This window comes from Triturus cristatus, chromosome 9 (genome assembly GCF_964204655.1).
Source record: "Triturus cristatus chromosome 9, aTriCri1.1, whole genome shotgun sequence".
In the NCBI taxonomy this organism is placed as follows: domain Eukaryota; kingdom Metazoa; phylum Chordata; class Amphibia; order Caudata; family Salamandridae; genus Triturus; species Triturus cristatus.
This window is the reverse complement of record NC_140592.1, coordinates 718,087,871-719,241,303: the sequence shown is the minus strand read 5'-3', so window position 1 is coordinate 719,241,303 and position 1,153,433 is coordinate 718,087,871. Positions and strand designations below refer to the sequence as shown.

Here is a 1,153,433-nt window from a genome sequence, read left to right as displayed (position 1 = left end):
GCCCATTATAAGTGTGATATTCTTGCTTGCACATATATACATATTACCTACTGGCAGTTGCCAGTAGGTAGTTATAGTTAGGACCTATTATCCATTGGAAATCCGCAACATTCTATTTGGAATAACTTGGGCGCCGGTTGACGAATCTTCGCGAAATTATCAAAACTCGTGGCCCGCTCCGGTCCGCTCTTATCCTGTGCCAGAAGATGAGCTAACAATAGGGGATATTGACCTATTAGTGGCAATGCATGAACTACAAAATGACACCGGTAGTTCAGATGCCAATATTGAGGCCCATCGTATTTTGAACGAAATGGAAATTAGGTGCGATGCATCTGCCATTTCAGGTTTCAAACCTAAATCAACCTTTTTACCAACCATGAGTCATGATAATTTGACACCTTTCAAGAACAGGTGGGCCAGAATCTACTGGAGTTTAGACAACAAAACTGGGCCAAGAAAATGCGAAGCTTTAAACATAACCTTACCCTCTCACAGAGGAAAGCTGTGCAAGAACTAGCTGAGGATGACAGTATTGTGATTCGACCCGCGGACAAAGGGGGAAATATTGTTAGTCTATCTAGAGATATGTATGTAGCAGAAGCAATAAGACAACTTAGTGACACAAACACATACTCTAGATCCAACAGGTCAGACTACAATAATAGTATTGTGCAGATCTGGGAAAAATTAAGTGAGTGGAAGGATAAGGGTTTGATAGAATGGGAAGAGTATTGCTATCTCCAAAAAGATTTTCCTATCCTCCCAGTCATGTACTTGCTTCCCAAAATACATAAAAACAGAGACACTCCCCCGGGGAGACCAATTATCTCCTCCAGGGTTTGTGTATTGGAGAACCTGTCCCGTTATGCTGATCACTTTATGAGGGAGTTCGTGATCACCCTACCCTCATAGGTCAACGATACGAAAGACTTTTTGGCTAAAATTTATGATCTAAAATGGGAAGAAGATTTTGTATTGGTCACCATGGATGTCAGTTCCCTCTATACTATTATCAATCATGAACAGGGTATAGAGGCATACGACAGATTCCTTAAACGCAGACACATAAGATACAGGGAACATACACAGATGATACTTGATATCATCAGATACTGTCTGGAGAATAATTTCTTCATGTTTGACGATATGATTTACAAACAATCCCTAGGTACTGCGATTGGAACCAGCTTTGCACCCAGTTTTGCTAATTTATTTATGGGAGCATGGGAAGAGGACATCAGAAGGGAAGCAAGGTTACAGCATGACTTTACCAAGGTCGTACTCTGGTTACGGTACATTGACTACCTGTTTGTTATCTGGAAAGGTAACAAACAGGAAGTTCAAAATTTTATCACAAAACTAAACCAGAACACTATCAACCTAACCCTCACACACACTGTAAGCAAACAAAAGGTCGAGTATCTCGATACCTGTGTGGAAATTGTAAACAACAAAGTGACAACAACTTTGTTTCGCAAATCAACGGCAGGTAACACATTATTACATGCCCTAAGCAGCCATCCAAACACACTCAAATGGAGCATCCCCTATGGGGAATTGCTCAGAGCAAAAAGAAATTGTAGTACCAAGGAGGGCTTTTTGAAGGAACAAATGACCATGATACAGAGATTCAGGGATAGAGGATATCCCACGTGGGTACTCAAAAAAGCAATGGAAAGGGTGAAGACGATTAACAGAGACACTATTTTAGAAATCTCCCCCAAATCCAATCCCACAATTGACAGTGATAACTCAGAGACTCGGATGATACTCACTTTTAATGGACACTCAGATCAAGTCAGGAAAATGATTTCCCGTAATTGGAACCTTCTTAAAGGAGATCCAATCGTAGGAAACTTGCTACCAGCACATCCGCTAATAAGCTACAGGAAGGGACGTAGTTTTAAGGATCTTCTGGTTCACAGTGATTTACCCAATAGGGATATCAAAAGAAGTATAGACCTGCAAGGTTTCTTTCCATGGGGCCACTGCAAGGCATGTGGAAACAGCCGCATGCAGAAAGAATTTTGGAATAACAGCACCAAAAGCATGATTAGGATTAAGCAGTTTCTTACATGTAGCAGTACGAATGTGATCTATGTACTTGAATGCCCCTGCAAGCTTAGATATGTAGGTAGTACAACACATATGGCAAAGAAAAGGGTCCTTGAACATATGAGGGCAATTACCAATAAGGACCAACAGTACCCCATTGCCCGTCACTTTGAGATCAAACATTTCTCGGATTACACCAAACTGTCTTATTATGTCATAGAGCGGGTAGTATCCAATAAAAGAGGAGGCAACTGTACATTAAGATTAAGACAACGAGAATCAAGACATATCATTGGGATGGGGACACGTTATCCAAATGGCCATAATATTGATGAGGAGATGGCCATACATTTACATGAAGATTAGTTTAGCATTGAGGTCTTCTTCCGTCTCTTAAGATTCCTTTTGATCACAATTTCGACAGGGGTAGGACATGTTAGTGATAAACCGCAACAATTTAGTAATAAGAAGAAGATTAACAACATAAATGGGATGTATGTGTATTCACGCAATTGGTAAGCCACGATAGGGACATGTCTTGGAAGGGTAAACCTGAACATGTTGTAAAAATGATAAAATACAAACAAAATTGGTATTTTTAGAATCTTCAACATTAGGGTGTCAATTGCAAAATGAACAAAACTGATGTGTCTTGTTTTATCTTTACAGGAGGAAAGGAAGGGACTATGTCTCGGGCCCGCGACACAGGATCCCTACCCTTTTCTTCCAATGCTGCTCTCCAGTGAACAGATAAGATCATTTTCAATTTTGAAATTAATTTTTGTATTATTTAAGCACATGTTTGATTTTGGTTAAAAGGATGTACCATTAGACCAGACTTGTACCATATAGATGTATATCTTAGACAGAATGAGCGGACTTAACAAGCATATAAGCGTGTTATAGATTAACATCCGGCAATTTTGCCTTTACTTCTTGCATGTAAGATAAAAGATAAAAAATACAATGGCAAGCCCGAGAAAGAGAAAACAATGTACAAACACAAGCAGGTAACAGCAGCTGATGACATGGATATGATGTTATACTCTAAGGCTGAATAATATGTTTCCCGATATCATTACTGACTGAGATAACACCCACTATGGGAGTATTTTATAATAGGTCAGGTCTTGATATAGACTACGTGCGGGCTAAAAAAGTTGCAGCTCATTGTGGTTCTTAATGGATGCAAAAAGCTATTAACATCCTTAGTGTATAACCACAATCAGTACACCAGTATATCAAGGTAGAGTAATGTGATTATTATGAAATGACATCGCTGTTTGCCGCTCTTCCTTGCAATTGTACCACTCAAAAATGGCACTTATACAATATCGCTGTGTGCTGCTATTCCTTTCAATTGTACCACTCCAATATGGCGCTTACAGGCAAAACGCGCAAGTCCCTTCTCGATGTCTATGTTGTAATCGGTAATGTATGTAAGCTGTGGTCTATGGACATAATGGTGTATAAGCAAGCCCCTTGAGGGTGAAACGCGTCACGTTGAGTTTATGATGACAATAAACCCCCTTTGAAGTATCCTTGGTGTATTGGTGAAGTCCTTTCCATGACCTGAGTGCACGAGTGGAACTCCGTTTTTTGCAAAAATTAACTACCGGCATACTCCACCGGCATCGTGCCACCTCTCAACGGGCTACGTTCTCCGACAGGAGTGCATCTTCATTTGGATATATATATATATATATATATATATATATATATATATATATATATATATATATATATATATATACACACATACATACATACATATATATATTACCTACTGGCGGTCGCCAGTAGGTAGTTATAGTTAGGACCACGTTTCCATAGGAAAACCTCAACATTCTATTTTGAATAACTTTGGCGCCGGTCGACGAATCCTCGCGAATTTCTCAAAATAGGTGGGGCGCTACGCTCCGCTCCTACCCTGAAAGTCTCGGGGGGATCCGTCAAGCGGGGGCTGAGATAAAAGGGGGGTCCCAAAACGCGTTTTTCCCATGCATTTTTCCATAGGACCTTTAGAACGAGCTACAGCCCGAACGGCTGAACAGAATTACTCAAAATTTGGCAGAGAGGTAGTCCCTAGGTCAAGGAAGTGCCTTTTGTAGGTTTGGTGTAAATCTGTTCAGTAGATTCTGAGAAAATAGCCTTTAAATCAATATATATATCTGAGCCCGCTTACGGTACGCTTACCGTACGCTTACGGTAAGCGTACGGTGGCGTGCGCGAGCGCGATTCTGATTGGCTCTTAGATCTTAGTAAACATTCGAATCGGCCGAAACCAGGAAGCGGCGGCCGCCATTTTGTGTATTTCACTCTGAAAAAAAAGAGTGAAAACAAGGAAAGGGGGCAATGAGGAGAGTTACAGACCCCCTAACATTTGTAAGGGGGTCAAAGAAGGACAGAAAAGTACAAAGAAAACATTTATTGATTTTAAAAAAAATCACGGGGTACGCGTACGGTAAGCTTACGGTAAGCGTACGGTAGGAAAAAAAAAAAAAAAAAATGAAAATCAGATTTAAGTGTTTAGATATTAGGGGGCTCTAAAAAGAGCCGTTGTGTTTATGAAATGATTTTTTAGTGGTACCTACAAGTAAGTACCGATGCAGAGTCTAAGGTTCAAGAGGAAGACTCTGTTCCCTTCATCATTGAAGTGCACACCATCTCCTCTATAAATGTCTTGCATGTCATAACGCAAGTTGTTGTGGTAAATGGCACCCCTACCATAGTCACGGAGGAAAGCAGAAACAGATTTGTTGACGTGCTTTCTTGCTTTGTCATCGCACCGCGTGCCCACCGTGCGTGCACGGCACTAACTGCGTAAAGTGGGCGCGCGGTGCGCGAAGCGCACCGCGTGCTCACTGTGCGCGCACGGTGCGCGAAGCGCACCGTGCGCGCACGGAACGAACTGCGTTAAGTGGGCGCGCACGCCACGAATGGCGTAAAGTAACTTAGCATTTAAAAAACCGTACAAATTCACTGAAAAAACCATAGGTTTCACACACGTTATAGTTAGGAATTAGCATTTAAAAAACCTTGCAAATTCACTGAAAAAACCATAGGTTTCACACATGTTATAGTTAGCGGAAATTTTACTGATAAAAAACCAATGAAATTCCCCCGTTATAGTTAGTGCAGGCAACTATAACTCACGCGACCGCAATCTTCTGCTGATGACATATGTGTCTTTATGAAAAAAAAATATTTGTAATATATGTATAGCTAAAAATGTATGGAAGAAGACATGGGCAAATAAGTGTCTAAATACAGTATTAGCATCAGCAGAAGATTGCGGTCGCGTGAGTTATAGTTGCCTGCACTAACTATAACGGGGGAATTTCATTGGTTTTTTATCAGTAAAATTTCCGCTAACTATAACATGTGTGAAACCTATGTTTTTTTCAGTGAATTTGCAAGGTTTTTTAAATGCTAATTCCTAACTATAACGTGTGTGAAACCTATGGTTTTTTCAGTGAATATATATATATATATATATTTATTTATCACAAAAAGAGAGTTGTCCCGTCAAAGAAGCCTCTCACAGGTGGGTTAAACTTTGCGTTTATTTTGATGCAAGCTACAACATGGTTGTCAGGGCAAATCCCCACCATTCAACAGCCGATGCATTTCGTGCTTTTCCAGCACTTTGTCACAGGCTAAGTCTTTTTTGCAGGAACCAACCGGTTCAAACACCTGTTAATATTCTGAAGACCTGCCCCAATGGGCGTGTACAGGTGCACTGCCTGCTGGTCTCGGTAGTTTTTCAACATCAAACTCCAGTGAGTAATTGGCATGCTGCACAATAAACAAACTTAAAATATCCCAGTGGGTTGGTAAATGTCCTGCTCAATCCAGGCTGCACCGTAGGGCTTGTACCACATTCCTCCTGTCCATTACTGCTACCCGCCAGTTAGCGTCAGCATGGTCTGCTGCTGTGCGGCGGGGCTCCTTCACGGCAGGACTGGCCATTTCAATACCACAAAAAGAGAGTTGTCCCCTCAAAGAAGCCTCTCAGAGGTGGGTTAAACTTCGCGTTTATTTTGGTACAAGCTACAGCATGGTTGGTATATCAGTGATGTCATCAGTGATGTCACTGACCATGTCATGAGTGATGTAATATGTGACGTCATCAGCAGTGCATTGCGGGGCCGCGAGTTATAGTTCGCTGAACTAACTATAACAGGGGAATTTCTAGGGTTTTGTACGAGAGAAATGTCCAGCTAACTATTATATCCCTGAAACCTATGGTTTTTTCAGTGAATTTCAAAGGTTTTTTAAATGCCATTTCCTAACTATAACATGCATGAAACCTATGGTTTTTTCTGTGAATATATATATATATATATAGCTGATTTAATAAACTTAAGCTGAATGGTGAAGCTCACCCAAGTGTCGAAGTCTGATTTCTGCGGTGGAATCGGAGGTGGTTTGAATATATATATATATATATATAAATATATATATATATATATATTATCTAGCCTTTTTGTTAGAGAGTGTTGCACGAATTAAACCCTATGCCTTATTCTGAAAACAGTCTTTTTATGAGAGTGAAATTCTCATTTTCTGACAGTGAAATCCCTTTACCGGTGGTGTTTTTATTGCTTTGCCGTGTTTGTGCCTCTGTGTGGGAGGGCAGTACTCTATTATTTGGGTGGACAAAGCAATACACCCTGTAAATGTATCTCAGTATGCCTGAACTCAGAATGTAAAAATGCATCTTGTAATAAATATGATTTTTATATTGTATGGTTGGAAATGGCACTTTTAGAAAGTAGCCATTTTCTTGCTTAACCATCCTGTGTGTCTCTGCTGGGTTGTGGATTTACTGTCTGGCTTTGGAGTAACAGGAGCTGCTAAGATGCATTCACTGTAGACAGCCACTGGGGGAGTTGAGGTGTGTCTGCCTTTCCTGGATGAGTCAGGGCTGGGGTGAATAGACCTGGGCTGCATTTAGAGTAGTGGGAGGAGACTTCCTTGCACCTGAATAGGCCTGTTCTGCCTTTCACAATGCTGTCTCCACCTCCTGCCAGCAAGCTGGACCAGAGAGGATAGAACTGGTTTAGACTAAGCACAGAGACTCGCTGCCACAAGAGAACAAAGGAAAAGGCTTTATAAATATTAGGGCCCAGACCCCATAACTGTAGAACTCCTTTGGACACAGAAACCTGCCAAGAAGAAGAGCTAGAGAATCTGTCAGGAGGAACTACCACTTGGCTGTGTGCTTTGCTGTGTTGGCCTGCTGTAGCTGCTTCTTTCTTGGGCAGGGAAAGGACTGGACTTTCTGCAACTTCTTTGTTTAATTTTCTCCGAGGGCTTGAGGTAGAACTTGCCCCCTGTTCAAGAAGTCTCAGGAACAGCAAATATTTCAAGTTAATCTGCTACCAGCACTGAGACCTGTGTGTTTTGTGCTGCGACAGAAGTAAAAGCAACCCAATGTCAACAATGATGCCTAGGGCACCGCCGCATTTCGCACTGCAATCCTGGTCTCACTGATGACACCATTCGACGCCACTGCTGAGCCGCTGCTTGCACTGTGACCTGTGGGCACCACACTTCACACTGCCTTGCTTCATGCCACAGCCTTGGTATCGCCAATGATGTGGCTCCACGCGGACATCAATGCCACCACTTGCACCATGGTTTGAGGGTGCCGCTCGTAAGTTACACAATGCACTCCATCATCCCACACCGCAGCCTTGGCCTACCAATGCTGGAGCCATCAACTCCAGTTCTTCAGTTGACAGTGGTGCAGTTCGAGTTCCTCAATTTCCCCTTACTACCACGAACAGAGTGATTTCTCAGTCACACACACACATACACATCACACGCTGGTGGGGCCCATAACACCAACTTTCATTATAATCAATCTATCCGTACTTTTATTCAGAAAAGGGGATAAGACATCTGGTTCCGAACTACACTGCTTCCCTTGATGGAAACTCGCTAACATCACCTAACAGAATCCCTCTCCTCCTCCTCCTCCCATCAATGAGAACACAAACTTGGTCGATAAATCATTTAGTTGGAATTAGCTTAATGACTCCTTAATTCTCTGAATCAATCAATAATACATTTCAATGAAAGAACAACGCAACACATGAATTCAATTAATCTTTCTTTGTCTAAATCAAATGCAGGTTAGACCAAATTAGTAAATTTCATCTTTTGTCATATTTACCTATTCTGGCTATTTGTCGTTTCCTAAGTAAGAATCTGGTCCTTAGTCAAATCGTCGAAGTTCTGTTCTATCATACAGAGTCACCGTCCTCTCCGTCAGCATAACATCAGGATACTGGATATGATGAAGTGCGTTCAGAACGACCCTCTCTAGTCTACTGTGGTAAATTTAAATTACCTAGACTTAATTTATGCAGTAAAATTCAATAAGAATAACTCAGTAAAAATAAGAGGCAGAATCCGTGGTATTTGAGGTTATAAAAGGGAATTTATTCCTTACAAAGGAATTATGGTTCGAACCAGGCAATCGAGTTCCGTCACCACGAAGGTTCAGGAAGGGATCAGCAATACATTATTGACAGGTTATCATATTTATAGAAAAATGCATTACAGTAAAGACATATGCAGAAGGCGTTACAGTTCAGAAGAGAGATAAGAATACACATACGTAATGAAAAAGGCGTTACAATAGGCGTGCATAAAGGCGTATACTAGAAACGTCATTATGATGATGACACAAGTGGGTGGATCCATAAAAGAATCCTGCAAAGTCAGCAGAAATACATGGCAGAGACGCGCGCGCAGCCGCATGACGTGTGATTGACGTGTAACTAGAGGGTGAAGGGAACTTGACATTTAGCCCTACATGAGGAGACAAAAGTCTGGGATGTCAGGACAACCTAATCCCAAATCGTATCTAATATCTTGTGTTTAAGGAACTATATTATCTGGAAGGAAAGGTCTTTTCGGACAGAGCCTATTCTATACTGACTGCTAGTGCGTGTACAAGCGTCTAAGTGTCTACATGAGATGCGAGGGGGCATGGGCCTACCATGGTAACGAAAGTCATGAATTACTTGCACGGAGACAGTAAGGCCGGGCCCTTTGCTCTGCAGCTGGAGGGATGTTTACCTAAGCTGACAGGAATGCATTTCTCGAGGAGCGGAGCAGATAACTTGAAGGCTGAATACAGTTTTGGCAGGCAACAGGCCGGGCTAGGCACCGTTAGCCGCGCAGGAAGTAAGACAAAGTTCATGGATACAGATGCAGGTCCAGGCTGGAGTATTCAGAGGCAGAAGCAGGAAAAGCTCGATGGCAGAATTCAGGGCCTAACTTGCCAGAGCTGAAAAACGTGAAAAGTATACCATATAAAGACAGTGGCAAGGCATACTTAGGAACGGAATATCTGACCCATTCATGGCAGATCTGAAAGAGGACATATTAACGTTGGACACAATTGTATTTGCGTCTTCATAGCTTGAAGTGGAGGGAACATACATGTACTTGTAGCATGTACATGGAGCCGTTGGGGTCTAGATAGGGGACACAATTGATCATAAAAATTCATATTTCCTCATTCCCTCCTTGTCCCCTACGGACCCTTCATGAAATATCGATCTTCAGGAATCCATCAATCTGTTCATGTAACATCATTTGCTCTTCTTTCTTCTTCCGTGATTTTGAATGAAAACTTGAACGTGGAATACACGATGTGGCACACAGGCCGCAAATCGCTGGTCCACATTGTAGACACAGGCAACAACTGAATACTATGAGAAGGCCAATACCTAGGAAGGATAGGACTTTCCATCCCCAGGCTGACAACACGCTCCAGAACCAACCGGACCATGTCCAGGTGCCTGGATTCTGATGTATCTGGTTTGCGATCTTGTGAAGACGAGTTATGGCTTTATATACGGATGGCGCGTTTTCTGGAATGAAAACACAGCAACTTGATCCGATGACCCTACAGGCTCCGCCCCTATCGGCTAGGATGACGTCAAGGACAAGACGATTTTGGAGAACAACAATCCGCATCGCAGACTGCTCCTCTATTAAGTTGCCTAGGGCGGAAGTAGTTTCATTCACTATTGCTTCAAGGGTTCTGGTTAATCTACGTATCAGTTTACTATTTGAGACAACACCTATGTAAGGAAAGAGACCTTTATTGAAGTCTGTATATTGTTCCCATGCTGTTTCAGTGTAGTCAACAATCGGGATATCTCTCTGGGGTCTATGGTGTACTAGATTGGTATTTCTATGATAATCAGGAGGGGCTAGGAAAACAGGTGGCAGAAGGAATGCAATGTAACAGGTACCATCCCAATCTAGAGGTAAGCGTATATATGCGGTATGACCACATATGAAGTAGGAATGACGGGAAGCTCTAAATGTAGACTTGCCTTTATCACTGAATTCGATCACAGTAGTACATTTACTATGACCCAGGTGTACTGAACCATTCTTTCTTACACAGAATTCACCTTTGACTGGAAATACTGACATAGCAGGCAAGACTAGTGCAGCTTCGGATTCAACATTCAGAATCATGAGGTTAAGTGTAAAATTACCTAATCCATATACTTCATTTTCTAGATCAGTTCCTGTTCTTTTGGGAAGTCCCTCCTTGTTAGGATAACAGGCTTTAAGCAAAACTAAGTTCAGGTTTCCCCATACCCAGTTGCTCTGGTAAACTACAGTGTTTGAATCTAAAGAGTTAATCAAACTAAACCATGCTCCACAGGAACCATTGTGTGTAAACGGGTACGGAAAGAGAGGCAGAACTCCTTTGTATTTCTGATAGGGAGGAAGTCGGCCACATATCCAACAATTTGTAGCATTGCTGGTCTGATGGGAATGATGTAACATACTAATGAATGTGTTGTTGCGCAGCGCAAATCTATAGGACAACTCATGTGGAGGTAGTTCACTAAAAGAATGTTCGGCAGTAACATTGTAAGCAGAATAAGCACGCTTGAAAATAGGATAGTACATGTGCAACAGTATACTTGCAGCAATAATAAAAAGACTTAGAAAAAACATAATCAACAATGTCACTATACAGTGACTATGAAGTGATTTACAGTATGCATGTTTCTTGAGCTGTTTCTGTCTATTTCTCTCTCTAATTCGGTCTAGAGGATACATATCAGAGACTAAATTCAACCGATTCACCTTGGAGAGGACTTAAACAATCGAATTGTCTGACTTGCTAGACCTTAGTTTCAGTTTATAGTCTTGAGATTCGGTCTTTTCAACCAGGGGGAGTTTTGAATTAGTCTCTGGAAGGGGGCAGGGCTGAGAGTTCAAATCAGATGGTAGTCCATGAAATTTCTTGATATGGCTCGAGTGTAACCAACCCTTGCGACCCTCGACCTTCACTGCTGTCCTCGTGGTTAGAAGTACCAGCTTTGGCGTTTGCCAGCGAGGCTCCAACGGGCTCCTCCTGTCGAAGTTTCTTATGAAGACCAGGTCTCCAGGAACCACTTCATGGGGCTTCACCTCGGTGTTGTCGGGAAAGGCTGCAGCTACCTGTGAACGGCAAGATTGTAGTGCAGACATCAAGGAAGCAAGGTAATCTGTCAGCATATTACAATCAACATCAGTGATTTTACGAGGTATAGGCGTCCCCCACATATTTGGCGGCCTACCGAAGACCACCTCGTACGGGGATAGCCCTGTGCGAGAATGTGCTACCATTCTCATGTAAAAGAGTGCAACTGGCAAGGCTATTATCCAGTCGACGCCTTTCTCTCTACAGATTTTAGAAAGTCGTATTTTCAGTGTCTGATTATGACGTTCCACGAGACCTGCTGCCTCGGGATGTCGGACACAGTGGAATTTCCATTGATAGCCTAACAAGAGTGAAATGTGTTTCATTAGCTCGGATGAGAACGGCTGGCCATTATCTGAGTACACGATACGAGGCAAACCATACCATGGGAAGAATTCACGAACTAATTGTTTGGCAGTAGTCGGGGCAGTGTAATCTGAGACGGGATATGCCTCTGTCCAACGGGAAAGAGCGCATACAACTACGAGGACATATTTGAATCCTCGACATCGTTCCATCTGGATATAATCCATCTGGAGGACTTCAAAAGGATGATCGGGAGGTTGAAATCCACCCTGTTCTACAGGTACGCCTTTACCTGGATTGAACTGACAACAAATCATACAAGTTCGGACTTTCTGTTTGGCTGCAGCTCGTAAGTGTTTGTTGAACCAAATGTGTTGAATACTGTCTAACATAGCTTTCTCTCCTAGATGTGCTGGACTATGTATTGTGTTAATGATAACTTGAACCATTGAGTCGGGGAGAAACCATATAGATTTTCCCTTCGTCATCCATCCCTGATCTGTTTGGATCCCTCCTAATTCAGTCCATTTCTTTATTTCCTCTGGTGTAGCATGTGTCTGTATGTCAATTACATCAAGGGCGGGATCCCTAACTGTCATGCAGTGTGTCGGCGTCGGAACTATTGTCTTTGTCAAGTCAGTTGCATGAGTCCTATTCTGTGCTGTTTGCTTAGCTGTTCGGTCTGCTAGGTCGTTACCCTGGGAAATGATATCGGTGACTTTTGTATGGGCCTTACACTTCATGATAGATATTGAAGTAGGTAGATGTATTGCATCTAACAGAGCTTGAATGAGGGGACCGTGTTGAATGTTGGCACCGTGAGAAGTCAAATAACCTCTCTCTCGCCAAAGGACTCCGAAGTCGTGTACAACTCCGAATGCATAACGTGAATCTGTGTATATGTTAACTTTTCTATTCTTGGCTTGAATACAGGCTTGTGTCAGAGCAATAAGCTCTGCTGCTTGAGCTGTAATGTGTCAATACAATTTGTTTCAATGACTTCGGTGTCTGTCGTGACTGCATAAGCGGCCACTAACTCTCCTGTACTTGTTCTCATACATGAACCATCCACATAAAGTGTCAGGTCTGGGTCTGGTAATGGGACATCTGTCAAGTCTTGTCTGGGTTTCGTCGTAATAGTAATGACTTCGATGCAATCATGTGCCAGTGGGTCTGTTCCACTTAATGGCAAAAGTGTGGCAGGATTTAATGTACTACAATGTCTGATTTCTATGTGTGGCTGAAACAATGTTAGTTCGTAACCTGTCAGTCGTGCTATAGTCAAGTGTTGTGTTTGTGTCCGGTTCAAGAGAACCTCTACTGCGTGTGGTACTTGTACTGTCAATTGATGTCCTAATACTATGGAATCGCTTTGTCTGATCGCTAGAGCTGTTGCTGCAACTGATTTCAGGCACGCAGGAAGAGCTTGAGCTACGGGATCTAATGTGCTAGAAAAGTAAGCACATGGCTTGTGTGATCCTGCTTGTTCCTGAGTGAGTACTGACAAGGCAGTACCTTCACGTTCTGTAACAAAGAGTGTAAAAGGCTTACTGTAACATGGTGTCGCTAAAACAGGTGCTTGGCATAAAGCTTTCTTTAAGTCTTCAAATGCTTGTGTATGTTCTGGAGTCCAAGGGAGGACAGTCGATGTCGCTGCCTCCTGGGTTGTCAACTGAATGAGTGGTTTTGCTAGAAATGCATATTGGGGAATCCACTGCCTACAGTACGAAGTGAGGCCTATGAAGGCCCGTACCTCCTTTTGTGTCTTGGGTGGTGGCATGTTTACAATTAACTGGATGCGGTCAGGTGTGAGATGTCTCCCCCCCTTGGACAGCAAGTGCCCTAGGTACACAACTTGCTGGGCACAGAATTGCAGCTTCGAAGGGGACACCTTGTGCCCCTTGTCGGCCAGAAAATGTAAAACCGTCAGTGATGCTTTTTCACATTCGGGTTCGCTTCGGGCGGTGATCAGCAGATCATCGACATACTGAAGCAGTGCAGTGTTAACTGGCATGTGGATACTGTCAAGTTGTCTTTTCAGTGCTTGGCTGTAGATGCTAGGACTTTCTGTAAATCCTTGAGGTGCGCGTGCGAATTTAAAACTTCGTCCATTTAAACTAAATCCGAACAAATATTGGCTTTCCGGATCGATTGGGACGCTAAAGAAGGCGTTCTTGAGGTCAATTACAGTAAAGAACGTTGCTTCTGAATCAATAGCTGTCAGTAATGAAGAGATATCTGGGACCACGGGATATTGTGGTACAATGCATTTATTCAATTCGCGCAGATCAATAACTAATCGATATACTGGGGGTGCTTTTGGATCAGTTCGTTTAAGAATCGGAATGATCGGAGAATTACATACATTGGAGTCGGTTTCTACAACCACTCCTTGTGCAATGAGCTCTTCAATCATTTGCAGTAAAGCCACTACAGCATCTGGAGGTAACTTGTATTGTCGCATTCGTGGTAGTACCACTCCTGCTTTGAGTGTGACTCGATATGGTGTAATGTGCATACAACCTACATCAGTGGGGCCTTTTGCCCATGAATGTGCAGGTAGATTCTGTAACCGGTGATCCATGTCTCTTGACACGTAGTGACCTTTAAAGTCACGCAAAAATAGTCGTACTCCGTCCGGAGAACAACATATTATAGCTCCTAGAGCTTTCAATGTTTTTATACCTAACAAGGTTTCTGGGCATGATTTTGTAAGCAATAGATCTGTAGTCCGTGTCAATGGACCAACTGTAAATGCAAGCGGTTGCGATACTTCGTTAATAGTAGGCTTTCCTGAGAAACCAAGGGAAATATTTTGTGAGCCTGAGAGGGGTGCCCCTGGGACTTCGTTGTGACTTATAGTTGTTCTGCTTGCCCCTGTATCAAGTAGAAACTTTCTGTCTTTCCCTAATACTTGACTCTGTACATAAGGACCCTCTTGATCTACAGGAACCTCAATAAGGGGTAAGCCAACTTCCCTCTCTAGGCTATTTCATGTGTAGCGCTGATAATCTGGATAGTCCTTTTGTACATACTGGTACATCTGTTGCGTCGTGTTTTGTGTTGCGGCAATAGGCTGTGGCTGTGGTACCACTACGGTCTGTTGTGGAACCGGCATAGGCTGTACACGTTGAGGTGCTTGTTGTTGGATCTGATCCTGTCTAGGCGGACGTGGTCTCTCCTTGGTTTTACCCGTAGAGATATTATGTTTCAGAACTGCACAGTCGTTTATATAATGGCCTGGCTGTTTACAATAGTTGCATGTCCCTTTAACGGGAACCGCTGAATTACTGGACTGTGTCGCACCCTTTTTATGACCGTCAGCTGGAACTGACTGAGCGACGAGCATTTTCATTTTCGTGTCTTTCATACGTCTTTGTTCGTGTTCTTGTTCTTCTCTAATTCTATTCTGGTGATACTGTAACATTTGTAACATTTGTGAAGGAGTGTTAGCTTGCCAAGTGCTCTCAACTTTCAATACTCTATTTTTAACCTGCGGCAGGGAATTCTCGACTAGTTTTGTTACAAAAAGATGTGGATATGACTCGCTACTTGCTTTCAGGCCGCTATTAATACCAAAACATTTTTCAAATCGGGAATAAAAATCACTAGTGTCTTCATCGGGTTTCTGTTTACAAGCTGAGATTGCTCCCCAGTCTTCCTTTTTTGTAGTTAATAAACGTGGCAATACTTGTACTAATAATCCTGGCAATGCTTTTGTTTTGTCCCCAAGCCCTACGCCTGCAGTTCGGGCATTTTCTTTGTTTTCTAATACGGTCCAATCAATCTTTTGGTCTCCCACTTCCCACTCTTTTTCTTTGAGTTTCTCGTAAATACCGGCAGGCAATAATACTTTCAATATTTTCATAATGTCAGGATAGGTATAATCACCCATGAGTAACATGTCCTTTAGTTCACGGTGAAAACCTGCTGGATCTTTGTCTTGGCTGGGCACTAATTTTTTCATTTCCAATAGTTCTATTTTAGTTATGGGCGTGTACACAAACACGCGTCTAAACGTATTGTCATCATTTCTAACTGGGTGTACTTCGCGTAAGGGATTCTGTCTGTCTATGTAATACGTTTTTCTCTCCATGGAAGGAGTTGGATCATGTTCTGGACACAAAAAGGCACTATATCTATGTCGGTATTCTAGAATTACTTTAATTAGATCGGTACCTAGACCTCTCCATTTATTCAGTAGTAGTTCTATCAGTATATCAGGTAGGGGACCAGGATCGGAGTGTTGGCCTTTATATAATATAAGGAGATGTTGTATCATGTATATACTAGCTAAACGCTGCTCATCTGGGGTGAGATTCAGAAACGTGTGTGCTAGCGCATCATCACTGTATTTTTCAGAGCTGTCAGCCCATTGTACTGCTGACCTGGCTAATTCTTGTTCATCCATAGAATCGAGCACATGGTACCCCCTTCGTTCTCGAAGTAATTTATCAGTAGCCTGGAATAAGTGTTCAGGGGTCCTTGGATTTGAGATAGCTGTTTGAAAAATTCTGTTACATTCTGGACGTATCGGACGCATTGGATTATTGAAAGATCTTCCTTTTCCTACATAAGCTATCGTTTGTCTAGCTGGTAATTCTAATTGTCCTGTGTTCATTTCTGACTGTTCCTCCTCCTCTTCCTCTGATTCAGTTTTATCTGCTTCTAATCTTCTTTCATGTATTCGTTCTACTTCTTTTCTGATCTTTCGGCACATGACTTCTATATACTTCTGTTTATCATGTTTCCCGTCTGCTATATTCTGACCCCATCTGGTAAGTACTTGCATTTCCTCCGGATCTACCTCAGGCCTATCTCTGTTTCTGATCAAGCAGTTTATGAAAAAGCGTAACAATAATTTCTGCATATCTACTTTCTGGTATTCCATGGCCTCGCCAATACTTTCAGGACCTTGCCCTGTTTGGACAAAGCGATATATTTTGTCTAGATGTTCAACCATTCCTGGTAATGTCATTAAATAATTTGCAACTCGTCGTAAACGTACTGAAGATAGCAACATTCTGTCGTGTTTACCTGGCACTGGATCATATCTACAATCTGTAAGAGGCTCATTTAATATATTGTCATTAGCTCTTTGGGGTGTACGTTGGTGTGCTAAATCCCTATAAGTCAATCTAGTTGCTGGCGGTGGCGTGGAAAAACCTCCTGTCGCACCTCCTGAGGTGCCAAGTCCAAAAGGATTTGTTGGGTGTAGGGTAGAGAGTGTGGGTGCAAGAAGGGCTGTAGAAACAGATGGAATGTTTAGAACGTGAGGAGGAGTTTGTTGCTGCGGAGGTGGGTGCAGCTGATCTTGGGGTTGAGCGTCGTTAACAGGTGGTGTGCGTGGCTGCGCACCATTAGCATATTCGGGGGCTGTATCATCTAAATAGGAAGAAAGGAAAATGTCCTTTGCGGTCTTGGGATGTACTTTAATCGGGAGTAATGGAGGTGGCAGGTCTTTTGGTACCTCCAGGGTGGCCTTAGGCAAACCCTCGGCCAGAAGAGGATACATACCATTCATAAGAGTGTTTCGTTGTCTGTCTACTTGTTCTGTTTTTACTCGGATACCTTCGTCAATTAATATGTTTTCTCGGGCTCTTTCTGAATCTTCCCTGCTTTTCTCTTCTTTTCTGAGCGCTTTCTCTGTGCGTCTATGCGATTCTTTACGCCATAGTTCAATGGCATCTTTCTGTGACTGTCTGGCTTTCTTTTTCCATAATACTTCTTCTATTCTCATGATGCAATCTGCATCCCATGTTCCAGTAGCGGGCCATCTCTGACTCTCTGCTAAATCCTTGGTGTAGTCCACCCATAGATCAAGATATAATACGGCATCTATGCCATGTTTATGGTACATAAAGTACCCTGGAGTGTCCCTAGGTGGAATGGGAACAGCTTCCTCGAGTATCCCTTTTCTAGTTTTTATCTGTCTTAATTTTGAAAATAACGGCATCTTGATCCTTGCTACTTAATTCTTACTCAGTCTTGAACACAATAATTAAAATAAACACAATAATGAAGATCGAACAATCACTCATACCACGACATTTAAAACATATCACAAACTTTTTAGAAACGAACAATAATAATTAGAATAAAACTAGTTAACGGCATAATACTAAATACACTGTATGTACTGCTAAACAGTACAGATACACTGCTAAAACAGTGCAGACCAGGTCTGTGTACCCAAACCCGTCTTGACCGGCACAAACTAATGTGCACGTCTAGATGCGTCCCCAGCAACGGTACTCACCGGGAAGCACGGAACGGAAGGCCTCGGAAGTCTGGACTGGACTAGACCAAACTGGACTGGACTCGACTCGTGACTTAGATACTTCGGAACTTCGGAATCTGGTGGGCCTCTGTATACCTCGGATCTTGCTCTCTCAGCTAGGCTCTGGTCGGGATTCTCCGCACTCCTCACCGCCTCGTCTGGGTGTTGATCGCAGCCTCAGTCGCCCCCCGTTGGCCTGAGGGAGATACAGGAAATCCTGCGGGTACGCGTAATTGTCCGTCCGGCTGTGGCAGGAGACCGGGTCTGCAACGCACCTCCGGCGCGTGGGGTGTGAGAGGTGTCCCTATTCGGGCGCCAATTATGTGGTAAATTTAAATTACCTAGACTTAATTTATGCGGTAAAATTCAATAAGAATAACTCAGTAAAAATAAGGGGCAGAATCCGTGGTATTTGAGGTTATAAAAGGGAATTTATTCCTTACAAAGGAATTATGGTTCGAACCAGGCAATCGAGTTCCGTCACCACAAAGGTTCAGGAAGGGATCAGCAATACATTATTGACAGGTTATCATATTTATAGAAAAATGCATTACAGTAAAGACATATGCAGAAGGCGTTACAGTTGAGAAGAGAGATAAGAATACACATACGTAATGAAAAAGGCGTTACAATAGGCGTGCATAAAGGCGTATACTAGAAACGTCATTATGATGATGACACAAGTGGGTGGATCCATAAAAGAATCCTGCAAAGTCAGCAGAAATACATGGCAGAGACGCGCGCGCAGCCGCATGACGTGTGATTGACGTGTAACTAGAGGGTGAAGGGAACTTGACATTTAGCCCTACATGAGGAGACAAAAGTCTGGGATGTCAGGACAACCTAATCCCAAATCGTATCTAATATCTTGTGTTTAAGGAACTATATTATCTGGAAGGAAAGGTCTTTTCGGACAGAGCCTATTCTATACTGACTGCTAGTGCGTGTACAAGCGTCTAAGTGTCTACATGACATGCGAGGGGGCATGGGCCTACCATGGTAACGAAAGTCATGAATTACTTGCACGGAGACAGTAAGGCCGGGCCCTTTGCTCTGCAGCTGGAGGGATGTTTACCTAAGCTACTAGACAGGAATGCATTTCTCGAGGAGCGGAGCAGATAACTTGAAGGCTGAATACAGTTTTGGCAGGCAACAGGCCGGGCTAGGCACCGTTAGCCGCGCAGGAAGTAAGACAAAGTTCATGGCTACAGATGCAGGTCCAGGCTGGAGTATTCAGAGGCAGAAGCAGGAAAAGCTCGATGGCAGAATTCAGGGCCTAACTTGCCAGAGCTGAAAAACGTGAAAAGTATACCATATAAAGACGGTGGCAAGGCATACTTAGGAACGGAATATCTGACCCATTCATGGCAGATCTGAAAGAGGACATATTAACGTTGGACACAATTGTATTTGCGTCTTCATAGCTTGAAGTGGAGGGAACATACATGTACTTGTAGCATGTACATGGAGCCGTTGGGGTCTAGATAGGGGACACAATTGATCATAAAAATTCATATTTCCTCACTACTATTATTTATACTAAAAATTACATTCAAAAAGTTACAATCTTCATTTTCAGAGCTTCTTATTCATCAATCAAAGTACATCCTAATTCATCAGGAAACATTCGATGTCGTTCCCACATGCTAAAAGTTCCAAAACGAATGTATGGGAACGTTGGCAATCCATAGTTTAGGTTGCAACAATTTGTATTGAAGGGTTGGCCTTTCGCCCGGTGCAGCCTTGATGGGCACAGCGATGACAGTTCACCGGCAGGTCGCAGCTGCTGAGGTTTGCGCAGGCGCGTTTCTCCTTTCTCTTCATTGATTTTACTCCATAAGATCTGATTCAGTCGGCGGCCATTTCATAGCAGGCCCAAATGGTCAACTTAAGCAAAGAAACACAAAAACGTCATTAATACATTGAAATGATTAAACAGTGTTATTTCCCTTGCTAATACCCATATGTGTGTGCATTTATCTAGCCATATGCCACGTCCAAAGCCATTAATACTCGTTTATTTAAGCATAATTCACGATAACATCACATAAGCAACATTTATCCTATTAATATGCATACAGACTTAGTTTACATATTATTTTTAGCCATGCAAAGCAATCCCACATATATTCTCTCGGTTAATAAGGTTGATTAATTTCTTAAACAACACTCTATTAATTATTATGATTAATCATTAGTCATTTTAATACAAACATATATAAATGGATTGGGTATAGAAAAAGAAAACATTTTACCCGCTCCATCAATCCCCCCTTTGGTGATTTTATCACCATAAACAAAACCCACAAAAAAATAAATTTATTTTTCCCTTTTATGGAAATTCGAAATGTTTTCTTGCTCAATTATAATTCTGTTTCTCCTTCATCTTCTCTTTTTGTTTTGTCATACATACTCTACTTCCATTCTTCCAATTCTATCTCTTCAAAATCCCTTTCTTGTTTCTTTTCCTTCTTTTTGATAATTTCTCGTTTAATTTTCTTTTTATTTCTTTTATGTCTGCAACACATACATCCTGATCTAAGTATTAATAATATGAAAATTACACACGTTAATGGAAATAATATTTTCCCTAATATAGTACTACCTAATTTTCCTAACAAAGTTTTAATAGCAGCCATCTTATTACTAATTTTAGTCCAGATACCGTCAACCTCCAGTGGTACCATTCCATCATGCAGTTCAGTAATATTTTTAATATATACCTTCAGGTCTTTGCTTTCATCAGGAATGTAAGTACAACAATGTGGAACTTTCAGCATTCCACAGACTCCACCCTCTTTTGCCAATAAGATATCAAGGGCAAGTCGATTTTGCATAATCATAGCACGCATAGAAACCATTTCAGTGTTAACCAAAAGAAATCCTCCAGCGGTGCTTGTTGACAAGCGATCCACTATGGTTGACAATTTCCGAATATTATTTGCATTCAAAGATATTCCCACTGCTGGTATCAAGGCTCCAAAAATATCACCTACAATTTCTAACCAAGTTTCTCTTCTACTACGCATTAATAGGTTATGTGGTCCACTATTTTCTACTCTATCCATGTGAAAGATCTTTGGAAAGACCAGGCCAACATAACATGTGCCATACCAATGGTCGGGCAACCTGTAATAAGCCTTGTTCCCACAAATGTAGTACAACCCAGGAAAAACTGGATCTTCTCCGCCTCTAAATCCCCATCCGGATGCAATAAAATATGTATCATGACACTCACTTGTCCCTATATAATAATAATCATATTGGGATCTTTCCCTCATAATACATAATTTGACTTTCTGTGGTGAATCTATAGCTATTGTTGGTCTAGCTTCACCCTTTGTCTCCTTTTTCCCATCTATGTCCCAAACATTTTCCCCTACTTCATGTCCTTTGGCCTTTTTATGCATCTTCAATCTTCTTTCTTCGACCACATCTAGAAATGTTTTCTCTTCTGTCTTCAAACTGCAAGTTAAATTGTTTCTAAAAATATATTCTAAGGTTAGTTCTTTAGTCTCTATAAAAATCTCACCTAGTACATTAGCGGTTTTAGCTGGATTCAATTCATTATTCATGGGCAATTGTCCAAGAATGTTATCTATATTAGACAGATTATATTCTAATTTCCCTACTTGATAAAATATACTGGTTAAAACGCTACATGTTATTCCATAAGTTGCTGGAAGGTGATGATAAGTCACTCCCTCTGAAACAGAGGAAGGTAACTGCATACATACGTAGCAATCCCTTACGTCCATTGTTTTTACATATTCATACAATAATTTTGAAAATACATTGCTAGAAAAATCAACTATAGACCTATCCTTGTGTATATGTTCAGTGCTTGTTTTAAATGGAACTACCTTTTGTGAATTCTTCACTACATTAGTCTTATTCTTGGTATGCCCTTCTAGTGTATCCAAAGTTACTTTGAAAGAGATCAAAAGAGCAAGTACGCTGCAAAGAAGCATTAATAATCCTGTACAACAACAACACATTTTACACCATCTTCTCATAAAGGTACATCTACTCTTGTTATCGTCTATGTTAGCCATCTTGTTATTTTGACCGTGTCTTTTGACTTAGCCTCTTGTACTCCACTCCTCGTACCTTCACCTGAAAGAGCTAGGCACTTATCAGGTTATCTTAGTCCTTCAAGTTCTTATTCAATCCTTTATATTTCTACAAGGACCTTCTTAAAATCACTCAGTTTTGGCATCTCATCGTTTTTCACTTCCTTCTCATCATCCACATACAGAATTTCCTGATCTTCCGCTTCTTCTCCGATATCGGATAGGATAACTCTCAGGATTTCCGCTGTTTCTTCTTCCTCCACCACTTTCAGTAAAGTCTCCTCTGGATTTCCTTGACTATCTACCTCTTCTCCTTGTTCAGGCAGTGCCACATACGTCCATTCAGGTGACTTATACTTCTGGTTTGGTTTTCTCGATCGTTTGTTTTCTTCAGACACTTCTGTTTCGCCCTCCTTTTCTTTGTGCTGACTTGTTACTTCATTCACTTGTTCAGCTTTTGAGGGTTTAACTCGCGTCAATCGGTATCTCAGTCTCTTTATTTTGTTTGGCCAAAGGTCTCCTTTAGCATTTCTTCTTGGTTTACCTTCTTTACTGTTTCTTTCTTCAAACCAAGTTCTTTTCCTCAGAAATCAACCTTCTGGTTCACTGTCTTCAGATTCTGTCTCATTTGGCTTTTCTTTTCCACCAGCTACTTTCTCCACCTCTGATGTTGGCCCTACTTCTGTCCCTCCTCGGGTCTCCGACACGCAATATTTCTGTTTGCTGTTTGTCCCTTCACCTAACTCAGTGTTGGATGTCCCTACACCTCCTCGGGGGTCTTCCGCAGAAATCTGTCCCTGTCTCTCTATTTCTGTCCCTTCTTCTCCTTCAAGAATTTTCTCAGGTGGAACTTCTCCTACTCTTTCATCTGGTGTGAATGTTACTTCTGTCGAGACATTCTTTTCTTTTCTCTTCTTCTTTCTGTGCTCGCCACTGGCGTTTTGCTCGTCTCCAGAATCTGAACTATCTCAAATCTGCAATCTCTTCCTCAGGATTTCTTCTCTTGGAGTTGGAACTAGTCTTGGCTCCTTCTCCCCCCTTTCGGGATTTTCTTTTGTCTTTGAATTCTCATTATCTGAAACAGCACTTGATTCCGAATCATCAAAATATTCTTTTCCAATGCTATCTGCTGGATTTGGAACTCTTAAAGTGTGACTTGCATGTATCCAATTTTTCAGTCCAGCACACTTCACAGCAGTTGTTGTGGTCAGGATAACTTGCCTTGGCCTTCCCCACCTTGGAACCAAGCAATTACTTCTTCTGTGGACTTCTATTCTCACCCAGTCACCTGGGCTCAGGTCATGAGCTGGTTTTCTCTCAAGGGTGGTGGCATCCGCTCCAACCTGGTGAAACACAGAATGGACTGCGTCAGCCAGGCCTTTACAATAATCCAAAATCATGTCATCAGTTATTGTCATCAATTTGTTGACTGGAACAAATACGTGTCTCATGGCTCGTCCCATGATAATTTCGTGGGGACTCAAACCTGTAGTTCTGTCTGGAGTAGATCTGATTGTCATCAAGACTAGAGGCAAGACATCAGACCATTTCATTCCTGTGGCTAAACACATTTTCCCTATTCTGTTTTTGATCGTACCATTCATTTGTTCAACCACACCAGAAGCCTCTGGTCGATAGGCACAATGTAGTTTTTGTTGTACACCCAATGCTTCACAAATCAATTTCATGATCTCATTGTAAAAGTGTCCTCCTCTGTCTGATTCAATGGTCACTGGGAACCCGAATCTTGGGATGAATTCCCTTAACAATAGCTTGGCCACTGTGAATCCATAATTTCTTCTTGTTGGGTATGCCTCCACCCACCTGGAGAACAGACAAACTACCACCAGAACATACCTTAACCTGTTATAAGGGGGCATTTCAATGAAATCTATTTGCATTCTGGTGAAAGGTCCTCCCTCTCGGCCTATTGTGCCTAGGCTCACCACTGTTTTCCATCCAGGATTGTACTGCTAACATATCAGGCATCTTTGACAGAGACTCTGCTATCAACCTGAATTTTGCATTGTACCAGGTCTGCTTAATGGCATCTCTCCCTAGATGTCCTTGGCCATGATACATCCGTGCCATGGTTGACATCATGCTATCAGGCATTACTGGTCTTCCATCCCGATAGACCCACACATGATCCTTCTTCCTTGGTGCACAACCTGCTTTTATCCACTGTTTCATTTCTTCATCTCCTGCTTCATCCTGCAACTGCCTCACTTCTTCCCACGTTCCCACAACGTTAGTAAACATTATGGAGCAAGAAAACATTTCCCTTTCCTTTGCCCTATTGATTGAATACTGGTTTCGGGCACAGTACTGAGCCATGTCATTGGCATATCGGTTCCCAGTAGTGATATAATCACTAGCTTGACTATGAGCAGCACATTTTACAACTGACAGTTCTTTAGGCAACTGTATTGCTTCAATCAATTTTCCCACCACTTCTGCATTCTTTATAGGAGTTCCACTTGAGGTCAGGAAACCTCTCTGCAGCCAAAGTTGGCCAAAATCGTGGACAACTCCAAAGCCATACTGGCTGTCAGTTATCACAGTCACTCTCACATTCTTCCCAATTTTGCATGCCCTTGTCAACGCCACTAGTTCTGCTACTTGAGCGGATTTAACTCCTTTCAAGTGTGATGCTTCTATGACTGCGGCAACTGTGCATATAGCATAGGCTGAACTCAACAATCCTTCATCTGTTCTCAAACAAGATCCATCCACAAACAACACATAATCACTTTCTGGCAATGGTAAATCTTTTATGTCTGGTCTGGGTTTTGTGCAAAAATCAAGTACATCCAAGCAATCATGATCAACATCATCTCTTACCTCCACTCTCTCTGCATCTGGCAATAGTGTAGCTGGATTCACATTCACACATCTTTCCAGACTCACATTGGTTGCACCTAGAATGACTTTCTCATACTTAGTCAGCCGACTATGTGACATGAACTGTGTTCGGCTCCTTGTTAAAAGGATCGCCACATCATGAGGTACAAACACTCTTACTGGATATCCCATCACAATTCCTTCACTCTGCTCTAGGCTTCGGCATGTAGCAGCTACTGCTTTCAGACATCCTGGCAAACCTACCGCTAACATTGACGAAAAATATGCAACTGGTCTTCTCAATCTTCCATGTTTCTGTATTAACACTGAGAGTGCACATCCATTTCTCTCACTGCAGTACAATTCAAATTCTTTCTCATAGTCTGGCATCCCCAGAGCTGGGGCTTCACAAAGGCTGCCAGTTCTTCTTTGTTCAATTCAAGGGGGTCTTTAACCTCACTTTTTGTCAATTTTACCAATGGTTTGGCAATCAGGGAAAAGTTACTTATCCACTGACGACAGTAGCCAACCATCCCTATGAACATTCTCACTTCTCTTTGAGTCATTGGGGCTCTCATTCCTCTAATAATTCTGATTCTGTCTATTGTTACTTTTCTCAGCCCTTTTTCAATATTATGTCCTAAATATTGCACTTCTTTTTTGCAGAATTGCAATTTTGTCGGAGATACTTTTAGTCCTCCATCCGCCAAATTATTCAGCAAAGCTATTGTGTCCATTTCACAAGCTTCGCGTGTTTTTGACGCCACCAATAGGTCATCAATATACTGAACAGAACTGAATTTTCAGGCATGGTTAGACTTTCCAGAGATTTCTTTAGCAACTGATTGAAAATTGAGGGCTCTCTGTGTACCCCTGTGGGATTCGGCACCATGCCAAAATACGCTCTCCAAACCGAAATGCAAAAATCGGCTGGCTGTCATGATGCAACGGAATGGAAAAGAAAGCATGACACAAATCAATTAATGTGTACCATTCTGCATCATGGGGAATCTGATACAAAATCACTGATGGATTTGGAACAATGGGACAACATGACACAACAATTTTGTTAATCTTTCTCAAATGCTGCACAATCCTGAACTTCCCATTGGGCTTTTTCAGTCCCATTATAGGTGAGTTACATGGACTGCTCATTATTTCGCTCAACACTCCTTGTTGAATCATTTTCTCAATTAAAGGTGTCACCCCTTTAATTATTTCAGGTGTCAGTCTATATTGTGGAATGTTTGGATAAATTACTCCTTCTTTTAGTGTAATTTTTACTGGATCTATATTTCTCATAAGGCCTACATCTTCTCCAGTAAAATCCCAGACTCCTGCTTTCACTGACTGCTTCAATTCTTTGGGTAATTCATCAGGGTTAAATACTGCATAAGTTCCTGTAATTCCATTTTCTTGATTAGCTATTGTCATTTTATACAGTACATCCTCATCTGGTGTCTCAAATGCTATTCCATCTGGAGTACAGAATATAGTGCAATTCATGTTGCACAGAAGATCCCTTCCTAACAAATTCACAGGACTGGTATCGCACACCACAAATTGGTGCATGTCTATGAATTTCCCTATTTTAACCTTTACCGGTTCGGTAAGGTAGGTCCTAATCTGGGTGTTTGACACACCAACTACTTGGATTGTTTCATCCGAGAGAGGAAGATTCTTCACATCTGCTGACCTGACAGTAGATCGCGTAGCTCCAGTGTCTACTAGAAAAGTAATGTTTTCATCATTATCTTTCCCATCCACAAATGGTCCTGTCTGATCTATTTCTAGAGTTGTGCCAAGTACGCACTCTTCTTCCTCACTTCGGCACTGTCAATAATTCTCCTCTGACTCACTCTCGTCATTTCGCAGCCAATATTGTGAAACAGCGCTCGCGCGTTGCGGTTTGTTTACCTGTTCTTCATTGTAGAATCCCACTTCTTTTCTATATTTCTGGGTATTTCTGCTTTGCGGTAATGGCGGTTTTGGCACCTGATTCTGTGGATTAACAGCCTTCTGCTGTTGCTGCGGTGGGCCACTCACCTCACACTGCACCTGTGGATTCAATGATGGATTTTCATTATTAGTACTTGGTGGATATTTACACTCGGATTTCCAATGCCTTAACCTTCCGCAATTGTGGCATGGAAACTTCTTTTTAGCTTCTTCTATATTACCTTTTCCCTTTCCTGGGCCAAATCTCGGTTTGATTCCTGGGTTATTGGCTTGTTCGACTAGCTGAGCTTCCTGTCTTTCTGCGACTTTCACTTGAGCCTACATTGCCTTTTCTTTTAGTTTTCGCTGCTTTGCCTCAATCTCATCACCAAAGTATTTAGCATGTCTCAGGATTTCATCAATTTTCTTGCTTTGCCAATCAACAGTGTGCTGCTTAATCATTTCACCAATTTCGGGACGTAAACCATACACAAATCTGTATACAAAATGACTCAGATCCTTCTCTCCAAGATTCTCATCTCCACTAAACTGTTTGAAAGCTAGTATTAGCCTTTCATAGTAAGCATGAACTGATTCTTTCACTTCCTGATGCGTTCGATCTATTTTAACCCGATCTGTTTCTTTGGGAGGCACTTTGTTTTTCAAAAATACCATAACTTGTTCATATTTCTTCATTACCTCGGGGTCTGGTGCTCCTGTTTTGGGATCTCTCGGGTATTCTTTAGCTGGCCAATCTATGACTATTTTGCATTCTGCCCATAAGTCGGCTGGCACTATTATATCAAATAGGCTATTTAGATCAATCCACAGCACCTTTGACAACTTAACAAATCTGTCTACCAGTCTGTACCACTCGACGGGCTTTTCTCGCAATCGAGGGAAGTCATTTGTAAATGACAAAATGTCCTGTCTTGTCCAAGGGACATGCACATATCCCCCTCCTGGAATCTCTCTCATAGGAAACTCTGTTACTACTTTTTCCTTTTCTCTCACAGGAAATGCTGAGAAAGTTCTGTCTGAGGTATCATCCCGTTTTCTATACCACCTGCTTTTCCATTTGTCCACATCTCCCCATTTCCTTAACAATGTGATTATGTCCTTAATCTGCCCTAGTCTTCCTGCAGTGTTCAGATTTTCAATGTCCTTTTCCGTGAAATCCACTCGGTAAGGCTTCTGTAAAGCTTTTACCTTGTCCATGTCAATTCCCATTTCACTTGCTATTTCTTCTAGCCTGTCATGTAAATTCTTTGCTCTCCAAGTGACACTCTTACATAAGAACAACAGCTCCTCATCCTGGTAATTTTTCAGCTTTTCTGTGGGAATTGTCCCTACTATTAATTCTTCTAACACCATGCGCAATTTTGCCACATCAATGGTTTGGGATTCTTTCTCTTTACCTTGCAAACCCTTCAGCCATTCGCTCAATTCGTCTGTAGTTATACCTACTGATTTTTCTACATTCCCTGGTTCTGTCATTCTCTGTGGTTCTAATATCGGTCCCCCGACCATTCTGCTTCTTTCTACAGTATCAGGATTATAAAATGGGTTATTTGACACATGTAATTCACCTTCACTCATGGTGTGTCTCCAAGGATTTTCCCTTGCTCTCATTAGGGTTTGTTCCGCTTGTCTATTGCTCAGGTACGGAACTGTTAGACCATGCTCACTTTCTTTCTTTTTCTCAAAAATGGGCATAACTGGACCTATGGTTACAGGAACTGTAACTGCTTCTAGATTTTTTGTCAATTCTCTTATTTTCTCTGTCAGTTCTAACGTGGTTTTTGCTAATTCCCGCGAATTTTCACTTTCAGTCTTATTTTTTCATCTCTCTTTCCCTAAGGGAATTTCTTCTCTTTACCTCTGGAGTTGCAATTTCTGTTTTGATGATTCGTAGGGTTTCCCTCACTGGAGTACCTGAAGTTACTATCTCTGATTCCTGTCTGTACGGAGGTGGGTTTTTGTAAAACATATCATCTAGGACATCATCCTCTGATTCATTTGCTCCATACCCTCTAGGTTCTACATTATGCCTTTTCTCTATACATTTCCTTCCTTCATTTTCCCCTGCAGTTCTTACAGGAAACAGTCCTTCAGTCATACTTGCGTCTCGCCACCTCCTCATTCGATCACAATAAGTTTCGCGATCATTTGGCCGTCCGAACATATATCTATATCTACTGCCATTTCTCTGTTTTTCTCGCTCATGCATTTCGTCTTCCCACTCAGTCAAAGCCTCGAACTGTGTCGGTCTAGGCCGCGGATCTAGGCTCATCATTCTCTCCTGCAAGTTCCTTAAAATTGCCAAATCAAATGAACCATTTTCTGGGAATGCTAAAACTCCGTCTTCCTTGGTATACTTTGCCCAATTGTCTAACCAAATGCAAGTATGGTATCCATATTTCGCAACCATGAAGGATGCGGGTGTTTTCGTCGGAGGAAGTAACTGTCCTTCCCTAGTCACAATCTCTTTGTCTTTCACAAACCATCCTTTTATTTTACTAAACAAGGATTTTTTCATTTCTCGGGTGAATGATAATACATCTTCCTTTCTCTCGTGAACCCTTTAGTCTTTTCTTCAACTGTATGATCTTTGGTCCAATAGCAACGCGACTCTCACTCACGCACCAATCCTGGCGCGTCTATGTCACTGTCACAATCTCAAATCCCTGCGCGACTCACACTAACGCACCAATCCTGGAGCGTCTACGTCACCCTGTACTTCTCCAATCCTAGCGCGGCTTTTCACTGACGTACCAATTCAGAGCGTTTTACACCTCTGACTAGCTGTCCAATCCCAGCACGGTCTTCCTGACGTCAGCAGTCGCTGCAGCAGCTCCTGCTTCTGACTCCTGTCTCCAGTCTACCCCTCCTTTACAAAACTACTCGGTAGACTTTGTTTCAATTTTACAATACTGTTAGTTACAACATATAAACATCTCCATTGTCTGCTTCGCTAACCACAGAATAGCAATAGACCTTTCCCACGACAATCCTGTTTTCCCCGAGAGCAGCGCTTACCTCTGCCCTACCACAGAATCGTTACTTCCGTTGATAAAGTAGCACATCCCTCTACTTCACCCTTCTACCAAGCATCAATTAACTGTTTCTCCAGATTTAAAACACATAGTTGGAAACGCAATGCTCCTGAGAAATAAAACCAGAGTTTCACAATTAACCCGAATGCTATTTCATTCACGCACTTTCACACAAGAAAATGTAGTTCATTCACACAGAATCCTGTCTTTTCCGAGAACAGCGAACAGTCTGTCCTACTACAGAATTATGACATACGTTAACAAAGCAGCGCTTACCTCTACTTTGTCCTTCTAACAAGCTCAGGGAATACCTGCTACCTTTTCAGTGATAAGCGTTATCGGCATGCCAATTGGTTTCCTGGTAATTAAAGACCAAAATTTCACAGGTACCCTTCACTATCAATCACACTTCTCTCATACAGGAAATATCACTTATGCTAACACTCAGCGATGCTACCGAATCGAACCCAGACAATGCGCCGTGCAACTTCAATTGTCACACGTTTTTCCCGTGTACCTACGGGCAACCACAATCCCGTCTTTCCCGAGAGCAGCGCTTACCTCTGCTCTGCTACGGAACTGTTACCAATTCCCGACTCCCTACATCCCATAAGCCGTACAGACAACATAAAACTCAATACAATTTTAACATATACTGTTAGTACAAATATCAATACCGATCAATAATCGATAAGCTATATACATGCCAAAAATCATTAAACCAAAACAATAAAAACCATCTCTAGCTACCAGAAATACTGGTGTAGTTCGAGTTCCCCAATTTCCCCTTACTACCATGAACAGAGTGATTTCTCAGTCACACACACACATACACATCATACGCTGGTGGGGCCCATAACACCAACTTTCATTCTAATCACTCTATCCGTACTTTTATTCAGAAAAGGGGATAAGACATCTGGTTCCGAACTACACTGCTTCCCTTGATGGGAACTCGCTAACATCACCTAACAGAATCCCTCTCCTCCTCCTCCTCCCATCAATGAGAACACAAACTTGGTCGATAAATCATTTAGTTGGAATTAGCTTAATCACTCCTTAATTCTCTGAATCAATCAATAATACATTTCAATGAAAGAACAACGCAACACATGAATTCAATTAATCTTTCTTTATCTAAATCAAATGCAGGTTAGACCTAATTAGTAAATTTCATCTTTTGTCATATTTACCTATTCTGGCTATTTGTCGTTTCCTAAGTCAGAATCTGGTCCTTAGTCAAATCGTCGAAGTTCTGTTCTATCATGCAGAGTCACCGTCCTCTCCATCAGCATAACATCAGGATACTGGATATGATGAAGTGCGTTCAGAACGACCCTCTCTAGTCTACTATTATTTATACTAAAAATTACATTCAAAAAGTTACAATCTTCATTTTCAGAGCTTCTTATTGGTCAATCAAAGTACATCCTAATTCATCAGGAAACATTCAATGTCGTTCCCACATGCTAAAAGTTCCAAAACGAATGTATGGGAACGTTGGCAATCCATAGTTTAGGTTGCAACAATTTGTATTGAAGGGTTGGCCTTTCGCCCGGTGCAGCCTTGATGGGCACAGCGATGACAGTTCACCGGCAGGTCGCAGCTGCTGAGGTTTGCGCAGGCGCGTTTCTCCTTTCCCTTCATTGATTTTACTTCGCAAGATCTGATTCAGTCGGCGGCCATTATATAGCAGGCCCAAATGGTCAACTTAAGCAAAGAAACACAAAAACGTCATTAATACATTGAAATGGTTAAACAGTGTTACTTCCCTTGCCAATACCCATATGTGTGTGCATTTATCGAGCCATATGCCACGTCCAAAGCCATTAATACTCGTTTATTTAAGCATAATTCACGATAAAATCACATAAGCAACGTTTATCCTATTAATATGCATACAGACTTAGTTTACATATTATTTTTAGCCATGCAAAGCAATCCCACGTATATTCTCTCGGTTAATAAGGTTGATTAATTTCTTAAACAACACTCTAATAATTATTATGATTAATCATTAGTCATTTTAATACAAACATATATAAATGGATTGGGTATATAAAAAGAAAACATTTTACCCGCTCCATCAACAGCACTTCCGCAACTACGCCGCTGCTGCTTGCCATGTAGCCTGCCAGCACTGCGACAAGCACCGCATCACTTTGCACCACAACCCTGTTCTCACCGACGCTGCTGGACGACTGTCACCAAGCCAATGCCTGCACCATGCCCTGAGAGCACACCACGCCGCACAGCTGCACTTCGCACTGCAGTTCCGGCGCCTGCCGACACCGGTGCTCCCGACTTCAAGGGCGAGGATTTACGATCTGCAACACGTGTGACTTCAAGGGCCTAACGACTCCTGTAAAAACCTCCGGAACCGATGCCTGCCGATGCTGGCTCATCGAAGCTCAACAGTAGGTCTCTGACACCCTGCATTTCTAAAGGTACTGTTTTGCAGGTCTCCCCGACACCGTAGCTGGCCCACGACACCTATTCAGCCAGGACTGTTTGGATTTGTTGTTCACGAAGCAGTGATAGGCCCAAATGGAGCTATCAACTTTAAGGACTTTTATTTTAAGTCTATTTTTGATTATTGTTATTCCTGAGAACTATATGGTGGATTTTTATCATTTGGGTCTTTTCTGCACTGTATTGCTGGTGGTTATGTGGAAATGCTTTATACGCTGCATGTGAGGTAATCCTGACCGCTCGCGACAAGCTACCAAGTGGGCAAGCAGGGTTTATTTCAGTAGTGTATCCCGCTTATCCTGACTAGGAAGAATGGTCCCTACTTGGACAGGGTAACACCCTTCCAACTAGAGACCCTCATTTCTAACAATAAGGCAATTTAATCTTCTATCCATGTGTCGACCATGTTCAAAATATGTCTGCAAAATAGTTTCTTGGTGTCATCTATTAGGCTAATGGGTCTGTAATTCAATGGTGGATCCTTAGAACCCTTTTTGATAAATAGGTAAAATCTCTGCAGCTTTCCAGTAGATAGTAATCTCAGCTTCCACTAATATTGCATTAGTGAGTTTGTTAATTTAAATAGCCCAACTCTTAATGTTAAATAAAAAGACCCCCTGGGATCCCATTAGTGCCCGCAGCTTTACCTGGCACAATGCTCTTGATTGCGGTACAGTGTCCATGTCTAAATTATACGTCTCCGTGGAATGTACATGCATGATGTGCACACACATTTTGGCATGGGATGCAATAACTTTGTTAAGCATGGTACACATCCTGAAATTGCAAGCTACATGTGTGTACCAACGCACAATAAATGCACATTTCCAAGAAGCCATTGTAGTGGTCAACAAGAAAGCAAAAAAGGTTTGAAATTGGTTTACCATATATGACCATCTAATAGATCAGATCAGAATATGCTTTATTCGATTTTAGCCATTAAAATCATAAAAGCAAGCAGATAAAATACAAATATATACACATATTACACAATTCATTTGATAAAAACAATGCTAAGCTGCTCGTATTAATACATTTAAAAACGGGGCAAAAAAAATGTTAGCCATTTACACTTTTCCTTGCTTTCAAGATGTTCTTTAGAAAGCCGGCCATTACACCTATACAATACACATTTTCCAGCAACTGCAAATACAAAAAGGCAGGACGACATTGCCTCCATCCCCCCACCTTTAGTAGGGGCATAATCCATCTTGATCTTTCCTTATCATAGTATTTACAGAATAAAATCATGTGGATAGTGGATTGAGGGGAAATGTTGTCGCAAGGGCAGAGGCTGAGATTGCTGGACCAGTCATTTATCTTGGGGTAGCTAATTAGACAATGAAAGATGCCAAACATAAAACGTGTTAAATGAAATCTGTCGTATCCCCCAGTACAGCATAAAACGTACGGTTAGATTTCATAAGTGATCAAGGTCATTTGATGTTGGACTACCATACATTTATTCATCTCAGCGGCCACTCTAAGCGACTCAAGATGGGACATGCAAATTGCTTTAAGTTCCTTCCTAGAAATAGGGTTCAGTGACTCTGGGGAAGTGTAATATTCGGCCGCAGTCGACTTCATAAAAAGAAGGCTCCTTGCCTTGACTGCCGGCTTCCATGAACCTGATTGCTCAAACACAACCAAGATATGTAAAGACATTAGTGGAGGCAACCCTGCTATCTCCCAAGGGGGGACTACTTGATTATTTCCTCCGCCCCCCACAGGTCATAATAAAAGTTTTTTTTGCATTTAATTTGAGACCCAGGTCATCCATAAAGCTGGAGTATGAAGCAAGGCCCTTCTGTAGGCCAAGCTGTGTGCGGGCCATGAGTACTGCGTCATCTGTGGAGAGGAGGGAGACAATTGGGCATTTGTTCACGTATGGCGGGTCTCTGGCCTTTCCTGCCAGTCCTGTTCCAAAGAGTTTGTATGTAAAGTGAACAGGAACGGCGCCAAGACACAGCCTTGTCTCACTCCCCTCTCCACTTTAAATGACGCAGTACACTCCCCTTTGATTTCTTACCACACCTTAGCAGTGGCCCTTGAATATAGTTGTTTTAGAAACTGGACCAAAACCTGATCGACCTTCAAGTCCGCCAGAATATCCCATAGTTTGCTGTGTATAACACAGTCAAAGGCGGCTGTGAGGTCTACAAATGCTACATAAAATTTTCCTGCCTTTGCCTGGGTATATTTTCCTATTAAGATTCTGAAATTTAAAACCTGCTCATTTGTTCCGAGACCCTCTATAAAACCATACTGGACGTTGCTTAAGATATTGTTCTCCTCTGTCCAGGTCTGCAATCTGTTCAGGACTATCCTTCCTGCCGCCTTCATCAGAGCATGCTGGTTTTTCCCTATCCCCTTTTTTAAAAATCAGTACTATTACGGATTCAGACCAAGTTTTAATAAAACCCTTCTTGCAGCAGGCTTGGAGAACATGTGTTATTAGGGGGGACCATAGTGAGGGTGTTCATTTAAATAGGTCAATAGGAACCCCGTCAGGACCGGGAGCCTTGCAACCCTTGCTTTCATTAATCGCCCCATCTGATAACAATTGTTAGGGTTCACCAGCATAATGGTACCTTGTGGTAAACCACAGCCAGCTCATGTGATTGAGAAAGGCTTTCATAAAGAAGCTGAGTTATATCACCTAAAGTTGGAGGGGCACCTGTACAGGAGGGATAGTGTCCCTTGGATTCTGAAACCTTTATTAGCAGAAAAGTAAGAGAAGCAATACCCTGTTGTATGTGGTGGCATCTCTACCAGCCAGCAAAATTGCTGCATCTTCCACTGGTTCAATCGCTACTGCCTCAGGTACACATCCATGGCCACAGCGTTTGGTGCCACCAATCTACTCTTGTGAAGAGTCCAATTTTTGACTTCTGATACAGGTGAAGTCGAACTGGTAATAAGCCAATTTATATTCATATCAGCATAGGCCATATTTTGTTTAGTGCATGGCATATTTCTTTGACCGGGGTAATATTAATTTCAACACCCATCATAATCATAGTAATGTATATTATGCTTCTTTCAACGTGGATCATTTTATGTAATTGCAGATCATATTAATTGAATATGGAGCATCATGTTTTTAGCCATTGTCATATTTATTTTAAAGTGTGTCATATAATTTCAATATATTTCATCATATTCATTCCAGCACATGACAAATAAATTATAATGTATAATTTCCTCTCAATAAATTTCCAGAAATATCTTGGACAAGTACATTTGAAACCTGAGAAACAGTGTCTCTGTGTCTAAGAGTTTAATAATTAACAATGAAAATAAGTACAAATAATAAATAACATACATTACAACCAACAGACATACTCATACTCATACATACATCCATTTCTCATCCTTCCATATATGTAATCAGAAAACAGACTATTTGATCATGATACATGATATTCTTAAGTTATACAGGACAATGATAGCATTGCCCTGTATAACTTAAGAATATCATTGCCGTCCGTAACTTTGTTCTTTTGATCACTAAAATGTACACCATCTGCTATCACTAATACATTAAAACATATGGCTCAATTTTGTATATAACTGATCAAATAGTCTGTTTTCTGATTACATATACAGAAGGATGAGGAATGTATGTATGTATGTATATATGTATGTATGTATGAGTATGAGTATGTCTGTTGTTTGTAAGATATATTATTTATAAATTGTACATATTTTTATTGTAAATTATTGAACACTTAGACACAGCAACACTGTTCCTTATCGATTAAATATACTTTTTAATTGCGGTTATCATAAGACATTTTGTTGTGTTATTATTTTTTCTGTGCCTTTAATCGGGTTTCATAATTACTTTTCCAAGATATTTCTTTGAATTTATTGTTATATTCCCTGCTCTTGGCAAGCCCATTTGCTGAGGGGAACCCCTACGTTTTTCCATTGAATTTTCCTCTCAATGCATTTATTTATTTCATAAGTCACAATTTCTTTACGACATGTAATTAATCCTTTTAGCATATCGTATATGCATTTGAACGTGTCATATTTGTTTCAATGTGGCTTATATTAATTTCATGTCTCGTATTCATTTCTATGTGTGTCAATTTCATTTTAAAGTATGTCACATCAATTTTAAAACTTATCCTATTCATGGCACAGGGGGCCTATTCATTTCAACACCAGTCAAATTAATTTTAATAGGTGTGATGTCTCTTTCATAATATGTCATATATTTTATGTTTTTTGTTAAATGTCTGTTTATTGAATTCAAACAAATAGAAAATTATACATTTCACAGAAAATGAAAGGCAAGGGTGGGAGGGCAACAAAAGCTGGGCTACATAATAAGCAACCAGATCCGGGCCCCTTCAGCTCCATAGACTTCAAAAAACAAATGCAATGAAGGCACGATGACTTCCCAAATCACAAGTGACAGCGTCAAAAAGAAAATGCTTGCCACAACCAAGGGAGGGGCTATGGAAGGGACAAAAAGGCAGAAGCCAAGCTAGGGTTCCATTATCAAATAGAGGGATAACACAACAGCACAGCCAAAGAGTCAAACAGGGGGTCAAGGCAAGCAAGGTCCAAACCGAGGTGAGGCTCCCCCCGGCATGAAGGAAACATTCTGTACTGCGACAATATTAATATACTTTGCTATAGATAAAATAAAGAACATCATACAACAATAAAGAGACAGAAAGAAAAGCATAAGAGAGGTGAGAACAGAAAGAAAGAGAAGAAAGCAGCTAAAAGTGTGTTCCCCAAAGGGGAAGAGAAGGGAAAAGGGGACAAAGGAGGATGTGCCATGGGAGGGGGATGGGCCAGGGCCCAGAGTGGAGGCCTGTGGTCGCAAGGTTTTTGACCGATCAAGCAGATTACACCCGGGAGTCCGGTCTCTGACCCAGAGAAAAGGGCTCCAGAGGGTCTTCGAACAACTGTAGGGCCCGCAGTCCAGAGGGCATCAAGCAAGAGTGTTCGGTTTTAGTAAAATAGCGTGTAAGTGGGTGCCAGATGCGGTCAAATCTTATGTCGGTGTGAGTGAGGCGGGACGTGAGCAGTTCCAGGGACATGACATCCCACAGCCGAAGAAACCAAGCAGCAATAGGAGGAGGGTGAGGTCACTTCCAGCAGGAGGCAATGGACTGTCGCGACGCTCCCAATAGATGAAGAATTAGGTACCAGTCTGCTGAAGTCATGAAATTCAGCGTGCCAGGCCGAATGCCCAGAATCGGTAGGGACGGGGTAGAAGGAGCCGGGAAACCCACCACCTCTTTGATGTGACTGAGGACCTTCTTCCAAAACATGGTAAGACCCAGGCAAGACCACCAAATGTGCAGGAAGTCCCCTCTATCAGTACGGCATCGCCAGCAAAGCGGAGGAGTGTTCGGGAACATCTGATGGAGACAGGTAGGGGTATAATACCATTGCGTCATCAGTTTATATGCAGATTCGTGCTGAGGCGTGCTACAGTACACCTTGGGGATGTCCCTCCACCAGCAAGCCCACTGCTCCGGGGAGATGTCAGCAGCCAAATCAGAGGCTCAACGTGCCTGGTAGCCATGAGGTGGGAGCTGTCGAGAGTGCTGAAGAACAGAGTAGGTTTTGGAGACCCGGTCCCTGGACCCCTCTAATCTACGAACCATGGACACAAAGGGGATGAGCTGTTGAGTCACATCCCGGGAGTATGTCGGGGAACAAAGCCAGTGACGCAATTGACAATATTGCATACGCGCCCTGTCTGAGAGATGAAAAAATCATTTGCACTGATCAAATGTACAGAGGGCAGTGCCCTGAAAAAAATCCTGGAGAACTCGCCAACCCTCTACGGTCCAAGCTGCAAAAGCCTGAGGCTTCAAGGCAGGTGGGAACGCAGGGTTGTGTGTTAGAGGGGTATTGGGGGAAGGGAATGTCGTAAGGCCCCGGGGAATCACCAGTTTATTCCATATCTCCAAGACTGTTCTCGTTGGAGTTGCTATGTAGGCACTGCGAGGGCGTGCCTCTCGCGGAAGCCAGGCTAAGTCCCACAATGGTCTACAGGCCACCGCCTGGTCCATATGGAACCAGTGTTTCTCACTTTCAGGGACTATCCATTCCGAAATAAACCGTAGATGACAAGCCCAATAATATTCCAATAAATTGGGGCAGGCAAGGCCACCCTGAGATCTGGGAAGCATGAGTACTTTATGAGAAAAGCGGGGGGGGATTTCCCCCAGGTGAACTTGGTAAAATCACGTTGCAGGGCCTGGATATCAGCGTGCGGTATGGGAGTAGGGAGTGACTGGAACAGGTAAAGGACTTTAGGAAGGAGGGACATTTTAATGGCATTAAGGCGCCCCAGCCACGCCAAGGGGAGGCCCTCCCATCGACACATCTCCTCGCGAATGGATTTCCGATATCTAGGCCAATTAGATGAGGACCAAGATGTGAGTGTAGGAGTCTTATCCAGGCCCAAGTAGCGAATCGTCTCATCAGTCCACTGCACCGGGAGCAGGTCCCGCAATCCCTGAATCTCCGAGGCAGATAGCATAAGATTAAGAGCGTGGGATTTGGCAAGATTGATCCAATAGCCAGAGGCGGCCTCAAAGGACCCCAAGAGTGCAGCCACCTCAGGGAGAAAGGTCAACGGAAAGGACAAAGACAGAAGCAGATCATCTGCAAAGAGGGAAGCTGTATGCTCAGTGCCCCCCATAGGGATACCCCATATATCCTGGTTGCGGTGTATAGCAATAGCCAGGGGCTTAACGTCAAGTGTGAATAATAAACGAGAGAGCGGGCACCCCTGACGAGTGGCTAGGTGGATAGAGATAGAAGCAGTGGTGGAGCCGTTAAAACGAACGCTTCGTATAGGGGGCCATCAGTTTAGAAATAAATCCAGGTCCCAAGCCAACCTTCTGGAGAACCGCCCAGAGAAAGCCCCAGTCCACACGATCAAACGCTTTATCGGCGTCGAGAGAGACCAGGCAGGCAGGGATAGCTCTAATACGCGACTTTTGCACTAAATGGGCAGTCCGACGAATATTGTCTGCACCTTTATGGTGGCCAATAAACCCTACTTGATCGGGGTCGACAAGGCCTGGAAGGTGGGGCTCCAAACAATTCACCAAGATTTTGGTGAATATCTTGGCATCAGTATTTAACAGGGCAATGGGGTGGAAAGAGGCTCGCAGGGTTGGGTCTTTGCCAGGCTTGGGGACAATCACTATCTCCGCCTCGTTCATCGTAGGAGAGAGGCCTGAATGATCAGTGAAGCTGTTAAAGAGATGGAGCAAGTGATCTTGCAATTGTATGTAGAAGACCCAATAAAAAAGCGACCGGCAGGCCGTCGGGCCCGGGGTTTTGCCCGTCAGGAGCTGTTTCAATGCTTTAGCAATTTCCTCATGGGAGATAGGCTCATCAAGTAACTTTGTAAAATAGGGATCAGTAGGGTCCCAGGGACAGGAGTCGAGGAATGCCTTGACCACCTCCGGCGGACAAGGATCATGTGCATAAAGATCGTTATAAAAGGCCATCAATGTATGGCCCTTGTCCAACTCCAAGATAGCCCAGGAGCCATCGGGCCGGTTGAGCTTTGCAATGTGGAATCAGGCAATCTGGGTCCGCAGACGTCGCGCCAGGCACGCCCCGACCTTATCACCACCCACGTAAAAATTTTGTTTAAGATTAACAAGAAGCCGCTCTGCCTTATTAGTACGCTGTAAGTAGGTTGACCGCGTAGGGCAGCGAGGCACCGCTTGTTGGCGAGGGAGGGACAGGCATGATCCTTGCGTTCCAAGTCTTTAATACCCGAGAGAGGGTAGATTCTACCAGCCATGCCTCCCTGGTCCAGGCGATGGAGATAGAGGTGATAACCCCCCAAACAGTAGCTTTGAAGGCATACCAACGGACATCCTCGGGAGTATCAGAAAGAGAGTTAGCTATAAAAAAGGCCTCAATCGAATTACGAATGTCCGCCACATCTACTGGGTCACGGAGGGCCTGGGGGGGGGCAGACGCCACCGAAGGAGGGGATCACCATGGGCGGTAGGGGATTGGAGCATCAGCAAAACATGTGCGTGATCGAAATAGAAATATCTGAGATTTCCGAAGTGCACAGCTTGTGATCCAAAGAAAGCGATGGGAAAAAATAGTCAATAGGCGAATAGGAGTGGTGAACATGAGAGAAAAAAGAGCAATCTCGAGATTCCGGGTGCAGGTATCTCCAGGCATCATCATATATGGGGCGGATTGCACAATTTATATTTGCATCACGTTCCTCCTTGTTAACCTTTAAATTCATCGTTGCGTGCTCACTGGTGACGTGCTTAGCCCAAACTGCACGTTTAAAACTTCACCACATCTTGTTGGGGCGACTTTTCACCCCAGAACCAATGGCACTGCCAATGCTGCATTTGCAATTTTTTTCTTTCCTTTTGGTGCCATTTTACTCCTGGTTACTTGATTTGTTATCCACTCTTTAGCTCTTGAAACTCTTCGAACCATCATGCAAGGAAAGCAATTTCCTAGGTTTCTAATGTTCAAAATGGGCCATCTGAACCTCTAATTGAGAACACGTAGAAACAGTTTATTTAAACCCAATGCATTTTGGGCCTTTATGGGCCCTTCGTCAGGGGCAACTGAAAGTAACAGTAAAATATACATTAAAAAATCATCCTCCAATTTATGTGCAAAATCTCATTAAAAAATCTTTATCTTATAAAATGCCCTTCATTTCTCCTTAATTAACACATGCAATTCAATGATGTAATTTTAAGAGATAATCCCCTATTTCCTCTGGCAGCACTCAGTCTGTTTACTTTTTTATGTAACCAGATTCCACCCATTCGATATGCCATGCGTGAAACCATTTTCACTGCAACACCCCACCTAACCTCTCTTTCTTACCCCTCCTCTCTCCATGATCCTTTCCCCAAACACTTCCCTTTCTACTCCCCATTTGCGTTCCTCCCCCGTTGAAACACCTTTCATTCATACTCATAAATATCCTACCTGCACCAACCTTACCCTGACTCTCTACTCATTCCTTCCCCACCTCCAACACAGTTCTTTCATTTACTGTTGCTCATAAGTCCTTATCTCACCTCTGCATGCGAACGTGAATACCATTCCCTCCCCATCCTGCTTTCAATTCACTCCCTATGAACGTACCTGCTTTCTAACAACCGTCCTTCTCTCTCCATCTCCAAAACAATGTTGCCTGTCTTAGACCACCACCCAAATTTAAACCTGGCGTTCAGCCCGCGTGACCTATTACTTTCGATTTATTGTATTTTGATTGGTTGCCTTAATTCTGTACAATTATTGTTATTTTCCCTACGTTAAGGAACCAGATCCTCATAGTAGGGGGCCTCTTTCTTTACATTGTTTTACTGTTACTTTCAGTTTCCCCTGACGAAGGGCCCATAAAGGCCCGAAATGCATTGAGTTTAAATAAACTGCTTCTGATGAATACAGCGCTTGTACGTGTTCTCAATTAGAGGTTCAGATGGCACATTTTGAACATTAGAAATCTAGGAAATTTCTTTCCTTGCATTATGGTTTGAAGAGTTTCAAGAGCGAAAGAGTGGATAATGAATCGAGTAAACAGGAGTAAAATGGCGCAGAAAGGAAAGAGAAAAATTGCAAATGCAGCATTGGCAGGGCCATTGGTTCTGGGGTGAAAAGTCGCCCCAACAAGATGTGACCTCCAGGCATCAACCAAACCGAAGTAGGTAATGGCATTCTGCATTGACGCCGCCATCACCCCAGCAACATGGTGCGCCTGCGCAGTACGATCCCGCTCAGGGTCCCAAACCAGATTAAAGTCACCTCCAAGGACAACAAGGGTAGAGAGGGAGCGAAGGAGAGCCCCAAGGTGCAAGCGCAAGAACGCATCCTGTTTCTGATTGTGGCGTATACCTTGACAAAAGTACAGGAACCTCGACCCCAAACCATGACGACCTTAAGAAACCTCCCTCCCTCATCGGCCACACACTTGGGGGTCACCACGCGCCAGTCGGATTTCGAAAAAATTGCCACACCACTAGTTTTGGAAGGGTGTATTTGCGGTGGAACATGAGGCGGGTGTCAGAGGGAAGTAAGTGAGTGTCCTGTAAGAAAACAGCATCAGGATCATGCTGGAGTAGATAGCGCCATACCTGCCAACGCTTGTTATGGGAGTTGAGCCCCTTCACATTGAGAGAGAGGAATGTAACGGTATGCGTCATGGTGCAAGTGGAGAAAGACATCGTGCCCCAGCCACCCTTTCAAAACCCAAAGCATCACAGACCCCAAACCCAGCTAAGCGGATCCCAGTGGAGCCGAGGAAGACAACCCCCAATGCCTGGAAGAAAGCAGCCCCCAGGGTCGCACAAGGGAAGATAAGAAACAAGTTGTCGAGAACAGTGGCAAAGAGAGTGGAGGAAGAACAGGAGCAGAGGGCCAGCTGACCCCACATAGTTGCCAATAACTCCTCCACACACCCCCAGAGAGACACAGTAACACAACCTCTGTCAAAGGCACATCCGAAGAAAACCTGTAGAAGGAGAGAAAAAAGAGAAAAGAATGAAGAAAGAGAAAGAATAAAGAAAAAACAGGCCAACTGGGCCAAGTCAATGTAGAGTCTATTTGGAACAGCCCGGGATCCCGAAGGCAAACCATTCTGGAAAAGGTACTCTCCTGTAGGACTCTGGAGAGGGGGGTGGCAGACACACCGGAGGTGGAAAGTCTCCACCATCAGCATCCCGTGGAATAATGAACAAAGCAAGGATTAATCCAGGCACCAGACCCAGGCTGGAAGGCCCATCAGGACTGGGCCAGAGGTAGAGACACAGTGAGGAACATCATGTAACAGAGGACAGCTAGTTCGTAAGAGACGGGGAGGCGCTCAAAGAGCGAATGTGGTTGGTGACATCCTGCTTGGCTTGCAATGAGTCAGGTTCCCTCGAGAGGCGTCTGGATCTAGAAGGAGGGACTGTGGACCATTCTGGTCGAAGTGTGCCCGCAGGGTCAGTGCGAGAAGTTGGGAGGTCATCACTGTCAGAGTCTACAGGGAGATGGAGGAGACGTTGTGCCTCCTGTAGGGACCATACAACTTGCCGTCTACCCTCCCAGTTGAACATCAGAACAAAAGGATGGCCCCATTGATATTTAACCTCAAGGTCCCTCAATGAATCCGTCACAGGCTTGATGTCCTTCCTTCGGCGATGCGTAGAAGGTGCAAGGTCTTGAAAGATTTGTATGGAGAGCCCATTGAAGGAGATCGATTTTACCCCCTGCACCTTTCAGAGGATAGCTTCTTTGTCTGCAAAGAAATAGACTCTTGTGATGATGTCCAGGACAAAGTTAGGGCGGTTGCGGGGGCCAGGTACACAATGCGGTCGATCAAGCATGGGATGCGAAGTGCCCTCACCCTCCCGAATGGCATGCAGGAGGTCCGCCGTGTACATCAGGATGTCTTTCCCTTCCGTTCCCAATGGGACACCTCTAATGCGTAGATTGTTCCGCCTACTGCGGTTTTCCAAACCCTCCTGCTTCAATTGTAGGGTAATATTTTGGTCCTCAAGTTTGGTTACCTTCTTCCAGAGTCCTTCAAGATCCTCCGTCCTGGCGTCCATTGTGCGTTCAAGACCATCTACCCTTGTCGCCTATCTCAGTGACCTCTCTGCGGATATCCTGCAGCCTGGCCTTAAAGTCCTGCCGAAGGGAGACAATTTCAGTCTTAATTTCTTGCAGGAAGGACAACATGTAGGCCTGGGTGATTGGCACCCCAGAGGCAGACGACCCAGAGGTCGTCGAAGAAGCGGTAGGGTCCTCCTGCATATGTGAGGGCACTTTGGACCAGAGGGAGGTTACTGGATTCTCACGGGTAGCCGCAGAGTCGGCCTCTTTATTACCTCTGTGCTTAGGAGTAGGGTGGGTGGAATGTGCGTAGTTGCGCTACACAATGCTCCGCGAAACGGTAAAAAATCTCCACGAGCACACAGAAATTCCGCGATCACGCGGAATTGCTTGTTCGCAATGCTTTTTTCCTGTTCGCGAACGCTGTTTGCGTGCTCAGTGGGAAATATCTCGTGAACTAGCATTTTGACAACGCGAACAAGCGAAAAATTCCACGAAGCCGCAGAATGCAGAATTTTGGGCAATTCTGTGTTCTACGAGGAACGCGAAATTACCCAAATTCCGCGAGCGGAACGGAATTTACCACCCAGGCCTACTTAGGAGGCATGACTGCAAAGGTCAGAAAAGTCAAGGACCAAGCGAAGGAAGAACAAGGCTACTCCAGCCGGTGGCGGGTCCCAGGACGAGTGGTAGCGAGATATCAAAGGAGCGGAGGCCCACTCAGCGTGGAGGTGTCGTGAGTTGCACCACACAGGATGTAGACGGACACAAAGAGCCTCTAGATGCGTGGGGCCAATGGCAGCAGGAGAGGGCAATATGTGATCGCACCCCCCCAGGCGGGAGAGGAGTGTCCAACCAGCAACAGGAGAGGGCCAACACACCCACCAAGGAACAGGGACTCCTCACAGGCCGTCACCGCTGTCCTGTAATACCAGGGGGGCCCCCAACCAGAGGCCAAGCCGTTCAGGACAAGAAGGGGGGGCACGTGAGATGGAGAGGCAGAGAAAGTCACTGGGCCCCTTCCAAGGGCCCCGCAATCAGCGAGGCAGCGCCCTGCTCGGTCCAATCTCCCCCAGTGTCCGACGCCACCAGGGCCCCCACAGGCCAGTACTCCGGCAGCATGGGGCCCAGGAACCAAGAGAGTCAAGCCAGGCAATGACGGACGGATGGGAATTAGCAGTGGAAATGGGGCCGGGGGAGTGTAGGCCGCAGAAAGGAGCAAGACAGGCAGGCCCGGTGCTGGATAGCCGGGTTTAGCATAGGTGATCTGGCTGCCAGCATGCAGGTGATCCCCCTTCCTGGTACCTCCACTGCCGAAGCATTCAGTTGCTATCCGGTGCACCCTAAGGTATCTGAGGAGGGCCGCCGCCCACGCAGCCAGGCATCCAGGATGTCAGGGGGACAGATGTCCGTCCCTGCAGGCACCGAAGATCAGAGGAGCCCCCAGCAGCAATCCGGGGCCCAAAGCAGTCTGGCGGTAGCCAGGGTGTCTAGGACCGCTCCGCAGCAGCCAGCTCCACTCAACACCAGCAGATAGGGCCACCAGACGCCCATTCAGCCGTAGCCGCAGACGATGCTCAAAATGGCGACGAGAGAGGGTTGGGCCACCCCCGGCCGGGAAGCTCGGTCTGGTCGGAGCTACCGAGCAGCCCCCGCTGAAAAAGACGTCACCTAGCTGTCCCCCACAAGTGACCAGGCTTCTCGGTCTGCTAGGCGGGCCCGGTGTCCTGGAATAAGGCAATTACGGGAGGCAATGTTATGTTATGTTATGTTATGTTATGTTAATTTAGATTTATTGAGCGCTTAATACCAAAGGTCTCTAAGCGCTGTCGAAGAGTAGCGTAGAATCTTAGCAGTGGACTGATCATTAAGCCCAAGCTTCTAAAAACAAGATGGTTTTTAATTGCTTCCTGAAAGGAAGAAGGCGGTTTTCCGCACGGAGTTGACTAGGTAGCTTGTTCCAAAGAGTAGGGATGACGGAGGAGAAGGCCCTCCCTCCTTTGGAAACGTAATTGAAACTAGAACAGGAAAGCAGACTCCCTGTGGAGGACCTGAGTAAGCGCCTTGGCACGTATTTTGTGAGTCGTTGTTTGATGTAGGTGGGGGCTTGGCCATAAATGGCTTTATGGGCGATGCACAGGCCCTTGAATTTAGCCCTTTGTTTCACAGGGAGCCAGTGAAGGCGTTGGAGAAGAGCCGAGGCTCGGGAGTGTCTTGGTAGTTTAAAAATGAGCCTGGCCGCATCGTTCATAACTATCTGAAGTCTTCTGACTAAGAAGTCAGGGAGTCCTATGTACAGGGAGTTCATGTAGTCAAGACGAGCCAAGATGATGGCAGACACAATAGTTCTCATGGTAGAGAATGAGAGAATGGGGGATAGCCTCCTTAATAGTCGGAGAAGTCCCACACAGGTGCCAAAGACCGTGGAGACTTGGTTGGCCATGGTGAGTTTGTCATCTATTTTGATTCACAGGCTTTTAACCACCGGGATCGGGACTGGAGCATCACCCAGCTCCTGGGGCCAGTACAGGGAGTTCCAAGGATTGTGGTCATCTGACATGGCCAAAACTTCAAAAGCCAACAGATTTGAACTGTTTCAAGACCTAATTTCTTTCTTCCGGAAGATAAGATTACGCGCATTTTTTGAGGGACGGGAACAGCAAGAATCCCTCACGCCTAATAAATCAGGTTTGGCGCTTCCTTCTACTTTTGTCCCGACACTAGAACAGGTAGGACCTGAGATTGCCATCTTTGAGTACGTAGTGTTCAATAAAATGATGGCAGCTACAAAATTCATCCCGACACCTAAATACAATCTCTCCCGGGATGAATATCAAGCCCTGTCCACCCTTAAGAATAATAAGGACATTACTATCAAGGGTTGTGACAAGGGTGGAGGCATAGTGCTAATGAATACTGACCAATATGTAGCAAATATGACAACTATGCTATCCAATGAGGAGCATTACATACCTGTACGAATGGATCCCACTAAAAGGGTTTCAAAAATGATTAAAGATCTAACTACCCGTGCTTTGGAAGATGGGGTCATATGCGAAAAAGAATGTATTTTTTTTAATGTGGCAAAACCCAAAATGGCCTCAATATATGGAATTCCGAAAATACATAAAAGCACCACGGACCCCCCCTATAGGCCAATTGTGACTACCATTGGATCAACAACAGAAACACTATCTAAATATGTTGATGCCCTGCTGCGCCCACACGTCCCTAAAATAAGATCATATATAAGGGACACTACGGACATTATTAATAGGGTTGAACAAATCCACTTTGACCAGAACACTCAACTCCTGGTCACAATGGATATTGAGGCCCTTTATAGTAATATCCCTCAGGTGGGGGCTTTGGAAGCCGTGAGGTGGTTCATTGACACCTACAATATAGAGTGCCCAGCCCAATTCATACTGGAATGTTTGGGTATTGTACTCAGAGAAAACACCTTTGAGTTTAATGGGTCATTATTCCAGCAGACCCAAGGAGTAAGTATGGGGGCTTCTTGTGCGCCAACGGTGGCTAATATCTTCATGGCGCACTATGAACACAGGTACATCTATAATGAAGTGGCCCCATTCAGTGAATCAACCACTAGTTGGTCTAGATTCATTGATGATGTCTTTTACATCTGGAACGGCACCGAGGAAGACTTAGCGCAATTTGTATCATGGCTGAACTTGTGTGATACGAATATTCGGTTTGTAGCTAAGAGTGACAAACAGAATATTGAATTTTTGGATGTTAAAATCAAGTCTGAAGGACATATGTTATCTGTGGATTTATTTAGTAAACCCACAGCTCGTAACACATTGTTACATTTCTCTAGCTACCACCCAAGAATGCAGAAAACAACCATTCCGTTCGGACAGTTCCTCCGTCTTCGGAGGAACTGTACCAGTATTTGTGATTATGATCAACAGTCAGAAGTAATGAGAGCGAAATTTGTAGCTAGAAGATACCCCAAAAGATTAGTACGAGACTCATACAAGAGAGCTCGATACTATGATCGCCAAAGTTTACTAAGTAAAAAAACACCTAAACAACAGGACCGACTTGTGATGGTCACGCGGCATAGTACAATGAATGGTATTATATGCCAGATTATCAATGCTAACTGGCATATTTTAAACGCGACAAGAGCAGAATCAGACCATCTACCTAAGCCCATGTTTGCGTATCGCAAGAATAAGAACCTTAAAGATGTAGTGACAAGATCACGGATGCCAAAGAATATATCCACGTTCATTCAGACCACAATTGGAGGCCTACCTGCTTTGAAAGGCAATTACAAGTGTATGTCTTGTCTAGCTTGTGATTCTGCACTAGAAGTTAGACAATACTCCATAAATGGAATCAAAATAGACCTACAATGTTTAACCAATTGTAAATCTACTAACATCATCTATGCCATTTTATGTCCCTGCGATAAAACCTACGTAGGGGAGACATCAAGGTCAATGGCAACCCGTTTGACAGAACATAGGTCAGCGATCAAAAACAAGAAGGTACAAGCGCCATTAGTCCAACATTTCATTGAGCACAACCACACCGCGAAAGATATAAGATGGCTAATTCTCGAGAAAATCAATACTAGTGGGATACAAGGAACTGAGATTCGAAAAAGGAGAGAAGTTTTTTGGATATTCTCTCTGGACGCTTATAAGAAAGGATTGAACAGTGAGATACCATGGAGTCAAGCCATACGATATAACAACTAATGTCATACCTGATAGTGAATAATTCTCCGATACTAAAGAAAATAATCGGTTGGATGAATAATTAAGAACTGTTTGTTCGTACATTCATAGAATTGGAGTCTTTATAATGAATACTTTATTAATAAAATGACTGTATAGGTTCATTAAAAGCTGATTGTTACCCCCATTGACTAGGAATACCGTGATTAGTGTCAGACATTCCTTTGATGCATTTATCATCGGCTTAATGGAAGATCTAGTGCTGCTTTTAATAGAAGGTCAAACCCCCTTGGGAACTGACCAATGATCGAGAAAGTCCGAGTATATATGGAGTGGTTCTACGCCTAGTCCTCTTTCTACCTTGGTGATTTGCTGGCAACGGGGAGAAAAGACTTAGATTGCGAGGTGAGTGCTGCAAGATATATTAGCTCTGCGGTTTTTAACGTAGCGTAATACTTTGGCACACTCGGTAACCGAGCAGATTTATCTAAATTAATTATATGCCCCTAGGTTCGGATGAGTCTGATACATACCTCAAATTACGTCGATGAAGCATCTTTAAACAAGTAGAGATAAAAGGCCGAAATAAAAAACCAATTTGACCGGGTAAGATATAATAGATTTTTAATAAATTGGAATATACGAACACTATGCTTAATCGTATCGTATTAGAACCAACCGCTTTATGTGTTCCCGATTAGAACCCGCGATAATACGCTGAAAGATCCCAGGAGATTTGCTCAAAACGCGCTCCTCCCCAGATAGCAGAGAAGCTCGACAGGACGTATACAGAATCTCCGTGGCCCTAGTAAGTGTTTTTCGACGCCCTGATAGTTACAATTAGCTTTAAACTTGATTACCATGACGAAGAATATAATACGCCATTTTGTCCTATCGGGTGGTATTTTAGTACTCCAATGGTCGATGATTCGGTGACTGCCCAAGTAACTAGTGGATACATATTACGCCAACAAACAACGCCACCATTAGAGAAAAAATATAGAACTGGATACAGCATCCATCTTGCAGAGGGAACCTTGAAAGCAGATACTTTTTGAATGAATCAGGTAACACTAGCAGCTTATTATGACACCAGTGAATGTAGTTAGAAGTCAGTTTTATTTTATTTTATTCATATTAATGAAGTCTCTCACTATACGAAGTCTCTTAGCCCCCAAAATGACGATGGGGTGGCCATACGACTGTAGAAAGACATTGCAAGATTTCTCACACCCTATGAGATTGTTATTCACATTAACCGGGGAACAAGGCATCATAGGTGCAACAATGATGAGAAGTATCAAATACAGAAGTCATTATAATGGATTAAAATCGTATTCTTGACTCTGAAACATACAGATTCTGATTAGAGATGATTACCTTTTTATAATCAACTTATAGTTAGTGCTATGGAAATAAAGTGTATATAAATGTATAGATGTATATATGTATAGGGTCGATGTGGGGCCTTTTTTAATGTAATGTGCACTTGAGTCGGTGGGTATGTACAATTTGTCATAGACTATTCTTTTTCTTTATTATGTTTTAGGAATTTTTGAATACCATGGCCGCCTGAGGAAGGCTGAACGCCGAAACGCGCGTAGTTTGACGGAAATAGACTGAAATAAGCCATGTTTATTATGTAGTATCTTTGTTTGATATACTCTGTATTATGATTGAATACGTAAATGTATAGTGTCTGGCAAACTATAAATCAATTAAGAAAAGTTTAGTTAAACTTTGCTAGGACGCTATAATATTTTCATTATATAAGTATTGTTTTGAATGAATAAGGGAAAAGAAAAGCAAAGGAAAAAAGAGAAAAGAAGTGTGAAAAAAACGATATAACTTTATAAATATCACGACAAAAAACATTAAAGAATGAATATTCAATCAAATCCCCAATTGTGATAGTCATGCTTAACCTTGGATATTGAACAATTTGTACATTACCACACCTGTTTTAACTATTGTTTTTCTATATATTTTTTCACGAATATTTACTTTAAAACCCTGAGATAGGAAACTAGATTAGGGGTACCCTTGTTGTGTTGCAAAACAAAACTTCGGTTTTGTCAGGGTTGATTTTAAGTGAGTTGGCCGACATCCAGTCGACCGTAAAGCGTAGAATCTCTTTTGCCCTGGATTGTGCTTGAGGAGAATTCTCAATATGGAGAATGAGCTGAGTGTCATCTGCATAATTGAAGATCTGGCATTCCATAGCCGATAGAGCCTTGATTAGAGGACTGAGGTAAATATTAAACAGAAGGGGTGAGAGTGCGGATCCTTGCGGGACTCCACAGGTAATCGGGCCTTTCTCCGAGACCCACTCACCCATCTGAATTCTTTGGGTGCGATCTGTCAGAAAAGAGGTGACCCATTGTAAGACAGATCCCTCAATTCCTCTAGAATGTAGTCTTTCCAGGAGAATGTCGTGGTTGACCGTGTCGAACGCTGCCGACAGGTCAAGAAGGACCAGCACACAAGGCTTCTTATTGTCGGCCATCAATCTGATGTCGTCGAGGACAGATAGCATCACCAATTCAGTGCTATGATGAGCACGGAAGCCGGCTTGCCTGTCCCCCAGGAGGTGGTGATCCTCAAGGAACCTGGAGAGATTTTGCAGCACGTGCTGTTCGAGTATTTTAGCGAGGAAGGGAAGTTGGGAGATGGGGCAGTAGTTCTTCATATTAGATATGTCCGCATCTGATTTTTTCAGGAGGGGGATAATTCTGGCTTCCTTGAAACAGCTAGGAACATTTCCTAACCTTAGGGAGGCGTTAAGAAGTGCCAGGATGTTGTGCTCAATTTCTGGAAATGCAAGGTTAAAAATACTAGGCGGGCAGGGATCGGCTGGGGAGCCTGATTTTATCCTTTTGGCCAGGCCTCGGAGTGTATCCATTCCAAGGGGTGAGAAAGAGGAAAGGGATTCAGCCGTAGTAACCTGCAAGGCATCCGCTGCTTTGGGTAAAGGTGTGCAGGGAGAGTTGCCAATCTCCATCAGAATATCCTGAATTTTATTAGAGAAATATGTGAGGAAATTGTTACATAGTTCTTTGCTAGGAGGGGTGGTCTTTGATTGTTTTTGACTGAGTTCCTTCAGGATTCTGAACGTTTCTTTTTGTTTATTGGAAGCAGACAATATCCTGTTTTCATAGAAGACTGCCTTACTAAGCAGCAGCGCTTTTTTATATGAGGCTAGTTCTCCTTTATAATCTGCCAGGGCCTGAGGATTGTAGTTTTTCCGCCAGAGTCGTTCGTAATGGCGTAAAGTACGTTTGGAAGTTCTGAGTTCTTCCGTAAACCACGGGGCACCTTTACCTTTATTGCAGATTTTTATTTTATTTTCCGGGGCCACTATATTAATGGCTGCACAGAGTCGGTCGGAAAAGGCAACGGCCCCACATTCTATGTCATCCGCACATAGTATATCAGCTGACACACACTTAGTGGGAGGTAGATCGCGGAGGGCGCTTAGCAGCAGCGGGCCATCTATTTTAGACCAGATGCGCACGCGTTTCCAGTCCGCAGTGGGTGGCATTATGTGTTTAGTAAGGGGGAGTGTCAGATGAATACAGGAGTGGTCCGACCAGGGACAAGGGGTGACTTCTTTAAGTGTTAAGGAGGGGGAGGTGGACCAAACCAGGTCCAAAATGTGCCCCTGCACATGAGTGGGAGTTGTAATTAGTTGGGAGAGACCCAGGTCGGAAAAGGTCTCTTCTAGAAGGCGAGCCTGAGCCTCCCTGGGTTGTTGATCCCAGTGAAAGTTGAAATCTCCCATTACTAGGAGGTGTTGAAAACGTGAGCGGAGATTGGAGATAGATTCAATTAGGAGGTTAGTAGAGTTGGGGGGGCATTTCGGGGGGCGATAGAGCACGGAGATCGTGATACTTGAGGAGTGATGGCAGACCTTAATGGTCAGCAAGTCAGTTCCACCCAAAGTTTCACCTGATACTTTCTCTATCCTTAGGTGCTTTTTGAAAAGGAACGCTACCCCTCCTCCTCTTTTACCAGCAGGGCGGTTGTGCCAGATGGCATCATAGCCGTCTGGGAGAGCAGCCAGTATAGTAGGTCCAGATTCTTCGTCTAACCAGGTTTCGGACACGGCCAGGATATCTGGGGCCTCATTTTGTAGAAACGTAAAGATTTCAATGGCGTGCTTTTGGAGAGAGCGTGTATTTAGGGCCATAACTTTCAACAGTTGAGGCGTAACAGGGGGGGTCTGGGCCAGAGTAGGGCTGGGGTGAGCAGGCTTATCCTTCAATGGTATAAGGAGACCTTCTCTCATAAGAGCACTAGTAGTCTCCCTATTCATGGGGCAGTGGTCCCGGTTAAGGGATCTTAATTCTAAGCTAGAGTAAGATAGTGTTTGGGCAGAGTTTTTGGCCCCTGGGCCCGCCAGGGCGCGGACGGGCGCAGACAGGCTTGCCTTAGGCGCGCCTTCGGCGCGCCAGCGGCGCGTCCGCTCCAGTGTGCTGAATAAATGCCCCCGTGACCCCTGGCTCCTCCCTGCCAATCAGCCCTGCTGTGCAGCAGCTGACACCCTCACGGTCACTAGACCACGTGAGCGCGTGCGTGGGAGGAGAACAGGACCGGCCAGGTGAGGTAGAGATGGCAAGAGTGCACAATAATCACAATCAAATGTTAAAAGAGTAAAATCTGTAAAAACTATTAAAACTTCAGGAGCAAGGCTTAAAGCATTCAAACATGTACTGCCAGAACTAGCGCGTCTTCTTCGGACAGCGCGTCCGCTACGGTGTGCTAAATAAATGCCCCCGTGACCCCTGGCTCCTCCCCGCCAATCAGCCCTGCTGTGCAGCAGCTGACACCCTCACGGTCACTAGACCACGTGAGCGCGTGCGTGGGAGGAGAACAGGACCGGCCAGGTGAGGTAGAGATTGCAAGAGTGCACAATAATCACAATCAAATGTTAAAAGAGTAAAATCTGTAAAAACTATTAAAACTTCAGGAGCAAGGCTTAAAGCATTCAAACATGTACTGCCAGAACTAGCGCGTCTTCTTCTGACAGCGCGTCCGCTCCGGTGTGCTGAATAAATGCCCCCGTGACCCCTGGCTCCTCCCCGCCAATCAGCCCTGCTGTGCAGCAGCTGACACCCTCACGGTCACTAGACCACGTGAGCGCGTGCGTGGGAGGAGAACAGGACCGGCCAGGTGAGGTAGAGATTGCAAGAGTGCACAATAATCACAATCAAATGTTAAAAGATTAAAATCTGTAAAAACTATTAAAACTTCAGGAGCAAGGCTTAAAGCATTCAAACATGTACTGCCAGAACTAGCGCGTCTTCTTCTGGAGACTCGGTGGAACACGTCTCACACCATGCGTGCCCAAGCCACGCCCCTGTCATATTAATTTTAATGTCTATCATATTAATTTCAAAATACACTATATTTGTACTAACAGATACCATACTATACTCATTTAATTGAAGCTTCCATTCATTTAAGTTTATCACATTAGTTTCAGTATGCCTCTTAGCACACCAGTAACATCTGTAAATGTCATATTCTTTTTAATGCACGCCATATTTAATTCAGCATTTGCTATATTTTAGGGTTGTATCAATTTTAGTATAGTTGACAAACATTTTAATATGTCTTATTACATTTATTATATGTGTTATTCATACCATCCAATAAATAATATATTCCTTCTGCTGTGTATCATATTTGTTGTGCTACATGGCATACTGAATTTGCCATGTCTATATTTATTTTGAACAGCAAAACACACAAGATGATGGACGGAATGTTGCACAATGGCAAAACATTCACCCCCAGTCACAGATCTGGGTTTAATCCATCGTTATTTTGCTCACCATGCCACCCCAGTTCAGACATAGCCATATGCAAATCAGTCTTGACCCTGTGCCTCATGGGAACAGTCCAGCCCGAACTGCCAAGCCATGTCTTCCTTGGACCGGAATCAAGCATCCTAGGACCGGTTTCTGGCTATCTGCCGTCATCAGCCAGGATAGCTTGACTCCAGTGGCGTAGTGAGCACGGGACCCACGTCTGGGCATACCCTTCCCACATAAGATGAACAGCAAAACACACAAGATGATGGACGGAATGTTGCACAATGGCAAAACATTCACCCCCAGTCACAGATCTGGGTTTAATCCATCGTTATTTTGCTCACCACGCCACCCCAGTTCAGACATGGCCATATGCAAATCAGTTTTGACCCTGTGCCTCATGGGAACAGTCCAGCCCGAACTGCCAAGCCATGTCTTCCTTGGACCGGAATCAAGCATCCTAGGACCGGTTTCTGGCTATCTGCCGTCATCAGCCAGGATAGCTTGACTCCAGTGGCGTAGTGAGCACGGGACCCACGTCTGGGCATACCCTTCCCACATAGGGTGAACAGCAAAACACACAAGATGATGGACGGAATGTTGCACAATGGCAAAACATTCACCCCCAGTCACAGATCTGGGTTTAATCCATCATTATTTTGCTCACCATGGGTGTGAGTGTTTGATTGGTTCTGATACTCCGTCCATCACCACCCCCTTTTGTACCGCTTTATTCGCCATAAGTTGGCAGGGTATGCTCAGACGTGAGTCCCTTGCTCACTTTGCCACTGGATTCAAGCAAGCCTGGCTGAAGACGGCTGAAATGCCAGAAACCGGTCCTAGGAAGCTTGTTTCCGGTCCAGGGAAGGCATGGCTTGGCAGTTCGTGCTGGACTGTTCCCATGAGGCACAGGGTCAGACTGATTTGCATATGGCCATGTCTAAACTGGGGAGGCAGAGTGGGCTAAAGATCGGTGATGGATCAAACCCAGATCTGTTGACTGGGTGTGAGTGTTTGATTGGTTCTGATGCTCCGTCCATCACCACCCCCTTTTGTACCGCTTTGTTCGCCATAAGTTGGCAGGGTATGCTCAGACGTGAGTCCCTTGCTCACGTTGCCACTGGATTCAAGCAAGCCTGGCTGAAGACGGCTGAAAGGCCAGAAACCGGTCCTAGGACGATTGTTTCCGGTCCAGGGAAGGCATGGCTTGGCAGTTCGGGCTGGACTGTTCCCATAAGGCACAGGGTCAGACTGATTTGCATATGGCCATGTCTGAACTGGGGTGGCAGAGTGGGCTAAAGAACGGTGATGGATCAAACCCAGATCTGTTGACTGGGTGTGAGTGTTTGATTGGTTCTGATGCTCCGTCCATCACCACCCCCTTTTGTACCGCTTTGTTCGCCATAAGTTGGCAGGGTATGCTCAGACGTGAGTCCCTTGCTCACTTTGCCACTGGATACAAGCAAGCCTGGCTGAAGACGGCTGAAATGCCAGAAACCGGTCCTAGGAAGCTTGTTTCCGGTCCAGGGAAGGCATGGCTTGGCAGTTCGGGCTGGACTGTTCCCATGAGGCACAGGGTCAGACTGATTTGCATATGGCCGTGTCTGAACTGGGGTGGCAGAGTGGGCTAAAGAACGGTGATGGATCAAACCCAGATCTGTTGACTGGGTGTGAGTGTTTGATTGGTTCTGATGCTCCGTCCATCACCACCCCCTTTTGTACCACTTTGTTCGCCATAAGTTGGCAGGGTATGCTCAGACGTGAGTCCCTTGCTCACTTTGCCACTGGATTCAAGCAAGCCTGGCTGAAGACGGCTGAAATGCCAGAAACCGGTCCTAGAAAGCTTGTTTCCGGTCCAGGGAAGGCATGGCTTGGCAGTTCGGGCTGGACTGTTCCCATGAGGCACAGGGTCAGACTGATTTGCATATGGCCATGTCTGAACTGGGGTGGCAGAGTGGGCTAAAGAACGGTGATGGATCAAACCCAGATCTGTTGACTGGGTGTGAGTGTTTGATTGGTTCTGATGCTCCGTCCATCACCACCCCCTTTTGTACCGCTATATTTATTTTGAGGCATGTTACAATAATTCTGGTGTGTTTAATACTCATTTTTATATGTGGTACACATTTCAGGAGGTATGACATTTGTAGAGCTGTAACTTTGCCTTGAATGGCTTCCCATACAGCACTTCACTCAAAGTTGGGGAAAGAGGTGAAAGGTTAACGTTAGGAGTTTGATGTCAATAAAGCAAGTAATAACATACTCAGCATTCTTTTCAGCTATCCCCCTAGAGGTACTCTTACAGAGGCATTGCAAAGTAGAGAAATGCGTGAGTACTCCTCTTTAATCATTGCAACCACATGGCTTTTAGTAGTGGCAATATGTCTTTCCATTTAGAATGTAATCTGTTTCACTGGTTTAATGCTCGGTTCTATTTCGATTTAGCATTCCTCATGCATATTCCACAGTATTTTTTCTATTTCATCACTTTGGCAGTGCAGCTGGCCTGAGTTGTCTATGACAAGTCCTCCATTTGGAGTATGTTCCTAATGTCTTTTGAGGCTCTCTCTCCTCTCAAATGGAGAGAGGATGTAGCCTAGCGGCTGGGGCGGTCGATCTCAAATTCGGGAACCGGGTTCGTGTCTCGGCAATGAATCTCAACAGCCTGTGATTCTCTGGGTAAATCACTAAGTCTCCCCGTGCCTATCAAAAATGAATGTGCCCTTGTGAAACGCCACTGGTGCTCATGTAAAGCACTCTGATACCCAATACTTTCGGGTCAAGTTCGCGCTTTATACAAAATTGAAGGGCTATCTTGTTTTTCATTTCTACCATTATTTGGTAAAGGAAGATGCCAGTTCTTTCGAAATTAGATGCACAATGGCAGCACAATAAGCGGTGCTTAATTTGTGAAAACATAACTCCCAGGACCCCACATTTTTAGGTATGACTTTAGCCAAAACCTTTTGACTCTGCTAACATTAGAGATAATACTTACTTGTATATGGGCTTCCAGACAGCATTCTTCATCCACTGCTCTGCTTTGTGTTATTCAAGTTTCTCTCCCATCCACTGCAGACTTCAGCATGGGGAAAGTGGTCAGCCTCCTTCAGACATTGGCTAATTTAACTGTGATTATTGTTTTTCTGTTCTTTCACAATAAACACATACATAATCAAAGTAATTCCTTTTAGTGCAAGACGCTACTACAGTAATGTGTGCTTTTTGAGACAAAAATGATTTCACTTTTGAGAACTTTTGAAAAGTTTTGGAAGATCAATCAACATGAAAGTTGTACAAAAGCCATGGCAAAATCAAAACAAGCATTGTCAAAACTTAAAGGCTGTTAGCCAAGGCCAGTCCTATTGTCTTTGTCAGTGCTTATTAGGTCTGTTGTTAGCAAAGACCATTTGATTTTACTAAAATTATAAGTAAAATATAGGGGTTTTCACGAGGTCTTTCCATCTATTGATCTGTTGAGTCATTCGCCAGCATATAGAATGGAGGAATCGGTCAGCCTAATTTAGCCATTCACTAACTTCTTTGTGAATGAAAGAAGTATGCTCTTTAACAAGAGCCTATTCACAAACAAAGTAATTCCCTTCAGTGACAGGGACTGCTATGGCAATATGTGCTTTTTGAGACTAAGTAAATATTTTTGCTCTGAGCCAATGCTTCTTACTTTAATATTGGCAAAGTCCCAGCAGCTCACCCAAAATTAACTTTTACAAAAACCATAACAAAACAAAATGGGCATTAACAAATCCAAAAGGCTGGCAGTCAATGCCAGAACTTTTGGCTTTGCCAATGCTTGTTCATTTCAGAGAGCACATCTGGGGCCTCTCACTACCACCACTAGAATTTTCTGTGATGGTCATTTCTTCTACCTGAAAAGTTTGATAGGCAAACTCAGTCATTTTAGAATGTAGCTCGTAATCTGTAGGCACGCTGCTCACAATGCCCTGGCCAAGGACAATTATCCCACAGAACTATGGGGCACATGTGTCAAGCTATTTTGCGTTTGCAAACGGTGCAAATCGCAAAAGCGGCCATTAGCAAATGTGAAATGGATGGAAGCAATGTATGAAAAGAATTCGCAGAATTACCCAAAAACTTGCAACATTTGTGATTCTCTATTGAGTGAAAACCGAATAGCAAATCTGTATTAGCGAATTTGCAATTTAAAATTCGCAAATATATGTATGATTTATTCGAAAGTTGCCAATGAGTCAAATTTGCTATTTAGCACGTGCAAATTAGCACCAATCCCAGTCAGGTGGAAAGCAGGTTCAAACTATTTAAACGGCCCCAGAAGGCCTCAGAATGTTTCACAATGGCCACGCTGCACGTCATGGAGAGGAGGCTGAGGATACAAGCAGCAGCAGTGCCGAGAAGAAGGAGGAGACAGGAGCGCATTTTCGGAGTGCGCATTACATTGTTGGGGTAGACAGAGGAAGAGATCTATGATAAATATAGGTTGGATTCAGACATGATCTATGATCTGACAGCTGAGCTAGACCCAATACTGCAGCATCAAACTCACCGGACACATGCCATAGCCACACATTTGCGGGCCCATGTTCACTGCACCACCTAGCTTCGGGTAGCTTCTAGGGGGTAATAGCTGCAGCAGGAGGGTTCTCCCAAAGTGCCCTATAGCGCGTTTTCAATTCGTTCATGGACGCTACGTTGCAGAGGATACACCACTACATAAGATTTCCTACAACACCACAGGAATAGGAGCAAACTAAATTAGACTTTTATCAGCTAGCCCATTTTCCCCATTTAATTGGGTCCATTGATGGGACGCATGTAGCTATATGTCCCCCCTCAGTAAATGAGTACATTTACAGAAATAGGAAATTATATCATTCACTGAATATCCAAGTCATATGCAGTGCCAAAAATATAATCACAGACATAGTGGCAAGATTCAAAACAAAAGTTATGCTGTTCCTCAATGATAGGGTGTCAGAGTCAGGGAGGCCGTGACCAACTTAACCCTAAGGGGTTTAGAGTTTGGGATCCATGTATTGGATTGTAATGCCCTCACACACCCTTTCAGGTGTCATGCTTCATCATCTGGGCTGCTCCTCATTGGGTCGGCGGTGCAATACCCAACGGGCTCCCTGTAATAGGGGCACTTTGACAGAGATCTTTTTTAAATCGCCGTATGGTGAAGTGGGGGTGAGGGGCCAGAACTGTGTAGATGTATAAGTTTTGAGAAGTGATTTTATAATAGGGTTAGGAGTGCCAGGAAAGCCAAACTTTATTCTAGGGGTCTCCTACCCTAAGTAAAAACAAGCAAAGAGGCGCTCTCCCGAGCTTAATGTCTTGGGTTAGAGCGTCTCTACTGATAAGTGAAGGTCAACATGTTTCTCACTTTGAGTATATTCTACCTGCGATTCTTCAGGACCAGAGAAGTAAGACTATCTACACTTAAAAATTTGGTGAAATGGAATCATACTCACGTCAACCAAGAATCTACCTATTAGTGTACCTGTTTAGACCTGGAACTACCTGTACGGGGAGACAAAATGGGGCATCATTCAGATTGATATGGTACACATAAATACACAGGTATTGTTCCTTTGAAACTCTGACTTCTTATCTGTAATGGTGAACAATATAATCTAATTGCACTGGGGACTGTAAAAGCAGTTAAACCCAGTGACATGTCGTGAGTGCCCACAGTGAGCTAGTGTGAACTATAGCCCTTGTGCCACATAAGTACTGCAGCAGAGGTACATTTATGTGGACTCACCCAATTCTGCAGACTAACCAGGCTTCAACACTACCCGGTAGGTCAGGCTTAAGGCAATGCTCATATGTAAGGCTAGATAAAAAGACAAACAAGAACAAAAATAGACGGCAACAACATTACTTAATGCACAGGGAACCGTGTTCTCATAGTAAAACAAACCCATACTCATTCCCATGGTCTCACATGTAACGCCAATAACAGTTGTATCCCTTGCTCTGTGACAGGCTTGAACTGTGTATACTCGTGGTGTCTTTGTATGACTGCCTTGAATTTACCCTCATCAAGTTGATTCTTGTTATGTGTGCTTGCTATCTGGTTGTTGTTTAATCCTGATTTAAGCATATTGCTTGTCACGAGCGCATCCCACATGCTGCCAGTTGGCTGTCGCCCGCCTCCTCCTGTAGTTACATAGTCTGCTGTCAATGGCATTCGGGGTAGTTTTAGGGGCAAGTCTGTCTGGCGGCTTAGCTATTGAACTCAGTCCCGCTATGCTGTTGTTGGCCCCCAGGGTAGTCACTGGGGCTGGTGTGTGTGGAGGTATTGCGTTATTTTAAAAGTGTATGGTCTCAGAAGTGGGCCATGTGGTGTCTAACTCTGTGGGACAGGCCTGGATTAGAGAACTGCCGGCAATAGTCAGATTAACCCCAGTCATCGTGCAGGTGGAGCGGGAAGCGCGCTGTTTGTTTTAGAGTACAAACTCTGTGGAACAGGCAGGAACTAACAAACTGTCGGCAATACTCAAGTTAACCCCAGTCACCGCGCAGGTTAAGCGCAGAGCGCGCTGTTTGTTTTAGAGTACAGACTCTACGGAACAGGCAGAGATTAACGGACTGACAGCAATAATTAAATTAACCCCAGTCACCGTGCAGGTGAAGCGGAGAGTGCGCTGTTTGTTTTAGAGTACTCACGATTGTGCGTATTCCACGTCAGCCCCAACCTACCCACTCCTACCGGATCCGGGAGGTGAGGCGGTCAGTGGCCTCCCAGATTATATAATGATATTCGTCACATGTCAAGAGGAGGGTCTACGTGAGTCGGTGTGTTAATTTCATGATAGAGAGACGTTGTGTTTGGCAGCCATTTTTGAGTGGTGTGTAGACCTAGTGTTGTGTGATTGTCTTATCCCTGGTGTTGATTGGATGTAATAGGGTAGGCAGCCATGTATATCCAGTATTCTGTTAATTTAATCCTGGTTGGAATTTGTCACCTTGCAGAATTCCTTTGTCTAGGTTCAAAACATGAGTTAGTGCTTAAAATATGTCGTATTATGTCGGCCATTTTGGAGTGATGTATTGCCTCATCGGATCTAGGTCTGTAATTTGGTGAATTGCGTACATTATTTGTATTGATCGCACTTAGTCATTGTGGAGTCTCATGGCACTCATATGGGGAATGTACAAACCAATCTTTTCAGTATGGTGGTGTTTAAAAGTGGGCAGTACTCACCCCCTCAAATCTAGGTACTAATCTACACTTTACTGGAGTCAAGTGGTTTTATGGAGGCAGAGATGAGTGCAGAAAGCTTAATGCTGAAAGAAGCCGCATGTATGGGCTACGTCTATTCAGGGGATTGAGTTCAAGGTCCTGTAATCAAGACCCTATAATCCTGCCCCCCACCCATGTCGCCCTGTGCTTGATGTCATCATCAGACTCTGAGCGAACTCCACGGTATATCTTCATTCAGCCCTTTGTCGTTTGTGGATAGTCTGTGTATCCACCTCTGCTCTTTTGTGAAGAGAGATTTCTTTGTTATTTTGGGAAATGCTTCCAGGACTACCCATCTCAATGATTCTGGTGTGTGGTTTTTTTCAAGGTAATGGGAGCACAATTTCGTGTTGTTTTTATGGCAACGGAAATTGCTACGATGTTCTGATGTTCTGATATGCGTAATTTGGTTGGGCGGCTAGTTATCCCTATATAGTATAAGTTACAGGGGCACGTAATCAAGTATATGCAATTTGATGTGTTGCAATTGGTGTGTGACCTCATCTCCCATATGAATGTATTGTTGAGGGTTATGGTCTTCTGTACAGCTGTAAACGCACACGCTGTGCATGCGCCACAGGGGTAATGGCCTTTCACCGGTGGTAATTGCCATAGTGTTCTCTCTTGGTTCCCTGCATTCCTCTTGGGTCTAGTGTGGATCAGCATGTCTTTGATGTTTCTGGAACGTTTAAATGCAAAGCGTGGAGGCTCAAAACTCATTGAGCCTGTATTCAGTATGTTCCAATGTCTTTTTATTGCTTTCGTTATTTGATTTGAACAACCCTTCCTGATTATTATTTCTTGCTCTCTTCCTGGAGAGTGCTATACTACGTGGTGGGTAGTCTCGTGCGGCCAGATTTTTGGCAATGATGTGTGACTTTGACCTGTATTCTTCCACTGTGCTGCAATTTCTCCTCACCCTCAGAAACTGCCCGAAGAGCAGGTTTTCCTTCAATGCTTTGGGGTGGTGGCTGCTAAATAGCAGAAGGCTGTTCCGATCAGTGCTTTTCCTATGCATGGTAGTCATAAGGCACCCTCCTTCAAGTTTTATTGTCAGGTCCAGGAATGCAATCTGATTCTGAGATACAGTGGTTCTGAATTTCAAGTACGGGTTCATTTCATTGATCCACCTAAAAAAATTGCAGTAGGATTCTGAGTCCCCTGTCCAAAAAAACAGGATATCATCAATAAATCTTTTCTACATCCTCATGTTGGCACGGTATGGGTTAGAGTCATGGAGGATATGTTGTCCCTCAAAAGCAGCCATATAAAGGCAGGCTACACTGGGGGGCAAAGGTACTTCTCATGGAAGTACCTTGTGTTTGGTGATATAGCTGACCCCTGAACTCAAAAACGTTTTCCGTCAGAGCCAATGTAGCACACTCCATGATGAAACTGGGTGGTGTTAATAATTCCCATGTGTCCGAACTTAGTTCCTCCTCTATAACATCTAGGGTAGCTCCCTGGGAGATATTGATATGGAGAGCTTCCACGTCTAGAGTGATGAGGAAGTCAATCTCATTGGTGGGTTGAAACTCGTTTAGTAGGCGAAGTACATCAGCGGTGTCCTGTATGTATAATGGAACAAGTTTCACCAGCGGTTGCAAGAAATGATCACAAAATTGTCACAAAAGTTCCAGCATGGAATCGATTCCTGATACGATCGGGCGACCTGGCACTGGGGTGGTCCCCTTATGAATTTTTGGTAGTATATAGAAGTAGGGGGTCTTGGGTTATTTTTAATGAGGAAGGAGGCCTTCCTACATGCGGCTTCTTTCCGCATTAAGCTTTCTGCACGCTTCTCTGACTCCATAAAACCACATGACTCCAGTAAGGAGTAGAATAAGTACCTAGATTTGAGGGGGTGAGTACAGCCTACTTTTAAACACCACCATACTGAAAAAATTGGTTTGTACATTCCCCATATGAGTGCCATGAGACTCCACAATGACTGAGTGCGATCAATACAAATAACGTACGCAGTTCACCAAATTACAGACCTAGATCCGATGAGGCCATACATCACTCCAAAATGGCTGACATAATACGACATATTTGAAGCACTAACTCATGTTTTGAACCTAGATGAAGAAATTCTGCAAGGTGACAAATTCCAACCAGGATTAAATTAAAAGAATACTGGGTATCCATGGCCGCCTACCCTATTACATCCAAACAACACCAGGGATAAGAAAATCAAACAACACTAGGTCTACACACCACTCCAAAATGGCTGCCAAACACAACGTCTCTCTATCATGAAATTAACACACCGACTCATGCAGACTCTCCCCTTGTCATGTGACGCATATCATTATATAATCAGGGAGGCCACTGACCGCCTCACCTCCCAGACCCGGTAGGAGTGGGTAGGTCGAGGCTGACACAGAATACGCACAAAATTGAGCACTCTAAAACAAACAGCGCGCGTCACCTGCACATTGACTGGGGTTAATTTGATTATCGCCGTCAGTCCGTTAATCCCTGCCTGTCCCATAGAGTCTGTACTCTATAACAAACAGCGCGCTCTGCGCTTAACCTGCATGGTGACTGGGGTTAATTTGAGTATTGCCGAAAGTTTATTAATCCCTGCCTGTCCCACAGAGTTTGTACTCTAGAACAAACAGCGCGCTTCCCGTTCCACCTACACGATGACTGGGGTTAATTTGATTATTGCCGGCAGTTCGCTTATCCCTGCCTATGCAACAGAGTTTGTCCTCTAAAACAAACAGTGCGCTTCCCGCTCCACCTGCATGATGACTGGGGTTAATCTGACTATTGCCGGCAGTTCGCTAATCCCGGCCTGTCCCACAGAGTTAGACACCAAACGGCCTACTTCTGAACCGCACTCGTTTAAAATAACACTAAACCTCCACACAGACCAGCCCCTGTGACTACCCTGGGGGCCAACAACAGCATAGCGGGACTGAGTTCAATATCTAAGCCGCCACACCGACTTGCCCCTGAGACTGCCCTGAATGTCATTGACAGCAGACTATGTAACTACAGGAGGAGGCGGGCGACAGCCAACTGGCAGCATGTGGGGTGCGCTCGTGACAAGCAATATGCTTAAATCAGGATTAAACAACAACCGGATAGCACACACACATAACAAGAATCGACTTGATGAGGGTAAATTCAAGGCAGTCATACAAAGACACCACGAGTATACACAGTTCAAGCCTGTCGCAGAGCAAGGGATACAACTGTTATTGGCGTTACATGTAAGACCATGAGAATGAGTATGGGTTTGATTTACTATGAGAACATGGTTCCCTGCGCATTAAGTGATGTTGTTGCCATCCATTTTTGTTCTTGTTTCTCTTTTTATCTAGCCTTACATATGAGTATTGCCTTATGCGTGACCTACCGGGTACTGTTGAAGCCTGGTTAGTCTGCAGAATTGGGTAAGTCCACAGGAATGTACCTCTGCTGCTGTACTTATGTGCCATAAGGGCTATAGTTCACACTAGCTCACTGTGGGCACACACTACATGTCACTGGTTTTAACTGCTTTTAGAGTCCTCAATGCAATTATATTTATTGTTCACTGCTATAGATAAGAACTCAGAGTCACAAAGGAACAATACCTGTGTATTTGTGTGTACCATATCAATCTGAACGATGCCACATTTTGTCTCCCTGTACAGGTAGTTCCAGGTCTAAACAGGTACACTAATAGGTAGATACTTGGTTGACGCGAGTATGATTCCATGTCACCAAATTTTAAAGTGTAGATAGTCTTACCTCTCTGGTCCTGAAGAATCGCAGGTAGAATATACTCAAAACGAGAAACATGTTGACCTTCACTTATCAGTAGGGATGCTCTAACCCAAGACATTAAGCTTGGGAGAGCGCCTCTTTGCTTGTTTTTACTTAGGGTAGGAGACCCCTAGAATAAAGTTTGGCTTTCCTGGCACTCCTAACCCTATTTTAAAATCACTTCTCAAAACTTCCACATCTACACAGTTCTGGCCCCTCACCCCCACTTCACCATACGGCGATTGGAAAAAGATCTCCGCCAAAGTGCCCCTATTACAGGGAGCCCGTTGGGTATTGCACCGCCGACCCAACAAGGAGCAGCCCAGATGATGAAGCATGACACCTGAAAGGGTGTGTGAGGGCATTACAATCCAATACATGGATCCCAAACTCTAAACCCCTTAGGGTTAAGTTGGTCACTGCCTTCCTGACTCTGACACCCTATCATTGATGAACAGCATAACATTTGTTTTGAATTTTGACTCTGGGGCACTTATGCTGGACCTCCCTCTCTTGTGAGAGAGGAAAAAGCCCCCCTTTCCCCCTCTTGTAAACACAGTGGCAAGATTCCCAGGTAGTACACATGATTCATACATCTTCAGACATAGTGGCATACAAACACGTCTCCTTGGCAGTGAATTTGGCGACGGATACCTACTCGGTAAAAGCATGTAACACTGTCTTACTGACTCTCTGGTCAGGGTGAAACATTGCAGTGAGTAATATATCTGCTTCTACCCTGTAGGTGACAGCGCATATGCTGTGTGTTCATTCATACTGACACCATCCCTGAATCTGACTACACCAAGTGAACAGCAATACAATGCAGCGCACATATCGACATGCAATGTGATAGAGAGGACCTTTGGTTTACTAAAGATTAGGTTCCGCTGCCTACATAAAAGTGGAGGTGATTGCAGTACAGGCCAGATACATGTTGCAAAATCATGGCCACTTGTGCCATGTTGCACAACATTGCAACTTCAAGACGCATACCCTTGAACCTTACGGATAGTAAATCTGATGAAGACGATGAGCCAGGTCAACATCAACAAGCAGCAAGCGGTTCGGGGGCAGCAGAAGGAAGACAGAGATATTCAGAAATAACACATAATTATTTTTAAGGTGGGTAATGATAAGACAATACACTACATGGTGTCCTTGCTATTCTGATTTATTCAAACCAAAACTCAGGTAGTGTAAATGCACAGATAAATAAAGTCTCTGCAGTGTCAAAGTAATAATGCAACTAGATAACATTGCCATGGTAGTTGAACGTCAGCCCTGACAAATTAATGGCACTGGTTTCTTTACCTAATGGCATTCCTTGGCTCAATGCCACACTATTTTTTGCAGCCACACTCTCCTGTAGCCCTACCTGTGTGCTCTTTCATATTCCTTGTTGGAGCTCTGAGGCAGAAGTATTCCTGGAACTGCTCCTTCTGCATTCAGTTACTGGTGCTATCATGCTACCGAGCCTCGAGGCCCCCTCACTATCCCCTCCAACCAGTACATTTCTACCACCAACTGTAGCAGTTTGCAAATGCTCAACAGCATTGGTGACCTGTATCAATCGTCTGGCCTCATCTCCACAACAATGGGTCATTTCTACCTGCATACCCACAGCATATCGAGACATGCGAACTGTTGTGTTGCTCAGGCGGTTGATGGTCCTCGAGTAGCCATCTAAGCGGCCAAGTGATTGATGGTGCCTTTTGCTTTGGAATACATGGTCTTCCTGCATTACATTGCATAGTTACTTGATGGGTTGTGTCGTATGACTGAAGTGGTCTGTTGTTTCCCTCTGTCCTTCCACCACTGCTGTAGTGAGCTGTGTGATGCTGTCCTTCATATCGACGATATTTTTTTTAATGGAAACAAGCTGTGCATGCATTGAATACATATGTTTGCATTGCAGGTGCTGCTGCTTCAAAATTGCGTACTCCAGCCCACCACAGACAGATGACCCATCGCCTTCACCAGCTTGCCATTGTGCCCCTGCCCTGCACCTCCTGATATTTTTGTGCCGCTTGTGGACTTGGGCTCTTGGGGTGGGTGTATGCTCAGCCTGTGCTGTGTGAAGATCAGGTTGGCTCTTCTCTTCCATTTCAAAGTCAGGTAGTGGTACCACTGCAGTCCTACGTCTTGTGGGTGCACGTATTGTGGGTAATGGGGCCACTGTGTTGTCATCTCCTTCCTGTGCCTGAGTATCCAAAGGGTGAAGGGATAAGCTTATGTCTGACTCCTGAGCAGGTGTATCTGTGATGATAAAAAGTACTATTTCCGTTTTTGATTTTGACATGTATATCACATAGTGCATTGTTATGTCTAATAAAGCTATTTAGAAGCACATGGTGTGTATACATTTCACGTCTATGTCAAACTTAAATGCACCTATAGTGGTTTGATTTTCCTCCTTGCCTTTCCTATTACAGTTTCTGACTACTAATATCATACTGCATTTATGTGTAGCAAGTAAAAGTCCTCTAAGGGTGTTGACGCAGTTTGTGTGGATGGGCTTCCTTCAGTCTTCACCTCTGCAAGCCTTGCAGCAGCCTTTTCCTTGACCCTGCTCCGCAGATCATACCACCGCTTACGTAGATCCGCAATGGAGCTCTGTGTGACCCCCACTGCGTTTATTTTGCTTTGAATACCCAGGCATAGTTTTCTTTTTTCACACTCTTGGACATGGAGTGACTGTTTTCCAAACAATTTCTCGTCGCTCTTCACCACTTTCTCTATTAGGACTTCCAACTGATTCTCGCTAAAGTTTAGCTTCCTTTTGCGCAGTGCTGGATACTTCTCAGGTTTTTTTTTACGCCATGCTGGTTTTCCTGCACGGGTTCAGCTATCCAAACAAGCTACTAGTGCTGTGCTCCTGAAACTGCCTTCTCCTCTCACTCAGTGCATAGGTAACAGCATGGCATGACTCACTTCCTGGGTGTGAGGTCATCATGCTGCATCGAAATGTTAGATTCGCTAATAGCAAGTATCAAATAGCGAATTCAGTATTTGGAAAATCACATTTCGGTAATCTCTATTTGCGGAATTAGATTTTTAATGAATAGCCAAATTATTGCATACGTTTTTGCGATTTCCAAATAGAGATTTGTTAAATGTCACTATTTGGTAATCGCAATTTCCAAGTTTGATACATGTGGGCCTATATTGTTGAAACATTGTGTTAAATAGGCCAAGGTGACAATGCCTGTTCATGAGGGAAATGCCGCTGTGTGTGTACTGAAGTATTCGCCAATTACACACGCTCTAGATCATGCTGTTGGAAGACTGTGTAATGGCAGCAATCTGCAGGTTGTACAACGTGTGGCTTAGTTAGACCTTTGACTCTGCATTGAGCTTATATGTTATCCCAATACTTATTCCTAGTTACATGCATGATAGCTCCCGCCCACTCTTTTTACCTCGTCCCTGTTTTCCCTGCAAAAAGGAACAATTACGTGACACCCCAGAGACCTCGGATAGCAGAACTAGTGCTACCTTTCAATAATATTACAGAAACTCAAGAAAAGCAGTGTATTTCTTCCAAAATCAATCTGTAGGTTATTAGCTTTGATACCTTGCAAGACTGACTTGCGCTTTTTGTCTTATGTTGTAGATAAAGTAAGTGCCACTGAGTTGGGTAGCGGGTATGTGCATTACAAAACGCTACATTGAAAAAATGCTTCTGTCTTGTGGTTTCCATGACCGGTTCTATGGCTACATCTTGACAGAGAAAATATATTAATTGAGTTGTTTTGCAACTCACTGCATCTTCATCTAAACCTCTGCCCAGCATAAACATAAAATTCACTACAACTCCAGGGGTAGCAGAAGTGACCTCACACCTCAATTACATCACAGGATGTCACATCATATGACCTTTGTCCCTGAATCATCGTTAATGACACCACCTTAATGCTGATGCCATCATACTAATTTATATCACTGAAGTCTAATTTATAATTCAAAGTTAGAAAGTATTGCTAAATCACAGGAAGATGCACAAAAAAAAAATTCAAAAAAACTATAGAAGTTAGGCCCACTAGTGCTAATTGGCAGGGACTGTATATTGCATATGAACTATATTTGTATTCAGACTTTTTATTGTTTTAATTTATAATGCTTACAAGCAACTATCAAACATGTGGAACAAAGAGATGATGTTGCTATTCAAAAACATATTTCTTTAAATATTCACAGTATTGGACCATGACAATAGTTTTCAAAATATGTATTTTTTAATTTGTTTAATTTTATTTTGTACTATAATGTTGGACTTCTGAATTTATTTACCATAAAGTTTCATCTCCCAGTTGAATTTGCAGAAGTTAAACAGTGTTCCCGCAGAACACTGTCTACCTTCTGTGCTTGTTACTGCTTTTGCCACCTCTGAGGCCAGCGGGTCATAAAAGCTGAACATGGGGCAAGCTAGGGGCCTAAGCTGTGCCCCTACTGACCTCTTAATGATGCCCAGGCTGCCCAAATGACCTGAAGGGCCATTTAATAATCTAAACAACAACCTCTGTGCTCCTTGTATAACTGATCAAGAACGAACCAAGGGGCACATGCATCAAGCCTGCGTTTTGCGATTCGCAAATAGCGAATTTTACTGATTCGCTATTTGGGGATCACAAAAGGTTATGCTCGTAGGAATCGCAAAACGATTTGTGATTCCTACACATTCCTTATTTTTGACTCGCAAATTGCGAATCAAAAATAAGGAATGGCTTCCCATTTATTCATACGGGCCAGGAAGTCAATTGGAATTGCATGCGCAATTTGCGAGTACCAAATAGGTACTCGCAAATTGCGCATGCAATTTCAAGGGTACCAAAAGGACACCCTGATGCACCCCTGAAAGTGCAATTAAAAACATGTTGCAGACACACATGCTCCAAGGGCCTGTTTGTGTGCAACATAGAACTTTAAAAAATGCTCTTTTGTGCATTTCTCAAAGTTTTCGCAAATTACCATCAACTTTAGGTTGATGGCAATTTGCGTTTCTTAAAAGCGAAATCGCTATTATTTTTTTGTCGCATTGCATTTAGAGAATCGCAATTTGCGATTCCCTAAATAGAATCGCAATTTAAGCAATCACAAATTTCGCTATTAATTAAATAGCGATTTTTGCATTTGGGATGATGCATCCCAAATGCAAAAATAGCGGTCGCAAAGGGGTAGATTCTGCGAATCCGACCCTTTGCGACCGCAGAAAACAATGATGCATGTGCCCCCAAGGGACTTATTCACAAGCCCCTTTCGCCACCGGTGCAGCACTTTTAAAATGGGAAAAGTGGGGTTGTAAATAAGCCCAAAGATGCTTTCACTCATAAATGCAAAAAAAGCAAATCAATGTTTTAACTCCTTTCCTCCCCTTTCTCTATTTCATCTCTCTCTACCTCTATATTGTTGTATCTCATTTCCCTCTATCTCATTAATCTGTAAATTCACAACTTTTCTCTGTCCCTCACCTCCCTCTCTTTACCTCATATTTTACAAACTCACTACTCATGAGGGTTTGAAATAGCTGTAAATGAATAATGAATAATAAATGTAATGTTGTTCCGAGCAGGGGGCTACAACATACATTTATCATTCCAGAGGGCCTCAAAAGTTCTTAAGATCACACCAGTCGCACTGGAAGTAGTGATACAGAGGGATTGCAGCACCCCAGAAAACCTGAAGAAGTTAATTTCGAAAATAGGCAATAAAAGGCCTCAAATGTGTATATTTTCAATGAGCATATGCTGTTTGTTCTAGGACAAAACTGCTATTATGTTTTTTTTTTACCTGGAAATTTCTGTTTACGTTACCTTTACTGACTGCATTTTTGTACTGGAACTTAATGGCTCTAATGCTCTGGCCTGAAGAGTGCGAATGAAGTGAGATACAGTAATAGAAATGTGGTTATTGGTTGAAAGAGGTGGAAGCCCCACGCAGGCAACAACCTTAATCCTTGTTAGGGTGAACCACAAAAGTCACTAAATTAACCTGTACTTAACCCTCTGGTATCTTGCACAAAAGCAGTCAGGCTTAACATAGAGGCATTATGTAAAGGTTTTATGTAGCACACAACCAGTAATAAAGTGATAACACAACCCAAGAAAAATCCAAAACCAATTCAGAATATTTTTTGTGAGAATAGCACCTAAAACCACAAAGCCCCACTCACGGTCACCTGTTTGCGCTAGACAAGTGTAAAGTCACAAGTTCAGGCCGACCACAATGAAGCTCAGGGTGAGATACAGGGATGAGGTTAGTACATCTTAAAAGTTACCATCTAAGTCCGATGTAAAGAGTTCCATTCTGATTGGAAGAGGCCATGAGGAGGAGGCTGAACATTGATTTTTTTTTTTTTTTTGCAAAAACAATTTTTATTGCTTTACACAGTTACAATTACCGTAATCAATTATCATCGTGCCGACAGTCATATCCAGCTGCTATGAACCAATGCATAACCTAAGCTAAACCACTACCAACTAGCAATTCGTTGACCGTCAGCACTCCCATATGCATATACACCCTCCCCCCTCCCCCATGTCAGTGTGCCAAAATACCAGGTATAAGGATAATTCTCTCTTTTTAAGTTGCCGTGTTATTGGTTGCGGGCCACTCCCCACCCCCACAGTCAGGCTCAGAGCTGTAGGGAGAAGTGAGGTACTCTTGCCATCGCGCGTGTTCCACCAAGTACCTCTCTATGACTGCGCTTCTGCAGGTTGCTCCAACGTTTCATCATCCTCAACTACATCCGTCCCCCACCGTTGGAGCTCAACCACTAGTGCCTCCCATGCACGTGCCATGTCCAGCGCCTTTTCGTCGTTCCCCCTTAACGCTAACTGTAGCCTGTATGTGCCTTCCACCAGGAGGCTGAACATTGTTGATGGTTGTTGCTGTAGCAAGAAGAGCAGGTTGAGTGTTGTGGGTGTTCGTTGATGCAGCTTTGCGTAGGCAGTTGTCGCAGGCTGTCATTACTATAATGCAAAGTGTAGGTCTCATGTTGTTGGTCTCTGCAACAGTCGTAGTCAGCATGAAGAGCAGATCTCATGGTACTTCACGTGGGTGGTCATCACAGGTGGCAGAGCCTTGGTGCAAATGGGCCTGTGCTCTGCTGCAAGGAGCCCAAACTTCAGGAGAGTCACTTTTACTTCAGAAGTAGTACTCTCTGATGCCAGCCAAGGGTGTAGGTCCTGGGAGGCATCTCTTTGGGATCAGGGACTCACTCCAGAAGATATTTGAGGTCCAGTTGTAGCAGGTCATCTGGGCTATTGCAGGAATACTCTACAGCTTCTTGTGTCCCTGTAGCCCACACAGGAGGTCAGCCAACCTACTCTTGGAGTCACTCTGGTTAGCCTGGGATAAAGGCAAGCAGGTACAGTCTTCCTTCTTAAACAGTCTTCCTTATCAGGCAGCAAGGCGCTCCTCTGGAAGCTTCTGTAACTTCTACAAGTTCAAGAGTGTTCCGATGAGGGACTCAGGAAGTCCAATATTTATACCTGGTCCCAACTTGTGTGTGGGAACACTCCCTGTCCTACCCCCACATTGGTTGTGGAAAGGTACTCCCCTTCCCTTGATAAGACTCCCAACTGTCTGGGGGTGACAAAAGGCAGGGCAGTCCTGGTGTCTGATTCCTTAGTGTGGGAAGGAGGCAAAGTGGGGCTGGGTGCGGCCCCTCTCCGGGCACTCTCCTAGGATGGCTAATCCTGCCCATGCCTAAGCTCCCTTTGTATCACTGTCTGGTAGGAATACACAAACTCCAACTGCAGAGCTATTCACAGTCATGTGACATAGGATGCTGGCAGACATGTTTGAGACAAGAAAATGTCAACGTTCTTGAAGTGCTTGTCTTGACAGGGAGTAATCGATTTTTGTGGTAATAGGGGGCTAGAAACAGACTTATATACTAGAAATATGTGTGCCCTCTACACCATAAATTAAATCTCCTTTGGTATAGCAGAGGCCATGCTATTACTCTGTGTCTCATTCATACATAACGATTGCTAATTATTTCATATAATATATCTTGCTTCCTTCACACACCTATACTATTAAACAATAGTTCATGACCCTATATTTTCTAAGAAAAAGACATGCATGTACCCCAAAATCACAAATATATTAGTTACTCGCGCTTCTTTGTGCAGGTATCTTTGCTTCAAAATCCACCAAAAATCAAATGTACTGTGTAGGACAGTATAAACAATGCACAACAAGAAATCTACATAAACATCATATGAAAAAATACATGATAAATATTAAATCCAACAATACTATGTAATGACTGATTTTTTTACAAATACAAGCGTCCAACATATATATTCACATTTGGTAGTGTCCAATAATAACCACTGAATGATATCAAGTTCAAAGTACCAGGGATCTCTTGTATCCCTCAGCGTACAGGTCCTTAATGGCCATATGGCCCTTGGTGGTTGGAGTTGAAGTCATTTGGTTTTTAGCTGTGTGAATACTCTCCAGGTCCTCCCCATGTCTCCGATTGTATTTGGTAATAGATTTCTCCTGGCCACTTATCTATGTAAAGGTCTTCCTCAGGGCAGGATACGTGCATTGGTGTGACACTGCATGGAACAAAAAACCAGGGTGGGAATTCATGCCAATTCTGACCAAAAACAGTACTAGTGGAAAAAATCTAGGACAATTGTTACAGAACCATTGTCCAAATTAAAGCTCATAGTACACACAACGTAGTCAAGCCGAATGTATTATTTGATATTATTCTGTTTATTGCTATTTTTACATAGTTGTGCTTATTTAGGGGTCCATGGAAGCAGTAAGTATGTAGGGGAAAGTATTTATATAATGTAACTAACTGCGTTTAGCTGTACAACTGCTTCCATGATCCTGTTTTGCAGCATCAGTGGAACATAACAACCCTGCAGTATCAGGGCTGGACTAGGGAACCAAAGTCACACTGGCAGAAATGCTCAAACCAGCCCCGCTCCCTTCCTCTCCCAACTTTCTCTCTTCCCAGCCATCCACTGTCTCTCCTTCTCTTCTACCTCTCTGGTAGCTTGCTATCTCTCCATCCTTCCCTCCCTCTTTTCTCTCTCTGGGCCCAATTCACAAAGGTAAACTGAGACGAAAGTCGAATTTTACGACTTTCGGTATTCACTAAGGGCATTTATCAGTAGTAAAGTTAGATCTTTATCTCAGTTAAACTCAAGTTTTGGTCTCACGTTTAACTGAGACCAGAACTGAGACAAAAGTCTAACTTTAATACTCGTAAATGCCCTTTGTGAGTACCGAAAGTCGTAAAGTTAGACTTTCGTCTCAGTTTACCTTTGTGAATCGGGCCCATTGTCTTTAAGGCCCCTGTGCCGACGGCAATTATTCTCCGCTTGGGAATAAGTGATGGAGGCACCAGCACTGGCCGGGCTTTAAAAACTGGCCTCCAGTAGCTCCAGCCCTCCGGGAAAATGCCCAATGGAGTAAAAGGTCAGTCCGACCCTGCAAACCCTACCACCAGAAAACATATTGCAAATGTAAAAGAAAAATTGGCGTGAATGTCATGCCTCATTCTTACCACTAATAATTGCCCATCCAAATTTATATAGAGAGCAAACCGGTGTGCTTCTCCTGGATTTATTGAGACAGGTTTTATTTGGAGCTATAGGTGCCACAGGTCTGTGCTCTAAATGAGACCCTGTGTGCTTCTTCAACTTTTTAGATCTTAGGCATTCCACATATTTTCAACATTATTTTGTTATGCTATAGTTTTGAGCCATGTCATTTGCATTTCCTCCTGTTTCAGATATTGTGAGGTCTATTGGCTGTATGCAGCCATGCCCTAATGCTTGTGCCCTTTCAATTTCTGAAGGCCACTTGTGTTCAAGATCATGTACTAATGTGAAAATGCACTTTCAATTGAAGTATGAGCGCACTTCAAATGCATCATTTGCACTTTTGCAGTTATGATGTCAGATGGTGCACTTTTCATTAACAAAAATAAATGTCATTGTAGTTTTAAGAGTGACTATGGTGTCAATTGGCAATAGCAAGGATCAAAGCGCTCAATCATCAATGAAATGTGCACTTCATCGTAGCACACAATCGCTTATTGGATTTCATTCATATTAACTACTTGAACAATTATGTTTTTTCACATATGCAGTCAGATGTATTAATCGCTCTATAAGGTGCAAAGCGAACTGAAGTGTGTACCGTTGCAAGAGGTATTGATAGCATAATTATTGACCAGCTCCACCAATATGTGGCAAATAATATGCGCTGGCCAAGTTAAAAAAAAATGCACCAGTAGAAACCTAACAACCCATTACATTTCTTGGTGGAAAATAAGCCACTAAAATAAGCACACTGAGCATTTGATAGTGTCGTTTATGATGGTACAGGAAATGACGTCCTGTCAACAAGGTTCAAATCGGGCAAACCTGGGTAAAAAGCATGAAATGGCACAGACCACCACATTCTGCATGATTAAAACCAGCCTCTGAGAAAGTATGTTGTGTGTTTGGTCTTGCAAGGTACTCCTAGATGGGCCTTGGCAGGGACTCCTAGAAGACAATTCTTTTGTACAGTACTAAGGCATAGTATTCCAATGGAGTAGAGTATTTATGTGACATTATTTCTACTAGGCACACAATACTTTTTGATGAGAGTACTTTCCTGGCACTTTGGGTTTTTCTTTTCATCATGATTGCTTAAGTAATGTTAGTTTATTCAGTTTCTGATTGTGAAATTCATATATACTGTGTATGCTTTTATGATTTTTCTGCAAAAAACCGAACAATGCTTCTATTGATTAATTACTTGTCCTCACACAATATTTACCATTGACATTCCTTTTGTTGTGATTCAGAGATTCAGAAACAGGGGATTCCGGAAATGACACAAGGTGATTCAAATGGGACTATATATTCAGGTGCTGCAGAGGACTAATGTATCCAGGACACATTTGGAAACAATTAAGTATTAGATAATTTGTTACGGTCACGTTCAGTATTTTGGCTTTTTTAAACGTTTTTAGAACTTCTGTGTGTGCAGTGGAAAGGTATCTGGTAGGGAAACATGAGAGTTAGTACCACTTAACCAACAGAATTATACACATATGTGTCCCACAATTGCAGTGGAAAAAGCAAGTCACCTCACTCCTCTTTGTCGCAAATTCCTTGATGTGAAGGATGAGGGATGGATTCTTTTCAGAGAGAGAAGGGAAGTTCCTTTATCAGCACCAGTAATCAATACCCACTTGGAGAAGACACAATCAACTCATTTTTATATGTCTGAAACTGGCGAGGAGATGTTTGACTGGAATGCACTAATTCCTGGTAGTCACAGCACACCACTGAGAGGTCAGATGGAGAAAATCTGTTCACCTAATGGGGTAAAGCTCATGGCAGTGTCAATTTGTGTTATAAGATACTATGGATTCCTGTGTGTTGTTTTTAAAAAGACCATCACACTTTGTGAAGAGCAATAAAGTTCTGGTTATTTCCCAATAGGAAGTGCGATTGCAGTCCTGTCATTTCTTGTGATTTAGTTACACAAAGAAGCAATGTTGATGAAGAATCTACTCTTTATGAACAACAATACATTGCATTTTAACCATATACCTGCAGTGGGTGTTCCAAAATGTTCCACGTGACCTCTACTCCTCTCGCTGATTGGGTTTACTACATTTAATACTCGCTTTAAGAAGCACTTCAGTTTTCATAGCACGTTCAACTTTAGTTAAGTGACGTCAGTGGCCAGCACCCCTCATCTGAACATGTTTCTAGCACCACTGTTCATCTGGGTGTGTATGTATGCCTAGGTGCTTGCGTGTGTGCAAGTGTATGGACCCACCAACAATTACTGCGATATCAATAAACTGCTGAATATCAGGGCTGCAGCCAATAACATTTGTGTTGGGGGCATGGCCCCTGTCATGGCAACTTTAACACAAGGTTTGGGAGGGAGGGCATGATTCTATATTTTTTAATAGGAAATATTCAGTTTAGTGATATTTTAAAGCACGTAATGCAGTCGTCTCTTCATTTTTTGATTATGGAGATATATATTGGAGATTCTAAGGGTCTCTAAAAAACACCCAACGTGTCTAATGCCTTTAACAATTACTGCCCTCTCTGCCTACACACCTACTGCTGGAGGCCGCAGAGACCGATATTGTCTGTGCTACTGATGCTGGATTGTAATAGGATGATGATGCATTTACTGCACTTAGCCATTGATGCACATGTTGCCTTTGGCTGTTGATTCAAGCACTGGTGCCAATGATGCATCTACTGCCTACGGCCATTGATACCTATGCATCTTGGGACCACTGATACATAGAGTGCCATGGACCACTGATGCCTATGATAAACAGTCCATTGCTAAATATACTGTCTGGTACCATTCACACTCATACCTCCTGAGTCAGTTGATGTATTTGCTGTCTGGGACAAATGAGGCACATATTCTCTGAGCAATAATACACATACTACATGGAGCCATTGCTACACATACGGCCTCGGATGAGTGATGTGTCTATGTTTGTCGCTAGTGGTGCATACTTGACCTGTTGCAGATGATACAAAAGCTTTCTGGTACCATTGATGACGAAACATACTTTGATCACCGATGAATATGTCACATAAAACCTTGATACATATACTATCCAGTACAGCTGCTGTTTACACAGTATGGCCCAAGTGATTCACAGACAAATGGAAAATGGATGGATATGGTGCCTGGTGCCAATGGGAAATCTACTGCTTGGGAACAGTGATGCATATCCTACATGAGGCCACTGACATAGATTGCCTGTAACAACTGTTTCATATTCTGCCTGCAGCATCTGCTGCTCATAATGCCCGTGCAGTCATTAATGCATATACTGTATGTAGCAATTGAGGCCTGTACTCTCTGGACCCAGTGATGCATATACTGCTTTGGATAACTGCTGTACACATTGCTTGAGACTGTTGATGCACACCATCAGAAAATTAATGTTAACATTGGGACTACTGCTCCTAACACTGCCTCGGTCCACTGGTGCTTAAACTGTGCATATTCTCTCCAGTTTTTCTTTATAACACAAAGAATGACAATTTAATAGTTTAATGCAGTGGAGGTTGTCATATGCTGATCTGAACCAATCAGGCTGCTCCCCCTTCCCCACAGAGAGCCCACAGTTGTGACAGACATGTTGCTGCTGGGTTGGGTGGAATCACCTAGGGGGATGAAGATCAGAGGCCTGTGGTCTTCTGCAGAGAGCCTGCTCCATATCAACCGGCTGGAGGCCCTAAGGAAGATGGGGATCAGAGGCCTAAGGTCTCCTGCAGAGAGCCTGCTCCATATCAACCTGCTGGAGCTCCAATGGAAGATGGGGATCAGAGGCCTAAGGTCTCCTGCAGAGAGCCTGCTCCACATCAACCTGCTGGAGCTCCTAGGGAAGATGGGGATCAGAGGCCTAAGGTCTCCTGCAGAGAGGCTGCTCCACATCAACCTGCTGGAGCCCCTAGGGACGATGGGGATCAGAGGCCTAAGGTCTCCTGCAGAGAGCCTGCTCCATATCAACCGGCTGGAGGCCCTAAGGAAGATGGGGATCAGAGGCCTAAGGTCTCCTGCAGAGAGCCTGCTCCATATCAACCTGCTGGAGCTCCAATGGAAGATGGGGATCAGAGGCCTAAGGTCTCCTGCAGAGAGCCTGCTCCATATCAACCTGCTGGAGCTCCTATGGAAGATGGGGATCAGAGGCCTAAGGTCTCCTGCAGAGAGCCTGCTCCATAGCAACCTGCTGGAGCTCCAATGGAAGATGGGTATCAGAGGCCTAAGGTCTCCTGCAGAGAGCCTGCTCCATATCAACCTGCTGGAGCTCCTATGGAAGATGGAGATCAGAGGCCTAAGGTCTCCTGCAGAGAGCCTGCTCCACATCAACCTGCTGGAGCTCCTAGGGAAGATGGGGATCAGAGGCCTAAGGTCTCCTGCAGAGAGCCTGCTCCACATCAAACTGCTGGAGCCCCTAGGGAAGATGGAGATCAGAGGCCTAAGGTCTCCTGCAGAGAGCCTGCTCAACATCAACCTGCTGAAGCTCCTAGGGAAGATGGGGATCAGAGGCCTAAGGTCTCCTGCAGAGAGCCTGCTCCATATCAACCTGCTGGAGCTCCTATGGAAGATGGGGATCAGAGGCCTAAGGTCTCCTGCAGAGAGCCTGCTCCATATCTACCTGCTGGAGCTCCTAGGGAAGATGGAGATCAGAGGCCTAAGGTCTCCTGCAGAGAGCCTGCTCCATATTAACCAGCTGGAGCTCCTATGGAAGATGGGGATCAGTGGCCTAAGGTCTCCCGCAGAGAGCCTGCTCCATATCAACCAGCTGGAGCCCCTAAGGAAGATGGAGATCAGAGGCCTAAGGTCTCTCGCAGAGAGCCTGCTCCATATCAACCCGCTGGAGCCCCTAGGGAAGATGGTGACCAGAGGCCTAAGGTCTCCTGCAGAGAGCCTGCTCAACATCAATCCGCTGGAGCCCCTAGGGAAGATGGAGATCAGAGGCCTAAGGTCTCCTGCAGAGAGCCTGCTCCACATCAACCAGCTGGAGCTCCTGGGGAAGATGGGGATCAGAGGCCTAAGGTCTCCTGCAGAGAGCCTGCTCCACATCAACCAGCTGGAGCTCCTAGGGAAGATGGAGATCAGAGGCCTAAGGTCTCCTGCAGAGAACCTGCTTCACATCAACCAGCTGGAGCTCCTAGGGAAGATGGGGATCAGAGGCCTACGGTCTCCTGCAGAGAGCCTGCTCCACATCAACCTGCTGGAGCTCCTAGGGAAGATGGGGATCAGAGACCTAAGGTCTCCTGCAGAGAGCCTGCTCCACATCAACCTGCTGGAGCTCCTAGGGAAGATGGGGATCAGAGGCCTAAGGTCTCCTGCAGAGAGCCTGCTCCACATCAAACTGCTGGAGCCCCTAGGGAAGATGGAGATCAGAGGCCTAAGGTCTCCTGCAGAGAGCCTGCTCAACATCAACCTGCTGAAGCTCCTAGGGAAGATGGGGATCAGAGGCCTAAGGTCTCCTGCAGAGAGCCTGCTCCATATCAACCTGCTGGAGCTCCAATGGAAGATGGGGATCAGAGGCCTAAGGTCTCCTGCAGAGAGCCTGCTCCATATCAACCTGCTGGAGCTCCTATGGAAGATGGGGATCAGAGGCCTAAGGTCTCCTGCAGAGAGCCTGCTCCATATCTACCTGCTGGAGCTCCTAGGGAAGATGGAGATCAGAGGCCTAAGGTCTCCTGCAGAGAGCCTGCTCCATATTAACCAGCTGGAGCTCCTATGGAAGATGGGGATCAGTGGCCTAAGGTCTCCCGCAGAGAGCCTGCTCCATATCAACCAGCTGGAGCCCCTAAGGAAGATGGAGATCAGAGGCCTAAGGTCTCTCGCAGAGAGCCTGCTCCATATCAACCCGCTGGAGCCCCTAGGGAAGATGGTGACCAGAGGCCTAAGGTCTCCTGCAGAGAGCCTGCTCAACATCAATCCGCTGGAGCCCCTAGGGAAGATGGAGATCAGAGGCCTAAGGTCTCCTGCAGAGAGCCTGCTCCACATCAACCAGCTGGAGCTCCTGGGGAAGATGAGGATCAGAGGCCTAAGGTCTCCTGCAGAGAGCCTGCTCCACATCAACCAGCTGGAGCTCCTAGGGAAGATGGAGATCAGAGGCCTAAGGTCTCCTGCAGAGAACCTGCTTCACATCAACCAGCTGGAGCTCCTAGGGAAGATGGGGATCAGAGGCCTACGGTCTCCTGCAGAGAGCCTGCTCCACATCAACCTGCTGGAGCTCCTAGGGAAGATGGGGATCAGAGGCCTAAGGTCTCCTGCAGAGAGCCTGCTCCACATCAACCTGCTGGAGCTCCTAGGGAAGATGGGGATCAGAGGCCTAAGGTCTCCTGCAGAGAGCCTGCTCCACATCAAACTGCTGGAGCCCCTAGGGAAGATGGAGATCAGAGGCCTAAGGTCTCCTGCAGAGAGCCTGCTCAACATCAACCTGCTGAAGCTCCTAGGGAAGATGGGGATCAGAGGCCTAAGGTCTCCTGCAGAGAGCCTGCTCCACATCAACCGGCTGGAGCTCCTAGGGAAGATGGGGATCAGAGGCCTAAGGTCTCCTGCAGAGAGCCTGCTCCACATCAACCTGCTGAAGCTCCTAGGGAAGATGGGGATCAGAGGCCTAAGGTCTCCTGCAGAGAGCCTGCTCCACATCAACCAGCTGGAGCTCCTAGGGAAGATGGGAATCAGAGGCCTAAGGTCTCCTGCAGAGAGCCTGCTCCACATCAACCAGCTGGAGCTCCTAGGGAAGATGGGGATCAGAGGCCTAAGGTCTCCTGCAGAGAGCCTGCTCAACATCAACCTGCTGAAGCTCAGAGGGAAGATGGGGATCAGAGGCCTAAGGTCTCCTGCAGAGAGCCTGCTCCACATCAACCAGCTGGAGCTCCTAGGGAAGATGGGGATCAGAGGCCTAAGTTCTCCTGCAGAGAGCCTGCTCAACATCAACCTGCTGAAGCTCCTAGGGAAGATGGGGATCAGAGGCCTAAGGTCTCCTGCAGAGAGCCTGCTCCACATCAACCAGCTGGAGCTCCTAGGGAAGATGGGGATCAGAGGCCTAAGATCTCCTGCAGAGAGCCTGCTCCACATCAACCAGCTGGAGCTCCTAGGGAAGATGGGGATCAGAGGCCTATGGTCTCCTGCAGAGAGCCTGCTCCACATCAACCTGCTGGAGCTCCTAGGGAAGATGGGGATCAGAGGCCCAAGGTCTCCTGCAGAGAGCCTGCTCCAATCAACCTGCTGGAGCTCCTAGGGAAGATGGGGATCAGAGGCCCAAGGTCTCCTGCATGGAGCCTGATCAACATCAACCTGCTGGAGCTCCTAGGGAAGATGGGGATCAGAGGCCTAAAGTCTCCTGCAGAGAGCCTGCTCCACATCAACCAGCTGGAGCTCCTAGGGAAGATGGGGATCAGAGGCCTAAGGTCTCCTGCAGAGAGCCTGCTCCACATCAACCTGCTGGAGCTCCTAGGGAAGATGGGGATCAGAGGCCTAAGGTCTCCTGCAGAGAGCCTGCTCCACATCAACCAGCTGGAGCTCCTAGGGAAGATGGGGATTAGAGGCCTAAGGTTTCCTGCAGAGAGCCTGCTCCACATCAACCTGCTGGAGCTCCTAGGGAAGATGGGGATCAGAGGCCCAAGGTCTCCTGCAGAGAGCCTGCTCCACATCAACCTGCTGGAGCTCCTAGGGAAGATGGGGATCAGAGGCCCAAGGTCTCCTGCATAGAGCCTGCTCAACATCAACCTGCTGGAGCTCCTAGGGAAGATGGGGATCAGAGGCCTAAAGTCTCCTGCAGAGAGCCTGCTCCACATCAACCAGCTGGAGCTCCTAGGGAAGATGGGGATCAGAGGCCTAAGGTCTCCTGCAGAGAGCCTGCTCCACATCAACCAGCTGGAGCTCCTAGGGAAGATGGGGATCAGAGGCCTAAGGTCTCCTGCAGAGAGCCTGCTCCACATCAACCTGCTGGAGCTCCTAGGGAAGATGGGGATCAGAGGACTAAGGTTTCCTGCAGAGAGCCTGCTCCACATCAACCAGCTGGAGCTCCTAGGGAAGATGGGGATTAGAGGCCTAAGGTCTCCTGCAGAGAGCCTGCTCCACATCAACCAGCTGGAGTTCCTAGGGAAGATGGGGATCAGAGGCCTAAGGTCTCCTGCAGAGAGCCTGCTCCACATCAACCAGCTGGAGCTCCTAGGGAAGATGGGGATCAGAGGCCTAAGGTCTCCTGCAGAGAGCCTGCTCCACATCAACCTGCTGGAGCTCCTAGGGAAGATGGGGATCAGAGGCCTAAGGTCTCCTGCAGAGAGCCTGCTCCACATCAACCAGCTGGAGCTCCTAGGGAAGATGGGGATTAGAGGCCTAAGGTCTCCTGCAGAGACCCTGCTCCACATCAACCAGCTGGAGTTCCTAGGGAAGATGGGGATCAGAGGCCTAAGGTCTCCTGCAGAGCGTCTGCTCCACATCAACCTGCTAGAGCTTTGAGCAATCCGCTTGGCACTCAAAGAGTGGCACTTCTCCATACGAGCAGAGGAGCACCACCCGCCTCCCCCACACACACACACTGCTGCACAGGAAGCTGAAAAATAAAATGGCAATAAAAAAAATGTATTACCATTTTATTTTTCCAGCTTTCTGCTAAACGGAGATGGCAGGGTCTGGCCAGTGCATCATTGCTGCTGATTGGCATCAATGACGAGTGGCCCTTCAGTTTGAAGTGTACATGGGTAACAGAGAAAAAAGTGAATGAAAACAGGGGGTTGAGAGACACTTTGAAATGAGCCATAAATGCCACTCATGTCATGGCTGCGATTAGGTCTCAAAGGGTAATGGGGAGGTCCGAATAACCCATAAATGCCCCTCTCCCCCACTTCTTATAAAGAATGGCACTGTGAATAAATCCACAGATTTAGAGAGACCTCATTGCCAGTAAAATATTGGCAAAAGAGATAAGTGAAAATAACTGCAAACTTTGATTTGTAAAATATGCCCAGACCTGCTTGTTTTATAGTATAATTGTGAGAAAATATGTTTTCGATGGTGGTGCTGGAGGGGTTGATTTTATTATTTTTGTTTACACAAGAAGGGGTGCTGCAGTAAAATATTTATAGACCACTTCGCTCAGCTATTTCTGATGAGTCTTTTGGCATATCACATATGCCACAGTAAGTAAACCAAGTTGGTGTCAGTTGTAATCTTGCGCCAAATAACCGAAGGAATGCAGTTGGTAACTGAAACCCCTGGACATTTGTTGTGCCTTTTACTGTTTCACATGTGACACAATAGAAGATACAGTCAATAAGAATGTATGATGGTATTCTGCATGCGTTTAGCACGTATGCCTTCCAAACACCGTCATTAGAACCAACACATCTTTAGCACACATTCAATCAGCACGCAAGTCGTTATAACGACATACCTTAGGGGGGCAGCTAGATTTTCAAATAGTTTCATTTACTATTCCAACTCCAGTCTGCGCAACAGTAGGGAAGGTGTGGGACTTTAAATCCAGCACCATTCCACCAATGCGCCTCCCCTAAAGCAAGTTGTAACGACTTGCATGCTGAATGAATATGTGCTAAAGACGCGTTCAATCTATTGCCAGCGCTGTGAGGGCACAGGGTGATTACGGCTTCGTCCTAAAGGACGTTTCCCACTAGCGATATGTGCTTAAATGTAGCCATGTATAAAATAATTACAATAACTTTGAATAACACTGAAATCTTATTTTGTTATGACTCCTAATGACTCTTAACTACAGTCTTGTTGAAAGTCTTGGGGCATTTAGAGAAGAGAAATGTTGTTGGGCCTACAGATTGAAATAAATACTAGAGTGCACGCACTGACTGGCAAATTGTGAAGTACGTGGAAATGCAAGGGAAAGGAGATGCTCGATTGAACAGCAAGAAAGGGGAATGCTAGATCACGTAGGGGCATATCATCAAGCGGCAGCGATAATTATCGCTGGCTGCGTTTAGCGTGAACATTTCTATCGCCGTTTATCGCCGGATTCTATCACCCGGTTAGCGTGCTATTAACAACGCGCATCGCCGAGGCGGTAGAAATCCCAGCAATAGCGGCGAAAAACTGGAATATCGCCTGATTTCCAGCGTTAAAGAACAGCGATAGGGAAATCATTGTTGATAGGGAGATGTGGACTTAGCTTTATAATCCACCTCCCATGATACATATAGGTAAATCAGCAAATTAGCAGGTGTTAGAAACCGGCGATATACGCGGTTAGCGCAACTTCTTATGTCGCTAGGCGGGTTAGCGATATCCTTGTTGATAGTGGGAAGCCGTGTTAGAGACTATTTTCGCTGAATTTCAGTCAGGAACGCCTACCTTGCATCTCATTAGCGATGCGAGGCGAGGCGCAAAGAAAAGGGGCGCTAAGGCATGGATTCACGCGCTAGCGTGACCTTGCTCATAATGCGATATAATTATCGCCACTTTTTCGCCCGAAAACGGATGCTAAAGGTCCGATAATTCTATCGCGGCCCCTTGATGATATGCCCCGTAGAGAGTAACAAAAGATGTCAGAGTGCACAAAGTGACAGAAATGTTGTAGAGCAGGGAGAGTCTTTAAACCCGTGAGTAGAATGAGAGTGAAACGTATGTTGACTATTGAGGGAAATGTATGAACATTTTTTTTTTTTTGAGCTCAAAAAGATTTTTATTGGTTGTTTCCAAATAAAATAATACAAATAAAGCAATACACACAATACTACAATTGAAGGGACATAAAAAGTAGATATATGAAAGTAAATAAAATATATAGACAGTAAATAAAATAACTATGCATTAAAGAGTCAGTTGGGTATGGTAGTATATCGTTTTTCATACATAAGTAGCGCTTGCCTTAGATTGACTAAAGTTATCATCAGTATAACGGTGTCGAAAGGTATTTTTAATTAAGCAGTGGGGGATTATCTTTGCTCAGGGAACAGATCACAGTATAAACCATAATGGCTATATAGTGCTGAGGTGTACCAAGTAGAAATAGCTGAGACTGAGTTAAAGAAATGTCGGCCTGTACAGGTTCCACGGATTTCCCACTTTTCCTCTGAAGCTATTCTGAGGAGAAACTTTCTAAAAGCATCGACTTAGTAGAAGCGTGCTTCCGCAATGTTAGTAATCATTCACTGTATTGTGATGTTTTTTGCTAGGCCTTGTTTGCGCGCGTATGTTTTATGAACAGGAATCATGATACAAAAAACCACAACAAAGTGCCCATCCCATGGTACAGGAAATCAGTTAAATGCTTTGGAGGAATGAAATTAGTTATTTTGGTGTGTTTTTTTCAAGTCTTCTAACTAGCAGTGACTTCCATGGTCTACTATAGCCTTACAGCCCGCCGTAGCGGGCTATACCGGCTGTTAAAGGCCCACTGCAGCGTTAAAGGCCCGAGCCGAAGGCGAGGGACTTTAACAAAGCAGAGGGACTTTAAAAGCCGGTATAGCCCTGCTACGAAGGGCTATAAGGCTATTAGAACATTCTGCCACAAGAGGGCAGAATGTTCTAACAAAACAAAGCCTTCAGGGAGCGCGAGGGGATTCAAATCCCCTCAGGCTCAAAGACACATTGGAATGTTGGTGCTCCGGGCTTATACCAGCCATTATAAACCCGGAGCGCTCCATTGCTTTCAATGGAGCTCCCAACATTCCAATGTTCTAATACAATTATATAGTACTGTCATTAACATTTTCTTCTGTAATTCGCTAATCATATGATGCTTAAACCCAAGCTCAGCAGAGAGATGTTTTGAAGTGTCTCTTTTTAAAGCCCTGCTCTAGCCTTTTAGGGTGCCGTGTGCAGATTACACGTGTGAAAGGGTCAAAAAAAGAGAATCAAGAGAATTAGGTAAAAGTCCCTGTAAGTTACACAGTTCTCAGAAATGAGTGCCTCTTAGGAGGTGACAAGTTAATCAATGACAGCATGCTTTCGGAGTGATGTTGCGTTCGGCGAAATGTTTTAATGGGGACATGGTTAGTTAGAGCGCTCAAAGGTTACCCATGTCTGCCATGTTATTTATTTTCTGTTATGTCATCTTGGTCAGAAGTCACAAAGTAGTTTTCCATAATCAGGGTTCCCTGTCATATGATGTGCTTTCTTGTGAGGTGTTCACAGAGGCAGACATCATATGAGGCAATTTCTAATGGTTTTATAATTCTGCTTAAAAGTGGTAGTGAAGCATTGAAAATCTTGCCTATTATTGGACACAGCACTTCTCCTTCCAGGTTCTTACAGCTGTTTACATTTGTGTAAAATGATGACTTGTGTACCATAGTGACGCATGGGAGAGAAAAAAGAGAGTACAGAGGAAATGGGTATATAGAAAGTGAACGAGAGAGCAGGAAAAAGACAGAGAGAAATGTTAAACAGAGGTATAGAGAAATAAATGGGACTTAGAGAGAATTTAAAAAAAGGGAAGGAACAAAGATCGAGAAGAGAGAGAGAGAGATAAAGGCAGAGAAGAAACCAAGACAAAAAAAGAGGAAAAGGGAAAGATGGAGTAAGAGAGGGTGAATTTGTCTTATTCGGTTTGGATAAGTGGCCACCAACTTAAACATACTATATTGTGCTGGGTCAAAACACAACTCCAATAAGAAAACCCGACCTTAACCACCGGCAGCTATGGCTTATAGCAGAAGGCGTTTACAGACAAAATGTGCGTTAAGTCTTAAAGCAGCACCAACACAGTATTAAAGTCGGAAATGCAACCAATACATGTTTCCAAGCCAATTGAGTAAAAAAGCAGGACAATAAAAACAAAATGACCCACAAATATTCAATGTCTTATTAAGTGTAATATTTCTGGTTACCTTGAGAACTTGGCTACTGACAATAATGAAATCCCCTGGAGACAAAAGGCTTTTAGACAAGGGAAGCTATGGTACCTGTCCCGGAAGTCTATGGTGCCGACAGGATCACGCTTCCAGGTTGGCTCTTTGCTACTATGCAGCATTTGATACAGGGGACTGACACCTATTATTGAGCAAGCTACAAATATTAGGGCTCACACAGCTCTTACTATATGTGATTAGCCAATTACCTAACTTTACTCAGATCCAACTGAAACAGCCAGGGCATTTTATGTTCCTGGCTAGCCTTTGGTAATGGATTATTGAAGGGATTTGGTGCCCCTGCTTTTCCTCTTGTTGCTTCATAATGTTCTTTGGCCTTTTAAAATCCCATAGAGTTGTCCCATGTGAGTAGGTACTCTGCCTGTGAATGTTCTCTTATTTGTAGATTATCTTGTAGGTCTTGATAAGACCAAAGTTGGATTAAAATGCGATTGGACTGCCAGAATATGTATCGTACATTAAAAGATAGCATATTCAAAAATAAACATTGGTCTTTGGGGAATTGAAGAACTAGGCTAGAGTCTCAAGCAGCAACAAATAGACCACTGTGAAAGTGTATAAATATTTAGGAGTGACTTTTAGAAGTTCGTTAACTTGGAGTAATCAGGGACGATCTGAATAGTACCGCATTGACGCAGATATGAGCATTATCTATACTACCCGTCTTAGGTATTTATAAGTCAAAAATAGTTCTTACTGTATTGGATGGTTTACCAGCAACTATGCTGCGCTCTCCCCAATCTTGACAGATTGAAGGGTAGATTATTAAAAAGAGCTTTAGTTCTCCCCCCTGTACAGTTATTCCGACAGTCTGGACTAACTGTGGGTGGCTTCGAATTTGTAAACACTAGTGCTAGTGCTAAAGTGCGGCCCTTATTGTTTCCTTCATATTTGTACAAAGAAGCTATTTTTGGTTGAAAGTTTCTGTATTAGTAACGTATGACCCGCCTACATCAACAACTACACAACTTTATTTGGCTTTTGTAAAGTTAGGAGTGCATCACGAGGAGCCACACAATCAAATGCGGTTAAAACAAATAAGAGGTAAAAAAAAGATTACATTTCCAGAGTTGTCCACCCCCACAATGCTTAATCACAGGTTGATCTAAGCTTTACTGCTGCCTTTAAAAAGCGAAGAACATGCCATGCTGTGCTTCCTGATAACATTCATAAAAAGGTAAAAGCAGGAAGCAATTTGCTTTTCTTAAAAATGGGATTAAAAAGGTCCTCCTTGGCACCTCATAATAACTACAAAAAAATAAAAAATGAAGCATGTCCTGGGAAGACATACCATGGCAGACCCACGGCAACATATTCTCACATTTGTTGCTCCCTTGTGGGTAGGCAAAGAGGAGATAAAATAAATCAAAACACAATCTGGTCAATAAATAACGGTCATATGTGCTTAGAAAATATCATGTTTAGGGTTTTCTGTTTTCCGTTTTTATTTGCTGTGACATCTGGTGTTTTCCAATGTTCGAAAAAGATGTAAAAATCAGTTGTTATCAGTGCTTACTATTTTTTGCTCTGTGGATGTTTTTTTCCATGTGCTTACAAAGAATTTGACTTTATTTCCTTTCTTCTCTAGTTCTTTCCTGTTATTAGTTATCCCGTCCTTCTTTTTTGCTCCTATTTCTCTTTTCTGTATCTTTTCCTTATATAATTTCTCCATTAAAGTAACTTTTCAAAATGTCCCTAAACTTCCTGCCTGTCTCATTTTCCAGCACTCAAACTCCTCTTTCTGGCAGTTCAGTCCTACAATATGTTCAGAATGTACATAGCTGGGGATATCTTTGCACACATTTCATTTTGATTGCATCAGATAAAAGGTAAGTGATGAACCTTAATACACATTCCTGCTGCCCTACTCTTCTGACAAATGACTGTGATTGATTATTGAAGATCTTCAACTTGGGACATTAGTTGAATATACTGTGGCATGGTTGGTGAGCTGTTATTGCTACTAGAGTAAGACTGCCCTGTTTTTTGTTTCAAGATACCAAGAAATGTGTTGGTAAATGTGGCAGTACTGCATATTTGTGCTCTACAAGGTCATAGAGGAGATGGCTGCTAAAGATTTAATATGGAGACTGCTAGTTACATGGTCTTTGGTGACAGCAAACTCTGCTGCTGTGCATGATGCCTTGGGTTGTTTGCCTGCGCGTTTCACATTATGAATGATATTTACTTTGATTTGTTGAACCATTACTATGAGATTTTGGTCCAAATGTAGTAAGCCAAATTGTGATCGCAAACGCTGTAATTCGCAGAATTTCAGCATTTGTCATTGCAATTCAGCTGTGTGCAATGTAGGAAGGCAAATACCTACCAATTTGCTATTCCCTAAATGCTATGCTAGTAGGCATCGCAAATTACGATATTGCCTTAAAGAATAGCAAATTACCACCAACTTTAAGTCGGTGGTAATTTGCGACTTCCTTCATAAAAGCACTTTTTTGCTTTTTTCAAAGTGCCAAGTGGCACACACACATGCCCTTAGGACATGTATGTGTGCCACATGTGCACACATGCACATTTCAGGGGATGCAACAGGGTGTGCTTCGGAATCCTTGCACCGTTGAAATTGCGCATGCAATTTATAGGTACTCGCAAATTGCGTGCGCAATTCCCATTCATTCCTATGGGCCTCTAGGCCCATAGGAATGAATGGGAAGGTATTCCTTGATTGCGAATCGCAATTTGCAATTCGCAATAAAGGAATATTAAGGAATCACAATAGATTTGCAATTCCTACATACATTCCATTTTGCGAGTCCTCAATAGCGATTCGCTAAAAATCGCTATTAAGGGCTCCCAAAACTGATTTTACCTACATCTGGCGCTTTGTCTTTATTTGAAAACTTGCAAAAGGACATCTAAGAGCTGATTTTTACAAAGCGTGTTTTTTTTAAACAAAAGACACACAGATTATGAATTTGAAAGCAGTAGATGGGCTGTGTTTCTTCCATGCCTGTTTGAGAGTTGCCCAAGGCACTTTATCTTTCTGTTCTAAGCAACAGTCACTGTTCTAGTGCATTTTCGGTCTTGGGATAAAAGACAAGCACAGATCAATTTGATCCCATTAAATACAACTCTGTAATTTTTACAGGTGAGTCTGTCAAAGCTAGGTCTTCTTTCAACACCATAGGTTCTAAGCCACATTTTGATATGGCCGCCATAGGAATGAACATTGAACTTGATGATCCTGGGTCTGTATCCTGAACTTGTTCGAATTCAGTATGCAGACTCAGATCGGGTCCACACATCTGTTGGTTTTCAAATTAGGCCTGAACGGAACTCATGGTGTTTCACTCTACTTATTCCACACCACTAGCGCGTTCCATGATGAAAAATCAGCGCATATAGCACAATGCAGTGCGCAAGGACATGGCCATTTTGTTTTGCCTGCTCCTGTTTCTCCATTCTGGCTGTCTACTCCACTCTTAATTTAATACAACACAATCCACCTCCATCTGGTCTCCCAGTTCCCAATCCCAACTTTTGTTTACTTGATTGTGTTACTGTCTGACTTTCCCTGTGTGTATTTTACATTTCAGTCTGAATTTTCTTGACTTTGTTGTACTTGGTTTTTACTTTTCCTTTCCTCACCTATGTTCCTGTTTTCTTCCCATTCCAGTCAGACTTTCTCTCATCTGACTCCTCTCCACTTCAATCCTCCCTCCCCATCATGGACAGAAGCAGGCAGTGCCAACCACACTCCCTGTGGGTGATGCAATGGACAGGGGATATATATGTATATTATCTACTGGCGGTCGCCAGTAGATAGTTATAGTTAGGACCTATTTTCCATAGGAAGACCGCAACATTCTATTCCCAATAAGTCTGGCGCTGGTTGATGAATCATCGCAAAATTTTCCAAACTTTTGGCCAGCTCTGCTTCGCTCCTACCCTGAAAGTTTCGTGGGGATTCGTCAAGCGGGGGCCAAGAAAAAAGGGGGGTCCCAAAATGCATTTTCCCCATGCAATTTCCCATAGGATCTGTTGTCGCAGCTACAGCCCGAACCGCTGAACGGAATGACATCAAATTTGGCAAAGAGGTAGTCCTCAGTTCAGACTCGTGCCTTTTGCATAAATGGTGTGAATCTGTTCAGTAGTTCCTGAGAGAAAAGTTAAAAGTACATAAATATCGATGGCCAGGGAGGATCCGCGGACCCTACCCGCACTGTAAGCGCACACTCCCCGAACCAAGCGCGCACCCTCCCGATCATGCGCTGAATGCTAATTGGCTGTCGAGTTTCTGTCTACATTCGAAACCAGGAACTGTTGGTGGCCATTTTATGCCTCGGTAGAAGCGAGGCTGAAGAAGCAAGGGGAATAAGTGTGTAAAACATATAAAGGGAGCAGAGTGGAAATACTCTGATCCTCTAGAGGTGCTTAGGGGGTCCCTGAAGGACCCCCTGGGGCCCCCTTTTAAAAAAAAAACGGCGAAAAAAAAAATCCTATCGCGTTGGGTGCATGGATTCTCTCGCGTTGGGTGCACGGATCCAAGGAAAACAAAATTGAAATTGTTGGGAGATAAAGATCAAGCTTAAGTGTTTTGTTCTTGAGTGGCTCTAAAAAGAGCCGTTGTGTTCATTGAGAGTTTTTGGTACTTATATGTAAGTACCTATACAGAGTCTAAAGTTGTTGAGGAAGACTCTGTTTCCTTCATCAGTAAAGTGTACTCCATCTCTCCTATACATCTCTTGCATATGAAAGTGCAGATTGTTATTGTAAATGGACCCCATTCTATAGTCTCGGAGAAAAGCAGAAACAGATTTATTCACATGTTTCCTAGCTTTCTCAATTTGTGGACAAAAAGTATCGGACCAGTTCCATTTCTGTCTTTGGCATGTGTTAGAATAAACAAAGGCAGTTTTGGGGAAAAGTGAAATCAGTTCTGCAAAGGTGTCCTTCATAAGCATTTCCAGACCTACCCCAGTCAAAGTGCCTAGGTCATTGCCACCACAGTGCACTATTATGAGGTCAGGGTGTTGAATTTGCATGAAGGATTTCACCAATGGCATCAATTGGTGCCACTTTAACCCTCTCTGTCCAATCCATTTAATGTCTACATTTGGCAAACCTAGGTCTTTGTGAATGCCTTTGTTTTCTGCATACCTTTGGCTCCAGAAAATATAGCTGTGTCCCACAATCCACACTCTAAGCCTCTTGAAAGGAGGTCTGGATGCACTCAGATGGTCTCTGTAAATGAAATGGCAGTTTGGAAAGTAAGATGTTTCTAAAATGGTGGCTAAGATGCAGTTTTGAAAAAAGACAAGAAATCATTGGTTGTTTGACAACCTTCTACACTGAAAGGTAGGGTGCATGTCTCTGTTTTTTAAACACATGATTCTTATTGGTTAACAAAAACTGAGTGTAAGGAACATTATAAATGATAAGCTGATATGTTGAAAAGTCAAGCACACTTGCTGTCTTGATTGGCAACATTGTGTGCTGAACTTGTGACCTGTGTGCTCAGTACCGTGTTCCATGACCTGTTGCTATGGTAACGGGCAGAAGGCAGATTGGGGGAGGGGTTCAAATTTATGTCATTTGGAAAGGGTTGACATTTTTAACCAATAGAAATGTGTGTTTGCTTTTGAATTTATAAGGGAAGGAATGTGATTTGATGTTTACATGTATATGTGTGGAAAATGAGAGGGAAACTTTGCCATTCTTTGGTTCTGCTGACAGGTGCACAGTGCAGAGATTCTGTATAAGAAAATCTGGTGTGTGACTGATAGCTGGTGTGTGACTGATATACTTCTTAATCTACAATACAACTTGAAAGGTGAGTTATTTAATTGTGAGGGGATGTATGTAGACCATTTTGATTTTAATCAGACTAATGTATTTCTCTTGCTAAAGTGTAGGGAGTACTTTTTTTCTCTGCAATCTTATTGACAGTGTGTGTGCATGTAGAAACCATTCTGTGATAAGCATTTGTGTTTTTCATGTGTTTGTAGACAGATAACTGTGCTGTTTTTATATTTTGGTAGAATTAGAAACCAGTCATTGTTTATGAATTTGTGAAATGAGTTATGTTTCTACACTAAAATGTATTATTCCTTCTAGATGAAGAAATGTGTTTTGGTATGGTGCAAGGGATAGTGTTGTTTGTCTAGAATCACACTGTGAGTCTGTGTGCATTTGGGAACCACTGTGAGAGAAGCATTTTGTAACATTGTGTATTTTCTGACAGATAACTATTTTAAAACCTGTCATGTTGTCAAGTTTTAGTGGCATTAGAAGCCAGTCTTTGTTTATGCGTTGATTAAATGAGTTAGGCTTTGACACAAAAGTGCAGTCCTGAAATATGTACATTGTGTGCAGTTCCCTTACCACTTTCACAGTAGTGAATTAGTTTTGCTGCATGCCTCCTAGGGATAGTGGTTGTTGTCTAGAATCACATAGTGAGTCTGTGTGCATTTGGGAACCACTGTGAGAGAAGCATTTGGTAAGATCGTGTATTTGCTGACAGATAACTGTTTTAAAACCGGTCTTGTTGTCAAGTTTTAGTAGCATTAGAAGCCAGTTTTTGCTTATGCTTTGATTAAATGAGTTAGGCTTTGACACAATAGTGCAGTCCTGAAATATGTATATTGTGTGCAGTTCCCTTATCACTTCCACAGTAATGAATGATTTTTGGTAAACTCCTAGGTATAGTGGTTGTTGTCTAGAATCACACTGTGAATCTGTGTGCATTTGGGAACCACTGTGAGAGAAGCATTTGGTAACATTGTGTATTTGCTGACAGATAACTGTTTTAAAACCTGTCATATTGTCAAGTTCTAGTAGCATTAGAAGCCAGTCTTTGGTTATGCATTGTTAAAATAAGTCATGCTTTGACACTAATGTGCTGTACTTTAATATGTAGATTGTGTGTAGTCTCCTTACCCCTTGCACAGTAGTGAATGAGTTTTGGTAAGCTGCTAGGGATAGTGTTGCTTGTCTAGAATCACACAGTGAGTCTGTGTGCATTTGGGAACCACTGTGAGAGAAGCATTTGGTAACATCGTGTATTTGCTGACAGATAATTGTTTTAAAACCTATCTTGTTGTCAAGTTTTAGTAGCATTAGAAGGCAGTTTTTGCTTATGCTTTGATTAAACGAGTCAGGCTTTGACACAAAAGTGCAGTCCTGAAATGTGTAGATTGCGTGCACTTCCCTTACCACTTCTACTGTAGTGAATGAGTTTTGGTAAACTCCTAGGGATAGTGGTGCTTGTCTAGAATCACACTGTGAGTCTGTGTGCATTTGGGAACCACTGTGAGAGAAGCATTTGGTAACATCGTGTATTTGCTGAGAGATAACTGTTTTAAAACCTGTCATGTTGTCAAGTTTTAGTAGCATTAGAAGACAGTTATGGCTTATGCTTTGATTAAATGAGTCAGGCATTGACACTAAAGTGCAGTCCTGAAATATGTAGATTGTGTGCAGTTTCCTTACCACTTCCACTGTAGTGAATGAGTTTTGGTAAACTCCTAGGGATAGTGGTGCTTGTCTAGAATCACACTGTGAGTGTGTGTGCATTTGGGAACCACTGTGAGAGAAGGATTGGGTAACATTGTGTATTTTCTGACAGATAACTCTTTTGAAACCGGTCATGTTGTCAAGTTTTAGTAGCATTAGAAGCTAGTCTTTGCTTATGCATTGATAAAATGAGTCAGGGTTTGACACTAAGGTGCAGTACCATGTACTATTCTCTTCATTGTGCCAGAACTGAAAATTTAAAAGTTTTACACAGGCACTGTCCTAGCAGTAGTCTGAAGATTTAGTCAGTTTCTAAGTACTTATGTTGTGAACCGTACATTACCACATAGACTGCTTCAAATGTCTATGCAGTATGCATGCAGTCTTCTAACATACTATACACTTGTCTTTTACACCTTCAATTCCCTAGTCAGTATCCATACACTTCCATGAAACACCCTGTCACTCCCTTTGCACTCCTCTAGTGACCCATTCAGTACCAAGTACTAATTCATTCACTGTGCCAAAAGGCAACCACTTATAAATTCACCCAGGCACTCTCCTTGCTGTACTCTAATCATTCAGTCAGTAACCAAGTACTCATGCAGTGAGCCAGGCCTTATCACATAGACTGCTTCAAATGCCTATTCACTATGGATGCAGTGCTCTAACCACCTACACAGTTGTTTTTCACACCTTCAATTCCCTAGTCAGTATCTATACACTTCCTGGAAACACCCTATCACTCCCTTTGCAGTCCCCTAGTGACCCATTCAGCACCATGTACTAATCCATTCACTGTGCTCAAACCCAAACACTTAGAAATTCACTAAGACACTCTCTTTGCAGTACTCTAATCATTCAGTCAGTGCCTAAGTATTCATGCACTGAGCCAGGCCTTAGCACATGGACTGCTTCAAACCCCTATCCACTATGCATGCAGTCTTCTAACCGCCTAGACACTTGTCTTTCACACCTTCAATTCCCTAGTCAGTATCCATACAGTCCAGCAAACATCCTGTCACTTCCTTTGTACTCCCCTAGTGACCCATTCAGTACCAAGTACTAATCCATTCCCTGCGCCAAAAGCCTACTACTTACAATTTCACCCAGGCACTCTCCTTGCTGTACTCTAATCATTCAGTCAGTACCCAAGTACTCATGCAGTGAGCCAGGTCTTATCACATAGACTGCTTCAAACGCCTATTCACTATGCATGCAGTCCTCTAACCACCTACACAGTTGTTTTTCACACCTTCAATTCCCTAGTCAGTATCCATACAGTTCCAGGAAGCACCCTGTCACTACCTTTGCAGTCCTCTAGTGACCCATTCAGCACCATGTACTAATCCATTCACTGTGCTAAAACCCAAACACTTATAAATTCACCAAGACACTCTCTTTTTGCAGTACTCTAATCATTCAGTCAGTGCCTAAGTATTCATGCACTGAGCCAGGCCTTAGCACATGGACTGCTTCAAACCCCTATCCACTATGCATGCAGTCTTCTAACCACCTAGACACTTGTCTTTCACACCTTCAATTCCCTAGTCAGTATCCATACAGTCCAGCAAACATCCTGTCACTCCATTTGTACTCCTCTAGTGACCCATTCAGTACCAAGTACTAATCCATTCCCTGCGCCAAAAGCCTACCACTTATAAATTCACCCAGGCACTCTCCTTGCTGTACTCTAATCATTTAGTCAGTACCCAAGTACTCATGCAGTGAGCCAGGCCTTAGCACATGGACTGCTTCAAATGCCTATCCAGTATGCATGCAGTCCTCTAATCACCTACACAGTTGTTTTTCACACCTTCAATTCCCTAGTCAGTATCCATACACTTCCAGGAAACACCCTTTCACTCCCTTTGCAGTCCTCTAGTGACCCATTCAGCACCATGTACTAATCCATTCACTGTGCCAAAACCCAAACACTTATAAATTCACCAAGACACTCTCTTTGCAGTACTCTAATCATTTAGTCAGTACCCAAGTACTCATGCAGTGAGCCAGGCCTTAGCACATGGACTGCTTAAAATGCCTATCCAGTATGCATGCAGTCCTCTAATCACCTACACAGTTGTCTTTCACACCTTCAATTCCCCAGTTAGTATTCATACACTTCTAGCAAACACCCTGTTACTCACCCAGTGTGTCTCCTTATAGTACTGTAATCATTCAGTCAGTTAGCATGTAGTCTTTTAGTGAGGTAGTCTTTAGGGCATGAACTGCTTCAAAGTAGTATGCACTATGTATGTAGTGTTTTAACCATCGTCACACTTGTGGTTCAGGGCTATAGTTTCTTAGTCAGTTTTTATATAAAATATGTTTGTACAGTAATGGAATAGTGTAAATTTGAAAGTTATTAATATACATTTATTTGTGATTCTTTTTTACAGATACTGTTTTTCAACGTTAAAATAGAGAAATCATGCCAGAAAAAAAAAGAAAAAGAAAAGAACAGAGACAGGAGGATTATTTGAAGAAACATCGACCACACATATTGAATGTACAAGATAATGTGGCTAAAAGGAAAAAATCTTCTGGTAAGATCACGAAGCAATTTATTAAAAATGTTTGTAAGAGCAAACAGAATGTAGAAAATGCTGGAACTACTGAGAATTTTTCAAGTAAGAAAACAATTCAAAATAAGAGGAAAAGTAAAATAGCAAATGGTCAGTCAAAGGAGATAAAGTATGGTAAAAGAAGGCAAAATCAGTATAAGGAATTACGCCAAAAAATATTTTAAAAGAGAGTAGTGCATAATTTGCTGAAAGATGTGAAGAAATATAAAAAGAGAGCTTTATTTTATAAAAAGAAGAAGCATATTGAAAACATTGTGGAAAAGGCTTTTGAAGTAAAAAGGAAACGTTTATTTTAGTGTTAAACAGAATTCGATCACTAGATAAACCAATACATGTAATGAAGGCCAAAAGTAGGACGAAAAGAGTTATTAATAAAAAAAAAAAATTGTCATTTTTTTTGGGAGAATGGAAACACAGTTCCAGTTCAGAGCCTTTTTTTATTGAAGAGAGTTATTCACTGAGCGAAAAATTATTGTATGCAGTTGACACCAGTGGTAGAGGTTATGAGGTTAGCGACGGTTGTCCAATTGAAAAAGAGAAAATGGTTGAAAGAAATGCAGAAGAAGTGAAAGCTGATGAAGTTTTAGGGAGACGTGCTAAAAACCCTGTGTGCACTTGGGATTGCAGTAGTTTTTACAAACCTATACTAAAAAAAGTGTAAAACAAAAGATTAAGCTGTTGCAAGGACTAGACCCTTGCAGAGTGAGAAAACATACTGGTTTGCAAGGTCATTCTCTGGCTTGTCTTTCTAGGAAAGTTTGTCAAAGAGTTTTTTCACCATTTCAGGATGCTGGCAGTACATCATACTCAAATGCGGAAGTTAGTGAGAAGATTGTAGTATGCGAAAAGTCCAGCACTCAAGTTAAGTGAGTTGAAAAGTGCTCTTTTGCGTGGGTCAGTATCAGATGTGAAGCATGTCTGTGATGATATTGAGTTTTGTTACTTTGGTTCTCAGCAAGAGAGTGAAGAAACTGACACATTTGTAGAACAGAATGTTGAAGACAATGTACAACTCGTAATTACAGAAAAATTTGAGGATGAAATCACAAAGTTTAAGGTAATTTCAGGTGAAAGACCAAATGTTTCTTGTATTTGTTGTCGGCGAAGTCATTATAAAAATCAGACTAGGGGTGTCAATCTGTATTTAAAAAGTGAAATAGAAGATAATGATAAGTGGATGGAATTTGCAACTTATTTGCTGGTAGAGGATTGTTTTGATTTGGGATGTGAGCAGCGTATTTGCAAATATTGTTATAACAAATTAGATGAGAATAAAATGCCTGCTAGAGCTGTTCATAATAATCTAGAGTTGGTTGCTATTCCTCCAGAGCTGATAGATTTAAATACGTATGAGTCTATTCTCATACAATGTGTTCACCCGTTTCAGGCTATTGTTCGTATGGAGCCCAAAACAAGTAAATTACCTCCATCGGAGTTGCAAAGAGGATTGAAGGGAAGAGTTGTGTATTTACCGTTAGATTTAAGGAAAAATATTGAAACTATTGGTGTAGACCATGCAGAAAATGAGCCAGAATAAGAAAATCTGGCAAGAGTTAGTGGATGTTAGAAAAGTGCAAAAGGCGTCATTGTATCTGTTAAAAAATAATGAGTACTATAGAAATGTGTTTGTTGGAGAAGAAGAAATAGATTTAGCAGAAGATACTGAAACATTAAGTGGACAAATTGAAAAAGTGGACATGTCCAGATGTGAAGAGATCTATGAACATTACAGTGTACATCCACTTCATTCCAAAGAGGTGATGGGGAATATGATTGAGTTGTTTCAAATGAAAAAAGCAACTGGAAGTCCCATGAGTGTATGGGAAGAGAGCTTGGAAGCTCGTTGTTTCCCGCAGTTGTTTCCAACAGGAAAAGGTGGACGATATGATGAACGTCCTGTGCAGATTCCTGCATCTGAATATCGGACAACAAGATTATATGCAGAAGATCGAAGACAATGTATTCCTTATATGTTTCATCTTCTGTTTGAAAGTGACTTGTCTGGACTTTCATATGCAGTAAATCACATTTTAAAAACTGGACTGCATCTTCAAAATGTAACTGCAAAGGATTTTATGGATAAAGTGCATCAGAGAGATGATCATTTAGAATCTCAGTTGATTACTCTGATGGCATGTCAGCGTGGGACTAATGAATATTGGTACCGTCGACATGGAGAACTGAAATGTATGCTACGGAACTTGGGAACTCCTACATGGTTCGTTACACTAAGCTGTGCTGAGTATCCTTGGGATGATTTACTTGAATTTCTTCGAGAGGCAAATTCCAATATAAAAAATATTGAATACAAAACACTTGGAGAATTGTGCTCTTTGGATCCTGTCAATGTATGCAGATATTTCAATCATAGATTTGAAGCTATGATGTCTTTCATCTGCAATAAAAAGAATCCTCCTCTTGGAGAAGTTGTGGATTTCTTTTGGAGAAAGGAGTATCAAGCAAGAGGTGCTCCTCACATACATATGTTGTTATGGGTCAAGGACGCTCCCAAATTTGGAACAGATTCAGATGAAACTGTTTTGTCATTGAAGATTTTGCTACAAGTGTTCTTCCAAATAGCAGAGAAGACAAAAACTTAAAACAACAAGTCTTACGATTTCAAAGCCACGCGTGTGGAAAATACTGTCGACTAAAGTACAAGTCAAAGGATAAGTTTTATACCAAATGTCGTTTTGGATTTCCACGTCCTGTATTATCCAAAGCAAGAGTGAACAGCTTTATGTCAGCTATACGACATACCATCACAAGAAAGTCTTCGAGAAACACCTACAACTTAAGAAGAAGCGAAGAATCAAAATACATAAATGACTACAATCCAGTTATTTTATCCATGTGGAACGCTAACATGGATATTCAGTATGTTGCGGACAATTCCATTGCTGTTGCTCGATATGTAACGTCTTACATTACTAAATCAGAAAAGACTGAATTGAAAGAAATGTGGGAAGAGATTTCTCACGAGAAGACTCTAAGTAAGAAATTATACAGTTTCAGTTTGAAGATGTTATCGCATCGTGAAATTGGAGCATATGAATGTTCAGATCGGTTATCATCTGCAAGTCTATATTCCAAAAGTAGAAGAATCATTTGGGTGAGTCTAGGTCTTGCAGGAATGCGAAATCGGGTACTGAGATCTGTTCAAGAAATTTAATATTTAGCAGAAAATTACCCAGAAAGTACAGATATTGTGAAAACGAATATGTTGGACACATACTATCCAAATAGAAGTCATCATCTTGAGAACATGTGTCTCTATGAAGTGCTGCAAAACTACACTTTTAAACGGAATACTACAACGATGGAAAATATGGAGTGATTGGTTCCGAAGGATGTCTGGTGAAACAAAGGAAAGGAAATTTAATTAATCACAGGAAACTGAGTTGCGACACTGCTGACAAAAGGGAATTTTACTATTTAGCCCCTTTGCAAATGTTCAAACCATGGCATTCAGAACTGGAATTACTTGGAGATTTTCCCAGCTATGAAGATTCATTTATTGCTTGTAAAGATAGCATACAATGCAGTGCTTTCGCAAATTATGTCAAAATGTTGAATGATGAAATTGATCAAGAAGCTATAATTGCAGTTGAGATTGCTAGAGACAGTTCTCAAGACAGTCAAAGTTCTGCTGCAATGAGTCAAGATCCACTAGGACAACCAATTGTTGAAAATGAAGCAGCAATTGCAATGAATGAGGTGGAAACAGCAATGTATCAAGCTCAAGCAGATGTAATACAGTTAGGAAACTTGGAAGAGCAACTAAATGTTGAACAGAAACAAATATATCAGCAAGTGAAAGAGCAGATTGACCATGGATTACTTCATGAAAAGAGAGGGTGCTCATGTACATCATTTCAACCTCTCCGAATGTATGTGAGTGGTCAAGCTGGAACAGGAAAAAGTTTCTTAATTAAAGTAATTACAAGTTATCTGCAGAAAACAACTGCATCGCATTTGTCTTGTGTTGTCACTGCTCCAACTGGGTTGGCAGCTCATAACATTAAAGGAATTACTTTACATTGTTTACTAATGCTGCCAGTAGAGCATGAGAACAATTTGTAATACCACAAGCTATCTGGAGAAGCTTGTTGTGAAGTTTCAAGAGTCTTGAAGAAAATGAAACTTCTCATTATTGATGAGGTGAGCATGGTCTCAAACTTGATGCTTGCCTTTGTGCATTTAAGAATGCAGCAAATTCTTAAAACAGAGTATGACGTGTTATTTTGACGAAAACACGTCATAGTTTTTGGAGATCTACTGCAACTGACTCCGGTAAAAGGACAACCGGTATTTAAAACACTTGCCCATGAAGATACCAGAAAGTCTCTTGGCAGTGTTGGTAATGTGAACATTTGGAGTAATTTTAAATACAAAGAACTGACAACAAATATGCGTCAGGCAAATGATGCTGAATATGGAAGTATTCTTGAAGATATAAGAATTGGAATTCTTTCAAAACAAGGGAAAGAAGCTTTGGAGAGTTGATTACTTTGCAATGTCTTTCCAAATGAAAATGCAGTTTCTGCAAAAGTGTACGTGGAAATTGCTAAAAATAAGTCAGTGATTTGCTTAATGCCAACACTGCGTGAGTGTTCAATATTCAACGAAGAATTATTAAAACTGGAAAATGAAGAAATTGTAAAAATGGAAGCCATCGATAAAATACTGCATGAAGGAATCACTATTATTTTGACGGGAAAGTTGAGATCAAAACTGGATTGTTTCGAAAAAAAACATATCTAAAACTGCTGGTTTAGAAAAGACACTATATGCATATGTAAACTGTTGGGTAATTTTAAGGCGTAATTTGGATGTAGGGAAAGGTTTAGTTAATGGTGCAATGGGTAAAGTGGTGGATTTTGTGAATTATCAGAAAAAAGAAGGAATTGAATTTTTAAAAATTAAATTTGATCAGATTGATGAAGTTAAAGAAATTGGTCGTTGTTCAGTTCGTTTTTTGCTTGTTAAAGATTTATATGTCCGTAGGAAACAATTTCCATTTTCTCTGGCATATGCAGTGTCTATTCATAAATCTCAAGGATTAAGTGTAGACAGTGCATTGGTGAACATTGGATCGACTGTATTTAAAGAGGGTATGGCATATGTATTTGTCCTGAGTCAGAACATTATCTGGTTTGTTTTTGATTGATTTTGATGAGACAAAGGTTACTGCAGATGCAAACTGTGTAAAAGAGTATAATAGGTTAAGAAGGGTGAATGCTCCAAATTTAGGTCAATATCCTGTATTTGAAAAGCGTGTGGTTGGTCGAAAAAGAAGGTTAGAGAATATCTGTTCTAAAGGTTTCAAGAAGGGAAAAGAACAAGATAATGTTGTGATTGCAGGTAAAAAGAAATTGGACACTGTTGGAGAGATTGTTGGTTATCAGTTTGAAAATAGTTCTGGTGTCAACTGCTATGCTAATGTAGTGGTCAATGTTGTTTTTTATCTTGAAGGTTTGCAAGAACAAATTATGCAGAATCGGCAAAAAAGATTTTGTTCTCTGTTGCATTCTGTTTATGAAAAATTGACAACAGATAGAAGTAAAATACAATCTGTTTCAGATGTTCGTAGTCTTTTGCATGTGTGTTCTGGTTCTACACAATTTACACAAAATATCCAACAAGATGCTCAGGAATTTTTAATGTATATGCTTACCATTTTTGAAAATGAAGGTGTAGAAATAGAAAATATTTTTGGCCTTTCTTACAAATGGGAACATTATTATGAAAATTGCATGTATACATGTAGCACCAATGTAGACACTGAGAGATTTCTGTATTTAACATTACCAGACTGTAAATCAGTGTCTTTCAATAAATTAGTTAAAGATGCAATTCAAAACATGGAGTGTAGCCAATGTAAATCAGAAATGTTATCTACATTATTCTTAACAAAATATGGAAAATACATAATTTTAATGATGCAACGTTGTACAGCTGACGGAAGAAAATTGGATACTTTAATAAAGCAATTTGTAGCAGCACAACTATCAATATCAGGAAGGACTTTTGTAGCAATTGCAATAATTTTCCATGATGGTCCTTCCACAACATCTGGACATTACACTGCCTATCTAAAATGTGACAAAGGCTGGACACTTTGTAATGATGCCCAGTTGGTTTCCAAACAACGTTTGCCTAGTGAATTACCAAATTCCTACCTAATATTTTTAAAGCCAAAGTTTTAGGAAGAGAATTCACTCTCTGAGTATTTTATTATTATAATTTAATAGGACTACCATTGGACAAGTTACATAAAGAAGGAGTGCAAAAATACCATTTGGCCTCAAGGAAAGGTATATTTTTGAATGATGGACTTTTTGGTGGTCATTCATTCGGTGATTATTTTAATGCGGCAACATTTACAGTCCTTATAAGTTAAAGTTATAAGATTTTGTAAGCTGTAAGCATTTCATATATGTGTGATTTGTAATTTCTGGTATTTTACTGAGAATAGTATGTTGTTTTTTTTTTAACAATCTTTCTGATTTTTTTTTTTTTGCCCACTGTTAAGTGATGAGTACGATTGAAATCACTATTTCTAGTGAAATTCAATATATTCTGAGAACAGCAAAAAAGGCAAACAAATTACTTTGTGGAAATTATGCTGTGTTGTAAAAAATGTATTATTACATTTTTTTCTTTCACAGATCCAAATTTTAAAATAAGCAATTTATATGAATTTAGATTGCAATGAAAATATGAAAAAAAATTATACCATTTTGTATTCCTATTACTGTGAATGTAAGTTTAACTAAGTCTCAATATGCAGAATGACGAGGTATGCAAGAAAACACAAAGTTGAAACACGTTTCTAAAAACACTCTGTTTATACGTATGTAGTTTTGAAATCTGACTATAACCAGATATCATGTGACCTGCAAAAAAAGAGATTTGAGGGGTTCATAATATTTCCCATTGTACCTATTGAAGGACCACAATCATTCCAATCATTTTTCTTTGAGCATCTTTGCAGACAAAACTCTGTGCTTACATTCTATCATTCGCAAGGAATTTTAAAACCGGAAATATGTCACTTTTTGTTACATAGTTATTGCGCAAGACACTCGTTTATATTTTCAAAGAGAGGAAAAGGCACTCTGTGTACTTTTTCTACTCCATGTAAATACAACCTCATCATACACACCACTTTGCGTTGAAAGGGTGTTCTATAAGTGTTGTTGTGCATGATTGCACTGAATACTCATAGAACAAGATATATCTCTAGATTTATCAGAAATCATAAATCTCGATATGTATGTGAATGCTGCACCATTCTAAAATTGGTGTAGGAAAGTACAATAAGGAAAATTATTTTTATTTCTCCACATTTTTATATCTTCAATGCATGCTAAAATGTTCAGCATACATTGAAGGAGAAAAATGCATTTTCTCATTGTTTTTGTGCAGGAAGGTGTGTCTTCCTGCAGAAAAACAAACAGCACATGACACAGATATCCTTGCACTATGGTGCGAGGGTGCCTGTGTCACCACATGGCTGCAGTTTAAGCAGCCGTGCAGAGAGAAGCATAGATTTGCAACATATTTATGTACATATGTTGCACCCCTATGCTTCGGAAATACTACAGCACACTGTATTTTAAGAGCTTCCTCATTGTTCTGCACTTATACATTCACCATCTGCTACTAATGCATTCATTCACTCAATTACGTACTGCACATACATTCATCTAAACTTTCACACACTAACAAAGAAATTTAGCTCTTTTTTTAAACCAGGAAAGTTAGTTCTTACAAGAACTTTTTTTTTTCTTCTTTCTTCTTTTATATATTTTTTTTGGTTTTTCTAACAGTTTTGTGATTTTTTTGGTTTTTCTGGAAAAAACAAAAAACAAAAAACAAAACAGGAGGAACCAAACAATGAACTTCAGGGAACAAAATTTTAAAAAAAACAAAAAAACTAGCAAATGTGACTTTCTTGCCGGTGGCAGATCTGATCGGTCGACTGCTCACCGTAGCACAAAGTCGCATTGCACTTAGTGCAGAGCACTTTTAAATATTGAAATTGAGGACGGATGTCCAAGTTTTGGGCTGATGGACGCACTCTTGAAGTGCTCGGCTGCGATGAGGTGGAAGGTGCAGGAGCAGGAGTGTTTCTCATCCGTCGGCACTCTTGTCGTGCAAGATTGTTCGGATGAAGGGTCCTCAGGTGCTTCATCATACTTGCCGTGCCGCACGAGTATTTCTTGTAAGGATCCCCTCGCGACAGCACTCTTTTGCAAATCTTGCACGTGACCAAGGTGGCATTGGTCTTATTCTGCCCCTCGGGAAAAGTAAAACATTTCCACACCACTGAAGAAAAACGTTCTTTGCGTGGTAACTCCTCTAAAAATCCATCCTCAGATGTATGAGGAGATGCAGGTGATGCCTGCTGCCCTGAAGCCATTTTTAGTTGAAAAAAGTTAGAGCCAATCCGGGCCATGGAGGGGAGATGCACAACCCCTCTCCCCATCTCTTAATGGCCAGGCCCCAGGAGATAGGGTCCCTGGGGCCAAATTTATCCTGGGGCGGGGGCCGCTTGTGAGGTCCCCTAGGGCACCCAGTGTGCAATGGGATCTTGGGGGAGCCTGAAACCCCCTCGGTTCCTGCTGGCTCCCCTCCTCCTGCGGGATCTGGTATTGCTTTCAAACACAGCGAGCTGCTAAAAAACTGCTCCCTGTGTGTGAAAGCAATTTGTCTGTTTCCGTGCTCGCTTGAAAGCAGGCAGGAAAACAGACATATGCCCCAGGGAGGTAGCGGCCCCTGGGGCTGCGGGCAGGCCTAGTGGGCTCCGCTTCCAGCAAGTGAGAGCAATTTCACAGGTCTCGCTTGCTGAAAGCACAGTGCATGCTATTACTTGGTGGGATTGGTTAAAGATCCCGCAAAGCCACAGCAAACAGCTATGTCAAGAGTGGGCACCCTGGCACATTGGAGGAGCTGACCCTGGTGGTCCTCGCGGCTATCCATGGCTCCAGGAGGGGGGCCGTGCTCCCCCCCGCCATTGCAGTACTTGGACCCGGGAAGGTTGTGGTCTCTGGGGCTACCCCCTTAATTTGAATGAATTGTCCCTTGGAGGTGGCAGTGCCTGGGCTTTCATAAGCACTATGAGAGGGGCCCAATGTGCCCCCTCCAAATATTTGAGAGTACACATTTTACAGACCCAATAACAAATTTTGAAGTTGTTTTAAAGAAATTGGTGAAATTCTTGCAAGAATCATTTAATCTTCGAACCTCTCAATTAAGAAATCACAAAAACAAAAATCCAGATAAAAATGTAATATTGCTTAACAAATTAATTCGGGCACACTTCCTATGTTATTCTAACAGTAGACAACAGGAAACTAAAATACTTTTAAATCGCAAAAGGAGGGTGAAAGAAAAACAAAGAAAAGTGCAACAGGATAGAAAATGGATGGATATTCAGATAACAGCTAAATAAAAAAATATACATGAATACTGGACTCTTATTGCAAAAGAAACAGGCACAAAAAAACCTTTACAAGCCTCACCTCTCCCCCAAATGGAATGGGAAGTGTATTTAACAAACTTATACAAAATAAATCGGAGGAAAGAAATCACGTTACGACCATCAGGCAAGATACGGGTCACTACTCTCGTTGATCTCGCCCCTTCACCATCTCTAATTGAACTTCATATAAGAAATGCAAGAACATCTGCAGCAATGGGCCCAGATCAAATTCCAGTAAAGGTGCTCCAAAAGAATCCAACGGAGTGGAGCTTGTTTTTAGCCCGCCTCTTTTCCCATAGCTTCACCACTTGCGAAATTCCCAAATCTTGGAAAGGAAGTATAATTATCCCTATCTATAAGAAGGGCTCCTGACTGACCCCCGGCAACTACTGACAGATCACACTGCTCGATGCGACAGGAAAGATCTTCACGGCCTGTGTATTGGACCATCTTAAAGAGTGGGCCTTTTTAACTGGATCAATTCCATTTAACTAAGCTGGGTTTCGCAACAAACATTCGTAACTGATAACATCACGATGTTACAAACAATAATTGATAAATATGTGGTTTCGAAATCACAGGTCGTCTACTCTGTCTTTGTTGATTTTTCAACAGCATTTGACAGAGTGGACAGGCCAACACTTTGGTGTAAGCTAAAAAATCTGGGAATTCCGGATAACTTATTACATATTATTGTGTCACTCCACTCCGAAACCTGGTGCCAAGTATTATTGGGGAAAGAGAAGGGCCTCACATCCCCAATTAAAACATCGAATGGCCTACGACAAGGGTGTCTTCTAGCTCCTCTATTATTTTCCCTTTACCTCAGTGATCTCCCAGATTGTTTTATGCAGATAACTAATTTTCCTCCGAAAATATCACAACACAAAATTCATACTTTGTTGTATGCAGATGATGTGATTATCTTTGATCTTACTCCATTTGGCCTCCAAAGGAACTTACACGCACTTGCGTTATATGCAGACAAACATTTTTTGGTCCCTAACATAACAAAGACAAAAATAGTTCCTTTTCGAGGAAGACGAAGATATGTTAAATATAACTGGACTTTAGGAGGGCAACCGTTAGAAATAGTGAACGAATACATCTATTTAGGTCGTATTTTTTCTCAAACTTTAAAAAATCACTTTCATCTCCAGCACCTGGCTAACAAAGCTGATGTTCATGCCGGAGCACTCCAAAGATTATATTCTTCCACTGGGCATAGGCACTTCTCAACCCTTTTACAGGTTTATAGTATCAAGATCCATCCAGTTCTTTCATACGCTCTTGAGCATATTCCAATAAATCAATGGCATCCAATGCAACTCAAAGAAAGTAAGATTCTTCAGAAATTAACCAAAATGTCTCAAACTGTTTTCTATAACTAGTACATACGCTAGAGGAATCACTAGTATTATTCGATGGGCATATAACATTTTACATGCTGAACAAGGTTCTTTAAGAGCTCTACTAAAACTGGAAATCTTTGACGAAGGATCCTCAAAATATGTCTTTTATCGAAATGTAATGTTTGCACTGAAGTTGTCTGAATGTACAATCGATCTGTTGAGAACTTGGACCACGGCACATTTGAAACTCTTTTTAAAACATTTGACTCCAAGGATAACCTACGATCTCGACTTCCAGCACTGTACAAAATTGCAATGTTACAAGGTCTATGCTGATTCAATTGTATTTAAACAAAGGCAACAATACCTTACTTTTACTTTAAGACACGGTGCCCGGCGTTGTATGATCTTACTTCGGTTTGGGATTCTCCCTCTTAAGGTGCCGATTCCGATCCTGGAAAAACCGGGTACGAACCGTCGGTCGAAGCGTTTTCTCCGTCCGACTCGTACCCGGGAAAAAAACCCTACAAACTTGCAAGTACGATTCGTACGAAAACACCATTTCCGTACGAGTCGGAAAAAACACCGACCGACAGTAAAATACATACGAATGTGATCCGGGACACCGCGGACGTGACGTCCGGACGGAGTTAGGCATGTTTTTACGTACCAGCAAGTACGATTCGTACCGACAGCAGTCCGGACGGCAATATATTTACGGCACCCAAAAAGTGCCGGAAAAGCGAAGTACGCCGCGATGCGAGCGGAATAGGGGGCCCGGTACGCGCCGTAACCCCCCCCCAGCCCCTGTAAGTACGCACCGCCCCCCCCCAGCCCCCGCATGTACGTGCCGAACAACCCCCTAGACCGCGGATGTACGCGCCGTACCCCCAGCCCCCCCGCGGATGGACACGCCGTACCCCCAGCCCCCCGGCGGATGTACGGTATGGACCCCCACCCGTGTATGTACGGAGCGGACCCCCACCCCCGTATGTACAGAGCGGACCCCCACCCCATATGTACGGAGCGTACCCCCACCCGTGTATGTACGGTGCGGACCCCCACCCCGTGTAGGTACGGTGCGGACCCCCACCCCCGTATGTACGGAGCGTACCCCCACCCGTGTATGTACAGGGCAGACCCCCACCCGTGTATGTACGGTGCGGACCCCCACCCCCGTATGTACGGAGCGGACCCCCACCCCCGTATGTACAGAGTGGACCCCCACCCCCGTATGTACGGAGCATACCCCCACCCGTGTATGTACAGTGCAGACCCCCACCCCATGTAGGTACGGTGCGGACCCCCACCCCCGTATGTACGGAGCGTACCCCCACCCCGTATGTACGGAGCGGACCCCCACCCCCGTATGTACGGAGCGTACCACCACCCGTGTATGTACGGTGCGGGCCCCCACCCGTGTATGTACGGTGCGGACCCCCACCCCCGTATGTACGGAGTGTACCCCTACCCTGTATGTATGGTGCGTACCCACAGCACGTAGCGCTGGGGGTCCACACCGTACATACGGGGGTGGGGGTACGCTCCGTACATACACGGGTGGGGGTACGCTCCGTACATACACGGGTGGGGGTACGCTCCATACATACACGGGTGGGGGTACGCTCCGTACATACACGGGTGGGGGTCCACACCGTACATACATGGGGGGGCTGGGGATATGGCGCGTCCATCTGCGGGGGGGCTGGGGGGGTGTTCGGTGCGTACATGCGGGGGCTGGGGGGGGTGTTCGGCACGTACATACGGGGGCTGGGGGGATGGCGCGTATGCGGGCACATGTCTCCATGGTTGCTATTGAAGTTCGCTCCGTACGGTGTTTTTCCCATACGGTTGTACAATCGGACGCACGGGACGGATCGTACTTGCGCGCTCGGACTTCAGTTTCACGAATCGTACGGAAAATCGTCCGGGGACGTGTCGGACACATTTCCCGACCCGAGGACGTGTCGGGGTATTTTCCCAATGCGATTCGTATGTATTTTTTCCCATACGAATCGTACTTGCCAGTTTGTACGGTACTTGTACGATTCGTACGGAAATAAATCCGGATATGATTCGTACGGGGAAAATTTTACCAGGATCGGAATCGGCACCTAAATCTTTAATCTGTAAATGGACAAATGATAATAATTCTAGTAGCTTATGTGACCTTTGCAAAGGAGTAGTTCAAGATCTGATGCATATTTTGTTTGTTTGTCCCAATTTCACAGTAGTTGTCACCAGAAAGCGATTTTTAAAACTACTTCAAACAAAGTGTAACTCCACGAATATACAGAGTTTGATTTCCATTCTTAAATCGCTCCCTAATGAATTTGTATGTTATAACCTGTTTACATTTTTTTAAACTTTTTTAAACTTGTATTAGGATAAGTGTTTACAAATATTACTAATTATGAATGTAATTTTAATGTCTTATCGAATTATTTGTTGTTCTCAGTAGAGATCTAAATTAAATAAAATAAATTCATTTTGAAATTAATTGTTGTCTAGCTTACATGTGGCCCGCCTTTTGCTGTTTTGTCCCTGTCACATGGAATACTTCACAGAGTGCCATATACTTTAGTGTCCCACACTACTTGTTTTGTAAATTTCTTGCTCATGTTCCCTGCTCTTAGCTCCATGCACCACATCCCGCTTTCAGTAAATTAGTTGTCCGTGTTGGCCTTAGCCCCGTCTCTCCTCCTTATGCTGGCAAATTTGAAAATGTGTCCACTCCCTTCCACACCGTGAAGCACGTCCTTGCCTCAAGGAAGCATAACAACAGAGTAGGCAACATCGAGGCGCGTGCTCCCTATCACTCCCCTTTATTATCCGTGTTGTTAAAGGGAAGTGAGCCATGCCTCAAGCAAGCTGGACGGCGGCAAAATCGCTGCCCGCACTCCCTGCCTCTTTTGCAGATGCTAAGCTTTTGTTACAGCAGCTGCCAGAGTGCAAGGCTAAATATACCGTTTGCTGCTGATTGTAGGTAAAGTCTTGCTGTATGCAGGTGCAGTCATACAGGCTTGAAATACTAGCTCAGAAAATCCTGTGCATGTTACTGGGATTTCCTGGTAGTTATTGTACTACTTTCATTCGCACACGCTGTATGCTTACGAATGGGAATTGTGTTGATTGTCCCCCCAACTGGGACCGGAGGGTCACCATAGTTTTTTTGAGGTTGCACAGAAAAAGCACGTGAAGACTAACTAATGGAATTTTATTTTATCCACCAACAAACTGTATCGAAAAAATGGCACTCACAGAAATGATGTGCTTTTTTTGTTACCACCGGAAGCGTACGTTGTCTTATTGGTAATTCTAGCACGTCCTGCCATATCACAACCGATCCCATGGCCGAACATATTTCTGAGAGCTGACTGTGAGTGGGAGGGTCTGATGGATTTTCCACCAATGCTACTGCACCAGAAAAAGTTTCAGAGTGCTCATTGGCTGTAGACTCCGCACATGTCTTTCACCATGCCTTCCTGCAACAGAGTGTGGTACCTTTCACTTTGGAGCAGACTCGGCCTTTAGTTGAAGGTGCACATGAGGTGAGTCAGTCACAGACGGGTGTTTTGTAATATTTATTATCCCTACTGTAACATACAGTCCCTATTCCATGGCTATCTTCCGGACTCTGCCTGTATCGATAGCTCAGGCACTTGCATCCTATCTCTGCCTACTCGAGGAAAGATGAACCTCAGCTCTCATTGGGCAGCTGTGCAGTGGTCCTACCTACTTAGTCAGAGGTGTACATTAGCCCTTTCTTGCCGTACCAGACTGAAGCAGTGGCGCTCCGAGACCCCTTACTCCACAGATAAGCCCATTTTTAGTTGTTACTAACTCTTGTACTCTTGGTTTAAAGCACGGTTAATGAGTAGCGCTGGGGGGCATGGCTTGCACGCCGACGAAGATGGCAAGCTGATACTGCCCCGGACCAACTTCAAGGGAGCCGATAAAAAGTGACCGATGGAGGGGCTTCACAGAGGGTTTTGATCGAAGATTTGGCCTATGGAACCTTCACTGAGTCCACAGTTATCTTCATTGTACTGCAGTAAGCCCGCATTCTTGCTGAACTTTATTCCAGATATGCGACGCGCTTTGTGAGGAGCCCACGACCGCCATCTTGTGCTCTCCGTAACGTTCACCTCACATAGCAATCACCACTTCGGAGAAATGCAGAGTTTTTTTGAAATGCTTCAGTTTTTACAAAAAGGGTACCTTTATTTCTTAGCCCTAAATATATATTCCTCCTATTTTCCACTTTCATATGCAGCGCACTCAAGGAATGGACCGTGACAGCTTTTCTTCAGTTTACTTCATGTAGCTGTTTCTCTCCATATTGTGTATTGAGAAAGGAATGTGTGCTACATGGAACAACGCCTTCTGCTTTGCATTAAGTATTCATTTCAGCTTTTAGAATTTTGCTCTGGCATGTTAGTGAATTTTTCTGACTGGTTTGTTACTGCCATCTTGTGGTTCTTTCTAGTATTTACCTACTGCAGCAATTTCTCTTCTTATAAATACCGATTTTTTTGGGAAACATATATTTTTGATATCTTGGAAGAGAGTGACTGGCATCTGGTGATTCTTTCTAGCGTTTACCTACTGCTGCAATTTCTCTTCCCAGGAATGCCATTTTTCGAGGAGATGCCTTATTTTTGAATAATTTGGAAGAGGATTTCTCTTTCTATTTACTGCCTATTTCATAACAAATTCATCTCTGCGTTATTTCTGTCACCTGGTGGCCTACAATAACTGTTTTCACAATTGCTGGAAGATATTTTTAAATTTGGTCACTAATTTTTATACATTGTTCTTATTTTTGCTGTGGTCATTATGGAATATCTGCGCTTTCCATTAGGAACGTTCAACATCTTCCTCTACAAATACTTGCCTGCCTTTTTCTTTCATGTCTATGGGGAGAACCAGAGGGGGACGAGGCAACATTTCGCCCAGTTTGTCTACCTCCCGCCCAAAATTTACCACGTTGCCTATCTCCAAACTCTTTTCTGTCCTACAAGACAACATGGAAGACCCCACATAAACAAATATGCCTTATCTCTCTGAAGCTTCATCTGCCATGTCCTCTCCTATACCTGTTTCCGGACCTCCTTCCTCTTAAGTCAATATTAAGATTACACCTAAAGCAAATGCTTCATCGTCACTATCCTCCATCAAAAGAGTTAAAAATGATCCTCCTACACCTACTATTTCTCCACCACCTCCATCAATTGAACTGCTTCTGGATGAAATACATGCTCTTAAGCAGTATATGGAAGAAACAAATACTCGTCTGCAAAGTTTGGAGGATAATTGGTTCTCAATTCAAAATAAACTTACTTCTGTGGAAGGTCAAATCGAGTCGTTGCAGGTCTCTTCACGACAAATCTCCCCTATGAAAGCTGAAATAATACAACTTCAGAAGCAGGTTGAAATCCTCGAAAATCGAAGTAGGCGTAATAATCTACGTATTTCTGGCTTTTCTGAAGGGTTGGAGGGATCCAACCCTATAGCCTTCTTCCAATCTTTCATTCCACAATTGCTTGATATTCAAGTTTCTCCCCTTTTGAATATACAAAGAGCTCACAGATTAGGTTGTCCTCCCTCTGCTTCTTCATCTCAGCTTAAACCAAGAGGTGTCATACTTTATTTCTTGGAATATACTGACTTGTCGAAAGTTTTGCAGGCAGTCAAAATCAAGTGTCGCATCTCCTGGCAAGGTTCACAATTATTTTTCTCACAGGATTATGCCAAAACCACTGCAGATAAAAGGAAAAGCTTTCTTGCTATGCGACCAGCACTACGAGAGTTAAATGCCAGATTCAGTTTGATACATCTTTGCCTTTTCAAAGTAACTTTAAAAAATAAAAAGACCACATATGAAGATCCAGCTTTACTTCAATGTTTTCTTGAAAACTGCAGAGAGGAATCTATGGATTTTGCAGGAAAATCTTTCTCCTGAGAACTTTATTATTATTATAATTTTTTTTTTCAATGTCAAGTTGTAGCCATGTATTTTTCTTATGTCTTCCTTGTCCACGATAATTGAATTAATTTTTGCCTTTTTCCATGTTTTCCATTTCGTTTTCCCTCCTGTTTTTATCCTCCGTTTGTTCTTTATCATCTACATTATTTCATGTTTTTCCTGAGCATGTTTCTTATCATTTTGATGTTATGCTTGTAGTAATGTATTTATTTCGTGTTTTCCATGTTCCTGACAAATAAGCTCATTTTCTCTTTTTTCCATGTCCTTCCTTTTAGGTGTTATCTCCCTCAGGTTGTTTATCCTCCATTGTTTAATATTGTCTAGAATATTTCCTTCCTCGTGGTCTCCCCCGGAGGTGTTAAGTGGGTTCGTCTTCTCGTCCTATTACCTCAACACCCTCCACCCATGTTTGAGTCTCTGGTATGTTTTGATGTTCTTCTCTTACCTTTTTCCTATATTTTCCCCTTTTATCCTTCCTTTTCTTTCTTCCTTGTCCCCCTTTCCTTTTTTCTTTATCTGGTTCTATCTCAACACCACTCTTCCTTCTTCTCTTATATCCTAATTCAATCTTTATCTCACTACCATTTTCTTTTCTTCCTTTATACTCCAATTCAAAAACTGATTATTGCTCTTTTCTCTTTAAGTATTACGATTTGTTTATTGCATTTGCATTTATGCTGTAATATTGTAAATGGTCTATTTTATGGTTGATTAATGACTTTACCTGTTAACTCTTGGAATGTTAAAGGTTTGAGTACACCTATTAAAAGGCAAAGGGTACTCTCCCACTTATCCCTTCTTAAATCAGATATTGTTTTCCTAAAAGAATCCCATTTAATAGTCTCGGAAGTTCTTAACCTTAAGAGACAATGGGTAGGACATGTTTTGTCTTCCCCAGGCACTAGTAAATTAAATGGTACCGTAATTCTTATTCATAAAAAACTTACAGTTTCTTTTCTTTCTCAAGCCTTAGATGATGATGATGGTCGATGGTTGCTTATTCACCTCAAAATTAATGATGTACCTTTTACTTTATTTAGCATATATGTACCTACTAGGCCAGACAACACTTTCTGGCCATACATTTCCTCTCTTTTGATGTCTATTGATACTCCATATATTATTTTCGGTGGAAATTGTAATCAAATTGTTGACCCTTACATTGATCACACATTTAAAGCACCTTTTATTCCTTCACCAATGCACCAGCAATTCACCAATCTCATTGCTCATAGTTCCCTCGCTGACTCTTGGAGACTCTGCCACCCACAACTTCGTGAATTTACTTTTTTCTCCCCTACTCACCTTTCACAATCATTTTTTTTAATTATTCTTTTTATTGAGAGTTCATAAAGACAAAATCAATAATACAGAACACATTTATAATAAAATTAATACGGTACAGGGCACGTTGGTGCAAAAACATTTTCAAATTGCATCAATTCGGAACTTAAGTATGAAGGGCAGGGGGAGGAGCCTAGCGCGCAACCAAGATGGCCGCGTAGGTGCGAGGCTCCCGAGGACCTCCGCGACCTCCTACGTTTATCCTGTCTTCATCCTGCATCGGTTGAGGGGACTGTGTCGGTGAGCCTGAGCCGAGGTGGTACCCGTTTCCCGTTTTCGAATCGGACCTCGGGTGCCGGAGTGAGCACCGATTGAAGTTTGCGGCCTGCTTCGCTCCTGACCCCGGACTCGCGTTTGGGGGCGACCCGGTGGCAAAGTGAACAACAACGGCGGGCTGGGCCTGGCGAGTCGCGTACCCTGCACTTTCACTTTCACTTTCGCGCCCCCTTGCCGTCTTTGCAGGTGGGATCGCGGCGCTCTTTGTGTTGGGGTGGCCTCGCTGGGTGACCCAGCCTGCCTGCCTGCTGTGGCCCGCTCCGCCGTCCTGGGGTGACCCCCCGGAGCCCGTGGCCTTGATTGCTGGCCTTTTACTGCGTGGCTGGTGAGGGTGTGAGACCCGCGACGATGGCCACGAAACAAGATGGCGATCGGTTGAAGGCCAAGTCGACCCGGCGTGGCGCAGCACATCAGGCCAACATCATGGACCGCTACACCCTCCCGAAGGGATCTCCCGGTGGCCCGCACAAGTCCTCTGAGTGCCCCCCGGATGCCCCGGATTTGCCCACAGAGCTGACTCTGCAAGACGTCATGGGCACCATTGCTGAGATGAAGGCCTCGGTGGGCCAGCGGTTTGACACCTTAGCCCATAAAATCGACGCGGTCCTAGTTGATGTCAACCTGGTGAGGGCTGATCTCTCCAAGACCAACGACCGGGTCGATTCTTTGGCCCATACCGCATCGGGCCTCACGACTGAGGTGGCGGCCCTCCAAACGGAGGTGCACCGACTTCGTCAGGCGAGTGCGCTCATGGATCGGCGCCTGGAGGACTCCGAGAGTCGGGCCCGGAGGAATAACATCCGCATCATCGGAGTACCCGAGGGACGGGAGGAGGCGGCGGCGGATCTCTTTGTGGAGGACCTGATCACTACCCATCTCCAGCCTCGGGGACTGAGTAAATTCTTTGCCGTGGAGAGGGCTCATAGAGTTCCCGGGGGAAAGCCGAAGGTCGGAGCCCCTCCGCGGCCTCTCATTGCCCGTATTTTTAACTTTCGGGACAGAGACGCGATTCTGCAAGCCTCCAGACTGCAAGGGCCGCTTAAGCTGGAGAACATGGAGGTGAACTTTTATCCTGACTTTACCCAAGCGGTCCAGAAGCAGAGACTGAGTTTCCTGGGTGTCAAGCGGCGGCTTCGGGACATGAACTTAAAATACGCCATGCTCTTCCCGGCCAGGCTGCGGATAGAGGTGGATGGTCGCGCACACTTTTTTGATCGTCCTGAAGTGGCCGGGGACTGGCTGGACACTCTGTCTGGGGGTCGTGATCGGGATGGCGGGGGGGGCGGCGGGAGGAGAAGGCCCACTGGACCGGGACTGAGGTGTTGATACTGGGCCTCACTCTGGACGGATATGATGCCACTCTCGGCCAAGCTTAAGGTTTTTTGTTCTTCTGTATTCGTTTTTCCCTCCTCTGGAGGTGGTGCGGGGTCTAGAAGGGGTACTCTTTCCTCCTCTAGGGGGTCTAGCTAGTTTCATTATATAGGGGCGACAGGCACACTGCAAGTTGGGGGGGCTGTCTGGGCTCATGCAGGGGTGCAGGGAGGGGGGAGTTTTGTTGGGGCGGTTGGGTTGGGGTGGGGTGTTCGTTTCCACCACAAGGCAAAAGTATCGGTGTGCTATTTCTAAAGTGCTCTCTGGGGGACGAGTGATTGCTTTCGTTTATGATGGGGGGTAGGGGACTGAGTCTTTTGTCCTGGAATGTTAATGGACTGGGGGACAGGATAAAACGAGGTGTGGTTCTGCAGTTCCTGAAACGAATTTCACCCGATATAGTTTTTCTACAGGAGACACACCTCATTGGTAACTCCTTTTGTGCTATGAATCGACGGGGCTACCGCCTTGTGGCCCATTCGGGCTTCACGTCTGGTTCAAGGGGTGTGGGCATCATGGTCAAGAACTCGCTCCCGTTGGCAATAGATGAGGTGCTCCATGATGACAGGGGACGTTACACGGTTCTGGTGGGTAGAATGGAGGGCAGAGTGGTTGTTTTTGTGTCTGTCTATGTCCCGCCAGGGTTGCAGACGACCACCTTTGCGGATTTGGGACGCCTCCTCCTTGGCCTTCCGGAGGGGATTCTAGTGGTTGGGGGGGATTTTAACGCTGTGGTTTCCGGAATGGAGGATCGTCACCCTCCTAGGGATCTCCCCCGTGCCCAAGCGTGGTTGTCTGGCCTCTTGGATACCTTGGGGCTGGTGGATTGTTGGCGTTTAAAACATCCCACGCAGCTACAGTACACCTTTCATTCTGGGGCCCATGGTAGTCTCTCAAGGCTAGATTATGTCCTGGTGCCGGCGGCGCATGCGGGGAGGATAGGGGAGGTGCGCCATTTGGCGCGGGGTATTTCAGACCACTCCCCACTCTTGTTGCACTTTGATATTCTCCCGAGGGGAGAGGGTAGGGTGGTCCCGATTAATCCTTGGTACCTGCGTGACCCCACCATTCGCGCAGAGTTGGTTAAATCCCTTAAGCGATTCTTTGACGATAATGTGGGGTCTGTGTCATCGGCGGTCTCTCTGTGGGAGGTGTTCAAGACGGTACTCCGGGGGGAGGCCCTGTCCCTTATTTCCCATTCCCGGAGGCGCGAGCGGGAGGAGGTGACCCGTATTGAAACTGAGATAACCGAGTTGGAGGATGATCTAGAATGTGGGGTGACGGATGACAAATTACATGTTCTCCGACTCAAGCAAGCGGCCTATAAGGCCCTCGTCACGGAGGCGGCCAGGGGGCTCAGTAGAGAGCAACAGGGGAGACTGCATGATGTGGGTGATAAGGCTGGTAAATTGATTGCGTGGCTGGACAAAAAGGAGAGAGCGAGTCGAGTTGTCCCAACGATTGAGAAACAGGATGGTGTGTGTGTTACTGAGCCGGAAGAAATTGTTGACTGCTTTGCAGAATATTTCCGTGGGGTGTATTCCCCGGTGTCCTCCCGCTCGGAAGAGGATTCCCATGCCCTGCTCAGAGATATCGCGCTGCCTTCCCTTTCGGAGGAGGACAGAGTGTCGTTGGACGCCACTCCAACATCTGAGGAAATTGCCCTCGCCATACGTTCGGTCGCTTCCGGCAAGGCCATGGGTCCTAATGGTCTTCCCATCGAGTTGTACAAGCTGCGACCGGATACGCTGGCGCCGCATCTCCGTGCTATGTTCCTCGCGGCCCACTCGGCGGGTTCCCTCCCGCTAGACCAGCGTCTGGCTACTATTGTGGTTATTCATAAGGAGGGGAGGCCGCGGGACCGGGTCACATCCTATCGGCCTATCTCGCTGTTGAATGCGGAGCCCAAAATTCTCGCCAAGGTGTTGGCTACTCGGCTGGTTGGCGTGGTGTGCGACTTGATTCACCAGGATCAGTCCGGCTTTATCCCTCATCGCAACACTGCGCTTAACCTGCGGCGCTTGCATGGGGTGCTCGCACGTGTCCCGTTTATACGGGAACCGGCCATTTTGGCATCCCTGGACGCCACTATGGCGTTTGACACACTTGAGTGGCCATATATTTGGGCGACACTGGCGAAGTTTGGGTTTGGCCCGGGATTCATCGGTTGGGTGAAATTGTTGTACTCGGGACCGCTAGTGCAGGTGGTTGTGAACGGTAGAGTGTCGGCTCCGTTTGAGCTGGGCAGGGGCACGCGGCTGGGCTGCCCATTATCACCGCTCCTCTTCGCGCTTGCCCTGGAGCTCCTGGCGGAGTGGCTGCGGTGGGAACCTTCTATTCGTGGTCTCCGATGGTCCCCCGAGTATGAGGACCGCGTATCTCTTTACGCTGATGATATTCTTCTGTACCTGGCCTCCCCAAGTAAATCACTGATAGTACTGGTTGATGTATTGCACTCATTTGGCCTCAACTCCGGCCTGGTCATCAACTGGGCTAAATCGTGTGTATATGTCCTTTCTGGGGAGGATCCTATCCTTCCGCGGGGTTGCCCTATTCAGATCGCCCCGCGGGGATTTAGGTACCTGGGTGTCTTCATTACCCTGGACGCGGAGGCCCGATATAGCCAGAACTTGCTTCCCCCCCTCCAGTGCCTGAAGGAGGACGTCGCGCGTTGGAAGCGCTTGCCGCTCTCGCCGCTCAGCCGGGCGGCATTGTTTAAGATGATGTCGCTGCCACGTTTCCTGTATGCTTTGCAGAATACAATGGACGTTGTCCCGGCGCGCTATTTTCGCGAGGTGGAGAGTTTGCCTCGCCGACTGTTTTGGGAGGGTCGGCCGCGTATCGCCTTGGCGAAGCTGACGCTCCCGTGGTACGACGGGGGGGTTGCCCTCCCAGATATCAAGCGATATTACTGGGCCTCCCAGCTGGCTGCGATCAATCATGGCCTTTACGGGCCAGCCCTGAACCCTGCCTTTGAGATGGATAAACTCTTGCTGCCGGGCGGTGACTATAATCGGGCGCTTTATTCTAGCTCGCATGACGCGCGGCTGACGGGCCCCACGGGGGTCATGGTACGGGTGTGGCACACGGCTAACGTGGCGATGGGGTGGAAGGATCGCTTGACCCGGGCGACGCCGTTATACGCATCTGAGCGGCTGGGCTCTCTGTGGACCTCGAAGGGCTTTGAGAAATGGGACATGATAGGCATCAGCAGGGTGGGCGACCTCTGGACGAGGGGGGGATTCAAGACGTTCGATGTGCTGCAGACAGAATTCCAGCTGCAGGACAGGGAGTATTTTCGATATCTGCAGATTCGTCATGCGTTGTGCTCCATTTTTCCGGACGTCGCCTCCATCCCGGAGTACTCCCCGCTAGAAGATAGAGTGCTGGATGGGCATGTACCGGACGGCACTATTTCATAAATTTATAAAAAACTTATCAATGACCGTTCGGGACTGCTGACTAGCCTCCGTGAGGCATGGGTTGCCGATGGACTGGAGCTGGATGACGAGGACTGGGTGTCTGCGGTGGCCTCCCCGAAAGAGGTGGCCATACCGGCCCGCCTTCGCTTCGTCCAGCTCAAGATACTCCATAGGGTCTATGTTACGGGGCCGAGGCTGATGCGTATGGGCTATCCTGTGGACGGGTTGTGTAAGCATGGGTGTGGCTCTTTGGGGACCTTTCTCCATATTTTGTGGGAATGCCCGGATGTGGCGCGATTCTGGAGTGGAGTGCATGAGGTTTTGCGGGTAGTTACGCGTGTGCCGCTGCTGCCCGAGGTGAGGAGATGTCTTCTGAATGTGTGGGAGCCAACCGACTACTCGGTGCCGCAGACGTGGTGGGTGACTCTGGGATATATGGTGGCCAAACGTGACATTGCTCAACTGTGGGGTTCCCAGAGGTCGCCGACTGTCTCGGCGTGGAAGGATAACATGGATTGGTGCATGTTCCGGGAAAAGGTGGTGTATGTTGCGAGAGGTAAGCCTGGGAAATGGGTGAAAGTGTGGGGCCCCTGGAACGCCTACCGTGGGGGAATTTGTACCCCGCCGTTATTGCCCGATCCGTCACCGGCCCCGTCTCCTTAGCCAGTTTGTCTTTCCGGTTCTGGGTAATGAGTTTACTTAGTCCCCGTCCTGACCTTTTCCCCCCCTCGATACTCCTATGGACTAGTGGGGTCCCCCTCCTCGGGGAGCACATGCTGCTGTTTCCGATTGTGGGTTGCCTTGTGGATTTGTTTTTTGCTGTTATTTATATTAAAAAGAAACGGTTATGTGGGGTCCGGATGGTGTGGCTGCCAACGCTTTCCAACTCCTGTGACTTTCCCTCTGCCGCAGCATGCGTGCTATTGTCTGTATCACATGCTCCTTCTGCTTGCTAGCGGCCGGCCTGAAGGTTGTAGGCCCATCTTTGTATATTTTTTGGATTCTGTAATAAACGGTTTCAAAAAAAAAAAAAAAAAAAGTATGAAGGGCAAAGTATAAAAATAAAAAGCATAATAAAATTTCAACTATTCAGAACTTAATTGTAAAGTGCAAAGTGCATAAGAAGAAACAATCTAGCAGACTGTTAGTTAAGATGATATAATTAAGAATAAATGCTGTCAGAAAATATATTAAAAAAGACTAGGTTTCGAACACACTCCAAAACTTCTCATATTTCTTAAGTGCCCCTGATCTCAGTGCATATTTCCTTTCCCTGCCCTGGATTCGCAGTAGTTTTGCCTTCCAAGCCTGAAAGGTTGGTACTTAATCGGTTTTCCAGGACTGCAAAATAAGGGATTTAGCTATTAGGGAGGCTATGAAAAGGGACTCATCATATGGAGTGTGGCTCGTAGAGCAGCCTAATACAGGAATTAAATCGTCAAACATTATAGTGGCTTTAAGCTCCAGGGAGAGGTATTTTTCAATTTCCTTCCAGAATGGCTGAATTTTAAGACATTCCCAGGCAATATGTTTCCAGTTCCCTTTCTCCTCACACCGGAAACATTTATCAGCAACTAGGGGGAAGATACTGTGGAGATAGGAGGAAGTTCTATAGATCAACCATTTATTATAAAATTGCATGCGTCTAAAATTAGCGCCGCGAAAGATTTTTTTATTAAATTTATTTATTTTATCCCATACAAACTGGTTGATTTCAATATTTTCCCTCTTCTTCCACCTCTCAATGATCCTACTGGAGGATTCCAGCCCTTTGTCCTCTTTTAATAATTTGATCCAAATACTCATCTTTTTTTGAATTTTATTATTCAAAGCTGTCGAGATAATTTCTTTGTGGTATAGATTTCCTATATCCAACTCTTTAAGCCTTGGATTTAGCAAACAGAAAGACCAATTCAAGGTGGAATAAGAGAGGTGTATCTGTCTGGAGATTTCATCCCATGACTTCCACCTATTTCCGGTAAGGAAGTCTTCAATCTTTACAAAGCCATTTTCTTTCCAGAGATTTATTGTTTTACTGTCCATACCTCCCTCTTCTCCCAAATTGAAGTTGTTCAAATCCGTTGTATTACTTATTCTAGGAATAGAGTAAAATTTCAAAAACTGAATTTTCTGTTTGAAAATCCACTGGAGGGATTTGTAACGAACTTTCTTTGGATCTTTCGTAGTTCTAATCGGGTTGGTTATTTTTACTTCTGACAGCATCTTCTTCATAAAACAATTGTCTGCCTCGTTAGTGTCGGAGAAAAAAAAACTAAAACTGTGATGTGCAAAGAATGCAAAGTAATATTCTCTAATATTTGGAAGGGACAACCCTCCTTGAACAGAAGGAAGGTATAAAGTGTTACATGCAAGCCTCGGAGATTTTTTGGCCCAGAGAAAAGAGGAAATCAGGGCATCCACTTTTTTAAAAAAAGAGACCTGAATTACACAAGGTACAGCATCGAATACAAAATTAAAAAGAGGTAGAACCGAAATTCGTATTAGTGCTGCTCGCCCCATTAAAGACAGGGGTAATAAATTCCAACGCTCTAAAAGAGACCCAACCTTTTTTAACAGAGGTGAAAAGTTCAATGAAAACAGATCTTCCAGATTGTCTGATATGAATATTCCCAAATACCTCTTTGGGGATGGGTTATATATTTGCCTAAATTCTGGTACTAGAGTGTCTACAGTGCAGTTTACTAGAATAATTTCCGTCTTGTTAACATTAATTTTATAACCCCCTAGTTTTTGGAAAAGCTAGACTATTTTTAAAATTTTCAATTGGCTAAAGGGTTTAGAATTTAAAAAAGGGCAATGTCATCGGCGTATAATTTTATATTAGTCATGCCTGCTACTGGGACTGTTTCGGTCCGTATATTCCTAATCGCAATCGCCAAAGGTTCGATAAATAACGCGAATAGAATTGGCGACAGAGGACATCCCTGTCGCGTGCCTCTAGTGACCAGACATGTCCCGATATTAGAATTATTGATGATAATCTGTGCCCTAGAATTCATATATAGATGTTTTAAAATAATGATAAAAACCTCCGGGAAATTAAAACTGTGCAAAATAACAAAAAGGCAGTCCCATGACACTAGATCGAAGGCCTTCTCCGCATCTAAAAGCCAGACTTGAGCCTTCACTTTATTTGATTTAAAAAAATCCAGTGCCTCCAATACAAACTTTGTATTTGAATGGAGATGCCTGCCTGCAATAGAACCACACTGATCATTAGCTACCAGACATCCCACTATTGCTAAAAGTTTTGTAAAAATGTTATAGTCTGTATTCAGGAGACTTATGGGTCTATATGAATTTATATTCTCCTTGTCCTTTCCTTTTTTTAAAATGCTAACCACCACAGCTAAATGGAAAGAGTCTGGCGGGGGGCCTCCTTGGAGTAGGTCATTCAGTAAAAGTAAAAATTCTTTAATGTAAGGTTCCTCCAAATTTTTTTAAAAAATTCAATAGGAAGACCATCATCACCATTAGCCTTACCGTTGGGGAGAGAACTAATCACCTCAACTAATTCTAACACTGAGAATTTCTCTGTGAGGTATTTCTTGCCCCATCATCTAATTTCGGTATTGGCAATTGCTCTAAGAACTCCCCAATAGAATCAGGTGAGGCCCCTTCGGTCGCTTGATAGACTCCTTCATAGTGTTTTAAAAACAACGCGCCAATAGAGGCTGGGGTCTTAGCATGCAATTTAGTAATGGGGTTGATTAATTGATCTATTCTATTGCGAGCCTGCTTTTCTTTGGCTTGCCAGGCCAAGAGCTTCCCGGTGTATTCTCTCTCCTCATAGATCCTCTGGGCATGGAGATTACTATTAGTTTCACCTAGGTCATAGTAAAAGTCCCTCATCCTGCTCTTAGCCTCGTAGAATTTTTGCCTGGAGTGCATTGATCTAACCCTATAGTGTTCTTGGGTTGCCTCCGTGAGATCAGTTTGAAGTTTTATTTTCTCCTCCTTTCTTGCCTTCTGCTTTGGAATTTCTTTAGATGTTATTAACCCACGAAGAGTAGCCTTAAATGCATCCCAAATGGTATTTAATGGGGCAGTGCCTCTATTCTGTGCAAAAAACTGCTCGATAAATTCTTCAATGTCGGCACACCATTGAGGATCAAGGAGGTTAAGATTATTAAAAAACCACCTTCTAGCAGGGCATATATCTTGTAATCCCAGCTTTACCTCCATGGAGACTGCCGCATGATCGGAGAAAGCATTAGACAGATGTATATAATTATATAGCTCTAGAACATGAGAGGTTAAAAAAAAGTCTAATCTAGATGCAGAGTTATACTTTGCTGAGTGGCATGAATATTCTCGTTTAAGAAGATTAGAGAATCGCCAATGATCCATGATATCAATCATGAATAGATTATCTATTTATCTCAAAAGCACTAACTCATCTATCTTACATGCAGACATTGGATCCATTTTGATCTGTGATCACGCTCCTGTAATATTAGACCTGGAACTACTCTCTATCACAACTTCTAAGAAGAGATGGCGTTTTAATACTTCATTATTAGCTGATCAATCTTTCACTTCCTTCTTTGAAGATTTCATTACTAAATTTTTTAACATAATTTATTTTCTGTTTCATCCTTTTCTATTGTTTGGGACTCTTTTAAAGCTTCTGCCAGGGACTTTAATATTACTTATGTTGCTGCATTGATTAGCACTGAAGAAGCTGGCGGTGCCCTTTGTCCCGTAAGTTTAGCGCAGTGGTAATTCAACTTAAAAAAAGATTCTCTCACCTCGTTTCATACCAGCCACTTCTAACATGTTATTAACATAATCTTGCCTTGCATTTCCTCTCAGTTCACAGAAATATGTTTTCTAGTAAAGCTACTCATTGGTGTAATAATAACATGGTTAATGGTCAAAACATACCTCCCGATATTATCATGGCCAGAAGAGAGGGCTGGGTAGGTCACTGGATCAGGAAAAATATGGAGGGGGACTGTGTCATAGTTAACATTAAACATCCTGTACAATCCAAAGCGCTTGCTGGCTGCAATCTTAGGTGTAGCTCTAAAACATCAATCAGGATTGTCCCCCTTCAGTACTTCTATCCTTATGACCAGCCTTCCTTGAATCATTTATGGCAGCTCCCTCCCAGACCAGCTTACCCTGCCTAGGGTAGAAATATAGGTCCTGTTTTCCCCTGGCCAACAGATTTGAACCTTTGTTATGTGCACAGGGACTTGATGAAAATAATTGACTAACATCAGCCCATGCAAACCCGCAGGGCTCTAGGCCAATGGCTCCGGTCTTTAACATCCCAGTTTTATTTGTGTCACCTCCTAAGCCAGAGCCTGCCCACTCACTTAAGCCAGCTCTAACATCTGATACCCCTGCCCCCCGTATGGAGATACTCTTGTTGAACATGGCAGGCTTAAGGTAAAAAAGATAAGCCTGGGCAAAGCACTACGCTACGCTCGCGTAGTTTGCGAAGTTCGCACTACTTCGCACTACGCGAACTGCACGTAGCACAGTGCGAACACGCGTAGCGTAGTGTTGCGTAGTGCTGCGGTCATTTTTTGCTTGCTCGCGGTCCTCAACATCAAGTTGGCGACCGCGAGCAAGCAAAATGACATCCCGGCGAGACTTTTTCCTTGTTCGCGATCAGCAACTTCAAGTTGGCGATCGCGAGCATGGAAAATAAACCACCCGGCGAGATTCCCAACGCGAGGAGGTCAGGTTTCTCATTGCGAGTGGTCGCGTATGCTCGCGACCGCTCGCCATGAGAAACTACCATGATGAGAATCTACTCGAGCAGCAGAAAACTACAGCTCGCACTGTGCAAGATGCCATTTTCAATGATTGCACAGTGCCGGTTGCTTGTCCGCACTGTGCAATCATTGAAAACGACATCTGGCACAGTGCGAACAAGGTACTACGCAGTTCGCGAAGTGCTACGCGTAGCTCGCGTAGTGCGAACTTCACTTTGCGTAGCTTCGCGAAGTGCTACTTCGCGAACTACGCCCAGGCCTAAAAAAAGAGATGATGCAATATAGCAAAGTCTCCTCTTATTGTGTCATATAATTGCTCTATAGCAAACCTGGGACACCACCAATAGTGTTTACTGGATGGTTTTATCTCATTCTTTAAGTGTGCAATGTCTTCAACAGTGGGAAGAGCAAGGGGCGTCTTATTTTAGTGGTCTCACTTGAATCAACCTGTAACAGTAAATTGGTAGAGTGTCAATCAATCCATCTGTTAGCAGAGGAGCTGACATTTAAGACTCATCCCACCCTGTTAGATGTTAATTTTTATAATTCCTTTACTAGAAGCCTGAAGACAGAACATTTAGTAGCCCTGGAGGGGCTGCTTGAGCATGGGGAGGGGAAACACTCCTATTATGAGATAATAGTCCTGGGTGATTTTAACACTCATCAATGTCACCTTAATTGTACCACCACAATGAATCAGGGGACTTCACCTTTGGTCACACATTTTGAGCAGTCACCATCAGGCACTCACATAGAGGGGCTCCTCTCAGCTAACAATCTGCACTGTTTAGAGCAAACAGAGGTGAACACATTGGTTCCCACTTATACAGGAAGGGGTTGCACCAATAATATTCATTACCTCTAGCCTTCTAGCCCAGGCAGCGGAGAAACTGAGCATTTCTTGGAACAGTCACAGTGACAACAATGCATATGCTTGAGCTGGGTTACTTGTCTGCTCTACAAGGAACAGAGCGCAGGAGTATCCCAAATGAGGACATTGATACCAAAGACAAAGCACATAGGCTGAAGTGGGAGAGGGTGATACCGTAAAGATTCCTGGATAATTTGTATGCTGCATGTGCCTCAGAGATTTCAGTTTGTATGGACACTAACACGCAGGAAAGAGTTGTTCTAGATGCCTTTGACAAACTAACTAAGCAGATAGCCTCCAGTCTAACTACCAAGAGCAGGACTAAAGGCCCAAGGACAAGAGGGGGTTTGATGGTACTTGCACCACGGCCCATAGGAAGTTATTGCTGGCACTCAAACAAGCCACGATGGATGAGGCCGTGGTATGTAGATCATCAAAGGAAGAAGTTTATCAGGGAACAGGCCTGGGAGGCTCTCAGACAAGTTAGTTTTCTGTTAGATAGCTCAAGGTTTTGGGTCGTAGTCAATAGTCCCTTTTTTCTGATATAGCCAGCTATATAACAGACTGTACCATATCTGCTGAGCGCTGGGTTCAGCATTTTGAAGACATGTATAGTGGTGACAATTTAGAACAACCTGAGGCCAACGGGGACCCTGGCTTAGGTAGCATTTCACTTAATTTCAGCACAGATGAGGTTCACAAAGCTATTAGATCAACATCTGGTGAGAACGCACCTGGTACAGATGGGAGTCCCCTCAGATCTGTATATGGCCGACCCTGTGGTTTGGGTGAAGATTTTGGCAAAGGTTTTCAATGGGGCCTGTATGTGTGGTTTCTCTCCCGCCTGGGCCAAGGCTATTATTATCCCTATTTTTAAAAAGGGATCAAGGGCTGACCCTACTTGTTATTGACCTATCTTGCTTCTGAACTCGGCTGCTAAAATCATGGGGAAAGTGATACTCGATCGTTTAACATTGTGGCTAGACCATTTTAACTTTATCTCTGATCTACAGTACGGCTTTAGGCAAGGCAAAGGGACGCTCGATTAATGTCTCAACCTGCACTTGGTGGTTGGGTATATACAATTGCCAAGAAGGGATTTTTACGTATTGCTTTTGTTGACCTGACATCAGCGTTTGACTTTGTAAATAGATTCAAGCTGTGGCTGACTGTCTGGGATCTGGGTCTGGACACTGGTGGCCTTCTTACTGCCGGCCATGAGAACACCACAGCGATAGTGAGATTTAATGAGGATGGCAGTGTGACAGACTCCTGGGCCGTCAAGAGACGGGTCCGGCTGGTGTGCATTTTGCCCCCCCCTGCTGTTCACGCTGTATATCAATAAGTTAGGGCACATCCTATCATCCAGCTGTAAACTCATCCCCATAGTTGGATCCAAGATGATCCCCGCACTCTTGTACACACAGGATGCGGTCCTATTTGCCAGATCTGTTGTGGGTCTTCAAAAACTCTTGAATTGTTTTATAGATTTTATGGATTCGCTTGATCTAGCCACTAATTTCCTAAAATCCCATACCATGTCGATAGGCTCTCGGGAGGCTGCCAGGAATAGGTTTATCTGTAAGGGGGTAGAACTAACAAAAGTGTCAACCTTTCCATATTTGGGGGTGCTGTTCAATGATCAAGGGACTTGGTCTGCGCAAAGGACACACACAAAAAAATGTCCTGGCTAAAGAAGCAGGAGCTACCTTGTAGTTTGCAAAAAGGCTGGGGTGTAAGCCCATCTCCGCCTTGCTTAAGGTATACAGAGAAAAATGCACTCCTATGGCCACGGTTGGGTCTGAAGTTTGGGGTTATAAAGTCGTGAGGGACATCCAGGGGGCATAAAATAAATTAATGCGCAAACATCTTGCCGTCCCCCCCACTCTTCCGGCGTACATTATACACGAGGAACTAGGAGTGGGGTATATCTCTGACCTGACTGATGTTGCCCTGCTGTTGCACTGGCTGAGACTCTGGGCTTTTCCCACCCCAACTTTAAATCAACTTGTCATCATGGACTGCATTGCAAGAGGGCCTTATGTATCCCCCTGGCTAAAGTATATTATGGAGCAAATGAAATGGTTAGGCTGCCCCGATTTGTATGTTAATCCTAGGCCCCTAGGCCCAGTAGCCATTAGAGACATTAAACAACAGTTTCTGGCCAAAAGGCAGGGGCTTAGGGTAGGTAATGAGCTAGCTAAGCCCACTGTGAGAAGGTTTGTTACACTGAGTCTGAGCCCACAGGTACAGCCGTGCTTGCTGCTTGTCACTAAAGCATACCATTGCTTTGTGTTAACCAGATTCCGATTGAATCTGGTACCCTGGTTATTAGCCTTTCCCAAAGGCTATATGAAACCTGGTGCACTAAAGCCCTGCACTTGTGACAATTGTTCTGAGCAGGATACTCAACAATTAATCTTTTTCTTTGATTTTTATGACCCCCTACGCCAAAACTTTATACTTCTGCTTCTCAGAAATTGTCAATTTGCTTCAATAAGGCCTGCATTACTTTATCTTCAAATGCTTTCTTTTCCCATAGTTTGTTCTGTGGTCGCAATCTTTAAACAGGGGCCACAAGATATAGGAAGAGGCTGTCTTTGCAGTAGCGAGACTGTATCTGTTAACTGTGTTCTGGGAACTATATGTGCCAACCTGTGCCTGTTATGCCAACTCCCTAGTCTATCTACCGAGTTAACGCTTTATTAGTCTTGCACTTTACCCATTATATTTTATGTTTATTATAAAGTTTAATGCTGGCTTTTAATAATGAGTTTTTAATTTTACTTGTTTGTACTGTTGGTTTTAGCCTATTGACCTGTGTGATATGGATTTTTAATTGTACATGTGAGATCTTTTAATCACTGTATCTTTTACCAAATGTTTGCTTTTATGGCTTTTACTGGCCGAATAAAGTATCCCTTGACTTAATGTTTTCTAGTGAAACATGCGGCTGCTGGTCTGTTTTACCTTCTCCAAGGATGCTGTTTTGACATTGCTAGTTCTCGTTTTAGTACAGCCAGCCTGCTAAGAAAACACGTTGACCAGAACAGTGTTTGCTTCTTGTGGCTCCTTCCCTGTCCCCCAGCCGCATACCCCATATTCCTGCAAAACAAAAGTTCCAGGGTTGCTAAGTGTCTAAAATCAACAGGCACTCTAAGTGTGTGTGTTCCTGTGCGTCCATGTATGTGTGTGATGGTATTGTAAATATGCAAATAGCTTTGGCAGATTTCTACCTGCTTTACCTTCCTGTTTGGAACAAAAATTCCTTTTTTGTGTGAAAAATAAATCCAGTTTTAGCAGACTAAAAGTGTTTGGAAGTTTAGTCTAGCTGTTTATGTATTGCAGGCTTTACAGCGACTCGCTGGCATAGGGCGCTGCTTGCAGTTAGGTTACTCTCCTGTGTCTTTCATCAACATCACCCCGCCCTTGCAGCTTGTTATTTACCAGTATGATTGTTTGTAACTGTGCCACTACACCCATTTTGTGAAGAAACCCTCTCTCACATAAAGAACAGAATGCCACGCTGCAGGAGATGAATCAACTGAATACCCGCCCAAAAGGACATTCAGATGTGAATTGATATAAATTCCAGAGTGAAACATAATACGAAAATAAAAAGAAGAGCGCCAGCAGAAATGTGGGCTTTCCTACTCAACCTACTCAACCTTGATGTGGTCACATATTTAACCAGGCTCTTCCTCTACGGCTTACAGCTTTCATTTCACTGCATTTCTATAGGGCTTTTTCAATTGTTTGCCTCAGGATGATTTACTTCTCATCCCTCCCACTTTGTGTCGCTCTACGCCAGTTTCCAAATATCGCATCCAAGCAATCTCCAGCTCCAACTGCTAATGCAGGAGGTGCAGTGCCCCCCGGCAGCTCTCCAGTGCGCGCTCCAGGTCTGGGATCAAGTGCAAATCCATTCGTAGAGCAGGGCAGCCAGGGAGCTGTTCCTGCCAACAGCTGCTTTTACCTACCTCTCGTGGCCCTGCTGCCTCCTACCTATCTGCTCTCCGTGCTATCTCAGAGGTCAACAGTGGACACTGCCAACACTCTGAGAGCTGCCATTAATATATGAACAGTGAACACTACCAGCGCAGCACTGACATCCCCTCGGAGCAGCATGCTACTGTGAGCGCACAGCTGTGTCTACCGCACCAATGGCACACCGGGAGCTGCTCTTACTGCATAAATAATGGACACTAACAGCACTACACATTCACAGACAGCTACCATTCCACAGAGATATCACACTAGAACTGCTTTTACTGCAGTGCCAGCACACCGAAATTGGCCTTTATGCAGTGTCTATGTATTTTAATTCTACCATACTGCTGTGGAATCGCCCTACTGCTGCTACTAGCATAGCACTAGGCGCTGCATACTGCACTGGCATCGCACTGGAAGCTTTCCATGCAGTGGTACCTGTCCTGATTTCAGTGACATCAAAGTGAGAGCTGCCCTAGCTGCACTGTACTCTCACTGAGCTCCTTGCACTAAATGACCTTGCAGGGGATGCTGTTTTATGCACACTTCGCCGCCGTGAGGGGAACGGCCATCGTCAGCATTGCCTGCCGACCTACCCTGCCTTGCCTGACATCTTCCCACCGTGAGGGGAACGGCAACCAGGAGACTACATCTCCCAGCAACCCTGCTGCGGCTCCCGTCGTGATGCTACTGCCCGTGCCTGGAGGCGCGATAGGAGCGCTGCTGGCCTCCCGCAACACATGGCGCTGTTCTATGCACACTTCGCCACCATGAGGGGAACGGCCATCGTCAGCATTGCCTACCTACCTACCTTGCTTTGCCTGACATCTTCCCGACGTGAGGGGTTGGCAACCAGGAGACTACATCTCCCAGCAGCCCTGCTGCGGTGCCGGCCGCGATGCTACCACCCGCGCCTGGAGGCGCAATAAGAGCACTGCTGGCGTCCTGCAGCGCGGGACACGCGCGGATGTGCCCGGGCCAAGGGCGGGCCTGTTCACACCCGGAGGAGGCTGGGCTGGGCCCCCTCTCTAACAACAGGCCCCCCGCAACCCTTCTCTGATCCCCAAGTACTGTAATGTTTCTTGATTTCCTTTTCTGCCTCCAGGTTTTGCGTGCACTGTGATTGGTACTTATTTTTGTGGCGGAGAGACTTATATTGGCAACCTAACCATGTGCAACCCTGCAGTGATTAAGAGCAAGGGAGCCAAGGGGACTTTGGATACCTTCATAATGAGGGCAGAATCACTGCCCTGTTACGAAATTGAGGCGGCTGTCTCTAGACCCCTCATGTTTGCCAAGGCAATCCTCACTAGGAACACACAACCTGGGTGGTATTCCTCAAAATCAAACTTGCTCATCTCCCCTTATTTTGGGGCGGCACTGGTTGCCCTGGATACGGGCCCAGTATAGCCTCTAGGACCCGGACTTCCCACAACCCCCACAGATGGCACAAGGGCTAAGATGAAGGCATCTGTGAATCGCAAGAAGGGTGCGGGCCCACTAAAGCAAAACCAACAAAAGGGACTTCAGCGTAACCCTTAGTGCAATCCTGAGGTGACAACCTGTTCCATAGGTACACAGACTACGGACTCTCCTTCGCTAAGGCAGCCTTACCCTCGGGAGGATAAATCTGCCACCATCGCTGCCGGTGTGACCGCCTTGGACATCGTCCTTGAATGGATTAACCAATCCATATACAAAAACTTCACTCTATTGCTCAGTCGACTAGAGCATCTGGATGGCATATTGACTAACTTGTTCAGACATTTAGAGTTGTCTTCCACCCCCGTGAACCCCCAGGTGTTGAGGGAGGGCCAGGGGTCCGGCAATGTTTTTGATCATCAAAAGTCAACCCTGGTTCCCCTAGAGAAATTGTTGGCCATAACATCGATCATTGAGGACCTGTTGAGTAAAGTACAGGGTGTAGACTCTAACAACACACTAATATTGGCGGATGTACCACAACTCAACTCAAAGTCAACTGAATCTTGGGAGTCCTTATGAAATAAAGCTCTCTGTTGGCTCGGATTCAAATCCGGCCTAACCGATGTCCTATTTAGGGAGTTTAAAATGGCAAGGAGAGTGGGATGGGTGGGGAGAAGACATAAAAGGTTCCCTGGCGACTGCATTGTTCTTACATTTACAATGCCAAATCTAACACAAGAGATTTTGCGCTGACAGGGTTCCAATCACGTGATCAATCATGGTATAAATGTACTGCCCTTGGGTTATTTCTACCCTCCTATAAACAATATTTCTAATGTAACACAGCAGACCCCGGCTTACCCCATGAACCATTCCCACTCAGCCTACCCTTGTTTAACAGATTTGAGATGCTTTCTTCCCTGGAGGACATTGATTGACTTAGAAATAGTAATAGTAATGTGGCTCAATCCCAAACCCCGGAAAATAACTCACCGGGTCCAACCTCGCCATGTATCGTCCCCTTGGCTAACATCGAGCAAGCCGACACTGAGGCAGGAGATATTCCCAATAACTATAATATTCAGAATGGAACAACTCAATTTATGATAAATAATTTCCACAGTGATGTATCAAATAGCCTTGTTCGTCATCTTGATGGCCCCTATGCTGTTCTCTCCCCTATCGATTGTGCATCTCAGCCTGTGCCTAGAACTAATGTAATGGAAATTCTGTTTTGGAATGTGGCAGGCCTTGAAGCCAAATTGACTAACCCTGCCTGGCTGGAATTTATCCAAAAATTCGATATTATATGTACTCAAGAAACCTGGACGGATAATATACAACATATTAATGGTTATAAAACATTCTTCACCCCGGCAGTTTCTTCGAGCCAGGGGAGGAACAAGGGTGGTCTTTGTACCTACATTTCCTATAGGTTAAATGCACGCAAGATAGACTTTGTGGAGTTCAAGACCTATTATCAGGTGCTTAAAATTATATAGACAATATTCATTATTTAGTCCTGATAAATTTCTATAATAATATACCCGCCGTGGATATTGAACAAACTCTAAAGCATCTGCTGAGAGACTTGGATAATATTCAAAGGAGCACTGGCAAAGACTACTGCATAATTTGGGGAGGGGACTTTAATTGTGGACCCTGCCCACATACCATAGGAGATGTTTGTGGTATTGAACTAGATGATGATAATGACTCATCCCAATTTTTACAATATGCTCTTGGTGACCAATATATTCTGGATCTGGGCTTTCCTAATAATGTATGTCTATCCCCAATTCCTTTTAGTAGCACTTTTAATGGTCGTGGCCTGTCCTCAGTCATAGACCACATACTAGTATCAAATAGATACTCTGACAGAATACACTATTTTAAAGTACATCTCATTGCTTTTAGCGACCATTACCCTATTAGCGTTCTCTTAGATCTTCCTACTAAGGTGCTAACTAGTAAAACATTGGCTACCCAGCCGGCGGAAGATATTGTTATTAATAGACAAAATGGCTATACAGTCAAGTGGGCAGGCCTCAACACATCACAACTATGTAAGCACCTCTTAACTAGCTATAAAGACGACTTCATGGTCTGCCTCGACGAAACTGCTAACAAGTCTGAAGTTCTTAGCTCCTTCATAAACATATCTCAGTCTATACAAAATAGATTACGGGTAAAAAGCAAAAAACGGGCAGATAAGAAGAGTGGCTGGTTTGACTCCAAATGTTCAAAAGCTCACACAGCCCTGATAACTGCCTTACATAATCCCATAAAATACTGAGGAGCAATAAAAAGGGCTAGATTAGCGTACAAGATGTCCCTTAAGGAGCGCAAGTCGGCCATAAAGCTAGAATTATGGCAAAATCTAAAACAAGCATCAGATCTGAAAGACATGCCCCCCTTTCTTGCCTCGGGTAATACACCCAGCATTGAAATAACAATAGGGGAAGATAAATGGGTGACTCACTTTTCTAGTCTTTATAATAATCTGGTGGATCCCCAAAATGAAGAGGTGTTAAGCGTAAACTCCTCAAATTATCTTCCGATTGAGATTGATTTTGATGCCCAGGAGGTGATTTTAGCCATAAATACGAGTACGGGTGGTAAAGCCCCGGGCCCAGACAGCATACCAGTGGATCTGTTTAAAGCAAGTCCAGCACTTTGGGTACCCCTGCTAGCTATGGTCCTAAAGGCCTGCTGCACCTTGGGATTAATAGCCACCTGGACGGAGTCCATATTCGTCCCTATTTATAAGAAAGGCAATCGCGACAACCCGTCCTGTTATGGACCGATATCACTACTGGACTCCTCTGCAAAGGTGGCCGGGCATGTTGTCTTAAATCGCCTCCAGCTCTGGGTGGAGGAATAGGGCATAATTTCAGAGTTACAGTGTGGTTTCCGTCAAGGTCTGGGCACTGTTGAACAGAGCCTGAACCTGAATCTCCTGCTGGGAAAATATCTAAAGGCCAAAGGGGGGATTCTATTTTTGTGTTTTGTTGATTTGAGTTCAACCTTTGATTGTTTCAACCACCAGAAGCTATGGAATTTTTTAGAGACCATGGGGGTTGATTCACCTATCCTACATTTTTTAAAACCGTCCTACCAAGATGCCAGGGCCCAGGTGCGCTATGGAAGAGGCAGCAAACTCAGCCACAGCTTCCTTGTAAAAAAGGGGGTGCGGCAGGGGTGTGTGCTAGCGCCCCTCCTGTTCACCCTTTATATTAACAACCTGAGAGGAAAACTGAGTAGTGACTGTCAGGATCTACCATATATTGATGGACGGCCAATTGGAGCATTGCTATATGCGGACGAGGCTGTCTTACTGGCTCGTACCCCCCTTGGCCTACAAAAAGTTATCTCTAGCTTTTCTGACTACATGTCAAATCTTGACCTTCACGTAAACATTAACAAAACATTTACAATGAAATGCTGTAAGCCTAGTATCAAGTGTCAAAATTTCTTCAATAATAATAGGAAACTCGAACTCACTAATCACTTTTCATACTTGGGCATTGTATATGAAAGAAGGGATCTATGGGCTAAAGCTATAGAATCTAGAAAATTATTATTTTGTAAAGCAACTGGTGCATTGATTCACTTTGCTAGAAAGCTAGGAAAGCGCCCAATCGCTGATTTACTAACAATCTACAAAGCTAAATGTATACCGATTGCTATGTATGGAGCGGGCATCTGGGTTTGTGCTAACGTTGAGTGCCTGCAGTTCATAGAAAATAGGTTTTTAAGATATCTCCTAGCGGTCCCAAACAGCACTGCCACATTCATATGCCATGCTGAACTGGGTCTGTCCTATCTGTCCGATCAGATTAAAATGCAGACTATCCTGCTATGGCATAAGGTTTCGACTGGCACTTCTACTAGCTTGACCAGGGACTTGATCAACAATTGCCTGTCTCTTGATGGGCAGACCGTATTCCTTGGTTGACCTACGTTAAAAATGTCCTACAGGATCTAGGACACCCCGAGTACTTTGCCAATCCCGAATAATGAATAATGTCACTAGGAACAATTTAAAATCATTATGTCTAGATCATTTGAAGTCTATTGATCTAGTGACTAATATTGTGAAACCATCAGTAAGAGCACACCAACTACTTCTGACTCAATCAGGAACGCAACCATACTTATTAGATATCTTAGGAGCCTATGACAGGCGGTTACTAACCCGCTTACGCCTTGGAATTTTTCACATCGGGGTCATTTTTCCAAATATTAACGACTGATCTCGCTCCCTATGTTTATGTCTGTGCGACAATATCTCTGCTCAGTCGATAATTCGGGTTATGTTTTTTCTGAAAATTCTATTCCACGCTTAGGATAAAATGGATTTTACCTATTTTAAAGTTGTATGGCCTGAGACAATGTCAACCTGCCTTTTTAAAGTTGCAATAGCTGAATGATGGAACCGTGATCATATAGCCAAATACATGAAAGGGGTGGTTAGATACCGGACGACAATGGATGGTCCTCCTCTTTCTTAAATTGTCTGAGCTCTTTTTAATCTTTTTTACTCAAGTGATCTTGATGTAACGTATGTTCTTTTAATATGTATTGTGCTTTTATGGTTTAATATTTTTTACATTGAATAAAGCGTTGTCTGATCTGATCTGACCTTGCAGTGGGCTCTACCCTTACTACAATAAGAACCATCACTTCTCCCCAATCATATGCTGTCTTTTCTCTCACTTTAATCGCCTCACTCTCTTTCTGTTGTATTTCTCCTACTGTCTTCCACATCCCTCCTCTATCCTATTACACACCTGTCCCCCAGACAATACCCCCCTACTCTAACAATGTCTGCCTTTCTCTTCCTCTGTGCACCTCAAGTACTGCAGGGCATGCATGTTAATTTACACAAACCTCTTTGTAGGCGTAACATATTATAGATGTAATTAAAGTTTATCAATAACGTAATGTATTAATCTTCAGACCACACCTAAGAGCTTAAATACGAAGATCACTGCCAAATCTATTGCCATACTTATAATCACTGCCACACACTCCAATGCAGTAGTGTGTAATAATATAATGCATGGGTAAACACTTATAAGGTCCCAAAGACAAAACATATTGCATTGCAAATGCTTGTTCTTATTTCACACTTAACGGATAACCATGAAACTTTCCATGCACAACAAGAATCACTGGCACACTTTTTTTTGCAAAGGTTTGTGAAGAATCTTCAAATGACTCCAAAGATATAGGCAAGTCAAAAACGCTTTTCCTATGAAAATATGGTCTTACCTATAACTAACCCTAAGCGTAGTGGGCGTAGTGGGGCTATGTGGAGCATCAAATCTACGCCCACTCCGCGTAGCACCACTACGCGCCGCCTGCCTCCCGCCCGCCCGCCCTCATTTTAAAATAACTTAAAGTGGTTAAAAGTAAGAAAATGTCTTACCTGAGGTGCGGTGTCCCGGGGCTCCCTCTTCCTGCTTCAGCGGCAACTTCTTCCTCACAAATGAGCATGCGCGGGTGCCCGCGCATGCGTATTTGTGAGGAAGAAGTTGCCGGCGGGCAGGAGGCGGGTGGCGGGCAACTCTGCTCCGCCGTGGCGTATGCGTAGCGCTGCCTGCTACGCCTACTTCGTGGATCACGAAGCAGGCAGCACTACGCCCACCCTTACCTATAACTACCTACTGGCTACCGCCAGTATGTTATATATATATATGACATATGTTTCCCATGTTAATTCCCATAGGCATTTTAGGCACAACTACACCCCAATCCGCTGAACTGAATGACACCACACAGACAGGTAGGTATTAGTTCAGAAAGCGTCCTGTTTGTTATTTTGTGTAAAATCATTGAGGAGTTTCGGCGTTATTAAAAAAATCATAATTTGTATATTTAGGGACGAGGATCCTGCAAGGATCCGATGGCTCCCCATTCTGATAGCTAATTGGCAACCAACACTTCAACCAGGAAGTGATGGCCGCCATCCTGGTAATCAGCCACATACCCCATACAATTTTAAAATAAAGAAAAGGTTCAGAGTAGGAATACCCTGACTCCCTAGCACTGGTCCTGGGCTCCCAATGCGACTCATTTTCTTAAACTTTTTGCAGTGAAATTTCACCGGAGTTGTGAATCCATTTAAAAAAAGAAGCGGGGTCTCCACTGCTTGTTTGAATATTTGCCCTGGGTTGTGGAGGACCTGGGGGCTTATTTTAATTTTAAATAAGGGGAGAGGCTGCACGGCTCCCCATCTCCATGGCTAATCTTGGCCTCTGTGACTGCCACTTCCCTAGGGCTGGCCGAGTGTTGCAAAAATTGGAGGAGGGCAGTGCGGTCCTCCTCATGTGGCTTTAATAGCCCCAGGGACCACCACCTCCCAGGGACTTTATGAAACAAAAATAGAGGGCTGTGCAGAGCCCCCTCCATTGCCCTAAGTACCCCTGCCTCACCGGGGCCATGTATATAATAGAGGGAGTGGCCCCCCTTTCGGACTATATATGGCTCCGGACAACTACCTCCCCAGGTCCGGCTCGTGCTATTTAAAGGAGCACCTCTCCTAAAGCCATTAATGGTCCTGAGGACTGTCACCCCCTAGGGCCAGTTCATGCTATCTCCTGAGGTGCCCACCATCAGAAGACAGCAGTTTGCTTTTGCTTGAGGGGAGGTGTGACAGTTCCCGCCAAGCGAGAGCATACACTAACTTCACTCCCAGTCAGCATGAGGTGTCAAACTGCTCCCGCTTGCTGGGAGCTGAGGTTTCATATGTTTTCCTGCCCTCTCTTATGTGGGTGTGAAAACAGATGAAAGACTGCTCCTGCACACAGGGAGCTACATTTCTAGCAACTCCCCATGTGTGTGAGAAATTCTGGCTCCCACAGGATGCAGGGAGCCGGCTGGATCGGTGGGGGCCTTAAGGCTCCCCCGTGGTCCCTACTGAGGGACCTGGGTGGGACCAGGGCACCCAGGGGGACGTGGCTGTGTCCCCCCTCATTAAGTTCTGACCGGGACCAGGGGGATGGGGTTTAAAGTGCAAAGGATGCAATTTCTTGGGCTTGGGGAAGGAAAACGTGTTTCCTCTGATATTCTACTTTGAAAAACAATCTGAAATCCTTAATGGGGGTGAATGCATCATTGAACTATTGGCGTGCAATCTGATGTGGGGTGACTGTGACAAGTGATTTCTTTCTCATCATCTCCTGGTGAGAGCAGAGTCCTTGATTCTCCCTTTTAATTACCCTGAGTACGCAAACTGCCCAAAATCATCAACAAGCTCAACCCATTTGACTACACCCTGTTTTCTTTAGTAGTATCCAATGGTCTTCCAGCCACTACCCACATTGATGGACAGCTTAAGAAAATGTCCTCGAGCACATTTCCTGCTGATTTTGGTGACTTGTAATTGATGCAGAGGAATACGTGGACATCTCTATCAAACAAAGAAGTACTTACTTCATTTAGTTAAGGGGAAGCACCCCTGTTTGGTGGAGATTCACCTCTTTATAGTCTCATCATCTTCTCTTGATGAGGATTCACGTTATCATAGTTTTGTGGTTGAAGACACTTGAGGAACAATCACATTGCCGAAATTACTGCCTGCTTCTGATATTTTTGTCGCACTACTGGTGCATGAAATTCTTTTTTAATTCTCATCGGATATGTGTTATCACAGCAAACCTGACTGCCATGAGCTTCAGAACAATCCGCCGGGAACCCAGCTTTTGAATACGGGCTGTACCATGTGGTCTTAGCAGCACTTGTGGTGAAACATAAACTTTGCCTCCGGGCAGCAACTCATGGGTAGGGTGGTGCCTTGCTGTAACCTGGCTTTTGACTGCACTACAGCTGCATAGAGCCTAATTATCATCTCACACCAGAAGTGGGACAGGTTGGAATTTAAGAGTTGAGCATTGTTATTTACAGTAAAAGCCGGACATTTCTTTAAATCATCAAGCCCTGACTCAGTTTCTCTGGTCATACCAAGTAGTTAGCAATGCTTGATGACCAAAAATACATTGGAACAGCTTGATAATTATTCATTATTCAATCATCACTGCAGCCCTATGTAAATCAGTATCATCTTGCCACATTCTGTTGTTTCTGGCAAGGCACCATATTAATCGTGTAGTAGTCAATCACAATTGGCCCAAAGTCAGCGGTGCGAGGTTTGTTTTTTCCTCCCATTGCAGAGGTGCCTGCAAGACAAGTTGCACTGCCTGCAGCACATGATACAACCCTCAGAGTGCTGTGAGGGAGGTCGAACTGTCAGGATCATGTTGTTTTCCTCTCCATTTTGAGTCCTGCCAGTTCCACTCGAGCAATTTCGGTCACACCAGAGGGGTTGGATCATGATATAAATTTGTTGCAAACAAGTCAACAACTCCTTACTAGGGGTGGGCGGAATTTGCGAAATCCACTTCTGCAAATTATCGCGAAGATGTTTAAAATTATCGCAAACAAGCGGAAATATCGCGAAAATGCGGAGTTTTTTTTCCCGCATGTTCGCGAGATTTTCTGCATGGTTGCGGGTCGCCAACTTACCCATGTGGTTGCTCGCGGGCGCGGCCATCTTGTTTTGAGTTGTCTCGCGGTGCATGATTGCGAGAAGAAAGACGTGATCGCGCGACGCATGACGTCACTGCGGGCGCGAACTGTCGCGAGACAGCGCAAATGGCTAAAAACAATCCAACATCTCATGGAGAACACGACCGGAACAAGAAAACTTGTCGGCGAACGCAGGGATTCAGGTAAGGCGATCGCGTGCGCGCGAGCATATATTATTTTACAGCGCGAGCAAGAAACAAATTATCGCCAAGCTGCGGAAAGCGGAAATTTTGACATTTTCGCGCTCTCCGCGGAACGCGAAAATGTCAAATTATCACAATTTCCGCGAACGGAACGAAATTTTCACCCAAGCCTACTCCTTACCACTCACTAACACTCTGGTCATTTATCTAGAAGGCCGGAGTGTGCACAATTTGGCCATTCCCAGCAGCATTTGCCAGCACCGTATAGAAGGACTGTCAGCAGGGAAGCCTGACTTCGATCTCCACTTGGGTAGAAGCCTAAGAGAGACACAGCGAGCCTACCTGCTCCCAACACAATGATGCCAGCAGCAGCAAATAGTCAGCCATGAGTAGAAATGGCCTTACCCTGTAGCATTAGTCATTATGGCAGACAGTGCTGGAATATTAGATTTCAAAGTTCAAGAACAGACTTCTTCTATGGTAAGTGCCAGATTCAGCCTGTCTGAAATGAGCACTTCATGGTGCACCAGTCTATTGCCCTGAGGCCCCCAGCACACCCAATCTGAAGATAGGTCAGGCAGCTAGGCTGTGTAATCAAGTTTCTGGTTATTAGTGATCACTCCAGCAGAGCTGCACTCTAATTGTGACTACAATGGCGTGTGCAGTGTCAGAATGTTTGGGTGAAGCGTCAGGACAAAGACGTGGCTAAAACGATTGAGAGAATATTTTTATTCTGTCAACTTGATGGTCTTTCCACTTTATGTAAGTATAAATAAAAGCACACAACTCATATGATGCAATAGTATTGCAGTGAGATAGTCTTAGAAAGGTGCAGTCGGTTAGTGACTTTTCATTTCAGGTGTTTTGTTGCAGTTTCAAGATCTTTTTAGAGCTTACCATTGATCAAAAGGGTGTCGTTTCTGATATTTATCTCTATTGCTGCTTGTTTTTACTCTTGAGAAAGTGTCACTCTAGGTGTCACACATTTGGTCATTGAATGTCACTCATAACTACATGGAAACCACAAAATGTCACACATTATCAATCTGAAAAATTGCCAGCTATGCAGTGCATGGAGTCCAGGAGAGCTGAGCAGGTGGTGCTGAGTATATTTAAAGGCACGCAGCGGTGCCACCAGTTCTGCAGCTGAGAGCTCCTCCCACCGGTGTCCATTCATTGTGACTGGGAAAGAATTCAGTCTCTCATCACTACAGCAGCTGAGTGTCTGCAACCGGCTGAGCCAGATGGTATGTGACACTGTGAACAGTCCAGGCCAGGGTACAGTCAGGTCCCACTATGCAGCAGTTTTAACATCTTACAGTTTATAAGTTTCACTCATCTTCTTTCCTTGATTTTGCTTGCGAGAAAGTGCCACTCATAGGCGTTAAATGTCCCTCATAATTACACTGAAATTATGAAAGTGTCACTCATAAGCAATCTGAAACCTTGGCAGCTATGTACATGCACACCTTGTAGTCCTTTATGCACCTGTAGTGTAGAATATGCACAAGACAGTTACTTACCTGGGTAGCACTTACTAATTAACCAAATGAAAGTACTCCGTTTGGGTAGACTTTTTGGGAAAAACTGGGGACTCTTCTTGGAGAATGAGGTTTGACTCTGGCCCGGATGCTCATTTCACAGGTATTAAACCTCAACTGGAAGCAATTACAAATTCAAACATAGCAGTTGCCCCAGTTGAAGCTCCAGTTAAGTAAAAACAAATTATTCTAATTTCTTGGCCTTGGTGAAAGCAAAGGAAGTGTGTTTCCTCATGTATTCCATGTTGAAAACAATATGAAATCCTTAATGGAGGTGAATTCATCATTAATCTATTTGATCACAATATTATGTGCAGTGACTGTGGTGAGAAATATCTTTCATGTGTCTCCCGGTGAGAGTAAAATCCATGGTTTTCCCTTTTAAATATTCTAAGTATGCAAATGCCATAAATCGATAGCACTGCTCATACCCACTCACAGACATACACAGGCACTCACATAACCACTCACCGACCCACACAAGCACTCATACACCCATTCAAATACTCACACAGACACTAACCCACCCATTCAAAGATCCACACAGGCACTCACACACAGACACTCACATACGCTCACACAGGTACTCACAGTTCCACACAGCCACTCACACACCCACTCTCAAAGGTGACAGGTATCAGTTAGGATTAAAAAGTTAAAAACCATAGAAATTCACAGAAAAAAACGAAGGTTACAGGAACATTATAGTTAGAAAATAGAATATAACAATATGTAGAAATCCACTGAAAAAAACAAAGGTTATAGGGGGTTATAGTTACGCTCAAATTTTACTTATACAAAACCAATGAAATTCAGCATTTATAGTTACCTTGAGCAAACTATAACTTTTGCCCCTGCAAGGCACTGCTTATGACCTCTAATATTACATCAGTCATGACATCGTCAGTAAAATCACTATACTGCCCCTCTAACCTTTGTTTTTTTCAGTGAAAATAATAATAATATATATATATATATATATATATATATATATATATATATATATATATATATATATATATATATATATATCCACACCTCCGGTTCCCAGGGAAAATGCAGCGCTCTTCGTGGGTGCTTGTCCCTGCGGCTGTCCCTGCGGCTGAACCATGCCGCTTCAAATCCTCAAGTAATCCCTCCAGCTGGGAGGACAAATGGGACGCACTCTCTGCAACCTTTTTGCGCTTTTTTATTTTCTCAATACCTTTACTGCATGGGATACAGGCATGAACAGATCTACGCGTTTCGGTATCCCAGATACCTTGCTCACGATCAACTGTTTGCTTGGCACCGCCCCCTTTAAGTTTACTGGGTGTTACATCATTTCCTGGCAGTGTCCCAAGTTCCCTTTGCATTCTGGAGAATGTAGTCTTAAACAAAAGTATTTTTACTTTTCATACCATTCATTTCTTTTTTGGCATCGGGATCTTAACAAAAAAAGATTAATGGAAATTATATGAAAGTAATATAAAGCAAGACGGGAAAGAGTTCCATTTCTCTATTTCACATGTCAGAATAGCAAGTTCATTTTCTGTTGGTGTTCCTTCATTTTCATCCCTCCAATGGGACCTCTCATTTTTATCCTATGTCTGGCGCCATTCTTTGGGATAGAGAATTCCTTCGTATTTCCCTTATTTGCATTTTCTTCATTGTTACCCCTCTGGTGGGGATTAATCTTATTAATGTATGATGCGATAAATTACAAGTTCTAATTAGTTTCCCATCTTTTTCAATACCTTATTCTTGGTTTTGTATGTTGTTCTTTGTTGTTTTCATCCGTTCATTTTAGTTTATTGCCATTTTTTAATTTCATCATTTTGTTTGTCTTTTTATGCTCATCTCTTGTTTTTTAGGGGGAAGCTGTAATTGATTATAAATGTATGTAGAGTTCTTCTGACTGATTGAGGCCGTCCTTCCAGCTGGAGGGATTACTTGAGGATATATATATATATATATATATATATATATATATATATATATATATATATATATATATATATATATATATATATATATATATATATATATATATATATATATATATATGTATATATATATATATATATATATTCACTGAAAAAACCATAGGTTTCAGGGGTGTTATAGTTAGCTGGACTTTTCACTTGTACAAAACCATTGAAATTCCCCCGTTATAGTTAGTTCAGCTAACTATAACTCACGCGCCCGCAATGCACTGCTGATGATGTCACATATTACATCACTCATGACATGGTCAGTGACATCACTCATGACATCACTGATGACATCTCAAATGACATCACTGATGACATCACTGATTACATCATCCAGTGAATGTCTGTTTTTCTGAAAACTAAATATGTTTTATATATGTATATCTCAAGGTCGATGGAAGAATAAATGGGTATATAAGTGTCTAAATGGATGATTTGTTTTTGAAAAATTGATTGTGTAACTGACTGATTAAGTGTATCATAGTGAATACATGGCTTAGTGAGTAATGTTTAAATATGTAAATATCTGTATCAGTCTCTCACTTTGTGTATAAGTGGCTGCATGGGTTGGTGAGTAGCTACATGGGTGTCTATATAGGTTATTAGTTGTTTTTTTGAGTATCAGTCTGAGTGTCTGCATGGTTCGGTGGGGGGTATTACGTAGTGCATAGGTGCATGAATGAGTGACTCACTGTATGTATGTGTTGAAGACAGCATGTGTGCAGGACTGTATGGGTGGATGAGTGTGTGTATGGGTGTGTTAGTGAGTGAATGACTGTCTCAATAGTGTCTTTATGAGTAACTACATATGTTTTAAACTAGTATATGTGACTATTGGTGTATATAAGCGAGTATATGTGAGAGTGAGAGATTGAAAGAGTTCCTGTATGAATAAGTATCTGTTTCTATAAGTGATTGTTTAAAAGACTAAGTATGTGTAAGTTTCCGTAGAAGTAAGTGTGGTGATGTGTGTATAACTGTATATGCAAGTAAATGTATGTTTGATTCTTTATTAGCATGAGTGACTATGTGTGTGAGTAACTGTATGGATGAGTGGCATTGTGTAACAGGATGTATAGGTGTATGAGTACATATGATGAGTGAGTACATGTATGAGTGACTGTATAGGACTGTTGGTGAATGAGTGGATGTGTATGTGGATCTTAGAATTACTGAGGTTCTTGTAACTGGTATTGGTATGTCCATTGTTTTGAAAATTGTAGTCTCTATTTTTGAATGTGTGTATCAAAGGTTATATTAGGGTGAGAGGAGGTCTGCCACTCTGTCACAAGGATGATGTCATGAGTGATGTCATCAGTGAAGTCATTTGAGATGTCATCAGTGATGTCATGAGTGATGTCACTGACCATGTCATGATTGATGTAATATGTGACGTCATCAGCAGTGCATTGCGGGCGCGCGAGTTATAGTTAGCTGAACTAACTATAACGGGGGAATTTCAATGGTTTTGTACAAGTGAAAAGTCCAGCTAACTATAACACCCCGGAAACCTATGGTTTTTTCAGTGAATTTCTGAGGTTTTTTAAATGCTAATTCCTAACTATAACGTGCCTGAAACCTATGGTTTTTTCTGTGAATTTCAAAGGTTTTTTAAATGCTAATTTCTAACTATGCCTACAGAGATAGGACATGTGAAGAAAGAAGAAAAAATGCACAGAAAGAAAAAAAAGAAGTGCAGAAAGAAACAACAGAAGTCCTCAAAGACGAAGAAAAGTGCAGGAAGAAGGATAACGTGCAGAAAGAACAAAAAGAAGAGCAGAAAGAATCCTTGTTGCAAAATCATCCTGTACCCTCAACTATTTCAGACGGATACTGGTGGTAACTGAGTCTGACTAACCAGTCCTAGAGCCAGTGCTATGTTAAAAGACACTTAGAATACAGTGAAAACACCTACATACACTAGGGAACATTATGCGTTGGGGTCCCCCTGTGATTAGCATGACCTCCTCTGTAAGCCCCTAGTATATAATAGGGCAGTGGGATTAAAACTACCTCTTAAAACAGGCCACAGGGCGTTTTTGCACACATTAACTCAGGCCCCGTCCCCTCCTTTCACCACTGTGTAAACACGCCCTGTGTCCATTTTTAGTTGGGAGATTAAGTTCATTTGAATCCTGAGGGTCCCTAGGGTCCAACTAGCCCACTAGGTACCTCCAGTAAGTGCCACAGAGCTGCGTTGCAGAGAGGTGTAAAAAGTGGCACAGCCTGGACCACCTCTCTGCAATGCAGCTCAGTGGCGCTTACTGGAAGCACTTGGTGGGCTAGTTAGCCCCCAGGGGCCCTCAGTATTGAAGGGAAATTATATCCCCAATTTAAAACGTGCCATAGTGCGTGTTTGCACACGTCACCTCAGGCCCCGTCCCCTCCCTTCACCACTGTGTAAACGCGCCCTGTGGCTGTTCTAAGTTGAGAGATTAAGTCCCCTTGAATCCTAAGGGTCCCTAGGGTCAAACTAGACCACTAGGTACCTCCAGTAAGCGCCACAGAGCTGCGTTGCAGAGAGGTGTAAAAAGGGGCTTGGCCCCAGAACACCTGTCTGCAGCGCAGCTCCCTGGCTCATACTGGAGATGCTTGTTGGGCTAGTTGGCCCTCAGGGACCCTCAGTATTGAAGAGGAATTAATTCCCCAAATTAAAACTCCCCAGGGGGCGCGTTTGCAGAGTGCTGCAAGGAGGGGGCGTGGCCTCCGGCACGATGCCAGTCTTTTATTTATTTTAATTTTTTAAGAAAGGGGCTGTGTGGTTCCCCTTCTTATTCTAATTTATTGGCCCTGATGACCCCATCCCCCAGGGCCTGTCTCCTAATTACATGTTTTTACCCCAATCCCCAGGGCCGGCCACTGATTTTTATTATTTTTAATAAATATATATTTATAGACACACCTAGGACATGCTGGACAAACCGTACGTACCTATCACCATGACGATTTGAGTGATATTCATTAAAAGGCGACTATGCATACAATGAATCCACGTGGAATGTATTTACACCACTAGTGAAGCTCTGACATGTCTGATGCCCTACCGTGCCTAATCCCGGTAGACACCCTTGTCGTTTATTTATACAAACATGGGTAGCTATTGACGGGCACATTTAATACACATGCACACCAAGCCATTCAAAGGGGATTTGACAAAAATTCGACCAAAACTGTGTAAGAAACCCCCCTCACGGTTAATAAAACACACATCCACTGCTGGATGTGTAATGCTTTTTATTTTACTCTCTGGAAAGGGGACGAACATCACTTGAGAGTCACAGCGCGCTCCTGGCAGAGCCCAATGCTGTGTTACACCCACCATTGCCTGCCGAGTGCCACACACCTCTGTGTTGTATTCCACCAGCTAGTGCATATGCTATGACACTCTCTAGCCCATGTGCACTGTAACACCACCCCGTAAATATGTCATGCCACACTTGTCTTCGCACGGGTTATATTGCCCCATCTAACGTGCCTTCCTCGATGCCTATGTTATAACGCACAGTGCTATGCCATACATATTACAATCTGGGATCCATATCTTTGTCACAGTGCATATGCAACGTTACACTCCCCAGCACATATTTTATATTACAACTTTAGAGACTAGTTAGGTTACACAACACTGCCCTGTGCATATTACACTCCAAGGCGCACATCGCATAGCACTCGCTAGTGCCTGTGCTATCTCGCGCTCTCCAATGAATCTGTCATTGCGCACAATGTATTGCATATTATATTTCACGCCCGGTTCATCTTATATCACACTTTTTGGTGCATAGTTTATACCATACACTATATCTAGTTTTCAATTTCAATCGTGCTCTCAGGACTATGTTCTATATAACACTGTGTTCACCTACACTTTTCACGGGCATTACATTTTACGATAGGGGGTGGAGGGTCAGGGGGTGTTTCTGTCAACTGAGCCCGGAGTCACAGGCACAAACGTCCTCTTCTTCCTGAATAAAAGTGAGATTATGCTGCATACTTGTTCATATTTTAAGTAGTTCGCACAGACACATGTTTTAAAAACAATAAAGTTCCTAATACTCGCCTTCTCTGAACAGTTAGCTTGCTGCCCCATCCCCCTCCTCCCTATCCTCTGTTGTGTGAATCCATGGACTAGCCTCCTCCCTCCTGCCATGCATGGTCTGATGTGCTGCCACTGCCCTCAATTTAGTATGATGTACCAGTTCCCTCCTCCTGCCCTCCATTGCCCAATTCTATGCCCCATCATTGACCTCCTGCTTAAACTCTGTGCTTAGCTTGCTGCCCCTATTCTCCTTCCCCCTGCCCTCCGATGTCTTTGTGCATGCCCCTGCTCCATCCTTTTTGCCCACCATGTTCCATGGACCTGCCACTCCTATCTACTCTGACTGTTCTGTGGAGCTGCCACTCCCCTCCCACCTGCCTAGCATTGTCAGATGACTGTAACCTGTCCCTGCCACCTCCACCCTGCCTGTCCACATGCCATGCCCCTATCCTCTTCCTCCTGTACTACATGGTCCATTGTACTGCCACACCCTTCTGCCCTCCCTGGTCTGTTGTGCTGCAACTGCTCCTCCTGCCTGCCCCGTGCGGTCTGTTGTGAGGCCCCTTCCCCTGGACTTTCTTGTCTGTGCACAGGTCCTGACCCTCCCTTCTATCCTCCATCATCCTTTGTGCATGCCCCTGCACCCTCCTTCTTGCCCATCATAGCCATTGTGCTGCCACTAACCCTCCCACTTGCCATGCATGGTCTTCTGTGCTGCCATGGCCCCTCCCACCTTCCCTGTGTGGTCAGTTAGCTGCCCCTGACCCCCTCCCACCTTCCCTCCATGGTCTGTGTGTATGCCATCACAGTCTCACTGTTGCTCTTCATGGTGTGTCTTGCATCTAGTGCCCATCCTGCCTGACCTCCATGGCTATCTTGCTGCTCCTGCCCTGCCCCCTTGCCCCCAGCCCTCTGTTTACATGTGCAGACCCCTACTCTCTCCCTCCTGGCTTGTCTGTTCCATTGTAATGCCCCTGATCCGTCCCTCCTGCCCTTTATGGTCTGTTATGCTGCAGCTTTCTCTCCTGTCTGTCCATTATGGTCAGCTAGCTACCATTGCCTCTTGCCCCTCTGTTCTCTGTTGTCCATGTGCATGGTCCTGTCCCCTCCCTCTTGCTTTCTATGGATTGTTGTGCTGCACTCCCGTCCCGCATGCCCTGTGTGGTGTATTGTGCTGCTGCAAACCCTGATGCCTGCCCTGCAGGGTCAGTTTGGTGCACCTCTCCATATCCCTCCTGTCCTCTGTTATCCAAGTCCATGTCACTACCCCATTTCCTTCCATGATCCAATGTACCATACTTGCGAACATTTTGAACTTGGTAAGAGGGAGATTTTGAAAAAAAACTAGGGTATTGATTTTCCCCTTTGAGTTACATTGAAAAAGAGGAGATTGTAGACAGGAGACAGATCAAATAAAGCCCATTTGAGCATAAAAACATTGGACGTTTCCTGGCTGAATCGGGTCTGTTGGCATGTATGGTTGTACTACCATTGCCTCTTCCTTCTGCCCACAATGGTCTATTACATTACCACAGCCTCTCTTGCAAGTCCTGTATTGTTGGTTTGTTGCCCCTCCCCCCCTTTCCACTGCCCTCCATAGTCTGTTGTGCTGCCACGGCCCTTCCTGCCTGCTCAGTGTGGTTAAATTGTTGCCTTTGCACCCTCCTACCTGCCTTCAATTTTCAGAGTCCGTGCCCCTGGCCTCTGCCTCTCAACAGTATCCCAATGAACAACTAGATTGCTAACATTCTATATTTATTACAAAAGTGTGGAACACCTGACGTCATCTTGATGTAATCAAAACTGTAATACCTAGAGCATTTCCTTTAGAAATTACATATATGAGAGGGTCTTATTGGCATCAAAATTATGGTTAGTGCTCTAAAAGACTAAAATAAGGACATATTTTCTGAGTTTTCAAATAGCGACAAAGCACTTTTAAATTATTTGTTATCTTTATGTTTTTTTATCCAGTTGACCACTTGATTAAATGTTGCACTTAGGGGAGAGGATGTGGTGTTACTTCCAGAACTGCAGACTTTACAACTGGGGAACCAGGTTGGAGTTTCTGCTTCAGCTCGACATTCTGTGATTCTGGTCAAATCACTTAGTGTCCCCATGTCTACAACCACAATGAATTTGTTCTTGTGTGATGTAACCAATGCTCATGTAAAGCACTCCAATACCTGACAAGTCTGCACTATATAACACTGCAAAAACACAAAATAATAAGTGTTTTGCACACTTCTGTCATTGGGCTATATTTGGGCTACATCTGGGTGATTTTGGGCTACATTTGGGCTCTTTTGTCTCCGGTGGCCAATCTTGGGAGATTTATTTGTTATGAAGTTTCCTAATTTACTCATGTACTGCAGTCTCCTCAGTAGAAAATGCTTTCAGTTTTTTACTTTGATTCCATCATGAAGGTATTCAGATATGTCACACATTTGCCATAAATTCTGAAAGTTAGCACTCTAGTTGCTCATTAGATCACTGTAGTAAAACTACTGTTCACCATGGAAGTCTGCTCCTGGTATAAAAAGTGCATGTTTCAGTCTGCATGTCAGAATTTTTTAATGAAATAGAAGAGGATTTGAGAAGTCACTCAAAATGTGCCCTCATTTTCTTTCTTCAGCATTAATCATAATTTCTATGGCAAAATGAGCCCCCTCATTGTGTTCCTTTTTAAATTAAATATTTTAAGTGTTACCAGTTTATTCCAATCAAGATGGCTTCAGGTGTGCCATACTTTTGTCATAATGAAGACAATAAGCGCTCTAGTTGTTTTTAAGAACACTCTGGGACATTCTGTCATTGGGCTATACTTGGGCTACATCTGGGTGATATTTGGGCTACATTTGGGCTCTTTTGTCTCTGGTGGCCATCTTGGGAGACTTATTTGTTATGAAGTTTCCTAATTTCCTCATTTACTGCAGTCTCCTCAGTAGGAAATACTTTCAGCTTTTTACTTTGATTCCATCAAGAAGGCATTCAGATGTGTCACACATTTGCCATAGATTCAGAATGTTAGCACTCTTTTTGCTCATTAGATCACTGTAGTAAAGCTACTGCTCACCAGGGAAAACTGCTCCTGGTATTAAAAGTGCATGTTTCAGTCTGCATGTCAGAATTTTTTAATGAAATAGACGAGGATTTGAGAAGTCACTCAAAATGTGCCCTCATTTTCTTTCTTCAGCATTAATCATAATTTCTATGGCAAAATGAACCCCCTCATTGTGTTCCTTTTTAAATTAAATGTTTTAAGTGTTACCAGTTTATTCCAATCAAGATGGCTTCAGGTGTGCCATACTTTTGTCATAATGAAGACAGTAAGCGCTCTAGTTGTTTTTAAGAACACTCTGGGACATTCTGTCATTGGGCTATACTTGGGCTACATCTGGGTGATATTTGGGCTACATTTGGGCTCTTTTGTCTCTGGTGGCCATCTTGGGAGACTTATTTGTTATGAAGTTTCCTAATTTCCTCATTTACTGCAGTCTCCTCAGTAGGAAATACTTCCAGCTTTTTACTTTGATTCCATCAAGAAGGCATTCAGATGTGTCACACATTTGCCATAAATTCAGAATGTTAGCACTCTTTTTGCTCATTAGATCACTGTAGTAAAGCTACTGCTCACCAGGGAAAACTGCTGCTGGTATTGAAAGTGCATGTTTCAGTCTGCATGTCAGAATTTTTTAATGAAATAAAAGAGGATTTCAGAAGTCAAAATGTGCCCTAGTTTTTCTTTCTGCAGCACTATTCATACTTGTTATGGAAAAATGAACCCCCTCATTTTGTTCCTTTTTAAATTAAATGTTTTAAGAGTTACCACTTTAATCCAAGCAAGATGGCTTCAGGTGTGCCATACGTTTATCATAAGTAGGACTGTTAGCGCTCTAGTTGTTCTTTGGAACACTCTGGGAAGCTGCAGTAGAACACAAAGGAATCAACTGACAGTCTCTGCCCTTGTTGGATGTACATGTTTTACTGAGAATGTCAGACTTCATTCTCACATGACTGAGAAAGATAATGTGAATTTACAGAAAATAAGCTCTCAGTTTAGCTTATAGATCACCTTCCAAACCTCTGTGAGAAAAGCATGAGAAAATATTTTTCTCTCAATCATGATATCCCAGCAGGAGGCTTTTTCACATTGTGAAATCACCTTAGAACATACCACAATTCCTAAAATGAGTATGGTACCATCAACAAATGATTTATAATGTAATTAAAGTCTTAAAACCTTCTATTAACTGCAATGCTTTTTAATGAGGTGCTATCATGTATATTGGTCCCAAGATGGCTGCCAACACTTCTTGGATGAAGTGCTGACAGCCAATCAGATCTCAGGATGAGATGTGTGGTTAGGCTCCGCCCACATATATATATGATTTTACTTTTGATTTTCTCAGGAACTACTGACCAGATTGATACCAGACCTGCAAAAGGCACTTCCCTGAGCTGAGGACTACCTCTCTGCCAAATTTCAAGTAATTCTGTTCAGCCGTTCGGGCTGTACCTTGGACTAAAGGTCCTTATGGAAAATTGCATGGGGAAAACGCGTTTTGGGACCCCCTATTTTTCTCAGCCCCCGCTTGACGAATCCCCCCGAGACTTTCAGAGTAGGAGCAGAGCGGAGCGCCCCACCTATTTTGAAAATTTCGCGAGGATTCATCAACCGGCGCCAAAGTTATTCCAAATAGAATGTTGCGGATTTCCTATGGAAACACGGTCCTAACTATAACTATCTACTGGCGACCGCCAGTAGATAATATATATATATATATATATATATACATATACATATATACATATATATTACCTACTGGCGGTCGCCAGTAGGTAGTTAGTTAGGACCTATTATCCATAGGAAATCCGCAACATTCTATTTGGAATAACTTTGGCCCCGGTTGACGAATCTTCACAAAATTTTCAAAACTTGTCTCGGGTGATTCGTCAAGTGGGGGCTGAGAAAAAAGGGGGGTCCCAAAACGTGTTTTTCCCATGCAACTTTTTATAGGAACATTTAATCGCAGCTACAGCCCGAACTGCTAAACGGAATCACAGCAAATTTGGCAAAGAGGTAGCCCTTGGTACACACTCGTGCCTTTTGGTTAAATGGTTTAAATCCGTTCAGTAGTTGCGGAGAAAATCGAAAGTAAAATCACATATATATCTGGGCGGAGCCTAACCACACATCTCATCGTGAGATCTGATTGTCTGTCAGCACTTCATCCAAGAAGTGTTGGCAGCCATCTTGGGACCAATAGACATGATAGGACCTCATTAAAAAGCATTGCAGTTAATAGAAGGTTTTAAGACTTTAGTTACATTATAAATCATTTGTTGATGGTACCATACTCATATTAGGAATTGTGGTGTGTTCTAAGGTGATTTTACCATGTGAAAAAGCCTTCTGCTGGGATATCATGAATCATGTTTTCTCATGCTTTTCCCACAGAGGTTTGGAAGGTGATCCATAAGCTAAACTGAGAGCATATTTTCTGTAAATTCACATTATCTTTCCCAGTCATGTGAGAATGAAGTCTGACATTCTCAGTAAAACATGTACATGCAACAAGGGCAGAGAGTGTCAGTTGATTCCTTTGTGTTCTACTGCAGCTTCCCAGAGTGTTCTAAAGAACAACAAGAGTGCTAACAGTCCTACTTATGACAAACGTATTGCACACCTGACCTGAAGCCATCTTGATTGGAATAAAGTGGTAACTCTTAAAACATTTAATTTAAAAAGGAACAAAATGAGGGGGTTCATTTTGCCATAGAAAGTATGATTAGTGCTGCAGAAAGAAAAATTAGGGCACATTTTGAGTGACTTCTCAAATCCTCTGACATGCAGACTGAAACATGCACTTTCAATACCAGCAGCAGACTTCCCTGGTGAGCAGTAGCTTTACTACAGTGATCTAATGAGCAACTAGAGTGCTAACATTCAGAATTTATGGCAAATGTGTGACACATCTGAATGCCTTCTTGATGGAATCAAAGTAAAAAACTGAAAGTATTTCCTACTGAGTAGACTGTAGTAAATGAGGAAATTAGGAAACTTCATAACAAATAAGTCTCCCAAGATGGCCACCAGAGACAAAAGGGCCCAAATGTAGCAAAAATATCACCCAGATGTAGCCCAAGTGTAGGCCAATGACAGAATGTCCCAGAGTGTTCTAAAGAACAACTAAAGCGCTAACAGTCTTACTTATGACAAAAGTATGGCACACCTGAAGCCATCTTGATTGGAATAAAATGGTAACACTTAAAACATTCAATTTGCAAAGGAACAAAATGAGGGGGCTTATTTTGCCATAGAAATTATGATTAGTGCTGCAGAAAGAAAAATGAGGGCGCATTTTGACTTCTCAAATCCTCTTCTATTTCATTAAACATTCTGACATGCAGACTGAAACATGTACTTTGAATGCCAGCAGCAGACTTCCCTGGTGAGCAGTAGCTTTACTACAGTGATCTAATGAGCAACTAGAGTGCTAACATTCAGAATTTATGGCAAATGTGTGACACATCTGAATGCCTTCTTGATGGAACCAAAGTAAAAAACTGAAAGTATTTCCTACTGAGGAGACTGCAGTAAATGAGGTAATTAGGAAACTTCATAACAAATAAGTCTCCCAAGATGGCCACCAGAGACAAAAGAGCCCAAATGTAGCACAAAAATCACCCAGATGTAGCCCAAGTATAGCCCAATGACAGAATGTCCCAGAATGTTCTTAAGAACAACTCGAGCGCTTACTGTCTTACTTATGACATAAGTATGGCACACCTGAAGCCACCTTGATAGGAAAAAACTGGTAACACTTAAAACATTTAATTTAAAAAGGAACACATTGAGGGGGTACATTTTGCCATAGAAATTATCATTAGTGCTGAAGAAAGAAAAGTGAGGTCACATTTTGAGTGACTTCTCAAATCCTCTTCTATTTCATTAAAACAAATTTCTGACATGGAGACTGAAACATGCACTTTTCATACCAGCAACAGACTTCAGTGGTGAGCAGTAGCTTTACTACAGTGATCTAATGAGCAACTAAAGTGCTAACATTCAGAATTTATGGCAAATGTGTGACATATCTGAGTACCTTCTTGATGGAATCAAAGTAAAAAACTGAAAGCATTTCCTACTGAGGAGACTGCAGTAAATGAGGAAATTAGGATACTTCATAACAAATAAATCTCCCAAGATGGCCACCAGAGACAAAAGAGCCCAAATGCAGCACAAATATCACCCAGATGTAGCCCACATGTAGCCCAATGACAGAAGTGTGCAAAACACTTATTTTTTGTGTTTTTGCAGTTTTATATAGTGCAGACTTGTCAGGTATTGGAGTGCTTTACATGAGCATTGGTTACATCACACAAGAACAAATTCATTTTGGTTATAGACATGGGGATATTAAGTGATTTGACCAGAATCATAGACTGTCGAGCTGAAGCAGAAACTCCAACCTGGTTCCCCAGTTGCAAAGTCTGCAGCTCTGGAAGTAACACCACATCCTCTCCCCTAAGTGCAACATTTAATCAAGTGGTCAACTGGATAAAAAAACATAATGATAACAAATAATTTAAAAGTGCTGTGTCGCTATTTGAAAACTCAGAAAACATGTCCTCATTTTAGTTTTTTAGAGCACTTACCATAATTTTGATGCAGTAAATGCTCTAGGTATCACAGTTTTGATTACATTAAGATGACGTCAGGCGTTCCACACTTTTGTCATAAATATAGAATGTTAGCAATCTAGTTGTTCATTAGGATACTGTTGAGAGGCAGAGGCCAGGGGCACGGACTCTGAAAATTGAAGGCAGGCAGGAGGGTGCAGAGGCAACTATTTGACCATACTGTGCAGGCAGGAAGGGCAGTGGCAGCACAACATACTATGGAGGGCAGTGGAAAGGAGGGAAGGGGCAACAAACCAACAATACAGGACTGGCAAGAGAGGCTGTGGCAATATAATAGACCATTGTGGGCAGAAGAAAAAGGCAATGGTAGTACAACCATACATTAGACCAAACAAGACTTAGCACTGAGGAAATATAATTTTTACTTAGGAACTACACAGCTCATGGGAATAGTTATTTCCCTTCAGCTACTGGTATTGCATCCAGATTAATGTAGTCCTAGCCCCCTCTAATTTCAAAATCAACCAATATAGCAGCCCTCCGCTATCTGACTCCTCCACAGAAAAAGGTGAAGAAACCTCAAGAAAAAGTAAATGAAGGTGAAAATGAGAGGGCACCTCACGTCCGCAACACCAGGGAGGCTACCAGCCGGTTCTCGCCAGTATGCCCACGTTTTGTCATCATCGGTTACCCATTCACAAAAGTCAGAAAACTAGAGTCTAGTGAAAAAAGAGAGGAAACAGATCAAGAAAGAAAAATGTGTTACTGTCCCCATCAAAGAAAGAAGCCCGTGTATTGCGAAGAACCAGATGTCCCAAGCAATATTTAAAATTGAGTTAGACACTCACTTGCAATAACCCTCTTTATTCAGACTGGTGAGTCTACTCAAAATAAAGCACTCGATGTTGCTAACCTTTGTAAAGAAGGCCAACATGTTTCATTGCCACTAATCTTTGTTCTGGCAAATTCATCAGGGCATAGGGTTTCAATCAAGCACCTCACTGGACATTTGCTTTTATGTTGCGGAAGGGCTGTTAAAAACAGAGAAGAAAACAAAACAGAATAGCCAATTTCTGTTCTATTATCAATTAAAACGCACCGACCAAATGTGTTCATAGTCACAAATTTTACACATCAATTACTTATTGCAAATGGGGGTATTTACCATGTAGAGGCGGAGGGCATTCGTACCTGCCTCCACTATACCCCACGGGGTTGTATTGAATACTCGTTTCCCCGGTTTTTATAGCTGCACTATTGCTAACTCGTTATTCACCTGTGGAAAGAAGGCGTCAATCAGGCTTCGTATCTCACATTGTTGCATTGTGTATATAATATTACAATTTACGAACGCCCCAAGTTATTCCACGCTGACACTCTCATTGAATCCAACATTCATTTAAAAATGCCGAAGGCGTTTCTACTTTCCATACTGTGCCCCAAGTAGCTATGTCTACAGTCATTTCGGCGTGTCCAATTACTACCACTGCACATGTTAATGACCGTCATTACACAGGGCATTTGTAAAAGCACTCAGCCACTGATATACCTCTCTCACCGCAACCGCTATCTGGAAGGGCCGTCTCTCAGCCCCGCTTCACTTTTCCTGATGTAACGCGGCTACTGATATTCTCAACCTAGTGCCCCGCCCCTCTGCTTCCGCCTCACGTGTTGGAGTCCAAACTCGCACCACTTTGGATCTCCAACCCGCCGCCGGCGGCCATCTTAGAGTGTATACAAGTTCATATGTGCCATCATTAATTCGGGGTCTCAGAGCACTCAAAGGGAGCAGGACGAGGATAATTCCCAGCACTCACGCCCAGTGATTACCGCTAAACAATACTTCGCCCAGATTCTCATCACATGTTCATTACGTTGTATTACAAAATTCAACTGCTCATATTGTCTTAAGTATTTTATATGGTGCTGCAGGGTTCTGAGTTTCACACGGGTAGTGCGCTATCTCTTCACCTACCCACAGTGTGCCCCCTAAACACTCCAATCAAGCAACTCTAGGTCTATTACCCGCCATCGGCGGCCATCTTAAAGTGTATAATCGTTCAAATGAGCCATTGTCAATTCGGGGTCTCCAAGCACTCCAGGTGAACGGAAAGAGGATAATTCCCAGCATTCTCACCCAGTATATCCGCTACGCATTACTTCGCCCAAGTTCTCATCATGTTATCATCACACAGTATCTCAATTTCAGACTGCTCATATCGTCTTAAATATTTTGTGTGGTGCTACAGGGTATTAACTTAACACGAGTAACACGCTGTTTTTTTCACCTACCCATGGTGTTTCCCCTGAACACATTCGATCAAGACACTCTAGGGTGGGAATATTATGAATTACTGCACCCGCCATTACATCTATTCTGACGGAATCTCACTTGGTTTCACAGCTGCCCCCTGGGCAATTCTGCAGTAGAACCCAATAGGTTCTTAACATTACTATCAAGGGTTCTAGTGTCTACTCACTTTGTCGTTTAACCCCACTTGATCCAATTTTTCAGAAAAAATCCAGCGAGCTTCTCTGGTTGCTAGGACTTGCTCAATACAATCATTGCTGGCCACTACCTTCTCCAAGACCACCCACTTTAAGGCCTGTACATCATGTTTAAATTCATGAAAGTGTTGTACCAGGCGTGTGGTAAGTTTCCCAGCTTTAATAGTGCTTAAGTGTTCTTGGATCCAAATTTTTATTTTCCTCGTCGTCAGACCCACATACTGTAATCCACACTGACATGTGAGTCTGTAGATGACGTTTGTGGTGTTACAGTTTGAAAATGTATTCAGATGCCAAATTTTGCCGTTGTTTAGGCTTACACACTTGGTCTTATCCGTCAGGTTACAGACCGAACAACTGCCGCAAGGGTAGTGTCCGGCCGGCACCGATGAAATCCTTTGTATCACCTGAGATCGTGAGTGTACAAATTTATCTTTTAAATTGGTAGCACGCTTGAACGCAAATCTGGGTTGGGGCATTTTAAAATCAGCAGTGGACAACAATGGCCAATGTCTCCTAATCAATTGTCTTATCTTGGATGCCAAGGGATCATATGTCATCACCACAGTCAGACAATCACCTGATTCCCTTTTATTCCATTCTAAAAGTGCCTCCCGTGGTGTATTCCGGGCCCTTTTGCATGCACTATTGACGATCTTCTTGGGATAAGCTCTTTGAATCAATTTACCCGAGAGCTCCTCTGCCTGTTGGGAAAAAGTCTCTAAGGTGGAGCAGTTGCGGCGATACCTGAAAAATTGGCCTACCGGTAAATTATCCCGTAGAGCCCTAGGGTGATATGACTGATAGTGTAGCAATGAATTTCTATCAGACCCTTTTTGGTGGACCATCGTATTCAGTTTGTTGCCCTGCACCTTGATATAAAGATCTAGATATACCGCGTGGTCATTGCTCAGTGTCCAGGTGAATTTAAGACAGGGGTCAAGGTTGTTAAGCCAATTCAAAAATTGTAGAAGGGTGTTCTCGGTCCCCTCCCAGATGCACAGCACATCGTCGATATATCTCTTCCAGAGACAAATATGTCTCTGGAAGGGGTTGGATGACTGGTACAAGAAATATTCCTCAAACTGGCCTACATAAATGCAGGCCAGGCTCGGTGCAAAAGTTGCGCCCATAGATGTACCAGACACCTGCAAAAACAGCTCATCCTTGTAGCAAAAATAGTTGCAAGTGAGGGCAAGCTCGATACATTGGAGCACGAACGACTGGGGTGTGTCATAGAACCAGTCCTGTTCCCCCAGGGCCCTTGCTGCTGCCACCAGCGTGGCTTCCTGGGGGATATTTGTGTACAAAGACTCGATGTCAATAGTGAGCAAGAACTGTTGCGAAGCATCGAATTCCAAAGTACTCAGGATATTCAGAATATCTGTTGTATCCTGCACATATGATTGTTGTTTAAGGACTGATTCTCGTAAGAAAAAGTCCGCAAATTGAGAAAGTGGCTCAAGGATGAAAGAGATACCCGAGACTATCGGGCGACCCGGGGGGGGGGGGGCGTTGAGCTTTATGCACTTTAGGGAGTATATAGAAAGCCGGTATTCTAGGCTTATTGTTCACAAGGAACTTTGCCTCTTTGCTCGTTATCCAATTCCTACTCCTAGCCTCCGCGACCATTTTGGTTATTAGGTCCTGTAGCTCATGAGTAGGATCTCTAGGGAGGGGATGGTAGTTCTTCCGCGTACCCAGCAGTCTCCGTACTTCAAGGTCGTAATCTGAAGTGTTCATAACTACAATGGCCCCACCCTTGTCGGCACTCTCTATGGTTATTGCTGCGTTATTCTGAAGAGTCCTCAATGCCTCCCAGTCATCATGGCTCATATTACTAAAAGCCCGTCCTTGCTGTTCTAGTTGTTCCAGGTTGGAGATTTCCTCCAATACCTTCTGTTCAAATACTATAACCTCTGGGCCAACCACCGAGCTTGGGGGGCAGAAATGAGATGGACGTCGTAAATTTGTAGAGAAAATAGATTGAGGTTCTAATTCTCTATTAGCAAAAAACTTTTTCAGTTTAATTTTTCTCATTGTTTTTCAAAGAACTCTGTTCTGTATTTAAAAACATCATGGCGTGGGGTAGGGACATATCCAAGCCCTTTATTTAGGACTCGTAATTCATTAGATGTTAATGCACAGTCAGATAAATTCATCACTATGTTATTCACAATGGAGTCCTTCCCCGACTGCGGGTTATCCGTGGGGAGAATACGGGCCATTGCTGTCCTAGATTGTGACCCTGTCTTGCACGGCCTCTGCCTCTCTGTCTGCCCCCTCTGTTGCCCCTGTTGGTATGTCCTAAAAAAGAACGTACCAAAGCCCCCAAATCCTTGTTGGATTTAAACTGTGGATCAAAACTTACTCCCCCTTGAATAGATGATGGTGCACTCTCTTCCTCTTCACTAGAGGTATTCTCAAAAGTCCAATTCTGGGGGGTCCTTCTCTGATGTTGTTTACCACCCCTCCCACAGTGCATAGCCTGTGGTGCTACTTCATTTCCCTGCTGGTAGTGCTTATCATCTACATAGGGGAAAGCCCATTCATGAGTGTATCTCTCGAGATTCCTCTTTAAATCCTTAATTTTTTGGTTTACCATGTAGTGTTTATAATCAGCCAGATCTTCTTGAATGCGTAATAATTGTTCTTTTGTGTCTGCAATCGTCGTGTCTTTCTTCAGGGTTTCTTCTAATTCTAAAATCTCTACCAGTAATTCATCACTCAATCTCTTTGCGGTGTTGATAATCAATATCAGCCAGTCCCTTGTGCACTTGTTGGCAATATAGCTCCAATCTAATCTAAACTTCTTATCCTCCAGAAAAATCTGTGGTTCAATTCTTACTAATAAACTCGCAGGGGCTGCTCCAGCACGAAGATACTCTGTCATAAGGGCCCCATGAAGGGCCACCCTCACCTGACGCTTCTTAGTATTGCTCAATTTCTCCCACTCCTCCCTTGCTGAGCTTATATTTGCAAAAGAGGAATCAGGAAACAACGATGGACCTGACAAAATTGCAGCAATCTGATCGTCAGAAAACGCCAAACAATAGAACAGAAATTGGCTATTCTGTTTTGTTTTCTTCTCTGTTTTTAACAGCCCTTCCGCAACATAAAAGCATATTCCCAGTGAGGTGCTTGATTGAAACCCTATGCCCTGATGAATTTGCCAGAACAAAGATAAGTGGCAATGAAACATGTTGGTCTTCTTTACAAAGGTTAGCAACATCGAGTGCTTTTATTTTGAGTAGACTCACCAGTCTGAATAAAGAGGGTTATTGCAAGTGAGTGTCTAACTCAATTTTAAATATTGCTTGGGACATCTGGTTCTTCGCAATACACGGGCTTCTTTCTTTGATGGGGACAGTAACAAATTTTTCTTTCTTGATCTGTTTCCTCTCTTTTTTCACTGGACTCTAGTTTTCTGACTTTTGTGAGTGGGTAACCGATGATGACAAAACGCGGGCATACTGGCGAAAACCGGCTGGTAGCCTCCCTGGTGTTGCGTACGTGAGGAGCCCTCTCACTTACACCTTCATTTACTTTTTCTTGAGGTTTCTTCACCTCTTTCTGTGGAGGAGTCAGATAGCGGAGGGCTGCTATATTGGTTGCTTTTGAAATTAGAGGGGGCTAGGACTACATTAATCTGGATGCAATACCAGTAGCTGAAGGGAAATAACTATTCCCATGAGCTGTGTAGTTCCTAAGTATAAATTATATTTCCTCTCAGTGCTAAGCCTTGTTTGGTCTAATGATTATTGAGAGGAGGGCGGCTTGGCACATACCCTCTGTAGCTCCAATTTGTGATGGAGTACAACCATACATGCCAACAGACCCGATTCAGCCAGGAAACGTCCACTGTTTTTAAGCTCATATGGGCTTTATTTGATATGTCTCCAGTCTACAATCTCCCCTTTTTCAATGTAACTCAAACCCCAGTGTTTTTTCAAAATCTCCCTTTTACCAAGTTCAAAATGTTCGCAAGTATGGTACATTGGATCATGGAAGGCAGGAGGAATTGGGGTAGGGACATGGACTTGGCGTTGCAGAGAGGTGGTGCAGGCCGTGCCCCTTTTTACACCTCTTTGCAATGGCGCTTACTGGAGGTACCTAGTGGGCTAGTTGGATCCTAGGGACCCTCAGGATTCAAATGAACTTAATCTCCCAACTAAAAATGGCCACAGGGTGTGTTTACATAGTGGTGAAGGGAGAAGACGGGGCCTGAGTTAACATGTGCAAACTAGCCCTGTGGCGTGTTTTAAGTTGGAGAAATAATTCCCCTTCAATCCTGAGGGACCCTGGTGGCCAACTAGCCCACCAGGTGCTTCCAGTAAGCACAACTGCGCTGCGTTGCAGAGAGGTGGTCTAGGACGTGCCCCTTTTTACATCTCTCTGCAACGCAGCTCTGTGGTACTTACTGGAGGTACCTAGTGGTCTAGTTGGACCCTAGGGACCCTCAGGATTCAAGGGGACTTAATCTCCCAACTTAAAACGGCCACAGGGCGTGTTTACACAGTGGGGAAGGGAGGGGACGGGCCTGAGGTGATGTGTGCAAACACTCCCTGTGGCGCGTTTCAAGAGGTAGTTTTAATCCCCTGCCCTATTATGTACTAGGGGCTTACAGAGGAGGTCATGCTAATCACAGGGGGACCCCAACGCATGGTGTTCCCTAGTGTATGTAGGTGTTTTCACTGTATTCTGAGTGTCTTTTAAGATATCACTGGCTCTAGGACTGGTTAGTCATACTCAGTTACCACCAGTATCCGTCTGAAAAAGTTGAGGGTACAGGATGATTTTGCAACAAGGCTTCTTTCTGCTCTTCTGTTTGTTCTTTCTGCACGTTATCCTTCTTCCCGCACTTTTCTTCGTCTTTGAGGACTTCTGTTTCTTCTTTCTGCATTTCTTTTTTTTCTTTCTGTGCGTTTTTTCTTCTTTCTTCACATGTCCTATCTCTGTAGGCATAGTTAGAAATTAGCATTTAAAAAACCTTTGAAATTAACTGAAAAAAACATAGGTTTCAGGCACGTTATAGTTAGGAATTAGCATTTAAAAAACCTTAGAAATTCACTGAAAAAACCATAGGTTTCAGGGGCGTTATAGTTAGCTGGACTTTTCAATCGTACAAAAGTTCAGCTAACTATACCTTGTGCGCCCGCAATGCACTGCTGATGACGTCACATATTACATCACTCATGACATGGTCAGCGACATCACTCATGACATCTCTACTGTCTAGAGTCTCATGGAAGGAGGGAGTGTTGGCCGCCATTTTGTGATTCCGTTGAAGCGAGTAATGGGAAAAAAGGGCGAAAAAAGTGGGAAATAGGAGGGTAGGAGCACTGTAACCTCTGTAGGGTGTTTAGGATGTGCTATAGAGGGGGTGCAAAGTGAACTAATCATACCTACCGGTGTGAAAGTGCTAGGCTACGAAAATTATGTTAGGTAATGCCTAGAGTGTGATGCTGCTAAGGTGAGGTGGTGTGGGACTCGGGGATTAGAGCGTGAGTCTAAATTGTGTGTCTTATGCTGGGAAGTCATGTGTCGTGGCCGCTGCAGTACAGTTGTGGAAGTAGTGTCAGCATGTGTTCATAACTATTAGGATGAACTACTGACCTGTACTGGTCTGAAAGTTCTGGGGTACGGAAAATATGTGAGGTAGTATGTAGAGTCTCATGCTGCTAAGCTGAGCTGCTGCTGGACTCGGGGATGAAAGCGTGAGCCCAAACTGCGTGTCATATGCTGTGAAGTCATGGGCTCTGGCCACTGTGCCACATCTGTGCAAGTAGTGTCAACATGTAGTTATAGCTATTTGGAGGAACTTTTGTTTCGAACATTGTAACTTGAGTACAGTGCTTAGGGGGTATTGTATAGGGAGTGCGAAGGTAAATTCGTGTGTATGAAATGAATTTGGTATTCGGAAAGTGGAGAGCACTGACTCCTACGGGTCTGATGGCACTGGGGGCATAAGGCGAGGTGCTTCTGGAGTTGGGAATAAAGCTGATGAACTACTGACCCCTATTGTGAACTTTTAATGTGCACGTGCCGTTGAATGTTCGATAAAATGTTGCAAAAGTATATAGTTAGGTTAAAAAAAAAATTCTGAACTTTTAACCTGCAGGTGTCGTAGAAGGCTCCAGAAAGTGTGGTGCTAAAATAGGTCATACTTATGACCTGTGCCATTTCTGGTTTCATTCTTGATGAAGTCGGAGCTTTACATGTGAGAAACAGAGAATTGTATGCGTGTGTCATTTGAAATCTGGATAATAACTACAAAGGTGAGTTAGAAATGAACAAGGTGTGTTATGTGTTTTATAGTATTGATTAAGTATTTGAGGTGATTTTTTTAATTTTGAAAGTATTTTTTATTTCAAAGTAATATAGTGTTAGTAAAGTGTGGTGTTTGATATTGGTTATGAAATATGCCTAAAAAGTGTAGTTTGTCATAGGACTGTATTGTTTTGAAAATGAGGTACAGCGTTAATTTGAGTTTGTGATGTATTTGGGGAGATAACGAAAATGTTGAACGTTTGCAACTGATACTTTTTGTGGAAATAGTGGGGTGGGAGGGGGTGGTGGTAGGAGACGTATGTGTTATTAAGTTAAAAGCGATAAAACGAAATGCAGAAATGTTATGTGGGCAGGTTGTGGTCTTATTTTTGACACTGAGAGGTAGGTTTGAATGTAAGTCAGGGTCGGTTATTGTACAGTGGGGCCGTGTACAGTGTTTTGAGATTACATGGAGAGGAGATGGAGATAGGAAAAGTGATTCGTTCCTTTTATAGGCAAGCATAGTTTGAATCATGTGATACTAAGCTGAGATATAATAAGAATATGGGGTCATATTATCAAGGACGGCGCTAAAATTATCGCCGCTTTAGCGGCAGGAAACTGCTGCTAAGGCGGCGATAATAGGCTTGATAATATGCCCTTGTGAATTCCCATAGAAGCCCATGTTCACTTGATAATATGGCCCATGGTTTCTGGTTTGCATTTGGGTATGGTTAACAGTTTTTGTTGTTTCTGACTAGTGAATAATAAAAAGGTAGATATACTAAAATATATGGTAGTAAACATATTAATTATTGTCTGTTCTTATGGAATAGAATTAGTTGGGGAGTGCTTCTTTAGAAGAGATGTTTTATAAATGTGTGAGATAAAAAAAAGTAAATGTGCGGTATATTTTCTGTATGACTTTGTTGACATTAGAGAACTACATCTGATTATAAATGATACTATTTGTCAGGCTGTGTCGCTGTGGGGGATATATTTAGGTGTTGAAGTGGTTCGTGTTTTACTAATGGTGAGCTTCACTATCCCTTTTGAGACACTCGTAAATTTATTCATTCCATTTAATATCTTTAATATAGATACAGTAAAGGGACAATATATAAAAAGTTTGGGAATTAGAACTTTGTTTACTCTCCCCATGCCCTGCTATACACTCTACAGAGTGTTTAAAGGACTTTCGTAACATATAGATGTCTAGCTAGTAAAGGTGGTGTAGTTCGACTTGGTCAATTTATAAACTGTGCTATGGGATGGTTTATGTTTTACCCACCAATTTGCATGTTTGAATACTTTTTGCTGATAAATGTTCCGACAGACACCTGTTAAAATTAACGTCGTATATGGGTATAGTGGCACTACTGGGAATGGTGGGGGTTTCTGTTTGATTTCGAACGGTTAAGGAAGTGCGGGTGTGGGTGTGGAGGAGGTGGTTATGTTGCTGATTGAAACACAGAATATAGTAACATGCAGATGTCGAGCTACTAAAGGTGATCTAGTACCACTGGGAGCACTTATAAAGCGCAGTATAGCATTGGGATATGTTTTAGTGGCTAATTTGCATGTTTTAATATGTTTTGCTGATGGGCGTTTCGGGAGACACCTTTTGACATTAAGTCTATCTATGGCTATAGTGGCCGTAACAGGAGTGCAGGGGCTCGTTGTTTGATTTCGTAAGGTTAAGCATGGGTATGGGTAGGGGTGGGAGATGTGTGTATGTTGCTGATTATAAGGCAGACATTTGTAACGTGGGCATGTGTAGTTAGTAAAGGTAATGTAGTTTGAGTGGGCCTATTTATTAACCGTGCTATGGTATTGTTTATGTTTTTCCCGCGAATTTGCATGTTTGAATACTTTTTGTTGATAAGTGTTTGTTCTGGCACACACCTGTTAAAATTAAGCCTGTGTATGGGTATAGTGGCTCTACTAGGAATGGTGGGGGTTTCTGTTTGATTTCATACGGTTAAAGAAGGGCAGGGGTGGGTATGGGGGAGGTTGGTATGTTTCTGATTAAAACACAGAATTTAGTAACGTGCAGATGTCGAGCTACTGAAGGTGATGAAGTACCACTGGGAGCACTTATAAAGTGACCTATGGCATGGTATATGTTTTACCCGCAAATTTGTATGTTTTAATACGCTTTGCTCATGAGCGTTCCGGTAGACGGTTGTTGAAATTAAGTTCTTGTATTGGTATAGTGTGTTTACTAGGTTTGGTGTGGCTCTTTCTTTAATTTTGTAAAGTTAAGGAAGGATGGGGAAGAGGGTGGTGCAGTGTGCCCATTTATGAATCGCTTTGTAGTATGGTATATGTTTTTCTGGCAAATTCCGATGTTTTAATACGTTTTGGTGATGAGTGTTCCAGAAGACAGGTACAGAAATTACACAACATTTCCGTGGATAAGACATCTTCGTGCTGATAGACACTCTGGTACTGTGGTAGAAGGCTGATAGCGTTGATGGAAAATTATGAAACTTGGTGCCATTGTAGATTTTAATGGAAGGTTACACTGTTTGTTTGTTACTATGGTGTAGTTAGGGTTCTAAGTGGGAGAAACAAAGTGGGGGTGCTCTAAAAGGGGGGCAAAGCTCTCACTGGGGTGTGGGCTGTGCAAGTTGGGGCGTGGTCTAAATCAAGATAAGTATGATTGTGTGCTTTAGAAAATTCTCTCCAATTATCGTAGGTTCGGAAAAAAACATTGTTTAAAGGATTTCCCTTTCTTCTACAACGTGGGTAACCTAGACTGATGTCTCCAGTTCTCAGTAGTGAGCAAAATAAGCATGCGTACATCGATGTGCATGCTGCCACTGCAGTGTAATAAAAAAAAAATGGACTATCTTTGAGAGGGCGGAAAATAGAGCCTGATAGAGAGTCGTTTGGAGGCTACCTGAAAATAGGTGCCGGTCCCCAGATCCGGCCCAATTAAAGCGCAGAATCCATGCATCCTAAGCACTGCGCCATTCAACCATCTTTTAATTGATGGATATATTCCTACTTATATATACATAAATCTGTTAGTCCGCTTATCTTAAGCATCGATGAGCGCACTCGCCTATATTAAGCACTGTGCCATTCATGCAGCGATACGCCTATATATGCATAGATATATCTGTCTGAGAATCAACCCTAAGCATTTATCAGCCCACCCGTCTATCATAAATACTGGTCTTTGCATTCATTCATCCTTCCATCCATCCATCCATTGATACATTGATCTATGTATCTATCTATTGATGCATCTCGCCATGCATCCACTCGCCCTTTATTCAACTATACGTTCTTATTTCCGTGCATCGTCCACACCCGATCTTAAATACGACGTATTATACTCATCCAGCTACCCTCTTAAGGCATTGAAAAGGCTTGCGAAAAGCATTGACAGGCAGATTTTTTAATAAAGAATAACAAAGCTTTGAGTTACTCTTTGTGGAGCATACTTCAACACCCTTTTCTGGTGGTGTTTTAAACAAAGGTACATCTAGCGAAAGAAATGTAAAGGAGCTTTTAAGTATAATACGTTAATTTAGAAACAACATTTTGTCGAGTTGTTTATAGGTACACTGTTTTAAAGTGGTCGCGACTGACAGATACTGAATAACTGTACTTCTTTGAGAAAGTATATATTTCAATGTGAAGTACTGGCTTGTCTTTCAAGAAAAGTTTGTAAAAGTGTTTTTCATCATTTGAGGCTATTAGCAGTACACCATTCAGAAATGCGGAACTTTGTAAAGAACTGCACTATGTAAAAAGTCCTGCATTAAGTTTAAGTGAACTGAATGGAAGTCTTTTATATGGTTCTTTATCAGATGTTCAAAAAACGCGTGATGATATTGAAATTTGATATTTTGGTTCAGAAGAGTAGTTCATAGAAAGTGAAAGTTTGACAATTAAAGATGTTGGAGGAGATGAGAAAGTGATTAGCACTGATCAGTTTGAAGAAGAAGAAATTGGAAAGTTTAATGTAGTGTGCTCTGAAATACCAAACTATGTTTGTGTTTGTTGTCGGCGTACTCATTATAACAGTCAAACTAGGAATGTTGATTTGTATTTGAAAAGTGAAAAGGAGAACAATGGTAAGTTGGAAGAATTTGCAACTTACTTGTTTGTTGAAGGTCGATTTGAGTTAGGTAGTGTTTAACGTATATGTAATATTGTTACAACAAATTAGAAGAGAACAAAATGCCTGCTAGAGCAGTGCATAATAAGTTGGAGTTATTAGCTATTCCGCAGGAGCTGGCCAAATTGAATACATATGAGTCGGTTCAAATTCAATCTGTTCATCCTTTTCAAAATATAATTCGAATGGAGCCTAAAACAGGTAAACTGCCACCAACAGACTTGCAAAGAGGGCTGAAAGGAAGAGTCGTGTACTTACCTTTGGATTTTAAGAAAAACATTGAAACTATTGCTGGAGAGAAAGAGGAAGATGAGGCAGTAGTTATTTTGGTAAATGGTGTACCGACAAGGAGTCAGAAAATATGGCAAGAATTTGTGGATGTTAATAAAGTTGAAAAGGCTACCTTATATCTTATAGAGAATAATATTTATTACAAAAATGTGAATGTGGATGAACAGGTAATACGTTTAGAAGATGATTTTGAAATTTCAAGTGGTCAAATAGAGAAAGTGGACAAGTCAAGGACTGAAGAGATTTATGAACATTAAACAATATGTCCTTTGCATTCAAAAGAAGTGATAGGAAGTAGCATTGAGTTAGTTCAAATGAAAAAAGGACAGGGAACTCCAATGAGTGTATGGGAAAAAAGCTTGGAAGCTCCTTGTTTTCCACAGTTGTTTCCTACTGGAGAAGGTGGACGATATGATGACCGACCTGTATGGATTCCAGCTTCAGAATATCGGTCAAGATTATATTCTGAAGATCCTAGATTTCGACAGTGCATTCCATACATATTTCACCTTTTGTTTGAAAGTGATCTGTCTTCTCTCTCGTTTGCATTGAATCATATACTTAAAACTGGAGTTCATGAATCACTTCTTTCTGCGAAATAATTTGTGGAGAAAGTTCAAGAAACAGATGAAATTTTAGAAGCACAGTTAATCAATTTGATGGCATGTCAACGTGGAACAAAAGTGTATTGGTATCGTCTTCATGGAGCACTCAAGTGTATGTTAAAGAACTTAGGTACACCAACATGGTTTGTCACACTTAGCTGTGCAGAGTATGCATGGGAAGAAGTGTCAAAGTATGTCAATGACTACAATCCAGTCATTTTAAAAAAGTGGAATGCGAACATGGACATCCAGTATGTTGCGGATAACTCAATTGCTGTTGCACGTTATGTTACATCGTACATAAAAAAATCTAAAAACACAGAGATGAAACAAATGTGGGAAGAAATTGCACAAGAGAATAGACTTAGCAAAAAATTGTACAGGTTTAGTTTGAAAATGCTTTCCCACCGAGAAATTGGATCATGTGAATGTTCAGACCGCTTGTGTTCTTCAAGTTTATATTCAAAGTCACGAGGAATCATTTGGGTAAGTTTAGGTCTTGCCTGCAAATGAAATAGAGTGTTGAAATCATTGGAAGAAATTGAGCAATTAGCAGCAAATGAGCCAGATAGTACAGACATTCTTAAAACTAATTTGTTGGACACATACTATCTGAAAAGGAGTCAACATCTTGAACAGCTATGTATGTATGAAGTACTTCAACGTTACAGCTTCGAAAGAAATGTTAAAGAGAATTTAAAAGAAGGAAAGTTTGCAGCAGTTGGATTTCATGGTTGTTTAGTAAAACATGCAAAGGGTAATTTTATAAACCACAAGAAACTTAGTTGTGAAACTCCAAATAAGCGAGAATTTCACTATTTAGTATTGCTGCAGCTGTTTAAAACATGGTGTAGTGAAAGTGAATTACTTGGAGAGTTTGACTGCTTCGAAGATTCTTTTAATGCTTGTAAAGATAGCATTCGATGTCCAATTTTCCCTAAATGTTGAATGATGAAGTTGAACAGAAAAAGACTATTACAGCTGAAATAATTCATGAAAGTTCTCAAGATAGTCAAAGTAGTGGTCCATGTAGTCAAGATCCTCTTGGACAACAAATGCTGGAAAATGAAAGCAGCGATTGCTATGCATGAAGTCGAAATTGCAATGCAACAAGCACACGAGGAGAATATAATATTGGAAAAGTTAGAAGAACAAGTAAATGTTGAACAGAAAGAAATATATGTGCAAGTGAGAGAACGGATAGAACATGGTTTGTTGCATAAAAAAAAGAATGTCTGTGTTCATCTTTTAAACCTCTTCTGATGTACATCAGAGGTCAAGCTGGGACAGGTAAAAGTTTTGTAATTACATTTTTACCAGTTATCTTCAAAAACTACTGGTTCACATTTATTTTGTGTGGTAACAGCCCCAACTGCATTAGCTGCACACAATGTTAAAGGAGTTACTTTGCATAGATTATTGATGTTACCAGTGGAGCATGATAATAAATTAGAATATCAGAAGTAGTCTGGAGAAGCTTCTTATGAATTGTCAAGAATGCTGAAGAAAATGAAACTTTTAATTATTGATGAGGGGAGCATGGTCTCAAACTTAATGCTTGCTTTTGTACACTTAAGAATGCAACATGTATTAAAAACAGATTACGACGTTCTCTTTGGAGGAAAATATTTAATTGAATTTGGAGATCTAATACAACTAACCCCTGTAAAAGGAGATACAGTGTTTAAAACTCCTCTACATGAAGACACAAAGAAATCTCTGGGAAGTATTGGAAATGTGAATCTTTGGTTAAATTTTGAATATAAAGAACACACTCAGAATATGCGACAAGCAGGAGATGAAGATTATGCAAATATTCTGAAAGATGTAAGAATTGGTGTTCTAAGCAAACATGGTAAAGAAGCTTTTCAAAATCGTCTACTGAAGAACTTGTTTACAAATGAAAACACAAGACACGCAATTGATGGACAGAATGCAGAACAAATCAAAACATTCACCCCCAGTCAAGAGATCTGGGTTAAATACATCATTCTTTTGCTCGCCATGCCATCCCAGTTTAGACCTGGCCATATGCAAATCAGTCTTAACCCTGTGCCTCATGGGAACAGTCCAGCCCGAACTGCCAAGCCAGGTCCTCCCTGGACCGGAAACAAGCATCCTAGGACTGGTTTTGGAGTTTCACCCCTCTTCAGCCACAATAGCTTGATTCCAGTGGCACAGTGAGCCCAGGACCCACGTCTGGGCATTCCTGGCGCACTTAGGGCGAGAAAGCAAAAGACACACAATTGATGGACGGAATGCAGAACAAATAAAAACATTCCCCCCCAGTCAGGAGATCTGGCTTAAATCGATCATTCTTTTGCTCACCATGCCACCACAGTTTAGACCTGGCCATATGCAAATCAGTCTTGACCCTGTGCCTCATGGGAACAGTCCAGCCTCAACTGCCAAGCCAGGTCCTCCCTGGACTGGAAACAAGCATCCTAGGAACAGTTTCAGAGTTTCACCCCTCTTCAGCCAGGATAGCTTGATTCCAGTGGCACACCCAGCCCAGGACCAACATCTGGGCATACCTGGCGCACTTAGGGCGAGAAAGCAAAAGACACATGTTGGAAAACCACTCCCACACTAGAAAAGGTGGTGGTGGTCTTCCGGACACACTGTGGTAGCTTGGCTCGAGTGGTCAGGAAACAGGCGCAGTGCTAAGCATACAATATACCCATACAATAACCATGCGTGCATCCGTTCCAAAAACGACTCTACACCGTAAAAATTATGAAAATATTCTTTCTTTATCTTTTTCTCTTAGTTGCTGATTGGAAAAATAAATAGGTCAATCACAATATACAAGTTTCAATTAGTGCAGGTCAAATAAATATTGGCTGTTTGATGAAATAAATAGGGGTGATCATAAATAACAGGGCATAAATACAAGTGCAATATATACAGACAATTAAATACTTTGAGGCAATAAATACTGTACCAATAAATATTGTACACCATCAAGTCCTGTGGACCTATAAATATAGTGCAGCAATAAATAGGTAAAAATTCAATAAATACAGTACCCCCAATAAATAATTAAAAGTATACAGCAACACTCATGTAATCAGATGACACTTCAATTCTTAAGGGCTGATATAGCCCAGGCACAGCTTGTAGGGTTGTGGAAGGCTTGAGGGGGGCTACTCCCTGGCTGGGACAAGGCTGAGGCCTAACCTGAGGTAGATCCAAGGGGGGTATACCAGTGCCCTGGCTTTCTCTCTCCACACAACCTCTCTAGGTTAGTCCCAGTTCACCCCAGGCACAGTCAGGTGGGTTTCAGCACCTCCCTAGCCCCTTAGAGCAGTCTCTCAGGTCTCCACAGGGCCTTAGGCGCCCTCTACTCCACTTACTGCCCTTTTTCTGATGTTCCGGCGCCGCTGGAGTCGTGTCGACGCCGTGAGGCGGTTCCGGTTCGGTCTCGGCGGCCTCGGCACAATGTCAGTTCTTTGACGACGCCGGCAGGCGGTTCCGGTCCGATGTCGGTGGCCTCGGTTCGATCTCGACCTCCGATTCGACGGCGTCGGGCAGTCTCTTCACGATGTCGACTTCGGGCGGCTCCGGTCCGATGGCGCTCTCGGCTCCGATGACGTCGGCCGGCCTGGCCTCGATGTCGACTTCCGGCGACTCCGGGGTGCGATCCTCACCCCCGACCTCCGGTGCTCCTCCTCACAGGCTCCGGGCGACTCCGGAGTGCGATCCTCACTCCCGACCTCCGGTGCTCCTCTACCTCGGTCTCCGACGACTCCGGAGGGCGGACTTCACTCCTCCGATGACGCCGCTCGCTCGACCTCGGTTCACTTCCTCCTCGACCTCTGGTATTCCTCACGACCTCCGTCGGCGCCCTCTCACGACCTCAGGCGGCTCCGGGTACGACGTCTGCTACTTCAGTCAGCGCCGCTTCTCCACCTCGGGCTCCAGGTCTTCAGGCTACTCGACGCCGGACTCCAGGGAAACCAGTTTCCAGGTCAGGATCTTGCTGCTTTCTGCTTCTAAGGCCTGTTCCTGCTGTCCAGGTCCTTAGGTTGAGTTTTTCTGTCTTCTTCCCACACAGGGCTATAGGCTGGGATCCATCAGTAGGGACAAGTATCAAGGGTGGGTTTATGGACCCCACTCCAGGCACAAGTTTCCACCCCTGCTGCTTCACTCCTTCCTCCTTCACTCTTGTGCTGCTCTCTCTTCACCAGTCAGGTGCCAACTGCCAGCTCCAACTGCCAACACTCTGTCTTAACCTCCCAACATTCTAAACCGCCTCCAACTGTCACAGAGTTCTGGAATCTTCTGGAATGTTCTGGAAGGTGCTGGTAGGTTCCAGTGGATGCTGGTGATGTCACAGGTGGCCACCATTTTGTGCTTCAGGCCCTCAGACAGAAGTTTCAGGGGTAGCTAAAATGGCTCCCTGAATCTGTAGCAACACGAAAAAGTCTGGTGGTTCCCAAAAAGGAAAAATTCAAACAGGGTTTGAGGCAAAAGTGGGACAAAATAAATAATGATGAGGAGGGACCACCCAAAGGGCTGACAGGTCTAACACGCGTCCCCCCCAGCTGAAAGTGGGGAGAGCTACCCAACCCCTTGGGAGTTCTCATCACTAAGGCGGAAATACCTTGAGAGACCGTCTGCATTGGCGTGGTCCACTCCAGGCCGATGTTCCACCTGAAAGTCCATCCCCTGTAGGGAAATAGACCACCTCAACAACTTGGGATTCTCCCCCTTCATCTGCATCAGCCAGCGAAGGGGTCTGTGGTCGGTCTGAACCAGGAAGTGCGAGCCAAACAGGTATGGCCGCAACTTCTTCAGAGCCCATACCACTGCAAAGGCTTCACGCTCTATTGCACTCCACTTCTGTTCCCTGGGAAGTAGTCTCCTGGATAGGAAGACCACGGGTTGATCCAGGCCCTCTTCGTTGAGTTGCGATAACACTGCCCCAATGCCATGTTCTGATGCATCTGTCTGGACAATGAACTTCCTGGAAAAGTCTGGGGCCCTTAAGACCGGGGCCTCGCACATGGCTTTCTTCAATCTCTCAAAGGCTTGCTGACAAGCCTCCGTCCAGACTACCCGTCGAGGTTGTTTCTTGGACGTGAGCTCCGTGAGGGGGGCTACGATGGTACCGTACCCCTTCACGAAGCGGCGGTAATATCCCGTGAGGCCCAAAAATGCTCGGACCTCAGTCTGTGTCTTGGGGGGTTCCCAGGCCTTGATGGCCTCGATCTTCGCCTGGAGGGGTTGCACCGCTCCCCTACCCACCAAGTGTCCAAGGTACACTACCGACCCCTGCCCGATCTGGCACTTGCTGGCCTTGATCGTCAATCCAGCTTGTCTCAGGGCCTGGAGAACAGCTTGCAGGTGACGCAAGTGATCCTCCCAGCTGTTACTGAAGACGGCTATGTCATCCAGATAAGCAGCAGAGAAACTCTCCATTCCGGTGAGGATCTGGTTTACCAGGCGCTGAAACGTGGCAGGTGCGTTCTTGAGCCCAAAGGGCATCACACAGAACTGGTAGTGGCCATTGGGCGTGGAGAAGGCTGACCTTTCCCTTGCTCCATCAGTCAAAGAGATCTGCCAGTACCCCGAAGTAAGGTCAAAGGTACTTAGATATTGGGCAGCTCCCAGCCGGTCAATCAATTCATCCGCCCTAGGGATCAGATGAGCATCAGTTTTTGTCACTGAATTCAGTCCCCGGTAGTCCACACAGAACCTCAGTTCTGGTTGGGCACCCGGTGGTGCAGCTTTTGGTACTAACACCACCGGACTGGACCAGGGGCTGCTAGAAGGTTCAATCACTCCTAGCTCCAGCATCTTAGTGACCTCACTATGAATGCTGGCCTTCACCTTGTCTGACATCCGGTAGATCTTGGACTTCACAGGTGGGCTGTCTCCTGTGTCCACGTCATGGACGCACAGGTGAGTCCTACCCGGGACAAGGGAGAACAACGCAGAGTACTGCCCCAGGGCCTGGCGACAGTCCTCCTGCTGTTCAGGAGTTAGAGATGGGGAGAGAATCACTCCCTCCACCGACCCATCCTTTTCCTGAGACGCAAACAGATCAGGGAGAGGCTCGCTTTCCACGTCCTCTCCTCCGTCAGTCACCATCATCAAGATGACTTCGGGCCTCTCGTGGTGGGGTTTGAGGCGGTTGGCATGCAGCACCCGCAGGGGCTGACGAGGGGTCTTCAGGTCCACCAAGTAGGTAGCCTTACCCTTCTTCTCCAACACCTCAAAGGGTCCTGACCAGCGATCCTGGAGGGCACTAAGCTCTCCTGGTTCGATCACCCACACCTTCTGGCCAGGCTCCAACTCCACCGGGTGAGCGTTGTGGTCATACCACGCCTTCATTACTGCTTGGCTGGCTTCCAAGTTGTCAGAAGCTTGCTTCCACAACTTAGCCATTTGGCTCCGGAAGGCCAGCATGTAGCTCACCACATCCTGGGGAAGCTTTCTGGGAGTTCTTTCCCATCCGTCTCTCACCAGGTTGAGAGGCCCACGTACAGGGTGCCCATACAGAAGCTCGAAGGGGCTGAAGCCCACTCCCTTCTGTGGCACTTCCCTGTAGGAAAAAAGTAAACAGGGTAGGAGGACGTCCCATTTCCTCCGCAGGCTTTCAGGCAGACTTCTGATCATGCCTTTTAAGGTTTTGTTAAACCTTTCCACTAGACCATTGGTCTGGGGGTGGTAAGGAGTTGTGAACCGGTAGGTCACTCCACACTCCTTCCACATTGCCTGCATATATGCTGACATGAAGTTGGTCCCCCTGTCGGACACAACTTCCTTGGGAAAACCCACTCGGGTAAAGATTCCCATCAGGGCCCTAGCCACAACAGGTGCTGTTATGGTCCTCAGAGGTATTGCCTCTGGGTACCGTGTGGCATGATCCACCAGAACCAGGATAAACCTGTGACCAGCTGTAGTTGGTGGATCCAATGGACCCACAATGTCGATGCCCACCCTTTCAAAGGGGGTGCTAACGACAGGAAGTGGTTCCAGGGGAGCTTTCAGCTTCACCCCTGTTTTCCCACTGGCTTGGCAAGACACACATGTCCGGCAGTAGGTATCGGACGACACTTTCATCTGAGGCCAATAAAAGTGTGGGACAAGACAGGCGAAGGTCTTGTCTTGCCCCAGGTGTCCTGCCAATGGTATCTCGTGAGCCAACTCTAAAAGGAAGGCTCGATAACGTTGAGGAACTACCAAGGCTCGTGACGATCCATGTAGGGGTGCCTTGGGTTCACTGTAGAGGAGGCCATCCTCCCAGTAAACACTGTAGTTCCCTTCAACGTTCCCTGCTGCCTGGGCTTCGGCCTGTCGCCTCAGCCCCTCAAGGGTAGGGCACTCCCTCTGGCCCTGGCAGAATTCCTCCCTGGACGGGCCTCCCTCCACGTGCCACTCGGCCGGGATGGGTAAGTCCTCCAGGTTGGTAACGTCCCCCTCCGCAGACTCCTGGCCCACCACCTCCGGTGGCCTATCCGTCCTACGGGGTGGAGACGCCGAGGCAGGCTCCTCCTGTCCTCGGTTCTTCCCTTGACTGGCAGCTGGCTGGGCCTTTGTTCCAGGCTCCAGCCGGAATGAACTCCCTCTTCGGGTAGTCTCGGACCTTGTGCTAACACAGGCCCAGTCAGGTGTACCCAGCATCTCGGTGTGAGTCCGGTATTCCACCTCCTTCCAAGCGTTGTGCTCCATGTCATTGCCCAGCAGACAATCGACTGGCACGGCAGGGCTTACGGCAACTCGAAGTGAACCTGCAACCCCCCCCCATTCAAAGGGAACCTCGGCCACGGGATAGTGGCCTGTTCTGCCGTCAGCCATCGCGGCTGGGTGGAGTACATCGGGAATTACCTGCTCTGGAGACACCAGCTGGCTACGCACCATAGTCATACTGGCTCCTGTGTCTCTCAGAGCCTCCCCTCTTTGGCCGTTGATGGTGATCCACTGCCCATACTTTGCGGTATTTGCGGGCACCTGGATCTTAGGAACCATCTCCCGTTCTCCCAGGGACACTAAAGTGACACCCGCCCACTCCCTTCCCTTAGTTAAGGGCATCTCCTCCCCGAGCACTACACTAGCTACTCCGGGGGTCTTTCCTCCAGTGGGAGGGGGTGATCGTTTCTGACACTTCGGATCTCCTTTATAGTGTCCAACGCCACCGCACTCGTAGCAATGGACAACCCTTGGCTGCTGACTCTGGCCAGGATTAGGGTTTCTGGGTGGGTTAGCCTTAGAGGTGAATCCTGTTCCCTTCCCTTGGAAGTTATTTTGGGGGCCTTTGGAGAACTCCTTTTTCTTTTCCCCTCCCTCTTTCTTCTGGGGGGCGCCCTGTCCGGCCTTTTGAGTATCCCCTCCAGTCCCCCTTGTGGACACCCGGGTACTAGCCCAAATGTCCGCCTCCTCAGCAAGCTTCCGGGGACTGGTCAGCTTGCTATCCACCAGGTGTTGCCGCAGTTCAGGGAAACATTTCTCGAGTAGGTGTTCCTTCAGTACTAGGTCAAACAGCTCCTCGTAGTTCCTTACTTCACTGCCCTGAATCCAACCTTCCAGTGCCTTCTTTGCATAGTCCAGGAAGTCCACCCAATTCTGTGTGCCCAGTTTGTGACTACCCCTGAACTTCTGTCTGTACTTTTCAGGTGTTAGTCCAAACTTTCTGATGAGCGCCAGTTTCATGGTGGGGTAGTGGGTCTGCTCATCCTCTTCGAGGCCCAATAAAGCATCCCTACCAGCTGGAGGCATGTACCTATACAGTCCTCCTCCCCAATACTTCACTGGAACCCCATGGGCCCTCAACGAGACCTCATAGGCTGCTAGCCACTTGGCGATGTCGTCACCCGCCCCATAGCTAGCTACTATGTCCTTTGGCAGGTAAGGTTTGGATTCCCTGGTGATTTCTTGGTCTTTGCTGCCACCATTAGGAACAGTTGGTGCTCCAATTCTTAGGATCTGAAGCTCTATCTCTTTCAGTCTTATCTCATGAGCCATCCTCTCTTTCTCCGTCTCATGAGCCAACCTCTGTTCCTCCTTCTCCTTCTCCAGCTTTGCTAAATCCCATGTGAGCTGTCTTTTCTCTCTCCGATCTGCTAACTCCACGCTGGATAAGCCCCTGCTAGAGACAGTGCTGCCCTTCCTAGAAAGTGTCCTGGGCCCTGCTGACAGGTTCCCCACCTCAGGTTGGTACATCTCAGCCCCCTCGGGGTCAGGCTCTCCATCCCTGTCTTCCTCCTCAGCCTTGCTTTCTCGGCGTGCCTCCCCCCAAGCCCTTAAGCTGGTTTGGAGCGCACCCTTCTTTGCTCCTGGGGGACAGTACACCCCCTCCCGCTGGCAAAACTCCCTGAGTTGGGCCACAGTGTACGTGTCTAAGTCTTCCAGTACAAATTCCATCTTGCCCACTCAGGTTAGAGGACAGGTTTTGTGCAGTAACAATGTAGGGTGGTACCTTTAATAATACCTCCTCCCACCACCAGAGTAAATTTGGAAAAAACAAAAACCCACAATTAGGAAGGCCGCTGTGAGAAAACTCCCGGTGTAGGCCTATGGACTACCCACAGTTATTGTTGAGTATATGTAGGCACAGCTCTATCCCACCACTGAACACCAATTTATGTTGGAAAACCACTCCCACACTAGAAAAGGTGGTGGTGGTCTTCCGGACACACTGTGGTAGCTTGGCTCGAGTGGTCAGGAAACAGGCGCAGTGCTAAGCATACAATATACCCATACAATAACCATGCGTGCATCCGTTCCAAAAACGACTCTACACCGTAAAAATTATGAAAATATTCTTTCTTTATCTTTTTCTCTTAGTTGCTGATTGGAAAAATAAATAGGTCAATCACAATATACAAGTTTCAATTAGTGCAGGTCAAATAAATATTGGCTGTTTGATGAAATAAATAGGGGTGATCATAAATAACAGGGCATAAATACAAGTGCAATATATACAGACAATTAAATACTTTGAGGCAATAAATACTGTACCAATAAATATTGTACACCATCAAGTCCTGTGGACCTATAAATATAGTGCAGCAATAAATAGGTAAAAATTCAATAAATACAGTACCCCCAATAAATAATTAAAAGTATACAGCAACACTCATGTAATCAGATGACACTTCAATTCTTAAGGGCTGATATAGCCCAGGCACAGCTTGTAGGGTTGTGGAAGGCTTGAGGGGGGCTACTCCCTGGCTGGGACAAGGCTGAGGCCTAACCTGAGGTAGATCCAAGGGGGGTATACCAGTGCCCTGGCTTTCTCTCTCCACACAACCTCTCTAGGTTAGTCCCAGTTCACCCCAGGCACAGTCAGGTGGGTTTCAGCACCTCCCTAGCCCCTTAGAGCAGTCTCTCAGGTCTCCACAGGGCCTTAGGCGCCCTCTACTCCACTTACTGCCCTTTTTCTGATGTTCCGGCGCCGCTGGAGTCGTGTCGACGCCGTGAGGCGGTTCCGGTTCGGTCTCGGCGGCCTCGGCACAATGTCAGTTCTTTGACGACGCCGGCAGGCGGTTCCGGTCCGATGTCGGTGGCCTCGGTTCGATCTCGACCTCCGATTCGACGGCGTCGGGCAGTCTCTTCACGATGTCGACTTCGGGCGGCTCCGGTCCGATGGCGCTCTCGGCTCCGATGACGTCGGCCGGCCTGGCCTCGATGTCGACTTCCGGCGACTCCGGGGTGCGATCCTCACCCCCGACCTCCGGTGCTCCTCCTCACAGGCTCCGGGCGACTCCGGAGTGCGATCCTCACTCCCGACCTCCGGTGCTCCTCTACCTCGGTCTCCGACGACTCCGGAGGGCGGACTTCACTCCTCCGATGACGCCGCTCGCTCGACCTCGGTTCACTTCCTCCTCGACCTCTGGTATTCCTCACGACCTCCGTCGGCGCCCTCTCACGACCTCAGGCGGCTCCGGGTACGACGTCTGCTACTTCAGTCAGCGCCGCTTCTCCACCTCGGGCTCCAGGTCTTCAGGCTACTCGACGCCGGACTCCAGGGAAACCAGTTTCCAGGTCAGGATCTTGCTGCTTTCTGCTTCTAAGGCCTGTTCCTGCTGTCCAGGTCCTTAGGTTGAGTTTTTCTGTCTTCTTCCCACACAGGGCTATAGGCTGGGATCCATCAGTAGGGACAAGTATCAAGGGTGGGTTTATGGACCCCACTCCAGGCACAAGTTTCCACCCCTGCTGCTTCACTCCTTCCTCCTTCACTCTTGTGCTGCTCTCTCTTCACCAGTCAGGTGCCAACTGCCAGCTCCAACTGCCAACACTCTGTCTTAACCTCCCAACATTCTAAACCGCCTCCAACTGTCACAGAGTTCTGGAATCTTCTGGAATGTTCTGGAAGGTGCTGGTAGGTTCCAGTGGATGCTGGTGATGTCACAGGTGGCCACCATTTTGTGCTTCAGGCCCTCAGACGGAAGTTTCAGGGGTAGCTAAAATGGCTCCCTGAATCTGTAGCAACACGAAAAAGTCTGGTGGTTCCCAAAAAGGAAAAATTCAAACAGGGTTTGAGGCAAAAGTGGGACAAAATAAATAATGATGAGGAGGGACCACCCAAAGGGCTGACAGGTCTAACAACACACAATTGATGGACGGAGTGCAAAACAAATCAAAACATTCACCCTTAGTCAAGAGATCTGGGTTAAATCCATCATTCTTTTGTTCACCATGCCACCCCAGTTTAGACCTGGCCATATGAAAATCAGTCTTGACCCTGTGCCTCATGGGAACAGTCCAGGCTGAACTGCCAAGCCAGGTCCTCCCTGGCCCAGAAACAAGCATCCTAGGACCGGTTTTGGAGTTTCACCCCTCTTCCGCCAGGATAACTTGCGTCCAGTGGCACAGTGAGCCCAGGACCCACGTCTGGGCATACCTGGTGAACTTAGGGCGAGAAAGCAAAAGACACACGATTGATGGACGGAATGCAGAACAAATCAAAACATTCACCCCCAGTCAAGAGATCTGGGTTAAATCCATCATTCTTTTGCTCACCATGCCACCCCAGTTTAGACCTGGCCATATGCAAATCAGTCTTGATCCTGTGCCCAGTCCAGGGAGGATCTGGCTTGGCAGTTCGGGCTGGACTGTTCCCATGAGGCACAGGGTCAAGACTGATTTGCATATGGCTGGGTTCAAACTGGAATGGCATGGTGAGCAAAAAAACGATGGATTTAGGCCCAGATCTCTGTACCTGGGTGAATGTATGACATTGTTCTGCATTCTGTCCATCAACTGTTGTTTTTGCATTTGTCACCCCGAGTGGGACGGGTATGCTCAGACGTGAGTCCTGTGCTCTCCATGTCACTGGAATCAAGTTATCCTGGCTGAAGAGCGGTGAAACCCCCAAACCGGTCCTAGGATGCTTGGTTCCAGACCAGGAAGGACCTGGCTTGGCAGTTCGGGCTGGACTGTTCCCATGAGGCACAGGGCCAAGACTGATTTGCAAATGGCTGGGTTCAAACTGGAATGGCATGGTGAGCAAAAAAATGATGGATTTAGGCCCAGATCTCTGTACTGGGGTGAATGTATGACATTGTCCTGCATTCTGTCCATTAACTGTTGTTTTTGCATTTGTCACCCCGAGTGGCATGGGATTGCTCAGACGTGAGTCAAGTGCTCTCCATGCCACTGGAATCAAGTTATCCTGGCTGTAGAGGGGTGAAACCCCAAAACCGGTCCTAGGATGCTTGGTTCCAGTCCAGGGAGGACCAGGCTTGGCAGTTCAGGCTGGACTGTTCCCATGAGGCACAGGGTCAAGACTGATTTGCATATGGCTGGGTTCAAACTGGAATGGCATGGTGAGCAATAAAACAATGGATTTAGGCCCAGATCTCTGTACTGGGGTGAACGTATGACATTGTCCTGCATTCTGTCCATTAACTGTTGTTTTTGCATTTGTCACCCCGAGTGGGATGGGATTGCTCAGACGTGAGTCAAGTGCTCTCCATGCCACTGGAATCAAGTTATCCTGGCTGAAGAGGGGTGAAACCCCGAAACCGGTCCTAGGATGCTTTGTTCCAGTCCAGGGAGGACCAGGCTTGGCAGTTCAAGCTGGACTGTTCCCATGAGGCACAGGGTCAAGACTGATTTGCATATGGCTGGGTTCAAACTGGAATGGCATGGTGAGCAAAAAAACAATGGATTTAGGCCCAGATTTCTGTACTGGGGTGAATGTATGAAATTGTTCTGCATTCTGTCCATCAACTGTTGTTTTTGCATTTGTCACCCCGAGAGGGATGGGTATGCTCAGACGTGAGTCCCGTGCTCTCCATGCCGCTGGAATCAAGCTCTCCTGGCTGAAGAGGGGTGAAACCCCAAAACCGGTCCTAGGATGCTTGGTTCCAGTCCAGGGAGGACCTGGCTTGGCAGTTCGGGCTGGACTGTTCCCATGAGGCACAGGGTCAAGACTGATTTGCATATGGCTGGGTTCAAACTGGAATGCATGGTGATCAAAAAAACGATGGATTTAGGCCCAGATCTCTGTACTGGGGTGAATGTATCACATTGTTCTGTATTCTGTTCATCAACTGCTGTTTTTGCATTTGTCACCCTGAGTGGGCCGGGTATGCTCAGATGTGAGTCCTGTGCTCTCCGTGCCACTGAAATCAAGCTATCCTGGCTGAAGTGGGGTGAAACCCCGAAACTGGTCCTGGAATGCTTGGTTCCAGTCCAGGGAGGACCTGGCTTGGCAGTTCGGGCTGGACTGTTCCCATGAGGCACAGGGTCAAGACTGATTTGCATATGGCTGGGTTCAAACTGGAATGGCATGGTGAGCAAAAAAACGATGGATTAAGGCCCAGATCTCTGTACTGGGGTGAATGTATGACATTGTTCTGCATTCTGTCCATCAACTGTTGTTTTTGCATTTGTCACCCCGAGAGGGATCGGTATGCTCAGACGTGAGTCCCGTGCTCTCCATGCCGCTGGAATCAACCTATCCTGGCTGAAGAGGGGTGACACCCCGAAACCGGTCCTAGGATGCTTGGTTCCAGTCCATGGAGGACCTGGCTTGACAGTTCGGGCTGGACTGTTCCCATGAGGCACTGGGCCAAAACTGATTTGCATATGGCTGCGTTCAAACTGGAATGGCATGGTGAGCAAAAAACCGATGGATTTAGGCCCAGATCTCTGTACTGGGGTGAATGTGTGACATTGTCCTGCATTCTATCCATCAACTGTTGTTTTCGTATTTGTCCCTCCCGAGTGGGACGGGTATGCTCAGACGTGGGTCCTGTGTTCTCCATGCCACTGGAATCAAGCTATCATGGCTGAAGAGGGGTGAAACCCCGAAACCGGTCCTAGGATGCTTGGTTCCAGTCCAGGGAGGACCAGGCTTGGCAGTTCGGGCTGGACTGTTCCCATGAGGCACAGGGTCAAGACTGATTTGCATATGGCTGGGTTCAAACTGGAATGGCATGGTGAGCAAAAAAACTATGGATTTAGACCCAGATCTCTGTACTGGGGTGAATGTATGACATTGTTCTGCATTCTGTCCATCAACTGTTGTTTTTACAAATGAAAACACACCAGCAGAAGTAATGTACAAGAGAATTAAAGAATTGATAAAATAGAGCATCAAGGAATAACAATTGTTCTTTCAGAAAAACTACTGACTAAATTGGATTCTTTGGAAAAGTCTGTATCAAAAACTGCTGGCTTAGAAAAAAATGTAGATGTATGTTTAAACTGTCGGGTATTTTTGAAGCGTAATCTGAATGTAGAAGAAGGATAAGTGAATGGAGCAATGGGGAAAGTTATTGATTTTGTGAAATATCAAAATAGATATGGAATTGAATTTTTGTTAAATTTGATCAGATTGCAGAGTATGCATCCTTAACAACGAAGTAAGAATAACGAATGACCTGAACCACGAATCCCGAACAACGACCAAACACTTTACCACGACTTCTTTAACAACGAATTCCTTTACAATGACTTACATAAACCACGAAAATGCTACAGGGAATGTACGCACATCAGGGCTTTTGAGTAGGCCTGGGCGGCATATTCCGTTCCGCTTGCGGAATTTGCGGAATTTGGGTAATTTCGCGTTCCGCGGAGAACGCGAAATTGCCCAAAATTCTGCTTTCCGCGACTTCGCGAAATTTGTTGCTTGTTTGCGTTCTCAAGATGCATGTTCGCGAGATATTTCTCCCCGAGCACGCAAACAGCGATTGTGAACAGGAAAAAGCATCGCAAACAAGCAATTCCACGTGTTCGCGGAATTTCTGCGTATTCGCAGAGATTTTTTACCGTTTCGCGGAGATTTGCGTAACGCGATTACGCAAATTCCGCCCACCCCTACTTTTGAGTGGGGGGGTTTGTCTGTATCCATACGTGTCACCGTTCATTGTAGACTTCACAATCAACAGCGCGCCTCTCGTCTTCACCATCAATTTATGAAATTATATGTACACATGTGAAACGCCAATGCGAAGAGCCCTGCCTCGTGCAGGGATTCACACCTACTTGAAGCAATGCTGCTTATCGGTTACTGTAATTGCTATTTGGCATCCTTTTTGTTTGCCTTTCAGGAAAATGAGCCAAAAATCCCTGCTGCTCTCCCGGGACAGCGGACGCAACCATTGATTCTGTTCAGTTTTTTTATTTTTTCACAAATACGGCAAAATAAGAACAACATCATATTTGCTTCTTTTAGAGTATAAAAAAGAGGTGCAGCCCCATCTACAGACACCAGAGTGATAGACATCACTTATCATATTTTTATAAAGTAGAGAGAGAAGAACTGGCCTTGCGAAGTACAGTCACAAGATTTTTAAGGCACGGATGCTGGAACAAGATGCTTGTTTGAAGATACAGCTGTTCTGTTGACTGTTCAGTGCGCTTTGATGAAAGTAGCTCCGCGGGTGCAAACGGGTATGTGTGGGTAATCGTGTCTATTTATAGGATAGGTGTAATTCGTTTTTAAGGGGTGGGGAAATGGGAAAACTAGATATAAAGCATCTTTTTTTAACACGCATTCCTTTACCACGAAAAAACGTGGTAAAGGAACTTGTGGTAAAAAAAAGTTGTAGTTTAGAAGAGGTCATGGTTGCGACCTCGTTGTTAGAGAAGTCATGATTATGGAACTCGTGGTTCCAACATACAACAGATTGCAGAGGTAAGACAGATTGCACGTTCCACCACACGTATTTTGCTTGTAAAAGACTTGTATGTTCGTAGAAAACAGTTTCCCTTCTGTTCAGCATATGCAGTAACTATTCACAAATCACAAGATTTAAGTGTAGATAATGCTTTGGTAAATGTTGGAAAAACTGTGTTTAATGAGGGAATGGTATATGTTGCATTATCTCGAGTTAGAACATTGTCTGGTTTGTATTGAATTGATTTTGATGAGAACAAGGTTAGTGCTGATGTTAATTGTGTAACAGAATATAATCGTTTGAGAAGGCTTTATGCTCCCCATTTAGGTGAATATCCTATTTATGAGAAACGTGTTGTGTGTTCAAAATGCAAATATGTTGAAGAGTTAACTATGGCTGAAAAGCATAAAGAAAATCAACAGAAAAGAAAAGATGTAAAGAAGCAGAAAATACAAACAAGTGATGATGTTGTTGGATACCAATTAGAAAATGCTTCTTGTGTCAACTGCTATGGTAATGTCATTCTAAATGTTATATTTTATCTTGAAGATGTTTATGGTGAAATTATGGAAAGTCAGGAAAAACCTTTGGGGCAGATTTACAAGAAAGTGACGCATCTGTACAGATGCATCACTTTTCCTGCGCCACCCTTAGAAACCCTTGCGCCACCATAGATGCGCCGTATTTACAATACGGCGCACTATGGTGCAAGGATTGACAGATGCTTCAGAAATTCTGATGCATCCGTTGGCGGAAAAGTCACGCAATGCGTGTTGAGGCCTATTCCCACTACACTACGTCACTCCTTACGCCTGCTTGAAGCAGGCGTAAGGTTTTAACACAGTGACGTCATAAAAGTGGTGCAGTGATATCTTGTAGATTTCACTGAGTCACTTTTATGAGGCCTTCCTGTGTGGGAACTCCCACCCTGCATACATTATACCTGACGCAGGTATAATGTGACGCAGGGCTTTACAACGTGACGCATCTCCCTAGATGCGGCACATTGTAAATAGGGCGCATTGTTTGTGCCGCTGTTGCATCAAAAAAGTGACGCAACTGCAGCGCAAAAGTCACGCAAGGGGCTTGTAAATCTGCCCCTTTATGTTCTGCACGCTACACTTTATTTCAAGAATTGAGAACTGATAGAAGTAACATTCATTCTGCTGCTGGTATTCGCCAACTGTTGGATACATGTACTGGATCTTTAACGTTCAGTGCTAATATGCAGCAAGATGCACACAAATTTCTGATGGTTATGCTTTGAGTACTAGAAGATGAAGGAATTCAGATTGAGAGTTTATTTGGACTCAGTTACAAATGGGAACATAAATGTGAAGAGTGTTCGTTAACTTCAAGCACTATAGTTGACAGAGAACGATTTTTATATTTAACAATACCTGACTGCAAATCTGTACCATTTTCGAAAATTAGTCAAAGAAGCTGATCATGAGATGATGTGTTCTCGTTGTAAATAAAGAATGCTATCTGCATTATGCCTACAAATATATGGAAAATATTTGATTATAATGCTGCAACGCTGTCGACCAAATGGAAGAAAAGTGGAAACCAAAATTAAAATTGTTGTTGATAATCAAGTATCTATTTCTGGAAGAACTTTTGCAACAGTTGCTATTGTTTTCCATGCTGGAAGTACTACTACAAGTGGACATTATACAGTTTATTTAAAGTGTAATAATGATTGGAGTCACTGTAATGATACACACTTGGAAATGAAACCGAGATTGCCTTATGAATTACCCAACTCATACTTAATTTTTCTGAAACAAAGATTTTAGATACACTATTCGGCTTTAAAGGGAAGGTGTATAGATCTTTAAGGAATTCATACTGGATGCTTTCAAAGCATAATTTTTGATACATTATGTGGTGTATTGTAAACATTGTGTAGAGAAACTACATAAGATCTTTAAGGAATTCATACTGGATGCTTTCAAAGAATTTTTTTTTATATATTATCTGGCGTGTTGGGAAAATGTGCAGAGAAACTACGTAAGATCTTGAAGTAATTCATACTGGATGCTTTAAAAGTGAAATGTTTGATACATTATCTGGCGTATTGGGTAAATTTGCAGACAATCTACGAAGTAAAGGTAAGCTTTGAACATTTGAACTACTATTGGATGTGTTATTTGTGTTGATTTTGTATTATATTTGAGAGAATTAGGGTTTTATTTTTTTAACAATCTAGTTGATTGTTTTTTTCCCCTGCTGTTTATGATGAAACTACACTGACATCACTGTGAATAGTGAAGTTAAGTAGTAGCTGATGACAGCAAAAAAAGGGAGAAAAATTGTTATCTGAATGTTAAATTGTTTTGTATTATTTAAAACCCATTGTAATTTGTGAAATGTATTACGTTACATAGTACTTTTGCAGTTTATTTTATGTAGTTGAAAGTTAGAAAAAATAGTATTAATGACAAATACACAATAGTAGTTCGATATTAAAAAAACTTTGAAATTCATTGAAAAAAACATAGATTTCAGAGACGTTATTCTTAGAAATTAGCATTTCAAAAAACCTATGAAATTCACTGAAAAACCATAGGTTTCAGGCACGTTATAGTTAGAAATTAGCATTTAAAAAACCATTGAAATTTACTGAAAAAACCATAGGTTTCAGGGACATTATAGTTAGTAGTTAGCATTTAAAAAAACCTTAGAAATTCACAGAAAAAACCATAGGTTTCAGGGACGTTATAGTTAGTTGGACATTTGACTTATATAAAACCAGAGGAATTCGCCTGTTATAGTTAGTTGAGCTAACTATAACTCGCGCCCCCGTAATGCACTGCTGGTGACGTCACATATTGCTGCTGACATCTCAAATGCCATCATCCACGTGAAAATCAGATGCACCTGATCAGACCCTAATATAACACTTGATACACCCAGTCTAAAATACATACTATAATTTTCAAAACCGTGAACACAGCAATACCAGTTAGTGCATATCCACTCTCTAATTTCTAGGTCTACACACATCCATTCATTCACCTATACAGTCACTTATACATACAGTCAGCCATCAATACAGCATTATTATATCCAGTCACATATCTATACAGACACGCACACACTGCCTCTCATTCTTAGAGTTATTCACACATCTAGTCAGTAATGGAAATAATCATTAACACTTTCATTTACTCACCTGTACAGTTATACACACACCACATCACTTATTTAAACATATACTAACACATACTTACACTCTAATACAAGAACTAATACAAGGACATAATGATCCATACAGGTACTCTCACAATCACTCATTCTCACATATAGTCATTTATATAGTCCAACACTCATATATACTGCCTTTCACATATGGAGTTACTCACATGTACCACTGGGGCATCCATTCACTCACCGAGACACTCATACACACACTCACTCAGCCATACAGACCTTCACAGATACAGACTTGAACACATATACCTAATGAATTAGCTACTCACACATATATGCAGAGAGTCACACCCCCACACCCACCCATGCAGACACTCAGGTACTCATACAGGTACTCAGACAAGAAATAAATAGCTCATATAGATCTTCATTTAGTTGCTAACCAAACCATGGGACTGCTTACACCAACTAACAACCTAAACTGTGTGAATGTCTATATCAGTCGCTAACAAATGCATTACGCAAAACACAATTATTTTGTCACTTATACAGTTAGTCCCACACCTAATTAATCATCCATCCTGAGTCTTATACACTCATTCATACCTCAATACACCTTGGCATATATATATTTATAAAACATATTTAAACTTTACATAAACACACATTCACTGGATGATGTCATCAGTGATGTCATGAGTGATGTAATTTGTGACGTCATCAGCAGTGTATTGCGGGGGTTCGAGTTATAGTTAGCTCAACTAACTATAACAGGCGAATTTCTCTGGTTTTATAATAGTCAAATGTCCAACTAACTATAACATCCCTGAAACCTATGGTTTTTTCAGTGAATTTCTAAGGTTTTTTTAAATGCTAATTCCTAACTATAACATCCCTGAAACCTATGGTTTTTTCAGTGAATATATATATATATATATATATGAATGTAAATTCGTCTCTAATGCTACTGCCTTGATTAGACAAAAGAACGGACCCAAAACTTCGGTGCCAATCACTGAGTCTTTATTTCATATCACTCTGTACTAGTCCGCCATGACGCGTTTCAGCCCCCACTCGGGCCTTGATCACATGACACGTTGTGGTGGGGAATAGCAGTATTTAAAGGGGAAACAGCACCGGAAATGACCATATCATGAACATCAAAGAGTTACTGCATATCAATGGTTTCAATCTTATTGTGTAAAATACATACATAAATGTGCGTAAGTGTGGATGATTCACATTTCCTACTCTTATTTACAAATAAATAATTATATGAAAATACTATGTACATATATACAGCATAGAAAAATATTTAGATAAAATTTCATATCAAAAATAAATTGCTGGCATAAATACTATATACATAAAAAAGTTTTTCTCTAATGCATCCACTGCTACTATTTGAATATCCTAGTAGCATGAAAGAAATCTATACTTTCAACAAAGTTTGATTAAATACTTGCTTGCGCACTACGACAGTTTGTAATCTCTTGACATGATTGCGCCCCAGTGGGCCTATTGGTCTTAGATTTAATTTCATTTCTGGTGTTCTCCTCTTAGTTTGTCCCCTAAAATCCTGCCGGCAATTCAAACGAATGTTAACTATGTGGAAACTTGTATTTCATTATATCACTAAAGAACAGGTGATTTCTACCCTATCCAATCATTTGCCCCCCACTTTACACTTCTATAGAGACTGCCAGTTAATACCTTTACATTTTGAGATTGGGAATTTTTTGTTACCTTAATTTTTCCATTTTTTTGCATACTGTGTTAGTACGCCTTCTTAAAAAGATATACTTCTAATTCTTTTGTATATTTACATCATGCTAATTTCATTGATTTCTCCTTTTCCCCTATTGAGATTGTACCTCTATTTAGTTTTCTCCATCTCCACCTGGGAATGGAAAAACAAAAGGGAAAAGCGAGAAAATAACAAAAAAACTCCTGTTAAAAACATGTTATCGCAAGCTTCCTGCGGGTACACCCTATGAACCCATACTGTGTCCCATCATAGAGTACAAGATAAGAGAGATTCAAAGTGGAAAATCAGTGGTATAAAGTCTATAGATGGTGTCGATACATACATTATATTTATGGAGACTAAAGGCATGTAAAAAAGTCCTCACTAGAGTTAAGACCGTTCGGATTCTTCGTATCTAACTCTAAAATGTATCTAGTTTCGAGTAGCCTTAACTTGGCCTCCCGGTTGCCACCTCGTTTCAATGGTAAAACTGTATCAATAACATAGTATTGGAGGAGGCTTGGGTTACTGTTGTGCTTCCCTTCAAAATGCCTCGCCACGGGATAGGCCTGATCTTTATTGGAAATCGCCCTGATGTGCTGTAAAATCCTTTTGTGGACTGGTAGCTTTGTGCTGCCGACATATTTAAGTCCACAGGGGCATTCCAGAATATAGATTGCAAATTCTGTTTTGCATGAAAGTCTTTTGCCAATCTCCATGGGTACAGTTTTAAAAGGACTTAGAAAATGCGTTTTGCTGCATCCAAATTTACATGCTTTGCAATTTGCACATTTCTTAAAACCTTTCACCTGTGACAACCACGTATTTGTTGGGGCCGCTTCTGGACTGCTACTCACCAAGCCATCCTTTAAGGAAAATGCTTTCCTGAAGGTTATGGCCGGTTTGGGGTTGATGGTGCTACCAATAACTGGATCTCCCTGTATTAAATTCCAGTTACGACTGAAGATTCTCCTTAATTCCTGATGTTGTCTATTGTAAGTAAGGATAATTCTCGATTGAAACGTGGGTGATTCATCCCCTACTGTCTCATTCCTCGATTTTGGTAGCAGTGCATTTAATCTAGGTATGGCTCGTGTTTTCTGAATGGCCTCCTTAATTAGTCTGAGGGGATAGCCTCTGGCTAGAAATCTCTGTTTACTAGCCTCCTGTGCACTTTCACAATCAGAGTCAGAGCTGCATATGCGCCTAATACGAAGCATCCCCCCATAGGGGATGCTCCGAATAAGGTGTGAAGGATGGTGGCTTGAGGCATGCAGAATGGTGTTACCTGCTGTCAGCTTCCTGAATAGTTTAGTGGAAAGTATATTATTGTTATTGTTAATTTCCACATCTAAAAAGCAGACTGTTTTATCACTGATTGATGATGTGAATTCAAGATTAAGACAATTGACATTTAATGTCTCCACAAAATCCTTTGCGCTTTGCTCAGTTCCCCTCCAGACAAAAAATAAATCATCAATATACCTTAGATACAATACAACATGCTCTTTTATGATGGCCATGTGTTCACCATAGAGGACCTGCTCCTCCCATAAGCCCATATGCAAACATGCATAGCTAGGAGAGAAGCAGGCCCCCATTGCGACACCCCTGATCTGTTGATATATTTGGTTATCAAACAAGAAGAAATTTTGCTCCAAACATACAGAAATCATCATCTTGAGCATTTTGTTGTGCGCTGCAAATGTCATAGGCCTTAAATTCAAATAATACTCTATTGCCTTAAGACCATCGCAATGCCTTATCGAGGTATATAAGGACTTCACGTCCATAGTCATTAATAGCATATCTTCACCCCACGATACAGTCTCAATTTTGCGTAGAAAATCTGAGGTGTCCTGTACATAAGATGGCAGACTGCGGTCCCACTCCTGTAGAAAAAAATCTATGTATTTAGAGGTATTTTCCATAAGGCTGTTAATTGCGGAAATTATCGGTCTCCCTGGTGGAGTCGTTGTACTTTTGTGCACCTTTGGGATTAAATAAAAAGTTGGAATAACAGGAAATTCCTTCTTCATAAACCGATATTCTGCCTCAGTAATTAAACCCCCACTCTTCCATGCCAACAGTTTCAGATAATGCTCTTGCCAGGATGATTTCACCACGTTGATATTACTTTTACGGTAACATGCTATATCGTCCAATTGGGATTTTGCCTCATCCATATATAATTGGCGCGGCCATAGGACTATGTTGCCCCCCTTGTCTGCCTGTCTCACAACAATATTCTTGTCAGCTCCTAATTTCTTAATGAGATTCCAGTAGACAAGGTTCTGTTTGTTCCTGTTACGAAATGTCCTATTAGTTGTGGTGTATAGCTTTTTTAAGTCTTGGGTTACCAACTCGTGGTATACATCCAGATTATCGTGTAAAAAAATTGGCTGGAAGTTTGATTTAGGTTTAAATGGAGTTTCACAGGTTCCTCTGCCATCAGTAAGTGCTGGTTCACCAGTTGTGTTGCCCTCTGCTTGTTCTACAATGAGGGACCACGCGTCCTGAAACAAGGATGCATCCCCCGCTGTGAGTAGTGGAGGGTTGGTTGATTCTGGGATGTTTGGGATAGTGGCTTTTTTGGGTTGCAGAAGGTGAAATTTATGTAGTTTTAACTTCCTAATGAAGCGGTAAGTGTCCAATCTGGTGTCTACGAAGTTAAAATCACAGGGTGGGCAAAATGTCAAGCCCAATCCCAGAATCTTCTCTTCAGTTGGAGACAGTTGCATATCAGTCAAGTTGATTACCGCATTCGAATAGGTGCTGCCACTCAGTTCTTGTTTTGAAAGCGGTTCCATCTTCCCCTCGGCGCTTTCCTGCCTGCGTTTTTGTTTTTGGTTTCTTTTGACGCATTTCCTTCTCTGACTTCGCTTGTAATTGCGTCTTTGTTCTTTGCTGCTTGAGGTCCACGGGGACGTAGAGTTTCCCGTCTGTCCTGACAGAGGCAGTCTACCTCCTCCGCCAGTGAAAATTTTGTAAACCCCAATGGCTGACTTCTGTTTTCTCCCTCAATATCGCTCTCTGCAGCCGAACTTAATTCAGAGGTCGATGTAGATGGAACCGTTATTTCACCTCCATTTCTTCTGGTTAGTTTTTTGCCCCTTGCTTTGACTACATCGTATTTTCGGGCATACGTAAAGATTTGACCATTTTGGTAGTCCACACGATCCCTTTCAAATTTGTACGTTTTCCTACGTTTAATCACCTCTTCATCCTTGTTTAGGCGAGCCAGCATGTCATCCCTCATTTTCTTCGTGTGTTCACCTTTTTCCATCTTGTCTATCTCTCCTTCTAGAATGTCAATTTGCGCTTGTAACTTGGCTCTATCACTCTCCGCATATTTGATGAGTATCATCATTAATTTGCTCGAGGACGCCAAGTTAGTTTCCGCCCATTCAGCTAACATCGCTGGGTCCGGATTCTCGTAGCTGGGCGCTAGGGTAATTCTCAGACCCCTAGGAACTCTTCCTACGTCCAAGTAGCGGGAAAGAGATCTGTGTTCCCACCACTTGGACTGCTCTGCCCGCATTAGTTTTTCCAGTTTTCTGTACTGTTCTCTGATGGGAGCACCCTCCGGTTGGCTCACAGAGCTTTCACCCCGTACCGGCACACCAGCCGGTGTGTCTAGGAACATGGAGCTTGCAGCCTCCTCTCGGTGTCTCAACGTGTCAGCGGACATTTTTGGTTGTCGAGTTTAATTACAGTGTTCCAGTGATTGCGGTCGTGGATTCTTGGTATAATACCGCAATCCCGTGCCGTGCACTCCCCCCACTGGGAATTCTGTCGTCTCCTACCTTCGCTCAACACCAGGTACACTCCTCCGGTCAGCCGACCTTGGACGTCCCGGCTTCCGTAGCAGAGGTAGGTAATGGATGCAGTTCCCAGGGGCTATGGCGGCTTCCTCCTCCTCGGAGTATCCAAAAAAAAGATTCCGGAAACCGGAATCAGCTGCTTCTTGCCGCTCTGCCCTGGATAACGGGGAGGGGTTCCGTTTGTACCGTTGAAGCTGTTCGGTAAATTAGATGAATGTAAATTCGTCTCTAATGCTACTGCCTTGATTAGACGAAAGAACGGACCCAAAACTTCGGTGCCAATCACTGAGTCTTTATTTCATATCACTCTGTACCAGTCTGCCATGACGCGTTTCAGCCCCCACTCGGGCCTTGATCACATGACACGTTGTGGTGGGGAATAGCAGTATTTAAAGGGGAAACAGCACCGGAAATGACCATATCATGAACATCAAAGAGTTACTGCATATATATATATATTCACTGAAAAAAACATAGGTTTCAGGCACGTTATAGTTAGGAATTAGCATTTAAAAAACCTTAGAAATTCACTGAAAAACCATAGGTTTCAGGGGCGTTATAGTTAGCTGGACTTTTCACTCGTACAAAACCATTGAAATTCCCCCGTTATAGTTAGTTCAGCTAACTATAACTCACGCGCCCGAAATGCACTGCTGATGATGTCACATATTACATCACTCATGACATGGTCAGTGACATCACTCATGACATCACTGATGACATCTCAAATGACATCACTGATGACATCATCCAGTGAATGTGTGTTTTTCTGAAAATTACATATGTTTTATATATGTATGTCTCAAGGTCGATGGAAGAATAAATGGGTATATAAGTGTCTAAATGGATGATTTGTTTTTGAAAAATTGATTGTATAACTGACTGATTAAGTGTATCTTAGTGAATACATGGCTTAGTGAGTAATGTTTAAATATGTAAATATCTGTATCAGTCTCTCACTTTGTGTATAAGTGGCTGCATGGGTTGGTGAGTAGCTACATGAGTGTCTATATAGGTTATTAGTTGGTTTTTTGAGTATCAGTATGAGTGTCTGAGTATCTGTATGGTTCGGTGGGGGATATTACGTAGTGCATAGGTGCATGAATGAGTGACTCACTGTTTGTATGTGTTGAAGACAGCATGTGTGCAGGACTGTATGGGTGGATGAGTGTGTGTATGGGTGTGTTAGTAAGTGAATGACTGTCTCAGTAGTGTCTTTATGAGTAACTACATATGTTTTAAACTAGTATATGTGACTATTGGTGTATATAAGTGAGTATATGTGAGAGTGAGAGATTGAAAGAGTTCCTGTATGAATAAGTATGTGTTTCTATAAGTGATTGTTTAAAAGACTAAGTATGTTTAAGTTTCTGTAGAAGTAAGTGTGGTGGTGTGTGTATAACTGTATATGCAAGTAAATGGATGTTTGATTCTTTATTAGCATGAGTGACTATGTGTGTGAGTAACTCTATGGATGAGTGGCGTTGTGTAACAGAATGTATAGGTGTATGAGTACATATGATGACGGATACTGGTGGTAACTGAGTCCGACTAACCAGTCCTAGAGCCAGTGCTATGTTAAAAGACACTCAGAATACAGTAAAAACACCTACATATTCTAGTGAACACTATGCGTTGGGGTCCCCCTGTGATCAGCATGACCTCCTCTGTAAGCTCCTAGTATATAATAGGGCAGGGGATTAAAACTACCTCTTAAAACGCGCCACAGGGTGTGTTTGCACACGTCACCTCAGGCCCCGTTCCCTCACTTCCCTACTGTGTAAACACGCCCTGTGGCCGTTTTAAGTTGGGAGATTAAGTCCCCTTGAATCCTGATGGTCCCTAGGGTCCAACTAGACCACTAGGTACCTCCAGTAGGCGCCACAGAGCTGTGTTGCATAGAGGTGTAAAAAGGGGCATGGCCTCAGACCACCTGTCTGCAACGCAGCTCCCTGGCGCATACTGGAGATACCTGTTGGGCTAGTTGGCCCTCAGGGACCCTCAGTATTGAAGGGGAATTAATTCCCCAACTTACAACTGGCCAGGGGGCGTGTTTGCAGAGAGCTGCAAGGAGGGGGCATGGCCTCCGGCGCGATGCCGGTCTTTTATTTATTTTATTTTTTTAAGAAGGAGGGCTGTGTGGCCCCCCTTCTTGTTCTAATTTATTGGCCCGGGGGACCCCATCCCCCAGGGCCTGCACCCTAATTTTTTTTGTTGAAAAAAATAAATGTGGCCCTCTCAAGGCCTTAATCGGCCCCGGGGACCCCAACCCCCGGGTCAAGGCCTTTTTAAAAAAAAAAATCTTTAGGAGGGGGCTGCGTTGCCCCCCTCCTCAGGCCACTTATGGCCCCGGGGACCCCATCCCCCGGGGCCGGCCTTTGTTTTTTATGATTTATAAAAAATATATATTTATAGAAAAACCTAGGACATGCTGGACAAACCGTATGTACCTATCACCATGACGATTTGCGTGATATTCATTAAAAGGCGACTATGCATAGAATGAATCCACATCGAATGTATTTACACCGCTAGTGAAGCTCTGACGTGTCTGACGCCCTACCGTGGCTAATCCCAGCGCCCCCGCCGGTGGGTACTCTCCAAGTAGACACCCTTGTCGTTTATTTATACAAACATGGGTAGCGTGCTCCTGGCTGAGCCCAATGCTGTGTTACACCCACCAGTGCCCGCCGAGTGCCTCACACATCTGTGTTGTATTCCACCAGCTAGTGAGTATGCTATGACACTCTCTAGCCCATGTGCACTGTAACACCACCCCGTGAATATGTCATGCCACACTTGCCTTCCCACGGGTTATATTGCCCCATCTAACGTGCCTTCCTCGATGCCTATGTTATAACGCACAAATGTATACAAGAGAAAAAGGTATCAAGGAAACAATACGAAAAGCATAAATGAAGAGAGCACGTTTAATTACCCCTTCAAGTATATTTAATATTCATTGTGAATACATCAAAAATCAATTTCAAATACACACAGAAAAAGGCGCTTATTCAAAGAGAAACATAACGACATCTATCACAAAAAATCATGTACATATCAATGAACAAAGGACATAGTACAAATGACAAGAACCCAAAGCAAATTATTCACACCAGTGTCCCCCTCTTAATTGCAAGCGAACCACTGAGAGGTAGTCAAAAAAGGGAACACTAAAAAAGGCTAAGTGGCCCAGTTTTGAGTGTCCCCACGAAAATCTAAGAATCACTAAAATTCTAGTGACTCCTCCATCCAATGTCTGTCGACGTGACCACATTTCAGCCCTTATTCCTTATGGCCTCTTCAGGACAGGGGTTATACAGAACTACAATAAAAAAAGGACATATTACTCTCATCAAGGGTTCAGAGTGGGGAACAACAGATATGGATGGTGACTGCCCAGCACGTGCCACACAGAAGTCCCCAACAGAACCACACCAAAGTGAGCCAATTAATAACAAGCATTTGCAATGCAATAGGTCTCGCATTAGTAAAAGTTTGAGCTTTTGGCGTTGCAAATAATAATGCAACACCAATAGCTCTAATTTTTAGTAATGCGAGGCCTATTGCCAACAGACAGCTACACAAAAATAACGATGAACACAAAAATCACTCTCAATAGAAAGCAACAAGCTCCAGACTCCAATGCCAAACAATTGCTTAACCTCAGGGTGACGTGGTGCCAGGTCGAACATTCGCAAAATGTTTCAGTTACTCTCTCCATCTCGACGGCAGGATACAGTATTGTTGCATAATAACAAAATAATTAATCATAAATAATTTGTAAAACGTGAAAACTTGTGCCGTGGTTGCGTTGAAAGGTGGGCCAGGCGTTCCTCCAGTGATTGTGGCCTTCAAATGCACAGGATGTCTTTTTAATTCAACTGCTGATTAATATATTTAAATTCAATTAAAGAAACGAAACAAAAAGCTGAATGCTGGCAGTACTGACCCAGCCTGAATCGCACGGGGACGCGTGTAGGTTTCCAAGAAATTTTTGTTCCATTTACTGCTGCGCTGTGAAAGGCGTTAACGAAGGGGTTGTGTGGTGCCCGAGGCGGATTCTTAGATCTTAATCATAAAAGCCTTACGCACGCACACCCAGATTGACTTAGATAGAGTGGCACAGACATCCATGCCCATGCACTTTTAAAGAAATACACAAACCCGCACACTCAGCTAGAAGGGAATTCACACACAAAGGCGGCCAAAAAGATTACATTATGGACTTGGCCCATTTAGAGGTGCTGGCAATGGTAAAATCGACCGAAAATTATGTTTTTACTAAATGTAAATGCAGGTACGTAGCTTCAGATGGGCTGTTTGGGCGGGACACCCCCTTATGATTTCTCAGTCCGGTCATGCTGCGAATTGCCATGCCAGGGTGCAAGGCGGGCGATCAATGGGCATGTACCGCCGCCATGGCACCTCATTTACGAAGAGTCAAGAGAACAGTTAATGCTATTTACAACCAGCTCTGATAATATGAAAAGACAAGCGTGACCAAGGCGGACCGCACTGAAAGCGGACCACGCTGAAAATAAAGATACACAATACCATCACAAAACACATGCCAGCAGGGGGAGGAGAGGCTGTCAGGCCGGGGGCACCCACCTTCCTGCGCAGCCGCAGCTGGCCGGTAAGGATCGCCAGCAGGGTGGGGTCAGGCTCCTTCACACTCACGCACACATGCCAGCACGGGGTGTCAGGCCGATCACGTGCACATGCCAGCAGGGGGTGTCAGGCTTGTCCACACTCACTCACACATGCCAGCAGGGGGGGTGTCAGGCTCGTTCCAACTCACTCACACATGCCAGCAGGGGGGTGCCAGGCTCGTTCACACTCACTCACTCACACATGCCAGCAGGGGTGTGCCAGGCTCGTTCACACTCACTCACACATGCCAACAGGGGTGTGCCAGGCTCGTTCACACTCACACATGCCAGCAGGGGGTGTCCGGCTGATCACTCTCACATGCCAGGAGGGGGTGGGGAGGGTGTCTGCCGGGGGCACCCACCTTCCTGCGCAGCCTCAGCTGGCCGGTAAGGATCGCCAGCAGGAGCATCTCGAGCAGCAGTGTGTTCTCCATCCTCGTGGCCGTGCGAGGGCTGCTCTCTGCCGAGGGTCACCGAGCAGTGCGTGGCTGCGCTGGGAAGAGGCACTAGGTAGTCAAAGGGGGGAGGAAGGTGACTCAAAGGGCAGGGAGTATGACAAAAGGGGGTCGAAGAGGAGGCAGGGAGAGGAGGGGAGAGAGCTGCGAGGGAGGAAGAGAGGGGGCCTCAACGGGCGGGAGAACCTGAGCGTGGGCTGAAACGCCGGAGGGAGGGAAAGCGAAAGCACGCCATGCGCGCGTTGAGGGATACGCATGCACTGGCTGAGGGCGGCTGGTGCGTGTGTGTTTGTTGGCGCAGGGGGCGTAGAACTCGGCGAAGCATGCGCTGCAGGAGTTCAGCAGGTGAGAGCAGGCCGAGTCGGAGTACAAGATGACCAGCGGGTCTTCCCGGGAGTACATGCCGGCCCAGCGACTGCGAAATATTCGTTGTTGCTTTGAATTGCGCTTGCATTAGTGGTTTGCCTACCAGGCACTAGGACCGGGGGCTCATGCCGATATGTTTAGCTGCCCGGGGACTGCCCCAGGGTAGCCAGCGATGGTGGTGGCTGGCCCGCTTTGGATTACACTCGGGCAAGACTGCCCGCGAGTTCTCTCCTCGCTTCCCCCTTCAGCCAGACCGGGTTTCCTGACAGCCGGGATCACAGATCCTTTATCCTGTCCCTAGGGGGGGTGATAGCGCGACGGCCTAGGGGTGCAAGGCACACTACACGCGTTGTGTAGAGCAACACAACATAATGGCTAGAGCGTGGGACTTTGAAGCTGGGGAATCCAGTTCGAGTCTCGGCACCGACCCTCAAACATCCGGTGATTCTGGGCAAATCGCCTAGCTCCCAGCACTAAAAAGGAATGGGCCCGCTTGTTTACGCTTGAATGAAGAAGGCAGTATAGGGCGCCCTGAGCACCAACCCTCCCGTTCGCTATTAGCGGATGTAGCGCGGCATGTAGTATGACGGAGCGCGCATAAGGCTCGAACCTGTTAATATGTACACATTGAAATGGCGCAAGGGGCGCGAGCACTGGAGTTCGAGGGCTAGGTAATTACCGCAGCATGTGGGTACCAAGGTACAGGTGGCGCAGGTCCATCGTACCTCTCTGGTGTGGTTCTTGTATTTTTACCGCTGCGCCATAGCCATAGTTCAGGAATTGAGAGGGGCCCGAGTCTTTATGAGCGCGTTCACAAAGAAACTACTGCCTCGAGCCTAATTAACACGGCACCAAGCACCAGCTGTACACGTTACATGCAAGCGCCAAAAGCCCTGCGGATGCCCAAACGCTGCGTTTTTAACGAGTGAATGTTCACGAAAGTGAAACTGCATGCTGACTTGCGAGGGAAGGGGGACAGGAGATGTGCACGCCGCGTGGCTGTAAGCGCGTACACCAACTCAAATCCGCCAAGAGCCTGCGCGTGCCCATCTCCTGTCCCACTTCCGAGGCAAGTCAGCAACAATAGATCTCGCTGGCGACAGCGCTTCGCGCTGCGTTCGCCAGGCGAGACCTAAAAAGCCCTATTACTATGAAACACCACAAAGTGACAATCAATGAGGATTATTAAAAATTCAATAAAATAAGGACAACTCAACTCCCTATAGACCTATTACCAACAAGTGCCCACAATTTCCTAAACAATAATACCAGACTACCAAATCAACCACAACTAAACCACCAAATTCCTTATTCCATCTCACCAAATAAAAAACAAAAAACAAAAAGATCCCTCCAGAACCACTTACATACTCCCTCAATAGTTGGGCGCTAATTCTCTCACGCTGCAGGGTGGACAGCAGACTTAATACACTGCCTACAGTAAATAAATACAAACGATAACAAACCATCAATGAAAATTGAATAATAATATTGAAAAACCATCGTAATCAAGACCCAAGTCCTACAGTGAATCAAACCACCACCAAAGTGCGGGCGACGGTCTTACCTCTTCAATATTATGAATGCCCGACAGCTGAAACTCTCAACTTCAAAAATGATCCAAACACTGGGTTCCACAATTTACTCCTATGGTGCAAACACAATTGAAATACTAATGATGCCCGTTATGCAAACGGATCCGTCGCTGTATTAATCCCAACACAAAGTCACAAGACTAAGGGAGAGTGCATAAGGCGATCCACTTACTCAATGAACGTCGGGTCGGTCCAAAAGCCAAAACCTCACTCCACACCAGCTCCTCAGTCGCTCGGGTTAGTATATACCACAGAGCGGCGAGCGTCAAACCCGGAAATAAAGATCCCAATGTTCGCCAGTCCCGCCCTCCAACAGCAATAACATAGAAATGGGACCGGGGCACGGTAACTACTCTAGCAAATTGTCTAATTTATCAACCATCAAAAATAAAAAATAAAAATAAATATATATTAGGCGCCACACCATCCCAAAAAGGCAGGAGTCCCCAATGTCCCAATTAAATAAAGGGAAATTTATAGGTACAACAAGGCGACACGAGTCGCACCTGGCAATATGGATCCCAGCATACACCAGTCAACCCCTCCGGCAACAGTAACATGGAGAGGGGACTGGAGATAGGCACATTCCGAAATGAATCATCTAAATCCCCAGGCTATCATAATAAGGATTAAGTATATATTACGCAACAAACCATCCCAAAAAAGGAACAAGGGTCACCAATAACACAATAAAATAAAATAAAATACGACCAACTTAAACTACACCACTCACTAAAGATAAAATAAATCTGATTTACTGGGCAGTCACCAAACCACACTGAGGGGCCCCAGATCGAAGGACGAGAGCAACATCCTACTCCTAAGCATGCAGTTATATACAATATCTACATATATACAACAATGAGAATAAATGAAGAAGAGAACCCTATACAGGTGACATAAAAAGCATACAATGCACACATTGAACACAAGAGGAATGCTATACATCAAAATTCTGAAACTCCCCTTCAATGTAAAAATCAGGGGGCTACTCCTTTCCATCTACATATGTATATAGGATGCTACAGGTTAATTCTCAATCAGAGCCCAAACCTCATCTCGATCATTTAAGCCCATACTTGATGTCTGATACCTTTCTATCAAACACGCTTCTAGATTATTTAGTTTACTCTGCAAAGTTGTTTTGGTAGGTGCCTTAACCACCGCCAGAATAGACCATTCCAAATCATTTTCTCCATGTCCCTTTTCAATAAAGTGCTGGAGCCCCTATGGTCTTACATCGAATCCGAGATTTATGCTGTATGATCCGCATTTTGGCAGCTTGTGTCGTTTGTCCGATATAAGTTTTTTCACACGGGCAAGTCACACAATACACTACATTTTTAGTGTTACAATTTGAGAAACACAATTGTTTATGTTGTTTTTTATGAATCACCACCACTTTTGAATCTTTGGTATAGGTACAGGCAGCACAGGTATTGCACTTATAGTGCCCTATAACTCTTGGTAACCCCAACAGACCTCTCACGTCTGTTGGAGTGGGTTTCTGGCGAAGAGCTTTAACCAGATGGTTCCTCAAATTTCTACCTCATCGAAAGGCAAATAAGGGCTTAGGAATGTTCAAGTGGTCCAATAACCTCAGGTTCCTTAAAATGATCTGTTTTACTTTATTTGCTTTAGGATTGAACGTAAGTACACAGACCAATTGTTCAGATTCTAGTTTGCTTTTTGGTGTAAGTAGATTTTCCCGGGGGGTATACCAAGCTCTTTTAAGTGCCCCTCTTACCAATCATTTAGGATACCCTCGTGTAACTAATTTCTCTTGTAGAATCTTAGCATTTTTAAAATAATCATTCTTATCAGTACAGTTACGGCGTACCCTCAGGAACTGCCCATAGGGCAAATTGTCCCTGAGGTTACGTGGGTGCCCTGACGTGTAATCAAGCAAAGTGTTCCTGTCGGTAGGCTTGGTATACAAATCTACCTCCAGCCTACCATTTTTGTCAATAATCCATACATCAAAAAAATTGATACGTGTGTTACTAGCAGTTTTAGTGAATTTGAGATCAGTTGTCCGAGCGTTCAACCGCATATGGAATTGCTCCAGTTCTTCTTGCGTGCCTTTCCATATCATAAAAACATCATCAATGAAGTGAATCCACTCAAGAATATGATCCCTGAATGGAGTCGCCTCATGGAAGATATACCTCATTTCAAATGGTCCATCACTAAAATCGCTATTTCAGGAGCGAAACAGCATCCCATCCCTACACCTTTAACCTGCAAAAATAATTCAGTTTTAAAAGCAAAAAAATTATTTTTCAAGCAAATATTTGCCAGATCAAGCAGGAACTCAGTGGGAACCAAGTGAGGTCTCGGTCTAGTATCCAACACCAATCTCATAACCATCAACGCCTCATCCTGAGGTATGTTGGTATATAGACTCTCGAGGTCGAAGGAGACCAACAGCTGTTGGTCTCCATCGAACACCGAGAGTTCAATTTTGGAAATGAGATCCTTCGTATCTCTCACATACGCTTTTGTTTGTGCTACAAATTGCTTCAGGAATACGTCAATATATTTAGCCAATGGCTCCAAAATCGAGCCACAAGAGGCAATGATTGGTCTCCCAGGGGGTTGGTGTACATCTTTATGTACTTTTGGCAGTACGTATATGTTGGGTGTCTTCTGTTCTGTGAAATTCAAGTACTCATACTCTTTTTTACACAAATACCCTGCTTCCATAGCATCAGTGGTAAGATGTAATATCTGAGCTTTCAATCTAGCCATGGGGTTATCCAACAAGGGACGGTAATGCTCCCTATTGCTTAATTGAGGCATGATCTCCTCGTAATATTTTTCAGTGTCCCATAAGACTATTCCCCCACCCTCATCAGCTGGTTTAATAACCGTAAGGGGATTATTGGCAAGATCTTGTAACGCCAATTGTTTTTGTTTGGAGAAATTAGATCTAAAAGTAATTTGTTTAGAGTTCAACAGATCTATTTCACGTAATATTTGGTCTTCAAAAACCAAAACTTCATCAGGCATAAGAGACTTTCTCTTAAGACCACTAAAGTTTCTTTCATTACTTTCATTATACTCTGAAAAAAAGATCTTCAATCGGATTTTCCTAAGAAAATGTAAAACTTCAATTTTAGTGTCTACAGGGTCTTGCATCACCGTCGGAACAAAGGATAACCCCTTTCGGAGTACTGTAATTTCCACATCGGTCAAGGGATGTTTAGACAAAATATACACTGGCATTAACTCCATGCCAGTGTTATTGCAGCCCTCATCCTGTTTTAACGTCTGTACACTTTGTGCCGTGTCCTGAAGAACCCCTGTTCCTGATTCTGTTGTACAGGTGTTCGCCATCCTCTTCGGAACCCTCGCCCCTGATCCCACCTCTGTCTAAAAAAGGGGGTGGGGGAGGGTAGGACCTGGGATATTGATAGTATGGCTGATATGTGGGGTAGGGTTGGAAGTAGGCCTGGGCGAAGCACTACGCTACGCTCGCGTAGTTTGCGAAGTTCGCGCTACTTCGCACTACGCGAACTGCACGTAGCACAGTGCGAACACGCGTAACGTAGTGTTGCGTAGTGCTGCGGTCATTTTTTGCTTGCTCGCGGTCCTCAACGTCAAGTTGGCGACCGCGAGCAAGCAAAATGACATCCCGGCAAGACTTTTTCCTTGTTCGCGATCAGCAACATCAAGTTGGCGATCGCGAGCATGGAAAATAAACCTCCCGGCGAGATTCCCAACGCGAGGAGGTCAGGTTTCTCATTGCGAGGGGTCGCGTATGCTTGCGACCGCTCGCGATGAGAAACTACCAGTTCGCGTTGAGAAAGCTGCCGCTCGAGTAAAAATCTACTCGAGCAGCAGAAAACTACAGCTCGCACTGTGCAAGATGCCATTTTCAATGATTGCACAGTGCCGGTTGCTTGTCCGCACTGTGCAATCATTGAAAACAACATCTTGCACAGTGCGAACATGTTACTACGCAGTTCGCGAAGTGCTACGCGTAGCTCGCGTAGTGCAAACTTCACTTTGCATAGCTTCGCGAAGTGCTACTTCGCGAACTACGCCCACCCTTAGTTGGAAGGAAGCACCTTCTCCTAGATCGGAGTCGGACGACGAGTCCGAAAAGGTTACAAATTTAGTCGTGATCTCCCTCTATATTGTAAATTAAGATTACTTGGATTATTATTTTTGAAAAAATCCTCTTTTAGATAGGGATATACCCACTCTAATTTATAGTTCTTGATGTCTTTCACTACTTTAGAGGTCTTCAAATTAACTGTATGAGTTTTAAAGTCAGTCAATGTTTTCTCAATAGTTTCTAACAATGATTTAGCATATGCTATGGTAGTATACTCTCCAATTTCCTCTTCCAATCTCTTGATTTCCTTAAGTTCCTCTTCACTTATCCTTAAGGCAGTCTGGATTGACAACACAATCCAGTCACAGGAACACTTTGTCCCTACCCCACTGAAATCTACCAAATATGCCTTATCATTTATAAAGATCACAGGGATATTTTTAACCTGCAAGCCTGTAGGTATAGTATTTGATTTCAGATATTCCAATAGTACTTGGGCATGCAATTGAGTCCTAGTGTTCTTTTTCCTAAATTGTACCAATAGTTCTCCCTTATCTGAGTTAAGGTTCCTAACCCCAGAAGTATCTACACCCAAAAGTGATGGAATCTGTTTCAGTTTATTGATATCTTCCTCTGAGTAACTCACCATATAAGGTTCTTCTGACATTCTCTACAGTTTTAAATGATGTACATACACAGTTCATACATCTACATACAATTACAAAATATACAAAATACATACAACAAAAAACTCAAAATAACTAATACAATATATATCCCCCAATGGCAAAGCGCCGTCCCTGTGAAAGCAACAGCAATTTATTACACACACTTAATGTGATATGGATTACTCTAACCACCTCACACTTAACAAAGTGTAAAAAGACTAGTCATAACCAACAGGGGTATACCCAATTAACCCACTAATAACTGGGTATAAGGAAATAAATGTATACAAGAGAAAAAGGTATCAAGGAAACAATACGAAAAGCATAAATGAAGAGAGCACGTTTAATTACCCCTTCAAGGATATCTAATATACATTGTGAATACATCAAAAATCAATTTCAAATACACACAGAAAAAGGCGCTTATTCAAAGAGAAACACAACAACATATATCACAAAAAATCATGTACATATCAATGAACAAAGGACATAATACAAATGACAATAACCCCAAGCAAATTATTCACACCAGTGTCCCCCTCTTAATTGCAGGCGAACCACTGAGAGGTAGTCAAAAAAGGGAACACTAAAAAAGGCTAAGTGGCCCAGTTTTGAGTGTTCCCACAAAAATCTAAGAATCACTCAAATTCTAGTGACTCCTCCATCCAATATCTGTCGACGTGACCACGTTTCAGCCCTTATTCCTTATGGCCTCTTCAGGACAGGGGTTATACAGAACTACAATAAAAAAAGGACATATTACTCTCATCCAGGGTTCAGAGTGGGGAACAACAGATATGGATGGTGACTGCCCAGCACGGATCCGTTTGCATAACGGGCATCATTAGTATTTCAATTGTGTTTGCACCATAGGAGTAAATTTTGGAACCCGGTGTTTGGATCATTTTTGAAGCTGAGAGTTTCAGCTGTCGGGCATTCATAATGTTGAAGAGGTAAGACCGTCGCCCGCACTTTGGTGGTGGTTTGATTCACTGTAGGACTTGGGTCTTGATTACGATGGTTTTTCAATATTATTATTATTCAATTTTCATTCATGGTTTGTTATCGTTTGTATTTATTTACTGTAGGCAGTGTATTAAGTCTGCTGTCCACCCTGCAGCGTGAGAGAATTAGCGCCCAACTATTGAGGGAGTATGTAAGTGGTTCTGGAGGGATCTTTTTGTTTTTTGTTTTTTATTTAGTGAGATGGAATAAGGAATTTGGTGGTTTAGTTGTGGTTGATTTGGTAGTCTGGTATTATTGTTTAGGAAATTGTGGGCACTTGTTGGTAATAGGTCTATAGTGAGTTGAGTTGTCCTTATTTTATTGAATTTTTAATAATCCTCATAGATTGTCACTTTGTGGTGTTTCATGGTAATAGGGCTTTTTATTAATTGGCTCACTTTGGTGTGGTTCTGTTGGGGACTTCTGTGTGGCACGTGCTGGGCAGTCACCATCCATATCTGTTGTTCCCCACTCTGAACCCTTGATGAGAGTAATATGTCCTTTTTTTATTGTAGTTCTGTATAACCCCTGTCCTGAAGAGGCCATAAGGAAAAAGGTAGGGGTGGGCGGAATTTGCGTAGCCGCGTTACGCAAATCTCCGCGAAATGGTTTAAAATCTCCGCGAACACGCAGAAATTCCGCGAACACACGGAATTGCTTGTTCGCGATGCTTTTTTCCTGTTCGCGACCACTGTTTGCGTGCTCGGAGGAAATATCTCGCGAACAAGCATTTTGAGATCGCGAACAAGCCAAAATTACGTGAAACCGCGGAAAGCAGAATTTAGGGCAATTCCGCTTTCTCCGCGGAACGCGAAATTACCTAAATTCCACGAATTCCGCGAGCGGAACGGAATTTACCGCCCAGGCCTAGAATAAGGGCTGAAATGTGGTCACGTCGACAGACATTGGATGGAGGAGTCACTAGAATTTTAGTGATTCTTAGATTTTCGTGGAGACACTCAAAACTGGGCCACTTAGCCTTTTTTAGTGTTCCCTTTTTTGACTACCTCTCAGTGGTTCGCCTGCAATTTAGAGGGGTACAATGATGTGAATAATTTGCTTTGGGTTATTGTCATTTGTATTATGTCCTTTGTTCATTTATATATACATGATTTTTTGTGATATATGTCGTTGTGTTTCTCTTTGAATAAGCGCCTTTTTCTGTGTGTATTTGAAATAGATTTTTGATGTATTCACAATGAATATTAGATATCCTTGAAGGGGTAATTAAACATGCTCTCTTCATTTATGCTTTTCGTATTGTTTCCCTGATACATTTTTCTCTTGTATACATTTATGTTATAACGCACAGCGCTATGCCATACATATTACAATCTGGGATCCATATCTTTGTCACAGTGCATATGCAACGTTACACTCCCCAGCACATATTTCATATTACAACTTTAGAGACTAGTTAGGTTACACAACACTGCCCTGTGCATATTACACTCCAAGGCGCATATCGTAGCACGCGCTAGTGCCTGTGCTATCTCGCGCTCTCCAATGAATCTGTCATTGCGCACAATGTATTGCATATTATATTTCACGCCCCGGTTCATCTTATATCACACTTTTTGGTGCATAGTTTATACCATATACTATATCTAGTTTTCATTTTCAATCGTGCTCTCAGGACTATGTTCTATGTAACACTGCGTCCACCTACCCTTTTCACGGGCATTACATTTTGCGATGGGGGGTGGAGGGTTAGGGGGTGTTTCTGCCAAGTGAGCCCGGAGTCACAGTCACAAACGTCCTCTTCTTCCTGAATAACAGTGAGATTATGTTGCATACTTGTTCATATTTTAAGTAGTTCGCACAGACACACATTTTAAAAACAATAAAGTTCCTAATACCCACCTTCTCTGAACAGTTAGCTTGCTGCCTCATCCACCTTCTCCCTATCCTCTGTTGTCTGAATCCATGGACTAGCCTCCTCCCTCCTGCCATGCATGGTCTGATGTGCTGCCACTGCCCTCCATTTAGCATGATGTACCAGTCCACTCCTCCTGCCCTCCATTGCCCAATTCTATGGCCCATAATTGACCTCCTGCTTAGCGTCTGTGCTTAGCTTGCTGCCCCTATTCTCCTTCCCCCTGCCCTCCGATGTCTTTGTGCATGCCCCTGCTCCATCCTTTTTGCCCACCATGTTCCATGGACCTGCCACTCCTATCTACTCTGAGTGTTCTGTTGAGCTGCCACTCCCCTCCCACCAGCCTAGCACTGTCAGATGACTGTAACCTGTCCCTGCCACCTCCACCCTGCCTGTCCACATGCCATGCCCCTATCCCCTTCCTCCTGTCCTCCATGGTCCATTTTACTGCCACACCCTTCTGCCCTCCCTGGTCTGTTGTGCCGCAACTGCTCCTCCTGCCTGCCCTGCGCGGTCTGTTGTGAGGCTCCTTCCCCTGAACTCTCTTGTCTGTGCCCAGGTCCTGAGCCTCCCTTCTATTCTCCATGGTCCTTTGTGCATGCCCCTGCACCCTCCTTCTTGCCCATCATAGCCATTGTGCTGCCACTAACCCTCCCGCTTGCCATGCATCGTCTTCTGTGCTGCCATGGCCCCTCCCACCTTCCCTGTGTGGTCAGCTAGCAGCCCCTGACCCCCTCCCACCTTCCCTCCATGGTCTGTGTGTATGCCATCATAGTCTCATTGTTGCTCTCCATGGTGTGTCTTGTTTCTAGTGCCCATCCTGCCTGACCTCCATGGTCATATTGCTGCCCCTGCCCTGCCCCCTTGCCCCCAGCCCTCTGTTTCCATGTGCAGACCCCCATTCCCTCCCTCCTGGCTTGTCTGTTCCATTGTAATGCTCCTGATCCGTCCCTCCTGCCCTTTATGGTCTGTTATGCTGCAGCTTTCTCCCCTGTCTGTCCATTATGGTCAGCTTGCTACCATTGCCTCTTTCCCCTCTGTTCTCTGTTGTCCATATGCATGGACCTGTCCCCTCCCTATTGATTTCTATGGATTGTTGTGCTGCACTCCCTTCCCCCATGCGCTGTGTGGTGTATTGTGCTGCTGCAAACCCTGATGCCTGCCCTGTAGGGTCAGTTTGGTGCACCTCTCCATGTCCCTCCTGTCCTCTGTTATCCGAGTCCATGTCCTTACCCCAATTCCTCCTGCCTACCATGATCCAATGCACCATACTTGCGAACATTTTGAACTTGGTAAGAGGGAGATTTTGAAAAAAAACTGGGTTATTGAATTTCCCCCTTGAGTTACATTGAAAAAGAGGAGATTGTAGACAGGAGACAGATCAAATAAAGCCCATTTGAGCTTAAAAACATTGGACGTTTCCTGGCTGAAATGGGTCTGTTGGCATGTATGGTTGTACTACCACTGCCTCTTCCTTCTGCCCACAATGGTCTATTATATTGCCACAGCCTCTCTTGCCAGTCCTGTATTGTTGGTTTGTTGCCCCTGCCCCCCTTTCCACTGCACTCCATAGTCTGTTGTACTGCCACTGCCCTTCCTGCCTGCCCAGTGTGGTCAAATTGTTGCATCTGCACTCTCCTACCTGCCTTCAATTTTCAGAGTCCGAGCCCCTGGCCTCTTCCTCTCAACAGTATCCCAATGAACAACTAGATTGCTAACATTCTATATTTATTGCAAAAGTGTGGAACACCTGACGTCATCTTGATGTAATCAAAACTGTAATACCTAGAGTATTTCCTTTAGAAATTACATATATGAGAGGGTCTTATTTGCATCAAAATTATGGTTAGTGCTCTAAAAAACTAAAATGAGGACATATTTTCTGAGTTTTCATATAGCGACAAAGAACTTTTAAATTATTTGTAATCTTTATGGTTTTTTATCCAGTTGGCCATGTCTGAACTGGGGTGGCAGAGTGGGCTAAAGAACGGTGATGGATTAAACCCAGATCACTTGACTGGGGGTGAGTGCTTGCAATGTTCAACACTCCGTCCATCATTTCCTTTGGTTTTTGCTTTGTTCGCCATAAGTTGGCAGGGTATGCTCAGACGTGAGTCCCTTGCTCACTTTGCCACTGGATTCAAGCAAGCCTGGCTGAAGACGGCTGAAATGCCAGAAACCGGTCCTAGGAAGCTTGTTTCCAGTCCAGGGAAGACATGGATTGGCAGTTCGGGCTGGACTGTTCCCATGAGGCACAGTGTCAGACTGATTTGCATATGGCCATGTCTGAACTGGGGTGGAAGAGTGGGCTAAAGAACGGTGATGGATTAAACCCAGATCAGTTGACTGGGGGTGAGTGCTTGCAATGTTCAACACTCCGTCCATCATTTCCTTTGGTTTTTGCTTTGTTCGGCATAAGTTGGCAGGGTATGCTCAGACCTGAGTCCCTTGCTCACTTTGCCACTGGATTCAAGCAAGCCTGGCTGAAGACGGCTGAAATGCCAGAAACCGGTCCTAGGAAGCTTGTTTCCAGTCCAGGGAAGACATGGCTTGGCAGTTCGGGCTGGACTGTTCCCATGAGGCACAGTGTCAGATTGATTTGCATATGGCCATGTCTGAACTGGGGTGGCTTTGGGCTAAAGAACGGTGATGGATTAAACCCAGATCCGTTGACTGGGGGTGAGTGCTTGCAATGTTCAACACTCCGTCCATCATTTCCTTTGGTTTTTGCTTTTTATCCAGTTGACCACTTGATTAAATTTTGCACCTAGGGGAGAGGATGTGGTGTTACTTCCAGAGCTGCAGACTTTGCAACTGGGGAACCAGGTTGGAGTTTCTGCTTCAGCTCAACATTCTGTGATTCTGGTCAAATCACTAAGGGCCTCATGTAGGTAAATAAATTTTACCGGTTCTTAAATACCGAGCCGTACCGAATCGGTAAATTAGAATCGGTAAGTTACATGTAGGTAAAAATTCGGTAACAGTTACCGATTCGGTAACAGTCGGTAAATACGAATCGGAATTCACCGATTCGGTAAATACCGAGGTGATAATTACCGAATCGGAAAATACCGAGGTGGTATCTACCGATTCGGAAAATACCGAGGTGGTATCTACCGAATCGGAAAATACCGAATCGGTACGTACGGATTCGGTAAATAACATCACATGACTTGACGAAACAGCTAATCCTGTGCAACGACAGCCCACCCAACCAGGAACTGCCCACACCCAGGCAGGTGTACACAATTAGCCGAAGTGGCCACACCCAGGCAGGTGTACATAATTAGCCGACCCTGGAGAGGCTCGGAGTGCAGAGGAGAGGCAGGGAGCAGTTGCATGTGCGAGCGGGAAACGAACAGCATGTCCAGCCAGAGCACACAGAAAGACGGAGGGGAAAGGAGGAGGAAGCTCAAATTCAGCCCCAAGGAACTCCAGGTGCTGGTGGAGGAGGTGGTGAAGCAGCACCAGAAGCTGTTTGGGAGGCAATCCCTGCAAGTGCCTGAGGCCGAAAAGCGCAACATATGGCTGGCCATCCAGGCGCAGGTCAATGCTGTGGGAGTGACCCACAGGGAAATTGAGGTCCTCAAAAAGCGCTGGTATGACCTGAGGATTGTGACCAAGAGGAAGATGGGCGACATCCAGAAGGAGGCCAGCCAGACCGGAGATGGAACCAACAGGGCACCTGCCCTCACCGAACTGGAGGAGCTGGTGGCGGCCACACTCGAGCAAGAGAGCGTCGTGGGTCTTGGGGACGCCGACAGCTCTGCCAGAGCCGCAACACACCAAGGTAAGACGAAAGCACAGCAATGTAGCCGCCCCTACCCCTATCCCACATCCCCCATTGTGACACAAGAATCACACTGCAGTCCACACGTGTCAGTGCAGACAGGCAATGCATTCCGGGAGATGTAGTCAGGGCAACACTAACCATGACGTAAATGTCACAGGGCAACAAGGCATGTCACGCACTCGAGGCACAAGGAGACAGAGGACAGATTGGAAAGTGAAATGATTTATTGTGACGCTTGCAATGCAGCCCTTCGGGGACACTGAGCCAATGTTGTTTTTCTGTCCACAGATGTGACATCATGCAGTACAGGGCATGCTGCAGGGGAGACGGCACACCGGCCACAAAAATCACCTCTAGCCAGCACGAGTGCAGACCAGGGAGCAGGCCCACTTGCAGCCGCACCACCTACGCAGCCAGCCTCGCCGCACACAGAGCCAGCATCACCTCACCGAGAGCCAGCATCACCACCACCAGAGCCAGCATCGCCACTCATGTTCGATTCACCGGCCACATCTCCGCTTGCAGGTGTGAGAATGAGGAGGCGTCCAGCAGCCAGGCTACGAGCCTTAGACACCTCGTCAGACGACAGCATGGGCCCAGAAGACCGCACCGGGCCCCAGGAAGGGAGCCATCCCACTGTGCCCCAAACATCACAGGCAGCACAGACGGGAGCAAGAGGGCGCCGCAGGTCGCGTGTCCAGAGTCCACCAGCACCCACTGACGGCCATGGTGTCTTCTTGGGGCTCGAGGGCCAAATGTTGAAGCAACAGCGCCTGCAATCAAAGGCAGTAATGTCAGTCCAGAGGCACATGCGGGTGATGAGGACAAGCTTAGTCAACATGGACACAAACATTGGCGGCATGGCTGCGGGCATTCGGGACATGTCCCAGTCAATCCAGCAGTTGTGCAGCAAATTAGATGCTGACATCGAAGCACGGCGCCGGGAACGCCAGAGAAGGGACACTACCAGCAGGGCACTCAACCGTCTGGCAACTGCGACTTCCCTACTTTGCCGGCGCTCTGTGACGATGCAGGAGGGCCTAACACAGTGCTGCAGCGACCTGTCACGGGGGATGGTGCAGGTGACAAGTGCACTAGGGGTGCTATTGACAAGTCAGGCGTCGACAACTGCTGCAGGGGATGCTGCGGAGAGCATCGACACCAGCAGCAGCATCACACCCCCCGTCCCCGAAGCACGCAGGAGCAGCAGGCGGCTTGGGGTTGGCTCTAGTGAGGATGCACAGGCCGTGCAATCCACCACTGCAGCGCGTATGCGCAAACATTGATGTGGCCCTGCTTATCCACTTGCCATTGGGTGACGTAACCCTGGACATACTCATTGTATAGATGGCATATTGCCAGATTGGCCTGTTCATGTGTTCATGGCGTGGTGCCACATTAAACTACGTCATGACTTCTCACGACTCGCTGTGTCCCCTCACTTACTCAGAAATAGTTGCATGTGATCTCTGCCCGTCTCTCTCTCCCATCGATTGCAGTTGGCACTCTAGCTGCGCTGCCCTCTGGCTGGCCTGACTCATCCTCGTTGTCCTCAAAATATGTTAGTTCCACATCTGTACCTTTTTCCGTGGCAAGGTTGTGCAGCATTGCACAAGTGGCAATTATCTTGCAGCAGGTGATGGGTTTGTACTGGCGTGCGCCTCCGCTCTTGTGGAGGCAGCGGAACCTGCTCTTCAGCAGTCCAAACGTGCGCTCCACCACATTGCGTGTAGATTTGTGGGCCACGTTGTATCGTCTCTCACTCTGGGTTGCTGGGTGTAGGTAGGGAGTGAGGATGAATGAACGGCATGCATATGCACTGTCGCCTGGATGAGTAAAAGGGAACCATCAGTTACATGCCTCTATACACTCTGATTTGCAGGTTTCAAGGGGCGTCACTGTTACTTACCCAGCAGGTATCCCTCTCCGAATTCTCCGGCTCTCAGTCGTGTGTAGATCCCACTATTCTGGAAGATGTAAGAGTCGTGGGTGCTCCCAGGAAACTTTGCAACAATATCTGTGATGATGTTCCCTGCATCACAGATCACCTGCACATTGATGGAGTGGGTGGACTTCCTGTTCCTGTAGATGTGCTCTGTGTCAGCTGGAGGACAGATTGGGATGTGTGTACCATCAATACAGCCGATGACATGGGGGAACTGTGCCATGTGATAAAAGTCTGTTTTTGTTTTCTGCAGTGCAGCCTGTGTGTTTGGGAAGCTGATGTAGTGGTGCATTCTCTGCATCATGGCATCCAGGAACTTCCTGAAGAAACGTGACAGGCAACTCTGGGATACCCCACCCACCGCAGCTATCACCACCTGATAACTGCCGGATGCCAACAGATGTAGGCTGCAGAGCACCTGCACATGTGGGGGTATGGCGTGCGCCCTTCTTATTGGCTGGTCCAGGAGTGGGTGAAGGTCCCTGATTAAGTCCATGATGGTTTCGGGGTGTAGCCTGTACCTCTCATGTATCTCTGCATCAGTCAGCTGGAATAGTGTGATGCGCTGTCTGTAGATTTGTTCCTCCCGTCGCCACACCCTCAGTCCTGCTGCCTGTAGACGTAGGCGCCTTGCAATGACGTACATGGCGGCCATGTTGTCCACGCTGTTGCATTTTGGGATTGCTTATATGCATTGTTGATGGTTACCACCTGCTTTCCATCCGTGTTAATTACCGACTCTTATTTACCGATTTTCCTGGATTTCTTAATTACCGACTGCTCCTACATGTCATTTTCAATTTTTACCACTTCATATTTACCACTTCATATTTACCGATTCGTTAATAATGTATTCGGTAAATATGAATCGGTATTTTAGAATTAGGTAAATATGAATCGGTATTTACCGCCTCATATTTACCGAAAAGTGGTTTTTGGACTCCTACATCTCACTTGTCTGAATACCGGTCGGTAACGGCATATTTACCGAAAATCGGCCGTTACCGACCGGTATTTGGCTACCTACATGAGGCCCTAAATCTCCGCATGTCTACAACCAAAATGAATTTGATCTTGTGTGATGTAACCAATGCTCGTGTAAAGCACTCCAATACCTGACAAGTCTGCACTATATAAAACTGCAAATACACAAAAAAATAAGTGTTTTGCACACTTCTGTCATTGGGCTACATGTGGGCTACATCTGGGTGATATTTGTGCTGCATTTGGGCTCTTTTGTCTCTGGTGGCCATCTTGGGAGATTTATTTGTTATGAAGTTTCCTAATTTCCTCATTTACTTCAGTCTCCTCAGTAGGAAATGCTTTCAGTTTTTTACTTTGATTCCATCAAGAAGGTATTCAGATATGTCACACATTTACCATAAATTCTGAATGTTAGCACTCTAGTTGCTCATTAGATCACTGTAGTAAAGCTACTGCTCACCACGGAAGTCTGCTGCTGGTATTCAAAGTGCATGTTTCAGTCTGCATATCAGAATTTTTTAATGAAATAGAAGAGGATTTGAGAAGTCACTCAAAATGTGCCCTAATTTTTCTTTCTTCAGCACTAATCATAATTTCTGTGGCAAAATGAACCCCCTCGTTGTGTTCCTTTTTTAATTAAATGTTTTAAGTGTTACCAGTTTATTCCAATCAAGATGGCTTCAGGTGTGTCATACTTTCGTCATAAGTAAGACAGTAAGCGCTCTAGTTGTTCTTAAGAACACTCTGGGACATTCTGTCATTGGGCTATACTTGGGCTACATCTGGGTGATATTTGGGCTACATTTGGGCTCTTTTGTCTCTGGTGGCCATCTTGGGAGATTTATTTGTTATGAAGTTTCCTAATTTCCTCATTTACTGCAGTCTCCTCAGTGGGAATAATTTCAGTTTTTGATTTTGGTTCCATCAAGAAGGCATTCAGATGTGTCACACATTTGCCATACATTCTGAATGTTAGCACTCTAGTTGCTCATTAGATCACTGTACTAAAACTACTGCTCACCAGGGAAGTCTGCTGCTGGTATTCAAAGTGCATGTTTCAGTCTGCATGTCAGAATTTTTTTATGAACTAGAAGAGAATTTGAGAAGTCAAAAATGTGCCCTAATTTTTCTTTCTGCAGAAGTAATCATAATTTCTATGGCAAAATGAACCCCCTCATGTTGTTTCTTTGTAAATTAAATGTTTTTAGTGTTACCACTTTATTCCAATCAAGATGGCTTCAGGTGTGCCATACTTTTGTCATAAGTAAGACTGTTAGCGCTCTAGTTGTTCGTTAGAACACTCTGGGACATTCTGTCATTGGGCTATACTTGGGCTACATCTGGGTGATATTTGGGCTACCTTTGGGCTCTTTTGTCTCTGGTGGCCATCTTGGGAGATTTATTTGTTATGAAGTTTCCTAATTTCCTCATTTACTGCAGTCTCCTCAGTAGGAAATACTTTCAGTTTTTTACTTTGCTTCCATCAAGAAGGCATTCCGATGTGTCACACATTTGCCATAAATTCTGAATGTTAGCACTTTAGTTGCTCATTAGATCACTGTAGTAAAGCTCACCAGGGAAGTCTGCTGCTGGTATTCAAAGTGCATTTTTCAGTCTGCATGTCAGAATTTTTTTATGAAATAGAAGAGGATTTGAGAAGTCAAAATGTGCCCTCATTTTTCTTTCTGCAGCACTAATCATACTTTCTATGGCAAAATGAACCCCCTCATTTTGTTCCTTTTTAAATTAAATATTTTAAGAGTTACCACTTTATTCCAACCAAGATGGCTTCAGGTGGGCCATACGTTTGTCATAAGTAGGACTGTTAGCGCTCTAGTTGTTCTTTAGAACACTCTGGGAAGCTGCAGTAGAACACAAAGGAATCAACTGACAGTCTCTGCCCTAGTTGGATGTACATGTTTTACTGAGAATGTCAGTCTTCATTCTCACATGACTGAGAAAGATAATGTGAATTTACAGAAAATATGCTCTCAGTTTAGCTTATAGATCACCTTCCAAACCTCTGTGGGAAAAGCATGAGAAAATAGTTTTCTCTCAAACATGATTCATGATATCACAGCAGAAGGCTTTTTCACTTGGTAAAATCACCTTAGAACACACCACAATTTCTAAAATGAGTATGGTACCATCAACAAATGATTTATAATGTAACTAAAGTCTTAAAACCTTCTATTAACTGCAATGCTTTTTAATGAGGTTCTATCATGTATATTGGTCCCAAGATGGCTGCCAACACTTCTTGGATGAAGTGCTGACAGCCAATCAGATCTCACGATAAGATGTGTGGTTAGGCTCCGCCCAGATATATATGTGATTTTACTTTTGATTTTCTCAGGAACTACTGAACGGATTTACACCATTTAAGCAGAAGGCATGAGTCTGAACTGAGGACTACCTCTTTGCCAAATGTGGTGTAATTCCGTTCAGCACTTCGGGCTGTAGCTTTGTCAACAGGTCCCATGGGAAAATGCATGGGGAAAACGCGTTTTGGGACCCCCCTTTTTTCTCGGCCCCCGCTTGACGAATCACGATGAAATTTTCAGGATAGGAGCGGACCGGAGCTGGCCAAAAGTTTGGAAAATTTAGCGAAGATTCATCAATCGACGCCAACGTTATTCCTAAGAGAATCTTGCGGATTTCCTATGGAAAATAGGTCCTAACTATAACTACCTACTGGCGACTGCCAGTAGGTAATATATATATGTATGTATATATATGTATGTATATATATATATATATATATATATATATATATATATATATATATATATATATATATATATATATATATCCCAAATTCACTCGCGATTTCTCTGCCTCTCAATGGCGGCGGGCTCCGGTGAGGTAGCGAACCTCTTTACATAGATCCAATCCTTGTGATTTATTATTTCACAGAAACCGAAGCCCAAATCCATAAGCGTGGTTCAAAAAAGGTTTATTTGTTACAAGGCAAAACGCCTGACGCGTTTCGGAGCAGCCGCTCCTTTGTCACGGGTCATGTATATATATGTTAGTTATAGTTAGGACCTATTTTCCATAGGAAATCCGCCACATTCTATTCCCAATAAGTCTGGCACCGGTTGACGAATCTTCGCGAAATTTTTCAAACTTTTGGCTAGCTCCGTTCCGCACCTATCCTGAAAATTTCATGGTGATTCGTCAAGTGGGGGCTGAGAAAAAAGGGGGTCCCAAAATACATTTATAAGTAAGTACCTATACAGAGTCTAAAGTTGTTGAGGAAGACTCTGTTTCCTTCATCAGTAAAGTGTACTCCATCTCTCCTATACATCTCATGCATATGAAAGCGCAGATTGTTATTGTAAATGGACCCCATTCTATAGTCTCGGAGAAAAGCAGAAACAGATGTATTCACATGTTTCCTAGCTTTCTCAATCTGTGGACAAAAATGATTGGACCAGTTCCACTTCTGCCTTTGGCATATGTTAGAATACACAAAGGCAGTTTTGGGAAAAAGTGAAAACAATTCTGCAAAGGTGTCCTTCATAAGCATTTTCAGACCTACCCCAGTCAAAGTGCCTAGGTCATTGCCACCACAGTGCACTATTATGAGGTCAGGGTGTTGGATATGCATAAAGGTTTTTACCAATGGCATCAATTGGTGCCACTTTAACCCTCTCTGTCCAATCCATTTAATGTCTACATTTGGCAAACCTAGGTCTTTGTGAATGCCTTTGTTTTCTGCATACCTTTGGCTCCAGAAAATATAGCTGTGTCCCACAATCCACACTCTAAGCATCTTGAAGGGAGGTCTGGATGCACTCAGATGGTCTCTGTAAATGAAATGGCAGTTTGAAAAGTAAGATTTTTCTAAAATGGTGGCTAAGATGCAGTTTTGAAAAAAGACAAGAAATCATTGGGTGTTTGACAACCTTCTACACTGAAAGGTAGGGTGCATGTTTCTGTTTTTTAAGCGCATGATTCTTATAGGTTAACAAAAAGTGTGTGATAGGAACATTATATATGATAAGCTGATATGTTGAAAAGTCAAGCACACTTGCTGTTTTGATTAGCAACATTGTGTGCTGAACTTGTGACCTGTGTGCTCAGTTCAGTGTTCCATGACCTGTTGCTATGGTAGCGGGCAGAAGGCAGAATGGGGGGAGGGTTGAAATTTATGTCATTTGGAAGGGGTTGAAATGTTTAACCAATAGAAATGTGTGTTTGCTTTTGAATTTATGTGGGAAGGAATGTGATTTGATGTTTACATGTATATGTATGGAAAAGGAGTGGGAAACTTTGCCATTGTTTGGTTTTGATGAGAGGTGCACAGTGCAGAGATTCTGTATAAGAAAATCTGGTGTGTGACTGATATCTGGTGTGTGACTGATATACATCTTAATCTACAACACAACTTGAAAGGTGAGTTATTTAATTGTGAGGGGATGTATGTAGACTATTTTGATTTTAATCAGACTAATGTATTTCTCCTGCTAAAGTGTTGGGAGTTCTTTTTTTTCTACAATCTTATTGACAGTGTGTGTGCATGTAGAAACCATTCTGTGATAAGCATTTGTGTTTTTCATGTGTTTTTCATGTGTTTGCAGACAGATAACTGTGCTGTTTTTATATTTTGGTACAATTAGAAATCAGTCATTGTTTATGAATTTGCAAAATGAGTCATGTTTGAACACTAAAATGTAGTATTCGTAGATTAAGAAATGTGTTTTGGTAAACTCCTAGGGATAGTGTTGTTTGTCTAGAATCACACTGTGAGTGTGTGTGCATTTGGGAACCACTGTGAGAGAAGCATTTGGTAACATCATGTATTTGCTGACAGATAACTGTTTTAAAACCTGTCATGTTGTCAAGTTTTAGTAGCATTAGAAGCCAGTCATTGCTTATGCATTGCTAAAATGAGTCAGGCTTTGACACTAAAGTGCAGTACTTAAACATGTAGATTGTGAGCACCCCCCTTACCCCTTCCACAGTAGTGAATGAGTATTGGTAAACTCCTAGTTATAGTGTTGCTTGTCTAGAATCACACTGTGAGTCTGTGTGCATTTGCGAAGCACGTGAGAGAAGCATTTGGGAACATCATGTATTTGCGAACAGATAACTGTTTTAAAACCTGCCATGTTGTCAAGTTTTAGTAGCATTAGAAGCTAGTCTTTGCTTATGCTTTGAGAAAATGAGTTAGGCTTTGGCACCAAAGTGCAGTACTTAAATATGTAGATTGTGTGTAGTCCCCTTACCCATTGCACAATAGTGAATGAGTTTTGGTAAACTCTTAGGAATAGTATTGCTTGTCTAGAATCACTGTGAGTCTGTGTGCATTTTGGGAACCACTGTGAGAGAAGCATTTGGTAACATCATGTATTTGCTGACAGATAACTGTTTTAAAACCTGTCATGTTGTCAAGTTTTAGTAGCATTAGAAGCCAGTCATTGCTTATGCATTGCTAAAACGAGTCAGGCTTTGACACTAAAGTGCAGTACTTAAATATGTAGTTTGTGTGCAGTCCCCTTACCCATTCCACAATAGTGAAGGAGTATTGGTAAACACCTAGGGATAGTGTTGCTTGCCTAAAATCACACTGTGATTTGGGTAAGGATTGTGAGACAAGGATTTGGTAACATCATGTATTTGCTGACAGATAACTGTTTTAAAACCTGTATTGTTGTCAAGTTTTAGTAGCATTAGAAGCCAGTCTTTGCTTATGCTTTGATTAAATGAGTCAGGCACTGACACTAAAGTGGAGTCCTGAAATATGTAGATTGTGTGTAGTCCCCTTACCTCTTCCATAGTAGTGAATGAGTTTTGGTAAACTCCTAGGGATAGTGTTGGTTGTATAGAATCACACTGTGAGTCTGTGTGCATTTGAAAACCACTGTGAGAGAAGCATTTGGGAACATCATGTATTTGCGAACAGATAACTGTTTTAAAACCTGCCATGTTGTCAAGTTTTAGTAGCATTAGAAGCTAGTCTTTGCTTATGCTTTGATTAAATGAGTCAGGCATTGACACTAAGTGGAGTCCTGAAATATGTAGATTGTGTGCAGTCCCCTTACCCTTTCCATAGTAGTGAATGAGTTTTTGTAAACTCCTAGGAATAGTGTTGCTTGTCTAAAATCACACTGTGAGTCTGTGTGCATTTGGGTAAGAATTGTGAGAGAAGGATTTGGTAACATCGTGTGTTTGCTGACAGATAACTGTTTTAAAACCTGTCATGTTTGTATTTGTATTTGTAGGGGGATTTATATAGCGTGTGTATACCAACAGGTCTCTTAGCGCTGACAGAAGGAGATTTTGCATTCGGCCCAGTAAAGACAGTCCTGGTAACGGAGAGACTAGAATGTGTCTCTGAACAGCAGAGTTTTCAGTAGCTTCCGAAAGGGGAGCAAGCCTGGTTCTTTTCGTAAAGCATCTGGCAGTTGGTTCCAAAGACGTGGTAGAATAACAGAGATAGCTCGCCCACCCTTGGTAGCCAAATTGCTCCGAGGGCCGACTAGCTGGAAGGCATCTATAGACCGAAGTAAACGTCCTGGAACGTACTTGACCAGGCGTTCCCTAATGTAGCTAGAGGCGTGACCATAAAGGGTTTTATGAGCAATACAAAGGCCCTTGAATATTGCACGTTGTCTAACAGGCAGCCAGTGTAGCTTAAGCAGCAGGGGAGAGGCATGGGTCCTCCTAGGAAGGCCGAAAATCAGCCTAGCAGCATCATTCTGTACAACTTGGAGTCGGTTAGTGAGTTTCAAAGGAAGTCTTAGGTACAGCGCATTCCCATAGTCAAGGCGTGATAAAATAGTAGCCGAGACTATGGATTGCATAGAAGAAGCTGATAGGAGGGTAACCAACTTCCTCAGTTGGCCACCACTGAGGAGACTTGAGGACTCAGAGAGAGTTCTGCATCAATCTTGATTCCCAAGCTTTTCACAACTGGTGATGGACAAGGAGGAGCCCCAAGTTCTTTGGGCCAGAACAGGCCACTCCAAGAGTTATTAATTGTTGGAATGACGAGAACCTCAGTTTTGTCGGGGTTAATTTTTAAAGAATTAAATGTCATCCAGTTAGTGGTGAATCTTAAAATACTTTGAACCATCTCATGGGCATGGGCCGAGTTGTCAAGTTTTAGTAGCATTAGAAGCCAGTCTTTGCTTATGCATTGATAAAATGAGTCAGGCTTTGACACTAAAGTGCAGTACTTAAATATATAGATTTTTGTGCAGTCCCCTTACCCCTTCCTGAGTAGTGAGTGAGTTTTGGTAAACTCCTAGGGATAGTGTTGCTCATCTAGAATCACACTGTGAGTCTGTGTGCATTTGGGAACCACTGTGAGATAAGCATTTGGGTACTTCATATGTTTGAATATGCATACCTGCTTAAAAACTTTCCTGTTCTCAAGTTTTGTTAGAATTAGAAGGCAGTCATTGCTTATCTAATCACCTAGGAAGTGTCCTTGCAATATTGTAAACATTCAATTAATATTCAAGTAGTAACTGAGTGAGACAGGCCTTAGCACATGCATTGATTCAAATGCTTATCTACTATGCATGCAGTCCTCTAACCATCTACACAGTTCTCTTTCACACCTTTAATTCCACAGTCAGTATTCATACACTTCAAGCAAACACTCTGTCACTCCTCATGTACTCCTCTAGTGACCCATTCAGTAGCATATACTAAACCATTCACTTTGCCAAAACGCAAACACTTATAAATTCACTCAGGCACTCTCTTTGTAGTACTCTTATCATTCAGTCAGTATCCAAGTACTCATGCAGCGAGCCAGGCCTTACAACATGGACTGCTTGAAACCCCTATGCAGTATGCATACAGGCCTCTAGTCACCTACACACTTGTCTTTCACTTCTTTAATTATCTAGTCAGAATCTATATACTTCAATAAACATCCTGTCACTCATCTTGCACTCATCCAGTGACTGATCCAGTACCATGTACTAATCTTTTTACTGTGCCAAAACTGAAAAACTTAAAAGTTTTACCCAGGCACTCTCCTAGCAGTAGTCTAATGATTCAGTCAGTATACAGATACTCATGTAGTGAATCATGCATTACCACATAGAGGGCTACAAATGTCTATGCAGTATGCATGCAGATTCTAACACACTATACACTTGTCTTTAATAGCTTCAATTCCCCAGTGAGTATCCATGTACTTTCAGCAAACATCCTGTCACTCCCCTTGCAGTGTTCCAGTGACTTATTCAGCACCATGTAGTAAAGCATTCACTGTGCCAAAACTGAAACACTTGTAAATTCATCTAGGAACGCTTCTAGCAATAGTCTAATCATTCAGTCAGTACCTAAGTACTAATGGAGTGAGTCAGGCCTTAGCACATGGATTTATTCAAACGTGTTTCCAGTATGCATGGAGGCCTGTAACTACCAACACAATTGTGTTTCAGACCTTCAATTTGTCTGTCAGTATCTATAAACTCCAATAAACACTCTGTCACTTTAATTGCACACCTCCACTGACTCATTTGGCAGTAAGTATTAACCTATTCACTGCAGTAGAATCCAAAATCTTAACAAGATTCAACGAGTCACTCTTTTGTAGTACTCTAATTATTCAGTCAGTAGTCAGGTAGTTTTGCAGCGATCCATGGACTGTTTCAAACGTCTATCCATTATGGATGTAGGTCTCTAGCCACCTATATACTTGTCTTTCACACCTTTAATATCCCAGATAGTATCCATACAGTTCCTGCAAATACTCACTCACTCTCCTTATACTACTCCAGTGACCCATTCAGCACCATGTACTAATCCATTCACTGCACTGAAAGGCAACCACTTATAAATTCACCCAGGTAGTCTCCTTGCAGTGCTTTAATCATTCAGTCAGTATCCAAGTAGTCATGCAGTGAGCCAGCCCTTAGCACATGAATTGCTTCAAACGTCTATCCAGTATGCATGTAGTCTTCTAACCATCTACACACTTGTCTTTCACATCTTTAATTCCCCACTCAGTATATATATAGTGCAGCAAACACCCTGTCACTCCCCTTGTACTCCTCCAGTGACCCATTCAGCGCCATGTACTAATCTATTCAATGCGCTAAAACCCAAACACTTATAAATTCACCCAGGCACTCTCTTTGCAGTACTCTAATCATTCAGTCAGTACCCAAGTACTCATGCAGTGAGCCAGGCTTTAGTACATGAATTGCTTCAAATGCCTATCCACCATGCATGCAGTCTTCTAACCACCTACACAGTTGTGTTTTACACCTTCAATTTCCTAGTCAGTTTTCATACATTTCTAGCAAATAATCTCTCTCTCCTCTTGGAGTCTTCTAGTGACCCATTCAGCACCATGGAGTAATCCATTCACTGTGTCAAAACCCAAACACTTATAAACTCACCCAGGCATTCTTCTTGCAGTACTCTAATCATTTAATCAGTATCCAAATAGTATTGAAGTGAGACAGGCCTTAACGTATGAATGGATTGAAACATGTGTCCAGTATGCATGTAGGTCTCTAATCACCTTCACACTTGTTTTTCACACCATCAATAATCATGTCAGTATTCATACACTTCTAGGAAACACCCTGTCACACACCCAGCTTCTTTCCTAATAGTATTGTAATCATTTAGTGAGTTAGCATGTACTCTTTTAGTGAGGTAGGCTTTAGGGCATAAACTGTTTCAAAGTAGTATGCACTATGCTTGTAGTGTTTTCACCATCGTGCTTCATGGCTATAATTTCTTAGTAAATTTTTATATAACATGTGTTTTTACAGTAATAGAATAGTATGAATTTGAAAGTTATTAATACACTTTTATTTGTGATTCTTTTTTACAGATACTGTTTTTCGACGTTAAAATAGAGAAATCATGCCTGAAAAAGAAAAGAACAGAGACAGGACAATTACTTGAAGAAAAGTCAACCACAAGTATTGAATGTACAAGATAATGTGGCTAAAAAGAAAAAATCTTCTGGTAAGATCACAAAGCAATTTATTAAAAATGTTTGTAGGAGGAAACAGAATGTACAGAATGCTGAATCCACTATGAATGTTTCAGCTAGAAATAACATTCAAAATAAGAGGAAAAGCAAAAAAACAAATATTCAGTCAAAGGAGACAAAGTGTGCTAAAAGAAGGCAAAATCAGTATAAGGAATTACGAAAAAAAATTTTTACAAGAGAGTAGTACATCATTTGCTGAAAGATGTGAAGAAATATATAAAGAGAGCTCTGTTTTATAAAAAGAAGAAGCATATTGAAAACATTGTTGAAAAGGCTTTAGAAGTAAAAAGGAAACTATTCATTTTAGTATTAAACAGAATTCGATCACTAGATAAACCAATTAATTTAATGAAGGCCAAAAGTATGAGGAAAAGAGTAATTAATAGAAAAAAAATGTGTGATATTTTTTTGGGAGAATGGAAACACAGTTCCAGTTCAGAGCCTCTCTTTAATGAAGAGAGTTATTTACAGAGCAAAGAATTGCTGTTTGCAGTTGACACCAGTGGTAGAGGTTACGAAGTTAGAGATGGGTGTCCAATTGAGAAAGAGAAAATGGTTGAAAGAAATGCAGAAGAAGTGATAGATGATGAAGTTCTAGGGAGACCTCCTAAACACCCTGTGTATTCATGGGATTGCAGTAGTATTTGCAGTGTACAACAGGAATCTATTGATAAATTATGTAGAGCATATACTAAAAAAAGTGTTAAACAAAAGATTAAGGTGTTGCAAGGACTAGACCCTTGCAGAGTGAGAAAAAAATCCTGGTTTGCAAGGTCATTCTCTGGCTTGTCTTTCTAGGAAAGTTTGTGAAAGTGTTTTTCACCATTTCAGGATGCTGGCAGTACATCATACTCAAATGCGGAAGTTAGTGAGAAGATTGTATTATGCGAAAAGTCCAGCACAAAAGTTAAATGAGTTGAACAGTGCCCTTTTACGTGGCTCAGTATCAGATGTGAAGAAGGTTTGTGAGGATATTGAGTTTTGTTACTTTGGACCTCAGCAAGAGAGTGGAGAAACTGTGACATTAGTAGAAGAAAATGTTGAAGACAATGTAGAACCTGTGATTGCAAAAATTTTTGAGGATGAAATCACAAAGTTTAAGGTAATTTCAGGTGAAAGACCAAATGTTTCTTGTATTTGTTGTCGGCGAACTCACTATAAAAATAAGACTAGGGGTGTCAATCTGTATTTAAAAAGTGAAATAGAAGATGATGATAAGTGGATGGAATTTGCAACTTATTTGCTGGTAGAGGATTGTTTTGATTTAGGATCTGAGCAGCGTATTTGCAAATATTGTTATAACAAATTAGATGACAATAAAATGCCTGCTAGAGCAGTTCATAATAATCTAGAGTTGGTTGCTATTCCTCCAGAGCTGATAGAATTAAATACGTATGAGTCTATTCTCATTCAATGTGTTCACCCGTTTCAGGCTATTGTTCGTATGGAGCCTAAAACAGGTAAATTACCTCCATCAGAGTTGCAAAGAGGAGTGTATTTACCATTAGACGTAAGGAAAAATATTGAAACTATTGGTGTAGACCATGCAGAAAATGAGCCACTAGTCATTCTAATTAATGGTGTTCCTACTAAGAATAAGAAAATCTGGCAAGAATTAGTGGATGTTAGAAAAGTACAAAAGGCATCATTGTATTTGTTAAAAAATAATGAGTACTATAGAAATGTGTTTGTAGGAGAAGAAGAAATTGATTTAGCACGAGATACTGAAACATTAAGTGGACAAATTGAAAAAGTGGACATGTCCAGATGTGAAGAAATCTATGAACATTACAGTGTACATCCACTTCATTCTAAAGAGGTGATGGGGAATACGATTGAGTTGTTCCAAATGAAAAAAGCAACAGGAAGTCCCGTGAGTGTATGGGAAGAGAGTTTGGAAGCTCGTTGTTTCCCGCAGTTGTTTCCAACAGGAAAAGGTGGACGATATGATGAACGTCCTGTGCAGATTCCTGCATCTGAATATCGGACAACAATATTATATGCAGAAGATCCAAGATTTCGACAATGTATCCCATATATGTTTCATCTTCTGTTTGAAAGTGATTTGTCTGGACTTTCATATGCAGTAAATCACATTTTAAAAACAGGAATGCATCTGCAAAATGTAACTGCTAAGGATTTTATGGATGAAGTGCATCAGAGAGATGATCATTTAGAATCTCAGTTGATTAATCTGATGGCATGTCAGCGAGGGACTAATGAATATTGGTACCGTCGTCATGGAGAACTGAAATGTATGCTACGTAACTTGGGAATTCCTACATGGTTTGTTACACTAAGCTGTGCTGAGTATGCTTGGGATGATTTACTTGAATTTCTTCAAGAGGCAAATTGCAATATAAAAAATATTGAATACAAGACACCTGGAGAATTGTGCTCATTGGATCCTCTTAATGTATGCAGATATTTCAATCATAGATTTGAAGCTATGATGTCTTTCATCTGCAATTAAAAGAATCCTCCTCTTGGAGAAGTTGCGGATTTCTTTTGGAGAAAGGAGTATCAAGCAAGAGGTGCTCCTTATATACATATGTTGTTATGGATCAAGGACGCCCCCAAATTTGAAACAGATTCAGATGAAACTGTTTTGTCTTTCATTGAAGATTATGCTACATGTGCTCTTCCAAATAGCAGAGAAGACAAACACTTAAAACAACAAGTCTTGCGAATTCAAAACGCCACAGGTGTGGAAAATACTGTCGACGAAAGTACAAGTCAAAGGATAAGTTCTATACCAAATGTCGTTTTGTATTTCCACGTCCTGTATTATCCAAAGGAAGAGTGAACAGTTTTATGTCAGCTGTGCGACATACTATCACAAGAAAGTCTCCGAAAAATACCTACAACTTAAAAAGAAGTGAAGAATCAAAATACATAAATGACTACAATCCAGTTATTTTATCCATGTGGAATGCTAACATGGATAGTCAGTATGTTTCGGACAATTCCATTGCTGCCGCTCGGTATTGAACGTCCTACATTACTAAATCAGAAAAGACGGAATTGAAAGAAATGTGGGAAGAGATTCCTCACGAGAAGACTCTAAGTAAGAAATTATACAGTTTCAGTTTGAAGATGTTATCGCATCGTGAAATTGGAGCATATGAATGTTCAGATCGGTTATCATCTGCAAGTCTGTATTCAAAAAGTAGAAGAATCATTTGGGTGAGTCTAGGTCTTGCAGGAATGCGAAATCAGGTACTGAAATCTGTTCAAGAAATTGAATATTTAGCAGAAAAAGAACCTGAAAGTACAGATATTTTGAAAACGAATATGTTGGACACATTTTACCCGAATAGAAGTCATCATCTTGAGAGCATGTGTCTCTATGAAGTGCTGCAAAACTACACTTTTAAACAGAATACTACAGAGAACATCAATGCTGGAAAGTATGCAGTTATTGGTTCTGAAGGATGTCTGGTGAAACAGAGGAAAGGAAATGTAATTAATCACAGGAAACTGAGTTGCGACACTGCTGATAAAAGGGATTTTTACTATGTAGCCCTTTTGCAAATGTTCAAACCATGGCGTTCAGAACTGGAATTACTTGGAGATTTTCAGAGCTATGAAGATTCATTTAATGCTTGTAAAGATAGCATACAATGCAGTGCTTTTGCAAATTATGTGAAAATGTTGAATGATGAAATTGATCAAGAAGCTATAATTGCAGTTGAGATTGCTAGAGACAGTTCTCAAGACAGTCAAAGTTCTGCTGCACTGAGTCAAGATCCACTAGGACAACCAATTGTTGAAAATGAAGCAGCAACTGCCATGAATGAGGTGGAAACAGCAATGTATCAAGCTCAAGAAGATGTAGTACAGTTAGGAAACTTGGAAGAACAACTAAATGTTGAACAGAAGCAAATATATCAACAAGTGAAAGAGCAGATTGACCACGGATTACGTCATGAAAAGAAAGGGTGCTCATGTACATCATTTCAACCTATCTGAATGTATGTGAGTGGTCAAGCTGGAACAGGAAAAAGTTTCTTAATTAAAGTAATTACAAGTTATCTGCAAAAAACAACTGAGTCGCATTTGTCCTGTGCTGTCACTGCTCCGACTGGGTTGGCAGCACATAACATTAAAGGAATTACTTTACATTGTTTACTAATGCTACCAGTAGAGCATGAGAACAAATTGGAATACCACAAGCTATCTGGAGAAGGTTGTTGTGAAGTTTCAAGAGTCTTGAAGAAAATGAAACTTCTCATTATTGATGAGGTGAGCATGGTCTCTAACTTGATGCTTGCCTTTGTGCATTTAAGAATGCAACAAATTCTTAACAGACTATGACTTGTTATTTGGAGGAAAACAAGTAATAGTTTTTGGAGATCTATTGCAACTTACTCCGGTAAAAGGACAACCGGTATTTAAAACACTTGTACATGAAGATACCAGAAAGTCTCTTGGTAGTGTTGGTAATGTGAACATTTGGACTAATTTTGAATACAAAGAACTGACAACAAATATGCGACAGGCAAATGATGCTGAATATGGAACTATTCTTCAAGATAAAAGAATTGCAATTCTTACAAAACATGGCAAACAAGCTTTGGAAAGTCGATTACTTTGCAATGTCTTTCCAAATGAAAATGTACTTCCTGCAAAAGTGTACATGAAAATTGCTAAAAATAAATCAGTGATCTGTTTAATGCCAACACTGCGAGTGTGTTCCATATTCAACGAAGAACTATTGAAATTGGAAAATGAAGAAATTATAAAAATGGAAGCCATCGATAAAATAAAGCATGAAGGAATTACTAATATTTTGATGGGAAAGTTAAAAACAAAACTGGATTCTTTAGAAAAATAAATATATAAAACAGCTGGTTTAGAAAAGACACTGTATGTGTGTGTAAACAGTCGGGTAATTTTAAGGCGAAATTTGGATGTAGAAAAAGGGTTAGTTAATGGCGCAATGGGAAAAGTGGTAGATTTGGTAATTATCAGAAAAAAGAAGGAATTGAATATTTAAAAATTAAATTTGATCAAATTGAAGAAGTTAAAGAAATTGGTCGTTGTTCAGTTCGTTTTTTGCTTGTTAAAGATTTATATGTCCGTATGAAACAATTTCCATTTTCTCTGGCATATGCAGTGACTATTCATAAATCTCAAGGATTAAGTGTAGACAGTGCATTGGTGAACATTGGATCTACTGTATTTAAAGAGGGTATGGCATATGTTGCTTTGTCGCGAGTCAGAACATTATCGGGTTTGTTTTTGATTGATTTTGATGAGACAAAGGTTACTGCATATGCAAACTGTGTAAAAGAGTATAGTAGGTTAAGAAGGGTGTATGCTCCAAATTTAGGTCAATACCCTGTATTTGAAAAGCATGTGGTTTGGTCGAAAAAGAAGGTTTGACAGTATCTGTTCTGAAGGTGTTGACAAGGGAATAGCACAAGATAATGTTGTGATTGCAAGTAAAAAGAAATTGGACACTGTTGAAGAGGTTGTTGGATATCAGTTTGAAAATAGTTCAGGTGTCAACTGCTATGCTAATGTAGTGGTCAATGTTGTTTTTTATTTTGAAGGTTTGCAAGAACAAATTATGCAGAATCGGCAACAAAGATTTTGTGCTCTGTTTCATTCTGTTTTTGAAAAATTGACAACAGACACAAGTAAAATACAATCTGTTTCAGGTGTTCGTAATCTTTTGGATGTGTGTTCTGGTTCTACACAATTTTCACAAAATATCCAAAAAGATGCGCAATAATTTTTAATGTATATGCTTACCATTTTTGAAAATGAAGGTGTAGAAATAGAAAATATTTTTGGCCTTTATTACAAATGGGAACATTATTGTGAAAATTGCATGTATACATGTAGCTCCAATGTAGACACTGAGAGATTTCTGTATTTAACATTACCAGACTGTAAATCAGTGTCTTTTAATAAATTAGTTAAAGGTGCAAATCAAAAAATGGAGTGTAGCCAATGTAAATCAGAAATGTTATCCACATTATTTAAAAAAAAAAATTGGCTAATACATCATTTTAATGATGCAACGTTGTACAGCTGACGGAAGAAAATTGGATACTTTAATAAAGCAATTTGTAGCAGCACAACTATCAATATCAGGAAGGACTTTTGTATCAATTGCTATAATTTTCCATGATGGTCCTTCCACCACATCTGAACATTACACTGCCTATCTAAAACGTGACAAAGGCTGGACACTTTGTAATGATGCCCAGTTGGTTTTCAAACAACGTTTGCCTAGTGAATTACCAAATTCCTACCTAATATTTTTAAAGCCAAAGTTTTAGGAAGATAATTCACTCTCTGAGAAGTTTAATATTATAATTTGATAGGACTACCATTGGACATTTTACATAAAAAAAGAAGTGCAAAAATACCATTTGGCCTCAAGGAAAGGTATATGTTTCAATTATGGACTTTTTGGTGGTCATTGATTCGGTGAATATTTTAAAGCGGCAACATTTACAGCTTAAGTTAAACTTATATAATTTTGTTAGCCGTAAGCATTTCATATATGTGTGATTTGTATTTTCTGGTATTTTACTAAGAATAGCATGTTGTTGTTTTTTTAACAATCCTTCTGATTTTTTTTTTTTGCCGGCTGTTATGTGATGAGTACGATTGAAATCACTATTTCTAGTGAAATTCAATATATTCTGAGAACAGCAAAAAAGGCAAACAAATTACTTTGTGGAAATTATGCTGTGTTGTAAAAAATGTATTATTACATGTTATAACTATTTTTTTCTTTTCTTTCACAGATCCTAATTTTAAAATAAGCAATTTACATCAATTTAGATTGCAAACAAAATCTGAAAAAAATGTATACCATTTTTTATTTCTATTACTGTGAAGGTAAGTTTAACTAAGTATCAATATGCAGACTGGAGAGATCTGCAAGAAGCTACAAAGTTTAAACACGTTTTTAAAAACACTCTGTTTATACCTATGTAGTTTTGAAATCTGACCGTAGTCGGATATCATGTGACCTTCAAAAAAAGAGATTTGAGGGGTTCATAATATTTTCCATTGTACCTATTGAAGGACCGCAATCATTTCAATCATTCTGCTTTGAACATCTTTGCAGACAAAACTCTGTGCTTACCTTCTATCATTCGCAAGCAATTTTAAAAACAGAAATATGTCACTTTTTGTAACATAGTTATTGCGCAAGGCACTCTTTCATATTTACAAAGAGAGGAAAAGGCACTCTGTGCACTTTTTCTACTCCATGTAAATACAACCTCATCATACACACCACTTTGCTTTGAAAGGGTGTTCTATAAGTGGTGTTGTGTATGATTGCACTGAATACTCAGAGAACAAGACACATCTCTAGATTTATCAGAAATCATAAATCTCGATATGTGTGTGAATGCTGTACCATTCTAAAATTGGTGTAGGAAAGCACAACAAGGAGAATTGCTTTCATTTCTCCACATTTTTATATCTTCAATGCATGCTACAATGCTCAGCATACATTGAAGGAGAAAAATGCCTTTACTGACTGTTTTTGTGCAGGAAGGTGTTATGTTATGTTAAGTGCATTTTATAGAGCGCGCTAACACCAAAGGCTTCATGGCGATTTAAGACAGAGTGAGTGAGAGGGAAGCGTGAGTGACGATGTTTTTAACCAAGGGGTGGGGAGAGGTGAGTTTTGAGTGATTTTCTGAAATTCAGGAGGGAAGGGCTGGATTTGATGGAAAGAGGGAGAGAATTCACCGCTCACTCACCGCTATCTGGTTTTTGTGAACTGCTGCTACTCGTGCCTGGAGAGGGATCTCTACCTCTGCTTACCAACTGTGTCCTGAGTTGCTGTGCTTGAGCTGACGCTGTCTCTGTTTGTTGCTCCGTGGCGCGCCTCCCCTTGACTCGCTGGTGTGAGCGTGAGCTGCAATCCGCACGCTCTGCTTGTCGCTCCCAGCTGGAGTCAGAAGGGTTGAGGCTGGGCGAAGAACTACAGCGCGCCTAACCTAGGGGACTGCAAGGACCAGAATTCCAAGCTGGGATCAGCTGGTTCCTCTTCCCCCAGGCGACACGCCCACGGACACGCCCACTGACGAGGCAGGACAAATATTCGTGACACCCGCTTCGCGGGCGCCACTCACCGCTATCTGGTTTTTGTGAACTGCTGCTACTCGTGCCTGGAGAGGGATCTCTACCTCTGCTTACCAACTGTGTCCTGAGTTGCTGTGCTTGAGCTGACGCTGTCTCTGTTTGTTGCTCCGTGGCGCGCCTCCCCTTGACTCGCTGGTGTGAGCGTGAGCTGCAATCCGCACGCTCTGCTTGTCGCTCCCAGCTGGAGTCAGAAGGGTTGAGGCTGGGCGAAGAACTACAGCGCGCCTAACCTAGGGGACTGCGAGGACCAGAATTCCAAGCTGGGATCAGCTGGTTCCTCTTCCCCCAGGCGACACGCCCACGGACACGCCCACTGACGAGGCAGGACAAATATTCGTGACACCCGCTTCGCGGGCGCCACTCACCGCTATCTGGTTTTTGTGAACTGCTGCTACTCGTGCCTGGAGAGGGATCTCTACCTCTGCTTACCAACTGTGTCCTGAGTTGCTGTGCTTGAGCTGACGCTGTCTCTGTTTGTTGCTCCGTGGCGCGCCTCCCCTTGACTCGCTGGTGTGAGCGTGAGCTGCAATCCACACGCTCTGCTTGTCGCTCCCAGCTGGAGTCAGAAGGGTTGAGGCTGGGCGAAGAACTACAGCGCGCCTAACCTAGGGGACTGCGAGGACCAGAATTCCAAGCTGGGATCAGCTGGTTCCTCTTCCCCCAGGCGACACGCCCACGGACACGCCCACTGACGAAACCTAGAAATACCAATTACCCTTCCACGTCGCGGGACGCGCGCGGGACCAAGCGCGGAACGAAGCCCGGACAAAGGGCGGGCCGTCTGTGGCCGTCCGGGGACGACCGAGGACGGGACGGGCCATCCCACTAACGTTCAGCACACGAGGACACTACACAACCAAATTCTGAAACCGACGTGCAAAAAACCCCCCATTTCCTACTGATCAACTGAGATTGTGAGATAAAGATAAAGTTATTACAAATACACAAAACCTGCTGCGACCACCATAAACTATAAAGTAGATTTCCGGTCCCAAGTATGAGGGCTCTAAAAAAACTACGCTCACGGACAATCTACATGAGGCGTATGGGGACAGATGCAGCTGTAAGAAAATCTGTTGACAAATCATTAAAACCTGGTCAAATATCAAGTACTCCAGCTATAAGACAATACTTCTCTACCCTCTCAAAGAAAAAGTATCTTTCTCCATATTCTACTGATGATCAAAATAAGCTGGATCCTTTAATAAATAAGGTTGATCATGATTCGTTACATTTCTCAGATCAGAAACCCAATAAACAAGGTCAAATAACAACTGAAAGTAATTTGGCAAATTTCTCTCTCTTGGAAGAATGTCAAAAATCATTCCCAGATACGTCTCAAATAACATCTATAACACCTATAAAAAACCAGGACAGCGACTTATTCTTCGATGTATCTGTAAATCATAACACGAATACCAAAGAAGAAAAAACAGAAATATTGCTAAGTCAAAAACATCCACTAACCAGCTCACCAGAAAAATCGCCTAACCTTTATTCTAATCTGGCCAGCCTATCAGACCCTAATTTTATAAATCCAAATCTTGTAAATGCTGCCTCTCCCCTGTCAAAAGCACTTTTCTCATTGCAAGAAATATTGGAATCAGTACTAACTCATCTTGGTCAAATTTTAGCTAATTCGGATGATACTTTAGACGTACAAATAGGAATACTTAAATTCCTGGTTGAAGAAAAAAAGAAAAAAGATCTAACTAAAGTCCCACCAAAACAACCCGGAGAAGTCGAATCACAACAAATAGATGATTTTCATAAAAACGGAAGTGCTACCCCAAAACAACAGGAAGCAAGCACGCAAACGAACGACGCACTAATAATTAGGACTAAAACTAAGGGACTAAGAAATAAGGAAAAACCTCTTATTACATACTCACTTAAAAAACTGTTCAAAGAAGAATTGGAAACCATCACCGAAAACAAAACTAAACATTATCCTATCTTTTTGAATAAAGTATCCGATAATAATCGTGATCAGATTATCGGGGAAAATAAAGCAGAAACATCGGGAGTTACTGCCGAACAGGATTTCAGCCAAGGAGGACAGTCTGAAAAAAGGAACACTAGGGAAAAAGTAAGGGGGAAGAAGAAGAGAAAACCCTTGAGGAGAATACAGAGGAAAAAAGGGAATAAGCTTAAATTCCAAAAATTAACTCCCGTAACCTTGGTGACCTCTCCAGAAACTCAAAAAATACCATCAGAAAAACCCTTAAACCCAAAAGTAGACGCATTTTGTCCTCCGATAGAAAACAGATCAACAACGCAAAATATCAAGGATATAAAAGAACTACATGATAATAATTCTGAATCATGGGAAGTCATTCCATCTAAACACATAACAATCGAAGAGCTATTTCCCTCAGATAAGGAGCCGTTCAATCGTGGTAGAATAATCAATCTTTTACAAGAAATACCATCTCTGAACTCTCTGACAAGTAAAGAAATCGACCTAGTACTCTTCCCAATAAAAGAAAATAACAAACTAGTACAGGTATCCTTTTATTCCCCAGTTTTGCCTGGAATAATAATCAGAGAGAAGGAAATTCTTCACAAAAATGGCTATGATGTAATCTCGGTGGAAGATCCTAGAATCAACAACCTAAACAAAGGTACATTAGGACAAACCAATAGAAGAAATGAAAACAATAGCTTTAATTGGGGAGATTCAGCATCAAATATTATGAGGAAAGATTCACTCAAAATACAAGTAATTCAAGGAGAGAGGTCAGTATGGTCCCGGAATTCAAGCTCTAGTAACACTGAGAACTCAATAAAATCATGGGCATGGTTATCAGAAACCTTAAACAGCAAAAAAACGGTGAATTTACAACAACACCAAGTTTAGCAAAGGTCTAACGTTATTGTCCTGGAACTTGGCAGGGAAAACTGATTTAAAAATGAAACATGCAATCAAAAACTCCCCTGATATCATTGCCCTCCAGGAAACATGGTTAATTAATACCTTTACCCAAAAAGGATACTATGTATACGAAACGTTGGCAAAAAGATCTAGAAGGGGACACGCCAAGGGTGGTCTGGCAATATTATTAAAAGAAGATCACTCTTGGTCACAGGAAATAATCGATACAAACATAGACAATCTACAATGTTTAAAAGTATCCCTCAGAACTCAAGCGTCAGCTAAACTTGAAAAAATATTACTTTTCAATATCTACGCACCTCCCAGTAATAATAATGATTTGCTGTTTGACCGCCTAATGGAGATCATCACCCATATCATTGAAGATCATTCTCACTTGCCATATCTCATAATGGGGGATTTGAACGCTAAAATTTCAAACTGTGAGATAAAGAAATGGGCTCGTCTCTTCAAAGAGGAATCTTTGGAAACATCACTCCCTGAATTCCCAAAAGGATCTAAATCAGATAAGAGAGGACGCGCACTATTATCTTTTCTCTCCAGCATTAATGGGACTATATTAAACGGTAACATCAACGGTGACATATCAGCAACATACACACGGCAAGGAAATGGATCTCCCTCTACCCTGGATTATTTTATATGCGGGATCGAAGAAAAAGAACAAATGATTCAACTCTCAATAATATTCAATGAAGAAAGTGATCATGCTCTTCTAAACCTTTCTACCCATTGGATTGCACAGTCCTCTTCTTATAACCGGCCAATATTTCTTACAACAAAAACGGAAGTAAACATAACAAGGCGTCGCGTTTATTGGGGGACAGAAAATCTGGACTATCTGAGGCTATTAATTTCCGAAACCAATATATTGACTAACATATATTCAGATGACCCTATAAAGAATTTCGAATAATTAACGAATAACCTTAAACAAGCTCTACAAAGTAAGTTAGAACACAACAGATCAGTAAAAAGTAAATGGAGAAATAAGAATAAAAACTGGAACCAACCAGTCGTAAAACAACTCAATAGGCTGATACGCGCCCAGTATCTGAACTTCTCGTCAGCAAACAAAAAGGAAATCAATAGACTAAAGAATCAAATCCGACGAGAAAAAACTAAACAGAAAAAACTGAAACAGGACTTCAACTGGACCGAAATCCAACAAGCAGCTAAACAAAACAACCAGCGCAAATATTGGTCACTGATTGCAAAAATGACGGGATCCAAAAAAAAGCTGGAGGCAACTCCTGTTTCAGAAGAGAACTGGGATATTTACCTTCGTGAGCTATATAAACAGAATAAGTCTATTAAAAACGAAGAGGCGGGAGAACAAATTGTGGAAACTAATGATACTAAGATCAATAAAACATCGGCAGTGTCAGTCTCTACGAATATCAGGAAGGCAAGGAGCACGGGTGCATCTGGCCCCGATCAGATACCTATTAAGGTCTACCAAACTGAACACAAAGAGTGGGGACTGGTGCTCTCGCCGCTATTTAACTATATATTCGACAGTGGTCAAATGCCAAACTCCTGGAAAGGAAGTATTATAATCCCGATTTACAAAAAAGGAAAAAGAAACATACCGGGAAACTATAGGCAAATTGCCCTCATGGACGCTGCCGGGAAGATTTTTGCAGCAGAAATCCTGGATAGGCTGAAAAATTGGGCCTTCTCATCGGGTCTAATCCCTAAATTTCAGTCCGGATTTCGCCCAAACCACTCAGTCACTGACAATGTAGCAATCTTCCAAACCATTTTAGATAAGTACGCAACAGGGAAAAAACAAACTATTTACGCAGCGTTCATTGATTACTCGACAGCTTTCGATCGAGTGGACAGACCGACCCTGTGGTCAAAGTTAAGAAGAATGGGTATTCCGGAGCAGTTATTACATTTGATAGTGAACCTACACAGCGACACCTGGTGCCGTGTCCAAATGGGGAGTGACAAGGGCCTATCGAAGATAATACGAACATCGAATGGCCTGAAACAAGGGTGCCTCTTGGCTCCAATTTTATTCTCACTGTATTTAAGTGACTTACCTTCCCAATTGCAGCAAGGGATATGCACTCCTCCTAAGATAGCCACTGAATATATTCATTCCCTGCTGTACGCAGACGATATAGTCATGTTTGACCTAACACCGTTCGGATTACAAAATCTTTTAGATATTTTATACAAGTATTCTATAAAAAATTTTTTAACTCCAAATACAAACAAAACCAAAGTGGTTGCTTTTTCAAACCAGAAGAAAAGGGTAAGGTACGAATGGAAGTTGGGTGGTGAGAAGTTAGAACAAGTAAAGGAGTATACATATTTGGGCAGAATTTTCTCACAAAACATGAGTAACATCAACCAAATCAATCACCTGAAAAGGAAAAGTGACCTACATGCTGGGGCTTTGTCCCGCTTATACTCGGCCACTGGACAAAGGCATTTCTCTGCACTAATTCAAGTCTATCGAGCCAAAATCACACCGGTCCTGTCTTACGCCTCGGAATATATTCCTTTTAAACAATGGACCTATATGGACTCAGTAGAAGGTAAAATTTTGAAAAAACTACTGAAGATTTCTACATCTACCCCAGTACAAGCATTGAGACTGGAATGTACCATCACGAGTGCATATGCTGCAGCCATAGCTAGTATTATAAGGTGGGCCTATAACCTTCTTCATTCAAAAGAAGGCACTCTAAGAAGTTTATTAAAAACAGAGACATTCGAGACCAGCTCTACCCATATTACCTTCTTAACAAATATGCGAGAGGCCCTACAACTTGCAAAAGTTAGTGTGGAAATTTTGTCTACGTGGTCACCAGCCCAACTCAAACTTTTTCTAAAAAATGTCACTCCCAAACTGAGCTACGAGATTGACCACTTACATTGTAATAGCCTATCATCATATAAGATCTATGCAGCCTCCCAGGAATACAAACAATGCCAGCCTTATTTAGAGTATACACTTCAACATGGTGCAAGGCGTGCAATTATGATGTTGCGCCTGGGAACACTTCCTGTACAAACCTTTACTTCCTCCTGGAGGCCTGACAGTTCTGCCTTTTGTACCCTCTGTCAAGGGGGCAACCAGAATTTGGAACACTTACTTTTTATATGTCCAAATGCAGAAATTGTAAACGCAAGGTTAACATGTCTTAAGCCCATCTATCGGTCCTGCAGGATCGTTAACTTAAAAGACTTTTTATTATTATGCAAAAGCCCTCCTAATGAATTCGTCTGTTACAGAATTTTTAAGTTTTTGAAAATCTCATTGAAAATGTATTAAATGGAAAGTATAATGTATATTTTATTTTGTGGTCCTCGAAAGAGTACCGTAACAAAAATAAAAACTTTTGACTTTGACTTTGGGAGAGAATTCCAAAATCCGGGAGCTAGGTGGGAGAAGCGACGACCACCGAATTTCTTGGTTTTGGCTTTGGGGGTGACTAGCAGATGAAGGTGGGCTGATCTAAGGTTGCGCGTTGGTCGATGGGGAGTGATTAGGGATTTGAGAAATGCGGGGCCGGCGCAGTGGAGGGCCTTGAATGTGAGGCAGGCCACCTTGAAAGCTGCCCTTTGGCTTATTGGTAGCCAGTGTAGGCTGTGAAGTAGAGGTTTTGCCGATTGCCATCTAGGAGTTTTATGAATGAGGCGGGCCGCTTGGTTCTGGACAACCTGAAGGCGGTGCAGCAAAGATTGTGGGAGACCGTGGTAGAGGGAGTTGGAAAAGTCCAGACGAGAAAGTACTAGCGAGATGACGACCTGGGTGAGTGCGGGAGGTGTGTCTTCCTGCACAAAAACAAACAGCACATGACACAGATATCCTTGCACTATGGTGCAAGGTTGCCTGTGTCACCACATGGCTGCAGTTTAAGCAGTCGTGCAGAGAGAAGCATAGATTTGCAACATATTTATGTACATATGTTGCATCCCTGTGCTTCGGAAGTACTACAGCACACTGAGGTTAAAGAGGTTACTGTGTAATGCTGCAGCACTTCCTCATAGTTCTGCATGTATACATTCACCATACGCTACTAATGCATTCATTCAGTCAATTACGTACTACACATACATTCATCTGAAATTTCACACACAAACAAACAATTATAGCTCTTTTTTTAAACCAGGAAAGTTAATTCTTACAAGAACTTTTTTTTTTTGGGGGGGTTTATGAACAATTATTTTATTTTTTTGGTTTTTCTGCAAAAAAAAAAAAGGAAAACATAGAACAGGAGAAAAAAAACAATGAACTTCAGGGGATAAAAAAATTTAAAAAACTAGCAACGATGACTTTCTTGCTGACGGCAGATCAGATCTATAGACTGCTCGCATAATGTTGCGTTGCATTTAGTGCAGAGCACTTTCAAAAATTGAAATTGTGGACGGATGTCCAAATTTTGTGCTGATGGATGCACTCTTGAAGTGCTCAGCTGCGAGTCAGTAGGAGCAGGAGCAACTCTCATCCTCCGGCATTCCTCCCGAGCAAGATTTACCGGATGAAGGGTCCTCAGGTGCTCCATCATACTAGCCATCCCGCACGAGTATTTCTTGTTAGGATCCCCTCAAGACAGCACTCTTTTGCAAATCTTGCACGTTACCAAGGTGGCATTGGTTTTAGTTTGCGCCTCTGGATACGTAAAAAATTTCCACACCACAGATGAAAAACGTGATGTGGGTGGTGGCTCTTCCACAAAATCATCCTCAGATGTATGAGGAGATACAGGAGATGCCTGCTGCCCTGAAGCCATTCTCTGTTCTGTAAAAAAGTTTGAGCTAAGTAAAAACTTAGTCAAAAAAGCTTCTTCTCTGCAAGGAGATGCTCTTCCAAAGAAGATTAAAGAAGAATGATTGAAATGGGTGGGGTCTTTCAATAGTTATAACAGGAAGTGTAAGGAACCAATCAAATCTCTTTTTTTGCCGGTCACATGGGAACCGCGCACCCTGCGCTTACGCAGCACACACCCAGCGCACATCCGAGAAATTGAATTTAAAAGGAATATAGGTTAGATGTATAAATAAATTACTTTTAAGACTAGTTTAGAGTTTCTCTTCAATTAATATTCACATGAAATATATATATATATATGTTTTTTTAAATGTTCAATATTTCGCGGGATCTGCGCACCCACCTCGTCATACACGCATGTGACGCATCACGGAAGCACGTAAGCGTCGCGTAACGTAATCATACGTGTCGTGTATAGGCTTGGAGTCGCGTACCGGTCGCTTTGCAATCGCATATCAAACACGTACCCAACGCATACTGTGCGCGGATGCTTTCGCGTAGGATCCCAAAGAAATGGAAAAAAAATAAAGAATAAAGTTTTGAAAATACAGTTTAAAAAATATTTTTAAAAATATTTAAAAACATTTAAAAAACCCAATAAAAAATGGTGATAAAAAAGTATATAAAAAAAAAAAATGAATGCAATTGACACACTGAAATTGAAAAACATAGAAAACTAATGAAAATCATTAAACGTGATATCTTTAGAGATAAGTTATAGATAGGAATTAGCATTAACAAAACCTTTGAAATTCACTGAAAAAACCATAGGTTTCAGGGGCGTTATAGTTAGGAATTAGCATTTAAAAAGCCTTAGAAATTCATTGAAAAAAACATAGGTTTCAGGGGCGTTATAGTTAGCTGGACATTTCCCTCATGCAAAACCCTAGAAATTCCCCCGTTATAGTTAGTTCAGCTAACTATAACTCGCGCCCCCGCAATGCACTGCTGATGACATCACATATTACATCACTCATGACATTGTCAGTAACATCACTGATGACATCACTCATGACATCTCAAATGACATCACTGATGACATCACTGATGACGTCATCATGTGATAAATTAGTGCATCTTCTCACACCCTAATATAACCTTTGATACACCGACTCAAAATTTCAGACGGCCATTTTGAAAACCATAGATACTCCAATACTGATAACTACATACCCACTCATTGACTCTTAGGTCTTCATACATCTCCACTCACTCACCTGTACAGTCACTCATACTTACAGTCACTCTGTACAGGACTATCATATGCATTTATACACCTATATAGACACTCACACACCACCAATCATCCATTGAGGTACTGACACACCTAGTCAGTCATGCAAATAATTAATCACAGTCCAAGTTACTCACCTATACAGTTAAACACACTCAAGTTCACTTACTCATAAAAATACTAAGAAATCCTGACGCTCTTATAAAATTACTGATACAAGCACACACTCATTCATACAACCACTCCCGCAATCACACACTCTCACATATAGATAGTTATATACTCTTATACACATATACACTGCGTTTCACATATGTAGTTACTGACACAAGTACAACTGAGATATACATTCAATCACTAACACACCCATACATACACTCACCCAACCATACAGTCCATCACAGTTGCACTCACACATCTATGCACAGAGTCACACACACCCTACCCACACAAACACTCAGGCACCCATACAGATACTCAGACAACCAATCAATAACCCATATAGACACTCATATAGCTATTCACAAAACCATGCAGCCACTTATACACCAACACACAGACACATACAGACATTCACACAGTTTAGTCACTAGTCTGCAGTAAGATACATTTAATGACTCACTTATAGAGTCAGTTACTCACCTAGAAAATCATCCATTCACACACTTGTACACCCACTCATTCTTCAACAGGCTTTTCCCTATATATATTAAACATATTAAAACTTTACAGAAACACAGACTCACTGGATGACGTCATCAGTGATGTCATCAGTGATGTCACTGACCATGTCATGAGTGATGTAATATGTGACGTCATCAGCAGTGCATTGTGGGGGCGCGAGTTATAGTAAGCTGAACTAACTATAACAGGGGAATTTCTAGGGTTTTGTATGAGGGAAATGTCCTGCTAACTATAACGCTCCTGAAACCAATGGTTTTTTCAGTGAATATATATTAATATATATATATTCACTGAAAAAACCATAGGTTTCAGGGATGTTATAGTTAGTTGGACATTTGACTCATATAAAACCAGAGAACTATAACTCGCGCGCCCACAATGCACTGCTGATGACGTCACATATTACATCACTCATGACATGGTCAGTGACATCACTGACACTCACGACATCTCACATGACATCACTGATGACATCACTGATGACATCATCCAGTGAATGTGTGTTTCTCTAAACTTTAAATATTTTTCATATATATCTATGCCAAGGTGTATTGAAGAGTGAGTAGATTTACAAGTGCCTGAAGGGATTATTTAGTAGGCACATGACTGACTGTATAAGTGAGTGATTGAACGTGTCTTACTGAATGCATGGGTTAGTGACTAAACTGTGTGAAAGTCTGTATTAGTCTCTAAGTTGGTGTGTAAGCGGCTGCATGCGTTGGTAAGTATCTACATAGGTGTCTATATGGGTTTTTAATTTCTTGTCTGAGTATCTGTATGAGTGCCTGAGTGTCTGTATGGGTCAGTGGAGGGGGGTGTCACTCTGTGCACAGATGTCTGAGTGGGTAATTCACTGGTTGTATGGATTCAAAAGTGCATCTGGAAAGGGCTGTATGGGTAACTTAGTGTGTGTATGGGTGTGTGGTGAGTGAATGAATGTCTCAGTGGTATATGTGTGAGTAACTACATATATTTTAAGGCAGTATATGTGAGTGTTGGAGTATATAAATGACTATATGTCAGAGTAAGTTATTTGAAGAGTGGGTGTATAAATGAGTGTCTGCGTGTATCACTGATTGTATAAGACAATAAGTATGTCTTAGTATCTGCATAATAAGTGATGTGGTGTGTGTATAAATAACTCAGTTGGTGTATATAACTGTATACATGAGTAAATGAGTATGTAATTCAATCCTTGCATGACTAACTAGGTGTGTGACTAACTCTATGGATGAGTGGTAGAGTGTTACTATGTATAGGTGTATCAGTACATATTATAGTACTGTATTGATGAGTAACTGTATGTGTAAGACACTAGATGTGTGTATAGACCTAGGAAATAGTCAGTGCTATGTAGTATCTGGCATTCTTGTGTGTATGGTTTCCAAAATAGTAGTCTGTATTTTAGAGTGTGTGTATCATAGTTTATATTAGGCCATCAGTATGTGCATCAGATTATCACGTGGATGATGTCATCAGTGAGTTATTTGAAATGAAAAAAGCACAGGGAACTCCAATAAGTGCATGGGAGAAAACCTTGGAAGGTCATTATTTTCCACAGCTGTTTCCTACAGGAGAAGGTGGACGGTATAATGATCCACCCGTACTGCTTGCAGCTTCAGAATATCGATCAACAAGATTCATCTTCTAAACTTATTACCTGTTCACCCAAATTTACAGTTTTGTAATAAATATTGTTCTCTATAAGATATAAGGTAGCCTTTTCAACTTTATTAACACCCACAAAATCTTTCCATATTTTCCAACTTTTTGTTACTACACCATTTACTAGAATGACTACTGCCTAATTTTCCTCTTTCACTCCAGAAATAGTTTCAATATTTTTCTTAAAATCCAAAGGTAAGTACACCACTCTTCCTTCAAACCTCTTTGCAAGTCTGTAAGTGACAGTTTTCATGTTTTAGGCTCCATCCAAATTATAGTTTGAAAAGAATTAACACATTGAATTAGAACAGACTCATATGTATTCAATTCTGCCAGTTCCTCTGGAATAGCTACTAATTCTAAGTTATTATGTACTGCTCTAAAAGGCATTTTGTTCCCTTCTAATTTGATATAACAATATTTACATATACATTGATCACTACCTAACTCAAATTGACCTTCCACCAACAAGTAAATTGTTAATTCTACCCAATTACCATTGTTCTCCTTTTCACTTTTCAAATACAAATCAACATTCCTACTTTGGGGCCGATTCCGTACGGGTCGGAAAGCACTCCGACCGAACCGGATCCGGAGTGTTTTCCAACTGAGCCAGAGTCCTGCAGTCCGACCGAGCGAGTATGATGCGGTCGTATGCTGCCGGACTCGGTTCGGTTGGACTCCCATAGAAGTAAATGGGAGCCGGTTGTATGACGCGTACATGGGCTCCCATTGACTGAATGGGTACGTCGCGGACAAGTGCACCACCTACAGTGGGTACGCGTCGGTGCCATCCGCACCATACATGCCTGTGTTGGGGAGACCCATGGGTCTCCCCCTGTGTGCGAGTCGTACAGCTGCGGGTGACAGGGGGTCTGACGCGGACCCCCAAAGGCAACCACCCGAACAATTTGCGAGCCAGACACTCTGGCTCGCACAGGCCGTCCAACACGTGCATCGTACTGGCTCGGTCGTGAATCGCATCCATTGCACGCGACGTTTAGCTTACGACTGAGACGTACGGAGCGGTTTGGACCCGGAAACGACTCGGTCGGTGAATTTCATTTGGCTTGCATTGTACTTGCTCACTCCTACAGCTGTAAGAGTCGGCCAGAAAACACACATACGGCTCATAGTTTTTTTTCGGCCGGGTCGCATTCAGTGCCCTTCCGACTCAGATCAGAATCAGCCCCTTTGACTTTTATAATCAGTACGTCGACAACAAACACAAACATAGTCTAGTATTTCACACCAGACTACATTAAACTTTCCAATTTATTCTTCAAACTGATCAGTGCTAATCACTTTCCCATCTCCTCCAACATCTGTAATTGTCAAACTTTCACGTTCTATGACCTGCTCCTCTGAACCAAAATATCGCATTTCAATATCATCACACTTTTTGGGAATAACTAATAAAGAAGCATATAAAAGACTAGTACTCAGTTCACTTAAAAATAATGCAGAACTTTTTACATAGTACACTTTCCTCACAAACTTCCGCAATTCTGAATAACATACTGCCAAACTCCTCAACTGATAAAAAACACTTTTACAAACTTTACTTCAAAGACAACCCAGAGTGCCCATACTTCTCAGTATATTTTCTTACGTGACATAGATCTAGTCCTTGTAACAACTTAAAGTTCTGTTTAATACTTTCTCTTCAAAATCACAATGAATAACTTCTGTTTTAAATTGAAAGCACTATCCACTATACTTTCAATACGCTGTTTCTCTTTCAATTCAAAAACATTCCTTTTATATTTGAAGCATTCTTCAATTGAATTCTGAATCACTCTAGATTGAAAAAGTCTCTGACAATTTTCATGAAACTCCTTTTGTCTCCGAGTAACAGATACTATTTCTTTATCATCTTTCCTTTTCCTGGTATTTGAAATTGAACTCTGCTTCACCTCACTTGAAAAATTCCTATTTTTCCTCTTGTGTGATCCTTTTTTCATCTTGTACTTATAGTAGAACAAAGTTTTTCTGTACTACTCCCATTTTTTCCAAATACAAACTTTTGCCTTTTGCACAAATATATATTTTCCTACTCTTTTCTTTTTTTTTTTACTTCTTCTTGGCATTTCCAAATTTTAATCCAAACGAAATAATTTTCTGAAAAAAAAAAATAGATTGAATTATTTTTCACATTTGTTCACCAAGTTAAAATTATAACATACAATAACAAAACTTCCACTAACGACTTCGATACCCAGTGCTGCAACGTGATTGAACTTGACAGAGCAGCACTAACATGACAAGTAGTGCCATAGAACATACAGCAAGTATTTATTTAATTATTTACAAACACCTTTAAAATTTATATGTAACTGCACTGCCTCGTACTTTTCACCTTTTTGCCGCACCCCACAACCTCACACCACTCTCTCTGCAACCCACCACAGACAACTTTATGGATAGTATTTAAAAAATAAATTAATCTATGTACTTAAGATGATATTATCAACCAAAAAGCACACACAAAAATTACCTTTATTAGCCTACAATTTTATCTACAACTTTCCAAACATAACACCGCCCCCTTGGTTTTAAGTGCGGGGGAGAGGGGGAGGGGTGTCTGTGGGTGTTTGAGCAACAGCACTTTATTTTAGGTGGCCTCGAAACAAGTCTTTATGGGGGTCTACTTTCGGGCCTCGCAAATCTCATTCCTTTTTTTTTTCTTTATTGCACTGCAGTGAGACTGTGAAAGCATGCACATTACTCACTACTTAGAAGTGCAGACATCATGCCAGGTGACTCGCATTGTAGGAGAAGGGAAATCCTTTAAAAAGACACGTTTTCACTCAGAATTTCCCTTCTCTTTTTGCAACGCAGGAGCAACATCATCGTTTGGTAATTAGCAAATACACCACCAGGCGCGCATCGCCCATTGCCCCGGACTCTCTCAAACAGCTTCCCGAGCGCACACACACAGCCGCACCCGAGTACTTCACAGGTTTTCAAAAGATCATTTTTTGGTAAACAAGACACTGTTCTTTTTCACCCCTTTTTACTGCCCTAACATCCCCACTCTGCCAACTGCTGGAAAAATTAGGCTCCCACGAAATTTCTCTCTGGTTGCGCCTCTTGAAACAACCACAAGCAAGCAACTCCAGCACGAACCTGCTCTGACCTTACACATTCTCTTGTTTTAGGTCTATGAAAACACATGCTTTGCCTGCCTCACTTAGTTCTCACACCTCCTCTTTAATATTAACATAAAAGCTTTCCACTTACTTTTATATTCCTATACTGTACTTCACATGGAAATATAGAAATCAAGGTTCTCACCACCCCAAATTACCTCTCTGGTATAATTTCTCAAATGTAAGAAATACAGGTATTCAGGTGTCACGGCCACTTTTAAACAGTGTACCTATATACAACTCGACAAAACGTTATGTTTCTAAATTAAGGTCTTACACTTAAAAGCTCCTTTACATTTCTTTCGCTATATGTACCTTTCTTTAAAACACCACCAGAGAAGGATGGTGAAGTATGCTCCACAAAGAGCAACTCAAAGCTTTGTTATTCTTTATAAAATAATCTGCCTGTCAATGCTTTTCCCAAACCATTTCGACCCCTTAACAGGCTGGATGGATGAGTATAATACGTCCTATTTAGGATCGGGGCGGACGATGCCCAAAAAGAAGAACGTATAGTTGACTAAAAGGCGAGTGGATGCATGGCCAGATGCATCAATGCATATATACATAGACCAGCACTTACGATAGACTGGTGGACTGATAGATGCTTAGGATTGGTTATGGGACAGATGTAACTATGGATATATAGACGTATGGCCGCATGAATGACACAGTGCTTACAATAGGTGAGTGCGCTCATAGATGCTTAAGATAAGTGCAGGAACAGATGTATGTATGTATATAAGTAGGAATGTATGCATCAATTAAAAGATGGTTGGATGGCGCAGTGCTTAGGATAGATGAATGCTGGGCTTTAATTGGGCCGGGTCTGAGGACCAGCACTTATTTTCAAGGAGCCTCCCAAAGGGTCTCTATCAGTCTCTATTTTCAGCCCTCTCAAACATAGTCAATTTTATTTTCGGCCCTCGCAAACATAGTCAATTTTTTATTTATTTTTAATTGCACTGCAGTGAGAGCATGCACATCGATGTACGCATTCTTATTTTGCTCACTACCGAGAACTGGAGACATCATGCTATGTTACCCAGGTTATAGAAGGAAGGGAAATCCTTTAAAGAATGTTTTTTCTCCACACGTAGGATAATTGGAGAGGATTATCTAAAGCACACAATGATACTTATCTTGATTTAGACCACGGTCCAACTTGCATAGCCCACCCCCCTTTAAGAGCTTTGCCCCACCTTTTAGAGCACCCCCACTTTCTGAAATGCTCATAAGCAAAGCGTATTAAAACATGCAAATTTGTGAGTAAAACATATACCATGCCATAGGGCACTTTATAAGTGCTCCCAGTGGTACTACATCACCTTTATTAGCTCGACATCTGCACTTTACTATATTCTGTGTTTTAATCAGAAACATACCCACCTCCCCCACACCCACAACCACCCACACCCTTCCTTTACCGTACAAAATAAAAAAGAAACCCCCACCATTCCTAGTAGTGCCACTATACCCATACACAGGCTTAATGTTAACAGGTGTGTGCCGGAACACTTATCAACAAAAAGTATTCAAACATGCAAACTCGCGGGAAAAACATAAACAATTCCATAGCACGGTTAATAAATGGGCCCAGTGAAACTACATTACCTTTACTAACAACACATACCCACGTTACAAATGTCCGTATTATAATCAGCAACATACGCATATACCCCACCCCCACCCATACCATGCTTAACCTTAAGAAATCAAACAATGAGCTCCTGCACTCCCGTTACCGCCACTATAGACATAGATAGACTTAATGTCAACAGGTGTCTGCCAGAACGCTCATCAGCAAAAGCTATTAAAACTCACAGTTTTGCAACTCAAACATACACCATGCCATAAGACGGTTTATAAATAGTCACTGTACCACTACACCACCTCAACACCTGCCCTTGCTTAACTTTACGCAATAAAAGAAAGAGCCCTAGCAAACGTAGAAGCGCAACTATAGCCATACACAGCATTAACTTCAACAGAAGTCTTCTGGAAAGCTCATCAGCAAACCGTATTAAAACATGCAAATTTGGGGGTAAAACATATACCATGCCATAGGGCGCTTTATAAGTGCTCCCATTGGTACTACATCACCTTTAGTAGCTCCACATCTCCACGTTACTATATTATGTATTTCAAACAGCAACATAAATACCTCCCCCGCACCTACCCCCGCCCTTGGTTAACAGTACGAAATCAAACAGAAAGCCCCCATTCCTAGTAGCGCCACCATACCCATACACAGGCTTAATTTTAACATGTGTCTACCGGAACACTTATCAGCAAAAACTATTCAAACATGCAAATTCGCGGGTAAAACATAAACCATCCCACAGCACTGTTTATAAATGGGCCCACTGAAACTACATTACCTTTAATAAGTACACATGCCCACGTTACAAATATCTGTCTTATAATCAGCAACATACGCACCTCCTCCACCCCCACCCATCCCTTCCTTAACCTTATGAAATCAAACAACGAGCCCCAGCACTCCTGTTACCGCCACTATAGCCATACATAGACTCTGGTGCCGATCACGATCCTGCAAAAACCGGGTACGAACCGTCGGACGGAGCACAATCTCCGCCCGACGCGTACCCGGTCGTCAATTTTCACAAACAAGGAATTACGATTCGCACGGGTACACCATTACCGTACGAATCGTAAAAAAGCCCGACCGAACAAAAAAACACCTACCAATGCGATCCGGGAAAGCGCCGACCTGACGTCGGGACGCTCGCAGCCAGCCATTCACGACCCAGGAATCACGATTCGCACCGACGTCACCCCGCACGGTGAATATTTTGCGGCAGCCAAAAACTGCCGGGAAATCAGGACGACGCGAACAAGGACCACCAGTATGCGACGGACAGATGACGACGCGAACAAGGAGGACCAGTACGTGACGGACACACAGGACGACGCCACCAAGGAGGACCCGTACGCGACAGGACGACGCGATCAAGGAGGACCCGTACGCGACAGGACGACGCGAGCAAGGAGTACCAGTACGCGACGGACAGACATGGACCCGAACCTACGAGTCATCCCTGCCCTCATAGCAGTACACCTCCTCTACAGGTTACGACGCAGACGCCGCAGAAGGTCAGAATAACTAAGGGAGGGGGGAAAGTGGGGTGGGGTGGGGGTGGCACGACCAGGGCAGGCCACAAAACAACCACATAAGTCACACACCACACATGGCCTGGACATACCTGACTCCCATGCCCTGGTCACCACGAGGGGGTGGGGGCGTGTCCTGATAAGCCAGCGACCGCCACAACGGAAGTCCGTCACCACGCGAACCGGCAACACAACCAGACAGGTACGTCCCGTACCCACGCCTGAAGAGCGTGGGTACGAGTCAGACCACGCCCACACACGTCACCCCAACAATGGCGGGACGGATCGCACCCACGTGGCAAAGGCCTGGGTACGGGCCGCACAAACATCACATAGCGTGGGGACGGATATGTACGGACCCTACCCCCACCCCGTATGCAAGGAGCGTACCCCCCAGCCCAACAGTGCAAGTACGACCCGTACCCCCACCCGCATATGCATGGAGCGTACCCCCCATGCCAACAGTGCAAGTACGACGCGAACCCTCACCCGCGTATGCAAGGAGCGTACCCCCCAGCCCAACAGTGTAAGTACGACCCGTACCCCCACCCGCGTATGCAAGGAGCGTACCCCCCATGCCAACAGTGTTAGTACGACCCGTACCCCCACCCGCGGACGTACGGAGCGTACCCCCACCCCAACAGTGTAAGTTAGACCCGTACCCTCACCCGCGTATGCATGGAGCGTACCCCCCATGCCAACAGTGTAAGTACGACTCGAACCCCCACCCGCGGACTCACGGACCGTACCCCCACCCCAACAATGTAAGTTCGACCCGTACCCTCACCCGCGTATGCATGGAGCGTACCCCCCATGCCAACAGTGTAAGTACGACTCGAACCCCCACCCGCGGACTCACGGACCGTACCCCCACCCCAACAGTGTAAGTACGACCCGTACCCCCACCCGCGAATGCAAGGAGCGTACCCCCCAGCCCAACAGCGTAAGTTCAACTCGTACCCTCACCCGCGAATGCAAGGAGCGTACCCCCCAGTCCAACAGTGTAAGTACGACCCGTACCCCCACCCGCGAATGCAAGGAGCGTACCCCCCAGCCCAACAGCGTAAGTTCAACCCGTACCCTCACCCGCGAATGCAAGGAGCGTACCCCCCAGCCCAACAGTGTAAGTACGACCCGTACCCCCACCCGCGAATGCAAGGAGCGTACCCCCCAGCCCAACAGCGTAAGTACGACCCGTACCCCCACCCGCGAATGCAAGGAGCGTACCCCCCAGCCCAACAGCGTAAGTACGACCCGTACCCCCACCCGCGAATGCAAGGAGCGTACCCCCCAGCCCAACAGCGTAAGTACGACCCGTACCCCCACCCGCGAATGCAAGGAGCGTACCCCCCAGCCCAACAGTGTAAGTACGACCCGTACCCCCACCCGCGAATGCAAGGAGCGTACCCCCCAGCCCAACAGTGTAAGTACGACCCGTACCCCCACCCGTGAATGCAAGGAGCGTACCCCCCAGCCCAACAGTGTAAGTACGACCCGTACCCCCACCCGCGAATGCAAGGAGCGTACCCCCCAGCCCAACAGTGTAAGTACGACCCGTACCCCCACCCGCGAATGCAAGGAGCGTACCCCCCAGCCCAACAGTGTAAGTACGACCCGTACCCCCACCCGCGAATGCAAGGAGCGTACCCCCCAGCCCAACAGTGTAAGTACGACCCGTACCCCCACCCGCGTATGCAAGGAGCGTACCCCCCATGCCAACAGTGTAAGTACGACCCGTACCCCCACCCGCGGACGTACGGAGCGTACCCCCACCCCAACAGTGTAAGTTCGACCCGTACCCTCACCCGCGTATGCATGGAGCGTACCCCCACCACACCAGTGTAAGTAGACTCGTACCCTCACCTCGAATGCATTGAGCGTACCCCCACCGTGTATGTGCCAAGCGTACATATCCTGAAATCGGAGGTGTGTGTGCAGAGTCCACCCAGCAGTGCCCTGAGACAGGAGGGGTGGTTGCCTATCACTCCCAGCAGTGCCCTGAGACAGGAGGGGTGTGTGCAGAGTCCTCCCAGCAGTGCCCTGAGACAGGAGGGGTGGGTGCCTATCACTCCCAGCAGTGCCCTGAGACAGGAGGGGTGTGTGCAGAGTCCTCCCAGCAGTGCCCTGAGACAGGAGGGGTGGGTGCCTATCACTCCCAGCAGTGCCCTGAGACAGGAGGGGTGGGTGTGGAGTCCTCCCACCAGTGCCCTGAGACAGGAGGGGTGTAACACATGTGTGTGAGGCCAGAATTATCCACATGCATACTGGCTACAAGGGAACATGTCCCCATGAACTCATGTCAACAGACTCCACACACAAGTACAGTGATCATCAAGGATGCCACGATTGTTGCAGGTGGAGACATGGCCCTGCATGCATGGCCAAAGTAGAAGGGCTCCGTCACACACACAGCTCATGTAGACACAGCTCTGCGCTAAACATTGGGAACACCCTGCAGGGAAGAAAGCTGGGTACACAGAGGAAGGAATACACCCTGGGACAAGTGCACCATGCAGTAACTGCTTACATGAACAAAGAAAGTTAGCCAACACCTTGTGATGGCAAACAGATCCCAGGGTCCCACCAATGAGCAGTACACTACTACATATCCCACACACCCAAACCCTTACACACCACCCAAAACCATGTAGCAGCCCCACCAACACCAATACCAGCATAGCAGTAGTGTGATAATGAAAACAAAATTAAGCTTTATTCAGCATGAGCACAATGTCCGTGGATCGCAGGCAGTTCAATCTTCACAAAGCCCATAGGGCAGTCAATGATTCTCAGCTGGATGGGGGACACAGTGGGATGCGTGTCCCCTACCTTGCCTGCACAGTCAAATGGCATCGTCTTCCACACTGGTGAGGGCATCAGGGGGGGGGGAAGCAACAGGCACCGCAGGGACATCAGGGCAAAGGGGCGGCGTTGTGGGTGCAGGGATGGAGGACTCCACCACAGGGGGTGGGTCAGTGCCAAAGGCGGAGGCCAGGATGGCACTACACACCTTTGCAAGGTCCTCCAGGGAGTCCCCTGCACCCGAAGGGACCTCAGGCCCCAAGGAGGGGGGGGGGTCAGAGGGATGGGTCGCAGCGCCACCGGGGGAGGGTGGAGACAGGGGGGGAGACTCAACCACCCTGACCGGGGACCTCCTTGACCGCTTGCGTGGTGGTGTAACTGTGGGGCTCAGGGACAGAGCGGCCATGAAGGAGTCCTTGGGGGAGATGTGGCCAGGAGAGCTGAGGGAAGGGGATTTGGAGGGAGTGGACTGGGTGGAATGCGGACTCCCACTATGGCTGCGTGTCACACGTTTGCCCCCCGACCCAGTGGGTGTGCCTACCTCACCCTGTGTGTGCGTGTCAGGAGGAGTGCGGTGGACCTTCCCTGCTGGTGTGGTGCCCGTGTCCGTTGATGTGGGTGCATGCCGACGTCTGGGTGTACGTGGGACAGGCATGGGAGTGGGAAGTGTGGATGGGGCAGGGGTAGGTGGGGGGAGGTCGCGCTGCAGGAGACCCACTGCTGCAGTCAGTGTGGAGTCGATGGACCTCAGCAAGTTGCGTTGGTCAGCCTGCGATGAATGAATGCCCTCCAAGAAAGCCTCGATGTTGGTGAGGGTTTTGCCGTGGGCATGGAGGACATTAAGGATCGCAGCCTGACCAACCTGCAGTTGCCGCTGGATGTCCACAGACTCTGCATTGGCGGCAGCAGTGGAGACAGGGGCAGGGGGTGCGGTGCCTGGCAGGAAGGAGACATGCTGTGACCGGGCACGCTGGGAAGGGACACGAGCAAGTGGGAGGCGGCTGGTGGGAACTGAGGGGGCGGTGCGAGGTGTTGTTCCGCTGTCAGCTGCTGGTGCAGCCACCGCCCACTCGGAGACATCCTCCTCGGATCTGTCAGCTTCGTATTCTGACGTGCCAGTCGACAGGTCCTCGGCCGCACTATCCTCCACCTCTGTCCCACTCGATGTGCCAGCCCCGATGTCACGGCTGGCACTGGTGCTCGGTCCCTCCGCCTTGTCTGTGTCCATGTCTCCCTCTGTGTCCCCCGACGATGCTGTGGGCAGGGTGGAGAGACAGAAATTAATCAGACAGCTGTACACATCAGTCACATGAGTACAATCGACATAGGTAACACTGCATAGCCTGAAAAGGAAGATCCCTAACATCTACTAAACAAGGTACCGATGTAGGGCATGAAACACACAGTTGGTTGAGCCACCATGCCACTGAAATACCATGGAGAGCATGAGACAATAGCTAAACACAGGAAACGGAGTCTGACATAGCACCCAGGCCCTGGGGACAATCCTGCACTGCATCTGCACCACACAGCGTTGGCGAAAATACCGATGACCAGGGACCATATCCATGAACTTGAGACACATGCTGCATAGGTAATGCTGAAAACATGCCCAACATGACTCGGTCACTGCACATTGCGTGTGTGTCCAGACACATCACACACTGCCCAGACCCAGCAAGTAGAAATCAGGATTTGACACATAGGCATTGCCCGCACCAACAAGACCCTACACGAGGCAAATTGTTGAGACACAGGTGGCACCAACATCTCATAGTCTGGCTGATACACACAGGGGCAGGCAAAAAGCAAGAGTGTACGCCAAACAGCCAAGGTGCGCCTGTACAAATAATGAGGTACCAGTGCCCATCCTCAGATGAGTATAACAAGACACACAGGCACTGGCAACTGTGAGTATGTAGAAGGACAATCAGGTCAGGCTGCACAGTGGACACCTGTACAAAATAGCACGTCTATATACATGGTGACAGGGGACAATGGCACAGAGCACAACCTACGCTGTAGACACTGAGATTGTCCACGTTTATGATGACACATACACCACTGTGGAAAAGGTGCCCCAGGGGACAGTAGTGGGCACGCAACTACATGCTACTGAATGGTAATGACTGCAACACACGTCACCATCCCTGCACTATGTGTATCGCACACTCATGCACATCATGTCACAGGCCACTACATAGGACATGCGCGCTGTAAGGCATGACACATGAGAGACCAACTCCCATGTCTGGAGTCAGCATCAGTGCCAACTGACATGGAACCCACATGCAGTGAACTTGACAGTGCACAGGCAAGGTCCCACAACCTGTTACACACCACCCCCACACATGATGCTACAGTCATTGTTCTCGTGGACAAAGCGCCAGCCTACATCACCTTGTGAAGGAGTGACTACACACAGACCAGGGAACACATTGCAAGGAGGGGAAGGGTGGCAGGGGCACAGCGCTATACTGGGGCAAACAGGATCTGCACAGCACCTTTAAACCCTGCCAGTTAATTCATGCTACTGTGCCCTTACAAATGCCGGTGACACACAACGAACACACATGTACCTACCCCCTTCCGGCTGCTGCATCGCCTGTAAGCGCCTCTCCAGGTCTGGAAAGACCACCGGCAGCACACGCCTGTGGAGGTGGCTCAGACGGCGGTGGCCGCGGTTCTTGTGGCTCTCAGGTGAGTCCCCCAGCAGGAGCCGTGCAATCCTCCGCGTCCAGCACCGGATATCCTGCCAGCGTTTTCTCACCTGGGGAAGGCTACGCCTCCGACCATCCACACCCCTCACGGCACTGACGGCGGTCAGCCAGATCTGCTCCTTGGCAGTGGCGCCTACCTGTGAGGAGGAACAAGTGACACCACATCAATACACCAGCCACATGTCACAGAGAGACATATGGGTACAAATTAGCTGGTTACAACAAGGCATGTCATGCAGCCAACGCATTGCACCTTTGTCATAGGGACATCATCCCCTGGTGAGGGAAAAAGCAGTACGTGCCACAGTGGGTACACAGGTGGAATGACGGCAATGTCACAATCAATGATCAAGGCTCACACTGTGCATCACACCCACCCCTCCTGTCTCAGGGCACTGCTGTGAGTGATAGGCCCCCACCCCTCCTGTCTCAGGGCACTGCTGTGAGTGATAGGCCCCCACCCCTCCTGTCTCAGGGCACTGCTGTGAGTGATAGGCCCCCACCCCTCCTGTCTCAGGGCACTGCTGTGAGTGATAGGCCCCCACCCCTCCTGTCTCAGGGCACTGCTGGGAGTGATAGGCCCCCACCCCTCCTGTCTCAGGGCACTGCTGTGAGTGATAGGCCCCCACCCCTCCTGTCTCAGGGCACTGCTGTGAGTGATAGGCCCCCACCCCTCCTGTCTCAGGGCACTGCTGTGAGTGATAGGCCCCCACCCCTCCTGTCTCAGGGCACTGCTGGGAGTGATAGGCCCCCACCCCTCCTGTCTCAGGGCACTGCTGTGAGTGATAGGCCCCCACCCCTCCTGTCTCAGGGCACTGCTGTGAGTGATAGGCCCCCACCCCTCCTGTCTCAGGGCACTGCTGGGAGTGATAGGCCCCCACCCCTCCTGTCTCAGGGCACTGCTGGGAGTGATAGGCCCCCACCCCTCCTGTCTCAGGGCACTGCTGTGAGTGATAGGCCCCCACCCCTCCTGTCTCAGGGCACTGCTGTGAGTGATAGGCCCCCACCCCTCCTGTCTCAGGGCACTGCTGGGAGTGATAGGCCCCCACCCCTCCTGTCTCAGGGCACTGCTGTGAGTGATAGGCCCCCACCCCTCCTGTCTCAGGGCACTGCTGGGAGTGATAGGCCCCCACCCCTCCTGTCTCAGGGCACTGCTGTGAGTGATAGGCCCCCACCCCTCCTATCTCAGGGCACTGCTGGGAGACATCAGGCACCCCCCCCCTGGGACCCCCCCGACAGTACATGGCATGTGTGTTACACCTGGACGCAATGGCAGAAGTCACAGTCACAACATAGGGACAGTCTGTGGCAGTGGCCTATGCACTCACCTGATACCCTGGTCGCCCATACAGCATGGAGTACTGTGGGAGGATCACATCCAGCAGAGCCATGTTCTCCTCCAGGGTGAATGGCTGTGTCCTCTCCACAGCCCTTGACATGGTTCCAGGGAATCAGTAGCAGCAGCTGGGTCGACGAATGCAAAGATGTGCAGGCAAGTGCTCCCTCATGGGACCTGGCTGCCTTATATGTGCCCTTCTGCCCAGTCTCATGCACAGGAGTACAGAGTGATTGGTCACTCACATTTGCATCCTATGTTTCCACCAATCCCTTCAAACCTAGCAGTCTGTGGGTTCTCTATCGGTTTCATTCTCCTGCATGATGTCAGCCCCACAAACACATTGCAACAAAGTAGAAGAATTCCAACTGACTTCTGCTGTGCACCTTCCAGAACAATTTCGAATTTTGAACTTGGTCTCCATGACAACCAGCATGCATGTAGGCCTTAATACTTGTCCCCTATGTAATTTGGAGCATCACACACAGGTACGGTGCGTTTCGGGGCCCTAGGGCACCCCAAATGCATGGCAACGGCCCGTACATGCATGCCTACGCTCTCCATCACTATGGGTCTGCACGCGTATGCGTACCCGTAGTGTTACGGACCGTACACACGCATGTACGCTCTCTATCACTATGGGTCTGCACGTGTATGCGTACCCGTAGTGTTACGGACCGTACACACGCATGTACGCTCTATATCACTATGGGTCTGCACGCGTATGCGTACTCCTAGTGATAGTGAGCGTACATGTGAGTGTACGGTCCGTACCACTACGTGTACGCATACGCGTGCAGACCCATAGTGATAGTGAGCGTACATGCGTGTGTACGGTCCGTACCACTACGGGTACGCATACGCGTGCAGACCCATAGTGATAGTGAGCGTAGATGCGAGTGTACGGTCCGTACCACTACGGGTACGCATACGCGTGCAGACCCATAGTGATAGTGAGCGTAGATGCGAGTGTACGGTCCGTACCACTACGGGTACGCATACGCGTGCAGACCCATAGTGATAGTGAGCGTAGATGCGAGTGTACGGTCCGTACCACTACGGGTACGCATACGCGTGCAGACCCATAGTGATAGTGAGCGTAGATGCGAGTGTACGGTCCGTACCACTACGGGTACGCATACGCGTGCAGACCCATAGTGATAGTGAGCGTAGATGCGAGTGTACGGTCCGTACCACTACGGGTACGCATACGCGTGCAGACCCATAGTGATAGTGAGCGTAGATGCGAGTGTACGGTCCGTACCACTACGGGTACGCATACGCGTGCAGACCCATAGTGATAGTGAGCGTAGATGCGAGTGTACGGTCCGTACCACTACGGGTACGCATACGCGTGCAGACCTATAGTGATAGTGAGCGTAGATGCGAGTGTACGGTCCGTACCACTACGGGTACGCATACGCGTGCAGACCCATAGTGATAGTGAGCGTAGATGCGAGTGTACGGTCCGTACCACTACGGGTACGCATACGCGTGCAGACCCATAGTGATAGGGCCGTACACACGCATCTACGCTCACTATCACTATGGGTCTGCACGCGTATGCGTACCCGTAGTGCTACGGACCGTACAAATGCCTGTACGCTCGCCATCACGATGGGTACACATACGGCAGCACTCCCACAGTGATTTGGGAACATGCACAGGCCCTCTCAGCAGCAGTACGGCGGTTTTTACACATCACTGTGGTGATAGGCGACACACATGTAGGAATAGGGCGGACATACTTGTCCATGGATGGACATACTTGTCCAGGAATGGACATCAAGGCATCGTCTGTGCATTACTACATGTGTGGGGCACAGGTGTCACAGGCTGTGATGTGGAACATGCCTCCTGAGTGGAGAAGGCACCAGATGTATGATGAGATGTGTACATGTGTACTGTGTGAGGGTGCAATGTGTGCCAGGCATGCCCTTGACTCCTTTGACATGTGTGCATGTGGGACTGCGCACTTGGGGTGAGCGTCACTGGCATGGCACGGACACCAACACACGGAAGTGTCCCATGATGCCCGGTACAGGGGTCATGACACATGACTTGTCACTACCCACAGTGCACAATGTGACTATGTCATATATGTGTCCGGGATTTACATCAGGTTGATGTTGTAGCACCCTCAAAAGCTGCAGCCGTTGCAGCAACCAACATGTGGCTGTGTGTAGATTGTCATTGCACACTGTTCCCAACACCATGCCACATGTGTTATCGGATGTGAGGTGCACATGTATGCATGGGACACGGAGTAGCGTGACAAGGCCATGTCAGCAAACTCACAAGGAATGTGTGGTGAGTCATGACATGTGCACCTTCATGGCAAGGTGTGTGGGCTGGACTAGTGTAATGTCATGTGACCTGTGGCTCCAGTGTCCCGCTACCAGTCTCTGCAATCGGCATCACACTTCTGCTGATGTGTGGGTGTATGTCACTCCTGTCTTGCGTCGGGCAGTGCACTTGCACTGGGACACAGCTATTTCCATGGCGTGGCATGGGGAGGTTCTCAATCACCGTGTGTAGCTGGGTCTTGGAAGGAGTGTCACCTTGCATCCATACGTGTCCTGGGCATGTAGCACATGCCTGACTCCCTATGTGGCATGTGTGTATTGCCAGATTTACATGTGCTCAGTAGACATGAGTTGTTCTCGTAGTGCACTCACTCTTCCTTGTCACTTCCAAATTACTGCAGAGCGCCTCCTGTTGCCCGAAGAATTCCAGACTTGGCTACCATGCAGGAGAATGACAGGATCCGGCTCTACCGCTTCACCCAACCATTGATTCTGGAGCTGACGGCGAGACTGGCACCACACCTGCAACCGCAGCACAGGTATCCTACGGCACTGACACCCCAGCTGAAGGTAATGGCTGCCCTACATTTTCTGGCCACGGGTACCTTCCAAAATACCATAGCTCATGTTGGTGGCATGTCCCAGAGCATGTTCAGCGGTGTGCTGCATGATTTCTTGGAGGCCATGTTGATTCACCTGGATGACTTCATCAAGTTCCCAACCCCTGAACAGATGACTGAGGTCAAGCGTGGATTCTATGCCCTGGGAGGGATGCCCCATGTCATTGGGTCCATAGATGGGACACATGTAGGTTTGGTACCACCACACGCACGGGAGGTGGCGTACCGCAATCGGAAGCACTACCACTCCATCAATGCCCTTGTGGTGTGTCTGTCCAATATGGTGATTTCACATGTCTGTGCTCGTTTCCCAGGATCAGCACACGATGCCTACATCATGAGGCGTAGCGGGATGCCTGATATGATGATGCAGCTGCGCAACGAACGGGCATGTGTTGTTGGTGGGTACAGTCTGTCTGTCCTGTATTCTGTATAGCCGACCAGCACGACCGCTACACCAGTTCTAACGATGTCCATGTGCTTCCCATGTAGGGGACGCTGGCTATCCCAACATGCCTTGGCTGCTGACACCTCTCCGCAACCCCATCACGCCGGCCCAGCTCCGCTATAACACCGCCCATGGCCGGACAAGGCGAGTGATAGAGAGGACGTTTGGCATGCTGAAGAGCCGATTCCGGTGCCTCCACAAGACCGGCGGTGCACTCCCTTATGCCCCGGCGAAGGTCTGCAAGATCTTCATGGTCTGCTGCATGCTGCACAACATGGCAGTTGAAAGAGCTGTGCCACTCATCCTGAATCAACATGACGAGGACCATCCACCCGTGGAGGACGAAGGGCTTGGCAATGGGGCTAGTGATGTGGAGGATGTGGAGCCGCAAGAGGACATCCGGACTCGGCTCATACGCGACTTCTTTGCTTAGTGGTGAGTACCAGGGTCTGAGTGTGCACGCATTGGTCCCCGTGTGGCATGCGTTGTGATGTGTGTCTCCACCTGCATGTATGGCACGTGGGTCAGAGGTGTGTGTGGGTGTGTCACTGGAGTGATGGTGGCAGTGATGGTAGTATTTCCCCAGTCATAATTGTGACCTAGCATGTTGTCATCCATACATATGTCGAGTAACTGCACATGCAAGTGGCTGTGCTTTTTGTGGCTGACTTCTTGTGTGTCTCTCTTCCCCAGGTACCTGCGCATGCCGTTTGCTGGTTGCATTGTTGTGGCACTGCTATTCCTCATGGACATGACATCGTGGGCTGACTCAGCGTTACAGGCACGGACACGTTTGGAAGTCTCCATGGGGTAAGGGATGCATCTGGGGTGTATTGGGTGTGGCAGTTGTTCACGATGTGTGCACACTGCCCCGGTCGGGGTTTGGTTCCTCTGCAGACATGTTGCATCCCCATGGGACACGACATGCAGCTGGGTACACCTGAATAGATGGGCTGCCTGGTTGTCAGTCATCAGTGATGGGATAGTGGATTGTGATGATGGCATCAATGTGTGTGACACTGCCCTCGGACACATACGGTTAACATTGTCTTGACATGGCGTGGGACTTCCACATCAGCGGATGTATGGTGTATGGCAGGCTCTCCGTGAGCAGCTGTGGGTGTTTAGCTGTTAGCCGACGCTTGTGTGCCAGTGGCTATCACGCATTTGTGCTGCAGAAGGGGGGTGCCAGTGTTGGAGCCACATGTTACTCCACATGATGTGTTCATGTGTACTTCAAGTTGCCTCTGCAATCCCAAAAACATGACTAATAAAGGTGTCCCTATGCCTCCAAGGTGCCTCTTCTCAGTCAATGCTGGTGTGTTGGCACGGTGCATCCTGCATGTCTGGCATGGTATTCCCTGATTGTGGCTATGTGTCAATGTGTCGAGTGGCAAGATGCAAGCTGTGTGTGTGTGCTGAGACTGTGTATTGGGCATGATGTCCATGACTGTGTGGGTATTGTGACATGTGCCATCCCCATGCATCCAACGTTGTCCATGACCCCATTCTCTGCATCCACCGGACTCAAGCTTGCAGGACATGGTTCTGCCACCTGTCTACACATACCTGGGTGCCCCCCAGGACACGGGCCAGGATCCCTGACCTCTGCGCATGACTGTTGCTGTACTCAATGTGTCTGTCAGCACGGTTGTTCGGCCACCCCCTCAGCTGGTTCTGACCATCACGGGTGTGTATGGTGCTCCATGTCTGTCTTGCCTAATAAACTGTGACCCATGTGTCCTGTGCCAGACTCAGGCCCCAGGGTGTGGATGGTTGAAGTGAACAGATGACTCAGGCATGTTTAGACTGTACAAGACACATGTTAGGTAATAATGCTACCAGCAGGCATCTACTCTTAATAGTGTGATTTATTATTGGGGGGGGGGGGGACAAAGTGAGGGGCTTTCCGGGATTAGGGAATCCAAAGTTCAGTAGGGGAGTTGGTGTCCTTGCCATTGGAAATCCTCAGAGTCCATGCCACAGTCTTTGTCAACATTGGTCAGCCAGTGACCAGCAGGGCCATGTGGCAGAGAATGTCTCTTGATGCTGTGATGCTGTTGCTCCAGTGGGCCAGGTGCCAGGCCAGGTGTCCTGGGAGATGGTGATGTAGCAGCCACCCTCACGGTCCTTTCCGTGGACGACCCGGCTTCCTGCGGGGAACCTCAGCAGCAGGCCGTGACGACGTCTGGGATGCTCCGTCGGATGTTTCCTCCTCCTCCTCATGATCCCTCCCTGTGGGTGGTGATGTTCTCCGCCTTCTGGCACAGGGAGGGTCGGCCATGGTGTCGGCCATCCGACGGAGTTCAGCGTGAATCCCCTGGGACGCCGTCACTTGCTCAGCCTGTCTGTCCTCCATCCTCCGTTGGTGTACCTGTAGACAGGCTATTAGCTCCGCATGTTGCTGGGCCTGCTGGACCTTGATCCCCTCGAGGACGGACACAACCTGGGCCATGCCCGTGGTGTCCTGCCGGTATGAGTCCAGGATGTTACGGACATGGGAAAATACCGGATCCCCAGCCAACTGGTCAGGCTCGCGCCTCCGCCGTCCTCCACTCCCACCACCCCTGCCCACTTGCGTCTGGCCTGCACTTGTGGGAACATCGGGTCTCCGGGACCCCTGAGGGGTGGCATTGGCGTTGTCGCCTGCCTCCTCCTGGGTGCCCGGGACACCGTGTCCCTCCTGGCGAGCCTGGCTGCATTGTGGTGTTGGGGCAGGGATCCTGGGTGTCTCCTGGGATGTGGCAGGAGTGGGGGTGGTGGTTGGCATGGTTGTACCTGACGCAGGTGCTGCAGGTGGTTGGACACCAGAGGGGCCAGGTCGGTCGGGGTCGTCCGCAGAGTGGTGAGAGTGGTCGCTGCCGGTGGGATCGGTCTCCTGCAGATCCGGGTCCTGTGAGTGTTCCCCCCCAGTGTTGGGGGGTGCAGCACGACGTTGACCTGTGTGTGAGAGAGAAAATGTTAATTTTGATCCATGCAACATCCATGTTTCATCCGTTACAAAGTTGGCACATTTCCTCTTGGAATTAGGATCTGTCTTGCATTCCACTCACAGTGCACTTGTGCATGGGTGTGTCCCTTGGGCACCAATTTGGCCCCTTTAACTATGTGTGGCACAGTCTTACTTGCTGCGTCAAGTGTGACTGCAGTCAGCAGTGGAGTGTGCATGTGTGGCGAGCCATGCATTTGCGCCTTCCTTGTAGCACTGTACATGTGCACATGGAGTGGATCCACACACTTATATGATGCAGGTGGCTGTCCTTGTGCTCGTGTACAGGTTGTGACATGGCCCTGCGTTTTGCCATGATGAAGAGGGGGGGTTCTGGCACTGGCCACCCTTGTCTACATGCACGCAGTCCACCTGCTGACGAGCAGACATTCCCACACACCAAAGGACTGATTTGCTCTCCCTGTGTCTCCCTCCTTCTCTGTCCCCCTCTCCCTCCCTCTCTGTCCCCCTCTCCCTCCCTCTGTGTGTCAGCCTCCTCCCTCTGTCCATCTTCTTGTGTCTCCCTCCCTCTCTGTCCCCCTCTCCCTCCCTCTCTGTCCCCCTCTCCCTCCCTCTGTGTGTCAGCCTCCTCCCTCTGTCCGTCTCCCTCCCTCTCAGTCCCCCTCTCCCTCACTCTGTGTCCCCCTCTCCCTCCCTCCGTGTGTCACCCTCTGTCACCTTGGCCCAGCTTCCTGGGCACACACTGTTAGCAGATCTTTGAGTGGCCCTTGGCCTGTTGATGTGAGTTTGTTTCTGATCTCCAGGCACCCATTTTGTCTGCTGTGTGTCTGTGCGCTGCTGCTGTGGTGGTGTGTGCTGCCACTCTTTCACAATGTTGGCTGTTCATTAGCTGCTGTCATGTGCAAAACAGTGCCTTCACCCCCATGTGTTGATGCAAGGCGTCCGCCATTTGCTGGCAAGTCATTCCTGTGTTGGGACACAGTGTTTGTCTGGCTGTGACCTAGGCCATATGGGCAGAGGGCATTGTTGTCTGCTTTGGAGTCGTACTATGTGATTCTTGGTGCCCAGCCTCCCGCCATCCGGGTTACCGTGTCATGTGTTGTTGTCTTCTGTGGCCTGTGACTTGACATTGTCCAGCTGGGTGCATGGGGCATGGTGGCAGCAGTGGCATGTGCCTGCTCATGGAGTGTGGTTGAGTCATGCGATGGCTTGTGGTGGTTGCGTGCCTGTTATTAATTTTGGTTGTGGTTGCAGTTCCCCCCATGTGAGGTGCGTTGTTTGTGTACTCACCCGGGTCTCGGAGTCCTTCTACTCCTTCAACTGCCTCCACCGGCAGTATGGCCATCACCCTCTCCTCCCAGGGATGGTACTGTACGGCTCTGCGGGAGGGCCCTCCTCCGGTGGCGTTGGCCTGGTCGTGTTCCTCCTGCCTCTTGGCTCTGACCCTCCTCCGCAGATCGTACCACCTGTTCTGGCAATCCTGCTTGGTCCTCCTGGTGTCCGCAACAGCATTCACAGCATCAACGATGGTCTGCCACATGGCTGTTTTGGCTGCCTGGCTGGTGCTTCTGACCAATGTTCCAAAGATCTGTGGCTCGACTCTGAGGATTTGATCAACAAGGACCTCCAACTCTCGGTGACTGAACTTTGGATTCTTGGTAGTGGGCATGGTGAGGGGTGTGGGTGGGGATGGTGTGGGTGTGGGGGGTGTGTGGATGTTGGGGGGGGGTGTGGATGGTTGTGTGTGTGTGTGAATGTGATGAGAGGGTGTTTGTGAGGGTGGTCGTGTGAAGGTGTGCAAGTGTAAGATGTGGTGTAGCTTGTAGTCTGGTTCTGTGGTGTCTGGCAGCAGTGAGTCTGTTGCAAAGGCTCATGGTTTGTGTGTGTGGGCCCTTTTCATTGGTCCATGGGTGGGTGTGGCAGTGTTTGAATTTTGGGTGGGTGTGTTATAAGGAGTGGTGGTGTATTGGGCCTCTGTTTGTTTTTGACAGTTGCAGGTCAGTGATTGTGTTATTTTAGTGGTTGTTGGCCATGTTTAGTGGCTGTGTGCCTTTCGAATGGTGTATTCTTGTGTTGTTTTGTTTTGTCCTTGTGTACGTGCGTTTTGAGCGTGTGTACGGTGTGTACATGGGCCATTTGGTTGTACGATTATGTCCTTGTGTGTGGCTTTGTACGACTCGTACATGCGGTTGTGATGTTGGGGCATGGGGTGCGCTCCGTACTTAGGAGGTTGTGTTGGGGGTGCGCCAGGAACGTACTGGGGTGTAGGTACACGGGGGGTATGACACGTACTGGGGTGGGGGTGGGGCTCGAACGTACTGGGGTGTAGGTACATGGGGGGTACGACACGTACTGGGGTGGGGGTACGACTGGAACGTACTGGGGTGTAGGTACACGGGGGGTATGACACGTACTGGGGTGGGGGTGGGGCTCGAACGTACTGGGGTGTAGGTACACGGGGGGTACGACACGTACTGGGGTGGGGGTACGACTGGAACGTACTGGGGTGTACATAGACGGTGGTACGACACGTACAGGGGTGGGGGGGTGTACATTGACGGTGGTACGACACGTACTGGGGTGGGGGTACGACTGGAACGTACTGGGGTGTGGGTAGACGGGGCTATGACACGTACTGGGGTGGGGGTGGGGCTCGAACGTACTGGGGTGTAGGTTCACGGTGGTACGACACGTACTGGGGTGGGGGTACGACTGGAACGTACTGGGATGTACATGGACGGTGGTACGACACGTACTGGGGTGGGGGGGTGTACATTGACGGTGGTACGACACGTACTGGGGTGGGGGTACGACTCGAACGTACTGGGGTGTAGGTTCACGGTGGTACGACACGTCCAGGGGTGGGGGTACGACTGGAACGTACTGGGGTGTGGGTAGACGGGGCTATGACACGTACTGGGGTGGGGGTGTGGCTCGAACGTACTGGGGTGTAGGTACACGGGGGGTATGACACGTACTGGGGTGGGGGTAGGACTCAAACGTACTGGGGTGTAGGTTCACGGTGGTACGACACGTCCAGGGGTGGGGGTACGACTGGAACGTACTGGGGTGTAGGTACACGGGGGTATGACACGTACTGGGGTGGGGGTGGGGCTCGAACGTACTGGGGTGTAGGTTCACGGTGGTACGACACGTACTGGGGTGGGGGTACGACTGGAACGTACTGGGGTGTACATGGACGGTGGTACGACACGTACTGGGGTGGGGGGGTGTACATTGACGGTGGTACGACACGTACTGGGGTGGGGGTAGGACTCGAACGTACTGGGGTGTAGGTTCACGGTGGTACGACACGTCCAGGGGTGGGGGTACGACTGGAACGTACTGGGGTGTAGGTACACGGGGGGTATGACACGTACTGGGGTGGGGGTGGGGCTCGAACGTACTGGGGTGTAGGTTCACGGTGGTACGACACGTACTGGGGTGGGGGTACGACTGGAACGTACTGGGGTGTACATGGACGGTGGTACGACACGTACTGGGGTGGGGGGGGTGTACATTGACGGTGGTACGACACGTACTGGGGTGGGGGTACGACTCGAACGTACTGGGGTGTAGGTTCACGGTGGTACGACACGTCCAGGGGTGGGGGTACGACTGGAACGTACTGGGGTGTGGGTAGACGGGGCTATGACACGTACTGGGGTGGGGGTGTGGCTCGAATGTACTGGGGTGTAGGTTCACGGTGGTACGACACGTACTGGGGTGGGGGTATGACTGGAACGTACTGGGGTGTACATAGACGGTGGTACGACACGTACAGGGGTGGGGGGGTGTACATTGACGGTGGTACGACACGTACTGGGGTGGGGGTACGACTGGAACGTACTGGGGTGTGGGTAGACGGGGCTATGACACGTACTGGGGTGGGGGTGGGGCTCGAACGTACTGGGGTGTAGGTTCACGGTGGTATGACACGTACTGGGGTGGGGGTACGACTGGAACGTACTGGGGTGTACATGGACGGTGGTACGACACGTACTGGGGTGGGGGGGTGTACATTGACGGTGGTACGACACGTACTGGGGTGGGGGTACGACTGGAACGTACTGGGGTGTACATTGACGGTGGTACGACACGTACTGGGGTGGGGGTACGACTCGAACGTACTGGGGTGTAGGTTCACGGTGGTACGACACGTCCAGGGGTGGGGGTACGACTGGAACGTACTGGGGTGTGGGTAGACGGGGCTATGACACGTACTGGGGTGGGGGTGTGGCTCGAACGTACTGGGGTGTAGGTACACGGGGGTACGACACGTACTGGGGTGGGGGTACGACTGGAACGTACTGGGGTGTAGGTAGACGGGGCTATGACACGTACTGGGGTGGGGGTTCGACTGGAACGTACTGGGGTGCACCTAGACGGGTGGGGGTATACATATACGGGGGGTACGTGTCGGACGTACGGGGGCTGGGGGGAGTGTTGGGCGCGTATGCGGGCACATGTCTCCATGGTTGCTGTAGGAGTTCGGTGCGGACGGTGTTTTTTCCATACGGTTGTAACCTCGGACGCACGGAATGGATCGTGATTCCTCGGTCGGACTTGGATTTTCACGTTTGTAAGGTAAATCGTCCGAGGACGTGTCGGACACATTTTCCGACCCGAGGACGTGTGGGGAATGATTCCCAGTGCGGTTCGTATGGACTTTTTACCATGCGAATCGTGATTGCCAGTTCGTACGGCACTTGTACGATTCGTACGGTAAAAAGACCCGATACGAGTCGCACGGGGGAATTTTTTACCGGATCGTGATCGGCACCTTAATGTCAACAGGTGTCTGCCAGAGCGCTCATCAGCAAAAGCTATTAAAATCTGCAATTTTGCAACTCACACATACACCATACCTTAAAACGGTTTATATAAAGTCACAGTACCACTACACCACCTCAACACCCGCCCTTGCTTAAATTTACGCAATAAAAGAAAGAGCCCCACAAACGTAGAAGCACCACTATAGCCATACAGAGGCTTAATTTCAACAGATGTCTCTCGAAATGTTGTAAATATAAATGTTGTAGACTTGTAAAGCGCACAGCTACCCCAGCAACGGGGTGTCCCGGCGCTGTAGACCGATGGGGAACCTGTCCTGGCTATCCCTGTGAGATGGTCCCTTTCTGGGTATCTCCAAGGTGAAACCAGGCATCCCCGGCATCTGTGGGGGTCCGTTGTAGAGATGAGGCAAGCTTAATGCCCAGAGTTGCCGAGTGTGTTCCTGGTTAGAGTAGGTACCGAGGCGAGAATTATCGAGTCCGTTTTGACCTTGGTCCACGACCCTGCCGCGTCAGGAATTGAACCCTGGTCCCTGGCCGATTCTCTGCTTACGGGTCTGCCGCCTCTAACTAGTGAGCCACACCTCTCCACAGCTCCACAGCTCATCAACAAAACGTATTAAAACATGCAAATTTGCGGGTAAAACATATACCATGCCATATGGCACTTTATAAGTGCTCCCAGTGGCACTACGTCAGCTTTAGTACCTCCACATCTCCACGTTACTATATTCTGTGTTTCAAACAGCAACATAACTACCTCCCCCACACCCAACCACGCCCTTGCTTAACCGTATGAAATCAAACAAAAAAAACCACCATTCCCAGTAGCGCCACTATACCCATATACGACGTTAATTTTAACAGGTGTCTGCTGGAACACTTATCAGCAAAAAGTATTCAAACATGCAAATTGGTGGGTAAAACATAAACCATTCCATAGCACGGTTTATGCGCTGTATTACATCATTTTCAAATCCCCTGGATGCGTCGTATAGATGGGATGGTACACCATGGCTTAGGTCAGATGTAGTGTCCAAGAAATGTTCTGTGGGAGGGCTGTCATAATGAAAATGAACTAATGTGTAAGCAAAGTGATGTAAGGCTGGATTGCGGCATGTATAGTGACGCTAATCACTTTTGAGTGAGTCAAGCATCAAAAAAAGAATGAAGAAATTACACTTTGGATAACAAAAAAAGAATTAATCACAGAAAGCAGACATGGAGCAGAGAGAAGCAGCCATGGTAATAACACCAACAACCCTAGCACCCGCCCAGATGTCCAGACAAACAACCAGGGGAAGAGGAATTGGAACCTCAATGAGGAGGAGAATGACATCTTTATCACAGAAGTGATAAAGCACAAACATCAGCTTTTTATCATCTCAAAATTGCCATTAGGAAAGAAACATGCCATTTGGCAGTCCATAGTGACCAAGATTAACAGTGTTGGACAAACTAAGAGAACAGTGACCAACAGCAAAAAGCACTGGCATGATTATAAGCGCAGGACAAAGGAGAAAGTGGCCAACATCCTGAAGGTAGCCATGCAGACTGAAGGTAGACCCACAGACTAGGAGGAGCTTGATCTCTTAGATGAGTGGAGGGCAGTTGTCATCCCAGGGGAATTCACAGAAAGGACAGTCCTGGCTACGAGGACCACCAACACCAACATGGTAAGTGGCAACAGGGGGCAATATGGGTAAAAAGGTCATGCTGTGCAGTGCACTAAGCTATATCCCTATATTTCACTGCACTGTGTGCAAGGGAAAGGGTAGGAATCTTCTCATGTATATTAAAATATCACATAAATGTAGGTTACACTGCCAAGCAACATGTTGCCCAGCTCAGTCCAGCTCCATCACGTTTATCTAATCCATATGTTGTGTGCAGTACCAGGCCAGGTTTACCTTTGTATTCTGGGACTTGTAGTGGAAGGCATAACAATACAGCGTAAAAAACATGTACTGTAACAATACATCATGCATGGATACTTTGACTCTGTCCAAATTCACTGTGACAATGTAGGCCACCTTGCACCATGCGGCTAGTGTGTTTTACTTGGGCCCATGTACCCACATCTGGACTGTAAAGCAATATAATTGAATGGGTTAGTCAGAGGATAAACTGCTCATCTGAAAGGGGGCTCAGGTGTTCGGCATATGAGGTGTCAATGCATAGGAACATGCTAAGAGCCATGTGTATAGTCAGTTGCATGAAAGTACATTGCACGCAGCAGTCACGACATGTGGGTGAGCCCCCACAGGTGTTGGCTGCATGATAGGGACCACCTAAACTCCTGTCATGTACCAGCACATACTGAGGATGGGGGCAAATGCAAGTGATGCACACCAAAGGGCCATGTATGTGGAAAGAAAACAGGGGGCCTCAAGTTTTGAGAAATTGGCACAGGGCAGCCCCACAAGTATTCTACCTGCTCTGCTTGACTCCAATATGAAAGGGCAGGAATGTACCATGTAAATGAAATACGGTGCATACCTGTCTTTTCCCCCTGCGCTGATGCAAAATCTGCTGCCTACAGCCAACTTAGGCACCCTTGAACCATGGTGCAAAGGTGCCTCTGTTGCAGGCAGGATAGGTTTTATGCAGGAAGTGGTCCTTTCCTGCAACCAAAACAGCTCCAAGAGAAGTGTTTACCTCTTTCTATGCATGCTGAAGAATGCAACACACTTGTAAAGTGGGAGAAATGAGGAGAAATAAAAATATTTCTACTTGTTACGCCTGCTCTGGGGAGGTGTAAGGTATTGTCTCTGACCCAGGTTTACACAATTGAGTAAATCTAGGGTAGCATAAAAATCCATGGGTGCTGCATGGGAGAAACCACCGCAGCACCCATGGACTGCCTACTTGACGCACAGTAAGGCAAAGTTTCGACTTGCGCTGCTTTATATCACTCCATATCTACCAGGCCATGAAAAGCCATGCATAGTGGCTGTGTGTGGCCTTAAAGATTTGATTGAGAGTCTTGGGTCACTGGAGAACAAAAAAGTGACATTCTGGCAGCGCAGGCCTCTCATAAATAAGCCCCATGGTGTGTGAGCCTGGTGGGCCCCTGATAGTGCAGTACATTGTAGGTGTGACAGAGCATATAGAACTAGCACTGTGTCTGAATGGGGAGACATTGCATAGCAGGGAGGTAAGAAATGAAGTGTGTACTGCAAGGTAGCATGACCAATAAACATGCACTGTTGTGTCTGATAGTGTTACACTTGTATTGCAGCTGCGAAGGGATGACAGAGAAGAGGCCATTGTTGCATTACATCCCACATGTGATGTTGACGTGGGTGAAGGTGAAGCATGTGGCAGAAGGGAGCCTTAAAAAAGAAATGCCTTACTATGCCACATATGTCAAAGTAGGAGGATGTGAAACAGAGATTTGTGAAGTGACAGGATGAACCAGATTCTCACCTCAAATGGCAGGATTCAGGGATGGTTGGAGGTTGAGTTGTATGGGCCCTGTATTATAGCAAACCTGGGTAGGTAAATGTCACAAATTCTGGCAGTACTAGCATGTGAGGTACCACTTCACGCATAGCCCTCAAATACAGGCAGCCATGTTTGTCAATTGTATATGCAAAAGCTAATTGCTGGTGTTGGAGTCACTTTAGAGTCAATTTATGAACTGGGTTCTATCATTGTGTGACAGTAAGTTGAGTTCCTGGGCCTAAATGGGGTTTGCCTGAGGACACATGTACACGTACAAGTGAGCGGGCTTGAGGAAATAATTTGTGTTACTCTGCAGATAGCCAATTCTGGCAATGATGAAAAAGGGGGTGGGTCAGTGCTTGCAATCAACCTTGTTTGACAGTGCCCATCCCCTTTGAGTCGATACACAGTGCCCACTGTACACACATATTGAGCCAAATGTGTGTGCAATTAAATCCCATGAGTATACACAAATAGTAAACCCATGGTGAGTATATATCCTAACTCTTTCCTGCAGTGCAGCAAGGCTGTTAGCGGTGTAAAGGTGTGTAGATATGTGTGAAAATGGAACCCGTGGACACATGAAAACACATTGTGCATGCAAAACAGCACAACAAGACAGAGTGTTGTGGTGTACTGTGTGAAAGGCAGACTGCTGGATGAAATAAAATACATGAGCAAACCCACATCACCTTGCCAGGAGCCACAGGGAATTCAGGTAACTTGGGAACTTGGGCCAGTATGCACAGTAGTGGCATAAATGCATGAAACCACAATCAGTTAGCCATCATGTAGTAGTTAGGTAATCACCAAGGCAGATGTGGCCCTTACCTCTACTTGCATGCACAGGCAGGGAAGCCTGGCCAGCTGTGCAACTGTGTTGCAATGTGTGTCATGAAAGGACAAGTCATCCTTTTCACACAGCGGTAGTCTGAACAGTGCTGAGATTCTACCATCTGAAAGCTACCAACAGGGCAACTAGGCCTCAATAACTGTGAGTACTATATGTCCTACGCATCAATGTAGAGCTGAAAGTGAATGAGAATAAAGTCAAAACGTCAGCCAGATATCTCATGTCTATGTATCACAATGATCAACATTAACATATTTCTATTCCATTGCAGAGGGAGAAACAACACCTCCAGACCAGCTGCCTGTCCTGGATGAGGAATCTGCGGAAAATGACAGCCTGCCAACCCTGGCCCAAGACACCCTCCGGCAAATTCTAGCCTCCTTTGATTCACCAACTCTAGTGGCAGGAAGTGCCCACAGCATAGCAGTGACTCCAGAGGATCTGCCAACCACCCACCATAACAAATCAGCCAACCCAAGCCCATTACTGGACTCCAAGGACCCACAAATTGAATTCCAATGGCATGCAGTAGGAGTCCAACAGGATCTGGTAGATGAGGTGCGGGTGGGGATGGAGACCATGGTGGGCACCCTAGAGGGAGTCCTTAGGTACCTCAGTCCCAATAAGGACACCTCAGAGGCAATAAGAGTCACCTACCCTCCGCTCCATGAATTGGATTAGTGCCTGGCTGATATTGCTGGTGTCATGAGGCAGAGGCAACAACTGCCCTACCGAAGTGGCCCAAATGAGGTAGTCAGCCAGCTGGGGGCGATCCAGAACATAGATATGGTCAATGTAAACCATATGGGCATCTAAACTAGCAAGTAGTTACCCAAGGTCCAATTCATGATGTGCAACAAATAGCAATCAGTCAATGGTAAGGCTGAATGGAGTTCCTGCACAGGTGAGGGCTACCTCCATGGACACTAGCCATCAAACAACACTGATGTCACAGTAAAATGGTGCAATGGAGAGTGTGTAATAGGCTGGCATTAGTGTGTGACTCAACACATCCTTGATTAGTTTGAATGCTTTGATATAATCATCCATACCCTTCATGTAGCATCATATACACACACATTGAAATAGTAGGTGAATACCTATTTTGGGTTGTGTGTCCATTCACACCAAGAATGCTACTTTCAGTGCAAAATCATGTTTCAATATCCCTTAAGTGACTCGATTGCAAAATCTCCGCCATTGGTGTTTCACCTAGTTACACATGTATACAAACACAGCCTTGAAAACCTACCCCATGTGCTTAACACAACCAAAGCGGATATGACAACTGCAGCTGTGAAAGTGAAAAGCATTGTTTTTTACTAACTTTATGAACCCCTACAAAGAAAAAACAAATTACTCTACAGTAACTTTTCCTATCTAAACTGTGCCTAAACTAACCTATGCTAACGAGCCAACACTACCGTAACTTACTGCTATCCTCACCTTAACTTATGCTACTCTGAATATATACCACAACAGACATATTAAACATCAACCTCCACCCCCTTGATACACATTTGCACACAATACCAACATTAACTCCACCTATACACAAACTACCTAAACATATAAGCCTAAACAAGTATATTTCTTTTGTATTTTTGAATTTGTATTCATTTTTTACATATGCTAAACATCAACCCCCATCCACTTAATAACCTACCCACCCATATCCCCACCTAACAACAAATCACAAATTAAATGTTAAAGTCACTAAGACTATACTAACTACCCATCCTAAACTATGCTAAAATACTATTTGCTAAAAACAAGATATAAAAACTGGGGAGGGGCAAAAAGTCCAAGGCAGGCCTACAGATGTTCTGCTATGTGATCAACCGACTGCTACAAAGTGTGAACCATTCACATAAGTGTTGCAACCTGCAGTTCTAGGCCAGACAGACATAGTTTTATGTCCTCCAAATTGGCTTTAAGGGACGGTTTCCTAAAATGGGATGGCTGGCCTGGGGTATTGCTTACAGGCTGTGGTGCTACTGCCAGCCGAGATGTGGACAGTGCCAGAACCTCAACAGGATCACCACTGGTTCAATGACAAAATATTGACTACAAAATGTCTACTTACAAAAATTTTGAGTCCAAAATATAAATTTTATTAATATGTACTCCCTAGACTTATAATTAAAATTAAAAAAATATTGGAATAAAATATTGTTTTCAGTAATATAGGGCGTTATTACGATAATGGATGCACTTGCATCTGCCCCTCACAGTAGAGATCTGGAGCCGCCTAACCTTAGGTCAGCTGTTCTGATCACAGTATTACGATGCAACCACCCATAGGATGGTCACAAACATCTATTTGTCGAGGCCTGCAGCACAAGCTTTAAAAACATCCCTGCACCGTGTGGCAGGCACTGTGCAGTGCATGGATGTTTAGGGGGGCATATTTACCCCCTAGGCCTCATAGCGGAGGGCCAGGGGGAAGGTGGCCATGTTAGGGGCCCACAAAGAGACTTTCCGATAGTATTTTCATGTAGGAAAGCTCGACATGAAAAGGCATTTGGAAAGTGCCATCATAATCCCGATGACAGAGACGAGCTTCGCTCCAACGTCATTCAAGGGACTATGGTGGGTTCTGACGCATCAAGCGGCTCCTTGAGCCCATCGGAAGCAAGGTGAATGGCCACTCCGCACAAAGCCTAAGCCCGCCTTTTCATAAGGCGGCCGGCGAACTGCAATGTCAGATATCGGTGAGTCCGACACCGACGTGCCATTAGTGTCGGACCCACAGACATCGTAATCAGCCAAATAGTTGTTGAAAATATCGATTTTGAAATATATATAAATGTAAATAATAAATATTCATTCAATTAATTATTAATACCAACACAATATAAATAAAATATATTTAATAATGGTTTTGAAAAATAGAACAATTAATAATAATATTTTTCTAACAAAAATTTACATATATCAAATTTACAAATATTAATAATTTTATATTTTTCATTCCTTTTATTTTTTAATACTTTTCCAAATGGGCTAATTTACAAAATAAATATAAATATATACATATATCCTGGAACATAAAATATTTTTTAAAAAAAACCATTATAATTATTAATAAAAAAAACTCAAGCAACATAAACATTTGGATTTACTAATAATAAATAAAATATTAAAAATCTTAATACTTTAAAAAAATAATAAAATATAAAAACTTAAATTTAAACAATATGAAGTAAACTCATTTTTTTTAAAATGAATAGATATACTATTCCCACTACAACTTATAAATATTAGACAAAGTATGGAACCCAGTAGGTGTAAAATGTACAAGTAACACTACAGTCAATGCAACGGTAGAGAATGTGTTGGATGTTGCTCAGTACTACAGTAGGGAAAGTGTTGGATTGTGTAGGGGTAAAATTTACTGCTCCCACTCCAATGAGTACAACAGTAGGGAAAGTGTTGGTTTGCAGAGGGGTAAAATGTACTATTCCCACTCCAGTCAGTGCAACAGTAGGGAAAGTGTTGGATTGCAGAGGGGTAATATTTACTATTCCCACATCAGTCAATACAACAGTAAGGAAAGTAATGGATTTTTGAGAAGTGAAATTTAATATTCCCACTGTAGTTAGTGCAACAGTAGGAAAACTGTTGGAGGGGTAAAATGTACTATTCACATTCTATTCCATATAACAGTAGGGAAAGTGTTGGATTGTGGAGGGGGTCAAATTTACTACGCCCATTCCACTCAGTGCACCAGTAGGGAAGGTGTTGGATTGCAGAGGGGTGAAATTTACTATTTCCAATCGAGTCAATGTAACAGTAGGGAAAGTGCTGGATTACGATAGGGGTAAAAATTCTATTCCCACTCCAGTCAGTTTAAAAGTGGGGAAAGTTTTGGATTTCGGGGGGGAAGGTACAAATCGCTACTGCCACTGTACTATTTCACTTCAAGTAAAACTAATAATTGTAAAACTATAGAAAATAACAAAAAATACAAATATTTAAATATAAACAGTCTATATTTTTAAATGATAAAATCACATATTTATTGCAGTATTTATTGCATATTAAGAATGATTATAAATATTATTTTTATCAAAATACCAAAATCTATTATCAAAATATTAACAACCAATACAATATTATGTACAATTAAAAGCATAACACAATTACAACATACAATAATACATTACAACTTTTTAAAAAGTTACTGTTTTAAATGTTGTTATTACTTACATAATTGTCTACCCTATGTCTCTACAAGCTACACACTGCACTTCTAAAATGTATATTTAAATTTATAATTTACACATTTTACATAATTAAATATCTATTACAATATTAATACTAATTAACTATTATTGAAACAATTACATTTAATTACCTTTCCACCGTTTATCCATACAAAACAAGTGACCCACACCTAATATATAAATTTTAAGAAAGCATGAATTTAAGAATTTACACTGATGGCTAGATTGCCGACTTTGGAGGTGGGAAACCAAGGTTCGAGCCTCAGGGTGGCATCCACATCCAGTGATTCTGGGCAAATCACTTAATCTCCCCGTGCCTACCAAAAAAAAAAAAAAAGAATGTGTCCTTGTGTAACGAAACCGGTCCTCATGTAAAGCTCTCAAATACCTGTGGGTCGAGTTCGCGCTATATGAATCTGCAACAAAAAAAACCTAAGAATAAAGTAATTTTAATTAATTAACTTCCCACCCTTTACTACAACTCACACATAAAACCTAAACAATATTTTAATTACATGGTTACATAATCAATAATCTTTTAAACCATTATTAAAAATTCAAAAAATATATTATAATATCCTTTACATCCTATACCCATAAAAAAAACACAAAACACCCCAAAAAAATATATTACACAATTTACAGAAATATCAATTAAATATTTACTTATATTAATACATAATATTTTATTAATTATAATTAATTTACCTCACAACTTATACTTAAAAAAATTATTTATGCAATTTCCATAAATAATTAGCAATTAAATAATTAGAAATAATTCAAATGTATTATCAATAAATTAAAAATAATTAAGGGGGCAATTGCGATGAGTCTGCCTGCCATCATAGGGGGAACGGGACCGCCTGCCTGTAAGGCTGCGGTCCCGCACCCCTAATTACGATGCGGCTGCCACCGTGGTGGTCGCATCCAGCAATTTAACATTGCGGCGGGTGCTGCTGGCTGCAGCACCTGCCGCACTGCTAAATGGCCATGTCATGCATTTTCCTGCACAACGTGGCATGTGCATGGAAATGTAGGGGGGTACCATGGGTAACCCCCAGTGCACAACTGGCTCACCAACAGAGAGGGGGCCCACAGCGGTCCCCGAATCCAGCCTCCACCAGCCTATCCATGGCGGTTCCACCACCATGGACAGGATGGCTGACGCCACCATTGTAATCTGGCAGGCAGTGCCTGCTAGGCATCGCCACCATTTTACACATGCTGACCGCTCCATCAGGCGATTGTAATGATTGCCTGTGGTGGAAGAGTGGTGGTATGTCTTTGCGACCACCGCGGTCGCACAGCAATTCCCCTGCCGTCCTAATGTGGTGGGGGAATTGGCAATCAGATGGAGAAGGGACCGCCACCACACGTCTGGCGGTGGCGGACCCTCCGCCATCGTAATCGGCCCCTAAGTTCCTTCTCTATGCATCTACAAAACATAGAACCCACACCTCAAACTTTAAAAAAACCCATTCATTGGACTAGTTACATAAATTATTATCATTTAAATAATTAATAATAACTAAACATAATTATAAATTAATTATAATTAATTTACTTCCCACCCTCTACACCTACAAAACCCACAACTCACTCCTAAAACTTAAAAACAAAAAACATTAATTATACAATTAACATAAATAATTGTCAATGAAAGAATTTATATTAAGTTACAAATATGTATTAATAAATTATAATGAATTTACTTTCCACCCTATACCCCTCTTAACTTAAAAAATATATACATTTTATAATTAACACAAATACTTATCAATTAAATCATTAATATTAATTTAAAAAAATTCTTTGTTGTTTTTAATTAATTTACTTCCCACCCTTTTCCCCTATAAACCCTACAACCAGGTACGGTACTAAAAATAAAAATTAAACAATGACATTAAATTTAAAAACTGCTTTTAATTTACAAACCATATTAAAAAACTAACAGTATTTAAAAAACATTTTAAAACATATACATTTAACATATATAACACTACACAAAAATCATCAAAAATTGATAATAACAATATTTTTAAAATGGATATTGCTTACCTAAAAAACTATATTGTCCATGATATTCTAGCTCATGATATTTCTGTGTTGCGATATTTCCAACTCAATAATTGTGTCAGTCGATATTATTGACTCACTATTGTTTCTGAACACCCCAACATCCATGTCCCCACTTTCTTCCCTTGGAAGTTCTTCCTACCCATGTGCCTGTAAACCTGGGAAGGTGGCAGCATTTACCCAATCTAATGCAATATGCCTTTTCTTGGTCAGGTGTCATGCTGTCTGTTGGAGAGGAAGGACATATGTGTCAGACAAGGCTGAACTTGTATATGTTGTCATCAATAACATGTTTAATTTACAACTAAAATCACATGTGACATGTCCAGCCAAAACCATACATTTATGGATCGATTCATGACCAATTTTCATAAGAAACAATACTTCACCCAAAGAAACAATTCAAAAGTACTCGGGTCTTTGCCTTGTATGAATGTCAGTGTCTGCCCAAACAAACGTATACCCCTAAGACTGATTAGAAACAATGATGTTGTGTACACAAAAAATGGTACACATGGTCCATCTAGATACTCCCAGGGGTTTTTAATGCATGCAAGAAGGTATATTATGGCCTAACAACCTATGTGAATTAAGTAATGTGGAACAAGGATAGGTTTTGCCTCACCACTGCGTAACTGTTATGGCGAATGCACAAGGCCAACCATATTGAAGCATAGGATGACTCTGTGGCTGGCATTTGAAACATAGATGGAGGGTGGCTAGCTACCTCCAAATTAACAGACTTGTTGAACATTTCTCCAATTTTGACACATGGAACTACCTGGGGCCCTAATTACATAGATCGCGTATTAAAATACAGGCAATGCCATATGGTCCTGTATATATCCTTGTGTCTGTCTATACATTTCAGTATGGAATGTTACCTTGACGCAAACAAACTCGTACCTTTTCCATGTGATATGTGTGCATGTGATCCAGCGGTGTACCAACAACAGATACTCTACTACCATATACTCACCTGGGCCCATAAACTCACTTTTGAGTAAACCGCTTATTGTCAAAGTTTTATATATCTATTAAGCCTGGGCGCTGAACTACGCTCCGCTCGCAGAGTTTGCGAAGTTTCGGTAACTTTGCGGTTGGCGTAGAGCACGAACTACGCAATAGACAGCGTAGAGTAGTTGTTTTTCTTCCTCGCGTGCTCAATATGCGTTCTCCCGTGCGCAGTAACGACTTACTGTGATTCTGCGTTCGCCGACTCGATTTTCTATCCGTCCGCGTGCGCCACGAGGTTTGGAATCCGGCCGCATGATCCCGCGAGAATGTGCGAATACGAACACGTCATTCGGGCGCGCTATCTTCCTTCCGGTGGCAGTGTTGGTAAGATCGCGTTCTCGAACACGCAGAAACTACATTCTGGCAAAGAATCTCTCTCGAGCACGATAAAACCTTCTTGAAAATGATCATTTTGTTCAGAAAAACTCCTCAGATTGTGAATTGTCTGTAGTCTTTTGTGCAAGGAGTCCTTTTTTTTGTACTCTTTTTTTCAAGAGGAAGGAAGTGCCCCTGTGTCTCCAACTTCCTGTTCCTGTCCAGCAGGCTCCTCCCAGTGCTTTGTCCATGTGCTGTTCACTTTCATTTGGATTTGGAGCTGGAAGGATCACTTTTTGTGTCTGTCTGCTGCATCATATCATTGGATTGGATTTATTTGAGGGCTTTTGGGTTTGAGATTTCATTTTAGTAAGTTGGATAATTGGTGTACATGTTTGTTTGATTGGGGCTTGTTTGTACCTACAGTTTTCTGGGATTTTCATCGTTTTAAAAAATTATTGTTGTGGGTGGCCTGTACTTTCAGTAGGGGCCTGGTTGTTTTTCTTTGAAATTTCAGCCAGTAGGCCCAGAGGTACCCATGGGTCCATGTTTCTGTAGTGTCTGTTGAATTTAAACATCATGTAGGGCATGGATGGCATAGGATTGAATTGCTAAATGTGGTTGTGGTGTATTTCACTGTTTGGGTGTGTGTGTTAAATACCTTTGTTGGATGTGTGTGTGTGCTTGATGTGTAACTTTCCAATCCTTTTGAAACCCTGTTGATTTTCGTTTTTGCATTTTTGTTTTAAAGCAGTGTTGTTTAGCAGGCCTCCTTTGTCTGGTCATATATAGGGCCGCTTTAGTTCATTGTTTTCCATGGTCTGTTGTGACTGTGAGTGACCATGTGGCTTGGGGCCATTTTGTGGTGGTAGTTTAGTAGTGTGCTTCTTTTTCCATATAGGCCTGCATGTCTTTTTTTTGTTCCCCTTGGCTTATGCTTGTTGTTGTTGTGGCCTGGCCATGTGGGTGGCGGCCATTTTGTGAAGACAGGCAGTGTGCTTTTGGCATAGGCTTGCATTATCTGTCTTCCATTTCTTTTTGTTGTGGGTGGCTAGCGGCCATTTTGTGGAGCCATCCAGGCAGTGTGCTTGCTTTTGCCATAGGCTTCAGTTCCAAGCTTGTGGCCTAGTCTGCCAATAGGCCCAGAGGTAGTCATCATCAAATCATGGGTGCATAAAAACTGTTTCTGTGTTTTCTGTTGAATTTTAACATCATGGATGGCATTGGATTGAATTGCAAAATTTGGTTTTTGTAGTGGAATTTCAGTTTTGGGTGTGTGTTAATTAAATAGGGCTTTTCAGCCAGTAGGTAACCCTAGGAGTTTAGCTCGCGTAGTTTTGGCAACTCTGCAAAGCGCGACAAAGGGGACTTACAGTTTTTGTCTTCTTCGCGCGCTCAATGCGTGTTCGCACACGCGATTACGACTTTTTGTACAGTTCGCAATGCCGAACACGCAGAATTTGCAATCTGGCGAACAATATCTCACGAGCAGCATAAAACCTTCTTGAAAATGATGATTTTGTTCATTTTGCTAAAAAAACTCCTCAGATTGTCATTTGGCTGTAGTTTTTGGAGCATGGAGTCATTTTTATTTTTTTTATAATTTTTTAAAAGAGGAAGGAAGTTCCCCAGAGACTCCAACTTCCTGTTCCTGTCCTTTGTATTCACTTTCTTGTTATTGTGGTGGGTGGCCTGACCATGTGGGTGGCGGCCATTTTGTGAAGCCAGGCATTGTGCTTTTGTTATAGGCCTGCATTGTCTGTCTTGTTTTCCTTTTCTTGTTTTTGTGAGTGGCCTGTCCATGTGGTGGCGGCCATTTTGTGGGACCAGCCACTGTGCTTTTGCCATAGGCCTCCAATCTTGTGGCCTAGTCTGCAAGTAGGCCCAGGGGTACTACTCATCAATAATCATGGGTGCCTGAAAGTTAAACAACTGTTTTTGTGTTGTCTATTGAATTTTAACATCATGTATGGCATGGATGGCTTTGGATTTAATTGCAAAATGTGGTTTTTGGGGTGCTCTGGATGTGTGTTAAATAAATAGGGCTTTTCAGCCAGTAGGTAACCCTAGGTGTATCAGTCCCATTGCCTTCCTAAGATGTGACCAGGCCCCTGTCTTGGGACTCTAAGTGAAGTGTACGTGGGAAGCCTGGCTCACCCCTCTTCTGTGTGTGTCCCACTCAGTTTACAGGAATGCAGCAATACATAAATCTATCTCAGGGGATTCCTTTATCTCTTTTCCATATTTCACCAGGCAGGCCTAGGTCTCCCAAATGGAACCAAGGGTCCTCCATGCATTGCACTATTTACAGGCACAAATCCACCAACTGCATGTAAACAGCACACCATACACACAATCCACAGCACTGTATCCTCCCTGGACTGTACCACTCATAGGTACAAGTACAACCAGCACAAACATTTAACATGCAAGTACTGCACAGCACCGCATCCCTCGTGTATTCTACAGTACTGCATTATCCATGTATTGTACCCTTCCCAGCCACACATACACCCAGCATAGATACACCCCTCTTGCGGTGCACAGCACTACAGACCAAACTGATGTCTGCCAAGGGTGAGTTAAGCATACAGCAGCCAAACTTTAACTGAATGAGCCCATAGGCCGTAGTCCAATGACACAGGTTACAAAGCACCTGTTTAGTCCCACTGATCAATACATTGTATGATGCCACCACCGCTCTTGTGCTGCTTATTCTGGTGAATGTGGTAGTCTTCAATCACTTTGAGGGTAATGCTTTGGGCACCCCTACCGGTCCAACAATCCCACAATCCTTGAGACAGGCATATATCATGGCACACACATACAGGCAGGGTGGCAGGGTATATCTTGCTGCACCAACCTCTCAAAACCAGCCACTCACTATGGTTTCAAATACAACATAAGAACACAAAAGATGAGAGAGGCATTATTGTAGAAATAACATTCATAGGGTTTTAATCCCACAGAGGAAAAAGGAAGGTGATGACAGAAATAATCATTCTTTCACTATATGGTGTTGTAGATCATTTTATTCATTATTTCATACACAACAGCCAATGCGTTTCACGCTTGCGGGCTTCTTCGGGGCAAGTAAATGGTCCACAAAGTCGAAAAAAAGGATTCCAAAGGGTATTAGCCCAAATGGGTCGGCGATTTCTTAAATATAATTTCTGATCACGGGATCTGAGAAAGGATATTTTTGATAAAGATCTCTCTGGTCGGCAGCATCCATTTTGTGCTGTCCGGGTCGAGAAGGCCGGCACCAGTAACACCAGTGACCCAACGAAGCTAGCTTCAGAAGGGTGGAATCATACCTCCTTCACCAGTTACTGGGGTGGAGGCATGATTCCAAGGTGTTTGATACCAAACTCAATGCGTTTCTATACTGCCGTTTTTGAGATAGCATTTACCACGAGGTTATAATGCACCTCTACCTCTATTTCCGGCTGGGTCACAGACAACCCAGGAGAATGATCTCCGAAGGCTGCAGAGAGGCTCTGCTCATGCAGGGGCACCCTCTCACATAAAACCATGCACCCTGCCTTCAGGATTGTTAAGGCCTGCTATAGGAGTGACTTATACATTTTAAGTGTAGTGACAATTAGATATAGTGAACCTATATCTAAAGTATGTGGTGCAAGCACCAGCTTACTCAGGCTGCAATAGCAGACCTTGAGTTCCATTTTGCATGGCCTCTCATAGGTGGCATAATACATGCTTCAGCACAAGGGAGGCATCTGGGGTACCTATGCCCTAGGTACATGGTGTACCATACACCACTGACTTATAAGAGTACCCCAGTATCCAATCTGGAATGTACCAAAGTACATGTATGTCAATTTAAGGGAGAAAGCAGATAGACTGGGGTCCTGATTAGCATGATCCCAGTCAGACTAGTCAAAAACAGTGAGACATCAAGCAAAAAGTGGAGGCATCCATAAGAAGCAGATACTACTTTCCTACACCATACGCTCAAACGCTCGCAAATGCGAGACCTATTGCACTGCAAATGCTTGTTATTTTTTAAATGCATCCCATTTTCCTTTAAGGAAAACAGGCTGCATCACAAAAAAAACGTTTACTTAAAAAGCAATAACAGAGGTGTTGGTCTGCTGATCCTAGTAGGTCACCATCCCTGTGAGTGCAGGCCATTCTCAATGGGTCGCAAAGCGACACCTACCTCATGATTATTTAATGAGGTAGGTCTAATTGTGACCGAGTGGGAGTCACAGAATATGTCTATGACACATTTATACATGGGTGTTTGTGATTTCCTAATTGCGAATCGCAAACATTCGCATTTAAGAAATCACAAACCGACTTCTTTGTACATCTGGCCCTTAAATGCTTTAAGCATGCTCACCACTGCTTTTTTGCCTTCTGGCTGACCATATTAACCAGTTAACAGCGGCGTAAGTTCCGCCACGGTGCAGGTGATTTATTGCGCGGGCGGAACTGCGTTGGCCAACAGACGTGCGCAGCACTACCGAGGTAGTGCTCGCGACATCCGTTGCCCGACGCGCGCACGCGAGGGGTTAAGGTGGTGCTGCTGTTGTGTGGACATTCATTGCTGCCAACAGTTTCCATGACAAATGTTTCACTTTAAGTCAGTCCTGACCTTTTAGCAGACATCACATTCTATTCTGGGACTTGAAAATTTACTGTCAACATTCTAACTGTAGGCTCAAAAACCCCAGCAGTAAAGTGTAGTTCGGGAGAAAACAACCAGGATTAGCTGCAGGTATCACATATAAAAATTGGGAACTTTCAATCTATTCATTTTGTTGCTATGTGGAATGTCTTGTGTCATGTTTTCAACACTATCCCATGTGCTTAGAAACAGAACTCTTTTATAGGTACCTGTCACATCTTGCATTGAATCTTTAACGCCTGGGGTGTTTGGCAGTTGACCTGATATCAATACTGACTTGTTAGAAAAGGTGGCTGATCTTAATAATTCCAGATTTGTCAAGCGCGACTTATCACCCCTAAGGGTATCCGGGTGCTGGGGGCCATTGGAGAGATTAGGTGAGCTATTGCCCAGGGTCACATGTTGTGGAGCTGAGCTGCCACCGAGGTTCGAACCATTAGCCCGTGCTCGGGATTCAGCAACTCTGGCCACTCCACCACACCTCTCCCTCTAGGATGTTACCCATTCTGCGTCTCTGTGTAAATGTGTTAGGCCGTGTTGACCAAGATTCTTATGCTCACTGCCAAAAGATCACATGTGATTTAAATATTCCCATATTTATGAGGTCACCAGTAGGCTCCTTATGTGAGTCCTCGTGGTTTTGTGTGGCATTCCACCGTAATGCCAATCACCTAAAGCCTCACGGAGCTCCTTCTCTCGGCGGAGAGAAGGAGCTCCGTGAGGCTTTAGGTGATTGGCATTACGGTGGAATGCCACACAAAACCACGAGGACTCACATAAGGAGCCTACTGGTGACCTCATTGACTGAGCTGGTACGCGAGGCCAAGGCTCCACGAGGTCTCCGAATGTGATTTTAAGAAGTGTCCCTATCGTGTGCCAAGCGACTGTTGTTGCCCTGACGAAATCGCCAGAAAGACTCCAGGCGATGAAACATGTTGGCATATAAGAAGGGTATGCATATCTAGCAACCTTTTTAAGTATTGAAGTAGGTGCACTCCTAAGGTGGAATAAAGTTTGAACCTATAGTGGGTGTACCTGCTTCACTTTTTAATCATCACTATTAAGTCGCACCACTTGTTTTTGTTTTGGCTTTATCTTTTGGACACCTCTTTATTATTTTGGAGCGTGATGGCTACCGATGATGAGAAGAGTGGGCTAAGCTGACGAGTACCAGCCAGCAGGCTCAATTGGGGTTGCGCACGTGAGGTGCCATCACGTCTCTTTCACATTTTTTGCACATTCATGTGTTCATTCACGGTTTTCTCACTAGACAATTGAATTGAAAAACCTCAGGTGTACTACACATGAGTTTAGACACCTTTACGATCATTTGGGAGACTGCTTTGAGTAAAACCGTTTATCGTTTTTGTTTTTTAATAAAGTGAAGGTAGCTAACTAGTTGGCAACTACCCCAAAAGATTTTCCGACGAGGGGGAGTACTAAAGACCTATAAGGTTAGAACCAATCTGTATGGCATTAAAACCTTCTGACACCCAGGTCTTTGTAGCGACAGACTGTTTGAGTGGAGGGCGACCTGGGTTTCTTTCCCTCTAGAGCTCCTTATTGTGTACACACTTCACTTCTTATTAGCGCCATGGCATTAGAGTTCTAAACCTGGGACCCAGCAATATAAAACAGCTTTCTTACCTCATTCAAGGAAATGGAGACAGTTTCTGTACTGTTGTGTCCAGACCCGTAGCCAAGAGTATTTACTTTGGAAGGCATTTTCCCAATGATGAAAATATGAAGTATAGATTCACCCTATAATTCTGGTGGAAAAGACTGCAATATTAGTTTGATTTGAAAACACACAGTTTATTTTCTGTTGTCTTTTTATTAACATTTTACTTTTCTCTGATGTTTTTTTGTGTGAAATTTGTAGGAAACTATGCATTTTAAAGAGTGCTGAGTCCAAATTGGATGCAATTCTAAGACATTAGAGGAGGTAGCATTGAAGCAAGGATGCCATAGGCTTAATGATTACAAATAAAATGCCCTCCACCTTCGACTCTTTGGCCATCGAAATGCAGCAATAAGTGGGTTGCAAAATGCCCTGAGACACCTCAATCCCTTTGCCAATACCATTAATGTTGCATTAATGGTAGCTCTACCCTCAGGGGGTGACAGATGTCAACCCATGTGATCCAATAGAAGCAGTTCCAAGGAAGTTCTATGACACAACCACACATCCAACTGCATTATGGTGAGGCTAAAATACTTCTCTGGGCTGTTTTTAAGAAATGATTGAAGTGATTGGCAATGTATCAATCAAGTGGCTGAAGAGGCAGACCCAGACAATCCAAATGGCTGAAGTCAGCTGATCTGAAACTCACTGTGTACAGTCAACAATAGGTTGGATTCACCACACTTAACAAAGAACAAGCTTTAAATAACTTTACATTGTGGCTCCACAAGACCCAATAGCCCCACTTCTACTTTCATCATCTCCTGCTAATAGATAAATTATAACGTTTATTTGCTGTGGATCTTGCATTCACAATGGTCTGCAGTTTAACAACACCTTAAAAATGTATATTGGCGTCAGTCAACTTAAGGAACAATTTTATTGACCTCAGATGATTAAAGAAAGTGAAAGTCATAGGATCATAATTAGGGCTCCAGATTTTATGGTATTTATTTTTTTAACATTTCCGCCTGTATTGATCCATATTTATTTTTGGGCCATTTTATCTGTATTTATCCATATTTATTTTGTGTTTTGCATATAAATGAAGTTGTAAAACTGTACATTTCCATATTTATTTAACTGATAGTCGCACACTCATACTTTGATGTCTGTTGTGTTTTAGCTATTTATGCTGCCAAATATTACATAACAATACATCCACTGGTAAATACTAGCATGATACCACAAATGTACATTGACGCATGCCGTTATTTAAAGAAATGTAATCCTATTTTTTAATTTCCCATTATGCCCATCTGCTCAGCTGTTAGGCTATAATTCATGACAGACAGCACGGAGAGTCACTTAAAAGCAGCAACATTTTCTGTTTTAATCCACTTTTAAAAATAAATGCAGACAGAAATCATATTGTTTTCTGTCTGTATTTTTCTGTAAAAATCCGTAAAAACAGAAAACAGGAAGCCTTAATCATAATGTAGAATGACACCTTAACACATAATTTAGCAGTATGCACACCACCCTCAAAGTTATCGTATTGGCTTACCAGTCATTGTTTATGCTGATACACATTTCATGTTAGTCATACTAAAATGTACGGCATATTCTTATTAGTTCCACGAACTGTGTTTCTTATGCTTGAAAATCAAACCTAAATTTACCCTCTTTGTAGTGTGTTGAGTCTGCCTCTACCTGCAGTAGCTAATGTTCACAAACATTGATTCATACCCTTCCTCCCACTTTCAAGGAACCTGTCTGAATAATTTGCACTTCAGACCCTCTCTGCTTGAAGTAGTCACAGTCACTTGGACACAATATGTCTGCAGGCAAGAGGAACTGGGATGATGGAATGAACTGACAACTCTGTTTTGAACGTTCATTCTGTCACAGATGAGCACCTGCACCTTTGTGGGTTAATATAAAGCTGAACAGAGGACTGCAGTTATCATCTCAAATAAGACATGTGCATGCACACCAAGCACCATAGCAGAGAGAGACATACACAAAGATATGCCTAAACAAAGGCACACAGTCATACAAGTCACTTGAACATAGCTTCATTTCCTAAGGGCCACAGATTACTTCTACCATGGACCAGGATCGTTAACCCATTCTTTCTCTCCTCTTCTAGCTCAATGTAATCTGGTAGAACATACCTTATGGCTTGAATTTTCTCCCATGCTATAGTAATATTTGCTCAACAACCATAATCTAATTATACACCCAGTCACTGCTCATTAACTGCTAGCTAACTGCCTTTGGCTTCCACACTTGAACAAACTGACTTGGTAAATCACTTGCTCTCCCTGTATCTTATTTTTTGTTTGCCAAAATTGCAGCTATCCATAGGTTGCTCTTAGAGTCACATTGAGGTATTTCAGTAGGATTTTAGACTGTAGGTTATACATACATGATAATCTCTAAAACCTCACACAATGGCAGTGTCCTTATTCCCATAACACGCTCATTCACATTTGTTATTATAACAAAGTCTTAAGAGTGAGTGTTAGACCTGCCATTCTTGGCGTCCCTAGTAAAGTACACTACATATGCCCAAGGCCTATAAATGAAATGCTACTACTGGGCCTGCAGCATTGAGTGTGCCACCCACTTAGGTAGCCCCTTAAACATGTCTGAGGTCTGCCTTTGCAGAGCCAGTGTGTGCAGTGTAAATTGCCATGTCAACCTGGCAAAAGAAACCTTTTATATAATCACACTCTGGATCCAAGAGAGAGGCCCTATCCAGGAGAACGTACTGAATGATAATAACTCACAAAAAGTAATTTTCACAAAAGAAGTGGATTGGAGGTGCTGTGCAAGAGGAGTTTCCCATGTCTGGGTTGAGATTTCATCTAGGGTAGGCTTTATCATGGGGTTCCCGCCTCATACAAGGGCCGAAAGGCCACTGATGTGGGCTACAACTCTTGGTGTTCAAGAGGAGCTGAGGTGTTTTCAGGGGAGGGACCAGAGGTCCTGGTGGGGAGGGGCAGAGTGCAAAAAAGGGGGGAATTGAAACTTTCCTGCAGAAGGCCAAATATGTTTCATTCTGCAGACCATTGGGACAGGGAGGACTAGGGGTTATCAGCAAATATACCCTTAAAACCCTTTAAAAAAGGTCAACATGTTTCTGCCCTTGGTGACTCCAGTCATGGTTCTTTTGCATTCTTCAGGACAAAGAGGGTGTGTGTAAAGTCCTGAACCTGTGGCAGGCACCACAGGGTGCCTGCCACACAGTGCAGGGTTTTTACAGGGGGTACCCTAGGCACCCCCTCGACAATGGAGTCAAGGGGCCCTGCTAGGGTCCCCAAAGTCGCTTTCTGACAGCTTTTCTGTGTCCGAAATGCCGGTAAGGAAAGGCTGTGGGAAACTGACATCAAAATCCCAACGGTGGAAACATGTCCATAGGGGATTACGGTGTGGTTCCACCCGTCACGAAGACTCAGAGAGCTAGTCGGGACCAAGTCGGAATGACCGGCCGGTTTACGTTCCAACCACCGACATCGTAATTGGGGAGTCAGGTGGCAAACCGACCGTGTCGGTGGGAAAGCTTCCGACTAGCGGTCGGAGGCTTTCTGACCGACATTGTAATCGGCCCCTAAGTCTCATCACCAAAAAAGCAACACACAGCAATATTCAGAACCAGAAACTAATACCTGTTCACATGTAACATACTGCCATAATATGATCTAACCAATAACAGCGTAGTACTGCACACTGGCATACATATAATAAAAACCAGTAACCTTAAACTAGACTCTACCACATGCTACTCTAACCACCTTCAACGATGGGTGAAGGAACATTTTGGGTGCACCCTTTGGCACCTTCAGTAGACTTACAAACTGCTGAATCCACTAGGAGGGAAACTAACAGGGCAATCCTGAAAAAAGAGGAACATCAGCAGGATCACAAATTTGTCTTTGTATGTGAGAGTTTCATTCATGAAATGTTCATAAAAGGTAAAATGATCTATCTGTGTAACTGTGTTGTGAGTTGTGCTTCTATCAGAAGCACCACAGAGTCAAGAAGGAAAGGGTTTGGGTTAGGCTCTGGCTCCTATTGTTGGCAACTATAATATGGTTTCTGTAAGCCACTGGGAAGATTCGGGACAGCCCCAGAGTTGCACCATCATACTGAACCCTTGTGGTAGTTCTAGAAACATCCCTGGCTCCAGAAGTATTGCTGGGCTTCACACAGAATGGTATTTTTTATTGTATGATCTGGCAAGAGAATATGGTAGAAGCGGATAGGCGATATTCTTTGCAACTTTGAAATTAGATGGATGACTCTGATCCTTGTATGCAAAAGGCATGCCAAATTAGTTCAAAAAATACATTCATGCTTGCCTCAAGAAGGTCTTCTGCATGAAAGCACAAATCCTTCCAATTTGCCGAGTTCTCTTATTTTTCTTACTTTTTGTGATAAATATCGAGCGATTGCAAGAAAAAACATTGTAACTTTAGGAATGCTGCAAAACCTTAGCACTGGGCATTAATGAAATGAAAACTGCATGCGTTCTTTAAGTAAACAAGCAGAAGGCAAGCTTTGGTGATGGCTGCTGTTGTGTAATAGCAACAAAATTGTCCGGTTCTATTTTTTGGAAATATATAGACTGTTGTTGCGCTTGTCCTGACTGCAACTGTAGTGTGTGCGTTGACCCAGAAGCTATATGTGTTTTATATTATTGATTTGGGGCCTGTTTTCGATTGTAACGAAAAAAGTCCACCAATTGTTTCAGGAAGTTGTAAATCCTTCCAATGAGGAATAACAGATAGCTGACACTCCTCTGGCCATATTAGCTCTGCCATTGTATGCTATGGTGGAGGTCATCTCGACGCAAGAATAAATTCTCCAAAATCTGAGCCATTTCTATTTTCCTCAAAGCCCTTCAGTTGTTAATATCTGTTTCCAAAGGTGTCGACTGCCTTTCAATGGTCTGTACTGGGAGGAATTAGAAGGACGTTCATTAATAAAGGAATTGGTAACTGGTGTGTGTGGTCATCATGTCAATCTGTAGGAGGGAATCGTGGCTGCACCTCCTATGCTGTTGCCCCAATCTCATCGACGAACGCCGGCGTCTACTGCGCCCGATTTGCACCATTAACGGAATAAAATCTTGCAGCGAAGTGTCAGACATGTGCTTTTCACATTCCTGCACGGCGACTTTAGCCAGACTGGGGAAATGTATTCATTACATCAGGACCACACTAAAAATGGCAAATGAACGTAATAATACAGTGGGGAAGAGCTCAAAAAATCCAGCGGAAGACAGTTAAGGTGGTCCCGATTGTGAACTGTCACCTCCGTGCTCTCCCAGCACCCCTCAAGGATAGTGCCTCAAAGGACAACTGACCAGTGGCCAAGGGGAATGAGTTACAGCATTATAATGCTACCCATCTTCACAGAACATCGTGGGATTTCTGTTTGCAACTCCCTAGGTACAATTCCTTGTGGAAGGTGGATCATGGAGGAACAGGGGAGGGGCGGCAAATTCCCTCATCAAAAACTTTTAAATTTTACTCACAAACTGAAGTTTTATCATTGTTTTAGTAGTAATATGCCGATTGCTTTTACTGTAATGATTTTAATTAATTGCACAGTTAATAATAAACTACAAAAAAAAGTCAATCTGAATTTTTGAGTTTTCATCAGCTATGATAACCCGATTTCAGGCTGCTTCACTAAGGAATCTGATCAAGCCAATCGAATGAGGCAGCAGAGAGCTGAATTTAAGGTTTATGTCCTAGTAATTTGAATTCTCATTTAACTATATTAAGTTTTAGAGACAGATCCGAGGCTTGTTAAGGTACAATTCTTTCTCTAAGCTATGACAGATTCAGTAACAGAGATGTTTAAATGGCTTACTCCACAGATAGTTTGCAAAGAGGTATGCACTGCTTCCTTCTTAATATTAAAAGAGCGGAAATTGGATTGCAACTCCCGGGAACTTGTTGCGAATGGTTGGATGGAGGCCTGCATGGGACAATGGACCTCTTTCTCAGTGTTCAAATTGGCAATGTACTAGCGTAACGCCCCTTGGCTCAAAAATGCCGGTAGGAGAAGCACACAGTGATTTTGACCTTAGGAACAAAAAGCAACAGTCTGAGTGACAGCTTACATTTTGGGAATGGATACCTCCTGACCTTAATAGGCGCTAACTCTTCCATGCAAAAACAGTCTTCACAGCACCTGTGCATTACTTTGCTTTTTGCCAGGGGTGATCCTTTGTCTCCCCTTTTCTCTCAGGATCCACAGGGGATAGTGATAGCTGCTTTTGTAATTCCTAATTGTAATCACAAATCCCTTTTCCGCAAAACACTCTTGTGCATTGTGAACTCTGATTTCGCATTCTCTAAAACCATTCACCTGACTTTGCAAATGCAAAATCTTTAGGAATTGAGCCCTGGTAACTAGTGTGGCATTTTTGAAAAACACACATCTGGATGTCTTCAGCTGCACAAGGTGTCGCCAGGGGACATATTCCACAATCATTACTGAACAACTGACACTGAAAGGGCCACCAGCCAATGGCACAGTAATTGTGCTGGGTTCCTCATGCACTAAGCGAAACTGTCCTGAGACCACAGTTTCGCTGCAAAATGTAGCCTCTTGACACAACTGTGCCTTGGTGCCACTACACCAGTTTCACAGATGATAGCTTTTCACCAGCATTTAGCCTCGAATTGGCAAGGTGGGAAATTAGCCATCGGCCGATGGGCCTCTGGCTAAGGTGTGTTGGTGGGCCGCATTTGTTTTGTATACCAAGCACTCCGCCCCTAGTGCACAACATAAAAGGCTGTTGTTATAGCCTCAACAAACATATACTGAGCCTGACCCCATGCACATGAAGTCAGGCCAGTGGGCTATGTCAGAGGCAGAATGGCAATGGGCTTGCATCTCTAACAGCACGAGGTGTACCTGCCCTCTAGCTCCCTCCAGGTGAGACACAGGCTACAAGGAACTGCAGATGGGAAGCCATTAGCACTTGCTTTGCAGGGGACTGCAGAAAGGGAGAGGACTGAGGTGAGGTGGAGGGGGGGTTTCGTGAGGGCCAGTGAGGGAGCTCCTAAATTATTTTTGTACCCCTCCACTCCATACAACAGACAGAGATAAATCTCTCTCTGCTCTTCTCCTTTTTCTGCCGGATATCAATGAATGCAGTCAACAGGCACAGGTGTGGCCTTTGAAACTGGGAAACCAGGTTCAAGACGCAGCTCAGCTCAACATCCTGTGATTCTGTACAAATCACTTAATCTTCATGAACCTAAAAAACTTAAAATGATCCTCTGTAATTGTATCTGCTGCTCATGTCAATCAATCAATCAATCAGCATTTGTATAGTGCAGCACTTTCACGCCTAGGAGAATCTGGGTGCTGAGGTGGCATTGCCTCAGTCAAAAAGCCAGGTCTTGAGTTTCTTTCGTAAGTCCTCCAGGGAGGGTGATGTTTAAAGGTGATGGGGTAGGTCTTTCCAGTTCTACGAAGGTCTACACGACAAAGGACTAGCATACCTGAACCACCAGCTCGCATTCCATGTACTCACAAGACAACTCCGATCCTCCCAACTCATCTTTGCCACTGTCCCCGGGATCCACAAGCCAGAACAGGAGGAAGGTCATTCTCCTACCTCGCCACCAAGACCTGGAACACCCTGCCCCTCCACCTCAGGCAATCTGCGTCACTGCCCCAATTCAGGATTGATCTCAAGACCTGGCCCTTCAAATGCTCTTCCACCCAGTGCGACCAGCAGCCCCCCTCCCCCGCCACCTTGAGACCCTCATGGGTGAGTAGCCACGCTATATAAGACCCTGATTGTTTAAGTCTTTGATTGAGTTAATGGAGGCGATGTAGGAGAAGGAGTGGCTGCAACAGATACGGGAGGTGTGGATGCAGGCAAGTGAAGAGGAGCACAGATGTCTTGTGGGTAGACGGAAGTCCGGTAATGGTTGATGTAGGACGGTCCTTGATCATGTAAAACTTTGTAGGTGTATGTGAAGATCTTGAACTGGCATCTCTTCTCCATGGGGAGCCAGTGGAGGTTTATAAGGTGGTGGTGTTGTGGGTCCATTTGGAGAGGTCCAGGATGAGTCAGGCTCCATCGTTCTGTATGGTCTGGAGTCTTCTAAGGGCCTGGGTGGAGATGCTGGCATAGAGAGTGGTGCAGTAGTCGAGGCAGCTGGTGATGAGAACCTGAGTGATAGTCTTTCTGGTGTTGACAGGGATCCATCTGGAGATTCTGCAGAGCAGGCAAAGGGAGTGGAAGTAGGAGGAAGTAACAGAGTTGATATGTTGTTTCATGGTCAGTTAACTGTGGAGTATGATGTCTAGGTTGCGTGCATGGTCTGTTGGTGTGGGTGTAGATCTGAGTTCTGTTGCTCACCAGCTGTAGTCCCAGACAGAAGTGTTCTTCCCAAAGATTAGCACTTCTGTCTTGTCAGAAAGGAGTTTGAGGCAGTTTCTCTCATCTAGTTGGCTACGTTGGTCATGGCGTTACAGAAGCCAATTTTGGCACTGGAGGGGTCCTTGGTGAGTGAGATGATAAGCTGAGTGTCGTCTGCATAGGTGATTATGTTGATACCGTAGGATCTGATGACGCCTGAGAGGGGGATCATGTAGGTGTTGAACAGGGTGGGGCTGAGGCATGATCCTAGGAGTATGCCACATTTGATGTCCTTGGGTTCGGAGGTGAAGGTAGTCAGTAGGATGCGCTGTGTAGGTCCTGTAAGGAAAGAGGCGATCCACTTGAGGGCGCTTTGCTGTATGTCCATATTGTAGAGTCTGTTGATGAGGATGTGGTGGGAGATGGAATCAAAAGCAGCAGAGAGGTCGAGGAGGATCAGTGCCACAGTTTATCCACGGTCGAGGAGAGTTATAATGTCATCTGTGGTGGCAATAAGCACAGTCTCAGTGCTGTGGTTGGCACGGAATCTTGATTGTGAGGTGTTAAATAGAAGGTTTCGCTTCAGATACTCAGTGAGCTGCTGGTTGATGGCTTTCTTGAGTACCTTGTCCTGCTAGGGGAGCAGGGTAATCGGTCAATAATTTTTTCGACCACTAGGGTCAGCTGAGGGTTTCTTTAGGAGGGATTTGACCACTGTGTGTTTTCATCTGTCCGGGAAGGCTGCTGTGGAGGTAGAGGTGTTGATGATGCTGGTGAGTTCTGTGCTGATAGGGTTGATTCTGAGGTTGAAGAGATGGAGGGGGCAGGGGGCAGTGGACACCCCAGAATGGATGGAAGACATGATGGACATGGTGGCCTGAGTGATTTGAGGTGACCAGTGTGTGCTGGTTGATTGAGGTTGTTGAGGATGAGAGCAGTGGGTTGGGGGTCAAAGTTGTTGTAGATGGTGGCAATCTTCCTGTGGAAGTAGTCCCTTAGGGTGTGGTTGAGATCTTCGGAGGGGTGGATGGTGTTCTCTTTTGCTGTCGGATTGGGAATTTCCTTGACTATTTTAGAGAGTTCCTTCGTGTGGTTGGCCACAGTATTGATGTAGGCTGTGATGGATGCTTTTTTGGCTTCCTTAATGCACAGGTGGTAGTTGCTTAGGGATGTTTGGTAGAGGCTCTGTCAGAGGGGTTACTTCTTGTGTGCCATCATTTCTCAAGTCAGTAGCAGTTGCACTTGGTGGTTCTGAGCTCTGGGATGTACCAGCGGTCCGGTTGATGATGCTGGTGAGTTCTATGCTGATAGGGTTGGTTCCGAGGTTGAAGAGATGGAGCGGACAGGGTTCGGTGGATGCCGCAGAGTGGATGGAAGTTCTGACCGGCCTAGTGAAGGTCTGCTGAAGCTTTGGGTTGGATTGTGCTGAGGGCCTGTGTCCACTGTGTGTCTGTTACCTTACTCCAGCTGCAGTGGGAGGAGCTGTGATGCTTGGTGGTGGTGTGCTGAGTGTCGATGATGGTAAAATGATGCCGTGGTTGGTCCAGGTGAGTTCTGTGATGTGGCTGAATTTGATTCTGTTGCTGGAGGATGTAAAGCACTCCACTGCCTCTGGGCCGGGATTGAGCTATATAACATTGCATGTAAAGAAAGAGACACTATTTTTTTTATTTTGCATTTACACCCTAGCACCATTCCCTTTCTCAGAAAGTACACACCATGCTAGCAGCAACAAAAAGACAAAAACAGATGCAATTTTCACCAGTCTCTAAGCATTGGATGGCCTCTCTTAAGTACTGAAGGAAATAAAATGAATATCAAAACAGCCAAAGGTGAGAATAAAGGGCAGTCTGGGCCTATGCCTTGTTTCACAGCGAACATTAATCAAAACATCCACAGCAAATGAATGAATAAAAAAGCAATTAAAAGTGAGTTCTTGGTATTTTTGATAAATATGTACTTCCAAAGTATATTATTCCACTGGAATGTTAATGACCCATTTAAAGACCCTATAAGCTTTCAAATACTTTCATTACTGCAAATGTTAGCCATCATTTAGCTCCATGATCCTGAACTAGCAGTGTGTTGCGATCTGTGAAAGTGGGCCACTATTTTTTGGCTGCCCAGCCAAATTGTGGCCCCAATCCAACCCTCCCAGCAGTCAGTAGCGCAAGCAACGTGCGGAGAACCAAGGGCTCCTTTATATCTCCTGGATTCGTCTACGTCATACCTGCATCAGACAAGAAAGCATGGCTCCTATCCGAGTTAGTTCTTACATCCTCCCACCCCGAGTCCCCTCCGGGCAGGTGGCAGGTCGTTTAACCAGGAAACGGCCTTTCAGCCCCCATGCACGTGCCTTCAAACAAAGGGGTTGGGAGGATACACAGGAAGAAAGAGTTTGGCCATTTACGGAAGCAAACAGTAAGATATTGGGCACCTAGACCAGGCCGAGAGAGGGAGAGAATAATGGAAGCCATTCATTGAAGAGAAATCCACCGCACCAACACGTGCCATGACGACGGCAGAAATAGAGCGAGAGCTGCGACTGAGACTGCGGCTATCCATCATCCATTTCAGGATTCAAGGAAGTTACCTTCTGTGGCGCACGTCGAAAGGCGCTGCCATCCCGCTGTTCAACGGCAGCTGTGAAGGCCCATAGAACATTTTGACAGTCGATCAGGAGAGACATTTTGCACATCCATTGGTTAATCTGGGTGTACATAGAATCCTGAGAACGTGGGGAAACCTTTTTAGTTTTTGAGATCGGAGCAGTACTTTTTTAAGAAGTCACCATGACATTTGCAACTATCTTAGATCTAGTGGGGGGTTTTGGGCGTTTTCAGTTAATTGTGATCCCCCTCCTGTCCTCTGCATACCTTTTCCTACCCAGTCACTATCTTCTCCAGATCTTCTCCGCTGGCATTCCTTCCCATCACTGCCACATTAAAGCCCAGGAGAACGCCTCATGGGGTACCAATGAGAGCCTGATGGACAGAGATACCTTGAAGGTGTTTATCCCGCTGGACCGGGATCAGAAACCAGAGAAGTGCCTGCAGTTCACAGAACCTCAGTGGTGGCTCCTGACTCAGAATGCCACAGTTGAAAACATGACTACGATGGACAAGCAGCCCTGCACCGATGGCTGGACCTACGACACAAGCGTGTTCTCGTCGACTATCGTCACTGAGGTATGGGGGCTTTTCACCTACAAAACACATGAACACCTTGAATGACAGTGCAGCTTCCCTCAAACATACAACACATATTGTGTGGGCATCCGTAGCACAAAGGTAGGTGCATCACAGATTGCAGAGTTAATGCAAACTTCCATGTCTCCATCATATGCACACCAATGCATACAACACTACACACATATGCAGAAAAGTTACTGAATGTGCAACAACAGTGCAAGGTTTCCCCACACAAAGAACAGATACCTCATACGTTTCAGACGGCAATCTTTTGCACACAAATTCACACACATATATGCACAAACACAAACCCACAATTCACATACGGACAGCAGTGCAAGCACCCCTTAAACACACTAATTATAGGCACACAACAGTTAGGGTAATCGGCAGTGCAATCTTTTCTCCTTAAATTTAAAGGCACGTTGCAGGTAGCAGCAGTGCAAGCTTCATTCACCAATACAGCAGGCACAGTATGACCTGCAGCAACACAAGCATTCTCTCACCACAAACAGGGTTAGCACATACGTGACAGTGCAAGCATCCCTCACACCCAGAAAAAGTACATCCTGGCAGAGCAAAACACATTCTTTCCTCTCCTTCTTATAAAAACCTTTGTAATTCGATAAACTTTGTCATTAACAGGGGACTATACCGATTGACTTTGATTATGCATAAACAACCCTTTTTTAAACCTTCTTATCTGTATATATATGTATGAATATTTTGATGTACGCTTTTATGATTTTAAACCTCAAAATCGAATAAAGCTTTCTTGATTGATTGATTGAAAAACCCTCTCACCCGCACCCACCCACATTCTTTGGTTGGTGCTCTTTCTTCTGGTAATTAAAATGAAACGCTGGGCCTATGTTTTATCAACATCTTCACCACCCAGAGCAGCATGGAAACCTTTTGTAGAAAGCAAGAGATCGGCTGCCTCGTGATGAGGTTTGTGCCACATAAATACCATATACATACATATACCCAAGAACTATTGGTACTATTTTCACCAGCTGAGGAAAATCGAACCTTTACTGGAAGTTGATGCAAGAGTGGGAATAGTATGGGCCTTCTTTAGGTCACCAACATTCTATTGTAGCAGTCTGTTTATTGGCCCCCCCATCACTTCTAATGGGAACGTTTTATAAAATTAAAATGGCTGCACCAGAGCAGTTATAAGTATCAGTCAATTCGTCATGTCAGTCCCATGCTGTGCGCATTTCATTGGCTCTGCATGAGGTCAGCATATCCCTGTGTAAATAAGCATTTATTTGGATTATATGTATGTATCTAGATGTGTATACCTTTGTATAAATGTGTGTGATAATTATGTTTATAAATATAAAGATATTCGTTAGGTGCATATTACTTATGGTTATATAATTGTATGTTTAACGTATCTAGGTCACTGCTTAAATAAGTAAATCATTATCATAACAATCTACAGTTGCTTCACTATTGAATTATGAAAAAGAAACAATACAAATTAAAAACAAATTATAAAAACAAATAAATTAGCTTAAAGTACAGCAACACTTCGAAGTCTGAGTTTATAATGCATATATACCTTCCATATACTTATGTATCTTTATATTTATTACTTTACTCCTAAGTCAGCATCTCCAATGCACTACCCTATATCTCACCCTATACCTCTCGCAATATATTCTCTACTGCTACTCTCTGACTCATCCCAAACCTCATTCAACCACTCTCTTCAATGCACTGCCCAATTTCTTACCCTATACCTCTCTTAATATATCCCCTATCCCCCCTCCTTGACTCATCCTAAACTTCAGCCTAATACTATGATCCTCACAATAACCCTTTCTAGACTCTTCCTTCCTCTACCCCTCCTAGCATTATCTCAAACCTCCTTTACTGTTCAAGTCTCCCAAACAAGCCTTTCTAAACCTTTCCTTCATGTCTACCTCCTAGACTCATCCAATACCTCATCTTTCTCACAAATCCACTTCTAGAGACTCTCTCCCCTCCATCTCTCCTTTACTCATCCCAAATCTCCTCCTACTCTTATGATCTCCAAACAAACTTTCCAGACCCTTCCCTCTTCTATCCCTCCACTATCCTTTTCAATCCAACTAACAGGCTCACATGTCCACTGCTCAAATTATTTTCATATTTCCCGTCACTAATTCACCGGTAACCCTTTTTGGGTTCAGGAGTAAAGTGCTAATTGCCAAAAAGCACTTCAACACCTCATCATGGGCAGTAAGTGCCATATAAATGTAATTACAATTACAATTACATGTAGATGACCTCAACCTTTGCTCAACTTTGTTAGATGTTATAAGCCAAATCAAGGCCTGAGGTCTACCCATGCTGCACTGCTGCCTTTTAATAGGAAAATCCATCAAGGCAAATGTTTTCTTCAGTTTATCCTCAATCATGAAACAGCCTCCTTCCATCTTTGAAATAGCCATAAACATCAGAGGGGGTCATTAAGAGTTAACCCGAGCATAGGGGTATCACCATGGTTCGACTGCTCTGGCTAATACCCAGTGGTGCACACCCAGTTAAACCAGAGAGCATGGGTCAGGGGCTGCCGGTACAGGCCCATTGGGCCCTAAGTTAATCTTGTGCAGCACCATGGTGGGTCCAGACAGTGCTCCCCTAAGTGAGATGACAGTTTGCATTGGCAGCAAAGCCCTTTCTGAAACCTGAACCCCAGCCCACTCTGGTCACTTGCTAACATTTATCACCCGCTAAGAGCAATTAAACTTGAAATGCATTTTATAGGTGTGTGGGCAGTCTATTTAAACAGAGGGCTTCCCCACTCCTTCTTTACTGTCTGCATTTTCCTGAAACACAATCATCAGAAAAGAAAGTCAGTCTGATTACATCAGAAGTGACTCATAGATCAGGCAACATGTTTTTGTGTCTCACTTGCTATTAACTCCAAGGCATGATAGTTCTTTATCTGGGACCCAGACACAAAACATCTTCCTTCCCTCAAACAAGTAAATATGGACAGGTTCTGCACTATTGTGTCTAGGCCTGTATCCAGGAGTATTTGTTTTGGGTGACATTTCCCCAAAGATGATAATATAAAGGGAAGGTTCTAGAGTGGGGATGTCATGGCCTTATCATTTTTTTAAAAAGACTGCAATAAGAGTGAGATATTAAAAGCACACAATGTATGTTCCTTTGCCTTTTTTATTACAATATTACTCTTCTCAGATGATTTTATTTTGAGAAATGTGTAACAACTATGCATTCTAAACTATGTGGATTTAAAATGGGCACGATTTTAAGGAATTAAAGAAGGCAGCAGTTTAGCAGGGTTGCCATAGGTGCTAATGGTTGCATATAAAATGCCCTCACCCACTGACTGACCGACCATTAAAAGGCAACAATAAATAGAGTGCAAAGACCCCTGAGACAAGTCAGCTCCTCTTGCCAATACACTTGCTGCATTGATGGTCGCTGTATCCCTGATGTGATGATAGATGTCAACTCATGTGATACAATAGGAGCACTTCAAAAGAAGTGCAATGATACACCCACACATCCAATGGCATGATGGTGGGGCTAAAATACATCTCTGATCTGATTTAAGAAGTGATTGGAGTGATCGACAATGAATAATTCAAGTGGCTGAAGGGGCAGACCCAGACGACCACAATGGTTAAAGTGGGCTGATGTGAAGCTCACTGTCTCTGTACAGAAAGCAATAGGTTGGCTTCACCATACCTAACATTAAAAAGCTTTAAATAACTTTACACTGTGCTCCACAATATCCAATATCCTCGCTTGTGCCTTCACAATTTCCTGTTATCATCAAATAACCAATAATGTTTATTTTCGGAGGCTCTTGTATACATAATGTTTTGTAGTTTAATAGCCCTGAAAACTGTGCATTGTTGTTAGTCAACTTTAACCCCTTCTGTGCCACGCCCTTTCCCCCTCCTGTGCCGGGCGTTACATTAGTGGGTGGGGTTCATGACGAGATAGTCTCGTCATGGGCACAGCGCGACCGTGCTCCATGACGAGACTATCTCGTCATGGGCACTGAAGAGGTTAATCGTAATTTGCAAGCATTTCACCCATCACCTTTGGTGTTTCTCATGTACCGCCATAAGTGGCATGAGTAAGCCAAGGCGTGGGTTCAATGCTCACTGTGTGGCAGGAATCAAGCTGTACCCGGCTGATGAGCCCATAACTAGGGAGAACCTGGCCTGGCAGTTAGGACTGGACTGTTCCCATGAGGAGCTGGGTCAAGACTGATTTGCATATGACTGAGTGCTATCTGAGGTGGCATGGTGAGAAATTGAGTTTATCAGTCAAGGAGTTAATAAATAAAGTGAAACAACTCTCTCAACCTGGAGGATAGCAGAGATCGCCTCACTAAAGTTAAATGCTACATCGCAGTTTGAAGCATGGGGTATTACATTTTCAGTTCCTATAAAACAAGTTACCCCTCGCCACTGCTACACCCACAAAAGATAAAGCCTGACGGCCCCGGCGTTATCGGAGTTTACTCAGTTTTACAAAGTGCAAAAGGTAAACAAGGCATGAATGGGCCAAAGCAAAAGACACAAGGGAGAAATCACCAAGAAACCAGCGGGACCAAGGGGTACCCAAGACACATATGACATATAAGAAAAAAAACAGCATTACAGTACCTGTCATTAAGTCTTCTGTCATGGAATATAGCATGCGCAAAACAAGAACTGCGGGATAACTCACCTCCAGATCACTGGAAGAATTACGAAATAATAGTCCTTCAAGAAACATGGTTGACCTCCCCAGTTCAGGTTGCAGGGTACATTCTCCACTTTGTGAAAGCCATAAGACCTCAGCAATATGGCAGACCAAAGGGCATACTAGCCGCCTATATCTCCACAGCATTAAACATTGTTTCCACCCAAATGTCTGCCATCACAACTAACATGCAAATAATAAAAATGGACCTGGGATACAAGAAAGTGAAACGCACGATCATTCTTTTTAACATGTATGCTCATTCGAAGCGAGAGATCAAAAAAATGCTATTCAACAATCAGATTGCTGCAATAGCCGAAATAAGGTTTGAGCATCCAGCATGGGACATAATAGTAACCGGTGATTTTAACTTGAATTTAATATACACACCAGATGAAGATGGCAACATAATAGCAGCAAATGTAATATGGGCAGTTCAACCCCAAGATCGTCCCACACTTAAACGGCACAATGCGAATGATCTGAAACTAGTGGTAGACTTAGAACATCTAGGGTTGCGAGTATTGAATGGAAGATCTCAACAAGACAAACCCCCAACCTGTACTTATCACGGCCCTAAGGCCCATTCCGTCATAGATTATACAATCCTTACTCTGCCACTACTTGCTCAAACAAAGGAATTTTCAATCAATACACCACTGAAAGTAACCACTCATGTCAACATCTTGAGCTGACAACCTCTTTCTCAAGACAGATGATAGTGTCATCAGAACTAGGACCAGTAACAACACAATCGAAAACATCTAAGATGGACAAGCAACTTACTCCCAAAACCACCTTTAGGGCAAAGGAACTGATCGCAACACAGGACGCACAGGAAGGCTCATTGGTGGAAACCTGGACCATATTCCTAACAACTCTATTGAAGGAATCCCCGCAAATAAACCATCCTAGACCCATCGGAGGCGACCAGTACAAACATCTGAGCAAAACAGCAATAAACCTAAGAACAGAACTAAGAAGAAAAATCAGATAAACAAGGGGCACTACAGTGCCTGAAGCCACATGGGATCAAGTAAAAAAGCCAAAGAGGCAATATAAAAACAAATCTGGGGAAACAAAAACAAAAAATAGATAACTTATGGTCAAAGCTTCTATTCAATGCTAAAAAATCAAACACAAGAGTCTTCTGGGAACTGTTAATCCACGTCACGAGACCGAAAAAGGTAACAAACAATGCTTGTGTAACTGAGTCAGCTGGAAAACGCATTTAACTTCCACCTTTTATATAACTCCTGACAAAAGGGTTGAATCAGTGGAAAAACAACTCCCTCGCCAAAGCCCATAATTCACTGATTCAACCAATGTCAACAAATCTGATCATAACTATTACATAAGTTGAAGTAGCAAGTCAAATACACCAGTTCAATCCCCCACAAACAACAGTCAGGAAACCTAAAGCACTTGGAATCACTCAAAACTGCACAATGGCAGTAGACCCACAACTATCCCATTATACACCAGAAAAAATAGCTAAGTTTATTCAAGCGGGCAGACGAGACAGAGCACCAGGCCCAAATTGGATACCGCAAGTGCTCTACAAACAGGACCCTAACTTTTGGGACGTCCTGTTGTCTCACCTTTACCACAACGCGGGTAATACAAATAGCCTGCTGGAGAGTTGGAGAGGGTCAATAATTAACCCAGTATACAAAGGAGGGGACCAAGACGATCCAGACAGCTACCAAATGATCGCCTTACTTGACTCAGAAGCAAAATACTACGCATCGCTGATGCTTTCGGATTTGCTAGACTGGTCAGAGACCAATAACAAAATCCCTTTCAACCAGTCGGGATTCCGCAAAGGCGTTGCTACCACCACTAATCTTCTTGCCCTAGGGTTAATGGCAGATAAGAGCCTACAGCAACAAAAGAACTTATACCTATGTTTCATAGACTTTGAAGTGGCATTTGATCAAGTAAACAGAGGCCTACTATGGCATAAATTGAGGAAGTGGGGTTTCCCGGAAACAATACTTAGAGCCATATTACAATTATATACAAATACTTGGATGCAAGTCAAAATGTCTAACGGCAAGAGGCTCACTAGGAAGATCTATACAAACGCCGGATTAAAACAAGGGTGTGTCCTGGCCCCACACCTGTTCCTTCTTTTCATGGTCGACCTCCCCCCAAAGTTAGATGAGGTGAAATCACATCCACCACGCCTAGGCATTTTGCCTGTCACCCATCTATCTTATGCTGATGACATAGAGCTATTAAGTCACACATGAACAGGTCTCCAAAGGGCGATCAATAAACTGGTGCAATTGACCAAGAGAAACTTGATGGAAATCAATACTAGAAAAACAAAAGTCATGATTATAAGTTGCCGTCCTCTAAAGCATCTGCTATTTAAAAGCAGCAATACAGAATTGGATGTGGTCGGCAGATACAAGTATTTGGGAGTGCTTATGGATAACCGATTCACTTTTTGAAAACATAATGAGACCCAAACAAAAAAAGGAAACAAGCTAATAATTCCCTTCTGCTCAATGGCAAGAAACCTAAAAATCCATCATTTATCCCGCTGTTAGCAGTCATCGAAGCAAAACTCCTGCACACAGTGGCATTTGCAAGGGGCATCCAGTATGGGAAAGACGTGGCAACCTTGGATGCTTTACAAACAAGGGCCTACAAGATAGTATTCTCTTTACCTCGCAACTGCTCACCTGCGCATGTGAGGTTGGAACTTGGGTTGCAGCAGCAGCACGTACAAAGAAGATACATAACGATAAAAACATGGTACAAAATATGGTCCAACCGGCAAAATTCAATTAATAATGCGCTGTGAAGGGCCCTAGACAATGATCCCCAGTTGGTTTACACTAAGTAACTTCGATCATCTTTAAAACTCACAAATACTACAGGTCTTCTGTGGTAAATTTAAATTACCTGTACTTAATTTATGCGGTAAAGTTCAATAAGGATAACTCAGAATAAATAAGAGGCAGAATCCGTGATATTAGAGGTTTTAAAAGGGGTTTTATTCCTTACAAAGGAATTGGTTCGAACCAGGCAATCGGATTCCGTCACCACGAAGGTTCGGGAAGGGATCGAGCATACTTTATTGACAGGTTATCATATATATAGTCAATGCATTACAGTAAAGGCAGATGCAGAAGGCGTAACAGCTGAGAGGAGAGATAAGAATACACATACGTAATGAAAAAGGCGTTACAATAGGCGTGCATAAGGGCGTGTACTAGAAACGTCATTATGAGGATGTCACAGGTGGGTGGATCCATAAGAGAATCCTGCAATGTCAGCAGAAATACATGGCAGAGATGCGCGTGCAGCAGCATGACGTATGATTGACGTGTAACTGGAGGGTGAAGGGGACTTGACATTTAGCCCTACATGAGGAGACAGAAGTCTGGGATGTCAGAACAACCTAATCCCAAATCGTATCTAATATCTTGTGTTTAAGGAACTGTATTATCTGGAAGGAAAGGTCTCTCGGGCAGAGCCTATTCTATACTGACTGCTAGTGCGTGTATAAGCGTCTTCGTGTCTACATGAGATGCGAGGGGGCATGGGCCTACCATGGTAACAGGAGCTATGAATTACTTGCACGGGGACAGTGAGGCCGGGCCCTTTGCTCTGCAGCTGGAAGGATGTTTACCTAAACTACTAGACAGGAATGTATTTTTCGAGGAGCGGAGCAGATAACTTGAAGGCAAAATACAGTCTTGGCAGGCAACAGGCTAAGCCAGGCACCGTTAGCCGCGCAGGGAGTAAGACAAAGGTCATGGATACAGATGCAGGTCCAGGCTGGAGCATTCAGCGGCAGAAGGCAGGAAAAGGCTCGATGGCAGAATTCAGGGCCTATCTCGCCATAGCTGAAAAACGTGAAAGGTGCACCATATAAAGACGATGGCAAGGCATACTTAGGAACGGAATATTCGACCCATTCATGGTGGATCTGAAAGAGGACATGTTAACGTTGGACGCAAATGTATTTACGTCTTCATAGCTGGAAGTGGAGGGAACATACATGTACTTGTAGCACGTACATGGAGCCATTGGGGTCTAAGATAGGGGACACAATTGATCATAAAAATTCATATTTCCTCATTCCCTCCTTGTCCCCTACGGACCCTTCATGATATATCGATCCTCATGAATCCATCAATCTGTTCACGTAACATCATTTGCTCTTCTTTCTTCTTACGGGATTTTGAATGAGAACTTGAGTGTAGAATACATGATGTGGCACACAGGCCGCAAATCGCTGGCCCACATTGTAGACACAGGCAGCAACTGAATACTATGAGAAGGGCAATACCTAGGAAGGATAGGACTTTCCATCCCCAGGCTGACAACACACTCCAGAACCAACCGGACCAAGTCCAGGGGCCTGGAGTCTGGTGTATCTGACTTGCAATCTTATGAAGACGAGTTATGGCTTTATATACTGATGGCGCGTTTTCTGGAATGAAAACACAGCAGCTTGATCCGATGACTCTACAGGCTCCGCCCCTATCGGCCAGGATGACGTCAAGGACAAGACGATTTTGGAGAACAACAATCCGCATCGTAGACTGCTCCTCCGTTAAGTTGCCTAGGGCAGAAGTAGTTTCATTCACTACTGCTTCAAGGGTTCTGGTTAATTTGCGTATCAGTTTACTATTAGAGACAACACCTATGTAGGGAAAGAGACCTTTATTGAAGTCTGTGTATTGCTCCCATGCCGTTTCAGTGTAGTCGACAATCGGGAGATCTCTCTGAGGTCTATTGTGTACTAGATGGGTATTTCTATGATAATCAGGAGGGGCTAGGAAAACAGGTGGCAGAAGGAATGCGATGTAACAGGTACCATCCCAATCTAGAGGTAAACGTATATATGCGGTATGACCACAAATGAAGTAGGAATGACGGGAAGCTCTAAATGTAGACTTGCCTTGATCACTGAATTCGATCACAGTAGTACATTTACTATGACCCAGGTGTACTGAACCATTCTTTCTTGCACATAATTCACCTTTGACTGGTAATACTGACATAACAGGCAAGACTGATGCAGCTTCGGATTCAACATTCAGAATCATGAGGTTAAGTGTAAAGTTACCTAATCCATATACTTCATTTTCTAGATCAGTTCCTGTCCTTTTGGGAAGTCCCTCTTTGTTAGGGTAGCAGGCTTTAAGCAAAACTAAGTTCAGGTTTCCCCATACCCGGTTGCCCTGGTAAACTACGGTATTTGAATCTAAAGAATTAATCAAACTAAACCATGCACCACAGGAACCATTGTGTGTGAACGGATACGGAAAGAGGGGCAGAACTCCCTTGTATTTCTGGTAGGGAGGGAGTCGGCCACATATCCAACAATTTGTAGCGTTGTTGGTCTGATGGGAGTGATGTAACATACTAATGAATGTGTTGTTGCGCAGCGCAAGTCTGTAGGGCAACTCATGTGGAGGTAATTCGCTAAAAGAGTGTTCGGCAGTGACATTGAAAGCAGAGTGTGCACGCTTGAAAATAGGGTAGTATATGTGCAACAGTATACTTGCAGCAATAATCAGAAGATTTAGAAAAAACATAATCAATAATGTCACTATACAGTGACTACGAAGTGATTTACAATATGCACGTTTCTTGAGCTGTTGCTGTCTATCTCTCTCTCTATTTCGGTCTAGGGGATACATGTCAGAAACTAATTTAACCGATTCACCTAGGAGAGGACTTAAACAATTAAACTGTCTGACTTGCTAGACCTTAGTTTCAGTTTATATTCCTGGGAAGCAGTTTTCTCGACCAGGGGGAGTTTTGAGTCAGTCTGTGGAGGAAGGCAGGGCTGAGAATTCAAATCAGAAGGCAGTCCGTGAAATTTCTTGATGTGGCTCGAGTGCAGCCAACCCTTGCGACCCTCAATCTTCACTGCTGTCCTCGTGGTCAGAAGTACTAATTTCAGCGTTTGCCAGCGAGGCTCCAGCGGGCTCCTCCTGTCGAAATTTCTTATAAACACATAATCGCCAGGAACCACTTCATGGGGCTTCACCTCGGTGTTGTCGGGAAAGGCTGCAGCTACCTGTGAACGGCAAGATTGTAGTGCAGACATCAAGGAAGCAAGGTAATCTGTCAGCATATTACAATCAACATCAGTGATTTTACGAGGTATAGGCGTCCCCCACATATTTGGTGGCCTACCGAAGACCACCTCGTACGGGGATAGCCCTGTTCGAGAATGTGCTATCATTCTCATGTAAAAGAGCGCAACTGGTAAAGCTACTATCCAGTCGACGCCTTTCTCTCTGCAGATTTTAGAAAGTCGAATTTTCAGAGTCTGATTATGACGCTCCACGAGACCTGCTGCCTCGGGATGCCGGACACAGCGGAATTTCCACTGATAGCCTAACAGGAGTGTAATGTGTTTCACTAGCTCGGATGAGAACGGCTGACCGTTATCTGAGTACACGATACGGGGCAAACCATACCGTGGGAAGAATTCACGAACCAGCTGCTTAGCAGTGGTCGGAGCAGTGTAATCTGGGACTGGATATGCTTCTGTCCATCGGGAAAGTGCGCATACAACTACGAGGACATATTTGAATCCTCGACAACGTTCCATCTGGATATAATCCATCTGGAGGACTTCAAAAGGGTGATCGGGAGGTTGAAATCCACCTTGCTCTACAGGAATGCCTTTACCTGGGTTGAACTGACAACAAATCATGCAAGTACGCACTTTCTGTTTGGCTGCTGCTCGTAAGTGTTTATTGAACCAAATGTTTTGAATACTGTCTAGCATAGCTTTCTCTCCTAAATGCGCTGGACTATGTATTGTGTTAATGATAACTTGAACCATGGAGTCGGGGAGAAACCATGTAGATTTTCTCTTCGTCATCCATCCCTGATCTGTTTGGATCCCTCCTAGTTCAGTCCATTTCTTGATTTCCTCTGGTGTAGCATGTGTCTGTATGTCAATTACATCAAGGGCGGGATCCCTAACTGTCATGCAGTGTGTTGATGTCGGAACTATTGTCTTTGTCAAGTCAGTAGCATGAGTCCGATTCTGCGCTGTTTGCTTAGCTGTTCGGTCTGCCAGGTCGTTACCCTGGGAAATGATATCGGTGACTTTTGTATGGGCCTTGCACTTCATGATAGATATCGCAGTAGGCAGATGTATTGCATCTAACAGAGCTTGAATGAGGGGACCGTGTTGAATGTTGGCACCATGAGAAGTTAAATAACCTCTCTCTCGCCAGAGGACTCCGAAGTCGTGTACAACTCCGAATGCATAACGTGAATCTGTGTATATGTTAACTCTCTTATTTTTGGCTTGAATACAGGCTTGTGTCAGAGCGATGAGCTCTGCTGCTTGAGCTGACTAGGTGTCAATACAATACGTTTCAATAACTTCGGTGTCTGTCGTGACTGCGTAAGCGGCCACTAACTCTCCTGTACTTGTTCTCATGCATGAACCATCCACATAAAGTGTCAGGTCTGGATCTGGTAATGGAATGTCTGTCAAGTCTTGTCTGGGTTTCGTCGTAATAGTAATGACTTCAATACAATCATGTGCCAATGGGTCTGTTCCACTTAATGGCAAAAGTGTGGCAGGATTTAATGTACTACAGCGTCTGATTTCTATGTGTGGCTGAAACAATGTCAATTCATAACCTGTCAGTCGTGCTATAGTCAAGTGCTGGGTCTGTGTTCGGTTTAAAAGAACTTCCACGGAATGTGGAACTTGCACTGTCAATTGATGTCCTAATACTATGGAATCGCTTTGTCTGATCGCTAAAGCTGTCGCTGCGACTGATTTCAAGCACGTAGGCAGAGCCTGGGCTACTGGATCTAATGTGCTAGAAAAGTAAGCACACGGTTTGTGTGAACCTGCTTGTTCCTGAGTGAGTACTGACAAGGCAGTACCTTCGCGTTCTGTGACAAAAAGTGTAAAAGGCTTACTGTAACATGGTGTCGCTAAAACAGGTGCTTGACATAGGGCTTTCTTTAAGTCTTCAAAAGCTTGTGTATGTTCCTGAGTCCAAGGGAGGACAGTCGATGTCGCTGCCTCCTGGGTTGTCAACTGAATGAGTGGCTTTACTAGAAATGCATATTGGGGAATCCATTGTCTACAGTACGAAGTGAGGCCTATGAAGGCCCGCACCTCCTTTTGTGTCTTGGGTGGTGACATGTTTACAATTAACTGGATGCGGTCAGGTGTGAGCTGTCTCCCCCCTTTGGACAGCAAGTGCCCAAGGTACACCACTTGCTGAACACAGAATTGCAGCTTCGAAGGGGACACCTTGTGCCCCTTGTCGGCCAGAAAATGTAAAACCGTCAGTGATGCTTTTTCACATTCGGGCTCGCTTCGGGCGGTGATCAGCAGATCATCGACATACTGAAGCAGGGCAGTGTTAACAGGCATGTGGATACTGTCAAGTTGTCTTTTCAGTGCTTGGCTATAGATGCTGGGGCTTTCTGTGAATCCTTGAGGTGCGCGTGCAAATTTGAAGCTTCGTCCATTTAAACAGAATCCGAACAAATATTGGCTTTCCGGATGGATTGGGACGCTAAAGAAGGCGTTCTTGAGGTCAATTACAGTAAAGAACGTTGCTTCTGAATCAATAGCTGTCAATAATGAAGAGATATCTGGAACCACGGGATACTGTGGTACAATGCATTTATTCAATTCGCGCAGGTCAATAATTAATCGATAAACTGGGGGTGCTTTTGGATCAGTACGTTTAAGAATTGGAATGATAGGAGAATTACATACATTGGAGTCGGTTTCCACAACCACTCCTTGTGCAATGAGCTCGTCAATGATTTGCAGCAAAGCCACTACAGCATCTGGAGGTAACTTGTATTGTCGAATTCGCGGCAATACCACTCCTGCTTTGAGTGTGACTCGATATGGTGTAATGTGCATACAACCTAGATCAGTGGGGCCTTGTGCCCATAAATGTGCAGGGACATTCTGTAACCGGCGATCCATGTCTCTCAATACGTAGTGACCTTTAAAGTCACGCAAAAATAGTCGTACCCCTTCCGGGGAACAACATATTACAGCTCCTAGAGCTTTCAGTGTCTTTATACCTAACAAGTTTTCTGGGCATGATTTTGTAAGCAATAAATCTGTAGTCCGTGTCAATGGACCAACTGCAAGAGGAAGAGGTTGCGATACTTCGTTAACAATAGGCTTTCCTGAAAATCCAAGGGAAACATTCTGTGAGCCTGAGAGGGGTGCCCCTGGAACCTCGTCATGACTTATAGTTGTTCTGCTTGCCCCTGTATCAATTAAAAACTTTCTGTCTTTCCCTAATACCTGACTATGTACATAAGGACCCTCTTGATCTACAGGAACCTCAATAAGAGGCAAGCCAACCTCCCTCTCTAGGCTGTTTCATGTGTATAGCTGATAATCGGGATAGTCATTTTGTGCATACTGGTACGTTTGTTGTGTCGTGTTTTGTGTTGTGGCAATAGGCTGTGGCTGTGGTACTGCTACGGTCTGTTGTGAAGCTTGCATAGGCTGTACATTCTGAGGTACTTGTGGTTGGATCTGATCCTGTCTAGGTGGACGCGGTCTCTCCTTGGTTTTACCCGAAGAGATATTGTGTTTCAGAACTGCACAATCGTTTATATAATGACCTGGCTGTTTACAATAGTTGCATGTCCCTTTAACAGGAGCCGCTGAATTACTGGACTGTGTCGCACCCTTTTTATGACCGTCAGCTGGAACTGACTGAGCAACGAGCATTTTCATTTTCGTGTCTTTCATACGTCTTTGTTCGTGTTCTTGTTCTTCTCTAATTCTATTCTGGTGGTACTGTAACATTTGTAACATTTGTGACGGGGTATTAGCTTGCCAAGTGCTCTCGACTTTCAATACTCTGTTCTTAACCTGGGGCAGGGAATTCTCGACTAATTTTGTTACAAAAAGATGTGGATATGAATCGCTACTTGCTTTCAGGCCGCTATTAATACCAAAACATTTTTCAAATCGGGAATAAAAATCACTAGTGTCTTCATCGGGTTTCTGTTTGCAGGCTGAGATTGCACCCCAGTCTTCCTTTTTCGTAGTTAATAAACGTGGCAATACTTGTACTAACAATCCTGGTAACGCTTTAGTTTTGTCCCCAAGCCCTAGGCCTGGAGTTCGGGTATTTTCTTCGTTTTCTAATGCGGTCCAATCAATCTTTTGCTCTCCCACCTCCCATTCTTTTTCTTTGAGTTTCTCGTAAATACCGGCAGGCAATAATACTTTTAATATTTTCATAATGTCAGGATAGGTATAATCACCCATGAGTAACATGTCTTTTACTTCACGGTGAAAGCCTGCTGGATCTTTGTCATGGCTGGGCACTAATTTTTTCATTTCCAATAGTTCTATTTTAGTTATGGGCGTGTACACAAACACGCGTCTAAAAGTATTATCATCATTTTTAACTGGGTGCACTTCGCGTAAGGGATTCTGTCTGTCTATGTAATACATTTTTCTTTCCATGGAGGGAGCTGGATCAAGCTGTGGACACAGGAAGGCACTGTATCTGTGCCGATGTTCTAGAATTACTTTAATTAGATCGGTACCTAGACCTCTCCATTTCTTCATGAGTAGTTCTATCAGTATATCAGGTAGGGGACCAGGATCGGAGTGTTGGCCTTTATACAATATAAGGAGGTGTTGTATCATGTACATACCAGCTAAACGCTGTTCGTCTGGTGAAAGATTCAAAAACGTGTGTGCTAGCGCGTCATCACTATATTTATCAGAACTGTCAGCCCATTGTACTGCTGACCTAGCTAATTCTTGTTCATCCATAGAATCGAGTACATGGTACCCCATTCGTTCTTGAAGTATTTTATCAGTAGCCTGAAATAAGTGTTCAGGGGTCTTTGGATTTGACACGGCTGCTTGAAAAATTCTCTTACTTTCTGGACGTATTGGACGCATTGAATTATTAAAAGATCTTCCCTTACCTACATAAGCTATCATTTCTCTAGCTGGTAATTGTAATTGTCCCGTTGTCGTTTCTGGTTGTTCCTCCTCCTCCGAGGATTCAGTCTTATCTGCATCTATTTCTCTTTCAGGCTGTTCTCTTTCATGTATTTGTTCTACTGTTTTTCGGATCCTTCGGTACATATTTTCTATACTATTCTGTTTATCATGTTTTCCGTCTGCTATATTCTGACCCCATTTGTTAAGTGCTTTCATTTCTTCCGGGTCTACACCAGACCTATCTCTGTTTCTTATCAAGCAGTTTATGAAGAAGCGTAACAACAGTTTTTGCGTGTCCACTTTCTGGTATGTCATGGCCTCGCCAATACTTTCAGGACCTTGCCCTGTTTGGACTAAGTGATATATTTTGTCTAGATGATCAATCATTCCTGGTAGTATCATTAAATAGTTCGCAACTCGTCGTAGACGTACTGATGATAGCATCATTCTGTCGTCTTTACCGGGTACTGGATCATATCTACAGTCTGTAAGAGGCTCTTTAAGTATGTCGGAATTCGCTGTTTGAGGTGTACGTTGGTGTGCTAAATCCCTATAAGTCAATCGATGTGTTGGTGGTGGCGTATGAAAACCTCCTGTCGCACCTCCTGAGGTGCCAGGTCCAAAAGGATTTGTTGGGTGTAAGGTAGGGAGAATAGGTGCAGGAAGGAGTGGAGGAACAGGCGGAAGGTTTGGAACGGGAAGAGGAGTATGTTGCTGCAGAGGTGGGGGCAGATTATCTCGGGGTCGAGCGCCGTTAGCAGGTGGTGTGCGTGGCGGCGGAACATTAACATATTCGGGGGCTGCATCGTCTAAATAGGAAGAAAGGAAAATGTCCTTTGCGGTCTTGTGGTGCAATTTAGTCGGAAACAATGGAGATGGCAGATCTTTTGGTACTTCCAGGGTGGCTTTAGGTAAACCCTCGGCCAGAAGAGGATACATACCATTCATAAGAGTGTTTCGTTGTCTGTCTACTTGTTCTGCTTTTACTCGGATACCTTCCTCAACTAATACGTTTTCTCGGGCTTTGTCTGAATCCTCCCTACTTTTCTCTTCCTTTCTGAGCGCTTTCTCTGTGCGTCTATGCGATTCTTTATGCCATAATTCAATGGCATCTTTCTGTGACTGTCTGGCTTTCTTTTTCCATAATGCTTCTTCTACTCTCATGATGCAATCTGCATCCCATGTCCCAGCAGCGGGCCATCTCTGATTCTCTGCTAAATCCTTGGTGTAGTCCACCCACAAATCGAGATATAATATGGCATCTAGGCCATGTTTATGGTACATAAAGTACCCTGGAGTGTCCCTAGGTGGAATGGGAACGGCTTCCTCGAGTATCCCTTTTCTAGTTTTTATCTGTCTTAATTTTGAGAAGAACGGCATCTTAAACCTTGCTACTTGATTCTTACTCGGACTTGAACACAATTAATACAATAAACACAGTAATGAAGATCGAACAATCACTCATACCACGACATTTAAAACATATTAAAACATTTTAAAACGAACAACGATAATTAGAATAAAACTAGCTAACTGCATAATACTGGATGTACTGCTAAACAGTACAGATACACCGCTAAAACAGTGCAGACCGGGTCTGTGTACCCAAACCCGTCTTGACCGGCACAAATTAATGCGCACGTCTAGATGCGTCCCCAGCAACGGTACTCACCGGGAAGCACGGAACGGAACGGAAGGCCTCGGAAACTCTGAACTGGACTGGACCGGACTGGACTCGACTCGACTCGTGACGTAGGTACTTCGGAACTTCGGAACCTGGTGGGCCTCTGTATACCTCGGATCTTGCTCTCTCAGCTAGGCTCTGGTCGGGATCCTCCGCACTCCTCACCGCCTCGTCTGGGTGTTGATCGCAGCCTCAGTCACCTCCGTTGGCCTGAGGGAGGTACAGGAAATCCTGCGGGTACGCGTAGTTGTCCGTCCAGCTGTGGCAGGGGACCGGGTCTGCAACGCACCTCCGGCGCGTGGGGTGGGGGAGGAGTCCCTGTTCGGGCGCCAATTATGTGGTAAATTTAAATTACCTGTACTTAATTTATGCGGTAAAGTTCAATAAGGATAACTCAGAATAAATAAGAGGCAGAATCCGTGATATTAGAGGTTTTAAAAGGGGTTTTATTCCTTACAATGGAATTTGTTCGAACCAGGCAATCGGATTCCGTCACCACGAAGGTTCGGGAAGGGATCGAGCATACTTTATTGACAGGTTATCATATATATAGTCAATGCATTACAGTAAAGGCAGATGCAGAAGGCGTAACAGCTGAGAGGAGAGATAAGAATACACATACGTAATGAAAAAGGCGTTACAATAGGCGTGCATAAGGGCGTGTACTAGAAACGTCATTATGAGGATGTCACAGGTGGGTGGATCCATAAGAGAATCCTGCAATGTCAGCAGAAATACATGGCAGAGATGCGCGTGCAGCAGCATGACGTATGATTGACGTGTAACTGGAGGGTGAAGGGGACTTGACATTTAGCCCTACATGAGGAGACAGAAGTCTGGGATGTCAGAACAACCTAATCCCAAATCGTATCTAATATCTTGTGTTTAAGGAACTGTATTATCTGGAAGGAAAGGTCTCTCGGGCAGAGGCTATTCTATACTGACTGCTAGTGCGTGTATAAGCGTCTTCGTGTCTACATGAGATGCGAGGGGGCATGGGCCTACCATGGTAACAGGAGCTATGAATTACTTGCACGGGGACAGTGAGGCCGGGCCCTTTGCTCTGCAGCTGGAAGGATGTTTACCTAAACTACTAGACAGGAATGTATTTTTCGAGGAGCGGAGCAGATAACTTGAAGGCAAAATACAGTCTTGGCAGGCAACAGGCTGAGCCAGGCACCGTTAGCCGCGCAGGGAGTAAGACAAAGGTCATGGATACAGATGCAGGTCCAGGCTGGAGCATTCAGAGGCAGAAGGCAGGAAAAGGCTCGATGGCAGAATTCAGGGCCTATCTCGCCATAGCTGAAAAACGTGAAAGGTGCACCATATAAAGACGGTGGCAAGGCATACTTAGGAACGGAATATTCGACCCATTCATGGTGGATCTGAAAGAGGACATGTTAACGTTGGACGCAAATGTATTTACGTCTTCATAGCTGGAAGTGGAGGGAACATACATGTACTTGTAGCACGTACATGGAGCCGTTGGGGTCTAAGATAGGGGACACAATTGATCATAAAAATTCATATTTCCTCACTTCGGCAATTGAATCTTCCATTTTCTTCTTTTCAACAAACACTAAAGAAATCGGCTATAAAGCATTCGCTAATGGAAGATAAAACAAGATTAAGCAAGCGAGCCCATGCATGGATGGTCCTACAATCGTACACTAAACTGCAACAGGCAATGTATTTAGGTCAGATGTACTTCCCATATTGAAAAACATTGTTTTTAGCACTACATCTTGGCTCAATTCCATCAAATGCTGATCAACCAAGCTGGCAATACAAAGGCCCAAAATTATGCAGCCTTTGTGGAACATTGAAGCAGGACTTCATTCACTTAATTTGCATTTGTCCAATCTTAAAACCATATCGTCTTTTGTTACTGAAAAAACATTTTAATTTAAGAGACATTCGCGCCTGTAAATCGGCAATACTAAAATATCTCGATCCAAATGACCCACAGCTCAACTGTAACCTAGTAAAAGTTTTTAACTTTGTATGACAAATCAGTAAAGCTTGGCCTGAGGGGAGACACACAATAGCACCTTGGAGTTCATGTCTCATACAATGGACCTTTTCCGGCCATGACTTGACTTTATTGTATCATATCAACAACCAATAAGTACAGTGAACTGAGGTGGTAAGCCCAATAGTCCCTTACGAGCCTACATCTCACAAAACAGACTGCTCATTTTATAGTCATATCTTATCATACCTTGTCACTTTCCATAAGTTTAAATGAGTTGTGTAACTATTGCACTGTCAACAACTGATGGTTTAAAATGTGTACATGTTTCTTTTAAAACAAGTATAATTATTTTTACGAGCATATTGTTATGGTTTTAACTGACTAAAACAATAAAGAATATTTGATTTGATTTGATTTGGTGAGCAAAAGAATGATGGGTTGGGATCCTACCTCGGGTGATTGCCAGTGTTTAGATAAATTGTAAGCATTCTTCCTATCACCTTTTGTGTGCTTCATACGCCACCCTAAGTGGCATGGGTATGCCCAGACGTCGGACCCATACTTACTGTGTCACTGGAACCAAGCTGTACCAAAAGAATAATGGTCTGGGAGCAATTTCTAGTGGTTAGACAAACTGAGTGTATTCAACTCCTCACCTTTTGTGTGTTTCAACTATTTTATTGACCTCCAAAAGATGAAAGGAAGTGAGATTCAAGGTATAATCAAAAATGTAGAATGACTGGTGAACACAGATTTCACCTGTAGGCCTACCACACTCAGAGCAATCTTAATAGTGTACTATTAATTGTTTATTGTGGCAGATATTTTATGCTAGTCATAGTAATATATATGATATATTCCGAGTAGTTGAACAACCATGTTTCTCTTGCTTGGAAATTTAACTCTGGTTGACCCGATTTTTAGGGTGTCCATTGTGTCTCCAACTGCAGTAGCTGGTGCTCACAAACATTGATTTAAAGTCTTTCTCTCACTTTCAAGGAGCCTGTCTAAACAGTTTGCCCTGCAGACCCTTTCTGTTCGAAGTAGTCACAGTCGCTTGACAAGAATGTTGCTGCCGGGAAGAGAAAATGAGACAGTGCAATGTACTGACAACTCTGTTTTGAACCCTCATTCTGTCACAGATGAGCACCAGCACCTTCGTAGATTAATATAAAGTAAAGCTGAGGAGAGAAAAGCAGTTATGTCAAATAACACATGTGCATGCACACCAAGCAACATTGCAGTGAGAGACATACACAAAGATATTCCTAAACAAAGGCACACAGTCATACAAGCCACTTGAAAAAAGCTTCATTTCCTAAGGGCCACAGATTACTTCTATCATGGTTCTATTTATCAAAAGAGGGGGACTCTAGGAGCTGTTCAAAAGGTCCGATGACCAGTGCTCCCGAAGTTAAAGTTATACCAAAAGGGAGTCACCGTTCCTAAGTAGAGAGAGAAAGAAGGCAAGTAAGAGGTACTCTTGTCGTGTGCTACTCTAATTGTGGGGGGCAGTGTGCCCTCATCTTGATGCCCTCATACACCCGAAGGATGTCATGCTTCATCATTGGGCTTTTGCTCCTCATCGGGCCGAGCTGCAATGCCCTACGGGTCCCCCGAAGGGTCTCTTTTTCGGAGATCTTTTGATGAAGCCGTATGGGTGCGTGGGTGTAAGTGACAGTGAAGTCCTAGAAGGTGTATTAAAAAATGGCTGGAGGGAGAGTTATTGATTTTTATTAAGGTGATCTCTCTGTCTAAAACAAAGTGTATAGTGCTGCTTTAAGGGGTATTTGGTGCCTTGGTAGCAGGGTAACTATATGTCCCTTGTGGGTGTACGTTCTGGTCAACATGTTTCGCGCTTTAGTGATCTCAGGGGGAGATCCAGGGTGTTTCGTCAAGAGCGAGTAAGAAAGTTGTATCTACAGTGGCCCAAATATTTCGGTGCCCCCGTATAAACGAAGGGAGTAGAACTTCTGAAACGACAAGAGTCAAGAAACAAAGATACAGTTTGCCATTAGGGTATCTATACCAATGGAGGTTTTGCTCAGGTCTGGGTTCTCCATTGGAGTGCCAGGTGCTCGTAGTTTGTAATGTGATTATTACTGCTAATGGTCGTGTTATACATACATGAGCTAAAGGTACTGTGGTCATTCTAAAAATTGTTAAAAGGGAAGTTATAGCGAAGTGACAGACAGACAGACATATAAGATCAATGATTAGTGTTGAGAGAATGGTGTCAGGGTTGCTCATTGTATCAGTATTTTATTTTTAAACATGCCCAGGTCTTATCAAGTAGAAGTGAATCGTAGAAATAAATACAAAATTGAATAGTGAAAAGATTCTGTTACCCAGTAAGCTCGTGAACCTTTTAAATCTAGGTAATTAATACCATCAGACCCTACCATTGATGGCAAACCTCGAGACGCTGTGTTTTAATGCACAAATACATAGATAAAAAATCTCACCCCTTAGTAGGTAGGGTAAGATCCCATGAGATCAATGAGGGTCACTTGAGAGCTTTAATTAAAAAGAAAACAGACAACCACATGTGACATTTTGGAGGGCTTCCTAAGACTCTAAGGTATAACTCACCACTGGTTTTTCAAATGAAGGGAGGGGATGCAGCCATGTGCAGGATCTGTCCTGGACCGATCTTACATCTAAGTTACTCATGGTTCTCTCGGTGCATCTGGGCTGTGTCACCTGTGTGCCTCTCGCTGTCTATGCCGGTGGAGAAGTGAAAGCCCTATCTCCTTTTATTGGAGTAGCCTGCTTCCGGGTGGGGCGTTAATTTTTTAATCCCTGGATTGATTGGCAAGTTTTTGTTGTTACTATGGGTGAAATCTTAGAGTGGTATACTCTATATCAAGATCGTATGAGGAATATTCTTGGGGTGTTGGATATTTGTGTTCTGATAGTTTTTATGTGTCGCTGGCATGGTGATATTTCTCAAAGGGAGATAGATACCAACATCTATCAAAAGAACCCACTCCCAGATGGCGACCAAGACATTTCCCATACGCGCCGCACTAAAACAAAATAAAATATACATGAAACTTTATGCACAATACCTGCATCGCCTCCCTTTGAGAACTCAAATATCCAACACCCCGAGAATATTCCTCATACGAGCCACCTGGTTGGGACCCCAATGATGAAGCATGACACCAACCAGGTTGGTGTGTGAGGGGTCTTTTAACAAAACCTAATGGTTCCCAGGCACTGATCATTATAACAGTGAGTCCGGACTCTTTTCTCAGTGGGTTGGTCCACATTGTTTTGCATACATATGAACTGGAGATAGAGACGTTCCCCATAACTTCCTCGCTCTCTCCTTGATTTATATTGACTTAGCAGCACGCAACTGTGAGAGCTTACTGGTAATTTTAACTCATAAATTGCAATACACAGCAGTCACCATGGCAGAAAACCCGGGACTTGGGTTCACAGATGATGACATGAGTCTCATTCTTTCTGACCCACCCCTCTTAGCAGACCCAAATATAGCAACATCCATCACACAAACTGCTGACTGGAAAGTTTGAACGAAAAAAAGCGGAATAGAATATGTACCATCCTCCATGGAGTGATCCTCACAGAATACCTGAGGAACAACAAGGCTCCCAGGGGGCTCATTGTCACCAATGCCCCACGCATTTTCCTAGAGGATGCCACCTTTCGCAAAGACTGGGCCCAGATAGCTTGGCGGTGTACACGTGACTGCATAATTCTTATTATGCAGACGGCCAAGAGACTATCCGACGCAATTCTAATCGAGATCCAAGCCACAGAGGCCCATTTCAAGACCACCTTAACCTCTTTTAAGAAGAAACTAAAGGAGACCAACAGAGAAATCAATTAATATAAGGAGGGGCTTACTCAAGCCAAAATTCTAAAGTTTCAAAAGGACTTGAAGAAATTTTCATACCTGAATACCTACCCTTATGCTGACACTGACTACAAACCTACAAAGCGGTCAGATAAATCAGGGGGCTCCTCCGATGAGGACTCATTGGCCAGTAGCAGCTCCAGCACAGGCAGCTACCAGAATAGACTACAGGGAAGAGACAAGAACAACAGCTGGCAACAACCATGGCCACAATTACCTCCAGGTGGGAACATGCATTTTCAAGTCCTCTACCCCCAGATAAATCCACAATTCATGTACGGATGGAGCCCTCCTTTTGGACCTCCACCACCCTACATGAACCAAAACCAAAGGTTCCCTTTTTTAGGGGGTGGCCGGCGAGGAAGAGGCAAAAGACGACGACAAGCATAAGTCCCCTGGGAAGACGATCAACACCCCGGAGCCCAGATAAGGAGCAAGATGAAGGAGCAACTACCTGGCCCCAGCTCGAGATAAGTCTTGTGACCAATCTCTCCTCACATGCGCTCACACCATCAGAAGTAACAGTCCTGAACAAAGGACTAGGGTAGGCACCAACAGCCAAGCTGGACAAATTCCGACTACATTGTGAGCCTGCGGAATGTTTCCGCAAGCTCAAACTCAAAGCTTTTTTTGAGAACCTTCCGGATACACCACAACCGGATACACAGGATGACACCCATTTCAACACCAAGTCCACATTCATCCTACCGCCCAGTGCCATACCACCCAAAATCACAGTGTATGAGCAAGTGGTCTTCAATGAGATAGAATCCTTGAAGGAAGACCATATATTCCAAAATATCAGCAATATGGAGCACGAAGCCTTAAAATCTCTCAAAGCAAACGAAACAATAACCATTAAACCAGCTGACAAAGGCATCGTCATCTTGAACAAGGAGGACTATCGCACAGAATTCAAACGCCTTCTAAATGATACCATAAACTATCAACTATTACCCCAGGATTCTAGTGAATCTGTTAAAATTAAAATTCACAACCTGGTCGAGGAAGCTGAGAACACTGGCCAAGTCACCAAACAAGAAGACCAGTCCCTAACTACCACCCCAGGCAAAATCCCTTACTTCTACACAGTCCAAAAAATACATAAAAACAAGATACTTCCTATCGTGTCAATAATAGGGTCACTGTTGGATCCCCTCTCACGTTACTGTGACTTCTTTTTACAACCTCTAGTACAGTCCACTAGTACCTATTTGATACCAAATGCCTTCTGGGACTCATCAACAACCTGGCCTATAACCCTGAGACTTCATTCCTAGTGAACCTAGACATTGAGAGTCTCTATACGAGCCTGCCACGAGACGACACCCTCAGTGTATTAGAACTGGCATTGAACAACACCACTTGGAACTACCACACACCAAAGTAATTCATACTGGAATGTGCAACATTGGCACTAAAAGACAACTACTTTGAATTTGAAGGAAATATCTAGCTACAAAAGTATGGAACTTCCATGGGAAGCGTGTTTGCCCCATGTGTGGCGGGGCTCTATGTTTACAACTTTGAGATGACCTACCTATTTAACCTTGACATGCCACAAGTTCCCCAGATTAACTTTTATAAGCAATATATAGATGATATCCTTCTCATCTGGGAAGGAGACGACCAGTCCCTTAAAACCTTCTGCCAATGGTTAAAACGGATGTGACCCGAATCTTAAGTTCACACACAACTTTCACAGGCACCACATGATTTTCCCAGACCTGTAGATACAGGCAACAGAAGGAAGGCTGAATAGCAAAACACACTTCAAGCCGACATCCCGTAACTCTTTATTATATTACACTAGTTTTCATTAAAAAACACTATGAGAAAACCTCCCTTTCGGACAATTTCTCCGACTGCGAATAAATTGCAGTGAAGTCCAAGACTTCAAGGACCAGGCCAAAGCCCTGAGCGCCTAATTGCAACACCGAGGCTATCCCAAAAGACTAACTGATAAGGCTAGCAATCGCGCACGCAACCAGAACCGGGAAGGGCTGTTAGATGCAACACAACACACAGACACGCCCATTCCATTCACCTGCGTGGTCACCTTCATTTCTGTCTCGAACAAAGTTTCCCTCATCATCAAGATAAACTGGAAGATACTGCACACTGGCAAACTGAAGTGGGAAAAACCTTTACTTTCATACAGGAGGGCCAGATCCATTAAAGACACTTTGGTATCCACACGCCCTGCCCAACCTTCAAAACCAACTTCCACAGTTCACAATGCCTGGGGTCTCCCCAGCATTGTAAGTCACTTCCTATGTGGGAATTGCAGTGTCTGTCACATCACGGAAACCACAAAAGGCCTACAATTAGAACCAGGCAAGACGTGGCACATCAGACAGCACACAAACTGTAACACAACAAATGCCATTTACCGCATTGTTTGCTCATGCGGTCTCACATACATCGGTATGACTAGCCGCAAAGTGAAAATCCGCATATGTGAGCACCGCAGCACCATCCGATGCAAGAAAAACACCACGTAGTTAACCAACCACTTCCTGGAGGCAGGCCACACCACCAACGATATGCGGTGGGTCGTGATAGAAACACTGGACCCGAAGATTCCCAACATACAGAGCTTCCTCCTGGAAAAGGAACAACGTTGGATCTATCAACTGTCCAGCCATCTGACGGGCCTTACCGATAACATCCCGTGGAACTCCCTGAGTAAATCATTCTGAGAGGTCCAATACCTGGAGTTACCCTTCAAACTGGATTTAGCCCAGTGGTTTCCTTACTCAGTTTAGTTTTATCTTGCCCACCTACTCTCAGAGCTCTTCTGGAATATCTGGCAACTGTGATCTCACAATTGTGAGATACAGGTTAAGTAGGCCCTTCTCTGTTTTACCATTAAGTGGGTTTTGCTCCATAAGTACGGCTATGCCTATGGCCCTTCTGCACAGATGATACCGTACTTCAGCACACACCGACAAGTACTTTCTCGTTATCTAATCATGTGGCCAACCACTCAGCCTTCTTATTACATTTTCTAAATGTCAATTTCATAATGTCACTTTTTTTCACTTGTTTTTTGGGACATTATACACCCAATCCAATGTGGGCACTGAGCCATCTCCTATATGTCATCCCTACTTGCGAGTCCCAGCTAATATTCCCCTTCCCATTTTCTTGTGACGGCGCCCACACATGCGCCTTTGCTTTTTATGACAAGGGGTCTAGTTTTTGCTCATGATGATGTTTTTCTCATACGCAAGATGGTGCTCATGCATGCACCGCTTAGCCCTCAGCCTCGGAGCTAGTTCTCCGCTCCGTAGGCGCCATGAATACGTATGCGGACGCCTCGTCAAAGACCATTTATACAGGATGCTAGCAGCAAACTCCAGCAGCCAGGATCGCAGAAGACCAAACTAGGTTTCAGCGGGTTTCATGTCTTGATGAAGTAAGGCTTTCCATTCCCCCTCCATGCCAGCATTCTAACTTTGCGATATGCTGGATTTTGACTGGTTACTAAAGGCGCATCTCCACTCTCTTCCCATTCCTTGAGTGTGACTATAGACGGTACCCCTCCCGGACCCAGAATACCTGCCTAACACTATAATTCAGTGTAACTATCTTTCATCATGCTGTTTGCAATCCATTCTAACATATCTAATATATCTGACATAGTGGACGTACATGTTTTAGCCAAACGCCAGCACTGACGGCCACTATTCTGCCGATCAACAGGCACTTCAGTACCTCTGCACCCAGGGGTACTCAAAACACTTCACCAGCATGCCGCATGTCAGTCTATTATGTAAAGGCAAAACAGATACACCGTTAAGGTTTATTAGCATGCCGCGCTATAGTCACAGCCTATATACCTGTTGAGAGATATATGTGCACCTCGTGTATTAAAAGTATATTTCTCCCACTCCACTCAGACTATGGATTGACTCACTGCTGTGCCTACTTACCTGAGATCAGCAAATAGGCACATAAGAAATACGCTAAAGATTGCATTTTATTTTGCATTTTGTCTTTATGTGTCTTGTCTTGTCTTTTTATTTCCACAGGTTTTTTACAGTGGGTCTGTAAGTACACAGATAACACTGAGCACTACAACACACCTTAGCACGTGTGTTGGATATTCACCTTTCACGTGGCATGATTTTTGCCACTCACGCACTTTTCACCCGGTCCTGACGAAAGCCCATCCATTTTCTATGTAGGGCTGAAACATGTAGACCTTATCTTAGACAACTAAGAGTATATTCACTTTAGTAGTTGCGCCATTTGTTTTTAGCCGTATCCTAGGCCACCACTAATAAACACATTAGGCAAGGATTCCCAGAGATACTTTTAAATCCTCACTACACCACTTCATACAAAATACACCACACCAGCTCTGCTGTAATCAGGCATCGTAGCACAACCACTGTTCATTATAACAGTGAGTCCTAAACACATCACTGTGATCCAGCACTCCACATGGTCAATTCTGATTATAAATATAAAATATGTCTGTCCATTCAGCAGGTGTTGTTTCAAAATTTTCTTTATTGAGTTCTTCTCTTTTTTAATAGGACACATACAGCGTAGCCGACGCGTTTCGTCCCTAAGGACTTCTTCAGGGCTACAAACAAGTAAATACAAAATATTTACAAACATATTCACAATAATATCTACATTTATATACAATTAAAAAGTAAACTCTATTAACATGTATACACATATTTACTATACAACAAAAAACTAAACAAAACAACAATTAGTGTTCTACAGCTTCTTGTACACATATATTTTTTTTAATAACTGCAAAGAGCAATGGCTATTCTTAATTCTACACCTGCTGAAACAGTAGTCATCTTATTTTTTTAGGATTATGATATTGTTTTATCCTAACAATCACTTTCTAGAAGTATATCCATTGTTTCATTTTCACAAATCCGTTTTCCTACAGATCAAATGAAGGCATATGTTGAAAGTCTTTACTATTTTCATGTTTAAAAGATGGGGCAAAAGTTTTCTATTCATTACAGCAAATATTTGCTATTTTCAAACATCACAAAATTTGATATTAACATATTGTGACATTGCATTGTCACTTTAAGGGTCGAGAACCTTTTGTAATCATAATTCCAAGTGGAATGTTGGTTGGGGGAGCGAGAGCTTTTCTTGGAGAGGCAGTTGGAGCTGCGTGTAAGGTGGCTGAGGTGAATAAACCCTACCTGACTTAATCTACGTGGATGAAGCTTTAATTTGGTGAAGTTACGACTTTACATTGGCGACGATCGTGGGAGTATTAAAGAAAATCACCTCAACATCCAGCGCATCTTTTGACATGTGATAATCGGCAGATTTCCTAAGCGGCTGGTCTTGAAGATCGTAGAGGAGTTAACTCTTCGTGTGTCGGCTGTTCGTGATATCCTGGATAACAAACCCTGCAAGGTGAAGGGATTTGAGGAAGGGGTGGAGATCAGTCGGTTTCTGCATTCCAGTGACGGCGCATGAACTGTCCTTTCAAGTGTGCGGGTCAGTGACGTGGAGGAGAAGTCATCTGCGCATGTCCCAGGAGCGCATGCACCGTGCGCACTACGCGAGAGCATTGTCTGTTTTTCACGCATGTGCGAAGGGTTGGAGAAGACTCTTCTAGTTTTGTTTGCGTGTGCGCGCTTTAACGAAAGCGGTTATTACAGGAGGGAGATTGTGAGTCAGGTTTTTTTTTTTTCAATTCTAAATACTCATTCGGAGGTATGATGCACGCATTTACAGTCTTCTGTGTAATCGAAGGGTGAGCTCAATGTACTGTACTGTGCTGAGAGGAGACATCACAGGGAGGAGGAAGTTAACAGTCTTCTGGAATTTCAGTTTCACATGCTTGTGGTGACATTTAATGGAGTCTTAAATTACTAATGCTATGTCAAGGGACCACAGGGAGATTTAAATACTGATGTTTTTTTATTTTGCAGTGAGACAAAGTACCACTAAGAGGTGATAGGTTTTATAAGAAGTGGAAAAAAGATTATTTATCAGAGTTGTGGTTTATTTATTTTTGAAAGCTCATCAGCATAACTTATGACAGACTTTGTTTAAAGGTGTTCACTCTATATAGTTTTTGTTATTTTAGTTCAGAATGCAGAATGTTACGCAACCACCATTTTTTATCAAGTCCTGGAGAGCCAAGTATAAAATGGCAAAAGTGGAAGAAAATTTTTGTGAATTACGCCAGAGTCTGTGGAACTAATCTAAGTGCAGAACGTAAGCACTCTTTACTACTGCATTGTCTAGTAGGTGAAGGACAGGAAGTTTTGGAACATTTACCTGATCTAACTGTCGCAGAACAGAGAAATCTGAACGAATATGAAATTTGTATAGAACAATTAGACCGTCATTATCTTCCACGGTTAAGTACCATCATGAAGAGATATCATTTTGGTTTGCGTGAACAGAAGAAAGATGAGTCGGTAGAAGATTTTCTCTCTGCTTTAAGGAAACTATCATCTTCGTGCAAGTTTGGAGGTGCTACTGAAGAGAGGATAAGAGACCAGTTTGTATTGAAATGTGCTCATGATAACATTAGGAAGGAACTTTGGTTAAGAAATGAGCCACCGTTAGAGGAAGTAATTACAATTGCTAAACAAGTAGAACATATGATGAAATGTGTTGATGAGCTGAGTGTTGAGAAAAACAAACCTATCGCTACTAACACCAGTGTTGATGAGGTGATTTGTCAAGTAAAAAAAAAATGATTTAGAGGTAAAAGAGAAAGATAGACCTACACAGGGCAATGAGAATGTGCAAGGTAGTTTCGGGAAGCCGACATGTTATAGGTGTGGGAGACTAGGGCATCTAGCTAATGCACCCTTTTGTCCTGCTCTTAAGGTGATGTGTAGTACTTGTGGTAGAAAAGGACATTTTGCAAAGTGTTGCAGAAGTAAAATGAAGAAGGGGGATCAAGTAAAAGCTCAGCCTCAAGTCAAAGTAGTTACTTTTCAAGTTGATGTTCTGGAGGCAATTCATCCTTCCCATTCAGTTAACATTGAAGGTGTAGAATTAGAATTCAAGTTTGACTCTTGTTCTCATTTAACAATGATAAATGAGGATGTTTTCAAGAAACATTTTAACATCTCTACAAAACTTTTCAAGAGTGATATTTCTCCGCAAGGGTATGGTGGAGCAACCATTAAAATGTTAGGTTATTTCTTAGCAACTAGGGGTGGGCGGAATTTGCAAAATTAACTTTCGCAAATTATCGCGAAAATGCTAAAAATCTCCGCAAACACGCCGGAAATATCGCGAAGATGCAGAAGTTTTTTTCCCGCCTGTTCGCGGTATTTTTTGCATGATCGCGGGTCGCCAACTTACCCATGCGGTTGCTCAAGGGCGCGGCCATCTTGTTTTCACTTGTCCCGCCCTTTCGCGATGCTTACTTCCTGTTCCGGGTCGCGCAATGCATGTTCGCGCCCGTTCGCGGTCGAAATTTCCTGTTCGAGACCGCTTTTACTTGATCGCGTTTCTTTTTGCTTGCTCGGGGAGAAAATATCGCGCGAACTTGCGCACGTGGTCGCAATGGGCGCAGCCATCTTGTTTTTCACTCTATTGCATGGTTCTGGGGCCTGATTTTCAATCCTCCCAAAATCCTTTCAATCCTTTGTTTATAGCCACTTTTTTTGGATCTTTATTACTTATTATTTCTCTAACTATTTTCCTGCTTCTATATTTTTTGTTTTTGTCTATTTTTTTTGTTTTTTAGCTACTTTTGCCTCTTTCTATTCCCTGCTATTTATTTCCTTTACTCCTTTATTTATTTTACCTTTTCTTTCCCGCCCCGTCCCCAGAACCATGTCCAAGGGTAGGGCTGTTCGCCGGCGCAGCCAGAGCCGCGACCGCCTTCCTTGCGGAAGGCGGCGCCTACAAGGGGTGCAGGCACGGGCCTTATTTGGGGAGGAGGAGTTGGCTGCACTAATTTTCTTTGTGCAGCGCCACCTCCCCTCAACCCTGGCAGCAGGTGGCAGGCCTGGGTCCGGGTACGGCCTCCGGGAGCGTCGGCAGCGGTGGGGGAAGGTGCGCCGTGCAGTGTCGCGCATCTCTGGGGTCTGGCGCACCCAGGCACAGCTGACGCACCGGTGGTCCGACATCCTGGACCGTGAGCAGGACCTGCTGGACCTGCTAGGAGTGGAGGTCCCGGGGCTTGGTGAGTACATATTTAATTACTACAACTTTGTGTCTGTTCTTCTGCTCTGTGTTATATATTGCGAATATTTTTTTCCCTTCCAACCAGCTGGAATGTTGCTGCTTACAAATCAATACATTCCAGGTTAATAACGTTTAAAAGTCTTCTGTGATTATGGTGCTCTTCTGCGCTACTACTAATCTTACTTGTTTGCAGCTTGCGTTTGCGCTTGCTTAGCGTGATTCTTTACGAGTTTATTTTAGAGAAATTAAGTTACGTAATGCTACAGTGACTCTAGTCCACTCCTTACTTTGTCCCGTGACTGTCACTAATAGATAGGGGCGGATTGATGTTTAGGTACACTACTTTGTATGAGCTTCTAATTTGTTAGTGGTATGCGTGATGCCCCCTCACTCAGTTACGTGACGTGCTGCTAGTACAGCAGTCTTTAGAACCTTTTCTAGTTTGTTCAATGAGTGGTGGTAGGCTTAGAAGGTAATTAGCAGTAGCAGATCAGCAAGCATCAATCAAACCAAAATTTGGTGTATACAAAAAATGTAGTCATGTTCATGTGTCCTCCATGATTTGACCATACGCATTGTTGAGGAATACAGTGGAAATGCATACTTACAATTGGCATGCCTGGAATAGGTGGGCTAGGTTGGGTGGTACGTTGTACTTAGGCTTAGTTGTAACTTAGTTTTCTGGAATCAGAATGGAAGACTGGATTACTGTTGATAAATAGTAACTTAAGTAGTCGAACTGCGAATCCCCCGATATTACATGTTGACCAGATGAGATCGGTCAATGTAGTTATTGCAATTGTTGTTTACATAAGTGTTTTTTGACCGTTGTTGAAAAATATTGTATTTGTTTGACACCATCCATCAATGTTTGTCTCTTTCTTATATCTTTCCTGTTCATCAGCACCCAGGGGCAGACCGACAGGGACTGGGCAGTCGGCGGGACAGGAACAACACCACCAGGAGGACACCGCTGAGGGCTCCTCTGCTGGCCCCAGTAAGTCTTCTTGTTTTTTATAATATTTCTTATTCCATAACTTTTACTGCCCCATATTTTTCCTGAACTATTGTTGGTTTCCAAATGCTATTTTTTTACCACCAATTATCCTTCGATCTGTACAGTTTCAAAAATATTATCCCTGCCTCCGCTATGATGACTCTGAGTACTACTACATACTATCAGTCTGTCTGTACTGTAGTAGCTAGTCTTGCCCAGTTGGCCAGTGCCACTCTTTGTGAAAGGTTGTAATATAAAACTCATATTCACCAGTAGCTCGAGCCATTGAGTCCAATCCGTTGGGTCGTCGTCTTGTACTACTTTTACTCTTATTGATCTTGAGGCTTTGAAAATTCACAGCAACAACAGCCCTACCAAATTTATAACTATTTTGATATGATACCCTATAGGACATACTACTGTTGTAGGGATCTTGCACATACATTTGCACCAGAAAATAGGATGTTGGTGATGGTAGGTTGGACCTTCCTTGCACACCTCAATCAGAAATTCCGCACCCACCACAATTCCACTGCTTGACTATAGTACTGTCTTGTCATAACTATTAGGTCTCGGAACCCTCCCCCCAAGATACCCAACAAGTAGACAACCCAGAACATAACACACCCAACCTCTCAGTCGTGGAAGCAATTCACATGCACACCCTTACTTTAATTTGCTCACTCGTGTAAGTTAGTCCACACCAAAATACCACCAAGTCTATGTAAGTTCAAAATGTTTATTTCAATTTGAGAAGGTCTCTCTGTACACTGTTTTCTTAGCAGCACCAACCGGAAGATCAATAACATTAAAACAATATACATTGTTGTTACACTTATACAGTTGGGAATTAAATCATGATAACTGAACAGTGGTGGAAGGCAGCACCACCATCCCATAGCAATTTAGTTTAGATAAATTTATAAAAGAAGATGTGAGTGAAGGGACCCCTCACCTTAGAAGAACCTAGTACTGGTAGTTGTTGCATCATTCAGAAGCTCTGGTTCGTAGAAGGGAATCTTGCGTCTGTAATGCGAAAAAAGAAATGGTGTGCGTTAGTATATTGCAACTTGCAAGCATTTCTCAGCCGTGCCAAAAAGTGTAGCATCTATGGATAAGCAATATGGACTAACAGTAACAGTAGTACACCAGTACTTCCTAAAAAAGTGGCTTGTTAATGTTTGTGGACCGCTTGTATGCAGCGCGTAGACTAGACAGTAGCAGTGTGAGGCAGGTCATGTGGGCTTAAAGGTGTCTTAAGAAGCTGCAAGGTGAAGGTAACGTCACATGTGCAAAAATAAAAGCCACAAAGGTAAAATGGTAGCATGGCTAGGGCTAATTAAGCAAAGGCTACAATGATCATATATAACTATTAGTGTCTACTCTACTACTACCTGATTTGTACTAGTGATGTATGTTAGTATTAACTCATTTTTCAACCTTGTTACTGATCAATAGGGGGAGGTGTATATGACGCCTAATAAATGTGTAATGTTTTCTAGGCGCACTACCGACCACCATTGCCGGAGCCAGCGAAGGCGACGCGGAGGGCGAGGATGCGGCAGTTGCTGCAGATAGCAACGGAGCAGTAGGGGGAGTGGCAGCACCAGTGGCGGGCGGTGGTAAGTTAGATTCATAATCCTTAACTATTGTCGAACTTGACAGTACACTCACTGCAAGGGTGTACTGTATGTATATATGTATACTGTACAGTTGTGACTTATGGCCCCATTAGGATGGTGGGCGACGCGTATTGCCCCCGCCGGGCCGGCTGGAATTCACTGCCAACACCGCAGGGGCAAACCTCCCGCCATCCCTGTAGAAAATATTCAGACATGTTGACCAGGCGGAAAAGGGTTCAATATGGCGGTGGTGTCTCTCTCACCACACCGCCAGCCATATAATCTGCATTTTGGAATGCCTTTGCGTGGCGGCATTGCCGTCCGCCACAGAAAGGCATGCAGACATTGCAGAGTATGCTTGGGGGCCCCCATGGAGGGTACCTACCTATGCTATGGTACCCCCCCGCCTTTCAAAGCAAAACGTGACAGGCTCCGTGCGGGGCCCGTCATGTTGTGCTTGGAAAAGCAGCACAACATTTTAGCATTGCTTTCAGCAAAGCCAACCAGAATGTAAAAAAAAAAAAACAGGGTGCGCCCGCCACTGTGCCGGGCGCATCATCCTAATTAATTGTCCCCACGGGACCCCCACCCTTTTTAGCAGTCGGATGGCGGGCGGACAAAGTCCGCCCGCTATCCGATGTCGTAAGTAAGTATGAGTTGTTGGGGACGTTTGAAGAGTGAACTAGAAGACTAGAATTCCCTTTAATTGGTATAGGACTAGGAGCCGGAGTATTGAGTAACCAATGGCCTCATCTATCTGATTTCAACTCCGCTTTGAAAGTTTTATGGAGAAGAGCACCTGGTGCACTGTTACACTTTTTAGTTGAAGACAGGTGGAAGGAAGAAGGACGGGCGACATTTAAAATGTTATGTACTACTGTGCTTTATTTTATAGTGCTACTCTACCATGCCACTATGTGTATAAATAATTACCTTGTCCTACTGTTTTATTAAGACTATATTTTACAATTGTCTTGTTTTTTTCTTTTTGATACTCAGCTACTCTGAAACTCAACCGGAAGGAGTTGGCCGCCAAGGCACGGCACCGGAAGCTGGAGGCAATCCAGCGGGAATACTGGCGGCTGGTGGTCCTAGCCGAGGAGGAGGAGGAGACTGCGGCATCAATTGTTCAAGCCTCCTCCAGTGCCCTGGGCCCCAGCCACCGCCCTCCAGCGGTACGGCGCCACCGTCTGGCGGCTGCCCGCCGCCACCGTGCCATCTCCGGTGCCCCCCCCCACTGTGGCTGCAACTGCCGCGGCCTTAGACGCCGCGTCGCCCGTTTAGAGGACGAGATGCGCCAGATGCGTGTCCTCCTCCAGTCCCGCCCCACCAGTTAGTCCCTGTCACTGCCCCTTTTTTAATTCTTGTTCGTTTGGGCGTTAGACTTTTTTCTACTATGGACAGTGGTTGGGGTTAGGGAGGGGGGTGGGTCAGCTTTTGTGGTTTAGTTTATTTTTGTTAGGGTACATTAAATATATTTGTCTATGTTACATGCAATGTTGTTAATGTTTTGTAGATGGGGTCACTGTTTTACATCACACTGTTTCCTTGCTGGTGCATGGCCGCCCATAGCCTGTGTTTGATTTCAATAATTTGCTGACTGTATAAGACACAAACAGATAGATGCGACACATCTCACTCATTGACTGGTCCTTCTAGTACTTTCAGTCTGTCCTCTAGTCTATGCATTCTTTGGAGTGGTGTGTGAAAAAATCATTGACAACATGTCCATTATTAATTCTACCTCCCCCAAACTTCTCTCTTACCGGTGCTTGATGTTTATGTCCAACTGTGGCACAGCACTGGCTGCATGGTGAAGATGGTTTCCTTTTTCATACATGCCATGATTGGGGTGGTGGTGGTGGTGGTGGTAGTATAGTAGTAGTAGTAGACACTGGCAGGGCGGCAGCATTTCCAAAAAAAGAAAAGGAGACAGTCAATCGCCTTTGAGAGACTGTTAGAGGAGTAGTTGAATGAAGTACAGTACAGAACTTACCGAGCAACAATAATATGCTCACATATTTGACAAAAAACTGAATGGTGGTTAGGAGGATAGCCTACTAGACAGAGTTACAAACTATAGTTGTGTTGAGTCACTTGACTATGCCTACAGTCTAACAGTTAGTGCTGTATATGAGGAATGACAACAAACAAATCCAATCAATGCCGGCAATGCATGCTGAGGTATATGTTCCTTTGTTAAATAAAATTAAATAACCTCTGAAATATCCTACTCATGGGTGGCCAAGCAGGAGAAGATCATCGCTCTGCCTTCAAATTGAAGTAGTGTTGCTTTCACCACATCCGTCCCAGCAAGTGTGTGATTAAGTATTGGTGTACATTTAATTTAGTTACACCTCGACAATAAGTCACACAGCCCGGGGGAAGAGGGTTAGGGTTTGTTGAATGGATGGGAAGGGGGTTTTTGGGAAAGGTTTGACATAGAAAAACAGTATGCATACATAGACAAACAAACGACAATCATTGAAGACTACCATATCCATATGTTAAGGGAGAAAAAGGCAATGCATGCATGATGATGAGAGACCCGGATTACATACACTTCTAGTTCTTGTTCTGTTGTTCCGGCCTTAATACTTTAACAGATAGCAAATAGAAATTTTAAATATTGGTAGGGAAGAATCGTAAACACAGAGCAAACATAATGATGATTGATAATAACAACTCCAAGAACACACTGTTGTAAAGATTGTATACAAGATATTAATCAAATTATTTAAAAGAAGTTAAAAGTGGATACTGTTACTGTCTTATCCTGGTCAAAAATGTGGACTGGATTTTTGCATCTCTGCAGTCCTCTTGCTCCTCTCGTCTCGTCCATCAATCTTGGGTGTGTCGCCTCGCCACTCGCCACTGCCCGGCTGGAAAAAAAAAGTGATTGATTGGTAAGGTAATTAATATGCATTGTAATGTTTTACAAAGTTTTGGGCAATACCGGCCTGTAATTTTAGATGGAAAATCAAAGGGTATATTGAGAAAGAAAGTGAAAACAAATGCACAAGTGATGGTGTAGTGCAACAAGAACACTTTCCCAGGTGGCATGTATGCATATGCATCATCTCTACTCTAGTTTTTTTCCAGCATTGACCTTCAACAGTAACAGGAGAGAGCAGGGCCACAGTGCTTAGCATTAGCACATCCTACGTTAACACTTTAGACTAGTCCTTTTTTTTTCTCTCAAAGAGTTGGACAAATGCAAAGCACATTATCCATTCCAAACATAGCATTTTACAGTTTAAGTTAGTAAAATCAATGCACTGCAGTCATCCCACCGCTACACTCTATTCAACTTCTACACAGACATCTGGGTCCTCTGTGGTTGTTGTTGACGTGTTTACCTTTAGGCTTTTTTGTTTTATGCCACTTCTGAAACATCCTCCTGACTTCATCATCATCTCTGATACTTTTACTGACTGACTGAAGATCGGCCTGCAGTATAAGTATAATTTTTATGACACAAAAAGAGTAGAAATATAAATATTACTGAATTGAGTCATTCTTTTTTGTGTACAGAAAGATAGATCACTACTAGTACACTTTGACATCACTTTGTGCACAACAAACAACGCAAACACAAAGACCAATAGCTCAGAGTCAGGTGTCCAATGCATGCCACTAATTGTCATCATTCATTACCTGTTCCTTCTCATCTTAAGTTAACGGGCCATCTCTTTCGCCATCATCATGATTGACAGTGCTGTTGTGTCACAGTCATTTGCATTGCGCAGATTGAGTGAGTCCCCTTCCTGTATTGGACTAAAAGCAATGTATCACCAAGATGCAGGAGAAGTCCACATTTCTTATTTGCAAGAAGGGGAAAATTAGTGTGTTCTGTAGAAAGTTGATTAGTGGCAGTGCACAATTACATAAATTCATGCACAACAAACACAACAAAATCTACATCATTCAGTCTGCGATTCTGCGGCCAATGCATGGCAGCCATCAATCATTACCTGTTCCATCTCATCTTGTTAACGGGCCGTCTATTTCGCCATCATCATCATAGACGGTGCTGTTGTGTCACAGTCATTTGCATTGCGCAGATTGAGTGAGTCCCCTTCCTGTATTGAATTAAAAGCAATGTATCACCAAGATGCAGGAGAAGTCCCCATTTCTTATTTGCAAGAAGGGGAAAATTAGTGTGTTCTGTAGAAAGTTGATTAGTGGCAGTGCACAATTACATAAATTCATGCGCAACAAACACAACAAAATCTACATCATTCAGTCTGCGACTCTGCGGCCAATGCATGGTATCAATCATTACCTGTTCCATCTTATTTTCAGTTAATGGCCAGTCTCTCTCGGCTCTGAAAGGAGGATAGCTATAGTGGTCATCTGATTCATGATCCACTTGTTTTGGAAGGACGAGGAAAGTTTGAATTTGTTGTTACCATCATCCAATCATCATTCATGAGGGAAATTGAATTGAGCAGGAGATTCAGTATGATCGAGCGGAGGAGCTGGATTCGGAGGACTGTACTGTCAAATGGCAGACACCTGAAACTTGTATATTAAATTAGAAGAGTAGAAGACGGTGATAATGGATTTGTGGCGATTCACAAGTGTATAACCGGAACGACAGACACATAAACAAAGGGGGAAAAAAGGGAGGAAGACAGTAAAGGCGAGCCTAATTGTCAGGGAAGTATAGCTCATCCTCAAACTCTGGGGGTTCTTTCAGTAGTAGGTAATCATCTGACACAATACTTCCGTCACCTGAGCTGCTGTCCTCATCTTCCTCTGTTGATTCATGCATGGTGTAATTCGGTGGTATGAAGTGCTGATTCATTTTGATCACTGTTAACCTCTCCACATTTTTTGGAGATAGACTGGTCCTTCTCAATGTTACAATGGAACCAGCAGCACTGAAAACACATTCGGAAGAGACACTTGCGACAGGGCAAGCCAGATAGCTTATGGCCAGCCTGCTGAGCTGTGGCCATTCAGACCTTTTCCTATACCAATACTGCAATGGGTTTTGATCAACGTACACCTCTGTTGGGTCATCCAGATAGGCCTGGACCATCCGCTCAATATTCAGGGTTGCTGATGGTAAGCTTTTGTGCTGTTTTTTCTGTGCATCAGCACTGTGCTTGCAATAGCCCATCTTTACATACCAATCCTGTAATGATGATGATTGTACTCGTAACATACTAGAACAACTATGAGTCTCAAAAAATAGAAGACCTAAACACAAGGATAAAGGTAATGCTAGAGTTTAGTAAAGCTGTGGATTCATTTATGCATATATGTGTGTATGCACTGGAAATGAAATTCCCATCATCAACCTCAAGAGGTTAGCTTCATCATCTGGGAATGGAGGACGGCAAGAGTACCATATTCTACTTAGCAATTAGTAGATATTGGTCTCTTATGTGTCCCAGACCAGTGGATGATATATTAGTTGTTATCCGATGATGGATAGATGTGTGGATTGCAGTGCTCGTGAAACGTGATGTTGTGGGGGTGCTCGATAAAAATTGTCTAGCAAGGCACTAAACACATTTTATTAAATCGCTGCCTTGTTAGCAATGACTAAAAACAGTGCTATAACAGTTTCAACAAATAACTGTGATGACAAATTAGGTCTACATGTTTCTGCTACCGGGTGGAATTCACCCAAGCATTCTTCAGGACCAAATAAGCTACTGCAGAAATTGAACGGTGCTCGAGTGAGCAGTAAAGTGAATGATACAACCTGGACCCAAACGAAGGGCCAAGGAACTCTGTGGGAGGTAATTTTCCTCCGTTGACCTACAGAGATACAAACACAAAAAGAGGGGAAGAAAACACAGCATAGCACAAACCTTTTAGAAAGTGAAATTCATGAGGTCAACCTATTAGCATCCAGTAATTAATCAAGTATGCAAATACTCTTAAATATATCAAGACTATATTAAGTCTATGTTAATTGGATGAAGTGAGTAAAGGTTATGGCACTTACCCAAAATGTTGTGGGTGTGCGCCTCACCTCGCCTGGCTACTGCTCAGGTTAGGGGAGGCCCCGCTCTGTAAGGGAATCAGAGGGTTCACAATGTATTATTGCTCAAAATATGAGCTCTTTTGTAAAAACCGCAGACGCTCACTCCGCGAAATGCCAGAACCGACTAACCCCACAAGATGACATTCGAGGGCTACATAGTGTCAAAAGAGTAGTACCTGCAGGTTATGCTAAGTGGTCGCCATGGTAACAGTTTGAGGAGAAAGGCTCCACTACCCAAGGTAACTTACTCGATATTATCAAACGCGATATACTTCCTTCTTACAAAATAAACCAAAAGGAGGGAATTCCTGCTCACCTCTCCGTCGGTACCTCGGAGTGGAGCTGAGCTCGTAGAGGAGGCAACCAGCGGGGTGGAAACACTCGGCTAAAGTAAAGAAAGCCGGTGTTGGTTGTCATGGCAACCCTGTGATTGAGACGCAGGGGAGTTGCGTCACCGCATCGCGCCAAGCGAGTATGGGAAATGTAGTTTATATGAGAAGGCGTCATAGATAGATCGTTAGAGAAACAAATCTCGTACAAAATTGCCCGGTTAGAACGATGGCATAATAAGGCAATATTCTGTCTTGTCCATGAAGGTAACAAGAGTGTCAGAAAGAATGTGTATGTATACACATAAAGAAGGCAGCCGCTCGGGTGGATGTAACCAAACACAAGCCTGAATGAATGGTGGTGTACAAGCGCATGCTAACTGGATCATATCGACCTGAGCCACACTATTCCGTAAGACACGAGTGTGTATCTACCTAGATTGTTGCCCAAGGAATATCATCATTGAGCCCATCCTGGTCACTATGTAGTCTAAACACCCATCTCTGTTCCTTTTGGAATAGGTAGTTCGTGACATCTGTGATGTGTGGTGGAATGAAAGGTTGTTCCAGGATGAGCCATTGCATGTCTTCTGGTTTGTGGTTTGATGTCAAGAAATGTGCGGTCATTTTTGTTGACTGTTTCTTACGCCTGATTGTGCTCTTGTGCTCACTTATTCTTATTTTAATTTTGCGGGTGGTCATCCCTACATATTTAAGTGAGCACGGGCAGGTGATAAGGTAAATTACTTTTTCTGAGTTGCAGTTGGTATGTTTATGAAGCAACCATGGTCTTGAGGTGCCAATGTCTACTGATTTAGTATGTGTTGTCTGTGGGCACACTGAGCAGCTGCCGCAGGGATAATGCCCTTGTACAGGTGGCAGGTCCCAGAGTGTTGAATTAGCAGGGTTCTTCATAGTTTTTGGTCGTGTATGTACCAGACTGTCTTTTAAGTTCGTACCCCTCTTAAAAGAAAAAAGTGGGGGAGGAATTTCTTCATTGTTGAGATTCAAGATGCGCCAGTGTTTACGTACTACTTTCTGCACCTGATTGGAAAGTGTGCTGTAAGTATTGACAAAGGTTAATCTTGTTAGTGGCGGTTTTGGTATTGGGGGAGCAATGAGAGCGTCTCTGTTGTTATTAGCCGCTCTTTTCTTAGCTTGTCTTATCAAGAAAGGAGGATACTCTTTGGCTTTCAGTTGATGGGACAAGGCCGCTGCATGCTTTTCAAAAGTCTCCTTAGTGGAACAATTTCTGCGTATCCGCAGAAATTGTCCAACAGGCAAGTTCTGTCTGAGAGACTTAGGATGGTGGCTTTGAAAGTTCAGTAATGAGTTTTTTGCTTGGGGTTTTCTGTATAATTCACTCCCCAGAGTGCCTTCTAAGGGATAGATGACAATATCTAAAAAAGGCAACCTTGTCTTGTCATGTGTCACTGTGAATTTCAAAAATCTGTTTTGTGCATTGAGCCATGTGTGAAAATCAAGCAGAGTAGTCACATTACCGCGCCATATGACCAGAATGTCATCAATATATCTCTTCCAGACGACAATCCTGTCGTGGAAAGGATTGGTGTTGTTCAGTACTATGTCCTGTTCAAAAAGATGTACGTAAAGGTTCGCCAGGCTCGGCGCAAAAATGCTGCCCATTGATGTTCCTGAGGTCTGGAGGTAGATGGTATCCTCAAACTTAAAGAAGTTCTCTTTCATTGCTAGTCTGGCGCACTCCATGATGAAATTGATAGGCGTGCTTGTATCTAGATCTGTGGTATCAAGTAAACCCCTGATGGACTCCAGGGTTTCGTCCTGGGGAATACAGGTGTAGAGGGATTCAACATCGAAACTCACCAGAAGGTCTGTTTCGGTGTCGAAAGTGGTCTCAGGTAACAATCTCAGGACGTCTTTGGTGTCTTGTAAAAATGTTGGCATCTTTTTGACCAACGGACGTAAGAAGAAATCCACAAAGGTAGACAAAGGTTCAAGGAGTGATCCTATCCCCGAAATGATGGGGCGTCCTGGTGGTGGTCTAGTGGCTTTGTGAATTTTAGGGAGGACATAGAAATAGGGCATCACCGGAAACTTCGTGATCAGGAAATCAGACTCTTGTGGTGTGATCCAGCCTGATTCTTTTGCTTCATAGACCAGATCATTTATTTCTTTGGACAATCTGGCTGTCGGGTCTTCTGACAGAACCTGGTAAGATTTGCCATCATTTAGCTGTCTAAGACATTCATTTCGATATGCTGTCGAATCCATTATGACAATAGCGCCCCCCTTGTCAGCGGGCTTGATGGTGATAGTGTTGTCATTGGAAAGAATCGTTAAGGCTTTTCTTTGTAAGAGGGAAAAGATTGAATATCTTTTCTCGCTGGTGGAGCACAGCGTAGTGACATCGTTGGTAACAGCTTGTTCAAACACCTTTACATGGTCTGGCACCAAATGCACTGGTGGGTTGAAGTTAGAAGCTGGTTTGAGACCTGTGTTAGATTCTGGAGGTGAGTCATCTAGACTCATCATGTTAGTTCCCTTGTCTTTACCTTTAAAAAAGAAATGAAGGCGAACTTTTCGAAAAAAAATTCCTAGTTCGCACCTTAATTGGAAGGGATCACCCACACATGTGGGAACAAACCCCAGACCTTTGTTTAGAACCTCATGTTCAATTGACGTCAAGTTGCGCTGGCTCAAATTTACCACTAGAAGATCGTTGTCATCTGTAATCTTCGCGGTTGTTTGTTCTTTGTGTTCTATGGGTTCTGCGGTGGTTGGTCTGTTTGCCAGTGTACTTGTTGTGCTTGTCCTCCTCTTCTCCTGCCTCTGTTGCGCCCACGGCCTTGCCCTAAAAAAGGAGGCTGCCCAAAGAAGGTAGATGCAGGGGGCGGCTGGCCCAGAAAAGGGGGCATGGGTGGATTGAAAGGCGACGATTGGTAACCCCAGGGTGCTGGGGGCCACCAAGGGCTAGGTTGACCATAGTAATTTTGTGTACCGCGTCTTTTATTGGCGCGAGAACGTTGATAGTTTGGTCTTTGCGACGGAGCCGATGTATTAGAACCCTCTGAGTCTGATGAGGGGGTGTCTGTCCCAGACGAAGAATAGTTGGAGCCGTATCTCTTACCCTTTCTGTTGTATTCGGGTGGGGTATAAGTTGCACTGGTGTACGGGTAGACTTTTTCAAACGAGAAACGGGCCAGATCCTTTTCAAATTTCTCAATTTTCGTCTGCAAGATGGTATCTTTGTGTTCCTTATTGTTTTTGTTAGTATCCTCGAGATTTCTTTTGAATAAAGCACTCGTGATTGTGGCTTTGATTTGACCCTCCAAAGTTTGTATTTCTACAAGGATCAGATCAGCTGCCTTCTTGGCTGTGCTGATGATTAAAATAAGCCAATCGCGAGTGCATCGCCAAGCAATAAGCGACCAGTCTTTCAGAAAACTTTTATCAGTCAAAAAAAGGCGTGGTGTGTTGGTTACTATCAAACCCATGGGTGCGCTGTTACTTCTTAAATACTCCGTCATTATTGCACCATGTATAAAGGTGCGCGAATGTGATTTCTTCAGGGCAAGGAGATTCTGCCATTCGTCTACGGTATTATTGGAGACTGATGGCAAGGTGTCTAATATGCTAGGATTAGTATCGAGAATTGATTGTAGCATACTGTCATCGAATGACAAACCAGTGAGTTCGGCCATTCTGAAACAAAGAGCACGGCGTGAGCGGCGGTATGAGTGTACTTATAAACAGCCAGGTGGCGTAAGTACCGGAAAAAGACCCGCAGCCAACAGCTGCTCTATAAACTGTCTTAAAATATCTCAAGTAGAGTGGGGGTCAAAGGGACAAAAAAAATTTTATAGACTCTAATAGTTGTGGTATCCCCAAATCAACATCATAACATACTAGAACAACTATGAGTCTCAAAAAATAGAAGACCTAAACACAAGGATAAAGGTAATGCTAGAGTTCAGTAAAGCTGTGGATTCATTTATGCATATATGTGTGTATGCACTGGAAATGAAATTCCCATCATCAACCTCAAGAGGTTAGCTTCATCATCTGGGAATGGAGGACGGCAAGAGTACCATATTCTACTTAGCAATTAGTAGATATTGGTCTCTTATGTGTCCCAGACCAGTGGATGATATATTAGTTGTTATCCGATGATGGATAGATGTGTGGATTGCAGTGCTCGTGAAACGTGATGTTGTGGGGGTGCTCGATAAAAATTGTCTAGCAAGGCACTAAACACATTTTATTAAATCGCTGCCTTGTTAGCAATGACTAAAAACAGTGCTATAACAGTTTCAACAAATAACTGTGATGACAAATTAGGTCTACATGTTTCTGCTACCGGGTGGAATTCACCCAAGCATTCTTCAGGACCAAATAAGCTACTGCAGAAATTGAACGGTGCTCGAGTGAGCAGTAAAGTGAATGATACAACCTGGACCCAAACGAAGGGCCAAGGAACTCTGTGGGAGGTAATTTTCCTCCGTTGACCTACAGAGATACAAACACAAAAAGAGGGGAAGAAAACACAGCATAGCACAAACCTTTTAGAAAGTGAAATTCATGAGGTCAACCTATTAGCATCCAGTAATTAATCAAGTATGCAAATACTCTTAAATATATCAAGACTATATTAAGTCTATGTTAATTGGATGAAGTGAGTAAAGGTTATGGCACTTACCCAAAATGTTGTGGGTGTGCGCCTCACCTCGCCTGGCTACTGCTCAGGTTAGGGGAGGCCCCGCTCTGTAAGGGAATCAGAGGGTTCACAATGTATTATTGCTCAAAATATGAGCTCTTTTGTAAAAACCGCAGACGCTCACTCCGCGAAATGCCAGAACCGACTAACCCCACAAGATGACATTCGAGGGCTACATAGTGTCAAAAGAGTAGTACCTGCAGGTTATGCTAAGTGGTCGCCATGGTAACAGTTTGAGGAGAAAGGCTCCACTACCCAAGGTAACTTACTCGATATTATCAAACGCGATATACTTCCTTCTTACAAAATAAACCAAAAGGAGGGAATTCCTGCTCACCTCTCCGTCGGTACCTCGGAGTGGAGCTGAGCTCGTAGAGGAGGCAACCAGCGGGGTGGAAACACTCGGCTAAAGTAAAGAAAGCCGGTGTTGGTTGTCATGGCAACCCTGTGATTGAGACGCAGGGGAGTTGCGTCACCGCATCGCGCCAAGCGAGTATGGGAAATGTAGTTTATATGAGAAGGCGTCATAGATAGATCGTTAGAGAAACAAATCTCGTACAAAATTGCCCGGTTAGAACGATGGCATAATAAGGCAATATTCTGTCTTGTCCATGAAGGTAACAAGAGTGTCAGAAAGAATGTGTATGTATACACATAAAGAAGGCAGCCGCTCGGGTGGATGTAACCAAACACAAGCCTGAATGAATGGTGGTGTACAAGCGCATGCTAACTGGATCATATCGACCTGAGCCACACTATTCCGTAAGACACGAGTGTGTATCTACCTAGATTGTTGCCCAAGGAATATCATCATTGAGCCCATCCTGGTCACTATGTAGTCTAAACACCCATCTCTGTTCCTTTTGGAATAGGTAGTTCGTGACATCTGTGATGTGTGGTGGAATGAAAGGTTGTTCCAGGATGAGCCATTGCATGTCTTCTGGTTTGTGGTTTGATGTCAAGAAATGTGCGGTCATTTTTGTTGACTGTTTCTTACGCCTGATTGTGCTCTTGTGCTCACTTATTCTTATTTTAATTTTGCGGGTGGTCATCCCTACATATTTAAGTGAGCACGGGCAGGTGATAAGGTAAATTACTTTTTCTGAGTTGCAGTTGGTATGTTTATGAAGCAACCATGGTCTTGAGGTGCCAATGTCTACTGATTTAGTATGTGTTGTCTGTGGGCACACTGAGCAGCTGCCGCAGGGATAATGCCCTTGTACAGGTGGCAGGTCCCAGAGTGTTGAATTAGCAGGGTTCTTCATAGTTTTTGGTCGTGTATGTACCAGACTGTCTTTTAAGTTCGTACCCCTCTTAAAAGAAAAAAGTGGGGGAGGAATTTCTTCATTGTTGAGATTCAAGATGCGCCAGTGTTTACGTACTACTTTCTGCACCTGATTGGAAAGTGTGCTGTAAGTATTGACAAAGGTTAATCTTGTTAGTGGCGGTTTTGGTATGGGGGGAGCAATGAGAGCGTCTCTGTTGTTATTAGCCGCTCTTTTCTTAGCTTGTCTTATCAAGAAAGGAGGATACTCTTTGGCTTTCAGTTGATGGAACAAGGCCGCTGCATGCTTTTCAAAAGTCTCCTTAGTGGAACAATTTCTGCGTATCCGCAGAAATTGTCCAACAGGCAAGTTCTGTCTGAGAGACTTAGGATGGTGGCTTTGAAAGTTCAGTAATGAGTTTTTTGCTTGGGGTTTTCTGTATAATTCACTCCCCAGAGTGCCTTCTAAGGGATAGATGACAATATCTAAAAAAGGCAACCTTGTCTTGTCATGTGTCACTGTGAATTTCAAAAATCTGTTTTGTGCATTGAGCCATGTGTGAAAATCAAGCAGAGTAGTCACATTACCGCGCCATATGACCAGAATGTCATCAATATATCTCTTCCAGACGACAATCCTGTCGTGGAAAGGATTGGTGTTGTTCAGTACTATGTCCTGTTCAAAAAGATGTACGTAAAGGTTCGCCAGGCTCGGCGCAAAAATGCTGCCCATTGATGTTCCTGAGGTCTGGAGGTAGATGGTATCCTCAAACTTAAAGAAGTTCTCTTTCATTGCTAGTCTGGCGCACTCCATGATGAAATTGATAGGCGTGCTTGTATCTAGATCTGTGGTATCAAGTAAACCCCTGATGGACTCCAGGGTTTCGTCCTGGGGAATACAGGTGTAGAGGGATTCAACATCGAAACTCACCAGAAGGTCTGTTTCGGTGTCGAAAGTGGTCTCAGGTAACAATCTCAGGACGTCTTTGGTGTCTTGTAAAAATGTTGGCATCTTTTTGACCAACGGACGTAAGAAGAAATCCACAAAGGTAGACAAAGGTTCAAGGAGTGATCCTATCCCCGAAATGATGGGGCGTCCTGGTGGTGGTCTAGTGGCTTTGTGAATTTTAGGGAGGACATAGAAATAGGGCATCACCGGAAACTTCGTGATCAGGAAATCAGACTCTTGTGGTGTGATCCAGCCTGATTCTTTTGCTTCATAGACCAGATCATTTATTTCTTTGGACAATCTGGCTGTCGGGTCTTCTGACAGAACCTGGTAAGATTTGCCATCATTTAGCTGTCTAAGACATTCATTTCGATATGCTGTCGAATCCATTATGACAATAGCGCCCCCCTTGTCAGCGGGCTTGATGGTGATAGTGTTGTCATTGGAAAGAATCGTTAAGGCTTTTCTTTGTAAGAGGGAAAAGTTTGAATATCTTTTCTCGCTGGTGGAGCACAGCGTAGTGACATCGTTGGTAACAGCTTGTTCAAACACCTTTACATGGTCTGGCACCAAATGCACTGGTGGGTTGAAGTTAGAAGCTGGTTTGAGACCTGTGTTAGATTCTGGAGGTGAGTCATCTAGACTCATCATGTTAGTTCCCTTGTCTTTACCTTTAAAAAAGAAATGAAGGCGAACTTTTCGAAAAAAAATTCCTAGTTCGCACCTTAATTGGAAGGGATCACCCACACATGTGGGAACAAACCCCAGACCTTTGTTTAGAACCTCATGTTCAATTGACGTCAAGTTGCGCTGGCTCAAATTTACCACTAGAAGATCGTTGTCATCTGTAATCTTCGCGGTTGTTTGTTCTTTGTGTTCTATGGGTTCTGCGGTGGTTGGTCTGTTTGCCAGTGTACTTGTTGTGCTTGTCCTCCTCTTCTCCTGCCTCTGTTGCGCCCACGGCCTTGCCCTAAAAAAGGAGGCTGCCCAAAGAAGGTAGATGCAGGGGGCGGCTGGCCCAGAAAAGGGGGCATGGGTGGATTGAAAGGCGACGATTGGTAACCCCAGGGTGCTGGGGGCCAAAAAGGGCTCGGTTGACCATAGTAATTTTGTGTACCGCGTCTTTTATTGGCGCGAGAACGTTGATAGTTTGGTCTTTGCGACGGAGCCGATGTATTACAACCCTCTGAGTCTGATGAGGGGGTGTCTGTCCCAGACGAAGAATAGTTGGAGCCGTATCTCTTACCCTTTCTGTTGTATTCGGGTGGGGTATAAGTTGCACTGGTGTACGTACTCGGCCTAATGATCCAGTTTTTGTTTCTGTAGTCGATAGTGATGGTGAGTGATGTGATTGTGAGCCAACCGCACTGCCCTCAGCCGACGAAGTTGCACTTGATTCTGCATGGCCTGCTTCAGTATCAGTACTTGTTGTGGGTTGATGTGGTGGGCTTTTAATTAGCAGCCCTTCGTTTTCAAACTTAATGGCTGCTTCAGCTATACAACTTTTGTAGCGGGCAACATCATTGTCGGAAAAAGCAAGGAATAGTCCTAATTTTACACGTGGATCCAGAATTGTGGCACAAATGTAATGTTCTTGTGACAAAATTTTATTTTGTATCCTTACATTTTCTGATAAGCGCTTGGATAAGCTCTCCACCAAGTCATGGGCTTGCCTTCTGTCCTCTACACCTTTGTAGGATTCAGACACATTATTCAGCTCATGCTCTAGCATTTGCAACAATGGGATAGCTTGGCCCATTGTACAGTCCTCCTTGCTGACTTCACGTGTGAAGACCTCAAAAGGAGACAGCATCTCAGTCAGGCATTTAATTAGGGTCCATTGCTCCCTCTGAAGGGTCATGCCTTTAACACTAGCATCACTGCTTCTGTACCAGACATATTCATGGAGTGACCTGTGCTGTTCGTACAGACGATCAAGCATGTAATACGTTGAGTTCCAACGTGTTGCCACCTCCTGGATGAGTGCCTTGACTGTCATCCTAAATTCACGTTGGATGATCCTCAGCTGCTTCCGAGCTTTAAAAGAATGGCTGAAATTAGTGCAAATTCTTCGGCAGATGGCCAGTAAATTGCTGACTATGGGTTCTTTTTTCAGAAAGTCTTGCACTATAATGTTTATGCAGTGTGCCAAACACGGAACCCTGAAATAGGAACCAAGTTCCATGGCCTTAAGTACATTACTGCCATTGTCTGTGGCAACAAAACCAATACCAAGCCCTCTGGGCCGCAGCCTTTCCAAAACCTTGGTGCGAAACTCTTCTAAAATGTTTTCAGCCGTATGAGATTTCTCCATGGCGAACATGGCTACAGTTGCATGTTTCCGAGTACCTTCAAAAATCGCAGCTGTGTCAACAACACCTCGTGCAGATAGTTTATCTCTAACCCCCACAAAAGAGATCCAGTGTGCAGTGATGCACATGTAATCTGTGGCTTGGCAACTGCTCCACATGTCTGTTGTCAGGTGGATATTGTGCACAGCACTCTGCTGCAAACCGTGACCAACCAATTCCAGCACATCATGATGTAGTGCCGGAACAGCAATTCTTGCGAAATAGGACCGGCTGGGAACTTTCCATTTCGGGCAGATGGTAGACACAAATTCAAGGAAACCCACCCCTTCCACAAATGAAAAAGGAAGAAGGTCCAGCGCTAACATTTTAGCCAGCTTCGCATTGTACAATCGTGCCGTTGGGTGGTTGCGTTGGAACTGCCCCTCCAACCTAAACATGCTCTCAATGGTAGGCTGTCTTACTTTCCTTAGTGGTGCTGTTTTCATTAACCCACTAAGGCTCAACGACATAGATTGTCTCATTGAGGTACTCGCCGGTCGGCTTGGTGTCTCACCCACACTCTGAGTATGGCTCTTACTGCGGTGCCACTCTGATGTTACTGAGGAGGATGTGGGCGTTACCACTGCACTACTGGGAACAGGGCTAGAAATGCCTCCCTCTTCACCTTCCACCGCAATAATATCGCTCCCTGATTCACCTTGACCAACTTCAATGGGTTGAGTTTTTCTACTTTCTTTTAACTTAAGTAGGTGAGCCTCCCACACGATATTGTGGTGTATTCTGAGATGACTTGCTTGTCCTCCGGTACCATAGTTTGTACCAAGCTTACCACGCCGAACACCTTGCCGACAAATTGAGCATATAGCAACGTTCTCCTCCTTGGTGCTAACAGAAAAGAAGTCCCAAACTGGGGAGGAGAACTTTCTGGCACTGCTGGATGTGCCACTTTCAACACCAGATGAACTTGAGGGGGTGCTTGAAAATATGTGACCCTTTCCACCTACACTGTGACTTTTACTACCACTACATACTGAGATGGTTGAGCTGGATGTAGGTCCCTGCCGGGCCTTGGAAAATATGGCAGCTGGAGGTAGTGGTGGTGTAACCTGTGTTGGTGAGATCCGTGCTACATCCCGCTCAGTAGCAGCCTTTCTGGATAGGGTGAGAATGTCGGTCTCCAATCCCTTTGGGGCGGGAGTAATGTGCGTGATGACTGGCTCGTCTTCATCAACATCATCACCCCCCTCTTCTACATCTACCTCCATAACTCTAAGTTTTTCTGGGACCTTCCTTTTCAGAAGCATTGTCTTGTGGCGTATATCACTCTCAGACCGAGCTGGTGGTACCCAAGTGTCATCACGATCATAAGAAGCGGGGCTTGAAGAAGACGATGATGGACTAAGCCTCCTTTTCCTTGCTGGTCGTTTGGAAGACAATAGATCTTCTGAAACAGTGGTTTGACTTTGCTCCACTATGTCTGCAGGAACCTCGATTTCCTGAAATGCCCCTACGTCAGGAGCAACAACTACTATAGTGGGCTGTTGCGGCGGCTGCTGCTGTTCTTGCTGCGGCGGCTGCTGCTGTTCTTGTTGCGGCGGCTGCTGCTGCTGTTCTTGTTGCGGCGGCTGCTGCTGCTGTTCTTGTTGTGGCGGCTGCTGCTGCTGTTCTTGTTGCTTAGTTAATAATAAACAACAAAATAAAAATTTAATGGAAGTGGGGTGGACCATTGCATTATTTGAGCATCTCAGCATCCATGGAGCTGCTGCTGGCAAAGGGGGTGGATGGATGGAAGCAGTAAGCCAAAGAGCCAATAGGAAAACCATGCAGGCCTATGGCAAAAGCAGGACACTAATAACTCACAGTCCAAACACCAAAAAAGGCCACCACCCACATGGACACACACAAATCACAAACAAGCCGGGGGACTGGGAACCACCAGGAGCTGACAAAAGGCCTATTAAAGCCAGGTAAAGGATGCCTGCTAAAGCACACTGCTCTGCCTTTTTAATGCAACAAAATGTAAATACGAACATTCACAGGCCCCAAAAAAAAGCTCTGCAGGGTGCATGCATTGCACACCAACACACCAGACACATACAACAAAAGCATGTCTTTAAGACAACCAACATCAGAAAGGCCACCCCAAAAAACACACTTCCCCAACTCAATGCAATGCCATCCATGCCCTAAATGATGTCTAAATTCAGCAGATCACACAGAAAACACTTGATTAATAAAGCTGTGGCTACCTGCTCTGATCCTAGTGGATGAAAAAGCAGGCCTGTTGGCAGACAAGGCCAGGCAAGCTTGCAGGCCTAGGCCTCAAAATGGCCACCAGCCACATGGCCAGGCCCAACAACATCACAAAGGCAACCCCCAAAAAACACACTTCCCCAACTCAATCCAATGCCATCCATGCCCTAAATGATGTCCAAATTCAGCAGATCACACAGAAAACACTTGATTAATAAAGCTGTGGCTACCTGCTCTGATCCTAGTGGATGTAAAAGCAGGCCTGTTGGCAGACAAGGCCAGGCAAGCTTGCAGGCCTAGGCCTCAAAATGGCCACCAGCCACATGGCCAGGCCCAACAACATCACAAAGGCAACCCCCAAAAAACACACTTCCCCAACTCAATGCAATGCCATCCATGCCCTAAATGATGTCTAAATTCAGCAGATCACACAGAAAACACTTGATTAATAAAGCTGTGGCTACCTGCCCTGATCCTAGTGGATGAAAAAGCAGGCCTGTTGGCAGACAAGGCCAGGCAAGCTTGCAGCCCTAGGCCTCAAAATGGCCACCAGCCACATGGCCAGGCCCAACAACATCACAAAGGCAACCCCCAAAAAACACACTTCCCCAACTCAATCCAATGCCATCCATGCCCTAAATGATGTCTAAATTCAGCAAATCACACAGAAAACACTTGATTAATAAAGCTGTGGCTACCTGCTCTGATCCTAGTGGATGAAAAAGCAGGCCTGTTGGCAGACAAGGCCAGGCAAGCTTGCAGGCCTAGGCCTCAAAATGGCCACCAGCCACATGGCCAGGCCCAACAACATCACAAAGGCCACCCCCAAAAAACACACTTCCCCAACTCAATGCAATGCCATCCATTCCCTAAATGATGTCTAAATTCAGCAGATCACACAGAAAGCACTTGATTAATAAAGCTGTGGCTACCTGCCCTGATCCTAGTGGATGAAAAAGCAGGCCTGTTGGCAGACAAGGCCAGGCAAGCTTGCAGGCCTAGGCCTCAAAATGGCCACCAGCCACATGGCCAGGCCCAACAACATCACAAAGGCCACCCCCAAAAAACACACTTCCCCAACTCAATCCAATGCCATCCATGCCCTAAATGTGCTTGAAAATGAAATACATTAAAAAAAAAACAAAAGGAACAGTTGCTTCATCATGCCCACACACACACCCACGAGGCCATGCCCATGGCTAGCTCGGGCCTACTACTACTACCCACAAAATAAAAAAAATAAAAAAAGGAATGATGATAATTAATTATTAAAAATAAATTGTAGTTACAACAACTGCAATGCCCACAATCAAACAAACACAACAACCACTTACTTGTAAAATATCCTATTCCAAAAATCCTGAAATCCAATTGCAATGATGCAGCAGACAAAAAAATGATCTTTCCAGCTCCAAATCCAAAGGCAGAATGAGCAGGAGATGGACAAAGCACTGGGAGGAGCCTGCTGGACAGGAACATGAAGTTGGAGATTCAGTGTCACTTCCTCCCTCTCTCCACCTTTTAAAAAAATGACTCCTTGCACAAAAAAGGAAAGCCAAATGTCAATGTAAGGAGTTCTTTTCATCCAAAACCAGCATTTGCAGATGGTTTCATGCTGCTAGAGCCGATATTCCTCTCCAAATTGTAAATTTGACGTTGTTGAGTTCTCGAGCTTCACATTACTTCCGCCGGCGTGTCGAAAACGACATGATCGCGTTCTCTTCTTTATCCCTGTCACGTTGGATATGACGTGTTCGGGGTCTCTTTCTCCTGTTCGCGTTCGATTACACGTGCCCGCGTCCTCATCCTCTAGCTCGCGATGTAGAATGACATGTTCGAGATCTCAATCTTCTCATACTCGCGCGGTGCATGATCGCGAGAAGAAAGACGTGATCGCGCGACAAATGACGTGATCGCGTGACAAATGACGTTAATGCGGCCGCGAACTGTCGCGAGACAGCGCAAAATGGCTACCAAAATCCAACATCTCGTGGAGAACGCGACCGGGTCAAGAAAACTTGTCGGCGAACGCGGGGTTTCAGGTAAGGCGATCGCGCGAACGCGAGAATGTATTTTATTACAGCGCGAACAAGAAACACATTATCGCTAAGCTGCGGAATGCGGAAATTTTGACATTTTCGCGCTTTCCGCGGAACGCGAAAATGCCAAAATATCGCAATTTCCGCGAACGGAACGGAATTTTGGCCCAGGCCTATTAGCAACCATGGAGTTGTGTGGACGAATGATTGCGGGCAAGGTGTATGTGGCCAAACGTGGGGATGCGCTTTTAGGCTGGCCTCATCAACGTCTTTTTGGTGTTACTCTAAATCCTAACAAGGTCCCTCAGGTTCAAATACAACAAGTTGGTGATGCTGGTTCAATGTTTGCAGAACAATTTCCTGAGGTGTTTGATGAGAATTTAGGTTGTCTTAAGGGATACAGACATTGCATCCGTTTGAAAAAAGGGGCGGTTCCAGTTGTGGCCAGGTGTAGAAGAATACCTATCAATGAACAATTAGGTGTAAAGAAAGAGATTGAAAGGTTGGTAGAGTCAGGTATCATTGAGCCAGTGGAAGCAACAGAATGGTTGGCTCCCATTGTAGTGGCCAAGAAGGCTAGTGGGGAGCTTAGGCTTTGCATTGATTTGCGCTCTCTAAATATGGAGGTGATAGTAGAATATTTTCCTTTGCCAAATATTGATGAGATGATTGGGACCTTAGAGGGTGCAAGGTTTTTTACCACACTTGATTTAGCTTCGGCTTATCACCAGGTTAAACTGGATGAGTCCTCACAAGATCTAACGGCTTTTGTGACACCAATGGGCACCTATAAATTTCGTAGGATGCCTTTTGGTTTGGTTTCTGCGGCTGCAGTTTTTCAGCGGATCATGACTAGGATATTAAAAGGCATTGGAGGGGTCAGATGTTATCAAGATGATTTGTTGATTTATGGAAGATCAAAGTCAGAACATTACTCGAGGGTGTGTGCTGTGCTAAAACGTTTGAAGGAATCAGGCTTGACGTTAAAGAGAGAGAAATGCAAGTTTGGTGTTGAGGAGGTGAACTATCTGGGACATTGCATTACCGGTCATGGTGTTTTCCCAAAGAAGGATTTAGTGGATACTATTGTGAACATGAATGAACCTACCAACAAGGAGGAATTTTTATCTTTTCTTGGTATGGTAGAATTCTATAGTAAGTTTATTCCTGGGTATGCTGACAAAACTCAGAATTTGAGGAGACTTACGGCAAAGAGTGTCATTTTTCAGTGGTCTGTAGAGTGTGGGAATGAGTTTTGTTCTTTAAAAAAAGAGTTGATGAAAGCTCCTTTGCTACAGGCATTTGTTCCGGGACAAGATACTTACATTTTTACTGATGCTAGTATAAAGGGTCTAGGAGCTGTGATGGTTCAAAAGTATGAGGGTGCAGAGAAATTAATTGCATGTGCTTCAAGGTGTTTGAGAGGTCCAGAGGTAAATTATTCGGTAATTGAGAAAGAATCATTGGCAATTTTTTGGGCTCTGAGGAAATTCAAGAATTTGATCTGGGGTACCAAGGTGAAAGTTTTGTCGGATCATAAACCACTCAAAGATGTGTTTTCTAAAAAAGGTTTGGATTCGATCTCCTCAAGGATTAAGAGGTGGATTATTTCCTTCCAGGAAATTGATTTTGAAGTTGACTATATTCCTGGGGTGGTCAACAAGTCTGCGGACTGTCTTTCTAGGTTAGTTGATCCTAATGGGTGTGTGTTGGATGGTGATTTCATCGAAGAAGGAGATAGTGTCAGTGTTTGTGAAGTGACATCAGGTGCCATTAGTGAATCAGAGTGGAAAGAAGAAGTAGAGAAAGATGGAGAGATAAGGAAAGTGATGGATACATTGAGATGCAATGGTCGGTTGGAAAAACCATGGGCTTTGGTTGGAGATGAACTCTCAGTTAGTGAGGGTCTTCTCACAAGTGGTACTATGCTTGTTCCTCCTGCAGGCATAAGAGGTAAACTTCTTGGCTTAGCTCACGTTGGGCATCTTGGTATTGTTAAGACAAAAGAGTTTATAAAGTTGCAATTTTGGTGGCCAGGCATGGATCTAGAGATTGAAAGGTTGGTTAGGGATTGTGTGGAGTGTTGTGCGAGTGATAAGGTATTGAAGACTAGGCAGATTCCTATGGTATGTAGAAAATTACCAAAATACCCATGGGATGAGATAGCTATTGACATAGTGGGTCCGCTGCAAGACATGAGTGACACTCCTTATCTAATAGTTGTGTTGGATCTGTATTCTAGATGGGTTGAAGTGGGTGCAGTTAGAGAAATTTCTACGGGATGTGTCATCAAGTTCTTGGAGGGGATCTTCAAAAGAGAGAGTTTTCCCAATAGCATTCTTTCTGATAATGGGCCACAATTCTGTTCTAAAGAGTTTCTAAGTTTCTTGTGTGAATGTGGGATTGTTCAAAAAAGGAGTGCGATCTATCATCCAGAAACAAATGGGGCTGTAGAACGAGTTAACAAAACTTTAAAAGAAAGCATACAACTTGCAAGGGCAAACAATCTGAATTGGAAAGAGGTTTTGCAAGAAAGAATAACAGCCTATCGTATGTCTCCGCATTTGACTACTGGGAGATCGCCTTTTGAACTTTTCAAAGGCAGGGCACCAAATTCTAAATTATGTCCATGATGGCTGAAACCAAACAAAGGTTTGGTTAATAATCAAATTGGGTCTTGGAGAGATAGAGAACTAGATAAACAAGTTGAGAGGAAGGTTTATTTTGATAGGAAAAAATCTGCACGGTTCAATGAGGTAAATGTGGGTGATTTAGTAAAGATTAAAGCTCCAGTTGGATGTCAGCCTGGTTCTAAGTTCTCTAGATGCAAGTTGATAGTCAAATTATTTAAGAATGCTGTCAAAACTGATGATGGCCGGATATGGAACAAAAATCGAGTTGTGGTAGTTAATCGCAATTTGTCTTCCTCTGAAGAGCAGGGAGTTTCTAACAATTCTTCTTGCTCTCTGACGAATTTGCCTTGTTCCATCCCCAATAGATCTCCTGAGGCACTTACAAGTGTCAGGGAAAGGAGTCAGAGAGTACGGAGACTTCCAGAATACATGAAAGATTATGTGTGATTTGTTTCTTTTGATATTACTTGTATGATTTTACATGTTATAGTTGTTTCATATTTAAACTATGAAGTCATAGTTATTTTATTTAGGTTTTTATATTTATATTTATTTGTTATTATTGTAAAGAGGGGAAGATGTGTGACATTGCATTGTCGCTTTAAGGGTTGAGAACCTTTTGTAATTATAATTCCAAGTGGAATGTTGGTCGGGGGAGCGAGAGCTTTTCTTGGAGAGGCAGTTGGAGCTGCGTGTAAGGTGGCTGAGGTGAATAAACCCTACCTGACTTAATCTACGTGGATGAAGCTTTAATTTGGGGAAGTCACAACTTTACACATATCTTATTGTCTCTTTATCTGATATTAATGCCTGATTTGCATTTTATCAGACACTTCAGAACCTCAATTTTGACCTTTTATAAATGGATTTTTTATAAACCATTGATATAATATATGATCTTACCAAATTTAAAATATAAGGGGGCTTCGTCTTGTTCCCCTCCAACTTTACGATTTGTAACTAAGCCTTCTTTTACTTGGCCAGACTAATAAGATTGCCTTAGCATAAAGAGAAAGGAAAGAAAAACATGTACAAGTAAAATGTACTGATTACTAAGTTATATTATATTAATCTATTGTCCAAAGAGTAAAAAACAAAGCATACCTTTTTGTTTCTGCTTGATCAATCGTAGTTTATTAATGTGGTTTCACCCTATGTCGGTTTTTAATAATATCTGCAGTTTATAAAAAAGGAAGAAACCGAAAATAATATTGGATCTTTTTATAATATCTTCTTATTTTATGTTGATGAAGCTGTTATGTCTTTAAGAGACAAGCGATTTAATTCTTACTATTATTATAAATGACTTGATAATAATGAATACTACACGAGTAAAGATACCGTTCAAATGCTAAAAATATATAAAGAGCCGTTGTCTCATCATATATATACATAGTTATTTCTTGTCTAGTTTCTCAAAAAAAGACATAATATAATCGCGACAGTATCAACACAGAGTCCTTCTAGATGGACCCATTCGAAAGGAGAAGGTAACCGTAAGATATGCAACACCTATCTGTACAACTCAAACACCCCAGTTAACTGGTGTTTATCCATATATTGGAGGACATTCCCCCATCAATGGGAGATCGTTATATCGCCAAATATAAAGCATGTACACCACTTCATACAAAATACACCACACCAGCTCTACTGTAATCAGGCATCGTAGCACAACCGGGGGGCATTCGGCCACCCGGTTGGGACCCCAATGATGAAGGATGACACCAACCAGGTTGGTGTGTGAGGGGTCTTTTAACAAAATCTAATGGTTCCCTGGCACTGTTCATTATAACAGTGAGTCCTGACTCTTTTCTCAGTGCGTTCGTCCACATTGTTTCGCATATATTATCCAGGAGCACCACCACCATGGTATCCGGGCTACCATGGACCACCACCGCCTCATCCATTCTATCATCAACAACAGCAATGCCCTCCTTTTTGGAACAGAGGCAGGGGCAGAGGAAGAGGCAGGCGAAAAAACGACCAAAGACAGGTGCAGTGGATGGTGGACTAGGAGCAATGCAGGACACAGAGTCAAACGAATAAAAACTAGTGGTGAACCTATCTACAAGGACCCTGACGGCAACAGAAGAATCCGTCCTACAGAGAGGGTTGGGTTTTGTCCCAACACCGAAAGAAGACTCGTTCAGACTCACTGGTGAACTGCACGCGTTCTTTCGAAAGCTAAGTATGAAATCATTTTTTCAAACACAGGATACCAGCAGGAGGGCCACGGATACTACAGACACAGGCCTACGTAATCTCTCCAGATTCATGCCCACCACAGCAATGACTGCCAGTGAGATACTGACCTATGAAAAAGCAGTTGTACAAGACATTAAGAAACTACAACCCAAGACATTAACAAGCTACAAGCCAAGAGTACATATGACAATTTACCTACAAAAGAAAGGAAAGCCCTCCAAGAACTCAATGATGATCTGGCAATCACCATAAAACCTGCAGACAAAGGCGGAGCTATCGTCATCCTTAACACCGACAACTATAACAATGAATGCCTTAGACAACTAGCTGACACAAAATACTACCACAAAATAGACACAGACCCCACAGATTCTCTCACAAGAAGAATCAGCATCTCAGTGACGGAAGCACTATCGAATGGTTGGATCACCAAGAACGAAGCGGAGTACCTAGTGAACACAAAACCAACTACGCCATATTTCTACGTCTTACCAAAGATCCACAAAAACATCATGCCCCCACCTGGCAGACAAATATTGTCTGGGATCAACTCCATCCTCAAGCCACTGAGTGAATATTGCCATCATTATCTACGCCCACTAGTTCAAGCAGTGCCGTCATACCTCAGAGACACCAAGGAGACCATCAACCTCATTCAAAACATCAGAGGACCTGTGGAAATCACTTTACTGGTAACACTCAATGTGGAGGCATTATATACCAACATTCCACAAGAAGCCACACTAAGAGTGATTGAAGAAACCCTGAGAAACAATGATCCTCCCACACAACAACCCATTAACTTCATCCTGGAATGCGCAGAACTTGCCATGAAGAACAACTTCTTCAAGTTCCATGACCAACACTATCAACAAATCCATGGAACTTGTATGGGCAGTACATTTGCGCCACGCCTAGCATGCCTATACATGGCCAATTTTGAGGCCCAACATATTCTACCTGAAACTAACCCCTTCAAATCGGAAATAAAAGAGTGGAAACTGTACATAGACGATGTACTTATGTTGTGGACGGGGACAGAGGATCGATGTACAGAATTCCACTCCTGGATCAACCAACAGGATCCCTTCCTCAAATTCACACTATTAACCTCAAGTGAAGAAATACCATTCCTGGACTTACTAATTCTCTTCAAAAGTGGAAAACTGTCGACCGCGACATACAAGAAGCCTACAGATCACAATAGCTTACTGCCTTACGACAGCCATCACACCAACGCCTTGAGACAAAATTTCTCCTTCAGCCAATTCCTCAGGCTAAAGAGAAATTGCAGTACTACCCAGGACTACAAAATACAGGCAGGAGAACTTAGCAAAAATATGGAGAAAAAAAACTGCCCACAAAAAATCATAAAGTCTGCCAAGAAACGCGCACGGAACAACCATCGAGGAGCACTTTTAGAAACACAAGAAAAGCTCAAAGATGAAAGAATTACATGTGTTACAACTTACACGCCTCAATCTAATCAGGTTAAAAAGGTCCTATTAAACATTGGAAAATCCTGAACACAAATGAAATCCAACTGCAACGCCCAAGATTCGCATTCAGGCGTACACAGAACATAAAAGATATTGCTGTCCACACGAGACCACAGAAAAAACCGGGGGACAGTCAGAGGACATTATGGGACCTGCCGACAGTCAAAGGACACTATCCATGCGGAACTTGTAATGTCTGCCCACTCACAGCACATACCAAAACACTCCAATTGAAGAACCAAGAGTGGACACAAAAGAGACACACCAATTGTAATACACAAAGATTGTGTGTACATGGTGAAATGTCCTTGTAACCTACTATACATAGGGATGACCTCTAGAGCTGTAAGAACAAGGGTGAATGAGCACAGGAGCAACATCCGGTGCGGTAAGAACACCACCAAAATGAGCAGGCACTAAATTGAAAAGGGACATACACCAGACCAAGTCAATTGGACCTTTATTGAATCCAATCCCCTTTAGACAACAAAGACCCTTTTCCAAAAGGAACAGAGATGGGTCCATTGCCTCCAAACGAACGCCCAGGGTCTTAACGATGAAATACCTTGGTTTGAGGTACTATAGAAACCCAACTCTTGACATCAACCTCACCAGTGAGTCATTCATAAACACTATAGTGTTGACTATGTTAGCAGACCTCTCAAATCTTAAGAACACTATGATGCACCACCCACCGCAAAATGATGCCCCAACTGTAAAAACTGACAAAGAGGATACTGATGTGCCACAAATAACACCAATAAATGTGGTAACCTTTTATTGTTATCCATTAGTCCATCAGGAACACTTTACTTACCAACATCTATCGAAAAGTACCCACTCCAAGATGGCGACCAAGACATTTCCCAAACATGCCGCACTAAAACAAAATAAAATATAGATAAAACTTTATGCACAATACCCGGATCACCTGCCTTTGAGAAATATCACCATGCCAGCGACACATAAAAACTATCAACACACAAATATCCAAAACCTTGAGAATAGTCCTCATACAAGCTTGATATAGAGTATACCACTCTAAGATGGCACCCATAGTAACAACAAAGACTTGCCTATAAATCCAGTGATTAAACAATTGACGCCCCACCCGAAGCAGGCTACTCCTATAAAAGGAGACAGGGCTTTCACTTCTCCACCAGCGGAGACAGAAAGAGGCACACAGGTGACACAGCCCAGATGCACCGAGAGAACCGTGAGTAGCTAAGATATAAGCTCGGTCCAGGACAGATCCTGCACATGGCTGCATCCCCTCCCTTCATTTGAAAAACCAGCTGTGGGTTATACCTTAGAGACTTAGGAAGCCCTCCAAAATGTCACATGTGGTTTTCTGTTTTCTTTTGCATTACAGCTCTCAAGTGACCCTCACTGATCTCATGGGATCTTACCCTACCTACTAAGGGGTGATATTTATTATCTATGTATTTGTGCATATAAACACAGCATCTCAAGGTTTTCCATCAATGGTAGGGCCCGATGGTATTTATTACCTAGATTTAAAAGATTCACAAGCTTACTGGATAACAGAACCTTTTCACATTTGAATTTTGACTTTATTTATACGATTCACGTCTACTTAATAAGACCAGGGCATATTTACAAATAAAAAATACTGATACTGAGAATAACCCTGACAGCACTCTCTCAACACTAATCATTGATCTTATATGTCTGTCTGTCTGTCACTTAGCCATAACTTCCCTTTTTAACAATTTTTAGAATGACCACAGCACCTTTAGCTCACGTATATATAACACGACCGTTAGCAGTAATGATCACGTTACAAACTACGAGCATCTGGCCCTCCAATGGAGAACCCAGACCTGAGCAAAACTTCCATTGGTCTAGATACCCTAATGGCAAACTGTATCTTTGTTTCTTGACTCATGTCATTTCAGAAGTTCTACTCCCTTCCTTTATCTGGGGGCACCAAAATATTCGGCCCACTGTAGATACAACTTTCTTACTGGGTCCTGACAAAGCGCCCTGGATCTCCCACTGAGACCACTAAAGCGTGAAACATGTTGACCAGAACATATGCCACTAGGGACATATAGTTACCCAGCTACCAAGGGACATAATACCCCTTAAAGCAGCACCATACACTTTGTTTTAATAATGACAGTGGGATCACCTTAATAAAAATGAATCACACTCCCTCCTGCTATTTTTTAATACACCTTCTAGGACTTCACTGCCACTTACACCCACGCTCCCATACGGCTTCATCAAAAGATCTCCGAAAAAGAGGCCCTTCGGGGGACCCGTAGGGCATTGTAGCTCGGCCCGACGAGGAGCAAAAGCCCAATGATGAAGTATGACATCCTTCAGGGTGTGTGAGGGCATCAAGATGAGGACACACTGCCCCTCACAATTAGAGTAGCACACGACTAGAGTACCTCTTACTTACTTTCTTTTTCTCTCTACTTAGCAACGGTGACTCCCTTTTGGTATAAGTTTACTTCTATCATGGGCCAGGATCATTAACCCATTCTTTCTCTCATCTTCTATCTCAATGTAATCTGGTAGAACATACCTTATGGCTTGAGCTTGTTGCCATGCAATAATCAGGTTTTCTCACCAACCAGAAGCTTATTCTACAACCCAGTCTCTGCTCATTAACTGCTAGCTAACTGCCTCTGGCTTCCACACTTTAACAAACTGCCTGATGTTTGGTAAATCACTTGCGCTTCCTGTGCCTCTGTTCTTTTGTTTGCGAAAATTGCAGCTTTCCGTGGCTCGCTCTTACAGGCACGTTGAGTTATCTCACTAGGAGTTCAGTTTGTAGGTTATACATACACGATAACCTCTATCACTTCTCACATATATATATATATATATATATATTATCTACTGGCGGTCGCCAGTAGATAGTTATAGTTAGGACCCTGTTTCCATAGGAAATCCGCAACATTCTATTTGGAATAACTTTGGCGCCGGTCGACGAATCCTCGGGAAATTTTTAAAACTAATGGGGCGCTACGCTCCGCTCCTACCCTGAAAGTCTCGGGGTGATTCGTCAAGCCGGGGCTGAGAAAAAAGGGGGGTCCCAAAACGCGTTTTCCCCATGCGTTTTTCCATAGGACCTTTAGACACAGCTACAGCCCGAACGGCTGAACAGAATTACTTGTAATTTGGCAGAGAGGTAGTCCGCAGGTCAAGGAAGTGCCTTTCGTAGGTCTGGTGTAAATCTGTTCAGTAGTTTCTGAGAAAATAGCATTTAAATCAATATATATATCTGTAAGCGCGCTCCGTGCGCTTACGGTAAGCTTACCGTACGCGTACGGTGACGTGCGCGAGCGCGATTCTGATTGGTTGTTAGATCAAAGTAAACATTCGAATCGGTCGTAACCAGGAAGTATCGGCCGCCATTTTCTGTCTCTCGCACTGAAAACCAAAGGTTGATAACATGAAAAGGGGGCAACGAAGAGAGTTGCAGACCCCCTAGCGTTCGTCAGGGGGTTCACAAAGGACCAAAAAGTATGAAAAATAAATTTAATAATTTAAAAAAAAAATCGCGGACTGCGCGTACGGTAAGCTTACCGTACGCGTACGGTAAGCTTACCGTACGCGTACGGTAAGCTTACCGTACGCGTACGGTAAAAAAAAATTAAAAAAAAAAAAAATTAACAATCACATTTAATATATAAATCTAAGGACCCCCAAGGGAGAAAAAAACAATTGATATTTTGTAAAAAATGGCATGGCGTACACGGTACGAAATGCGCAAGGTGGGCGCTCGGTGCGCGAAGCGCACCAAGTGCCCACAGCGCGCGCACGGTGCGCGAAGCGCACCGTGCGTGCAAAAATTAACAATAAATAGATAACTTAGCATTTAAAAAACCGTACACATTCACTGAAAAAACCATAGGTTTCACACACGTTATAGTTAGGAATTAGCATTTAAAAAACCTTGCAAATTCACTTAAAAAACCATAGGTTTCACACAAGTTATAGTTAGCTGTACATTTCACTCGTAAAAAACCAATGAAATTCCACGTTATAGTTAGATCAGGTAACTATAACTTGCGCGACCGCAATCCACTGCTGATGACGTCACATATTACATCACTCATGACATGGTCAGTGACATCACTCATCACATCAATGATGACATCTCAAATGACACATTGTGGATTGCGGTCGCGCAAGTTATAGTTACCTGATCTAACTATAACGTGGAATTTCATTGGTTTTTTACGAGTGAAATGTACAGCTAACTATAACTTGTGTGAAACCTATGGTTTTTTAAGTGAATATATCTATATATATATATATATATATATATTTTTTTTTTTTTTTTTTTTTTTTCCTTGGTGTCCACCACTGTCGCTCCACTCGGCACGGGTGCTTTTCCTCCGCGTTGGTGAAACGCGATACAAATCCAACAGGGTGACCCTCAACTCCAACTGCGGTCACAAATCGAGGCGCACTCTGGCATTATTCTTAAATGAATTTATTAAGCACACGGACAGACGCGTTTCGGCATAACGCCTTCCTCAATGTCAAAAGTCCGATTTCAAATCACTTCTATATATACAGCAAACACATTTTTTTTCCTCTTTCTAAGACAGTCGAGATCAAAAGGGGACTGGCAGTGCTTTGTCATTTCTGGTTTTGGCGGCCATGATGTAGTGACCAAATCAATACGAAAACAATGTAAACATTATACAAAGCCAATGCCAAATTAAATCCAACATGTAATACATTGAGTTCAGAGGTCAAAGTCAGCAATTAATTCATTGTACCTCATTCCATCACAATATATATACAATCCTGCTCCTAATATCACAATTCATTGTGTTTCAAATAGACTGCGAATTTAATGTACACAACATAACCATACTTTAATCCTGAATGGACATCGCATGTCAAAAAACAATTAAGCCCTGGATGTGCTCGTCATAATTGTGCCCTGGATGGGCAAATTCCATCATTTGCATAAGTTCATTTCCATCCTTCTCTTAACTGTTCATTAGTTTATGTGGACCCATAATTCTTCCTCATTATTAAGTCCTACTGGGGCTTTAGTTTGCATCTCCACAATATATCGTGATTCCAACTTTCTCAAATTTCTAGTTCTGTTCCCCCCTCTTTCAGTTTTAGGAATGCGGTCTAGACAAAAGAATCTGAGTAGATTGGCATTTGATTCATGTCTCTCTTCAAAATGCCTTGCAACAGGATATGCTGCATCTCTATTTTTGATAGCACGCATGTGCTCCAAGATTCTCTTTTTTGTGGGATGAATCGTACTTCCAACATATCTCTTATTGCACGGGCACTGTAAACAGTACACCGTGTAGTCAGAGTTGCAGTTCATGAGTTTGTTAATTTTACGTCTAGACTTCCTTCCTGGTATGCTATAGTCTTTCACTTTACAGCTATTTTTGCATGCCTTGCAGTTCATGCACGGAAAAAATCCACTAATCAAATCCTTCCTTTTGGGTGTTTTTGAGAAATGACTCCTCACTAGCTTTTCTTTCAAACCCGGTCCTTTCCTGTATGTAATCAGTGGGGTCTGTGGGATGACGGATCCAATTATGTGATCTGATTTCAGTACCTTCCAATTTTGTCTAAAAATTTGGAATATTTCTGTGGATCCTGTTGTGTATTCAGTTATCATCCTCACATTTCCCTGGGGTTCTGAAATAGATGTTTTGCTCCCCCCTGCTTTCTCTAATAGGAGGTCCTTTCTTTTTAAGCTCATATGTGAGGGACACTAAGGATTTTCTGAGGATTATCACCAATATAGAATGGGAACCGGATATGCTATTGATAACGCTCGATATAACGAGTTTATACACGAGCATAGAACATCAGAAGGGACTGGAGGCAGTGGAGTTTTTTCTGAAAAAGAGACATTTGAAATTTTATGAGCATAACATCATGTTAAAGGAACTCATTGCATATTGTCTATATAACAATTTTTTTCTATTTTCAGGAGAAATTTACCATCAAAAACAGGGTACTGCGATGGGCACGTGCTTCGCCCCCAGCTACGCGAATCTTTTCGTTGGCTGGTGGGAGAAGCACGTGGCCTGGGCAGGCAGTAATGAAATCTGGTTAGACAGAGTGATTTTATGGTCTCGTTATATCGACGACCTCTTTATTATTTGGAGAGGGTCGATGGACGAGGCCTTGTCCTATATAACTGATCTAAATAAGAATGATTTAAATCTGAGATTCACTGAATGCATTAGTCCAACCAATGTACCCTATCTTGATCTTATGGTTTTTGTAAAAGAGAATAGATTGGAAACCACTCTCTACAGGAAGCCCACTGCAGGGAACAGTGTATTGCACGCTAATAGTTTTCATCCCCGGAGTGTTATCAATGCAGTACCATATGGAGAACTGGTGAGACTTAGACGCAATTGCTCATTAGATGAAGATTTTATGAGAGAGAGCAATAGTGTCCGTAACAGATTCCGCAAAAGGGGATACGGAAAAGAAACCCTTAGCAATGCAGAAAGGAAAATCAGAGAGGTAGAAAGAAAGGACCTCCTATTAGAGAAAGCAGGGGGGAGCAAAACATCTATTTCAGAACCCCAGGGAAATGTGAGGATGATAACTGAATACACAACAGGATCCACAGAAATATTCCAAATTTTTAGACAAAATTGGAAGGTACTGAAATCAGATCACATAATTGGATCCGTCATCCCACAGACCCCACTGATTACATACAGGAAAGGACCGGGTTTGAAAGAAAAGCTAGTGAGGAGTCATTTCTCAAAAACACCCAAAAGGAAGGATTTGATTAGTGGATTTTTTCCGTGCATGAACTGCAAGGCATGCAAAAATAGCTGTAAAGTGAAAGACTATAGCATACCAGGAAGGAAGTCTAGACGTAAAATTAACAAACTCATGAACTGCAACTCTGACTACACGGTGTACTGTTTACAGTGCCCGTGCAATAAGAGATATGTTGGAAGTACGATTCATCCCACAAAAAAGAGAATCTTGGAGCACATGCGTGCTATCAAAAATAGAGATGCAGCATATCCTGTTGCAAGGCATTTTGAAGAGAGACATGAATCAAATGCCAATCTACTCAGATTCTTTTGTCTAGACCGCATTCCTAAAACTGAAAGAGGGGGGAACAGAACTAGAAATTTGAGAAAGTTGGAATCACGATATATTGTGGAGATGCAAACTAAAGCCCCAGTAGGACTTAATAATGAGGAAGAATTATGGGTCCACATAAACTAATGAACAGTTAAGAGAAGGATGGAAATGAACTTATGCAAATGATGGAATTTGCCCATCCAGGGCACAATTATGACGAGCACATCCAGGGCTTAATTGTTTTTTGACATGCGATGTCCATTCAGGATTAAAGTATGGTTATGTTGTGTACATTAAATTCGCAGTCTATTTGAAACACAATGAATTGTGATATTAGGAGCAGGATTGTATATATATTGTGATGGAATGAGGTACAATGAATTAATTGCTGACTTTGACCTCTGAACTCAATGTATTACATGTTGGATTTAATTTGGCATTGGCTTTGTATAATGTTTACATTGTTTTCGTATTGATTTGGTCACTACATCATGGCCGCCAAAACCAGAAATGACAAAGCACTGCCAGTCCCCTTTTGATCTCGACTGTCTTAGAAAGAGGAAAAAAAATGTGTTTGCTGTATATATAGAAGTGATTTGAAATCGGACTTTTGACATTGAGGAAGGCGTTATGCCGAAACGCGTCTGTCCGTGTGCTTAATAAATTCATTTAAGAATAATGCCAGAGTGCGCCTCGATTTGTGACCGCAGTTGGAGTTGAGGGTCACCCTGTTGGATATATATATATATATATATACATATACATACATGATAACCTCTATCATTCTCATATTTTATTTAACACCCTTATTGACCCTTGGTATGATAACAAAGCTTCAATGGTGAGTGTCTGACAAGTTTCTTGGAAAATATTGCCCTGGTTTTAAGGCTTATTCTGAACACAACATGGACGTTTTGAAAGACTGAATAAAATCTTTAGTCAGGGAGTTCTGCAGTCTGATGTGAACTATGTTTAGGTGCTAGAGGATTCTTGACATTGCCTTTTCCTAAACTTCCGACACGTGGGTTATAAATGGATTGGTACATTGACACTCCATTGTTTGCAATTTTACGAAGATTAGATTCTATCAGTCAAAGTTGCGCACATATTTCCGCTGGAGGGACAGCTCTAAATGACTTTCACAAACAAAACACCTACATGCCATTGTCAGATTTGTAGTCTACTTGAGTAGTGCTATCTTTGCAATTAAAGGAAGAATGGGAAAAAATTGACAGTTTCTACACAGTGGTGCTTCATCATGAATAGGAGAAAGTAAACGAAGTAGTATATTTGAAGAAATAAATACAGAGAAGAAAGTAGCTGGAATATTCACATATTCTTACACTGCCAAAGGGTAGAGCATATTTTAAACTGTTTGCATGATGTAACTTTATCTTGGTGCAATGAAGGAGCACTGTTACCTTTATACAAATTGCCTCTTCACCATCTTTTAACAATAACTGGCCAAATGTTTAACAAAGGAGATAAAGTGTCTGTTCCCACAGAAGTCTCTATCTTCCTTTGTGGCCTAGTGCATTGGCAGCAGTGGTGTAAAACTGCTTAATGGGTGTCTGTGAAGGATATGTTGAGTAGAGTCAGAGATTTCAGCATGGTAAAATCCCTTCAATAGCATGGAATAACAAGCACAGATGACCACAGTAATGAGTGAAAATAATTATCTCACAGGACTAGTGATGTAATTGAGCTATTACTGCCTGGCCACATTATGTAATAATCACCACTGCTAGACACAATCACCAACATTAAGGGCCTGATTACGAGTTTGGCGGTCTCACTTCTGCTGTCGCGTCAGACTCACCACCGCCATAATGGCTGTCCGATCACCCTATTACAATGCATGCAGTTTCATAGGCAAAAGACCGCCGCGGTCCTAGAGCCACCAACAAGAATTCTCGACCACGGTGAGGCAAGATAGGCCAATGCGTCTGTCAGAGGGGGGACCGCCAGTGTTACGCTTGGCCCAATTACAATGTGCCTTCCCGATGGCGTGACTGTGGCAGTCCAACCACCACATCTGAGCTGGTAGAAAGGGAGGGATATAATGCTGAAACTCACATGTACTCAGCTTCACACGTCATGTGCTGCCATGGAGCCAATCCTACACATACTGCCACTGCTGCCAATGATGTCAAAAACCAACCCCATTGTGGACCTAACCAACGGTAAGCTAAACTCTTACCTGTTTCCATAGACTCCTCAGCAAATAGATCCCTCACCATGCACCTGGCAAGGGGTTTGGGGGTCCCTGAGTCAAACATATTTTGTGGGCACCTGTTCGGAATTGTTCAGAATTATGATCCAATTAAAGCACAATTATGCCCTCTTTGGCCAGGTCACTGACACTGCACAGGCACACTCTACCAAAGTCGACATGTGTTTACATCTCATACTCAGGGATAGTGATGTGTGTATTAAATTGTGTCACACCACAGCACCTCCTCATCAAGATCACACATATTGATATCTGTGACACCCTCACATTGCTTACATGCTAGGCCCTGTTGTGATATCAAAGATACATCTGCATGGATGTGTCATGAAACTGAAACACACCTTCTCTGCTACATCTCTTTCATAGACTCTTACACATCACCCACATTAAAAGGTAATGGCAGGTAAATGGGATTCCAACTAATCAGTTTGAGAAGCATTTGAAGGGCACAATGTGAAGACTCTATGCAGGTATGCCTCTACAAGAGGGACCCATGAAAGGCTGGGGCCCTGGGCCCCAGTCCACTTTGCACATGCCACAAAACTTCAATGTGTACAAGACCTGTGGATTGAAGTATACCAGGGACAACCAATAGAATAACCAAGTGCCATGCATATGTGGGAAATGTGTAAGTTCAAGTCAGAAAAGCAAATACAGTAGTAACAGCTTTTGTCACACATTTAGATAAAGTAGGTGTAAGGTGCACACATGAAAATGGACACATGTCTATAAACATTTCTATAAAGGTATAGCAATTTAACACCCTCCATGTGTGAATAAACAAATATCTAACTTGCAAACATCAAACACATATTCATCATACATCATAGGGAGAAGTGCCAGATAAATTATGTTGGTATTGGACAAGCCAAGCTGAAAAGTCACCATAAGAAAAACCACCCAATGCAATGTCAGTCTCAATTGTATTTCCTCCCACACATCCATCCATTGAACATTTCCCCTTGTCCTGTGTGATTCCTGCACTGGTTCCAATGTCAGATCATGCTAACCACTTCAAATGGATCCACAATCAGTGTGAAACAAACACAACTGTAGTCATACATCCCAAAGTATCAAATAACATCAAATAGTTAGACAGGTAATGGCAGGACTAATGTGTTACAAACAAAGCAAATGTTTGATTTGGAAAAAAGCAATTACACTTAGTAAACCAAAGGACAGTGGCCAGTCCATTTTCTCCTAGTGTTATACAGCACACTGCTGTGCCACTAAACTTGCCCTTCATGACACTGCCAGGGAACATCCTCACAAAGGGACATCCATTGGGCATAGCAGGCACCTCGAAGATGTTACTTTCGAGGGGGACATTTGGGAGGGGTATCCTTGGGTTTGGGATGTGGGGGTATGGAAGAGGAAGGGGTGGACTGACGTTTAGATGGGGGTAGGGAGTAGGATGGCATGGACCAATGTTTTGAATGGGGACACTTGGAAGGGGTAGATGGGTCTTGACTAGGGGTAGATTTGGAGGTGGAAGGGGTGGGTATGGGTGTGGCAGGGGTAGGAACCCTTGTGACAAGAGTGGTAGGTGGGTTGGGAGGGCTAGGTGAAAGGTTGGATTCTCAGTGGGGAACTTGGGAAGGGCTTTGGGAGCGAGTGGGTCTTAGAGATAGAGGGAGTTTCAGTGTCTGATGTGCTTGGGACTGTTGTGAGTGCAGGTGCATGTGTGTCAGGTGTCTGGTGCGTGATTGTTTCTGTTTCAGTTTCTTAAGTGTGTATAGTGTGAGTGATTAGTCTGTGGATGTTGCTGCAGTAGAAGTGAAGGGTGTGTTTTGCGACTGCTGATGTGGTGGTAACTGTGGGTGTAGAAGTCTGTGTTGTCTGTATGGATGTGATGGTGGTTGTGGTGGTGCATGTGGGTGTGAAGGTGTCTGTGCTGGGAGGGATTGGGAGGTGGTGGTATGGTGTGTGCATCCATGTGTGGTATCTCCTGTGCTGTGTGGAGATGTGATCTGGGTGTAGTGTGAATATGTGGCTGTGGTGTTGTCAGTGGTGTCTTTGCATTTGGATGCATGTAATTTCTTTTGGGTACTGTGTGCTTGTGTGCGGTTGTGTGCTGCTTGGGACTGTATGGGTGGGTACATGAAAATGTGTGTGTGTGCTTTCAGGCAGGTTTGGTATTAGGGTATTTGGATGGGTACAGGCCAGGGGGAGGAACACAAGGTTGGGGTGGACGGGAGGCTGCGGCGAGAGCCTGAAAAGATCTCTGTAAGACAGACATGGGACTGTAAATGCCTTCCAGATAGGCCCCATTTGGTATCAATGGGTGCCTTATCCCTGAATGGCATGAAATAGTGCAGTCTGACCCACAGAGGAGTTTCTCAGGAGGTTGATAGCCTCCTCACTCAGCGCAGCTGGGGGACAGGGGCTGAGGTGCCTGGAGCGAAGGAGATGGCTCCCCTCTTAGGGAAGCGTACCCGGTCAACTAGGTGGGCAACAACAGGCATGGTGGTAAGGAACCTCGCTGTAATGGACTAGAACGAAGGTGGAACTAATCATGTGGGGTCCGCCACCATTTGGGAGTGTCCACCAGAGGATCACTGTGTATCTGAAGAGCTCAAGCATGTGTCCACCGTAGCACTCCCCACATCCTCCTGGTCCCTGAGTCCCTCTGTGTCGGAACTGTAACGTCCGGACCCATTGTGACAAACTGTGTCCCCAATGACATTGGCCCCTTCTCCTTCACTTGCCCTGGATGAATCTGAAATGACGTGTAAAATTAGTTTATTGTTCCTACATTTCCATACCTGACCTTCACAGATCAACATTAACATTCATTAAGTGCACATATCACACCAGCTTCATGGTTCAGCATATAGGCTTCCACATTAGCATTAGCACATGCATGCATTCTCCAGAACCTGGAAATAGTTGGTCCCAGTTATGTCATAACCATAGACAGCTCCAAATGCATTGATGGACTTGTCTACACTCCATTCTTATGTCCATACTAGGATAGTTGATAACCTTGTATACTTTGACACTTGTAGTATACCATAGTAAAATGATGCTACCAAGTAGGATGGCTACAAAATATGCATTTCCACAATGTTCGCAAAAGGCCCTGATTTCACCAAATGTTCATTTACCTCACAACACATCATGATGTCATGAAGTTTAAGACCAATGTTCAATCAATATTTGCTGTAGAGGAAATCATGTCACGTGCAAATGTTTGTTGCACACTGATGGCACTTTTGACTTGAAACTTCATCAAATATCCACTTCGCAAAAAGTCTAATGAAAGCTGTACGGAAGTAGTTTAGCTACGTAGCAGATGTAGCATAGAAAAGTAGCCTGGAGACATTGAGGGCCAAAGTTTTGGGAGATAGATACTCCAAATGCACACATCATAAGACTTTTTATAGCTATATGAACATCCCCAGCTCTGCCTGGTATGGGTAATAAAACCATTCATAGATTGTATTCCTACAGGCGAATACACCTTTGAAGGTTGTTGTCTGTCAGTGAATATCTGACATGAAAAGGTGGGATCACTGTAGTCCTAATGGTATGGCACATCACAGCACTATTTGGTATGGCAAACACAAATTGCCTTGTGAAGATGAGTGTAGACACACATATGATCTCTACATTTCTAGATCTCACTCCTTGATGCATGTCACCAGTCAGTGAATGAATCTTGAAACACTATTGCAGATGAACTAACAACAGAGAAATGTACACTGGGCAACATGTGGGAACTAATGCTGATGGCACCGGTGATGTTTGCACACTCATATCACTGTTGAATTCCAACTTACCAATGGGAAGTGTGGTCCAGTCAATCCATAAAGACTGCACTGTATGCCATGTCACATGTGATATGGTCCCCATCTCATGAGAGACAGTAGTGAGGGAACACCACTGCTTACACAAGGAAGACAAGTGGCCTGTGTGGTACCATTGTCACCCACAACAACAAACAACATGAGCTGATTAATCACTTTACACAGCCATGTGTCTGCTCAAGATAGTACATTGGTAGTGGACTAACTCTGCTGTGTTCCTGGTCAGAAAGACAATAGGCGAAGCACATCTGCAGGCACCTACACAACCAATAACTTTTCTTGTGCGTCGCACATGGCCCACCCCCAATAATGATGGGGAAATGCCTGTGCGTGACTCTAGGCAGGACTCACCCCTTTGTCACTGATGTTGGGTCCTCAATTGCCTATCAAGCTCTGGGGAGGCCACAACCAGTATGCGACCAATACGGGGGACAGGATCCGGTGCATGACCTGTCCACATTGGGAGGACAGCCCCAGCTGGGCTGCTATGTTCTTCCGGGTTCTGAACCTCAGGTCCTCCCCCCTATAATGGCAAAGGACACTGTGCATGCAGGCGATGGACCCACAGGGTCCACTGCTTCTGGGGTAAGGCTTTCCATTTGGACTGCTTCTGATGGGCATTGGCTTGTATGGATACAATAGATGAATACACAGATTATAATATTTTTAGGCACACATTTTGCATACACCTAGTACAAGCATCAATTAATAGTTACACAGTACATGTGTCATTGTCACATGCTAAACACTACAAAGACATGAATACACACTTTTGTAGTCACCTGCTGGCTACCACCAACCTTGGTCATGACCAACACTGACTGAGCCAGGCCACTAACATCATGCAACCCAGGGTCATCCTACGTGTACTGTGATGTGACCTACTATGATACACACCACACCAATATCACCTTCTGAAGGGCAAACTACTTGTGCATGACTTAACAGACACCTTTTTCAGACAGGCCCATCGACTTGATGTATATGGTCCATACAGCCTAGTAGCATAGTAAGGACTACACCCTAAGACTTAGGTCACAATGAAAGTACTGACATATGTGTCAGTGAGAGTTTCCTCTCTGGGGATATGCGGACAGTTGGACTACTTATTGGGATACCAGTTTGTGTGGTATTGTTGTGTGTTGCTTTAGATACCCGTATATAGGTCTATTGAATTATGTCCTTATATAGGCACAATTCGACTTGTCCTAATTTCGGCATCATATTCCAGTCCTTATTTAGGCATTGTCCATGCAGATCCAAATACAGGCATGGTCAACTACATCCGTCCATCCGAAGTCACAACGAGTTCTTAGAAACCAGACCCTTAAGCCGTTTGGATTTTCCCTGCTGGGATTATTGATTCCTCCAAGAACTCATCTATTATGCATGAACTACTATTCCTTAGTGGTTCATTCATGACGTCTTCCTCTGCCCGACTTTACGTCAATGCTAGCATTCCTAGACACCTTCCAGGTATAAATATACCTTCACTTGCCGTAGCAATTCACGACACGGCACAGCTCGGCTATACGGCTCGCCACGGAAAGTCCTGAAGGAGTTCAAGTCCCCGCCTGACACACTGAACAGACGCTGTCTTCCCTGCACGCAGAGATTCCAGCTTCCAGTGTTCCAACTCCCCTTGCGTGGTGTTAGAGTTCGCGATCTGGAAAGAGATTCCCACCTCTCTCATTCTAAGATATGAAGCTGACTAGAAACTAAGGAAATTCTTGGCATCTCAAATAAAATACTAACTTAAGCTCAGACCAGCTATAGCTTAAATCAGCACCTACTTCCTACCTTGCACTACATTCAAGTTAGGTGCACTGGGGTAGAATTACTTAGAAGCACCAGATGAGTATCCACTTTTAGCCTGTGTATTTATGTGTATGTATATAGATATAGGTCATAGCTAAAAGACAATGCTGTGCATATTATATCTTGCTTATTGTCTAATGATAGTGACAGCTCATATCTCTTACACAAGAACTAAGACTGTTCAATAAATCCTTTTTTATTTAAAACGCCCGTCTTCCTATTTTCTGTGTAACTCTGAAGAAACTAAGCATGCACGATTGACTGAGTGAAACTGTTATCTATTGTTTCCACGATTCTGAGACACGTTCCGATTCTGAAAAGTGAAACCAAGTTGTCATGTTTATGCGGTTGTCAGAAACTAATCCCTTCTTGTTCATTTGAGAAGTTTCTAGTGACCTCTGAGTTAGCTGGCACACAAGTAATTAGGTTTAATATACTCGATAGGAGCATACTGACCTCAGTCCTATGCACAGAACTATAGTGTATATTATTCCAATGCGCAGAGCCTATAAGGGAAATAGAAACTACACTACATGGCACCGAATGGTTTGGTAAGGCACTAATTTAACGCTATATACTGAAGTAACTCAGTCGTGCTTTTCTCAGAGACCCCTACTCATAATACTCCATAAGACGTCTGGAGTGGGTAGGGATAGTATCCGCCATAGCTGAGTTGGACAAAAAATCCTATGTATTAGCTGTTTGGTTTATTCAGCGTTGAAGGATACAGTGTTCCAAAATATTGTGCACCTTATCTTTGTTTCCTTGAAACTTGTTCTGCATTTTTCAAAAAAGAATGTCCCAGAACGAGGATAATACAGAGGCTGCGGCTGACCATGCTGTAGCAACCTTTGATACTACAGGTATAAATGAAACCGATGAGGGTGTTATAAACATCCATCCAAATTTAAGAAGGGCCATCACTCTAAAACTTAAAAAACATGGCCTAACACCAAGAGGTGGTAGAGCAGTTGTTGTAATAGAGGCACATGAATGTTTTCAGACTGAGGTATTCTATTCATGGATTACATTCCCAGAATCAAATCCAGTAACACATGTGTTTCACTTCTTCAAAGAAGATGAACCACCTGAGGAATACATTCCATTCGAGGATATTGAAATTCCACTAACATACCAGGAGCATCAGCTCTGGTTTAAAGGCGCCCTAAAACATTATAATCATATAACCAGGCTCGGTCCACTAGGTTGACCAGGAGCAACATGGCCGATTTTAGCCAGCTACACACCTCATCCTGACATCGAAGAGATGTCAGACATGGATTTGGTCATTCAACTCAAAGAGTTAATAAAAATGTACAGACAGTTAGTACAATATGTGATGCGGACTTTAACAGTCCAACCACCAATAACCATTTCAAATCAGACCCCTCGTCAGGGGAATGCACTAAAAATTACTCCACAGACTTTACACGCAGTCATGGGTAAAATGCCCACAAAACGTGAACAAATTCCATTCTGGATAGCTCAAAAAATTACTCAAATCGAAGCAGTATTTCCTAATACTAGCCCTCATGAAAAACACAGAATTTTAACAATCTGTTTGCCTATTGGGGATCACACCACATCCGGAAGACTGCACCACTTGGGGCACAGTCTTAGCTGCCATCTATACTAAACACACGGTGTTCCGTCTATTGCAGTAATACCTGATGTCCTGAAACAAATTCAAAATGAATACAGGGCAGAGCCTGCTCTGAACTTAGGTATGAAATTACTGAAAAACTTCGACCAGGTCTCAACAATAATATTATCTAATATTAAAGGAGAGGCAGCATCAGTGGCGATCCGCCAGAAATTAAGAGAATTTGATGTAACAGAACAACAAAAAGAACTACCCAGAATAATAGAAAAATCCTATGAGGAATTGGGCAGGAACTGTTTAGGAGGGAAACCACTTAAACCACAACTGTCTGACGATCCTGAAAAGGACTTAATTAAACACAATCCTACATCCTCTAAAAAGAAGTGGGAAAACAAAAAACAACATTCAAAGGAGAAACATCCTCAATCCCGAGGTTGGTCTCCTCAAAAGGAGCCCTCTGAAAGGAGGTATAACCTCAGGAATAGGGACAATTTGAGAAAACCTGACAGGTATCAAGATACTGATACACGTTCCTCTTGTACCTTTCAGACATCTTCACAGACATCCAAAAGAAGAAGACGGTCAGAACAAAAAGAAGAACGCGTGAAGTGCAGAGACGATCAACACGTTCAGAAAAATAAACAAAAACCCCAGTTCTCCAAGAAAAAGGTAGCAGGTCTGAAGATCAGACATGCTGAAAATCCTGAGGACACAACTCAAGAATGGAGAATGGGCTCAGACAATGCTGGACAGTGCAGCAGAAGTAATAATAGCTCACCAGAACCTGAAGGAACTTCTGGAGATAGTGGACTTGAATGAATACATAACAGTTGAAACTGTAGACACCAGGGTTAGTTTTCCACAAAAGTTATACGAAATACCACTCCGGATAGAGGGAGACATACCAAGAAAAGTGAAAGCACTCTTTTGGGAGAAGCTTTTAAGAGGTTATGACATACTTCTAGTAGAAAAAGACTGGCCACCACAATTTGTCAGGGAGTGCCCACATGGCGAAGACATCATTAAGCCAGCCTTCTCTAACCATGTTCCAGTACATCTAAAATATACTTATGCCAGGAAATGGGCAGTAGCCCAAGCTCCTGCATTATGTAAAAATCATGTCGGATAGGATGAGGACTCACCTCACCATAAAATCCAATTAAAAGCTCAACCAACTGCACAAAGGGAGTACCCTATTAAGCAAGAAGCTAAAAAACAGGTCAGGGAGATCTTAGATCAACTTGAATATCAAGGGGTGATTGAAAATAGGGGTGGGTGGAATTTGCGAAATTAACTTTTGCAAATTATCGCAAACAAGCGGAAATATCGCGAAGATGCGGAAGTTTTTTTCCGGCATGTTCGCGAGATTTTCTGCATGGTTGCGGGTCGCCAACTTACCCAAGTGGTTGCTTGCGGGCGCGGCCATCTTGTTTTGAGTTGCCTCGCGGTGCATGATCGCGAGAACAAAGACGTGATCGCGCGGCGCATGACGTCACTGCGGGCGCGAACTGTCGCGAGACAGCGCAAATGGCTAAAAACAATACAACATCTCATGGAGAACGCGACCGGATCAAGAAAACTTGTCGGCGAACGCAGGGATTCAGGTAAGGCGATCGCGCGCGCGCGAGAATGTATTATTTTACAGCGCGAGCAAGAAACAAATTATCGCCAAGCTGCGGAAACCGGAATTTTAAACATTTTCGCGCTCTCCGCGGAACGCGAAAATGTCAAATTATCGCAATTTCCGCGAACGGAACGAAATTTTCGCCCAGGCCTAATTGAAACCTCATCAATGAACAATCCTTTGTTTCCTGTTGCAAAACCAGGCAACACATATCATCTAGTTTTGGATTACAGACACCTGAACACTTGTTCTAAAACATTTGCTGTGCAAAATGCACACAGTACAGCATTAATGGATAACATTGTGCATAAAAAAATATAAAACCACATTGGATATTTCAAATGGTTTCTTTTGTCACAACATAGCACCTGAAAGTAGGTACTTGATAGCTTTCTCAATAATGGGGACTCAGCGTCACTTTTGTCGACTCCCACAAGGGTTCAAGAACAGCCCGGGTTTATTCTCAGCAAGAGTAACAGAGTTACTACAAATTTATGATGATGAAGCATTGTCATATGTCGATCACATATACTTAACAGACGATGACCTGGATAGGCACTTGAACAGGGTAAATACCATAATACTGGGATTTGCCTCTAAGGGCTACAAATTCAATTTAAAAAAATCAAGAATTGCCCATCTCAATGTCCTTTTTCTAGGATATGAATTTTCAAGTGAAGGCAAAAGCCTGGCAGCAAACTTTTTAGAGAAATGTGCGCTGCTCCAACCTAAAAAAAAACGCTGAAAAACTTACAGTTGATTCTAGGTTTCCTGAATTTTGGAAGAACTTATATTCTAAATTACGAAGAAAGGGTTAAACCTCTCTACGAATTGATCAAACAAGATTTTTTTAAAAAGATTGGACACAGGAACTCACAAATATCCTGCGTTCAATACAAGGTGACAAGTTAGCAACAAACCACTTACAAACACGTGTGAATAAACGTAACTTAGTGATCCGAATAACACCGGGTCAATGCGGATTCACCTACTTAACGTTTAATGAAGGTGAAAAAGTATCGATTGCATACAAATCCCATTTGTACACAAAAGCGGAAATGCGCTTCACTTCAACAGAAAAAATTCTGACAGCATTTCAAACCACTGTAGCAAAAGAAAGAGCTCTAGCTCAGGGGAAACGCATTATTGTCGTGACTCCGGTACCAGCCTTAGAGGCGGTAACAAAAGCGAGCATTCCGAAATCAAAAGCTTTACATCCAAGATGGATACAGTGGGTTAAGTCTCTTTCTGCAACAGATGTTGAATATGTTTTTGATCCTTACTGGAAAACTCAAGCATTCCTGCAATATGAACATGACTGTCCTCTGCTTATTGAGATTCTCCCTCTTGACCAGTACGAATTTATAATTTATACTGACGGATCAGCACAACCCGCTACCGGGAGTAAGCAAGCTTCCAGTGCAGCATGCGCAATCATTAAAGGTTGTTTGCTCGATGGTAAATTCCGACCAATGGTCACTAAAACACAGTCTCTAGGAGACTGTACAGCTCAGCGAGCTGAACTACAAGCATTCAAATTGGCACTTGAAAATACAGATCGCGAATTCCCCATACTGATAGTGTGCGATTCCTTTTACTGTGTACAATCATATAATGAATATTTACAGAATTGGCTTCAAAATGGTTTCAAAGATGCAAAAGGTGGCACAATTAAGCATAAGACGCTTTGGGAACAAGTAGTTCAATTGAGAGACGGACTACAAAACACTCACGTGATACACACGCTCAACATGATGGCGTTCACGTTGCAGTAAATTAATTGGCTGATGAAGCCGCGGAGGGGGCTGTGCAAACGGCTTCCGTAGCTGCGATCACTCGTTCAAAAACGAAAATAGACAGTGAGATATTACTGGCTGTCAATGCTTCAATGCTTCAAGCAAAGGCAGCGGTGCAGCGTTACCTAAAACGTTTCCACTCAAATACTCATACATAATTAATACAAACAATGTTCCGTTTGCTCGAATCCCTGGAGTGGAGGATAGGGTAATTCCAAACATGGAACATAGATTAGGACTAATCCTATCAGCACATGAAGGGACAGCCTCTGCCCATGCAGGTGTTTCCATCACAGTATCATTATTAAAACAGAGAAATTGGTGGGCCGGCATTAGGAAACAGACCAAAAACTATGTTTTGGAATGTGAAATATATCAGAAGATGAAAGTCTCTACAGAGAAACGTCCTGTGCAGACACCCCTGTTCATTTCAGATAAACCATTAGCTTGTGTTCACCAGGATCACTGCGGTCCCTTGCAAAGGGATGTTAACTATAAATATATCATGGTCGCAGTAGATTTGTGCTCAAGGTTCCTATGGATGTGGCCTCAGCATAAGGGTGGCCGGCAAATTCCGTTCTGCTCGCGGAACTTGCAAAATTTCGGCATTTTCGTGTTCCGCACGGAACGCGAAAATGTCTAAACTTCCGCAATCCGTGGCGGAATGGAATTCGGGCCCCATGAGGTATTTTTAAACCTCACCACGAGTGTCCACTTCTCCCTCCCTCTCTCTCTTTCTTTCTGTCCGTCTCTACCGGCTCGATCTCGATCCTACTGACTTGCTGGCAAGCTTCCTCCATTTGTTCCCAACTGAAATGGATCCAAAATCAAATGAACTGCATGGGATTCCAAGATGGCGAATACTCCGTACGTGACTGATGAGAACGGTTTGCGATAGCATGTGCATGGTTTCTAACTCTGAAACTGAATCTTTTCTAAAACTGTGGCTTTGCTGATTTCATTTCCTAAGTGACGCGAGACCAGCTCTAATCACATCCTCAATTGTGTGACCTGGAATTTTGTTGTAGTTACTTGTTTTAGTCATTTTTGATGGATTGTCACATTTCAGGGATGTACATTGCCGCAACGCAGCATCCTGATGGGACCTGGAGGAAGCCGCGGAAGGTGAAGGATGGCTACGTCCCACAGGAGGAGGTGCCGGTGTGAAGTTCTTCAAAAGCAAACCAGACCTTCCGCCAGGTCTTAGCTCCAATGAAGCTCCTGCTGACAAGACAGTCCAGAAAGCAGAGAGCGAGTCTGGGCTGTCCAAGACAGCAAAAAGGAAGCTGAAGCGGAAGGAGAAACGAAAAGCAGCAGCATGACAAGGGGGAACCAGATGATGTCGAAGAGCTCTGCCAGGCAATAGGAAGAGCTTATGTCAAGGCAGATGTCGGTGTACGGCAGTCTAGTGCTGATTGCGATGCTAAATCGCAAGAGAATGGTGCAGAAGGGAACGCTAAACCTGCTGCAGCCCAGCACGTACCTACTACTGATCCTGCTGCCATTGAGCGGGCAAAGAAGATTAAGAACCTTCGGAAAAAGCTACGGCAAGTGGAGGACTTGCAGCATTTGTTCCCCAGTGAAATGGATGGAAAATCGAATTAAACTCTGTTGCTGGAAAAGCAGTCTGTTTCTTTCATTTTTCTCTTTCAAAGTGCAGCGTCTAAATAAATAAATAAAGCACGGCACGTTGGTCGCAAAGCGGCAAATGAATAAAATAAATAAATAAATAAAGCAAGACACGGTTACCAGGTTGATTTTATTCTCACACAAACACAGTAGCTCCACTTTACAGGCGATACTTTCGACGGGCGCAGCAAAATCTCCACGAGCACGCAAAATTTCGCGTGCTTGCGGAGATTTCGTGCAGTTTCGCAGAATTTTGCGAAATGCAACTTTGCAATTTCCGCCTACCCCTACCTCAGTGCTCGGCTGACGCTCAAACTGTTATAAAAGATTTGCGAGTCTTTATCGGCACATACGTAATTAGTATGCTACACTCTGACCAGGAACCTGCATTTAGATCTCGAGCTTACAAAGAAGCCAGTTTTGGCGTTGCATTGCGGTACTCTTCTCCATTCCATCCTGAGGGAAATTCGGTTGTGGAAAGAAAAAACGGGGACATAAAGCGGTCTATAACAGCTAGAGTATTAGGTACGGGTGACGGGTGACGGGTGGGTCAAACATCTTTATGGGGTCCAACGCTCTTTAAACAATTTGCCAAAAAGTTCTCTAGGGGGAATCACGCCATATGAGGTCCTATTTGGGACAAGAATGTGGGTCCCAGATCTAGAATTTGCAGGCACAGTGGTGGAAAATAAACCTTTTGATATCAAAGATCATTTGGTTATTTTACAGGACTTAAATGAATTAAGAACGAAACAAAGCAACATCATCCTAAAGCCAGCCACCACTGGGGAAAAACCAGCTGTCCCAGCAAGGCCTGTCTGGATCCCAAAGCTTAGGGATCTAGTCAGAGAAAAGATTGCGGATAAGAAGGGATTTGGGTCTTCTTACAGACAACCAGTACCTGTCCTAGCAATCCACGGATCAAGAACAATACTTCTGCCACCCCTTGCTGGTAAAAAGGAGAAAAGATTTGTGTCCATCGACCACATCAAACCACATCATGTGGCCAATACTGAATAGTAGGCCAAGTGGACTCCAACCAAGTAGCAGACACACTCCTCTAGCTACTATCCAAGATGTTCAAACTGAAAGACTCATCACCTTTGAGACTCCAACAGTAACAAATGAAGGACTAAGCAACAATGCTATGGAACTCCTTCCTCTTGATACCCAAATAACAGCTCGTCCTGTTACACCTGTCTACAACAATGTAACATGTGAACAGCTGGTGCCAGCGACTTCAACGAATCCTGAAGCAATTCCAACCATTGACAGAACTGCCTCTGGCTATTTCATTAACTTTGATACGTTTTCTAAGGATCCCAGCGAACCAGAAATAACGCCAGCAAAAAAGACTTGGAAAGAACAAGCACAAGACTCTTTTCATCACTTAAAAAAGACTTATCTGGTTACACCATGGATTGAACTAAGGATTATTTCTGGAATTTTCTTCTTTCTACTTTGGCTTGCTTTGGTAATAACTCTGAGTATGTTGACAGAGGGAAGATATATTCACTTGGACACAGAAAGCAGAACTGTGAACTTACTTTTGAAACCACACAAATCTTCCCATCGTGAAGCAAGAGACTTGTCAGCAGTAAACATCACAGCCGTTCCTATACAAGATGGTATAATTTGGGACAAAATGAATTATGATATATTCGGTCCGTCTGAACTTGTGAAGATTCCACACTTATTCAAAATATCATTAAGTGACTTTATTACCTCTAGTACCTATTCTGATGATTGGGACTTTGAGACTGTTAAAAACATGATGTCTGATCTAGAAAGATCTGCTGCATTTTCTAACCATGAATATTTAGAAGGTTCAACAGACTATGAACAGCTTTTTTGTTACAACCACTATGGTAATCATTTCTTGCATAAGACTACAACTCCTAGAAATTTATTTTTGTATAACCAATGGCAACATTGTCCTACACCAACGAGGGGTAGCTCAAAAACATTTGAAAAGAAGTTTCCATATTTTTCAGGATACAATACATCCATCCCAGAAACGTTTTACTATAAAAGTGTCAACAAAACAGGAAAGAAAAATATGTTAACAACTACAAAACAGATTTATTCTGCATCCTTTATTGACCAACTGTCTAGATAGGGTTTCGATTTTTGGAAACAATCTGTTGACACAAAATCTGTCTGTGGTACAAAAGATTGGAAAGTGCAGGGGATAGAAGCTTTATTTAGAGCCTGCATCATCCACAGCAGATAATGTTTTTGAATGACACTGTCCAACAAACGTCTTGCCTTGGATTAGCAAAGATCAAAGACATGAACACTCCGTCCATACCTACACCTGCCAGTGGTAGCACTACACAGGGGGAAGTCGACGTACATAAAACTCTATATTCCGATTCCGAATAGGAAAAATGGTTGCTCTGGCCCATAGACACAACAACTGTCAAGAAAGATTCCTGAACAGAACACAGGGTTTCACAATCAGTAGGCCAGACCCACGTTATGTCGAAAGACAGCATCCAGGGGTAGTAACAACATACAGTGTAGGAAAATTATGCCTCGACTGGCTGCAGACATCTACACTAGAAGATGTGAAACAACACTTATCTTTACTTAAAGACAACGCAGACCTTAGGGATTTCTTGCTAGGACCAAGAAAACAGCATCAAAAATGTTTCATATATGCAGGTATCTATGCTGCTTATAATAAAATATGGAAGGTTACCCAAGCAGACGCTGCAGAAAGAATACAAGAAATTGATCGTATTAATTTAGAGAAAACTCTTGCTGTAGTCGACAATGGGTTTTAATGACACTGTCATCCAGGATATATTCATTGGGCAACATTGTATCCTCAGCAATAGACATTGTGGAACAAGACGTGGTCCAGTTGCAACAAGGCCAGTCTCAATTACGTTCTATTCTGTCATTAGGCTGGATGCTACAAAAACTTGCGTGCAGGCTATGTGCCTTGGCGTTTCATTAACACGTCTTCTCTGTTCTCAGAATACAATCTCACTGATAAACAGATCAAACTGGCACAAATGGGAGCTAAATATACAATACTGAGCAGTGAAAAACTGGAAAAAAATCCCATTTACGGTAGCAGAAAAACCAGCTACTGAATGGATAATTCATGGCAAAATAACTCTGCCTGTTACAACCTTCCATTTTCAGTATTGCCTCAAATACATACCAGCGGGCAAATATGAAAGGTTGGGTAAAGAATACATCAGGACATCCTGGGATTTTCCTTACACACACAGATGTTGGAGTGGGGGGCGTGAAGTGTTTATTAGCGGTACACACTGTGAAAATGCACTGAGCGGTTCACTCATATGTCGGGATAGTAGTTTACACAGGGCCTGTAGCGGTTCCATTTCAAACTTATCCTGTCACCTGCAGGGTTCACCAGCCGCTGTGATTAATCCAACGTTTGGACAACTTACAAATGGGAGTTACCTCATGTTGAATGATCAGAGCTGTTGTGGCATGTTGCCAGGTATCCCATATCTAGTAACGGTTACTTCCAGGGTCACTTGCTGTATGAAAGTCTTGTTCCCCCAAATAGACACAGTCAAGGAGTCGCCTTTATGACCTTCACTGAACATTCTTCTATACGAATTAATACTCTAAGCAGATTGAAAGCCATTCTTTTGCAGAAAACTGTGCCATTGACCTCTGCCAAAGAAACCTATGATCTACAAATTGCAAGGACTTCGGCTGAGATACAGGCTCTTTTACGTACCAACTGCCCTACACATTTCACGGAAATGTTGGGACGCATCTTAAACATGTCTGATACGAGCGAGATTGTGCATGTATTTAAGACCATATGTTCATGACTGTTAACACCTTTTCAAGCAGTCCTCGGAATCATTCCCAACTTTATCCACTTGGTGTTTGGTGGTCTGCCGCTTCTTTTAGCACTCATTGCGGGAATCCTATTTTTGTTTCTCCTGCTACGCTATGGCAAGCCTATCCACCAGCGTCACTCCCAACAATTTGGAGAAAGTGCTCCTAGAGAGGAGGTGTCGTGAGTGCATAGTACAACCACTGGGTTTACCTCATCTGTGAGTACTGAACGCCACATGGTTTCTGTCATTCAGACCAATCTGGCAGGATTGCATCTTACCTGTTCTGCGTTGCCTGCTTTGCGGTGAAGATTGCATGCTAGACATATGTCTGACACTTCCATCAGTCATGCCTACGGATATCGATACTCTGCTGGACCCGATAACGGCCCATGCTCTGTGTTGTCCCCAGCGGCTACCAATCCTGATGACGGCATTCATTGAGATCTCACAGACGCGACATGCTACTGCTGCGGTACAAGACGGATCAACAGGCACACAGGTAACATCGAAGACTGCTACTGACGATGTACCACATCTATGTGCAGTTAATCTTCTAAATGAAGTATTTGACCTGTCACCAATATCGGTGGATGACTTCTTGTCTACAGGATTGGAGGATTAAATGTTCTCTCCGACACCTTCTACTAACTTTTGATTTGGCTCACATTGTACCAGACAATCACTGAATTTGGAATTAATTTTTCTAAAAACTAAAGACAAAGCTTGGAACTTTTCATTTTTTCACTTTATGGTTTATTTGTTTTTGGCTCATGGACTCTGCTTAGAGTAGAACTCTTCATAGAGAATAGATTTCCTTGAACACTTCCAGAGACACGTTGTCATCTTATATTTTTTTAACACTGATGTAATCTTGACATGAAGTGGTTTGTTTTTCCTTTCTGTACCATTGAACCATTTCATTGTATGTATATTTGTATATACTTGTGCTCATTCATTTAGCGATCGATGTAATATGTTTTGCATTGAATGAGGCTTGCACATTACAGCACTATTGCATTTGAATGCATAGCCACTGTTTTTGGAGACCGTTTTTATGCTTTTAGATATGTTTTTAGTAAATCATGTGATACTCTATTTTGCATATTTATCATATTTAGCATTTAGTAATGTGGTTCTATTGAAAGTGGAGTGGGTGTTGTGTGTCGCTTTAGATACCCGTATATAGGTCTATTGAATCATGTCCTTATATAGGCACAATTCGACTTGTCCTTATTTAGGCATAATATTCCAGTCCTTATTTAGGCATTGGCCATGCAGATCCAAATACAGGCATGGTCACCTACATCCGTCCATCCCACGTCACAACGAGTTCTTAGAAACCAGACCCTTAAGTCGTTGGGATTTTCCCTGGTGGGATTATTGATTTCTCCAAGAACTCATCTATTATTCATAAACTACTATTCCTTAGGGGTTCATTCATGACGTCTTCCTCTGCCCGACTTTACATCAATGCTAGCATTCCTAGACACCTTCCAGGTATAAATATACCTTCACTTGCCCTAGCAATTCATGGCACGGCAGAGCTCGGCTATACGGCTCGCCACGGCAAGTCCTGATGGAGTTCGAGTTCCCGCCTGATGCACTAAACAGACGCTGTCTTCCCTGCACGCAGAGATTCCAGCTTCCAGTGTTCCACCTTCCCTTGCTGGGTGTTAGAGTTCACTATCTGGAAAGAGATTCCCACCTCTCTCATTCTAAGGTATGGAGCTGATTGGAACCTAAGGAAATTCTTGGCATCTCATATAAAATACTAACTTAAGCTCAGACCAATTTTAGCTTAAATCAGCACCTACTTCCTACCTCGCACTACATTCAAAGTTAGGTACACTGGGGTAGAATTATTTAGAAGCACCAGATGAGTATCCACTTTTAGCCTGTGTATTTATGTGTATGTATATAGATATAGGTGATAGCTAAAAGACAATGCTGTGCATATTATATCTTGCATACTGTCTAATGATCGTGAACTAAGAGCGTTCAATAAATACTTTTTATTGAAAACGCCCGTCTTCCTATTTTCTGTGAAACTCTGAAGAAACTAAACATGCACGATTGACTGAGTGAAACTGTTATCTATTGTTTCCACGATTCTGAGACACGTTCCGATTCTGAAAGGAAACAAAGTTGTCATGTTTATGCGGTTGTCAGAAACTAATCCCTTCTAGTTAATTCGAGACGTTTCTAGTGACCTCTGAGTTAGCTGGTACACAAGTAATTAGGTTTAATATACTCGATAGGAGCATACTGACCTCAGTCCTATGCACAGAATTATAGTGTATATTATTCCAATGCGCAGAGCCTATAAGGGAAATAGGAACTATGCTACAGTATGTACTGCCATCAAAAGAACACATCTTTTGCCATATGTGGCACTGTTACAAAACAACATTCAACATACCATTGTATATCTTGTTTGGTTTATTATAAAAAAGCTGGTGATTCACATATCGAAATCTCTTCTGAAGTAAGCAACTATCTTCACTGTTAATGTGTTACATGTGCAATAGGCCTGTACAATGCAAACATTACTTGTGGAAAAGTGACAACAGACCTGTGGGAGTAAGGGGCTGTCATAAGTAGGGAGGTTGAAATTTTATTAAATTTGATTTAGACCTCACCTGAGGTCAACAAATACATGATTATTAGATAGTTAAACAGTTATACTATTCAGATGTTAAAACAATGTAAACAAAAATTTTAAAAAATGTATACAGGTTATAACAAGCAGATTAATCAAGCGGTGATTTACAAAACTCAACTAAACTTTTTGAAGAGCAAAGATTACGCCTAAAACATATAGGCTTTATATGCTGGTGCCAAGCGTCTACAAGAATCAAATTTGGACAGATTAATAACACATGTAAGAAATCTTGCAGTCCTCCATTACATAAGTCACAAATTTCTGTGGAACTCTCCGATTTTTCCCATTTAAAAGTCTGGGTCTTCGAGGGAAGAATCCCCAGCCTCATTAAAAATATAATGCCCCTTACGGGTCGGTTATCAAGGGACGAGCACTGTCCCTGATGGTGGGACATAAAAATGAACGTAGGAGACGGGTTAGCGAGCTGGAGACGGAGATATTGCAACTCAAGCAAAAGATGTCACGCACCCCAGCGCAGGGGACCCAACACTTACTAGACGTTAAGAGACGGGACTATAAACAATTGCTCTGTGAGGAGGCCAGCAGACGGTCCCTCGCCACCAGACACAGAATTTATGAAATGGGGGAGCGTACGGGTAAACTATTGGCTTGGCTAGAGCGTACGGAGTTGGCGGCGCAATGGGTGGGGGCGATCAAAGGACCCGATGGGGTGCTGATCACTGACCCTCAAAACATTGCCGAACGCTTTGCAGAGCACTATGGGCAAATATACACACCACCACAGAACTCGCAGGCATGTTGGGCGGCAGACCTCCTGGCCACCATAGAAATGCGATGCCTCTCCCAGCAAGACCGAGAGACTCTGGAGTCGGACATTCCGCTCGAAGAAATTCAGACGGCCATCCGGGATACCCGCTCCGGCAAAGCCATGGGCCCCAATGGAATCCCAATAGAATTCGTGAAATCTATGACTCTGAAGCTGGCGCCCCACCTGCTCGACTTGTACAAGGAATGCTATGAGACCGGTACTCTTCCGGCCAAAATCCGTGAAGCCACAATAGTGGTAATCCGCAAACCTGGTAAGCCAGCGGATGAATGTGCATCATACAGGCTCATCTCTTTGATCACAGTGGAGGCCAAAATCCTGGCTAAGCTGCTGGCCAACCGACTGCTTCCGTATGTCACGGCCCTGATCCACCCGGACCAGTCGGGTTTCATGCCTGGCCAAAATACCGTGCGTAATCTGCGTCGTGTCCACGGGGCCCTGGGTCGGGCGGGGACACTCCAAGAGGAGGCTCTATTGCTTGCCCTCGATGCCAAGATGGCGTTCGATACGGTGGCGTGGGAACACCTCTTCGACATCCTTACCCGTGTGGGGTTGGGGCCTCGGCTGATAGGATGGATCCGACTGCTCTATACCCTGCCCACGGCTCATGTATCAGTCAATAACCACCGTTCAACATCCTTCTCCCTCGGCCGTGGCACGAGGCAGGGCTGCCCCCTATTGCCGCTCCTTTTTGCCTTGGTGCTTGAGCCACTCGCGGTCTGGATCCGGAACGACCCAGAAATCAGGGGCCTTAAATGGACAGCGGATCATGAAGATCGCATCTCTTTATATGCGGACGATATCCTGTTATACCTGGCCTCCCCGGCACGTTCGATCCGTCGAGCACTACATATTTTCCATATCTTTGGGGCCCACTCTGGATACCAGATCAACTGGTCCAAATCTCAGATGTATCCCCTCTGGGGTGACCCGCCACTTAGCCCTCGGGGATATAATATACCGGTAGCGCTACTGGGTTTTCAATATCTGGGTATTTTCATAACAGCGGACTCAGCATTATTCTATGAGCGAAATTTGGGGGGCCCATTACAACGGTTCAAATCCGACATGATCCACTGGAAAACACTGCCCCTTACCCTCCTGGGAAGGGCAGCCCTTTTTAAAATGCTAGCTCTCCCCCATTATCTTTATGCCCTTCAGAACACACCCATACCGGTCCCTGAGTCCTATTTCTTAAAGATCGACGCTGCGTGGGTTGTTGTGGGAGGCCGGGCCACCGCGCATCGCAATGCAAAAACTGACGATGGGCTGGTATGACGGTGGGATTGGACTGCCGGATTTACGCCTTTATTACCAAGCGACGCAATTGATTGTGATTAACCAGTGGGTGTTCGGGTCACATGACGACCCAAGCTTCTGGATGGACTGCTGGCTCATGGGGAAGGGAGGGTACAACCGAGCGCTGTACTCCAACCTCAAGAAACTAGGCTTGACTGGCCCCACAGCCAGAACGGTGGAAATTTGGCATCGACTCCAGAGGCGTATGGGATGGTACGGACGGCTGACTAAGGCCACCCCCCTCTGGGAACCTGACTGTCTGGGCAGGCTGAGCTCCTGCGTCGGATTCGATAAATGGGATCTTATTGGCATCTCTAAGGTGGGGGATGTGTGGGGTAAAGGTAAGAAGGCGACCTTCGCAGAGCTTCAACTTAAGTACCAACTTGCACCCTCTGAGCACTTTTGCTATCTACAAATAAGCCATGCTATTGACCGCGCCCTACTCGCGGGTACTCCCCTTCCAGCTTACTCGCCTTTGGAAGATAGATTGTTGCTAGATCCTATGGACCGTAGGGCTATCTTCTTAACATATAAAAAGCGAATTAATAATCGCACTGACACAATGCAGAAGATACGGGCCAGGTGGGAAACAGAGGTGGGCGACTTGTCTGACGAAGAATCGAGGTATGCGCTGGCCTCCCCTCGGGAGGTGGCGATACCAATGCGGCTCTGGCTGGTTCAGCTCAAAGTTCTACATCGAGTGTACTTTGATGCAACCCTGCTGTGTAAATTAGGTAGGCGTACCGATGAGCTCTGCCTGCGAAATTGTCATAAAGTAGGCACATTTACACATATCTTGTGGGCCTGCCCCCCCGTAAACCACTTATGGATAGAAGTCACTCGGCAGATGGCGAGGGCCATCGGGAAGGTGGTCACCCCCTCCCCACAGCTGTGCCTCCTAAATGTGTGGGATGCGACGGACCTTACCCCGGCAGAACAGGAGTGGGCGTCGTTGGGTTGGGCCATAGCTAAAAGAAACATTGCCCAGAAGTAGGGGGTAGCTACTGTGCCATCGTTGCGCGCCTGGGCCAAGGATATGGATTTATCGATGGTGGCGTAGAAAACAGTCTATAAGGGTCGAGGCTGCCCCAAAAAATGGGATCACAAATGGGGACGATGGAATAAGTATCGGGGGGACATTTGCATTTCTCCCACAATAGAACTCCGACGAGAGAGACAGGCCATACTAGACAATCTGGAAGGGGCTGCATTGACCTGAATGCTTGGAGAAACCTTGCCGAGGTACCGTGTGAAGTGACCCCCCTGGCCCTAAACTGTTCCGGGGATCACCTTGCTAATGTGTCTCTGCTTGCTGAGTCTCTGCCCTAAATGCCCTTGATGTACTGCTTATTGTCTCAAATGCCCAACGTGTATTACGTCTATGAAGGTGTTATATATGTGTCACGATTGCTGTATTGCTGCATATCTCGTTGTTAATAAAAAGTTATTTAAAAAATATATATATATAATGCCCCTGACCCTATGTTCTAAAGAAAAACATATGTATCGCTGCAGAGATTTGTATTGTAGGTAGGCCTGGGCAGTAAATTCCATTCCGCTTGCGGAATTTGGGTAATTTCGCATTCCGCGGAGAACACGGAATTGCCAAAAGTTCCGCGATCTGTGGCTTTGCGGAATTTTTTGCTTGTTCGCGCTTTCAAAATGCGTGTTCACAAGATATTTCTCCCCATGCACGCAAACAGCCTTCGCGAACAGGATAAAAGCATTGTGAACGGGCAGAACAAGCAATTCCGTGTGTTCGCTGAATTTCTGCCTGCTCGCGGAGATTTTTTACCATTTCACGGAGCTTTGCATAGCGAGACTATGCAAATTCCGCCCACCCCAAATTGTAGGCTGCCTAAAAGGTGTGCATAGTGTTTTAGCTGTGAACAATATTCTACATTCAACTCGAAGCTAATTCTTAGGGTCAGGCTCTTTAAATAAAGCTTCAAGTGTGAAGGAGACATTGATTTAAAAAGTGCAATCGTGCAACCAGACTGAGTTAGTGCAATACTTAAATTCTTATTAAAAGTATGATGAGATGACTCGTTTCTAAAAGTCTCCAGTTTTAAAATGTGCCTTATAGACCCTGGGCCGCATGTAGGAGATTATAGGCCCAACAAAGTATGTTTGTGATATCTTTTGCGTACGCACTAACTATAAATAACTCCAGGCGGATTGCATGGAGAGGGACTGGCTGATTCACTCTCAGCGGTTTACGTAATAGAATCCCTTCTTTTACGTTTACTCGGTACCATGCCTTGATCGGAATATATTCTAAGGCATATATTAGAATTGGTGGTATTTTTGGGTGCAAAATGTGTATTTCCTGAGAAAGAGTAAAATCTCAATAAACCGCTGTCGTAAGCCTCCACCTTTAGGCTAATGTGCCCAAGATGGGAAGAATTTTGTAAGGTCTGTGTAAAAATTCTCCTCAAGTAGGCATATTCCTTAACAATCTCTTTATGCTTGCCATCTAATGTCCAGTTGTAGTGAAGGCAATGCTTTCTCCCTCTAAAGGGAACATTTTTAGCTTTAGAGATGTTTGTTATAAGAATATTTTCTTTAGCATACTGATTTAGGGCATTTCGGTTTCTTTGTAAGCCTAGCGGAGTAAGGTCATTGAGGGTCAATGGAAAGAAGTTTCAGGTCATGGCGTTACCTCAGTCAACATTCCAAATGTAGTCCATGTAAAAGTAACCAGATCTGGCATTTTTTCAGGCTGAGCGCAATGATCCCACATAAACATCACATTTCCAACACTTCAATACATAAAAGTAGATCTTGTGGCCATTCAATAAGTGACCTCAAGTTGTGTGGCACTCTGAAGGGGTCTGTGAGGTATAGGTAGCTCCCAGGCAACAGTTTGGGGAGCACTGACGTGGGCTGAGTGATATGTAGAACTGTGCATCATCCTCAACTGCTTCTTACAGTATACATACACAGCTCATGCTGTAGAGCCTCTACATTGTTTGGCACATTTACCATGATCTGATGAGCAAATATATCATAGGTACCATGAAAAGTATTCATGAATAGATATGTGCATGAAACACAAGTAGGATCTAGGGCTTAACACACAACACACATCACAATGGTGCTGTTAAGCACACAAAGTACACTAGATACACAATACATGACATGATGTTCCTATGTAGGGACCACAAAATGTGATAACAGTAATCTGAATTTACTTTGGGGCTCAGAGGCACTTTGTCGCCTGTGGGAATGGAAAGGATGGAGTTAAACAGATTAAAAAATCTATGTGAGATATTTACCTGCTCTTCTGGTGAACCATAGAGCTGGCCATACAGGGGAAGGACCTCTTCAACAAGTTTCGCCAGCTCCTCTGGAGCGAAGGCAGGGGGCTTCACACCTGCTTGGCCTGGCATAATTGCTCCCAGAGGAGGCTAACAGCAGCTAAAATGGAGAATGTGTTGATAGCAGCAGTGTCAGGAGGCAAATGAGTTATTTTTCAAACCATGACGTACATGTACACCACGTACCCGGTCATCAGCATAGACAGACAGTCATTGGCTTGCAACCGTCACAATCACCAATGTTAGCCTTTGTCTGTGTCCACTGTAGATGAAACTGGTCGACTTCTGCAGGCGGTGGCAGGTCCAGAATGTCCTATATGCAAGGTTAGGCATCTGCAGCCATTTTAGCTGTTGGAAATATAGTATTGGTGACTGTTAAGAGCATCACCACCACTATAAATGTGTTATAACATGTGCACATGATGTATTACTCCATTACTCTATGATTTGCTTTACACAAACATCCATGTACTGCATTACTGTGCATAAATGCTATATTACAGCAGTGCACTGTACACTGATGGTAATGGTATTTTTTACAATTCAAACTTTACAATACTAGGGTGTTTATGATACATTGTTGGTTGTTTAATGTGTACATTTGTATTACAGACACATGTGAAGACCACAATGAGGATAATAGGTGGATGATGGGCAGTAGATAATTATTATGTGAATTATGTGTAATGCTTTCTGAACCAGTTATGTTTTGTCACATGACTTCTGGCTTACTCTACTTATATGTTACTCTGGACAATGTGACCTTCAGACCATAGAAGCAAGGCATGTTATCAAGATGTTTTTTTTAAATAGGCAAACAATACAGGATGTATGTCATCAGTTGGAGCCTGAGCTCCTTCGTCAAAACACTAATACCGCATGTATTCTACCTACTGTTAGATGAATGGCAGTGTTGCATTTTCTGGCCACAGGTTTCCTTTCCAGTACACTGAGCTATATCTGGTGGTATGTCACAACCAATGTTCTGTGGTGTACTAAAAAACGTGCTTTCAGCAATGATGATACACATTGACACCTACAACCAGTTGCCCAGACTTGAGGATTTAGCCAATGTGAAGGGGGATTTCTATGGATGTGGTCACATCCCACATGTGGTGAGAGCCATTGATGGCATCATGGCATCCATATTGCCTTAGTACCACTGCAAGCCAGGGAACAAGTTTACTGGAACCGGAAGCACTTCCATTCTATCAATGTGCAAGTTACTGGATTTGTCTATCTCAAACGTCTGTGCCCGGTTCCCAGAAACAGCCCATGATTCCTTCATACTACAGAACAGCACCATACCCCATCTGATGGCACTACTGCTATCGGAGAAGACTTGGCTTTTTGGTAAGTATGATCTATCCTAACTTTGTTTAGGTGATGTCAGGTAGGATGATCAGAAAGTGTGTAACTTATTGTTGCACCTATGTCTGTCTTCCATCTAGGAGACTAAGTGTATCCTAACCGTCCATGGTTGTTGGCATCGAAGAGGAATCCAAATATGCAGTGGAACTCTGCTTCAATGAGGACCATCAAAGAACACTGGGGCCAGTGCAGGGAGGTTTTGGGCTCCTGAAGGCAAAATTCAAATGTCTGGACAAGACTAGAGGAGGTCTCCACTACTCACCTGGGTAAGTGTGTATAATCGCTGTGGCCTGCTGCATGCTCCACAACATTACCCTGAGACAGAACATTTCTTATATCGCAGAGGTTGAAGACCATGAAGTGCTACCGGGTGAGGAACCTGATATGCCAAATGATGATAATAGTGGTGCAGAGGAAGGAGCTCACTTGTTATTATTATTATTATTATTATTTATTATTATTATTATTATTATTTTTATGGGGCACAAATCATCCCCAAGGGGATCTCTCGGTGCCTTGGGAGGCAGGCGTCTGAGAACAAAGCGAATCAGTTGAATAGCCAGGTTTTTAGGTGCTTCTTAAAAATGGTTAGGTTGGGGCATGAGCGCAAATCTAGGGGCAACGTATTCCAGTAATTAGGAGCCAGATAGGAAAAGGCATGGCCTCCCATCTTAGCTTTTTTAATTCTTGGCATTTGAAGAAGCTTTTGGCTGCCGGATCTTAGCAGTCGTGCCGGAGTGTACCATACCAACTTCTTTGTAAGGTATATGGGTCCTTGTCCGAAGAGTGCTTTAAAAACTAGGCACAAAAGTTTGAAAAGTGCCCTCTTTTTTATCGGCGGCCAATGCAGCTCTCTCAGTAGCGGTGTAGATGGTGTAAGTGGAAGCTTATTTAAGGCTAGACGGGCAGCCGTGTTTTGCACGACTTGTAGCCTTATGTCAAATCTCATCAACAACTTCTTCTCATGAGTGTACGCATGCTGTGAGATGCCATGACTTTAACTATTAAAGCAACTCTTGTTGTGATGAAGTGAGGTGTATGTTTAGGGAAAATATCAGGAAGCTAAAGCTCTGGCAAAATCTGGTGAAAGGTGTTTGTGGAAAACTGTTTTGACACATGCTCACTTTGTTGGTGTTGCTTTTTCATGGACTGTGTTCTCTGGGAGTTGACCATGTGGATTGAGTCATATTTATGATTTCATAGCTAATCTCTTTGCTTTGGTCTGTTTTAGGTACCTTCACCGTGGCATCTTAATTTTGACTTTTTCAGAGTTGTGGCATTAGCAGGTATATGATGCTGTTCTGACGTACGAAGTGGACATGGTTTGTTCCTGGGAATGACTGTCACAGACTTTGGGTGTACAAATCATGTACCAAGACAGCTTGCACAGTGGTAGAATGTAAGTTAAGAGGGATCCATTGGATTTGTTCATTGTCATGACTTGGTCATAATGCAAAATGTGTGGCATCATGTGTTCCAACAAAATGGTGTTGCGTGTCCAAATTATGCTAGTCTCCCTTCACACTGGCTAAATCCTGATTGTATATAAACTATATGTAGCTGTTGATGTGCCTCCTAATTGTAGGCCAAAGTGTTTGTGAACACATCACTGACATTTGTTTCTGACATTCCACGAGATGGTGCAACACTGGAATGGAATGAGCCTGTGATCAGAAACTGTTGTTCTACCATGTGTCTGTTTATAGTCGTAAATGATGTGGGATTCCTTTTGCGAGGTAGGTGATATGGCTCCAGCTGATGACATACACCACTGTTATTTTGCCCATTTAATAGGAAATTATCTGATGTATCCCCTCCTTATATGTTGTTAAAGTGCCCACCTGAAATTGTGATCAGTGGCACAGAATGTTTGAGTCATACATGATTTGCTATGTTTCTGACATCATGCCAGCCTATGATTGGAACAATGGAATAACGATGTTATAAGACAAGACACTTGTATGTATGTGTTGGTGTGACATGGCTGTGATCCTTAGCTAAACATTCTGTGCATGCAACATATCCATTCTTACACATGTAGCTTGTTGTGACATTGTACTGTTCACATGGCAGTACTTATATACATTGCTAGACATGAGATACAATACAGCAGGCAATGAGATTGTGACTAGTGTATTTCATTATATTCAACAAGGAGAAAATACACATTGTGCAAGACCAAAGAGGAAAAACCAAAAGTGAAGAAGTTGGTCATGGTGAATGAAACCATAGTTGTAGATGCCAAATTGTTTGATGTCCAAAGTCCAAAAGACTACTCCCATCAGAAAGGGAAAAGTGTCCAGAAATAGTCCACAACGTGAATGTGTTGCACACACTGGGAAATTAAGGTTGATGTTTCTTACTGGTGGTGGTGGGTGTCTTGCCATCCCCACCTCTTGGATTTTTTGTGTGAATTTCCAGCTTGTTAGTGTGGGGAGATCCGCTGCTGCAGAGACAGGGGTGTCTGCAGACGTGTCATCCTCTGACAGGGCCTCCCTTCCTGTGGCTGCTGTATATGTAGATGGGCCGGATGTGGTTGGACCACAGGAAGAGGTAGATGGTGGTGCAAAAGCCCTGCAGAGGGTTGTGTGGATGTCCTGCAGCACCCCATTGAGATGGCCCATATTTGTGTTGTGGGTGGCCAGCTCCTGGTGTATGTCCCTCTGCAGCTGCTTCATCTCCCGGATTTCCATTAGTACGTGGCCTATCACGTCTTGGGAGTCCTGAGGCTTCCAAGGCTTGGTTGATGGTGGCTGGGGTATGAGTGGCCCCAGTGGCCTCAATCAGCCGGCCCACCGTTACTTTCCCACGAAACCTACCTCCACGGGTCTGTGCCCTTGGCCGATGGTGCACCTTCCCACTGGTTTCTGGTTCCTCAGTGACTCTGTTGATGATTTTCACCTCAGGATCCAGGACAGGGGGTCACAAGATGTTATTGACTGTGCTAGGCACACAGGGGAAAGGGACAAGGGTTGGCTGATGTGTTGCAGCTGGGGTGGGAGATGGTATTGTGGGCACAGTGCGACTCACTGTTGCTGTATGCCCAGGCTGACCAGATGCACCAGGACGGTCATCCACCTCCACATGTCCAGGATAGTTGTCATCACTCAGGGCTTGATTCAGGGATGAAGTGGGAGTCTGTTTGGTGCTCAGGCTCTGGGCAGATGCTGTGCCAGATCGACTTGTTGAGACATAGAGTACATTGTTATTGGTTGAAGTGTGGTATCTACATCCAAATATGTTGTGTCAGAGTAAGTAGAGACCTAGGAAAAACAATATTAGGTAGAGATTATCATTGTGATATATTTCCATGGTAAATAACTTATTAAGAAGACATTTGGAGACATTCAATACATGTACTAGAATTGAGAAGCTCATTAGATCTGATCTGTTGCATTTTGAATTAAAGAATTAACATGACATCTCCCAAACATTTAAGGCAACACAGTGGAGAAGTAACATGTGCATTTGACCTTTCTAAGGCCTAGTTGTGTACAATATAGGCGAACACACAACTTGGTTGTATATTTAGCATTAGTCATCATGTGCGCAGTGAAGAGTCAATGGGTCAGCTGTCGCTTATGATCAGCTGAGTTACCTTAATGTTTTACAAATATTTTAGATACACACTTGGGACCTTATTTCTGACGGGCTCACCCCGCAGTTGCGTCACTTATTTGTGACGCGACGGCGTAATCAATGCACCACACTGTGACCTATTTACAAAGTGACGGATCTAGGCAGATGTGTCACTTTGTAAAGCGCTGCACTACATTATAGCTGAGTCAGGTATAATGTATGCAGGGTGGGCGTTTTCCCATAAAAAAGGCCTGTAGAAGTGGCGCAGTGAAATCTATGAAATTTCACTGCACCACTTCTATGACTTCACTGCGTCAAATCTTTACGCTTGCTTCAAGCAGGCGTAAGGACTGACACAGGGCCTCTCACATGGGACTCGCCCATGTGTAAAGACACATTGTTGGAGTTGCGTCTGTTTTCCAACACACTCCAGCAATGCGTCATTACTGCATCAACAGATGCATCAGGATTCCTGCCATATCTGTTCAATCCTTCGATATGGAGCGCCGTAGTGTAAATATGCCGCATCAATGGTGTCGCAAGGAGGGTGCAATGAAAAGTGTCACATCACTGTTTTTGACTAGTGATGAGCCACTTTTTATAAATGAGGCCCTTGGTATGGTGTCACTCATGCCATTAATGGTTTCAGTTGAGGAGACTAGGACAACATCAAGCTAAGTAGGCAGAAATGGCTCTAAGTAGATCATTGTATGTAGATTGCTCAATCCATGAGAAATGAACATCAGTTGTAACATGTGAGACAAGTGAAAAGGGGCGAAATCACAATTTTATATTGTTCAGAGTAAAGGAAAAAGGGCCTCATGGTAATTGTAGTCATTTTAACCTGTACTTGGCAACACTTGACAAATGGTTACATCCATGAGAAATGAACATCAGTTCTAACATGTGAGACAAGTAAAAATGGGCAAACTCACTATTGCATCTTGTTTATAGAGTTACAGAAACAGGGCCTCATGGAAGTTGTAGTCATTTCAATTTCTACTTGCCAACACTTGCCAAATGGTGAGTATTTCATACCAGTTGTAAAAATGCAGTTGGCTGGACATACAGTTGCATATTGACACATACAATGGGTCCTGGGATGATAATTTCATAGTAATACACTTACAGACTCCGTTGCGACATGTGGCATTTAATGGAGATTCATACATGTAATCCTATATTCAACAATTCACATTGAAAGTGACAATCAAATATCGCTGATACTTTGATTATTGCATGTTAGGAAAGTTGATAGAGAACACAATAGCAAAAGCTGAGATGAGAGCATACAGGACATTGAAGTGTTGTGACAATTAGTGAGTTGTAACTTACCAGACTCTACTCCCCCAAGTACTTCTGTCAAGCCCGCAGAATGCAGGATAGCAAAGACCTTCTCCTCCCAGGGAAAACATTGTAATGGGGGACTGGAAGGACCATCCCCAGTCTTCTGGGCCCCCAGGTGATGCTTGGAGACAAAATAACGGACCTTCACTCTCAGGTTATGCCACCTCTTTCTAATTTCCCCCTTCGTGTGCAGGGTGGTACCTACAGTATTCACTTTGTTGGCTGTCCTGGACCACAATTCAATTTTCCTACTGAGAGTTGTATGATGGACTTGGTCTCCAAACAATTGTGGCTCCACTCATGATTTCATCCACCATGACTGACCTGGCATCCCTCTGAAATAAGCCTGACTGCTCATGCCAAGCTGCCAAGGAGGTGAGTAAGGACAATTTTAGCTGTGTAATCCCCCTACCCTGATTAGACTGGGGGCCCCTACTTGGACAGGGTGCAAACCACTGCCAACTAGAGACCTCCATTGCAAAGATTAGTTGTCAGCAGTGAGGATAGGACTTGTGTTTGTACTTCGCATACAGTGATTGGTGTACACTGCTACCAGATCCCAGACCATTACACAACCACATACTGTTTTTTGATTTTTCTCTTCTCAACAACTTTTGAGTTTTTGAATCCACCATTATGTCTCATTCTGGGGAGCCATCAGTTTTACCTACAGATTTTGTGTTTGAGGAGGAGAAACTGGAGTCCTATACAGTGACTATACATAAAAATATTTGCATGGATTTCAAGTGTTCTATTACAAGCCTCGGTAGAAAGGAGGAGCTGCAAAAGGCACTGAGGGCCTGGTTGGCAGCAAGAAAGGCTGGAGGGCATACTGAGATTAATGATGTGAAGGTGGAGGCACAGGACCTGCCTGGGGATTTAGTGGATCAGGATCTTCCGGGTGGGGAACGTCCTCCAGGGCTGGAAGCAGTGTGTCCTGTGAGAGCCTGTCCCCAGAGGAGGTGGAAGACAGACTGGAAGCCAGAAAATATCAGCTGGAAAAGCTGAAACTGGAGCATGAAAGGTAACTCCTATTTGAACTAACTAAACTTAAGTGGGAAGCAGAAAAGGATGTCGTGGCCATAGAGAAAGATAAGTTGGCCATGGAAGAGAGAATGATGATGATAGCTCAGGAGCTGAGCTTAAAGGAGTTGGAATTGAAGGCCAATCCTGCCCGGATGGTAGCAGCATTTTATCAGTGCAGTGCAGGGGGGGGTGACATTCAGAGATGATTTCAGGGCCATGAGGCAGTACTTCACATGAATGGGGTCCCTGAGAGAAGCTGGGGGGCAGGGATATGGAATCTCTTCATAGTTTAGGGGAGGGAAACATTGCTGGCCTTAGGGGATGTACATGCACTCACTTATCCAGAGAAAAAGGCAGCTCTCCTTACCTGGTATGGTCTTACCCCTGAGAAAAACAGGGATCAATATAGACAGAGTAAGATACTTGATTCCCAGACATGGCTTCAGTGTGTGGATTCTTCTTGCAGAGCACTGAATGGTTGGAAGAGAGCAGTGAGGTAATAGATTACAAGGGGTTGTTCAACTTTATTGTATGGGATCACTTGTATTGACTGTGTTTTCCAGAGCTGTGCCAGCACTAGATGGATAGCAAGCTTACTGACCCCAGGAAGATTGCTTAGGAGACAGACCGCTGAGTGAGGACCAGGGTCCACAGGAAGGTGTATGAGGGAGACTCCCCCAAAGGTGGGCAGGGTCCCCTACAGCAGAAGGGAGGGACAATGGTTAACAGAAGAGGTTCTCTAAAGGGGACCCAATCTAGTTCCCAGAGTAAGGATTCCCGCCCATCAGGAGATAGGAAACCATGGTTCTCTTCAGGTAAACCTGCAGAGAGGGAATCCCAGAAATGTTTTGCTTGTGATCAGGAGGGTCACATGAGAGGGGATCCCAGGTGTCCCAAGCAAGCACAGCCTCCCACTGGTGGGGAGACCCCAGGCTTGGTCAGTGTGGCGCTTGGGAAGGAATTGATCCCAGGTGGGTGTGGGGAACTGGCAGATATGACCCATGTCTCACTAGGGGACAGTGAGATGGTCCAGAGAACCTTCATGCCTGATAACACTAAGAAATACATGCAGTGGGTGACGATTGATGGGCAGAGGGTGGAGGCTCTGAGAGACCCAGGAGCCAGTGTGACTACAGTCAGATGTCACCTGGTGTCTTAAGAGCACGTGGTCCCTAACTCACTTCACCAAGTAGTTGCAGTAGACAACAGAAAGCACTTTTGTAAAGTAGCTCAGGTTCTTTTTGAGTAGGCGGGTTCTCAGATCTTTTAAGAGTAGCTATTAGCCCATCCATGCCTGTGGATTGTTTGCTAGGTAATAACCTGGAACACATCACCTGGAGGGAGGTGGAATACAGGTCCCACTTGAAGATTATGGGATTTCCTGAGTGGGCGTGCCTGACCACACAGTCCATGGCAGACCAGGGTGCTGAAAAGGACCTGGAGTCTGAAACAGTGGCCCAGGTGTCTGCCAAGAAGAGGAGGGGTAAGGGTCATGAGAAACCTACTCCTGAAATTCCCACTGTCTGGGAGGAGGCTGAACCTGAGGGAGACACCCAAGAACCTACAGGGGAAGCAGTGACTGAACTGGGATACTTGCCTGAGCTAACCCATTGGCATCAAGAAGGGGGTCCCACCAGTAAAACGTTCTGCATGGAGCAGAAGACATCCCCTATTATAGTGGGTCTTAGGCAGCAGGCTGAGTACCAGAAACCAGCCAAAGAGTCTAAATCACATTTGATCTACTGGGAGAATGAACTCCTTTATAGCCTAAGGTTGATGAGCCTGGGACAGCCCATGTGCTAGTGGTACACTAGCGCTTCAGAACCTTCCTACTGGATTTGGTTCATGATATGCCTTTGCCAGCACATTTGAGGCAGGGCAAAACCTTTTGTCAGACTTGTCACCTACAGGGAGGTCCATCAGAAGGGGGTTGACTTTACCACCTGTGATCTGTTGTACGGGCACCCTGTGAGAGGACCTCCCAGTTCGGTCAAGGAGGGCTGGGAGGAAGTTCCTAGAAAGCCACCCCAGGATGTCTTCGGTTACACACTGGCCTTCCGAAACCAGGGTATCCTGCTTCAGGAAACTTGCTCAGGTGAACCTGGAAGCAAGCCAGGATGACATGAAACATTAGTATGACCAGAATACCACTTTGGCTGAGTTTCAGCCTGGTCAAAAGGTGTGGGTGATGAAACCAGTAGAGCCCCGTGCTCTACAAGTCAATTGGTCTGGCCCATACGAGGTGAAGGGAGCGCAAGACTATTGTTACCTACCTGGTGGACTTGCAGACTACTAGAAACCCCTTGAGGGTCCTGCACATGAACCGTCTCAAAGCCCACTTTGAGAGGTCTGAGTTGACCATGCTCTTGGATACTGTTGATGGGGTGGAAGAGGAGAGTAAACCTCTCACCGACATCCTGTCTGCCTTTGAGCCGGGTGGGTCACAAGAAGGTGTGATCCTCTCTCCTACACTGACACTGGAGCAGCCGAGTGACTGTCTTCAGCTACTGGGGCAGTTTGCCACTCTATTTTCACTCACCCTGGAGTCACCCATTGGTGAACTCATGACATTGATACTGGGGACAGTGAAGCATAATATGTTAGCTTTATTGAGCCCTCCAGCACTTGGCCCAGTCCATTGGTCTTGGTTTCCAAGGTTGCTGCCGCCATTGCCACACCAGAACTGCAGTTCTGCGGGGACTACTGTGGACTCACTGCTGTCACTAAGACTGACACGCACCCCACCCCCGAGCTGCTGAGCTCATTGATTGGTTGGGAGCTGCCAAGTTTCTCAGCACGTTTGCTCTAACACCTGGGTACTGACAGATTGCCTTGACCGAGGGGGCACAGGAGAGGTCAGCATTCTCAACACCAAAAGGGCACTACCAGTTCAGAGTTATGCATTTTGGGTTGAAGAACGCACCTGCCACATTTCAGAGGTTGGTTAACAAGGTATTGGCTGGACTTGAGAACTTCAGTGGCACCTACGTTGACAACATTGCTGCTTTCAGTGCCAGCTGGGAGGACCACCTGTTCCACCGCTGGTAAGTGTTGAACAAGACAGGTCTCACTATAAAGGCCAGTAAGTGCCAGATAGGATAGGGGTCTGTGGTGTAGTTGGTGCACCATGAACGAAGCCACCAGGTGGCACCCCTAAAACCATTGCGTGGACACCCCCCAAGTCCCAGACAGAGGTGAGAGAGCCTTCTCATTTCGCACCGGGTACTACAGCAGATTTGTCACGGGGTATGACACCATTGTTGCCACCTTGACTGAGCTGACTTCAAGGAAGCAGCCACGTCTGGTAATCTGGACTAAGGCATACCAGACCGCTTTTGATACTCTGAAGGACGTCATGTGCTCAAGGCTCCTGACTTCTCCAAGGAGTTTTTGGTGCTGATTGATAACATAGAGCATGGTGTGGGAGCGTGCTTTCACAGCTGAATGAAAAGGGCCTAGATCAACCTGTAGCTGTCATTAGTAGGAAGTTACTTTCCCGGTAACAGAGGTTGAGTGCAATTGAAAGGGAAGCTTTTACGGCCGTCTGGGCGCTGAATAAGCTAAGACCCTCCTTGTTTTGGACTCACTTCCAGGTTCAGACAGACCATAGACCCCTCAGATAGTTGATGCAAATGAGGGGTGAGAAAGAACCCAAAATTGTTAAGGTGGTTCATCTCCCTACAGGGAATGGACTTTAAAGGAACACCACCTTGGCACAAAATATGCCAATGCTGATGGTCTGTCCAGTTTCTTCCGCCTTACTGAAGAGAACTTCCATGAGATTGGGTAACTCTCCCCTCTTTCAGCTGGCGGGGACACCTGTTAGGCTTGGCATCTTTGGTGAGTTTTTCTCTGTCTTTTTTGCTTCTGACCTCCTGTTTTTGACTGTGTGCTGCATTTAGTTTTGGCTGGTTTTAGGTCTCTAGGTACCTTACCATTGTTGTCCAGTGCGAAAGTGTAAGTGCTCCCTGTGTAAATGGCATCTGTATTTGTTATCCATGATTGGAATATTTGATTTACTGGTAAGTCCCTAGTAAAGTTCACTGTTTGTGCCCAGGGCTTGTAGATCAAAAACTGCTAGTGGGCCTGCAGTACAGATTGTTAAACCCACATGAATAGCCCTGCAACCATGTCTCAGACCTGCCACTGCAGTGTCTGTATGGAAAGTTTCAAACTGTAATGTCGACCTGGCGAGTGTTCACACTTGCCAAGCCGATACCTTGCCTTTTACCACATGTAAAGCACCCCTAAGGTAGGCCAGAGGTAGCCCCATAAGCAGGGTGCAGTGTATTTATAAGGTAGGACATGTACTCAAGTGTTTTACATGTCCTGATAGTGAAATACTGCTAATTTAAATTTTAGGTCTCGCTCTGAAGACATCATGTTTCTTCTCTGAGTGGCTTGTAGCACGCCCCTCGGTTCCCATTTCTTCCTGTGAGTGGTTTTTTAAATTCCTTGCCTTTCCATGGCTAAATGCTCACATTTATCCCTCCTTCCTGTGGGTGGTTCTTGCCACTGGCAACTGGCCCTGTTACTTTTATTATTGCTCATTTGTTTATTTCTCTTTGTTTCCTTGCACTTCTTTTTCTGTTCACTGTGGATCGTTGTTTTGAACATCTGTTTGTGCACATTCGTGCGCTTCCCTTCATAACAGCGAAGTAACTCAATTCAACCTTAAATATGGTGGCCTGGGGGCACTAGAGGGCGCACGGCAAGATGGCCGCACTCTAGTGAGGCTATGCCCGGCTGAGCACTTATCCGACCATTATCCGCCTGTAAAACCTGACATCCGGAGGCACTGAATAGTGTATCCTGTGCACAAAGCACTCCTGCTTCTACTGGAGTGTTTTTGGACCGCCTACGATAGCTGCAGCCGCTGTAATTCAGGCATAATCGTCCCCAGCCGCTCATCTACAAAGTGGCGGCACCCATGAGGCCCTGAAATCGGTGGCCTCGGCCTGACGACTGCGCCCTTTTGAGGTCAGCGGGGGCTCACCTGCTTCCTGAGGCTCCATTGGGACGGACAGCGGATCGACAGAGCTTGCCGCTCCAGGTGGGGATGCTGTTCTGGGCCCCTGGAGGCGAGAGGGGATCGGCGGCGTACGGCGACGAGAGGGCCTCTATCTGACTGGGCTCTCCCGTGAGAGCGGCGGCGGCGGTGGATGGAGAATCATGTGTTCCTGCCGCAGGTGGCGGTGAGGGGACGCGGCCCGGTTCAGGCCTGTTTCTGCGGAGACGGGTGCGGGCCTGGTGTGGGCCGCGGCCTGTGAGCTGTCGCTGGGTGCTGGGGTGCGTGGGAGGCTGTGGGCAGCGTTACCTGGGCCCAGCTGCTTGCTGCCGTCAATCTGAACGCCTCTGTGGATGACATCCTGCCTGGTGTCCTGGAGGTGCTCCACCTGTTTGGCCTACATCATGCTGTGGTCAAGTGCATTTGGGACTGCCCTATCTATCGCCTGAGGCCCTGATGTCACATGAGTGCCACACTGTGGTGCATCTACCTGCTTCCACCTCCTACTATAAAGTGGTGTAGGCATGCTATGGGTGCGAGTTTTGAGCTGGATGCTTTCCTCATTGGCTGGGCCACTCTCTCCTCTCTGTGTGTTGCCCAGTGGGTTGTATGATGTTGCAACGCATTCTGTTGCAATGCATGCATTTACCACGCATGCGTTACAACGCGAATGCATTTCCCACGCATAACCTTTACCACGAATATTCCTTTACCACGCATAGTTTTAGAACGATTTTCGTTGTAAATTTATGCATGGTAAGGGCATACTCTTGGTAAAAGTTATTCCCCCACCCCTAAACCCTTCTTACAAATACCCCTCCCCTACCCTTAACCCTTAAATCGGACCCCTGTTTTTTTTTATCTAAAATTCCCCTTACCTCTCCACGTTGTCTCTTCTCAATGTTCTTCCATGTTGACGTAGCACGTCGTTAAGAGGAAACGGAAGTGTCGTTCCGTTTCCTCTAATGACGCCGATTGCCTCCACATAGAAACTCCAACAGGTGTTTTTTTTTTGGTGGGTAGTAACCCCCCCCCATGCCCCCTGTTTTTTCTCGCTTTTTTTGGGGGGGGGAGACCCCCCAACCCCCCTTCTTTATTTTTAGCCTTTAACACACATGCCTTTACTACGTATCTCTTAGTAAAGGTATGCGTGGTAAAGGCTATTCGTTGTAACCTCGCATGCGTTGTAATGCATGCGTGGTTAAGTTATGTGTGGAAACGGCCTCGTTGTAGTGGCCGTTTCCCACCCAGCGAGTTGCTTAGTGGTCTCCTTGAGGCCCCGCTGGACCGCTTTTTCCTCTATGGCCTACACCCGGGTCTATCTATGCACACCCCCGGCTTCGCACTATACCTAGAGGAGCCGCGTTGCTGATGATCATCCTGGTATTACCGGGACCTGCTCTTTGGGCACCGCAGTGAGTTTCTAATTGAGCCGGGGTTGAGTTGGCCTGGCCTGGGCCCTGCTATTGATTTACCTCTGGGTTGACCCTTTTGTGCGCTGTCTGGCTACACATCCCTGAACTGGGTTGATCCCTCATTCTCTACCTCGCTATTGGTGACAGTACTGCCTGTGGGCCTACGCCAAGTGTCATTCTGGTCCAGAAAGGGCTACTGATCATATCGCTGATTGTGGTGCGGCCCTCACTTTCTAGCCTCTCCTGTAGTGGGGTGCAGGCATGATCGCCTCTTCTCAGGGAGTGCCTCGGGCTCACAGGGCTGGTTACAGCACGGGTCTACGCTATACTGATCTCGAGGCCTGAGAGGTTCCGTCTTGGGGTGCCCTCCTCACCTTAACTCCCTGTCGATAGTTTGACTCAAATTGCGGGCAATATGGGAAGGACTGATGAGTCCCAACCTCACCTCACATTCGAGGCGCGTAAGTCCTCCAAGACTCCACAAAAGGCGGCCTTTGACTCTGAGGCGGTTGCCCAGGACGAGGGACCCTCCACCATAGAGACAACACTGTTGGCCATGCAGCATAGCCTCCAATCCATAGAGGCTACGATGGCGGCTGTGCATCAACGCCTCGACCACATGTCATCACAGCTTGAAAATCAAAACACCTGCATGGGGAAAGTCGAGCAACGAGTGTCTGCAACAGAGGATGGTCTGAGCGATGTCGTAGGGAAAACACTTAATATGGAAAAGGTTCTCTCCCTCATTCAGGCCAAGAATGAGGACTTGGAAGCCCGCTCCCGACATAACAACATTCGAATTACGGGTCTGCCAGAATCAACGAATGTGGGCAAAATGGAGACCTTTGTTGGGAACTTGATAAAGGACATTTTTGGTACAGAACTGCTCACCGCCATGTTCATTATTGAGCGGGCCCATCACTCCCTCGCAGCTAGGCCTGTCCCTGGCGCCCCACCACGTCCCATTATTGCGCGGGTGTTGAATGACAGGGACCGTGATGCCATCTTGCGCATGGCTAGAGATAAGGGCACTATTGAACATCAGGGCAACACACTCTCTTTCTTCCCTGATTTTACTGTTACTGTACAGGCTGCGCGAAGGGAGTTCAGGTCTGTCAAAAAGTTTTTACAATCCGAGGTAGTCCCTTACGCCATGTTATACCCTGCCCGCTTGAAGATAGGCCCGGATGCAGACTCAAGGATTTTCACCAATCCCAAGGCAGCACTGGAGCATGCAAAACATCTAAAGAGAAGGTGACGCGAATCCCAGACACCTTCCGAAACTTAGGAACAGTAGGGCTGTGGGGAGCACATCGGTACTACGTCCCACCACTAAGCCCATCTGGGCAGCTTTTTTCTTGACCTGCGCAATGTTATGGTTCATATGCATTCCATGATTTTCTCCCATGTACAGGTGGACATTGTTGAGTCTTTTTATATATGCACGTCTTCCTTGCCATGTGATTCACCTGCTGTATTCTTTGACCAGGCACAGATGCTTGTTCAGCTCAGCCACCTCCTACCTGATAGGAGGCTAGTAGCACTCTGACGTCCCCCAATGGGAGTACCCCACCTACGCTTTGCTTTTTCCCTAGTTGGGGATGGGTTGGAGAGAGTTGGGATGGCTTTGGCGAGTTGGGGACGCTGAAGTGGGAGGGGGGTTGGGGGTGGAGGGTGAGGGGGGGACGTCCGGCACTTTCGGTTTACGGTAGTGTTGTATTCACCTTATTATTTGTACGAGTGGACACATGTCTTTGATATATCCAATTGCCAGATTTTTTACAATTCTATTAACTCAATGAGTGGTGAGGTTTCTAACCTGGAATGTCCGAGGCCTAAACACCCCCAAAAAGATTCGATCTCTGCTTGCTTACTTGGACAGGATGGACTTTCAGAGGGACTATTTACAGGAAACCCATCTTACGAAATTGTCCGATAAAAATGTGGGTGGTCGGTGGGCGGGTGTGCGAGTCGCGTCCTCATTTCCTAGCTATGCATGAGGGGTGATGATTCTGGTCAAGCAGGGGTTCCATTTTCTGTCACTCGAACTGAAACTGATGACTCAGGCCGGATAGCGCTGGTGCATGGACAGCTGAGAGGAGCAAGTGTCCTGTTAGTGAATGTGTAAGGACCGAATATTGATGATCCGGCCTTCTTTTCAAACGTACGGCGCCGCATCACAAGCTTTCCAGAGGTGGAGATAATCTGGGGTGGCGACTTTAATGTCTGTCTGGATGTCGCTGTTGATTGTATGGGTAGTGAGACATCATGGCCTAAGCAAGCTTCTGAGATGTTGCTGGGACTGATGGATGCTGGCCGTTTGAATGATGTGTGGTAACTGCAACACCCTGGGGCTCGCAAGAGTACTTTTATTTCCTCTGTACATGTGACCTGGTCCTGCCTGGATTTCTGGCTGGTCACTGAGACTGAGTGTACTTGGGTGGTTGAGGTACGCCATATGGCTCGGACGCTCTTGGACCATTCCCCTGTGCTCTTGGAGCTGCAGGTTCCTGCACGCAAGAGGCCTCTGTTCACTTGGCGGCTGCAGCCATCCTCATTGACTAACTCCGTCTTCAAACACACAATTGGGGGGGCTATTCATAATTTTTTCAAGGGAAATGAGAACTCGGTTGACAGCGTCGGCGTCCTCTGGGAAGCATTTAAAGTAACTATTAAAGGGGTGTGCATGGGGGCGCAGGCAGGCGTCTTGAGGGATTTGAGGCATAGGATTCACAAACTAGCTGCAGACAATTCCACTTTAGAACGTGCCTACGAGTCGGACCCTTCTCCAGCGACACTGTCTGCGATCCGGGAGTTGGTCACTGAGCATAACAACACTGTCGATCAAGAGATAGTCCATAGGTCTAGACGCAGTAAGGCTAGATATTATGGCGAGGGGGGTAGGCCTAGCCGCTCACTTGCTCAGAGGTTGGCTGCTCCACGTAGTCAGGAGTACATTACAGAGATGCTTGACGAGGCGGGGGAGGCACAATACACTACAGCTGACATTAGTGGGACCATGCTAGACTTCTATGCCAGACTTCACGAAAATAAGACCATGGTGCAGCAGGATGACATGCACTCATATTTAGACGACATTGCTCTTGGCTGGCTGTCCTTGAATCATAGGGAATATCTTACACAACCTTTTGATGAGGAGGACGTAAAACTTGCTATTATGTCCCTTCCCACATGTAAGGCTGCGGGACTGGATGGGCTTTCTTGTGAGTTTTATAAGACCTTTGCGGATGTATTATTCCCAGACTTCTTGAGATCTATGCGGAGGTGTATGATACCGGCCGTCTCCCACCCTCCTTAAGGGAAGTCCTCTTGGTTATGTTATTGAAGCCTGATAAGGCATCTAATCGTTGCGAGTCCTACAGGCCCCTTTCAATTATTAATATAGACGCTAAGATATTGGCTAAGATGATTTCTGTCCGGCTAAAACCCCTGGTTCCCCTGCTGTTGCTCCTTGACCAGTCAGGGTTTGTGCCCGCCCGGTCTACCACGCATAATCTGCGCACACTTTTCGTCACCCTGCACTATTTTGACTCAGACTTTCAAACAGTAGCGGTGTTGCTTGACGCAGCAACGGCATTTGATTCCCTTCAATTGTATTATATGTTTACTGTACTCACAAAAATGGGCCTCCCTCTGTTTTTCCTCCAGTGGATCAGAGTCCTATATACCGAGCCAGTTGCCAGGGTTCGTGTTAATGGTTGGGTGTCGTCGGCCTTTTCCATTCGTAGGGGCACACAGCAGGGTTGCCCACTGTCGCAATGCTTTTTGCATTGGCTTTAGAGCCTCTCGCGTGCAAGCTGTGCCAGCTATATACATCGGCTGAATTGCGTTTCCTGCAGCGTCCGCTCGTTGTTTCGCTTTTTGCAGATGACATACTATTATATGTCCGCGAGCCTGCCACCTACCTTCCGGAGTTGCTACGAGAGTATGTTAAATTTGAAGGTTTCTCAGGCCTAGGGATTGATTGGGCTAAGTCGATGGTATTTCCCCTTACGACTGGCACTTGTGAGGTCGAACTGGACTTCCTGCTGTCCTGGACCCAGGACCTGCTGAAATATTTGGGTGTCTGGTTACATGGGGACCCTGAGCAGATAGTTTACATGAACTATGGTTGCACCATCTCACAAATTACAGATAAGGCTGAGCGCTGGGCCCGGCTGCCCCTGTTGCTTGTGGATCGCATTGCGGTGACAAAATTAACTATTTTACCCAAATTATTGTATCTGTTTGTAAACATTCCTATTCAGTTGAATATTTCCATTTTGAAAGCGTTACAGTCCCCCCTATTGTCGTTTGTCCGGGGGTGCAAAAAGCCTTGTTGTACTTGTAGCTGGGATAGGCTTTTACAGCCATTTGACCATGGCAGCTTCGAGGCACCGGACATGCGTCTCTACTATTTGTGTGCCCAGGCGCAATTTGCGCATTATTGTTTTTTTCAGCAACGGTTCCTAAGCCATACGGCGATAGAGGTGGATGCAATTCTCCCACTGCCTCTTGTGGCTGCAGCACTTTCAGGTGGCGGTGGCGTCCCCAGGGCAGAAATTAACCCAGTATTGTGTACCGCCTGGGCCTGGCAAGCCCCTGCTAGAAGGGCACAGCTGGATTGCCTTTATGCCCCAAAGCTGCCAACAGCAGCGCATCCTGATATTTTGGCGGCACAGGAGCGTTCTGCTCTACGCGCACTGCAGGCCGCCAGAGTGGTGCTAATGGGTGACCTGTACAAACAGGGCCAGTTCCGCTCGCTACCGGACGTGCAGGCAGGTCGGACTCACGGCCAGATGCTGTGCTTTACATATGTGAGGGTGCGACAGGCGGTCAGAGCAATTTACCCCAATTATCCAGCTGAACTGCAAACATTGAGAGCACTGCAGGCGGTGCTGGCTGGTGAGGAGCGCAAGGGCCTGATTACTAAATTATATGCTGCATCCCAACGTGAAATGGAGCCAGGAGAGAACCCTTATCTTAAATGGAATGCAGCGTTGGGATACACCTTGCCACTTGATAATTGGCTGTTCTGCTGTACGCTGACTGGGCGCCTCACGGCCAACTGTAATTTGCGTATCATTCATTTAAAATTTTTACACCAGTTATACTACACTCCAATGCAACTGCGGAAATTTGGACTGCGTGCTACAGCTGCTGCGTGGGGTGTGGACAAGCAGATGACGATTTTTTGTACCTCTCATGGCACCTCTCATGGCAGTGCACAGGGATAGCTGCCTTCTGCCATGTGAGTGTGATGACGGATGTGGTGTCGGAGCACGTGTGGTGTGTGCCGGAGGTATGCCTGCTGGGTGACGTGAAGTCTTTGGAGCCGTGTAACCGGCGACTGGTTGCGGTTGCCGTGGTGACATTATTGGCCAAGCGGGCTGTGACACAATGCTGGGGTTCTAAGAGTCTCCCTACGGTTCGAAAATGGGTCCGAGACTTAACCTATTGCAGGGAACAATTGAAGTCCTATGCGAAGGACCTGCCTGAGTCATCTCGACCCAAAGATTTCTGGGCCCCACTGATGATGTATCTATTGAGTCATCCTGATCTGTGATGTGTCCTATTTGTTGTTCTCCTTTTGCTTTTTCTTTTAATTTATGCCTCATTGAGAATCATTGGGAATCACTACAATTGGATTTCAATATTTGTATTATCGAATATATGTGTATATAGTGCCCAAGATCCCTTGCCTGTATGGTGTTACATCTTATTAAGTGCTGGGGGAGTTAGGGGGGGTAGTTGGCTCTTAGGAGCTGTTTGTTTATGTTCGCACTACATATTACTGATGCCCTTCGTAATTAAAAATGCTTGTGTTGATACATGCTATGTTGATGCTGATGGCTCCCCAGTGGAGCGTGTGTATTGTAACTGCAAGCTATTCAACACAAAAAGAAAACCAATATGGTGGCCCAGCATGAGATCAAGAGAAATTCCACTTTGAGGTGAAGGTAAGTGTTTTGGTCAATAACCATTACTCAAAACCTGAAAGATCTAATTTAATAGATTTGATAGGAGAACTTAAGCCGCCATAGATTTGTGCCAGATGTCTGTCCCCTCCTCTACACACAGCTGCTGCCCAGCGGGCTAAGTTACTTGCTGTTTATTACCTTTCTCATAAATCTGCTTTCTGGTAGATTAACAGAACATGAGAACTGAGACTGACTAACCTTTCCAGCCAGCTCGGTGTTCTGCATACACTCCATGATGGGCATATCAATGTAACCAGATCTCAACAGTCTGAATTTGTATTTGTTTTCATAGGCTGTTGTTCAATGCTCTTACAGTTGCACAACCCAGAATGTTATAGTGCTGCTGACTTTCAACAAGGAACTTCTCTTTTTGTAAAAGTGTTAAAAAGCCTAGTTTTTGTTGCTACTCTGTCTCTTTGCTCCGCTCCCCCGTAGCTATTTTAAGCTGTAAAATTGTACTTACTATAAATTTATGATGGTGCTGTTGTGGTTCAGCTGATTTATATGTATGTTTATTTAATTGTTTTGTCTTCCAAAGTGTTGCGCTTTATCCTGCGTTTAAGACACTATAAGAAGATGGATTTTCAGAAAATAAATGTCTTAGACCAGCACAACTTCAGGACTAAAAATGTTTAAAGTGGTTGACCCCTGAATAGTGTTGTTAGGAAAGTTCGACTGATTCATACAACACAGCTGTATTCACTGTAGCGGCTATGTGGGACCCTGAATGGGCCAGTCTTATTCTTTAAAAAGCGCAATTAAACGAAGACCGTCGTGGTTCGCTCTGTTCGTATTTTAAACTTTCCGTATGGTAAAGTCTCTTGATTTATTGCCAGGAGAATTTACGGCTGTAACAATTTTACAATCTGAAATATCCTTTGAGAGTGGAAAACCTCGGGACACTCTGAAGCTTCGGAACACTCGAGAGCGCATCAGCTTTGAGTGTTCCTAAGCTTCTGAGTGCCCACGCCGGTCTTCATTTAATTGCGCTTTTTAAAGAATAAGACTGGCCCATTCAGGGTCCCACATAACCACTAGAGTGAATACAACTGTGTTGTATGAATCAGTCGATCTTTCCTAACAACAGTATTCAGGGGTCAACCACTTTAAACATTTTTAGTCCTGAAGATGGTCTCATCGACAAAAGCCTAGAGACCGAAACGTCGACCTGTACACTTTTTTCCTAAAATTCATCGATTGTGATTGTGAAAAAGTGTATACAATTTTAACAGTGAAGTCCAAAATTATTGAATGCTGTCTTCTTGTTTAATTGTTACTGTTTCATATTTATACCCTTTATGAAATCTGAAGATAAAATTAATTTGTTTTAGAAACACCCTAGTTGTTTGCTAATTTTTTGCTGTTTCCTGCTTTGTGATATATATTCCGTTGGAATATATTTTAATATGATTAGCTCAGAAGTAAAAATTGTGTTATAAAACTGGTTGACATGAGAAATTAACTAGCAAGTAAACAACGAATCTTGAACCTAACTGTGACTGAGAATAACATAACTAAGTACCTTAATAAATCCCTTGAAGGCACATTTACCTGTTCATCGATTTTGCTCGAGCCCTCAAGAATGGGGTTCGCCAGGCACCGTGGTGCCAGTGTTTCATTCCTCACAGCTGCACCGCAAGAGCGCGGTAAGCTGCACCGACGGGGGCATATTATTTTTAATGCCAGAAAGGGGTGCGATACACCCCAGGCCCCAGCGCATTGCGCCCTGTGATTTTACTACATTGGCAACTACTCCTCGACTTTCTGGACATAGGGCATTGGAGCCCCAGTGAAAGGCTAGTTGGCCTGGGGTGATTTCAGTGTGTAGGCTAAGGTACTATGTGCACTTTTGCAGTCTTACTGTGGTGCACAATGTATGCCCAATGTGATTCCTACTGTGTTTATGCTATGATGTTTTAGGATGATGCCTAATGCTAAGGTGATATAATGCTGAGTTTAGTATTTTGCCAGTAGTTACTGGTTGTGTATTACATTTGTTACTAGTGCTTTCTAAAAGGTTCTCACAGTGACCCGATTGGCCCTGTCCTGTGTATATAATCCCCTGTAAATATTGCCTAGTGCCAGTTGGCACAGTGTATATGCGTGATTATGATTCTAATGCGTTTTAGATAATACAAAGGCTATTTTATATATAACCTTGTGTGGAGTTTCTTTTGTATTGTGCCTAGTGTGTTGCTGCTGTGTGAGTGTGTTGCGCAAATGCTTTACACATTGCCTCTGGGATAAGCCTGACTGCTCATGCCAAGCTACCAAGGGGGTGAGCAGGGGTTATCTTCAGTGTGTAACTCTCTTGGCCTGACTAGAGTGGAGGTTTCTGCCTGGCTTAGGAGCAAGCCCTAGCCAACCAGAAATCCCATTACTAACATAATTCTTTTTTTAATAGGGTCGTTCATTTGTACATAATGTTTACTTAGTTATATATAAGGTAACAAAAATGCTTATAACACTTTATTATAACTTCTCCACATGCATAAACAGCAGCCACACTGTTTTACAACATAGCTTAAACACATTGGCAATGCCAATAGCTCTGGCAAAACACTTATAAGGTCCGAAAGGTGAGCCCTATTGGCTATGCCAATGCTTGTTCATTATTGTTTGGGCTGTCTTTCCCATATGTTTTCCTTGGAGCTGCCTTGTAACCTATTACAAGTGTAACTTCCAATTGGGAAGAGATAGAGATTTGGAGTTTGGGGTCCTTAAAATACATCTTTAGATAAGTTGGTTTTTAAGTTGCATGTTTGAAAATGCTACCTTTAGAAAGTGGGCATTGTCTTGCTTTACCATTCTGTGCCTCTGCCTGCCTGTGCAATCCACATCTGAGAGAGGGTGACAGTTGTGATGTTGTGCGTTCACTCTAGACAGTCACACAAAGGGAGCTGAAGTGTACCCTGCATATCCTGATGGCCCATCATCCGGCTGATGGATCTTCCTGAGTTAGAGTGGTGGGAAGAGTTGTCACTGACACCTGGATAGTGCTGTGCCTGTACTCACACACAGCTGTCTCCACCGCCCTGTAGTGTTTCTGAAGGCAGGGCAGGGAAACACAGGGCCTTGTACACTACAGAGACTTACCTCTGAAGTTGCCTATTTCAAAGACAAAAACTTGTATAAGTACTGGAGCTGTGACACCATAACTTCAGAACACTTCTGGACTAGTAGGACATTCTGCCAGGAAGAAGAGCTGGGTGCTGTAGGAGGAACTGACTCTCTGTTGGTTGCTTTGTTGTGCCGGCCTGCTGCTTGCTGCTTCTGTCCTGGAAGTGAAAGGACTGGACTTTGCTTTCTATATCCTGTTTTCCAAGGGTCTCCAAGGGCTTGTGCATGCTTGCCACCCGTTAAGAAATCTCAGTGACATCAAAGACCTCATCTGCAGCGCCTGAACTCCTCAGCTGGGAGTTCTAACCTGCCAAGTGGTGCCAATCCCAGTTCTGGGCAATTGGAGGTGGTTTTGCTGCTAAGGATCAAGAAAATCCATGTATTGACTGTCAGCACCCGTTTTTTTCCGACGCTGCACCTCCATGAATTTGAAAAAGCGATGCATCTCCACGGCTGAAGAATTGATGCAGCACCTGCCGTGCAACTGAAAGATCACCGTAACTCGAGTCCAGAGCTCCATGTTACTGATTCTGGTGCAGGCCCTGCTGTGCTTCGGAAAGAAGTCAACGCATCACCTGCTTCGCGGCTGGGAAATCACTGCAGCGCTTGTTCCGTAGCTACCATATCAACCCAGCGTGTCTCGATTTTCGGCGCATCATCCCTGTGTGCCAAGTTTTTCATCGACATGGCCCAGGGGCAAGGAATCGAGGCCGTGTGTCCAGAGATCGATGCATCATCTTCCCTCACAGTAAGGAACTGATGCATCACCTCTCCTGACAGTAAGGAAATGACGCATCACCTCCCCTGCACTGCAGTAAGAAACCAAAGCATCATTTCCCCAGGCAGTAAGGAACCAACGCGTCACGTTCCCTGGGAGTAAGGAACAGATGCATGGCTTTGCTTTTCTGGCACCTCACCTCCCTTCCTCCTGTTTTCGTCTTTGATTTTGAAACGTCCCAGGTACTTTGTGCTAAAAGTGCTGCATCAATAGTTTCTTATGGAGTGAACTATTTTGCACCTTTTAAAAGTGATATTTTGATTTGTGTATGTTGAATTTTTGCGATTTTGTCTTGTTTTATTCCGGTAAATAGTGGTTATTTTTCTAAACTGCTGTGGTGTCCATTTGTAGTGTTTTCACTGTGTTACTATACTACATATTGCCTCTGAGATAAGCCTGACTGCTCGTGCCAAGCTACCAAGTGGGTGAGCAGTGGTTATCTTAGATGTGTAATCCTCTTACCCTGACTAGAGTGAGGGTCCTTACTTGGATATGGTGCAAACCACTGCCAACTACAGACCTTCATTTCTAATAACTGACAACTCACCCTCTGAAAAACGTTGATTTTTTGGGGCGTAACATAACTAGAAACAAAAAGCAACAAGGGATATTAGTAAGAAATGCAACAAAAGTGTGTGAAGAGTGTTAAATGGGCTAAGGAAAAAAAGGCTGCCATATCTGAACGAAAATGTGCTGCTCTGTCTTGCTGTGCTGCAGTGGAGAGGCAAAGCATCATGGTATGGGATAGAGTGTGTTTTATAGTGTGATTTGTCCGTGTGTCCACTTGGCCTATGGATATCAGCTGTGTTGTTTTAGTGCTTCCATCAAATTGGCACTGTTTTGGTTCTTTGCTGAGAGCGTACAGTGACGGCCTACCGCTGTCAGGGAATCGCCAGTAGGGGACTGCCAGTACAACTATGTTTTCATAATCACTCGGACGGAAACCACGGCCCTGATGGCGTTGGAGTATGCATCGCCAACATTGCAGTCTGATGCGACCCAGGTGGAAACCACTCCGTCGACAGCGGTAGGCGGTCAGACTGCATGCATCGTAATACAGCGGGCAGAAGACTGCCGGCTCAGCAGTCTTCATGGGACCACTGACAAGGTTGTAAGACTGCCAAATTTGTAATCGGGCCTTAATTACACTCTTTACCATCAGGTACAACCAACAAATACTTATATTAGGCATGATTACCTGAATAAGAACCATCACACAATGCAGTTACCCACATAATTTCCTCCAGGCACAGTCACTTCTATCAGCAGAGTCAACCCCCATGTGCCTGCTAGGCTTCAGGCAGTGTTACACTAAGGAGGCACACTCACTCAATCAGACACCACCTAACCATAAGAACCATCAGAACTGACACTTATTGGAAGTTCTTCTGTTGGATCACAAGAGACCTCTGTCTCCCTATCAAGGGTTGAGCTACCATTAATGCAACAAGTATTGGCACAAGGGCTGAGGTGTCCAAGGGGTCTTTTGCACCACAAGTATTGTTGCCTTTTAATGGGCATTTTATTATCAACCATTTGGACCTGTGGAACTCTTTGCTTTACTGCTGCCACCTCTAATGTTGTCTTAAAATTGTACCATTTTTGCCTCAGCAGGTTTTAAATTGCAAAGTTTGTTACACAATTTCCTAAAAAATCATCAGAGAAGAATGAAATTATAGTAAAAAGGACAAAAGAAAATGTGTTACCTGCTTTGAAATCTCACTAATATTGCAGTCATTTTCCCACAAATTATAAAGTGAAGGAGTACCCTCTCTGGAACTTTCCCATCATATTTTCATAGTTGGGACTTTGCTCCCCAAAACAATCCTGTCTGCAACCCTGGTCATGTCACTAGTAGGCAATGCAGTATGAGATAATACATTTAGGGTGCAGTGTAATATGGTGGTTGGTGTTCCAAGAAATCCACATTATGTTCTTTAATGAATAGGAATGTGTCTCTGATCCAGGGGTATAGGATGGTGGGTTACATCCTGAGAATGCAGTGCTTTAGTTTCTGTGTGATTTACTTACTGTGGGGTGCATTACAGTTTGATGATTTAAAGTCCCTATCGTTCACTGCAGTGACCTAGATAAGGGTCTCTTGGATGCAAGTGAATGGCAATGGGTCAGTGTCCATTAGATGAAAGTAGTATGGTGTTTCCATGCACCGAAAATGCACTGCTTTATCAGTTTTGTTAGGGTGCAGTACAGTATGAGGGTTCAAGTCCTTAGAGTGCACTGTGGTGCATGGTGGGTGATCATGGGTAGGATTAAGTGAAGCATACTTAGTTGGCGTCCCTAGGTTCCAGCCCACCATGGTGGTTAGGGTCCCACAGTGTTCATTGTAGATGTCTTACTTATGCTTGCTTTAAACTGAGCCAGAGTACAGCCCCTTCAGCACTTGACTGTGATTGAGATGGCGAGCAGTCGTTTTGAACTACTAAAGAGACACTTTATAAGTATTTTGCAAAGTAAGGAAGACTCATGGATTTGAGCTTGTTGTAGACAATGGGACATATTTACAAGAGAATGATGCAGCACTGCGCTGCAAGCCATCTTGCAGTTGCGAGCTGCGTCATTAGGAAAGTGCAGGGATGCATTGTATTTACAACAATACAACACCTCCCTGTGCTTTCTTCTGCACTGGCACACAATAGGCTGCCTAGAGCCAATGCAGGCCCCCTGCACCATGGTGCAAGGGTGCCTGCGTTGCAGGGAGAACTGTTTTTGTGCAGGAAGGGGCACCTTCCTGCACAAAAACAATAATTTATGGTGTTTTCCTCCTTCTATGTGTGCTGCAGAATGCATCACACATAGAAAGAGGAAAAACAAGGAGAAATAAAGGTATTCCTCCTCTTTGGGCCACATTTTCACGACTTTCCTGGGGAAGCGTTAGAATCGGATGCATTTCCAGGTTTACGAAACCTTGTAAATCTAGGAATGTGTCAGAAGCCATGGGTGATGCGTGAAAGGGGGCCATATTTACAAGGCCATGAACAGCCACGCAGGGTTTTTTTTCAAGGCCTTGTAAATATGGGCCAGCACACTGTGCAACCAGAGCGTCAAATAAAATGATACTCCGGTGGCGCAAGGGGCTTGTAAATATGCCCCAATGTTTTTTCAGGTAAATCAACAGTAAAACCCTGCCCAGCAGACCATGAAACAGGCCCACAAACAGACCGAAAAATGGCCCACCCGGTGTCTTGTCAAACCAGCCCATTAGGCACTGCCTGCTTGACCTAGAGACTAGTCCGACCCTGTTTCAGGAATATTAATAAAAGGGTACAACAGGCTTAGTAATCAACAGACACCCAGCAGCACAATAACATGATTGCACGGCCCAGTGCCTCTCTTTTTAAAATAAAATTATTAATGAAATGATAAAATGCAACACAGCACGTTAAAATTAAAAGTATCAAATGCTTGATATGCGGGTCCAAGACATACCAGTAGTAATACTGCCTACTCTTAAGCTGCCTCCTTCCAACCATGCCATTATTCTATGGTTTTCAAGTCAAGGAAATAATGCAGGTGCAGCACAGGGGCGGCTCCTCCTTTGGATCAGAGGAGCGTCGCCTCACTTAAGTGCCCCCAAGCCTCAGAGATGAAAAATAAAATGGTACTCCATTACCATTTTATTTTTCATCGTCCCATCTTAAACCGAGCATCAGGATGGGGTAGGGCCTGTTGAGTGACAGTAGGGAGGAGTGGTGGGGAGAGGGCTACCTTTGCACTGTTTAAACTGTGCATATCTCTTTGACCATCCGTTCTACGATGGCCAGCCAGACATGCACTCTTTAAACCTCTTAACCCAGCTGTGTTAAGACAGCTAGGATGAGAGCAAGTGCAGGCCTCCAGTGCGCTGGGGAGTGCCGAGAGAAGCCGCTCCCACCAACCAGGACTCTGCTCACATGCTGGTTAACAGCACGTGCACAGGCCAGTATTGGTAAAGGGAGTTTGCTGGGGCCTGCACTGCAGTCCCAGCAAAAGAGGTCAGAGTGAGGAGGACGTTGTCCTTTAAAATCCAGTACGTGTTTTTTCTTTATATAGCCTTTTGTTTGCCCCCCCAGTAGATGCTAGCTGCCACTGGTGCAGCATTTCCTCCCTTTGATCTTTAATTGCCTTCAACCTTTCATCTGTTCTATGGGGGCTACGAAACCGGGCTCCCGCTATCAGTCTGTGCTGAAAGTGTGCTGGATGTGTTAGAGTCATACCGATGCCTTGCTCAGGTTTGATATTTGCAGCCCTCTTAGCAGTGTCTTGCAGGCAGCAGTTGTCTTCTATTGGCAGAACCCTTGTGGGGACAAGTGGACCCCCCAGGTACGGCGGGCCTCCTCCTTCCAGATTTGGTGGTAGCCGTTAGAGCAGGTGTCTCCAACCAGTCGTCTTCCAAACGAATACAGATTGAAAACAAGAGGGTCTTAGGGAAATTTTAAAGACCACAACGGATTTATTCCCCAATAGTAACACTAAAAACAGTACGAAATCCCTGGGTCTGAACAACTAGCTAGAATGATGTATGATCAAATGCTACAAAATAAATTGTATCAAATCTATTGAACAAGAATCACAGACTAAACACCTGAAATAACCAATGGGCATTTCCCTTTTTAGGACAAAATCCCTCACTCACCACAAAGGTGACATGCTTCATCATGGGGATTCTCCTCTTCAAGGAAAAACCTAGTTCCTTGGAGGGTTACAACCCTCTCATCTAGAGAGAGGAGGTCAGGGATGTTTTTTATAACAAGTAGGATATCCTAAATTCTCATGTGAAGATCAAGAGAGTATGAGTGAAGGCGCAGCGCAAATGAATATAGAAGTGAAAAAGTGCAAATAAAACTGGCTAGGGGTTGTATAATTCAGAATTTATTCAAATACACCCACTTCCAGGATTAAAACCAGAGCACCAGCGGTATGGATTTAGAACTGCTACGGTGACAGTGAAAAAAGTGGTCAACATGTTTCAGCCATACTGCCCACAAGTGGGTCAGTCTTTCATCAGGACCTCAAATAGGTGCTGCTGCGAACGATATATGAATAAGTGCAACAAAAAGGATACTGAATACATTTCTTCAGTATGTAGACTCTCTCCTCAATATATGATTTGCGAAGAGGAAGAGTATACCTAAAATAAAAAAAATTAACAATAAATAAAAAGGATAATGTTGCGCAAAATGGTGTACACTGTGATTCTGTAATAGAAAAAAATGTTTTAAATGTCTTACCCGCAATTGCTGGGTATTCAATCCCACCTCAGCCTGGCAGCCGCTCAGGAAGGGGGCACCGCTCTAAAAAGAACGGTGTAAAGTATTATTATCATCACATATCCTTCCTCTGTATATGGATAAATATAACTCCTATAGACAGTCAGTGAGGCATGTATAAACACAAAACTACAAAACCAAGGAGAAAAAGGTAACTCATAAATGTTAAAAGAGTATCTCATTAATATTAATAATATGGCCATACATCATAATCAGCCTATGGTAATAACCAGAGGCCTTCCATCGTAATGGGCCTAGGTTTCAGGGCAATTTGAATGAACCTTACTGTTTAAAAACATTCAGTCAATAAAATATATGTAACGAGTTCTGATGTATAGAACAAAAGGGTAAAAAATACCAAAGAGACCATCAACATGGATGATCCTTACAAACATGTAACCTCCACAGGACAGGGAACGTGAACTTCACATATACATACTTGTTGCATCACCACAAAATACCACCTCCATGAGTAGAGTAGTGCTCCTGGTGTAGTATTAATGCTACAACAATTATTGACCAAGTCAAATCAACCGAGATACAACACAGGGTGTCCCCAACTCACCTCTCCATCGGTACTCCATGTCTCGTAGAGCCGGCGACCGGAGGTGAGTTGGGACAGGAACAGCAACCCGTTTATATAGTGCGCCAAAATCATTCGATCGCCCTCAGCTGTGGTGGTCGCGTCGAGCGCGGACTCTGCACAGATATTAAAAACAATCCACTGATCTAACGCGCATGCGCCCATATCTTTTTCAAAACCACTGCAAAATCACGGTATAACATCGATTGCAGCTTCCAGTTCTAAAACGCCACATTTTGTGTTGTGAAAAATTAGTACGGAATATCAAAGTAACCGGCGGTGGCACATATTAAAACGGCCCTTATTTTGTTACCAGCAAGATAGCTGCCATTGCGCAGGCGCCTGACCTTGTCACTAGACAGATGCGCCTGCGCTGTTGTATGCAAAAGCGACCGCTCCACTCGCCATGCGTTATACAATCCAGCCATCAGTATATCACAACATATGTACAAAAATCAAAAACACATGTATAGCAAATCAAAGGAGGATATGTCATAGATGACATGAACTTGCACATCCATTCCCAACCTGATTATGTTAGTAAGAACCATCCGACTACAGAAAGCCATAGGTGAACAAGATGCCTCGTCCGTAATATTCTAATGACCACTGCATTCATACCTAAATGAATACATCTGTAAATGAGCCTCATGTATGAGTGGCATGGTCAACAACTGACCAGTGATTAAAACAAATCATCCAAGTCTGACCACTCAATAGAAGCTAGATGATAAAAAACCACCACTATGGGTATATGTAAGTCAACTGTTATAGTGAAACCCATGGGATCTCATCATTTAAACCCACACTATCACTTTTCAATTTGTGGACCCAGCATTGTTCTCGTCTTAATAAAAAGGAGGTCACATCTGTAATGTGGGATGGAATATACGTTTTTTCTAGTACAGTCCATTTGAGATCCAGTGGATTATGTAGAGATGTCAAAAAGTGATTGGTCAATTTCGTGGACGATTTCCTACACCTAATGGTACTCTTATGCTCAAGGATTCTTGTCTTCACTTTCCGCGTGGTCATACCCACGTAGCGGAGGGCACATGGGCAAGTAATCAAGTATAGCAAATTATTGCTATTACAATTTGTATGACTCTTTAATAGCCACGGTCTTGGTGAACCAATGTCAATCTCAGTGGTATGAATGGTGTGAGAGCAAGCTACGCACGAGCCGCAAGGAAAATTACCCTGGACTGGGGATAAACCCCATAGGGTATCCTGTAATATTTGTATTGCGGGGACATGTGTGGATCAATCGATCTTTAATACTAGTACTGAGTTTAAAGGCAAAAAGTGGACGGGGAAATACTGTCTCACCAATATTCAGAATTTTCCAATTCGACAGAATGCTCTTTTTAATCTTGTTAGAAAAACTACAAAATGTATGAACACATGACAATCACATAAGAGCCGCGCACTTATTATTGGCACTTATTATTGGCAGCCCGTTTCAATGACCTTTTGACGAGGTCATTGGGGTAATGTCGAACTCGCAGTTGGACTGCCAAATTTTTCGCATGTTCTTGATATTTACTGATGGAGGAACAATTTCTCTTAATACGTAAAAATTGGCCGAATGGTAGATTATCCCGTAGAGCCTGGGGATAAAAATTCCCATTTAACAAAAGTGAATTTCTAGCCATAGGTTTTTTATATAGCTCAGTATTCAACCCGCCCTTACTCGGAGTAATCAGAATATCCAAAAATGGTAATTAAGTTTTACTGTACTCACACGTAAAGTTCAAAAAATCGTTCTGATTGTTCAACCAAAGTTGAAAATCAAGAATCGATGTAGATGTCCCTCTCCAAACCACAAGAACATCATCGATATATCTTCTCCATTACCGGATGTCATCTTTGTATGGATTATTGATGTTAAGAATATGTTGTTGTTCAAAACAGTGAACATACAGGTTGGCCAAACTGGGGGCAAAAACGCTCCCCATCGAAGTTCCTGACACCTGGAAAAAAAATCGATCCTCAAATGTGAATTTTTTTCTTTCATTGCAGGTCTCGCACAATTGACAATAAAAGAAACCGGTGTCATTGAATCCAAGTTCCTATTCAGTGAAAGAGTTTCAATGGTGGAGAGGGTCTCGTCCTGTGGAATACAAGTATATAAGGATTCCACATCGAATGAAAGCAAAAAACCCTTCTCTGGTTCAAACGAAATCTCCTCAACCAACCTTAAAACATCTTTTGTGTCCTTCAAATAAGTTGGCATATCTAGTACCAAAGGTGTCAGGAAATGATCCACAAAGGTGGAAAGGGGTTCCAAAAGAGAGCCCAAACCTGATACTATTGGACGTCCCGGAGGAGGTCTTTGAACCTTATGCACTTTAGGAAGTGTATAAAAATACGGGACTATTGGCTGGACTTTAATCAAAAAACTGGCCTCACTAGCAGTAATCCAGCAATTGGAGAGTGCTTCTTCCACCATGATCTTGATTTCATTCTCCAGTCTCTTGGTGGAATCTTCTCTTAATACCTGATAATAACGTTGGTCTTCCAGTTGTCTCAAACACTCAATGCGATATGAGGAAGTGTCCATTAAGACAATGGCTCCCCCTTTGTCAGCAGGTTTCATGGTTACTGTATCATCAGATGCCAGAGAGCAAATAGCCTGACGCTCCCTCTTTGTTAGGTTCTGGAACTGCCTAGTGTTCTTAGTACAAATACTGTCAATTTGCGAGATTACCGCTTTTTCAAAAGTCAGAACCTGGAGGGATACTTGACTGGTCTCCAACCAGTCGATCATGAGCTACCAGTAGCTCCCAGACACCTTCTGAGTAGCTCACAGCCTTGAGTTCAGTTTTACATAATAGCAGGGACACATTTTTCCCCTAAAGCTAAGGGAAGCTATATTTATTTTTCCTTATTATCTTCAGGCTGCAGATAGCAGAGCCTGATAATGAGCAGTGCTGGAATCAGATTTATGACCCAGGGCACAGTGGTGAAGAACTGAAGCACTGAGGTATTTAACTCTTAAACAAAATCCCTTGTCAACTCAATATTAAGCGTGTGAGAAAAAAATGATGTTTCTGAATGTTTTAAATGGTAGCAAATTAAAATGAAAAGTAATTTTAATGATTAAGTTAACTCTTCTCTTTAATTTTCTCTTTTTCAAAGAGTGGAAATTACAAACAGCAGGCCTTTTGCTCCCAGTGGCTAGTGGACCCTGAGGCATATATGTGAGAGAAATTTAAGGTGCAGAAAAATGTTTCATACTTCGAACATTTTTGCCGAACATTTTCATGCACTTGAAATTTCTCCCATTTAAAAAAAATGGTAGTATGTTGGAGCTATTCATGTAACGGTGCCACATATGGCCACACATGGCAAAATGTATGTCCTATGCCACAAGGACATATGCACATATCCCATTCATACGTACACATGTCCATACATCCTCAAAGACCACACTCTCACTGACACCCATGCCATGCCTGTCATAGTGCCCCAGTCAAATTATTTCTTCAAACCATAGTATCTGGCTCTATGGACATTAGCCTTAAAGTCAATGAAGCTGGGCGTGGGATGTCTGGTAACAATGCACAAGTTTTTTAGCCTTCAATAGCTCACAATGATTTTCGCTCTCAGTAGAGAAAAGGTTGGAGACCCCTGCGTTAGAGTCTCCAATCAGCAAGGCAGTGTTGCAGTCCTCCTTCAAGGCAAATATCCCAGGGCTGCAACGTGAAAACTTTTTAAATACTATTTATATTGAATTTTCTGTAAAAAACAAGTGCATATATATGCAAACAGTGCAGCTCAATGTTAGAGCTAGCCCCTCTGTAAACAAGGAAACCATGACATACTAGAAAAATCCCTGCGGCCCATACATTTTTCCTGCCATCACCCAACACCTGTAATGCTAAGCCCTCCATCCCCTAATGCATCATATTCCATAATGGAGACCATATTTTCTATTCCTTTTCACAATAATAAAGCCTAATGCAACCAATCCATTACCTGCCTAGTTCCTTTCCCATCCCGACAATATTCCCAAAAGTGCCAGCTGGAGAGTAGCTGTGAGTTGCACTCCAAACTCCTAGGCCAGTGTTGCATATATTCTTTTTTCACATATGTCTTTATTAGTTTTCACAAAAATATGTCATCTAAAGCAGCTTTCACATATGAAGAAGTGCCATATCCATACAATATAAGTTGGTAAAGAGCAAGGTTTGGTGGTACAACAGTAGCATCTAGCAATTGAAATGGTTACAAGTTATGTACTTGAAAAGTCCGCAGATATTTAAAGATATATGGCTGTAATTTAACAAACAATAAAAAGATTAAACATGCGATCTGTGACAACTTAGGTGGGTCAGTGGCTCCCTTGACGTTAAGGGGCTGTCTAGTGTAACTCAACGCTTCAAGCGGATTGTGGCTGGGCAGGATCATTGTACATATGCTGTGGGCTGGTTAGGCCCTCTGAGCTAGGGGGTGGGTTTAGGACATGTAACTGCTTGTATATCTGCCGTCCTGTTGTTCAGGGTGGCCGCTCATCAGACTTGGCCTCCACTGAGGACAGGTAGCACTCCCATTAAATGGGTGGTGCAGACCCCCTTATGTTTGGGCCTTGTTTGTGTAATGCATCTAGCTCGTCGAGGATCCCAGTTTTTAAGTCTCTTAACCAGACTACTAGTGGAGGGGTAAGAAGTAATTTCCAGGACATGCATTGATTGGCTAGCACAAGGGATCAACTCAGGAAACTTGTTCAGATTCTTGTGCTTTTGCTACATTTTTCAGTTCTGGTTAACAGTGTGTGGCATCCTTGGGTATTTATCTGCATGTTACGTCTAATTTGAGTCTCAGTATCTCGTCCCAGTAGACACTGGTGGTTGGGCAACCTCCGGTCCATGTGGAAAAAATCAGCTGCTACTGCGGAGCACTGTGGACAGGTATCTGTAGCCCCAGGAAACATTTGGTATATCCGCTCAGGGGTCAGATAGGTGTAGTGAAGATAGTTAAACTGCAGGTATTCGAGTTGATGGAGAGATGGGTTTGACCATGCTTAGGCATTGTTCCCATTGCGTGCCTGAGAGATCCTGCCCATGTGTAATCTTCCAGCATGTCTTTAATGATGTGGGCAGTTGCCCCCTGTCAGAGCGTTAACTAGAGCCAAACTTCATTGGAGGGCATTTACAGGAGTGGGGTCGGAGCCATCTCCATAGCCAATATGAGAAAAACAAGCAACAAACTGTGCAATTTAATCATATTGGACAAACTTGAAATTATAACTAGCATGTTTTCGTAGATTTGGCACTGTTCCTAGGCTACTCCCAGTGATCTTTGAAAAACAGATTGAGTGCACTAGCAACCAACTAAAAAACACCTTCTATAAATTTGACTCCAAAGTGCATAAGATATTTTTTCACAAAGTTGTTTCAAGACAACACCCTTTTTGCCAATTCCCTGATTCCTTTTGTGCAGGACAATTTGCTTGTGAAATATGTATGAATGCAAGTCCAGAAATATGTTCTTGCCCCATTAATGACTGAAGGTCTAATTTAGTTAACCCAATTGGATGTTGCAAAATATTCATGGGTACGGCTGCCCTTACATACAGGTGTCAAAATATTAGGCTTAGGACAAGGTATAATTTGAACCGGTGATTGCAAGTGGAGCCCTGCACTAATTTTTCCTCATCAGACTTTGTTCCAGAACAAGAGAAAGTAAAACACAAAAAGAGGAAAGGAGAATGAGAAAGAAGGAAAATTATGACAAAGGGGGAAAGCAAAAATGAAAAAGAACCTTCAAGAGTGAAATAAAGGGGCAGGGAGTGCCTGATGGTGGATGAAAGTGGCACACAGTAGAATCATGTTTAGGCAGTCTTGGTATTCGGCTCTCCCAACATTTGAAATTGCCAGGCACAGTCTCCTGAGCAAAACTTTGGGCCCAGCCTTTAATATTTTATGAATTAAGGACTGCTTTGTTGGTTACCATACGTTAAGGGGGTTAAGTAAATGGTTTAATTCCCCAAATAGCAATCCTTGTTTCACAGTTAATTGTGTGCCAAAAAGTTTGTAATATTACTGCATGTACATGCACTGCCATACACCTGTGCTTCACTAAAAAAAATGCATTGGTTATTGTTAGCATGCCACATAGAGCAGTTCCCATATATGTAAGCATATTGAGCCGCATCCAGGCAGGAATGCACCAGACTGTTATCGACAAGATGGCAAACATAGTTGACTTGTTGGGAGTATAATGAGCAGAGGTGCCAGTCTCAATGGCAGAGATCTAGCTAACTATGGATACAAAGTATTTTTTTAGAAGATTTGCCCAATTCCAACTCCCTGTAGAAATTGGACAGGATCAAATGCAAGGGAGATGTTAAGTAATAGGTGTGCCAGTACTCCATTTGAACCCATTGCTGTGTTTAAATCATCCTGTGTAGAAGTCACTGCTGCTTTTGTGCCACAGCCATTCCAGAATCTGTTTTGGTACTTTTTTTGGTGAATGTAGCTATTCATCTTGACACCAATCTTTCAATCTTTTTGCCAAGATACAGTTTGTTATTGTCTGGAAAATAGAACGAGCCGTTGTTTGAAGATCTCTTTGTTTTAGGAAGCTCTTTTGAGATGGGACCATTATCCAAGGAGTTGTTGATAGTTCTGGCTAGATTAGTTTCAAAGCTATTAATGAATATATTCTTGAAAATATAAGCAGGACCTGCGTCTATTAGTGACCATGCTGGCCTACAAGTTTTTGCAGCCTTAATGGAATCCTGTGTGTTCAGGATTTTAAAGGTAAGTAGCTGGTGGTTGTTTTCATAATGTATTTTCTTGTTAACTGTGCAGCACTACTGGATTTGTGATTTAGCTATGGAGAGGGAAGCAGGGGGTCTAAATCATTTTGGGGGGTTGAAGAAACGGAGATGTGTCAGGCATACAGCAAGGTAAAGTCCAGAGGCCTTTGACTGTGCTGCCAAGGCATCAGGATGTCCTAAGGTACTACCACTTCAGATACTGTGGATAGAGGACCCTTTTACATGTTAGGTCTTCCAGTGGGTCTGTCATTGTGATCTAGAGGCCCATTGTTAGCTCTCCCTGTTCAGGTCTTCTGTTTCATGTTAAGGACTCTTGACCACATTTTACTCTTCCGGCCTCAGGTTATCTCTACAGGACATATAGCAGGTTCCTCTGAAGCAAGGCCTACATCAGGTATCTTGGCTCCCAGTCAGCTTTCCCTGCTATCTACTTCTAATTCTAATACATATTCTGACAGGACAACTGTACACTGTGCACTACCTAGTTCCACTTAGTCACTACATACATTTACTAAGATTTCAAGGGGAGACAAAGATACAATGGGTGCAGATAGAAACTGAATACACTTATTGGCAATAAATGCATGAAAAGAAAGACATGAAAACTGAGAGGGTTACAAAACAAACTTCACTGCTTCTGGATAGCAGCAACAAAAACACCAGGCCCCTATACAAGCGAAAAGGGCACAGGTGAAGGGATAAAAAGTACCTGTGGATCCAGTGCTACTTCTCCCACCCACACTGCATCACTTTTATGAGGTTTTCCTGTGTGAGAATGCCCACCATGTATACATTATACCTGACACAGGTATAATGTGAGGCAGCGCTTTACAATGGGACCCATCTCCCTAGATGCGTCACGTTGTAAATGGGCAATATTTTTATGGTGCTGCTGCGTCACAAAAAGTGACGCAGCAGCGGCGCAAAAATTACCATGGGGCTTGTAAATCTGCCCCTGTGTGTTTGGCCATGAAGATCCCTCGGCCTTGGCTAAGACATACACCAGGGGGGGAGTAAAGCCCTTTCAACCCTATATAGTGTACACCTGCCCCCTGAACTGGTGTATGGCATTGTAAAAAAAAAGTGGTCTGTCCATGTGTAAGTAGTGATAGCGCGGATTGGGCCCCAACATTAAATAATATGGTTCACTATTCCAGTTACCATCACTTACAGGGTCAGGATCCGTATCCATGCTTGTTTCTGCGCACCTCAGGTAACGGATCTTTGCCATAGTTTATTTATTCAAAGAGCTATTTCCACATCACAAACAATACAGTTCCAAGTTCAGTCAATGATGAGAGTTTGAATACATTTTAAAAGCTTTATTCTCATTAAGAGATTTGTAAATGTCTTTTTATTCTTTTATTCAAATTAGTCAATAAATCTTCAGTAGATTTACAGAAATGTTATAAAAGGTTTGGTTGTAACAAATAATCAAATAATGCATCAAGCACGTTCTATAAGAGAATAGAACTCTGTTCTAAAAAACAGGACCAGAATTTCAATGTTTGTAGAACTCATGAAGAGTACAAGTTCCAAGGAAAAATAGTGAGATCAAAGGTGCATAAATCTCAAAGCCAAATTAAAGCAGAGAACTGCCCATAAAGAGTAGTTCATGAAACTCAGCCGAGTCTCGGTAAATGAGCAAACTATCTTACAGTTTCAGTAGAATCTGCAAAAATAAGCAGCAAAATAGAGCAAGGATGAATAAAAGCAGCAGTAGCCACAACCGTCTGACTAGAGAAAGCATCTTGAAGCGCACTCTAAAACTAACTAGGAACACACACTAATATAAAACACATGAAAACATGTTCCAGACATTGTAGCAGGCTTCTTCCTCTCTGGACCAATCAAGTGTCAGCCCTAGTCTTAGAGCAGGTTCAGTTCTTCCATTCCCACAATAATACATGTGGCTTGCAAAGTTTTATCACAAGCTAGCTACAGACATTCTTACATAGTTAAGGTCTGGAAGCATAAACCTCTGTTCCCATAGGCATCAAAAGCAGGTTTGCCTTCTAAATACTAGGGCCCTAATTAGACTGCAAAAAGAAAACCAAAGCTCACCTTTACCTTTTAGGAAATGCATTCTCACATTATGGCAGCAAAAGTAATTTGCAAATGTGAGGAATAGACAGAGTGGAGATGGAGGGGCTCCAGGAACTGGTAAAAAAAAAAGCCTCCTTAACAAGTAAATGGTCTTTTAAAGACCTGTAAAATTCTCAGATGAGGCTGAGATGAGGTGCCAGCCACTGTCCAGCCAGCCCAAAGCAGCTCAAAAACTGACGGGCAGATTTACAAGAAAGTGACCCATCTGTAGAGATGCGTCACTTTCCCTGTACCACCCTGAGAAACCCTCGACCACCAAGGATGCGCAGTGCTTACAATACGGCGCACCATGGCGCAAGGATTGACAGATGCATCAGACATTCTGATGCATCTGTTGGCGCAAAAGTCACGCATTGCTGTAGTTGTGTCACAAGCACGACGCAACTCCAGCAATGCATGTTGAGGCTTATCCTCATTGTGCTGCGTCACTCCTTACGCCTGCTTCAAGCAGGTGTAAGGTTTTGACTCAGTGGCGTCCTAGAAGTGGCACAGTGAAATCTACCAGATTTCACTGCATCACTTTTATGAGGCTTTCCTGTGTGGGAATGCCCACCCTTCCTATATTATACCTGACACAGGTATAATGTGACGCAGGGCTTTACAACGTGATGCATCTCCCTAGATGCGTGACTTTGTAAATGGGCCACATTTTTACGCTGCTGCTGCGTCACAAAAAGTGATGCAACAGCGGCACAAAAGTGACTGTAGGGCTAGTAAATCTGCCCCTGTGTGTTTGTCCATGAAGATCCCTCAGCCTTGGCTAAGACAGACACCAGGGGGAGAGTAAAGCCCTATAAGTGTTGTACACCTGCCCCCTGACCTGGTGTAGGGCATTGTAAAAAAAAGTGGCCCGTCCATGCGTAAGTATTGATAGCGCGGACTGGGCCCCAACAATAAATATTATGTTTCACTATTTCAGTTTTCATCACTCACAGGGTCAGGATCCGTATCCATGCTTGTTTCTGCACGCCTCAGGTGACGGATCTTTGCCATGGTTTTTTTATTCAAAGAGCTATTTCCACATCACAAGCAAGTTTCATATACAGTTCCAAGTTCAGTCAATGATGAGAGTTAGAATAGATTTTAAAAGCTTTATTCTCAATAACAGATTATAAATATCTTTTTATTCTTTTTATTCAAATTAGTCAATAAACCTTCAGTAGGTTCTCAGAATTTTCCAAAAGGTTTGGTTGTAACAAATAATCAAATAATTCACCAAGCAGGTTCTATAAGAGAATAAAACTCTATTCAAAAAACAGGACCAGAATTTTAAAGTTTGTAGAACTCATGAAGAGTACAAGTTCCAAGTAAAAATAGTGAGATCAAAGGAGCATAAAGCTCAAAGCCAAATTAAAGCAGAGAACTGCTCATAAAGAGTAGTTCATGAAACTCAGCTGAGTCTCAGTAAATGAGCAAACAATCATACAGTTTCAGTAGAATCTGCAAAAATAAGCAGCAAAATAGAGCAAGGATGAATAAAAGCAGCAGTAGCCACAACCGTCTGACTAGAGAAAGCATCGTGAAGCGCACACTAAAACTAACTAGGAGCACACACTAATATAAAACACATCAATATATGTTCCAGACATTGTAGCAGGCTTCTTCCTCTCTGAACCAATCAAGTGTCAGCACTCGTCTGTGAGCAGGTTCAGTTCTTCCTTTTCCACAATAATACATGGGGCTTGCAAAGTTTTATCACAAGTTAGCTACAGACATTCTTACATAGTTAAGTTCTGGAAGCATAAACCTCAGTTCCCATAGGCATCAAAAGCAGGTTTGCCTTCTAAATACTAGGGATCAAATTGCTATGTCATGACACAGTTTCGGTGTGGGAACCGACCAGCCATAGGTCGGTGGTTCTGAACACTGGATCATGGTGCGACCGTACATGGTGCGGTCGCAAACTCCCATATCTCTATGGGAGCTTGTGCTGTGGGTGGTTTCCGCCTGTAGCTCAAGCTCCCATAGAGAAATGGGAGTTTGTGTATATCCCTGCACCATGTGGCAGGCACAGTACGGTGCCTGACACACAGTGCAGGGATTTAAAGGTGGCACCATAGGTGCCTCCAGGCCTCTAACCGGAGGCTGCTGAGGGATGTGGGCCCTGCTAGGGGTCCCATCTAAGTTGCTTTCCGACAGGCTTTCCATGTCGTGAATCCCAACATGGAAAGCCTGTGGGAATCCAGCATCATAATCCCTACGGCGGAAATGCCGTACGTATGGGATTATGTGGCAATTTCCGGTTGGCCAACGGGCTCCTTGGTCCCGTAGGAAGCCAGCCGGAATGGCCGGCTGATTTAAACTCTGACCACCTACATTCTAATTAGGTAGCCGGACTTTAAACCATGATGTCAGTCGGAAAGCCTCCGAACTGCGGTTGGAGGCTTTCCAACTGACATAAAAATGAGCCCCTAAATGTTTCACTGCATACACAATGAAGTATGCTAAAGAAGAGAAACATCAACTTGCAAAATAGTGTTTAGTAGTCCATTTTATTATTGCAAACAAGACATGTTTTAAATGTGCAACTATTCTATTTAAGCATTATATGTAAATATGCTGCTTAGTAGAATAATACATTGATTAAAACCAGAACACTTTGCAGTTATGATGAACTTCAGTAGGATCTGTAGAAGGGGGGAGGTCTCAGGGACATCGTATGTTCTGTTCCAGGTCAGGTAAAGTTGGCGGGCGAGGGCAGAGTAAAGAAGGAAAGTCCCCTGTGGTAAACCATTGATCTCTACAAGATCTCCAAAGGGGCAAAGTATCTTATCTCTAATAGGTCCCACCATGTATGATGACCCACCTCTGGACATCATTTGTTAAGTATAGGACAGTGTAGCTCGGTAATACCAAAGTGGGAGTTCAGGTGTATATGGGGTCAGTCCAGGATACTGGTCAGCCTGCAGAAGCTTTTGTTCAGTGTGACTAGAATTGTGGAGGAGACATATAGCTGCCTTGGGAGCATTAGCATCTAGCAAATTGCAATATGTCCCATAGGCAAGAGTGGAAGGCTGGCCCAGAATGGGAGGGAAGTTCTCACCGTGGTCAATGCCCTTTCTTCTCGTTTTGATCCATTCAGACGCCCAGGTATTTAATAGTGTTGAATCACCAAGGGAATAGGGTGCTAATAGCAACGTTCTTTGGACACTATCTAGCTCTGATAGGGAGTACAGACAGGATTTGTTCCAGTTAATTTTGAGGTTCCAAACCCTATTAAACTGCTCAAGTAGGTCAATTAAGTGTTGTATGTTTTGCAGCTCTTCTCTAGGATACATTAAGGCATCATCTGCATTCAGGTAGACTATATGCCACCTCTCATCCACTGGTATTCCCCCAGTCCAGTCTCATAGTGTGTAGCACGCAGGCCAGGGGTTCCATGACAAGGAAGACTATGATTAGAGACAAAGGGCAACCCTGCCTTGTGTACTGTTATATGTGGATAGGTTCAGATATAGTTCTGCCTGTTTTCACCCTGCCGTCAGGCAAGTGTATAGATATCCAGGGGGTCTCCGAACAGAGCAATCAGTTGAGAAGTCTTCCCACCTTGTACCCCTCCACGAGTTGGCAGCCAATATATTCTCTATCGTCCAAAGCATCTAGTTGTATCAGGGTGGATCTATATGTGAATTTTGCCTGTGCTAGTGGAGCTGCGGTGGTGGGGTCTGTAAGCCCTTCCAATTCCAGGGCTCACATGCCTGTCTCAAACTTCTGCATTTCCAGCTGTGCAGAAGCCTATTCCCATACACCAATTTATTGGTAAGGCCTCTAAGAACCATCTTAAAGGATTCCTACTCAATACGTGCATCAGTGGCAGTTCTCTTATTATCCTATAAATAGTGTTCCAGTTGTTCACGAGTTTGATATGGAATGCGCATTGTACAGGGACTCCACAGGGAGACTCCACAAATGTATGAGAAGGGGCCCTCCAACCCAGTGCTTGGTGAGTTTGAACATATTGCTATTTGACAGTGGGCATCCTAAGTATTCTGCCCCCGTCACTTGTGATATCACTTCTGTGCTCTATTCAAGTAGGGCAGTTCTGCTGGTTAAGTCATGTAGTCCTGAATTGTATTGAGTGTTCCCACGTCTCAGGGTGGAGAAACCTCCACATGTTGGATACCTGTGTGCGGGTTACCCATTGTTGTTGGTGCTTCATTAGTATTATTGATTGGGCACCCAGCAGTGATGGGGGTGACCCAACCAAGGGTGTGTATGGTACACAGTTGTAGTTACCTTTCAAATGCAATGTGTGAGTGTGTTATTAAGCAGAGCAGGTGTGAGTGTGTAGAAGAAGACTGATTTATTCGTATTTGGTGCATAAAGTGTCATTAGCGACAGTAGAGTCCCATCCAGCAGTGCCTTGACCACCACATATATGCCCTTGGGATCCACCCCTTAGTGCTGTGCTGAGAAGGGTACCCCTAGGGCAACCCATATAGGGTCTCCACTGGCTTATATTGAATATGTGATGTCCACTATCATGTTCGGGTCCATGGATCGGAACTGATAGGTGGCTTGCGGGAGAGCACACTTTAGAAATCATAGCAGTGGCTCTAGACCCCACCTGGACCCATGACGTGAAGTCAGTCTATACTTCACAATTTATCGGCTTTTTGGAACTCCAGAAGGCCCCGACGGTAAAACCGTGAGTTTATCCACTACATCTCCCACAGGTTAGGGTGCGCCTTAGCGTGCGCATACCGCCGTGGAGGATCGGTCCTGATGAATGCTTCGCCAAATTGCACACCTGAAGCAGAAACATGTTGACCACCATTGACACTTAGTATAAATTGGATGTGCCTGGTCAATTTAGCCAGCTAACACACATCCGCATCACTTGCTTTTAATGATACCTGGTTTTCCACCTTTAAAATTCTTCTGGGAATAAACCAAGGCATCTTTTAACTTGTACTACTTCACTGTTGCACTTACACCACACCATGAATACCTGATCCGCTGTAATTCAGGTGTTGTGCACACCAGAGAGGCATTCGGCCTCTCTGGTGGGAACTCAATGATGAAGCATGTCACCAACTAGGTTGGTGAGTGAGGGTTCTTTTAAACAAGAGTGATTCCTCGTGCTGACACCTCTCTGACTTCTCACTCTTTCGTTGTTGATATTAAATAGGGAGAATAAGAGTGACTACCCCTCACTCTCTTGTTGTTATTACATACACTATCATGTCCCTCCATCTCTTTTGGAGCTTCTGCAATTTACTTAAGGAGCGATGTGTCTCCTGGAGGCATGTGTACATTGCAATGCCTCATATATTGGTATATTCTGTCACACTTAACATGTCATAAAGTTAATGTTACCTGTGCGAGATATAACTTTTGTCACCTTTATTTTCTTGCACAGAACCCAAAAATAGCTGTCATCAATATAAAACCTGAAAAGGAAAGAACATTTGCAAAAAATAAACAACACACCAACATCACTCCCGAGGCCAACGCGCCAATGGGCACTTGGCTACAAGGACTGCAGTGCTATCAGCTGTGATCTCCCGGTGGGTTTGGGGAGGTCCAATGGCCCAACGGTGGCAAGAAGCCGAATTTGGAAAAACACTCCCCTCACAGTAAGGTAAAGATCCCTACAACAGGTGTCAGACAGATGCTGAGTGTGAGCCAACATATATGTAGGCATTGTAGGCATAAGGATCAAGTGGAAGTTTTCCACAACTGCCCACAGGTGACAGCAGGTTCCCCACAGTCTGCCAGTTTATATCACTTCATCCGCCATCATAATTGTGAGGTCCAGGAACTCCAGGAGCAAGGTGTTCGCCTTTCCAAGTTTGGCTTCCAAAGGTCCCACTTCTCCACCACTGCACCGGGGATCAGTACACTGTGTTGTTCTACAATGACCGAAACCAAAAAAGAGGACACTGTTCCAAAGGCAGGGCGCCGTAGGTCACCCACTAGCCTTACAACAAGAAAAGAGAGAAAAGGGTAAGAGATCTAGGTATGAAAAGGACCCCATCAAACAGAGGAGACACCAATCTTGCCTCTTGTTGCCCTCACACACCCTGGAAGGATGTCATGCTTCATCATCGGGCATTTGCTCCTCGCAGGGCCCGGCACTGCAATGCCCTGCGGGTCCCCCGAAGGGTCACTTTGTCGGAGATCTTTATCAAGAGAAATGCCGGATGGTGTCTGTGGGTGTGAGGGGTGTGGGTCCAGTGCTAAGGGTAACAGAGTGTGTGCAAGTTAAAATTACAATCAGGGGTTACTAAACCAAACAAAATAGAAATGGATTCAGATAGTCAGAAACCAGAATTAGTACCCCATGGGTAAAAAATGCCCTGACAGGCTCTATATGCCTGTGATAGATCATGGATCGACATGTTTCGCGCCCCTATCGCCACAGAGGTCATTGGCGCTTCTTCAGGATCGGAGATAAAATATAAGGAGTGCACGTGATAGCAGTGAATTGAATACAAAAATGTGTGTACCCTCATAATGGATCAGGGTGGGCCAGCTTCCTGTAGTTCATACAGGGTGGCAAAAGGTTGTAACTGCTCCTGATGGATACCTAGAAAAGAAACACAGGATAGAGTACAAACAGTATGTGCATCAGTACAACTTGATGCATCAACGCGTGCCACAATCGTGTGCACGACCTGCCACAATGAAAAAGACACACATACCACACTAATGGGACAAAGCAAACGTTCCCCCCACACCACCAGTATGATACCAGAATTCAACACCTCAAAGGTGATCAGAGGGGTCTATATCCACCCATAGTAAAACCTATACAGATGCACAGAGATCAATATAACGGGGTAGTCTATGGAGCCCTCGAAGTCTCCATCCATACATGCGAGTTATACAATCACGGGACTTACAAACGTACACACTCGTATCACGTGGTGTGCTTACCCAGCTCTGCCGGGGAGAGGGTTGCTAAGGCAAGAGACGCCGGGATCCCGCACCATCTCTGACTATGTGGGAGCAACGAGGGAAGAGAGAAAAAAGTCCATAAACACCCTGGACTATACAAGTCGAGCAACAGTTGCTCGTCGTGTTCGTTCTGTTTAACGGGCGCTCCGACATTACTTACAGAGAAGACTGGTGCGGGCTGCAGTTTACCTGCCCTGTCCGTGCGTCTGCCCGAGAATCATGGTGGAGCCCGGGGCATAGTAAAATAGCCTAGTTGAGGATCTATGGGTGGCACCCATTTCCGGGGACGTCCAACCTCCTAATTGGATGCTGCGCTTGCGCAATAATGGTCTAAAAGCGCATGTGCAGTCCCACGGAGCGGGGAACTACTCCCTCGCGCATGCGTCAGCATGCCCTGATTGGGAAAAAAAGGTGTAGGATATCAGCAGTAATAGACATAATAGAACGTTCCAAAGACTTGCCCAGAGTGTTTGTGGTGAGGTTATGTGTGTGAAAAATGGAAAAAGAAAAGGAAAAAAGGAAATAGACAGAAGTCCCTCGGCTGAGCCGCCGTGCCAAAACTATAACAACAAAAGAGGGGGGGACCGAAGAGCATATTACGGTCCAGTGTCCATGCTCCTCAAATAAAGTACTGAAACCAAAAAAGAGGACACTGTTCCAAAGGCAGGGCGCCGTAGGTCACCCACTAGCCTTACAACAAGAAAAGAGAGAAAAGGGTAAGAGATCTAGGTATGAAAAGGACCCCATCAAACAGAGGAGACACCAATCTTGCCTCTTGTTGCCCTCACACACCCTGGAAGGATGTCATGCTTCATCATCGGGCATTTGCTCCTCGCAGGGCCCGGCACTGCAATGCCCTGCGGGTCCCCCGAAGGGTCACTTTGTCGGAGATCTTTATCAAGAGAAATGCCGGATGGTGTCTGTGGGTGTGAGGGGTGTGGGTCCAGTGCTAAGGGTAACAGAGTGTGTGCAAGTTAAAATTACAATCAGGGGTTACTAAACCAAACAAAATAGAAATGGATTCAGATAGTCAGAAACCAGAATTAGTACCCCATGGGTAAAAAATGCCCTGACAGGCTCTATATGCCTGTGATAGATCATGGATCGACATGTTTCGCGCCCCTATCGCCACAGAGGTCATTGGCGCTTCTTCAGGATCGGAGATAAAATATAAGGAGTGCACGTGATAGCAGTGAATTGAATACAAAAATGTGTGTACCCTCATAATGGATCAGGGTGGGCCAGCTTCCTGTAGTTCATACAGGGTGGCAAAAGGTTGTAACTGCTCCTGATGGATACCTAGAAAAGAAACACAGGATAGAGTACAAACAGTATGTGCATCAGTACAACTTGATGCATCAACGCGTGCCACAATCGTGTGCACGACCTGCCACAATGAAAAAGACACACATACCACACTAATGGGACAAAGCAAACGTTCCCCCCACACCACCAGTATGATACCGGAATTCAACACCTCAAAGGTGATCAGAGGGGTCTATATCCACCCATAGTAAAACCTATACAGATGCACAGAGATCAATATAACGGGGTAGTCTATGGAGCCCTCGAAGTCTCCATCCATACATGCGAGTTATACAATCACGGGACTTACAAACGTACACACTCGTATCACGTGGTGTGCTTACCCAGCTCTGCCGGGGAGAGGGTTGCTAAGGCAAGAGACGCCGGGATCCCGCACCATCTCTGACTATGTGGGAGCAACGAGGGAAGAGAGAAAAAAGTCCATAAACACCCTGGACTATACAAGTCGAGCAACAGTTGCTCGTCGTGTTCGTTCTGTTTAACGGGCGCTCCGACATTACTTACAGAGAAGACTGGTGCGGGCTGCAGTTTACCTGCCCTGTCCGTGCGTCTGCCCGAGAATCATGGTGGAGCCCGGGGCATAGTAAAATAGCCTAGTTGAGGATCTATGGGTGGCACCCATTTCCGGGGACGTCCAACCTCCTAATTGGATGCTGCGCTTGCGCAATAATGGTCTAAAAGCGCATGTGCAGTCCCACGGAGCGGGGAACTACTCCCTCGCGCATGCGTCAGCATGCCCTGATTGGGAAAAAAAGGTGTAGGATATCAGCAGTAATAGACATAATAGAACGTTCCAAAGACTTGCCCAGAGTGTTTGTGGTGAGGTTATGTGTGTGAAAAATGGAAAAAGAAAAGGAAAAAAGGAAATAGACAGAAGTCCCTCGGCTGAGCCGCCGTGCCAAAACTATAACAACAAAAGAGGGGGGGACCGAAGAGCATATTACGGTCCAGTGTCCATGCTCCTCAAATAAAGTACTGAAACCAAAAAAGAGGACACTGTTCCAAAGGCAGGGCGCCGTAGGTCACCCACTAGCCTTACAACAAGAAAAGAGAGAAAAGGGTAAGAGATCTAGGTATGAAAAGGACCCCATCAAACAGAGGAGACACCAATCTTGCCTCTTGTTGCCCTCACACACCCTGGAAGGATGTCATGCTTCATCATCGGGCATTTGCTCCTCGCAGGGCCCGGCACTGCAATGCCCTGCGGGTCCCCCGAAGGGTCACTTTGTCGGAGATCTTTATCAAGAGAAATGCCGGATGGTGTCTGTGGGTGTGAGGGGTGTGGGTCCAGTGCTAAGGGTAACAGAGTGTGTGCAAGTTAAAATTACAATCAGGGGTTACTAAACCAAACAAAATAGAAATGGATTCAGATAGTCAGAAACCAGAATTAGTACCCCATGGGTAAAAAATGCCCTGACAGGCTCTATATGCCTGTGATAGATCATGGATCGACATGTTTCGCGCCCCTATCGCCACAGAGGTCATTGGCGCTTCTTCAGGATCGGAGATAAAATATAAGGAGTGCACGTGATAGCAGTGAATTGAATACAAAAATGTGTGTACCCTCATAATGGATCAGGGTGGGCCAGCTTCCTGTAGTTCATACAGGGTGGCAAAAGGTTGTAACTGCTCCTGATGGATACCTAGAAAAGAAACACAGGATAGAGTACAAACAGTATGTGCATCAGTACAACTTGATGCATCAACGCGTGCCACAATCGTGTGCACGACCTGCCACAATGAAAAAGACACACATACCACACTAATGGGACAAAGCAAACGTTCCCCCCACACCACCAGTATGATACCGGAATTCAACACCTCAAAGGTGATCAGAGGGGTCTATATCCACCCATAGTAAAACCTATACAGATGCACAGAGATCAATATAACGGGGTAGTCTATGGAGCCCTCGAAGTCTCCATCCATACATGCGAGTTATACAATCACGGGACTTACAAACGTACACACTCGTATCACGTGGTGTGCTTACCCAGCTCTGCCGGGGAGAGGGTTGCTAAGGCAAGAGACGCCGGGATCCCGCACCATCTCTGACTATGTGGGAGCAACGAGGGAAGAGAGAAAAAAGTCCATAAACACCCTGGACTATACAAGTCGAGCAACAGTTGCTCGTCGTGTTCGTTCTGTTTAACGGGCGCTCCGACATTACTTACAGAGAAGACTGGTGCGGGCTGCAGTTTACCTGCCCTGTCCGTGCGTCTGCCCGAGAATCATGGTGGAGCCCGGGGCATAGTAAAATAGCCTAGTTGAGGATCTATGGGTGGCACCCATTTCCGGGGACGTCCAACCTCCTAATTGGATGCTGCGCTTGCGCAATAATGGTCTAAAAGCGCATGTGCAGTCCCACGGAGCGGGGAACTACTCCCTCGCGCATGCGTCAGCATGCCCTGATTGGGAAAAAAAGGTGTAGGATATCAGCAGTAATAGACATAATAGAACGTTCCAAAGACTTGCCCAGAGTGTTTGTGGTGAGGTTATGTGTGTGAAAAATGGAAAAAGAAAAGGAAAAAAGGAAATAGACAGAAGTCCCTCGGCTGAGCCGCCGTGCCAAAACTATAACAACAAAAGAGGGGGGGACCGAAGAGCATATTACGGTCCAGTGTCCATGCTCCTCAAATAAAGTACTGAAACCAAAAAAGAGGACACTGTTCCAAAGGCAGGGCGCCGTAGGTCACCCACTAGCCTTACAACAAGAAAAGAGAGAAAAGGGTAAGAGATCTAGGTATGAAAAGGACCCCATCAAACAGAGGAGACACCAATCTTGCCTCTTGTTGCCCTCACACACCCTGGAAGGATGTCATGCTTCATCATCGGGCATTTGCTCCTCGCAGGGCCCGGCACTGCAATGCCCTGCGGGTCCCCCGAAGGGTCACTTTGTCGGAGATCTTTATCAAGAGAAATGCCGGATGGTGTCTGTGGGTGTGAGGGGTGTGGGTCCAGTGCTAAGGGTAACAGAGTGTGTGCAAGTTAAAATTACAATCAGGGGTTACTAAACCAAACAAAATAGAAATGGATTCAGATAGTCAGAAACCAGAATTAGTACCCCATGGGTAAAAAATGCCCTGACAGGCTCTATATGCCTGTGATAGATCATGGATCGACATGTTTCGCGCCCCTATCGCCACAGAGGTCATTGGCGCTTCTTCAGGATCGGAGATAAAATATAAGGAGTGCACGTGATAGCAGTGAATTGAATACAAAAATGTGTGTACCCTCATAATGGATCAGGGTGGGCCAGCTTCCTGTAGTTCATACAGGGTGGCAAAAGGTTGTAACTGCTCCTGATGGATACCTAGAAAAGAAACACAGGATAGAGTACAAACAGTATGTGCATCAGTACAACTTGATGCATCAACGCGTGCCACAATCGTGTGCACGACCTGCCACAATGAAAAAGACACACATACCACACTAATGGGACAAAGCAAACGTTCCCCCCACACCACCAGTATGATACCGGAATTCAACACCTCAAAGGTGATCAGAGGGGTCTATATCCACCCATAGTAAAACCTATACAGATGCACAGAGATCAATATAACGGGGTAGTCTATGGAGCCCTCGAAGTCTCCATCCATACATGCGAGTTATACAATCACGGGACTTACAAACGTACACACTCGTATCACGTGGTGTGCTTACCCAGCTCTGCCGGGGAGAGGGTTGCTAAGGCAAGAGACGCCGGGATCCCGCACCATCTCTGACTATGTGGGAGCAACGAGGGAAGAGAGAAAAAAGTCCATAAACACCCTGGACTATACAAGTCGAGCAACAGTTGCTCGTCGTGTTCGTTCTGTTTAACGGGCGCTCCGACATTACTTACAGAGAAGACTGGTGCGGGCTGCAGTTTACCTGCCCTGTCCGTGCGTCTGCCCGAGAATCATGGTGGAGCCCGGGGCATAGTAAAATAGCCTAGTTGAGGATCTATGGGTGGCACCCATTTCCGGGGACGTCCAACCTCCTAATTGGATGCTGCGCTTGCGCAATAATGGTCTAAAAGCGCATGTGCAGTCCCACGGAGCGGGGAACTACTCCCTCGCGCATGCGTCAGCATGCCCTGATTGGGAAAAAAAGGTGTAGGATATCAGCAGTAATAGACATAATAGAACGTTCCAAAGACTTGCCCAGAGTGTTTGTGGTGAGGTTATGTGTGTGAAAAATGGAAAAAGAAAAGGAAAAAAGGAAATAGACAGAAGTCCCTCGGCTGAGCCGCCGTGCCAAAACTATAACAACAAAAGAGGGGGGGACCGAAGAGCATATTACGGTCCAGTGTCCATGCTCCTCAAATAAAGTACTGAAACCAAAAAAGAGGACACTGTTCCAAAGGCAGGGCGCCGTAGGTCACCCACTAGCCTTACAACAAGAAAAGAGAGAAAAGGGTAAGAGATCTAGGTATGAAAAGGACCCCATCAAACAGAGGAGACACCAATCTTGCCTCTTGTTGCCCTCACACACCCTGGAAGGATGTCATGCTTCATCATCGGGCATTTGCTCCTCGCAGGGCCCGGCACTGCAATGCCCTGCGGGTCCCCCGAAGGGTCACTTTGTCGGAGATCTTTATCAAGAGAAATGCCGGATGGTGTCTGTGGGTGTGAGGGGTGTGGGTCCAGTGCTAAGGGTAACAGAGTGTGTGCAAGTTAAAATTACAATCAGGGGTTACTAAACCAAACAAAATAGAAATGGATTCAGATAGTCAGAAACCAGAATTAGTACCCCATGGGTAAAAAATGCCCTGACAGGCTCTATATGCCTGTGATAGATCATGGATCGACATGTTTCGCGCCCCTATCGCCACAGAGGTCATTGGCGCTTCTTCAGGATCGGAGATAAAATATAAGGAGTGCACGTGATAGCAGTGAATTGAATACAAAAATGTGTGTACCCTCATAATGGATCAGGGTGGGCCAGCTTCCTGTAGTTCATACAGGGTGGCAAAAGGTTGTAACTGCTCCTGATGGATACCTAGAAAAGAAACACAGGATAGAGTACAAACAGTATGTGCATCAGTACAACTTGATGCATCAACGCGTGCCACAATCGTGTGCACGACCTGCCACAATGAAAAAGACACACATACCACACTAATGGGACAAAGCAAACGTTCCCCCCACACCACCAGTATGATACCGGAATTCAACACCTCAAAGGTGATCAGAGGGGTCTATATCCACCCATAGTAAAACCTATACAGATGCACAGAGATCAATATAACGGGGTAGTCTATGGAGCCCTCGAAGTCTCCATCCATACATGCGAGTTATACAATCACGGGACTTACAAACGTACACACTCGTATCACGTGGTGTGCTTACCCAGCTCTGCCGGGGAGAGGGTTGCTAAGGCAAGAGACGCCGGGATCCCGCACCATCTCTGACTATGTGGGAGCAACGAGGGAAGAGAGAAAAAAGTCCATAAACACCCTGGACTATACAAGTCGAGCAACAGTTGCTCGTCGTGTTCGTTCTGTTTAACGGGCGCTCCGACATTACTTACAGAGAAGACTGGTGCGGGCTGCAGTTTACCTGCCCTGTCCGTGCGTCTGCCCGAGAATCATGGTGGAGCCCGGGGCATAGTAAAATAGCCTAGTTGAGGATCTATGGGTGGCACCCATTTCCGGGGACGTCCAACCTCCTAATTGGATGCTGCGCTTGCGCAATAATGGTCTAAAAGCGCATGTGCAGTCCCACGGAGCGGGGAACTACTCCCTCGCGCATGCGTCAGCATGCCCTGATTGGGAAAAAAAGGTGTAGGATATCAGCAGTAATAGACATAATAGAACGTTCCAAAGACTTGCCCAGAGTGTTTGTGGTGAGGTTATGTGTGTGAAAAATGGAAAAAGAAAAGGAAAAAAGGAAATAGACAGAAGTCCCTCGGCTGAGCCGCCGTGCCAAAACTATAACAACAAAAGAGGGGGGGACCGAAGAGCATATTACGGTCCAGTGTCCATGCTCCTCAAATAAAGTACTGAAACCAAAAAAGAGGACACTGTTCCAAAGGCAGGGCGCCGTAGGTCACCCACTAGCCTTACAACAAGAAAAGAGAGAAAAGGGTAAGAGATCTAGGTATGAAAAGGACCCCATCAAACAGAGGAGACACCAATCTTGCCTCTTGTTGCCCTCACACACCCTGGAAGGATGTCATGCTTCATCATCGGGCATTTGCTCCTCGCAGGGCCCGGCACTGCAATGCCCTGCGGGTCCCCCGAAGGGTCACTTTGTCGGAGATCTTTATCAAGAGAAATGCCGGATGGTGTCTGTGGGTGTGAGGGGTGTGGGTCCAGTGCTAAGGGTAACAGAGTGTGTGCAAGTTAAAATTACAATCAGGGGTTACTAAACCAAACAAAATAGAAATGGATTCAGATAGTCAGAAACCAGAATTAGTACCCCATGGGTAAAAAATGCCCTGACAGGCTCTATATGCCTGTGATAGATCATGGATCGACATGTTTCGCGCCCCTATCGCCACAGAGGTCATTGGCGCTTCTTCAGGATCGGAGATAAAATATAAGGAGTGCACGTGATAGCAGTGAATTGAATACAAAAATGTGTGTACCCTCATAATGGATCAGGGTGGGCCAGCTTCCTGTAGTTCATACAGGGTGGCAAAAGGTTGTAACTGCTCCTGATGGATACCTAGAAAAGAAACACAGGATAGAGTACAAACAGTATGTGCATCAGTACAACTTGATGCATCAACGCGTGCCACAATCGTGTGCACGACCTGCCACAATGAAAAAGACACACATACCACACTAATGGGACAAAGCAAACGTTCCCCCCACACCACCAGTATGATACCGGAATTCAACACCTCAAAGGTGATCAGAGGGGTCTATATCCACCCATAGTAAAACCTATACAGATGCACAGAGATCAATATAACGGGGTAGTCTATGGAGCCCTCGAAGTCTCCATAGATCCTCAACTAGGCTATTTTACTATGCCCCGGGCTCCACCATGATTCTCGGGCAGACGCACGGACAGGGCAGGTAAACTGCAGCCCGCACCAGTCTTCTCTGTAAGTAATGTCGGAGCGCCCGTTAAACAGAACGAACACGACGAGCAACTGTTGCTCGACTTGTATAGTCCAGGGTGTTTATGGACTTTTTTCTCTCTTCCCTCGTTGCTCCCACATAGTCAGAGATGGTGCGGGATCCCGGCGTCTCTTGCCTTAGCAACCCTCTCCCCGGCAGAGCTGGGTAAGCACACCACGTGATACGAGTGTGTACGTTTGTAAGTCCCGTGATTGTATAACTCGCATGTATGGATGGAGACTTCGAGGGCTCCATAGACTACCCCGTTATATTGATCTCTGTGCATCTGTATAGGTTTTACTATGGGTGGATATAGACCCCTCTGATCACCTTTGAGGTGTTGAATTCCGGTATCATACTGGTGGTGTGGGGGGAACGTTTGCTTTGTCCCATTAGTGTGGTATGTGTGTCTTTTTCATTGTGGCAGGTCGTGCACACGATTGTGGCACGCGTTGATGCATCAAGTTGTACTGATGCACATACTGTTTGTACTCTATCCTGTGTTTCTTTTCTAGGTATCCATCAGGAGCAGTTACAACCTTTTGCCACCCTGTATGAACTACAGGAAGCTGGCCCACCCTGATCCATTATGAGGGTACACACATTTTTGTATTCAATTCACTGCTATCACGTGCACTCCTTATATTTTATCTCCGATCCTGAAGAAGCGCCAATGACCTCTGTGGCGATAGGGGCGCGAAACATGTCGATCCATGATCTATCACAGGCATATAGAGCCTGTCAGGGCATTTTTTACCCATGGGGTACTAATTCTGGTTTCTGACTATCTGAATCCATTTCTATTTTGTTTGGTTTAGTAACCCCTGATTGTAATTTTAACTTGCACACACTCTGTTACCCTTAGCACTGGACCCACACCCCTCACACCCACAGACACCATCCGGCATTTCTCTTGATAAAGATCTCCGACAAAGTGACCCTTCGGGGGACCCGCAGGGCATTGCAGTGCCGGGCCCTGCGAGGAGCAAATGCCCGATGATGAAGCATGACATCCTTCCAGGGTGTGTGAGGGCAACAAGAGGCAAGATTGGTGTCTCCTCTGTTTGATGGGGTCCTTTTCATACCTAGATCTCTTACCCTTTTCTCTCTTTTCTTGTTGTAAGGCTAGTGGGTGACCTACGGCGCCCTGCCTTTGGAACAGTGTCCTCTTTTTTGGTTTCAGTACTTTATTTGAGGAGCATGGACACTGGACCGTAATATGCTCTTCGGTCCCCCCCTCTTTTGTTGTTATAGTTCTACAATGACCACCACCTGAGCTCTATTCTTGGCCACCTGTTCCTTCGGTGTGCAGGATCTCACTTTCTTTTTGGGCCTTCCTCTAACAACAGACCAGCCGTCAGTGTCTTCCCTTTGCTCAGATGGACAAATTGTGACCCTACTTTTCAGCCAGGCCCAGGCTTCTTCTTGGGATGTACAGAAGTGGGTATCTCCCTCAAGCATAATCTTGAGTTTGGCTGCAAATTGCAGGGCATATCTTATCTCAAGCCACCTCAAATGTCTTTTAACTTCTAGAAAGGATACCGTTTGTTTATGTACTTCAGGGAAAATATTGATGGTACAGTTCTCATCGACTGGGGTCCTTTTGTGCATGCCACCTAGAGGATATGGTTCCTATCTCGGTAATTGAATAGGTGAGTCGCCACTAGTCTGGGAGGGTGCTGGTGTGGGTGCTCTGTTCAGGACCCGATGGGCCAAGTCCAGGGAAAAGATAGTTGAATGCCTGCTCTGTTGTGCCTGGACTGCACCATTGGCAGGGCTTATCAGGCATGTTATTTACTGTAGATTTACGTACCTCCCTGTTGAGTGTTGTGAGCCTTAAGGTTGCTCAGTCCATATCTTTAATGTTCGGGTGCCAGATCCCTGGTGTCACCGATTTACTGCCCCTTGGTCACAGACAAATTAGCTGAAATGCTCTCCCCGCCTCCAGGTGCCGGGGAGGAGATGACGACGATATACATGAGTCTTTCCAGTCCGTTGAGGGTTCCATGTTACTCCCCCTACCGCCACTCACCTGTTTCTGGTGGTAATGTCTCTCTCTCAATATCCCCAGCATGCAGTCTGCATGGGTTCCCTCTTCCGGGGCTGCTTGCTACATGAGGCTGTGGCCCGCAGCACTCCCTGTGCTGCCCCCTCAGGCTGCCTTTGGGTATGCGTTTTACTCTGCTGTTCTCTGCCATGCTTCAGTGCATCTGTGGTTCAGAGCAATGAGGGAGCCACTCCTTTGGGCTTTAGACAGGGTACAGGAGACACAACAGGATGCCGTGAGGTGGACCGAGTAGACGGAACTCACTCACTACACCAAGACCGTCCCAGCTGACATATTGACCACACTCTGTTCACTCTCTTTCGGGGTCACCCGCTGTGCAAAAATGCAGCCCCACAGCTCATTCTAGGCCGCAATGCCTCTTCAGGCCACCTCGTGGTTGTCAATTGAGTCTGTGTGCCCCCACCAACCTTTAGGGCATCTGTGGTTTAAAGCTAAGAGGGCACCACTTCTGTGGGCTTTAGATGGGTACAGCAGATGCTAGAGGATACTGCACTGTGAGTCGAGAACACAGAGTTCACATCACAGCAATCATTTTGACTGCTATCTTGGCCATGCCCCTCATTACATGTATTCTTGGCCAGTATCTGGATAACAAAGGACACTCCCAGACCATATGAATAAAGGTACTCCTCTCCTCCCCATCTTATATAGACATGCAACATAAAATAAACCCTGTGAAAGTAAATGAGATGAAGTGTTGCTGCATCACTAGCTCACTGGCATCAATTTTTACCTCAAACCAATGCTCCTCCTCTAGGGGGCCCAGGTCTCCCTCCCACCTATTTCTGAGAATCTACAGTGGGTCTGGTCTTTTCAAGAGTAGTACTCAATCTGTGCAGGAGATACCCTCTTCCCTTACCATTCCAAAATCAATTTTGATTCTGAGAAGGTTAAAATCCGAGACCTTCAGAAGGTAACCAGTTGATGTCTACAGTGGATGACTAATCTAGAGGTAGCTGATTTTTTTTGGTGGAGATTAAGCTCCTTCTGCAATTGTTTAAAGGCATTAATATCACCTACCTTGGAAATCCCAATAACGTCTCATCCAGAAAATCCACTCAACTGAGGAACCTCGGGCAGCTATGTTGTGTTCCAGAGATGCGTTTCTTTCGTGAGCATTCCATGCCATTTGCTATCCTTAAGTACCCAATGCCAACATTCAATTGGGATCGTGGGAGGTTCCTGGTTACCATTCAGCAATATAGTTGTGACAAAAGCATTGGTATACCCACAAACGTCAGCTCCACTCAGATGTCTGAGTCTGCCCTATTCGTTTAGAGTCATTCATTTATGGGCAAGAACAGGGAGGACAGATAGTATTGTCTAATGTCTGCCAATCCTAGCCTCCCATCAAACTGAGATTGTATACATTTGTTAAAGGTACCCTTGATGTTATCCCAGCCCATATATATTTTGTGATGGTAGCTTGCACAGAGGTGAATAAATCCGGAGTTAACATGTGTAATTTTCATAGGAAATACAGCAGTTGTGGCAAAGCCACCATTTTCAATAGGCCCCCAGGAACATCATCGTAAGAAGTAGTTTACCTCAAGCCTAAAGTTGTAAGTGCAGCTGGTGCAACATAGGGGCTATATCCAGCTCCCAGCTTCTTTGGACAAAATATCTGATAAAAAACATTGAGATACATAAATTTCCTGCCAAGAATATCAGGACTTCAAATATATCGTGGACAGGAATAGCAAAAGAAAAAATATTGGTCTTAGTGTTGTTTTTCATATTGTGAAGAATATCGATGTAGGAAATATCGTTGCATATATTATCGTTTTTTGTGTTAATTAGTCCGTGAAGTGTATTTATTGTTATTATATGGGTTTATGTTTTTGCTATTTTTTTTATTTTAGTTAAGTTTTAAAATTTGAAAAAGTAAAAACAATATTTTTAAATATATTAATGTTTTAAAATCATTATTGAAATTGTTTTGAATAGTGGGATGTTGGGTTATTATGGGATTAGGGTGGGAAGCGTTAAAAAAATATATGTATTTAAATGTAAAATTTTAATTTAATAATTGTAAATATATGCTAATACTTTTTTAAGTTAAAAATATATTTTACTTTAATATCATTCTTTAAACATAAACATGTTATATTACGTAATATGTATTGAGTTTAATGGGATGTATCAAAATATTTTTAAATTTAACATTTTGGAATACATAATTCTTTTGAAATTGTGTATTCATTGTTATATTTGCTTTTTTGGATGGATAAAAAAAGAAAGGAATGATTACATTTTAACAATAGAGAACAAAAATATTTAAACATATTCTGATAATTTAAAAAAAGTCTATTTATAAATTCTAAAATTTAAAAATAAAATACATTTTTTGATAAAATTAGCATTGATCATTTTGAAATTCATGCAATTAGATTTTGAAAAACGTATGAATGTTGGAAATATTTTAAAAAGTAGAGATTTTACATAAAATGTATTACATACAGATTTAAATTTTAAATTGTACATTTGTTTTACAAAGGTTAATAATTTAAAATAGTGTGTTTGAATTTTTTTTATTTACAGAAATGTTAAAAAGTTTAGTCATAATTTTGCACTTTTAAATGTTATTTTATAATATTTTAGGTACATAAATATTCATGTGAATTGGATTTTTAATATTGGAAGATTTGAATGTCCAACAATTTCCACAAGTTGGTTTAGTTTGAAGTGGGAATAGTAAATGTCACCCCTTTAGTGTCTAAGACTTTTCCTGCTTTGGCTTAGATTGGAGTAGGAATAGTAAATGTCACCCATTTAGGGGTTGATTAAAATATGGGATTCGGAAACTCAGAATTGGATTTGGAACCTATGTTTCCGACTGAATCGTACACATTTCCAACCAACCGATTACGATGCACGGAAACCGTTCGGGCTGTCCAAATCTGGTTCAAAATGCATTTGGACAGCCAGAGTCTTTTGGAGCTGATTCATACAGCTCTATGGACAAGGTTTTTGAGCTGGCGATTACGATGGCTGATTTGGACAGCCGTTCCAATTCGGTCTGCCCAACACGGAACGGGTGTCAGAATCAGAATCCGACTTTTGGGGCCCATAGCAGGCCCACCTTTACCCTGAAGTCTCTAGTTGGGGCCGTGGTGGTACCCAAGGGCCCCTGCAGTTAAAGCATGCATTGTGTGGCAAGCACCACAGAATGCAAGCTTTTCCCCAACCACCCCTTTTTGCAATGGGAGCCTGTGTTCTCCCAATTCGATCGGAAACGATTCTGAGACCAATCCGATTGGTAGAGTTTCCGAACGACATTGTAATCGTCCCCTTAGTGTCCAACACTTTCCCCAAATTGGTTTAGATTGGAATGGGAATAGTAAGGGGCAGATTACGATGCAGCCTGGTCAGAGCCTTCCCCGGCCGCATCTCTGTTTAATTTCCGACTTCCACAATACAATGCCGGCGGTCAGAAATTAAACCAGCTGGTCATTACAACTGGTTTCCAACAGGCTCAAGGAGCCCTTTGGTCAGTCAGAGGCCAGCCTGTAACTCGGTCTCCGGCAAGTCTTCCATGTCGGGCATGTCAACATGGAAAGCCTGTCAGAGAATGAGTATGGGGGACCCTTGGAGGGAACCCTTGCCTCTGCAGCCTCTGGTTGGGGGCCGATGGTCATCCCTGCACCATGTAGCAGGCACCTCAGGGTGAACACAGACTCCCATTCTTTTATGGAAACTTGCGTTACGGTTGGTTTACAGCATAACACAAGCTCCCATAGAGGCATGGGAGTATGCAACCGAACAGTGTTTGGGCGCATAGTGAGTAGACGGTCAGGACTGCCGACCTGAGGTCGGTCGGTCTCATTTCTGCATTGGTATCCGCCCAACGTCGTAATCACCCCCTTTATGTCACTCCTTTAGTATATAGGATTTTATTTATTTCATTTAGTATAATAAAAAGATGTCACATATATTTAACATTGCTTATTTTTTATAGTTTTTAATTTATTGTACAGTTTTACATTTTAATAAATGTATTTTTAAAGTAAAAATAAAAGTAATTGCAGTGTAGTGAAAAATATTTTTTCTGTAAAAAAATAGTGCATTATATTTTATATATTTGCAAATGTTAATTTTCCCTGCTTACAATTTTTATATATTCATTAACTTCAATTACATTTTGCACATAATTTTTACATTTTTTATTAATATTTAATAAATAATTGTATACATTTTATACTATTTTTTAATTTATACTTCACAGGTTTTTCAGCATTTTTTACAACATTGTTTGACAAGTTTAACATTTTAAAACGTATTATATTTTTATACATTCATTAACTTTTTTAAATACATTTTTCACATTATTTTAACATATTTTATCAGTATATATTAAATGATTGTATGCATTTTATTCTAATATTTAATATATAGTGCACAATTTGTATAATATTTTTACAACAATGTTTAGCAAGTTTAACATTTTAAAAATGTTTTCAACTTTTTTTTAACATTTATTGAACATTGTTACTATATCTTCCATTAATGTCTTTGAGGAGACAGTCTCTCTTATAGTTTCATTTGTTAGGCATTTTCTTTTGCCTCTAACTTGTATTTTGTGGTCTATTTGTGCTATTTTGGGTAATTTTTCTAGGAGCCAAGTTGTGGTTAGGTGCTGCTGTGTGTCGGAACAGGTAAAGTTAAAGGAAATCAGTTTTGGATTATTATAAACCAATGGTTTTTACTTTGATTTCCTTTTATTGGGGTTCCTGGCGTGGTTCTTTTTTTAAAATATTATTTTGTGTTTTTTTATGGAATCTACAGATTTGGGATTGCTTCGATGGTTTTCAATGGATTTCGAATGGATTGTTTATATGTTTGCATTTTTGGGGTGATTTTTGCTTTCAGATTTTTATCTATTTTGTAGCTTCCTTTTTTTTATTTTGTGGGGATGGAGTAAGAGCTGCAGCTACAAAAAAGTATGTTTTATTTTTTACTTTTTTGTATGGTAGGAACTATGATTTTACATTGTTTATGCTATGTGTATGTTATTAATATATGCAATTGTTTTGAATATGTGTTGTATTCATTTGATGTTATATACTGAATTTGATGATTGTTTAATGGTGGAAAATTGTTATGTATTTAAAAAAAATATTTATTATATTTATTTTATTATTTCTAAAGACACAACATTCGCTGTCACTCCAGCCATGAAACACACAAGCCCATATGATTGTCGGTATTGAATGTTAATGGCCGCAGCAAATGCCCAACGTGTGTTCCCCTTGCTCACAGGCCAAACTGTTTTTTCCGACAGCAAAAATGTCATCAACTTAAAAGTATAAACAGGTGACAAAGAAAAAGGACAATAAAATACCAGCCAAACAAGTTGTGTTACCAAGGGAAGAAACGTGTGCCATTTTGGAGTAATTACTCCTACAAAAAAGGCTTGAGAGAACATCGTTGCATTACACTCTAAATGGCTTAAAGCCTACATTCTTTCAATGCTCAACTGAAAAAAATCCTTCCAGACGGAATAAAAAAAACTAATTTAAATAAAATGTAAATGTGAGAAGTCATGCGCTGTGAAAACAGAGTCATAAACTTTTATAGACATTGCTGTGCATGCGTGTTATGATCATCATGTAAACTAAATAAGAAAAAGTAGCATAAACGAACCTAACACAGTTCATGAACAGATATTAGGTGGGAGGTTGGCTTGTACTCAGACCTATAATAACATTGGCCATGGTTTTCTAACCAAAATCAATTATGTATGATGGTCTACTTTGGAGTCCAAAGAATTGGCAGCCTCTGGGAGCCGTCAGGGCTGTTAGACAATAAGTTTTGAATCAGCAGCTGCTGGTTGTATAAATGTAATCATTTGAATGCCACCTAAATCACATCACCTTGTACTGTTCGTTACATTAATAAATGATTAACTTATTAATTACGCTCTCGTGGGCTACAAATTGAGGTGACATCGTAAGTAAAGTCTCCCAGAGTCATTTTTTGTTCAGGGCTCAACCTTGCTCTTTTGGTTTAGGTTTCAAATGTGAAGTTTAAACAATAAAGCCCAAGTCGGCATTTGATTACTAAAAAATATACAACCCACGTGGGATTAAGCGTCAGCACCTTATTCAAATCTGTTATTTGCATTTAACACACATGCAACAGAACATGCCTGTGGCTTCTATGTTGTATAATGTTGCTCTCTCCCGTTCTTTTAAAACACCTGTTGGAAAAACATTACACCGATTAAAACCGATTAAAACTGAAGTGCTGCCACTTCCTCATATCTACAAAGATCTTCATTTAACTCTACAATAAGCAAACAAAATGCAGTGTCTGTTGAGGTCTGATCCTACATTCAACTGATAACAGGGCCAATTACCAATTGCATACTATCACCTGTACATGAATAACAAAAGTCCAGATCAACTTAAATGAACAGCCAATTCTTTACCCTGTTGGTGCTATTGTGTTGTATTCAATGATGTATATTGACTTTAGACGGCATAGGTCTAGGACTCTATTGTCTCCTCTGATATTGGGAGCCACAGAATCCATAACCACCATCTGGAATTGGTTAACATCATTGGCATGGAGTTAATAGAAATGTCGGGCCACTGGGTATTGTCTAGCATTGTGTGTGATGCCCTAATGTGTTCCAATACCCGCTTCTTTTCTTTATGTGCTGTGCTCCCAATAAAGGGGCCTATTACAATGTTGGTTGGAGTTTCCTCCGACTGACAGCATGGCGGAAAAAGAACCGACCAACCTCTGGTAGGTGTTGCCGACCCCCTAATTATGATGTGACTGCACATGGTACAATTTCAGTCCCACATTTCCCTATGGGAGCATGTGTTACGGCCATAAACCAGCCGTAGTACATGCTCCCATAGGGAAATGTGAGGTTGTGTTAATCCCTGCACACTGTTGCAGGCACCTCAAGGTGCATGCCACATGGTGCAGGGATTAACAGGGGGATTAACAGGGAGGGACCATGGTGCCTCCATGGCACACAGCCGTGGGGCCCCCAAACACGATTTCCAACAGGGTTTCCATGTTGGAAAGACCGGCATGGAAACCCTGTTGAAAACCGTGCATCATAATCTGGATGGCGTAAACCGCCATCCATATGGATTACAAGCCAGTTTCGATTAGCAGACGGGCCCCTTGAGCCCATTGGAAGCCAGTCGGAATGACCGGTCTGTTTCAATTCTGACCGGCTGTGTCGTAATCAGCCGGGCGGAAGTGAAACTGATGATGTTGGTCTTAAATCCTCCAACCTAAGGTCGCAGGCTTTATGCCCGACATCATAATCAGCCCCATTGTACTTATTGCTTTTGCACTTTAGATAGTATATGGAATATCCTGTGTTACATGAAAGATGTTTTTGATAGTAAAAGGTTTGGCTGTGATTATCAAGGTGTTGTGCTAGAGTATCATCCATCAAAAAGATGTGCCAGTCCTTTTACAATATTTGTTTTACTTGTTTTTTGCTAAAAGTGGTGATAAACCTAATGAAGTTACTCTCTTCACCACTTTGATTTATGTTGCTCAAGATAATTTCCCTCTTGATCCCTTCTACTCTTTTCACCTCATTGTGGATAGTTTTGGGAGTGTAACCCTTTCTACAAACCTCTTAACCAGAATAACTTTCTCGGTGTTAACAGCCTCCACTGTGATGCAATTTCTATTTGCATGTAAAAATTCCCCATAGATGATGCTCTGTATGATATTGTGAGGATGGTGGCTTTGTGCATGCAGTAAACTATTGCCTGCATTTTTCTTTCTGTACAATTTTGTGGTCGGTCTATCCACGGTCACCTCCATTTGTAGACCTAATAATGTTAGTGACTGCTTGTCAATTTGGTGAGTAAAGCTGAGGTTTAGTGTGTTGGCATTAGGAATAATCACAAATTCCGCTGCCTCTTCACTGGTACCGTTCCATGTGACAAAAATGTCATTGATATATCAGACCCAGAGCACTGCATGGTCGTTAATGCACTACCTGTTACTCACACCAGTAAAGGAACAAACACACATGACTGGGGTGAAACAAGTCCCCATTGCAGTGCCCAGTGATCTGACAGTACAACTTACCATCATAAAGGAAAAAATTCTGACTTCAGCAATAGTGAAACATATCCATTAATATCTCATTGGATGAATAAATAAGACAGAGACAAGCTCTTAAAAAGTGACAGCAAGCTTTTAGCCCCAACTTGTGAGGGATACATGTGTACAAACTGTTGCTGTCTAAGTTCATTAGAAAGAAATTCTCCTCAATCACTTGTAATCAATTTTACAAAGGAAATCCGCTGCGTCTTTAACATAAAACAGGAGGGTTTCCAAAAATGGTTACAGAAAATAAGCCACATAGTGGGAAGTATTTTCTAACAAGAAACAGTGGGTCTTCCTGGAGGGTTCCATGAATCCTTATGAAATTTTGGTAAAAAACATAGAATGCAGGTTTTTGGATGTATGCATTTCAAATACTAATACTCCTACTCAATAAGACCTGTTGCTTGCCATTCTGAGACCTTGTCATAGTATGTCATTTTTGCATAATGTAGATTGTCCTTATCTGTAGGTTCACACCACAAGCTATCTCTCACTTGTCGTTAGCACTCAGCCATTTATTGATCTATTGAATGGATGACCACATTCCCCCTTTGTCAGATTGTTGGCTAACCAAACAGGGAATCTTCTGTAATTCTTTGAATGCTGCATCATGATCTTTGGGTAATTTGTGCATACAATTATCCCTACTGTACTTGAGCTTTCTCAGTTCCTTGAGGACAGCCTTTTGTCCACTTTGATAGTTCCCATAGTCACGATAGAATTTATGCTGCTTTTTGGCTTTAATTTGTTCTTCTAACTTGTACAATTTGAAATCAATTCTAGCCAATTCCTGTGAAAATTCCTGGGGTGACATGATTTTGAGTAACTCTGTCCTCGGTCCTTAAATAGTCACTAGTGATTTTTCAGGGTGCTTCTAGGCATATTTTATTAATATGTGAAACATTACTGGTGAGCATCCATGGGAATTGGGTTCCCATTATTCCAGCATCGCTGGGTTCGGATCCTGATAAGTTGGAATTGTAAAAATTCTCATCCCCCTCGGGACTTGTTCAAAGTCCACATACTTTTGGAGTGAAATGGCTTCCCACCATTTAGTTTGCTCCTTTATATCGGCTTTCTGTAATTTATCTAACAGTTGTTTCTTTGATAGATTTCCCCTACAAATCCCTATATCTTCATTGATGATTAGGGAGGCAGTAAATTTTGTCTGCCACTTCTCAGTGCTTTGTTTCTCTTGCTGTTGGCATATTAATCCACCTATTTGTTCTTATACAGGATTGCATGAAACTCTCACTTGTTAAGTCACAAGCATGTACAATGCTTACATCAAGCATTTGTAGAATCATCCACTATGCCTCACACAGGTATCGTACAGGTGTATGGCCCCAAGCACAGTTCTTTGCACTTACCCACGTCGTAGATGCAGGTTCGTGTTCTCCGACTTGGAGACCGCATCTACTTTCAGTAAGATTGTTGCTTCTCGTCGACTTGACGGTGGTACCGGGACCAGTATTTTATTATATAAGTATTTATTAACCTGTTGAATGTATATATTTGTTTCAATGATGTAATAAAATATTTATGTTCATATGTAAAAAAAAGAATTTGATTTGGAAGTTTATGAGTAGTTGTAGTTTTTAAGGTTTTTGGGACGTTTATATTTAATTTATAATATTATTTTGGCTAAGCAATTTAGTCCTTTGTTATTTATGAAGGGTGTGACTTAAAAATGCAGCATGTCATACATTCTTTTAGTTTGTTTCCTTAGTTTAGGGCCAATTTGTGTAACAGATTACTCTGTTCTTAGTTCTTGGTAGCTTTGCTCTTTGGATAATACTTCGATAATTGTATGTAATGTAGGTGGAGGTCTGTTTAGTGTGGATTGGAAGGCTTTGTGCCATACCTCCACTGTGTTGTTTGTTTTTGCTTCCGGTGCATAGGTGCTGTCATAGGCATTCCACGTTCCACCTTAGTATCTGGTACTTGGCTTGGCGTCTGTGCCCCGAACAATGCAGTCTGCCAATTTAAAAAATCTTCGAAATAGTCCATTAGAGGACTAAGTTTGCCTTCACTTTGTTGATAGAAAGGGCTCCAACTCTTTAACAGGGACATAGAATAGTGCTATAATTAGTTTTATTTAAAAAGCAAATTCACTGTTAGTGGGGTATTCTACACTTAGGGCTTCATTACGACATCGACGGTCAGTCTGCCGGACCGCTGATGCCACAGTCGGTAGAACTCTGTGAAGGCGGTGGTGCTCAGACTGCCGAATTCTGAGTGGACCCCCGGGCCGGAGGTCCGTAGTAGGTGGTCCCACTGTTTCAGCATGTCTCAGCCATTGAGAAGGGTGGAGCAGATGCTGTCATGCTGCAGAGCCTTCTGCATGTCAATGCACTGTGCACCATGCACCATGTCATGCATGGTACACAGTGCACGCACAGCAGTGCATGCAGAGGGAAGCACACATGTGCCCCCATGATCTACCTCCCCTGGGCAAAATCACCCAGGAGCCCTGTTTGGGCCCCCTTCATTTACTTACCACAATCCTTTTCATGAAGGGGTTCCAACCATGAAAAGGCTGTTCTATAGGGAACTTGTAATCCCAACGGCAGTGTCTGTCTCGACATTGCCGCTTTCGTCTCTGCTGCACTGTCGGGATCCAAGATCCTGGCAGTGTTGGCAGTGTAGTAGCGGTCAGGTGGTGGTGTCACCGCCTAGGTTGAGGCGGTTGGACCCCAACCACAGGTATGGTGGTCCTTTTACCACTGTACTAGTAATACGGCCCTTCTGGAGGTGTTGCCATATACTTTGATTAAAGTAATTGTAAAAGCCTTATTTGGCTGTGTGGGGGCATATTTTTTTAATTGTTTGCATCTTAGCTTGTTCAAAGTCTATGGTAATTTTTTGGGGTAGTGGTTATTTGTATGTTATGTAATATTATTTTAGCATTTCATAGTAAGTGCTGCTTCGTTTGTTTGGTAGTAAACAAATATGGAAGGGACATTGGTGTGTTCATATTCACCATGTATGGTATATATTTGAGTGAATAGTTTGGGACACATTTTGAAGGTCCCATTCATCATCCAGGCTTGGCATTGGGTACGTTTCATTAAGTTGTTTGCTGTGGCAAAAAGTAGGATTTATTTTTCATTGTTCATAATATGTAAAATGAAAGGCTCCTCATTATGGGTCTTATTATCACTTTTGCTGTGTGGTAGAGGGCCGCCACGCCAGTGCCCCACTGCCACATTGCCAAAGGCATAATGTGACCCAATGCCAGATTCCGACTAGAATCCAGGTCGGGGGATTCTACGGCTGCTGGCCCACAGAGGTGCAGTGCTAAGGCTCTTATGTGAGCCTTAGCAAGGTACCGCAATGGGAATGCCATTGCATGTTCGTGCAGGGTATGCACTGTTAAGTCCATGCCCTGCAGGAACTGGGGGTGCATGCATACAGGGGGCACACTATCAATCAATCAATCAATCAATACATTTATAGAGCGCGCTACTCACCCATGCGGGTCTCAGGGCGCTGGAGGGAGGGGGGGAGGGGTGCTGCAACTGCTCGAATAGCCAGGTCTTGAGGTGTTTCCTGAAGGTGAGGTGGTCCTGGGTCAGTCATAGGTGGGCGGGGAGGGAGTTCCACGTCTTGGCAGCCAGGTAGGAGAATGATCTTCCCCCGGACGGTGGCGAGGGCAAAGCTGGTGGTGCGGAGCTGGCGGTTTGGCGTGTAGAACGTGAGGCGGTTGTTGAGGTATTCGGGGCCCATGTTGTGGAGAGCTTTGTGTGCGTGGGTGAGGAGCCTGAACGTGATTCTCTTGTTGACGGGGAGGCAGTGCAGGTCTCTCAGGTGGGCAGAGATGTGGCTGTGGTGGGGGATGTCGAGGATGAGTCGCGCGGATGCGTTCTGTATGCGCTGGAGTCTTTTCTGCAGTTTGCCGAGGTTCCAGCGTAGAGGGCGTTCCCGTTGTCCAGTCGGCTGGTGACGAGGGCCTAGGTGACCGCCTTTCTGGTTCCGGTGGGGATCCACCGGAAGATTTTCCGGAGCATGCGCAGGGTTTTGAAGCATGTGGATGAGATGGCGTTGACTTGCTTGGTCATCGTGAGGGAGGAGTTGAGGATGAATCCCAGGTTGCGTGCATGGTCCGTGTGTGTCGATGCGGTGCCCAGCGCTGTGGGCCACCAGGAGTCGTCCCAGGCGGATGGGGATGGTCCTAGGATGAGGACTTCCGTCTTGTCTGAGTTCAGTTTCAAACGGCTGAGCTTCATCCATTCCGCGACGTCCTGCATACCTTCCTGGAAGCTGATTCTGGCGGTGGTGGGGTCTTTGGTGAGGGAGAGTATCAGGTGGGTGTCATCGGTGTAGGAGATGATGTTGAGGATGTGTTTGTGTGCGATGGTGGCGAGGGGGCTCATGTAGATGTTGAAGAGGGTAGGGCTGAGCGAGGAGCCTTGGGGTACGCCGCAGATGATCTCGGTAGCTGCGGAGCGGAAGGGGGGGAGGCGGACTCGCTGGGTTCTGTCGGAGAGGAATGAGGTGATCCAGTCCAGGGCCTTTCCTTGGATCCCAGTGTTGTGGATGCGGGTTTTTAATGTGCGATTGCAGACGGTATCGAAGTCGGCCGAGGGGTCTAGGAGGATGAGAGTGGCAGTTTCCCCGATGTCAAGCAGGGTCCTGATGTCGTCGGTGGCTGCGATGAGGGCTGTCTCGGTGCTGTGGTTGGCTCGGAATCCGGACTGGGATGGGTCGAGGGAGCCGTTTGTCTCGAGGAATGCAGTCAGCTGTTTATTGACGGTCTTCTCGATGACTTTTGCAGGGAAGGGGAGAAGGGAGATGGGGCGGAAGTTCTTGAGGTCTTTAGGGTCCGCTGTGGGTTTCTTCAGTAGGGCGTTGATTTCCGCGTGCTTCCAGCTCTCTGGAAAGGTGGCAGATGTGAAGGAGTTGTTAATGACGTACCGGAGTTGGGGTGTGATGATGGTATTGGCTTTGTTGAAGATGTGGTGAGGGCATGGGTCGGAGGGTGAGCCGGAGTGGATGGTGTTCATCACGTGGGTGGTGTCTTCAGTGCTGATGGGAGTCCAAGCGCTGAGGGTGGTGGTGGGGGGTGTTGGTTCAGAGGCTGGAGGCGGGGACTGGGCGCCGAAGCTGTCGTGTATATCGGCGATCTTGCGGTGTAAGAACGTGGCGAGGGAGTTGCAGAGGTCTTGCAACGGTGTGATGTCGTTGCTGCTGGCACTGGGGTTGGAGATCTCTTTTACGATGCTGAAGAGTTCCTTGCTGTTGTGTGTGTTGTTGTCCAGCCGCTCTGTGAACGATGTCCTTTTGGTGGTGCGGATCAGCTGGTGGTGTTTGCGCGTGGCGTTCTTGAGGGCTGTCAGATTTTCTGTAGTCTGTTCGTGGCGCCAGGCTTTCTCGAGGGTACGGCAGGCTTTCTTCGAATCTTTAAGGTCGTTGGTGAACCATGTGGCTCTCCTGTTGCTGGGCATGTCTGGAGTGATCTTCAGTGGTGCAAGGGCGTCGGCGCAGTTGGTGATCCACTGTGTGAGGTTGTGGGCTGTGGCGTTGGTGTTGGTAGTGTCAGTTGGTGGGTTCTGGCTCAGTGCTGTGGTTAGCTGGTCGGTGGTTACTTTGCTCCAGCATCTGCGGGGGATCTGTTGCGGGCGGTGGTGGGATGTCATCTTCTTGAAGGTGAAATGGATGCAGCTGTGGTCAGTCCAGTGTAGTCTGGAGGAGTGGCTGAAGGTGACGTGGCTGCTGGCTGAGAAGATGGGGTCGAGCGTGTGGCCGGCGTAGTGGGTGGGGGTGTTCACCAGTTGCTTGAGTCCAAGGTTGGCGAGGTTGGCGAGCAGGGTGGTGGTGTTGCTGTTGTTGATGTTCTCCAGGTGGAAGTTCAGGTCCCCTAGGAGGATGTAGTCTGGCGAGGTGAGGGCATGCGGGCTGATGAAGTCGGCGATGGCTTCACTGAATTGTGCGCGTGGGCCCGGGGGTCTGTAGATGAGGGTTCCTCTGAGGGTGGTCTTGGGGTCGGTGTGGATCTGGAAATGTAGGTGTTCGGCAGCGGTGAGGGTGTCTTCGGAATTGGTTGTGACGCTGCTGGTGTCCCTGTAGATGATGGCGATTCCTCCTCCGGTTTGGTTGACGCGGTCCTTTCGGGTGATCTTGTAACCGTCCGGGATGGCTATGGCGATGTTGGGGGCTGAGAAGGCATTCATCCAAGTTTCCGTGAGGAAGGCAACGTCCGGCGTTGTTGTGTCGAGGAGGTCCCAGAGTTCGACGGCGTGTTGAGCATGATGCACTGAGGTGGCTGTTGTTGTTGCCTGGTCCGGGGGGAGGGGTGCAGGTTCAGAGGCAGGTGAATTTGCAGGCTTGGCAGGTGAAGGGTCCATGGGTGTGCTTTGGGGTGGCTCGGTAGCAGGCGAGAGGTCAGCCGGTGTTGAGTGCGTGGAGGGTGACGGTGTTGTATCTCAGTTGGGTATCTCGGCTTCGGTGGGGGCCAGGGGTACTGGCACTAGGTGCGGTCCAGGTGCAGATAGGCGCAGACGGGCTTGCCTTTGGTGGGCCTTCGGTGCGCCAGCGGCGTGCCCGCTGCGCGGCCTCCATATGAGGGGCAGAGGGAGGGAGGAGCAGGTGGGAGGTGGGAGCGGGGCGGCCAATGGGAGACAAGGGGGCGGGCTGCAGAGACGCAGCGGCGGGAAGGTAGAAAATCTGCAAAGCGTGAAGCGGGGAAGTGGTACAGAAGGCAAAAAGGGGGGGCGTAGGGGGGAGGGGCGGACAAGGGTAACAAGGGCACAGAGTCAAGGGTACAAAATAACTAAAGGGGGCAACAGTGACGGCGGAACAGCGAGCAAGCACACTAATAGGAAACACAGACCAGAATTAGCGAGCAGACTGGAGGGCTGAGCGGTGGCTGAGGGTGGCGACCTGCCTGGTGACAGGGTCAAGGGTCGCTTCTTTTACCACCGCGTGGCCTCCATATGAGGGGCAGAGGGAGGGAGGAGCAGCTGGGAGGTGGGAGCGGGTGGCCAATGGGAGACAAGGAGGCGGGCCGTAGGGACGCAGCGGCGGGAAGGTGGGAAAGCTGGAAAGCAGGAAGCGGGGAAGTGGTACAGAAGGCAAAAAGGGGGGGCGTAGGGGGGAGGGGGCAGACAAGGGTACCAAGGGCACAGAGTCAAGGGTACAAAATAACTAAAGGGGGCAACAGTGACGGCGGAACAGCGAGCAAGCACAATAATAGGAAACACAGACCAGAATTAGCGAGCAGACTGGAGGGCTGAGCGGTGGCTGAGGGGGGCGACCTGCCTGGTGACAGGGTCAAGGGACGCTCCCTTTACCACTGCGCGGCCTCCATATGAGGGGCAGAGGCAGGGAGGAGCAGCTGGGAGGTGGGAGCAAGGCAGCCAATGGGTGACAAGGGGGCGGTGCCACAGGGACGCAGAGGTCGGAAGGTGGGATAGCTGGAATGCGGGAAGCGCGGCAGTGGCACAGAAGGCAAAAAGGGGGGGCGTAGGGGGGGAGGGGGTGGACAAGGGGAACAAGGGCACAGAGTCAAGGGTACAAAATAACTAAAGGGAGCAACAGTGATGGCGGAACAACGAGCAAGCACAATAATAGGAAACACAGACCAGAATTAGCGAGCAGACTGGAGGGCTGAGCGGTGGCTGAGGGGGGCGACCTGCCTGGTGACAGGGTCAAGGGTCGCTCCCTTTACCACCGCGCGGCCTCCATCCACTATGTGCCCCCTGTATTCATCCCCTTGTGCAGAGGCAACAGGGGGACCTGAAAGGCCCCCTTTATTTCCTCACCAACACACTAATTATGATACGCTCACCGCCATGAAAACTGTGGTGCTGAGGAAATTCCTGATATGCTTGATGGTGCCTCAACTGCACCACCAGCATATTAGGAGCCTCAGACCACTGCAAGGCAGCAAGGGATCAAGGATCCCTGGCTGCAGCAGCGGTCCTATGGCGGTCCAATAGCCCAACTTGGAATAGGGCCGGTAGACCACCAGTGCAGCAGTAGCCACACTTCCACTATGGGTTTGGCAGTCCAACGGACCGCCAAACTCAAAATAAGGCCCTATTGATTCATTTTAAATGGTCAGGTATATATATAGCTTGGTATGTTCTAGGGGCAGGTGGGGTATCGCTGGTGGCTTTTTTATTTTATGCAAGTAAATGGTTTAAAATGGGGATAGGTGGTAGTTGACCTGTTACCTGTATGGGGACTTGTAGTATGTATTTCAGGATTTTGCTTGTAGGTTCCTGGTAGCTAGCTAGTGTTTGGTTCTCTTATATCTTGTAAGATTTCTCTAATTTCTATTTGTGTCACATTTGAGTAGTGGTTGTGCTCTTTTACATCTATTACAAAATTGTATTTTATTATTTGCCCTCCCAAAGCATGCATTCGATTATATTTAGTACAATTCCGGTTTATAGTTTCTATCAATGAAATTTCTTGGGTGTACCATATGGTTTCATAATTGTTCGCTTTCTGACAAGTTATACATTTAACCTCTTCTGTCATTGCATCTGTAAATAGTTTAACAGTATAAATATATTATGAATTTGCTTTTGGTTCTTTGTTATTGATATTATTGCTCAGATAGGAACTTACCTTAAATAAATGAAAAGACAAGAGGCGTTTGGCAAAACAGGAACAAGGTTTAATTAAACGCTGCGGCAAGGAGAACCTGGACAGAATGCATCTGCTCCAACATCTCTCGATATACAAAGTTTTGGCTGTCAATTTATACAGTTCATGAGGTACAATAAAATATTCTCTACATTCCTAAAGAGTATCGTAGTCACAAATCAATTACATGTGTGCATCTGATAAGGACGCAAGTGGTTCTTGACCTCCTGGAGAGCTAATGTGTCCAGGTGCCCGGTGTGAGGAGCACGTGATTACTACGTGTGGTGAGCATGTTGTGTCCTGTTTAGTTGAGTATACTTATCTATATGTGGGATCCAGCTTTTGGTATTTCTAGGGAATGCGAGCCTTTGGCCAAACGGGTTTTATTGGGGTCATTTATTTCAGAGTTCTTTGTGGTGCAAATCTCTATCTGTGGAATCCATCAGAGTTTTCCCTAGGTGCATGTTAGTCTTTGGTTTATGGGGGACCCCCACCTGCAACCTGTTGTTCGATAGGCGTGGGCATGGGTCACAGACCTGCCTGACCATGTACCTCTGACTCAGGGTTGATGGAGAGGTCGCACTTGGTGAATCTGACAGCAATGATGTGAGCTCATCAGAACTCCTAAAAAAAAATAATGGCAACCACTGGTATTATCATTATCAACATTACATTTACAGTGGTCATCTTGTACATAGACATAGTTCGTACTGGTTTTAGCGAGGTTATGATTGCTTTGGTCTGAAAGTACAATGAAATTGTTCTTATTAGCACCAATAATATTATCGTACGATTATGGATTATTATTACATACATTGGCATCACTGTTACTGATGTCGGCGCTGCTGTGCGAGCACAAGTTACGGTATACATTGACATTGCACTGACGGGCATTGTGCAAGCACAAGCTATGGTGGCATATGTTCACATTGCATTTACTGATATTTTCATTGTCGTGCCTGCACATATCATAACATTCATTGACATCATATTCACCCATTCTTACATTCCCCCCTCTAGTTGATTTATTAACTGCTCCTTCCCTCTCGTATGTCATGATGGTGATGTTATCTGAAAAAATAACTGTATATGTGTGTGTGTGTGTGTAGAGTCAGTTGCCTTTTCCCTAGCTAAGTGCATACTACCTAATTTGAGGACTGCTTTTTCACAGCAAGAAACCCCTATTTGTAGCAAGCCACATCACAGAAGTACAGCAATAAGGATCAGTGCAAATGGTGTAAATAGATTGGATACCCATAACAGGAGCCATGAAAAAATACTATACAACCAGTCCTGCTCCGGGGCACCTCCCTCCTTCTTCATATTGGTATGTAGACAATGCAGTTCTTGGATAACATGGGCTACTGACCCATTGGCCAGGGTATCCCTTGGGATAAAAGTACAACAGGAAGCACCAATCTTGGTACACACCCCACCTTCCATAGCGGTCATCAAGTTCAACACGTACCGATGTTGCATCACCATAAAGCAAATGGCTCTCAATTCCTCCTTGATAGCTTTTAGGCCGAGCTCAGTACTGTTTATTAGTTTCATCATCTCCCATCTGGTTATTTGTAACCAGTGGACATTGGCTTTTGTTTGCATGGTGAAAAAGGGTTTTGATCCTCTGTAGTTTACTTGGGCTTCTGTGAACGGTCTGAATTCTTCTGGAATGTCCTTGTACTGAGCCCAGCCAAAATACTCAGCAATTCGTCTCCTTCGAGCCTGATGCAACAGAGTTGTGTTCTTCTGTAACGGATGTTGAGACAACTCAGACAGATCTTCTCCAGGGATAACCAGGGCTGGGGTGTGTATGGTCACAACTGTGCAAAGGCTATGCCTTCCTGGGATGAACTGAGTGTAGGCAAGGTCCCCACATTGCCAATACAGATCCATCAACGTGGAGGTGCACCATTGCAGGTCCGGTATATGCATTATCGTGCCACAATTATCGTTACTGCTGTATGGTTCCTGTGCCTTTGAAACATAAATAATACAACATGAGTTTCCATAAGAATTAGGGGTTGCCCCTTCCCCTCCAACCATATCTGCCTATCGATTAACCCTGGGCAGGTAACTTTGCTCCACCAGCGGAGTTTGGGGAGATTTGCCTACTCTGCACACGTGGCAAACGCGGAATAGGAAAAAAACTCTGCCTCTGTGGCAGGGCGGAGTTAGCTGCTCCCTCCCGCCTCCCAAAGTCTTTAAAAATGTAAAAGAAAGCACGTACCTGGTGTCTGCCGCCTCCCCTGCTTGGACGCTCTCTGTCCTGCTCCTCGGTCCTCGCGTCCTCTTCTGTAATTAAAAAAACACTACATTGTAAGTCTGATGTGCGAAGCGTAGCGTATTTTCACTGAGTTTTTTTTAAACTCCCTGCAAATACACTTAGAGGAACTATGCCCGCTATGCCCAGGGTTACTATTGATCTCAATATTCCAGATTTGCTGGCACGGAGGGTCTATGCTGCTGTTTGACCCTCTCCCATGGAATTCTTTTCCCCGCATGATTGAGATGAGTTGTCCTGCACTGGAATTCCATGGCCGGGGGCTATTTGTCGTTAACGAATGTGGCCCCAATGATGTTAAGGGCTGCCCCGGGACCGCAGATGGAGGCGGGAGCGGATGTGTTTGTGCACTGGTGTGGTGTCTTGCTGCCTCAAGGACCCTTTTTTCTGCAAAGTTCCGGGACCAAACAGTGTCCACCCCTATGGTGCCCTTCCTGCACTGTCTGTCTACCTCAGATTGGATGTCATTCGGTGTAGAGATAAAATGCAGTGGGGTTGGTTTCATGCCGGGTGCTGTTTACTAGAGTCCTACAGGGTTCTAGGTTGGATTTGCGTCCTGATTCTGCATAAGTACAGATAGAAGAGGCATTTTTTTTTTTTGCCGGCAACTCGATAGGTAAAGTCTGTATGCGCCTACGGTGTGAGGTATCAATAAACAAACGTGACATGACCTTTTCATAGTTGGTATACCTATACTGCTCACGAGCTGATACCAGGTGCGTGTAGAAGTGTGCTGTGTAGTGCGTGAGGAATACTAGCATTTGGTTCAGTGTAGATGTAAGTGAGGTGAGAGAGAGAGAGAAACTGCATAACACAAATTGAATGCATTACTTATATGCTTTGGAACTGCAGAACTCAAATCGTATGTATTATGTGGATGGTATTTTGCCATGAACTTCTATTTGGTTATTATCATTCACCATAGATGTTGTGGATGGTCTGCATTTGGTTATATCGCAATGTATGATTATGATAACTTTCAGTCCATTTTGAGAGTGCTGTACAGTAGAACAGATAGGTACATAAGTAATTGTATATGTGAAATTAATAGATAACTATGGACAGTGAGTAGCCATAAGATATATAGAAACACTTTCCAGTTACGCTATGACATTATTAAATATGACGAGGAATGAGTTTTTGTTAAACACCTTGCTGCTGACCCTGGTATTATGTAGAATGGTTCAGTTTGTATGGATATGCATTGTGTTACTAGATTGGTCAAGGGATTTGTGGTGTATATAGAATACGTAAGTTTTGAGTCATTATTGAAAACGATCTCTTATCCTTGGATATCGTAACTGATAGAGTCTTGCCACTGAATCTGGCTTTATGTTGACTGATATTTGAAGAGCACCATATTTACACTTCTGCACTTGAGAAGATGGCGTTGGCTGATATAACTCATCTGGAATTATAATGATCTTAATATATTGAAACTTGTGGTTTTCTGCCTGGATACTATGATGAATAGTTATCGGAATCCATAAAAATGGATATCGATGGTGATAGGTGCGTGTCATTGATTCTTGACATGTATTTACCGATATCCTTAGAGCGATAGTATTCTCCCTACACATTACAAGATGGTGTCGGTTTCATATGACCCTGTCTATGTCTAGTGCCTGTCATTCACGTGGGCTGTATGAATTAGCTCGTGGTAAGCGGCGCTGCACAGACTCGCAAACTTGGAGAAGAATTGAGAGGGACTAAAGCATTTCCTAGCTTCCTGGTAAGGAAATATTTTGATTTCGAATTAGGGACTTTAGAATGGGTGTGACTGGCCAATACTTAAGGAAGGATGATCTTTTAGTATGTGACCCTGTGCTTTTCTTCCACCCTTGTTTACATTAGAAACAGGACTGACACACTTCCCCTTACTGGAGGCAGTGCCGGGCCAGGGCTTATTGGTGGAGGGGCCATAGGGAGTTGTACTTCTTTCATGCTCTACAGCCTTTTCAGTAAGGTCAATTGGAATTTTATGTCACTCTACCGCAAGGTCACATTGGGTTTATTCCGGGTGTATGACAGAGACATTCTTTCGCTTTCAATTTAGGATACGACCCTGAAGTTTTTTGTATACCACTCTTACACAGGCATATTTGATATGTATAGATGACCAGCGGATACCTTATTGAAGTTTTCCTTACAATACATGGACAATACATTATCACCAAAAGAGAAGTAGTTGTAAGATTGTTTTTTTGACAAGATGTACCCATCATATTTAGATGGAGATACTTTCAGATTTTGGATATTTACTCTATTTCCTCATTTATCTTCAGGTATCACAAATAGAAGATTGAGGAATTTTTTTGATAATATAATAATCTTTATTCGGTTTAAAAGGAAACCATAAAGATATTTTTTTGATTCCCACTTGTGTGCATGTCCATTGGTAATAGGTTAGATGTGTGTAGAACTCTTCACGTGCACTTTGGACTTCTTATTACACTTGCTGATTCACAAAAAAATCACAAACAATGTAGGATTTTATAACTCTGGTTAGCTTCTCATACCTTTTAGGTGACACTTCAACTCCTTACTTTACTTTTTTGTATTTTGGTAAAAATTATAAATGACATCTTGATTTGAGTATTTATGGGAAGTGCAAGGGTTTCCACCATGAGCATGAAGAATATGGAATACCCAATCTGTAATTGGGCTCCAAAAGTCACTGTGTAGTGTATTTTCTGCATTGTATACACCTTATATTCGTATGGTGCCATAATAGTTTGTTTCTCTTATCTTAGCCTTGAAAAAGTCGCAAACAGTGTGCCCACCAGGCAATGAAACACGTGTTGGCTAAGTATTCATCAGAACAAAAAAAAAAAAAAAGAAAAGAGATACTACAGAAGATTGACTGTTTACTTGGGTTTTACATACATTTGGACTATAATTCTAGCGTGTGCTGGGGACCGTGTATTTGTTCACATTCTCAAGAGGGTCATTTTGCACGTCTCTCTCTTGGCACTTGTGTCTGGTCTGAATTAAAGTTTTGGTGAGTTCTATGGTGTTGAGGTAGAACGGGTATACTTCAGGCCAGGGAAATGCGTGTGTCTTAGTATGGGCATGCCACTCACGGCAGTGTTTCTCTAGTCTCCAAGACTGGTTGGGGAACTTAGCTCACATGTGGTCTAGCGGAGTCTTCATGATGGAGTGGGAAACTTGTTTGTTTCAAGGGATTGCAAAATTTTGGCTAGCTTGAGATATGCTTAAAATGAGTTACCAATTCCGCTCTTATTTGGGGGAACAGTGTACATGGGGAAAGAACCAAAAACCTTAATCTACTGGTTATGGGCTCAAAAAACACCCTTATGCATCAACAAAAAATTGGTTAACATAAAAATAGAGAAAATAGTGCAATGAAGTAATTACAACCTGTAACAAAAGTACAATTGTTAGTTCAGGGCAATGCAGATTGTTTTGCTGCAATTTTTCACCCATTCTAACATTATTTAAAAGAATGCGGTTACTTGTTATTTATTTACATACATGCATGTTTTGTTGAGATGTTTTGCAAAGTTTTGAATTTTTTTTAACCTCTTTTTAACATTGGGTAAGTGCTTAAATTTTTGTTGAAAGAGAAAAAAAAGTTATACTAATTAAATATGGTATTTTGTTGCAAGTTTTTGGAAGTTTAGAGAGTTAGGTTTATTTTTGGCCTTTGTTTGGGAGAATTTTTTAATTAACATATATGCATACTTACTTTTATTATATATTCTAGGTGTTTTATTATAGTTGATATTTTCTGCCAGTTTGTTGGTGTGGAATTTGGTTTTATTTTCCTTTAGGTAGTCTATGTAAAAAGATAAAAGTGACAGTGTGTGTTCCAATGTATTTGTGAAATTATATTTTTTTGTTTAATAACAGTTACATTTTAGCTTACATATATGTATTACTTACTTGAATTTGTAGTTGTTGAGATGATTTATTTCTGTTTTAATCGTTTCTTGTGAGAATCTGGCAGATTTTCCTCTTCTTGCAGCATTTATCGTTTTGTAGTATTTATTGGGGGTGGGCGATGAACTCCGCTCTTCCGGCAGGGTGAGAAGAGTTTTGCACACTCTGCGCCCTGCTTGGAAGGTGGAGATCCAGAAAAACGATACCAACCACAGCGTGGCAGTTTTTTTTTCATGCGTTGCTTGCCAATATTAAGTTGGAGAGCGCAAGCAAGAAAATTGAGTGCTAGAATGGCTCCCGGTGAGATTTCTCAATACGGCGGTCGTGGCAGGTCTCTACCGTTTGTGTTGAGGAAGCTGTCACGGAAACAGAAAATCTACTTGAGCAGCAGAAAGAAGCAGTATCCTCTGGCCCTCTGCATGGTGCCATTCACACTGATATTACAGTGAAGAACAAGTGACAGCAATAAAAATCAGCCAAGCAGTGCAACGTGCCGAATGCTGCCGCTCGCGGAATTTCAAGGAATATCACAGACTTTTTATGCAAATCCAAGGAATTCTGTGGACTGAAACTCCACGTGTTCCACCCACCCCTAGTATTAAGTTGCTTTAATTAGTCTGCCTTATATTGCTGGCTTAATAGTTTGTTTGATTTTATTGGTTAAAGATGTTTATAGTGTAATTTTACTGGATGGTTTAGTATAGGTTACATTTTTTCAGCAGTTGAGTCCTTGTTTGGCTAATGCTAATTTATGCTTTATTTTAGTAGTATAATCTATAGTTTATTTTATTTATATATGAATTATATTGTATATATACATATATACATTTTTTGTAATGAATGTGTTTATATGTTTATAGACAATAATAATAGTTTTGGTATTTTTAAATACATGTGTTTTAGGTTTATGATTGTTTTGGTATGTTTGTTTAATCTTTGGTTAATGTAATATATTTGTTTATCACTATAGCTATTTATTATAAGTTTTGGGTCTATTTGAAGTAATTATTTACGTTGAAATTGTTTTTTTGGCTGTATTTGTAAGGCTTTACTAGTTATGTTGGTGATAGTATTGTGAACGATATTGTGTTTGTCAATATTTGTTATGTTTTAAATGTTTATTTATAGGCAACGATATTCGTGTTTACTGTATTATACCCCGGTCCCAGGTGGTGTCCCTACCAAAATTTTATAACGCTTATGCTCCACAACTAGCTCCCCACTTGCAGACACTCTATGATGAGACCCTACTGGCTGCCTGCTTGCCAGATTCACTTTGTGAGTCATTACTTATTTCACTGCCCAAGCCTGACTGTGATCCTACTGCTTTGGGGCCGTATCATTTGCTGGAATTTCGTAACACAGATTATAAAATACTGGCCAAAATCCTTGCCGACCATCTAACCCCCTTGGTTCCAGCCCTGGTGCACCCTGATCAGAAAGGGTTTGTCCCTTATGAAATTCTTCTCTGAATCTACGGAGATTATTTCTGATCCTGGAGCATGCATACCACGCCTGGCTGTGATCCGGCTGCTTAGTGCTGGATTTAGAGAAGGCATTTGACTCCTTGAAATGGGCCTTTCTCTTTGCAGTCCTCTCCCACTATGGTTTAGGGAACAGATTAATTTGACTGGTCAGACTACTTTCTATCTGCCCACTGGCCAAAGTCAAAACGGGAACTCTAATCTCCGAACTCATTCTGATTCACAGGGGAACCCGACAGCGATGTCTTCTGTCCCCCCTGCCTTTTTTCCTCACCATTGAACCCCTGGCAGCCACCCTCCGTACATATGGCTGGGACTGGGGGTCCAACTCAGAGATGGTTTAGACATGGTCTCATTATATGCTTGTGATCTGCTCCTGTTCCTTTGAGACGTACACACAATTTCTCCTGGCACAGCACCTATATTTTACACATTTGCAACACTTTCAGCCCTTAAGTTTAATTGAGCAAAGGTATGCTTTTTTAGGTCTCGCCTGATCCAGCGCTTGCGCTGATCTGGCCGAGACATTTTGTATACAGGCTTTTCAAAGTGCTGCCGTGGCCTAAAGCTACAGTGCACGTGAACGTGCACGCGCGCAGCGCCATGTGTCTTTCCTCCGTAGCGATCGTAATCACGATCACTTTCACGGCCGCGTCACTTGCCCTTTGCTCCCCGTATACCTCTTTCTTTTGTTTCTCCCGAGGATCGCCTGAAAACACAGTAAATATGGTGCATGTAAAATTCCTTTAGACACTCCCAACTTTTTAAAGCAATATTTTTTATATAATCACATGATTTATTCTTATTGTTGGAAGTCGTCTTAGTCTTTCTTTGACAATGTTTCTCGCACAAAAACGAACTTATCCGAGGGCAGGGTGATGGTTTCCCACTCCGAGCCCTTCTCACGTCTGCTCTATAAAGTACACTCCAGTCCCTTGAAAACGGGGCTGAGAATGGGAACTCTTAAGCTCGGACAATACACTGTTCATTTATAATAACATGTCTCCAGCCTTCGCTTATGGGCTTCCCAAGAGAAATATTTGCTTTACCGCCGCCTTTCTGCTGCAACACAATGCCTCCTATTGTGCAGACTCCTCTGTGTTAGCCTTGCAAGAGGGCCTAACAGGTACCCCCCCGAAAAGGTGCCAAATCCCCAACTGTACGTGCACTTGTGACTGGAACAGTAGCTTATGCAGGGGCCACTCTGAGGTCAAACTTCGCACTGGCGCAGACATAACTTTTTTTTCCTTCTGCTAAAATATATATTTTTTTTTTAGAGAAACATTTCTGTCAGAGTCTAAACGATTGCTACTAAAAGACACATTTTTAAATTATTTTGCTTTCATTTTATTTCTTTCTGTGGGTTTTGTTAATCTCGCAAACATAATTTTTTTTTTTTTACAGGCAGTACTCGCGCAAGCCATTTCCTTTCATCGACGCTCCGTGCCCTGCACCCGTCTTTAGCTTCTGGGCATGATAAACAACCTGTTCTGGAACAACTCGTTTTGATGCCCCATAAATCTCAATCTATGTGAAGTTCTTTTAGTAGCGCCTCGAGCGCTTTTTTTTCAGGTTTGGGGCAGGCCCCCCATTTAGCACGTACTTGGCCTGCCATTGTCATTCTCCATAGAATAGCAATGATCAGCCCGAGCAGGCACAGCATGTGGTGCGTCTCTCCCCATCCTGGGCCAAGGGCACCCCAGGGAGGCCTCTGTTCCTGCTTCTGAGTGGAGAATTCACACCCTCCTGGCAAAGGGAAGCGCTGAGAGCTATAGAAGGAGTTCTTCTTTGATCAGGCGAGCAACTCCACAGAAATACGGGGGGAAAGCAAACCTGCTCATGTGTTTTCAGTGCCTTCTGGCACGGCTATTGCAGTCTAGCTTTTGAATTACTCTAGTGCAACAGGAGGCCCCCAAAAAGCATTTCGGATTAATCAAACTGATAATAACGTTGATCGTTTACTCCTTAATGAGGATAAAACGTATTCAAATCAAACCAATGAAACCGTTTTTTTGTCCTGCAGTTTAATAGTTGAGAAATCACCCTGACTTAACTGCTTTCTGCTGTGGTGTTGCGAGGGTCAGACTGGCTGGTAGGGCAATCTGGTGGTGCCAGAAGGGCTGGTCCACCAGGCCAGTGTTTGGCTGTATTTAAGGCTGTGTGTGGGGCAGTTTTGTGGTCTGGTGAGCTGGTTTTTACTGTTGGTTTCCCTGATGTTACCACAAACATTACTTGTAGCAAGCACATGTGTATGCAGTCTGTGACACCCAAGGCCACTGGAATTATGCGATTGTTCAGCCACATGTTTTTCAAATAATTATGCATTTGCCTCATCCATCTGTAGCACAATCTGGAGATTTTAATGGGTAAAATGCCTGTGGCTCATATGGTTTGAATATTAAAAACACAATGGCACATGTTGCCACGCAGTGGAAGACCCTTAGCAAAAATTGACTTAATTTTCAGTTGCATATTGCTGTATTTGGATATTAAACTGGTACTAATGAGGTACAACCAATGCTTAGACAGTGTTAACCAGTGTAAAAATGTCAAAATAATACTATTACAAAATGTGCTTTATTACACTGCATAATTTGCTTTTTCTTGCCACATAATTTTCTACTCTCTGCTCCTTAATTTGGCCTTTACCTAGAGAATAATTCCAGTGGCCCTGGCCACACCTTGCAAAACACCTATGCAGTGTGTCTTTACAATTTAAGCCCTGTCCCGATTTGCAAACGTGAGCCACTTTTTTAGCTACCTGATTCGCTACTTGGCCGCTTTTATTTTAGTGCCTGGGCCTGTTTTCTGTCCCAGTCTGACCCTGCCTCCACTACTAATGACTACCTTGCGGGTCACACAATGATGCTGCTGTTACGAAAGTTCCCTCCCCGAGACAGTAATGGAATTTTGTGCATTATAAAACTGTGATCCTGAGTACAAAGTGGAGGTGGGGTCAGAGATGTGACTGCAAATGTTTGCCCCCTATTTTGGCAGAACCAGAGAAAACCAGGCGCTTTCTACCCTACACCTTCCCTGGGCCTACCACTGCACTTTAGTAGCCCCAGCAAGGCTCATACATTTAAGCGGGGTCTTTGGCATGCAGGGTTGGATTCGGATCCAGAATAGGGCCGGGCACCCTTAATATTTTTATTTTTTTAAAGTGGACCACGTTTGTGTATTCTGCAATATCGCAAAACACAGCTTCAATGCTATAAAAAGAAATAGGGAGGGAGGTCCTCTCAAACAGGCATGGTTTCTTAAATTCACCGAGTTTTTTTTTTTATGGATATGTTGCCACGACTCTTTGTGCACGGATTAGTTCAGTGATGAACCACTTCTGCTGAGGCCCACTGTTCAATCTGCATACGTTAATGGGCGAGCTCAGTGAGAGCGCAGGAATTACCCCTCTCCCCCCCCACCCCTTTCCCCCCCAATAGAAACCCATCTGCCTGGGAAAGGCCGCCCAGCCCCCCACTGGGCCATTGGCGGCATCTGAGACAGCCCAAATCGGCCACCACTCTGGCCAAAAGGCAATTTAGGGCTGCATCTCCGATACACGCCCATTGCCCGAGTGCCCGCTTTAACAATCGCTCCTGTTTTGCAAGTGAGCTGTGGGCCAATTTTTTTTTTTTTTTACAACCGGTGGTGCTTTTTGACCAAAATGGCAATAAAGAAATGTAAACAAAGTATGTGCTTTACAAGGCATGGGAGACGGCATCGTGCAGGCAATGTTTGTTGTAAGATTTGGGGAATCCACAGTAGAACCCGGCCCACACGCCCACAAACAGTCAGACAAGCATTTGCAATGCAATGGGTTTCGCATTTATACGAGTTTGAGCTATTGGCATTGTAAATGACAATGCTTTTTATTTAAGTTTGGTTTTTTAAAAACATAAATAAAAGGCACTGTCATTTACAATGCCAATAGCTCAAACTCGTATAAATGCGAGACCTATTGCATTGCAAATGCTTGTTTCCTTTAACGCTGCTTCACCTTATCCTACCTACTATCTTAATGGCGCACATTTGATGTGGCAGCCCAAGACATTTCACTATTTCGGCATTAATGTATATTGCATACCTACTGACTTGTTTGATGGCAATCTTACCTGGACAGTGTCCTTGTTGCAGGCACAAATTGTGTTTTTGAACTCTCTCCCTCTTTCCATTGCGGGGCGGATAGCACTTGTCAAAATGATGATGCTGACCCGTTTGTTATAATATTTAGCAAATTTCCCCCTTTATATTCCAAAATCCTTTGTTCAAATGCTTGAGAAACTCACTAGGCAACTTATCTTGCATAACACACGCTGCAGGGTGGCACTTCATAAACTGTATTTGCCTACCACTGAGGGTGGGCTAGCTGTCCCGAATTTCGAGCATATATTACTTAGCCTCGACGCTGCAATGGGCGGCCCGCCAGCTGACGGGCCTACCAACTGCCGTCACTGCCACAATTTCCCCTGCCTGGAGTTTGCCTTGCATATTGCACCTCTTACACCCCTACACTAAAACACCATCTCCGGGCCCTGGTCTGCTGCGCATGGCCCACCGTTGCTATAAGCAGAGGCACTTTCTCATAAAGCTACACCACCATATGCCTCAGCGAGACCACTCTTGGGCATCCACAGGTGAGGATGGGGCACCTCTTCAATGGAGCTTGCTGCTTGGCAGGAAGTAGGCTTGCACACTGTGGGAGAACATTACGGTGACGGCTTCCTCTTACCCTTTGAGACCCTGATTTTAGATGACAGACTACCTCCTGGTAATTGTTTTACTATACAGCTCTATCCTTGGGGCACTATATGCACACTGGGGAGGCATGCATCAGGAACACCCAATACATCTCACACTTCAATATCTTCATGCTGTGGGGACGGTACATGATTAGACAGGCTGACTTGCTGAATTTCTGCGCACACACGCTGCACTTCCACTTGCCCCTTTGCATCAGCATTGGGAGAAAGACCTGGGTCACCCTTGTACTGATAAGGAATGGGTTGCCATTCTACTGTAGCCAGCACTAGTCCCGTGTAATACCCGTATCAGCCTTATTCAAAATTATATACTTCATAAAGCTATCTCAACATAGTCTCGATAAACCGCTATTTTCATTGCAGTGATGCTGTTTGTCCCCACTGAGCCCTGCCTGATACTGATCTTATACACATGTTCTGGACCAGCCCATCCCTTCACTGTTATTAGTTGGGTCTGACGCTCACTCGACCAACTGTACGGGGCAGCCCACACTGCAAACTTGGGAGGTTTACTTGCCAAACCACATAGAGAAGAAACACAAAGCCACCACACTTTTATTTGATTTAGGGATCCTCCTAGCCAAGCATTTAATCACCCGCAAATGGAAGTCACCTGTGCCTCTGGCAATCTCTGCCTGAGAACACTCCATGCAGGCCTGGGCTAGGGCTGAAGGAATTGCCCTTCACAGGGAAGAGGCGAGGGGTTTACACAAATACCCTCTTGCAGCAAGTTGGGAGGCCATCCTGGCTGACTTCCAGACTGCACTTTTACCTGTTGCTGAATGACCCAGGAAAGACTCGACTCCTGAGGGTGCAGGGCCCTTTCTGGTCGCCAGTCCCCCACCAGACGGACTTGTTGCTTTACCCGTTCCACCCCTTTATTTGTTCTCTTGTAGGTTGTTACGCTTATTCTTTTTCACTTGACATGTAATGGTGCGGACTTGTTATATAACTTGACAGTTATTGCTTGTTCATTACATGTTCATTGAATCGTCAGTTCATTTTCCTGCTAATTTCTCTTGACACTCTCGAGAACAAATATGTGTCATGAATGTTTTGGGTATTACTGTGTTCTATAAAAATGCAACAAAATAATTCTAACAAAAAAATAATTGTGTTTTTGATAGTTTTGTTATCGATATATGTAAATATCATTTTTTTGTTAACAATATTTGTGTGTTCGGTATTTTAGATTAGGGAGTCAATATTTTTGTAATGGATATTACATTTTCGATATATATATATGTATGTTGATACTTGTAGGATTAATATTGTCAGAGATCTCTTCTTGCCGGATCCAGTGTGATATACAGTCCCAGGTATTAAGAACCACAGACACTCCTCAAAGGGCTATATGCCTAAACACCCATATTATCAAATAAACCAGTGACTGGGAGTACAACTGATTTATTCCAGTTGACATTGACACTGGAATCCTCCCCATAAATCCTGAATATATGCATTAGGTGGGGAATGGAGCAGTCTGGGCATTGTACATACATCAGAGCATCGTCTGCATTTATCACTATGCCATCTTCGTGGTTTTGCACTTGAGCATCAGATTGAACCATTCTGCTAGAGGTTCCAATTGAAGTGAAAACAGGAGGGGACAAAGGGGACAGCCCTGCCTTGTGCTGCTACATATTGGAAAGAAGGGAGACAGCACACTATTCACCCTCGGAGTGGCCCATGCATGTTCATACAGGAGTTTTACATATAAACAGAACTGAGGACCAATATTCATGCCTTAAGAGCTACATGTAAGAAGGAACATTTGAACGAGTAGATGTCTTCTCGAAATCTATTTAGAGAATTGCCTGTGGTTATGTAGAATGCTGTGCCAAGGCCTGTGCCACCTGGAGATGACATACACAGTGTCTTGTTCCCCTACTGGGCGTGAAACCATTTTGGTCTCAGTGTACTAGGGTTCAGATTACCCCGACATGGCAGATGGCCAGCACCTTGGCAAGAATTTTAGTTTCAGTATTTATCAATGAGATTTGCTCATAAGAGGCGCAGTCTGTCGGGTGTTTACCTTGTTTATGTGTTACCAAAACATGAGACCCCTGAAAGTCATAGGGGAGGGTCCCCATTCATAGGGGTTCCTCCTGTAATAATCTCAATTGCAGGACACGGTGGGAGGATATTGTTTGAAAAAGTTCACCGGGAAGCTATTGGGACCTGGGGGTATATGTATGAACATCCCGTTTAGCGAATCTCAAATTGCGATATTTTGCGATTTGCAGTTTGAGATTCGCAAATCGGGATGTATTTAAAAAATCGCTAATGTTTAGCGATTACCTAAAATTCGCAAAAAAATCTCAGAAACATGGTTTGCGATTCCTTAATAGCGAAATTCGCAAATTAAGAAATCGCAAAAGCGGGAATCTGCTATACAGGTGCAGCCTGATGACATCACAACCAGGAAGTGGGAGTGATTTGCTGCACCTGATTGCCTGAGCTACAGTCAGAGGCTGTTTGGAGAGTGTGAGGAGTCATCACAGGAGAGAAAAAACCCCAATGGAGTCCCAGAAGCAACATGAAGGCAAGGAGGGTGGAAAGAGGAAGAGAAAACACAAATTCTCTGACAAGGAGCAGGAGGTCCTCATAGAGGAGATGGTATGCAGCCATGAGCTCCTCTTTGGGAAAAAGGCACTGACAGTCCCAGAATCAAGGAAAAGAAAGATTTGGCTGGACATTCAAGAGAAAGTTAATGCTGTGGGTGTTACTCATCGCTCTGTCGAAGAATTGCGCAAGCGATGGTATGACATGTGGCAAAGGTCTAAGGAGAGGGTGGCAGCCAGACTCAAGGAGGCCAACAAGACCGGGGGAGGATCATCCACATCAGCAGAGCCAACACCCCATGAGGAGCTTGTGGAGTCCACCCTCCTGCCTGAAAGTGTCAGTGGAGTGGCTGACATTGACAGCTCCGACCCTGCATCCAGCAGCCAAGGTAAGATGCATGCAAAATATAACTGCCCTGATCCCCATCCCATGCACACTTTCACGAATGCGCAAAATATACACAAGACATGTCACACCGGTCCAATTCTTACAGCACACCCAGCAATGCATCATGGGAGTTGTAGTAGGATGTATGACAGTGTGTCCATGACACATAGGAAATCAAATGGAACATGTGGGTCGGTGATAAGGGAATAAGACAGTGTCAGAAGTTAGCCAAGGCAAACTGTAGAAACTTTATTGAGTGCAAAATGCAGACAATTACACAAACTCATGTATTCCCCTTTACATCCACAGCACAATCCAGGGCACTTGATGACAGTGCAGAGGGAGATGACCTTGCAAATCCTGAGGACCAGCATGATGATGGGGACTCAAGTGAGGAGACAGAGCACACAACAATCATGCGCAAGAAGCGCACACATGTGCCCCTACTGCCTCCACTGGAGAATGACTTAGAGCTCACAGGGGAGGAGAGTGATCAAAGAGAGGCAAGGCAGGGTGTGTCACACATGCGGAGTCAGGAAACCCCACGAATGTGTTTGGCAGCAATGGAAAGATGCAGGTCAAGGCCCAGGAGCAGCACTGCCACCAATGAGGAGCACACAGTATTTGAAGGTCTTGAAAACAGTATGCTGCAAGTACAGCGCCTGCAATATAAATCATTGAGCTCCATTAATAGGCAGCTCTGCACACTCAACATGAATCAGCGCTACATGGGGGAGGGCATCATGGCCATGGCAGGTGCCAAATGTGACCTCTGTGACACCCTGAAGCAAAACCAAGACGCCAGTGACAGGGCTGCCCAACATGCCATCGCACGGCTGCATAACTACACAAAGGCGGTAAACCGCCTCTGCACCACCACCAGCAATTTGACACGTCGCAGCATTACCATGCAGTTGGAAATGTCACACTGCTGTCAGGACATTGCAAGAGGGCTAGAACAGGTCACCAGTGCAGTTGAGCAAATGCAGAAGGCCAACTCAGGTGGCAAAGCACTCATGGTCTCTGGGGAGAGCGAGGAGACCTCAATTAGGAGTAGCATCACACCTACATTGCCTGATGCAAGAAGGCGCAGTGCCAGACAGGCAGCAGTACCTAGGAACCCCACGGAGGGCACTCAGCCTGGATCCCAAACAGCACCAATCCGTCACCGGAGGAGGTGAACTGTACAGTGACACATTTGCGTCAATGGGTGATGCAACCCAGCAATGCATATTGAACATTTTCTTGTGAACTACCTGCACTGTGTGCATAACATGTGCTGGGTACAGCAACAGTGAATGCTTTTGAAGTGTGAATAAACACAGCACAGATTACAATAATTTTTTTAGCTCATGTCATCATTACTCACCTAGAAGTAGTTTTGCGTGATCTCAGTCCGTCTCTGACGTCCGGCAGCTGCCCTGACTCCTGATGCTTGTCTGCCAGGGGGAGCAGGGCAATCGTCATCCGATGTGTCTGTATCGGTCACATCAATTTTGGTGCCTTTCCTCATAGCCATGTTATGGAGCATTGCACAGCTTGCCACGATTTTACAGCAGGTCTCAGGGCTGTATTGAAGTGCACCTCCACTTTTATGCAGGCACCGGAACCGGCTCTTTAGGATTCCAAACGTACGCTCTATGACGCAGCGTGTAGATCTGTGTGCCCTGTTGTATCTCCTCTCACTTGCATTGGCCTGATCCAGGTACGGGGTCAGGATGAAGTCCCGCACTGCATAGGCACTGTCACCTGCAGGGATAGACACAATAGGTAAGTCAATGTCCCCCACCCCTCAGGAGATGTAGTGGATGTATGGATGTGTGCCATGTATTTACCTAGCAGGTATCCCTCACCAAACTCTCCAGCACTCAGACGTCTGTGTATCCCACTATGTCTAAAGATGATAGAGTCATGTGTACTGCCAGGGTATTTGGGTACAATGTCATTGATGATATACTTAGCATTGCACACAATCTGTATATTCAGGGAATGGTAGCATTTACGGTTTCTGTTGACATATTCAGTTGCTGATGGGGGTGTTGTAGTATGGGTTAACCACTCCCTATGTACAACGCTAAGTTAGCATAACCTCGACGGCTGTTAGAAAGCCAGCTTGCCGCTTCTGCTGCTTTTGCACGCGACACTGTTGTTACATGTTATTCATTCGAGAACTGCTGACTCGACTTTGCTTCACATGAGAACCGTCAGTTGTTTAACATCCTTAACAGCGAGTAGTGACCTTGATCTCTACACTGTGTAAAGAACGTGTCTGGGTCACTAGACGGTGCAGGTTGTTGTGTTCAGGTTGATCGTACCACTTCTTAGCCATAACATACATACAGCTGCCAATACCTGAAAGACGAGTCCTTTAATATTGCAGAGCAGCATGTTTTCTGTTACATTCGAAACGAAGAGCTGTTGCAGGAGAGAGCCTAGCTGATCCTGTGATGTGATTCCACTAAGCTGATCTATAAGGTATGGGGTCCCCCATGCAAGCCTAAGAGACCTTCTATTAGTCTAATAATAACTTATTAGTTGTTAGAGAAAGGAGGGTGGTCGCTTTCCACTGTCATTATTATTATGATTGCTCCTTTCATTTTCTATGGTATTGTAACAATGCTGATGGTGCTGATCCTAACCATTTGTCTGCTTGTGTTAACCAAAGTACTGCATCTTAGGACGCGAGGTTTATAAAATAAACTCTTTAAACTTTACCGTGTCTTTGTTATTCTGTTGTGGACTGATATATAGCTACAAACGGGTATTTCGGATTCCCACCACTCCTGAGAGTATCTAAGTCGCTTGTTCTGGGTTGTCTATACATTGGGACCGCCAAGCTAGTCGGATAGGGGTTCTTGGTTCTGAGGGGAGTTTCTGGTACACCACAATTCTCTGAGGTCCTGGTTTCCTGCGCATAGTTCTGTGCATAAGCAGAATCCCTGCAACATGGCGCACCTAACGTTTGGTCTTTTGATCTGAGACGCCTTAGTAGTGCTTTTATTAGTCCACAACGCCCTCACTCTGGTTTCCGAACAACGGGAGTGACGGCTTAACCTACCTAGGTTTCGACTAAATGTTCTTTCAAGCTTGATAATTAAAAAGGTTTTCTTTTTCTGAACCCCAGTGCTACTGTAGAGCTTTTTGTTGCTCTTCTGAGTGTCCCGATGGCGGTCAATGTTGCCGCGCATAGTCGGGTTCCCCTGACCGCACATTTACGGGTCTATGGGGTCCCTGATGATGGCCCGGCTGTTACATCTGCGTAACCGGATGCTTGAATACTATGGCACGTTGCCCCTGGCGACTTTAAGTGTCGCGTATGGATTGTCCTTCCGGTTTCCCTTCTTTACTTGTGTGCACCCGTCTTTCACTGCCTGGATTGTCCATTCCAGTGGGCTCTGGATTTATGCCTGACAACCTCGGTGTCACCTGTACCGGATTTTGGTCAACTAATGGGCCCCTTAACGGCTCATGAGTTTGAATGTTCTGGTGTTGGGTTTATGGCCTTGGGTGCGGCACATGGAGTCCTTGGAAATTGGGCCATTGAAGAGGCTGCGATTGACTTTCTGGAACGAAGTTATATCGAGGAACCTTCCTGTTGTCCCCATGTGGTGCTGGAAGCTCCAATTGTGAGTGAACACGTGTGTTCCTTTCCCTTGCTGAATTGGATGGCAGATACTTTTGCGGAACGCTCCAATGATTTCCTCTTGGAGGCTGTTGCAACTTATTGTGCCTATACCTTTATAGATTGACTCTTTGTCTTGGTCGCCTCTTGGTGTATCCATCGATGTCATTTTTTCCCCATTTTTTCATGGTTTTTTTTCACCTGACGACATTTATTTATTTATTTATTTGAATTTTTTTCTTTTCGAACTTACACTTACCTTATATGGACTTATAGTTCATGCTCTTGGTTCCGTTCTTTCTAACTTGAACTCTGCGTTCTTGATAAGTGCGCCCCTAGTGGTTAGTAGTCCGATCAAGGGGGGGTGTAGTATGGGTTAACCACTCCCTATGTACAACGCTAAGTTAGCATAACCTCGACGGCTGTTAGAAAGCCAGCTTGCCGCTTCTGCTGCTTTTGCACGCGACACTGTTGTTACATGTTATTCATTCGAGAACTGCTGACTCGACTTTGCTTCACATGAGAACCGTCTGTTGTTTAACATCCTTAACTGCGAGTAGTGACCTTGGTCTGTACACTGTGTAAAGAACGTGTCTGGGTCACTAGATGGTGCAGGTTGTTGTGTTCAGGTTGATCGTACCACTTCTTAGCCATAACATACATACAGCTGCCAATACCTGAAAGACGAGTCCTTTAATATTGCAGAGCAGCATGTTTTCTGTTACATTCGAAACGAAGAGCTGTTGCAGGAGAGAGCCTAGCTGATCCTGTGATGTGATTCCACTAAGCTGATCTATAAGGTATGGGGTCCCCCATGCAAGCCTAAGACACCTTCTATTAGTCTAATAATAACTTATTAGTTGTTAGAGAAAGGAGGGTGGTCGCTTTCCACTGTCATTATTATTATGATTGCTCCTTTCATTTTCTATGGTATTGTAACAATGCTGATGGTGCTGATCCTAACCATTTGTCTGCTTGTGTTAGCCAAAGTACTGCATCTTAGGACGCGAGGTTTATAAAATAAACTCTTTAAACTTTACTGTGTCTTTGTTATTCTGTTGTGGACTGATATATAGCTACCAACGGGTATTTCGGATTCCCACCACTCCTGAGAGTATCTAAGTCGCTTGTTCTGGGTTGTCTATACATTGGGACCGCAGAGCTAAATCTCAGATAACGAATGTGACACTAAGCTAGTCGGATAGGGGTTCTTGGTTCTGAGGGGAGTTTCTGGTACACCACAATTCTCTGAGGTCCTGGTTTCCTGCGCATAGTTCTGTGCATAAGCAGAATCCCTGCAACAGTGTGATGGCCACATGGGTCCCATCGATGCAGCCAATGACGTGGGGGAAACGGGCAATCTGGTAGAAGTCAAGTTTTGTTTGCTGTAATGCCTGTTGGGTGCTGGGGAAGTATATGTGATGTGATAGCCTCTGTAGCATTGCATCTAGAAAGGCATGGAAAAAGCACGACAGGGCACTCTGTGACACCCCGCCAACCTCCGCTATGACCCCTTGAAAACTCCCTGAGGCCAGGAGGTGCAGGGAGCTCAGGACCTGCACACTGGTGGAAATTGTTTGTGTCCTGCGTGTTAGGTGTTCCAAATAGGGTTTCAGCTCCTCAATCAGGTCCAATATGGTTTGTGGGTGCAGCCTGTTCTTGTCATGGATGTCCTCTTCAGTCTGCTGGAACAGAGTGATGTGCAGCCTGAAGATACGTTCGTGTCTCATTCTCCTCTGTGCAAGAGACCGAATACGCAGCCTCCTGGCTATCACAAACAGTGCTGCCATTGTGGAAGGATCTGTTGCATTGTGGGCTGGTTTAAGTACCTTGCACCTGGTTACCACCTGCATGCACTTGGTGTTAATTGCGATTTCTTAATTTGCGAATTTATCAATTTCGCAATTTGCGAATTTTTCATACATGTACTTGCGATTTCTTAGATTGCGATACCCTGTTTGCGACTTTCGCAAACTGAGAAAATCGCTATTTAGGAATTCGCAAGGATATTCGCAGAATTTTGGTTTCGCAGATTTAGAAATCGCAATTTTTGCGATTTCTTAGTTTGCACTGGGAATGTGTCTCATACATCTCAAATAGCGATTTTTTATTCGCAAACGCAAAATTAGTTTCATACATATGCCCCCTGGAGTCTTACCTGTGTGCAATCAACTGATCTTTCCCATGATTTCTTCTTCCAATATCAGAAGGTCCAGCTTCTCTCTATCTTCAGTTAGCAGCCTAGGAAGGGAAAGCTCTTTGATCATGGGCTTATGTGCTCCCTTTTATGATATTGTTTTGTATAGTTGGCGAAGGCGGGCACTACCCCATGGTGATCAGTTACCATGCCTCGTTCTAGAACTTTGAGCTAATATAGCAATTTTCCGACCTTATCTCTGAGTTCATATATTCTATATTAGGTGGCCAGTACTGCCACTATAGATTGCAGCCATAATTTGCTTTTCAGTGCCTCCTGGCCACTTCCAATCTACGACGTACCAGAGGCCCAGAGGTTCGGGAAGCTTCCTCCTCCAGTTCCTCTTCGGCACCCTCAAGAGCCTTGATTTCCCATTTCATATTCTGTGGTGTAGGAGAACATGTCCCACCTGACGACTGCCTCAAGGGATTCCCACAGTGTAATCTCAAAAAGAACTGAGCTTTTGAATTTAACTTCCAACAGGAGCTAAGTAGGTAAACGCGAGTTTACCCAGTTACCCCTCCTACAGAATCTAATGGTCAGTTTGACCAGGAAAGGATCTGACAAGCATCTCAGGAGGATTCTAGAATTGGTGACTACATCTATGACCTACTTGAATAGTCAATTTGGGGCAAAAATATAGTCTAGTCTAGACTGAGTGTGATGTCTTTATTGAATAGAAGGTGTACACTTGTTCTTGTGGGTGCATAAGTCTTCAAATATCGCATAGGCCCATGGATTACATCCAACTCCTAAGGAGCATTCTCCTAGCAAAGGTGGAGGGACTGGTGGAGTTCAGGCTGCAATCCACAACAGAGTTGAGATCTCCACCTAATATCATTATGCTTGGTGGAATTGTTTATAGGAGCACTGGTAAGTTCTGAAGTGTACTATCGATCAGTGCGGGTGGGATGTACACACTGCAATGGACCAAGGTATAGGTGACAATACTGTGATTAGCACCCAGTGCCAAAGGGATCACGGAAAACCTCTGTCTATTATAAGGGAGAGCTGCGATGAAGAATGATTGCTACCCCCCACAGAATCCATAGTATATCGAGAGTGGAAGACCCTGGAATGGCCATATCTGCCCAGAAACTGACATTTTGTATCCAGAAGATGCATTTCCTGTGGCAGCTGTAGTAGCAATACAGCTGGTGCCCATTTCTTTTTTTTTTTTTTTTGTCCTCATTTGCCAAATCCCTCATTCTCTGAATATACCGACCACCTAGTGTGCCCCCCATTAGAGAACAAGATTAATTTCTCTACCGAGCCTAGGCACGATATCATATTGGCGGATGATGATAAACCAGAAAAAGAGAGTAAGCACACACCCCAACTGGGTTTGTTGCCACCTGTAGGATCTAAATGGGAAAAAAACGGAGATCGGAGACCCTAGATTCTTGAAGTTTATTTAGGCATAATCATGGGACCCGGGAAAAAAAAAAAAAAAAACCCCGGCACCCTATCTGCAATGAATCAAGAAGTCCCAAAATGCTCGATTACGTTTGTTACCCGGCCTGGCTAAGTCCACCTTTGATGTCTCAATTAAGGACGTCAGCCAGCCAGCATGCGGAGGCACAGATGGATCCACCCAGACTTTACAAATCTGTCTTCTGGCCAAGAGTATTGCATAGAATAAAAATGACCTGGCCTGGCCCGTAATATTAGAGTCTAAACCAAAAACAATTAATGGCAAGGTTAAAATCAGATTGGCATCTAGGATGGAATTCAACGATGTTATAACTTCTTCCCAAAACCGGCCGATGGAAGGGCAGTCTTTGAACATATGAACATCCGATGCATTGGGAAGATTGCATTTATTGCACTTTTTATTTTGCTGGTACTTTTAGAGTCTTAGCGGGGAAAGGTAGGCCTGATGTACTGTAAATAGATGGTTCCGTCTAAGCCATGCTGGTTTCACAATTTTGTAAAGTATGGAGAAGGATTTAATCCAGTCATCTTTGCAATGAGAGCCCAGTTCTTCTCCCCAGAGGTCACCAGGGAGGGTAAACTCGCCATCGATATCTTCAAGCAGACTCCAGTACCACAGGGTAACCTCTTTACCCCCCCTTTGCCGCTCTACCAGCAGTTGTTCCAAGTTACTAGTAACCCCCAAAGGAACCCCTTTTTTACCAAGAGCCCTGACCCAGCTTACAAGTTGCATATACTTAAATCTTGCCACTTCTGATCCGACCTTAACCCGCAAATCATCCCAAGACACGATGTCACCTTCAAACAGAAGATCCCCCCACCTTACAATTCCTGCATCCCTCAAAGGTGTGGCCAGACTGTCTTTCAACCAGGCCGGTAGGCCTGGGGAGTCCCAAATTGGTGCATAGTTGGAATAATAAGAGAGCCCCAGGTTCTTCCTAATCAATGCCCAAGCTTTAGCCAAGGATTGTAAGATTATTAATTTCACCTTTTAAAGAATTTTTGGTCTCCGTATTTAAACATAAATCCATCTAATGGTAGACCCGCACCGACTAACATTGCGTTATACATTGACCCCATTGATATATTGGATGGAGACTTCAGAAGCATCCTTGAATGAGACAACGTAAAAGCCCATGCATAATATTCCAAGTCAGGCAGTGCCAATCCCCCCTTCTCTCATCCCCTCCTCAGCTTTTTCCATGCAAGCCTAGTAGCTTTGTAGTTCCAAATAAAGGAATTAATCTCTCTCTGGCATCTATTCAAGGTTTTAGAGTCAAAAACCAAAGGGATAGTATGGAAGAGAAATATATATTTGGGCAGGATAGACATTTTAATGAGATTGACCCTCCCCATGATAGTAAGTTGGAGATGGGCCCATGATTTTAAGAGCCTCCGACATTCCTTAAATACCCGGTCTGCATTGCTTTGTGCGATATTTTCAATATCTTGTGTTACCCAAATCCCAAGGTATCTCATGGAGGAAGTCGTCTTCAGCTGTTCACTGACGATATTCCATGCCATAATTTCTGTTTTACCAGGATTAATTTCATAGCCAGAGATGCGACCAAATTCCTCAGCCCTTTTAATGACAGTAGGGAATGCTAAATCCGTGTCAGATGTTAAAATAAGGATGTCGTCTGCATACAGACTGCGCAAAAGGTTCTATATATAAATCGAAGAGTAAGGGAGAAAGAGGGCAGCCCTGCCTAGTTCCTCTCATGATTATAAAGGGTTCTGTCAATGCCCCATTAATTAATAGTCTAGCTGATGGTGCTCCATACAGCCAAGAGATAGTACGACAGAAATATTCACCAAAATTACATTTCTTCAGAACCGCATCCAGATAGCTCCAATTGACCCTGTCGAACGCTTTAGTAGCATCCAACGTGAGGGTTGCCAAGGGAATAGAGAAAGCTGTGGCAATATCAATAACACCAACCAACTCCCTTGTCAACTCAGCCAGCTGTCGCCCCTTAATAAAACCCTTCTGATCCTGGTGTACAGTTGAACCAATTACACTCCCCAATCTTGCTGACAAAATAGTTGCGAAGATTTTATAATCGCTATTAAGGAGCGAAATTGGCCGATAGGAACCGCACTCAGTCGGGTTTTTGCCTGACTTAAGTATCAGCACAATGATTGCATCGTTCCAGGACTGAGGAGGAGCCTTACCCTTGATCAAAATCTCATTAAAGAGGGCCGTCAGTGTTGAGACCAAAGTTGGTGTCAGCACCCGGAAAATCTCACCGGGTAGGCCGTCGGGACCGGCTGCCTTCTCCTTTTTAAGTGAATTAATGGCTTTTATGACTTCGGCCTCTGAGATTTCCTTCTCCAAGTATTTACGTTGAATCTCGGTAAGAGTTGGCAAAAGTATTTTTCCCAGCCAAAGATCTCTTATATCTTGGTCCTCAACGATATCCTCTTTATAAATATCCCTAAAAAATTTCAGGAAAGCGTTGCCAATATCTAAATTAGAGGATCTAAGGCCAATCTCCCCTTCGACTTTTATCTCTCTAATATAGTTTTTAGCCTGATCTGCTTTCACTTTCCAGGCCAACAACTTTCCTGCAGCTTCGCCAAGCTCAAACTGGGCGAGTTTACTCGCCTCCCACCTCCTTGTAACCCTTTCTTGTAGGATAAATTCCATCAGATTTTTTAGATCCAAGAGCCTCTCTTGCTCAACAGCTGAGCCCATAGAGAGACCAAGATTTTGTTCCACTACCTTCATCTCAAATTCTAAAGCTGTTAACCTCTACCTATAAAGCTTCTGCCTATAAGAGGCTCTATTGGTGATGATGCCTCTAAGAAAGGCTTTCAATGTCTCCCACACCGTAGTTATTCCAGCAGAATCTAGATTTATCTCTAGGAAGGTCTTGCTTTCTGCTGCCAGATGCATAATTTCATCGTCATCTAATAGTATCGTACGGTCGAAAGACCACATAGCATGCCTAGGCTGCTGGTCACCTCTTAAAGAGAAAGAGATGGCCGAATGGTCAGACAAGTGAGGTGGGAGATAGTCTTTTCAAATCAACGAGTTATTAAGTGAGAAGCTAAATAATGCATAATCTATCCTGGATTTAGGCTTATACTTAGAGTTCCGAAAGGAGACCCCCAGTTTGTTCCCCGATCTCTCTCTCCATATATCCGCTAACCCCAGCTGCGTCATAATTGACACCAATGTTTGTCTGGAGTTAGATAGAACTTGGGCTCTAGAACTGATTGATTTATCCAGTTTGGTGTTGATGACAATGTTGAAGTCTCCCATCCATATTATAGGGTCTTGAGATGTAACCAGATGATTTCTTATGCAATCCAGATAATAGGGGTCATCTTGATTAGGCCCATAATAACCCACTAATGTATATACCCGCCCATAGACCAGGATTCGAGTTAAAAGCCACATACCACTTTGATCTTCTTTATAGTCCAAAATTTGGACCTTCACCGATTTCTTAAAGATGATAATGATCCCGCGTATATTAGCATTATGGTCCGTGGATATGAATTTGTCAATCCATCTCTACTTCCCTAGAATTTCAGAGGCTTTGGTCTTAAGAAGATGTGATTCCTGAATGACAATAATCTGCGCGGGGGAATCTCTCAAATACTGAAGAATACGATCTCTTCTGTTCCTCACGCGCAGACCATTGACATTCCAGGATAAATACTGTACAACAGGCATAATCCCGACAGTCTACCCGTCACCCTGCCACACTAACCATCCCTTCCGTCCAACTTGCTGTACACAATTGAGAATTACTTGGAATATCAGCCAAACTTGGGGACATCCTAGTCTTAAAGAGAACTGACAAATGAGAATTTTTAATTGAATTCCACCACCACCCAAAACTTCCCCCCACCCCCCCTGAAAAACCCTCCCTTACTTCCTCTGACCTGTTGGACTGTCAGATTTGCATCCTTGAGCAGTAACCCCATCCTCCACATCACGTTACACATACTACCCTTCTGATTCCCCAAAAAATAAATAATCGCAGGGAAAGAGAACAAAGTGAAGAAAAGTTATCCTGACCAGACTAGAAGAATATATTTCTCTTTGGATTACGATATTTGAGATTTCCTTCCCTTTCCTATTTTTTTTTCCCCTTTTTTATTGTTTAATCTCTTCCCTCCATATTAAATTTTTTTTTCCACCCTATATCTGTGTTGAAAATAAGATTACTTTGATTTTATTTTTTATTTATTTATTTATTTATTTTTTATATCTACCCCTCCCATAGAGAAGACCTATGGGCCGTAACCCAAAAATTAGACGCTTAGCTCCCCCCCATGTGAATTCTTTAGAATATCATTCAGCCATACATCCGCCTCCTGGGGAGATCTAAAATTAAGCATTTTATTATTATGCATCACCCGCAGAAAGGCGGGAAACCTCATCTGTACCGTAGCACCCAATGATCTGAATTTTTCCATTCTTTGGCCTAGCTCCCACTGTCGATCCAGTGTGGTTTTAGACAGGTCCGATCTCACCTCAAAGGAGAACTCAGGACCCTTAACAGATTTTTCTTGTAACGCCAAATTTAATAGCTTTTCCTTTAGGGCGTAAGTCTGGAAATTGATCAAGATTTTTCTTGGTTTAGCTCTTCCGGGTTTTAAACGAAACGGGTCCCGATGGATCCGCTGTATATCCTTCTCTAAAGCCTCCACATCCTCATCGAAGACTAGAGAGGCTTTAAGCAAATTAATCACGAAGGTCTTAATGTCCCCTCCTTCCTTTCCCTCCGGAATCTTGAGAAGTCGGAGATTATTCCGACGTGAAAATTTTTCGAGAGACTCAACTTTTTCTTTCAGAATGTCTCCCTCTCTCTGTAAGGACTGGATTTTATACTCGGCTTTCTCCATGCCCAATTTCAGGACCTCGACAGAGGTCTCCAGATTCTCGATCCGTCCCCCAAGATCATCAACTTTTTTTTCAAGGGATTCACATGTGGCTCTTATCTCTGCCTGATTGATCTTGGAAGTTGAAAAATCAGTTCTGATCTCCTCCCTCATATCTGCTAGTGTTAGTATGAGTTCCTCCAACGTGCTCTGACCCTTTAAGCGTCCACTACCAGTATCGATGCCAGTCTCCATAGCCTCCGATGGTACATTCTCTCTGCTGGCCCCCACCATTGTGGCACTGTCTACTTGGGGGATGAGTGCTTGTTCATCACAAACTAAGGGCCTTATATCAGACATATCAGACATAGGGTCGGGAGAGGAGTCAGCCAAAACTGACAGGGGGGCTTTGTTAGCACGAATCTCCATAACTTGAGGCAAGACCTTAAAAAAAGAGCACAAGGAGGGAGTAATTCGTACTGTATTGCTCTGTTGTTTTTTTCCACCCTTCTGTTAGGAAATTTTCCCTTTAACGCGCTTCTGTACTTCTTTAACCTCTCCCTCCTGACTCTGGCCTGCCCTTCTATTCCTTAGGTCTCCTTCGCCGATCGGATAGCACCTCCTGACTTATTCCACTTCAAACTCTTCACTGACCCTCTCAGCAGCCCTTGCAGAGACTATCACTTTCTCTTTCTTACTAAGGACCTGCTTATAAGACGCACTTCTGTTCCCCTTGAATACTTTCTTCCCTCTGCCAATGTATTTCCCTTTAACAGGTCTACCATTGATACTGCGAGCCTCCTCTGTACGATCCTGTGACAGAGTCTTACCTTCTGGCTCCCTGCCAGAGCCCCGACTTACTTCTGTGCTGGCCGGAACGGATACCTCTGGTTCGTCATCCTGATTTTGATCGCCCACAGCCTCACCCGTGGAGACCTCTCGACATCCAGCAGCATCCGAGCCTCCTGCGGGGCCGCCGAAACTCCCTCTCAGTAATCCGCGAGCCGCCACCGCGCGGCCGCGCCTGAGCTCCACGGCTGCCCGGCTCCACCTCGGTAAACAGGAGGGAGGAGGTGGCTTCTCCCCAAAACACATCCACGGGGTATACTGGAAGGAAAGCGAGAAAAAAGGAAAGCTCCCACTGATCCGGAGCACCCCACGGACCCCTGAAGTAAAAAAAAAAAGAATCAAAACCCGCGGCCGCCATGTTTTTCCTTCCCTCAACCTTCAGTCTGCAATCCACAACAGAGTTGCGATCCCCACCTAATATCATTATGCTTGGTGGAATTGTTTATAGGAGCACTGGTAAGTTCTGAAGTGTACTATCGATCAGTGCGGGTGGGATGTACACACTGCAATGGACCAAGGTATAGGTAACATTACTGTGATTAGCACCCAGTGCCAAAGGGATCACGGAAAACCTCTGTCTATTATAAGGGAGAGCTGCGATGAAGAATGATTGCTACCCCCCACAGAATCCATAGTATATCGAGAGTGGAAGACCCTGGAATGGCCATATCTGCCCAGAAACTGACATTTTGTATCCAGAAGATGCATTTCCTGTGGTAGCTGTAGTAGCAATACAGCTGGTGCCCATTTCTTAACCCACAAAATATCTGTCCCCTCTTAATTTAATTATTTAACCCCCATCCAGAAGATCACCTTATATAGGACACATACTACCTCCCTTGCCATGGGTGCATAAAAGCGAAAGAGACAGGCAGATATGAGCCAAATCCTTTGAGGCTGCATATCAACGATGAAATATAAACCTGAAACTTCCCAAAAACCCTCCACCCCATACTTCGAGAAATGAAGCATCTGTTGCTCATTAAACAAAACTAGTACGTTAAATGTAGATAGGCTTCTGCATGTTTCATGTCGCCGTGCAAACAGTACTAAGGACCAATCTGCAGCAGGTGGAAATATAATGGTGACTGTAGGGTCAATGCACCCCTTCTTTGGTATTCGGTTGAACTGGAGTGGCCAAAAGACTTCTAGACCAAGGACTAGGAGCGGAGGCACGAGCAGTACAATAAATGTAATCAAGAGCGCCCTCTCTACAATCCTGATTGAGCTAACCTCATCACATGCCTCCCATGTAGAGGCCCCCTCCGTTGCACCTGACAGTCAATGTTTCTGCCTCTGGTGGTGGTGCTTTCTCAGACTCAGACCGGCGTACTGTGAGTAGTCCCCCTGGACTCCATCTGTGCACAGTAAGTCTTCAAACATTTCTGCTGTGGAAGCGACCTCTGCTCATCAACCCACTCCCAGGCCACCTACAGAGTGTCAAAGAACAATTATGCTGCCCGCCCATAGCCAATTTAACTTGGCCATGAAGCATAGCATATGCAGTTGAACTTTGCAGTGTAATCCGGTAATGAGACAATAGTAGCCGACACTCAAAACAGCTCCTTCTTTAACCAGAGCTGATCGTTGAATAGTGTTTTTATCAACATATTTGACAAGCCTCATGATGATAGGATGCGGGGTGTTCTCGGCAGCGGCTTGGGTGCCAGGGAGCTGTGGGCCCTCTCCAGCACAAACCACAATGACTGTTCACCTTCGGTAATCCAACTATGTGCTTGCGTCTGGTACCTACAAGACCCTTCGGGACCCTAACGATGCAAATGTTATTTCTTCTGGAGTGACCCTCCTCCTCCTCAGCTCTCCATTCCAGGCCTACCACTGTGTGTTGCAACTGTCTCACTCATTTGTGAAGGATGGCAACAACATTCTCTGCGGTGGAGAGTTGAGCCTCAACCTCCATAGTCTGTTCCAAGAGCTTCTGCAGGTCTTGATGAATAAGCAACACATCAACCCCTACATCCTCAAGCTTGTCCTTCAGAGCCAGTCTGGATTCATTAATTTCTTGTGGGATTAGGGTGGGTGTGGCAACCACTCCAGAGTCCCTAGCAGTGTCCATGTGGTCAGGGAGATCTTAATGTTGAGAAAGAAGATTAGGACTAGGTCACTTTTTCTCCAGCTGTTAAAATATATAATATGAAGGCTAAGGGGTCTGCCCTTTATGGTGCGGAGCCCTAGGGCCAAGATACATTTAAAAGCCTTTCAGTAGCAGAAAATAAATGTATACAGTCCTTGCTGAATCTCCCGCAAAGTACCCCTTGTCTACCTCAGCTTTTAGATGTGGGTGTTTTCCCAATTGCTATAGTAAATAAACTTGGACCTTTACTCTACTGGCATAGACTGTGGTCTAATGCTGAGTTCAGTTCAGGCTTTAGGGCAGTGCGACTGGCGCAGCCGCATTGGCCACCGACCTAGAGGGGGCACTGACCTCGGGTGTGGGTGCTCTGTTTAGCAATAACCTACGAATTAAAAAGCAGTGGATGCAGAGTTCCTTGTGCGGCCAGATTTCATGCAGCAATAATAATGTCAGGATAACTTGTGATTAATGTTCCTGCTAGAGAGAGAGGGATTGGAGTTTTGTCTAGGGGCAGTTTTGACTTGCCATAAAGTAGTGCAGAGGGTTAATATGCCTGCTGCAAAGAATAGATCTATATTTAAAGTGGATAGCGGAGTGGATTAGTAAAGTCAGACTTTACCAGCGCTTTAAAACAAATTAAATGTATGCGAAAGAGGGGCTATAAAGAGATGAGGGGCCCTTTTGCCGGGAGGTAGTGAACGAATCTGAGGAGGAGGTAATGGTGGAGGGGCACTAAAAAAGATTGTCGCACTGGGCGCCATCAGCTCTAAAGCCGGCACTGGATGAGTTGGCCCCATATAGGCTTCCCCTGTGGAATTAATGCATTCCAATGACTGTTTCAAAATTCCTTGGCTACGGTCTGTTAAGGAAATTATATTTAGGCTTGACTTAGCATCCTTTTGGATCTCTCCTGCTGATGCTACCCTTATTTCTAGATCTGTGGTTAAAGATGGACTAAAGGCCTTTTTGTAGAAGGAGGAAATGAGAAAATGTAAACCGGGTAGTCGTACAGATAGTTTTTTGATTTTAAAGTGGTTCCATTCTTTGAGTATTTTTGGGATAAGATCACTAGCCCTTTAGCCAAGCAGCTGTTTATGAGATTTAGATATAGAACACTACCTACCAATAGCTTCTGTATTCGTTGGGGAACTAACTACTGAACTAGCTTTTTATGCTCTTCATGTACCTCTAGACCAAAACTTTACATCACCTCTTTTTCTTTTCCAAAGCTTATTCAATTCCTCATAAGAAGTGGATCAAACCGATATGTCTTTCTTTGGGTATCAGGCAAATTGAGCATGCATTGAGAATAAAAAGATCGATGTGAAAGAAATTATTTTTACTAGTGTTTCTAAGTTTTTATTATTTGCATAGATAATTCATAGGGAAATTATCAGTACCCAAAGTTGATTAATGATTCAATGTGATTGGTTTTATGTGGTAGGTAACCTTGGAATTGAATGTGTGTTTTGCACTTATTGTATTTCTGCACTCTATAATACACTATTTGCAATATAGTGTTGATTGTTGATGCTCATTAATTGACCAGTATCTTGCACACACACTTTATGATTATTTATGTGCAATATTATTGTTGATTACGTGATGTTTTACAAATTGTTATCTCTGTCTTCTATTAAATGTGGAACATATCGAATACTTTTATATGTTCATCAAACTGTGGTTGTCTTTCGCTGCAATGGTGATTTATGGCTCTTTAAATTGGGTGTGAAAGATGTAGTGCTATGTGTTGTTTTACTGTATCCAGATTTCATCTTGATTGTTATGGTCTTCAGTTGATTGTTTTAGTGTGACTTATGTGTGTGTTTTAAGGATTTTGAATCCGAAGTAAACAATAATGATGATGATGGTCAGAGGCATCCCCAACCTCCTGAGCACTGGAGGGCTTAGTATATCAGTTGATATTTCCCTGGGCTGTAGGGTCTTGAGAATTGTTCTTGCCCTTTATTGGGCATTAAATGTGACAAAAAGCCATATTCTATTCCCCGTGTAGCCTGTGGGGTCCCATGCTCAGGTGCGACTCCAACACAGTTTAATTGTTGTGTGGAGGGAACCAGTCAGATACATGTGGTCCTTCCCCAGCAGCACACCTAACAAAATAGGGAGGAGAGGAGGAATGCTTCCGGAACTCCTGTGGCTTCCATTATGGTATTTACAGTTACTCCCTATCAAAGCAGCCTTTCACAGTTCTGAGGGGAGAAGAAGTCGCCCCAGGGGAAGGCCACCAGCAGAAGGCTCAAGTCACCTCCAGGCCCTCAATTCAACAGCCATATGAGGTTGACACACAGATCACCTGCCAAGATGCACCCAATGATCCTCAAGCAACCGGGAACCCAGGAGTGCCATCAGTTATGTCCTGGAGGGGGAGGGGTAAGATGGAGCTCCAACTCCCCACAGACCTCCATTCAGGCAGTTAAAGTCTTTTCATGGGCCACTACTCCTCTATGGAGCGACTCTCTCCATCAGAGGACAGTCAGCTGAGCGGGAGTCTCAGACGTGGGAGAGCTCATCTCACTTTCAAGCCTCCACCATCAGCAGGGCCAGGGACTCTCAGGCAGAGGCACCCTGCTTTCCCTGGCTGTACTGAATTGTGACGCTGGGTTCCTCTTCCTGGGCCAACTACCTGTAGTGATCCATTCCATGCCACACAACTCGAAAGACACATGGTACACAGTTGGCAAGTGCGTGGGTAATCTAAGCCACTACGGTTCACTCAAGCATTCATAAAGTATGTAACCTGCTCATCATACACTGCACATATACATACATGCGCTCTGGATCTCAGCACTAGGACGCAGATTCATCGTGAACAGTAGAGGTTTACACATGTGTGCGAGTAGATCCACACTACTGTGACACAGATTATAAAAGTCTGGTCATTATGTGATCTCCCCAAAACACAGTATGCTGCCACCAGAGCACTATACACATAAACATGTGGGAGAGACAGTAGTCCTCTGCTGCTTTCAAGGGAATGCTTGAGTCTCCCTTCCAGGTCCAAGATAAGTCCAACCAAGGGTCTTGTCAAAGACAGGCACAATATTTCATACACGTGCAAGATCAGTGTGGAGCTGGGGCAAAAAACATCCAAAACTGGGAGATCAGACACTCACAGTTAGGCACGCAGGGCAGGAAAAACTGATTTATACCATGAAGGGAACATTTCCATACCAACAATGTACATAGAGTTGATTGTGTTCAATTTGCGTTATGCTGGCAGTGGGAGCTATAGGTCTCTCAAGGATGATGCTACGTTCAGGCTATTATCAGCAGATGCCCTATGTTGCCACCATAAATGGCTACAACAAGAATTGAATTTAAACAAGTACCCTCAAAAATTGTCTAAGTGCCAAAGGATGTTGAGGGCTGTAAGATCAATATATAATGTTATTTTGAGTGCTGACTATCCTTGGAAAGAAGTTGAGACCTTTTAATTCAAACAGCAAAAGTACACTGACAGAGTCCCAATATTCATTTCTCGTGTGATAGAGTGCTTTCAGCACTCTATTTTGTATGGGTGCATTGTATTCATGATTGTCATGCACCTATATACATTTATATCGTTTGCAGTGTTTTATGATCATGAACATGTATCCAGTAGACTCAGTTAAACATTCATTGTAGTGCAATGTCTTAATATGATCATGTATGTATCAGCATGCCTGCATATACAGAGAGCAGGACGGTTTATAACCATATAATGTAACAGTTTCTTGTTTAAGTTGCCCGACTTCCTAGGCCCAAGACAGTACTTGTTTTTGCACCTCCTCGGCTTCTTGAGAAATAAATAATGAAATGCATGTTGTTTTCAAGACATAGCAGTGTTCTCATCCTACTGCAGGTATCGGAATGCCAACTCGTTATTTTCAGATTGGAGACGATACAAGGAATGCTTTGAAGACAGTTAGAAGCGAGAAGAGAGGATGTCTTTCGTGTCTGGCTGGTCTGGGAACCAAGGCCACTTGTTGAACAAAGGAATACTAATTAAAAGAGCGTAAACCTCCCCACATAGAAAAAGTTGCAATGGAAATTTTCACCAGGATGAAGCAAGAAATCGACTTCTATATTTTATGATGTGCAGGGATAGAGACCCCAGACTTCTGCTAGCTTTCGGAGAGAAAGGAGCATCTTAGAACTCACTCCTAGCCTTAAGCACCTTAACCCATTTGACATGAGTACTTCTCAGTAAGTCAACACGTGCTGACACCTTTGGGAATAAATGGAAGGGTATTAGGTAGCATCTCCTATTAGTATAGTGTAGGGACAGATTTGTTTTATTCCTAATGAGAAGAGATTTGGACTCTGCTTCTATTCTGAGTTGTATCCTGATCCTTGAATTCACCATTGTATTCTTGTTATGCCGAATTACTTATATTCGTAGAATCGGGTCTGTATTGATTTTTCTATATCTATACATTTTAATCTTATGATGTGTATACATCTTATTATTCTTGGCCTCATATTAAATTGACAAACTTAAAGACCGAGTCTGTGGTATTTTCAGGTATGATATTGCCATCCAGTTATGAAGTGCTTTTCCCCTCCACTACTTTTAGTAGGTAAATAAAAGAGATCCTGAGCGCTAATTGTTAGGGGAAGACAAGGGTGCAATTTAGCGTAATCAAATGGTAGCAGAGGATGATTTACCTCTAAATGGTGAGGGGAAAAGAGAAATATAAGGCAGTGTAGGAAGAATCGAGGTCCGGATGCAGCAGATGAAACATCGGCGAAGAGTGGCAGAAACTGGCGGACGTTGACAGTGCGGCGTAAATAAAAGGGCGGCGTCAGTATGAAAGGTCTTGTGAGGGGTGTTAGATTGCGGTGTTTTATTTGTATGATGTTTCGCGGAGTTGGGATGCATGTTGAGTGATTGTGGTTAGTGGTACTGGTTCAGGTAATTTGGTGAACGGGCTCAAGAGAAGTCCAAGATCCCTGGATAGTATTGTAATGTAATTGTCTGAGAAATTGTGGGAGTCGTGAAGCGCTATTGACTGTTCACTTGTGTCAGGAAACTTTGTGTGAGTGCGGGAGTAAAACTGGTTGTGAGACAACCCAGGTACCGGGGGTGGGTCGCAGTGAGTAAGTGAACAACGCAGGTCGGAGGTCATAGCAGATGTGTCTTTTTGTGTGAGTGTTCTATCGATCTCTTAGCGAACAGACAATTACTTGTTGCTGTAACTGTAAGTTATTGTGACTGTGATAGGACCGGTCACTTGGTTAATAACTTTGGGTTATACAGTTACTTGTAGAAGCGAATGTGTAAGCAAGTGTACGAAGCGAAATTGTAAAGGCGGGTGAGCTGCTGCAAGTAGTGAGCAGTGACGTCAGTGCGCTCCGCACTTGGATTGGCTGGGATTGGTTGCTCTGCGTTCGTAGTCGAATATTGGATTGTGAGTTGCAAATCGATTGCTTTTCATGATGCGTTGCTTTCGGGTGTTGAGAGATTTGTACAGAGGTGACAGAGGGGTGATGACTCAGGTCGGAGAGGAACCTCTGCCGGATGATACACATTATATGGCAACGAATGTGGGCTTGCATACGATTGTTTGGCTTCAGAATTGGCATAAAATTACAGAGAAGGAAGGGGAATTGCCTTTCCCTCTTTATGGGTCATTTTGTATGGAGGTTTTGTACCAGCTGAGGGGGGTGATGGCTGCTCTTAAACCTCCACCTCAACCCACACAATTTGAGACAATAGACGCTTGGATGAGAGCCGCATTAGCAAATAGACATTACAGCGACGAATGAGGAGAGCAATGAAGGCATATCAAGATGCCAGATGCGATGCACAGCTGAAACGATGGAGAGTAGACACTATAGAAGGAGAGCGCTTGTATCCCTTTCGATTGTTAGCAGGCGAGTCAGAGGGAAAGAGTAAGAAGGATGAGGATAGTGATACAGACAATAATTTTCCTAGACAGGCTCTTAGCAGAACAACCTCCACCTTGGGACTCTAAGTCAGAGACAGAGAGGTCACAACCACTAGAGGAGACAGTAGGAACAGGGCAGGTGGGATTGGAAGAACAGCCAACAGGAGTCAGGAGAGAAATAGCCATGGTACGGATTCCAAGAGGATCAGGGGGGATGAGATTCCCCAATTATGAACCAGCCCAACCTGCAGGGAATATTCAGTTACCAGATGCTTTGTCAGTGCCAGTTACCATTGGACCAGTAGTCCCCATATATACTCCTGAAGAGAGACAAAATGACAGTCAACAGTACACAGGTGATAGGGAAGAGACAATATCTGGGGGAAGCCGTACACAAACGGGAGCAGGTCTAGGACAGGTACCCGTGGCTTATAGTACTCCACTGCCTGCCACTGCAGATCCAACGGACAGTGGGTCAGAAAGGAGACCAACAGGAATCTTAGCGAATTCTAGGTCAGACCTCCAAATGTGGGTTCAACCAGTGAGAGAGTCAATGTTGCCAAGAGAAGAAATGACTAGAGAAGAACCATCTTGAGTACTGTTTGGGCCACAGGGAGGTTGTGTGTGCAGGTAATCATTGGAGGAGTAGGAGCTGGGATAGAGAAGGTCGTTCAGCAGCAAAGAGGGAAGAAGGAGCAATACCGAGGAGAACACAGAGTTGTGACAGAGAAGATGTAGAAAGGGAAAGAAATCAGAAGGTGTTACAGAGTGCAATAAAAGCGCCAATGTTGGATGTGGTTCGGTTGAAGGTGGAAATAGATGAAGTGGTTGAAGGGAATTTGCCTTTGGAAAGAATTGAGACATATGATCCAAATGAATTGTTATTTGTAGCCAAAGACATTACAAGAAAGGCAAAGCAGGCTTATTATGCCCTATGGCAGTTAGCACGAAGGTATGATGTTGATTTGACAAAGACCAAGATGATGCAGGGTTCTTGCAGATAAATTATACAGACAAGGAGTTGGAGGAAAAGCGAACTGTTGGGTTGAAAGCCCTCTTAGAGGACTTGTACTAGGCATGCGAGCTTGGAAAGCATTAGATAGATGGGAAGAGAGATGGGCCAAAAAGAAATGTGCTAAGACCGGAATAGGTACCTCCTCACCTCCAGGGGGAGGGATGGAAGCCACTGGTAATTTTCCTTTGAGAGAAGTGCAGAATGGAGGGTATGCACATGTGCCATGGAGCAGAGGTGATTTGGCTGCTTTTACAAATGATTTTTCCTCGTCTGAGGGAGAAACTTGCAGAATGGTACAAGCAGATAGACCGATTTGTCAAGATCTCGAAGGTGTTGTGGATCGATTTGAACACTTTGTTTGATATAGTGGTCCCGGCAGATTTGTGGGCGCCATGCAAAATTGCTATTGAGTGGCCAACAGCAGAGCCACCTAGAGATTCTGTAACGCATGGTCCTTCACCTGATGTGATGAGGAAATATGAGCAAGTAATTACTTGGTTGCAGTCTAAAGTAGCTCCGCAGATTGTTGATTTGCTCAAAATTGATCGTACGACTCAAGAGCCTAAGGAATCAGTGCATGATTACTACGAACGATTGTTATTGGCGTTCAAACAGCATAGTGGATTGGATACTATTGATCAGAAGGATATGGGACAGTTTGTCTCCAAATTTGTGTTAGGTTTGAAATCTGATATCAGTTTGATGATACAACACCACCTGATATATTGGCAGAATAAGTCAGTGGATGAAATACTGTGGTATGCCAAATATTGTAGTGATCAAGTGGAATCAGCACAAAAGATATTGCAAGACAAGGTGATGTTGGCTCAGTTGAGAAGTGCAGACCACATGCAGGGGGTTGGAGGAGGAATGGGTCGAGGCAGAGGAAGTGGCTGATGTATGGGTCAACAAATGGCAACCAAACCAGGTCAGGGATGTGTGGAAATATGGATTTTTCTGGTCAGTTATGTCCCCTATCTTGGACCCCAACGGTTTCATGTATAAATCACAAGTACATGTATGTTCCCTCCAGTTCCAGTTATGAAGACGCAAACACATGTGCGTCCTCCGTCAACATGTCCTCTTTCAGATCCGCCATGAATGGGCCGGATATTCCATTCCTAAGTACGAAAGGCCACCGGCTTTATATGGTTCACTTATGACATTTTACAGTCCAGGCAAGTAGGCCCTGATTCTGCCATCAAGCTTTTCCTGCCTTCTGCCTCTGAAAGCTCCAGTCCGAGCTCGCATCTGTATCCATGAACTTTGTCCTATTTCCTGCGCAGCTAACGGTGCCTGACATCAGCCTGTTGCCTGCCAAAAACTGCCTTTCACCTTCGAAATTATCTGCTCCGCTCCCTACCCAATGCATTCCTGTCTAGTAGTTTAAGTAAACATTCTTCCAGCTACCGAGCAAAAGGCCCGGCTTCTCTGTCTCTATGCAAGTAATTCATAGCCCTGTTACTATGGAAGATTCCTGCCCTCGCATATTGTGTAGACACTTAGACGCTTGTACACGCACTCACAGTCAGTATAGTCAGTATAGAATAAGATTCTACTCTGAGAGACCTCTCTTTTGGATAACATAGTTCTTTAAACATAGGATGTTAGATATGATTTGGGATTAGGTTGACTTGACCCTCCAGACTTCTGTCGCCACATGTAGAGCTAAATGTCAAGTCCCCTTCACCCCCTAGTTGCACGTCAATCACACGTCATGCTGCTGCGCGCGCATTTCTGCCAAGTATTTCTGCTGACATTGCGAAATTCTTTCATGGAACCACCCTATTATGACATCATACCTGATGACGTTCTCTAGTTACGCCCTGTTACACCCACTTTTGCTACGCATGTATGTTTTATCTTTACTATCAATTGTCACGCCTCCTGCATTTGTTTCACTGTAATGCCTATTGTATAAAAATGATTACTTATCAATAAAGTAAGGTCTTCACTTCCTGAACCTTCGTGGTGATGGAATATGGAGCTCATTGATTTAAATCAATTCTGGAATAAAGCCCGTTCCGAACCTCTAATACCACGGATTCTGCCTCTTATTTTACTGAGCTATTGTTATAGATTTTCCGCATCAAATTAAGTCCCGGTAATTAAATTATTTACCACATAAATGGCGCCCGAATAGGGACACTTTCTCATCTCACGCGCCGGCGGTGCGTTGCAGGCCCGGTCTCCTGTCACAGCTGGACGGACAACAACGCGTACCCACAGGATTTCCTGTATCTCCCTCCTGCCGAGCGGGGGTAACTGAGGCTGCGATCAACACCCAGACGAGGCGGTGAGAAGTGCGAAGTATCCCGACCAGAGCCTAGCTGAGAGAGCAAGATCCGAGGTATACAGAGGCCCACCAGTTTCCGAAGTTTCCGAAGTTCCGAAGTTCCGAGTCGAGTCCAGTCCGGTTCAAGTTCAGTTCAGTTCCGAGGCCTTCCGTTCCGAGCTACCCGGTGAGTACCATTATCGGGGAGGCGTTCTGACGTGCACATAGGTTGTGCCGGTCAAGACGGGTTTGGGTACACAAATCCGGTCTGCACTGTTTCAGCAGTGTATCTGTACTGTTTAGCAGTATATCAAGTATGTCTAGTATATAATTCAGAATTACCTAGATAGTATCGAGTATTATGCTTAGTGACGAGTTTCCCTAAATGACCATCATTGTCTATTTCATTTAAATGTTAAATGTTAAAATGTTTTAAATACGTTCTGTATACTGTGGTGTGAATGACTGTTCATTATTGTGTTTTATGGTATTAAACGTGTTCAAAATTAGGGTATCAGATCAGTTCTCAATATGCCGTTCTTTTCGAAATTAAGACAGATCACAACTAGAAAAGGGGTACTCGAAGAAGCTGTTCCCATTCCTCCTAGGGACACTCCAGGGTACTTCATGTATCATAAACATGGCCTAGACGCCATATTATTTCTTGATCTATGGGTAGACTACACCAAGGAATTACCAGAAAGTCAGAGGTGGCCCGCAGCTGGGACCTGGGATGCAGATTGCATTATGAAAGTAGAAGAAGAATTGTGGAAGAAGAAAGCTAGACAGTCACAGAAAGATGCCATTGAATTATGGCGTAAAGAATCATATAGACGTATAGAAAAAGCGCTCAGACAGGAAGAGAAAAATAAGGAGAATTCAAATAAAGTTCGAGAAAGTGTATTAATTGAAGAAGGTGCTCGAGTAAAGTCAGAACAAACAGACAGACAAAGAAATGCCCTTGTGAATGGTATGTATCCTCTTCTGGCCGAAGGATTACCTAAGGCTACTCCGGAAATACCAAAAGACTTGCCACCCCCATTGTTTCCGATAAAAGTACATCTCAAAGGGCATCCCAGAACCGCAGAAGATGTTTTTCTTTCCTCTTATTTAGACGGCGCAGCTCCCGAGTATGCTAATGCTGCGCCACATAGACCGTCTGCCGAGGGGGTTCAACGCCAAGACCCCCCTTCGTCTGTACCTCTGCAACAGCAAACTCCGACACAAGTTCCGGCAAGCACATCTGTTTCTACATCCTCATCCACACCTATGGTTGCTATATCCCGTTCAACGAATCCTTTCACACCCAGCACCCCAGGTGGTGCTACCGGAGGTGCATCAAGCATTTTTTCTACGCCACCCAGAACAAATAAACTTTCCTTTCAAGAATTAGCCCACCAACGTACACCCAAACTAGTAACTCCCAACACGCTCAAGGAACTTCTAATAGATTGTAGATATGACCCAGTGCCCGGAAAAGGGGACGAAATGATGCTGGCCTCATTACGTATCCGACGAGCTGCAATATACTTAGGAAAGCTACCAGGAATGACTGCACATTTAGAAAATATATATCATTTTGTTCAGTCAGGGCGAGACTCTGAGAGTATTAACAGAGCCATGGAGTACCAAAAAGTGGAAATCCAGGGGGAACTGTTACGTTTCCTCATAAACTGTGTGATCAGAAATCAAGATCAACCAGGGGTAAAACCGGAAGAAATGCAAATTCTTACCACATGGGGTAAGAATATATCAGAGGGGAGACACGATAAACGATCATGTATAGTAGCTATGAGCCGAAAGATCCGCAAAGAAATAGAACGAATACACGAGGAAAGATTAGCAGTAGACGAACCTGAACAAACCGAGGACGAGGAAGAATTAGAACTGCCCACAGGACAGTTAGAAACCATGGCCTATGTAGGTAGAGGAAGATCTTGCAATAATACTAGATGCTTTACTGATCCGATATGTCCGATACGTCCAGATCATAACAGAAAATTCCAAACTCCTATAATAAATATAAGGTCCCCCGAACATTCATTCCAAGCCGCAGACAAATTACTCCGAGAACGAAGGGGTTATCATATACTCGATTCTATGGACGAACAAGAATTAGCCAGGTCAGCCGTTCACTGGGTTGATAGTCCTGGAAAATATGGTGATGATACACTAGCACATACGTTTTTGAACCTCGCCCCAGATGAACAGCGTTTAGCTGGTATCTATATGATTCAACAACTCCTTATATTATATAAAAGCCAACACTCCGATCCTGGCCCCTTACCTGATATATTGACTGAATTACTCACGAATAAATGGAGAGGTTCCGGTACTAAGTTAATTAGAGAAATACTAGAATTTAGAAGGCAGTACAGCCTTTTTGTATGTCCTGAACATGTCTCACTGCCCATCAAGGAAAGGACGACGTATTACATGGATAGACAGAATCCCTTACGCGAAGTACACCCGATAAAAGGTGATGACAATGAGTTTAAACGTGTGTTTGTATACATACCCATATCCAAAATAGAACTATTAGAAATGAAGAAAGTGGTACCCAGTCACGACAAAGACCCAGCGGGTTTCCACCGTGAAATTAAAGATATGTTACTCATGGGAGAATATACCTACCCCGACATTATGACAATATTGAAGGTATTATTGCCTGCGGGCATTTACGAAAAACTCAAGGAAAAGGATTGGGAGGTGGGAGACCAGAAGATAGATTGGACAGCATTAGAAAACGAAGAAAAAGCTCGAGGTCCAGGTTCAGGACTCGGGGACAAGATCAAAGCACTACCAGGTTTACTAGTACAGGTATTGCCACGTTTATTAACTACGAAAAAGGAAGACTGGGGTGCAATCTCAGCCTGTAAACAAAAATCAGATGAAGACACTAGTGATTTCTATTGCCGATTTGAGAAATGTTTTGGTATAAATAGTGGAATAAAAGCAAGTAGCGAGTCGTATCCACACCTGTTTGTGACAAAGTTAGTTGAAAATGCCTTGCCCCAAGTTAAGAATAGAGTATTGAAGTTCGAGAGTACCTGGCAAGGTAACACTCCGTCACAAATGTTACAAATGCTACAGTACCATCACAATAGAATCAGAGAAGAACAAGAACATGAACATAGACGCATGAAAGACACGAAAATGAAAATGCTAGTTTCCCAGACAGTTCCAGCTGATAGTCATAAGAAGGGTATAACACAGTCTAGTGTTTCAACAGGTCCTGTAAAAGGGACATGTAACTATTGTAAACAGCCAGGTCATTATGTACACGATTGTCAAGTTTTAAAACATAATATTGCAATAGGTAACTCAAAAGAAAGACCACGACCACTTAGACAGGATCAGAATCAACAAGGAGCCCCGCAGCATGTACAGTCCATGCCAGCTCCACAACAGTCTATGCCAGTTCCACCACCGCAGCCTATTGCTGCCACACAAACAACGACCCGACAGATGTATCAGACCGCACAGTATGACTATCCTGATTATCAACGATACTCATGAAACAGCCTAGAGAGGGAAGTTGGCTTACCCCTTATTGAGGTCCCTGTAGATCAAGAAGGACCTTATGTACACAGTGAATTGTTAGGTCAAGATAGAAAATTCTTACTTGATACAGGGGCAAGCCGAACAACAATAAAACGTAGTGAAGTTCCAGGGGCACCCCTCTCAGGCACACAGAATATTTCCCTTGGCTTTTCAGGAAAACCTATCATTAACGAAGTAACACAGCCCCTTCCACTTACGATCGGTCCCTTGACACGAACTACAGATTTATTACTTACTAAATCATGTCCAGAAAACTTGTTAGGCATAAAAACTTTGAAAGCTCTAGGAGCTATTATATGTTGTTCTCCAGAAGGAGTAAGATTGTTTTTACGTGATTTCAAAGGGCACTACGTGTCCCGAGACATGGATCACCGACTGCAGACTTTACCGACACATTTATGGGCACAAGGCCCTACAGATGTTGGTTGCATGAACATTACACCATATCGAGTCACACTAAAGGCAGGAGTGGTACTTCCACGAATGCGACAATACAAGTTACCCCCAGATGCTGTAGTGGCTTTACTACAAATCATTGACGAGCTTATTACCCAAGGAGTGGTTGTGGAAACTGACTCCAATGTATGTAATTCACCGATAATTCCGATTCTTAAACGAACCGATCCAACAGCCCCGCCAGTATATCGATTGGTTATTGATCTGCGCGAATTAAATAAATGCATAGTACCACAATACCCCGTAGTCCCAGACATTTCTTCATTACTGACAGCCATTGATTCCGAAGCAACATTCTTTACTGTAATTGATCTCAAGAATGCCTTCTTCAGCGTCCCAATAGATCCGGAGAGCCAGTACTTGTTCGGATTTAGTTTAAATGGACGTAGCTTTAAATTCACACGCGCACCTCAAGGATTTACCGAAAGCCCCAGCATCTATAGCCAAGCACTGAAACGAGAACTCGACAGTATCCACATGCCAGTCAACACAGCCCTGCTTCAATATGTCGATGATCTGCTGATCACCGCTAGAAGCGAACCTGAATGTGAAAAAGCCTCACTGATGGTTTTACAATTTTTGGCCGAAAAGGGGCACAAGGTGTCCCCTTCTAAGCTGCAATTCTGTGTCCAGCGAGTTGTTTACCTTGGTCACTCGCTGTCCAAGGAGGGAAGGCAGCTTACACCAGATCGCATCCAGCTAATTGCTAACATGCCAGTACCCAAGACACAAAAGGAGGTGCGGGCTTTCATAGGCCTCACTTCATATTGTAGGCAGTGGATCCCTCAGTATGCATTTTTAGCAAAACCACTCATTCAATTGATAACACAGGAGGCAGCCGCATCGACTGTTCTCCCTTGGACTCAGGAACATACACAAGCTTTTGAAAGCCTAAAGACAGCCTTATGCCAAGCACCTGTTTTAGCAACACCATGTTACAATAAACAGTTTACACTCTTTATTACAGAACGCGAAGGTACGGCCTTGTCAGTACTCACACAGGAACAAGCAGGATCACATAAACCATGTGCTTATTTTTCTAGTACATTAGATCCCGTAGCTCAGGCTTTGCCTGCGTGCCTGAAATCAGTGGCAGCAACAGCTTTAGCAATCAGACAAAGCGATGCCATAGTATTAGGACATCCATTGACAGTACAAGTACCACATGCAGTAGAGGTTCTCTTGAACCGCACACAAACACAACACTTGACTATAGCACGACTTACCGGTTACGAATTAACATTGTTTCAGCCACATATAGAAATCAGACGTTGTAGTACATTGAATCCTGCCACACTGTTACCAATAAACGGAACAGACCCACTTGCACATGATTGTATTGAAGTTATCACTATCACGACGAAACCCAGACAAGATTTGACAGACGTCCCATTGTCAGACCCAGACCTGACGTTGTATGTAGATGGTTCATGTATGAGAACAGGTACAGGAGAGCTAGTGGCCGCTTACGCAGTCACAACAGACACTGAAATCATTGAAACAAATTGCATAAAAACCTTGTCAGCTCAAGCCGCAGAGCTCATCGCTCTGACACAAGCCTGTATTCAAGCCACAAATAAAAAAGTCAATATATACACTGATTCACGTTATGCATTCGGAGTTGTACATGACTTCGGCGTGCTGTGGCGAGAGAGACGTTATTTAACTTCTCACGGTGCCCACATTCAGCACGGACCCCTCATTCATGCCTTATTAGATGCAATACATCTACCCACTGCAATATCAATTATGAAATGTAAAGCTCATACGAAAGTTACTGATATCATTTCTCAAGGCAATGATCTAGCTGACAGAACAGCTAAACAGACTGCTCAAACTCAAACATCAGACATGACAAAGACAATAGTCCCGACACCAACATATTGCATGACGGTTAAGGATCCCGCTCTTGACGTAATTGACATACAGACACATGCTACACCAGACGAAATAAAGAAATGGACTGAATTAGGAGGGATCCAAACGGATCAAGGATGGATGACGAAGGAAAAATCTGTGTGGTTCCTTCCTGATTCAATGGTCCAAGTTATAATTAACACTGTACATAGTCCAGCGCATCTAGGAGAAAAAGCTATGCTAGACAGCATCCAACACATTTGGTTCAACAAACATTTACGAGCAGCAGCTAAACAAAAAGTTCGTACCTGTATGATCTGTTGTCAGTTTAACCCAGGTAAAAGCATTCCCGTAGAACAGGGTGGATTTCAGCCTCCTGATCACCCTTTTGAAGTCCTCCAGATGGATTATATCCAGATGGAACGATGTCGAGGATTCAAATATGTTCTCGTAGTTGTCTGTGCTCTTTCCCGTTGGACAGAGGCATACCCGGTTTCAGATTACACTGCCCCGACTACTGCCAAACAGTTAGTTCGAGAATTCTTCCCACGGTACGGTTTACCACGTGCTGTCTACTCAGATAACGGCCAGCCGTTCTCATCCGAATTAATGAAACACGTTTCACTTTTGTTAGGCTATCAGTGGAAATTTCACTGTGTCCGACACCCCGAGGCAGCAGGTCTCGTGGAACGACATAACCAGATCCTGAAAATTAGATTGTCCAAAATATGCAGAGAGAAAGGTGTCGACTGGGTAGTAGCCTTACCCGTTGCACTCTTTTACATGAGAATGGTAGCACACTCTCGAACAGGGCTATCCCCTTATGAGGTGATCTTCGGTAGACCACCAAATATGTGGGGGACGCCTATACCACGCAAAATAACTGATATTGACTGTAATATGCTGACAGATTACTTGGCTTCCTTGATGTCTGCACTACAATCTTGTCATTCACAGGTAGCTGCAGCCTTTCCCGACAACACCGAGGTGAAACCCCATGACGTAATTCCAGGAGATTTAGTTTTAGTGAGGAACTTTGATCGGAAGTCTCAGCTGGATCCTAGGTGGAAGTCGCCTCAACTCGTATTGTTGATGACGAGGACAGCCGTGAAGATCGAAGGTCGCAAAGGCTGGATACATTCAAGTCATATCAAGAAATTTCATGGACTACCATCAGACGTAAACGACACACCTTGCGTGTCTTCACCGATTGACTCTAAACTTCCTTTGGTTGAACTGACTAGCCATGAACAATACAAACTAAAACTTAGGTCTAACAAATCAGGCAATTTGATTGTTTAAGTCCTCTCCAAGGTGAATCGGTCGAATTTGTCTCTGACATGTATCCCTTAGACCTGTATAGAGAAAAAAACAGAAGGATAAAGCTGAAACGACATGCGTACTGTAAATCACTGCGTAGTCATTGCACCGTGACGTTATTAATTTTGTTTTTCTTAAGTCTTTTAATAATAACTGCAAGTATATTGTTACACACATATTATCCTATTTCTAGACATGTTTATAATGTTACTGCTGAACATTCTTTTAGTGAATTACCTCCGCATGAATTGTCTTATAGATTTGCGCTGCGCAATAACACGTTTATTAGTATGTTACATCATTCCCATCAGGTTAGCAATGCTACAAATTGTTGGATATGTGGTCGACTCCCTCCCTATCAGAACTATAAAGGAATTTTACCTCTCTTTCCATACCCGTTCACACACAACGGCTCCTGTGGAGCATGGTTTAGTTTAATTAATTCCCTAGATTCGAATTCTGCAGTTTACCAGAATAACTGGGTATGGGGAAATTTGAACTTAGTTTTACTCAAAGTCTGTCACCCTAACAAGGAGGGACTTCCCAAAAGAACAGGAACTGATCTAGAAAATGAAGTATATGGATTAGGTAATTTTACACTTAATCTCATGATCCTGAATGTCGAATCCGAAGCTACTCCAATTTTGCCCACCATGTCAGTATTTCCAGTTAAAGGTGAATTATGTGTAAGAAAGAATGGTTCCATACATATGGGCCATAGTAGATGCACCACTGTAATAGAATTTAGCGATCAAGGCAAGTCTACATTTAGAGCTTCCCGCCATTCCTACTTCATATGTGGTCAGACGGCATACATACGTTTGCCTCTAGATTGGGATGGTACCTGCTACATTGGATTCCTTTTGCCACCTGTTTTCCTAGCTCCTCCTGATTATCACAGAAACACTCATTTAGTACACAATAGAGAAAGGAGAGATCTCCCAATAGTCGATTACACTGAGACAGCATGGGAAAAATACACAGATTTCAATAAAGGTCTCTTTCCCTATATAGGTACAGTTACCAATAGTAAGCTGATACGTAGATTAACCAGAACCCTTGAAGCAGTAGTGAACGAAACTATTTCCGCCTTAGGCAATTTAACAGAAGAGCAGTCTGCTATGCGGATTGTTGTGCTTCAAAATCGTCTTGTCCTTGACGTCATCCTGGCCGATAGGGGCGGAGCTTGTAGGGTCATCGGATCAAGTTGTTGCATTTTCATACCAGAAAATTCGCCATCTGTATATAAAGCCATAACTCGCCTTCATAAGATTGTAAGCCAGATACACCAGAATCCAGGCACCTGGACTTGGTCCGGTTGGTTTTGGAGTGTATTATCTACCTTTGGATGGAAGGTCCTATCCTTCCTAGGTATTGGCTTTCTCATACTATTCAGTTGCTGTCTATGCCTACAATGTGGACCAGCGATTTGTGGTCTGTGTGCCACATCGTGTATTCCACCACCAAGATTTCATTCATCACGGAAGAAAAAAGAAGAACAAATGATGCTATATGAACAGATCGATGGATTGATGAAGATTGATATCTCTTGACGGGCAAGTAGGGGACAAGGAGGGAATGTGGAAATATGGATTTTTCTGGTCAGTTATGTCCCCTATCTTGGACCCCAACGGTTTCATGTATAAATCACAAGTACATGTATGTTCCCTCCAGTTCCAGTTATGAAGACGCAAACACATGTGCGTCCTCCGTCAACATGTCCTCTTTCAGATCCGCCATGAATGGGCCGGATATTCCATTCCTAAGTACGAAAGGCCACCGGCTTTATATGGTTCACTTATGACATTTTACAGTCCAGGCAAGTAGGCCCTGATTCTGCCATCAAGCTTTTCCTGCCTTCTGCCTCTGAAAGCTCCAGTCCGAGCTCGCATCTGTATCCATGAACTTTGTCCTATTTCCTGCGCAGCTAACGGTGCCTGACATCAGCCTGTTGCCTGCCAAAAACTGCCTTTCACCTTCGAAATTATCTGCTCCGCTCCCTACCCAATGCATTCCTGTCTAGTAGTTTAAGTAAACATTCTTCCAGCTACCGAGCAAAAGGCCCGGCTTCTCTGTCTCTATGCAAATAATTCATAGCCCTGTTACTATGGAAGATTCCTGCCCTCGCATATTGTGTAGACACTTAGACGCTTGTACACGCACTCACAGTCAGTATAGTCAGTATAGAATAAGATTCTACTCTGAGAGACCTCTCTTTTGGATAACATAGTTCTTTAAACATAGGATGTTAGATATGATTTGGGATTAGGTTGACTTGACCCTCCAGACTTCTGTCGCCACATGTAGAGCTAAATGTCAAGTCCCCTTCACCCCCTAGTTGCACGTCAATCACACATCATGCTGCTGCGCGCGCATTTCTGCCAAGTATTTCTGCTGACATTGCGAAATTCTTTCATGGAACCACCCTATTATGACATCATACCTGATGACGTTCTCTAGTTACGCCCTGTTACACCCACTTTTGCTACGCATGTATGTTTTATCTTTACTATCAATTGTCACGCCTCCTGCATTTGTTTCACTGTAATGCCTATTGTATAAAAATGATTACTTATCAATAAAGTAAGGTCTTCACTTCCTGAACCTTCGTGGTGATGGAATATGGAGCTCATTGATTTAAATCAATTCTGGAATAAAGCCCGTTCCGAACCTCTAATACCACGGATTCTGCCTCTTATTTTACTGAGCTATTGTTATAGATTTTCCGCATCAAATTAAGTCCCGGTAATTAAATTATTTACCACAGATGAGGAAGAGGCACAGAGATGAGTACAAGTGAGTGGGTGGCACAACAGAAGAAGGTGACAGCCTGTCATTATTGTCACAAGACGGGCCAATGGAAGCGCGAGTGTCGATTGAATCCTGCTAATCAGATTCAATATGAGGGAGAGGGACACATGTGCGAGACTCTACAGACAGTGACTAGACCTAGGTCCATGTATGGAGGTTGCGAGCCACAAGTACAGGTGCCACAGCCTCCCAGAATACCCACATATAATCAGACCAACCAGCAGATGCCGTATTTTTAAATACGAGACAGATACGATCAATCTCAGGGCCCTCTAGAGTATCAGAGAGGGGTGCAGGAAGAATGACCTCTTGATACCATATTGGAGGTAGATCAGAGTGGGCCATTCATGGATGTGGATGTGAATGGATATCCTGTCACCTTTTTATTAGATACTGGAGCTGCGCATTCCACAGTAAGGACAGATGTGGTCCCCAATTTATCTCTTTCTGGACAGTCGATTCAAGTAGTGTGTGTCAGTAGTCAGAGAATGCCCAACCCGTTAAGAAATGCATTACCTGTTAGAATAGGGCCGTTCAAGGATAAGCATCAGTTTGTGGTGTGCAATACAAGTCCGGTCTGTCTTTTGGGCCGTGATATTTTATGCAAATTAAATTGTAATATCTCATGCACTCCGAGAGGTGTGGAGCTGCAGACCTATGATGACGATGCTGATTTCAAAATGGCTAGTATGAGCATGTGTGCAGAACTGTTGGTGGTTTTTACAAAAGCAGAATTGCCACATGATTTGAGAGACTCAGTTGACATGCAAGTGTGGGATTTCACGGGTGAAGAGATAGGGTTAATCCGAGGTGTGGAACCTGTGAAGATACAGGTGAGACCGAATGCTGAGTTTCCACAAACCTCACAATATAAACTGTCTGCAGAGACAGTGGCTGGAATAACTCCTGTTATTGAGTCAATGATTGCGCAAGGCATTCTAAAGGAGATTCGAGGAAGTCCCTGTAATTCACCGATTGTGGGACTGCAGAAGCCTAGTGGCAAGTATAGGATAGTACAAGATTTGCGCAGGATTAATGAAATTGTGATTTCCTGTTGTCCTGTGTACTGAATCCAGCTGTCATTCTCTTTGAAATACCATGTGAAGCGGAATGGTTTACCGTCATAGATTTGTGTCAAGCATTCTTTTCCATACCTTTACACGTAGACAGCCAGTATTTATTCGCATTTCGGATGGGCGACCGTGTCTTAACATGGTGTAGAATCCCTCAAGGGTATACAGAAAGCCCCTCCATCTTTAGCCAGTGCCTGAAAAAGAATCTTGAAGGGCTGGTGATGCCTCAGAAATCAGTCCTGGTTCAGTACATTGACGACCTTTTGGTCGCCTCTGAAAATGAGGATGCGTGCAGGATAGACACAGTGGCTTCGTTAGACCATTTAGCAGAGAATGGACATAAGGTGTCTCCAAATAAACTACAGCGCTGTTTGCCTGAAGTGCAGTATCTGGGACATCGCATTGAGAAAGGAAAGCGAAGAGTGTCAATAGATCGCATAGAGGTGATCTTGCAAATGGGAACTCCGAAAACACAAAAAGAAGTCCGCATGTTTTTGGGTATGGTTGGCTATTGTTGACAGTGGATCCCAAACATTTCCTTACAAGCAAAGCCTCTGTTAAGATTAACACAAAAAGGCATCAGTGATCCTGTACCATGGGATGAAGAATGCTTGAGAGCCTTCCATGAGCTGCGAGAAAGCATATGTCGTGCCCCAGCTCTTGGAATGCCCGACTATAATAAAGCATTGCCCGGATGTCTTAAATCCGTTGCTGCAACCGGTGCCAGCATTGAAAGATGCTAAAGTATTATGAAGGGTCATCCATTAATGGTTTATGTACCACATTCTGTAGAATTATTGATGACCAGAACAAAAACACAGTATCTTACGAACAATAGGTTGACTAAGTTTGCGCAAGTCATTTTGGCATCTGAAAATGTTCCGTTGAGAGGTTGTACCACTCTGAACCCCGCTATATTGTTGCCTGTTTCCCAAGAAGATGGAGATGAAAATTGTGAAGAGTGTGACTGTCTAGATGTCACTGAACTATCAACCAAACCCAGACCTGACATTGTTGATGAACCTTTACCTGAATCTGATTTGATCCTTTTTGTTGACGGTTCATGTCTAAGAGACAATGATGGGTACCTAAGAGCAGCATTTGCTGTATGCACCATCACCGGAGTAGTAGAAGCTGCCTGTATGAATAGAGTATTCTCTGCTCAGGTAGCGGAAATCATTGCATTGAAACGTGCCTGTACTATTTCACATGGAGTCCGAGTGACGATCTATACGGACAGCCAATACGGGTTTGGTGTAGGTCATGATTTTGGTCAGCTGTGGTCTCAAAGGGGATTTTTAACATCTTCAGGGTCTCCGATCCGAAATGTGCACCAACTATTGGACGCTTTGCCAAAAGCCCAAAGCCATAGCAGATGTGAAGTGCGCTGCTCACGGAAAGGGAGAAGATTTTGTCACAAAGGTTAATAATTATGCTAATGAAGTAGCTCGTTTTTGTGCTATACATGCATGTGTTTTTAATGGGCAATATACAGGAGAAGGCACAGAAGAGACCGAGCTCAGCATGATGTTAGCTGTAGCTGATACATGGGATAAGGTGAAGCGGTTACAGGATGAGGTCTCAAAGGAAGAAGCTGCTTCATGGCTCAGAGCAGGCTGTGAAAAAAAGGATGATGGCATTTGGGTGTCAACCGATAACAGAGCAGTACTCCCTAACTGTTTGTTGAGCCCAATGGCAAAGCAGATTCACAATGCAGTTAATCTGGGACGAGACGCCATGGTGCGAGTGTTCAGGCAGACATGGTTTAATCCACGCTTTCGTGTAATTGCTGAAGAAGTGTGTCATACGTGCTACGTGTCAGCAAATTAATGCAGGAAAAGAACTGTGGTTACAATGAGTCACATTAGAAGATCAGGAGGTCCTTTTAACAGGGTACAATTGGATTTTATTAAAATGCCAATGGTGCAATAGGCTGAGATATGTTTTGGTGGTGGTGTGTATCTTTTCACGTTGGGTTGAGGCATATCCAACTCGACGATGTGATAGTCTCACTGTGGCAAAGCTGCTATTGCGAGAACTTATCCCGAGGTACGGACTTCCGACTTCAGTGGAAACAGATAGAGGAACTCACTTCCATAGTGAACTCATGAAACTGTTGTGTGCTGCTTTGAACATAGACCAGAGATTACATTGCAGCTACAGGCCTGAAGCATCTGGTCTGGTGGACCAGGTGAATGGCACGATCAAAATGAGAGTGGCTAAGGTTTGAACATCGACTGCATTGAAGTGGCCAGATGCTTTGCCTCTTGTGCTAATGAGCTTACGTAGCACTCCTGATAGGAGAACAGGGTTATCCCCTCATGAAATACTGACAGAGAGAGCTATGAGATTGCCTATGGTGCCAGCTACAGCATTATTTAATATCACTGATAATATGGTGTTGTTGAAGGGATTCTGCTCATACACAGAACTATGCGCAGGAAACCAGGACCTCAGTGAATTGTGGTGTACCAAAAACTCACCTCAGTATCCAAAACCCCTATCCGACGAGCATCAGTGTCTCATTCACTCTCTGTATCATCTCGAAGTGACCAATGATTAGACAACCCAGAACAGGCGGCTTAGAGTACTCTCAGGAATGGTGGGAATTAGAAATACCTGTTCGTTATTATTCTCATATCAGTCCACAACAAGAGTAATCAGAGACACAGTAAAGTTTAAAATGTTTATTTTATAAACTACGTGTCCTAAGATGCAGTACTTTGGCTAACATAAGCAGACAAATGATTAAGAATAAAACCATCAGCATTGTTACAATACCATAGAAAATGAAGGGAGAAATCATGTTACAAATGATAGTGGAAAACAACCACCCTCCCTTCACTAGTAAGCTAGTATTATTAGACTAATAGAAGGTCTCTAGGTTTGAATGAGGAACCCCATACCGTAAATATCAGCTTAGGTGAATCACATCACAGGATCAGCTTTGCTCTGTGTCTGGAAAAAGTATTCTCCAAAGTGAGTATCTCATGCATGCAAACTGCAATATTAAAGGCGCTCGAGTTTCAGACATTTGGAGCTGTGTGCGTGTTATGACTAGAGCGTGGGCCGATCAACCTGAATTCATAAGCATACATTGTTTTTTGGCCCTGACTGTTTCTGCACACAGTGTTCAGACCAAGGTCGCGATGCACGTCTAGGGATGTGAACAACAGACCGTTCTCATGTGAAGAAAAAGCAAGCAAGCAGTTTTCATCTAATAACATCTATCTACAATGTTGTGTGCAAAAGCAGCAAAAGTGGAAAGATGGCGTTTTAACTTCTAAGACGCTTATGCTAACATAGCAATGTGTGTACCTGGACCTCCGTCTCCACTACACCCTTCCTTGATCGGACCATGAACAAATAGGGATACAATATTAGGAACGCAGAGTTCAAGTTCGACAGTGACAGAACCAAGTGCATGTATTGTAAATCCATATAAATGGCAGTGAAAGATCGTAAAACCAGGGTAAGAAATGTAATAATAAAAAAAAGGGGGGGGGGAAGAAAAAACGTTTGAAGTAATATCACGCAAAGGCAAAGCACAGCCTAAATGGCGAGTCAAAAAAAAAAAACTCAAAAAATGTGTAGTTTAAATATCGGAAGTGGGACGACTTCCAAGTTAATCCATCAACGTGTAAGCACAATAAGTAGCGACAGCCTCCAAGAGGAGGTCATTATAATGTTCGGTAAAAGTGTCCACCATCCAGTCTAACAAAGTAAATGAATATACATGTTCCTCGGTAACTGGAGCCTCTAGCACAATCAGAGGGCAACTTGCGTGTTCTTCAAGGTAACTTCTCGCCAAGAAGTCATACGCTGCCGTATACATGTTCCAATTCCCTAGGACTCCATGTGCCACTCCACAGGCCATAATCCTGATACCAGAACAGTCCAACTCATGAGCCACTAAGAGACTCATCAGTCGATCATAATCCGGGGCAGGAGACACCGAGTTCGACAGACACAAATCCAGAGCCCATTCGAAGGGACAATCTAGGCAATGAAAAACAGGTTGCATGCAAGTAAAGTAAGAAAAGCGGAAGGACAATCCATAGGCTATGCTTAAAGTGGCCAGTGGCAACGTTCCATAATATTCAAGCATCCGGTTATGAAGATGGAGCAGGCTGTCGTGTGACACATATTGTGCAGCCATTGCACAGCAAGCAGACCAACAGGAGCACACCAGCCGTGAGGGCGAGAATCAACAGGAGCCCGCCAAAGATGCTGGAAAAAATAGAATGAAAAAATGCCGGTATCACACCAAAGATTGTTTGGAAAGAGGTCACGATGCTGGAGCCCACAACTTTGAAAAAATGCGCCAAGTCTGTTGTTGATGAGGCATTGAATATAGTGTGAATCAGAGCACCGAAATGAAGGGGAAGATCAGTATTTAAAAGCGCATGCACCTCGGTGCGGGTGTTTGCTACGTGAAGGACAAATGTTTCACAGGAGGAAGTCAGAGCGACTTCTTTTTGAGACAATAGAGCCCTTATTCTGCTCATCTTGTTGAACTCTGCTTTCAAGGTTGGGATGGAAGGCCAGATGGACACATCCAGCCTCCCATGCGGGGTTGGGAAAAGGACATTTTTACAGCAGACTACTCGTTGTGAGACAGTCACAATGTAGGGAATTCCCACTAGCATCCCGCAGCAAGCCTCATTATTTAAAAGCAAATAACTACCATTAGCTAACAATGTAAAAGTGTGAGTAATAGCTGGCACTGGAATCCCTTTCAGAACGCAAGCTAAATTCGGTGCCTTAACGTTGCATGCACCATGCAATTGGATGTGCCTATAGACTACTGAGTGATCAGGTGTGGAAGTACATTCCTCACCTTTCAAATAAACCTCTTTACCTTCTCTCATACATCTGTATGTAAATGGGAGTGACCAAACTTCGTGCAGAAAAGCAGTACCCAATGGTTCATATCTGCCTAGGGCATAATGTTTCATACAGGAACTGAACTTACACAAAGGAAATGGCAAGGTGATTAACCCGTGGATAAGCCACACAGCGGAGTTCAATTCGGCCACAGAGAAAGGCAAAGGTTCCAACTTTTCAATATGCAGTAATGAGTATGTTGCATCTTTCATGGACATGAACTGTTGTTTTGCAGTCAGATTAAGCGGCAGGAATAAAGAAGATGTATTCATGTAGTTCCAGGGAACTTTCCAAGCCTTCAACGTTTGCAAAGTCCATGCAAGCTGCATTAAAGAACGTAACTGATTTTGGCCATGATATAAAACAGACATATCATCCTGTACAATATCCACAACAGATGAAACAATGTTATCTAATGTGTAAATTCTGGAAGAAAGGGTGTTATTGTTATTGTTATTGCTGGGGACGCGCTAAGAAGTTTACCCTGCCTACCGTGAGGGGAACGGTTGTTGTCCAGTGTTGCTGCTATCTTCCTTGGCTCGCCTTGCACCAGAGCCCCCAGGGCCACGAGGGGAACTGCACCGGCCTGTTGGAGTGAACAAACCACATCCCCCAGAAGGCCTTGCGCTCTCAGCGCGCACATCGTCAGCTGAGGGGAATCCCTCATAAGGTCAGGACGCCTAACGCAGCGTGGGACGCGCTAAGAAGTTTACCCTGCCTACTGTGAGGGGAACGGTTGTTGTCCAGTGTTGCTGCTATCTTCCTTGGCTCGCCTTGCACCAGAGCCCCCAGGGCCACGAGGGGAACTGCACCGGCCTGTTGGAGTGAACAAACCACATCCCCCAGAAGGCCTTGCGCTCTCAGCACGCACATCGTCAGCTGAGGGGAATCCCTCATAAGGTCAGGACGCCTACCGCAGCGCGGGACGCGCTAAGAAGTTTACCCTGCCTACCGTGAGGGGAACGGTCGTTGTCCAGTGTTGCTGCTATCTTCCTTGGCTCGCCTTGCACCAGAGCCCCCAGGGCCACGAGGGGAACTGCACCGGCCTGTTGGAGTGAACAAACCACATCCCCCAGAAGGCCTTGCGCTCTCAGCGCGCACATCGTCAGCTGAGGGGAATCCCTCATAAGGTCAGGACGCCTACCGCAGCGCGGGACGCGCGCGGGCAGCGCCCGGGCAAAGCCCGGGCCAAGGGCGGGCCCGTCCTTGCCCGTCAAAGCCCGGATAAGGCTTGGCTGGGCTTACCCCCTAACTTCTGTGGTGGGGCTTAGATCACACCATTTTACCAACCGACGCTGCTGTGAGGGGATCGGTGCACAGGAGGCTTCAGACCAGGAACAGTGAGTTGGTTGAGTGGGGAACGGTCGCAGGCGAACTACTCTACCCATCTCTCAGTCCTTGTTTTGTTGTTGTGTATTACCATAGGCTATTGTGACACCATAGGGGAAGGTGGGTTGCTCACTGAGAAGATCGGTCTTCCTTTGCCCCGTAACATGTCCAAAAGAAGGGCAGGCGATAAGGCAGCGGGGGGGACTCTAGATGATTATTTAATACGAGCTGAGTCAGCACTGAATCTTGAGATCTTAGCGGTGGAACGCAGACTCTCTTTGGATCCTGCTTCTTCTTCCCTCCCATGTGCCCAGTTACAGATGGATTCGCCTGCTTCTGGTCATCTTAGTATAGTTGATGGCACCACTATCCCCCCATTGCCTATTCTCCCTGCTCAGGAGTCATTGGATATCGCCCAGGCCTGTGTTGTTATCCAGAGTCCTACTAGGGTCACCACAAGAGGGAGGCTGGCTCACAAAGGCAAAAAAAAAGAAGTTACTAGTAAAAACAAGAGAGGTCAAGGAACCAGTAAGCCTCTTGTTGTGTCGTCTCATCCTGAGCCTAGTGGGTCCATTGTTGAAGGACGTAGTTCCGATTATAACACTACTCTCCCAATCCAGGACCAGTTCCAGCCTCTTCTGGATTTACTACTCGTTGGTCTTAAAGACCGCCTAGCTGGTCTCCTAGCCCCCGTACTCCACAAATTGGATCTGGTAGCCGGTAGGTTGGATATATTGGAAGCTAGACTTGCTGGTGATAAGCCCCCAGCTGTAGGGCCTCCCATATGAACAAATGGGGTGTCATTAGTGGGGGTGACTAATGAGGCCGGTAGTGTTAGACTATCAAGGTCAGAGGGGGTTTTGCAACCTCTACCATCTATAGGGGAAGAGAAGGGCTATGATACAGGCCTAGAAGTGGCTACTGCCAGGGGAAACATCAATCATTGTGACGTGCAAAGATGCCCCCCCCAGAGTAACAGGGCTGGTAATGAGGGGTTGGTGGCTGGGGTTTCTACAATGCCCTCCAATTTTCATCTCCCTCCCCAAGCCACCCCTTATTCTATAGTCTTGGCTAATGTTCCACCACTCTCGGAAGGAACCTACGAACATTGGTCAAACCTCAAGAATAAATCTCTGCATTATTTAAGTTCTAAAATTAGAAATAGTAATGCCCTGTTTGATGATTTTAACATGGTTAGGCGCATTAACTGGATTGGACAGTCTTATAAGTCCCTTCCTGGGGATTGTATGGTGTTGAGTTTTAAGTCACCTGCTTTGGTTAAATATATACTGGATGTTGCTCACAATCTACCCCCAGCTCCTAATACAATTAAAATTCTACCTTTGGGCTTTTTTTATAGGCCAGGTTCTACACAGCCTATACGGGACAATCGTGCTTTTTCAATTTTTCCTGTAAGGTCTAATCTGCCCATTGTGACTTCCAATCGCTTTGATATCCTCTCATCATTGGAGGATAATGATTGACGTATGGTTGGTATCACATGCTCTCTACCGTTAGCTCCTGGGTCTTTGGGTCCTATCTGCCACCAGAGCCCGGATAATACTACTAAGTTACCACCTCTTAATGTTATTTCCTGCATGTCTAACCCATCTGGTTCTATTCAGACACCCTCTGCTGAAATGAATGATCCCCTGGTTGTTCCAGGACAAGCAGTGGAAATTGGGGTTATAAACTCTCTATTAAAAATGGGCTCTTGGAACATCGCAGGGTTGGGGTCTAGGCTTGATATTTCTGATTGGGCTACTTTTATAGATGAGTTCGAGATATGGGCATTTCAAGAGACCTGGGCACAGGTTTTTTGAACTTCTTTAAGCCTGCTGTTAAGGGTCATAGGGGCAGACCCATGGGTGGTTTAACCACTTGGGTCCGTCAATGTGAAGGCGTCACGGTGACAGAGGTCCCAATCAATAGTCCAGATATTTTGAATATTAGGCTCGAATCCCGTAATGGCCTTAATCTCCTTATAATAAACATCTATGTAAGGGGTCTCCCGGGTGGCAAATGTTCTCCCACTTTTCTCCTTCTGGAGAATTTTTTAGGGTCTGAACTAAATTCTATCAATAAGATTGTGGCTGGAGACTTTAATGTCTGTTTTGAGCCCTTGGGGGTTGATTGCGGGGATTACACCGAGGATGAAGACCCCTGCTGGAGCTGGAACCTATAAGTAAATGGACTCAAGCTGCCCTGTTTATGAAAGGCTTGTGTCTAAATCAGGGCATGAGAGCAGTTAATGGGAGAACAAAATTGGATAGGTTTGGGAGGATGACCTTTGATAATGGCAGAACAGGGAGCCGAATTGACTATATTTTAGTCAATCTGGAATTGTGGTCGCTCATAGACGATATGGTGGTAGTAAGTAGAGTTGAGAGCGATCACAATCCTCTTGCGTTGTGTATTAACGATAACAGCTTTGCAGTCCCCCAAACTACTCTTGATGGCTGTACCCCTATGGATGTTATCCTTACAAATGATCTAAGAAGGGTGAGATGGCCGAAAATTGCCACTTGTGAAACCTCACGGGTTGCCATTAGAAAATTAATTAACAATACTTTGGCCACACTTAATCAGATGAAATCTCAATGCTTGATTAAGGATAATATTCGGGATATTCACAATATGCTCTTTGCCGAACTCAAACCATTTTTTGTTAAGATCCATCCCCCCTTCGGTAAAGGCAAAGAGTTGAGATCCAGCACATGGTTCAATAAGGACTGTAGACTGGCCCAAAGTGCTCTGATTCAGGCCATTAAAACTGGCTCTCCACTCACGATACGAAAATGTAGATCTGTATATAAAACTGCCCAACTTAAGGCCAAGCAAAACTGGGATGAGGATCGCTGGAGGGATTTATATCAGGCTTGCCATGACCGTAACATGGTCCAATTTTGGCATCTTCTTAAATGGGGTAACTGCCACTCGGATATCCGCCCCACTAATCAAGTTGAGCCGCAACAGTGGGTTGCGTATTTCGAGGAACAGTTTAAGGTTGGTGATAGGATGGGTAATTATATCACCTGTCCATCTGGTGTTGAAAACCCTTTAGAATTTTCCCCCTGTGAAGTTAAGTTAGTGTTAAGATCCATTAAGAGTGGTAAGGCCCCGGGTCCAGATTGTATCCCTGCTGACTTATTTATTCAGGAGCAAGATGTATGGATCCCGTACTTGACTTTGTTGGCAAATGCCCTCGCGGGTGGTGCTGCTGTCCCTGACTCGTGGCTTGGGGCAGAGATATTGCCGATCTATAAGAAAGGCGATCGCTCTGCCCCGGGGAACTATAGACCTATTAGTCTCATTGACGCAGTACAAAAAATTATAGCCCGTCTTGTACTGGGTCGTATTCAAATCTGGATGACTGATTTTGACGTGCTGTCCCCCCTACAGGCGGGGTTTCGCTCACATATTGGGACCCTGGACCAAGCATTTAGGGTAGTACTCCTTTATTGGAAGGAAGTTGTTCTGGGGGGTGGCAAGCTTTATGCGGCCTTCGTGGACCTAAGGTCCGCGTTTGACCTTGTGCCGAGGGACAAGCTATGGGAAGCACTCTTGGAGATGGGCATGCCAAAAGAATTGGTTTCCTTCCTGGTTATTATCCACGAAAGCACGTATGCCCGTGTTCGCTGGGGCAAACCAGGGGAGGTGACGGACAAATTGAAAGTGTCTAAAGGTGTTCGCCAAGGGTGTGTGCTCGCTCCCACATTGTTTTCTTTATTCATTAATAGGGTTAGGAACTATTTTTCCAACACTCCTACTGATGCTCCCTCCCTGGCTGGAGTGAAGATTCCCCTACTCATGTTCGCAGATGACACCCTTTTGATCTTGAAGACGAGACAGGGTTTGCAATTAGCCCTGTCTCGCTTTGAGATCTTTTGTCGCGAACATGAGTTGGAAATAAATGTTGGGAAAACCAAGTTTATGGTTTCTCGCGGACCTCGGCGTATTAAGGCGCAGGTGTGTCTGGGTGGTGTCAGTTTGGACCAAACGGCTGTATTTTCCTATTTAGGGGTTACCTTCAGCGAGACATGCAGCTGGTCTTACCAGCTGGATCTTCTAGCTCTTAAACATGCCCAATTAGGTGGAGCCTTGCTGAAAGAGCATAAACACTCCTTAACAAAACCAATAGCTCCCCTAATGAAGATTTATGGCTCCAAGATTCTGCCTGCCATTTTATATGGTGCTGAGATTTGGGGTTTTAGTAACCTGACCAAGTTGATGACTGCCCAGAATAAATTTATCCGGTAAGCTATTGGGCTTCCACAATCCACTCCGCGCATTCCCTTATTATACGATCTGGGAATCCAGCCTATAGAGGATTTGGTAGGGTATAGACCCTTGGCGTTTTGGCGTCGCCTGTGGACTACACCCGAACTATCGATCTATGCTAAAGCCCTCTTGGAGGTTAAAGGGCTGGAGGGTTCGCATAGGATACCCTGGTTGTCTGGTATTAAAACCCTGTTGACCGATCTTGGGATGGGTGACCTATGGGCTCACCCAGACACTGTGGTCTTTCCATCAAAAAATGTCCTAAAGGATGCCTTTTGGGGCTTTATCAAGAACAGGAGATGTGCTTCCCTTTTAGGGACTTCGATGACTGCTTCATTCCTAGTTTTTAAGGATGAGTCTGTCTACGAAAGTTACTGGGATACCATTTTGAAGTATTTTGATCGTAAGCTGTATCACCAGTTTAGAGTGGGCGCCCTACCACTGCGGGGTCTCACCAAAAGCTGGTGTCCTCTTGGTAGCAATAAGTGCCCCTTCTGTGTAGATATGATCGAATCCATGGACCATTTCTTTTTCTGTTGCCCAACTTACCTTCTACCTCGACGTGTTTGGCTTCGACCTGTTTGCAGACTAATGAGCATTCGCTCTGCACAGGTTGATAGTAGAATCTTGAAAACTGAAAAGAAGACGATGAGGACGATGAAGGTAAGCGAAGGAGAGCTTCTTTATTACAGTCCAGACACTCGGATTCCCCGGCAGCAACTGCCAACCCTGACCGCTCCACATTCCCTGCACGGAACCTTCATTCCAGGTTCCGTGCAAAGAACCCGAACGCGGTAATGTAAGAACCCCACGCACCCCCCTTCCTTCACAAAAAAAAACACAAACCCTTCATTCCGTAAAAACAAAAACTACCCACATATAGACACATTAATCCCCAAATACAGAAGGTCAAAATCTAATATAATCCCGTAACTTAACAGGAGATGACCTAGACCTAGCAGGAAGAAACTTGGTTCTCGAAGAGCCCTGTTGAGAAGCAAGATTATTCTGAGAAGCAAGATTATTCTCCGAAGTGCGACCACCATGCATATCGACGCTGGAAGGTAGAATTGTACCCTGAGTACCAACACCAAATTTGGCTCTCACAAACTCCACCTTGGACCTAGGTACCACAGAAACAGCAGACTTATTCCAGACCTTGCCATTATCCAGGACAACAACATGATCTCTCACCTTACTGACCCTCATAGGAGCAGAAAAACGAGAAGAACACTTACGAACGAAAACAGGTTTTTTAATCCTCACCCAATCCCCTTCACACACGGAAGACTGCTTAGGACAATTAGAGCCATACTTGGCTTGAGTGGCAGCTCTAACATCCGCCACCGCACCCAACCTTAGTGGATCCACAACCTTCCTTAACATCCAATCCTTGTTGAGCTTCGAACCCGCAACCCTACCCCTTAACAAGGAAAATGGAGACATACCCGTACTACAGTGTGGAGTTGTCCTCATTGCCCACAACACGTCCGAAATCACAACCTTCCAATCAAGACCATTGACAGAGGCCAACTGTAGCTGTTCCTTGACAACACGATTAAAACGCTCAACCAACCCATTACTGCGTGGGTGGTAAAGGGAGGTAAGTGTGTGTTTGATGCCGTGCTTGCTCAAAAAACTTTGCATCTCAGTAGACACCAACTGCGTACCATTATCTGTCACCAATTCTTCTGGAAATCCCTCCCGAAGAAAAACCTCCATCAGAAATTTAATAACCACACTAGAGTTGATACCATCCACAAATTTGACCTCCGGCCACTTGGACATATAGTCAATCAAAACTAGCACGTATTTGGGAGAAACCCCTAAACCGCTGAATGGACCAGCCACATCAAAAGCCAATTTAAACCATGGTGTCTCCTTGACAACAACGGGACTGACGGAGGACGGACAAGTTACCTGAGATTTGTCGCTCAGCACGCACGCACCACAATCCCTGACACAATGTTCGATGGACCTATCAACACCCGGCCACCAAAAATCTTCCCTCACCCTCCGCTTCATTGCTCGAATGCCCAAATGACCTTCATGGGCTAAGTCTAAAACTTTCTTCCGTAGTGACAAGGGAACAACCAGTAACCCACCCCTGCGCAAAATCCCATCAACCAGAGACAACTCATCACTGATTCTTGAATAGGGAATCAATTCCTCGGGAATAACAGCACTGTTGGGCCAACCCTGGATTACCAAATCGATTACCCTAGAAAGCTCCGCATCTTCAGAAATGGCCAGTTTCCAATCCCCTTCGGATAGAGCAGCTCCCGTATCAGCAATAGTGCTGACTGCACACACCATTTCTACAAAGTCATTAGCAGGTTCACTAACACTGGCAGAAAGAGGCAGCCTAGACAAACAGTCAGCCACACAGTTCTTCACACCAGCAACGTACTCCAGGCAATAATTGAATTCATTCAGTCTGTACTGCCATTTGGCAATACGAGGCGTAGCTCTGCCACCACCTTTGGTGGTAAACAGATCTACCAAAGGCTTATGATCAGTTCTGAGAACAAAATTGTTACCCCACAGAAAATTACGAAAATACTGTACACCCCACCATAGTGCCAACGCCTCCTTTTCGATGGTAGAATAAGTTCCTTCAGCACCACGAAGTGTTCTGGATGCAAAAGCAATGATTTCTTCCTTATTGTCCGATCTCCTCTGCATTAAAACAGCACCTAGACCAACATTGCTGGCGTCGGTGGTGACAATGCATTTGTCGTTGATGTCAAAAAGTTTGAGTGGCTGTGCCTGTACAATAGCCTCCTTGAGAGACCTAAAATCAGACGCACATTGCTCAGACCAAGTGTACTTCATGTTTTTCTTAAGAAGACTACGCAAACATACAGTTCTGTCTGAAAAGTTGGGTACAAATTTAGCGTAATATTCAACAAGCCCTAGAAAGGAACGTAACTGGTCTTTGTTTATGGGTTCAGGTGCATCCTTAATGGCATCCAGTAACTTCATTTTTGGTTCTACCCCCTTAGCGGAGATATGGTGACCAAGGTAATCTACACCCTCCTGCAGAAATCTGCATTTGTCCCTCCTTAACGTCAGACCACTAGATTTGACTATGTCCAACACGTGCTTAACACGGACATCGTGCTCCTGTATGGTCTTCCCGTGAATAAGAATGTCGTCCTGGAAAAACACCACCCCCACAGCGTTCCTGAATAAGTTTCCCATGAGACGTTGGAACACTGCAGAGGCCGATGCCAACCCAAACGGCATGCGTAGATAACGGAAAGCTCCATCAGGAGTCACGAATGACGTAAGATGTCTGGAGTCCTTGCACAGTTCGACTTGATGGTACGCAGAGGATATGTCAAGAGAAGTAAAATACTTGGCACCCTCCAAGGTCGACAACATCTCATTGATGTTGGGTAGAGGTTGTCGATCGACCCAGATGCACGCATTCAGATCGCGCAAGTCCACACACATCCTGAGGGACTTATCGGCCTTGCGCGCTAAAACAATGGGTGACAACCACTCAGACCCTTCAATAGCCTCGATCCCACCCTCGTCGCCAATGAAAAGAAGACGATGAGGACGATGAAGGTAAGCGAAGGAGAGCTTCTTTATTACAGTCCAGACACTCGGATTCCCCGGCAGCAACTGCCAACCCTGACCGCTCCACATTCCCTGCAAGGAACCTTCATTCCAGGTTCCGTGCAAAGAACCCGAACGCGGTAATGTAAGAACCCCACACAAACAGATACAACAAAACCTGTAGCAATAGGTGTTGCCAAATTTATTAGCTGGGCATGGATCCTTAGGGCACGGAAACTTAAGTCATGATTTGTGTTTATAAGGCTTTAGCTGTTATTAACAAGCACCATATTATGAACTACCAGGTTAATTGGTGTGTCCCTCACTGTATTTTATTATGTCAGTGACTACTTGTGACCTATTAGTATATAATGTAATATTTTAAGCTTTTAGAAGTTTTATCTTGTATTGTAATATGAATTATTTTTATATGAACTGTTTTTAATATGTGTACAATGTCTTTTATGATGTGAATCGAATAAAGACTTATTGACTGACTGACTGACTGCTATTATCAATAACAGCTAGCACTTTTTCCAAATTTGCTTGATCAATAGCTCTCAATCTGGAGGCCGCTTCAATTTGCGATCATTTCCAAACTTCGTTATAAATAGCATATACCCATCTTTTGGACCTGCCACTCACAGGACCCTTAACAAAATCATTCAAATCTATTTTGTCATGCAATTTTGATAAATGAAGTTTAACAGATGCCAAGGTGGAATGTTGCAGCCATTTCTGACATAACGTCCCTACAGAATAGGTAGTAACCGAATGGGAAGATTCAAAGCGTAGGTCTACTCTAACCTGTGTATATCCAGGGTCTAGACCCAGAAAACGATGTTGACAGGAATCTGAGCTCTTCTGCCATATCAACCATTCTTCATAATCTAAATTGGAAATGTTGAAGGATGTGTTAGTAATATATGACTGCAACGCCTCAAGGGACAGATCTGTGTGATTAGCCCATTCTGGGTAAGCACCCAGATCAGGAATAGAGGGGGAATTGATCTTTTTAGAAGTAGCCAATCCAAAGCAGGTAGTTTGAAAAATGGTAGAATTCAAAAATAACATGTGGTTCTGGATAAGGCAAGCACGATGCAGAGCCTCTGTTCCTTGTACCTGCCATGGCTTAGAACCCCAAAGCGATTTAAGATCAATGGTATCTTTCCACAGCTCATAGCCCCTTATAGTCAACTCATCCATAAAGGATTTGGAATATAACAATTTAGTCGAAGTCAGTCTAACTTTAGAAGCTGGCTCCGCAGCTAATTTAAAATAAAATGCTTCAGGGTCAGATACACTGAAATCCGTAAAATATGTAAATTTGTTCACTAAAGTTTTAGAGCTGCCTTTAATTGGCGCCAGACAATGTTCCCATTGCATATAATTAATAAAATATCTAAATGTATTGGCTTTATGTAGGAAGTGATTACCATAATGTTGGTAGCAAAACAGCTCCCCATAATTAGCTGTGTCTAAATACAAATCTTCAGCATCAAAGGCAGCATAATATTTCAAATCAGAAAACAGTGCCTCTATGGCTTGGACGTCCCAATCATCAGAGCGGATGTTTTGTTTCACAACATCTCCCATAGAAACATGAAGTACATTTGGGACATTAATCACCTCTGTGGGACCATGAATTTGAAATTTAACAGCATCCCACACAATCCCATCTAACACAGGCCAGGCAGTTATATTCACAAAAGTCTGGTCCCTTTTCATGATGTGCGATGAGGAGTGGGGGGCCAAAGTTCCATCAATTAGTCTAATTGCAGATCTTTTGGTGAGATAGTGTCCATTTACAAGACGAAAAAATACCACCACAAATCCAATGGACATAAACAAAAAGATACTTATGAGCAACAGCCAAATGTAAGTCCAGGGGGGATTAAAAAAAGTCTCTTAAACCAAGTAGCAAAAATAGAAACTTTCGATGGGGGATTGGAAGTCATAGAGTTAGTATCAAAGGAAAATCATGACTGGTCAACTGCAGTTGATTGTAAACCAGGCAACGATACATCTGTGGGATAAGCATATTCAGTATCTTCAGATTGACCACCAGCTGGTGGAAGCAACAAAGGATTAGTAACTGTATGCATCTCGATGGCAATGTCAGGCCTGTTGGTATTTGCCGGAGCCAAAACAGAATTTCTCAGCATCGCTGGACAAGAGACCGCTGGAGTCATACTAAGAAGAATCGGCCACTCGCTGTAGTTTGACATTGTCAATGGAGATCTACCTGTTATCCTTGCGACCAGGAAGTGGAGGTAAAATGACTGTTCTTGTACCCTGCAGGCCAAGCACTGGTACTGGTGCACGATAAGAGGGGCCGAACTCCTTCTTGTTCTCCACCTTCTCACGGACCAGGTCACCAACTCGAGGTAGCCAGCCGACTACCGGAATCTGAAGCGCAGCATCAGTTATGGAGGGCAAGTGTTCCTTTGCAAGACTGTCTCTGGTCTCTTGTAGATTCTGTAATACAGCACAGTGGTCATCTACGTCAAAGGGTGCGGCTGACGCCGCCATGTCTAGACCATCAAGGTCCGGGACAAACATTTTTATGCCAAAGAGCATTTCGTATGGGGTCCGCCCACCCAGAGACCTTCTAGGGAGATTATTAAGTGCACGTTGTACGTTATACAGATGGGCTAACCAGTTCCTGCCAGTGCCTAAAACCCTAGCTGTCAGGGATTGCTTTAAGTCACGGTTCATCCGTTTCACCACTCTATTGCCCTCAGACGAAAATTTGACTTGGACCCCCAAAGATCTCATGGCTTCTTTGTACGCCTTAGAGGCGAATGCAGGACCTTGATCAGAATGAAGGGTTCCACATGCAAAGATTCCCACAAAGACACGCAAATCCCTGATGACAGTTCGAGCATCAGCACTCCTTTGTGGCCATACCCAAAGAAAACGTGTGCACGAATCTACTGCAACCAAGATGTACTTATACATAGTATCAGAGGAGAAAGGACCGCAGTGATCTAAATAAACACACCCAAGTGGTTTATTAGATATGTACAACTGCGTTTGTGGTGGGCGCGTAGCAGTCGAAGGTTTAATCTGCTGGCAAATGACACAATTGAGAACATAATCACGAGTTTGTTTATACAAACTGTGCCACCAGTAACGTTGTTGTAAGAGTGTAACAGTCGCTGAAACACCGGCATGGGCAGAGGCCATACCTTCGTGAGCCGCTGTTATCAAGGAAAGTCTGCAGTCCACGTTGGGAATTAGCCTGTCACCAACGTCGTTAATTCTCACATAGTGAACTTTATCAGGACTTAAATGATAAGAGTACCGAGAAGGGAAACCTCTAGGGTAATTACTGCCCTTCTCTGTTGCAGCAATAGCTGCCAAGATGTCATCATCAATCTTACTTTTGGATCTTGTAACTGCTGCTACTCAATATGTTGCCACTGCAGTTTTCGCTGCTTCGTCAGCTAAGCTGTTCCCGACAGCGTGGACAACAACTCGCTGGTGCCCAAGAGTGGGATTCACATTCACGAGAGGCAGATTCTGTTTATGGTCCGCCACTTGAAGCCAAATCATTTTATGCTTAATTGTGCTACCCTTGGAATCACGATATTCATTTTGAGACCAAAAGAATAAATTGTCATTAAAAGACTGAACACAGTAAAATGAGTCACTCACTTTAAGAGTTGGGACCCGTGGATCAGCAAACTCCAGTGCAAGCACAAGAGCACGTAGCTCTGCCAACTGCGCGGTACAATCCCCCAATGACTGCATATGCACGACATCAGACTTGAATTCACCATTCACGAAAGCACCAGCCACAATTGTGCAGGCTGCTGAATAAGCATGCTTTGATTCCGTTGCCGGTTGCGCAGAACCATCTGTGTATATGACACAATGGTAATCCTCAAGTGGTCGCAAAGACAGAGAAGCTGGATGAATGAATTCATACTGCAAGTACTCCTGAGTCTGCAATGAGGCATCAAAGATGTAGGTGACATCCGGTGATGTCAAGGAAGTGGCCCATTGTATCCAACGTGGATGCAAAGCTTTAAAATTAGGTACACTGGCTTTTGTCACCGCCTCAAGGGCAGGATACGGTGTTACAACCAACATGCGTTTCCCTTGTGACAGCGCTCTTTCCTTCAGAATCGCCATCTGCACTGCAGTCAAAACTTTCTCGACAGTGGAAAAATGCATTTCAGCCGAAGTGTACAAGTGTGATTTGTATGCAATGGGGACCGTGTCGCCCTAATTGAACGTTAGGTACGTGAAACCCACTGCACCAGGCACAATTCTTATCACCAAGTTAGTGTGGTTATCACGTATAAGTAAGTACTTTGAAGCAAGAAGATCAGCCTGCAAAGAATGCAAGATAGCTGAATGCTCCGGCAGCCAGCTCGATTTGGAAAAAGTTGGTTGTACCAAGGCATATAGCGGCTTGATACGCTGGGCATAATCGGGAATATAGGTACGCCCGAAATTTAGAAAACCCAGCAAAGATTGTAATTTTTTCAGTGTTGTTGGAGCACGCAGACATGCGCACTTCTCCAGGAAGTGAGGTGCTAGGCCTCGACCTTCATTGTTGAGCTCATAGCCCAAAAACAACACTGTATACTTTGCAATGTGTGACTTTGCAAAGTTGAATTTGTAACCGAAGTCTGCAAACATAACAATGATGCGGTCAACGCAACACAGATGCGGCCATAATTCGTCATCTGTGAGATAGATATCATCAACATACGAGTACGCATCAGGGTCATGCTCTCTAACAGAGAGACTACACGTGCGGCAAAGATGCCAGGTCTGTTTTTATAGCCCATGGGCTAATCTCTTAAACTGTTTTTGTTTGCTGCCAGAAGTAAAGGCTGTCCATTGACTACTAAGAGAGGACAGATTATGGCTGTTTAAATCATAAGATATGTCAAGTGTGGTCTTAAACCGTTTTCTCACAAGACTATCAACAAGGGCAGTACTGTGGGTATTCTGTACCGCACAAGTCCGACAATGAGAGTTCAAATGCCGATAATCCAAAACTAGGCGCTACGACCCATCGGTTTAGTTACAGTGAATAGAGGATTATTCATTGGGGGGACACAGGTTTCAATAACACCTTGATATTCCAATTGTTCAAGGATTTCTGCGACGTGAGATCTAGCTTCGCGGCGCATGGGATATTGGGGTTGCGGCTGGGGCATAGACCGTAAAGGAATCTCATGGCTCGGCGACAATTTATCCCACCCAACCTGAGTACGGTACAAAGCCGGAGCAAGCACCTGGGCCCAATCTTCTTCAAATTTTTGAGCGTGATCCTTTGGCACTGTGTGCGCGAAGGACAGGAGGATTACCTCCTCCCCTCTAGGAGCGGCCAAAATAGCTGGGGGCCAGTCAGCCTCCGCTAATAGAATGTCATATGTAGAGGTCAGATTATCCCAAAAACCCCTTGTATTGTACATTGTATGTCACCTTCAATTAAAAGGACTATGTTATATAGTCTGTCAGGGGGAGCCACTCTAGTATCCGCAGTTTCTACAGTAATGAACGTGTCAATTGCTGTCGCCTCCAGATATGGACGCAGTGCTTGCCGCACTACTGTAACCTCCGCTGCGCTGTAGAGCAGCGTTAGTGCCCATGTCAGGTTCCGAAGCTGCGTTCTCACTATCAGTGGCATACCTCGCTGTTAGTGCAGCAACTTTCTTCTTCTGAAACGGGGGACATTGTCGTGCAAACTCGTCCTGCTTGCCTTTATCGTCAGGCTGACGGGGTTGCTCACGTCCTTGTTGGGCACCCCGACCTTTGCCACGTTCTCTGCCATGGGACTGTGAGGCCGATGTTTCCTGTGAAGAACGAGGAGAACGTTGTTCAGTAACCTGAAATCTATCAGGTGACCTAATTCTAGTGTGATCGCGCAAATCATATGTGCGTTCACTAGTCGCCTGTACCGGTGATGCAGGACGAAACCCCTGTTTCTGTTGCTGCTTTCCTTGTTTCTTAGTTCTCCAATTTTGTTTAGGAAAAGCTGGACGATCGTCTTTGAAAGACTAACCCGCCTTAGTTTGCTGTTGCACATCTGCGATTTGAATAGTAGGCTTAATCCCTAAACTACTGCGGCCTATTGTTCTATATGCCTCCGCAATAATTGTAGGCAACTCCTGGGGTTTATCGACGTCGTCTACGAGGGCTACACCAAGAATGAGAGCGGCAACCACGTCGAACACACGACAAGTCTCATGCCCAACTCGACCGCTGCCTCCGGACCGTGTTGATCTTGAACACGTTTGATTACGGAAGGAAGTACGGCCATTGATGGGGTGCCGAAGCACTTCAAGTAGACCGCTGCAAAAACCTTACCCCAGTTCTCACAATCGGCCACTTCTGGGACTAAGTCTTTCTGCAAACTAATGGTGAGTACCTGTGTTTCTCCACAGGATTAGAGTGCGGAAATACCGCCTCCAGCTGGTCACATTTTTCAGCGAGCCAATAAGGTAAATCATCCTTATTCTGGGGGCGCTTGCCCATTACCGAATTAACCATGACGGGACTAATCACAATCCCGGCCGGACCAGCTGGTTGTTCCGCAACAACAGGAGCCCCAACCTGCACATTGCGTGAAACGTATTGCACTAAAGCCCGATGTACTGTAATCAGGGCTGTATGGAGTACACATAACTCATCCACCGTAGCATGTAAATAACAAGGTTGAGGTGTAAATCCGGCCAGTACCGGCCAAGTGGCCCCTGGAAGGGACAACGGGCCCAAACGAACCGGTGTAACCGAGTGGGGAAGGGCGCCATTAAACCAAATACGATGCTGCCAAGCAGAAATAGGAATCTCCAGTGTCCTATATGGCGTATAATTCGCTGGGACCTGCTGGGAGTATAGGAGTGAAACGTACTATCGTCCGCATTCACCGTCGGCATAGTTATCCAAGAGTAAAACAACTCATAGGGATATGACGCATCGGCACTCACCACAAAGATAACAGCCATCCCATCGTCCGGCACCCCGATTGCGTCAAATGACGCCGGAGAGGTGCTCGACTATGCGCCGCAATAGGCACCGCAGCCATAAGGACACAGCATAGAAAAACAATCTATTATAACAGTACCACAAGGGTTCAAAACAGAAAAACCTTTTTAATTGACAAGCTTGATTGAACCTATTGAAATAACGTTTAGGTAGGTCAAAACCGTCACTCCCGTTATCCGGAAACAAAAAGTGAGGGCGTTGTGGACTAATATAAGCACTACTAAGGCATCTCAAATCATAAGACCAAACGTTAGGTGTGTCATGTCACAGGGATTCTGCTCATGCACAGAACTATGCGCAGGAAACCAGGACCTCAGTGAATTGCGGCATACCAAAAACTCCCCTCAGTGCCCAGAACCCCTATCCGACTAGCATCAGTGTCTCATTCGCTCTCCGTATCATCTCGAAGCGACCAATGATTACACAACCCAGAACATGTGACTTAGAGTACTCTCAGGAATGGTGGGAATTAGAAATACCTGTTCGTTATTATTCTCATATCAGTCCACAACAAGAGTAATCAGAGACACAGTAAAGTTTATAATGTTTATTTTATAAACTACGTGTCCTAAGATGCAGTACTTTGGCTAACATAAGCAGACAAATGATTAAGAATAAAACCATCAGCATTGTTACAATACCATAGAAAATGAAGGGAGAAATCATGTTACAAATGATAGTGGAAAACAACCACCCTCCCTTCACTAGTAAGCTACTATTATTAGACTAATAGAAGGTCTCTAGGTTTGAATGGGGAACCCCATACCGTAAATATCAGCTTAGGTGAATCACATCACACAATCAGCTTTGCTCTGTGTCTGGAAAAAGTCTTCTCCAAAGTGAGTATCTCATGCATGCAAACTGCAATATTAAAGGCGCTCGAGTTTCAGACATTTGCAGCTGTGTGCGTGTTATGACTAGAGCGTCGGCCGATCAACCTGAATTCATAAGCATACATTGTTTGTTGGCCCTGACTGTTTCTGCACACAGTGGTCAGACCAAGGTCGCGATGCACGTCTAGGTATGTGAACAACAGACCGTTCTCATGTGAAGAAAAAGCAAGCAAGCAGTTTTCATCTAATAACATCTATCTACAGTGTCGTGTGCAAAAGTGGCAAGATGGCGTTTTACCTTCTAAGATGCTTATGCTAACATATCAATGTGTGTACCTGGACCTCCGTCTCCACTACATTGTTGGACTATTGTAGGGGACTGGCTGATGTGGTTAATTCTGTGTCCCATCAGGTCGAGGCTGCGACTGCATCTACCTCGAGAGACCTGCTGCATGATCTAATCCCCGGAGACTGGGTTGTTGTACGCAAGCACGTGTTTAAGAGCTGTCTGGATGCCTGCTGGATAGGACCATATCAAGTTATATTGGTCACAAGTACAGCAGTTAAGTGTGGAGGGCTGCCAAATTGGATTCACGCTTCGCATACCCGCAAAGTTCCGGAGCCTGTGGAGGAATCACCCATTCCCCAAGTTACCAGAAGAACGACTGACTTTACAGAGAGAACCAGAGCACGGAGAAAGAGAACTGCCTGCGGAGGAGCAGAAATCAGAGCATAAGATTGACGACATTGTGGAAGAACCCTCTGAACCAGACCTGAGTGAACGGCATGGAGTAGAAGGGACAGACAAAGAGGAAGAACAGAGAGCAGATACCAGAACAGAAAAGCGGCCAACAAGAAAAGAAAGGCTAAATATAAGACTTGCATCTGAGAAAAATCTTTCTCCGAATCCCGAAACATCTGAATCTGAACAAAGTGAATAAGAAGAGAATCCAGATGCTCTAAGATGCTCAGGAAGAAAAAGAACACCGTCTCAGAAGTACGCATCTCCTGAGTGGACATATCTGGCTGCAGATGCAGAGCCCGAGGAATTCCGTGAGACTTGGAACTGGAACAGTGAGCTAAGGAGGGGACACCTCTTGATTGATATTCAGTTGTTAGTCCCGGGAGTTGAAGTCTTCGGAACACTGACACTGCAAGTTCCGAATCCACCCAGATTGAGTGGGCTGCGATTTTTGATCCTTAATCAAGTTGTTTTCCCTTATTTTGGTCGACAGCTCACTGCCTTGGAATTGTGAGAAATTTGTGCTGAAATCCTGCAAATGGTTCTCCAAATACTCTGCTCCAACCTCATTAGATATGAAGCTTGAACTGTGATCAAAGAACTCATTAGGCCTTAGAAAGAAGATAACCTAGCCCCAAGTGAAAGAAGATTTAAAATTATGGTCCTTTCATTAGAGAGAAGAATTCAGGATTAGGGCTGACTACTTCTCTACAATAGGCTTAGTATTGATTGACTAAATCTGGAAAAATTTGAGTGAGAAATCAAATAAGGACATTGTGATTTGAGATTAAGAGTACAGATAAAAAACAGAGACTTTCAACATTTCTTTGGTGTATCAGATACACAGTGGAAACATGGCTTCCGAAACATCTGGACGAAAACAAAAATATATTATTGGAACTCTTATAGCAATAGAACTGCTTGTCATAATTGTGGTGATTGTCACATCTTTGAGTGTGTCTTCTACTGATGAAAAGAAAGGGGAACGACCTACCCTTACCCCACCCGGTTCCAATATAGATATAGAAGAAGGTCCATCTATGAAAGATAAGGTAATGATCAAGGAAACTAGCCGTAGATTGCATGTGGATTTGTCAAAGGGTGATTTTACACTGAATGCATATGCAAGTTTGTTGTCTGAGTATGTAGAAACAATGGAAGCAAAAGATTGTTATGTGTGCATGCAATTACCAGCTTCAGTAGAAGAAGGCATACAATACCATCACTTGCCGTTGACTTATGGCATTACATGCAGTGTACTATTAAGTATGTTTTATAGTATAGCCCACTTTGAATATTATTTTTCAAATTATGATGTAGTACTCTCTGAAGTCCCAGTCCTCAAATACATGAACAAATATGATTATTACAAGAATGTAGAGTGCATGTCTAAGTCCTTCGTGCCTACCCTCACCTTAGATACGTCCTATACACATAGACATAATTGGACCTGTATGTTAACTGACATTGAAAAGAAATTTGTGGATCAGATAGAAGATCGACATAGGCAAACTTTGTATCGACCAGATCCGAAGCATAAGGTACTGCCATGGACCAAAGAAGAATTAGATCACAAAGCGGAAGGAAGTTCAGGACCCAAAGCTTTAGACTTTCAGCAGAAAAGAAAGTTGTGCATTAGACATCCGTCCACATATTATGACAAGTTATTTGTGGGTGAAAGTGATTGCAAGCGCATTTTTCTGATTGAAGAGTCCTTAAGAAAAGCACTATTGGATAAATTGACCATAGTGCCTAATGTTTATTTTGTATGTGAAAAGAATGCTTTTGTAAAACTGCCCAAGAATTTGTATGGGACATGTTACTTAGCCATAGTATTTCCCAAAGATATTCCATGTGGAGGATTTATGGCCTTTAGAAGGAAAAGGAGCTCACAGAGGAAAACGTGGTGTAAGTGCTGGAGAAATCATTGGTGATGTGTTTGGAGCTATGATAACTAGTCTAGGTGTGGTTTTGAATGATTTAAAAATTCGAAAGCTGGCAACGATAATGGATAAACTCTCCGTGAATACAGCACAAATCCTCTTATTAGTGGATGGTGAGATGGTCTCGATAAGGGCTATGATTCTTCAAAATGGTCTTGCTTTAGACGTCCTACTACCAAAAGCTGGAGGAATCTGTAAACTTTTGAGAGTCCAACAGTGCTGCACTTATATTCCTGACAATAGTCGGGATATAAGGAAATATATTGCAAATATTTCAGATATCCATCAAGAATTGCATAATTTGGCTGCTGAAGGACTCTGGGATCACATTGGCAAGGGATTCAGACAGATAGGCAGTTGGTTTGGCAGTTTGGGACAGGGAATGATGGGTTATATCTTGAAACCCATCATCATAACTGTAATTTGTATAATTGTATTATTGGGAGTTATCAAAAGAGCGCTTTCAACACTCTATTTTGTATGTGTGCATTATATTCATGGTTGTCATGCACCTATATACATTTATATCGTTTGCAGTGTTTTATGATCATGAACATGTATCCAGTAGACTCATTTAAACATTCATTGTAGTGCAATGTCTTAATATAATCATGTATTTATCGTCATGCCTGCATATACAGAGAGCAGGACGGTTGATAACCATATAATGTAACCATTTCATGTTTAAGTTGCCCGACTTCCTAGCCCAAGACTGAACTTGTTTTTGCACCCCCTTGGCTTCTCGAGAAATAAATAATGAAATGCATGTTGTTTTCAAGAAATAGCAGTGTTCTCATCCTACTGCAGGTATCGGAATGCCAACTCATTATTTTCAGATTGGAGAAGATACAAGGAATGCTTTGAAGACAGAAGCGAGAAGGGAAGATGTCTTTCGTGTCTGGCTGGTCTGGGAACCAAGGCCACTTGTTGAACAAAGGAATACTAATTAAAAGAGCGTGAACCTCCCCACATAGAAAAAGTTGCAATGTAAAGTTTTACCAGGATGAAGCAAGGAATCGACTTCTATATTGTATGATGTGCAGGGATAGAGACCTCAGACTTCTGCTAGCTTTCGGAGAGAAAGGAGCATCTTAGAACTCGCTCCTAGCCTTAAGTACCTTAACCCATGTGACGTGAGTACTTCTCAGGAAGTCAACACGGGCTGACACCTTTGGGAATAGATGGAAGGGTATTAGATAGCATCTCCTATTAGTATAGTGTAGGGACAGATTTGTTTTATTCCTAATGAGAAGAGATTTGACCTCTGCCTCTGTATCCTGATCCTTGAATTCAACATTGTATTCTTGTTATGCCGAATTACTTATATTCGTAGAATCAGCTCTGTATTGATTTTTCTATATCTATACATGCTAATCTTACAATGTGTATACATCGTATTATTCTTGGCCTTATAGTAAATTGACAAACTTAAAGACGGAGTCTGTGGTCTTTTCAGGTATGATATTGCCATCCTGATATGAAGTGCTTTTCCCTTACAGTACTTTGAGTAGGTAAATAAAAGATCCTGAGCACTAATTGTTAGGAGGAAGACAAGGGTGCAATTTAGCGTAATCACGCGTATTACAGGCCCTACTGAAATACAAGATTTTAAAAGGGAAAAGATATCTATGATATGCAGGTGTTAATGGGTGTTAGGTGTGCCATTAAGCCATATTACATGCACAGCAGGGGATCAATACGTTAGTCTTCTAGGCTAAAGGCAGCTTGTTCTGAATGTATACCAAGTCCAAGGACAGATCTCTCTTATATTAGCTCAGTTATTCAAGCAGACTCAGCCCATAGTTAAATAAAAAAGAAACTAGTTAACTAGAGCAAAAGCAAGTGTACTTGCAAATCATCCAATAAAATGTTCTTCATAGTACTGCATGGGTAAAAAGAGGTAACATGCACAGACATATCCTCTAGTTAGCTCAGGCATAGTAGTACGGCATCACAAACCCAATAAGGTCACACAGCAATTTAAAAATAAAAGACAACAAGTTATATCATCCTGTAGATTGTTGATTAGCAAAGTTGACATAAAGTAAATCAGAACTTCCTACCCTACTGCTCTTCATGAGATGTTCAACCAAACATGTACAAACCACAAACATTTCAATTCAGGTGAGCTGTAAACAGAATAAATAGTGTAATAACAGTAGCACAGAATTTACATTTTTACAGAACTCGCACTGCTCACGCATGTGGGAGGCAGTTGCGGCTGATATCAGGTGAAAGCGGTGAGGCAGCGCGGGTGACAAAAAAACAAAACAAGAAGTTACCTGGCTGACACTCAATGTTCTTCTGCTTTCTGCGTACTGCTGTGCACAGGATGAGGCTCCCAAACTCCCCTATGGCCAATCAGAGTGCTTCTCTCATGCTAGTGAGAGAAGCGCTCAGATGGGCCTGAGTGGGGTGGTTTTCGGCTCCATTGGGGACTGGAATCCTGCACCTGCTCTTCTCTCCACCCTTCACTGCAGCTCAGGTTGGAGAGAGGTCAGTGCGCATGTTGGTTTGGCTGTCCGGAGACAGCTAGCCAACCTGACATGCACACTGACAGCAGTGCCCACCTCTCCCCCTCTGTGCTTGCTGTAGTGCTGAGTGAGTATGGCTCCACCGCCTAGATACGGCTCCAAGAAAAAAAGAAAAAATTATCATTTGATTTATTTTTCAATTTCTGCAGCTGCAGGTGGGGGGCATGGGGGGTGAAGCTCCTCGGCCATAACGAAGGAGCCGCTGCTGGTAAGATGATGTCCCCGGAGTGCCTTTATGGTGTGAGGTGTGTGTTCTAGTTCTAGAAACACACTCACAGAGGTCTCTAAAAATCTGAAATGCTTAGCTCTGGACTGACTCACACCACCAGAGGAAGAACAGAGCAAGGGGCACGTTCAGTCTAAAGCCCACATAGCATTACTAAAAACATCATGGCAAGTTAAGAGGGTGGAAACCATGTCAAGGTCAAGGTGACAGACTGAAAAAATGTAATATGCTGGTCTCTGCTTTAAAGATATGTTAACAGTAAAAGACTGCATGCCTAGGTTTGGCAAGGCGAAATAGAGAGAGCCACTCTAGGTAAACCTCCCAGATATCTAGAATGACAAAACAGGCAACCTTCACTGCATTTAAAAAATCTTCTGGAGAAAGGACCTCAATCCTACTTGCATGCAAAATTCTGAAAAAACATCAGCAGCAATGCCCCAATGTAGTACCACCAAGGTGTTTTCTTTCCGGGTGGCTTTCACCACATGACACCTGGTGCAAATCAAGTGGGCAAATAGTGCACATTCACTCTTAGCTAAACAAAATGGAGGATAACGTGCAGTTGTATTTCAAATTAAAAGGGTTTCTATATTGGAAAACAAAAATACTAAGGGCCTTATTATGAGTTTGGTGCTCTTGGAGTGGGCCACCATGCCAGCGCCCTGCTCCAAGACCACCAAACCCTTACTGTGACCGCCCGCCGGATTCCGACTGGAATCCAGGTCGGGTGGTCCTGGGGCAGCTGGCCCATGATGTACTGTGTTATGGCTCATATATGAGCCTTCGCAAGTAACAGCAATGGGAACGCCATTTCATGTTTCTGCATGGCATGGACTGTTCAGTCCATGCCCTGCAGGAACTGAGGGTGCATGCATACATGGGGGCACACCATGTGGCCTCCTGCATGTATCCTCTGGTGCAGAGGCAACAGTGGGCCCTGTAGGGACCTCTTAGTTTCCTCACTACCACACTTTCAATGGCAGTTGCACTGCCATGAAAACTGTGGCGGTGAGGGAACGAGTAATATGCTTAGTCATGCCGCATAGACACAGCTAGCAATTTACCAGCCTCACACCGCTGTGGTTCTGTGGTGGTCCGACTGCCAAAGTTGAAATATGGCAGGTGGACCTCCAGTCTGGCGGTCCATGGACCGCCACCACAACTGCATAATAAGGCCCTAAATCCAGAATATCGACTACCATTATATCATCAAGCTTAGTATATATAAGTACGTATATATTGTAAAGGTACATAGATGTAAAGTTAAGAAAGGCAACTCAATGCTTACCTTAACAATTTAGTTATGGTTGTTTTTCTTGATGTTATAAGTGTGTAGATTGATGTAAAAAACTAACCCTGGGCAAAGCACTACGCTACGCTCGCGTAGTTTGTGAAGTTTGCGCTACTTCACACTACGCGAATTGCACGTAGCACAGTGCAAACACGCGTAGCGTAGTGCAGCGGTCATTTTTTGCTTGCTCTCGGTCCTCAATGTCAAGTTGGCGACCGCGAGCAAGCAAAATGACATCCCGGCGAGACTTTTTCCTCATTCGTGATCAGCAACATCAAGTTGCCGATCGCGAGCGTGGAAAATAAACCTCTCGGCGAGATTCTCAATGCGGGGAGGTCAGGTTTCTCATTACGAGTGGCCGAGTATGCTCGCGACAGCTCGCGATGAGAAACTACCAGTCTGCGTTGAGAAAGCTGCCGCTCGAGTAAAAATCTACTCGAGCGGCTGAAAACTACAGCTCGCACTGTGCAAGATGCTGTTTTCAATGATTGCACAGTGCCGGATGCTTGTCCGCACTGTGCAATCATTGAAAACGGCATCTTGCACAGTGCGAACAGGTTACTACGCAGTTCGCGAAGTGCTACGCGTAGCTCGCGTAGTGCAAAGGGCACTTTGCGTAGCTACGCGTAGCGCTACTTCGCGAACTACGCCCAGGGTTATAATAAACGTGATAATTGTTCTAGAACACCTTGTGCTATTAGTGTGTTATCTCTAATTTTGAGGTGAACAAAAGGAATCAGGAGCAAATTGCACAGAAAGTAAATACTGAACTTCCTTCCCTGGACAATCAGTGTTTTCTAGGGGGACTATTTGTACACAAAAACCTGCAAAATCTAGATTTTCCTAGATTTACAAAGGACAGTTTTAATTTTATTGAAGACATGGAGACGAGTACTATGACTTCTTAACTTGCTTTATTTTTCAACTGCAGCAGTCATGACAATTATGAAAAAACTGCCAGTCCCAGAAGACTTAGGGACAACAGCCTATAGGGGCAAAATTGAATTTCAACATGTCCACAATAAGGATACAACACTGCCTGTAACACTTATCTTGACTGTGAAAAATCCTATTTTCTTGCTGCTCACAGACAAGATAAGTATATCTCCATATCTATTATGCTATATATATATATATATATATATATATATATATAATATATATATATATATATATATATATTTAAGACATTGTTGGTTACAATATTATTGTCAGTATAATAATTGTGCATATTTAACTGACCCTATTCATCCCCCTTCCAGAAAATATCTCCAGTTCCAATGGCAGGGGGCAGGATCTAGGTTTTCTAGTCAATTCAGAGTCAGTAATCCTTCACTTACCCACATCCAAGGTCAAAGCAATCAAAGCTGAAATTGCTCACACTTTGCTCACACCTTCCATATCTCTCAGGATGCTCACCAGGATTGTATGTCTCCTATCTTCAGTGGTGTAACAAAAGCCCCTGCAGTGCGGGGGCCCTAGCTTCAGAGGGCCTCCTCAGCACAGTGCCATGGTCTGAGAACTCCTGAGTGAGTACGCAGGGGGGGCACTCCATTTTTCAAGTTTTGTTACGCCAGTGCCTATCTTCGTCAATTCAGGCCATTTTTACGGAACCCTTCATTATCAGGCTCTACAAAGTCTCAAAGTCAGGACTATTTTTATTCCGATCTGGTGCAATTGGATACTGAGTTGCCAATGAAGCTTCAATGGTGGATAGACCAATTTGATACCTGGAACAGAAATACAATATTTGCCTCAGCCCCAGATCTCTATTGGAATCTGATGCAAGCCTGACAGGTTGGGGCAACTGGTATGGTCAGACCTCGACTGGAGGTACATGGTCATTGACGGAGTTAAAACTGCACCTAAATTGTTTAGAGCTGCTGGCAGGCTCCTTTGCGATCCAGAATATCACAAAAAACAAAGCAAAGTGTTCTGTCCTTCTTCAAATGGACAATCTTACAACAGTGCATAATATATATCATCTAGGAGGCACATGGTCCAAACCTTTGGCACAGCTAGCAAAATGTTTTGGGAGTTTTGTCTCCATCACAGTATATCTGATCAAGCAGATTATCTTCCTGGTACTCTCAACACCATCGCAGACTGGCTTTCACGTGTCACAGTGAAGTTAGCCTATAACGGAAGTGGGTTGACCCATTGACCCATGCTGTATGCTGTGGTGGGAGGAAGAAAATGTTTGTGATATAATAATAGACCAGTGGATAAGAGGGCTGACTAAAAGCCACTATAAGTAAGTATATTATATAATTTTACTAAAATCAAGATATCTAATATCATACCTATAAAAAGACATATTTATTGTCTGTGGTTGTTGATAGGCCACAGTGGGTCAACCATGTGATGGCATTGGGAATCATAGACTGTTTCAATTACCCATGGCATTTAATTAAATCAACATCTATGTTGAGGATGGAAATAACACCCCGAAACTAGCAGAGGGGTGTTATTAGTTTGTCCAAAGGGGCCAGTTGTGTTTAGCCTCTGTATTATGGACAGTCTTCCCTCTGCTCCTTTGTCCTGTTATATGTCTTTGCCTGGTGAATAGTGGCAGAAGTAAAGGGAAAGAATATAACATTAGAACCTAAAGGCACAATATGTTTATTGATGTTTACTCTTGCTATGAGAGTTTTTGGTATGTTCTGGGGTGGCAGGGGGATTGGCCTGGTGCCGGCACAGACCTCCTGCTTTTACAATGGGGTTTTCTAAAGATAAACAGTTCTTTGGGGCAAGGATGTATTTTATCACAGGTGCATGAGCAGGGTTGATGCTTTGACATTCCCTGTCAGCTCTCTCTGTGAGAGAGCTATCTATTTGGTGGGTGTGTAGCAGTCTAGAGGTCTAGACTTTCTGTCCTTAACCTGGGGTTGTCCATCAATGGACAGTTTATTGGAGTGTGACTGTGTCATTCACAGCTGCTTTGGTTTTAACAAGGGGGGCACTGTTCCTGTATGCGGGGTGCAAAAAGTCACCCACGCAATGGGGTGCAAATAGTCACCCGTGCATTGAAGATCAGAAAGGTGAACATATAGAAAGAGACAGGAATTCCTAGGAAAGAAGGACCCATTTGGTGAAGTGGAACAAACACTTATTGTCATCTGTTGCCCTCACACACCCCAAGAGGTGTCATGCTTCATCATTGGGCAGTTGCTCCTCGTAGGGCCGGCGCTGCAATTCCCTAAGGGTCCCCCGCAGGGTCTCTTTATCGGAGATCTTTTTAAGGACTGCCGGATGGTGCATGTGGGTATGTGGGGTTAGGGTCCAAAAGAGAGTGAAAAAAGTGCGTGCAAGGTAGTGAAAAAAGTTAATAAAGGGTAAACATGCAGCCAATGTGTGAATTGTAAACCCTTGGCAGATAATCTGCTAGTTAAAATCTTGCCCCAGAGGCACACTATGTCCGGGTATCAAAGAGGTCATAGGTCAACATGTTTCGCGCCTTGTGTCGCCTTAAGGGTCGTTGGCGCTTCTTCAGGACCAGAGCAAAAATATAAAGTGCACGTGATAAAAATTATTGAACCCTCTAACTCAACAGGGCGAGGCAGTAACCTGTATACCTATAGTGTGGCTACAGCTGCATGATGAACGAACGCTCCTGATGAAAACCTAGGAGAGAGAGCACAGAGTAAACAACAGATCAGGGCATCAGTGACAACTTGATGCTTCATAACGTGTCACCTCTGTGTTCGCAGCAATATTTAGAGACAAAAAACAAAAAACAGGCACAGGAGGCATAAAAATGCGCTCAATGGGGCAATGGCCCGGTGCGGTGTTGCTGTTACACCATGCAATTCAGTCATGTGGATTGTGGTACCACTCGTAGCCCCACTTATATCCTACATGGAAGACTATGCCCAAAAGTGACAGCAGTTGATAGTATATGAATGTTGCTACGCCTGTTAACGGTACCGAGAGGTTGTTAGTTTAAAAGATGCTTACCTCATAACGTTATGAGGATACCTCCACCGGCGAGAGCAAGGAATGCCCGCACATTACTGGGCTGTAGAAAGAATAAACACAGAGATGCAGGAACAAAAACCAGACACAGGCTGTGCTGAGCAAATTGCTTGCCATGTCCAACTCTCTGCCACGGTGATCTACTTACAATTTTGCCGGGGTGTTATCTCCTCTACACCTACCCCTTCCAAGTCTCTGCCGGGAGTGGAAAAGTGGCAGCAAACGTTGTGATAATAATTTAATGAGATCAGGTGTGGGAGTTAACCATTTCCGGGTTGTCCCTGTTAATTAACTGGAGCGTGCATGCGCAATAGCAAGGGTAAAGAGCGCATGTGCGTTGTTAGGGAGAAGTACTCTCCAGTGCATGCGCAAAGGTTAGAGTGGGTAAATTTTAATTTTTCATTTTTCATAGGGTTCACAAAAATACCCACAAGTTACATTACCGGAAACCCACTACCTAGCTTACTCGTGCCAAAGTATTTGTCGCATGGGCGCCGCTCTCACTTAGTAGATCCGGGACCCTACCCCGTGCTGAAAGGAGCGAGAAGAAAGTCTGTGTTTGATAGTGCCTGTACCTTTGTGTGTGAATCATCCAAATCTTAGAAATTAAGACCGTAGGAGGACGGGGGGAAAAAATGAAGGGGTGTCCAGGGGTTGTGACCCTTACATACCCTCAGGACTCCTGTTTCCTCAATATCATATTCGAAAAGGGGGGGAGGGGTTTGGCTTTTTAAGGGTTGAATTCACATTCCGAAAATAATAAGACCCCAAATAAGAATAGCAATGCCTCATGTGCCCGTGAACAAGAAAAATAGACATAATAGTGGCCCTCGGCTGAACCGCCGTACATAGTTTAACACAACAAAAAAGAGGGGGGGCCATGGAGCTATTGAAGGTCCAGTGTCCATGCTCCAAAAGACTATATTAGTTTTAACAAGGGGGGCACTGTTCCTGTATGCGGGGTGCAAAAAGTCACCCACGCAATGGGGTGCAAATAGTCACCCGTGCATTGAAGATCAGAAAGGTGAACATATAGAAAGAGACAGGAATTCCTAGGAAAGAAGGACCCATTTGGTGAAGTGGAACAAACACTTATTGTCCTCTGTTGCCCTCACACACCCCAAGAGGTGTCATGCTTCATCATTGGGCAGTTGTTCCTCGTAGGGCCGGCGCTGCAATTCCCTACGGGTCCCCCGAAGGGTCTCTTTATCGGAGATCTTTTTAAGGACTGCCGGATGGTGCATGTGGGTATGTGGGGTTAGGGTCCAAAAGAGAGTGAAAAAAGTGCGTGCAAGGTAGTGAAAAAAGTTAATAAAGGGTAAACATGCAGCCAATGTGTGAATTGTAAACCCTTGGCAGATAATCTGCTAGTTAAAATCTTGCCCCAGAGGCACACTATGTCCGGGTATCAAAGAGGTCATAGGTCAACATGTTTCGCGCCTTGTGTCGCCTTAAGGGTCGTTGGCGCTTCTTCAGGACCAGAGCAAAAATATAAAGTGCACGTGATAAAAATTATTGAACCCTCTAACTCAACAGGGCGAGGCAGTAACCTGTATACCTATAGTGTGGCTACAGCTGCATGATGAACGAACGCTCCTGATGAAAACCTAGGAGAGAGAGCACAGAGTAAACAACAGATCAGGGCATCAGTGACAACTTGATGCTTCATAACGTGTCACCTCTGTGTTCGCAGCAATATTTAGAGACAAAAAACAAAAAACAGGCACAGGAGGCATAAAAATGCGATCAATGGGGCAATGGCCCGGTGCGGTGTTGCTGTTACACCATGCAATTCAGTCATGTGGATTGTGGTACCACTCGTAGCCCCACTTATATCCTACATGGAAGACTATGCCCAAAAGTGACAGCAGTTGATAGTATATGAATGTTGCTACGCCTGTTAACGATACCGAGAGGTTGTTAGTTTAAAAGATGCTTACCTCATAACGTTATGAGGATACCTCCACCGGCGAGAGCAAGGAATGCCCGCACATTACTGGGCTGTAGAAACAATAAACACAGAGATGCAGGAACAAAAACCAGACACAGGCTGTGCTGAGCAAATTGCTTGCCATGTCCAACTCTCTGCCACGGTGATCTACTTACAATTTTGCCGGGGTGTTATCTCCTCTACACCTACCCCTTCCAAGTCTCTGCCGGGAGTGGAAAAGTGGCAGCAAACGTTGTGATAATAATTTAATGAGATCAGGTGTGGGAGTTAACCATTTCCGGGTTGTCCCTGTTAATTAACTGGAGCGTGCATGCGCAATAGCAAGGGTAAAGAGCGCATGTGCGTTGTTAGGGAGAAGTACTCTCCAGTGCATGCGCAAAGGTTAGAGTGGGTAAATTTAAATTTTTCATTTTTCATAGGGTTCACAAAAATACCAACAAGTTACATTACCGGAAACCCACTACCTAGCTTACTCGTGCTAAAGTATTTGTCGCATGGGTGCCGCTCTCACTTAGTAGATCCGGGACCCTACCCCGTGCTGAAAGGAGCGAGAAGAAAGTCTGTGTTTGACAGTGCCTGTACCTTTGTGTGTGAATCATCCAAATCTTAGAAATTAAGACCGTAGGAGGACGGGGGGAAAAAAGGAAGGGGTGTCCAGGGGTTGTGACCCTTACATACCCTCAGGACTCCTGTTTCCTCAATATCATATTCGAAAAGGGGGGGAGGGGTTTGGCTTTTTAAGGGTTGAATTCACATTCCGAAAATAATAAGACCCCAAATAAGAATAGCAATGCCTCATGTGCCCGTGAACAAGAAAAATAGACATAATAGTGGTCCTCGGCTGAACCGCCGTACATAGTTTAACACAACAAAAAAGAGGGGGGGCCATGGAGCTATTGAAGGTCCAGTGTCCATGCTCCAAAAGACTATATTAGTTTTAACAAGGGGGGCACTGTTCCTGTATGCGGGGTGCAAAAAGTCACCCACGCAATGGGGTGCAAATAGTCACCCGTGCATTGAAGATCAGAAAGGTGAACATATAGAAAGAGACAGGAATTCCTAGGAAAGAAGGACCCATTTGGTGAAGTGGAACAAACACTTATTGTCCTCTGTTGCCCTCACACACCCCAAGAGGTGTCATGCTTCATCATTGGGCAGTTGCTCCTCGTAGGGCCGGCGCTGCAATTCCCTACGGGTCCCCCGAAGGGTCTCTTTATCGGAGATCTTTTTAAGGACTGCCGGATGGTGCATGTGGGTATGTGGGGTTAGGGTCCAAAAGAGAGTGAAAAAAGTGCGTGCAAGGTAGTGAAAAAAGTTAATAAAGGGTAAACATGCAGCCAATGTGTGAATTGTAACCCCTTGGCAGATAATCTGCTAGTTAAAATCTTGCCCCACAGGCACACTATGTCCGGGTATCAAAGAGGTCATAGGTCAACATGTTTCGCGCCTTGTGTCGCCTTAAGGGTCGTTGGCGCTTCTTCAGGACCAGAGCAAAAACATAAAGTGCACGTGATAAAAATTATTGAACCCTCTAACTCAACAGGGCGAGGCAGTAACCTGTATACCTATAGTGTGGCTACAGCTGCATGATGAACGAACGCTCCTGATGAAAACCTAGGAGAGAGAGCACAGAGTAAACAACAGATCAGATGAGCTGGAATGGTGCCTTGAAGTTCCCTGGTTGGATCCATTTGTAAATAAGTGATTCTGGTACATTTTATAATGAGGTGCCGTTAAAATAATTATGCATGCATCTACACAGACCTTTGTTGGCTATCAGAGCGTGCCCTGAGAGGGTGTAAATATAAATCTAATGATGCATAACAATGTTCTGTCATAAAGAATTCTTCAAAAAAATAAACTGGGTAACATGCGCTATATCATTACTATCTGTTATTTCGTGGGAAACCTTCTTGACTTACAACTGCCTCAATTCACTTTAACAATGCTGTATCATATGAGTGGTGCATTATTTTATATGATGAGAACGATTCTGCAACAATGCTCATTATTTTTAATTGCCCGAGTTCATGAACACACAAACCTCTTAGTAAATGGCTATACACTGATGCAACTAATATTTTACTAGGAGGGCTATAATGAAAGTTACTCTGCATCTATTAGATGTGATTCACACCCTCATTATGTCCTCTGTTCCTTACAGTGGGATCTGGTATGTGATTGGCGGACTATGCGGCAGGTGGCCCAGTCTATCTACATGGCAGGGGTGCTGGTTGGAGGAAATGTATTTGGGAGTCTCTCTGACAGGTGAGTTTCTGGAAATAAATGTGCCACTGACAGCCATAGCAACTGGAGGGAGACTAGCTTCTAGCAAAATTGGGAGATCTTTCCACTTGTTGTACCTCTGGAGGGCTCATAGGGCTGAGAGGAAGTATTCATCATATTGCAGCTGTACGCACAAATGCTATTAAGCCTTGAAAATTGAAACACAGTGAGTTTGAGCATTTGATGTGTGACAGCCACCCTCTTCATACTGAGCCAATTCCACTGTGTAGCTGTTTAGAAGTAGAAAACAATGCTTGTGGAGGCAACTGCATCTCAATCCTCTCTTATTGAGTTGCAATTTGCTCTGTGTATTTTTCTGAAAGTTGACATGTTTCCTGTCAAGATCCTGTTATCAACCAACTTTTATGGTTACAAATAATCCACATATTGCATCCCAACATTATCTTCCATATGGTAGAGGTTCGCCGCAAACCTCGAGATGTTTATTGCTTTACATAATTTTATTCGGTTCTCAAAGTGATTTGAACGAGGAGTGCCTCAAATTTATACTAATTATTTCAAGACCAGGGGGCGCTAGAGGGCGCACGGCAAGATGGCCGCTCTGTAGAGCAGCTCCACGGGCCGAGCCATCCATCCGATACATATCCTTGCCTTCCTGCCCATGGTGAACACCAAAAACATAAACAAGAAGCGGAGCACTGCGGGCTGATTTAGATTAGCTGATCCGCTTGCTGTGGGCTCATTTGGCTGAAAACAAGACTGGTGAACTATCGGGCCCGCACTGACAACATGGTGGCCCAGGACGCGCTCTGAGTACGGGACTGCAGTGGCCCACGAGCGGTGGTGACTGCGGCCCCGGGGCATCAGGAGCAGATCGCGCTGCTCTGCCATCGACCGGTGTGATGTTTGGATCGAGATGGGAGTGGCAAGTGACTCGGTGTGAGTTATTCTGGTAACTGAGGAGCGAAGTCACTCCGGGTCCTGGCCTGCGCGGAGCACCGGCTGTGTGCTGCCGGAGGCGAAGTGGACCAACCTGCCGTCCAGAGCTGCTGATTTGTCGTGGTTGGGACTGCTGCAGGCTTCTGCTGGGATTAGACCGGTCGACCAGGTGAGTGCCCCGGTGTAACTCTGTTATGTGTGAGGCCTACCTTGATACCGCTGCTGATCCTGCTGGTCCTGCTTCTGCTGCACCCAAGAGGCCTATAATGCTCCCCACTGTGAATCCCGGCAAGAGGCTGCTGCATTGAGGGATTACCGTGTGCGGAACACGCACTGGAGCGACGGCACTCGCTGCCTGGAACGGCTGACTGCGACTGCAGCCTACCTTGTGGCTGCATTCAACTGGGCCTACTCCTGTTGTGCAAGGATGGCCCTTACTCATCTTTGCCTCGAGGCCTGGTGGAGTGTTATCTAAGTGAGGACTTTGATGTTTACTAGCTGCGCTCGAGTGTGGTAGCGCCCCTGCTCAGACTTACAAGCCGGTGGCTCCTCTGTGGGAACTCTCTATTGTCTACCCTGGGCAAAATCGACTGAGGCCGCCCACACCGCAATCCTTGTTCTTTTCGCCCTTTGTAATTATGTGGAGGTGCGCGGTCCTTTGTGAATCGTAATCACCTGAGCCTCTTTCCCTGGCCTGCTACAGTGCTGCTGTGCTGCAGCGAGAGACATACACAACCCCATAATGTTCGGCAGAGCCTTCTACTGCTAGTATCCTTGCTGGGTGCGGACCCTCCTGCGACCTGTGTGGCATGCCGAGATATCTGGCATTGCGCAGCTGGCTGACTATTGCTTGTAAGGGCGCCTCTCACTCTTGTGCACCTCAACCCAGGGCTACCAACATGGGGAAAACTGAGCGCAGTCAGCCGCGCTTAACTTTCAAACCCCGCAGATGGAGGAAGACTTCTCAGCATGCAGTCTCTGATTCGGAAGCCGACATGCCCAGTGAGCACTTAACTAACATTGATAAAACCCTACTTGCAGTACAAGCCAGCTTACAGTCCAACAATGGGAAAATCGATAATTTAAACTTGCAAATGGATCATATGTCCACTAAGCTGGACAAGCATGCGATGCGCCTGGGGGAGGAAGAAACACGCATTTCCGATGCTGAAGACGGCCTGCACCAAGTGACCACTAAAACGTAATCTATGGAGAATGTATTGGCTGTAACACAAGCCCACAACGAGGATTTGGAGGACATATCCAGATGAAAGAACGTACGCATTACTGGCCTGCCTGAGTCTACGAACATGGGCCATCTTGAGACCTATGTGGAGAAGCTCCTCCAGGCGATTTTTGGTGCAGACTAATTGTCCCAGGTCTTAATAGTGGAACGGGCCCATCATTCTCTGTCTGCTCACCCCCCCCAGGCTCCCCTCCACGTCCCATCATAGCTCACTTATTGAACTATAGGGATAGGGATGCTGTCCTCCGCGTGGCTCGTGAAAAAGGCACCATCACCCATGAAGGGAATACTATTTCCTTCTAACCTGATTTCACCGCGGCCATACAGGAGGCAAGGAGAGAATATCAGCCGGTCAAAAAGTTGCTCATCTCGGAACGGATACCCTACGTGATGTTTTACCCAGCACGGCTGCGCATTGAGGTAGATGGAAAGCCCAGAATATTCACCACCCCCAAGTCGGCGATGGACGACAGCGGGGGCACCGCCGGGTCGGCAGCTGAACATTGAAATGGCTAGGTAGCGTGAGTTGTGGACACAGGTGCATTAATATCTTGTTCTGGTCCCACAGTGATCTGTATCTGATTGTATGTCCTGGAGGGCTGTGCCACATGCGGTACAGACTAAATGCAAGAATTTGTGCTATACAGATAATATTTCCCCTACTGGTTGGACTCGCAGTGCGTATTACTGTTAGGGGAATTTAGTATTGTTTTCTGATGTTGCAATACAGTGGGTAGGAAATGTTATCACCTCGCTCGGCCACCTCCTAGTACATCGGGAGGGTACTATGCTTCAGCGCTCCCCCCATGGGTGTTCAACTTAGTTGTGTCTTCCCTCGGCGCTGCACTTGGGAACTGTTTTGGGATGTTCGGGATGGCTTTGGCACATTGGGGATGCTAAAGTGGGTGGGGGGTGATGGTGGGAGGGTGGGGTTTGAGGGGCTAGTTCATGTGGCTGATTGCATTCTAAATGTTGTGAGGTATGCCAATGTAGCATCATGCATTACAGTTGAATCATGCTCGATATGTAACAAACTAAAGCTCTACATCTGGATTATACGCCAATTACTTTTCTAACATGGAATGTACGGGGACTTAACTCACCTAAAAGATCTGACAGGTCTTAGCATGTTTAGATGGCCATGAGATAGAACTTACCCTCATACAAGAAACACACTTGACCCAACGGTCTGAGGTACACATAGGAGCACAGTGGGCTGGTTATCGTTTAGCCTCCTCATACTCCTTCTATTCCCGGGGTGTAATTACACTTGTCAAGAAAAGTCTTCCCTTCACCATGATTAAAACTTGCTTGGATGACGCAGGTCGATATGCTATTGTTTATGGGAACCTGGCGGGCAGTTTGGTTACTATTGTAAACACTTACGGCCCGAATGTATATGATCCTGCCCTATTTGAACGCATCATTTTCACGCTGCGGACTTGGCCTGAAGCTGTGATTTTATGAGGAGGCGACCTCAATACATATTTAGATCCTAGTAGAGACAAATCTAGTGGCAGAGGGGGTCTGTCCCCTGGGGCAGCCCGTGTCATAAACGAGGGGATGGCTGAACTGGGATTGATAGATATATGGCGTCTTCGACACACAGAGAGTCTGGCGGGCACACACATTTCTAATGTGCATGGTAGCTGGTCTCGGCTTGATTACTGGCTGCTGCATGAAAGTGCAGGGGGATGGGTGTCCTAAGTGGAGGGTTTACCCCGCACACTGTCTGATCATAATCCTGTCCAAATTAACCTCCACATTCCACACACTGTCTGTCGAGCATTCACGTGGCGCTTTCGTTCTGAAGCGCTGTTGAACCCCCTATATGTTACAACGATCCGCGAGGCCATTGTACAATACTTTGACCATAACAAGGGTTAGGTTGATAGTGCTACGACCCTCTGGGAGGTGTTTAAGGCCACTATTCGAGGCACCTGCATTGGCACATCAGCTGGCATCCTGCAGGATTTGCGTGGAAAGCTCGCTAAAGTTGAAGCCTCTTTACAACGCCTCAAGCATGACTACGAACGTTCACCCTGCACTCAGACACTGGCGACAGTTAAAAAATCCATATTAGAATACAATGAGCTAGCCGAGGGGAGGCCTGGTAGATCTCTTGGCATCATGTAGCCCGAGCTTACGGAGAGGGGGGCGACATGGACGTTATTTAGCCCACAAGATTAAAGCTCATATAGACGGCATACTATCACTAAGATCACTGATGGGACTGGTCAGGATTATTATACTAATCAAGACATTCTAGCACAGTTTAGAAATTCCTACGCTGAACTGCATACCATGCAAGGTACGTTAGACACTAACGAGCTGGACACATATCTAATGGATGTAGACTTGGCGTGGCTTTCGGTTTGGCAGAGGGAGTTCCTTGCTCAACCAATTACAGAAGAAGACATCCGCACGGCGATTAAAGCTCTCCATAAAAAGAAAGCCCCAGGCCCTGATGGTTTTCGCAGTAAATTTTATAAGGACTATGCAGAAGAATTAACCCTCCATTTACTACAAATGTACTCCGAAGCATATGATGCGGGCATACTGCCACTTACTCTTCGGGAGGCGCTGAATATTACTTTACTCAAAAAAGACAAACCGCCCTCTCGTTGTGACTCGTATTGGCCGCTGTCACGCATATCAACACTGATGCCAAAATCCTGGCCACCAGACTACAGGCCACTGTATTGTCAGGTGTTTGTCCATTTAGGGCTTAGTAGTTTTAGGGGTAGGGGGAAGGGATAGATTTTGTGTTTTGGGGGTTAAGGGTGGCTTGTGTGGGTAGGGAGATGTCAGGCAGGGGCAGGTCCAAGAACCATCAGAGGAGGAGTTTGCTGGCCTCCTGTGGCTGTTGGTGCGATACCTGCCAAAAATGATCTGCAGTGGAGGTAGGGTGAGCCAAGGCTACCCTACACGCGAGAGGCGGGAGCATTGGGAAAGGGTGCGCTTCGAAATGAGTCGGCTCTTCAATGTTCAGCGGAGCATCCACCGACTGAAGCACCGATGGGCCAATGTTGTCAGCCAGGAGGCAGAGCTCCTCGATCACCTAATGATTGAAGTTGGTGGGCCTACCGGTAAGTCCCTGTATTCCATGAGCTTGTACCTATGTGGCTTTCACATACATCTTTAAATGTTTTTTCATCAGAAATTTCCATATATGTATATGGGTTAGTATGGCATGAGAAGGGATAACTCAGTTAAATAAACAGAACATGCCGCAGGGATCTGCTAACGGGCATTACTATAACCAAAACATACCATGAAGTGCAGGGGGAGGCCCATAGGTGCTGTGAGACCCATCCTGTACTGTGCAAGGAGTATTTTTCTCCAGCCTGACAGGCCATTACTGACTCCAAACCGTGTGGGCCACCCCCATGTGTGTTGCAGGGGAGCACACTCACATGTCATCAGTCCACATGTTGCACAGGGTGTTTGGTTTCTCCCCAAAATGGTCACACATACATGTACATAATGAAAAATTGTAATAGTCCTTTATAAGCCTGTACAGGCCTTGAAGGAGCAGTGTTCATTTACAGTGCACTGGTCCCATGTTAGGAGCTAAGTGAAGAAGACAAACAAGCATTGGTACTGATTGATTTTGTGCAGCATTGTAAAGAACACGTGTTGACTTGAGAAGGCTCCAGCATTATCATACTATGCAGAGTATGGGCTGTCAAATTAGACTGTTCACATTCAAAGCCAGGCACCCTTGCACCATGTAGCAAGCTAGGCTGGTCTTGTAACTTGTCTGCACTTTGAGCACCAGATACGTGATGTACTTGGTGTTATCTTAATGGACCGCAACATGGCTGATATATGTCCATCATTATGGCAATCGAACTTTGCCTTATGCTACAAGTACAACTTATAGACAATACCAGGTAACTGTGAAGTCAATGTACTGTGCTTCCTATGTGCAAAGTGTACATGTTCAGCATTCACAGAACAATGTAACTTGACCTAACGCATACACCTGTGGCAAGGTATCCAGCTTCAGAGATCCAAATGCTGTCAGTGTGTGTCATCTGATTGTGTTTCTGTGTTCTGTAAGGATTGTGTGTGTTCTCGTAAATTGGTTGCAGTGAGATGTGTAAGGGGTATCATCAGTCAGTGGAACCAAGCTTTAGCTAACATGTAGATTCACAACAGAAGTACGACAAAGTTGCATGTGCAGTTGACAAGGCCAAATTGCCATGTGAAATTATTCGCAAGGTATGCAGGCACACATGATGGATGGCTCTGAATCTGCGGTGCTAATGTTGTGCCAGCTCTGGTGAATGCCCGCTGATGGTCAATAGTTCACAATGTCTCCCACCCATTATATGGACAGAAAGTGACAACACCTAACCCAAAATATGTGGCAGAAATGTTGCATGGGATAGGTTGTGATTTTCCTGACGCAGTGTGCTTGGCAAAGTCCAAATATGAGCAGGGCACATGTGCGGTTACAGGGTAACACATATCCCAGTTAATAATACCAATTTGTTGCACAGTGAGCTGCTTTTCCAATTTATTTGTCCTTTCATTGTGTGTTCACATCATATGATGCCCATGCGTGTAGAATATGTTCCTCCACCCAACCCAAATTAGAACACTCAAAATAATTTAAGGCGTGTCAGACATTCTTGCCATTCAAATAGCACATTTTTGCTGTGATCCTTACATGTACCTGTAGTTCAGAGTCTAGACAAAGTTTGAACTCCAAAGGACTTGGGTGACCATGTGAGTAGGCTCAGCATACGAAAACATAATTCCTAGTAGAGATGCTGCATATGTATTTGTGAGGTGCCATAGTTAAACTGTATTATTCATGATAACAAAACCAGTGGACAAGTTACATATCCCCATTTGTTGCAGTTAGTGTGTAAGTCCATTGTCCATACTAATGGCTTACTTACTTAGCCCACATTTATTATGATATGTGGCAACTGTCATCTCACATCATGGGTACCTGCACATCCATCGAAACTCGATGTGCATATAGAATTGGAGGTATGAACTTCCGTCTGCCTGTCTGATGCACATTGATAGTGCATGTGTGCACCTGGCAATGCATGGCCAATTTTGTGTGGCAGGTCCACACAGGCTGTGATGATTCCTACCTCAGTGAAGTCTGAAAAGGTATGAGTCGATGTGTGATATGACACCCGTCCACAGATGCCAATGCAGGTACATGCCTGATTCATGTCCTCATATACTTAATGCCCTATAATAGACACATGTCCATACCTTTGTAGTGTTTTGTATGGACAAGTGTGTTAAGTAACACAGGCATGTGTGTATTGTGAGCACGCAGGCCATTTCACAAACCACCCACTGCTGCTGTTACTCACACTGTATTTCCCATGAAATGTCATCATTGAACCTTTTCAGCCAATTAACTGCAATATATAGTACAATATACTAAAATATATGAGATCAACAGCATGCATGTGCACACTCATATTGCTCAAGTATGAGGTGATGTGCATCTAGGTAACAATCCATGCAAACATATATGGATAGACTCTTGGCTACGTAAAGGACCACGTGCTATTAGGTGAATTTTATTACATGATCTCTGTTTAAGTGTACCAAGTATGGCCATGTGTCATTATTGGAGAAGTGTTCAACAGGTCTGTTGATTTGGAGGTAGCTAGCCACACTCCGTCTATATTTCAACTACATGGCTCAGAGTCAATCTATGCTGCAATGTGTGTGGGGCTTGTGTAATTATCATAACAGTGAAGACTTGCTGGGGCACAATAGGTGTACTTGCTTCACATTTTCATTTCACATATGTGATTTCCAATAGATTTTACACTCTTGTATATTGCATAGCAATCCCCAGGGCGTACCTAGATGGACCATGTGTACCAGTCCATGTGTGCACAACATCATCGTTCAGAATCTGTCTTCATATGCACATGAGTATAAGTTTATGAGCCCAGGCACTGCAATTTCCTGTACCTACAAGTCCAAGACCTGAGTACTTTAACATTGTAATTTTTAGGGAAGTACATGCCTCTTATGACGGTTGGCATGATTCGTTCCATAGATGAACCTTTTTGGCTGAACATGCCGCTTGTGCTACTAATAGTTATATATGCATATAATTGAAGACTACTTGGTCAAATTCTGCTTGGTCTGATACATATGTCCTTCCTCTCCAACAGACAACATGACTCCTGAACAGGAGAAATCATATTGGATATCACAATATCAGGCACGTAGGCAAGGCCTGCAGGCACATGGGGAACAAGTACGAGAAATCAAAGGTAGCAGGGACATGGAATTCACATCCTTAGGGACAGAAATCCCTGGACAGGGCAAGCACCAGGCCGGAAGTGGAGGTTTCTTATGGTGATGATCCGGGGCCAGTTCTGGGATGCCTTATAGCCCCACCAGCAGTGGCACCACAGGCAGTCACCACAAAATCAGCTCCTCAAACAGAGTTTGAAAGGCAGTGCCTGAAGGACAATGCAGACACAAAGTTTGTCTGGCAGACATAGAACTGCAGGAGACATTAATGAAAATGGTGCATACCTTGCAACAATCTGTGGACAAGATTGAGCAGCAACAACCTCCCTCCAACTTTCTGACCCTCCCCAGTTCATATTATTTGTTTTTAGTGTATACAGTTTTAGCATAGGTTAGGATAGGATTTAGCACATTGATAGGTTGGGTTAGTTTGAGTGTTTTATAGATTTTAATATTTCTCTGTTGTTAGGTGGGACTATGGGTGGGTAGGTGTTTAAGTGGCTAGTGGTTAATGTTTAGTATGTGTATTAAAAAAAGTTTGAAAATGTACATTTGTTTAGGTTTTAATCCTTAGGTAGTTTGTGCATACATGTATTCATTGTTTGTCTTGTGTGCAAATGTGCATTAAGGTGGGTTAATGTTTAACCTATCTGTTATGGTACATGTGTAGAGGAGGATAAGTTAAGGTGAGGTTAGTTTTAAGTTAGGTTAGTGTAGGTAAATTAGCATAGTTTTGTTTAGGCATAGTTTAGATAGTAATAGTAAGTGTAGGTTATTTATTTTTAGATTTTGAGAAGTTTATGGTGTGTTAAATAGATATTCTTTTGCACTTCCACAACTACTTACTTAATAACTGTGTTGCAGTTATCATATCTGCTTAGACTAAGTTGAGCACATGCTGTAGGAAGCTCTGCCAGTGTTTGTATACATGTGTTACAAGGTGGAGCACCTAAGGAGTAGATCATGTCAAGTTTACAATGGAGTCACCTAAGGGATCTTTAAATGTGATCATCAGCAGGATCCTCATCCAGGACAGGCAGCTGGTTAGGAGTTGTTGGTACATCCCCTGCAATTAAATAGATATATGTTGATGGTGATCTATGTTAGATGGTGACATGAGTAATCTGCTTGTCAATCAGACTTCCAACTAATTCCAACGAATTCACCTTTCAGGTCAACATTGATGCCTAGGATATCTATTCCTCATTTGTTTTTAGGCCAAGTTGCACTGTAGTTGGCTTTCAGATAAGTTTCTTTGCCTTGTTCACACAACCACTATGTGACAAGGCTGACTTGTTGTGTCATGACACATAGTACAACACAGTTACACAGCTTGCTGGCCCTGCCAATTTTGCATATGTGAAATGAGGTAAGCTCCACATCTGCCTTGGTGATTTGCTTTGTTTTTCATGATGCCAATACTGATTGTGTTTTGAAGTATTGATAACACTACTATGCACATTGCACCTATTCCCCAGGGTGCCTGTATTCCCCGTGTCCAGTACTCAGGCCACAGCCTCTGTGAAGGTGATGTGGGTCTGGTTATGAATTATTTATGATCCTACAGTCTGCCTTCCATATAGTACCATACTGCACTCTGCCTTGTTGTGCTGTTTTGCATGCACATTGTGCTTTCATGTGGCCAATAGTCCAGTTTCTCACTTATATCCCACACCACTCTACACAGCTTCCAACCTTGCTACACTGCAGGAATATGTGAGGGCATGTACTTACCATGGGTTTCCTATTTGGGTATACTCATGTGATTTAATTGAACACACAGTTGGCTCCATATTTGTGGACAGTGGGCATTGTGTACCAACTCCGAGGGCATTGGCCCAGTCAAACTAGGTTGATTGCTAGCAGTGATGCTCATCCCATTTCATCATTGCAAGAGTTGGCTATCAGCAGTGTCTCACACATCATTTGACTCAGGCCCCCTCACTTATATATGTACATGCCTCCTCTGGCAATCTTCATTTTGCACCAGTGACTCAACTTACTGCCACACACTGATGGAACCCAGATAGTTCATTGACTCTCATGTGCTTACAACACCAGCAATATGCATAACCATATCCAATAGACTGGCATGGCTGGCTGTTTTTGAGGGTTATGGGTCAAGCTACAGCCCACATGGCAGTAGTGCTGAAATTGGTGACATGTACCTACCCAGGTTTGCCACACAACTAGGCCCATGCACCTCAGCCTCCAACCATCCCTGACTTCTGCCCTTTGTGGTTTCAAACTAGTTAAGCCTGTACCTTGAAAGATCCCTGTTTCGAATCCCCCAACTTTGACATATGTGGCATGGTGAGACAATTTGCCGTAAGACTCCCCCTGCCACGTGCTACATCTTCACCCAGGGCCACATCACATCTAGGAAGTAGTCCCCCAATGGTCTCTTCTCTATCTTCCCTTCCCAGCTGCGACACAAGTGTGACACTGTCAGACACAGCAGTGCATGGTCACCTCCTTGCTATGCAGTTTTTCCCTATTCAGACATAGTGGCAGTTCAACGTGCTCAGCCAGCACCTATAATGCACTGCACTACCAGGGGCCCACCAGAGCCACACACAATCTTTTGTTTCAACACACGTGGTCCTCTGATGTGCATCACTTGCATTCACCCCACATCCAGTCTGAAGTAGTTCATGACAGGACTTCGGCTGCTTATTACCATGGCAACTTACACCTGTGTGCTCTCACCCCGCACATCAGGATAGTTGCGTGCTATGTACTTTCATGCAGTTTACTAAACATGTGGCTCTTGGCTTGTTCCTATGTGTTATTCCTTCAGGTGCCCCACACCTGATTTCCCTTTCAGGTGGGCGGTTTCTCCTCTTACAAGCCCATTCCATTCCATTTCTTTACAGTTCAGATTTGTGTGCATGGGCCCAAGTTAGACACAGTACCCTCATGGTGCAAGGTTGCTTGTATTGTAACAGTCATGTTGGGCAGGGTTAATTTGTCCATGCATTATGTGTTCTTCCTGCCTATGTTTTCTGCTCTGCATTCTAGGACTTGTAGTTCTGGTGACTCTTGTTGTACATTCCACTACAAGTGCCAGTATACAAAGGTGAACCTGGACTGGTGCTGCACTTCTTACATGGAAGGGAGAAACTTGACAGAGCTGGACTGAGCTGTGCTACATGTAACGGGGGCGTGTGAGTTACACTTATGTGATGTTTAACAGTACATTACCCAGATTTCTGACCTGTGCCCTGCACACAACATGATCTTTTTGCCCACATTGCCCCTTGTTGCAATGTACCCTTTTGGTCTTGTTGTTTTTTGTGGGCTGCGCAGTCCTGTCCCATAACTCCTGCCACCAACTCCTCTTGGATGACAGATGCCACCAGCTCCTCAAAGGCATCCAGCTCCTCCAGCGTTTTTTACAGTTGGTCACTGTCCTCTTGACTTGTTCCACGCAGTTGATCTTGGTCACTGTGGACTGCCAAATGGCTTCTTTCTTGCTTAATGCCAATTTTGAGGTGACAAAGAGCTGATGTCGGTACTCTGTCACCTCCATGATCAAGATGTCCTTCTCCTCCTGACTGAAATTGCACTTTCTCTTCCTATGGGAGTCTGTCTGGACATCCTGGCTGGTGCTGAGGTTGTTGGGGTTGTTATCCTAGCTGCTGCTCTCTTTTCCCCGCTTCATGGCTGCCTTCTTTGAATTGTGCCATTTTTTCTCCAAATCATAATTTGTATATGTTTTTGGACTCTTCATGCACTGAAAAGTGACTCTATGATGAATAGCATCGCTTTGCGTGCCGCTAACCAGCCTTACATCAGTTTTGCTCCCAATGCATCAGTTTCCACTGCGACATTACGCCTACAGAAGTGGCACATTACTTTGGTGCAGCCTGTACCTTATACCATGGTGCGTCATACCATAAATACAGCACATCCATGGTGATGTAGCAAATCGGAACTCATTTTGACTGCAGTGATGTGTCAGTTATTGTAAATGAGGCCCTCAAAGCAATGCCAAAATGACAGGATACACTACAATAGGGGCAAAATTATGAGTGACTCAGTAGATTGCGACACCCGCGCAAAACACTGTTTGTGTTGTGATTATAAGTATGTAGGAAAAATACAGGCAGATTTTTTACCTAATAAATTTCAATAGTTCAAATTTGGCAACATATACCAGGTGAAAATGTCCTAGTGAACAATGGGACAAGAGAATGTCCATGCAGAAAGCATAAAAAATAACTTATGTCCCATTTTCAGGGAAAAACTCACAATTGCCATTATTTATTGCATCTGAAAAATAATGAACCAGAGGGTATTGGAATTTTCAAATGCACTAAATAACGATACAATTTGGAAAAACTCATAATTGAGGCGTAAGTATAAAACTTGCATCTTCAGATGCAAGCTTACTGAAATAAGCAGCATCTCCCTGTCCCTAATAGTCATTTCTCTTTGGCCCCGTTTTTGTGTGCTCACCTGTCAAAGCCTCTGTCAACCTCAATCACCTCTCATCAGACACCCTGTGTCCTTATTAATCACAAAAAATACTCCAACTGAGCATCTAGTGGTCAATGGTGCTAGTGAACTAGCTATGCCCGAGGTAGGGGACAAAAGAAGGAGGGGGTGGGGGGAAGAAAACTCTCTAGTGAAAGGTTGTACCTAACTCAACCATGAATGTGGGGAAAAACTTTTTTTTGTTTTAATTACCCTTGCACACCCTAGTGGTGTCATGCTTCATCATCGGGTCACCCCGACCCCTAAAAGTCGGGGTGGGCTCAACTACAGTGTTGGGAGCTCTTTAGATTTCCCTTTATTCTTGGGTCTGTCTGGGTAATTAAAAATATCTAAAAAACGGGTCTTGTTGGAGTATTATGGTCCTAAGACCCTGGTGCTGACATGTGTCAGTCCTTTGAGGCCGTAGAGGTCCTGGACTTTCTTTAGGGCAATTGGTGACCCCCATGTGATGGAACTTAAAGGATGGGAGGTCCCTATCCTCTCAGTGATATGAGGGCAGAGTAGCTGCTCCTCGGGTTTGTTATATGTAAGTATATATATTCACTGAAAAAAACATAGGTTTCAGGCCTGATATAGTTAGGAATTAGCATTTAAAAAACCTTTGAAATTCACTGAAAAAACCATAGGTTTCAGGCCTGATATAGTTAGGAATTAGCATTTTTAAAAACGTAGAAATTCACTGAAAAAGCAATAGGTTTTAGGGGTGTTATAATTAGCTGGACATTTCACTCGAACAAAACCATTGAAATTCCTCCGATATAGTTAGTTGTACTAACTACCTCTCGCGCGCCCGCAATCCACTGCTGATGATGTCACATATTACATCATTCATGACATGGTCAGTGACATCACTGATGACATCTCAAATGACATCACTGATGACATCACAGATGACATCATCCAGTGAATGTGGTTTGGTTTGTTATTTAAATATGTATTATTTTTATATATATATAGCAATTTACATTGAAGAATGAGTAGATATATAAATATCTGGATGGAGGATTTAGTAGCAGTGTGATTGACTGTTTACTTGACTAATATATAGTGCCTCACTAAATATATTGGATAGTGACTAAACTGTGTGAATATCTGTATCACTTTGTCAGTTGTTGTGTAAACTGCTGCACCAGTTGGTTACTAGCTACGTGAACGCCTATATTAGTTAACTGAGTGTTTGTATGGGAGAGTGAATGTGTGTGTGGTTCAGTGGGGAGTGTGTGACAGCCCAAAGATGTGTGAATAGTTGATTCAGTAGGTATATGAAGTTAAAAATACATGTTGTAACAGTTGTTTGGGTGAGTGAATATCTTTATGGGTGCAGTGATGAGCCAATATATGTCTCAATGGTACATGTCCAACAAACTAGAAAAATAAAAGACAGTGTATGTGTCAGTTGTTGTGTATAAGTAATTATAAATAAGACTCAGTGATTGTATGAGTGACTTTATGGATAACTGTATACTTGTAATAGTGTTTTTATAACACACTAAGTATGAGTTAAATATTTATATGAATAGATGAAGTGGTGTTTTTATAAGTGTACAGCTAAGTAAAAGTAAGTATGATCCATTGTTTGCATAAGTGAGTAGGATGACTTCATAAGTGATTAGGATGTGTGCTGGTGTGTAATGTCGATATAGGTGTATAAGTATATTTGATAGTGTTCTATTGATCAGCATGTATGAGTGAATCTATAGGTAAGTGATTAGATGTGTGTTTAGATCTAGGAATCACTGAATTGGTGTTTAAAAACTTGTATTGGTGTGTCAATGGTTTTAAATGTGGCACTCTGTATTTTACAGTGAGTGATGAAAGGTTATACTAGTATATGATGAGGTGTATCTGATTTTCACGTGGATGATGTCATCAGTGATGTCATCAGTGATGGCATTTGAGATGTCATCAGTGATGTCACTGACCATGTCATGAATGATGTAATATGTGACATCATCATGGTCTAAAAGATGCAGCACTACTTCTCTCCTGATAACAGGTGAGTAAATCGAAATTCGTAGTTCGGCTGATTTTAGAGGAATATTTGTCATTTCAAAAATGGACCATTAGAAACTTTTCTGCTGAAAACCACACAATGGATTCCTATGGAAGGAAATACAAGTCACTGGTAAGTACGCTTAGAATTACTTTTCAGGGTCAGTGCTGGGCTAAAAGATGCAGCCCTGGGTTCTCTCCTGATAACAGGTGAGTAAATTGGAATTCATAGTTCGGCTGATTTTAGAGGAATATGTGTACGTTTCAAAAATGGACACAGAAACTTTTCTGCTGAAAACCACACAATAGATTCCTATGGAAGGAAATACAAGTTACTGGTAAGTACGCTTAGAATTACTTTTCAGGGTCAGTGCTGGGCTAAAAGATGCAGCCCCGGGTTCTCTCCTGATAACAGGTGAGTAAATCGGAATTCGTACTTCGGCAGATTTTAGAGGAATATTTGTATGTTTCAAAAATGGACACTTAGAAATTTTTCTGGTGAAAACCACACAATGGATTACTATGGAAAGAAATACAAGTTACTGGTAAGTATGCTTAGAATTACTTTTCAGGGTCAGTGCTGGGCTAAAAGATGCAGCCCTGGGTTCTCTCCTGATAACAGGTGAGTAAATCGGAATTCTTAGTTCGGCTGATTTTAGAGGAATATTTGTACGTTTCAGAAATGGACAGAAACATTTCTGCAGAAAACCACACAATGGATTCCTATAGAAGGAAATACAAGTTACTGGTAAATACGCTTAGAATGACTTTTCAAGGTCAGTCCTGGGCTAAAAGATGCAGCCCCGGGTTCTCTCCTGATAACAGGTGAGTAAATCGGAATTCGTAGTTCGGCTGATTTTAGAGGAATATTTGTACCTTTCAAAAATGGACACAGAAACTTTTCTGCTGAAAACCACACAATGGATTCCTATGGAAGGAAATACAAGTTACTGGTAAGTACGCTTAGAATTACTTTTCAGGGTCAGTGCTGGGCTAAAAGATGCAGCCCCGGGTTCTCTCCTGATAACAGGTGAGTAAATCAGAATTCGTAGTTCGGCTGATTTTAGAGGAACATTTGTATGTTTCAAAAATGGACACATAGAAACTTTTCTGGTGAAAACCACACAATGGATTCCTATGGAAAGAAATACAAGTTACTGGTAAGTACGCTTAGAATTACTTTTCAGGGTCAGTGCTGGGCTAAAAGATGCAGCACTGGGTTCTCTCCTGATAACAGGTGAGTAAATCGGAATTCGTAGATCGGCTGATTTTAGAGGAATATTTGCATGTTTCAAAAATGGACACTTAGAAACTTTTCTGCTGAAAACCACACAATGGATTCCTATGGAAGGAAATACAAGTTACTGGTAAGTACGCTTAAAATTACTTTTCAGGGTCAGTGCTGTGCTAAAAGATATAGCCCTGGGTTCTTTCCTAATAACAGGTGAGTAAATTGGAATTCATAGTTCGGCTGATTTTAGCGGAATATTTGTACATTTCAAAAATGGACACAGAAACTTTTCTGCTGAAAACCACACAATGGATTCCTATGGAAGGAAATACAAGTTACTGGTAAGTACGCTTAGAATTACTTTTCAGGGCCAGTGCTGGGCTAAAAGATGCAGCCCCGGGTTCTCTCCTGATAACAGGTGAGTAAATCGGAATTTGTAGTTCGGCTGATTTTAGAGGAATATTTGTACGTTTCAAAAATGGACAGAAACATTTCTGCTGAAAACCACACAATGGATTCCTATGGAAGGAAGTAAAAGTTACTGGTAAGTACGCTTAGAATTACTTTTCAGGGTCAGTGCTGGGCTAAAAGATGCAGTCCTGGGTTCTCTCCTGATTACAGGTAAGAAAATCGGAATTCATAGTTAGGCGGATTTTAGAGGAATATTTGTACGTTTCAAAAATGGACACTTAGAAACTTTTCTGGTGAAAACCACACAATGGATTCCTATGGAAGGAAATACAAGTTACTGGTAATTATGCTTAGAATTACTTTTCAGGGTCAGTGCTGGGCTAAAAGATGCAGCACTGGGTTCTCTCCTGATAACAGGTGAGTAAATCGGAATTTGGCTGATTTTAGAGGAATATTTGTACAATGGTGAAGGAAGGGGGCGGGGCCTGAGGTGACGTGTGTAAATACGCCCTTTGGTGCGTTTTAAGTTGGGGAATTAATTCCTCTTCAATCCTGCGGTCCCCTGGAGGCCAACTAGCCCACCAGGTACCTCCATTATGCGCCAGGGAGCGGCGTTGCAGAGAGGTGTTCAGAGGCCACGCCCCTTTTTACAACACTCTGCAACGCAGCTCCATGGCGCTTACTGGAGGTACTTGGTGGGCTAGTTAGCCCCTAGGTGACCTCTGGATTGAAGAGTAATTAATTCCCAACTTAAAATGCGCCACAGGGCGTGTTTGCACACATTTTACCTCAGGCCCCGCCCCCTACCTTCACCACTGTGCAAACGCGCCCTGTGGCGTGTTTTAAGTTGGGGGATTAAGTCCCCTTGAATCCTGAGGTCCCCTGGCAGCCAACTTGCCCACCAGGTACCTCCAGTATGCGCCAGGAAACTGCATTGCAGAGAGGTGTTCAGAGGCCAAGCCCCTTTTTAAAACACTCTGCAACGCAGCTCCGTGGTGCTTGCTGGAGGTACGTGGTGGGCTTGTTGGCCCCTAGGAGAGTGAGTAGTAGAGAGAGAGTGAGTAGTAGAGAGAGAGTATTGGAGAGTAGTAGAGATTGAGTAGTAGAGAGAGAGTAGTAGAGAGTAGTAGAGAGTGAGTAGTAGAGTAGTAGAGTGTGATTGCTAGACAGTAGTAGAGAGTGAGCAGTAGAGAGCGAGTAGTAGAGAGAGTAGTAGAGAGTAGTAGAGTAGTAGAGAGTGAGTAGTAGAGAGTGAGTAGTAGAGAGTAGTAGAGAGTGATTAGTAGAGAGTAGTAGAGAGTGAGTAGTAGAGAGAGAGTAATAGAGAGTGAGTAGTAGAGAGTAGTAGAGTCGGTAGTAGAGAGGGAGTAGTAGAGAGAGAGTAGTATAGAGTAGTAAAGTGAGTAGTAGAGTAGTAGAGTGAGTAGTAGAGAGTGAGGAGTAGAGAGTAGTAGCAGAGAGTAGTATAGAGTAGATTAGAGACTGAGTGGTAGAGAGTGAATAGTAGAGAGTAATAGCGAGTGAGTAGTAGAGAGTGAGTAGTTTAATTTAAAAGGAACAAAATGATGGGGTTCAATTTGCCATAGCAATTATGATTAGTGCTGCAGAAAGAAATTTATGGCACATTTTGACTTCTCAAATCCTCTTCTATTTCATTAAAAAATTCTGACATGCAGACTGAAACATGCACTTTGAATACCAGCAGCAGACTTCCATGGTGAGCAGTAGCTTTACTACAGTGATCTAATGAGCAACTAGAGTGCTACCATTCAGAATTTATGGCAAATGTGTGACACATCTGAATGCCTTCTTGATGGAACCAAAGTAAACAAGCATTGAAAATGCAATAAGTCTCGCCCTCGTTTAAGTTAAAGCAAGTCTGTTTGTAATTAGGTGGCTTTTTAGCTGTGCTTGTATTAGTGTTTTTCAAACTTTCATGTACATAACATGCATATGTATGCATACATGTATATGTGTATGTATGCATGCATTTATATTTGTATTTATTTAGATATGCAGATTATATATATGTTTATATATGCATGTATTACCTACTGGCGGTCGCCAGTAGGTAGTTATAGTTAGGACCTATTTTCCATAGGAAATCCGCAACATTCTATTCCCAATAAGTCTGGCGCCGGTTGACGAATCTTCGCAAAATTGTCCAAACTTTTGGCCATCTCCGGTCTGCTCCTATCCTGAAAGTTTTGTGGTGATTCGTCAAGCGGGGGCTGAGAAAAAAGGGGGGTCCCAAAACACTTTTTCCCCATGCAATTTCCCATAGGACCTGTTGACGCAGCTACAGCCCGAACTGCTGCACGGAATTACATCAAATTTGGCAGAAGGGTAGACCTTGGTTCAGAGTCGTGCCTTTTGCTTAAATGGTGTAAATCCATTCAGTAGTTCCTGAGAAAATCAAAAGTAAAATCACATATTTATCTGGGCGGAGCCTAACCACACATCTCATCGTGAGATCTGATTGGCTGTCAGCGCTACATCCAAGAAGTGTTGGCAGCCATCTTGGGACCAATATACATGATAGCACCTCATTAAAAAGCATTGCAGTTAATAGAAGGTTTTAACCCCTTCAGTGCCCGCCCCTTTCCCCGCCCTGTGCCGGCCGTTGAATTAGCGGGCGGGGTTTGTGACGAGCTGGACTCGTCATGGGCACAGCGCCACCGCAGCCCATGACGAGTCCAGCTCGTCACGGGCATTGAAGAGGTTAACACTTTAGTTACGTTATAAATCATTTGTTGATGGTACCATACTCATTTTAGGAATTGTGGTATGTTCTAAGGTGATTTTACCATGTGAAAAAGCCTTCTGCTGGGATATCATGAATCATATTTGAGAGAAAACTATTTTCACATGCTTTTTCCCACAGAGGTTTGGAAGGTGATCTATAAGCTAAACTGAGAGCATATTTTCTGTAAATTCACATTATCTTTCTTAGTCATGTGAGAATGAAGTCTGACATTCTCAGTAAAACATGTACATCCAACAAGGGCAGAGACTGTCAATTGATTCCTTTGTGCTCTACTGCAGCTTCCCAGAGTGTTCCAAAGAACAACTAGAGCGCTAACACTCCTACTTATGATAAATGTATGGCACACCTGAAGCCATCTTGATTGGAATAAAGTGGTAACTCTTAAAACATTTAATTTAAAAAGGAACAAAATGAGGGGGTTCATTTTGCCATAGAATGTATGATTAGTGCTGCAGAAAGAAAAATTAGGGCACATTTTGAGATACTTCTCAAATCCTCTTCTATTTCATTAAAGAAATCTGACATGCAGACTGAAACATGCACTTTCAATACCAGCAGCAGACTTCCCTGGTGAGCAGTAGCTTTACTACAGTGATCTAATGAGCAACTAGAGTGCTCACATTCTGAATTTATGGCAAATGTGTGACACATCTGAATGCCTTCTTGATGGAATCAAAGTAAACAAGCATTGAAAATGCAACAGGTCTCGCCCTCGTTTAAGTTAAAGCAATTCTGTTTGTAATTAGGTGGCTTGTATTAGAGTTTTTCAAACTTTCATGTACATACCATGCATATGTATGCATATATGTATATGTTTGCATGCATTTATATTTATATAGATATGCAGATTATATTTATATGTTTATATATGTATATATATACACATACATATATATAAATGCATATGCATATATATGCATATATATGGGCATATGTGTGCATGTACAGAGAGGTAGAGAGGTAGATGTGTATAGGTAGAGGTGTAGAGGTAGAGAGGTAGAGGTAGAGAGGTAGAGAGAGAGGTAGAGAGAGGTAGAGAGGTAGAGAGTAGAGAGCGAGTAATAGAGAGTAGAGAGTGAGTAGTAGAGAGTAGTAGAGAAAGTATCAGACAGTGAGTAGTAGAGAGTAGTAGAGTGAGTAGTAGAGAGTGAGTAGTAGAGAGTGAGTAGTAGAGAGTAGTAGAGAGTGAGTAGTAGAGTGAATAGTAGAGAGTAGAGAGTGAGTAGTAGAGAGTGAGTAGTAGAGAGTAGTAGAGAGTGAGTAGTAGAGAGTGAGTAGTAGAGAGTAGTAGAGAGTATTGTCATCAGTGATGTCACTGACCATGACATGAATGATGCAATATGTGACATCATCAGCAGTGCATTGCGGGCGCGTGAGTTATAGTTAGCAGAACTAACTATAACGGAGGAATTTCTATGGTTTTGTATGAGTGAAATGGGCAGCTAACTATAACGCCCCTGAAACCTATGTTTTTTTCAGTGAATTTCAAAGGTTTTTTAAATGCTAATTTCTAACTATGCCTACAGAGATAGGACATGTGAAGAAAGAAGAAAAAACGCACATAAAGAAAAAAAAGAAATTCAGAAAGAAGCAACAGAAGTCCTCAAAGACAAAAAAAAAGTGCAGGAAGAAGGATAACATGCAGAAAGAACAAACAGAAGAGCAGAAAGAAGCCTTGTTGCAAAATCATCCTGTACCCGCAACTTTTTCAGACGGATACTGGTGGTAACTGAGTCTGACTAACCAGTCCTAGAGAAAGACACTCAGAATACAGTGAAAACACCTACATACACTAGGGAACACTATGCGTTGGGGTCCCCCTGTGATTAGCATGACCTCCTCTGTAAGCCCCTAGTATATAATAGGGCAGGGGATTAAAACTACCTCTTAAAACGCGCCACAGGGCATGTTTGCACACGTCACCTCAGGCCCCGTCCCCTCCCTTCCCCACTGTGTAAACACGCCCTGTGGCCGTTTTAAGTTGGGAGATTAAGTCCCCTTGAATCCTGAGGGTCCCTAGGGTCCAACTAGACCACTAGGTACCTCCAGTAAGCGCCACAGAGCTGCGTTGCAGAGAGATGTAAAAAGGGGCACAGCCTAGACCACCTCTCTGCAAAGCAGCGCAGTGGCGCTTACTGGAAGCACCTGGTGGGCTAGTTGGCCCCCAGGGTCCCTCAGGATTGAAGGGGAATTATTTCCCCAACTTAAAATGCGCCACAGGGCTTGTTTGCACACATTAACTCAGGCCCCGTCCCCTCCCTTCACCACTGTGTAAACACGCCCTGTGGCCATTTTTTAAGTTGGGAGATTAAGTCCCCTTGAATCCTGATGGTCCCTAGGGGCAAAATAGCCCACTATGGAAGGCCAGTAAGCGCAATTGCATAGAGGTGTAAAAAGGGGCACGGCCTGCACCACCTCTCTGCAACGCAGAGCAGTGGCGCTTACTGGAAGCACCTGGTGGGCTAGTTGGCCCCCATGGTCCCTCAGGATTGAAAGGGAATTATTTCCCCAACTTAAAACGCGCCACAGGGCGTGTTTGCACACGTCACCTCAGGCCCCGTCCCCTCCCTTCCCCACTGTGTAAACACGCCCTGTAGCCGTTTTTTAAGTTGGGAGATTAAGTCCCCTTGAATCCTGAGGGTCCCTAGGGGCAAAATAGCCCACTAGGTACGTCCAGTAAGCGCCATTGCAGAGAGGTGTAAAAAGTGGCACGGCCTGCACCACCTCTCTGCAACGCAGCTCAGTGGCGCTTACTGGAAGCACCTGGTGAGCTAGTTAGCCCCCAGGGGCCCTCAGGATTGAAGGGGAATTATTTCCCCAACTTAAAACGTGCCATAGGGCGTGTTTGCACACATCACCTCAGGCCCGTCCCCTCCCTTCCCCACTGTTTAAACACGCCCTGTGGCCGTTTTTTAAGTTGGGAGATTAAGTCCCCTTGAATCCTGAGGGTCCCTAGGGGCAAAATAGCCCACTAGGTACGTCCAGTAAGCGCCATTGCAGAGAGGTGTAAAAAGGGGCATGGCCTGCACCACCTCTCTGCAACGCAGAGCAGTGGCGCTTACTGGAAGCACTTGGTGGGCTAGTTGGCCCCCAGGGTCCCTCAGGATTGAAAGGGAATAATTTCCCCAACTTAAAACACGCCACAGGGCGTGTTTGCACATGTCACCTCAGGCCCCGTCCCCTCCCTTCACCACTGTGTAAACGCGCCCTGTGGCTGTTCTAAGTTGAGAGATTAAGTCCCCTTGAATCCTAAGGGTCCCTAGGGTCAAACTAGCCCACTAGGTACCTCCAGTAAGCGCCACAGAGCTGCGTTGCATAGAGGTGTAAAAAGGGCATGGCCTCAGAACACCTGTCTGCAACGCAGCTCCCTGGCGCATACTGGAGATACCTGTTGGGCTAGTTGGCCCTCAGGGACCCTCAGTATTGAAGGGGAATTAATTCCCCAACTTACAACTGGCCAGGGGGCGCTTTGTAGAGTGCTGCAAGGAGGGGGCGTGGCCTCCGGCGCAATGCCGGTCTTTTATTTATTTTATTTTTTTAAGAAGAAGGGCTGTGTGGCCTCCCTTCTTTTTCTAATTTATTGGCCCTGGGGACCCCATTCCCCAGGGCTGCACCCTAATTTTTTTGTTGAAAAAAATTAATATGGCCCTCCCAAGGCCTTAATCGACCCCGGGGACCCCAACCCCCGGGTCATGGGCTTTTTTCTTTTTATTCTTTGGAGGGGGCTGCGTTGCCCCCCTCCTCAGGCCACTTATAGCCCCTGGGACCCCATCCCCGGGGCCGGCCTCTGTTTTTTATTATTTTTTAAAAATATATATTTATAGAAACACCTAGGACATGCTGGACAAACCGTATGTACCTATCACCATGACGATTTGAGTGATATTCATTAAAAGGCGACTATGCATACAATGAATCCACGTGGAATGTAATTACACCGCTAGTGAAGCTCTGACGTGTCTGACGCCCTTCTGTGCCTAATCCAGGCGCCCCCGCCAGTGGGTACTCTCCAAGTAGACACCGTTGTCGTTTATTTATACAAACATGGGTAGCTATTGATGGGCACATTTAATACACACGCACACCAAGCCATTCAAAGGGGATTCGACAAAAATTCGACCAAACTATGCAAGAAACCCCCCTCACGGTTAATAAAACACACATCCACCGCCGAATGTGTAATACTTTTTATTTTACTCTCTGGAAAGGAGACGAACCTCACTTGAGAGTCACAGCGTGCTCCTGGCTGAGCCCAATGCTGTGTTACACCCACCAGTGCCCGCCGAGTGCCACACACCTCTGTGTTGTGCTCCACCAGCTAGCGCGTATGCTATGACACTCTCTAGCCCATGTGCACTGTAAAACCACCCCGTGAATATGTCATGCCACTCTTGCCTTCGCACGGGTTATATTGCCCCATCTAATGTGCCTTCCTCAATGCCTGTGTTATAACGCACAGCGCTATGCCATACATATTACAATCTGGGATCCATATCTTTGTCACAGTGCATATGCAATGTTACACTCCCCAGCACATATTTTATATTACAACTTTAGAGACTAGTTAGGTTACACAACACTGCCATGTGCATATTACACTCCAAGGCGCATAACGCATAGCACGCGCTAGTGCCTGTGCTATCTCGCGCTCTCCAATTAATCTGTCTTTGCGCACAATGTATTGCATATTATATTTCACGCCCCGGTTCATCTTATATCACACTTTTTGGTGCATAGTTTATACCATATACTATATCTAGTTTTCATTTTACAATCGTGCTCTCAGGACTATGTTCTATATAACACTGCGTCCACCTACCCTTTTCACGGGCATTACATTTTGCGATGGGGGGGTGGAGGGTCAGGGGGTGTTTCTGCCAAGTGAGCCCAGAGTCACAGTCACAAACGTCCTCTTCTTCCTGAATAAAAGTGAGCTTATGCTGCATACTTCATATTTTAAGTAGTTCGCACAGACACACATTTTAAAAACAATAAAGTTCCTAATAGCCACCTTCTCTGAACAGTTAGCTTGCTGCCCCATCCACCTCCTCCCTATCCTCTGTTGTCTGAATCCATGGACTAGCCTCCTCCCTCCTGCCATGCATGGTCTGATGTGCTGCCACTGCCCTCCATTTAGCATGATGTACCAGTCCACTCCTCCTGCCCTCCATTGCCCAATTCTATGGCCCATCATTGACCTCCTGCTTAGCCTCTGTGCTTAGCTTGCTGCCCCTATTCTCCTTCCCCCTGCCCTCCAATGTCTTTGGGCATGCCCCTGCTCCATCCTTTTTGCTCACCATGTTCCATGGACCTGCCACTCCTATCTACTCTGAGTGTTCTGTTGAGCTGCCCCTCCCCTCCCACCTGCCTAGCATTGTCAGATGACTGCAACCTCTCCCTGCCACCTCCACCCTGCCTGTCCACATTCCGTGCCCCTATTCCCCTCCTCCTGTCCTCCATGGTCCATTTTACTGCCACACCCTTCTGCCCTCCCTGGTCTATTGTGCTGCAACTGCTCCTCCTGCCTGCCCCGTGCGGTCTGTTGTGAGGCCCCTTCCCCTGAACTCTCTTGTCTGTGCCCAGGTCCTGACCCTCCCTTCTATCCTCCATGGTCCTTTGTGCATGCCCCTACACCCTCCTGCTTGCCCATCATAGCCATTGTGCTGCCACTAAACCTCCCGCTTGCCATGCATGGTCTTCTGTGCTGCCATGGCCCCTCCCACCTTCCCTGTGTGGTCAGCTAGCTGCCCCTGACCCCCCTCCCACCTTCCCTCCATGGTCTGTGTGTATGCCATCATAGTCTCATTGTTGCTCTCCATGGTGTGTCTTGTTTCTAGTGCCCATCCTGCCTGACCTCCATGGTCATCTTGCTGCTCCTGCCCTGCCCCCTTGCCCCCAGCCCTCTGTTTCCATGTGCAGACCCCTATTCCCTCCCTCCTGGCTTGTCTGTTCCATTGTAATGCCCCTGATCTGTCCCTCCTGCCCTTTATGGTCTGTTATGCTGCAGCTTTCTCTCCTGTCTGTCCATTATGGTCAGCTAGCTACCATTCCCTTTTTCCCCTCTGTTCTCTGTTGTCCATGTGCATGGTCCTATCCCCTCCCTATTGCTTTCTATGGATTGTTGTGCTGCACTCCCGACCCGCATGCCCTGTGTGGTGTATTGTGCTGCTGCAAACCCTGATGCCTGCCCTGTAGGGTTAGTTTGGTGCACCTCTCCATGTCCCTCCTGTCCTCTGTTATCCGAGTCCATGTCCCTACCCCAATTCCTCCTGCCTACCATGATCCAATGTACCATACTTGCGAACATTTTGAACTTGGTAAGAGGGAGATTTTGAAAAAAAACTGGGGTATTGATTTTCCCCTTTGAGTTACATTTAAAAAGAGGAGATTGTAGACAGGAGACAGATCAAATAAAGCCCATTTGAGCTTAAAAACATTGGACATTTCCTGGCTGAAACGGTTCTGTTGGCATGTATGGTTGTACTACCACTGCCTCTTCCTTCTGCCCACAATGGTCTATTATATTGCCACAGCCTCTCTTGCCAGTCCGGTATTGTTGGTTTGTTGCCCCTGCCCCCCTTTCCACTGCCCTCCATAGTTTGTTGTGCTGCCACTGCCCTTCCTGCCTGCCCAGTGTGGTCAAATTGTTGCCTCTGCACTCTCCTACCTGCCTTCAATTTTCAGAGTCCGTGCCCCTGGCCTCTGCCTCTCAACAGTATCCCAATGAACAACTAGATTGCTAACATTCTATATTTATTACAAAAGTGTGGAACGCCTGACGTCATCTTGATGTAATCAAAACTAATACCTAGAGCATTTCCTTTAGAAATTACATATATGAGAGGGTCTTATTTGCATCAAAATTATGGTTAGTGCTCTAAAAAACTAAAATGAGGACATATTTTCTGAGTTTTCAAATAGCGACAAAGAACTTTTAAATTATTTGTAATCTTTATTTTTTTTATCCAGTTGACCACTTGATTAAATGTTGCACCTAGGGGAGAGGATGTGGTGTTACTTCCAGAGCTGCAGACTTTGCAACTGGGGAAGCAGGTTGGAGTTTCTGCTTCAGCTCAACATTCTGTGATCCTGGTCAAATCACTTAGTCTCCCCATGTCTACAACCAAAATGAATTTGATCTTGTGTGATGTAACCAATGCTCATGTAAAGCACTCCAATACCTGAAAAGTCTGCACTATATAAAACTGCAAATACACAAAAAATAAGTGTTTTGCACACTTCTGTCATTGGGCTACATGTTGGCAACATCTGGGTGATATTTGTGCTGCATTTGGGCTCTTTTGTCTCTGGTTGCCATCTTTGGAGATGTATTTGTTATGAAGTTTCCTAATTTCCTCATTTACAGCAGTCTCCTCAGTAGGAAATGCTTTCAGTTTTTTATAACCCCGGGCGTAGCACTCCGCTTCACCCACGGAGTGTGAGTAGCGCTGCCTGCTTCGCAGTTTTCGAAGTAGGCGTAGCAGGCAGCGCTACGCACACGCCAGGGCGAAGTAGAGCTGCCTGCCGCCAAACACCCACCTCCCGCCCGCCCGCCCTCCTTTAAAAATAATATCAAGTATAATAAAAACATTAAATAGAATCACTTACCTGCAGTGCGGCGTCTCCGGGGCTCCCTCTTCCTCGTTCCCAACTTCTTTACACAAATGCGCATGCGCGGACGCCCGCGCATGCGCATTTCTCGCCAGAAATGCGCATGCGCGGGCGCTCGCACATGCGCATTTGTGTAAAGAAGTTGGGAACGAGGAAGAGGGAGCCCCGGAGACGTCACGCTGCAGGTAAGTGATTCTATTTAATGTTTTTATTATACTTGATATTATTTTAAAAGGAGGGCTGGTGGGAGGCGGGCGGCGCATAGTGGGGCTACGCGGAGCCCCACTATGCCCACTACGCCCAGGCCTGGTTTTTTACTTTGATTCCATCAAGAAGGTATTGAGATATGTCACACATTTGCATAAATTCTAAATGTTAGCACTCTAGATGCTCATTAGATCACTGTAGTAAAGCTACTGCTCACCACGGAAGTCTGCTGCTGGTATTAAAAGTGCATGTTTCAGTCTGCATATCAGAATTTTTTAATGAAATAGATGAGGATTTGAGAAGTCACTCAAAATGTGCCCTAATTTTTCTTTCTTCAGCACTAATCATAATTTCTATGGCAAAATGAACCCCCTCATTGTGTTCCTTTTTAAATTAAATGTTTCAAGTGTTACCAGTTTATTCCAATCAAGATGGTTTCAGGTGTGCCATACTTTTGTCATAAGTAAGACAGTAAGCGCTCTAGTTGTTCTTAAGAACACTCTGGGACATTCTGTCATTGGGCTAGCCTTGGGCTACATCTGGGTGATATTTGGGCTACATTTGGGCTCTTTTGTCTCTGGTGGCCATCTTGGGAGATTTATTTGTTATGAAGTTTCCTAATTTCCTCATTTACTGCGGTTTCCTCAGTAGGAAATACTTTCAGTTTTTTATTTTGGTTCCATCAAGAAGGCATTCAGATGTGTCACACATTTACCATAAATTCAGAACGTTAGCACTCTAGTTGCTCATTAGATCACTGTAGTAAAGCTACTGCTCACTAGGGAAGTCTGCTGCTGGTATTCAAAGTGCATGTTTCAGTCTGCATGTCAGAATTTTTTTATGAAATGGAAGAGGATTTGAGAAGTCAAAATGTGCCCTAATTTTTCTTTCTGCAGCACTAATCATAATTTCTATGGCCAAATAAACCCCCTCATTGTGTTTCTTTGTAAATTAAATGTTTTAAGTGTTACCACTTTATTCTAATCAAAATGGCTTCAGATGTGCCATACTTTTGTCATAAGTAAGACTGTTAGCGCTCTAGTTGTTTGTTAGAACACTCTGGGACATTCTGTCATTGGGCTATACTTGGGCTACATCTGGGTGATATTTGGGCTACATTTGGGCTCTTTTGTCTCTGTTGGCCATTTTGGGAGACTTATTTGTTATGAAGTTTCCTAATTTCCTCGTTTACTACAGTCTCCTCAGTAGGAATACGTTCAGTTTTTTACTTTGATTCCATCAAGAAGGCATTCAGATGTGTCACACATTTGCCATAAATTCAGAATGTTAGCACTCTAGTTGCTTATTAGATCACTGTAGTAAAGCTACTGCTCACCAGGGAAGTCTGCTGCTGGTATTGAAAGTGCATGTTTCAGTCTGCATGTCAGAATTTTTTTAATGAAATAGAAGAGGATTTGAGAAGTCACTCAAAATGTGCCCTAATTTTTCTTTCTGCAGCACTAATCATACTTTCTATGGCAAAATGAACCCCCTCATTGTGTTCCTTTTTAAATTAAATATTTTAAGAGTTACCACTTTATTCCATTCAAGATGGCTTCAGACGTGCAATACGTTTGTCATAAGTAGGACTGTTAGCGCTCTAGTTGTTCTTTAGAACACTCTGGGAAGCTACATTAGAACACAAAGGAATCAACTGACAGTCTCTGCCCTTGTTGGATGTACATGTTTTACGGAGAATGTCAGACTTCATTCTCACATGACTGAGAAAGATAATGTGAATTTACAGAAAATATGCTCCCAGTTTAGCTTTCCAAACCTCTGTGGGAAAAGCATGAGAGAATGGTTTTCTCTCAAACATGATTCATGATATCACAGAAAAAGGCTTTTTCACATGGTAAAATCACCTTAGAACACACCACAATTCCTAAAATGAGTATGGTACCATCAACAAATGATTTATAATGTAACTAAAGTCTTAAAACCTTCTATTAACTGCAATGCTTTTTAATGAGGTGCTATCATGTATATGGGTCCCAAGATGGCTGCCAACACTTCTTGGATGAAGTGCTGACAGCCAATCAGATCAGATAGTAGAGAGAGTAGCAGAGAGTGAGTAGTAGAGAGTAGTAGAGTGAGTAGTAGAGAGTGAGTAGTAGAGAGTGAGTAGTAGAGAGTAGTAGAGAGTGAGTATTAGAGAGTGAGTAGTAGAGTAAGTAGTAGAGAGTGGTAGAGAGTAGTAGAGAGTGAGTAGTAGAGAGTAGTAGCGAGTGAGTAGCAGAGAGAGAGTAGTAGAGAGTGAGTAGCAGAGAGAGAGTATTAGAGAGTAGTAGAGAGTGAGTAGTAGAGTGAGTAGTAGAGAGTAGTAGAGAGTAGCAGAGAGTGAGTAGTAGAGAGTAGTAGAGAGTGAGTAGTAGAGAGTGAGTAGTAGAGTGAGTAGTAAAGTGAGTATTAGAGAGTGAGTAGTAGAGAGTAGCAGAGAGTAGTAGAGAGTGAGTAGTAGAGAGTGAGTAGTAGAGAGTGTAATAGAGAGTAGTAGAGTAGTAGAGAGTGAGCAGTAGAGAGAGTAGTAGAGAGTAGTAGAGTAGTAGAGAGTGAGTAGTAGACAGTAGTAGAGAGCGAGTAGTAGAGAGTGAGTAGTGGAGAGTGAGTTATAGAGAGTAGTAGAGAGCGAGTTGTAGAGAGTAGTAAAGAGTGAGTAGTAGAGAGTAGTAGAGTAGAAGAGAGTGAGTAGTAGAGAGAGTAGTAGAGTGAGTAGTAGAGATGTAGAGAGTGAGTGGTAGAGAGTAGTAGAGAGTAGTAGAGTGAGTAGTAAAGAGTGAGTAGTAGAGAGTGAATAGTAGATAGTGAGTAGTAGAGAGTAGTAGAGAGTAGTAGAGAGTGAGTAGTAGAGAGTGAGCAGTAGAGAATAGTAGAGAGCAAGTAGTAGAGAGTGAGTGGTAGAGAGTAGTAGAGAGTGAGTAGTAGAGAGTAAGTAGTAGAGAGTAGTAGAGTAGTAGAGGGTGAATAGTAGAGAGTAGTAGCGAGTGAGTAGTAGAGAGTGAGTAGTAGAGAGAGAGTAGTAGAGAGTAGTAGGGAGTGAGTAATAGAATAGTAGAGAGTAGTCAGTCAGTGTCAGTCAGTCAGTGTCAGTGTCTGTCAGGCAGTGTCAGTCAGTCAGTCAGTGTCAGTCAATCAGTGTCAGTGAGTGTCAGTCAATCAGTGTCAGTCAGTGTCAGTCAGTCAGTGTCAGTCAATCAGTGTCAGTCAGTCAGTCAGTGTGAGTCAATCAGTGTCAGTCAGTGGCAGTCAGTCAGTCAGTGTCAGTCAGTCAGTGTCAGTCAATCAGTGTCAGTCATTGTCAGTCAGTCAGTTTCAGTCGATCAGTGTCAGTGTCAGTCAGTGTCAGCTAGAGCAGCTCTGCTGACCTGGTTCTCTCCCTCTAAAGCAGCTCTGCTGACCTGGTTTCTCTGGCTCTACAGCAGGTCTGCTGACCTGGTTCTCTGGCTCTAGAGCAGCTCTGCTGACCTAGTTCTTAGGCTACAGAGCAGCTCTGATTATCTGGTTCTCTGGCTCTACAACAGCTCTGCTGACCTGGTTCTCTGGCTCTAAAGCAGCTCTGCTGACCCGGTTCTATGGCTCTAAAGCAGTTCTGCTGACATGGCTCTCTGGCTCTAGAGCAGCTCTGCTGACCTGTTTCTCTCCCTCTAGAGCAGCTCTGCTGACCAGGTTCTCTCCCTCTAAAGCAACTCTACTGACCTGGTTTCTCTGGCTCTACAGCAGCTATGCTGACCTGGTTCTCTGGCTCTAGAGCAGCTCTGCTGACCTGTTTCTGAGGCTCTAGAGCAGCTCTGCTGACCTGGTAATCTGGCTCTAGAGCAGCTCTGCTGACTTGGTTCTCTGGCTCTAGAGCAGCTCTGCTGATTTGGTTCTCTGGCTCTAAAGCAGCTCTGCTGACCTGGTTCTCTGGCTCTAAAGCAGCTCTGCTGGCCAGGTTCTCTCCCTCTAAAGCAGCTCTGCTGACTTGGTTCTCTGGCTTTACAAGAGCTCTGCAGACCTAGTTCTCTGGCTCTAGAGCAGCTCTGCTGACCTGGTTCTCTGGCTCTAGAGCAGCTCTGCTGACTTGTTCCCTTGGCTCTAAAGCAGCTCTGCTGACTCTGCTGACCTGGTTCTCTCGCTCTAAAGCAGCTCTGCTGACCTGGTTTTTCTGGCTCTATAGCAGCTCTGCTGACCTGGTTCTCTGGCTCTAAATCAGCTCTGCTGACTTGGTTCTATGGCTCTAAAGCAGCTCTGCTGACCTGGTTCTCTGGCTCTAGAGCAGCTCTGCTGACCTGGTTCTCTGGCTCCAAAGCAGGTCTGCTGACCTGGTTCTCTCCCTCTAAATCAGCTCTACTGACCTGTTTCTCTGCCTCTATAGCAGCTCTGCTGACCTGGTTCTATGGCTCTAAAGCAGCTCTGCTGACCTGGTTCTCTGGCTCTAGAGCAGCTCGGCTGACCTGGTTTTCTGGTTCTAAAGAAGGTCTTCTGACCTGGTTCTCTCCCTCTAAAGCAGCTCTGCTGACCTGTTTCTCTGGCTCTAGAGCATCTCTGCTGACCTGGTTCTCTGGCTCTAAAACAGCTCTGCTGACCTGGTTCTCTCCCTCTAAAGCAGCTCTGCTGACCTGGTTCTCTGGCTATAAAGCAGCTCTGCTGACCTGGTTCTCTGGCTCTAGAGCAGCTCTGCTGGCCTGGTTCTCTGGCTCTAAAGAAGCTCTGCTGACCTGGTTCTCTCACTCTAAAGATCTCTGCTGATCTGGTTATCTGGCTCTAAAGCAGTTCTGCTGGCCTGGTTCTCTGCCTCTAGAGCATCTCTGCTGACCTGGTTCTCTGGCTCTAAAGCAGTTCTGCTAACCTGGTTCTCTCCCTCTAAAGCAGCTCTGCTGACCTGGTTTCTCTGGCTCTAGAGCATTTCTGCTGACCTGGTTCTCGGCCTCTAGAGGAGCTCTGCTGACCTGGGTCTCTGGTTCTATGCAGCTCTGCTGACCTGCTTCTTAGGCTCTAGAGCAGCTCTGTGACCTGGTTCTCTGCCTATAGAGCAGCTCTGCTGACCTGGTTCTCTGGCTCTACAACGTCTCTGCTGACCTGGTTTCTCTGGCTCTACAGCAGCTCTACTGACCTGGTTCTCTGCACTCACGATGCACGCACCCGACTTCGCAAAAATATATTTAAAATAAGTTTATTATAAGTACAAATATATTATTTTTATGAATATCTTAGATAATCTCTTGCCCTAATATTTATATTAAAAACACATACATTTCATTTTGGAACATCATTTTTTTTTGTGGGATTCGCGTGCCCCAGCCCGTATATGACGTCACACGGGACCCGCAACCGTGCAAGCATCTCGTACCGTAATGCGTACGTGTCGCGAATGCACGGGAGCAGGAGTCGCGGACTGCTCGTATACCAATCACGTACATCACGTAATATTAAATGTATATGATGTAACTGAAAAACACGCAGCCGTCGCACACCTTACGTGGATCCTTCACGACTTTTCTAAAATGGCAGCTAGAATGCGCGCACCCACTTTTTAAGAAAATATTATAAATATATTAAAATAAGAAATGAAAACAAGAAAATTAATCAATATTTCAGTTTGAATTTTTTTTTTTTTTTTTTACAATTTTCAGAAAAATATATAATGTTATTTAATGAATAAAATATTTATAAATAGTTAAAAAACTGTAGAACATCAGTACAAAAAAATAGGTATAACTACTATCACACTTAAAAATTAGCATTTAAAAAACATTTGAAATTCACTGAAAACAACCGTAGGTTTCAGTGACGTTATAGTTAGAAATTAGCATTTAAAAAAGCTTTGAAATTCAGTGAAAAAAGCATAGGTTTCAGAGACGTTATAGTTAGAAATTAGCATTTAAAAAACCTTAGCAATTCACAGAAAAAACCATAGGTTTCAGGGGTGTTATTATTAGCTGGTCATTTCACTCGCACAAAACCATAGAAATTCCTGCGTTCTGCTAACTATAACTCGCGCGCCCGCAATGCACTTCTGATGATGTCACATATTGCATCATTCATGGCATGGTCAGTGACATAACTGATGACATCTCAAATGACATCGCTGATGACACCATCCACGTGACAATCTGATACACCTCATCATACGCTAGTATAACCTTTCATCACTCACTGTAAAATACAGAGTACCATATTTGAAACCATTGACACAGCAATACCAGTTACTACATACCCACTCACTGATTCCTAAGTCTACGCACACATCTACCCATTCAACAACAGAATCATTTATACATGCAGTCACTAATTAATAGAACACTATTAAATGTACTTATACACATATATAGACATTGACACATCAGCAGTCATCTTAGTTGGTTATGCAGTCATCCTACTCACTCATGAAAAAATTTAATCACACTTACATTTACTCACTTACACAATTATCCAACAACACCTCATTTATTCAACCACATAGTAACTCATAGGTAATATGTTAAAAAATCACCATTACAATTATACACTCATTCATATAGTTACTCTCACAATCACTGACTCTTACACATACTTATTTATATACACCAACTCTCACATACAATGCCTTTTTTTTAACTTTGTTGAAGATGTACAACTAACACATATATTCGCTCACCAACACACAAATAAATACACTCAGTCACCCAAACAACTGTTTCCACATGCACTCTTAAACCTATACACCTAGTCAATCAACCATTCACACATCTATGCATAAAGTTACACACACCCCATCCAACCACACACAAACTCAGTGTCCCATACAAATACTCACCCAATTAATCAATAACTAATATACCCACTCATGCAGTTAGTGACCAACTGATGCAGCATGTTTTACAACAACAGAGACAGTGCTGCACACATTCACATAGTTTAGTTACTAATCCATGTAATAAGTGAGACACTTTTAATTACTCACTTAAACAGACAGTCAGACAGCTATTAAATCCTCCATCCAGACAGTTATAAAATCACTCAATCTTCAATACAGATTGGTATATATATAATACATATTTAAATTTCAAACTAAACCACATTCACTGGATGATGTCATCAGTGATGTTATCAGTGATGTCATTTGAGATGTCATCAGTGATGTTACTGACCATGTCATGAATTATGCAATATGTGACATCATCAGCAGTGCATTGCGGGCGCACTAGTTATACTTAGCAGAACTAGCTATAACGGAGGAATTTCTATGGTTTTGTGTGAGTGAAATGGCCAGATAACTATAACACTCTTGAAACCTATGGTTTTTTCTCTGAATTTCTAAGGTTTTTTAAATGCTAATTTCTAACTATAACATCTCTGAAACCTATGTTTTTGTCAGTGAATTTCAAAGCTTTTTTAAATGCTAATTTCTAACTATAACGTCTCTGAAACCTATGTTTTGTTCAGTGAATATATATATATATATTATATATATTACCTACTGGCGGTTGAAAGTAGGTAGTTATAGTTAGGATCAATTATCCATAGGAAATCCGCAACATTCTATTTGAAATGACTTTGGCGCCGGTTGCCGAATCTTCGCAAAACTTTCTAAACTCGTGGCTCGCTCCGGTCCGCTTCTATCCTGAAAGTCTCGGGGTGATTTGTCAAGCAGGGGCTGAGAAAAAAGGAGGGTCCCAAAACGTGTTTTCCTCATGCAATTTTCCAAAGGGACCGTTAGTCGCGGCTGGAGCCCAATCCGCTGAACGGACCTTGGTTGGCGCTCGTGCCTTTTGGTTAAATGGTGTAAATCCATTCAGTAGTTGCTGAGAAAATCAAAATCAAAATCACATATATATCTATGGCCTCGGAGGATCCGCGCACCCTATGCGCACCCACCGTGCACCCTTCTGATCACGAGCTGCATGCTAATTGGCTGTTACCTGACTGTAAACACTCCAAACCAGGAAGTGTTGGCAGCCATTTTTGTGCCTCGGTAGAAGCGAGGCTTAAGAAATCAGTGGATGATGTGTGCAAAACGTATAAAGGGTGCAGGGTAGAAATATCCTGACTCTCTAGATTTGCTTAGGGGGTCCCACAAGGAACCCCAGGGCCCCATTTTTCTTTTTTTTTTAAACTGCAAAATGCGCGCTGGGTGCGCGGATCCTGCTGTAAAAAAAAAAATGAAGCGCGAGCTCCCGTGCTTTTTTAATAATTAGACCCCCGGGGGCAAATCCCGGGGACAAAAACAGTAAAATTTGATGGGGGCCCAGAGGTGCCCCCAGCCCCGGGGACTGCCACCCCCGGTGTCTACAAAATAAATGGGTGGGGGGCTCAAAGGCCCCCCAAGCCCCGGGGAGCACCACCCCCAGGGCTTTCAATATTGTGGGAGGGGGGCCATGTGGCCCCCCTCCTGGAGCCGTCGATGGCCCTGGGGACCGCCACCCTCCAGGGACAGCTCCTGCAGTGTCACGGGGTGCCCAACCCCCGGGACACTGCTGTTTGCTATGGCAGGGCATGAGCTGAGGCTCCCGCCCTGTCAAAGCAAACTTGGTTTGGATTTTGAAATAGAGAGCAGGATACCTGCTGTCTCTTTCAAAATGCAAACCATATTGCTTTTACACATGGGGAGCTGCGTTAGGTGCACGACTCCTATCGCGTTGGGTGCACTATTATGCTTGCAGCCCCAGGTGTGTATGCGTTGGGTGCACGATTCTTCTTGCGTTGGGTGCACGATTCTGCTTGCAGCCCCTGGTGTGTACACGTTAGGTGCACGATTCCTCTCGCATAGGATGCGCGATTCCTAACGTGTCGGGTGCGCGACTCCAAGCAAAAATAAAATGAAATATTTTTTAGATAAACATCAAGCTTATGTGTTTCGATCTTGAGTGGCTCTAAAAAGAGCCGTTGTATTCATTGAGAGATTTTGGTACTTATAAGTAAGTACCTATACAAGAGTCTAAATTTGTTGAGGAAGACTCTGTTTCCCTCATCAGTAAAATGTACACCATCTCTCCTATAGATGCCTTGCATAATAAAACACAGATTGTTGTTGTAAATGGACCCCATTCTATAATCTCTGAGATAAGCAGAAACAGATTTATTGACATGTGTCCTAGCTTTCTCAATCTGTGGACAAAATTGATTGGACCAGTTCCATTTCTGCCTTTGGCATATGTTAGAATAGACAAAGGCAGTTTGGGGGAAAAGTGACATCAATTCTGCAAAGATGTCCTTGATAAGCATTTCCAGACCAACCCCAGTCAAACTGCCTAGGTCATTGCCATCACAGTGCACAATTATGAGGTCAGGGTGTTGGAGATGTAAAAAGGATCAATTGGTGCCACTTTAACCCTTTCTGTCCAATCCATTTGATGTCTATATTTGGCAAAGCTAGGTCTTTGTCAATGCCTTTGTTTTTTGCATACCTTTGGCTCCAGAAAATATAGCTGTGTCCTACAATCCACATTCTAAGCATCTTGAAAGGAGGCCTGGATGCACTCAGATGGTCTCTGTTAATAAAATGGCAGTTTGAAAACTAAGATTTTTCTAAAATGGTGGATAAGATACAGTTTTGAAAAAAGAAAAGAAATGATTGGCTGTTTGAGAACATTCTAGTCTGAAAACTAGGGTGCATGTTTCTCTTTTTTAAAAGCATGTTTTTTATTGGTTAACAAAAACTGTTTGAAAAGAACATCATATAGGATAAGCTGGTATAGTGAAAAGTCAAGCACACTTGCTGTTTTGATTAGCAATACTGTGTGCTGAACTTGTGACCTGTGTGCTCAGTTGAGTGTTCCATGAACTGTTACTATGGTAACAGGCAGTAGCCACATTGGGTGTAGGGTTCAAACTTATGTCAATTGGAAAGGGTTGAAATGTGCAACTAATAGAAATGTGTGTTTGCTTTAGAATTAATGTGGGAAGCAATGTGATTTGATATTTACATGTATATGTGTGCAGAATGAGAGGGAAACTTTGCCATTCTTTGGTTTTCCTGAAAGCAGTACAATACAGAGATTCTGTATAAGAAAATCTGGTGTGTGACTGACATACTTCTTAATCTACAAAACTATTTGAAAGGTGAGTTATTAATTCGTGAGGGGATGTTGTGGTGCATTTTGTTTTTAATAAGAGTAATGTGTTTCTCCTGCTAAAAGTCCAGGGAGTCGTTTTTCTTGTCTAGAATCATTTTTCTTGTCTAGAGTCACATGGTGAGTCTGTGTGCATTTGGGAACCATTGTGACAGAAAAATGTGGGTAGTTCATGTGTTTGCAGACACATAACTGCTTAAAAACATATCCTGTTTTCATGTTTTTGTAGAATTATAAACCTGTCATTGCTTATGTATTTGCAAAATGAGTGAGGCTTCTACACTAATGTGCAGTTGTAAAATATGTGCAAAGTGTGCAGTCACCTTACCTCTTGTAGACTAGTAAATGTGTTTTGGAAAAATGCAAGGGATAGTGTTGCTTGTCTAGAATCACTCTGTGAGTCTGTGTGCATTTGGGCAACCATTGTGAGAGAAGCATTTGGTTACATCGGGTATTTGCTGAGAGATAACTGTTTTAAAATCTGTCATGTTGTCAAGTTTTAGTAGCATTAGAAACCAGTTATTGTTTATGTATTTTCAAAATGAGTCAAACTTCAACACTCAAATGCAGTGCTAAAATATGTGGACTGTATGCACTCATCTTACCCCTTGTAGACTAGTAAATGTGTTTTGGTAAAAAGCAAGGGATAGTGTTGTTTGTCTAGAATCACACTGTGAGTCTGTCTGCATTTGGGCAACCATTGTGAGAGAAGCATTTGGTTACATCGGGTATTTGCTGAGAGATAACTGTTTTAAAATCTGTCACGTGGTCAAGTTTTAGTAGCATTAAAAACCAGACATTGCTTATGCATTCAGAAAATTAGTCAGTCTTTCTCAGTAGTGTGCCGTATTGAAATATGTAGAATGTGTGCAATCACTTTACCCCTTCCAGACTAATGAATGTGTTTTGGTAAAGTACAAGGAATAGTGTCGTTTGTCTAGAATCACACTGTGAGTCTGTGTGTATTTGGAAACCATTGTGAGAAAAGGATTTGGGTATTTCATGTTTTTGCAGACAGATAAGTGCTTAAAAATCTATCCTGTTCTCACTTTTTGGTAGAATTAGAAACCAGTTAATGTTTATGTATTTTCAAAATGAGTCAGGCTTCAACACTAAAATGCAGTGCTAAAATATGTGGAATGTATGCACGTATCTTACACCTTGTAGACTAGTAAATGTGTTTTGGTAAAAAGCAAGGGATAGTGTTGTTTGTCTGGAATCACACTATGAGTATGTGTGCATTTGTGAATCATTGTGAGAGAAGCATTTGGATATTTCATTTGTTTGCAGCCACATAACTGCTTAAAAACCTATGCTGTTCTTATGTTTTGGTAGAAATAGAAACCATTTTTTGTTTATGTGTTTGCAAAATGAGTCAGGCTTATACATTAATTTGCATTAGTAAAATATGTGGATTGTGTCCAGTCACATTACCTCTTCAAGAATAGTAAATGTGGGTTTGTAAAATCCAAGGGATACTGTTTGTTTTCTAGAATCACACTGTGAGTCTGTGTGCATTTAGGAAATGTTCTGAGAGAAGGATTTGGGTATTTCATGTGTTTCCAGACACATAACTGCTTAAAAACCTATACTGTTCTCACACTTTGGTAAAATTAGAAACCAGTTATTGCTTATATTTTTGTAAAATGAGTCAGGGTTCTACAATATTGTGCAGTAGTAAAATATGTGGATTGTGTGTACTCCGTTTACCCATTCCAGACAAGAAAGTGTGTTTTGGTAATATGCAAGAGATAGTGTTTGTTGTCTAGAATCACACTGAGAGTCTGAATGCATTTAGGGACCATTCTGAGAGAAGGTTTTGGGTACTTCATGTCTTTGCATACACATACCTGGTTAAAAACTCTAATCATTCAGTCAGCACCCAAGTACTCATGCAGTGAGCCAGGCCTTAGCACATGGATTGATTAAAACGCCTATCCACTATGCATGCAGTTCTCTAACCACCTACACACTTGTCTTTCACACCTTCAATTTCCCAGTCAGTATCTATATACTCCAGCAAACACCCACTTGCACTCCTTCACTGACCCATTCAGCACCATGTACTAATCCATTCACTGTGCCAAAAAAACAAACACTTAAAAGATGCACACAGGCACTCTCCTTGCAGTACTCTAATGATTTAGTCAGTATCCAGGTACTCATGCAGTGAGTTAGGCAATAGCACATGGACTGCTTCAAACGCCTATCCACTATGCATGCAGGCCTCTAACCACATACACACTTGTCTTTCACACTTTCAATTTCCCAGTCAGTATCCATACACTTCCAGCAAACACCCGGTCACTCCCCTTAGACTCTTCCAGTGACCCATTCAACACCATGTAGTAATCCATTTACTGCGCCAAAACCCAAACACTTATAAATTCATCGAGGCGCTCTCTTTGCCCTACTCTAATCATTCACTCAGTATCCAAGTAGTCATGCAGTGAGCCAGGCCTTTGCACAAAGGCTGCTTCAAATGCCTATCTACTATGCATGCAGGCCTCTAACCACCTACACACTTGTCTTTTACACCTTCAATACCCCAGTCTGTATTTATACAGTTTCCGCAAACACCGTGTCACTCCCCTTACACTCCTCGAGTGACCCATTCAGCACCATGTAGTAATCCATTCACTGTGCCAAAACCCAAACACTTATAAAGTCACCCAGGTACTCTTCTTGTAATACTCTAATCATTCAGTCAGTACCCAAGTACTCATGCAGTGACCCAGGCCTTCGCACATGGATTGATTCAAACGCCTATCCACTATGCATGCAGGCCTCTAACCACCTACACAATTGTCTTTCACACTTTCAATTGCTCAGTCAGTATCTATATACTCCAATAAACACACTGTCACTCCCCTTGCACACCTCCAGTGACTCATCCAGCACTATTCACTGCGCCAAAACCCAAACCCTTAAAAGATTCATCCAGGCACTCTCCTTGCAGTACTCTAATGATTCAGTCAGTACCCAGGTACTCATGCAGTGAGTTAGGCCTTAGCACATGGACTGCTTCAAACGCGTATCCACTATGCATGCAGGCTTCTAATCACCTACACAGTTGTCTTTCACACCTTCAATTCCCCAGTCAGTATCTGTACACTCCAATAAACACCCTGTCACTCCCCTTACACTCTTCCAGTGACCCATTCAGCAAGATGAAGTAATCCATTCACCGCGCCAAAACCCAAACACTTATAAATTCACCAAGGCACTCTCTTTGCAATACTCTAATCATTCAGTCAGTACCATAGTACTCATGCAGTGAGCCAGGACTTAGCACATGGATTGATTCAAACGCCTATCCACTATGCATGCAGGCCTCTATCCACCTACACACTTGTCTTTCACACCTTCAATTCCCCAGTCAGTATCTATGCACTCCAATAAACACCCTGTCGCTCCCCTTACACTCTTCCAGTGACCCATTCAGCACCATGAAGTAATCCATTCACTGTGCCAAAACCTAAACACTTATAAATTCACCAAGGCACTCTCCTTGCAGTACTCTAATGATTCAGTCAGTACCCAGGCAATCATGCAGTGACCCAGGCCTTAGCACATGGATTGATTCAAACACCTATCCACTATGCATACAGGCCTCTAACCACCTACACAATTGTCTTTCACACTTTCAGTTGCCCAGTCAGTATCTATGTACTCCAATAAACACCCTGTCACTCCCCTTCCACACCTCCAGTGACTCATCCAGCACCATGTAATAATCTATTCACTGTGCCAAAACCCAAACCCTTAAAAGATTCATCCAGGCACTCTCCTTGAAGTACTCTAATGATTGATTCAGTACCCAGGTACTCATACAGTGAGTTAGGCCTTAGCACATGGACTGCTTCAAATGCCTATCCACTATGCATGCAGGCTCTAACCACCTACACAGTTGTCTTTCACACCTTCAATTCCCCAGTCAGTATCTATACACTCCAATAAACACCCTGTCACTCCCCTTACACTTCTCCAGTGACCCATTCAGCACAAGTACTAATCCATTCACTGCGCCAAAACCCAACCACTTATACATTTACCGAGGCACTCTCCTTGCACTACTCTAATCATTCAGTCAGTACCCTAGTACTCATGCAGTGAGCCAGGATTTAGCACATGGATTGATTCAAACGCAAATCCACTATGCATGCAGGCCTCTAACCACCTACACAATTGTCTTTCACACCTTCAATTGCCCAGTCAGTATCCATACACTTCCAGCAGAAAACCTGTCACTCCCCTTGTACTCTTCTAGTGACCGTTTGAGCACCATGTACTAATCTATTCACTGTGCCAAAACCCAAACCCTTAAAAGATTCATCCAGGCATTTTCCTTGCAGTGCTCTAATGATTCAGTCAGTACCCAGGTACTCGTGCAGTGACCCAGGCCTTAGCACATAGACTACTTGTCTTTCACACCTTCAATTCTCCAGTCAGTATCTATACACTCCAATAAACACCCTGTCACTCCCCTTACACTCCTCTAATGACTCATTCAGCACCATGTACTAATCCATTCACTGTGTCAAAACCCAACAAATTACAAATTCACTCAAGCACTTTCCTTGCACTACTCTAATCATTTAGCCAGTACCCAAGTTCTCATGCAATGAGCCAGGCCTTTGCACATGGACTGCTTCAAATGCCTATCCACTATGCATGCAGTCCTCTAACCACCTACACACTTGTCTTTCACAGTTTGAATTTCCCAGTCAGTATCTATATACTCCAATATACACCCTGTCACTCCCCTTGCACACCTCCAGTGACCCATTCAGCACCATGTACTAATCCATTCACTGTGCCAAAACCCAAACACTTATACATTCTCCCAGGCATTCTCCTTGGAGGACTGTAATCATTCAGTCAGTGAGTAAGTACTCATATAATATCCCAGGGCATAACACAAACACTGGTAGAAACCTTTGTCCATTACACATGCTGAGCTGTAATCACCTATTTAGTTATGTATACACCTTGAATTACAATTTCAATTAGTGAAGAGAAAACAAAGTGGTTAAATGGTTTTTATATGGAATGTGTTTGTATAATAATTGAAATTTATAATTTATTCATTTATTAAATTACATTTATTTATGTTTACTTTTTACAGATATTGTTTATCATCATTAAAATAAAGTTATAATGCCTGAAAAATCAAGAAAGAGAAAAGGACAGAAAAAGGAAACATTTTCGAAGAAAATTCAACAAGTACTAGATGACCAACATCATGTGGCTAAAAAGAAGAAGCCTTCTGGTATGACAACCAAGGAATTCATTAAAAAACTTTCAAAGCTTACACACAGTGTGCAGAATGTGCAAACTATTGACAATGATTCGACTAGACAAATGAAAATCAATAACAGGAAAAGAAAAAAAGATAATTTACATGCAAAAGATTCAAAGTATGGTAAAAGACGGCAAAATCAGTACAAAGAAGTACGTAATTTTTTTTTACAAAAGAGTGGTTCTTAATTTGCTGAAAGATGTGAAAAAATATAGAAAACGAACACAATTTTATAAAAAGAAGAAGCATATTGAATCCATTGTTGAAAAGGCTTTTGCAGTAAAAAGGAAACTATTTATTTTAGTTTTAAACAGAATTCGATCACTAGATAAACCAATCCATTTAATGAAGGTCAAAAGTAAGAGTAAAAGAGTAATTAACAGAACTAAGTTTTTGTGATTTTTTTGGGGTGAATGTAAAGACAGTTCAAGTGCTGAGCCTTTCTTTAATGAAGAGAGTTATTTACAGACCAATGATTTGTTGCATGCAGTTGATACCAGTGGTCGAGCTTATGAGGTTAGAAATGGTTGTCCAATTGAGAAAGAGAAAATGGTTCCCAGAAATGCAGAAGAAGTGATAGCTGATGAAGTTCTAGGCAGACGTCCTAATGCCCCAGTGTACACTTGGGATTGCAGTAGTTTTTGTAGTGTACGACAAGAATCTATTGATATTTTACACAATTTCTTATGAGCACATAGTAAAAAATCTGTTAAACAAAAGATTAAGATATTGCAAGGACTAGACCCTTGCAGAGTGAGAAAAAGTACTGGTTTGCAAGGTCATTCTCTGGCTTGTCTTTCTAGGAAAGTATGTCAAAGTGTTTTTCACCATTTCAGGATGTTAGCAGTACACCATACTCAAATTCGAAAATTAGTCAGAAGATTGTATTATGCAAAAAGTCCAGCACTAATGTTAAATGAGTTGAACAGTGCTCTTTTGCGTGAATCAGTATCAGATGTGAAGAAGGTTTGTGATGAAATTGAGTTTTGTTTCTTTGGTCCTGAACAAGAGAGTGCAGTAACTGATACATTAATAGAAGAAAATGTTGAAGAGAATGTTGAACATAGTAGTACAAAATTTTTTGAAGATCAAATTACAAACTTTAAGGTGATATCAGGTTAAAGGCCAAATTATTCTTGTATTTGTTGCTGGTGAACTCACTATAAAAATCACACTAGGACTGTTGATCTGTATTTAAAAAGTGAACCAGAAAATAATGATAAGTGGACGGAATTTGCTACTTATTTGTTGGAAGAGAATTGTTTTGATTTGGGTTCTGACCAGCGTATTTGCAAATATTGTTATAACAAATTAGATGAGAATAAAATGCCCGCTAGAGCTGTTCATAATAATCTAGAGTTGGTTGCTCTTCCTCCAGAACTGATAGATTTAAATACGTATGAGTCTATTCTCATTCAATGTGTGCACCCATTTCTGGCTATCATTCGTATGGAGCCTAAAACAGGTATATTGCCTCCTTCAGATTTACAGAGAGGATTAAAAGGACGAGTTGTATATTTACCTCTAGATTTAAAGAAAAATATTGAAACTATTGGTGTAGAGAATGTAGAAAATGAACCACTAGTTATTCTACTTAATGGTGTTCCTACTAAGAATAAGAACATCTGGCAAGAGTTGGTGGATGTTAGAAAAGTGCAAAAGGCAACATTGTATCTGATCAAAAATAATGAGTACTATAGAAATGTGTATGTAGGAGAAGAAGAAATAGATTTAGCAGAAGATACTGAAACGTCAAGTGGACAAATTGAAAAAGTGGACATGTCCAGATGTGAAGAAATCTATGAACATTACAGTGTACATCTACTTCATTCCAAAGAAGTGATGGCGAATACTATTGAGTTATTCCAAATGAAAAAAGCAAAGCGAAGTCCCATGAGTGTATGGGAAGAAAGTTTGGAAGGTCGTTGTTTTTCGCAGTTGTTCCCAACAGGAAAAGGTGGATGATATGATGAACGACCTGTGCAGATTCCTGCATCTGAATATCGCACAACAAAATTGTATGCAGAAGATCCAAGATTTCGACAATGTATCCCATATATATTTCATCTTTTGTTTGAGAGTGACATGTCTGGACTTTCATATGCAGTGAATCACATATTGAAAACAGGAGTACATTTTCAAAAATTTTCTGCGAAGGAATTTATTGATAAAGTACATCAGAGAGATGATCATTTAGAATCTCAGCTGATTAATCTCATGGCATGTCAGCGTGGCACTAATGAGTATTGGTACCGTCATCATGGAGAACTTAAATGTCTGCTAAGAAACTTAGGAACTCCTACGTGGTTCCTTACCCTAAGCTGTGCTGAATACGCTTGGGATGATTTACTTGAATTTCTTTGAGAGGCAAATTCGAATATAAAAAATATTGAGTACAAGACACCTGGAGAATTGTGCTCTTTGGATCCTGTTATTGTATGCAGGTATTCCAATCATAGATTTGAAGCTATGATGTCTTTTATCTGTAATAAAAAGAATCCTCCTCTTGGAGAAGTTGTGGATTTCTTTTGGAGAAAGGAGTATCAAGCTCGAGGTGCTCCTCACATACATATGCTCATATGGATCAAAGATGCCCCCAAATTCGGAACTGATTCTGATGATACTGTTTTGTCGTTCATTGAAGAATATGCCACATGTGCCATACCCAAAAGCACAGAAGAAAACAATTTAAGACAACAAGTCTTACGATTCCAAAGTCATCGATGTGAAAAATACTGTCGACGAAAGTACAAGTCTAAGGAAAAGTTTTATACCAAATGTCGTTTTGGATTTCCACATCCTGTATTATCAAAAGGAAGAGTAAACAGTTTTATGTCAGCAGTGAGACATACTATCACTTGAATGTCTCCAAAAAATTCCTACAATTTGAGAAGATGTGAAGAATCAAAATACATAAATGATTACAATCCGGTTATTCTCTCTATGTGGAATGCTAACATGGATATTCAGTACGTAGCAGATAATTCCATTGCTGTCACTCGGTATGTAACATCCTACATTACAACATCAGAAAAGACGGAATTAAAAGAAATGTGGGAAGAGATTTCTCACAAGAAGAGTCTAAGTAAGAAATTATACAGTTTCAGTTTGAAAATGTTATCCCATCGAGAGATTGGAGCGTATGAATGCTCAGATCGGTTATCATCTGCAAGTTTATACTCCAAATCTAGAAGAATCATTTGGGTGAGTCTAGGTCTTGCTGCTACACAAAATCGAGTTCTTAAATCTGTACAGCATTTTTACTATGGTGTGATTGATTTGTGTTTTTAAGACTCACTCACCCCTCGGCGTTGCCATTGAAGCCACTAACTTCCCGCTCAGCTGATACACGCTGCCGCTGGTGTGTGGTGATTACCTCGGCCGACATCCCTGGCCCTGCGGACACGCCCACTCGCGCTGGCCATGCCCCCCTTCTGGTATTTAAACCCGCGCTAATCGCTAGCCCCGCGTTTACAGAACTTCTCCTGAGGCGAAAAGCCGGGAGCTTTACAGCATTTTTACTATGGTGTGATTGATTTGTGTTTTTAAGACTCACTCACCCCTCGGCGTTGCCATTGAAGCCACTAACTTTCCGCTCAGCTGATACACGCTGCCGCTGGTGTGTGGTGATTACCTCGGCCGACATCCCTGGCCCTGTGGACACGCCCACTTGCGCTGGCCACGTTCCCTCTCCACTTCCCCTTTCCTAGATATAACATGTTTAATCACCGGAAGCGCAGCGGACGAACGCAGCAGGCGCGACGATTGCGCGCCGAAGGCGGGCTTAAGGCAATCTCGTCTGCGCTCGTCCGCGTCGAGGCCGGGTCTAGGGCTACCCCTCCTGCCTCCGAAGCGCCATTCATCTCTCATAAATCAAGCACATTCAAATACACTGCCGACCAACTCCGAACACTGAACACTTCAGCAGACGTGCCTCATTTTGTACCACATCTATTATACACCAATCCTATTATAGGTCCTCACAAATGTCCCCTTTGCACCACTGCTACCCTCCCTATTACTTCTTCCCCCCAGGTTTTGGCAGCACTTATCAATGTGCGTTCAGTCTCTAAGCACAAAATCGAAATCTTAGATCTTATTGAGTCAAACAACTTAGACCTTCTATTCATCACTGAAACCTGGGGTGATGACTCTTTAGGTCCAGACTTCAAAGCAGCTATTCCGTAAAATTACTGCGTATGCAGGCTCGACAGAACCAACAGAAAGGGTCGGGGAATAGCCATTATTTACAAGAACCATCTTAAAGTTAAAGTTACAGACGCTAAACATACTGATTGTGAGGCTTTTTCCTTTACCATTAGCCTTTCTGGTAAACAATCACTCATAGGCATTTTACTCTATCGCCCCCCAGGGTCCAGATTTAAATTTCTCAACAATTTAAACAACTTAATTGAGGTCTCAGCAGGAGCCCCACACTTTACCATACTGGGAGACTTCAATTTTCATCTTGAATCCATCTGTGACCCTGACACCGCAGCGCTAATTAACGACCTAGCAGCGGCCGGCCTACAGCAAATTGTCAATCAGCCCACTCATAAAGCTGGACACACCCTTGATGGGCTATTTACCAGCAACCCACACATTTCTGTTTCCAAGGTGATCCCTCTTACTTGGACCGATCACGCGGCAGTCAGTTTCTTCATAAAATTGACTTCCCTTTCATTCTCTTCCAGTTCCTCTTCTTCTATTACTTTCAGAGATTGGAAAAATGTCAACCCCCCCCCAACTTGCTGCTTTATTGTCTGACAGTATCATTACTACTGAAAAGGATCCTTCACTAGCCTCCATTAATTATCTTAATAGTCTAAATATGGCCTGTCACAACGTAGCTCCCCTAAAAACCTCTAACCGTAGTAGAAAATGCCCCTCGGCTCCCTGGTTCACAGAATCCCTTCAACTGCAGAGACAACACTGCAGAAATTTGGAAAGATACTGGCGCCGCCATTACAACCCTACTGATAAATCAGTGTACAAAAGCGCCCTCTCCAAATATAAAGATCTGATTACCGCTGAAAAGACTTTCTATTATACTTCCCAAATCAACCAGGCTAAACACTCATCAAAAGAACTGTTTCAGGTGGTCACCCACCTTTCCAACCCTTCTGCCCCTCACTTCAATGGAACTCAATCACTTTGTGATTCCCTTGCCAATTTTTTTAAAGACAAAGTCACTGCCATCTTCTCAGCCTTCACTCACATCCCTTCTGTAATCACGACGAATCCATCTTTACATAGCAACACACCTAGCTTCTCGGGCTTTGAAGCTGTTACGGAGGAACAAGTCTATCGATTTGTGTTGGGTACTAAATTAGGATCACCTCTAGACCCTTGCCCTCCTGCCATCCTCAATCTAATCCCTGAAGCTGTTTCTCCCGCCTTGACAACTATTTGTAATGCTATGTTTACGACGGGCACTTACCCGTCAGTCTGGAAGGAGGCTATCATTAAACCTCTTCTTAAAAAACCTACCCTCGATCCTCTCCTTCCTGCCAGTTACCGACCCATTGCATGTCTTCCATTCCCAGCAAAAAAATTTGAAAAAATAATGAATATACAACTATCAAAATTTATAGACAATAACAACTTACTGGACGATACCCAATTCGGGTTTAGACAGGGTCACGGTACAGAGACTGCATTACTAAAAGCTGCAGATGAAATAAGGATGACACTGGATAAGGGAGGAGCAGCTGTACTAAGACTATTGGATCTTTCTGCAGCCTTCGACACGGTCAATCATGCAATTTTGATTGACCGTGTCTCAGCCATAGGAATTCAAAATAAAGCGAAACAACTTCTTGCAGCTTTCCTTGCCGACCGTTCACAAAAGGTAAAAATGGGCCACTTCATCTCCCACACCTTCACCCTTCCATGTGGGGTCCCACAGGGCTCATCGCTAAGTCCGACACTATTTAACATTTATGTTTCGGACTTAGCGAGGGTAATAAAATCCTACGGAATTGCCCTTACTACATACACGGACGACACACAACTGGTGCTATCGGTACATAGTGACGGCTCATCGGTTGCTGCAAACTTTCAAGAGGGAATGCGGGCTATCAGTTCCTGGATGTCATCAAATTCTCTCAAACTGAAATCCGATAAAACAGAAGTGATGACATTCGGGAAACTGGAGCCTGCTTGGTCCCCTCAATGGTGGCCACCTGAGATGGGAGCTCCTCCTCAACCAGTAACTAAGGTTCGCAACCTGGGAGTTCTTTTTGATGATAAATTGACCTTTGCTCACCACGTCAACTCTGTGGTCTCCTCATCTTTCTTTATTTTGAAAAAGATCAAAAAATTACTGCCATACCTCCCTCCTTCAGCCGGCAAAACTCTAATCAGTACTCTGGTTTTCTCCAAAACGGATTACTGTAATGCCCTTCTTATGAATGCCCAGGAAAAGGTCCTGAATAGACTACAGCTAGTCCAAAATGCTTCAGCTAGAATTTTACTGGGAATTCCTAAGTTTACATCTATTTCACCATATATCCGGCATCTACACTGGCTCCCAGTCAGGAGCCGGACAAAGTTCAAGGCACTATGTATTGCTTACAAAGCAGTCAACAACGTTGGACCACAGTTCCTCAGAAGAGCTCTTTGCCCGCTTGAACACTCCATAACACTTTGTTCCTCCTTCGCTCACTTGCTTAAAGTTCCGCGAACCAGGAAGGTTAACTTGGGTGACAGGTGCTTTACAGTCTCCACAGCTAAACTTTGGAACACATTGCCCTTTCATGTCAAAACTGCTCCTACCCTTATGAGTTTTAGGAAGAAACTAAAAACTTGGCTCTTTTCACCATAATTTACTTGCTGTAGCACAGTTTCCGTCTCTTGAGCGCCGAGACACCCTTGGGTATTTGCGCGCTTTAAAAATCGCATAAACATAAACATAAACATACAAGAAATTGTATATTTAGCATTAAATGAACCAGAAAGTACAGATATTCTGAAAACAAATATGTTGGGCACATATTATCCAAATAGAAGTCATCATCTTGAGAACATATGTCTCTATGAAGTGCTGCAAAACTACACTTTTAAACAAAATACTACAGAAAACATCAGTGATGGAAAATATGCAGTTATTGGTTCCGAAGGATGTTTGGTGAAACAAAGGAAAGGAAATTTAATTAATCAAAGGAAACTGAGTTGTGACACTCCTGATAAAAGGGAATTTTAATATTTAGCACTTTTGCAACTGTTCAAACCGTGGCGTTCAGAATTGGAATTACTTAGAGATTTTCACAGCTATGAAGATTCCTTCAATGCTTGTAAAGATATCATAGAATGTTCTGTTTTTGCAAATTATGTGAAAATGTTGAATGATGAAATTGATCAAGAAGCTACTATTGCAGCTGTGATTGCTCAGAACAGTTCTCAAGACAGTCAAAGCTCTGCTCCACTGAGTCAAGATCCACTAGGACAACCAATTGTTGAAAATGAAGCAGCAATCACCATGAATGAGGTGGAAACAACAATGCATCAAGTTGAAGAAGATATTATGGACATAGCAATTTTGGAAGAACAACTAAATGTTGAACAGAATGAAATATATCAGCAAGTGAGACAACAGATTGACCATGGACTTCTTCATGAAAAGAAAGAATGCACATGCACCTCATTTCAACCTATACGAATGTATGTGAGTGGAGAAGCTGGAACAGGAAAAAGTTTCTAAATTAAAGTAATCACCAGTTATCTACAGAAAACAATGGACTCACATTTGTCTTGTGTTGTAACTGCTCCAACTGGGTTGGCAGCACACAACATTATAGGAATTACATTGCATCGTTTACTCATGCTACCTGTGGAGCATTAAAACAAATTGGAATATCACAAGCTATCTGGAGACACTTGTTTAGAAGTTTCAAGAGTACTAAAGAAAATGAAACATCTGATTATTGATGAGGTAAGCATGGTATCAAACTTAATGCTTGCTTTTGTACATTTAAGAATGCAGCAAATTCTTAAAACAGAGTATGATGTGTTATTTGGAGGAAAACATGTCATAGTTTTTGGAGATCTACTGCAACTTACTCCCATAAAAGGACAACCAGTATTTAAAACACTTGCACATGAAGACACCAAAAAGTCCTTGGGAAGTGTTGGAAATGTTAACATTCGGTCATATTTTGAGTACAAAGAACTCACGAAAAATATGCGACAGGCAAATGATGCTGAATATGGAAGTATTCTTCACGATATAAGAATTGGAGTACTGACAGAACATGGCAAACAAGCTTTGCAAAGTAGACTACTTACAAACTTGTTTCCAAATGAAAATATACTTCTAGAAAAAATATATAAAAAAGTTGCAGAAAATAATTCTATAATCTGCTTAATGCCAACAGTGCGCGGGTGCTCTATTTTCAAAGAACTTTTGAAGCTAGAAAATGAAGAAATAAGAAAAATGGAAGCCATTGATAAAATAGAGCATGAAGGAATCACTGTTATTTTGACGGACAAATTGAATACAAAGTTGGATTCTTTAGAAAAATCTATTTCTAAAACTGCAGGTTTAGAAAATAATTTTTATGTATGTGTAAACTGTTGGGTTATTTTGCGGCGTAATTTGGATGTTGAAAAAAGGTTTAGTGAATGGAGCAATGGGAAAAGTTGTGGATTTTGTTAATTATAAGAATAAAGATGGAATTGAATGTTTAAAAATAAATTCGATCAGATTGAAGAAGTGAAACAAATTGTTCGTTATTCTGCTCGTTTTTTGCTTGTTAAAGATTTGTATGTACGTAGAAAACAGTTTCCTCTTTCTTTGGCATATGCAGTGACTATTCATATATATCAAGGATTAAGTGTAGACAGTGCTTTGGTGAACATTGGAAGTACCGTGTTTAAAGAAGGTATGGCATATGTTGCTTTGTCGCGAGTCAGATGTTTTATCTGGTTTGTTTTTGATTGATTTTGATGAGTCAAAGATTTAAGCAGATGCAAACTGTGTAAAAGAGTATAATAGGTTAAGAAGAGTGTATGCTCCCCATTTAGGGCAATATCCTGTGTTTGAAAAGTGTGTGGTAGGTCGAAAAAGAAGATATGAGAATATCTGTAGTGAAGTTATAGAGAAAGGAAAAAATCATAATAATGTTGAGGTTGCAAGCAAAAAGAAAAAGGATACTGTAGAAGAGATTGTTGATTATCAGTTTGAAAATACTTCTGGTATCAACTGCTATGCTAATGTAGTGGTCAATGTTGTTTTATTTTCTTGAAAGATTGCAACAGCAAATTGAGGAGAATCGGGAAAAAAAATCTTGTTCCTTGTTGCATTCTGTTTATGAAAAATTGAGAACAGATAAAACTAAAATGCAAAGCGTTTCTGATATTCGTAAACTTTTGGATATATGTTCTAGTTCTGCACAATTTACACAAAATATCCAACAAGATGCTCAGGAATTTCTAATATATATGCTTACCGTTTTGGAAAATGAAGAACATCAATGTGAAAATTGTATGTTCACATGTAGCACTCAGATAGACACTTAAAGATTTATATATTTGACATTACCAGACTGTAAATCAGTGTCTTTCAATAAACTAGTTAAAGCAGCAAATCAGAACATGGACTGTAGCCAATGCAACTCAGAAATGTTATCAACATTATTTATACAAAGATATGGACAACATATAATTTTAATGATGCAACGTTGTACAGCTGATGGAAGAAAATTGGAAACGTTGATAAAAAAATTTGTAGCAAGTCAACTATCAATTTCAGGAAGAACTTTTGTAGCAGTAGTAATAATTTTCCATGATGGTCCTTCTACAACATCTGGACATTACACTGCCTATTTAAAATGCCAGAAAGGATGGACATATTGTAATGTTTCTCACCTCGTTTTTAAACAATGTTTGCCAAGTGAATTACCAAATTCCTACCTAATGTTTTTGAAGCCAAAGTTTTAGGAACGTAATTCGGGCTGTGAGGAATTTTGTGATATGTATTAATGCGATTACTATTGGACAATTTAAATATAAAGGATTTCAAAAAAACTATTTGGCCTAGAGGAAAAGTATTTATTTCAATTAAGGAGTATTTCTTGCACATTCGGTCACCATATGTTTTAAAAGGACATTATTTACTGTATGAAAATTAAAAATAATTGTTCATCGTATTATTATTTGATTTTTTTCATATTCAAAAAAGAAATTTCTCTTAGAAGAAAGCATTCTACATATTGGTAATTTGTATTATATGGTTTGTTATTGAAGATGTAGTTTCTATTGAATATTCAGAAATGTTTGTGTATATGATAAATATATTAGATGTAGTTGTGTTTTTTTTAAAACAAACTAATTGATTGTTTTTTTTTTTTGCCCGCTGTTATGTGATGAGAACGATTGAAATCACTGTTTCTAGTGAAATTCAATATATTCTGAGAACAGCAAAAAAGGCAAAGAAAGTATTTTATAAAATGTTAAAATTAAGTTGAGTTGTAAAAAATATAATATTATATTTTATAACTGTATTTTTTCTTCTCTTTCACAGATACTAATTCTAAAATTTCAGATTTTCAGGAATTTAAATTATAAGAAATTACTGAAAAAAATGTGTACCATTTTTCATTTCTATTACTGTGAAGGTAAGTTTAACTAAGTATTAATATGCACAATGGGCTGTGTTTGCACACTGGTGAAGAAGGGGGGATGGACGGAGTAGATATGTGTGGAAAGATGCTCTGTGGGTGTTTTACGTTACAGGATAAAGTTAACATAAATACTGTGTGTCCCTGGGGCCAACTAACCCACCAGATATGTGCAGAAAATGCCAAAGACTTGCATTGCAGAGAGGTATACAATGGGACATGGTTTCAGAGCACCTCTGTGCAATGCAGCTGTCTGGTGTTCAATACAGAGACATGGTGGGTTAGTAGGGCCCAGGGACTTTCATGATTAAAAGAAACTAATTTCCTCAACTTAAAACACGTCACAGAGTGTGTTTGCACAAGTCTCATCGGGCCCCATCCCTTCCCTTTACCACTCTATAAACACGTCCTATCACTTTGCCAAAACCTAAGTACTTATAAATGTATCTTCTTCTCTCTTTGCAGTATTGAAATTACTCTATTTGTAAGTCATATAGGTAAGAATTGGCCTAGTCATTAACCCTAGTACAAGTTAATTTTGTATATACTATGCAAGCAGATTTGCATGAAGCTACAAAGTTTGAATACACTCTTCAAAACACCCTGTTTATACCTATGTAGTTTTGGAATCTCCCTGTCATAGGATATCATGTGACCTGCAAAAAAACGGATTTGATTGGTTTATAATATTTCCCATTGTACCTATTGAAGGACCGCAATCATTTCAATCATTCTTCTTTGAGCATCTTTGGAGACAAAACTCTATGCTTACCTCCTATCATTCGCAAGGAATTTTCCAAACAGAAATATGTCACTCTTTGTAACATAGTTATAGCGCAAGACAGTCTTTCATGGTTACAAGGAGAAGAAAAGGCACTCTTTCTACCTTTTCTTCACCATGTAAATACGACCTCATCATACACACCAGTTTGCATTGAAAGGGCGTTCTATACGTATTGCTGTGTGTCTTTGCACAGAACACTCATAGAACAAGACACATCTCCAGATTTATCATAAATCATAAATCTGGACATGTGTGTGAATGCTGCACCATCCTCCAATTGGTGTAGCAAGGCACAACAAGGAGAATTGTTTTAATTTCTCCTCATTTTTTCTCTTTCAATATATTCTTCAATGCACAGCATACATTGAAGGAGAAAAATGCCTTCTGTCATTGTTTTTGTGCAGGAAGGTGTGCCTTCCTGCAGAAAAACAAACTCAAATCGACACAGGTATCCTTGCACCATGGTGCAAGGGTGCCTGTGTTGCCACATGGCTGCAGTTTAAGCAGCAGTGCAGAGGGAAGCATAGACTTCCAACATATTTATGGACATATGTTGCATCCCTGTGCTTCGGAAGTACCACAGCACACTGCAGCTAAAGAGGTTATAGTGTCATGCTGCAGCACTTCCTTATAGTTCTACACTTATACATTCACCGTACACTACTAATACATTCTTTCAGTCAATTATACACTACACATACATCCAACCAAACTTTCACACACGATCATACAAATATGGCTCTTTTTTTAAACAGAGAAGTTAGTTCTGAAAAGAACTTTCTTTTTCTTCTTTTTTTGTTTTTTATTTTTTTTGTACTTTTTGGAACAATTTTGTTATTTTTTTGTTTTTTTGGAAAAGAAAAAAGACAACAGGAGGAACAAAACAGTCAACTTCTTCAAAAAAAAATAAACACAAGTTTAGCACTTGTGGTTTTGCTGCGCTCAGCAGATAAGTTCAATTGACTGCTCTCCATAACAGAGCAGTTTGTTGCATTTAATGCAACTAATTTTCAGTTTTTCAAAATCTAGTCGTATGTCCGGGTGAGTGGTCGATGGTGATGCCACAGAAGTGCTTGCCACTGCTGGCGGAGGCTGCTCCCGGCGTCTTCTGCATTCCTCCTTGGCCAGGTTCACTGGATGCAGAGTCTTCAGGTGTTTTTTCATACTCGCAGTCCCACAAGAGTATTTTTTCGTTGGATCACCTCTGGAAAGCACTTTTTGACATATTTTACAAGTCATTTTAGTGGCATTTGTTTTATTTTGTCCTTCTGGGAAGGAAAAAAAACTCCACACCACAGAGGTGTATCTTTCTGGGCGTGCATGTTCCACAACAAATCCCTCATCGTACGAATGGTCTGAATCTGATGGTGGCTGCTGTCCAGAAGCCATTGTCATCAGATACTGAAAAATTGCAGCTGTGGAAATCTCCCTCAAAAAGTTCTTCTAGTTCTAAGGTGTAAGATGTTCCTCCAAAGAAGCTCAAAGAAGAATGATGGAAATGGGTGGGGTCCTTCAATAGTTACAATGGGAAATATAATAAACCAATCAAATCCTTTTTTTTCAGGTCACATGGGGTCCGCGCACCGTGCGCACAAGCAGCACGCACCCAACGCGACTTCGTGAAATAGCATTAAAAAGTTTTAAAACCAAAATTATATTATTTTTATGATTAGCTTAGATAATGTCTTGCCCTAATAGGTGTATTAAATACATATATATATATAATTTAAAACATTAAGAAATTTCACGAATACGGCACCCACCACGTCGGACACGTATATGACGTCACGCGAAAGCGTGGGAGTGTCACGTTAAGTAATACGTATTTCTCGCGCATGCGGATGGAGTCGCATACCGGTCGCATAGTAATCACGCATGAAAATACGTACCCATCGCATATTCCACGCGCATTCCACACAACAGTCCTAAAATGGCAGCTAGGTTCCGCGCAGTGATTGAGGAAGGTACGCATTGGGTGCGCAGTTCCAAAAAAAATGTGGAAAAGAAAATAAATTTCTTTTGCAAAAGATTCTTAAACAAAACAAAAAATTGAGTTTCAAAATTTGAAAAAAAAATCTAATTAGATTAAAAATATTTAATATAATTTTTTTTTAAAATATGTAAAAATAAATAATTAAAAAAATGTAGAAAATGAATATCAAAAAAATAAATAGAGCTATTATTACATTTAAGATATTGTCATTTCAGAAATCTTCAAAAATCAACCAGAAAAAAAAGGTTTCAAACATGTTAAATTTAGGAATTAGCATTTAAAAAACCTTTGAAATTGACTGAAAAAACCATAGGTTTCAGACATGTTAAATTTAGGAATTAGCATTTAAAAAACCTTTGAAATTCACTGAAAAAACATAAGTTTCAGGGGTGTTATAGTTAGGAATTAGCATTTAAAAACCCTTTGAAATTCACTGGAAAAAAACATAGGTTTCAGACATGTTATAGTTAGGAATTAGCATTTAAAAAACCTTTGAAATTCACTGAAAAAAACATAGGTTTCAGGGGCGTTATAGTTAGTTGGACATTTTACTCGTACAAAACCATAGAAATTCACCCGTTATAGTTAGTTCAGCTAACTATAACTCACGCACCCGCAATGCACTGCTGATGACGTCACATATTACATCACTCATGACATGGTGAGTGACATCACTGATGGCATCACTGATGACATCTCAAATGACATCACTGATGACATCACTGATGACATCATCCATGTGATAATTTGATGCATCTTCTCACATCCTAATATAACCTATGATACACCCACTCTAAATTACAGACTGCCATTCTCAAAACCATAGACACTCCAACACTAATAACTACATACCAACTCACTGATTCGTAGGTTTACACACACATCCACTCACTCACTCGTACAGTCACTCATACTTATGGTCACTCAGTGCAGGATTATGAAATGCACTCATACATCTATATAGAAACTCACACACTGCCACTCATTCATAGAGGTACTCACACACCTATTCAGTCATGCAAATAATTAATCACACTGCCATTTACTCACCTATACAGTTATGCACACACCAGCTCACTTACTCATACAAATACTAGCACATACTTACGCTCTTATACAATCACTGATACAAGCACAGACTCTCACTTATAGCCGTTTATATCCTCCAACGCACATATATACTGCCTCTCACATATGTGGTTGCTCACACATATACAACTGAGATATACCTTCATTCACTAACACACCCATACACACACTGATCCACCCATACAGTCCATCACAGATTCACTCTTGAAACCATGCACCCAGTGAATCACCCACTCACACATCTATGTCACACACACCTCACCCACACAAACACTCAGGCACCCATACAGATACTCAGACAACCAATTAATAACCCATATAGACACTCATGTAGCTATTCGCAAACCCATGCAGCTGCTTACACACCAACAGACAGACGCATACAGACATTCACACAGTTTACTCACTAACCCATGCATTCAGTAAGATAAGTTTAATCACTCACTTATAGAGTCAGTCATGCACCTACTAAATCAACTATTCAGACACTTATACACCCACTCATTCTTCAATATGCATTTCCCTATATATATTAAACATATTTAAACTGTACAGAAAGACACAGTCACTGGATGATGTTATCAGTGATGTCATCAGTGATGTGATTTGAGATGTCATGAGTGATGTCATCAGTGATGTCACTGACCATGTCATGAGTGATGTAATATGTGACATCATCAGCAATGCATTACGGGCGCGCGAGTTATAGTTAGCTGAACTAACTATAACGTGCAAATTTCTATGGTTTTGTACGAGTGAAATGTCCAATTAACTATAACGCCCCTGAAACCTATGGTTTTTTCAGTGAAACTATATCTATATCTATATATATATATATATATATATATCTATATATATATATATATATATATATATATATATATATATATATATATATATATTTCCAAATACCACTCAGAGGTGCTTTCCGGCATCGGAAAAGAGAGTCGGACACCTTTTTCTTTCGTTGAGACTGCAGCCGCAGTAACGTTTTATTTACTTCATCAGTTTGGTGCAAAAATCGGGAAGATATATATATATATATATATATATATATATATATATATATATATATATATGAGAAGAAAGGGTTTCCCCACCGGATAGGACGCACTTGCAGGGGAACAGTAACGAGCAGGGAGGCCTCTGTGATGAAGCACGTCTCAGCAATCCTGACGCGTTTCGGGCCGACGCCCTTTGTCAAAGGTAAACTGCTAGGGAATGATAGCAAGGGACCTTCAATGTTTTTCCTCTTTTTATTTTAATCTTGCAGATTCAACTCAGGTGAGCGTTCATGCACAGCATTGTGGGATTGGAAGTCCTTACACATCAAGCCCATGTGGGCTGCAGTCATTTCCATAACCAGATATGCTCCAATTATATCACTCGCCAACAGTAGTCCTCCCCAGTGCAGACACCCTCACCTCTGCTCTGCCAAACACAGCCTGCCATCAGCTGTCACAGACCCGCTTTGAAGCGGTAGTGCATCCCCCGACCGGGCACGGCCGCCATAAATGAGAAGAAAGGGTTTGCCCACCGGATAGGACGCACTTGCAGGGGAACAGTAACGAGCAGGGAGGACTCTGTGATGAAGCACGTCTCAGCAATCCTGACGCGTTTCGGGCCGACGCCCTTTGTCAAAGGTAAACTGTTGGGAAATGATAGCAAGGGACCTTCAATGTTTTTCCTCTTTTTATTTTAATCTTGCAGATTCAACTCAGGTGAGCGTTCATGCACAGCATTGTGGGATTGGAAGTCCTTACACATCAAGCCCATGTGGCTGCAGTCATTTCCATAACCAGTTATTCTCCAATTATATCACTTGCCAACAGTAGTCCTCCCCAGTGCAGACACCCTCACCTCTGCTCTGCCAAACACAGCCTGCCATCAGCTGTCACAGACCCGCTTTGAAGCGGTAGTGCATCCCGTGACCGGGCACAGCCGCCATAAATGAGAAGAAAGGGTTTGCCCACTGTGGAATAAAGTTTGTTGAAAGTGTGCGCTTCGCCTGGGGGCAACTCCTTTTCCTTCCATATAAGACGGCTGGCCCGGCCGTGAAGTGCACCACCGCGCTACTTTAGCGGGTCGCAGTCTACCTATTTGGGCAGCAATTGCGGATCGACAGACCCCCTGAAAGAGTGCTTTGAGGTGAGATTCATTGGCAAAAAGAAAATCGTTTTTGAACATGTGAAAGACTGGCAGCCCACATGGGTATTATGTTTTAAACTACCACTCCCAGGATGCTTTGCACTTGCTTTGAACTCACCTGAGGATAATGAGAGTCACATGATGTTATATAATGGTGGACTTTTGTGAACAGACTTTTGATGCATGCAGCCTTTGAGAAAGGAAGTCTCCTTCCAAAACGCGTCAGGCATTTGTTTGCAGTGTGTGCATCTAACCTGAAGCTGCTCTCTGTGGAATAAAGTTTGTTGAAAGTGTGCGCTTCGCCTGGGGGCAACTCCTTTTCCTTCCATAGATATATATATATATATATATGATCGCGGAGGCGATCGAAACGCGTCTGAGGCGGACAATTGTCTGACTAAATGAAATAAATGTCAGGACTTAAAACGTAAAACCGCTTGGTGTATTCTTTTGGACGGCAGCATCGAGCATGGATTGAGGTCCGTACCTGCTTTCTAACTCCCCTGGGTGTATTTGGGAGATCAGGACTTTGTTTGGATATATATAGCACGTCGAGCCCCGATCCTCAAGAGTCCGGCGATTTGTGGAACAATTTGGTTTTGCCTCAAAGCGCTTGGGGAAGCGCCGGACCGCCACACTCCGCAGCGATGTGTCAAGCCAGGATCCGCTGGGCCATGACTACTTGGCTACACCCATGCTCACTGTAGCGGTGGGTGTCAGGGACCGCTGTGGTGAACTGCGGCTGGATAAAGGAGTAGGATTGCTGTCCCTACACTACAAGATCCATGATTCAGAGGTACAGCTGCAGGCACCGCCCACTTGGGAAGCACTGACACAGGTGTTGCTGCAGCTTGGAAACCTGAGACATTGTGCTTTGAGTACCCGCCCCTGGACTCGTGAATGAGTGCCTCGACCAATCGTAGAGGGACACTCTTTATTTAAAAAGGTGAACAGTGAATGACTTTATTTTAGAAGGCATCTGAGGAAGGCGATCACGCTGAAATGCATTATGCCGATCATTGCACCGCCATTAAAGGAGCAATTTCTACTTACCTGCGTGGGCTCAAGTCCTTTTCAGAAGGGGAAGGACCTTGGTTCTGATGTTTGGTGCTCGCCACGAGCACGTCGAGCCCCGATCCTCAAGAGTCCGGCGATTTGTGGAACAATTTGGTTTTGCCTCAAAGCGCTTGGGGAAGCGCCGGACCACCACACTCCGCAGCGATGTGTCAAGCCAGGATCCGCTGGGCCATGACTACTTGGCTACACCCATGCTCACTGTAGCGGTGGGTGTCAGGGACCGCTGTGGTGAACTGCGGCTGGATAAAGGAGTAGGATTGCCGTCCCTACACTACAAGATCCATGATTCAGAGGTACAGCTGCAGGCACCGCCCACTTGGGAAGCACTGACACAGGTGTTGCTGCAGCTTGGAAACCTGAGACATTGTGCTTTGAGTACCCGCCCCTGGACTCGTGAATGAGTGCCTCGACCAATCGTAGAGGGACACTCTTTATTTAAAAAGGTGAACAGTGAATGACTTTATTTTAGAAGGCATCTGAGGAAGGCGATCACGCTGAAATGCATTATGCCGATCATTGCACTGCCATTAAAGGAGCAATTTCTACTTACCTGCGTGGGCTCAAGTCCTTTTCAGAAGGGGAAGGACCTTGGTTCTGATGTTTGGTGCTCGCCACGAGCACGTCGAGCCCCGATCCTCAAGAGTCCGGCGATTTGTGGAACAATTTGGTTTTGCCTCAAAGCGCTTGGGGAAGCGCCGGACCGCCACACTCCGCAGCGATGTGTCAAGCCAGGATCCGCTGGGCCATGACTACTTGGCTACACCCATGCTCACTGTAGCGGTGGGTGTCAGGGACCGCTGTGGTGAACTGCGGCTGGATAAAGGAGTAGGATTGCCGTCCCTACACTACAAGATCCATGATTCAGAGGTACAGCTGCAGGCACCGCCCACTTGGGAAGCACTGACACAGGTGTTGCTGCAGCTTGGAAACCTGAGACATTGTGCTTTGAGTACCCGCCCCTGGACTCGTGAATGAGTGCCTCGACCAATCGTAGAGGGACACTCTTTATTTAAAAAGGTGAACAGTGAATGACTTTATTTTAGAAGGCATCTGAGGAAGGCGATCACGCTGAAATGCATTATGCCGATCATTGCACTGCCATTAAAGGAGCAATTTCTACTTACCTGCGTGGGCTCAAGTCCTTTTCAGAAGGGGAAGGACCTTGGTTCTGATATATATATATATATATATATATATATACATATATATATATATATATATATATATATATATATATATATATTACCTACTGGCGATCGCCAGTAGGTAGTTATAGTTAGGACCCTGTTTCCATAGGAAAAGCGCAACATTCTATTTTGAATAACTTTGGCGCCGGTCGACGAATCCTCGCAAAATTTTCAAAACTAATGGGGCGCTACGCTCCGCTCCTACCCTGAAAGTCTCGGGGGGATTCGTCAAGCGGGGGCTGAGAAAAAAGGGGGGTCCAAAAACGCGTTTTCCCCATGCATTTTTCCATAGGACCTTTAGACACAGCTACAGCCCGAATGGCTGAACAGAGTTACTTGAAATTTGGCAGAGAGGAAGTCCGCAGGTCAAGGAAGTGCCTTTTGTAGGTGTGGTGTAAATTTGTTCAGTAGTTCCAGAGAAAATAGCATTTAAATCAATATATATATCTGTGGCAGATTACGGTGCGCTTACCGTGCGCTTACCGTAAGCTTACCGTAAGCGTACGGTGACGTGCGTGAGCGCAATTCTGATTGGTTGTCACATGACTGTAAACATTCGAATCGGACGAAATCAGGAAGTGTCGGCCGCCATTTCGTGTGTTTCACACAGAAAAAAAAAGGGAGATAACTTGAAAAGGGGGCAAGGAAGAGAGTTACAGACCCCCTAACATTTGAAAGGGGGTCAAAGAAGGACAGAAAAGTACAAAAAAACATTTATTAATTTTAAAAAAAAATCGCGGGGTACGCGTACGGTAAGCTTACGGTGAGCTTACCGTACGCATACGGTAGAAAAAAAAAATAAGAAAAGAAAAAAATTCAGATTTAAGTGTTTAGATATTAGGGGGCTCTAAAAAGAGCCGTTGTGTTTATGAAGTGATTTGATTTTTTAGTGGTACCTACAAGTAAGTACCGATGCAGAGTCTAAGGTTCAAGAGGAAGACTCTGTTCCCTTCATCAGTGAAGTGTACACCATCTCCTCTATAAATGTCTTGCATGTCGTAACGCAAGTTGTTGTGGTAAATGGAACCCATACCATAGTCTCGGAGGAAAGCAGAAACAGATTTGTTGACGTGCTTTCTTGCTTTGTCAATCTGCGGACAAAAATGATTGGACCAGTTCCATTTTTGCCTTTGGCATATGTTAGAATACGCAAAGGCAGTTTTAGGGAAAAGTGAAAACAGTTGTGCAAAGGTCTCCTTCATAAGCATTTCCAGACCTACCGCAGTCAAAGTGCCTAGGTCATTGCCACCACAGTGCACTATTATGAGGTCAGGGTGTTGTATTTGCATGAAGGATTTCACCAAAGGCATCAATTGGTGCCACTTTAACCCTCTCTGACCAATCCATTTAATGTCTACATTTGGCAAAGCAAGGTCTCTCACCATACCTGTTTTCTCTGCATACTTTTCACTCCAGAAGACATAGCTGTGCCCTACAATCCACACTGTGAACATCTTCCAAGGAGATCTGGATGCACTCAGGAGGTGTATTTCAGTAGAATGGGAAAAAGAAATGAAAGACAGTTTGGAAATGGAGGCATACATATTTTTATAAAATAAAAAGAACTCATTGGCTGTTTCATACCATTCTACACTAAAAACTAGGCTGTATGTGTCAATTTATAGAAGCATGTTTTGTATTGGTACAGAAAAATGTGTTACCAAAGAACAGTACTATGGATTTGCTGTTAGGTTTGAAAAGTCAAGCACTCTTGCTCTTTGGAAATGAAACATTGTGTGGTGAACTTCTGACCTAACTCTACACAGCAGTGTTCCATGAGCTGTTGCTATGGTAGCAGGCAGAAGTCAAGTTGGGGGAAGGGTACTAGGCTGAAGTAAAGTTGGGGGAAGGGTACTTTTGGAAAAGGGTTGGTTTTTAACCAATAGAAATGTGTGATTACATTTGAAAAAAAGGGGGAAGCACTGAGATTTGAAATTTACATGTATATGTGTGGAAAAAGAGAGGGAAACATTGCCATTATCTGGTTCTGCTGAGAGGAGAGAGGTGTACAGAACAGAGATCCTGGCTCTGATAATCTGCTGTTTGAGTGCCACATTTCTTTCACAACTAACTAATTTTAAAGGTGAGTTATGAGTTTGAGAGGGGATGTATATGGTAAATTAAGAAATGAATACTAGATTTGGAATTCCTTTTGTTGAAGTTGTGTTTATCATTTTGTGTTTTGGGAGAAATTTAAATGTAAGGAACATGTAAAATATTATGGACTATGTTTACACCATAAATTAAGGTGTACTGGTATAAATGAGGAATACTTTTAGGGTTTGAGGTTGCAGTCAGTAATGCAAATACATTCAGCATCACTAAGGCTGGTTGCCCTTGCTGGAGTGTAGTCAGTCACCCAGGTTACACATGTTGCTGGTCTCAAAAAGCTGTTTGGACATGTGCTGTTGTCAGAATCTGAAAAGTGCATTCAAAATGTGTCAGACTGTAAAAGTACTTATCACTTGCCAAAAAAAGAGTAGTAAGTGTGCTTTCAAATTGGTAAAGAAATTTCGTTTTCTGCCTAATTTCAAACCATGACTCTGTGTGCAAAGAGGAATTATAGACAGAGATTTATTGCGTATTACTCTGGTAATTTTACATTTGCATTAGTTGGAAAGGGGGAGCTATTTTTTCTGCAGAAGCAGACTCTTAGCACACACCCAGCTGCTTATCCTGTAGAATCATGCATAGTATTCACAACCGAGTGGGGTTTGAGGTTGCAGTCAGTAATGCAAATACATTCAGCATCACTAAGGCTGGTTGCCCTTGGTGGAGTGTAGTCAGTCACCCAGGTTACACATGTTGCTGGTCTCAAAAAGCTGTTTGGACATGTGCTGTTGTCAGAATCTGAAAAGTGCATTCAAAATGTGTCAGACTGTAAAAGTACTTATCACTTGCCAAAAAAAGAGTAGTAAGTGTGCTTTCAAATTGGCAAAGAAATTTCGTTTTCTGCCTAATTTCAAACCATGACTCTGTGTGCAAAGAGGAATCAAAGGCAGAGATTTATTGCGTATTACTCTGGTAATTTTACATTTGCATTAGTTGGAAAGGGGGAGCTATTTTTTCTGCAGAAGCAGACTCTTAGCACAAACCCAGCTGCTTATCCTGTAGAATCATGCATAGTATTCACAACCGAGTGGGGTTTGAGGTTGCAGTCAGTAATGCAAATACATTCAGCATCACTAAGGCTGGTTGCCCTTGCTGGAGTGTAGTCAGTCACCCAGGTTACACATGTTGCTGGTCTCAAAAAGCTGTTTGGACATGTGCTGTTGTCAGAATCTGAAAAGTGGATTCAAAATGTGTCAGACTGTAAAAGTACTTATCACTTGCCAAAAAAAAGAGTAGTAAGTGTGCTTTCAAATTGGCAAAGAAATTTCGTTTTCTGACTAATTTCAAACCATGACTCTGTGTGCAAAGAGGAATTATAGGCAGATATTTATTGCGTATTACTCTGGTAATTTTACATTTGCATTAGATGGAAAGGGGGAGCTATTTTTTTCTGCAGAAGCAGACTCTTAGCACACACCCAGCTGCTTTTCCTCTGGAATCATGCATAGTATTCACAACCGAGTGGGGTTTGAGGTTGCAGTCAGTAATGCAAATACATCCAGCATCACTGATGCTGGTTGCCCTTGCTGGAGTGTAGTCAGTCACCCAGGTTACACATGTTGCTGGTCTCAAAAAGCTGTTTGGACATGTGCTGTTGTCAGAATCTGAAAAGTGGATTCAAAATGTGTCAGACTGTAAAAGTACTTATCACTTGCCAAAAAAACAGTAGTAAGTGTGCTTTCAAATTGGCAAAGAAATTTCGTTTTCTGACTAATATCAAACCATGACTCTGTGTGCAAAGAGGAATTATAGGCAGAGATTTATTGCGTATTACTCTGATAATTTTACATTTGCATTAGATGGAAAGGGGGAGCTATTTTTTTCTGCAGAAGCAGACTCTTAGCACACACCCAGCTGCTTTTCCTCTGGAATCATGCATAGTATTCACAACCGAGTGGGGTTTGAGGTTGCAGTCAGTAATGCAAATACATTCAGCATCACTAAGGCTGGTTGCCCTTGCTGGAGTGTAGTCAGTCACCCAGGTTACACATGTTGCTGGTCTCAAAAAGCTGTTTGGACATGTGTTGTTGTCAGAATCTGAAAAGTGGATTCAAAATGTGTCAGACTGTAAAAGTACTTATCACTTGCCAAAAAAAAGAGTAGTAAGTGTGCTTTCAAATTGGCAAAGAAATTTCGTTTTCTGACTAATTTCAAACCATGACTCTGTGTGCAAAGAGGAATTATAGGCAAAGATTTATTGCGTATTACTCTGGTAATTTTACATTTGCATTAGATGGAAAGGGGGAGCTATTTTTTTCTGCAGAAGCAGACTCTTAGCACACACCCAGCTGCTTTTCCTCTGGAATCATGCATAGTATTCACAACCGAGTGGGGTTTGAGGTTGCAGTCAGTAATGCAAATACATTCAGCATCACTAAGGCTGGTTGCCCTTGCTGGAGTGTAGTCAGTCACCCAGGTTACACATGTTGCTGGTCTCAAAAAGCTGTTTGGACATGTGCTGTTGTCAGAATCTGAAAAGTGCATTCAAAATGTGTCAGACTGTAAAAGTACTTATCACTTGCCAAACAAAGAGTAGTAAGTGTGCTTTCAAATTGGCAAAGAAATTTCGTTTTCTGCCTAATTTCAAACCATGACTCTGTGTGCAAAGAGGAATTATAGACAGAGATTTATTGCGTATTACTCTGGTAATTTTACATTTGCATTAGTTGGAAAGGGGGAGCTATTTTTTTCTGCAGAAGCAGACTCTTAGCACACACCCAGCTGCTTTTCCTCTGGAATCATGCATAGTATTCACAACCGAGTGGGGTTTGAGGTTGCAGTCAGTAATGCAAATACATTCAGCATCACTAAGGCTGGTTGCCCTTGCTGGAGTGTAGTCAGTCACCCAGGTTACACATGTTGCTGGTCTCAAAAAGCTGTTTGGACATGTGCTGTTGTCAGAATCTGAAAAGTGGATTCAAAATGTGTCAGACTGTAAAAGTTCTTATCACTTGCCAAAAAAAAGAGTAGTAAGTGTGCTTTCAAATTGGCAAAGAAATTTCATTTTCTGCCTAATTTCAAACCATGACTCTGTGTGCACACAGGAATTGTTTTTAGCTATTTAATTTGTGATGGTGTCATTGTGATTTTCACTTGTAGGAAAGGGGTACATAGTATTTTAAGATCATAAAAAATGTAGTAATATATTTAAATAAAATAAAGGAATTTTTTTTTAGTTTTTTTCAGGTATTGCTGAAGAGCAGTGAACAAAATTTAAGATGCCTACAAAATCCAGACTAAGGAAAAACCACAAAAAAAACTATATTTGAAGACAACTGGAGGACCTAAGTTAGTTGGAGATGCTCATGTTGGGAAAAAGAGAAAGTCTTCTGGTAAGCAGACAAAAGATTTTTTAAGCAATATCTTCAAAAAAAGGAAAAATGTACAAAATGTCTGTACTGGAAAGAATGTTTTAAATAGAAAACAACAGGAAAAAATTGAGCATTTAGTTAATGCAAATGTACCTTCAGAAACAATAAAGATTAACTTAAAAAGAAAAACAGCGTTTAAAGAGATTCGTAGAAAAATGTTTCAGAGAAGAGTTATGTCCAATTTGATAAAGGATGTGAAGAAATATAAGAAAAAAGCTAAATTTTATAAGAGAAAAAAAGAAATTGAAGCCATTGCAGCAAAGGCTTTAGAATTAAAAAGGAAACTATTCATTTTAATTTTGAACAGGATGCGTACATTAGATAAAATGGTCAATGTACTGAAATCACAAAGCAAAGGAAAAGACTAGTGAAAAGAACAAACTTTTGTAAAGTGTTTTTAGGAGAATGGATGCATAGTTCAAGTAGTGAACCTTTTTTTAATGAAGAGAGTTATTTTCAAAGTAATAGTTTGCTGCATGCAGTTGACACCAGAGGTCGTGCTTATGAAGTGAAAAATGGTTGTATAATGGAGAAGGAGAAAATGGTTCCAAGAGATGAGGTACAAGTGATGGCGGATGAGGCTATGGGGAGACGTCCTAAAGCCCCAGTGTACACTTGGAATTGTAGTAGTATTTGCACTGTGCGTCAGGAATCTATTGATAAATTTCGTGAGTTTCTAAGAGAATATATCAAAAAGCTGTTTGGACATGTGCTGTTGTCAGAATCTGAAAAGTGCATTCAAAATGTGTCAGACTGTAAAAGTACTTATCACTTGCCAAAAAAAGAGTAGTAAGTGTGCTTTCAAATTGGCAAAGAAATTTCGTTTTCTGCCTGATTTCAAACCATGACTCTGTGTGCAAAGAGGAATTATAGACAGAGATTTATTGCGTATTACTCTGGTAATTTTACATTTGCATTAGTTGGAAAGGGGGAGCTATTTTTTTCTGCAGAAGCAGACTCTTAGCACACACCCAGCTGCTTTTCCTCTGGAATCATGCATAGTATTCACAACCGAGTGGGGTTTGAGGTTGCAGTCAGTAATGCAAATACATTCAGCATCACTAAGGCTGGTTGCCCTTGCTGGAGTGTAGTCAGTCACCCAGGTTACACATGTTGCTGGTCTCAAAAAGCTGTTTGGACATGTGCTGTTGTCAGAATCTGAAAAGTGGATTCAAAATGTGTCAGACTGTAAAAGTTCTTATCACTTGCCAAAAAAAAGAGTAGTAAGTGTGCTTTCAAATTGGCAAAGAAATTTCATTTTCTGCCTAATTTCAAACCATGACTCTGTGTGCACACAGGAATTGTTTTTAGCTATTTAATTTGTGATGGTGTCATTGTGATTTTCACTTGTAAGAAAGGGGTACATGGTATTTTAAGATCATAAAAAATGTAGTAATATATTTAAATAAAATAAAGGATTTTTTTTTTAGTTTTTTTCAGGTATTGCTGAAGAGCAGTGAACAAAATTTAAGATGCCTACAAAATCCAGACTAAGGAAAAACCACAAAAAAAACTATATTTGAAGACAACTGGAGGACCTAAGTTAGTTGGAGATGCTCATGTTGGGAAAAAGAGAAAGTCTTCTGGTAAGCAGACAAAAGATTTTTTAAGCAATATCTTCAAAAAAAGGAAAAATGTACAAAATGTCTGTACTGGAAAGAATGTTTTAAATAGAAAACAACAGGAAAAAATTGAGCATTTAGTTAATGCAAATGTACCTTCAGAAACAATAAAGATTAACTTAAAAAGAAAAACAGCGTTTAAAGAGATTCGTAGAAAAATGTTTCAGAGAAGAGTTATGTCCAATTTGATAAAGGATGTGAAGAAATATAAGAAAAAAGCTAAATTTTATAAGAGAAAAAAAGAAATTGAAGCCATTGCAGCAAAGGCTTTAGAATTAAAAAGGAAACTATTCATTTTAATTTTGAACAGGATGCGTACATTAGATAAAATGGTCAATGTACTGAAATCACAAAGCAAAAGGAAAAGACTAGTGAAAAGAACAAACTTTTGTAAAGTGTTTTTAGGAGAATGGATGCATAGTTCAAGTAGTGAACCTTTTTTTAATGAAGAGAGTTATTTTCAAAGTAATAGTTTGCTGCATGCAGTTGACACCAGAGGTCGTGCTTATGAAGTGAAAAATGGTTGTATAATGGAGAAGGAGAAAATGGTTCCAAGAGATGAGGTACAAGTGATGGCGGATGAGGCTATGGGGAGACGTCCTAAAGCCCCAGTGTACACTTGGAATTGTAGTAGTATTTGCACTGTGCGTCAGGAATCTATTGATAAATTTCGTGAGTTTCTAAGAGAATATAGTAAAAAAAAGTGTTAAACAGAAGATTAAGGTGCTTCAAAGTCTAGATCCATGTAGAGTGAGAGAGAATACTGTTTTGCAGGGACATTCTCTGGCTTGTCTATCTAGAAAAGTGTGTAAAAGTGTTTTTCATCATTTTAGGATGCTGGCTGTTCATCATACTGAAATGAGAAAGTTTGTGAGACGGTTGTATTTTGCAAAAAGTCCAGCAATAAAGTTAGATGAATTGAATAGGGCTCTGTTCCGTGGATCGGTATCAGATGTAGAGAAGGTTACTGATGAAATTCAGTTTTGTTACTTTGGTCCAGAACAAGAAAGTGCAGAAAAGGACACAGTAAATGAGGAAGAAGTGGAAGAGAATGTAGAACCCTCTGTAAGTAAGGCATTTAATGATCACATAACAAAATTTGCAATAATCTCTAATGAAAGACCAAATATTACTTGTATTTGTTGCCGCAGAACTCATTATAGAAAACAAACCAGGAATGTTGATCTCTACAGAAAAAGTGAAAATGAAGATAATTATAAGTGGAAGGATTTTGCCACTTATATATTTCTTGAAAATTGTTTTGAATTGGGTGAAGATCAGCGTATTTGTAAATACTGTTACAACAAGTTAGAGGAAAATAGAATGCCGACCAGAGCTGTACATATTAATTTAGAATTGGATGCTATTCCTGCCGAACTTTCTGAATTAAATACATATGAGTCTATACTTATTCAATGTGTTCATCCGTTCCAGACCATAGTACGTATGGAGCCCAAAACTGGTAAATTACCTCCTTCAGATTTACTGAGAGGTTTAAAAGGTAGAGTGGTGTATTTGCCCTTGGATTTGAAAAAAAATATGGAAACTATTGATGCAGATACTTTGGAAACTGAACCATTAGTTATTCTGGTTAATGGTGTACCTACAAAGAATAAGAAGATTTGGCAGGAGCTGGTAGATGTACGGAAAGTACAAAGAGCAAATTTGTATTTGAAAAGGAATAACAAATGGTATGAATCAATTTATATAGAAGAAGAAGAAGAAGATTTACAAGAAGACACAGAAACACCAACTGGACAAATTGAAAAAGTGGACAAGTCAAAGGAAGAAGAAATTTATAAACATTTTAGCATACATCCTCTTCATTCAAAAGAAGTTATGGGAGACAATATTGATCTGTTTCAGATGAAGAAAGCAAAAGGAACTCCTGTGAGTGTATGGGAGGAGAGCTTGGAAGCTCGATGTTTTCCCCAGCTGTTTCCTACAGGAAAAGGTGGACGATACGATGAACGCCCAGAACAGATTCCAGCTTCTGAGTATCGAACTACAAGACTATATGCAGAAGATCCCAGATTTCGACAAAGTATTCCTTATTTGTTCCATCTTTTATCTGAAAGCAACTTGTCTGCATTATCATATGCAGTAAATCACATTTTAAAAAGTGGAGTACATTTACAAAATGTGTCTGCTAAGGATTTTATGGAGAAAGTGCAGCACCGAGATGATCATTTGAAAACACAACTGATCAATCTGATGGCTTGTCAGCGTGGGACAAATGAATATTGGTACCGACGCCATGGTGAATTAAAATGCATGTTACGGAATTTAGGAACACCAACATGGTTCCTTACCCTAAGCTGTGCTGAGTACGCTTGGGATGATTTACTGGATTTTCTACGAGAGGCAAATTCAAACATTAAAAACATCGAATACAAGACAGCAGGAGAACTGTGCTCATTGGATCCGGTTAATGTTTGCAGATATTTCAATCATAGATTTGAGGCTATGATGTCCTTCATCTGCAATAAAAAAAATCCACCTCTTGGAGAAGTAGTGGATTTCTTTTGGAGAAAAGAGTACCAGGCAAGAGGTGCTCCTCATATTCATATGCTGTTGTGGATCAAGGATGCCCCAAAGTTTGGAACAGATACTGATGAAGCAGTGTTATCTTTCATTGAAGAATATGCAACATGTGCTATACCAAAAATCACAGAAGAGAAAAAGTTAAAGGAGCAAGTTTTACGTTTCCAAAGTCATCGGTGTGGAAAATACTGTCGACGGAAATACAAGAGCAAAGATAAATATTACACTAAATGTCGATTTGGATTTCCTAGACCTGTTCTTTCAAATGAAAGAGTAAACAGTTTTATGTCATCTGTGAGACATAATATTACAAGAAAATCACCTAAGAATACCTACAACCTTAAAAGAAAAGAAGAATCAAAAAATATAAATGACTACAACCCAGTCATTTTATCCATGTGGAATGCTAACATGGATATACAGTATGTAGCTGACAATTCCATTGCTGTTGCTCGATATGTAACATCTTACATTACTAAATCAGAAAAAACTGAATTGAAAGAAATGTGGGAAGAGATTTCTCACGAGAAGACTGTCAGTAAGAAGCTGTACAGTTTCAGTTTAAAGATGTTATCGCATCGAGAAATTGGATCCTACGAATGTTCAGATAGGTTATCTTCTGCAAGTCTCTACTCGAAATCAAGAAGAATAATTTGGGCAAGTTTAGGCCTTGCAGCAATGAGAAATCGGGTACTGAAATCTGTTGGAGAAATTGAATATTTGGCCGAGAATGACCCAGAAAGTACAGATATTTTTAAATCAAACATGTTGGACACATATTATCCCAAGAGAAGTCTTCATCTAGAGAACATGTGTCTTTATGAAGTGCTGCAGAACTACATTTCTTCACGGAAAGCCACAGAAGACATCAACAATGGAAAATATAAAGTCATTGGTGAGGAAGGATGTTTGGTGAAGCAAACAAAAGGAAGTTTGATAAATCACAGGAAGCTGAGTTGCGACACTACTGACAAAAAGGAATTTTACTACTTGGCTCTTTTACAGCTGTTTAAACCATGGCGTACAGAGGATGAACTACTGGGAGAATTTCAAAGCTATGAAGATTCCTTTAATGCTTGCAAAGACAGCATAGAATGCAGTACTTTCACAAATTATGTGCAAATGTTAAATGAAGAAATTGAACAGGAAACTACAATTGCAGCTGAAATAGCTAGAGACAGTTCTCAAGACAGCCAAAGTTCAGGAACACTCAGTCAAGATCCCCTAGGACAACCAATCGTTGAAAATGAAGCTGCAATAGCCATGAATGAAGTGGAAACGGCTATGAATCAAGCTCAAGAAGAATTTATAGACTTACCAAATTTGGAAAGACAACTGAATGAAGAGCAGCAACAAATTTATGAAGAGATCAGAAACAAAATAGATCATGGATTACTACATGAAAAAAAAGAGTGCTCATGCACATCATTTCATCCAATCAGGATGTATGTAAGCGGACAAGCTGGAACTGGAAAAAGTTTCTTAATAAAAGTCATCAGAAGCTACCTACAGCAAAAAACGGATTCAACTTTGTCTTGTGTGGTTACTGCTCCAACTGGGTTAGCAGCATATAACATAAAAGGAATCACCTTACATCGTTTGCTAATGTTACCAGTGGAGCATGAGAACAAAATACAATACCACAAGCTAACTGGAGAAGCATGCTTGGAAGTTTCAAGAGTATTGAAGAAGATGCAAGTTCTCATTATTGATGAGGTGAGCATGGTATCAAACTTAATGCTTGCCTTTGTGCATTTAAGAATGCAGCAAATTCTAAGGACAGACTATGACGTGTTATTTGGTGGAAAACATGTCATAGTTTTTGGGGATCTTCTACAGCTTACTCCAGTTAAAGGACAACCAGTGTTTAATACTGTGACACATGAAGACACAAAGAAGTCATTGGGAAGCATTGGTAATGCAAATATTTGGTCCTTCTTTGAGTACAAGGAACTTACTACTAATGTGAGGCAAGCAAACGATGAAGAATATGGAAGTATTCTGAAAGATATCAGAATTGGACTACTCACTGAAGCTGGCACGAAAGCATTACAGAGTCGGTTGCTACATAATTTATTTCCAAAGGAAGAAATAGTTGCAGAGAAGATATACAAGAACATTGCAGAAAAGAAAAGTGTCATCTGCTTAATGCCAACTCTACGTGAATGCTCAATATTCAATGAGGAGCTTTTGAAATTGGAAAAGGAAGAGATTAGGAAATTGGAAGCAGTGGACAAAATTCAGGATGGAAGAATTACTATCACATTAACAGGCAAACTGAAAAATAAATTGGATTCACTAGAGAAGAACATTTCCAAAACTGCTGGATTAGAAAAAAATCTATATGTTTGCATGAACTGTAGAGTATTTTTAAGGAGAAATTTGGATGTTGAAAAAGGCTTAGTAAATGGAGCTATGGGTAAAGTTGTGGGTTTTATTAATTATCAGAAAAAAGATGGAATTGAATGTTTAAAAATAAAATTTGATCAGATAGAAGAAGTTATAGACATTTGTCGTTGTACAGTTCGTTTCATGCTTGTGAAAGACTTATATGTACAAAGGAAACAGTTTCCGTTTTCTCTAGCGTATGCTGTAACTATTCACAAGTCTCAAGGATTGACTGTAGATTGTGCATTTGTAAACATTGGTTCAACTGTGTTTAAAGAAGGTATGGCTTATGTAGCTTTGTCACGAGTGAAAACACTATCTGGTTTATTCATGATAGACTTTGATGATTCAAAAGTTAGTGCTGATACAAACTGTGTAAAGGAGTATAATAGATTAAGAAGAACCTATGCTCCTCATTTAGGTCAGTATCCTGTGTTGGAGAAACGTGTAGTTTCTCGAAAAAGGAGAATTGAGAATATCTGTATTGAGGATATAGAGAGGAGGAAAAAAAAGAGGAGTGATGTAATTGTAAGCAAAAAGAAAAATGAAAATGTTGAAGAGGTTGTAGGTTGTCATTTCGAAAATAGCTCTGGTGTCAACTGCTACGCTAATGTAGTGCTGAATGTTGCATTTTATCTGGAAAATTTGCAAGAGCAGATAATAGTAAATCAGAGAAAAAGATTCTGTTCTGAGTTGAGTCTCCTTTTTCAAAAACTGAGTAATGATAAAACTCAAATAGAAAGTGCTACTGAAATTAGAAAACTTTTAGATGTATGTTCAGGACGAACACAGTTTTCTCAAAATGTACAGCAAGACGCACAGGAATACTTGATGTATTTTCTTCAGGTACTGGAAGAAGAAGGGGTACCAATTGAAAATATGTTTGGTGTCTCTTATAAATGGGAACATAGTTGTGAAAGCTGTTTCAATACATGTGGGTCTAATGTTGATTCAGAAAGGTTTATTTATTTAACATTGCCAGACAGTAAAACAGTCACTTTTGCTAAATTAGTTAAAGATGCTAATCATAGCATGGAATGCGGTGAGTGTAAATCTGACATGTTTTCAACATTAATTTTAAAGGAATACGGACAGTATGTAATTTTAATGATGCAACGATGTAAAGCTGATGGTTCAAAATTGGATACTTTAATAAAGAAGTTTATAGGACAGCAATTATCAATTTCAGGAAAAACTTTTGTAACAGTTGCAATAATTTTCCATGAAGGACCTACTGTAACTTCTGGACATTACACAGTTTATCTTAAATGTGAAAAAGGCTGGACACTGTGTAATGATTCCCAATTGATTTTCAAGCAACGTTTGCCTTTTGATTTAGCAAATTCCTATCTAATCTTCCTGAAACCTAAATTTTAGAGAGACTTGGCAAGATCTGTGCAAAACAATTTTACCATTTTATTGGATTACCATAGGAATTTACAAATAGAAAGATTTTTCAAATTACCATTTGGCCTAAAGGAAAGGTAACCAATTGTATTGTGGACTTATTTAATTCCTAATTAATCTTTCGGAAACCAAAAATTATAGAGAGAATCGGTAACATCTGTACAATTTAAATTTTGGAATTTTATTGGATTACCATTGGAAATTTTTAAAAAAAAGATTTTTAAAAATACCATTTGGCCTAAAGGAAAGGTAATCAATTGTATTGTGGACTTATTTAATTCCTAATTAATCTTTCGGAAACCAACATTTTAGAGAGAATCGGTAACATCTGTCCAATTTAAATTTTGGAATTTTATTGGATGACCATTGGAAATTTAATCAAAAAAGAATTTTAAAATTACCATTTGGCCTAAAGGAAAGGTAACCAGATGTATTGTGGAGTTATTTGAGATATATTATTTTTGTGATTATGCTTCTGTAACAAAATTGTCAGACGGTATTTTAAAGAAAAAGTTTTTGTAATTAGATGATATTTTTTTTAATATTTTGCATTTCTATAATGTTATGTTTAAGTGAGAAGAGATTCTGGGCTTTTTTAAAACAATCTTCGAGATTGTTTTTTTTTTTTTGCCCGCTGTTAAGTGATGAATGCAATTGCTTTCACGGTTTATAGTGAAATGCAATATATTCTGAAAACAGCAAAAAAAAGGCAAAAAAGTGTTTTTGGAAAATATGTAAATACGTGTACTGTGTTATATAATGATTTATTAAATATTAATACTTTTTTCTTTTTTTTCAGATTGTGAAAGAATTTTTTTTTTAAAAACAACCATTTTTACAAGTAATTTCAATTTAAATTTTAATTAAAAATTAAATTGTTGGGTGGGTCAGGTAAGTCAGAAATTAGATGGTCCCTTTCTTCCACTTCTCCTCAAACAGATTTACAGTATTTATTTATTAATCCCTCATGTATCTTGAAATGTGGTAATTGTTTTTTAGTGTTTTTAAAAAAAAAAAAAAAAAAAATACGCTTACCGTGCGCGTACGGTAAAAAAAAAAAAAAAAGTTTTAAAGAAAAAAATAAAAAGAAGTTGAGAGGTAAGGTTGGCTCTTAAAAGAGCCGTTGTGTTCATGTAGGGACAGAGGAAAGGAAGAATGGGAACATTAGCTGGTAGGACAAATGTGCTGGTCTATTTTGTTGTTAATGAGGGGAAGACTGGTCTCCCTATGAACAATTAGACCATGGCAAAATGAACACCGCATTGTAACCCTCGCAAACCGATGGTTCGTTTCCACAGGATCAGAAAAAGGTGATTCTGCCCCCACAGATGAAGGGCTCTGCTGAGCTTCCGAAGAAGGACTCGGCTGAGCTGCTGTGGATGTGCTTGCTCGACTTACTGAAGGGTTACCTCTAGTATGTCGTGCATGTGTCCTAGGGTGTACATCCTCAAGGTGTCGTAACATAGTGTGATTCCCGAAGGAATACTTCTTGTTAGGATTACCTCTTGAAAGTACACGCTGGCACAGCTTACAAGTCACCAAAGCAGTATTGACTTTTTTCTCACCCTCTGGAAAACTAAAATACTCCCATATAAAAGAGCTCTTCTGTTTCCTCTTTCTCTGCCTGATGGTGGTGCTGCTAGCCTCACTCTCAGCAGAAGAGTGCTGGTCTGCCATCGTATCCCAAAGACAACTCAGCTCCTTCTCCTAAGGGATCACAAGCAGAAATGAGGGGAATGGGTGTGGTGTAGGAGAGTTCTAGAACTGAAACTACTTTGAACCAATCAAAAGTTTTGTTTCATGATCACATGACCCACCGTGCGCGTACGTTACGCTTACGTTACGCTTACGGAGCGCTTACGGTGCGCTTACGGTAAAAGTACGCATGCGCGTAAAAAAGACACGCGCTCGCGCGCATGCGCATAACAGGCACTCCCCAACACTTCCGCGTAACGTGCGCGTGTAGCGTACACGCTTACGCGCCCCATACGCAGTACGCACGGCTACATAAATTGCGTAACCATACGCAAAAAGAGTAGAAATATTACGAACATTACGCAAACCGTACGCTTACCGTAAGCTTACCGTACGCGCACTTAAAAAAAAAAAAAAAAAAAAAATAAGAAAAAAAAAAATCTCTATGTTATACTAATATATCTTACCTGTTTGGAAAAAAAAAATGAGAAAAATTAATATATTGCAGAATTTTTAAAAATTAAGCATAGTGTTTTAAGAGAATATAAAGTAAAAAAAACAACAACAAAAAAACACTTGCAAATAAAAAATAAAAAAAACACGTTTAATATAAGTATTTGTAAAAAAAAAAAAAAAAAAAATCAATGAAAAAACCATGGGAATCACACATGTTATAGGTAAGAATTAGCATTTAAAAAACCATACAAATTCACTGAAAAAACCATAGGTTTCACACACGTTATAGTTAGGAATTAGCATTTAAAAAACCTTGCAAATTCACTGAAAAAACCATAGGTTTCACACACGTTATAGTTAGGATTTAGCATTTAAAAAACCTTGCAAATTCAGTGAAAAAACCATAGGTTTCACACACGTTATAGTTAGGGGACATTTTACTCATAAAAAACCATTGAAATTCCCCCGTTATAGTTAGTTAAGCTAACTATAACTCGCGCACCCGCAATCCACTGCTGATGACGTAACATATTACATCACTCATGACATGGTCAGTGACATCACTCATGACATCACTGATGACATCTCAAATGACATCACTGATTACATCATCCTTGTGACAGAGTGGTAGACCTCCTCTCACCCTAATATAACCTATGATACAAACATTCAAAAATAGAGACTGAAATTTTCAAAAAAATGGACATACCAATACCAGTTACAACAACCTCTTCAGTAATTCTAAGATCCATATACACATCCACTCCTTCACCAACAGTCCTATACAGTCACTCATACATGTACTCACTCATCATATGTACTCATACACCTATACATCCTGTTACACAATGCCACTCATCCATAGAGTTACTCACACACATAGTCACTCATGCTAATAAAGAGTCAAACATCCATTTACTTGCATATTCAGTTATACACACACCTCATCACTTTGTATTGTATTGTATTGTATTGTCATTTATATAGCGCGGTTGCTGCCCAAGGGCATCCAAGCGCTGAAGCATAAGACAGAACTGAGTATGACGGATGGGTTTAAGGTTCGGTGGACCTCGCAAACAGGTAGGTTTTCAATTGTTTGCGGAAGGAGAGTAGGTTTGAATTAGTCCGGAGCTGTAGGGGGAGTGAGTTCCACATCTTAGAGGTGTTTAAGGAGAACATCCTACCTCCGGACCTAGCTCTCCTGACTCTGGGTACCACCGCCAGGAAGGCCTCCGTAGATCTAAGGTTTCTGTTGGGGTGGTATTGCGTGACTAATTTGTCGGTGATAGCTGGGCCCGACTTCCAGAAAGCCCGGTGGGCAATACATAGTGCCTTGAATGCCACTCTTTGTCTCACTGGAAGCCAGTGTAGGCTGTTCATTGCGGGTTTTGCTGACTGAGTCCGTGGGATCTGTAACAGGGTGCGGGCCGCACAGTTCTGCACCACCTGTAACTTTCGCAGGGTCATCTCTGGAGCTCCAACATACAGGGCATTGTTCGAATCTAGCCGGGACAGAATCAGGCCCTGTATTGCCACTTGTTTGACTTCCATTGGTAAGAGGGGGAGAACTTTCCTTAGTGTTCTTAGTAGGCCGAAACATGTGGCGGATAGTTTGGTGGCCTAAGTAGAGAAGGAGAGGTTTTTGTCAAGCCAAACTCCTAGGCTTTTTACGCTGTCCTTGGGAGTTGGGGGGGTACCCAAGCAGGGAGGCCAGTGGGGGGTAAGAGACACTGGGGATGCTGAGCCCAGGAGCATGAGCTCAGTTTTGTCTCCGTTAAGCTTTAAGGAGGAGCGTGTCATCCACTCCTTAACATCCTCAAGGCATTTCATCAGACCTGCTGACATATGTTTGGTACCCTCTTGAGCCAATGAGACCACTAGCTGGGTATCGTCGGCATACGATACAATTTTTATACCGTATGGTTCGACGATCCCAGCCAGTGGCCTCATATATACATTAAACAGCGCAGGGCTCAGTGAGGAGCCCTGCGGTACTCCACAGTTCAGAGATTTACTGGCTGATACTGTATCCCCGTCAAAGATCTGGAAAGATCTGTTGTTAAGGAAAGATTCAAACCATCTCAGAGCATCGCCTGTGACGCCGATGTTGCATAGGCGGTTCAGCAAGGTGGCGTAGCTGACCGTGTCGAAGGCCGCGCTTAGATCAAGGAGGATCACTGCCACTGATCCTCCCTGATCTAATATCTTTCGCGACTCTTCGGTGATTGCAAGCAGGGCAGTTTCAGTGCCGTGCTTGGGCCTAAAACCTGTTTGGGTTGGGTCCAGGAGCAGATTGTTTTCCAGGAATTGTACTAGTTGGGTATTTATGTACTTCTCCAGCACCTTACTTACCCAGGGAAGTAAAGAGATTGGGCGGTAGCTGGAGTAATCTTCTGGGTTGAGAGTGGTTTTTTTTAGCAATGCCCGAACCATGGCTCTCTTCCATCCAGTGGGTACAGTACAGGAGACGATGGAAGAGTTGAGTAGGTCTAGTACCACGGGAAGTATAGATTGGCTTGCCTGAAGTAGTGTCTCCGGAGGGGCCGGGTCGCGGGGGGAGCCAGATTTAACTAGCCGTGCCAGTTTATAAAGGGTGTCCAGGTCTAGTAGAGGGAAGCGTTCCAGAGTAGACTGGTCTGAGGGGGGGGAAGTGCTCAGTGGAGTATGATTGGATATTCCTGAGTTATTGGCTACTATCGGGAAAGAGGAGTATATTTGAGAGACTTTGTTATGAAAAAAATCTGCTAACTCGTTACACTGTTCCGGCGTTTTTGTCAAGGGGGGGGCAGTATTCGCATTAATGCAATTTTTTACTATGTGGAAAATCTCCTTGGGTTTTGAGTTAGCTGCTATAATTTTATCAGCAAAGTAGGAGGCCTGTGCCGTCCTGATCCCATTTCTATAGGTTTTGATTGCCTCTTTGTATTGGGATTTTTTCTACAGAAACTTACACATACTTACTCTTTTAAATAATCACTATTAAAAACACATAATTATTCATACAGGAACTGTTTCAATCTCTCACTCTCACACATACTCACTTATATACACCAATAGTCAAATATACTTCTTTAAAACATATTTAGTAACTCATAAAGACACTATTGAGACAGTCATTCACTCACTAACACACCCATACACACACTCATCCAACCATACAGTCATGCACACATGCTGTCTTCAACACATACAACCAGAGAGCCAATCATACATGCACCTATGCACTACGTAATACCCCCCACCGAACCATGCAGACACTCAGACTGATACTCAAAAAACAACCTAAAATCCAATATAAACACCCATGTAGCTACTCACCAACCCAAGCAGACACTTATACACAAAGTCAGAGACTGATATAGATAATTACATATTTAAACATTACTCACTAAGCCATGTATTCACTAAGATACACTTAATCAGTCAGTTACACAATCAAATTTTCAAAAACAAATCATCCTTTTAGACACTTATATACCCATTTATTTTTCCATCGACCTAGAGATATACATATATAAAACATATGTAATTTTCAGAAAAACACACATTCACTGGATGATGTCATTTGAGATGTCATCAGTGATGTCATGAGTGATGTCACTGACCATGTCATGAGTGATGTAATATGTTACGTCATCAGCAGTGGATTGCGGGTGCGCGAGTTATAGTTAGCTTAACTAACTATAACGGGGGAATTTCAATGGTTTTTTATGAGTAAAATGTCCCCTAACTATAACGTGTGTGAAACCTATGGTTTTTTCACTGAATATATATATATATATATATATATATATATATATATACCTACTGGCGGCCGCCACTAGGTAGTTATAGTTAAAACCTAATTTCCATTGGAAAAGCGTTTTTTGATTTGCCAATATCTTTGACGAATCTTCGTAGATTTCTAAAAAAAAAAGGTCTGGCCGTCTCAATTTGTATGTTGAAAGTTTCGGGATGATTCGTCAAGTGGGGGCAGAGAAAAAAGAGGGGTCCGAAAACGCGTTTTCTCCATGTTATTTTCCGTAGGCTACAGCCCTACCTGGTGAACGGAATGACACCAAATTTGGCAAAAACGTAGGTCTTGGTTTAGACTGCGTCCTTTTTGTTATATAGTGTACATCCGTTCAGTAGTTCCTGAGAAATTTTAAAAAGAAAAATATTGATATCTGAGCACCGAGGAGGAGTCGTGAACCCTCCCGAGCACGAGCTCAATTCTGATTGGCTGCCAACACTCCAAACCAGGAAGTGTTGGCAGCCATCTAACCGAGTCACCAGAAAAAACAAAGATAAAAAACATGAAAAGGGGACCGGGTACAAACACTCTCACCCCCAAGGCCTGCTCAGGGGGTCCCAAAAGGACCCCCAGGGCCAAAAAAAGCATTTTTTTTAAAAATAACTCGGCCAAATTCGCGCAGGGGTCGCAAATACTGACAAGAAATCTTTTTTTAAATGAATCGCGGGAGCTTCATTTTTTAAAGCCCCGGGTGGGCCAGGGACCGGGGGCACTCACCAAATTAATTTGCAGAGGCCCTCAGGGGCCCCCGCAGCCCCAGGGACCACCACCTCCCCGGGGCTTATGAAATTGAATGAGAGGGCCACACGGCCCTCCCGCAGCCCCAGGGACCACCACCTCCCTGGGGCTTTTTTAATAAATGCTTGTAGGGTCCCAACCCCCCCAATGCTGCCCCGGGGACCTCCACCTCCCTGGGGCATTCATGAAAATGGGCAGGGGGGCCTCAGGGACCCCTGAGCCCCGGGGACCGCAACCTCCCGAGGGCTATAAATAATAAATATTGTCCCCGGGGCACTTAATATTCTCATTCGGGGGTCCATTACGGACCCCTGGGCCCCAGAGACCCCCACATCCCCAGGGCTTTAAATATGTTGGGAGGGGGGTCGTGCGGCCCCCCTCCTGGAGCCCTCAATGACCCTAGGAACTGCCACCCCCCAGGGCCGGCTCCTGCAATGTCCTGGGTGCCCACCCCCTGGACATTGCTGTTTGCTATGGCAGGGCGGGAGCACGGCTTCTGCCCTGCCATAGCAAACACTGCTTTGCTTCATTGAAGAGAGAGCAGGGAAACCTGCTCTCACTTCAATCAAGCAAAGCAGGATTGTTTTTGAGCAAGGGGAGCTGCATGTCAGCAGCTCTCCTTGCTCAAAAGCAATGCCAGTTCCTTCAGGAGGCGGGGAGCCAGTGGGACCATGGGGGCATTGGGTCTCCCCCCACGATCCCCAATGGAAAGGGCTGACCCTGGGGGATGGTGTCCCCAGCGCCAGGAGTTAATTTAAAAAAAATAAAATAAGGAAAGTCCAGCCCCGGGGATGGGGTCCCCGGGGCCATAATTGGCCTTAGGAGGGGGCCACGCGGCCCCCTCCACATAAACATAAAATAATAAATATAATTCTGGCCATTCCCCGGGGGATGGGGTCCCCGGGGCCTAAATTGGCCTTCGGGAGGAGGCCACGCAGGCCCCTTCCCGATTTGTTTTTTACAAAAATTGGAAAAAAGGGGTCAGGCCCTGGGGGTGGGGATCCCAGGGCCCCAAATTTTATAAATGAAGGGGGGGCCACACAGCCCCCTTCTAAAAAATACAGAAAAAAGCCGGCATCTCGCCGGAGGCCCCGCCCCCTCCCTGCAGCACTCAGCAAACGCGACCCCCTGGCACGTTCTAAGTTGGGGTATTAAGTCCCCTTCATTCCTGAGGGTCCCTGGGGGCCAAGATGCCCACCAGGTACCTACAGTATATGCCACAGAGCTGCGTTGCAGAGAGGTGGTCCAAGGCCATGCCCCTTTTTACACCACTCTGCAAACGCACCTCTTGGCGCACTGGTGGTGGGTCGATGAGGTCCTCTTATGTCCTGAGGACCTCAGGACAAAAGTGGACTTCATCCCTCGAGCAGCAGTGTGCCAGGAGCTGTGTTTGCAGAGTGGTGTAGAAAGGGGGCATGGCTTCCGACCATCTCTCTGCAACACAGCTCTTTGGCACAAATACTGGAGGTACCTGGTGGGCTAATTGGCCCCCAGGGACCCTTAGGAATGAAAGGGACTTAATACCCCAAATTAGAATTTGCCAGGGGGCGCGTTTGCAGAGTGGTGGGGAAAGGGGGCATGGCCTTTGTCCACCTCTCAGCAATCCCGCTGTGTGGGGCTTACTGGAGGTAAGTTGTAGGCTAGTTGAAGGGGACTTCAATCCCTATCCAAGAGCGTGCCAGGGAGCGCGTTTGCTGAGTGGTGGGCAAAGGGGGCGTGGCCTGCTATGAGAACTTAGAAATACGGCTGTGTGGGACTTACTGGAGGTAATAGGAGGGTTAGTTGGCCCCCAAGGTTGTCGTTGGGGCCAACTACCCCTCTTGTTATCTGCAGTAAGTCCCACACAGTGGGATTGCTAAGACGTCTAAGGAGGACATGCCCCCCTTTCTCCAACACTCTGCAAATGCACCTCATGGCAGACTACGAGATGGGGGATGAAGTTTAATTTACTCCGGAGGGACTTTGGGGTACCTCGTCTAAGTCCTATGCCATGAAATTCCTGAGTGCAGGTAGGACGACAAGCACCCTTTCTCCACCACTGTGCAAATGTGACTACTACTTAAAGAAGCGTCTTTCTGCACCTCTGAATTAGAGGTAGTTTTAATCCCCCTGCCCTATTATGTACTAGGGCCTTACAGAGGAGGTCATGGCAATCACAGGGGTAACCCAACGCGTAGTGTTCCCTAGTGTATGTAGGTGGTATTTTCACTGTATTCTAAGTGTCTTTTAGCATAGCACTGGCTCTAGGCCTGGTTGGTCAGAGTCAGTTACCAGGACTTCTGTTGCCTCTTTCTGCATTTCTGTTGCTGCGTCCTGCGCCTTTCTTCCTCTTTCTGCACATGTCCTACTTCGGTAGGCATAGTTAGAAATTAGCATTTAAAAAAACATTGAAATTTACTGAAAAAAACATAGGTTTCAGGGACATTATAGTTAGAAATTAGCATTTAAAAAAACATAGAAATTCACTGAAAAAAACACAGGTTTCAGGCACGTTATAGTTAGTTGGACATTTCACTCGTTTAAAATCAGAGAAATTCGGCCTTTATAGTTAGTAGAGTTAACTATAACTCGTGCCCCCGCAATGCACTGCTGATGACATCACATATTCCATCACTCATGACATGGTCAGTGACATCACTGATGACATCACTGATGACATCTCAAATGACATCACTGATGACATAATCCATATGATAATCTGATGCACCTCCTCACACCCTAATAAAACCTTTTATACACCCACTCTAAAATACAGACGACCAATATCGAAACCATAGGCAGACCAATAGCAGTTAATACATACCTGCACAGTGATACTTAGGTCTACACACTCACATCAACTCATTCATCCATACAGTAAATCATACATGCAGTCACTCATTAATACAGCACTATCATATGAACTCATACACCTATACATACACTCACACACTGCCACTCATCCATAGACTTACTCACACACATCCTCAGTCATGCAAAGAATCAATCACACGCATTTACTCACCTATACAGTTATACACAGACCACCTCACTTATTTATACAAATACTAACACACACTTACTACAACAACTGATACAAGCGCGCACTCATGTTATGTTATGTTATGTTATGTTATGTTATTTTAATTTTATTCAGCGCACAGCTACTCAGAAGTGTCCCGGCACTATAGACCGCTGGGGAACCCGTCCTGGCTATCCCTGTGAGATGGTCCCTTTCTGGGTATCTCCAAGGTGAAACCAGGCATCCCTGGCGTCTGTGGGGGGCCGTTGTAGAGATGAGGCAAGCTTAATGCCCAGAGCTGCCGAGTGTGTTCCTGGTTAGAGTAGGTACCGAGGCGAGAATTATCGAGTCCGTTTTGACCCTGGTCCATGACCCTGCCGCGTCGGGAATGGAACCCTGGTCCCTGGCCGATTCTCTGCTTACGGATCTGCCGCCTCTAACCAGTGAGCCACACCTCTCCACTCATCCATACAACCACTCTCACAATCACTCACTCTCACGTATAGTCATTTATATACACCAACACTTACATATACTGCCTTTCACATATGTAGTTACTCACACATATACCAATGAGACATCCATTCACTCACCAACACACCCATACACATACTCACTCACCCATACAGACCTTCACAGATGCACTCTTGAACCCATACAGCCAGAGAATCACCCACTCACACATCTATGCACAGAGTCACCCACCCCCCACCCCACTCACAGACATTCGGGCACCCATACAGATACTCAGACAACCAATCAACAACCCATATAGACAGTCACCAACCCATGCAGCCGCGTATACACCAACTGACAGTCTTATACAGACATTTACACAGTTTACTCACTAACCCATGCATTCAGTAAGATACGCTTAATCAGTCAGTTATACAATCAGTCACGCACCTACTAAATCATCCATTTAGACACTTATACACCTACTCATTCTTCAATACACCTTGGTATGTATATATATATATATATATATATATATTTTATAGTTAGGACCTATTATCCATAAGAAATCCGCAACATTCTATATGGAATAACTTTGGCGCCGGTTGATGAATCATCACAAAATTTAAAAAACTGTTGGGACACTCCGGTCCGCTCCTATCCTGAAAGTCTCGGGTGATTCGTCAAGCGGGGGCCGAGTAAAAAGGGGGTCCCAAAACTTGTTATCCCCATGCAATATTTCATAGGAACCTTTAATCGCAGCTACTGCCCGAACTGCTGAACGGAATTACACCAAATTTGGCAAAAAGGTAGCCCTTGGTTCAGAGTCGTGCCTTTTGGTTAAATGGTGTAAATCCGTTCAGTAGTTCCTGAGAGAATCAAAAGTAAAATCACATATATATCTGGGCGGAGCCTAACCACACATCTCATCGTGAGATCTGATTGGCTGTCAGCACTTCATCCAAGAAGTGTTGGCAGCCATCCAGGGACCAATATATGATAGCACCTCATTAAAAAGCATTGCAGTTAATAGAAGGTTTTAAGACTTTAGTTACATTATAAATCATTTGTTGATGGTACCATACTCATTTTAGGAAATGCGGTGTGTTCTAAGGTGATTTTACCATGTGAAAAAGCCTTCTGCTAAGATATCATGAATCATGTTTGAGAGAAAACTATTTTCTCATGCTTTTCCCCACAGAGGTTTGGAAGGTGATCTATAAGCTAAACTGAGAGCATAATTTCTGTAAATTCACATTATCTTTCTCAGTCATGTGGGAATGAAGTCTGACATTCTCAGTAAAACATGTACATCCAACAAGGGCAGAGACTGTCAGTTGATTCCTTTGTGTTCTACTGCAGCTTCCCAGAGTGTTCTAAAGAACAACTAGAGCGCTAACAGACCTACTTTTGACAAACGTATTGCACACCTGAAGCCATCTTGATTGGAATAAAGTGGTAACGCTTAAAACATGGGGGGTTCATTTTGCCATATAAAGTATGATTAGTGCTGCAGAAAGAAAAATTAGGGCACATTTTGAGTGACTTCTCAAATCCTCTTCTATTTCATAAAAAATTCTGACATGCAGACTGAAACATGCACTTTCAATACCAGCAGCAGACTTCCCTGGTGAGCAGTAGCTTTACTACAGTGATCTAATGAGCAACTAGAGTGCTAACATTCTGAATTTATCGCAAATGTGTGACACATCTGAATGCCTTCTTGATGGAATCAAAGTAGAAAACTGAAAGTATTTCCTACTGAGGAGACTGTATTAAATGAGGATATTAGGAAACTTCATAACAAATTAGTCTCCCAAGATGGCTCCAGAGACAAAAGAGCCCAAATGTAGCACAAATGTCACCCAGATGTAGCCCAAGTATAGCCCAATGACAGAATGTCCCAGAGTGTTCTTAAAAACAACTAGAGCGCTTACTGTCTTACTTATGACAAAAGTATGGCACACCTGAAGCCATCTTGATTGGAATAAACTGGTAAAACTTAAAACATTTAATTTTAAAAGGAACACAATGAGGGGGTTCATTTTGCCATAGAAATTATGATTAGTGCTGAAGAAAGAAAAATTAGGGCACCTTTTGAGTGACTTCACAAATCCTCTTCTATTTCATAAAAAAATTCTGACATGCAGACTGAAACATGCACTTTGAATACCAACAGCAGACTTCCCTGGTGAGCAGTAGCTTTACTACAGTGATCTAACGAGCAACTAGAGTGCTAACATTCAGAATTTATGGCAAATGTGTGACACATCTGAATGTCTTCTTGATGGAACCAAGTAAAAAACAGAAAGTATTTCCTACTGAGGAGACTGCAGTAAATGAGGAAATTAAGAAACTTCATAACAAATAAATCTCCCAAGATGGCCACCAGAGACAAAAGAGCCCAAATGTAGCCCAAATATCACCCAGATGTAGCCCAAGTATAGCCCAATGACAGAATGTCCCAGAGTGTTCTAGCGAACAACTAGAGCGCTAACAGTCTTACTTATGACAAAAGTATGGCACACCTGAAGGCATCTTGATTGGAATAAAGTGGTAACACTTAAAACATTTAATTTACAAAGGAACAAAATGAGGGGGTTCATTTTGCCATAGAAATTATGATTAGTTCTGCAGAAAGAAAAATTAGGGCACATTTTGACTTTTCAAATCCTCCTCTATTTCATAAACAAATTCTGACATGCAGACTGAAACATGCACTTTGAATACCAGCAGCAGACTTCCCTAGTGAGCAGTAGTTTTACTACAGTGATCTAATGAGCAACTAGAGTGCTAACATTCAGAAATTATGGCAAATGTGTGACACATCTGAATGCCTTCTTGATGGGACCAAAATAAAAAACTGAAAGTATTCCCACTGAGGAGACTGCAGTAAATGAGGAAATTAGGAAACTTCATAACAAATAAATCTCCCAAGAAGGCCACCAGAGACAAAAGAGCCCAAATGTAGCCCAAATATCACCCAGATGTAGCCCAAGTATAGCCTAATGACAGAATGTCCCAGAGTGTTCTTAAGAACAACTAGAGCGCTTACTGTCTTACTTATGCCAAAAGTATGGCACACCTGAAGCCATCTTGATTGGAATAAACTGGTAACACTTAAAACATTTAATTTAAAAAGGAACACAATGACGGGGTTCATTTTGCCATAGAAATTATGATTAGTGCTGAAGAAAGAAAAATTAGGGCACATTTTGAGTGACTTCTCAAATCCTCTTCTATTTCATTGAAAAATTCTGATATGCAGACTGAAACATGCACATTTAATACCAGCAGCAGACTTCCGTGGTGAGCAGTAGTTTTACTACAGTGATCTAATGAGCAACTAGAGTGCTAACATTCAGAATTTATGGCAAATGTGTGACATATCTGAATACCTTCTTGATGGAATCAAAGTAAAAAACTGAAAGCATTTCCTACTGAGGAGACTGCAGTAAATGAGGAAATTGGGAAACTTCATAACAAATAAATCTCCTAAGATGGCCACCAGAAACAAAAGAGCCTAAATGCAGCACAAATATCACCCAGATGTAGCTCACATGTAGCCCAATGACAGAAGTGTGCAAAACACTTATTTTTTGTGTATTTGCAGTTTTATATAGTGCAGACTTGTCAGGTATTGGAATGCTTTACATGAACATTGGTTACATCACACAAGATCAAATTCATTTTGGTTGTAGACATGGGGATATTAAGTGATTTGACCACAATCACAGAATGTTGAGCTGAAGCAGAAACTCCAACCTGGTTCCCCAGTTGCAAAGTCTGCAGCTCTGGAAGTAACACCACATCCTCTCGCCAAGGTGCAACATTTAATCAAGTGGTCAACTGGATAAAAAAACATAAAGATTACAAATAATTTAAAAGTTCTTTGTCGCTATTTGAAAACTCAGAAAATATGTCCTCATTTTAGTTTTTTAGAGCACTAACTATAATTTTGATGCAAATAAGACCCTCTCATATATGTTATTTCTAAAGGAAATACTCTAGGTATTACAGTTTTGATTACATCAAGATGACATCAGGCGTTCCACACTTTTGTAATAAATATAGAATGTTAGCAATCTAGTTGTTCATTGGGATACTGTTGAGAGGCAGAGGCCAGGGGCACGGACTCTGAAAATTGAAGGCAGGTAGGAGAGTGCAGAGGCAACAATTTGACCACACTGGGCAGGCAGGAAGGGCAGTGGCAGCACAACAGACTATGGAGGGCAGTGGAAAGGGGGGCAGGGGCAACAAACCAACAATACAGGACTGGCAAGAGAGGCTGTGGCAATATAATAGACCATTGTGGGCAGAAGGAAGAGGCAGTGGTAGTACAACCATACATGCTAACAGACCTGTTTCAGCCAGGAAATGTCCAATGTTTTTAAGCTCAAATGGGCTTTATTTGATCTGTCTCCTGTCTACAATCTCCTCTTTTTCAATGTAACTCAAAGGGAAAAATCAATACCCCAGTTTTTTTTCAAAATCTCCCTCTTACCAAGTTCAAAATGTTTGCAAGTATGGTACATTGGATCATGGTAGGCAGGAGAAATTGGGGTAGGGACATGGACTTGGATAACAGAGGACAGGAGGGACATGGAGAGGTGCACCAAACTGACCCTACAGGGCAGGCATCAGGGTTTGCAGCAGCACAATACACCACACAGCGCATGCAGGACGGGAGTGCAGCACAACAATCCCTAGAAAGCAACAGGGAGGGGACAGGACCATGCACATGGACAACAGAGAACAGATGGGAATGGTAGCTAGCTGACCATAATGGACAGACAGGAGAGAAATCTGCAGCATAACAGACCATAAAGGGCAGGAGAGACAGATCAGGGGCATTACAATGGAACAGACAAGCCAGGAGGGAGGGAATAGGGTGTCTGCACATGGAAAACAGAGGGCTGGGGGCAAGGTGGCAGGGCAGGAGCAGCAAGATGACCATGGAGGTCAGGGAGGATGGGCACTAGAAACAAGACACACCATGGAGAGAAACAATGAGACTATGGTGGCATACACACAGACCATGGAGGGAAGGTGGGAGGGGGTCAGGGGCAGGTAGCTGACCACACAGGGAAGGTGGGAGGGGCCATGGCAGCACAGAAGACCATGCATGGCAAGCGGGAGGTTTAGTGGCAGCACAATGGCTATGATGGGCAAGAAGGAGGGTGTAGGGGCATGCACCAAGGACCATGGAGGATAGAAGGGAGGGTCAGGACCTGGGCACAGACAAGAGAGTTCAGGGGAAGGGGCCTAACAACAGACCGCGTGGGGCAGGCAGGAGGAGCAGTTGCAGCACAACAGATCAGAGAGGGCAGAAGGGTGTGGCAGGAAAACGGACCATGGAGGACAGGAGGAAGGGGATAGGGGCATGGCATGTGGACAGGTAGGGTGCAGGTGGCAGGGACAGGTTACAGTCATCTGACAATGCTAGGCAGGTGGGAGGGGAGTGGCAGCTCAACAGAACACTCAGAGTAGATAAGAGTGACAGGTCCATGGAACATAGTGGGCAAAAAGGATGGAGCAGGGGCATGCACAAAGACATCGGAGGGCAGGGGGAAGGAGAATAGGGGCAGCAAGCTAAGCACAGAGGCTAAGCAGGAGGTCAATGATGGGCCATAGAATTGGGCAATGGAGGGCAGGAGGAGTGGACTGGTACATCATTCTAAATGGAGGTCAGTGGCAGCACATCAGACCATGCATGGCAGGAGGGAGGAGGCTAGTCCATGGATTCAGAAAACAGAGGATAGGGAGGAGGTGGATGGGGCAGCAAGCTAACTGTTCAGAGAAGGTGGGTATTAGGAACTTTATTGTTTTTAAAATGTGTGTCTGTGCGAACTACTTAAAATATGAACAAGTATGCAGCATAATCTCACTTTTATTCAGGAAGAAGAGGACGTTTTTGACTGTGACTCCGGGCTCACTTAGCAGAAACACCCCCTGACCCTCCACCCCCATCGCAAAATGTAATGCCCGTGAAAAGGGTAGTTGGACGCAGTGTTATATAGAACATAGTCCTGAGAGCACGATTGAAAATGAAAACTAGATGTAGTATATGGTATAAACTATGCACCAAAAAGTGTGATATAAGATGAACCGGGGTGTGAAATATAAAATGCAATACATTGTGCGCAATGACAGATTAATTGGAGAGCGCGAGATAGCACAGGCACTAGCGCGTGCTATGCGTTATGCGCCTTGGAGTGTAATATGCACATGGCAGTGTTGTGTAACCTAACTAGTCTCTAAAGTTGTAATATAAAATATGTGCTGGGGAGTGTAACATTGCATATGCACTGTGACAAAGATATGGATCCCAGATTGTAATATGTATGGCATAGCGCTGTGCGTTATAACATACACATCGAGGAAGGCACGTTAGATGGGGCAATATAACCCGTGCGAAGGCAAGTGTGGCATGACATATTGACGGGGTGGTGTTACAGTGCACATGGGCTAGAGAGTGTCATAGCATACGCACTAGCTGGTGGAATACAACACCGAGGTGTGAGGCAATCAGCGGGCACTGGTGGGTGTAACACAGCATTGGGCTCAGCCAGGAGCACGCTGTGACTCTCAAGTGATGTTCATCTCCTTTCCAGAGAGTAAAATAAAAAGTATTACACATCCGGCGGTGGATGTGTTTTTTATGAACCGTGAGGGGGGTTTCTTGCATAGTTTGATCGAAATTTTGTCGAATCCCCCTTTGAATGGCTTGGTGTGCATGTATATTAAATGTGCCCGTCAATAGCTACCCATGTTTGTATAAATAAACGACAAGGGTGTCCACTTGGAGAGTACCCACCGGCAGGGGCGCCGGGATTAGGCACGGTAGGGCGTCAGACACGTCAGAGCTTCACTAGCGGTGTAAATACATTCCATGTGGATTCATTCTATGCATAGTCGCCTTTTAATGAATATCACACAAATCGTCATGGTGATAGGTACATACGGTTTGTCCAGCATGTCCTAGGTGTTTCTATAAATATATATATTTTTAAAATAATAAAAAACAAAGGCCGGCCCCGGGGATGGGGTCCCCGGAGCCATAAGTGGCCTGAGGAGGGGGGCAACGCAGCCCCCTCCTAAAGAATTTAAATTAAAAAGAGGCCTTGACCCGGGGGTTGGGGTCCCCGGGGCTGATTAAGGCCTTGGGAGGGCCAAATTAATTTTTTTCAACAAAAAAAATTAGGGTGCAGGCCCTGGGGGATGGGGTCCCCAGGGCCAGTAAATTAGAAAAAGAAGGGGGGCCACACAGCCCTCCTTCTTAAAAAAATAAAATAAATAAAAGACCGGCATTGCGCTGGAGGCCACGCACCCTCCTTGCAGCACTCTGCAAACGCGCCCCTGGCCAGTTGTAAGTTGGGGAATTAATTCCCCTTCAATACTGAGGGTCCCTGAGGGCCAACTAGCCCAACAGGTATCTCCAGTGTGCGCCAGGGAGCTGCGTTGCAGACATGTGTTCTGAGGCCACACCCCTTTTTACACCTCTATGCAACGCAGCTCTGTGGCGCTTACTGGAGGTACCTAGTGGGCTAGTTTGACCCTAGGGACCCTTAGGATTCAAGGGGACTTAATCTCTCAACTTAGAACGGCCACAGGGCGCGTTTACACAGTGGTGAAGGGAGGGGATGGGGCCTGAGGTGACGTGTGCAAACACGCCCTGTGGCGAGTTTTAAGTTGGGGAAATAATTCCCTTTCAATCCTGAGGGACCCTGGGGGCCAACTAGTCCACCAGGTGCTTCCAGTAAGTGCCACTGCTCTGCGTTGCAGAGAGGTGGTGCAGGCCGTGCCCCTTTTTACACCTCTCTGCAATGGCGCTTACTGGACGTACCTAGTGGACTATTTTGCCCCTAGGGATCCTCAGGATTCAAGGGGACTTAATCTCCCAACTTAAAAAACGGCCAAATGACATGTTTACACAGTGGGGAAGGAAGGGGACGGGGCCTGAGGTGACGTGTGCAAACACGCCATATGGCGCGTTTTAAGTTGGGGAAATAATTCCCCTTCAATCCTGAGGGCCCCTGGGGGCTAACTAGCCCACCAGGTGCTTCCAGTAAGCGCCACTGAGCTGCGTTGCAGAGAGGTGGTCCAGGCCGTGCCACTTTTTACATCTCTCTGCAACGCAGCTCTTTGGCGCATACTGGAGGTACCTAGTGGGCTAGTTGGACCCTAGGGACCCTCAGGATTAAAATGAACGTAATCTTCCAACTAAAAACGGCCACAGGGCGTGTTTACACAGTGGTGAAGGGAGGGGACGGGGCCTGAGGTAACGTGTGCAAACAAGCCCTGTGGCGCGTTTTAAGTTGGGGAAATAATTCCCCTTCAATCCTGAGGGACCCTGGGGGCCAACTAGCCCACCAGGTGCTTCCAGTAAGCACCACTCCTCTGCGTTGCAGAGAGGTGGTCTAGGCCGTGCCCCTTTTCACATCTCTCTGCAACGCAGCTCTGTGGCGCTTACTGGAGGTACCTAGTGGTCTAGTTGGACCCTAGGGACCCTCAGGATTCAAGGGGACTTAATCTCCCAACTTTAAACGGCCACAGGGTGCGTTTACACAGTGGGGAAGTGAGGAGACGGGGCCTGAGGTGACATGTGCAAACACGCCCTGTGGCACGTTTTAAGAGGTAGTTTTAATCCCCTGCCCTATTATATACTAGGGGCTTACAGAGGAGGTCATGCTGATCACAGGGGGACCCCAACGCATAGTGTTCCCTAGTGTATGTAGGTGTTTTCACTGTTTTCTGAGTGTCTTTTAACATAGCACTGGCTCTAGGACTGGTTAGTCAGACTCAGTTACCACCAGTATCCGTCTGAAAAAGTTGAGGGTACAGGATGATTTTGCAACAAGGCTTCTTTCTGCTCTTCTGTTTGTTCTCTCTGCACGTTATCCTTCTTCCTGCACTTATCTTCGTCTTTGAGGACTTCTGTTGCTTCTTTCTGCATTTCTTTTTTTACTTTCTGTGCGTTTTTTCTTCTTTCTTCACATGTCCTATCTCTGTAGGCACAGTTAGAAATTAGCATTTAAAAAACCTTTGAAATTCACTGAAAAAACCATAGGTTTCAGGCACGTTATAGATAGGAATTAGCATTTAAAAAACCTTAGAAATTTACTGAAAAAACCATAGGTTTCAGGGGCGTTATAGTTAGCTGGACTTTTCACTCGTACAAAACCATTGAAATGCCCCCGTTATAGTTAGTTCAGCTAACTATAACTCGCGCGCCCACACTGCTCTGCTGATGACGTCACATATTACATTACTCATGACATGGTCAGTGACATCACTGATGAAATCACTCATGACATCTCAAATGATATCACTGATGACATCACTGATGACGTCATCCATTTGATAGAGTGGCAGACCTCCTCTTCCCCTAATATAACCTTTGATACACACATTCAAAAACTAGAAACTACAATGTTCAAAACAATGTTATGTTATGTTATGTTATTTATATTTTTATAGCGCACAGCTGCCCCAGCAAAGGGGCGTCCTGGCGCTATGACAGACACTACAACATAACACACAATAAAAGAAAAAGAAATTAAACAGACACGGGAAACAGGAAAGTTTTGATCGCCTGCCTGAAGGCGAGTAGATCTTCAAGAGCTCGGATGTGTACCGGGAGCGAGTTCCATAAACCTGCCGCGAGCACCCTAAAGGAGCGGCCACCCATTCTACTCAATTTAAAGCGTGGACAGACAGCCAGGTGAAGCCCCTCCGATCTCAAGGATCTCAAAGGAGTATAGGGCGTGAGTAGGTTGGCAAGTGCCGGCGGCGAAGCAGATTTCAAAATTTTAAAGGTCAGGCACAGCGCTTTGAACTGTATTCGCTGTCTGACCGGGAGCCAATGTAAGGCCGTGATGGTACCAGACACTGAGCAATGTCTAGGGAGGCCCACAATGGCCCGTGCCGCGGCATTTTGTACCATTTGGAGCCTAGAGGCCTCTGCTTGATTCACCCCTAACAGCAGTGAACTGCCGTAGTCCAGCCGAGATAGTATAGAGGCCTGGACCACAAGCTGTCTGGTAGGGGGATCAAAATACTTTAAAACCGGCCTTATTCCCCGCAGAATACCATAGCACGTAGCAGCCACCTTCTTAGTGTGGTCCCTGAAGGTGAGCGCAGAGTCCAACCAGATGCCTAGATTTCTCACTCCAGAAGCTGGAATGGGAGTGACACCCAACTCTGATGGCCACCACTGGTTACCCCATAGCTCAGCGTGCTTCCCTAGTACCAACACCTCTGTTTTGGTGGCATTTAACTGAAGGCAGTTGGTACGAAGCCAGCTTGCTACTGCCATCAGACCCTCTCGGAATCTGGGGGCCTCCACCTCAGGGTCTCCACTGAGTGTCACCGCTAGCTGTGTGTCGTCCGCATATGAGGCCATCGTAAGACCCCACTGTTTGACGACACCAGCTAACGGTTTCACATAGAGGTTGAACATTGTAGGGCTCAACGAGGATCCCTGTGGTACCCCCAGCTCCAGGGGATAAGTGGCGGATTGGCCAGGTGGTATAGCCACTTTAAAGGATCGATCCGATAAAAAAGACCGAAACCATTGGAGGGCGAGATCAGTCACTCCCGCCTCCTGTAAGCGTTGGATCAGTATATGGTGGGACACAGTATCGAAGGCAGCGCTTAGATCTAATAGTAAAAGCGCTGCCGTACGGCCTGAGTCCAGTACCTGGCGAAGATGTTCCGTGATGTAGAGTAATGCCGTCTCGGTACTGTGTCCCGACCGGAAGCCGTTCTGACTGGGATCCAATATCTGGTTACGAGCCAGATGCTCAGACAGAACAGAGTTAACGTGGGCTTCTGTTACTTTGGCAATCCAGGGCAACAGGGATATGGGTCGATAATTTTCTGGCAACCGGGGGTCAGAGTTGGCTTTTTTTAGTATAGGAGTGACCACTGCCTGTTTCCATGCCGTGGGTACCGTTCCATTGGACAATGACATATTGATAAGATTCAATAAGGGGTCACGGCACAGTGGGGAAAGTGTGGTGATAAAGGCTGGCTTTAACGGGTCCGAGGGAGAACCTGACTTGACCCTGAGGCTGAGCCTGTCAAAGGTCTCAATAGTCAGTTCAGGTAGCATAGCAAGGGTCTCATATCCCATCGTATCGGGGACAGTAACCTCTCGGTTCTGGTGGAGTGTGTCAAAACCTTGGTAGATTTTTTCCACAATGGACATACCAATACCAGTTACAACAACCTATTCAGTAATTCTAAGATCCACATACACATCCACTCATTCACCAACAGTCCTATACAGTCACTCATACATGTACTCACTCATCATATGTACTCACACACCTATACATCCTGTTACACAACGCCACTCATCCATAGAGTTACTCACACACATAGTCACTCATGCTAATAAAGAATCAAACATCCATTTACTTTCATATACAGTTATACACACAACACCACACTTACTTCTACAGAAACTTACACATACTTAGTCTTTTAAACAATCACTTATAGAAACACATACTTATTCATACAGGAACTCTTTCAATCTCTCACTCTCACATATACTCACTTATATACACCAATAGTCACATATACTAGTTTAAAACGTATGTAGTTACTCATAAAGACACTATTGAGACAGTCTATCACTCACTAACACACCCATGCACACACTCATCCACCCATACAGTTCTGCACACATGCTGTCTTCAACACATACAAACAGTGAGTCACTCATTCATGCACCTATGCACTACGTAATACCCCTCACCAAACCATACAGACACTCAGACACTCATACTGATACTCAAAAAACCAACTAATAACCTATATAGACACTCATGTAGCTACTCCCCAACCCATGCAGCCACTTATACATAAAGTCAGAGACTGATACAGATATTTACACATTTAAACATTACTCACTAAGCCATGTATTCACTAAGATACACTTAATCAGTCAGTTATACAATCAATTTTTCAAAAACAAATCATCCATTTAGACATTTATATACCCATTTATTCTTCCATCGACCTTGAGATATACATATATAAAACATATGTAATTTTCAGAAAAACACACATTCACTGGATGATGTCATCAGTGATGTCATTTGAGATGTCATCTGTGATGTCATGAGTGATGTCACCGACCATGTCATGAGTCATGTAATATGTGACGTCATCAGCAGTGCATTAGGGGCGCACGAGTTATAGTTAGCTGAACCAACTATAACCTTAAACTTCAATGGTTTTGTACGAGTGACGAGTGAAAAGTCCAGCTTACTATAACGCCCCTGAAGCCTGTTTTTTACAGTGAATTTATATATATATATATATATATATATATATATATATATTCACTGAAAAAACCATAGGTTTCAGAGACGTTATAGTTAGAAATTAGCATTTAAAAAACCTTAGAAATTCACAGAAAAAAACAGGTTTCAGGGGTGTTGTAGTTAGCTGCCCATTTCACTCGTACAAAACCATGTCATGAATGATGCAATATGTGACATCATCAGCAGTGCATTGCGGGCGCGCGAGTTATAGTTAGCAGAACTAACTATAACGGAGGAATTTCTATGGTTTTGTACGAGTGAAATGGCCAGCTAACTATAACACCCCTGAAACCTATGTTTTTTCTGTGAATTTCTAAGGATTTTTAAATGCTAATTTCTCACTATAACGTCTCAGAAACCTATGATTTTTTCAGTGAATATATATATGTAGGTGTATATATGTGTATGTATATGTGTATGTATATATATATGTTTATATATACATATGTATATATTACCTACTGGCGGTTGCCAGTAGGTAGTTATAGTAGGGCCTATTATCCATAGTAAATCCGCAGCATTCTATTTGGAATAATTTTGGCGCAGGTTGACAAATCTTCGCAAAATTTTCAAAACTCGTAGCCCGCTCCGGTCCGCTCCTATCCTGAAAGTCTCGGGGTGATTCGTCAAGCAGGGGCTGACACAAAAGGGGGTCCCAAAACATGTTTTCCCTATGCAATTTTCCACAGGGACCTTTAGTCGCAGCTACAGCCCGATCTGTTGAATGGAATTACACCAAATTTGGCAGAAAGGTAGACCTTGGTTCAGAGTCATGCCTTTTGCTTAAATGGTGTAAATCCGTTCAGTAGTTCCTGAGAAAATCAAAATCGAAGTCACATATATATCTGGGCGGAGCCTAACACACATCTCATCGTGAGATCTGATTGGCTGTCAGAACTTCATCCAAGAAGTGTTGGCAGCCATCTTGGGACCAATACACATGATAGCACCTCATTAAAAAGCATTGCAGTTAATAGAAGGTTTTAAGACTTTAGTTACATTATAAATCATTTGTTTATGGTGCCATACTCATTTTAGGAATTGTGGTGTGTTCTAAGGTGATTTTACCATGTGAAAAGCCTTCTGCTGGGATATCATGAATCATGTTTGAGAGACAAATATGTTCTCATGCTTTTCCCACAGAGGTTTGGAAGGTGATCTATAAGCTGAGAGCATATTTTCTGTAAATTCACATTATCTTTCTCAGTCATGTGAGAATGAAGTCTGACATTCTCAGTAAAACATGTACATCCAATAAGGGCAGAGACAGTCAGTTGATTCCTTTGTGTACTACTGCAGCTTCCCAGAGTGTTCTAAAGAACAACTAGAGCGCTAACAGTCCTACTTATGACAAACGTATGGCACACCTGAAGCCATCTTGTTTGGAATAAAGTGGTAACTCTTAAAACATTTAATTTAAAAAGGAACAAAATGAGGGGGTTAATTTTGCCATAGAAAGAATAATTAGTGCTGCAGAGAGAAAAATTAGGGCACATTTTGAGTGACTTCTCTAATCCTCTTCTATTTCATTAAAAAATTCTGACATGCAGACTGAAACATGCGCTTTCAATACCAGTAGCAGACTTCCCTCGTAAGCAGTAGCTTTACTACAATGATCTAATGAGCAACTAGAGTGCTAACATTCTGAATTTATGGCAAATGTGTGACACATCTGAATGCCTTCTTGATGCAATCAAAGTAAAAAACTGAAAGTATTCCTACTGAGGAGACTGTAGTAAATGAGGAAATTAGGAATCTTCATAACAAATAAGTCTCCCAAGATGGCCACCAGAGACAAAAGAGCCCAAATGTAGCACAAATATCAACCAGATGTAGCCCAAGTATAGCCCAATTACAGAATGTCCCAGAGTGTTCTAAAGAACAACTAGAGCGCTAACAGTCTTACTTATTACAAAAGTATGGCACACCTGAAGCCATCTTGATTGGAATAAAGTGGTAACACTTAAAACATTTAATTTGCAAAGGGACAAAATGAGGGGGTTATTTTGCCATAGAAATTATGATTAGCGCTGCAGAAAGAAAAATTAGGGCACATTTTGACTTCTCAAATCTCTTCTATTTCATTAAAAAATTCTGACATGCAGACTGAAACATGCACTTTTAATACCAGCAGCAGACTTCCCTGGTGAGCAGTAGCTTTACTACAGTGATCTAATAAGCAACTAGAGTGCTAACATTCAGAATTTATGGCAAATGTGTGACACATCTGAATGTCTTCTTGATGGAACCAAAATAAACAAGCATTGAAAATGCAATCGGTCTCACCCTCGTTTAAGTTAAAGCAATTCTGTTTGTATTCAGGTGGCTTTTTAGCTTTGCTTTTATTAGTGTTTTTCAAACTTTCATGTACATAACATGCATATGTATGCATATATGTATATGTATGTATGCATGCATTTATATTTGTATTTATATAGATATGCAGATTATATATGTTTATATATGTATGTATATAAATAATCAGGATAATACATATCCGGTGGCTCGTCATTTTAAAGCCAAGCATGAGCCAAGGAGTTGAGAACTCAGGTATTTTGTCATAGATTCAATTCCAGCAAGTAGAAGTGGTGGCAATAGAGAACACAGGTTACGCCAGTTAGAAACAAGATCTATCTTGGATCGCAATACAAAATATCCATCAGGTCTAAATAAGACAGAAGATCTTTTTACATGTCTATAGATTTCCTAGAAATTGTCGATTTAAATTCTGTGGATTTATAACACCTTGAATTTAATATTTTATGAGATCTTATTGATTGTGAGTTTTAGGTGTATTTATGGATTATTTATTGACATTTTAGTGGTTCTTTTATACTTATCTATTTATTACATATAAGAATATTTAAGCAGATTTTTATCTATTTTGGATTGCATTTATGTTGCTTATAAGATATTTATTACATGTGTATTTATTTATGTCGACAGGGACTAGAGAATGTCGTTGTGGTCTATGTTTACATCTCACATTCTATTTCATCAAAATATGTTCATAAAATATAAATATACTAAATACTGTAAATAATCCACAAAGATAAGGACAATAAGAAAGGACAAGAAAACATCATAGATTCTGGTATTTAAACTGTTATTATGTTGTGTTGCATACAATTGGAATAGGTATCGAGTGAAAACCGCCAAAGCTATCATTACTACCATTTATGTAAAAATAAAAAAAAATAAAGTTACTGGGGCTCCAGTAACTGATCTATAAACAGGCATTAGATGCCGATGATATGGTTCGTTTATATAACCTTTTGGGAATTTTGGCACCATATATGAATATAAAATAAGAAATTGGTCCAATGTTTATTATTTGTATTTTATAACAGCTTATTTTGCACATACTTTGAACTTGCACTTTGAAAATTGTATTTTAATATATTAGGGTTTGGCGCAACTATATTTATGCAAACATGATTTTTGTCCTTTCAACCGATTTAATTTTTTGACATAATTGTCTTTTTAAATCGATCTTAAGGATTTGATGAACATATAGCTTTATTTGCATTTCCATCTAAACAGGACTCGTGATGTTTTAGCCTTGAGTCTGTTTTCTATGTTATTCAAGCTTGAATTACATGTGCCAATCGTTATGCTTGTTAAATTGCACAATATATGCCAATAGGAGATACCTGACTGTGTCATGTGATCAAGACCCACGGACGGGCTGAAAAGCGCCATGGCGGCATTTTTGCACGATTAATAAATGAATTTGCACTTAACTGTGGTCTGTATCCGTTTTCTGCAAGGAGATACAAATGGAGTTCTTGGGATATGTATGTATATATATATATATATATATATATATATATATATATATACCTATATATACACATACATATATATAAATGCATATGCATATATATATATATGTGCATATGTGTGCGTGTAGAGAGGTAGAGGTGTAGAGGTAGAGAGTAGTAGAGAGAGAGGTAGAGAGTAGAGGATGAGTAATAGAGAGTAGAGAGTGAGTAGTAGAGAGAGTAGCAGATAGTAAGTAGTAGAGTGAGTAGAGCGTGAGTAGTAGAGAGTAGTAGAGCGTGAGTAGAAGAGAGTAGTAGAGAGTGGGTCATAGAAAGGAGTAGAGAGTCAGTAGTAGAGAGTAGTCAAGAGTGAGTAGTAGAGAGTAGTAGAGAGTAGCAGAGAGAGAGTAGTAGTAGTAGTAGAGTGAGCAGTAGAGAGTAGTAGAGAGAGAGTAGAGAGTGAGTAGTAGAGTAGTAGACAGAGAGTAGTAGAGAGAGTAGTAGAGAGTGAGTAGTAGAGAGTAGCAGAGAGTAGTAGAGAGTGAGTAGTAGAGAGAGAGTAGTAGGGAGTAGTAGAGAGTGAGTAGTAGAGAGTGAGTAGTAGAGGGTAGTGGAGTAGTGGAGAGTGAGTAGTAGAGAGTAGTAGAGAGTGAGTAGTAGAGTAGTAGAGAGAGAGTAGTAGAGAGTGAGTAGTAGAGAGAGAGTAGTAGGGAGTAGTAGAGTAGTAGAGAGTGAGTAGTAGTGAGTAGTAGAGAGAGAGTAGTAGGGAGTAGTAGAGTAGTAGAGAGTGAGTAGTAGTGAGTAGTAGAGAGAGTAGTAGGGAGTAGTAGAGAGTGAGTAGTAGAGAGTAGTAGAGAGTGAGTAGTAGAGAGTGAGTAGAAGAGAGTAGTAGAGAGTGAGTAGTAGAGTTAGTAGTAGGGAGTTGTAGAGACTGAGTAGTAGAGAGCAAGTAGTAAAGAGCAAGTAGTAGAGAGTGTGTGGTAGAGAGTGAGTAGTAGAGAGTAGTAGAGAGTGAGTAGTAGAGAGATTAGTAGAGAGTGAGTAATAGAGAGAATAGAAGAGAGTAGGAGGGTAGTAGAGAGCGAGTAGTAGAGACTGAGTAGTGGAGAGTGAGTAGTAGAGAGTAGTAGAGAGTGAGTAGTAGAGAGAGTAGTAGAGAGGACTAGAGTAGTAGAGAGTGAGTAGTTGAGAGTAGTAGAGAGCGAGTAGTAGAGAGTGAATAGTAGAGAGTGAGTAGTAGATAGAGAGAAGTAGAGAGCGAGTAGTAGAGAGAGAGTAGTAGAGAGAGAGAAGTAGAGAGTGAGTAGTAGAGAGACAGTAGTAGAGAGTAGTAGAGAGTGAGTAGTAGAGAATGAGTGGTAGAGAGTAGTAGAGTGAGAAGTAGAGAGTGAGTAGTAGAGAGTAGTAGAGAGTGAGTAGTAGAGAGTAGTAGCGAGTGAGCAGTAGAGAGTCAGTAGTTTAATTTAAAAGGAACACAATGAGGGGGTTCATTTTGCCATAGAAATTATGATTAGTGCTAAAAAAAGATAAATTAGGGCACATTTTGATTGACTTCTCAAATCCTCTTCTATTTCATTAAAAGATTCTGACATGCAGACTAAGACATGCACTTTCAATACCAGCAGCAGACTTCCCTGGTGAGCAGTAGCTTTACTACAGTGATATAATAAGCAACTAAAGTGCTAACATTCTGAATTTATGGCAAATATGTGACACATCTGAATGCCTTCTTGATGCAATCAAAGTAAAAAACTGAAAGTATTCCTACTGAGGAGACTGTAGTAAATGAGGAAATTAGGAATCTTCATAACAAATAAGTCTCCCAAGATGGCCACCAGAGACAAAAGAGCCCAAATGTAGCACAAATATCACCCAGATGTAGCCCAAGTATAGCCCAATGACAAAATGTCACAGAGTGTTCTAAAGAACAATGTCAAGAATTCCTGTCATACGAGGGGAGGAAAACGGTAACCAGCGAAAACGGACTACATCTCCCAGGATGCTTAGCGGTTGAGAGGTTATGTAAACAGGAGAGCTGTTACATAACTCAAGGGAAACACGCCCTTATGTAAACAGGAGAGCTATTACATAACTCAAGGGAAACACGCCCTTATGTAAACAGGAGAGCTGTTACATAACTCAAGGGAAACACGCCCTTATGTAAACAGGAGAGCTGTTACATAACTCAAGGAAAACACGCCCTATAAAGGGAGGAACCGGGAGGTACAAGGCTGTCGGATATTGTGTTTACACCGACGTACCTGCTTCGTGAAGAGCAGTGTTCCGGAGTGGTGCTCCAGTAAGGCAAGAACGGAGGTAGGTCGAGTCGTTACTCCCTGGGCCGTGTCTTGCCCCATCGTCACCTGTGAAGGACCCGGAAGCTCTACCGGTCAACCATTGAGCTTCGCTTTTTGACTCGGCTGAGTCCAAGCGCAGTGGCGCTTTTGCTGGTTGGAGTCGTAACTCCCAGCCCGACCAGAGACACAGGGACTGCCAGCTGTAACGCACACCAGGAGGTGTTTGCCGCGTTACAGACTCGGAAGTCCACAGGATCGATCGAGCGGCTGCTCTCGGTTCAGTCTTCTTGCTTGTGATTGGGGTATCGGTGACGCATCACCAGGAGGTGACTCCGCGTCCCGGTGCAGTCTGAGGAAGAGGTTGAGCGGCTGCTCCCTTCAGGTAGAGACCCCGGCTGGGTGTTTCCCTGACTCCTCGATTCTCCCCAACACTCTTCGTGCCCCTCACAGCCTACCGATTGGCATTGTCGGCCATTTCATTTCTGCCCTCTGTTGGCATACGCCGGGATCGGCGTATATGCAGAGGACGGTTAGGACCATCCGTGCTGTGGGCTGGTAACGTACTTAGCCTGGAGGATTCCAGTGACTATAACTTTTGTTTGTTCTTTGTATTTTATTTGCCTTCATTAAAAGAACTAACCCTTCACAAGTGGTTGCGTCCTCATTGTCGTGTCTGTTAAACGATCCTGAGACGTTCAGGGCGTTACAAAATATCCGACCTTAATAACACTAACTGTCTCCCGGTCGATAACAGACATGGCAACACTTGATGATGTGCTGGCTGCTTTAGCGGCCATGCAAGTTGAAGTGGCTGCCTCTAGGCAAGAAACAGCCGATGTAAAAGCCAGACTGGATGCTATCCAATTGGACCCGCTCACGCCCAGCACCTCCCTCACGAACCAGACCCCTGCGGTAGTAGTGGAAATGCCGGTAGCCATCCCCTTGGCAACACCAGAGAGGTACAGTGGGGATCCTAACACAGTGCAGGTATTCCTCACACAAGTGGCGCTACATTTATCGTGCAAACCAAAGGCGTTCCCCACGAGTCAGGCTCGTGTGGCTTTCCTTATATCCTATTTGGCTGGAAACGCGGCACAATGGGCCGTACCTCTGGTGAGCAGGGACGACCCCCTCTTATGTGATTGGGGTGCTTTTCGCGAGGAATTCCTGAAGGTATTCGACAGAAGGGCTGACTCGTACACGGCGGACCGTGAAATGCTTGAGTTGAGACAGGGATCCAACGACCTGGTGCAGTATCTCAACGCGTTCCGAAGGCTGGTTGCGGAAACCAAGTGGCCTGTTGCTAAACAGACGGCGCTCTTCCATCAAGGGCTGTGCGATGAGCTCAAGGACGCCGTGGCTCATATTGACCCTCAACCCAAGACATGTGAGGGCCTTATCAACCTGGTATTACGGCTGGAACATAGGCTAAGTGAAAGAAAGGGGGATCATGGGAGAAAAGGAAAATCCCTTCCATCCTATGTGACGGTGGGAAGTCCTGGAACTTCCACCGCATCCAAGGGAGAACCCATGGACATCAGCGCAATACGAGCGAGCCTCACAGCCACGGAGAAAGAGTCACGCCGTAAACAAGGATTGTGCCTATATTGTGGCAAAAAAGGCCACTACGTACGTGAATGCCCTGCCAAACCGAAGACGTCACGTTATCGGGCCAACCGGTCGGTAACAGCCGTGGTGGACATACCGGCGGAAAACTAGAGGACTCCAAGACCAGAGAAGGGGCATCTCGGAGTCACTCATCCATCCCTTCACTTTCCAACTCGGTCACTAAGGGACAACGACACCTGTTTATCACGGTGCACGTGGGAGTGCATGACCAGTGGATACCCGTTGTGGCCATGGTGGATTCAGGGGCCACTGGCATGTTTATGGACCACAACGAGGCATGCAGGCTAGGGCTAGTGCTTCTTCCCAAAGCAGTACCCGAAGACGTCTATGCGGTAGACGGAAGGCGATTGGTGACGGGGCCCATCGGACAGCACACGGGGGTCCTTCCGATGAGATATGGGAGGAACCATTTGGAACAAATCGATTTTAACATCATCCGAGCGCCCCAATATGGCGTCATATTGGGATTGCCGTGGCTACAGAAACACAACCCCTTTGTGGATTGGCCAACACATCGCATCGAAATGACGTCACCGTATTGCATCCTGCATTGTGGAATAAGAACGGAATCCCTTGACGCAGATGAGAGCGGGAGTCAGACGGTGGCTACAGCGGCAGAAAAAGATGTGGCTCTCCCCCAGGCTTATCACAGTTTTGAGGATGTATTTGATGAGGTGAAGGCGGAAGTGCTACCACCACATAGACAGTTTGACTGCCAGATCGACCTGGTGCCAGGGGCCAGCGTTCCCAGCGGCAGGCTGTATGCCCTGACGGAGCCTGAAAACGTGCATCTCCGGGGGTACCTGGATAAACTCCTCAAGCTAGGATTCATCCGCCCGTCCAAGTCTCCGGCCGCCTCGCCACTCTTCTTCATCCCGAAGGCTAATGGGGAGCTGAGAGCCTGTGTGGACTTTAGGGCATTGAATGCGATAACCATAAAAAATCGGTACCCCTTGCCTCTCATCAGTGTACTTCTGGAACAGGTCAAGAAAGCTCGTATCTACACCAAGTTGGATTTGAAAGGGGCATACCATCTGGTGCGCATGAGGGACGGAGACGAGTGGAAGACCGCCTTTAAGACCAGGTTCGGCCTTTTTGAGTACCTCGTCATGCCGTTCGGTCTGTGCAACGCCCCGGCAGCCTTTCAGTACTTTTTGAATGAGGTATTCAGAGAGGAGTTGGATATCTACGTGATCGTATATATCGACGACATCCTCATCTATTCGTCCAGTGTGGAGGAGCACGTACACCACGTCAAAGCTGTGCTCCAAAAGCTGAGGGAAAACATGCTGTTTTGTAAACTCAGCAAGTGTGACTTCCACGTCACATCCGTGGAATTCCTCGGAGTGATGCTGAGTCCAGAGGGACAGGAGATGGCAGAACGAAAGATCAAGGCGGTGAAAGAATGGCCGGTGCCCCAAAGCGTGAAGGACGTCCAAAGTTTCATTGGCTTCGCCAACTTTTACAGGCGGTTTATAGATGGATTTTCAGGAGTGGTGGCCCCAATCACACAGCTACTGAGGAAGTCCAAGGAGTTTGTCTGGTCCCCTGAAGCGAACAAAGCCTTTGAGGCCCTGAAAAGCGCCTTTGGTAAGGCGCCGGTGTTGGCTCACCCCGATCCGGATCTCCCCTACGTGGTGGAAGCGGACGCGTCGGATGTGGCGCTGGGGGCTATCTTGTCCCAACGCAACCACGACACAGGGGTGCTTCATCCCGTTGCGTACATGTCCCGCAAACTCAACGACGCCGAACGCAACTACCATATTGCGGAGAAGGAGCTTCTCGCAATCAAGGACGCCTTCACCGAATGGAGGCATTGGTTGATGGGGGCAAGACATGTGGTATCGGTGTACACGGACCATCGGAACCTACAGTTCATGACGGCCACTAGACACCTTTCTCCCAGGCAGCTGCGGTGGATGATCTTCTTTGCGGGGTTCAACTTCCGCATCACATATCGGCCGGGGACGGAAAACCGGAAGGCGGACGCCCTGTCCCGTCAATCTGCAGTTATGGAACCATTGCCTGCAACCGAGCGTTCCATCATTTCCCCGAGGATGGTATTGGGGGTTATCCAACCGGATACTTTCCTGAGGGGAATAAAGAGAGGGATCAGGTCATTCGCATGGCGGAGGTGGCTCCTCAGTCACAGAGAATGGCAGCTGAAGGACGGGATACCCCTGAAGGGCAGGTGCCTATTGATACCCACGCCTAGGCTAAGGAAACAAGCATTCATCTGGTGCCATGACTCTCCATGCGCAGGTCATTTGGGCTTTGAAAAAACGGTGGCTAGCATGGGACGGCATTTCTGGTGGCCAACCATGAGAGTGGATGTCAGGAGGTGGGGACAGGAGTGTCCTACGTGTGCTACCATGAAGGCCGACCATGGCCGAACCCAAGGGCTCTTACATCCACTTCCGACCCCGGATAGACCATGGGATAGCATATCACTGGACTTCGTGGTGGGCCTACCGGTAGACCAGGGGATGACGGCAATACTGGTGGTGGTGGATTGCTTGACGAAAATGGGGCACTTCATCCCCTGCAAGAGAGTCCCTACGGCCGGGGAATTGGCGTCACTACTCCTAAAGAATGTGGTACGACTGCATGGATTACCTGGGGTGATCGTGTCGGACCGGGGGTCGCAGTTTACTGCGCAATTCTGGAAGACTTGGTGCACTGCGCTGCATGTTAAGACCGCCCTGTCCACCAGCTACCACCCTCAAACGGACGGCCAAACCGAGCGCCTGAACCAAACGCTCAAACAGTATCTGCGATGTTTTGTGGACCAGGGCAGGGAAGAATGGGTCGACTTGCTATGGGTTGCAGAGATAGCCTATAACAACGCCACTCACAGCTCCACACAGTCATCTCCGTTCTATAGCAACTATGGCCAACATCCCTGGTTCTTGCCATTTCTACATCCGTTCAGAGAGGACAGGATTGCCGCCACAGCGGACAGGGTGGCACACATAAAAGACACGTTGATGCGCTCAAGGGCTGTCCTAATAGAGGCCAAGAGAAGATACAAGGCTGCGGCAGATAGGAAGAGAAGGCCCGGGCCACTGTACCGCACTGGAGACTACGTCTGGATATCCACAAGAAACATGAGGTTTCGAAAGAACAGTGTGTTCCATCCCAAGTACATGGGCCCCTATCGAATTACCAAGTGTATGGGTCCCGTGAACGTGAAGGTGTGCTTGCCCCAGTCATTGCGGATACACCCTGTCTTTCATGTATCATTGCTCAAACCAGCACCCTCCAAGCCGTCTGGGACACCTAGGCCGGTATGCGTGGAGTCGGAGGTGGAGTATGAAGTGTCGGGCATATGGGCGTCCAAATGGCGCAGGGGGAAGCTGTGGTACCTGGTTGCGTGGAAAGGCTATGGCCCGGAGGAGCATTCATGGGAACCGGCTGAAGGGGTTCATGCTCCGCGCTTGGTCTCCTTGTTCCATCGGCGTTTTCCTGCCAGCGCTGGACCCGTGGGGAGCCGCTGAGAGGGAGGATGTACTGTCAAGAATTCCTGTCATACGAGGGGAGGAAAACGGTAACCAGCGAAAACGGACTACATCTCCCAGGATGCTTAGCGGTTGAGAGGTTATGTAAACAGGAGAGCTGTTACATAACTCAAGGGAAACACGCCCTTATGTAAACAGGAGAGCTATTACATAACTCAAGGGAAACACGCCCTTATGTAAACAGGAGAGCTGTTACATAACTCAAGGGAAACACGCCCTTATGTAAACAGGAGAGCTGTTACATAACTCAAGGAAAACACGCCCTATAAAGGGAGGAACCGGGAGGTACAAGGCTGTCGGATATTGTGTTTACACCGACGTACCTGCTTCGTGAAGAGCAGTGTTCCGGAGTGGTGCTCCAGTAAGGCAAGAACGGAGGTAGGTCGAGTCGTTACTCCCTGGGCCGTGTCTTGCCCCATCGTCACCTGTGAAGGACCCGGAAGCTCTACCGGTCAACCATTGAGCTTCGCTTTTTGACTCGGCTGAGTCCAAGCGCAGTGGCGCTTTTGCTGGTTGGAGTCGTAACTCCCAGCCCGACCAGAGACACAGGGACTGCCAGCTGTAACGCACACCAGGAGGTGTTTGCCGCGTTACAGACTCGGAAGTCCACAGGATCGATCGAGCGGCTGCTCTCGGTTCAGTCTTCTTGCTTGTGATTGGGGTATCGGTGACGCATCACCAGGAGGTGACTCCGCGTCCCGGTGCAGTCTGAGGAAGAGGTTGAGCGGCTGCTCCCTTCAGGTAGAGACCCCGGCTGGGTGTTTCCCTGACTCCTCGATTCTCCCCAACACTCTTCGTGCCCCTCACAGCCTACCGATTGGCATTGTCGGCCATTTCATTTCTGCCCTCTGTTGGCATACGCCGGGATCGGCGTATATGCAGAGGACGGTTAGGACCATCCGTGCTGTGGGCTGGTAACGTACTTAGCCTGGAGGATTCCAGTGACTATAACTTTTGTTTGTTCTTTGTATTTTATTTGCCTTCATTAAAAGAACTAACCCTTCACAAGTGGTTGCGTCCTCATTGTCGTGTCTGTTAAACGATCCTGAGACGTTCAGGGCGTTACAAACAACTAGAGCGCTAACAGTCTTACTTATGACAAAAGTATGGCACAGATGAAGCCATCTTGATTGGAATTAAGTGGTATCATTTAAAACATTTAATTTGCAAAGGAACAAAATGAGGGGGTTCATTTTGCCATAGAAATTATGATTAATGCTGCATAAAGAAAAATTAGGGCACATTTTGACTTCTCAAATCCTCTTCTATTTCATTAAAAAAATCTGACATGCAGACTGAAACATGCACTTCGAATACCAGCAGCAGACTTCCCTGGTGAGCAGTAGCTTTACTACAGTGATCTAATGAGCAACTAGAGTGCTACCATTCAGAATTTATGGCAAATGTGTGATACATCTGAATGCCTTCTTGATGGAAACAAAGTAAACAAGCTTTGAAAATGCAACAGGTCGCGCCCTCGTTTAAGTTAAAGCAATTCTGTTTGTGATTAGGTGGCTTTTTAGCTTTGCTTGTATTAGTGTTTTTCAAACTTTCATGTACATAACATGCACATGCATGCATATATGTATATGTATGCATGCATTTATATTTGTATTTATATAGATATGCATATTATATATATGTTTATATATGTATGTATATATATATACACATACATATATATAAATGCATATATATGTGTGCATATGTGTGCGTGTAGAGAGAGGTAGAGGTGTAGAGGTAGAGAGGAAGAGGTAGAGAGGTAGAGTGAGGTAGAGAGGTAGAGAGAAGAGAGTGAGTAGTAGAGAGTGAGTAATAGAGATTAGAGAGTGAGTAGTAGAGAGTAGTAGAGAGAGTAGCAGAGAGAGTAGTATAGAGTAAGTAGTAGAATGAGTAGAAGAGAGTGAGTAGTAGAGAGTAGTAGTGAGCGAGTAGTAGATAGTGAGTAGTAGAGAGTGAGTAGTAGTGAGTAGTAGAGAGAGAGTAGTAGAGAGAGAGTAGTAGAGAGGAGTGGAGAGTGAGTAGTAGAGCGTAGCAGAGAGTGAGTAATAGAGTGAGTAGTAGAGAGTGAGTAGTAGAGTAGTAGAGAGTGAGTAGTAGAGAGAGAGTAGTAGAGAGTAGTAGAGAGTGAGTAGTAGAGAGTAGTCAGTCAGTGTCAGTCAGTGTCAGTCAGTGTCAGTCAGTCAGTGTCAGCCAGTGTCAGTCAGTCAGTGTCAGTCAGTGTCAGTCAGTCAGTCAGTGTCAGTCAAGCAGTGTCAGTCAGTGTCAGTCAATCAGTGTTAGTCAGTGTCAATCTGTCAGTCTCAGTCATTCAGTGTCAGCTAGTGCAGCTCTGCTGACCTGGTTCTCTGGCTCTAAAGCAGCTCTGCTGACCTGGTTCTCTCCCTCTAAAGCAGCTCTGCTGACCTGGTTTCTCTGGCTCTACAGCAGGTCTGCTGACCTGGTTCTCTGGCTCTAGAGCAGCTCTGCTGACTTTGGGCCATATGTAGAAAGGCACATTGCGATCGCAAATGCTGAAATTCGCAGAATTTCAGCGTTTGCGATCGCAATTTGGGCAGTATGCTATGTAGGGAACAACAACCCACATGCAAAATAAGGAATCGCAAAATTTGCGATTCCTTATTTTGCAAATGCATTTAAGGAATCCCAAATAGCGATTCCTGAAATGCAATGTAGAAAGCACCCAAGTTGTGCTATTTTGGCTTAAGGAATCGCAAATTACCACCATCTTCAGGTTGATGGTAATTTGCGATTTCTTTCAATAATGCAGTTTTTTGCATTATTCAAAGTGCCATGTGGCACACATACATGCCCTTAGGGCATGTATGTGCGCCACATGTGCACCCATGCTCATTACAGGGGTGCAAAAGGGTGTCATGTTGACACCCTTGCACCCTTGAAATTGCATTCTCAATTTGCGATTCTCTAATTGAGAATCGCAAATTGAGAATGTCTTCCTATTCATTCCTATGGGCCTTTTAGCCCATAGGAATGAATGGCAAGGTATTCCTTATTTGCGATTCTCAATTAGAGAATCGCAAATAAGGAATAGGTGGGATTCGCAAAAAAAATTGCTAATCCTACCTACATAGCGTTTTGCTATTCTCTAATTGCGATTCCCTAAAAATTACAATTAGAGAATCGCAAAACACAGCCTACCTACATATGGCCCCTGGTTCTTAGGCTCTAGTGCAGCTGTGCTGACCTGGTTCTCTCCCTCTAGAGAAGCTCTGCTGAACTGGTTCTCTCCCTCTTAAGCAGCTCTACTGACCTGGTTTCTCTGGCTCTACAGCAGCTTTGCTGACCTGGTTCTTTGGCTCTAGAGCAGCACTACTGACCTGGTTCCTAGGCTCTAGAGCAGCTCTGCTGGCCTGGTTCTCTGGCTCTAAAGCAGCTCTGCTGTCCTGGTTCTATGGCTCTAAAGCAGCTCTGCTGACTTGGTTCTCTGGCTCTAGAGCAGCTCTGCTGACCTGGTTCTCTGGCTCTAAAGCAGCTCTGCTGACCTGGTTCTCTGGCTCTAAAGCAGCTCTGCTGGCCTGGTTCTATGGCTCTAAAGCAGCTCTGCTGACCTTGTTCACTCCCTCAAAAGCAGCTCTGCTGACCTGGTTTCTCTGGCTCTACAGCAGCTCTGCTGACCTGGTTCTCTGGCTCTAAAGCAGCTCTGCTGACCTGGTTCTATGGCTCTAAAGCAGTTCTGCTGACCTGGTTCTCTGGCTCTAGAGCAGCTCTGCTGACCTGGTCCCTTGGCTCTAAAGCAGCTCTGCTGACCTGGTTTGTCTGGCTCTACAGCAGCTCTGCTGACCTGGTTCTCAGCTTCTAGAGCAGCTCTGCTGACCTGGTTCTCTTGCTCTAAAGCAGCTCTGCTGACCTGGTTCTCTCCCTCTAAATCAGCTCTGCTGACCTGGTTCTCTGCCTTTAGAGAAGCTATGCCGACCTGGGTCTCCGGCTCTAAAGCAGCTCTGCTGACCTGGTTCTCTGGCTCTAGAGCAGCTCGGCTGACCTGGTTCTCTGGCTCTAAAGCAGCTCTGCTGACCTGGTTCTCTCCCTCTAAATCAGCTCTGCTGACCTGGTTCTCTGCCTCTAGAGCAGCTATGCTGACCTGGTTCTATGGCTCTAAAGCAGCTCTGCTGACCTGGTTCTCTGGCTCTAGAGCTGCTCTGCTGACCTGGTTCTCTGCCTCTAGAGCAGCTCTGCTGACCTGGTTCTCTGGCTCTAAAGCAGCTCTGCTGACCTGATTCTATGGCTCTAAAGCAGCTCTGCTGACCTGGTTCTCTGGCTGTAGAGCAGCTCTGCTGACCTGGTTCTCTGGCTGTAGAGCAGTCCTGCTGACCTGGTTCTCTGACTGTAGAGCAGCTCTGCTGACCTGGTTCTCTCCCTCTAAAGAGCTCTGCTGACCTGGGTCTCTGGCTCTAAAGCAGTTCTGCTGACCTGTTTCTCTGCCTCTAGAGCAGCTCTGCTGACCTGGTTCTATGGCTCTAAAGCAGTTCTGCTGACCTGGTTCCCTCCCTCTAAAGCAGCTCTGCTGACCTGGTTTCTCTGGCTCTACAGCAGCGCTGGTGACCACGTTCTCGGCCTCTAGAGCAGCTCTGTTGACCTGGGTCTCAGGCTCTAGAGCAGCTCTGCTGACCTGGGTCTCTAGTTCTAGAGCAGCTCTGCTGACCTGCTTCTTAGGCTCTAGAGCAGCTCTGCTGACCTGGTTCTCTGGCTCTACAACGGCTCTGCTGACCTGGTTTCTCTGACTCTACAGCACCTCTGCTGACCTGGTTCTCTGCACTCACGATGCACGCACCCGACTTCGCGAAAATATATTTAAAAATAATATAAGTTTATTATAAGTACAAATATATTATTTTGATGAATATCTTACATAATCTCTTGCCCTAATATGTATATTAAAGACACATACATATCATTTTGGAACATAAATTCTTTTTGCAGGAGTCGCGCACCCAGCGTGCCCCGGCATGTATATGACGTCACGCGGGAACCACCACCGCGCAAGCATCTCATACTGTAATGCGCATGGGTCGCGAATGCGCGGGAGCAGGAGTCGCGGACTGGTCGCATACCAATCGCGCACATCACGTAATATTAAATGTATGTGATGTAACTGCAAAACACGCAGCCGTCGTGCACTGTACGTGGATCCTTCACGACTTTTCTAAAATAGTGGCTAGATTCCGTGCTTCCACCGTGATGTGTACACTTTGACTGCGTGACTCCAATAAAAATTTGAAATTATTTTTTTAAAGAAAATAATATAAATATATTAAAATAAAAAATGAAAACAAAAAAATTAATCAATACTTCAGTTTGAATTTTTTTGTTGTTGCAATTTTCAGAAAAATATATAATGTTATTTAATGAATAAAATATGTATAAATAAACTGTTAAAAAACTGTAGAAAATCAGTACAAAAAATAGGTATAACTACTATCACACTTAATAATTAGCATTTAAAAAACCTTTGAAATTCACTGAAAAGAAACATAGGTTTCAGAGAAGTTATAGTTAGAAATTAGCATTCAAATGAGCTTTGAAATTCACTGAAAAAACCATTGGTTTCAGAGACGTTATAGTTAGAAATTAGCATTTAAAAAACCTTAGAAATTCACAGAAAAAAACATAGGTTTCAGTGGTGTTATAGTTAGCTGGCCATTTCACTCGTACAAAACCATAGAAATTCCTCCATTATAGTTAGTTCTGCTAACTATATCTCGCGCGCCCGCAATGCACTGCTGATGATGTCACATATTGCATCATTCATGACATGGTCACTGACATCACTGATGACATCTCAAATGACATCACTGATGACGCGGTTTAAATTGGGGAATTAATTCCTCCTCAATCCTGAGGGTCCCTGGGGGCCAACTAGCCCACCAGGTACCTCCAGAATGCGCCACAGCGCTGCCTTGCAGAGAGGTGTTCAGAGGCCACATCCCTTTTTACAACACTCTGCAACACAGCTCCGTGGCGCTTACTGGAGGTACCTGGTGGGCTAGTTGGCCCCCAGGGACCCTCCGGATTGAAGAGGAATTAATTTCTGAACTTAAAACGCAACACAGGGCATGTTTGCACACATATCACCTCAGGCCCTGCCCCCTTCCTTCACCACTGTGCAAACGTGCCCCGTGGCGCGTTTTAAGTTTACATTTTGGGGAAGGGGACGCGTGGCCCCCCTCCCGGGCCTCTTGTAGCCCCGGGGACCCCATCCCCAGGGCTTGCCCTCTCTGTTGGGGACCGTGGGGGCCCCAATCCCCCCACAGTCCCAGCCGGCTCCCCGCCTCCTGCGGGAGCCGGCATTGCTTTTCCACATGGGGAGCAGCTTTCCTGCTCTCTCTTCCAAATAGCAAAGCAGTTTGCTATGACAGGGCGGGAGCCGCGAGCTCCCGTCCTGACATAGCAAACTACAGTGTCCCTGCAGGAGCCAGACCTGGGGGATGGCGGTCCCCAGGGCCACAAGAAGGCTCCAGGAGGGGGGCCGCGCGCCCCCCTCCCATATTTTACAAACCCCGGGGGTGGTGGTCCCCGGGGCTGGGGGGTCTGTCACAGACCCCCCATTTTGAATCTTTAGTGCCCCGGGGAGGTGACGGTCCCCGGGGCCTGTGGGGGGGCTTGAGCCCCCCCACACAGGGTACGTATTATTTTTTTTTTAAAAGCCCCGGGGGTGGTGGTTCTACTGAGGCATAAGATGGCTGCCAACACTCTCTGGTTTGGAGTGTTTTACAGCCAATTAGCATACAGCTCGTGCTCAGCAGGGTGCACAGATCCACCGTGCCCATAGATCTATCTATGATTTTACCTTTGTTTTTCTCAGGAACTACTGAACCGATTCACACCATTTAAGCAAAAGGCATGAGTGTGAACCAAGGGCTACCTTTCTGCCAAATTTGGTGTAATTCCGTTCAGCAGTTCGGGCTGTATCTGCGACTAACGGTCCCTATGGAAAATTCAATGGGGAAAACACGTTTTGGGACCCCCTTTTTCCTCTGCCCCTGCTTGACGAATCACCCCGAGACATTCAGGATAGGAGCGGACCGGAGCGGGCCACGAGTTTTTAAAATTTCAGTTCCGTGGCGCTTACTGGAGGTACCTGGTGGGCTAGTTGGCCCCCAGGGACCCTCCGGATTGAAGAGGAATTAATTTCTGAACTTAAAACGCACCACAGGGCGTGTTTGCACACTTATCACCTCAGGCCCCGCCCTCTCTTTTCACCACTGTGCAAACGTGCCCTGTGGCGCGTTTTAGGACTACATTTTGGGGAGGGGGCGTGTGGCCCCCCTCCTGAGCCACTTGTAGCCCCGGGGACCCCATCCCCCAGGGCTTGCCCTCTCTGTTGGGGACCGTGGGGGGCCCCAATCCCCCCACGGTCCCAGCCGGCTCCCCGCCTCCTGCGGGAGCCGGCATTGCTTTTCCACATGGGGAGCAGCTTTTCTGCTCTCTCTTCCAAATAGCAAAGCAGTTTGCTATGACAGGGCGGGAGCCACGAGTCTCCCGCCCTACCATTGCAAACTACAGTGTCCCGGGGATAGGGCCACCCCGAGACATTCAGGTTAGGAGCGGACCGGAGCGGGCCACGAGTTTTGAAAATTTCATGAAGATTCGTCAACCGGTGCCAAAGATATTCCAAATAGAATGTTGCAGATTTCCTATGGATAATTAACTATAACTACTTACTGGCGACAGCCAGTAGGTAATATATGTATATATATATATATATGTGTATATATATATATATGTGTGTGTATATATATATATATATATATATATATATGTATATATATATGTGTATATGTGTATGTATATATGTATGTATATATGTATGTATATATGTGTATATATGTATGTATATATGTGTATATATGTATGTATATATGTGTATATATGTATATATGTGTTTATATATGTATATGTATATATATAATTCACTGAAAAAACCATAGGTTTCAGGGGTGTTATAGTTAGCTGGACTTTTCACTTGTACAAAACCATTGAAATTCCCCCGTTATAGTTAGTTCAGCTAACTATAACTCGCGCGCCCGCAATGCACTGCTGATGACGTCACATATTACATCACTCATGACATGGTCAGTGACATCACTCATGACATCACTGATGACATCTCAAATGACATCACTGATGACATCACTGATGACATCATCCAGTGAATGTGTGTTTTTCTGAAAATTAAATATGTTTTATATATGTATATCTCAAGGTCGATGGAAGAATAAATGGGTATATAAGTGTCTAAATGGATGATTTGTTTTTGAAAAATTGATTGTGTAACTGACTGATTAAGTGTATCATAGTGAATACATGGCTTAGTGAGTAATGTTTAAATATGTAAATATCTGTATCAGTCTCTCACTTTGTGTATAAGTGGCTGCATGGGTTGGTGAGTAGCTACATGGGTGTCTATATAGGTTATTAGTTGGTTTTTTGAGTATCAGTCTGAGTGTCTGCATGGTTCGGTGGGGGGTATTATGTAGTGCATAGGTGCATGAATGAGTGACTCACTGTTTGTATGTGTTGAAGACAGCATGTGTGCAGGACTGTATGGGTGGATGAGTGTGTGTATGGGTGTGTTAGTGAGTGAATGACTGTCTCAATAGTGTCTTTATGAGTAACTACATATGTTTTAAACTAGTATATGTGACTATTGGTGTATATAAGTGAGTATATGTGAGAGTGAGAGATTGAAAGAGTTCCTGTATGAATAAGTATGTGTTTCTATAAGTGATTATTTAAAAGACTAAGTATGTGTAAGTTTCCCTAGAAGTAAGTGTGGTGGTGTGTGTATAACTGTATATGCAAGTAAATGTATGTTTGATTCTTTATTAGCATGAGTGACTATGTGTGTGAGTAACTCTATGGATGAGTGGCATTGTGTAACAGGATGTATAGGTGTATGAGTACATATGATGAGTGAGTACATGTATGAGTGACTGTATAGGACTGTTGGTGAATGAGTGGATGTGTATGTGGATCTTAGAATTACTGAAGAGGTTGTTGTGACTGGTATTGGTATGTCCATTTTTTGAAACTTTTAGTCTCTATTTTTGAATGTGTGTATCAAAGGTTATATTAGGGTGAGAGGAGGTCTGCCACTCTATCACAAGGATGATGTCATCAGTGATTCATTTGAGATGTCATCAGTGATGTCATGAGTGATGTCACTGACCATGTCATGAGTGATGTAATATGTGACGTCATCAGCAGTGCATTGCGGGCGCGCGAGTTATAGTTAGCTGAACTAACTATAACGGGGGAATTTCGATGGTTTTGTACAAGTGAAAAGTCCAGCTAACTATAACACCCCTGAAACCTATGGTTTTTTCAGTTAATTTCTGAGGTTTTTTAAATGCTAATTCCTAACTATAACGTGCCTGAAACCTATGGTTTTTTCTGTGAATTTCAAAGGTTTTTTAAATGCTAATTTCTAACTATGACTACAGAGATAGGACATGTGAAGAAAGAAGAAAAAATGCACAGAAAGAAAAAAACAGAAGTGCAGAAAGAAGCAACAGAAGTCCTCAAAGACGAAGAAAAGTGCAGGAAGAAGGATAACGTGCAGAAAGAACAAAAAGAGGAGCAGAAAGAATCCTTGTTGCAAAATCATCCTGTACCCTCAACTTTTTCAGACGGATACTGGTGGTAACTGAGTCTGACTAACCAGTCCTAGAGCCAGTGCTATGTTAAAAGACACTTAGAATACAGTGAAAACACCTACATACACTAGGGAACATTATGTGTTGGGGTCCCCCTGTGATTAGCATGACCTCCTCTGTAAACCCCTAGTATATAATAGGGTAGGGGTATTAAAACTACCTCTTAAAACAGGCCACAGGGCGTTTTTGCACACGTTAACTCAGGCCCCGTCCCCTCCCTTCACCACTGTGTAAACACGCCCTGTGTCCGTTTTTAGTTGGGAGATTAAGTTCATTTGAATCCTTAGGGTCCCTAGGGTCCAACTAGCCCACTAGGTACCTCCAGTAAGTGCCACAGAGCTGCATTGCAGAGAGGTGTAAAAAGTGGCACGGCCTGGACCACCTCTCTGCAATGCAGCTCAGTGGCGCTTACTGGAAGCACTTGGTGGGCTAGTTAGCCCCCAGGGGCCCTCAGTATTGAAGGGAAATGTTATCCCCAATTTAAAACGTGCACACGTCACCTCAGGCCCCGTCCCCTCCCTTCACCACTGTGTAAACGCGCCCTGTGGCTGTTCTAAGTTGAGAGATTAAGTCCCCTTGAATCCTAAGGGTCCCTAGGGTCAAACTAGACCACTAGGTACCTCCAGTAAGCGCCACAGAGCTGCGTTGCAGAGAGGTGTAAAAAGGGGCTTGGCCTCAGAACACCTGTCTGCAGCGCAGTTCCCTGGCGTTTACTGGAGATGCCTGTTGGGCTAGTTGGCCCTCAGGGACCCTCAGTATTGAAGAGGAATTAATTCCCCAACTTACAACTCGCCAGGGGGCACGTTTGCAGAGTGCTGCAAGGAGGGGGCGTGGCCTCCGGCACAATGCCAGTCTTTTATTTATTTTAATTTTTTAAGAAGGGGGGCTGTGTGGTTCCCCTTCTTATTCTATTTTATTGGCCCTGATGACCCCATCCCCCAGGGCCTGTCTCCTAATTATATTTTTTTGACCCCAATCCCCAGGGCCGGCCACTGTTTTTTATTATTTTTAAAAAATATATATTTATAGACACACCTAGGACATGCTGGACAAACCGTACGTACCTATCACCATGACGATTTGCGTGATATTCATTAAAAGGCGACTATGCATACAATGAATCCACGTGGAATGTATTTACACCACTAGTGAAGCTCTGACATGTCTGATGCCCTACGGTGCCTAATCCCGGTAGACACCCTTGTCGTTTATTTATACAAACATGGGTAGCTATTGACGGGCACATTTAATACACATGCACACCAAGCCATTCAAAGGGGATTCAACAAAAATTCGACCAAAACTATGCAAGAAACCCCCCTCACGGTTAATAAAACACACATCCACTTCCGGATGTGTAATACTTTTTATTTTACTCTCTGGAAAGGGGACGAACATCACTTGAGAGTCACAGCGCGCTCCTGGCAGAGCCCAATGCTGTGTTACACCCACCATTGCCTGCCGAGTGCCACACACCTCTGTGTTGTATTCCACCAGCTAGTGCATATGCTATGACACTCTCTAGCCCATGTGCACTGTAACACCACCCCGTGAATATGTCATGCCACACTTGTCTTCGCACGGGTTATATTGCCCCATCTAACATGCCTTCCTCGATGCCTATGTTATAACGCACAGTGCTATGCCATACATATTACAATCTGGGATCCATATCTTTGTCACAGTGCATATGCAATGTTACACTCCTCAGCACATATTTTATATTACAACTTTAGAGACTAGTTAGGTTACCCAACACTGCCCTGTGCATATTACACTCCAAGGTGCATATTGCATAGCACGCGCTAGTGCCTGTGCTATCTCGCGCTCTCCAATGAATCTGTCATTGCGCACAATGTATTGCATATTATATTTCACGCCCGGTTCATCTTATATCACACTTTTTGGTGCATAGTTTATACCATACACTATATCTAGTTTTCATTTTCAATCGTGCTCTCAGGACCATGTTCTATATAACACTGTGTTCACCTACCCTTTTCACGGGCATTACATTTTGCGATAGGGGGTGGAGGGTCAGGGGGTGTTTCTGCCAAGTGAGCCCGGAGTCACAGTCACAAACAACCTCTTCTTCCTAAATAAAAGTGAGATTATGTTATGTTATGTTATGTTATAGGTTTGTTGAGCGCGACAGCTGCCCCAGCAATGGGGCATCCCGGCGCTAAGAACCATAGCACAACCTACTGGGGGGGTGGGGTAGGGAGAGTAGAGACTACATGAGAGGGAAGAGGTGAGTTTTTATTGCTTTGCAAAAAGCGGACAGATTGTCAAGGCGGCGGATGTGGAGGGGCAGGGAAATCCATAATTTTGCTCCCAAAAGTCTGAAGGAATGACCCCCGATACGGCAGAGCTTCGTGCGGGGGACCACTACTAAGTGCTGCATACTTGTTCATATTTTAAGTAGTTCGCACAGACACACGTTTTAAAAACAATAAAGTTTCTAATACCCGCCTTCTCTGAACAGTTAGCTTGCTGCCCCATCCCCCTCCTCCCTATCCTCTGTTGTGTGAATCCATGGACTAGCCTCCTCCCTCCTGCCATGCATGGTCTGATGTGCTGCCACTGCCCTCAATTTAGTATGATGTACCAGTCCACTCCTCCTGCCCTCCATTGCCCAATTCTATGCCCCATCATTGACCTCCTGCTTAAACTCTGTGCTTAGCTTGCTGCCCCTATTCTCCTTCCCCCTGCCCTCCGATGTCTTTGTGCATGCCCCTGCTCCATCCTTTTTGCCCACCATGTTCCATGGACCTGCCACTCCTATCTACTCTGAGTGTTCTGTTGAGCTGCCACTCCCCTCCCACCTGCCTAGCATTGTCAGATGACTGTAACCTGTCCCTGCCACCTCCACCCTGCCTGTCCACATGCCATGCCCCTATCCTCTTCCTCCTGTCCTACATGGTCCATTGTACTGCCACACCCTTCTGCCCTCCCTGGTCTGTTGTGCTGCAACTGCTCCTCCTGCCTGCCCCGTGCGGTCTGTTGTGAGGCCCCTACCCCTGAACTTTCTTGTCTGTGCACAGGTCCTGACCCTCCCTTCTATCCTCCATCGTCCTTTGTGCATGCCCCTGCACCCTCCTTCTTGCCGATCATAGCCATTGTGCTGCCACTACCCTCCCACTTGCCATGCATGGTCTTCTGTGCTGCCATGGCCCCTCCCACCTTCCCTGTGTGGTCAGTTAGCTGCCCCTGACCCCCTCCCACCTTCCCTCCATGGTCTGTGTGTATGCCATCACAGTCTCACTGTTGCTCTTCACGGTGTGTCTTGCTTCTAGTGCCCATCCTGCCTGACCTCCATGGCTATCTTCCTGCTCCTGCCCTGCCCCCTTGCCCCCAGCCCTCTGTTTACATGTGCAGACCCCTACTCCCTCCCTCCTGGCTTGTCTGTTCCATTGTAATGCCCCTGATCCGTCCCTTCCTGCCCTTTATGGTCTGTTATGCTGCAGCTTTCTCTCCTGTCTGTCCATTATGGTCAGCTAGCTACCATTGCTTCTTGCCCCTCTGTTCTCTGTTGTCCATGTGAATGGTCCTGTCCCCTCCCTCTTGCTTTCTATGGATTGTTGTACTGCACTCCCGTCCCGCATGCCCTGTGTGGTGTATTGTGCTGCTGCAAACCCTGATGCCTGCCCTGCATGGTCAGTTTGGTGCACCTCTCCATGTCCCTCCTGTCCTCTGTTATCCAAGTCCATGTCCCTACCCCATTTCCTTCCATGATCCAATGTACCATACTTGCGAACATTTTGAACTTGGTAAGAGGGAGATTTTGAAAAAAAACTGGGGTTTTGATTTTCCCCTTTGAGTTACATTGAAAAAGAGGAGATTGTAGACAGGAGACAGATCAAATAAAGCCCATTTGAGCTTAAAAACATTGGACGTTTCCTGGCTGAATCGGGTCTGTTGGCATGTATGGTTGTACTACCATTGCCTCTTCCTTCTGCCCACAATGGTCTATTACATTGCCACAGCCTCTCTTGCAAGTCCTGTATTGTTGGTTTGTTGCCCCTGCCCCCCTTTCCACTGCCCTCCATAGTCTGTTGTGCTGCCACAGCCCTTCCTGCCTGCTCAGTGTGGTTAAACTGTTGCCTTTGCACCCTCCTACCTGCCTTCAATTTTCAGAGTCCGTGCCCCTGGCCTCTGCCTCTCAACAGTATCCTAATGAACAACTAGATTGCTAACATTCTATATTTATTACAAAAGTGTGGAACACCTGACGTCATCTTGATGTAATCAAAACTGTAATACCTAGAGCATTTCCTTTAGAAATTACATATATGAGAGGGTCTTATTGGCATCAAAATTATGGTTAGTGCTCCAAAAGACTAAAATAAGGACATATTTTCTGAGTTTTCAAATAGCGACAAAGCACTTTTAAATTATTTGTTATCTTTATGTTTTTTTATCCAGTTGACCACTTGATTAAATGTTGCACTTAGGGGAGAGGATGTGGTGTTACTTCCAGAACTGCAGACTTTGCAACTGGGGAACCAGGTTGGAGTTTCTGCTTTAGCTCGACATTCTGTGATTCTGGTCAAATCACTTAGTCTCCCCATGTCTACAACCAAAATGAATTTGTTCTTGTGTGATGTAACCAATGCTCATGTAAAGCACTCCAATACCTGACAAGTCTGCACTATATTACTGAGAAAATATATATAGGAAACAATTGTTAAAATAAATGTGGCGATGTACCAATAGACCAAAATCCAGAGTCAAGCATAACTATCACACTTGAAAGTTCAATTAACAATTCATTCTTTAATATTTTTGTGAAGTTATATACTTTTTTTTGGCTTTTCTTTTTCCTTATTTATCCAACACAATATTCATGTACGTGACATTATGACATCCTAACATGATATAGCAGATTTATACAGGATTAATTCATGATTTACAATTTATCAGACATTAATTTTTTCTGCTTTCAATTGTGTTGCAAAATATCAAACAAAATTAATACATAATAAACATGGCTATTTTCATATATTCCAGTCTACGCGCGTTTCGGCGATCAGCCTTCCTCAGGCAGCCATGATATTCAAGAATTCCTAAAGCATAATAAAGAAAAAGAATAATCTATGACCAATTGAACATCTACCGCATATTCAAGTGCATTTTATATTAAAAAATGGCCCTATGTCGACCCTATACATATATACATTTATACATTTATATACATTTCGATCTCATCTTCCTATTTACACATTGATGTTTTAGATATAATCATCTCAGACCAAAAAACCAAGTGTGTCTCAATCAAACATTTTTACAGTTGTAATCCATTCCCATGGCTTATGCTAACGACAAAAGTATTGCACCCATAGCAACTAGTGACCCAGTAAACCTAGTGTGCCTCAATTAAGCATTACTATAGTTTTAGTCTATTCTCTTGGTTTGTGCTAGTGTCAGAAGTGTTGCGTCCATGGCCACTAGTGACCCATTAGAGATGATGAATAATATCATATCAGTCGCTTCATATGCCTAAAAACAACTAGAGACTTCAACATAACTTGTAAACCCAACCAACTGTTAGCTTCGTACTAGGCTGTCAGTGTTACCTGATGAGTATTGAATGTATCTGCTATCAAGGTTCCCTCTACGTAGCAGATGTTCATCGCTATATTTTTGGTGGCGTTTTGAATAACCGCGTACTATATATCCATACGTTTTTGTCGGGGTTGTTCTACTAAGAAATGACCGAAAAAACAGATTGGTATAGTATTTAACACCAGAATGAAACCGAAGGTTACCTATCTGGATAACTCAAAAGCACTTACTTAGAGCAACAAAGTTGTTGTACGCGTCTTATCGTGTTGTTCTGAGTTCAGCTGAGAAAATACAGTTGGAGTGGCTCCCTTCAGAACTTGCAGCGTGTTTACGCGGGTTCTATTCAGGGAAATATAACAAGCGATGTGTTTTAGTGCATTATCGTCTAACCTTGTTGCTATAGTTTAAACCTGTGCACACGCGTTAATCTTCTCTTACCCGGTCAAGTCGGTTGTTTTTATTTTACGCCGCTAGTGTCGTCTTAGAGGTTCAGTCTTCCAGCAACGTATTTGAAGTTTAGCGATCGTGCTCAGCCATACCTAGGAGCATATAATTGATGTTAATCAATGTGCTCCACTTCTGAAAGTTTTAGTTTGTTGCGTTACGCTCAAAAAACGCACAACTAACTCCCCGTAGTAGTCGCGTAGCACTCACCTCGCCTTCAGAGTCCTTTCTCCCCGTTGCCAGCCAATCATTAGGGTAGAAAGGGGACTGGTGATTGTAACGCTGCATATATACTCAGACATGCTCAACCATTGGTCAGTTCATTGTGACAATTGCAATCTGATCGGTTGGCAATCAAACCTCCATTTAGCCAACTAAAGGGCTTGGGAATGGTCTATACAGATAGCAACGGATTTTTAATGCGTTCATGGCGTTATTGTAGTCCATAAAACGCTCAATTTAAACTCTCTAGTTATATGAGTGAATAAACCCATCGTTCGCCGCTATTTATTTGAACCAAAATCGACATCAAAGGTTACAAGATGTTCACTGGCTAAAACAACACTAGTTGTTATATCGTATGGCTTGACTCCATGGTATCTCACTGTTCAATCCTCTCTTATAGGCGTCCAGTGAGAATATCCAAAACACTTCTCTCCTTTTTCGGATCTCAGTGCCTTGTGTTCCGCTCATGTTGATTTTTTCAAGGATCAGCCATCGTATGTCTTTTGTAGTGTGTCTGTGCTCGATAAAGTGTTGAACCAATGGCGCTTGTACCTTCTTATTTTTAATCGCTGACCTGTGTTCCGTCAAGCGAGTTGCCATCGACCTTGATGTCTCCCCTACATATGGTTTTTCGCAAGGGCACAGAATGGCATAAATAATGTTGGTGGATTTGCAATTGGTTAGACATTGTAAGTTTATTTTAACTCCATTTATGGAGTATTGTCTAACTTCCAGAGCTGACTCACAAGCTAAACACGACCTGCATTTGAAATTTCCTTTAACAGGCGGTAGGCCATCGATTGTGGTCTGGATAGTTGTAGATATCTGTTTTGGCATTCGTGATCTTGTTACTAGATCTTTAAGATTTTTATTTTTGCGATATGCAAACATTGGCCTCGGTAACTGTTCTGATTCTGCTCTTGTCGCATTTAAAATATGCCAGTTAGCATTGATAATCTGGCATATGCTGCCATTCATTGTGCTATGCCGTGTCACCATTACAAGTCGGTTCTGCTCTTTGGGGTTTTTTTTTCTCAATAAGCTTTGGCGATCATAGTATCGAGCTCTTTTGTAAGAGTCTCGTACTAGTCTTTTGGGATATCCTCTAGATATGAATTTTGCTTTCATTATTTCTGACTGCTGGTCATAGTCACTAATGCTAGTACAATTCCTCCGAAGACGGAGGAACTGTCCAAACGGAATAGTTGTTTTCTGCATACTTGGGTGGTAGCTTGAGAAATGTAACAATGTGTTACGAGCTGTGGGTTTGCTGAATAAATCCACTGATAACATTTGTCCTTCAAATTTAATGTTGACATCTAAAAATTCAATATTCGACTTATCACTTTTTGCTACAAACTTGATATTTGTATCACACAAGTTAAGCCATAATACAAATTGTGTTAAGTCTTCCTCAGTACCATTCCAGATATAAAAGACATCATCAATGAACCTAGACCAGCTTGTGGTAGATTCACTAAATGGGGCCACTTCATTGTAGATGTATCTCTCTTCATAGTGTGCCATGAAGATATTGGCCACCGTTGGCGCACACGAAGCCCCCATACTTACTCCTTGGGTTTGCTGAAATAGCGACCCGTTAAACTCGAAAGTGTTCTCTTTGAGCACTATTTCCAGACATTGTAGTATGAATTGGGCTGGGCATTCTATATTGTAGGTGTCAATAAACCACCTTACGGCTTCCAATGCTCCCACCTGGGGGATGTTGCTATAAAGGGCCTCAATGTCCATTGTGACAAGAAGCTGAGTGCTCTGGTTAAAATGGATTTGTTCAACTTTGTTGATGATGTCGGTGGTATCCCTTACATATGATCTTATTTTAGGGACATGTGGACGCAGTAGAGCGTCAACATATTTTGATAGCGCTTCTGTTGTAGATCCGATAGTGGTAACAATAGGCCTATAGGGGGGGTCTGTTGTGTTTTTATGTATTTTTGGAATTCCATATATTGAGGCCATTTTTGGTTTGGCCACATTCAAAAAAATACATTCTTTCTCGCAGATGACCCCTTCTTCCAAGGCTCGGGTAGTCAGATCCTTGATCATTTTTGTTACCCTTTTGGTGGGATCTATTCGTATGGGTGTGTAGTGTTCCTCATTCGATAACATAGTTGTCATTTTTGCTACATATTGGTCCGTGTTCATAAGCACTATACCACCACCTTTGTCGCAACCCTTGATTGTAATATCTTTATTATTCTTGAGGGTGGACAAAGCTTGATATTCCTCCCTAGAAAGATTATACTTAGGTGTTGGAATAAATTTTGTGGCCGCCATCATTTTGTTGAATACCACATGCTCGAAAATAGCGATCTCGGGTCCTACTTGTTCTAATGTCGGGACAAAAGTGGAAGGAAGTGCCAAGCCTGATCTATTTGGGACAAGGGATTCTTGCTGCACCCGTCCTTCAAAAAAAGCACGTAGTCTTATCTTGCGAAAGAATGAGACTAAATCTTGGAACAGTTCAAATTTATTGGCTTTTGTGTGTGGGACGAAAGAAAGACCTTTTGTTAATAGCGATTCTGTCTGGAGATCAATCTCATAACTACTGAGGTTAAAGATTGGTATTTGGTTTACTCGCGCCAATAATGGGCATGTCTCGTTACTAGGACCTGAGGATCGTCCTGGTACACATTCTGGCCCTGTGTATAATTGTACGCTTGCTGGTAGTTGCCCCGTTGACGTCGTTGGTACCTGGGCCGCCATCTGGATCTCTGTCCCCCCCGCCTGGCTAAAAAACTGGGACGTTCACCCCTACTTTTGACTGTGACTCGTCGGCCCGAATTACCAGTTTGGTATTGGTCATAATTTTCCCCTTCGGAATCCGTCGTGTCAGAAAAGGTGACAACTTTTTTAGAAAATCTGTCAGTTGAAGATTGAAATTGGTCTTCATCTATTGGTTGTTGTTGATAGAAGTTATCTGCCAGGTATGGGTACATTCTCTCCTGACTAGTGTATCGTATATCTTTTTTAAGCTTTTCAGTCTTACGTTTCATCAAATAGTCATGGTACGATAACATCTCTGTTTCTACTTCCTCTAATTTCTTTTTAGCCTCCTCTATTGCTTGGTTGCTCTTAATTTTATTCTCCAATTCTTGGATTTCATCCATTAGTGCTTGAATCATTTCCTTGGATGTTTCAACTATGAGGATCATGAGATCACGAGAACACCTGTTGGCTATATGGGACCAACGTTCAAGGAATTTCCTGATTTTAACAAAGAGGCCTGGAATGTTTTTTACTCTCAAGCCTTGGGGAATAATTCCTGCTTTAAGGTACTCGAGCATGAAATGACCATGCATTTCAATCCTTTTCGCCTTTTTCTTTAGGGAAGTTAATTTATTAAATTCTTCAGAGCCTAAGGAGCTAGTTGTGTGTACTGTTTGGCCCCCTAGGACAAAATCCCCCAATAATGAAGCACTACATAACACTGCAAAAACACAAAATAATAAGTGTTTTGCACACTTCTGTCATTGGGCTATATTTGGGCTACATCTGGGTGATTTTGGGCTACATTTGGGCTCTTTTGTCTCCGGTGGCCATCTTGGGAGATTTATTTGTTATGAAGTTTCCTAATTTCCTCATGTACTGCAGTCTCCTCAGTAGGAAATGCTTTCAGTTTTTTACTTTGATTCGATCATGAAGGTATTCAGATATGTCACACATTTGCCATAAATTCTGAAAGTTAGCACTCTAGTTGCTCATTAGATCACTGTAGTAAAACTACTGTTCACCATGGAAGTCTGCTCCTGGTATTAAAAGTGCACGTTTCAGTCTGCATGTCAGAATTGTTTAATGAAATAGAAGAGGATTTGAGAAGTCACTCAAAATGTGCCCTCATTTTCTTTCTTCAGCATTAATCATAATTTCTATGGCAAAATGAACCCCCTCATTGTGTTCCTTTTTAAATTAAATGTTTTAAGTGTTACCAGTTTATTCCAATCAAGATGGCTTCAGGTGTGCCATACTTTTGTCAAAATGAAGACAGTAAGCGCTCTAGTTGTTTTTAAGAACACTCTGGGACATTCTGTCATCGGGCTATACTTGGGCTACATCTGGGTGATATTTGGGCTACATTTGGGCTCTTTTGTCTCTGGTGGCCATCTTGGGAGACTTATATGTTATGAAGTTTCCTAATTTCCTCATTTACTGCAGTCTCCTCAGTAGGAAATACTTTCAGTTTTTTACTTTGATTCCATCAAGAAGGCATTCAGATGTGTCACACATTTGCCATAAATTCAGAATGTTAGCACTCTTTTTGCTCATTAAATCATTGTAGTAAAGCTACTGCTCACCAGGGAAAACTGCTGCTGGTATTGAAAGTGCATGTTTCAGTCTGCATGTCAGAATTCTTTAATGAAATAGAAGAGGATTTGAGAAGTCACTCAAAATGTGCCCTAATTTTTCTTTCTGCAGCACTAATCATACTTTTTATGGAAAAATGAACTCCCTCATGTTGTTCCTTTTTAAATTAAATGTTTTAAGAGTTACCACTTTAATCCAAGCAAGATGGCTTCAGGTGTGCCATACGTTTATCATAAGTAGGACTGTTAGAACTCTAGTTGTTCTTTGGAACACTCTGGTAAGCTGCAGTAGAACACAAAGGAATCAACTGACAGTCTCTGCCCTTGTTGGATGTACATGTTTTACTGAGAATGTCAGACTTCATTCGCACATGACTGAGAAAGATAATGTGAATTTACAGAAAATAAGCTCTCAGTTTAGCTTATAGATCACCTTCCAAACCTCTGTGGGAAAAGCATGAGAAAATATTTTTCTCTCAATCATGATATCCCAGCAGAAGGCTTTTTCACATGATGAAATCACCTTAGAACATACCACAATTCCTAAAATGAGTATGGTACCATCAACAAAGGATTTATAATGTAACTAAAGTCTTAAAACCTTCTATTAACTGCAATGCTTTTTAATGAGGTGCTATCATGTATATTGGTCCCAAGATGGCTGCCAACACTTCTTGGATGAAGTGCTGACATCCAATCAGATCTCAGGATGAGATGTGTGGTTAGGCTCTGCCCACATATATATATGATTTTACTTTTGATTTTCTCAGGAACTACTGAACAGATTGACACCAGACCTGCAAAAGGCACTTCCCTGACCTGAGGACTACCTCTCTGCCAAATTTCAAGTAATTCTGTTCAGCCGTTCGGGCTGTACCTTGGACTAAAGGTCCCTATGGAAAATTGCATGGGGAAAACGTGTTTTGGGACCCCCTTTTTTCTCAGCCCCCGCTTGACGAATCCCCCCGAGACTTTCAGGGTAGGAGCGGAGCGGAGCGCCCCACCTATTTTGAAAATTTCGCGAGGATTTGTCAACTGGCGCCAAAGTTATTCCAAATAGAATGTTGCGGATTTCCTATGGAAACACGGTCCTAACTATAACTATCTACTGGCGACCGCCAGTAGATAATATATATATATATATATATATATATATATATATAAATAAATAAATAAATAAATAAATAAAACATATTTAAACTTTAAAGAAACACACATTCACTGGATGATGTCATCAGTGATGTCATTTGAGATGTCATCAGTGATGTCACTGACGATGTCATGAGGGATGTAATATGTGACGTCATCAGCAGTGCATTGCAGGGGCGCGAGTTATAGTTAGCTCTACTAACTATAATGGCCGAATTTCTCTGGTTTTGTTCGAGTGAAATGTCCAACTAATTATAACATCCCTGAAACCTGCGTTTTTTTCATTGACTATATATATATATCAAAACAAAACCCTTTCAGTCTTGCTTAATTTATGCAAAAAAAGAAGCAGTGCATTTATATTATATATATATATATATATTACCTACCAGCCGCGGTCGGTAGTAGGAGTAGCTGCAGGGCGGTGACGTGGGGAGGGGGAGGGGCAGGGTGGCGGGTAGTAAACTATGGATTATGGAGTTTTACAGGTAAGTTAACATATACATTAATAAAACAAATTTCGTTGCATGCACTGCATCGCATTTGGGGATGCAGTGCATGCAACAAAATTCATTTTATTAATTTATATGTTAACTTACCTGTAAACCTCCGTAATCCATAGTTTATTACCCCTCACCCTCCCCCCAACGTCACCACCCTGCAGCTACTCCTACTACCGACCGCGGCTGTCACCTACTGGCGGTTGCCTAGGTAGTTCTAGTTAGGACCTAGTTACTTTAGGAAAATGGCAACTTTCTATTCGCAATAACTTTGGCGCCGATTGATGAATCTTCATGAAATTTTCAAAACAAATTCTTTGTTGAGATCAGCTCCTATGTTGAAAGTTTGGGGGTGATTCGTCAAGGAGGGTCCAAGAAAAAAGGGGGTCCCAAAATGTGTTTTTCAATGTTAATTTCCATAGGAAACTTTAGACAAGGCTACAGGTCGAACGGGAGAACGGAATTAGCCCAACTTTGGCAGGGAGAAGGGTCTTGGTCTAGAAAGCACACTTTCATTTATTTGGTGTAAATCCGTTCAGTAGTTTTTGAGAAATATCGAAATTTACAGATATCGATGTTTGGGAATTCTACCATCTGATTGGCTGAGGCGTTACGAGCACGAGCTTGCTGCTGATTGGCTGCGAGCGCTACAAGCGTTTGCAACTAGGAAGTGTTGGCCGCCATTTTGTGATTCCGTTGAAGTGAGTAGGGGGGAAAAAGGGCGAAAAATGTGGGAACGAGGAGGGTAGGAGCACTGTAACCTTTGTGGGGTGTTTAGGGTGTGCTATAGAGGCGGTGTGAAGTGAAATAATCATACCTCCCGGTTCTAGGCTACAAAAATTAAGTGAGGTATTGGCTAGTGTGTGATGTTTCTAAGGTGAGCTTGTGCGCGACTCAAGGATTAAAGCGTCAGCCCACACTGTGTGCCTTATACTGTGAAGTCATGTGCCCTGGTCGCTGCAGTACAGTTGTGGAAGTAGTGTCAGCATGTGTGTATACCTACTAGGATTAACTACTGACCCGTAGTGGTGTGAAAGTCCTGGGTACGGAAAATATGTGAGGTGTTGTCTAGAGTCTCATGGAAGGAGGAAGTGTTGGCCACCATTTTGTTATTCCGTTGAAGCGAGTAAGGTGAAAAAAGGGCAAAAAAAGTGGGAAATAGGAGGGTAGGAGCCCTGTAACCTCTGTGGGGTGTTTAGGGTGTGCTATAGAGGGGGTGCATAGTAAACTAATCATACCTACCGGTGTGAAAATGCTAGGCTACGAAAATGAAGTGAGGTATTGCCTAGAGTGTGATGCTGCTAAGGTGAGGTGGTGCAGGACTCTGGGATTAGAGCGTGAGTGTAAATTGTGTGTCTTATGCTGTGAAGTCATGTGCCGTGGCCGCTGCAGTACAGCTGTGGAATTAGTGTCAGCATGTGTTTATAACTACTAGGACAAACTACTGACCCATACTGGTCTGAAGGTTCTGGGGTACGGAAAATATGTGAGGTAGTGTGTAGAGTCTCATGCTGCTAAGCTGAGCTGCTGCCGGACTCGGGATGAAAGCGTGAGCCCAAACTGTCTGTCATATGCTGGGAAGTCATGTGCTCTGGCCGCTGTGCCACATCTGTGCAAGTAGTATCAGCCTGTAGTTATAGCTACTTGGAGGAACCTTTGTTTCAAACATTGTAACTTGTGTATGGTGCTTAGGGGTTGTTATATAGAGAGTGCGAAGGTAAATTTGTCTGTATGAAATGAATTTGGTATTTGTAAAGTGAAAAGTACTGACTCTTACGGGTCTGATGGCGCTGGGGGCGTAGGGTGAGGTGCTGCTGGAATTGGGAATAAAGCTGATGAACTACTGACCCCTATTGTGAACTTTTATGGTGCATGTGCCGTTGAATGTTTGATAAAATGTTGCAAAAGTATATCGTTAGATAAAAAAAATGATGAACTTTTAACCTGCAGGTGTCTTAGAAGGTTCCAGAAAGTGTGGTGATAAAATAGGTTGAACTTGTGACCTGTATGTGGCGCAGAATAATAAGTAGCTTTTCGGAAGGAAAATTCAAAATTAACCAATGGAGGTAAGTTTTGAAATGTCATTGAAGAAATGAAGTATTCTGATTTGTTCTTTACATGTATTTATGTGTGGGGCGACAGAGAAATTGTGCCATTCCTGGTTTCATTCTTGATGAAGTCGGAGCTTCACATGTGGTATGTGAGAAAGAGAGAATTGTATGCGTGTGTCATTTTAAATCTGGATAACAACTACAAAGGTGAGTTAGAAATGAACAAGGTGTGTCATGTGTTTTATAGTATTGATTAATTATTTGAGGTGATGTTTTTAATGTTGAAAGTATTTTTTATTTCAAAGTAATATAGTGTTAGTAAAGTGTGGTGTTTGATATTGGTTATGAAATATGCATAACATTTGAGCTGTTGTTATATAAGTATTTTATATATGTTTAGGATATTTTCACAGAGAAGAAGTGTAGTTTGTCATCTTTATCCTCTTCAGTGCCCATGACGAGATAGTCTCGTCAGGGAGCACGGTTGCGCTGTGCCCATGACGAGACTATCTCGTCATGAACCCCGCCCGCTAATGTAACGCCCGGCACAGGGCGGGGAAAGGGCGTGGCACTGAAGGGGTTATAGGACTGTATTGTTTTGAAAATGAGGTACAGCGTTAATTTGAGTTTGTAATGTATTTGGGGAGATAAAGAAAATGTTGCACGTTTGCAACTGATACTTTTTGTGGAAATAGTGGGGTAGGGGGTGGTGGTAGGAGACGTATGTGTTATTAAGTTAAAAGCGATAAAACGAAATGCAGAAATGTTATGTGGACAGGTTGTGGTCTTATTTTTGACACTGAGAGGTAGGTTTGAATGTAAGTCGGGGTAGGTTGATGTACAGTGGGGCCGTGTACAGTGTTTGGAGATTACATGGAGAGGAGATGGAGATAGGAAAAGTGATATGTTCCTTTTATATGTACGCATAGTGTGAATCATGTGATACTAAGTTGAGATAAATATGAATATGGTTACTACTTTGCATTTGGATATAGTGAATAGTTTTTGTAGTTTCTGACTAGTAAATAATAAAAAGGTAGATATACTAAAATATATGGTAGTAAACTTATTAATTATTGTCTGTTCTTATGGAATAAAAGTAGTTGGGGAGTGCTTCTTTAGAAGAGATGTTTTATAAATATGTGAGAGATAAAAAAATGTAAATGAGCGGTATATTTTCTGTATGACTTTGATGACATTAGAGAACTACATGTGATTATAAGTGATACTATTTGTCAGGCTGTGTCACTGTGGCGGATATATGTAGGTGTTTAAGTGGTTCGTGTTTTACTGATGGTGAGCTTCACTATCCCTTTTGAGACACTCATCAACTTATTCATTCCATTTAATATCTTTAACCCCTTCGCTGCCAGGCCTTTTCCCCCTCCTGTGCCACGCCCTTTTTTGGCTATTTGGAGTAGTGCGCGCTGAGGCCCCTGTAACTTTTTGACCACATAATGTATTCACGCCAAATTTGCGTCCTTTTCTTCCAACATCATGGGGATTCTAAAGGTACTCAGGGTTTGTGGATTCCCCTAGAGGGGTCAGAGAAATGAGCCAAAATACAGCAACATTTAGTTTTTGGGGGGGAAAAATGGGAAAAACGGGCTGCGAATGAAAGCATCTGTGTTTTTCCCTGCAAATGTTATCAAAAAAGGGTTTGTGGGGATGAAATCACCATTTTCCCAGCTTTTAGGGGATACCAGACTTTTGTCAGAAACCCAACATTTTTTACAGAGTTTTGGCATTTTTCAGGGAGATAACCTATTTTTGCTATTTTTTGTGCTTTCGACCTCCTTCCAGTTAATGGTAGAAATAGGTACAAAAGCAATAATGGATCCTGGAAAACTATACATTTTAGAGAAGTAGACAAAATTCTGAATTCAGCAAGGGGTCATTTGTGTAGATCCATGAAGGTTTCTTTATAGAAACTTACAGTGAAATATAGGATAAATTGAAAATGTGTTGAAAAAAATGCCATTTGTGTAAACGTTTTCACCTGTAACTTCTTCTAATTATGACAGCTCTTTGAAAGCAATATACCGTTACATCCGCTGGACATTACTGGTTGTGGGGATATATAGGACTTGTAGGTTCACCAAGAACCCGACGAACCCAGAGCCAAAAACTGAGCAGCAACTTGCAATGGTTTTATATTATGTACCGGGTGTATAGTAATTATTCTGTAAAAATGTGTACATGGAAAAATCGGTATGAAAGACCACATATGTATTTCTGAAATGGGAACAAAATATAGAGTTTAGAAACAGTAGATATTTGCACATTTCCGAAATTGGGAATACTCATACTAGCATGAGAATTATCAGTCATTTTTTAGAATGACTTCTTTTTTACACAATGTCTTTCATTTGGAAGGCAGAAATGCATCGAAAGTCAATTGGTAATAACAGTTCCTTTACAAATCTGAATTACCCTGAGTTTCCCGACAAAAATGGTACCTCACTTGTATGGGTAGGCATAGTGCCCACGACAGGAAATGGCTCAAAACCCAACGTGAACACACCACATTTTCACAATGCAAAATTACCCTTTTTTAGCAAAGTGCCTAGCTGTAGTTTTTTAACCCTAGCTCTGCCGGCACCTAGGGAAACCTAGCAAACCTATACATTTTTGAAAACTAGACACCCAGGGGAATCCAGGATGGGGTGACTTGACTGCCTCTCATTAGGTTCTATTACCCAGAATCCCTTGCAAACCTAAACTTTTGTAAAAAAAAAAAAACACATTTTCCTCACATTTCTGTGGTGTAAAGTTCTGGAATTTGTGGGGATCCACAAATTTCCACCCACCCCACGTTCCCCAAAGTCTTCAGAGAAATATGGTACCTCACTTGTGTGGGTCGGCCTTGTGCCCGCAACAGGAAACGGTGCAAAACACAACGTGGACACACCTCAATTTCGAAGTGAAAAATTACCCTTTTTTGGCAAAGTGCCTAGCTGTAATTTTTTAACCATAGCTCTGCCAGCACCTAGGAAAACCTAGCAAACCTATACATTTTTAAAACTAGACACGCAGGGGAATCCAGGATGGGGTGACTTGACTGCCTCCCACCAGGTTCTGTTACCCAGAATCCCTTGCAAACCTAAAAAATTGCCACAAAAAACAAATTTTCCCCACATTTCTGTGGTGGAATGTTCTGGAATCTGCGTGGATCCACAAATATCCACCCACCCAGTGTTCCCCAAAGTCTTCCGAGAAAAGTGGTACCTCACTTGTGTGGGTCAGCCTAGTGCCCGCAACAGGAAACGGTGCAAAACACAACGTGGACACACCTCAATTTCGCAGTGAAAAATTACCCTTTTTTGGAAAAGTGCCTAGCTGTAATTTTTTAACCATAGCTCTGCCAGCACCTAGGGAAACCTAGCAAACCTATACATTTTTGAAAACTAGACACCCAGGGGAATCCAGGATTGGATGACTTGACTGCCTCTCACCAGATTCTGTTACCCAGAATCCCTAGCAAACCTAAAAAACTGCCCAAAAAAAAACATTTTCCCCACATTTCTCTGGTGGAAAGTTCTGGAATCTGTGTGGATCCACAAATGTCCACCCCCCCCGTGTTCCCCAAAGTCTTCCAAGAAAAATGGTACCTCACTTGTGTGGGTCGGCCTCGTGACCGCGACAGGAAACCGCGCAAAATGCAACGTGGACACAACTCAATTTCGCTGTGAAAAATGACCTTTTTTTGGCAAACTGCCTAGCAGTAGTTTTTTAACCATAGCTCTGCCGGCACCTAGGGAAACCTAGCAAACCAATACATTTTTGAAAACTAGACACCCAGGGGAATCCAGAATGGGGTGACTTGACTGCCTCGCACCAGGTTCTGTTACCCAGAATCCCTTGCAAACCTAACAAATTGCCAAAAAAAACACATTTTCCCCACATTTCTGTGGTGGAAAGTTCTGGAATCTGCGTGGATCCACAAATTTCCACCTACCCCGTGTTCCCCAAAGTCTTCCGAGAAAAATGGTACCTCGCTTGTGTGGGTCGGTCTAGTTCCCGTGACAGGAAATGGCGCAAAACGCATCGTGGACACACCTCAATTTCGCAGTGAAAAATGAACCTTTTTTGGCAAAGTGCCTTGCTGTAGTTTTTTAACCCTAGCTCTGCGGGCACCTAGGGAAACCTGCGTGAAAAAAGGGGGGGGGGACCAGGAGCTAATTAATGGTCCAGTGCCTATGCTCCGAAACGTCAATAAGGTAATCACTATGAGGACACTGTTCCGGGGTGAGTATGGTCAAGAAACGACCAATGTCCAGCCCAAAGTTAAGGGAGAGAAAAGAGATAAGGTCTAGAGTAAGGTACTAAGGATGGGGGGAGACAACAAAGTGTCTCTTGTTGCCCTCACAGACCCCGAGGGATGTCATGCTTCATCATCGGGCGTGTGCTCCTCATCGGGCCGGCGGTGCAATGCCCTACGGGTCCCCCGAAGGGTCTCTTTGGCGGAGATCTTTTAGAAAGCTGCCGATGGGTGCAATACACAGAGAGGGAAAAAAAAAAAGGGAAATCAAGTTGAATTCAAATGTGGAAGTTCCGTTTCGTACGGCATTTTGCAGGCAGAAGTAGTCTCCACACAATGCCGGAAGACAGTCATACTTTCACACACCAGTGGCACAAGTTCACTTGATATTGGTAGGAAGAGCAGCAAAAGGAAATCAAGTTGAATTCAAATGTGGAAGTTCCGTTTCATACGGCATTTTGCAGGCAGAAGTAGTCTCCACACAATGCCGGAAGACAGTCATACTTTCACACACCAGTGGCACAAGTTCACTTGATATTGGTAGGGAGAGCAGCTGTGAGTGGTATCCCATGCTAGCCATATGTGACAAGTATCGGAGCCAGGGGGGGCCGTAGAGCCCAGTGATAGTGGGGCTGGGTAACCACTGATTCCCACATGCACTCTCAGCTGTCATTAGGCCTAACAATAAGTTCACCAATCATGTAACGACAGACGATAGCCACAGAAATAATATCGCTGCCTCAGTAGTGGCTTCAAAACAACCCCGCAAACTCATTGCGGGACATCCAGGAGAGCATTCTTACCTAAAAAGGGAGTTGGGATTACTCCTTGAGCTAAGCGGCGTATGCGGCCCACACCATCTAGGGCTGGTAGCAGGCAGTTGCGGGTACCAGAAATGGGCCACACGAGAGGGGGGAGGAAAGGAATATTGGTGGTAGAGCATTAGAAACACTGAACACAAATATTAGCGGCGCACTGTTGAGACTTACTTTCAGAGGAAGAGTGTCGTTGCCTCGAGAAATACTCACGGGTTGCTCAGGTGACGGCACTGGAAACCTGCCCGGTCCAGACGCCAGCTCGGAGGTAGGCAAGCGAACAGAACACGTGGTTTTTAAAGTATGTGACCTGGGGACGCGGGAGGTGCCTGTTTCCGGTTTGGCAAAAATGCTATGTCAGTGAAACCGGAGCTGATCTTGCGGGTCTCAGTGTTCTCCCGCGCCTGCATGCCTAGGTGATAGCTCGCGCATGCGTGGCGTGAATAGTGCTCAACCTGCGCATGCGGGGAATGCAGGTATTCCCGTGATGGACATCAGGATGAGAAAGTTACAAAGTAACTTATTGTGATGTATATATGCACCAACAGTGGTCGTATATCCCCCAGTTCACAGAGAGAGAGGCCTCCTAAATGGGGTAAAAGCGTGGAAATGGAGGCACGCCCTAAACATAGGAGTGATGTATGTTTAGACGCACAGGGGGCTTGGTGTTGGTGAAGTCACAGTTTCAAATGATTGAGGGTTGGCTTGTAGCTAAAGAACAGAAAGGCTAGTAGCGTAGGACGTGGGAAAGCATAGTCAGTTAGAAAACGTCCTGAGCAGAATCACAGATGGTCTATAAAAAAGTTACTATCTTTAGGTTCATGTTTCTACCTAACAGAGGGTGGAGTGGTGGTTAAGCCGGAGGGGCAGATGGCCATATCCATGAAAAAGTGTGTCTAGATGTGGCCTTCTACAATTCAGACCATGGAATGTCGTAATTAAGCCCCTGGGTATCCGTGTGTAGGCGGTGGACCCAGCGTTGTTCCCGCCTAAAGAGGGAGTCACTGGTCCAGTTGGTATTGGATTCCAGAATGGTCCAATGGATTGCTTCGCAGGGGTGACCCTTCTCCAAGAAGTGGTTTGTCAGTTTAGTGGCTGAGCGTGCTCGCCTGACAGTACTTTTATGTTCACTGATCCTTATCTTGATGGGTCTGATGGTCATTCCAACATAGTACAGATCGCATGGGCACGAGATCAAATATATGCAATTAGTTGTATTACAATTAGTGTGTCTGCGTTGTTCCCATTTCAGATTGCCCAGTTGTAAGGATTTGGTGTGTCGTGTGGAGGCGCAGGCACTCCATGTGCCGCATGGATAATGGCCTTTGACTGCCGGGAGGTCCCAAAGGGTGTTCTCTTTCCTTATCTGCGTAGGACGTGGTCGTGTATTGATCAACTGGTCTCTTAGGTTTTCAGTTCTTTTGAATGCGAAGCGGGGCGTCGGGATATTCAGGGCATCGCTGTTCAGGATTTTCCAATTGCGATTGATGATTCTTTTAATTTTGTTGGAGAGGGGTGAATGTGGTAACACATGTGATCAGGTTATTGATTTTAGGCTCCCTCGTTTCCAGGAGGCCCTCTCGTGTGTTATTTATGGCCCGTTTCTTGGCTTGCTTGATCACCTGTACCGGGTAATGCCTCTCTGTGAGGTTCTCTGTCAAGTTGTTAGCTTGCAGTTCAAAGTCCTGTGTTTTGCTGCAATTGCGTCTAATTCTAAGGAACTGGCCGTATGGTAAATTTTCCTTTAGGGCTTTAGGGTGGTGGCTCTTGAAACTAAGGAGGCTGTTACAATCCGTATTTTTCTTATATGTGCTGGTAGGTAATACCCCGTTTTCAAGTTTGATGGATAGATCCAAGAAAGGGATTGTCTCCTTACTAGATGTCATAGTAAAGCGTAGATGGGGATCTTGATTATTGATCCATTCGAAGAATTCCAGTGTCAAGGGTGCCGGGCCCCTCCAAAGAATCAAGATGTCATCAATGTAGCATTTCCATGTGACAAGGTGTTGGTGGAAAGGGTTGGTGTCTGTGAAGATATGGTTGGTTTCAAAATGGGACATGTACAACCCTGCCAGGCTCGGCGCGAAGGTGCTGCCCATACTGGTACCTTGTACCTGATGATATATGGTGGTTTTGTACATAAAGAAGTTATTGGTTAAAGCTAAAGCAATGAGTGCTGTAATGAAGCAGGCCGGAGTTTGGGTCGGGAGTTCTGATTCAAGTAAAAGGTTGCTTACGACCTTGATGGTAGCCTCCTGCGGTATGTTTGTGTAGAGCGCTTCTACATCCAGTGTTAATAATAGGTCGATGTCCTCGACATAAAAAGAAGTCACTGAACTGGCTCAGAGGTTCCAGGAGGGAGCCGATCCCAGACACGATGGGGCGGCCTGGGCACGGGGTAACCCCCTTGTGGATTTTAGGGAGGAGGTAGAAGTAGGGCATCTTAGGTGTGAGATTCACCAGAAAGGCCGCTTCTTTCGGTGTAATCCATCCTTCTGTTGTTGCTTCATTAACCATGACACGGATCTGTTCCAGTAGCCTCGTGGTGGGATCCGTCTCAAGTATCTCGTAGTACTCCGTGTTGTTGAGTTGGCGTGAGCACTCCAGTTCGTAGTCCTGTGTATTAAGGATTACTGTAGCACCCCCTTTGTCCGCCGGTTTTATGACAATAGTGTCGTCATTTTTTAGAGTGGTAACCGCATTACGTAGTCTTTTGGGGAAGTTGTTGTAAGGACTCGGAGATTCCAATAGGTTAACCTCCTTGAGAACTGCTTTTTCAAAAGTGAGGACCTTGTGCGGGACCATTCCAGTCGTCGGGGTACATTTCGACGGGGGTCTCAGACCCGTATCGTCCTGTGTCGATGTTTCGGTGTCTTTGAAGAAAGCCCTCAGCCTCACTTTACGGAAGAGTTGGTGGAGTTCCTCATTAATCCTGAAATTGTCCTCTTTAGGGGTAGGGACAAAACCCAGTCCTAGTTCAAGGGCTGCGGTCTCGTCCGAATTGAGGGGTCTGGAGGACAGATTGACAATCAGTTTTTTTGTTGTGCCATGCTCCTTGTTGTTCTCTGCTGGTTTTCCGGATCTTGCCAGTGGACCTGTTTGTTCCCTCTTCTTCTTCCTCTGCCTCTGCCTCTGCCCCTGCCTCTGTTCTGAAAAGGAGGTGGAAGGGTATGGAAGAAAGGTTGTTGAAACCCTGGTTGTGGTGGGTTAAATGGCGGGTACCACATGGGTCCATGTTGTGGAAACGGTTGGGGTGGGAACCCATAGAATGGTGGTAACCCGGGGGGTGGTAGTAAACCCTGTTGATTGGAGCGGCGGCCCCAGCTCTGATTACTCGAGTTACTGCCCGAGGAGCGGCCCGAATGGTTAGATGTGGAGGAGTCATCGTCTGAGATCGTATCATTCTCCCTGGGTTGGAAGTCCTCTTTGGTGTATGGATAGATTTTCTCCCTGTCGAATCTTTTCAGATCCTTCTGCAGTTTGGTTATCTTCTGGGTGAGGAGGTAGTCTCGATGGTCGGAGATTTCAGAATTAATTTCTGCCAGGCGAGTTTTGTACGCCGAGAGACTAATGCTTGTTTTAAGGCCATTCTCTGCTATGTTAATCTTTATAATCAGAGCCTCAGATAGACGTTTCGCGGTACTGATAATTAGGACAATCCAGTCCCGGGTGCATTTCCATGCTATCTGGCTCCACTCCCGTCTAAAGATGAGATCTTCCAAAAAGATCCTCGTGCTGTACGTACCAACAATCTGTTAGGTGCTGAGTTGGCTCTAAGGTATTCGGTCATGATGGAACCGTGAAGGGTGGTTTTGACCTGTAGTTTTTTGAGGGAAGCCAGGGAATTCCAATCTCCCTGTGCGCTGGTGCCTGCTGTGTTGCCATCACTATCCAGGAGTGACGGAGTTCTCAAGATCTCGGACACTATGTCTTCACCAAAGCTGAGGCCTAAGTTGTCCCCCATGGTGGAAAGTGACATGTCTCAGGGATGGTGGGTGGTAGTTAGGGTTGTGCGAGCACCTAGGCACGCAGGCGCGAGAGAACACTGAGACCCGGCAAACCTTCACGCAGGATCATCTCCGGTTTCACTGACATAGCATTTTTGCCAAACCGGAAACAGGCACCTCCCGCGTCTCCTGGTCACATACTTTAAAAAACACGGGTTCTGTTCACTTGCCTACCTCCGAGCTGGCATCTGGACCGGGAACAACAAGGAGCATGGCACAACAAAAAAACTGATTGTCAATCTGTCCTCCAGACCCCTCAATTCTGACGAGGCCGCAGCCCTTGAACTAGGACTGGGTTTTGTCCCTACCCCTAAAGAGGACAATTTCAGGATTAATGAGGAACTCCACCAACTCTTCCGTAAAGTGAGGCTGAGGGCTTTCTTCAAAGACACCGAAACATCGACACAGGATGATACGGGTCTGAGACCCCCGTCGAAATTTACCCCGACGACTGGAATGGTCCCGCACGAGGTCCTCACTTTCGAAAAAGCAGTTCTCAAGGAGGTTAACCTATTGGAATCTCCGAGTCCTTACAACAACTTCCCCAAAAGACTACGTAATGCGGTTACCACTCTCAAAAATGACGACACTATTGTCATAAAACCGGCGGACAAAGGGGGTGCTACAGTAATTCTTAATACACAGGACTACAAACTGGAGTGCTCACGCCAACTCAACAACACGGAGTACTACGAGATACTTGAGACGGATCCCACCACGAGGCTACTGGAACAGATCCGTGTCATGGTTAATGAAGCAACAACAGAAGGATGGATTACACCGAAAGAAGCGGCCTTTCTGGTGAATCTCACACCTAAGATGCCCTACTTCTACCTCCTCCCTAAAATCCACAAGGGGGTTACCCCGTGCCCAGGCCGCCCCATCGTGTCTGGGATCGGCTCCCTCCTGGAACCTCTGAGCCAGTTCAGTGACTTCTTTTTACGTCCTCTGGTTCAAGCTACACCAGCGTACCTCAAAGATACCCGCAATGTCCTCAATCTCATCCGGACCATCAATGAAGAGAATACTGAGGACATCGACCTATTATTAACACTGGATGTAGAAGCGCTCTACACAAACATACCGCAGGAGGCTACCATCGAGGTCGTAAGCAACCTTTTACTTGAATCAGAACTCCCGACCCAAACTCCGGCCTGCTTCATTACAGCACTCATTGCTTTAGCTTTAACCAATAACTTCTTTATGTACAAAACCACCATATATCATCAGGTACAAGGTACCAGTATGGGCAGCACCTTCGCGCCAAGCCTGGCAGGGTTGTACATGTCCCATTTTGAAACCAACCATATCTTCACAGACACCAAACCTTTCCACCAAAACCTTGTCACATGGAAACGCTACATTGATGACATCTTGATTCTTTGGAGGGGCCCGGCACCCTTGACACTGGAATTCTTCGAATGGATCAATAATCAAGATCCCCATCTACACTTCACTATGACATCTAGTAAGGAGACAATCCCTTTCTTGGATCTATCCATCAAACTTGAAAACGGGGTATTACATACCAGCACATATAAGAAAAATACGGATTGTAACAGCCTCCTTAGTTTCAAGAGCCACCACCCTAAAGCCCTAAGGGAAAATTTACCATACGGCCAGTTCCTTAGAATTAGACGCAACTGCAGCAAAACACAGGACTTTGAACTGCAAGCTAACAACTTGACAGAGAACCTGACAGAGAGGCATTACCCGGTACAGGTGATCAAGCAAGCCAAGAAACGGGCAAGAAATAACACACGAGAGGGCCTCCTGGAAACGAGGGAGCCTAAAATCAATAACCTGATCACATGTGTTACCATATTCACCCCTCTCTCCAACAAAATTAAAAGAATCATCAATCGCAATTGGAAAATCCTGAACAGCGATGCCCTGAATATCCCGACACCCCACTTCGCATTCAAAAGAACTGAAAACCTAAGAGACCAGTTGATCAATACACGACCACGTCCTAAGCAGATAAGGAAAGAGAACACCCTTTGGGACCTCCCAGCAGTTTGAGGCCATTATCCATGCGGCACATGTAGTGCCTGTGCCTCCAAACGACACACCAAATCCTTACAACTGGGCAATCTGAAATGGGAACAACGCAGACACACTAATTGTAATACAACTAATTGCATATATTTGATCTCGTGCCCATGCGATCTGTACTATGTTGGAATGACCACCAGACCCATCAAGATAAGGATCAGTGAACATAAAAGTACTGTCAGGCGAGCACGCTCAGCCACTAAACTGACAAACCACTTCTTGGAGAAGGGTCACCCCTGCGAAGCAATCCATTGGACCATTCTGGAATCCAATACCAACTGGACCAGTGACTCCCTCTTTAGGCGGGAACAACGCTGGGTCCACCGCCTACACACGGATACCCAGGGGCTTAATGACGACATTCCATGGTCTGAATTGTAGAAGGCCACATCTAGGCACACGTTTTCATGGATATGGCCATCTGCCCCTCCGGCTTAACCACCACTCCACCCTCTGTTAGGTAGAAACATGAACCTAAAGATAGTAACTTTTTTATAGACCATCTGTGATTCCGCTCAGGACGTTTTCTAACTGACTATGCTTTCCCACGTCCTACGCTACTAGCCTTTCTGTTCTTTAGCTATAAGCCAACCCTCAATCATTTGAAACTGTGACTTCACCAACACCAAGGCCCCTGTGCGTCTAAACATACATCACTCCTATGTTTAGGGCGTGCCTCCATTTCCACGCTCTTACACCATTTAGGAGGCCTCTCTCTCTGTGAACTGGGGGATATACGACCACTGTTGGTGCATATATACATCACAATAAGTTACTTTGTAACTTTCTTATCCCGATGTCCATCACAGGAATACCTGGATTCCCCGCATGCGCAGGTTGAGCACTATTCACGCCACGCATGCGCGAGCGAGCACCTAGTCACGCAGGCGTGAGAGAACACTGAGACCCGGCAAACCTTCACGCAGGATCAGCTCCGGTTTCACTGACATAGCATTTTTGCCAAACCGGAAACAGGCACCTCCCGCGTCCCCTGGTCACATACTTTAAAAACCACGGGTTCTGTTCACTTGCCTACCTCAGAGCTGTCGTCTGGACCGGGCAGGTTTCCAGTGCCGTCACCTGAGCAACCCGTGAGTATTTCTCGAGGCAACGACACTCTTCCTCTGAAAGTAAGTCTCAACAGTGCGCCGCTAATATTTGTGTTCAGTGTTTCTAATGCTCTACCACCAATATTCCTTTCCTCCCCCCTCTCGTGTGGCCCATTTCTGGTACCCGCAACTGCCTGCTACCAGCCCTAGATGGTGTGGGCCGCCTACGCCGGTTAGCTCAAGGAGTAATCCCAACTCCCTTTTTAGGTAAGAATGCTCTCCTGGATGTCCCGCAATAAGTTTGCGGGGTTGTTTTGAAGCCACTACTGAGGCAGCGATATTATTTCTGTGGCTATCGTCCGTCGTTACATGATTGGTGAACTTATTGTTAGGCCTAGTGACAGCTGAGAGTGCATGTGGGAATCAGTGGTTACCCAGCCCCACTATCACTGGGCTCTACGGCCCCCCCTGGCTCCGATACTTGTCACATATGGCTAGCATGGGATACCACTCACAGCTGCTCTCTCTATCAATATCAAGTGAACTTGTGCCACTGGTGTGTGAAAGTATGACTGTCTTCCAGCATTGTGTGGAGACTACTTCTGCCTGCAAAATGCCGTACGAAACGGATCTTCCACATTTGAATTCAACTTGATTTCCCTTTTTTTTCCCTCTCTGTGTATTTTTATCATTTTTCTTTTGGTCTAGGTCTTTTGCAAAGGGGGCATAACAGACTCCTTAACCACACACGACTTGTATAGGAGACACTACCCCCTCCTTTGCCCAGTGAGAGGGTGATTAATACCCCTCTCACTACACTTAGTCTGTGCATCTTCTTCACATCACTCACCTCTACTGGTCCTGATGAAACGCCAGGGATCGCTTTGACCACTTAAGGCGCGAAACATGTCGACCACTTTTGTAAGCTACCTTAGACACATTACGTCTTGATAGGTAACGATTAACCTACGGGTTTTTTACTGTACCAAGGGTACCTCTTTATTAAAACACTCCCTAGTCCTAGGTAACCCTTAGGTACTTTTAATTTACTTTGCACACACTACTTCCACCACTTATCCCGGTACTTCCCCTCCACATACCCGCATGCACCCATCGGCAGCTCTCTAAAAGATCTCCGCCAAAGAGACCCTTCGGGGGACCCGTAGGGCATTGCACCGCCGGCCCGACGAGGAGCACACGCCCGATGATGAAGCATGACATCCCTCGGGGTGTGTGAGGGCAACAAGAGACACTTTGTTTTCTCCCCCCGTCCTTAGTACCTTACCCTAGACCTTATCTCTTTTCTCTCCCTTAACTTTGGGCTGGACATTGGTCGTTTCTTGACCATACTCACCCCGGAACAGTGTCCTCATAGTGATTACCTAGGGAAACCTACCAAACCCACACATTTCTGGAAACTAGACAACCGGGGGATTCCAGGGAGGTATGGCTTGCGTGGATCGCCCAACGTTTCCTTACCCAGAATGCCCTGCAAACCTCAAATTTAGCTGAAAAAATCACCTTTTTCACACATTTTTGTGTGGGAAAGTTGTGGCATCACTGGGCTGACACAAATTTCCTACCACCCAGCGTTCCCCCGGGTCTCCCGATAAAAACGGTGCCTCACTCGTGTGGGAGACCCAAGTACCCGCGACAGGCAATGGCCCACAACGTAGTGAGGCGACATGAAAATTGCCTATCTCAAAACGACCTGGTTTTGCATGGGGTTCACTTGGTGTTTTGGCCCGGTGCTCGGCGGCCACCTAGGGAAACCTACCAACGCCACACATTTCTGAAAACTAGACACCTGGGGGATTCCAGGGAGGTATGGCTTGTGTGGATCCCCCAATGTTTCCTTACCCAGAATGCCCTGCAAACCTCAAATTTAGCTGAAAAAATCACCTTTTTCACACATTTTTGTGTGGGAAAGTTGTGGCATCACCGGGCTGACACAAATTTCCTACCACCTAGCGTTCCTCCGGGTCTCCCGATAAAAACAGTTCCTCACTCATGTGGGAGGCCCAAGTACCCACGACAGGCAAGGGCCCACAACGTAGTGAGGCGATATGAAAATTGCATATCTCAAAACGACCTGGATTTGCAAGTCGGGTCACTTGATTTTTTGGCCTGGTGCTCGGCGGCCACCTAGGGAAACCTACCAAACCCACACATTTTTGAAAACTAGACACCCGGGGAATTCCAGGGAGGTATGGCTTGCGTGGATCTCCCAACGTTTCCTTACCCAGAATGCCCTGCAAACCTCAAATTTAGCCGAAAAAATCACCTTTTTCACTCATTTTTGTGTGGGAAAGTTGTGGCATCACCGGGCTGACACAAATTTCCTACCACCCAGCATTCCCCAGGGTCTCCCAATAAAAGTGGGGCCTCACTCGTGTGGGAGTCCCAAGTACCCGTGACAGGCAAGGGCCCACAACGTAGTGAGGCAACATGAAAATTGCCTACCTCAAAATTACCTGGTTTTGCAAGTCGGGTCACTTGATTTTTTGGCCTGGTGCTCGGCGGCCACCTAGGGAAACCTACCAAACCCACACATTTTTGAAAACTAGACACCCGGGGAATTCCAGGGAGGTATGGCTTGCGTGGATCCCCCAACGTTTCCTTACCCAGAATGCCCTGCAAACCTCACATTTAGCTGAAAAAATCACCTTTTTCACACATTTTTGTGTGGGAAAGTTGTGGCATCACCGGGCTGACACAAATTTCCTACCACCCAGCGTTCCCCCGAGTCTCCCGATAAAAATGGTGCCTCACTCGTGTGGGACGCCCAAGTACCCACGACAGGCAAGGGCCCACAACGTAGTGAGGCGACCTGAAAATTGCTTATCTCAAGACGACCTGGTTTTGCAAGGGGGGGGTCACTTTGTTTTTTGGCCCGGTGCTCAGCGGCCACCTAGGGAAACCTACTGAACCCACACATTTCTGAAAACTAGACACCCCGGAGATTCCAGGGAGGTATGGCTTGCGTGGATCCCCTAACGTTTCCTTAACCAGAATGCCCTGCAAACATCACATTTAGCTGAAAAAATCACCTTTTTCACACATTTTTGTGTGGGAAAGTTGTGACATCACCGGGCTGACACTAATTTCCTACCACCCAGCGTTCCCCCGGGTCTCCCGATAAAAACGGTGCCTTACTCGTGTGGGAGGCCTAAGTACCCGCGATAGGCAAGGGCCCACAGCGTAGTGAGGCGACATGAAAATTGCCTACCTCAAAATGACCTGGTTTTGCAAGGGGGGGTCACTTGTTTTTTTGGCCCGGTGCTCAGCGGCCACCTAAGGAAACCTACCAAACCCACACATTTCTGAAAACTAGACACCCGGGGGATTCCGGGGAGGTATGGCTTGCGTGGATCCACCAACGTTTCCTTACCCAGAATGCCCTGCAAACATCACATTTAGCTGAAAGAATCACCTTTTTCACACATTTTTGTGTGGGAAAGTTGTGGCATCACCAGGCAGACACAAATTTCTGACCTCCCAGCATTCCCCCGGGTCTCCCGATAAAAACGGTGCCTCACTCGTGTGGGAGGCCCAAGTACCCGCGACAGGCAAGTGCCCACAACGTAGTGAGGCGACATGAAAATTGCCTATCTCAAAACGACCTGGTTTTGCAAGGGGGGTCACTTGGGTTTTTGGCCCGGTGCTCGACGGCAACCTAGGGAAACCTACCAAACCCACACATTTATAAAAACTAGACACCCGGGGGATCCCAGGGAGGTATGGCTTGCGTGGATCCCCCAACGTTTCCTTACCCAGAATGCCCTGCAAACCTCACACTTAGCTGAAAAAATCACCTTTTTCACACATTTCTGTGAGGGAAAGTTGTGGCATCCCCGGGCTGACACAAATTTCCTACCACCCAGCATTCTCCCGGGTCTCCCAATAAAAACTGTGCCTCACTCGTGTGGGAGGTCCAAGTACCCGCGACAGACAAGGGCCCACAACGTAGTGAGGCGACATGATAATTGCCTATCTCAAAACGACCTGCTTTTGCAAGGGGGGTCACTTGGTCTTTTGGCCCGGTGCTCGGTGGCCACCTAGGGAAACCTACCAAACCCACACATTTCTGAAAACTAGACACCCGGGGGATTCCAGGGAGGTATGGCTTGCATGGATCCCCTAACGTTTCCTTACCCAGAATGCTCTTCAAACCTCATATTTAGCTGAAAAAAATCACCTTTTTCACACCTTTTTGTGTGGAAAAGTTATGGCATCACCGGGCTGACACAAATTTCCTACCAAACAGCGTTCCCTCGGGTCTCTCGATAAAAACGGTGCCTCACTCGTGTAGGAGGCCCAAGTACCCGCGACAGGCAAGGGCCCACAACGTAGTGAGGCGACATGAAAATTGCCTATTTCAAAACCACCTGGTTTTGCAAGGGGGGTCACTTGGTTTTTTGGCCCGGTGCTCGGTGGCCACCTAGGGAAACCTATGAAACCCACACATTTCTGAAAATAAGACACCCGGTGGATTCCAGGGAGGGATGGCTTGCGTGTATCCCCCAACGTTTCCTTACCCAGAATGCCCTGCAAACCTCAAAATTAGCTGAAAAAATCACTTTTCACACATTTTTGTGTGGGAAAGTTGTGGCATCACCGGGCTGACACAAATTTCCTACCACCCAGCGTTCCCCCGGGTCTCCCGATAAAAACAGTTCCTCACTCGTGTGGGAGGCCCAAGTACCCACGACAGGCAAGGGCCCACAACGTAGTGAGGCGACCTGAAAATTGCCTATCTCAAGACGACCTGGTTTTGCAAGGGGGGGGTCACTTGGTTTTTTGGCCCGGTGCTCAGCGGCCACCTAGGGAAACCTACTGAACCCACACATTTCTGAAAACTAGACACCCCGGAGATTCCAGGGAGGTATGGCTTGCATGGATCCCCTAACGTTTCCTTACCCAGAATGCCCTGCAAACATCACATTTAGCTAAAAAAATCACCTTTTTCACACATTTTTGTGTGGGAAAGTTGTGATATCACCGGGCTGACACTAATTTCCTACCACCCAGCGTTCCCCCGGGTCTCCTGATAAAAACGGTGCCTTACTCGTGTGGGAGGCCTAAGTACCCGCGACAGGCAAGAGCCCACAGCGTAGTGAGGCGACATGAAAATTGCCTACCTAAAAATGACCTGGTTTTGCAGAGGGGGGTCACTTTGTTTTTTGGCCCGGTGCTCAGCGGCCACCTGGGGAAACCTACCAACCCCACACATTTCTGAAAACTAGACACCCGGGGGATTCCAGGGAGGTATGGCTTGCGTGGATCCCCCAAAGTTTCCTTACCCAGAATGCCCTGCAAACCTCATATTAAGCATGAAAAATCACCTTTTTCACACATTTTTGTGTGGGAAAGTTGTGGCATCACCAGGCTGACACAAATTTCTGACCTCCCAGCATTCCCCCGGGTCTCCCGATAAAAACGGTGCCTCACTCGTGTGGGAGGCCCAAGTACCCGCGACAGGCAAGGGCCCACAACGTAGTGAGGCGACATGAAAATTGCCTATCTCAAAACGACCTGGTTTTGCAAGGGGGGTCACTTGGTTTTTTGGCCCGGTGCTCGACGGCCACCTAGGGAAACCTACCAAACCCACACATTTATAAAAACTAGACACCCGGGGGATTCCAGGGAGGTATGGCTTGCGCGGATCCCCAACGTTTCCTTACCCAGAATGCCCTGCAAACCTCACATTTAGCTGAAAAAAATCACCTTTTTCACACATTTCTGTGAGGGAAAGTTGTGGCATCCTCGGGCTGACACAAATTTCCTACCACCCAGCGTTCTCCCGGGTCTCCCAATAAAAACTGTACCTCACTCGTGTGCGAGGCCCAAGTACCCGCGACAGGCAAGGGCCCACAACGTAGTGAGGCAACATGAAAATTGCCTATCTCAAAACGACCTGGTTTTGCAAGGGGGGTCACTTGTTTTTTTGGCCCGGTGCTCGACGGCCACCTAGGGAAACCTACCAAACCCACACATTTATAAAAACTAGACACCTGGGGGATTCCAGGGAGGTATGGCTTGCGTGGATCCCCCAACGTTTCCTTACCCAGAATGCCCTGCAAACCTCACATTTAGCTGAGAAAATCACCTTTTTCACAACTTTTTGTATGGGAAAGTTATGGCATCACTGGGCTGACACAAATTTCCTACAAAACAGCGTTCCCCCGGGTCTCCCGATAAAAACGGTGCCTCACTCGTGTTGGAGGCCCAAGTACCCGCGACAGGCAAGGGCCCACAACGTAGTGAGGCGACATGAAAATTGCCTATCTAAAAAAACGACCTGGTTTTGCAAGGGTGGTCACTTAGTTTTTTGGCCCCGGGCATGGCGGCCATCTAGGGAAACCTACCAAAGCCACACATTTCTGAAAACTAGACACCCCGGGGATTCCAGGGAGGTATGGCTTGCATGTATCCCCCAACATTTCCTTACCCAGAATGCCCTGCAAACCTCAAATTTAGCCGAAAAAATCACCTTTTTCACTCATTTTTGTGTGGGAAAGTTGTGGCATCACCGGGCTGACACAAATTTCCTACCACCCAGCATTCCCCTGGGTCTCCCAATAAAAATGGGGCCTCACTCGTGTAGGAGTCCCAAGTACCCGTGACAGGCAAGGGCCCACAACGTAGTAAGGCAACATGAAAATTGCCTACCTCAAAATTACCTGGTTTTGCAAGAGGGTCACTTGGTTTTTTTGCCCGGTGGTCAGCAGCCACCTTGGGAAACGTACCAAACCCACACATTTCTGAAAACTAGACACCCGGGGAATTCCAGGGAGGTATGGCTTGCGTGGATCCCCCAACGTTTCCTTACCCAGAATGCCCTGCAAACCTCACATTTAGCTGAAAAAAATCACCTTTTTCACACATTTTTGAGTGGGAAAGTTGTGGCATCACCAGGCCGACACAAATTTCCTACCACCCAGCGTTCCCCCGAGTCTCCCGATAAAAACGGTGCCTCACTCGTGTGGGAGGCCCAAGTATCCACGACAGGCAAGGGCCCACAACGTAGTGAGGCGACCTGAAAATTGCCTATCTCAAGACGACCTGGTTTTGCAAGGGGGGGTCACTTTGATTTTCGGCCCGGTGCTCAGCGGCCACTTAGGGAAACCTACTGAACCCACACATTTCTGAAAACTAGACACCCCGGAGATTCCAGGGAGGTATGGCTTGCGTGGATCCCCTAACGTTTCCTTACCCAGAATGCCCTGCAAACATCACATTTAGCTGAAAAAATCACCTTTTTCACACATTTTTGTGTGGGAAAGTTGTGACATCACCGGGCTGACACTAATTTCCTACCACCCAGCGTTCCCCCGGGTCTCCCGATAAAAATGGTGCCTCACTCGTGTGGGAGGCCTAAGTACCCGCGACAGGCAAGGGCCCACAGCGTAGTGAGGCGACATGAAAATTGCCTACCTCAAAATGACCTGGTTTTGCAAGGGGGGGTCACTTGGTTTTTTGGCCCGGTGCTCAGCGGACACCTAGGGAAACCTACCAAACCCACACATTTCTGAAAACTAGACACCCGGGGGATTCCAGGGAGGTATGGCTTGCGTGGATCCCCCAACGTTTCCTTACCCAGAATGCCCTGCAAACCTCAAATTTAGCCGAAAAAAATCACCCTTTTCACTCATTTTTGTGTGGGAAAGTTGTGGCATCACCGGGCTGACACAAATTTCCTACCACCCAGCATTCCCCCGGGTCTCCCGATAAAAACGGTGCCTCACTCGTGTGGGAGGCCTAAGTACCCGCGACAGGCAAGGGCCCAGAGCGTAGTGAGGCGACATGAAAATTGCCTACCTCAAAATGACCTGGTTTTGCAAGGGGGGTCACTTGGTTTTATGGCCCGGTGCTCGGTGGCCACCTAGGGAAACCTATGAAACCCACACATTTCTGAAAATAAGACACCCGGTGGATTCCAGGGAGGGATGGCTTGCGTGGATCCCCCAACGTTTCCTTACCCAGAATGCTCATCAAACCTCATATTTAGCTGAAAAAAGCACCTTTTTCACACCTTTTTGTGTGGAAAAGTTATGGCATCACCAGGCTGACACAAATTTCCTACCAAACAGCGTTCCCCGGGTCTCTCGATAAAAACGGTGCCTCACTCGTGTTGGAGGCCCAAGTACCCGCGACAGGCAAGGGCCCACAACATAGTGAGGCGACATGAAAATTGCCTATTTCAAAACCACCTGGTTTTGCAAGGGGGGTCACTTGGTTTTTTGGCCCGGTGCTCGGTGGCCACCTAGGGAAACCTACCAAACCCACACATTTCTGAAAACTAGACACCCGGGGAATTCCAGGGAGGTATGGCTTGCGTGGATCCCTAACGTTTCCTTACCCAGAATGCCCTGCAAACATCACATTTAGCTGAAAAAATCACCTTTTTCACACATTTTTGTGTGGGAAAGTTGTGACATCACCGGGCTAACACTAATTTCCTACCACCCAGCGTTCCCCCGGGTCTCCCGATAAAAACGGTGCCTCACTCGTGTGGGAGGCCTAAGTACCCACGACAGGCAAGGGCCCACAGCGTAGTGAGGCGACATGAAAATTGCCTACCTCAAAATGACCTGGTTTTGCAAGTCGGGTCACTTGGTTTTTTGGCCTGGTGCTCGGCGGCCACCTAGGGAAACCTACCAAACCCACACATTTCTGAAAACTAGACACCCGGGGAATTCCAGGGAGGTATGGCTTGCGTGGATCTCCCAACGTTTCCTTACCCAGAATGCCCTGCAAACCTCAAATTTAGCCAAAAAAATCACCTTTTTCACTCATTTTTGTGTGGGAAAGTTGTGGCATCACCGGGCTGACACAACTTTCCTACCACCCAGCATTCCCCTGGGTCTCCCAATAAAAATGGGGCCTCACTCGTGTGGGAGTCCCAAGTACCCGTGACAGGCAAGGGCCCACAACGTAGTGAGGCAACATGAAAATTGCCTACCTCAAAATTACCTGGTTTTGCAAGAGGGTCACTTGGTTTTTTGGCCCGGTGGTCAGCAGCCACCTTGGGAAACGTACCAAACCCACACATTTCTGAAAACTAGACACCCTGGGAATTCCAGGGAGGTATGGCTTGCATGGATCCCCCAACGTTTCCTTACCCAGAATGCCCTGCAAACCTCACATTTAGCTGAAAAAATCACCTTTTTCACACATTTTTGTGTGGGAAAGTTGTGGCATCACCGGGCTGACACAAATTTCCTACCACCCAGCGTTCCCCCGAGTCTCCCGATAAAAACGGTGCCTCACTCGTGTGGGAGGCCCAAGTACCCACGACAGGCAAGGGCCCACAACGCAGTGAGGCGACCTGAAAATTGCCTATCTCAAGACGACCTGGTTTTGCAAGGGGGGGTCACTTTGTTTTTTGGCCCGGTGCTCAGCGGCCACCTAGGGAAACCTACTGAACCCACACCTTTCTGAAAACTAGACACCCCAGAGATTCCAGGGAGGTATGGCTTGTGTGGATCCCCTAACGTTTCCTTACCCAGAATGCCCTGCAAACATCACATTTAGCTGAAAAAATCACCTTTTTCACACATTTTTGTGTGGGAAAGTTGTGACATCACCGGGCTGACACTAATTTCCTACCACCCAGCGTTCCCCCGGGTCTCCCAATAAAAACGGTGCCTCACTCGTGTGGGAGGCCTAAGTACCCGTGACAGGCAAGGGCCCACAGCGTAGTGAGGCGACATGAAAATTGCCTACCTCAAAATGACCTGGTTTTGCAAGGGGGGTCACTTGGTTTTTTGGCCCGGTGCTCAGCGGCCACCTAGGGAAACCTACCAAACCCACACATTTCTGAAAACTAGACACCCGGGGGATTCCGGGGAGGTATGGCTTGCGTGGATCCACCAACGTTTCCTTACCCAGAATGCCCTGCAAACCTCAAATTTAGCTGAAACAATAAGCTTTTTCAGACATTTTTGTGTGGGAAAGATGTGGCATCACTGGGCTGACACAAATTTCCTACCACCCAGTGTTCCCCCGGGTGTCCCAATAAAAACGGTGCCTCACTCGTGTGAGAGGTCCAAGTACCCACGACAGGCAAGGGCCCACAACGTAGTGAGGCGACCTGAAAATTGCCTATCTCAAGACGACCTGGTTTTGCAATGGGGGGTCACTTTGTTTTTTGGCCCGGTGCTCAGCGGCCACCTAGGGAAACCTACTGAACCCACACATTTCTGAAAACTAGACACCCCGGAGATTCCAGGGAGGTATGGCTTGCGTGGATCCCTAACGTTTCCTAACCCAGAATGCCCTGCAAACATCACATTTAGCTGAAAAAATCACCTTTTTCACACATTTTTGTGTGGGAAAGTTGTGACATCACCGGGCTGACACTAATTTCCTACCACCCAGCGTTCCCCCGGGTCTCCCGATAAAAACGGTGCCTCACTCGTGTGGGAGGCCTAAGTACCCGCGACAGGCAAGGGCCCACAGCGTAGTGAGGCGACATGAAAATTGCCTACCTCAATATGACCTGGTTTTGCAAGGGGGGGTCACTTGGTTTTTTGGCCCGGTGCTCAGCGGCCACCTAGGGAAACCTACCAAACCCACACATTTCTGAAAACTAGACACGCGGGGGATTCCGGGGAGGTATGGCTTGCGTGGATCCACCAACGTTTCCTTACCCAGAGTGCCCTGCAAACCTCAAATTTAGCTGAAAGAATAAGCTTTTTCAGACATTTTTGTGTGGGAAAGATGTGGCATCACTGGGCTGACACAAATTTCCTACCACCCAGTGTTCCCCCGGGTGTCCCAATAAAAACGGTGCCTCACTCGTGTGGGAGGTCCAAGTACCCGCGACAGGCAAGGGCCCACAACGTAGTGAGGCAACATGAAAATTGCCTATCTCAAAACGACCTGGTTTTGCAAGGGGGGTCACTTGGTTTCTTGGCCCGGTGCTCAGCGGCCACCTGGGGAAACCTACCAAACCCACACATTTCTGAAAACTAGACACCCGGGGGATTCCAGGGAGGTATGGCTTGCGTCGATCCCCCAAAGTTTCCTTACCCAGAATGCCCTGCAAACCTCATATTTAGCATAAAAAGTCACCTTTTTCACACATTTTTGTGTGGGAAAGTTGTGGCATCACCAGGCTGAAACAAATTTCTGACCTTCCAGCATTCCCCCGGGTCTCCCGATAAAAACGGTGCCTCACTCGTGTGGGAGGCCCAAGTACCCGCGACAGGCAAGGGCCCACAACCTAGTAAGGCGAGATGAAAATTGCCTATCTCAAAACGACCTGGTTTTGCAAGGGGGGTCACTTGGTTTTTTGGCCCGGTGCTCGACGGCCACCTAGGGAAACCTACCAAACCCACACATTTATAAAAACTAGACACCCGGGGGATTCCAGGGAGGTATGGCTTGCGTGGATCCCCCAACGTTCCTTACCCAGAATGCCCTGCAAACCTCACATTTAGCTAAAAAAATCACCTTTTTCCCCCACATTTTTGTGAGGGAAAGTTGTGGCATCCCCGGGCTGACACAAATTTCCTACCACCCAGCGTTCTCCCGGGTCTCCCAATAAAAACTGTGCCTCACTCGTGTGGGAGGCCCAAGTACCCGCGACAGGCAAGGGCCCACAACGTAGTGAGGCGACATGAAAATTGCCTATTTCAAAACCACCTGGTTTTACAAGGGGGGTCAATTGGTTTTTTGGCCCGGTGCTCGGTGGCCACCTAGGGAGACCTATGAAACCCACACATTTCTGATAATAAGACACCCGGTGGATTCCAGGGAGGGATGGCTTGCGTGTATCCCCCAACGTTTCCTTACCCAGAATGCCCTGCAAACCTCAAAATTACCTGAAAAAATCACTTTTCACACATTTTTGTGTGGGAAAGTTGTGGCATCACCGGGCTGACACAAATTTCCTACCACCGAGCGTTCCCCCTGGTCTCCCGATAAAAACGGTGCCTCACTCGTGTGGGACATCCTAGTACCCGCGACAGGCAAGGGCCCACAACGTTTTGAGGCGACATGAAAATTGCCTATCTCAAAACGACCTGGTTTTGCAAGGGGGGTCACTTGGTCATTTGGCCCGGTGCTCGGCGGCCACCTAGGGAAACCTACCAAACCCACACATTTCTGAAAACTAGACACCCGGGGGATTCCAGGGAGGTATGGCTTGCGTGGATCCCCCAAAGTTTCCTTACCCAGAATGCCCTGCAAACCTCATATTTAGCTGAAAAAATCACCCTTTTCACACATTTTTGTGAGGGAAAGTTGTGGCATCCCCGGGCTGACACAAATTTCCTACCACCCAGCGTTCTCCCGGGTCTCCCAATAAAAACTGTACCTCACTCGTGTGCGAGGCCCAAGTACCCGCGACAGGCAAGGGCCCACAACGTAGTGAGGCAACATGAAAATTGCGTATCTCAAAACGACCTGGTTTTGCAAGGGGGTCACTTGGTTTTTTGGCCCGGTGCTCGACGGCCACCTAGGGAAACCTACCAAACCCACACATTTATAACTACTAGACACCCGGGGGATTCCAGGGAGGTATGGCTTGCATGGATCCCCCAACGTAGCCTTACCCAGAATGCCCTGCAAACCTCACATTTAGCTGAGAAAATCACCTTTTTCACACCTTTTTGTATGGGAAAGTTATGGCATCACCGGGCTGACACAAATTTCCTACAAAACAGTGTTCCCCCGGGTCTCCCGATAAAAATGGTGCCTCACTCGTGTTGGAGGCCCAAGTACCCGCGACAGGCAAGGGCCCACAACGTAGTGAGGCGACATGAAAATTGCCTATCTAAAAAAACGACCAGGTTTTGCATGGGTGGTCACTTGGTTTTTTGGCCCCGGGCATGGCGGCCATCTAGGGAAACCTACCAAACCCACACATTTCTGAAAACTAGACACCCGGGGAATTCCAGGGAGGTATGGCTTGCGTGGATCTCCCAACGTTTCCTTACCCAGAATGCCCTGCAAACCTCAAATTTAGCCGAAAAAATCACCTTTTTCACTCATTTTTGTGTGGGAAAGTTGTGGCATCACCGGGCTGACACAAATTTCCTACCACCCAGCATTCCCCAGGGTCTCCCAATAAAAGTGGGGCCTCACTCGTGTGGGAGTCCCAAGTACCCGTGACAGGCAAGGGCCCACAACGTAGTGAGGCAACATGAAAATTGCCTACCTCAAAATTACCTGGTTTTGCAAGAGGGTCACTTGGTTTTTTGGCCCGGTGGTCAGCAGCCACCTTGGGAAACGTACCAAACCCACATATTTCTGAAAACTAGACACCCAGGGAATTCCAGGGAGGTATGGCTTGCGTGGATCCCCCAACGTTTCCTTACCCAGAATGCCCTGCAAACCTCACATTTAGCTGAAAAAATCACCTTTTTCACACATTTTTGTGTGGGAAAGTTGTGGCATCACCGGGCTGACACAAATTTCCTACCACCCAGCGTTCCCCCGAGTCTCCCGATAAAAATGGTGCCTCACTCGTGTGGGACGCCCAAGTACCCACGACAGGCAAGGGCCCACAACGTAGTGAGGCGACCTGAAAATTGCTTATCTCAAGACGACCTGGTTTTGCAAGGGGGGGGTCACTTTGTTTTTTGGCCCGGTGCTCAGCGGCCACCTAGGGAAACCTACTGAACCCACACATTTCTGAAAACTAGACACCCCGGAGATTCCAGGGAGGTATGGCTTGCGTGGATCCCCTAACGTTTCCTTAACCAGAATGCCCTGCAAACATCACATTTAGCTGAAAAAATCACCTTTTTCACACATTTTTGTGTGGGAAAGTTGTGACATCACCGGGCTGACACTAATTTCCTACCACCCAGCGTTCCCCCGGGTCTCCCGATAAAAACGGTGCCTTACTCGTGTGGGAGGCCTAAGTACCCGCGATAGGCAAGGGCCCACAGCGTAGTGAGGCGACATGAAAATTGCCTACCTCAAAATGACCTGGTTTTGCAAGGGGGGGTCACTTGTTTTTTTGGCCCGGTGCTCAGCGGCCACCTAAGGAAACCTACCAAACCCACACATTTCTGAAAACTAGACACCCGGGGGATTCCGGGGAGGTATGGCTTGCGTGGATCCGCCAACGTTTCCTTACCCAGAATGCCCTGCAAACCTCAAATTTAGCTGAAAGAATCACCTTTTTCACACATTTTTGTGTGGGAAAGTTGTGGCATCACCAGGCAGACACAAATTTCTGACCTCCCAGCATTCCCCCGGGTCTCCCGATAAAAACGGTGCCTCACTCGTGTGGGAGGCCCAAGTACCCGCGACAGGCAAGTGCCCACAACGTAGTGAGGCGACATGAAAATTGCCTATCTCAAAACGACCTGGTTTTGCAAGGGGGGTCACTTGGGTTTTTGGCCCGGTGCTCGACGGCAACCTAGGGAAACCTACCAAACCCACACATTTATAAAAACTAGACACCCGGGGGATCCCAGGGAGGTATGGCTTGCGTGGATCCCCCAACGTTTCCTTACCCAGAATGCCCTGCAAACCTCACACTTAGCTGAAAAAATCACCTTTTTCACACATTTCTGTGAGGGAAAGTTGTGGCATCCCCGGGCTGACACAAATTTCCTACCACCCAGCATTCTCCCGGGTCTCCCAATAAAAACTGTGCCTCACTCGTGTGGGAGGTCCAAGTACCCGCGACAGACAAGGGCCCACAACGTAGTGAGGCGACATGATAATTGCCTATCTCAAAACGACCTGCTTTTGCAAGGGGGGTCACTTGGTCTTTTGGCCCGGTGCTCGGTGGCCACCTAGGGAAACCTACCAAACCCACACATTTCTGAAAACTAGACACCCGGGGGATTCCAGGGAGGTATGGCTTGCATGGATCCCCTAACGTTTCCTTACCCAGAATGCTCTTCAAACCTCATATTTAGCTGAAAAAAATCACCTTTTTCACACCTTTTTGTGTGGAAAAGTTATGGCATCACCGGGCTGACACAAATTTCCTACCAAACAGCGTTCCCTCGGGTCTCTCGATAAAAACGGTGCCTCACTCGTGTAGGAGGCCCAAGTACCCGCGACAGGCAAGGGCCCACAACGTAGTGAGGCGACATGAAAATTGCCTATTTCAAAACCACCTGGTTTTGCAAGGGGGGTCACTTGGTTTTTTGGCCCGGTGCTCGGTGGCCACCTAGGGAAACCTATGAAACCCACACATTTCTGAAAATAAGACACCCGGTGGATTCCAGGGAGGGATGGCTTGCGTGTATCCCCCAACGTTTCCTTACCCAGAATGCCCTGCAAACCTCAAAATTAGCTGAAAAAATCACTTTTCACACATTTTTGTGTGGGAAAGTTGTGGCATCACCGGGCTGACACAAATTTCCTACCACCCAGCGTTCCCCCGGGTCTCCCGATAAAAACAGTTCCTCACTCGTGTGGGAGGCCCAAGTACCCACGACAGGCAAGGGCCCACAACGTAGTGAGGCGACCTGAAAATTGCCTATCTCAAGACGACCTGGTTTTGCAAGGGGGGGTCACTTGGTTTTTTGGCCCGGTGCTCAGCGGCCACCTAGGGAAACCTACTGAACCCACACATTTCTGAAAACTAGACACCCCGGAGATTCCAGGGAGGTATGGCTTGCATGGATCCCCTAACGTTTCCTTACCCAGAATGCCCTGCAAACATCACATTTAGCTAAAAAAATCACCTTTTTCACACATTTTTGTGTGGGAAAGTTGTGATATCACCGGGCTGACACTAATTTCCTACCACCCAGCGTTCCCCCGGGTCTCCTGATAAAAACGGTGCCTTACTCGTGTGGGAGGCCTAAGCACCCGCGACAGGCAAGAGCCCACAGCGTAGTGAGGCGACATGAAAATTGCCTACCTAAAAATGACCTGGTTTTGCAGAGGGGGGTCACTTTGTTTTTTGGCCCGGTGCTCAGCGGCCACCTGGGGAAACCTACCAACCCCACACATTTCTGAAAACTAGACACCCGGGGGATTCCAGGGAGGTATGGCTTGCGTGGATCCCCCAAAGTTTCCTTACCCAGAATGCCCTGCAAACCTCATATTAAGCATGAAAAATCACCTTTTTCACACATTTTTGTGTGGGAAAGTTGTGGCATCACCAGGCTGACACAAATTTCTGACCTCCCAGCATTCCCCCGGGTCTCCCGATAAAAACGGTGCCTCACTCGTGTGGGAGGCCCAAGTACCCGCGACAGGCAAGGGCCCACAACGTAGTGAGGCGACATGAAAATTGCCTATCTCAAAACGACCTGGTTTTGCAAGGGGGGTCACTTGGTTTTTTGGCCCGGTGCTCGACGGCCACCTAGGGAAACCTACCAAACCCACACATTTATAAAAACTAGACACCCGGGGGATTCCAGGGAGGTATGGCTTGCGCGGATCCCCAACGTTTCCTTACCCAGAATGCCCTGCAAACCTCACATTTAGCTGAAAAAAATCACCTTTTTCACACATTTCTGTGAGGGAAAGTTGTGGCATCACCGGGCTGACACAAATTTCCTACCACCGAGCGTTCCCCCTGGTCTCCCGATAAAAACGGTGCCTCACTCGTGTGGGACGCCCAAGTACCCGCGACAGGCAAGGGCCCACAACGTTTTGAGGCTACATGAAAATTGCCTATTTCAAAACGACCTAGTTTTGCAAGGGGGGTCACTTGGTCATTTGGCCCGGTGCTCGGCGGCCACCTAGGGAAACCTACCAAACCCACACATTTCTGAAAACTAGACACCCGGGGGATTCCAGGGAGGTATGGCTTGCGTGGATCCCCCAAAGTTTCCTTACCCAGAATGCCCTGCAAACCTCATATTTAGATGAAAAATCACCTTTTTCACATATTTTTGTGAGGGAAAGTTGTGGCATCCTCGGGCTGACACAAATTTCCTACCACCCAGCGTTCTCCCGGGTCTCCCAATAAAAACTGTACCTCACTCGTGTGCGAGGCCCAAGTACCCGCGACAGGCAAGGGCCCACAACGTAGTGAGGCAACATGAAAATTGCCTATCTCAAAACGACCTGGTTTTGCAAGGGGGGTCACTTGTTTTTTTGGCCCGGTGCTCGACGGCCACCTAGGGAAACCTACCAAACCCACACATTTATAAAAACTAGACACCTGGGGGATTCCAGGGAGGTATGGCTTGCGTGGATCCCCCAACGTTTCCTTACCCAGAATGCCCTGCAAACCTCACATTTAGCTGAGAAAATCACCTTTTTCACAACTTTTTGTATGGGAAAGTTATGGCATCACTGGGCTGACACAAATTTCCTACAAAACAGCGTTCCCCCGGGTCTCCCGATAAAAACGGTGCCTCACTCGTGTTGGAGGCCCAAGTACCCGCGACAGGCAAGGGCCCACAACGTAGTGAGGCGACATGAAAATTGCCTATCTAAAAAAACGACCTGGTTTTGCAAGGGTGGTCACTTAGTTTTTTGGCCCCGGGCATGGCGGCCATCTAGGGAAACCTACCAAAGCCACACATTTCTGAAAACTAGACACCCCGGGGATTCCAGGGAGGTATGGCTTGCATGTATCCCCCAACATTTCCTTACCCAGAATGCCCTGCAAACCTCAAATTTAGCCGAAAAAATCACCTTTTTCACTCATTTTTGTGTGGGAAAGTTGTGGCATCACCGGGCTGACACAAATTTCCTACCACCCAGCATTCCCCTGGGTCTCCCAATAAAAATGGGGCCTCACTCGTGTAGGAGTCCCAAGTACCCGTGACAGGCAAGGGCCCACAACGTAGTAAGGCAACATGAAAATTGCCTACCTCAAAATTACCTGGTTTTGCAAGAGGGTCACTTGGTTTTTTTGCCCGGTGGTCAGCAGCCACCTTGGGAAACGTACCAAACCCACACATTTCTGAAAACTAGACACCCGGGGAATTCCAGGGAGGTATGGCTTGCGTGGATCCCCCAACGTTTCCTTACCCAGAATGCCCTGCAAACCTCACATTTAGCTGAAAAAAATCACCTTTTTCACACATTTTTGAGTGGGAAAGTTGTGGCATCACCAGGCCGACACAAATTTCCTACCACCCAGCATTCCCCCGAGTCTCCCGATAAAAACGGTGCCTCACTCGTGTGGGAGGCCCAAGTATCCACGACAGGCAAGGGCCCACAACGTAGTGAGGCGACCTGAAAATTGCCTATCTCAAGACGACCTGGTTTTGCAAGGGGGGGTCACTTTGATTTTCGGCCCGGTGCTCAGCGGCCACTTAGGGAAACCTACTGAACCCACACATTTCTGAAAACTAGACACCCCGGAGATTCCAGGGAGGTATGGCTTGCGTGGATCCCCTAACGTTTCCTTACCCAGAATGCCCTGCAAACATCACATTTAGCTGAAAAAATCACCTTTTTCACACATTTTTGTGTGGGAAAGTTGTGACATCACCGGGCTGACACTAATTTCCTACCACCCAGCGTTCCCCCGGGTCTCCCGATAAAAATGGTGCCTCACTCGTGTGGGAGGCCTAAGTACCCGCGACAGGCAAGGGCCCACAGCGTAGTGAGGCGACATGAAAATTGCCTACCTCAAAATGACCTGGTTTTGCAAGGGGGGGTCACTTGGTTTTTTGGCCCGGTGCTCAGCGGCCACCTAGGGAAACCTACCAAACCCACACATTTCTGAAAACTAGACACCCGGGGGATTCCAGGGAGGTATGGCTTGCGTGGATCCCCCAACGTTTCCTTACCCAGAATGCCCTGCAAACCTCAAATTTAGCCGAAAAAAATCACCCTTTTCACTCATTTTTGTGTGGGAAAGTTGTGGCATCACCGGGCTGACACAAATTTCCTACCACCCAGCATTCCCCCGGGTCTCCCGATAAAAACGGTGCCTCACTCGTGTGGGAGGCCTAAGTACCCGCGACAGGCAAGGGCCCAGAGCGTAGTGAGGCGACATGAAAATTGCCTACCTCAAAATGACCTGGTTTTGCAAGGGGGGTCACTTGGTTTTATGGCCCGGTGCTCGGTGGCCACCTAGGGAAACCTATGAAACCCACACATTTCTGAAAATAAGACACCCGGTGGATTCCAGGGAGGGATGGCTTGCGTGGATCCCCCAACGTTTCCTTACCCAGAATGCTCATCAAACCTCATATTTAGCTGAAAAAAGCACCTTTTTCACACCTTTTTGTGTGGAAAAGTTATGGCATCACCAGGCTGACACAAATTTCCTACCAAACAGCGTTCCCCGGGTCTCTCGATAAAAACGGTGCCTCACTCGTGTTGGAGGCCCAAGTACCCGCGACAGGCAAGGGCCCACAACATAGTGAGGCGACATGAAAATTGCCTATTTCAAAACCACCTGGTTTTGCAAGGGGGGTCACTTGGTTTTTTGGCCCGGTGCTCGGTGGCCACCTAGGGAAACCTACCAAACCCACACATTTCTGAAAACTAGACACCCGGGGAATTCCAGGGAGGTATGGCTTGCGTGGATCCCTAACGTTTCCTTACCCAGAATGCCCTGCAAACATCACATTTAGCTGAAAAAATCACCTTTTTCACACATTTTTGTGTGGGAAAGTTGTGACATCACCGGGCTAACACTAATTTCCTACCACCCAGCGTTCCCCCGGGTCTCCCGATAAAAACGGTGCCTCACTCGTGTGGGAGGCCTAAGTACCCGCGACAGGCAAGGGCCCACAGCGTAGTGAGGCGACATGAAAATTGCCTACCTCAAAATGACCTGGTTTTGCAAGTCGGGTCACTTGGTTTTTTGGCCTGGTGCTCGGCGGCCACCTAGGGAAACCTACCAAACCCACACATTTCTGAAAACTAGACACCCGGGGAATTCCAGGGAGGTATGGCTTGCGTGGATCTCCCAACGTTTCCTTACCCAGAATGCCCTGCAAACCTCAAATTTAGCCAAAAAAATCACCTTTTTCACTCATTTTTGTGTGGGAAAGTTGTGGCATCACCGGGCTGACACAACTTTCCTACCACCCAGCATTCCCCTGGGTCTCCCAATAAAAATGGGGCCTCACTCGTGTGGGAGTCCCAAGTACCCGTGACAGGCAAGGGCCCACAACGTAGTGAGGCAACATGAAAATTGCCTACCTCAAAATTACCTGGTTTTGCAAGAGGGTCACTTGGTTTTTTGGCCCGGTGGTCAGCAGCCACCTTGGGAAACGTACCAAACCCACACATTTCTGAAAACTAGACACCCTGGGAATTCCAGGGAGGTATGGCTTGCATGGATCCCCCAACGTTTCCTTACCCAGAATGCCCTGCAAACCTCACATTTAGCTGAAAAAATCACCTTTTTCACACATTTTTGTGTGGGAAAGTTGTGGCATCACCGGGCTGACACAAATTTCCTACCACCCAGCGTTCCCCCGAGTCTCCCGATAAAAACGGTGCCTCACTCGTGTGGGAGGCCCAAGTACCCACGACAGGCAAGGGCCCACAACGCAGTGAGGCGACCTGAAAATTGCCTATCTCAAGACGACCTGGTTTTGCAAGGGGGGGTCACTTTGTTTTTTGGCCCGGTGCTCAGCGGCCACCTAGGGAAACCTACTGAACCCACACCTTTCTGAAAACTAGACACCCCAGAGATTCCAGGGAGGTATGGCTTGTGTGGATCCCCTAACGTTTCCTTACCCAGAATGCCCTGCAAACATCACATTTAGCTGAAAAAATCACCTTTTTCACACATTTTTGTGTGGGAAAGTTGTGACATCACCGGGCTGACACTAATTTCCTACCACCCAGCGTTCCCCCGGGTCTCCCAATAAAAACGGTGCCTCACTCGTGTGGGAGGCCTAAGTACCCGTGACAGGCAAGGGCCCACAGCGTAGTGAGGCGACATGAAAATTGCCTACCTCAAAATGACCTGGTTTTGCAAGGGGGGTCACTTGGTTTTTTGGCCCGGTGCTCAGCGGCCACCTAGGGAAACCTACCAAACCCACACATTTCTGAAAACTAGACACCCGGGGGATTCCGGGGAGGTATGGCTTGCGTGGATCCACCAACGTTTCCTTACCCAGAATGCCCTGCAAACCTCAAATTTAGCTGAAACAATAAGCTTTTTCAGACATTTTTGTGTGGGAAAGATGTGGCATCACTGGGCTGACACAAATTTCCTACCACCCAGTGTTCCCCCGGGTGTCCCAATAAAAACGGTGCCTCACTCGTGTGAGAGGTCCAAGTACCCACGACAGGCAAGGGCCCACAACGTAGTGAGGCGACCTGAAAATTGCCTATCTCAAGACGACCTGGTTTTGCAATGGGGGGTCACTTTGTTTTTTGGCCCGGTACTCAGCGGCCACCTAGGGAAACCTACTGAACCCACACATTTCTGAAAACTAGACACCCCGGAGATTCCAGGGAGGTATGGCTTGCGTGGATCCCTAACGTTTCCTAACCCAGAATGCCCTGCAAACATCACATTTAGCTGAAAAAATCACCTTTTTCACACATTTTTGTGTGGGAAAGTTGTGACATCACCGGGCTGACACTAATTTCCTACCACCCAGCGTTCCCCCGGGTCTCCCGATAAAAACGGTGCCTCACTCGTGTGGGAGGCCTAAGTACCCGCGACAGGCAAGGGCCCACAGCGTAGTGAGGCGACATGAAAATTGCCTACCTCAATATGACCTGGTTTTGCAAGGGGGGGTCACTTGGTTTTTTGGCCCGGTGCTCAGCGGCCACCTAGGGAAACCTACCAAACCCACACATTTCTGAAAACTAGACACGCGGGGGATTCCGGGGAGGTATGGCTTGCGTGGATCCACCAACGTTTCCTTACCCAGAATGCCCTGCAAACCTCAAATTTAGCTGAAAGAATAAGCTTTTTCAGACATTTTTGTGTGGGAAAGATGTGGCATCACTGGGCTGACACAAATTTCCTACCACCCAGTGTTCCCCCGGGTGTCCCAATAAAAACGGTGCCTCACTCGTGTGGGAGGTCCAAGTACCCGCGACAGGCAAGGGCCCACAACGTAGTGAGGCAACATGAAAATTGCCTATCTCAAAACGACCTGGTTTTGCAAGGGGGGTCACTTGGTTTCTTGGCCCGGTGCTCAGCGGCCACCTGGGGAAACCTACCAAACCCACACATTTCTGAAAACTAGACACCCGGGGGATTCCAGGGAGGTATGGCTTGCGTCGATCCCCCAAAGTTTCCTTACCCAGAATGCCCTGCAAACCTCATATTTAGCATAAAAAGTCACCTTTTTCACACATTTTTGTGTGGGAAAGTTGTGGCATCACCAGGCTGAAACAAATTTCTGACCTTCCAGCATTCCCCCGGGTCTCCCGATAAAAACGGTGCCTCACTCGTGTGGGAGGCCCAAGTACCCGCGACAGGCAAGGGCCCACAACCTAGTAAGGCGAGATGAAAATTGCCTATCTCAAAACGACCTGGTTTTGCAAGGGGGGTCACTTGGTTTTTTGGCCCGGTGCTCGACGGCCACCTAGGGAAACCTACCAAACCCACACATTTATAAAAACTAGACACCCGGGGGATTCCAGGGAGGTATGGCTTGCGTGGATCCCCCAACGTTCCTTACCCAGAATGCCCTGCAAACCTCACATTTAGCTAAAAAAATCACCTTTTTCCCCCACATTTTTGTGAGGGAAAGTTGTGGCATCCCCGGGCTGACACAAATTTCCTACCACCCAGCGTTCTCCCGGGTCTCCCAATAAAAACTGTACCTCACTCGTGTGCGAGGCCCAAGTACCCGCGACAGGCAAGGGCCCACAACGTAGTGAGGCAACATGAAAATTGCGTATCTCAAAACGACCTGGTTTTGCAAGGGGGTCACTTGGTTTTTTGGCCCGGTGCTCGACGGCCACCTAGGGAAACCTACCAAACCCACACATTTATAAAAACTAGACACCCGGGGGATTCCAGGGAGGTATGGCTTGCATGGATCCCCCAACGTAGCCTTACCCAGAATGCCCTGCAAACCTCACATTTAGCTGAGAAAATCACCTTTTTCACACCTTTTTGTATGGGAAAGTTATGGCATCACCGGGCTGACACAAATTTCCTACAAAACAGTGTTCCCCCGGGTCTCCCGATAAAAATGGTGCCTCACTCGTGTTGGAGGCCCAAGTACCCGCGACAGGCAAGGGCCCACAACGTAGTGAGGCGACATGAAAATTGCCTATTTCAAAACCACCTGGTTTTACAAGGGGGGTCAATTGGTTTTTTGGCCCGGTGCTCGGTGGCCACCTAGGGAGACCTATGAAACCCACACATTTCTGATAATAAGACACCCGGTGGATTCCAGGGAGGGATGGCTTGCGTGTATCCCCCAACGTTTCCTTACCCAGAATGCCCTGCAAACCTCAAAATTACCTGAAAAAATCACTTTTCACACATTTTTGTGTGGGAAAGTTGTGGCATCACCGGGCTGACACAAATTTCCTACCACCGAGCGTTCCCCCTGGTCTCCCGATAAAAACGGTGCCTCACTCGTGTGGGACATCCTAGTACCCGCGACAGGCAAGGGCCCACAACGTTTTGAGGCGACATGAAAATTGCCTATCTCAAAACGACCTGGTTTTGCAAGGGGGGTCACTTGGTCATTTGGCCCGGTGCTCGGCGGCCACCTAGGGAAACCTACCAAACCCACACATTTCTGAAAACTAGACACCCGGGGGATTCCAGGGAGGTATGGCTTGCGTGGATCCCCCAAAGTTTCCTTACCCAGAATGCCCTGCAAACCTCATATTTAGCTGAAAAAATCACCCTTTTCACACATTTTTGTGAGGGAAAGTTGTGGCATCCCCGGGCTGACACAAATTTCCTACCACCCAGCGTTCTCCCGGGTCTCCCAATAAAAACTGTACCTCACTCGTGTGCGAGGCCCAAGTACCCGCGACAGGCAAGGGCCCACAACGTAGTGAGGCAACATGAAAATTGCGTATCTCAAAACGACCTGGTTTTGCAAGGGGGTCACTTGGTTTTTTGGCCCGGTGCTCGACGGCCACCTAGGGAAACCTACCAAACCCACACATTTATAAAAACTAGACACCCGGGGGATTCCAGGGAGGTATGGCTTGCATGGATCCCCCAACGTAGCCTTACCCAGAATGCCCTGCAAACCTCACATTTAGCTGAGAAAATCACCTTTTTCACACCTTTTTGTATGGGAAAGTTATGGCATCACCGGGCTGACACAAATTTCCTACAAAACAGTGTTCCCCCGGGTCTCCCGATAAAAATGGTGCCTCACTCGTGTTGGAGGCCCAAGTACCCGCGACAGGCAAGGGCCCACAACGTAGTGAGGCGACATGAAAATTGCCTATCTAAAAAAACGACCAGGTTTTGCATGGGTGGTCACTTGGTTTTTTGGCCCCGGGCATGGCGGCCATCTAGGGAAACCTACCAAACCCACACATTTCTGAAAACTAGACACCCGGGGGATTCCAGGGAGGTATGGCTTGTGTGTATCCCCCAACGTTTCCTTACCCAGAATGCCCTGCAAACCTCAAAATTAGCTGAAAAAATCACCTTTTTCACACATTTTTGTGGGGGAAAGTTGTGGCATCAGCAGGCTGAAACAAATTTCCTACCACCCAGCGTTCCCCCAGGTCTCCCTATAAAAACAGTGCCTCACTCGTGTGGGAGGCCCAAGTACCCGCGACAGGCAAGGGCCCACAACGTAGTGAGGCAACATGAAAATTCCCTATCTCAAAACGACCTGGTTTTGCAAGGGTGGTCACTTGGTTTTTTGGCCCGGTGCTCGGCGGCCACCTAGGGAAACCTACCAAACCCACACATTTCTGAAAATAAGACACCCGGGGGATTCCAGGGAGGGATGGCTTGCGTGTATCCCCCAACGTTTCCTTACCCAGAATGGCCTGCAAACCCTCAAAATTAGCTGAAAAAATCACCTTTTTCACACATTTTTGTATGGGAAAGTTGTGACATCACCGGGCTGACACAAATTTCCTACCACCCAGCGTTCCCCCTGGTCTCCCGATAAAAACGGTGCCTCACTCGTGTGGGAGGCCCAAGTACCCGCGACAGGCAAGGGCCCACAACGTAGTGAGGCGACATGAAAATTGCCTGTCTAAAAAAACGACCTGGTTTTGCAAGGGGGTCACTTGGATTTTTGGCCCAGTGCTCGGGGGCCACCTAGGGAAATCTACCAAACCCACACTGCCACTGCCCCATAAGCCCCTGGGGGGGCAGAAAGACTGTAATAATTGGGGGGGTGGGGGCATGGGCCGGCCCGTTTTGGGCAGCCCCAACCCCTATTTTTTTTTTTTTAATTCCCTGGTGTCTAGTGGGTTTTTTGCCCCCCTGGGTGGGTAGATTGGGGGCTACTGCCCCCATCTGCCCCCCAGGGGGGGGGCAAAAAGACTCAATGGTGCCAAAATTAACAGGGTGAGCAAAGGCCCTTGCCCAAGGGGCCGCTCTCCCCTCCCTGGTGTCTAGTGGGTGGATCCCTGCTTTGGGATCGCCTTCCTGTGGCGATCCCCAAGCAGGGATCCACTGTGGAAAGGGGAGATTCTCCCCTTTCCAACAATTCCTCTCCCGTCTTTCTACGTGCACAGGGGGCTGAGATAGCCCCCTGAGCACGTAGAAAGTGAAACTAAAATGAGCCTCTTGGCTCATTTCAGTTTCAATTTTACTGTAATGACGTCGGCGCGACGTGCTCGCCGATCGTCATTACAGGGAAAGCAGGGGGGGCCTCGGGAGCTGGGGAAGCTCCTCTTCAGCTCCCGAGGCTATTTTGCTTTAAAGGAAATCCCTCTGGTGCCCGCACCAGAGGGATTTCGCAGGGGATGCTTCATGACGAGCTGGACTCGTCATGGGCACACGAGAACTGTGTGCCATGACGAGTCCAGCTCGTCATGGGCATTCGAAGGGTTAATATAGATATAGTAAAGGGACTGTATATCAAAAGTTTGGGAATTAGAACGTTGTTTACTCTCCCCATGCCCTGCTATACACTCTACAGAGTGTTTAAACGACTTTCGTAACATATAAATGTCTAGCTAGTAAAGGTGGTGTAGTTCGACTGGGCCCATTTATAAACTGTGCTATGGGATGGTTTATATTTTACCCACCAATTTGCATGTTTGAATACTTTTTGCTGATAAGTGTTCCGGCAGACACCTGTTAAAATGAACGTTGTATATGGGTATAGTGGCGCAACTGGGAATGGTGGGGGTTTCTGTTTGATTTTGTACGGTTAAGCAAGGGCAGGGGTGGGTGTGGGGGAGGTGGTTATGTTGCTGATTGAAACACAGAATATAGTAACGTGCAGAGGTCGAGCTACTAAAGGTGATCTAGTACCACTGGGAGCACTTATAAAGAGCCCTATGGCATGGGATATGTTTTAGTCGCAAATTTGCATGCTTTAATACGTTTTGCTGATGAGCGTTTCGGGAGACACCTGTTGACAATAAGTCTATGTATGGCTATAGTGGCGGTAACAGGAGTGCTGGGGCTCGTTGTTTGATTTCGTAAGGTTAAGCAAGGGATGGGTGGGGGTGGGGGAGGTGCGTATGTTGCTGATTATAAGATGAATATTTGTAACGTGGGCATGTGTAGTTACTAAAGGTAATGTAGTTTCACTGGGCCCATTTATAAACAGTGCTATGGGATGGTTTATGTTTTGCCCGCCAATTTGCATGTTTGAATAGTTTTTGCTGATAAGTGTTCCGGTAGATACATGTTAAAATTAAGCCTGTGTATGGGTATAGTGGCGCTGCTAGGAATGGGGGGTTTCTGTTTGATTTCATACTGTTAACCAAGGGCGCGGGTGTGTGTGGCGGAGGTAGTTATGTTGCTGTTTGAAATACAGAATATAGTAACGTGGAGATGTGGAGTTACTTAAGGTGATGCAGTACCACTGGGAGCACTTATAAAGCGCCCTATGGCATAGTATATGTTTTACCCGCACATTTGCATGTTTTGATACGGTTTGCTGATGAGCTTTTCAGGAGACATCTGTTGAAGTTAAGGCTGTGTATGGCTATAGTGGCGCTTCTACGTTTGCGTGGGCTCTTTCTTTTATTGCGTAAAGTTGAGCAAGGGCGGGTGTTGTGGTGGTGTAGCGGTACTGTGACTATTTATAAACCGTCTCATGGTATGGTGTATGTTTGAGTTGCAAAACTGTAAGTTTTAATAGCTTTTGCTGATGAGCGTTACGGCAGATACCTGTTGACATTAAGTCTTTCTATGGCTATCGTGGTGGTAACGGGAGTGCAGGGGCTTGTTTTTTGATTTCGTAAGGTTAAGCATGAGTATGGGTGGAGGTGGGGGATGTGCGTATGTTGCTGATTATAAGACGAACATTTGTAATGTGGGCATGTGTAGTTAGTAAAGGTAATGTAGTTTGAGTGGGCCTATTTATTAACCGTGCTATGGTATTGTTTATGTTTTTCCCACGAATTTGCATGTTTGAATACTTTTTGTTGATAAGTGTTCCGGTACACACCTGTTAAAATTAAGCCTGTGTATGGGTATAGTGACGCTACTAGGAATGGTGGGGGTTTCTGTTTGATTTCGTATGGTTAAGGAAGGGCGGGGGTGGGACTGGGGGTGGTGGGCATGTTTCTGATTAAAACACAGAATTTAGTAACGAGCTACTGAATGTGATGTAGTACCACTGGAAGCACTTATAAAGTGCCCTATGGCATGGTATATGTTTTACCTGCAAATTTGTATGTTTTAATACGCTTTTCTCATGAGCGTTCCAGTAGACGGTTGTTGAAATTAAGTTCTTGTATTAGGATAGTGTGTTTACTAGGTTTGTTGTGGCTCTCTTTCATTTTGTGAAGTTAATGAAGGATGGGGAAGAGGGTGGTGCAGTGGCAGTGTGCCCATTTATGAATCGGTTTATGGTATGGTATATGTTTTTCTGGCAAATTCCCATGTTTTAATACGTTTTGGTGATCAGTGTTCCAACAGACAGGTACAGAAATTACACAACATTTCTGTGGATAAGACATCTTCTTGCTGATAGACACACTTGTACTGTGGTAGAAGGCTGATAGCGTTGATGGAAAATTATGAAACTTGGTGCCATTGTAGATTTTAATGAAAGGTTACACTGTTTGTTTGTTACTATGGTGTAGTTAGGGTTCTAATTGGGAGAAAAAAGTGGGGGTGCTCTAAAAGGGGGGGCAAAGCTCTTAAAGGGGTGTGGGCTATGCAAGTTGGGGTGTGATCTAAATCAAGATAAGTATCATTGTGTGCTTTAGAAAATCCTCTCCAATTATCATAGGTTCAGAAAAAAACATTATTTAAAGGATTTCCCTTCTACAACGTGGGTAACCTATCGTGATGTCTCCAGTTCTCAGTAGTGAGCAAAATAAGCATGCGTTCATCGATGTGCATACTGTCACTGCAGTGTAATAAAAAAACAAAAATTAACTATCTTTGAGAGGGCCGAAAATAGAGCCTGGTAGAGAGTCATTTAGAGGCTGCCCGAAAATAAGTGCCAGTCCCCAGACCCGGACCAATTAAAGCGCAGTATCCATGCATCCTTAGCACTGCGCCATTCAACCATCTTTTAATTGATGCATATATTCTTACTTATATATATACATAAATCTGTTTGTCCGCTTATCTTAAGCATCTATGAGCGCACTCGCCTATAGTAAGCACTGTGCCATTCATGCAGTGATACGCCTATATATGCATATATATATCTGTCCCAGAATCAATCCTAAGCATTTATCAGCCCACCCGTCTATCGTAAGTTCTGGTCTTTGCATTCATTCATCCTTCTATCCATCCATACATTGATACATTGATCTATGTATCTATTCATTGATGCATCTTGCCATGCATCCACTCGCCCTTTTTTCAACTATACGTTCTTATTTCCGTGCATCGTCCGCCCGATCTTAAATACGATGTATTATACTCAACCAGCTGCCCTTTTAAGGCGTTGAAAAGGCTTGCGAAAAGCATTGACACGCAGATTTTTTAATAAAGAATGACAAAGCTTTGAGTTACTCTTTGTGGAGCATACTTCAACACCCTTCTCTGGTGGTGTTTTAAACAAAGGTACATCTAGCGAAAGAAATGTAAAGGAGCTTTTAAGTGTAATACGTTAATTTAGAAACATAACGTTTTGTCGAGTTGTTTGTAGGTACACTGTTTTAAAGTGGCCGTGACTGACAGATACTGAATACCTGTACTTCTTATATTTGAGAACGTATACCAGACAGCTAATTTGGGGTGGTGAGAACCTTGAGTTCTATATTTCCATGTGAAGTACAATATAGGAATATAAAAGTAATTGGAAAGCTTTTATGTTCATATTAAAGAAGGGGTGTGAGAACTTAGTGAGGCAGGCAAAGTGTGTGTTTTCGTAGCACTAAAACACGACCGTGTGTAAGGTGAGAACAGGTTTGTGCTGGAGTTGCCTTGTTGTGGTCGTTTGCAGAGGCGCAACCAGAGGGAAATTTTGGGGGAGCCTAATTCTTTCAGCAATAGGCAGAGTGGGCATGTAGGGGTTGTAAAAAGGGGTGAAAAAGAACAGAGTCGCATTTACAAAAAAATGATGTTTTAAAGACCGGTGAAGTACTCGGGTGCGGCTCTGTGTGTGCGCCCGGGAAGCTGTGTCAGAGAGTCCGGGGCAATGGGCGTTGCACGCCTGGTTGTCTGTCTGCTAATTACCCCACGATGATGTTGCCGGTGAGTTGCAAAAAGAGAAGGGAATACTGAGAGAAAATGGCTCTCTTTAAAGGATTTCCCTTCTCCTACAATGCGAGTCACTTAGCATGATGTCTGCACTTCTAAGTAGTGAGCAATGTGCATGCTCTCACAGTGTCACTGCAGTGCAATAAAGAAAAAAAAACGGATTACGTTTATGAGGTCGGGAAATAGAGCCCCATAAAGACCCGTTTTGAGGCTCCCAAAAATAAAGTGTTGTTGGTCACATCCCCACAGACACCCCCTCCAGTTAAAGCCCTGGGTGCAGTGTTATGTTTGCGAAGTTGTTGATAAAATTGTTAGGTAATAATGGAAATTTTTATGTGTACTGTTTGGTTGATAATATCATTCTAAGTACATAGATTAAAATTTTGAAAAAGACTATTTATAAAGTTGTGTGCAGTGGGTTGCAGATAAAGTGGTGTAGGGTGGTGGGCTGTTGCGGAGAGGTAAAAAGTATGAGGTAGTGCAGTTATATATAAATTGTAAAGGAGTATGTAAATAATTAAATAAATACTTGCTGTATGTTCTATGGCACTACTTGTCATCCTAGTGCTCATCTGTCGTGCTCCATCACGTTGCAGCACTGGGTCTGGAAGATGTCAGTGGAAGTTTTGCAATTGTATGTTATTATTTTAACATAGTGCAGAAATGTGAAAAATAATTGAATCTATTTTTTGTTTTTCAGAAAATTATTTCATTTGGATTGACATTTGGAAATGCCTAGAAGAAGTGAAAAAAAAAGAAAAGAGAAGAAAAATATATATTTGACGAAAAGATCTTGAAGTAGAAAAAAATATGAGTAGTAGAGAAACTGTTTGTTTGAGTAAAAGCAAAAGACAATTTTTGAAAAAAATATTACGAACATTTAATGAGAAAAACATCACACAAAGCAAAAATAAGAATTGTTCAAGTAAGGTGAAGCAGAGTTCAATGTCAAATACAAGCAAAAGGAAAGATGATAAAGAAATAGTATCTGGTACTCGGAGACAAAAACAATTTCTTGAAATTCGTCAGAGACTTTTTCGATCTTGAGTGATTCAGAATTTATTGAAAACATGCTGCAAATATAAAAGAAGAATGTTCTAATTCAAAGAGAAGCAGCGCGTTGAAAGTATAGTGGATACTGCTTTCAATTTGAAACAGAAATTGCTCATTTTGATTTTAAAGAAAATGAAAGTATTGGATAAAATAGTCAAAGTGCTGAAAGACAAAAGTAGAAATAAAAGACTTGTGAACAGAACCAACTTTTGTAAAATCGTTAGTGTACATTGGAGACATACTTCTAGTACTGAGCCTTTTTTTAATGAGGAAAGTTACTTCCGGAAAAATATTTTATCATTTGCAGTTGATTCTGGAGGTCGTTGTTACGAAGCTCAGGATGGTGTTCCTCTTCCAAAGGAGGAAATGGTTGGTAAAAGTGCAGAAGAGTTAATAGCTGAAGAAGTGCAAGGGAAACGTCCACGAGCTCCTTTTTATAAGTGGAGTTGTAGTAGCATTTGTAGTATTCAACAGGAATCCATTGATATAATGCAAAATTTGCTCCGAGAATATACTCAGAAAAGTATAAGTAAAGATTAAGTTGTTACAAGGACTAGATCCTTGTAAAGTAAGAAAAGATAGTGAGAAGTATGAGCATTCTCTGGCTTGTCTTTCAAGAAAAGTTTATAAAAGTGTTTTTCATCATTTGAGGATGATAGCAGTACACCATTCAGAAATGCGAAACTTCGTAATGAAACTGTGCTATGTAAAAAGTCCTGCATTAAGTTTAAGTGAACTAAATGGAAGTCTGTTATATGGTTCTTTATCAGATGTTCAAAAAAAGTGTGTTGATTTTGAAATGCGATATTTTGGTTCAGAAGAGCAGTTCATTGAAAGTGACAGCTTGACAATTACAGATGTTTGAGGAGATGAGAAAGTGATTAGCACTGATCAGTTTGAAGAAGAAATTGGAAAGTTTAATGTAGTGTGCTCTGAAATACCAAACTATGTTTGTGTTTGTTGTCCACATACTCATTATAAAAGTCAAAGTAGGAATGTTGATTTGTATTTGAAAAGTGAAAAGGAGAACAATGGTAAGTGGGAAGAATTTGTAACGTACTTGTTTGTTGAAGATCGATTTGAGTTAGGTAGTGATCAACGTATATGTAAATATTGTTACAACAAATTAGAAGAGAACAAAATGCTTGCTAGAGCAGTGCATAATAAGTTGGAGTTAGTAGCAATTCCGCAGGAGCTGGCCAAATTGAATACATATGAGTCGGTTCTAATTCAATCTGTTCATCCTTTTCAAACTATAATTCGGATGGAGCCTAAAGCAGGTAAACTGCTACCAACAGACTTGCAAAGAGGGCTGAAAGGAAGAGTGGTGTACTTACCTTTGGATTTTAAGAAAAACATTGAAACTATTGCTGGAGAGAAAGAGGAAGATGAGGCATTAGTTATTTTAGTAAATGGTGTACCCACAAAGAGTCGGAAAATATGGCAATGTTGTGGATGTTAATAAAGTTGAAAAGGCTACCTTATATCTTATAGAGAACAATATTTAACAAAAAATGTAAATGTGGATGAACAGGTAATACGTTTAGAAGATGATTTTGAAATTTCAAGTGGTCAAATAGAGAAAGTGGACAAGTCAAGGACTGAAGAGATTTATGAACATTAAACAATATGTCCTTTGCATTCAAAAGAAGTGATAGGAAGTAGCATTGAGTTATTTCAAATGGAAAAAAGCACAGGGAACTCCAATGATTGTATGGGAGAAAAGCTTGGAAGCTTGTTGTTTTCCACAGTTGTTTCCTACTGGAGAAGGTGGATGATATGATGACCGACCTGTACGGATTCCAGCTTCAGAATATCGGTCAACAAGATTATATTCAGAAGATCCTAGATTTCGACAGTGCATTCCATACATATTTCACCTTTTGTTTGAAAGTGATCTGTCTTTTCTCTCGTATGCAGTGAATCATATACTTAAAACTGGAGTTCATGAATCTCTTCTTTCTGTGAAAGAATTTGTGGAGAAAGTTCAAGAAACAGATGAAAATTTAGAAGCACAGTTAATCAATTTGATGGCATGTCAACGTGGAACAAATGAGTATTGGTATCGTCGTCATGGAGAACTCAAGTGTATGTTACGGAACTTAGGTACACCAACATGGCTTGTCACACTTAGCTGTGCAGAGTATGCATGGGAAGATTTGCTTGAGTTTTTAAGAGAAGTGAATTCTAATATAAAAAATGTTGAAATAAAGACTCCTGGTGAACTGTGTTCATTGGATCCTGTAAATGTGCGCAGATATTTTAATCATAAGTTTCAAGGTATGATGTCTTTTATCTGTAATAAAAAGAATCCACCTCTTGGAGAAGTTACCGATTTATTTTGGAGAAAGGAGTATCAAGCAAGAGGTGCACCTCATATATATATGCTAGTATGGATCAAGGATGCACCTAAATTTGTAAATGATTCGGATGAAACAGTATTGATTTGATCGAACAGTATGTGACATGTGAGATTCCAAGAGAAGGAGGGGATAGAAGCTTGGGACAGCAAGTTTTACGTTTCTAAAGTCACCGTTGTGGAAAGTATTGCAGAAGAAAATATAAGTGTAAAAGAAAATTTTACACCAAATGTCGGTTTGGTTTTCCCTGTCCAGTCATTTGTAAGGGATGAGTAAATTCTTTTTTTCTTCTGTGAGGCACACAATAACTCAGAAAGCCCCAAAGAATACCTACAACTTAAAAAGAACAAAGTGTCAAAGTATATCAATTGACTACAATATAGTCATTTTAAAAATGTGGAATGTGAACATGGACATCCAGTTTGTTGCAGATAACTCAATTGCTGTTGCACGTTATGTTACATCGTACATAATAAAATCTGAAAAAACAGAGATGAAACAAATGTGGGAAGAAAATGCACAAGAGAATAGTCTTAGCAAAAAATTGTACACCTTTAGTTTGAAAATGCTTTCCCACCGAGAAAGTGGATCGTATGAATGTTCGGACCGCTTGTTGTTCTTCAAGTTTATATTCAAAGTCACAAGGAATCATTTGGGTAAGTTTAGGTCTTGCCTGCCAATGAAATAGAGTGTTGAAATCATTGGAAGAAATTGAACAATTAGCAGCAAATGAGCCAGATAGTACAGACATTCTTAAAACTAATATGTTGGACACATACTATCCGAAAAGGAGTCAACATCTGGAAAAGCTATGTCTGTATGAAGTACTTCAACATTACAGCTTCAAAAGAAATGTTAAAGAGAATTTAAAAGAAGGAAAGTTAGCAGTAGTAGGATGTCATGGTTGTTTAGTAAAACATGCAAAGGGTAATCTTATAAACCACAAGAACTTAGTTTGAAACTCCAGATAAGCAAGAATTTTACTTTTTAGCACTTCTGCAGCTGTTTAAAACATGGCGTAGTGAAAGTGAATTACTTGGAGAGTCTGACTGCTACGAAGATTCTTTTAATGCTTGTAAAGATAGCATTCGATGTCCAATTTTCCCTACATATTTAAAAATGTTGAATGGTGAAGTTGAACAGGAAAAGACTATTATAGCTGAAATAGCTCATGAAAGTTGTTAAGATAGTCAAAGTAGTGGTCCATGTAGTCAAGATCCTCTTGGACAACCAATGCTGGAAAATGAAGCAGCGATTGCTATGCATGAAGTCAAAATTGCAATGCAACAAGCACCCGAGGAAAATATAACACTGGAAAAGTTAGAAGAACAAGTAAATGTTGAACAGAAAGAAATATATGTGCAAGTGAGAGAATGGATAGAACATGGTTTGTTGCATGAAAAAAAAGAATGTCTGTTTTCATCTTTTAAACCTCTTCTGATGCACATCAGTGGTCAAGCTGGGACAGGTAAAAGTTTTGTAATTAAAGTTTTGACCAGTTATCTTAAAAAAACTACTGGTTCACATTTATGTTGTGTGGTAACAGCTCCAACTGGATTAGCTGCACACAATGTTAAAGGAGTTACTTTGCATAGATTATTGATGTTACCAGTGGAGCATGATTATAAATTAGAATATTAGAAGTTGTCTTGAGAAGCTTCTTATGAAGTGTCAAGAGTGCTGAACAAAATGCAACTTTTAATTATTCATGAGGTGAGCATGGTCTCAAACTTAATGCTTGCTTTTGTACACTTAAAAATGCATCAGGTATTAAAAACAGATTATGAAGTTCTCTTTGAGGGAAAACATTTAATTGTATTTAGAGATCTGCCACAACTAACCCCTGTAAAAGGAGAACCAGTGTTTAAAACTCTTCTACATGAAGACACTTAAGAAATCTTTGGGAAGTATTGGAAATGTGAATCTGTGGTTACATTTTGAATATAAAGAACTCACTCAAAATATGCGACAAGCAAGAGATCAAGATTATGGAAAAGATGTAAGAATTGGTGTTCTAAGCAAACATGGTAAACAAGCTTTTCAAAGTCGTCTACTAAAGAACTTGTTAACAATGAAAACACACCAGCAGAAGTACTGTACAAGAAAATGAAAGAAAAAAAGTCTATAGTTTGCTTAATTCCTACAGTGGAAGAGTGTTATACATTTAGGTGCCGATTCCGATCCGGTAAAAAAAATTCCCGTACGAATCGTATCTGTATTTTTTTCCGTACGAATCGTACAAGTCCCGAACAAACGGGCAAGTACGATTCGTACGTGGAAAATACATATGAATGACATCGGCAAAAGTCCACGACACGTCCCCGGACAGTTTTACGTAGGATTCGTAAAACTGCAGTCCGAGCGCACAAGTACGATCCGTACCGTCCGTCCGAATATACAAACGCAGGTAATACGCTCCGTCTGAATTTACAACCGCATGTAAAACGTCCTGTTTGGAGCAAACTGTGTACCACCCCTACCCCGGGCACACCTGGACGAGGAGTACGAGTCGTACGGCCCCCCACCAGCCTCCCACCCCTCCCGTGTACATCCGCACCGTACCCCAGCATCCCCCCCATGTCCGTGCTGTACCCCAGCATCCCCCCATGTCTGCGCCGTACCCCAGCACCCCCCTATGTCCGCGCCGTACCCCAGCATCCCCCCATGTCTGCGCCGTACCCCAGCATCCCCCCCATGTCCGCGTCGTACCCCAGTACCCCCCCATGTCCGCACCGTACCCCCAGCCCCCATATGTATGGTGCGTACCACCACCCCCCGTATGTACGGTGCGTATCACCACCCCCCGTATGTACGGTGCATACCACCACCCCCCGTATGTACGGTGCGTACCCCGCGTATGTACAGTGCGTATCCCCAGCGCCCCCCCGTATGTACGGTGCGTATCCCCCATATGTACGGTGCGTACCCCCAGCGCTACACGCTGGGGGTACGCACTGTACATATGGGGGGTACGCACCATACATATGGGGGGTTGGTGGTACGCACTGTATATACGGGGGGTGGTGGTACGCACCGTACATACAGGGGTACGCACCGTACATATGGGGGGTGGTGGTACGCACCGTACATACCGGGGGTGGTGGTACGCACCGTACATACGGGGGTACGCACTGTACATACGGGAGTGGTGGTATGCACCGTATATATGGGGTGGTGGTACGCACCGTACATACGGGGGTATGCACCGTACATACGGGGGGTGGTGGTACGCACTGTACATACGGGGGGTGGGGGTACGGTGCGGACATGGGGGGCTGGGGTACGGTGCGGACGTGTAGGGATGGGGCTACGGTGTGTACCGGGCCCCCTTTTCGCCGTGCATTGTGGCGTACTTAGCTTTTCCAGCACTTTTTGGGTCCCATAAAAATATTGCTGTGCGAAGTGCTGTGGGTACGAATCGTACATGCTGGTCCGTAGAACGCTGCCTGACTCCGTCCGGACGTTGCGTATGCACCGTCTAGATTCAGATTTGTATGTATTTTTTTGCCGGTCGGTGTTTTTTACGACTCGTACGGAAATGGTATTTCTGTGCAAATCGTACTTGCGAGTTTGTAAGCTGTTTTTCCCGGGTACGAGTCAGATGGAAAAAACGCTCCGTACGACCATTCGTACCCGGGTTTTACCAGATCGGAATCGGCACCTTAATAGAGAGTTTATGAAATTGGAAAATCAAGAAATAGTTCACATTGACGCTCTTGATAAAATAGAGCATCAAGGAATAACAATTGTCCTTTCAGAAAAACTGCAGACTAAATTGGATTCTTTGGAAAAGTCTGTATCAAAAACTGCTGGCTTAGAAAAAAAATTAGATGTATGTTTAAACTGTCGGGTAATTTTGAAGCGTAATCTGAATGTAGAAGAAGGTTTAGTGAATGGAGCAATGGGGAAAGTTGTTGATTTTGTGAAATATCAAAATAGAAATGGAATTGAATTTTTGAAAGTTAAATTTGATCAGATTGCAGAGGTAAGACAGATTGCATTGTTTTGCCGATCGTTTTTTGCTTGTAAAAGGCTTGTATGTTTGTAGAAAACAGTTTCCCTTCTGTTTAGCATATGCAATAACTATTCACAAATCACAAGGTTTAAGTGTAGATAATGCTTTGGTAAATGTTGGAAAAATAGTTTTAAAGAGGGAATGGTATATGTTGCATTATCTCGAGTTAGAACGTTGTCTGGTTTGTATTTATTGAATTTGATGAGAACAAGGTTAGTGCTGATGTTAATTGTGTAAGAGAATATAATCATTTGAGAAGGCTTTATGCTCCCCATTTAGGTGAATATCCTATTTCTGAGAAAGGTGTTGTGTGTTCAAAACGCAAATATGTTGAAGAGTTAACTATGGTTGAAAAGCAGAAAGAAAATCAACAGAAAAGAAAAGATGAAAAAAAGCAGAAAATAGAAACACGTGATGATGTCATTGGATACAATTAGAAAATGCTTCTGGTGTCAACTGTTATGGTAATGTCATTCTAAATGTTATATTTTATCTTGAAGATGTTTGTGGTGAAATTATGGAAAGTCAAGAAAAAACTTCGGGGCAGATTTATAAGGCCCGTTGCACCATCGGAACGTCACTTTTTGTGACGTTCCGTGGCGCAGAAGCCTGCGTGATATTTATCAGGCAGCACTGAGCCACTTTTTTTGGCTTAATGCTGCCTCATCAATATCAGTCCCTTTAACGCAGTGTTCTGCGTTAAAGGGGCGTGCAATGGGTGTTGCTGGGGGCGTTCCCAGCAACATCCATGGCCTTTTGACACTGCCCCAGATTTACGAGAAATCGTAAATCTGAGGCAGCGCCAAAAGCTTCCGCCTCCCCAGGGGAGGCGTAAGGGAGGCACAACGGGGAGAAATATCTTTATTTCTCCTCGTTTTTCCTTTTTCTATGTGTGCTGCAGAAAAGCACCCATACAAAGAGGAAAAACCTCTTGTGATTATTTTTGTACAGAAAGGTTTCCCTTCCTGTACAAAAATATTCATCTCCGCAACGCAGGCACCCTTGCACCATGGTGCAGAGGTGCCTGCGTTGGCGCAGGCAGCCCATTGTGCGCCGGCGCAGGGGAAAAGGACAGGAATGCGCCGCATTTTATAGATACGGCGCATCCCTGCCCTTTTCTTTTGTCGTAGGGAAGCGCAGCAGGAAGGCCTGCTGCGCTTCCCTACGGCAAAACCTCATAAATCTGCCCCACAATGTTCTGCACTCTACACTTTATTTCAAGAATTGAGAACTGATAGAAGTAAGATTCATTCTGCTTCTGGTTTTCACCAACTGTTGGATACATGTACTGGATCTTTAACGTTCAGTGCTAATATACAGCAAGATGCACAAGAATTTCTTATGGTTATGCTTGGAGTACTAGAAGATGAAGGAATTCAGATTGTGAGTTTATTTGGACTCAGTTACAAATGGGAACATAAATGTGAAGAGTGTTTATTATCTTCAAGGACTATAGTTGACAGAGAACGATTTTTATATTTAACAATACCTGACTGCAAATCTGTACCATTTTCCAAATTAGTAAAAGAAGCTGATCATGAGATGATGTGTTCTCGCTGTAAATCAAGAATGCTATCTGCATTTGCCTATAAAGATATGGAAAATATTTGATTATAATGCTGCAATGCTGTCGACCAAATGGAAGAAAAGTGGAAACCAAAATTAAAAATGTTGTTGCTAATCAAGTATCTATTTCTGGAAGAACTTTTGTAACAGTTGCTATTGTTTTCCATGCTGGAAGTACTACAACAAGTGAACATTATACAGTTTATGTAAAATGTAATAATGGTTGGAGTCACTGCAACGATACACATTTGAAAATGAAACCGAGATTGCCTTATGAATTACCCAACTCATACTTAAATTTTCTGAAACAAAGATTTTAGATACAATATTCGGCTTTAATGGGAAGGTGTATAGATCTTTAAGGAAGTCATACTGGATGCTTTCAAAGCAAAATTTTTGATACATTATCTGGTGTATTGGGTAAATTTGCAGACAATCTACGAAGTAAAGGTAAGCTTTGAACATTTGAAGTACTATTGGATGTGTTATTTGTGTTGATTTTGTATTATATTTGAGAGAATTCATTTTTTTAACAATGTAGTTGATTGCTTTTTTTCCCCCTGCTGTTTATGATGCAACTACACTGGCATCACTGTGAATAGTGAAGTTAAGTTGTAGCTGATGACAGCAAAAAAAGGGAGAAAAATTGTTATCTGAATGTTAAATTGTTTTGTATTATTTAAAAACTCATTGTAATTTGTGAAATGTATTACGCTACATAATACTTTTGCAGCTTATTTTATGTAGTTGAAAAGTTAGAAAAAGTAGTACTAATGACAAATACACAATAGTAGTTCGATGTTTAAAAAACCTTTGAAATTCATTGATAAAACCATAGGTTTCAGAGACGTCATACTTCGAAATTAGCATTTAAAAAACCTTTGAAATTCACTGAAAAAACCATAGGTTTTACTGACATCATAGTTAGGAATTAGCATTTAAAAAACCTTAGAAATTCACTGAAACAACCATAGGTTTCAGGGAAGTTATGGTTAGTTGGACATTTGACTAATATAAAAACAGAGAAATTCGCCTGTTATAGTTAGTTGAGCTAACTATAACTCGCGCGCCTACAATGCACTGCTGATGATGTCACATATTACATCACTCATGACATGGTCAGTGACATCACTGATAACATCACTGATGACATCTCAAATGACATCACTGATGACATCACTCATGACATCATCCACGTGACAATCTGATGCACATACAGATGCTCTAAAATAAACTTTGATACACCCATTGTAAAATGCTGACTACTATTTTTGAAACCATACACAGAAGAATGCCATATACCACATAGCACTCACTATTTCCTAGGTCTACACACACATCCAGTCACTTATACATGTAGTTGCTCATCAACAGAGGACTATAATATGCACTCATACATCTATACATGCAGTCACAAGCTGCCACTCATCCATAGAGTTACTCACACGCCTAGTCACTAATGAAAAGAATGAATCACATACCCATTTAATCATGTATACAGTTATGCACACCAACTTCGTTATTTTTAGACATGCCGCATCACTTATTTATACAGATACTAACACATATTTATTGTCTTATACAATCACTGATAGAAGCAGAAACTTATTTATACACCCACTCTTGAAATATACTCATTTATATACTCCAACACTCACATATAGTGGCTTAAAACATATGTAGTTAGTCACAGATATACCACTGAAACATTTATTCACTCACCAACATACCCATAGACACAATAACTCATCCAAACAGCCCTTTCCAGATGCACTTTTTAATCCATACAACCACTGAATCACCCACTCAGACCTCTATGCACAGGCTCAAACACCCACCCACCTACACAGACACTCAGGGACCCATACAGATACTCAGACAACAAATCAATAACCTATATAGACACTCATGTAGGTATTCAGCAACCCATGCAGTTGCTTACACACCAATGGAGAGACTAATACAGACTTTTACACAGTTTAGTCACTAACCCATGCATTCAGTAAGACACGTTCAATCACTCACTTATACAGTCAGTCACACACATATGAAATAATTCCTTTAGGCACTTATAAATGCATTCATTCTTCAATACACCTTGCCATATCTATATAAAACATATTTACATTTTATAAAAACACACATCCACTGGATGATGTCATCAGTGATGTCATTTGAGATGTCATCAGTGATGTCATCAGTGATGTATTATGTGACATCATCAGCAGTGCATTGCGGGCGCGCAAGTTTTAGTTCAATCAACTGCATATAACAGGCGAATTTCTCTGGTTTATTATGAGTCAAATGTCCAACTAACTATAACGTCCCTGAAACCTACGGTTTTTTTAGTGAATTTCTAACGTTTTTTAAATGCTAATTCCTAACTATAACGTCTGTAAAACCTAGGGTTTTTTCAGTGAATATATATATATACATATATATATACTTATATATATAAAAAGTCTAACTATATATCATAAATCAAAAATAAAACCTAAATTAGTGTTTACCATAGGAAGGCTCAACTGATAAAGAAATTCAAACTAAAACTAAACCAACCACTAAAACAAAACTATAAACAACTTTAATCAATAAAAAAAACAGTTAGATCAATAAAAAAAGAGTTAGATCCACAATATAAAAAGCACACTAATTGAAACAACTAAGGACCTGATTCAGATTTCGGCAGACAGGTAACTCCGTGACAACGGTGATGGATAGCCCATCTGCCGAAATATAAATCAAACAATATCCGATGGCATATATATTTCGGCGGACGGGATAACCGTCACCGTTGTGAATGGAGTAACCTAGCCTCCGAGATATAAATCAGGCCCTAAATACTAGGGGTGGGCGGAATTTGCGTAATCGCGTTACGCAAATCTCCGCGAAACGGTAAAAAATCTCCGCGAACACGCAGAAATTCCGCGAACACGCGGAATTGCTTGCTCGCGATACTTTTTTCCTGTTCGCGATCGCTTTTTGCGTGCTCGGGGTGAAATATCTCGCGAACACGCATATTGAGAACGCGAACAAGCAAAAAATTTCGCGAAGTCGCGGAACGCAGATTTTTTGGGCAATTTCACGTTCTCCGCGGAACGCGAAATTACCCAAATTCCGCAAATTCCGAGAACGGAACGGAATTTACTGCCCAGGCCTACTAAATACTTTAAAAAACTGAAAACGCTGCAAGAAGGAGAAATTCTCTCACCAACCCCTTAAAGAAGAAACATATAAAGCTAAACAACAACCTAAGTAAAACATATATTTAAACTAAAATGTAATTGTCATTAAACTTCAAAAATAAACTTTGATACACCCATTGTGAAATGCTGACTACTATTGTTGAAACCATACACAGAAGAATGCCATATACCACATAGCACTCACTATTTCCTAGGTCTACACACACATCCAGTCACTTATACATGTAGTTGCTCATCAACAGAGGACTATAATATGCACTCATACATCTATACATGCAGTCACAAGCTGCCACTCATCCATAGAGTTACTCACATGCCTAGTCAGTAATGCAAAGAATGAATCACATACCCATTTAATCATGTATACAGTTATACACACCAACTTCTTTATTTTTAGGCATACCGCATCACTTATTTATACAGATACTAACACATATTTATTGTCTTATACAATCACTGATAGAAGCAGAAACTTATTTATACACCCACTCTTGAAATATACTCATTTATATACTCCAACACTCACATATAGTGGCTTAAATGTAGTTAGTCACAGATATACCACTGAAACATTTATTCACTCGCCAACATACCCATAGACACAATAACTCATCCAAACAGCCCTTTTCAGATGCACTTTTTAATCCATACAACCACTGAATCACCCATTCAGACATCTATGCACAGGCTCAAACACCCACCCACCTACACAGACACTCAGGGACCCATACAGATACTCAAACAACAAATCAATAACCTATATAGACACTCATGTAGGTATTCAGCAACCCATGCAGTTGCTTACACACCAATGGAGAGACTAATACAGACTTTTACACAGTTTAGTCACTAACCCATGCATTCAGTAAGATACGTTCAATCACTCACTTATACAGTCAGTCACACACATATGAAATAATTCCTTTAGGCACTTATAAATGCATTCATTCTTCAATACACCTTGTCTTATATATATAAAACATATTTACATTTTATAGAAACACACATCCACTGGATGATGTCATCAGTGATGTAATTTGAGATGTCATCAGTGATGTCATCAGTGATGTCACTGACCATGTCATGAGTGATGTATTATGTGACATCATCAGCAGTGCATTGCGGGCGCGCAAGTTTTAGTTCAATCAACTGCATATAACAGGCGAATTTCTCTGGTTTATTATGAGTCAAATGTCCAACTAACTATATTTCCGCCATCCTTTTCATGCTGGGGTTCCCACCATAAAAAGACTTTGGGAACTTGTAATCCCGAATTCGGTGCCTGGCGTTCAATCACTCACTTATACAGTCAGTCACACACATATGAAATAATTCCTTTAGGCACTTATAAATGCATTCATTCTTCAATACACCTTGGCATATATATATAAAACATATTTACATTTTATAGAAACACACATCCACTGGATGATGTCATCAGTGATGTCATTTGAGATGTCATCAGTGATGTCATCAGTGATGTATTATGTGACATCATCAGCAGTGCATTGCGGGCGCGCAAGTTGTAGTTCAATCAACTGCATATAACAGGCGAATTTCTCTGGTTTATTATGAGTCAAATGTCCAACTAACTATAACGTCCTTGAAACCTATGTTTTTTTTAGTGAATTTCTAACGTTTTTTAAATGCTAATTCCTAACTATAACGTCTGTAAAACCTAGGGTTTTTTCAGTGAATATATATATATACATATATATATACTTATATATATAAAAAGTCTAACTATATATCATAAATCAAAAATAAAACCTAAATTAGTGTTTACCATAGGAAGGCTCAACTGATAAAGAAATTCAAACTAAAACTAAACCAACCACTAAAACAAAACTATAAACAACTTTAATCAATAAAAAAAACAGTTAGATCAATAAAAAAAGAGTTAGATCCACAATATAAAAAGCACACTAATTGAAACAACTAAGGACCTGATTCAGATTTCGGCAGACAGGTAACTCCGTGACAACGGTGATGGATAGCCCATCTGCCGAAATATAAATCCCACAATATCCGATGGCATATATATTTCGGCGGACGGGATAACCGTCACCGTTGTGAATGGAGTAACCTAGCCTCCGAGATATAAATCAGGCCCTAAATACTTTAAAAAACTGAAAACGCTGCAAGAAGGAGAAATTCTCTCACCAAACCCTTAAAGAAGAAACATATAAAGCTAAACAACAACCTAAGTAAAACATATATTTAAACTAAAATGTAATTGTTATTAAACTTCAAAAATAAACTTTGATACACGCATTGTGAAATGCTGACTACTATTGTTGAAACCATACACAGAAGAATGCCATATACCACATAGCACTCACTATTTCCTAGGTCTACACACACATCCAGTCACTTATACATGTAGTTGCTCATCAACAGAGGACTATAATATGCACTCCTACATCTATACATGCAGTCACAAGCTGCCACTCATCCATAGAGTTACTCACACGCCTAGTCAGTAATGCAAAGAATGAATCACATACCCATTTAATCATGTATACAGTTATACACACCAACTTCTTTATTTTTAGACATACCGCATCACTTATTTATACAGATACTAACACATATTTATTGTCTTCTACAATCACTGATAGAAGCAGAATCTTATTTATACACCCACTCTTTAAATATACTCATTTATATACTCCAACACTCACATATAGTGGCTTAAATGTAGTTAGTCACAGATATACCACTGAAACATTTATTCACTCGCCAACATACCTATAGACACAATAACTCATCCAAACAGCCCTTTCCAGATGCACTTTTTAATCCATACAACCACTGAATCACCCACTCAGACATCTATGCACAGGCTCAAACACCCACCCACCTACACAGACACTCAGGGACCCATACAGATACTCAGACAACAAATCAATAACCCATATAGACACTCATGTAGGTATTCAGCAACCCATGCAGTTGCTTACACACCAACGGAGAGACTAATACAGACTTTTACACAGTTTAGTCACTAACCCATGCATTCAGTAAGATACGTTCAATCACTCACTTATACAGTCAGTCACACACATATGAAATAATTCCTTTAGGCACTTATAAATGCATTCATTCTTCAATACACCTTGCCATATATATATAAAACATATTTACATTTTACAGAAACACACATCCACTGGATGATGTCATCAGTGATGTCATTTGAGATGTCATCAGTGATGTCATCAGTGATGTCACTGACCATGTCATGAGTGATGTATTATGTGACATCATCAGCAGTGCATTGCGGGCGCGCAAGTTTTAGTTCAATCATCTGCATATAACAGGCGAATTTCTCTGGTTTATTGTGAGTCAAATGTCCAACTAACTATATTTCCGCCATCCTTTTCATGCTGGGGTTCCCACCATAAAAAGACTTTGGGAACTTGTAATCCCGACTTCGGTGCCTGGCTTAGCATATTTACCATTCCCAGCTGCCTGCGTCTCCGCTGCACCATCAGGATCCATGATCCTAGCAGAGTCAGCGATGTAGTAGCGGGCAGGTGGTGGCCCTACCTGATGGTTGGAGCATCTAGGGAGCAGTGATCGGGCCGCAGCCGCATGTACGGCAGTCCTGGGACCGCCGTACTCGTAATGAGACCCTAAGTGTAGAATATAGAATATTCTACAAACAGTCAATTTGCCTTTGAAATTAAAAAAAATGGCAGCACTAACCTATGTTCCTGTCACAACCAACCATTACAATTTACTAATCGAAAGCTCTTTCTACCAACAAAAAGGAAGACAAACTTAGGGCCTGATTGCGAGGTATGGCGGTCTATAGGACCGCCGTACTCATGGTTCGACCACAGCCACACTGCAGGCCCATCTCCAAAATTATAAGTGTGTTGGTCAGACTGCCACAAGACCACGGGCTCCTCCTGGATCAAGGATCCTGCTGGGCAGGTGGTCTGCAATTGGCAAGAATACGTTGGTGGTGCCGCTGCTGGCACTGTCAAGCATATTCTGAGTTGCCTTTTCACTGCCCTTTTCATGGTGGTGAGCCTGCCATAAAAAGGGTGGTAAAGAGACAACAAGGCATCCCTTAAAAGGGCCCCCTGTCGGATTGGGGCTGTGCGAGGGGCATATGTTATGCCCCGTGTAATTGCACCTTAGTTCCTGCATACCACACTCTGCAGGAGCATGCTTCAGGTGCTGTCAGAGCAGCAGGTTGCATGTTAGGCTCCCCTATGCTACTATGACAATCAAAACCAGTTTGGGGAAAGACAGTGGACACTAATAGGTTGACATTTTCTATTCCCGCTCCAATCTAAACTGATTTGGGATAGTCATTGGGCACTAAAGGGATCATTGGACACTAAAGGGGTGACATATACTATTCCACATTTCCTATTCCCATTCTAATCTAAACCAATTTGGGGAAGGTGTAGGGCACTAAAGGGGAGACTTTTACTATGCCCACTCCAATCTAAACCAATTTGAGGAATGTGTTGGACACTAAAGGGGTGGCATTTACTATTCCCACTTCAATCTAAACCAATTTGGAGAAGGCGTTGAACACTAAATGGGAAAAATTTACTATTTTCTCTCCAATTTAAACCAGTTTGAGGAAACTGTTGGACACTAAAGGAGTGACATTTACTATTCCCACTAAAATCCAACCCAATTTGAGGAAGGTGTTGGACACTAAAGGGGTGACATTTACAATACCCACCCTAATCTACACCAATTTGAGGAAGGCGCCTGACACAAAAGTGGTATAATCACATAGAGGACCTGATAGGGATGGATCCAACCAGATTCATACTAATCCCTATGTAACATAAACATCACAACACAGAACCCTGACAACCTTAGAAACCGGTGTCCTGAACAAAAGACAAGGTTTTATACCAACTCATTTAGGAGATGACTTCACTACACACTTGGAATTATTACAATTTTTTTCACAATATAAGACTGTCCTTCCTTTTCGACAAGGATGCCATCTGCCACCAGAAAAAGTGGTGATTACAGGCCTGAGAAATAAGTCCACTTTCAACCCCCTTCTGCATTTGGTTCCTCCAGAAGTTGGCACTTTCTAGAAGGCAGTCATCAAGGATTTTGAGTCCCAGAAATCCCTTGCTAAACTACCCTTCTTCAATAACTCCAAAGAAGAAATACGATGCCCAAAAGCACTGGTGTCAGATGAAGGGATTATTATAAAACCGGCAGATAAGGGAGGAGCCACGGTTGTCATGGACCTCCACGACTATCATGAAGAATGCCTGTAGCAACTTAACAACAAACGGTTACAAAATAACCCTACCCTGAGACTACAGAAAACCATATAGAGCCTGGTAGAGAGAGGAAAAAAATCAGGGTGGATTACCAACAGTGAATCTGAATTTTTGCAATCAACCAACCCAAGAATTCTTTTTGACTTTTACATACTTCCTAAAGTCCATAAAGTAACAATACCTCCACTAGGCAGGCCTATTGTGTCCGGCATTGGATATTTGTTAGAACCACATTCGCAATTTGTGGATTGGTTCCCACGCCCTATAGTATCAGAGATGCCTTCTTATCTCTGGGACACAAAACATCCTCAATGTGTTGTGTGACATCCCCTTTGATCCTGGACGACATTTCCTGGTCTCCAATGATGTGGAATCAGTATATACAAACATTCCACAGGATGACATGTTGCAGACCATTAGAGAACTACTTGACCATAAGACACGTGAGGATATGCCACCTACTGCTTTTGTGATTGAATGTGCGACAATTGCCATGAAGAATACCTTCTTCCAATTCCAGGATAATCTATATTGGCAGATCACAGGTACTTCTATGGGCAGTACTTTTGCCCCAAGCATGGTGAATCTATACATGTACAGCTTTGAATCAACACATACCTACCCTGTAGAAAACTCGCATTCTGAAAATCTCAGAGTCTGGAGATGATATATTGATGATATTCTGGTTATATGGAAAGGTGACCAAGAGTCTTTACAAACCTTTTCCGGGTGGTTTAATACACAGAATTTCAACCTCAAATTCACCTGTGAATTTAGCAAGGTATCCTTACCCTTCCTTTAACTCCTATTATATCTAAAAAATGGCAGTATGTGCTCTGAACTATACAAGAAACCCATGGCATGAAACTCCATACTCTGACCATGCAGCTAAACTGAGTGAGCACCTATATCAGCGATCATATCCAAATACTATCAAGAAAGCGGTGAGAAGAGCTAGAAACAACAATAGAGAAGACCTCCTGGAGACATATCTAAGACGACAAACAGACAGGCTTGTCTGCATGAGTACATATAGTCACCTCACCAACACTATTAAGAGGGTCATAATAGGAACTGACAGATCCTAAATACAGTAGAGAAGAAAATACAAAAGCACTTATTTGCCCTGAAACATAGCAAGAACATTGGAGACCTGATTGTCAACACAAGACCTTCACTCAATTCACGCAGGACAGACCAAAACACCCTGAAGTCCCTTCCATCAGTTAAGGGGCACTTCCCATCTGGTTCGTGTTTGGTTTGCCCATATATCCTATCGACATCTGAGACTGATTTAGGACTCATTACACCATAGCAACTTTCAAAACACACTAACTGTAACACTGAAGGTGTGATATACCACCACCACTAGAGAAATGAACTCTATGCACAAGACATTTTTAGATGCTCTCAGTGGTGAGAGATGGAACAGAATATGCAAAAGCAAAAAAGAAATCATTTTGGTATCACAGTCTAGGTGTTTGAAGGGTGAATACTGTTTACCCACCTAGTGCCCACAGAAAAGGGGGAAGATGAAGAAGAGATAATGAGTTTGAAGAAGCTCAGTGTTGGAAAGTGGGTTATTAGTAGTGGTAAATATGTATCTACCACTGGCAATAAGGCCACTAACATGGCCTAGGGCTCAGAATAGGTCTCAGTAAATTATTCCCATGCCCAACCCTGAATAGTTTGGCTGTGGGCAGGCAGGCTTAATTTAGGAGACAGGCATGCTAAGCATTTAAAAACACCAACTCAGTAAATAATTCAGACACAACACACAATAAAAATCCTACACCACTTTATAAACATAGAAAATTATTTTGCCATTAAAATGATACCAACATGACGACAATCCAATGTAGAGAACCGGAGATATGAATTTTTAAAGAAACACTTTTTAGCACTTAGAAACCCGTAGCACCACTCTAGGTCATCCGGCTGCACTTGAACGGGCCAAAGCCAAACTTTCAATCTGACCATGATGGACCCCTGCGTGGATACCTGAGCTGGAGGCCCCGGGCAAAATTTTACCTTTTACGAAGAAGCTGTTACAGCACACCCTTATTAGTTATAATGAATCCAAAAATAAGCGTATTGGATATTTATATCTCATAACATATAATGATCAATCCCTAAAGTCATACGACAAGTGTAATATATTCCAATCTTGTAGAGGTTTTCAAAGATAATCCACGAACATCTTCCATTGAAAAGTTATTTTTATTGTAGTAAAGAAATTCCCAGCAATTATTGAAGCCAACACGTGTTTTGTCTGTACAAATCTGTATTCAGACTTTCTCAAGGCGCAATGGCAGTATTGTAGGCAAAAGGTCAGCGGCACAGCAGGTGCTCCGTACGGGTGATGGTCTAATCTGAACTCAAAACGATCCTGAGTTCAGACCGCAATTCAAACAACATGTATAATAGCGAGTGCAAAGCTACACAACCGTACCGTACAGAACCGTACCCCGTTGGTCTTGGCCAACTCCAGAGCAATCCCAAAATACTGCCGCTCAAATAATGTGAACCGATTACAAGTGAGCTGAAGTCACATCCTGGCTCAAATACATATACGATAACCGTTACTAGAGCACCGGCTCCTACAGTAGTAGAGGAGCATCGAAAAACCTTACCTTTATTAAGTCGGTCACCACACGAAACACTGAGGTCGAAAGCACACCGGTCATTTGTGTGGCTATCCGTAGAGCAAACAATTACCACATATTTCTACATCTGACTACTATTCACTCTTGTACTGGTTATTTGCCACACTGCTTCTTTTGATGTGCGGTTTTTCCCTGATGGGAACGCTACTACCTATGTTTTTGATTGAAAATGTTACCTTTGTACTTAGAAACTTTTCCTGGAGCTTTTTTTGACGGGGTCCCTCGATGCTTTTCACCTGTCCGGATTAAGTGAGGGTTCGCCGATTTGTCTTTCAGGGAGCTCCCAGTCAAGCTCTGGAAGTCGGGCCTCCAGAGCTCTTCAGCGGCGTGAACCTGGAATCCGAGTCTGCTTGAAGATCACAAGCTTAACTCTCACGGTTGAGTCAGTCACCTTAGGAAGCTTTTTTCCAAAGTTGCATCAAACTTATCCAAACTCTGGAACTTCTTCCTGAAGTTCCTCTTAAGGGTCAAAAGTGTCCAAAAGACAATACAAGGTTCTGGAAGCTCCAAGATGGTTTTTGAAAGTTGGCCACAATTCCCACAATGCACTTGTACAAACCCCTTACAAATCCACTGAACACATTCCAGGCAGGGGAATCTTGGTGGTAATGTTCCAGGTGAGCTATGTTAACATGTAGCTTGCAGGGAGTACAAGCTTTAATCTTTTTGAAGCAAGGAACATCCACAGGGCTGTAGTTCCATATAAAGCAGCAGTGTTAGTTAGTCAGAATGCAGGGCCTGACGGTGCAAATCAAGTCTCCAGCTTAGCAAACCTTCCTCATCTCTTTGTTTGAAGATGGAGATCTGAGACGCTCTGCTCCTCTCACATATTTATTCAGTGTTCTCCGGGTTCAAGCAGAAAAGCACTCCTGTCCAAGGAGGTGCAAGGCAACACACAAGAGCATGGCCACTTCATTCAAAGTGCGGCAAATTCTTCTCCTAGAAAGCACTATTCCTCCAAAATTCAGTAAGGCTGAAATGTCAGCAGAGGACCAAGAAATGGCTAAAGCAACCTCTAGTATGGCTCATTTGCAAAGCTCTCGTCCCCCTAACAAGGCACATTTCTTCCTTAAGCCTGCCATCTGGCTGGGTCAGAGGTGATGGATGTAGATGGACCTGCCATTCCCTGCCTGTGCTATTCCTCCTTTGAAGCTTCATGCTTTATGACCCCTCCTCCATGCTCTGGCTTTCCTGTGTAGCAGAGCCCTCTCCACCAGATAGCCACTCCCTGGGTGAGCCTTGCAATTTCAAGGACCATGACAAAATGTTCAGGGACCAAATTGTGAGTGAAATCAACTATGTCAAACAAGGAAGAAAACATAATAAGCTCGGAATCACAAATGCAAGTTTGAGCTATGAATTGCATCAGAAACAAATCCATTGCTACAGGTGTGGGTCATCTTCAAACGGTGTCCAGCACAAGGAAGAAAATGCAGGAAATGTGGAAAAAGGATACTTTTTACACATTTGTAATAAACAAACGTCACATAGAATATATTCAGCTGAAAAAGCGAGAGACCTTGTCTTGGAGGAATACATGGAAGACCTTGTCTTAATGGTGGTCTTGTTAGAGAAAGGTGTTGTAAAAGATCAACAGAAATGTACCTTAGATATAATGACAGTCCTGTGAACATTTTTGTTGATAATAAATCAAAAATTGAAGTCATATGGTTGGACATTTACAAACTGATATCAAACAAGCCAGAGTTAGGAAGAAGCAAAATCACACCTGGTCTATGATGGGCATAGTAGAAGTGTTTGACTCAGAATTACAATTTGAAGGCCATAATGCATGTGGTCAACAAGGGAGTAAAATCTGGAAATGTCATGGACAAAGAAAATGGCAAGTGTTTCAGTTTAGTTCCAGATTTTTATTTATGATTCATAATGTGTCAATTTAGACAAAACAAACATTGAAAACCTTATCATAAATATTTACAATTACATTATTTCTATACATTTAAAATGTCGTAATCAAAGTTTATTTGATGAATCAAAATCATAGGTTCATCATCAAAACATAAAAACGCATCAATCATTAGTAACAACTGTTCAAAATACATAGATTGAAATGCCACCTTTCGGTTCCATTAGAAACCCCAGTAAAAAATGTTTTTTGAGTGCACATACTTTTTTAGATAGGTTTAACAATTTTTGCCTAATTGACCATGCTGCATGTAAAAATTTAGATACAACCACCACAATCACAGACGAGGGATCACTTTCAATTCAATTCAATAAATCTTTATTCGGATATAAAAATATCCATAAAAGCACAGACCAAAATACCAGCAAAAATATGTGCATTTACAACATTTATAAACATTGCACAGTATAAAAGCAGTTGGCAAGTGGGGGCTTGTAGTCTGTATCAAAGGACATCAAAATACAATACATATATTGTGAAAGAGGACATGATATGCAGAACAACGATGTCATAAATAACATTGAAACACAGGGAGTTTTATGGCCCTTGACAGGTAGCAGCAAAATATAATAAGGTGCAATTGAATGTTCAACAAATATCAGCATAATATAATAAAGTGCCATCAGATGTAATCAGTTAGCAGCATAATATAATAAAGTGCATTTGAATATAAACTAAAAAAAGAGGAATATAATGTACAAAGCAGCAGTTTCTTGCAGAACACCATCCCATAATAAGTGATTGATTGATTGAAAAAGCTTTATTCGATTACTATAAATAAGAATCATAAAAGCATCATAAAAACACATAACAGATATTAATATACACAATTTATACAGATAAAAAGAGATCACATTTATACGGTAAAAAGAATTGCTACTTTTTGGAGACCTTTCTCATCATATTATGATAGATTTCCTACAATTTACCACATTTTTCAGAAAGTTTGCCAAACACCAAATAACAAATTTATTATTTAAAAATTGTAATGCTAAAAACGCTGGTCGGCATTTTTTAAAATCTAGTTTCAATAAAATTGGTAACAACCATTTTTTTCTTATCAAGATATAAAATTTACAAAAAAATACAGTATGAATTGTAGACTGTGCTGAGGTGTTATCACAGGGGCATAGTTGCATCTCTCGCGTCCATTCTTTTACTTTTGGGAAGCTTATCATACGATGAAAAATATCTCATCTAAATCTAGCTAGCAGTAATCTTTCGTATTGACTTGGTACAAGGATAAGGTAGGGTTGCATACTATATGTAATCATTGTCAGTTGGTGATGCACCACCGTAGGCTTTTCTAGTTCTCTCGATAGCCGTCGTGCTTCTAGAAGTGCCATACATTTTCTTTTCAGCTCTTTCCTAGGTATCACTCTCATGGTACACAGTTCATTATAAAAATTAGGATGACCTAAATCATTTAGGAAATCTCGAACATATTTTAACCATTTCAAATTCATTGCATTGGTCATTCCCATTACGTCCTTAAAAACATCTTGATTTACGTGGGTTTCCTCATTTGTCCACAGCCTGTGCCACAGCATCACTGGCTCTGTTTTAATTATATCTGTTACTAATGGGACACCCAATTCTGCGTGGCAGACATACAATGATGTACTTCTGGGGAGTACCAATTTATATCTCAGGAATGTATTTTCCATTAACTGAAGCGGTTGAACATTACAGTGCCCCCATAATCCAAAGCCAGACATAGCTGTAGATATACATTTAGCTCTGTAAATTTGTAGCAATATTTGCGGGGGCCTTGTACATAATTTCTTTGAGAAGTTATATAAAGCAACAGTTGTTTTAATAAAAGCAAGTCTTCTTATTTGTACCGCTTGGACCCATGTAGAATTATGATCAAATAAAATACCTAGGTAGCTAAAAGTATTAACAAAATTAATTTTGTGGTTATCTATAAAGATGTCGCTGCACTTTTTACTCCCTCTACCACATCTCATAATAAAGGTTTTTGACATATTTTCCATTAATCCCAGCTCACGCATGAAAACCATAGAGCTGTCTAATAATCTTTACAACCCTACCTGAGTTCGACACGTTAATACTACGTCATCCGCATACATTAAAGATGGAATGGGGAGGCCATTAATTACTGGGATGTCTTGACCTGATTGGAGCAAAGCTTTTTCTAGTCCATTTGTGTAAAGATTAAAGAGATAGGGGGCCAGGACACAGCCTTGCCTGACCCCCTTCCTTATTAGAAAAAATCTTGTACACGCTCCATCATTACCATAGCGTACTCTCGCCTTATCATTCTGGTACATTTCTTTCGGAAAGTCTATGATGTTACCATTTACCCCTATGTCATCGAGGATTCCCCACAGCCTCTCATGTACCACACTGTCGAAGGCTGCGGTTAGATCTACGAAGGCTAAAAATAGCTTTCCTTTTTTTAAGTGAGCATACTTCCCAATTAGAATACTCAAATTAAGACTCTGTTCAACGGTTCCCAAACCTTTACGGAAACCGTATTGCAGGTCTGACAGAATCTGGTTGTTCTCCCCCCACTCCTGTAGTCTTCCTAATATGACGCGCACAACAATTTTCGCAGAGGAATACAATAAAGATATTGGGCGATAACATGCCGGGTCATGTCTATTACCCTTTTTAAATATTGGCACCAAGATTGATTCGGTCCAGGTCTCGATGTAATTTGGTGGGCAGCTAGCCCTTAATATTTGTGTCAATATAGGTCCCCATAACTCTACGTTTGCCCTGTACAAATCGAGAGGAATCCCATCGGGGCCAGGTGCCTTGCCCCCCTTACTTGCAAATATTACCTTATTAACCTCTTCCAATGTAATTTGAAGATTATTTATTTGTGCTCGCTGTAAGGGATTGGACTTGGCATCTTCTTTATCTGTAAATTCTATTTGATTTCCAGAATCATGATTATTAAAAATGTTGGCAAAGTGTTCTACCCATTGATCTTCCGTTATGGCTATTTCTATTTTTGGAATGTCAACTGGCTCCAAAAAGGGTGCCTGGACAGCCCTCCAGAAGGCCGCCCCATCCTTAGACTTGGCCGCTTCCTGTAGAGTTCGCCAGTGCCCCTCCCTGAGTTCCCTTTTGCATTCTTTTATTGCGTTTGTATAATCCTTCCTTGCCTCCCTCAATTTAATTGGGTTCCTGGGGATTGTATGGGTCTCTTTTTTCAGTATAAAATATGCTTTAGTGCACTTTGAATCAAACGATCTTTTGTCTTTTTTCACAGAACTGTTACTGGTTCTCCATAGCACTTCATTTATAACTCTGGCAACTTCTTTAAAGGATCCAGGACTGTCTTATTTGTTGCATTTTCCTTTAGTATGGCTTCTATCGATGGTTTGCTTTTTACCACTACTTTTTGTGTTGTTTCTAATGGGTCTACCAGCTGCCATTTTAAAACATATTCGTTTTTCCTATTCATTTCCAATTGTTCAGGGGGTAAATATTATCAAAAACTTGGTTATTTTTACTGGTCAACAAGTTCACCGATAAACTCAAAGGGAAGTGATCACTCAATGTGACATCATGAGAAATTAATTGATTTGTTTTTGACGCCAAATTTGAAGAGATTAAAATATAATCTATCACAGTAGAGCAACCTCTCCCATGAAATGTACTCTTAAACGGCGCCCAGTAGTTACTTAGTTCATTTGCAAAACCTAAATCAAGCTCGTATATCAATTCATTTAGAGCGTTCCCATATTGTGTATGAGTGAAATGAGTTTTGCATTCACCGACTTCGTTCACAATCCCGCAGACATCGGTACCATTTTTTGAGCATAATGCAATATTAAAATTGCCCCCCCCAGATGATGTACATATCCCCTCTTGTTTCTTTTGCAACTTTTACTAGGGCGTTTAGTAGTTTCATAATAATTCCGACAATTTCATCTGGCGGTGCATTATTATAAAAATGTATCAACATCATACTTTGCTTACTCCCCATACATATCTCCATCAGTTGATAATTCACATCTTCAAGTTTCACTGTGATTTTCCCTATACTTAGCTTGTTAGACACGTAAATAGCCAATCTCCCCTTTGCCCTCCCATGTTTTCCTCCAACTGCGGGCATATGATAGGAGCGATAACCACACAGAAGAACGGGCTCCTTTAACCACGTTTCTTGCAAACATATAATTTGAAACCCGTCTACAAAATGATGCCACTCTGTGATTTCTAACTTAGTTTGCAGGCCTGCCACATTCCAGAAAGTCACTTTTAGCAACTTATTATCATCAGTACATGTTCCATCTAGATTAACTGCTTATCCGTTGAGTTAGTAACCTTAGGTTCTAATGCAAGATATTCGTTTGCCGGTTGTTCCTGAAAGGTCGTATTTAGGCTTTGGGGTTGTGGTACACTAGTTTCTTCAAGTCAGTCTTGGTCTTTTAAACTATATAAACTTTCAAATCTATTTGCTATAGGAATGTTATAACGAGACTTTTTCAGGTATGCCCAGTTCTTAAGTTCCCGTTCTATAGACGGTTTATAAAAATACCCTAGTAGAACCACATTAATGCCTCGGGGGTCTATTAAAAAGCTCCCAAGACGTTCCAATATTGTTTGTACTAAATGGGTTGAGGCAAATGTTAGAACTATACAATCCCCTACTAAGGTTTTAGGGGTTTTCCCCACCCATGCTATTCTTCTTGCCATTTTGAACTCCGTAAACAGTGTTCTATCCAGACCTGTCCTTATATTTAGCCAATGTAAGGATTTATTTCTCAGGGTCTCCCAAGATTCTCTCTCTTGACTGATTAGCTGCGGGACATTTGTTAAAATTATAGAATATGGGGTTGCCTCTGGAGGAAGTTCAAAGCAATTTATGTTTTGCCTGTTATTGGTCTGTATAGGGTATGGTGATGATTGGTTAACTTGGGGGTTATGTGTGGTAACTTTTCTCAATTTGGTACTTGACAGATTATTCCCGTCATTTAATTGTCTCAAATGTACTGCGGTGGGAAACTTTGGCCAGTTGGAATTCTTTGGGCCTTATTACCTTGGGGGTCATACTGTCTTTCAAATCCTAAATCACCTCTTTCTCTCATATCTGCATTATTCTTATTTAGGGAGGTGCTTGTTACTATTGGATTCGTTGTTACTATTTCTTGCAATCTTGGTCTCCTTATAATCTCATTTTTATTATTCTCCTGATCATTACATGCTGTATTTTTCTCCTGAATCTTTTCTAAGATTATTTTAATGCTTTTTAATCTTTCATCCATCTTACACAGTGCTTCTTTAATTACCATTTCTAAATCCTTTATCAGGGATGGAACTACGTTTGCCTCGCTGTTGTTATGACATGGCTCCTTCTGTGTGGGTTTTTTCCCTGTCTGTCTTTGTTTGGGTTGAGCTGCTAGCTTTTTCCTTTTTGGAGTTTTTCCTGTTGCCTTGTGGACGTTGTATTAAAATCTCGAAGACCCCCATTTTAAGACCCATCCCCACCCTCGGAGTTTTTCATACGTTTTGAGGGAGGTTGATACCCTTCCTCATCATCATCACTAACCCACACTTGGTCAATTGTTGATTGGATGCAGCCATTTCTGGGCGATGTTTTCTTTAAGGATTTCTCTATTTGTCCCATTCCATCCTGAGTATTTAGAATTTGTATCTCTCCCTTGCTTTCTGCATTAAGTGTCTCTTCCACTGTGCTTAATAGCTTTTCAATCGCCCCCACGGCGCCCGTCAGGTAGTTCAATAATGAGGTACAGTTTTTCAGGCACTTTATTAAAGTCGGGGGTTTCCCTTGCGTTTTAGCAGATTCAGTTTTTCGTTTCCCCATGTCAGTAGAACAAATGGGTAAGAAACTATAGTACTTACAACAGGTCAGCAAACTTTGGATACACCCAGTTACCAAAGTTGCGTCTTCAAAATCCACCACTTAGATCTTCAAAGGACTACCGGGAGAGAGTGACTTCCAACTAGTTTCTCAAGTACTCACCATACCGGACCGCTCACATCCATGGGATTATAGGGCAAAACCAAGGGGGGTGGCCCAGCCCTGCCTCCTCCTGTCTCAGACGGGCACAGGCGGGCCCGCCCTTGGCCCGGGCTTCGCCCGGCACGCGCCCATGCTCGTCCTGCGTAGCGGGTGCCGCGAGATGTTGATAAAGGGCCTGGTGGTGTCAGGGACTTCTGGTTCCTGTAGTCGTTGCCCCGTGACAGCAAACGAACAAACAGGCTCCCTCTGCAATGCGGCTCCCTCGAAGCGGGTGCTGCGAGATGTTGATAAAGGGCAAGGTGGTGTCAGGGACTTCTGGTTCCTGTAGTCGTCGCCCCGTGACAGCAAACAAACAAACAGGCTCCCTCTGCAATGCGGCTCCCACGAAGCGGTTGCCGCGAGGTGTTAATAAAGGGACAGGTGGTGTCAGGGACTGCTGGTTCCTGTAGTACTCGCCCTGTAACAGCAAACAAACAAACAGGATCCCTCAGCGATGTGGCTCCCGCGAAGCGGGTGCCCTGAGGTGTTGATAAAGGGCCAGGTGGTGTCAGGGACTTCTGGTTCCTGTAGTCCTCACCCTGTCACAGCAAACAAACAAACAGGCTCCCTCAGCGATGCGGCTCCCGTGAAGCGGGTGCCTCAAGGTTTTGATAAAGGGCCAGGTGGTGTCAGGGACTTCTGGTTCCTGTAGTCCTCGCCCCGTGACAGCAAACAAACAAACAGGCTCCCTCAGCGATGCGGCTCCCGTGAAGCGTGTGCTGCGAGGTGTTGATAAAGGGCCAGGTGGTGTCAGGGACTTCTGGTTGCTGTAGTCCTCGCCCCGTGACACCAAACAAACAAACAGGCTCCCTCAGCGATGCGGCTCCCTCGAAGCGGGTGCCGCGAGGTGTTGATAAAGGGCCAGGTGGTGTCAGGGACATCTGGTTCCTGTAGTCCTCGTCCCGTGACAGCAAACAAACAAACAGGCTCCCTCAGGGATGCGGCTCTCAACAAGTCCTCCTTGAACTCATGTTGACGAGGATATGAATTTGCAGATGATCCCCGACGCAGCAATGCTGCGCGCGGCGCAGGTTTGTACTAATCTCAGGCATGTATGAATTCAGCACTAACAAGAACCCGGCGCCCTATGTCCCTCTCAGGCAGAGCAAACTTCTCTCCCAGTGACCTATATTCTTTAAAAGATAGCTGGATGACAAATGTGATTGGGGGCTGTAGGCGTCCACCAAAGACATGTACCTTGCAACTGACGTTTTCGAGAGCTCTATGGCATCTCTTGTGTTGCTGTATTGATCATATAGAGCCGCCTGGAGGGTCTTTTTATTTATTCCCTCTAAATTAGGCCTGGGCGAATACTTCCGTTCCGCTCGCGGAAGTTGCGAAGTTTTGGCATTTCCGCGTTCCGGGGAGAATGTGGAGATGTCGAAACTTCCTCAATCCGCTGTGAAAGCGGAAGTATTTTCTTGTTCGCGCTTAAAAAATTTGTTCTCGCGCGCGCTGTAGCGACTTACCGGAGTTTGCCTATCTGTTCGCATGCGCCACGAGATGTTGGACTGTTGGTAGCCGGTCGTGCTATCCCGCAAGAGTTTGCGATCGTGAACACGTCATTCGACCCGGAACAGGAAATAAGCATCGCGAGCAAAATGGCCGGGCCTATTAGCGACCGCATGGGCAAGTTAGAGATATATTTCCCCGCGAGCACGCAAAAATACATCGCAAACGGGCGGGAAAAGCAATCTCTGCATCTTAGTGAAAGTTCTGCGTGCTCGCGGAGATTTAGAGCAATTTCGCGATCATTTGCGTAGGACACCTACGCAAATTCCGCCCACCCCTACTCTGAATCACTTGAATTTAAAAAAATGTGTTTGAGATTCAAACTGATCAAACTTTTTCTAACAGCGGCCAGCCAAGTTATGTCCCCACCCTTACCACATTTAAGGCAATCTTCTATTATGTCTCTCTTCAATGTAGCTGCCGGGTTTTGCCAAAATCTTTGCCAAAATATGGCAGGACAATCAATCAATCAATCAATCAATCAATGACACTTATAAAGCGCGCTACATACCCGTAGGGTCTCAAGGCGCTGGGGGGAGGGGGGTGCCGCTACTGCTCGAACAGCCAGGTCTTCAGCTTCTTCCTGAAGGAGAGGTGGTCTTGGGTCAGGCGCAGGTCGGTCGGGAGGGAGTTCCAGGTCTTGGCGGCCAGGTAGGAGAAGGACCTTCCTCCTGCAGTCGCTCTTCGGATGCGGGGGACGGCGGCGAGGGCGTGGTTGGCTGATCGGAGGTGGCGTTTGGGAGCGTAGAAGTTGACTCGGCTGTTGAGGTAGCTCGGGCCTTGGTCGTGTAGGGCTTTGTGTACGTGGGTGAGGAGGCGGAAGGTGATTCTTTTGTTGACGGGGAGCCAGTGAAGGTCTCTCAGATGTCCGGAGATGTGGCTGGTTCGTGGGATGTCGAGGATGAGTCTGGCTGAGGCGTTCTGGATACGCTGGAGTCTCTTCTGGAGCTTGGCGGTGGTACCGGCGTAGAGGGCGTTGCCGTAGTCCAGTCGGCTGGTGACGAGGGCCTGGGTGACGGTTTTCCTGGTCTCGGTGGGGATCCACCAGAAGATCTTCCGTAGCATGCGTAGGATGTTGAAGCACGCCGAGGAGACGTTGTTGACTTGCCTGGTCATGGAGAGGGAGGAGTCCAGGATGAAGCCCAGGTTGCGTGCATGGTCTGTCGGTTTGGGTGCGGTGCCCAGGGCGGGAGGCCACCAGGAGTCGTCCCAGGCGGAGGGTGAGGGGCCCAGGATGAGGACCTCCGTCTTGTCCGAGTTCAGTTTCAGGCGGCTGGTTGTCATCCACTCGGCTACCTCTTTCATCCCTTCGTGCAGGTTGGCTCTGGCGGCGGTGGGGTCGTTGGTCAGGGAGAGGATCAGCTGGGTGTCGTCGGCGTAGGAGATTATGCTGAGGTTGTGTTTGCGTACGATGGCCGCGAGGGGGCTCATGTAGACGTTGAAGAGGGTGGGGCTCAGAGATGATCCTTGAGGGACGCCGCAGATGACTTCGGAGGCCTCTGACTTGTACGGTGGTAGGCGGACTCTCTGTGTTCTTCCGTCGAGGAAGGAGATGATCCATTCCAGCGCCTTGTCCTGGATTCCGATGTTGCTGAGGCGCCGTACTAGGGTGCGGTGGCAGACCGTGTCGAATGCCGCGGAGAGGTCTAGGAGGATGAGGGCCGCTGTTTCTCCATTGTCCATCAGGGCTCGGATGTCATCGGTGGCGGCGATGAGGGCGGTCTCGGTGCTGTGATTGGCTCGGAAGCCGGACTGTGAGGGGTCGAGGGATCCGTTCGTCTCGAGGAAGGCGGCCATCTGCTTGTTGACGGTCTTCTCGATGACTTTGGCTGGAAACGGGAGGAGCGAGATGGGGCGGTAGTTCTTGAGGTCGGTGGGGTCCGCTGTTGGTTTCTTGAGTAGAGCGCTGAGTTCGGCGTGTTTCCAGCTCTCAGGGAAGATGGTGGTGTCGAAGGATGTGTTGATGATGTCTCGCAGGTGGGGTGCGATGACAGCGTCGGCCTTGTTGAAGACGTGGTGAGGGCAGGGGTCGGTCGGTGATCCGGAGTGGATGGAGTTCATCGTGCGGATGGTGTCTTCGGTGCTGATCGGGGTCCAGGCGTGGAGGGTGGTGGTGGGGGGTGGTTGTTCGGTCATGGTGTGCGTTGGTTGGTTGTAGAAGCTGTTGTGTATGTCCGCGATCTTGTTGTGGAAGTATGAAGCGAGGGAGTTGCAGAGGTCTTGCGATGGGGTGATGTCGTTGAAGCCCTAATATAGTCTTCAATATAAAGCAATTTTAATTCTTTGTGGCAAACAAAATGTGAGGAGGAAATTGGGGCCCCTAAGAGTTTCCAGCAGAATCTATTTCCTCTCCCTGGATACTACTACATTTTGTAAAGCCCCAAACGTCTGCACCATATGCTGCGGTGGGAATGCACTTTGTTTTATATACATTTTAGTTAAGGATAGCACTACCGCCGCGCTTTTGGGTTGCGGAAGGCTCAGAATTGAATTAGTGGCCTTAAGAAATTTACTTCTACTATGGGCCACATGGGCTGCCCAAGAACCGTTGTCGGAAAATACTAGGCCCAAATACGGAAAAGAGCAAGTGCGTAACAGGCGTTCTGATCCTGAGGTAATTGAATTGATAAGGTGATTTTTTAGGGCCACAGGTCATTATGAATGATTTTTTAAATTAGTGCAAAGATCTAAATCAGCCATAAAATCTACAAAACCCCTAATTGAAGTGCGTAGTGCGTTCGGTGTGCGGCCCATTAGGACCGCATCATCCGCGTACAGTAGGGCGTGGGAGTGTATTACCATTGATCCTCGGGACGTCATTAGTAAGTTCAGACAGTGCGTTGTGTAAATCATTGATGTATAAAATAAATAGGAGAGGGGCCAGTACACACCCCTGCCTGACCCCTCTACCAATATTGATGTTCCCTCAGACCTCCCTGTCCTTACCAATTCTCACCCGTGCCTTCAAATCCCTGTGCAAATAAGCTAAGAAGTGAACTAAAACCTCATCCAAACCATATTTTAAAAGGACCGACCATAGTCGTGACCTGTTAACAAAGTCAAAGGCTGAGGTAAGGTCCATAAAAGCTAAGTAAATGGACGACTTCCAAGCTGTAGTGTATTTGCCAACAATCAAATTAAGATTTTGGCACTGTTCCACAGTTCCCAATTTACTTCTAAAACCTAGCTGACACTCATTTAAAATGTGTTCCCCCTCAGCCCAAGACCTAATTTTGTTAAACAGGATCCTCCCAATAATCTTCAATGTATTGTCAAACAGGGTGATTGGTCTGTAACAACTAGGGCTGGATATGTCTCCTTTTTTAAAAATTGGAACAATAATGCTGGCAGACCATGTGCTGGGAATAAAAGTGTTTGTTAAATTATTAAAAACATTGAGTTAAAGAGGTGCCCAGAATTTTGGTTTGTGTTTGATAAGGTCAATGGAAAGCCCATCAGGGCCGGGGGCCTAAGCTTTGATGAGTGGCGTCCTCGACTTCCAACATGGATATCGACATCTGCAAGGCAGCATGAATGTTTATGGGGTCCTCAATATGGGATGGGGCTCTGTAAATCCCAGAAAAGTGGGCTTCCCAGGCATCACTGGTTATATTACAGCTTAAGGGAGTGAGTCTGAGACCCATAGACCTCATATCTTTAACAGCTGCCCAAAAGCCGTTTCCATTGTTAAGTCTGGCAGCACAAGCAAGGTTATCCCAGTGTTCTTTTAGGATCTCATCTTTTCATTACCTGGCCACTTGTTTGTAGTGTAACCTCAAAGATTTAACAAGAATTGAATCCCTTGGTGTCCCTGCAAGTGCTGCGCAGAGCTCTCTATTTGTTCGCGAGCTAGCATTGTTAATCCATCTTGGGCTTTGATTTGTATCCAATGCTGGCCTAGAGATCAATCGTTTAACGCTAGCACATAGATGACTGAAAGAGTTAATTGCCTCTGGATTGGGATCAGTAGATGACAGACAAATATCAACGCGTGATCGTGTGCTGTTATCATTTTAGAAAACAAATTGTTGGTATTGATGCCTTTCCAAATCACTCTCAGGTTATCAGTCGAGGGCGCTTACTTACTAGCCCCAGGCTCTTTGACAAAGTCCGGTCTAGGGGCAAAGCTAATTGCAGTTGAAATTGGGTTGTGGTCGCTCTGCACAGTAGATAAAATCTCAGCATTTAACAAAAAATCTTCTAATTAGGCAGATATAAAACCATAATCAATGGTTGGAGCGCAGCCTCGACCCCTATATGTAGGTATTAAGCAGTTATCATTATAATATACAGCCGCAATTTCCCTTACATTTAATAGATTATGGTTAGACAAGTGGTCAAGCAGTTCTGTCCCCCTTTTACATGGGTGCTCATAAGCCGGCGGAACAGTGACTAATTCATTTTCCCTAGGAATCCTGGCATTGAAATCGCCACCTAGGCAGATTCCAGCTAAATTATGGGGCACATTTTGGCTTTGTAAATTGGAAATAAAATTAAACAGATTAATAAAATTCATATTTGTCAAACTTAAAAAGAAATTATTATAAAAGTTGATAAAACAGATTGGGGCCCCCGAAGTGTAGATCAGTGCTTGAACGTTATAGTTGTTTGTAGTTAGAGTCTTAGCACTACCACCTGAGGAAATATTGACCCAAATGGAGAGTCCACCAGATGGGCGGCCTGCTTTGGGAACAGGTACGGTGATATTAAAACATCTAAACCCTTCAAGATGTAAATCCCTTGTGGCCCAGGTTTCTTGAAACATGAGGATATCATATTTTTGGACTATATTTACCCACTCTTCGGAGCTTAATTTAGAAGCCAGGCCAGCAACATTCCAGCTTAGCACGTGTAGGTTTGGGTCATGTGGTTCTGGAATGTCGTGTCCTAAGCAATTGGGCATGGCTATAGCAGGCTCAAATAATGTGGGGATGGGCAGCAGTCAATCCAGACTGTCTAAACCAGACAGGGCGGAAAACCTGTTATGCATTGTATGCGGGGGGAAAAGCAGAGATATTTGTTGAAAACTCCTAAGGGCAGTGATCAAATAAGAGTTGGGGTAGTGTTGTTAAACTCCTGTGTCATTAAAATCGACCTTACCAGCGACGGTGAAGGTCCAACCCACCCTACCCTGCGTACCATTATAATGTCACTAATGTCTGCCACCCTAAGCCCTTTGTGTTTGATGAGCCAATCTGCGCTTTTATTTCGCAATTGATTCCAAGTCTCAGTCTGATTTTTTCTTAGGGGGGAACACCTGCTAAGACTAAGACATAGGGACATGCTGCTGGTGGTAAGCTCAGAATTTCTCTACTAGCCTCAGCAGACATCCCACTAGCATGGGGTTCCATAGTGGTGGTTGCGCTCTGAATGTTACACCCGAGGTAGCTTTCTATGTGGGATTTGTGGTGGCAACATGATTAGCTGGGTTAGTAAGAGCATTTAGACTATTAGTGTGCCCTGTAGTTAGAGATTTTTTCTGGGCAGGAATGAGTTTGGATGAAAAACATTCCTTAGCTTTACTACACGTATAACAGGCACTAATGGAGGGAAGGGGCATGGGTGACGGAGTTTGCCATTGTTGATTCAAGTTCACTGCACTGGGGGACTGGAAATTGGAGGCCTCCCTTGATTGACAGTTAATTTAGGGATATTAGTGTGTGTATTTTGTTTATTTGTCAATGACTCCAAATGGTCTAAGCATTTCCAAAGTGCAGTTTAATTCTTGTTCACAAGGACTCTAATACGCTCATAAACAGTGTCCACTATGATATCGATTGAAGTATCACCAAGTATATGACAAGTTGAAGAAGCTGCCGTGGACTCAGTCTGAGTGTAGGTGGAATGATTTATTGTTTCCAATGAGGTCAGATCAACAGTGACATCAGCAGTCTCCGTATTCACGGAGGTCACAGGGAGCACAGGGGCACAGGGGGCACCGGGGGCGCCGTACCTTGGATCAATGAGCTCAGGAGTGTGCATTGTTGTTTTAAACAGGGGGGTTGTTTCCTCTTGAAGCTGGTGGGTTTGGCCAGTTTCCTTTTTCTTTTAGCCCCTGTAATTATCGGGTTCGGAGAGACATCCATATTAGGTACAATACCCTTGTTGATGGCCATTGCTGGAAAATCCTCAAAGGCCCCGTTGCCCTCATTACCCTGGTTACTTTCCATGTTACAGCCACTTCCCAGAATTGGTAAGTGCTTAGTAGTGCTGCTCAATAAATTCGGCTTGGGGGGCTAATGCAAACGTCTTGTCCCTCCCCTACCAAAGGGGTAGTCCATGGAGCTTCCAGTCCCAAGGACAATCGCCTCTCGGTTAACTCGATCTCAGTTACGACAATGTTAACAGCTCTTTCTAACATGCTGTCTATTGAGGTGGAGGGGTGGGAGCTTGTTATAAAAGTACGTTTCCCCATGTCGTGATTTATCAGCACTCACCGCGGCACATCTTAGTAGATGGAACCTGTCAGGAGGGTGGCCCAGCCCAGCCTCCTCCGGTCTCTGAGGGGCACAGACAGACCTGCCCTTGGCCTGGGCTTCGCCCGTGCGCGGCCCGCACAGCGGGAGCCCTGGACCCAATTTAAGCGCCTCCTGGCACGTTTGCAGTGCGTGTACGGCAATGCCCTCCTGGGGCCGCCGGGAAATTTAGTCCGTGATTCCACCTTCCCACGGTGCTCAGCAGGACTTCCGATGTCAGGGGATGCAGGACTGTGACAGCGCTGGTGAGTTTTGGCTTCCCGCACTGTGGGAGCCCTGGTCCTGATGTAAAAGCCTCCTGGCGCGTTTGCAGTGCATGTGCAGCAATGCGCCGCCAGGAAATGTAGTCCGCGATTCCACCTTCCCACGGTGCCCAGCAGGACTTCTGATGTCAGGGGAGGCAGAACTGTGACAGCGCCGGTGAGTTTTGGCTTCCTAAGTGTGTGTACTCTGTTATACACAAGAGCCAGCTTAGAGGTGCAATCCACCTGGTTCTAGGTTTGGCATATTTCGTGCTAAAAAACAAATGCTACTCCCACACCATGCATGTATAACAGCAATTGAGCCCCGGATTTAGGAGCCCACTGGGAGCTATAGACAGCAGCTGGAAGGGTGCTCCAACTGCTGTCTACGGGCACTCGCTGGTTGAAAACAATTAAAAAAATCCACTGCCTTAGGCACAGATTTATGCAATAGGAAGAATCTAATGAAGCCACATGTACCACTGGATTCATTCCTAGAATATGTTATCTGTTTTGTTTTGTTTTGGTGACATTCATTTTCAGACCATATTAAAGGCAGAACAATTTGAATTTATCCATAAGATTTTGTAGTCTCCTGATTTTGGCAAAAAGAAGGGTATCTTAGTGATGAAAAGTGCCGGGACTTTCTGTCCTGCAAGAGTAGGGGAATTATTAACATGGTTAGAGAGGAGAAGTAGAGTGGGGGCTGGAACACAGCCTTGGCGCACACCCTTGTCAACAGAAATTACCTGGGTTAATTTTCCATTTGTACCACATTGAACCCTAGCAAAGTTTCCCTCATGAAGGTGCATAATGATGTTTAGAAAATTACAGGGCAACCCGTATCCTGCCTAAAGGTCTCCCATCGTGTCTTCCTGAGCATTAGGTCAAATGCAGTAAACACTACAAAAGGTTCTCCCCCTCCAAAGTCTACAGCTTTCCACTTAAACCAAAAGGAAGCAGAAGGCCTGGTCGATTGAGCTTGTCTTAGCTCTGAATCCTGCCTGTAGATTGAATAGGATATTATAGTTGTTAATCCAGTCCTAAAGTCTGTGAGAAGGTGGCCTGGTATATGCTGCCTACTAATTAAAGTGGGCACCCTGTACCAGTCCACATGACCCTTATGATGTATGAGTTCAAAGATAACCTTTTGAAAGCTATCCTAGTGGTAGCTCTGGAGAGCAGCCTTCAGGCTTAATCTTGAAGGAGTTTAAAGCAGCTTGTTTTACCAGAACATCACCTTCTGAATGACTAAATGACAGGAGAACCACACAGTAGTTATATAAAAATATGTATTTACTATAACACTGTCTACTAATCCCTACACAAGATTAGAACATAAAGCACACACTACTGAATCAATAGAACATTCGTAAGTAGCAAAATATACAGAGGGTTCCAGGGGGAGACCGAACCATATACTAAAGAAATTGTATAACAATCACGACTTGACTAGACACAGTGCCTAGAGCACATAGAATCGCTGGGACCCCAAGGAAACACCCAGAGGAGTGACACAGGGAGCCCACGGAGGACGGGTGCAGTGAGGAACCACGACCACGTGCCCCGTACAACTCTATGGGAAAGTCGTGGTTGTAAAGTCACAGTTTAAAGACACTTCTGCAAGGATTTAGAGCAAACCCTTTGGAATTTAAGAGGTTCTAGAGCCAACCCACCAGTGAGTACTGAGGTACCCGTGTTACCTAACCCAGAGGAGCAGGGTGCATAATGGTCAAGTGGTGTCGGAAACCTTTGTACTTTTCAATAGAGAGCTGTAAAGACGTGGTGCTGCTGGGAAGGCGAAGAGTATCCAGTGGAATCCAAGCCTATATTCTAGGTGAGAAGAACCTGAAAGCAGAGGGGACAGAGTTTGGTTCACTTCAGGTGACCAGGGGCTCGGTAGTTGAATGTCCACCGATGTCGGATGCTTCAGGTGTGAAGAAGGGTTGCTTGACTCTACAGCCACAGGGACCAGGAGATGTCGAGGATGACCAGGGTCCGGAGGTGAGCTGTCCCACAAAGGAAGTCGAGTGCTGAGGGGTCGGCGTCCGGATGGAGGACCAACAAGCCTTGGCAAATGCAACCCATGCGATCAGAGTAAACAAGTTACGGTGTGGACCAGCAAGGTCCAGGGGACTCCCCAAGCAAGGGAGAGTCAGGGCACATCTGGAGCAACTAGGTAAGCCCAAGAATAAACAAGGTGACCCTCGCCAGGACCCACAGGCCAACGGACCAGGGATCGCGAGGAGAACTCAAGCAAGTTTACAAAGCACCAGCCCACAGAGCACGCAGTGAGTGGAGGCCGGATATCTTTGGTCCAATTACTGCTTGGGGTCAGGACTACATGGAGTCCAAAGCACAAGTTTGTGAATTGCCAGCAAGTATATGCACTTGCAAATGTATGCGTTGCACAGTGGTTCAGGTTGCATGGCCCACACGAGGCATACTGTTCTCAGAATCACTGAGAGGTCAGATCTACCTCAGGAACCTTCGGGAACCCACCATCCGTGATGCTATAATCTTCAGAGTCCTCAGGAGCTCAGGAGAAGCAAACTGGTCAGATGCGTTTAGGTGCCTGCTTTTGCACGGGAGTAACTCCTTTACTCGAAGGGAGATTCTTCAGTTGCCCAGCGTCATGCAGAGAGCTGAAGTACTTGGTTTGTTCTTAGCAGAATCTTGTCCAGGTAAAATCTAAAGTTCTGTAACATTGGAACCCACTTTATACCCACGGGAAGGGTTGGAAAGATTCTAGGGACCCTCCTAGGGGAGGGGCAGGACAGAGAGGTGGCTACACACATGTCCTTTGTCCAGTTTTGCACCAGAGCAGGAGCAAATGGCTCCCAGAACTTGTTTGAGCTGGACTATGCACAGGGACACCAAATGTGCCACCAGTGCAGACTTTCTGGCACTCTCAGAGTGCACCCACCCAGCTCCAATACACTAAACCCTGTCTGGGAGGTGGTCACATCTCCCTGTAACAGGATGCCTATTGTCATGCCTTCCTTTGCTTGAGCTTGGCTCAGCAGCATGAGTGCAGAATCGTGTCTGTGGGTGGCTGCGTCCATTTTGTGCTGCCCAGGCCGAGAAAGCTGGTACCGGGTAGACCGGTGACCCATACATGTCCCTTTGGAAGGGTGGAATCGTACCTCTCACATCAGTTACTGGTGTGGAGGTACGATTCCAAGGTGTTTGACACCAAATACAACATGTTTCTAAGCAGCCGTTTTAAAGTTAGCATTTACCGTGAGGTTATAATGCACCTCAACATATATGTCTGGCTGCATCACAGACAACCCCGGAGAATGATCTTCGAAGGCTGCAGAGGGGCTCTGCTCATGCACGGACACCCTCTCACATAAAACCCAACACCCTGCCTTCAAGATTGATAAGGCCGCCATAGAGGTGACTGATAGGTTTTTAAGTTTAGTGATTTAGATCGATATAGTAAACCTATGTCTTAAGTAAGTGGCGCAGGCACCAGCTTACACAGTCTGCTGTGGCAGGCCTGTCGTACCTTTTTGAATGGCCTCTCATGGGTGGCATAATACATGCTGCAGCCCATGCAAGGCCTTTAGGGTACCTATGCCTTGGGTACATGGTGTACCATATACTAGGGACTGATAAGGGTACCCCAGTAGCCAATCTGGAGTGCACCTAAAGTACATACATAGTAATTTAAGGGATAAAGCAGATAGACTGGGGTCCTGGATGGCAGGATCCCAGTGAGACTAGTCCAAAAACAGTGTGATCTCAGCAAAAAGTGGGGGTAACCATAAGAAGCAGATACAACTTTCCTACAAAGTCTCTCCAAGCCTTGTTTACAAAATACTTTTTGGAGATTGCTCAAGAGGCTGATTGTGCGAAAATTTGAGGGGATGCTTGAACTATTCCTTCATTTAAACTGGCACAATCTTTTCCCCTTACCAAGTACTAGGCATTGCTGCCCTTGCTACAAATCATTTGTTCCCGTGTTAATATAAGATTCCCATGTCTTGGGGTCGGATTAGAAAAGATCTGCTGGGATCTTGTCTAACCCAGGAGCTTTCCTTTGCTTCAATGAAGCTGCCACATGGGCGGTCTCGGCTAGGATAGAGACAACAGGTGTAGAATGCGATTTAAATATAATATCTCTTTCCAGGCTAATATTTGTCAAATCAGTTTCATGTGGTCAGGAGTAAAGGTTCCTGAAATAGCCAAAATAAATTCCTCACCTGACTTCCCTAAATTCGTTTTACTTGTACTTATTATTCACCAACATTTCTTGGAGTGGCAGCTACAAATAAATCATTCCACTTATTAAGCTCCCATGTGGCTTTAGCTTGCCTTACAACCCACCGGGAGTTAGCTCTACCAATCCTTATCTCCTGGCTACCTCCTTCTTTGATTACTCTAATGCCCTACTGATGAGTTTCCTAATTTTGTGTTAACAAGCAAGTACTATATTTCAAACTAAATATAAAGGGCTCCACCAGCATTCTAGTCAACAATCACTTCTATACATGCTATAATACAGTTCCTTCTATGAGAGACACATAGGAACTTGAAATAGCAGCATATACAATGAAAATACATTTGTTTCTCATTAATTGTGCTATAAAACATGGAAACATTTCTCAATAAAACTGCTTTCAGTCACTGCTGATTTCACCTTGCTTTATAAAGTGCGAAATGTTCTCCTAAGGTGTGAGAAAAATGCTTTAACCTCTTCTGTGCCCATGACGAGATACTCTCGTCATGGAGCACGGTCGCGCTGTGCCCATGACGAGACTATCTCGTCATGAACCCCACCCACTTATTAAACGCCCGGCACAGGAGGGGGAAAGGGCGTGGCACAGAAGGGGTTAAAGAGCTTAACATTGATACAGGACAACTCTTGAGACTGCTAAAACGTCTTGCATTTTTTAAACAGTTTTAAACTATACTACATTGTGGACAAAAGCTAAAAAATGCTAGAATAAAATTAAGGTGCATTCTAACCCCTTGAGACTGTGTCTTATTCTACGTGGCCCTTGCTCAAATGCCCGTTATCTTATTTGACATTATTGTATTAGCCTTGGTTCTACTCTAAGGTATAGCTTGTCCAAACAACTTACAGTTTTATTACATAATCTCACACTTTCACGTTTCTTTATAAATGAAAGTAGTTTGTCTACTTGCTAGTGTGCAATTGTCTGAAGACAGGGAGTAATAATCTCTTTTTCATGAAAAATGTGTGCAAAAAACAACCAGGTGCAGTATTGTGATTGTGATAGTTTTTCAAAAAGGATGCGTCTCCTTCAGTCACATTCACAGTCTTGTTCTGATTCATCTACCAAATAATAAATGTGGGTACCCACCCCAATCTGAACTTTATCTTCCATCTCTTGATGTTTCCGTCTTTAATTTTTTTAAAGTATGTTTGCAAGCATCTGTTAAACTCCATGTCCATCATATGGACAAATTGTTTCCTATTTCCACAGTCCTCGATGTTTAGGTCTCGGCCTGTTGAGAGCAGCACAGGCCTTTTGGAATCTATACGATTCTGGCGCGCACGTGGAGAGACAAACCAGACAGAAGATGTGCATGCGGGTGATCCAGCGGTAATTACCTGGTAATTTCCCTATTCACAACCTCATTACCTATGGTTTACCACTGTAAAGGGTGAAAACGATGGACCTTTTGATGACCGTGTTTCACCAAACAGGAGGCTTTACATAAATATGAAAATTAAATGCAAACAATATTAGAGGCAATAATGAGAGTGGTGAGTTATTTTAAAGGGTTTTATTTTAAGTCAAAAGTTAAGGTTATCTGACTCTTTATTCATTAGTCAAATATCAATCAGGTTACAGAATTGAAAAATAGGAAAAATAGCATTAATACAGAACATATTACAGTCTGCATATAAGCATCACATATAGGAAGGGAAATGTGGTGCAAATTCTCAGTCAAACTCTGAAAGAGTTTCTAAGAAAAAGAGTAAGTCTTACAAGGTTAATCAATAATTAATAATGGCAAAAATACCATAAAGAGAAATAAATGCAGTTTAGCACCTAAAATCTAAATCTGTTCTGATCCTTTCAGCTCTTTCTCTCTGCCTTTGCTTCGCTGTGCTATTCTGTGTCTCTGTCTCAAGCTCCACCATAGCCCCCACAGAATGCAGCCCCTCCCTGTCTCTGTGTCCAGCACAGAAACTGGGCCTGGCCCTCAGAATAATGGAAAAAAAGAGGAGGCAAAAGCACTCCTCCCACTTGTAAGCCATATTTCAAGTAAAAGTTCACGTGCTCAGTCCTCATAGCTGGTCCAATCAGAAATTCAAGACACATCATCTCCCCACGGGCTGACTGGATACGTCATTAATCAGGCTTGTTCCTGTTCAAATTTCAGTCTTGTGATTTATGAAAAAAAGTGTGTTCTTCTCTCCACGTTTAAACAGGCTACAAAAATATGCAACATAGTGAAGGTCGAAGGAAACTGGAGGCAGGATTTTTTAACAGAACCCTTTCATTGAAAGTTGCTAGCAAAGAGGAGCACATTCCAATCTAATGTTTCAAGGGCAAACTGCAGTTAGCTGAGTCCACTAAAGCAAACTAAAATCACGTGGTTTTCTACGCTGTGAAACACAATTCAACACATTTCTATTCTATAGTGAGATTACATATGGATTAATCACATATAAACATGGCTGTTCCACTAATTGAGCATATTTTCACATGAAAGCACCTCCAAACTGAAGCATTCTGATCATGCCTATGTTTTCATCTTGCTTGCGCCCCAATCTGCGTGCCATTTTAGAACTCATGTCTGCAACCTTTTGTCATATAATAATGCATACATATTATAGGTGAAATCTAAGCTCCATCACGGGTATTTTACCCCTTTACTGGTGGACGTGATACTCTGTGGACTTTTTTTCTCGCCTCCAGTAAAACCAGTCCCCGCATGCACATCTTCTGTCCGTACATTAGCAGCTAGGAGTGAGCAGTGGCGTGCGCCAGCTGCATTCCGCGTGTCAGGTTACACACAAGCACACTCACCTTTCTCTTCTGCCTCGTGGAATCTCGGGTGGGGGAGTCACCATGTCTGTGATCTGTGAGCCCAAGCTTTCCGGTACGCCAATACCCAATGTCAGCTGACTTCGAGGCCTCCATTATCTCCGGATGCAATTCCGGCTATTGCACTCTCGGGTCCAGCCACGAGACTTCCGAGACTCCGTTTTGCAACCTCCGGCTATGCCAATGCTTGTTCCCCTTAAAAATCACCAGGACTTTTCCTGCCTTTACAGATCCCGCTCAGTACTTTTACTGAGGAGGTTTAGTGCCTAGTACTTGTCCTGCAACGTGTGTTTTTATTGCTTTTTTTTAAAAGATCTTTTACACGTTACTGGCTTTTAAATTATTTTAGTAACTCATTCATAGAGAGACTGTTTGTTTAATATAAGCATTTGCAACATCGTGGGTACAGGAAAGAGTTGCACATTTTTCTAGTTATCTGAGCGAGATAAGAAGGCAAAAGATGTTTTTCTAGTTATCCGAGTGAGATAAGAAGGCAAAAGATTTTTTTTCTAGTTATCCGAGCGAGATAAGAAGGCAAAAGATTCGTGCCCAGCCCTTGACAGAAACACTTTCCTTTACTGACGTTGCATTATGTTTCCAGCTACTATGATAACCCAGTTCTTTGTACAAAAGGCCAGCTTATACTTCCTCTTTCTGTCCAAATCCATAAAAGTTGTACACAAGGAATAAATTTGCGTCCAATGAAGAGTGAGGTATTTTCTATTCCCATGTGATTCCCTTTATTTACTTAGTTCCAAAGTGTCCTACTTCCTCAAGCTCTCTACAAAAATCAAATATTCCATAGTAAAAATGAATGGGTCTGCAGGGACACATGACAACTACGCTGCAGTGCAGAGCCCCGCGTGAGTTGCCTGCTCGATGCCAGGCAAGGTCCTGCGTTACATAACATTAGCATGGCATGAGTGCTCTTCAGGACTGATCATCGGCTGTACCGCGGATTAAGAGCTTCTCAATGGCTTACTTATTTACGCAATTACCCACCTTATGCGAGTGGGTATCTAGGTGAGAATGCGGCCATCCACTTCCCCAGGTCATCTTTTACAGGTGTGTGCCACAGGGAAAGTGAGTTCTTGGCGTATGGCAGGGGGGAACTGGATGTGTTGTAAATAAAGCTGGCTGCATGGCGTAGCGTTCACTGGCTGTCCAACACGGGGCTTCAGCTTGCAAAGGCTGCTGTGTTTAGTGCTCACTGCTTTCCAGTGGTAGATGTCTGAAGGGTACATAATAGACAGCTCTACCACACACTGTCAACTCTCGTGGAGCAGTTCTTTCTGTCCTGCAGACAGAGAGGGATTGACCACATCACGCCTCACTGTCTTTGTATTTACAGTGATCCCGCACCTTCATGTGCGTGCCTTTCAGCCAAAAAACATTTAGCCCGCTTATGCGCAAGATGCGGCTGCCTATTTATGCTCTACTTTCAATAACATGCTCTACTTTCAATAACGTGCTCAAGTGTCGCTATTTTGGCAGTCTGCAATGAGAGAAATACTTCCGAGATTATGGCTTTTTCCTTATTCCTTTGGTTAGAGGCTTGCTGCCTAGGCAAAATGTTTCTTGCTGTTAGCACCGTCATAGCGCTGTAATATTTTCATTATATGGAAGTGAAGATTGCTACTGCTGATGGGTGCATCAAACGCTTATCTGTTTGTTTCTCTGACATGTTGTCATGGCATTCCTAAGGACTGGTTTCAGGGCGTTATTGAATCGTGAACTTTTATCCCTTGGTAGCTTTTTATTAAAGAGTGCCACTCATTTATTAATTCTGTGTCCTGCATAGACAGGAGGGCGGGGAAGTTATTATGACAGTGACATGCAACTGAATTTATTTGTTCGTAGAGCATTTCTTTTAAAGCTCTGGCTATATCCGATGTGCGCCCAAAACTTGCTCACTGCAGCCGAGATGACGCAGGTGTGAGTGCTTTGGTCAATAGAGCGTATCAGTACAGAAGGGAGGGGTCCCAGTACAATGTTAGTCACAAAAATATAGATGCCTCATAAAATAAATCTAAAGAGACTGTAAGGTACACTGTTATTTAATCACAATGCGCCATATAACAATGTATTACACACAAAAATGCAAAACATCATCATCAAAAACAATAGTGCCCCACAGGGTGAGGGAAGGAGAGTGTCAAGAGAGAAAAGTGGTTCTGGGTTAGGTGAGGGATTGAATGAAGGTCATGTGACCTTAATCAAAACAATTCTCAATCCTGGCTTCAGCACAGAGCCAGAGTAGTGTACAATAAATGTTCATAAATTGTGCCACACCATGCTTATTAAATTCCTGTATAAATCAATCCGCTCGGGGTAGAAGCTGGCAGGTGGATCGGTTGTCGACGTTTCAAACCCACAAAGAGATAGGGAATAGTTGGACATTACGGGAGGGTCTTCCTCAGGACAGGGTAATGCTGGGGGCAGATTACCTAGAGTTCAAGAAATGGGGATCAAAATCAGGAATGGTCTGCAAGGATCCAGGAATGTTGCGGGATTCTCAAGCTGGTATAAGAGTTTTTAGATTGAAATGTCGAATGCCTGAAGTAATACCTGAGCCGAATCTTCCTAAAGAAACTGTGTAGCTCCGTTCTGATGGCAAATGTATTGGGAGATGCAGTGGGAACATAGGAGAGTCCCTTGCTTAGGACCTTAATCTCCTCCTCCTTCAAGGTGTAGGATGAAATGTTGACCACTGGGTTAGGTGACGCTCTTACCACCTGTATACCTTCCATTGGGTAGATCTCCCCGTGCTCCTCTGGTTGGAAACAGACCTGTTTCTGGGCTCTGCCCCAGCCTCCATCCCAGTTCATGTTGTTGAGTTGCCGACCCCTCGGTGGGCCCCTGGACCAGTTGTTGCAGCGTCCCCTGGGTGGTCTCCATTGGCCTTGTCCTAAAAAAGGAATCTGGAGTGGAAAAATGTCTTCTTGATAGCCGTAGGCCGAGCTCGGGCCTGGTTGTTCGACGTCACTCTCTGAGCTGTAGGAGGAGTTGGAAAAAGTTGTGTAATTGCGTTTTCCTCAAAACCACCTTGACCGCGGTTCGTGAACCGTCCCTGGTTGTCCTGTCGGAAATAGTCTTCCTGTAAGTATGGCTACGTCTTCTTCTTATCATAGAAACTGACGTCACATGCCAGTTTCTCTAGTTTCTTGGTCTGGGTTGAAATTTCAAAAATCTTCAGAGTGGCATCAAGGTGTGTCAATGCTTCTTTTGCGTTGATCAAGGTTGTGTCACCTGCGATCTCTGCTTTGAGGGATGCAATCTCTCTTGTTAAAATTAGGACTTGTTCAGCAGCTGTTTCAACTCCCAGCACTATCCAGTGCCGGGAGTAGTTGTTGGCGACAAAGCTGAATCCCTCTTTAAATTTAGGGATATCCACAAAAATTGCTGGTTCAATTGTGATTTGGAGTCCCACAGGGATGATATTAGCTGGAAGATATTTTGCGAACAGATGGTGGTGCAGTTTAGTTCGGATCAACTTTTTCTCCAAGCGTTTCAGACGGGCTACCTTGTCATTAAGTGTAAAGTCTATTGTTGGGGTATTAGGAGAAAGAAAATTATGGGTTGGGTCTTGTAAAAGTTGGTTTATGTATTCCTCTGTGTAGGATAAGAGTTCATTTTCCACCATGATGCGAGGTTTGCCTTAGTCAAACAGAAAATACCTCGCAGGCATGCGCCTGCTCAGAATACGTTACAGAAAAGGGTAAACCCAATATTTGTCGCTGGGACTTGGGTGTATATCAGTACAAAAGGGAGGGGTCCCAGTACAAAGTTAGTCACAAAAATATAGATGACTCATAAAATAACTCTAAAGAGACTGTAAGGTACACAGTTATTTATTCACAATGCACCAAATAACAATGTATTATGCACAAAAATGCAAAACGTCATCATCAAAAACAATAGTGCCCCATACGGTGAGGGAAGGAGAGTGTCAAGAGAGATAAGTGGTGCAGGGTTAGCTGAGTGATAGAGTGAAGGTCATGTGACCTTAATCAAAACAATTCTCAATCCTGGCTTCAGCACAGAGCCAGAGTAGTGTACAATAAATTGTGCCACAACATGCTTCTAAAATTCCTGTATAAATCAATCCGCTCGGGGTAGAAGCTGGCAGGTGGACTGGTTGTCGACATTTTGACCCCACAAAGAGATAGGGAATAGTTGGATCTTACGGGAGGGTCTTCCTCAGGACAGGGGGATGCTTGGGGCAGATTACCTAGAGTTCAAGAAAAGGGGATCAAAATCAGGAATGGTCTGCAAGGATCCAGGAATGTTGCGGGATTCTCAAGCCGGTATAAGAGTTTTTAGATGGAAATGTCGAATGCCTGAAGTAATACCTGAGCCGAATCTTCCTAAAGAAACTGTGTAGCTCCGTTCTGATGGCAAATGTTTTGGGAGATGCAGTGGGAACATAGGAGAGGCCCTTTCTTAGGACCTTAATCTCCTCCTTGTTCAAGGTGTAGGATGAAATGTTGACCACTGGGTTAGGTGGGGCTCTTACCACCTGTATACCTTCCGTCGGGTAGATCTCCCCGTGCTCCTCTGGTTGGAAACAGACCTGTTTCTGGGCTCTGCCCCAGCCTCCGTCCCAGTTCATGTTGTTGAGTTGCTGACCCCTTGGCGGGCCCCTGGACCAGTTTTTGCCTCGTCCCTGGGTGGTCTCCATTGGCCTTGTCCTAAAAAAGGAATCTGGGGTGGATAACTGTCTTCTTGATAGCCGTAGGCCGAGCTCTGGCCTGGTTGTTCGCCATCACTCTCTGAGCTGTAGGAGGAGTCGGAAAAAGTTGTGTAATTGCGTCTTCCTCAGAAACCACCTTGACCGCGGTTCGTGAACCGTCCCTGGAGTTCCTGTCGGAAATAGTCTTCCTGTAAGTATGGCTACGTCTTCTTCTTATCATAGAAACGGACGTCACGTGCCAGTTTCTGTAGTTTCTTGGTCTAGGTTGAAATTTCAAAATCCTTCAGAGTGGCATCAAGGCGTGTCAATGCTTCTTTTGCGTTGATCAAGGTTGTGTCACCTGCGATCTCTGCTTTGAGGGATGCAATCTCTCTTGTTAAAATTAGGGCTTGTTCAGCAGCTGATTCAACTCCCAGCACCATCCAGTGCCGGGAGTAGTTGTTGGCGACAAAGCTGAATCCCTCTTTAAATTTAGGGATATCCACAAACATTGCTGGTTCAATTTTGATTTGGAGTATCACAGGGATGATATTAGCTGGAAGATATTTTGCGAGCAGATGGTGGTGCAGTTTAGTTCGGATCAACTTTTTCTCCAAGCGTTCCAGACGGGCTACCTTTCATTAAGTGTAAAGTCTATTGTTGGGGTATTAGGAGAAAGAAAATTATGGGTTGGGTCTTGTAAAAGTTGGTTTATGTATTCTTCTGTGTAGGATAGGAGTTCATTTTCCACCATGATGCGAGGTTTGCCTTAGTCAAACAGAAAATACCTCGCAGGCATGCGCCTGCTCAGAATACGTTACAGAAAAGGGTAAACCCAATATTTGTCGCTGGGACTTGGGTGTAGATCAGTACAAAAGGTAGGGGTCCCAGTACAAAGTTAGTCACAAAAATATAGATGACTCATAAAATAACTCTAAATAGACTGTAAGGTACACTGTTATTTAATCACAATGCACCAAATAACAATGTATTACACACAAAAATGCAAAACGTAATCATCAAAAACAATAGTGCCCCACAGGGTGAGGGAAGGAGAGTGTCAAGAGAGAAAAGTGGTGCAGGGTTAGGTGAGTGATAGAGTGAAGGTCATGTGACCTTAATCAAACCAATTCTCAATCCTGGCTTCAGCACAGAGCCAGAGTAGTGTACAATAAATGTTCATAAATTGCGCCGCGACATGTTTCTAAAATTCCTGTATAAATCAATCCGCTCGGGGTAGAAGCTGGCAGGTGTACCGGTTGTCGACGTTTCGACCCCACAAAGAGATAGGGAATAGTTGGATCTTACGGGAGGGTCTTCCTCAGGACAGGGGGATGCTTGGGGCAGATTACCTAGAGTTCAAGAAAAGGGGATCAAAATCAGGAATGGTCTGCAAGGATCCAGGAATTTAACATGAGAGAGCAAGAGGTGGAAAAAATTATTATTGTGAGTTGCGTGTCACACACGGGTAGGAAGAATTCATATCAGTACGAATAACACCAGTGACTGCATCTGTGAAATATAATGAAATAAAATAAAATAAAAGCACCGTTCTTAAAGAACTAGGACTTAGGGCGCGCAGTGGGCCGAGGTTAAACATGGCGATGAATTAAATTAAAGGCACCGTTCCTGAATAACTCGGACTAGGGGCGCGCAATGAGCCTGAGGTTGAATATAGCGATGAATCCACTTACGAGAGAAGGGCTGAAAAGTCACCGACCTCGTAGTTGCATTATCATAAAGCCGCCAAAGAACGGTCAGCTAGCCTGATTTCTGAGGAATACAAAACAAAAAGGCAAAATTTAATGAACACCTAAAACCATGTTCGAGGGGTTACGCGTGTAAAACGGCAACCGCGTGGTTGACAAGTGTCAAAAAAATATACCTGAGGACTGGAGTAAATCTATTGTCCCGGGGAACCGTGTGATTTGAAAGGCAGAAAGCCGTGCGATCCGACAGCACAGCTTAAATGCCGTTCAGCAAGAGACGTGGCGCGCGTGCACGTTGTCTCACGCTCAATGCAGGAACTGAGAGCAAAGAAAGACTGGGTGCAAATTACAGAGGTGCATTGGGTAAGACAGTGTTGTTAAAACATCAGTACATGACAAATCCATACACGTATCTATACTTGTAAAATGCCAAAAGGAACATCAAGTGAAAGAAGATGTGCCAAAGCCTGGAGAGTAAAAATGTATCGGATAGTAGTGACAAATTAAACACATATTGATATGTGAGTTCAAAGCGTGTACCTTTCTCTCAGGAAGGTAAAAACGCATAGAAATTATTATGTTAAAATAGACAATCATGGCGTTTGTGCATGGGCCAAGGAGCATGATATCTGCTAAACATTCCAGTCCAGATTAACAGAATGTCACCCAGTCTTTCTTCACTCTCAGTCCTCGCATTGAGCGCGAGACAACGTGCACGTGCACCACGTCTCATGCTGAACGGCATTTTAAGCTGTGCTGTCGGATCGCACTGTCTTCTGCCTTTCAAATCACACGGCTCCCCGGGACGATAGATTTACTCCAGTCCACAGGTATATTTTTTTGACACTTTTCAACCACGCGGTTGCTGTTTTGCACGCCTAACCCCTCGAACATGGTTTTAAGCGTTTGTTTAATTTTGGGTTTTTGTTTTGTATTTCTCAGAAATCAGGCTAGCTGACCGTTCTTTGGCGGCTTTATGATAATGCAACTACGAGGTAAGTGACTTTTCAGCGCTTCTCTTGTAAGTGGATTCATTGCTATATTCAACCTCAGCTCATTGCACGCCCCTAGTCCTAGTTATTCAGGAACGGCACCTTTACCTTAATTCATCGCCATGTTTAACCTCGACCCACTGCGCGCCATAAGTCCTAGGTACACATGCATCAAGCTAAGAAATAGTGAGTCCTTATTTGCGAATTTTAAGGAATCGCAAATAAGGAATCGCTATCTCCTATGCATGACGCAGATACCGAAAAAATACCGATTCGGTAAAAATCGCTAAATGCGTTAGCGAAAAAACCCCAAAAATCGCTAATCGCTGAAAACTCACAAATTGCAATCTCGCAAATAGCGAGATCGCTATTAGCGAGATCGCAATTAGCGAAATCGCTAATTGCGAGTTCGCATTTTTACCGAGTCGCATTGGGAACAGCCTGATGACATCACAACCAGGAAGTAACTCTTCCCATGGTGCAGTCTGTGTCCAGAGGAAGCTGAGTGCCTGTGGAGAGCTGTGGAGAGGAAGACTTGGCATCCAGACCACTGGCCAACACATCAGCAGAGGAGGGGGCAGGTGCCAGAAAAAGAAAGATAAAGTTTAGTGAGAGGGAACTGGAGTACCTCATTGAAGAGGTTGTGAAGAGCCATGACAAGCTCTTTCGGAAGCTCTCCCTTAAAGTCCCAGAGGCTGAGAAAAGACGCCTCTGGAACAAGATCAAGTCAAAAGTCAATGCTGTGGGTGTGACACACCGCAGCATTGATGATTTAAAGAAACGCTGGTACGATCTGCGGAGCCGTGCCAAGGAGCGAATTGCCCAGAGGCTGAGGGAGGCAAAGAGCACCGGAGGAGGATCCTCGACAGTCCCGGACAACACAGCCCTGAAGGACCTGGTGGAGGGCACAATCCTGCCGGAAGCTGCTGTGGGGGTGACACAGATGGATACATTCGGCACAGCCTGCAGTACACAAGGTAGGAGGCACTATAATATACCCATCAATGTAATTTAAAATAGCGCCCATACAGTAATAAGAAGGCAGGCAGCTGTAACCAACCCCAGTCCACAGTCCATATTCAGTTACTAATGCATCCCGGGAGTTGTAGTCCCCTGAACCAATTAGTGAGTCACATTGCACTTTGTGTGACCATTGTGCCCAATATTCATTACAGACAGCGATTACAGAGAGTGAGAACCTAAGAGCAGACATAATCACCATGTAGCAAAACATTATCCAATGAAATTTTAAACCTGCACTGTTTCACACCACAGGTGCTGAGGAAGGAGACAGTGATGGGAGCGAACGCAGGGAGAGCACCCAGTCCACCGCAGAGCCTGCCGTTGCCAGACCAGTCACACCTCCCTGCACATCCCAGGCACCCACACGACGCAGGGCTACAGTCCCTCCCATTCAGCCAATGGAGTGCCTTCCTGAACCTGAAAGGGCAACTGCAGAAGGCCAGCCCCGTGTCAGGTCCACCACCACCCCGCAGACAACGATGCGAAGACGCAGGGCAAGGGGCCACACAACTGCACAGGAGGCATCGACTCCAAATGTCTGGGGAGCCGTTAAGCTGCAGATGACAAGGGTGCAGCGCCTGCAGGCATGCCACATGGGAGCCATAAGCCTGCAAATGGGCAAATTAAACAGAAACCTCTCCACCATGGCAGATCGCATGAGGGAACTCACAAGCAGTTGTGGAGGGCAACAGGGACACCAACGCCACATTGCACGAGCTCGTGCGTGTGATGCAGGAGGGACAGAACACCGAGCAAAGGAGGCATCGGCAATTCATGAGGCGCCTGGCTGGATTTACACGCTCCAACCACAAGTTGTGCAACGCCACTGCACTGCTGTCACGTCGGTCTGTAGCAATGCAGATTGACATGGGGCATTGTTGTGGGGACGTGGCCAGGGCCCTTGGCCAAGTTACCACAGCTGTTGAGCAGCTCCAGGCTGGTGCAGGTGGCCTCAGAAATGCCACTGGAGATGAGGGGAGTGAGGGGGCATCCAGCGTGAGCAGCATGTCTGCACCAGTCAGCACCGGCAGAAGGTGTAGTGCACGCCGTTCTACACCTACAATTGCACCAATGGGTGGAGATGGCGCTGCAGGAGATAGACGCCTCGGTGTGTGTGGGAGGAAGCGCTGAGCACTCACATCCCTCCAGACAATTAGCCATGGTGGCGTAACCATGGTCAGGACATACAGAGGGACTGCTAATGGAGTCCCAAACCTTATTCCTAATAGTGCCTCGGTACATGACGTGAATGTATCCTTAGGCTACGTGTATGTTTAGACACACAAGAGTCCATGTGCAAGTGCAAATAAAACTTTGCATGTGAAGAATTATCGTTTCTGTCTCATGATTACGTACCTTTGAAGTGATGTTGGGTGATGTGGGCACGTATCAACTGCCCCTCCACAGAGCTTGCAGGATGCGGGTGTGGTGGGTGTACAGAGGGCTGATTGTCCGCAGTGCCGTGGCCATCTATGGGTATGCGTATCGTGGGAGCTACGATGAGCTACATTGCACATGCTGCCACTATCCGACAGCAGGTCACCGGCTGGTCCTGCATCGCACCACCAGGTCTGTGCAGGATGTGGAGGCGACTCTTGACCTATCCAAATGTCCGTTCAATCACATTACCTGTCCTGGTGTGTGCTGCGTTGTACCGCTGCTCCTGTTGGGCGCCTGGGTTCAACTATGGAGTCATGATATAGTTCCTCACGGCGCATGCACTGTCACCTACAGGGTAGTGTGGAATGCGTATGTGTCAGGTTTGCATTGCCATTACAGAATGATTTAGTATGCATAAGTATTTTGTCTGACCTAGCAGGTGTCCCTCGCCATATCCCCCCCTGAGCAGGTGTGTGTGTATGCCAATGTATTGGAAGATGTATGGATCATGGATGCTTCCAGGATATTGCGCTGCGATGTCCGACATGATGTCATTCACATTGCACATTGGTTGGACGTTGATGGAGTGATAACAATTCCGGTTACGGAAGCTCTACTCATTGACTGACGGTGGACATATGGCTCGTGTGTGAAATCTAGGCATTCATATCACATTAGGGAACAGTGCAATTCAATATGAATGGAGTCTGGGTGGGTTCAATTCCATTTGGGTTTTGGGGAGGCTGATGTGGTCGTGGGTCTGAGTCATCATGGCAGCCAGGAAGGTTCTCTAGACACGTGAGTGGGAGCCTAGTGATACCCCTCCCGCTAATGCCACTACCCCCTGGACACCTCCTGATGCAAGTAGGTGCAGGCAACATTACACCTGGACATGGGGACGGATGGCATGGGTCCTACGTGTTTTGCGCTGCATTGGTGTTTCCAATTCAGCTATGTGGTTGAGTTGTATGGCAGCGTTGATCATGTACTACTCATATATGTCCTCATCAGTGTGTCACATCTGAGTGATGCGCAGGTAGAATGCCCTCTCCTGGATTCTCCTTCTGCCCTGGCCTGCTGCATGGATCCTCATCCTCCTCACAAACAAGTAGTGTGCCGCCTTTGTGTGCGTCCTCTATGAACTCATTGGTTAGTTGCAATAGCCCTCACCAGCTCCATCATTTGTATTGCAGTTAAATGGCAGAAAAATATTTTTACCACCTGCTTCTGATTCTCCTTAATCTGCACTTGCTAAAATGCGATTTTTGAGGAAATCGCTATTAGCGACTTTTGATGCATCCACTAGCGATTATTTTCTGCGATTCCTTATTTGCTCCCGCTATTCAGGTTAGCGCAAATTACGATTCGCTATATCTGGATTTCCGGTATTTGCGAGTCGGTATTTTTGCGAATATTGGTTATTTGGTTGATGCATGGGGAATCGCTTGAATGCGCTCACAAATAGCTAATCGCTAATTTTGCGAGCACATTTTGGCTTGATGCATGTGCCTGCTAGTTCTTTAAGAACGGCGCTTTTATTTTATTTTATTTAATTATATTTCACAGATGCATTCACTGATGTTATTCGTACCGATATGAATTCTTCCTACCCGTGTGTGACACGCAACTCACGTTAATAATTTTTTCCACCACTTTCTCACTCGTGTTAAATTCCTGGATCCTTGCAGACCATTCCTGATTTTGATCCCCTTTTCTTGAACTCTAGGTAATCTGCCCCCAGCATTCCCCTGTCCTGAGGAAGACCCTCCAGTAAGGTCCAACTATTCCCTATCTCTTTGTGGGGTCGAAACGTCGACAACAGGTCCACCTGCCAGCTTCTACCCCGAGCGGATTGATTTATACAGAAATTTTAGAAGCATGGCGTGCCACAATTTATGAACATTTATTGTACACTACTCTGGCTCTGTGCTGAAGCCAGGATTGAGAATTGTTTTGATTAAGGTCACATGACCTTCACTCTATCACTCACCTAACCCTGCACCACTTTTCTCTATTGACACTCCATCCCTCACCCAGTGGGGCACTATTGTTTTTGATGATGACGTTTTGCATTTTTGTGTGCAATACATTGTTATATGGCGCATTGTGATTACATAACAGTGTTCCTTACAGTCTCTTTAGATTTATTTTATGAGTCATCTATATTTTTGTGACTAACATTGTACTGGGACCCCTCCCTTTTGTACCGATATACACCCAGGTCCCAGCGACACATATTGGGTTTACCCTTTTCTGTAACGTATTCTGAGCAGGCGCATGCCTGCAAGGTATGTTCTGTTTGACTAAGGCAAACCTTGCATCATGGTGGAAAATGAACTCTTATCCTACACAGAGGAATACATAAACCAACTTTTAGAAGACCCAACCCATAATTTTATTTCTCCTAATACCCCAACAATAGACTTTACACTTAATGACAAGGTAGCCCGTCTGGAACGCTTGGAGAAGAAGTTGATCCGAACTAAACTGCACGGCCATCTGCCCACAAAATATTTTCAAGCTAATTTCATCCCTGTGGGACTCCAAATCAAAATTGAACCAGCACTTTTTGTGGATATCCCTAAATTTAAAGAGGGATTCAGCTTTGTCGCCAACAACTACTCCCGGCACTGGATGGTGCCGGGAGTTGAAACAGCTGCTGAACAAGTCCTAATTTTAACAAGCGAGATTGCATCCCTCAAAGCAGAGGTCGCAGGTGACACAACCTTGATCAACGCAAATGAAGCATTGACACGCCTTGATGCCACTCTGAAGGATTTTGACATTAAAACCCAGACCAAGAAACTAGAGAAACTGGCGCGCGACGTTCGTTTCTATGATAAGAAGAAGAGGTATCCATACTTACAGGAAGACTATTTCTGACCAGCCAACCAGGGACGGTTCACGAACCGTGGTCGAGGTGGTTTCTGAGGAAGACGCAATTACACAACTTTTTCCGACTCCTCCTACAGCTCAGAGAGTGACGTCGAACAACCAGGCCCGAGCTCGGCCTACGGCTATCAAGAAGACAGTTATCCACCCCAGATTCCTTTTTTAGGACAAGGCCAATGGAGACCACCCAGGGGACGCGGCAACTAATGGTCCAGGGGCCCGCCGAGGGGTCAGCAACTCAATAACATGAACTGGGATGGAGGCAGGGGCAGAGCCCAGAAACAGGTCTGTTTCCAACCAGAGGAGCACGGGGAGATTTACCCGACTGAAGGTATACAGGTGGTAAGATCCCCACCTAACCCAGTGGTCAACATTTCATCCTATACCTTGAAGGAAAAGGAGATTAAGGTCCTAAGCAAGGGCCTCTCCTATGTTCCCACTGCATCTCCCAACAAATTTGCCATCAGAACGGAGCTACACAGTTTCTTTAGGAAGATTTGGCTCCGGAATTACTTCAGGCATTCAACATTTCAATCTAAAAACTCTTATACCGGCTTGAGAATCCCATCAACATTTCTCCCACCAATCCCCGCCATGACGAATAAGATTCTGGCCTATGAGAATGTGGTGTTGTGAGAGGTCAGCAAGATTTTGGAAGAACACAAGCATACCAAATTCAATATCAGCAGAGTTGAGAAGACGGCATTATTGGCCCTCAGCAAGAATAAACAAATTATTATGAAACCCGCTGACAAGGGGGGGTGCAATCGTGGTGCAGGATGTGAACAAATACAAAGAAGAGATTTTCAAGCACCTCAATGACCGTGTCAGCTCTAAGAAATTACCATCTGACCCTTCCAAGGACCTGGTACTTGAGATACTCGCACTTACACAAGATGGCCGGGATCAGGGCTTCATCTCTGACCAGGAATTTCAATACCTCAACCAAAAGAATCCAAGTCTACCTACGATGTATACTCTGCCTAAAATACACAAGGACATGACCAATCCACCTGGACGTCCCATTGTGTCTGGGTGTGGCTCAATGTTGAAGCCCTTGTGTAAATATATTGATTTATTTTTAAAGCCTATAGCAGAGAATACACAGACCTACCTACGTGATACTATGCAGACCATAAACATTGTGGACGGACGCCCCTTTGACCAAACCAAACAACTACTGGTCACGTGCGATATCGTATCGCTGTACACCAGCATCCCCCAGCAAACCGCACTTGAGGTTGCGGCAGAAGCACTGAACGAAAGGGTTGCACCTGTAGCTGTTCCCACTAACTTTATCATTTCACTTCTAAGGATTGCAATGATGAAAAATGTCTTCATTTTCCAAAATGACTTCTACTTACAAACCAAAGGTGTGGCGATGGGGGCTACCTTTGCCCCAGATCTAGCAATCATCTTCATGGCCACTTTTGAAAGAGAATTTATCTTCAATAACTTGAATCCTTTCCATAACAATGTGGGGCTTTGGATGCGCTACATAGATGACATTCTGTTAATCTGGACTGGCGACAGCTCTCAGCTGGCATCCTTCCGCCTTTGGCTGAGGTCTTCTAACATTCAATTCACTTTACACTCTGATGCCAACAAGATTGATTTCCTCGACCTGACCATCTATGTTGATGGAGATGAACTGCGAACCACACTTTACCGGAAACCGGCCGAGCACAATTCACTTCTCCAATCTAACAGCCACCACCCTAGAGGCCTGAGGGACAATCTGCCGTACGGGCAGTTCCTACGTATCCGCAGGAACTGTTCCTTGAAACAACACTACATGGATGAATCTGATGATCTTGCGGACCGCTAGATGGAACGGGGTTACCCCAAAAGACTTGTTAAGAAGGCCAGGAAACGTGCTTGATCCAGTCCTCGTGAAACTCTTTCCTATCTACAGGACCTGTTCCTTGAAACAACACTACATGGATGAATCTGATGATCTTGCGGACGCTTGATGGAATGGGGTTACCCCAAAAGACTCGTTAAGAAGGCCAGGAAAAGTGCTTGGTTCAGTCCTCGTGAAACTCTTTTACACCCTTGAGATCAAGGTAATACGCATGACCAGAGGTTGATCTGTGTCACAACCTTTTCCACCAAGAGCAAAGCAATAAAGAAAGTCATCAACAAACATTGGGGGCTCATATCCGATTATCTTCTACAGGACGGCTTGCCTATGCACTCGTACAAAAAGGCCAAAAGCATCAAAAACCATGTGGTCGGTTCCTTCCTTGAACCTCCTGCCCCCAGGACTGTCTTGTCTCTGTGGAACCTACCACCCATCATCGGCCATTACAGATGTGGGCAATGTAAGGCCTGTTCTACTACTATCCAGACAAAAGAATTCAACGATAACCAACACAATATTGTCCTTAAAACCTACACCAACTGCAACACGAGCAACGTCATCTACGGGATTGTCTGCCCGTGTGGCCTGATCTACATCGGTCAGACCCAACAAAAGATCAAAGTGAGGGTATTGCAACACTGCAGCCGCATTCGCTGCGAGGTAGCGGGTGCACCTTTGGTAGGCCATTTCAAATGAGCGATCCATGCACCTGATAGTTTCAAATGGATCGTCCTTGAGAAAGCCACATTGAGACCAAGGGGTGGTAATATTGGACTTATACTGGACACCCGTGAATCCAAATGTATGTCCTTCTTCGATTCAATAGCCAATGGATTGAACGAGGTAGATAGTAGTTATGCTCAGTTTGCAACACTATGCCCCTAGATCTAGACACCATACACCTGGCTAACACTGTGGGTGGGCTTTTTGCTTCCTACGCTCTGGTTCCAATGTTTTGACCCTCTTGGGTGAGAGGCCCACATTGGTCCCACTAACTTATTCTGCATTACATTCAATTTGGATACCTTACCCTCCTGCGTGAGAGTTGCGTGTCCCTATCCAATCTGGCAGATATCCATCTTTTTAAACTAAAGTTTCCAAGAGGTACCAATGGCGCCTTTACCCTCATGTTTGGGTGGTACACGCCACAGGGCTTAAGCGTATTTTGGCTCACACAGCCTACTGTGGCATCCTACCTACTTTAATGCTTCGCAGATATCATGCTACTTGGCCCATGCACAAATGCCATGATTGTCTATTTTAACATAATAATTTCTATGCGTTTTTACCTTCCTGCGAGAAAGGTACACACTTTGAACTCACATAACAATATGTGTTTAATTTGTCACTACTATCCGATTAATTTTTACTCTCCAGGCTTTGGCACATCTTCTTTCACTTGATATTCCTTTTGGCATTTCACAAGTATAGATACGTGTATGGATTTGTCATGTACTGATATTTTAACAACACTCTCTTAACCAATGCACCTCTGTAATTTGCACCCAGTCTTTCTTCGCTCTCAGTCCCCGCATTGAGCGTGAGACAACGTGCACGTGCGTCACGTCTCATGCTGAACGGCATTTAAGCTGTGCGGTCGGATCACACGGCCTTCTGCCTGTCAAATCACACGGCTCCCCGGGATGATAGATTTACTCCAGTCGACAGGTATATTTTTTTGACACTTGTCAAACACGCGGTTGCCGTTTTGCACGCCTAACCCCTTGAACATGGTTTTAGGCGTTCGTTTAATTTTGGGTTTTTGTTTTGTATTCCTCAGAAATCAGGCTAGCTGACTGTTTTATGGCAGCTTTATGGTAATTCAACGATGAGGTAGGTGACTTTTCAGCCCTTCTCTCATAAGTGGATTCATCGCTATATTCAACCTCGGCTCACTGCGCGCCCCTAGTCCGAGTTATTCAGGAACAGCGCCTTTATTTTAATTCATCGCCATGTTGTACCTCCGCCCACTGGGCGCCCTAAGTCCTAGTTCTTAAAGAACGGCGCTTTTATTTTATTTTATTTCATTACATTTCACAGATGCATTCACTGATGTTATTCGTACCGATATGGATTCTCCCTACCTGTGTGTGACACGCAACTCACGTTAATTATTTTTTCCACCACTTGCTCTCTCGTGTTAAATTCCTGGTCCTTTCAGACCATTCCTCATTTTGATCCCCTTTTCTTGAACTCTAGGTAAACTGCTCCAAGCATTCCTCTGTCCTGAGGAAGACCCTCCCGTAAGGTCCAACTATTCCCTATCTCATTGTGGGGTCGAAACGTCGACAACCGGTCCACCTGCCAGCTTCTACCCCGTGCGGGTTGATTTATACAGGAATTTTAAAAGCATGTCGTGGCACAATTTATGAACATATATTGTACACTACTCTGGCTCTGTGCTGAAGCCAAGATTGAGAATTGTTTTGATTAAGGTCACATGACCTTCAATCTATCACTCACCTAACCCTGCACCACTTTTCTCTCTTGACACTCTCCTTCCCTCACCCTGTGGTGCACTATTGTTTTTGATGACGTTTTGCATTTTTGTGTGTAATACATTGTTATATGGCGCACTGTGATTAAATAACAGTGTACCTTACAGTCTTTTTAGATTTATTTTATGAGTCATCTATATTTTTGTGACTAACATTGTACTGGGACCCCTCCCTTTTGTACTGATATACACCCAGGTCCCAGCAACACATATTGGGTTTACCCTTTTCTGTAACAATGGTCAATAGAGCAGCAGATCACCAGTTGGAATCCTAATACTGCCAGTTTCACATATTTTCCTGTTAATACACGTTTTCATTTACCCACCTGGGTCAGCAGGCACAAGGTGTGATGTTTGATCTGTCTCCCATGCCATGCATTCTTAATATAGTGATTCCCTAAGTGCATTGTTGCACCTTGTCTTGACATAATAGAACGCGCACTGGATTTAACCTTGTTGCTAGTTTCAGGATTCCATGAGAAGCCGCCATATAGGTTAATGTTTTAAAAAATGAATACTTTTGTTGGCTGCATCTTTTTGATTCGTCAAATGGCTTTTATTTAATGTCCTTGTGTCAGCACGCATTTTTTTAGGTTTTGTCTGCACAGCGATTTCGCTGTGCTTGGTTGGTTTTTCCTGCGTCCTTTACCTCCTCTCCCCATAGCTGCACCCATTTCAAGCAAACTTGTCTGAGGGAATGTTTTTTTTTTTCTTTGTCCTTCACCCATTAGCTAATTTCCACGGTTTATCCCCTTCAGTGCCCCGCCCTTTCCCCCTCCTGTGCCGGGCCTTTCATTAGCGGGCGGGGTCCATGACGAGATAGTCTCGTCATGGGCACAGCGCAACCGTGCTCCATGACGAGACTATCTCGTCATGGGCATTGAAGAGGTTAAAGTACCACCAGTAACAACACAATATATCGACTTTCTCAATAAAATCTTAATAAACAAGTCATAACATAAACAAGTCATAACACTTTGACGGAGTTTCAGTAGCGCACCTGCTCACCAAGCTACCAGTTACAACAATCAGCTTATTATTAAACATACAGAAGAAACCTATTGCATTTTTTAAGGCTTGCTTGATCCTTATGTTAATAAACATTTGTAAACCACTGGCGCATGCGCAGAGCGGGAGCAAGCAAGGGAAGGAGTGGACACAGGAGGGAGCCGGAGACAAAAGAAAGGAACCTGGGAGTAATGTCACGTTGGCACTAAAGTTGCCCTAAATTTATAGTGCACCTTAGTACTCAAAGGATGCAGTGAGGTAAGGAGAAACAAGGGGAAGGAGAGAAGGAATTGGAGAGATGGAACAGGAGAACCCGATGTAATATGTCAGCAGTTTGCATAGACAGTGCGTATGCCACATGTAGATAGGGTCAGAGCGCTGCATGTGAAGGGAAGAGGTACACAGAAGTGACGAGGGGAGGATGTCACTTTATGTAATGTATTTGCTTGTATAGTGCTTATTCCGATTAAGACATCTTTAAAGCGCTGCAATGCAATTGAAGAGGGAATGACAGGGCATGGAGGAGAGGGAATAGTCTAATCTAGAGAATTGGAGTAGGGAACATGATGCTACGCCACACTGCTTTCTTGGCTGGCGCTTAACCCTAAGCTGCTCCAGAGCATCTAGAGGGACCAGAGCTGAAAGGAGAGGACCCTAGAGAAAGGAAGGCAAGGACGGAGCATTATGCCTTGCTATACTGCTTCCTGGTATGTGCAGCGCTTCTGCCAACCCTATGCGGCTTCGCGGCTCAGACCGGAACGGGGAAGAAAGGCAGGGACATTAAATGAAAAAGTGGGCATGAGTTACAGAAAGATCTCGGAAACAGGAACTATAACCCGCAGAGTTGTTTTAAAAGACTACAGCATTGGGTGAAAGGCGGAGTACACCATGTCCGTGAACTGGAAATTCCACACAGATGTTGGCAGTGTACTCTGCTTCAAAGCACTACAGTTCAGAAGAAGTAACATAGCAGCAGCTCTGCATGGACGAGGAGAGGGTAAAGATCGTGCACTGCCGCAGGTGTGGGGGTGCACACTCTGCCAGGGACATCTGACCCCTCAGTGTCCTGCGCTCCTCTGCCTGCAGTCATTGATTCTCCTGGCGGTCTATCAAACAGCGTTTAGCTGCGAAGAGTAAAGCCACAGAATAAAAATCCAATCACAGAGGATTAATCCTGTACTGGCTAATAACGGATTCAGCTGCCAATAGTGTAAAGTGTATCTTCCAGTGATTAAAGCTCCATCTTTTGGTACTTTAAGAGCTATATCGGATGCTGCTCATCAGTCAAATGTAGTCTTCCTGAACGTAGGGTGTTTACATACACAGCACAACCTCTGGGGGCAGACCACTGTCCTCCCAAGGATGGATGTAGGAGTGACGGCTCTGGTTTAGCGAGGAGGATGAGAAACATCACTGAGGTGTAAAAGGCCCGGGCCAAGATCACCCTGTACATCACGGGGTTTCACTGGCTAATGCTATTTTCTAATTTAGAGCCTGTGCTACATCTTTGCAGGACTCTCCCTCCCTAATCTAAACCTGAAAGAAAGCGTCCCCCATCACTGCCGTGTCAACTTTTGTTGTTTCTTCACTGCGAACAGCCGCACTCTACCTTATCCTCTCCTTATGTGCAGCCCTGGCTGTTTAAACAAGCATTGAAAATGCAATAGGTCTCGCCTTTGATTAAGTTAAAGCCATTTGCTTTGCTAATGGTATTGTACAGCAAAGCAAATGGCTTTAACTTAATAAAAGGCGAGACCTATTGTATTTTCAATGCTTGTTTTTAGTAGCATCTTCCTTTGCCTATATTTTGATTATTTCTTTTCCTATTTAATACTATTATCGCCCCATGTTTCGCTGTACCAGCTGGATCAACCTTCGCCATAATTTTGCTTGGATTATCATGCCTTGATACTGTGATTCCTGACTGCCGTTGTGGCATTATTCTTTGGTAATATTTGAATTTCATGTTTGTCAAACCCAGGTCCAGCTTTAGCGCACAGTTTATTGTGCCCCTGTGGAGACTGAGTCAATTCTTTTTTCAAACATTCATCTCCACTGTCTGAATGTGCCTTATTTCTTTCTCTTCTAAGATTTCACTGCCATAAAATAGCAAGTTCGCAATTTTCTAGCTATATGCTTCCTGTGGTACCATAAATGTCTTATTACCCAGTTCATCAGTCCATTAGCCATAGGGCTTCTGCACTGCTTTATTTATTTCTTTGCTCCAGAGTCTCAATATGTCTCTTAAACTTAAGATTGCTTTACAAAATACGTGTATTCTTTCACATTCTCCAGTTGTGGCCTATTTAGCTACCATTTAACGTTGATTCTCTTAGTTTTTTTTTTTTTTTAAATGGCTTTCTTCTTAGCAACATTTACCGTCAAATCATTCATAGCACATTATTTTACAAATATATATCTTTGCCTCTACAGACCTTCCGGTGTGAGATTCAATTAGAATGTGTCATCAGGGTAAAATATATCAGGAACGGATTCCTCTCCAAGCTTTGATGGGAAGGAACCAGTAGACATAAAATGTGTCTATGTACATGAAAATAGTAGTAGAGCCAGGATGCTTGCTTTCGGAAGTCAATTCAGTGCTCTAACTTCCGTGACAATGCATCACTGTCGCCTAACTCAATTTGCGTTTTTTAAAAATGCCAGTTTTATTAAGCGAACTACTACCTATACAGGTGTCTTAGCCCTAGAATAAGTTAGGAAGTGAGTGCTTTGAAGTAGCGTTTTTGGCATAGATCAGAGTTTCCAATGCTTTTCTAAAATGCAACAGATTTTGCACCTTATGCGGGGATAGAGGAAGGGCTCTCCAACGTTCGGAGCAGCAACTGAAAAAGCCTTCCTCCCATCAAACAAACATATTGAGATCAAGGTGTTTGGAGAAGAGAGGCATGAGATGATCAAAGTAAGTGATCTGGAAACTTTAGCAGAAAAAGAACAAACGACAGACCAAGGTCCAGCTCAACCAATCAACATGTACCATTAATAACTAAAATTGGTGCAACACACTTCCCTCACCCGTCGTCTAGAGGTACAAATCAGGTCACAATTTTCAGAGACAGATGGAAGGTGCACTCGTAGAAAGTAGACACGCAAACAGTAAGTCCAAAAAAAGTGCTTATTTTTATTCAGTCAATATTAAAAACCGGCACACACCCAACGCGTTTCGTTCCCAGTTGTGCCAAAAGGGAACTTCGTCAGGGCTGCAATAATCATAAACAAAACCAAACATTAAAAGAGATATATACAATACCCACATTTACAAGGACATACAATATATAACAACAATATTAAACGAAAAAATGACCCAAAATACAAAAACAATAAGACATTCCTTTACACATTTACATATATAAATATATATATATATATATATATATAAACACACAAACATAACATGAGAGCAACAATTAACATTCTATTGACATAGGATGAAAACATAACACCCTAATAAATTTCTACAAAACACAGAATAAGATATCCGTACGTACATACTCAAAGAGACAAAGGGGAGAAAAATCATACAATTATAAGGATAAATAACATAACTCTCAATATTCACAGACATACACATTGTCATTTGATGCAGACCAAGAACAAATACTTGAACACAAAAGCCAGAGCATAATATATACGACATATCTGATACGATGTTAAGATATGTTCATGTCCATTAGATGCTCAACCTGGCACTAGGTACAGCAAAGTTATGTAATGTGCCATATCAAAGTGCTAATCTCATCAATACGAAAGACCATGCCCACCCTATGATAAAAACAGGTATGTAGGTGTTTCTCACCTATTAGATGATTGGCCAATGGGCGTTGAAAGACAGTGAGGCAGGACAAACATCGAGATCCCAAGGAGGTCCCAAGGTCCCAAGGAGCACAGTGCGCAAGGTCAGCTAGCGATGAAAATCTAAGAATGAGAAAGAAGAGTTTCCCTATAAAATGATGGAGAAAATAGTCTAAGGCAGTTAGTTAGAGAAAGGTAACCCCCTTAAAAGTTCTATTTTAGGTCAGGGATCAGGGGGAAAAATACTATAAACAAAGCTGATAAGTATAACTCTGGACCTATATTTCTTTTACTTAGCAATTATTTTCTTGTGGGTTCACATGAAGAAGAGACAACCAATTGTATATTTACATTCCAACTAATGAGTTTATTTTTTTAAATTGTTTTTAAGATATTTTACTTGTTTATATACATTTTTACTTATTTATATACATTTTTCTCAAATATACATCAGATTGTTTTCTTATTCCTAGACACAACCTATACAGTGATATTTTGAATTGCTCTGTGCTTATTCAATTTTATCAACACAATACTTAAAGATATAAGCTAATACTCATTGTGAAAAACCTCTCTCCTATGATTTGAGAGAAATCCCCACAGCAATCACTCCTCTGTTCATACCGCAAGCATTTCACTATCATACGACACATTCACACTGCACCCCAGATATGCACCAACGATGTTGCTGGACTGGCCAGGACTGGGCCAAATGCTCGACCCTTTGATTATGATGCAAAATACTGGGGTGTAACACTCTGTCTGGTCGACGCACGTTTCGGTGGATCTAATTTCTTTTCTTGCCACCTTCTTCAGGACCTTTTGTTTGCGAGTTTATCGCGGGCAAAGATGAGGACCAAAAATGCCCATGTGCCCAAAACATAGACGTCAAATGCCCTACCATGTTTAGAGAACAGACCACCCTCAATGAATTCGTCGCAAGGCCAGACATTTAATTCCAACAAATAAATACTTATGTCTCACCTCTTTAAGAAATAAAGTCAATCAACAAGAGGAATATAACGTAGTGCATCGAGCAATGTCCTATAGGAGCAATCTAGTTGAGGGCCTATAGGAAAGTAGGATGTCCCTATAAATAGGAAAAAATTAAAATTAATGATACATAGTCTGAGGTTGAAAAAAGCCAATTTCTATAATCACGGACGCTATACATAATTACATGTTATGGTGCTAGACACCATCATAATAAATAATGCTGCCAGTTTATTTAAAAACAACCTATCAATTTATAATGTGTCTCACCTCATGTATAGTCAACCCCCCAGCAATAATGAGAGGTGACTGGAACAATAGCGTCTTGATGGATACAAAGTTCTCAGAAACGGAATTTGATAAATATCTAAAAGAGGAAGACATCCCAATGTGTTTATAAACAATACAAATTAATATTCAATAAGTACTGGTCAAGAAGAATTTCATATGAATGCTCACAGTAGGGGTTGGAATACTTAAAAGCTGAAAGTATGAGAGAGAAATTACAATAAGGGGCCAAAAGTATCCCAAAATAACTGGGAGTCAAGTAACTAGACAAATCACATGTTATTCGGCCTCACATCCAATTATACTCAACCAACACACAAAAAAATGAAGAGAGAGGGTGTCAATTCTTTGAAGTTATCCTTTCCCCCACTTCTCAGTTACCCTCTCTCTTCGTGTTTTTGTATTTTGGGTAATTTTTTTGTTTAATATTGTTGTTATATATTGTATGTCCTTGTAAATGTGGGTATTGTATATATCACTTTTAATGTTTGGTTTTGTCTGTGATTATTGCAGCCCTGACAAAGTTCCCTTTTGGCACAACTGGGAACGAAATGCGTTGGCTGTGTGCCGGTTTTTAATATTGACTGAATAAAAAGAAGCACTTTTTTTGGACTTACTGTTTGAGTGTCTACTTTGTACGAGTGCACCTTCCATCTCTCTGTGAAAATAGCATGAAGACATGACTTGGCTGAGTGACTTAAAGGTAATCCTCTTTCCCACTGGAAGCCAATGCAGGGCATCCAGTACCACTGAGGAAGGCGTGTGCCACGGGTGAGCCTAAGTAAGTTTGGCTGCCGCATATGGATGAACTGCAAATTCTTCAATACTCCTGTTGAGGGACCCAATACTTGAGAAATAGTCCATATGGCTCAAAATGGTTACCTGGACTACTATTTTGTTGACAGCCGTATGAAGGAAAGGAAAGATTTTCCTGATATCCTTAAACAGCAGGCACCAAGGAGAAGATTAATAAATGGCTTGTCAAACCAAGGAAAGGTCAGCATCAAGAAACAACCCAAGGTTTTTCACAATTATAGAAGGTTCCAGAGGTTAAAGCCAATGTAGGAGCCAGAAGGTCGAGGGGCGAGATAGAGAAGGAGAACTGTAACAAATCCAAAGTAGATTTGTTTTATCAGAGTTAAACCTTAATGCATTCACACCCAGCCAGGAAGAAACCACATTCATACAATGATGAAAAGAATCATACAAGGCCGAATCTGAAAAGTCTATGGGCAGAGCATACTTTTCGGCCATTAGATTTAATGTGAAGCCACCATCAATGGTAGAACAGCATTTCTTGAATCCTCTTTATGACTTTCGTAGTACTTTCACATTTTTTACCCATTCTCCTCAAAAATGTAGCAGATGTTTTGTCTAAAATTTTACTTGGAATGTCTAGCAGGTCTATCATTCAATAATTGTATGGTGGTTCTCATGAGACCTTTTTGGGTGACAGTACATGCACTGCTTGTGCCTGCGCTATCACTTGTGAGACTATTGTGTACAAGTGGCCTGCAGCCCCCCCCCCGTTGGACCTGTCAGCCCTAGGGTGGTCTCCTCTCCTATTTTTGATCGTGCCTCATTTTTTCCACCCTCATTTTTATGTTGGACTAGGTCTCCGGGCGCCTTTTCATTGCCAACCAGTGTTAAGGTGCAGGTGCTCCCTTCTCCCAAGATGGCTGCCACAGACCCCTGCTACTGCAGAGTGGTCTTTCATAGTAGCACCCTAGCTGCCAGGAGCTGGCTGAAACCCCACAACAATGTTGCGACACCAGCCCGCCTTTTTGTCCCATAGGTAGAATTTGGGAAGCTCCTGGAATGTGCTGGAACCTTCTAGAAGGGAGGTGTGGTTTTCTTTTGCCGCCTTGGCTAGAGGTCACCTGACCTAGGGCTACTTAAGTGAGGGAGGGAACTTTTTGTAGTCAGTTGGCCAGTGGGGTAAAGCAGAGCCGGAGAATCCACGCAGGAGTGTAGGCGGTAGGGCCTAGCCAGGGACCTATGCCTCTGAGAGTGACAGGATTTAGGTGCTGCCTCTTAAGTGAGTGAGGGACCCTGTGAAACCCACTGATCTTGCCCAGCAGTAGGAGGACCCAGAGAAACCTCTGCCCAGCCTGACTAGGAAGGACCTAGTCGTCAACTCAACCCCTACCCCCCCTGTAACAGAACCCCCTTAAGGGCGCCAGATACATCTGCGCCAACAAGCCTTCATATCCCATCTGAAATTATATGCCAAGCGCTGAGACTGCGTGTCCAGACTGAACTCTGAAATTATATGCCAAGCGCTGAGACTGCATGTCCAGACTGAACTCTGAAACCATATGCTAAGCCGATTGAAGAACCTCCGGGGATCGACCAGGTATTAGCGCTGTGACCCCTGCGCTCCCTGACCTGGCCTGGGACCCCCGGCAGCGTGCTCCGCTGAGCGCGGAGCTCCCCTCCTTAATTTGAGCCCCCCCTGTGACGTGGAAGCCAGCGCGCTCACCGCGGCGGCCCGGAGGCCGGAAGAAGTGCCCTTCAGTGTCACGCGGCCCGTGGAGAAGCCCGGGGCCCCGTCGCTGCCGTCGCAGCTGAGAGAGAAGGTGCGCGAGGCCGTGGACGAGTTTCCCCATCGCCGCTGGAGCGGACGCCTTCCGACGTCGAGAGCAAGGTAAGCCCGGAGGCTGGGTTTGACCCCGGTGCGCCCCCTACTGGTTGGGAGCCACACCGCACCCTGAGCCCGGGTTCCCTCTCCGTGGGAGTCCCCCTGGTCACCACGACAGAGAGACCCCGCCGAGGGATCCTTTCCTTGTGCCCCCTTAAACTGTACTGAAGCGTGGTGCCCTACGAACTGCACCGGAGCCCGAGAGACTCGCTCCACAAGTCCCGTGGCGCTCCCTGCTAAATGTTCCGTTTTGAAGTACTGAATGCTAAGGATTACGAGTAGCGCTCTGCTCTTCATGTTCCGCTCTGAAGAATTGAATGTCATTGATTACGATTAGCGCTCTGTCCTTCATGTTCCATTTTACAGTATTGAATGTCATTGATTACGAGTAGCGCTCTGTCCTTCATGCTCCGGTTTACAGTATTGAATGTCATTGATTACGAGTAGCGCTCTGTGCCCCCGTTCCGAGGTAGTCCCCGCTTAGCGCGCCTAGCGCTGTCATCACCCCTAAAGCCCGAGAGGTCTGCCCTGGGTCCCTGCATGCCCCCAGGAGTGGCATTACGATCCCCAAACTCTACCGAGGGGAGCTAGAAGCCTGAGGGTGGGCTAGGACCTTCCGCGAACCTGCTAGTGCACAACGCGCTGGGGGAAAGTGAAACGTGCATGTACATCTCCTTGAATGGCAATTATACCTCATGCAGTGCTGATATATTTCCTGAATTGTATTGATAGGATGAACTGCCTTTATAGCGCATGACTGACATGTACATCTCCATGAATGGTATTATAAGCTTATGAAATGCACGGATACCTCATGAATTGCACCTAACGTGATCTACTTGGATAAACTTGAATATTTGCATAATTTCTACAGTGTGGCGTCACTTATTGTGTGTGTTCCTCGGTCCATGTGAGGTGCGTGTTGTATGGTTGCTTTACACACAAACCTTTGGGTGCCCAGCCGCTCGTGTCACGTTACCGCCATAGGGACTGGTGACCCCGGTTTCCTACATTGTTGGCGAGCGGTGGGATCTTGGGACCTGTGACCATACAGCACCCTTCCGTGAGGCGAAGGGCGCCACAATTAAACGCCTATTTGTTCCAAGGCTCTGAAACCATTGATTGCTGCATTGTTATTTCCACTGTCCAGGCTGAGAGTGTAGGATTCCTGGATAGCTGGTACTGTCACCTATACCCTAGGAAATTTTCTCCTTAGTATCTAGGTCCCCACCTGCCAGAATGGAATTCCGGTTAGCTGACCTCGAGGGGTACACTGTAAAGCAGCTGAGGGAATTTGGGCAGGGGATGGGGGTGCCTGGGGTGCGGAAGGCCAAAGGACCGGAACTCCGCACCGCCATTAGGGCATGGGTAGAGGCCCACCCAGAAGGGAGAGGGGATGAGGGACAGGAGGCGCCAGATGCACCTCAGGAGGAGAGCGTCCAGGAAGTGATCGACATATTAAATGAAGATGTGTCTGAAAATGTGCCCCCAGGGAGACGTTCTGGGGCCAGTAGTAGGACAGGGTCGAGGAGGAGCGCGTCTCCCGAGGAGTACAAGGACAGGAGGGAGGAGAGGCAGTTAAGGTGGGAGCTGGCCAAGTTAGAACAAGAGAAAGAAAGGGAATTGGCCAAATTGGAACAAGAAAGGGAAAACAAGAGATGGGCAATGGAGGAAAAGAAGCTGGCGCACGAGCTTCAGCTAAAAGAGCTGGAGTTACGCGCCCTCCAATTGAACGTGTCCAATAAGGACAATGGTGGCAGCATACCTAAGGAACCTCACGAGTCAAAATTCTACCTACCTAAGGAAGTAATTGCCAATTACACAGTGGGGGACGACATCATGAAATGGTTGGAGGCATACGAGGTAGCCTTGACGGCCCATGGGGTACCCGAGAGTAATTGGGGAGGTGGTTTATACCGGTATATACCTCCCAATGTCAGGGACACCCTGCTATATTTGGCCAAGGCGGATCAGGTCAGGTATGCCCCCATGAAAGAGGCCTTGTTAAAAAAGTTTGGTCTTAACCCCGAGAGGTACAGGCAGAAGTTTCGTGGCAGCCATAAGCTGTCCACACAGACATGGGTAGATTTTTTTGATTATGCGAGAAAGGCACTAGATGGTTGGGTGCGTGGCAGCGAGGTGCAGGACTACCAAGGGTTGTACGATCTTTTTTTAAGGGAGCACCTCTTGGATAAGAGCTTTCCGGAGCTGCGCCAACATCTGGTGAACCGCAGGTTGACGGATCCCCGTGAGCTTGCGGAGGAGGCAGATATTTGGGTGAGCACCCGGGTGTCTCACAAGGGCCCCGGGGGAGATGGCTCGAAAGGCGGACAGGGTTTCCCCCAGAAGAAAGAAGGGGGAAATAAAAAGGTGGAGTTCTCGAAAGGTCCCCAAAATAAGTTTGGGAAGGGAGTAGGAACCCCACCCCCGTCCAATTCCACAAGACCCACTTACCCTGACAGGAGTCAGCAGCCAAGGATCGTGCGGTGCTACGAATGTGGGGAGATTGGACACTACAGGGGAGATCCCAAGTGTCGCAAGCGACCCCCAGCCCCAACGGGCGGGAAAAGTCCCGGGGTGAGTAGTATAGCGCTTGGGGTGGAGCTGCCCTTAGATAGGGAAGGAGAGTGGACAGGCCTGATGCTGGTTTTACTCGGGGATAGAGAGGTGGTCCCCGTAGTGCCCCTGCCCCGGAACACTGCTAAATATCAGCAGAGGGTGAGAATTAATGGGGAGGAGGTGGAGGCTCTGAGGGACACAGGGGCCAGCATGACCACTGTCGTGCGGCGGCTGGTGTCCCCAGACCAAGTAGTCCCCGAGGAGTTCCATCCGGCCGTATTGGCTGACGGCAGTTTGAGTCACTATCCAGTGGCTCGGGTTCCATTTGAGTGGGGAGGAGTCAAAGGCCTACTGAGAGTTGCTGTGAGCCCTGCCTTGCCTGTGGGGTGCTTGCTAGGGAACGACCTGGAGCACACCAAGTGGAAAGATGTCGAGTTTCACGCGCACACAAAGATGCTGGGATTACCAGGGTGGACTTGCGCCGTCACGCGGTCCACGGCTGCCCGGCATGGAACTCACCCTGGGTTGGAGCCTGGAATCATGGCCCAACCCAAAGCCAAACATGGAAAGAAGAAGGTGGTAGAGGACATGCCCCGTGAGATGGATGGGGAGGCCGCAGAGGTGCCCCCGGAGTCCGCGGAGGTAAATGTCGTTCCTGTGGAGGACTTGCCGACCCTTGCTGACTGGCACGTGGAAGGAGGGCCTACCCGGGAGGAATTTTGTCAGGCACAAAGGACGTGCCCCATGCTTGAAGGCATGCGGCGACAGGCCGACGCCCAAGTGGCCAGTCAGGAGCTGGGAGGATATCATGTGTATTGGGAGGATGGTCTCCTATACAGTGAGCCCAGGGTGCCGGTACATGGATCTTCGAGGGCCATAGTGGTCCCCCAATGTTACCGGGCCTTCCTGCTGGAGTTAGCGCACGAGATACCCTTAGCCGGACATCTGGGTCAGGACAAAACTTTTGCACGGTTGGTCCCCCATTTTTATTGGCCCAGGATGAGGATTGCCTCAGACACCTTTTGTAAGACCTGCAAGTCTTGTCAGGCCAGTGGCAAGACTGGGACTAAGTTGAAGGTCCCGTTGGAACCGCTCCCCGTGGTCGGGATTGATATTGTTGGGCCATTGGACCCTCCGACCGCAGCGGGACACCGGTTCATCTTGGTTTTGGTGGACCACGCCACAAGGTACCCAGAGGCTATTCCTCTGAGGACCATCACTGCACCGGTGGTGGCGCGGGCACTGTTGGGGATTTTTACCCGTGTGGGATTCCCCAAGGTCGTGGTGTCAGACAGGGGCACGAATTTCATGTCGGCCTACATGCAGGCCATGTGGAAGGAGTGTGGGGTGACCTACCGGTTCTCCACTCCTTACCACCCCCAGACTAACGGACTTGTAGAGCGCTTCAATAAGACATTGAAGGGGATGATCCGAAGCCTTCCAGAGGGCTTGAGGCGTAAATGGGACGTCCTCCTCCCCTGCTTGTTATTCTCCTACCGGGAGGTACCGCAGAAGGGAGTCGGGTTCAGCCCGTTTGAGTTGCTCTATGGCCATCCCGTTAGGGGTCCCCTCAGTTTGGTGAAAGAGGGGTGGGAGAAGACTTCGCAGAAGCTTCCCCGTGACATTGTCAGCTACATGCTGGCGTTCCGCAGCCAGATGGCCAAGCTGTGGAAGGCAGCCACAGAGAACCTGGAGGCTAGCCAGACCGTGATGAAGGAGTGGTATGACCGCAACGCTCGGACGGTCGAGTTGGACGTTGGACAGAAGGTGTGGGTTATGGAACCTGGGGAGCTTTGTGCCCTCCAGGACCGGTGGACTGGCCCGTACGACATTGTGGAGCGACGAGGCCAGACCACGTACGTTGTAGACTTAAAAACCCCCCGTCAGCCCCTCAGGGTGCTCCACGTCAACCGCCTGAAGCCGCACCAGATCAGAGCTTGCTCTCCTTATGGTGACGGATGGGAGCGAAGAGGAAGAGAGTGAAGCTCTTCCTGACCTTCTAGCGATACAAGAGAAGGATGGTTCGGTGGAAGGTGTAGTCCTCTCCCCATCCTTGACCCCAGAGCAACAGAGGGACTGTCGCCATGTCCTGGGACAGTTCGCCTCGTTGTTCTCCCTCACGCCTGGAATCACTCATTTGTGTACCCATGATGTGGACACAGGGGACAGCCCCCCGGTGAAGAACAAGTCTTACCGGCTCTCTGACCGAGTGAAGGATAGCATCCAGCGTGAGGTGGCAAAAATGCTGGAGCTGGGGGTGATAGAACCTTCCAGCAGCCCATAGGCTAGTCCAGTGGTGTTGGTGCCGAAAGCGGCCCCACCGGGTACGACGCCAGAGCTTCGGTTCTGTGTGGACTACCGGGGGTTGAACTCTGTCACAAAGACAGATGCTCACCCCATTCCCCGTGCAGACGAGCTGGTGGACCGGCTGGGAGCAGCCCGGTATTTCAGCACCATTGACCTGACATCCGGATATTGGCAGATTGCCATGGCCGATGGAGCAAGGGAGAAGACAGCATTCTCCACCCCCGAGGGCCACTACCAGTTCCGAGTGATGCCCTTTGGGCTCAAAAATGCTCCGGCCACATTCCAGCGGTTAGTAAATCAGGTACTATCTGGCCTGGAGTCCTTCTCAGCGGCCTACCTGGATGACATAGCTGTCTTCAGTAGCACCTGGGAGGACCATCTGCAACACCTCCAGGAGGTATTGCAGGCGCTACAACGCGCTGGCTTAACCATTAAAGCCAGCAAGTGCCAGATTGGACAGGGATCTGTCGTGTACCTGGGACACCTGGTGGGCGGAGGTAAGGTGCAACCCCTCCAGGCCAAAATAGAAACCATCTTGGCTTGGGAGCCCCCCAAGACCCAAACAGAGGTCCGAGCGTTCCTCGGCCTCACTGGGTATTACCGCCGGTTCGTCAAGGGATATGGTACCATCGTAGCCCCCTTGACGGAATTGACCTCAAAGAAGCAACCTCGCAAGGTCATATGGACAGCTGCATGCCAAGAAGCCTTTGACACGCTGAAACATGCGATGTGTACCGCTCCAGTACTAGCAACACCCGATTTCAGCAAGGAATTTATTGTACAGACAGATGCCTCGGAGCACGGCATAGGTGCGGTGCTCTCGCAACTCAACCCCGAGGGCCAAGATCAACCAGTGGCCTTCATATCCAGAAGACTCCTCCCTCTGGAACGGCGATGGAGCACCATTGAGAGAGAAGCCTTCGCGGTGGTCTGGCTCTGAAGAAGTTGAGGCCATATCTCTTTGGAACTCACTTCCTTATTCAGACCGACCACCGCCCCCTTCGCTGGCTCATGCAGATGAGAGGCGAAAACCCCAAGTTGTTGAGGTGGTCCATTTCCCTACAGGGGATGGATTTTCGGGTGTAACATCGGCCCGGATTTGACCACGCCAATGCTGACGGTCTCTCCAGGTTTTTCCGCCTTAGCGATGAGAACTCCCTAGAGGTTGGGTAGCTCTCCCCTCTTTCGGCTGGGGGGGACGCGTGTTGGACCTGTCAGCCCTAGGGTGGTCTCCCCTCCTATTTTTGATCGTGCCTCATTTTTTCCACCCTCATTTTTATGTTGGACTAGGTCTCCGGGCGCCTTTTCATTGCCAACCAGTGTTAAGGTGCAGGTGCTCCCTTCTCCCAAGATGGCTGCCACAGACCCCTGCTACTGCAGAGTGGTCTTTCATAGTAGCACCCTAGCTGCCAGGAGCTGGCTGGAACCCCACAACAATGTTGCGACACCAGCCCGCCTTTTTGTCCCATAGGTAGAATGGGGAAGCTCCTGGAATGTGCTGGAACCTTCTAGAAGGGAGGTGTGGTTTTCTTTTGCCACCTTGGCTAGAGGTCACCTGACCTAGGGCTACTTAAGTGAGGGAGGGAACTTTTTGTAGTCAGTTGGCCAGTGGGGTAAAGCAGAGCCGGAGAATCCACGCAGGAGTGTAGGCGGTAGGTCCTAGCCAGGGACTTATGCCTCTGAGAGTGACAGGATTTAGGTGCTGCCTCTTAAGTGAGTGAGGGACCCTGTGAAACCCACTGATCTTGCCCAGCAGTAGGAGGACCCAGAGAAACCTCTGCCCAGCCTGACTAGGAAGGACCTAGTCGTCAACTCAACCCCTACCCCCCTGTAACAGAACCCCCTTAAGGGCGCCAGATACATCTGTGCCAACAAGCCTTCATATCCCATCTGAAATCATATGCCAAGCGCTGAGACTGCGTGTCCAGACTGAACTCTGAAATTATATGCCAAGCGCTGAGACTGCGTGTCCAGACTGAACTCTGAAACCATATGCTAAGCCGATTGAAGAGCCTCCGGGGATCGACCAGGTATTAGCGCTGTGACCCCTGCGCTCCCTGACCTGGCCTGGGACCCCCGGCAGCGTGCTCCGCTGAGCACGGAGCTCCCCTCCTTAATTTGAGCCCCCCCCCTGTGACGTGGAAGCCAGCGCGCTCACCGCGGAGGCCCGGAGGCCGGAAGAAGTGCCCTTCAGTGTCACGCGGCCCGTGGAGAAGCCCGGGGCCCCGTCGCTGCCGTCGCAGCGGAGAGAGAAGGTGCGCGAGGCCGTGGACGAGTTCCCCCATCGCCGCTGGAGCGGACGCCTTCCGACGTCGAGAGCAAGGTAAGCCCGGAGGCTGGGATTGACCCCGGTGCGCCCCCAACTGGTTGGGAGCCACACCGCACCCTGAGCCCGGGTTCCCTCTCCGTGGGAGTCCCCCTGGTCACCACGACAGAGAGACCCCGCTGTGGGATCCTTTCCTTGTGCCCCCTTAAACTGTACTGAAGCGTGGTGCCCTACGAACTGCACCGGAGCCCGAGAGACTCGCTCCACAAGTCCCGTGGCGCTCCCTGCTAAATGTTCCGTTTTGACGTACTGAATGCTAAGGATTACGAGTAGCGCTCTGCTCTTCATGTTCCGCTCTGAAGAATTGAATGTCATTGATTACGATTAGCGCTCTGTCCTTCATGTTCCATTTTACAGTATTGAATGTCATTGATTACGAGTAGCGCTCTGTCCTTCATGTTCCGGTTTACAGTATTGAATGTCATTGATTACGAGTAGCGCTCTGTGCTAGGTGCCCCCGTTCCGAGGTAGTCCCCGCTTAGCGCGCCTAGCGCTGTCATCACCCCTAAAGCCCGAGAGGTCTGCCCTGGGTCCCTGCATGCCCCCAGGAGTGGCATTACGGTCCCCAAACTCTACCGAGGGGAGCTAGAAGCCTGAGGGTGGGCTAGGACCTTCCGCGAACCTGCTAGTGCACAACGCGCTGGGGGAAAGTGAAACGTGCATGTACATCTCCTTGAATGGCAATTATACCTCATGCAGTGCTGATATATTTCCTGAATTGTATTGATAGGATGAACTGCCTTTATAGCGCATGACTGACATGTACATCTCCATGAATGATATTATAAGCTTCTGAAATGCACGGATACCTCATGAATTGCACCTAACGTGATCTACTTGGATAAACTTGAATATTTGCATAATTTCTACAGTGTGGCGTCACTTATTGTGTGTGTTCCTCGGTCCATGTGAGGTGCGTGTTGTATGGTTGCTTTACACACAGACCTTTGGGTGCCCAGCCGCTCGTGTCACGTTACCGCCATAGGGACTGGTGACCCCGGTTTCCTACACCCCCCCATTGCTTACCATTCATGGGCTTCTTGATCACTCTTCTGTGCTGCCTTCTAAGTGGCCAGCCTCACTTTCTGTCCTTTCTATGGAGCATATACCAAGCGAAGATTGATTCAACATAATTAGTGTCCGACCACTGATCCCGGTATTATTTGAGGTATTATTTCTAGTTCTGTCTGTCAAGCTAGCACAGCCTTTCCAAAAGTTATTGTGCTTGCAGTTTCCGGTCTGCTATGACTACAGATGAGATTTATTTTCTTTTTTTGTGTTTGTTCATTGTTTAAAAAATGCCATGTACGCTACAGCAGTTTCCAGGATTATGGCTGTATGTGCTAGAATGTGCTTGTAATGGAACTCTGCCTTCCCACCCAGTTGAATGCACGTAACCTCTGGGACCATGCATTGCAATGGGGAACATTCAGTTCACAGGCTCCTCATTGAAAGAGTTTTCCAAGGTAGGACTTTCTGCAGCGCAATCATATGCAACTAGAAAGTTAAACAATCATTGGCAAAGCCAATAGGTCTTGCCTATGCAAGATCTGTTGGCTTTGTCAATGTTTTTTAGCCATTTTGTACAGCAGCGCAGTCGCTGTGCAACATGGCTACAAGTTATTATAAAAAGTGCTATGACACAGCAGCGATCCGCATCACACAATTTTACATTTTACATTTCAGCCATGTTGCACAGCAGCTGTTGTACAAGATGGCTGAAAGTTAAAAAAAAATAGCGCTAAGACTTGGCCAGCATTTACCGCTTCATAGCACTTTTATTTACTGTGTAAAATGGCAAAAAAAATTGAAAAAGCCAATCGATCTCGCATAGGTGAGACCTATTGGCTTTGCATATGCTTGGAATTGACTTGCAACCTGATGCTACCTCTCAGTGTATCAACTATTTTATTTTCGTTATTAATTGCTTCATGTAGTGAAACAGAACTTGTGCCCACAGATTGGGATTTATCTTCAGTATGCTTGCAAGTAGGCGATTTGGAACTTGGGCACTTGACCTTTTTAATTTCTTTAGAAGTTCCTCTGCTTCTTTTATCAATGGTTTTGTTGCATCCAGTAGTTTATCATCTAGTTTATGACTTTTTTCTTTGATTTCCATTTCCCCGCCCTTATAACTTTCGTTTTCTTGTTCTACTCGTCTTACCTACAAGTTTCCAAAAAGACCTTTGGTCTATTTTCCCGTAGCGCCACAATTATATTAGTAATTGTTTTTCTTTTTTGGACCAAATAGCATTCTTGATATCCTTCCGATATTGTTTTCTAGACTATTTTTATTGAGTATCTCCATAAGATTTGCTCTTATTTGAAGGCCTCCCTTATGTTTTTATTCCGTTTGGCTCTCACTTTATATTTCCCAGAGATGACATATCTTATAAAAATGTTCTTTATTAATGTTGTTGTTCACACAAAATGTTATGTTTAGTAATAAATTATCATAAACTTTTAACATTTCTTGTAATTTATGAGCTCTATATATATATTTCTAAGGGAATTTGCAATTGTAAAAATCACTCTATAAAGGCTAAACTCCGAAACGCGTTGTCTTGCCCTTGGTGCACAATAAAGTAATTGTGCATTCTTACGGTGTGCCGCTCTTTGCTTTACTATCTTCGGCTGGAGTGTTGTCAAGGTCTTTGAAAATACGTTGCGGCTGCTGTGGCGGCAGAGCTGGCACCGACATCGTGGGATTGGTGAACCACAAAACACCGCAGTTTGGGACAATTCTAAATCAAGTGTGGTACCCACCGTTCCAGGCTAACATTGGAAGCGAGGACCTTTGATTTACGGTGAGTGGGCACAGTCGGGTACGGGTTGGGATAGTGGTCGGGTTCGAGGTTGGAGGACTGAGACACGGTACTGCACTCATCTCCGTTTCCCGACGAAGTGTCCCGTTTTTCCCCTGCTCGCAAATTGAATTAGCCGATTGGAACAGATGAAACTATCGCGGTTGTGATTCAAACCGCAGAAGTCAGGAGAAACAGTGTACTTTGTAATGTCGGATTGGGAGAATGAGAGAAAGGCTGCTGCAATATCATTATTTGATGAAGATCTGATGTAAGTCCATCTGTGCAAATAGGAATTACAGGTGCTGCAGGAATCGAACCCACCATAAAACAAAAACCATTTCAACTTGAGAAACTTTCTAAACGTGAAATAAATAAGTGGTGGGAAATTACATCCTTAACTAATTATGTGGAAGTAGGCCGTGTGCCTAGAGGCTATAGGATATCTATCGTTCCTACATATGAAAATCTGAACCCTGACCTACTATCAATCAATCATAAGTCTTTATTTCGATTGTATCAATCATAAAAGACAAAAAGTTACAAAAACTTTTTTTTAAAACAGGTCATATTAAAAGTCCATGATTTGAAAGAATATAAAAGTCAACAACCAACATTTAGAAGTAAAGGGCCCTCAGTATATAAAACACATGATGATTAAAAAATATAAAAATATACAATAGTACATACATATATACACATACATAGACATATATATTTATATATACATATATACATAAAAGCAATGGTGGCCATAAGACCACCAAAAATCGTATGTCAAAATACTTTACACACTAAGTAACACACTGTCAGACACAGAAGTGTGTGTCAAAGCAAACATAATACTACTATGCTGGTCCCATGCCCTAACTCTTTGTATAATTATTAATATAAAACCTGACTAGAGTTATGGCCCCTCATACTTTTAGCACGGATAACCCACATCCAGCTCAGAAATTTGGCAACTGCAATTACGATTGAATCCTGAGTATTAGTTTTCAAAATCCTTAATGCCTCCATGCTTGATCTAGTGCCCATATTGAGGCAAACAGGTTTGAGCCATTTTATCCTAGGATGCTTGTAAGCAGGGCATACAAACATTATATGGGCTATTGTTTCAGTCTGTGCTGGGCATGTAGAGCATTTATCATCCGACCTTGAGTCCCAGCATTTTTTAAATTCTTTTAATGGGAGGGAAATGTGGAAATATGGATTTTTCTGGTCAGTTATGTCCCCTATCTTGGACCCCAACGGTTTCATGTATAAATCACAAGTACATGTATGTTCCCTCCAGTTCCAGTTATGAAGACGCAAACACATGTGCGTCCACCGCCAACTTGTCCTCTTTCAGATCCGCCATGAATGGGCCGGATATTCCATTCCTAAGTATGAAAGGCCACCGGCTTTATATGGTTCACTTATGCAATTTTACAGTCCAGGCAAGTAGGCCCTGATTCTGCCATCAAGCTTTTCCTGCCTTCTGCCGCTGAAAGCTCCAGTCCGAGCTCGCATCTGTATCCATGAACTTTGTCCTCATTCTCTGCGCAGCTAACGGTGCCTGACATCAGTCTGTTGCCTGCCAAAAACTGTATTTCACCTTCGAAATTATCTGCTCCGCTCCCTACCCAATGCATTCCTGTCTAGTAGCTTAAGTAAACATTCTTCCAGCTACCGAGCAAAGGGCCCGGCTTCTCTGTCTCTATGCAAGTAATTCATAGCCCTGTTACTATGGAAGATTCCTGCCCTCGCATATTGTGTAGACACTTAGACGCTTGTACACGCACTCACAGTCAGTATAGTCAGTATAGAATAAGATTCTATTCTGAGAGACCTCTCTTTTTGGATAACATAGTTCTTTAAACATAGGATGTTAGATATGATTTGGGATTAGGTTGACTTGACCCTCCAGACTTCTGTCGCCACATGTAGAGCTAAATGTCAAGTCCCCTTCACCCCCTAGTTGCACGTCAATCACACGTCATGCTGCTGCGCGCGCATTTCTGCCAAGTATTTCTGCTGACATTGCGAAATTCTTTCATGGAACCACCCTATTATGACATCATACCTGATGACGTTCTCTAATTACGCCCAGTTACACCCACTTTTGCTACGCATGTATGTTTTATCTTTACTATCAATTGTTACGCCTCCTGCATTTGCCTCACTGTAATGCCTATTGTATAAAAATGATTACTTATCAATAAAGTACGGTCTTCACTTCCTGAACCTTCGTGGTGATGGAATATGGAGCTCATCAATTTAAATTGTTTTGGAATAAAGCCCGTTCCGAACCTCTAATACCACGGATTCTGCCTCTTATTTTACTGAGCTATTGTTATAGATTTTCCGCATCAAATTAAGTCCCGGTAATTAAATTATTTACCACATAAATGGCGCCCGAACAGGGACACTTTCTCATCTCACGCGCCGGCGGTGCGTTGCAGGCCCGGTCTCCTGTCACAGCTGGACGGACAACAACGCGTACCCACAGGATTTCCTGTATCTCCCTCCTGCCGAGCGGGGGTAACTGAGGCTGCGATCAACACCCAGACGAGGCGGTGAGAAGTGCGAAGTATCCAGACCAGAGCCTAGCTGAGAGAGCAAGATCCGAGGTATACAGAGGCCCACCAGTTTCCGAAGTTTCCGAAGTTCCGAGTCGAGTCCAGTCCGGTTCAAGTTCAGTTCAGTTCCGAGGCCTTCCGTTCCGAGCTACCCGGTGAGTACCATTATCGGGGAGGCGTTCTGACGTGCACATAGGTTGTGCCGGTCAAGACGGGTTTGGGTACACAAATCCGGTCAAGTATGTCTAGTAGATAATTCAGATTTACCTAGTTAGTATCGAGTATTATGCTTAGTGACTAGTTTCCCTAAATGACCATCATTGTTTATTCATTAAATGTTAAATGTTAAAATGTTTTAAATATGTTCTGTATATTGTGGTGTGAATGACTGTTCATTATTGTGTTTTATGGTATTAAACGTGTTCAAAATTAGGTATCAGATCAGTTCTCAATATGCCGCTCTTTTCGAAATTAAGACAGATTGCAACTAGAAAAGGGGTACTCGAAGAAGCTGTTCCCATTCCTCCTAGGGACACTCCAGGGTACTTCATGTATCATAAACATGGCCTAGACGCCATATTATTTCTTGATCTATGGGTAGACTACACCAAGGGATTACCAGAAAGTCAGAGGTGGCCCGTAGCGGGGACCTGGGATGCAGATTGCATCGTGAAAGTAGAAGAAGAATTATTGAAAAAGAAAGCTAGACAGTCACAGAAAGATGCCATTGAATTATGGCGTAAAGAATCATATAGACGCACAGAGAAAGCGCTCAGACAGGAAGAGAAAAGTAAGGAGAATTCAAATAAAGTTCGAGGAAGTGTATTAATTGAAGAAGGTACTCGAGTAAAGTCAGAACAAACAGACAGACAAAGAAATGCCCTTGTGAATGGTATGTATCCTCTTCTGGCCGAAGGATTACCTAAGGCTACTCCGGAAATACCAAAAGACTTGCCACCCCCATTGTTTCCGATAAAAGTACATCTCAAAGGGCATCCCAGAACCGCAGAAGATGTTTTTCTTTCCTCTTATTTAGACGACGCAGCTCCCGAGTATGCTAATGCTGCGCCACATAGACCGTCTGCCGAGGGGGTTCAACGCCAAGACCCTCCTTCGTCTGTACCTCTGCAACAGCAAACCCCGACACAAGTTCCGGCAAGCACATCTGTTTCTACATCTGCATCCACACCTATGGTTGCTATATCCCGTTCAACGAATCCTTTCACATCCAGCACCCCAGGTGGTGCTACCGGAGGTGCATCAAGCATTTTTTCTACGCCACCCAGAACAAATAAACTTTCCTTTCAAGAATTAGCCCACCAACGTACACCCAAACTAGTAACTCCCAACACGCTCAAGGAACTTCTAATAGATTGTAGATATGACCCAGTGCCCGGAAAAGGGGACGAAATGATGCTGGCATCATTACGTATCCGACGAGCTGCAATATACTTAGGAAAGCTACCAGGAATGACTGCACATTTAGAAAATATATATCATTTTGTTCAGTCAGGGCGAGAGCCTGAGAGTATTAACAGAGCCATGGAGTACCAAAAAGTGGAAATACAGGGGGAACTGTTACGTTTCCTCATAAACTGTGTGATCAGAAATCAAGATCAACCAGGGGTAAGTCCGGAAGAAATGCAAATTCTTACCACATGGGGTAAGAATATATCAGAGGGGAGACACGATAAACGATCATGTATAGTAGCTATGAGCCGAAAGATCCGCAAAGAAATAGAACGAATACACGAAGAAAGATTAGCAGTAGACGAACCTGAACAAACCGAGGACGAGGAAGAATTAGAACTGCCCACAGGACAGTTAGAAACTATGGCCTATGTAGGTAGAGGAAGATCTTGCAATAATACTAGATGCTTTACTGATCCGATATGTCCGATACGTCCAGATAATAACAGAACATTCCAAACTCCTATAATAAATACAAGGTCCCCCGAACATTCATTCCAAGCCGCTGACAAATTACTCCGAGAACGAAGGGGTTATCATATACTCGATTCTATGGACGAACAAGAATTAGCCAGGTCAGCCGTTCACTGGGTTGATAGTCCTGGAAAATATGGTGATGATACACTAGCACATACGTTTTTGAACCTCGCCCCAGATGAACAGCGTTTAGCTGGTATCTATATGATTCAACAACTCCTTATATTATATAAAAGCCAACACTCCGATCCTGGCCCCTTACCTGATATATTGACTGAATTACTAACGAATAAATGGAGAGGTTCCGGTACTAAGTTAATTAGAGAAATACTAGAATCTAGAAGACAGTACATTCTTTTTGTATGTCCTGAACATGTCTCACTGCCCATCAAGGAAAGAACGACGTATTACATGGATAGACAGAATCCCTTACGCGAAGTGCACCCGATAAAAGGTGATGACAATGAGTTTAAACGTGTGTTTGTATACATACCCATATCCAAAATAGAACTATTAGAAATGAAGAAAGTGGTACCCAGTCATGACAAAGACCCAGCGGGTTTCCACCATGAAATTAAAGATATGTTACTCATGGGAGAATATACCTACCCCGACATTATGACAATATTGAAGGTATTAATGCCTGCGGGCATTTACGAAAAACTCAAGGAAAAGGATTGGGAGGTGGGAGATCAGAAGATAGATTGGACAGCATTAGAAAACGAAGAAAAAGCTCGAGGTCCAGGTTCAGGGCTCGGGGACAAGACCAAAGCACTACCAGGTTTACTAGTACAGGTACTGCCACGATTATTAACTACGAAAAAGGAAGACTGGGGTGCAATCTCAGCCTGTAAACAAAAATCAGATGAAGACACTAGTGATTTCTATTGCCGATTTGAGAAATGTTTTGGTATAAATAGTGGAATAAAAGCAAGTAGCGAGTCGTATCCACATCTGTTTGTGACAAAATTGGTTGAAAATGCCTTGCCCCAAGTTAAGAATAGAGTATTGAAGTTCGAGAGTACCTGGCAAGGTAACACTCCGTCACAAATGTTACAAATGCTACAGTACCATCACAATAGAATCAGAGAAGAACAAGAACATGAACATAGACGCATGAAAGACACAAAAATGAAAATGCTAGTTTCCCAGACAGTTCCAGCTGATGGTCATAAGAAGGGTATAACACAGTCCAGTGTTTCAGCAGGTCCTGTTAAAGGGACATGCAACTATTGCAAACAGCCAGGTCATTATGTACACGATTGTCCCGTTTTAAAACATAATATCGCCATAGGTAACACAAAAGAAAGACCAAGACCACTTAGACAGGATCAGAATCAACAAGGAGCCCCGCAGCATGTACAGTCCATGCCAGCTCCGCAACAGTCTATGCCAGCTCCACCACCGCAGCCTATTGCTGCCACACAAACAACGACCCGACAGATGTATCAGACCGCACAGTATGACTATCCTGATTATCAACGATACTCATGAAACAGCCTAGAGAGGGAAGTTGGCTTACCCCTTATTGAGGTCCCTGTAGATCAAGAGGGACCTTATGTACACAGTGAACTGTTAGGTCAAGATAGAAAATTCTTACTTGATACAGGGGCAAGTCGAACAACAATAAAATGTAGTGAAGTTCCAGGGGCACCCCTCTCAGGCTCACAGAATATTTCCCTTGGCTTTTCAGGAAAACCTATCATTAACGAAGTAACACAGCCTCTTCCACTTACGATCGGTCCCTTGACACGAACTACAGATTTATTACTTACTAAATCATGTCCAGAAAACTTGTTAGGCATAAAAACTTTGAAAGCTCTAGGAGCTATAATATGTTGTTCTCCGGAAGGAGTAATATTGTTTTTACGTGATTTCAAAGGGCACTACGTGTCCCGAGACATGGATCACCGATTACAGACTTTACCGACACATTTATGGGCACAAGGCCCTACAGATGTTGGTTGCATGAACATTACACCATATCGAGTCACACTAAAGGCAGGAGTGGTACTTCCACGAATGCGACAATACAAGTTACCCCCAGATGCTGTAGTGGCTTTACTACAAATCATTGACGAGCTTATTACCCAAGGAGTGGTTGTGGAAACTGACTCCAATGTATGTAATTCACCGATAATTCCGATTCTTAAACGAACCGATCCAACAGCCCCGCCTGTATATCGATTGGTTATTGATCTGCGCGAATTAAATAAATGCATAGTACCACAATACCCCGTAGTCCCAGACATTTCTTCATTACTGACAGCCATTGATTCCGTAGCAACATTCTTTACTGTAATTGATCTCAAAAATGCCTTCTTCAGCGTCCCAATAGATCCGGAAAGCCAATACTTGTTCGGATTTAGTTTAAATGGACGTAGCTTTAAATTCACACGCGCACCTCAAGGATTTACAGAAAGCCCCAGCATTTATAGTCAAGCACTGAAACGAGAACTCGACAGTATCCACATGCCAGTCAACACTGCCCTGCTTCAATATGTCGATGATCTGCTGATCACCGCTAGAAGCGAACCTGAATGTGAAAAAGCCTCACTGACGGTTTTACAATTTTTGGCCGAAAAGGGGCACAAGGTGTCTCCTTCTAAGCTGCAATTCTGTGTCCAGCGAGTTGTTTACCTTGGTCACTCGCTGTCCAAGGAGGGAAGGCAGCTTACACCAGATCGCATCCAGCTAATTGCTAATATGCCAGTACCCAAGACACAAAAGGAGGTGCGGGCTTTTATAGGCCTCACTTCATATTGTAGGCAGTGGATCCCTCAGTATGCATTTCTAGCAAAACCACTCATTCAATTGACAACACAGGAGACAGCCACATCGACTGTTCTCCCTTGGACTCAGGAACATACACAGGCTTTTGAAAGCCTAAAGAAAGCCTTATGCCAAGCACCTGTTTTAGCAACACCATGTTACAATAAACAGTTTACACTCTTCGTTACAGAACGCGAAGGTACTGCCTTGTCAGTACTCACACAGGAACAAGCAGGATCACACAAACCATGTGCTTATTTTTCTAGTACATTAGATCCCGTAGCTCAGGCTTTGCCTGCGTGCCTGAAATCAGTGGCAGCAACAGCTTTAGCAATCAGACAAAGCGATGCCATAGTATTAGGACATCCATTGACAGTACAAGTACCACATGCAGTAGAGGTTCTCTTGAACCGCACACAAACACAACACTTGACTATAGCACGACTTACTGGTTACGAATTAACATTGTTTCAGCCACATATAGAAATCAGACGTTGTAGTACATTGAATCCTGCCACACTGTTACCTATAGATGGAACAGACCCACTAGCACATGATTGTATTGAAGTTATCACTATCACGACGAAACCCAGACAAGATTTGACAGACGTCCCATTGTCAGACCCAGACCTGACGTTGTATGTAGATGGTTCATGTATGAGAACAGGTACAGGAGAGCTAGTGGCCGCTTACGCAGTCACAACAGACACTGAAATCGTTGAAACAAATTGCATAAATACCTTGTCAGCTCAAGCAGCAGAGCTCATCGCTCTGACACAAGCCTGTATTCAAGCCACAAATAAAAAAGTCAATATATACACTGATTCACGTTATGCATTCGGAGTTGTACATGACTTCGGCGTGCTGTGGCGAGAGAGAGGTTATTTAACTTCTCACGGTGCCCACATTCAGCACGGACCCCTCATTCATGCCTTATTAGATGCAATACATCTACCCACTGCAATATCAATTATGAAATGTAAAGCTCATACGAAAGTTACTGATATCATTTCTCAAGGCAATGATCTAGCTGACAAAACAGCTAAACAGACTGCTCAAACTCGAACATCCGACATGACAAAGACAATAGTCCCGACACCAACATATTGCATGACGGTTAAGGATCCCGCTCTTGACGTAATCGACATACAGACACATGCTACACCAGACGAAATAAAGAAATGGACTGAATTAGGAGGGATCCAAACGGATCAAGGATGGATAACGAAGGAAAAATCTGTATGGTTCCTTCCTGATTCAATGGTCCAAGTCGTTATTAACACTGTACATAGTCCAGCGCATCTAGGAGAAAAAGCTATGCTAGACAGCATCCAACACATTTGGTTCAACAAACATTTACGAGCAGCAGCTAAACAAAAAGTTCGTACCTGTATGATCTGTTGTCAGTTTAACCCAGGAAAAAGCATTCCCGTAGAACAGGGTGGATTTCAGCCTCCTGATCACCCTTTTGAAGTCCTCCAGATGGATTATATCCAGATGGAACGATGTCGAGGATTCAAATATGTTCTCGTAGTTGTCTGTGCTCTTTCCCGTTGGACAGAGGCATACCCGGTTTCAGATTACACTGCCCCGACTACTGCCAAACAGTTAGTTTGAGAATTCTTCCCACGGTACGGTTTACCACGTGCTGTCTACTCAGATAACGGCCAGCCGTTCTCATCCGAATTAATGAAACACGTTTCACTTTTGTTAGGCTATCAGTGGAAATTTCACTGTGTCCGACACCCCGAGGCAGCAGGTCTCGTGGAAAGACATAATCAGACCCTGAAAATTAGATTGTCCAAAATTTGTAGAGAGAAAGGTGTCGACTGGGTAGTAGCCTTACCCGTTGCACTCTTTTACATGAGAATGGTAGCACACTCTCGAACAGGGCTATCCCCTTATGAGGTGATCTTCGGTAGACCACCAAATATGTGGGGGACGCCTATACCACGCAAAATAACTGATATTGACTGTAATATGCTGACAGATTACTTGGCTTCCTTGATGTCTGCACTACAATCTTGTCGTTCACAGGTAGCTGCAGCCTTTCCCGACAACACCGAGGTGAAACCCCATGACGTAATTCCAGGGGATTTAGTTCTAGTGAGGAACTTTGATCGGAAGTCCCAGCTGGATCCTAGGTGGAGGTCGCCTCAACTCGTATTGTTAACGACGAGGACAGCCGTGAAGATCGAAGGTCGCAAAGGCTGGATACATTCAAGTCATATCAAGAAATTTCATGGACTACCGTCAGACGTAAACGACACACCTTGCGTGTCTTCCCCGATTGACTCAAAACTTCCTTTGGTTGAACTGAATAGCCATGAACAATACAAACTAAAACTTAGGTCTAACAAGTCAGGCAATTTGATTGTTTAAGTCCTCTCCAAGGTGAATCGGTCGAATTTGTCTCTGACATGTATCCCTTAGACCTGTATAGAGAAAAAAACAGAAGGATAAAGCTGAAACGACATGCGTACTGTAAATCACTGCGTAGTCATTGCACAGTGACGTTATTAATTTTGTTTTTCTTAAGTCTTTTAATAATTACTGCAAGTATATTGTTACACACATATTATCCTATTTCTAGACATGTTTATAATGTTACTGCTGAACATTCTTTTAGTGAATTACCTCCGCATGAATTGTCTTATAGATTTGCGCTGCGCAATAACACGTTTATTAGTATGTTACATCATTCCCATCAGGTTAGCAATGCTACAAATTGTTGGATATGTGGTCGACTCCCTCCCTATCAGAACTATAAAGGAATACTACCTCTCTTTCCATACCCGTTCACACACAATGGATCCTGTGGAGCATGGTTTAGTTTAATTAATTCCCTAGATTCAAATTCTGCAGTTTATCAAGACAACTGGGTATGGGGAAATCTGAACTTAGGTTTACTTAAAGTCTGCTACCCTAACAAGGAGGGACTTCCCAAAAGAACAGGAACTGATCTAGAAAATGAAGTATATGGATTAGGTAATTTTACGCTTAATCTCATGATCCTGAATGTCGAATCCGAAGCTACTCCAATTTTGCCCGCCATGTCAGTATTTCCAGTTAAAGGTGAAATATGTGTAAGAAAGAATGGTTCCATACATATGGGCCATAGTAGATGCACCACTGTAATAGAATTTAGTGATCAAGGCAAGTCTACATTTAGAGCTTCCCGCCATTCCTACTTCATATGTGGTCAGACGGCGTATATACGTTTGCCACTAGATTGGGATGGTACCTGCTACATCGGATTCCTTTTGCCACCTGTTTTCCTAGCTCCTCCTGATTATCATAGAAATACTCATTTAGTACACAATAGAGAAAGGAGAGATCTCCCAATAGTCGATTACACTGAGACAGCATGGGAAAAATACACAGATTTCAATAAAGGTCTCTTTCCCTATATAGGTACAGTTACCAATAGTAAGCTGATACGTAGATTAACCAGAACCCTTGAAGCAGTAGTGAACGAAACTATTTCCGCCTTAGGCAATTTAACAGAAGAGCAGTCTGCTATGCGGATTGTTGTGCTTCAAAATCGTCTTGTCCTTGACGTCATCCTGGCCGATAGGGGCGGAGCTTGTAGGGTCATCGGATCAAGTTGTTGCATTTTCATACCAGAAAATTCGCCATCTGTATATAAAGCCATAACTCGCCTTCATAAGATTGTAAGCCAGATACACCAGAATCCAGGCACCTGGACTTGGTCCGGTTGGTTTTGGAGTGTATTATCTACCTTTGGATGGAAGGTCCTATCCTTCCTAGGTATTGGCTTTCTCATACTATTCAGTTGCTGTCTATGCCTACAATGTGGACCAGCGATTTGTGGTCTGTGTGCCACATCGTGTATTCCACCACCAAGATTTCATTCATCACGGAAGAAAAAAGAAGAACAAATGATGCTATATGAACAGATCGATGGATTGATGAAGATTGATATCTCTTGACGGGCAAGTAGGGGACAAGGAGGGAATGTGGAAATATGGATTTTTCTGGTCAGTTATGTCCCCTATCTTGGACCCCAACGGTTTCATGTATAAATCACAAGTACATGTATGTTCCCTCCAGTTCCAGTTATGAAGACGCAAACACATGTGCGTCCACCGCCAACTTGTCCTCTTTCAGATCCGCCATGAATGGGCCGGATATTCCATTCCTAAGTATGAAAGGCCACCGGCTTTATATGGTTCACTTATGCCATTTTACAGTCCAGGCAAGTAGGCCCTGATTCTGCCATCAAGCTTTTCCTGCCTTCTGCCGCTGAAAGCTCCAGTCCGAGCTCGCATCTGTATCCATGAACTTTGTCCTCATTCTCTGCGCAGCTAACGGTGCCTGACATCAGTCTGTTGCCTGCCAAAAACTGTATTTCACCTTCGAAATTATCTGCTCCGCTCCCTACCCAATGCATTCCTGTCTAGTAGCTTAAGTAAACATTCTTCCAGCTACCGAGCAAAGGGCCCGGCTTCTCTGTCTCTATGCAAGTAATTCATAGCCCTGTTACTATGGAAGATTCCTGCCCTCGCATATTGTGTAGACACTTAGACGCTTGTACACGCACTCACAGTCAGTATAGTCAGTATAGAATAAGATTCTATTCTGAGAGACCTCTCTTTTTGGATAACATAGTTCTTTAAACATAGGATGTTAGATATGATTTGGGATTAGGTTGACTTGACCCTCCAGACTTCTGTCGCCACATGTAGAGCTAAATGTCAAGTCCCCTTCACCCCCTAGTTGCACGTCAATCACACGTCATGCTGCTGCGCGCGCATTTCTGCCAAGTATTTCTGCTGACATTGCGAAATTCTTTCATGGAACCACCCTATTATGACATCATACCTGATGACGTTCTCTAATTACGCCCAGTTACACCCACTTTTGCTACGCATGTGTGTTTTATCTTTACTATCAATTGTTACGCCTCCTGCATTTGCCTCACTGTAATGCCTATTGTATAAAAATGATTACTTATCAATAAAGTACGGTCTTCACTTCCTGAACCTTCGTGGTGATGGAATATGGAGCTCATCAATTTAAATTGTTTTGGAATAAAGCCCGTTCCGAACCTCTAATACCACGGATTCTGCCTCTTATTTTACTGAGCTATTGTTATTGATTTTCAGCATCAAATTAAGTCCCGGTAATTAAATTATTTACCACAGAACCCACCCTAAATTGATGATACCGCTTCCTATCATGGGGTTTAGTGATCACCTCCCAATAAGTTTCAAGCTCGGTCTCATGTTTAACTTCCAAAAAATGCCTAGACATAGTAGACCTTATTGAGGATGAAAAGCGCTTGATCTTTACCATATTCCAGTATGCTGCTTTATACACCTTTTTAGGTGGTAATGGGTTATGTGCAGGATCCTTCCACAGGCTTCTCATCCCCATATCAATCAGGATGGTTTTTAACTTATATAGCCATGTAATTCTACGTGAACAGTCTGCCCCCCTTACTTCGTGCAGTGCATTAGCATACAAGGACAACTCAGGGGCAGTCCAGAGCCTTCGCCAAGAAGCAACCGGCCGAAATCACGCTATGTCCTCAATTGCTTGGCAACCCAAATCCAGATATAAGGGCAATAATGGCGTTGATTGAGGAAGGCCTATTAAAGATCTCATAAATTTGTTTTGTGCAACCGTAAGGGATGACAAATCCTCAAAGCCCCATAGTTCAGCACCATACAACACCGAGGAGCTGATTCTTGAATTATAAATCTTTAGGGCAGGGGCAATGGGCTTTGTCTGTGATAATCTCTGTTCTTTGATAAGGGCACCTGCTAATTGGGTGTGTTTAAGGGCCAACATATCTACCTGAGGCTTCCAATTTAGTCTCCGGCCTAGAGCAATCACCAGAAATGTGAAAACGTCTGTCTGCTCAAGGGGGACATTATTCATAAAAACTTCCCCTTTAATTACTTTATGTTTGTGAAGGACCATAAACTTGTTTTTTTCCACATTAACCTCTAGCTCATTGTCGTGGCAAAATACCTCAAAGCGGGATAGGGCGGATTGTAGACCTGTTTGGGTTTTTGACAATATCAAGGTATCGTCCGCAAACATGAGCAGGGGTATCTTCATACCAGCCAGTGTAGGGGCATCCGTGTGGTAAGTAGAAAAATACTGAAATGCCCTGTTGATAAATAAAGAAAACAGGGTGGGGGCCAGCACGTACCCTTGTCTTACCCCCTTTAAAACCGGGAACCTGTCCGTGACATTCCCCTGACCTACTAAAAGAATGGGCGGAATACATGGCAAAAACGTGTAAAGGAATGTTGGAGATTCTTATCAAATACGCCCAAATTGATCTGGAGGCAACAAGAAAAGAACTATCTGCAGTAAGAATTGACTTGGGCAAAGTAAAGACCGATAAAACTGTAATCAAATTTCTGAAATCGTTACCAGCAAAACTCAAAGATTACGAGGAAACAATAAAAATAAAAAAACAATGAAAGTTTCTACGTGACAAACGAGATTTTGCGGAGGGGCGTATTCTCACATATGCCAAATGCTTTGACTGGGTACAAAGAAACTAAGATCAACATTAAATCAACAAAAGGAACAAGAAGTTTCATCTGGATCCAGCTCCGATCTGAGTTCCGATTCAGAGACACGCAATTCAGCAAGCTCTTTAGGGGTGCGTTCCCTGACCTTCCTGCACGACTTTCAGATTCTCAAACAGAAGAAAGATCAAGTTCAATCAGACAAACAAACAGGAAGAGGCAAGAGGACAAAAGTTTAAGGTACAAAAATCGGAAAAGGAAGAGGAACAAGAAAAGATTCCGACTAGGGAAACGAAGAGGAGGAAGAACACGGCACATGAGACGAGAATTGGGAGATAATAACAAAGTAAATTCAATCATCGATCTATCCTCCCGTCCAGTATCGGAGGTTGAAAAATCAGTAATCATTTTGGGCCTGTCCTTCTGTCCCAGCAACCCTCTTAATTACACTGACACTAGAATCGATCTGTTCTTCTTTATCGTGAACTGAAATTGATTAAATTATACAAGATGAGAATTGGATCCCAAAACGCAAACAAACGAAGGGACATTACATCTGTTGCCGATTTACAGGTGGGAGATATCAGGGCAATGTGTGATCTCTAAGATCTAGCAATGGAAAATGATCAACAACAACAGGAAAATGATGAGCTGATTTTGGAACATCTTCATTTGGAATCAAGTAGAACATGCCATAGCGGCCTAAAACCTAAATCTAAGTACAATCCCAACGTTCCACACGATAATGTTGAAGTATACAGTTCGGCAGTAATAGAGGACCTAATGAAATTACGGTATAAGAAATTTACCAAACAATATGATAATTTATCTAGGAAACAACGGGAAGCCTTACAAACCTTAAAGAAAGATTCCACAATTGTCATCAAGCCCTCCGACAAGGGGGGCAACATTGTGATTATGGATCAAGGACAATACCGAGATGAGGCCTTACGACAACTTGGTAGAAATTCGAGTTTAGTATGCCTGAACTCAGAATAATAAAATACATCTTTTAGTAAAGTTTATTTTAATATTCTGTGTTTGCAAATACCACTTTTAGAAAGTTGGTACTTGCTTGCCTGACCATTTCAGCCCGCCTCTGCTAGGATGTGTATTTGCCTGTCTGGTTGTGTGAGTGACAGGGCTGGGGAAACCCAGAGGGGCAGGGCTAGGTAGCCTGGTGGTGAATAGGAAGATTGGCAGTCAGATGGGTGGGAGGAGTACACCTGGGCTCTGAATAGGGTTGTGCTCTGCTACCACAATGCTGGCTCGACCTCCTGCAGAGCGGCTGATGTCTCTGCCCTGCACCCTGAATAGAAAGGCAGAGTCATGTCAACAGAGTGCTCAAGAACTGGTTTGGACTGGGCAAAGGCCCCTCATCCCCAGAGGAACAAAGGAATTAGGGGTATAAGTATTGGGACCCTGCTCCCAAGAAATTAGATCCTGCTGAAACAAGAAGAACCTCTGCCAGAGGAGAAGGTACTGGGAAAGCTGTAGGAGGAGTACTGTCCCTGACCTGGGGGATTGGCCTGCAGTGGTTGCCTTGCTGCTGAAGGAGAGGAGAAAGACTACTAAAGACTTTGCTTCAACTTGTGCTTTAAAAAGATCTCCAAGGGCTTGATCTGAGCTTGCCCCCTGAACGAAGTCCCAGGACCAGTGGACTTCACCCCCAGCTCCCCAGAGTCTTTTGGAAGTGCCTGCTGCTGTTGTTGGGCCTTCTGAGGGACTGCGAGTCGCAAGGAGCTGGAAGCGCGACGCAAGGAAGAGAAGCGTGCCGCCGTCGGAGCCGCTGTCGTCGCATCTCGCAGAGAGTGTCGCCGCTGCAGCATTGCATCGAGCGGAAGTGTCTCGCATCATTCCGGAAGTGTCTCTCAACGCCGAAGAAGCGTGTCGCCATCGCAGCCATCGTAGCTGTCGCATTGCACCGCATCGAGAGAAGAGTCTCGCATCGAGGAGGAAGCGTGTCGCCATCGCAGCCATCGTAGTTGTCACATTGCACCGCAACCAGAAAAGCGCCTCGCATCCACGGAGAAGCGTGCCGCCGTCGGAGCAGCTGTCGTCGCATCTCGCAGAAGGGGTGTCGCCGCTGCAGCATCGCATCGGCCAGAAGCGTCTCGCAACGTCGGAGAAGAGTGCCGCTGCCAAAGCCGCTGTCGTCGCATCTCGTCAAGGGTGACGCCGCTGTAGCTGATGCATCGAGTCGAGTCTTCTCACAACATCGGAGAAGCGTAACGCATCTGGAAGATCCCGTCTTTATTTCTTTTGCACCAAGAACTTCAACGCATCTGCATCGCTGCATCGTTGCCCTGCGTGTCTCATCTAAGGTACATTGACTTAAAGTGTTGCATTTAAGAACTTAAGAGAAACTAAGCAATCTTCTACCAACTAAGCAACCGTATTGTGTATTTTTAACCGTTTAATGGTCTTGTGATAATCCTATATAAAGAATCCTTATTTTTAATATAAATACCTGTGTGGTGTCCATTTGTAGTGTTGTCACTTGGTTACTGTATGTGTTCACAAATGCTTAACCTATAACGCTCTGAAATAAGCCTTGTCTGCTCGCGCCAAGCTACCTAGAGGGTGAGCAGGGGTTATTTTAGAAGTGTAACCCCTTACCCTGACTAGAGGAAATGTTCCCTGCTTGTCACAAGTACCTACCTGTGCCAACCAGAGAACCCGGATTCTAACATTGGTGGCAGCGATGGGATTCTGGACTTGCATTTCTGACTCATGTACAGTGATTGGTAAACACTACTTAGTGAGCGCAGACCTTAAACGCAACCAATACTTGTTGGTAGATTTCTTTTTGGGACTGTCTATTTTTGAGCACTGCCAAGCTTTTCCATGGTGGAGAAAGCATCATCCATAGTCTCTGTCAATACAGAATTTGAATGGGAAGAAGAGAAATTAGAAAGCTACACGGTCAAACAGCTAAAGTCCTTCTGCCAGAAATTCAAGGTTTCTACGACTGGATGTAAAGGCAAGCCAGAGTTCTACAAGGCACTGAGGGCGTGGGTAGAAGCCAGAAAAGCCACTGAGAATGATAATGCAGATGAGCAACTGGATGGGCCAGTGGGCTCAAGAGGAAGGAGAAGCCCTTCCCCTGCCGGTAGCAGTGTGTCTAGTAAGAGTCTATCTCCAGAGGAGCTGGCAGATAGAAGAGAGAGTAGGATGCACGAAATGGAAATGGCAAAACTCAAATTGAATGGGCAGCTGGAGCTAGAGAGCAAAAAGCTGGCTCTGGAAGAGAGAAGAATACAAATGGAGCATGAAACAAAGTTGAGGGAATTAGATCTGAAAGCTAAGAGTTTAGAGTCTACTCCCTCTGGTGGCAGCACACCGTCAGTGCAGACAGAGTCAAGGGTGTACATACCCAAGGATGTGGTTAAGGAATTCTTCAAGAATGATGACATAGGGCAGTGGTTTAAGGCCTATGAGGTAGCCATGTCTTCCCACTGGGTCCCTGAGAAAGATTGGGGAGCGGGGTTGTGGGGACAGTTCCTTAGTGAGGGGCGGGATACACTGCTGGATTTGCCTTCAGATGATTATAATTCCTATCCCCATATGAAGGCTGCTTTGATGTCTAGGTATGGGTTGACCCCTGAGTTGTATAGGCAAAGGTTCATGGGTTGTACCAAGATTCCAAACAGTACGTATGTTGAGTATGTGACTTTTTTTTGCAGAGCACTGGATGGTTGGGTGAAGGGTAGCAAAGTTAATGATTTTCAAGGGCTTCTTGATTTAATGGCATGGGAGCACTTGTCCAGTAATTGTTTTCCTGAGCTACGCCAGCAACTGATTGATAGTAGGCTGACTAACCCTAGGAAGCTTGCTGAGGAGGCGGACCGCTGGGTCAGTACCAGGGTCCACAAGGGTCAAGTGGGAGATTCCGCCAAAGGTGGGCAGGGTCCCCAGCAGAAGAGTGGGGGGGACAAGGGTAAACAGAGGGAGTTCCAGAAGAGGCTCCAAAGTAATCCCCAAGGGAACCAAGGGAAAGGTTCTCAGCCTTCCCCACCACAGAAACCGACCGGGGCCCCGACAGGTACACCTGTTCAGAAGGGGCCCATCAGATATTACAAGTGTGGTAACATGGGGCATTTTGCCTCTGATGTGAAATGTCCATTGTTTGGTAAACCAGCACCCACTGGTGCTCCATCCCGGCAGGTGACTAGTGTAGCCCTGGGGGAGGAAATGGGTGTCCAAGGTGGGTGGGGTCCCACAGAGATGTCCCTTGTCTCATTAGGAGACCGTGAAGTGGTCCCCCAAACCCAGCTGCCTGAGAACACTAAAAAATACAGGCAGTGGGTGACCATAAATGGCCATAGGGTTGAAGCTCTCAGAGACACAGGAGCCAGTGTGACGGCTGTCAAGCGCCACCTGGTGTCTCAGGAGCAGGTTGTCCCAGGAGCATTCTATCCGGTTGTTGCCGCCGACAACACCGAGAGTCACTGCCCAGTGGCTCAGGTTCCCTTTCAGTGGGGGGGTCTCTGGTACTCTTCAGGTAGCTGTGAGGCCCGCCATGCCTGTAGACTGTCTGTTAGGGAACGACTTGGAGAGCTCACCTTGGGCTAAGGTGGAGCGGAGTGCTCACCTGGAGATGTTGGGTATGCCGGATTGGGCGTGTGTCACCACACGGTCCATGGCAGCCAGTAAAGGTACTCAAGAGGTCCTGGAGCCTGAGAGGGAGGCCCAGGGACCGGCCTTAAAGAGAAGGAGCAGGGGGCGCGGGAAACCGGCCCCTGAAGTTCCCACGGTCCAGGAGGGAGCAGACCTTGAGGGGGATGCCCTGGAACCTACAGGGGAACAGATAGCTGAACTGGGGGACCTGCCTGAGCTGACCCATTGGCAGCAAGAAGGAGGACCCTCCAGGGAAGAGTTCTGCAGGGAGCAGAAAGAATGCCCTTCTCTTGTGGGTATGCGGCAGCAGGCTGCAGACCAGGCTAACGGTGATCAGTCCGGAAAACATTTCATTTACTGGGAGAACGACCTCCTGTATTCTGAGCCTAAGGTTGCTGAGCCTGGGTCAGCCCGTGTGCTGGTGGTACCCCAGCGCTGCAGAGCCTTCCTACTGGGGCTGGCTCATGATGTACCCTTAGCAGGACATTTGGGGCAGGGCAAGACCTTTGAAAGGCTTGTCGCCCACTTCTTTTGGCCCCAAATGTGCAGTAGTTCAGATACTCACTCCAGAACATGCCAAACTTGCCAGGCAAGTGGGAAGAGTGGAAGGAAGCAGAAGGCTCCACTCCAACCATTCCCTGTGGTCGGTACCCCATTCCAGCGAGTGGGGATTGACATTGTAGGGCCACTGGACCCCAGGACAGCGATGGGCAATAGGTTCATCCTGGTCCTGGTGGACCATGCCACCCGGTACCCGGAAGCCATCCCTAAGAGGACAGTGACGGCCCCCGTGGTGGGACGTGCGCTGATGGGAATTTTCTCCCGAGTGGGATTCCCTCTAGAGGTGGTGTCTGACCAAGGTACCAATTTCATATCTAAATATATGAAATCCCTTTGGCAAGAGTGTGGTGTAACCTACAAGTTCACCACACCCTACCACCCCCAAGGAAACGGGTTGGTTGAGAGATTCAACCGAACCCTCAAAGGCATGATAATGGGCCTGGAAGGACCCATGAAGCGTAAGTGGGACGTCCTCTTACCATGCCTTCTCTTTGCTTACAGAGAGGTGCCACAGAAGTCTCTGGGGTTCAGTCCCTTTGAGCTTCTGTACGGACACCCAGTGAGAGGACCTCTAAGTCTGGTCAAGGAAGGCTGGGAGCAATCTCCCAGGAAACCTCCCCAGAATGTATATAGCTACATGCTGGCCTTCAGGAACCAGACTAGGCATTTCAGGGAACTTGCTTAGGCAAACCTGGAAGCCAGCCAGGAGGAGATGAAGCGGTGGTACGACCAGAATGCCACTCTGGTAGAGCTTCAGCCTGGACAGAAGGTATGGGTCTTGGCCCCCGTGGAGCCCTGTGCGCTCCAGGATAAGTGGACCGGTCCCTTTGAGGTGGTGGAGCGCAAGAGTCCGCTTACCTACTTGGTGGACCTGAAGTCTCCTAGGAACCCCTTAAGGGTCCTGCATGTCAACAGCCTCAAGCCCCACTTGGAGAGGTCCCAAGTGGGCATGCTCTTAGCGACAGATGCTGGGATGGAGGAGGAGACCGAGCCTCTTCCTGACCTCCTGTCAGTCAAGGAGCAAGATGGGTCAGTGGATGGTGTCATCCTCTCTTCCGCCCTGACCCCTGAGCAACAGAATGATTGTCGCCAGCTGCTGGGACAATTTTCTGACCTGTTTTCCCTGGTGTCACTGATTGGTGCGTCCATGATGTGGACACTGGGGACAGTACACCTGTGAGGCACAAGGCCTACAGGGTGACTGGCAGGGTAAGGGCCTGCATCAAGGAGGAGGTCTCCAAGATGTTTGCCCTTGGGGTAATTGAGTCCTCAAGCAGTCCTTGGGCCAGCCCAGTGGTCTTGGTCCCAAAGGCTGCAGCGTTGGGAGCCACACCCGAACTCCGGTTCTGTGTGGACTACAGAGGACTCAATTTGGTCACCAGGACTGACACACACCCCATCCCCAGAGCTGATGAGCTCATAGATCGGCTAGGGGCTGCCAACTACCTCAGCACGTTTGATTTAACGTCTGGGTATTGGCAGATCGCCTTGACCGATGGGGACAAAGAGAGGTCAGCATTTTCGACCCCTGATGGGCATTACCAGTTCTGGGTTATGCCCTTTGAGATGAAAAATGCCCCTGCCACCTTCCAGAGGTTGGTCAACCAGGTGTTGGTTGGGCTGGAGTCGTTCAGTGCCGCCTACCTGGATGACATCGCAGTGTTCAGCTCCACGTGGGAGGAACACCTGCGCCACCTCTGGGAAGTGTTTATGGCGCTGCGGAGGGCAGGCCTCACGATCAAGGCGAGTAAGTGCCAGTTCGGGCAGGGTTCAGTGGTATACTTGGGGCACCAAGTTGGGAGTGGCCAGGTGGCACCCCTTCAACCCAAGATAGAAACCATCCTGAATTGGGAGTCGCCCAAAACCCAGACGGAGGTGAGAGCCTTCCTAGGTCTCACCGGGTACTACAGGAGGTTTGTCAAGGGGTATAGCAACATTGTTGCCCCCTTGACAGCGCTGACTTCAAGCAAGCAACCCAGGAAGGTGATCTGGACTGACACCTGTCAGAAATCTTTTGAGGCCCTGAAAGCTGCTATGTGCACGGCGCCCGTGCTTTTGGCTCCCAACTTCTCCAAAGAGTTTATTGTTCAGACAGACGCTTCAGAGCATGGTGTGGGGGCTGTTCTTTCACAAATTAATGAAGAGGGCCTAGATCAACCTGTAGCCTTTATTAGCAGGAGGTTACTTCCACGGGAACAGAGATGGAGTGCTATTGAGCGTGAGGCATTTGCTGTGGTCTGGGCGCTGAAGAAGCTAAGACCCTACCTGTTTGGGTCTCACTTCCGGGTTCAGACAGACCACAGGCTCCTCAGATGGTTGATGCATATGAGGGGTGAGAATCCAAAGCTGTTGAGGTGGTCCATTTCCCTACAGGGTATGGATTTCACGGTGGAACATCGCCCTGGTACAGATCACGCCAATGCTGACGGTCTGTCCAGATTTTTCCGCCTTAGTGATGAGGAACTCCCTGGGGTAGGGTAGTTCTCCCCACTCTTCAGCTGGAGGGGACACGTGTTAGACCTGGCACCTTGGCGTGAGTCTCCCTTCCACTTTTTGTCACTGTGCCTCATGTGTTTTGCTGGTGTTAGCTGCTCAGAGCACTGTGCCACTGCCAACCAGTGCCACAGTGCAAGTGCTCCCTATTTAAAATGTATATGTTGGTTGGATTCCATGATTGGCTTATTTGGTTTACTGTCAGACCCCAGTAAAGTGCACCAGGAGTGCCCAGGGCTTGTAAATACAAATGCTGCTGGTGGGCTTGCAGCACTGGTTGTGCCACCCACAGAAGCGGCCTGGTAAAATGTATCTAAGGTCTGCCATTGCAGAACCTGCGTGCAGTCTGGTACTGTCATGCTGGCTGGGCAAGTGCACACACTTGTCAGTCCCTAAACCTTCCCTTAACTTCATATTAGTCACCCCTATGGTAGGCCCAAGGGCAGGGTGCATTGTAGCATAAGGTAGGACAAGCCCTGATGTGTGTGGCATGTCCTAATAGTGAATTACAGCCATTTTCGTTTTTCACTATTGTAAGGCTACCTGTTCTCCATAGGCCAGAATGGGCTGTTAGAATTGTTACATCCTATTATCCTAACAGACCCAGGGAACATGGTAGAAATTCGAGTTTAGAATGCCTGAACTCAGAATAATAAAATACATCTTTTAGTAAAGTTTATTTTAATATTCTGTGTTTGCAAATACCACTTTTAGAAAGTTGGTACTTGCTTGCCTGACCATTTCAGCCCGCCTCTGCTAGGATGTGTATCTGCCTGTCTGGTTGTGTGAGTGACAGGGCTGGGGAAAGCCAAAGGGGCAGGGCTAGGTAGCCTGGTGGTGAATAGGAAGATTGGCAGTCAGATGGGTGGGAGGAGTACACCTGGGCTATGAATAGGGTTGTGCTCTGCTACCACAATGCTGGCTCCACCTCCTGCGGAGCGGCTGATGTCTCTGCCCTGCACCCTGAATAGAAAGGCAGAGTCATGACAACAGAGTGCTCAAGAACTGGTTTGGACTGGGCAAAGGCCCCTCAACTCCAGAGGAACAAAGGAATTAGGAGTATAAGTATTGGGACCCTGCTCCCAAGAAATTAGATCCTGCTGAAACAAGAAGAACCTCTGCCAGAGGAGAAGGAACTGGGAAAGCTGTAGGAGGAGTACTGTCCCTGACCTGGGGGGATTGGCCTGCAGTGGTTGCCTTGCTGCTGAAGGAGAGGAGAAAGACTACTAAAGACTTTGCTTCAACTTGTGCTTTAAAAAGATCTCCAAGGGCTTGAACTGAGCTTGCCCCTGAATGAAGTCCCAGGACCAGTGGACTTCACCCCCAGCTCCCCAGAGTCTTTTGGAAGTGCCTGCTGCTGTTGTTGGGCCTTCTGAGGGACTGCGTGTCGCAAGGAGCTGGAAGCGCGACGCAAGGAAGAGAAGCGTGCCACCGTCGGAGCCACTGTCGTCGCATCTCTCAGAGTGTGTCGCCGCTGCAGCATTGCATCAAGCGGAAGCGTCTCGCATCATTCCGGAAGTGGACTTTTTTCTGAAGGAGGAGTCACTGAAATAAAGCAATGATTGGATATTATATGTCAGTACGCTGAGAATGGTCCACACTAACTGACAGAGTTGCTGCGTACTCTTTGGACTATCTCCCAGTGGTCCGTCCAGAACTATTAGGAGGACACTAGTAGAAACGATTTGTGATTATTTAGGGGTTAGTTTGTATGTACAAGTTGGTTTCCTTTCTTTTGTATGTTAGGATTTTGTGTAGGTACAATTTATGTGTATATTTGTATTGTTGTTCCCTTCCTGATTATATGCCCTACTCTATGTAGAATGTAAAAATGTGCTGATAAAATCCTTCTAGATTAATAAACTAGAGACAGAGTAACTAAGTGTGCTCTATCTAAAAATAATTTGTATATTTATTCCTTTATACCACCTTTTGTTTATATATGATCGCAACGCCGAAGAAGCGTGTCGTCATCGCAGCCATGGTAGTTGTCGCATTGCACCGCAACCAGAAAAGTGCCTCGCATCCACGGAGAAGCGTGCCGCCGTCGGAGCCGCTGTCGTCGCATCTCGCAGAAGGGGTGTCGCCGCTGCAGCATCGCATCGAGTGGAAGCATCTCGCAACGTCGGAAAAGAGTGCCGCTGCCAAAGCCGCTGTCGTCGCATCTCGTCAAGGGTGACGCCGCTGTAGCTGACGCATCGAGTCGAGTCTTCTCGCAACATCGGAGAAGCGTAACGCATCTGGAAGATCCCATCTTTATTTCTTTTGCACCAAGAACTTCAATGCATCTGCATCGCTGCAACACTTTTGTTGCCCTGCGTGTCGCATCTAAGGTGCATTGACTTAAAGTGTTGCATTTAAGAAGTTAAGAGAAACTAAGCAATCTTCTACCAACTAAGCAACCGTATTGTGTATTTTTAACCGTTTAATGGTCTTGTGATAATCCTATATAAAGAATCCTCATTTTTCATATAAATACCTGTGTGGTGTCCATTTGTAGTGTTGTCACTTGGTTACTGTATGTGTTCACAAATGCTTAACCTATAACGCTCTGAGATAAGCCTTGTCTGCTCATGCCAAGCTACCTAGAGGGTGAGCAGGGGTTATTTTAGGAGTGTAACCCCTTACTCTGACTAGAGGAAAGGTTCCCTGCTTGTCACAAGTACCTACCTGTGCCAACCAGAGAACCCGGATTCTAACAGTACCACAGTGTCCAATCACTAGTGCATCTAATATGCACACCAAGTTGTTTAGAGAGATCAGTGAGACTGGGGCCCTGATTAGCAGGGACCCAGCTAGACTATAGTCAGAAACCAGTGTATACATCAGAAAAAAAGTGGGGGCAACATAAGTGCAGATCCTACTCTCATACACAACCCCCCCCCCCCAAACGCAGGGACATTAAACTAACCTTGACCAGTTGAGTCTTCATGTTCTAAGTGGAAATACCTCGAGAGTCCATCTGCATTGGCATGTTGGGTCCCAGGTCTATGTTCCACTGTATAGTCCATCCCCTGTAGGGAAATGGACCACCTGAGCAGTTTAGGATTTTCACCTTTCATCTGTTTGAGCCATAGGAGGGGCTTATGGTCAGTCTGAACTATGAAGTGAGTGCCAAACAAGTATGGCCTCAGCTTCTTCAGGGCCCACACCACAGCAAAGGCCTCCCTCTCAATAGCTGACCAACGTTTCTCTCTAGGGGTCAGCCTTCTGCTTATGAAAGCTACTGGCTGGTCTTGACCTTCATCATTAAGTTGAGACAGTACAGCTCCCACACCCAGCTCTGAAGCATCTGTTTGAACAATGAACTTCTTTTTGTAATCTGGACTCTGTAAGATGGGGGCAGTGCACATTGCCTGCTTGAGGTCATCAAATGCCTTTTGACAGCTAGCTGTCCACTGAACCTTTTTTGGCATTTTCTTGGAGGTCAGATCATTTAAGGGGGTCACTATAGATCCATATCCCTTAACAAACCTCCTGTAATACCCAGTCAGGCCCCAGAAGGCTCTCACCTGTGTCTGGGTGGTTGGAGCTACCCATTCCATTATGGTCTGGATCTTGCTCTGCAATGGTTGAACCTGGCCTCCACCCACAAGGTGGCCCAGGTACACAACCTGACTCTGCCCTATCTAGCACTTAGTGGCCTTGCTAGTGAGGCCTGCTTTCTGCAGGGCCTCCAGTACATTCCTGAGGTGGACCACGTGATCCTGCCAGGTGGAACTAAAGACAGCAATATCATCAAGATAAGCTGAGCAATAGGTTTCCATACCAGTCAGAACTTTATTCACCAACCTCTGAAATGTGGCAGGTGCATTCTTCAAACCAAAGGGCATTACCACAAAGTGATAGTGCCCACCAGGAGTCGAAAATGCTGTTTTAACCTTGGCATCATCAGCTAACTTGATTTGCTAATAGCCAGCTGTAAGGTCAAATGTACTGAGATACTTGACTGAGGCCAAAGTGTCTATTAGTTCATCTGCCCTTAGTATTGGGTAGACATCAGTCCTGGTGACTGCATTGAGGCCCCTGTAGTCAACACAAAACCTCATCTCTTTCTTACCACCCTGGGTGTGAGGTTTTGGGACAAGGACTACTGGGCTAGCCCAAGGGCTATCTGAGGGCTCAATAACACCTAGCTCCAACGTTTTCTGGACTTCAGTCCTGATACAATACCTGACATGGTCAGGTTGCCTGTAGATTTTACTCTTTACAGGCAGACTGTCTCCAGTGTCCACCTCATGGGTGCACCAGGAAGTCTGACTTGGGGTCAGGCTAAACATATGTCTAAACTGATGTAGCACTTGTCTACATTCAGTTTGTTGATGTTCAGTGAGGCTGCTTGCCAAAGCAACACCATCAACTGACCCATCATCAGGGTTCTGTGAGAGCAGGTCAGGGAGAGGGTCACTCACCTCCTCCTGGTCCTCATCAGTTGCCATGAGCAAGCTCATGTCAGCCCTGTCCACATATGCCTTAAGTCTGTTGACATGGAGCACCCTAAGGGGGCTCCTGGGAGTACCAAGATCTACCAAGTAGGTGACCTCTCCCTTCTTTTCATCAATTGTATGGGGGCCACTCCATTTGTCATGGAGAGCTGCTGGGGCCACAGGCTCCAACACCCACACTTTCTGGCCTGGCTGGTAAACAGTCAGGACAGCCTTTTGGTCATGCCAAGCTTTTTGTAGTTCTTGGCTTGCCTCAAGGTTCTTAGTGGCCTTCTTCATATACTCTGCCATCCTGGAGCGGAGACCAAGTACATAGTCCACTACATCCTGTTTGGGAGGTTTGAGGGGTAACTCCCATCCCTCCTTCACCAAACATAATGGTCCTCTAACAGGGTGCCCAAACAGAAGTTCAAAAGGGCTGTAGCCAACCCCCTTCTGTGGAGCCTCCCTGTATGCAAACAGAAGGCAGGGAAGTAAAAGGTCCCATTTTCGCCTAAGCTCTTCTGGGAGTCCTTTAATCATTCCCTTTAGCGTTTTGTTGAATCTCTCAACTAACCCATTGCATTGTGGGTGATAGGGAGTAGTGAATTAGTAGTTGACACCACACTCCTTCCACATTGCAGTTAGATATCCTGACATAAAGTTAGAACCTCTGTCAGAGATGACCTCCTTAGGGAAACCCACTCTGGAGAAAACTCCAATGAGGGCTGTTGCTACCACAGGAGCTGCGGTAGTCCTTAGGGGTATAGCTTCTGGATACCTGGTGGCATGATCCACTACCACCAGTATAAATATGTGCCCAGATGCAGCTGGTGGGTCAAGGGGACCAACAATGTCAATCCCTACCCTTTCAAAGGGAACCCCCACCACAGGTAGTGGTATCAGGGGGGCCTTTGTGGTGCCACCTGTCTTGCCACTGGCTTGACAAGTGACACAGGAGCGACAAAACTCCTTGGTGTCTTCAGACATGTGTGGCCAATGAAAATGTGGTACAAGCCTGTCCCAGGTCTTGTTTTGGCCCAAGTGTCCTGCCAATGGGATGTCATGTGCTAGGGTCAAGAGGAATCCCCTAAACTTCTGAGGAATTACCAACCTCCTGGTGGCTCCAGGGGTAGGATCTCTAGCCTCAGAATATAGGAGCCCCTCATCCCAATAAACCTTATGGGACCCACTAGCACTCCCAGCAGCCTCAGCAGCAGCCAGCTGTCTGAGGGGTTCAAGAGTGGGGCAGCACTGTTGCTCTTTGCTCAGATCTTCCCTGGAAGGTCCCCCTGCCCCCAAGAACTCAACCTGACCAGGCTCAAGTTCCTCTGGGGCAGTTCCTTCTTCAGGCTCTGCTTCTCCTCCCTCAGGAGGGGAATCTGAGATCTGAGACAGAGGGGAAGGCCCAGCCTTAACCCTGCTGCTCCTCCTCTTGGGTAGCATCTGGTCCATAGTTTCAGGATCCAGAGCTGGTTCAGCATTTTGGCTTGTGACCTGGTCACAGCAAATACCTCTGCAGGTATGCCCAACATCTCAGCATGAGTCCATAATTCTACTTCAGACCAGGCTGAAGTCTCCAGATCATTGCCCAACAAACATTCGACAGGGAGGTCTGCACTGACTACTACCTTTTTGAGGCCAGTTACCCCTCCCCAGGAGAAATTCACAACTGCCAGGCTATGGTTGGTCCTGGTGTTGCTTGCATTGGTTACCTGGTACATTTCACCCAGAATGATCTGTGTAGGGTCCACTAGGTCCTCTGCCACCATGGTGACACTAGCACCTGTGTCCCTAAATGCCAAAGCCTGTTTGCCATTTATGATAGGCTGCTGTTTGTACTTGCCCAGGTTACTGGGGCTCACTAGGAAGGACATATCCAGGTCTCCCTCACAAACTAGCAATGCCTGTGTTGGTACTCTGACTAGGCCAGAGTCCACATCAGAACCCAGGGTCAACCCTACTACACCCTTATTCTGAGTATTACCTCCACCAATGACTGCACTAGGGGGAACAGTGGCCTTAGGGGCTGGAGTGGTGGTGGTTTGGTCTTTGGACTTTGTACAGTCAGACGTCCAGTGTCATTTCTGTTTACAGAATTTGCACCAGGGCTTCTTTTTGTCTTTTCCCTTTGCAAATTGTGACTCCCCACCAGTTGCAGATTTTTGGGGCCCTTGTGAAGACTTCTGGTTTTTAGATTTATCCCCACCTTTATCTGAGCCTTTAGGATCTTGCTTCTTAGTATCACCACCTTGGTTCTGGTTTTTCTGCCTCACCCTGGTTCTGACCCATTTGTCTGCCTTCTTTCCCAATTCTTGGGGAGAGGTCAGATCAGAGTCCACCAGGTACTGATGCAACAACTGGTTCTGGCAATTATTAAGGATCTGTTCTCTCATTATAAGATTATACAATCCCTTAAAGTCAGTTACTCTACTACCAACCAGCCAACCTTCTAGAGCCTTGGTTGCACAATCAACAAAGTCAGTCCAATCCTGAGTCTGTGCTTTCTGGGTGTCTCTGAACTTCAAACTGTACTGTTCAGTGGTTAAGCCAAACCCATCTATCAAAGCACTCTTCAGGGCTTCATAATCATTAGCATCGTCTTCTCTAACAGTGAGGAGCTTGTCTCTACCTTTATCTGAAAAGGAGAGCCACAAGATTGCTGCCCACTGTGTCTGGGGGACCTGTTGAACTTTACAGGCCCTCTCCATAGCAGTTATCCATTTGTGGATATCATCCCCACTCTGGTAGGGAGGAACAACCTTGGACAGGTTCCTATGGTCTGGAATGTAATCTCTGCCTCTAGGGACACTGTTGCTGCCACCAGGGGTATCTAACCCCTCCTTCTTAGAAGCTCTTTGGAGCTCGAAGGCTTCCCTATCTAAGGCCAATTGCTTGGTTCTGAGGGCAAGCCTAGCTTCCTCATACTGGAGCGTCTTGAACCTTCTGTCAGAGGAGGACTCCCTGGGATAGGTGGAGTTCCTCTGCTGAACAGATTCCCTTCCAGAGTGGTATGAATGGTCAGATTCCCTTGAAGGGGACCTAGTCCTTTCTCCCACTTTGACAGTTCTCTTAAGGAGAATTCCTCTGTTCTGTTCAGGCCTTTCTGGGCCTGGCCCTTCAATCACAGACTCCAGGTCATCTTGATTTTCATCATCAGACCCAGAGCCTATGGCTGACCCACTCCCTGATGCAGACCCACTAGCTCCTAGAGCTTGTCTCAGGTCATCTGCTACTAACAGATCTATCAGGTGTTGTGATGAGGGACTCCTGCCCACCCTCAGTTGTATTTCAAAGCATAAGGCCTTCACGTCAGTGTAGGCTATGTCTTTGTACTGAGATGGGGTGGACCCACTGGCTCCACCTTGGTGAGACATACTAGTGTTGTGCAGTGTTGTACTACCTACACTAGTTGAGGCCTACTGGACCTAGCTTGAGCTGTAGCAAGGGTGTGCTTATCCCTTCACAAACAGCTCTAAGTTCAGTAGAACTTATTGATACTAGCTTGACTTTATATGTACCTTGATTACCTTTAGTGGTTTTCAGTTAGTAATTCAAATAGAGATTTTCTGGTAAAACAATGGCAAGCTGGAATCCCACACGCTGCCCACCAATGTGAGAAGTTGGCCTGGCATATGCTGGTCACTAGTTATAGTGGCCACCTTGCACCAGTCCAATTCGACTCTTATGGTAGATAGGTTTAAGACAACCTTTTAAAGAAAGCTATCCTAGTGGTAGCTGTGGAGAGCAGCCTTCAGGCTAAGTCTCTGAGTAATGTAAAGCAGCTTGTTTGACCTTATAATCTCTTGAATTACCAAATGAAAAGGACACCACACAGGTATATATATCAAATATATATGTATTTATTCTTAGATACACTCTACTAATCTCTTTCTGAGATTAGAACCCAGATACACATTCAAATGTCAACACTTCTCAATAAATTAAGTACAAATATGGCCGTAGCCCTAGGGGCGGACCAGACCATATACTAAAAAAATGGGTTAACAAACTCGACTTGCAAAATGAAAAGGCCTAGGGCCTTGGGATTCGCTGGGGCTTCACTTCTGCAGTGTTAGCAGGTAAGTAATCAGCCCACGGGAGGCGCGTGCAGTGTCTAAACACAGCCGCGGGTTTCCTATTGGTTTCAATGGCGTAAGTCACGGTTTGTATTTTAAAGTTTTAGGGCACTTCGGAGAAGTCAACAAGCAAGCCACTTACAGGGTAAGTATTTAGAGGGCCAACACACACTTGGGCACCGGAGTGCACGAGTTACCTCACCCAGGGAAGCCGGGTGCATAGGTGTCTTTTGGTGTCGGGTCGCGATGCTGTTTTCAATGGAGATCACTGAAGACTTGCTGCTTGTGACGACTGGAGAGGTGCCCGCTGGAATCCGAAGATGGATTGAAGTTGAAGAGGACCTGAAAATTGAGGGGACAGTGTTCAAAGTCACTTGCCAGTGACCGGTGGCCAGCAGGATGGATGACCACTGATGTTGCGTCGTTTCAGGTCGTCGATGGTGATTTGTCTCTTTGCTCACGTGGTCCAGGAGAGATCGACGATGACCAGCAGTTGGATTCAGAGGGTCCCACAAAGTCTGCAGCTGATGACGGTGTCGACCACCGGATTCGAGCCAACAAACCTTGGCAACTGCAAGTCTTGTGTGGAATGAAGATTGACGATGATGCAGACCAGCAAGGTCTGATGGACTTACCCAGCAAGGGTAAGTGAGGGCAGGCCCGGAGCAACCAGGAGAGCCCTTGAAGTTGATGAGAAAGTCTTCGGGTGAGTCACTAGCCAACGGGCAAGCAACCTGCTTGAAAAGTTCCACAGGAGCCCACGGTCACTCGGGACGGGGTAGGCCACTGATTTTCGGTACCAGACCTGCTAGGGACTTGGACTACAGTTGGTCCAAAGCACAAGTTCATAGAACGTTGTTTAGGGTTTGCACTCGAAACCAGTGCACGGTTCCCTGGTATTGCTGTTCCTCGTCACTCGTGGGGTCCAGATGCCACAGCTTCGCTGGTGACTCAAAATGGCCGTCGAGAGGTCAGGAAATCCACTTCAGGGGATGCAGGGACTTCGGACTCCGGCGGGAGCGGTGAAGTTTGCAACCGTTGATCAAAGTTACTGGTGCCTGCCAAGCAGGGGAGTCACTCCTTGACTCCAAGGGAGATTCTTCAGTCTTCCAGAGATAGTGGAACGTCGAAGGGCCAGAATTCTTCTTTGTAGAGCGTTGTCCAGGGTTAATCTGAATTGCATTGGCAATGCTTGGTATCTTATAGTGAAGATAGGGGAGGGACTAGCTCTATGACCACTCCTCTAGGAGGGTCAGGGTAGTGGGTGGTTACACCCACTTCCCTTTGTCCAGTTTCGCGCCAGAGCAGGGGCAGGTAGCCCCTGAACCGGTTTGAGCTGGCATATGCACAGAGGAGCCTACTGCTCTCCCAGTGCAGGACTTCAAAGCACTCTAAGAGTGCACCCACCCAGCTCCAATACACTAAATCCTGTCTGGGAGGTGGTGACACCTCCCTGTGACAGGATACCCTTTTTTGGGCTTCCTCCACTGCGAGTTTCGGTCAGCAGCAGGAGGGCAGCCCAGTGTCTGTGCTGGTGGCATCCATTTTGTGATGCCAGAGCTCTAGAAGATTTCTACCATTCAGTACAGTGGGTACATGTCGTCCCCTCTAGAAGGGTGGGATCATACTCCCACACCAGTTACTGGTGTGGGGGTATGATTCCAAGTTGTTTGACACCAAACACGACATGTTTTGATGCAGTCATTCCAAAGTTAGCATTTACCGCGAGGTTATAATGCACTTAAGAGTATATGGTTTAACCGCATCCACAAACAGCAGCAGAGAATAGACTCTGCCAGCTGCAGAGGGGTCCTGCTCATGCAGAAGCACCCCCTCACATAGTAAACCAAGCACCCTGCCCTCAGGATTGTTAGGGCCTGCAAGAGGGGTGACTGATAGGTTTATATGTGTGTGTATGGTGAGATATAGGAACCTATACCTCAGTGAGGAGTGCTAACACTACCTCACACAGGCTGCAGTAGCAGGCCTGTGGTGTCAGATTGTGAATGCTTCCCAGGAGTGGCATAATACATGCTGCAGCCCCTGGTAGGCCTGTGAAGTACCAATGCCCTAGGTACCTAAGGTACCATATACTAGGGGCTCATAAGGTACCACAGTGTCCAATCACTAGTGCATCTAATATGCACACCAAATTGTTTAGAGAGATCAGTGAGACTGGGGCCCTGATTAGCAGGTACCCAGCCAGACTATAGTCAGAAACCAGTGTATACATCAGAAAAAAAGTGGGGGCAACATAAGTGCAGATCCTACTCTCCTACAAGTAGGGACCCACAAATTTAGGTTGGAACTTTCGATTCCCTCTCAGTCGCATATAGCGAGTCGAAAGCCAGACCTGATCTCCCGGTTCAAAGACTGGACTATCTCTACGACTCTTATCAGTTTGTTTCTTGTACATTTCTTTAGCTTTGGTAAGATTTTCTGTGGCTAGCTGATATGCCTTTTGAAGATTCAGTAGAACTTCCCCAGCTGCTGGAACCTCAACATCTACCTTACCGAAAATCATATTTAGATGTCTACCTGAATTCAAATAGGTGAATAACCAGTGGCAGAATGAACAGAATTATTATAAGCAAACTCTGCAGTACTGAGTAAGGAAGGCCACTCCCCCTCTTTGTCCATTAAATACAAGCGTAGATACTGCTCCAGGTCCTGATTCACTCTCTCGGTTTGCCCATCAGTCTCTGGATGATAACTGGTGGACAATCGAGAATCAACACCTAAACCCATCAAGAACGATCTCCAAAAGCGAGACACAAATTGCCTCGGTCTGAAATCACTACTTTAGGAATTCCATGCAATTTCACTATATGCTGAATGAACAATGTAGCCAATTGGGTAGCATTTGGAAGGTTCTTTAAAGGAATAAAATGACTCATCTTAGTGAATTGATCTACCACCACCCAAATCACAGAATTCCCCTGACTGGAAGGCATTTCCACAATGAAATCCATGGACACGGTGTGCCATGGATAAGGGGCTACCGGTAATGCCATGAGGAGACCGTGTGGTGACTGTCGCACAATTTTGCCCTTAAAACATTGTTCACAAGTGGATACATACTGCCTCACCTGAGTGTCCATGCCCGGCCAACTAAAATTTCGCTTCAAAAAGTCTAGAGTCTTCTTTACTCCTTTGTGTCCAGCCAAATGGTAGTCATGAAACAAATAAATGACCTCTTTTCTCAATTCCTCATTTGGCACAAAAGGTTTTCCTTGAAAGAATGGTATCCCATCCTTTATCTCTCGATCTGGGCCTTCTATACACCAATCCTTGAATTCTTCTTTCTGGAACTCTTTTCTGATCTTATCTTCCACTTCATTAATTACTGCAGTTCCCACGATCTTTTCTTCAGGAATGATATGCCCCTGAATAGGTAATTCTTGACTGACACCAGTGTTCAGACGAGAAAGTGCATCGGCCTTCCCATTTGCTGAACCCGGTCTGTAGGTCAGGACAAAATCATAATCTGCAAAAAAGAGAGACCACCTAAGTTGTCTTGGTGTAAGAGTTCGAGCAGATTTCAGGTACTGCAAATTTCGATGATCAGAAAAGACTGTGATGACATGTTTCGCCCCAATCAGATAATGCCTCCACTCTTGAAAGGAATCTTGCACGGCTAAAAGCTCCTTATCGGCAATGGAATAATTGACCTCGGCAGCCGATAATTTTCGAGAATGATAAGCCACCGGATGAAGTTGACCTGTGTTTTTGTGCCGTTGGGAAAGGATTCCTCCAATTGCTAGATTTGAAGCATCAGCTTCAACATAAAAAGGTTCATTTAGATCGGGGTGCTGCAGAACTGGAGCAGTGACGAACGTTTCTTTTAGTTGTTGAAAAGCCTCTTCAGTTTCTTTATTCCAGTTACATTTTTCATTCTTTTTGAGCAAACGCGTGATGGGACTCACTTTTTCAGAAAAATTTGGAATGAAACGTCAGTAAAAATTGGCAAAGCCCAAAAAACTTTGAATTTCCTTGACGGATTTTGGGGCAGGCCAATCCTTGATTGCTCTTACTTTGGCGTCATCCATAGACACCCCTTCTGGGGAGAGAATGAAACCCAGAAACTCGACTCGAGTAGAATGAAACACACACTTTTCAAGCTTGACAAATAGTTGATGTTCGAGTAAACGCTCCAGAATCATTCTGACATGTTGAACATGCTCTTCCCCATTCTTGAAAAAAATAAGAATGTCGTCAATGTACACGACAGCAAAGCGATCCAAAAATTCACAAAGAATATCGATTACAAAATGCTGAAAGGCTGCCGGGGCATTACATAAGCCAAAGGGCATGACTTGGTATTCGAACAGTCCAAACCTAGTTTGAAACGCCGTCTTCCACTCATCACCTTCGGCCATCCGAACCAGATGATAAGCCCCTCTCAAATCCAATTTGGTGTAAATACGAGCATCTTTTACTTGATCCAAAAGTTCGGAAATGAGTGGTAACGGATATCGATTCTTCTTTGTGACTTGGTTCAACGCTCGATAGTCAATGCACGTTCTCAGACTCCCATCCTTCTTAGGAATAAAAATAAGAGGAGAGGAGACTGGAGACTGAGAAGGACGTATAAACCCATTAGCCAAATGTAGATCCAAATATTCCTTCAAATGCTTATTCTCCGATTCAGAGAGTGCATAAATGCGACTGCAAGGTAATAATGCTCCAGGTTCCAATTCAATTTTACAGTCGTATTCACGATGAGGAGGAAGTTTCTGAGCTTCTTTTTCATTGAATACTGACTCCAGATCCTTGTACTCTTCTGGTATACTTGGAACTTCTATGGTACAAATCATTCGGGACTGTTCTGCCAGACAAGAAGATGGAGATGACTGTTTCTCCTTCTGATCACGATGAAAACAATGCTCCAGACAATAGCTGGAATTCATTTCTACTGATCGCTTAGCCCAATCGATACTTGGGTTATGTTCCGTGAGCCAGGGCAATCCCAAGATTAATTGAAACTGCGGGGCATCGATTAAATTGAAACTTATATAGCTGCGATGCTTCTCAGGGCCCAACAGAGTAATTATTTCTGTGTCAAAGGTAATGGGACCAGAAGAAAGATTGGTACCATCCACAGCTCGTACGCGTTCCGGTCTTCCCTTCTTGATGAAATGAATTCCCATGTCTTTGGCAAATCGGATATCACAAAAATTTCCAGTCGCCCCTGAATCGATCATGACCGCGACTTCTTCCAATCTATCTTTTCCAAAAGATATCGGACTGGAAACATTTAGATGAGGGGCCGAAGATTGTAAGGTATTCGCCAATAATTGAATATTTGGAGTTGTCTCCTTAGCAGCTCCCACCAGAGCAACTCCTTCTACTGGTGGAGCTTGTCTTTTACCCACTGACTCGTCTTAGGCTTCTTTGGGCATTCCGTAACGAAATGACCGGAACCACCCCAGTACATACACAATTTGCCCAAACGTCGTTTTTCTCTTTCTTCTTTGCTAAGAGGTCCCCGAACCGTACCGATTTGCATAGTTTCTTCATTGATGACTCCTTCACTGTTTTTCACTACTTCAGTTCGGATCCAGTCAAATCTCCGACGTTCACTTCTTCTTTCCGATTGACGCTGGTCAATTTGAAGAACTAGATCAATTAACTCTGATACATCGGTAGGTCTCTTTGGAATCTGTGCCAGGCCATCTTTCAGTTCGTCCTTCAAGCCCCTGTAAAAAATTGCTGCTCTCTTAGCCTCAGGCCAATTCGTTTCAACTATCAATTTATTAAATCGCGCTAAATAAGCCAACAACTCTCTGTTCCCCTGTTTCAGATTGAGTAACTCATTATCGGTGGTTTGAGAGATGGTTCTTCGATCGAATATTCGCAGAAACTCAGCCTTGAACACCTCAAAATTATATAACATCGGATCATTGGTAGTAACTAATGGCATGGACCAAGCTGCTGCATCTCCACTCAGATAAGACAGCATGAAAGCCACTTTAGATTGATCTTCCTTAAAAATAGGGGGTGTGCACAAAAAATTTAACGAACACTGTGTAATAAAGACCTGAGCCTTATGCGGATCTCCCTGAAATCTCTCTGGGGGGGCTAAAGGAATAGTGGGAGACATGGCATGAACTACTTGAGTAGTCAATTCAGTCGAGGATGGTGAGGGAGTGATGGTTAGGGTCTTCTGTTCCCCAAAATTGGGACTAGGACTAACTGTGAGTTCATCTAACCTACTTCGCAAATAACTAGCCTCCTGGTTTGACTTCCTAACCTCCTCCCTAGTCTCACTTAATTGCTTTTGTAACCCTTCTAAGATAGCAGCCAAGGCTTTTACATCAAAACCCTCAGCCATACTGCCCAGACGGAAGTAATTGAAGGCACTTCAATCTGTCAAGAAGCAGTACCTGGAATTCCTGATTACGCAGGAGCAGTACAGCTGAGGTTGAATCATGAAGATTTCTTCCCAGCTCCCCTACACCTCTAACCCAAGACTAAGCTGGACTCAGAGATGAGGGGGAAAGGGGAATTGGGATAACAAACAAGAGAGACTGCCACACTGGTGTCCTCACTACTGATCTTCTGAGAGGAGTGGATTTCACCTGTAACAAAGAGCAGAGGTTATTACGATTCTAACTTCCCCTTGTCACAATATGCTCCCCCCACCTCCCTTCCTGACAGTGAGTTACCTGTATGTGTGTGGGTTTTTGCCTCTCTCTACACTGGTACTATGTGTAGTCTAAAGTCCTTTTTATTAGTTGAAGCACATAGGAGGAAAACCAGTGTTAGTGAAAAATTGTCAAGTATATTTCCTTTCTTTCTTCAGTAAATTAACCAAAAAGAGAACTGAAGAATTTCCGCAGCAGAAGGTGGTAAGTACAAATATATATATATATATTTATATCTACATGGGAAAAAATATAAGTCTCTTATAAGCAATAAGTCTTGTCAATCTGCGCAGTTGAGATGGTAGGTCCAGTAGTGTGCTGCACCGAATAAATGAGGATAACTGGACAAGCTGAATTAACTGTCTGGGTTGAATAGTAGCCTTAGGTGTTGTAGGAAAGGACACAGTAAACAACTACTTCCGGCACAACACCAGAGAATAGACTTGTCTTGGCTACTGCAAAGAGGTTCCCATAAATTGCCGGAGTCAGAAGAATCAAGTCAGCTACTGCGATACTACCGGCTTGAATTAAATATCACTGGGGAAATACATAGAGCTCCAAAACTCGGCAAGCCAATTAATGCAAAAAGAATATAGAGCTTACCCAGAGCCGAAGTACAAGCTCGCCAAAGAATAGGAGAGGAATGGCTGGTTGGGAAGCTGGAATAAAGGTACCTGACCCACGAGCCCAAGCGGAATACTTCGTCGCAAAAACAACGACCCAGAATGCGGGCGAAAGTAATTCCGTAAGGAAAGCAGGTGAGTGAGAATTTTCTTTTAACCGCAGGAGGATTCTTGAAGAGCTGACTAAAGGCGCTGCCGTTCAGTCAACATGACGGTTGAAGTGCGCAGCATTCCAATTGCTCGCGCACGAAATAGCGGAACTGTCTGGAGAGGCAAAAAGACTAGAACGCTGACTCAAATTGGAGCGTTCTTCCTGATGGAAATCTTCCGCAAGGAAATGGTTATGTAAACTCTTAGCAACCCTTTGAGACCAACCCATAGGGGAATGAAGAATAGTGTAACCTCCCTTAATCTTGAAGGTGGGAGCAAGAGATCGGATTTTAGCACTTGTCTGACCAGCCCTGACACACGGCAGTTTGGGACAATATATATATATATATATGTATCAATTCCTCCTTTCGTAACACCAGCCGGTGTTACTGCAAGACACGGACACAGGTATGCTGGTACAAATAGATTGCTCGGTTTATTTTCTCCCAAACTCCATTCGGTATATATGTATATATATATATATATATATATATATTATCTACTGGCGGTCGCCAGTAGATAGTTATAGTTAGGACCGTGTTTCCATAGGAAATCTCAAAATTCTATTTTGAATAACTTTGGCGCCGGTTGATGAATCTTCGCGAAATTTTCAAAACTATTGGGGCGCTCCGCTCAGCTCCTACCCTGAAAGTCTCGGGGGGATTCGTCAAGCGGGGGCCGAGAAAAAAGGGGGGTCCCAAAACGCATTTTCCCCATGCATTTTCCCATAGGACCTTTAGTCGAAGGTACAGCCCGAACGGCTGAACAGAATTACTTGAAATTTGGCAGAGAGGTAGTCCTCAGGTCAGGGATGTGCCTTTTGCATATATGGAGTCAATCTGTTCAGTAGTTCCTGAGAAAATTGCAGTTAAAAGCACATACATATCTATAGCCGCGCACCGTGCGCGCACGTTAGGGTGCGCGCACGTTAGGGCGATTGGTTGTTACATGTCAGTCAACGTTTGAATCGGTCGAAATCAGGAAGTGTTGGCCGCCATTTTGTTTGTTTTCAGTGCGAGAGTGGAAAAGGAAGTTGGCGAACGTGAAAAGGGGGCAGGGTAGAGAGTTCCTGACCCCCTAGCCTTTGTCAGGGGGTCCCTGAAGGACCCTGAAGGCAGAAAAAAACATTTAATTTTTTTTTTTTTAAACTCGCGGGGGTGCGCGCACCGTGCGCGCATGGTGAAAAACCATAAAAGAAAAAAAAAAATTTAATGCGTAGTTTATTGAAAAATAAATATATAAAAAAAATAATAATACATACATAACTTAGCATTTAAGAAACCGTACAAATTCACTGAAAAAAACCATAGGTTTCACACACGTTATAGTTAGGAATTAGCATTTAAAAAACCTTGCAAATTCACTTAAAAAACCATAGGTTTCACATATGTTATAGTTAGGTGGATATTTCACTCGTAAAAAACCAATTAATTTCACCCGTTATAGTTAGTTCAGATAACTCTAACTCGCGCGACCGCCACTCTATCACAAGGATGATGTCATCAGTGATGTCAAGAGTGATGCCACTGACCATGTCATGAGTGATGTAATATGTGACGTCATGAGCAGAGGATTGCGGGCGCGCGAGTTATAGTTATCTGAAGTAACTATAACGGGGGAATTTCATTGGTTTTTTTACGAGTGAAATATCCACCTAACTATAACATGTGTGAAACCTATGGTTTTTTAAGTGAATATATATATATATATTTTTTTTTTATTTATTTATTTTTATTCACTGAAAAAACATAGGTTTCATGGACGTTATAGTTAGAAATTAGCATTTAAAAATCTTTAGAAATTCACTGAATAAACCATAGGTTTTAAGGACATTATAGTTAGTTGGAGATTTCACTCGTATAAAACCATGGAAATTCGGCCGTTATAGTTAGTAGACCTAACTATAATTCGTGCCCCGGAATGCACTGCTGATGACGTCACATATTACATCACTCATGACATGCTCAGTGACATTTTATTCGTGAACATTTTAATGCTAATTCCAATGATGAATGTATTTCAATTTGGTTATTTTAATGGTTTTATTAATGATTTTTGACATATGATAACTCTGTTTATTACTGTGGTGACTCACTGATAAATTCAAAAGGCCTACCTCACATTTTAATGTAATCGCCTCTTGACAAAGCCAGTACGCCTGCCTTATTTAAAATGACGCTACCTATATAGTGATGGTAAATCTGATATAGGTTGGAGGCATTGTGATTATGGGGTTCAAGACCCAGTATGCATGAATAGTGATATAAGGATGTCACCAACGTTGTTTTCATCTACCTGCTCTGTATACTTGTAACTTAATGCATAGTATTTAGTAGTGTGAGTGGAATGAATGTGCCTTTCCTTTTTAACAGAAAAGTCATCATATAGACTATAATTTATTCAGTAATTTTTTCTACATGCCCTCAAATTGTGATTGCTGGCCCATACCTCCTCCCCTGAATAGGCCTTGGACTGCTCTGCTCCTCTACATTGAGAGAGTCAAGGGCTACAATGGGGACTTGGTTACTAGCAAAGAGACAATTATGGACCTATTATTTTCCCAGGACTCACATCCCGCACAACAAATAACCCAATTTCTTACTATCAAGAACTGTGAAGTTTGGAAACCAAACTTGCAGGCTTTATTTCTGCTGCAATCCAGTTCCAGTCATGGACTTATGAAGAGTCTGTCTCTCTGAATGGGTTTTGGTGATTGCTATTCTTTCGCTGACATTTTGTTGAAAATTACCGCTAGTGTTAATGGTGAAGTCACTTGACATATTCATTTAAATTCCATCAATGATGTTCTGGGAGGTCCCTATGGGTCCTGTGTAGCCTGTATAGTGTTGTGTCTGTGATTTGTTATAGTAGGGTTTATATACATCAAAGACTATGCACTTTAACTTGTCTGTTGACTTCAACACTTGATCAACCACTATTCTAGAGTAGACGTGCACCATTGCATTGGTCTAATCTATAAGTGCCCCTGTTTATGGGGAAGTGAGACTAGAGTGATATGAGTTGTGGCTATTTTTGATCATCTTGGGGCAGCCTTAATAATCAACAGAAATTTAGACTAATTTAAGAATGGTTTTGGATCCCAAAATAGAAGTATATTCACAAGTCGAAGGGCTAGGGTTTTGTTTGCTGGAGTAATATCGCTGCGGAACTTCTCACAGTTTTTAATATATTTTTTGTTTAAACTGATGTGCTTCCAGTTTTTCTCCCAAGCTATTATGGGTTGGTGACCCTTAAGGTCCCTAGTCACTATTTCAATTTCTTCTGTCCTATCTATGCCTGTTTCTATTACCTCTGTGTGAGACAAAAAATGATCTTCTTTTGTTACCTCCTCCTTTGAAATATTTTCAGAAGGAACTCTTCTATTTGAATGCTTCTCCACCTCTGTGCGACTTTCTGAGATTAAAGCATTCATTGAGGTATTGTAGTTTTTTATGTGCTCTAGCCCATCTATGGAGAAAACTTAGATGTTGTCTAGTTGCAGTCATCTGTCCCTTTTTCTTCTCATTCTCTGCATCTTCCTTCTCTTTAGTTTATGAGCACCTTACAGTTGTATTTTTTACTGTGAAATAGCAAAGACACGTTCTTAGTTTCCTGAATACCATCTTTTTCATTCTCAAACTCTTTTATATTGTATCTGTTGTCAACTAGATGGTCGTGCTTATAAATCCTCTCATTCTTGGTTTTTTAATAGTTATTGGTCTGTTTGCAATATGTATCAAAAGAGCTCTCTGGACTGATGATTCTATCCAGTCTATCTGTACCCTCTGTTTGAACTTTTTTGTCACATCTATTACTGCCTGACTGATTAAATAGAGCTTGTGTTTGACATCCCTTACCTACTTTGTTGTGATTTCCTTCAGCCATTTTTGTTGCCTTTAGGTTCTCCTAATATTTTAGGTGCTGCAGTATAGGTAAAGCAATGTCAATGTTTTAAGCTGAATCATTCATTACCTTTTCCAGTAGGTTCAGGATAAATTCCAGGATGTGTTGAAGTCCTAACATCATGGAACATCTTGATGCTAGCTCAATTCCTATTTGATTTGTTAGGTTTTTGCCTGTAACAGAGCCCTCCCTGGATGACTTCTTATATTCCTTCCAAAAAATAATACCAGTTTCATTAGAGAAATTGATTTGCATTTAGTATGGGGCTAAAAGTGTTTTTACTTCACAAAATTCAAATTTCCTTGATATCATTGAACATAGGGGCATGTCCATCTGTTCCTTTAGGTCTGCTCACAAGGAAATATGTCCAGAATGGGTATATTTCTCACTATGTTGAAGTCAACCCTTTATTTAGAACTTGCAGCAATTTCCTTAAAGTCTTCCCTTTAGTGATGTATACAATGTAGATGATTATACATTTTTGCTCCAAAGGTATTTACTATATTTATATTGTTTACATTATTAGCTTCATTTGCTGTGTCCCTGTTGTGATTCCAATCTTCCTGGTGGATTGGATACATTTCTGGTAGCAACAATTGTGAATTGGTGTGAGAATGTATTTCCACCTGAACCATTAATTGTGATTGTTTCACCATGGCGGTTTCTGACTCTGTCATACTTAATATGGTGCTGTTTTTGAATCCTTTGTTTTCTTCAGTCTCTTTAACATAAGGATTCATTGGCTGTGGGATTATAGACTCCAATGTTTTTTTTCCTGACATACTAGTGCTTAGTCTTCCCAACTTTGGAGCTTTATTTTATCTTCATCTAAAGAGACAACTTGATCTGATTCCAAAATGTGTTGCTTCATGACTCTTGTATCTACTTTTATTTCAGTTATTGGTTTTATGTAGTGCGTTATAGAATTTTTCCTACTACTGATATTTTTAGCAGGGGTTGATTTTTAGGACACTTTGGGCCCTGTTTCGATGTCGGTTGGACAGCCCCTGACTGCTGTTTGGAGCCTTTCTGAGTAACATGGAAGGTTTACATTCCAACCACCGAATTTCAATGTCGGAGGTCGAAGTGTAAACCAGCTCAGAAAACCAACTCGGTTCCGTCGGTCTCAAGGAGCCCACTGGCCAGTCAAATCCCCTCATAATCCCTTAAGGACGGCATTTCTGCTGTCAGGATTATAATGTCCCTTTCCAACAACCTTTCCATGTCAGCCTTTCCGACATGGAAAGTCTGTTGGAAAGTGACTTTGGGGGCCCCTAGCAGGGCCCCTTCCTCCCTGGCCCGTGGCCCTGAGGTGCCTGCCATACGGTGCAAGTATTTACACTAACTCCCATTTGTCTATGGGAGGTTGTGCTGCAGGCTGTTTCCACTCACCACACAAGCTCCCTTGGAGAAATGGGAGTTTGCAACCGCACCATGTGCAGTCACATCCTAATTCGGTGTGCAGAACCGCCGACCTCTGGTCAGGTGGTTCACACACTGAGACAGTGTCGTCGGAGGGAACTCCGACCAACATCGTAATGACGCCCTAGTAACTTCAGTAGGTCTATGTACTCAAGACTTTTTACCACCCAGGGTTCAGATATATGTCCATTGCTACTTTGAGGAAGCAATGTGTCTGGTAGTTTAAATATCCCGCACAGGGTGGTAATCGGGCTACTTCGGTTTTTTTCCTTATACATATCAGATTCATTTTTTTTATTTTTACGGACAGATGGCTAATGATTCTTTATCTCCCTTTTATTGTCACTTTCTTTTACCAATCCTTTCCCTTAATGTCCTTAGCATATCTTTCATTGAATATCCATTGATCATGTAACTATCTTCCATGAATTTGGTCGAGCTCAAATTACCCACTGTAGCCACTTGCTCTGTCTTAATGCTCTCTAGCCTAGGTTTTTGTTTACTCGTTATTCATCCTGTTCCTTGCACACTACTTGTATATTGCACACTTTGTACACTAAGTTGAGTGTTGTGGATTTTTTTTCAGCCTATGAAAGTCACAGTTCGACTGCACTATTTCACTGTCACACTGTTATCACAGTGTTATCTGAAAAGCAGATTAATAGACCCTCAGCTGCCTGCATGAAGATGACCACTCAAGAAGCCGTTAACCTCCTTTCAGCTATGAAGCAGAACAATAGTTGTGACACTTTTAATGTTATAGACACTCTCAGCATTTCATCTTATTCATCAGCTACCACAACAGGCACGAGCCACGAGGGTCGCGGGTGAACAGCAGCATGGCGGTGGGCAGTAACAGGCAGAAAGCCGAGACCACTGTTTTTCTGCCCCTCGTAAAGAAATGGAGATTGGAGGTTTGAGGATTCTAGTAAATCAGTCTGTCCTCAGCTGGCCTCAGTGACCCTCAGTGACAGTGGTCTTAGGAGTCTGGCATGATTAGCCTCTTTTGGCGGTGTGGGCATTTCCCTAGAGTATACAGTGCATAGCATCAATATGTCAACACATCAACTGAACTGATAATAAATCTTCCCTTCCTCCAGGCTTGAGGCTACAAGCAGCCAAACCAGATCCAATTAGATATCTCGGGATCTTCGTAACCACTCAATATCATCAATTATTCCATCTAAATTATATTAAAATGAAAAATAAAATCAAGCTATTAGATCAGTGGTTGCTAATGCCCCTTTCGATTATAGGCAGGGTTTCACTAATCAAAATGTCTTTTGTTCCGCTATTAGTGTTTTTATTCAGCAATCTTCCTATTAGAATTAATATATCTTTTTTTAAAGAAATAGAGATGATGTTTAGGAGTTTTATCTGGGGAAATAAGGTATCTAGGGTTAAACGAGCAGTGGTTCAACTCCCAATCGCCCAGGGGGGGCTTGCCCTACCGGATATAAAAACACATTATGAGGCAGCCTTCCTAGATATAGTGGCAGGACTGATAAGACCAAAATCCAATAGAGATACTTTTTTTTGGATAAAATGATGTTGGAAGCCGGCTCTCAACTTTGTGTATTTTTAAAAACCTCTAAATGTCCAAAGAAAGTGAGATATAAGACAATAGGAGCTTATTCATTCAGACTTCAGTCCTTTTTTAAAAAAGAGGGCTCCTCGGGGCTGCAATATTTAAGTATAGGGGAATGCTCATGCTTAGGTCTTCGAATTAGATACAATCATTTAATAAATTGGGCAAACTATGGATTTAAGGAGTTAAGACACTTTATTACCCAAAATAGATTAGTTTCATGGCAGGAAGTTACAGCAAGAGCTAAAAGTCCCAATCTACCTATTTTCTTTGAATATTTGCAGATTGTTCATTTTTTGAGTAGTATGGAAGGCTTTATTAACCCAGTAAGCAATCGAGTGGCAGCCCTGTATGGGGCAGGAATGAAGGGTATGGGAAAATGGTATAAACTAATGCACAATCAAGGTCATATACAATTAATCGATAAACATTTAGCCAAAATAGCTAATGAAACACAATGTGTTTTGTCAACCAGAGAGTGGGAAAAAATCTGCCATCTTGGAAATAAAACCCTGCGTGCAGCTAATTTTAAAAAGATGGCCTTTTTATCTCGATGGCTAGCCTATCTGACTCCAGAAGCTTTGGGGAAACGGTATGTGGAAGTCGAAAATCGCTGCTTTAGGTGTCATATTAATGGTCAGGGAGGTTGGCATCATATATTTTATACATGTTCCCAAATCCAACCCTTCTGGGAGGCAGTCTTTTTAGATATAAATTTGGCAATTGGAAAGAGACTACAGCCTGAAAGAGAATCAGCCTTGTTTGGTATATCCAAGGAAAATATGTTAATGACCAAGGCTGAAGAAGTATTTTTATATATCTCTTGTACTGTAGCTCGATCATTAATACTGCAGAACTGGAAGTCTAGAGATGTACCCTCCCCATTGAAATGGTATAATAAAATGAAAAGGATTTACAAATTCGAAAAAGCATATGCTAGCAGAGTAGGAGCTCCCAAAAAATTTGAAGTGAATTGGAGATATTTTGAAAATTTAGAAAAGGATAAAGGGGATTAAAACGAAAATGTTTTATATGATTATTTAAATGGACTCAGTCAGCATATTTATAAGCTTTTGCACTTTACTTGTGGAAATAGTGTTCATTAGATATGAAGAGTTAATAAGCATCTTGCACTTTCAATGGCTATTGCACTTTGGTTGAAATTTTTGTACACTTTTGTCAAAAAGGAAAATTGAATATGGCAGTATAGAGGTTATTGAATACTACTGAGAGTCCCCTTTCTTCGTTGTTTTTTCTGTATTGTTAATTGTACTTCAAACATCTAATTGTATTTTAACATCTGATTGTAAAAAGAAATATATATTTTATTGTATGCCATGCTCAAGAAAAACATTTAAAAAAAACCAAAAAACTGAACTGATAATAAATCCATGCCGATGAGCTTAAGTTTTCACATCTAGCTTTGATTGCATAAAGAGTTCCAACACAAGCTTATGTATTGATTTACAGAAACTCAATCGTCAAGTAAAAGCAGATCGTTACCCATTATCCTTATTATAAGAAATTGTTGCTATGGCATGTATCTTCACAACAATATATATTTTAGGCAGCTTGCCACCAAGTCAAGTTCTGCAAGGAATTAAAAGAGCTCACTGTTTCATCATGCCAGAAGGGTCATTCCAGGTCTGCTTGATACCTTCGGACTTTGTTCAGCAGCAGCAGTTCTCCTATGAATAATGAATGAGATGCTTCCAGGAACGATATGACTGTGCTCTATCCAGTATGATATTCTAATGTATAGTGAAATGGAGGAAGACCATATAGAAACATTATGCAAGTTGTCACACACAGTGGAACACAGTGGGCTAATATTGAAAAAGGCAAAATCTGGGTTCATGAAGCCCAAGGTGCAGTACCTTAAGCATTTAATAAGTGAGAACAGAGTTCAGCAATGCCAGGGCTAATTTCTGCATAGTCAATTCACCAGCACCAGAAAATATGCAAGAAGTGATGTTTCCGGATGTAATGTAAATTTCACACTAAGTTTATAAAAGGTTAGTAAGAAAAGCTGGAACCTATACACCTACCGATGAAAAATGAGGCAAACTTTGAATGGAATGGAAAAGCAGACCATTGTTCCTCAGTCTATCTTTTCTTGTATCCCTTATGGCCAGTCCCGCCATAGCGGTATCTCACAATGAATAATGAACCTCTGAGGGATTATCTGCCCACCTGTTTTGCAACATATCCCGAAAACATATTTACCAAAAAGAGCTTTTACTGACCACTTTCATAACCAAATGGAATGCATCATGGGCACACTGTAATTAATTTAGTTAACTCATTAATACAAGCAGATCACTTTCTGAAATAGATATGACTAAAACGGATGCACAATAAATTAAATGATTGCTGAAGTAGATGCCTTGGGGTAGGAGGTGGAGGAGAGAACATTTCTTCAGTGATTGGTCTCTACTATGCTGAAGAACAGTTCACCCTCTACCTGGCATAGGTAGAATACAAAGTTAGCCAACCCAAAGATGTGGTTGATTAGCATTTATATCTATCATATGTATGAGCGTCTAACAGAATGGTATCATGAATTACAGTTGAATAATCTCTTTGATATTTTACTGTCACTTAGGTGTGGGAGGAAAGTCAGTTTGATCTGGGGTTACCTGCAGTTAGCTGTCACCGGTTCCTGTGCCGCCTACTCACCAAACTTCATTGCCTACTGCATCTTCCGCTTCCTCACTGGCATGGCCATTGCAGGGATTAATATGGATACAATGGCTCTGCGTAAGTTTATATGTTTTGTCTTCGTGAATTAGTAACAAACCACTAAAGTTAAAGAACAGCTGACATACCATCACAAGGCACCAATAGATAAAAAGAAACACAGTTTGTAGGTCTAAATGAGAGCTCTTATGCTAGATAGGTTTTGTTTTTTAAACTTTGATGAATCCATGTTTTATGCCGGTGAGGAAAGAGACCAAATTATGCTTCACTGGGCTAACTTTGCTACATAGATGAAGGGTAGTTCATTAGATTACATGTCACAATATATTTAGCAAAAAAAGGCCTATGGTAGAAATATCCTGTCCTAAATATTGTTTATAAAAATGTATTTGTTGTGTCAGCTGATTTATTGGCTAAGAAATTTTGGTACCATATGTCCAAGGCTATTTCTTCTTTTTTTTCCAGAGATTTATATAGCGCGAACTTGCCCCGAAACGGGTATCAGATCGCTTTACACAGCACCAGTTACGTTACATTAGGACACACATTCATTTCTGTTAGGTACGGGGAGATTAAGTGATTTGCCCAGAATCACAGGACATTCAGCGTCATTGCTGAGACTCGAACTCACCTTCTTAGATTCGAGGTCGACCGCCCTAGCCGTTAGACCAACCCCTCTCCCCTAAGAAGAGGTTCTTATATAGAATTATCATTGAAATAATACAATGATGTGTTCCTGACACCAACATATATTGGCCCCATGGGGGAATAAAGGGAAATGGAAGCCGTCCCGGTAAGCAATAAGGCACCAATGGCCATCTTGGATTGGACAAGCATCTAAAAGATGAAGTGCAATTCACTGGTAGATGGTGCAATGAGTGGAAAGTCTAGTCATCTAGTGAAACAACAATACTGGAAATAGGCTCCTTAATCGTTTTGCCACGAGCACCCTCTGCTACCCACAATAAACAACTGCAACACTTGAGATTGCTGATTTAATAAACTGTGCAATGTGAACAAACATGAATTCAACCCCCAAGCTATTAAAACAGAGCAAAATAATTAAAATAAATGAACATATGAGAACCCACATCAGTTAATCATTATTTTGCTAATTGAAATTTTCATTATTTGGAAGACATGGACTAGTGACTTGAGTTGCTGCCCTTCGAGCCTTGGGTCCAATGTTCAAATCCCATTCTTGATGATTGGCTCAACATCTTGTGATTCTGGGCAAATTACTTAATCTCCCCATGCTTAAAATGTGTTAAATGTATTTGTGTAATCCCCGCTTGATGCCAATGAGGTTGGAAATTGTCTCCCTCCCCATGTAATGTACAGTGCTTCTTAGCTAGGTTTTCACCATTTCTATTTAAATACTAATACATGCATACATTTGAAATTAAGATGCTGCTGTACACTGTTTCAAAAAGGTCACCACACTGAGTCCTAAAGGGCCCAGACTTATCCCTGATAGTCACAACTAAAACATACTGAGCATATTCAGTGTGGGTAAAGGTATTGTGCATGTCAGGAGGGAAATCATTTAGGCAACTCCCCTTTTCATGAAGAGCCTGACAAGACAATAGCTACTTTAGACTCACTCTTGCCCAACCAAAAACAATTAAACTCTTGGTTACAATTGTCAAAAAGTGTCAGCAGAGAGGAGAGTAGATAAATTAGAACATTAGGAAATGCCACACCTGATTGGGGCACTGAAGTTTGGAATCTTTAGTGGAAAATAACTGATTTAGAAGACCATAGTAGAAGGGACAAAGTATGGGTCTTTGGTGTCCCTGAAAAAAAGACGGGACGATATGCACAACTTTTTCAAATCAAGGCAGCCACCCTGCTTTAATGTGCAATTTGACTAATCATTGGAATTTTAGAGGTCACATAGGGTCCCAATTATACACATGACCGACCAGGAAACCCAAAGACATATAATAGCATGGCTGCTGAGGTATAGTGTAGTGCCCCTTGATCGTAAACAGCCCCTTAGTCTGTAAACTCTTTGATGGATATTTTAATGTCCTTTAATTTGTGCGCGCTTAGGAAAACCTTCTGAGGTTGTTGGTCTTTTGAGGTATCTGTGCAACAAGGATCATCAACGATGCAGAGTGTAAATGCACCACCACCTTTTATGCAAACACTAGGTGACTCCCCAATAAATTGGAAGATCTGGTTTAGAGCATTCACAAAGTATTTGGGTGTCCTTGGGGGTAATAGGTACTGTCTAGAGAGGAAACGATTTTTACTTGAACTTAGTTTAGGTTTTAAAGGTCAGGCGACCTTTGACTATTTACCGCCAAGACATGAGGCTTCTGATGAAGAAAATTAACTCGATGAGTATCAGGAAGCAGTAGAAAAGTTGGAAAAACAATTTGATGTTCAACCAAGATTGATTGTCAACAGGCACACATTTTACTTGTGAGCAGGACCGGGAAGAGGTGATTGAATCCTATGCTGCAGTTTTGCACATTTCGGCTGCTGTCTGTGAATCTGAAGAGTTCATCATCACCCAGTTGATCAGAGATGAAATTGTGGTGAAATATTGGGACACAAAAGTCCAAGAAAAGTTACTTACCATAAAGAATCCATCACTCACAGAGACTATTGACATAATTAAAAGCATTGAGATCTCACACCAGGTTTCAAAAGAGCTAGTAAAAAAAGAGAATGTTGGTGTTCATGCAATGGCAGAAAATATTTCAAAAGTTCAGTACACATTTAGCCCCTGAGGAAGACGCATAATACGACTAAAGGGGACAAAAATCTATTTTTTTAAACAAAAAATATTTGCTTTAGATATGGGTTCCTGTCCCATGCACAGATGGGTCGGCCTTGTCAAGCAAAACATTTTACTTGTAAAAGCTGTGAAAAAGTGGGGCATTTTACAAAAGTATGCCAGAGCAGAAAGTATAGAGTGAATGTTCTTAGTGAAAATGAAAATGATGAAGAAGTACTAGAAGTTATGGGGAGGACAAAACATCTGGTTTTGGTCATTAGTGAGGGAGATGAGTCTGAGTTTGTTGATCCCTAATTTGAAAACTGTGTGGATGAGAAAATTCTGAATTCGGGTGTCAAAATGGCCATCATCATTGAAGAATTATTCAATAGCAAATGGTGAAAGAAAGAGTTGATGCCACATGAGAGGTGTCCTGTGTCATACAAGAAAGAAAAACTGATTTGGTGGGATATTTTTTAAAGCTCATTGCAAATTAATGGTGAAATCATTTTTGGCAATGTTTATGTGGCCAGTAAATTGTTAAATATATTGGGATGGTACCACCAAGGTTTATTTGGTGTGACATTGAGATCTAGGAGGAAAATTCAAGTCTCATTGGTGAGTAAGGGCAAGCAAATAAATTCCCATGTGGATTCAACAAGTAGTAACGTGTGGACTGGAAAGTTTAAAAGAGTTTTTAATGGCAATCTAGGTAAAATGACAGGGTTTAAACATATGATTTGCGTGCAAGAAAGGCATGTGCCTTTTTAAGCACAAGTTGTGGTATTTGCCCTTCAGCATTAGACAGGATTTAACAGGAATGTTAAAAAACATATGTATTGAAAGGGTTGTTGAACCGGTGGAGTCATCAGTTGCAGTCAAAGAGGGTCTAGAGCCTTAATACAGGAAGCCAGGGTCTCATACAAAGCTACTATATCAAGGGAAAAAAGGGAGTATGAAATTGATAAAAGAAAGCTCTTCCGTCAGTGGTCGAATGAAAAGTTAATTGTTCTTTCTGGCAAATTTTGGTGGGCGGAGTCTTGGAATCCACTGCTCCAATGTCTAGTACTATCACAGCTGCTGCATGGACTAATCACCTTTCTGGTCTGTATGCAGGTGACACGGGGTGGGGGACCTCCACGAATGTGAATTGGGAGAAACGCAAGTTGCAAGATTGAAGGGGGATGTCAAGAGAATAGTGCTCCATATGGGACGGATCTAGGGGTGGAGGATGTCAGCAATTTCTGTTCAATTATTGCTAATGAAGGTGCTTATGTGATAGACTGGATTATCCTGGGAAAGTGTCAGGGCTGGACAAGGTACTGGGGGGCCATTAAAAGCAGACAAGGATATATGGAGCCCCTGTTTTGCCTTACATTTTTACAGCATCATGGATGGGTTACAAATGCCCCATACGTAGGCAGGGGCTGAGATTATCCTGGTTTTTCAGAAGGGTCCCTTCCTTCCAACTACCTGTCAATTAGCCTTATCGACAGCAGCCAGAAGCTTTTCAGTCGGATCATGCTAGACAGGCTGCATGACTGGATCGAGGGCGTGAGCTTGCTAACACCTTTTCAAGCTGGGATGAGGGCCAGGACTAGTACCACTGACCAAGTTTTTCACTTGCAACTATTATACTGGAAATATGTAACAATAAGGGGTGGGTGTGTATATGTAGCGTTTGTCGATCTGTGGTCAGCCTTCAAACTTGTCCTAAGGGAGGTCCTTGGGATCAGGAAGTCCGTAAATAACTTGTAGATGTTATCAGTACGCTCCACTTGAATACTCATGCATGGGTCTGATGTGTTCCCCTTGCTGAACTAACATCACCCATTCCAGTAACTCAGGGAGTAAGGCAATGGATGTGTCATAGCCCCGACTCTGTTTATATTACATATTATATTACTTGGTGGCCAGTTAGAGTTGTAAAAACATGACATGCCAATCCTAGCAAACAGGAAGGTACCAGTGCTCCTGTTTGCAGACAACACCTTAGTGGTCTCCAAATCACCTGTGGGTATTCAAAACCTGTTAGACCAGTTTGGAGTTTTCTTCAGACGGAGAGGGCTGGAGATCAGTCTTGCTAATACTAAGTACATGGTATTGAATCCTTGTCCCATGACTCATTCACATCCGTCTCTTAATGGCGTTCCATTGGAGAGTGTATGCACATTTGAATACTTAGGGTACACGCTCACAGAACAGCATGGTTGGTCATCCTAGATACAGAAGTGTAGACGTGGGCTAGAACACTATACAAGGAGTAAATTGAGGGCCCAACATGGCTCTACCTCTTGTCTGATATCCCACTTCCTGCTACATATGTGGAAATGCAGACAAAACAAGCATTTGCAATGCAATTCTTCTCCCAATGTGTTTTTGTTTGGAGCTTTGTCGATGTATGTGGTGTGGAGTGGTATTATATGGGTTGGATTGAAATTCTTAGTTGCGCAATTGTGTGGGGTGGTATTGTGTGGTGTGTAGTGTATTTGTGTAGTGGAATTATGTGGCATGGTGAATAGATGGGGATGAGAGCTGTAGCGAATAGATGGAAAAGAAGATGGAGAGGGATAGGTAGTTTGTGTAGAAAGTGGTGAACGTACTCCAGACAGAGGAGCAGAAAGAGTGTGTAAGAAAGAGAGAAAGAAGTGGACAGCAGGCCATAGACGTATAAAGAGGAAGCATCTGTGTATGCAGAAGATACCCGAAAAAGAGGAGGAGAGCATGAGTTTAAGGGACTGAAACCTTGAAAAGGCATGGGACAGATATTGTGCTCGAAGACCTCAAGTGAACCATATGAGAGAGGCATGAGGAGTATGCGAGAGAGGAGGGTAAGAAATGGTACGAGAGAGAAGGACAAGTGGGAGGGGCAGCCAGGTGGGAGGCAAGATGTGGACTAGTGTACAGCACGAGGAGGTACAGGAATGTAGCATGTGTAAGCAGGTATTATAGAGAGGAGATGGGGAGTATGATAGAGGGCTGAGAAGGGCAGTTGGATTGCGAGATGAGAGGGGTAGTGGGAGTGTGAGGGAGAGATAAGAGGGGCATTGGGTGTGTTGTGGAGAGATGACAGGATTGGTGGAAGTGCGAGGGAGAGATGCGTTGTTTTGGAATTGTTTGTTGTGGAGTTGTGTGGCGTGGAATTGTGTGGTGTGGAGTTGTACAGTGGAAATATGTGGCATGGTGTGCTGTAGAATTATGTGGATAGTAATTAAATTGTATTATGTGTAACATAATTGTGTAGTGCAGTGGTGCTGAGGTGGTGCTACACTGGTGCTGACTGATACTGAGGTGGTGTGCCTATGTGAATATGGTGCTGAGTGATACTGAGGTGGTTTTGAGTGATGCTTTGGTGATGCACAGGTGGTGCTGTATTGGTGCTCAGGTGAAGGTGAGTGATGCTGAGTTGGTGCTGCACTGGTGCTGAGGTGATGCTGCACTAATTCTGAAGTGGTGCTGCAGTAGTGCTGAGTTGCCGCTGAGGTTGTGTTGCACTGGTGCTGTGCTGGTCCTGAGGAAGGGCTGTGCTGATTCTGTGGTGGGGCTGCGTTGGTGCCGAGTCGGTGCTGATCTGGTGGTGCACTGATAGGAGGTGGTGTTGTGCTGATGCTGACGTGGTGTTGTGGTAGTGTTGCATGATGCTGAGGAGATGCTGTGCTAGTGCTGAGGTGGTGCTGAGTGATACTTCGGTGACACTGAGTGATGCTGTTCTGGTGCGCTGATGTTGAGGTGGTGCTGCACTGGTAGTGAGGTGGTGCTGCACTGATCTTGAGGTGGTGCTGCATTGGTCTTGAGGTGGTGGGGCTTTGGTACTGAGGTGGTGCTGTGCTGGGGCTGAGTGATGCTGAGGTGGTAACTGTGCTGGTACTGTGGTGTTGTTTGGATGGTGCCCAGGTGCTGCTGAGTGATGCTTTGATGATGCTATGGTGGTGCTGCTGATGTGATGCTGAGTAACACTGACTGGTGCTGAAGTGGCGCTCTGCTGATTGTGAGGTGGTGCCCGGTGGTGCTGAGTTGGTGCTGAGGAGGTGCTGCATTGATGCACTGGTGCTGAGGTGGTGCTGTGGTGGCACTGAGTTGCTGCTGGGTGATGCTCGGGTGGTGCTGCAGTGGTGCTACTGAAGTGGTACTGAGTGATGCTGTCTGGTGCTGAAGTGGTGCTGAACTATTGCTGAGGTGATGATGCGGTGGCACTGAGGGGTGTTACAATAATGCCCTGGTGCTGAGGTGGGGCTGTGCTGATGCTGCAGTGGTGCTAAAGTGGTGCTGCGCTGACTGATGCTGACATGGTGCTATGCTGGTGCCGAGTAATGGTGAGGTGGTGCTGAGTGATGTTGAAGTGGTGCTCAGGTGTAGCTGCACAGATGCTGAGTGATACTGAGGTAGTGCTCATAAAGTACATGCTTAATATTCTGCAATGCAAGTGATCATTTTACATCCTCTGCACATGTCCACAAAAAGTGACCATGAAAGTCACAATTATTGCAACACAGGTACTTGGTCAGAATGGCTAAGAGCAGAGTTTACATCCAGAGAAACAAACAATTTGGTTGGTACGAATCTCAAATGAGGAATGCATTGAGCAAAGAAACAGAACCGTTATCTTTATAAAGATGTTAGAGGCGGTTACTTTACCACTTAAACAGAAAAAGCCCCTTGAATAACCACTCCAGTTTATGCAACCACTGAAAACATCTTTCACCCTGTCATCACCACCTTACCACTGGAAGACAAACAGGGCCTTTGATGCACACATTCCAGTGATCAAAAGTGCCATAAACAATGTTACGATCCAAAAAGCATCAAACTGACATGTGTATATCGTTTGCAGCTCAGGTTTACAAGCACTGTGTGTTCAACATGCATTAATATACAGTAAATGTAAATGAAAATCATTTACATAGTGGCTGTTCAGAAATTCTGGGGTGAATCCAGCCCTTTCAGACCTGTGTTGGACACCCATCATCCATACGGTGTAACATAATAAAAAACTTTGAATACAGCCACAAACAAAAAGTGTGAATTTACACCACTGGAACGTACACTTAAACATGTTTTGTAGACTTTATTCAAAAGAAACATTTAGACAGGATACGGTTCAGCAATACATTGTTGTTTTGACAGAAGAAAAATAAAATGGCTATATATCAGTTTGCAAGGGTGCTCTGAACAGGAAATGCCAACTTTGTTGCTGTAGGCAAACACAGACTGCACTTCCGAGGCCTGCTCTGCATTCCAAGCCTTCCTACTTGATCAGGGAGGAAGAGAGGGGTTAGAAAGGAAGAGAGATGAGGTGACATAAGAGATCAGGTATAGAAAAGGCGAGGGGATGCAGATGGGAAAAGGAATGTGGAGGAGGAGATGGCTAGTACAGGAAGGTAGAGAAGGCAAAAGGACAAAGGAAGGGATGCATGCATGTACTCAACCCTAGAACACTAGGCCACCATCATGGACACTGTATAGCAAGCACCAGCTTGCACAGGGTCTCGAGAAAAGGTCTTCCAATGAAAAGCAAACTTATTAGGGTAGTGTCATGAAACCCGAGGATGATGAAAATGGAAGGCAACGTGCAAGTAAATATAACTTGCTTAAATAATGAGCAGCTGTTGTCTGAACACCCCAAACTCCACCTACGAGATCGCGTACAATTAAGAGTCCCAGTGTTACTCACTGCAACATGTGTCGTCATTGTCCTCCTGGATGTACACTTTACTTTGACCTCTTGTAAACCCTCGTTAAGAAACTGGCAGCTTGCAAGTCCTGGAGTGGCATGTGAAAACCAAACCCTCTCTCTCGCATCAAACAAGAAATGGTGCTGTGGGGCACATTAAACCAGTTCTACCCCTCCCAGTGGGATTGTTCTCCCCCTCTGCCTCGTATTGATGACATTGTTACAATTTTTTCAGGAGCATGTGTGTTCAGTAAGATTGACTTGGCATCTGCATATCACCAAGTTGAACCAGATCAGTCATGCAGACATCTTACAGCTCTCCCATTTCGTGCCACACATCAGCATCTTTTGCTCTAGTAATGTCAGAGTCCTTTTTGTTGGAGAGTGTTCCTCTAATTTCCTGAAGATTTTGTAACAAATCGAATTGTGAAACAGGGTCAGATGAATCTGTTTTCAACTCCACCACCCCTTTAGGGAGACCAAGACCTGGTACATACATTGAGATGCCAAACAAACTTTGAATCCTGTAGTCCTGCCACCTAATACTCCAATAGGCTAATTATTTTGTGCTCTTTGAACCCGAAACAAATTGTGCAGCCATGTCAATCCTGTATTAAATCCCCAAGCCTTCAAAGTTTACTTAGGTGTACCATTGACTCACTCTACCACACCGTCTGTTTCAATACTGAAAGGGTGCGAGTAGGGTATTCATACCCACGGAGTAAAAATAGCATCCACAAAAGACTTATTGGAGAATGCAGAAAAATTGTCTGAATTAAATGTATGAACTGCACCCATTGCTACTTGGTGCTGCAAGTCCTTTATAATTGTTTGAGCAGTGGCAGTTTTTGTTGCCAAACTCAAAGGAACCCACAGCAGGAATCAACAGCAACCAATATGTACTTATATCGACTGACTTTTGGGAGTGCCTCAATATTGTTGAAGAACACAATCCTGAACAGTTAGTCCAATATTATGAAAGGAGTATGTGCTAATCTTACTGATGCTGACTTCTTTATTAGTTGACAAACAGTGCACTGCTGTACATATTGTTCAGCATTTTTTGGTACATAGGGCTGTTAGACCTATGTCAAGAGTTGAGCTTCCTTCCTCAGGATCTGGACGCGAAGATACAATGAACCCACCTCTCGATACCTTCAACTCTGACTTTTATAAAACAGAGTATTGAAGTGATCAATCGGGGGGAAGGGAAATTAGGAAGGGAACAGCTGTGAAGGAAATCTGTAAGGGAAATGGTTAGTAATAACCACAAAATACAATTAACCAAGTATTAAACAAAATCTCATGAGCATCTAAGTGCTTCGTTTCAGGTATGCTTTCGCCAATAACATAATAAGCACATTCACGAAAGTGTAATAGCATGAGCTCCTAATGCCACATCATATGCGATACGTTGACAGCATGTATAAAGGGATTAAATGACTCCTTCTATAATAATTCTTAACCACATACTAGGTTAATGGGTCTCTGTGTCACTGCGTAAAAAGAATTCTCAAAATGTGCCTTCAAAACAATAATAAACAAGGTTGCCAGTACCAGTACAACAAAGGAACAAATATGATTGATACTGTCTTAATCAGGGAGAAACGACATTGCTAAGTCACTGTGCCGCTCAGCATTACATATGCAAATGCTTTCTAGTGAATTACAAAAACGAAGTTGCGATGTCTCTGATGCAACTCCATTGTACCGTGTTGATGATCCTCACCTACAGAGTACGACCTACTCTTATATTCCTTCTTGCGCTGCCTATGCTGAGGAAAGCTGCGAGAGCCAGGGAGAGCCTGCAGAGAGTAGCAGAGGCCAAGCACGCATGGAGAGCTCTCAAGGAATCAACAGCAAACCTCCAAGAGGTGAAAATCTCACAACGGAAAAACCGCAAGGGAGATTTTCATGCCTTAAACAAGATCCTGCAAGGCGCCAGCAGTAAATCGGAACTGGAGAAGAGATCAGGAGCTCCGTACTCGGGAAGCTTCTACGAATAGTGAGCACGGAGGAAAGGGCGTGGCCAATGACGTAGACGTTGCCACGCACCTCGTGAACGTCCCAAGCATGATGGGATATGTGTTCCTAGGTTAACTTCACCTGCCACAACTCTCCTGGAATACAATAAATAAGCATAAGGACCCCCAGCACAAAGATTACAAAGAAAGATAACATTTGGGAAGCATTGTGTTAAAAAAAAAAATATGGGCAGATAAATCACCTACCATGGAAGCAGCATACCTACCAACGAGTGATGGAAGCTGCCTCATATGCTTTGTCACAGCGCACCTTTGCACACAGTGGTATGGGAACACGTGTTACAGGGATCTGTGAAGTGAGTGGGGTGGGCCCTAGACCGTGTACTGCCCTAGACCTGACAATCTGGCATCTTTTGGCATGGTTTCCCCTGTCTTTTTGGCTCTTCCCTCCTGTTTTTGACTGCTTGCTGCATTTCATTTTTGCTGGTGTTAGGCCTCTAGGCACTTTGCTACTGCTGACCAGTGCTAAAGTGCACGTGCTCCCCATCTAAAATGTAATGGTATTTGGTTTCTTCATGATTGGCATATTTGATTTACTTGTAAGTCCCCAGTACAGTGCACCATGTGTGCCAAGGGCCTGTAAATTAAATGTAGCTAGTGGATCTGCACCACTGATTGTGCCCCCCACATAAGTAGCCCTGCAAACATGTCTCAGACCTGCAACTGCAGTGTCTATGTGTGCAGTTTCAAACTGCCATTTCGAGCTGACATGTGCACTCACTTGCCAGGCCCAAACCTTTCCTTTTACTACAGGAAAGACACCCCTAAGGAAGGCCCTAGGTAGCCCCATGGGCAGGGTGCAGTGTAGTTAAAGTGTAGGATATGTACTATTGTGTTTTACATGTTCTGGTAGTGAAATACTGCTAATTGTATTTATCACCACAGAAAGGCCAATCTCTCCCATATATTAGCATTGGAGCTAACTTGTGACATTTTAAAAGCCTATATGCCAATTTGGAGCTGATAGAAAATTGGAGTTTGGTGTCTTATGGATTTAAAAACACATCTTTAGAGAAGTTGATTTTTAAATTGCAGGTCTGAAAAGGCCACTTTAAAAAAGTTGGTGTTTTCTTACTTTAACCATTCTGTGCCACTGCCTGCCTCTGAATACACATCTGGGTCAGGAGATGACAGTTGGGCTGTTTTTGCATTCCCTCTAGACAGCCACAGAAAGGGAGCTGAGGTGTGCCCTGCTTATCCTGATGGCCCATCACCAGGCTGATGGAACTTCCTGAGCTGAAGTGGTGGGAGGTGCTGACACTGACACCTGAATAGGGCTATGGCTGTCCTCACACAAAGCAGTCTACAATCCCTTGTAGTATATCTGGAGCCAGGGCAGGAAAAGGCAGGGTCTTGTACATTACAAAGACTTTCGTTTGAAGTTTGCCTACTTCAAAGACTAAAATGTGTAAAAGTACTGGACCTCTGACACCATATACTCAGAGCTGGATTGCTGTCAGGAGAGAATGCCACATTACTGTTTTCTTTGCTATGCTGGCCGGCTGATGCTGCTTCTGTCAAGGGAGTGAAAGGACTGGACTTTGTTTCCTGCACCCAGCTTACAAAGTTCTCCAAGGGTTTGCTTTGAGCTCACCTCCTGTTTAGAAGTTTAATTGCTGTTAGACCTGGCACCTTGGCGTGGGTATCCCTTCCATTTTTTGCTGTTACCTCATGTGTTTTTGCTGGTGTTAGATGCTTTGGGCACTGTGCCATTGCTATTCAGTGCCACAGTGCAAGTGCTCCCTATGGTAAATTGATGTATGGGTTAGTGACTCCATGATTGGTTGGTTTGGTTTACTTGTCAGACCCTAGTACACTGCACTGAGTGTTCCTAGGGCTTATAAACCAAATGCTGCTGGTGGGCTTGCAGCACTGGTTGTGCCACCCACAGAAGCAGCCTGTAAAGTGTGTCTAAGGCTTGCCATTGCAGAGCCTGTGTGCAGTCTGGTACCAGCATGCTGACTGGGCAAGTGCACCCACTTGCCAGTCCCTAAACCTTCCCTTTTCTGCATATTAGTCACCCCTATGGTAGGCCCAAGGGCAGGGTGCATTGTAAGTATAAGGAAGGACATGCCCTGGTGTGTGTGGCATGTCCTAATAGTGAATTACAGCCATTTTCGTTTTTCACTATTGCATGGCTACCTGTTCCCAATAGGCCAGAAGGGGCAGTTTGAGTATTACATCTTACAATCTTAACTGACTCAGGGAACATGGCAGAAATTCAAGTTTAGTATGTCTGAACTCAGAATGATTAAATACATCTTTTAGTGAAGTTGGTTTTAACATTCTGTGTTTGAAAATACCACTTTTAGAAAGTAGGTATTTTAATGTCTAACTATCCAAGCATGTCTCTGCTATGGTGTGTATTCCTTGTCTGGAGTTTGAGTGACAGGGGCTGGGGGATTCCAGGAGACAGGGTGAGTCAGCACAGGGCTGAATAGAGAGATCTGCATGTAGATGGGTGGGAGGAGTTGCACCTGGGACCTGAATAGGGCTGTGCCTTCCCTCCACAATGCTGGCTCTACCTCCTGTGGTGCGTCTGATGTCCCTGGCCTACACAGTGAAAGGAAAGAAGGAGTCTTGTCAACAAAGTGCTCCAGGACTGACCAGAACTGGTTTGGACTCGGCATAGGCCTCTCTGCATTCAGAGAACAAAGATAAACTGTGTATAAAAAGGGGGACCCAGACCCCGGAACTTTAGATCACTTTGGGAAACAAGAAGAACCTTTGCTGAGGAGAGGAACCAGAGAAACTGAGTAAGAGACTACCCCTAGCTGAGTGCTGTTTGGGGGATTGTCCTGCGGTGGTTGCCTGACTGCCAAAGAAAGGAGAAAGGAACTTTGTGTGTACTTTAATCAACTTGTGAAGGATCTCCAAGGGCTTGAGATAGAGCTTGCCTCCTGCTGAAGTCTCAAGGACAACAGACGTCACCCACCAGCTCCCCAACACTTCTTTGGAAGTGCCTGCAGTTGTGTTGGGTTTTCTGAGGAACTGCGTGTCGCAAGGAGCTGGAAGCGTGACTCACAAAGAAGAAGTGTGTCGCCGCCGCAGCCGCTGTCATCGCATCACTGAAGGAGGGTGTCGCCGCTGCAGGTGTTGCCTCACATCGCCGAAGCGTCTCCCATCACCGGAAAAGAGTGTTGCCGTTGCATCAGATGCCGTCGCATCACCGGGGATGCATGTTGCAGCGCCTGTCGCGGCTCAGACGAATCGATGAGTCGTTGCACAGCCGGCGGACATGCACGCATCGTGTCGTATCAAGAAGAAGACGCCATTTTTGTTTCACTGCACCGAACCTTCACCCCATCATGGCGTTGCGGGTTACACCGCCATGGAAGCGCAGTAAGAAACCGACGCATCACCTCCCCACGCCGATAAGAACCAACGTGTCCCCTAAGCATCAGTAGGGAACCGACGCATCACAGTTCTTGCCTGTAAGGAACCGACGCATCACCTTCCCTGCAACACTTTCGTTGTATAGCGTTACACATCCTAAGGTATATTGAACTCAAAGTGAGAGAATTAAGCTATTTCTACCATTCTTAAAGTACAGTATTGTGGATTTTTGTTGTTTATGGTCTGTGTTAAGTCTATATAAAAATACTTATTTTTATACTGCAACTTGTGTGGTGTCCATCTGTAGTGTTGTCACTGGGTTACTGTATTTGTTCACAAATGCTTTACACACTGCCTCTGAGATAAGCCTGCCTGCCTGCTCATGCCAAGCTACCAAGGGGATGAGCAGAGGTTATTTTAGGAGTGTACCTCCTTACCCTGACTAGACGCAAGGGTCCATATTTGGTCACAGGTACCTACCTCTGCCAACAAGAGACCCCCAGTTCTAACAATTGCCATCAAAGTCTTCACCTGCAATCACATGGACTCCTCTGCTGCAAGTCCTACTCTGCTTAGTGGTGCCAAATCAAGTTCCTGGGCCCCTGGAGTGAGGTCTGGTGATACAAAGAAGAAAATCGATGCATCGCAGCTCCCTTCAGCATAGTGTGGTTCCTGCTAGATGCAACAACCACGGCTAATAACGCAGGCCCCAGCTTTTTGTTGCAGCGCCTCTGAAGAACAGCTGCTGCGTGAGTCTTGAGCACCGCATCACCGAAGTCTGTGAAGCATCGCCTGAAATCCGACGCAGCACCTGCTTCATCGCTGTGGAATCAATGCAGTGCAACTTGACTTTCAACGCTTTCTCCCTGGGTGCTTTTTTCTCCATCGACACTTTCTAAGTACCGAGGCTGCAGGGCAGAAAACAGTGCATCACCTCCCATGCAACAGTGAGAAACAGACACATCACCTTCCCTGCATAGCAGTAAGCAACCAATGCCTCACCTCCCCTGTAGCAGTAAGGAATCGACTCATCGCCTACGTTTTTTGGTGCCTGACCTCCCCTGCGCCTCGCATCACCTTTGATTTCTTTTAAAAAACTATATTTTTATTGGCATTTTATCATCATGTATAACATCATGCAGTAAATAATAAATTACATGTATTACAAAAATTACAAGATAAATGTGACTTTCCATATACTACCTATTCGGCCATTTTTTATATATCACAAATGGTTGTTGCATCGTATTTCCTAAGCAAACGGCTTGTAACATGTGCAGATATGTCATTCTCTAATAATCAATTGTACACCCTTGACAATCTCCTAGAGATTCTGATCCATTATAGCACACCTATTTCTGGCACCAGGAATGGATCTGCACATGTCATTTTTCTCCTATTTTTCCCAGGGGCCCACTGTTTGGGAGATGGTGCTATGTAGTCTCCATCATTTCCCTGCAGCAAGTATGCCAGATACACCACTAATTAGCACAATGATTTTTTTTTTTTTGGTTTATACAAAGAATTAAATAAAGAACATAAACAACATCAAACATTGCATGTAAGTGCTTATAAATCTAACAGTGTTTTCAGCAGGGGTGGTTGTTTCCTGGCCCACTCCTTCGAAGTAGGATATTCTAAGTCTTAAAACCTATAGGCTTGACCTCTATATCCCTATGCTACTATATCTATTGTTATGATTATTACTGAACAATAGGGAAATCCTCGGGGGAGGGTAACACAGATTCAGCACTTAGAGCATCCCTGTCGTGCCTTTTGCCATGCCTCTCCTTCCCATCTATTTCAACGTGCACCCCACCTATTCCGTGGAGGACTCACTCTCCTCGCCTTCACTATTAGGGTGGCTCAGGTGGTCCCAATTAAACAATATGTCCCTCCACGCTTCAGCAATTGGGCGCTGGTGCAGTCTCCTCAGTTCCTCCCTACTCAGTGCTCTGCCCTCCGCAGCAGCCCACCTAGACACCTCTTGTATCGATGTACTACTCTGTGGTCTCATGGCTGATTTCCATATTATCGCTATTTGCCTCCTAGCCAGTGCCAGTGACAGGTCGATAAATAAACTCCCTACTTTACGCTTGGGTGGTCTAGGGTATAGACCGAGAAGGCATGTCTCCACTGAATGCACAAGCACACGATTTAGTGTGTTGTTGATCTTAGCTAACACTATTACCCAGAATCCCTGCAGCAGTGCACAGCTTCAGGTCATATGGAGAAACTCTAGATCCAATTGGCCACAGCTTGGGCAGCTTCTTCGCTCTCCTCCAAAGGCAGCCTGAAGGCGATGGGGGGGATCATATATGACTTTTGTACATAGTTGAATTGGAGATACTTGAGACGTGCACTACGGGAAATCTTTTTGAAGACTACAGTACTCTACACCACTCTGAGTCAGTAATCGTCCTGTTCAGGGATCTTTCCCACTTACCCCTCAATTTCTGCATCAGGAACAGAGATGCCTCAAGGAGGGATGCATAAAACTATTTTATTTGTTTCCCTTCCATGCCCAATGTTGCTAGTGAGTGGAGAACCGAGTTCGTCTCAGGTTCATCTACTCCTGTTCCCCATAGTCTCCCAAATGCTCTCACCAGTGCCTCATATAAAAGGAACTGGCCTGGGGGAAGTCCAAAGCCATCCACTAGTTCAGCAAAAGGAATCAGGGATTTGTCTAGATAGCAATCTCTTGTTGTTTCTATCCCAGCCTTTGTCCAGGGTTCCAGCTGTTCCGTGCCCAGGATCCTCCATAGGTCACCGTAAGGCAAGCCCACCAGTGGCTATATCGGGGAGTATCTCGGGGTAGCAGGCAATCTGTTATGTTATGTTAAAAAATATTTAAACAGCGCACATTCACCAAACGGTTTCTTGGCGCTAAGCAGAGTCAAACAGTTGAGAGAGAAATATATTAATTATGAGCTTGACTGAACAGCCAGGTTTTAAGAGCGGATCTAAACTGAGCATAAGAAGAGGATGAGCGAAGATCAAAAGGAAGGGAGTTCCAGAATTGAGGCGCCAGGAATGAAAAACAAAGACCACCGTGTTTCTTGCGCTTAAAAGAACAAGGCGTCAGAAGATTCATGTTTGAAGAGCGTAGTACACGAGAAGGAGTATAGCGTGACAGTCTAGACCTAATAAAAAACGGGCCAAGATCCCAAAAGGCTTTGAAAATGGTACATCCTAATTTGAAAAGGCAGCGTTGAAAGACAGGGAGCCAATGAAGATCCTTCAAAATGGGTTTCACATGGTGAAATTTAGGCTGGCCGTGTACAAGACGAGCGGCTTGGTTCTGTACCAATTGAAGTTGATGTAATTGATAGGCGGGAATGCCAGCGTGGAGAGAGTTGGCAAAGTTAATACGCAACATCACTAGGGCAAGGACGGCCTGAATCCGGGCCTCAAAAGTCAGAAATCTGGAAATTTTGCGAATCCTTCGAAGATGGAAGAAGCAGGCAGATACCACCGATTTAATCTGTGCTTTCATCGAAAGATCGCAGCTGATTACAATTCCCAGACTCTTGACTGATTTTGCTGGAGATGGAGAACGACCCAGGGCGTCAGGCCAAAAATTGGAATTCCAGGGGTTTCCCGGGCCCCACGTGAGGATCAGCTCAGTTTTGTCTGGGTTTAACTTAAGCTGACTGGCACTCATCCAATTGCTAATAAATAGCATCACCGATTGAAAGTTTTCAATAGAAGAGGGAGAAGAATCAATATGAAAAACTAATTGAAGATCGTCAGCATAGTTGAAGACGGTCACCTCTCTTTTTTGGAGGGCCGAGATCAATGGGTGAATGTACAGATTGAAAAGAAGGGGGGACAGGGCAGAGCCCTGGGGGACACCGCATATCAATCTCTTTTTCTGAGCCAAAAACCTAGCCAAACGAACTGCTTGAAAGCGGTCACAGAGAAAAGACATTTTTCCAACATTTTAGTGCCGTGGACTGCAACGTGGAGATATATGGGATCCAGGTAGCCTGATTTTGTAGTTTTACCAGTAGCTGGCGCGGGCGCTGTCCTGCTCCATTAGGTAGGTCCCCTCCTGGTTCACCCCCTCCAGCCATTGGACAATCAACTGCAGTTATGCAGCTAGTTGATAAAATTCAAAATCTGGTACACCCAGTCCCCCCCACCCCCATGGGGCACTGCAGGGTCTGCAGTGATACTCTGCATCTTCTGTCCACTTTGCTTAGTAGTTTAAAATCAATATAGAGCATGGACAGGGGCCTGAAGTCCCTTACTCCGGCATCCTTATCTTTGATCTAAGGGAGCGGGATCATCAGCGCAGACTGCGTAGGGGATGACAGGCATCCTAGTCTGAGAGCCTTGTTGTACATGGTCACCAAGCAGGGCTCCAAACTATCCCTATATTTTACATAGAACTCGGCAGGTAGGCCATCGGGACCCAATGTTTTCCCATTTGCCATCAGTGTCATAGCCCCCTTAATCTCGTGCAAGGTCACGGGCCACCCAGTTCTTCTGCAATCTCGTCATCAACCACACGAAGGTCTAGCGGGACCAGAAAGGCATCAAGTTCCACCAGGGAAGCACCTTGTGGGGCAGTGTACAGCTTCTCATCGTATTTCTGAAATATTGCATTAATCTTATCAGGATCATTTTCCGTTGTGCCCACATCCCACTTATTTCGGGTTATTGGGGAGCCTCGGGATTCAGGTCTAACGAGTCACGCCAATAAGCGTCCGGCCTTCCTTTCATCGTTTTGCACTCTGTCCATATATGCCCTATAGTCATAAGATCTAAGCCGTTCTAAGGCTTCATCATATTTTTTCCGGGTGGTTTGTAACAGAATATGTGCCTGTGTCCCCGGCCCCTGTATGTTATCCAGTGTATGCATCTCTCCTTCCAGTTCCAGGAGTTCTCTGTGCAGCTCCCTCTGTACGCCAACTGACTGTCCCATGCAGTGCCCTCTCACCACAACCTTGAATGCCTCCCACTCTATCAGTGCCATAGTGGCCGTGCCTCAGTTCTCGACAAGTATGTGTCTATTGTGGTGCACAATGTTTCGGCAAATGGTGAATCTTCTGGTGTCACTGGATTAAGCCTCCATGTAGGTATTGGGGGCTCAACCCTCGAGGCTGATATGACATCAACAGGGGGCTCTGGTCTTGGAAATTCCGACCAAGTTATTTTGTATGTCTAAAAGAGGTGCCAATTGCTGGGGAACACCAGAATGCTTTCAATCTTGTGTGGAGGTGGTACATGGGAGAGTAGAATTAATATTCCCTATCTTTAACGTGCTGAAGCTGCCATATGATCTGTAATTTCCAGTATGCCATCCACTCCTGTAGTCCAGCCTCTGTCTTGTGTGCCCAGGAACCCGGGAGGGGGGTGAGAACGGTCCGATTGTACATCCGCAATACAGTTAAAATCTCCCCTCAGTACTACTTGCCCCAACTTTATGTCAGCTAGGTGAGCAGAGAGAGAGGACAAATAGGGCATCTGATCCTGGTTGGGGGAATAGCAGCAGCCCAGGGTAATCTCCTGACCTAGCAGGCACCCCGTTAGTAGTACATATCTTCCTTCCGTGTCAAATAACGTACGTATTGCCTCCAAAGGGACCCCCTGTCGGAATCCATATCAGCACCCACCAGGCATATGCTGAAAACATGGTGGCAAAATACTGCCCTCTCCATCTCCTTCTAAGATTCCCCACCTCCACCGTGTGAGATGCATTTCCTGTAACAACTCTATTTGCATTCCCGGCGTTTCAGGTAGCTGTGTATGTTGTGGCATTTGGATATGTATCCCATCCCTGATATTCCATGTAAGTATTTTTAGGTCCTGGTTTGGAAATGCCATCTCAAATAGGTCCAGACTTCCTTTCCACTGGGATCCCCCGCTAACCTTCTGGAGAATTGAAGCAAAGCATTCTCGCATGCATGAGGAAGATAACAAAACAAACACAACAAGTCCCAACTGACAACTCCACGGCCCCAGAGCATCCTAGCAACGGCCATCTGCCCAAATTCAAAATATACTGTGATGCAAAACATTGAAGGTCCAAACCAATCTTGGTGCGAGCCTTCAGGGGGTCGAGTACTCACAAAAGTGTGTGCTGTTTTGAGTTCAGCAAATCTATAAACCATGTTGCAACGCATGTCAATGTCACCCGCACCGGCCCAGGTTTGCGCCCAGCCTGGGTGGATTGTCTCCCATTATATAATGTCATCTGCCATGTTCAGCGTCACTACTGGAAGTTCCAAACTGTACCTGCCAGATGTATCTGATTCCAAGACTTCAGTCCCTTTCATGGATCCAGATACAGCCTCAGATGGGGAGCCACTCTTCTGGGCAATTTTTGGGCCGCCACCCTCTCACGTTCTGTCTGCGAGGAATTTGGTTTCTTTGCTTGGATTTGCTCAGACCTGTGTCTCTGTGAGCACTTCCTGGGCTCCCGGCTCCTCACTGCCCGCCTGGGTTTTGGTACCGACCCAGTTGCCTCCCTTCTGTAAGCTTCAATCCAGTCTCAAGCAATTTTGGGATCTTTGCAGAAGTGAGTCTTGCCGTCTACCACAATGCGGAACTTGGCCAGGAACATAAAATAATACTGGATGCCCTCCTCTCTAAGTGCCTTCTTAACTTCTAGGTATGAAGCACACTTCTGTTAAACCTCCAGGGTATAGTCAGGGAACATCGAGACCTTGGAGTTATTTATGACAAAGGGGCCGTCTGAGTGGGCCTTCTGTAAGAGGATGTCTCTATCCCTGTAGTGTAGCAATCTGGCCACCACTGGACGCGGATGGGGACCCGGCACCAGCGGGCAGGCTGGCACTCGGTGCGCTCTTTCCAGATTGAAGAACTGTGTCAGTGCACCTGGGGCCACCACTTCCTTGAACCAAGGTTCTATATACGCCACCATATTTCAGTTCTCAATTACCTCCGGTAGGCCAAGGATTCGTACATTGTTTTGGTGGCTGCACCCTTCTCCGTCCTCCGCTCGACGCTCCAGGGTCCGGAGCCTGTTAGTTAGTCCCTCCACCTGCTCTAAGGGCTTTGTGTGCAGGTGATAGATCCTCAATGCCTAGTTCCACCACTTTCATCCTCTCATTGAGTTTTTGGTGTTCCATGCGTAGGAGCCCAAGGCCCACTCACACCATGCTAATGTCTCGGTGGAGTGTGGCTTTCGTATCGGAAATTACCTCAAAGATGTTTGACAATTGGTGCTGGATAGTTTCCGAGGTGGGTTGGGGCTCAGGGCTGCCCCATGCCTGCTCTCGCTGATCGTCCTCCTGTTCCTGGGTTGCCCCGGCGTGTTTCCTCCAGGGTTTACCCATCTCCACAGTCACAGACGCACACTGTTTGCCCACGGCTTCCAGCCAATTATTAATACAACACAGCAAAAGGTGCTCACTCAGTTAAATCATTTACTTAGTCATGAGCTCAAATATAGAATTTTTTTTGAAGTGGCTCACAATATTAATTATAAAATTCAGTATCAAAAGAAAAAGGGGGGACAACATCCAACATATAAATCACCATACATTTATTTTCTTTTTAGGCAATTTAAATTTAAATTTTTGTAATATACAACACAAGGTTGCTCCAGAGGGAACGTGCATGAAGCAAGAGTGCTAAAGGGTGAGTGAGTGAGGTAGAGAGTAATAGAACATAGTAATAAAAGGATTTTTGGATTCACAAAGGGATCGGTCGTGATTCACCGTCCAAAACAGAACCTGGCCACATTCATAAATTACAAAGGTACATTTATGTAATTAGAGAAAACCAATTAATGGTCTCGCACGAAAGGAGGTTGTGTGTCCCAGGCGGTTCAGGGGGTGGGCGTCGACGTTTCGGCCCGTCTTGATGGCCTTAAGGGATTTTGTAAACCTTGGCCGTGCGGGTCTTCATCAGGACCAGAGGGGCAACCTGAATGACTTCTAGATTAAATCGTGTGTCCTGTTATGGTGCGAAGTTTAATGACTGAAAATTATATGAGACATAACTTTAATCACCCGATGGAAACATATATAATGACTGACTTCCCTCTTCCGTTGCCAACCATATCTGAATAGGTTTCCAGTATGTCACGATTATAGTTCTAGGTGAGGAGTTGGTACAATTACCATATCTGACTATCCCCCCGCCTAGACACCACCAATATCTAATAGGTTTTCTATGTAAGGACATGGTATTACTACCGTGTTCTTTTCACGGATGATTAAGGGGTGACCCATCCTATGACGCGGCATTATGCATTTTGGTTGATTATTGTTAATTGTATGAAAAGGTTTGTTCGTAAACATATGTAATTTGTCCTTTTCTTAATGTTTTCAATTGTTTTCCGTATGTTTTCAATTTGGTTTGAACATTGTATGAAAAGGGTTGTCCTTAAATGTATGTAATTGTCCTGTGTTTTTAATGTTGATAAATTATGTCCTGTACATTTATTGAATTCGGGTACATGGAATACCCTTTATGATGATCTTGATTGCATGAGAATTGGTTATCTGAATTACAGGACATCGTAACTGTGTACACACCTCCTTGGGCATAACGTTATACACAATCCTTCGGCAAAAATTATTTTGGATTATTAATTTAACGCACACTGCCACCGGAGGTTTGCACCGTGCTGCAGTTTTTTAACGTTATACACAGTCCTTCGGTAATTTGGGATTATTAATTTAACATACATTGCCACCGGAGGCTTGCACCGTTCTGCAGTCTTTTAACTCTTTCGTCTTTTCCGCGGACCGTCATTAGTACGCTGACGGTTGCTCCGGTAATGAACGTCCTCGCGGCTGAGCGCATACACTGCTGCTAACTCGGCGAGACGACTCTACGACTGATTAGTTCGGTCCAAAGGTAATTTCTTACACATTTTGGGACTCGAACTTAGAATGTTTTCGAGTTTCAAACTAAATTCTCATTTTGAATACCCCTTTCTAATTATTGACAGCTGCGATTGAATCTTTCACCAACAAGACGCCACTATGTATTTTGACGACCCCAGGTAAACATGTGTTCCCCCTGTTTTAGCGTTATTATTAATTTTGAATGTGGCATGGCAGGCGCCATCTAATCAAGTTATGTCTCATATAATTTTCAGACATTAAACTTCGCACCATAACAGGACGTTTGGTATACGCTTTCCAATAATATTGGACACTGAATTATATCAGGTAAACCGCCTATCAGGCTGTTTCTTTCTTTTATTGAATTCCAGGACAACATCCTTATCACTCCACCCCTGTTCTTAATTTTCAGACACACGATTTAATCTAGAAGTCCCTCAGGTTGCCCCTCTGGTCCTGATGAAGACCCGCACGGCCAAGGTTTACAAAATCCCTTAAGTCCATCAAGACGGGTCGAAACGTCGACGCCCACCCCCTCAACCGGCTGGGACACACAACCTCCTTTCGTGCCAGACCATTAATTGGTTTTCTCTAATTACATAAATGTACCTTTGTAATTTATGAATGTGGCCAGGTTCTGTTTTGGACGGTGAATCACGACCGATCCCTTTGTGAATCCAAAAATCCTTTTATTACTATGTTCTATTACTCTCTACCTCATTCACTCACCCTTTAGCACTCTTGCTTCATGCACGTTCCCTCTGGAGCAACCTTGTGTTGTATATTACAAAAATTAAAATTTAAATTGCCTAAAAAGAAAATAAATGTATGGTGACTTATATGTTGGATGTTTTCCCCCCTTTTTCTTTTGATACTGAATTTTATAATTAATATTGTGAGCCACTTCAAAAACTTTTCTATATTTGAGCTTGTGACTAAGTAAATGATTTAGCTGAGTGAGCACCTTTTGCTGTGTTGTATTCATAATTGGTTTAGGACCACTGTTTTTTGTACCAAGATTATACCCAGGTCCTTGACTACTGGGTTACCCTATTTTTGTAATGACGGCTTCCAGCCAGCACCGTTCACAGCCACACCCACCAAATCCAGAAGACTTGCACTTAAGTCCATTAGGCTCACGTTGACAAGTCTAGGGAACCCCCACTCTAGAGGTGAAGGGGGATGGGAGGCTCTTCAATCCCACAGGAGCCACACGTCTTTGTTCCCATTCCAATCGTGACAGGATCTTATGACTTTTGAAAGGGTCTCTGATCCCCTAAGTATATCATTACACCGAGGGGGACCCCCACCCGTTCTATGAGCTGTGCCGCTCCAATGGACTATTGAGTTTATTGTTCCTGGCAGGCTCTGCTGCCTCTCCTCAGGGATCCAAGGAGCGGTAGTTTGGCCAGTATGCCACACTTCAGGCGGGGGGCCCCCCAAGATCCATGCGGTCACACTTACTGCCTCAAGTCCGATGCGCAGTCACTCTGCCTCCTGGGCCGTTCCGGTGCACCGCGCTGTAGTATGATCGCAGCTTCAGGTCGCAGGCGGGGCCCACAGTCAGTCCGCCCAGAGCCCTCCGCCCCTTAGGCTCCACTTTTTCGTTCCGTCCTCCTCAGGGCCTCAGGCACACCTTTGATTTTTGATACATCTAAGGTACTTTGGGACAGATGTAAGTGGCTAAATACCAGTCTGTAACATCGGAATTCGGTAAATTTCAGCGTTACTGACCGATATTTAGCCATTTCTAATGTAGGTAAGGAATCGGTAAATAAGGAATCGGTAAATACCGATTCCTTATTGCTCTTGCATTTAAGGAATCGGTAATATCGATTCCTTAAATGCAATGTAGGAAGCACATTAAAGAGTGCTTTTGAGCCCTAAGAAATCGGTAATTATCACCAACTTCAAGTTGGTGGTAATTACCGATTTCCTTTGAAAAATCACTTTTTTGTTTTTTGTTCAGTGCCATGTGGCACACATTCATGCCCTTAGGGCATGTATGTGCACCACATGTGCACACATGCACATTTCAGGGGTGCAACAGGGTGTCCTTTTGACACTCTGGCACCCTTGAAAGTGCTCCCGCTATTAGCGATTCGGTAATACCGAATCGCTAATAGTAAATGTCTTCACATTCATTCCTATGGGCTTCCAAGCCCATAGAAATGAATGGGAAGGTATTCCTTATTACCGAATCTCAATTACCGATTCGGTAATAAGGAATATTAAGGATTCGGTATTTTATACCGAATCTTTACCTACATAGGAAATACCGATTTCTTAATAGCGAATCTGTAAAATTCACTATTAAGAAATCGGTATTTCAGATTTACCTACATCTGTCCCTATGTCCTGATCAAGTGGGAGCATTGATTTTTAAGAACTGAACTTTATGTAATCTTTGAATATTCATATCTTGACCTATGTTTGTTGAATTTTTGTCATTGTGGTCTTGTTTTATTCAGATAAATATTGGCTGTTTTTCCAAACTGATGTGGAGTCCTTTTGTGGTGTTTTCACTGTGGTACTGTGTGCTTGTGTGTGCATGTCCAAATACTTTACATATTGCTTCTGGGATGAGCTTGACTGCTCTGTGCCAAGCAACCAAGGGGGTAAGCAGGGGTTATTTTAGGTGTGTCACTTATTTAACCTGACTAGAGTGAGGGTCCCTACTTGGAAAGGATGGATTCCAATGCCAACTAGATACCCCATTTCTACCAAGGACTACCAGTATTATTGCTGTAGGATTGTTACAGTTATGAGCTGCCCTAATTAAATCTAATCAAGCTCTCTCACTGGGTATGTGCCCTTCCCAACCCCACAGTTAAAACTAAAGAGATATTTTTTTGGGTGAGGCTGTAAGAATATTGGTACTTTGGCAAGTGCCAGCATTCTTCGTATGTTCCCAAAGTCTCCCCCATGAAAGCACACAGGGTTCTGCGCTGGCTCCCATAGAAGTGCCGCCAGACACATGACAATAGGTAAAAAAATAAAACAAGCCACATTAGCTAGCCGAGACCCTACTATGCATCCCTATAAAGGTCTTAACGAAGAGCCCACGCTCTCTAGACAATCAAGTCTCATTAGGAGTCCAATCACCTAATACACACACTCTTTGTCTAATACTGAGGTATTTATGGAGTGCTCCCTCCTTTTAGACACCCAAGCCCTATTAGGTGTCTAAGATTTTACTATGCACACCTTTCTCTTGCACAGAAGCCTTCACAAATAGCCTACTCCCTGCAGATGTATTCACGGAAAGCCCACTATCTCCAGACACCCAAGCCCTTTTAGGCGTCTAAACCCCTGCAATGCACATACTTCAATTTGTAGAGAAGTCTTCATGGGAAGGTCAATTCCTTCAGACACACGTCCTCTGTACACCCAGTCCTACTAGGAATTCAAGCACCTACAATGTGCACATCTTGTCTTGTACAGACGTCTTAACGCAAAACCCTCTTCCTCCAGACACCCATGTCCATTTAGGTGTTCATGGCTCTACTATGCTCACCCTTCACCTTGAACAGAAGGGTTCCAGGGAGCCCAGTCCCTCCAGACACCCAAGTCCATTATGAGTCCAAGTACTTAATATGCAAACCTTTCATCATGTACAAAACTCTTAGAGCCCACTCCCTCCAGAAACAAAAGCCACATTAAGTCGCCAAGCTTCTACTACGCCCACCCTTCACCATGTACAGAAAGCAGTCTTAACAGAGAGTCCACTTTCTCCAGACACCCAAGTCCTATTAGTTCACCAAGTCCCTGCTACACATTCCCTTTTCCTTGATCAGATGTTTTCAGGACAGCCTTCAACTTCTTTACAGATCTTTACAAAGAAGCCACTTTTTCCAGACACAAAATCATATTAGCAGGGCCCCTGAATTATGTGTTTGTGCATCTGCTGCGTTTCTCCACATAACTATACATTTGCCTCATAATCCATTATCTTCTGCATAATGAGCAGATTTTAGCACAAAAAAAAATGTTGTTTCTAGCTTAAATGCTTCAAAAGCTACTAAAAATGTAGCAGTACGTGTTGTGGAGCCATAGAATATCCTTTGCAAAGGTTAACTGGTCACCTTTCGGTTGCTTATTGCTATATTTGGGTGTTGAGCTAGTAATCATGAGGTGTAATCCATGCCCAGACAGTGTTAATGCATGTAAACATGACAAAATATCAAGCAATACTATCACAAAAAGGTGCCCAATTATGCCATACAAAACCTTACTATGATCAACCTTTCCCTGTGCACACCTCTTGAGAGAGAGATCAGTTCCTCCAGATATGAAAACCCGGTTAGGTGAAGAAGCAACTACTATAGTCAGCCTTTTGACCTGTGCACAATTCTTCATGGAGAGCCCACTCTCCCCAGACACGCAAGTCCCTGTGACATGGCCAAGGACCTACTACACATTACCTTCACCCAGCATAGATTTGTTGTACATCTACAAACAAATAGATGTGCTGTCTCAATGCACTGATGCATTTTGTGCAGACTTCCACTAAATCAGGTACCCTTTCACTGTATTACAACAGCCTCAATGAGGTGCAGAACATTGGCACAAATCCATGTCTACAATTCATTTTACATATGGATTTCCATCAAAATCTATGACTGAGTGCATTGCAATCCCTTACAAAACCAATGGACACTCCACTCCCTTGATGCAAACTAATGCAAGGTGGTGCATTACATCAAATTGAATACGTTTTGGTTATATACCAACAAAAAGTGATTTCTGTTGATTTATAAGTAAAATTGTAAATTTTGCATTGGCTCTATGTTAAAAAGTAATACAAACCTGATGTGCAATCTCTACAGATTTCAGATACATTTATTGTTATAAGTGTTTGGTTTACACATACACTTATATAAATAGACTGTCTGGCTGCTGTCCTTGTTTAAGTGCTGGGAGGGAGAGAGACCACACCTCCCAGGACCCTCTGCATGGCCCAGAGGCTACGTCATCAGGAGGTGCCGGAACACCACAGATAGCAGAGAAGTGTCCCGCAGCACAGGACCCTCATCTTACCGACTCCTTGACTGCTGTCCTTGTTTCGGTGCTTGGAGGGAGAGAAATCACACCTCCCAGCACCCTCTGCCTGGTTTGGAGGCCATGTCAACAGGAGGTGCTGGCGCACCACAAATAGCGTAGAGGTGTCCCACACCGCAGAATCCTCATCTTACTGACTCCTTGGCTGCTGTCCTTGTTTCCGTGCTGGTAGGGAGAGAGAACACACCTCCCAGCAACCTCTGCTTGGCCTGGAGGCCACGTCATCAGGAGTTGCTGTTGCACCACAAATAGCAGGGAGGTGTCCCACAGCATGGAACACATGCGGTGCGCGCCAAGGCGTGACACGGGCGAAGACCAGGCCTTCATCTCCTGAAGGGGGCTGTAATAGGCCCCCCCTCATTCATTGAGAACCCAGCAGGGTATGCCCGGTGGGTAAGTCCCAATGCAACAGCTAATTATTTTATATCTAATTTTTCAAGATTGCTGGATGTATTAGCTGCATAATTAGGCTTGGCTTTTAAATACCAGGCTCAAGGCGGCCAAAATACTAAAATCGTGAAGCACAAAGTACCAGGTTTTAAAGATAGTGCTATTAAATTTACAAACAGCACCACTCTGGATTCTTTTCTGGCCCGAGCAGTAGGGGTCATTACAACTGACATTGACTTGGCTGAACGCAGATTATCGCTGGAGGTTGGAGGGGGGTCTGGCATTATGATAGGGGCGGCTTCAATGCATGATCTACAGATTGCCCCTCAGGCCCACCCAGGTGCTAGGAACAACCAAAGCCTCTCCAATGTCCCTTTAGTGGAATGTGCCCAGGACAGTGCCGAATTGGAAATTCCACAGATTAGTATATGCTCACCCTTGCTCAAAAGGAAGCGTCAAGCTAAATGCACTGTAACAGCCAAGGGTCCTAAAGGTTCCTCTTATATATCAATGAATCAGGTTAGCTCTGATAACCCGGAGACAGTGAGTACTGTTAATATGGATTGGATTACTGTGCTTGGCAAAATGAAAGGGGGAACAGCCAGTACAACGCGGTTATTACCACGCTGTGCAGTTACATCGCATGCGTTACAACGCATGCGATGTTACAACGCTATGCCATTAGAACGCAAGTCTGTACATCGACTTGCGCTAGATGGCGTGCTAACATTACAAATAGTGTAGTTTACTATCCCAACACCTTCCCTACTGTTAAGTGGACTGGAGTTGGAATAGTAAATTACACTTTTTTAATGTCAGCACGCCATCTAGCGCAAGTCGATGTAAAGACTTGCGTTCTAATGGCATAGCGTTGTAACATCGCATGCGTTGTAACGCATGCGATGTAACTGCACGCGTGGTAAAAACCCGCGTTGTAATATCATACATCCAATGAAAGAGATCATCTCGCAAAGTATTGCCCCCCTGCTTGAAAGATTGTGTGCATTGGAGTCTGTTGTCACAGAGCTGATGAAAAGGATTGAACCCATCAAGAAATCTATTAACTCCCTTCATCCCATGGGCAGGGGCGGCTCCTCCATGTGGGCGGAGGAGCGTCGTCCCACTGCTTTCTCGCAGTGCGAGAAGCAGTGACATAAAATGGTATAAATACAATTTTATGTTACTGCTTCTCGCACTGCGAGGAAGCAGAAGGGCTTGGTTGGGGGTGGGCGGATCTGCAACAGGGCAAGGGAGGAGTGGCTAGCCCAATGTTGTGGGCCCTGACTGGTTGTTTGGCCCACTGGGGCTGACCAAACCAGTCATGCGCACTCTGCCATTTTCTCCATGTAGGCTGCATAGTAAATGGCCTCCCGATAGGTGCCTGGCTGGGCGCCGTCCCCACCAATCACAATGCTGCCATTGCAGCACTGTGATTGGCTTGTGGAAGGGGAGAGAGGCTGCCTGCTTCCTGTTTCACATACCCGGCCAGAAGCTGAGACGGCGCGGGACCCGGGAAGGTAAGTTTAAAAAAAATTACATTAAATCCTCCCCCCCTCGGCAAGTCATGCGGACCGGGACTGCCCGTGGGACCAATCTTTCCGGGTCTGCACGCTCCAATTGGGAGAGAAACTTTGTCTCAACATTCAGTCCTAGAAAGCCCAGATATTCATGCTTCACTTAATGGATGTTTATTTGAATAACAACCATCTAAGCCTCAAAGACAAAGGATTCAATGCTGAGATGGTTTGAAATTACCTAACTAGAAAGTTATGATTTAAATAAATGTCATCATTGTGAATTAAGCTACAAGTCAATCTGGTGATTAAAGTAATAAATCCCACAGTTGGGACCTTTGGAAGTGCACTTAGGGGACGTTCACCAGAGTAGGGAACGCAATTTTTGTGCACTAGTAAACTACCCATTTACTCTACACTCTTTAGTATGTTAGGACCTTCGCTAAGAGTCCTCAGCTGGAATATGGCTGGCATAAGAGAAAAGCTGGTGGACCCAGAATGGCTTAATTTTGTCATTGATTTCGGATTATTATGCTCCAGGAAACCTGGGCCCTAGAGCTGGTTGGCTGGGATGGCTATGAAAGCTTTAATGTGGCAGCAATTCCCTCCCCTGGTCATAGGTCGCGAAGTGGGCTAACCACCCTGGTTCCTCTTTCCAAGCAATTTAGGGTTTTTCCAGTTTCCCTGAGACACAACGTGAAACAGATGTTATGGGTGATTGTTTTTAAAGATTTTCATTTTTTTCTGGTGAATTTCTATGATTCTATTAGCGACCCTGGGTATCAGATTGAGGCTCTTTGTGAAGTAGTATCACTCCTAGAGGCTAGAACATATGCCTATTTTAAGTCTTTTAACATTTCAATAGGTGGGGACTTTAACACTAAGTTAGGAAATAACCTAAATGATTGTAACCCCTTTCAGGTCGATGATTCTCTGATTAGCGATTTAGGGTCTGGCCAAAGGGTTCGCAAGCTATTGGAGGCAACTGGTCAGGCTGGTTTGAGAAAAGCTATGTCCAGGGGACCCAGTTCGTCCAGAGAATTGCCCACTTTTGTGGGATGGGGAAAGTGATCAATATTGATTATGTTTTTATTTCAAGCTCGCTCAACAGCTATGCTAGCCCAGGGATGGTACATGAAACCTGCTTCAGTGACCATAATCCAAAGGAAATTAGGTTAGGAGTATATGCTAGTTTGGGTGCTAGGCCTGACCGGTTTAACTGTGAAAGATGGGGGACTCAGGATGAAGTGGTGCAACCTTCCAATTCCCACATTGATGAAGTCTGTAGTTAGTTTAAACTTAGGAATTATTATGGAGCACCTATTAGCCCTTGAACCATCACCTGCAATCGTTTTTGAAGTGTTTGAACAACTAAATAACTGTACTAATACCATTATGAGGGATATGTTGAGTAAACACAGGGTGATAAAATTGGGCTGGTTTGATAAAGCATGCAGGCAGGCTGGCAACCACCTGCATGAGGCCCTCAACATTAAACCTCGTAATCGGGATATTATTAAGGGAGCAAGAAGGGCCTATAAATTAGCTGTTGGGAAGCGGAAAGCTGAGCTTAAAGAGGCCTCTTGGGAATGGTTGGTGTCTACTAGCACCACTAGGGACTCTAGCGGTTTTTGGGCAGTGGTCAATGGAAGGCAGCCAATTGTGGCTGTTCAGGATGCCAGTGATCTCTCCAGCTCACTGGGTGGCTCACTACCATAAGGTCTATGCCCTGGATACAGTTGTGCCCGTAGCTAAGGATAAAGACGGTGGCCTGTACCGACTTGAGGTTAGGTTTGATCTTGAGGAGGTTTAAGCAGCTATCATCGGCAGCCCCTCCAATAAAGCCCCTGGGCCAGATGGGATACCTATGGATTCATATAAGACAGAACTACATCTCTGGGCCTCAGTTCTGACTAATGTTCTTAATGCTGCGGGTCAGATAGGCTTACCCCCGTCTTGGAAATCTGCTGTAGTTCCAGTCTTTAAAAAGGGGAATGGCCAGGATCCCACCTGCTATAGACTGTTTTCCCTGGTAAACTCAGTTGTGAAGGGGGTAGGTCGTATTGTTTTAAAGCGTGTAGAAGTATGGGTTCAAGCCAATGACATTATTTGCCCTGCCCACTATGAATTTATGGAAGGGATGGGCACATTTGACCACTGCATGAACCTTAACCTTCTGATAGGTAAATACGTAGTGGCCAAACAGGGGTCCATTTTTCATGCATTCATGGACCTCAGAAGCGTCGTTGACCGGGTAAACAGGTCAAAGCTCTGGGACATCCTGGGTGTATTAGGACTACCTTCCCACCTGGTCAACTTCCTTAAAGCCCTACACATAAACGTAAATGGCTGTGTCAGATATGGCATGGAGGGGGTGTCCACCCAATCATTTAGCCTCCCACAGGCGTAAGGCAGGGCTGTGTGATGGTGCCAATTTTGTTTTTGTTATACATAAATAGCTTGAACACCTGTCTGATTGAAGATGGGGTAGACTTGTCCAAGATAAAGTCAGCCAGTATGCCCACTCTGCTCTATGCTGATGATGCAGTATTGATGGCCAGAATGGCAAATGGGCTAAAGCTATTGGTCGATCAGTTTGTCAATTTTAGGGATGACTTGGATCTGGACACAAACATCTCAAAGACTCACTATATGGTTTGTGGGAGGAAGGCTGCAAAACTAGACCTATTGACATTAAGGGGCGAATAATTACTAGGGTTTCTACTTTTCCTTATTTTGGAGTGTCATTTGCCCATCAGAAAAATTGGCTTACCTGTATTTCTAATCGATGCTCTAAATTTAGTCTAGCCTGTAGTGCTCTGTTTATATTTCACTTGTTGATATGCAATAAGCCTATTCTGCCCCTACTGCAAATCTATAGAATGAGATGTCTACCAGTACAGACATATGGTGGACCATTTGGGGGCACCATAACTGCAAGGTGATTCAGCAGGAAGAGGACCGATTTTGTAGAAAGTTATTGGGCCTGGGTATAAATAGTGCATCCTTTACTATTCATGAAGAATTGGGTCTGGACTATGTGGAGGATCAAGTCAACCTGGCCCCATTGCTACTCTGGATCTCAGTATGGGCCGATAAGAGACTGAATTTTAATAAGAGTGTGATTGAGGATTGTCTGGGGTGTATGTATGGCCACAAGATACCATGGTTAATTATATTAAAACCGTTGTTCACTCCCTGGATTGTATGGACCTTTTTAACAGGCCACAGCTTCTTAAAAAAAGAGATTGAAGCCTTTTGAGGGAAGGATTTTTAAACAGACTAAAGGGTGAGAGGGAAGCTAGGGCGCTGGAGAAACACTCCAATAGATCCTGCCTGCTTCTGAAAACTGTTACAGGCACCAAACCGTACCTTGTAGCTGTTAGACATCCTTGGGACAGATCATTGCTCACAAAATTTCGCTTGGGTTCTATCCATACAATGATCTGTGTTTCCCCAGGTCAGTATGATCCCCATGCACTTTTAACTTGTCCTTGCGACGGTTGCTCGCACCAAACCCTAATACACCTGGTCTTCTTCTGTCAATGTTATGATTTTTTGCACAACAAGTAATTCTTACCACTTTTAAAATCTTGGGGTTGTATTCAATTTTGACCTGCCTTTTTACATTTACAGCTATTACATGACCATGTGGTGATGTTGGCGGTCACTGCCTACTTAAAAAGAGCCCTATACTGGAATAAAATATGTGCGCCTAATTTATAATGATTTGAATGATAGGCGGGCTTGTTTTTCTTAAATGGTACAGAATGTTTACAGAATGAGTGACTTGATCGCAATACAGTGGACTGTCTGTTTTATTGTTTTTAAGGTATTTATGTGGCTCTAATGTTTTGATCTTTCATGATTGTGATGCATAGTCGAATAAAGATTGATATTGATTTGATTAAAAGACTGAAACTTGATTGTATCTTCAGTTCATGGGAATTCATTTTTATCACACAATAAATCGCTTGGCATCTCCTGTAAAAAAATAAAATAATAGACATACCTTTTATTAATTAAATAGGCTGCTACAGGAGACTATTATGATATACTGACAGAAATATACATGCATGGCAAACATCATGACATTTTTCTACTTTTAAACTAAAATAGGCGGTTTGCGCTGTGGAGAGCTCTTGACAGAAACTCCGCATTCTTCAAGAACCCAAGTTTCTTTAGGAAGCCAAGTATATTGTCAAAAATCATACTTATTAGAAGTGCCAAAGGTATAGGTAGTTTGCTGCAGATAAAGCTTTCAGTGTGATAATTGTGAAACAAACTCTCATTCTCATTTGATGATGTCATCAGCGATGCCACTGATGATATTATAAGGCATGTCATGAGTGAGGTATTGTGTAAGGTCAATAGCAGTGCATGGCAGGGGCACATATTATAGTTAGCTCACTGAACTTTTATTGGTGAATGTCAGTGGTTCCTGAGTTTGAAACGTCATGTTGTCAATGTCATTGTGAGCTACCTATAATGTCCCTTTAATCTTTGACTTTTTCCATTCTATTTTCTGTGTGTGTATACACACACGGGAAACAGAAACTTATATAAATGCATTATGGATACATATTTAAATTATGAATGGTAAATATAATATACATTCAATTGCTTTTTGGGCATTTCCATATTTTGATTTAAAAATTATTGACATTTTGTAAGTATAAAAAGCAAATGGAATGGAATCCTGGATTGGACTTTGGACCAGACCTTGTCTGAGCAAAGCATCATCATCTCTCACATTCGCAATATATACTTGGCGCATTGTTGGTGACAGGAGGTGAGATGATGGTCTAAAGTTATGCAGGGCACTGTTCTCCATAACCTCTTCCCATTCACTGCTTTAGTTGTTGAATGGATGCCTACTCGGAAGAGAAGCATCACCGGGACCATCCCAGGCCATTTTTACACGGTTGGGCTGATTATCCTGGCAGGACTGGCATACATCATCCCAAACTGGCGCCACCTCCAACTCACTGTATCTGTGCCATTCTTCGTCTTCTCGCTCTACCTCTGGTATGTGCCATTTAATTAGCTGCTAAATTAAGAATTAAATCCAATAAGTGATTGTCATGTTTAGCCTGTAAGTCACAAACGTTGTTTTCACAAATCCCAACCCTACTTGCTTCTTTTATTGTAAGAGATTTTGGCAGTTCAGCTAAACTAACTGAATTTCCACAAGGATCATACTTGCCCAAAATGTCTTTCAAAAAAGTACATTTCGACTGTTTGAACTGTTTTTGCAGGTGGATTCCAGAATCAGCACGATGGCTCATATCAGCTGGGAAGCCTGAACAGGCTGTAAATGTTTTAAAGCGAGTGGCAAAATTAAACGGGAAGGCAAACGAAGGCAAAACCCTTTCTGTTGAGGTAGGACAACCTGCATTTCTGTTTTCTTGCTACTTTTTAAATAGGTTGCAAGCTATTGCAGCAGGGAAACCTGGGGTCTAAAAGATGCAGAAGCAAGCGGGTGCTGCACTCATGGCATCTAGATTTCGGCCCAGAAATAAAGCCCTGGTAAGTCCTGTAGTTTGAGTACAATGGAGCTGATTCTCTGTAGTCTCTTTCTCCCGTGGAAAGGATGGAATTCTAGTGTGTTAGGAGGCAGGAAACGAGGGGACATTTTTTGCTTTGCGTGACACAAGTCATTGCAAGGCAGCACAAGTCCTTAAGTGTGATTTACTGAGCCACACAAAGCCACAGGCCAAGTAAAATTGATCTGACTGTTGTGGCCTGGTCCTGGAGCCCGCATGACCTTACCCCATAAGGAGTCCAAGTAACTTGACCTGAAAGTGACCGATTGTCACTTGCGGATTTTGCTTTGACATCAATGTTATTTTGTCTATATATTTTACTGCGCTGATATAATATTGATTAAAAAATCTATAATTTGTTTATATGTATGATATCCCGTTCATTTTGGTGTATAAATGAAGATAAATATACACTCTATTTTGATAAATAGGTTTTGGATTTCTGTCAGGTTGTGTCAATTACTTATATTTCATGTTAGTACTCTGAAATGCTCAATACTTGATCCTCTGGTAAAGCCTGACTACGCTTTGCAACTCTACCAGGCCCGAGCTAAGGATTTATTAGTATGAATCTAAGGACCATCTTTGGGGTATTGTGATAATATTACAAGGTAGGTGTTATATGGGTAGAGCATGGGCGTTTCCATGCATCCAGCCATGCCTTTTTACACAAACCCAGATTTACAAAAATGTATGAACCTGGTTTGGAGCCAAACTGGTGCACCTACCATACAGAAGAGTAACAAAGAGAAATATCTTTAGTTCTCATTAATTTCTTTTTCCTCGTGTGCTAGACATAGAAAGATTATTATGCCTCAAAGGATTGTTTTTTGTGTAGGAATGTGTCCCTTCCTGAACAAAAACAATCTTGTCCATAACACAGGCACCCTTGCACTATTGTACAAGGGTGCCTGCGTTGGCGCTAGACAGCACACAGTGTGCCAGGGCAAGGAGAGAGCAGAAATGCTCCACATCTTTGTACATATGGAGCTTTTCTACCCTCTCCATTTCATGCAATGAAGCACCACATTTTGGTAAATCTGCCCCTAGGTTCATAACATGGTCAATGAACCCTCCATCAGGTCTACCTCTTCTGCAATACAATCTGTAATCTAGATCAGTAAATTGAGTGCGATCTAGGAGAGAGGGTGTAAATTCTGGAGTTACATTGAATCAAGCTAAAATCAGGCTTAATGTTTTTGGCCACATCAAGAAACCTGGGATACCTGTTTAGCTTGGTATTCTCCGAAGAACACATTTTTTAGCTACACCAATTTATTTAATGTTGACTGACTTTTACGAGCCAACTTGTGTGTGTTTAGTGCTCTTAATACTGTCAGGCTCCAATTTCGTTGTAAGCAAATTTGATTAATTCGCAATAAGACAGAGAAAACAGCCCACAGGGCGTTGTGTAAAGACATGGTGTCCATCTCAAAATTCAACACAGTTGAACACAATAAGTGCAGAATAATCCTTCAGTATCTATTGTTAGTCCACCTGTTGGGGAAATATGGGAATGCACATCCGAGCCCATTGCCCGCCCTCATCTCTGTATCCTGCCGCGTGTGTCAGTGCACTCTATCAGCCCTAAATCCCACTTAATACTGTCTTGTGCTTTAGAAAACGTCCTGGCAGTAGGCCAAATTCGATATTTCTTTAGAAAGTGAACTAGGTTGTAGATGTTTCATAGTGCAAGGAGAGATTTTTGTATTTCCTTGTGGGTCACCTTCAGGATCAAAAGAGCTCTTGGACCAGTCAGGTACAAAAATGGAAACATTGTTGCAAAGATCTAAGATTTTCAGCTACCCACTTCTGACCCCCAAACTCTCAGACTCTGAATTCAGATTCTGTTTTTTTTATTGCAATATCTAGACCAGGCCTCTGCAAGTAGTAGCTCATGAGATACTGGTAGCTCTCAAGCTTCCTGCACATAGCTATCATGTGTGCAATCCAGCCTAGTAAATGAGAAGTGTTTGTTCGGCTGGAATAATATATGTGTATCAAAATTCAAAAGTGTGAATTGCAAATGTGTGTATTTTCAGAACTCTTAAGCTGATGCTTGGGGAAAAATGGTTGTATTTCCAAAATATATTTAAAGCCGATATTTGAGTGATAAATCATGTGGGGTTGGGGAGACCTATTACTAACATTATTACTTTGGTCCCGGAGACATTGCAGCAATACTGGTATGTATTACCCACATAAATTTATTTCGCATTTGCAAAGCCTTTTTTTACATTACTGCTGGCAACCCTGCCTCATGCACTGAAGTGATTACTACTGGTAAACATGCATAGGATGGCCACTAATGTACTGTTGTTTGATGTGATCTTACAACAGTAATATTAGTAGCTTGAGATGGTTGGCAGTGAACCTAAATCGTTCTTTTTACAGATAGTGTTGGAGACCCTAACCTAACCTAAAAAGCTGACATAGCTTCAGGAGGATATTTGAGGTGTGACACCCTGTCAAATATATCCATTCTTGGCTTGGTAGTTGGGTCTGGGGGCCCTTAGTCAGGTTTGATATCTCTGCATCGGTTGATTTCTTGGTGAGCAAAGAATAAACAATGAAACATTGACCTTTGATGTAAAAAGGAGGGAGAAACAAAGATATCCATCTGGCTAAATTTCAAAATGTGAAACCAGATAACCTGGAATCAATACCGGCTTCCCTGCTTGTCCAAATTGTATGATCATAGGCAAACATTTTATTTCAAAGACCCACCTTTTTCTTTTTTCTCACATATTAAAGCACTTTTAAATATTTGAGTTCAGAATGTGTGCTTTACATTCTTCCCTTATGTTTGATTTAATAAACTCTAATGTTGCTCCATCTATAATTAGAATCTAGGCCATGTTTAGAGTTTGCATGGCTATTGATTTGCCTCTTAGTTCACTAATGGCGTTGTTGGTAGGTGGCATTAATTAGGTTATGCCTGAAAACTATCACTTTAAAACATGCCTATCTATGCAGTGACATAATCCGATGTCCTTCCAATACAAAACAGTGTGTTTAGACTAACTTAAAAAATTTCCAGTTCAGTTGTGTGCTGTACAGCCAAGTGCGCTCTAGCACCAAGACGCATTTGGGCATTTGCTTGCGCTTCAGAAATATTTAAATCAAATCAAATCAACTCACTTATAAAGAGGGAAAAATTAGAAGAAATAAAAGCATTTCCTCTTTTAACATCTGCTTTAAAGTGGCAACATTTTTGAGTGCAATACCCTGTCTACTATTGTCAGTGGTTAGGGTTTTGTGTCACAACCATGTACCACCTTTGATGCAGAGTAGTGCACAGTGCTTTTCGCTGCTCTGTGTTACTTCACAACAACTTTCCAGCACAAAACAAGGTTTGCGCTGGAAAGTTAATCCAAGAAAAATATTTTGTGTAGGTTTGTGCCACTTTTGGGTTGCAAACCCAGTGCAAAATATTTGTAAATCCGGCCCTTGGTTTGTTGCATCATTTACATGCCAAACATTTGCATGGCTTGGCTTATTCGAGGACTCTTAGAGCCAAGCTGGACCCTTGGCATGGCTCTGGTCTGGCTCACCCTATAAATTTACTGACACACTCACCTCTATTTGCTACTTAGGCTTAGGTAATGGGAGCCATTAGTCACTTGATAAAATAATTTTTAAAAGGTGAGAGCTGGAAACATGGAGCCCTGTCTACATATTCCGATTTGACAACTCTACCGTCAAGGCTCCTCGTAGCAGAGATGAAGAAGAGACCATGCAGTGAAGTACATTTAAAATAAGTGATCCCAAGGCATGGACTCCTGGTCTTTGTGTTGTACATGGCTTTAGTAATGCATTCCCAGAGAGAACTTACAGGCTCAGGTGGGACGGTTAGGGGTGTATCTGTATGGAAGGTATTTTGGGCACATCACAACCAAGATTAATTCTTGACTTGGTAGTTGAGTCTGGGGGCCCTGAATTGAGTCTGCTATGTTTGGGTCGTTTTTCTCTTTGTTTCCAATCCACTAAGAGCTTTTAACTTGCTCAATTTTTGGTGCAAAAAAGTTAATTTACATGGTGAGTGAATAAAGAAAGGGGGTAGATTAGAGTACTATTTAAAAGATTATCTGACCTCTGAAAACAGATATAGTGCCTAACTCCCTTTGTGCTATTTAAACTTTTTTAATTAGTTTATTATTTCTTTTATTCTTCCCATGAAAAATGGATTGTAAAGTTTTACCAACAAGCCACAGGTTGACCGTCTTTAATGTATCAACTCTCTGTGCTCCAATGGATTTTTCCGATATGCGAAAGACGGTTATCATGCCAGTTGTTAGTAAAACTTCATAAACCATCTTAGAACATCCTTTAATGTCTAATATCTCGAGATTTAACTGCTCAAGAATAAGGGCCTCGTCAAGATTGGAGCCATATACTCTACACAGCATAAATTTAGAGCCACCCAAAATACATTCCAAAATGGCCCACCGTCCGTGATTATCTACTAAGGTGCATCCAGTAGTTTGTATGGTCAATTTGGCTAACACCGCCACCCTGCGAGTCATAGTCGCTTGCTGTGAGACTGCTAAAACCACATGCCCCAGTTCGGATAACATTTGACACTTTCCCCATGGTATATGTGTCTCCTGTAAGCATACTAAGTCTGGTTGACTACCACGGAGATCTGCAGCAACTCTTTGTCTTTTATTATAATTATTTAGCCCGCAAACATTCAAAGAACATAATCTAAGCCCTAGCTTAGCCATTGAATAGATATGGGTGCCATCCCTTGCTCAATTCTCCTATGATAAGACCTCCAATCTCTGGGTTTCACAAACTTAACAATACTGTGGATTAGTTTTCTTATTTTACCCCCACTCCCCTACCCCACCCCTACCCTAACACCACACCCACCTATCTCCCCCACCACCCCACCCTCCACCCCTTCCCCAACCCTTCAAAAAGGCAATAGGACCCATGGTCCGAGTGATGACGAGTTCCAGCTACCCAGGTGACCCCCACCGCACTAATATACCACCCTAAGCACTAAAAAAGTCCTTCAAAATAGGAAAAAACACTTGATATAGCACAAAAATATTGCTAATGCCATGAATACAATTTTATACATGCATACATACTCAAAAAAGTGTAATAAGACAGAGAAAGAAGGGGGAGGTGTGTCAGCTAAAGCTGCCTGCACCACACACAAATGCATATTCTAGCTAAGAACAGCACAAAGACATACTTGTTATTTCCCGCTGCTATATCCAAGCCTAAGGCCACTATTTTTAACCTTTAACGGTACAAAGATTGTAGAAACTCTTTGGCTTGGACCTCAGATGTAAAGAATCTGGCACGGTCTTTGTGTAACACTTTCAATTTCACCGTGTTAAGTAAGAAAGCTTGATGCCCCTTTGGTCTGAAATGATGACATGAGCTGACGAAGCTGCCAGCACTTTTCTACGGTGTAATGCAGTGCTTAATTTGTAAAATATGAAGTGTAGGTGCTCAAATGTTTGTCAGAGGCCACACCTACTTTTATCCAGCTCCACCCACTTCCTCCACTGGCTCCACCCACTTACTCTACTAGCTCCACCCACACCCCAAACTAGTCACTGCTAAAAGTCAGATGTAATACCCAATCTGAATTTCAGCAAGGGAGCCTTCCTCATAGTAAGGATTTGATAGGAGGTTCTTCTGCCCTGTGAAAATTTTGAAAAAGATTACATCAAAAGTGCATTTAAACGACAATTTTGGAATAAATTAGCTAAAATCACTAATGCATTGAAAAGGGACAATTCCAGTGCTCTGTGCCGATTTGGGGAGAGGACAATACTTGGGTATGCTATTTTTAACAGAGTCTATGAGTTCAAAGATACAACTTTTACATAGCCTATGTGACAAAATAAACCAAAATGTTCTTAGAACACTCTAAACAAATAAACGGAATAAAATCGTGCAATAAACTTGAATGAGTCACTTTGTCACTTACACTTGTGACTTTTTGTCCTCTAGTTGAAAATTGTTTTTATAAATCATTTTGTTACAATCATACTTCAAATGGTGCTCTTATCACTCATCAGTCTAAACTCTCTCTTTAGGCAGTATCACTATAGACTCCTGTGCAACAGTTAGGGCAGTTAATAACTCTCATAAATGAGGTCTTCCAAGTATACAAACTGTTTCTAGGTGTTTGATATTACACAATAGCTTAGAATAAGGTTTAATTGCAATTGTGTTATATAACAGATGCAAAGAGAATAAGCAGTCTTTTTTCCACAACAGAATTTAAGAAAACAACTGTTACCAAAAATAACAACTCTATTTCAGTTGAATTAAATTTACAGATTTTAATAAGTATTTTGTAATCTTTGTTTTTATTCGCACCTTAGAGAGCACCTTTAACATGGGAAGGTGGCCAAAACAGATAGCTTGCCAATTACCAGACTGGGTTTGGAACACCAAAAAGCTGTACTTGTAAGCACTTTATTTTTCATACGTACAGTCACCAACACACCCCGGGCACCTAAGTATTTTCACTACTATTGCTTCTCTTGCAAGCTTTCATATCCTATAAGCAGTGGCGGCTCACAGTGGGAGTGCTGCGGGGCGGGGGAGGGGCAGCGTGAGGGATAGTGAAGTTGGACATGCGATGGCCAGGAGTAAAGTAAGTATATAACTTGACTCCTGGCCGTCGTATGTCTGACTTCACTACCACCCCACCATGCCCCACCCCGCCCCGCCCGCAGCACTCCCACTGCAATCCGCCACTGTCTATAAGTACTTAGTTGCTGCATCAGTTTGCGAAAACAAAAAAGTATTTCCCTTATAGATCACTCTCAGTGCTGACCCATTTCCTTTCTTGCACTAGGGCCCATGACACACTCCCTACATCACTATTGTTTAAGCATGCTAGTTTGTGTGTGTTGCCTGGCTATGCTATGCACAGGTCTCATGTAACATTTTGCTATTTTATTATCCTTTGTTAAATACAACTTTATGAATTTCTTAAGCACATGATTCTAGTTTGCATGATTTAGGCCACACCCCTAATTGTGTATTTTGTGCTCCAGTCAAACTCTGGGTACAGGAGCACAGAGAGGATGTGGTCTAAGGGCTAGAGCGGTCGAGTCTCCGCGAGGATGCTCAACATCCTGTGACTCTGGGCAGATCACTTAATCTCCCCGGCCCAAAAAAAAAAAAATGTGTCCATATGTAATGCAACTGGTGCTCATGTAAGGCACTCTGATACCTTCGGGTCAAGCTCACACTATATAAAACTCCAAACAAAAAAACAAGAATCCTCAATGCTTTACTGTGCACACTTTCCACCAGCCGGAAGCAAATGGAAAACAACCACACCAGGGCCTGGGATCAGGGAACCACGTGCAGGAATGGGCCTAGTGAGACCGAGGCCTACATTTTTACCCTGATCCCGGGCCTGGTAACTTGTGAATAATGGAGTGGAGATACCTGCCGGATTCATTAACGTTGGCCTTTGTATCTCCCCCTCCAGTTACTGTGGTGTACAGAGCACACTCTGCCTCTCCGTTTCTAAGCAGGCTTTGTGAATCACAAAATGTTATTGGTACAAAGGAAAATAAGCTTTACTCGACCTACAATCAGTTACTTGGCGCTACACCAACCAGTTCAGCACAAACGCAAATCTGTCGCAAATCTTGCCCTTTGGAGTTTTTGGAAAGAAGCACATTAGTTCTAAGTGCTTTGTTGTAATTGTTATTTTGTGATCATTTTTGGGGGTCAAGGGTAGACTGCACTTCGCAAAAACAGTACAGGACCTGAATTCAGCAAATGTGTGAAAAAATTATAGTGAAATTCATTTTTTTCTGTAGTTTTAACATTTATTTTCTCGTTCTAACCACATTTTTGTCCTGAACTGACACTTGGTTTTGCTTTGGTTTAGTTATGACATGTTCCGCTCTAGAAATGTCATTTCTTTCACACCTCACTTTTGTTCTCCTTTTCTGTCACATGCTCTATCATGCACACACTTTTAGATGTGGCACTTGTTAGGTGAAAAAACACTGACACAGACAGACATCCAAGGCTCTAAAAAGGGGGTTTAAATCTAAAATTGCTCAACGGGCTAAACGGAATCGTAAACACATCTGTAAATACATCAAAGAGATGTCCCTCAGCGCCTTTGACAAGACGCCATTAAAGCTGGCTGATGCTAATATTCCCACGTCTATACAAACTAGTAATGACCCGAAAAACAAGCAACAATTCGGTGCTATGGCCGGGGCACTCAGGTGTGAACTTCTACATGTAGCTTCTTCTGCACAAGACAATAATTTACAAAACTCGTTTGATATGCGCAGTGTCAAACGAAGCCTCAGTAATAGTGCCAGCAAATATTGTTTGTGCACCGGCCGGGCGAGCGCAGGAAAATCCTAATTTAAAGTTAAACATAGACAGACGCTGGTGTGTACAGTGCCACACCAAGAGGCTCATTGGCGGCCGTGGCCCAAGCTATGCCACAGGCTGGGAGTGGACAGTAACGAGTCTGCGTTTATTACTTCTATAATTTACTAATATACATACTGCTAGTAAGTTTTTAGTACTTACGGATCAACGGTTACGTGGTGGGCTGGGCCGAGGTACACTGCCTTATCCCTAGTATAAACTGGGCCTGGTGCTGCCTGCTCTCAGAGTCGTTGGGCTGCCTGCCTTAATGCATGGTGATGAGGACTCGTGAGGTGCGTGGTTGTGCCAGTGCGTGGCAATCATCTGCCGCACAGCTCCTACCCCGGAAGAACCAAATCCAGCCCAATTAATGTCCCACTCTGACTCCCGCCCACCGGCTAAGGGCCATGGCGCCAATGCCATCTGAATGGCTCAATCAGTCACGGGAGACATCGAGAACACTCTGCACAGAGTCAGTGAAGAGGAGAGGTATTTAAACAATTAAGTCTAGTCAGCCAAGTCAACAATATCATGCGAATGTGACGTGCAAGCAGCAGATATGGAGACCCAGCCCTGCTAAGTAAGTGCTGGTGTTAAGCACCGGAAAGCACCGGCACAAATTAAGCACTGGTGTAATGACAGAAATCAGGCCGAACAAAAAACTCCAACCCCTTCCCAGCCCTCTTTCTGTCAGGACGGGCCTACTCATACACAGTTTCCCATGCAAGAAAATTATTGAGAGATATTAATATCGCTCTGGGTCTAGCTACTGTTTGTAAAGGTAATAACAATTCCTAGGCAACAAGAAACCTGGCGAAAAACAGGTTTTATACATACAAACAGAATCTCAGTGTACGACCAAAAGACATTTAAGAACAATCCATTTTATTCATATATGTCATTTGGTTAAAATAGGTGTACCAACACCAAAAACAGATAACATGACAATAACATAACAATCAATATAACCATACATATATGTCTATTTTAATTCACATACATTCTAAAAAAATATATGAAGAACACATAGAATTACATTGTGTGATAAAAAAACACAAAAGGTGGCTAAATCTAGGTAGATGAAGATGTAAATCTCTACGTGCGTTTCAGCATGACAAACACCTTCTTCAGGAGGAGCCACTTGAATTTCTGCATAAAAAAACAAAAATTCATGTAACATAACACAACATGACATATAAGACATTGTAGTACACTGAGTCTGTGATGATTAAAAATGTATTGTGCATTGTTTAAAAATATTAAGGTGTTCCACATTTACAATTAGACCAAGAATAGGTCACAAAACCAATTATTTCTAGTCAAAAAGGATGAAAGAATAACAAAGATAAGAAAAAGAAATCAAGATAAGTCACCGAGTAAATAGATAGATAACTGACCCAAATAAGTGCAACCAAAAGTGTCTGGTAGTGAAGGAGCAGAAGATCTAAAACGTGCTCTAAAGAATCCCTAGTTGACAAAGGGCGCTTACCTTTGAATCAAGTATAGAACACCAGGGGTTATACCCGCGATCAAAGAAACGATGAAAGGAACTGAAAAAAAGTGTTGAAATGAAAAGGAACTATTAACTTTCTATTCATAATGTCATCTCTACGCAAAATGATAAATTATCTGAGTGGGCGGCTTAAAATTACCTGTCCTGGATCTTACGTAGCCCAATCGAGGATATGCGAAAGGGTCAAAATAAGGGGGTATTACTCTGTCCCTGGTACAAATCTAGGAAAAATTATATATATATTTTAAGACTTTATGTAACGAATGACCAACATAACTGATATAAGACCTAAAACTATAAAGTCAAAAATGTGTACCTGAACATAGGTCAATTCTGATCAATTATGTATGCGCTCCAGGCGGATAGACGCTTGAGCCCAAGGCGTCTAATGATAAGAATTCACTGTGGAAATAATTTAACTGAAATAGATGTAATGGAAATGGGAAGCGGACAGCTATCTTATTTGAGGCTGAAAAAAATAAATACAAATAAATATATCCCGACTCCTAAAAAGAAGATGTAATGGAGATTGACGTGCAACTAAACCCTAAGTTACCTGTTGTTTTTAAAATGTCTGATATGAGTTACAAGTTCGTAAATGTCGATGAGCTTTACAGATGGTAAAACACCTCTTTAATAGTAGGAAACCCCGAAGCTACATCAAGCCCAGTTCTAAAATATAAATAGATGAAGAACTATTACTATTATAGTTTACAACTGCTTTTGTGAAGTAAACTGGAGTGGTTGCTCTAAATAGGAAAAACAGTGCAAGGCGACACGCTAGTTCATAACGGAAATGAAAAATGGGATAAGTGATAGAGGCAAGGACTAAAAGCACTCACATTAGCAGTCCGAGTCGATATGGCCCGATAGTCCACATAGACAGTACCCAAACTCATGTGCGGGATTTAAATGATTAAGCAAAACAAGTATTATAAAGAATTATTAAACTACAACACAGGATAGAGTGCAGCCAGAATGGAGCAAGACCTACAGGGTTGACTGGTAATAGGCAATTGAGCATAATGGCATACTAAGCGCGCTATGTTTTCGAGGTAAAATAGAATCTAGATATGTAGAATAATATGACGTATAACTTACGTGTTGCTAGATAGATGGAAACCTGCACTGTCTCCTATGATTTATTAATGGGTATGTGCATCTAAATTGTCTTTAAATAGGCTAGCTCGAACACGCCAAAACGGACAAGGTGACTGTTTCCGCATCACGTGATACATGTGTGCAGGAGTGCGTAGAGGCAGTCTCTATGGTATACGCCGGTAGAGATAGCAGAACACTAGACTGCTAATTTCTATGATTAGATAAACAAACCCGAAATGGAAAGCGATAAAGGAAAAGAAGAAAGGGCATGAAAATATGAGAAAAAAAAATAATCTAAATCGTAATTACTTTTTTTAAAATAACAAAAACCATCAACAAAATGAAAATAAGGCAAATATGATACATGGCTTAGAATCTTGCTTGTGGGGTATAACACCCAATGGTCAGAAGTCCTAAGTCTCATAGTGTTTAAGGGAAAGTGACTGCTCACAGTGAAGGGTAATTAATCATCATTTTGTATTGTATTTGATAGCATTCTCCCATGGGATATCATTATTTGGACCCTTTTTGTTAGATGCCAAAGTGAAAATCCAGAACACTTCCCATGTTTTACGGACTTCCTCATTTTTGACAGTGCCTAATGTATCAAGATTTTCAATTATAAACCAACAAATTTCGTTAGATTTATGTTTGAATTCCAGGTAATGCTTTACCACAGGGGCATTAGTTTTAGAAGTGTGAATTGCTGAGCGATGTTCAGTGAGTCGAGTACAGAAAGATCTGGAGGTCTCGCCCACATATCCAAGCCCGCAGGGGCAGACAAGCAGATAAATTAAATTTTTGGTCTTGCATCTAGTAGTGCTGTGCATTCAGTATACTGGTGGCAGTCCACCAGACACCCATATTTTAGCACAGGTTGGCTACCTTTTTCTGGTTTGCACGCAATCATTTGTAAATTGTTGATGATGTAGATCATTTTTGACATACAAACAGGAGTTCGCTGACTTTTCTTCATATTTACTTCGAGATGACAGACACCTATAATGAACTAGTCACTTTTTATGAATCTGTATCTAATTGGTCACGCTACATTGATGATATTTTTTTCATTTGGACTGATACGGAAGATAAATTGTCTGAATTTCTTGAATGGCTCAATATGTGTGATAACAATCTTCACTTTACGTCACATATTATTATAAACCAAGTGGAATTCCTTGACATCCTTATACGACATAATGAAGGATTTTTGGAAGTGGACTTATTTATCAAACCCATGGCACGTAATACGCTATTACATTTTGATAGCTACCATCCTCGTGCGCAAAAAGAAAGTATACCTTTTAGTCAATTCCTCTGTCTTCGGAGGAACTGATCTAATATCACAGACTTTGATATCCAGGCAGGTATGCTGAAAATCAAGTTTTTTGCTCGTGGGTACCCGCATAGATTAATGCGGGAGTCCTTTAAATGAGCACGTTTCTATGATCGTGACTGTCTTTAACAACCTAAATCTCCAACGACTAACAACCAACTAGTATGCATCACCAGACATTCGACGATGAACAATAAAGTTAGACAGATCGTCTATTCCAATTGGCACATCCTTAACAGCAATTTAGAGGAGAATGAAAAGATGTCCAAACCTCTGTTCGCTCACTGAAGAAATACAAATATTAAGGACTTTATTACTCGGTCCAGATTCACTGAACGCATACCATTCTCTCAGAAGACTATTGATGGCAAGCTACCGATTAAAGGTTCATACAAATGTATGAATTACAAAGCATGCGAGACTGCCATTGAGGGCGTGAGTTACACATACCAAGATTATATCATACGCCCCCACAAGTTTTCCAACTGCAAGACCAAAAATGTAATTTATCTGCTTGTCTGCCCCTGCGGGCTTGGATATGTGGGCGAGACCTCCAGATCTTTCTGTACTCGACTCACTGAACATCGCTCAGCAATTTACACTTCTAAAACTAATGCCCCTTTGGTAAAGCATTACCTGGAATTCAGACATAAATCTAACGAAGTTCGTTGGTTTATAATTGAAAATGTTGATACATTAGGCACTGTCACAAGTGAGGAAGTCCGTAAAAAACGGAAAGTGTTCTGGATTTTCACTTTGGCATCTAACAAAAAGGGTCTAAATAATGATATCCCATGGGAGATTGCTATCAAATACAATACAAAATGATGATTAATTACCCTTCACTGTGAGCAGTCACTTCCCCTTAAACACTATGAGACTTAGGACTTCTGACCATTGGGTGTTATACCCCACAAGCAAGATTCTAAGCCATGTATCATATTTGCCTTATTTTCATTTTGTTGATGGCTTTTGTTATTTTTAAAAAAATAATTATGATTTAGATTTGCTTTTTCTCATATTTTCATGCCCTTTCTTCTTTTCCTTTATCGCTTTCCATTTCGGGTTTGTTTATCTAATCATAGGAGTTAGCAGTCTAGTGTTCTGCTATCTCTACCGGCGTATACCATATAGACTGCCTCTACGCACTCCTGCACACACTTATCACGTGATGCCGAAACAGTCAGCTTGTCTGTTTTGGCGTGTTCGAGCTAGCCTATTTAAAGACAATTGAGATGCACATACCCATTGATATATCATCGGAGACAGTACAGATTTCCTTCTATCTAGCGACACGCAAGTTATACGTCATATTATTCTACATATCTAGATTCTATTTTAGCTCGAAAACATAGCGCGCTTAGTATGCCATTTTGCTCAATTGCCTACCACCGGTCAACCCTGTAGGTCTTGCTCCATTCTGGCTGCACTCTATCCTATGTTGTAGTTTAATAATTCTTTATAATACTTGTTTTGCTTAATCATTTAAATCTCGCACATGAGTTTGGGTACTGTCTATGTTGACTATCGGGCCATATCGACTCGCCGCTAATGTGAGTGCTTTTAGTCCTTGCCTCTATCACTTATCCCATTTTTCATTTCCGTTATGAACTAGCGTGTCGCCTTACACTGTTTTTCCTATTTAGAGCAACCACTCCAGTTTACTTCACAAAAGCAGTTGTAAACTATAATAGTAATAGTTCTTCATCTATTTATATTTTAGAACTGGGCTTGATGTAGCTTTGTGGTTTCCTACTATTTAAGAGGTGTTTTACCATCTGTAAAGCTCATAGACATTTATGGACTTGTAACTCATATCAGACATTTTAAAAACAACAGGTAACTTAGTGTTTTTGTTGCACGTCAATCTCCATTACTTCTTCTTTTTAGGAGTCGGGATATATTTAATTGTATTTATGTTTTTCAGCCTCAAATAAGATAGCTGTCTGCTTCCCATTTCCATTACATTTATTTCAGTTCAATTATTTCCCCAGTGAATTCTTATCTTTAGACGCCTTGGGCTCAAGCCTCTATCCGCCTGGAGCGCATACATAATTGATCAGAATTGACCTATGTTCAGGTACACATTTTATACTTTATAGTTTTAGGTCTTATATCAGTTATGTTGGTCATTCGTTACATAAAGTCTTAAAATATATATATCATTTTTCCTAGATTTGTACAAGGGACAGTGTAATACCCCCTTATTTTGACCCTTTCGCATATCCTCGATTGGGCTACGTAAGATCCAGGACAGGTAATTTTAAGCCGCCCACTCAGATAATAATCATTTTACGTAGAGATGACATTATGAATATAAAGTTAATAGTTCCTTTTCATTTCAACCCCTTTTTCAGTTCCTTTCATCGTTTCTTTGATCGCGGGTATAACCCCTGGTGTTCTATACTTGATTCATAGGTAAGCGCCCTTTGTCAACTAGGGATTCTTTAGAGCACGTTTTAGATCTTCTGCTCCTTCACTACCAGACACTTTTGGGTGCACTTATCTGGGTCAGTTATCTGTTTACTCGGTGACATATCTTGATTTCTTTTTCTTGTCTTTGTTATTGTTTCATCCTTTTTGACTAGATATAATTGGTTTTGTGGCCTATTCTAGGTCTAATTGTAAATGTGGAGCACCTTAATATTTTTGTACAATGCACAATACATTTTTAATCATCACATACTCAGTGTACTGCAATGTCTTATAAGTCATGTTGTGTTTTGTTACACAAATTTTTGTTTTTTTATCCAGAAATTCAAGTGGCTCTCCTGAAGAAGGCGTTTGTCACGCCAAAACACACGTAGAGATTTACATCTTCATCTACCTAGATTTAGCCAACTTTTGTGTTTTTTTTTATCACACAATGTACTTCTATGTGTTCTTCATATATTTTTTAGAATGTGAATAAAATAGACATATATGTATGGTTATATTGATTGTTATGTTATTGTCATGTTATCTGTTTTTGGAGTTGGTACACCTATTTTAACCAAATTATATATATGAATATAATGTATTGTTCCTAAATGTCTTTCGGTAGTACATTGATTTTCTGTTTGTATGCATTAAACCTGATTTTCGCCAGGTTTCTTGTTGCCTAGGAATTGTTATTACCTTTAGAATTGTTTCCCTGCCCTAGGAACTACAAGTAGATACAGGGGGTCCTTGTTTTGTATCCAGTCTAGCTACTGCTTGACCAGATCCAGGACGAATGGAAAAAGGGAAGCGGTGCGCCCCCTGTACCTCTCTCTGCCAGCCCCACTGTGTGAGATCAGGGAAGGCCTCGGTGAAAAGGTCAATAATAAACTTGCGAGGATCTTGATCCTCCTGCCCTCAGGAATCTGCAGGATTCTGAGATTGTTCCTGCGAGAGCGATTTTCTAAATCAGAGAGTGTCATCTCCTAGCGAGTGCAAGGTCTCGGTCATAGCCTTCTGTGCTGCCAGTTCATCTTCTAAGCAAGAGATCCGAGCTTCGGCTTCATTGAAGCTGGTTGTAAATTCCGTACAGGTCTTGGCTATACCAAGCCCTGAATTCTGCTGTTTTCGGCATGAGCTTTGCGCCCTCTGACTCTCCACCCGTGCCTCCTCCCTATGAGTCATTATAGTTTGATAGATGCTAGTGAGATCTGTTCAGATGGACCTGCTATATTTTCTTTGACCGCCTCAGTGCCAGCACCAATCTCCGTTGTAAAGGAGTAGTCCCATTGTAAAGCTTTGCCACTATTGCTGCTATCCACCAATTTAGCTCCTTCCCTAACATCTAGGTTCTTTCTCACTGTTCAAAGACCATCATCGGATATATCCCCTCCTGTATCCTCCAGGTACACGCTACTGCGGTCACTGACACCGGCTCCGTGCGCTCCGATCTTGGCCTGAGCCTCCAAAATTAACTCTAGGTCGCTGGAGGAATCAGAATGGTATGACAAGGAAAAAACAATATTCGCCATAGTCTATTTCCTTCATGGGGGATTTTGTACTTTGCAGACCCTTCTTCAGGTCAGAACCTAATTTTTCAATATTTTCAGCATTTAGCGTTTGGGCTGTTTCCAACACATTTGCATTTGGTGCTCCTTCAGGGGTAGAGATACTACATACAGTTGTATGCTGTCCCCCCCCGCGCCATCTTTCATTCTTGTTGGTACAATGGATACGGATGATGATCCAAAGTCGACATAGCCTGTATTTATTTGGGCAGTAACAGAATCTTTTTTTTCCCCAGCGCCATGTCCCGTTTCCAAGTCAGAGACCTTCATACTCCTTGTCCTTTGCAAAGGAGGCTCAGATTGGGAAGAATGAACAGTTTTCTTCCTTTCCTATCTCCCAGAAACCAAAAGAGGAATAGTGCGCTTACCGCCGGTATCTTTAACTGTTTTCTCACCAGATGAAGCTGTATCCACTTTAACAGTTTTGCAGCCCAAGCTAGCGCTTGCTGAGTTCCTGCTATTCAGTGATCCAGTTACAGCTCCAGCCCCAGTCGGGTCAACCAGAGGGCGAACCCTCCCTCTCCCAGCCTTGGGAGGCATCACCAAGGCGAAGTGGCCCTCTCCTCGTTGGGCACCGTAGAGCGTAGCTGCCGCAAAGAAACCCCTGTGCTGATACCAAAGTGTGCTCCAGTAACCTCTCTGGAGCCATCGCAGCCCCGCTGACACAGCGATACAGCAGTACCAAACATGCCGCAAGGACCGCAAGCAAGCAAGCCTCTCTCAGTTTTCCAATCTCCTTTGATTACGCCTTACACTTTTTCAGCGTTCTTGCCTTTCACTTTTCCTCCTCCTTCACCATGGTAACGTTGGAGCTCCAGCGGGTGCAAATGCTGGAAATGCAGATGTGGGAAGCCCAGGAGCAGCCAGCACACCTCCGTAAGTTTCAAAGTTTTCCTTTATTATTGAGCCTTAAGCTTTCTGGGTTTTCTCCTTCACCATGACATTATTAAAGCTCGAACGAGTACGGATACGAGGTGCCCGGGAGCAGCCAGCTCATATTTCAGAGCTTGCGGAAGCCATATTGCCCTCTTGCGGACGCCATCTTGCCCTTCCCACTTATGCTATGGGGGGACTTTAATATTAATTTGGTAGGTAGGGAACTACAATCAGGCATTCAAAGTTATAATGGTAGGAAACCTAGGGTTTTTAAAGCATTATATCATTTATTGTTGGATCATGGCTTGATAGATGTTTGGGGCATGCTTCATATGCCTGATTCAGGGCATACGTTTTACTCTCATCTGCATGGTAAATTAGTACGGCTTGATTCTTTTTTTTATTTCGCCTCTATTATTTACAGGAGTTTGGATACAAGTGTTCCCTAGAATTACCTCTGATCACGCTCCAGTGGTGGTGGATATTCCCCCACTTGGTATTAATATAGCTCCAAGGGGGTTTACTTTTGAGAGGAAGCTTCTCCTAGATAATACTTTTATTGATCATATGAGAAACTGGATCAGGGATTTGTTTCAAAATAATAGTTACTCCACGATGTGTGGGGTTGTTTGGGATACTTTCAAAGCTTGCTTTAGAGGGGAAGTCTTGAGTTATGGACTACATAAACCAAAACAGGCTAAATGCATAGTACAGGAATTATTTAATAAACTTAAAGCTGCTTAAGAGAGTTTGGCACGTGAGATCTTGCATGGAAATAACACCATTGAGTTGAAAACTAATGTGGCCAGGTGTAAGGTTACCATTAAGTTGGCATGGAGCAAAGAAATTGCCCTAGAATTTGCTTTATAAAAAAGAATGCTATGAGTATGGTGAGGCTGCAGGGTGCTGCCTAGCTCAAAGGTTGCGGTCCAAGGAGGCCGCACAAAGATTAGATGGCATGAAAAATGCATTGGGCAGCTTGGTTCATGATCCCCAGGAAATTCTAGAGATTTTTTGCAATTTTTATAAAGAGCTTTACACAGAGTAGGACATGGGGCGGGATGCTAGGGACCTGGGGCTTCAAAATTTGCCACTAAAGCAGTTAGCTCAGGAGGAAGCTGAGATATTGGATAGCCATATTAATGTTGATGAATTGGAGCAAGCTATCAATAGCATGACGTTTGGCAAGGCGGCGGGACCAGATAAACTTCCTACTGAGGTTTATAAGATCTTTTTTCAAGACCTCAAAATGGATCTGTTGGCCGTCTTTCAGGCAGCTCAAAGTGGTGGTGCACTGCAATCATGGGATGAGGCTAACATCATTGTATTTAAGAAGAGGGACAAACCATCTGACCTTCCGGAGTCTTATCGTCCGATTTCACTTACGAATTGCGATGGGAAAATCTACGCCAAAATTCTCGCTAACCGATTAGCTAAGGTCATCTCCCCTTTGGTTTCCCTAAAACAGCATGAGTTTATTCCCGGTAGGGGGACTGTGAATCATATTTCTGACCTTACTTGATATTGCTCAGGCTGAATCCAGAGATCTAGGAATAATTTAGCTAGATGCCGAAAAGGCATTCGACCGCGTTGCTTGGGATTTCCTCTGGGGGATCCTACAGCTGATGGGGTTCGGCCAGGGGAATATTCAGGCTCTGCAGGTCTTATATTGATCTCCCGTGGCTAGGATTTGTGCTATGGGATGGGCATCTGAACCTGTTCAGATTTCTAGAGGCACACGGCAGGGGTGCCCTTGCTTCCCACTGCTGTTCCTGTTGTATATTAATCCTTTTTTGGATATGTTGGAGAGGAGTGCCAAGATAAGACCATTTATTATGTGGCAGGATCAGTTCTGTGTCTTCGCATATGCGGATGACATAGTCATCGTAACATCTGATCCTGTAATGGCATTACCTGAAATTGAACATTTGGCACACAAATTTGGTTATATGTCAGGCTATAAGCTGAATACTTCTCAAACCCAGATTCTCTGTACAAATTAAATCTTGGCTAATGACTCTAGAGCTGTCAATGAGGTCATATATTGAGTATCAAGATATGGGTTTGCCTGAAAGAATTGGTTGAGGTCAACTGGGAGGCTATTATTGGAAATATTAAGCAAGCACTCGAGAGATGAGAATGTTTACATCTATCTCTGGTAGGCAGAGCTAATGTCCTCAAAATGAATATTCTGTCGAAAGTGCTGTATGTTTTTGAGGTCGGTGCCATTGGAGGTATCTCACCTGCAACTACAACAGTTACAATCACTCTGTGCTAGATTCCTGTGGGCCCCGAGGAAACCACGTAGAGCTGCACGTTTTATGACTCTTCCCCGGGACAGAGGTGGGTGGTCAGTTCCCGATATTGCATTATATTATTACGTGTGTATTCTATCGATTATACGTATATTACTGACTGGAAAAGAAGTGGATAATAATTGCGGAGGCCCCATCAATTTATCAGATGGTCTTGGGGACTGAAGTTAAAAACTGCTTGTTTAAAAGAATAGATGGAAGAATAGATGGAAGTTATTATTAAAAAACTCGCTTTAAAATCTTAGGCGCGGTTCATAAGGTTTGTAAAATTATAAGAAAATGCCTGCAGATCGACGGGTTATAATTTTATACACTCACGTCTGCAGCAGGGATTCTTCCATCGATATTTCAAGATTATGTGGCGGGGAATTGGAGACTTTTGGGTATCACACAATTGGGGCACTTTTACGAGGCTGGGAGGCTATGCTCTTCTTTTTCAATTTTGGCAGATAAGTATCATTTACCTAAGAGTCAATTTTTTAGGTTCTTGCAAATACAGGATTTCTTAGGCAAACATGCAACCACACTAACACGACATGAGATATTAGAAGCTATCACACTTCAGTATAATATAGGGGCTCTTTATAAAGTGCTGCAAGACTCTAAAGTAGATGATCTAGAGAAACACAATCTTAAATAGATGAATTTTCTGGGAGAACAGTCTGTTTCCCTTGAGAATTCTATTGATATAGCAGAAAAGATTCTTTTGGCTGCAAATTTAAAAGCACAGCATTATAAAACACTATTTAATCTGTATCACACACCTGCAAAGATGAAGAAATGGGGGTGTGTGAACGACTGGAAATGCTTTCGATGTGGCACAGATAATGCTGATATTTCCCATCTCTCTTACTCATGTACTAAATTGGCTCTGCTTATAGGACATATTGAAAGGTTTTTATCAGATATTACTGGAGTTGTTATAAAAATCTGAGCCTCTATAATGTTACTTGGGACTGGGAAGATCTACGGCAAGGGATACCGATGTATAAGTCTAGGTATCTTATCTTTATGTCTATGGCTTTTGCAAGGCTGTGTTAAGCCTCCACATGGCTACATCCTGAGGCACCTTCCTTTGAAATGTGGGGTGCCAGATTTTACAGCACGTTTAACCTTGAGTTTAGTCTGTATTCCGTTAAAAGGCTAAGAAAGCAAAAGCTTGGTATGTATGGGGGCGATGATTGATCGTTTGACTAATTTAAATTAATTTGTATTCTGGGGAATGGAATGAATTGTTATTGTTTTCTGATTTAGGATTTGTATGTATTACGTTATTTGATACTGTGGATGTTAATAAATGAATTAATTTAAAAAAATGTCTAATTTTTTTGGGCCTTAAGGAAGCAACCTATAGAATTGCAAAGGTCATGAAACATGTTTTGGCCAGATGTGTTTGGGAAGAATAAAAAAAATATTAAACTAATTAAAAAGGCATCAAAAGTCTAATTGGATGTTTAATTAATTTTTATTTTGAAATACCTAAATGGTCCTTGAAACAACCTGTTTTTTACAGCTGGAGTGCCTAGTTTACCAGCAAAGTTGTGAATCTGCACCCATAGAAGTACTCATTGAATGGGTGCAAATGTCCTACTTTTTCAAATTCACAAACATTGGTAGCACTAGGCTTCATCACTTTCAGGTTTCCAGGCATACTACTGGCAACCAAACACCCAAAATGTAGTGGGATGATTGATTTCAAATAATCTAACCAGTAGCAATTGCTTGGGTAGCATTCCAACCCATTATTTTTTACCCATTGTACCACTCTAGACACTTAAAGCAAATCAATACTGGCCCTGATCCTCACTGAAAGAGTCTATTCCAAATCTTGGTCATCTCACCCCTCTACCCTTCTGCTTCTTTAAATTGAGAAATTTGAGATTCACACCCCAAACATCTCACTAACTAAGCTACGCCCATGAATTTGGTGTGTTGAACTTGAAATACTGCCCTGGGTAACAGGGCTTAACATGAGTCAGGAGCTCCATCCACAAGACATAGAGTAAGTGATTCACAAACAGGATTGTGGAACTAAATGACACCTGCTCTCATTCTGAGTTGTGGAACCTTCTCCCCAGAAAAGGGACAATTTTTTAGGACTGGGACTGTGTCTTCGCATTAGTGTATTGGGCCAAGCTGTGTGAGGCTTTGATGAATAGCAATATAGAAATAGACAAAAAAATGTTAAGCTCTATGATGAGGAAAGGGAAGGGGCCAGAGGATGGGAGAGTCATTGCTGTGGTTGATCTGCCAGTGTCACTAAAGCTGCCGTGAGAAATTCTGAGACTAGAAAGAATATGGCCTTGGAAAATGACTGTGTAATATATGAGGCGTTCTTGGTTTAGAATAGAAAAAGCTGGTTGAGGATTTCTTCCCAGGATAGGGTATCTGTCACCTATCTTTATACCTACTTCTATATATGACTATGTGGCCCTGACAGTCTTGTGGGGGCTTTGTATGTTTGAGAGAGTATAAGAACATTAACGAGTGTCTAACATGAATCACTGCCTTGATGACAATTTCTGAGCAGGTGAAGGGAAGTCTAATTCTCAGAGATACTTGGATCAAATAAAAATTGAGCAATAGGGCACAAACGTCAAAACAATAATGCAGACTAGCCAGCATAGCTTTGTGGCAGTGCCTTCTGATGAGAACAATGCTAGGCCAAGCAAAATCACAATGCACTTAACAATGTCCAGAAAATGGCATGGGCAGCCTGGATATAGAAAGGCAAAATATTTTTTTAGAACATAATTAATGCAGGCCAAATAGATCTTCTCTGCAAGCAACACAAAAGGTAGGCATGTTCTTAAAACACTGAACTCATTTAAATTCTGGTTAAGAATTTTATATTTCTTCACATTTTACCATATCGCTAAACTCTCCGAAGGTTTTGTAAAGAGCATAGAGGCACTGTGAAAAACATTTAAAATAATACATTCTTGCATACCTACGATTTGAATTCATTGCTTAGCATATCCATCACCATCATCAGACACACACCATTCATTGTTCAGTGCATTATCGGTTTAAAGATCAATACACGTTATTACTTTGAGTAAAAAACGTGCATGTGCGAAATAATAGTTAAACAATATTAAACATTACCAAACAATGTGTAAACATTCCACATGCAACGACCAGCATAATCCTGTGTAACAGGAAATAACTCAAATCAAATCAAATAAACTTTATTCGGTTTCACATAGATAAAACCATAAAAGTTTGCCAAACATCAAAATTACATTAAAAAACATGATTCCCTGAAATAACAGGCCGAGTAAAACATAATTAAAATACATATCACCACCTTCCATAATAATCTCTGACAGTAAAGTGCAAAATTCAGGATCAAGCAGTGTCCCCCTTTGATCAACACAACCCTGCATAGTTATCCTGACCCTCATAAACATTTATCTCCTCAGTGGGGACTAAAATCATCAAACTAAGTAGCTATTTATCAAGACAAGCCCTGGTCCTCACCGTGGATTTCAGGTAACCAACAATAAAGAAAATACAATCATACTTCAGCAGTTGGAGGTACAGGAGAGCTGGACGAGCCTGATTAAAATTCATCTTCTTTAAAATGGGGACAAAAAAATACTTCCGGGGCACCTCGTAAAATTTACAGAAAACCATAAAATGTAGCAGATCCTGTGGAGACTCTCCGTTGCAGCCACAGGGTGCTAACAGCTGACCTCTACTGCACCCTCTTGGAACGGCAAGCATGAGGTGAAAAGATCCAGACAAAACCTGGACAATAAAAACCGCTCATAGGTAGATAAAAGCCCCAGAAGGTAAGGCTCGGCAGATAGAGATGTCTTTCACATTGAAAAATTGCGTACACTAGGTTTCTGCAGTTCCAGCTCATCCTTTTCCAGTTTCCTTAAACTAGTGAAGGATTCCCTAATTAGCCCCACGTCGTTTTTTACAATTGATTCGGGATTGGTAAATAAATCAGCGCGCCCTAACTCTTTAAAGCTGCTCTTGATATATCTAAGCTAAGATATTAGGAGCGCATTGTCAAGGGTCATGCACTCTTTTGGAATCAAATGGCTAAGAGTTAATTCTTTGTTCAGCCAACAGTTTAGCCAGAACACAAGGGGGCGCAGTTCCTCGTGGACCACCAAATTAGACAAACCACATGGAACACCCAACAGGCGCTTCAAAAAATTATTCTCCACCACCTGAAGTGCATCTGTGGTGGCATGCCCCCAATTTTCGCTACCGCAACAGGCTATGGCTAAATGTTTTGCTTGGTAAACTTTCAGCATAGCAGCAATAGGTCTCTTACCTAACTTAGAGGCAAAATAAAAAATTGCCGCATTCACCCAAACCAATTCCCCCTTTTCCTGTGTTTAAGTGGCCCCCATTTTATTTGATCATCCAGTAGGACCCCCAGGTATGAAAAAACGTCTGTACAGGGGACTTTGGGCAGGGCCTACTCTAAATTGAAAACTTTTTTTAGGGCGAGTCCCCACCTGCATTATGTAGGATTTTGAGTTGTTAATAGATAAATCTCGTTCGGACATAAAGTTTGAAAAGGCGTCTAGCAGAGATTGAAGACCCCTAGCAGTCCTGGATATAAGAACTGCGTCATCCGCGTATAGAAGGACAGGGAGACCATGTCGTCCTGCATATGGGTAATATACCCCTGTAGCTATTAAAGCTCTATCTAGGTCGTTGATATAGAGATTAAACAGAAATGGGGCCAGGATGCAACCTTGGCGTACACCCCTCTTTATATCAAAGTCCAGTGAAACACGGAGGTCCTGGGAGAGTCTAACATTGGCCTTAGTTGCCTTATGAAGGTCCTCGAGGAAATTAACATTATTACTGTCTACCCCATGTCCTTCATGGACTGCCACAGTTTTGCCCTGTTCACGCAATCAAACGCGGAAGACAAGTCCATAAAGGCTAGGTAGACAGTACCAGAACATGCAACCGTATATTTGCTGAGTAACATGGTTAAGTTAAAGCATTGAGCCACGGTTGACCGACACGGGCGAAATCCAAATTGGACATCGGAGAATATATTGTGATCCTCAGCCCAAGTGGACAATTGTTCCAATAGTATGCGGCCCACAACTTTAACCACTGAGTCAAACGGTAAGATCGGCCTATAGCAGTGTGTGCTATTACGATCACCCTTCTTAAAGACGGGTACTATAGTTGAGGTGGCCCAGGACTCAGGGCAACCATTCCTGGACGCTGCATTAAACACAGCCACAAGGACCAGAGCCCAGAAGAGTGGATCAGACTTAAAAAGATCCGGTGGGATGCCATCTGGACCTGGTGCTTTATTGCCAGTTAATTCGGCAATACCAACCTCAACCTCCCACTACTCAAAAACAACTACGGGGCGGCCCTATCACGGCCTGTCTGACAAAATTGCTCCAACAGGCTTTCAAACATAGTTTTAAAATGGAGCACCCATTCATCCTCAGTGATGTGCAAACCTGATTTGCTCCCTAGTTCATTCTCTAACAGCGGTCTATTAACAATGCTCCAAAACCTGGTGTAATTCCTAAGGGTACTTGACTCAATCAACTCCCTCCAAGCCTCCTCCTTCAGGACACACTTGCGTTTTGCCAATGCCAGTTTGTACTTTTTACAGCAAGCTCTAACCATGGTTTGATTTCTCGGGATGAAATTCAGGGCTTCCTGCACCTTTCTCACAGCCTGAGAGCATGACAAGTCAAACCATCAAGGGGCCGAGGTAACTATTCTGCATGCCGGAGCACTTAAAACATCACCTACTTTAGTGGAGATAATATTATAAGCGCTGATGACCTCCCCCGGGGATATACCTGGAGAGGTACACAGCGCTAATTCAGTAACACAGGATTCTCTTACTGCAATATAAAAAGCATCTGGGGAGTCCATTTGAGCCGTTGCCTGCCGTCTGTTGGTCTTAGCGTCCCCTTGTTCGCCACACTTCTTTTTTTAAACAATAGTGGACCACGCATTTGGACACAGAGTGGATTATGGTCACTGGAGATGCTTTCCAGAACAGTGAAACCACAAATTAAAACTGTAGAGAAGATGAAATTATAATATAATCTATAAAAGGACCACTACCTCTCCCTTTAAAGGAGGGGACAGGTGCTTTGCTGTGCAGGTCAGATAATGACATGAGGGACATAAGATCAAATTCATTTAATAGATTATTCAAAACTTCCCCCTGAGCAGAATGTTCAAAATTAATCCCGCTCACCCGAGGGCAGCCTAAGTCAACAGTGCTGGTGGTCCTTGGGTCTCCACACAGGTATATATTAAAATCACCCAAGACCATACGGTTTTGTAGTTTGGTTATATAAGACTGCCTTATAAAAGAACCACAATGTAATATTACAACCACCTTGGAGCCGTCTTAAAACCAGGGCCTGGAGACAAGGGCTCAGTGACGACAAAGCCTGCATCTGGCAATCTACCGCCAGAAATATATAGATAACAAGGCCTCCCTTGAGTCTGCCAGTCACAGAAGGAGAGGCTGGAACAAAAAAAGCCTTATAACCTTCCAGAAATTAGCTACAGTCCACCAACCACGTTTCCTGCAAGCAGATCACACTGTATTTTTTCACAAATTGCAACCAGTTGGGATCAGGGAACTTGTTGACTAAACCTGCGATATTCAATGATAATATATTATTATCAGATACACAAGGGCCCCCCCCTTATCTTGCAGAGGAGGATCCTGCTATTTTGGATATAACTCAACGGCAGACAGGGTTGGGCTTATAAGTCAATCACACTACTCAATCATGGCTAATGGAGAAAATCTGTTAAATAACTCCAAAGAGGGAGGGACGATATACTGACGACCTGGGGGCAACTGTATTGGGAGAGCTGTGGATAGGAGCAATTGTGGATAAACTAGATGAAATCTCTCTGACCAGCCATCTAGGGGGGCCTCAATGTTGGTGTTCCTATGGGTAAAGCATGATGTATCAGGTTTATTTAAAAAAACAGTGGTAAGGCCCTAACAGACGACCTGGAACTAAAAGGAGCGGAATATGGGTCCCTAAACAGGATCCTTTCGGCAAGATGCGGTCTATTAAAATTTAAAATAACACAATCCTCCGTACCTGTTTTACGTGAGCTACCTATCCAGCTAACTCTACGCGCCATGATGATATTTATTTCCACCCTTGATCCCAGTGTGGTGTTATCTGACAACCTGTGAAGTACTTTGTTCTTTAACTGGCCAAAGTCCTCTTCAGTTCCCAGGGAGAGAGATGGAACATTCCTCAAAACCACTACATAAGGGTAGATTGAGGCGGCAAATGTATAACTGGTAGACACTGTGACTGGACCTCTCTACTCCCCAGCATCCGACTACCTAAGGATTTTTTTTTTTTGTCCTCATTTGCCATTACCTCCATCCATAGGATACGCCAACCACCACACGTGTCTGCCTTGAAGTGATTTAGTGATCTATCCTCCTTCATGGCCTTTTCCAGGCACGATTTATTTGATAGGTGGGAGACCAACCTCTTAAGTGGAGAAACTCCAGTCAATGGTGTTCAACCTGACAGACCTGGGATTACGTACGGGAGAGGGAGAGACCACTTCCCAAGGTCTTCTGGAGACTAATTGACATAATCATCGGACACGGGGAAAAAAAAATAAAAAAAATATTTTAAAAAACCCCGGTCATCCTATCTCCAGTTTATTAACAGATCCCAAAAGAACAGATTTCTATTACGACATGATCTAGCCAAGTCAGTCTTTGAGATTTCATACAGTGACATTAGCCAAGCTGCGTGTGATGGAGCTTTAGCTTCCACCCAAAATTTACATATTTGTCGCCTTGCCAGGATGATGGAATAAAAAAGAAAAGACTTTGCCTGTCCATTTACATTTTCCTCCAATCCAAAAATTATTAGCGGAAGATATGCTTAAAATCGAATCCAAGGTGACCTTTACTTCTTCCCAAAACAGCCTAATGGCAGGGCAGTCCATAAACATGTGTGTATCTGAAGCTGCCACCAAATTACACTTATTACATTTCTTCCCTAAAAGAAACTTGGAAAGCCTTAGGGCTGAGAGGTAGGCCCGATGCAAAGTGAACAGATGATTACGTTTTAACCAAACTGGTTTCACTGTTTTATAGAGAAAAGAAAAGGATCTCATCCATAAATCCTCACACTGAAGGGCCAACTCATTTCCCCATAACTTGTCTGGCAAGGCGAAATCCCCATCCGCCTCCTCCACCATAGACCAGTACCAGATTGCCACCTCTTTACCCCCATCTTGCTTTTCTACCAGTTGTTGTTCGAACTGGCTATATTTCCCCAATTGAGGACCTTTCCTATTTACTGCTCGTACCCAACTGTCCAACTGTATGTATTTAAACCTAGAAAAGGCCGTACCCACATTGTCCCTCAACACCTCCCAGTCTTGTACCCTTCCGTCCACCAATAACTCTCCCCATCTAAGAATCCCAGCCTCTTTTAACAGGGTTGCTAAACTGTCCTGCATACAAGGTGGCAGCCCAGGAGACTCCCACACCGGGGCGAAGTTGGAGTAATAGTGTAACCCGACTTTTTTTTAAATCTGAACCCAGTTTGATATGGCTGACTGCAAGGTCTTTAATCTGATTTTTGCAAATATTTCATGTCTCCAAACTTAAATAGAAATCCATCCGATGGGATATCTACTCCCCCTAACAGCCTTGAACATAGCCCCCAAAGATGATATTGCGGGAGTTTTAAGAAGCATCCTGGAGTAAGTCAGCTGAAATGCCCATGCATAATATAGCAAATCTGGCAAAGCCAGCCCTCCCTTTTCCCTCCTCCTTCTCAACTTCTTCCAGGTCAGCCTAGCTGTTTTAAAGTTCCAAATAAACAAATTTATTTCTCGCTCACATTTTTCCAGTTTTTTTCGTTCAAAAGACAAGGGAATAGAATTAAAAATAAAAGTAAACTTTGGAAGAATGGACATTTTAACTAAATTTGTTCTCCCAAAAATCGAGAGTGGCAGGAACGACCAAGATTTCAAAAGTTTCCTGCATTCCGTGGCAACACGATCTAAGTTGGTCTGTGCCAGCTTTCCTATTTCTTGGGTAATACGTATTCCCAGGTATCTCATAGATGTTACAACTGTTAACTGTAGATTTGGGACGTTCCAGCACATAATCTCTGTTTTGCTGGCGTTGATATCATAGCCAGAGATTTGCCCAAATTCTCCTGCCTTTTTAATTACCATCGGAAAAGCTCTGTGCGGATCTGACGTGTAAACCAAGATATCATCCGCATAAAGCGCTGTCTGCTTCTCCCATTCCCCAAATACAAAAGGAGGGATATCCACTTCCACCCTTAACACTTGAGCAAACGGCTATATGTAAAGATTAAATAAAAGCGGCGAGAGCGGGCTGCCCTGTCTAGTGCCTCTGGTAATTTTTATCGGGTCAGTTAAAATGCTGTTGACTAGCAATCTAGCTGTAGGGGCCCTGTACAATTTCTCAATAACCCGACAAAAAACCTCCCCCAACCCGAACCTTCTCATCACCTCCACCAGATAGGGCCAATTGACCCTATCGAAGGCTTTTGTGGCGTCTAAGGTCAGGGTAGCCAGTGGAAGAGAAAATGTAGTTGCGATGTCAATCGCCCCTACCAGATCTCTAGTGTGGTCGGCCAGCTGGCGTCCCCTTATAAAACCCCTTTGGTCTTGGTGGATTACCGATCCGATTACCTCCCCCAATCTTAATGCCAAAATAGATGTAAAAATGTTGTAGTCATTATTTAGAAGGGAAATCGGCCTGTAAGACCCACACTCCAAAAGGTTTTTCCCTGGCTTTGGGATAAGAACTATCGTGGCATCGTTCCAAGAGTCAGGGGGATTCTCCCCTCTCAAAAAAATGCCATTGAGAAAGGTCGTCAATGCTGGAATTATGACAGGGCCTATCCCTCGATATAGTTCTCTGGGTAAACCGTCCGGACCCGCCGCTTTCCAATTCTTCAAATGACCAATCGCTTTTCCCACCTCCTCCTCTAAAATCTCCCTCTCTTTCTCCTTCCTTACTCATTTTAGGCCATCTCCCCGCACTATTTTCCACTGCCATGGAGATAATATTACCACAAGCTAGGGTAAACCCATTCTCTACTGATAGAAAGGTTATAAGACAGACTGAATTTCTAACCTTTGTGAGGTCTGACTCCTGAGGAATTTTATTGCTTTTCCCCCCTACCCCCTGTGCCCCCCTACTACCCTCCCTTCTCCCCTGGAAAACCCCTCCTTCCTGACTCTTACCAGATGTAAGGCAAGGTTTACATCTCCCCTCCCCGTCCTACTCCCTTTCACTAAACTAATGGTGACTTATAGAAAGTGATTTCTGCGGGTCCGAGTTCTGCTCTCATGGACCCCCCTCTTACTACAAAGACTACATAAAACATTTTTTTTTTTTAAACGAGAATAAGAAATTAGCAACGAGATACCCCCACCAAGTATAAAGATTCTTTTGTGGGTTATAGCTTCTTTTTAGTACTCGAGCTAACTTTCCGATAGGTATCTAGCTACCCTAAGTCTTAGTGACGATATTTTTATATGTTACGTACATATATACGTATTTTTTTTTTCTCCTTTTACTTTTTTTTTTTCCCCTTCCTTTTCTCTCCCATATGTATTATTTTTTTTTTCTTTTCTCTTTCTTTTATTACTTTTATTATTTGTTTATTTTGTTTTTTTTAGAGTGATACTTAAACCTCTTACCCCCCTTATCCAACCCGGTGCTTTACCCCATGACTATAGAAAGGAGAAAAAAAAAAAAAGCGACAAAAGCAAGAAGCAGAAAGATCCAGCTGGCCCAATCCTTTAACTTCCCCCCCTTGAGCTCTCCCCCATTTTTCCTAAGAATTCGTCCACTTCGAAGGGGGATCGAAGGTTGTACATCTTATTGTTATACATTACCCGCAAAAAGGCGGGGAATCGCATCTGAACTGTGGCCCCTGCCGCCCTGAGCTTTTCCATCCTCTGGCCCAGTTCCCATTGCCAATCTGATGTCACTTTAGAAAGGTATGACCTGATTTCACACAAAAAGTTGGGCCCCTTAAGTGTCTTTGATTTTAAAGCAAGACTCAAAATGTTTTCTTTCAAGGAGTATGTTTGGAAATTTACCAGAATCTTGCGTGGTTTGGTTCTCCCAGCATTGAGGCGAAAGGGGTCGCGGTGGATCCGCTGTATGTCACTATCCAATACCTCTGCTGTTTCATCCAAATTTAGAGAGTCCCGCAAAAGTGACACCACGAACGCTTTTAAGTTCTCCCCCTCTCTACCCTCAGGGACTTTCAAAATCCGCAGATTATTCCTCCGCAAAAAATTCTCAAGCGACTCAACCCTCTCCTTCAAGGCATCCCCTTCCCTCCGTAATGTTTGAATCTTACCCTCAGCTACCTCCAACTTCGCTTTTATAACCTCCACCTCTCCCTCCAAACACTCTGTTCTGTCACACAATACGTCCACTTTCCTTTCCAGTATTTCACAAGCCGCTCTTATTTCATTTTGATTTGTCTTAGATATTGCGAAATCACTTCTAATCTCCTCCCTCATGGCTGACATGGTGGTCAAAATAGTTTCAATAGAGTTATTTGACTCCCCTTCCCCTCTCCCGCCACCATCCTCCAAGCAAGTCTCCGACATAAAGCCTACTGCCCCCTTGTCCTGTACATGAGCTTGATTTGAATCAATACTGCCGGTAGGAGCAATGGTAGAGGTAAAGGTAGAGGCAGGAGTAGAATTAGGGGTAGGGATGGAGGTGGGAAGGACAGGGGGAGAGAGGGGGGTACTGAACTCCCTAAGGTAGGCGCCTGTAGAGCCTGTGGAGGAGAGGGCATTACGGGGGGAAGAGACGTACTTATGTGTCCCCCCTTGTTTGAGCCACCACTTAGTTCAGCCAGATTAATTTCAGCCATACTTGCCCTTTTTATTGGGTTACCAGCTCCTTCAGGATTAATGGCCAGGACCTGGGAGAGCACTTTGAAGAAAGAGCGAAGGGAGGGGGTAACCCGCACCACACTGTGCAATCTGCTCTTATCCTTGCCCTTTCTTCTTTTTCCAGGCTCCTTACTCAGATATTCCCCCTTGTCCTTCTCACTGAAATAATCTGAGCTCCAACCTCCTTCAGCCTGATCTTTCACTGAGCTGGATATTTTGGGAGGGTTCTCCACCTCTGAATTTCTCAGGCCTGCCTTTGTGCCAGTTTTTAAGCCTCGTGCCCTTCTCCCTTTTCCCTGTCCTTTCCCTTTGCCTATTACAGGAGACTCCCTGAGTATTATCCGTTGTTTATTTTTCCTAGTGCTTACCCCCACCTCCTCGGGCTTCCCCCCGCCCCCACTCTCTTTTCCCGAGTCACACACCTCTTGAGCAGGAACTATGGGGCCCCCTGCGTTGCCTTGGGCATCCACCGTGGCGGTCTCCCCCCAACTTCCCGCACCCCCGCCAAACCTCTCTGCAGGAGCCCACGAGCCGCTGCCCTTCGACCTCCCCTCAGCTCCACAGCTGCTTGTCTCCACTTCGGAAGGCAAGCGGGGGGTGGAGTCTCTCCACCGGAGCCAAGCACATCAGCTCCTGCCTCGGGGTCCGCTGAGGGAAAAACCTCCACAAGAACACCCACACTCCGAGCCCTGGTGCCGGCACCAAACCGCCAGACACCAGATGCCGAACTCCCTCGGAGGAGGCGGAGGGTGTGGAAGCAGGAAGACGAGACGGAGTTGATTTGGCGGTCCATTTTGAGCTCGGAGTCCAGGATGTTTCCCAGGTTGCATGCGTGGTCCGTGGGGGTTGGCGGGTTTCCGAGGGCAGGGAGCCACCAGGTGTCACTCCAGGCATCAGGGTTTGGGCCCATAATGAGTACTTCTGCTTTGTTGGTGTTTAGTTGTAGGTAGCTGTTATTCATCCATTTGGTGACGGTTTCCATGCCTTCTCAAAAGTTGTGTCTGGCGATGTTGGGCTCGTTCGATAGGAAGAGGATGAGTTGGGTGTCGTTTGCATATGACACAATGTTGAGTCCATAGGTTCTTACAATGGGGGCGAGTGGTGCCATGTAGATGTTGAAAAGCATCGGGCTGAAGGAGGAGCCCTGTGGGACTCCGCAGGTGGTAGGTGTAGGGTCTGAGAGGAAAGGGGGAGTTTGATCCGCTGCATCCTGCCGGAGAGGAAGGAGCGGATCCAGTCGAGGGCCTTGTCCTGGATTCCAGCATCGTAGAGTCTGCATATTAGGGTGCTGTGGGAGACTGTGTTGAATGCCGCTGAGAGATTGAGGAGGATGAGGGCTACTGTCTCTCCTTTGTCCAGTAGGGTGCGGATGTCATCTGTTGCGGTGAGGAGGGCAGTTTCCGTGCTGTGTTTTTTTCTGAAGCCGGACTGGGAGGAGTCAAGGATGTTATGTTCTTCAATGAATGTGGAGAGTTGGCTGTTGATGGCTTTCTCGATGACTTTCGCTGGGAACGGGAGCAGGGTGATGGGTCTGTAGTTTTTGAGGTCGGTGGGGTCCGCCGAGGGTTTCTTCAGGAGGGGGTTGACCTCGGCATGTTTCCAGTCATCGGGGAATGAGGTGGTCACCAGGGAGAGATTGATGGTGTGGTGCAGCATGGGTGCAATGGTGTTGGCAGCTCTGTTGAAGATGTGGTGGGGGCAGGGGTCCGTGGGGGCCCCTGAGTGGATTGACCTCATTGTCTTCAGTGTGTCTTTGGTGGTGAGGGCTGTCCAGTTGTCGATCGCTGGTTTCTGGGCGTCGGGGTGGTTGGTGAGGGTTCAGTGTGTTGGTTGTCTTCGTTGAAGTTATAGATTCTCTTGATTTTGTGGTGGAAAAAGGTGCTCAGTTTGTCGCAGAGGTCTTGTGAGGGAGGGATGTCGGTAGACTCACTGGTGGGTTGGGCGAACTCTTTGATGATGCTGAAGAGTTCCTTGCTGTGGTGCACGTGGGTGGAGATTCTGTCTTCAACCGCTTTTTTCCTCATTTCTCTGATGAGTTGATGGTGGGCGTTGGTGGCGGCTCTGAAGTTGTGGGCTCTCAAAGTTCGTTGGTAAACCATCTGGCTTTCCTGGCACGGGTATTGTTGTTTTTCTTGAGGGGGGCTAGGGTGTTCGAGATCCCTCTATGCAGGGTTTGGGCTGCGGTGTTGGGGTCGTTGTGTCCGCTATGGTAGGGGCGGAATAGGGGTGGAATTGTTGAGTGAGGAGGTGAGCTGGTCATCGGTGATTTTGGTCCAGTTTCTTCGTGGGAGCAGGTGCTGGTGTCTATGGATGGTGGGTTTTCTGAAGGTGAAGTGGACGCAGCGATGGTCAGTCCATAGGAGTTTGGTGCTGTGGCTGAAGGTGATGGAGTTTCCAGTTGTGAAGAGGGGGTCAAGGGTGTGTCCTGCTGAGTGCGCAGGCTCGGTCACGATCTGGTGTAGTACAATGTTGTGAAGGTTGTCCAGGAGGGATGTGGTGTTGGGGTCCAGTTGTTTGTCGAGGTGGAAGTTGAGGTCTCCCAGCAGGGTGTAGTTGGTGAATGCGATGGCATGCGGGGAGATGATGTCCGTGATGGAGTTCGCAAAAGGTCTGTGGGTTCCAGGAGGTCGGTAGAGGAGGGTTCCACGGAGGGTGGCAGTGTGGCTGGCCAGTATCTTGAATTGAAGGTGTTCCATCAGTTCTGTAGGCTCGTCGGGGAGTGTGCTCAGGTGGAGACTGGATTTGTGGACGATGGCTATTCCTCCTCCCAGGCGGGTGGGACAGTCCTTCCTGGAGATCTTGTATCCTTGGGGGATGGCGATGGTGATGTCCGGTCCCAAGGTGGTGTTGGTTAAGATTTCGGTGAAGAATGCTACATCTGGGGTGGTGCTGTCGAGGAAGTCCCAGATTTTGGTGGCGTGTTTGTGGAGGGAACGGACGTTGAGGAGGATGCATTGCAGGGGCTTCAATTCGGTTGTGTTCTTGTGGGCGGGTTGTGCTGGCTCCGTGTTCTTGGCAGTGCTGCAGGAGTGCCGGCAGCGGTGACAGCTGAGGGTCCGTGGGTGTCCGCTGGTGATGCTAGCTTGCAGTTTTTGTTGCTGCCTGGGTTGAGTGTGTGGAGTGCCGCCGGGTCGTAGCATTGGTGGGGCAGAGGTCCAGGCTTCCTGGAGCTGTGCTCGGTCGGGTCGCGGACGGGTGCAGACGGGCTTGCCTTTGGCACGCCTTCGCTGTGGCTGCCATTAAGTAGGGGTCGGGGGGGGCTGGACAGCTGGGAGGCGGAAGTGGGGTGGAGCTGGATTGGGCCAGTCACACTGGGGGGAGGGGCTGCGGGGTCAGCAGCAGCAGGGAAAGCAGAGATCAAGGAAATAAAGGAAAGGGGGAAAATATGCAGAAATAAGGCACAAAAGAGCAGAGATGCAGAAAAGTGCAGAAAGGTGAAAAATAGAAGAGGGCAGAAAAACAAGTGAAAATTAGTGAAAGAGCCGAGCGAGAGGAAGGAGACAGAGGTCCACTGGACCACCAGGGATGAGGCGCATGGAAACCTGCGGGTGGAGGAGGGCCTCGATCACCAACACACGAGAGTGCAAGTGCAGGGGCAGGCCTCACTTAATGATGGAGCTACGAGGGAGGGGGAGCAATTTCACTGACAATGAGTCAGTGGGCTTGCTCCGTAATGTAATGCTCTGTCTGGCTGAAAGTCTGAAAACCACACCAGGGCTTGATCTTTGATCCCTAACTCAGACAATCTGGAAAGAACAGTGTCAAATGCTGCAGTGAAGTCTAACAAAATCAAGGCCACTGGAACAATAGAGTAGACTGAATGACGTAGGTCATCGAAAGCAGAGTGGATTGTCAGTTCTGTTTTCCGCTCAGGAAAGAAATGCATCCGGACAGACAGGAGAAGACTGTTAGCCTCCACAAACGTTGAAAGCTGCTGAAACATAGCCTTCTCTAACAATTTAGCCATATATGAAAGCCGAAAAATAAGACTATCATTGGTCACATCGTCAGGCTCAAAGAGTTTTTTTAATGGCAAAATGACACCAGACATCTTTATGGGCTTAGAAGCCTTTCCTGAAGACAATGAGCATAATAGATCTAGGCTAACTAGAATCTAATAACAATTAGTACTTGTAAAATATAGAAGACAGAGTGTCATAAGAGCAACCACTTGATTTACTGATTGAAATTAGCAATGCAAATTTCATTAGAACTTAGAGGGAGAAAAAGAATGTTATAGGGCAATTAAAAAGGCTAATACGTCCAGCGCAAAAGTGCATCCCAAAGAAGTATTTGCTTACTACCACCAAAAATGTAGATATCAAAGCACAAATGTAGCAGGCACCTCGGAAAAAAAACAAAAATCAATTGCCTTTGAGTTCAATGTGTACAGGCCAGAGATTAAATCGCATGAGATAGGAGGCAGCCCAAAGAGGTGTCTAAATAACAATAGTATAACATTTTTCCACTGAACATGAGGGATCGGCATCCCTTGGAGAGTCTCTAACCTCCTTAATAACTGCAAAGATTACTGCACAAAGCTTAGAAGAGTTGAAAATTTGGTTTGAAAAAGCCTATGTGTAGCTTTTTAATGGAGTGTTTCTAAACCTGATTCATTTTCTGCCACTCACATTTGGCAGCAGGGTCATAATCAAACCACCGTGTAGGCAACTGTGCATGCACCGCAGGGAGACCCCCCTGTGTGCATCCACATATGTTTGAAGCACAGAGGCACAGAGGGGGCCCTGTACGACCCCTTTTGTTTCCTCTCCACCAGGCTTTTCGTGGCGGTGGGCCTGTCATGAAAAGCCTGTCTGAGAGGAAACTCATAATATGCTTGCCGGGACCGTGGCGGTCCCGCCAAGCATATTGCGGCCTCTGACCGCATCTACTATGCCAGCGAATGAGGGTTTCCTGGTGGAGCCGGCTCTTCCAGGGCGGTCCAACTGCCCAAGTCGTAATCGTGGTCGGACCTCCGGTGCGGCGGTGGCTGAATTCACCACCGCTGTGCCCCCATGAATTTTTTCATATCCCTCTATAGTGATATCACATACACCTATCACATACAACAATTATTTTGGAACTTGCTAAGGTTTGTATTGAAAGGAATCTCTTCTACTTTAATCAACAATTGTATGTAGAAGTAAAGGGGACCTCACTGAGATGCTCTTCTGCTCTGGACATGACCATAATGTTTATGACCTCGAAAGAGGGAAAACTGATTTTTAATTACAATCCCTCTAAGAACTAACAATACACATGGGAACAACGTAATAATATGGAGAGGAAGTGAAGGGGATCTTTACAAATGGTTGAACACAAGGAGCCCAGACATTAAGGGCCTGATTGATATGTTGGCGGATATACAGTGCGTTATCTGTATTCAAATTCGGTAGGACCATAGTTCTATGACAGCACAGAATTGGCAGTATGTCCTCCCACCTAATTTAGATGGATGGACATACAGTAGTTTTAATGCCTGACACTGGTGATAAGGGGCACCAAAAAGTGCCCAATGCTCTCCTAGCCATGGGAAGAAACTCCCATGGTGAGGGGGCATTGTTTTTTTATTTTTAAAATGAAAATTTCAAAGCGGGAAAATTAAAAATGAATTATAAGTGTGACGTAGGCTCTTTCATGTTGACGGACCAGCGGACATTTCTAAATATGGCTGGCCGCACATCAGCCCTGGCTGAAGACGGGTCATCCAACAAATATTAAATCAGGCCCTAAATTCTCTATGAATCACAGTTGGAGAGTATTGGACCTGGCTTTCTGCAGGGTCACCCCCCAACTTTTTTCCTTCATACTCGCTTTTTTTCTGACCTCATTTTTGTTGCCTTTAGGATTCTGGACAATTTACCACTGCTAACCAGTGCTCAAGTGCATATTCTCTGTACTCAAAACATGGTAACATTAGTTTATCTGCAATTGGCATATTTAATTTACGTATAAGTCCCTAGTAAAGTGTACTAAATGAGCCCATGGACTGTAAAATTAAATGCTACTAGTGGGCCTGCAGCACTAATTGTGCCACCCACTATAGTAGTCCTTAAACATGGGTCAGGCCTGCCACTATAAAGCATGTGTGTACAGCTTTAAGCTGCCATTTCGACCTGACAAGTTGACCTACTTATCAGGCCAAAACCTTTCTTTTTATTACATAGAAGTCCCCCCTAAGGTAGGCCCTAGGCAGCCATATGGGCATGGTGCAGTGTATTTAAAACCTATGTAGCGTAGTTTTGTGTTTTACATTTCCTCGTAGTGAAAAACTGTTAAATTATTTTTTTACTACTGCAAGGCCTATCTCTCCCATAGGATATCATTGGGATTACCTTAAAACACCTTTTAAGTGTAAATTCCAATTGGGAAAAGATAGAGATTTTAAAATGAAAACTTATGGTTAACTCGGTTTTTAAATTGTAGTTCTGAAAATGCCACTTTTAGAAAGTTGGCATTTTCATACTTTAACCATTCTGTGCCTCGGCCTGTCTCTGAATACACGTCTGGGTTGGGTGACAGCTGGGCTTTGTGCATTCCCTCTAGTTAGTAACACAAAGGGAACTGGGGTATAACATTTGCATCCTGATGGCCCAAGACCAGGATGATGGGCTTTCCTGATGTAGATTGGAAGGGAGGAGCTGACACTTGCACCTGATTAGGGTTGTGCCTGTCCGCAAACAAAGAGCTACATATGCCCCTGTAGTGAGTCTGGAGCCAGGGCAGGAAAGACAGGGACCTTGGTATCTTCAAATACCTCTTTGAAGTCTCTCCCACTTCAAAGGCACATTTGGGTATAAGTTCTGGACCCCTGACTCCATAAAATCAGAACATTAGTGGAACCGAGGACAGTCTGCCTGGAAAAAGAGCTGCTGTGCAGTAGGAAGGGATGCCACTGCTACCTGTTCTACTGTGTTGGCCTGCTGCCTGCTGCTTCTTTCCTGAGAGTGAGAGGGACTGGACTTGCACTCTACATCTGTGAACCCAACTTTCTCCAAGGGCTTGCAAGCTTGCCTCCTGTTTTCTGATGTCTCAGGTGCACAAAAGACTACTTGCAACTCTGCTGGTGTTGCTGGACTCTGCCATCTGTGAGTCCTACCCTTACCTAAGTTGCCCCCTCCAGTCCTGGGCTTCAGATGTTTTCTGCAAAAATCGGCACAGTGGCACCTTTGTGCCGATCAAAAAAGACAAGGTGCCCTCGGACGCCAACACAGTGCCGATTCGATGATGATGCAGGTCCTGACTCTGAGGCTCAATCATGGTGCAGTGCTGATCCTTCAACAACCAATTGCGAGGCTCGACTTCGATGCATTGACCCCACTGCGTGAATAAGAACTGACGCAGTTAAGTCCTCAGTGATTGCTCCGTACAAGTTAGTTTTTAAGCAGGTCCTGTGTGGGTCCTGTAGCCAGCCTGACCTCCGTTGCTGTTGGCCTAAACTTTGGATTTAACCTGGTCTAGCGCGACCTCAAGTAACCTTTTAGCACTATTGACTTCTAAGCACTGTTTGTGGATTTATTCTTTAAAAATTCATATCTCGACTTTTACTTAAAGGATTTTTGTCTTTTTGATCTTATTTTACTCAGATAAATATTCTCGATTTACCTAAACTAGCGTAGCGTCTTTAGGTGGTGTTTTTACTGTGTTACTGTAATTTAAGTATTGCACAAATACTTTACACATTGCCTCGTAAATTAAGACCTGACTGCTCTGTGTCAAGCTACCAGTGGATGAGCACTGGTTAATTTAGGTTGTGTATCTGACTTGCCCTAATTAGGACTGTGGCTCCTGCTTGGACAGGGTGTATATTCTGCCAACCAGAAACCTGAATTTCAAGCAGAGAGAAGTACATTTTTGGAGCCAATTTAGCAAACATGAGGAGTGATACATTTATGCTACATTTTACACCCAGGAAACTGACAAGAACTTGACCCTTCATACATCAAGTTTTCATCAGCGGGGCTTGTGGGTCAATCAGTATTTAGACAAATTATTGAACCTAAAATATCGTCATACCAAAATATTGTGTCCAAAATATTGTGAGATCGTTTATATTGTTTTTAATATCGTTTTTAAGGTAAGTAATATTGATTTTTTAAATATCAAAGTCATTAATATCATTTGCGAAAATATAGTTGATTAAATTTTTTTTAAATTATTCTTATGTATTTTAGTATATATTTTAATGTATATGATGTAACTTTTTTGTATAATGACTGTTCATGTCTTTTACAATATTTTTTACATTTTTAGCAGCTAATAAATTTAATGTAATTAATTTTTGTGACTTTTTGTGCTGTAGTGGGTTGGGGGTTTATAGGGGTAAAGGGTGGAAAGTAATTTATTTATAATACACTAACAATTATTGTCAATGACTAATATTTATTTAATTATTAATTAATTATGCTATTTGTGCTATAAATTGTTTCAATGTAGATTTTATATGCAGGTTGTCGGGTTTATAGGAGTACTGGGTTAAAGGTTCTTTATGTTTATTGTGTAATTATTTATTTAGTTGCGGGTTGTGGGGATTATAAATTAATTAATAAATAGCTGTTAAATAATGATAATTATGTAATTGACAATTAATTATTCTAATTGTGTAATTAATATATTCTGTTACATTTTAGGAGTATGTTGTGTGTTTTATTGGGGGATATTGTGGGAATTAAATCAATGATAAAATAATAATTAATGTATTATTAATGTTGATAAATATTTGTATTAATAGTGTAAACAATTTGCTTTTTATGGTAAATTTTTAGGTGCTGGTGGCAAGTTTTAGTTGGGTTATAGGGTGGGAAGTAACTAAATTAAAATAGTTTGATAAAAACATTTTTGTTAATAAATAACTTCTAAATAAAAATATATAGTTGGCTGAAAATTATTTTTGTATTTTATTTCTAGTCATATTTGTATGTATTTGTGATATGTATTTAACATTGCAATATGTTTTTATTAATTTAAATTTTTTATTATTGAATATATTTGAATTTATTATTCTATATATTTATATTTTCCTTATTTATTTATTTTTAATTATTTTATTGTATTGAAGATAATTTGTCTGTTTTTACTGTTGCACTGACTGGAGTGGGAATAGTGAATTGTACCCCTCCACAATCCAACACTTTCGATACTGTTGCACTCATTGGCGTGGGCATAGTACATTTTACCCCTCTGAAATCCAACACTTTCCATACTGTTGTACTGACTGGATTGGGAATACTAAATTTGACACCGCTGCAATCCAGCACTTTCCATACTGTTGTACTGACTGGAGTGGGAATAGTACATTTTACCCCTCCGCAATACAACACTTTCACTACTGTTGTACTGACTGGAGTGGGAATAGTTAATTTTATCCCTCCACAATCCAACATTTTCCCTACCGTTGTACTGACTGGAGTGGGAATAGTAAATGTTATTCCTCCGTTATTCAACACTTTCCCTTCTGTTACACTGACTGGAGTGGGAATAGTAAGTTTTACCCCTCTGGTATTGAACACTTTCCCTACTATTGCACTTATTGGAGTTGGAATAGTAAATTTTACCCCTCCCCAATCCAACAATTTCCCTACTGTTTCACTGACTGGAGTGGAAATAGTAAGTTTTACCCCTCCACAATCCACCACTTTCTCTACTGTTGTATTTATTGGAGTGGGAATATTACATTTTACCCCTCTGTAATCCAACACTTTTCTTACTGTTCCATTTACTGGAATGGGAATATAGTAAATGTTACCCCTCCGCAACTCAACACTTTCCATACTGTTGCATTGCATTGTAGTGCTGGGGGTATGCACCGTACATACGGGGGGTGGGAGTACGCACCGTACATACGAGGGGTACGCACCGTACATACAGGGGGTGGGTGTACGCTCCGTACATACGAGGGGTACGCACCGTACATACGGGGGGTGGGGGTACGCACCGTACATACGGGAGGTGGGGGTATGCACCGTACATACAAGAGGTACGCACCGTACATACGGGGGGTGGGGGTACGCTCTGTACATACAAGGGGTACGCACCGTACATACGGGGGTCGGGGGTACGCTGCATACCTACGGGGTGGGGGTATGCACCGTACATATGGGGGGGTGGGGGTACGCACCGTACATACGAGGGGTACGCACCGCACATACGGGGGTGGGGGTACGGCGCGGATATGGGGGGATGCTTCGGTACGGCGCGGACATGGGGGGCTGGGGGTATGGTGCAGACGTGTAGGGATGGGGGTACGGTGCATACCGGGCCCCATTTTCGCCGTGCATCGTGGCCTACTTAGCTTTTGCGGCACTTTTTGGGTCCCATAAAAATATTGCCGTGCGAAGTGCTGTGGGTACGAATCGTACTTGCTGGTCCGTAAAACGCTGCCTGACTCCGTGCGAATGTCGCGTATGCGGTGTCCCGGATCGGAATTGCGGGTATATTTTAGCCGGTCGGTGTTTTTTACGATTCGTACGGAAATGGTGTTTCCGTACGAATCGTACTTGCATGTTTGTAAGGTATTTTTCCCGGGTACGAGTCGGACGGAGAAAACGCTCCGTCCGACAATTCGGACCCGGTTTTTCCAGGATCGGAATCGGCCCCATAATATCTCAACACAGTATAGGCTTCTCAAAATTCAAAAAAATATTTTAAATGTATAATTTTTTAACAGTTATGCTGCTTTAAATAACTGGTGAATTTTAGTATGATTTTTTGCACTTGCACTTTATTTTACACACATATTCATTTATTTATTTGTTGTAATTTGCGAATTTGCACATTGCATAATGTGAGGGTAAACATTTGTGTTTATAAGAAAATGTTGAAATGTTTCTTCTACCTTCGCAACCACGACTAATTGCAATTGAGTCTTCTTTCACTGTTATTCACTAGTACTTAATGCAGATTGGCTCCAAGCATGCCATGTGATCAAGACAGTGTTTCACTGTCGAAACGCGTAATGCTGAAACTAGGAAATGCTGAATATGCTGCTAATTTAACTGCAATAAACTGCACCTTGGAAACTACGAAGAACACGCTGTGGTCCCTACCTGTTTTCTTGGGGGATCCCAGGCACGACAGGACTTTGATACTTTGTATAAATTATTGTATATGTATGTTTTACTTTTTTTAAATACATTTCTTGTTATATTTGTTAAAATATATATTCACTCTATTATATTTTGTAAAATGAATGTTACTATTTAATATTTTAATCTATATATATTTAAAAAACAATATTTAATACAAAAATATTTCTGACAAAAAATGTCTTTCGATACATTATAAGTATAGAATGACGATATTTTTGACATCGATATTTTGCTCACAATATTTTCGTATGGGGATATTTTGTCAGTGTACTGGGTCAATCTGCTGTTTTGAGAATTCTCAAAACCTGCTCCAAAAAGAGTCTATTTCAGAATGAAGAAATGTTGTTGCACTAGTTACGAGAAAGCCAGTAGCCTTTCATACTGTTTCAATGAGCTATTAAATTAGCCTGGAATATAGTATGGAATGCTTATTTGCACCCAAAAATAAGAAGGGAATTAGTGGATAAGTCTGTGTTACCACCTTTCATAGAAACACTAGTCAATTAAAAAAAGCAATCAGAAAAAAAACTGCCATCTTATCTCAGGGATTGCTCAATTCCAGAACTAATCAAAATTTACCTGAAGAGGAACAGGAATCAATGGGTCAATCTAGTCCTCTCTGACATAGAAGTACGCAAGACACAACAAACTACGAGTGACATGATTGTTCTCCCTCCCATGAAAGGACATCTTAGTTGTGGAAATTGATCTGTATGTGACACCATTATAGAGGAAGATGAAATAATAATGGACGATGAAACCAGTGTCAAACGCTCTGAGTTTACAAAATATAATTATGAACACTGATAATCATCATTTTCACTACAATTCTGAGGCACCCTTCTTCTGAGTACTGCACACACATTGTGCGCACAATGGCACACAATAGTCATCCAGGAGCCTTATTATACATTATGCCTCCGGGTTGCAAAGGGCTTGTGAACCCGCTTTGTACATGCCCGGGGCACAATGAGATTACAGAGGGAGGTGAAGTTGCTTGTGCGCCCCCTTCTGTTATAATGATAGCACTTGCGCACATGTAGCACCAGCGCTATCATTAGAGGGTGGACCTTCATTTGCATGGGGATGTGGCCCTATGCAAATGAGAAGATCACTTTTCCTCTGCCTTTGTGCTGTATTATGGATGTGGATGCAGATGCAAACATGCGTTTAGGAGGCGCACTCAAAGTTTGCCAAAAAATGATGGTGCACATTCAGTGCGCCTCCTGCAGGCAGCCCTCAAGAGGAGGTAAAACACCCCCCTGCAGGTAGGTATAGTCACTCACTGCACCATCCTGTTGGGGATCTCTGTACCCTCACTAAAGTGCATGTGGGTTGCTGCCTGTGATGGAGCGGGTAGTACACAATTTTGTATACCCCCCTCATTTCTGTATGTTCATACTAATCAGAATAATCTATTAATTGTAATAATATTAATCTGTTTGAAGTGATACCTAATCAATCTTACTAATGTATGAATTATACGTGAGATTTGCATTTTGCATGGCTAAAATAATTTATAAACTAATATACATACGCATACTAATACTAGAAAAATAGATTATTGCATGATATATGTTGCTTTTGTGACGTAATTGTAAGTTGCTCCAGATGACATAATTGGGTGAATATAAACACTTTAATTGTCGCTACTATGTTAGATAAATACATGCACTTAGAGGAATTAGTGAGGGTTAAACATTTTATTCGTTATTTCCATGTTTTAATTACTTTTTGTGTTTGTTTTGCTTAAGTTGACCGATTGGGCCTTTCGACAATATGGCGGACTGACTTACTTGAGGAGACAGCTACCATTCCACGAGGTTTCTGATCAAGTGCGCATGTCCAGGTTCCTAAACAAGTGGCCTCAAGATGACCTGCACAGCCCGTACTCAAGCAAGGTCGCGACTGGACTGTGGCCAAGAACTTTAACAATAGACAAGTTTAACAAACCGCATGGATCATGTCTGACAGTGTGACATCATGGACTTTGGGAAACCGAAACGGACGATCTTAACCAACCAATCAAGACTGCCTAAAACTGACTTTTTATGGGCCCCACCAATGGATGTATTGAGTGAATGTGTTAGTACGATATTTGGTCTGTGATGAAGGGAGGATTTGAAATTCCACGCTGCATCACCTGCACAGAGAAACATGGAGCAGCTTTTAAGCACCTTCTCCATCTATTGCTTGAATGTGCTGCCCATAGGGCAGCACAAGTTTGCAGCTGCCCTTGGGGCAGTGCATTCTTTAAAATATGGTGCACTGTCCCTGTTTCCACCTGGTGCACCTTTTTGAAAGGTGCGTCGTAGCACAAACAGGCACAGTGCTCCATATTCATAATAAAGTAGCAGATGCTTTGGTAAAACAGCGGTCCTAAAAAGTAAAGCATATAGGCAAAAAATGACTCTCCATGCTGAAAACAACTGGGTGATCCAACTCCAGAAGCGTAGGAATGGGCAGAGCATTTATTAACCATGACAACTGATTTCTACTCATTCAAAGTGCTTTTGCACACGTTCACAATAACATTCTGTTAGTCAAGCGGAGCATAAAACACAGTTCAAATTCTTTTATGGGTGTCTACCTTATTGGAATGAGTTATTATTCTATGTACATGTCAAGACTGAAATGCATATATAATAATTAAGGGCCTGATTTTCATGGCAGACAGACTTTAGTCTGTCCGCTATCGTCTCCTATTTGGGACTACCTGCCAACAAGGCGGCAGTCCCACAATAGGAATTAGGATACGACCGCCACCGGTTCCTGTCCCATTGTACAGGGATATGTAGCCACCCCACACCCAAAGAAAAGGGCCAGGGTTGAAGGGGGGCCCACTATGTCCATCCCTGTAAGCCTTTTCATGGCGGGTGAACAGGCATGGAAATGCTGGTGGGGAGGGAGCATCCTAATCGTTATAGCGGAGCCTGGTAGGCACCGCCACCATTTTAGGCATTGGGAGGCACTCCGCCGCATTGGTGGGCTCAAGGAGCCATCAGATGCATGGCGGTTGGGCTTTCCGCCCCCCTGCACACCTCGCCATCAAAATCTGGTGGGCGGAAAAGCTGCTTCGGATGGCCGGGGGACCACCACTGACAGCTTGTCAGTGGCATTCTCCCTGCCATCCTAATCAGCCCTAAAGTGTGAAGAAAATAATTTAATAGTTCTAATTAAGTAATGCAATTAAACACATTGAATGATTATTTTATGTGATACGTAAAATAAACTGTGGTAGTCTCTCTGTAGGAGAGTAGGATTTGCACTTACGTTGCCCCCACTTTTTTTCTGATGTTAACACTGGTTTCTGGCTATAGTCTGGCTGGGACCCTGCTAATCAGGGCCCCAGCCTCTCTGTTCTCTCTAAACAACTTGGAGTGCATATTAGATGCACTAGTGATTGGAGAATGTGGTACCTTTTGAGCCCCTAGTATATGGTACCTTAGGTACCAAGGGCATAGGTACTTCACAGGCCTACCAGGGGCTGAAGCATGTATTATGCCACCCCTGGGAAGCAGACTAAATCTGACACCACAGGCCTGCTACTGCAGCCTGGGTGAGGTAGTGTTAGCACTCCTCACTGAGATATAGGTTCACTATATCTCTACCTGCACACACATATAAACCTATCAGTCACCCCTAAGGCAGGCCCTATCAATCCTGAGGGCAGGGTGCTTGGTCTCCATGTGAGGGGGTGCCTCTGCCTGATCAGGGTCCCTCTGCAGCTCTCAGAGTCCATTCTCTGTGGCTGTTTGTGGATGCGGTTAAACCATATACTCTTAAGTGCATTATAACCTCGCGGTTAATGCCAACTTTGGAATGGCTGCATCAAAACATGTTGTGTTTGGTGTCAAACGCTTTGGAATCATATCCCCACACCAGTAACTGGTGTGAGTGTATGATCCCACCCTTCCAGAGGAATAGACATGTACCCACTGTGGAAACACAGTAGGATCCTGAAAGAGCCCTGGCATCACAAAATGGATGCCACCAGCACAGACACTGGGCTGCCCTCCTGCTGCTGACCGAACCTCGCAGTGGAGGAGGCCCAACAATAGGCATCCTGTCACAGGGAGGTGTAACCACCTCCCAGACAGGATTTAGTGTATTGGGGCTGGGTGGGTGCACTTCTAGAGTGCTTTGAAGTCCTGCACTGGGGGAGCAGTAGGATCCTCTGTGCATATGCCAGCTCAAACCGGTTCAGGGGCTACCTGCCCCTGCTCTGGCGTGAAACTGGACAAAGGGAAGTGGGTGTAGCCACCCACTCCCCTGACCCTCCCATAGGAGGGGTCATAGAGCTAGTCCCTCCCTTCCTTGTAGTATAAGTTAGGGAACCCATGCCATTCCAAGTTAGATATCCCTGGATGACGCTCTGAAGAAGAATCCTGGACCTTTGATGTTCCACCACCTCTGGAAGACTGAAGAACCTCCCTTGGAGTCAAGGAGTGACTCCCCTGCTTGGCAGGCACCAAAACTTTGCATCAACGGTCGCAAACTTTCCCGCTCCCGCCAGAGTCCGAAGTCCTTGCAGGCCAGGAAGAGGATTTCCTGTCTTCTCCAAGGCCATAGTGAGTCCCCAGCTACGCTGAGGCAAGTGGACCCCACGAGTGACGAGGGACCGCAATCCCTGTGTACCATGCACTATTTTCGAGTGCAACCCCTTCACGACATTCTACGAACCTGTGCATTGGACCACGTGTGGTCCAAGCCTCCAGCAGGATTTCCACCGAATATCAGAGGCCTACCCCGTCCCGAGTGACCGTGGGCCCCTTTTGAAGGAATCCTCCCGAGGTAACTTTGCAATCCCTTGCCGGTTGGCTTGTGGGTCCCCAAAAGTCTTTTCTACAAATCTAAAGGTCTCCTTTGGTTGCTCCAGGCCTGCCCTGACTTAACATTGCTGGTTGAGTCCCTCAGACCTTGCTGGTCTGCACCGCTGACTTTTTACACTTTCCATGAGACTTGCTGTTACCAAGGCTTGTTGGCTCCAATCTGGTCACCGACACTGCAGTAAGCTGCAGACTCTGTGGGACACGCCGAATCCAGCTCCTGGTTGTCGTCGACACCTCCTGGACTTCGTGGCTGAAGAGTCAAGACACCTGTGATCACCTGAAATCATTCAACAACGGTGGGCATCCAGCTTCCTTGCCCCGGGTCACTGCCAAGTGACTTTGAACACTGTCCCCTCTGCTTTCAGGTCTTCTTTCTTCTGAATCCAGCCTTGGATTCCACCGGACACTTCTCCTGTCTTCACAAGCAGCAAGTCTTCTTTGGCTCCCATTGAAAACGACGCAGCGACCCGACACCAAAAGACACCTATGCACCTGGCTGCCCTGGGTAAGGTAACTCCTGTTCTACGGTGCTCCTGTGGGTGTTGGCTCTAGAACTACTTACTCTGTAAGTGACTTGCTTGTAGACTCTCCCAAAGTTTCCTAAAACTCTAAAATTCCAACCGCGACTTGCTCCATTGAAGTCAATAGGGAACCCGCGGCTGTGTTCTCACACTGCACGCGTCTTCCGTGGGTCCTTTACTTACCTGCCTTGGGTGGATTAGTGAGGCCCCAGCGATTCTAAAGGCCCTAGGCCTTGTCCCCTTGCAAGTCGATATTCCTATACCTTTTTTTTAGTATATGGTCTGGTACGCCCCTAGGGCCCCAGCCATATGTGTGCTTAATTTATTGTGAAACGTTGATTTGTGCATATGTTCCTGACTCCTCATCTCATAAAGAGATTAGTACAGTGTGTCTAGAAATAAATACATATATATTTGATATATATACCTGTGTGGTGTCCTTTCATTTAGTACTTCAAGAGATTATAAGGTAAAACAAGCGGCTTCACATTCCTCTGAGACCTAGCCTGAAGACTGCTCTCCACAGCTACCACTAGGATAGCTTTCTTTAAAAGGTTGTCTTAAACCTATCTACCATAAGAGTCGAATTGTACTGGTGCAAGGTGGCCACTTTAACTAGTGACCAGCATATTCCGGGCCAACTTCTCACACTCTCCTATTCTTTTATTTAATTGATCACTCCCCCATGGTCCTGAACTGCACCTGACTCCATATTGTTTGTGAACCCAATAATACGCTGCATGTGAAAAATGTATAAAGAGTGTCACATACTCCTTTGTATAAACTCCAGTATACACATGTTTCCCCCATTGGGATATTTTGCTTTCAAAATTGATAAACAATAATGCACATAGATCATCTAGTGCTCAATGGAGATTTAAAATGTTTTCAGGACCTCTGTAGCAACTGTAGAATCCAGGATCACCATGCTTGATACTCTTGTCAGATGGACAGTTGTGTGAATGTTAGATTGGGCCCTACTCCCATAGCATTCTGCAGCACACATAGAAAGAGGAAAATACCTCTCATGGATGCTGTTTTTGTGTAGGAAGGTGTCCTTTCCTGCACAAAAACAATCCGGCCTACAAGGCAGGCACCCTTGTAACATGACTCAAGGGTGCCTGTGTTGGACCTAGGCATCCAAAAACGCACCAGCACTAGGAAAGGAGAAGAATGCGCCATATAATGGTGAATAGGGTGCATTCCTTTCCTTTCATTTTCATGCAACACAGCAAAGTGACTTGCTGCATTGCGCTTTGTGAAAGACTGATACATCTTCTCCTGAGTTGGATTGGGCACATATGTTAGAATCCCTTGATAGAGTTCTTTGTGAGATCAAAATGATGATTTTTAATTTGAGGTCCTCCATACATGATATTGGTCACCTATTGGATTGAACTGTCAAGTGATAAATACTAGATGTGTGGTGCAATGCAAACAAATGATGGACGGAATGCTGAATAAATCATACATTCACCCCCAGTCAAGAGATCTGGGTTAAATCCAACTTTCTTTTGCTAACCATGCCACCCCAGTTTGGACCCAGCCATATGCAAATCGGTATTGAATCTGTGCCTTATGGGAACAGTTCAGACCGAACTGCCAAGCCAGGTCCTCCCTGGACCGGAAACAAGCATCCTGGCACCTGTTTCTGGGTATTACCCTTCATCAGCCAGGCTAGCTTGAATCCACTGGCACAGTGAGCAAGGGACCCACGTCTGGGCATACCCATCCCACTTAGGGCAAAGAGTGCTATACAAACAAATGATGGACGGAATGCTGAATAAATCATACATTCACCCCTAGTCAAGAGATCTGGGTTAAATCCAATGTTCTTTTGCTCACCATGCCACCCCAGTTTAGACCCAGCCATATGCAAATCAGTCTTGACCCTGTGCCTCATGGGAACAGTCCAGAACGAACTGCCAAGTCAGGTCCTCCCTGGACCCGAAACAAGCATCCTGGGACCGGTTTCTGGGTATTACCGACCATCAGCCAGGCTAGCTTGAATCCAGTAGCACAGTGAGCAAGGGACCAACATCTGGGCATACCCATCCCACTTAGGGCAAAAAGTGCTAGGCAAACAAATGATGGACAGAATGCTGAATAAATCATACATTCACCCCTAGTCAAGAGCTCTGGGTTAAATCCAACGTTGTTTTGCTCACCATGCCACCCCAGTTTTGACCAAGCCATATGCAAATCAGTCTTGACCCTGTGCCTCGGGGTAACAGTCCAGATCGAACTGCCAAGTCAGGTCCTTCCTGGACTGGAAACAGGCATCCTGGGACCGGTTTCTGGGTATTACCCTTCATCAGCCAGGCTAGCTTGAATCCAGTCTCACAGTGAGCATGGGACCCACGTCTGGGCATACCCATCCCACTTAGGGCAAAAAGTGCTACGCAAACAAATGATGCACAGAATGCTGAATAAATCATCATACATTCGCCCCCAGTCAAGAGATCTGGGTTAAATCCAACGATCTTTTGCTCACCATGCCACCCCAGTTTAGACCCAGCCATATGCAAATGTGGCAAAGGGAGCTAAAGAATGATGATGGATTCAACCCAGATCTGTGACTGGAGGTGAGTGTCTGAAACGTTTCAGCACTCCATCCATCATCTCTTTGTGTTTGCTTTGTTCGCCCTAAGTTGGCAGGGTATGCCCAGACGTGGGTCTCTTGATCACTTTGCCACTGGATTCAAGCTAGCCTGGCTAATGAAGGGTGTTACCAAGAAACCTGTCCTAGGATGCTTGTTTACGGTTCAGGGAAGACCTGGCTTGGCAGTTCGGGCCTGGCTGTTCCCATGAGGCACAGTGTCAAGACTGATTTGCATATAGCTGGGTCTGAACTGAGGTGGCAAAGTGAGATAAAGAACGATGATAGATTCAACCCAGATCTGTGACTGGGGGTGAGTGTCTGAAAGGTTTCAGCACTCCATCCATCATCTCTTTGTGTTTGCTTTGTTCGCCCTAAGTTGGCAGGGTATGCCCAGACGTGGGTCTCTTGATCACTTTGCCACTGGATTCAAGCTAGCCTGGCTGATGAAGGGTGTTACCAAGAAACCTGTCCTAGGATGCTTGTTTACGGTTCAGGGAAGACCTGGCTTGGCAGTTCGGGCCTGGCTGTTCCCATGAGGCACAGTGTCAAGACTGATTTGCATATAGCTGGGTCTGAACTGAGGTGGCAAAGTGAGATAAAGAACGATGATGGATTCAACCCAGATCTGTGACTGGGGGTGAGTGTCTGAAAGGTTTCAGCGCTCCGCCCATCATCTCTTTGCGTTTGCTTTGTTCGCCCTAAATTGGCAGGGTATGCCCAGACGAGGGTCCCTTGCTCACTTTGCCACTTGATTCAAGCTAGCCTGGCTGATGAAGGGTGTTTCCCAGAAACTGGTCCTAGGATGCTTGTTTCCAGTTCAGAGAAGACCTGGCTTGGCAGTTCGGGCTGGACTGCTCCCATGAGGCACAGGGTCAAGACTGACTTGCATATAGGTGGGTCTGAACTGAGGTGGCAAAGTGAGCTAAAGAATGATGATGGATTCAACCCAGATCTGTGACTGGGGGTGAGTGTCTGAAAAGTTTCAGTGCTCCGTCCATCATCTCTTTGTGTTAGATGTGTGGTGCATGCTGCTGTTACAGTACACATTTTGTGTCATTGCCCACTGCTCCATCTGCAGTGGTTGGTAGTTTAGCAGAACTAGCCACGGTCTCCCCACCTCAGATCACCTGTACCATGGCCCTTATTTTACTGTATGCTATAACTGATATTTGGGAGTTGATTGTACACTCCCAAAAAGGCTCACAACAGTAGCAGCTAAGATATGCATCCTACACCACTGGTGACAACCATCATTGCCTATTTGAGAACAATGGTTGGTGGAATTAGCCAGGATTGGATACAAGGAGTACTTCATCTATAAGATTGCCAATATAGTACTGGACTATGACCTAACTTAGGGCTCTTTTCTTGGGTGGCTCACTGGCATTACATTTTTCCAGTTACACATAAACTGCCTAACAGGATGCTATTTGCCACTCCTCCTCTTTCTTTTGAAATCCATACACTAGGAGTAAGAAACCTGGGCATGCTTCCTCTTCAGTCAACAAATCCTTACAACCTGTAGATAGGGACACATGCACTGCACTCTTCCTGCATATGTCAGAATTGCTGCCATCCCACATCCTAATGACAGTTTCAACATTTATGGATATCCCACTATATTTCTATGAGTTATTATATTCCAATACTTGCATACTCATTCTGACTTATGCGAGGTTTGTTATATCTCTGGTGATCTGTCGACCCACTTGAAATATATGCTTTATACATGACTCTTCCAGACTTTCTAATTTGTTCACTTGGCTGTTTCTCTGGACACATGTGACATGTGCTCTGATTATCAGACTATAAAACTCAATATGCAGTGCTCCATTTTTCATAGTTTACTCCTCCTTGAACTCCCCTTTATCACTCCATCCTCCCCCTCCCCTGTTCCCCCTCTGGCTTATAGCTTCTGTACACCCATTCCCTATGTCCACTCTCTTATTTACCTACAAAAATAATAAAGATTTTTTGCACACAAAAAAAAAGAAGGAGCTGACCTAACCGTCCACAGTGGCAACTCAGGATTCATCATACCTGAAAATCACCACCATAAATGGCATGTTGTTTGGAGTGCATTCATTACCCAAGATTGGCAGACCTATTGGGTCTACCAAAGTAAGCCACTAGCTTACAATCAAAAGTCTACCCCTAAATTTCTACACCATCATCATGATTGAATGTGGATGATGCCAAGAAGCTACCCCAACACCTCGTAATGTCCGAAAATGTTTATTCGTTCATCACCAGAAATTCACAGACACATTGGGATGCGAAGTCTGTCTGGCCATTACCAAGAAACCACCAGCCAGCCAGCTATCATCCATAAGCAGAAGCTAGTCTTGAGATGCAGTAGAAAACATGATGTTGAAGTTTATAAAGATTACAAAATCTACAACCATTAGTACTCACCTATGAATACACCACCCTGGTTGACACCCAAGAAACAGGCCCTGCCACTGCCATAGGCATAATTTAATTGGTTAACACAAATTTGCCTGTGGCACTCAGAAAGTTACTGGGGTCAGATAGAACATCAGTATCATGTTCATTTTTAGAGGCATCCTTGTCACTACGAAGTTAAAGTCAGACCATTGCTATTAAACCTGCTCATCCCTCTGGTATCCTGATGCAGTCTTTAGTGCATCTCAACTATGATCCACCTGTCCAGAGATGTTCCATAAATGACTTAACAGTGGCCGATTAGAACTCTAGCAGTGGTCCAGAAGCAGCCCCCAAACAGCCCAACACAGCCTACATGTAATCCTCTGGTGGCATGATCAAGGTATCTCCACTGAGGTGGCCCCCAAGGAATACTTTAGAAAGTCATCATCAAGTTTCTGGACTCCTGGAAGCAGCCCCGGTCCGAGCAGATAACAGCAGTGGGGCCGTGTAAGGGGGGATTTTGAGGGATGAAGCAGAGGGAAAATTAAATTAATAATTAATTTTCCCTCTGCATCGTCCCCCAAAATCCCCCCTAACCCGGCCCCACCGCTGTTACCTGCTCAGACCACAGCTGCCTGGAAGCCTGCAATTTGGAAGTGAGTCATGCATCATAATGAACACCATATGACTGCAACATTGCTCTTTCTCCTATAGACAATTCTGTGCTGTGAGATATTAAACATGGACTACCACAGTTGTCAGCACCACGTATTCACTGTAACTTTCAAGTCATCATTCTGCTCTGTATAGCATTTGACATTAGTCATAGTTAACAACTTGGACATGTCCCCATACAATATTCATACCATGAAATACCAGAGAGGTTAAACTACTTCATGATTGGTGAAGTCATGTTGCAACTTTCATCCAGAGTCCACCACTGCTGATTGGCTCTGAGACCATGGATAGGCGCACAGTGGTTGCTTGACTGTCTGTTCACTGTACTTCTGTCCAAACAGCCTTACGGCCAGCTAAGTGCACCAATGATGCTTTGTGTTCCTTTTCAATATAGTCTCCTATTGGCAACCGCAGAGGCTCCCAGCACGTTTTGTAGGTGGTGGGTAGATTTGCTGAGAAGGTATGTCAGCAGCTTACAATACCTTGATTGAAGAAACTAGGCTCCTTTAGACCACTGAAGGCATTAATGGGATTGTGCACCCTCTTCCCGACAGCTTCTCTATACAGCACAGGTAAAGGTAACAACTGCTTCAATGTACTGTGCACCCAGCACAACTTGTCTGTGAGGTGGGCGTGCTTGCTGCTGAGGAGTGTCAGTAACTTGCAATAACTGGATCCAAGGTCCCAGGCTTTATTTTCTTCTGCTGGTATTTTCTCAGGATGTCAATAGTGTTTGTGTGACTTTGTTTTCTCCTCACCACTATAGCACTAAAAAGCACGTAGGAGAGTAAGACAAAGTAGTGCATTGGTCCGGTCATGATGTTTCAGTATTGGCACAGCTATCCTCCATATTACATTCACAGTAGTGTTTGTGTCTAATGTGATAAGGATCAAGAGCTATAGAGAAATGTGTTCCGCATTGCAGAGGCCATTCTTCTGATATTCTTAGCATTACGACTACATATTTAATCTTCTTTCAGTTTTCAAAGCTGTAAAATATTAAAGATCAATAAATGCGTAGCAAGGTCTGGGTTCATGGACCAAGATGTGCAGGTTTTATGCTGTAATGCTGGACAGTGGTGGTGCTTTTTTGTATCTGCCAAATGGTCCTTTATGAGATGTGATACTTTGAGCAGTCCAGACTGTTTTAGCCAACAGTGTGTTGCAATCAGGCATTTGTATTATCACTGCTAATATTTCCAATATGGTCTCAAAATTCCCAACATGGAAAGTGCTGTTGACTAGAAAACCAGGACTGATTTGCATGTGTTATTGTGCCGTTTGCTGGCTATGCTTGGTTTCAGACTAAGGGGTCCATTATGATGTTGGGCGGATCGCCACCACCCGAACGGCGGTGGCGATCCGCCCAACATCTTTCCCCGCCCGCCTTTCATTCACTCCCGCCACATTATAATGGCGGGGTTACAGCCGTGGACGGAAAGACGTTCCGCCGCATTTCCCCAGGCAGGCAATCATTCCGATTGCCTGCCGGGCGGAACTCGGGCCTCATATGGAGGCGGTGTATGGAAGACACCGCCATCCATATCAGGATGTCTGGCGGTGGATGCCTTTCAATGGCAGCGATGCCACCATGGAAAGGCATGCGGGAATGGGCGGGTTGGGGGGCTGCACTTGGGGGGTACCTATGGTACCCCCCTACATTGTCAAGCACAAGGTGGCAGGCACAGCACGGTGCCTGTCACATTGTGCATGGCAATGCACAACATGCACATTTGTGTTTGTGGCCCGCCACAATGATAAATGTGCAGGATGCAACCGCCAGGGTGGCGGTCACATTTTAATCTGCGGTGCGGGACCGCCACACCCATGCTGGGCGGTCCCAGCACCACTAGAGTGGCCCGCCATCCTAATGGGGTCCTAAATGTTGCATGAGAAACAGGGATTTCTGGTCTAAGGGATACTTTTTTGAGGGACAGAATCCAAATGTTATGGTTAACTAATGTTTCATAAAGTGAGTTTGATATAAACTAAGTTAAACCGTTGTTCTAGCCTTTACTTCCTTAAATCAAACTGTAATATTGTGTCTAGTGCACGCAGGGGAATGTCTTATGATTGGCCACAGTAGATCATTGATAGTAATGTTCAGAACACCACGGACTAGAATCAATCCTTGTTTAGCGGAATGTTGTAATGAGTCTGTAAATGGTGGAGCAATGTTCGATGTGATAACTCAAATAATCTCTTTATCTTCGCAGACTCTGAAAACACTCTTGGTGAAAGAAACAACCGCCTTAAAATCCAATTACTCTGTCATTGATTTGTGGCGCACCCCAGTTTTGCGCCGGATAACGATCTGCATGAGTTTTGTTTGGTAAGATGGGCTAGAGAACTAAACTTTGATTGGCCAAGCAGAAACCCCATTATTTTTACTTAGAAAATGATACTTTAACAAAAGTAGGGCCTTTTCCTGTTTCTGTTTTTTTTTGAGTGAGTCACTCTCTTTGCATTCAATGACGCTGCACACACAAGTGCTTGTTGATATGTTCTAAAAAATGAAGGCAACAAGCTAATGTTTGTTCTATAGAGATAAACATTGGTGTTCAGTCCGTGGGAAAGCGCCCCTGATTCTTAGGGAAATTATGCACATAGGGCACATGCATCAACCATTTTTGCGAGCGCAAACGGTGCGATTCGCAAAAATCGGCCGTTTGCGCCCGCAAAAAGGGCATTTGGGATGCATGGAGGGTCAAGGCACTCGCAATTTGAGAATTCGCAATTAATTGCGAGTTCTCAAATTGCGATTGCATTTAAGGAATCACAAATTGAGATTCCTTAAATGCAATGCTTTAAAGTAAAATAATTAACGATCTCGCTGATAGGGGGCGAAATTACCATGAAGTTGAACTTCATGGTAATTCGTGCATTTTTCAAAGTGGTAGGTTACACACACACATATCCTTTGGACATGTGTGTGCGCAACATTTGTACACAGATCGATTTCAGGGGTGCAACAGGATGTCGTTTTGACACCCTGCACCCTTGAAATTGCATTCTCGATTTGCGATTCTCTAATTGAGAATCGCAAATTGAGACTGTCCTCCCATTCATTCCTATGGGCCTCTAGGCCCATAGGAATGAATGGGGAGGTATTCCTTAATTGGGACTCGCAATTTGCGACTCGCAATTAAGAAATATTTAGAAATCGCTATTTTGTAAGCGATTTTTACATGCATAGGCTTTTGCGATTCCTTATTAGCAAATCCCTATTTTTCGCTAATAAGGAATCGCAAATGGCATTTTTGATGCATGTGCTAGATGGAGATTAACTGATAAAGCAAGAATCACAAACGTATGGTCAAGTTTGCTTTTATGTAACCATCTGCTCTTCTACATGTTTGCTTGGATAATAATGCAATGAAAATGTTTAAATAAATATACTACAGAGTCGACAACTGTTACTGTATTATGGATATGTCAGAGTTTCCATTAAACAAACATGTTATTTTGCTTATAACTTTGGTGCTATTTGAACATTTTTCATGAAACTTCCTAAAACAAAGTACTTTTGGCTTAGGTTTTTTCACTGCAAGTTTTGTGAGTATCCATTTGGGGGTGAGGGGAAAAATATGGTAGGGTGCGTCAAAAAACAGCATTTTCCATTTAAACTTCTGTAGGACAATTTGTGCTCTGCTACAGAAGAAGAATGCTGTTGCGTAATGGAATTACAAAATACTTGGCAATACTCAGAGGAGTGCCTTTGTTGGTTTGGTATAAATCCATTCAGTTCCTTTTGTGAAATTACCTTTACAGGAATGTGTTGGATGAGATTTGAAGGGTTACAAAACAGAGACATATAGGGCCTCATGTATCAACATCAGGAATAGCAATTACCTAATTGCGATTCTCTGCGAATCACAATTAGGTAATCGCTTTTCCTAATGCATGAAACTCCAACAGTTTCATTTAGCGATTCCTAGGGGTCGCACATCGACCTACCTCATCAATATTAATGAGGTAGGTCGCAATTTGCGACCCCCTAGGAATCGCTAAATTCACAGGAATGGTGCCCTGCTAGGGTCAGCAGACTACCATGTCCGTGTTTGCTTTTCAGTAAAGTAAAAATGTGTTTTTAAATGCAGCCCAAAACAGGCTGCATTTAAAAGAAAAAAAAGAAAAGTTTTCTTTCATTTATTTAAGAGCAGGCAGTGGTCCATGGGACCACTTCCTGCTCTTAAAAAACGTTTTCACCACCATTCCCAAAGGGGAAGGGGTCCCCCATTTGCGAAAGGGATAACACCAACTTTAAGTTGGTGGTAAAATGCGAATGTTCTGCGACCGCAGTCATGGCCACAAAACATTAATACATACCACTGCGATTCGGTATTTGGAAGGGAAGCACTAAACACGCCCCTTCCAAATACCGAACAGCAAACCTATTTTGCGATTCGGTAACAGGTTACTGAATCGCAAAACCAGGTTTGATACATAGGAAAAGCCTTTTTTGCTTTCGCAAATGGGTCTTTCGCAAATTGGCCTGTTTGCAACTGCAAAATAGGTTCATACAAGTGGCCCATAGATGATTAGTTTGCAAACTGCCCTTTAACCTCGCTTCAAGGACAGTTCACGGACCCAAATCTAAAAAAATTAGCATCCCATGAATGAGGGAGCTATTTTTCCCGTGGTCCTTTCAGGTCTGCTAGATTAAAGCTGAGTTTGTGAATGCGTTCGCTTTGATTGGATGGCCATGACAGAAACATTTATGTTGCTGTCACCATTACATAATGAGGGACACTGATCCCATGGCCTGAAAAAAAGAAAGACCACACCAGGGATTTGGGTGAGTACATACTTATCCTCAGGCACAGGGACTCCCTAAGCCCACCCAGACTTTAAATAATAGAAAATGTATGTTGCATAAGATTTGCAAATTCAGAATTTGTGGACGGCTGACCATTGAGGGGCCCCAATGCACACAAATTTTTTTTTTTTTAAATTGAGATGTCCTGAATTTCCAGACCATGAAATCTGTTAATCCATGTTGGGCTCAGATGTTGTAGTTCATTTTCTTTAGTTAAATTATTTTGATTTAAGATTTAAAGTGGATAACAATACAAATGCCAAACAAAATGTAATTATGGCATAAAATTCAAAATTAACAGGCTGAGTAGAGAATAAATCCCATTGAAGAATCAAGTGGGTATATAATACAAATTGAGTAATGGTAAAAACAAAAATGAACCAGTAATATCTATAAAATATTTTATATATTTTTAAGAAGAAGAGAGAGAAAGACAAGAACAAAAAGAATAAAGGAGAGAGAAATAGAATAGAGAGGAAGAAAGGGGAACGAAAGATGGGAGATAGAAGAAAGTCTGTAAAATGTAAAAAAAAGATAAGTGTGAAGACAAAAAGGTAGTAAAAGGAAGCCATTATAAGTCAGATTTAATTTTTTGCGATATCAAAGAAGACGAAACAGTACATAGTCTATGTTCGTCACATATAAGATTCCACCAAGTTAGTAAACATATTTTGGAATTATCTTTCCAACAAGCTGGTATGACTTTAAAACCAAGTGCAAAACATAGATCAAATACTTTATGTTTTGAGGAAGGAATATTAAAATCAGCAGATAAAGTCCCAAGAAAAATATTTTGAATAGATAGTGAAACATTGCAAGAAAATCTCTTTGAGCATTTTGACCAAACAGATTTCCAAAATTCAGTCACTTTAGGACAATAGTATAATAAATGGGTCAAAGCACCTTCAGAGGAGAGACATGACCAACATAAGGGAGAAGTAGAGGGATCAGATTTATGAAGAAGGGGAGGAGGTAATTACAGCTCCATTATATACAAAGAATAAAGATTGAGTAATATTGGCAGCTTTAGAGGTACAGAAGATGTTGCGCCCTAATTGATCCCATTGATGGGTTACCAATGCTAGAGAAAGGTCAATTTCCCATTGTAATTCAATAGGGGATTTAATTCACGTGGGGACAGGTGAAGAAAGGAATTTATATAAAAGGGATGCTTTAGGGATGGAATCATAAGTGAGGTTGTATAGTGGTATCAGTAAGGAGGGAGGGGTAGAGTCAGGGAAAAAACTATTGGTTGAGAGAAAAGATTGTAGCACATGCAGCAATTGGTTAAATTGTTGTAAGCAGGAATAGGGCAAGCTATAATGTTCTTGTAACTGAGCAAAAGACAAAATGGAGTTATGAGAGACCAAATGATTAACATAACAAATACCCTATTCCATCCAATATTTAAAATAGAATGATGTATGACAAAATGTAATGCATTTATTATATCAAATGGAGGAGACAAGAAAGCGTTGAAAGAAATAAAATCCCTGGGTAAATGTTGTATGCAACAAATATTGAGAGTATTTTAAAATTGGGGTTTTAGATATGAATGTACAATTGGACATAAAGTAACTTCATAAAATGAAAAGTCATGTAGAAGAGAATGTTAAAAATTAATCCATTGTGGTATGGGAAGGACACCATTTTTATCAGTCAGAGCATAAAATTGACAAATTAAAAAGGCATTATGATATAACTTAAAGTTAGGAAAACGTACACCACCTTCAGTCTTTGGTCAAATTAATTTGGATAAAGCTATACGAGCATGCTTATTACTCCATAGAGAGTTTGTACAAATAGAATAAATTTGGGAGGAATAATAATTAGGAATTTTAAAAGGCAACATAGATAACATAAAAAAGGCATGAGGGACAATCATAATTTTAATGCTAGCTAATCTACCCCACCAGGATAAATAAAGAGGGGACCAGGAAGAAAATAAATTCTGAAGTTTGAGTTTGAGAGCATGGAAGTTATGAGCAAGTGTTTTAGGAATGGTTGGAGAAAACCAAACACCTAAGTATTTAATTTTAGAGGGACACCATGCAAAATTAGTGTTCTCAAACATATAACGATAGCAGGAGTAGTTTAATGGTGAAATCTCAGTTTTAGAAACATTTAATTTATAACCAGAAATACTAGAGTATAAATCAATTTCTTGTAAAAAGATCCCAAGGAAGTGAGGGGATTGGACATATAAATCAGAATATCATCTGCATAAACAGAGAATTTAATTTTTAGGGATTTGTGTTTAAAGCCAGATATATGAAGATCGCAGCGAATGCGCTCAAGGAAGGGTTCCAAACAGAGAAGAAATAGTGAAGGTGAGAGAGACCATCATGTCTGGTGCCTCTATGCAAATTAAAAAAAGGGGGAAAATGATCATTAACAAAAACAGAAGCACATGGTTCAACATATGGAAATTTGATAAGGGATATAAACTTAGGTCCAAAACCAAACCATTTGAGAGTAGTGAACATGAAATGCCAATTTACATGATCAAAAGCTTTTTCAGCATCGAGTGAAAGGACAGCAAGAGGGAATGGGTGTTTTTTCCCACGGGCAAGGATATTCAAAAACATTCTAGCATTATGGGATGCGAGTCTGCCTTTAATAAAGCCAGCTTGGTCCAATTTAACAACAATGGGGAATAACATCCTTCAATCGAGTTGCTAGAACTTTCGCAAACATTTTACAATCATAGTTAATTATTTAAATGGGCCGGTAGTTTTTACAAAAGGTAGGGATAAGGACAATAAGCCTTTGGCTCTCGAGCTCAGCAAAAAAGAATTAAAAAGTGCTAACAATTTAGGGGCAGAAAAAGAGGAAAAGGAAGAAATAAGCTCAACAGAAAAACCATCTGGGCCAGGAGCTTTGGCTTTCATCAAAGATTTGATAGCATCAGTAATTTTGAGAAGAGTAATATCCTTTTCAAGATTTAAAAAAGTATCAGGGATAGAAGGAGGGTTAGGAAGGTTCTGAAAAAAGTTTTTATATTACACTCGGAAGGAGTCGTATCCTCTGTATATGATAATTCATAATAGGATGGAAAAGCATTAGTAATATCAGAGTCAGATGACATTATATTGTTGGTATGTTAATTACGAATAGGACCAATGATTTTCCTTTCCGATTTGATTTTTAAATAATTTGCCAACATTTTACCAGCTTTATTTTGGCCTCCATGGTATTTAGATTTAATTTTAAGGAGTGCATTGCATGCGTCAACCGTGGCAAGCTTATTCAGGGCAGACTTGGCCTTTGTCAGTTCTTGTAAATTAGAGGATGATTTGGAAGTGAAATAGGCATGTTCAAGCATTTTAATGTGTTGGAGAGCCGAAAGATATTTGGAATTCAACATCTTTTTTTTTTGGCAGAGTAGGCAATAGAAAAGGCACTGAAAGAGGTCTCAGAAGCATCCCAATTATTGTGAACAGAGGTGTCCTTAGATTAGAACCCAAAGAACTCATTAACAAAGGAGCGCGCTTCTAAAATAAAAGTTTGGTCTGATAAAAAGGAATTATTAAAACACCATCGTCCGTGTTTACAAGTATTAACAGATAAATCAAAAAAAGATAAAACAGGGGCATGGTCAGAAATGAAACTAGAACCAATTTCCAATATTTGAATAGAAGGGAGTAAGGATTTAGAAACTGAAATATAATCAGTTGGAGACATAGGGGCCTATTAGGATGGCGGTCGGAAAATCTCCCCGACTGCCATGGTAGCGGGAAAAGACCGCCCGCAAGGACCGCGGTATAACTGCCGGTCCAATTAGGATGCTCCGCAGTCGAAATCCGACCGCGGAGGTTGGACTCTGGTGATTAACATTGCGGCGGTTACTGCTGCCAGCAGCACCTCCGCGGTGTGAAAAGGAGCATGTCACTGCACTCCGCGGCAGGCACTACACAGTGCCTGCAACCTGGTACAGGGACATGTAGGGGGTACCCCCCAGTGCACCACATACCCCCCAACACATTGGGCACCTGCAATGGGCCCCCGGAGACATTCTCCGCATGCCTTTCCATGGCAGTTCCACCACCGCGGAAAGGCTGGCTACCGCCTGCATCATATTCCACCCACTAGGCATGCGTGTGGACTGGTACGGGCGCAAAAGTGGCAGGTAGAGATACTCACTGCCGCGTTGTCACCGCCATGCTAATGGGACCAGCGGTTTTCAGGGTTGCGATCGCGGGCGGATGTCTGCCGCCGGTCCGGCAGTTGCCACCACTGGCCCGGCAGCGGCCATCCACCCACCATTCTAATATACCCCATAGTGTGGAAAATAAAGTAAATTCACGTATATCCGGGTTTCTATGTATCTAAGAATGGGCGAGAGGCGACGGCAGATTCTAATGCTTTGTGGAATTTATCAGGTTTAAATTTATGTTTAGATTTTCTATCAGTAAAAGTGTCTAGCCAATCATTAAAGTCACGAGCAAGAATAATATTGGGATTGGAAAAAGAAGATAATTTTAGCTTAACACATTTCCAAAATTCAGGATCAGATGTAACGGGGCCATAAATATTAAATAGAGTAACCTGTTTTTGAAATATAATGGCATCAACCAAAACCCATCATCCATTCTTATCACATTCAGTAGCCAAAATTTGAATATTCAATGATTTGTAGCATAAAATGGCAACACCACCTTTGCGGTAAACAGCAGGGGAAAAAATAAGCTGACCCACCCATTGACGTTTAAATTTGAGCGATTCAATATCATTACAATGTGTTTCCTGTAAAAAAGCAACATGTGCATTAAAGTTTGACAAGTGAGACAGTACCTTTTGATGCTTGACAGGATGACCCAGACCACGAACATTCCACGAGACCACATTAAACATACTGTGGGGTGAGGGCAAGGATACCAGAACAGATACAACGGGCTGTAGAACCAATAGGAAAAACAAAGAGACACCATTTATCTACAATTAAGAATTGAAAGGGAACAATCATTGGGCACAACAAGAAAAGAAGGACAAGGTAAACACTCATACTAATACAAGAGAAATAAAAAAAAAGTAGGAAAAAAGAAAAGAAAGGGTGAAGAAAAGAGAGAAGAAAAAAAAGGAAAAGAAACTAATATAAAGGAACAAACAAGACAGATCAAGGATTAGAATCCAGATCTGAGGCCAAAGGAGTAAGAGATTAATAAAGGGCATACTAGCGCCAAAAGCATGATCGACAGCAGAGAAAAACAGTATAATTAAAAGAAATAACAAAAGGCCATGTACTCAAAGAGATGTAAAGTTAGATAGTAAGTTAAGAGAGACCATGCATAGAGTTAAGAATATTAGAGGTATTAGGCAGTAACATCCATAGTTTGGCTTGCATAGAAAAGTTTTGAGTTCAGTTAGATCCTCAAAGGAACGTGAGACACCTTCATGGGTAATTTTAAACAGGCAAGGATGCAAAATACCATAACGAATATTCAATTGTCTCATCCGAGGACAAAGGGCTAGGAATTATTTTCATCAAGCATTGGTTGCATTGGAAATATCTTCATATATATATATGTTGTGGCCAGACCAAATAAGGCGACATTTTACTTTAGCAGCCTTCAAGACACGCCTGAAGTCAGTAAATTCCAGGAAGAGTATTATAATGCTACGTGGTTGAGTAGAATGAGGATTAAGACTGCCTAAGCGATGCACACACTGGATATTCAGAGGTGGTGCAGCCTGAAGATCAAGGATATCAGGTAAAAAATAAAATCAGGAAGGTCAAAAGATCAGGAGCCTAAAGATTCTCGGGGAGACCATAGCGATGAAGAATATTCCTCCTGTTTTGATTTTCAAGGTCTTCGGTGTGAAGTTTAAGTTTTTGAATTTCTTGTTTTAATACGGGTATTTTTGAAGAAATGTCCTGAAGGTCACCAACACGTTTTTCCAGGTCAGACAGCTTACCCTCCATAATGATCCAATGATCTTCAATTTGTTGCAATTTCTCACTGGTTGCACACATGAAAGGTTGGAGACCATGCACCTCATCTAGAATAGTGTCTAGGACCAAATTATGAGAAGACAAAATAGGTGAGGGAGGGTCATTTTTTGCTCTCTTTGGTTTTGTGCCAGAGGAGGTTTGTTTGGAAGCTGAATGCAAGTCACTGGCCATCTTGATACAGTGGACTGCACGCTGCGCAAATTTTGAAGGAGACCGAATCCTGCCCATGCACCAATAATGTTGAAAATCTGCTTGTTGAACAGTGCCCCAATAATTGACTAGCCCACACAAAAAGTAAAATGGATAATTACTGCCACGGCATCAAAAGTTTAAAGGTATATTCTCTCTGTTCCTCTCTTCACCCAGTGGGGAGTTATAAGCAAAGAAATCTCAGAGTATAAATTTGTAGAAATGTGGGCGAGCGACACGCTATTAAATGGCGGCCGCCAGCATGAGGTAAATCAGCGCCCCAACCCAGGTAGCTGGAAATATTACCTATTTTGGTACGAAATGCTGCTGCCACCTTGAGGATATGGGGGCGCCACAAGAGGGAGCCAGGCATGGTGAAAAAAGGTCAAAATGAGCAAATAAGCTCTGCAGTCGCAACGGCGCTTAGAGAACCTCCGCCATCTTGATTTGGCGTGGATGCCACGCCCCCTTATTTTCATTTTTCAGTTGATTGACTCTGTACACAGTGCACAATCTAGAAAACTTGTGGATCCATGGGGGTCCCTATCCATATTTCACAGAGTGTGTACAGAGTTTGTAAACTCTTGGAAATATGTTGGTTCTCCTGCCTTAGTTCAATGTCTCTGGACAGTGTTGAGGACTACACTTGTCATGCGGGTTTGTTGTTGGTCCACGAGCTTGAGTTAAAGTACCAAATGACCACAACAATAACTTTTGTTTAGGAGTGGCTGGTGTCAGGTTGTATTTAAGTGGGTGCCTTTATAGGGAAATCAAAATTTGAAAAACGTGCAAAGTCATGCCTAACACCAAGGACCGGACCTCCTCTAAAGTTCACTGACTTGAGATTTGCGGCTACTCTAAAGGAATACAGAGTTTTTCATTGGTTGAAAGTCCATGTATCTTCTGTCCACATTAAAAGTGCCTTAGCACACATACCCACATAAGAGAACTCTCAGATCAAGCACTGATAAGCAAATATTAGAAATAACAGCACATGTGGCATTTGAATACCTGGTGGTTGTGAAATGGAGCTCTTAGAACAGCCCTTCGTAATAAATCTGGTATATGCATGCAGACTAATGTAGTTACTGTGGATTCACCTGCGATGTTTTGACAGGCTTTCAAAGCTGACATTTGAGGTGAGGACATGGGCCTCAGAGCAAAGCTTAAAAACAATAAACGAGATACAGTGAAGAAAGCAGAGCTTCAGATAGCTTAAGGGCAATTATAGGAGAGACGTGGCATAGGACATTAGAAATGTGCAGGACACAGCAAAAGTACACTTCTGTTAGCTGTGCTTGACTGATGCCCAAGAGGTTTATCTGGCCTTTCAAAGCATATTGCGCAAACACGGTGAATAGTCTGGCAAGATAATATACTGGCGTAATAAAAGAGAGACAAAAGTGAAGATTGTGTCCCATATTATAACAAATGGGAGACAATACATTTTCACCCAAGTTTACATGGCCAAGGAGTTTGCAAGATACTGTAGCACACTTATGGATTCGAAGAAAATTAGACACCTCATATCAACTAGACAGTTCTGCACACTCACTGTCTGATACTGACTGAGGTATTATGAATAGTGAAATCAAGATTGAAGAAATAATGGAAGTTACTGAAAAATTAAAGTCCGGGAATGTGCCTGGCCCGAATACGAAATGCTTTAAATCTATTGTCAACTTACTAGCCCCGTATTCGTTAGAACTGCTTAAAACATCCAAAGAACATGGCCGACTAGAGCAAGATTTAAGATATGCAGTGATTACCATTAATATTGAGCTGGGCACGTCTTCTTAAAGGTGCGAAACATATAAACTGATATCTCTGCTTACTACAGAGGTCAAGGTACTTGCCACATGCCTACTGATGGGACTTGGCGACATAGTGTATGAAAACCAAAGTGACTTCATGCCACACATATCAACTAGGTACAACATTAGGTGCATGAATAATGCACTGGCATGTAGCAAAAGACTTGGAAAACCATTGGCTGCCATGCAAATAGATTTAGAAAGGCCTTTGAAAAGCTGAATTAGAACTACCTGTTTGCTAAACCGTGAAAATGTGGGATTCCAATTTCTGGCCTATGTGCGCTTGCTGTGTACTGACCTGACAGCGCAACTAGTTATAGTCAATGGAAGCCTCCCCCCATTCAAAATAGCCATGGTCATACAAAGATTGTCCCTTGCTACCCTTGCTGTTCTCTACAGCAGCTGAAGCATTGGTTGCACTGATTAGATCTGATCCGAGCAGTGAAGATTTTTGGATCCTCCCCTGATGTAGCTGATAAAGTCTCACTATGCAGACAATCTTATCCTCTATTTGAGACATCTGGGCAGGCTCATACCAAAGTTAATTGACATACTTATTGAATATGGAAATAATTCAGGGCTACGGGTCAACTGGAATAAATACAACTCAATCCACTGGATACCAGGAAACAGGTGAGTAAATGGGTCATCCAATTATGATTGAACATCTGGGATCAAATACCTTGGATTATTTGCTTCTAAGGATCCAACCCAATACTGGGAATGTAACACCCCTCTCCTTAAGTACATCAAATCAAAAAGGATGTGCAACACTGGACACCACTTCCATTCTCACTTTTGCTAAGTCTTGCTCTGTTGAAGATAGAGTTGCCAAGCATAATATATGTCATACACAATATGCCATGTTTTGCCTTGCAGGGATCGCTGTGCATTTATGTGACAAAATGGGGTGTCACGGGTTGGTGTTAGGCCTGAGCAGAATTTAGAAAATGCCACAATAATTGAAGTAATTTTGGTAATTCTGTGTTACTATTTGATGTGGTATTAGAGATAATTATGCAATTACTCCTGCTGGCATAAGTAATTTGGGGGTAAAATTACCTCAGCAAGAGCAGATTTAGCGAGTGCAAGTGGCTATTTGGGCTTGCTATTCATGTTCTGCTGTATTTAGTGCTGTTTCTTTGTGCAAGATGCATCCTCATATCCGTTTTGGACAAAATAGCACCAAATGCTGGCAGTGATAAAGACTTGGTGAAAATACTATCCTGGGAGCACATTTAGCAAGCACAAGTGGCTGCTTGTACTCTCTCTTGTTGTTTTATATACTCTCACATTGTATACATATCCAGTAGAGCTCTCACACAGCATGTACATTTTTGTTGCCATAATAAGATCTGTTACTCAGTATGTACTGCCTGAACAGTAGCTGTCCTTCGCACAGGATCGAGGATTTATCAATGGCTATATTTTTTCCAGGAGTATAAATCTCTGTAAACTTGATAGACCAATGCCCAATGACCGGCTGAATTTTGAACAACCTGTCGTGGTCTAGATGGTGCCAGGAAATGCAGCAGAATTTTATTGAAATGCAGCATACACCCCAATAGCAAAAACTTTCTCTGCTCATGACCAGTGTGAAGCTGAGTATTACCCAAAACATGTAAGTAGATCAGTCAGTTTGTTCACTATCCTCCACTTTGAGAGTAAGGCCTAGAAATTAATTTGACTCCCCAAGTGAAGTAGGAGTCCACCAGTGTGCCTTAGAATGAGGGCTAAGAGTGTGTCCATGCTCCCTTTGAAACTGTTCAGCACGCAGATTGGTTTGAAGATCAATTTCCTCAATGACATCAACATCCAAAATGATATGGATATGGTTAATATGCAAAATAAGTCTGTAATGACTTTACATCCAGAGTCTGCAGTGAACAGGGGAATTTGAGGCTGCTTTAAATTGGGGGGCTGCCAATAGCATATTCCATCTATGCTTGCCACAGCATGTGCCGGTTCTCTGGATTGGTCTACCCTGCTATTGTCTTTCTGCTGCACAGATTGTGATTGTGAAGGGACAGTATGACTGCTATGACCATGTGCCCCAGAATCACATAGGGGCACATGGTCATGTGCTTCAGAATCACTTAGCTGAATAACAGATGTTTACAGAAAAACAAGTCATTGGATAGAACTCCACTGGCTAAAAAACACTTCCAGATTCTGTCCCATTTTCAACTCTCTCTGATGCTGGCTCACTATCTGAGCCTGTCTCAGAGATGTCGCCCAGTACTTGAGTGAGGGCCTGGGCAACAGTCCTCCACTGAGACACCATCTCTGTTGAATGTCTAAAACCTGTTTAAAACCTTTCTTCTGAAACACTATGGGGTCGATTCCAATGTTGGGCTGACTTACGTCCACTCGACACTGTCTTGTAAACGGGACCGTCTGACCTTCAGTCGGCGGTCCCGACTGCCTAATTTGCATATGACCAAACACTGTTCAGTTGCATTCCTACATTTCCCTATGGGAGCATGTGTAACATCCGTAAACTAGCCGTAGTTCATGCTCCCATACGGAAATGGAGGTGGTGTTAATCCCTGCTCCAGGTGGCAGGCACCTCAAGGTGCCTGCCACGGGCTGCAGGGATTAATAGGGGTACCATAGGTGCCCCCTCCGCCTGCAACCTGAGGCCGCGCACACAAAGGGGCCCTGCTTTCTGAAAGGTTTTCCATGTTGGAAAGGCTGGCATGGAAACTCTGCCAGAAACCGTGCATCGTAAACCCGAAGGCGGAAGTGCCGCCATTTGAGATTACGGGCCTGGCTCTGACTGGCCGACAGGCTCCTTGAGCCCATTGGAAGCCAGCAGGAATGACCACCTGGTTTAAATTCCAACCAGCTGATCCATAATCAGTCAGTCAGTCAAAAGTACTTTATTCGGTTAATTAAAACCATAAAAGCATTCTATACACAAAATTTAAATTGATATAACATTAATTAGCAGCAAAGATATTACACTAATTCTAAACATTAAATAATCAAGGACAGACAATCTAAAATGTGACATTAAAAAAACCTCAATTTTTTAAAATTAATTGATGTAAACTAGATTGTAAAAATCACTCTAATTTTTTCCTACTTATTCTAACTGCTGCAGTAAGGAAACTTGCTATGTTAAAAATCTCCCAGACATTGGACAGCAACTGTAAATACATAAGGGCTGGTTTTACTTGTAGTAAGCCTTTGTCCTCTAAAATTGGGAGGATAAGACTCTTCCGAATGTGCAAAAAATGCTCACAAAAGAAAATAAAGTGCAATGTGTCCTGGGTGGAAAAGTTATCACATGAACATACACCCAAGTCCTCCACCCTTCTCCATCCCGGAGGGTCAGCATGGAGAAAATGTAGCTGATTCAGCCTGAATCTCACCAGGAGAAAGCAGTGGTTAGGATTAGATACCACATTCAGATAAGGTTCAATTGCACAAGACGTTTTTAGCAATTGGTGGGCACGTACAGTTGATTTCACCAACTCCCTTTCTTCTCTTTCCACAGAAGCCATATATAAATAGGATTTCTTCACCCACTGCATATCACCCTTTACTAATTTGTCTGGTGAATTAAATAGCTCTGGCCGTCCCAGTTTCACTGCCAGCCTTTTGACGTGACTCAGCCAGGGGATACTACTTACTCGATCTAGAGCCAAACAATCTCTCATAACTTCACGATTCAGTTCTAGTTCGGAGTTTAACCAGGTTGAAATCCATTTTAAAAGAGGTGCTATTACAATTAAATCCTCCACAAAGCCAGTCCCAGTCTCTTGATGGATTATATATGTTGGCGTGGATTGTGGCACCGATAGCAAGTTTCTTAAAAATGTATTCTCGACTACTTGAATTTCCCTTGCCTCTCTAAAACCCCATATATCCGCACCATAAGTTGCAATGGAGGTACATTTTGCTCCATATATTTTTAGCAAAGCTTGCATTGTTTTGGCCCCTAACCTGCGTGTGAAGCCTAGAACTGCAGATGTGGATCTAGCCAATACATTTCTCCTTGCATGTGATTGCGGGATCCATGTACCTCGATCATCAAATACGACGCCTAGGTAAGGAAAAGTGGTAACCCTGGTAATCACATTACCCTCGCAGTGGAGAGTTTTAAACCTTTTAGGCTTGGAGCCAATTATCATTGTGTGAGATTTCAAGAAGTTGACACTTAAATCCAAGGATTTCATAAAAGCAGCAAAGGAGTTTAAAAGAAGTTGTAAGCCAACTGCAGTTCTCGCTCAAAAGGGCAGCATCATCCGCGTATAGGAGTGCCGGAATCAATCGCTCCCCCACACGTGGAATATCTTTGCTGGCTTGCCCTAAAACTTGATCCAAGTTATTAATATAAAGGGTGAAGAGTAAGGGGGCCAGAATACACCCCTGCCTAACACCATTAGCGATGTATATTCCCTGGGTGCAATTCCCCCTTTGATCGTACCTCACGGTGGCTGTCAGATCCCTATGCAAGTCGGCAAGGAAATGAACAATATTTCTATCCACACCAAACTTGAGAAGTATAACCCATAATTTGGACCTATTCACTCGGTCAAAGGCCGAGGAGGGGTCCATAAAGGCCAGGTAGAGTGTTCCCTTCTTGGCGATGGTGTACTTCCCAATTAAAAGGTGCAGATTACGGCACTGATCAGTGGTGCCTCTTCCTTTCCTGAATCCGTATTGCAGATCTGATAGGGTATTGGATGTAATTAACCATGCTGTGAGTTTACTAAGTACTACCCTTCCAAGCACCTTTACGGCAGAGTCAATGAGCGATATTGGTCTGTAGCAGCTTGGGTCCCCTCTATTACCCTTTTTGAAGATAGGGACAATCACTGACTCTGACCATGATCTAGACCATGATTTTAGACCAAAGCATTATATCAAATTTAAAAAGATTGGCTGGGACACCATCTGGTCCAGGGGCTTTGTTGCTAGTCATTTGGATTATAGCCTCCGCTACTTCTAACTCTGTGAAAGTCAAAGTATATGCCTCAACTTCAAATGTGGTACCTGAGGGTCCTCGATTATCCTGTTCGCCATATATAGATTTAAAATGGTTATGCCAATCCTGCTCCTGTATGTTACAGTCAAGAGGAGTATCCATAGATTCTTGAAAAAAGGGTTTGTTAACAATTTCCCAAAAATTGGCACTATTTTTAATAACATCAATAGATCGTTCCATGCCTCGTGTTTAATCTCGTTTTTGCGTTTAAATATTGCCAATCTATATGTTTTCCTTATAGTTGCTATGGCACATTTATCTTGTGGTTTATGTTTTAGGGCCCCTAGCAACTTTCGATGGGCAACTGAACAAACCACCTCTCCCCTTTATTTTGATGTTCTCTAAAAGGGCGTTTAAGATCAGAGGCCACCTGGGTACAAATTTTAGTATATGCCACAAGGACCTCTTTGTCCCTCGAGTTATCATCTGGACAGAGGTTCATGTCCCTACCAACAGTATGCAACAAGTTCGCCTGAAAATCCCACGGCACTACCAAGCACCATTTTAAGTCTACGGGCCTGGTCTTTAAGTCGTATATTAGAGGTAGACGCAGATCTATTAAGTTTTCGTGTTTTCTTAAGACAGTATCAGATTTATAGGATTATGGTCACTATACTGAGACCACATAGTGGTGTAACCTATCACCCAAGGGGTCAGAGCTACACTAATAAAAATATAATCGATGGTGGAATGCATTTCCCTGCCTTTAAAGGTGGGGACGTCATCACCATCATGGGTTATATTAGGATAGAATAGGCCATGGTCCTCCAAGGTGCTCTCCAAAAAACCGCCCTGCAATGAATGTTCAAAATGCATCTTTAAATAATTAGCAGGGCCTAAGCTGTCCGAGATGTAATAATTTGAATGGCAACGGTGTACATTAATATCACCTAAAACAATAACCGAATAAGAGGTAGTTTGTTTCCCACTATACAATTCAAGGAAACAATTCAGACTAACCAGATGTTCATTTGTAGTAATTTTATCAAATGAATTATAAAAATTAACAATAAGCAAATTTGGTGCATTAGTAAAAGTAATCTGTCCCGCCAGACAATAGTGAACCTGAGTCCAATTTACAGTGATTGCCTGCGACTTTCAAAGAGATCAAGGTCAATAAACCACCCTTTGCCCTGCCAGTTACAGATGCTTTAGCTGGTTCCGAATAGGTGGTATAACCATCCATCCAGAAGTTATTCTCAGTTTCCCAGGTTTTCTGTAGCCCAATCATGTCAAACTCACTTAAGAAATCTTTCCACCTAACGTCATCTGACTTATTTTTAAGTCCTGCTATGTTCCAGCTTAATATCTTAGAACACAGTCCCAGATTATTTTTTACTCCCTGGGTAGGTTTACTCAGACAGATCATGTTATTAACTCCAGCTCCGTTATGCCCTTCAGAAGACGAACAGGGGTCTAGTCAGTCATCATTGTCCAGCTGACTTAATGGGGCAAATCTGTTTGGGGTCACAAACCTACTCTCTTTAGTTCTGTTGTCTACAATGGTGGTCCCTTTTCGATAGCCTCGGGTTTGGTCAATAGTGTTTACCCTGGGGGACTGGACAACATTATACGCAGTTTGAACAATGGATCTAAACGGCCCTTTTCCTACCGTAGATCTTTGTGGCCCCTTGCTGTCTCTACCCCAAGCGCCCATGTCTGGAGGGTGAAAAAAGCCCAGGGGTAAAACTGTAATCCCTCCCCAGGCCCGATTAGAGCTCCCATGGAGGAGCCAGCCTGCCACATCTGTCCGATCAAAATTGATCACTATGCTATCGCCATCTTCCGTTTTAGGGCAACTTCCCACCCAATCTACCCGCATGGCCATTATAATGCGTGTGGATGCTCTTAAAGCCCCCTCAGAAGCCCTACTGCACCAGAACAGACTGTGAATAAGCTCCTCAGTTGTCTCAGTGCTATTAATTTTAAGAGGGGGTACCCCTACTAAAACCTCCACTAGAGGAATAGCCTCCGGTGGCAGATTCAGCCCTACTTGTTTGGCAGGTGCTCCTGAAGATATTAAATTTGACCCTGATAAAATGGTATATTGGACTTCCGCTGGGTAGTACTCACAGCTCCCTTAGCGGTACCACCCGTTGGGCCGTTCATTACATGCATTATTTATATTAGAAGGCCCCAAGGGTATCGAGATCGGTACCCTGTCATCATCGGGGATCGTGATACGAGGTGTTTGGGAGCTCCTGCCATCCTCAGCTTTACTTGATCTGTTACCCACGATATTTACATTGTGAACCTGACAACCTCCCACACTGAGGTCATCGAGTTTGGACTCTATTTTAGTTCATCTATCCATCACACGATCTAGACCAGAAATAGCATACTTAAATAGGTCCTCCTTTAGTGAACCAATAAGCATGTCAATGTGTGAGAGATCGGAGTCCACGTTCCCTTTAGTCGAATTAAAGGATGACAGTTCCTCTGTGGGCCGTTGATCAGCGCACCCCTTCCGTGTTGATAACTTCTTTGTGGCGGGTCCTGTTTTTAAAAATGTTTTCCTCCCTTTTTTTACCAGAGGCTACGGCCCCGTCTCTTGGTAGTTCTGTGCTCCCCTTATCCTCCAATTGACCTTTGGGGCAAGACGTAAAAGCAGTGTCATTGTCTCTAGTAATGTTATTTGTAGCCACGTCTAATATTTGACTGGCGACGGGATCTAGACATAGAGCATCCTCGGTGGCAATAACAACCGTTCCATCAGTCCCCAACCCCAACCCCAGCTGAGCCTCCACATCCTGAATCTCGTTGGTTATGACTCCCATGGCTGTAGTCAAATAAGAGATAATGGAGGCACAGTTGCGTGGTATCTTTGCCTTAGATTTAATGGAAACTGCGGAACATAAGTCTTTTCGCTTACCCATGATGGTGTCTCGGTGGAAGTGAGTTGGCCCGGTCCGGTCTCAGTCAGGCGCAGACGGGCCCGCCCTTGGCCCGGGTTGCGCCCGGCGCACGCCAGCGCGCACCCCGCGAAGTGGGTGCCGCAAATTGTTTTTAGCCCCCCCTCCGCGCTCAGCAGCAGCGTCAGCGCCTCCAGGCGCGGAGTCAGAGCTTTCTGGGGGTTGGAGTCCCCTTCCAAAAGGCCCCAGCAAGGCAAATTCGCAGCGATGCAGCTCCCGCGAAGTGGGTGCCGCAAGTTGTTTTTAGCACCCCCTCAGCGCACAGCAGCAGCGTCAGTGCCTCCAGGCGTGGAGTCAGAGCCTTCTGGGGGTTGGAGTCCCCTTCCAAAAGGCACCAGCAAGGCAAATTCACGACGATGTGGCTCCATTCATAATCAACCAGTCGGAGTTGAAACTGATGATGGTGGTCGGAGGCTCGTAATAAGCCTCTATGTCGTGTATAGAAGGCAGCAGTATGCAGCAGGTGGGAGTGTGCGTGTGAAAATGCAAAAAAAAACCTTATCTTCTCCATGTAGTGATTCGAAGAACTCTTCCAAAGATTTTACCAAAAGACAAAAAAGAACAAAGTACTATTTGAACTTGCCACATGCCCAGTGCCACAGCATAGTTCAAAGTTCAAATTGTCAGATTTACAAAATTATCAAGCAACACAGCAGCCAAAAATGCTGTGCTGTGTAGCCTGAGAAAAAGAGAGCAATAAAACACCATCTACAAAGATGTGGCTCTAGCCTCCCCTCGCGCTGGTGCAAACTTTTGCTGCTAAGCGCCACGGACACACCTTTGCACCATAGTGCAAGGGTGTGCAAGGGTGTGTGCGTGAGTCTATCATAGGTTTTGTACTGGAGGGGTTCCCTTCCAGTACAGAATACTATGTCTAGACAATTTTTAAAACTTTTCCTAATTTGTATGTATGCTGCAACTTTCCAGCACAAAACAAGTTTTCAGCTGGAAAGTAAATAACAAAAAAAAGGATGTTCTGGTTTGTGTCACAAAAACACAGCATAAAATGTTTCTAAATCTGGCTTTACAAGTGAGCCGATTCCAGCCACTGTTCATTTACTGAGGCACTCACATGCAGCATAGACAATTTTAGGTGGGAGGCAACTAAAAAAAGGCCAAATCAGAGTCTGACAGGGCCAAACACTGTGCCCGGGCACAACAATACCAGTGTCTCCTACTAACAAATCAGTTTGCTGAACAACCATATCCAAGCCAATAGGTCTGGTGTTAACTTCCAGCTGCTTGGCTTTCTAAATGAATTTTTGGCATGTTTTTTGCAAAACATTGCTGTAGGGGAAGGTGTCGGACCATTTGCCACTATGAAAACAATTGCCAGAAAGCAAAAATGTGGCTTCTATCTCAAATGGCAGAAGTGGCATGACCCGTTACCCCATACTGTTGTGATGGGAAAGACTATGTGAATGACAGAAAAAACAATGGATGAAGACTGTCTACAACTAAATAGCTACGTATATTCCAGTAAAATCACAAAGTCATTGATATTGCAGACCTAAATGTAGCCTACATTTCTAGAGTGGAGCAGTTTTTCACTTGGAAAAACACACATGGAAAGACACACTGTATAGGTGGAAAGACACACTGTATAGATGTTTGGCACTGTATGCATAACTGCAGGCATACATTCATGCACTTGTGATTACTGAAGGCAATGTGTGAGGGAAATCCGCAGGAAACACATGCCAATAACAGAGACCATCATCCTCTACTTCTATATGAAATATTTTTCAATAAATATTATGGCCCCCAGGGGGGTTGGCACGTGTACCAGAAGACAGACCCCCCCCCCACTAAACACAATAAAATCCATGGTGTCCTAGTGGGTTTGCTGCAGGTGTATCATGGTACAACTGGGATCCTCAAGCATGAAACTTTTTGAGGGGGGCATCTCTGGAAAGGGGAGAATTCTCCCTCAAATGTTGTGAGAAAATTTTAAGCTAACATCCCCACTGAACGTGGTGGAGACAGCTCACCTGCTTCTGTCCTCCATGGGCACTGGGGATTTGTGAAGGCATGCTGATGTCATGTATGGATGGGAGGGTTGCAGGGGAGGAAGCAGAAGGGATTCCGCTTCACCCCACCCTGTGTATCAAAAAGGACACACACCTTCAGGGTGAGCAGCAGAGTTTCCCTTTAAACCCTCCCCAGCCTTGACCAATGTCAGATAGATGCACTGGGGAGGGATTGGCCGCTGACCTATACCTGCAGCAAAGGGGCCAATCACACATATTTACTTTTGATTGACTAGAACATCACTAATGTCAGTGCTTCTCTGTTTTCTGATACAGTATAGAGACTTAAATAGTGAGGTAGAATTTCCAATGTTTTGCGAGACAAGGTAATGCCACATTTGCTTACTACCCTTTAGTTACTGATACCTATCAGTACACAGCATATCCAACCTCTGTAGAGAAATTGGAAACGATTTATGATGGCAGATGTCTCCCAAATTAAGGGTGCATCTCTTTTCCTCTCCCTCCCATCTGAGCTGCCCTCAATCTGGCACTGTCTCTTTTCACCAAGACTTAAAAAAATCCACCTCTGGTGACTGGAGAAGAGCCACAAGTCTAAATACCCTCCACTTGTGCATGCAGGAACATCCTCTAAGCTAATTTACAGAGAATTGCTTCCAACATTTATGGGCATACCTTCCCTGCTATGAGGGATGAGATGCCGAAAAGATCTTTAAAATCTCTTTCCTGATTGATGAAGGAAAAGGTGACTCCTCCTAGAAAGCACCATGGAAACCTGCACAGAATAGTTTAAGTGAACAACCTGCACAAAATAGATTAGGCAAAAAGTGGCAAAAGCCTCATTAAGAAGGTCTCAATTAAGAAAAAAAAACACATTGGGGAAAAACCTTCTTGATAGTCTTCTATCTTTAAGCATGCATTGCATTGAACCTAATTGCAAGCTATGGACAGAAACTTTATTTTGTGTCTCCTTTGTTATCAGAGTAAGTACTTATAAGAATAATTCCAGTTAGTCTCAGGGCTTCATTTAGGCTTTGGCAGGGCTCAAGGCTAGCGGCAGAGGCCTTGCCTCCAATGGCCAACCCAAGGCAGACCTGCCTCATATAATGTTTGATGCCATATCAGTGGCCTTTTATCAATGAAGCACCTCCATGGCCTGAGTGTCTTCGATGAAAAAAAAATGGTAGCTTGATAGCAATGATGGGAGGTCATAGTGGACCTGTCAGTATTTTTATGTGGTGGTCTATCTTTGGAAAATACAACCTGTCAGTACTTTTATTTGGTGGTCTATCTTTAGAAACTACAATGTTCCTGATATGCCAGGGGTTGCATAGTGGACATTCACAGAAAAATATCAGACAGAAATGTGGCAATGTCCACTTACAGTTGCTCAGAGGAGAGGAGTTTGTTGATGGCTGTTGGAAAGTGGGATATTAGGAGTGATAAGTAGCGGCTTACCACTATTAAGAAGGCCACAAACACAACAAAAAGGTCAGTCAAGGCCTTTATAAATTATTCTCTTGCTCAACCTTTGGCAGCTGGCAACGAGCAAGTAGGTATAACTTAGGAGACAGGTGTAAGCATATAAAAACACCAATACATTAAATAAGTAAGAGACAAAACAAAATAAAAATTCAACACCCATTTATAAAATTAAGTTATATAGCTATGAACAAATAGACACCAAAATGCCAATCATCCAATGTAGGGAACAGGTACTATATGATGTTTTAAAGAATAAACACTTTCTAGAGCTGGAAAACCTATCTTACCAAATTGGGACATCTGTTTGCGCTTAACCGGAACTAAGTTAAAGTTTGTGAATGACCACAATGGAGCCCTGGTCAGATACACTAAGAAGAAGGCCGTGGTCAAAATTTTACCTTCGCACTTAGTAATTTTTCTTGGGCTTTTTCTCTCAATTTCGAGCGGGGCTTCTCTTTGTTCCGGATTTGCAGCAATGTCATCAGCTTGATTTTCTGAGAAGCTTCAGTCAAATACTAGAAGTCAGGAACTCTGAAACTTTCAGCAGGACGAACCTGAAATCCACGCCGGGTCACGGTTGAAGTTAGCCGGTTTGACATCGAGTCGATCACCTTATAGAGCTGTTTACCAAAAAGTTCCCTAACTTCACCAAATGTCTGTTTTTTCTTCCAGAAGGTCTCCTTGAGGGTTCAAAACGTCCACGACAGCAATCCAGGTGTCTAGAATCTCTGAGATGGTACTTGGGATGTTGAGACTACAATTCCCACAATGCACCTGGCCAAATCCTTAAAGGTCCACTGAACTCACTCCAGGGTGGGGACTTCTTGATGGAGATGATGGAAGTGGGCTCCGTTAACCTATAGCTTGCAGGGAGTCCACACTTTAATCCTTCTTGAAGCAAGGCAAAGTCTTTAGTCCCAGAATGTGCAGCAGGTGCAGTCCTTCCGAGTGCAGACCTTTGGGGTAGATATCAGGTTTCAAGTAGGGGTGGGTGGTAAACTCCACTCAGCCAGCGGAGTTTGTGTAGGTTTGCCACTCCACGCTTCACTTGGAACATGGGGTTCGGCATAAACTCTGCTAACCCACCGGCGGAATGGAGTTTACCGGCTTGCACACCCCTAGTCTCAGCAATCCCGCTGCGGGGAATTACTTGTGGCAACAATAGGGGTTCTTGGCCCCCAACGACCCTCAGGAGCTAAGGAGACTTCATCCCTCAACCAGTAGTGCACCAGGAGGCCCCTTTGCAGAGTTGCCGAGAAAGGGGTGGGCCTCTGATTACATCTCAGCAATCCCGCTGTGGAGAATTACTTGTGGGAAAAATTGGGGTTCTTGGCCCCCAATGACTCTCAACAGCCAAAGGGACTTCATCCCCCAACCAGTAGTGCACCAGGAGGCCCCTTTGCAGAGTGGTTGAGAAAGGGGTGGGGCCTCCAATGTCTCAGCAATCCCGCTGTGGATGACTTACTTGTGTCAACAGTAGGGGTTCTTGACCCCAACAACCCTCAGCAGCCAAGGGGACATCATCTCCCAACCACTAGTGCACCAGAAGGCCCCTTTGCAGAGTGATTGAGAAAGGGGGTGGGGCCTCTGACGATATCACAGCAATCCAACAACTTCCCTCAGGGTCCAAGGGGACTTTATTAGGGGTGACCGTGAAATACTTTGCCTGCTCACAGAATTTGGCTGAGTTTTTCAGCAACTCCACAGAATTCCACGGAGTAAAACTCAGCAAGCTCCACTCAGGCCTAGTTTCCAGCTGGGCAGTCCTTCTCCTTGTAGTTTCAGACAGCAGATTTGAGTGGCTTGGCAACTCTTCCATATTTATGCAGTGTTGCTGGGCGTCCAGCAGGGGGAAACCACTGACCAATGAGGTGCAGGCTGCTACCCAGGTGTATGACCACTTCCACCAAAGTGTGGCAAATTATAGCCCCAGAAAACACCATTCTTCCAAAATCCAACATTGAGGCAGTCTCTAATTGGATTTATCTCTAGCATGTTAAGACTTTGAATGATATTTATCTCACTCTTGTCAATATTTATACTTCAATAAAATATTCCAATGTTAGCCTATGGAGCTCATTATAGACAATGGGGAGAAATGAAATTGGAAGCTTTTCCCCACCAGGACTTATAAACCACCTTTTATAAATTTTCCTGTGTATAGTTACATGGCACACTACCCCTGGGGCACCTAGGGAAAACCTTAGTGGTGACATATATGTGTGAATAAGGTATGTAACTTCTTTTGAAGTGCCTTTAATTCCAAAGTCGAATTTGCATACAATTTAATTTTAAAGACAGTCTGAAAATCAGGGCCGCCTTTAAAATGATAGCGGGCAACACAGGAATGCACACTCCAGTGTAAGAAATCTACTGGGCTTCTAAACCTCCCTGCCCTATTATATACTAGGGCCACACAGGTCCGTCATTGCCAATTGCAATTACACCAAATTACAAGATGCACTTAAAGCAGAGCACTCGCCCTGGGTCTGGTACGCAGAGTCAGTTACTACCACTAAAAATCAAAAATGGGCGTGATCAGGGCCAAAAGTATGACATTCTCACAATGTCAGGGCTGATTGTAGTTCTACTGTATTGAAAGCTCCAAACCCCACATTTTATATGAGGCAGGAGTTACCAAATGGGGGCAGACAGAACATCTGACAATTTTTATTATCTTTCCTGTTACTGTTTATTTCTAAATAAGGACCTAAATCTTTTTTCCCGTAGCTCAACTAAACTCCCTTGTCACATATTCTTTATCATACATGCACACAATGTATGCATGATACAAGTAAAAGTCTGAATCTTGCAGTACAGGACACAGTCTTTATTTACAGGTATTCCCTATTCCATTCTTATGACTCCTCAGTTAAATCAGAATAATATTTCTGTTTAATCCTGGCTGGGAAATTCCACTTGTCTGTCCTTAGGTCTCAAAGGATGATGAAGGTGTGGAAGCCAGTTCTTGCATAGCTGCACGTTGTTCATGAAACAGCCTCAAGTGCCACTGATATCCTTTTGTAACCTGTAGGTAACCTGTAGTGCTGTCACATCAGCCTTTTAGTCAGATGTCTTCCAGTGCTGCCTCAAATGACATGAGCATGTCTTTTAAGAGCATATGCACCATTCCTCATCACTCTTCCCCCTTTGATTCCTACACATAATTTTCTACTGTGGACAGGTCTCCTTAGTGGTCTTGTTTCCGGCCATGTGTTTCCATATCAATATCACCACAATTTGAGATATGCATACAACTCCACATTCCTTTTAAAGAGCAGGTTCCAGAGGCATTTAGAGGAGACCAAGCCCCTGAAGAAGGTTTCAGAAATAGGACCTTAATTATTTGAGTTTGGTGGACAGGGCACTCCACCTCAAACGTGACAGAGAACCCTGTGTGTCAAACTTGTTTTTCCTGCTTTGTTCAGAGTTGTGCAAGCTATTGTTTCCATGTGTGAAGCTTTTGCTGGCTCCACCAGTGGAAATCTTTGACTGACAGCCTGACTGACATCAGGCCATCGGACATAGTAACTCAGATCATTTGCCCTATTTTGGGCATATGCTCAACATATTATTTTTCTGTTTGTTATTGGTACCACCAAGGAAAGCCTAGCAGTTCTGATCAAGAAAACCAATAAATAACCTGCTAGACTTTGGAACCGAACCTCCAATGTGGCAGAGATGTTTATGTTTTTTTATCCAAGATAAACTCCAGGTCTGGGAGTTTGTTTTTGGAAGTTGTAGAAGAAATGTTTGGGTCCTTTCAAGACTGTGTGCCCTCTGTATATAAAGAGTGGGCCATTATGCTTGTGGTTAAAAAGTACCAAAATTAGTTATGAGCTATTTGCAATAAAAATGTATCATCAATACGCACGTTAATAACAGAATTCGAGCTGCTGTTTGCGGTGCTTATGTTTTTTGCACTGTTTTCTTAACCTGAAATGTGACTTTGAGTTAAAAAAGCATGTGACAATGGATTTTGTGCTAAAATCTAGTGCGGGTTGATGGATTTGCACTCCACATCATTATGCATAGTTTCACCAAATGGTGACAAATTTAGTGTAAGTACACATAAGTAAATTATGTGAATTTCATACAGCCCTAATTAGGGAATGAGAGGTTTAATCCACCCAAAAATGAAGAAAACCATGACTTCAAAAATGCTGTCAAGTCTCTACCTTCAGAATCTTCAAGGAGTATATAAATTAAAAATCTATTTTGCTTATTCCTGTTTTCAAGGTCTTCAGTGTTTGTTTTGGGCTCTCTGATTTGCACATCTTTTTTGGAGATTCTGTTTGTCATGTCTTCAGTGTTGATGAACCTTTTTTCCCAATTGGAATCTATGTTTACCATCAAATTCTACTTATCCTCAATTCTATCCAATTTTTTATTTGTTCTATTCATACTTCGCCGGTCGCTCTACTAAACTGGAGGTCGATTCATCGTACCATCAACACAGCTGACCACACATATTGACAAAGGGGAAGGAACTTTGATCATCCCTTGGAAAAGACCAGGAAAATTAGCGTATGCACTTGGAATATCAATGGTTTAGCCAGCAAATGCAACGATACAATGTTTCTGCAATTTTTAACCTCATTTGATCTGCTACTGCTCCCAAAAACCTGGGAGGGAAAGGCATTTGAGCTGCAAGGGTTCACATCCTGTTGTATTCCAGCAAACGAAAGCTCCACCTTCGGTCGTAGATCAGGGGGTCTAAGGATTTTTGCCTCAATAGCAACAATAGGCAAGATTATGACAATAGAATCTCAAATAGCACCTCCAAGCATAATATAGGTGGCAAAGATCTCACTCCGGCTAAATAACCAACTTCAAGAAGTTATAATATCAATACTTACAGCCACCCCAAACGGAAACGACAAGCTGCCAACGAACGGATAAAAGCCTTGGGAAAAGTAATGGACGAAGAGGATTCTGATTTAATCATCCTGGCAGGTGACTTTAACATGTTTCTCATCAGTTCGGATCCAGGTGATGACCTTAACCAAGAACTTAGTGCTGCATGGGGAGTGCCAAGACAGGGTTCCGCACAAATTAATACACCTACAAATTGCCCAAAAAATCTACTTCGGCAATTAGAACACCTTAATCTAAGAGCCTTGAACGGACGTTATGCCGAAGACAGTCCACCGGTCGCAACTTTTCATTCCGACAAGCAATCTTCCCATCTGGACTACACATTTACATCTCTAAATATGCTTGGCGTTCAAGATAGGGACAAACTACCTAAGTGACCACCTGCCCCAAGAAGCCACAATAAAAGTCAATTCACTTCTTGAGACTGAACCATACACAGGTATTGACATTGAAGTGACTTTGAATCTAAGGCGGCTTTGGTGCAATCCCTACAACATCGACTCCATAAGCCGTGCAGTGAAAACTCTTTTCATTCAAACGGCAAGCTCCACAACAAAGTTGTCAGGAGTATGGCAAAACTTCATCTTAGACGTCAGTGTGAAATTGTTAAAAGGACAGCCGAACAGGACATGCCAAGGAAAGGGAACATCAACCAAATTACAACTCACTCCAGAAATGAAAACACAAAAACAGTTAATAAACCGAACACTGAGACAGATGCGAAAAGATCCAATGAATCACGACTTGCAAACAATCCTACGGAAAGCGAAAAAATTGTTAAAACGGAAGAAATGGGAAAAAAGAAACAAAAAAACGACTAACTATGGGCGAAACTCCTCTATGAAGTAAAATGGCAAAACAGCTCAAGGTTCTGGCAAATGATCAAAAGAATGAAGAACCCAGACCATCTCGGCCTAAACTCAAACATAACGGAGGAAGCATGGACAAAATACCTCTTCAAGCACTTTAACAACACAAACGCTGCCAAAGAGGACAGCCTTGAAGAGGTGGGGACAAAGAAGCTCAGCAAAGAAGCTCAGAGGAAAGAAATAGACAACTACTACACAACGGCCATGACCCAAGAAACAGGCACTAATGGAGCCACGCTACCATCTCAAATGAATAAATTAATGCCTGACCCAAGTTCTTCTTTCCACACAGAGTCTGGATATCTGGCCGCCACGTCAGCTGACGTCAAAAGGCAAATAGCCATGGGCAGACAGACAGGTGCCCCCGGACCACACGGCATTCCACCAATGTTGTACAAATAAGACGCAGAATTTTGGAGCGTAGCACTAACACCGATATTCAACAACATAAAGAACACCCAGACTCTTCCGGAGTCCTGGCATTAGCAAGTAGTATGCCCAATCTTCAAACATGGCAATAGGAAACATCCAAATAATTATCGGCTTATTGCCCTCATAGATGTGGAGGCTAAGTATTTTTGCAGGAACCATACTGGAGCAGCTAACGTCATGGGCATCTGAAAATTCAGTAATCCCGATCAATCAAACTGGTTTCTGCAGGGGTCAAGGGACCACAACCAACATCATGGCACTGACCCTGCTGATGGACGCAGCAAAAGAGACCAAATCTCCCCTTTTGCACCCCTTCATTGATTACACTGCTGCATTCGACCACGTGGATCGCAACAAACTCTGGCAGAAACTGTACAACTGGGGAATACCCAAACATCATCTAGACATGTTGATATTACTCCACTCAAACACCTCTCTAACCCCATTCCGACAACAAAAGGGTTAAAACAGGGTTGTGTGTTAGCACCAATCTTATTTAATCTTTTTCTTGCTGATTTACTAGGGGAACTTAATAAATGCCTTTGTCACAAACCGAAATTAGGGAGAATTTCACTGTCCAATTTGCTTAATGCGGACGACTTGGTGCTGATAAGCCGAACACCAGTTGGCCTCCAGCACCTTCTAAATGCGGCCCACTCCTTTTCAGAAAGGACCGCTCTGCAAATAAACTTCAACAAATCTAAGGTTATGGCAGTGAACTACAGAAAAAGAGGAACATCAATTGGCACGTAAACGGACAAGGGCTGGACTTGGTAACCACCTACAAATATTTGGGAGTAATCCTGGACTCCAAGAACTCGTTCAAACCTCAATTGGACTCCTTACGAGGAAAAGGAACCGTGACTTACCTGGCGATAAAATCTCTAAAAGCCAAACTCCCCGACTCAACCCTCTTCTTCAGGTCATGCGCGCAAAGTTACAGCCGACTCACATATGGGAGCGAATCCCTTCAAGGGAAGGACGCCGCATTACTGGACATAGTAATAGCTATCTCTTATAGGGCTATCTTTAACCTGCCAAGATACGTCTCGCCTGCACAAATGCGGCTAGAATTCGGAATTCTGAAACAAACACTAGAAAGGCGGAGTGCGTATGTTACCAGCTGGCATAAGATTCGCAGAGCTGAGGTTGGTTCTCTAAACTCCAACGTATGGGAAGAGCTGCTCTGACATCATAAATCTTCAGCTAGAGATTATCTATTTGATTCACTTCAAGTCCTGGGACTGTCAGACCTTTGGGGCACTCCAATAGATCTCTTGTCTTTCAAAAGGTCACGAACAAATCAGCACAAATCATCTATTCCATTGAGGATAAGGAGGCATCAACAAAAAGAGCCCACGGTTGGATCACGGGCTCAGTGACTTCAAAAAAATGCAGCCACAGGCATATCTCAACATTGGAATGAATCTAAAAACAAAAGAAAAGTTTTTTAAATGACGCCTTGGCGTAATCCCGGTAACCCCGCATTTACCACCCTGGGTGAGAAAAAACTTCTCGCAGCAGTGCCGCCTGTGTAAAGCTGACAAAGAAGACATCGTCTATGTTATGTGCATCTGTCCTAAACTAAAGGATTTGAGGTATAATTTATCACGTCCCTTCTTCAAATTATATGGGGTGCGGACATACAGGCAGGCTGTTAAACTGTGCTTTAACTCCACTAAAACAAAATTAAACTGTCGGGTTGTAAAGTTTTTTGATTTAGCAGAAAAAAGACACAAGAGCGTCTGAAGACCGCCGAAACATTTTATTGACAATTATGAACTGATATTAATCAAACTTGTAAAACTGAGGAAATCGCGCATAATTAACTTTTAACAACTTTTAGCAATGTCTTTATTGTTTTGTGAAGATTTTAATTAATCATGTACAAATAAATAAATTACTTACTCACTGGGGTGAACAGGGATGTAAGAAACCATTCATATATGATTTGAGTGCTCTTATTTCCTCCAATGCAATCTCTAAAGTGGATCAGCCATTGACTTAGTAGGAGATGGAAGGTCCTTTTTTGCTCTCTTATGAGATGCTGCAGCAACAACAGTTGAAACTTCATGAACACATTTTATGAGTAAAGAGACCAGGTGTAATTAAATTAGATACACAGGTGTCCATTTTAGGATTAGCATCATATAGGGATCAATATAAATTTTAGAAGATTGGATACAATTTCTTTTAACGAAACATCTTAATTTACTGTTTGATAAATTAGGTCTACGACTTTTTTTCCTTATTTCCCATACATAAGTTTTACTGAAACTGTAGGAGCACAACATTATCTGCAGTTTCTATACAGCCATAGCTCATTCCTACAAGAGAAATATAGTTTAAAAAATGCATCATCCCATCCATCAAATCTAAGCTGTTATGCATATGCTTCAACTATCTGAGGCCACAATTAATTAATTTCATTTGGACATCACATTTCACATATTGAAGGCGATCGCAATGTCTATTTATTGTATTGCAGCGGGTGCTGAGGTCTACAGCACCCACCACAGTACAATGAAAGACATGTTACGTATCCCACCACTATGTTGCAGGTACCATGCAGTGCCTGCCACATGGTGCTGGGATATAGTGCCCCCCGAGGGCCCATGCCTGAGGCCCAGGGTGGAAGGGGGGGCCAGCTACGGTCCCCGAACTCCGTTTCCGCCTGCCTGGTCATGGCAGGTTAACCACCACTTACAGACAGGCAGAAAGAGATATCATTATAGGCACAGCGGTTCAGGCACCGCCGCCATTTTGTGGAATGGGCAGTCGGAATCATTCCGACTTACGGACCCGTGGCTGTCAGTTATCCGACTGCCACACATCCGTCCGGCATCCACATGGAGCAGGCAGAATACATGATTGCGATGGCGGTCACACCGTCATCGTAATCGGGCCCTCAGTAACTCTCAAAACTAAGAAAAGAGGGTCAGACGTGCCTCATATTCATGAGAAACAATATGGTAAACACATAAAATGCATACTACTGAAAGAACGTGTAAAAGCACTAATCAGTCCAGTCATTTCTTTGAGGGACCTTATTAATAGTACTGCATACTGTGACCTAAAATGACTGCCACTCTGGAAAGAAAGTCTGCCATAAAAATATTGTTACCAAGGCAATATGTAAGCTGTAAAAAGCATTTTACCGCCAGATGCCTGAATTTTCAAATAACAGGTCCTGGTATATCCAGATGCTTCCCACAATTGTAGCTCCAGTCCTGTGCCAACATTTTAAATAGCATCAAGCCATGGCCCCCACTACTACCTCTTGTCATGAGACAAATTAACCTTATCTTTGCTGGGACAGTGATGCAAGACAGAGAAAGCTCAATTCTAAATATATTACACAATCACAATCAACACAGCTTGAAAGCTTACCTTGGCTAAGCTTCACTACCATATACTTAGAAGGGCAAAATCTTTGGCCTAATTACTTTTAGTAGCAGTTTTAATGAGGGCCCATCAGTTCTTTTGTGAAGTGATTCAAAGCAAAGTTGAGCCAAAATGCCTTCTGCTTCAAATAATTAAGATAATGGTATTACCATCCATGTTCACGAAACCAAATCCCTCAAACTGTATAGGAAGCAGCTCTTTTAATTTTGTTTCACTCATAAACCATTTTCCTGGTTCAATGACCAAAAATAAGAACGTGATTTATCAGTCACGCTATCATGTTCAAGATCACTGTGCATGCGTTGAAGACCTACACTAGTCCTGTCCTACCGTACTGCCATCTCCATAATGCATTTTTAAAATACTTTGGCCCCCCCCATCACTGTAGGACAAGATCTTGGTTTCTCTCTAGCTATCAGTTGGTCTACAAAACAGTATGCCTCCTGTTTCATTTCATTCGTCACTTACCTTTTTCTATGCCAAGGTGTCTCAGCACAACAGCCTAATCAACTTCAGTAATTCAAAGGAATGTTCTATGCGGCCAACTTTATCCATAATCAAGAGTGTTCAGCTCCATCAATCAGATGTTCTGATGTCTATAAAACAGGCATGCAATAAATTATGATGATATGAGTGACATTTCTGAATAATTATCAAAAGTGCATGTATCACATTTGACACATATGGAGTGGAAGTCAGTCTGATACCACAACAGAAGATTGGTGTCTGAAACCTATGTCTCTAACTCCAACAACAGTGCTAGGGCATTGTATTTGGCCTTGTTGCCTGGGAGTAGGATTAATCTGTAGCTCAAGGGTATTCTGGATACCCTTGTTTGTAAAATGGATATCAGATTGACTCTTTTCAAGAGTCCGGTAGATTACCGGAGTTCATATTTAATTGAACAAAGGACAAAACCACTTGGCTCAGTATAGGGAATCTTCTTTAAATAGTTCTAAATGACTCTATCATGAATAGTCAATGGCCCCACAGCTGTCTCATGAGTGCTAAATGGGATAAAAATGACAGGAAAATCAGCTTGAAAAAGTAAACTGACAAGCGTCTCCCACACAGCTTGAGTGACACTGTTCCCTTTTATATGTTCATTTCAACCAGTACCCAGAACATTTCTGCATCATTCATCTTATTGATCTGATATAGCTCCAGCCATTGTATTACTGTGACTTCTTGATTATTGTTAAAGATAATCCATTTGTATGATTTTCTTTGGTCGCATTCCTACATTTCCCTATGGGAGCATGCATTACAGCCGTAAACTGGCCGTAATGCATGCTCCCATAGGTAAATGGGAGGTGTGGTTCATACCTGCACCCGTGCCACAGGGTGCAGGGATCAAGAGGGGGGCCCCATAGGTGCCCCCTCGGCCCCCAACTGGAGGCCGCATACCCAAGGGTTCCTGCTGGGGGCTCTCAAACATATTTTCCATGTCGGACAGGCCGGCATGGAAACCATGCCAGAAAGCGTGCATCAATCTCAAGGGCGGACAGGCCCGCCCTTGAGATTACTGACTAGCTTCCGACTGTGCAACGGGCTCCTGCAGCCCATCGGAAGCCAGCCAGAATGATCAGCCTGTTTACTTTCTGACCACTAGCGTCATAATGTGACAGTCGGAAAGTAAACCGAGGAGCCCATTACTATGCGGCTCGGAAGGCTCCGACCATCGTTCGGAGCAAAATGAGACGCATTGTAAACGGCCCCTTTAATATGAAACTCAGAAATTTATGAACAAGAAGAAAGAGGTAAGAAAGTTCTGCATTTTGGTAAGTTGATATTTGTGCACATCCAATGGGGCCTTCCCTGTGGAAACCTCAATCCAGATGTCTTAAACTAAGATAATGTAAAATGTTGGTGTGAGTTCTTGATTAGAGTTACAGATTATCCACTTGTATGGTTTTCCTAAGTTTTTTACCAGATGTGCACTGTGTCAGTTACTACAGTTAATGTTCAGTTATCGTACAGCTTTTGTGAGGGTACTTGTTTGGTTCCTTAAAGCTTCAGAAAAACATTTAAGGACCATACCTTGATGAAATACATGTAGAGTAGTTGCTTAGGCCTGTGGAAATGACACTTTATTAATGAGGTTACCATTTCCTCCTAGACTTTTAGCAACATTACACTGGCTGGCTTGAAAATGCATTCATGTTCCTATATTTTTTCCAGCTAACTAAATGTGGCCCTGTGCCCATCAACCATTTGATTCACTTCATTTGGTATGAACCAAAAGATAATTGAATTACATTCATTGTCATTGAATTGACTGGTGCCAAAACAGCCAACTTTAAAAACTAAAGGCAAATGATCACTCTGCAGCCTACACTTAAAGGGCCAATTTCGATGTCAAGCAGAATTGCTTCCGCCCAACACTGACTCGGTCCTGGAACCAACCAACACCCAGTCGGTGGTCCCCACGGCCTAATTAGGATGTGATTCCTACATTTCCCTATGGGAGCATGCATTGCTGCCGGTTTACGGCCGCAATGCATAGTTTAAAGAACAGATACATTGGTCCATGATGGAAATGTCAAATGTGGAGGAGGGAGTTGCCAGTTAAATGGAAGAACTAGTCACAATGTTTGGTTGACAGTTCTTGGCAGAATATTAGGACGATTGAGGGAACACTACAGCAGATGGGGAAATGGAGGAGGAAACAAGGAGGAATACAAAGTAGGTGAGGCAGGTGATATGAAAGTCACTGGACACAGATTAAATATTTAAGAGAATAAAATGAGAACTGACGGATATTTGAAACCAGTGTACCACTTCTTAACATACATAGATTTGCAATTGGCATGCATGTTGCATGTATGGCAAAACCATAATTATAACAATGACCCTTGAATGATCTTTTAAAATGTTGATGTGGAGTATAAAAGCAATAACAATTTTTAAATACAAGGTGTTGCCACAATATTCTTGGATTTGCTGCCATTATGTAATGGATGAGCCATGGTTTGGCCGTACCATCATAATGTCAAGATGGGACACAATATACCTGGGCCACCATCATGTCAAGAGTGGCTACAAAATGCCAAAACCATCATGGGTGACCATCATTGTAAGAAACCACGCCTTTTTGCAGATGCCTCTCCACTTTTTGCCCCCATTTGAACTACTAGATGCTGATTTTTTACTCTAACAGTGCACTGAGGCCTGCTAACCAGGCCCGTTGCCAGTGCACTCTCCCTAAAACTGATATGTGTTAATTGGTAACTGAAATTGGCAAAGGACTTTACCTCCCTTATAACTTCCTAGTATCCGGAAATCCACAGAATTCCCTACACGGCTGCTTTCAAAAATGAAGTAAAAACAATCCTAATGAACAGGTTCCTGCCTTAAATGACCATTGGTCGTCTGCTTTCTACATTTTTGTTTTTTTTGTTTTCCCTGGCCTAACAGCTGTAACACCCAGTATTGTCTACCATACCATATCAAACAATGTTTGTGCATATCCTTGTACATTTTCATTAGCTCATTATGTTATCCTCTCTTACTTCCTCTGCAATGTTCCCCTTTTATCTTGTTCTCCCATTCCATTATTGTGAAGCGCTCTAATACCCCTTTGGGAACTTGTTCGCGCTATACAAAACTTTAAATAAATAAATAAATAAATATGGTACCAGTGGTACCCAGGGCATGGGAGTTAAAGGGGTCACCAGGGCTTGAAGCACTGTTTGTGCCACCCTGAGTTACCCAAGTAAACTACTGACATCAGGCCTGCCACTATTAATTGGAGGAGCAGTGTAAACTGCTCATATTCACCTTTGAAATCACCATGTGTGGCAAAATCGATGCACTATTTTTAATATATGCCAATCAGCCTAAGGAAGGTTGTCTAAAGCCCAGGAGGCAGGGCACATTATATTAAAGGTGTGGGCATGTACGTGCAAGCTTATATGTCCTTTTAGTGGCTTTTTTCCATTAAAGAACACTATAAGTAATAGACATTCCATAGTAGAACATTTGCTGGCACCAGGGCAACCCCGAGGTTGGCAGCTCCAATATGGTACCACCTAAGTATGTTGTGTATAGTATCAAACAACGAGCCTCATCACCCCTGACATGAATCTCTTGTCGAGGATGATGTGGCATGCACCCACCTGGCTACCTTAGAGGTTGCTCACCTGGTTGCCCAAGTCTTTCCTGTACTCTTGCTGACAGCCCACCCTGCCAAGACAGAAATCTGAGCCCCAGCTAGGAAGTGTGAACTATCCCAGGAGTCAGAAACAATGGTCTTGACAGGTAGGAGGTCACACCTCCCTCCCTGACAGGCTGACTAGTGAAGTGGCTCATCAAGGAGCTTAAAAGGCTGCACCATCTGTGATATGATATGCAACCAGGCTGCCTCACTAAGGAGGAAACAGCTCCTCCACCCTAGGCACATTTGCTCCAGGGCAGGAGGAAAAATTATGTATTCAGGAGGTGTACACCCCCAGAAGGCTGGCCACAAATCTAGGGTGGGCTACCGGGTATTCATAGCTAAGGAAGACTTCTGCCATTTTTAAAAGTGGTAGATTAGCAGGTAGATCAGCAGGTCCTGGGTAGAAAATGTGGCCTGCAAATCCGGATGTGGTCACCTCAGGGACGGATTAGCTGCTTTGGCTAGTAGCTCATTAGCCACTTGCACTCACACCCCTAACACCCCTGAATCTAGGATTTAAGGACTACCCCTGACACCAGAACCTCAGTTCTGAACCAGCTTGCATCAAAGAGGGAAAAGTGAAGACCCGAGTCTGCAACAATAAAACTTTCACAAAACAAAAGAGAGACACTCTGCACCTGCGGCAAAACTCCTGGAACTGCAAGAACTGCATGACTGAGACTCGTCCTAGACTAAAGCTTAGTTTCCCCAGGCAGAGGGACCCCTGTAAGAGCCAGAAGTAACCTCAGACTCCTCTAGTCCCCTGCAAACTGCAGGTAAAAAATGCACTGGATCTGAAGAATCACTGGCCATCGGGCCCTATGAGGGATTGCCCAAATTGAGATGTTCTTGTGCATTTTGGGAACTGTATTCCTGTCCTCAGTGAAGTCTCAGGCAGCTACTGTGTACCTCGGAACCTCAGGACGTTGAAGTACCCATTTACTGCTGCCATGGGTTGATGGTCGCCAGTCCGGCAACTGACCCCTGCACTTGACGCTGCATCTAGACGGAACTCCATACAACTTTCATCCAACATCAGCAGTGGCCCTGTTGTTGATTTTTGCACCCTTTTCCCTCGCAGCACCCTTTAAGTGGTAAAAGCAGCTCTCTCGCCACTTCCCCTTCAGCACCAAGGACAGCCGGGACAACTCTGCACCCAAGCTTCTTGAGCCAGGTTAAACTGAACTCACTGTCGTGGCTTAGTCCTGGGACCTGCATCACCTTTACCCTCCTTGGGGTTCCACACAACTCTACCTGCAAGTGACGAATTATGACTACCACTTTTTCCCATTGACCACAATGCAAAAAATCTGCATTGTGTCACTGCCACTTTTTCCAGTGACCCCAGTGAAAAAGATCTGCAGTATTGTATTGCAATGATTTATGTTTTCTTCTAAAATCTGTAAATATGGGAATGAGTATTTGACCACATTCGTTTTGGTTTGCAAATTAATATAAAAATCTGCTTTCATTTTTATAAATTGGTATCAGATATCTTTCAAGTAGTGTCAAGTACGTATCGTCCATGTTGGTACTCTGAAATGTGTGACACATGTTCCTCAAGTAAAGACAGACTGCTCTTTGCCACTCTAGCAGGACTGAGCCAAGGATTTATTTTTGTGAATCCAAGGACCATTTTTGGGGTTTGTAAGAGTATTGCATGGGGAAGCCTAACCAGCATCACCATATAATACTCCACCTTCCTACAATCATTATGCCAGGGAGGGTGATAACACACCTGTGCTACTATTCGTGCAAGAGGTTGGGACCTGGGGTAGAATTGAACCCCAGTCAGAGCCCAAGGTGGGAATTATTCTCAGCCTGGCTGCTTGAAAACTGCCATAATTATCAGTGGGTCCATGCCCTTACCCATGCCTCGCCAACACACACAGACACACATCTATGTGCACACAAAAACTCAAAACCTAAAAACACACAGAACCACACTCTCACATCTTATATTATTCGGTCTCTTTCACAGTTTGTGGATGTGGAGTAGGAAGCAGGTGTGACACTGACCACAGTGTTAATCTCTGCCTCTGCCCTTCTTCCATCCCCACTGGGGCCTCACCTCTTATCCTTCTGTGGATACTATTGACTATGATCCCCTATACGACTGTATTACCAAGGACTCAATGCCTCAATCATGGGCTCCATTTACGCTAATGTACTTTGGGAATGGTAGCCTTAGTGCTCATACCTGGATCCAAAGTACAGCAACCTATAAGAGAGAAGATTAGGAGTGGAGTATAATGTGCTGGTCTCATGGTGTTATATGGTTGCAGTCTTGTACCCTCACATGATTGTCTTTTTTTTCTCTTTTTCAATCCAGCAGCCAGTTCCACTGACCAGGAGACTCTCAAATCAATTCTCCGCAAGGTGGCACACAGCCCATCTTCGCAATGCTATTTCACTTATATGGACTTTTCCAACGGGTCTCACTAAATAATGAAAAGTCTGCTACCCCTGGTGTTGCCATTTCCCCAGTGGCGTAGCAAGCGGGGGGGGGCGGTCTGCCCCAGGCGGTGTGAGTTTTGGGGTCGGCGGCCTACACCCCCCCTTACCTGCGGCCGTTCCATTACGGCCTTCGAGGGACTTGCCAGCAACACCTCCTCAATTCATGAGACCGCTGGGCGGCAAACGCAGTGACCCTCACCGGCGGTACAACAGCTAGTTACGCCACTGCAGATCCCTCCCTGTTTTAAGTGCACCATGTCTCCAGTCCTTGGCTTCCGCCTAACGACTCCGTGGCTGTAGGCTTGGTTGCTTTCAGTGACTCAATTGAACTTACTCACCAGATGAGAATGATCTGTGACAGAAAAGCCAGTAATTGAAACTCAGTGTCTTAACAGCTTGTAGTTGGGTGACAATTAAAGACACTCAAGTCACTAATATTTCCTCCTCTTGTATCTTCCTACATACAGGTTCTCCACCACTTTCGCCTATTACGGCCTGACCTTGGACTTGCAGAGCTTTGGTGACAATGTTTACCTCTTACAAGTAATCTTCGGAGCTGTGGATTTCCCTGCAAAGTTAATTGCCACCATTGCCTTGACCTACCTTGGCCGGCGGATTACGCAAAGCACTTCCCTCATCCTGGCTGGGACGATGATCCTTGCTAATTTCGTCATGCCAGATGGTGAGGAGGTGATTGGGCAAGTTTAACCTCTTCAGTGCCCATGACGAGATAGTCTCGTCATGGAGCACGGTCGCGCTGTGCCCATGACGAGACTATCCCGTCATGAACCCCACCCACTACTAAAACGCCCGGCACAGGAGGGGGAAAGGGCGTGGCACAGAAGGGCTTAATGGGAAGTTAGCTCTTCATAGATGATAACTCTTAGCGCCAAACCAAATTATCCATAAATGTTAGAAATATATAAATATATTAGTGTGCAGGGGGTTCATGAGTCGATTAAAGAGGTGTCCCATTCTCAAAGAGGACGTTTTATTGCAAAGAATAGCCCTGAGCCATGGCTGATAGATTAGTGTGTGTATTTTGTGTGTGTATCTGCATTCACATGTGCAAGGGGATAAGTGGGGCGCTGTCCGCGCAGTGTAATGCTTTTCACTTTTTTTTTTTTAAAGAAACAACGCAAAAATCCACATTTAACATGAATTACATAAACAATTTGTTTAAGTGTTTTTGTAGCTTTTCAGTCTAGAATTCCACTTCTCTGAACAAAGACCGATTGTTTTTGCACCTTAAAATGGAAAGTATACACTAAGAGCTTCATAAACATAATGATTTTCCCCATTCTCCAGTACATCATTCATCATTGCATACACACACACACAAGCACACACACACACACACACACACTTATTTCTTTATACTTTCACTCACCTTTGGAAGCCACAGATTAGCTCAGCCATGCACAGCGGCATGAAAACCAAGGTCCATATTACACAAAGTTAAAAAATGCTAGGGTGGACCCTTCTGGAATACTTTGCTGGTGCACATTTAGCACCAGCACTTAAATGCATGGTTCCTCATTTGCAGAGTGGAGTTGCTACACACAAGTAAGGGGAAACACTTCTGGGCCTGCGCTGTATTTTTGGACGCGGGCCACAAAAGTTGGTGCACACTCAATGCCCACTGCAATGGGTGCCTCTCTGGAGGTAGAAAAGGGGAACCCACTGACACATCCCCGTAAGGCAGGTGCAGTCACTTGCTGCACCCACCTGAAAGTGAAGGCCTGCTGCACCTGCACTGTGAGAGGTGGACTGGCTGCCTCAATCAGCTGATCTGTCTACCCTAAGGTAGCACAAGTTTATGGCTGCCCTGGGGTAGCACGAGTTTATGGCTGCCCTGGGGTCATGCTATATCTGTAATAGGGCACAGCTGGTTAAAGGTGCACCGCGTAGCACACAGGGCTCAAAGATGGAGAGTGCTCCCTTGCTCTAATACGGCCCCAGATTAGCTCAGCCAACTTGTTGAGTTTGTGTTTCTGGATTATTGTGGAGGTTCAAATGCAAAAATGAGTGATTGGAAGGATGAATAAATGAATGAGTGAAAGGATATGTGACAAAGTGCAAGTATGACTCATTGAGTACTAAACTCATAACTGACTGAAAAGGCACTTTCAGTTATAAACTAGACCTATTGACATTGCCTCTGTTTGTTTTCTTATTTTAACTGTTGCAGCTGTCTCAGCTATGATGTCTTGATGCTGCAGATTTATCACATTACTTAAAATAGCAGAACCAAGTAAATCTACTTACAACAGATAAATCACTATGTATCACCCTTGAGTCAGATCCGCACTCCAATAAGTTACTGAACCACCAATTATCACATCTCCCTGATTTTACCTCAGGGAATCTGGCTCTGGGATTCTCCCCTTGATCTAGCAGCAAGAGACACCACCCTATTGCCATCAATAGTTTAACCAGCAGAGTACAATTGAAATAGCAACTGGGAAAACTAAATAACTGAGGGGCCGATTACAATGTCAGACGGAAAGCATCCGACCGACAGTCGGATTCCCCTAGACAGTGTCGGAACCCATCCGCCGATTCGGTTGGAATCCAATCCTCCCAAATGATCAGATGTTTGCAGTTGGAAGGGAAACTATTCAGACATTCCGAATCGGTTCCGACCGGCTCCCGGAGAATCCGTGTCGGTCGGAGCTGAATCGTACAGCTCTATGGACAATGTTTCTGCCCAACTGATTACGATGTAGGATTCCAACAGGCTTTCCGCCTCGGTCTGTCTGACACGAAAAGGCTGTCGGAAACTGACTTTGGGAGCTCCTAGCAAGCCCCGATTCATCCTGAGGCTGCAGGGGTACCCTAGGGACCCCCTTTAAAACCATGCCCTGTGTGGCAGGAACCATGGGGTAACTGAGACAGGGTGCAAGGTTTTCCGCAGAGACTCATTTTCCCCTTAGGAGCCAGTGTTGTCGGTCAGAATATGGGCTCCCATAGGAGTCAATGGGAGTCCGACCAAACAGTGTTCAGAAACATCGGAATCTGTCATGCGGAACTGCTGAACCGCATATCAGTCAGATCCCGAATCCGAGACAGTGTTGGGCGGAAAGTTTCCGCCCGACATCATAATAAGGCCCTGAGTTGTAGATCACTAAAGGCTTTAAAATGTATTACAGAATTCTATAAACGATACAGAAACATTTAGGTAATGCCATAAATGCTCAAAATGCAAAATATAGAGTGAGAAAAACAGATTACTAATTCACCTATTTAGGCAGTCAAATCTCCTTCAGTTCTATAGGTCAAACCAGTGAACAGTACTGACAGCATTTCAAGGGAGGAAAGAAAGTCACAAGAAAATCGGACAGAGTCCGAGGAGAAAATCGGACAGAGTCTGAGGAGGAAAACAAGAACTCCCCCTGGAACCTCTAAAATCACAGGGTTTTGTACATGTTTTACATATAAACAATTAGCAAAACTGCAGACTTAGCATAGCATGATCATGTTTAGCTCACACTGAACAAATCAAAAGCATGTTTGTAAAAAATGAGGACTTTAGCACTACTCCGTTTCCTAAGGTAAGAGAAATACAAAGATTAATTCAAAATGTTTTTCTGCAAACCTACATCAAACTTCCAGTGGAAGTCCTTCAAAATGATACATAGGAACACATTAGAAATTTCCCTTCACAATACACGCTTTCTAAGGACAATGATCTCCCACATCATTTCATTCTATGTTTCGACGAAACTGTGGGGGGAGAAGACTTGCAGCAGGTCACTGATTGGGCAGGGAATGAGCAGGAGCAGGATGAGTAGAACAACAGAAACTGCATCCATATTAATAATATTAATGTCTTGCATGAAAATGTCGCACAACTGCAAAACATTATTAATCACCCTTCCAGACCATATTTTTTTGTCTTTATGAGTTTAACATCATTAATTCATAAGTTAAGACTATGTGCATCAAAACTCATGAATTCATACAAATAATTTGTCATCCAAAATGACACATTATAAAAAACTTCACCAACTGTACAATATTCTCTAAATGAGGGCTTAAGTGTTTTGCCCAGGATCACATGATTTGATGATATTGTAGGGAGGCTGGGAATGAAAAATAGTGGGAATATTTCGAACCATGATTTATTGTTTAGTGACTGAAAATACCTCCATTTGCCTCTGCCAGGAACTTTCTAAAGTTATTCTGGCCAGCATAAATGGTTTTACAACCTATGATTTATCTGCCACTGATTTTTTTAAATATCTTTTATTAGTACATTTTCTTCATATTTTACTGAAACAACATGTCTATAGTCCAGCATCGATAAGCATCACTTTCCATATAACGTCACTTGGTCTCATACATATCTTCCACATAAACTTGGTGTCACCTTTAACCATTGTGCATGGATGCTTATCCAGCTGCCAATTATCCTGGGCATTAACTGCCCGCACATTCTATCATCTCCAATCGAATACAAGGATGGGAATGTTTAGTTTGTCCATTACCAGCAATATTCTAGAGTGCGACAGAATTCAGGTCATCTGAACAATATTTTCAACACTCAACAATAAAACCAAAACAAACAAGAGATGTCAGTGTGCTAAGGGAATACGCCTATGATTTATCTGCCACTGATGTGAAGAAATCTGCAGCAATAAAACTCACACAGAAGCTGAGAAGTGGGTGCAAAAAGGCATGGCTAGCCTTGTAAGTTGGTGAACACCTACAAACTTGCATGTTTGTGGGCATTCTCAAAACGAAATCTGACCATTTCCCACCACGGATATGGTCAGAGATTTACCCTAGCCAAGGGGTTGGATTAACTCCCCCTTCTCCGATTGGACGGAGAACGAATCATACCAAGAATTGATGGTGTTTATAGGTGAAGAGCTCTCTCCACAGGGCAACGTGTTTCCCCCATTGAGAAAAAAAGAAAATTGGGAAGAAAATGTGCTTCTGCACATCTAACTGCTCTTGGATATGCACTCTATGTACAATTAAACACATAAGGGAGAGGCCGCCTAAAAATACAGCATTACGAGAGGTTGGGAAATCTTATTCACAATTGTGATCTGTAATCGTAAGAACAGTGCCCAGGGAGTGGCCTCCCACTGAGATTTTCACACTGGTCTCATAAATTCTATGAAATAGGTAGAAAGAGTCACACACTCAACTTGGTAAGCAGGTTTCAGTATTTTTTACATGAACGTCAATGATCCAGAATGAGCTTGGAAATTAGAAACTCTTGTGAGCACCATTGGTTCTAACCCATTTAAACAGAGGCAGTCCAGTAGAGGGCCCACTCCGTCACTGGAACAATGTGTGTTATCTAGAGAGCAGCACTCGTTTCTACTGGCTCGCCTCAATGAAAGAAAACAATTGGCATTGCAGTTTGAAGTATATGAGGCCATTGTTAAGAGATCACATGAGGATCCAGTGAAGTATATCAGAGGTGCTTTAAATGGCCCTGTCCTACCCTTCTGCTGGTGCCTATCTCTGGTAAATACCAAGGGCCTCATTTATGAGGTTTTGCCGTAGAGCAGCGCCGCTGGCCTTTCTAATACGCTGCCCAATGGCAAAAGAAAAGGGCAGGAATGCACTGTATCTATCAGATACGGCACATTCCAGTTCTTTACCCCTACGCCGGCGCACAAAGGGCTGGCGCACACCAATGCAGGCACCTTTGCACCATGGTGCAAGGGTGCCTGCTTTGCAGGAAGGGAAACCTTCCTGCACAAAAACAATCACAAGAGGCATATAAAACGGAAAAACGAGGAGAAATAAAGATATTTCTCCTTGTTGTGCCTCCCTTACGCCTCCATAGGGGAGGCGCAAGGTTTTGGCGCTGGCTCAGAGTTACGATTTCTCATAAATCTGGGGCAGTGCCAAAAAGCCATGAATGTTGCTGGGAACACCCCCAGCAACACCCACTCCAAGACCCTTTAATGCAGAAACCTGTGTTAAAGGGAACAATATTTACGAGGAAGCATTAAGCCAAAAAGTGGCTTAGTGCTGCCAAGTAAATATGGAGCAGGCTCCCAGCGCCGCCCGGAACGTGTGACATTCCGGGCAGCGGCTAGGGGCCTCATAAATGAGGCCCCGAATATGTATCTCAAAATAGGTTGTGGCGGCGCCTGCACACCTTTAGCCAGCCAAAACCGTTTCCTCCCAAAACAAACTCCCCGCCTCGCAAGCAGAACTTAACATCTCTCAACCCCGCGGTGCCAGACTAATACTGGACACTACCATGACGTCAGGTTGCGTGAAAGACGCGAGGCGCAGCGGAAATCACCATGAAACATTGTTGCATTGTGCAGTGAGCCTTACAGCAGCCTCAACACTGCTGCAAGACTGAAGCCTGCAGGGGGAACAGCGGGCGCTCGCCAGGAACTGACTCCATGATATTTAGACAGTGCCAGAGTTGCTGAGATAGTATGCAAATGCGTGACAATGCATTTCAGTGCGGTGATGCAGATCACCACACTGAAATGCGTTAGTCTAGCTCCTTATGCGTGATACTTGGCAGGACTGAATAGATCACTTCAGGGTCCCCAACTTCTAACCTCTCCCTACTGGTATTAAAGAAGAGAAAGGAAACAGCCTCTACGACTGACTGTGCTTGAGCCTTGCACCTCAGCCTTTAGGCAACAAAAAGATAATTTGTCAGCTCCTCAGTTAGAGTGAAGTAATGTTAATACACGAATTATTGATTATTGTTAGCACAGAATACTCAACACTCAATGTGATCACATCAAACAACAACATCAATTTTCTTTCCTGGGTTCCTTTATTTTAAATAAAAGCAATTGCTTTGATTTTCTTTAAAATGCATACAACATCTTCATGGTTTTCTAAAATACCTCCCACATTCTTCATATTTGTTCTGCTGCTGCTCTGTTTAAATAAACCCATAAGAGAAGAAGTGTCTGTTTTAAGAAATGTAGTATTTATTTTTGTTTCATTAATCAGTATGTCCCTCTGCTGGTCTAAACGTTTCACAAATTATGAAAATGATACTGTACACTGAGCACAGGATACAGTGTGAAAGGTGCACTTGCAATGTCAGCAGACCAGCAATATTTGTGTCTAATGGCCAAGCTCATTTTGAAATATTCACGAGCCACCTATATGCTGAAGACTGCATAGAGGCACCCAGAAAGTGCACCAGTTATAGTCAGGACTAATTGGAAAAAAGGTTCTTAATATTGCAGTCCTCTTACGCATCCCATATAGAGATCGCCAACATTTCTCTTCCCACTTAAAACATTGTGTATGAAGATAGTATCTGGCAATGCGGAGATATATAAGAATTTATATTCAAGTGTCAATGAATTGAGGAGGACTCCTAGAAAGATCATTAAATGCTTCTCTTGTCTTCATGAAAGCTCTCTCCTGTCTTTTTTTTTTTTTCAGATATGCAGACATTGCGCACATCACTGGTAGTACTGGGGAAGGGATGTCTGGCCTCCTCCTTCAGCTGCATCTTCCTTTACACCAGCGAGCTCTATCCCACCGTCATCAGGTTTGTCATCTTTTCCTAATATCAGAAAGACCCTCCTGGTGCTTCCACCCTTTCTTTCTTAGATTTTGTTAATTCACAATGGGGCATATCAACAACAACCGGCGATAATTATCGCTAAGCGCACTTAGCGCTAGGATAATTATCGCCGGCTAGCGTTGATTTTTATCGCTGAGATAGCGTGCTATTTGCAACGCTTATCTCAATAGCGATAAAAATCCTCACGCTAAGTGGTTAACGTGAGATTATCGCTGGAAACCCAGCGATAATCTCACGTTAGCTTGTTGATAGTCAGAAAAATACCAGACGTAAAAAAGCAGCGTTAACCACGGTTAGCGCTGCTTTTTTTGTCTCTAACAGGGTTAGCGATATTCTTGATAATAGGAGAAATGTCGCTTAGCGACATTTCTCCTATTATTTTACTCTGGAACGCCCCCTTTGCATCTCATTAGAGATGCAAGGGGAAGCGTAGAGTAAATGGGTGCTAACATGCAAATTTGCATGTTAGCACCCTGTTGTTGATAGGGTGCTAGTTTTATCTCTGCTTTTTTGGCTTTTAAAGCCAAAAAAGCAGAGATAAAACCCTTGTTGATATGCCCCTAAATTCCTGAACTTAGGGGTACAGAACAGGACAGTGAAACTTTTTGGAGCTAGGAGGTAGTTAGAGGATGCACACTAGCTTGGTTTCATGAGAGTAAGGATAATTCAGACCCATCTGAATTGAAGTTGTTGTTGGAAGACAGAGATTGAAGTGACCACTTGGATTTCAGTAAAGCCTCCGAAGCTGCTTCACGCAGAAGACCAACGCATCTGCTGAGGAGCCTAGAAATGACTGTGAAAGGTAAAGAAGTGTAGATGGCACCTTCAGTAACAGGCACCAAGAAGACCTGGTCAATGAGAAGCTCATTATGAGGAAAGGAAGTTGACTAGTGGACTGCCCCTCAAGTAGTACCCGGGACTTTTTGAGGCCTTAATGCCTCACTGAGGGTTTTCATTATAACTACTGGTCATCCTTGTCACCATCCTTACATAAACTGGTTTATCTATACTATGAAGATAGTAACTCCCATTGCCTGACCTGCCCACTCCGATGTGCAAATATATTTTTAACCAAAGATTCTCCTATTCATGGAGGGTTATGAATTAGTACCCTTTCACAGAAAATATCTTGTTATGTCATGCATAGACTTTAAGGCACAAGCTTACGCAAGGACATTGCCAAGGCTTCAGTAAGATTTACTAAGCCACACAAGCGGCAATTTGCGCCACCTTGCGTAGCTTTGCAAAGAAATGCAATGCAGCAAATTTTCCCACATTAAGTTAGCTTTTAATCTGGAAGGAGTTCCATATATAGAGCATGGGTGTGCCCATGCTTCCACCCATGGATTTGGTGCAGTTCCAGATCTACTACAGCTAGTACACCTGGGAATGTAGCAAAATGCTACCCATTCCCCAGTAAGAGAGAATGATGAAAAAATATCTTTGATTCTCCTTGTTACTTCCTCTTTCTATTCATGATGCATTCCGGGTCAGACATAGAAGAAGAAAAATGCCTCTAAGGATTGTTTATGTATCTCTTCTTGCACAAAAACAATACTGCCAGTAACCCAGGCACCCTTGCACTATGGTACAAGGATGCCTGTGTTAGTGCTAGGCAGCGCACAGTGCACCAGAGCAAGGAGAGAGTGAAAATGCTCTTTCCTTTGACACGCAACACAATGCACCAACTTTGCTTATTACCTTGCAATGTGTGAAAGATCAGTAACTATGCCCCTAAGTCAGTAACCATAAAAAGAGGCTGGAAACTACTACCTACAAGTTAGGATGAGAAATGATACCAGTAAGTCAGGGAATGAAGTGCCATAACCTGGCCAGTTCAACACTCCTCTAGTACGTAAGAACAATAACCAAGTCAGTATTGGCCCAATATATAAAGCCTCACTGCTAGGTAAGTTTTTATAACAACCTTTATATAAAGGTTAGTTTTTACAATTCCACAGTGTGAAAAGTTGGCCTGATATATGCTGTCCACTAGTTATAGTGGGCACCCTGTATCAGTCCAAACAACCCCTTATGGTGATAGGTTAAAGACAACCTTTATTGAAAGCTATCCTAGGGGTAGCTATGGAGAGCAGTCTTCAGGCTAAGTCTTGAAGGAATGTAAAGCAGCTTGTTTTACCAGTCTATAATTTCCTGAATGACCAAATGAAAGGACAACCACACCAGGTATATATTTAAAATATATGTATTTAAGATAAAACACACCCCTCTAGTCTCTTTATGAGGCTATAGTTCGAGGTACTTAAGTTACAAGTCAGTATTCAACAGTAAAAGCACAAATACACGTTTGGGCCCTAGGGGCGTACCAAACCATATACCAATAAAGTGGTATAAGAACCACGACTGAACTAGACACCAGGCTTAGAGCCTGTAGAAGTGCTTGGACCACAAGGAACCACCCAAGGTAGTGACACCGGGGACCCACGGGGGACGCTTGCAGTGTGAGAACACAGCAGATAATCGCTGTTAACTTCTATGGGGAAATTAAGAGTTTAAGGACACTTAGAGACGACTACAAGCAAACCCTTTTGGACTTAGAGGTGTCTAAGGCCAACACCCACGGGAGCACTGGAGTACTCGAGTTACCTCACCCAGGGAAGCCGGGTGCATAAGTGTCAAATGGTGTTGGTCGTCGGAGGTGAGTTGATTGGTGTCTTGACTCTTCAGCCACGAGGTTCAGGAGGTGTCGACAACAACCAGGAGCTGGATTTGAGCTGTCCCACAAATTCTGTCGAGTGCTGCGGTGTCGGCGACCGGATTGGACCCAACATGCCTTGGCAACGGCAAGTCACTTGGAAACAGAGAAAGGACTTTGGTGCAGACCAGCAAGGTTTGGGGGACTCACCCAGCAAGGGTAAGTCAGGACTGGTCTGGAGCAACCAGGAAAGCCCAATCATAAGAGGAGTTGCCTTCATGGGGACCCACTAGCCAACGGGCTAGCGATCACGAAGGAGCCTCAAGCAGTCGCACTGGAAACTGGCCCACGGTTTACTCATGGGGTGGAGGCCAGAGATCTTCGGTGCTGTAGATGCCCAAGGCTGGGGCTACTGGGAGCCCAAAGCACAACTTCTAGGAAGACCAGGAAGATGATGGACCGGCAAAAGATCATGGTGTCCAGGGGTCATGGTTCCACGTCACCCACAATAGCAACGGGCCTCAGCTTTGCTGTGGACTCAGGGTAGCCTCAATTAAGTCTGGAAATCCACCTCTGGTGATGCAAAGATTTCGGCGTCCGGCGGAAGCTTCAGCGATGGAAACCGGACAGTTGCTTCTTTGGTGACCCCAAGGGAGATTTCTTCAGTCTTCTAGTCGAAATAGAAAGTCAAAGGTCCAGGATATATGTTGCAGAGTTTCATCCAGGGTAATCTAAAGTCTCAAGGACTGGGTTCCCATACTTATACTAAGTTTGGGGGTTGGACATACTATAGGGACCCACCTATGGGAGGGTTTGGAAAGAGGTGTGGTTACACCCATTTCCTTTGACCAGTTTCGCGCCAGAGCAGGGGCAGGTAGCCCCTGCAACCGGTTTGATCTGTACTATGCACAGGGACACCAAGTGTGCCCCCAGTGCAGGACTTCAAAGCACCAGAGAGTTCTCTTGCCCAGCCCCAATAAACATCTGCCTGTCTGTGGAGGTGGTTGCACCTCCCTGGTGACAGGAACCTATTGTCCAGGCCTCCCCTGCTGGATTTTCGGTCAGCAGCAGGAGGCCAGACCCGTGTCTGTGGCAGTGGCATCCATTTTGTGATGCCAGGGCTTTAGTAAGTCTTAACCGGGTAGACCAGTGTGAACATGTCTCTCCCTCTAGAAGGGTGGAATGCTACCGCCGCCGCCAGAACTGGCGGGCGGGGGGGTAGTATTCCAAAGCGTTTGACACCAAACACAACATGTTTCCGTGCAGCCAGTCCAAAGTTAGCATTTACTGCGAGGTTATAATGCACTTAAGAGTATATGGTCAGGCTGCACCACAAACAGCATCAGAGGAGGAACTCCGAACGCTGCAGAGGGACTCTGCTCATGCAGGGGCACCCTCTCACATAAAAACCAAGCACTCTGCCTTCAGGATTGTTAAGGCCTGCCATAGGAGTGACTTATAGGTTTTATATGTGTGCGCAATGGTAGTGATATAGGTAGCCTATACCACAGTAAGGGGTGCAGGCACCACCTTACCCAGGCTGCAGTAGCAGACCTGTGGTGTCATTTTGGAGTGCGTCCCAGGGGTGGCATAATACATGCTTCAGCCCCTGGTAGTCCTCTGAGGTACCTATGCCCTAGGTACATAGTATACCATATACTAGGGGCTTATAAGGCACTCCAGGATCCAATTAGAGATGTACCTGATGTACATGGAAACCATTTTAGAGAGGAAGCAGCTAGGCTGGGGACCTGATTAGCAGGGCCACAGCCAGACTAAGGTCGAAAAACAGTGAAACACCAGCAAAAAGTGGGGGTACCCATGTGAAGCAGATCCCACTCTCCTACACACAGTATACAGGACATACTTCTCCTGCACAAAGGACTGCCTACCCATCACATAGCCTGCTGGATGCCAGATGACCTCTCATATTATCTTGTGACTCTTGAGCTGTTGATTTCTCTCATAATGAGGGTTAGTGCTTCCCTCAGCTGAGTGTGCCATCCACGGGTGGTGTCAGATACTGCTTAATGCCAGAAAGAATGCATTTTTTCACTGTATGGGAAGTGTTTTCAGTTGACCTTTATTATTAGCTGTGCGATTACTTAAAATCTTTACAGTATAAAACACATGAACAACACCCCCCTCCCAACCACCCTTTCTCCAGGAGCAATCTGGTATTCACCTTAAAATAGCGCCATGGCTGCATGGGCTCTATTTACTGCATTACGTCCCTTTAAAACTTCAATTTAAAAATAAATTAAAATATTGGGTCACCTCCCTTTCACACTTTTACTCCTGTAGGGATCAGTGTTTATATAAAAATCCATCAGGGTCATTCCCTCCAAGATGTCAATTTTCATTAGTAAAAGTTCTTGGTGTACCCCCTAGTGGGCCCCACGTTCTCTTTATAATCCAAGTGTCCGTGCGGAGAGCCCTTGGGTGAAGTGACGACCGACAGGGTTGGGGCACCAGATGGTTTTAATTACAGAATGATAGGGACCCTGAAATCTGCGGCCTTTTGGCGGGAATCAAGTGCGATTCTTATTTGGTGGATGAACTTGCCAGCTCTGGCAAGTAAACAAGTTGTTGTTTCTGAAAAGCACCATTCCGAGGACTCACTGCAAGTTCTGAGGCCCTTGTCCCTTAGGGCCGGGCGCAGCAAACGTCAATGATCACTGGCCAGCTTGGGGCAGCAGCATAAAAGATGTAGCCAGGAATCCCTGTGGTAATTGCATAACCGTCAGGAGACGATGTTGTCTGTCCGTGCCCATTTTGGGTAGAAATCCGAAATCTTGAAGGCAGTGAGGCGCAAGTGCAGAATTTTCTTTCTTGCTTGGGCTGAGAGTGGGTCTTGCATGCATGGTTGAACTTTCCCAGGAGTATATGATTTGTCCAGTGCCAGTGTGAGGGAGTTGTACCGGAGTGAAAATCAATCCAATTCAAAGGAGATGGTCTGGACTTGGCGCTTCACAGCTTTAGCCCAGGCAGAGTAAGGAATTTCACAAAGGGCCAAGGGGAACCCTCGACCCTGAAAATTAGTTTTAGAGAGTATTTAAGATTGTTTTCAGGGGCTTTCAGTACTCTGATGTAATATTTTATTAGGTCCCCCTGTAGGGGCTGTTCAGTCCTATTTCCAGCCTTAGCCTGGTGTCCTTGCGTGTCAGTGAGCTTGTAGCATGGTCTTGTAAGCTTTTATCTGGGCTGCATTGATGACTTTCTCAAGTGCTCCTGGGAAGACTAAGTGACCGTAGGTGATTGCTGGAATTAGTTTTGCCCAAAGTACAGTCAGCATGGGCTCTATAGATGGACTTGCTAGGCGATAGCTTAGACGTCTGAGTGACAGAATTATTTTGTTAATTCTCTGTGTTAACTCCTTTAAATGTTTGTCTGCTGTGGCCCTCTTTGTCACCCATACCCTAAGTAATTGTAGGATGTAGCTGTCCTTATTCGGTGCTCACCCAAGGACCATGTTGCTTGTTTTTTCTGAGGGTATTTACTAAAGATTACTATCTTGGTTTTGCTCTCATTGATCTGCAGGCTGTTTTCCCAGTTGTACACTGCAAGACAATGCTCTTTGGAGCCACACCCTGGTGTGGTCCATGACCACTGTATCGTCCGCATACTGGAGGGTTCCCAGGGTCATCTTGTCCAATCTCGGTGGTACTAGGCTGGCGTCTTTCAAGGCTAGCCCCAGGTCTGCCGTGTACAAGTTAAATAGTAGTGAGGCCAAAACACATCCCTGCTTTAGCCCGGCATTAGTTTCGATTCTTGGGGTTGCTATTGTTGGATCTAGTTTGACCCGGACCCACGTCCCCTCATAGAGGGCTTTATTTGCTTTTAACAGGGTTTGCGGGATCCCCCAAGATTCGAGTTTTGCCCATAACTGTCTTTGATTAACTCTGCCGAAGGGTGTGGAGTAGTCTACGAAGCAACAAAACAGGGGCGGCTTGTTACTCGATACAGCTTGCTTCGAGAGGTAAGAGAGCGCTAAGATGTTGTCCATGGTGGAGCTATTTGCCCTGGAGCTTGTTTGAAAGGGCGGGATGATACCGTTCTTGTCCACCCAAGCATCTAGGTCCCTTAATAATAGGCAAATGTATGGGAAGTGATGCACAAACATTCTATTAGGCCTGAAGCACTCAAGTCCTAGGTCTGTTCCTGCCTTAGTACATTACATAGTTCAATTACCTCCTTGTCTGTCTTCCTGTCCCATTCCTTGTCCATAAGCAGCTTGTCTGATCCACAGAACATTAGGTCAAATGCTTCCCCCAATAGGGCGCTGCCTACCCAGCAGGCATAAAAGGAGAAGTACGTCTCTCTGACAGCTTGTTCTTTTTCTTCTGTGCTGCAGTATGTTATCTAGCGGGTCAGAGGTGAGTGTTTTTCTGTTCTTTATTGTGTCTTGCCGGACTTGCACGAGCAGTCCTGATCTGTTTTTAGGTCGAGCGTAAGTGTACGACCTCTTGTATACTTTTTAGGTCGAGCGTAAGAGTACGACCTCTTGTATACTTTAGTATACTTCTGTTGTGGGCATAAAGACACGCCCCTGCTTTTGCTTTGTTTGTTGCAATGTCCTTTACAAATCCTTGCTTGCGGGTGGTCAGTCCTGCCTCTTTGTCCCTCCTTTTCTATTTCGTTCCTCCCAGGAGCAGGGACTAACTACAATATCATTACACATTGTTGTCTTTTTCTGTTCCAGGGAGACTTTTTTTTCTTGGTTTCCTGTTGTGTTTGGATAAGTTTTGCTTTTCGTTTGCACAGCATTCTTGCTCTGAGCTTAACTTCCCTGCAGTGCTGCTTCTGTAAACAGGGCTGTAAACCATGCTAAGTCGGTCACATTTACAACGCCTTTGCCCCACTTGTTAGGTCAAGCCTAATCAGCGCACAAGCTCTGCTTAGGATCTGACCTTTTGGAATCGGTCTGAACTTTTTGGAAAACTCATTACCAATGAGTACTCGTGCATGTAAGGCATCCAACTTGCGGGAGCGAGCAGCTGCGCCATCTGTTTCCAATTATCGCGCCTGTGCTTGTTAATTGGAAACATATGGCTCTGCGAGGTATATGCCTTATATGCACGAGCGCTTTCACTTTCTAGCCGGCTCGTTGCTTCGTCCTGCTAATGGCTCCTCCTTCCTGTCGCCTCCCCTGTTCTCACTACTGTGCTTGGAGGTGTACGGGCAGTGGAGGCCGAGACAAACCTTTGTTGGGTTTAAAAGTACCCAGGTTTTCTTCTTTAAAAGAGTGTGTGCACGTGTGTTTTAAATAGTTGTACACATTGGTTTTAAACAGTTAATGCATTATGGTGACAACGCAACAGCCTGGACAGTCTGCACTAACACTCACAGAAGGCGACCGTTGGCTGAGCAGGAGTAGACAAATGCCACACGCACACAGGCTGCAGGCACTGTGGATCAATGGCGCTGTTCTGTGCCTACCTGTTCTTAACCCCTTGTATGCTCATGACGAGCCCAGTTCGTCATGAGGCACAGTGGAGCTGTGCTCATGACGAGCTGGGCTCGTCATAACGGTCGCGCCACTCCCACGCGTAGTGGCGCGACCGTGTGTGGGAGAATCAATTAGTGGGCGGAGTCGTGATGAGCCCAGTTCGTCATGAGCACAGCTCCACTGTGCCTCATGACGAGCTGGGCTCCCGCGGCGAAGGGGTTAAGAATCAATCCAAATCATTTGAAAATGCCATTAAACTCAGAAGTTCCCTGTTTTAGACATGCCTACTTCATGTTTACCTACAACTCGCTGGCAGCGTCACTTGCATGTTTTCCCAATCTCAGCTCTAGACACGGTTTTCTCCAACCCGTCATTGCCACCCTACACAAGATAATGGTTCTTCGGGACAGACTGCTCATTAAAGTTTATCCCAGAGGCTAAAGAACAGTCAAAGTAACTGCTCTGTGGCCAAGTGGCCTGCGGACTGCCACCAGCTGTAGCCATATGTCAACGAGTTACTAGGCACTCAAAGAAAAAAAAAATTAAGGAGGGGTGAAAATGTGTTCAGTTCTTTAACGGGTAAACAAATCGTGTGGCATTTTAGAAGTTTAAACATTTTAGTAAAGTAAAAGAAGCTTGCACCCTATACTTTCCCAATATTGTGACGTCCTTCTGCTGCAACTCACTGGCGTCCATAGTTCCCCCATGGACAGTACTCATTTAGCAAGCCCAGAATGATAACAGACTTAGCTTGCATACAAAGTCCTGGAACGGGGAGGGGGGGAGGGGGGTTTGTTACACTCTGATTTCTGGAGCGAGGACATCAACCCACGTCAGACAGGGTCATTCTCTTTATGTGGCGGTTTCCTAAACTTGCAGCAGTTTCCTATGTCAATGTTAGAGCGCTTAGGAAATATAATTGTTGCACTAGACGCTCAATAAAGCAGAGGGGTGTCCACTCTAATTAATGCCCCCTTCCCTCTTTGATTTTTGGTTGAGGTGTCACAGACACGCACCATGTTCCACGCCAGCCTTGACGCTTGTATCCACGTGGCTACCAGTGGAACTCTTTGGGCAAACTTGGGCTGAATTGGAGTTGGGTGGTAATGGAAGGAAAGTGAGGATCCGCGCTCGTGTATTCTCTTCTGAATTTAGCACGTCCTGAAAAAAGTGGACGATTTTCCATCTGTACCTAATTCTAAAACAGGGGCACTTATACGCCTGTCTTGCTTCACTAAACTCATCATGCCCTAGGTCTGTGTGATGGACTAGCATGCATTCCGCTAGCCTCTGTGTTTAAAAGTCAGCCTAGCTGGACTAGGTATTGACTTATTGTCCTAACCCCGTTTTCAGGATTTCAAGATAACTCAGTGAGTTATCCCCCCGCTACTAACATCTGTGGTGATATGCAGGGCACAAGTTCAAATCATACCAAGACTAACTCAGCCTTTTAAGTTGGGTAAACCCGTGCTGGCTTACCACAGTGCTTAGAAGCTGCAGAGATGCGGTTAAGAAGCACTGCATAAAAACAATTTTTTTTTTATCTACAGACCCAACAAACCGTTCAGCCTTAGCTTACAAATCTGTACTGGCAAAACGTTTGCAAGACCTATATTAAATGTTCATGTAAACGTTGTCTAATTACAAGATTCTAGAATTCAGATGCATGGGTTTTGAACTATAAATTAATGTTTTAACAGGAAAGCAGCAATTCCCCTGATTCTCACTGACTCTCAGACTGACTGACTCTCTCACTCTCTCTCTCACTGACTGACTCTCTCACTGACTGACTGACTCACTGACTAACTCTCTCTCTGACTGACTGACTGACTGACTCACTACCTGACTCTCTCACTGTCTCACTGACTGACTGACTGACTCTCTCACTCTCTCTCCCACTGACTGACTGACTCTCTCACTGACTGACTCTCTCACTAATTGACTCACTGACTGACTGACTCTCTCTCTCACTGACTGACTGACTATCTCACTCTCTCTCCGACTGACTGACTATATCACTGACTGACTGACTCTCTCACTAACTGACTCACTGACTGACTGACTCTCACTGACTGACTGACTCTCACTGACTGACTAACTCTCTCACTGACTGACTCTCACTCTCTCCCACTGACTTGACTCTCTGAGTCTCTCTTTCTCACTGACTGACTCTCTCTCTCACTGACTCTCTGATGCTCTCTCTCTCACTAACTGACTCTCACTGACTGACTCTCTCACTCTCTCTCTCTCACTGACTGACTCTCTGTCTCTCTCACTGACTGACTGACTAACTCTCTCACTGACTGACTGACTCTCTCACTCTCTCTGACTGACTGACTAACTGACTGACTCTCACTCTCTCACTGACTGACTGACTCTCACTGACTGACTGACTGACTGACTCTCTGACTGACTGACTGACTCTCTCACTCTCTCTCTCTCACTGACTAACTGACTCTCTCACTGACTGACTGACTAACTGACTGACTCTCTCACTGACTGTTATACAGGTACTATTTCCCAACCTTCACCCTCCTGTTAATTGTGCCCCCCATAACAAAAAAAAACTTAACAAGCAACCATTGGGACAGGCAGATAGAAGTTGCCAGCATTGAAAGGACAAAAACTCAAGACATTTTTTATTGTTAATACTTTTTTAATATGGTCGTTCAGTTGTATATAATGCTTTCTTGGTTATATATAAGGTAACAAAAATGCTTCTGACACTTCTTTATTATAACTTTTCAGCATGCTGCAGACTTCTTTATAGCACAGCTTATCGACATAGGCAAAGTCAATATCGCTGGCTAAACACTTATAAGGGGTACCAAAGGCAAGACTTATTGGCAAGGCCAATGCTTGTTAGTTATACTTGTAGCACTCCACAAAAGTGCATGTATTGACAGGCTGTTTCCCACCCTCCCAGCTCGTTTTCAGGCTTGCAGTGTTGTCGTCGTCGTACTGCCCCCTCCTGCTGTCTTTCATCCATTTTTTTCCCAAGAGTCAAAAAAATAAGTAGTTGAACTCCAGTTCGTGATTGGGAAACTGCTTTACAGAGGCATCATCTTGCTAACGATCCCTGTAAAGTTCTAAGAATGCGCTTGCAGAGAATCATTTAATATCCTTCAGTCGCAAGTATGTGTGCGGTAAATTAGAAACTAAAAATCAACATAACACAGAAGTTGCACAAAAAATACAGCAAGTAATTGAATGGATCTGAAATAATAAAGCCTTTTCTTCTTCATCGATCACCACTGAGTTTGGTACAACCAAGTAATTTATTTTGTGTTCACCATGTTGGAAAGTTATTCATTAAACAAGTAATGTACAAAATCTCTTTTATACTATGGTGCAGTTTGCTCATACAATCTAGTAGGCCAATGAAAATCTTTAAAAGATGCCCGCAACATTGCACAAAATCACAGGACGCTGAGGCAACGCCATGATTGGATCTGGTTCCCAAGTTCCAAAGCTGGTAGCTCTTGCAGTAATGCCAAATTCACACTGTTTTTGTTCTGGTGTTGTTTACTATCCATCTATACATAAAACATTCAATAGTATTGTTCATCAATGAAGTCTACGATGCAACACTTAATTTTTTTGTACGACGAAGAATTGTTTATTTAGATGCTGTAAATGACGCAAAGTAATTATAACAAGCATTTGCAATGCAATCGGTCTCGCTTTTGGGACTTTAGAAGTATTTTACGATGCAGCACATTAACGCACATTACTGCAACGTAGCTTCGTTGACATGCATTTTAGGCACAATGACATCCCCAGTTGACGGTAATCACTATAACACATTAAATACTTTGGAACTTGTCAATGACTCGTGTGACTACTGTTTCTGATTAACAAAAAGCCCTGCATTATTACTGCCAGAGAAGGAAGACACGTGAGCTAGTTCGGTTACAGTTACACAGTGTGATTTGAGTGGGAAAGGCAATATTTTATGTACAGAGAAAAATAACATGGCTAAATTTCGTAGCAAAGCAAACACAAGGAGATGATGGCTGGAGCGCTAGTGTGTGTTTGCGTTTCGGTGACAAAACTGTGCTGAAAAACCTGAAGTGAACCAATATTAGAAATGCTGGATCAGTGGTGTGTTTGCAATAGAATTATGTGGATAGTAATTATGTGATATTAAGTGTAGTGAACTTATGTGTAGTGGTATTGTTTATGGAGTGGCATGTATTGAGTGGAATTAGGTTGCGTAGTATTGAATGTTGTGGCATGATGTGGAATTATGTGCTGTGGATTGGAATTGTGTGGAGTTGAATTGTGTTGTGTGAGATTGAGTGGCAATCGAGGGGGCAGGGGGGCAAGATGGCGGCCGTCTCCCTGGCCGAGTAAGCCGGTACCAGCTCCCTCTCTGGATGAACCACTAGAACTTACAGCGATGTAGCCGATGTAGCCTGATTATATCTCCTCGACACGAAACAGAAGCGGGTGCCTGCGATGATTCGGTGGCTGCTGTGCAAGACCGTACTACAACGTGTATTCTCAGCTCACGGCTTTTTGGGATACAGTTTAGCGGCGCTAGACTGTACCAACAAATCCCGTCAACGGCTCCTGCGCCTTCAGCATTACAAATTGGTTACCAGTTTCGCGGGTTGCAACGTCAAAATGCCGCCGAAAAATAGAAATCCTCCTAAAGCTGGAAGAGCCGCAGCACCGCCATCATCGGTGCCTCTCACATCAAAGCAAACTTCTCCGCTCTCAAAAAGCAAGCGCTCGGATGGCGCAGCTCCCCGGCCTCTGAACGCAGGCTTACCTCCGGTTCCTGCGATGTTCAAACCGCGTCAAGCCACTTCTCGTGAAACTCCGCGGAGCCCTGCTGATGCTGAGATTCTATCACCAGCTGCTGTTGCGGCGAGGCAATCCGGTAAGGATCAGATTGCACCTATCACTTCTCCTTCAATGGGTGAATCCTTGTGTCCCAAGGGGGGCAGCAATAATGTGAGTCCTACAGATTTGTTGCCTCAGATCAATACAGGGAATAACCCTGAGAACGCGGGCGGGGGCCTCACAAGTGCTCAAACACTGCCTGGTGTAAACTTGCAGCCAAGCAGCATGCTGGGAGATGTAGTCTCTATGGATTTATCTGCAATTGCACCTTTGACGGCCGTGCAGTCGCTCCCTATAGTCCAACAGAGTGACATTATTTCTTCCAAGCTTTCAAATAAAGAGGCTGACACAGATGGCGATAATTTTTATTCGTTATCTGACCGCACAGGATCCTCAGTTGCTGATGATGCACTGGATAAAGACTGGACCGATGACGAGGATAGTGTATCAGGGGACTGGCGCCTCAATGAAGTTCTGAATCCTGCTGACGGAATAAGGGATCTTTCCACAGTACGCAAGGTGCCGCAAGAGTTGGGCAGTAATACAGGCTCTCTGACATGGGACTATTCATTTTCAGGACAGCCGAAGGACCAATCTAACGCCCAAGATTTCGTTATACAGGGCTCGGGCTCGGGCCCTAGTTCTGATAATAATTTACACCCTCCTTCTGGTGAGATGACTTTGTCAATAATTTACCAAACGATTATGGCACATCGCGAAGAAACCAGACAAGAGAGTGCAAGGGCACAAGGGGCATGTCGCAGGGTCCAAAACTCGCTACGAAGAGTGATCAAATCGTGCGCAGATATGGCTGCTAGGGTTACCGAGGCGGAGACTCGGATCTCGTCGATCGAAGATGATTTAGCAAACCAAAAATCTAGTCTAGATGCAATTCAATCCCAACGGGACGATATCCAATGGAAGTTGTCGGACATCGAAAATCGTGCCCGAAGAAACAACTTAAGAATTTTGGGGATCCCCGAGGGTAAAGAAGGCACGGATGTCCGACAATTTGTGATTGAACTATTCACCGAGGCATTCCCTGAGGTTAAAGAGTGGGACTGGCGCATAGAGATCCAGTGCGCTCATCGGTTCCCATTTAAGCCGAAGAAGAGCGCAGGCCAAACACCAGATAGACCTCGTGCTATTTTGATATGTTTGCATAATTTTCTAGCTAGACAGCAGATTTTTGACCTAGCCAGGCCGGACAGACAAAGGTCAGCGAAGGGATGTCAGTTTTTTGTACGCCCTGACTTTTGTCCAGCCACAGTAGAACGGAGGTGGCAGCTCCGCCAGCTTATTGCTCCTTTTCAAGTGAAAGGAGCACAGGTCTTCTTGCTTTTTCCTGCCAAACTCAAGGTCACTTATCAAGCTCAGACAAAATATTTTGAATCAGAAGTGCTGGCCAGAACTTTCTTAGATTCAATTTAGATTCAATTTAGTCGTGCAATAATATTCAGGCTGTAAAGCTACTAGTTGTGACATACTTGCATGTGCATGTGCTGTGGTTTGTTGGCTATGATTGAAGGCAATGTACCATATTGGGTGTAGTGATGCAGTACTTAAGGCTGTCGTATTTTTTGATTTTTGCTGTACTGCCTCTTTAATTAATCATGCAGTAGTTTGTGGTAACATCTGGAGGGGGGGGGCCTCACGGCCTATACCGGCTTCTCCATCAACCGGACTACGGTCCTGCTGCCCTGTATGGGGGGTTTCTGCGGGTGTTGGGAGGGTGTTTCACAGGGAGGTTGGGGAGGTAGGGGTGAGGGTTGGGGTTGGGGTGGTACTGCGGGGGGGCGCGGGGGGTGGTGGGTGGCACGGGGTAAAAAAAAACCAAGCTTGGAAAACAAAATATCTTGGGTTTTCATTATGCTCTCATTATGTTAATTCTTATTCTATTACAGTCATGATTTTGGGCCATATAACTGTGTGGCAAAATGGTGTTGGCTAGCATACAAATTGCATCTTGGAATATCTGTGGCCTCAATAATGGCAAGAAAAGAGCTTTATTCTCAAGCATTATTCATCAATTGCACCTAGAAGTAATATGTTTACAGGAAACTCATGTGCCCTGGAACAGTCGTCACTGCTTAAAAATTCCTGGTTTTGATTTGATTGGGTGCTCTCGACAATCTTCGATGATAAGAGGCGTGGCAATTTTATTGAAGCGTGGGGTGGGATCCTGTGTTAGAACATCACAAGACAATGGGGGTCGTTGGGTTATTGCCGAGCTTTTAATTAGTGGTACCTCATTCACTATCTGTTCAGTTTATAGTTCTAATTTTGATGACCCGGAAGTCCTAGACTATCTAAATGTCGAGTTAGCATTGTGGCCTCATCCTCTATGCCTTTGTGGTGACTTCAATATAAACCTTGCAGCTGATTTTAATATTTGTGATAGCCAGGAAAGGTATGTAGGTAAGAAACCGAGAGTGTTTAGGTCACTACAAGCATTAGTCCAGGAACATTCTTTGACTGACCTTTGGCACTATCATTTTAGAAACCTAGATGGCTACACCTTTTTCTCAGCTCCACATAGGAAAATGGTGCGGCTCGATTATTTTTTTTTTTCTGATCAGTATCAAGATCACACCTCGATTTCAATCCTACCCCGTATTATCTCAGACCACAATTCGGTGCTCATTACCCTCACTTTGAATGGAATTGTCAAACCCGTTAAAATGTGGACCTTTGAGAGAAAGCTCTTGACAGATCACACATATTTAGATCATATGAGGCCTTGGCTGCACGAATTCTTAAATATTAATAGGGATTCAGCCGCTAGCAGTATCGTCTGGGACACATTGAAAGCTGCAATTCGGGGCGAAACTAAGAGTTTTTCATTTTTCCATCAAAAAAAAGTTCAAGATCAGACTAAGTCCAGGATACAAGCTTTATCTGCTGCAGAAATTCAGCTTGTCAATGCCATTAGGGATGGTCGTGATCTATCCTATAGTCAAACTCAGGTAGCCATTATTAGAGCGTCTTTGCTTGAATTCTTTGGACAAGACCTTGCAGCCAAATACTTTCAGTATCGCTCAACGATGTTTGAGTTTGGTGAACAGTCAGGTAAGGTCCTTGCTAAACGATTACAGCAGCGAGCTACAGCTAACCGTATTACTAAGATACAGGATAGTCGTGGAAACAATCAGGATAATCCAGAATCTGTCCTATCAGTTTTCCATGAGTTTTACAAATCTTTATATACGGAAGAAATTAGGGACCGAGATATAGATCATGACATTACTACCTTTCTATCAGATCTCAACACTCTTAGAGTTCCAGACCAAGAGAATGCAGTCCTGGCGGCACCCATAGAGTGGGTTGAGGTGGAAGCCGCACTGAATGCATTGGCAAATGGCAAAGCCGCAGGACCGGACGGGATTCCGCTGGAATTTTATAAAATATTCCGGCTAGAGATCCGCGAGGATTTCTTGAAAATATTAAGAGAGGCACAACTAGGTCATATACCAGACTCTTGGTGCAATACAACTATAATTCTTTTTAAGAAGAAGGACAAACCAGAGCTGGATCCTGCTTCGTTTCGTCCGATTTCACTAATCAACACCGATAACAAAATATTCGCAAAAATGTTGGCAACGAGGCTTGCACGGGTGATAATTCCACTAGTTTCCATTCGGCAACATGGATTTATCCCTGGTAGGGACACGACGGATCATGTCCGCCGTGTTATTGCACTATTAGACTGGGCCCAGGCCTCGGGCTCCCCTCTTGGGGCAATCCTGTTGGACGCCGAAAAGGCGTTCGACAGGGTGGCCTGGGGGTTTCTCTGGCGGGTCCTACATTGGAAGGGGGTCTGTCCCAATTTTATTCATGCTTTGCAGTCTTTATATATAACACTTCGTGCAACTATATCTATATCTGGAAAGGGCTCAAGTTCTTTTTCAATCAGCAGGGGTACTCGACAGGGTTGTCCCTGTTCCCCCCTCCTGTTTGCTCTATATATAGACCCATTTCTGAGTAAACTTGAACTCTGTCCAAACATAGCTTGTGTTAAAAACCATACAGTCGATTTTAAAGCTTTAGCATATGCAGATGACATTATAGTGGTTACGTCGGATGTGTCCACTTCATTCTTAGCAATAAAAACGGCAGCTCAATACTACGGCCAGTACTCGGGCTACAAACTTAACGCCCAGAAAACCCAGGTAGTTCAAACGACGGCAATGGGCCCCTCTACTGCACCGGTAGTTCATAGTGCTCGTTATTTAGGGATAGAAATAACAGCCGCAATTGATAGTCTGCCTGATAAGAATATTTCACCCATTATTGACAAAGCTAATCTTACGTTATGCAGACTAGATAAGCTGCATCTGTCCTTGTTTGGCAGGCGCAATGTCTTAAAGATGTTGATACTCCCGAAATTGTTGTATTTATTTAGGACTATTCCCCTAGAATTTGCTCAGCTCAGCATTATTCGGGCAGAAAGATGCTGTAACAGGTTCCTATGGGGTTATCGTCAGTCTCGCAGGGCTGCAAAATGGATGCAGCTCCCATTGGATAGAGGGGGGTGGTCTGTTCCTAATCTGCTTTTATACAGTTGGTCAGCGTTTATTCAATATCTTGCCGTTCCACTGTTTGGGGACAGAGCAAACCTTCCGACATGTAGGTCACCATCTATTTTTGAGATCGGGTTAGGATATGCTGCCAAGGGGACACTAACGTCAATACTTGAGCCCAGCTACTATAAAAAGACTAAGTTTAAAGTTATTATCTCCATGTACTCAATATGGAGGAAGGTTCGACGTAGTTGGCCAATTGCTAATATAAACTTCTATACCCCCTTGTCAGCAGCCAGAATGCTTCCGTCAGTTTTCCAAGATAACGTTACAATAAGGTGGCAGGTCTCAGGTATTAAGACAATAGGGGATTTGGCATATGAAGGTAATATGGCCACTTTTCTTTCTCTGAAAGAAAAGTTTGCACTAGATACCCATCACTTTTTTAAATACTTGCAGGTCCGTAGCTGCCTTTTTAAACTTCTACCTAATACCCCAACATTATTCTGTAGGAATATACTTATGGATTTAATTTTCAAAAACTCACGAATTGGACCAATTTATAGAAATTTACTTTCAGTTTTTCCTGATGACTTATCGAAATCTAAAGTTAAACTGGAAGCCAAATTTTGTAAGCCGGATATTGATATAGCTCTGGCCTTAGAACTCTCTGCTAAGGTTCTAATCTCTGGGAGTTTACGTTCCCAAAGTTATATGTCCCTTTACGACCTTTATTACACCCCAGCCAAAATATACAAATGGGGCGGTAGGGGTGGCCACAGCTGTCCTAGATGCGGCTTAATAGCGGCTGATGATGTCCATATGTTTTTTTCCTGTTCCAAACTGGCCCAATTCCTTCAAGAAGTTCAAACATTTATTACTGTTAGCCTCAAAATCCCCTTGGTTTTATCAGCTGAATTAGTTATAATGGGTTGTGAAACTGATACATCAATGAATAGAACGAGCCATGTCACTGCTTTAATATATATTGCAATGTCGCAAATCAGATTATGTATCACATCAGAATGGAAAAATTCTGCCGCCCCAACCTTTATGATTTGGAGAGCAAGGATCTTAGCCCTCCACAGGTTGGAGTCAGCTGTTTTTTCACGGGGGGGCAGCAGAAGACGGGAAAGGGGCACACTAATATGGGCCCCATTCACACAATGGTTGGAAGGCTAAGTGGTATATAACTGGCTCATATAACGCCAATTTGATCTTGCTCTATTCTTGGTAATACTGCTATTGTAAAAATGAATTGATTGTCTTTTTTGCTTTTTAAGTACTGTTAAATATAGGGGGACTGCTTGACTGTAATATCTGTAATAGATTCTAATGTTATTCAACAAGATTATATTAACTTTCTGTGTTTTCAAGCGAATAATAAAACATTTTTTAAAAAAAAAGAGATTGAGTGGCAATGAGTAAATTATGTTGAGCCAAAATATGTGGTATGGTGTGGAATGAATTATGTGGAGTGTTGCTATTTGGACTGTGTTAGACCTGGCACCATTGGCGTGGGTCTCCCTTCCATTTTTGCTGTTGCCTCATATGTTTTTGCTGGTGTTAGATGCTTTGGGCACTGTGCCACTGCTGTCCAGTGCCACAGTGCAAGTGCTCCCTACTATAAATGAATATATTGATTAGTGATTCCATGATTGACTGATTTGGTTTACTTGTCAGACCCTAGTATAGTGCACTGAGTGTGCCCAGGGCTTGCAAATCCAAATGCCGCTGGTGAGATTGCAGCACTGGTTGTGCCACCCACAGAAGCAGCCCTGTAAAATGTGTCTAAGGTCTGCCATTGTAGAGCCTGCGTGCAGTCTGGTACTGTCATGCTGACTGGACAAGTGCACCCACTTGCCAGTCCCTAAACCTTCCCTTTTCTTCATATCAGACACCCCTATGGTAGGCCCAAGGGCAGGGTGCATTGTAAGTATAAGGTAGGACATGCCCTGATGTGTGTGGCATGTCCTAATAGTGAATTACAGCCATTTTCGTTTTTCACTATTGCAAGGCTACCTGTTCTCCATAGGCCAGAATGGACTGTTAGATTATTACATGTTTATAATCTTAAATGACTCAGAGAACATGGTAGAAATTCGAGTTTAGTATGCCTGAACTCAGAATGATAAAATGCATCTTTTTAGTGAAGGTGGTTTTAACATTCTGTGTTTGAAAATACCACTTTTAGAAAGTAGGTATTTGGTTGCCTAACCTTTCAAACCTGCCTCTGCTAGGCTGTGTATTCCTTTGTCTGGCGTTTGAGTGACAGGGCTGGGGAATTCCAGGAGACAGGGTGAGGTGTCCCAGTGGTGAATAGAGAGATCTGCCTCCAGATGGATGGGAGGAGTTGCACCTGGGACTTGAATAGGGCTGTGCCTGCCTTCCAAAATGCTGGCTCCACCTTCTGGGGAGCAGCTGATGTCTCTGCCCTGCACAGTGACTGAAGAGAAGGAATCCTGTCAACAAAGTGCTCCAGGGCTGTACTTGCCTTCCACAATGCTGGCTCCACCTCCTGTGGGCCGTCTAATGTTTCTGCCCTGCACTGTGAAAGGAAAGGAGAAGTCTTGTACTCAGGAACTGGTTTGGACTGGGCAAATGCCCCTCTGCCTTCAGAGGACAAAGGATTCCTGGGTATAAATATTGGGACCCTGATCCCAAGAATTTAGATCACTTTTGGACCAAGAAGAAACCTTTACTGAGGAGCGGAACCTGAAGAAACTGAGGAGAGACTATCCCTAAGCTGAAGTGCGCTTGGGGGGTTGGCCTGCAGTGGTTTGCCTGACTGCCAAAGGAAGGAGAAGAGACTTTGTGTGCTTATTTCAACTTGTAAGGATCTCCAAGGGCTTGGAACAGAGCTTGCCTCCTGCTGAAGTCTCAGGGACAACAGACTTCAACCCCCAGCTCCTCAGAGTTCTTTGGAAGTGCCTGCTGCTGTTTTGGGCCTTCTGAGGGACTGAGTGTCGCAAGGAGCTGGAAGCGCAACTCAACGAAGCCGAAGCGTGTCGCCGTCGCTGCTGCTGCCATCGCACTTCTGAAGAAGGGTGTCGCCGCTGGAGTTGTCGCACTGCACCACATCGAGAGAAGAGTCTCGCAATGAAGAAGAAGCATGTTGCCATCGCTGTTGCTGCCGTCGCACTTCTGAACAAGGGTGCCGCCGCTGGAACTGTCGCATTGCACCGCATCGGAGAAAACGCCTCGCATCCCCGAGAAGCGCGCCGCCGTCAGAGCTGCTGCCGTCGCATTTCTGAACAAGGATGTTGCCGCTGTAGTTGTCGCATCGTTCGGAAGCTTCACGCATCGTGGGAGAAGAGTATCGCAGTTGGAGCTGTTGCTGTCGCACTTCTGAACAAGGGTGTCGCCGCTGCAGTCTACGCATCGAACCGAGAACTTCTCGCATCCCCGGAGAAGTGTGCCGCATCTGGAAGATCTTCACGTCTTTATTTCTTTGCACCAGAACTTTGCCGCATTTCCATCGCTGCGACGTTGCTTGTCGTGGAAGCGCAACGCATCGTCAGGTACATTGACGCAAAGTGTTGCATCTTAAGAACTGAACTGAACTAAGCTAAAAACTACCATCTTAAAGTAATAGTATTGTGTATTTTTGTCGTTTATGGTCTTGTGGTAAATCTATATAAAGTGTACGTATTTTTGATATAAAACCTGCGTGGTGTCCATTTGTAGTGTTGTCACTGGGTTACTACACGTGGTCACAAATGCTTTACACACTGCCTCTGAGATAAGCCTGTCTGCTCGTGCCAAGCTACCAAGGGGGTGAGCAGGGGTTATTTTAGGAGTGTACCCCCTTACCCTGACTAGAGGCAAGGGTCCCCATTTGTCACAAGTACCTACCTGTGCCAACTAGAGACCCCCAAATCTAACAGCATGGAGTAGATTTATGTGGAGTTAATTATGTGGTATGGAGTGGAGTGTAATTTTGTTGTGTGGTATGAAATTTATGTGGTGAACTGTGTGGTGTGGCATTGTGTGGAACTGTGTGGCATGGTGTGGAATTATGCGAGTGTAAAACTGAGGCACGTTACAGAGTTGAATTTTGTCGAGTGTAAATATGTCTTTTGGAGCTGAGTGGATATGTGTGAAGTGTAATTATGTGGTGTGAAGTGTAGTTATGTAGGTTGGAGTGTACTTTTGTGTAGTGTTATTATATGGATTTGAAATCTGTTGCATGGAGTGTAATTGAACTATCTTGCATGGGGTGGTATTATGTGAAGTGGAATTCTGTTTCATGGAGCGGAGTGGACATTTTTGGAGTTGAATTTGATGGATTGCCATTATGTGGCATATAGTGTAATGATGCAGAATATAAATGTGTGGTTTGGAATAATGAGATGTTGAAATGTGTTGTGTAGTGGAATGATGTGCTGTTCATTTGTGTATTGTGGAATTGTAAGGCACTTAATTGTGTGGCGTTGTGTTGAATTACGTGGAGTTGAATGCTTGTTGTCTTCATAAGCCATGCGAGTGCGTGCGCAGTGTGAATCAGCCGGCTAAATTGTCCAGTGATATATGCAGGCCTTAGATTGTGTTGACTTGGAATGTGCTATGGCCAGAGTTACCATCTTTGAAACCGGGGAACTAAGTTCAAGTCTTAGTATCGCCTCCATATCCTGTGAATCCCACATGACTGCATGTGGTCAGTGTGAGGGGGGGGGTGGCCCTGTCCTTAACAGTGTAGCTAGTGCCCTCTTGGCAAGCTGTTTTAAACCACCAAGACTGATGCTACATTGCATCACTGTAAGAGATCAGTGGCCTTCCTTTCGCCCCCTCTGAAACAAAGGATTCACTCAGCAGAGAAATGCTTTATTGCAATAACTAAAGAATAAATACAAATTGTAAGCTGATTTTTGTATGGCACCTACTGTGTGCTGTTGCACCTCTCTTCCAGTAATATGCCTCTTCCTAATGCTGGTGAGGTGGATGAATTTGAATCCGTACCGCATGGGCTCCAGCTGGAGCTGTGGGTCGCATTCCAGTGCACTGGCGTCGATGCAGTCCAGAGGAGTAAATGAAGCATTGGCATAGGCAGATGAGGGAGGAATGCAGTGCCAGTGGGGGGAAAGCAGTGGGGGTGAGAAGGGAGACAGTATAGTGGAAGTAGAGAGGGGAAGCAGGAGAGGAAAGGAGTGGTGGGTAAGAAGCAGCGGGGGTGGAGCGAAGGGTGGCAGGAGATAGAAACAGAAGGGAAACCATACACAGTATTTTTATTTTATTCCACTGCTACTGTACGGTTAAGATCAGACAGTATTAAAAACGTGTTACATTCACAACATTGCGAAACTTCTTTCTGTTTTAAAACACCTCGAGAAGCGCTTTGCAGCCGTTATGAAGAATACGCGAGCCTTGTTGTGTTGCAAATGTGGATTAACACAGAGAAAATGTACACACACTGAGAAAGCTTATACCATGGGTCTTTTGAAAATACACTACACAGAAAGGGCACCAGGTATCCAGCACGACTGCACCTGCGAGATTTTACAAAAATCCTCATGGTAGGAGAAATGAAATGTATGGAAGATTACATATAAACCACCTTTGGCGTTGCAAGTTATACATCTACAAATAGTTATCTGCCATCATGTTAAAGGGAAGACCCAACGAACACTGGTAGCTGTTTTTTGAGTTCCTGTTTACTAGTAACCTGAAAGTTGCCCGGCCATGTTTGCAACTAAGTAGCATTCTTCCTGTCCCTACAGCTGAGCAACCTATTCATATCAACAGAAAAGCACAGCAGGGCAGTGATCTGAATCTGAAACTGTGAGGGAATCACTGCTGGTCTTGCTGTTGTCACGCAGTAAAGTGTTAATGGTGGTCGCGCCCTTGACACGCAGCAAAATATGAATTGGAATCTTGAGAGTTTATGGGATCTGTTCAATGAGGCGCTGCATTTGTGTTTACTGAGCATTTCAAAGGTGACAGCCAAACGCGGCAGTGGTCGGTGATCTTTTGTGACGAGCGGCGGTTCATTGAGGGATAATTACAAGCACATCAAATATCCTTAAGAGTGCACGGCTTATCAAAGCGCAGGAAGCTTGGTGTCTGCTGTCAGCTGTAGGCACGCAGTATCGTGCAGGCGGTGGGGGCAGAGGCAAAGGGAGATTAAATAAGGGCAATACAATCACTCCTATCTTGTGGCTCATGTAGCGAGGCGGGAATTAAAACCTCTCGTGTCACTCAGGCCAGTCTCACCGGGGTGACAGAGGGAGAGCCAAGCCAGGAGCGCCTACAGGGCTTGAGTGGCACCATACCGCTCGTCCTCGGCCAGCACCATTTGCAGATGGAGAGAGGGGTGAGGGCGAGAGGGATGAGGGAGAGAGGGGCGAGGGAGAGATGGATGAGGGAGAGAGGGGTGGGGGAGAGAGAGGTAGGGAGAGAGGGGTGGGGGGAGAGGGATGGGGAGGGAGGCATGTCTAGCTTTCAAGGTGGCGCCACCCCTTGATGCTAATCTGCTGTAACTGCTGTTGACTGATCGCTGGACAATAAATCAGGCACTTTGCACATGAAAAATAAATTAATTACCCTGCGAATCCAATGGACTCTGGGAAATGTGGCACAAATCTGTGTCGGATTTATTAAATGCTAGAAAAGGGAGTTAAAGTTAATAACCCTGCGATGGTGACAGTTTCAGAGGACTAAGAATGCTGGTAGCTGCGCACTGTCAAGGCTGCCCGGGGGGCCACGCAGTGGCCCCTCAACAGGGCGGCCGCCTTAGTGCAACAGGAAGGCACTGGAGTCGGCCTCCTAGTTTCCCTGGGAGTGGGACCAGGGGGACTTCCGGCCGGCCACTTCCGGTAGTGGGAGGGGGGACAGGGGTACATATACTGTCCCCCGCCAACTGAGCAGCCTCTTGTCCGCTGCCCGTCTCGCCTTTCGCACCTCGTCCCTTTGTCCCTCACCCCGATGCCACTTGGACGTGTCCCCCGGAGCTGCTTACTATTCGGTGAGTGCGTACCTTCCCCACCCCCCCTCCGAAGCAAGACGGCTAAGCCTGGCTTCGGCCATGGTGGCAGTTCGCCATCAGGGGGAGGACAGCTCCTTGGGGCCAGGGCAGCGGCACACCTCCCCTGGTCGAGCCCAGCACCATGCTGACCGGGGAGGCATCCGGAGCACCCTTGGCTCGTCGCGTGCTGGGACCCAGCCCGACATGGGCCCATGAGTCCATCCAGCAGGTCACTCAACTCCTTGTCCGTCCCGATAACGGCCATCCGCTGCTGCTGGGAGTTCATGTCAGCCACTCCGAGAGGACCCTGCACACAGCAAGACGGGGATGCTTAGGGAGCTCTCGGGCACCGCCTACACACTGTAGCTAAACACAGCCAGAGGGATAAACTGAGGCACCGACGCCCTCGTTCCCTTCCCCAGCCCCAGAGGCCTCTGCACGCAGTGACAGCGTGGGGCATTTACTGGTACTGCTATCCTGCGCCTCTTGTTCCTTCCTCCTATGCCCACAACAGACCCTTCAATGAACCCGCGGACCCCAGCTGCAACCGAGCGCACGGGGGGAGGGAGCACGCAACGCACCTCATTCCTGCCACTTACTACATAGCCACAGTGGGGGGGGGGGCGGTCGGCTTTTCCTGTATTGTTGTACACCCACGAACGGCAGCAAACAATAGGGGTGCGGGGAGAGGCAGGCGCCGACCACGGGAGAGACCTGGAGGGGGGACGATAAACCACGGCCCATAGTGCCAATATCGGCAACTGTAGTCACATATCAACATCACAATACATCAATAAACCACACGACACCTTGTTTAGTGGAGAAATTTGCTGCGGGTTTATTAGCATAACCAATATGCCAACATGGTGGGTTATCTTATGGGCGATCCCAGGGCAGGCCAACCCATATGCCGCCTGCCCGTCTGATAAGCCAAATTACACCGTGGCCGTCGCCAATTGGTGCATATCAAATCTTGGGAGGGGCCACCCCTCCCATCCGTGGATCACCAGTCCACTCGCTTACTCACGCCCCCCCCCCGAAAGAGGTGGGCGGAGCGTTCCTGGCAGCCCCCGGTTGCTCAGACCCACAACCGCCCGTAGGACTAACGGGGCGCCGTAGTTCTTCCAGGGGACAACGCTAAGACATCCCTGGGTATCCTGGCTTAGCACCAAGCTGTGCTGCTGCATGAAGTACCCCTTGGTATCTGCAGATTCTGGATCGCCCTGTAACTCCTCCACAGCTCTGGGGGTGGCCACCGTCACAACCAGGGCCCCCCACCAAGGTAGGCCTTTTTACTTACAACATGTTACCATTGCCTGGCTGAAGAGCAATACCCTTGACAAGCCACTCCTGCCAGGAAGTGCCAATGCGGGTGGAGGTAAGAGTTGACAAACCCGCCTTACTTCCTCCTTCACTCAGTTGTCTGAGTCTAGCACTAGTCGGAGTATGTCCATCGCATTCCGTCAGTCACCACCCTATGTCAAGCCTTGCCCTCCCAAACTTCTGCTAGTATACCAGGGAGCAGACAGGACAGTGTGACCCAGAGGGGAACCAACTTATAAAATACCTCTCTATTTTGAAGACTGGGAATGTTCTCCTAATACTTTGTAGCCCAATTGTGTTTAATCCAGGGGTTTCCCCCAATCATATGGACCATATCGCCCAAGTTGGAAGGCAACTTCCACAACCTGCATAGCTGCCAGCCAGTGCTGGAGGGCGGGAGAAATTACCCGTTACCGTTACTCAAATCAATGGTACCTGTTTCATCAAACTCAAGGATGGGATACTAAGTGAACCTACCAGGATCTGCACCTGTAACCAGAGGTCGGACCCAAGCCCCTCGAAGTTCTGCCGCTCCACCTGCCTGTGAACATGAATCCCAGGGCAGACCTCAGGCATCTAACCCATGCTTGGCCATGCCTGTGCAAAAACAGTTCTGAAAAGTCATGACAACAGGCTAACCACCAACATTGCATTCTGAATGTTCGCTGACAACTGCCAGGAAAAATGCCCATAACTGAAGCGACTGGTACCATGCCATCACATTATCAATTTAACCTTCTATGACTGAAAAATGTGCTCTTGTGGTTGTCCGCATTAGTGCTCCCTCCCATCCATATCAGCCCTAACCAGGTAACCCGCACCCTCTTGGCGCTGGCACACTCCCGCCCCAGCAGACAGAAAGTGCCTGTTCGTGTCTAGCCCCTAACCTACGTTTATGCCTGACGGTATACCAAGGTATGATGACACTCAGCTAACTCTACTGCCGAGTGCACGTTGCACCATCACAGGTATGTCTTTGCCTATTCCGTGTCTGGCTGCAAAGTTTGATGACATTGCCAGCCCCAGTCCCGGGCAAAAATAGAAGCTTTACAGCTGCTGGTGCTATTGATGGTACACATAGCCTGTTGACATCTAACATGTGACGCCCAAGCTGTTTTAGCAGTCCACCCCAAGTTTGCCAACTATACCTTTACTCAAGGTTTCAGGCTCTTCTCATTAGAGCGGCTGCATATCTTTCTATAACTGCAAAATACCAGGAGATTGTAGGCCCCAGTTCTACTGTTGAAACAACTATAATGCAGCCGAACTTCTCAGGAGACATACACCTCTGTCTTAGAAGCGCAGCAGCATGGCAAGTCCAATACAGAGTTGGAACACCTGCGCCATCTAACATGAGAGGCCCCAGCTGTTTTGCAGTTCACTCCAGGTTTGCCAACTATACTTTTAAACAAAACAGAGTCAGGCTCTTCCCATTAGCGTGGCTGCATATAGCCTTCTAGCATGCCAAGGTTGTTGAAATGCTTGTAATACTCCCGGCCACTGGGTGCCACCTCCCATTTCATTCTTACGTTCCACACCATGTCACCACATGTGCACTCGCACACCGTATCCTCTTGTGTGCTCGCAAACGTTGTCACTTCCTGAGTACTCGCACCTCGTGTGTAACTGCACCGTGTCACCTCATGTGCAACTGCCCCATGTCAACTCATGTGTAACTGCACAGTGTCAGCTCATGTGTAACTGCACAGTGTCCGCTCATGTGTAGCTGCACACAGTGTCACATTAAGTGTAACTGCAGTGTCTTCTCATGGTAGCTGCACCCAGCGTCAACTCCTGTGTAACTGCAGACATCGTCATCTCATGTGTAACTTGCACATAGCGTCACCTCCGTGTAATAGCACAGTCACCTCCTGTGTAACTGCACCTTGCGTGTCACCTCGTGTATAACCGCACACAGCGCCACCTCATGTGTAACCGCACACAGCGCCACCTCATGTGTAACCAATGTCTGTAAAAGCATGCCAACCCATATAGTGTTTTACTTCCCTTTGCTCAATGGTGGGTGGGCGCAGTCCTGTCTAGAGGTGTGTGTATTGAACATGTGTCCTAGAAGTACCTATGATTTCAGTAAAATGTCACTACTTCCTAGTAGCTGGTGTGTTTAATAAAACTAATAGGTCTAACAAATCCATCAGGCATCCTCCGCTTACTTTAGGCGTGTTGGATTGAGGTGATCCAGTGAACTATGGAAGATATCTCCCTTGGCATGCATCCTTTTAGCACCACATTTACAGCTTTATGCATGACGCTTAAATCGTCTCCATCAAGTGTTTAAGGTTACTTAGTTTGAGTTCTGCTCTTGACAACATCCCATCTAACCAATAGTGTTTAGTAACCACTCATGTTTGCTTCTTCTACAGGTCGTCCCCGTTAGACTGGCACTGTTAGACCAAAAGAAGCTTATGACAAACTTCCTATACAAAAGTAAATCATGCTGCGCAACTTGGGACACTATTACTTCATCCCTACGTACATTCAGGCATGGAAATACTGCCCAAGGTATCCCGACCTAGTACCTGTTTTAACCACTAATAAAGACAGTATAAGAGAACAAAATATTACCAGTGCACCTAGCCATGGGCCTTCCACTGCAAGTGAGATCCTGTTGTTATTTTATAGGCTGGTGCCTGTTTAAGCTGCAACATCTCTGGCTTTATTTCATTTCACTGCAACTTGTGCTGGAGGTGACGGATTTAGCAGCAAGTCTATGGAATATGGCCATAAGGTGTGACATTGCATAGTACCAGTGACCTGGCTGTGAGGAACTGCCTTACCACTGTTGTTGGCACATGCAGTGCGAGGTTCGGCCGCCTTAAAGGTTTCAAGGAAGAGATCTGTAAAGGGGTATCCCTGTGCTTATATTGGCAGGGATGCGAGTGTTTAGAGTCCTTCCCCCTGCAGTATACAAAACCAATTGTATATGACTTATACTGTTTAGTGCGTAAATGAGAGAAATAGTCATCAGAGTACCTCACAATGTAAATTCATTTTGGCAGCAGCCGACCTAGGTGCACTTTATACCTTTATATTACTATGAATTTTTGGGTCTCTCGTTCAAGTTTATCTTCGCTCCACCCCACAGTACGGACATCCACATGAGTGCTAAGCTCCGGATATTGCCGACCCCACAAGTTGACCAACAATCTATCGCTAATCGACATATTTGATGAAAACATTTTTAAAGAATGATTTAATGTTAGCTGCCCACTAGAGCATTCTAAGCTGGCGTTATATAGGAACAGCGAAGGGGATCCCTGGCTATCCATAGTTATCCTGAGCTGGCCGACTCAACCTGGAAGAAAAAACGCTGTGAGCAACAACCCTGACCAGTGAGAACAGGCACTCCCAAGATATTCCTGTTGGCCTCAGGACCGCACCAGGCGAAAGAATGGTACCCTGCGGGCCTGAAGAATGTCTGCTTCCCCCATCAGCCAAATCACTTTGGCTCGCCCGGGATGCCTGTGCTCCTCGGCAATGCACCACTGGGACAAACCGTTCACAGGGCCCGACTATGAGGTAAAAAAATACCTATCCCTAATAACTTTCCCCTGGCTCCCTCCATACTCGCCCCACCAGACTGCTGAGCGGTGGAAATCCGGCAGTTTGTATATGAGGGAGCTGTGTCCTCCTAAACTTTAAACTACACAGTATAGTGTATCTCGTTCACCTGGGTAATGTATGAACCACCATTATGCTGTGGCAAGGTTGGGGTCCCACCCACCGATGCACCCGGCAAACAAAATCAGGCATCACAATTGCCCCCCTTGTCCAGAGCACCCCTCTTCCCTGCCTTCCTTCTGCCACAATCTGTTTGTGACGTACCAGACTGGGCTGCCGGCAGCCAGGGGCCAGCCTGCTTGACAGCAACCATTCCTCTGCTCATAGCCAGTGCAACTCCGATATGCACGTTATAAATTATTTGCCGCGACTCGCCCGACGGTATTGGAGCGCAAGCCTGCGCACCGCTTAACATTGCACCTGGCACGGGAGATAAGTGAATTGCCCAGAAGCACCGAACGGATTGGCGCACTAGTGTGCGCACCGCATTACCTGCACAACGGCACAGGAGATAACTGATTTGTCCAGAAGCACGGAAAGGTGTTGGCACGCTAGCGTGCACAACGCATTACACTGCACAAAGGCACAGGAGATAAGTGATTTGTCCAGAAGCACGGAACTGTGTTGGCGCGCTAGCGTGCGCACTGCATTACACTGCACAAGGCACAGGAGATAAGTTATTTGTCCAGAAGCACAGAATGGTAGGAGCGTGCGCACCGCATTGCACTGCACAAAGGTCCAGGAGAACAGTGATTTGTCCAGAAGCACGGAACGGTGTTGTCGCGCTAGCGTGCGCACCGCATTACACTGCCCAAAGGCACAGGAGATAAGTGATTTGTCCAGAAGCACCAAACGGTCTTAGCGTGCCAGCGTGCGCACTGCATTATATTGCACAGAGGCACTGTTAATAATTGATTTGCCCACAAGCACTGAAAGGTATTGCCAGCGTGTGCACTGCATTACATTGCACATTCATGCCCGGGAATTAAGTGATTTGCCCAGCAGCACAGCATGGCTTCTGAAATGCGGAGATATATTAGAGAAGTATTGAAAATTCCCATGTTGAATTTTTTTTTCTTTCTTTTTTTAACGGACATTGGCCGGCGAAGGTTCTAGGTTCGTGGGAGGAAGCAGCTTATTGTTACATACTTTGTAACCAAGAGAGAGTTATTTAAATCCCAGCTTCCCCACCTTTGCAAATTGTGTGATCTCTGTTTCTCAATTTGTCAAAATGTTTGATGAGTGAGAGGCGATTTAGTTTGCATTATGATGTCAACTAATAAATACATTTGAACTGACCCATTGCGAAGCACTCATCTCTCTACATGTGAGGGCTGAGTCTCCCTCAGTTGTCCCCCTTGCCTCTTCGGCGTATCATTTGTATAGCGTTTTTCATACTTTTTCCAGAGTCAACGTGAACTACTTTTATATATGTGTTAGGGGACATTTCAATACACATTACATGATAAGGATTTACATTTTCACCGCATACATGCGGCATATGGAATCTAATGTTGGTTCTACATATCAGGTGAAACAGCTATACCAAATGTCCACTGTGCTCTAGGTCGCATAGCAAAGTCCGAATGAAAGCATCTCAGTGTCTTTCTGCTGGTCATGATGCTCATCTCGCCTGTTTCCGTATTATCATTTATCCTTGTGCCCAATGAGGCGTGCTTGTGAATGTCTACTTCTGAACATGCCATTGGGACCAAAGGAGAAATCAAAAGCACCCTTCTCATTTTGCATCTTATATATAGCGCGAATTCGAACCGAAGGGGATTGAGCGCTGTGCATGTGCATCGTCTTTACATTACACTTTCAGGCACGGGGAGATGAAATGATTTGCCCAGAATCACAGGGAATGGACGCGACCTCAAGGCTCGAACCCTGGTTTCCAGCACCAAAGATGGCAGACTTGCCGTTAGGCTGCCGAGGCTCGTGCACCCGCCTGCTAAACATTGCTCGACTACAATGGCCTCTGTGATAAAAGGCACACTGTACTTCAACTTGCAAGGAACGCACATTGCACCCAGTGACCACTGAATACAGTTGAACATAAATTGTGTCGTTGCAACCTCCAGCGGCGTAGCTACCTCGTTCAGCACGTTTCGGTCCCCCACGGTGGTGCCTGCCTGCCTGCAGTCCGGGCGCTAAGCTCCAGCACATCGAAAACATTGCTGGGTCTGGACTCACTGCCCTGCCCCTGGACCAGAGACTTAACCCCGGAGGGAGGCCACGAGGGACCCGCTGCCCCCTGCCCCGTCCTCCCAGAAAGCACTGATTAGCCCCGGAGGGAGGCCACGAGGGACTCGCTGCCCCCCCCCTCCCGGCCCGTCCTCCCCGAAAATCACTGACACTCAGAAGAAGCGGTCGTAGGAAGGGTACCGCATAAGCATAATTAAATCGATTCAGTATCCAAACATATTTAAAGGGCGCAAACTCGACCCGCATGTGTCTGGGCACTTTGCATGACCGTTAATATGTTGCGACCCTTAAAATAATCGCCGCGGAGGGGGAAGCGAAACCTGGCGCTTGGTGCCACCACCCCGGGTTAAATGACCCATGGGGGCCGGAGGGTCCCCTCGACGGCCTGAATCCCCAGCCTGTAGTGATATGCTCTCGTGTTCACTCTCGGAAACAGGGAGGGTGGGGGGATAGGCCCCACGCTACTACCCAATTCCGTGCCAGGAAAACCTGACAGAGCCCCCTGCGGGCCTAAGCTAGGCCCGCACCAGCTGAGCTGGGTTGTGCTCTGTGAGCGCTATCCTACACCCCCCCTCTAGGACAGACCACCAAAGGGCCAGGCCGCCTTGCCCAGATACTACCCAAATAGGGAGATCAGGCCGGGGGAGGGGGGGAGGTGGTAGATGCACTCACCGCGTTCAGGCCCAGCCGCAGCTCCGCCATACGAAACGGCGTCAGGGGTCGTGGAGTGGAGTTGGACAAGGCGAGACGGCAGGGACCAAGAGGCTGCACGTTGGGCGGGGGACAGCATAAGTACCCCTGTCCCCCCCCCCTCCCCGGAAGTGGGGTCGGCCGGAAGTCTTCCCTGGATCCTGGCCCAGGGAAACTAGAAGGACGACTCCAGTGCCTTCCTGTGGCACTAAGGCAGCCGCCCTATTGAGGGGCCGCCACGCGGCCCCCTGGGCAGCCTTGGCAGACTCCGCAGAACGAGAGAGGAATAAGGGAGCGTAACTGGCAGTCTCCGTGCACAGGCCCCCACCCAAACCTGACTGTGTATTGTTCGTCGAGCATTTGCTCACAAACGCTGGGAAGGCTGCCCAGCGCTATCCCTCCACGCGCAGGCGATGGCACCGCGAGGATGCTGATATAGAGTTTAGAAACAGTAGATATTTGCACATTTCCGAAATTGGGAATACTCATACTAGCATGAGAATTATCAGTAATTTTTTAGAATGACTTCTTTTTTACACAATGTCTTTCATTTGGAAGGCAGAAATGCATAGAAAGTCAATAGGTAATAACAGTTCCTTTACAAATCTGAATTACCCTAAGTCTCCCGATAAAAATGGTCCCTCACTTGTATGGGTAGGCACAGTGCCCACGACGGGAAATGGTTCAAAACCCAACGTGAACACACCACATTTTCACAAAGCAAAATTACCCTTTTTTAGCAAAGTGCCTAGCTGTAGTTTTTTAACCCTAGCTCTGCCGGCACCTAGGGAAACCTAGCAAACCCATACATTTTTTAAAACTAGACACCCAGGGGAATCCAGGATGGGGTGACTTGACTGCCTCTCATCAGGTTCTATTACCCAGAATCCGTTGCAAACCTAAACTTTTGTAAAACAAAACACATTTTCCTCACATTTCTGTGGTGTAAAGTTCTGGAATTTGTGTGGATCCACAAATTTCCACCCACCCTGCGTTCCCCAAAGTCTTCCGAGAAATATGGTACCTCACTTGTGGGGGTCGGCCTAGTGCCCGCAACAGGAAACGGTGCAAAATGCAACGTGGACACACCTCAGCTACAGTGCCTAGCTGTAGTTTTTTAACCATAGCTCTTCCGGCACCTAGGGAAACCTAGCAAACATATACATTTTTGAAAACTAGACACCCAGGGGAACCCAGGATGGGGTGACTTGACTGCCTCCCACCAGGTTCTGTTACCCAGAACCCCTTGCAAACCTAACAAATTACCAAAAAAACCACATTTTCCCCACATTTCTGTGGGGGAAAGTTCTAGAATCTGCGTGGATCCACAAATTTCCACCCACCACGTGTTCCCCAAAGTCTTCCGAGAAAAATGGTACCTCACTTGTGTGGGTCGGCCTAGTGCCAGCGGCAGGAAACGGCGCAAAATGCATCGTGGACACACCTCAATTTCGCAGTGAAAAATGAACCTTTTTTGGCAAAGTGCCTAGCTGTAGTTTTTGAACCCTAGCTCTGCCGGCACCTAGGGAAACCTACCAAACCCACACATTTCTGAAAACTAGACTACCGGGGGATTCCAGGGAGGTATGGCTTGCGTGGATCCACCAACGTTTCCTTACCCAGAATGCCCTGCAAACCTCAAAATTTGGCTGAAAAAATCACCTTTTTCACACATTTTTGTGTGGGAAAGTTGTGGCATCACCGGGCTGACACAAATTTCCTACCACCCAGCGTTCCCCCGGGTCTCCCGAAAAAAACGGTGCCTCACTCATGTGGGAGGCCCAAGTACCCGTGACAGGCAAGGGCCCACAACGTAGTGAGGCGACATGAAAATTGCCTATCTCAAAACGACCTGGTTTTGCAAGGGGGTCACTTGAGTTTTCGGCCCGGCGCTCGGCGGCCACCTCGGGAAACCTACCAAACCCACACATTTCTGATAACTAGACACCCGGGGGATTCCAGGGAGGTATAGCTTGCGTGGATCCCCCAACGTTTCCTTACCCAGAATGCCCTGCAAACCTCAAATTTAGCTGAAAAAAATCACCTTTTTCACCCATTTTTGTGTGGGGAAGTTGTGTCATCACTGGGCTGACACAAATGTCCTACCACCCAGCGTTCCCGCGGGTCTCCCAATAAAAATGGTGCATCACTCGTGTGGGAGGCCTAAGGACCCATCACGGGCAAGGGTCCAAAACGTAGTGAGGCGCACTGCGTTTAGGACCCTTGCCTGGTGAGGCGCACTACGTTTTGGACCCTTGCCTGTCACGGGTACTTGGGCCTCCCACACGAGTGAGGCACTGTTTTTATCGGGAGACCTGGGGGAACGCTGGGTGGTAGGAAATATGTGTCAGCCCGGTGATGCCACACTTTCCCACACAAAAATGTGTGAAAAAGGTCATTTTTCATCAAAATGTGAGGTTTGCAGGGCATTCTGGGTAAGGAAACGTTGGGGGATCCATGCAAGCCATACCTCCCTGGAATCCCCTGGGTGTCTAGTTTTCAGAAATGTGTGGGTTTGGTAGGTTTCCCTAGGTGGCCACCGAGCACTGGGCCAAAAACCCAGGTGACCCCCCTTGCAAAACCAGGTCGTTTTAAGGTAGGCAATTTTGATGTCGCCTTAATACGTTTTGGGCGCTTGTCTATCGCGGGTACTTGGGCCTCCCACACGAGTGAGGCACCGTTTTTATCGGGAGACCCGGGTGAATGCAGGGTGGTAGGAAATTTGTGTCAGCCCAATGATGCCACAACTTTCCCACACAAAAATGTGTGAAAAAGGTGATTTTTTTCAGCTAAATTTGAGGTTTGCAGGGCATTCTGGGTACGGAAACAATACGGGATCCACGCAAGCCATACCTAACTGGAATCCCCTCAGTGTCTAGTTTTCAGAAATGTGTGGGTTTGGTAGGATTCCTAGGTGGCCGCCGAGCACCGGGCCAAAAAACCAAGTGACCCCCCTTGCAAAACCAGGTCGTTTTGAGATAGGCAATTTTCATGTCGCCTCACTACCTTGTGGGCCCTTGCCTGTCGCGGATACTTGGGCCTCCCACACGAGTTAGGCACCGTTTTTATCGGGAGGCCCGGGGGAACGCTGGGTGGTAGGACATTTGTGTCAGCCCGGTGATGACACAACTTTGCCACACAAAAATGTGTGAAAAGGGTGATTTGTTCAGCTAAATTTGAGGTTTGCAGGGCATTCTGGGTAAGGAATCATTGGGGGATCCACGCAAGCCATACCTCCCTGGAATCCCCCAGGTGTCTAGTTTTCAGAAATGTGAGGGTTTGGTAGGTTTCCCTAGATGGCCGCCAAGCCCGGGGCCAAAAACTCATGGGACCCCCTTTGCAAAACCAGGTTGTTTTGTGATAGGTAATTTTGATGTCTCCTCAATAGGTTTTGGGCCCTTGCCTGATGCGGGCAATAGGCCTACCCATGCAAGTGAGGTACCATTTTTCTCAGAAGACTTTGGGGAACGCGGGGTGGGTGCAATTTTGTGGACCCATGCAGATTCTAGAACTTTCCACCACAGAAATGTGAGGAAAATGTGTTATTTTGGACACATTTTTAGGTTTGCAATGGATTCTGGGTAACAGAACCTGGTGAAAGCCAGTCAAGTCACCCCATCCTGGATTCCCCTCGGTGTCTAGTTTTCAAAAATGTACAGGTTTGCTAGGTTTGCCTTCGTGCCAACTGCGCTAGGGCCCAAAATCCACAGGTATGCACATTGCTCAAAAAAAGTCAGAGCCCAGTGGGCTTTCTGACGCCCTGGGGGGGAATCGAGGAAAGGGGTTTCATCCCGATATGCCCCTAAAGGGGCAGAAAGACTGTGGGTATTTTTTGTGGGGGCATCGGTATGACTATTTTGGGCAGCCTCCACCCCCACGCATAAAAAAAGCCTGCGTACTCGCTGGCGCCTAGTGGGCTTTCTGCCCCCCCAGGGGGCAGATCAGGGGCCACTGCCACCATCTGCCCTCCCGGGGAGGGCGGAAAGACTGGAATTTCTCTGGGGGTGGGGTGGGGGTATTGTCATGCCCATTTTGGGGAGCCCCTACCTCTACACTAATAAAACAAAAAAATCTATGGTTTCTAGTGGGCTTTCTGCGCCCCCCAGGGGGGGCCAGATTGGGGGCTATAGCTCCCATCTGCCTCCTGGGGGGCAGAAAGACTGTCATTTTTGTGGGGGGAAGGGTGGGGGCATTGGCGTGCCCGTTTCTGGGGGGGGCAGATTGGGGGCTACTGCAGAAAGGCTGTAATGGTGGCGGGGGTGGGGGCATTGGCGTGCCCATTTCGGGCAGCCTCCACCCTAAATAAAATCCATCACCCTAAATAAAATTGCGCGAAAACAATCCCTGGCGTCAAGTGGGCTTTCTCTCCCCCAAAGGGGCAGATTAGGGGCCAATGCCCCATCTGCCCACCGGGGGGGGCGGAAAGGCTGTAATGGTGGTGGGTGGGTAGGGGCATTGGCGTGCCCGTTTCGGGCAGCCTCCACCCTAAAAAAAACCTTCTAAACACAAATCCCTGGTGTTTAGTGGGTTTTCTGCCCCCCCAAAGGGGCAGATTAGGGGCCAATGCCCCATCTGCCCCCCAAAGGGGGCAGAAAGACTAATGGTTGTGGATGGTGGGGGCATGGGCATGCCTGTTTTGGGCAGCCCCCACCCTTATTTTTACTTTCTATAAAAATCCCTGGTGTCTAGTGGGCTTTCCGCCCCCCCGAAGGGGCAGATTAGGGACCAATGCCCCATCTGCCCCCCGGGGGTGGCAGAAAGACTGTAATAATTGGGAGGGGTGGGGGCATGGGCATGCCTGTTTTGGTCAGCACCCACCCTTATTTTTAGTTTCTAAAAAAATCCCTGGTGTCTTGTGGGCTTTCCGCCTCCCCATGGGGAAGATTAGGGGCCAATGCCCCATCTGCCCCCCAGGGGGTGCAGAAAGGCTGTAATGGTGGTGGGTGGGTGGGGGCATTGGCATGCCCATTTAGGGTAGCCCCACCCTAAAAAACCTTTAAAACAAATCCCTGGTGTTTAGTGGTCTTTCTGCCCCCCTGAAGGGGCAGATTAGGGGCCACTGCCCCATCTGCCCCCGGGGGGGGCAGAAAGACTCAATGGTGCCAAAATTATCAGGGGGGGGCAAAGGCCCTTGCCCAAGGGGCCGCTCCCCCCTCCCTGGTGTCTAGTGGGTGGATCCCTGCTTGGGGATCGCCATCCTGTGGCGATCCCCAAGCAGGGATCCACTGGGGAGGGGTACCATTGGAAAGGGGAGATTCTCCCCTTTCCAACGATACCTCTCCCGTCTTTCTACGTGCTCAGGGGGCTGAGATAGCCCCCTGAGCACGTAGAAAGTGAAACTGAAATGAGCCTCTTGGCTCATCTCAGTTTCAGTTTCACTGTAATGACGTCGGCGCGACGTGCACGCCGATCGTCATTACAGGGAAAGCAGGGGGGGCCTCGGGAGCTGGGGAAGCTCTTCCCCAGCTCCCTAGGCTATTTTGCTTTAAAGGATATCCCTCTGGTGCCCGCACCAGAGGGATTTCGCAGGGGATGCCTCATGACGAGCTGGACTCGTCATGGGCACACGAGAACTGTGTGCCATGACGAGTCCAGCTCGTCATGGGCATTCAAAGGGTTAAACACAAACTATGGCAAGAGAGGGCGGGAACAAAGTTGTGCGCATCTGAGAGTCTAGGTCAGGCAAAATAAAGTGCTGATTGCAGCCAGCCAATCAGAGACAAAAAAAGCATTTACAAATGCAATGGGACTCGTATTTATGGGAGCCCTATTGCATTGTAAATAAAACTGCAGTCGTCCAAGAAGGCAGGAACAGAAGTGGGTGGGGGGGTTTTGGTGGGCAGAGAAGTGACAGACTGCGGGATGGATGGGGGGGGGGAGGCAGGGGAACAAAACTGTTTTAAAATTAAAGGGGCTGATAGCTATGGAAGGAGAAAAACAAGCATTGGCATAGCCAATAGGTCTCGCCTTTGGGACCTTATAAGTATTTAGTTATGCAGCACAATATCCTTGGTGCAACAACATCAACTGTTGCATAGCTAAACACTTATAAGGTCCCAAAGGCGGTAGAGAGAGGTAGAGAGAGAGATAGAGAGAGGTAGAGAGAGAGATAGAGAGAGGTAAAGAGAGAGGTAGAGAGGGAGAGAGAGGTAGAGAGAGAGAGGTAGAGAGAGAGAGGTAGAGAGAGAGAGATAGAGAGGTATAGAGAGAGGTAGAGAAAGGTAGAGGTAGAGAGAGAGGAAGAGATAGAGAGGTAGAGAGAGGTAGAGAGAGGTAGAGAGATGGGAGGGAGAGTGGTTGAGAGAGAGGTAGAGAGATGGTAGGGAGAGAGATGGTAGGGTGAGCGATGGTAGGGAGAGAGATGGTAGGGAGAGAGATGATAGGTAGAGAGATAGAGAGAGAGGTAGAGAGAGAGGTAGACTTAAAAGCTTGAGATGTGACTTGATAGATGGCATCCATGGTCCTGTGCAGCTGCATGCAAAGGTTGCTCATTCAAGATGCACTAGTGAAGAGAGAGGACAGCTAGATGGGCAGAGAGGCTTTGATGGCCACTGCATAGAGAAGGATGCGGAGGCTGGGATATCTGGTGAGATACACGTGGCTCAACAATGTGACAAGCTGGTTTTAAGGTGCATTGTGATAAGTGTTGTCTGAATTAGAAGATGACTGTTTAACCACTGCCCACATTAGGGGCGAGGTGACATGGAGAATTGTGTAGGCTTCCAGGCTTCACATGCGCAAAGCGATAGAGGCAGATTGCAAACCCCTCCAAGAGGAGCTCGCATGGAGAACCTAGGTGAACCAGAGTTTAGATCGTACGTGACGGGCCGTGCGAGAAGACGTGAGAATCTCAGCATTTTATTAAGGAAGCAGAAATATTATAGAAGCATTAAAACACTAGACATGGTTGAAAAAGCTACCAGTTGTTAGTGAAGAGGACAGCGACAGCAAAGAAACTTCATAAGAACCTGAGAACACATTTTTATACAATGCATACCCCAGCTGGGATGCTCGGGGATAAGGGTGGATAGGCCTCTAGCTTAAGAGAATTGGGCCTGGGGGGTTTCATAAGAGACACTTTTCTTTGCTTGGGGGTCCGGGTGGAAAGGCAAACCGTGAATTCACAAACAATATTTGGATACACAGGAGAAGACTGGGTTGTTGACAACTTGATGACTTGTCTACTGTGTAATTTGGGGAAAGGAATGTTGTAATAATTATGTAAATAAATATGCATATCAAATTGTGTGTATTTTATTGTTATGTTTTCATGAAAGTAAATCCGGCCTGAGATCGCAACCTTTTCCCAAAAACAATAACGTGCGTCTCGAGCTATGATCCAATGATGGTTTTACGGAGGCCATCAACGTGGCCCCTCCATAAGTCTTTCTCTCACTTACAACTGCTGTTGCTGTCTGACCTGCTCTTTTCAGCGTCATTAGGGCTCAGTGGCCGCCATTTTGCTGTAGAAGAAGGCAGTTTCCTCCACTAAAAGTCCTCTGAAGTTTACAGGCCTTGGATACACAAACAATTTAATTAGGTGGCATTTGCTACGTTCGTTCTCCTGATAAGGGAATGAGTCATGACATAAAAAAATGTAGACAATGATGTTGACTGAATGCTGTTTCTGTCAACCAATTACAACGATGAGGGTTACAGCTCCGTGTGCACCAAAGAGTAAAATCCGTGTAATTACTACTGTGAACCTTCAATTTGTAGTCTCCCACTCTACTTCCAGCAGCCCACCGTTTAAGCCACTCAAACAAAAGATAAATTATACAAACAAAGGAAGGAGCGGAATAATAATACGTGATTAAACAATTAAATATTGTAATCCAAAAGATGCAGTCCAAAAAGTATCTTCCAATTCAATTCTTTATTTCTTTCTTATTTTTACTCTTTCTCTTTGTTGAAATTTTTTTTCCTGTTCTCCTTATATGATGTTCCAACAAATTATTGCATTGATTTATACATAATCAATTTCTTGAAATTATTACATAAACTTGAACATTTCCCATCCGTTGAGCAAATAATATTATTAAACACACACAGCCAACGCGTTTCGTCCTATTTAGGACATCATCAGGGCTGTAAAAAAAAAGAAAAAACATAACATCACTGTACAATACTATGCAAGTATTCATTTCCAATAGTCATGAAAGGAAGAAAATATCCATCATTCATAATTATGCCTATTTGACAATTTTGTAGATAACCAAATTTAAACCAAACCATTTATAGTTTCACAGTGTTGACATAGTACCACACAATATAGCCTCACATATATATACATCTTTTTAATATTGACCAAATTGTCCCATTACAGTTTATTTGCACAGTTTTTGTTAACCGATCCTGATTCCCTCAATCCCTTTAATTAAGATAAAATATCTTTAATACTCAAATTCGCCAAGTTATTCCTACTAGTAACTCCACATTAATCACATTGTGTTATAACATACCTCCTACAAATTTCAGCCGTCACTTTAAATATTTCGACTTGTACTTTGTATATATCATTGGAGGATACCAAAATTCATTTAATATGAGACTTCTCCAACATTGAATCACCTCTTCTTCCATAAAATAGTGTTTTCTATAAGTGAAAACATAATATCTAATTATTTCCACACCTTTTATGTACAAACGATAAGAAATTTAAGTACTCCTTGAATAATACAATTTCTTTGGCTCAATTTCTCACCTAAGTTAAGATTCAGTCGCTTTTCCCAAACCAATCATCCCTATTGAGGTCGATCTTCCTGAAACCATCCGTTTGTTTGACTTCTAAAGTATTTCGTCCCAATATATCCTCCAAATAGTAGTCAATACATCTAAGAACATAGCAAATGAGGACACCATTAATAACGTTGCTTCCATATATCTAAAGAGAAAGTAAAACACCCCCTTCTAAAAACATACCTTTCTTGACCGATATTTCCGTAGCCTTAGCAGCCGGTATGATAGCCCTGCTCTGTGACCGGTGTCCCGCCCGAACTCTATTTAAAATAGCAAGGCACCAATCACCATTCTCGATTCAAAGCTATCCTATTAACATATAGATTCGGACGTTTCCCATCTAGTCCGACTATTGTTCAGCCAATCAGATACCCTATTTCTATAATTATTACACATGAAAACCGGAAATAGTAAGATCGGAATAACCTATCAAGTGCATCTAAAGTTTTTCAAACACCTTTTCAAAACCGGAAATAATACCTTATCCAATCAGAATACTCCACCGGTAAGCCCCGATTATTTGACCAATGTTATGCCGATATATATTATGTATGTATTTCCTACGTGACTAGTATCCCGCCAGCACTCCATGTAAGAATGCGACGCACCAATCACCATTACTCATTCATAGCTGTTCTATTGACATGTTCGTTGAAATGTTTCCCATCTGGTCCGCTATTAATTCAGCCAATCGAATTCCCTATTTCCGTATTCACTATACATAAAAACCGGGAATAAAGAAATCGGAATAACCTATCTAATGTCTCGAGAATTCTCTAACAGCTCTGCAATCCCAAAAATAATACCCGATCCAATAATAATACATGGTCCAATTAAAATGGTTCATCAGCTACCCGTTGGATTAACCAATAGCCTGCTGCTATAAATTCCGTGTTCGTTTCTTATACGATCCGCAGCGCTAAATTAAATGTTTTTATCTTTTCTCCTCTCTGATCCTTCTGAATTATTCATAAAACCAAATCCTAACAAATTCAACCGGTTACATATCACTGTATTAACAAATAAGACCAATCAAGAATCCAGAACATTACAAATGCGTTTCACTAGTCCTCGATGCTAAATTGTAATGGCAAATTCCATGCTGTGCAATTCCAATTAACACTAGAACTCTATAAATGGCATTATAACATATCCACCATCTCTACCATCACTACCCCTTTTACCCATTTGAGTTCATAATGAATTTTACTGAAAAAAACGTCTAAACTAAAAATAGTTGAAATGCCGCTGTTGTGGATACCACCATACTTGTCATTCCAAAAAATAATGGAGGTCGGAATCATTGTTCAATCCGAGCTCAACTGTTCTGCATCGAATAATCCATCGTGCTTCCTCTTGTCTGATCTTAAGTTCCCAATTCCCTCCTCTACCTCCTGGCACAATTTTGTGTATACCATGAAACCTTATATCTTTTTCCATTGGATGTTCATCCTTAATATGCTGATAAAGTGGTGATCTAATATCCCCATTGACTATAGAACGTTTATGTTCTTGAATCCGCAATTTCAAACTCCGTTTAGTACTACCTATGTATATTTTCTCACATGCACAAATTATAACATAAATGACTCCCGTGCTGTTACAATTTATAAATTCCTTAATGAAATATCTCCTCTTAGTATTATAGACAAATTCTTGAATTTTGTTTATACCCAAACGGCAAACGTTACATGAACCACATGTATAAAAACCACTCGGTGTTGGTGGTAGCCAATTCCTATCTACAGTTTTAATTGATTCTATGTAGTTTCTAGTCACCATTTCTTTAATAGTGGGACTTCGTTTGAATATCACCCCAGGTTTTTCTCCAATTATATTTGTTAAACCTGTCACTCCTTTCAGAAGACCCCAATTTTTTCCCAGAGCCTTGAAGATTTGATTTTGTTGTGAACAGTACGTTGTCACAAATGCAATTCGCTCTGTAGTACGATTTTTCTTTTTCTGTGCTAAGGTATTAGCTCTATCAACCTTCATTATTCTTTCCCTAGCCTTCATTAAATTCCTTTTGTGATATCCCCTACACATTAAGCGTTTCTGTAGATTATCCAATTCCTTAATAAAATCATTTTCCGTGCTGCAATTTCTACGAATCCTTATCATTTCCCCATGGGGGATTCCCTTAGTTACTGATACAGCGTGAGCACTTTCTGCTCGTAATATAGAATTGGTGGCAGTGCTTTTTCTGAATAATCTGCTGTTAATAGTCTCTGCATCAATAAACAGTTCCACATCCAAGAATTCAATTTTCTCATAACTATGTTTCATGGTAAAGTTGATATTTTTTTTTTATTTTTTTTTTTTTAGAAAATTTATATTGCGCAAGACAATAACCCGCAGGTATCAAGGCGCCTAACAAAAACAGAAATGGAAATGTACATGTACAGCCTTACACATAGGCTCGCAGGAAGAGGCGAGTTTTAAGGGCACTTTGGAATCTCTGTAGGGAAGGTAGAGACCTGAGATCCAAAGGAAGATCATTCCACCATTTAGGAGCCAAAGTGGAGAAAGCCCTGCCACCCCACCTAGATCTTTGTATACGGGGGACTGTCAGGAGCAGTTTCCTGGAGGAACGCAAGTCCCTTCCAGGAATATAGTGGGAGATGATAGAGCCAACTCCCATGTCGCTATTCCTTGCAATGGCTCTATAGGTCATACATAAGACTTTAAACCGTACTCGATGCTCTACCGGTAGCCAATGCAGCGCTTTCCTGGCCAACGTGGCCGAGGAGCGTCTGGGAACATCCAGAACAAATCTGGCTGCGGCATTCTGGACTACCTGCAAGCGCTGCAGTAGGCTCCTATTTAGCCCCGCATACAGCGCATTACAGTAGTCCAGTCGTGAGCCGATAAGAGCGACAACTATTTGCTTTCTGGACTGCAGAGAAAGATATTTCCTGATTCTTCGCAGGGTGTGAATTAAGCCCCAACAGGTAGAGATGGTTCTACTAACCTGTCCGCCCATGTCCAGGGCAGGGTCTATCATCACCCCAAGATTCCTAGCAGATATCGTGGGGGAAGGGCATACTCCTAGCGAGTCAGGCCACCAGCTGGCTGATCAGATGTTCTCATTCCCTCCAAACACCATCACCTCAGTCTTCTCCCCATTCCGTTTAAGTGAATTCTGAACCATCCACTGACCAACTGCCTCCATACAAGATCTGAAATTGGAGGCAGTTGGTACATCTGAATGGGAAAGAGAGACGAGGATTTGGGTGTCATCTGCATAAGAGACTACCTCCATCCCGAAAGTTCTGGCCAGTGGGGTCATGTAGATGTTGAATAGGGTCGGACTGAGGGCCGACCCCTGCGGGACCCCACATAGCACCGATCGGGATGGAGATAGGAACTCCCCCAGCTTGACTCTTTGTTCCCTTCCTTCAAGGAAGGAGGTCAGTAGATCTAGAGCTGCGTCCCTCACCCCCACTTCCCTCAGACGATAAATAAGTACTGAGGGGGAGAGGGTGTCAAAGGCCGCAGTTAGATGTAACAGGACCAGGAGGGTGGTCTGGCCCCCATCCACTCTAGTGCGGATCTTATCAAGCACGATAGTGAGGGCCGACTCAGTGCTGTATTCCCTCCTAAATCCATGCTGGGAAAAGTCCAAGCAGCCCGAGCCTTCCACAAAGGCAGCGAGATGCTTGTTTAGATGTGCCTCAAGCATCTTCGCAGGGGCTGGAAGCAGTGAGATCGGACGGAAGTTTTTTAGGACCTCCGGATCAAGGGAGGCTTTCTTTAGCAGGGGTTTAACTACTGCACTCTTCCACTCCAAGGGGAAGACACCATCCCTCATACCTAGATTCATGATTTCTAGTAGAGGCGGTAAGAGGGATTCCCTACACTGCTTAATAATCTTCAAAGGGCAGATATCTAGGGGGGAGCCAGATTTGGTTTTATTAAGCAAGATCTCCAGATCTTGTAGGACCAGCGGGGGAAAAGAGTCCAGAGTGCTCAATGGGAAGATGTCTGAGGTGGTCCTATTCATCTCAACCAGGGCAGAGGGCCCACTAATCGAGGCTCTTTGTATCTCAAGAGCCAGGTAGATATCCTGTATTTTGGTGTGAAAAAAGGAAGCAATTTTATCACATAGATCTTGCGAGGGTACAACAGGGTCAGGCGTTTGTAGGTTGACTAAGGAGTCAATGATTCTAAAGAGCTCCTTCGACGAGGAGAGCGAAGTTGTCATGGTCACAAAGTAGTCTTGTTTGGCCTGCACAATCTCAGCCTTGTATTTCCTGACCAGGAGTTTATGAGTTTTCATTATTCTTGAGGTCCCAGCCAGAATGCCAGAGCCTCTCCATCCTCCTCACTTCTTGCCTGAGGAGTCTAAGGGATTCCGAATACCATGGGGCAGAGTGTCTCTTCCTAGCTCGACGACGGGTCTGTAATGGGGCCAATTCATTCAGGGCCTCAGTGATAACCTGTTCAAAATGACCAACCGCGGTCTGAACGCTATCCAAACCCGTGGTAGAAAGGCTGACAACCCATGGCGCAAGGGAATCATTACTGATATTTCTAAAATTTCTGCCAGTTCCCATTGTGTGTTTCCCTGTTTTACTTCCATCCATCTGAGGGCATTCCAAAAGGAATGGGACCGCAAAGTGATCGGACCAAGACAGATGTACCGGATCCTTAACGGTCAGACGATGGTCATTAGAAAAAATACCATCTAGAATGTGGCCTGCACGATGGGTAGCCCCGCGGACTCGCTGCGTGAGTCCACAGGACGCCAGAGCATCAATAAGACACAAAGTATCTGATAGGTCAAGCCGTTCTAAATGGTAATTAAAATCCCCTAGAATGGAGAAGTTTTCTCGACCAAAGTAGGGTTCCAAATACTGGAGGAAATTATGCATGAAGTCGGTCCTCGGGCCAGGAGGTCGATACAGCAGCATTCCATTGAAAAGAGGGCATTGCCCTTCCTTTACCGCAAAGTAGAGAGCCTGAACGCTATCCGGAAGATCAGATATAGGTACTGTGTGGCATTGCAGGTGATCTCTATAGAGAATAGCTATCCCCCCTCCCACTCGTCCCTGTCTGTCCAGTCTGGCCAGGCAGTATCCTTCCGGGACCGCTTCAATCAGATCAGGGCCAGATGAGTCTTTAGCCCAAGTTTCAGTGATAAACACTAGAGCAGGCTTTCTATCCAAGACCATCTCCCTAAACATTATCTTATTTTTAACCAGGGAGCGGGCATTGATCAGGATGCCTTCTACTCCCATTATCTTGGGTCTAATGACGGCAGGGTGATCGAATGAGGTGTGAAGGGGAAGGGGAACAGAATTACCAGACAGACACGTATGGTGGCAGCCACATCGTAGGGGGCAAAGAAAGTCGTCTGGTTCAAAGATATGCGAGCACCTCAAATGACGAGGTTTCAGGCGTAGCATCTCCTGATGCGTATATCTCCACGAGGAGGCGAAGGCCTCGTCTGAGTCCGGAGTCCAGCCGCCCAGCGCGTCCTCAGCGCGGATGGGCGCAGACGGGCGCAGACGGGCGCAGACGGGCGCAGACGGGCGCAGACGGGCTGGACTCTGGCGTGACTCCGGCGTCACTGTGGCGTCCCCGATGCGCGTACACGCTGCGCGTCATGTCCAACCAATTAAGTAGGGCTCAAGCCAGTCCACGTGACGGCTCCAGCAAATGGCTGAGAAGTGCTTCTAAGACCCACCCAAGATGGCGCCCCAGGTAAACAGAGCGCGGGGACCGGGCCGCCCAAATGGCGGTGAAAGCAGCAGAATTTTATAGTGCAGAGATGCGGTCCGGGTCTAGGAACACAGGTAGGGGCGACTATAAGATGTCTAGGCAATTCTAAACTAGTTATTAAGACCGGAGTAAAAGTGAGTAAAATTAAAGAAAAGGAAAAACGACAAAACGGGGAATTTTAAAAAATTACAGCAGGCATCTACCAAGTAGCGCTATGTTCAAGGCGATATCCAAACAGGAATAAGGCTCTCTCCTACCCACCTTAAGTACGCACTCCAAGTACAGCCTCTAGCCAGTCCACGTGACGGCTCCAGCAAATGGCTGAGGAGTGCTTCTAAGACCCACCCAAGATGGCGCCCCAGGTAAACAGAGCGCGGGGACCGGGCCGCCCAAATGGCGGTGAAAGCAGCAGAATTTTATAGTGCAGAGATGCGGTCCGGGTCTAGGAACACAGGTAGGGGCGACTATAAGATGTCTAGGCAATTCTAAACTAGTTATTAAGACCGGGGTAAAAGTGAGTAAAATTAAAGAAAAGGAAAAACGACAAAACGGGGAATTTAAAAAAATTACAGCAGGCATCTACCAAGTAGCGCTATGTGCAAGGCGATATCCAAACAGGAATAAGGCTCTCTCCTACCCACCTTAAGTACGCACTCCAAGTACAGCCTCTAGCCAGTCCACGTGACGGCTCCAGCAAATGGCTGAGGAGTGCTTCTAAGACCCACCCAAGATGGCGCCCCAGGTAAACAGAGCGCGGGGACCGGGCCGCCCAAATGGCGGTGAAAGCAGCAGAATTTTATAATGCAGAGATGCGGTCCGGGTCTAGGAACACAGGTAGGGGCGACTATAAGATGTCTAGGCAATTCTAAACTAGTTATTAAGACCGGGGTAAAAGTGAGTAAAATTAAAGAAAAGGAAAAACGACAAAACGGGGAATTTAAAAAAATTACAGCAGGCATCTACCAAGTAGCGCTATGTGCAAGGCGATATCCAAACAAATATTGAAACTGTTAGAGTTCAAATAGTCCAAATACTCATCCAATTCCCCTCGATTACCTCTCCAGATCATTAAGACATCGTCAATAAAACGAACCCAAAATAAAATGTGATCTGTCCACTGTGAGGCACCACGTCCCCAGGCATGCCCCCTCTCAAACCATCCCATAAATAGATTGGCGTAAGAGGGAGCAAACCTGGAGCCCATTGCCGTGCCCCTGATCTGATGGAACCATATGTCCTTGAAAAGGAAAAAATTATTATTCAGGATTATTTGGCTCATTTCCACTAGCATTGCAGAGTGATCCCTTAAACTAGCACTTCGGCTTCCCAAAAAAATGGTTCAATGCCTGCACACCCTTATCATGCTCGATACATGTATACAATCCTACCACATCTAATGTTACTAGAATCATATCCTGTTCCCATATGATGTCCTGTAATTTATTCAGGACATCCATGGTGTCTCTTATGTAGGATGGCAAATTGGTAACTAGTGGTTTCAAAAATAAATCGACAAATTCTAAAAAAAGGTTCCGTCATGCTTCCAATGCCCGAAACTATCGGTCTCCCTGGTGGGTTGAGTATGGATTTATGCACCTTAGGTAATGTGTATATAAAAGGGTAGGTAGGATTTTTTACATACAAGTACTTAAATTCAGCTTCATCTATCAAACCCTCCTCTTTCCAAACACATAGCCTCTCAAGTATATAGTTATTGGCTTGTCCTATAGGATTTGCATGTAGCCTTACATAACAACTAAAATCACTCAATTGTCTATTAATTTCTTTACAATAATCTAATCTATCCATAACAACAATATTTCCGCCCTTATCGGCTTCACGGATAACTATATTGTTATCATTTCTTAAACTTTTAAGAGATACTCGTTGTTCATGTGTCAAATTATCCTTCTCTTGAAATTGCCAACCACCCCTTCGTTTTTGATCCTCTAATCTATGAAATTCTTCCTTAGTCCGTTTGACATACATATCAATAGCAGCAAATTGAGTGCCCTGTGGAATAAACTTAGATTTCAACTTGAGACCGCTCGTACAACTATAATCCATTGGTACATTTAGTAGTGAAGCAATATCATCTTCTCCAAATCTCTCCCCTTCAGTCAAAGACATAAGTAATTGAACATCATACAGCTCTGCAGTAGTCATATCCAAACTTTTAATGGTAGATTTTATATTTACATTTTTCTCAAATGTGGAGAAGAAACTTTTCAATTTCAATAATCTAGAAAATCTGAATAAGTCAATCTCCAATTCTGTATAATTGCATGAATTTTTAGGACAATATGACAATCCTTTCTTAAGAACACTTAGCTCTTCTGATTTCAACATTCTATTAGAGAGGTTAATAACCTCCAATTCCTCTCCACAATCATCATTAATGATTTCTCCCTCATCCAACAAAATGCCTACTTCCTGTTCTTGTCCTGACTGCGGGTCCCAATCCTGGTATTTCCTGTGCTTCCTCCCCCTTCTTGTTCTATAATAACTTTTGTCTTTCCTCTTTTTATCCTCATTATTTCCTCGGAAAAAAATGAATTTCTCATTGGTGCACCTCCCACTGCCCCTACTAATGGCGGTTCGTCAGTAGAAGAAATACTTGAACTACTGTAATGAACCAAACTCAATTCCCCCTGATTTGTAGTTCCCTTTACTTGTTTCGATTTAGGAACCTCATCATAGCCTTTAGCAAATGTAAAAACTCTACCCTGATTATAGTCTCTCTCATCTCTGCGTAATTTACTCAATTTTTTATCCTTGATTTGTAGCTGATGTCTGCCAATAACGTCTTTTAAAATGGCATAATTCTTATCAGTTAGTTCCGGTAAATTCATCTCCTTAATTTCTTTTTCTAAATCTGCAATCTGAATTTTTAGCTTCTCAACTTTTCTCTCCGCATTTTTTACCAGTATTCCCATCATTGTGAAAGATGATGCATACAAATTCTCTTCCCACTCCTTGAGATGATCCTCTTCGAGGTCGTCAAAGGTCGGAAAAATTAATATCCTAAGGCCCCTAGGTATTCTTTTTTGATCCAAGTAGTTCTTTAATGTCACCCCATCCCACCATTTGGATAGTTCCAATTTTTTCAACCTCTCCAGTCTTAGAAATCTATCCCTCAAACTTTTATTGGATACATCCTTCCTAGTTATTGATTTTCATGACTTACTTTGTTGGAATAATTCTGCAGCTAATCTTTCTCGATCATCTTCCATATTTTCAATTAAACACTCTACTCCTGTGCCACACACCCTATAAATCAAGTCAACCAATTACAAAGATGAGGGTTACAGCTTCGTGTGAATGCTGTTTCTGACCTGTGCCTTCACTCCCTGCTGGCTCCAGGCAGCTGGGAAGTGGCGGCAACTGCAGGTAAGAATGTGTGCAAGAAATCTGGCAAAGTGTAGAAATGTGGCACCACGGCAGAACTGGCTGACCTATCTGATGGGTCACCACAGGCTACGGAGACTGCAAATTGGACTACACTACCGAAACACACGTGGGGTCAGTGGCAGCACCAGGCATGAGGTCTGTAAACAGAGCTCCTGCTCTGTCCCCCTGTTTGACTTAGTGCAGATTTGAAGGAAACCAGCAGAGAGGCCATCAGTGCACTGCTGTTTGTAAAATAAAAGATAAAAAAGGGGTGGGAGAAGTGGGGGGTGGAAAGGGGGCGAATGAAGCCTCGGCGCGCCATCAGCGCACTGCTGTGTCTAAAACAAAAGATAAAAAAATGGCCGGGGATGTGGGGGGTGGAAAGGGGGAGATGGAAGTCTCGGCGCCCCGTGAGCATAGGAAGTAGAGCCGAGAGGAGTGTGGGCAGAGAGGTGGGGCTGGGGAGAGAAAGGGTACAGGGAAGTGAGAGGACGGAGGGAGCAAGAGATTGGGGGAAGGATGCCGAGGGAGGCGGAGCTGGCAGAGTGAAGCCAAAAGGAGTGAGGAGCGGAGTGGGGGCCAAGACATGCGCAAACGTTTGGCGGTGTGGGTGCAGACGCATCTATGCGTCTACCAGGGGTGTGCCTGGAAGTATGTATTCATGCGTCCACCTTGTATGAATGGATGGATGAGGGTGAAGGTTAAATATGTGCTGTGAGTACCTTGAGGGGTGATCATGCGGCTGGTGTCCGGGTGCAGCTGCATGAGTAATCCCTAAAAGTGCTTTGGCAGTTTGTGGCGAGTGTGCGCCTTTGTACGCGTGTATGCTGACATTCTAAAGGTGTTGTGTGCATTATTGTGCATTGAAAGTGCCAGCGGTGTGCTCTTTCAAGCGTTGTGCGTGCGCCTCTGAATGGTGTGTGCACGCCTTGAAAGTGTCCTTGTGCTCACTGAACTGCTGTATGTGTGTTTAAATGCGCGGCCACGAGCTTTGGGCATATGATGTGTGTAGAAATGTACATGTGTGCGCCTCGCAGGTGGGTGTTTGTCTGTGAGCCCAGAATGTGTGAGTTTTGTGCAACAGGAAAGTGTTGATGCAGCCTGAACAGCAATGTATGTCTGTGCGTGCACATAGAAGCATTTGCAAGTGGCAGCTGGGTGCGCGTCTGCGCCTAGAATTCCGTATATAGCCAACATATAAGGCAACGAGGCGGCGGCATCGTCCTCACAGACCACTGTAAGAGGTCAAAACGTGAACACACATTAACCTTCCTATCTGACACGAACACGAATTATGCTGGTGTTAGACTACTGGATTAATGGCTTCAGCTTTGTGGTCGCCGGCCAGAAGGAGCGTGGTACGCAAGGCAAATGGGCACCGCTCTGCCTGCTAAGCATGGGAGGTGTAAATGATGATAGCAGCCCCTTTGAAGCTTGTTTACTGAGAGGTAATAAATGAAGATGCGTAGGAGCCAAGAGGGAGGAGCAGAGAGGCGAGCCAGATGGTCGCTGCAGGGAAGGATGCCTGCTTTGATAAGTTTTCAAAGTGCTGCTGAAGGCTGGCGGTTTGCGCGTGCACGATCACATGAACGCAAGCGCTAGGCCAGCCAGCACACTTTGAAAACTCACATACAAAATGTCTCCATGAGCCAGCGCATGCGCTGGGCTCAGTGAGACCTAATGATGACATGGCCGTCAGGAGGCGGGATTAAATTGAGGAAAACCAATCAGATTGCAGCATTTAGGAATTCGGCCAATCAAAAAGATAGGCGGAAAGTGGGCGGATCTCCCCCCACTATACTGTATACACCATGGATACTCACAAACTTTCTCTCGGGGGCTAAATTTAAAGTGTGGTTTGTGGCCGAGGGCCGCACTGGTGGGGGCGGGGTCATTGGGGGCGGGATCATTGGGGGCGTGGCTAGAGGGGGAAAATACAATGCTGTATTTCCAAAGCAGATGTAACTACATGCAGCACATGTTTATAATATTTTTTTATTAGCCGACAATAGCAATCTTAAGTGGGATTGCATGGCAATTTGCAGCAACCGGATATTCAGCACATGCCCAGTGCAGCAAAGGCTTCAGAGTCCCAAAAATAGGTATGGTAAAGACAAACACTACGAACTTATTTTACATTTCATGTCACCAATTAGTTTTCTGTAATTTGGTACCAAGTTGGAAACTGCAAGCCTTAAGAGCTGCTCCAGATGTATGTCTGTGAGCTTATCTCTGAGTTTGCTCTTCAACAGTCCCATTGTGGAAAATGAACATTCGCAAGCATATGTTGACCCAAACATACATAGTAACTTCTGGGCCACTGTAAAAAGAAGAGGAAACTTGTCAGGGGGCACAATTTGCCAGATTTCTTCTGGTGCTTGTCCCAAAAAAGATGCTTTGAGGGCTGAATTGTGCTGCATGTCAATGAGCTCTAGTTCTGCTTAAGCCCTTTCCATGCTAATAAGGGCAACAACATCAAGATTTTGTGCACTCGCCATCCAGGGGTTTTCAACCAGCCTGAACAGAGGGGTGAGTGCTCTGAATTGCGAAAATCGCCGTTTGATCTCCCCAGAAATGTGCTCAAGACATGCACCAAGTTCGAGGTTTGCAAGAATTTCTTGTGCATCTGGAAATCTCTGCATCACAGCCCACAGTTTTGGAAAGTGGGTGAAGTCACTATCATCCAGTTGTGCTTTGAACAGCACAAGCTTACTTTCAAAAGCATAAAGACCATCCATGAGGGAGCACATAAGCTGTTGTTTACCTTGTAAGGTCAAATTGAGAGCATTAAAATGTGTGAAAATATCTGAAAGAAAATGGAGCATAACAAGCCATTTCACATCCGTTAGTTCTGGGAACGATTGTCCTCTACCATTCACAAAGAGTTCAATTTCAGCAAGCAATGCGATGAACCGCTCCAGAACCTTCCCTCTGCTTAGCCAACGCACGTCAGTGTGCATCAAGACGTCGGTATATTCCGCTTCAGATTCCTGCAGCATTGCTTTAAAAAGTCTATGGTTCAGAGCTTTAGCACGGATAAAATTAACAATTTTTACTGCACCTTTTAGGACATTATTCAGTTCTCCATGCTTTAATTTTGCACACAACACTTCCTGGTGAATAATGCAGTGGTAGTCTATCACAGTCTGTCCTATGAGCTTCTTTTTAAGCATAGATACGAAGCCTCTGTCATGGCCTACCATGGCAGGAGCCCCATCCGTTGTTATGCTGACAAGAGTTTTCAGTGGTATGTCATTTGTTTTAAAGTAGTTGCACATGCTGTCCAGTACATCTTCTCCTCTTGTGTACTCTAGCAGTGGTAGAAGGCACAGGAGCTCTTCTTTGGGATAAAGCGATTGGTCCAGATACCTCACCCAAACTAATAACTGGGCCACATCGCCTATGTCTGTGGACTCATCCATGGCAATGCTGAAGAGCGGTGACTCTCTCACTGCTTTGATCACCTGCTCCTGAATGTCTTGTCCCATTGCCTCTATTCTGCGTGCACACGTGGAATCGGACTGCTGCAATGCACTGATTTCCTTTAAAAAGCTGCCTTTATTACTGTAGTTGTCAAATAAAATTTCGGCTGCTGAAAGAAAACATTACGTCACCAGCTCTGCATCTGAGAATGTTTTTTTATGTTTGGCAAGCAAGTAGCATATTTTGAAAGACGCTTCTTTTACAGCCTCAGATTGCTTCTATTGGCAAAGGAACATCTTCTGCTGGGAAAGAAGAGCTTGCTTCAACAATGCCACTTTTGCAGAACGCAGGTTTGAGTTCAGTGGGAAGTTTGAAGTGTATCCAGAGTGCCGCGTTTTGCAGTGCCGTTCCAGGTTATACCTCTTAAGAACATTTACTTTCGCTTTGCAAAGCAAACAGGTGGCTTTTTCTTTTGGACATTCTACAAACAAGTACTCTTCTTCCCATGCTTCCTGGAAGGTCCTGCGTTCGCTCTGTATCGATGTGGGTCGTTTGCAAGGTTTGGAAACTGGACTGTAGGCCATTGCGGAGCTCTCCAGCTAGTTTGTTACTATGCAACAAGTAACAAGGACCAGGAATCTGATTTTCCACCGGATGACCAATGGACCGACAGCGCCCCACGACCGATGGACCGACACAACCGATGGACCGGCACAACCGATGGACCGACACGCCCCACGACCGATGGACCGACACTGCGGCACGACCGCTGGACACACACCACGTCACGACCGATGGACCAACACCACTTCTCGCAATAGATCTGTGAGCAACAGCAAAGTGATGTTTTGTTTAAACATTGGTTTATGCATGAAATGTGTCACTCAATAGGGATTTGAAATAAATGGCATGCACACACACGTATATACAAGCACAAGTTCACCCAGGTATCTTGGCACTGAATAACAGATGTTTATTGCTACCCAACTCATTTTATCGACCTCAGATGGATGAAGGGCACGACCTGCCAGGATTTGAACCTGTGACCAGGAGGTAGAACACAGGCCCCTGCAGCGAACGCATTAGTCCACTGCGCCACCAGACCTGGCCTGCACACAGTACAAGGATACAGAGTAAAAACACATGTGGAAGGAGCTAATCTGGACGGCGCTATTTGGTGTGGAGCAGCTGTCAAACTAAAGGAATCTGAAAGGCTCAGATACAATGGTCAGGCCTGTAGAGAGGGGATGGGGAGGGGCCAGGTTTCAGGTAGGGGTTAGTAGAGCGGAGAATCAGAGGGCGGGAATAACCAGAAGATTGGGCCAGTGGGCAAAGTCAGGTGTGGCCAGAAAGAGCAAAACATCCCAATTTTTAGTATTTGTTTGGCATTTCATTGCCCAGGTACAGCTTTTTACGTTATATAATTCAACCAATGCAGTTTCTTAAATATCTCCAGCTGGCTGAAAGTAAAAACAAGGATGCAAGGCAAAGCTGCCATCACTTTAACATTCAAGGGCACGCACAAAGCTACCTTAAAACAGGATCAACCGAAGTACACCCATCATCAATTAAGGACAATTCACGTCACAAAGAAAAGAGAGAAGTCCTATTAGTTAAAAAAAAAACTGTGGGGAGAAGAAAAGCACCTTTTCACAAACAACTAAAATGTGACACAGCCCCTACCAGAAATAAGAGGAAAACAAAAACTTCAGAACCTTTGGATAGAAGCGCTAACCAGCCAAAGCAAGCATTAGCAAAGCCAAAAGGTCTAGCCTTGGCAAGATTGCAATGAATTGGCAGCTTGCTGCCGTCTTTGGCCCAGTCACTGAAAGTGCACAGGTGCACTCGCCTAAATTCTCAATGTGTTTACATTTTATAATCATGGCTAGTAACAGTGTTTTCAATATTGTAACACATCAGCAGCTCACTACTATTACTGCAAGTAACGTCTGTGACACCACTCCCATTCCTCACATGAGAGTTCCTGTTTTGATCTAACATTATTACAGTGGCATGTGAGACAGGCGGGGAGAAAGAGAGATGATACTCACAGCCGGCATTCCTACCACCATCCCACCCAGACTCAATGCTTTTCTATTGTATTGAATTCCCGGTATAGCCAGTCCAGCCCTGAGTGACACAAGTGCACCATATAAGCAGCAATAAATATTTTATTGAAACTATCTAATTTAACCCCTTCAGTGCCACGCCCTTTCCCCGCCCTGTGCCGGCCGTTACATTAGCGGGCGGGGTTCATGACGAGCTGGACTCGTCATGGGCACAGCGCAACCGCGGCCCATGACGAGTCCAGCTCGTCATGGGCACTGAAGAGGTTAAGGCAATGACACAATTGACACAGCAGGATTATGGCTTTCAGTTATTGAACTCTCAGAAGGTTCATAACAGGAAAAAAACAGTAAAAGACTGCTCACAGACAGTAAATTAAATATAAGAACTGCACACTTTAATGGTCGGGTTAATGGTAAATTGCTATTTCAGGTCAACAAGTATTAAAATATTTGATTTATAACTGAATAATGACCAAATCAACAATGCCTTTATTATAGTATTCAGCTTGCAGAGTCACTGATGTTGACACACACAAGCAGGCAGAAAGTACATTCCCGTCAGCTGTCTTAGATCAAAATAAGTTTTTTTAAAAACAACAGAATATTTGGTCGTGCCCTAGATGTAACGTTATTTCACTGAAGTCATTGAAATAGCAGACCTGAGAGATGACATGTCCTTTAAATTCACGTGAGCTCTGCTGATATAATATCCCACCATCTGACGCCACTTGAAATGTTACCCCAATGATATCATAAGAAGTGATGTGACACATCTTTTGATCGTGATAAAATCACATCTAATGTTCACAAAAGATCACCAAGATGGCTGTGTGATGCACCGCTGGACACCCAAAGACATCCTGTAAGCAGGGTCACTGTGACACCCCCAGAGAGGCATCCTAACAAGCTTCACCTGCAGAGGCATGCATTAAGTCAGACCATAGACCCGACCTTGTAATCACAACAGCACGCGAGCCACTCTGCTCCGGGGGCTGCAATCAATAGCCAACAGTCTTATATTTAAATTGCTGGAAAAGCTGTGAGGTCAATGAAGAGGGGCCTGCCAGTTCTCCAACGCCTGTAATGAGGTACAAATTGAAGCGGATCCAACGGACCGTGCCGTGGAAGCCGCTGTCTTGCTTTGAACAGGCGGAAGGCACCGAATCCATTAAGGGGGGACTTTAAGCATAACTAGAGGCTTCAGAAACTCGCGAACCAGACGCAGCCCCGGAGAGATCACACAGAGGGAAGGGGGAAGCAGGGGGGCGCAGCTTAAGAGGAGGACAGCGCGGCTCATGACGAGTGATTTCTTTTTTTCACAATAGGAACAGTAATGTTAGATCAGGAGAAAATTGCTGATGGGCATGTTACAAAAGCAAACGTTACATTACATGAGGCAACAGTGACAATTGTACATGCATCAAAAGCAAACAAAATACAAAAGGTAGTCAACGATACGTTACAAAAGGAAAAGGTGACATGTGCATGTTACAAGATATGATAATACTTAATTATAATAATAGTGGTAATAAATTAAACATAATAGGCAACAATGTCTGTGACCCATAGTACTGCCCGCTGTTACACTTACCTGCAGCTAAAGTGACGCTGAAGGTTTTCCGGCTGCAGTGAAGATTCCCCTGGGCTGCGGGCTGCGAGGACGTTGACGTCGTCACCACGGACAGAGGAAGCTTCTTAAAAGGTCCTTTAAAAGTCAGCTGTACAAGCGCTAGTTACAGCTGACTTTTAAAGGGCCTGTGCTTCGCGCCGAGTGTGACGTCACAGAGGCTCAGGCCAATCAGAGGCAAGCATAAGCAGAGATGGTCGCAGGAGCAAACGTTGTGAATATGTATTGAATACGTATTCACTAGGTATGCTCCTGCGGCCATCTTCCCTATTTAAACTTAACAGGAAGGACTCGTATGGCAACAAGGTCCACGGGTCGCCAATGAAGGGCGGGCGGGCCGCCAGCGGCCCGCGGGCCGTACTATGAGTCTCCGTGGTATACACCATCACTCAACGAGACAGCGCATGCGCTGCCTAGCCGAGACCTAAAAATCAGTCACAACAAACCAGGGATTTTAGACAGAAAAGTCCAAGTTGATTGCTCACACCGTTTAATGTACATGCCAGGCCTGCCACCTCCCTCGCCCCTCCCTCTATCTGTTCAATAGAGAAGAGGCCGTTTATAGCCCATCTTGATTGCCAGGCAACAGACTGGGCCCACTTATTCAGAGGGTCATGCCGAGTATCAACCCCCATTCATAAGCTCATTCACACTTTCATGGGAGTTGTTAGAAAGCCACCCTTTTTCAGCTCAAGACCAGTGCTTTAAATGGGCTGGTACTGTCGGGTACGGAGTACCGGCACTTTTTTATTCTGAGACAGAGAGTACCGGCACTTCTCAAGAGAAATGCTATACTTTTAATTGGAGAATACCGGCACTTCTCAAAAACCTTCATTTCTATTTTTTCATTTCAAGCACTGCTCAAGACTGTAAGTAAATCCATGCAGTGTTCCGTGGCCACTGCCGATTTAACATCAGATTATAAATAATGTACAAACGAAAAGTACTAATAATAACAGTATTTAATATTGAATGCAGACCACAATATCCGTAAAATGAAAGATTAATAGCTAAACCATTGAAACCACAACATCTGTAGTGAAGAAATGCTGATACAAACTGGAATAAACCTCTGCTTTCACACCTATCCCTCTAAGGCGTTTCTCGGGATCTCCTCACTGTGAGATGAACCCTGTTGAGAGCTACATGAACCCTTATTGAACTTTTTTTTTCTTTCCTGCTCCTGGCTTATTTCTATATCCCTGCAGCAGACGCATTAATCCATTGAACACTCTATTTTATTAGGGTTCACATTTTTGGCCTGCAGTTTACATCTTGACCTTTGCAGCAGGCGCCTTATTGGCTGAGCAGTCTCTCTCCTACTGAGGCCCCTGGTCTGTGACTTTACAGGTTACATACAGTACATTCCACTAAATTACTGTAATTGGAACAGCAATTCCAACGGATATCTCTAGAGGAGGTGCATTAACCCACGAAAATATCTCACCGACTAAGCCCCCTGTCCCCCTGCTTGATCTTCCAGTGCCTACCAAAAATAGAATGTGTTTTTGTGTAATGTAAGCGGGGCTTGTGTAAACCACTCCAATACTTTGGGCTCGAGTTTGCGCAATTTAAAACCTGCCCAAAAATGGTGAGCAAAAAAAACAATGGATTTAGGCCCAGATCTCTGAACTGGGATGAATGTATGACATTGTTCTGCATTATGTCCATCAATTGTTCTTTTTGCATTTGTCACCCTGAGTGAGAAGGGTATGCTCAGATGTGGGTCCCGTGCGGTCCATGCCACTGGAGTCAAGCTATCCTGGCTGATGACGACTGAAAGCCCGAAACTGGTCCTAGGATGCTTGTTTCCAGTCCAGGGAGGATCTGGCTTGGCAGTTCGGGCTGGACTGTTTCCATTGGGCGCAGTGTCAAGACTGATTTGCATATGGGTGGGTCCAAACTGGAATGGCATGGTGAGCAAAAAAAACTATGGATTTAGGCCCAGATCTCTGTACTGGGGTGAATGTACGACATTGTTCTGCATTCTGTCCATCAATTGTTGTTTTTGCAACAACAAAAAAAGCAGTCAGGAAGCTGATAGCACTTTGCCAGCTGTGTATTGAGCAATAACCAGATGCAGTGGAACAGGGCCAGGTTTAGCGCTGGTGACACCCAGTGTGACAATGTTTGTTGGTGCTTGCCAATGATCACCTCTGCCCCGGATTCCCTCACTACCACCCTTTAACAGTGCCTCTCACCTCTCCATAATTACTCTCTCACAGATGTATTTAATAAATTTGATAGTGCCACTCATACCAGTTTAGGATGTCAGAGCACTTTACTTCACATACATTTCACAGAGACAATCAATCATACATACTTGTGTAAATCAGTGTATAGAAAGCGATACATAAATCGGAGAAGGTGTCATCCACTGAGGTAGGCATTATAGTTTAAGAGTGCTTACTCCGGAGAAGCATAAACACAGAATTTAAAACGTCACACCATGGTTGGGGATTTTCTTTAATAATAAGAACTGGTTTCTACTCAAATGAATCCTTTTTGCAACATTAGGATAATGAAAGACTGGGGAAAATCAAAAAGCTTCGACCTAAGCCTTGCAGTTTGCATGCAGCTCTTTGATGACCATTAATTGCTCACTGCTCTAGATTTGGATTTTACGTTATAAACTGCAAGTAACAAAAGGATCTCTCTACAAAAGCAGTAACCCACTGACCTATTTACATCACTTTATGATCCAGCTGGTACTCATTCTTGGCAGCAGGCATGTTAACCCTCTACGCTACCTTATGATGAGTCAAAACTTCCACTAGACAAAACTCCATCTCTCTCTAGGAAAAAAAATAATCACCGGAGTTATCTTAAATTTCTTTAAAATGCTGGAGACGAGGAACCTAGCAGCAGGTGCTTTTAAAATCAAAATATGCAGTGCCCTCACCAGAGTCATCACCCAATGCAGTGCCACCGGTCACACCACCCTAGAGACGGCCTTGCAGTGAAAAATAAATAGCAACTCCAATTGCAGTATAGTAATTGTGGCATGGTGAGCCCCAGAGAGCGTGACAGGAGGACATCCTTCTTACTCAGATTGATGAATTGTCCAGTGCTAAACTAGCACCTTACACTATGTGCACATCCCAGAGATACAAATGCACATTTCAGGGGTGCCAGTGAACTTGCCAGTGCCAATGTCTGGACTTCTAAGCCCACATAGCAAACACAAGGAGATGATGGACGGAGCGCTGAAACCTTTCAGACACTTACTCCCAGCCACAGATGTGGGTTGAATCCATCATCGTTCTTTAGCTCACTTCGCCACCCCAGTTAAGACCCAGCTATATGCAAATCAGTCTGGACGCTGTTCCACATGGGAAGAGTCCAGCCTGAACTGCCAAGCCAGGTCTTCTCTGGACCGGAAACAAGCGTCCTGGGACTGGTTTCGGGGTAACACCACTCATCAGCCAGGCTAGCTTGAATCCAGTGGCAAAGTGAGGAAGGGACCCACGTCTGGGCATACCCTGCTAACTTATGGAGAATAAAGCAAACACAAAGAGTACATATCACAGGGCTGCCAGTGCTCATCACACTGCTGCCACTTCACATCCCATAAGTAGCAGCGCCTGTAATAGAGCTTCCAGTGTGCTTCCTAGGGCTGCCACTTCACATATGGCCCGTAACTGAGCTTCCAGTGCACGTCCCATTGCTGCCACTACACATCCTAGAACTGTCAGCACCAATAACAGGGCTTCCAGGGCCCACCCAAGAGCTCCTAATGCCTATACCAGTGGCATACCTGGGTAAAAGTCCATATCACAGGGTTTCCATTGTACACCCCAGGATTCCAACAGTGCACACCCATGGCTCCTAGTGTCCATACCAGGCCTTCCAGTGTTCGTACCTGACCTGACTGTGCACATTCAATGGCTCCTAGTACATGTCCCAGAGCTCCTTGGTGGTTGACGTTGCAGTGTTGGGCAAAAATTATGCAAGGGAGTTGACAGGATCAAAAGGGCGTGCATGAGACTATTAGTATGACAATGTTCATGGGTCTGTCAGTAAGGTACATATACTTAATGCACATAAAAGCAGACAAGGGTACGATGTCACATTCAATCAGTCCTTGTTTTCTAACGAGCCACACTTTACATAGTTTTTCATCTCCATGACTAGAAAAACAAGCATTGGCATAGTCAATAGGTCTCACTTTTGGGACCTTATTAGTATTTAGTTATGCAGCACAATATCCTTGGTGCAACAACATCAACTGTTGCATGACTAAACACTTATAAGTTCCCAAAGGCGAGACCAATTGGCTATGCCAATGCTTGTTGTAGTTGTAGATCACGTGTTCTGTACTTCACTGCCACTTAGCATTGGATTTGAGGTATTGCATGTAGTTTACTTCAAGATTCCTAGTTATATTCTCCCCGATTCTGCCTAATTTTAGAAGCGTTTTCCCCATTCCTTTAGTCTGCTTAATATGCTTGAGTATTGGAACAATTTGAAAAAGGATGACTTCTTGGGCTACCCCACCCAAGTTATTCTTTGTAGGCTTTCTAACCGAATATTTGCAGAGCAGGGAGGGGCGAGGACACCGAAAGACCAATTTTAGGATTCAATTGAGAGGCCAACCTAACATCCCAGGCCCAGCATCTTTGTTACTATGTGATCCCCTCCATACCACGGGGAGGAAATTATGTTAATAAACTCTTGCTGGGCAGTGGTCTTGTGTCTGTCAGTTTGTTTATGTTTTTCCCCCATCTATACGATCAATGCGGTACATGATCAAGGGGTAAAAAAGCTGTCACGTCCCGAGAAGAGGAAGGGAACCTAAATTGGAGCCACTCACCATTTCCCCCCTCACACATAAGACCCCAGGGTCTGGGGTGATGCGCGACTGCTGAAGTCTAGTCAACTCTCCACAATATGATACGCTGGTCAGACTCAGAGAATGATGGGGCCAAGTTCTGGGAAACCTGCCACCCAGCAGCTTGCTTAATACTCCTCAGGGTGTCGGGTTCAGGAGCTAGGCTGTGCAGGGTGTTATGCTAAGAAGGCTCAAACAGTAACACTGGCCAAGATCAAACAACAATAGGTCCTGGGTCTGGGGTGAAGCTAACCAACCAGTCCTGGGGGTGGAGTCTATCCAGTCCCAGGGGCTGGGAGAGCCAACGGGGTTCTGGGGGGCCAAAAGGCATGTTAACCAGGTTCAAGATTAGAGGAGTGAAGCTGGACACAATTCCTTAAGGGATAATGGCATGGTCGTGACCATGGGTGGGCAGCGAAGTCTAGGACAGAACACAGGCCAGACTCAGAGTGAAGAAGCTCTCCCTTAAGCTGACAAACAAGTGAGTTATTCACCTGCAACCTCTCGAACAGCGAGGGGCTAGCCCTCTTTGGGCTTAGTGCTGGTCACTGGTACGGGCTCAAGAGCTACCACCATTACCCCTCTTCGCCCATCCATATTTACCACACTAGACAACCCTTCAAGAGAGACCCGTTTCTATACCCAATACCATTCACTGACCTGAGTTTCCTGCGTTGCTTTGTACGCAGAAAAGGAAGACGGCAGTGTGGCTCTGCAAGCCTGTAGTGCACTACACTAAATGGGAAAGTGATAGTCTATTGAGCAATTTCCAACTAGTCTCAACTTTTTAGCCAGTAAAACTTTGCATGCTGGGATCAGTAAATCTACAGATATAAGCGCTTCTACGCCTCGCTGAGGCTAGTAAGTGCTATATGAAACACAATTTTAATTCCAAGAGAAACAACAGGTTCCAGAATGCAATGCACAGCTAGCTAAAGAGTCAGGTCTGTTAATGAGCTCCTCCTGCCAGCTCTGCTCTTGCATTCCAGTCCACTGCCGCATTCCTCTTCACCTGGACATGATGTTGTTCATGGCACCTCCGAGGTGTGCAGCGGGCTCGTCCTGTACAGTTCTGGGGGGGCAGCGGCTGCAATCTGCCGGAGCACAGCGGATGTATCGAGCGAGTCCTGCTAATGAACGGCCCCGGCTCCGAGCCCATGGCTAGTGCTTTGTATGACCGGGGGTAAATGGTCCTTCTTGTTTCCGAAAAGGCAAACAGACAAGGGGGCTTGTCTGGAGCAGCATACACACCGCAAATGTTAATATGTTATGTTATGTTAATAACTTTTATTAGGCGCACAGCTGCCCCAGCGAAGGGGCGTCCTGGCGCCTGATCAGGTACACAACACAACAGGTCAAAGCTGAGGAGAAGAGAAATCAATTAGCAGAGGCAAACAGGTGGGTTTTAATGGCGCGTCTAAAAAGAGTCAGACTATTTAGGGCGCGAATGTGTAAAGGAAGGGAATTCCATAGATCAGCCGCCAGAACACGGAAGGAGCGTCCTCCCATCCTACTCAGCCTGAACCTAGGCTTAATCGCCAGATGGTGAGATTCAGACCTGAGGGACCGCGTGGGGACGTATGAAGAAATAAGGCCCGCCAAAGCAGGGGGAGAGGAAAGCTTCAGAATCTTAAATGTCAGACAGTGAGCCTTAAATTTGATTCTCTGTCTGACCGGAAGCCAGTGAAGGGAGGTCAGAACAGCAGAGACAGAACATCGTCTCGGAAGGCCAACAATGGCCCGTGCAGCAGCGTTCTGCACCCTCTGAAGCCTAGTAGCCTCAGCCTGGTTGACTCCAAGTAGCAAGGCACTCCCGTAGTGCAGCCGGGAAAGGATAGAGGCCTGAACCACCAGTTGCCGAGTGGGAGGGTCAAAGAATTGGAGGACTGGCCTCAGTCCTCGCAGAATACCAAAGCAGGTAGCTGCTGTCTTCTTTGTATGGCTGGTATAAGAAAGGTTAGAATCCAGCCAAACCCCCAGAGTTTTAACTTCGGCCGCTGGGATGGGGGACACCCCCAGTTCGGAAGGCCACCACTGGTCTCCCCAGAGTTCCGCCTGCTTCCCTACAACCAGGACCTCGGTTTTCTTAGCATTGAGCTGTAGGCAGTTGCTACGCATCCAGCTAGCCACAGCTATAAGTCCTGCACGGAACCTGGGCGCAGTCACCTCAGGGTCCCCACTGAGTGTCACCGCCAGCTGCTTGTCGTCGGCATACGATGTCATGGTAAGGCCACATTGCCTGACGACAGCAGCCAGCGGTTTCACATACAAGTTGAACAATGTGGGGCTTAAAGCAGAGCCCTGAGGGACTCCCAGTTCCAAAGAATGGAAAGAGGACTGGCCAGGTGGAATGGCTACTTTGAAAAACCGGTCCGAGAGGAAGGAGCGGAACCACTGAAGAGCCTTCCCCCCAATACCCACTTCCTCCAAGCGCCGCATCAAAATGTCATGAGACACCATGTCAAACGCGGTGCTCAGGTCTAACAGTAGGAGCGCCGCAGTCTGCCCCGCATCCAGCACTGACCGCAGATGCTCGGTCATAAAGAGCAAGGCAGTTTCAGTGCTGTGTTGAGCGCGGAATCCATTTTGACTCTCGTCAAGAATGTTATTACGAGAGAGGTGGGCAGACAGGATGGAATTCACGTGTGCCTCAGTGACCTTGGCGGTCCAAGGCAGGAGGGAGATGGGCCGGTAATTCTCCGGGAGCAAGGGGTCAGAGTTGGGTTTCTTCAGAATAGGGCTGACCACAGCTTGCTTCCAGGATGGCGGGACCACGCCCTCACTGAGGGATAGATTAATCAAGTCCAAAATGGGCTCACGACAGAGAGGCGGGAGACGGGTAAGGAACTCCGGCTTCAGTGGGTCTAAGGGGGAGCCAGATTTAATTTTGAGGCTCAGAGTGTCAAATACCTCGTTAGACATGGCCGGCAGGATGGACAGAGTTTCGGACACCGAGACCTTCACATCACTAGGAGCATCCCCGGGAACAGATGGTATAAATCCTCGGTAGATTGTCTGCACCTTCTCCACGAAAAAGGATGCCAAACTTTCACAGTGAGAGTCCGTGCAGATTTCTTGCGAGGTGGCCCGTTTCCCCATCAGGTCTTTGAGTACCTTGAAGATTAACTTAGAAGGGTTAGGGCTGTTGGAAAACTCAGCTGCATAATAAGCGGCCCGGGTTTGACAGATAGCTCTGTGATAGGTCTTAAGCTGGGCAAAGTACAGCGATTTTAACGTGGGATCAAAGGATTTTCGCCAGGCCCTCTCAGCTTGCCGGCAGGTTCTCTTGTGCTTGGCAAGAGTCTCATTATACCAAGGGCTACGATTTTTAGCGTGACATTTAGCCCAGCGCAGAGGTATAAGAGAATCGAGGGCAGTAAGGACCCAGTTGTTCATATCCCTGTTCCACATTCTGCAGTTTGCCTAGGGGTTGTGCCTCCAATATCCTGACAAACTCCTCCAACTTGAGTTTACGCCAATTGCGCTTTAGGATCTGTTTATCCACAGGTTTAAGTTGCGGGTTGTCTAGGGGACATGACACCTTAACCAGCAGATGGTCAGTCCAACCCACCACCATCGGGTCAGATGATCTAGCCCGAACTAAGGTGGTAAAGAAGGGGTCAAGTATATGTCCTCCTATATGGGTGGGGGAGGTGACTAGTTGGTTAAGTTGCATCGCTTCCAGGTCCGCTAACAAGGAGCTGATGGATAGAGATGACGTCTGATCAAGATGTATATTTAAGTCACCTACTATGCTAAAGTTAGCACACCTAGGAGCCAGCGAGCTAACCACATCCGCAAGGGCGGCCTTGAAAGCAGTGTCGTTCCCAGGTGGACGATAGATAAGCACGCCACTGAAGGTAAATTGATGACTGACCTTTACCTTAAACGAGGCGCTTTCACACATTGGAAGATCCAAAGCCTTCCACTCAGCTGGGAAGCAGGATTTAGTCGCCATGGCTATACCACCTCCCCTAGTCGAGCGGTTCAGAGTAAACACCGTGTAGGTAGAGGGGAAAGCCAGATTTATAATGGCAGTGTCAGCGTCCTGTGACCAAGTTTCGGTAAGAAAAATGATGTCAGGAAGGTCCGTATCTATCATGTCCCGTAGTGACTGATGGTGCTTGACCAAAGATCTAACATTCAAGCTCCATATATTGAGTTCCTGCTCGGTGCAATCCGTGTGAGTGCCACGGGCAGTCCCTTCAGCAGGGCGCACCCCAATGGGTGTGGCCAGGGAGAAACAGCCGCAAGAACAATCATAAGGTCCCGAGAGAGGAGGTACAGGGACATGGTTACACGCCAGAAGACTGTCTCTTATGGAAAAGAGATCAGCACGATCGTACCTGAGTGTCGCTATGTTACACATGATGGTGCAATGGCAGGAGGCCAGAGTCCATAGCCCGCACCCGCTACCTCGACGCGGACGAGCGCAGACGGGCAGGACTCTGGCACGACTCCGGCTAAGCGACGGCGTCCCACTGCGCGTTCCCGCTGCGCGGGAGAGGACGACTTTAAATAGGCGTCTCCCAAAACAACTCGAGCGTCGGGACGCTCCAAGATGGCGCCCGCGCAAGAACACACTCACCCCAAACAAAGATGGCGCCCACAGCTATCCAGCCCCGGGACCCGGACCCGCCGAATGGCGGTGAGTTTTCCACAAATTAAGTGCGAGTGAGGGGACAGAAGCCCAGCAGAGCGGTAGGTAAAATCAGGGGATAAAAAAAGTAAAGCAACCAAGATAAACTAAAGGTAGTTTAAAATATCAGAGCCCGCTGGCAGCGCGACCTGCGCTAGTGCAGCAATGATCAGAACGATTGACAATGTAAGTCCGCCTTAAATAGGCGTCTCCCAGAACAACTCGAGCGTCGGGACGCTCCAAGATGGCGCCAGCGCAAGAACACACTCACCCCAAACAAAGATGGCGCCCACAGCTATCCAGCCCCGGGACCCGGACCCTCCGAATGGCGGTGAGTTTTCCACAAATTAAGTGCGAGTGAGGGGACAGAAGCCCAGCAGAGCGGTAGGTAAAATCAGGGGATAAAAAAAGTAAAGCAACCAAGATAAACTAAAGGTAGTTTAAAATATCAGAGCCCGCTGGCAGCGCGACCTGCGCTAGTGCAGCAATGATCAGAACGATTGACAATGTAAGTCCGCCTTAAATAGGCGTCTCCCAGAACAACTCGAGCGTCGGGACGCTCCAAGATGGCGCCCGCGCAAGAACACACTCACCCCAAACAAAGATGGCGCCCACAGCTATCCAGCCCCGGGACCCGGACCCTCCGAATGGCGGTGAGTTTTCCACAAATTAAGTGCGAGTGAGGGGACAGAAGCCCAGCAGAGCGGTAGGTAAAATCAGGGGATAAAAAAAGTAAAGCAACCAAGATAAACTAAAGGTAGTTTAAAATATCAGAGCCCGCTGGCAGCGCGACCTGCGCTAGTGCAGCAATGATCATACAAATGCTTGTGTATATATACTTGTGTAGCGGGCTGCGTCTGTGGACCCAAAGCCTGCACTGTACAGGCAGTGACATGGTGTGTGATTGGTCATTGTTGTTCTTCCTGTGTGTTGTGTTGCTTGGTAACGAGTTACCGTGCATCCTCGTGATGATAGAATGTTTGGGTTGGAATGTGATTCTGGTTCCACTGTGTGGCACCAGTATCGGGGTTGGAGTAGAGAACGATGTACCGAGTTGATGCTCCTCAGTATTAAAGGAATCTACTTGTAATCGTGCCTGTGTCATCACTTCAATTGGCGACTGAGGAGCTGAGGAGCATCGAACCCACGTTGGACCTTTGGACTTTGGATTAATTCCTTTTGAATCATTTTATGGAGGCGGAGCGTTCGTTTCGCATATGAAACGGTGGAGATTCTGAACGAGCCTTCGATGGTGTAATCGATTCATGTATCGCGGCGTTTTGCTACTGTGAGAGAGTGCTTAAGTTAAGCACTTTCATTAATGTTATCACCTTTAAGGTTTACCTTCCGTTGAAAGATCGCATCTTTCGAAGTGATCTTGGATCTTCGGTGGTGTTGTGACGTCCTCCTCGTTCTTCTCGGAGGCTTCGAAGTTGTGGAATTGCTGTGACTCCCGGCTGTATTACAAGCGTCATCACGCAGCGTCATCACGTGGGTCACGCATTGCAGCGCAACGTCACCACGCTGCATGACCCCCTTGTCGGCCATTCTTGTTGACATTCGTTGCCTGGTTACCAAGGAGCGGAGCCGTGCGAACGAGAAATCTATGCGCTGAACCACAGGGAAGCGGTGAATGAATGAAGATGTTCTTGTATAGCGCATGGCTACCCGGAAGCATCCCAGCGCTGCGGAGAGGGCCAAGGAGAAGATGGAATTTAAGGGAATAGCCAGGTCTTAAGTTGTTTCCTAAATGACAGATGGTTGGCTTCCTTACGGATGGCAAGAGGAAGGGTGTTCCAGAGTTTGGGGGCATTATAGGATAGCAGGCGACCTCCTGATCGAGCCTTTCTGATTCTGGGGACTGCTGCCAGATGAAGTTGATCTGAGCGGAGGATTCTTGTGGGTTTGTAAGGTTTGAGGAGGTTTTTGATAGCAGGGGGGCCTCTGTTGTGAAGTATTTTATGTGCAATACAAAGGGTCTTGAAATGGATTCTTTCCTGTATGGGTAGCCAATGGAGTGTGTGCAGGGCGGGCTTGGCTGAGCTACGGCTGTTAGTTTCAGTGAGAAGCCTGGCTGCAGAATTCTGGACAGTCTGTAGTTTGGCAATCACTGCTTTTGGTGCCCCCAGATAGAGGGCATTGCCATAGTCCAGCCTGGAGAGGACAAGTGCCTGGACCACAAGCCTTCTTGAGTGTGTGGGTAGAAGGGTGAGTACTTTCCGTAGCGTACGGAGTATACCATAGCAAGTGGCCGCCGTTTTCCTTGCTTGAGTTCTTAGGGTAAGCTCATGGTCTAACCATACGCCCAGACTTTTTATTTCTTGTTTGGGTGATGGTGCAGGTCCCATGCATAGTGGCCAGGATATGTTCGGATTGAAGGCAGCTTGATTACCCAGTAGCATAATCTCTGTTTTATCGCCGTTGAGCTTAAGATGGGAAAGGCTCATCCAGTTGTTGATTTCTTTGAGGCATAAACAGAGATTGCTATGGGATTGATCTTCCTGATTCAGAGCCACGATGAGCTGAGTATCATCTGCGTAGGTGACCAGCTGGATGCCAAACGGGGAGACTATCTGAGCTAGTGGGGACATGTATACGTTAAAAAGGGTAGGGCTCAGGGAGGAGCCCTGCGGTACTCCGCACTGTAGGGGAACAGGTTGGGACTATGCTCTGGGGGCTGTGGGACTCAAGACCTTCCACCAATTGACGGGTAGCATTACTTCTGGGGATTTTAATGTTTTTGAAATCGCATTATTACAGCTGGACAATTATTTTAAACCAAAAGTATGTATGGGTGTTACTAGGTACCAGTTTTTTCAGAGGAAACAGTCAAAATCTGAAAGTATTGATAACTATGTGTTTGATTTAAAAAGGCTGGCTCTTGATTGTAAATTTGGGGCTTAGCACGATGATTTAATTAGGGATCAGGTTGTTATGCATACCGCCAACCCTGCAATCCAAGACAGATTATGGGTGAACGGCGATGCCCCACTGTATGATATATTGGCTATTGTGAGGAAAGCTGAGATTTCTGGTCGATGTGCTGTGGCTTTAAAAAATGATACTCAAAATGTTGCCCTAGTGAGTAAGATAAGTAGTCCTAACTATTCCAATAGAATTCCGCACAGGTTTAAAGATAGACCTCCTTTTAAGGAACGTGCTAAATGCTATAGGTGTGGAAGCTTAGACCACCTTTCTCATAGTAAGACGTGTCCCGCCCTTAAGCAGAAATGTACTAATTGTGGTTTGGTTGGCCATTTTGCGAAAGTGTGTAAGAGGAGAAACTACAAGGTCAAATGTGTCACGGCTGTGAACTGTGAAAGTGTGGATGAATCAAATCCTGATCCGGTGGATACGATTTTGAATGAGGATCTGGCTAAAAACTTTAGAAGCAATTTGATGCTAAACATCAACGACGTTGTATGTACTAACAAACCGATTTGCAACATGTTAATTGGCGGTGTGAATATTGACATTATAGCTGACTCTGGGTCACCTTACACTATAATCGAAGAAAAGTTGTGGAAAAGTAAATTTATTAGTAAGGTGGGTGAACAATTGTTTGAACCTGATATCCATCATGAGGGTTATGGGGGTGAGAAGATTGACCTTGTTGGTTTCAGATGGTTTGTTTTTTAGTTCAAAAACAGACGTTGTCGTGCTAAATTGTACATTGCTAAGAGTGGTCCCCCTGTTTTGGGATGGTTGGATCAGAAACTTTTGCATATTATTCTTGACCCTAACAGTAAGGAACAGGTGTTGATCCTAGATGAAGGTGCTTCGTTGGGCGAGAGAATGATAAAACAGTTTCCATCGGTTTTTAGCGGAAAACTGGGCAATTTACGAGGTTTTGAACATCTTATTCGCCTTAAAGAAAATGCTGTCCCCAAGGTGCACCGTTGTCGCAACGTGCCTAAATTAGTTAAGGAGGATGTAGCCAAGGAGTTAGAGAAGTTAGTTGCAGCAAAGGTGATAGAACCAATAGAGGCATCAGAATGGATTTCTCCAGTCGTGATTGCCAAACGTTCCAATGGTAAAATCCGACTCTGTGTTGACCTCCGCCACCTCAACAACAATATTGTTATCAACAGGTTTCCCTTACCCAAAATTAATGAGATGGTGAGTTGTCTTAAGGGTGCGAAGTGGTTTTCCACGGTTGACCTATCTTCTGCCTATCACCAAATTTAATTGTCCCATGATTCCAAACACCTCACGTCTTTCATAACGCCTTTTGGGTGTTTTCAGTTCACCCGCATGCCTTTTGGGCTTGCGTCAGCGGGTGCGGTATTCCAGCGTCTGATGTTTCACTTATTTAAAAAGGAGATGGGTGTGACCTTTTTCCAAGATGATATTTTAATTTATGGTGGAACCAAGGAGGAACATGATGCTAGGCTTATCAAGGTTTTGAGAATCTTGGAGGGTAAAGGCCTTACTATTGAGTTTGCTAAGTGTAAGTTTGCGTGTGAAAGCGTAACTTATCTGGGACACGTTATTGATCGAAATGGTGTTAGACCCAAGGCGTCTTTAGTTTCAGCTATTTTAGGAATGGCTGAGGTTTGCGCTAAATACGTCCCTAATTTTGCGGACAAGTGTTTCAATATTCGGCAGCTTCTGAAGAAAAATGTGAATTTTGTTTTGTCTTCCGAATGCGATAGGGATTTTAAGGCTATCAAGACCGCTATTGCTAATGCAGCCTGCCTCAGTAGCTTTGATCCGGCTGCAGAATGTTTCGTGACTACTGATGCAAGTAATAAGGGACTGGGTGCAGTTTTATCTCAGTACTCGGGCAATGGCAAAGAGAACATCATTGCTTTTGCGTCTAGGTCGCTTTCTCCATGCGAGGAGAAGTACCCTATAATTGAGAAGGAGGCACTGGCGTGTGCTTGGGGTCTTGACCATTTTAAATCATTCATATGGGGGAAGTTATGCACTCTAAGATCTGACCACAAACCTTTGGTCAAAATTTTGTCCTCAGAGGGTTCTTCTAATGTCTCGTCTTGACTTTCTAGAATTTCTATGCGGATGCAGAACTTTACGTATAGAATTGTTTATACCCCGGGTAGAGACAACCTGGTTGCTGATTTCCTGTCCAGAATGCCTGTTATGCTGGAAAAGTGTGAAGATGAGGAATGGAATGATTTTCAGATTGCTTTAATTCACAGTCAGGGTTGTTCTGCTATTAACAAAAGTGAATGGGAATCTGCATTCCGTAGTGATGAGGTTTTATCTAAAGTGGTGTCATTTATTTTGAATGGTTGGCCTCGTAAGGATAACATAACCGACATGGTCAGGCCTTTTTGGGAAGTTAGATCAGAACTTTCCTTTTGTGACGGTTTTCTTTTAAGAGGGGAAATAATTATTCCTCCTATGAGCCTTCGTGCTTCCATTGTGGAGCTATGTCATGAGGGTCATTCTGGTATTACTAGAACCAAGGCAGTAATAAAAAAATTATTCTGGTGGCCTGGTTTGGATATTGAGACGGAGAGAGTGGTTAGGAATTGTACTACATGTGGTATTTCGTACAAGTCTTTGAAGACTTTTAGACCACCTATGTGTGATACTATTGTTTCAAAAGAGCCGTGGGACACGGTCGCTATTGATATTTTGGGTCCCATCAAAGACCAGTGTGGTGAGTCTCAGAAGTATGTTTTTGTGCTTATGGATCTTTTTTCGCGCTGGCCAGTTGTAAAATTGTGGATAAGGCTGATACTTCGGAGGTTCTTGAGTTCTTGGATGAGGTTTTTTCTTCAGAGGGTATTCCGGCATCATTAATTAGTGACAATGGAGTCCAATTTGTGTCCAATATGGCTAAGGAGTATTTTGCAAAACTTGGTGTTAATCAAAGGACTACTTCATTGTATAACCCTAGCGGGAATGGTATGGTTGAGAGATTTAACCGTGTGTTGAAAGGGATAATTCAAATTGCTTCTAGTAATGCACAAGATTGGATTTCACAGGTGGGAAAGACTGTCTGGGCTTACCGAGTGACTAAATATAACAAGATTAGGGAGTGTAGAGGTAGGGCCTACGTAGGCGCTAAGGTGGATACGTCCTCCACTTTAGTATCAGTTATAAACAGAAGGATCCACCTTGAAAAGGAGGTACTGCGGAGACTAAATAATAGGGATAATGGTGAGTGAGTGTCCCTAAACGTATTTGGGCACACTCAGTGTTGTTTAAATACCCCTCACACACCAAGAATGGCCCATGGTGTCATGCTTCATCATAGGGGTCTTCCCGTCCCGCTGCGGGACGGGGCGTGCTGCGACCTACGACTACGTGGGAGCACTTTTGATGAAGTACTATGTGTGGTGTAAAGGGAGGGTCTATTATAGTTGTGAATATGTGTGTGTTAAAAAGCAACTGGCCCAAGGAGACAGAAAAAAACTTTAATTAGTCCCAGGAGGGCGGGAGCTATTAAAAACAAAAGTGCAGAGTTTGCCTACGTAATGTGTGGTTGGTTACTCCCTGTGGGTCAACATGTTTCGATGCGGAGCATCTTCATCAGGACAGGAAAAAGATCCCTCCCAAATAGAAGCATGTGCTTAGTAATATACAAAAGTGAGACAGATGCAGTAAATAGTGCACGTATATACAATACCTAATCGTATGTATGTGAATCTGCAAAACAAGGAAAAATTGAAGACTAAATAAAATTCCCTAGCAGGAGAGCGTAGTACCTGTAAATACAAAAAAAAAAAAAAACGCCGCAATGTGACTTAGATTGCGTGCTTCAGCTGTAATATTAGTGTTATCTGGAAGGGGTGCAGTGACCTGTAAAAGGAAGGACAGTACAAGACACTACACAACAGAAAACACACACTCTATACCTAATCGTGAAAAGTTATCAGCATTTCAAGTGAGAAACGTGGTTGAAAAACGAAAATGCATACTTATATGTATATGAGGATAATGCCTCATGAACCTAGAACGGGTGGGATCGTAATGGAGCCTCAATTCTAATGGTGAGAGAAAATAAAACAAGGGGTCAGATTGTTACCTCTGTTGACAGAAGTGCCGGGCGAAGTCTGCAAACCGGAGCTGTGGCTCCGTACTTACGTGCCCTGACTGAAAATCTCAGCTACGAGTCTGTCCCTCCCGCGGTTCCGCTGTGTAATGGAACCAGGGCGGGTGGAATGCTTTTAAAGCTCGTGAATGGCTCCGAAAATGGATTCAGCTGGTGGCGGCGCGGTGCACAGAAGTGCTTCCGGGTCAGGGTACTCAATGAAGACTAGACTGCGTGCATTGTAATTCGGAAGTGGATATACAGCCCTTCGTAGAATATTAATAGTGAAGAGATGTCGGCAAAAACAGTGTTAATGCACAAACGCGCAAACGCTATGTCAATATTAAAAAAATATATTTATCCTAAGTTCTTGAATAATTCAAAAAGGATACATATGGCCCGCTGCTAATCCGGTTCGCCAAATGAAAGTAAGTTAAAGAGGTAATGGAAGGCTTAACGCACCAAAAGCAGGAGGCGTGACACACCACGGGGGAAATAAAAGAAGGTGTGCTGATGAACATAATACTTCCTTAAAATTTAAGGTGCGTTGGCAAGATCAATGCTGAGCTCATAATCAGTGTGAGAAAGATGTTAACACTAAGCTGGTAATAATTAAAATATAGATACATATGGCCTGCTACTGACACTGATCGCTAGTTTAGAAATGAGTCAATGAAGTTAGAGAAGGCTGATTGCACCAAAGAGGTGTGCTGGTGTAGGCAAGTATACCTGCGCCGTATTGGGGGAAGTTGTGTCCAAATGATGGGGTTACTAGGGGTAAAGGGACAAAATCTGGCTTTTCGCACCAACACGCTGCTGATAAGTATAATAAGGATACATCCATGTTATGTCAATTGTGCCTAAGGTATATCGTCGTTCAGGCCCATTATATGAGTGCCTAGACGGAACACCCAACGTTGTTCTTTTTCAAAGAGTCCACGATCATTGTTGAGTTGCTCAATGATAGTCCACTTGATTTCATCCACGCCATGGTTCATGTTCAAAAAATGGGTGGCCATTTTGGTTGTGCTCTTCTTGCAGTGGATATTACTCTTGTGTTCTCCAATCCGCACCTTTATTTGTCTCGTGGTCATGCCAACATATTCCATACCGCATGGACAGGTAATGAGATATATCACGTTCTTGCTGTTACAGTTCGTGAACTTGCGTTGTTCCCATGACGTACCATTTGAAAAAATGAGCTGGGTACTTTTTTTTGTGAGAGAGCACGTACTGCACATGCCACATGGGTGATGCCCTCTGATGGGTGGCAACAGACTACACGTATTTTGATGTGCTGGAAGAAGACGCGGTCTGGTGTGAACCAAGATGTCCCTCAAGCTGCGGCCGCGTTTGTGGGAGAACATTGGTTTTGGGAGGTCCAGACCTCCACAGTTTAGAATCTTCCAGTTCTTATTGATAATTTTGGACACTTGGTTAGAGTGGGTATTGAAAGTGGTTACGCAAATTGGTCTGGTTTCCTGTTCTTTAGGTGTTTGGTTTTCCAGAAGAGCATCTCTATTGTTATTTCTGGCACGCTTGAGTCCTCTTTTGACTATCTGTTCTGGATAGTTGCAATCTAGAAGCCTCCTTTCCAGATCTTTGGCTTGTGTTTTGAAATCCGTCAGCTCTGAGCAATTCCGTCGTAAACGGAGAAATTGTCCGTAAGGGAGATTATCCCGCAGATGCCGCGGATGGAAACTATCATAGAGCAACAGGCAATTCTTTGCCGTCGGTTTAAAGTGTGTTCTGGATTTCAGCTTTCCTTCTTCAGCATATATGTTAAGGTCAAGGAACACCAGGTTATTGTTAGAGACAGTGTGGGTGAATTTGAGGAACGTGTTCTGTTCATTAAGCCAAGTCATAAAACTGGATACTGATTCAGAATCGCCTCTCCAAATCACAAAAAGGTCATCTATATAGCGTTTCCAGAGAATGATGTTGTTAAAGAATGGGTTAAGTTGAAGGAGTATTTTCTGTGATTCCAGATGGTGGACATACAGACCTTCTAGACTCGGCGCGAAGGTACTCCCCATCCTGGTATAAGAAGAAATTCTTCTTTAAGGCTAGGGTGATGCATTCCATGACCAAATTCCTGGGTGTATGGTAATTCCAGGTGATGGAAAAAAGAACCTCCTCTATGATGTCAAGGGTCTCATTATGTGGGAGACTGGTGTATAAGCTCTCCACATCTAGTCCGAGTAGAGGATGTTGAGTGGGGTCAAAGGTGAGACCTTCAAGGAGTTGGAGCACTGCTTTAGTGTCCTTTAAGTAGGTATCGGTAGCTTGAACTAATGGGTGGAGGAAAACGTCCGAAAATTTAGATAGAGGCTTACCGAGTGACTGCCACCGAAGCGACCGGGTTACCTCCATTTGTTATTATGCGTGGACGTAAACCTCGGTCTAAATTTAACCCTAGTTGGTTATTTCCTTTGGGATCGGTGATGATAGAATGTTTGGGTTGGAATGTGATTCTGGTTCCACTGTGTGGCACCAGTATCGGGGTTGGAGTAGAGAAGGATGTACCGAGTTGATGCTCCTCAGTATTAAAGGAATCTACTTGTAATCGTGCCTGTGTCATCACTTCACTGTGCCCCTTGCACCAAAAGAGGGGTGGTGAGATACTTGTTTTAAAAGCTTTGTTTTCCGATTTATTCCGATATATTATTTTTTTAATAAAAAAGGCATAATGGCCTGAGCTGCCAACTTTGGAACTAGAGAACAAGTTTTGAATCTCGGCTCAACATCCTGTGATTCTGGGCAAATCTCGATGCCTACCTTGTGTAATGAAGCTGGTGCTCCAATACCTTTGGGTCAAGTTTGCGGTTTATGAAACAGCCCAAAAAAAACAAAAAGGTGCGATTTCTGCTTAAAATTTTTAAGTCCTTGAGCTCATATTTCAGCCCCCCTTGTCAAAGTGACAGTAGACACATTCATTTTGCATCCCTGGTTTTTTCATTACTTGGGCTGAAAGTTCTCAAAAACAGATCTGCCCTTCAGTCTCGTTTCAGTTATGTAGAGGTGTTTCGTTTTGTGTGTATGTGTTGCTGTGAAGAAAAGTGCGGGGTAGGCGGCTTATTTCTATTTGTTGTGTATTTTTTCCATATTAGGGACATGCCATGATTTTCATTATGTGACAGGGTCTTTCTGTTGTTCATTCTGGACATGCTTCTCGTTGATGTGTTAGGGACATGTTCATTGATGCTGTGTAACGTACGTGTCTTTTTAGGCCACAAACACATTTCTTGTTGCCTCAGGCTTCGAGGTGTTGTGTGAATTCTGTCTCTTGTTTCCCAACCACTTGAGCAGGAGGAAGTTCAGCCTACTCTGAACTCAAGCTGCTCCCCACATTGCTACTATGTCGTTGGGAGCCTCTTGTTTGGGGGCTAGGGGCGGCATCCTTTAATTACATCTTTGAGTAGGGGTGGACGATAGTGATCGCAGGAGAAGGGTAGGCAGTCCCTGTTACCAAACACTTTGACATGAGCATCCCGTTGATAGCTCATCTGAAAATAAGAGGTCCTTTGTATTTCCTACTTTATCATCTTTATTAGAGCCAAACAGTACATCACACCTGTTTCTGCCCTCTGCCTCGCCGTTGGCTGCATTCACAGTATGCACTTGTTTCAGTACTCTATAAAGCAAGTTAGGTTTCTCTTCCATTTCTCCAGCCCACTTCATGTCCTTGTCCATTTTCTTGTTTCTGCTATTGTTGTTTGTTTGGTTAACAAACTGAGGGCCATATTCACAAGGAGCTATTGCCGAATTAACGGCACTTTATCGCAGCCAAAGTCGTGATAAATTTACCTCCCCATTCACAAGCTGGTGCTAACAGCCCACAGCACCAGTTTACCCTGCGATAGCAACCGCAAAAAACATCGCCAGAGAGGATCCCCGCAACTATCGCTAATGAGATGTAGAGTAGGCGTTCACTTGCCAAAAGCCGCGACCAAACCACACCTCAACATTCTCAACGACCAGCCAGGTCAGCAATAAGAACACAAAACCTGCGATAAGGCGTGTTAGCACCAGGAAATCTACACCTGCTCTGACCTGGTGTTAAGTCGGACGGCAACCAGCACCACAAAAGGGAGACCAGCCCAGGGCCACATCGGAAGCGCAACAAATGCCATGGAGCCACACATCATGCGGCCGGGACACACAAGAGGGCCACAACACCCACCGACACCACCCCCCGAACCACCCCTCCCTGACACCCCCCCAACAAAGACATGCCACATCAGCTACACAAAAACATGTACAAAATAATCTGCATGATGTCACACAATCACAACAGTGTCGTCACAGAAATGAGCATCACACATTCACTTTCGAAGCAACACATAAAACTTTATTAAAATGAACACCGAAATTAAATGAAGGCACATGGCTGCTCCCCGCGGGAGAGTCCGTAGGTCACAGCCTGCAAGACAAAAAACATGATGAGAAGGTGTGTCCTGCGCACATCTAAGGACAGAGAGAGAGCAAAGGTGAGAGAGAGAGGAAGAGAGGGAGAGAGAGAGAGATAGAAGAGAGAGAGAGAGAGAGAGAGAGAGAGCCACCCCTGCACACCCAGGCCACACTGCTCACCTGCTGCCACCGGTGTGTCTCCAACCACATGCCGGTATGTATAGCAGTACACCAGGACACACATCTGAGTCAGAGTCGTCATCTGAAACAGAGTCCAGATACATGTCTGGCACAGTACACACACTGCACAAGACAACAGCGCCTGCCCGCCCATGCACACCCAGGCAGAGGCATCACAAAGGCACCCACCGCCCACGGAGCATGCCCGCCCATGCACACCCAGGCCTCACTGCTCACCTTCCGCCACCGGCGTGTAGACAGGATGTTTCACCACGTGCCACTGCAAGCCACAATCCCGGGGCCTGCAGACATGGCACCCTCCACACCATGCAGCCACGCTCCACAGGCCACCAGGTCTCCCGTTTGTTGCTGGGTCTTAAATACTCCATGGCAGAGGACATACCAGTGCACCCGGTAACATCGCAGGCTGCGCACCAGCTCAGTTTTAATTTGTTCAGCATTACGTACATCAATTGTGTGTCTTTTGCACACCCGATCAGCCAAATGGGTGCCACTAAGTCAGACCCGGAAGCGAGGCCACGTGGCGGTAGGCCCGCGCTACCCACTGGCTCTGGCCTACACTGCGGTCCAGCAAGGCACACGAAACCTGAGTTGCCCTGACCACCGGGACGGGGCATCATTGCAGGATGCCCACCCGCTCAGCAGCTTAAGGTACCACTGACTCAGTGCACCCAAAGTCACCATCCCGTGGCAGGGTGCCTGTGCCTGCTGCAAAATGCCGGGTGTGACTAACCCTGTGCAACTCCAGTCTGCGCCACGTGGTGGTCGGCCCATGCCATACACAGGCCTGGGTTGCCACTAACCCTGTGCAACCCCAATCAGCGCCACGTGGTGGTTGGTCCGTGCCGTACGCAGGCCTGTGTTCTCGCTAACCCTGTGCGCAACAAAACTGTTTTGCCCTTCATGATTGGGAACTGTGGCGTCCTTCATCTAGTCACCAGGGCAGAGGAGAATGTGACGTTGTCGGCCCCTTATGTTGACCTGTGCCGGATGGGTGTGGTGTGCGTTCAAACCTGCCCTCAGGGAGTGGCTGTGACATGCTGACAACTAGACCAGTGACCTGCACACCACCAGCAAGTTTGCCTGCGACGGGGAGCAATGAGTGCCCCTTCTCTGAACGTAAGCGGAGTGGTCTGGCCTGCCATATGCCGGTATAGCGCAGGACTTGCCACAATGACACGTGGGCTCTGGGCGTGGTTCAGTCCATGTCCGGACAAGGAAGTGAGTGATGCGAGTGTCCCTGTTGTAGTGTCCACGGCACCCAGTACACAAAATGCAATGTAGCACCCTCTGACTGACATCCCACAGGATGAGCATCATTGACGCAAGGGAAATCACTGTCCCTACATTCATCCACACTTGCATACATGATTGATAAAAGACATGACACAGCAGTGCATCAATGGATGTTTATTGCACATCCAGTGCAGTTATGCAACTGGAGCAGTTCAGGGCAATGCCCAGCACACTACAAAATATGGGCCCTCGGAGGGCCAGCCAGAGTCCATCCGGGGATGACAAGTCCTGCTGAAGGGAAGGGTACAATCTGCAGCCTTGTCGCCGTGTCATTGGTCATCAATCCGGAAGTGGCAGTCCATGTCGCTGTGCAAGGTGAGTGCATCAGAGTGTTTCGTGGGTCAGTGGAAGGTCATGAGGCCCTGTGTGGGACCAAGCAGAAACAGGTCAGGTGGCGGAAATTAATGCTAGTGCCTGGTCCTTCTGACCACAGTCCCATGCACGTCCTCGTCCCCGGGTGTGTGTCCTGCCCCACCTGTGGGTGTTGCAGATCCGGCTGCCGCAGTGTGTGCCACTGACACATCAGGGGCCTGAGTGGATCCGGCTGCCGCACTGGGAGGCACTGACACACCAGGAGGCGGGGATGTGGATGGTGTGGGGGCAGCAGCATTCATCACCGCCACACCTTGTGGCGGCAATGCCATGGTGGAGGTCTGTAGGGTATGATAGATCCCAGATACATTTCGATGATGTGCAGCGGGGGCTGCCATCTTTTCTGCCTCCATCCGCACCATGTCCTCCATGAGCCTCCGTATGTGTGCCAGCTCACGGCTGGCATCGCTGGAGCCACTCTGAGCGGACAGCTGTTCTTCTCTCCGCGTCACGACTCCAGCGATGTCAGTCAGGGCTCATTGGAGACCATGGGGCGGACATAGACACCCAAGTATGGCATCCAGTTTGGCAGCCATGATGTCGAAGCCCACCCGCACCTGCTCAGCCGTCTCCATCTGGCACTCCACCACACGGCGTTGGAAGGCCATGTGTTGTTCCTGGAGGTCTTGGGAGTGTGCCGGGGCTGTGGGTGTCTCCTGCTGGGTGGTTTGGGTGGTGGGTGGGGTCTCATCGAAGTAGCTGGGCTGCCCTGAGTCTGGAGGTGAGTGGCAGATGAGGTCAATGATGTCTTGGATGGTTTGGGTGTCGATGCTGGCATTGTCCTCCTCGTCATCCGTGAAGAGTGTCTGGGACTGCTCTGTAGAAGGTGTTGACGGTGCCCCTGTGATGTGAAGGGGAGATGGTGTATTACAATCTGTCCACATGTGTGTAGACGTATGGTACAGGTTGACATTCAGACAGCATGGCATTGTACATTGTGACAGTCTGTTGATCTGGGCGATGACCTAAAGTCATTGTGGGTGTGCACTGTGCTCTGCTTGATTGTGCATGTGTGCCATTGTGCCCATCTCCACCCGTCCCCCCCAGTACCTGGTGTTCACTCACCCTGTTGCGGTTGTGTTGTGTCCTGTCGAGCAGTGTCCGGTCCCCTGACTCCGGCCACAGTCTCCACAATTATGACTGTCGACACCAGCTCCTCCATGTCATCCAGCTCGAGCTGTGGTGCTGGCCTCCACCTCTGGTCTGCATTGCTGCTTTCTGGTTGGCGGAGATTTTCTCCTTGGTCTTCCGCTTGATGTCATTCCATCGCCTCTTGACCTCATCCATTGTCCGCCTGTGCTCTCCGACAGCATTCACCTTGTCGGTGCTGTCCCGCCATATTGCAGTTTTGGTGCCCAGTGACACGTTGGAGGTGACGAAGAGTTGTTGATGGTGTTCCATCACCTCCGTGACTATGATCCTGTTCGCCTGCGGACTGAACTTCGTCTTCTTGTCCTTGCCCTTTCCTATCCCAGAGGTCCCAGGCTGGTCGTCCAGGGTGCTTGTGGGGTTGTGCTCGTCCTCTGCGCCTGCTCTGGCTGCCTCCATGGTGCTTGGGTGTAGGTCAGTTTGTGTGTGGGTGTTTTTTCTGCTTTTATGGAGATTTTTCCCACCTGCCAGGTGTGCGTTGCAGGCCTGGCGCTGCTTATCACTGATTTCCTCATCGCTCTTGGCCCATCGCTGTTTTTTTGGTGTTGTGGTTTGTGTTTTTATCTCCACCGAGGTGGTTTTATCGCAGTCATTGTCCGCGGTTTCGGCAGACTATCGCATGCTACCGCCTTGTTGTGAATCACACCTTTTCACTGGGTTATTTTCCTGTGATGGGCTCGGATATTGAAAATTGCGTTACGCTACTCTTGCGGTAGTTATTACACGTTCTTGTGAATATACCCCTGAGAGTAATCTTCTAGTTTTATAATGTTTATATTCTTCTTCTCTATTAGCTGGTTGATATTAGTTTGTGCACACACACAGAATGCCTGATTTAAAAAGATGGCTGCTTCAAAGAGCTAGTATGCACACTGTGGGCAATGAGACGCCTCAACTTTAATATGCTTTGCTATTTTTTTAATTAATTTTTTTATGGCAGATATGTATTTGTGTGTGCTCTTCCTCTTCAGCCCCTAACTTCTTTAGTCACATCTCATGTGAAGCCTGTATTTCCTTGTCACTGGCTCCCATCTTCAAAGTAGAGACTCCTCTCTGACACCTCTTTTTTTTTTTAGGCATGTTTTGGTGCCATGTGATATAGAAGGCAAAGACAAAACTTTATTTCTAAATCAATATTCCAAGAGTTCTGACATATATAGGCTACATGAATGACGTCCACTACATATTTATATGCTAGCTATAATTGGCCAAGTGTAAGTCAATCAAATAAAATTCACGGGAATTCTTTTGAAAAATGAAATACTATTTATGGGCACCGCACAATGCTAATATTGGTTACAGACACAAATGTTACACCCTAATCTGGCACTTGATTAACCACTTCTGTGCCCATGACGAGATTGTCTCGTCATGGAGCACGGTCGCGCTGTGCCCATGACGAGACTATCTCGTCATGAACCCCACCCGCGTGTGGAACGCCCGGCACAGGAGGGGGAAAGGGCGTGGCACCGAAGGGGTTAAGACAGAGCTTTCAACTTTTCAAGATCCAAACCTGAGCACTTCATCCAATCCATGTTTTTGTTATGCTTTATGGGACTTGCAGTACTGATTTTGTAATGTGATAAATAGTAGCAATAGTTCCAGGATGCCAAGATCTGGATGAGCTACTCGACAACGAACCCAGGAAACGTGACAACTCTAATCAGAATTTGGTAAAATCTTTTTAAATATGCTGATTCTGCGTCTATGTGCTTTAATAATCATTTAGCAGTAGCCCAACTAGCTCAAATACATTTGGAGTGGTTTTGTAATGTGTTTGCTGCGTCAAATATATTGCTATTATTATTTTTGGGGGTAAGTTTTACCCTTCTTTCTGTGTTTCTGTGGTTGTCAGATTATCTTCATTAAAAACCATACTACACTTTATATACACCACTGCATGTGAACATCTTCTGCTTGTAGAATAAGGGTGGGTGGATGAGTGAGGAGGCGGATGCCAAAGGACAGCAAAGAGATGGAATCATAAAATAGGTAACAAGGAGGCCGTATACCATTAGGAATTTGTAGTAGGAGATGCCTAAGTTGATTGAAAGACCAATGCTCACACAAACAGAATCAAAATAAGAGCTCTGTGCTTATATAATAGGCACACTAGTCTGGTGAGAGCACAGGACCCAGCCCTTTGGACAGCCCTAAAATAGTATGTGGAAATGCATTCAAGAAGTGAGCGAAGCTTTACCCTATAACATCCTCCACTGATCAGTGAGGGAATTTGGTCATAAGTGAAAGTACAATAATAAGTGGCAGTAGCAAACACATGGCTGTCATATTGAGCATGGATGAGTAGTCATTCTAAGAAACATTCAAAGGTATGTCATTGACATACCACATATTTCCACTGCACAACTTCACACCACGTCACAAAATTGCAGAACAAACAATTCCAATCCAACACATCTCTCCCTTGCACTTCCACCAACCCTGTCAACTCTCACCCATACACCCACTTCCCCTCTCATCTGCCTCACACTGCCACTACCTCCTCTCATCGCCCAATCCCACTGCCCTCTCATCTCTCCCTCAGACTACCACTACTATCCAGAGCCCTTTCCACCTCTGGTACTAAAATACCCATAAAAGGATATTTTGCTCATAGTCCCTTACTCAGTGTAGGCCATGCCTTGCTTGAATTGTAACTATCACACCAAAATGAGTTCACTATAGTCATTAACCAACTCCCTTGGACCTATATGACATTCTAGCTTGCTTATCATCCCCCTCTCTACCAGAATGGCAACCTCCCAAAACCTCTTGGTGTTCTTTGTATATTCACTTGCACTTTATTTTGAACTGGGAGGGTGGATCGGGAAAACTACATTGATATTGCAGTTACCTTAAAAAACTTGACACATGAGGTACTAACTTGATATTTGAGCATGTTGGGGCATTTTTATGAACTCTCCTTCCCTGGCCATGATCAGAGCTACTTGGCTCATGTCCGCACCTAAGCAGGACGCCATTTTGGTTGGGGGTCTAACTTTTTTCCTCTCTGACCCAGCCATAGTATTTAATGTGTCCCAGTGCACGTTAGCGCTGCTGGTGTGTCAAAGGCGTGCCTAAAGCAAGCCCGTCTGTGCCTGTCCATGCTGGATGGCGCCAGGGGCCAGAACCCTTGCTCCTGGTAAATGAGCTATTTTGTGTTACTCTGCAGAGGCCCGAAATAAGCTTAATCAGTTGCCCAACATGGTGTGTAAACGTTCTCTGGATCCTGCAAATATGCAGAGTAAGTGTTCGAGTGTGGCTACGCTTAGAACAATGTTGTAATTAAAAACAGCCATGAATCTTACGTAGAAAGATTTATACAGGGACAGATAACACCTATTCAGCCCGCCGCTTTCTGGAATAGGCCACTACTGAGCTGTAGATCCCTCCCTAAGCATAAACTGGAGATATTTATTCTCTTGGAGGAGAAGCAGCCTCAAGTCCTCCTTCTGAATGAAATTTGGTTATCAGAGAACAGTTGGCCAGATATAGTCATTGCACTCCCACCCAGGTACTCCTCCCAGCCTACTAGAGAAATGTATTCTGTTGTAAGTTCATTCTTAAAACCCAAGATCACTGGAATGGGTCCTCATCCTTCTCAAGTACAATGTGGATAGCTGGTATAAATGTGAACAAGGGTGAGTGGCGCCCGAAACACGTATTTAGAGGAAAAACAGCTTTAATAAATTAACAATCTGCCTGAATTTGGTGGTTCGTGGTTCCTTGTTGGCTGGGTCAGCAGATACGACGCTGTGAGCAGACGAAGGTCCTGGTGTGTATGTATGTATATATATATTCAATGAAAAAACCAAAGGTTTCACACACGTTATAGTTATGAATTAGCATTTAAAAAACCTTAGAAATTAAATGAAAAAACCAAAGGTTTCACACATGTTATAGTTAGCTGGACATTTCACTCGTAAAAAACCAATGAAATTCCCCCGTTATAGTTAGTTCAGCTAACTATAACTCGCGCGCCCGCAATGCACTACTGATGACGTCACATATTACATCACTCATGACATGGTCACTGACATCACTCGTGACATCACTGATGACATCTCAAATGAAATCACTGATGACATCACTGATGTCATCATCCAGTGAATGTGTGTTTTTCTGAAAATTAAATATGTTTTATATATGTATATCTCAAGGTCAATGGAAGAATAAATGGGTATATAAGTGTCTAAATGGATGCTTTGTTTTTGAAAAATTTATTGTGTAACTGACTGATTAAGTGTATCATAGTGAATACATGGCTTACTGAGTAATGTTTAAATATGAAAATATCTGTATCAGTCTCTCACTTTGTGTATAAGTGGCTGCATGGGTTGGTGATTAGCTTCATGGGTGTCTATATAGGTTATTAGTTGTTTTTTTGAGTATCAGTCTGAGTGTCTGCATGGTTCGGTAGGGGGTATTACGTAGTGCATAGGTGCATGAATGAGTGATTCACTCTTTGTATGTGTTGAAGACAGCATGTGTGCAGGACTGTATGGGTGGATGAGTGTGTGTATGGGTGTGTTAGTGAGTGAATGACTGTCTCAATAGTGTCTTTATGAGTAACTACATATCTATTAAACTAGTATATGTGACTATTGGTGTATATAAGTGAGTATATGTGAGAGTGAGAGATTGAAAGAGTTCCTGTATGAATAAGTATGTGTTTCTATAAGTGACTGTTTATAAGACTAAGTATGTGTAAGTTTCCGTAGAAGTAAGTGTGGTGGTGTATGTATAACTGTATATGCAAATAAATGTATGTTTGTTTCTTTATTAGCATGAGTGAGTATGTGTGAGGAACTCTATGGATGAGTGGCATTGTGTAACAGGATGTATAGGTGTATGAGTACATATGATGAGTGAGTACATGTATGAGTGACTGTATAGGACTGTTGGTGAATGAGTGGATGTGTATGTGGTTCTTAGAATTATAGAAGAGGTTGTTGTAACTGGTATTGGTATGTCCATTGTTTTGAACATTTTAGTCTCTATTTTTGAATGTGTGTATCAAAGGTTATATTAGGGGAAGAGGAGGTCTGCCACTCTATCACAAGGATGATGTCATCAGTGATGTCATCAGTGATGTCATTTGAGATGTCATCAGTGATGTCATGAGTGATGTCAGTGACCATGTCATGAGTGATGTAATATGTGACGTCATCAGTAGTGCATTGCGGGCGCGCGAGTTATAGTTAGCTGAACTAACTATAACGGGGGAATTTCATTGGTTTTTTACGAGTGAAATGTCCAGCTAACTATAACATGTGTGAAACCTTTGGTTTTTTCATTTAATTTCTAAGGTTTTTTAAATGCTAATTCCTAACTATAACGTGTGTGAAACCTTTGGTTTTTTCATTGAATTTCTAAGGTTTTTTAAATGCTAATTCCTAACTATAACGTGTGTGAAACCCATGGTTTTTTCAGTGAATTTGCAAGGTTTTTTAAATGCTAATTCTTATATTTACCTTTTTTTTTTTTCAATTTTTTTTACATATTTTTATTTTAATTTTCTATCCTTTTTTAAAGACTATGGTTAAATTTTAAAAATTCTACAATATATTTTTTATTTTTACCATTTTTTTAAACTAAACAGGTAAGATTTATTAGTATAACATAGTGGTTTTTTTTTCCCCTTTTTTTTTTTTTTTTTAGTATTTTTTTAACGTGCGCGTACGGTAAGCGCACGTCTTGCTTTTATAACGTTAGATTTCTACGCTGTTTGCGTTCATTTACGCAATTTGCGTAGACGTACGTCACGCGTGCGCAGCGCGTAACGCGTACGCTGCACGCGTGCGCAGCACGTAACGAGTACGCTGCACGCGCATGTTACGCGGAAGTGAAGGGGCGTGCCTGTTTTGCGCATGCGCGCGTGCGCGTGTCTTTTTTACGCGCATGCGTACGTTTGCCGTAAGCGTTCCGTAAGCGCACCGTAAGCGTAACGTACGCGCACGGTAGGTCATGTGATCAAGAAACAAAACTTTTGATTGGTTTAAAGTACTTTCAGTTCTAGAACTCTCCTACACCACACCCATTCCCCTCATTTCTGCTTGTGATCCCTTAGGAGAAGGAGCTGAGTTGTCTTTGTGATACGATGGCAGAACAGCAGACCTCTTCTGAGAGTGAGGCTAGCAGCACTACCTTGAGGCAGAGAAGGAGGAAACAAAAGAGCTCTTTCATATGGGAGTATTTTTCTTTTCCAGAGGGCAAGAAAAAGGTAAATGCACCCTTAGTGACTTGTAAGCTTTGTGACCGTGTACTTTCAAGAGGGAATCCCAACAAGAAGTATTCCTTCGGGAATCACACCATGTTGAGACACCTTCATGATGTACACGGTAGGACATATGCTCGACATACTGAAGGTAACCCTTCAGTAAGTCAACCAAGCACATCCACAGCAGCTCAGCCTGGTCCATCATCTGCAGGGCCGAGTCCATCTTCGGCAGGTCAGCTGAGCCCTTCATCTGTGGGGGGAGCATCTCCTTTTTCTGGTCCTCTGGAAACCAACCATCGGTTTGCGAGGGTTTTAATTCGGTGCGCCACTTGTCATGATCTAATTTGTCATAGGGAGACCAGTGTTGCCCTAGTGAACAATTTAATAGATCAGCACATTTGTCGTACCGACTAATATTCCCATTCTTTCTTTCCTCTGTCCCTGCATGAACACAACGGCTCTTTTAAGAGCCAACCTTACCTTTCAACTTTTTTTTATATATTTTTTTAAACTTTTTTTAATTTATTTTTTACCGTACGCGTACGGTACGCGTAATTTTTTTTTTTTTTTTTTTTTAAATCAATTATCACATTACAAGGTCCTTGAGAGACTACAATGAAAAACTGAAAATGTGATTGTGGAGAAGTGGAAAAAAGGGACCATGAAATTTTTGACTTACCATACCCACTCAAAAAATTATTAATTAATTAAAATTTAATTTTAATTGCTTTAAAAATGGTTCAAGTTTTCAAAAATGTTCTATCTCAATCTGAAAAAAAAGAAAAAAGTATTAATATTTAATAAAACATTTTATAATACAGTACACATATTTACATATTTTCCCCAAAAATGTTTTGCCTTTTTTTTGCTGTTTTCAGAATATATTGCATTTCACTATAAATTGTGAAAGCAATTGCATTCATCATTTAACAGCGGGCAAAAAAAAATAACAATCTCAAAGATTGTTTTAAAAAAGCCCAGAATCTCTTTTTTCTTAAACATAACATTATAGAAATGCATAATATTCTAAAGAAATATCATCTAATATCAATACTCATTTCTTTAAAATACCGTCTGACATTTTTGTTTCAGAAGTATAATCACAAAAATATATCTCAAATAACTCCACAATACATCTGGTTCCATTTCCTTTAGGCCAAATAGTAAATTTAAAATTCTTTTTTGATTAAATTTCCAATGTTAATCCAATAAAATTCTAAAGTTTAAATTGTACAGATCTCACCGATTCTCTGTAACATTTTGGTTTCTGAAAGATTAATTAATAATTAAATAAGTCCACAATACAATTGTTTACCTTTCCTCATGGCCAAATAGTAATTTTAAAAATCTTTTTTGAATACGTTTCCAATGGCAATCCAATAACATTCCAAAATTTAAATTGTGCAGATGTTACCGATTTTGTCTAAATTTTTGGTTTTCCAAAGTTTCATTAAAAATTTAAAAAGTCCACATTACAATTGGTTACCTTTCCATTAGGCCAAATGATAATTTGTAAAATCATTTTTTTTGAAAATTCCAATGGTAATCCAATAAAATGGTAAAATTGTTTTGTACAGATCTTGCCAAGTCTCTCTAAAATTTAGGTTTCAGGAAGATTAGATAGGAATTTGCTAAATCAAAAGGCAAACGTTGCTTGAAAATCAATTGGGAATCATTACACAGTGTCCAGCCTTTTCACATTTAAGATAAACTGTGTAATGTCCAGAAGTAACAGTAGGTCCTTCATGGAAAATTATTGCAACTGTTACAAAAGTTTTTCCTGAAATTGATAATTGCTGTCCTGTAAACTTCTTTATTAAAGTATCCAATTTTGAACCATCAGCTTTACATCGTTGCATCATTAAAATTACATATTGTCTGTATTCCTTTAAAATTAACGTTGAAAACATTTCAGATTGACACTCACCGCATTCCATGCTATGATTAGCATCTTTAACTAATTTAGCAAAAGTGACTGTTTTACTTTCTGGCAATGTTAAATAAATAAACCTTTCAGAATCAACATTAGAGCCACATGTATTGTAACAGTTTTCACAACTATGTTCCCATTTATAAGAGACACCAAACATATTTTCAATGGGAACCCCTTCTTCTTCCAGTACCTGAAGAAAAAACATCAAGAATTCCTGTGCGTCTTGCTGTACATTTTGAGAAAACTGTGTTCGTCCTGAACATACATCTAAAAGTTTTATAATTTCAGTAGCACTTTCTATTTGAGTTTTATCATTACTCAGCTTTTGAAAAAGGAGACTCAACTCAGAACAGAATCTTTTTCTCTGATCTACTTTTATCTGCTCTTGCACACTTTCCAGATAAAATGCAACATTTAGCACTACATTAGCGTAGCAGTTGACACCAGAGCTATTTTCAAAATGACATCCTACTACCTCTTCTTCATTTTCCTTTTTCTTTTTGCTTGCAATTACATCACTCCTCTTTTTTTTCCTCCTCTCTACATCTTCATTACAGATATTCTCATTTCTCCTTTTACGAGAAACTACACGTTTCTCCAACACAGGATACTGACCTAAATGAGGAGCATAGGTTCTTCTTAATCTATTATACTCCTTTACACAATTTGTATCAGCACTAACTTTTGAGTCATCAAAGTCTATCATGAATAAACCAGATAATGTTTTCACTCGTGACAAAGCTACATAAGCCATACCTTCTTTGAACACAGTTGAACCAATGTTCACAAAAGCACAATCTACAGTCAATCCTTGAGACTTGTGAATAGTTACAGCATATGCTAGAGAAAACGGAAACTGCTTCCTACGTACATATAAGTCTTTCACAAGCATGAAACGAACTGAACAACGGCAAATGTCTTTAACTTCTTCTATCTGATCAAATTTTATTTTTAAACATTCAATTCCATCTTTTTTCTGATAATTAATAAAACCCACAACTCTTCCCATAGCTCCATTAACTAAACCTTTTTCAACATCCAAATTTCTCCTTAAAAATACTCTACAGTTCATGCAAACATATAGATTTTTTTCTAATCCAGCTGTTTTGGAAATGTTCTTCTCTAGTGAATCCAATATATTTTTCAGTGTGCCTGTTAATGTGATAGTAATTCTTCCATCCTCAATTTTGTCCACTGCTTCCAATTTCCTGATATCTTCCTTTTCCAATTTTAAAAGCTTCTCATTGAATATTGAGCATTCACGTAGAGTTGGCATTAAGCAGATGACACTTTTCTTTTCTGCAATGTTCTTGTATATCTTCTCTGCAACTATTTCTTCCTTTGGAAATAAATTATGTAGCAGCCGACTCTGTAATGCTTTTTTGCCAACTTCTGTGAGTAGTCCAATTCTGATATCTTTCAGAATACTTCCATATTCTTCATCGTTTGCTTGCCTCATATTAGTAGTAAGTTCCTTGTACTCAAAGAAGGACCAAATATTTGCCATTACCGATGCTTCCCAATGACTTCTTTGTGTCTTCATGTGTCACAGTATTAAACACTGGTTGTCCTTTAACTGGAGTAAGTTGTAGAAGATCCCCAAAAACTATGACATGTTTTCCACCAAATAACACGTCATAGTCTGTCCTTAGAATTTTCTGCATTCTTAAATGCACAAAGGCAAGCATTAAGTTTGATACTATGCTCACCTCATCAATAATGAGAACTTGCATCTTCTTCAATACTCTTGAAACTTCCAAGCATGCTTCTCCAGTTAGCTTGTTGTCTTGTATTTTGTTCTCATGCTCCACTGGTAACATTAGCAAACGATGTAAGGTGATTCCTTTTATGTTATATGCTGCTAACCCAGTTGGAGCAGTAACCACACAAGACAAAGTAGAATCCGTTTTTTGCTGTAGGTAGCTTCTGATGACTTTTATTAAGAAACTTTTTCCAGTTCCAGCTTGTCCGCTTACATACATCCTGATTGGATGAAATGATGTGCATGAGCACTCTTTTTTTTCATGTAGAAATCCGTGATCAATTTTGCTTCTGATCTCTTCATAAATTTGTTGCTGCTCTTCATTCAGTTGTCTTTCCAAATTTTGTAAGTCTATAAATTCTTCTTGAGCTTGATTCATAGCCGTTTCCACTTCATTCATGGCTATTGATGCTTCATTTTCAACGATTGGTTGTCCTAGGGGATCTTGACTGAGTGTTCCTGAACTTTGGCTGTCTTGAGAACTGTTTCTAGCTACTTCAGCTGCAATTGTAGTTTCCTGTTCAATTTCTTCATTTAACATTTGCAGATAAGTTGAGAATGTACTGCATTGTATGCTGTCTTTGCAAGCATTAAAAGAATCTTCATAGCTTTGAAATTCTCCCAGTAGTTCATCCTCTGTACGCCATGGTTTAAACAGCTGTAAAAGAGCCAAGTAGTAAAATTCCTTTTTGTCAGTAGTGTCGCAACTCAGCTTCCTGTGATTTATCAAACTTCCTTTTGTTTGCTTCACCAAACATCCTTCCTCACCAATGACTTTATATTTTCCATTGTTGATGTCTTCTGCGGCTTTCCGTGAATAAATGTAGTTCTGCAGCACTTCATAGAGACACATGTTCCCCAGATGATGACTTCTTTTTGGATAATATGTGTCCAACATGTTTGATTTCAAAATATCTGTACTTTCTGGGTCATTCTCGGCCAAATATTCAATTTCTCCAACAGATTTCAGTACCCGATTTCTCATTGCTGCAAGGCCTAAACTTGCCCAAATTATTCTTCTTGATTTCGAGTAGAGACTTGCAGAAGATAACCTATCTGAACATTCGTAGGATCCAATTTCTCGATGCGATAACATCTTTAAACTGAAACTGTACAGCTTCTTACTGACAGTCTTCTCGTGAGAAATCTCTTCCCACAGTTCTTTCAATTCAGTTTTTTCAGATTTAGTAATGTAAGACGTTACATATCGAGCAACAGCAATGGAATTGTCAGCTACATACTGTATATCCATGTTAGCATTCCACATGGATAAAATGACTGGGTTGTAGTCATTTATATTTTTTGATTCTTCTTTTCTTTTTAGGTTGTAGGTATTCTTAGGTGATTTTCTTGTGATAGTATGTCTCACAGATGACATAAAACTGTTTACTCTTCCATTTGAAAGAACAGGTCTAGGAAATCCAAATCGACATTTAGTGTAGTATTTATCTTTGCTCTTGTATTTCCGTCGACAGTATTTTCCACACCGATGACTTTGGAAACGTAAAACTTGCTCCTTTAACTTTTTCTCTTCTGTGCTTTTTGGTATAGCACATGTTGCATATTCTTCAATGTAAGATAACACTGCTTCATCAGTATCTGTTCCAAACTTTGGGGCATCCTTGATCCACAACAGCATATGAATATGAGGAGCACCTCTTGCCTGGTACTCTTTTCTCCAAAAGAAATCCACTACTTCTCCAAGGGGTGGATTTTTTTTATTGCAGATGAAGGACATCATAGCCTCAAATCTATGATTGAAATATCTGCAAACATTAACCGGATCCAATGAGCACAGTTCTCCTGCTGTCTTGTATTCAATGTTTTTAATGTTTGAATTTGCCTCTCGTAGAAAATCCAGTAAATCATCCCAAGCGTACTCAGCACAGCTTAGGGTAAGGAACCATGTTGGTGTTCCTAAATTCCGTAACATGCATTTTAATTCACCATGGCGTCGGTACCAATATTCATTTGTCCCACGCTGACAAGCCATCAGATTGATCAGTTGTGTTTCCAAATGATCATCTCGGTGCTGCACTTTCTCTATAAAATCCTTAGCAGACACATTTTGTAAATGTACTCCACTTTTTAAAATGTGATTTACTGCATAAGATAGTGCAGACAAGTCGCTTTCAAATAAAAGATGGAACAAATAAGGAATACTTTGTCGAAATCTGGGATCTTCTGCATATAGTCTTGTAGTCCGATACTCAGAAGCTGGAATCTGTTCTGGACGTTCATCGTATCGTCCTCCTTTTCCTTTAGGAAATAGCTGGGGAAAACATCGAGCTTCCAAGCTCTCCTCCCATACACTCACGGGAGTTCCTTTTGCTTTCTTCATCTGAAACAGATCAATATTGTCTCCCATAACTTCTTTTGAATGTAGAGGATGTATGCTAAAATGTTCATAAATTTCTTCTTCCTTTGACTTGTCCACGTTTTTCAATTTGTCCAGTTGGTGTTTCTGTGTCTTCTTGTAAATCATCTTCTTCTTCTTCTATATAAATTGATTCATACCATTTGTTATTCCTTTTCAAATACAAATTTGCTCTTTGTACTTTCCGTACATCTACCAGCTCCTGCCAAATCTTCTTATTCTTTGTAGGTACACCATTAACCAGAATAACTAATGGTTCAGTTTCCAAAGTATCTGCATCAATAGTTTCCATATTGTTTTTCAAATCCAAGGGCAAATACACCACTCTACCTTTTAAACCTCTCAGTAAATCTGAAGGAGGTAATTTACCAGTTTTGGGCTCCATACGTACTATGGTCTGGAACGGATGAACACATTGAATAAGTATAGACTCATATGTATTTAATTCAGAAAGTTCGGCAGAAATAACATCCAATTCTAAATTATTATGTACAGCTCTGGTTGGCATTCTATTTTCCTCTAACTTGTTGTAACAGTATTTACAAATACGCTGATCTTCACCCAATTCAAAACAATTTTCAAGAAATATATATGTGGCAAAATCCTTCCACTTATAATTATCTTCATTTTCACTCTTTCTGTAGAGATCAACATTCCTAGTTTGTTTTCTATAATGAGTTCTGCGGCAACAAATACAAGTTATATTTGGTCTTTCATTAGAGATTATTGCAAATTTTGTTATGTGATCATTAAATGTTTTACTTACAGAGGGTTCTACATTCTCTTCCACTTCTTCCTCATTTACTGTGTCCTTTTCTGCACTGTCTTGTTCAGGACCAAAGTAACAAAACTGAATTTCATCAACAACCTTCTCTACATCTGATACCGATCCACGGAACAGAGCCCTATTCAATTCATCTAACTTTATTGCTGGACTTTTAGCAAAATACAACCGTCTCACAAACTTTCTCATTTCAGTATGATGAACAGCCAGCATCCTAAAATGATGGAAAACACTATTACACACTTTTCTAGATAGACAAGCCAGAGAATGACCCTGCAAACCAGTATTCTCTCTAACTCTGCATGGATCTAGACTTTGAAGCACCTTAATCTTCTGTTTTACACTTTTTTTACTATATTCTCTTAGAAACTCACGACATTTATCAATAGATTCCTGAAGCACAGTGCAAATACTACTACAATTCCAAGTGTACACTGGGGCTTTAGGACGTCTCCCCATAGCCTCATCCGCCATCACTTGTACCTCATCTCTTGGAACCATTTTCTCCTTCTCCATTATACAACCATTTTTCACTTCGTAAGCACGACCTCTGGTGTCAACTGCATGCAGCAAACTATTACTTTGAAAATAACTCTCTTCATTAAAAAAAGGTTCACTACTTGAACTATGCATCCATTCTCCTAAAAACACTTTACAAAAGTTTGTTCTTTTCACTACTCTTTTCCTTTTGCTTTGTGATTTCAGTACATTGACCATTTTATCTAATGTACGCATCCTATTCAAAAATAAAATGAATAGTTTCCTTTTTAATTCTAATGCCTTTGCTGCAATGGCTTCAATTTCTTTTTTTCTCTTGTAATATTTTGCCTTTTTCTTATATTTCTTCACATCCTTTATCAAATTGGACATAACTCTTCTCTGAAACATTTTTCTACGTATCTCTTTAAACTCTGTTTTTCTGTTTAGGTTAATCTTTGTTATTGCAGAAGGTATATTTGCATTAACTAAATTCTCAATTTTTTCCTGTTCTTTTCTATTGAAAACATTCTTTCCAGTACAGACATTTTGTACATTTTTCCTTTTTTTGAAGATGTTCTTTAAAAAATCTTTTGTCTGCTTACCAGAAGACTTTCTCTTTTTCCCAACATGAGCATCTCCAACTAACTTAGGTCCTCCAGTTGTCTTCAAATATAGTTTTTTTTGTGGTTTTTCGTTACTCTGGATTTTGTAGGCATCTTAAATTTTGTTCACTGCTCTTCAGCAATACCTGAAAAAAACTAAAAATAAATTCCTTTTTTATATTTAAATATATTACTACATTTTTTATGATCTTTTCAAATCTTAAAATACTAAGTACCCCTTTCCTACAAGTGAAAATCACAATAACACCTTCACAAATTAAATATCTAAAAACAATTCCTGTGTGCACACAGAGTCATGCTTTGAAATTAGGCAGAAAACGAAATTTCTTTGCCAATTGGAAAGCACACATTCTACTACTTTTTTGGCAAGTAATAAGTACTTTTACAGCCTGACACATTTTGAATCCACTTTTCAGATTCTGATAAAAGCACATGTCCAAACTGCTTTTTGAGACCAGCACCATGTGTAACCTGGGTGACTGACTACACTCCAGCAAGGGCAACCAGCCTTAGTGATGCTGAATGTATTTGCATTACTGACTGCAACCTCAAACCCAACTCGGTTGTGAATACTGTGCATGATTCCACAGGATAAGCAGCTGGGTGTGTGCTAAGAGTCTGCTTCTGCATAAAAAAATAGCTCCCCCTTTCCATCTAATGCAAATGTAAAATCACCAGAGCAATACCAAACAGATTTCTGAGACCAGCAACATGTGTAACCTGGGTGACTGACTACACTCCGGCAAGGGCAACCAGCCTTACTGATGCTCAATGTATTTGCATTACTGACTGCAACCTCAAACCCTAAAAGTATTCCTCATTTATACCACTACACCTTAATTTATGGTGAAAACATAGTCCATATTATTTTACATGTTTTTATTTGCATTATTAAGTGCAACCTCAAACCCCACTCAGTTGTGAATACTGTGCATAATTCCACAGGATAAGCAGCTGGGTGTGTGCTAAAAGTCTGCTTCTGCATAAAAAAAATAGCTCCCCCTTTCCTACTAATGCAACTGTAAAATTACCAGAGCATAACGCAATAAATCTCTGCCTGTAATTCCTCTTTGCACACAGAGTCATGTTTTCATATTAGTCTGAAAACGTAATTTCTTTGCCAATTTGAAACCACACTTACTACTCTTTTTTTTGGCAAGTGATAAATACTTTTACAGTCTGACACATTTTAAATCCACTTTTCTGATTCTTAAAAAAGCACATGTCCAAACTGCTTTTTCAGACCAGCAACATGTGTAACCTGGGTGACTGACTACACTCCAGCAAGGGCAACCAGCCTTAGTGATGCTGAATGTATTTGCATTACTGACTGCAATCTCAAACCCCACTCGGTTGTGAATACTGTGCATGATTCCACAGGATAAGCAGCTGGCTGTGTGCTAAGAGTCTGCTTCTGCACAAAAAAATAGCTCCCCCTTTACATCTAATGCAAATGTAAAATCACCAGAGCAATACGCAATAAATCTCTGCCTGTAATTCCTCTTTGCACACAGAGTCATGTTTTCATATTAGTCAAAAAACAAAATTTCTTTGCCAATTTGAAAGCACACTTACTACTCTTTTTTTTGGCAAATGATAAGTACTTTTACAGTCTGACACATTATGAATCCACTTTTTAGATTTTTAAAAAAGCACATGTCCAAACAACATTTTCAGACCAGCAACATGTGTAACCTGGGTGACTGAGTACACTCCAGCAAGGGCAACCAGCCTTAGTGAAGCTGAATGTATTTGCATTACTGACTGCAACCTCAAACCCCACTCGGTTGTGAATACTGTGCATGATTCCATAGGATAAGCAGCTGGTTGTGTGCTAAGAGTCTGCTTCTGCATAAAAAAATAACACCCCCTTTCCATCTAATGCAAATGTAAAATCACCAGAGCAATACCAAACAGCTTTCTGAGACCAGCAACATGTGTAACCTGGGTGACTGACTACACTCCAGCAAGGGCAACCAGCATTAGTGATGCTGAATGTATTTGCATTACTAAGTGCAACCTCAAACCCCACTCGGTTGTGAATACTGTGCATGATTCCACAGGATAAGCAGCTGGCTGTGTGCTAAGAGTCTGCTTCTGCATAAAAAAATAGCTCCCCCTTAACATCTAATGCAAATGTGAAATCACCAGAGCATAACGCAATAAATCTCTGCCTGTAATTCCTCTTTGCACACAGAGTCATGTTTTCATATTAGTCTGAAAACGTAATTTCTTTGCCAATTTGAAACCACACTTACTACTCTTTTTTTTGGCAAGTGATAAATACTTTTACAGTCTGACACATTTTAAATCCACTTTTCAGATTCTTAAAAAAGCACATGTCCAAACTGCTTTTTCAGACCAGCAACATGTGTAACCTGGGTGACTGACTACACTCCAGCAAGGGCAACCAGCCTTATTGATGCTGAATGTATTTGCATTACTAAGTGCAACCTCAAACCCCACTCGATTGTGAATACTGTGCATGATTCCACAGGATAAGCAGCTGGGTGTGTGCTAAGAGTCTGCTTCTGCATAAAAAAAATGCTCCCCCTTTACATCTAATGCAAATGTAAAATCACCAGAGCAATACGCAATAAATCTCTGCCTGTAATTCCTATATGCACACAGAGTCATGTTTTCATATTAGTCACAAAACGAAATTTCTTTGCCAATTTCAAAGCACACTTACTACTCTTTTTTTTGGCAAGTGATAAGTACTTTTACAGTCTGACACATTTTAAATCCACTTTTCAGATTCTTAAAAAAGCACATGTCCAAACAACATTTTCAGACCAGCAACATGTGTAACCTGGGTGACTGACTACACTCCAGCAAGGGCAACCAGCCTTAGTGATGCTGAATGTATTTGCATTACTGACTGAAACCTCAAACCCCACTCGGTTGTGAATACTGTGCATGATTCCACAGGATATGCAGCTGGCTGTGTGCTAAGAGTCTGCTTCTGCAGAAAAAAATACCTCCCCCTTTCCATCTAATGCAAATGTAAAATCACCAGAGCAATACCAAACAGCTTTCTGAGACCAACAACATGTGTAGCCTGGGTGACTGGCTACACTCCAGCAAGGGCAACCAGCCTTACTGATGCTGAATGTATTTGCATTACTGGGTGCAACCTCAAACCCTTAAAGTATTCCTTATTTATACCAGTACACCTTAATTTATCGTGAAAACATAGTCCATATTATTTTACATGTTCCTCACATTTCAATTTCTCCCAAAACAGAAAATGATAAACACAACTTCAACAAAAGGAATTCCAATTCTATTATTCATTTCTTAATTTACCATATACATCCCCTCTCAAATTCTAAACTCACCTTTAAAATTAGTTAGTTGTGAAAGAAATGTGGCACTCAAACAGCAGATTATCAGAGCCAGGATCTCTGTTCTGTACACCTCTCTCCTCTCAGCAGAACCAGATAATGGCAAAGTTTCCCTCTCTTTTTCCACACATATACATGTAAGTTTCAAATCTCAGTGCTTCCCCCTTTTTTCAAATGTAATCACACATTTCTATTGGTTGAAAACCAACCCTTTTCCAAAAGTACCCTTCCCCCAACTTGACTTCTGCCTAGTACCCTTCCCCCAACTTGACTTCTGCCTGCTACCATAGCAACAGCTCTTGAAACACTGCTGTGCAGAGTTAGGTCAGAAGTTCACCAAACAATGTTTCATTTCCAAAGAGCAGGAGTGCTTGACTTTTCAAACCTAACAGCAAATCCATAGTACTGTTCTTTGGTAACACATTTTTCTGTACCAATACAAAACATGCTTCTATAAATTTACACATACAGCCTAGTTTTTATTGTAGAATGGTATGAAACAGCCAATCCGTTTAAAAAAAACAAAATATATGTATGCCTCCATTTCCAAACTGTCTTTCATTTCTTTTTACCATTCTACTGAATTACACCTCCTGAGTGCATCCAGTTCTCCTTTGGAGATGTTCACAGTGTGGATTGTAGGGCACAGCTATGTCTTCTGGAGTGAAAAGTATGCAGAGAAAACAGGTATGGTGAGAGACCTTGCTTTGCCAAATGTAGACATTAAATGGATTGGTCAGAGAGGGTTAAAGTGGCACCAATTGATGCCATTGGTGAAATCCTTCATCCTTTGACTGGGGTAGGTCTGGAAATGCTTATGAAGGAGACCTTTGCACAACTGTTTTCACTTTTCCCTAAAACTGCCTTTGTGTTTTCTAACATATGCCAAAGGCAAAAATGGAACTGGTCCAATCATTTCTGTCCACAGATTGACAAAGCAAGAAAGCACGTCAACAAATCTGTTTCTGCTTTCCTCCGAGACTATGGTATGGGTTCCATTTACCACAACAACTTGCGTTACGACATGCAAAACATTTATAGAGGAGATGGTGTGCACTTCAATGATGAAGGGAACAGAGTCTTCCTCTTGAACCTTAGACTCCGCATCGGTACTTACTTGTAGGTACCACTAAAAAATCACTTCATAAACACAACGGCTCTTTTTAGAGCCCCCTAATATCTAAACACTTAAATCTGCGTTTCATTTCATTTTTTATTTTTTTTTTCTACCGTACGCGTACGGTGAGCTTACCGTACGCGTACCCCGCGATTTTTTTAAAAATTAATAAATGTCTTTTTTGTACTTTTCTGTCCTTCTTTGACCCCCTTTCAAATGTTAGGGGGTCTGTAACTCTCTTCCTTGCCCCCTTTTCAAGTTGTCTCCCTTTTTTTTCTGACTGAAACACACGAAATGGCGGCCGCCGCTTCCTGGTTTCGACCGATTCGAATGTTTACTAAGATCTATCAGCCAATCAGATTCGCGCTCGCGCACGTCACCGTACGCGTACGGTAAGCGCACCGTAAGCGCACCGTAAGCTGGCTCAGATAATTATATTGATTTAAAGGCTATTTTCTCAGAATCTACTGAACAGATTTACACCAAACCTACAAAAGGCACTTCCTTGACCTGAGGACTACCTCTCTGCCAAATTTCATTTAACTCTGTTCAGCCGTTCGGGCTGTAGCTGTGTCTAAAGGTCCAATGGAAAAATGCATGGGAAAAACGCGTTTTGGGACCCCCCTTTTATCTCAGCCCCCGCTTGACGAATCCCCCCGAGACTTTCAGGGTAGGAGCGGAGCGCAGCGCCCCACCTATTTTGAAAATTTGGCGAAGATTCGTCGACCGGCGCCAAAGTTATTCAAAATAGAATGTTGCGGATTTCCTATGGTAAGAGGGTCCTAACTATAACTACCTACTGGCGACCGCCAGTAGGTAATATATATATATATATATATATATATATATATATATATATATATATATATATATATATATATATATATATATATATATATATATATATATATATATATATATATATATATTCCACACACCTCGTTGAAGCCGGGACACAACAGCCGTGGTGCGCGCCAGGGTACAAGGATACCCTGTATAAGTTCTGATTCACTCCGCATCAAAGCTACAAGGCGCACAGTCCTTTCTGCAAATTAAAAGGCACAATCCATTAAGTGCTTGGGGTGATTTAATCCAGGTACCAAGCCAAAAAAAACAATGCATTTCGGCATCTGGATGCCTTTATCACGGCGTACAAACGTCGAAACCTGTTGGGTATATATATATATATATGTGTATATATATATATATATATATATATATATATATATATATATATATGAGTCACTTTTAGAGGCCTCTGATTTCTATTTCAATCACACAACTGGAGCCATTATAGGGTTGAACGTAACAGAACTTTCTACCTTTCCTCTACTAAACACAGATACTATTTTGACAACTGCTAATTCTATCAAATCCGGCTCCTCGCTTGATCCTGACCCCATAGACAATTTAATGAAAGGGGGAGATGTTATTGTTTCAGCTTTAATGACTATTTATAATCAGTCAAAAAAAAATGCCATGATCCGGCTTCTTGGAAGTATGATATTATCATCCACTGCAGAAGAAGCCATCCCTAGATCCTGATCGGGTAGGAAACTATAGACCAATATCATGGATCCCATGGGTGAGTAAAATGTTGGAAAAGTTGATAGACCTGCATCTCACAACCCATATTGAAAGTAATACCTTACTACACCAAGCACATCCTGGATTTCATCCTAGATGCAGTACAGAGACAGCTCTATTACTAGCTACAGAGGACCTCGAAAATATATTGGCTCAGGGTGGCTCAGCTGCATTTATTCTTGTAGATTTAGACACAGATTTTGATACTTTGACCCATCCAATTCTATGCAGGAGAATGGAAGAGGTCGGCATCACTGGCAAGGCACTTAGCTTGCTGGCCTCCTTTCTAGAAAACAGGAGCTTTCAGGTCGAAAAAGGGCTTTTTTCATCTGAGATATATCAGCTAAAAGTGTGGAGTGCTGCATTAACTAAAGTGTGGAGTGTCGCAGGAATCTTCCCTAATCCCACACTTTTTAACATGTATGTCGGCCCGTTAGCTGACATCATCTGAGCCTCAGGTTTCACCATGGTTTCATATGTGGATGACACCAAGCTCGTGGTCTCCTTGCCGCCTGACATTAAATTAAGATAAATAAATCTTTCTACATGCTTGGAACAAGTTTCTAACTGGAAGGTGGGCAGTTGCCTCAAATTAAATGGTGACAAAAACAAAGGTCATGGTCATGGAAAACAATCCGTCCACATGGGATAAGCTTTTGTGGCCATCAAGCCTAGGGCACTGTGCCCTCCCTAAACCTAAAGTCAAAAGCCTAGGGGTGATTTTGGGCAAAGCTTACACTTTGTCCATGGCCTACCAGGTCAAGAAAGTAACAGGAACATGCTTTGACCTTTTAAGAGCTCTTAGGAAAACAATTAAGCTGATGTGTTATTAGGTCTTTCTAAAAGGGAATCAGTGCGTCCTGCCCTTGCTAAACTTCACTGGCTGCAAATAGCCAAAAGAACACAATTTACAGCTTTATGTATTGCTGAAAAGCTAAAACATACAACCAGCCCCAATATCCTTCAGCATCTCATTATCCTTTACAACGGTGGCTGAGATTTAATGACAGGAGATCAAAAGGTGGAGCTTGTTCCTTTGCATAGCAGATTGCAAAATTTTGGTACTCCCTCCCCCTTGGTCTTAGAGCAAATACAAATATGTTGAGCTTTAGGAAACAGCTGAAAACACATCTGCTTAACTAAAATTGTGCTTGTCTCTCCGGGTCCTTTTAGCACTGAAAAGCCAGGTCTTGGGTGGCTATGTGCTCTACAAAATCCTTGACATAGACATTGCTTCTTTCAGTTCTGCCCACAGAGCATTCTGTGCTGTTTTATATTTTTAGCAATCATTTTTACTCTCTGCTATAGGCTTGGAAGCATCCTTCACTCGCCACATTATGATGGCGCTGGACAAGATTTGATTTTGGGTGTTATAAAGTGCTCTTATGACCTGTGCGTCTCGCCACTGATCCAAGCTAGAGAAGATGCAGAGATAACAATAAGGTAAAAGGATTTATTTGCAGTAAAGCCAAGTTTTTAATTTTTTCCTAAAAATAAGGAGAGTGGGGCAGTTATATTAAATCAAGAGGAAGTTCATCCAAAGGAGTGAGGTGTTTTTCGCAAGGCCTCTGCCACCCCAAGTAGTCAGTCTGTGTCGAGGCACAACAACTGTTTCCACCAGGCTGGAGCGAAGGAGTCTATTAGGAGTATACCAGCAGAATTTATTTTTCAAATATTCAGGACCTGTACCGGCCAAGGCATTATTGGCAATACATAACAATTTAAAAGAAGCTTGTTTTCTCACTGGAAGCGAGTGGAGATCATGCTGGGGTAGCAGATTGGAATTTCTGAAGATTTTTAAGCGTTCTACCTGCGGAATTCTGTACAGTTTGCAATTTCCGTATAATATTCACTTGCAGACTGCGACAGAGACCATTGTAGTCAATGCATGAAAATACTAAAGTAATGACCACTGTTTTCAGAAGGTCGTGAGGGATCAGGTTTTTGATTTTCTTCAAGGTATTTAAGATAAAAAAGGAAGAAGAGATTACTGCATTAACCTGATTCTTGTCTGTTAATTGATTGTCCAGTAGGATTCCTAAGTTCATGAGTTTATACTAAGGGATGGGAAGAGTCCCTATATATCTGGCCCAGCAATATGGAGTCCAGAAGGAAGCATTATATCCAAACAACATCACTTCCATTTTGGCTGATTTTAATTTGAAGCAGTTTTTTCCCATCCAGTCCCTGACTGCAAACATACAGTTGCGAAAATTGATTAGAATCGGAGAGGGTAAAAAAAGATTTTAAAAAAAGAATTGGAGAGGGATACTACTATCTGAGTGTCATCGGCATAGGGGACCAATTAGAACCCAAAAGATATAATAAGTTTTGCCAGCGGAGTAACATAGATGTTGAACAATGATGGGCTCAATGATGAGCCCTGGGGATAAAGTATGGTAAAACATAGGATTCAGAAGTGTATTCGTCAAGATGAACTGATTGAACTCTAGAGGTCAGGAAGGATTTAAGTAAAGCAATCACCTGGCCCCTCCTAAAGCGCTTAATCGGTCGACCACATGAACATGGTCGACCACGTGAACATGGCAAGCGCAGTGGAAAGGTCAAATAAGACCAGGGCGGCTCTTCCGGCAATATCCAAGGTTGCACGAATATCCTCTTTAGCGACTATAAGGGCAGTCTCAGTGCCATGTCCACTGCAGAACCTGAATTGAGAGGAATCTAATACATTGTTAATTAAAACCAATACATTACAATAAAATTATAAAGGAAGCCATAATAATGAATATTAGAACATTGGAATGTGGAGCACTCCATTGAAGACAATGGAGTGCTCCGTGCTTCTACGGGCCGGTAAAGGCCCGCAGAGCAACATTCCAATGTTTTACAAAAGCCTCTGGAAGCTCGAGGGGATTTAAATCTCCTCGAGCTTCGAGAAGCCTTTATTTAATTTGTTAGAACATTCTGCCCTCTAGTGGCAGAATGTTCTAATAGCCTTATAGCCCTTTGTAGCAGGGCTATACCGCTATTAAAGTCCCGCTGCTTTTGTTAAAGTCCCTCGCCTTCGGCTCGGGCCTTTAACACTGCAGCGGGCCTTTAATAGCGGTATAGCCCGCTACGGCGTGCTATAAGGCTATAGTAAAAATGTGCACTGGCTAGAATATTCAAGTTTTTCAAAGGAACCAGTTACTCTCGGGTCCAATTAAAAGGGAGTTTTTTCGTCAAGAGTTGCGCCTGGCCCTTGCGTCATAATTTGATAGTAGCGAGGTACCTTCAGGTTATATGCAAGGGATTGCGCATTACTCTTCAGGCCATGCCCAGTAAACAGAGTCCCCAGTTTTCTGACCCATCAGTTCTCTGACTGCGACCCTCTCCCTTTAGCAACGCATGTTTTACCCATGGACCCACCTTTCTAAAAAGTGCATGTGCTCTGTGCCATCATGTAGTCCAAAACTTGAGTTTCGTACTAGCAGCAGTCCATTACTCTACGAAGGATCCCCCATAAAACATATCGTCCATTTGTGACCCATCAGTTTTCCGGATCTTCCTACCTTTCCCTTCAACAGTGGATATTTTGCCCTTTGTCCTGATTCTCTCGTAAAGTGCTTGTGCTTTGTGCCTTCGTGGAGCCTAAAGCAAGCTTTTGATGATTAAGGTTGTTGGTAATCCCCAATAACTGATGTTATTGAGTGAAAGGTGGTTCTAAGTCCTGTGGGAATGCTATAGGCTCTATCCACAAGCATATCTTTAATGATAGGGAAACATGACCTTATAATTTCATTTCTTTTGGGGGAAATGACCATCTCCTAGTTTTGGTTTAAAATAATCTGTAATCAGCTTTGGAACTTTGTGTGGTTGTTGTAGGGGGCCAAAACGGGGCTGGAGAGGGTCCCTGAGAGTTTGTATGAATCTTCCACAATAGGCCAGGATGGAGGGCTCCTTTTGTGAAAAACATATTGCCTAGGCCTCTAGGCAGGTGCTTGCTTTTCCCCTCATATAGTTCCCTGAGTAAGATTCTCCTTTCTTGGGCTATGGCAGGACAGCAACACAAAAGGTGCATCCATGATTCATGTTTATAACAGCGTAGTTTGCAGGCTACTCCGGTTTTTAGATTTGCCCAGGTCCGGTTAAAATCCACTATCGGTAGGGCCAGCAAATCGCATGTACATGATTTCTCTTATGGTTTTAGGATTGAGAGAAGCTGAGAGGTAAGGCTGGGGTTTGATTACCAGATAGAAAGCATTTAGCGAGACCAGGAAATGTTATGTTTTTAATGTGGCCTGGTCTTGCTGGAATGAGGTTAATTGCACTTGTTTGTTGATGGTCTTTTTCCAGATTGCATAGGAGATAGGGTACAGAGCAATTGCTGATTGATTTATCTCTGTGGTAACAAGGGCTCTCTTAAGCTGGATGTTGCACGGGGAGCCTGGTTTTTCAAATATGTTTCTGAGGCAGCTCTTTAGAGATTTTTCTGGAGATTTCAAAATGCAGATGTAATATTTGAGAAAGTCGGCCTCAGGGGTTACTGCTTGTTTGACCATTCCAAATTCCAGCCTGAGTCTTGCCCTAAGAAGATGTTTTGGTATTAAAGATCTTTTTATAGTTCATGCACTAATCCCGCTCCAAGGCCAGGCCCCAGAAAAAGTTTGGGGCCCGATTCACAGAACTAACTTAAGACAAAATCCTAAACTTACTACCATTTTGGTATTCACAGAAGGCACTTACTCATTTTGGTATTCACAGAAGGCACTTACTCATTTCGGTATTCACAGAAGTTAGGACTCCTAAATTTAGGACTCCTAAATGCCTTCTGTGATTACCGAAAGTCTTAAAATTAGGATTTTTCTCAGTTTAGTAGTAGTGAAGTTAGGAGTCCTAACCTTACTACTTCTAAACTGAGAAAAATCCTAATTTTAAGACTTTTGGTATTCACAGAAGGCATTTAGGAGTCCTAAAGTTAGGAGTCCTAACTTTACTACTGCTAAACTGAGGAAAATCCTTATTTTAAGACTTTCGGTATTCACAGAAGGCATTTAGGAGTCCTAAAGTTAGGACTCCTAACTTCTGTGAATACAGAAATGAGTAAGTGCCTTCTGTGAATACCAAAATGGTAGTAAGGTTAGGATTTTATCTTAAGTTAGTTCTGTGAATCAGGCCCTTGGTGTCCATAGGAAAGTGCTGGGAGAAGGGATGCTTGAATAACTTTCCTTATTCCCTCTGCTGACTGACTTTTTAGTTTGTTGTTGAGTTTAAATAAACCATAAGTAATGACCATTAATTTCTTTGTCAGATCGTTTTTATGAGCAGATGATTGGGCAGATCCTGTGAACCAAACCCCCAGATACCTATAGTTCAGAGCTGACGTGGTGGTCATTGGGCCCATAGTACATTTGATTTCGTCTTTGTTTTTGTGTCTGCCGTGTACAAGGATTTTCGTCTTGTCTGGATTGATGGTAAGATAATTAATTGCACTGTATTTGTGTAGGCTGGTCTAGGCGCATTGGAGTCCCACTTTGGTATGGTCCATGATGACTATATCATCCGCATATTGAAGGATGTGAAGGGGACAATGGCCTAGGCGGGGCAGAACCAAACAGCTGTTGGACAGAGGTTTTCCCAGATCTGCTGTGTACAAGTTGAAAAGTAAGGGTGCCAGCACGCAGCCTTGTTTCAGACGCCCACTGGTACAAATTTTAGCTGATAGAGATGTTAGGCCAGTTCTCACTCGTACCCAGATTTCAGAAAACAGGGAGATTATGGCCGTTAAGAGAGGGGATGGAATGCTCCAGGTTGCTAATTTCCTCCAGAGGGTCTGTCTGTCGACCTTATCAAATGCTGCAGTGAGATCAATAAAGCAGCAGAAAAGTGGGGGTTGATTCTGCTGGGTGGCTTGATGGCAAAGAGCGGATAATTCAATAATGTCTGTGGTGGCAGCTCCTCCACGGAAGCCTGTTTGAAAAAAGAGGAGCAGCTCATGTTCTTCTACCCAACTTTCCAGTTTTTTCATTAAAATTCAGGCATATGCTTTTCCTTCCAGATCTAGCAGAGCTATTAGGCGGTAGTTAGTTGGTTTTAAGGAGTCAGATTTTTTAAAGATCAGGCATAGTATTGAGCCTCACCAGGCTTCAGGAGTTTTGCCCAATGTACAGACGGTGTTGAAGAGCGGAGTTAATAACGTTGCCCAGTTCTCTTGGGCATATTGGAAGATTCAAGCTGGGAGCCCATTTGGGCCAAGGGTTCCACAGGCCTTCATAACCTTTATTAGTTTTACTATTTCCGAGGATGAAGTTAAGTCTTGATGTTCTCCTACTTTCGGTGGGCAGAGCACCATGGTGTTAATGTGGTTATTTGCAAGAAGCTGGCACCTGACATGATTCTCCCAGTCTGATGCTGGAACTGCATTTACCCTTGATAGCCCAAGGGGTTTTAGGTTATTCATGTTTTGTTCAATGAAAGATGTTAGCTTTTCATTCATACAAAAGAGTGCACGACTTTACGTTTCATAATATAGCACTGACTATTCTGCCCACAGGGGCAATTTTGGATAGTTAAAGTTCCCTTGGCTGCTAGTAGTGGCTATGACCACAGGAGTTTAAGTTCATGGACCATTAGATCATACATATACATTACATCAAGTTGAGTATCATCTGAGGCATTGAGAATGCAGGTTTCATATCTTGTGATGTTGACCTTGAATAGGGGGATTTCAGTGAGATACTTCCCTTTGTTCCACCTAGTACTTTTTCTATTATTTGGGGTAAAATCTCAAGCCTATGCACCTGCTCATGCTCTTGCCCATACTCTTTTGCAACAAGTAATTTCATTACCGTTAGTTAGGGGTGGGCGGAATTTGCGGAATTCACTTCCGCAAATGATCGCGAAAATGTTAAAAATTTCCGCAAACACGCGGAAATATCGCGAAGATGCAGAAGTTTTTTTCCTGCCCGTTCACGGTATGTTCTGCGTGGTCGCGGCTCGCCAACTTACCCATGCGGTTGCTCGCGGGCGCGGCCATCTTGTTTTCACTTGTCTCACGGTGCATGATCGCGAGAAGAATGATGTTAGCGGGCGCGAACTGTCGCGAGACAGCGCAAATGGCTACCAACAATCCAACATCTCGTGGAGAACGCGACCGGATCGGGAAAACTTGTCGGCGAACGCGGGGATTCAGGTAAGGCGATCGAGCGCACGCAAGAAGGTATTATTTTACAGCGCGAGCAAGCAAAAAATTTCCGGTAAAATGCGGATTGCGGAAATTTTGACATTTTCGCGCTCTCCGTGGAACGTGAAAATGTCAAATTATCGCAATTTCCGCGAGCGGAACGGATTTTATGCCCAGGCCTACTGTTAGTAATCTTTATTCTTACTAAGACAGGATCATGGTCACTCTCCACCCTCTTCACAGCTACCACACCAACTACATTTCCCCAGTTCTAAGTTAACTAGGATGTAGTCAATCAAGGATGCCCTTTTACCATTACCATATGTCCTCTTTGCTGGGCTATTGGAAGGAGTGTGTCCATTCAAAAAATTAAACCTGGGATTTATAAGAAAAGTTGAAAAGTGTTCTCCTTTCTTAGACACTTTCCCTAAACAAATATCTGGCTTAGGGACACCTGGCCAATGACCCTCGGCCAGTACCTCTTCATTAAGGACTTCATCAGCCAGTTGAGTATTAAAATTCCCACAAATCAGCACCAAGTGGGTGCCCACCTTAGCTCTCCCTATGTCCCTTATGCATTCACCATATTCACAACAAATTCCCCCGAAATCGGCTTTTCTTCAGTTAACCACCTAGGGTGAATATATACACATTTTAAATGTCGACAGTATGAACTTCTTTAGTGAGCCTCACAAGCAATACATTAGGGGTAAGAAATTTCCTTCTCAAATGGTCTACCTTACAATTTATCCTACATGATACCCACATTGCGAGGCCTCACCCGTCGCCCTTTTTCGGCTTACCGTTTAATCCCACCGGCACACTGCTGTTGCTTCCCCAACCTCAATGATCATGATAGCAATAACAGCAACAGAAAGTAAATATGGTTCTGAGAGCTCTGTTAGTGCTGTGTAATTTTCTTTCAATGCCCATTTTCTAGCCCCTCAGCTTCAAATAGAAAGCAGCTGAGGAAGTACAGGTGGAAAAAAGGGAAAGTTCCCTGATGCCATGGGAGCTCAAAGGGTGAGTACTGTCAATTCTACTACCCCTGGCACTTGCTTTAGCATCAACTTTAAATAGCAGAGCCTTCGATAGCGTGGAGTGGCCTTACCTGTTTAGGGTCTTGCAGGAGTTCGGCTTGGGGGATGGGTTCGTGCGCTGGACGAGGTTGCTTTACGCTAACTCGGTGGCCAGGGTGCGAACGGGGACTACGATATCAGCCTCCTACCCGGTGTGAAGGGGTACGAGGCAGGGTTGCTCGTTATCACCTTTGCTGTTCGCCCTAGCGGTTGAGCCCCTGGCGGCCCATGCCCGACTGGGACGCGCATATGCTGGGCTGTTACTGCGGGGGGAAACCCATTATATTTCCTTCTATGCAGACGATCTACTGCTCTTCCTGGCTGACGCGGAGGGGGCCTTACAGGGTGCCAAAGCGTTACTGAGGGACTTCGGTCACTTGTCGGGCTTGAAGGTCAACTGGGGCAAGACTTGTGTATACCCTGTTACACAGTGGGAGGAGACCCCCCCCACCCTCGGGGCTATCCGCTGTGAAGCTCGCTGTCTGCCGTACCTGGGAGTGCATATCTACCGCACCCAGCAAGATCTGTTGGAGGGGAATGTTGGGAGGGCGATTAGAGGTCTAGCGGGCAGTATTAGATTCTGGAGCACCCTGCCTCTTTCGGTAGCTGGGAGGGTAGCGCTACTAAAGATGGTGGCGCTCCCGCGATTGTTGTATTTTTTCCGTACGCTCCCTATTTGGGTGCCGGTGTCGTTCTTTCGCAGGCTCACAGCCATGATCACGGGTTTTATCTGGGGATCTGGCAGGCGGCGGGTGGCGCTGGCCACGCTACGACGGCCCAGAGCAGAGGGAGGGCTTGCTGTGCCCGACTTCGAGTGGTATTATTTGGCGGCCCAGCTGCAATGGCTAACGCAGGCGGTGGCAAGGGAGTTTAGAGGTCCCGAAGACCCGCAGGGCAGGGTGATCCCGCGGCATGTCCTTTCTTTTATTGTCTTCCAGCAGCGACTAGAGTTGTCGCAACTGACGCTTGAGGAGCGGACGCTCCGGTTGTGTTGGAACCGCAGCTTGCGGAGGGTCGGCACTGTTCACCCCTACGCCCCGGAGATCCCATTGGGCATGTGCACGGCCCTCCCCCACGGAGGGGACTGGTCGGGGCTGGCTCAGTGGGAAGACCTAGGGCTACAGATGGTGGGGGACCTGTACCTCAATGGAGCGCTCCAGCCATTCCAGGGACTGCAGGATTCCTTCGGGATCCCGAGGGGAGACTACCTACTCCACGCAGCCCTGGTGGCAGCCCTACAAAAGCACTGGAACACGGGACTCTCTGAACCGCAGCCGGCTGCCGGCTGTCAGTATGTGGTCATGGCGGCGGGCACGGTCAAGGCCGTTACATGCCTCTATCAGAGAATGGCGATGGAACACCTAGCCCCTTTGAGTGCGCTGAAGGATAAATGGGAATTGGACATCGGGAAGCCCATTCCGGACTTGACGTGGCCCAGGTTACAGAGACGGGCCTGGAAGAGCACACGTAATGCCAGGTTTCAATTGGTGCAGTACTTTATCTTGCATAGGGCATAAAATTTGACACCAGCTAAATTATTTCAATACTTTGGAGGTCCCGCTCCGCGGTGCCCTCGCTGTGGGGAGGAGGGGGCCGACTTTAAGCACATGTTTTGGTCCTGTGGCGTCCTCTGCGGTTATTGGGGGGAGGTCATTGATTGCTTGACCCACGTAACGGGGCGGGAATTGGGGGTGGAAATGGGAGTTTGCCTGCTGCTGTGGTTCCCCCACACTCCGCGCACGAAAGTCACGAGCAAGTTTTGCGACCTAGGGCTGGTGATGGCTAAAAGAGAAATTACCCTGCACTGGAAATCGAGAACTGGCCCCAGCTTTGAGAGGTGGAGAACTACCTTCACAAAATGGGCGGGTAGCGAGAGTACACTCAGGCTGCAGCTAGCGCTGCGGGGAAATGATGGAAAAGCATTAGCCATGGCACATGCATGGGAAGCATTAGTGGTGGACCTCCGAGGGTGGGGCGCAGAAGCAGAGGAGGGCATTGACGCACTGGAGCAGCATGCAGCAGAGTAGCGGTGGAAAGGCTACTGACGGGTCACACGTGGGGGCGGGAGGGCTCCTCTTCTCCTTGCTGCTTGGCGCCTGATCATGGGGGTGGAGAGTGGCTCGCGGCCGCTCCCACGGCCAATCACGAGATGGACTTCTCACGGTACCTACGACTATGGCACACTGACTTGTGGGTGGGGGGAGGGAATATTTGTGTTTGGGGAGTGTTGGGGGGCAAAGCATTGATAGTTGGAAGTGGTCTGCACTGTACTATGCACTGGAGTATATTACTAGGAGAAGACCAATGATATGCTGGTCATTGCAGATGGCTATTGTACTTGAATTATGCAATAAAAATTGTTTTTGCAAAAAAAACTTTAAATAACAGGGCAAAACTTTGAAGAAATGTATGTCGAAAATTGATTTTATGAGGAGACACAGAACATTGGGTTACAGGAAATGGTGTTGCTACTGCACCCACTAATAAAATGATCAAAAATAGCTTTAAAATGTGTAGGAAGTTCCACAGGTCCCATCTCATCTCCTGAAGCATAAGGGCTGAGCAGAATGTGTAATAAAGGGCTTTATTCAGAGTTTTGATGACTGGGTACTCTGCCATAAATATGGGAGGGTGCCCTGTCTTCCAAATTCCTTGCTCAGCCTCTGTAGTTAGAATCAATGTAATGTAATGTACTGGCTGTGGTCTCTCCTCCGACAAATTGAGTACAGCCTTTAATAAGGCCCAACCTCTGTCAAGGATGGTGTGAATAATGTAAATGTGCATGCATACATTGCTGGAACATGCATTTTACATTAACATCCTTTTAGATGATAAGCATTGTGCAATAGCCTACTTAACAGAAGAGTATTCCAAGACAAAAAGGTCACAGTACAAACTAGGTGGGATAATTGCACGAAATAGAAAGAAAGAGGAGAATTGAGGGCTAAAATATTTACAAAATTCTTTACATTTTGTAAAAACAGAGTCTGCAGTGCTATACACGGACTGGCCGGGGCATAGGAGAGTATGGTAGTCTGGTGGGCAATTATGTTTATGTTTCAATGTTTGTCCCTTTTTCATCCCGGTTAAATTTCCTTACAGCAAATAAGGCCCTTGTTCTTTTCTCCATTTCCACAGACAGACTGGCTTGGGATTTGCCAACACCATGGCTCGTGTGGGAGGTATGGTGGCACCTATGGTGTTAACAACCAGCGAGTATTATCCATCCCTGCCATTTATCATATTCGGGGGAGCTGCCATTACATCAGGAATCATAGCCCGCTTCCTACAGGAAACCCTTAATGAGCCCTTGACGGACACCATTGAAGAAGCTGAGAGCAAGTTAGTACTGCGTGGGCTATTATTTCTGCTGCCATGTCATTCATCCTATCTTGTGTATTCACAGCGGTCACCACCAATTCATGCAACATTCCATGGATCATTCAGTAAAGTCAGAGAGAAATGATTATATATTGGCATTTATTTAGCTTTGTATTCAATGGGGCCTCAAATTATTTCATTCTTCCGCTGATAGAATATGTCCAGAGGGAGTGTTGCTGAAATTGGTGATCAAGGATTTTTCCAGTAGAAAGTTTGCTCCAGCATCGTGCTATTTTCCACTATGAAAGAGTGGGTGCTTATTGGGGCAGGAACGTCCCCTGCATGATGTACAGTCATGTTCCCCTGCCTTGATAGTTCAACTGCAATTTGGTCACAGACTCACACTAATCTAGCATGAGCACAAAGCCCTAGGCCTGTCCTTAGACAGTGGAGTAAAGTCCATGCAGCAAGGTGATGGCAGTGTAGCTTGTGATTTTAATCAGATGTTTTGTCTGGGTTACATGATTGAAGGCCTACTGGTCCACTCATGTAAAGTTCCAAAGCTTCACCAGGTCCTAGAGATAATATCACCGTGCACGTTCTCAGGTATCACTAGCATGGTGTATATATTGTGTATGAGTGAATGTAAGCAATTAAGGCTTGTAGTTCTATTTTGGAAGGCCATTGCCTGTTCATGTGCACAAGATGTAGGCAGGTTTTTTTTCCCAGGCAGTGGAAATGTACTACCGACATTCCTGAAGCTGATGGGAGGAGACTTAGACAATGAAGTGTGGAAAGAGGAGACATGCTTCCCTTTAGAAATTCAACTAGTTCCTTTTGCTACACGTCTGTCTGAGCACTGTCATTTGGTAGCTGGTGGGGGTGAAAGGTGGGTCTGTAGTCTGTTGTTCACAGTGGGAATGATCTTTTACGTGAGGGCGGCCTTTTGTCCCTCTTCTTGATCACTGGTAAGTGTGGCTTTTAATTGTAAGATGCTGAATGCTCACACCTGTTTGTGCCTCTGTTGTGGGTGCTCCACCCTGGAGACAGCCCTACTGTGAGGACCATCACTTCACACAAAGGCTGTCTGGAAGGCAGCCTGGAAATGGCAAGTGAAAGGTAAACCAATCCAAACTGATTCTGAAAGTGCAGACAGAGAATACTCATCCACTTTATGCTTTAGCTGTACAAATGTCTTAAACATATGTTGAACTCTGAGCAGAGACTCTGTCATGTTATCGGAAGGGGTTATACCCCATTGGTTGTCCGGTTCACCGGGAATAATGTAACTAAACCTTACTGTGATAATATACTGATGATCAGGATTGACTTCATGACAGCAGGGTCTGAATTAAACTTTCAAATATTTTGAAGGATGTTCTAAAGGTAAGGAGGAATATTTTGTCCCAGACATTAACAGTAAGTATGCTCAAATGGAAGGGTGGAGGGGGGGAGAATAAAACAAACCAAATCGTAGAGGGCAATGTTGAACGAGACCAATGCAGATAGCAAGAGCTGTGAAGGGTTCTTGATTCCCCAATGCACCAATGAGCAGTCTATTGATTACTCCAAAATTAATTGTGAGGGATTTTAAAGGGATTCTTGTTTTTACTAAAAGCTAGCTAATCAGAGTCAATAAGAGAATGTTCTGTGGACCTGTGCAAGTAAAATCAGCCAAGTTGAACACTTTCTCAGTCACCTAGGATGAGCACTTTGGGAGGTTTAGTGTCAGGTACCTGGGGGGATATAATGGAAGTAAGGAGACAGACCTTGTGGATATTGAGGAGTTATAATGAAGTGACAGAAGCTTTTGGGATCCTGGTTATGTGGTGGGACATTTATCTCTTAAAATAGATGTTGAGATTACTATCTTGGTGAGGGGTTACTGGTATAAGTAGGGAAGATAATTGGGGAGAGGATGCCATAGTGAAGCAGGTTAGAAGAAGAAATATATGACTTTGCCTCAGGAGGGATCCAGCATGAAACAATGCACAGCCATTCACTGAGCAATAGCAGTGATACTGTGTGAGGAAGTTATGTATGTGATGGCAGAGTGTGAGGAAAGAAAAGAAGATAGGTTGGCATCTCTAAATTGTGAAATGAGAAATAAAAAAAGGACATGATGTTGTCAAAGTAGAGATGAAGCTCTGTAAGACACATATAGATAAGGAATGGCTGGGGGTTTGATTGAAGATGAGTAAATTATAAATGACAGGTTGACTAGACAAGAGAAGAAGTGGGAAGTATTGTGTCTATAACACCCAGTTTGAAATGGGAAATGGGAATGAGATCATGATCTTCTATGCAAAAGGCAGAAGATAGATCAAGGAGGTTAGGATTTGAGGAGAAACAATTTCATAGGGCTAAAGTGAACACATCTTAAACATCAGAGAGGGCTGATGTAGAGCATTGCATTTTGTGAAAGTTCATTGAAAGGTGGATAGGGTGTGATGTACCAAGTGACCTAACATAGTTCACTTTCTTTGGTACCAGAAAGAAGGAACTACAGGGTATGTGCAAGAGGGCTGAAAAGTATTTGGAGGAAGCATGCAGAGAGAGGATAGCTGATATCATAGTTAAGGCTCCCAATTGTCTGTTTTTACTGATTTTTACAGATAAATACAGTCAGAAAACAGTGTGTTTCCAGTCTGTATTTATGTTTAAAAGTGGAAAAATACAGAAAATTTAGCCCCTTTTCAGTGACTCCTCCTTATGGTTGTTCATGAATACCCAGCCAATAGTGGTGCAGATTGAGAGCATATGTAATTAAAAAAGCACACTACATTTCCTTAAATAGCTGCGTATATTAACATATAATTGTGCTATTATGCAAATGTTTTTATGTGGCTTTAGTTTTATTATATTTGCCTAATAAATGTGCCAAAATTGGACCGGTATCAAAGTATGAGTGTGCATTTATTGGCTAAATAAATGTGGACATATATACAAGTCACTACTTCATCTATTCACAAAATACAAAATAAATATGGAAAAATACAGATAAAATACAGATAAAATAGCCCAAAAATAAATCTGGATAAATACAGACGGAAATGTTAGAAAAATGAATGCCGTAAAACAGGGAGCCCTAAGCATAGTGGTGCAATAAGAGGGAAATTCATTGGCATCTCTCTTGACTCTTCAAATATTCACATATTAACTGCCTGATGATCCCCAGGCTAGTGGATATACATGTTGTAAAAATTCAGAAATGTGGACAAATTATTTCCATGAAGAAAAGGTTTCCAGGATAAAATCCTGTGCTTGTTATAGCGATAAGAAAAGACAATTGTGTACAATTTTTAACACTTTAGTCCTAGTATGAAAAAAAATAAAGATGAAAAAACAGGTATCGGTCAAAACAAAAAATACATTTTGGCCGCAGCAGACTGTTTCTGTGTCTATTGCATCTTGAAGGGATAGATAACCAGAGCCTGGAAAGAAGAAAGGGGACAACAAACACTAATGCAAAAAGAAAGGTTAGTGAAAAATCAGGAAGGAGATACAGTAGAAGTTACAAGGGTGCAATGGGTAAACAGACCCAGCAAGCAAAAATGTTACTAAAGGAAAGAGGAGAGGCACAGAAAAACAAATATAAAGTTGAGCCAAAAATGAAGTGGAAAGATGTAAAAGGTGAAAGTGGTGATAGAAGGGCACTCCCTGAAAAAGCAGAAAACATACAAGGGCACAAAGAATGGGAATCAAAGAGGGGAGGTCTACTGAGCAACCAAAATAACTCACAAAACCAGTGATGAAAATGCGGGAACACTGCTCATAAATTCAACCATGGTAGAGGTGAGCATGCATTTTTATGTACAGGATATAGTTGGTGGGATCAAGTGTGGATTGGGCAGCTGGGCTTTCAGAGTGAAGGTGCCAAAGAGAGAAGACTTATTGAGTACTTACAGAAGGCATTATTGAAGAGGGAACAAGGTTGATCTTTTGAGTACATGTTCTAGCGGGTTTTGGAGGGATTAGTGCCTTCTGCACATTCGTTAGAGACTGGCAGAATGCATCAGGTGACAATTTGAGCCTTGAGATGCTGATAGTGAGGCTATCCTGTGGCAAGAGAGTGATGTTATGTGGATGAGGTTGTCTTTGGGGGTAAGGGCTGTTGAGACATGAGACTGAAATGAGGGAGGGGGCGAATCTGTATTTCTGTATTTTCAAAAGAAAGTATATTCCACAAGGAATAATTAAATTGATTTTGTCCTATTTCTGAAAGTAAAATGTTCTCATCAGTGTAGTATCAAGACAGAAACTCAGAGTGTCTGTGGTCAAAGGTTTGCAGTTGTATATCTATCCACGATTTAGAAAGGGACAGTTAGCAACCAGTGGCACGAAATACAACACAACATGAATTGTTGAAGGATCAAAATCTGCCCTCAACATCATGCAATGCTCAGAAAATCAAATATCTTTCTTGGGAACTGTTAGAACTGGTGGTCTCTAGTTGACAGAGGTAGGTAGCTTTGACCAAATAGGGACCCTTGCTTCTAGTCAGGGTAAGGAGGATACACACTTTAGATAACCCCTGCTCACCCCCTTGGGTAGCTTGGCATGAGCAATGTGTAAAGTATTTGTACCAACACTCACAGTAACACAGTGAAAACACCACAAATGGACACCACACCAGTATAGAAAAATAAAGTATTTTTATTAAACTAAACAAGACCAAAACGACAAAAACTCCAACATACAGAAACTCAGTAGAATGTCTTTAAAAAGGGTTGTTGCAAAAATAAACTTGTAGATGATAAATGCGACACTTTAGTCTCAAAGTACCTGGGATTCGCAACGCAAAGCAAACAAAAGGGGCGCAGAGAAAGCGATGCGTCGGTTCTTCCTGTGCTCCGGTTCTGATGCAACAAGATGGTGCCTCGATGCGTTACGACGATCCGGTGCGATGAGACAAAATGGCGTCTGTTGAGATGCGACAACGTGGAGGCAATGCGTGCATGACCGACGGCCGTGCGGTGGACTCAGTGGTTTTCTGAGCCACGACAGGCCCTGCGACGCGCTTCCCCGGTGATGCGACGACACCCTTGGTGACGTCGACACGCTTCTCCTGTGTTGTGGAGGCGATCAGCGACATCGCGCTTACTCAGTGATGCGACGACGCTGTGTCACGCTTCTCTCCCATTGCGTCGTGCTTCCAGCTCCCCACAGCAACAAGGCCCCACACACAGTTAAAGGCCCTCCTGGCAGACTGGAAATCCCAGCAAGGAAGTTCAGGGAAGCTGGGGGTGAAGTCCTTTTGTGCCTTGGACTTCAGAAACAGGAAGCCAGCTCTTCTCAGACCCTTGGACACTTCTCTTCAGTTGGACACAACACTCAGCAAAGTCCTTCTTCAAACAGGGGGGACACAGCACACAGCAACGTCCCTTGGTCCTCTCGTCAGCAGAAACAGCAAACTGCAGGCCAGCCCTAGGCACACTTGGGCGGTACTTCTCCTCAGTCTCTTCAGCTGATCTTTGTTGGCAGGGATTCCTCTTGTTCCGGAAGTAGTCTAACTTTCAGAGGTTTCAGCTCTCATATTTATACCCTAAAAGTCTTTGTTCTCTATGTGTGAGGGGTCCTGGACCCAGTCCAAACCAGTTCTGGGGGCACTCTGCCAGTGCACATCTTCTTCCTTTGTGAGTGTGGGCAGGGCCATCTGACACACCGCAGAAGGTGGAGCCAGCATTGTGGAAGGCAGGTGCTGCAGTGCGGAACCCTGGGTAACGGGAATCAAGACAAAACCCGTACCAGATATCCTCCCTTCATCACAGACCAGACATCACGTTAACACATTCACTCATTCAATCATTGGTGGGGCCCATAACACCAACATTCACACTTCACTTCTCACTGGTCTGCACTTACAGGAGAGATGAATTTTCCAAGCGCTGACATGAAAGGAATACCTTATAACGTATAGAGAGAAAATTATTTACACAGCTATACACTAATATCCTTATCTCTACACATCGTAAACCTAAACATTAAGATACTCCTCCCACGTGATCAATGGATCATTTGGTTGGATTTGTAGGGTGATTTAGTCCTGCTAAAACAGACTCAAGATCCTGATCTATCCTCTCTCAATAAACAACCAAAACACATTTGCTTGTTAATCAATATTTTGTTTACCTAATTAATGCAAGTATTTAGTTCCATCTAATAAATTTATTAGTCTTTACGCAAATCACAAAACACCATATTTACCTAGTCTGGCTACTTGTCGTCCTCTAAGTCATCAAATGTAGTCGTTAATCAGTCGGATTTAGAAAGTTCTTCATGCAGCACGCTACAGTCCCAAGAACGGACAAGGACCAGAGCCGTGCAAGCATCTATCAGTGCCCATAGATTTTAGGAAGTCCTCAATTCATCAAAGAAATGGGCAGCAATTCAGTCAGTCAAAGATTCAGGAACGCAGCCGTCACGTAGCGTCACCGTCGTCTTCATCAGCAAAAAAGAAAAGCACGCAACGTAGCAGTCCTTTCTATTCTATTGTAATTTTTATAATAAAATTAATGTCAAGAAGATACATTTTATAAAATTTGGGCTTCTCCCATTGGTCGGTTAGGATCGTCCGGTGAGGTTTCACACAGTTCAAGAGGTTATGTCACTATACATGATCCATCCGGTTCCTTGTGTCAGTCCATTGTTAGTGTACTTGGAGAGCTTCCCATTGTGACCTTGCTTGGGTACAACAAGAGTAGGGTCATGTCGAGGCCACTGGTACATGTTGTAACGCATGCGCACTTCGTCCGTAACCTCGTGGAATGGTGGCCATCTCATCAGACTATGTCGGCGGCCATCTTAACTTTAGGCCCAAAGGACAACTTAAGCGAAACAAACACAAAAGAGTAATTAATACATAGAAATAACAAATAAAATGTTAAACCCTCACTAATTCCCCTATGTGCTTGTAATTACCTAGCGTATAGCGACATTTAAAGCGTTCATATTCACCCATTGATGTCACCTGGTGCAACATTACGAAAACATCACAAAAGCAACATATATCATGCGATATTCTATTTTTCTAGTGTTAGTATGCGTACATATGTTTATTACAAATTATTTACCCATGCAAAATGCAAATCCCACGTGTATTTCATACATTAGTAATTTGAATTAAACTTCATGCAAACACATTAATATTATTAAAATTAATAGATTATTCTAATTAGTATAAACATGCAGAATAGGGGGGGTATACAAAATTCTGTAGTGCCCGCTCTATCACAGGCACAGCCCTATTCAGGCCCAGGTGCTACTCCTCCCACCACTCCAAATGCAGATAGGTCTATTAAGCCTAGTGCTGACTCACCCAGACTCCTGGAGCCACCCCAGCCCCTGTCACTCTCAAACCAGACAGTCAATCCACAAACAGGCAGAGGCACACAGAAAGGTTCAACAAGCAAATAGCCAATTTCTAAAAGTGCTATTTTCAAACACAGTATTTAAAAAGCATGTTTACTAAAAGATAGGTTATTAAATTCTGAGTTCAGGGATACCAGACTCCAATTTTCTATTTTGCTCCTATGGGAAGATGCAGGTAAACATGTTACACAGCATTCCCCATTCCGTCCTATGGGCAATATTGCCTTTCAATAGTGAAAAACGAATTTGGCAGTATTTCACTATCAGGACATGTTACCCACATTAGTACATGCCCTACCTTTCATATACACTGCACCCTGCCCATGGAGGTACCTTGTGCCTACCATAGGGGTGTCCTATGTGTAAGAAAAGGGAAGGGTACGGCCTGGCAAGTGTGTGCACTGGCCAGGCCGACATGGCAGTTAACAAACTGCGCACAGGGACTGCAGTGGCAGACCTGAGACATCATTTTAGGGCTACTCATGTGGGTGGCATAATCAGTGCTGTAGCATTTGAATTACCAGCCCTGGCACACTCAGTGCACTTTACTAGGGACCTACTGGTAAAACAAATATACCAATCATGGATAACCAATCACGATAACAATTTACACAGAGAGCATATGCACTTTAGCACTGATCAGCAGTGGTAAAATGCCCAGAGTTCTATAGTCAACAACCACAGGTCAGAAAAAACAAAGGAGGAAGAAGGAAAAGTTTTAGATAACCCTGCAAAAAGGGCCATTTCCAACAGGAACCAATGCTGAGAAGGGCAAGATTTTAATTACAGAATGGCTGAATCTTATTAGGTGACACAAACTTGTGACTTAGATTGGTGTCTGGTTTACCAAATTGATAAAGCTCTGACAATGCTCAAGTTCTCCATTTATACAATGTAGTAGGAATATAATAAAGTCTGAATACAAATGCAAAATATTGAATATTGAGTAATACTGCATTATAAAACTAAAGATACAGTGGATTGCCAAATAGCAGACACAGATTTGTATTATCTAGACCCTCCTTTCACCTGAAAGCAACAGAGTTGCGGTCATTGACAATCAGGTTTTGGAACCAACTGCAATATTGCAGTCTTGCATGGTCATTGTTTGTTAGTAGTTCATCCAGAACAGCATGTGTGTTGATTACGTTCTCCACATTCTAATGTTGAGTAACAGTGGAGATGATATGACAGATCTCTAAAGGCCTGAACAAAAGCCATGTCTAGAAAACTTGTTGGGACTGAGGTTGAAGTCATTGAGGCAGAGATGGAGACAAGTGGCAGGATATAAGAAAGCATGTACAGATCCTGGGAAAAGCATAAGAGAGCCCCAGTGGGCTTTAGTTTAGGACTATTTAAGGGATCTTGTATGCAGGAGTGTCCATAATAGGTCAAGAAGGGTCGGACCCAGGAAATATTTTCAGGGGACCCGCATAAGACATATTTACATACTATTAATCTAAATATGCTCATTAAGATAGTCTTTTGTTGTCCTGAAAATTTCACACATTTAGCAATTTTAGCTTCCGACCCTCCGGAGCTACACAGGGGCCTCTATTTTAGTGGCAACCCTGATGTTTTCTAAAGAGGAAAGGTTGTGTCTGGCATTGGGGCTGGTGTTGGAGAAATACATTAATTGAAGCTGAGGTTTGAATAACAGGTTAATGCCTTCAACGTTAGTCTTATAACTGTTTATCTGTCTTTGTTTCTTCTCCCCTTCAAGAAAAAAAAAGACTAAATCACCGGGCAACAATGAAACAGCAGAGAACATCTTACTCAAGAGTCCTGTGAACACAACCTGTTAATCACCGCATTCCTGACCTGGTGGCTTATGGGAAGAAATTTGGCATCTGTCAAAGGAATCAGAAGTATTGGAGGACACTTAAGCTATACATCCATTCCAAGTATTTTCAGGATGTTTGGGAAGGGATGAGAAGATGTACAGGGTGTCAGTCATTTTTAGGTCTCGCCTGAGCCAGCGCTTTAGCGCTGCTCTGGCGAGAGCTATAGAAAGCGGGATTTGGAAGTGCAAACTAGTGCTTTTCAGGCCACCAACTACAGTGCATGTGCGCCGGGCGCGCGCACCATTTGTCAGCCTGCTGATCACTTTCGCGGCCGCTTTGATGTTCTCAGTGAGCCGCGCGGCCACTGAGAACATCAAAGCGGCCGTGAAAGTGCTCACCATATGCCAGCCTTCCCTGTGTTGCTTTAGCACTCACCGCCCCCCCCCCCCCTTCCATGTTACCCGTGTGGCTCACTTTCTCTTTCATGGCCGCGCGGCCAATGCTTGTTTTTTAGCCCTTCCCATTAGTTTCACATTCGTTACATTTGCCACTTCAACTCTTTTCACTTTATCTCAACAGTATATTACTTTTTTAACCTTTCAGTTCCATATGAAAAGCACACTAACGCCATTGGGTAAAGCTGCAGCGCTATACCAAATGGAAATACATAGGTAAAATTTGCTGAACCCTTTTACCAACACAGATTTTGCCAAGAATGTGCCGAAAGTCGCCTTTCTGCCACTTACCATTCAATGGTATCTACAAATCGAAACAGATGTTAATCATCATGTATCTCTACGAGCACGACTCCCCCTCCCTCCTCCTACCTCCCAACCCCCCAAGTTTATCTTCATTAAACCAAGCCAAGCGGCATCAGTCTACCAGCTGTCAACAAAGCACTGCTCCGGTAACGCGAACACTGCAGCATTTCAGGGGCGCTCCGTGTACCAATAAAAACAAGCATTGGCATAGCCAATAGGTCTCGCTTTTGGGACCTTATAAGTATTTACTATGCAGCCCAATCTCCTTGGTGCAACAACATCAACTAATTGCATGGCTAAACACTTATAAGATCCCAAAGGCGAGACCTATTGGCTATGCCAATGCTTGTTAACTGTTGTTAGGAGGGAACAAAATGCAACAGTATTTTATTGAATGTATAATGAAATGTCACTTTGACTCTGTAGCACAGAAGACAGCTGCCTATTGTACACTGAACTAAAGTAGGGAACTGTGCTACTGGTAAACAACTCAGACTGATAACATTATGGATGATGGCTCTCTACTACGTTCTTCCCTGCATAAATAAAACAACTGCCCTCTAAAATTTTAATGATCTCCATTAATTTGCTCTTTGATGGCTTCTTCGGGCTTAACTGTGCAATTGTGCTTGGATATAAGGTAATGAGTGATGCTGTTTAGTGTTTGCAAAGACATAGCAAGTCCGAAGCTTTCCTTACTCGTTCTGAAAGCTTATGCATCCAAAGAATTAACAAGAGTGTTATAAAATGTGAGGAATAGGATGTTGAAGTGAGAGATATATCTTTGAAGAGTAAGATCTTGCATAGATGGAACAAATCGACTGAGACCAGGGGCCGAATTACGCATTTTTATTGTTTGCTCCCGGCACACCATAAGCAATGAAAGTGCGCCCTATTAGGATTATTGCGCTGCCCCCAGGGCTTCTGCGAACTCATGCTGCCCCCAGAGCAGCACATTCAGGTGAAAACACACCCTTCTGCCAGCAGCCGCTCCATGTTTTCATAGTGCAGGCAGCACCCGCCTGTACTTTTACAGGGGATTAGAGATCCTCTTGCAGGTGGGTGCAGTCAGTGACTGCACCCGCCTGCAAGGGTATGTCTGAGGTGTCCAGAGGACCCCCTTTACCCCCTGCTGAGTGATGCTCTCAGGGGGCGCACTCAGTGTGCCAACTAGAAGGTGGCGCACTTTGAGTGTGCCCCCTGAGAGCTTCTTTGCCTCTGCCGCCACATCTGTAATATTGTGCGGGTGCAAAGGCATTGAATTCCCTCATTTGCATAGGGCATGCCCCTATGTAAATGAGGGAATGCCCCCTGAAGGTAGCGCTGGAGCTTGAAGTGTGCCAGCACTGTCGGTATTACTAAAGGGGACGCACAAGTGTCTGCGCCCCCTTCTGTGATGCCAAAGTGACCCAGGGGCGTGCAAAGTGGGCTCAAACGCCTGATATATCCCTGGGGCACTTACTGTAATATGGCCCCAGATTGATGAGTATATGTCACGTGATGTGGAAATTATGATTACGTGTAGGCAAGTAAACTACAGGATGATTGATACTGCGCTAATCTGGCACCAGTGATACTGGAACGCATGAGGCCGCACACAGAATGGTACAAGAAGTGTGATAAATGAGGCTTCCTAATAATGTTTGAGACAAGTAATATTGAAAAATATGGAAATGCCATTAACAGTATGAGGCAAGTGATGTGAAGAATTAATGCTATCCCAAGTAAGCTCGGATAAATGGTGAAGATGTTCAGCATTCACAAAGAAATTGCAAGCATGTTGTTTTTTCTTAATAACACATCAAAGTGTCAGTTTAAAAAAAAGTTTTTTTCTTAGCATATCACTTACTTCAATGCCAGGCACAAACAACAATCATGTATCTCTTTTGAGCTGAAACTCACCCTCTTAGCTGTTCTAAGACATTGAGGTGTATATATAAGGTCAGTGTTGCTTTTCAGAAGTGGATTATGCTATAGATCTTGAGATGTCAAACAGTTTTTTGTAGGGGTAGGTGGTGAACTCCGCTTGTGGATGGACTTTGCAGAGTTTTGGCCCTCTGTGCTCCAAGCAGAGTGTGCAGTTTGGGGGAGAAAACTTTGCCAGCTGTCGGCGGAGTGGAGTTTATCGGCGTGCTCTCTAGGCCTTGTGCTCACCCACCCCTATGCTCAAAAGGCAATGGCGGCGCCTCCTCCTGCTGACTCTCAGTGTCTTCCACCAGCTCCAGTGGCCTAGAAGGCACAGGGTCATGTGACAATCCAGGAACCGTTGGGCGGTTGGTGCTTTGCACATGCACATTTATGCAGCCCAGTCTCTTGCCCGTACACTCGCTTCTTACTCTCAGATAGAGCTTGGCGGGTGGCCGAGCACTTAGGGGCAGATTTACAATAACTGGCGCATCCCTGCACATCAGCAGGGATGCGCCAGTTATTGTGCGTCACAGCTCCGCCACTATGGATGTGCCGCATTTACAATGCGGCGCACCATGGGGCAAAAAACGGACAGATGCGTGACGCATCTGTGCCGTAAAGGCAGCGCATTGCTGGAGTTGCGTCGCAAGCGCGACGCAGCTCCAGCAAGGCTCTGGGGTGCCCTACCTTCACAATGCTGCGTCAATCCTTATGCCTGCTTCAAGCAGGCGCAGGGTTTTGACACAGCATGGGCTCAAAAGTGACTGAGTGAAATCTTGTAGATTTCACTCAGACACTTTTAAGAGGCGTTCCTGCAACGGAACGCCCCCTCCTGCGCAGGAACGCCTACTTCTAGCGCAGGGCTTTACAACGTGACGCATCTCCCAGATGCGTCACGTTGTAAATACCCCGCAGCATGGCGCTGGCTTAGCGCCGCCGCTGCGTCACAAAAGTGACGCAACGACGGCGTAAAAGAGGCGCAAGGGGCTTGTAAATCTGCCCCATAGTGTTAAGAGTTTGGACTGAGGGAGTGGTCCTACCGGATGTCGAAATAGAGCTCTTGAGAAGCCAAGATTTGAGGGAGATTCAGAGAGATACCGCTGAGCAGAGGAGAAAGTGCAGAGAGGATAGCATAGATCTTGGTATCCTGCTTCTGCTAGCTCAGGCTGGCCCCCTTCTACTACTCCTCCTTCAGCCTCTGGTACGCCTACTGCTCGGGGGCCGAGGTGTACCCTGCACTGGACAGCACCAAGAAGCCAGCACCATCCTTCTGCATTGCCGATATCCTGCACCCCTGGGACTAGTCACAGGCAGGCAGAGAAGCAACCGAAGGCCAATAACTGGGCCCCTTACACCTCCAGGCCTGCTCTGCCATGGGTCCACGCCTGTAGACCCCTACCGTAGTCGACTTGTTACATCCGTGTACCACCAGCACAACAGGCTGGGAGGTGCTACCCCAGCCTACCCGGCCAGCAAACACCTCAAGTTTGGCATCAGCGGTGCCAGCGACCACATCCTATCTCCAGAGTTCGACCCCAAAGAGAGAAGGAAAGGCAACACTTTATGGGGTTAGTCAAGGTCCTCCCCCTCAAGGCTGAGCTCTGTATTCTGTAGTGTATGTAGTTGAATGTGATGTATTTCAACAAACCTGGTTCCACACTTCCGTCTGCACCCACCCCATCTTTCACCACTGCAGGGGACGTTGTGTTGTTTAACAAGGGTCCATGACGTCACCTATGCTGACCGGGCGACATTCCTCTGAGCGTGGAACTCTGCGGAATTTCACAGAGTTTTTGCCAAACTGCACTGAATTCCACAGAGTAAAACTCCCTGAGCTCTACCCACACCTATTTTTTTGCCCAACTCAAACTTGAAGATCGTCATGGGCCATATATGTGGGGTTAAGTGTTGTAAATCTGTAGCTACATATATATTCACCTTCACAATACTAAAGTAGTCTATATTTTGGGCATAATAGTTTTGTAGTTTGATATTTTAGAATCAATATTGTGATGGAAACCTCTCCCAATCCTAGTATGACACAATCTGTATTTCCAAGAATGCAGATCATATATATTGCAATGGTGATAAACACTTACACCAATATCAGATGATGGTAGAAAGGAGGTTCTGTCCGTTTCAGATGGTGTGTACCTTTCTCAACTTCCTGTGCACATCATGAAAGGAGTTGTATCCCTAGAGCTCCTTACCTCTTTGAAACCCTTTATCCCCATGTGTTTGTTTCAATTGACCAGATTGTTTGGTACCTGATTTCTTTGGCTCTTGGAACCCTCCAAGGTGAGGCAATTAAATGGATTTACTTTTATTAGGAAAAGAGATGAGAATCAAAAAGACCTTGGGGTAGTTCCTGTTCTCATTCAGGTAATTTTTGGGTTTCCATTGACTTTCTTTTTCATCCATCCCTCTCTGGCTTGAGGTATTATTTCAGTGTTCTTTCCCATGTGTGTCTCTTCAGCAGATTTGTGAATGCTCCTGCCCAAGCACTACAAACAGCATGTATGATCCCTGCTCCCAACACCATCAAACACTTCTGGGGCAAACTTGTGGTTGTGTCCCGTACTCACAGAGATGTGGTGAGGCTAGCAGTGCTGTGAAAACATAACACTCTCGGCCATGTGCAGACAAGCACCACACATGGGGGCTGACAATGCACACAGCGTACAATGACACAACAGCAGAAGTGAGCATCACCAAGCATGCACACATCTCGAAAATAGACACACCAATCAAAACAACATGTGTAGACTGTCGGTGTCAACTCACAAACTCACATTCCATGCCAGCAATGGCACCCAACAACCAGGATGAATGTGCACAGTGATGTGAAATGACTCACAGGGACAGCATGCAAAATCACAGAAACAGCATCCAGACAAAGGCCCACAACAGCAATACCAATGCACTGGTGCAGATGCTCAAACACAAACAGGCAAACTCACACTGCACATCTGACACAACATGTGTGTGGGTGTCACAGTATCCCCAGGCAACTACACAACACATGAGGGGGGCTGAACCACAGTGCAACAGATGTGGACACAGTGCCATACAAAAGTAAACCATCACTGGGACACCCTCAGTGGGCAATCAGGCATTGGGAGATGAGAGGGAGCACAACAGACACATGTGACACAAGCTGGAATCAACACCAACTAACACAGCAAGAGACTGACACACAACACCACTACCCCCAGGGACCAGACAGTGGGGTGACACAAGCATGCATGACACCTCCACTGTGATGACAAAGGCAGATGTTGTACAAACTGGGAAACCCAGACATGTGTCCTGTGCCACAAACGTACATCACACATCCACAAACACTAATCATTCAGCAGGACCCCTCATACATGGACAAACGGGAGCTAGGGGACCATCCATGCAAACATTCCCATCAGTCCACCCTCAACACCACACACCCTGAACTGCAACAATATGTATCTGTGAAGCCCACATGGACAGGTGACATTGCACATGCACCCATGACAAACACAGGATGTTGGCAGGAACTAAGGTGCACACACACATCACACAAGGACAGTTTACAACCCTGGGGAATGACAGACATACTGCACAGTATGCGGTACATGGCCATAACCTCAAAGCTCACGTAACCTCCAGAATCCCTGCCACAGTCCCAGGACAATGCAGAAGCCAAGGCGAACCACAAGGCACACATGCTGACACCTGCCAGCATCGCTGCTGTGAACCCGACAAGTGGGAGCAGTCACACACACATACAAATGTCTCAATCACTGAAAACTACCACCTAGGGACAACTACATGGTATTGCGAACAAACAAGTGCCTTGAGGAACCCTGACTGTGTCCCATCTGTGTCTAACATCATCACCACTCAGAACTGACAAATCCCAATGATGATACACCAATTAACAGTAGTGTGTCATGCACCCACACATCTGGTAGCCCATTGGAAAAGTAGTGGGATTAACCCAGTACCTCTCAGCAAGCATCAACAACAGGAACATATCAAGGGAACCCTGTCTGTGTATAAACAGGGATGTGGACACACACACATGCACATACAACACACACCATGGGCCCAGGCCATGTCACTGGACAACACACTAACTTGAGGGGACACAACTCCTTTGGGAGCCCAGCTGTGCCAAACATATTCACCCCAAGTCCCACTCATGTCTGCAGAACACTTGGTCAGTCAGCCATCAGTTACCACACAATGAAGGCTCTGGTCACAACAGCCTGGGTACAGGAGTCTCCCCTAAGTCAGCTGCACATACCCAAAGCATATGTCTTGCAAGTTGCACAGAGGACCCAGTTGCTCCTATTACAATGATGCCCACACCTGTAGGGCCAGTAGTGATGAGCACTAAGTATCTGGAAGTGACAATTTGGACAATGGGAAGCACATCATATGTGCAGGGGTGCAAGCCACAGATGTGACCATGCCAATGAAATGCTCACAGAGAGATGTACACAAATAGTTGATCCAGACACACCCAGGTAGCTGCAAAGGATGACATGGATACCCACCAGAATAGGATACATATCTCATGGACCACAGGAAGTACCTCACATCAACACATCAGTATGCAACATTGTAAACCAAGCATTACAGGTGCAAGGGCATGTAAAACAACATCAACATGATGTACAGCTAAATCAAGTTCACAGGGACAAAGAAAAAAGCTTTATTCAGCATATGAAAAGTGAAACGTCTGTTCCAACAAAAGGCCAATGGCCAGTCCATGTCCAAATGGCAAGGAGTGAACTAGAGTGACAAATTCAGTATATGAAATGCTAAACGTCTGTGCAACCAAAAGGCCAATGGCCAGTCCATGTCAAAATGCCAAGGAGTGAGCTAGAGTGACAACTGTCACACCTTACTTGGCTGCACTGCTAAGAACCGGGGTCATCCCCTCGGAGGGGCATACATGGGGGCAGGCCAGGCACCGCAGGGACAGGATCAGGGTGCAGCAGAAGGAGGCAGTGAAGAGGTGGGGGATGCAGGCGAGACACTTGCAACTGCAGTGGAGCTGACTTAAGTGGTGGGTGCAGTCACAACTGTGGGGCACAAGTCAGATGGAGTGGGTGCCGGCACAACTCCAGTGGGCAGGTCAGATGGAGTGGATTGGCTCACCACTGCAGTGCTCAAGTCAGACGGGGTGGTCGTGGACTCCAAAGCAGTGCCTACATCCATGGGAGCGGAATGGGGGACAGGTGAGGTCGGCAGGGCGGGGGGGACACGGTCCCCACATCAGTGGCACCAACTGTCTGACCAGGTGTGGAGGAGCAAGTGCTAGGGGGGATGGCCTTAGCATTTTGGGGATGGTGTATCTGTGTGTGGGGGAACCCGGGGCAGGGAGTGGCGGGGGAACCTCTGGAGTGGTGGCCTGGGGGATGGAGGACGGAGACTTTGCCTTGGAGCTGTGTGGTGGCGGGGGGGTCTTGCTCTTCTTGCGCCGGGGAGACTTGCGGGTGGGCGTCTCAGTCTGACTGCGCCTGGGGGAAGGTGTCCGGGTGTGAGGGGCACTCCCTTCTGGGTGTGGGAACTTCCTCTTCCCCTTGTAATCAGGATCTGATGGGTCGGTGGGGAAGAGGCCAAGGTCACAGAGGAAGAGCTTCTGGGGGGATGGGGTTGCAGGTGAGGCAAGGGAAGGGGGCTGGGAGGGAGAGGTCTCGGAGGACTATGGAGTGGTTGTGGATGACTGTGTGTGTGTCAGCAAACCAGCCGCTGTGAGTGTGGAATCAGTCCCCTGCGCTTGCTTGTGTGCATGTCTAGACCTTGGTTTGGGGGTTTCTGTGCTTGGGACAGGTAGGCTGCTAGGAATCGTGGGTGGTGCAGGGGTAGGAGGGGTGTGGGACTGTTGGAGGAGGGACACTGCTGCCATCAGGGAGGAGGCCACGGACTGGTTGGTCCTCTGCAGGGCAGACATGCTCGAGGAAATGACCTCCATGAATGACACCAGTTGTGTCAACAGACCTATGTGTGCATGGAGGACCTTCAGCATCGACGTCTGCCCTACATGGATCTGTCTAAGTAAGTCCACAGACTCCTCACTCAGGGCAGCAGGGGACACAGGGGCAGGGGGTGCGGTGCCTGGCACAAAGGAGACATGCTCACGAACACGGGAGCCCACAGGGACCTCTGGGATGGGAGCCGATGGGAGGGTGGTGGTGGTGGTGGTGGTGGTGGTGGTGGTGGTGGTGGTGGCGGAGACAGCCTCACTAGCTGGTGTTTGGTGGCTGCTGACAACCACCTCCACAGGGGAGTCATCCTCAGAGCTGCTGTGGCCTTCAGCTGAGGGGATGGTGTTGACGACTCCTTTGTGTGGCTCAACTCGCCCTCCGTGCCACTGGGTCCACCTGACTCCTCTCCTTCTGTCCCTGTAAGGCTCTGTGGCTCCTCCTGGTCCGTGGAGCTGTACCCTCCTGTGGCCGTGGATGTATCTGGATAGGAATAGGAAGTAACAGAACAACATCAGTCACCTGCACCAACTGCACACACCACAGTGAGTACATCACATCACAGGGCAAGCCCTGGCATCATCAGCTGAACACAGCTCAAAGTGCCAACACTGTTTAGGATGAGACAAATGTCATTCTCAGCATCAACCATGGCACACATATCCCTCCTTGACTTTCACACATATGTCCGTTGCATGTTGGATGCTAACACACCAATGTGCCAACATGCACCACCCACATATTAGTTGTACATGCAAGTGAACATGTAGGAGTATGTCACTAGACACACAGCACATCTCTTGCGACTGACTCAGTACAGGTGTCCGGATGAAGGGATGGGTAGAAACTCATTTCACGTGCTTGGGATGCATGCCAGCAACACACACTATGATGTGCTCATGTCCTGATGGGCAAGGCCACAATGGGGTGCATGGTGCACACTTGAACATAGCGCAGGCTCACTCATAGCAAGTTCAATGCCATGGCACTGGGATGCCCTGAAAGTCAGTCAACACTGTCTCCTGTCACAGGGGCAGGGCATCCAGACAACAACAATATGCACTGACTCACAATCCTAGCTCAGGGGTAAATCTGACTCTGCAGATGACCGGCGCACTTGCCCATCCCATGCAAACAACATATCCAGGACCCAGAAGACCCCACATCATGCAAATCATTCATATGAGTCTCAGCAAACACAAATCCATGTACATTAACTCATCACAGTCTCCCATGCATATAACCCAGCTGCATGAGGGACACAGTTGCATACACCATTGTGCGCTGTCAGATGATCACACACCTATATGTCACACAGGTCTTGTCTCCCACAGTCACATTGCAGATGTCATGCTGACCCTCTGAATCATAGACACCCCAGTTGTACGTAGCAACAAGCCACACCCTAATGATACAGAGGCACACACCTGAGGGCACATGTCACTAAGCACAACCTGCAATTTCATACACAGGAGTGGGATTATAGAGTGTTTCTGAATGCCCTTGAGGGGGCATGACTGGGCAGGACTAAGTGAAACAGTGTTTTGCCCCGGACAGTAGTCAGGTGACTAAGCAATTGTGACATACTTGATATACATACTCCTGATGCCCAAAAATTGGAGCCCCCTGCTGCATGGTTTTGTTTTGAATACCCCAGAAACATGTTGCGAGTCAGAACAGCAATTGGTACACATCTCAAGGGCACACACAGTTCACATGTCAGATCTCAGGCATTGTGTAAACAATTGAACCACCCATGAAACACACAACAGAGTCACGGGAACTGGTGCTGACTGGTACCTGAAACATAGCTGACTGCATGCCCTAGTGACACAAGCAACAGACTGTAGGGGTCACACCTGTGGAACAGATTAGGAGGGTGCATCACACGAATGAAGGACCTGATTTTGGGACTACAAGACCTACGTAATGTGGAAGTGTGACCAGGACAAAAGACTGCTATTTGCATGTCAGACATAGTACACAGATCAGGCATGGACTTACCCCCTTCCTGCTGCTGTCTGGCCTTCAGCTGCCTATCCAGGTCCGGGAAGACCACCCCCAGTATCCGGAGCATGTGGGGAGTCAGGGTCCGGTGTCCGCCCCTCCTGCGTGGAGGTGACAGCTTCAGCTGGACTCTAGCTATCCTCCGGGTCCAGCCACGAAGGTCCTGCCACCTCTTCTGGCAGTTGCGGATCCGGCGCTTGTAGACCCCCACAGAACGAACAGCCCGGGCGATGGTCAGCCAGATCTCCTGCTTCTGGTGGGCATCAACCTGTGAGGATGACAAAGTGAAAAGTACATTAACACACAGATTTGTGCAGCACACAATTGGATATACATGTCATCATCACAAAGGGAAATAAATTACATAGGTACTGCAACCATGGGGAATGAAAACTCACATGCATGTCTGACAGGTTAACAATGCCTGGATAGTTTAAGCATGCAATAATGCACGTTAGCAGCAGGAAAACTATTCATTACATGTACCTACACACTTTGGTGGATGGAAGTAGTCAGTGAGAATGCTTGCCACTGGTGTACACACTGCTAGTACTGCTAGTCAGACAACATGCATAATTAGGAAGGTAGTGGACAACACACTCACCTGCTCCCCTGGTGTCCCATAGAGCTTTCTGTACTCTGGAAGGAGCCCGTACAGCAGGGCCTGGTTCTCCTCCTCAGTGAAGGCTGGGGCCCTCTCCAGTGTACGTGCCATAGCAGGACCCAGAGGGTGCAGAGACAGCAGCAGTTGTAGCAGGGATGTGGTCCAGTAGCATGAAGTGCAGGCAAGTGAGCTCCCTGGGGGCCAGCCAGCCTTATATCTGTGCTGCAGAGGCAGACTCTGTGCCATGTTTCCAAAGTGATAGGTCCAACACGGTTGCATCCTATGAATCTGGCCAATCCATTCAAAAGTACGACTCATACACGCCTTCCACATCGTTCAAATCTTCACCTTTATGGAACACTTGAAATTGCACCATTGTTGTAGGCATCCAACTGAATTTCCAGTGCACAACTCGTACAAGTTTTGAATCCGCATCCATCTCCATGACAGTCCTGAGCCAATGGGTGCACCCGGCTCGTTCAACTGACTGTACAACGCGTATTTTGAATATACACATGCACCCGTGTCCATACAATTCAATGGCCAAGGCGTACGCCTGTCTCGGACCATGCCTGTCCTACACGTATGCCTGATAGTCACCCGCGTCGGACCTCATTGGAGTCAATGACAAGGCGTACGCACGGCTCGGTCATGACCCGTTCAATGCGTACGCATTGTCACCCGCGTCGGACCTCATTGGATTCAATGACAAGGCGTACACACGGCTCGGTCATGACCCGTGCAATGCGTACGCATTGTCACCCGCGTCGGACCTCTGTGACTATTAGACGGATGCAACACACATATACTGGCCATGGACACCTACACACACCTGCCACACTATAGCATTGGCCACACAGTGTCCCATGGCATGTGAGGCTGCATTCCCTGGGTGTTTGAGGGGGCCACAGCTGTTTTTTTGTCTGGCACTTTGTGCAGTCACTCCCAGGCTGTTATCTTGTACATGGGGGCAGAGTTCTTTGTGTGTTGTGCACATTAGCATTGTGATGTGCAATTGGACATTAATGGGCATGAGTGAAGGCCACAGTGTCAGGTTGGATATGTTTAAGACATGTCACATACACCCTGAGTCCTGGGGGTGATGGCATGTACGTCACAGTGAGACATGTAGCCCCAATACTGATGTGCGCCCACAGTCTGTGTGCATGTTGTGTCTCAGATGTGTCTGATCACATGTTACCAATGGGTGACAGTCTCCACATCCATGTGGTATATGCCTCAACCATGATGGGGTGTGTGTCTAAGAGACGTATATGTAGGGCCGGCAGGAACAACAGTGGCCACTACCTGTGGGACTTACGCTTGCCTTGTGGTGTGTACGTGCTACGCCATGTCCATTGCTGTGTTGATGTGGCAATACAGGGACCCTGGGCTTCTGCATGGCAAAGATCTGTGATGCCTGGGAGACATGATTCCTCATTTGTCACTGGGGTGGGTTTTTTTAACGTTGCAGCAGCACATAGGTTGGGTGACACAGCCAGATGATTAGCCCATTGCACTACATGGCACTCATGTGGACATGTGGAATTGAGATGTGAGGTGGTGGTCTTGTAGGTGACATATGTGTCCATGCCCAACAGCACACATCACAGGACATTGTGTAATGTCATGAACTAGCATGCGATAGTGATCATGGTCATGGCCACATGGGTGGATGTACTGACAATCTTCCTTTGTGCATCTCTGTACTGCAGGGCACCAGCTGTCCATCGGCCGTTCCCAGATCTTGCAACCATGCAGGAACGCGACTGCATCAGACAGTACCGCTTCACCAGGCCACTGATTGAGGAGTTGGCGGAGCAGTTGGTGCCACATCTGCTACCTGGCCGGACATACCCTACAGCACTGACCCCAGCGGTGAAGGTGATGGCAGCCCTGCACTTCTTTGCTACCGGTACCTTCCAGTATACTGTGGCTACTGCTGGTGGTATGTCGCAAACGATGTTTAGTCCGGTGCTACGCGATGTCTTGGAGGGGATGTTGCAATTCCTCGACCTGTATATCAAGTTCCCGAGCCAAGATGAACTCCCTGAAATTAAGGATGCCTTTTATACTCTGGGGAGGATGCCAAACGTTATTGGATCCATTGACGGGACACATGTTGCCCTGATACGACCACAGGCACATGAGCAGGCATATCGGAACAGGAAGCACTACCATTCGATCAATGCTCTGGTGGTCTGTCTTGCTGACATGTTGATCACACATGTGTGTGCACGGTTCCATGGTTCGGCGCACGATGCCTACATTATGAGGAGTAGTCACATTGCAACGCTGATGTCACAGATGCCAGCTCAGAGTGCCTGGCTTGTCGGTGTGTACTGACTGTTTCTCATTGTGTGTGTTTGTCAGTGTTGTATTCCGCACTCCTACAAAACTCAGCTACTTGTTCGTTTTTGTGTGTGTAGGTGACTCTGGATACCCCAACATGCCGTGGTTGCTGACACCCCTCAGGAACCCTGTGACACCAGCCGAGCTGCGCTACAATGAGGCACATGGTCGGAGCAGGAGGGTGATTGAGCGGTCATTCGGCCTCCTGAAAAGCCGCTTTCGCTGCCTGGACAAGACTGGAGGGGCCCTCCCAGATGAGCCTGCAAAGCTGTGCAAAATAATACTGGTCTGCTGCATGCTACACAACATGGCGGTGCGGAAGGAGGTGCCTCTCATCCAGCATGATGATGACGACGACCAACGTCCGGCACCTGTGGAGGATCCCGGCCTGGGCCAAGATGCCAGTGATGATGAAGATGATGGTGACGTCCGCTCCTAGCTCATCAACAACATCTTCACCTGAATGTGAGTTTCCAGTGTTGTTATGTGAATGTATGGAAGTAGCCTGGAATGTGTTTAGCCAGCTCTGTTGCTGTCTGAGTGTGTCTGTGTGCCACTTGACTGGATGCGTTCTGTGATGTGTCCATTCAGGTGGTGTGTACTCCACAATAGGGTAGTACTGCTAACTAGTGTTTGTGTAGGTGTTTTGCAACATGTTTTGTGCATGTGTATTGCATTTCTCTCCTGTTCGTCTGTGCTTTTGAGTGTATCTTGTCTGTCCTTCCCAGGGTCCTTTGCCTGTTGTGTGGTCAACACTGACCCCCAACACCCAGGAGCCAACACCAGTGTGGAAGTTGAGAATTCCCATCAACTGATGTACCACACATCCCTAGACTTCCATTCTCCAACACATTGTGAGCGTGTGTCCACTGTTACGTAGAATTACCGTGCAACTAGTGTGGAATAAACGTGTTGCTGATGTGTAATGAGCCTGTGCAACGCTTTGTTATGTGCGTTGTCTGTCTTCCCACATCTGAGTGACATCTGCTTACCTCACCTGTGGACTTGTTACCACTGACTGTGCTTGGTGTTGTGTCTGTGCATGCCAATGTGTTTCAGGTCAACATCCTTGTGTGTGATGAGTAACATGGCCATGGTGAGTATGTTTTGTGTTGCCATAGTGGTGTGTCTCCCTCACATGTGTCACATCCCCATGACTCACCTTACGTTGGTCACATTGTTGCAGTATTTGGCATGCACTGTGTTGTGTAACAGATCGACTTCGCCCTGAACATGACAAGTTGGAATCACAACAGAGGCAAGTATGGTGTACTGGTGAGTTTATTTACAAACATGTGTGAGTGAAGTGCACAGGATGGTGGGTGCTGTACAGTGGTTTGGGAATCCAAAGTTCACATTGGAGTTGTAAGTGCTGGTAGATGAAATGTCCAGAGTAAAGTCCACAATCGTCTGCTACATTAGCCCAACATGAACCCTCCATGTAATGTGGGCGAGTTGTGTGCGATTGGACAAGTGCACAAAGAACATTGCCCAGAACAGGTTTGGAGGCCCTGGTGGATGTGCTGGGACATCTGCCTCTCAAATGTCCTTCTTCAGACGACCCCTCTTCTTCCGGGGGGGGGGGGATTCTCATGTGCAGGCCTCTGCGGTGCAGGGGACTCTCCACCAGAGTCCTCCTCCCTCCCTGTGGCGCTGGCAGATGGTGTTGTGACAGATGTTGTGGGCACATAGGGGGGTGTGGACAGGTTGGTGTTGATCTGGCGGAGGCATTGTAGTATGTCCCGATGCACCGCAGTAAGGGCATCCCACTTTGCCTCCATGCGGGCATGGTGGGCGACCTGCTCGTGTTGCATGTCCTTGAGGATCCTCACTACCTGGCCAAATCCTCCGGTGCTATCCTGGTACGCATCTAAGATGCGTGCGAGTTGGGGGTCATCATGCAGTCCAGACCCCTCTGCAAGGTGTGCCCTGTGCCTCCCACCCCTCCCAGCACCCCTCTCCACACGGCAGGACCAGCAGTGGTACGCACAGGTGACACTGTGACCCCTTGGGTGGTGGTGCTGGTGGTGTTGGCTGTAGCTTCCGGGGGGTCCTGTGTCCCTGTGTTGTGGGTGTTGATTGTCCTTAGTCTGTCCGTGTTGGCGGGGGTGCCCTGTCGGTGTCCAGATGCTGGAGGCGTGGGTAGAGGGGGGGCAGATGTTGCTGCTGCTGGTGCTGCATGATAGCTCACACCGGAGGGGCCAGGTTGGTCGTGGTCATCCGAAGAGGACAGTGAGAGAGTCAGACCAGAGAGCTCAGTGTCCACCAGAGTCTGGGACTAGGTATCCTCGTCATTTGGCACTGGGTGCCTAGCACGACCAGTGTTTGGAAGAGACACACAATGTGATTTATGTTTCTATATGCATCGTTGGTTCACAAACATGACATTTTCTACTTTTCAAACAGATGCCTGCCTGTACACTGCTTTTTCCCAGCTTGTCACAGACAGAGTTTGATCTTGTTGTTGGCCATTTGCCAGCATGGTCTTGTGCTCCCCACAACAGAGCCCAGTGTCAGACATCTTGACAGTCCCTTCCCACTCCCTGTGAGGCGAGTATGGTTCAGGTTGATCTTGCAGGGCCATGTGGGTGGGTGTAGGTTGTCTGTGACTGCGAGTCCCATCATACTCTTGGCTACAACCCCCTTCCCAGCATGCCCATGGTTCCTCCCTCTTGACTCTGCTTCCCTGTGAGGGGGTGTGACATCAATGGCAAGATGGCTGACTGTGAAATCCTGGTGTTTGTTTGGCTACCAGTCCCAGCATGGCCTTGTGCTCCCCACAACAGAGCCCAGTGTCAGACATCTTGTCAGTCCCTTCCCACTCCCTGTGAGGCGAGTATGGTTCAGTTTGGTCTTACTGGGCCATGTGGGTGGGTGTAGGTTGTCTGTGACTGCGAGTCCCATCATACTCTTGGCTACACCCCCCTTCCCAGCATGCCCATGCTTCCTCCCTCTAGACTCTGCTTCCCTGTGAGGGAGTGTGACATCAATGGCAAGATGGCTGACTGTGAAATCCTGGTGTTTGTTTGGCTACAAGTCCCAAGTGAGCCCCTGTGCTTCACAGAGCAGCACCCAGTACGGGGTATCTTTTGCTGATATTTCAATGAGGTGTGTGTCAATGCATTGTACCTGGTGAGTTGTGTGGAGTTTGTGTTGGGGGGTGTCTCCCCATGCTGAGTAGTATGGTCAGGGCTGTCAGTCCTCCTTCCCATCATGAAACGTGCTTCCATTGTAGGGCGTGCAAGTTGTCTTTCAGGATGTCAGTCAGTGGTGTCCTGCTTCTGATTTGCACACAAGCCCTAGCAGGGCCTTGTGCTTCCCACAGCAGGAGCTAGTGTCAGCCATCTTGTCAGTCATTTTCCACTCCCTGTGATGTGGGCATGTTTCAGAGGGGTCTTGATGGGCCAATCAGGAGGGGGGGCATTATCTGTGACTACAGGCCCCATCATGCTTTTGTCTACACACTATTCCTTCCTGACAGTCAGCTGCACTGTGAGGTGGTGTGTTTGTGGTGTCAAACTGTCTTGCTGGGTGTATTTGGCTTAGTGCCACTGGCTTGCTCTATTTGTTTGTAGGTTGGTGCATGTCATGACACAGTCCCCAGTCACTATGAGATGGCAGGTATTGTGTTTGTGTGACTGGCATACACATCTTGGGTTGATTATCTATTGGTTAGTTTAGCTTTGCTTGCGGTGCATGGTTTCACAGTCCCCTTGCCACACAATCTTGGGTATGTTGTGTTTGTGTACTCACCAGGCTCTGGGATGTGTGTTAGGCCATGGACCCTCTCTGGTGGTAGGATGTCCCGCACCTTCTCCTCCCAGGTCCTGAAGTAGACTGATTTGGCAGGAGGGCCACCGCCGGTGCGCTGACTCAAGGCGTGAACTTTCTCGATGAGTTTCTTGACCCTCCTGCGCATGTCATACCACCGGTTCTGGATATCGTCCTTTGTGCGCAACGTTGGTGCTTGTGCGTTCACCTTGTCCACAATCCTCGCCCACATCTTGGTTTTCTGTGAGATGGGGGTCCTTTGAACCAATGTACCAAACAAATGTGGCTCTAATCTGATGATCTCGTCTACCAGCACTTCTAACTCACTATCTTAACTTTGGATTCTTCTTTGGAGGCATGGTGATGGGTGGTGGGGGATGTGTGTGTGAGGGTGCAAGTAATGTTGGTTAAGTGGTGGTTTTGCTGTGTGTATGTGTGTGTGCTTTTGTATGAGGTGCTGATGGTGTGTGAGTTGTGTGATGGGTGAGTTGTGAGTGTGTCTGTGGTTGCTGTGTACTGGTGTTTGCTGCTGCCCGTGTCTCCTGTTTGCAAGGGATGATGATAGTGATTGTAGTCCTTTATATAGTTGGAGTGGTGGGTGTGTCTTTGTCCAATTAATTTTTTATGGGTATTTATTGGCTTAGTCATTGCTTGTTTGGTCCTTTTTTTGTCTTTTTTCCTTTGTGTTTTGTAGGCATGAAGGAGACGTTCATGTGACGGAAACGGACGCTGCTGTTGTCTCGTGCGGGCTTCTCCGCCTCGTTCACGCTGCCTGTCTTCTGTGTTTGGTACGCGTCGTTCACGGTGGTCTCTATTGCTTGTGTGCCGGGTTGTCTGTGCGTGTCGGTCATGCGGCTTGGTCTCCGTGCGTGTCGGTCTGGTTTTACACGCATTGCATCGTACTGCGCTAATCGTACTTCGCGGGTACGGGTCGGTCGGGTTGATTCCGGGTTCGTGTCGGTTAGTGAAAATCGCGTCGGTTTTCCGGCCGGATCACTATTTTCCCTCCGGCTTGGTCGTACGGCTTGTATTCCGTACGTGTCGGTTGTAATTCACTCACGTTGCATCGTACTGCACGGGTCGTACAGCGCTGGTCCGTGTCCGTCGGTATTTGGTCCGGGTCCGTTTCGGTCGGTTCGTTTTCCGTCCGGAATCGGAATCGGCCCCATAGTGTGAACTTGACCCGAGGGCATCAGAGCACTTCACAGAGGTAGCACAAGCAGTGAATACTTAAGATATATTTGGAGTAAATACAGACACAGATATTTAGTTTTATTATCGACCTACACTAATATCGAGGTTTAAATATCGTAGGGACAGAATATCGAAGTCAAGAATATTGATGACAAGAATATCGACCTTAAGGTAAGTAATATTGTTTTTTTGTATCGAAGTAAGTAATATCGAAGTAAGTAATATCATTAGCAAAAATATAGTTGTTAATAATATCGATATTTATATTAGTGTTATGTATTTTAGTATGTATTTTATATGTATGTGTTTAACATTTTTTGTAATGTTTTTTAATTATTTTTAAATATATGTATTAAATGTTTAGAAATTAGTACATTTCTTTTTTTAAAGTAAATTCTGTGTTTTAGTATCAGACCGGGTTGTGGGCTTATAGGGGAATAGGGTGGGAAGTAATTTAATTATAATTAATAAATTAATATTTTTTTATATATTTTTTGATTATTAATTTATTGTTACTTAATTGTTAATTGGTGATTCATTTTTATTAATTATAACTGATTTATTATTATTATTTATTTATTGTTATTGTTAATAATTTATTGTTAATTAATTATTAATGGGTAATTAATTTGTATTAATTGATTAATTGATAATTAAATTAAATGTGTTATGTTTTATGTGTAGTGGGTTGTGGGTTTATAGGAGAATAGGGTGGGAAGTAATTTATTATAATTAAGTACATTTTCATTTTTATTAATTGGTATTGATTATTAATTTATTGTTAATTAATTAATAATTGGAAATTAATTTGTATTAATTGATTAATTGATAACTACATTAATTGTGTTATTTTTTATGTGTAGCAGGTTGTGTGTTTATTGGGGAATAGGGTGGGAAGTAATTTATTATAATTAAGTACTTTTAAATTTTTATTAATTGGTATTTGTTATTAATTTATTGTTATTTTTTAATTAATCGGTAATTAATTTTTATTAATTGATTAATTGAAAATTTAATTAATTGTGGTATTTTTTATGTGTAGCGGGTGGGCGTTTATTTGGGAATAGGGTGGGAAGCAATTTAATGTTATTTAAGTAAATATTTATTTATGTGTATTGGTATTTAGTATTATTTTTTTGTTAATTAATTATTAATATGTTATTTAGTTTTTTAAAAATATTTAATTAATAAGTATGTTAATTTAACCCCTACGCTATCCTACATTTTCCACACTGTTACACTCACTGGAGTAGGAATAGTAATTTTTACCCCAACGCTATCCAACACTTTCCCTACTGTTGAACTCACTGGAGTGGGAATAGTAATTTTAACCCCTACACTATCCAACAATTTCCCTACTGTTGCACTCACTGGAGTGGGAATAGTAAGTTTTTACTCCCACGCTATCCAACACGTTCCCTTCAGTTGCACTCACTGGAGTGGGAATAGTGATTTTAACCCCTATGCTATCCAACACTTTCCCTACTGTTGCACTCACTGGAGTGGGAATAGCAATTTTTACCCCTACTCTATCCAACACTTTCCCTACTGTTGCACTCACTGGAGTAGGAATAGTAATTTTAACCCCTACTCTATCCAACACTTTCCCTACTGTTGCACTGTTTGGAGTTGGAATAGTAATTGTAACCCCTACGCTATCCAACACTTTCTCTACTGTTGCACTACCTGGAGTGGGAATAGTAATTTTTACCCCTACTCTATCCAACACTTTCCCTACTTTTGCACTCACTGGAGTGGGAATAGTAATTTTTAGCCCTACGCTATCCAACACTTTCCCTACTGTTGCACTCACTGGAGTGGAAATAGTAATTTTTACCCCTACGCTATACCAAATTTTCCCTACTGTTGTACTGTTTGGAGTAGGAATAGTAATTGTATTCCCTCCGCTATCTAATATTTTTTGTATTATTTTAGTTAATGTAGTATATAATTAATTTAAAAAAATTAAAATGAATTGACATTTTTTAATTTGTTATATATATCTATTTCTTTTTTATTTATACTATTGTTTTATGTGTAGTGATGTATTTGTAATTTATAAGATATTTTTTAACAACGTATACGTTATTAAAATAATTGTTAAAAAATATTACGTGCCGATTCCGATCCGTTAAAAAAATTTACCGTCCGACTCGTATCCGTATTTTTTTACGTACGATTCGTACAAGTACCGTACAAACTGCAAAGTACGATTCGTACGTGAAAAATACATACAAATTGCGTCGGGAAAATGGTCCGAGAGGGAGCCGTAAATTTTTACGTCCGAATAGCGTCGGGAAAAGTGTCCGATAGGGAGCCGGACATTTTTATGTGCAAATCGTAAAACAGAAGTCCGAGCGCGCAAGTACGATCCGTACCACCCGTCCGAATACACAACCGCATGTAAAAGGCCCCGTATGGAGCGAACGCTGTAGCCTACATGTACACGGGTAAACTTGTGCCCGAATACGAGTCGTACAGCCACCCTCACCCCGCACATGTCAGCACCGTACCCCCGTATGTCAGCACCGTACCCCCCCTCCGCACCGTACCCCAACACCGTAGCACAGCCCCGCACCTGTACGCACCGTACCCCAACACCGTAGCCCAGCCCGTACCTGTACGCACCGTACCCCAAAACCATAGCCCAGCCCCATACCTGTGCGCACCGTACCCCAACACCGTAGCACAGCCCCGCACCTGTACGCACCGTACCCCAACACCGTAGCCCAGCCCCGTACCTGTACGCACCATACCCCAACACCGTAGCACAGCCCGCACCTGTATGCGTCGCACCCCAACACCGTAGCACAGCCCGCACCTGTATGCGCCGCACCCCAACACCGTAGTACAGCCCCGCACCTGTACGCGCCGTACCCCAACACCTGTACGCGCCGCACCCCAACACCGTAGCACAGCCCCGCACCTGTACGCGCCGTACCCCAACACCGTAGCCCAGCCCGTACCTGTACGCACCGTACCCCAACACCGTAGCACAGCCCGCACCTGTACGCGCCGCACCCCAACACCGTAGCACAGCCCGCAACTGTACGCGCCACACCCCAACACCGTAGCACACCCTGCACCTGTACGCACCGCACCCCAACACCATAGCACAGCTCCGCACCTGTACGCACCGTATCCCAACACCGTACCCCAGCACCCTCACCCAACATCGCGTATGTACGGACCGTACCTACGCGAAAAAGAATCGTACAGAACCAGGACACTGTAAAACAGCACAAGGAGGGTCAATTCGACTCGCACAACACCACAAAACACGTCAAGATGACAAAATACATCTCTATGACTGACCTGCCACAGCCAAACAGAGGACCAAATCACAACCACCTCTTATAACACATCCACCACAAATTCAAACACAGCCACACCCACAAATGGACCAATAAAAAGGGCCCACACACAACCCATGAGCCATTGCAGCAGACCCGCTGCTCACAGACACCACAGACAAACAACTGCACCTTACTCACACCTTAACTACACCTTCACTTACACACCTTCACACAACCTCCTTCACAAACACCCCCTCTTCACCTTCTCACACACACTGTCACATTCACACCCACACACCCACAACCATCCACACCCACACCCCACACCATGCCCACTGACAAGAATCCAAAGTTCACTACGGCGGAGCTGGAGCTCCTTGTCAACGAAGTCATCAGAGTCGAGCTACAGCTGTTTGGAACATTGGTCAGACAGACCAGCATAGCCCAAAAAACCAACCTGTGGCAGAGGATCGTCGATAAGGTGAATGCTGTTGCGCCCATCCGAAGGACCAGGCATGAATGCCAAGCCAGGTGGTACGATCTGCGCAGGGCAGTCAAGAGGAAAATGAACGAGGAATACGCCCAGAGTAACATCACTGGAGGCGGGCTGCCCCGCAGACCCGTACATTACCATCCCTGGGAGGAGAAGGTGATGGCCACGCTTCCGCCGGTGGGAGTACACGGAGTCGAAGGAGTCGCAGAGCCTGGTGAGTACACAAACAACTCACGTAACATGGGGGGAATGGCATCCACACCCCAACTACAACAAATGCACTCACCTACCCCGAAGCCCTCACCGCACACAACCACACCCTAAAAACCATGCTCATGCCACTAACGTCTCCATGCCCCATTCACAAATAAAGGCAATGCCATGTCCCAGGCCACACCAACCACAAACCCAAGACTGGATGTCCGGGATTCTGGGAGGGTGGGTCTCACACAACACATTGTGCAACTCAGAACCAGACACCAATGCCCACAGCCCATATGGCCTAGGTACATACCCATGCACCATGCCCAATGCACAGGGACTGGCAAAGTAATGACAAGGTAGCTGACACTTGGCCCTGCTGTAGGCAGCACAAGGCCCTCCTGTGACCACTGTACACTCAAACAACAACTCCACTAGCTCACATACCCAGCACAGTAACTCACACACACTGTCATGCCAGCATGCACCATGAGGGGACAGACACATCACCTGGGAGACCCAATGACAAATCACACTACACACAACAGCAGGCCTGGTCACACCCCCCCCCCCCCCCTCACAGAAGCACACACCCTGGGCAGGCAATGGATTTACCCACTCTCACAATGGACATGTGACACAACAAGACCAATCCATAGCCAAATAAGCATCCCAGCAAAAAATCTACTGGCAAACACTCAGGAGCACATACCAATCTGTCCCCCGCAACATACCCATCCCCAAGTGTACATTGAGAGGAATGCTAGGCACATCCAACCACCTGGAGGAACTGTGACTACTTGAATATGTATGAAACATGGATGTGGCATGAAACAGCATTAACATTGTCTCTCTCTCATACACAGGGCAACGTCATTGACCTCCCCCCAACAATGGGGGGGAACAATCACAGTCCCAGGCTCAGCGTGAAGATGATCCCACTGGCAGTGACGACTCTCACCACTCCGTGGATGACCCCGACCAACCTGGCCCCTCTGGTGCCCAAGCCCCTGCAGCGCCTGCGTCAGGTACATCTGTGCCAACCCCCACCCCCATTCCTGCCACATCCCAGGAGACACCCAGGAGCCCTGCTCGCACCGAACAACACAGCCAGTCTGACCAGGAGGTACAAGGTTCTCCGGGCACCCAGGAGGAGGCAGACGACCACGCTAATGCCATCCCTCAGGGGTCCCGTAGACCCAATGTGCCCACAACGGCAGGCCCGGCTCGTGTGGGCAGGGGTGGTGGGAGTGGAGGCAGGCGGGGGCGAGAACCTGACCAGCCAGCTGAGGGAACCGGTATGGCACACATGCGCCACATCCTGGACACATACCGGCGTGACACCAGGGGCATCAGCCAGGTTGTGTTGAGCCTCACAGACATCAAGGGGACCCTCGACGAGATGAAGAACCTGCAGGCCGAGCAACATGCCAGTCAACAACAACACCAAGGACGGATGGAGGCAAGACTGGCTGAGCTCCTGGCGGTGCAAACGGACATGAGCCGTTCACTCCGTCGGATTGCCGACAACATGGGCAACCCTCCCTGTGACACCAGGCGAAGACCAGCACCAGCCACAGGGAGGGAGGAGGAGGAGGAGGATTCGTCCGACGGAGCATCACAGACATCGTCAAGGCCTGCATCTGAGGGTCCCCGGAGGAAGGTGGGTCGTCCACGGAAAAGACCGTGAGAGTCAGCGGACCATCCACATCTTCCAGGTCACCTGGCCTGGCACCTGGCCCTCTGGCGCAACAGCACCACCTCACCCAATGACATTCTCTGCCACATGGACTTGCTGGTCACAGTCTGACCAATGATGGCCAACACTGTGGTCTGGACTTTGATGACTCCAACTGACAAGGATGCCATCTCCCCCTGTGAACTTTGGATTCTATGCACCCGGTAGAGCACCTTACTTCATCCACCAAAAGACTTACCCCACCAAAAATAAATACTTAATTTTGTCATGAGATGTTGCTGTCATTTGGCATTATTCACCAACATATGAGTGTGTAAATGTCAAACTATGCCTGAGTGTTGAACTAACTCCACACATCCATACCCTGGGATCGGAGTCTGGTACAGCACACACATGGGTCACAATGTATCATTCAATGCAGACATGGAGCACAATACTCACCTGTGATGGCCTCAAGCTGCTGAGGGGGTGCTAGGGAAACTGTGAGGACACACATATTTGGAAGAGTAACATTAAGGCGTAGAGGTCATGCCTCATTTGGAGGTTCCCGGGGAGGGAGTCCCAGGTATGTGTTCCCAGGTGGGAGAACAATGTCCTGCATGCAGGAGTACGGTGGATCAGAAGAATGGTGGCCAGGTCAAGGTTGGATGCACGGAGATGGCACTACGGGGTCTCGGATGACAGTGGTACAAGGTTGGTTTTGGGTCAGGGTTGTGGCCTGCCTCCTGAGTGTGGGTGAGGAGTCTGAAGCTCATCCTGCAGCACACAGTGATCCATTGCAGCTATCTCTGCTGGACGGTGATGTGGCTGGGGCGCGGGATGTTGACGCTGAGGTGTGCAGATGCATCCTGGATGTGGACAAGTGTCCCTGGATCTTGGATGTGGCTGCTCCATAGAGGGCAGGGCAGTATTTGACTCGGATGTTGTCGTGGACCTGCGGGGGTTGGTCCGTCTTACCTTGGAGTGGATCTATCTGGGATCATATGCATAATGCTGAGGGTGTTGCAGTGTGAGGTACAGATGCTGGTGATTACCATGGCAAATTAGAGCAAGCAATCCATGATGCACAACATCTTGTGTGCGTGGACACTGGGTGCCTGTGCGGGGCTTCTGTGGGTGGGACACAAGCAGTTGAGCCAGCTGTAAGGGGACAATCCTCAGATGTTGACCTCAGTCCTGTACAAGTCCAGCCTCAGGTGGCTGCTGTTCTGCCATTCATCTATGGATCCCATGCAATCTTGAATATTGGAACTGGAAATGTCTGCGTCCTTGGTGAGGGTGAGGAGCGCCTGGCTGTCAATGGCATACGAGTTGATGATGAGGGCGTGTGCGCATGTGATGGTGGATAGGGGGGTCCTGGACACATTGTACATTGACACGCTGAAAGATGATACCTGTGCCATGTGCCTCACGACGAAAGCATACTACATGCAGAAGCCTTGAGTCCCACTCCCATGGCCTTGCAGGGATACAGATCCGGTGGGGAGTAGGAGGGACATGACCTGGTGGGTGTGACAGGTTTTGGAAGGCGTGGCAGCGCTGTGTAGGCAGTCGGAGTTGCACACTCATCATGCAAAGGTGTTGTGTGTGCGCTCAGTGCATGCCTGAGAGCAGGCGGGAGATGTGTGGATGGACCTTGCTTGGATGGTGGCTGCAACATCACACTGTAGTGTGATGTGGGTCATGCAAAGACCTGAGGGTCGTGCAATGTGCATGTTGCATGTGCAGACGGTCCAGCCTTTGGTACAGCGTGGCCGCAACTGCGGCACAGACAAGCCGAAAACAGCCAAATGAATGTGTTGAGGGATGAATTGAGGAGCACCTTTGATGTGTGTGTGTTGCCAAATCTGGAAACTACGTGTGCCCTTGCTGCAGTGACTGCAACAGCAGGCAGCATGTCCTGGGAATTATGCCACAATATCCACACAAAGACTAGGATGTTAGAAAGGACTTCTGCAACAGGTGTATGTCAACGAATGAGTTACCGGTTTGCAATGGCACACACAGAGACAAAAGAAGCACAATCACCAAAGATGACTGACACCGGATCATGAAACTGAAGGCCGAGCTTCGCACAGGAAACACACCCCAGAAGGTGTTGATGGCCCGTGGGGGGGACTAACATGCCAAAACACATAACCAGCCATGGACATCATGCCCAATAGAGAATCAAATACATGAAGAACAGCATGCAGGTTGCTAATCTACACATAGACTCATATGCACAATCCTTGACAACCATGCCAGAGATGCCGCATTCACAGTGGCAAGAGACCTGCATTGACAGAGATGAGGCACCTTGGAGGCTGAGGAACACCTTTATTACTCAGGCTCACACCTATGCAAAAGCATCAACATTAACAGACTCACAGGTCTATTGGATTAACATGTGGGACCTACACCGGACACCCCCTTTGCACCACAGATGCTGTAAATCCATTGTACTGGCACACAAGTGAAGGGGTTAAGCCAAACATCCCCTACTGCACACGGAGAGGCTGCAATTCCCCATTGAGCATCATATGGGGATGTCCCGCAATATGTCCACCTGTAGCCTCCCGTATGTTTCAGAGGGAAGTTGTACACACATTGATGCCTTCATCACAAACCACAATCCCATAACAGATCACTGTCACGAAGTGTGACTATCAATTCATGTGAGTCATGCCACATGTCATGTGCCCCATGGTGAGTCGACATGTATGCATAGTAACATACCCTGCACAGGAGCAGTGCCCACACATTACAAAATACTACCACACCCAAAAAGCCTTGCTGCAATCCTTACCCAAAGGAGAATTTTCACCATGTCTGTGCATGTAACGCTGATTCAGCACATGTTGCATTACTCATGAGGAATAGCAGGAGGACAACGATGCCACGAGCAGACAGCATGCGCAACTACCTGGGGATGAGAGACACACAAGAAGTCAGGAAAAACATAGTCATCCGCATGCATGGTCATGTACTCTACATGAATAAGGTTGACACCATGCCAGTTGTCAATTGAGTGTGTCAGCTAAAATGTGTGGAATTATATCAGCACTCGAGTGACACATCAGCACACACCTCAAAGTCCCTTAGCATACAGTCAGCTGGACACACACATTGCAACACATGCCACACAAGGCTCAAAGCGTGCACACTCAGACCCAGGGACTCACCATTATGAGAAGAAGTTGCGTATGAGCTGACTCTGGATGTCCTCCTCCTCCTCCTCACTTGCCTCGTGACCAAGGCCGTCATCCTCCACGGGTTGATGTTCCTGCTCATCGGGATCCAGGATGAGTGGCACAGCTTTCTCCACTGCCATGTTGTGCAGCATGCAACACACAAGGAAGATTTTGCAGACCTTCACCGGTGCATATGGGAGGGACCCGCCGGTCTTGTGGAGGTACCGGAATCGGCTCTTCAGGAGGCCAAACGTCCTCTCAATCACTCGCCAGGTCTGCCCATGGGCGTTGTTGTAACGGTGATCTGCAGCTGTTCTCGGGTTGCGGAGAGGCGTCACCAGCCATGGCATGTTGGGATAGCCAGAGTCCCCTACATGGAAACATCATGTAAAGAAGTGGGTCAGGAGATGCCGTCACATACTAAGATACCGCTGAATGCTGGACAAACAGAGTCTACTCACCAACAAGACATGCTCGTTCGTTGTGCAGCTGCAGCATCATTTCTGGCACCCTGCTACGCCTCATGATGTAGGCATCGTGTGCTGACCCTGGAAAACGTGCACAGACATGGGAAATCACCATGTTAGCAAGACACACCACAAGGGCATTAATGGAGTGGTAATGTTTATGGTTACGGAAGGCTACCTCCTGTGCCTGTGGTGGTACCAAAGCCACATGTGTCCCATCAATGGACCCAATTACATGGGGCATCCCTCCCAGGGCATAGAACTCACCCTTGATACCTGTCAACTGCTCACAAGTTGGAAAATGGATGAATTCATCCAGGTGCTCCAACATGGCTTCTAAAACATCATGCAGGACATGGCTGAACATGGTCTGAGACATGCCACCCACATCAGCTATGGTCAATTGAAACGTACCGGTGGCAAAGAAATGTAGGGCTGACATCACCTTCATCTTGGGGGTCAGCGCAGTCGGATAACTGTGTCACGGTTGGAGGTGTGGTGCCAGCCTGTTTGTCAGGTCCACAATTAACCGTTGGGAGAATCGGTAGCGGCGTATGCAGTCACGTTCCCTCATGGCAGCCAAGTCTGGCATTGGTTGGGGGAGAGGCGGTGCCCTGCAGAAAATTGGAAGAAATAACGAAGATTGAGTACATTACTACACCAATGTCAATGAACTGAGCACATGTTCAACAGCTAATACACATATGCCACATACAGAGTCTGGTCTGTGCAAAACATCCTGCACACGTATGCCAGCCAGGTGATACTTCTACCAAGAGCCAGCTACAAACATGGATTGTCAAGGTCTACATGACATGCCATGAAAGTAGCTGTGGGCCAGTGTGAGTGAACAGCCAGACACATTACAGGTGTGACATACATCCACATATGTGCATTTGAAGGATGTCATCTCATACAGACAGCTGTCGGCAAGCTAGACGCACAGGTCATATGTCATGGAAAAAGGACAGACCACACACCTTGCCATGAAGGGGTACATGTCAAATATGATCACACAGACATTGAGACTACGCAGATATGTCCTAAGCTCGCAAGTCCCTGTTAGATGCATACAGACACACGTCACGTGTTATTCCACATGTGTCCTGGTGTGCGTAATAGTGTGACATGGGCATCTACACACAGACACATGTTGGATGCAGCTACAGCAGATGCCGTTGACGGAACACCAACAGCAAGATCATGGGAACACATGACACACACATGACATAGTCACATCGTGGCACGCTGGTAGTGAGATGTCAGGTGTCATCATCCGTGTACCTGGCATCAGGGGACATTTGCGGGTGTTGGGGACTGTGCCATGGCAGTGATGCAGTGCTTTACAAGTTTGAAATACATGCACACATGTAAAAGGTGTGAAGGGGAAGTGCGCCACATGGTGCCCCATCACACATGACATGTGTACACAGGTCATCACACAACTATTGGGTTAAAACATGAGGAGACATTTGCCAGCTCACTGCCTGACACACCTAGGCCCTACACATGATGCACTGCACTGACAATGACTTGATGTCCATCCTTGTGCGAGTCATACACCTCCATTCCTTTACTGTGCACCTCCTATCACCAGTGTAAGCTGTGAAATGCACCGTACACATGCTCTGAGGGCATGTGTACGGTCGTATCACAATATGGGGTTTGGGTAGGAGTACGCGTCTGTGCAAGGACCGTACACACGTACGTGTACACACTGCTCCTATCCCCATGGTAGTGTTGGCGTAGGCGTACGCCATAGAGATACAGCTCGTACCCGTGTATGTACGGCCCGTGGCACTATGGCGTACGCCTACGCCAACACTACCATAGTGCTACGGGCCGTACCCGCGCGGGTACGGCCCGTAGCACTATGGTAGTGTTGCCGTAGGCGTACGCCATAGAGATACGGCTCGTACCCACATATGTACGGCCCGTATCTCTATGGCGTACGCCTACGCCAACACTAGTGCTACGGGCCGTACCTGTGTGTGTAGGGCCCGTAGCACTAGGGTTGTGTTGGCGTAGGCGTACGCCATAGAGATACGGGCCATACATACACGTGTATGAGCTCTATCTCTATGGTGTACGCCTACGCAAACACTACCATAGTGCTACGGGCCCTACACACGCGGGTACGGCCCGTAGCAATAGGGTAGTGTTGCCGTAGGCGTACGCCATAGAGATACGGGCCCTACACACGCGTGTACTGCCCGTATCACAATGGCGTACACCTACGGCAACACTACCAAAGTGATACGGGCCCTACACACGCGTGTACGGACCATATCACTGCAGTAGTGGTGCCCTAGGGGTACGTGTGGAACGCACCGTACCTGTGTGTGGATAGTGAAATTACATAGGGGACACATGAGGGACAAGTATAAGGGCCTAAATGCATGCTGGTTGTCATGGAGACCGAGTTTCCAGTTCAAAATTTTGCATCAGGTGGCCAGAAAAAGTCGGTTGGAGACAATATACTATGTTGCAAAGTGGTTGTTGACTTGACATCATGCTCAAATCTTGAACCATGCAAAGGCCCTAGGTTTAAAGGGATTGGAGGAAACGTAGGATGCAAATGAGACTGACCAATCACTCTGTACTCCTGTAAATGAAACAGCCCAGCAAGGGAGATATAAGGCAGCCAGGACCCATGAGAGAGCACTTGCCTGCACAACCTTTCATTCCACACCACTGCTGCTGCTCGTGATTCCTCTGGCACCATGTCCAGGTCTGTGGAGAGGGCCCAGCCTTTCACCCAAGAGGAGAATGAGGCGTTGCTGGACGTCATCCTCCCACAGTACCCCTGCCTATATGGGAGACCAGGGGAGCAGGTGAGTGCTGACTCCACTAGCTGTGACTGTGCCCCTTTTTTGTGTCTGTCACTTCTGGCATTGTGTCCAGGTGTGACAGACATGCAATAGTGTTCATGGTGGGTCCCAGGGGGGGAATGCCTTCTGTCTCCCATGCAGAGCCTGATGTGGTTCATATCTGCACTCCTCACTTGCATTGTGCTTACTGTGACAATCACTGCATGGTGCATGCCACATTCAGCCTGGCTAATCCCCTTGGGAATGTTGTTTCCATAGTCCTGATGTGATTCTGTGGTCCCCCCAGTGTGACAGGTGACTGTACCCACAGATGTGTGTGAGTTGAGTGTACCTGTGGTGATAGTGTCCAAATGATGTGTACGGCCCCTGGACATTGGTGTGTGTGTAAGTCCCCTGTCATGTGGGTGAGTGTCTATGTGGAGTGTTGCACCCCAGCTGCATGGAGGATGCATATGCCCTACCCATCTGATGTGAGCAGGGAGCCGTGCTGTGTGTCTGACGTGCTGAGCTAGCCCCACACCTGTGACTCCCCCCAGTCAAGTGGCACATGTGCAGAGTGATGTTTGTACCCGCAGTTGCCAATGGCAGGTGATTGTCGTGTGCCTGTGTGTGTCTGTGTACTCCGCTGAGGTTGCGTCAGTGGCCTGGGGCATGTGACTGCTTTGAGGTGCTGTCCATTATCCTGGTGTTGCTTGTGATGCACAGTGTGAGCCATGATCATTGATTCTGTCGCACCCCTCATGCCACCTGTGTACTTTTAATGCCACGTAGTGCATTTGGCCTTCCCCAGAGGATAATGTCCCTATGACAAAGGTGCAATGAGTTTGCTGCATACGATGTGACCATTAGTGGGTTAGGTGTTGTTTTATGCCAGAGAATAAATGGGAAAGAGAGCAGCGGCGGGCGCTCCGTTAGAGTGGAGGAGCACCACCCCCCGCCTCCATGAGCAAATGACACAATAATAAAACAGGTTTTAAACCCGTTTTATTATCCATTTATTTTAATCCTCTGGACCCTCCCCCAGGACTCTGATTAGTTTTGGGGGCGGGTACAAGGGATGACACTGCTGATGGAGGAGTGGTGGACACTCCCGTCACTCTGCATGAGCGTTTGGCTGGCAATCTCAGGCTGGCCAAACACTCCAGCACAGTGAAGCTTTCTCCAGCCCTAGCTGCATTGCTTAGGCTGGAGTGAGTAGGCACAGGATCCCAGTCTGCTTGGGAGTGCAAGTTGCCAGCGCTCAGGCCAATACCAACACTGCTTTCATGCAGCATCAGGATTGGCCGCAGTGCAGTCTAGGAGCCTGTGTCTAGAAGCAGGAAGAGCACGATGCAGCGGGTGCTTTAAGGTAAGTTTTTATTTATCTATTTCTTATTTTTTTTTGTCTCCCGAATCCTCCCGCCTCCTCTGACCCAGCACGGCCTGCCCGGCTACTTTGGCAGCGGATGGGCCACTGCTGAAAGAGAGGACTATTGCAGTTATATCTTGCACCCTCAAGGGTGCTGAGCTGAAAGGTAGTACCATAGAGAGACAAACTCTTGCCTATGTTCGGGCTATAAATAAGTTCAAAACATATTTAGGGGGTCAGAAGTGTGAAATCTTTACAGATCACAAACCACAGGTGTATCTCTTGAGCCGCAAAGGGGTTGGCAAATCATCTTCTTGACTGGTTAGGTTGGCCACTTCATTGCAAGAATTTGACTTTGAGATTTCCTATGTACCCGGAAGTTTGAATGTTCAGGCACATTGCCTATCGCGTCTGCCTATACAGTGTTGCAACATTCTGGTGTGCCTGTCACCCTCCTTCCTCTTCATTTGTGTTCTGAAGCTTTGACTTCTGCGTGACAAATTTGAGAAGCATTAGATGTGCCATAAGAAAAGCATTACGATTTAACAAAAGATAACCCAATTCAAAATGGCAGCTATGCTGGACGTCACAACATAGTGCAGCACTTCCACTTGTCTCCAATGTGCACGTCAGTGAGAGATCATGGAAGGCAAGAGGTCGGTCGCGCTCACCCAGCACTACACATGCCACTTCAAGAATCAATGAATGCTTGCTCTGAACCAACGCAGTATGTGCTCCTATCGGCGGTACACACGCTCCTCTGCGTGCCACACCAAATTGGGGTAGCAAGTCGGAAGGCACTCTCCAGTCTTCCTTTGGCAGCCTTGACTCTGCCAGCCCTACGCAGTGAACAAAACTCACCAACAGTTACATTAAAGCTTCTACCAAAATCCAAAATGTACTCATCAATATCCAACGCTCATCTGACTGGTCAAACTCATAAACAGTGCTCGACTGCCCCTCTTGCATGTCACTTCAGACTTCCGCTCTTTTTGAGCAACTAGGAACCCCTTTCTCAAAACCACCCACCATGTGTTTTCTCTTTTCCACACATTTTCCTCCTGGACCCCTGTGACATTCTCCCTCTTCCTACGAAATTGAGAAGTACTCATCCTCATCCTGACTCCTGCCTGACCTTTTACTTTTCAAAACTTCCTTTACAGTCTCCTTAACTGCTAAAGGCAGTTTCTGTGCGACAATCTTTCTAATCAGGTCTACCTGAGATACTTGATCAGACCCTTGCGCTGACATTTTGGTAACAAACCAAAGTTTTAAAGAGTTATCTCTTATTATTTATTCCTTTTTTAGGTCTCAGCTGCGAAGGCTGCGCTTGCGCAGTCTCGCTCCGAGATTCAATGTTTTCAGGAGAGGGGCTTGAACCCACCCCTCTTCTTCCCTCTTCTCCATCTTCTCCATTGGCTGGCCTTTTAAATGCTGGTCAGCCATTGGCGAAGAGCTTTGTCTCTCCAAAGAAGCCCTGTCTTTTTCGGATTCAGGGGCGTGTTTTTTACTTTCTTTCTCTCCTCTGGAATGTAAACATTCCAGCCAACGGCAAGAGGAGAGAAAGAAAAACACGCCGCTGCGTTTCTCCGAGGCATTTCTGCTTGACCTCGGAGAAAGGCGGTGGTGTCTCCGTATGTTCTTGCTACACCACTAACTGGATTGCTGGAGTGAACCCCCGTGACATTTTCTGCACAAGCATTGTATTCAATACAAGTATTCTAGGTCACCCCAGGACACTGCCCCTTGGTGTTTACGCCTTTTTTGCACCCGTTTATATTTTCCCACTCGGATGCTGTTCATCTTATGCTGCCTGGAAAGGAGCGTAAAAATGGAAAAAGCTTCGTTAGAGTAGAACAATCACTGAGAGAATAATGTTCACAAACTGTAGTGGTGAAAATCATTGTTTTAAAAATAAATATTGATGCGGGAGGAGCTACGTAAGTGCACGCTACAAGGGATTAATTCTTGGACCCCGCGGAGTGTTGTTTTTCCAGTGGACCAGGGCATCAGATGTTCAGAGCTCTCTCATGTACGTTTAACCCCCAAAACGTGCGCGTTAATGTTTTCAAAAGTTGTGCTCCCTTTAAGTGGGTATCCAGCCCATAATCTATCTCTCCAACGTCACTGTCATGCGAGGCTGTGTAGATTCACACTCGAGGGGTACAGACGCCTCGGGTACTTCTGCTGGGGTCTTCCTGATGTGGTACAGGACCACACATGCTCATCTGAAACCTTCCGCGGAAAGTCACAACAGCATTGCAGCTGTCACAGGCAGGCGCGGTGCCGCGACAAACGAGTATGTACCTGAGTAATGACAGGGTGTAGGCCTTGTCTCCTCACTGGTGCCAGACTGCACGGCCTCCAATTACAACACACCGCCACCAATTGCCGCACACTAACTCCTCTTAATCAGACTGTACGGCCACCAATCACAGCACACTAACCCCTCTTAATCAGATTGTACGGCCACCAATCACAACACACTAACTCCTCTTAATCAGACTGCAAGGCAACCAATTACCAGACACAAACTCCTCTTAATCAGACTGTACGACCACCAATCACAGCACACCAACTCCTCTTAATCAGACTGTACGACCACCAATCACAGCACACCAACTCTCAATGGTCTCCCAGAGGCGTTGTGCTCTCGGCGGTGTAATTCACGATGGTAACAGCAGCAGTAGTGGTGGTTCTAATAGTAATAACAGCAGTACTTGTGGTTGGCTTAGTAGACGTAGTAACCCCAGGAGGGCAATAGGTCAAATCACTAGAACAAGTGGCAGTAGTACTAGTAATGAAAAGTAGAACTGCGATTAGTAGTAACTCTATTAGTAGTAGTATTATTGGTAGGAGTAGTACAACTATTACTCGTAGCAGTAGTACTAGTTGCAATGACAGTAGTCATACTAGTAATAGCCGTGGTAGCCTTTCTACAATTAAAAGTAGCAGTACTGCTATTAAAAGTAGTAATACCACTAGTAATTGTAGCACCAACTTTAATAATAGCAGTACTTATGATAGCCTTAGTAGGAGTAGGAAAACCAGGAGGGGCAATAAGTTGAATCACTAGACCCAGTGGCAGTAGTACTAGTAATGACAGTAGAAATGCAAGGAGTGGTGACACTATAGGCAGTAGTACTACAATAGTAATAGTAACAATAGAACTGATAGCAGTGGTAGTACTACATTTTTAGTTCAAGGGAGTGTCCATACTAATTTGAGAGTGATTAAGCTATTGACATTGTAAATAACAATGCCGTTTCTTTAAATGTTTTAAAAACAAAAACATAAACAAAAATTATGTCATGAGCAATGCCAATAGCTCTTACTTTAACAATGCCGAGACCGTTGCATTGTAAATGCTTGTTAATATATGCTATTTCAACCAAACAGCTGTTATTAGACATTTCTCTCTCTAAATATGCTTTTTCTTATTTCTTCTCACTGCCCTCTGCTCTCAACGATCGCTCTGACACAATCCATCAAATGCCAGCAGTAATCAGCGCTCAGCGACCAACTGCTGATACTGACGTGTGAACTCCACTCTAGCGCATCTCTTTATTCCTCAATGAAAGGCATGGGAGCATATTATCAAGAACGGCGTTAAAATTATCGCCGCTTTAGTGGCAGGAAACTGCTGCTAAAGCGGCAATAATGGGCTTGATAATATACCCTTGAGAATTCCAATAGAAACCCATGTTTTGGCGCGAACCTGGGCTTCTATTGGAATTCTCAAGGGCATATTATCAAGCCTATTATCGCCACTTTAGCGGCAGTTTCCTGCCGCTAAAGCGGCGATAATTTGAACGCCGGTCTTGATAATATGCCCCATAATGGCTTTAGAAAGAAGCGCTCCATGCATGGAAACGTGCACCACGACTAATGAGATGCGTCTCCCACGCACAAGATGATGGCGCATCGTGGAAGTCATTCTAGACTTCACTATATGATTGGCAGCGAAGACCGCACTGCCTTTATGCACATCAATCGCTCGAGCTTCTGCTCAAACGGCAAGTGCACTTGTTACAATTGAATTCAACAAATAAGATTTGTAATTTTGGCTCTCCATGCAAAAACCCACAAATTAAGAATTAAAACCCATTACAAACATTAAACAAATCTATTTCAAGATTAAATATACAATTTAAACTGACTCATTAAACTGTATACACATACCACACTCACATTAACCCCTTAAACCCATAAATTGGGTATAGTTAACACAAGATATATGTTTATTGTGAATCCTGTCTACATTAATTAATCTTATATCATTCAAATAAACACTGTAGAAATATACTTAATGCTTAGAAGCAGCAAACAAAAGAGGAAGAACATGGAGGACAGGGAGATTTATATGTATTTGAGAGTCCTAGTTATTGTGATGTAGTTGTGCTCTGTTTCATGGATATTTTAATGTTGCTGCTCAGAAGTGAATAAAAGGTTTAGGCATATTGCTAGCCTCCTGTCTTGGTATAAAATCCTGATTTGAGAAGTGTGAGTGCTAATGTTCTGTTAACACAAATAATACTCTATATTTGAACTACTGCTAATACTGAAACATGTTTACAAGTTATATCATCAATTTAGAGTGGGGTCTTTACCTCTTAATTCCTTTACAAGCAAATGGAAGGTTGGACATGATAGGTGTTGCCCTGCATGCTTAACACAGGATGAGTCAATAGCACATGTTCTGTTTGCGTGCCCTGCTTTTGCCTACCCCAGGTATAAATGGCTTAAGCCTATCTGTTCCAATCTAGGAACTGGATCTCATCAGACAGCACTGCATATTCTTAGAACTAATACGCGAGAGGACATAGCCATTGCGATGGCTAAATTTTTGAGCTGGTCATGGGCTATACGTAGATCTACTGTGAAGCGGGCTGTTACTTCAGTACTCCCTATTTTAGATACCTAGTTTTTTTTTTTTATTAAGTTTTTATTTTGTTTCCTCTCATCTGTTTTATGAAGCATGAAAAAGATCGCTATGTTGATTTAATCATATTTTAACAGCTGTATTAGTATTTGAACTTCTTAAAATCCTTTTTATCTCTGATATAGTGTATCTTTCATGATGGAACAATCGAATAAAGATTTTTATGATGGTTTACACTGTCCTTCCTCTTGTTTAAATGGCATCCTATGTCACATGATATTGTTGATTCCGTTTCTAAAATACACTTTAATAGTTTCACACAAGTTAGCAAAAATGTTCTCAGAGAAAGCTTCCTGAATGTACCAAGCCAAGGACAAATCTTGCTCATCCTACTTCTGTTAATATTGTATCAGTTAAATTGCATAGCCAAGACTGTGAAAACAATAAAACTATAATGTATTGGTGGTGGGAAAATCACTTGATATATTAGATTTAGAAATGTTTCTTTCAGACCATTTCCTATTTTTTTAAACTTAATGAATCGTGTTCCCACCAAATGTGGGACCCCGTTGTCCAAAGCCCTATATAAGAGTGTGCATTTATCTCACAAAAGAGACCCTCTACACCTATCCTTAGATGCCGAATCTATGCAGGATTGCATACTCAACATTACTGAGGGGCTGATTTAGACTTTGGCGCTCTAGCGCCAGCTCCACGCCAAAGCTGTGCAAAGACCGCCCGCCTGATTACAAGTTGAACTCGTGCAGGTGGAGGGTCCTGAAAAAGATCACTGTCATGGGAACTGCATAAATGTTCCAGCCCAGCATGAACAGTGAAGTGCATGCCATGCTGGAAGAGGGGGTGCAAGCAGATGAGGGCACATGTAGTGCCCCCCTGAATGCATCCTCGTGGTGGCGGGGGCATGAGGGCCCTGTAGGGCCCCCTTTATTTCCCCTCCGACAGCCTTTTCATGGCGGTGAGCCTGCATGAAAAGGCTTGCGGAGTAGAAACTCATAATATGCTTGGCCGACTATGGCAGTCCTGCCTTGCATATTATATAGGGAATGGTGGATCCCTGGTACGGCTAGCGCAGCGGTGGCTGGCCCTGAAAGCTGCCTCGTAATGAGGCAGATGCTGGACGTCACCGCTGTGCCACAAGGAAGAAATGCTACACATACTTTGGCTGTTCCTTCTGGGAATAGTGTTGCAGCTGATAATTTAACAGGTTTGGTAGTGAGACAGGTTCCTCAGACTCCCATGGTTCCCGCACAAGGGTTTGTTGGCAAAACGAATCCCATTGATTAAATCTTGGAATATGCCAAGCACTGTAGTGGTGGGTTGGAGATGAAGCACACACAGCTGAAAGAAACGATGATTGTACAAAAGAGTTCAAAATCCCAATGTACCCCAATCTCAAGTGATGTAAGTTCCACAAGCCCCAATGCGACAATTGAATGTGAATGTCGCAAGTGTCCAGAGATACAATGCGAATCAGGTTCTCACTCTAAATACTAACCCCTTTGTGAATCAGAATATGTCCTAAAATATTCCATGCTTCAAACAGATGAGTCCAGCTCAGACCCTTTACGACAGGGTCTAAGAGGGGAGGATGTCTATGTAATTTGTACAACCCTAGAGGTAGACCAGAGTGGTCCATATGCGACCAGTGAGGTAAATGGGAATCCTGCCTCATTCCTCATTGACACTGGTGCTACCCACTCTACTGTAAGAAAAGAAGTGGTTCCTAACCTACCCCTCTCGGGAGAAAGAATTCAAGTTGTAGGAGTTGCAAATAAACAAATGACTAGTCCAGTTTCAGAAGCGGTACCTAAAAAGATAGGGTCCTTTGAAGATCATCACTGATTCATGGTGTGTGATTCTAGTCTTGTCAGTCTGCTTGGACGAGAAGTTTTATGTAATCTAATTTGTTCCATATACTGCACTCCCAATGGTACTGAGCTTCACACTCATGATGAGGACATAGTCTTCAAACTTGCTCAGTAGAGATCCGACATTGGCATGTACCATTTGCTAACCAAAGATGATTTACCACTTGAATTGACTGATACAGTGTTACCTGAAGTCTGGGACTTCTCAGGTGAAGACATCGGACTTAATAAAGGTGTTGAACCAATTCATGTCACTGTGAAGCCAAATGCTGAGTTTCTGAGAATCCCACAATCTAATTTGACACCCAAAAATTATGCTGGGATTACTCCTGTGATTGATTCATTGATCGAACAAGGCATATTGAAAGAGATTATGGGGAGCCATGTACCTCACCCACCATGGGTTTTCAGAAACCCAATGGCAATTACTGCTATGCTTAAGACTTACAATGGGTAAACTCAGTAGTGGTTCCTTGTTGTCTTGTGGTGCCGAATCCAGCTCTGATTTTGTTTCAGATTCCATATGAGGCCGAGTGGCTCTCATTCATTGATTTATGCCAAACCTTCTTTTTTAAACCCTTGCATGAGGATAGCTAGTTTCTCTTCGCTTTCCATTTCGGCAGCCATGTCTTGGCATGGTGTTGAATCCCACATGGGTATATGGAGAGTCCCTCTATCTTTAATACGATGTTCAAGAGGAATCTAGAGTCCTTAGTGATTCCCCATTGCTCAGTCTTAGTCCAGTACATCGACAACCTGTTGGTGGGGTCCAAAACGCAAGAGGCTTGCAAACATGACACTATTGCACTGCTGAACACTTAGCTGAGAATGGATATAAAGTGTCTCCAGAGAAATTGCAGTTTTGCAAGAAAGAAGTGCTCTATCTAGGACATCACATTGAGAAATGAGCAGGCAAGGTGTCCCAAGAGATAATATCAGCTAAAGTCTGAATGTTCTTGGGAATGGTGGTCTACTGTCGACAGTGGATTCCCAACTTTTGCCTGATGTCCATGCCTCTCCGGAGGCTGATGCACAAAGATGTGTCAGATCCGGTACCTTGGGCTGACAGTGCATGCAGGCCTTCTCAGAGCTGCAAGAATGTCTCTGCCGTGCCCCAGCTCTGGGAATGCCTGATTATAATAAGTGTTTTGCTTTGTTTTGCAGTTAGAGAGAGGGCTGTGCTCTTTCAATTCTTACCCAG

At 44.2% G+C, this 1,153,433-nt stretch overlaps 1 protein-coding gene, 1 long non-coding RNA gene and 1 pseudogene across 4 annotated transcripts; 2 read left to right on the top strand and 1 right to left on the bottom strand.

Annotated features, from left to right (window-relative positions):
- The first annotated feature begins 300,367 nt into the window (after positions 1-300,367).
- Positions 300,368-1,114,710, top strand: LOC146798595 (solute carrier family 22 member 6-A-like). The gene is made up of 10 exons (XM_085625903.1): positions 300,368-300,817; positions 554,356-554,459; positions 854,694-854,848; positions 889,221-889,389; positions 889,620-889,743; positions 945,681-945,796; positions 984,291-984,505; positions 991,222-991,330; positions 1,104,050-1,104,253; positions 1,113,327-1,114,710. Exons 1-10 carry the CDS (start codon positions 300,422-300,424, stop codon positions 1,113,406-1,113,408), a joined length of 1,674 nt encoding a protein of 557 aa, XP_085482029.1. The 5' UTR covers positions 300,368-300,421; the 3' UTR covers positions 1,113,409-1,114,710.
- Positions 381,853-382,604, top strand: LOC146798597 (partner of Y14 and mago pseudogene; annotated as a pseudogene).
- LOC146798596 (uncharacterized) lies at positions 899,175-901,037 on the bottom strand. Of its 3 annotated transcripts, none has more exons than XR_014968731.1 (5): positions 900,910-901,018; positions 900,125-900,277; positions 899,948-900,029; positions 899,785-899,845; positions 899,175-899,444 (listed from the first exon to the last, which is right to left on the bottom strand). It is a non-coding gene; the product is annotated as an uncharacterized LOC146798596 (long non-coding RNA). The 3 variants fall into 3 exon arrangements; XR_014968730.1 differs by having other exon boundaries at positions 900,125-900,210; positions 900,910-901,005; XR_014968732.1 differs by lacking the exon at positions 900,125-900,277 and having other exon boundaries at positions 900,910-901,037.
- Positions 1,114,711-1,153,433: the final 38,723 nt, after the last annotated feature.

Excerpts from the sequence above, each read along its gene's own strand:
- LOC146798595 (XM_085625903.1), top strand. The coding sequence starts at position 300,422 with ATGACATTTGCAACTATCTTAGATCTAGTGGGGGGTTTTGGGCGTTTT. Across the intron at positions 984,506-991,221 it reads TAATTTCGTCATGCCAGATG|ATATGCAGACATTGCGCACA; the intron begins GTGAGGAGGTGA and ends TTTTTTTTTCAG. Across the intron at positions 991,331-1,104,049 it reads CTCTATCCCACCGTCATCAG|ACAGACTGGCTTGGGATTTG; the intron begins GTTTGTCATCTT and ends CCATTTCCACAG.